Source organism: Scyliorhinus torazame, chromosome 17, assembly GCF_047496885.1.
Source record: "Scyliorhinus torazame isolate Kashiwa2021f chromosome 17, sScyTor2.1, whole genome shotgun sequence".
Lineage (NCBI taxonomy): Eukaryota > Metazoa > Chordata > Chondrichthyes > Carcharhiniformes > Scyliorhinidae > Scyliorhinus > Scyliorhinus torazame.
In genome coordinates this window covers 97648526-98801958 of record NC_092723.1, presented here as the reverse complement: position 1 = coordinate 98801958, position 1153433 = coordinate 97648526, and the positions used below count along the sequence as shown (strand labels likewise).

Here is a 1153433-nt window from a genome sequence, read left to right as displayed (position 1 = left end):
GGAGAAATCATTAGCAGAGTCACCTGCATAAATAGAGCTGGCCAGTGTGGAACCATCTAGAGAGGAGAGAGCAGTGGAAGAGTACTGCTGCAGTTGAATATATGTAACTGTAAATAAAGTTATTTCTTTCGATTCCATAAAGTCGTTCTGGATTCTTCGTGGCGACGAGGGTTAAAGCTGTCTACGCTGCTGAAGCTACTTCCATGGATTCTTGTTGGATACAGGTTGGAAGTTTTTTTTCTGTTGCACCATGCCTCTTTATGGACATTTGGATGTCTTTGATGCTGCGCTGGAAAGTTGGAACCAGTCTGCACAACGGATGCGTTACTATTTCCGGGCGAATAACAACACCAAAAACGAGTGCCAGGTGATCATTTTGCTCACTGCCTGTGGCCCGCGTACATTTGGGGTGATTAAGAACCTTACGGCAAGACGTTTGATGAACTTGTGACCTTGGTGGGGCAACATTTTAACCCAAACCCGTCCACGATAATCCAGCGTTACGGGTTTAATACTGCTGAGAGGACCCCAGGAGAATGTCTTGCAGTGTTTCTATCCAGGCTACGCAGGATTGCTGTGACTATTGTCAAAGTCAATATTTTCCCGCTTCTGTAGTAGAAAGATACAACACACTCGTTAAGACAGAATAACAAGCTTTATTTTCGAAAACAACTGCATGCAGTACTGGCTGAAACTTGAAGTCAGAGAGCAGTCAACAAAACTGCTCAGTCTTTCACAAGTTCCATGCTTTCGCAGAGAATTAGCTCAATATTTATACATTATCTTTATCAAGATTAGGTGACAACACTATAGTCAGGAGTTTGATCGGAAATACAAACGGAAGCAAAGACCAGACCATGTTTGGTCATATCACTCCTACCATTATTTAGTCCTCGGAGGGAACATTGGAAGGTCAGGATAGACTTGTTTCTTCCTGAACTTATCTTTGTTTTAAATTCCTACGGCCCTGGGTTATGACGAGTTAGTTTTATCAGGAGTTGCCGAGGTCCGGTGTTTTGGAATGGCTCGACATTCACTGATCTTTTCAGACTTCAGGTTATGCAGAGTTGGCCTATGGCCATACTAGTCTGAAAATGGTTAGGGCAGCATTCTTTACCTGGGCCTGGTGAGCTGGAATGAGTAGTTTCAATCTATCTTATATTGTATCAAACCTTTTGACCAGTCTTCCCATTGACCAGTTTTCCCATCATGCCATTAATTAATTCATACCATATCACACTATGGTGAGACTTTGTCAGAAACGTTACGCGACCGTTTGATTTGCGATATTAACAGCGCGGCCACCCATAGAAAGTTGTTAGCCGAGCCGACATTGACTTTTCAACAGGCCATTCAGATAGCGTTGTCCCGAGAGAGCGCAGAACGGGGAGTGCAGGAGCTACAGGGAAGGGAGGTGCACGCCTTGGGGTGCAACCCCTTCCATCCAAAAGAGTCTCCCCCACCTTGGGTGGGGTGACGACCGGATCGACACCAGTGGCCGCCGGACATTCTTTCCCGAAGGGAGCTTTCTCCAGGACTGATGGATGAGGAACCATGTCAGTGTTGGACTTGTGGGCGCTGACCCCGTTGTGGACCCCGGTCCTGGGGGAGCCAGAGGTGCCGTCGTTCCGACAGAAACAGGGTCCAGCGACTGGTTACGCCATTTGCGGCTGCAGTGGCAGCACATTCTTCAAACAGGTCCTGGAGTGTTGGTGGAGGTACTAGGACGGTCCCAGATGTATTCCAGCCTGTTTCAGGGACGATAAAAGGGGCCGTAGCCTGTATCCAGGTTGAACCAGGAGCCACGCTGCGCTACTTCTGGGTGTGCCCAGTGCCTTACTCCTTGCTCGAGAAGGAGAAGCAGAGCTCACTCATTTGGAGTCCTTGGGTATTATCAGGTCCGTCCATTTCGCCGAATGGGCAGCGCCCATTGTACCTGTAATGAAGCCAGATGGCATGGTTCGCTTGTGCGGTGACTATAAACTTACAGTGAATATGGCTTCCCGGCTCGACCGATATCCAATGCCCCAATAGAAGATTTCTACACGAAGCTTGCAGGTGGACTCTCGTTCACGAAATTAAATATGAGTCACGCCAACCTACAGCTGGAGCTGGACCCTGCCTCCTAGCCATATGTAATGATTAATGCACACGGGGACCTATATGAATATACACAGTTACCCTTTGGAGTATCCTATGCCTGCGTTATCTTTCAACGCGTCATGGAGGGCATCTTGAGAGGTTTACCGCGTGTCGCTATCTACTTAGACGACGTTTTGATTACAGGGACGTCAGAGCAGGAACATTTGGAAAATTTGGAGGCTGTCCTTAGACGCTTCTCAGAGGCTGGTGTCCGTTTACGTTGTACAAAGTGCATCTTTCAAGCGAAGGAAGTGGACTACCTGGGTTATTGGGTGGACCGCGAAGATTTGCACCTCGTCGCAGAGAAGGTGCGCGCAATTCAACAAGCCCCCGCCCCCGACTAACACTTTGCATCTTCGTTCTTTTCTCGGCCTCGTAAACTAGGCTGGGAAGTTCCTCCCCAATCTGGCAACTATGCTGGCCCCGTTACACCTTCTGCTGAAGAAGAATCACACATGGGTTTGGGGTCAGCCTCAAGAAACCGCTTTCCGGCGGGTGAAACAGCAATTGTCTAATTGTTACTAACCCACTATGATCCTGGAAAGCCTTTGCTCATCTCGTATGATGCATCCCCATATGTTATTGGGGCCGTCCTGTCCCACAAGAGGGATAATGGAGCTGAGCGGCTGATAGCTTTCGCCTCCTGCACATTTACTGCAGCAGAAAAGAAGTAAGCGCAGATTGAGAAGGAGGGCCTGGCGGTGGTCTTTGCAGTGAAACGTTTCCACCAGTATGTTTCTGGCTGCCACTGAACCGATTGCCTTTGTCGACCAGCCCCATGTCGACCCCCACGACCGGTGAGGTGGTTGCAAACCTAAACTTTATGGACTCCTTGCCTGTCACGGCATCACAGATCCGTGAGTGGACCCAGACGGATCCAGGCCTGTCAAAGGTTCGGCACATAGTCCTGTGTGGTGGGCAGCATAGACAGCTCCCAGGCGAGTTGAGGGAATTTTCCTCCAAGCTGTCAGAATTTAGCGTGGAAGATGGTATTCTCTTGTGGGGGAAACGTGTGGTCGTGCCGGAAAAAGGACAGGAGCTTGCACAATGGGCATCCGGGTGTGACCAAAATGAAAATGTTGGCCCAGAGTTATGTCTGGTGGCCAGGCCTCAACACTGACATTGAAAAGGTGGCCCAAAACTGCTCCATTTGCCAGGAGCATCAGAAGCTTCCGCCGGCTGCGCCCCTACATCACTGGGAATGGCCAGGACGGCCTTGCATGCGGATTTCAGCCCTTTTCAAGAATCCATGTTCCTTTTATTAATCGATGCCCGATCTAAATGGCTAGAAGTGCATAAGATGGTAGGCACAACGTTCTGCGCAACGATCGAGAAGATGCGTTTGTCTTTCAGCACGTGTGGCCTCCCCGAGGTGCTCATCACGGACAATGGCACTCCGTTCACAAGTGAGGAGTTTGTGAGGCTCACGAAGATGAACGGCATATGCCATATCCACACGGCTCCATACCACCCGGCTTCCAATGGGTTGGCGGAGCACGCAGTGCAGAAGTTCGAACGGGGCATAAAGAAATAGTCTTGTGGGTCTATGGACACAAGACTGGCTCGTTTTTTGTTTTCATACAGGACCACTCCACATGAGGTGACTGGGGTAGCTCCCACGGAACTCCTAATGGGCTGGAGAATTCGCACCTGCCTTGGCATGGTTTTCCAGGACATTGTCGCAAAAGTACTCCGCACTCAAGAATGGAAGGGGCATGGCCTTTCTCAGCATCGGTGAATTCCTGCAGTTTGCGCCTGGTGACTCGGTGTTCATTCAAAATTTTGCTGGTGGTGCACAGTGGGTCCCTGGCATTATCGTTTGATGAATGGGTCCGGTCTCTTACCAGGTGCAAGCCAAGGGTCGCCTCCAGCGCAAGCATTTAGACCACGTTCAATCCAGAAAGCTGCCTCTTCCAAAGATTCCCCACCTCCGGAGCTCACATCTACAGCCACAGAGACCAGACACAGTGGAGGATCATCCTCACAATCTTCCTCTGGCACCGCACTCAAAGCCTGTGCAGGTCGTTGCAGAACCGCGTGGAGATAAGGACACCGAGATGACGGAGGCTTTGGACTCCGAGTCCGAGATGGAGACAGAGGACACCTCAGAGAGGGAGTCCTCGGTCCCACGGCACGTGGATGTACAACCGTTACACCATTCATCGCGGAAGTGCCGTTCTCCTTCTCGTTACACGCCGCCCAATCCAGCGCCTCGTGCAAATGTTGTTAGACATTTTAGTTGCTGTGATATGAAGAGTCTAAAGTTCTGTTCTTTTTTCACAAACACACATTTATTTCATTCCAACAGCGTATGCACAAAACCCGAACTATACATCACCTGACAGAGGTCACCTGAAGCCCCTTTACATATCAGTGTCAATTAATGGATACTTAACATAAATGAGACAACTAATTGCAATGTCGCTTAACCCATTACTTAACAGTTTCCCCTTCTTTGGAGAAAAAAAATAATTAGGTGAAAACAGAATTTCAAGAAACTCAAAAACACACACATGATTTCCGCCCCCTTTTTTTTTGTTTGGACGAGAAAGAAAAAACAAACAGTCACAGAAACAAGCGCCCGTCATTAACAATATCCAAAAGTTTCTGTGAACTCGCCCCTCTTTTCGTAAAGCAGTCTGACAGTTGATAGCTCCTGTCGACCCATTTAATTTTTGTTATTTCCCCTCTGTCCAACATCTGCTTCAAACTTGCGATGTCTATCCGTAACCTCTTTTCATTGACACTTTTTGTAGAGTGCACATTTTCCCACAGTGATTTATTGTCAATGTTATAGTCAAAAGGTATATTACCCAAATCGCCTAATCCCAAAATTTCTGTCAATATCATACTCATATAAAAGGCCATATCCACCGCCTCTACAAGGCTTAACGTCTCAGCAGCCAAAGTGCTTTTTACCACTCTCCTTATTTTCTTTGTTTCCCACACAAGTGGGCAACATTTACCATTGTTCCCCAAAAGGAAAATTATAAAACCTCCTGCGCTTGAAACCCCATCACATAAATTTGCGTAGGACGCATCACTATAAACTATGAGTTTTAAGTGCCTAAGGTCACCTAAAACCGGGAACTTCAAAACACACTCCTGCATTTTTAGTTTGGCCAACGCTTTATTTGCTCTTATTATGTCTTCCACTTTGGGATCATTCATTTTTGTACTCAACTCTAAGACATCAAAACTCCCGTCCGGTCTAGTCTGTCTACCTAACCAGTTCAGTTGCCCAATTAAACTTTGCAGTTGCTCTTTTTCTATCTTTGAAACCATTGCATCTTTTTCTGAAACTCGGCCACGACTAATTGCTATTGGGCTGATGCTTTCCAAATAAGATTGCTGACGTAAAGTTGCCCCTAACTTAGTCTGTCCAATTTCCAGTCCAATATATATAAATGCACCGGAGGCCTGACTTCCAACCCTGAATTCTTTCCTCAAACCAGAGATTACAATAGCTTCAAAATCACTAGTCCCACCCCACAAAAAATCATCGACATGCATCATAAAAATGCCAGAAAGGTTTCCTTTATAGTGTCAGTAAAACATTGCAGGATCTGCTTTCAACTGGCAACAGCCTAACTTTAACAAAACTGACCTTACTGAAAAATACCAGACTCTAGATGCATCATTTAATCCATTTACACATTTGTTCAACTTCCAAAGTACCCCTTCTGTGTTAGCTGCTTCTTTAGTAGGACGGAGAAAAATGTCTCTCTTGAGCTGATGCCCCTGCAAAAAGGCAGCTTTTATATCTATAGATTTGCATTTCATGCCTTTGTGGCTAATAGAGCCAAGAAGATCTTTAAAATAACATTTCCTGCTGTAGGTGAATCTAACCTTAAATCCTGATCTTCTAAGTTTTCTTCAAATCCCCTTGCCACAAGCCTGGCCTTTGCCTTATAAGTTCCATCTGGAAGAACCTTTTCCATACAAATCCATCTGTGGGATAGAGCTCTTTGTCCCCTATCCGGTACTTCTGTGTATACCCCAAATTCACTCCAATTATGCAATTCTTGCTGTTTAGCTCCTTTGATAACTTTTTCATCTAATTTATTTGAAGCCACCAAAATCTCACGTGCATGTGGGCTTCTACTCCTATTAGTATTCGTAGTCTTACTCATGTTCCAAGATCTTGATAAACTACATCCCCTCTCCCGCCTGATATCTTGCTCTGTACTGCTACTGCTTGATCTTTCCCTTCTGCTATGGGATGTCCTTTCAATAGTTCTTGACCTTTTCCTGTGGACCTGTTCACTATCCGATGTACTATCTGAACTGGCACTGCGTTTCTGTGCCCTCCATTTTGAACTTTGTTTTCCCAATCCATTGTCTTGACTCCTTCCCCTGAATGCTGTACATTCAACCAATGTTTATACTTTCCAGTGGCCTTCCCTGCTCTACTAATAACAGTTGCATCCTTCCACTGACTAGACCCTTCAGGCAAGTATGTCACTTTTGTACCAACTTTTGGCAGTTGCCCTTTCGGAAAAATGGCCTGTTCTAATTCATCAGAAGAGTTGTGTTCCTCCACAGAAACCCTGTCTATATCAGTTAATTGGTCATCATAGTTCTGTAACACATGTGTACCAGATGACTCTGGTTCCTCGTCATGTCTGTCTGCTCTGTCTAAATTTGAAAATTTGTAATCTGTACCCATTATCCTTGATGAATGTACGCTAACAGTTTGATTACCATGTTGCAAAATAATTGTTTTGCCATCTATGCCTATGATCTTCCCTGGGCCTTTCCATTCATTAGAATTGTCTCTCTTATAGTATACCATGCCTCCTTGCTGAAAAACGGCATCTGATGGCCGTACGATATGTCTTAAAGCTCTGCGAATTCTTTCAGAGACTTTTGCTTCCAAAAAAACTTTCCTACTGCGATGTAATGCATTTAAATGTTCAGCAAATCCAGAGCTAATTGTAGTCCCCTCCCAAGCTGGAGGCTGGTCATCCAAAATGGACGGAATTTTAGGATTTCTACCGAACACTAATTGATAAGGACTATAGCCCCCAACCGTCTGCAATGAATTATTTGCTGTACTGCCCATGCTAAAGCTGAATTTAGCCTGCAATTTGGTCAATCTGCCAAAATTTTCCGAAGCATGTCATCGATGACAGCATGATTTCTTTCACAGACACCATTACTAAATGGGCTTTCTGCAGCTGTATTCATAACTCTGATATTCATGTTTTCACACATATCCCTAAACTCATCATTAGCAAATTCTCCCCCATTGTCCGAAAGGAATTTTGCCGGTGGACCCATTCCTGTCCCTATCCATTTTTATACGATTTGATCCAGAATTACTCTCTTTTCTTTACTTCGTACAATCGTTGATTGACTAAATCTGGTTGCTAAATCTACAAAATGCAAAATAAATATATTATTTGCTTTATCCCAGATCTTAAGGTCCATGGCCACAATGTTGTTAAAATCCCTGGCCAAAGATAGGGTTACTATCGGTCATGCTGGTGTCCTTCTGTACTTCCTACAAACTTCACAGCGGTCACTAACCTGTTCAATCAGTTTAGTATAGTCGTCATCCCTTACCCCTGTATCCTTTAATAAATTTTTCAGCCTCCAAGGAGACGAATGTGCAAATTGCCTAGGCAGTTTTAATACCACAAGCTTTTTATCAGCTAAAGTCCCATTTTCAACTGCCATTAACACATCCTTAACCACTCTACTTGAAATATTATTTGCCAGTAATGGAATACAATAGTGCCCCGACTGTGTAAATTGTAAGTCCACCGTCTTTCCAAAAACTGTTGCCTTATCCTGTTCCATATCCAGTTTCATGTGTGCTTTCTTCATCGACGGTCTGCTCAGAAGCAAAGGTATCTCACTTGATACAACATCCGTGCTAATGAAATGATTCACTCTGGCAATATTGCAAGGGATCACTACTCTTTTCAGCGACTTCAAAGAATTATCATCCCCAAACCTGAAACTTGTGGAACTTTCAAATTCCTTAACCTTGTTACGATTTTCAGCATTCAAGGAGTCCAGGTAACATTTTAACCAGTCAATTCCACACACAGTAGATGTGCAGCCACTGTCCAATACAGCACAGTTGAAGGATTCTGCAACCAACACTCTCATTAGTGTGGCTCTGAGGCAGAGCAGACGGGGAGAAGTTGCTGAACACAGCGGGTCTGGTGGCCTGAAGTGCATATGTTTTAATGCAAGGAGCATTACGGGTAAGGCAGATGAACTTAGAGCTTGGATTACTACTTGGAACTATGATGTTGTTGCCATTACAGAGACCTGGTTGAGGGAAGGGCAGGATTGGCAGCTAAACGTTCCAGGATTTAGATGTTTCAGGCGGGATAGAGGGGGATGTAAAAGGGGAGGCGGAGTTGCGCTACTTGTTCGGGAGAGTATCACAGCTATACAGCGAGAGGACACCTCAGAGGGCAGTGAGGCTATATGGGTAGAGATCAGGAATAAGAAGGGTGCAGTCACAATGTTGGGGGTATACTACAGGCCTCCCAACAGCCAGCGGGAGATAGAGGAGCAGATAGGTAGACAGATTTTGGAAAAGAGTAAAAACAACAGGGTTGTGGTGATGGGAGACTTCAACTTCCCCAATATTGACTGGGACTCACTTAGTGCCAGGGGCTTAGACGGGGCAGAGTTTGTAAGGAGCATCCAGGAGGGCTTCTTAAAACAATATGTAAACAGTCCAACTAGGGAAGGGGCGGTACTGGACCTGGTATTGGGGAATGAGCCCGGCCAGGTGGTAGATGTTTCAGTCGGGGAGCATTTCGGTAACAGTGACCACAATTCAGTAAGTTTTAAAGTACTGGTGGACAAGGATAAGAGTGGTCCGAGGATGAATGTGCTAAATTGGGGGAAGGCTAATTATAACAATATTAGGCGGGAACTGAAGAACATAGATTGGGGGCGGATGTTTGAGGGCAAATCAATATCTGACATGTGGGAGGCTTTCAAGTGTCAGTTGAAAGGAATACAGGACAGGCATGTTCCTGTGAGGAAGAAAGATAAATACGGCAATTTTCGGGAACCTTGGATGACGAGTGATATTGTAGGCCTCGTCAAAAAGAAAAAGGAGGCATTTGTCAGGGCTAAAAGGCTGGGAACAGACGAAGCCTGTGTGGCATATAAGGAAAGTAGGAAGGAACTTAAGCAAGGAGTCAGGAGGGCTAGAAGGGGTCATGAAAAGTCATTGGCAAATAGGGTTAAGGAAAATCCCAAGGCTTTTTACACGTACATAAAAAGCAAGAGGGAAGCCAGGGAAAGGGTTGGCCCACTGAAGGATAGGCAAGGGAATCTATGTGTGGAGCCAGAGGAAATGGGCGAGGTACTAAATGAATACTTTGCATCAGTATTCACCAAAGAGAAGGAATTGGTAGATGTTGAGTCTGGAGAAGGGGGTGTAGATAGCCTGGGTCACATTGTGATCCAAAAAGACGAGGTGTTGGGTGTCTTAAAAAATATTAAGGTAGATAAGTCCCCAGGGCCGGATGGGATCTACCCCAGAATACTGAAGGAGGCTGGAGAGGAAATTGCTGAGGCCTTGACAGAAATCTTTGGATCCTCACTGTCTTCAGGGGATGTCCCGGAGGACTGGAGAATAGCCAATGTTGTTCCTCTGTTTAAGAAGGGTGGCAGGGATAATCCCGGGAACTACAGGCCGGTGAGCCTTACTTCAGTGGTAGGGAAATTACTGGAGAGAATTCTTCGAGACAGGATCTACTCCCATTTGGAAGCAAATGGACGTATTAGTGAGAGGCAGCACGGTTTTGTGAAGGGGAGGTCGTGTCTCACTAACTTGATAGAGTTTTTCGAGGAGGTCACTAAGATGATTGATGCAGGTAGGGCAGTAGATGTTGTCTATATGGACTTCAGTAAGGCCTTTGACAAGGTCCCTCATGGTAGACTAGTACAAAAGGTGAAGTCACACGGGATCAGGGGTGAACTGGCAAGGTGGATACAGAACTGGCTAGGCCATAGAAGGCAGAGGGTAGCAATGGAGGGATGCTTTTCTAATTGGAGGGCTGTGACCAGTGGTGTTCCACAGGGATCAGTGCTGGGACCTTTGCTCTTTGTAGTATATATAAATGATTTGGAGGAAAATGTAACTGGTCTGATTAGTAAGTTTGCAGACGACACAAAGGTTGGTGGAATAGCGGATAGCGATGAGGACTGTCTGAGGATACAGCAGGATTTAGATTGTCTGGAGACTTGGGCGGAGAGATGGCAGATGGAGTTTAGCCTGGACAAATGTGAGGTAATGCATTTTGGAAGGGCTAATGCAGGTAGGGAATATACAGTGAATGGTAGAACCCTCAAGAGTATTGAAAGTCAAAGAGATCTAGGAGTACAGGTCCACAGATCACTGAAAGGGGCTACACAGGTGGAGAAGGTAGTCAAGAAGGCATACGACATGCTTGCCTTCATTGGCCGGGGCATTGAGTATAAGAATTGGCAAGTCGTGTTGCAGCTGTATAGAACCTTAGTTAGGCCACACTTGGAGTATAGTGTTCAATTCTGGTCGCCACACTACCAGAAGGATGTGGAGGCTTTAGAGAGGGTGCAGAAGAGATTTACCAGAATGTTGCCTGGTATGGAGGGCATAAGCTATGAGGAGCGATTGAATAAACTCGGTTTGTTCTCACTGGAACGAAGGAGGTTGAGGGGCGACCTGATAGAGGTATACAAAATTATGAGGGGCATAGACAGAGTGGATAGTCAGAGGCTTTTCCCCAGGGTAGAGGGGTCAATTACTAGGGGGCATAGGTTTAAGGTGAGAGGGGCAAAGTTTAGAGTAGATGTACGAGGCAAGTTTTTTACGCAGAGGGTAGTGGGTGCCTGGAACTCACTACCGGAGGAGGTAGTGGAAGCAGGGACGATAGGGACATTTAAGGGGCATCTTGACAAATATATGAATAGGATGGGAATAGAAGGATACGGACCCAGGAAGTGTAGAAGATTGTAGTTTAGTCGGGCAGTATGGTCGGCACGGGCTTGGAGGGCCGAAGGGCCTGTTCCTGTGCTGTACATTTCTTTGTTCTTTGTTCTTTGTATTACCGGCGTAAAACTGCTTGTCAATAGGTAAATTCAGCTTAAATTCTTTCTGGTCACTATCTTTTTCCTCTTCTGACTCTTCCGTGTCATGTGTCGCTTCAAACACTCTATCATAACGAGTTTGACAGTTGAAAGCATAATGGTATTGAGAGTCACATCAAAAACATCGATTTATCATGCCCCGTGCATTTCTGGGTTCATCTTCCTATTGTAGGTTTCTGGCTGGGTTTCTGTCTTCATAATTTCCTTGCCTCGGTCTCCTTCTATAGTCTTGAGCCCTGTTCGTAGCCATACGATTTCGCCATCCTGTTAGTAGTGTATCTTCCATATTCTGCCTTATTGCAGGCTGAACTATTTGGGTCATCAGAGCCATCGGAATCGAATGTTTCCCCAGAAACTTTTGTAAAGCTTTTGTCATCTATTCAAATAAGGTATCCTTATCAGTAAGCTGAACTCCTGTCAAAACCAGGAGCCTATCCATGTTGCTCACTCTAGCACAGTCAAGTAATTTAAAGGCCAACACAGACTGTGGAAATTCCAGATTGTGTTTCTGCAGCCAAATTCCATTATATAGTCTTCCATGGAGATATCCTCCATTTTCCAGAACTTATCAAAATCCGACCATGCTTCATACGCACTTAACAAGTCAACTTTCTTATAAATCTTATCCATATAATGTAATAAAGTCTCCAGACCTTCTTCTGAGTCTAACTCTTCCAATTCCAGCTCAGAAAGCACTTTGTTTCGGATTTTACTGCCATATGGTAGAGAAAGAGCCAATGCTATACCTTGTTTTCTCTTTCCCAAAGCAGTTACCTTAGTCCACATAACTACTGCACATCTCCATTGGTCGTACGAGTCCCTTTCAGAAAATAAGGGAGGATAGTCATATCCAGCCATCTTTATCCTCGGTTCAGCCATATATCCCTTTTTTTTTCTTTTCTCACTCACTCCTTGGTTTGATCTGGAAAAGTTGTATCTTTCAACCCTTCACATTTACACAGCAACCATCCTCTGCTACCAATTGCTAGACGTTTTAGTTGCTGTGATATGAAGAGTCTAAAGTTCTGTTCCTTTTTCACAAACACACATTTATTTCATTCCAACAGCGTATGCACAAAACCCGAACTATACATCACCTGACAGAGGCCACCTGAAGCCCCTTTACATATCAGTGTCAATTAATGGATACTTAACATAAATGAGACAACTAATTGCAGTGTCTCTTAACCCATTACTTAACAATGGTGTCCAGCCTGCGGCAAAACAAATCCGACGCCCTTCTTCACCAGGGTTTTCGGTGGATTCCTCAGACTTTGGGGGGGAGGGATGTTATAACCTGCTTGATTACGACTGGCTGAGGACTATTGCCTATCCCACAATCCTTAGTGAGTATGAGCTTCCCCAATGAGGGGAACCATTAGCAGAGTCACCTGCACAAAAAGCACTGGTGTGGAACCAGCTAGAGGAGGGAGCAGTGGTGAAGTACAGATGCTGTTGTATATATGTAATTGTAAATAAAGTTATTTCTTTTGATTCTACAAACTCGTGCTGGTTTCTTCGTGGCCCTCACAAAAAATTACTTTAAAAGAATCAACAATAGTAATGCCTGTTTAAAAGAAAGAAATAAGCCTGTAAAAAAAAAACCATCTCCATACCTGTAAAACATTTATTATAATAGTTGCCTGTTATTTTCTATCTGTTTAAATGCCTGCCCTCAATGGGCATCCCGAAGCTGCCCGTGTCATAAGGGGGAGTGGCTGCACTCTTCCTGCACTGTGCTGGAGCCTGCGCAGACCAGGGCGCTGGAGGCCCCAGGCTGCCGCAGAGAGAGGAAGGTTTGTTGCATGACCAGAGCATAGGTAAGTGCGCAGATTACTCTTTTAAAAACTGTAGCATGTGGCATCCACCTCCCGGCTACAGAAAATCCATTCCTGATTGTTAGCTGGATGCCTCTTCCTGTCCAATTGGACCAACAACATCTAGGTGATGTATTCATTGCTCAGGCATTTTGGTTTGGATGGGATTTGTTTCTTGTCACGTGTACCGAGGTACAGTGAAAAGTATTTTCCTGCAAGCAGCTCAACAGATCATTAAGTATATGAAAAGAAAAGAAAATACATAATAGGGCATATAACTGACTTAACAATAAAATAATTTGCACGGGAATAAAAACATAAATGAGTTCAAGAACTCATGTTTTTGCAAAAATGTACTTTACTCATAAAGTATCTGAAAGAACATAAACATTTCAAAATGGTCATTACACAAAGTGCAATAATATTCAGGTTCATACATCAAGTTGCACTCTTGAGTTGCTTTAATACAGTCAAAGAAACATTTCAGACATTTCAAAATGGTCATTACAAATGGCACAAAGGTACTTAAGTTGTCCACATAGATCAACTTGCACTTTGAGATGCTTCAGTACAATTGTGATACATGTAATATTCACTGTATACATTCAATGTGAGTCATACAGCCCGAGGGGGTTCCATACAATTCCCCCCCCCCCCCCCCGCCCCCATCCCCCCAGTTAATAGAATCATAGAATCCCTACGGTGCAGAAAGGGGCCATTCGGCTCATTGAGTCTGCACCAACCCTCTGAAAGAGCACCCTACTGAGGCCAATTCACCTAACCTATCCCCATAACCTCACCTTGCGACAATTTAGCACAGCCAATCCACCTAGCCTGCAAATCTTTGGACATCTGTCTCAGTCAGCGACCTTCCCCCATTGCGCCTCTGTGGCTGCTGCCCAAACTTAAGTGCATCCTTCAGCACATAGTCCTGGGATTTAGAATGTACCAGTGTGTAACACTCGGTCGGAGACAATTTTTTGCACTGAAGATCAACAAATCTCGGACAGACCAAAGAGCATCTTTCACCAAGTTGATGATCCTCCAGCAGCAGCTGATGTTCATCTCGGGGTGTGTCCCTGGGAAGAGCACAGAGTCCAGCGTCACATAACAACTCGGGACGAACCTTGACAAAAACTACTCTCTCTCTTTGCAAAGGCACATTCCACGGGGAGGTGGTCATCAGTCTCTTCTCCACCACAATTATCTCAAGGTTAACGTGCAGGTGGGGTGAGACCTGGTAATGAGGCATTCTGCCAAATGACCTTGACAATCTGCTCAGGGGACCATCTGACAGGATCCACTATCTCCTTTCCCCGAAGGGCCTCTAGACATTACATGCAGACTACTGCCTGGTGGACTTGTGCTCAAAGGTGTTTCTCTGCATAATCTTTCCACGAGCGCAGGTGGTATGGCGCATTCCAACTACTTGGAGCTTTCCACGGTAGCATGGCCAGACCCATCCTCCACAGCATTGGGGACAGATAGAACCTCAGTACATAGTGAAACTTATACATCGATACATAGATACATAGAAGATAGGTGCAGGAGGAGGCCTTTTGGCCCTTCGAGCCTGCTCTGCCATTCATCACGATTATGGCTGATCATCCAACTCAATAGCCTAATCCTGCTTTCTCCCCATAGCGTTTGATCCCATTCTCCCCAAGTGCGATATCCAGGGGCCTCTTGAATATATTCAAAGTTTTAGCATCAACTACTTCCTGTGGTAATGAATTCCACAGGATCACCACTCTTTGTGTGAAGAAATGTCTCCTTATCTCTGTCCGAAATGGTTTACCCTGAATCTTCAGGCTGTGACCCCTTGTTCTGGGCACACCCATCATTGGTAACATCTCCCCTGCATCTACCCTGTCTAGTCCTGTTAGAATTTTATGAGCCTCTATGAGATCTCCTCTCATTCTTCTTAACTCCAGCGAGAACAATCCCAACCTAGTCAATCTCTCCTCATATGACAGTCCTGCCATTCCTGGAATCAATCTGGTAAACCTTCGCTGCACACCCTCAAAAGCAAGAATATCCTTTCTCAGAGAAGGAGACCAAAACTGCACACAATACTCCAAGTTGGCCTCACCAAGGCACTGTATAATTGTAGCAACACATCCCTGCTTCTATACTCAAAAGCTCTTGCAATGAAGGCCAACATACCATTAGCCTTCTTCACTGCCTGCTGCACCTGCATGCTTACCTTCAGCGAATGGTGCACAAGGACACCGGGTCCCGCTGCACACACCCCTCTCCCAATTTACAACCATTCAGGTAGTAATCTGCCTTCCTGTTTTTGCTTCCAAAGTGAATAACCTCACACTTATCCAAATTATACTGCATCTGCCATTGGTTTGCCCACTCGCCCAATCTGTCCAGACCTTGCTGTAGGATCCCTGCATCCTCGTCACAATTCACCCTCCCACCTAATTTGGTATCATCTGCAAACTTTGAGATGTTACATTTTATTCCCTCATCCAAATCATTAATATACATTGTGAATAGCTGGGGTCCCAGCACCTATCTCTGGGGCACCCCACTGGTTACTGCCCACCAATCAGTTTTCTATCCACCTCAATACATTTCCCCCAATCCCATGCGCTTTAATTTTGCACAATAATCTCTTATGCAGAACTTTGTCAAATGCCTTCTGAAAGTCCAAATATACCACATCGACTGGCTCCCCTTGTTGACTGTACTAGTTACCTCTTCAAAGAATTACAACAGATTTGTCAAGCATGCTTTTCCCTTCATAAATCCATGCTGACTCTGGCTGATCCTGCCACTGCTTTCTAAATGTTCCGCTATAAAGTCTTTGATAATGGATTCAAGCATTTTCCCCACTATCAATGTTAGGTTTACTAGTCTATAATTCTCTGCTTTCACGCTACCTCCCTTTTTGAATATCGGAGTGACGTGAACTACCCTCCAATCTGCAGGGACAGTCCCAGAGTCTATAGAATCCCGGAAGATGACCACCAATGCATCCACTATTTCCAGAGCCACCTCCTTAAGCACTCTGGGATGCAGATTCTCAGGCCCTGGGGATTTATCCGCCTTCAATCCCATCAGTTTTCCAGCACCATTTATTTCCTAATGTTGATCTCCCTCAGTTCTTCCCTCTCACTAAACCTTTCATTCTCCAACATTTCTGGGATCAGATTTGTGTCCTCATTTGTGAAGACAGAACCAAAGTATGTAATTAATTGCTCAGCCATTTCTTTGTCCCTTATTATGCATTCCCCTGTTTCTGTCTGCAGTGGGCCTACATTTCTCTTTACCAATCTCTTTCTCTTCACATATCTGTAGAAACTCTGAGTGTCAGTCTTTATGTTCCCTGCAAGCTTCCTTTCGTACTTTCCCTTCTTAATCAATTTCTTCATCATTCTTTGCTGAATTCTAAACTGCTCCCAATCCTCAGACCTATTATTTTTCTTGGCTAATCTGTATGCTTCTTCCTTGTATTGGATACTATTTCTAATTTCATTTGTAAGCCATGGATTGGCCCTCTTACCCCCTTTGCTTTTGTGCCAGACAGGAATGAATAGTTGCAGCAGTTCCTCCATGCGTTCCTTGAATGTTTGCCATTGTCTATCCACTGTCATCCCTTTAAGTAACTCTCCCCAATCTATCAAGGCCAACTCACGCCTCATATCGTCATAGTTCCCTTTATTAAGATTCAACACCCTAATCTCCGAATCAACTACTTCACTCTCCAACTTGATAACAAATTCTATCCTGTTATGGTCGCCCATCCCCAAGGGGTCTCGTACAGCCAGATTGGCAATGATTCCCTTCTCATTACACAGTACCCAGTCTAAGATGGCTTGCTCTCTGGTTGGTTCCTCCACATATTGGTCAAGAAAGCCATCCCGTATACATTCCAGGAATTCCTCCTCTACGGTATTGTGGCTAATTTGATTTGCCCAATCTATGTGAAGATTAAAATCACCCATGATCACCGATATTTCTTTATTACATGCATCTCTAATTTCTTGTTTAATACCATTCCCAACCTCACCAGTGCAGTTTGGGGGTCTATATATGACACCCACTAATGTTTTTTGTCCATTGGTATTTCTCAACTCTATGCATACAGATTCCACATTGTCAGAGCTAATATCCTTTCTTGTGTTAATTTCCTCTTTAACCAGCAGTGCCACACCACCAGCTTTTTTTTAATGCCTATCTTTCCTAAATACTGAGAACCCTGGGACATTCAGTTCCCAGAAACTTGAGGCAGGATTCTCTGTCCCGCCACACCAGAAAATGGGTGCGGCGCCCCCCCCGCCAATAGCGGGATTCTCCATCCGGTAGCCAGCCAATCTGTTTCCCATTGTGGGCACCCTCATGCTGCTGGGAAATCCGGGGGCTTGAGTGCACTGCCGGTGAAACGGAGGATCCCGCTGATGGAGAATCCAGCCCCTGGTGTTTGTCTACCAAGGGTCTATGCACAGCTTAATGCAGCTGCATACAAAGGTGACCATTAGGATTTGGCAGACCTGAGCATGTTTTTCTCCCTTTATGTAGACGTTGTACAGCGCGTCCCGTCGAACACGATCCATTTTTGACCCCCAGATGAAGTGGAAAATGATTTGAGTGATTGCCACCCTGTAGGAGTGAGGAGTGTGACAGACTTGCGGCATGTCCAGCAACACCAAGAGTGCCTCGCTCTTGATGACCGCATTCTTACCTGGAATATAGAGGGACAGTCATGCCCACATATCCAGTTTTGGGTTCATTGTACCTACTCGCTCCTTCAAGTTTCTAACGCATCCCTCTGAACCATATTAGCAGCACCTTCAGGTCAACTGACCTGCTGGTGAAGTGGACAAGGGATTGGTCAGCCCAGAACTTGGAGGCCTCCGAGGCAAAGAGTGAGACTTCCTGGCCCTTCACCTTCTGGACATCCTCCTTGACATCGACTAATTAAGGGCAGCATGGTCGCACAGTGGTTAGCATAGTTGCTTCACAGCTCCAGGGTCCCAGGTTCGATTCCGGCTTGGGTCACTGTCTGTGCAGATTCTGCACGTTCTCCCTGTGTGTGCGTGGGTTTCCTCCGGGTGCTCCGGTTCCCTTCCACAGTCCAAAGATGTGCAGGATAGGTGGAATGGCCATGCTAAATTGCCCTTAGTGACCAAAAAAAGGTTGGATGGGGTTCTTAGTTATGGGGATAGGGTGGAGGCGTGGGCTTAAGAGGGGCACCTTTTATGAGGGCCGGTGCAGACTCGATGGGCTGAATGGTCTCCTGCACTGTACATTCTATGATTCTATGACTGCAGCCAGAGCAGATTCTGGAGTCAGGTCATTTCCCCCCTCTCTCTCTAAATCTCTCTCTCTCTTGTCTTCTGAATTTGAAGATGAAAAACCTCTTGATGCTCTCCTTTGTTGCCTCCCACCATTACATCAGGGTTGCAAAGAAGGGTTTCATGGTTATCAAACCTGTGTAATCCCCCTTGAGTTCCACAATGTTCCCTGGCGTCAACAGTTTCACATTCAACTTTCATGTTCTCCTGCCAACCCTCTGATCCTCCTGTAGGTGACAGTCGGCCATCATGAGGCAGTGGTCAGAGAAGAACACCGTCTTGACGTCAGTGGATCTTCAAAAAATTTATTTTTCAGGGACAGCACGGTGGCACAGTGGTTAGCATTGCTGGTTATGGCGCTGAGGACCCGGGTTCGAATCCCGGCCCTGGGTCACTGTCCGTGTGGAGTTTGTGTGTTGTCCCCTTATCTGCGTGGGTTTCACCCCCACAACCTAAAGGTGTGCAGGTTAGGTGGATTGGCCATGCTAAATTGCCCCTTAATTGAACAAAATAGTTGGGTACTCTAAAATTTATTTTAAAAAGGAAGAATTTTATTTTTCACAAGTACACAACTCCCCAGTCTCGCAAGTGAAGTGAAAAAACAATTATTTTTCCCATGAACATGCAGATTATAAAACATGTTAGTCAGCATAACACTTCTCACGTGTGTGTGCCCATGAGTGAGAGCTTGAATGGAATAAATTCCCAATGTCCAAGATATCAATAATATCCCACTCTCAGTTTTATTTAATTGTTGACTGTCAGACTAAGTAATTTATGCAAATAAAGGATTTATGGAAGTTGGAGAAAGCTTCTGGGGAATGTAATTCAAACAGTGAACATTATACTGCATCAGGCATTTCCTCAATTGTACTTAAAACAGAAACAAACTCAACTCATTAAGCAAGGTCTGAATAGATTGCTTTTTAATCTAGTTAGGAATTGGATAAATATCATACGTAAGAAACTTAATTCCTGCATCTTGAGTAGCTCTTAAGCAAAGCCTCACCTTTCTATTACGAACAAAACAATTAGATTTTCAAGGTTGGTTGAATGATAGGTATGTCCAGTGAAGCATAATCTGTAACTAGCAAATGACATTGCGCCACCCAGCAGATTGTTTAAACTTGCAAGTACCACTTATATTGCCAGATTTTATTTCTTACCCTCTGCACTTGCATCAGCAATGTTAGATAAACTGGCCAAAGGTTGGACTCAGTACGAGTCCAGGACATGCCCAGCTATATTATTATATTGCAAAATCCACAAACCATTTAAACATATTGCAAGCTCTCAAAGGTCAGATAAGATTAATAATCTATAAATATAGAGGAAGTACCAGCGAATAGAAGAATATGTATTTGGAATAATGGATAGCTGGGAATGGTTTACCAGTCTGTAATCTAATCAAGAGATGCACGTTCGACCATCAACTAACTGAAGCTTAAGTATCTGTCATCTGAACGCACAAGTTGAAGTGTTCAAATCACTTGCTAGAGTTTATTCTTCATTTTGCTTCACGTATTTTGACTGAAGTTTTTCATTTTAACAAATACCACAACAAAACCACACGGATGATGGAGCTCAGCACAAATAAAATCTCATCATATATGGATACAGAGGGAGACAGGTGAACAGCAAAATAACTGGCCCAGTACAACCATTAGACTCAATTTGGTGACTATCTCCACACCACCAGAGAACAAGAAGAGAAGGAAAGAACTATGAAAACATGGTAAAATGGTGCACACCTTCCCACGTGGCGACTGCTCGCGAAGACCACGAGAGTTCAGAATACATTTTTTGCACTATGTTCGGACGCGCGTGAGAACACTCAACTCCAGCAGCACCAGAGGCATCAGTGACACACTGTAACCTCCTCCCCTCAGTTGACAGACTCATCTGTACCCCTGCAGGAGCCAATCACGGATTTCTAAACCCCGCCATAAGAAAAATAGACAAATACAAAGAAAATACGCGAGAGCCCCAGTTCTAGAGGGATGTTTTACACATACCACACAATGCAACATAACCACAATCTCCAGCACAGTACAGATGACCATCATTCCACATATTTATACAGAAAGGACCAGCAGCTATAAATTCGGATTATGGTCGGTGCGGTCAGCGCTTCCCAACATCTTAAACTAAATAAGATAAAAACGGGAGAGCTACCAGGAGCAAGGAGTCTCAGTATAAAAGAGGCCAAGATGCAGCCATAAGTCTGGATTCCTCAGGTTCACTTCCAGCCCAATGATGAAGAAGAGAAAAAGCTGCTTGTTCAGATAAGGGAATGTTCCAATCATAATGGGGCAACAGGTTATCAACCACAGTTCAGGACCCGGCTCAGCCCCACATACTCATGCACTTAGGAGTCAATAAACCAAGGATATTCAAGCACATCAAAAAACTCAGCCACGGGCAGCACGGTGGCGCACTGGTTTAGCCCTGTTGCCTCACGGCGCCGAGATCCCAAGTCCGATCCTGGCCCTGGGTCACTTTCCGTGTGGAGTTTGCACATTCTCCCCGTGTTTGCGTGGGTTTCGCCCCCACAACCCAAAGATGTGCAGGCTAAGTGGATTGGCCATGCTAAATTGTCCCTAATTGGAAAAAATGAATTGGGTACTCTAAATATTTTAAAAACAGCCTCTCAGGATGTCCCTAATAAGTGCCTTCGAAATGGAAAGCAGATTCAAAATGCGTCTGGCTGAGGGATTTGGGTGTCTTTGTTCAAAATGCGTCTGGCTGAGGGATTTGGGTGTCTTTGTTCATGATTCGCAGAAAGTCAGTGTGCAGATACAGCATGTAAATAGAAAGACAAATGGAATGTTAGTGTTTTTGTAAAAGGACTGGAGTATAAAAGTAGGGAAGTGTTGTTGCAATTGTATAGGGTGTTGGTAAGACCGTGGGCAGGATTTTCCGAGTCTGGGGCTATGTCCCCACATCGGCGTAGGAACGGCCAGGAAAACTGGCATAAAATGGTCACTGATTCCCCGTTTTGCTGGGGGCTAGCAGGTTGGCAGTGTAGAGCACCCGGCTCTAGCTGCCGATACGGCCCGGAGAATTTCGGGTCCGTGGCTACAATTCAGTAAGTTTTAAAGTACTGGTGGACAAGGATAAGAGTGGTCCGAGGATGAATGTGCTAAATTGGGGGAAGGCTAATTATAACAATATTAGGCGGGAACTGAAGAGCATAGATTGGGGGCGGATGTTTGAGGGCAAATCAACATCTGACATGTGGGAGGCTTTCAAGTGTCAGTTGATAGGAATACAGGACAGGCATGTTCCTGTGAGGAAGAAAGACAAATACGGCAATTTTCGGGAACCTTGGATGACGAATGATATTGTAGGCCTCGTCAAAAAGAAAAAGGAGGCATTTGTCAGGGCTAAAAGGCTGGGAACAGACGAAGCCTGTGTGGCATATAAGGAAAGTAGGAAGGAACTTAAGCAGGGAGTCAGGAGGGCTAGAAGGGGTCATGAAAAGTCATTGGCAAATAGGGTTAAGGAAAATCCCAAGGCTTTTTACACTTACATAAAAAGCAAGAGGGTAGCCAGGGAAAGGGTTGGCCCACTGAAGGATAGGCAAGGGAATCTATGTGTGGAGCCAGAGGAAATGGGCGAGGTACTAAATGAATACTTTGCATCAGTATTCACCAAAGAGAAGGAATTGGTAGATGTTGAGTCTGGAGAAGGGGGTGTAGATAGCCTGGGTCACATTGTGATCCAAAAAGACGAGGTGTTGGGTGTCTTAAAAAATATTAAGGTAGATAAGTCCCCAGGGCCGGATGGGATCTACCCCAGAATACTGAAGGAGGCTGGAGAGGAAATTGCTGAGGCCTTGACAGAAATCTTTGGATCCTCGCTGTCTTCAGGGGATGTCCCGGAGGACTGGAGAATAGCCAATGTTGTTCCTCTGTTTAAGAAGGGTGGCAGGGATAATCCCGGGAACTACAGGCCGGTGAGCCTTACTTCAGTGGTAGGGAAATTACTGGAGAGAATTCTTCGAGACAGGATCTACTCCCATTTGGAAGCAAATGGACGTATTAGTGAGAGGCAGCACGGTTTTGTGAAGGGGAGGTCGTGTCTCACTAACTTGATAGAGTTTTTCGAGGAGGTCACTAAGATGATTGATGCAGGTAGGGCAGTAGATGTTGTCTATATGGACTTCAGTAAGGCCTTTGACAAGGTCCCTCATGGTAGACTAGTACAAAAGGTGAAGTCACACGGGATCAGGGGTGAACTGGCAAGGTGGATACAGAACTGGCTAGGCCATAGAAGGCAGAGGGTAGCAATGGAGGGATGCTTTTCTAATTGGAGGGCTGTGACCAGTGGTGTTCCACAGGGATCAGTGCTGGGACCTTTGCTCTTTGTAGTATATATAAATGATTTGGAGGAAAATGTAACTGGTCTGATTAGTAAGTTTGCAGACGACACAAAGGTTGGTGGAATTGCGGATAGCGATGAGGACTGTCTGAGGATACAGCAGGATTTAGATTGTCTGGAGACTTGGGCGGAGAGATGGCAGATGGAGTTTAACCTGGACAAATGTGAGGTAATGCATTTTGGAAGGGCTAATGCAGGTAGGGAATATACAGTGAATGGTAGAACCCTCAAGAGTATTGAAAGTCAAAGAGATCTAGGAGTACAGGTCCACAGATCACTGAAAGGGGCTACACAGGTGGAGAAGGTAGTCAAGAAGGCATACGGCATGCTTGCCTTCATTGGCCGGGGCATTGAGTATAAGAATTGGCAAGTCATGTTGCAGCTGTATAGAACCTTAGTTAGGCCACACTTGGAGTATAGTGTTCAATTCTGGTCGCCACACTACCAGAAGGATGTGGAGGCTTTAGAGAGGGTGCAGAAGAGATTTACCAGAATGTTGCCTGGTATGGAGGGCATAAGCTATGAGGAGCGATTGAATAAACTCGGTTTGTTCTCACTGGAACGAAGGAGGTTGAGGGGCGACCTGATAGAGGTATACAAAATTATGAGGGGCATAGACAGAGTGGATAGTCAGAGGCTTTTCCCCAGGGTAGAGGGGTCAATTACTAGGGGGCATAGGTTTAAGGTGAGAGGGGCAAAGTTTAGAGTAGATGTACGAGGCAAGTTTTTTACGCAGAGGGTAGTGGGTGCCTGGAACTCACTACCGGAGGAGGTAGTGGAGGCAGGGACGATAGGGACATTTAAGGGGCATCTTGACAAATATATGAATAGGATGGGAATAGAAGGATACGGACCCAGGAAGTGTAGAAGATTGTAGTTTAGTCGGGCAGTATGGTCGGCACGGGCTTGGAGGGCCGAAGGGCCTGTTCCTGTGCTGTACATTTCTTTGTTCTTTGTTTCTTTGTTCTTTGTACGCATGCGCGCAGTGGCCGCACCATGCTACATGGCACCGTCCTCTCGCGGCCCCAGCCCGTGAAATAGTGCCCCCCCTTTGGCCAGCCCACGCACCCTGGACCACCCCCCACCCCGCACAGTGGTCCCAGCCCCTGGCAAAATCCTCCCTGCCCATGGGTCGGCCCTCCCCCGACTGTGACAATGCTGGACTGAGTCCACAGCCGCCACGCCGAGTTCTCGACGGGTGAGACCATGAGAGACCGACACCGTCGGGGGCCCGGCCAGTCGGGGGCGGAGCATCAGGGGAGAGGGCCTCAGGCAACGACCTGAGGCCATCGATACAGCACGTGGCATACTCTCCGAGTACGCCACTTTGGAGGGGCGGAGCATCGCAATAGCGGCGCCACCCCCGATTGTGTCGGAAACTTGGATTCTCTGACCGATCGCAGAATCCGATTTCGGCACCGGTGACCAGAGAATCCTGCTCATATCTGGAGTATTGTGTCCAGTTTTGGTCATCTTAATTGAGGAAGGAAGCAGTGACATTGGAGGCAGTTCAGAGGAGGTTCGCCAGATTCATTCTGGGGATGCAAATTTTGACGTATGAGGAGAGATTAAACAGTTTGGGCTTATACTTGCTGGAGTTTAGAAGGATGAGAGGGGATCTGATTGAGGTATATAAAATACTAAAAGGGATTGATCAAGTAAACATAGACCAAATGTTCCCCTGTGTGGGGCAATCTGGAATGAGAGGTCAAGAAAATAGGTTGAGAGATGGTAGATTTAGAACTAAGAGAAGGAGGAACTACTTCTCACAGAGGCTGGTGAATTAGTGGAACTTGCTGCCCCATAGTGCAGTGGAGTTTTAGTCATTAAATGGTTTCAAGAAGGAGATAGATTTTTTCTGATCAAAAACAGGTTAAAGGGATACGGGGGAACAGGTAGGGAGGTGGATTTGAGACCAGGAAGAGATCATCCATGATCTGTTGAATGGTGAAGCAGGCTTGCGGGGATGAAGTGTCTACTTCTGCTCCTAATTCCTATGTTCCTATGACACCCCAAGCATGAGGGGGCAACAAGATATCAATCACAGAAGCAGAATTGACCTAGTCCAGCACACTCGGACACAATCGAGTCAAAACTCCCAAGAGATGTTTCAGGCGGGATAGAGGGGATGTAAAAGGGGTGGGGGAGTTGCGCTACTGGTTAGGGAGGATATCACAGCTGTACTGCGGGAGTACACCTCAGAGGGCAGTGAGGCTACATGGGTAGAGATCAGGAATAAGAAGGGTGCAGTCACAATGTTGGGGGTTTACTACAGGCATCCCAACAGCCAGCGGGAGATAGAGGAGCAGATAGGTAGACAGATTTTGGAAAAGAGTAAAAACAACAGGGTTGTGGTGATGGGAGACTTCAACTTCCCCAATATTGACTGGGACTCACTTAGTGCCAGGGGCTTAGACGGGGCAGAGTTTGTAAGGAGCATCCAGGAGGGCTTCTTTAAACAATATGTAGACAGTCCAACTAGGGAAGGGGCGGTACTGGACCTGGTATTGGGGAATGAGGCCCGCCAGGTGGTAGAAGTTTCAGTAGGGGAGCATTTCGGAAACAGTGACCACAATTCAGTAAGTTTTAAAGTGCTGGTGGACAAGGATAAGAGTGGTCCTAGGGTGAATGTGCTAAATTGGGGGAAGGCTAATTATAACAATATTAGGCGGGAACTGAAGAATCTGGATTGGGGGCGGATGTTTGAAGGCAAATCAACATCTGACATGTGGGAGGCTTTCAAGTGTCAGTTGAAAGGAATTCAGGAGCGGCATGTTCCTGGGAGGGAGAAGGATAAATACGGCAATTTTCGGGAACCTTGGATAACGAGAGATATTGTAGGCCTCATCAAAAAGAAAAAGGAGGCATTTGTCAGGGCTAAAAGGCTGGGAACAGACAAAGCCTGTGTGGAATATAAGGAAAGTAGGAAGGAACTTAAGCAAGGAGTCAGGAGGGCTAGAAGGGGTCACGAAAAGTCATTGGCAAATAGGTTTAAGGAAAATCCCAAGGCTTTTTACACGTACATAAAAAGCAAGAGGGTAGCCAGGGAAAGGGTTGGCCCACTGAAGGATAGGCAAGGGAATCTATTTGTGGAGCCAGAGGAAATGGGCGAGGTACTAAATGAATATCAGTATTCACCAAAGAGAAGGAATTGGTAGGTGTTGAGTCTGGAGAAGGGTGTTTAGATTTTATCATAGAAATTACAGTGCAGAAAGGAGGCCATTCGGCCCATCGAGTCTGCACCGGCTCTTGGAAAGAGCACCCTACCCAAGGTCAACACCTCCACCCTATCCCCATAACCCAGTAACCCCACCCAACATTAAGGGCAATTTTGGACACTAAGGGCAATTTATCATGGCCAATCCACCTAACCTGCACATCTTTGGACTGTGGGAGGAAACCGGAGCACCCGGAGGGAACCCACGCACACACGGGGAGGATGTGCAGACTCCGCACAGACAGTGACCCAGCGGGGAATCGAACCTGGGACCCTGGAGCTGTGAAGCAATTGTGCTATCCACAATGCTACCGTGCTGCCGGTGATAGCCTGGGTCACATTGAGATCCAAAAAGACGAGGTGTTGGGCATCTTAAAAAATATTACGGTCGGTAAGTCCCCAGGGCCTGATGGGATCTACCCCAGAATACTGAAGGAGGCTGGAGAGGAAATTGCTGAGGCCTTGACAGAAATCTTTGGATCCTCACTGTCTTCAGGTGAGGTCCCGGAGGACTGGAGAATAGCCAATGTTGTTCCTCTGTTTAAGAAGGGTAGCAAGGATAATCCAGGGAACTACAGGCCGGTGAGCCTTACTTCAGTGGTAGGGAAATTACTGGAGAGAATTCTTCGAGACAGGATCTCCTCCCATTTGGAAGCAAATGGACGTATTAGTGAGAGGCAGCATGGTTTTGTGAAGGGGAGATCGTGTCTCGCTAACTTGATAGAGTTTTTCGAGGAGGTCACAAAGATGATTGATGCAGGTAGGGCAGTGGATGTTGTCTATATGGACTTCAGTAAGGCCTTTGACAAGGTCCCTCATGGTAGATTAGTACAAAAGGTGAAGTCACACGGGATCAGGGGTGAGCTGGATACAGAACTGGCTAGGTCATAGAAGGCAGAGAGTATCAATGGATGGTTGCTTTTCTAATTGGAGGGCTGTGACCAGTGGTGTTCCGCAGGGATCAGTGCTGGGACCTTTGCTGTTTGTAGTATACATAAATGATTTGGAGGAAAATGTAACTGGTCTGATTAGTAAGTTTGCAGACGACACAAATGTTGGTGGAATTGCGGATAGCGATGAGGACTGTCAGAGGATACAGCAGGATTTAGATTGTTTGGAGACTTGGGCGGAGAGATGGCAGATGGAGTTTAATCCGGACAAATGTGAGGTAATGCATTTTGGAAGGTCTAATGCAGGTAGGGAATATACAGTGAATGGTAGAACCCTCAAGAGTATTGAAAGTCAGAGAGATCTAGGAGCACAGGTCCACAGGTCACTGAAAGGGGCAACACAGGTGGAGAAGGTAGTCAAGAAGGCACACGGCATGCTTGCCTTCATTGGCCGGGGCATTGAGTATAAGAATTGGCAAGTCATGTTGCAGCTGTATAGAACCTTAGTTAGGCCACACTTGGAGTATAGTGTTCAATTCTGGTCGCCACACTACCAGAAGGACGTGGAGGCTTTAGAGAGGGTGCAGAAGAGATTTACCAGAATGTTGCCTGGTATGGAGGGCATTAGCTATGAGGAGCGGTTGAATAAACTCGATTTGTTCTCACTGGAACGACGGAGGTTGAGGGACGACCTGATAGAGGTCTACAAAATTATGAGGGGCATAGACAGAGTGGATAGTCAGAGGCTTTTCCCCAGGGTAGCGGGGTCAATTACTAGGGAGCATTGGTTTAAGGTGAGAGGGGCAAGGTTTCGAGTAGATGTACGAGGCAAGTTTTATACACAGAGGGTAGTGGGTGCCTGGAACTCGCTACCGGAGGAGGTGGTGGAAGCAGGGACGATAGTGACATTTAAGGGGCATCTTGACAAATACATGAATAGGATGGGAATAGAGGGATACGGACCCAGGAAGTGTAGAAGATTGTAGTTTAGTCGGGCAGCATGGTCGGCACGGGTTTGGAGGGCCGAAAGGCCTGTTCCTGTGCTGTACATTTCGTTGTTCTTTGTTCTTTGTTCAAGACCCCCAGCACACACCAGGACCCACCCAGCTGGCCCTGCAGCACACCAATCCACCAACACCAGAAAAATCATATTAACCTCAACCAAGGACACCCTACCACTGAGAAGAATCGTCAAGGCATCCAGAGTTGGACATCTTGGGAGGGGAGCCAATTCCCTTCCCCCAGAACAATAAGCAGAACCCCCCCGTAAACCATTGGACAAAAACAGAGCTTATAACAACATGTTGCTCACCCAGATGAAAAGAAGAAGCCCCACCCCAAGGGAGAAACATCCGAGTAACCCCAAGAACATTAGATACAGACTAGCACTGTAGCCCTTACAAGAAGGGTATTAGGGGACAAGCCAGCACTGCCTCAACAGAGACAAAAACACTGCCTCCAATGGAAGACCCAACCACGAGGAGGATATTCAGGAAACCACTATATAAGACACCCCCTCCCCATCAAACCTGCCCCCAAACTGAAGAAGGGCTACATCAATGCAAAGACATATCATACAAACTCTCACTTCAACAAATCAATCAGGAATAAACCGACCACACCCAGGCATGTACCACCACTCATTTCCCCCTAGCCCAGTAACTCAAAAAAAGCCGAACACAAAAATGAATCAGAAGGAACCCAGGTTCCTCCAGGATACATAATCTGCATGGGGCTTCAAAGGAGACAAGTACAGATTCGCAACATTCAAAGCAACAAAAAAACAAAGTGAAAATTTGATACGATTAGTTCTAATTTGGGACTATCCTCAATCCAAGTGAGGACTAATCTAACCCAACCGCCCACCACCACCCCAACCATCCACCCATCACCCCGCCGTGGCTCGACTCGGAAGGGGTGTCTAAAATGCACTCTCTTCTCATGAGTGCAAGGGTCACAGTACATTAAAAAAGGATAAGACTCTGCATAAACCATACATCACTTTATCGATTCAGTTTTTGCTCAAATAGGAGAGGGACCCTCGCCCTCCTGCTCAAACATTGCACACCCTTCTCAGGAGAAAAGACAACAACATAAAATCAACAGCACAATCACAAGGGAATAAAGTCCAGGATTCTTGATGAAGTGCAGGGTAATAACACCATCTATGTCACTTGGAAAGGCCAAGGTTCATCAAACAACACTCAAGGGGCTGGATTCTCTGCCTCGCCACGCCACGTTTCTCTTTCAGCACGCCGGCGGGATGCTCCATTACGCCGGCTGGTCAATGGGGTTTCCCATTGTGGGGCAGCCCCATGCCATCGAGAAACCCCCAGGTCACCGGCAAAATGGAGCATCCCGCCAGCGGAGAATCCAGCCCAGGATCTCTCAAAAGTTCCATTGAATGAAGCATCTTCACCTAGCCATGCAATTGCCCCACGCCCACGTGGCCAAGAACCAAGACCCCCGTCAGGGGGAGTGACTCGATATGGTCAGCCATCTCCAACCCCTCATGATCAGCATTGTGGACAGGACAGCATAAGACCAATGATCCAGGCCTCCACCTGACCCCAGGCCTCGAAAACTGTACACAAAATGCTCCTTCGAACGCTCTCTCAAGGGGGTGGCATGGTGGTACATCAGAATGGAGGTGGGCGGAACTACAATCACAGGGTGTTGAAGGCCCATCAGGATGTCTGAAGGCCCAGATTGCTATTTCTTCCTGTCATAGGGATGGCACAGTGGCTAGCACTGCAGCCTCACAGTGCAGGGACACTGGTTCAATTCAGGTCTTGGGTGATTATTTGTGTGGGGTTTGCACGTTCTCCCCATGTCTGTGTGGGTTTCCTTCGGGTTCTCCTGGTTCTTCCCACAGTCCAATAATGAGCTGTTTAGATGGATTGGCTACAGGAGAGGCAGTGGCATAGTGGTATTGTCGCTGGACTCGTAATCCAGAGACCCAGAGCCATGCTCTGGGGACTTGGGATATGGGTTTGAATCCCGCCATGTCATCCTTACCCGGTCTGGCTACATGTGACTCCAGACCCACCGCAATGTGGTTGACTCTTAAATGCCCTCAGGGATGGGCAATAAATGCTGGCCCAGCCAGCGATACCCACATCCTATGAACGAATAAAAAATAAATTGCACCTTTGTGTCCAAGGGTAAATTGGGGTTGCAGGGTTATGGGGATAAGGTGAGGGAGTAGGTCTGGGTGGGGTGCGCTTTCAAAAGTCGGTACAGATGCGATGGACCACATGGCCTCCTTCTGTGCTTTAGGTATTCTATGATTGGATGTATTGTTATGGGCCAGGATTTAGAGAACCCCAAAGTGTATCATGGAGTTCACCTCACCCTCAACTTTTAATAGATTGTGGTATGGGGAGCACACGGCCCACTCTACAGGTGTGGTACAGCAGAAATGGAAAAGTATTTTTTAAAGCAAAACCATGTTTATTCTATGAACTCAAGTTAACCGTTTAAAAACATACAGTGAACATCATTAGCAGCCATCAATTCAAATACAACCCCCAAAGAATACAACACTAAGTAATCCTTACTTTCCTTTTAACATCCATAAGACTTTTAAAAAACTTTTAACAGAAGAACATCAGGTTTAAATTCACTACTGAGAACAGTTATCCCTCTACATTCCCCAAATAATCAAGAGATAGTCTTTACATGGAGAGAGACCAACATTACACCTCCTGCGGCTGACTGCAGCTCCAACACTGAAATGAAACCAAAAAAACAGAGACGCACCCAAGCTTTTCTCAAAGTGAAACTAAAAAGCAGAGCCAGAGCTCAGCTCCATCCACACTCTGATATCACTGCAGTAATAAACGCCCATTTCTTAAAGGTACACCCACTACAGCTATTCTATAAAAACACCCATTTCTAAAAGGTACTCTCACATGACACCGCCCCCCAAGAAAAAAAATAAACCACTTCGCAGTTCGCAGTTCATCAAAGTGAGCACCAAAAACCTGTACTACCAAGCTGAGATTATCACCCAATGCATAATTCGCAATGGCGGTCATCATCCCGATGCACATAGCACATAGCACTGCCGAGGTGTAAGCCCCCTCACCAGCAAAACCGCCAAGGCAAGCTGGGCCCACCCAGCCATCTCCAACCGCCCCAATCAAACGAGGATTCTCTCTGATTCAACACGGTTCTTCATCACCAAACTCCAACCAGGATCACCCAGGGACAAGAGGATATGCATTAGGATAAAATAAAGGACTAAATGATGAGTAGAACCAGTGCTCCCAAAAACACAGCCACTTCTGCCCTCACATGACGTGATACCTCATTTTTCATTTCTAAAAGAATCATCAATTATCATGGGCGGGATTCTCCGTCTGGCCAGCTGGCCAATAGGGTTTCTCATTGTGTGCAGCTCCGTCGAGAAATCCTCTGGCTGCCGGCGAAATGGAGAATCCCGACAGTGGAGAATCCAGCCCCATGACTATTCTTTGGTCACCGCACTATAGGTGGTGTAGATCAGAGCACTCAATTTGTTTCATTGAAGCTTCACTGATCATCAATGTTAACAAACTTGGGGTCTGCAGACCAAATAGACCTCTAGTGATTATATAACTCCTAATTTGTTTGTCCCAACTGAAGCAATTTTAGTTCATGTTTAATATAATGAGCCCAAGTGTTGATGCACGATATGCATTTATGAACTGTGCATTAATGAAAATTGCTTATTGTCACAAGTCGGCTTCAAATGAAGTTACTGTGAAAAGCCCCTAGTCGCCACATTCCGGCGCCTGTAAGGGGAGGCTGGTACAGGAAGGCTTGACCATGTACTATCCAGTACACTCAGAAATTTGATTAACCAGCGGAAAATGAGTTTACACACAGTAGTTCATCTGAGATAGCTGGTGAAATGGTGACAAGGAAATTGGCTGGATGATATTTATTTGGTCTCAAACATCTCCCTATTGTTCTAATTGATTTACCTTTCCATAATTTCTTGTGAAACACCTTTAATGTAGAAAAACATCCCAAAACAGAGGCATAATCGACAATAACAGCTTATAGCCACACAGCATCTTTGACATAATAACACTTCCTAATGGCACTTCACGGATGAGTTAGAAAGGAAACTTTGATACTGAACAGGTGATAAAACCATACAAATAATGGACAACCAGTCAAAGGCAGAGATGCAAGGAAGAGTAACTAACATCTTGGTCAGAAAGCTTTAGAGAGAGAATTTCAGGGGTCTCAATGGTTGAAGGCACCAATAAGGGGCAGGGGCCCAGCTGTTCGTCCCAGGGTTCAGTACGCAGAGTCGGGAATTGGTGGGGGGTGGGGGGGAGAAATAATGCGCAGACTGAATTGCCAGTCAGGGTGGGCAACCCCAGACGTGGAGCGTATTCAATGGTGGACCCAGTGCAGGTCAGGCAACTCAGTCCTGCTCAATGGAGCACATCTGAAGCCTTGGAGGAGGTGTTGGGGAGTGGATAAGATGTGAATGTTTGTCCAACCATCAGACTATCTTAGAATGGCACAGTGGGCAGCACAGTGGCACAGAGGCACTGCTGCCTTATATTGCCAGGGACCCAGATTCAATTTCAACCTTGGGTGATTGTCTGTGGAATTTGCATGTTCTCCCTGTGTTTGTATGGGTTTCCTCCGGGTGCTTCGGTTTCCTCCCATAGTCCAAAGATGTGCAGGTTAGGTGAGTTGGCCATGCTAAATTGCCCCTTAGGATGGGGTTGCAGGAGTAGGCCAGGGCATTGCCTAGATAGTGCGATTGTTCAAAAGGGTTGGTACAGACTCAATGGGCTGAATGGCCTCCTTCTGCACTGTAGGGATTCTATGATTCTATGAATGAATGGCCCATCATGGGCTTCTCCTTCAGGAGAACTGTCAACGATGCTTAAAATGAAAAGTGTGCTGAACTAAACCATGAAGTGGATTCTCATGACAGAGCCATGCAGGTGGCATTTTCATCTCACTGCAGCTTGATGCAGATCAGATGCAATGATTTAATAAGCTGGATAAATTCAGTGGACAAATGATCAACATTGTCGTGCTCATGATTCCATCTACTTCCCCTATTGTTACTCATCTCTCTGGATGTGCCCACACTGTGAGCCCTTGACTAGGCCCCTCAAAGTCACAGTGTAGTGTTAAACCATCTGAATAAGACAGAGGAAGCCAGCAGGCCTCTCAATTATCCTTGAGCACAACATGTCATCTTGAAGTGGCATCTGCAACGTACACAACACCGAGACCCTCTCTCAACCACACCATTAAGAGTATTCATAGATTAAATAAGGTGAATGGTTAGTGCACTGTGAACATGCTCTGTGACATAACTATCTCATTTTGTTTCTTTCACAGGCCCCAGCTCTGCTGGCTTTCTCCCGTAGGCCAGATCATCCCTTGGGTATCAAGAGGAGGAAGAGATGACTGAGGAGGCTGTGTCAGATCAGACCAGCCCGCACACACCAACACAGACACTTTGGAGGGGGTGGGTGGGGGGGCACACGCATTTAGAGACATTGACACGGGGTGAAACTCATTGCAACCTGTGCAGGACAAAGTGTCAGAGTCAGAGACATCTGTGCACAGGTCCCCTCAGAGTATGGAGGAAAGTCAGCATTATGCTCCAGTGGGCAGGAATGTGGAGCCTCGGGAGTCAGCTTTTGGGGAACAGTATTTGTCCAATGTGTGGACACCTGCAGAGTTTCCTGAGGCAGTGGGAGCTCATGGACAGAGAATGGAGTCCATTGCCATCATGAGTGCCTCATTGTCCCAGGGACTCCTGCTCATGAGCTCTGACTATGGGCGACTGGGCAATCTCATGGAGAGACACACACAGCAGAGACAAAAGATGCTAAGCTACTCCAACACAAAGTTCAGCAATACTCGAGGGGAACCCACTCTTCCAGGTTTCCTGACCACGCCCTCCAAAAAAAAAGTCCCACACTCTCTCTCCATCTTTCAGTTAATATAAGGGATTAAGTGTCTCAATGTGTTGGAGGGATTTGGGGTTACACATCACTAAAAGTAGGGACTCGGGGCTAATAAGGTCAAATGTATGCACCCTGAAGTTCTTCCCAGTGTTCTGGCCAATATCGTTCCCTCAATCAACATCGCAAAAACAGATGACCTGCTCACGATTGCACTGCTGTTCGTGGGATCTTGCTGTGCACAAAGAGGCTGGTCTGTTTCCGACATTACAACAGACTCCACTTCAAACCTAGTTAATCAACTGGAAAGTGCTGCCGAGCAACATCCTGGGATTGTGAAAGGTGCTATAAAAATGCAGGCCCACTTTTCCTCCTTTCCAGTTGCCAGGCATTGCTAAGGGAGGGGGAAGGCTTTTAAAGTTTAAAACCCAATATTAAAGCTTATTCGTCCAATCAGCTGTGCCAAACAATGCAGGAACTCTGAAAACCCCTGTAACGCTTTGTCGTCAGACACCATAGCCAGCAGCATTACACTGTCAGGGAACAGGCTCAGGTGAGAGTGTCCAAGTGCCACTGCAAAATAACACCGAGAGCAAAGTGAGCCTGTATCAGAACACTGATGGATAACTAGTGCGATTCCCACGAGAATAGAAAATCCAAATGCTGGGAGATTCCTCCGGGTTTTACCAATCAGTCACCGGTCACTTTGCCAGAGGTTCAATGGGAAACCTGTCTATTCACATTGACAGAGTTACCACCAAAGTAAAAGCTGCAAAATGAGAGACGCTCTGTGGAAAGTTCTGGATCGAACCTCCCTTTTCAAAATTCTCCTTGTTCACCTTTGCAGAATAAGCTCAGTCAGAGGGAAGTGGGCGGTGGTAGGTGGGGACTGGTTTGGCCTCCATTTCAGGAAGAAACCACCATTCTGGTGGGGGTGTTGGAGGTCTGGAGGGATTGAATGTCCAGAATGAAAAGGAGAGGGTTAGGGCCAGGAGACTGGAAATTATTAAATTGGCAGTGGGCATCGGAAGAGTCATAGATGTGGTTGGGAAGAGATTGGACATGGGGAAGACAATAGAGTCAAGATAGGAAGAAGCCAATTCAGTGGGGCAGGAGCAGACTGAAATGATAGGTCTTTCGGGGCAATCTGTCGGTGGGTTTTGGGAAGGAGGCAGAAGCAGATTGTTTGGGTGGGAAACTATGACATTAGACTTCAGGGAAAGCAGGCCTCTAGGGAAAATGAGGTCAGTGACAAACCTGAGGACAATGACTGATGTTTGGTGTTGGGGTCCAGGGTTCTCGAAATTCCTGCATTGTACGGCACGGCTGATTCGATGAATAAGTTTAATATTGGGCTTTAATCTTTAAAAGTCCTCCTCTGCCTTAGCAATGTTGAGCAAGAGGAAAGCAAGGCCTGTATTTCTATAGCACCTTTCACAGGAAGTGTCACAGAGTTGGGGCTTGGCCTCTGCTAGGTTTATGTCAGGTAATAACCGTGTCAACCTTGTCAGTAAGTTTGATAGCAATGTTAGAGTTGGACCTGAGAGAATGGAATGCAGCAAGTTCAGAGGGTGACTGGTTAGAGTTTGTGAGAGAGGGCAACGTGTGATGCAGTGGTTAGCACTGGGACTGAGGCGCTGAGCACCCGGGTTCGAATCCCTGCCCTGGGTCACTGTCCGTGTGGAGTTTGCACATTCTCCCCATGTCTGCGTGGGTTTCACCCCCACAACCCAAAGATGTGCAGGTTGGGTGGATTGGCCACGCTAAATTGACCCTTAATTGAGAAAAATAAATAATTGGGTACTCTAAATTTATTTTAAAAAAGAGTTAGTGAGAGGAGCAGAAAAATTGAGATGTCAAGCCGACAGTTTTCAATGAAATCTGAGGGGAAGTGGGTATGCTAAAGTTTGAAGCTGCTTTGAATGCCTTTAGAAACACTGGACATTTGGAATATTCTGTAAGATTGATCCACATCTACGTTAGATCATTTTACATCCCCAAAAATGTAATTATTCCTGCCCAGGTAGCGGAATCCATTTTTATTGTTAAGCAGATAAATAGTAATTACCATACCTAACAGATCCAAGCCAAACCACTTAATACTTACCTTTAGTATAATCTTCATCATTATAGAAGCATTTTATCCTCATTCTTCTTGGTAAAAGTTCTCAATTTTTCATAGGATTCACATTACAATCACATCTCAATAATTTAGCACCCTGCCGGGATATAATAGCACTACAAACATATAATGAAATGCTCTTCAATTGCATTGTATGATCAAATATTGAGCACAATCCTCTAATTACAGTAATTAAATCTATGAATAGAATTGTTCGTATCATTGTCCCTATTTACATATATTGATTCTGACCTGAGAAAAATCCACTTAATCCTTTAATTACTTTTGTGATTTGTACTTTCCTTTCGTATAGTTAAAAATAATCTTTCATCATTCCTCAACATTTATGTAATTCACTCATCTTACATTCACTTTTCAAAATGCTACTAATATTCCATTGCAAATGGAATATCAGAGTTTGAAGTCAGGACCCTGAGGTAGTGTACGGCTTCATTAACGAGCCTGAAACTGTGGAAATGGACTCCATAGTGCCGTTATGGAAGATCCATGCCAAAAAAAAGTTTAAAATAAATTACTGCGGATACTGGAATCTGAAACGAAAATACAAAATGCCGGATAATCTCAACAGGTCTGACAGCATCTGTGGAGAGAGAATTAAGCGATATTGAGTCTGGGTGACTACTTGTCAAAAAATGGTGGCTGGAGCACTTTGAACAATTTGTAGTATGACCCACATGTACATCCTGACTGACAGGCTGGTGCCTGCGTGCCATGCATGTGCCAGAAGCAAGCAGAGTAGGCAGATCATCCAATCTGGCATAGATCCAGTTAACACCATTGCTCAAATACTGCAACTGAACTTATGTTTGACAGCACAAGCCACCTGCCACTTGAACTTCCAGAGTGATGTGTTTTGTGTTAATGGAGGAGTCTCGCTAACATTTTTGATTTTCAGCTGGACCCTGATGACGAAGTCAGAAATATTGGAAAGCAGTCAAGAGAAAGCCTCCTTCAGTGGCGGCTCTATAGTTGCAATACCTCGTGAACTTAGAGATAAATCACAGGCAGCAGAGAGGGGAAGCTGTAAGTAGAGGGGGAATAAAGGGCTTTTAAGAGAAGACCTAAAGCACTTCTTCTGCCTCCAGCTCTGCCAGGGGCAGTGCCTGAGGGGGCTCCAATTCAGCAAGGCTGTGGCGCCTGAATGGTGCCTCTTTATCCAGCCAGACTCGCAGCAGGACGAGGATGGTGCTGCCAGTGCCACTCACCGCCACCACTCTCGTCTTTAATTTCTATGGCAGCAGCGTGGGTACAGACGATATTAGCAACACTTCACAATCCACTGCCAATCACTGCATCAGGAAGGGTTCAGGGACAAAGCAAAGAAAGCAACAGGACTTCATCACCCTCTCACTGCTCAGAGAGAAGCAGGAGACTGGAGAGTTGGCTTTGCCAGTTTAGCAGGATGCTGAATGGTGCAGCGCTCAATCAGTTGCACAGATGTGGCTATCCAAATCCCAAATGTTCATGGTTCCATACCCGAAAGGGGTAAAGCGCAGTTGGTGCGCAACCATGTGTGAGAGAACCACTTGTTGTACACCTACTATCCTGGCATCAGCCATGATGTCTTTGTCTTTTTTAAAAATATTTTTATTGACATTTTCCAATTTTAACAATTAGACATATAAAACACACAATATTTACAGAATAAGACGTTTCTTATGTGCAATTTTACATGTACCCCTTTCATCGATCCTCCCCCTTCCTTCCTCCATTGATATGCTCCCCCCATTGATCTTGGGCCCCTTTTTCCACCCTGGGTGGTGTATTGTTATAATCTTTCCTTCATTTTGCGATTTTTGCTGTTACCCCTATGGTTCTGGGGGTATTCTCTGCCCCCTCCTCCCCTCACTCTTATCCCATGTCCCTTCCTGATACTGGGCTCTTCCTTGCCACAACAACTCCCACCCCCTTTATTCCTCTCTGTTATGTACCCTCATTGGTCCCCCCTCCCTCCTTTCTTCCTGAACTCTATTGGTTTCGAACAGGTCTTGGAACAGGCTGATGAATTGCCCCCGCTTTGTGGAAGCCCTTGTCCGATCATTGGATAGTGCATTTGATCTTCTCCAGGTGGAGAAATTCCAACAGGTCTGCCAGCCAATCTGCAGTTGTGGGTGGTGCTGCCGATCGCCAGCCGAACAGGATTCTCCGGCATGCGATTAAGGAAGCAAAAGTCAAGGCATCGGCCCTCTTCCCCCTATGTAGTTCTGGCTGGTCCGGCATCCCAAAGACTGCCACTCTCAGGCATGGCTCACCCCCACAACATTGGACATCGCCTCGAAGAAGGTGAACATGTACATTTGTATCCCAGTTCCAAATATCATTGCACCAACTCATTTCTTTTATAGTCTTTATCTTTCGCTCAGTTTCTTTGGTGTTTTGGATAACTCTAATGAATGTTTGGTGGGCTTTCTCCAACTGTTCTTTAATCCAATCTAGATCCTCAGGTAACAATTGGATATTGGTTTCATATTTCTCAAAATACTGTCCCAAGTTCCCCTTAATTGTTTTGGTGGCGTCAACCGTAACCTTTTCACTTATTAATATCAACCAGCTATGGGGCAGCTGAGAAAAGAGAGAGTGGCGGTATATGGGTATGGGGAGAAGGCCAGTAGGATGTTGGCACACCAGCTTAGGAAACGGGAGGTGGCTAGGGAGATAGGAAGAGTGAAGAATAGAGGGGGTCACACGGGGCGTCATTCCCCGACCCCCCGCCGGGTCGGAGAATGGGCGTTGGCCGCCGTGAATCCCGCCCCCGCCCCCGCCGAAGTCTCCGGTACCAGAGATTGGGCGGGGGCGGGAATCGGGCCGCGCCGGTTGGCGGGAACCCCCCGCTCCATTCTCCGGCCCTGATGGGCCGAAGTCCCGCCCAGAAATTGCCTGTCCCGCCGGCGTAAATCAAACCTGGTATTTACCGGCGGGACCAGGCGGCGTGGGCGGGCTCCGGGGTCCTGGGGGGGGGGGGCGCGGGGCGATCTGACCCCAGGGGGTGCCCCCACGGTGGCCTGGCCCGCGATCGGGGCCCACCGATCCGCGGGCGGGCCTGTGCCGTGGGGGCACTCTTTCCCTTCCGCCTCCGCTACGGCCTCCACCATGGCAGAGGCGGAAGAGACTCTCCCCACTGCGCATGCGCGGGAAACTGTCGGCGCCCGCTGACACTCCCGCGCATGCGCCGGGAAACTGTCAGCTGCCGCTGACGCTCCCGCGCATGCGCCTCATTTCCGCGCCAGCTGGCGGGGCAACAAATGCCATTTCCGCCAGCTGGCGGGGCGGAAATCCCTCCGGCGTCAGCCTAGCCCCTCAATGTTGGGGCTAGGCCGCCAAAGATGCGGAGCATTCTGCACCTTTGGGCCGGCGCGATGCCCGTCTGATTGGCGCCGTTTTTGGCGCCAGTCGGCGGACATCGCGCCGTTGGTGGAGAATTTCGCCCACGATCTTAGACCGAACGGGGGTGAACGGGGTGTTCAGGGAACTTTATAGCAGGCTGTACGAGTCAGAACCCCCAGCTGGGGTGGAGAGGATGAGGCGGTTTTTGGAGGGTTTGGAGGTTTCCGAGGGTGGAGGAAGAGCGGGAGGCGGGCCTATGAGCTCCGATCGGGCTGTTTGAAGTAGTGGAGAAGCTGGAGACGATGCAGTCGGGCAAGGCCCCAGGGCCAGACGGGTACCCAGTGGAATTTTACAATACATTTTCCAGGGTTCTGGGGCCCTTGCTGGTAAGGGCGTTTAATGAGGCTAGGGAGCGAGGTGTTCTTCCCCCAACAATGTCACAGGCTTTGATTTCCCTGCTTCTGAAGCGGGAGAAGGACCCGGAACAATGTGGGTCATACAGACCAATCTCATTTCTGAATATAGACGCCAAATTCCTGGCCAAGATCTTGGCCTCGAGAACAGAGGATTGTGTGCCAGTGGTGATAGGGGAGGACCAGACGGGGTTTGAAAAGGGAACCAGTTAACGGCCAATGTCAGGAGGCTCTTAAATGTGATTGTGATGCGCTCCGAGGGAAGGGAGGTGGAGGTAGTGGTTGCTATGGATGCGGAGGTCTTTGACCGATTGGAGTGGGAATACCTGTGGGAGGTCCTGGGGCAGTTTGGGTTTGGGCAGGATAGTGTGGACTGGGCCCAGTTGCTGTATCAGGCAGCGGTGGTGAGCGTGTGGACGAACCGAGTGAGCTCGGATTATTTTAGGCTGCACCGGAGGACGAGGCAGGGATGTCCACTCTCCTCTCTGCTATTTGCCTTGGCTATAGAGCTGCTGGCGATGATGCTGAGAGCGTCAAAGGACTGGCAGGGGATAGTCCAGGGAGAGACGGAGCACAGGGTCTCGTTATTTGCGGATGACCTACTCCTCTGTTATTTCTGACCCGCTGGGGGGGAGGATTGGAGAGATTATGAGAATCCATGGGGAATTTGGCTGGTTTTTGGGGTATTACCTGAATATGGGTAAGAGTGAGGTCTTCGCGATCCAGGCGAGGGGGCAGGAGAGGAGACTGGGAGGGATGCCGTTCAAAGTGGTGGGTGGGAGTTTTCGATACTTAGGATTCAGGTGGCACGGGGGTGGGAGCAGCTACATAAATAAATTTGGCCTGGTTAGTGGAGGTGGGACATGCTCCCGTTGTCACTGGCGGGGAGGGTACAAACCATAAAAATGACGGGTCTACTGAGATTTTTGTTTCTATTCCAGTGTCTCCCTATTTTTATTCCAAAAGCCTTCTTTAAGAGGGTCAATGCGGTGGTCTCTGGGTTTGTGTGGGTGGGCAAAACCCCACGAGTAAAGAAAGTGCCGTTGGAGCAGGGCCGAGGGGACTGGGGGGACGGGGGAGGGGGAGGGTTATGTTCTGTTTGCATCCAAAATTGTTGTTAAAAAATCACAAATGCCTGAATAAAATATATATTTTTTTAAATATCAACCAGCTCAATTTTGCCGATTCTAGCTGGTTTTTGGAGTTCAATACAGAAAGTTGTATGAACGACCTGGCATGTCCGGAGGCTCTCTCCCCTTTGTAGGCCATTCTTATGATATCAAACTTCAGTGATCTGATATTCAAAGAGCAACTTAGGTCTTTATTCATTTTAATCCACATAAGGCCTGTTCATTAAGATAAATAGGGTAGGGACAGACAATTGTTTTGTCTGCCTGTTGACATTTGGCTAACTTTGTACCCACTAGCCTTCCTTCCTTTTCCACTACATAAGATTAAACATTCCAATGGCTTATCCAAATTTTTTCTTTAATAATTCCTATGTTCTTCACTTCTGAAACACTCAATCCTATTTTACTTCCCCTACTGGTGTTCCCAATATTATTCCCAAGACTTTACTTGGTGTTCATCCACAATCTTTTCCGAACCACACCTTCATCAATTGCCTAAGCTGGCAGCTTGAAATATTGGAATGCATCGTTCTATTAGTGAGGGTTATTAATTGTTTGTTTGTGATCCAGGCCGGGACCTTTCCTTGTTTAACCTGTTTGAGATTTTCTCTAAATTGTTGCAACATCCAGTTGCCGTAGATGCTACATATAGTTCTATTCTGTTGTTTTCCATCATCCTGTACTTTCCCCTCTAAAATTTGATTACTGGTTCTGGCATGACCTTCTGAGACCTTTACTATCCGTTCCTCAGCATTATTTCCATATAGCCCCCTTTCAGCCTTCCTTTCATCATTATTATTTAATTCCTGCAAGACTTGCTTTACTATACGAGTCATCATTCTGAGTTTATTATCTAAATTTGCGAGATCGAGGCTGTTGACAGTGGACAGTCCTGCTCCGCAAGCAGTGACCATGTCAGTGATTTCCTTTTTCTTCATTTTATACTTTTTGGCTCTGGCTTATTTTCATCTCCTATCTCTTGCTCTAGTAATATTTGGGTTAGTCGAATATACAAATTCTGAATTTGAGAAGGATACCATTCTAGTAGTTGGTTAGCACCTATGTTAAGCATTACTGATACCAACTCGTGGTGCACGTTATCAAACAGAACCCTGCCTGCTTCTTTCAGTAGCAGCCCATTGGGTGGTCCCTTTGTCACCTTGGAACATTCCTCATGGTTCAGAGAGAACGTGGTCATTTCAACATGTTATGGTAGTTGAGATTGTCAGGATAGTTGTGGTTGGATTGGAAGTTGGGTCTGTGATCCATGGTCCTATTTATATTATCATATTATGGGCTGGATTCTCCGCCCCGCCCCCCACATTTCTGCCCCGACCCGCTGACGGGATGCTCCGTTACGCCAGCCGGTCAATGGGGTTTCCCATTGTGAGGCAGCCCCACGTCGTCGGGAAATCCCGGGGCACCGGCAAAACGGAGAGTCCCGCCGGCGGAGAGTCCCGCCCTATAGTCCTCCCTATTAAAGTTATACTCAATAGGTCAACTGCAGAACCCTGTATTTTCCCACAGTTACCTGGCAGCCAGCTGGAAAGACATTGGATTCCCCACATAGCCACTTCCCATTGATTCCATACTGGAAGTCTTTATTATTCTTTGCACACATTCGGTTGGCATTGATCCACCTCACAGTTATGTTCCCTCTCACACTCCCTATCTGTCCAACTGTACATCTGAGGGACACAAACTTTGCTATAATCAAGTTCAGTTGTCCTCCATCTTTCGGAGTATACCATAGTCTCCATTCTTGGCCGAAGGTATCTCTTTGTTGAATCGGTTTGGAATTAATAATGACTTTCTGATTACATATTCCCAGTAGTATTTTCAATTTAATTTTGTCAGTAATTCAGATAGAGCTGTAACAAAGTAGATAAAAGATCAAATTTAGCAACTGCTCTTATTTACAGTCACATTCTGTCAAGTTGTTCAGAGCAGTCCAATCCTTCCCAATCTAGGCCCTCTTTATAGAACATAGAGTGCAGAAGGAGGCCATTCAGCCCATCGAGTCTGCACCGACCCACTTAAACCCTCACTTCCACCCTATCCCCGTAACCCAACAATCCCTCCTAAACTTTTTGTTCACTAAGGACAATTTATCATGACCAATCCACCTAACCTGCACGTCTTTGGACTGTGGGAGGAAACCGGAGCACCCGGAGGAAACCCACGCAGAAATGAGGAGAACATGCAGACTCCTCACAGACAGTGACCCAGCGGGGAATCGAACCTGGGACCCTGGTGCTGTGAAGCCACAGTGCGATCCACTTGTGCTACCGTGCTGCCCATAAATGTTCTTGTCAGCTGTGTGCCACATTTCCTTTCCCAAACTGGAGGCGGGGTTCTTTGTTTTCTGGATTTTATCTTAGAGGTTGTTCAACACCAGCTGCAAAGCTTGACGCTCCTCCCTCTGCTGCTAGAGGCTGAGGCACAGTTTCACAAGCATCAATGAGTACATGGTGTGCGTAATTACTTTGGCTACCAAATGCTTTCATTTGGTTCACATGGTACCATCCGGCTTCCCGGAATCCAATAGTATTTTATACACTGAGGGGACTACTTTGTCAACCATGGATTGCTGACCATGATATTTCGGGGATAAGAAGGTTCCGGGTTGGTATACCTGCAACATGACCTTTGACCTATGTCATATTCCACAGCTTTTACATTTCCATCAAAATAGGTTTTGCTGCCTTTCTTCTTTTGTCCCTGTTTTGTGGCTGCTGTTAAGTTGGCCACGTGTACATTGTCCATTAGTTGTTGCACAGCTTTTTCATAACTGACAGATGCCAGTTCAAGTTCCGATAGGTCCAATCCCAAAAGGGCTTCAATCCCCCTCATGGGTCATCCCGTCATTAGGACATGTGGAGCGGGGTTCTCTAAAAATGGGGCTATGTCCCCACGCCGGCGTGAAAACCGGCGCCAACAACTCCGGCGTCAACGGCCCCCGAAAGTGAGGAATTCTCACCTTTCTAGGGGGCTAGGTTGCCACCAAAGTCGGCCCGGCAGCTCCACCCGGAGGTGAATGGCCTGCGCGAGTCCGCGCATGCACGGAACGGCTGGCGTATTCCCGTGCATGCGTGGGGGTTCCCTTCTCCGCGCTGGCCACCGGGTAATATGGCGGAGCCCTGCAGGAGCCTGGCAGAGTACAGTAGGCCACCACGGAACCAGCCCGCCCGGCGAGCGGTAGGCCCTGATCGCGGGCCAGGCCACCGTGGGCACCCCCCCCCCCCCCCCCGGTTGGGATCTCCCGCTCCCACCCCCTCCAGGACGACCCCCGCACACTCACCTTCCAGGTCCCGCCATGTGGGAGGTGAGTAATCCACGCCAGCGGGACTCGGCCAAACTCGTCAGCCACTCGGCCCATCGGAGCCCGGAGAATCACCGGTAGGGCCGCTGTCCATGGCCCCGACCGGCGTGGTGGCGATCCAGTCTGCGCCTGAAAAACGGTGCAGGAGAATGGGGAAGCCGGCTTCGGGGCGCGACAATCCCCCCCGGGATTCTCCAACGCACCGCTGGGTCAGAGAATTCCGGCCGTGGTGTGAATCCAGTGGAGTTGGATGCAGTATTTCTCACTAACATTAGTACAAATGGTAGAACCACATTTCGTGTGGAGTTATTTTGCTGTACTGTATTATGCATCATTGTTTTTAGGCTCAAATAATGCTGTTCATTCTTTCTTTATTGTATATAAGAATATTCTTATATTTATATGTGGAACTTCTGATTGATTTCTAATAGTGCCGTTACATTCTGCATTATCTGCGCTATAAAGTGGTCAGATTCAAGCCTGTAGCCACCTGGGTTGGCCACTTCCCGACTTTAAAATGGAGATCCGCTAAGAATGCAGGGAAATTCAGTCAAATGCAGGAAAAATAAGCAGGTGCAAAGTTTCCTGTATGTCAGAACTTGCAGGAACCTAGACAGCACTGAAACTAACAACCATCTACATATTGATGAGCGATCCCCGGGAACAATTGGAAACAGTTAAGATAAACAAGGCCAAGCCAGACTCCTCGGCGCCAGCAGGAGCCAAGACAAAGGAAGGCCAACGGACACTTAGGAACTGCCCAGCGACCAGGGAACAGCTCCAGTATTGGAGAAATCGATCTAAGTGATCAGAACGTAGTCCAATCACTTGGAACCAGGTATGGGGTCCACCCAAAAGGGCGCAAAGCCCCTGGGGACTATAAAATAGAGTCCCCAAGTTCAATTCGTTCTTCTTGGCAAGGCCTCTCAGCAGCTCGAAACAACCCTTGACCGTGACCTGCTGAGCAGCTGCACCAACCAAGTAAGTCCCCAGTCAACGCACGCTACGAGATAGGCACTCCTAGCTACCAGTCTATGCCAGCTTTGAAGCCTGCAGACTCAGAATCGAACAAAAGGCCATTTGTTCCCCTGACCTGGTGGGCCAGTTCCAAAGCTAAGTATAGGCCTGTTAGAACATAGAACATAGAAAAATACAGCACAGAACAGGCCCTTCGGCCCGCGATGTTGTGCCGAACCTTTGTCCTAGATTAATCATAGATTATCATTGAATTTACAGTGCAGAAGGAGGCCACTCGGCCCCTCGAGTCTGCACCGGCTCTTGGAAAGAGCACCCTACCCAAAGTCAACACTTCCACCCAACACCAAGGGCAATTTGGACACTAAGGGCAATCTATCATGGCCAATCCACCCAACCCGCACATCTTTGGACTGTGGGAGGAAACCGGAGCACCCGGAGGAAACCCACGCAGACACGGGGAGGACGTGCAGACTCCACACAGACAGTGACCCAAGCCGGAATCTAACCTGGGACCCTGGAACTGTGAAGCAATTGTGCTATCCACAATGCTACCGTGCTGCCCTTGAGAACAAATAAATCTACACTATCATTTTACTGTAATCCATGTACCTATCCAATAGCTGCTTGAAGGTCCCTAATGTTTCCGACTCAACTACTTCCACAGGCAGTGCATTCCATGCCCCCACTACTCTCTGGGTAAAGAACCTATATCCCTCCTATATCTTCCACCTTTCACCTTAAATTTATGTCCCCTTGTAATGGTTTGTTCCACCCGGGGAAAAAGCCTCTGACTGTCTACTCTATCTATTCCCCTGATCATCTTATAAACCTCTATCAAGTCACCCCTCATCCTTCTCCGTTCTAATGAGAAAAGGCCTAGCACCCTCAACCTTTCCTCGTAAGACCTACTCTCCATTTCAGGCAACATCCTGGTAAATCTTCTTTGCACCTTTTCCAAAGCTTCCACATCCTTCCTAAAATGAGGCAACCAGAACTGTACACAGTACTCCAAATGTGGCCTTACCAAAGTTTTGTACAGCTGCATCATCACCTCACGGCTCTTAAATTCAATCCCTCTGTTAATGAACGCGAGCACACCATCGGCCTTCTTCACAGCTCTATCCAATTGAGTGGCAACTTTCAAAGATGTATGAACATAGACCCCACGATCTCTCTGCTCCTCCACATTGCCAAGAACTCTACCGTTAACCCTGTATTCCGCATTCATATTTGTCCTTCCAAAATGGACAACCTCACACTTTTCAGGGTTAAACTCCATCTGCCACTTCTCAGCCCAGCTCTGCATCCTATCTATGTCTCTTTGCAGCCGACAACAGCCCTCCTTACTATCCACAACTCCACCAATCTTCGTATCGTCTGCAAATTTACTGACCCACCCTTCAACTCCCTCATCCAAGTCATTAATGAAAATCACAAACAGCAGAGGACCCAGAACTGATCCCTGCGGTACGCCACTGGTAACTGGGATCCAGGCTGAATATTTGCCATCCACCACCACTCTCTGACTTCTATCGGTTAGCCAGTTCGTTATCCAACTGGCCAAATTTCCCACTATCCCATGCCTCCTTACTTTCTGCATAAGCCTACCATGGGGAACTTTATCAAATGCCTTACTAAAATCCATGTACACTACATCCACTGCTTTACCTTCATCCACATACTTGGTCACCTCCTCAAAGAATTCAATAAGATTTGTAAGGCAAGACCTACCCCTCACAAATCCGTGCTGACTATCCCTAATCAAGCAGTGTCTTTCCAGATGCTCAGCAATCCTATCCTTCAGTACCCTTTCCATTACTTTGCCTACCACCGAAGTAAGACTAACTGGCCTGTAATTCCCAGGGTTATCCCTAGTCCCTTTTTTGAACAGGGGCACGACATTCGCCACTCTCCAATCCCCTGGTACCACCCCTGTTGACAGTGAGGACGAAAAGATCATTGCCAACGGCTCTGCAATTTCATCTCTTGCTTCCCATAGAATCCTTGGATATATCCCGTCAGGCCCGGGCGACTTGTCTATCCTCAAGTTTTTCAAAATGCCCAACACATCTTCCTTCCTAACAAGTATTTCCTCGAGCTTACCAATCTGTTTCACACTGTCCTCTCCAACAATATCGCCCCTCTCATTTGTAAATATAGAAGAAAAGTACTCGTTCAAGACCTCTCCTATCTCTTCAGACTCAATACACAATCTCCCGCTACTGTCCTTGATCGGACCTACCCTCGCTCTAGTCATTCTCATATTTCTCACATATGTGTAAAAGGCCTTGGGGTTTTCCTTGATCCTACCCGCCAAAGATTGTTCATGCCCTCTCTTAGCTCTCCTAATCCCTTTCTTCAGTTCCCTCCTGGCTATCTTGTATCCCTCCAATGCCCTGTCTGAACCTTGTTTCCTCAGCCTTATATAAGTCACCTTTTTCCTCTTAACAAGACATTCAACCTCTCTTGTCAACCATGGTTCCCTCACTCGACCATCTCTTCCCTGCCTGACAGGGACATACATATCAAGGACACGTAGCACCTGTTCCTTGAACAAGTTCCACATTTCACTTGTGTCCTTCCCTGCCAGCCTATGTTCCCAACTTATGCACTTCAATTCTTGTCTGACAACATCGTATTTACCCTTCCCCCAATTGTAAACCTTGCCCTGTTGCACGTACCTATCCCTCTCCATTACTAAAGTGAAAGTCACAGAATTGTGGTCACTATCTCCAAAATGCTCCCCCACTAACAAATCTATCACTTGCCCTGGCTCATTACCCAGTACTAAATCCAATATTGCCCCTCCTCTGGTCGGACAATCTACATACTGTGTTAGAAAAGCTTCCTGGACACACTGCACAAACACCACCCCATCCAAACTATTTGATCTAAAGAGTTTCCACTCAATATTTGGGAAGTTAAAGTCGCCCATGACTACTACCCTATGACTTCTGCACCTTTCCAAAATCTGTTTCCCAATCTGTTCCTCCACATCTCTGCTACTATTGGGGGGCCTATAGAAAACTCCTAACAAGGTGACTGCTCCTTTCCTATTTCTGACTTCAACCCATACTACCTCAATAGGGTGATACTCCTCCAACTGCCTTTCTGCAGCTGTTATACTATCTCTAATTAATAATGCCACCCCCCCACCTCTTTTACCACCCTCCCTAATCTTATTGAAACATCTATAACCAGGGACCTCCAACAACCATTTCTGCCCCTCTTCTATCCAAGTTTCCGTAATGGCCACCACATCGTAGTCCCAAGTACCGATCCATGCCTTAAGTTCACCCACCTTATTCCTGATGCTTCTTGCGTTGAAGTATACACACTTCAACATATCTCCGTGCCTGCAAGTACTCTCCTTTGTCAGTGTTCCCTTCCCCACTGCCTCACTACACGCTTTGGCGTCCTGAATATCGGCTACCTTAGTTGCTGGACTACAAATCCGATTCCCATTCCCCTGCCAAATTAGTTTAAACCCTCCCGAAGTGTACTAGAAAACCTCCCTCCCAGGATATTGGTGCCCCTCTGGTTCAGATGCAACCCGTCCTGCTTGTACAGGTCCCACCTTCCCCAGAAGGCGCTCCAATTATCCAAATACCTGAAGCCCTCCCTCCTACACCATTCCTGCAGCCACGTGTTCAGCTGCACTCTCTCCCTATTCCTAGCCTTGCTATCACGTGGCACCGGCAACAAACCAGAGATGACAACTCTGTCTGTCCTGGCTTTTAACTTCCAGCCTAACTCCCTAAACTTGTTTATTACCTCCACACCCCTTTTCCTACCTATGTCGTTGGTACCAATGTGCACCACGACTTCTGGCTGTTCACCCTCCCCCTTAAGGATCCTGAAGACACGATCCGAGACATCCCTGGCCTTGGCACCCGGGAGGCAACATACCTTCCGGGAGTCTCGCTCGCGACCACAGAATATCCTTTCTATTCCCCTAACCATTGAATCTCCTACAACTATTGCTTTTCTATTCTCCCCCCTTCCCTTCTGAGCCCCAGAGCCAGACTCAGTGCCAGAGACCTGGCCGCTAGGGCCTTCCCCCGGTAGGTCATCCCCCCCAACAGCATCCAAAACGGTATACTTGTTTTGAAGGGGAACGGCCACGAGGGATCCCTGCATTTTCTGCCTGTTTGTTTTTTTCCCCCTGACTGTAACCCAGCTATTCTTGTCCTGTACCTTGGGTGTGGTTACCTCCTTGTAACTCTTCTCAATCACCCCCTCTGCCTCCCGGATGATCCGAAGTTCATCCAGCTTCAGCTCCAGTTCCCTAACACGGTCTTTGAGGAGCTGAAGTTGGGTGCACTTCCCGCAGGTATAGTCAGTGGGGACACCGGTGGTATCCCTCACCACCCACATCCTACAGGAGGAGCATGTAACTGGCCTAGCCTCCATCCCCTCTTACCTGACAGAATATAGCTGCCCTGTGGACTAACTAGATCTCCGCCCTCCGACCCTGCTCCCAGTCAGCTACACTTTCTGTAAACTCCTGGCTCTCTTCGCACTCTTTGCGGAAATGTCGGAAACAAAATGAAAGGAGCACCTTACTCCCTCCTCACCTAACTCCCTCGGTCACCAAACTCTCACTATCGCACTCAAATGCACCAAATTCAGCACTCAGTGCAAACAAAGTCTGCACTGTAGGGGATCACTTTTAGTGTTCGAGATAGTCTAGTAAGTAGAGTTTTATACATGAGTAGTGATTGACTGTGTATAATAGATGTGTTTTGATTTGAAACTTACTAATTGGTATATTGAGTTATTGATCAGCACTTGAACTTGAACCTCGTGGTGGTATCATAAAGGCACCTGGCGACTCTAGAGCAAAGGTTATAAAACAGAGCAAATTAAGTAAAGACATAACGAGCAACAAGCCCCAACGGATAAACATCTGTTGAACCAAGATCTCAGCTGTGATTTTGGCTGTATTTGTTCTGGTGGGGCAGGCTTCTACCCATTTGCATAATATGTCGATTACCACTAGGATGTACTTATACCCCTTTTGCAGGGTGACAAAGGTCCTACATAATCGATCTGTAAATGGGTCCATGGTCCTCCACGGGTCGGGTATGCCTTAATTCCCCTTTCTTTGCATAGTGGTTTGGATTGTTTGTGCACACACTATACAATTTGCGATGTAATGTTTCACATCTTTGGCGTAATTTGGCCACCAACATAAGTTGCTAATTCTGTCAGTGGTTGTGTCAATTCCTTGATGTCTGTGCCCGCCATGACACTGGTAAATGGTTTTCTATCTTGGGTCGGTACCATGTACCTTCCTTCTTTTAGTACCAGGCAATTCTTAATTTCTAATTTATTTTTCTGATTCTTGTAGGAGTCAGGCTTTTCGCCTTCTTTGATTGAGATAATCTCATTATCTTTCCCTTGGGCTGCTTCAAGATCCTCGCTCTTGATTTGGTTAGTGGCTACTGCACCAATTTGTTCTGTTTGTTCGAGAGTAGGGAGTTGCCATGGGATCCCACCATGCGTACCCTGTTTTGCTAACTCATTTGCTCTTATGTTGCCGGCAGGAGAAGACCTGTGATGGGCTTAATGATGCCTTACTCTCGACCCTGGGCTTGTGATAAAATATATTTCAGGAGTGGGGCAGAGGGCAAAGGTTTACCATCTGCAGATATGAGGCCTCTGGCTTCCCATTGGGGTACAAAATCTGTTAGGCTGTTGCACACAGACATGGGGGGTGGGATTCTCCGCCGGCGTGATTCTCCATTTTGCCGGCATCCGGGGGGGTTCCCAACGGCGTGGGGCTGCCCCACAATGGGAAACCCCATTGACCGGTCGGCGAAACGGAGAATCCCGCTGGCGGGTCGGGGCAGAAATGTGGCACGGCGGGGCGGAGAATCCAGCCCACTATCTGAATAGATGCCGGCTGCGGTTGGAAAACCTTGGTGGAAACTTACAATGTAAGTCACAACTGTCAGTTCAGCTGCTTGTGCGCTCATAGCACTGGGCAGTTTAAGTGCTAATTTATGGATGACATTGCCTTTTGAATCTTCAACATAGATGCCACATTCTGTTTTACGGATGCCAGCCTCCACCATGGAGGAACCACCTCCCAAAATGTTTAATTTATGGCTTTGGGTATCCTTCACATCCATACCTTTCTCTTCCTCTGCTGTTTTGTTGTTCGTTTTAGTGCTTGTTTGGTGGGTGGGTTTTGCCTTGCCACCTCCCCGGTTTTGTTTTGTCACAAAGGGGTCCTTGGGATCCTTTGCTTTCAAAATTTGGCACTTGTGTGGCTCCCCACTATAATTCAAATCATCTGCTAAGACGATGGGTTTTGGATCTTTTTATTGCTATGTCCTGTCCCTAGGGCATCAAGAGTCCAGCAGGCAAAGTGATTTTGGCTCATTGTGTCATAATATCCACGCATGTATATAATGCAGTGCAGACAGGCAGTGATTGACACACAGGACTACCAGTAAGTATACAGCACAGTGCAGCCTATCACCAGACAGGACAGCACCACTATAAAGCCAGAGGGCACTAGGTTTCCCGCTCTCTCTGGACCCAGCCACTGAGACAGTCAGAGTCCACGAGCTAGCACAGTGCAAACACCATGCGGTAGCTAGTAAGTCTGGTCAGGCTAGTACAAGGTCTCCAGTCAGTTCAGTACAGTTAAAGATGTATGTTAGTTCTATCATTCAATAAAACCGTGTTGGATCTTCTACAGTGTTAGAGGTCTGTTTCTCGCATCGCTGCATCAAGTGCAGTCCACACCGAACCGACCTGCCTAACAAATCATGGTACCACGGAGTGATACTGAAAATTGACGGACCTACCTCGAGTGAATCAGCATTGACCAGCAAGCAGCCATCCGGTGACATGGAAAACATCCAGCATCCTCCGCAGCTCCGCATCTCCGGCAACCTCGGGTCAAATTGGAAGCTCTTCAAGCAAAAGTTCCTCTGGTACATCGAGGCCTTCGACCTCGAAGCAGCATCGGATGCCAGGAAGATCGCGCTATTTCTCTCCACCGCGGGGGACCACACCATCCACACCTACAAATCACTCACGTTCGCTGACGGCGAAGACAAAATGAAATTCAAAACAGTCCTGCTGAAGTTTGACAGCCATTGGGACATTGAGGTGAATGAGAGCTTTGAACGGTACGTTTTCCAGCAGAGGCTTCAGGGTAAGGATGAACCTTTTCAGTCCTTCGTCACCCATCTCCGCATCCTAGCGCAGTCATGTAACTATGACTCGATGGCTGATTCCACGATCCGGGATCAGATCGTTTTCGGGGTCCACTCCGACTCCCTTCGGCAGCAGTTCCTGAAAGTCAAACAGTTGACCCTCTCTGTCGCTATCGAGACGTGCGTTGTCCATGAGCATGCTGAGAATCGTTATTCCCACATCAGGGAGTCAGAAACTGCGAAGGTGGCCTCCCACGAGGCGGAACAGGTGCAGGCCATTGCACAAATGCAGGGCCTGAGCATCGAGGAGAGAGGCCGTTTCGCGCGCTTTTCCCGGGTCCCTGCGCATGCGCGCCACGACCGAGTGGACGACGAGACCAACATCCCGACTGCGCAGGTGCGTACGTCGAATGACCGCACTGCGCATGCATGATGGCGCACGGAACGCGCTGACGTCGGCGTCATGACATGTCCGGATTGTGGCTCCACCCATTTAAAGCGGCAATGTCCAGCAAAAGGACGCCGGTGTCTACAGTGTGGCAATCTTGGCCACTACGCAGCCCTTTGCAGATCTGCTCCACCGCTCAGCAGCCAGCGATCCCAGCTGCGGCGCAGAAGTGTCCGCTCAATACAACAAAGCATGCCAGATTACGATCCCGACATCCCAACGGACCCTGATGCTGAGTGCCTCAAGTCCCCATACTGGGTGGGCATCATAACTACACATGCGCTGCCTTCCACCACAACGGCGAAATGCCTCTCGGTCCTCAGCGTGGATCCCGACGACGAGTAGTCTGCTGTCCTCAGAGTGAACAAGGCCCGCATCCGGTTCAGATTGGACACCGGCGCATTGGCGAACCTCATCTCGATATCCAACCTCGACACCATCCGCGCCAGACCAAGCATTCTTCCACCGTCCTGCCAGCAACTTGACTACAATAGCAACGCCATAGCTGCCAGTGGCTCGTGTCAACTGGGGGTATCCAATAAGGTGATCAAGGCGACGCTGCGGTTTGAAATTGTCGGGCCTGACAGAGCATCTCTGCTCGGTGCTCGTGTCTGCAAGCCCCTGAACCTTGTTCAACGCGTCCACACCATGTCATCATCACCGGCGACAGCCTCACCCGATGGAAACTTGCAAGCTGACATAGATGACATCATCACGCAGTATCACAGCGTGTTTGACAGAATGGGCACGCTCCGATACCGATACAAAATCCTGCGCAAGCCGAACGCCACACCTGTAATTCATGCACCTTGCTGGGTGCCGGCGCCCCTCAAGGATCGTCTGAAGAAGCAATTACAGGACCTCCAAGACCAAAGGTTACAGAGCCCACAGACTGGGTCAGCTCCATGGTCTGCGTCAAGAAGCCGTCAGGGGAGCTTCGCATTTGCATTGACCCTAAGGATCTAAACCGAGACATCATGAGGGAGCATTACCCGATACCAAAATGAGAAGTGTTGACCAGTGAGATGGCTCATGCCAAATTCTTTACTAAGCTCGACGCCTCCAGGGGTTTTTGGCAAATACAACTGGACGTGTCCAGTCGCAAGCTGTGCACGTTCAACACCCCGTTTGGTCATTACTGCTACAACCGGCTGCCTTTTGGCATCATATCTGCCTCCGAAGTATTTCATCGCATCATGGAACAGATGATGGAGGGCATCGAGGGGGTGCGAGTGTACGTTGACGATGTCATTATCTGGTCCACAATGCCCCAGGAACACATCGCTCGCCTCAAGAATGTACTCCAAAGAATCCATGAACATGGTCTTCAGCTCAATAGGGCCAAGTGCTCATTTGGTCAATCGGAGTTCAAATTCCTAGGTGACCACATCAGCAGCAGGGCGATCGGCCAGACGCCGACAAGGTCTCGGCGATCAACGCCATGAAGATCCCGGAGGACAAAAAGGCGGTCCTCCGCTTTCTCGGAATGGTCAACTTCCTCGAGAAATTCATTCCCAATATGGCATCCCACACCACAGCCCTCTGCCATCTCATCAAAAAGTCGACAGAATTCCAGTGACTGCCCACACATGAAGAGGAATGGCGCGAGCTGAAAGCAAAACTCACGACAGCCCCGGTCCTAGCGTTCTTCGACCAAACCAAGGAAACCAACATATCAACTGAAATTCACGGTAGAGATGGACCACAGGACCACATCGCGATTTTTTCACGATGCTCCGCCCCCTCCAAAGCGGCGTACTCGGAGAGTATGCCGCGCCATGTATCGACGGCCTCAGGACATTGCTTGAGGCCCATACCCTGATGCTCCGCCCCCGATCGGCTGAGTTCCCGACGGCGTTGGTCGCGTGTGGTCTCATCCGTCGGGAACTCAGCGTGGCAGCCGTGGACTCAGTCCAGCACCCCCACAGTCAGGGGAGGGTCGATCCGCGGGCAGGTTGGGGACTGGAGGCACTGTGGGGGGGGGGTGGTCTAGGGCGCGCGAGCCAGCCAAAGGGGGGGCACTAATTCGTGGGCCGAGTACGCAAGCTGCCTCTGCCATGTAGCAAGGCACGGCCGCTGCAGGCTGCCGCCGTGAGCATGTGCGTCCATGGACCCGACAATTCTCCGGGCCATATCGGCAGCTAGAGTCGGGTGCTCTATGCTGCTGGCATGCTAGCCCCCAGTAAAACGGGAATTCGGCGGCCGTTTTACGCCATTTGTTCTGCCGTAAAATGCCACCATTCCCACGCCGGCATGGGGGCATAGCCCCAGAATTGGAGAATCCAGCCCCATGTTTCCTAGTCTAAATTTTAATGATTTAGTTTCAAGTCATTTCTCAGAGTGCCGGTGAATCCACTGAGCATTATTATTCTTTTAGTTTTCCAAGGTGGGTCAATCCCATGGGCTGTATTAAGGGTAGTGTGGGAACCTCCAGTATCCCATAACAATTCAACAGGGTGGCCTCTTCTACAAGTGGACATCCTACAATACCCCACTTGGCATTACAGATCCAAACAGGAGTGGCCTGACACCATCATGCACTATTCTGATTATTCCTTGGTCCAGAGGGGCCAGGGTTATGGTCACTGGAGTATAGAGGTGCTGATGGTCCCTCTTGGGGCAATTGTGACCTTCTGTTCTGTGGCCCTTGTGGTGGATTATTGTTAGAGGATGATGGACAATCCCTTGCTTAGTGTCCTTTGCAACCACAAGTATAACACTGGTCACTGGGACTGGCTCCCCTTTGTCCCAGAGGTCCTCGGTGTCCTCCTCTTTGTGGTCCAGAGTTATGTCTGCCTCTGGCTATTGCGCTGTTATATGGAGGGTAGGGTCCCCTAGTGGGTCCCTGTTGGTAACCTCCTCTTCCTCGATCTTGTCCCTCATTTATCCAAATGGGGCCTGGGTTCCGGAGAGTATTTTGTCTCGTTTATTTTCCGAGATTTTGTTTTGACTGGGAAACAAGCTCTAGTCATTCTCCTATGTATCCAGGCTTCATAATGCGTTGGATCTATGGGGTCAAATAATTCCATTAAATTTCTTGATCGTTCGAAAGAATGGGTTACTGGGGTCCTTGTCCACTGACCTGGCGCCCATCTCAGTTGTGTCTGAGTAAATTTGGTCGGTAAATTTGGACCGCATTAAAATGAACCCACAACCCATTTGCAAACGCTGTAGGGTGTTCTCCCTTTCTTTGTCTACACTTGTTTAAATTACCTACGGGATCACCCCTATCGTGTCCCACAGCTTGTAGGATCGCTGTTTTCAATGTGGGTAGGGTACCACCCCCCACCTCCCCACCCCCACCCCCCGATTCTGAGGGTCAGGTAAGGCTGATCCTAAACGCATTAACAGCAATTTGTTTTCTTCATTGTCATCTAATCCATGGAATATTCGTTGTTGGTTAGTTTTTTTTTTAAACAATTCATATGGACCGAATTCTGATATTTTGCTAGCTGTTTCTGATAACTGGTGTACTGTGTGTAGTGTACTATAAATGGTGGGTCCACCTGCAACCTGGGGGTTTGTTCTTCGGGTAGTTATTGGGTTCATTGGGATTTCTGCACCAGGTGTAGAGGGATCTGGACTCTCTAGCCATGGCGGGTGTGGTCGCCAGGCTCTTTCATCATTATATTGACTAGCTTCTTGTTCTAGGTCACCCCAGTTAATATTATCCCCATCATTGGGCTGCATGGTTGTGCAGTGGTTAGCACTGTTGCCTCATGGTGCTGAGGACCCGGGTTCGATCCCATCCACGGGTCACTGTCCTTGTGGAATTTGCACATTCTCCCCGTTGTAGCCACCTAAAATGGCTGATTCCCGATTAATTTGGCCAAACCCCGATGTAAAATGGCGAACTGAAAAGGCTGATGGGAAAATCAGCCAACAGGGCACAAACGGACAGCTGGAGACAGAACAGTGTATTTGGCTCTGGGGAAGTCAACCCAGACCGATACCTGCAACCATTAGCAGCACATCAACACAGCCATCTGCAGTTTAATCGGCGATCCCCGGGAATAATTGCAACAAATTAGCAATTGAAAGCCGATCCAGACCTCTCGGCGCCAGCAGTGGCCGAAACAAAGACAGGTGAACGACCACCTCCCTATCAAGGAATCGCCCCATTATTGGAGCATATCGAACCCAGTGATTGGGACCAAATCCAATCACTTGGGACCAGGGTCAAGGTCCGCCGAGAGGCGGGAAGCCCCTGGGAACTATAAAGATAGGGGTCAAGTTCAGATCGACCCTTCTTCTCCTACTCGCAACCTTCGAGACCCTTCGACAAAAGAACAAGTAAGTCTTACTCCAGCGATCGCTACCTGATAGGTGTTCCAGACTATCGACCCGTACCAGCCTTTTTGAATCCCGCAGGCCAGACCCAATTCGATAAGCCATTTGTTTCCCTGACCTGGTGGGCCATCACCAAAGTTAAGTATTGGCCTTTAGTGGTAGGTAATAGTCTAGAGGTTACTACCTCTAGACTATTACCTACCACTAAAGGCCAATACTTAATTGTGTAAGTATTTATTGCTGTATATAATAAATGATCGTTGATTTAACATTTACTAAGCGGTGTGCTGTATTATTAATCATAACTTGAGCTTGAACCACGTGGCGGTATCAGAAAGATACCTGGCGAATCGTGAGCAAAGGTGACAGAATTAGAGCTAATAAAACTAAGGCTAATAAGAGCAACACCGTGTCTGCGTGAGTCTAACCCCCACAACCCAAAGATGAGCAGGGTAGGTGATTACGCCACGCTAAATTCCCCCTTAACTGGAAAAAAAATGAATTGGGTACTTCAATTTAAAAAAATATATATACTATCCTCACCACTGTAATTTCCTTCTTTTTCCCCAAAGGCGCATACCATGCCTCTCTGTATTTGTAACTGGGATTTTAATTTATCAATTTCACATCGACATTTAGAGTGGTCTGCAACATCATGTCTGTTCTGAATGGTATCCGCATTCAGCACACTGATTACTGCTTTGCAACCTTCGTTCTGATTTGTCAATTTAGCTAATTTCTTCTGATCTAGTTCTTTTTCACGAAATGATCCATCTTTTTGCTGGAAAGCCCTTTCACACTGAGCTTCGAACTGACTCGTACATATTGAATCATTTTGTCTCTTGTGGTTGTGGTAGTCTGTAGAGGTATTACAGTACCTGGTAATGCTGGAACACCATTGGTAGATATTGTATGCTTCCTGTTGGTCGAGCTGTATGGTAGCTCCGCCCTGCCAGGCGGGCTTTAAGAACCCCTGCCGCCCCAACAGCCTTCATTCTGTACCTGAGCTGCTGGGGGAAACATCTAGCTTATTGAAGCCTTCAGTTGGACTATAACCTCGCTTTAGTGGTCATTGGTCGTGCATCAATTTAATAAGCTAGATTTAAAAGGATGGAGCTCCGAATCAAGCTGGAGTGTCTGCAACTCAGCCCCCACGCGGCGAACTCAGCGGCAACCTTCAAGCACTGGCTGGCGTGTTTTAAAGGATATCTCGGAACGGCCGAAAACACACCCACAGGAGAACAGAAAATGCAAGTCCTGCACTCGAGGGTGAGCCCGGAAATTTACACCCATATCGAGGACGCGGAAGACTTCGATGCGGCAATAAAGCTGCTAAAAGGACATTATATCCGCCCAGTAAACCAGGTCTACGCCCGACATCTGCTAGCAACGAGGCGACAAATCCCTGGGGAATCGCTGGAAGAATTATACCGTGCATTCCTGGTGTTGGGGAGAAACTGCAGCTGCCCGCAAGTTTCGGCGAGCGACCACACTGAACTCTTGATCCAGGACGCTTTCGTGGCAGGTATGCTGTCCTCCCAAATCCGCCAGCGATTGCTGGAAAAAGACACCCCAGGCCTCAAGGAGGCACGGACCCTTGCCGGCTCCCTGGACGTGGCCTCCAGAAATGCCTGCGCTTACGTTCCCGACTGCGTGGCAGCCCCCTGGGCAGCGTGGAACCCCTCCGCAGCTGACCCCGAGACATCCCCCATCCCCCCACAAGCTTGTGCTGCAAAGCGGCTTGGCAACCCCGTGGGACCCCGCTGCTACTTTTGCAGGCAGGCCAAACACCCCCGCCAGCGCTGCCCGGCCCACGCAAGGGATGCGGTAAATAGGGCCATTTCGTGGTTGTATGCCAGGCCTGTGCGGTCGCCGCGGTCTCGGGCGGCAAATGCGGACCGCCACCACAAACCTCTCCATGGTCCCCGTGCGGCCAGCGGGCACCACCATCTTCCGACTCCAGGGCCACGTGCGGCTCCCGAGCGCCGCCATCTTGTCCCGCGGACGCCACGTTAGATGGATGTGAAACCCCAGCCATGTGCGACCAATGGGAGCCGCCATCTTGGATGGACTCCCAGGACCCCAGCTCGGCTGACCACACACCGCCCGAAGAGAACACTCAACTGCTGAGATTAGCCTCGGTGACCCTGGATCAGTCCCAGCCTCAAACACTCTGAACTGCTACAACGACAGTACTAATCAACGGGCACGAGACGTCCTGCTTAATCGACTCTGGGAGCAGGGAGAGTTTCGTACACCCCAACATGGTAAGGTGCTGTACTCTCCTTATCCACCCCGTTAATCAAAAAACCTGGCCTCCGGTTCCCACTCTGTAGAGATAAAGGGGTTTTGTGTAGCAAACCTCACAGTCCAGGGAAAGGAGTTTAAAAATTCCTGCTCTACGTCCTTCCCCATCTCTGCGCGGCCACACTCCTAGGTTTAGACTTCCAGTGTAATCTCCAAAGTCTAACTTTCAAATTCGGCGGCCCTATATCCCCCCTCACTGTCTGCGGCCTCGCGACTCTCAAGGTCGACCCGCCTTCCCTGTTTGCGAACCTCACCCCGGATTGCAAACCCATCGCCACCAGGAGCAGACGGTACAGTGCCCAGGATCGGATCTTTATTAGGTCAGAGGTCTAAAGGCTACTGAAGGAAGGAGTCATTGAAGCTAGCAACAGTCCCTGGAGAGCTTACGTAGTGGTGGTAAAGACCGGGGAGAAGCATAGGATGGTCATCGACTACAGTCAGACCATCAACAGGTGTACGGAGCTGGATGCGTACCCTCTCCCCCGCATATCCAACCTGGTAAACAGGATCTTGCATTACAAGGTCTTCTCCACGATGGAGCTTAAGTCCGCCTACCACCAGCTCCCCCATCCGCACTAGTGACCGCAAATACACTGCCTTCGAGGCAGATGGGCGGCTCTATCACCTCTTAAGCGTTCCCTTCAATGTCACCAACGGGATCTCGGTCTTCCAGCGCGAGATGGACCGAATGGTTGACCGGTACGGTTTACGGGCAACATTCCCGTATATCGATAATGTCACCATCTGTGGCCACGACCAGCAGGACTACGACACCAACCTCCGAAAATTCCTCCAGACCGCAAAGATCCTTAACCTTACATACAACAAGGATAAATGCGTGTTTAGCACCGACCGCCTAGCCATCCTCGGCTACATAGTGCGAAATGGAGTTACAGGCCCCGACCCTGAGCGCATGCGCCCCCTTATGGAGTTCCCCCTCCCTCACTGCTCCAAGCCCCTGAGGCGCTGCCTAGGGTTTTTCAGTTACTACGCGCAGTGGGTCCCCAACTATGCGGACAAGGCCCGTCCCTTGATCCAATCCACAGCTTTTCCCCTGTCGATAGAGGCCCGCCAGGCCTTCAGCCGCATCAAAACTGACATTGCAAAGGCCACGATGCACGCCATCGACGAGTCCCTCCCCTTCCAGGTTGAGAGCGTAGCTCTGGCGGCCACCCTCAACCAAGCGGGCAGACCCGTGGCCTTCTTCTCCCGTACCCTCCATGCTTCCGAAATCCGCCACTCCTCAGTCGAAAAGGAGGCCCAGGCCATAGTAGAAGCTGTGCGACATTGAAGGCATTACCTGGCCGGCAAGAGATTCACTATCCTCACTGACCAACGGTCGGTTGCTTTCATGTTCGATAATGCACAGCGGGGCAAGATAAAAAACGATAAGATCTTGCGGTGGAGGATCGAACTCTCCACCTACAACTACGAGATCTTGTATCGTCCCGGGAAGCTAAACGAACCTCCTGATGCCCTGTCCCGTGGCACATGTGCCACCGCACAAGTGGACTGCCTCCGGGCCCTCCACGAGGACCTCTGCCACCCGGGGGTCACTCGCTTTTTCCATTTTATCAAGACCCACAACCTGCCCTACTCCATCGAGGAGGTCAGGACAGCCACCAGGGACTGCCAAATCTGTGCGGAGTGCAAACTGCACTTCTACTGGCCAGAGAGAGCGCACCTGATAAAGACTTCCAGTCCCTTTGAACGCCTCAGCATGGACTTCAAAGGCACCCTCCCCTCCACCGACCGCAACACGTACTTCCTGAACGTGATTGACGAGTACTCCCGGTTCCCGTTCGCCATCTCCTGCCCCGACATGACCGCAACCACCGTCATCAAGGCCCCTCCATAGCATCTTTGCACTGTTCGGGTTCCCCGCTTACATATATAGTGATAGGGCGTCCTCCTTTATGAGCGACGAACTGCGTCAATTCCTGCTCATCAAGGGCATTGCCTCGAGCAGGACGACCAGTCACAACCCCCGGGGTAACGGACAGGTAGAGAGGGAGAATGGAACGGTCTGGAAGACCATTCGACTGGCCCTACGGTCCAGGAATCTCTCAGTCTCCCACTGGCAGGAAGTCCTCCCAGATGCCCTCCACTCCATCCGGTCACTGCTTTGTACCACAACCAACCAGACACCTCACGAACGTCTCCTTGTCTTCCCTAGGAAGTCCTCCTCTGGGACCTCGCGCTCAACCTGGCTGGCAGCCCCCGGACCCATCCTGCTCCGAAAATATGTGCGGGCGCACAAGTCGGACCCATTGGTCGATAGGGTCCATCTTCTCCACGCTAACCCCCAGTACGCCTACGTGGCGTACCCCGACGGCTGACAAGATACGGTCTCTCTACGAGACCTGGCACCCGCCGGAGCCCCACGCACACCCCAGCCACCAGTCCCATGCTCCCTTCCACCAGTGCACCTTACAGGAGGATCGGCCCTTCCGCCGGCCCAGTCTAGGCCCCCCCACCCACCGACGCACCCCAAAGACGCTCCCTTCCCAGGTCAACCATTTTCCCCACCAGCGCCGTCTAGGGGTGTCGAAGCTGCCACAGAGATCGAGGCCACGCTCCCAGAATCACAGGCATCCGAGCCTCCACCGGAGCCACCACCGAAGCTTCGACGATCACAGAGGATCACCAGGGCCCCCGATCGACTGATTGCTCCATTTTAAATTGTAAATTTAAATCATAAATTGTAAATAGTTAATAGAATTATAAGTAGTTACAAAACGCTGTACGGAGGTATTACGGTACCTCCATAACTATAATTCTACCATGTTACGATGTTGTACTATCAGGCCACTACCCCCGCCGGACTCTTTTTTAACAGGGGGTGAATGTGGTAGTCTGTAGAGGTATTAAGGTACCTGGTAATGCTGGAACACCATTGGTAGATATTGTATGCTTCCTATTGGTCAAGCTGTATGGTAGCTCCACCCTGCTAGGCGGGGTATAAGAGACCGTGCCGCCCCAGCAGCCTTCATTCTGTAACTGAGCTACTGGGGGAAACATCTAGCTTATTCGAGCCTTCAGTTGGACTACAACCTCGCTTTAGTGGTCATTGATCGTGCATCAGTGGTTTTGTTCTGCTGTCAATTTTTCTAAGTCTACCTTATCCTACTTCAGTTTTTCTATTTCTTTCCTTAAATCTATCGCGTTCATCTTTGCACTCCTTCACTGTCGCAAACAGCAGGCAATAGCAATTAGTTTCATTGACCTTTCTTTTTTTATTTCCAAAACAATCTCTGGCTGCGTCCCAATATTTCTCTCCGGAGGCGCCATGACCCGGTAGTGGTATATCTGCAAAATCTACCCATGCGGGCCATTTTTCCATCAAGTACTTCTCTGGTACTGATCTCCAACTTAAATCTGTCATTCTGGTCACGGGTGTTTGTTTGACACGTTCCAAATTTAAAACAAGAGAGCCATAATGTGACCCGCTTGCTTGCCCAATTTAAACAAATTTGGACCTTCATCACCCATGCAATCCATTTATACCCTGGCCTTGGCGTGGGGCATCTGCCCTCTTAACCTCCAGCTCAGGCTGAGTTCACAGGATAAAGGTTGGATTGGGCTCTGGAGTAAACAGGCCCACCCAGTAAGAGATGCCAAAATAAGGCTTCAGCTTCAGACTGCATCACTTCAGCATGTGTGGCAGCAATTTGGGTTGAGAGAGTGTGAGGCAACAACAGGGCATTGGTGGAGCGGCAGTGATAGGAACATGAAAATGTTGTCATCCTGAGAGAGCATCGGGTTCATGCTCCACGGAGCCATTGCTGCTCCTCCCCGCTACCACCCACCCCCACCCCACCCCCCGCCCCGCCAGATCACCAGCTCATCAGCAATCTTAGCAATAAAAAGGAACACAGGTTGCTGAACTTCTGTGAGGCTCTGCAATGCCCCATCAAGCACTGGTGTCCACAACCATAATGGCAGCAGTCTGGGCCTACAGAGCAACAATTATGGATGTCAATACCTCAGCCTGAGCTGTGGCTGCAGCAATGAGGCAAAGGATGGCTTCTGCCTGGCTCCAATGGAAATTGAGACATCAGCCACCAGACACTGTACCACAGTGGGCCCACAATGTTATCATGGAGTTGACCAACACTTTCACACTGGACCGAATGGGCTCCAGGTTCTGCACAAAAGCCTGTGCCAAGTTGGCACCGGATCCTTCATGCCCTTTAACAATGACAACAGGCTGTGTGGCAGGTCTGCCAATGCACTGAACATTTTGTGTTTATGCTCAGCAGCGTCCTCCTTGACACCGCCCCATTGAAATCCTCATCTGCCTGCCTTGCAGCATCACTCATGTGAATCCCCTCCCTCAGGTAAACTAGCCCATTGAACAATCCTTTCCTCTCTGCCTGGCTACGAGTCACTTGCACATATTGACTCGTTCTGACTCTAATTCTACACCACCCGCTAAAGTTCGTACAGTTCCTGTACCTGAGCTGGTGTCTGCAATTTCTTTTGGCAGCATTTTTTGAAGAGATATCTGGTGTACCTGTCCCCTGAGAGGCCCCAGTGTCTGGCCCGGCGACAGTCTGAAAGTAAAAGCAAAGTGAGGAGGGAGCTATGTTATTCTCTAATTCTGAATAACGACTGTAAACTTACAGTTAACACAAACACTTTATTCAAAGGGTTCGTTCTGCTTCCAGAGCTCAACTAGATGTAAAACAGTCAAGAGGTATCACCAGTGAAACTAAGATAAACTGCCTATGCGAAGCTATCCCTGTGTGCTGCTGCTCACTAGCTCTGTGCTTCTAAAAGAGGCGGATCCTGCCTTGGGCTCGACCCTTTATACCCGTCTCTGATGCTCCCTCTAGTGATGCTGTGGCTGTCACATCTGTGCTGCGGTCCCTGGTGATGTGCAGATGTATGTACAGATGTACAGATCACTACATCCCTCCCTTTTGACTTGATATGTTTTCTAGACTGGCCTCAAGAAAACTGTACATAACAAGCGGTGAGAATAAGTAAAGCTGCACACTGCGAAAATGATAAAGTAATACAGAAACAATTCTCAGTGTTATGAGTCCGTCGTGAGAAACGTTCATATTTGTCTTGTGGGTGTGTTGAAGTGTCGTTACAAATCTAGCCGGTCGGGTGCCTTACGGCTTCTGCTGGAGCATCTTAACGGTGGTGGTGGTGCTGACGGTCTGATGTCCTCAAGAGTACTGTCTGGCGTTGTGTGGCGAGGAACGCCCTGTGGACCAATGGACTCGGTCAAGTCCAGTGTGGGAAACACCGGCGCTGTAGGCCGAAGCATTAACAGATCCCGGTGAAAGAGTACTCCCGCCGACGACTTAACAATGTAGGACCGAGGTGCCTCCTGCCTGATCACCGTGGTTGGCTCAGACCATCCGCCTTCTGGGTCCCTGATCCTGACGATGTCGCCCATATTCAGTGGCGTGAGTGGGATCACATGTTGATCGTAGTATTGTTTTTGTTTGAACCGTCGTACCCGCATTTTGTCGAGTAGCAGAGCGTTATCGGGGTCTCGGAATTGAATCGCCGGGAGGGTCCCTGCCGAAGAGCATCTGCGCTGGTGACAGTCCTGAGCTCAATGGGGTTGCTCGGTAGGACAACAGCGCTAGGTTGATGTCCGAGCGTGAATCTGTTGCCTTGCTAATAAGTTGTTTAACAATGTGGACACCCTTTTCCACTTTCCCATTTGACTGTGGGTAGCGCAGACAGGATGTTACATGCCGAAAGCTGGAGCTGTCTGAGAACAGCTTTGTTCTCAGGGCAGCACGGTAGCATTGTGGTTAGCACAGTTGCTTCACAGCTCCAGGGTCCCAGATTTGATTCCTGGCTTGGGTCACTGTCTGTGTGGAGTCTGCACATTCTCCCCGTGTGTGCGTGGGTTTTCTCTGGGTGCTCCGGTTTCCTCCCACAGTCCAAAGATGTGCGGGTTAGGTGGATTGGCCATGCGAAATTGTCCTTCGTATGCAAAATTGCCCTTAGTGTTGGGTGGGGTTACTGGGTAATGGGGATAGGTGGGGTTACTGGGTAATGGGGATAGGGTGGAGGTGTGGGCTTGGGTAGGGTGCTCTTTCCAAGGGCCAGTGCAGTCTCGATGATCTGAATGGCCTCCTTCTGCACTGTAAATTCTATGTAAATTCTATGAACTCTCTCCATTCCCAGCTCGCGAAGCAGGGACCATTATCTGACATCACCACACGCGGGATTCCATGTCGCGCGAATGTCTCCTGGCACGCCTTGATGACAGATGAAGACGTGAGATCATGGAGTTTCAGTACCTCCGGATAGTTTGAGTAATAGCCCATGTTCAAGACGTAATCACGCCCTGTGGCATGAAATAGGTCAATGCCCACTTTTGTCCACGGTGCCATTGTGAGTTTGTGTTGCTGCAGTGATTCTTTACACTGTGCGGGTTGATGTCTTTGACAGGTGTCACATGTCATGACCATGTCCATTATGTCTAGATTCATGCCAGGCCAGGACACAGCCTGTCGTGCTCGCCTTTTGCATTTCTCAATTCCTAGGTGGCCTTCATGAATCTTCCGTAGCATCTCGGCGCGGAGAGTGGCCGGAATCACAATCTGCGCATTGCGTTGCAGCAGGCCGTCAACCTCAATCAGTTCTGACTTGGCATTCTGAAATTGTGGACATTGTCCCCTCGTCCAACCGTGCTGGAGTAGGTGCAGCACCCTCCGTAAGGTTGCGTCTTTCTGCGTCTCCTGTCGGATTAGGCAAAGCTTCTCAACCGAAGCAGGCAAATTCTCCACGCATAACTGTGTTTGGGCCTCGATTTCTCTGATAGGGGCTGATGGTGCGTTGTCAGTGCCAATTGATCGGGACAGTGCATCGGCAATGGCAAGATCTCTTCCCAGAGTGCATACTAGGGTGAAATCATACCTTCGCAGCTTCATCATGGTGCGCTGCAGACGAGGTGTCATGTCATTTAGATCCTTGTCTATGATATGGACCAACGGCCTGTGGTCGGTTTCCACTATGAACGTGGGCAGGCCGTACACATAGTCATGGACCTTCAGAATCCCAGTGAGGAGTCCGAGACATTCTTTTTCGATTTGTGCATATCTGCACTCAGTTGCGGTCATGGCCCTGGACGATTATGCCACTGGGACCCAGTCAGACTGGTCGGCCTGGTGGAGGAGAACGGCGCCAATCCTGTCCTGGCTGGCGTCAGTGGAGATCTTGATGGGTCTGGTTGCGTCAAAGAAAGCACGAGTCGGTGCCCTCGTTAGTTGCTGTTTGAGATCCACCCATTCATTTTGGGGACGTTGTGTCCACTCAAACGCAGTGGCCTTTCGGAGGGGATTGCGTAAAGTGCGGACAGGTTTGGGATGAACCTGCCGAGGAAGTTGGCGAAGCCCAGAAATCGTAGCACCGCCTTCTTGTCGTGTGGCGTCTTCATGGTCTCGATTGCAGCGATTTTCGCCTCATCCGGGCTGACACCCTGAGATGATATGGTGTCACCCAAAAAGGTTACAGATTCCTTCGCAAATGTGCATTTTGCCTGGTTCAGTTTCAAACCGTATTTATGAATCCTCTGAAACACCTTCTTCAGACAACAGAGGTGTTCTTCTTCAGTGGTGGACCATACGATGATGTCATCCACATAGACTCTGACACCCTCGATGCCCTCGGTCATTTGCTCCATTATCCTGTGGAAGACCTCTGACGCAGAGATAATGCCAAAGGGCATGCAGTTGAAGCAGAAACGTCCAAATGGCGTGTTGAACGTACACAGTAATCTGCTCGAGTCCGAGCTGTATCTGCCAAAATCCCTGCGAGGCGTCGAGTTTAGTGAAGATACGAGCATTCACCATCTCAGATGTGATCTCTTCACGCTTGGGGATGGGGTAGTGTTCCCGGTGGATGTTCTGGTTCAGGTCCTTCGGGTCTATGCATATGCAAAGATCTCCAGAAGGTTTCTTAACACAGACAATGGAGCTAACCCAGTCAGTCGGCTGTGTGACTCGCGATATTACGTCTTGTGACTGCAGCCTGTTGAGTTCCGCTTTCAACTTCTCCCGCAGTGGAGTTGGAACCCTCCTGGGCGGCTGAATGACGGGTCTGGCATCTGTCTTCAGCATGATTTTGTATTGGCAGGGTAGGGTGCCCATGCCTTTAAATATGTCGGGGTATTCTTGTAGCATGCTGTGGATTTTGCTTCCAGGCTTGATGGATCCTGGGTGCGCATGTAAATGTGTTGCACCAGCCACAAGTCTTTGCAGGCCTGAGCGCCCATCAGTGATGGTTTATTGTCATCTACAATCTGGAATCGTAGCTGCTTACGTATTGTCTTGTTGTCCATCCGGAGATGGCACGATCCCTTTAAGGCGATCTGATTGCTGTTGTAGTCCTTCAGCCAACATGCTGCGGGTATTATTTCATGGTCTCCTGGAATCGAATGGAGATCCTTATTAGTGAGGAGGTTAGCTGAGGCTCCAGTGTCAAGCTTGAAGACTAATGGAAAGTCATTGACTTGCACAGTTGCAGTCCACTCACTGCTGGAATCAATGCTGTTGACCGGGTGAGGCGTGGCGATTGTTGCGTCGTGTTCCTCAATTGTCTCGATCGTGTCCACGACAAACGAGTTGTCGCAAGCGAGGTTGTCCTCATCCAAGGAATACTCATCATTGTTTTTTTTGTGCTCCGTTGAGTCTATGCTTTTTAGGTTGAAGTTCATATGTTTCTGTCTTGTTGTCTTCATTTGCAGTGCAGCTCTGCACTGTGAGGCAAAGTGGTTGGATTTGCCACACTTTAAATATTGTTTTCCAGAAGCTGGACATTGCCCTTTTAAGTGAGTGTGTCCGCAGCGGGGACACGTCATGACGCTGTCTCTCCACGCTCGCGCATGCGCAGTAGGCCTTCCGTGTCAAATCATCGGGAGAACTGCGCATGCGTGTGGCCTGCATCCAGGTTCACGCACGCGGGATTGACGTTCAAAGAGCGCCTTCTGGAAGCATGGGCCACCATTTTGACGGGCTCGACATCGTGGTGAAGGCCTTGGTCCCGGTAAGTAAACTCCTCATATTCTTCTTTACTTTTTTCATAAGTAGAGCATCTTTGCATGGCTGTTTCTGGGGTTAGGTCTTTTCATTTTAATAAGGATTTTCTAAGTCCCTCATCAGATATACCATTGACTATCTGTTCTCTGATGAGGGAGTCAGGGAGGTTTTCAAAGTTGCAGGATTGAGCTAGTAATTTTAAATCAGTTACAAAACTGCTGAAAGATTCTCCCGATTTTTGTAAACGCCTGGTGAACTTGAATCTTTCAAATATTTTGATGACTATTTCCAGCTTGCCCTTGTCCTCCCCTTCCAGTTAGGTAAAGGAATTATATATTTCTAATGCCTGTGGACCTGCCAGGGATAAGAGCAAGGCTATCTTCCTGGCATCAGACACTGAGGTTAGATCCTTAGCTTCTAGATATATTTTGAACTGTTGTATGAAAAGTTTCCAATTGGAATGCATATTACCAGTGGTCTTAAGCAGGTGTGGAGGTTGGATTGGGTCCATCGTGCCGATTGGTATCTGAAGGGTCCAAATGCTACGAGGCCTTCCTTGGTCGAATGTCTGGTTTACGTTCTCTTCTCTTGCTGGTGTCTAGCTGGCTTGCTGAAACCACTCCTGGTACTATATGTTATTCTCTAATTCTGAATAACGACTGTAGACTTACAGTTAACACAAACACTTTATTCAAAGTGTTCGTTCTGCTTCCAGAGCTCAACTAGATGTAAAACAGTCAAGAGGTATCACCAGTGAAACTAAGATAAACTGCCTATGCGAAGCTATCCCTGTGTGCTGCTGCTCACTAGCTCTGTGCTTCTAAAAGAGGCGGATCCTGCCTTGGGCTCGACCCTTTATACCCGTCTCTGATGTTCCCTCTAGTGATGCTGTGGCTGTCACATCTGTGCAGATGTATGTACAGATGTACAGTTCACTAAAGAAGCGAGACGGAGCAGAGAACAAGAGGTCCATAGTCACACCATCGATACCTCTCACCCTATCAGATAGTGGGTGTCATGATATTCAGATAAACATATCCTGGTGCAAACACACATACACACTGATGGACAGATCAATGGACCAATCAACACACACGCAACATCACAGCCAATCTCCAGTGAGAGCACACGCACTACAAAACGGGGAACACCACAGTTCCCGCTCATTCCAGCAGGAGACAGCTCAGGGCACAGAGCTCACAGCATGCCACTCAGGCATACACCATGTGCTGAGTGTCTCTCTAAGATAGCGTTAGGGCTGGGTCCACAGGTTAACGGGTAAATTACGAACCACGGTCATAAGTTTACAGATGTTGTTATCAAGAGTAATAAAACAGAGTTGTACCATCTACAACCGTGTTGGTTCTTCTGTATAGCGGAACACCCAACACGACATGGTACCAGGAGTGGGGTCCAGCAACTGTGAGACCTACCTGCACATCTTCAGCGATCCGCCATCCTGCGCCATGGACACCATCAGCCCGCCGCAGCCGCTCCAAATCGCTGGAAACCTCGGCGTCAACTGCAAGCTGTAAGGGGCAGCACGGTAGCATTGTGGATAGCACAATTGCTTCACAGCTCCAGGGTCCCAGGTTCGAATGCTGCTTGGGTCACTGCTGTGCGGAGTCTGCACATCCTCCCCGTGTGTGCGTGGGTTTCCTCCGGGTGCTCCGGTTTCCTCCCTCAGTCCAAAGATGTGCAGGTTAGGTGGATTGGCCATGATAAATTGCCCTTAGTGTCCAAAATTTACCTTTGTGTTGGGTGGGGTTACTGGGTTATGGGGATAAGGTGGAGGTGTTGACCTTAAGTAGGGTGCTCTTTCCAAGAGCCGGTGCAGACTCGATGGGCCGAATGGCCTCCTTCTGCACTGTAAATTCGATGAAACAGCGCTTCCAGTTCTTCCTAGAAGCCACAGAAAGGGAGAATGCATCGGACACCAGGAAAATCGCCCTCCTCCTCTCCACGGCAGGACAACACGCCATCCACATCTCCAACTCCCTGGTGTTCACGGAAGGTGAGGACAAGACAAAGTACAAGACGGTCCTTCTAAAACTCGAGCAACACTTCAGCGTCGAGTTGAACGAGAGCTTCGAGAGGTACCTCTTCCAGCAGCGCCTGCAGGGCAAGGATGAGCCTTTTCAATCTTTCCTGACACACCTCCGTATCCTCGCGCAGTCCTGCGGCTATGAGGCCACCTCCGATTCCATGATTGGGAACCAGATTGTTTTTGGGGTCACCTCGTGCACCCTAAGCCAGCAGCTCCTCAAAATTAGGAGCCTCACCCTAGCCACCACCATCGAAGACTGCGTCCTCCATGAAACTGCGACCAGCCGGTTCTCCCAATTCCAGGCGGCCGAATCGGCACGGCAGGGGTCCTACGAGGCCGAGCGGGTCCAGTCGATCGAGTTCCTCCCGGCCCGCGGCCCGGACGAGGGCAGCCATTTTGCGCGCTTTCCGCGGCCTCCCGCGCATGTACGTGCCAAAAGTGACGTCGACGCAGAGGGACGTGTCGCGCAGGTGCGCTCTATGCAGGACCGAACTGCGCATGCGCGGTGGCGCAACGAACGCCATGACGTCACGACATGCGACAACTGTGGATCCGCACATTTAAAGTGGCAATGTCCAGCAAAGAATCAACAATGCCTCCGCTGTGGCAAGATGGGACACTACGCTACCTGCTGCCGCGCAGCTCAGCCTGCCAACGCTCCCCAATTCCGCCAGCCTCGCAGGGACGTACGGGCCATTCAACCTCCATACACCGAGTCATACCCTGAGAATGTACAGACCAGTGATACCGACGACCGGGAAGCCTTCCGCGTTGCAGTCATTGACAGGAATCGGATGTCCCCAAGTAGGACCCACCAGCCGATGCCAGTGTACAGCGTTAATCCGGGTGATGAATGGTATGCCACCATAACGGTCAACCGATCACCAATCACATTCCGTCTAGACACTGGTGCCTCCGCCAACCTTATTGCATGGTCAGCCTTCTACGCCTTGAAGGTCAAACCACCGATTCGGCCACCCCGCTGTCAGATGGTCGATTACAACAGGAATGTTATCCTGGCCATGGGATCCTGCCAGCTCGAGGTTACACACAATGCATACACAGCCACACTGTCCTTTGAGATAGTTGGATCATCGAAGGACTCCCTGCTAGGCGCACAGGCGTGCAAGGTTCTTCACCTCGTTCAGCGGGTACACACTCCCGGATGCAGACTTTAGGGAACAGCTCCACTCGCTCCTCGCCCACAACCAGGAGGCTTTCGAGGGCATGGGCACACTGCCCTACACTTACAGAACACGGCTCAAACCGGACGCCACCCCGGTCATTCACGCACCTCGTAGAGTCCCAGCACCACTGAAAGACCGCCTCAAGCAGCAGCTGCAGGATCTCCAGGACCAAGGAGTGCTTTCCTGGGTCACGGAGCCCATGCCATGGGTCAGCTCCATGGTGTGTGTACAAAAAACCCTCTGGCGAACTCCGGATCTGCATCGACCCGAAAGACCTGAACAACAACATCATGAGGGAACACTACCCCATACCCAAACGGGAAGAGATCACGAGCGAAATGGCCCGGTCTCAAATTTTTACAAAGCTTGATGCCTCAAAGGGTTTTTCGCAGATTCAACTGGATCAGTCCAGCAGGAAGCTGTGTACCTTCAACACTCCCTTTGGCAGGTTCTGCCACAACAAAATGCCGTTTGGCGTCATCTCGGCATCCGAGGTGTTACACAGAATCATGGAGCCGATGATGGAGGGCATCAAAGGGGTGCGCATCTATGTTGACGACGTCATCATCTGGTCCGCCACACCACAGGAGCACATCAGTCGTCTCCAGCGTGTCTTTGCTCAGATACGAGAGCACGGCCTGTGCCTCAACCGAGCCAAGTGTTCTTTCGGCCAAACTGAGCTAAAGTTTCTGGGGGACCACATATCCCGGTCAGGAGTGCGTCCGGATGCAGACAAAGTGACAGCTATTACAGCCATGCTGCAGCCGGCAGACAAGAAGGCAGTGCTACGCTTTCTCGGGATGGTCAACTTCCTGGGGAAGTTCATTCCCAACCTTGTCTCCCATACAACGGCTCTTCACCACCCTAGTGAAGAAGACTACGGAGTTCCAGTGGCTGCCCGCACACCAGAAGGAATGGGAGGAGCTCAAGATTAAGCTCACCACAGCCCCGGTCTTGGCGTTCTTCGACACCTCTCGAGATACGAAGATCTCGACTGATGCCAGTCAGTCCGGCATTGGGGCAGTACTCCTGCAACGGGACGACACTGCATCATGGACCCCGGTCGCCTATGCCTCGCGGGCCATGACCCCCACAGAACAGCGCTATGCGCAGATTGAGAATGAGTGCCTAGGTTTGTTAACCGGCATAGATAAGTTCCACGACTACATGTATGGTCTCCCTCAGTTCACTGTGAAAACCGACCATTGCCCCCTGGTCAGCATCATACAAAAGGACCTGAATGAGATGACCCCTCGCCTCCAGCGCATTCTGCTCAAGCTCCGGAGGTACGACTTCCAACTGATCTACACCCCGGGAAAGGTCCTTATCATTGCGGCTGCCCTATCTAGAGCAGTGAGCACACCGCCCTACTCGGAGGGGTTCGTCTGTCAGGTCGAAGCGCAGTCACATCGGCAAATCTGCCAGCCGATGACTCCAGTCTGGCCCGTATTCGCCGTGAGACAGCGGCTGACCCCCTTCTACAACGTGTGATGCGCCACATGACGGAAGGGTGGCTCAAAGGGCAGTGCCCACAATTCTACAATGTCCGGGACGGCTTGGCCGTCATTGACAGTGTCTTCCTAAAGCTGGACCGGATTGTGATTCCACACAGCATGCACAGGTTGGTCCTCGAACAATTACACGAAGGCCATCTCGGGGTTGAGAAGTGCAGGTGGAGGGCCCGAGAAGCTGTATACTGGCCGGGCATCAGCGACGACATCGCCAACATGGTGCTCAACTGCCCCACCTGCCAAAGGTTTCAGTCGGCACAACCCCCTGAGACGCTTCAGCACCATGAGTTGGCAACGTCCCCCTGGGCGAAGGTGGGTGTGGATCTTTTTCATGCGCTCGGCAGGGACTACGTCATCATAATTGATTATTTTTCAAATTATCCAGAGGTCGTACGCCTTCACGATTTGACATCGTCAGCTGTCATCAGGGCATGCAAGGAAACCTTCGCTCGCCATGGCATTCCGCTTACCATCATGTCGGACAATGGGCCCTGTTTTGCAAGCCAAGAATGGTCTTCTTTTGCCGCTTTGTATGGCTTCACACACGTGACGTCCAGCCCTCTGCATCCCCAGTCGATAGGCAAGGCGGAAAAGGGCGTCCATATCGTGAATCGGCTCCTCTGCAAGGCTGCTGATGCCGGATCGGATTTCTGCCTAGCCCTGCTGGCCTATCGCTTGGCCCCACTGTCCACTGGCCTCTCACCAGCCCAGCTGTTGATGGGTCGCACCCTCAGGACCACTGTGCCGTCCATTCATGTTCCTAAACCCGGCCATGCTCCAGTACTGCAGAGGATGCGACAGCAGCGTGCTCAACAGAAAGTGGCACATGACACTCGGGCAACTGATCTTCCTGCCTTGGCGCCTGGAGACAACGTCCGCATCCACCTCCCAGAGGGTGGCTGGTCGGCAACTGCCGACGTTCTCCACCTCGTGGCTCCCCGCTCGTTCCTGGTTCGCATGCCCGATGGCTCCATTCGCCGGCGTAATTCCATTCGCTGGGCTCTTCGGCTGCTTCTGAGCTCGCTACGTGATCATGCACCGGTGCCACCCCTCCTGTTGTCCCTGATGTCGACTTTGTGTAGCTTCCTGCCACCATGCCTATTCCTCTGTCGCCTGAGGCCAGGCCCATTCCTCAGCCGGTGGATCCTGACCCACCCTTGAGGCGGTCAACCTGAATTCATCACCCACCTACTAGGCTGGACTTATGAGCATGTTTGCACATTGGACTCACTAAAGTGTTATGCCACAATGTTAATGTGTTTCTCTTTTGTCGTTCCAGGAGTTCTCTTTCGATATTTGATGATTGCACTTGTTTTGTTTGTGGTACAACCTCGTTGCTATGTTGCACCTGACATCGCCCCATGTATATAGTTTAGCCTCATGTACATGTTGTAGATATTGCACACACATATTCAGCTGCACTCAGTACACACCAATATTTATTACCACATAGGCACATATTCTTGTAAAAAGGGGGATGTCATGATATTCAGATAAACATATCATGGTGCAAACACACACACACACACTGATGGACAGATCAACGGACCAATCAACACACACGCAACATCACAGCCCATCACCAGTGCGAGCACACGCAATATAAAACGGGGAACACCACAGTTCCCGCTCATTCAAGCAGGAGACAGCTCAGGACACAAAGCTCACAGGGTGCCACTCAGACATACACCATGTGCTGAGTGCCTCTCTAAGATAGTGTTAGGGCTGGGTTAACAGGTCAATTACGAACCACAGTCATAAGTTTACAGATGTTGTTATCAAGAGTAATAAAACAGAGTTGTACCATCTACAACCGTGTTGGTTCGTCTGTATAGCGGAACACCCAATACGACAGTGGGTTGGGGGTCAAATGCAATTTGAAAGTGGGCGCAAGGTTGGAATGTTGCCTTGAATGCTGCTGGTGATGCACTATGTTCCAGACTGTCACAGAGAACACCATCATACAGAATTAACATCTACCCCAGAGGGGGGAGCAGATGCAGTGCCAGATTTACACTTTGTAGGGTCAGGTGCACAGCTTCATTTTTGGGCCCAGCACTACCCCAGGATGCGAAAGCTGAAGCCCACCCCTCACACTCTCTGCCCCATCCCTCACACTCTCTCTCTCTGCCCCATCCCTCACACTCTCTCTCTCTGCCACACCCCTCACACTCTCTCTCTCTGCCCCACCCCCCCCACACTCTCTCTCTCTGCCCCACCCCCACACTCTCTCTCTCTGCCCCACCCCCCACACTCTCTCTCTCTGCCCCACCCCCCACACTCTCTCTCTCTGCCCCACCCCCCACACTCTCTCTCTCTGCCCCACCCCTCACACTCTCTGCCCCACCTCTCACACTCTCTCTCTGCCCTACCCCTCACACTCTCTCTCTCTGCCCCACCCCCCACACTCTCTCTCACTGCCCCACCCCCCACACTCTCTCTCTCTGCCCCACCCCACACACTCTCTCTCTGTGTTCCACCCCTCACACTCTCTCTCTCTCCGCCCCACCTCCCACACTCTCTCTCTAGCTCACCCCTCACACTCTCTCTCTCTGCCCCACCCCTCACACTCTCTCGCTCTGCCCCATCCCTCACACTCTCTCGCTCTCTGCCCCACCCTCACACTCTCTCTCTGCCCCACCCCTCACCCTCTCTCTCTCTCTCTGCCCCACCCCCCACACTCTCTCTCTCTGCCCCACCCCCACACTCTCTCTCTCTGCCCCATCCCCTCACACTCTCTGCCCCACCCCTCACACTCTCTCTCTCTGTGCCCCACCCCCCACACTCTCTCTCTGTGCCCCACCCCTCACACTCTCTCTCTCTGCCCCACCCCTCACACTCTCTCTCTCTCTGCCCCACCCCCAACACTCTCTCTCTCTCTGCCCCACACTCTCTCTCTCTGCCCCACCCCCCACACTCTCTCTCTAGCTCACCCCTCACACTCTCTCTCTCTGCCCCACCCTCACACTCTCTCTCTCTGCCCCACCCCTCACACTCTCTCTCTCTGCCCCACCCTCACACTCTCTCTGCCCCATCCTCACACTCTCTCTCTCTGCCCCACCCCCAACACTCTCTCTCTCTGCCCCACACTCTCTCTCTCTGCCCCACCCCCCACACTCTCTCTCTAGCTCACCCCTCACACTCTCTCTCTCTGCCCCACCCCTCACACTCTCTCTCTCTGCCCCACCCCTCACACTCTCTCTCTCTGCCCCACCCTCACACTCTCTCTCTCTCTGCCCCACCCCTCACACACTCTCTCTCTCTCTGCCCCACCCCCCACACTCTCTCTCTCTGCCCCACCCCCACACTCTCTCTCTCTGCCCCATCCCCTCACACTCTCTGCCCCACCCCTCACACTCTCTCTCTCTGTGCCCCAACCCCCACACTCTCTCTCTCTGCCCCACCCCCACACTCTCTCTCTCTGCCCCATCCCCTCACACTCTCTGTCCCACCCCTCACACTCTCTCTCTCTCTGCCCCACCCCCCACATTCTCTCTCTCTGCCCCACCCCTCACACTCTCTCTCTCTGCCACACCCCTCACACTCTCGCTCTCTGCCCCACCCCCAACACTCTCTCTCTCTCTGCCCCACACTCTCTCTCTCTGCCCCACCCCTCACACTCTCTCTCTCTCTGCCCCACCCTCACACTCTCTCTGCCCCATCCTCACACTCTCTCTCTCTGCCCCACATCCCACACTCTCTCTCTCTGCCCCACCCCTCACACTCACTCTCTCTGCCCCACCCTCACACTCCCTCTCTCTGCCCCACCCCTCACACTCTCTCTCTCTCTGCCCCACCCCTCACACTCTCTCTCTCTCTGCACCACCCCTCACACTCTCTCTCTCTCTGCCCCACCCCTCACACACTCTCTCTCTCTCTGCCCCACCCTCACACTCTCTCTCTCTCTCTGCCCCAGCCCCCACACTCTCTCTCTCTGCCCCACCCTCACACTCTCTCTCTCTCTGCCCCACCCCTCACACTCTCTCTCTCTGCCCCACCCCTCACACACTCTCTCTCTCTGCCCCACCCCTCACACTCTCTCCCTCACTGCCTCACCCCTCACACTCTCTCTCTCTCCCTGTCCCACCCCACACTCTCTCTCTGCCCCACCCCTCACACTCTCTCTCTCTCTCTGCCCCACTCCTCAAACTCTCTCTCTCTGTCCCACCCCTCACTCTCTCTCTCTCTCTCTGTCCCACCCCTCACACTCTCTCTCTCTCTGCCCCACTCTTCATACTCTCTCTTTCTCTCTGCCCCACCCCTCACTCTCTCTCTCTCTCTCTGTCCCACTCCTCACACTCTCTCGCTCTCTGCCCCACTCCTCATACTCTCTCTTTCTCTCTGCCCCACCCCTCACTCTCTCTCTCTCTCTGTCCCACCCCTCACACTCTCTCTCTCTCTCTGCCCCACTCCTCACACTCTCTCTCTCTCCCTGTCCCACCCCACACTCTCTCTCTGCCCCACTCCTCACACTCTCGCTCTCTCTCTGCCCCACTCCTCAAACACTCTCTCTGCCCCACCCCTCACACTCTCTCTCTCTCTGCCCCACTCCTCATACTCTCTCTTTCTCTCTGCCCCACCCCTCACTCTCTCTCTCTCTCTCTGTCCCACCTCTCACACTCTCTCTCTCTCTGCCCCACTCCTCATACTCTCTCTTTCTCTCTGCACCACCCCTCACTCTGTCTCTCTCTCTGTCCCACCCCTCACACTCTCTCGCTCTATGCCCCACCCCTCACACTCTCTCTCCCTGTGCCACCCCTCACACTCTCTCTCTCTCTCTGTCCCATCTCTCACTCTCTCTCTCTGCCCCACCCCTCACACTCTCTCTCTCTGCCCCACCCCTCACACACTCTCTCTCTCTCTGCCCAACCCCTCACTCTCTCTCTCTCTCTCTAGCTCACCCCTCACACTCTCTCTCTCTCTCTCTCTGACCCCCCCACCCCCCACACTCTCTCTCTCTGCTCCACCCCTCACACTCTCTCTCTGCTCCACCCCTCACACTCTCTCTCTGTTCCACCACTCACACTCTCTCTCTGCCCCACCCCTCACACTCTCTCTCTCAGTCCCACCTCTCATACACTCTCTCCCTCTCTCTCTGCCCGACCCTCATACTCTCTGACCCACCTCTCATACACACACTCTCTACGAAGTCACTCACCATCCTGACTTGGAACAATAACACCTTCATTGGCATTCGGTCAAAATCCTGGGACTCCCTACCAAACAGCGCTGTTGGTGTACCTACACCGCATAGAATCCATTTGGCACAGAAGGAGGCCATTTTGCCAATTAAATCTGCTCCAACCACTCGAAAGACAACCCTACTGATGGGACCATCAATTCACTCGCGACGGGAGTAGAAGTAGACTTTGGCTTTAATCAACTTAAAACAGTGCCTGCCTGCGGCTGATACAATACTGAGAACCACCTACAGGTCGACTACTCTTTATACCTCCCTTCAAGGGGAGGAGCCATGGGCGCCGCCCATACAGGCCCCAACATGTTCCGCTATCGATAATGCCATACAATGGCCCATAGGAGGAGCCCACAAGGGCAACAGCATAGCACAGATACAAATACAAGGACAACAGCACAGATACCAAATACAATGGTGGATTATTGGCATAATATATTCACCACACCTACACGAACCCAATCCCCGTCCTATCCCCACCTAACCCACACATCATTGGACTGTGGGAGGAAACCAGAGCACCCGGAGGAAACCAAGGCACACATGGAGGGTGTCATAATATCCACTAATGTATATAATGAGATGCAGACAGGCAGTGATTGACAAATAGGATGACCAGTAAGCATACAACACAGCACAGCCAATCATCAGACAGGACACTACCACTACAAAGCCAGAGGGCACTAGGTTTCCCGCTCTCTCGGGACCCAGCTACTGAGACAGTCAGAGTCCACGAGCTAGCAAGCACAAGCACCATGCGGTAGCTAGTAAGTCTGGTCAGGCTAGTGATCAGTATAGTGTCGACCCACAGCTGAATATGTACAGCAGTTCAGCTAGTTGAATAAAACAGTGTTGGATCTTCTCCTGTGTTAGACGTCTGTTTCTAACTTCCCTGCATCGAGTGCAGTCCACATCGAACCAATCTGCCTAATACATCATGGTACCAGAGTGATATTGATCTTGACGGACCTACCTCGAGTGAATCAGCATCGACCAGCAAGCAGCCATCCAGCGAAATGGAAAACATCCAGCCTCCTCCGCAACTCCGCATCTCCGGCAACCTCGGCGCCAACTGGAAAATCTTCAAGCAAAAGTTCCCCTTGTACATCGAGACCTCCGAACTCGAGGCAGCATCTGATGCCAGGAAGATTGCGTTATTTCTCTCCACTGCGGGGGACCTTGCCATCCATATCTACAATTCGCTCACGTTCGCCGACGGCGAAGACAAAACGAAATTCAAAACAGTCCTGCTGAAGTTCGACAGCCACTGCGACATTGAGGTGAATGAGAGATTTGAACGGTCCATCTTCCAGCAGAGGCTTCAGGGTAAGGATGAAACTTTTCAGTCCTTCTCGACCCATATCCTCATCCTAGCGCAGTCATGTAACTATGACTCAACAGCTGATTTCATGATCCGGGATCAGATCGTTTTTGGGGTCCACTCTGACTCCCTGCGGCAGCAGCTCCTTAAAATCAAACAGTTGGCCCTCTCTGTCGCTATCGAGATGTGCGTTGTCCATGAGCATGCTAAGAATCGTTACTCCCACATCAGGGCGGCAGAAACTGCAAAGCTGGCCTCCCACGAGGCAGAAAGGGTGCAGGCCATTGCACAGATGCAGGGCCTGAGCATCGAGGAGAGTGGCCGTTTCGCGCGCGTTTCTCGGTTCCCTGCGCATGCGCGCCACGACCGAGTGGACGACGAGACCGAAAACCCGACTGCGCAGGTGCGTATGTTGGCTGACCGCACTGCACATGCGCGATGGTACACGGATCACGCTGACGTCAGCGTCATGCCGTGTCCGAATTGTGACTCCGCCCACTTAAAGCGGCAATGTCCGGCAAAAGGACACCGATGTCTCTAGTGTGGCAAGCTTGGCCACTACGCAGCCCTCTGCAGATCCGCTCCACCGCTCAGCCGCAGAAGTATCCGCTCAATACAACAAGGCATTCCAGATTCTGATCCCGACAGCCCAACGGATAATGCTGACTGCCTCAAGTCTCCATATCGGGTGGGCATCATAACCACACATGAGCTGGCCTCCACCACACCTGCACAACGCCTCTCGATCCTCAGTGTGGATCCCGACGACGAGTGGTGTGCTGTCCTCACAGTTAACAAGGCTCGCATCCAAATTAAACTGGACACCGGCGCGTCTGCGAACCTCATCTCACAATCCGACCTCGACACCATCAGGGCCCGACCAAGCATTCTTCCACCGGTCTGCCAGCTTCTACCCCAAAGAACTTACTCATTCTCGCCCCGGTCATATGCACTCGGTGCACCACTTTAAACTGAATCAGACTGAGCCTGGCGCAAGATGAGGAGGAATTGACCCTGCCCAGGGCGTCAGCCCACAGGCCCTCATCCAGCTCCTCACCCTGCTCCTACTCCCACTTGCCCTTCAGCTCTTCCACCGAGGCCTCCTCCGCCTCCTGCAGCTCCTGGTATATGTCCGATGCTTTGCCATCCCCCACCCACACGCCCGAGACCACCCTGTCCTGTGTCCTCCGGGCAGCGGGAATTCCCCCACCTGCTTTTTCACGAACGCCCGAACCTGCATGTACCTAAAAGTGTTCCCCGGGAGCAACCCAAATTCTCCTCTAGTGCCCTCAGACTGGCAAAAGTCCCATCGATAAACAAGTCCCCCATCCTTTTGATACTCGCCCTGTGCCAGCTTAGGAACCCGCTGTCTATCCTACCTGGAACAAAACTGTGGTTGTTCCGTACCAGGGTCCAGACTGAGGCCCCTACCTCCCCCCTATGCCATCTCCACTGCCCCCAAATCCCCAGTGTCGCCGCCACTACCGGGCTCGTGGTATACCTTTTCGGCGGAAGCGGCAACGGTGCCGTCACCAGTGCCCCCAGGCTAGTATCGGTACAGGACGCTGCTTCCAACCGTTTTCACGCCGCCCCCTTTCCCTCCATTACCCATTTCCGAATCATAGACACATTCGCTGCCCAGTAATAGCTGCACAAGTTCGGCAGCGCCAACCCACCCCCATCCCCGGCTGCGCTCCAAAAACAGTCGCTTAACCCGCGGGGTCTTATTTGCCCACACAAATCCCGTAATAATCCTATTTACACGCTAGAAAAAGATACTTGGGGATGAGAATGGGAAGGCACTGGAAGACGAACAATAACCTGGGGAGGACCGTCACCTTTACGGACTGCACCCTGCCCGCCAGGGAAAGCGGCAGCATGTCCCACCTCTTAAAGTCCTCCTCCATCTGATCCACCAGCCGCGCTAAATTGAGCTTGTGCAGGACCCCCCAGCTCTTAGCCACCTGAATGCTCCTCCAAGTAGTGAAAGCTCCTCTCCACCATCTTAAGCGGTAGCTCTCACAGTCCCTTTTCCTGGTCCCTCGCGTGTATCACAAAAAGCTCGCTTTTTCCAACATTCAGCTTGTACCCCGAAAAGTCTCCAAAATCCCTAAGAATCTGCATGACCTCCCCCATCCCCTCCACCGGATCCGCAATGTACAGGAGCAGGTCATCGGCATATAGTGAAACACGATGCTCCTCCACCCCCCCGAACCAACCCCCTCCAGTTTCTGGACTCCCTCAACGCCATGGCCAGCAGCTCAATCGCCAGGGCAAACAGCAGGGGGGACAAGACCTCGTCCCTCGGTGTAATCTAAAGTACCCCGACTGCAGCCGGTTCGTCGACACACTTGCTACCGGGGCCTGACACAACAATTTGACCCACCCTATAAATTCCTCTCCAAACCCAAATCTGCCTAACACTTCCCACAGGTATTCCCACTCCACCCGGTCAAAGGCTTTCTCCGCGTCCATTGCCGCTACCACTTCTGCGTCCCCACTCTCCGAGGGCATCATGATCACATTCAGAAGCCTCCACACATTCGTATTCAGCGGCCTGCCCTTCACAAACCCCGTCTGATCGTCATGATTCACATGAGGACACAGTCCTCAATCCTAGTGGCCAAGCTCTTGGCCAACAGCTTGGCATCCACATTAAGGAGCGAAATCGGTCTATTGGAGCCGCATTGCAGCGGGTCCTTATCATGCTTGAGGATAAGCGAGACCAGAGCCTGCGACATAGTTGGGGAAAGGATTCCCTTTTCCTTAGCCTCGTTAAAAGTTCTCAACAGCAACGGGCTCAACAACTCGGAGAATTTCCTATAGAACTCTACGGGAAACCCGGGCCTTGCCCGCCTGCATACTCCCCCAACCTCTTAATTAGTTCCTCCATCTCAATCGGGGCCCCCAAACCCTCTACCCGCCCTTCCTCCACCTTTGGAAACCTCAGTTGGTCCAGGAACTGCCTCATCCACTCCCCTCCCTCCGGGGGTTCTGACTCGTATAATTTACCATAAAAGTCCTTAAAGACCTTGTTTATCTTAGCTGAGCTCAGCACCATGTTCCCCCCCACCCCCATCTCTAATTTCCCCAATCTCCCTAGCCGCTTCCCTCTTCCGCAGCTGATGCACCAGCATCCTACTTGCCTTCTCCCCATACTCATACACTGCTCCCTGTACCTTCCTCAACTGGGCCTCAGCCTTTGCCCGTGGTTAGCAAGTCAAACTCCATTTGAAGGCTCCGGCGCTCCTTCAACAACCCCTCCTCGGGGGATTCCGCGTACCTCCTATCCACCCTCAGAATCTGCCCCACCAACCTCTCCCTCTCCATCCTCTCCTTCTTCTTCCTATGGGCCCTGATTGAGATTAGCTCCCCCCTGACCACTGCCTTCAGAGCCTCCCAGACCACACTCACCGAAACCTCCCCATTATCATTGGCCTCCTCATATCTTTGGATACACCTCCGGACCCGCCCACAGACCTCTTCGTCCACCAGTATCCCCACATCCATTCGCCACAGCGGGCTTGGCCTCTCTCCTCCCCCATCCCCAGCTCCACCCAGTGCAGGGCATGGTCCGAGATAGCAATGGCCGAGTACTCCGCCCCCTCCGTTCTCGGAATTAGCGCCCTGCTTACCACGAAAAACAACTATCCGCGAATAAGCATTGTGTACATGGGAGAAGAAGGAAAACTCCTTCGACCTCCGAAGTGTTTCATCGCATCATGGAGCAGATGATGGAGGGCATCGAGGGGGTACGAGTATACGTGGACGACGTGATCATGTGGTCCACAACGCCCCAGGAACACATCACTCGCCTCAAGCAGATCGTCCAGCGAATTCATGAACATGGTCTCCAGCTCAACAGGGCCAAGTGCTCATTTGGTCAATCTGATATAAAGTTTCTAGGTGACCACATCTCGCGGCAGGATGTGCGGCCAGACGCCGACAAGGTCTTGGCGATCAACGCCATGAAGACCCCGGAGGACAAGAAGGCGATCCTCTGCTTCCTCGGGATGGTCAACTTTCTTGGGAAATTTATTCCCAATATGGTATCCATCACCACGGCCCTCCGCTATCTCCTCAAGAAGTCAACGGAATTCCAGTGGCTGCCCACACATGAAGCGGAATGGCATGAGCTGAAGGCAAAGCTCACCACAGCCCCAGTTCTGGCGTTCTTCGACCCAACCAAGGAAACCAAGATATCAACTGATGCAAGCCAGGACGGCATTGGGGCGGTGCTCCTCCAGCGAGATGACCTGGGCTCCAGTGGCATATGCCTCCAGGGGCATGCCGCCCAATGAGCAACGGTATGCCAAGCTCGAAAAGGACTGTGTGGGTCTCCTGACAGGAATAGTCAAGTTTCATGACTACGTTTACGGCCTGCCAAAATTCATGGTGGAAACGGACCACAGGCCTCTAGTCCACTTAATCCAGAAGGATTTAAATAACATGACACCTCGGTTACAGCGAATTCTTCTTCGACTCCGCCGCTATGACTTCGAACTTGTCTACACGCCAGGCAAAGAGTTGATCATTGCAGATGCCCTATCCCGGTCCATCACCACACCGTGTGAACAAGGTGACTTCATCTGCCACATAGAAGTGCAAGTGTAATTGTGTGCCATCAACCTCCCAGCCTCTGATGAACGGGTGGTCCAAATTCGTGAGGAAACGGCCAAGGATCCTTTACTGCAGCGTGTGATGCAGCACCTTCCCCATGGCTGGCAGAAGGGACAATGTCCCCAATTCTTTAATGTTAAAGACGAGCTGACGGTTGTGGAGGGAATCCTTCTGAAACTCGACAGGATCGTTGTTCCTCAAAGCATGCAGGCTATGGTGCTGGGTCAACTCCATGATGGTCACCTTGGAGTCGAGAAATGCCGCCGGAGAGCTCGGGAGGCGGTTTACTGGCCGGGCATTAACCAGGATATTGCCAACATGGTCCTCAACTGCCCCACCTGTCAGAAGTTTAAACCGGCTCAACCCAAGGAAACACTGCAACAGCACGAGATCGTGACCTCTCCGTGGTCCAAAGTAGGTGTCGGCCTTTTTCACACCGAGCGGCGTGATTACGTACTCCTGGTCGACTACTTTTCCAGTTACCCAGAAGTGGTGAAACTGTCCGACCTCACGTCGAAGGCGGTCATCAAAGCCTGCAAAGAAACGTTCGCCAGGCACGGAATCCGCTCACGGTAATGAGCGACAATGGTCCATGCTTTTACAGCCAAGAATGGTCTGATTTTGCACAGTCCTACAACTTCCGTCACGTTACCTCCAGTCCCCACTACCCGCAATCAAACGGGAAGGCGGAGAAAAGGGTCCATATTGTCGAGCGGTTGCTGTGCAAAGCTGCAGACTCAGGCTCCGACTTCAACCTGGCGATGCTGGCATACAGGGCAACCCCACTGTCCACTGGGTTGTCTCCAGCGCAGATGCTCATGAATCGCACTCTGAGGACCACAGTTCCAGCCATCCATGTTCCAGACCTTGACCACCTCACGGTACTACAAAATGTGCAGCAGTCCCGGGCCCAACAGAAGGCCACACATGATGCTCATGCCACGGATTTACCTGAGCTGGCTCCAGCCGATCATGTTCGCGTCCAGTTGCCTGAAGGCGGTTGTTCAGCAACAGCTGTTGTTGTCAAACAAGTTGCCCCGAGGTTTTTCATTGTTCGCATGGCTGATGGCTCCCTGCTACGGCGCAATAGACGGGCATTGCAAAGTGTTCCACGCCCACCACCTGACCGCAGTGCTCCGCCGGCTGTCATGCTTCCTCCGGACGTACCCTGCCACGAGGCCACCGATCTGCCAGCGATCCTGCCGTCCCTCGCGACCACCGCAATGGCAGCGATCCCACCTCTCCACGTGCAGGCGGCTCCTGATCCACCTCTGCGGCGATCAACAAGAATTGTCGCCCGCCACAAAGACTGAATCTGTAGACTTAACTTTTGTAAATTTTTGTGACTGAATCTGTTGACTTAACTCTTGTAACTATTGCTTAGTTTGCCATGTATCTGCACTATCGCCACCTTCCCATGTATATAAATTTGTTCAATCACCGTTTGTATATAGTCAGGCGTATATATGTACACACCTCAGTATTTATTTAACTCAAAAAAAAGGGGTAGATGTCATAATATCCACTCATGTATATAATGAGATGCAAACAGGCAGTGATTGACACATAGGATGACCAATAAGCATACAACACAGCACAGCCAATCACCAGACAGGACACTACCACTATTAAAGCCAGAGGGCACTCGGTTTCCTGCTCTCTCGGGATCCAGCTACTGAGACAGTCAGAGTCCATGAGCTAGCAAGCACAAACACCATGCGGTAGCTAGTAAGTCTGGTCAGGCTACTACAAGGTCACTAGTCAGATCAGTATAGTGTCGACCCACAGCTGAATATGTACAGCAATTCATCTAGTTGAATAAACCAGTGTTGGATCTTCTCCTGCGTTAGATGTCTGTTTCTAACTTCCCTGCATCGAGTGCAGTCCACATCGAACCAACCTGCCTAACACATCAGAGGGAACATGCAAACTCCATGCTGATAGTCACCTAAGGCCGGAATCGAATTCGGGTCCCTGGCACTGTGAGATGGCAGTGCTAACCACTGTGCCACCATGACACGCTAATATCAGTAAAGGTGTTGGTAATGGGTCTGGAGTGACTGCCTGCCTCTGAACTAAAAAGCTCCTGGTTCAAGTCCAACTCCAGGACTCAGTGGCTATGAAGAACCTAGCCACAGGTGCCGGAAAACCAGTGTACATCGATGCTGTTCCCCAACCCAGGCAAATGGTGAGAATTATCAAAGGAAGGACATGCGGTTGTCAAACTAGCATTGTGGTAACCAAAGGCAAAATGGGAAAAAGTGAAAGAGGAACCAGCTGAGATATCAATAACTCACGAAAGATTGCAACACTGGAAGCTCGCCATTCATATAAAAATACAACAACAAATGGAAATACTGAGCAGGTTCCACATTTCCAACAGTCACGGTATTTTATGCATTAAAATTTTTTTTTTTCTTTCTTCAACTTAATATCGCAGGAAGTGTCAAAACATTTCAAAAATCATTCCGGGATGCAATCGTCTTTTTGAGCGTGTTTACAGCTATTTTCTCATTTAAGAGTATTCAACGGAAAGAAACTTCGATAGGATTGCACCAATGATATTTTTTATTGGGGTCATTTACTTGTTAATTCAAAAAGCGCAATGAAGCTGACAAAACTACAATCCAGGTTCCCATGCCCCTGCTGCATTAGTTTAAGATAGGAATAATATGATCAGGGATAGTCAGCATGGCTTTGTGAAGGGTAGGTCATGCCTCACAAACCTTATCGCGTTCTTTGAGAAGGTGACTGAACAGGTAGACGAGGGTAGAGCAGTTGATGTGGTGTATATGGATTTCAGCAAAGCGTTTGATAAGGTTCCCCACGGTAGGCTATTGCAGAAAATATGGAGGCTGGGGATTTAGGGTGATTTAGAGATGTGGATCAGAAATTGGCTAGCTGAAAGAAGACAGAGGGTGGTGGTTGATGGGAAATGTTCAGAATGGAGTTCAGTTACAAGTGGCGTACCACAAGGATCTGTTCTGGGGCCGTTGCTGTTTGTCATTTTTATCAATGACCTAGAGGAAGGCGCAGAAGGGTGGGTGAGTAAATTTGCAGACGACACTAAAGTCGGTGGTGTTGTCGACAGTGTGGAAGGATGTAGCAGGTTACAGAGGGACATAGATAAGCTGCAGAGCTGGGCTGAGAGGTGGCAAATGGAGTTTAATGTAGAGAAGTGTGAGGTGATTCACTTTGGAAGGAATAACAGGAATGCGGAATATTTGGCTAATGGTAAAGTTCTTGGAAGTGTGGATGAACAGAGGGATCTAGGTGTCCATGTACATAGATCCCTGAAAGTTGCCACCCAGGTTGATAGGGTTGTGAAGAAGGCCTATGGAGTGTTGGCCTTTATTGGTAGAGGGATTGAGTTCCGGAGTCAGGAGGTCATGTTGCAGCTGTACAAAACTCTGGTACGGCCGCATTTGGAGTATTGCGTACAGTTCTGGTCACCGCATTATAGGAAGGACGTGGAGGCTTTGGAGCGGGTGCAGAGGAGATTTACCAGGATGTTGCCTGGTATGGAGGGAAAATCTTATGAGGAAAGGCTGATGGACTTGAGGTTGTTTTCGTTGGAGAGAAGAAGGTTAAGAGGAGACTTAATAGAGGCATACAAAATGATCAGGGGGTTAGATAGGGTGGACAGTGAGAGCCTTCTCCCACGGATGGAAATGGCTGGCACGAGGGGACATAGCTTTAAACTGAGGGGTAATAGATATAGGACAGAGGTCAGAGGTAGGTTCTTTACGCAAAGAGTGGTGAGGCCGTGGAATGCCCTACCTGCAACAGTAGTGAACTCGCCAACATTGAGGGCATTTAAAAGTTTATTGGATAAGCATATGGATGATAATGGCATAGTGTAGGTTAGATGGCTTTTGTTTTGGTGCAACATCGTGGGCCGAAGGGCCTGTACTGCGCTGTATCGTTCTATGTTCTAAGACTTGGAGCAAAACGAGAAACCAAATTCCTCTCTGGCATGGCTTACCAGCAAAACGGCAGATAGGTGAACGTGTCTCCAAAGAACAAAGAATAAAACAGTAAGAAGTCTTACAACACCAGGTTAAAGTCCAACAGGTTTGTTTTGATGTCACTAGCTTTCGGACCGCTTCTCCTTCCTCAGGTTCAAGACTTTAACCTGGTGTTGTAAGACGTCTTACTGTGCTCACCCCAGTCCAACGCCGGCATTTCCACATCAAAGAATAATACAGCACAGGAACAGGCCCTTCGGCCCTCCAAGCATGTACCGGTTATGATACAAGCCTTGGGCCAAAATCCTGGCACTTCCTTGTGCCATATCCCTCTCTACCCATCCTATCCATGTATTTGTCAAGATGCTTTTGAACGGCATTAATGTATCTGCTTCCACAACCTCCCCTGGCAACGCGTTCCAGGCACTCAGCACTACCTGCGTAAAAAACCTACCTTGCACATCTCTAAACTGTGCCCCTGGGACCTTAAACCTATGCCCCCTAGTGACTGACCTCTCCACCCTGGGAAAGAGTGCCTGCCCATCCACTCTATCCATGCCTCTCATAATCTTGTAGACCTCTATACGTCACCCCTCAACCTCTGTCTTTCTAATGAAAACAGTCCGAGTCTATTCAGCCTCTCCAAATAGCTAACACCCTCCAGACCAGGCAACATCCTGGTAAACCTACTCTGCACCCCCTCCAAAGCCTCCACATCCTTCTGATGGTGTGGCGACCAGAAATTTGCGCAATATTCCAAGTGGGACCAACCAAGGTTCTATACAATTGTAGCATGACTTGCCAGTTTTTATACTCTATGCCCCGTCCAATGAAGGCAAGCATTCCATATACTTTCTTGACTACCTTGTCCACTTGTATTGCCACGTTCAAAGATCTGTGGACCTGTACGCCCAGATTTCTCTGACTTTCTATATTCGAAGAGTTTTGCCATTTACGGTATATTTCCCCATTATGTTCGACCTATCGAAATGCATTACCTTTCATTTGGCTGGATTAAACTCAATTTGCCATTACTCTGCCCAAGTCTCCAACCTATCTATGTCCTGCTGTATCCTCTAACAATCCTCAACATTATCTGCCACTCCACCAACCTTGGTGTCATCCGCGAACTTACTAATCAGACCAGCTACATTTGTAGCACAGTGGGTAGCACTGTTGCTTCACAGTGCCAGGGTCCCAAGTTCCATTCTCGGCTTGGGTCACTGTCTGTGCGGAGTCTGCGTGTTCTCCCTATGTTTGCGTGGGTTTCTTCCGGGTGCTCCGGTTTCCTCCCACAAGTCCTGAAAGACGTGCTGTTAGGTGAATTGGAAATTCTGAATTCTCCCTCCATGTACCCGAACAGGCAACTAGGGGCTTTTCACAGTAACCTCATTGCAGTGTTAATGTAAGCCTGGGGATATCTGGGGATCCTGTGACAATAAAGATTATTATTCCTCCAAATCATTTATGTGTACTACTAACAACAGAGGCCCCAGCACCGATCCCTGTGGAAGACCATTAGTCACAACCTTCCATTCAGAAAAGCACCTTATTAATCTTCTCCAGATGGAGAAATTCCGAGAGGTCAGCGAGCCAGTCTGCAGCTATGGGTGGTGCTGCTGATCGCCAGCCGAGAAGCATTCTTCGGTGTGCGACTAGGGAAGCGAAAGCAGGGGCATTAGCCCCCTTCCCCATGTGTAGTTCTGGCTGCTCCTATACCCCCAAGATTGCCACGTTTTGGCATGGCTTCACCCTCACCGCCACAACTTTGGACATTGCCTCGGGGAAGGCTGTCCAGAACTCAGCATGTCTGGGACAAGCCCATAACATGTGAGTGTGGTTGGCCGGGCCTCTCTAGCACCGTTCACATTTGTCCTCCACCTCCAGGAAGTACCTGCTCATTCAGGTTCTGGTCAGGTGTGCCATGTGCACCACTTTGAGCTGCATGAGGCTGAGCCTTGCGCAAGAGGACGTTGAGTTGGCCCTGCTCAGTGCCTTGCTCCAGAGTCCCAACCCCACTTCTGCCCCCAGTTCGTCCTTCCATTTCCTTCTGATATCATCCAGTGGTGTTCGGACTCCGTCCAGTAGCTGTCCAACATTTTCCCACAGAGTCCCGCATCTTTCCTGTCTGTATTTATCAGGTCCTCTAATAATAGTGTAGTCTCTGGGCCTCGGGGTACCCACTGTCTCTTTGCAGAGGAAGTGCTTTATTTGCAGGTGTCTCATTTCCTGTCCTGTCAGCAGTTCCCATTCCTCCGTCAGTTCGTCCAGTGTCGCCAGTCTGTGCCCGACGTAAAAGTCCTTAACTGTCAGTGTGCCCCAGTCCCGTCTCCATTTCCTGAAGGTGGTGTCTAGCATGGTTGGTGGGAATTTGTGGTTGCTGCAGATGGGAGCCATGGGGAACATCCTAGTCAGCCCGAAGTGCTGCCTTAATTGGGCCCACGGTTTCAGTGTAGATGCTGCCACTGGGCTTGATGTGTATTTTGCCGAGGGGGGTGGGAGTGCTGCTGTAGCCAAGGCGCGGAGGATCGTCCCCTTGCAGGAGGCCCCCTCCATCCGCAACCACTCTGAATTGGTTTTGTTTCCCCATTCCCTCACACTTTCTGCCGGTGTTGCCCAGTGGTAGTACTGAATGTTTGGCAATGCCAGACCATCTTTGATTTTCCTCCTCTGCAGTGTTGGTTTGGGAACTCTTGGATACTTACCCCCCACACAAACGCCATGATTAAGCTGTCTACATTTTGGAAGAAGGCCTTGGGGATGAAGATCGAAATGGATCTAAACAGGAAGAGGAACCTCGGCAGCATGTTCATTTTGATCATCTGCACTCTCCCCGCCTGGGAAAGTGGGAGTGCGCCCCACCTCTGTAGGACCTTTTTAAATTCCTCCATCAGGCTAGTCAGGCTCCATTTGTGGATCTGTGTCCAGTCTGTGGCTATTTGGATCCCCAGGTATCGGAATCTGTTTTGGGCCATGGTAAACGGGCGGCCCTCCCCGGTTGGGTTCACTGCGAATGCCTCATGTTTGCCCAGGTTGAGTTTGTAACCCGAGAAGGTTCTGAACTCTTTCAGGATCTGCATTATTGCCTTCATACCTTCCTGTGGCTTCGTGACATAGAGGAGCAGGTCATCCGCATCGAGTGAGACTTTGTGCTCTCTGCCTCCTTCCAGCATTTTGCGTCCCGCAGTGGGCTATCGCCAGGGGTTCAATTGCTAGCGTGAACAGGAGCCAGAACAGGGGCATCCTTGCCTTGTGTATCTTTGCAGTTGGAAGTATTCAGAGCTGATGCTGTTGTTTCAAACACTCGCTTTGGGAGCGTTGCATAGGAGTCTCCCCCAGGTGGTGAATCCCGCTCCTAGCCCAAACCGTTCCAGTACCTCGAGGTGGTACCTCCATTCAACTCTATCGAAGGCCGTGAAAAACAACTTTCTACTGCTTGTCATGTGAGAGTACCTTTAAGAAATGGGTGTTTAAGAAATGTACCTTTAAAAAATGGGTGTTTATCAGTGATGTCAGAGTGTGGGTGGAGCTGGGCTGTCTGTCAGCTTTTTACTTTCGTTTTCGGCTGTTTGCTGCAGGGTGTGTTTTAGTTTCGTTTTCAGAGCTGGATAGCTGCAGTCACAGCCAGAAGGCGTATTAGTCTCTCTGTCTGTAATCTAAAAACTGTAAATCGATCGTTTGGTGATTTAAAACTAATACCTGCTCTCAGTAGTGACTTTAACCTGATGTGCTTCTGTTAAAGGTTTTCTTTTTAAGTCTCGATGTTAAAATGATAGCTTACGGATTACTTAGTGTTTCATTCTTTGGGGGTTGTATTTGAATTAATGGTTGCTAACATTTTCACTGTTTGTTTTAAAAAGGTTAACTTGAGTTCATATAATATAGATTGTTTAACTTTAAAAAATACTTTTCCATTTCTGCTGTACCACACCTGTAGAGTGGGCCGTGTGCTCCCCATACCACACTCTATTAAAGATTGTGGGACAGGTGAACTGCATGATACACTTTGGGGTTCTCTAAACCCTGGCCTATAACAAATTGGGGGCTCGAGGGGGATAAAAATCTATCTATTGGATTGGCTTAGTGAACTTAAAGACAGTGAGGGGTGAGCATATTGTGGCTGCTTTTCAGATGTGGTATTCTAATTTCAGTGGGGAGTGTGTTGCAGACAATGGTTCTTTCAGAGGCTCAGAAGTTTTTGGGGGTGGAGACGGTCACACGCAGTACCTTACAGACAGAGACTAAAAGCAGACTGTTAGATTTGGCAAAAATATTGCAGTTAACATTACCTGACAAAATGCGAAAAAATGAGGTAATTATGGCAGTGGCTAAGCATTTAAAGATGCCTGAGATACAGTTTGACTCATTGGAAATGGAAAAATTCAGTTACAAATTAAACAAATGGAACATGAGAAAGAATTAAAGCAGCTTGAATACGAAAGAGAGAGAGATAAAAAAGGAAAGGAGAGAGAAAAAAGGAGAAAAGAAAGAATAGCCCTAGCAGAACAAAAAGAAAGAGAAAGGGAGATACAGAACAGGGAAAAAGATAAAGAGAGAGAGTTTGAACTTCAGAAAATGACCATGAAACATGACAGTCAGTTAAAATTGGCAGACGTAAAGGGAAACGTACAGTTGGATGATAGTGATGAGGATAGTGAGAAAGAGCGTCATATTCGAAGGCTTGGTGGGGATATATTTAAATATGTCCAAGCATTGCCATGGTTTGATGAGAAAGAGGTAGAAGCCTTTTTCATTTCATTTGAGAAGGTAGCTAAACAAATGAAATGGCCACAGGACATGTGGGTTTTACTGATTCAAACAAAGCTGGTAGGTAGGGCTAGTGAAGTGTTTGCATCACTATCAGAGGAGGTATCTGAGTCATATGAGGAGGTGAAAAATCCATCTTAGGTGCATGTGAATTAGTGCCTGAAGCCTACAGACAAAGGTTTAGAAATGTAAGGAAAGAACCTGGTCAAACATACATGGAGTTTGAAAGGATCAAACAGAGTAATTTTGATAGGTGGATAAGGGCTTTGAAAATAGACCAAACGTATGAATCTCTCAGAGAGATTATACTTTTCGAGGAGTTTAAAAGTTCAATTCCTGATGCAAACTCATGTGGAAGAGCAGAGGGTTAAAACTGTGTGATTAGCAGCAGTAATGGCAGGTGATTATGAATTAGTTCATAAATCAAAGCTTGGTTTCCAACATCAGTTTCAGCCAGTGAGGGATAGAAACTGGGGACATGAGAAATACTCAAGTGGTAAAGGTAAAGGTGATCTGATGGGAGATAATAATGAGAGTGTACCACAGATTAAAAAATAAATCCAGGTCGGTGGAAGACATGAAACATTTCAAATGTTTTCACTGTAATAAACTAGGCCATGTAAAGTCACAGTGTTGGTGGTTGAAGAAAAGCACTGGGAAGGCTGATGGGGTAAAACAGGAAAACAAGATAAGTGGGGTTTGTTAAAGTGGTAAAGGAAAGCCCAAGTGAAGCGAAGGAGGTGCAAAAGATTGTACAGCCTGATCAAGAGGTGATTGATAAGAAGGTGCCAGATCTCATTAAAGAATTTACTTGTAAAGTTTACTCATGTGTATCAAGAGGAGCAGGTAAAGAAGTCACAATTTTAAGAGATATGGGAGCTAGTCAATCTTTAATGGTAAGAGATGAGGAGTTATGTAGTTTGGGAAGAATGTTGCCAGAAATGGTGTTAATATGTGGAATTCAGGGTGAGAGGAGTAGTGTTCCATTATATAAGGTAAGGTTGGAAAGTCCAGTGAAGAGTGGTGAAGTGGTAGTAGGAGTAATAGAGAAACTATCTTGTCCAGGAATAGTTTATCTTGGGTAATGATATAGCTGGATCGCAGGTGGGAGTGATGCCATTTGTGGTTTATAAGCCAGTGGAAAATCAGACAACTGAATTGTTGAAGGACGAATATCCTGGGGGTTTTCCGGATTGTGTAGTAACAAGGTCGCAAAGTCACAGGTTAAGACAAGAGGAGAGATCAAAGAGTGAAGATGAAGTTGAAGTGCAATTATCAGAAATGATTTTTGATCAGATGGTTGAAAAAGAACAAGAACAGGTGGAGGATGAGGCGGATATTTTTAGTTCAGGAAAATTGGCATAATTACAACAGAAAGATGTAGGAATAAAACGGATATATCAGAAAGCATACACGGAAGAGGAATCTGAGTGTATACCAGAGAGTTATTACTGTAAAAGTAATGTCTTGATGAGAAAATGGAGACCTTTACATATGCAGGCAGATGAAAAGTGGGCAGACATTCGTCAAGTAGTATTGTCGGTAGGATATAGAAAGGAGATGTTGCGAGTTGCACATGAGGTACCAGTGGGAGGTCATTTGGGAATAAGGAAAACTCAAGCTAAAATCCAGAAACATTTTTATTACATGAAGATGTAGTTAAATTTTGTCGATCATGTCACACATGTCAAGTGATAGGGAAACCTCAAGCAGTGATAAAACCAGCCCCCTTAATACCCATTCCAGCATTTGAGGAACCTTTTACAAGGGTCCTAATTCATTGCGTAGGACCGCTTCCTAAAACAAAAAGTGGGAATCAATATCTTTTGACTATAATGGATGTGTCTACTAGGTTTCCAGAGGCCATTCCAGTACGTAATATTACAGCTAAAAAGATTGTGGAGGAGTTACTTCAATTCTTTCTCGATATGGACTACCCACAGCAATACAATCGGATCAAGGATCAAATTTTACCTCAAGGTTATTCATAGAAGTTATGGATAGCTTAGGAATAAAACAATTTAAATCAACTGCGTACCCTCCAGAATCACAGGGAGCATTAGAAAGGTGGCCTCAGACATTAAAGACAATGTTGAGGGCTTATTGTCAAGATTATCCAGAGGATTGGGATAAAGGAATTCCATTCGTACTGTTTGCAATTAGGGATGCACCTAATGAGTCAACCAAACTTAGTCCTTTTGTACTAATTTTTGGTCATGAGGTAGGAGGATCACTTAAATTGATTAAGGAAAAATTGGTGAGTGAGAAATCGGAAATTACATTATTGGATTACGTGTCAAATTTTAGGGAACGATTAAATAGAGCAGGTAAATAGGCGAGACAATATTTGAAAGTTGCACAAAATGTGATGAAACGGGTCGCGGACAAGAAATCCAAAATTCATAGTTTTGCCAGTGGAGATAAAGTTTTAGTGTTGTTACCAGTGGAAGGTGAGCCTTTAAAAGCTAGGTTTTGTGGACCTGATCAGATTGAAAGGAAATTAAGTGAGGTGAATTATGTGGTAAAACCACCAGATAGATGGAAATCTCACCGAGTGTGTCATGTGAATATGCTTAACAGGTACTTTGAAAGGGAAGGAGAGAAAAAGGAGGAGGTTTTAATGATTCTGACTCAAAGTGACGAAGCAATTCCAGATGACTTGGAATTTGACATACCTCAAATTAAATTGGAAAACGATGATGTTCTTAAAAATTGGGATAAATTGTTGAGTTACCTTCCAGAGGAAAAAGGTGACCTGAAAGAGTTATTGATATCACGTGGGCAAGTTTGTAGAGATAAATTGGGAAGTACTAAAATGGTTATACATGATGTAGATGTGGGAAATGCAGTTCCAATCAAACAACATCCATACAGACTTAACCCTTTAAAATTGGCACAGGGTAACAAAGAGATTGAGAGTATGCTTAAAAATGGCATAATTGAAGTGATTTGCCGCCAATGGAGCTCACCCATAGTGATGGTGCCTAAACCATACAGTACCCAATGGTTGTGTGTGGACTGTAGAAATGTTAATGCAGTTACAAGAACGGACTCTTATCCTATCCCACATTTGGAGGATTGCATTGAGAAAGTGGGACAGTCAGCTTTTATTTCCAAATTGGATTTATTTAAAGGTTACTGGCAGGTACCTTTATCCGAAAGGGCGAAGGAGATTTCAGCTTTTGTGACTCCAGATGTTATATACCAATTCAAAGTTATGCCATTTGGCATGAAAAACGCCCCAGCCACATTTCAATGGTTAACCAACAAAGTTGTTTCAGGATTACTCAATTGTGCGGTATACATCGACGATCTGGTCATTTTCAGCCAGACATGGAAAGAACATTTAAAACATCTGATAGAGTTATTCGATCGACTTCAGGAGGCGGGTTTGGTGATAAACCTAGCCAAAAGTGAATTTGAAAAAGCCCAAGTCACTTTCCTTGGCCATAGAATAGACAGGGTCGAATGGTCATACGGGATGTGAAACCAACAGTTATTGAGGAGCTTTTAATACCCTCAAGATGAAGGGAAATAATACGATTTCTTGGCATGAGTGGATTTGATCAAACATTTGTGCAAATGTTTTGTACAATGATTGCTCCACTGATGGACTTGCTGAAGAAACGTCAAAAATTTCAGTGGACATCGGACTTTCAACTTTGACTGCCTGAAAGCTGTGATAACCAATGCTCCTGTGTTGGAGAATTACAAGGGACTCTGTGATCAGATGGAACTAAAGTATCTGACTTTAAAGAGAAATGCCGAGGCACAGAGAAATGGACGGATCGTGCAAAGACCTTCTTGTTCAAAGAGACTGTCAATCGAGAAGGATTTCAGTTTGAGGAATAAGACCAGTAAAAAAATGGACTACATTATTATACCTGTTTACGTGTGTTGTTTTTTGAAACAAAAAAGTATATTTACTGTGTGCATTTCTTAAAGGATAGTGAAAAGGTGAAAAATGAAACCATCTTGAAGTTGATGGTTTATTTTTTTTCTTGGGGGGAAGGTGTCATGTGAGATTACCTTTAAGCAATAGGTGTTTAAGAAATGTACTTTTAAGAAATGGGTGTTTATCAGTGATGTCAGAGTGTGGGTGGAGCTGGGCTGTCGTCAGCTTTTTACTTTTGTTTAAGGCTGTTTGCTGCAGGGTGTGCTTTAGTTTCATTTTCAGAGCTGGATAGCTGCAGTCACAGCCAGAAGGCGTATTAATCTCTCTCTCTGTAATCTAAAAACTGTAAATCGATCCTTTGGTGATTTAAAACTAATAACTGCTCTCAGTAGTGGCTTTAACCTTCTGTTAAAGGTTTTGTTTTTAAGTCTCGATGTTAAAAGGACAGCTTACGGATTACTTAGTGTTGTATTCTTTGGGGGTTTTATTTGAATTAATGGTTGCTAAGATGTTCACTGTTTGTTTTAAAAAGGTTAACTTGAGTTCATAGAATAAACATTGTTTTGCTTCAAAAAATACTTTTCCATTTCTGCTGTACCACACCTGTAGAGTGGGCTGTGTGCTCCCCATACCACAATCTATTAAAAGTTGTGGGTCGGGTGAACTCCATGATACACTTTGGGGTTCTCTAAACCCTGGCCCATAACATGCTACCTTTTGCCTTCCAGCCAGAACTGCCGAGTCAGTTCTGTATCCATCTTGCCACCTCACCGCTGATCCCGTGTGACTTCATTTATTGTACCAATCTGCCATGAGGCACCTTGTCAAAGGCTTTACTGAAGTCCATGTAAATAACATCCATCACCCCCATCAATCACCTTTGTCACCTCCTCAAAAAACTCGATCAAGTTAGTGTAGCACGACCTCCCCTTCACAAAACCATGCTGTCTATCGCTAATGATTCCATTTGTTTCCAAATGGGCATAAATCCTGTCCCTGAGAATCCGCTCCAATAATTTAACTACTACCGACGTGAGGCTCACTGGCCTATAGTTTCCAGGATTATCCCTGCTACCTTTCTTAAATGGCGGTACAACATTAGCTATTCTCCAGTCCTCTGGAATCTCACCTGCAGCCAATGAGGATACAAAGATGTCAGTCAAGGCCCCAGCAATTTCCTCCCTTGCTTCCCTCAGTATTCTGGGGTAAATCCCATCCAGCCCAGGAGTCTTATCTCCCTTAATGTCTTTTAAAACACCCAATATCTCCTCCTTTTTGACAACATGACCTAGACTATCCACACACCCTACCCAAGAATCATCCAGATGACGATTTGATCAGTTACACACACACAATAGACCAACATTACTTATAACAATAAAATGATGCACTGCAATTGGTGAGTTTGGCTTATCCTAGTTTGTTCCAAAAATGATTTTTTTTAGAAAATAGTGGTATTCTCTGTGACCATTTTTAGTGAATTATCCATGTCTTCACCAATGTTGCACTTAAATGTCTATATTCTTTTATTGGCTTCCTGAGTTCCAATGTCCCTCTAACTTCTTTAGATAGCTGAGAAATTATCGTCCGTACCACTCCTGCTTCTGAATCAGGGTTTTATGGACTCAAGTTCCATCTCAGAGACTTGAGAACAAAAAACAGCTTGACAAATCCAGTGCAGTACTGTGGGAGTACTGCTCAGTCTATTGGGTAAGGCATTAAACTGTGGCCTGTCCAGGAAGATTTAAATGACCCCATATCATAGAAGCATAGAATCCCTACAGTGCCGTAGGAGGCCATTCAGCCCATTGAGTATGCCCGACCCTCTGAAAGAGCACCCTACCTAGGCCCACCCCTCTACCCTATCCTCGTAACCCAATAACCTCACTTAACCTGCACATCTTTGGACACTAAGGGGGGATTTAGCATGGCAAATCCATCTAACCTGCATGTCTTTGTCGAAGATCAGCAGGGGCGTTCTCACTTGTGCCCTGGCCAATGTTTATCCCTGAACCAACATCACTGAGGAGAACTTTAGCACAGTGGACTAAACAGCTGGTTTCTAATGCTTGGAATGCAGAACTAGGCCAGCAGTGCGGGGTCAATTCCTGTACCAGCCTCCCCAAATAGGCGCTGGAATGTGGAGACTAGGGGCTTTTCGCAGAAACTTCATTGAAGTCTACTTGTGACAATAAGCGGTTATTATTATTATTATTAAGTTAGATAGTATCAGTAAGAAAGGAATAGAAGATAGTGCTTATCAGGTTATGTGGGACATAAACACCAGCATGGACCATTTGAGGCATTTTATGCATTGTTCTATTTCCTATATTACAACAGTGACTGAATCTCAAAAGAGTTTTATTAGCTGTAAAGTGCTTTGGGATGTTCGATAGGTGTGAAAAGCATGGTACAAATGCAAATCATTCTTCACCTTTGTGTTAAATAAATTACCATCTTTGTACAGTCACTTTGCAATGTCATGGAGCAGGACTGCCACCTAATGGTTGGTCAACTTGGCTAAACCTACTGCTGAAACCCGATATTTGCTCCACAGATTTCATTTCAGCTTCATGTGGCAGGGGGATGGGAACCAGATTAGGAAGTTAGAGGTCAGTAAAGAGGCAGCAACTAAAGCCAGTAAGGTACTGTATAATAAACTCAATGTGACTAAGGGGAAGAGTAGACAGGGAAGAGATGATGAACATAAAGGGACAGGTGGTCTGAGGTGTATTTGTTTCAATGCGAGAAGTGTAGCAGGTAAGGCAGATGAACTAAGGGCTTGGATTAGTACCTGGGAATATGATGTTATTGGTATTACAGAGACTTGGTTGAGGGAAGGGCAAGACTGGCAATTAAATATCCCAGGGTATAGATGCTTCAGAAGGAGGGATAGAGAGGGGGGTAAAAGGGGTGGAGGAGTTGGATTACTGGTCAGAGATGATATCACAGCTGTGATTAAGGAGGGCACGATGGAGGATTCGAGCACTGAGACAATATGGGTAGAGCAAAGAAATAGGAGGGGTGCAGTAACATTGTTGGGACTTTACCTCAGGCCACCCAAAAGCGAGTGTGAAGTAGAGGTACAAATATGTAGACAGATTATAGAAAAATGTAGGAGAAATAGGGTGGTCATGATGGGAGATTTTAACTTCCCCAACATTGAATGGGACCCATGTAGTGTTGGAGGTGTAGATGGAACAGAATTTGTAAGGAGCATCCAGGAGAGTTTTTTTACAGCAGTATGTAAATAGTCCAACTCGGGAAGGGGCCATACTGGACCTGGTATTGGGGAATGATCCCGGCCAGGTGGTTGAAGTTTCAGTCGGTGATTACTTCGGGAATAGCGATCATAATTCCGTAAGTTTTAGAATACTCATGGACAAAGACGAGAGTGGTCCTAAAGGAAGAGTGCTAAATTGGGGAAAGGCCAAGTATAACAAAATTAAGCAGGAGCTAGGGAATGTGGATTGGGAGCTGCTGTTTAAGGGTAATTCCACATTTGAAATGTGGGAGGCTTTTAAGGAAAGGTTGGTTAGAGTGCAGGACAGACATATCCCTGTGAAAATGAGGGATAGAAATGGCAAGATTAGGGAACCATGGATGACGGGTGGAATTGTGCGACTAGCTAAAATGAAAAAGGAAGCATACATAAGATCTAGGCAACTTAAAACTGATGAAGCTTTGGAGGAATATCGGGAAAGTAGGACAAATCTCAAACGTGCAATAAAGAGGGCTAAAAGGGGTCATGAAATATCTTTGGCTAACAGGGTCTATCCCAGGTTACTGAGGGAAGCGAGGGACGAAATAGCTGGGGCCTTAACAGATATCTTTGCAGCATCCTTTAGCATGGTGAGGTCCCGGAGGACTGGAGAATTGCTAATGTTGTCCCTTTGTTTAAGAAGGGTAGCAGGGATAATCCAGGGAATTATAGACCTGTGAGCTTGACGATAGTGGTAGGCAAACTGTTGGAGAAGATACTGAGGGATAGGATCAATTCACATTTGGAAGAAAATAGACTGATCAGTGATAGGCAGCATGGTTTTGTGCAGGGAAGGTCATGTCTTACAAACCTAATAGAATTCTTTGAGGAAGTGACAAAGTTAATTGATGAGGGAAGGACTGTAGATGTCATATACATGGACTTCAGTACGGCGTTTGATAAAGTTTCCCACGGCAGGTTGATGGAAAAAGTGAAGTCACATGGGGTTCAGGGTGTACTAGCGAGGTGGATAAAGAACTAGCTGGGCAACAGGAGACAGAGAGTAGTGGTGGAAGGGAGCGTCTTAAAATGGAGAAAGGTGACTAGTGGTGTTCCACAGGGATCTGCGCTCGGACCACTGTTGTTTGTGATATACATAAATGATCTGGACGAAGGTATAGGTGGTCTGATTAGCAAGTTTGCAGATGATACTAAGATTGGTGGAGTTGCAGATAGCGATGAGGGCTGTCAGAGAATACAGCAAAATATAGATTGATTGGAGAGTTGGGCAGAGAAATGGCAGATGGAGTTCAATCCAGGCAAATGCGAGGTGATGCATTTTGGAAGATCTAATTCAAGAATGGATTATACGGTCAATGGAAGAGTCCTGGGGAAGGCATACAGCATGCTTGCCTTTATTGGACGGGGTATTGAGTACAAGAGTTGGCAGGTCATGTTACAGTTGTATAGGACTTTGGTTAGGCCACATTTGGAATACTGTGTGCAGTTCTGGTCGCCACATTACCAGAAGGATGTGGATGCTTTAGAGAGGCTGCAGAGGAGGTTCACCAGGATGTTGCCTGGTATGGAGGGTGCTAACTATGCAGAAAGGTTGAGTAGATTAGGATTGTTTTCGTTGAGGGGGACCTGATTGAGGTCTACAAAATTATGAGAGCTATGGACAGGGTGGATAGCAACAAGCTTTTTCCAAGAGTGGGAGTGTCAATTACAAGGGGTCACGATTTCAAGTTGAGAGGGAGAAAGTTTAAGGTAGATGTGCGTGGAAAGTTTTATACGCAGTGTGGTGGGTGCCTGGAACGCTTTGCCAGTGGAGGTGGTAGAGGCGGGCACGATAGCACCATTTAAGATGCATCTAGACAGATATATGAACGGGCGGGGAACAGAGGGAAGTAGACCCTTGGAAAATAGAAGACAGGTTTAGATAAAGGATCTGGATCGGCGCAGGCTGGGACGGCCGAAAGGCCTGTTCCTGTGCTGTAATTTCCTTTGTTCTTTGTTCTTCATTTGCTATTGGCACCTTTTGTTGACAGGGTTGTCTCAGTACTTTCACTATATTCTATTGTTTAGACAATTTATTTTCTCAACAAACACAATTGCTTACAGTGCACAGAAGGTTCATCTCGTCTCATTCTTGTGATGAAGGGATTATCCCATGAAGAAAGGGTTGGCTCTATATCCATTGGAGTTGAGAAGAATGAGAGGTGAGCTTATTAAAATATATAAGATTCTGAGGGCAGTTGACAGGCTGGATACCGCAGTGGAGGATGTTTCCTCTTGTGGGAGAGGCTAGAAATAATAATAATAATCTTTATTATTGTCACAAGTAGGCTTACATTAACACTGCACTGAAGTTACTGTGAAAATCCCCTAGTCGCCACACTATGGCGCTTGTTCGGGTACACAGAGGGAGAATTCAGAATGTCCAGTTCACCTAACAAGCACGTCTTCCAGGACTTATGGGAGGAAACTGGAGCACCCGGAGGAAACCCACGCAGACACAGGGAGAACATGCAGACTCCGCACAGACAGTGACCCAAGCCGGGAATCGAATATGGGACCCTGGCGCTGTGAAGCAACAGTGCTAACCATGGCAGGAGGGTGGGAACCAGAGCACTTGAAGGTGAAATAACTGAAGGGGAAATGGAGGACCAAAATAAGAGAGCAACATCACCCTGGTTTTGTGAAGGGGAGGTGGTGCCTCGCCAGCTTGATTGTGTTTTTTGAGGAGGTGACAAAGATGATTGATGAGGGGAGGGCAGTGGATGTTGTTTGCATGGACTTCAGTAAAGCGTTTGACAAGTTGCCTCATGGCAGACTGGTACAAAAGGTGAAGTCACATGGGATCGGGGGCGCGATTCTCCGACCCCCCACCAGGTCGGAGAATCGCCGGGGGCCGGCGTGAATCCCGCCCCAGCCGTGTTGCGAATTCTCCACCACCAGAGATTCGGCAGGGGCGGGAATCGCGCCACGCCGATCGGCGGGAATCCCTCGGCGATTCTCCGGTCCGCGATGGGCCGAAGTCCCGCCGCTGTCAACCCACGTTGCTGGTGGGCAGCATAGACAGCTCCCAGGCGAGTTGCGGGCATTTTCCTCCAAGCTGTCAGAGTTCAGCGTGGAAGACGGCATCCTCTTGTGGGGGACGCGTGTGATTGTCCCGGAAAAAGGCCAGGAGCTGATATTATCAGACTTGCACAATGGGCATCCGGGCGTGACCAAGATGAAAATGTTGGCCCGGAGTTATGTCTGGTGGCCAGGCCTCGACACCGACATTGAGAAGGTGGCCCAAAACTGCTCCATTTGCCAGGAGCATCAGAAGCTTCCGCCGGCCGTGCCCCTACATCACTGGGAATGGCCAGGGCAGCCTTGGGCACGCTTACATGCAGATTTCGCAGGCCCTTTTCAGGGATCCATGTTCCTTCTACTAATTGACGCCCAGTCCAAATGGCTGGAGGTGCATAAGATGCAGGGGACAACGTCCTGTGCAACAATTGAAAAGATGCGTTTATCATTTAGTACGCATGGCCTCCCCGAGGTGCTGGTCACGGATAATGGCACTCCATTCACGAGTGAGGAGTTTGGTAGGTTTACAAAGATGAACGGCATCCGCCTTATCCGCACTGCCACTTACCACCCGGCTTCAAATGGGTTGGCAGAGCGTGCAGTGCAAACATTTAAAAGAGGCCTAAAGAAGCAGTCTTCCGGATCAATGGACACGAGACTGGCTCGCTTTTTGTTTACGTACAGGACCACTCCCCCATGCAGTGACTGGGGTAGCTCCCGCAGAACTCCTAATGGGCCGAAGACTTCGCACCCGCCTTAGTATGGTCTTCCCGGACATTGGCGCAAAGGTACGCCGCACACAAGAACGGCAGGGACAGGGATTGTCTCGGCATCGTCCGATTCGGCAGTTTGCGCCCGGTGACCCAGTATTCGTGCGGAATTTTGCTGGTGGTGCCCAATGGGTTCCTGGTGTAACCTTTCACCAAACGGGCCCTATATCTTACCAAGTGCAAGCCCAGGGTCGTCTCCAGTGAAAACATGTAGACCACGTCCGGTCCAGAAGATCATCCCCTCAAAAGATTCCCTGCCCACGGAGCTCATTTCAACAGCCGCAAAGACCAGAGACAAGGGAAGGTAGTCCTCAAACTCTTCCACTGGTGCCTCACTCGAAGCCTGCGCAGGTCGTTACGGGACCGAATGGAGATAGAGACACTGACATGACGGAGGCAGCAGACTCTGACTCCGAGATGGAGACACAGGATGCATCAGAGGGGGAATCTTCGGGTCCACAGGCCGTGGATGTACAACCGCGCCGTTCATCACGGAAGCGCCGGTCTCCGTCTCGTTATACGCCGCCTGATCCAGCGCCGCGTGCAAATGGCGTCCGGCCTGCGGCCAAACTAGTTCGACGCCTTCCTTCGCCAGGGTCTTCGGTGGATTCCTTGGACTTTGGGGGGGAGGGGTGTTATAACCTGCCTACTTACGATTGGCTGGGGACTAATGACTATCCCAAATCCTAGGGGAGTATGAACTTCCCCAATGAGGGGGGCGGAGAAACTCCTAGTATAAATAAGCTGGCCAGTTCAGGAACCAGCAGGAAGGAGAAGGTAGCAAGGGAAGTTACTGCTACTGTTATATATTGTTATAGTAAATAAACGTTATTATTTTGTATCCTTAAAACTCGTGCTGGATTCTTCGTGGCCCTTACAAAACTTGGGCAGAGAAATGGCAAATGGAATCTAATCCGGACAAATGTGAGGTAATGCATTTTGGTAGGTCTAACATAGAGGGCAAATATAACGTAAATGGCAAAACTCTTAGTAATATAGAAAGTCAGAGGGATCTGGGCATGTGGAATGCTTGCCTTCATTGGACGGGACATCGAGTATAAAAACTGGCAAGTCATGCACCAGTTGTATAGAGCCTTGTAAGGCCGCACTTGGAATATTGCGCACAATTCTGGTCGCCACACTACCAGAAGTATTTGGAGCATTTGGAGAGGGTGCAGAGGAGGTTTACCAGGATGTTGCCTGGTCTGGAAGATGTTAGCTATGTGGAGAGGCTGAATAGACTTGGTCTGTTTTCAGTAGAAAGACGAAGGTTGAGGGGTGACCTGATAGAGGTCTACAAGATAATTAGTGGCCTGGATAGAGTAGATGGGCAGGCATTCTTTCCCAGTGTAGAGGGGTCAGTCGCCAGGGGGCATAGGTTTAAGATCCGTGGGGGAAAGTTTAGAGGAGACGTGCGATGCAGTTTTTTTACGCAGAGGATGGTGAGTGCCTGGAACGCGTTGCCAGAGGGGGTTGTGGAAGCAGATACATTAGCAGCATTCAAAAGGCATCTTGACAAACACATGGATAGGATAGGTATAGAGGGATACGGCACAAGGAAGTGCTGAGAGTTTTGGCAAAGGTTGGCATCATGGCCAGTACAGGCTTGCAGGGCCAAAGGGCCTGTTCCTGTGCTGTATAGTTCTTTGTTCTTTGTTCACTGTGCTACCGTGCCACACAGTTTAAGAATAAGACTGAGGTGAGGAGATTTTCATTCTCTCAGATCTGTTAGCCTGTGGAATTATCTTCCCGAGCCAACAGTGGAGGCTGGGTCATTGAGTCACAGTCACAGAATTTACAATACAGAAGGAGGCCATTCGGCCCATCAAGTCTGCACCGTCCCTTGGAAAGAGCGGCCCACATAGGCCCACACTTCCACCCCACCCCCATAACCCAGTAACCCAACCCAAACTTTTTGGACACTAAATCGGGGCAAATTAGACTGGCCAATCCACCTAACCTGCACATCTTTGGACTAGAACAAAGAGAACAAAGAAAATTACAGCACAGGAACAGGCCCTTCGACCCTCCCAGCCTGCGCCGATACAGATCCTTCATCTAAACCTGTCTCCTATTTTCTAAGGATCTAATTCCCTCTGTCCCCGCCCGTTCATATATCTGTCTAGATGCATCTTGAATTATGCTATCGTGCCCGCCTCTACCATCGCCGCTGGCAAAGCGTTCCAGGCACCCACCACCATCTGCGTAAAAAACTTTCCGCGCACATCTATCTCCCTTACACTTTCCCCCTCTCACCTGGAAATCGTGACCCCTTGTAATTGACACCCCCACTCTTGGAAAAAGCTTGTTGCTTTCCGCCCTGTCCATACCTCTCATACGTTTGTCGACCTCAATCAGGTCCCTCCTCAACCTTTCTTCATAGCTTGCACCCTCCATACCAGGCAACATCCTGGTGAACCTCCTCTGCACCCTCTCTAAAGCATCCACATCATCCTTCAGGTAATGTGGCGACCAGACCTACAACTGTAACATGACCTGCCGACTCTTGTACCCCGTCCGATGAAGGCAAGCATGCTGTATGCCATCTTGACCATTCTATTGACCTGCGTTACCACCTTCAGGGTACAATGGACCTGAACTCCCAGTTCTCTCTGTACATCAATTTTCCATGGACTCTTACATTGACCGTATAGTCCGCTCTTGAATTAGATCTTCCAAAATGCATCACCTCGCATTTGCCTGGATTGAACTCCATCTGCCATTTCTCTGCCCAACTCTCCAATCTATCTATATTTTGCTGTATTCTCTGACAGTCCTCCTCGCTATCTGCAACTCCACCAATCTTAGTATCATCTGCAAACTTGCTAATCAGACCACCTATACCTTCGTCCAGATCATTTATGTATATCACAAACAACAGTGGTCCGAGCACGGATCCCAGTGGAACACCACTAGTCACCTTTCTCCATTTTGAGACACTCCCTTCCACCACTACTCTCTGTCTCCTGTTGCCCAGCCAGTTCTTTATCCATTTAGCTAGTACACCCTGAACCCCATACAACTTCACTTTTTCCATCAACCTGCCATGGGAAACTTTATCAAATGCCTTACTGAAGTCCAGATATATGACATCTATAGCCCTTCCCTCATCAATTAACTTTGTCACTTCCTCAAAGAATTCTATTAGGTTGGTAAGACATGACCTTCCCTGCACAAAATCATGCTGCCTATCACTGATAAGTCTATTTTCTTCCAAATGTGAATAGATCCTATCCCTCAGTATCTTCTCCAACAGTTTGCCTACCACTGACGTCAAGCTCACAGGTCTATAATTCCCTGGATTATCCCTGCTACCCTTCTTAAACAAATGGACAACATTAGCAATTCTCCAGTCCTCCGGGACCTCACCCATGCTCAAGGATGCTGCAAAGATATCTATTCAGGCCCCAGCTATTTTGTCCCTCGCTTCCCTCAGAACCTGGGATAGATCCCATCCGGACCTGGAGGCTTGTCCACTTTAATGCCTTTTAGAATACCCAAAACTTCACCCTTCCTTATGCCGACTTGACCGAGAGTATTTAAACATCCATCCCTAGCCTCAACATCCGTCATGTCCCTCTCCTTGGTGAATACTCATGCAAAGAACTCATTAAGAATCCCTCCTGAAGCATCTATACTCTGGGATATTTAGTTGCCAGTCTTGCCCTTCCCTCAACCAAGTCTCACTAATACCAATAACATCATATTCCCAAGCCCTAAGTTAATCTGCCTTACCTGCTACACTTGTCGCATTAAAACAAATCCAACTCAGAGCACCTGTCCCTTTGCGTTCATCATCTCTTCCCTGTCTAATCTTCCCCTTAGTCACATTGAGTTTATTATCTAGTACCTTACTGGCTTTAGTCGCTGCCTCTTTACTGACCTCTAGTTTCCTAATCTGGTTCCCATCCCCCTGCCACATTAGTTTAAAACCTCCCCAACAGTCTTCGCAAAAGCACACCCTAGGACATTGGTTCCAGTCCTGCCCAGGTGTAGACTATCTGATTTGTAACGGTCCCACCGCCCCCAGAACCGGTTCCAATGTCCCAAACATCTGAACCCCTCCCTCCTGCACCATCTCTCAAGCCACGTATTCATTCTGACTATTCTTGAATTTCTACTCTGACTGTCGCGTGGCACTGATAGCAATCCTGAGATTACTACCTTTGAGGTCCTACATTTTAACTTATCTCCTAACTCCCTCAATTCTGATTGTAGGCCCTCATCCCATTTTGTAACTATATTGTTGGTGCCTATATGCACCACGACAACTGGCTGTTCACCCTTCCCCTTCAGTATGTCCTGCAGCTGGTCTGAGACATACCTGACCCGTGCACGCAGGAGACAACATACCATTCGGGAGTCTCGTTTTCGACCACAGAAATGCCTGTCTACTCCCCTTACGATTGAAGCCCCTATTACTATAGCCCTGCCAGTCTTTTTCCCGCCCTTCTGTGCAGCAGAGCCATCCACGGTGCCATGAGGCTGGCTACTACTGCCTTCCCCTGGTGAGTCATCTCCCCCAACTGTATCCAAAACTGTCTACCTGTTTTGGAGGGAGATGACCGCAGGGGACACCTGCACTGTCTTCCTGCTCTTTCTCTGCCTTTTGGTCACCCATTCCCTGTCTCCCTCACCAATCCTAATCTGCGGTGTGACCAACTCACTGAACGTGCTATCCACGACCTCCTCAGCATCGCGGGTGCTCCAAAGTGAGTCCATCCGCAGCTCCAGAGCCGTCATGCAGTCTAACAGGAGCTGCAGCTGGACACAGTTCCCACACATGAAGGAGTCAGGGGCATCGGCCACGTCCCTGAACTCCCACATTGAGCACGAGGAGCATAACGCGGGTCTGGGATCTCCTGCCATTTTTACACTTTACCGTAACTGATTCCAAATATAATATCAAATAATGAATAAGTGAAAGGAATAAAGATCTTGGGCGTCATTCTCCGACCCCCCAGCGGGTCGGAGAATGGCGGTTGGCCGCCGTGAATTCCGCCCCCGCCGCCCGCCGAAGTCTCCGAAGGTTGAAAAGTCAGCGGGGCGTCAATGGCGCCGCAGAACTCGGAGAATGGCACGGGTGGGCGCAAGGCAGTCGATTTTGGGCCTGCCGATATCCGCCCGTCCGGATGGGCTGAAGTCCCGTCGACGTGATGACGGGTCACAAACAAAAGAACAAAGAACAAAGAAATGTACAGCACAGGAACAGGCCCTTCGGCCCTCCAAGCCCGTGCCGACCATACTGCCTGACTAAACTACAATCTTCTACACTTCCTGGGTCCGTATCCTTCTATTCCCATCCTATTCATATATTTGTCAAGATGGCCCTTAAATGTCCCTATCGTCCCTGCTTCCACTACCTCCTCCGGTAGTGAGTTCCAGGCACCCACTACCCTCTGCGTAAAAAACTTGCCTCGTACATCTACTCTAAACCTTGCCCCTCTCACCTTAAACCTATGCACCCTAGTAATTGACCCCTCTACCCTGGGGAAAAGCCTCTGACTATCCACTCTGTCTATGCCCCTCATAACTTTGTATACCTCTATCAGGTCGCCCCTCAACCTCCTTCGTTCCAGTGAGAACAAACCGAGTTTATTCAATCGCTCCTCATAGCTTATGCCCTCCATACCAGGCAACATTCTGGTAAATCTCTTCTGCACCCTCTCTAAAGCCTCCACATCCTTCTGGTAGTGTGGCGACCAGAATTGAACACTATACTCCAAGTGTGGCCTAACTAAGGTTCTATACAGCTGCAACATGACTTGCCAATTCTTATACTCAATGCCCCGGTCAATGAAGGCAAGCATGCCGTATGCCTTCTTGACTACCTTCTCCACCTGTGTTGCCCCTTTCAATGACCTGTGGACCTATACTCCTAGATCTCTTTGGCTTTCAATACTCTGAGGGTTCTACCATTCACTGTATATTCCCTACCTGCATTAGCCCTTCCAAAATGCATTACCTCACATTTGTCCGGATTAAACTCCATCTGCCATCTCTCCGCCCAAGTCTCCAGACAATCTAAATCCTGCTGTATCCTCAGACAGTCCTCATCGCTATCCGCAATTCCACTAACCTTTGTGTCGTCTGCAAACTTACTAATCAGACCAGTTACATTTTCCTCCAAATCATTTATATATACTACAAAGAGCAAAGGTCCCAGCACTGATCCCTGTGGAACACCACTGGTCACAGCCCTCCAATTAGAAAAGCATCCCTCCATTGCTACCCTCTGCCTTCTATGGCCTAGCCAGTTCTGTATCCACCTTGCCAGTTCACCCCTGATCCCGTGTGACTTCACCTTTTGTACTAGTCTACCATGAGGGACCTTGTCAAAGGCCTTACTGAAGTCCATATAAACAACATCTACTGCCCTACCTGCATCAATCATCTTAGTGACCTCCTCGAAAAACTCTATCAAGTTAGTGAGACACGACCTCCCCTTCACAAAACCGTGCTGCCTCTCACTAATACGTCCATTTGCTTCCAAATGGGAGTAGATCCTGTCTCGAAGAATTCTCTCCAGTAATTTCCCTACCACTGAAGTAAGGCTCACCGGCCTGTAGTTCCCGGGATTATCCTTGCTACCCTTCTTAAACAGAGGAACAACATTGTCTATTCTCCAGTCCTCCGGGACATCCCCTGAAGACAGCGAGGATCCAAAGATTTCTGTCAAGGCCTCAGCAATTTCCTCTCCAGCCTCCTTCAGTATTCTGGGGTAGATCCCATCAGGCCCTGGGGACTTATCTACCGTAATATTTTTTAAGACACCCAGCACCTCGTCTTTTTGGATCACAATGTGACCCAGGCTATCTACACCCCCTTCTCCAGACTCAACATCTACCAATTCCTTCTCTTTGGTGAATACTGATGCAAAGTATTCATTTAGTACCTCGCCCATTTCCTCTGGCTCCACACATAGATTCCCTTGCCTATCCTTCAGTGGGCCAACCCTTTCCCTGGCTACCCTCTTGCTTTTTATGTACGTGTAAAAAGCCTTGGGATTTTCCTTAACCCTATTTGCCAATGACTTTTCGTGACCCCTTCTAGCCCTCCTGACTCCTTGCTTACGTTCCTTCCTACTTTCCTTATATGCCACACAGGCTTCGTCTGTTCCCAGCCTTTTAGCCCTGACAAATGCCTCCTTTTTCTTTTTGACGAGGCCTACAATATCACTCGTCATCCAAGGTTCCCGAAAATTGCCGTATTTATCCTTCTTCCTCACAGGAACATGCCGGTCCTATATTCCTTTCAACTGACACTTGAAAGCCTCCCACATGTCAGATGTTGATTTGCCCTCAAACATCCGCCCCCAATCTTTGTTCTTCAGTTCCCAGCTAATATTGTTATAATTAGCCTTCCCCCAATTTAGCACATTCATCCTCGGACCACTCTTATCCTTGTCCACCAGTACTTTAAAACTTACTGAATTGTGGTCACTGTTACCGAAATGCTCCCCTACTGAAACATCTACCACCTGGCCGGGCTCATTCCCCAATACCAGGTCCAGTACCGCCCCTTCCCTAGTTGGACTGTTTACATATTGTTTTAAGAAGCCCTCCTGGATGCTCCTTACAAACTCCGCCCCGTCTAAGCCCCTGGCACTAAGTGAGTCCCAGTCAATATTGGGGAAGTTGAAGTCTCCCATCACCACAACCCTGTTGTTTTTACTCTTTTCCAAAATCTGTCTACCTATCTGCTCCTCTATCTCCCGCTGGCTGTTGGGAGGCCTGTAGTATACCCCCAACATTGTGACTGCACCCTTCTTATTCCTGATCTCTACCCATATAGCCTCACTGCCCTCTGAGGTGTCCTCTCGCAGTATAGCTGTGATATTCTCCCGAACAAGTAGCGCAACTCCACCTCCCCTTTTACATCCCCCTCTATCCCGCCTGAAACATCTAAATCCTGGAACGTTTTGCTGCCAATCCTGCCCTTCCCTCAACCAGGTCTCTGTAATGGCAACAACATCATAGTTCCAAGTAGTAATCCAAGCTCTAAGTTCATCTGCCTTACCCGTAATGCTCCTTGCATTAAAACATATGCACTTCAGGCCACCAGACCCGCTGTGTTCAGCAACTTCTCCCCGTCTGCTCTGCCTCAGAGCCACACTGTCCCTATTCCCTCATTCTCCCTCAATGCTCTCACCTTCTGATCTATTGCTCCCGTGCCCTCCCCCCTGCCATACTAGTTTAAACCCTCCCGTGTGACACTAGCAAACCTCGCGGCCAGGATATTTATGCCTCTCCGGTTTAGATGCAACCCGTCCATCTTATACAGGTCACACCTGCCCCGGAAGAGCTCCCAGTGGTCCAGATAACGGAAACCCTCCCTCCTACACCAGCTGTTTAGCCACGTGTTTTGCTGCTCTATCTTCCTATTTCTAGCCTCACTGGCACGTGGCACAGGGAGTAATCCCGAGATTACAACCCTCGAGGTCCTGTCTTTTAACTTTCTGCCTAGCTCCCTGAACTCCTGCTGCAGGACCTCATGCCCCTTCCTGCCTATGTCGTTAGTACCAATATGTACAACAACCTCTGCCTGTTTGCCCTCCCCCTTCAGGATTCCCTCTACCCGTTCGGAGACATCCTGGACCCTGGCACCAGGGAGGCAACATACCATCCTGGAGTCTCTTTCACGTCCACAGAAGCACCTATCTGTGCCCCTGATTATAGAGTCCCCTATTACTATTACTCTTCTGCGCTTTGACCCTCCCTTCTGAACATCAGAGCCAGCCGTGGTGCCACTGCTCTGGCTGCTGCTGTTTTCCCCTGATAGGCTATCCCCCCCGACAGTATCCAAAGGGGTATATCTGTTCGAGAGGGGGACAACCACAGGGGATTCCTGCACTGACTGCCTGCCCTTTCTGGTGGTCACCCATTTCTCTGCCTGCACCTTGGGTGTGACCACATTTACATAACTGCGATCTATGACGCTTTCCGCCACCTGCATGCTCCTAAGTGCATCCAATTGCTGCTCCAACCGAACCATGCGTCCTGTGAGGAGCTCCAGTTGGGTGCACTTTCTGCAGATGAAGCGATCCGGGACGCTGGAAGCCTCCCGGACCTGCCACATCTCACAGTCCGAGCACAGCACCCCTCTAACTGACATTGCGTCAATTAATTAAAATTAAAATTTGTCTTTTTAAATACTTTTTTTTTTAATTTCAAAGTTACTGTCAACTATCTGTTTCCTAGCACTAGATTTCTAATAGAAATGCGATAGCTAACTATAATACTCTCCGATCTCTGGCTTAGATATCCTCTAAATTATAATTAAGTTATTATGTTTAATTAGTTCCCAAATACTCAAATGTTTTTTAAATTTAGGTTAGAATCCCAACCAGCCACTCTGGCCACAGCTTTTCTGTGATGTCACTTCAGTTTCCCCCCGACACACACAATTTGAAAAAAGGTATAAAAGTAAAAATAGGTAAAAATCACTTATTTACCTTCTTACCTTCTGAGTGTCTTAGATGTTCTCAGGTTCTCTCGCTGACAGAGACTGCTCCTCCACCTCCGAACCTTGACCTGCACAATGCTAATAATATAATAATAATATAATATGGCACGTCGGCGTAAATCAAACCTCCTTTTAATCGGCGTCAACCTGTGCTCAAGGTTTACGCCGACCAGCGTGGAGGTGGGTGACGGCCTGGGCGGTTGGGCGCTGGACAGGAGATGGCGTGGCCGCAGTCTGAATGTGTGGGGGAGAGGTGTGTGTAGGGTTTTGCGTGTGTGTGTGCGGCGGGGGGCGGGGGGGTGTGGTTAGAGTGGGCTGGGCTCCGGGGGAGTGCCGGGAGGGGGGTTGCGGGCCGGGGAGGAGGATGGGGGGGTCCGTGCCGGGGAGGGGGATGGGGGGGGGTCCGTGCCGGGGAGGGGGGGTCCATGCCGGGGAGGAGGATGGGGGGTCCGTGCTGGGGAGGAGGGAGGGGGGGTCCGTGCCGGGGAGGAGGATGGGGGGGGTCTGTGCCGGGGAGGGGGGATGGGGGGGTCTGTGCCGGGGAGGAGGGAGGGGGGGTCCGTGCCGGGGAGGAGGATGGGGGGGTCCGTGCCAGGGAGGGGGGTCCGTGCCGGGGAGGGAGGATGGGGGGGTCCGTGCCGGGGAGGAGGATGGGGGCGTCCGTGCCGGGGAGGAAGGAGGGGGGTCCGTGCCGGGGAGGAGGATGGGGGGGTCCGTGCCGGGGAGGAGGATGGGGGGGTCCGTGCCGGGGTGGGCCGGGGAGGGGGGATGGGGGTGTCCGTGCCGGGGAGGAGGGAGGGTGGGTCCGTGCCGGGGAGGAGGATGGGGTGGTCCGTGCCGGGGAGGAGGGATGGGGGGTCCGTGCCGGGGAAGAGGATGGGGGGGTCCGTGCCGGGGAGGAGGATGGGGGGGTCCGTGCCGGGGAGGAGGATGGGGGGTCCGTGCCGGGGAGGGCCGGGGAGGGGGGATGGGGGTGTCCATGCCGGGGAGGAGGATGGGGGCGTCCGTGCCGGGGAGGAGGATGTGGGGGTCCGTGCCGGGGAGGGCTGGGGAGGGGGGATGGGGGGGGTCGTGCCGGGGAGGAGGATGGGGGGGTCCGTGCCGGGGAAGGCCAGGGAGGGGGGATGGGGGGGTCCGTGCCGGGGAGGGGGGGTGCGAGGGCAAGTGAGTTGGTCCACCTGGCCAGGTGCCAGCCTCCAACAGTTGGACCCATGCGGTCCATGCCACCTGGCTGGGGGGAGGAGGGGGTATGGGCAATGATGACATGTCGTCGTTCCCCCCCCCAACCAGGCCGTCATGTTTTCCGATCATCCAGCGATGTTGGCCGCCGTGGCGGCAGCCGCTAATGTCTATGTTGTCCTGGATGAGGAGGAGGAGGAGGAGCGTGCCAGAGAGGCGGCGCAGGCTGCCGCAGAGGGGCAGGCGGCAGCCGCCCAGGCTGGAGGGACACCTGACCGACAGGACGAGGAGGGGGAGGAGGACGTTGCACTACGGCAACGGAGGCACCCGAGGGCGCCCCGTGTGTACCGGCCCCGGCAGTCATACCAGGACCTCACGGACCGGGAATGCAGGAGGAGACTCCGGATGAGGCGGGAAACCGTGGCACACATCTGCCACCTACTGGCACACCTGGCACCGCATGGCACTGGCGGGGGACACCCTCTCCCCGTGTCCGTCAAGGTTACGGTGGCCCTGAACCTTTATGCAACGGGGTCATTCCAGGCACCGAGTGGGGACATATCCGACATATCGCAGACATCGGTGTACCGGTGCATCCGGGCAGTGACAGACGCCCTATATGCCATGGCGCACCGCTACATCCGCTTCCCCGTGGACCGGGCCAGCCAAGATGCCCGGGCCGTGGGCTTCTCTGCCGTGGCCGGGTTCCCCATTGTCCAGGGCGCGATTGATGGGATGCACGTCGTCGTGCGGCCACCTGCAGATAACAGGGCCGTGTTCACCAATAGGAAGGGGACCTATTCGATGAACATACAGGTGGTCTGCGACCACCGCATGATGATCCTGCACGTCTGCGCCCATTAACCGGGCAGTGTACACGACTCATATGTGTTGTCGCGGTCATCCATCACTGGCATGTACGAGGGACGCCATCCCCGGCTGAGGGGCTGGTTGCTGGGCGACAGGGGCTACCCATTGCGATCGTGGCTGATGACGCCTGTACGGAGGCCACGCAATGAGGCGTAGAACCGCTACAATGATGCCCATGTAGCGACAAGGGGAGTGATAGAGAGGTGCTTTGGCGTGCTGAAGATGCGTTTCAGGTGCCTGGACCTCTCTGGAGGCGCCCTCCAGTATCGGTCAGATAGGGTCGGCCGCATCATTGTGGTGTGCTGCGTCCTGCACAATATAGCCCAGCAGAGGGGTGATGTGCCGCAGGCAGAGGAGGGCGGAGTGGAGGAGCAGCAGGAAGAGGCGCAGTCCTCCCCAGATGAGGGGGATGGGGGCAATGGTCAGGTCAGATGGGCTAGACACGGGCGGGTGGCTGTCCACCGTTACCGGCTGGGCCAGCGGGCACGGGACAGGCTGATAGCCGCCCGCTTCACTGACTAGATGGGCGTGGGAATCGGGTAGTATGGCCACAGACCGCACACCATGGCAACAGCCGACCACCCACACCCCCCACCCATCCACCCACCCAGCACCCTCACCCCCCTCCCCAACCCCACCCACCCCACCCGCATGCACACCACCCCCCCCCATTGCCGATCCACCTGCGGCACAACGGCCGGGCTCACACAGTTGCCGGTGGATGCGTGTCTATTGCAGGCCATGGAGGATGATGACAACCCGCCCTGCGATGAGCTCCTGGCTCCACATCGTTGGACTATGTCTGACCCATGGCCACAGTACCACCATCCACCCGGACCATCCCTGCATGAGGCTGTGACACTGCAGCGCACGGTCCCGTCCTCTGCCCGGGGGGATGTTGATGGCGGCCCAGGGGGAAGGGGGCAGACTCACCTGGGCTGAGGTAAGACCACCCCTCACACACACACTTGCGCTCAACGTACATGACACCCCCGCACGCTTTGGACAGAGCACAAAGGCAGCTTCGGTAGGTGTAACATTGACTTTAATAACGAACGGAGTTCATGCACGTGCCCTGGCCCCTAAAACCCATCTGTGCCCTGCACCCGTGCCAACTTACTCAGTGTCTAGTTGTTTGGCCTTACGGACCCTATGACTACGTCTACGTGGTTACCCAGACGGTACAGCAGAACTGGAGGTGGACTCCTGTGATTCCTGCCCTCTGACACAGGATCCCTTTGGCGGCCGTTTCCTGGGGCGTCCTGGCCGAGATGGGCCAGGCTGCGGCCCGGGCGACTGGGATGGCGAGCTGCCAGCCTGTCCTGCCCGTTGCCCACCTGATGCACCTGGGACGGAAGGGGGGGGGAGTCCGAGGTGTCGCGGTGTTCCGGGACCTCCCCTACAGGGGGACCCGGGACGGACCACAGCACCTCCTCCTCCCTCGGGGTGCCCGATGGCCCCCAGGCCTCTACATGGGTGGGGGATGCGAACGGACTGGCCATCCGACACCCCCACGACATCTGGCGCTCCAGTCCTGGAGGCCCGTGCTGGTTTCGACAGGGGTCTGCAGGTTTGCAGCCATGGAGCTCAGGGGATTGGCAAACCCTGTCTGTGACTGTGCGACGCCGGCTCGCACATGGCCAATGGCGCCGATGCCCTCAGTGATGGCCTGCTGAGACTGGGCCATGGACTGCAGAGACTGGGCCATGGCCTGCTGAGACTGGGCCATGGCCTGCTGAGACTGGGCCATGGACTGCAGAGACTTGGCCATGGCCTGCTGAGACTTGGCCATGGCCTGCTGAGACTGGGCCATGGCCTGCAGAGACTGGGCTATGGCGTTGAGCGCCTCTGCCATCTGCCGCTGGCGCTGGCTCATGACATCCTGTGAGAGGGCAGCCATGTCTTGGGCCACAGACGCCGCCTGCACGGAAAGCCCCAGACCTCGCAAACCGTTCCCCATGTCTGACACCGTCGCATCCATTGCCTCCACTGCGGACGCCACCCGTGCGGTGTCGGCCTGGGTGGCACATATGACCGGCACCACTCCCAGCTCCTGGACGCGGGTGGACTCCTCCACCTGCGACTGCAGCCGCCGCAAGCCGGCCGTCACCCTCTTCGCTCGTCTCCGGTTCGGTGGTTTCATCGGATCTATGGGTGGGTGTGGTAACTCCAGGAACCCGGGATCCATCTGGGTGGCAGATGTTCGCTTGGGCTGGGCTGCCCTCTGACCGCCCGGCCCCTCTGCTGCTCCTACCTCCGCCGGCTGTACCGGGACGGCTGTATTGTGCGCACCAGTGAGTGTACCAGACGCCTCATCACTAAAGTGCCCAACCGAGGTGAGTGTTTCTGCGATGGTGGAGGGTGCTGGTGACAGCAGTGGCGTTGTGTCCTGCGCATCGTCCGACTCTGAGTCCATGGCACTTTGGGGTGGCAGTTCGTCTCCACCCATCCAATCTGTGTCACTGTCCGGTATTTTGTTTTCCTGGGTAGTGCTGTCCCGGGTAGGGGTGTCCTGGGTAGTGCTGTCCCGGGTAGGGGTGTCCTGGGTAGTGGTGTCCAGGCTCGGCTGTGACGGGGGCCTGTGGCTGCCCCTCTCGTCGCTGGGTGGCACACCGTCTGCGTCGTCGCACCCGCACGAGATGGGGGCGTCGTCTCCCTGTTGCTCCAGGTCTCTCCGTCTCCAGTGGTCTCCAAGGGACATCCTGCGGGCGTCGCATGCCAGAGGGTCCGGGTCTCTCCGTCTCCCGTGGTGTGCGAGGGGCATCCTGCGGGCATCGCATGCCGGAGGGTCTGGGTCTCTCCGTCTCCAGTGGTCTTCGAGGGGCATCATGCGGGCGGTCTGCATCTGCGGGGATGGGTGCCTCGACGTTTGCTCCTGCGATACACAATGAAGCATGCATGGTTAGACACGCAGGCAGTGATCAGGTGATACGGGGGAGGGGGATATAGGGGAGGGGGGATATGGGGACGGGCTGTTGGTGGCTCACTTGCTAGTACGCCCCCGACCTCTGCATCAGCAACCTCCCAGTCCTCAGGTCCGCCAGCCAGTTCCAGGGCCCTTTCCTCGTGTTCGGTCAGTGGCCTCTCATCAGAGGGGCCTCCTCCAGTCCTCACATGCTCCCTATTGTTGTGTTCACGCTTCTCCTGTGTGGGGGGGGGGGCGGGTGGCAGGGATAAAAGGCAACCGTGTTAGACAGGTATATGAGTGCATGCCATCGGTTGCACGTGTATTGCAGAGGTTAAGGTTAGGGCAGGATTCACCTGGGGAAATGGGGGAAGGCGGATATGGGGGAGGGGGATATGGGGAGGGGGGACATGGGGAGGGGGGACATGGGGGACATGGGGGAGGGGGGATATGGGGGAGGGGGGATAAGGGGGATATGGGGAGGGGGATATGGGGATATGGGGGAGGGGTATATGGGGGACATGGGGAGGAGGGCTATGGGGGATAAGGGGGACATGGGGGAGGGGGGACATGGGGGAGGGGGGCATGGAGGAGGGGGGACATGGGGAGGGGGGACATGGGGAGGGGGGACGTGGGGGAGGGGGGACATGGGGGAGGGGGGATAAGGGCGATATGGGGGACCTGGGACAGGGGGGATATGGGGGAGGGGGGATATGGGGGATATGGGGGAGGGGGGATATGGGGGAGGGGGATATGGGGGATATGGGGAGGGGGGATATGGGGGAGGGGGATTATGGGGGATATGGGGAGGGGGATATGGGGATATGGGGGAGGGGGGATATGGGGAGGGGGGATATGGGGGATATGGATATCAGGCAGGGGGGGAGGCTCACCCTGGCTGCTCTGACGAGGTCGTTCACCTTCTTGTGGCACTGGGTGCCTGTCCGTGGTGTCAGGGCCACAGCGGTGACGACCTCTGCCACCTCCCTCCACAGACGCCGGCTGTGGCGTGGGGCAACTCTGCGGCCGTGTCCGGGATACAGGGCCTCCCTCCTCTGCTCCACTGCGTCCAGGAGCGCCTCCACATCCCGTGACTGGAACCTCGGGGCTGAGCGGCGGGCGACCATCCGGTCGGGTGTTCCGGTCGGGTGTTCCGGTCGGGTGTTCCGGTCGGGGGGGAGCAGCGCGTCCTTATGAGCCGTCACGCCGTGCGGCGTGTATGACGCCGCACGGCATGAACCACGTGAGCAAGCGTGGATCCCGTCACGTCGCTGCTAGCCCATTCCGGGCCGGAGACTTCGCGACGTTTTTGGCGGCGTGATGCAGGTCGGATTTGCGCCATTTTAGGCGCCGAATGGCGGACATTGCGCCAATAACGGAGAATTTCGCCCATTATTTACCAATCACAATACTTACCAACACACGAAGAGTTAAATTTCTCCCAGCTACTGCTAATTGGAGCACTTTCCTTACTAGCCAATCAGGTCACTGCTTTGCTCTGATGTCACTCTTCAAGGTAAGTTTTTTAGGTTTTTGAAGAGGTAAACCTACCTTCCCGATAGACCCCTGGCCTCTGCTCCCGCTTAAAATCTGAAGGCCGCTTCTCCGGCAGCTGTGTCCCCGCCGCTCTCCTCACGCTCTTTTATCCTGTGTCCCCGCCGCTCTCCTCGCGTTTTTTCACTGTGCCCCCGCCGCTCTACTCACGCTCTTTTATCCTGTGCCCTAGCCGCTCTCCTCGCGCTCTTTCACTGTGCCCCCGCCGCTCTCCTCGCGCTCTTTCACTGTGCCCCCGCCGCTCTCCTCGATCTCTTTTATCCTGTGACCCCGCCGCTCTCCTCGTGCTCTTTTATCCTGTGCCCCCGCCGCTCTTCTCGTGCTCTTTTATCCTGTGTCCCCACCGCTCTCTTCGCGCTCTTTTATCCTGTGCCCCCGCCGCTCTCCTCGCGCTCTTTCACTGTGCCCCCACCGCTCTACTCATGCTCTTTTATCCTGTGACCCGCCGCTCTCCTCGCGCTCTTTCACTGTGTCCCCGCCGCTCTTCTCGCGCTCTTTTATCCTGTGTCCCCACCGCTGTCCCCGCTCTCTTTCACTGTGTCCCCGCCGCTCTCCTCGTGCTCTTTCACTGTGGGAGGAAACCGGAGCGCCCGGAGGAAAGCCACACAGACGTGGGGAGAACGTGCAGACTCCGCACAGACAGGGACCCAAGTCGGGAATCGAAACCAGGTCCCTGGCACTGTGAAGCAACAGTGCTAACCACTGTGCTACCTTGCCGCCCATCTACTCAAGGCAGAGTGAGACAGATTTTTGATCGATATGGGAGTGAAGGGGTTTTGTGGGACAGGAAGGAAAATGGAATTAGGATACAGCCAGGCTAGCCCCGATCTTATTGAGTGGCAAAGTAGGTTTGAAGGGCTGAATGGCCTTCTCATGTTCCTAAATCCTCTGTTCCTAACTCAGTCTTTTAGAAAATTCTCAACATTGCGTCAATAACCACGGCAAACTGTAACTTTTTAAATAGTAATTCTACAAGAAGGTGGCTTGTTTTAAACACTTATGAGAGAAAAACTGCCTGATTTGGGGATTTTTTTTTCCATTCACCATCCCTCCAATTTAGACGCACTTCCTCAGTATCAGTGAGAATGGTCCAAGTGACATTTCCAGCTTCCAGCGTTGTAAGGTCAGCACGATGGCACAGTGGTTAGCACTGTTGCTTCTCAGCACCAGGGACCTGGGTTCGATTCATGGCTTGGGTCATTGTCTGTGCGGAGTCTGCACATTGTCCCCGTGTCTATGTGGCTTTCCTCCTTGTGACACTAATAAAGATTATTATTATTCTCCAGATGGTCCCGAGATGCACCCCCTCCCACTCTCCCCGAGGACACCCCAAACTCCCGACTGCACTCCCATGGGGTTCCCCCCACCCCAGAAGCATCCTCAACCTCCAACCCTCCCAGCGTCCAATCTGCCCCCCCTCCGCCCAATCTTGCCAACCTCCAAATTCCCCACCCCCAAAAGCATATCTACTTGCCTTAATCATATCCACTTACCGTTTCCCTGGCCTGCCAAAGTTTATGACAGCTAGTGCCATAAAAAAGATGGCATGACCTCCTTCCCTTCGATACAGCTTCACTTCGACGCTGAGCCCTGAGGTAGCGCTGAACTGCCTGGATCTCGCCCGGACTCTGTCAGAGGTCTGGGTGAGAAAGGTGCGGAAAAACATTTCAGGTAAGAAATTGGACACAGAGTGGCGGTCTGAGCTGATCGCCACTCCGAGGACGTTCAGGCCCACTTCTCCAAACACAGTCAATGCCTCCCCACGCCCTGTTTAGAAAACAAAATCTGGCCCATTTCCCATTTCTTTTGTGCCTTTTCACTGCACTAGAAAAATAAAAGGGTCTAAGTGGAACAGCTTGCTCTTAGCAGGAGTTTAGCAGGACTGAGACGTGAATCAGAGACACTAATCTGACTGATCCAATTTGGCTTGATTCAGGTTACTTTAGTTTGTCCCAATACAGATACAATTTGAGTTGTTCCTTTGAAAAAATAGATTTGGCACAATGAACCTTCTAAACATTCTGCAATATATAGTGCTTTTAGACGAGAAAAGTGAATGGTGGATGGGAAAAACAAGTTCTCTGCTGTATTTTTATTAACGCCTATTGTATTCAGTTGTGCTTGTTGTGAATGAGTCTAGGTAAGGCCTTAATCCCACTCAGAATCAGCCGACTTGTTTGAAAGTCAGATTCCAAAGACAAGGGCGGTATTCTCCGGTCCGCCAGCCTCGTTTTCCGGCACAGTGCGCTCCTGCCGGCAGCAGGATTCTCCGTTCCTGCAGCCGGCCAATGAGGTTTCCCATTGTGGCCCCCCCATTGCCGTCGGGAAACCCGCGGGCGTGGGTGCACTGCCGGCGGACCAGAGAATCCCGCCGATGGAGAATACCGCCCCGGTTCTGGATTCTCCAGATCCAAAGCCCAAACAGGTCAGAATTCCATTTCTTGAATTAAATGCTGTGGGAATGTCCCTGACTCCTTCATGTGCGGGAAGTGTGTCCAGCTGCAGCTCGTGTCAGACCGCATGATAGCTCTGGAGCTGCGGGTGGACTCACTTTGGAGCATCCGTGATGCTGAGGAGGTCGTGGATAGCACATTCAGTGAGTTGGTCACACCGCAGATCAGGATTGGTGAGGGAGACAGGGAATGGGTGACCAAAAGGCAGAGAAAGAGCAGGAAGGCAGTGTAGGTGTCCCCTGCGGTCATCTCCCTCCAAAACAGGTATACCGTTTTGTACTGTGGGGGGAGATGACTCATCAGGGGAAGGCAGTAGTAGCCAGGCTCATGGCACCGTGGCTGGCTCTGCTGCACAGAAGGGCGGGAAAAAGACTGACAGAGCTATAGTCATAGGGGATTCAATCGTAAGGGGAGTAGACAGGCGTTTCTGTGGTGGAAAACGAGACTCCCGAATGGTATGTTGCCTCCCGGGTGCATGGGTCAGGGATGTCTCAGATCGGCTGCAGGACATATTGAAGGGGGAGGGTGAAGGTGAACAGCCAGTTGTCGTGGTGCATATAGGCACCAACGATATAGGTAAAAAACGGGATGAGGTCCTACAATCAGAATTTAGGGAGTTAGGAGAAGTTAAAAAGTAGGACCTCAAAGGTAGTAATCTCAGGATTGCTACCAGTGCCACGAGACAGGCAGAGTAGAAATTCAAGAATAGTCAGAATGAATACGTGGCTTGAGAAATGGTGCAGGAGGGAGGGGTTCAGATTTTTGGAACATTGGAACCGGTTCAGGGGGCAGTGGGACCATTACAAATCGGATGGTATACACCTGGGCAGGACTGGAGCCAATGTCCTCGGGGGTGCTTTTGCCAACACTGTTGGGGAGGTTTTAAACTAATGTGGCAGGGGGGTGGGAACCAGATTAGGAAGTTAGAGGTCAGTAAAGAGGCAGCAACTAAAGCCAGTAAGGTACTAGATAATAAACTCATTGTGACCAAGGGGAAGAGTAGACAGGGAAGAGATGATGAACACAAAGGGACAGGTGGTCTTAGGTGCATTTGTTTTAATGCGAGAAGTGTAGCAGGTAAGGCAGATGAATTTAGGGCTTGGATTAGTACCTGGGAATATGATGTTATTGGTATTAATGAGACTCGGTTGAGGGAAGGGCAAGATTGGCAACTAAATATCCCAGGGTATAGATGCTTCAGGAGGGATAGAGAGGGAGGTAAAAGGGGTGGAGGAGTTGCATTACTGGTCAGAGATGATATCACAGCTGTGATTAAGGAGGGCGCTATGGAGGATTCGAGAACTGAGGCAATATGGGTAGAGCTAAGAAATAGAAAGGGTGCAGTAACATTGTTGGGACTTTACTACAGGCCTCCCAAAAGTGAGCGTGAAGTAGAGGTACAAATATGTAGACAGATTATAGAAAAATGTAGGAGCAATAGGGTGTTCATGATGGGAGATTTTAACTTCCCCAACATTGAATGGGACTCATGTAATGTTGGAGGCTTAGATAGAGCAGAATTTGTAAGGAGCATCCAGGAGAGCTTTTTAGAGCAATATGTAAATAGTCCAACTCGGGAAGGGGCCATACTGGACCTGGTATTGGGTGATCCCGGCCAGGTGGTTGAAGTTTCAGTCGGTGATTACTTTGGGAATAGCGATCATAATTCCGTAAGTTTTAGAATACTCATTGTCAAAGATGAGAGTGGTCCTAAAGGAAGAGTGCTAAATTGGGGAAAGGCCAAGTATAACAAAATTCGGCAGGAGCTAGGGAATGTGGATTGAGAGGAGCTGTTTAAGGGTAAATCCACATTTGAAATGTGGGAGTTTTGTAAGGAAAGGTTGATTAGAGTGCAGTGAAAATGAGGGATAGAATTGGCAAGATTAGGAAACAATGGATGACGGGTGGAATTGTGAAACTAGTTAAGATGAAAAAGGAAGCATACATAATATCTAGGCAACTTAAAACTGATGAAGCTTTGGAGGAATATAGGACAAATCTCAAACGCGCAATAAAGAGGGCTAAAAGGGGTCATGAAATATCTTTGGCTAACAGGGTTAAGGAAAATCCCAAAGCCTTTTATTCGTATACAAGGAGCAAGAGGGTAACTAGAGAAAGGATTGGCCCACTCAAAGACAAAAGAGGGAATTTATGCGTGGAGTCAGAGGAAATGGTTGAGATCCTTAATGACTACTTTGCATCGGTATTCACCAAGGAGAGGGACATGACGGATGTTGAGGTTAGGGATGGATGTTTCAATACTCTAGGTCAAGTCGGCATAAGGAAGGGGGAAGTTTTGGGTATTCTAAAAGGCATTAAGGTGGACGAGTCCCCAGGTCTGGATGCGATCCATCCCACGTTACTGAGGGAAGCGAGGGACAAAATAGCTGGGGCCTTAATAGATATCTTTGCAGCATCCTTGAGCACGGGTGAGGTCCCGGAGGACTGGAGAATTGCTAATGGTGTCCCTTTGTTTAAGAAGGGTGGCAGGGATAATCCAGGGAATTATAGACCTGTGAGCTTGACATCAGTGGTAGGCAAACTGTTGGAGAAGATACTGAGCGATAGGATCTATTCACATTTCGAAGAAAATAGACTTATCAGTGATAGGCAGCAAGATTTTGTGCAGGGAAGGTCATGTCTTATAAACCTAATAGAATTCTTCGAGGAAGTGACAAAGTTAATTGATGAGGGAAGGACTGTAGATGTCATATACATGGACTTCAGTAAGGCGTTTGATAAAGTTTCCCATGGCAGGTTGATGGAAAAAGTGAAGTCGTATGGGGTTCAGGGTGTACTAGCAAGGTGGATAAAGAGCTGGCTGGGCAACAGTAGACAGAGACTAGTGGTGGAAGGGAGTATCTCAAAATGGAGAAGGGTGACTAGTGGTGATCCACAGGGATCCGTGCTCGGACCACTGTTGCTTGTGATATACATAAATGATCTGGACGAAGGTATAGGTGGTCTGATTAGCAAGTTTGCAGATGATACTAAGATTGGTGGAGTTGCAGATAGCGAGGAGGACTGTCAGAGAATACAGCAAAATATCGATAGATTGGAGAGTTGGGCAGAGAAATTGCAGATGGAGTTCAATCCAGGCAAATGCGAGGTGATGCACTTTGGAAGATCCAATTCAAGAGTGGACTATACGGTCAATGGAAGAGTCCTGGGGAAAATTGATGTACAGAGAGATCTGGGAGTTCAGGTCCATTGTACCCTGAAGGTGGCAACGCAGGTCGATAGAGTGGTCAAGAAGGCATACAGCATGCTTGCCTTCATCGGACGGGGTATTGAGTACAAGAGTCGGCAGGTCATGTTACAGTTGTATAGGACTTTAGTTAGGCCACATTTGGAATACTGCGTGCAGTTCTGGTCGCCACATTACCAGAAGGATGTCAGAAAGGTTGAGTAGATTAGGATTGTTTTTAGTTGGAAAGACGGAAGTTGAGGGGGGACCTGATTGAGGTCTACAAAATTATGAGAGGTATGAACAGGCTGGATAGCAACAAGCTTTTTCCAGGAGTGGGAGTGTCAATTACAAGGGGTCATGATTTCAAGGTGAGAGGGGGAAAGTTTAAGGGAGATGTGCGTGGAATGTTTTTTACGCAGAGTGTGGTGGGTGCCTGGAACACTTTGCCAGTGGAGGTGGTAGAGGCGGGCACGATAGCATCATTTAAGATGTATCTAGACAGATATATGAACGGGCGGGGAACAGAGGGAAGTAGATTCTTGGAAAATAGAAGACAGGTTTAGATAAAGGATCTGGATCGGTGCAGGCTGGGAGGGCCGAAGGGCCTGTTCCTGTGCTGTAATTTTCTTTGTTCTTTGGAATTAATAAATGATAATTAAATCACAATCAACTCAGTTTTCAGACTGGGTGTTAAGTGCCACAGAGGAAAATTTTAGCTCAGTCTATTCTGGTTGGCTGGGTACAGTAGTGTCCCCTTTAAGGAGCACGTTCCCAGAAGGTAATGTGACCCCCAATGACCAATTGAACAGAAGCGCGCAAACCCTGGGGCGGAGTGTGGGTTTCCCAGTTAGTTAGGAGTTTGAATCTAGGAACCTGGGGTGAGATTCTCCGAGCCCCCGACGAATCCCGCCACCCCAACGCCGGCTGCCGAATTCTCCAGTGCCGGGGTTTTGGCGGGGGCGGGAAACGTGCCGCGCTGGTCAGCGGCCGCTGGCAGTGGCCCCCCCCCGGCGATTCTCCGGCCCGCAATGGGCCGAGCGGCCGCCTGTTTTCAGCCGGTCCCGCCGACGTAAATCAAACCAGGTCCGTACCGGCGGGACCTGGGTCTATGGGCAGCCTGCAGAGTCCTCGGGGGGGGTGCGGGGGGATCTGGCCCTGAGGTGCCCCCACAGTGGCCTAGCCTGCGATCGGGGCCCACCAATTCGCGGGCGGGCCTGTTCCGTGGGGGCACTCTTTCCCTCCCGGCCGGCTGCTGTCAAACTCCGCCATGGCCGGCGTGGAGAAGAACCCCCCTGCGCATGCGCTGTGATGACGCCAGCACACGCTGGCGCTCCCGCGCACGTGCCAACTCACGCCGGCTGGTGAGGCCCTTCGGCACCGGTTGGCACGGTGCTAAGCCTTCGGCACCGACTGGCGTGGCGCCAACCCCGCCGGCGCCGGCCTAGTCCCTGAAGGTGCGGAGGATACCACACCTTCTGGGCGGCCCGTTGCCAGAGTGAGTCACGCCATTCCTCTGCGCCGGTACGGCCCGCCCCACCAGGTAGGGGAGAATCCCACCCATGGTAGCCTTTTATCTCACTCTCTGTGTACAGTTACTACCTTAATTAACCTTTATTTGTTAATCAACCTGGTGGTTGCCTGTCTGCCAGGATACTACACTGAGTAACCCAACAACAATTAATATGTGGGGTGTGTATATTATCTTTTCATTGGTGGGATTTATAGGCCAATCAGGATAAGGGGTCAGTTCTAGTTAGGAAAGATACACAAATCATATCACCGCGAGGAGAAATTCCCTTTCTACTCCTGTTTTTGTCTCTTGGCAAATTAAAGGCTGGCAGCTGTTGAGTGAGAAAGTGCACCGATGGATATAGCTAAGACTCATACAGACTTGTGCTGGAGCAACAGCTATTTGACTCTGTGCTCCAGACACAAAGAATTCGGAAACATATTACTTTGAGAAGCTCCGCATATTTAACAAGGCGCAAGTCCGGGGTACGGAGAGGCGACTCTGGCCCTGTGAGCTGAACACAAGAGTGAAAACTCTGTGTTCTGTTACTCAGAATACATTACTCATATCTAACTCCAAAGCATCTCAGTTAAATCTCTGGGGCACTTTGTGTACATGTTTATTGAACTGTTTTGAGTTTGCCCATACTTTCGGTCAGGCTTTTAGGATATAGAATCCCTACAGTGCAGAAGGAGGCCATTCGGCCCATCGAAACTGCTCTGAAAGAGCACCCTACCTCGGCCTACACACCTGCCCTATCCCCATAACCCCACCTAACCTGCACATCTTTGGACAGTGGGAGGAAACTGGAGCACCAGGAGGAAACCCCGAAGACACGGGGAGAACGGACAAACTCCACAGACAGTCACCCAAGGCAAGAATCAAACCAGGGTCCCTGGCGCTGTGAGGCAGCAATGCTAACCACTGTGCCACCCTGCACCATGTTAAATTTCCCACTGAGAAAGAGACTCCAAGTTACAACCAGGTACAGGAGGCTGCAATTCATCACAGCCTCAGTGCTAAGAACTCGTAACATGAACACCTCTTCAGTTCTATTAATATGACACAGACTGAAGATATCCCATGACGGGTCAAAGTCGCTGTCTGGATTTAAAACTAATCCCACTCAGTGAGATTTGCAAAAGACAGACAGAATCCTGTACAGAGGAAGACTATTAAATGCAAGAGTTTTAGTTGAGTACTAAAACTAAAAAAGAATCAATGGAAATGTCGACCATCTTTCCCACCTTCCCGTACAAACACAATGCCGATAGGGCATGTGAATAAACTCAAATTGCATGTACACAACCTTCCGAATATTAATTCAGAAAAACTGGAACAGACAAATTACACAATAAGCTGCTCATTTCACAGCCCTTATAACTACACTGTGCCGTGCACTCGTGCCAACTTAAATAGTGTCAAACTTTCTGGCCTTACGGGCCCTAACGCTACGTCTTGGTGGATCTCCACATGGTACAAGCAGGAGTGGAGGCGGCCTGCGTGATTCCCGCCCTGTGACCTGGGTCCCGTTTTGCAGGCATCTTCTGAAGCCCCCGGGCCGGATGGGCCCGGCTGCTGCTTGGGCATCCAACTGGCATGGTGCCACCCTGTTCTCCCTGCTGCCCACCAGATACACCGGGTACAGGAGGAGGAGGAGGGGGGGGGGCAGTTCAAGGTGCTATGATGTTCCGGCATTTACACTGCAGGATTAAGCAGCCTGGCCCCCATCACTTCCTCCTCCCTCTGGGTCGACGAGAGGCCCCTGAGGCTCCCCCACCACCTGGCACTGCCAGGCCTGGAGACCTGCTCTGGTCTCGACCAGGGTCTGCATGCTAGCACCATGGAGCACAGGGCGTGGACCATCTCCGGCTGGGACTGCGCCACATCATCCATTGACTGTGCAGCTACCTCTCTATGTCTCTATGTCTCTATGTCCCTCTGGGACTGGGACCTCTGTGTCATTGGACGCATCAGTGAGAACGAAGTGAGATGTGCCCCCTCATGTCAAAAGGTTGGACAAACCTGATTAATAATCTAGATATAAATAAAATACTGGAGATACTGGAATATTGAAACAAAATTAGAAAATGCTGGAATCTCTCTCCAGTTTAGACCATAAGAGATAGAAGCTGGAATCAGCCATTAAAGGGGTCATTGAAGGTCAAACTCAGCTTCAGTGGCAAGAAGTGACAGGTTAATGCTCGAGTGGCAAAATCCTGGGCAACATTTGAAATAGACAAACTTGCCATTTCATTTCACACATACTGTTCTGGATTAACAAAATGAAAGCTGCCATAAACTCAGGTGGTGAGGTTGTGCTGTTTAGTAATATAATTGCAGTTATCTTCTGCTTTGACCTTTATCTGTTTTATTAATCCACCATTAATCTTCTAAAATCATGATTAAAATTTGCAGATTTTAACACGGACATTAACAGGTAAAATCTGGGCCAAATATTGAATTGAACAAAAAGTAATTCTCTTGATATCAGTTGCCATATGGACACAATAGGAGCAAGTTCTGAGTTACACGGACAGCACTACAGTTTTTACTAATATATTGAGTGGGTGCATGGCTAAGAGTAATGTGGTCAGGAAATGGCAGACTTACTAATTAACGATTTAATGTCGGGATGAAAATAAGGTATGAAAGATATATGGAAAGCTCAAAGTATATCACGGAGCGAAACCTACTTGTTTCAATATAAGTCGCTTCAAAGGTTTCTGGTGGCGATTCAATGGAAAAATGTCGAATTGTGATCTCCGGCATGTTTAGTGGGGTATTTCACAATGGTTGCAATGCCGACTTGGAGATCGCTATTCAATGGCACTTTACCATTTTTTGGGGCCTTGGGGAGTTTTTCTCCAGTCGAGGTCACACTTTGAAATTTTCCCAGGACTGGGAGCTGAACCTGCCAGCAGGACCGGGATTGGGGTGCCTTATGAAAGCCTGTCCCAATATCTACACTCCCCAATTTCAGCAACTCCCTTTTCAGCACCCCTCAACCTTTCTGAAGCCCCTCATACCCTCCTCTGGGTGGCACTGCAAAGGTGCCTGGTTGGCACTGCTAGGGTGCCCATGTGGCACTGCCAGGGTGCCCAGGTGATAGGGGGAATGCCACGGTACTCGCCTGCCCTGTCCCAGACCATTTGGGGGGGCTCCCGGAGGTGCCACATGCCTGATCCACGCTTAAGAAAACTAGTATTAATCGGCACCCGGTTGAGGCCTTGCAGGCACGGCAGTTGACTCCCAGGCACCGGGTGGTTGTGACATTGGGATATTTAAATGAGCATCTGGATCACACCCAGCGAGGGCGTGATCCAGATTGCGCCAGGCGATGCAAGTCGAGTGATTAGCGATTGGCCCGATTTGGGGCTTTCCCAGGATTCACCCGTTGCACCCGGTCACAAGGGGAGCAACGCAATGACTCAATCACGCCCTCTGTTGCTGACCCAATCAAATTAAACATGGGCAAAGCTCCAGCACCTGCTTGTTTCTATCCAGAGTATTAAAAGAAGCAGGTGAGAAATTGATGATGCTCTAGCCATGGGGCTGCTTTCTCTGATTTGAAGACTAAGTGCTGACATCGATGTGGGAACAGTGCCGATTTACACCCGAAAAAAACGGCATAAAAGCTTCTTGGATCCTCCATTTGATGGGGGGGGGGGGCTAGCAGTCACGCCGTGTAAAGCCCCCGCCAGAGAATTGCTGGGACCATGGCCGCGCATGTGCACGGCGGCGGCCATACGTGGACCCGACCTGCCAAAAACTGCCCCCCTTTGAACAGGCTCGCCACCGCCAGACCACCCCCCCCCCCGCCCGCCAGTGCCCCCAGCCCCTACCAAAGCCCCCCTCCCCCGACCGTGGCGGCGCTAGGCTCAGTCCGCAGCCGCCACGCCAGGTTCACTAAAACAAAAGCACACTGTTCCCATGCCATTGGGAACTCGGCCCATCGGGGGCGGAGCATCGGAGGACGGCCTCAGGTGACATCCTGAGGCTGTCCCGACAGCGTGCGGTGTACTCTTCGAGTATGCCAGTTTTGGGGGGCGGATAATTGCAAAAGCGGCGCCACCCTCAACGGGGATTCTCCGGCCGATCGCTGAACGCGATTTCGGGGTCGGCGACCGGAGAATCCCACCATGGTCTTTTAAAACTGCCCTTGGATTAGAAAGGTTTCAGTGCTGTTCCAGTGTTTAAGACGGGTAAGAGAGATAAATTAGGGAATCATTGGTCCAATAGTCTAATGCCTGTTGTGGGGAGTTTACTGGAATCTCTTATTGAGACTATACTTAATCTCCCTACTTCTTCATTTAAATCATTGATAAATTTAGTGAAAAGCTATTGCCCCACTATAGATGCCTGGGAGTCACCGGGCGCGATTCTCCGAAATAGAGACAGCGTGTTTGCACCGTCGTGAACGCCGCCGCGTTTCACAACGGCGTGAAACGGGCGCGGGCACTACCGATTCTGGCCCCCATAGGGGGCTTGAGTGGTTCACGCGCAATCAGATCTAATCATGCTGCTGACACTACGTTAAGTGGCACAATAAATATGATAGATGGAGCAGAAAGCTCCAAGGGAAGATTGATAGATTAAGTGAATGGCAAAAACTGTGGTAGATGGTTTTACATGTGAGAACAGTGTGCGATCAGCTACTCTGGATCGAAGAAAGGTACAGCAGAGTGGTTACGAAGCTTGGAACTGTGGAGGGGATGAGAGCCATTTAGGGGTTCAAGTATAGAAATCATTAAAACTCGTCATCAGGTACAAAAGGTTCATGGAATGTTGGCCTTTATCTCAAGAGGACTGGATTACAAGGAGTGAAAGTTTGTAGTGATCTGATGAGATCTCAGCTTGAATTCTGGGCACCACGCCTCAGGAAGGATAAGAGGCTTTGGGGGAAGTGCAGCATGGATTCACCAGAATGGTAACCAGGGCTAACGTTATGAGGGTAAGGTGCATAGACAAGGCTTGTATTCCTTTGAAGATAGAACATTAAGGGGTGATCTAATTGAGATGTTTGTTGGAGATTCTATTGTGAAAATTGGCAGTCCTGTTAGACTACACTTGGCAAAAGTTCTTTATAAAATGCTTCTGGACACCCGAAGGTGATGAAAGATGCTATAGAAATGCAACACATCTTTCTTATGATGAATAGATTTGATAGGATGGATGGAGATACCCTTGGCATCTTAGCCAATATTTTGGTGCTCTGAGTGCCCCCAAAATGGCTTACGTGGCACATGCGCACATTTCTGGTGTGACCACCATTGGATGCCATTTTGGTGCCTCAGCATGCACACAGGGACTGCCGGCTGGATGTGTGTAGGATACGCAGAGTTCAGTTAATGTGTAACACTGATTTCACCTGTATTTTGGAATTCAATGCTCCAGGTACCTTGCACATTTGAACACATGTCCAACAGTGGGGCGATTCCACCCCTGTCTTCCCCCACTGAGCAGCATTATTTAAAGGGATCATCTATTTTCAAGTTAGTTACTGACTGATTTCTATTGGATCCTGCTGCAATTGTAGAAGTGGAAGGTGGTTTCCAGACTTGTTTAAAGTTGTTGAAACCTACAGGGAGTGGCGTACATACCGATAGACTTTGTTCTGACTTCAAGAATCCTGCACAAACCACTTGCTCCCAGTAGTGGGTGTGGTAGTTTTCACCTCCTTGGCCTACAGCATGAGCAAGAATGACCACAGTTAACATAGAGAAGAACAAGCTGCTGGAAGAGGGAGGAGGAGAGTGGGGGAGGAATAGCTCTCCATGGAGACCACATCCACCCAAAGTGTTCCCTTCTGAGGAACAATGTATCAGATAACTCCACTTCACCAAGGGCACCATCACTGAAATCTACCAACTGTTGTAGTCAGACGTGCAGCCTCAGAGTAGGCCGGGAACAGCATTGCTAGTGGCTGGCCCATTGAAGGCCTAATCAGAGTCCTCTGCAGAGCCCTTGGGCTGGATTCTCTGCCACATTTCTATTTCACCCCGCCGGCGGAATGCTCCGTTATGGCCGGTCAATGGGGTTTCCCATTGTGGGGAAGTCCCACTCCATCGGGAAACCCCGGGCTGCTGGCAAAACGGAGCATCCCGCTGGCAGAGAATCCAGCCCCTTGTCTCTGCCCTAGCTGTGGTACACTCGTGTTCAATATCTTGAAAGGCAGCACGATAGCATAGTGGTTAGCACAATTGCTTCACTGCTCCATTGTCCCAGGTTTGATTCCCGGCTTGGGTCACTGTCTGTGTGGAGTTTGCACGTTCTCCTCGTGTCTGGGTGAGTTTCCTCCGGGTGCTCCGGTTTCCTCCCACAGTCCAAAGATGTGGGGTTAGGTGGATTGGCCATGCTAAATTTCCCTTAGTGTCTGTGGTGAATGGAACTACTGTTAATTCACCAGTGCACTGTGATATCATGTTACTGCTGTATCGTGTTACATTATGTGTTTAACCCTGTGGGCTCCACCTATGGGCCATTGTACGGCTTCACCCACAGGGGGATATGTCGGGGCATGTATGGGCTCGCCCATGGCTCCACCCCTTACAGGAAGTATAAAGGCAGCTGACCTGCGGGGCCGCATTCATTGTTGTACCGGTCACAGGCAGGCCAAGCTCAGTTGTAAGCTGATTAAAACCACGGTTTACTTCTCAACGTGTCTCTCAGTGAATTGATGGTCGCATCAATTTAATCAGCTTAAAATACTACTATGGAATCAGCCCTCAAACCTGATAGACTGGAACTCGATCCACAGGCCGCGGAGGCGAGAGAAATTTTATCGCACTGGCTTCGATGCTTCAAGGCCTATCTCGCCGCGTCGTCTACTCCATCTGTCACGGACGAACAGAAACTGAGTCTTCTCCACGCATGGGTGAGCCATCGTATTTCTGTCCAGCTCGACCATGCTGCATCCTATACAGAGGCCTTCGCACTACTGGAACGCATATATGTACGGCCCGTGAATGAGGTCTACGCGCGACACGTCTTCACCACTCGCCGCCAGCGCCCCGGGGAGTCGCTAGATGATTACCTACGCGACCTCAAAGCCCTCGCGCGCAATTGTACCTACCAGGCCGTTATGGCCCCTCAGCATATGGAGCTCGCCATCCGAGACGTTTACGTGGCGGGGGTCCAATCGAACTATGTAAGACAGCGCCTGCTCGAAAAAGGGGCCCAGCACCTGGAGGACACGGTAACACTAGCTACCTCTCTGGAGGTCGCGTTTCAGAGCCTTACTGCGTTCCCCGCCGACCACGCGACCCCCTCGTGGGCCCACGACCGGAGACTACCCCAGGCTTGTGCCGCGCGGCCGCCCGCCCATCATGGGGGGCTGCCCTGCTATTTTTGCGGCCAGTCCCAACACCCCCGACAGCACTGCCCGGCCCGCAATGCGAACTGTAGTAACTGCGGGCAAAAAGGACACTTCGCCAAGGTCTGCCTGACCAGGTCTAAAAACCCGAACTCACAGACCCGATCCACAGACCCACAGGCCCGCAGACCCCGCAAAGTGGCAGCGTGTCTGCCGACTCCGCCTCCGCATAACATGTGAGACTCATGATCGCCATCTTGGCCATCCTCCCCTACGCGGCCGGCCACGTGCGATCCATGGGGACCGCCATCTTGGCCGCCATCTGCTACACCGCCCGAGATGTACGACCGACATGGACAGCAGCCATCGCGGGGCCGCTCCAGCACCTCCGATCACACCGCTGACTACCCCCAGCTCAGCGCGGTCACCCTGGACCAGTCGCGACCGAAGCACCTCCGGAGCTCCATGAAGGCCGTCCGGGTTAACGGGTACGAGACACCTTGCCTTTTCGATTCCTGGAGCACAGAGAGCTTCATTCACCCAGACATGGTAAGACGTTGTTCGCTCCCAATATTCCCGACGCGACAAACTATCTCCCTCGCCTCTGGGTCGCACTTGGTGCAAATCCAAGGGTGCACTACTGCAACCCTAGCGATCTAGGGCGCTGAGTACCCTAATTTTAAACTATATGTGCTCCCAGACCTCTGCGCTCCTCTCCTCTTAGGACTCGATTTTCAATGCAACCTCAGGACCCTAACTCTTAAATTCGGGGGGCCCCTGCCCCGCTTACCATATGCAGCCTCGCGACCCTAAAAATCGACCTTCCCCCACTCATTGTGAACCTCACCGCCGATTGTAAGCCAATCACCACCAGAAGCAGGCGGTATAGCATGCAGGACAGGACGTTCATTAGGTCCGAGGTCCAGCGTCTCTTGCGGAAGGGGTCATAGAAGCCATCAATAGCCCCTGGAGAGCTCAGGTGATAGTCGTCAAGACCGGGGAAAAGTTCCGGAAGGTGGTTGATTACAGCCAGACCATTAACCGCTTTACGCAACTCGATGTGTACCCCCTTCCCCGGATTGCAGACATAGTAAATCAGATCGCGCACTACCGCGTGTTCTCTACGGTAGATCTGAAGACTGCATATCACCAGCTCCCAATCCGCCAGGAGGACCGCCACTACACGGCGTTTGAGGCAGATGGCCTCCTTTTCCATTTCATCCGGGTCCCCTTTGGCGTCACGAATGGGGTTTCGGTGTTCCAATGAGCGATGGACCGAATGGTGGACCAGTACGGGCTGCGGGCCGTGTTTCCGTACTTGGACAATGTAACCATCTGCGGCCATGATCAGCAGGACCACAACGCCAACCTCCACCGATTTCTCCAAACCGCCCAAAAACTCAACCTCACCTACAACAAGGAGAAATGCGTTATCCGCACAACCAGACTAGCCATCCTCGGCTACGTCGTGGAAAACGGGGTCCTAGGGCCCGACCCTGACCGTATGCGCCCCCTCCTCCAATTCCCTCTCCCTCACTGCCCCAGGCCCTGAAGAGGTGCCTTGGATTTTTCTCCTATTACGCCCAGTGGGTCCCCCAGTATGCGGACAAAGCCCACCCACTATTTAAGGCCACCATTTTTCCACTGGCAGCCAAGGCTCGCCAGGCCTTCAACTGCATCAAGGTGGACATCGCCAAAGCTGCAATGTGTGCGGTGGACGAGTCCGCCCCCTTCCAGGTGGAGAGCGATGCCTCAGAGGTTGCTCTCGCCGCCACTCTCAACCAAGCAGGCAGACCGGTAGTGTTCTTTTCCCGCACCCTCACCACCTCTGAAATTCAACACTCCTCGGTCGAAAAATAAGCCCAAGTGAAAGCCGTATAGCATTGGAGGCACTACCTCGCTGGTAGGAGGTTTACCCTCATCACCGACCAACGATCGGTTGCCTTTATATTTGACAATACGCAGCAGGGCAAAATCAAGAACGATAAGATCTTGAGGTGGAGGATCGAACTCTCCACCTATAATTCCGATATAGTATATCGTCCTGGGAAGCTCAACGAGCCCCCAGATGCCCTGTCCCGCGGCACGTGCGCCGGCACGCAAGATGACCGATTACATGCTATCCACGATGACCTCTGCCACCCGGGGGTCACCCGGCTCGCCCGTTACATCAAGGCCCGCAACCTGCCCTACTCCACCGAGGAGGTCAGAGTTATAACAAGAGACTGCCAGATCTGTGCGGAGTGTAAACCGCACTTCTATCGACCAGATAAGGCCCACCTGGTAAAGGCGTCCCGGCCCTTTGAACGCCTTAGTATGGATTTCAAAGGGCCCCTCCCCTCCAATAATCGCAACACGTACTTCCTGAACATCATAGACGAGTTCTCCCGTTTTCCGTTCAACTTTCCCTGCCCCGATATGACCACTCCCACAGTCATCAAAGCCCTGCATAGTGTCTTCACCCTGTTCGGTTTCCCCAGCTATGTCCACAGCGACAGGGGCTCGTCGTTCATGAGCGACGAACTGCATCAGTACCTGCTCAGCAAGGGCATCGCCTCGAGTAGGACTACCAGCTATAACCCCAGGGGAAACGGGCAGGTGGAGAGGTAGAACGCGACGGTCTGGAAGACCGTCCTACTGACCCTACGGTCCAGGAATCTCCCGGTTTCTCACTGGCAGGAGGTCCTCCCCGATGCGCTCCACTCTATTAGGTCCCTCCTTTGCCCGGCCACAAACCAGACCCCTCATGACCGCTTATTTGTTTTCCCTAGTGGAGCTACCTCAGGGGCCTCGCTTCCGCCCTGGCTGATGACACCAGGTCCAGTCCTCCTCCGAAAACATGTTCGGTGCCATAAGACCGACCCCCTGGTAGAGAGGGTCCAGCTCCTGCACTCCAACCCACACTATGCGTATATCAGACACCCCGATGGTCGGCAGGATATCGTGTAACATTATGTGTTTAACCCTGTGGGCTCCACCTATGGGCCATTGTACGGCTTCACCCACAGGGGGATATGTCGGGGCATGTACGGGCTCGCCCATGGCTCCACCCCTTACAGGAAGTATAAAGGCAGCTGACCTGCTGGGCCGCATTCATTGTTGTACCGGTCACAGGCAGGCTCAGTTGAAAGCTGATTAAAACCACGTTTTACTTCTCAACGTGTCTCTCAGTGAATTGATGGTTGCATCAGTGTCCAAAAAGGTTAAGTGGGGTTACTGGTTTACAGGGATAGGGTGGAGGCATGGGCTTGAGTGGGGTGCTCTTTTCAAGGGCCAGCGCAGACTCAATGGGCCGAATAGCCTCCTTCTGCACTGTAAATTCTATGATTCTATATCTTAGCACATGCAAATCCCACCTCTAAGCTATTCTGTAAATGAGGCAGTCAGTATCTAAACTGCTATTTCTAAGGCTGATAGGGAGTGAATGGTGTTCCAGCAACATCACTGACTTCCTATTCATACACCTCTTGCTCTTCCACTGCTATCTGACCTGGTGGCAGTTCTCAGATTTCTGAAAGGAGACAGGTCCATGAATAGGGGTCTGGCGAGGGGAGGAGGGAAGCTAGGTGTGCCTGCTTCTACCATCTGTAGCTTGTAAATGAGATGAGATTGTGGGATAAGTGGGACGTGGAATGTGAGGATTGGCTGGGAATGTACTGTCAGGGCAAGGCCTATCCCCCCTGTTAGGTCCTACTCATAGAATCATAGAGCACCTACAGTGCAGAAGGAGGCCATTTGGCCCATTGAGTCTGTAGCGACCCTCCGAAAGAGCACTCTCTCTAGGCCCAGCCCCCCATTCACCCTGCCCTACCCCGTAACCTAACCTGCACATTCCTGGACACTAAGAGGCAATTGATCATGGTCAATCCACCTAACCTGCACATCTTTCTGATGGTGGGAGAATCCTGGAGCACCCGGAGGAAACCCACGCAGACAGTCATCCAACGTCGGAATTGAGCCCGAGTGAGTCCCTAGCGCTGTGAGGCAACAGTGCTAACCACTGTGCCACCGAGCCGGCTCTTCAATGTTTTCAACCCCACCATTGGCCATGACCTCAACCATGGTCACTCCAATGATGACCAATATTGTCTCCTCAATCAGGACAAGGCCTGTTCGCCCTGTCAGGTCACCACTGCTTTTGGTTATGCGCTGCCTTGTCCTGTCAGAGAGTGGAATGTGTGACAGTGAGTGCCAAAGAAAAGAAAGACAGACTTCCATTGATGGAGCACTTTTCACATCCAGGCTCACTGAGTGTGATGTTGGCTGTGATGGTTGGATAGCTGGCAGTGTTTACAAGCTGTGAGGTGTGGGTGTGAGGTTACAGCTGTGCAGAGTGTGAGGTGTGAATCATGATTGATAGAGATTGTTGGTGGGTGAGGTGATTGAACAGTGTGTGAGGCTGGTGTCGAGAGTTACAGTTCGTGGGATTTGGTATGTTGCTGTCACAGTTAGCTTAGAGAATCTCCTATCCCCCGTCTCCACCTCCTGCACCAAGGCCTCCAGTACCAGAGTGAAAAAGAACCACCCCTTTGCCAATCCTGAGTGATCATTGCGTGAAGAACACTTTTAGAACGATCTTCAGTTCCTACTCTTTTAAAATGCATCTCCTTTTTAAAAGATGGAGACTGGCTTTAATTAGTGCAAGCTAGATTTAACTCAAGCTAGTCTCTCAATCTTGCATCCCTGGCTCAGGCCAACAGCCAAATAACAGCACACTTAGTGCTTGCTGGCTGCATGCTACATATGTTTAAATCAAAACCTGCGCCTCCAAGCTCAACGCCACAGATCCTCTTCTAACCAAACTCCCGAGCACTAATCAATACCAACTCCAACTAGAGGCATCGGGTGGGATTCTCTGCCCCTTCCCGCTGGGGGTGGGAGTGGATCTTCAATTCCACCAAAATCGTCCCCTGCCGAAGGTTCCGCACCGACAGGACGGGCGAGCTATGCAAAACGCTGTGGACTTCGGCAGGACTGGAAGACCCCACTGCCAGCCAATGGCAAGCCGCCTCTACTGCGGGGAAACCCGGGGGGTTGGGGGTTGGAAAACTTTGGTCATCAGCTTCAGTACAGAACTGAGGGAGTGCTACACTGTCAGATGCACCACGTTTTGGATGAGGTGTTAAACTGAGGCCTTCTCAGCTTTCTAAAGATCAGGTGGTTCTATTTTGAAGAAGAGCAAGGGAGATTTCTGGTAAACGTTTATCCCTAAATCTATATCACACATCAGGCAGTTTGATCACCTTTACATGGCTCTTTGTGAAGATTGACATCTAGTTCTCTTCACCACAAACATGACTAAATGTCAACAGTGCCTCATTGGTTTTGTAGCATTTTCGGATATATTGAGGTTGTAAAAGGGTCGAAATAAATGGCAAGTAATTTTTCTTTAGAACTAAAAGCAAATGAATGATTTCCACCTCACTAAGTGTTCACCAAAGGGTTAGAAAATTTCCATTGGCTTCAATGGAAATAAAAGTCAGAAGAGATGTGAAGGAGGTTGCCAATCTGCAATCGCCAGTTTTACTCTGTCACACAACGTCAAAATTACGTCTAATCTGCCTCCAGCGAGATTGTGTGAATACTTGTGAAAGGCAAGAACATCTGGTTCAGATCACAAAAGAATGTTGTTGTTACATCCCTCGCTTATACCATTCTATAATTGTATCTGGGGCTGTCTGACCCAACTACAAAAGAAACATGCTCAGATCAGTTAATGGAGTAAGAAACACTAATGTGTGTGGGAAGCAGCCTCAAACTCAGACCGAACTCCTTCGCCTTCCAGTTTCCACTGACTTTCCATTTCCTCATTGCGTTTATTTCAAAAACCTCCTCTGTAAAATGCTCCTTAACCTCATTCTGCCCTATCCCAGCAAGCTCCATCAGCCCCTATAACCCAGCTTTCATAAAACATACAGTGCAGAAGGAGTTAGCCATTGTGCTACCGTGCTGCCCTTTCACCTTAAAGAGAAAGAAACTGAGCAAATCGAAATTATAATCTGAAGCCCCATTCACCAAGGCCGAACCTTGTTGTCCAGCTACTACTATTAACACATTAATGCCAGATAGAGAATTCAATTAATCAATACTGAACAGTAGAAAGCATGGGCGGGATTCTCCAATAATGGGGATATGTCCCCATGCCCGCGGAAAAACGCATGCAAATCACGCTGATTTACCTGGAGTAAGTCCAGCATGGTTCTGCGATTTGCAGGGGGCTAGCAGGGCCCTGGAGTAGTCCTTGCAGCACCGACTGCCGATAGGGGCCCTGCACTTCCGATCGGGGGTCCGCACATGCGGACGGCGGAGGCCTCGGACGCCGCGCGACATGCCCGACCCACACGACCGGCACCGACAACATAGCCCCTCCCCCCCACAGATCGCGCGTGCCCATGGATCGGTGGTCCCCGTTCGGAACCCTGACCATCCTGAAGGCTCCCCCCCAGCGAAGGATCCCCTCCGCCCCCCACCAGGGCGGCCGTGGACAGTGTCCGCAGCCGCCAGCCGACGTTCCCGCTGGGTGGGACCACGAGAGACCCACGCCGGCGGGAACTCGGCCAGTTGTCGGCGGAGAATTGTCGTGGGGGCCTCTTTCAATGGCCCCCAACCGGTGCCGCGTTGACCGCACGCGCCTGATTGGCGGCGATTCTCCAGGGAACGATCTCGGGTTCGACGCCCATTCTCCGCCCCCGCGCCGAGTGTGATTTCGGCGTGGAGGCCCGGAGAATCACGCCCAACGTGTTCCAATGAAATGAATGAGATGAAATGAAATGAAAATCGCTTATTATCACGAGTAGGCTTCAATGAAGTTACTGTGAAAAGCCCCTAGTCACCACATTCCGGCGCCTGTTCAGGGAGGCTGGTACGGAATATAGAGACTGAGAGGCAAAATTCTAAATAACAGTAACGATCTTGCAAAATTCAATACAAAAGGCCATATTTTATCGCCACTGGGTGGTAGGCCCAGGCTGAGAGATGTGAAAGTCTGCCCGCTGGGGACCAGCAGTCGAACCGGATGTTGAGTGGCTGCCTGCTCCATGGAGAAGAGCAGCGAATTTGCATATTTAATGGTCCTATTCAGGGCATTTTATTGAGCCATTGGTATTTTGCAGATGATGGGGAAAATCCCTGGCACATGAGAAGGCCTGCAGCTAAGAGGAGGAAGCCTGGGAAGCCATAAGAGCAAGAGGGTCCATTGCCCGAAGAATGGTCCGCAATCTCCCTGGAGGGGTTTCTCCTCTGACTCGTCCTTCGGACATTTTCTGTATTTAAAAACATACTTGCAGGACCCGAGGTTTCCTGGCAGGATCAGAGGCCCACCTGCCTTCCATACTTGGATTGCAGGCCTGCGGATGGACAATTAGGAGGCCACATTTCCCACTGTCGGCAAGCGAGGAGCTCAGACCTTGCATTTTGGCCTGACATGGGGGTCCAGAAACCCACGATAAAATTCAACTCAACTTGTTTAAATGAAATTATTTAGTTAATCAGCATATCAAATTCCTTTTGAGTCGGTACGTTATTTACTCAGTTACTAGGAACTAAGACTAAAATATGGTCAATGTGCTGGTCTGAGGATTAGGAGAGATGGGGAGCTGATTACAGCAGGGATTACTTGGGCAGCCAATACAACTAAGAGACATCAGCCGGGATTCTCCGTTGCAAGGCCGCCCCGCTACCACTGCTAGCGAAGACGGAGATTTTGGTGTGCTATTTGCTGATGGCAGGATTCTGTACTCCCACTGCTTGTCAAAGGACTTTCCCATTGAAGCCGCTCCATACTGCATGGGTGCACTGCCAGTGGGATCAGCGAATCCCTTCGCCAGTGACTGGTCAGAAAATTCCACCCTTCATAACCAAACCTGGAGTAGTCCTCACCGGATTTATACATGTACCATTTCTGGAAAAGATTAGTGGCTAACAATCAAGATTGAAAATCATGGCTAATGGGCGGGATTCTCCGCCGGCAGGTTCTCTATTTTGCCGGCGCCCGGGGATTTCCCGACGGCGTGGGGCTTCCCCACAATGAGAAACCCCATTGACTGGCCGGCGTAACAGAGCATCACGCTGGAGGGGTGAAACAAAAATGTGGCACGGCGGGACGCAGAATCCAGCCCAAGGGCTCTGCAGAGGACTCTGATTAGGCCTTCAATGGGCCAGCCACTAGCAATGCTGTTCCCGGCCTACTCTGAGGCTGCACGTCTGACTACAACAGTTGGTAGATTTCAGTGACAGTGCCTTTGGTGAAGTGGAGTTATCTGATACATTGTTCCTCAGAAGGGAACACTTTGGGTGGATGTGGTCTCCATGGAGAGCTGTTCCTTCCCCACTCTCCTCTTCCAGCAGCTTGTTCTTCTCTATGTTAACTGTGGTCATTCTCGCTCATGCTGTAGGCCAAGGAGGTGAAAACTACCACAAGTGGGAGCAAGTGGTTTGTGCAGAATTCATGAAGTCAGAACAAAGTCTATCGGTATGTACACCACTCCCTGTAGGTTTCAACAACTTTAAACAAGTCTGGAAACCACCTTCCACTTCTACAATTGCAGCAGGATCCAATAGAAATCAGTCAGTAACTAACTTGAAAATAGATGATCCCTTTAAATAATGCTGCTCAGTGGGGGAAGACAGGGGTGGAATCGCCCCACTGTTGGACATGTGTTCAAATGTGCAAGGTACCTGGAGCATTGAATTCCAAAATACAGGTGAAATCAGTGTTACACATTAATTGAACTCTGCGTATCCTACACACATCCAGCCGGCAGTCCCTGTGTGCATGCTGAGGCACCAAAATGGCATCCAACGGTGGTCACACCAGAAATGTGCGCATGTGCCACGTAAGCCATTTTGGGGGCACTCAGAGCACCAAAATATTGGCTAAAATGCCAAGGGTATCTTCATCCATCCTATCAAATCTATTCATCATAAGAAAGATGTGTTGCATTTCTATAGCGTCTTTCATCACCTTCGGGTGTCCAGAAGCATTTTATAAAGAACTTTTGCCAAGTATAGTCTAACAAGACTGCCAATTTTCACAATAGAATCTCCAACAAACATCTCAATTAGATCACCCCTTAATGTTCTATCTTCAAAGGAATACAAGCCTTGTCTATGCACCTTCCCCTCATAACGTTAGCCCTGGTTACCATTCTGGTGAATCCATGCTGCACTTCCCCCAAAGCCTCTTATCCTTCCTGAGGCGTGGTGCCCAGAATTCAAGCTGAGATCTCATCAGTTCACTACAAACTTTCACTCCTTGTAATCCAGTCCTCTTGAGATAAAGGCCAACATTCCATGAACCTTTGTAATTATTTTTTGTACCTGATGAAGAGTTTTAATGATTTCTATACTTGAACCCCTAAATGGCTCTCATCCCCTCCACAGTTCCAAGCTTCTTAACCACTCTGCTGTACCTTTCTTAGATCCAGAGTAGCTGATCTCACACTGGTCTCACATTTAACTCCATCTACTACAGATTTGGCCACTCACTTAATCTATCAATCTTCCCTTGGAGCTTTCTGCTCCATCTATCATATTTATTGTGCCACTTAACTTAGTGTCAGCAGCATGATTAGATCTGACTGAGACTATACTTAATCTCCCTACTTCTTCATTTAAATCATTGATAAATTTAGTGAAAAGCTATTGCCCCAGTATAGATGCCTGGGAGACACCATTTGTTAGTTCTTCCCAGTCGAATACATAGCATTGTCCCTCCTCTCTGCTTTTTACACCCAAACCAATTCCGTATACAAGCTAAAAAGTTGCCCCAAATTCAATGTGCTCTCACCTTATTGAATGCCTCTGGAAGTTCATATATAACAACCCTTATCGACCACATTAGTTACCATCTCAAATATAAGCATAATGCTTAGACCTGCCTTACCCTTTACAAAGCTATGCTAGCTTTTTCTAATCAGTTCCTATTTGTCCAAGTGCTCAGTTACTCTGTCCCTAATAAGAGATTCCAGTAAACTCCCCACAACAGGCATTAGACTATCATAGAATTTACAGTGCAGAAGGAGGCCATTCGGCCCATCGAGTCTGCACCGGCTCTTGGAAAGAGCACCCTACCCAAGGTCAACACCTCCACCCTATCCCCATAACCCCGTAACCCAGTAACCCCACCCAACACTAAGGGCAATTTTGGACACTAAGGGCAATTTATCATGGCCAATCCACCTAACCTGCACATCTTTGGACTGTGGGAGGAAACCGGAGCACCCGGAGGAAACCCACGCAGACACGGGGAGGATGTGCAGACTCCGCACAGACAGTGACCCAAGCCGGAATCGAACCTGGGACCCTGGAGCTGTGAAGCAATTGTGCTATCCACAAGGCTACCGTGCTGCCCTCCTATTGGACCAATGATTCCCTAATTTATCTCTCTTACCCTTCTTAAACACTGGAACAGCACTGCAACCTTTCTAATCCAAGGGCAGTTTTAAAAGACCATAGGCGGGATTCTCCGGTTGCCGACCCCGAAATCGCGTTCAGCGATCAGCTGGAGAATCCCCGTTGAGGGTGGCGCCGCTTTTGCAATTATCCGCCCCCCAAAACTGGCATACTCGAAGAGTACACCGCACGCTGTCGGGACAGCCTCAGGATGTCACCTGAGGCCGTCCTCCGATGCTCCGCCCCCGATGGGCCGAGTTCCCAATGGCATGGGAACAGTGTGCTTTTGTTTTAGTGAACCTGGCGTGGCGGCTGCGGACTGAACCCAGAGCCGCCACAGTCGGGGCAGGGGGGCTTTGGTAGGGGCTGGGGGCACTGGCGGGCGGGGGGGGGGGGGGGGGGGGGGGGGGTCGTCTGGCGGTGGCGAGCCTGGTCAAACGGGGGCAGTTTTTTAAAAATTTGTTTTTATTCAAAATGTTTCAATAATTTTTACAAACCACTACAAAAAGAAAAACAACGAAAAGAAAACATCGCACTAAAACAGAAAACAACTTAACCATTTAACAATTTAACAAAACAAGGTGGGGTATCTGCCCTTTACAAATGAAAACCATCCAGCGCCCAAACCACCCCCCACCTTCCCCTCCCCTTCCCCCCACCTCCCCCTCCCCTCCCCTCCACCCCCCCACCCTCCCCTCCCCCACCTCTCCCTCCCTCCCCCTCCCCTCCCCCTCCCCCCTCCCCTCCACCCCCCCACCCTCCCCTCCCCCACCTCTCCCCCTCCCCCTCCCCCCTCCTCCCCCTCCCCCTCCTCTCCCTCCCCCTCCTCTCCCCCCTCCCCTTCCCCCACCTCCCCCTCCCCTCCCCCCCACCCCTCCCTCCCTCCCCCTCCCTCCTCCCCCTCCCCCTCCCCCACCCTCCTCCCCCTCCTCCCCTCCCCCCCCCACCCTCCCCCCCCTGGTTTGCTGCTGCTGCTGACCTCCACCTAACGTTCCGTGAGAAAGTCAAGGAACGGTTGCCACCATCTGGAGAACCCCTGCAAGGACCCTCGCAAGGCAAACTTTATCCTCTCCAGCCTGAGAAACCCCGCCATGTCACTGACCCAAGCCTCTACGCTTGGGGGCTTCGCGTCCCTCCACATTAACAAGAGCCTTCTCCGGGCTACCAAGGAGGCAAAGGCCAGAACTCCGGCCTCTTTCGACTCCTGCACTCCCGGATCATCCGATACCCCAAATATCGCTATCCCCCAGCTCGGTTTTACCAGAGTGTCCAAGACCTTGGACATAGCCTTTGCGAAGCCTTTCCAAAATTCCGTAAGTGCCGGGCATGTCCAAAACATATGGGCATGGTTCGCTGGGCTCCCTGAACATCTCACACACCTGTCCTCCACCCCAAAGAACTTACTCTTTCTTGCCCCTGTCATATGTGCCCGGTGCACCTCCTTAAACTGAAACAGGCTGAGCCTGGCGCAAGATGAGGAGGAATTGACCCTGCCCAGGGCGTCAGCCCACAGGCCCTCATCCAGCTCCTCACCCAGCTCCTCCTCCCACTTGCCCTTCAGCTCCTCCACCGAGGCATCCTCCGCCTCCTGCAGCTCCTGATATATTTCCTATATCTTGCCATCCCCTACCCATACGCCCGAGACCACCCTGTCCTGTATCCTCCGGGCAGGCAGCAGCGGGATTGTCCCCACCTGCTTTTTCACGAACGCCCGAACCTGCATGTACCTAAAGGTGTTCCCAAATTTCTCCTCCAGCACACAGGCTAGCAAAGGTCCCATCAATGAACAAGTCCCCCATCCTTTTGATATCCGCCATGTGCCAACCTAGAAAACCCTGTCTATTCTACCTGGAATGAACCTGTGATTGTTCCGTGTCGGGGCCCAGACTGAAGCCCTTGCCTCCCCCCTATGCCGTCTCCACTGCCCCCAGATTCTCAATGTCGCCGCCACCACCGGGCCCGTGGTATACCGCGTCAGCGGAAGCGGCAACGGTGCCATTATCGGTGCACCCAAGCTTGTATCTTTACAAGCCGCCGCCTCCAACCACCTCCACGCCGCTCCCTCTCCCTCCATTACCCATTTCCGAATCATGGATATATTCGCTGCCCAGTAATAGCTGCAAATGTTCGGCAGCGCCAACCCCACCACCTCCCCCCCCACCGACTGCGCTCCAAGAACAGTCTCTTAACACGCAGGGTCCTGTTCGCCCACACTAATCCTGTAATAATCCTATTTACCCGCTTGAAAAAGGACTTGGGGATGAGAATGGGAAGGCACTGAAAGACGAACAAGAACCTAGGGAGGACTGTCATCTTTACGGACTGCACCCTGCCCGCCAGGGAAAGCGTCAGTATGTCCCACCTCTTTAAGTCCTCCTCCATCTGATCCACCAGCCGCGCTAAATTGAGCTTGTGCAGGACCCCCCCCCCAGCTCTTAGCCGCCTGAATGCCCAAGTAGTGAAAGCTCCTCTCCACCACTTTAAGCGGTAGCTCTCCCAGTCTCTTTTCCTGGCCCCTCGCATGTATCACAAAAAGCTCGCTTTTTCCAACATTCAGCTTATACCCCGAAAAGTCTCCAAAATCCCTAAGAATCTGCATGACCTCCCACATCCCCTCCACCGGATCCGCAATGTACAGGAGCAGGTCATCCGCATACACGATGCTCCTCCACCCCCCCGAGCCAACCCCCTCCAGTTTCTGGACTCCCTCAACGCCATGGCCAGCAGCTCAATCGCCAGGGCAAACAGCAGGGGGGACAAGACCTCGTCCCTCGGTGTAATCTAAAGTACCCCGACCGCAGCCGGTTCGTCGACACACTCGCTACCGGGGCCTGACACAACAATTTGACCCACCCTATAAATTCCTCTCCAAACCCAAATCTGCCTAACACTTCCCACAGGTATTCCCACTCCACCCGGTCAAAGGTTTTCTCCGCGTCCATTGCCGCTACCACTTCTGCGTCCCCACTCTCCGAGGGCATCATGATCACATTCAGGAGCCTCCACACATTCGTATTCAGCTGCCTGCCCTTCAGAAACCCCGTCTCCTCCTTATTGATCACTTCCGGGACACAGTCCTCAATCCTGGTGGCCAAAATCTTGGCCAACAGCTTGGCATCCACATTAAGGAGCGAAATCGGCCTATAGGAGCCACATTGCAAAGGGTCCTTATCTCGCTTGAGGATAAGCGAAATCAGAGCCTGCGACATCGTGGGGGGGGAAAGGTTCCCTTTTCCTTAGCCTCACTGAAAGTCCTCAATAACGGCGGACCCAGCAACTCCGAGAATTTCCTATAAAACTCTACAGGATACCCAGCTGCTCCCGGGGCCTTCCCCGCCTGCATACCCCCGAACCCCTTAACCAGCTCCTCCATCTCAAACGGGGCCTCCACTCCCTCTACTCGCCCCTCCTCTACCTGTGGAAACCTCAGTTGGTCCAGGAGCTGCCTCATCCCCTCCCCCGCCCCCCCCCCCCCCCCCGGGAGTCTGACTCGTACAATTTGCCATAAAAGTCCTTGAAGACATCGTTAATTCTGGCCGAGATCAGCACCGTGTTACCCCCCTATCTCTATTTCCCCCAATCTCCCTGCCCGCCTCTCTCTTCCGCAGCTGATGCACCAGCATCCTACTTGCCTTCTCCCCATACTCATACACTGCTCCCTGTACCTTCCTCAACTGGGCCTCAGCCTTCCCCGTGGTTAGCAAGTCAAACTCCGTTTGAAGGCTCCGGCGCGCCTTCAACAACCCCTCCTCGGGGGATTCCGCATACCTCCTATCCACCCTCAGTATCTCCCCCACCAACCTCTCCCTCTCCATCCTATTGCTCTTCTCTCTGTGAGCCCTGACTGAAATTAGCTCCCCTCTGACAACTGCCTTCAGCGCCTCCCAGACCACACTCACCGAAACCTCCCCATTATCATTGGTCTCCTCATATCTTTGGATACACCTCCGAACCCGCCCACAGACCTCCTCATCCGCCAGTAGTCCCACGTCCATTCTCCACAGAGGGCGTTGGCCTCTCTCTTCCCCCAGCCCCAACTCCACCCAGTACGGGGCATGGTCCAAGATCGCAATGACCGAATACTCCGCCCCTTCCACTCTCGGGATTAACGCCCTACTTACCATGAAAAAATCAATCCACGAGTACGCCTTGTACCACGGAATCCCCTGTGGTTGTCCCCTTCTCTAACAGGTATACCCCTTTGGATACTGTCGGGGGGGATAGCCTATCAGGGGAAAACAGCAGCAGCCAGAGCAGTGGCACCACAACTGGCTCTGATGTTCAGAAGGGAGGGTCAAAGCGCAGAAGAGTAATAGTAATAGGGGACTCGATAGTCAGGGGCACAGATAGGTGCTTCTGTGGACATGAAAGAGACTCCAGGATGGTATGTTGCCTCCCTGGTGCCAGGGTCCAGGATGTCTCCGAACGGGTAGAGGGCATCCTGAAGGGGGAGGGCAAACAGGCAGAGGTCGTTGTACATATTATTACTAACGACATAGGCAGGAAGGGGCATGAGGTCCTCCAGCAGGAGTTCAGGGAGCTAGCCAGAAAGTTAAAAGACAGGACCTCGAGGGTTGTAATCTCGGGATTACTCCCTGTGCCACGTGCCAGTGAGGCTAGAAATAGGAAGATAGAGCAGCTAAACACGTGGCTAAACAGCTGGTGTAGGAGGGAGGGTTTCCACTCTGGACCACTGGGAGCTCTTCCGGGGCAGGTGTGACCTGTATAAGAAGGACGGGTTGCATCTAAACCGGAGAGGCATAAATATCCTGGCCGCGAGGTTTGCTAGTGTCACACGGGAGGGTTTAAACTAGTATGGCAGGGGGGTGGGCACGGGAGCAATAGGTCAGAAGGTGAGAGCATTGAGGGAGAACTAGGGAATAGGGACAGTGTGGCTCTGAGGCAGAGCAGACAGGGAGAAGTTGCTGAACACAGCGGGTCTGGTGCCCTGAAGTGCATACGTTTTAATGCAAGAAGTATTACGGGTAAGGCAGATGAACTTAGAGCTTGGATTAGTACTTGGAACTATGATGTTGTTGCCATTACAGAGACCTGGTTGAGGGAAGGGCAGGACTGGCAGCTAAACGTTCCAGGATTTAGATGTTTCAGGCGGGATAGAGGGGGATGTAAAAGGGGAGGCGGAGTTGCGCTACTGGTTCGGGAGAATATCACAGCTGTACTGCGGGAGGACACCTCAGAGGGCAGTGAGGCTATATGGGTAGAGATCAGGAAAAAGAAGGGTGCAGTCACAATGTTGGGGGTTTACTACAGGCCTCCCAACAGCCAGCGGGAGATAGAGGAGCAGATAGGTAGACAGATTTTGGAAAAGAGTAAAAACAACAGGGTTGTGGTGATGGGAGACTTCAACTTCCCCAATATTGACTGGGACTCACTTAGTGCCAGGGGCTTAGACGGGGCGGAGTTTGTAAGGAGCATCCAGGAGGGCTTCTTAAAACAATATGTAGACAGTCCAACTAGGGAAGGGGCGGTGCTGGACCTGGTATTGGGGAATGAGCCCGGCCAGGTGGTAGATGTTTCAGTAGGGGAGCATTTCGGTAACAGTGACCACAATTCAGTAAGTTTTAAAGTACTGGTGGACAAGGATAAGAGTGGTCCTAGGATGAATGTGCTAAATTGGGGGAAGGCTAATTATAACAATATTAGGCGGGAACTGAAGAACATAGATTGGGGGCGGATGTTTGAGGGCAAATCAACATCTGACATGTGGGAGGCTTTCAAGTGGCAGTTGAAAGGAATTCAGGACCGGCATGTTCCTGTGAGGAAGAAGGATAAATACGGCAATTTTCGGGAACCTTGGATGACGAGTGATATTGTAGGCCTCGTCAAAAAGAAAAAGGAGGCATTTGTCAGGGCTAAAAGGCTGGGAACAGACGAAGCCTGCGTGGAATATAAGGAAAGTAGGAAGGAACTTAAGCAAGGAGTCAGGAGGGCTAGAAGGGGTCACGAAAAGTCATTGGCAAATAGGGTTAAGGAAAGTCCCAAGGCTTTTTACACGTACATAAAAAGCAAAAGGGTAGCCAGGGAATGGGTTGGCCCACTGAAGGATAGGCAAGGGAATCTATGTGTGGAGCCAGAGGAAATGGGCGAGGTACTAAATGAATACTTTGCATCAGTATTCACCAAAGAGAAGAAATTGGTAGATGTTGAGTCTGGAGAAGGGTGTGTAGATAGCCTGGGTCACATTGAGATCCAAAAAGACGAGGTGTTGGGTGTCTTAAAAAATATTAAGGTAGATAAGTCCCCAGGGCCTGATGGGATCTACCCCAGAATACTGAAGGAGGCTGGAGAGGAAATTGCTGAGGCCTTGACAGAAATCTTTGGATCCTCACTGTCTTCAGGTGATGTCCCGGAGGACTGGAGAATAGCCAATGTTGTTCCTCTGTTTAAGAAGGGTAGCAAGGATAATCCCGGGAACTACAGGCCGGTGAGCCTTACTTCAGTGGTAGGGAAATTACTGGAGAGAATTCTTCGAGACAGGATCTACTCCCATTTGGAAGAAAATGGACGTATGAGTGAGAGGCAGCACGGTTTTGTGAAGGGAAGGTCGTGTCTCACTAACTTGACAGAGTTTTTCGAGGAGGTCACTAAGATGATTGATGCAGGTAGGGCAGTGGATGTTGTCTATATGGACTTCAGTAAGGCCTTTGACAAGGTCCCTCATGGTAGACTAGTACAAAAGGTGAAGTCACACGGGATCAGGGGTGAGCTGGCAAGGTGGATACAGAACTGGCTAGGCCATAGAAGGCAGAGAGTAGCAATGGAAGGATGCTTTTCTAATTCAGGGCTGTGACCAGTGGTGTTCCACAGGGATCAGTGCTGGGACCTTTGCTCTTTGTAGTATATATAAATGATTTGGAGGAAAATGTAACTGGTCTGATTAGTAAGTCTGCAGACGACACAAAGGTTGGTGGAATTGCGGATAGCGATGAGGACTGTCGGAGGATACAGCAGGATTTAGATTGTTTGGAGACTTGGGCGGAGAGATGGCAGATGGAGTTTAATCCGGACAAATGTGAGGTAATGCATTTTGGAAGGTCTAATGCAGGTAGAGAATATACAGTGAATGGTAGAACCCTCAAGAGTATTGAAAGTCAAAGAGATCTAGGAGTACAGGTCCACAGGTCATTGAAAGGGGCAACACAGGTGGAGAAGGTAGTCAAGAAGGCATACGGCATGCTTGCCTTCATTGGCCGGGGCATTGAGTATAAGAATTGGCAAGTCATGTTGCAGCTGTATAGAACCTTAGTTAGGCCACACTTGGAGTATAGTGTTCAATTCTGGTTGCCACACTACCAGAAGGATGTGGAGGCTTTAGAGAGGGTGCAGAAGAGATTTACCAGAATGTTGCCTGGTATGGAGGCATTAGCTATGAGGAGCGGTTGAATAAACTCGGTTTGTTCTCACTGGAACGAAGGAGGTTGAGGGGAGACCTGATAGAGGTATACAAAATTATGAGGGGCATAGACAGAGTGGATAGTCAGAGGCTTTTCCCCAGGGTAGAGGGGTCAATTACTAGGGGGCATAGGTTTAAGGTGTGAGGGGCAAGGTTTAGAGTAGATGTACGAGGCAAGTTTTTTACGCAGAGGGTAGTGGGTGCCTGGAACTCGCTACTGGAGGAGGTGGTGGAAGCAGGGACGATAGTGACATTTAAGTGGCATCTTGACAAATACATGAATAGGATGGGAATAGAGGGATACGGACCCAGGGAGTGTAGAAGATTGTAGTTTAGTCGGGCAGCATGGTCGGCACGGGCTTGGAGGGCCGAAGGGCCTGTTCCTGTGCTGTACATTTCTTTGTTCTTTGTTCTTTTGTTCTTTGTGTACATGGGAGAAGAAGGAAAACTCCTTTGCCCTTGGCCTGGCAAATCTCCACGGGTCCACTCCCCCCATCTGGTCCATGAACCCCTTCAGGACCTTGGCCACTGCCGGCCTCTTACCCGATCTCGACCTAGACCGATCCAGTGCCGGGTCCAGAATCGTATTAAAGTCGTCCCCCCCCCCCCCCCATTACAAAACTGCATGACTCCAGATCTGGAATCCTACTCAACATCCGCTTCATGAATCCTGCATCGTCCAGTTTGGAGCATACACATTCACTAGCACCACCCGGGCCCCCTACAACCTGCCACTCACCATAACATATCGACCCCCTTTATCTGCCACAATACCTGCCGCCTCAAATGCTACCCGCTTGCTCACCAAAATTGCGACCCCCCCTGTTCTTCGCATCCAGCCCTGCGTGGAAAGCCTGCCCCACCCATCCCTTCCTCAGCTTGGTTTGATCCGCGATCTTCATGTGCATTTCTTGTAGCATGGCTACGTCTGCCTTTAGCCCCTTTAAGTGCGAAAACACAAGGGCCCTCTTGACCGGCCCATTCAGACCTCTCACGTTCCACGTGATCAGCCTGGTCGGGGGCTATACCTCCAATACCACTGTGGGTCCCCCTTACAAATCTCCAACCCCCCCTTCCCCCCCACCTAAGTGGGGTAGAGAGAGCCGCCCCCCCCACACCCCGTGTGAACAGAGAAAGAAAAACAAAACAAAGTACCGCACACTCAAACCCCCAGCTTCAGATGCCACCCCCACCATTTCGCGGGTAAACCGCGCTCCCTGTCTGGGCCGACACCACCTCCTGTGACGCAGCTCTTCCCAACTGCGACCTCGCCCAAAGCCTCGAGGGCCCAGGGCAAAGGGGCCCCAAAAACACAAGAAAATAAGGGGAAACCCCCAACATAACACCGCCCCCTCCCTCCCCACCAACAACCCCCACAACATACTGCAGTCCATTAACTCGAGTCCAGCTTCTCATTCTTAATGAAAGTCCACGCGTGTCAAAATAGTGGTGCCGGTCCTGATACGTAACCCACAGCCTCGCCAGTTGTAACAGCCCGAACTTCAGCCCCTTTCCGTGGAGGACCGCCTTGGCCCGGTTGAATCCCACACGCTTCTTGGCCAGCTCTGCACTCCAGTCCTGATAAATACGGATCTCGGTGCTCCCCCACCTGCTGCTCCGCTCCTTCTCTGCCCAGCGCAGGACACACTCCTTGTTGGTGAAGCGGTGGAACCTTATCACCATAGCTCTCGGAGGCTCGTTCGCCCTCAGCTTCCTTGCCAGGGCTCTGTGCGCCCCATCCAGCTCCAGGGGCCGCGGGAAAGCCCCCGCGCCCATCAGCGTACCCAGCATCGTGGTCAAATACGCCCCAGCATCCGACCCCTCCACACCTTCAGGGAGACCCAGAATCCGCAGGTTTTGCCTCCTTTACCTATTCTCCAAGACCTCCAGCTTCTTCCGCCAATTTTTGTGTAGCGCCTCGTGCGCCTCCACTCTAACCGCCAGGCCCAGAATTTCGTCCTCATTATCAGAGGCCTTCTGCTGCACCTCCTTGATCGCCGTCCCCTGCATCTTCTGGGTCTCCACCAACTTTTCAATCGACACCTTCATAGGGGCCAGCAACTCTGCCTTTAAATCCGCAAAGCAGTTTCTTAAAAACTCCTGCTGCTCCTGGGAGTCACTGGGCCCACAATGCCTGGTCCCCGCCAGCCACCATCTTGCATTCTCGCACCCGTTCTCCTCTCTTCTCCAAAGCCGCTTTTTTAACCGCCCCACTCCTGATCCACTCCATACAGTGCTGGAGACCCTCACTGTTTCCTTCCCAAACCGGGAATCGTCGTCCAACTGCCGCTGGAGCTCTTTAAAAGGGCCCAAAAGGCCGTTATCGGAGGGAGCTGCCGACCGTGCGTCCTACCTAGGCATAGCCGCAACCGGAAGTCCAGGGGGGAGAGGGGGGCAGTTTTGGGCAGGTTGGGTCCACGTATGGCCGCCGCCGTGCACATGTGCGGCCAGGGTCCCAGCAATTCTCCGGTGGTATCCTCGGGTAAAGCCGGGGGCTTTACATGGCGTGCCTGCTAGCCCCCCACCAAATGAAGGATCAGAGCAGCTTTTGTGCCGTTTTTTTCGGGTGTAAATCGGCACTGTTCCCACACTGACGTCAGCACTTAGTCTTCAAATCAGAGAAAGCAGCCCCATGGCTAGAGCATCATCAATTTCTCACCTGCTTCTTTTAATACTCTGGATAGAAACAAGCAGGTGCTGGAGCTTTGCCCATGTTTAATTTGATTGGGTCAGCAAGAGAGGGCGTGATTGAGTCATTGCGTTGCTCCCCTTGTGACCGGGTGCAACGGGTGAATCCTGGGAAAGCCCCAAATCGGGCCAATCGCTAATCACTCGACTTGCATCGCCTGGCGCAATCTGGATCACGCCCTCGCTGGGTGTGATCCAGATGCTCATTTAAATATCCCAATGTCACAACCACCCGGTGCCTGGGAGTCAACTGTCGTGCCTGCAAGGCCTCAACCGGGTGCCGATTAATACTAGTTTTCTTAAGCGTGGACCAGGCATGTGGCACCTCCGGGGCCCCCCCCAAATGGTCAGGGACAGGGCAGGCTAGTACCGTGGCATTCCCCCTATCACCTGGGCACCCTGGCAGTGCCACATGGGCACCCTAGCAGTGCCAACCAGGCACCTTTGCAGTGCCACCCAAAGGAGGGTATGAGGGGCTGCAGAAAGGTTGAGGGGTGCAAAAGGGAGTTGCTGAAATTGGGGAGTGTAGATATTGGGACAGGCTTTCATAAGGCACCCCAATCCCGGTCCTGCTGGCAGGTTCAGCTCCCAGTCCTGGGAAAATTTCAAAGTGTGACCTCGACTGGAGAAAAACTCCCCAAGGCCCCAAAAAATGGTAAAGTGCCATTGAATAGCGATCTCCAAGTCGGCATTGCAACCATTGTGAAATACCCCACTAAACATGCCGGAGATCACAATTCGACATTTTTCCATTGAATCGCCACCAGAAACCTTTGAAGCGACTTATATTGAAACAAGTAGGTTTCGCTCCGTGATATACTTTGAGCTTTCCATATATCTTTCATACCTTATTTTCATCCCGAGATTAAATCGTTAATTAGTAAGTCTGCCATTTCCTGACCACATTACTCTTAGCCATGCACCCACTCAATATATTAGTAAAAACTGTAGTGCTGTCCGTGTAACTCAGAACTTGCTCCTATTGTGTCCATACGGCAACTGATATCAAGAGAATTACTTTTTGTTCAATTCAATATTTGGCCCAGATTTTACCTGTTAATGTCCGTGTTAAAATCTGCAAATTTTAATCATGATTTTAGAAGATTAATGGTGGATTAATAAGACAGATAAAGGTCAAAGCAGAAGAGAACTGCAATTATATTACTAAACAGCACAACCTCACCACCTGAGTTTATGGCAGCTTTCATTTTGTTAATCCAGAACAGTATGTGTGAAATGAAATGGCAAGTTTGTCTATTTCAAATGTTGCCCAGGATTTTGCCACTCGAGCATTAACCTGTCACTTCTTGCCACTGAAGCTGAGTTTGACCTTCCATGACCCCTTTAATGGCTGATTCCAGCTTCTATCTCTTATGGTCTAAACTGGAGAGAGATTCCAGCATTTTCTAATTTTGTTTCAATATTCCAGTATCTCCAGTATTTTATTTATATCTAGATTATTAATCAGGTTTGTCCAACCTTTTGACACGAGGGGGCACATCTCACTTTGTTCTCACTGATGCGTCCAATGACACAGAGGTCCCAGTCCCAGAGGGAGATGGCACAGTCACTGGCTGATGTGACACAAAACCAGGAGGTGGTTGGACAGTCAATGGATGATGTGGCGCAGTCCCAGCCGGAGATGGTCCACGCCCTGTGCTTCATGGTGCTAGTATGCAGACCCTGGTCGAGACCAGAGCAGGTCTCCAGGCCTGGCAGTGCCAGGTGGCGGGGGAGCCTCAGGGGCCTCTCGTCGACCCAGAGGGAAGAGGAGGTGATGGGGGCCAGGCTGCTTAGTCCTGCAGTGTAAGTGCCGGAGCACCGCAGCACCTCAGACTCCGCCCCCCCCCTTTCACCCTGTCCCTGTTGTATCTGATGGGCAGCAGGGAGAACAGGGTGGCACCATGCCGGCTGAATGCTCAAGCAGCAGCCGGGCCATCCAGGCCCGGGCGCTTCAGAAAATGTCCGCCAAACGGGACCCAGGTCACAGGGCGGGAATCACGCAGGCCGCCTCCACTCCTGCTTGTACCATTTGGAGATCCACCAAGACGTAGCGTTAGGGCCCGTAAGGCCAGAAAGTTTGACACTATTTAAGTTGGCACGAGTGCATGGCACAGTGTAGTTATAAGGGCTGTGAAATGAGCAGCTTATTGTGTAATTTGTCTGTTCCAGTTTTTCTGAATTAATATTCGGAAGGTTGTGTACATGCAATTTGAGTTTATTCACATGCCCTATCGGCATTGTGTTTGTACGGGAAGGTGTGAAAGATGGTCGACATTTCCATTGATTCTTTTTTAGTTTTAGTACTCAACTAAAACTCTTGCATTTAATGGTCTTCCTCTGTACAGGATTCTGTCTGTCTTTTGCAAATCTCACTGAGTGGGATAAGTTTTAAATCCAGACAGCGACTTTGACCCGTCATGGGATATCTTCAGTCTGTGTCATATTAATAGAACTGAAGAGGTGTTCATGCACAGAGTGTCCATGTTACGAGTTCTTAGCACTGAGGCTGTGATGAATTGCAGCCTCCTGTACCTGGTTGTAACTTGGAGTCTCTTTCTCAGTGGGAAATTTAACATGGTGCAGGGTGGCACAGTGGTTAGCACTGCTGCCTCACAGCGCCAGGGACCCTGGTTTGATTCTTGCCTTGAGTGACTGTCTGTGGAGTTTGTCCGTTCTCCCCGTGTCTTCGGGGTTTCCTCCTGGTGCTCCAGCTTCCTCCTACTGTCCAAAGATGTGCAGGTTAGGTGGGGTTATGGGGATAGGGCAGGTGTGTAGGCCGAGGTAGGGTGCTCTTTCAGAGCAGTTTCGATGGGCCGAATGGCCTCCTTCTGCACTGAAGGGATTCTATGTCCTAAAAGCCTGACCGAGAATATGCGCAAACTCAAAACAGTTCAATAAACATGTACACAAAGTGCCCTAGAGGTTTAACTGAGATGCTTTGGAGTTAGATATGAGTAATGTATTCTGAGTAACAGAACACAGAGTTTTCACTCTTGTGTTCAGCTCACAGGGCCAGAGTCGCCTCTCCGTACCCCGGACTTGCGCCTTGTTAAATATGCGGAGCTTCTCAAAGTAATAATAATAATCTTTATCAGTGTCACAAGTAGGCTTACATTAACACTGCAACGAAGTTACTGTAAAAATCCCCTAGTCGCCACACTGCTGTTTGGGTAAGGGCGCAGGCTGAAGACGTATAAATATCGTTCAAACATTTCAGAGTATTAGCATTGCAGAATTACAAGTCTGAAGCCGGGCTAGGGAAATTTTAAATGTACAGAATTTCGACAAATTTCTTTTCACAGTAACTTCATTGCAGTGTTAATGTATGCCGACTTGTGACAATAAAGATTATTATTTTAAAATTACCAAATCCATTGAGGGAGAAAAGCAAACCTACCACCCACAACTCCACAACTGCAGAGGAAATGGATGTCTCAAATAAACTATAGATTCTTAAATGAATGCTTTACAATATTTGTAACATTGCAGATTTGGTCCTAATTTTGTTGATAACTGCAAGGTCAGAACAATTGTTTCTGCAATCTCACTGGGAATGCTGTGTCAGTCTGCCTCTGTAATTCATACTTTCATACATATGCATAGATTGAACTTTCATTGTTGTTCACTGTGAGCAAATAGGGCATTGGAAGCAGCAATAATGTCCAGAGATATAAATTAATCCCACCTAGGGAGGAGATCGCACACATCAGTGTGATAGCGTTAATTGCATCAGGCAATCGGCAGCCTTCTGGAAGTGGCTAAACTGATTATGAATTGCTTGCTGAGTGGGATTAGTTCTTGTCTGTATGAGAAGGTATGCAGCAAACACGGGCAGGCAGACCGTGCAGAGAGCTCCCAGAGAAGAGGCACTGGTCAGAAGCAGCCCCAGAGCCTCCAGCCCAAGCGGACTCCCCGTGTCTTTGCTGAGCTGAAGCTGGAGATGACACCAAACACCGCGTCGCCTTTCCTCAAGCCCTTTGCTTTGAGGTACTCGGCGGGTTCGAGGCCAGGCAGCGGCCGGCGCCACACTCTCCCCGCCAGCGAGTTCAGGAACCTGAGCCTCACCGATGCTCTGAGCGTGTTCGAGATCGAGAGGGAAGGTAGGTGGCAGCTCCCTCTCTCCCCTCGGGAGCTCGCTCACTCCCCAATGACTCTCCTCCCTCACCGTCACTGTCAATTCTGCATATGGTTCTAATTTTTTTGAATCTTTAAAGTAACCGATTGAATTCTGTTTGAAATTAGATTTTTAAAACTTTAATTCCCTTCTTCTGAATGTTTGCGTTTCTTTGATTTAATTGAAGATTTATAATCATCTTTATTAATGTCACACGTAGACTTACATTAACACTGCAATGAGGTTACTGTGAAAATCGCCCAGTCGCCACATTCTGGCACCTGTTGGGGTACACAGGGGGAGAATTCAGAATGTCCAATTCACCTAACAAGCACGTCTTTCGGGACTTGTGGGGACTTGTGGGAGGAAACCGGAGCACCCGGAGGACACGGGGAGAACGTGCAGACTCCACACAGACAGTGACCCAAGTGACTGGTGCTGTGAAGCAACAGTGCTAACCAATGTGCTACCGTGCCACCCAGCAGTATGGTGCTATTTTGTATATACATTTATATCAAATTTGAATGTCAAATATTGGTTTAGTCTCTGGATAGATGAGTTTGTACAAATAGAATATTTTGCTCTGGATAATTGAATTCTAAATGTCCATCTGCCATAATTTAAACTAGCCTCACTGGCAACACGATAGCACAGTGGTTAACACAGTTGCTTCACAGCTCCAGGGTCCCAGGTTCGATTCCCGGCTTGGGTCACTGTCTGTGTGGAGTTTGCACATCCTCCCCGTGTGTGCGTGGGTTTCCTCCGGGTGCTCCGGTTTCCTCCCACAGTCCAAAGATGTGCAGGTTAGGATTGGCTATGCTAAATTGCCCTTAGTGTCCAACAAGGTGGGATGGAGTTATGGGGATAGGGTGGACGTTGGGCTTTTGTCGGGTGCTCTTTCCAAGGGCCGGTGCAGACTCAATGGGCCGAATGGCCTCCTTCTGCACTGTAAATTCTATGATTCATTGAATCAAACAGCAGGTATGAGAAGCCAAAAGCAATTTGCTGCGGATGCTGGAATCTGAAACAAAAGCAGAAAATGCTGGACAATCGCAGCCGGTCTGACTGTGTCTGTGGAGAGAAAAATGGAGCTAACATTTCGAGTCTGGATGACAAATGTTTTGATAGTCACCCAGACTCCAAGTATCAGCTCCATTTCTTGCTCCACAGATGTTGTCAGACCTGCTGAGATTGTCCAGCATTTTCTGGCTTTGTAACAGGAATATGAAATTTTGGATGCTTGAGTCAGTCGCCTGGATGTAATTTCTGAATGTACAGCACATCAGGATTGGGAACTCATTGTCACTTCTCTATTTGCTCATCCTTAGCTTTTATTTCTGTCTCTGGAGAGTGTCCTTTACACATGGATGAAGTGAGACATTTTCTTGAATTGTGCCCTGAGCTGTCTCTTGGCTGGTTTGAAGAGGGGAGGCTCGTAGCCTTTGTCATTGGCTCTGGATGGGGCAAGGACAAACTGTCACAGGTCAGCTGCTTTTTACTTTTCTCTCAACACGCGTGTTGTTACCTGAACTATTGGGTAAAATAGTGTGAGCTTTTTTCTTTATCAAAGCAAAATATTGATTTGATTTATTGTCATGTGTACTGAGGTACAGTGAAAAGTATTGTTCAGTGTACAGTCCAGGCAGATCGTTCCATACATGAAAAAACATAGGACATACATAAACACACAATGTAAATGCATAGGTACAGGCATCGGGTGAGCATATGGGGTGTAATACTACTCAGTAGAGAGGAAGTGTGGAGTGATCAGTTCAGTCTATAAGCAGGTCATTCAGGAGTCTGGTAACAGCAGGGAAGAAGTTGTTTCTGAATCTGTTAGTGCGTGTTCTCAGACTTTTGTATCTCCTGCCCGATGGAAGAGGTTGGAAGAGAGAATAACCTGGCTGGGAGGGGTCTTTAATTATGCTGACGGCTTTTTAAGGCAGCGGGAGGTGTAAACTGAGTCAGTGGATGGGAGGCGGGTTCACATGATGGGCTGTGTCACGACTCTCTGTTGTTTCTTACATAGATAATATTCTGATAGATAGTATTCTGGTAACCTCCAACCCGTAAGGCAGCACATGTGGAATTGGAATTATTTCAGCTTTGTCTTTGTCACACTTGTAAGATATTACAGATTAATGACCGTTAAAAATGAACAGAAAGTAGGAAAACAAAAAAGAGATACAGAATGATCAGTCAAATATATAACCATCGATTAGATGCCACCTAAATGGCAGAAGAGGGATCGGATTCTCCGCCGGTGGGATGCTCTGTTTTGCCGGTAGCCTGGGGGTTTCCCGACGCCCTGGGGCTGCCCCGCAATGGGAAACCCCATTGACTAGCTGGCGTAATGGAGCACCTCTCCGGCGCGGTAAAACTGAAATGTGGCGGGGCGGAGAAACCAGCCCCTGGTATTAGTGGGAGGCAGAGGGTAACAAGAAGAAAATCAAACAAGATAAAAATGAAACATAAAAGATTTGAGAAGCTAAAGGCAGAGTTTTAAATGGGGCTATTGTTGGGTGAAGGAATGTAAATGGAAGGACAAGAAACTGACAAAATAAATTGGTTCTGGAAATCCATTCTCCATAAGCGCCACTGACCATAAGACAACAAACTTTCCGATCATAGTAACAGTGGAGGAACTGGCTGTTGGAGTTCTAGTGAAGCTGGTTCTTTAAGGGAGTCTCAATGCTTCGTTCTCTGACGGCCTCTTGCTCGGTTTCCAGTAGTCTTTCTGGTGGTGATCAAACGGATAATATGTGTGAAGTCCCCCATTTGTCTTTTGTTATTAATTAAAAGCCCTCTTGTTCTTCCGGTCTCAGTCAGCACTTCTCAGCAACTCCGGGAGAAGAAAAATAGTGTTCCACCGGGAGAGTATGGTGTTCTGACAGATAAACCTCACTCCAAGCATCAGCCCCTTCCTCACTCGAAACATTAATATTCCTCTGCATTCTCCGCAGACGTTGGATCTGTTGTTGAGGGTTTCCTGCACTTATTACAGATGTCTTAGCATCTGTGTGGTCTATATTTGACTTAATTTGTATTCCTTTTAGGAAGAAATGTTTTCTAATCTTTTTTCTTCATTTTGAGGTTTTTATTTTCATGAGAAATATTTAGTTCTTTGTACATGCTTGAGATGTACGCCTGCATTAGGGACTGGCAGATCTGTGAATTTTCACTCACGCCATCTGTTATTGCAATTCATAACATCTGCACCAACTTATAGTATTAAACATTTCAATCATACCTTTCCCTTCAATTTATTAATGAATCTTCCTTCATATATTTGCTCGAAAATCATCTTTGTTGTCCTTTAACCTCTAAAATGTAATGTACTCATTGAACTTGAAACACAATTTAAATGACATCCAAGTGCTGTCTGATTAAAGAACAAAGAAAAGAACAGCACAGGAACAGGGGCCGGATTCTCTCAGTTCAGGGCCGGGCCGAAGAATCCCCGCAACCGGCGCGAATCGTGCCACGCTGCCTGACACCGGCACGTGATTGACGCCGGCGTGGTTGGTGCGGCGCCGCTCTACGCAGCACCCCGCCGATTCTTGACCCGGGATGGGCCGAGCGGCCGTCGTAAAAAAGCCGAGTCCCGCCGGCGCCGTCCACACCTGCTCTCAGCCAGCGGGAACTCGGTGTGGGGGGGGTGGGGGTCCGGCCCGGGGCGGGGGGGGGTCCGATGTGGCCTGGCACACGATCGGGGACCACAGAAGCGGGCTGACCTCTTTGGCTGGGGGTTTCCTGGGGCTGGCGTGTTGAAGGGAGCCACTGCGCATGCGCGCGTTGGCGCCGGTGCCACTGCGCATAGACGGATCCCACAGCGCCCAGTTGACGCTGGGATCAGCAGCTGGAGCAGCGTGAACCGCTCCAGTGCCGTGGGGGCCAGAATTGCTGATCCTGAGGCTGTGTTGACGCCGTCGAGAAACGCGTCTGCGTTTCTGACGGCGTCAACACTCCGCATCAGGATCACAGAATCCCGCCCAGGACCTTTGGCCTTCCAAGCCTGCTCCGACCATACTGCTCGTCTAACCTAAAAACTTCCGGTGACCATATCCCTCTATTCACAACCTATTCATGTATTTGTCAAGATGCCCCTTAAACGTCGCCATCCTATCCGCTTCCACCACCTCCTCTGACAGCGAGTTCCAGCACCCACTTCCCTCGCACATCTTCTCTAAACTTTGCCCCTCACAGCTTAAACCTATGTCCCTGGTAATTGACTCTTCCACCCTAGGAAAAAGCTTCTGACTAAAGCTTCTGTCCATCCCTAATCTTATAATATTTTATCCCCGCATCAAAGCTCCATTTGCTATTGCATATATTTGTCATCTCATATTACAGAGACCTTTATAAAAAGTGGTCTGTAATATTATTTTCTTCCTTCAACTCCAAGGCACAATAATTCATGCTTGTAATTGAAGTTTCTACACCTACACATTATTCCATTACATGTAATCCAGACTTGGTGTTTTTATATCCTTTCTACCCCCTACAATTTTGCCATCAGCAGACTTTCAAAACTTCCACTTTTCGAGAGTCAGTGAAATGAAGGACGGAAGCTAATTTCTGCAAGTTCAGATATACATAACTGATTAAAAAGACAGCCCAATATTTCAGCAAAGTCCTTCAAATATGGTAACTACTCATTACAATTTGAATGATTTACTTTTACCAATACAAAACTCCTGTAATAAAGTAGAAGAACCAAATTTAAATTGTTCCACAAAAATGAAACTGCTGGGAAGGCGGTGGCGTCGTGGTCATTGGACAATAGTAAACCAGTAAACCCAGGGTAACCCTCTGGGATCCCGGGTTCGAATCCCACCACTGCAGATGGTGAAATTTGAATTCAATAAAAATCTGGAATTAAAAGTCTAACGATGACCATGAAACCATTGTTGAAAAAACTCATCTGGTTCATTGATGCCCTTCGGGAAGGAAATAGAATTTATAGTGCAGAAGGAGGCCATTCAGCCCATTGAGTCTGCACTGGCCCTTGGAAAGAGCACCCTACTTAAGTCCAGGTTTCCACCATAACCCAGTAACCCAATCTAACATTTGGGACATTAAGGGGCAATTTAGCGTGGCCAATCCATCCACCTAACCTGCACATCTTTGGACTGTGGGAGAAAACTAGAGCATCCGGAGGAAACCCACGCAGACAGGGGGGAGAAAGTGCAAATCCACACAGTCAACCAAGGCTGGAATTGAACTTGGGATCCTGGAGCTGTTGAGGCAGAAGTGCTGACCACTGCCATCTGCCGTCCTTACCTGGTCTGGCCTACATGTGACTCCAGATCAACAGCAATGTTGTTGACTCTTAATTGTCCCCTCAAGGGCAATTAGGGACAGGCAATGAATGCTGGTCTAGCCTCCAACGGCCACAACCCATGAACAAATGAAATTTTAAAAAATGGAAAATGACTTCACTTCACAAATTAAGATTCAATTGACATTATATATTTAAGATCAATATGCTCCACTCAAACTTACAGCATTAGTTGAGTAAGGATATGCCTGTAAAATACGTGAGTGCCAGAGATGATAAATTTAACTTTAAAAAATGTATTAATGGGTTGTAGGCTGGCATTTATTGACCATCCCTAATTGCCCTTGAGAAAGTGGCATTGTGCTGCTGCAGTCCAGAAAGGATTTAGGAGGAAACAATGTACAAAGAGCAAGACTTTAAGTTCAAACTAAACATTTTTTCCTGTACCTTGAAGACCATGAATGCCAATCTAGAATAGGTTGAAAGAAGACAAAGGTTTAATGTGCAATGAAAACATTCGCCCAGCTGTATAAGCAACAGAGAAAAGAACACAATAACTCTAGAGACAAAGATGATTAAGTAATATTTTATTCTTTCAAAGGTTCCATTTGAAAATATTTGCACATCTATATTAAGAAATTGACTGGTGGTACATTAAATTATTATGGTTCAACAATGTGGCATGTGTAAGAAACACCACAGTTATCTGAGCAACGAACATCTTCAAAATATGCAGTCACTGCTTTGCATTTTGACAGCAAGTTGGCCTGGGCACTCTTGCAAAGCCCAGGAACTTCCTAGTTACTGACACCCAGGGCTGCATTTTCAACTGGCAAAGGAGCCAGTGGGATTTGAAAAGTGCATTCCAGGACGTCTCTGGATCCTGCACTTCCGAGATGTGCGTTGATTTTCAAAGGGAGGGGTTCATGGGATCCACTTGCCTCCAATTAACAGCCCATTAAGCTGAGGAGCTTGTTAATGATCTTAGGAGGGCCAGAAGGCAATTTTCAAATATGAATTTGGCGAACCCAAACACTTGGTGCAGGTGTGCACAGATGTTTTTTCCATATATTCCCTACAGTGCAGGAGGAGGCCATTTGGCCCATCGAGTCTGCAACGACCTCCCAAAAGAGCACCCTCCCAGGCCCGCTCTACGCAGTCTCCCGCCCTAACTCCGAAAGCCCGCACATTGATCATGCCGATCCACCTAACCTGCACATCTTTGGATGCTAAGGGCCAATTTAGCATGGACGATCCAACCAATTCTTCAAAGCAGTGAACGGTTTCAAGACTTGGTGGATCATACAGTGGACAGTTTACATTTCCTTTTTGGCCATAAGGTCACATTCTTTTAGTGTCCATGCTGCTGGCCCTCAGAGCAGTTGCCTGCTCTCTTTGGCGATGAGCGGCATGCCCATCCTCTGCCTTTGCAATTCATGTTCTGCAGGCAGCTTCCGCCTCCTGGGGACACTCAGCATCACAAACTGGGCACCAAGTTTACCTCCACGCATTAGGGCATTTGATGCGGAGGCTCTGACCCTGGAAATGACCTGGGCTTCCAGCTCCCGATATACTGACCAACACAGCTTGATGATTGTGTGCAGGCTTTGTGAAAGCAGCCCATCTGGACTTACCTTCCGATTTTATTACAGTACCTGAACCTCTGCTTGGCACCTTGATGCCCTGACCAAAATGAGGAAATCAAGCATCAAGAAGCAGAGTTTTGTAGAAGGCTCATTGAAACCCAAAGTGTTAGCTCTGTTTTTCTCTCCACAGATGCTGCCAGACCTGCTGCATTGAGCCAACATTTTCTGGGTTTTTTCAGCATCCTCAGTATTTTGCTTTTAACTGCATCAATATTTATGTTATTTGCTTGCACCTACTATATAATGGATTGAGAATTTTAAGTTGTTTGTTAACCAATCTAATGTGCATGCATTAATTCTTCTGTAACTTCAGAAATTAACATGTTAATGTTTGAATTACATGTAGGATGCTCTGACCATTCACGTTCCCGGGGGTCCCACTGTCCACATCCATGTCTTGGCCGTTCACCACAGGTGCCGTCAGCAGGGGAAAGGTTCAATTATTTTATGGCGATATTTACAATATCTACGATGTCTCCCCACAGTCAAACGAGCTGTTCTAATGTGTGAAGATTTCTTGATCACATTTTACCAGAAAGCTGGCTTTAAAGAGGTTGGACCTTCCGGTATAGCAGTGGGTCCTCTGACATTTACAGAAATGGAATATGTTCTTGGAGGGGGAGCTTATCTGCGGAGAAACAGTGGCTGTTAAGTATTGGTGTCAAGTTTAGCAATATAAATCTGTTATTTTTCAAACACAGTGATTCAATTTCCTCCATGATATCTTGAATGGACTGGAGTTCACCTTAAAGTGTCTGTGAAGTTTCACAGTCAGCACTCTTTTTTCCCCATTTTAAGTAGATTAACAAAAGCGTAGTCATGAACTTGGTGCCGGTGTTTGAGTTGATTGACTAAAATTAGCACTCTGAGAAATCATGGAAGAGCCCTCAACTTTAGCAGGTGCATCAAGCAGCCACACATCCGCAATCTCCACTCATTCACATCCTGGGGCTCAAAGTTGTACATGCCCACTATTTGTTGTGATCTTTAATGGAAAGTTTGTTTGCTACTTCACGTAAAAAGAAAATAGGTCAAGTATCCTTCTAGTGCACCAACATGCTGAACTAGTCACATTACATTTAACTATAAATAGATTGTGAAAGAAATCCAATTATTTCAACAATTATGTGGTTAATATTGATATTAATATATTATGGTATATTAAAGATCAGGCCACCAATCCAGTATTTATTTCCAAAGGATATGTTCCACCATAATTTCTCTTTATTCATCCATGTCTTTCCCAAAGTCCCTTATCTACTCCTTGCAATGCTGTTTTAAAGCTAACGATAAAATATTGCCAAAGAAATGTGGGCAATTTTAATCTAACCTGTCCAGCAGACAACCTATAGGATCAGATTGCTGTCCATTTTATAGCCCACCCAACTTTGAATAACTGAATATTCCATTACTGTAATTAAATATTGTCTTTCAATCTTTAAATTGTGTTATTTATTTGGTTGGCTTCAGTTGAGGTTATTTGTATATTGCCAAAATCTAAATGCATTATGTATCTTTGTAGATACTGTGTTTTGTCTGTAATTTATTAAATTTACTTTACTTGTACTGGAATTGTTTTTCAATAAAATATATCATCATCGTACCAAACAGAGACTCAATACTGTTAACCATTAATAATCTCCCCTGCACTTTCTCTCATAACATTACAGTACCAATCAGATCAGATGTTAGACTAAGTTATGGTAAATATGACTTGTATATTTCCATCTTGAGTTTAAATTTAAGGTTAAGCTTGAGTTTAAGAGCCGCGGGGTTATGCTGCAACTATACATGACCCTGGTGAGACCACATTTGGAGTATTGTGGGCAGTTCTGGTCACTTCATTATAGGAAGGACGTGGAAGCATTGGAAAGGGTGCAAAGGAGATTTACCAGGATGCTGCCTGGTTTGCAGGATAGGTCTTATGAGGAAAGGTTGAGGGAGCTAGGGCTTTTCTTTTTGCAAGAGGATGAGAGGCGACTTAATAGAGGTTTATAAGATAATGAGGGAGATAGATAGAGTGGATGTTCAGAGACTATTTCCTTGGGTGGATGTAGCTGTTACAAGGGAGCATAACTATAAAATTCAGGGTGGGAGATATAGGAGGGATGTCCGAGGTAGGTTCTTTATTCAGAGAGTGGGTAGGGTGTGGAAGGGACTGCCTGCTGTGATAGTGGAGCTGGACACTTTAGGAACTTTCAAGCGGTTATTGGATAGGCACATGGAGTACCCCAGAATGACAGGGAGTGGGATAGCTTGATCTTGGTTTCGGACAATGCTCGGCACAACATCGAGGGCCAAAAGGCCTGCTCTGTGCTGTACTGTTCTAGAACATAGAACATAGAAAATACAGCACAGAACAGGCCCTTCGGCCCACGATGTTGTGCCGAACCTTTGTCCTAGATTAATCATAGATTATCATTGAATTTACAGTGCAGAAGGAGGCCAATCGGCCCTTTGAGTCTGCACCGGCTCTTGGAAAGAGCACCCTACCCAAACTCAACACCTCCACCCAACACCAAGGGCAATTTGGACATTAAGGGCAATTTATCATTGGCCAATTCACCTAACTCGCACATCTTTGGACTGTGGGAGGAAACCGGAGCACCCGGAGGAAACCCACGCAGACACGGGGAGGACGTGCAGACTCCGCACAGACAGTGACCCAAGCCGGAATCGAACCTGGGACCCTGGAGCTGTGAAGCAATTGTGCTATCCACAATGCTACCGTGCTGCCCTTGAGAACAAATAAATCTACACTATATCATTTTACCGTAATCCATGTACCTATCCAATAGCTGCTTGAAGGTCCCTAATGTTTCCGACTCAACTACTTCCACAGGCAGTGCATTCCATGCCCCCACTACTCTCTGGGTAAAGAACCTACCTCTGATATCCCTCCTATATCTTCCAACTTTCACCTTAAATTTATGTCCCCTTGTAATGGTTTGTTCCACCTGGGGAAAAAGTCTCTGACTGTCTACTCTATCTATTCCCCTGATCATCTTATAAACCTCTATCAAGTCGCCCCTCATCCTTCTCCGTTCTAATGAGAAAAGGCCTAGCACCCTCAACCTTTCCTCGTAAGACCTACTCTCCATTCCAGGCAACATCCTGGTAAATCTTCTTTGCACCTTTTCCAAAGCTTCCACATCCTTCCTAAAATGAGGCGACCAAAACTGTACACAATACTCCAAATGTGGCCTTACCAAAGTTTTGTACAGTTGCATCATCACCTCACGGCTCTTAAATTCAATCCCTCTGTTAATGAACGCGAGCACACCATAGGCCTTCTTCACAGCTCTATCCACTTGAGTGGCAACTTTCAAAGATGTATGAACATAGACCCCAAGATCTCTCTGCTCCTCCACATTGCCAAGAACTCTACCGTTAACCCTATATTCCGCATTCATATTTGTCCTTCCAAAATGGACAACCTCACACTTTTCAGGGTTAAACTCCATCTGCCACTTCTCAGCCCAGCTCTGCATCCTATCTATGTCTCTTTGCAGCCGACAACAGCCCTCCTTACTATCCACAACTCCACCAATCTTCGTATCATCTGCAAATTTACTGACCCACCCTTCAACTCCCTCATCCAAGTCATTAATGAAAATCACAAACAGCAGAGGACCCAGAACTGATCCCTGCGGTACGCCACTGGTAACTGGGATCCAGGCTGAATATTTGCCATCCACCACCACTCTCTGACTTCTATCGGTTAGCCAGTTTGTTATTTAACTGGCCAAATTACCCACTATCCCATGCCTCCTTACTTTCTGCATTAGCCTGCCATGGGGAACTTTATCAAATGCTATGTTCTATGTTCTATCTGTGTCCCGCAATAGTATATGAAAGATTGTCAAATATATTTATATTCTGTAAGACTTAACACTTAAAAGTGTTTCTTAGTCCAATCCAAAAATCTACTGCTTTCTTTTCCCATTTTATGAGTTCTATATGACAATAAGGCCTTTCCTCATTCAGTAATTCAATATTTGGGTCTAAAATAATTGAGTCTCAGCTTTAACTTAGTTTACTGATTAGAGGACTTCTCCAGAATCAAACAACATCACACAAACATGCTGGTTAATCACTTTTATTTTAAAACTGTTTGATCTGTAACTTGCAGAGAATGAAATTCTAGTTCTTCAATAGTACTTCAAATGCAATGGAGTATTTCCAGATGGTTGCAATGATTGCAAAGGGACACATGGGGGTGAGTTTCCTGCAGGGTGTCTCACTTGTCCACCCAAACTTTAGAAAAAACCCTGGAAACAACAAGCACACCACTTTTCTAAGGCATGATTTAATGTGACAGAAAGAGAGTCCTGTTTTGGACACATTTAACGGGGTGTTCCCCGGCTCCTGCAGCACTGAGAAGCATTGCGTTATTTAACGGCATTTTGCCCTTTGTTTTGGCCTTGGCGAGGAACACCCCACTGAGGCCACACCTCATTTCCAGATTGCTAGTGCAGGAAGTGTATTCGTGGATCAGGGCACAATGTATAAATGCCGTCCCGAACTTTCAACTCCCCTCAGTTATCCTGCCATGGCAATTGAAACTGCCCCCAAACCTTCTGTACCCAACTTACCTCTTAAGGAGTCCTGGAGACCCCTTCACCCCACCTCTTAAGGGCAAGGCACACCCCGGGCCTTGCATGGCATGGACAACCTGCCACCTGGGTGACACTGTGCTTGGGAGCTCAAGGGCACCACCATGCCCAGGGCCCGACCAGTCAAGGATCTCCAATGGCCTGGGAGACCACCCCCCTCTAGGTGCCGCTATATCTGGTCCACATTTGTGGCGAGATCTCCCGGGCTAGGCCGTTACTTCCTGGGAGAACCCGGTGCAAATATATTTAATGACTCACTTAAATATGTTAATCTGGATCTCTCTCATTGACAGCGAGATCCAGATCGCGACATCTTGCAAGATTCCATAAAATCTCATGAGTCGTTTCGCACGTCACAACTCTCCCATGAGGCCTCTTGTGAGATTAAACAGCGTTGTCTTGTCACCAAGTTGAGTACGATGAGGCCATTAAATTGTGCCTCTAATGTTTCAGAAGCCACCAATTTCAAACAAGTAAACATTTCGAACATAATTGACCGTAAATATTTGGAACCCTGCGGGATGATACCCAATTAAATATATATCAAATATAAATATGGGTCATGCCTTATAGGAGGCGAATTAGAAATTCATAGTACACTTCAAATATGATTTCCTACTTCCAAAATTAAATATTTCCATTTGGTAGAACAGTCATGAGTGAGAACTGATGTGTTGGGTACTCTGCTACACAGACGAACCAACACGGTTGCGAATGGTACAACTCAGTTTTATTACTAACATTTATTTACAGTGGTAAACTGGTTACTGAGGTTCGATCATAACCCTAGAATCTGTGGACCTATTCCTAATACTATATTGGAGTGGCACTCAGCACATGGTGGATGTCTGAGTGGTTTTCTGTGAGCTCTGTGCCCTGAGCTGTCTCCTGCTGGAATGCCCGGGAAGTGTCGTGTTCCCTGTTTTGTAGTGTGTATGCTCTTGCCTGTGATTGGCTGTGGTGTGTGTGTGTTGATTGGTCCGTTGATCTATCCATCAGTATGTTTGCCTGATGTTTACCTGAATATCATGACAAGAACTACAGAGCAGGACAATGAAATCAAGGTTCTCACTGCATACTTGCTGATAATTGTTCAGAATAACAACATAGTGATGGCAATAAGGTTTATAAGATAATAAGGTAATTTTCATATCAAAATGCACAAAAAAACACATCATGCAATTGTGATCATGTGACTGTTGCCACTCAGCTGTGGGAATTAAAACCGCCATTAAAATATACATCTCAAACATAAGTAGCCAATTATGTTCTGTTATGAAATATCATTAACAAGTCTATCAAAAAACTAAAGCTTATTTATATATACTTCTCTTAAAAGTCAGTGTCAAAATGTTGGCAGAAAACTCACTGGAATGAGAGAGGAAGGTAAATTTATTTGGTAAAAAAGGGAGGTTGCTCATATGTTGCAACAGAAGAAACCTCAACAGAAACTTATTTGCTGCACGTGAATTCAGTTTCTGAAATAGTCCAGATGGAAAAGGGAAAGGATTTGGATTTTAGCTCCCTTCTGGTTAATTCACATTTCCATTTTGTCAACTACTTAGCTAGTCAGTGTTTTCTTTGATGTTTTCCAAGTGGTTCATATGAATCTATTTAATCTTTCACCAGATAATAGGGCTGATCCACATGAAGTGATGACTGTTGCTTCTAATTAACCTTCTGCTGCTTATGTGGTACTGATTCCAATTGGACAGGTTCACATCTACTGGTCAGTAATGTCATGTACACAGTGCTTAAGCAGAGTAAGAGGAATAAATTATTCGGTGAATTGGACATTCCGAACTCGCCCTCAGTGTACCTGAACAGGCGCCGAAAGATTATAATAAAGCAAAAATTCCATATTCATGTAATGTATATTATTACAAACAAAATTCCAACAAAATGTTGCTGCTTATTAATGGTCTTGTTCTATGAAGGTCTGATAAGGTTTATATATACTTAGATGTCAGAACACTGCAAGCATACAAACATACAAATTAGGAGCAGGAGTCAGCCACACAGCCTATCGAGTCTGCTTTGCCATTCAGTAAGATCGTGGTTGATCTGAATGTAACCTCAACGTCACAATCCTTTTACCCCCAGATGATCTTTCACCCTCTTGCTTATCAAGAATTTGCCCAGCTCTGCCTTCAAAACATTCAAAGATTCTGCTTCGGGCGGCACGGTGACATAGTGGTTAGCGCTGCTGCCTCATGGAGCCGAGGACCCGGGTTCGATCTCAGCCCTGGTTCATTGTCCGTGTGGAGTTTGCACATTCTCCCTGTGTCTGCGTGGGTCTCACTCCCACAACCCAAAGATGTGCAAGGTAGGTGGATTAGCCATGCTAAATTGCCCCTTAACTGGAATTTAAAAAAAAAAGATTCTACTTCCTCTGCCTTTTGAAGTTGAGGGTTCCAGAGACTCACCAACCTCAGTGAAAAAACGTCTCCTCATTTCTGTCTTAAATAAGCTATCCCTTATTTTTAAACAGTGAACTTTCGTTGTAGATACTCCGACAAGCGGAAACATCCTCTCCGCATCCATGCTGTCAATACCCCTCAGAATCTTAATAGGCTTTGATCAAATCATCCCTTACTCACAAACCAAATCTCTCCAACCTTTTCCCATAAGACAACCGTCCCATTCCTGGTATTAGACTTGTAAACCTTCTCTGAACTGTTTCTAGCCCATTTACATCTGTCCTTAATATTTCTTATTCGTTCATGGGATATGGGCGTCGCTGGCTTAACCAGCATTCATTGCCCATCGTAGAGGGCATTTAAGAGCCAACCCCATTGCTGTGGGTCTGGAGTCACATGAGGCCAGACCAGGTAAGGACAACAGATTTCCTTCCTTAAAATACATTAGTAAACCAGATGGATTTTTAGGACAATCAACAGTGGTTTCATGGTCACCTTTTAGACTTTTAATTCCAGATTTGTATTGAATTCAAATTTCATCATCTGCATAGTGGGATTCCATCCCGGATCCCCAGAGCATGACCCTGGATCTCTGGATTACTAGTCCAGCAACAATACCACTACGCCACTGCCTTCCCATAAGGAGACCAATGCTGTACACAATAGCCCTGATGTGGTTTCAACAATGCACTGCACAACTGAAGCATAATCTCTCTACTTTTGCAATCAATTCCCCTCACAATAAACAATGACGTTCTATTAGCTTTCCTAATTACTTGCTGTACCTACACACTAGCCTTTTGTGGATTCATGTACTAGGACATCCAGATCCCTCTAAATCTCAGAGCTCAGCAATCTCTCACAATTAAGCACTATTAGGCTTCATATGCTTTTAAATGTCAACATTCCATAATGTTCCATAATGTTCCATAATAGGAGCAGGAGTAGGCCATCTGGCCCCTCGAGCCTGCTCCGCCATTCAATGAGATCATGGCTGATCTTTTGTGGACTCAGCTCCACTTTCCGGCCAGAATCCCTTTATTCTTCAAAAACCTATCTATCTTTATCTGAAAAACATTTAATGAAGGAGCCTCTACTGCTTCACAGGGCAAGGAATTCCATAGATTCACAACCCTTTGGGTGAAGAAGTTCCTCCTAAACTCAGTCCTAAATCTACTTCCCCATATTTTGAGGCTAAGCCCCCTAGTTCTGCTTTCACCCACTAATGGAAACAACCTGCCCGCATCTATCCTATCTAGTTCCTTCATAATTTTATATGTTTCAATAAGATCTCCCCTCATCCTTCTAAATTCCAACGTGTACAGTCCCAGTCTACTCAACCTCTCCTCGTAATCCAACCCCTTCAGCTCTGGGATTAACCTAGTGAATCTCCTCTGCACACCCTCCAGTGCCAGTATGTCCTTTCTCAAGTAAGGAGACCAAAACTGAACACAATACTCCAGGTGTGGCCTCACTAACACCTTATACAATTGTAGCATAACCTCCCTAATCTTAAACTCCATCTCTCTAGCAATGAAGGACACAATTCCATTCTCCTTCTTAATCACCTGTTGCACCTGTAAACCAACTTTTTGCAACTCATGCACTAGCGCACCCAGGTCTCACTGCACAGCAGCATGTTTTAATATTTTATAATTTAAATAATAATCCCTTTTGCTGTTATTCCTACCAAAATGGATAACCTCACATTTGTCAACATTGCATTCCATCTGCCAGACCCTAGCCCATTCACTTAGCCTATCCAAATCCCTCTGCAGACTTCCAGTATCCTCTGCACTTTTTGCTTTACCACTCATCTTAGTGTCATCTGCAAACTTGGACACATTGCCCTTAGTCCCCAACTCCAAATCATCTATGTAAATTGTGAACAATTGTGGGCCCAACACTGATCCCTGAGGGACACCACTAGCTACTGATTGCCAATCAGAGAAACACCCATTAATCCCCACTCTTTGCTTTCTATTAATTAACCAATCCTCTATCCATGCTACTACTTTCCCCTTAATGCCATGCATCTTTATCTGATGCAGCAACCTTTTGTGTGGCACCTTGTCAAAGGCTTTCTGGAAATCCAGATATACCACATCCATTGGCTACCCGTTATCTACCGCACTAGTAATGTCCTCAAAAAATTCCATTAAATTAGTTAGGCACGACCTGCCCTTTATGAACCCATGCTGTGTCTTCCCAATGGGACAATTTCCATCCAGATGCCTCGCTATTTCTTCCTTGATGATAGATTCCAGCATCTTCCCTACTACCGAAGTTAAGCTCATGGCCTGCAATTACCTGATTTCTGCCTACCTCCTTTTTTAAACAGAGATGATAGCTATGAGGAGAGGTTGGATAAACTTGGTTTGTTCTCATTTGAACAACGGAGGTTGAGGGGTGAACTGATAGAAGTCTGCAAAATTATGAGGGGCATGGACAGAGTGGTTAGTCATAAGATTTTTCCCAACGTGGAAGATTCAATTACATGGGGACATAGTTTTAAGGTGCGAGGGGCAAAGTTTAGAGGAGATGTGTGGGAATGTTTGTTTTTACACAGAGGGTAATGGGTGCCTGGAACCCGCTGCTGGAAGCAGGTACAACACTGACGTTTAAGGGGAGTCTTGGCAAATACATGAATAGGATGGGAATAGAGGGATATGGACCCCGGAAGTGTAGAAAATGAAATGAAAATCGCTTGTCACGAGTAGGCTTCAATGAAGTTACTGTGAAAAGCCCCTAGTCGCCACATTCCGGCACCTGTTCGGGGAGGCTGGTACGGGAATCGAACCATGCTGCTGGCCTGCCTTGGTCTGCTTTAAAAGCCAGCGATTTAGCCCAGTGTGCTAAACCAGCCCCTAGAAGGTTTTAGGTTAGACGGGCAGCATGGTCAGCGCAGGCTTGGAAGGCTGATGGGCCTGTTCCTGTTGTACTTTTCTTTGTTCTTTGCTAGCTATTTTTCAGAACACAGTAAAAAGCAGCACAATACTCATTAATAGGAATTTTAATCATCGTGGAATTCTCCCTTGTATATCGGCTCAATACTTCAGTTCCATCATGTTGCACCATAAATGATGAAATGAAACTAAAATAAAAAACAAACAAACAAAAAAAAACTTTCCCACGGATCGGCACTCACGACATAAATGTATATGAATGTTTATTTAAAGCCTAGGACATATCTCTCTGTGTGAAAACAACCAACTTGGACATCTGATTTTACTGGGCATTCACATTCAGCTGCTTCGGAAAAATGAATTTGCCAAGGGAACCATTTAATTCGACAGAAAAATTGGGATTTTATTTCAACATCAAACACCAAAAGTCTGGTACTGCAGTTAATACTGAGAAAGACTACACCAAAATACATCAACAAAGTTTAAGAATGGACATAGTCATGACAATAGATAATGGCATAGTGATGCGTTTCGGTAGGAGGATTAAGGACACCAAGCTCTCAGATAGCGAGAGTCAAAATGGGGAAGAGGAACAAAGATCTGGATGTACCAATACACCAAGAAAATTAGCACCGGGAGTTAATAAAGTCATAAACAAAGCACAGAGATTGATTTCTAGAAAAACATAATTCAAAAGCAGAGACGTTATGTTAAACTTGTAACCCCAAGTAGGCTGTGGTCAGGGTACTGTGCACAGCTCTCCTCTCCGTATTACAAAATGGATAAAATGCCAGCGGAGGAGGTACAAAATCGATACACAAGAATTGCATCAGAACTAAGAAGTTGTAACTATCAGGAAAGACTGAACAAGCTGGACTCATTTTTTCTAGAAAAAAGAAAGCAGAGGTCACCTGTTGGAGATTTTTTTAAAGTACAAAGTTTCAAAAAAAAAAAGGATGTAAATGTCACTGGCTAGGTCAGCATTTATTGCCCATCCCTAGTTGCCCTTGAGAAGGTGGTGGTGAGCTGCCTTCCTGAACCCTGCAGTCTAAGTAGTGTTGGTACACCCACTGTGCAGTTAGGGAGGGAGTTCCAGAATTTTGATCCAGTGACAGTGAAGGAACAGCGGTATATTTTCAAGTCAGGATGGTGAGCAGCTTGGAGAACGTCCAGTTGGTGGTGTTCCCATGCATCAGCTGCCCTTGAAGGAGCCTTGGCGAGATCCTGCAGTGAATCCTGTAGATGGTACACACTGCTGCTACTGTGCGTTGGTAGTGGAGGGAGTGTGGAAGGGATGCCAATCAAATGGGCGGTTTTGTCCTGGATAGTGTTGAGCTTCTTGAGTGTTGTTAGAGCTGTACCTATCCATGCAAGTGATGAGTTTTCCATCACACTTCTGACTTGTATAGGTGGACAGACTTTGAGATGTCAGGATGTTGATTGTGGGAGATTCAGCAATGGTAATACCATTGAATGTTAAGAGGGGGAGTTATATTCTCTCTCGTTGGAGATGATTAATGACTGGCACCTCAGTCACGCAAATGTTACTTTCCACAGGCCAGCCCAAGCCTGGATACTGTCCAAGTCTTGTTGCTTTTGGACATGAACTGTTTCAGTACCTGAGGAGTCGCGAATGGTGCTGAACATTGTGCAGCCATCATGGCAGGAAGGTCATTGATGAAGCAACTGAAGATGGTTGGGCTGAGGTCACAACTCTGAAGAACTAGTGCATCTACTGGAACCGAGATGATTGACCTCCAGCAATCCTAGCCATCTTCCTTGATGTCATACTCGGTGAAATGCAGCCTTGATATCAAGGGCAGTCACTCTCATCTAACCCTCTGGAATTCAGCTCTTTTGTCCATGTTTGAACCAAGGCTGTAAGAGGTCAGGAGCTGAGTGACCCTGGTGGAACCCAATCTGAGCAGTGAGCAGGTTATTGCTGAGTAAGTGCTGCTTGATAACACTGTTGCTGATTCCTTCCGTCACTCAATTGATGATGGACAGTCGACTGATGGGGCTGTGGTTGGTCGGATTGGATTTGTCCTGATTTTCGTGTACAGGACATACCTGGGCAATTTTCTACATTGTCGGGCAGATGTCAGTGCTGTAGCTGTTCTGGAACAGCTTGGCTAGGGGCATGACAAGTTCTGGAGCACAAGTCTTCAGGACCAATGTTGGTCAGAACCCATAGCCTTTGCAAGATCCAGTGCCTTCATACGCAAGGTGGTCACTCGTATATCCAGTAAAGATTGGGGAACTTGCTACCACATGAAATAGCATAGGCAAGGGGGAAGCTAGATAAGTAATGAGAGAGGAAGGAACATAAGTGTGACACCATGATAAATGACAGAACGGTAAGGGTTAATGTTGTGTCCAAATCAACTCCTAGAGGGAGCTATATGCAGAACTATATAAAGCATCGATGTTAAGCATTCTGGTACATAGGAGAAGGCTAGAAAACAGACTGTAGGAAAGATAGTGTGAGTGAGAGCAAATCAACAGTTATTGTATTAGAGTAGAAATTAGTAGTAGATGAGTGTAGGTTGTATGTTTATTATCAACTGTTTATTATATAGAAGTGTTGAATCCAATTAAGTAGTGTAAGTAAATCTTTAGCTTTGTTTAATATAAAAGCTAGTTGTGGACTTTGTGAACACCATGCCAACCATCGTTGGATTAGAACCACAAAGAACACCACAATAAGGATACTTTTGTAGCCATCTGGGTTGGCCACGTCCCGATTACAAAATGGACACTTTGCAAAGAATGCAGGGAAAAATGAACAATACCGAGAAAGCAAGCAGGTGCAAGGTCTGTCTGTGGATTAGAGCTGTAGCTCTCAGACAAGACCGATACTGCAGAACCATCTACATACTAATGAGCCATCCCCGGGATCAAAAAAGGCAACATTTAGGTAAACAATGCTAAGACAGACACCTCGGCGCCAGAGGAGACGAAAACAAAGCAGACCAACGGCCACCTAGGACACGCCCAGCAATCAGGGAACCCACCCCTCTATTGGAGGAAAATCGATAAGAACGATTGGAAAACGGCCCAATTAATTGGGGCCAAGTTCAAGGCCTGCCCAAAAGCGTGCAAAGCCCTTTTGAGTATAAAAAGGACTCCCAAAGAGAGAGTCGCTCTCTTGGCCTTGGCTCTCAGCGAGGAGAGACCTGCCAAAGCTGCTCCAGGCCAAGTAAGTTCCAAGTCAACGCACGCTACGAGATAGACGCTCCTAGTTGCTATCCTGTAAACAGCTCAACCCAGCAGCCTCAGAACCGAGCAACGGCCATTGTTCCTCTGACTGAGTGGACACCGGAAGCTAAGTATAGGCTTTAGCAGTAGTGATAGTTTAGGTTGTAGAGTTTTATGCATGAGTATATTTGACTGTGTGTAAATAAATGAGCATTGAGTTTGAACTTACTAACTGGTGTATCGAGTCTTTGATCAGTATTCAGTTTTGAACCTTGTGGCGGTGTCGAAAGATACCTGGCGACTCTTGAGCAAACGTAATTAAACAGAGCCAAATTAAGAAACACCAGCAACATTTACTGGCAACATCTGACGGGACTCGACTGAGAAGTGGCCTAATCACTCCGAGAGAACCCAAATTTGAATTGAGAATCCAATTGGAAACAGAAAAACCACAAACGTAGGAACAGTACTGATCAAGCCTCCGAGATTCGGAAATGTGTTAATGCATGCGTACTAACAAGGATATAAGGTAAACCTGAGAGATTTTGTTGCATAAAACTGTCGGGAGTTTTGTGGGCCGGAAATTAGCGTAAGCCGTACCCGTGTTTACATCACCACTTTATCACCCCCTGTTCCAAATTCAGTAGAGAACCTAGATAGAGAAAATGGCAATGAAGGCAATGGAACGCCTTATGAACCCCCAGGAATTCGAGGTCACAGCGACCAGTAGAGTAGGACAGTGTTCCGTTTGGGAAGATGAGATCAGGAAATATCTCAAAGGGAAAGGATGGCCCCTTTGGAGCGAAATCTGCGCGAATGACGAAACAGGTCCTGGGAGTATAGGACATACTTGGTGGGAGAACCTGTCAGAGATACACAAGAAGAGCTTAAGGAAAGCTCGCAAGCCGATGGCAATCGTATCCTGTTTGGCACAATTGCGAGGCACAGAGGAGGTCGTTAGGACGCTCCGTAGAGAGATAGAGGAGAGAGACAGAAATAATGAGGTAGACGTGAGCGAAGTAGAGAAGGAGAATAGAGATTTGAGAGGGCAGTGAGCAGCAAGGTGGATAATGCCAAGAGGGCACACCAGTTTTGTCTTGCGCATTTGAGTAGTTTCCAAATGCAATATGATAAGTCTACCAGGACACGCAACGTGCGGTCTTGGTAAGACAAGAGACCGAGCAACAAGTTGAGAAATTTCAGAAACAGTGCAATGATTTGAAAGCAGCCCTACGAGCACACCATACTTCGACGACGGAACAAAGGCAGAGCTCCGTAGACCACGCAAAGTGCCGGAAACAAATTGCAGAATTGCAATCTCTGCTTTCTGTTCAAAATGGGTTTCAAAGCACATTCGGACCGCAGTTAGACCAGGAAAACGGCCTCGATTGGCAGGAATTGAACGAGACTGCCCACAGATACGTACATGGGACATGTACGCAGGAAAAAAAAATAGAAAAGGAAAGCGCCCAAACCCTCAACCGAACAGGCAGAACACACCCCCATGAACCCTGTAACCACACACCGCAGGAGAAGAGACACAGATTTCCTTTATACAACCCCGTTAATCGTGACCCAATTATGGGACGCGTGTGGAAAAAGGAGCAAGTGAAGCTCACAGTTTTAAGTCTCGATCCTTTAGTCGTGGCAGTCCTTCCCGACCCACAGAATGTAGGAGGAGGCACACTCCAAGAGATGCACACAGCGATCCTTGATGCGATCGGCTTTCACAGAGGAGACCCCGTAGAAGGCCTAAACAAGTGTAGGCAAAACAAGACAGAGCACCTCATAGCGTTTGCTGGACTCTTGTGGATACACCTCACAGCAGTTTTCGGAGCGTTAGCCCGCACCCATTTGTCCCCAGATAATATGGCCAAATGGACTCAAATCCTAGTCTCTCACGTGACAGACGCAGGACATAAAGCTTGCGCAAATTACGACCCCTCAGATGAGGCCCACAATGAAAAATGGGTGTTAAAAAGGTTGTCCCGCACTTGGGAGCAATCAGTCCAAGGCAAAACCGCATTTATAAAACCCGAAGAAGAGCAGGCAGACATGAATTCAGTTAAAGCGCACCAGAACCCCGCATGGGTAAATGAGGGCAGGAACAGCCCACCCCAGCCCAAAGCTCAAGAATGTTACAATTGTGGACAGTTAGGACACTTTGTACGAGTGCGCAATGTGCCCCAAAAGCAGTTGAGAAGCCAACAGACAGGCACCCTAAACAGGAATAGGGCAAAGCCGATCCATAGCGTTAACGCCCGTTCAGAAAATGCAGACATGAACGGCACCGACTGACGGTGTTCGGGCTCCCCAACTTGGGTCTGCGACACCCTTTGGGACAGGTCCGGTACACCGGTAGTAGCATGCAAAGTTCGGGGACACCCCGTAGAATTTCTTTGGGACACAGGAGGGTCCCGCACCACACTCAATGCCTCCACGATGTTTCAATGAGACAAGTGGCCCACAACAGACACCATCACACTCAGCGGGTTTACAGGTCATTTACAACAGGGATACATCACAGCCCCTGAAGAACATAGAACATAACAGCGCAGTACAGGCCCTTCGGCCCTCGATGTTGCGCCGACCTGTGAAACCACTCTAAAGCCCATCTACACTATTCCCTTATTATCCATATGTCTATCCAATGACCATTTGAATGCCGTTATGTTGGCGAGTCCACTACTGTTGCCGGCAGGGCATTCCACGCCCTTACTACTCTCTGAGTAAAGAACCGACCTCTGACATCTGTCTTGTATCTATCTCCCCTCAATTTAAAGCTATGTCTCCTCATGCTAGACATCACCATCTGAGGAAAAAGGCTCTCACTGTCCACCCTATCCAATCCTCTGATCATCTTGTATGCCTCAATTAAGTCACCTCTTAACCTTCTTCTCTCTAACGAAAATAGCCTCAAGTCCCTCAGCCTATCCTCATAAGATCTTCCCTCCATACCAGGCAACATTCTGGTAAATCTCCTCTGCACCCTTTCCAATGCTTCCACATCCTTCCTATAATGCGGCGACCAGAATTGCACGCAATACTCCAAATGCGGCCGCACCAGAGTTTTGTACAGCTGCAACATGACCTCATGGCTCCGAAACTCAATCCCTCTACCAATAAAAGCTAACACACCGTACGCCTTCTTAACAACCCTCTCAACCTGGGTGGCAACTTTCAGGGATCTATGTACATGGACACCGAGATCTCTCTGCTCATCCACACTGCCAAGAATCTTACCATTAGCCCAGTACTCTGTCTTCCTGTTATTCCTTCCAAAATGAATCACCTCACACTTTTCTGCATTAAACTCCATTTGCCACCTCTTAGCCCAGTGCTGCAGCTTATCTATGTCCCTCTGTAACTTGTAACATCCTTCCACACTCCACAACTCCACCGACTTTAGTGTCATCTGCAAATTTATTCACCCATCCTTCTACGCCCTCCTCCAGGCCATTTATAAAAATGACAAACAGCAACGGCCCCAGAACAGATCCTTGTGGTACACCACTAGTAACTGGACTCCAGTCTGAACATTTCCCATCAACCACCACCCTTTGTCTTCTTCCAGCTAGCCAATTTCTGATCCAAACTGCTAAATCACCCTGAATCCTATGCCTCTGTATTTTCTGCAGTAGCCTACCATGGGGAACCTTATCAAACACTTTACTGAAATCCATATACACCACATCAACTGCTTTACCCTCATCCACCTGTTTGGTCACCTTCTCAAAGAACTCAATAAGGTTTGTGAGGCATGATCTACCCTTCACAAAGCCGTGTTGACTATCTCTAATCAAGTTATTCCTTTCCAGATGATTATACATCCCATCTCTTATAAACCTTTCCAAGATTTTGCCCACAACAGAAGTAAGGCTCACTGGTCTATAGTTACCAGGGTTGTCTCTACTCCCCTTCTTCGGGCACTATTCCTGTAGACAAAGATGACTTAATGATCAAAGCCAAAGGCTCCCTCCCTAGCTTCCCAGAGAATCCTAGGATAAATCCCATCCGGCCCAGGGGACTTATCTATTTTCACACTTTCCAAAATTGCTAACACCTCCTCCTGATGAACCTCAAGCCCTTCGAGTCTAGTAGCCTGAATCTCAGTATTCTCCTCAAAACATTGTCTTTTTCCTGTGTGAATACTGATGAAAAATATTCATTTAGCACCTCTCCCATCTCCTCGGACTCCAAGCACAACTTCCCACTACTGTCCTTGACTGGCCCTACTCTTACCCTAGTTATTCGTTTATTCCTAACATACCTATAGAAAGTTTTAGGGTTATCCTTGATCCTACCTGCCAAAGACTTCTTATGTCCCCTCCTGGCTCTTCTTAGCTCTCTCTTTAGGTCCTTCCTAGCTAACTTGTAACTCTCGAGCGCCCTAACTGAGCCTTCATGTCTCATCTTTACATAAGCCTCCTTCTTCCTCTTGACAAGTGTTTCGACTGCTTTAGTAAACCACCGTTCCCTTGCTCGACCGCTTCCTCCCTGCCTGACAGGTACATACGTATCAAGGACACGCAGTAGCTGTTCCTTGAACAAGCTCCACATTTCCATTGTGCCAATCCCCTGCAGTTTTCCTCTCCATTCGATGCATCCTAAGTCATGCCTCATCGCATCTTAATGGCCTTTCCCCCAGATATAACTCTTGCCCTGCGGTATATACCGATCCCTTTCCATCACTGAAGTAAACGTAACCGAATTGTGGTCACTATCACCAAAGTGCTCACCTACCTCCAAATCTAACACCTGTCCTTGATCATTACGCAGTACCAAATCCAATATGGCCTGAACTCTTGTTGGCCTATCTACATACTGTGTCAGGAAACACTCCTGCACACATTGGACAAAAACGGACCCATCTAAAGTACTCGAACTATAGCGTTTCCAGTCAATATTTGGAAAGTTAAAGTCCCCCATAACAACTACCCTGTTGCTTTCGCTCCTATCCAGAATCATCTTTGCAATCCTTTCCTCTACATCTCTGGAACTTTTCCGAGGTCTATAGAAAACCCCTAACAGGATGACCTCTTCTTTCCTGTTTCTAACCTTAGACGATACTACCTCAGTAGACGAGTCCTCATCAAACGTCCTTTCTGCCACCGTAATACTGTCCTTGACTAACAATGCCACCCCTCCCCCTCTTTTACCACCTTCCCTGAGCTTACTGAAATATCTAAACCCCGGCACCTGCAACAACCATTCCTGCCCCTGCTCTATCCATTTCTCCGATATAGCCACAACATCGAAGTCCCAGGTGCCAACCCATGCCGCAAGTTCACCCACCTTATTCCGGATGCTCCTGGCATTGAAGAAGACACACTTTAAACCACCTGCCTGCCTGCCGGTACACTCCTGCAACTTTGAAACCTTACTCATGACCTCACTACTCTGAACCTCCTGTATACTGGAGCTACAATTCAGGTTCCCAAGCCCCTGCTGAACTAGTTTAAACCCTCCCGAAGAGCATTAGCAAATTTCCCCCCCAGGATATTGGTACCCCTCTGGTGCAGGTGTAGACCATCCCGTTTGTAGAGGTCCCACCGACCCCAGAATGAGCCCCAATTATCCAGAAATCTGAAACCCTCCCTCCTGCACCATCCCTGTAGCCACGTGTTCAACGCCTCTCTCTCCCTATTCCTCATCTCGCAATCACGTGGCACGGGTAACAACCCAGAAATAATAACTCTCTTTGTCCTAACTCTAAGTTTCCACCCTAGCTCCCTGAATTCTTTCCTTACATCCCTATCCCTTTTCCTACCTATGTCGTTGGTACCTATGTGGACCACGACTTGGGGCTGCTCCCCCTCCCCCTTAAGGATCCCAAAAACACAATCCGAGACATCATGCACCCTGGCACCTGGGAGGCAACACACCAACTGCGAGTCTCCCTCGTTCCCACAGAATCTCCTATCTATCCCCCTAACTAGGGAGTCTCCAATGACTAATGCTCTACTCCTCTCCCCCCTTCCCTTCTGAGCAACAGGGACAGACTCTGTGCCAGAGACCTGTACCCCATAGAACATAGAACATAGAACATTACAGCACAGTACAGGCCCTTCGGCCCTCGATGTTGCGCCGACCTGTGAAACCACTCTAAAGCCCATCTACACTATTCCCTTATTGTCCATATGTCTATCCAATCACCATTTGAATGTCCTCAGTGTTGGCAAGTCCACTACTGTTGCAGGCAGGGCATTCCACGCCCTTACTACTCTCTGAGTAAAGAACCTACCTCTGACATCTGTCTTATATCTATCTCCCCTCAATTTAAAGGTATGTTGGCTTAACCCTGGTAAGACCCCCCCCCCCCAAAACAGTATCCAAAGTGGTATATTTGTTACTAAGGGGAACGACCACAGGGGATCCCTGTACTGACTGCTTCCTCCCAGCCCCTCTCACCATCACCCATCTATCTTTATTCTTCGGAGTAACTAAATCCTTGAAGCTTCTATCTATGACCACCTCTGCCTCCCGAATGATCCGAAGTTCATCCAGCTCCCTAACGCGGTTTCTGAGGAGCTGGAGATGGGTGCACTTCCCACAGAAGAAATCAGCTGGGACACTGACGGCGTCCCTCACCTCAAACATTCTGCAGGAAGAACATTGCACTACCTTCCCTGCCATCCCCTCTAGATAAAAAAAGAAAAACCTTACCTGTTATTCACTCCCCTTCTCAGCAAGCACTCACTCAGCAACCTCTGCTCCCCGCACGATAACAGCTGAGGGAAAATAAAAGAAAAAGTACTTACCAGTCACCAGCCAATCCCTTACCTGCAGACTGTGATGTCACGGATCAACTTCTTTCTACTTCAACCTGCCCTCGAGCCTTCCTCTTGATCTTTACAGCGGTTGTTTTTTCGTTAGAGGAGGGGGTAGGGAGGGAAATACTGAAGAAGTGTTTTGGGTTTAAGTGTCACTTGACAACAGCTCCTCTACAAACCACCTTCAAGTTAGGGTGAGCACACGGACGTATGCAAATTTCCCCCGCAACAGCCAGTCAGCAGCTCCGCTCTACTGCCCTCTGCTGGATGCTTGTCTTCACTTGAACAGCTAGGGTCTCTTGCTCATGTACACCTTCAAGCTAGGGTGAGCACATGGACGTATTCAAATTTCCCCAGCAACAGCCAGTCAGCAGCTCCACTCTACTGCCCTCTGCTGGATGAACAAGACAAATAGGTAACATTACAACTAAGCACCCCGTAGTTTTGGTTGATCTGCCCCAGACAACAGAACATATCCTAGGGATCGATTTTATGAGCTCCCACAACCTTTCTTTTGACCCAGTTAACAAGTGTGTTGGGAAAATGGTAAAGGCAGCACGAGCCCCCACCACGCTCACAGTAGGAGAGTATGTAAACAGGGTTAGCTCAGTAGGAGACTTCTGGTTCAACCCTCGAGCCATTAGTGCAGACAAACAGGTTAGGGCAGTCCTGCAAGAACACAAAGCGGCATTTGCACAGCACAAGCACGACTGTGGCAAATTGGCTGGCTTTGTGAACATTACAGGTCCCGACCCCAAACCCCAGAAGCAGTATGGATTTCCCCAGGAAGCAGAAGGAGAAATTTCCAAAGTAATAGAGAGTTTGTTGGATCAAGGCGTACTCAGATCAGTAGCCTCCACAAACAAAACACCAATTTGGCCCATCAGGAAACCGGATGGATCATGGTGACTGACCATTGATTACCGGGAACTGAACAAAGTAACCTCAGCAGCAGCCCCCACCATAGCCACAACTCCCGAGACCATGCTCAAATAGGGACGCCAGTCAAAAAAAATTTCGGTATTGGACATTAGCAACAGCTTTTGGTCCATTCCATTGGCTAAAGCGTGCCAGTACAAATTCGCCTTTACATTTCAGGGACAACAGTATACGTGGACGTGCCCTCCACAAGGCTTCCACAACTCCCCCTCCATTTTCCACCGACAGCTGGCAAATAGCTTAGCAAAATTTTCCCGCCCTGATTGTCTGGTCCAGTACGTAGATGACTTGTTACTACAGACAGATACAAAGGGAGAGCATATTTAGCTTCTCACCGAACTCCTAGCACTCCTAAAAGAAATTGGTTGTAAAGTTAACCCCAGGAAGGCCCAGATTTTGAAAGAGAAAGTTATTTATTTGGGAACAATGATCACACATGGTAAACGCGAGATCGAGCAAAAGAGAATTGACTCGATCATCAAATTGCCCCGTCCCCACAATGTCTCAGCCCTCCGGGCATTTTTAGGACTGGTTGGCTACTGCCGAAATCATATTTACGGTTTCGCCACTAAAGCAGCGCCCCTTTCCGAACTTCTCAAGAAGCAGGCACCTGGGGAATGGCTTTCACAGCATACGGATGCCGTGGATGCTTTAAAAAGAGCACTCAGCACAGCCCCCGCATAACAGATCCCAGATCCACTTTCCCCATACGCAATCGAAGTTGCAAGCACTGACCGAACCCTTTCGGCCGTACTCCTCCAGGAACGCCATGACCAATGTAGCATGTGCCTCACACGTGTTAGACCCTGTGGAGCAAGGATTTTCTGCCTGTGAAAGGCACCTGCTCGCAGTTTTTTGGGCAGTACAGTACTTCGCCTACATTACAGGACTCAACCCCATCACCATCCTCACAGAACACACCCCAACACAGCTATTGTTAGACGGCTGACTTAAGGGTGGCACAGTCAGCCAAATCCACGCAGCCCGTTGGACCCTTCTTTTACAGGGACGGGATATCACAGTAAAAAGAACCAAGACCCACACCTTCCTTGCCGATAATTTGCAGTATGCAGGCACACCTCATGAGTGTGAGATCATCACCACAAAACAGAACACAGGCCCATTTATACCCAAAACACCTCCCAGGAAAGCAGGTAATACACCCCAGAGACCCCAGCCCACAGACACGTGTGCACCCCTGAAGATTTATGTGGAAGGCTCCTCCACAGTGTTAAATGGAAAGAGAATTACCGGTTGCGGCATTTACGTAGAGGACGTGCAGGGACGCACCCTAGATGAGATTTCACTGAAGTTGCCAGGACACTTAGGCTCGCAGGCAGCAGAACTGGCAGCAATCGCTTACATTGTAGACCACCCCGACTCGTTACCGACCCCAGCAGACCTCTATTCGGACAGCTTGTATGCATGCAATAGTTTGACGGAATTCCTATCCCTGTGGGAAACGAGAGGATTTGTTTCCACGGACGGTAAACCCCGACACTCAGCCCCATTACTCCGCCATATCTTAGAGACAGCGAAGGATAGAAAATATGGAATAATTAAGATTCGCAGTCATCACCGTTCTTCCCCCCCCCCCCCCCCTGGTAAAGTTAAAGCAGGCGCCCTAGCGAAGGCAGGCTCCAGGCATGGTTATTTTTGGAACCCCCCAAAAGGACCTCAGTATATGCAGTTCAGGTCTCACCGGCCAATATTCAGGATCTAGCGAAGGCACAGAAAGAGGATGAGAAACTCATGGAAGTTTTAAAGGGTACTTTCCCAGCCCCGTATGATAAATACAAGAATGCAATAACCACACATGACTGTGATTTTAAAGGATGGCATTTATATAGTTCCCAGCCAGGACAGGAACCAGATTATTTGTCAGTTCCATGACAATCATGGACACCAAGGTATTGAACCCACCCTAGCCCACCTCAGACCGCTCTGCTGGTGGCCTGATTTAAAAGCCGATGTTACGCACTACATAGAGAATTGCTTGATCTGTGCCCAGAACAATCCGGACAGATATGTAAGAAAGGTTCAGCTTAGTCACACCCACCCAATTAATGGACCCTGGACAAATCCACAGATATACTATATAGGACCCCTACCGCCTTGCAGAAATGGTTATAAGTATGTGTTGGTGGTCATCGACACCTTCACAAAATGGGTGGAAGCATTTCCATCGAGAACTAATACGGCCAAGACAAGAGCTAAAATACTAACACAGCACATCTTTACAAAATGGGGCCTCCCCCGCAGTATAGAATCCGATCAAGGCTCCCATTTCACAGGACGTGTAATGAAAAACGTCCTCACGATTTTCGGCATTCAACAAAAGTTTCACATAGCATACCACCCCCAGTCAAGTAGTATTGTAGAGAGGATGAACAGGACATTAAAAGCCACCCTCAGGAAAATGGTACAGCAGAATAACAGCACCTGGGATTCAGTTCTCCCATTTGCTTTAATGTTTCTAAGGAACAAGGTATCCACGTCCACAGGATACACCCCCACACTCTCAAGAGCGGATGCCCTATGAAAGGGACAGAGTATTTATTAGGACTGGTTTAGCCAGCCCCGCAGTCACAGCCCTCACACATGAAAATGCTGTACAACAATTGATAGAGAACATAAAGGCAGCCCAACTTGCAGCAGCTGTGAGACTTGGGACCAGGAAGAAACAGAGCAAGGCTTGTTTCGACAAAACAGTACATGCCACTGAGTTTGCAGTAGGGCAGCAAGTGATGCTTTCCCTATACAATCCCAGTTCATTCCTTTCCCCTAAATTCTCCGGACCGTACTCCATTTCGGACAAAGTCTATACAAGATTAATATCCCAATGGCAAGTCTGCGTGGTTTCACATAAACCGGCTTATGGCTCACAGAATAGCCACACACACCACATCCTGCTCACAGCAGCAGACGAGCACGCCCCGCCCACAGATGACATTTTACTACCCTCCCCCAAACAATCCAGCCCGTCCTCAGACACGACTTCAACTCCACCCCAAGAGGCACAACTCCACCTCTCCCTTCCTTCAACCAGCAGCGACAGTGATAGCGATCACGATGACGATAGCCACAGCACACCACGTTACGATTATCCCCCTGTACCAGGCCCCACTCCCAGCGAATCAGAGCATGATTCCACTGGCCCGTTCGAGATTAAATATATCAAAGCCCCTGACCCAGACCCACCGCCCGACAATTATGAATTGAAACCTAGTAGCTCCAACCTCGACACACGCCTGGCACTGCACCAATTCGTTCAGGCTCATCTGGAATGATGAGATGGACCCCAATTCACCCCAAGTAGTTTTAGCACGATTACTACAGTCAAGAGTTTGGCAGCCGGGAGAAGATGATGACATAGAGTCTGACTCCCACCGAACAAATCCCTTTGCGACCCTGTTCGCTATTGAACAATGAGGTGTCCAGATGATGGGGGGAAAAAAAGGAACTGATGGAGAGATACAGTGTCCTTTCTGATGGAACCTGCACCATGTTTGTTGTATGTTTGTTCGTCAGTGTTAAGGTTAAGTGTTGTTTGTAAACTTGAAATTTGTTCATGGCCCCACGTCACCACTCCTTTAACACCCCCTGGCAGTTAATGGAACACGTTTGTTCCCAGACAACCTTTCAGAGGAACTAGTTTGCCAACAGAAACCAGTTCAGAGGAACTAGTTTGTCAACAGAAACCAGTTTCGAGGTACAAGTTTGTCAGCAGACAAGGCAACCCCCACGACGACCACATTCTTACCCGTTCTTGCCGATTGCTCAGGCAGTGGAGAAACTGGCACTGGCCCCCACCCTGCCCGAGAACCCCCCTCTGGTCAGCTACTCTCGGGTAGAGCAGGTATGGCACTGGTCACCATCCTACCCGGGGATTCCACCCATTTCTTACCCGCCGCGGCCCCCACGCACCCCATTTTGGCACTTTCAGTTCAAAATTCTTTTGTTTGTTTTTGGCGACCCTTAGGTTGCTTCCGTATGCTATTTACATCCTCAAAAACTAGGATGGTAGATCGCACAGGCTGCGAGACAGCTCGCACTATGTCAGTATTTTTCTCAGATGTCTTGTCCCAAATATTTGGTTTTAAAAAAAAATGAGCGAGTCACAGATGGTGACCAATTATAAAGGGAAATTGGCAACAAAGGACAGACAGGCAGACATACGAGATCTTAAGCAAGATAATAACAGATATTATGCTTGTGTTCACAGAACTCCGGAACCTCAGGAACTCCAGAGGAAGACAAAGAAGGAGACAGAAAGACGGAAAGATGAAGACGACCTCCATCTTGTTCACCTGGATCTTAGCGGGATCCCTTCAGTTGCACGCGGACGCTACCCCATGACCCCTACCACACAAGCCGTGAATGATTTCCATCCCCGCAATACACAAAACTCCGAGATAGCTAGCCCCGCGACAGCTGACAATACCCCAACCTGTGTGATAAGTTTAACACCTGGTATTCACTATCGTATGTAGTAAAAGCCCTCTTAGTACTGGCGATACTTTGCAGTGTCGTGCAGACACTTAAGAGTCAGGAAATGGTGAAAGAGAGCCGACCGCTCTCGCACCCCGGTATACAGGTTTAGGTCCCCCATTTTCGGATTTCACCAAACCCCCAAACCCCTTGACATGGATTAAAGTGCATCCGTTTTACTTTATGTATTCTGCTAAATAAAGAAATGTAAACCTGTGTGTCTGGCTGCCAGGCCAGAGAAATCTGTGTGCTGCTATTTTGTACAGTTTAAGATGTTATAGATTATTTTTGGGATTGTTTGAGTGAGGATAGTTTATTGAGGATAGTTAGAGGTTCCAGTTTTTTATTTTTCTGTAATGCATGCATTAATGTCATAACGCCCCGTACAGTTTTATAATAATGTATGTATTTAAAATGATTTAGGTAAAATTGTTTCTCGTAGGATAGGGCAGAGTAGAGCCTAATTATGGGTGCCCCGTTTGGTCAGAGAACGAAGACGACGCAGTAATGTGATCCTTCATGCTTCGCGTGGAGGATCACAAGGAGGGTGTGTAGCCATCTGGGATGGCCACGTCCCGATTACAAAATGGACACTTTGCAAAGAATGCAGGGAAAATTGGACAATACTGAGAAAGCAAGCAGGTGCAAGGTCTGTCTGTTGATTAGAGCTGTAGCTCTCAGACAAGACCGATACTGCAGAACCACTACATACTAATGAACCATCCCCAGGAATAAAAAAGGCAACATTTAGGTAAACAATGCTAAGACAGACACCCTGGCGCCAGAGGAGAATAAAACAAAGCAGACCAACGGCCACCTAGGACACGCCCAGCAATCAGGGAACCCACCCCTCTATTGGAGGAAAATCGATAAGAACGATTGGGGTCAAGTTCAAGGCCCACCCAAAAGCGCGCGAAGCCCTTTTGAGTATAAAAAGGACTCCCGAAGAGAGAATCGCTCTCTTGGCCTTGGCTGTCAGCGAGGAGAGACCTGCCAAAGCTGCTCCAGACCAAGTAAGTTCCAAGTCAACGTACGCTACGAGATAGACGCTTCTAGTTGCTATCCTGTAAACAGCTCAACCCAGCAGCCTCAGAACCGAACAAAGGCCACCGTTCCTCTGACTGAGTGGGCACCCGAAGCTAAGTATAGGCTTTAGCAGTAGTGATAGTTTAGGTTGTAGAGTTTTATGCATGAGTATATTTGACTGTGTGTGTAAATAAATGAGCATTGAGTTTGAACTTACTAACTGGTGTATCGAGTCTTTGATCAGTATTCAGTTTTGAACCTTGTAGCGGTATCGAAAGATACCTGGCGACTCTTGAGGAAACGTAATTAAACAGAGCCAAATTAAGAAACAGCAGCAACGAGCAACACTTTGATAGGATCAGATGAAATATGTTGGGAGGAGCTTCATGTGGAGCATGAAAGCTAGCAGCGACCAGTTTGGCTGGTTGACCGGTTTCTCTGCTGTAAATACACAATATCAATAATGTGATTTTTTTTCGCCCCAACTGTACGGAACAGGCAGATTAGGAGGATCATGCAGGTCTCCGAGCATGTTAAAAATGGTAAATTCTCATCCAGCATTGCAGAAAACAATTGCAGCAGCTCTCCCGGGGCGGGGGGTGGGGGGGTGTAATGACAACATGATGAAGTTTACATAGGCCATTTCCATGATAAATGTGGATTCAGTAGTTTATAATGGAACGGCCACAATCGCAAGTGCAAGGGTTTTATTACAGGCATATTGTTTAATGACTTGACTTTAGAACATGTAACCACTGATATTGAAAATCGTCCCAAGAAGAAGCCCAAGTCAAATTAAATTTGAATGAGTTAAAATTTATAAAAAACGTACAGCGTATCAGAAATACACAATCACTGAAATCTGCTGTCTGCCACTTCTTTGTAGATATTTTATATCTGACAGCTGGCTAGGATGCAATACCTGGACAGCAATTTCTAAATCTCAGCATAGAATGTCATACATGCCTTAATATTCTTAACCTGCAAGAATATATTATGCAAATTAAAAAGAATGGACATTTTATGCATAACAATGATTTGAGTAGTTCACTGATACAGGCACAGAACACATGTTTCACATTGGCTGTTTCGCCTGTTGGCTTAATCGACTGACCTTTTTTCAATGCATCTTTGAAGATGAGGGACTGTGAAGACCCTTGCATGTGACTGTTTCGCCTGTTGGCTTAATCGACTGACCCTTTTCAATGCATCTTTGAAGATTAGGGACTCTGTGAAGACCCTTGCATGAGGAGCCGAGGTTTCGTAACACTTTATCTACAGTAATTATAATAAATCTTTAATAATATATTAACAGCACATTCAAATTTATAGAATTAAAGTATCTACAGTTAAAAGATGTATTTTTTTTTTAAAAAGGGAATGCTGCATGTGTTGGAGAGTACATAATATTTGTTGGATGCACACAATGTTTGCTAAGGGAGAGAAAGCCAGGCTTATGTCGGAGATGGAACGCTTGTCACCTCAAATCTGCATTAGAACACGTTTTTGGCATAATGGAAACTTGTAATGCATGGCCTTTGTTCCCTACGTTGTACATTTAAGCGAATGTACTTGTCTTCAGTAAATTTCCTCACGCCAAGCTATGCAGAATGTAAACTTACTGATTGAGTGAGAAAGTTTGCACAACAAAAGTCACACATCTCTGCTTCACAGTGTTCGATTATGGCATGGAACAATAACCCACCAAATAATATAGCCAATGAACCTTTATTGTTGTCAGAAACAATGTTAGTGTTTATAAATTGCCAACTTCAGTCACAGATGCAGTTTGTGGTTTGAAGAAAATATATTCCCTCAAAATACATCATGCAATGAATCGGAAAGTAATAAACAGTCTTCCAGCTTCGGGCACAACCTTAACTTTTAGTTGTGTTATTCTGATACTGGGCACAAGTGTTATTTGGATCCTGATCCACTTCGATTTGAAATTTCCTGCCCATACATACTTACCTGAACCCAGTGGTACAATACGGTAGTTTAAAAAAAAAATATCCTAAGACATGTGACTGACAACAGTGCACGTGGGGTAACGAGACATAGATTTTCCTGAAATATTATCAATTATAAAAGTGAATTGAAAGGCAATCTTCTACCCCTGGGGTCTGATCAGTTGTCATTACACTGTTTCAAAAAACAAAAATAGCTGAAGGGGAAAGGATGACAACATCAAAAATTTAAACTCGAAACAAAGTAAGGCTTCTGTCATGTATCCTGCAAACCCGCAGTCCAGTCAAACGGTAGCTAAAACACTACCTGGAATTCGTAACCACTTTAGCAGTAGTAAACAATACAAGTTTTGATTTAGTGCTAAAACTAGTGTAATACAAAATTGGCAGCACAAAACGTTGGTTCAAAAATAATGGGGAAGGCACATCGGTCAAATTTAGAGATGGTGCCCACAGTCCAGAGATGTACACGGAGCATCAAGTGCTAAATGTTACTTTTGAATTAAAAAAAGACAGCATCAGACAAGGATCTGAATGATTACTTGAATATCAACATTTTGGTAGAGTAAATTCTTCTCAGTGTCCCCATGTAAATACTGCTAACAACCAAATCTGTAACATTGCTTGATGTTTCTCAGTTCTGAGCAGTCCGTTTAGTGTAGATGTGCATTGAGGTCGTACTTTTCACAGAATTTATCTGTGAACGGAATACAAGTCATATATTCACACCATTCACAAGTGATTGGGTACACGTAGAACAAAACCACCAGTCCCGCAAAAAGTCCGACAAAGGTGACAAGGAAGATCATGATTTGGCATCTCTTGCGGTACAAGTCAAATCTCCCGAAGCTGATGTATGGGAGGAATGCAAACGATAGGAAAAATCCACTGATGAAGCCGGAAATATGGGCAAAATTGTCAATCCATGGGAGCAGGCCAAAGGCAAATAGGAAGAAGACGAGAGCAACCAATTTGACAAAAGCCCTCCAAGGCCTGGCGAGAATCTGCCAACTCTGGAAGAGCTCCACAAAAAGACAGGCAAGGATGCCAAACTGAGATCCTGCGGGCCCAACCTTGAAGACACGGAAACAAAACATAATTAATTCACCATCCCACAGAATTGGAATCCTTCCAAATCAACAACACAGTTTGTCCTCAATACCATGCCACCATTTTGGATACAATTCTATTTTTACTTACCTGTCTTTGTACAGTTTAGTTTCCACTGATGAATATCTTTCAAATTGAGACAAAAATTGTGAGGTAAAACAACTTAAATTGAATGAAGCATACCCTGCTACTGAACAATTTCAATGGCGAAACAAGTTACAATTAATGTATTTAAATGAATAAACACAAGTGATTAAGTCACATTAGGTTAAACACAGCATTTTTACATATTAAGAATGGTGTGATGAAGGCGAATTAGTACAACATAGCTGGTCTTCGTGGACAGCAAATAGTTTACAATCTACTTCAATACTGGTCTTCAATTGTCAGCTTCAGTAGCAATTTTGCACAGTTTGCCGCATCAGAATAAGTGTCCTGGGTTTTTGTTGAGAACCTGTTTTGCCCCACTGTCTTCTGATGAAGGCCACTTAACTGACAAATGTCTTTTTGATGCTGACTAACCTGCTGTGTAGATTTTGAGGATGAGGTGTATTGCTGAGCAAGTGGAGTGAACTTTGTGTTCAATCTCATCGTGCTACACCTGACCATTTGATATGGACACTGGATGGGGAGAATATTCCATCCCCAAGATTGACGTCTGCCACCTTTTCGTCTTTACCACCCCCCCGCATTCCATTTTCCCCTCAAGTAAGGGGCGTTTTAGCATGGCCAATCTACCTAACCTTTGGGTTGTGTGAGTGAGCCGCACGCAGAAACAGGGAATACGTGCAATCTCCACATGGACAGTGACCCGGGGCTAGGATTGAACCCGGGTCCTTGGTGCCATGAGGCAGCAGTGCTAACCACTGCACCTCCTCAACATCTCTCACCTTAATGAGCACAGAAGAAACATCAGAATAAAGGCAGTAAAGGACAAAAGAAGAGTCATGCGAACTTGAAATATTCACTCTGTTTCCCTCTTCGCAGAAGCTGCTGGGTGTTTCCAGCATTTCCGGCTTTTATTCTAGTACTAATATATACCCCTTTTAAATAAAGAGTGCTCAGCCAAGAATGCGGGTTGCACATTCTTTACCTCTGCCTCTGATTGAGTGGATAAAGAAAACATTTTGTCCACTTGGGGAGGGGGGGCGGGGGGTTAAGAGATCTTTTACTTCATCTTGGCTCAATCCCTTCGAGATGTTCAGCAGGACCTGTCCCGGCATGGACAACCTGACACCCAGGCGCCTTGGCACTGCCAGCCTGGCATTGCGAAGGTGGCATTGTCACGGTGACATTGCCAGGGTGGTCATTACTAAGCTTACACTCCATTCCTAAGTCGCCTTCATGTATCACCTGGCGAGGTTTGTCCTGCATTGCTTTGAATGTGATTATTCTGCATCCGGCTAACAGAACAATATCTTCTAGTGAGATGTCACCTCTGACAGACCAGCCGTATTGCTGGCTGTGTTTGCTGTATCTAATCGGGCCATCCCTGGGTCACTTGGTGAGAGAGAATCTGATAACTCTCAGCTTTGCTGGTCTCATCTCGAATTTGACTCAATTTTGGTGGCATTACATTCACTAGGAAATGGATCTTTATATCTCAAACTTTTATCTCGTGTTCTCCCTTGGTGGCAACCGAGAGAGAGCATCTGCTAGCACCATTTCCCTTCCTTTGCTGAAGCTCTGTACAGATATTCCTTGTAAATGAATATCTGTCCCAGCGGTAAATGATCACTCTCCGCTATGAATTTTCTTTCACGGAGATACGGATAGAATTTCGCACATCCATACACGACTGTCAAAGGTGCTTTTGGATGCGAATATTATTGGTTTCCCCTCTTGAACTAGGGCTGCCCCAGTCCTTTTGCAGATGCATCTACTGGCAGACTGACAGGTTTTGAGTTGTAGTATGACAAACTTGCCTATACTACTTCTTTGAGTTTGTTGAAACTCTTCTCATATGACTCGCAACATCTGTTCTCATGAGCTCTTGTGGATTTGCTGTGTGTTCTGACATGAGGTATGAAACAACCTGTGGTCAACGTGGAGCGGATGCTTCCAATTGTGGGGCAATTTAGATCGAGAGATCATAGTCTTAGGATTAGAGGTAGAAAATTGAAACAGAGTTGAGGAGAAGAGAAACTACTTCTCCCAAAGGGTTGTGAATCTGTGGGATTCCCTGCCCCAAAGTGTGGTGGATGCTGGGAGAGTGAGTAGATTTAAGGAGGAGTTAGACCGATTTTTAATTGGTAATGGGCAGGACAGCGGAGTTAAGGCCAGGATGAGATCAGCCATGATTGAATGGCGGAGAAGACTCGATGGGCCAAATGGCCGAATTCTGCTTCTATATTTTCTGAATTTATGAACTCACATGTTGGATCAAGTCAAGGGAACTTCTCAACCATTTCTGGTCTTTTGGAGCATCCATCTCCAAGATGGCCATGGCTCTTTCAGTATGCAGCCTGACTTTGTCAGATGAGTACATTATTCCAAATAACTAATATTATTCCACCTTTACAATATGTTTTCCGTTAATTTGATCACAGCTTGGTGCAATGCAGCGGCAGTGATTGGTAGGCTTGCTATGTATTAATCCCTGGCGCTTCAGGTTCAGGACAGGAAAATCATCCTGAAAAGAACCTTAGGGCGGCGGCATGTGGTGCAGTGGTTAGCACTGGGACTGCGGCGCTGAGGACACGGAGGGGGGAAACGGGTAGCACGGTAACACAGTGGTTAGCACTGTTGCATCACAGCTCCAGGGTCCCAGGTTCAATTCCTGGCTTGGGTCACTGTCTGTGTGGAGTCTGCACGTTCTTTCTGTGTCTGCGTTGGTTTCCTCCGGGTGCTCCGGTTTCCTCCCACAAGTCCCGAAAGACGTGCTGTTCGATAATTCGGAAATTCTGAATTCTCCCTCTGTGTACCCGAACTGGCGCCGAAATGTGGTGACTAGGAGCTTTTAACAGTAACTTCATTGCAGTGTAAGCCTACTTGTGACAATAAAGATTATTATTATTACATGCAAACTCCACACAGACAGTTACCCAAGGCCGGAATCAAACCCGGGTCCCTGGTGCTGTGAGGCAGCAGTGCTAAACTTGAAACCAAAACGTCAAACAACATCTCCTAAAGAACTAGTTAGAATCTTTACTTTGTACTTCTGCATTCCTGAGCGACTTTGAAATTAGGGACTACAAACTTGAGTCCATTCGCAATTAATATTTTTATTTTGTTAAAACTTTTTTTTAAATTTTAGAGTACCCCCAATTATTTTTTTCCAATTAAGGGGCAATTTAGCGTTGCCAATCCACCGACCATGCACATCTTTGGGTCGTGGGGTGAAACCCACGCAGACACGGGGAGAATATGTAAACTCTATACAGTCAGTGACTCTGGGCCGGGATCGAACCTAGGTCCTTAGTGCCGTGAGACAACAGTGCTAACCACTGCGCCACCGTGCCGCCCCCATTAGAAATTTAGTTTAGATGGTCCAAAAAGTTATTTTATCCTTACAATGAGCAGGAGAAAGAGATTTCTATCCTATTAGTGTAGGCTAGAGTGGCTCACCTTTCAAAAATAAACCCTTAATCAACTGTGCCATTCAGTCCTCAAGAAGCTGCTCGTTTACCAGTTTAGAAAGTGGTAGTCCAAATCATAAATGTCACAGAAATAATGGCTCATTAAGCTGTTGCATATTTAAGAGAAACATGAGGTAACCCTATCATTACTAGAGATGACTGTGCACGAACATGGACATTTGCTGGCGAAAAAAATCTTTTGTTTCACGTTATTTGACTAATGTACGACATAGTCCATAAAACCATGAGTGACTCAAGTGAGACGAATTTATAGAGTGGCCAAACCCTGTCAGAACCATTTCTATTTAACATTCAACAACCTTCGATACAAAGTAAATGGACTTATGCAAAAGGAGCACAACCTACCAGTCACTACAAAAACATTTTAATGGACTCAATTAGAAGGTGGCATTTGTAAGATTGCAGGGTACAGAAAATTGCCTGCACTTATTTTAAAATGTAGTGCATTGGTGATGTTTATTTCATCTGCCCCCTGCAATTAGCTCCTGCTCATGAAAACAACAACAAATTAGACCGTTCTGTTATTCAAAGAGCAGCACAATTCTAAAACTTGTAGGAAAGCTCTGTACAAAATTACATTTTTGATCCTCTTTCACATATTCAACAGAAAATACCAATTAGAATTAAACATAATTGAGCAACTACAGAACACTGGTATCAAATTCTTTCTAGATGGAGATTTCCTTTTGGTGGTTTGATAAGCTACAGTGCTAAAAAAAAAGTATAAAGAGATTCAAAAATCAATGAAATTGCTGCTTGCAACGTGACATAGCTGTGGTTAGGAATACCAAGAATGACTGTGCCTTTCCTTTCTGATGTTAGCAATTTAGTCTTCCTTCATAGGATAAGGACGTGAATCTATTTTTCTGTAACTGTGTTGAGCATGAGCAACAAGGTGGCACAGTGGTTATAATAATATCTTTATTACAAGTTTTTTCACAAGTAGGCTTACATTTGGGCAGCACGGTAGCACAAGTGGATAGCACTGTGGCTTCACAGCGCCAGGGTCCCAGGTTCGATTCCCCGCTGGGTCACTGTCTGTGCGGAGTCTGCACGTTCTCCCAGTGTCTGCGTGGGTTTCCTCCGGGTGCTCGCTCCCACAGTCCAAAGACGTGCAGGTTAGGTGGATTGGCCATGATAAATTGCCCTTAGTGACCAAAAAGGTTAGGAGGGGTTATTGGGTTACGGGGATAGGGTGGAAGTGAGGGCTTAAGTGGGTCGGTGCAGACTCGATGGGCCAAATGGCCTCCTTCTGCACTGTATGATGTTCTATGTTCTAACACGGCAATGAAGTTACTGTGAAAATCCCCTAGTCGCCACACTCCGGCGCCTGTTCGGGTACACGGAGGGAGAATTCAGAACGTCCAATTCACCTTACAGCACGTCTTTCGGGACTTGTGGGAGGAAACCGGAGCACCCGGAGGAAACCCACGCAGACACGGGGAGACCGTGCAGACACCGCACAGACAGTGGCCCAAGTGGAAATCGAACCCGGGACCCTGGCGCTGTGAAGCAACAGTGCCAACCACCGTGCCCCCACTGTTAGCATTGCTGTCACACGACGCCAAGGACCCGGGTTTGATCCCGTCTCCAGGTCGCTGTCCATTTACACATTCTCCCAGTGTCTGCATGGATCTCACCCCCACAACCTAAAAAGATGTGCAGGGTAGGTGAAACTGTCCCTTAATTGGAAAAAAAACAAATTTGGGGACTCGAATTTAAAAAAAACTTTGTTAAGCATTCTTTTTGATTCATTTGAACTCGATGGCAATGGCTTCAAACTTAGCCTTTAAAAAGTGACTTTCCTTTGCTAAAAACAAAGTCAAAAATTATATTTGTGCAAAAAGTCTTTAATGAAGTTTGGTGTGCTTAAATGCTGTTCAAGTCCTGCAGCTGTTTTTTTTTTAAAGAGCTGTTTGATAGTTAGCAACTGAATTTGCACCAAATCCATTTCAGCTAGTATGATAATCTGCATTTCATATTGTGGTGTATATCTGACCAGTTACGTACCTCAGCTCGGTACGGCAAGAATATGGCACTGGCTAGGTTTCCAGTGATTCCACTAAGGATGTAAATGATGGAAATCCGAAGCCATCCTGCTAGTTTTTCAAGGTCCCTTAGGATTGTCATTTGGAAGCAGATGGACACAATACAGTGGAGGATCCTGTGGGAAAATAATATACAACAAAAATATAAAAGGTCTGATCACAAAATAAAACGTAATATTTTGGGGGGATTTAGTCTTGTCCCTGAAAACCAAGCAATCATTTTGTTATAAAAGCAAATGATTGCAGATGCTGGAATCTGAAACAATCTCAGTAGGTCTGACAGTATCTTTCTTTTTTATTTTATAAATTTAGAGTGCCCAATTCATTTTTCAATTAAGGGGCAATTTAGCGTGTTCAATCCACCTACCCTGCACATCTTTAGGTTGTGGGGGCGAAACCCACGCAAACACGGGGAGAATGTGCAAACTCCACAAGGACAGTGACCAAGAGCCGGGATCGAACCTGGGACCTCGGTGCCGTGAGGTAACAGGGCTAACCCACTGCGCCACCATGCTGCCCCGGTCTGACAGTATCTGTGGAGAGAAAAGGGAGCTAACGCTCAGAGTCTGGATAACTCTTTGTCAAAGATCATTTTGTTACATTTAATTTAAAACAAGGAACCGGTTAGCTCAGATAGCACACAGTCCAGAATAAAATTTTAACAGAGCAGGTTCAGTTCCTGCTCCAGCTGAGATAGGCCTGGGACTCGCCTCCTGACCTACCCTTGAGAGTGGAAGGCACTGGCAATGGCAAACCACTGGCACAATGGCAACACGAAACCTGACAAGGAAACAGCTCAGGATAAAGCATCAGCTGACAATCAGCCAAGGGGATAGGGTGGCGGTGTTGACCTTGAGTAGGCTGCTCTTTCCAAGAGCCGGTGCAGACTCGATGGGCCGAATGGCCTCCTTCTGCACTGTAAATTCTATGATTCTATGAACTGCCTTTGGGAAGAGCACACAAGAATAGAATGGAATATGAAACAATATAACTTATTACTGGTGTTATCTGATATTAAAGGCACTATACAAATATAAGTTGTCGCAAGATCTTGCCTCTGGTACTCACTTCCTGTTCACAAATGATACCCATGATATTTTTCTACAAAGAAAATTGCTCTTGAATTTTGGTTGACACTAGCAAGACCGCATTTTTTTTGTGATCTTCCCTGGTGATCTTTCAAAAGTAATAGTGGACTTACTTCTTCATCCTATGGCAAACTTTGTGACAATGATGCTTGACAGTGTGTGAGGATTTCAGGACTCTGATCCAGTAATGATAGAAGTAAAGCAATGCAAGTCAGAATGATGTGTGACTTGGAGGTGATGGAGTCTCTAGCTCTCTTTGGCAGAAATGCTCATGCTCCTCCTGGCTCCACAGTTAGATATGTACAGACTCCAATGATCGCTTTGAGGAGTGCTCATTCGGTTTCTATAGTTCTGGCAAACTTGACCCCCAACTGTGATGGGATTTCATGCCAAGGTGCACTAACCAATTTGGTCTCCGGCACTCTCCTGGCATGGGCTGAACATGCACCATCTGAATTTCGATACATCACTTGGTCACATGTGTTTGGTTCATTGTTACAAAATGTGAAAATTCAAATACAGGCAGGTATGAGAGAGAGAGGGACAGAGGGGAAAAGAGCTTGAAAAAGACTAAGTGAACGCCTTAACTTGGAGTTATATAAAGGGCATAGTGGATTTGCCGTCTGCTATTCAGCTCACAGAATTTTCTAACCCAGTGAGGTGAAATGAAGGGAACATCAGGTGGAGTATTGCTTCATTTATTTTGCATTTCTATCAGCCTTCTACCAGCATGTAAGTAAGCAGGTAGCAAGAGGTAGAGTGAGTCCTATTGGAACTGAGTGTGATATATGCCTCAAGACACAGGCAATCCTTCATGAATTTTCTGTATCAGAGTTTACAAGGGAAGCGGAATCTGACAAAATATCATTAGAGGCTGAGATAGTAAAGGCAAAGAATGAAAATTGAGTGGGAGGAGACTGGCCCTGTAAAATAAGTCGCCATAGTCCCAGATGATCATAGGCTGCTTTCCTAATCTTCGAAGCCCCGGATAAGACCCCCAGCTCCCCCATAAGCCCCAATGCACTATGAAAGGGCCCCAGTGCCCCCTGCGCCCCTTCCATCACCCGTGCAGGGCACCACAGCCCAATCGCACCGGACTAGAAAATGCCAGCTTGGGACCTTGGCAGTGCCAACCTGGCACCAGCTGTGTCAGGATACCACCCTGCCCAAAGAGAATGCACCTGGGGGCATCCGATCCCCTGGGAGACCCCCACGAGTGCCTTTCTGTCTTGTCCGTGTTTGTGGAGACGAGTACTGACCAGCACTTGTCCGAGGTCTCCAAGACAAAGAGTTAGATCCCAATGCCTTGGTTAGCTCAGAGAACTGCATATTAAAGTCACACTAGCTGCCTCACTCTAATATGCAGATTTGCCTAAAATTGATCCTGCTCACAATGGGTGGGCTTCACATTATGGCATCTCACAAGGTTATGATCCCATGAGGCATGGCGAAGCAGGTAGATCCCAGGATTGGGGTCTCCTGTCTTTTACTGGCCGCGATGCGCCACGGCAGGCTGCTTTTCAGGCCGGTAGATCGTGCCCTACATCTACAGGACCCCCCCCCCCCCCCCATTATCCACTTTTCTAGTTTCATCTTCGAAGAGCTGTAGCAAATTAGTCAAACAGTCAAACTCATCTTCGACAACTTCTGTATTACCTGTTGCTATTGGGATAGTTCTCGTGTGCTCCACCATGAAATCTGTGGCAAAATATAGATCGAGTGTCTCTGTAATTTCGGTGTTCCCTAGTCTTGTCCTCTAAGGGAACAACATCAACTTTAGCAACTCCTTCCTTTTTATAAACTTATAGAACCCCTTGCTATATGTTTTTATATTTTGCATTAGATTTCTGTCATCATTTACATTTGTTCTTTTTATTACTTTTTTTTAGTAACCCTTTGTTGGTCTTTAAATGTTTCCCAATCCTCCTGCCTGTCACTAACCTTTGCAATATGATATGCCTTAGTTTTTGCCTTTATGTTATCTTTAACCTCCTTGCATCAGCCATGGGTGCATTTTCCCCCTCTTACAATCTTTCTTCCGCTCTGGAATATAATTTAGTTGAGAGGAACTGAATATCTCCTGAAATGGCTGCCTCTGTTCATCAACTGTCCTACCTTTTAGTCTCTCTGCCCAGTCCACTGGGGCTAAATTGTAATTACCTGAACAAAGAACAAAGAACAAAGAAAAGTACAGCACAGGAACAGGCCCTTCGGCCCTCCAAACCCGTGCCGACCATGCTGTCTGACTAAACTACAATCTTCTACACTTTCTGGGTCCGTATCCCTCTATTCCCATCCTATTCATGTATTTGTCAAGATGCCCCTTAAATGTCACTATCGTCCCTGCTTCCACCACCTCCTCCGGTAGCGAGGTCCAAGCACCCACTACCCTCTGTGTAAAAAAACTTGCCTCGTACATCTACTAAAGAAAGAGTTTATGGCGACTTATTTTACAGGGCCAGTCTCCTCCCACTCAATTTTCATTCTGAGTTTAATACCAGAACAATACTAGTGTGGGTCTCAGGTTTATTGCCCTCAAACTTAATTTGAAATTCAAGCATTCAATGATCACTTTTCCTCTGAGGATCCTTTACTACAAGATCATTAATTAATCCCACCTCACTCCAGAATATTAAATCCAAAAAACCTGCTCCCTGGATGGTTTGACAACATATTGTTCCAAGAAACAATCTCTAACACACTATAAACTATTCCTTGAGGCTACTCTTGTCAAATTGACTAATTCAGTCCATATGCACCTTAAAATCACCCATTATTGTCATATCATTCTTACGAGCCCGTATATTTCCTGGTTTATACTGTGTCCTACTGTGGAACTACTATTAGGCGACCTATAGATTACTCCAACCAGGGACTTCTGTCCCTAGAAGAACAAGGGAAGCAGATGCACAAGAACATCACCTGCAAGTTCTCCTCCAAGCCACTCACCATCCTGACTTTGAGGTTTATCACCATGACTTCACTGTCACTGGGTCAAAATCCTGGAACTCCCTCCCTAACAGCACTGTGGGTGTCCCTACATCACGTGGACTGCAGTGGTTCAAGAAGGCAGCTCACCACCACCTTCTCAAGGGTAATTGGAGATGGACAATAAGTACTGGCCTAGCCAACAACACCCAAATCCCAGAAACAATAAAAAGAAATAACATTAGGATGGTAATAAGGAATTTTACAAATTAAATAAGTTTCTTTGATTGTTTTGTACAGAAGCTGTTTTCTCATTAACCTGGAGAAGTCTGAATAAATGTTCAAACATTTTGGGCAACTTTGGAGCACTGATACTCTTAAGGCATTACGCAAGCTGTTTCTTACAGGCACCTTCTCATATGACACTGTAATTTGCAGATCCAAGCTGGATACCATCCTTGCTATACCCAATATAGTAATTTATTTGTTTTGATTCTGTTGGGGAAATCCAAATGTTTCCTTGTATAACATCTATTGATATTGCTAGGGTCACTCATGGTTCTACAGAATTCATCTATAATAGACTAAATCTGTTCTTTTGGTTGCTTATGTGGCCTTAGCAACCCTTGACACACAGTCAAGGCCTGCAGCTTCACATCTTCACCATGAGATGGCACTGTCACATGTGATCCACTAGTATTTTAAAAACAATGTTAAATTCAAAGTCAGTCTCAAGGCGGAGTTTGCTGTCAACTCAGTGCATGTTCAGTCGTTTGCTGATGGCCGGCCCTGGTTAACGGCCGCCATCCTTATAGGAGGCAATGTGCAACAATAAATCAGCTTATTTACTTGCAAGACCTATGTGCCATGCATCAAAATAAAGTGGCTGTCAGTTCTTTAAAAATTCACATTTAGCTCTGCAATGTCATTAATTCATTGATCCTTCTTAAACTGAAGAGATTTGAGAATGTGAAGAATGCATAGATGTTTTAAGATGTCTTGTCCCTTTGCTAAACCATTAGAATGAATGAGCTCCATGCACATTGCAACACTGTTTTCTTTTAAGCCTTGATGGAATTTTTCAGATCACTGAATATTTAGCAATATATGTTCACAGTGCTTGTAAACTGCAAGATGACAGAAACAATTAAAGTGAGTTGAAGCCTTGATGTGGGGTAATAATTCTGGATTGTCTCCTCGTAAGATACCATAACATTTTCTCCAAGTGTCAATAAAATGCTAAATATTCTGCACAACCTTCTGACCACGTGATGAGTGGGATCCTAGGAATCCACAACCTAACAGCATATTAGAATAATCAACTTAGAAATCAAAAATGGACTGGTGGTTCACTGGGCAAACTGATGCGTACACGTCATTTGATTTCGGCACGAGGACCAGTACCCATGTATAGACGGGTATCAGCGACCATCTTGCATGGACATATTGCGTTGGCAGCAGACATTGTATAACTTAAAAACTTAGCACAAATAGTCAAGTGTCAAAACTTGGTAACAATTTGTACGGAGAAATTATTTGTGCTTATTGGTTATGGTGATAGACATTTTTAACCCATGGTTATTTAGCTGCAAGAAAAATTAGAGCATTAAAAATTTCCGTAGATTAGAATGATGAGAATTTAGACCAAGAGCTTCCTTGATTAGTTTAATAAATGTCACAGTAAGTGTTGTGTCAATTCATATAAAATATACACAAAATATAATAATTAAATTTTCCCAATTAAAGAGCAATTTTAGCATGGTCAATCCACCTATCCTGCACATCTTTTGGGTTGTGGGGGTGAGACCCACGCAGACAGAGGAGAATGTGCAAACTCCAAACGGACAGTGAGCCGGGGCCGGGATCGAACTGAGGCAGTTGTGCTAGCCACTGTACCTCCATGCCGCCCCTCTCTCGCTATTAATCTAACACTCAGTCCGAACTACTATTTCTGAGGATTGTGCAAATGTTTCCATCTGAACTGTGCACATGGAACTTAGAAAAGCATTCCATGGTATTAAATTGACACTGCTCTGTAATTATAACATTATTTCATCATTGAAATGGTTCCAAATAGGAAATATGGAGCTTTTTTTTGTTCAGGAGGAAAACTAGATTCAAAGCTAATTACATTATTTTTGTTGAACTCAAATATTCCAGTCAGATATTGGAAAAACTGAGTACGATACATTCTGATGCAACTGCATTGGAGTATCGCTGGATTAAACATTGCCCCTCCAATTAACAAAGAGGTTTATGCTGCAATAAGCTGCACAAAGCTGATTTTATCTGTGCAAGTGCTCAGGCACGTGCAGGTGAAGCTGGTGATGAGCAACAGGAATTAACAAACTGAAAGTTTACGCATTGGAGAATTACAACCATACTTTGTGGAAATGTCCTGCGACTTGGCCACCCTAGGATTATTTCAACTGTCAGCAACAACAGGGTAAGAATCTAATGATGACACTGATTAAGAATCCATTTTTATCCAGCCCCTGAGGTTTATTTGCCTTGGGTTTGCACAGCTGTTGAGCAACTGTGCGGGTAGCAATGCGAACGGTGTCACAACCTCTCTCTGCAATACCCCATCCAGATCAACTAAGTTATCTCCTTGGGTAAAAACTCAGGACAAAAGATTATTTTGCCTGTATAGCATTAGTTATTGTGTCCTCACTTTCAATCCTTGTTTCTTCTTTTACTCTGAACACCTTTGGATGTTTCATTCCCGTAAAGATGCTATATAAATATAAGTTCTTGTTATGTTAGTACAAACTAAAAAAAAAACATTGGAACATGCTCCATTTTGCTTCTGTGTAGAAATGCAAGTTGAGGAAGTGTTGGTTCTCATCAGGGTAGGCAATATGGCTGACATTGATAAGAAAATGGCCTTTCTGCTTTGGTGTCCACACAAAAATTTGAATGCAAGGATTGAATTGTAAATTGGAGGGGTTCAGGTATGGGACCTCCAACTGGTCTAGGATATTACGGGAGGAGTGTGTTTTTTGATTTTTGCATTGTTTAAAGGCAAAAGTCCCCATTCACAAGCCTAGTTGATTAAAATTTTAGACAGCAACATGACAGCAAATATTATTTTTTTTCCACCCTAAAATTTTTCCCAATTAAGGGGCAATTTTGTGTGGCCAATTCACCTACCCTGCACATCTTTTTGGGTTGTGGGGGTGAGGCCCACGCAGACACGGGGAGAATGTGCAAACTCTACATGGACAGTGACCCAGGGCCGGGATCGAACTCGGATCCTCAGCGCCGTGAGGCAGCAGTGCTTACCACTGGGCCAACGTGCCACCCTCAGCAAATATGATTCCAAATAACCTTTGCACTTATTATTGCAGTGCACTTGGTTTATTAAATTGCAGTTTGGGCCTCAGCTTCATGCTAATGGGAATACTTACCCTGCATGTAAAAACAATGAAAGCCAGAGTCTGTAAAACTGATCAGGAATTTCAGGGTTGAGGAATGGCAGCAGTCCGCACACATCATCCATGCAGTGTACCTGGAAACAAACAGCATATTCTAAACTCCGGAACAGCATTTGGCATGGTCATGTGTAATTTCAAAATATCTCAATTATAAGAACATTCAAGGATGAGAAAAGGTCACTGGAGGAGATGTCATCCAGAGTTTTCTCACGTTATATCCACTTTGCCCCCTTCTATCTCATCCTATAAACACTATGAAAAATCGGGAGATGCTTTCGTCTGAAACTCCTCGCTCTTCACACTAAAAACGTACACTTGTCCCGCTCTTTCGTTTCTAATAGAAAAAAGGTGGCCACACCTCTACCAGTTTAGTGAAAAGAGGGCAGCTCTCCTGACGATGCAGTGCCATTCGATCTGACCCTAGTGACCTCTGGAGACTGGCAACATGTGTAATTCAGAGCAGAGACTGGTGGAGTGGCTTTTATGTGCTGCGTTGCTGGGTTTTCATGCAGAAGCTAGGCAACCGGATAGAACCCCACAAGTGTTAACTCACCAAACAGCAAGATCACATGCTAGCTCTGCTGCGGCGTTGCTATCTTCAAGGACCAATCTGCCAAAAGGTGGCAGACAGCGGGAAATTCTAGATGCATGGGACAGCTTGCCAAGAAGCTTGTGCAAATGGGTTGAGAGCATAGACATGGCCAGCTCCAACTTGCCTAGAGCTTTTGCATCAGAAAATGGTTATCATTCTATTAACCAAATGGTCTGTTTCACATACACACAATGAAATGTTTGCTCGACAATTTTGACTGCAGCCTGTTGGGCATCCTGGCCAACACACAGTGAGGCTCTACAATCTGCAGCCAAGTTTTCAAGGCCCAGAACTGATCAAGGCCACCTACCCATGATATCTCAAGCTTCATCAATTCAAGGACAGCAGTCACCCATCTCCCAAGCTGTAACCACCTGGGATACACTCGATAGGAGCACATGGACAGGTAACAGAGCCCAAAGGACAAGTAAGTGGTTGCTCAAAGGCGATTCATAATTATTCCTTTCAACTGTGTAAGGACTTTTCCTGTTGATTCCCTTATTTCCTATTTATTTTATTTTGTCGTTATCATTTTTGATCCATGAATTGCTAATGAAATATACCTTTAAGTAGAGCACGGGACCCTGACGTTGCGGGGTGACCTGCTGGAATTCTTGACTCTTGAGAAGGTCAAATTTGAACTGAGGGGGAGGATGGAAGGATTCTACAATTCATGGGCGTTATTCATTATGCACTTTCGAGAATTGGATTACATCGAACATTGGGGGGGGGGGGGGGGACTCTATGTGATAATGGTGACTATGGGTGATTCCTTTTTGTCATTTGTTTGTGTTAACATGCGGGCTAATGTTTGGGGATTTAGTGGGAGGATGGGATCATTGTTATTGTTATGGGGATTGACATTGCATTTGTTACTGATTATTGTTGGGTGTAAATTTGGGAGAAAATGTGGAAAAGGAGAATTAAAAAATATATTTTTTTTTAAAGTAGAGAACGGGAAGTTAGGAACTGAAAGTTGCAAGTTAGTACACTGTGCTATGAAGATTTAGATTTTGAATTGAAGAACTCAGACTTTATGGCACCCAAGGGATTTGGTTTGATTGGTTGGCCGGTGGCCAATGGATTGGCCAAGGGCCACATTCTGCCTGGCAGGGTTCCGCCAGGTGGGGCATTTTCAGAGAACCCAAACAGAAAACTCATGGATTCTGAGAGGACATGTGTACTGCTCTCTCTCTTGATCTCGAAAATGTTTCCTGCCTGCTGTTTCTGCAGAGAAAGCTTGAGACTCTGATGAATCTACAGTGAAAACCATTACAGACTGAAAGCAAAGACATCCAACTGGAGCCTAGACTGAAGAAAGATCTAACAGGAAGATGGCCAGAGACTTTTATCCTTTTACTTTTAGTATTTTATTTTACACCCCTCTTTCCCCCGTGTTTGTCTGTCTTGTGTGTGTAGAGGGTGGGGCAAGTTAAGGCAGGGGGAGGTTAGAAATTAGATAACTAGTTTTATTTGCCTACTTAATTATAGTTATTGTTATTAATAAAAGTTAACTGTGTTTGAATTTACAAACCTGGTGACTGTAGTTATTGGGCAGCCGAAGACCAGAGACTTCGGGTATTTTTAAAATAAAAGTTAACTTCAAATGTGTCCCATCTGGTCAAGTGGGACTGGAATTAACCGTGCACTAGCCCAGGGGGCGTACTGCAGGAAATGCCGTGGTGACTGTGTTCACAAGCACCTGCTGTCCTTGTCCTTCCCAGTGGTAGAAGTTGAGAGGTTAATTTTAAGAAGCCTTGGTGACTTTCTGCAATCTAACTTGCAAAGAATACTCTGTGGCCACAGTAAGGCATTGGTGGAGGAAGGGGATGTTTAAGGTGTTGAATAGGTTGCTGATCAAGCGGGCTGTTTTGTCCTGGATGGTGTTGAGCTTCTAGAGTATTGTTGGAGCTGCACTCATCCAAGCAAGTGGGGAGTATTGCATTATACTTTCGACTCATAGATGATGGAAAGATTTTCAGAGTCGGGATGAGAGTCACTTGCCACAGAATTCCCAGTGTCTGACGTGCTATAGTACGGATGACATGTGTGGAATTTCCAGTTAATATTTTGGTCAATGATGACCACCGAGATGCTGATGGTTGGCAGACTTGGCAATGGCACTGCCATTTAATGTCAAATAATGCCTTGCTGTCAAGGCCATTCAAGCAAGTCACCCACATGTTGGATGTCAACTCTGGCCCACAGATGTAATGAGGTTTGGGATCGATAGGCCCTTGCACAGCCCAAACGGAGTGCTGGTGAGCAGGTTATTGATGAGTAAATGCCACTTGATAGCATTCATCACTTCCATCACTTTGCAGGTGATCGTGGAGTAGACCAATTGGCCGATTGGATTTGTCCTACCTTTGGTGGAAAGAAAATTTTCCACATTGGATAAACACTAGTGTTGCAGCAGTCCTGGGACAGCTTAGCTAGGGGTGCAGCTAATTCTAGAGGATTACAGCCGGGACATTTTCAGCGTTCTCAATCTTTGCTGCATTCCATGCACTCAACCATTTTTTTGGATGGCATGAGGAGTGAATTGAGATATTAAGATGGGGACATTAGAGGAGGTGGAGAAGGATGCACTTCTGGCTGAAGGTGCTCACAAAAGCCTTAGTTCATGCACTCATATTGGGCTATGGCCATTATGGAGGTCAAGGATTTTCCTGGGATCACCTCCTCCTATTAATTATTTAATTATCTACCACCATTCAGGGAACAGAGGGAATTCCAACCATATGCAGTGGTCAGGACAATCAAAAGGAAAGAAAAATCCAAACTTTAGATCAGTTTAAATAAATCTGAAAAGTGAGTTCAGCAAAGATTATTTTAAGCTCAAAACCAGGAAACGGCAAGTAGGGGTCATTAATATTGAGCAGTTTAATCTTGTTTATTGTTTATAATATTGCTGTTCCTTTAAAAAACAAGCCATGGGAAGTTAATTGAAATAAGATTCAATTACATCTGTACATTCACTTGTTTATAAAATAAAGTAGCTTAAAGATTTGGATTTAGTTTTACCTCACAAGGGTTTTCATTCTGTCTGCGGAAAGATTAACTGAAGTACACATGAGGATGTGTGTGAGAGACAAGATAGCCAGCATAGATCTTGGGAGGTACAGGTTCACCCCCGAATGTAAGACACAGCACCTCTGAGCCAGGCCGAATATTTACAGCAAAGTCTGAAATTTACAAGAGGCCATTAACACTGGCAAGAGATCCTGATTTTTAAAAAGCAGAATACAGTGGATGCTGGAAATCTGAAATAAAAGCACGAGGCCTGACAGCATCTTCGGAAGGAGAAACAAGAGTTAGGATTTTTGAAATCTTTTTATTGGATTTTCTCCAGAGTTAGGATTTGAGCAAGGGCTGGGTGGGACAAGGACAAAGGGAAGGTCTGTGACAGGGGACATTGAATGACAGAAGGTCTTCCAGGGCAACGGGAATGGTGACGCGGCAAGGCAAGAACCAGAGAAACAAAAGATGTGCCTAAAGCAGGTATTTAGCTCTCTGAAAGGAAACATAAGAAAAAACAAATAATGTAAAGAAAAGGAATCAAAATGGGGAACAGAGATTAAGGTCTGAAATTGTTGAACTCAATGTTGAGCCCGGAAGGCTGTAAAGTTTTACTGGAACATTGCAAGAGGTCAAGGACAGTTATGTCAGCGTGAGAACAAGGTAGAGAATTAAACGCCAGGTCGCGAGAAGCTCAATGTTCTGAAAAATGGTCACTCAATCTTCATTTGGTCACTCAGTGTATAGAGGGCCAGCAAATACAGTATACTAAATTGAAAGGAGTACAAATAAATCACTGTTCACCTGGGAACAGTGCTTGGGGTGTTGGACGGTGATGAAAGAGAAGGTAAAAGGGCAGGTGTTACATCTTCTACTTTTTTATGGAAAGGTACTGTGGAAAGGGAGCAGGGTGTTGGGGATGATCCAGGGATGAACTAGGGTATCGTGGAAGGAACAATCCCTTCGCACTGCTGAAAGGGGAGGGGAGGGAAAGATGTGTTTGGTGGTGGTGGAGTTGATGGAAAAAGACACGGTGGCAGAGTGGTTAGCACTGCTTCCTCACAGCACCGAGTACCTGGGTCAATCCCAATCCCGGGTCACTGTCTGTGTGGAGTTCGCACATTCTCCCCGTGCCTGCGTTTGTCTCACCCCCACAAACACAAAGATGTGCAGGGTAGGTAGATTGGCCACGCTAAATTGCCCCTTAATTGGAAAAAAAAATGTTTAATTACTTTAAATTAACGAAAAAAGGAATTGATGGAAAATCATCTCGAAAATAGTAGCAGGAGTAGCTCATTCGGCCCTTCGAGCCTGGGTGGGGTGGGGTTACAGTGATAGCGTTGGGGATTGGGGGGGGGGGGGGGGGGCCTGGGCGGGGTGATCTTTCAGAGGGGCCAGTGCAGACTCAATGGGCCAAATGGTCTCCATCTGCACTGTAGGGATTCTATGGAATATGATCATTGCCAATACTCCATCGCAATGCCATACTCCTGTGCTCTCCCCATATCCTTTCATGCCTTTCGAGTCGAGAAATTTATTTCCTTCTGAAATATATTCAGTGACTTGGTCTTCAGAGCCTTCTGTGGGAGAGAATTCCACAGATTCACCACCCTCTGAAGAATGTTCCCCTCATCTCAGTTCTAATTGGCCCAGCCCCCATAGTCTGAGACTGTGATCCCTTGTTCTAAACGTCCCAGACAGAGGAAACATCATGCCTGCATCCAGTCTGTCCAGCCCTGCCAGAATGTGAGACGTTCCGAGGAGATTCCCTCTCATTCCATTCTTCCAAACCTCAGTGAATATATGTCCGGTCGATCAAATCTCCCCTCCTATGACAATCCTGCCATCCCAGGAATCAGTCTATTGAACACAGAGACTGCTGGGGTGGGAAGTTAGGGTGAAGAGAAAGCTTGTTGTGGTTCTGGGAAGGAGGCGAGAATAGGTGTGTGTGAAATGTGGTAGACACACGGAGAGCCCTGGCAATAACAATAAAGGGGATCAATCCTCAGTTGAGAATAAATGGAGACAATTCAGAAGCACTGTTGTGGAAAGTGGCATCATCAGAAGGGAATGCAACAGTGACGGAGGGACTGGGAGAATGGAATGGACTCCTTACAGGTGTAGGATTAGAGAAAGTCTATTCGAGGTAACTGCAGAAGTCAGCGAGTTTGTAATCATAGAATTATAGAATTTACAGTGCAGAAGGAGGCCATTCGGCCCATCGAGTCTGCACTGGCCCTTACAAAGAGCACCCTACCGAAGCCCACGTATCTACCCTATCCCCGTAACCCAGTAACCCCCACTTACATTTTTTGGACAGTAAGGGCAATTTAGCATGGCCAATCCACCTAACCCGCATATCTTTGGACTGTGGGAGGAAACCGGAGCACCCGGAGGAAATCCACGCAGAGAACATGCAGACTCCCCACAGACAGTGACCCAGCCGGGAATCGAACCTGGGACCCTGGAGCTGTGAAGCAGCTGTGCTAACCACTATGCTATCGTGTTGCCCAATGAACACTTGTTGATAGCCATCACCAGAAATGGAGACAGAGAAGTCAAGGAAGGGAATGGAGAGTTGGTGTGGACCATGTAAACTGAGAGAAGGGTGGAAATTGACACCAAAGTTGAAGAAGTTTTCCAATTGCTCAAATCCTATTGCATCTCTAACTTCTCCTAGTTCTGATGAAAGGTCATCGGCCTAAAATGTCAACATTTAAAAAAAATGTCTTCCCAATTCTGCCCGACTTGTTGAATATTTCCAACATTTTCAGTTTTTATTAGATTTTTGATCAGTTTGGGCTGGATTCAGACTCAAAGATGCATGAGGGGAACTGATTTTATTTGTAATCCAGTATAAAAGCTGAGGCCTTTCCATTAGCTTCAGGGAGTCAATGTCCTGAGCCTAGATTACAGCACCCATCCCTGAAAAACCACATGACTAATACGGCCCAGATATTGGATTGAAATAATTCAAAGGGTTTTTAGATAAATCCGTTTAACAAGAACAAAGAACAAAGAACAAAGAAATGTACAGCACAGGAACAGGCCCTTCGGCCCTCCAAGCCCGTGCCGACCATACTGCCCGACTAAACTACAATCTTCTACACTTCCTGGGTCCGTATCCTTCTATTCCCATCCTATTCATATATTTGTCAAGATGCCCCTTAAATGTCCCTATCGTCCCTGCTTCCACGACCTCCTCCGGTAGTGAATTCCAGGCACCCACTACCCTCTGCGTAAAAAACTTGCCTCGTACATCTACTCTAAACCTTGCCCCTCTCACCTTAAACCTATGCCCCCTAGTAATTGACCCCTCTACCCTGGGGAAAAGCCTCTGACTATCCACTCTGTCTATGCCCCTCATAATTTTGTATACCTCTATCAGGTCGCCCCTCAACCTCCTTCGTTCCAGTGAGAACAAACCGAGTTTATTCAATCGCTCCTCATAGCTTATGCCCTCCATACCAGGCAACATTCTGGTAAATCTGGCAGATTTACATCTGCCAGATATATATATCCATTTGGTGAAATTAGTGTCGGCACAGACCACTCAATGTTGCCATGACCACTCTGCATCACTGCTTTTGCAAGTGCTGCGGGAGATGTGATTGGCTCCAAAGAAGGAATTTGCTGTTGATTTTTCAAATGGATGCAATATTTTTTTTTTAAGCTGAGATCTGTAGTGTGCTCACTACTGTCACTCTCCACATCAGTAAAACAAGGAGTATGCTGCCTTGTTTTGGAGAAGCTGAGATGATGCTGCCACACACGTTGCACCCCAGAAGAGGGCTAACTCCAACAACATAGCTACAATAAAGAATTCTGACATTTTCCATTGTTCAAGCTAATAGTTTCTGTGCAAAGCAACTTTTTAAGTGCGGAATCATTGCGCGATGAATGTTTATACATGTAGCAAATGTGAATCCCAGCTAAAGAAAACAGCACTTGTCCAAAGGTATTACTATGTTTTCAACTTCCAGAGGGGACTAAATAAAGCAGTTAACTGAGGGCAGCACGGTAGCATAGTGGTTAGCACAGTTGTTTCACAGCTCCAGGGTCCCAGGTTCAATTCCCAGCTTGGGTCACTGTCTGTGCAGAGTCTGCAGGTTCTCTCCGTGTCTGCGTGGGTTTCCTCCGGGTGCTCCGGTTTCCTCCCACAGGCCAAAGATGTGCGGGTTAGGTGGATTGGCCATGCTAAATTGCCCTTGGTGTCCAAAACATGTTAAGTGGGGGTTACTGGGTTACGGGGATAGGGTAGATACGTGGGCTTCAGTAGGGTGCTCTTTGTGCGGGCCGGTGCAGACTAGATGGGCCAAATGGCCTCATTCTGCACTGTAGATTCTATGATTATATTAACTCTACAGGCACTCTGCTAATTTAACAGAGTGCTATTGCAATAGAGTTTCTCCAATCAAATTGGCCTGATCCCCATCTGCAGTGCACATCATAACAATAATCTTGGAGTTTCTACCAGCAAGGACTATGGCTGGAATTTTCTGGCCCTGATGTGGCGGGACCCAGTGGGTGGGAATCTGGCGAGCCAATCAAAAGCCATTGACTTTCAGCAGAACAGGAAAACCCCATCCTATGGAGCAGCAGCGTGCACATTTGATAGCAGAAAGAGAATGTGCCATGAATAGAAGTGACCAGTTCAGTTTAGAATCCCTACAGTGCAGGAGGAGGTCATTCGGCCTATCGAATCTGCACCGGGCTTTCGAAAGTCCACCCTATGCCCAATCCTCCATCTTATCCCTATACCTCCATCCAACCGTTGGACACTTAGGGGCCATTTATCATGGCCAATCCATTTAATCTGCACATCTTTGGACAGTGGGAGGAAACGGAGCATCCGGAGGAAACTCACGCAGACACGGGGAGAACGTACAAACTCCACACAGTCACCTGAGGCCGGAATTGAACCTAGGCCTTTAGCGCTGTGAGGCAGTAGTGCTAACCACAGTGCCGCCATGCACCATTTGATTAATATTAAGTTGTATCAGTATCCAGGGTGGCGCAGTAGTTAGCACTGCTGCCTCACAGCACCGAGGTCCCAGGTTCGATCCCGATCTGGGTCACTGTCCATGTGGAATTTGCACATTCTCCCCGTGTTTGCGTGGGTTTCACCCCCACAACAGAAAGATGTGCAGGGTAGGTGGATTGGCCACGCTAAATTGCCCTTAATTGGAAAAAATGAATTGGGTACTCTAAATTTTTTATTTTTTTTAAAGTTATATCAGCATCCCTCAAAATGAAAATGGCACTGTTTAATGAAAATACACCGTTATGTTTCACTTATTTCCTTCACACAGTGAACAACTATTTATACAATCACAAGCAGGAAATCATCGTCAAGAAGAAAGGTGTTTATTCAGACCTGGGAACAGAGTGTTGCTTCTTCATGGAAATAACCTTTCATGAACTCACAGTATTCTCTTGACGTTATCTCACATCTGCAAAAAGAATGCAAACATTTTCAATGTGGCACATCACAGCTAAACAAGCAGGGAGGTAAAGCTCAAGGCACTTTTAAATTAGAATTTGAGGGCAGGCAAGGTGAGGCTGTGCAACATCTCCCTTTATTTACATTTCCCAGCTCCTTTATCCCGATGTACTCAGACTTACAAATAATATGCCCATAGGTAAAACTTGCTTCTTTACTCCATGCAAATATCTAGAGTTGGGAAACGATATACTCCTTGATCTGAACTACAGAAAGTCCAATCTAAAAGGTTCATCAACCGGTTGCTGCTTTGGCAGATGAGTCCGCTGTCTGCCAATGGCATGGGCAGTTCACAGTATTAAAAAACAACACCAGACGCTGGAAATCTGACAGGAGGAAATATATAGCAGCAACCTACCAAGCTGAAGTACATTTCAGAGAGTCTTCCCACTACAGTGCCGATGAAGGGTTTGCACTTGAAATGATATAAGCTGCCTTTTCTCTTTGAAGATGTTTATAGAACTGCTGTGAACTTTCACTCATTCTCTCCTCATTTAGACTGTATACAAAAGGTATGAAACCTTCTTCAATAATAACAGGCCTTTGGCATCTTTGATACTAACGCATACAGGTTGAAAACCCGGACCGAAATGCTTGGGGCCGAGTGTGTATCGATTTTGGAATTTTCGTATTTTGGAATATACTGCGTAGATGCAGCATTCTTTGGGAACTGCGCATGTGCGGTGTGCATTGGGTATTGTGCATGTATGGAATGTTGGGAACTGCACATGTGCAGTCTGCGTTGGGAACTGTGCATGTGGAGTGCGCATTAGGCACTGTGCATGTATGGAATGTTGAGAACTGCACATGTGCAGCGTGCGTTGGGAACTGCGCAAGCATGGACCATTGGGAACTGCGCATGTGTGGTGCGCTTTGGGTACTGATCATGTACAGAATGTTGTGAACTGCACGGAGTATTGGGAATTGCACAAGCACTGAGCATTGGGAACTGCACATGTGCAGCGCATGTTAAAGACTGCGCATGTGTGGTGCATGTTGGGAAATGCACATGTGTGGAACATTGGGAAATGCGTATGTGTGGAACGTTGGGTACTGCAGACGTACAGAATTTTGGGAACTGCACATGTGCGACGCATCTTGTGAACTGCACCTGTGTGGAACATTGGGAAATGCGCATGTGCAGTACGTTGGGAACTGCGCATATGCGGTGTGCTCGAAAAAGTGTGGATTTTGGATAAGGGATGCTCAACCTGTACAATCTTGAGCAGGGAGTAATATTGACAAGTGGCCACCAGCACACACTCACACACACACCAGAAACAAAAGGGACATTGTGTGGGTGATCAATCACACTGATAAATTACTGACCACCTGCGGGCTGATCTGCCAAATATGAACAACTTTTTGATTGAAAAGGAACAAATCCATATGCACATGTTTATTAAAACCTTTATAACCACTGCTAAACTGCCTAAGTTTAACTGCAAAATTGCCAATACTGAGGCCTTTGTCTATTTTGCACCAGAATAGTCAGTAAAGGTATAGTGGATGCACCTCCAGCGTACATCAGCATTGGCCCCCATTCTTCCATGAGGTTCAACACTTCAATCAGAAATTAGAATCTAGTAGATTTTGGAAATCACAGGAGTTGAACTGATCCTTGAGCAAAGTGTGATGTCTGAACGGTGAATGACTTAGTGGGGAACCTCCAGGTGGGGGTGGTGTTCCCAGATATCTGCTGCCCATGTCCTTCTAGATGGTAATGGTCATGGGTTTGGAAGCGCTGCCCAAGGAGCCTTGGAGAGTTACTGCAGTGCATCTTGTAGATGGTGTACATGTTCGTCAGTAGTTGAGGGAGTGAATGTGTGTATCTGGGGTGTCAATCAAACGGTTACTTTGTCCTAGAAGGGGTCGAGCTTCTTGAGTGTTGTTAGCGCTGCACTCATCCAGGCAAGTGGAGAATATTCCATCACACTCCTGATTTAGCGTTGTCGATGGCGGACAGGCTTTGGGGAGTCAGGTGAGTTACTCGCTGCACAACTCCTAGCCTGCTCCTATAGCCACAGTATTTATATGGCTAGTCCAGGTCAGTTTCTGATCAATAGCAACTCCAAGAATGTTGAATGTTCAGGTGCATTTGTGTCTTCCAAGGTCAATACACCCTTCCTGGTGCGTGGTGTCCAGGAATGAACATACTCCTAAATGCCATGTAAGCAGAGCTTTAGACCACTGTTGTTTAATTACATTGCATTGTATTTCAATTCCTGAGAGAAGAAGCCTTTTTAATCTGATTAGTTGTATGGGTGTCATGAGACATGCAACGGGATTTAGGGAGCAATCCGCCCTGTGTTTTTCGGCGGCGGAGGTGGCCTGCCGGCGGGATTTTCAGATCCTGCCGTTGTCAATGGGATTTCCAGTTGACTGCATCCCTCATCACCGGGAAACCCGTGCGCTGGCTGCAGAACCGGAATATCCCGTTGACATGAACAGTCGGTAAATACCCCCCACGTTGTTAAAACAATTTAATAGCACCACAATACTAATGCAATTCAGCATTTACCACAATCTTGTTACACATGGGTGAATCTCCATTCCTGGTTGCAAAACAGAGATAAGATGGCCACGATTCAGTCATTATCCTGTCGGATGGTGTTAATTCAGTCCCAGCAAATGAACCCACTTCATGTCTGACTGCTATAGGTGTTTTTCCAAGGACCCAGCATCACCAAGTCAGCTTCCAAATCTCTCCCAAAGGATGTGTGTCAGTAAAGTGAATAGAGCCGTCACTCTGGGGGTCAGACAGCTCCCCTCCTTCAGTGAGATGGGCATGGCTCAGAGGGAGGACTGAAACTCCAGGGAGCATTGAGGTCAAACAAATGTCATTAATGGGAAAAAATGCATTTTTATAGTGATTTAAAAAAAAGAAACAGGTAAGTCATAGAAACATGAAGCAGTCCTTCCCGACTTTGCTCCCATTCCAAAGAGATAAAATGGGTGTATGCGAGGAAGAAAATTAGAAGGTAAAAATGTTTTTTCCCTGAGAATGCCATACTTTTAAAGTAATTGTGAAATTATTATTCCCTGATGCTATCAATAAACAAATTAAAAGGCAATGAGAGGCACTTTTTCAGCCAACCACCCCAACTCGATCCACAGATCAGGTGTAATCTACTCTGTAATTTAGCCAAATTGGTTAACCTCTGAAGGTTAACTTCCCAAACGCTGAAGTTAATAGGATAGCTACTGATCTGCTCTATGGACCACTACTGCGATTTTAATATTGGCTAAACTGTGTTGTTGAGGTTAGACCTACCCAACAGCACGTGACCAAGTGTTTAACCATCTCACCACATATCTACCCCTATACCATTCTACCCTATTCACAGCCAGCTCTTTGATTGAAATGATTGATCAGACTGTCCTTGTTTTCAACACAGAAAATAACTAAGCCGTGCTCACCTCCCTTTGGTTCCAATGCAGCAGGGCCGGCCTGTGATGACACAGTCCAGGTGTGGAAGGTTGGTGTGGTTCCCAGCAGTACTTTTAGTGCAAATCTGAAAGAGAACAATGGAAGAACCTCTCTCATTATCACGGATTTCACTGTATTGCACCTTAACCCACAAGAGGTGGGACTTACCGCCCCCCCCACATGTCAGTACGTGGCAGCAGGATCTTTCCATTCCCGCCTGTCAACGGGATTTCCCATTGTTTGCATCCTCTGTTGCCGGGGAACCCACGGCCGGGTGTGGTACTGAAAACAGGCTGAGAAGATATACCTAATGTGGAGATGCCGGCGTTGGACTGGGGTGAGCACAGTAAGACTTCGTACTAAGATACACATAGGCCAGGAACAGAAACTGTCTCATGAGACCCTGGCTGGAATCGATACTGGGCATCTGCAAAAGCACTCAAGTCAAGGCATGAATCAGTTATTGCTATATGGACTTTGTGATTACCCACTCCAAAGACTATGAATATGTAACAAACTTCTAGACACAGGTGATTAATTTCGCAGCAAGACGAAGAACAGACAAAAGACGATAAGGGCAGTTTCAGAGGACAATGGGTCTTGAATGAACCACCATGGATAAACAGGAGTATCCTGTATTTCCCATTAACCAGTTAGGGTCTGACTAGGTCAATGGCCAGTGGTGAGCGTATACATATGACTCAATCCAAGCTTCCCAATATAAAGAAAGGAGCATCGAACAGATCTTGAGCAATAACCTGGGAGTCCCAGGCACAACCATCGCAAGAAGAAAGGACCCTGGGTTCGAACCCAGAGAAAAATCCACATCGAGTGATCGAAATCTGTCAGCCTCCTTTACTGAGTGCGGGTAAAGCCCAAAGCTCAGCTGTGTGTCTGAGTCATATTTTCTTTATGTGAATAAAATTGCGTTAAACTGTGAACCTGTTTTGTCCTTTGTTCATCTCGCAAACAAGGTCATCTGAGTAAAACTTTTGAGTAAGTAAACTGGTCGAACGTATCAGAGGTTTTAAAGGTACAAAATGGGGGTCGCGGTTGGAGAGACCGGAAGATCCTGCTGGCGGGAACAGCCGTAAAATCCTGCCCAAGGCGTGTGCCTATATCCTAGTGTGTCACCTCACAGGACGGCAATCATTGCTGGGATCACATTTCCTGCGACATTAGTAAAAGTGAAGTTTACAAGAGGTTGAGCAGACCACAACAGATTGGAAGGAGCAGGGATTGTATGAAATAGTCTCTAACAATTGGTTTACATTCACATTCTGAATTTCAGCATAATAAAAGGAAAACTGATGTACACAGAATATCCCAAACCTGCAGTTTAATTCAATAATTCTGATGAAAGTTCATAAGCTGTTTCTCTCTCTACAGATGCTGCCTGACCTGCTGAGTATTTCTACCATTTTCTGTTTTAGATTTACTGCATTTTAATTAAACAGATTAAAAGAGATAATAAATTATTTAGGTTTCCCCCTTTGCACCTCTCACTCTTTATCCTTCTTGAGTCCTCTGGCTTTCAACCAGAATGGCAAAAATTGGACAGCTGGAATCTGAAATAATGGGTGGAATTCAACTAAAATGGAACAAAGTCCCATAGCAAGCACGTTTAGCTGCCTGTTTCCTACCACTTGCAGCTCAGTTCCCCAAAACACATGGCTATAAAACGGCACCCGCATTAGATAAAGGGCCTAAGCGGGGAATGTGTGGCTGAGATCGCAGATAACTCCGTTTTGTGCACTGCTGAGTTCTGCTCGCCGGAACCCCTCAATCAAGCGAGAGATTGGGATGCCATTTTAAAGGGCGTCCTGAGCTCCTCGGCCCTTGAAGTGACCCACGACCCCCCAGCCCCAATGCACTATGACAGGGTCCTCAGTCCCCCCGTGGCATCCCCCGAACAATGCCAGGGTACCACCCTGCCCAAAGGGCATTCAACTGAGGACCTCCGATCCCCAGGGCGACCCCCACGAGTGCCATTCCGTTTGGTTCCTGTTGGTGGAGACCAGCACTGAACATCGCTCGCATGACATCTCCGAGACAAAGGGGATAGATCTGACGCCTCAGTTAGCTTACGTTAAAGTGAGACTAACTGCCTCGCTCTAATATGCAGATTTGCTAAAAAGCGATCCTGCCCACAATGGGCGGGATTTACATCACACGTCTCGTGGGATCGCGTTAGATTTTGTGAAGCATTGAGAGCAGGAAGGTCCTAGGAGCGGGGCCTCCCGGCTTTTAACAGCATCCCTGTTCCGGGCGAGCTGCTTCCACAGCATGGCTGTTGGATCATGCCCAAAATCAAACAAAGCTGAAGGAATCAGACAGCATTTATAGAGAAAGAAGCAATAGTTAATATTTTAGATCAATGAAGAGATCGGGTGAAATTTCATTGACTTGAAACATTAGTGTTTCTCTTGTTGTAGAAGCTTGTGTTTGTATTTCTGGAGCATAGTTAACTACTTGATATGGGGGCGGCATGTGGCGCAGTGGTTAGCACTGGGATTACGGCGCTGAGGACCCAGTTCGAATCCCAGCCCTGGGTCACTGTCCGTCTGGAGTTTGAACGTTCTCCCCATGTCTGTGTGGATTTCACCCCCACAAGCCAAAGATGTGCATGTCAGGTGGATTGGCCAGGCTAAATTGCCCCTTAATTGGAAAAAAATAATTGGGTACTCCAAATTTTAAAAAAGCTACTCTGGGAAGACCCTCACCAATAAATTCTGGTAGAGAGGAAACCCGAGACACTACACGTGTAGTGTCTCCCACCCGCCCTCCTCCTCTAACCTAATAATAAAACCCATTGGTGTGAGGTAAGTACCATATTTTATTATTATTATTACTTTTTTAAAAAAATTTAATTTAGTTGTTAGACAGATCTTGGTAGAAAGTTAGAGGGATAGCAGGGAAGGGAGTGCAATGTTCCTCCTGCAGGATCTTTGAGGTGAGGGATGCCGTTAGTGTCCCTGCTGATTTTACCTGCAGGAAGTGCTGCCATCTCCAGCTCCTCCAAGACCGAGTTAGGGAACTGGAGCTGGAGTTGGAAGAACTTTGGATCATTCGGGAGGCAGAGGGGGTCATAGATAGCAGCTTCAGGGAATTAGTTACACCAAAGATTGGAGATAGATGGGTAACTGTAAGAGGGACTGGGAAGAAGCAGGCAGTGCAGGGATCCCCTGCGGTCGTTCCCCTGAGAAACAAGTATACCGCTTTGGATACTTGTGGGGGGGGGGGGGGGGGGGGACGGGGGGGGGGGGGGGGGGGGGGGGGACTTACCAGGGGTAAGCCATGGGGTACGGGCCTCTGGCACGGAGTCTGTCCCTGTTGCTCAGAAGGGAAGGGGGGGAGAGGAGCAGAGCATTAGTAATTGGGGACTCGATAGTCAGGGGCACAGATAGGAGATTTTGTGGGAGCGTGAGAGACTCACGTTTGGTATGTTGCCTCCCAGGTGCAAGGGTACGTGATGTCTCGGATCGTGTTTTCCGGGTTCTTAGGGGGGGAGGGGGAGCAGCCCCAAGTCGTGGTCCACATTGGCACGAACGACATAGGTAGGAAAGGGGACAAGGATGTCAGGCAGGCTTTCAGGGAGCTAGGATGGAAGCTCAGAACTAGAACAAACAGAGTTGTTATCTCTGGGTTGTTGCCCGTGCCACGTGATAGTGAGATGAGGAATAGGGAGAGAGAGCAATTAAACACGTGGCTACAGGGATGGTGCAGGCGGGAGGGATTCTGATTTCTGGATAACTGGGACTCTTTCTGGGGAAGGTGGGACCTCTACAGACAGGATGGTCTACATCTGAACCTGAGGGGCACAAATATCCTGGGGGGGAGATTTGTTAGTGCTCTTTGGGGGGGGGGTTTAAGCTAATGCAGCAGGGGCATGGGAACCTGGATTGTAGTTTTAGGGTAAGGGAGAATGAGAGTAAGAGGTCAGGAGCACAGATTTGACGTCGCAGGAGGGGGCCAGTGTTCAGGTAGGTGGTTTGAAGTGTGTCTACTTCAATGCCAGGAGTATACGAAATAAGGTAGGGGAACTAGCAGCATGGGTTGGTATCTGGGACTTCAATGTTGTGGCCATTTCGGAGACATGGATAGAGCAGGGACAGGAATGGATGTTGCAGGTTCCGGGGTTTAGGTGTTTTAGTAAGCTCAGAGAAGGAGGCAAAAGAGGGGGAGGTGTGGCGCTACTAGTCAAGAGCAGTATTACGGTGGCGGAGAGGATGCTAGATGGGGACTCATCTTCCGAGATAGTATGGGCTGAGGTTAGAAACAGGAAAGGAGAGGTCACCCTGTTGGGAGTCTTCTATAGGCCTCCAAATAGTTCTAGGGATGTAGAGGAAAGGATGGCGAGGATGATCCTGGATAAGAGCGAAAGTAACAGGGTAGTTATTATGGGAGACTTTAACTTTCCAAATATTGACTGGAAAAGATATAGTTCGAGTACATTAGATGGGTCATTTTTTGTACAGTGTGTGCAGGAGGGTTTCCTGACACAATATGTTGACAGGCCAACAAGAGGCGAGGCCACGTTGGATTTGGTTTTGGGTAATGAACCAGGCCAGGTGTTGGATTTGGAGGTAGGAGAGCACTTTGGGGACAGTGACCACAATTCGGTGACGTTTACTTTAATGATGGAAAGGGATAAGTATACACCGCAGGGCAAGAGTTATAGCTGGGGGAAGGGCAATTATGATGCCATTAGACGTGACTTGGGGGGGGATAAGGTGGAGAAGTAGGCTGCAAGTGTTGGGCACACTGGATAAGTGGAGCTTGTTCAAGGATCAGCTACTGCGTGTTCTTGATAAGTATGTACCGGTCAGGCAGGGAGGAAAGCATCGAGCGAGAGAACCGTGGTTTACCAAAGAAGTGGAATCTCTTGTTAAGAGGAAGAAGGAGGCCTATGTGAAGATGAGGTGTGAAGTTTCAGTTGGGGCGATGGATAGTTACAAGGCAGCGAGGAAGGATCTAAAGAGAGAGCTAAGACGAGCAAGGAGGGGACATGAGAAGTATTTGGCAGGAAGGAGCAAGGAAAACCCAAAAGCTTTCTATAGGTATGGCAGGAATAAGCGAATGACTAGGGAAAGAGTAGGACCAGTCAAGGACAGGGATGGGAAGTTGTGTGTGGAGTCTGAAGAGATAGGCGAGATACTAAATGAATATTTTTCGTCAGTATTCACTCAGGAAAAATATAATGTTGTGGAGGAGAATGCTGAGACCCAGGCTAATAGAATAGATGGCATTGAGGTACGTAGGGAAGAGGTGTTGGCAATTCTGGACAGGCTGAAAATAGATAAGTCCCCGGGTCCTGATGGGATTTATCCTAGGATTCTCTGGGAGGCCAGGGAAGAGATTGCTGGACCTTTGGCTTTGATTTTTATGTCATCATTGGCTACAGGAATAGTGCCAGAGGACTGGAGGATAGCAAATGTGGTCCCTTTGTTCAAAAAGGGGAGCAGAGACAACCCCGGCAACTATAGACCGGTGAGCCTCACGTCTGTAGTGGGTAAAGTCTTGGAGGGGATTATAAGAGACAAGATTTATAATCATCTAGATAGGAATAATATGATCAGGGATAGTCAGCATGGCTTTGTGAAGGGTAGGTCATGCCTCACAAACCTTATCGAGTTCTTTGAGAAGGTGACTGAACAGGTAGACGTGGGTAGAGCAGTTGATGTGGTGTATATGGATTTCAGCAAAGCATTTGATCATGTTTCCCACGGTAGGCTATTGCAGAAAATACGGAGGCTGGGGATTGAGGGTGATTTAGAGATGTGGATCAGAAATTGGCTAGCTGAAAGAAGACAGAGGGTGGTGGTTGATGGGAAATGTTCAGAATGGAGTTCAGTTACAAGTGGAGTACCACAAGGATCTGTTCTGGGGCCGTTGCTGTTTGTCATTTTTATCAATGACCTAGAGCAATGCGCAGAAGGGTGGGTGAGTAAATTTGCAGACGATACTAAAGTCGGTGGTGTTGTCGATAGTGTGGAAGGATGTAGTAGGTTACAGAGGGATATAGATAAGCTGCAGAGCTGGGCTGAGAGGTGGCAAATTGAGTTTAATGTAGAGAAGTGTGAGGTGATTCACTTTGGAAGGAATAACAGGAATGCGGAATATTTGGCTAATGGTAAAGTTCTTGAAAGTGTGGATGAGCAGAGTGATCTAGTTGTCCATGTACATAGATCCCTGAAAGTTGCCACCCAGGTTGATAGGGTTGTGAAGAAGGCCTATGGTGTGTTGGCCTTTATTGTTAGAGGGATTGAGTTCCGGAGTCAGGAGGTCATGTTGCAGCTGTACAGAACTCTGGTACGGCCGCATTTGGAGTATTGCGTACAATTCTGGTCACCGCATTATTGGAAGGACGTGGAGGCTTAGGAGCAGGTGCAGAGGAGATTTACCAGGATGTTTCCTGGTATGGAGGGAAAATCTTATGAGGAAAGGCTGATGGACTTGAGGTTGTTTTCGTTGGAGAGAAGGTGGTTAAGAGGAGACTTAATAGAGGCATACAAAATGATCAGGGGGTTAGATAGGGTGGACAGTGAGAGCCTTCTCCCGCGGATGGAAATGGCTAGCACGAGGGGACATAGCTTTAAACTGAGGGGTAATAGATATAGGACAGAGGTCAGAGGTAGGTTCTTTACGCAAAGAGTAGTGAGGCCGTGGAATGCCCTACCTGCTACAGTAGTGAACTCGCCAACATTGAGGGCATTTAAAAGTTTATTGGATAAACATATGGATGATAATGGCATAGTGTAGGTTAGATGGCTTTTGTTTCGGTGCAACATCATGGGCCGAAGGGCCTGTACTGCGCTGTATCGTTCTATGTTCTATGTTCTATATGGGGAACTATTAGATAAGCCCTTAGGGATGGAGACACCTTCGCAGCTGAGATAATGAGATACCAGTTCAATTGGCCGTTTTTTAATAGTTTTTGCATGTTAACGGCGTTAGAATTCAGATTAGTGTTCAACGAATTATCATTTATAAAGGCGTTGACAATTAAAATAAAGATGAACTCTTAAAGTGGGGGCATCCATTCAGGTTACCACAAGTAAAGCGTAAAGGCTACAAGTATTTACAGGCTATACAGTACATTGCATAATGGTGCACTAACTACTTCAAAAGACGCCAGCGGAGAAAAACTGATTATCAGCAATTTGATTTGTATCAGGATTTTTTTGTGCAACAGGGAGAAAAAAAAAAGAGAAGTCCAGATTAGATATGGTGGTTGTCATGTTATTCACCTTGGGGTAACACAGGCTGCTACTGGATGCAGTTGGACTTGAAAGTAAACTCTAAACTGTGATGTTGGTTCAATACACTTTATTGGACTTCTTAAGCAGTGCACACAGTTCGCTGTGTTTGACACTGTACTAATCTAAGTGTGCTTACTATAACTAACTAGACCAGACTAACTCTGAGCCACGTGTAGAAGGTGCTACCTGATATATACACCCTGACTGTCACTACAGTTGTCACCAGTGGAAAGAGACAGAGTGCTGATGCCTCGTGTGTTTTATAGTGGGAGACCACCCTCTAGTGTTCTGCCTGGTGATTGGTTGTGTTCTGTCCTGTGTGTTGATTGGCTGTACTGGGTGTCTGTCACTGCCTGTCTGTAAGTCATTATGTGCATGAGTGCCTATCATGACAGGGTGATTTTGAGCCCGCGTTTGCTGTCAGTGTGAACGGCGACAAGGGCCCAAAATCCCCCAAGGGTTGGGAAACGGATTGTCGCCAGCGAGATTCTCGCCAAAGATATCTCATTCCTCTATTTTTTCCGCCCCTCGTCGGTGACGTAACGAAGTTCCCACCCAGAAAGGGGGAGCACCTCATTTCAATATATTTTAAAACATTTACACTTCACCTGACACTGGTTGGTAGTACCGGGGTGGGCCCTCTGGGGAGCCCCATTGGGTGGTGAGGGTGTTGGGGGGAGGGGGCAAAGAGTTGTTCGCCAGGTATGATTGATGGGGTATGTTTGGGGGGGGTCTGATACCTGTGGGGGGGGGGTGCAGGGGGAGAGATTTGTGATACCTATGTGGTGGTGGGGGCCCCCGACGCTTGTGGGGAGAGGGGGGGGGCTGGGATTATTAGAAACTTTGATAAAGTATTACCATTCCAGACCAAACCCCAACAGTGACTAGGATAATGCACAGAAGCACTAATATTTTATATTAATTTTGTAACACTGAGGAAAGGATACTTTGCTCCAGGAGTAATTGCACAACGAAATAGGGATATGGTATATCTATCACCTTCCCAGGCAGTGCATTTCATTAGACATCATCTCACCAAGCTGAAAACTAATTAACTCACCAGGGAATCCCCTTACCCAAAACCAAATCACATTAGCCCAAGCTTTCATGATGGTTAATTACACCTCAGGCTCCTAAAAGCTTTGTTGGGTTTCAAACCCAGATTATTTGAAAAGTATGACAGCACATTCTAATCCAAACTTTTAAACGCTTACTCCACAAATAATTATACTACAATATATCAGAAATTTCTATGTCTGTAACAAGAGCGTGCTCCTTTTGTGGAGCAGGCCTTGCTGGCTCTATCACACCAGGCCCTGCCAGAGAAAACAACGCTCCCAGATTCCCTGAGCACGGAGATGCACACCAGTTCTCGGCCAGAACAAATTTTGGTAAAATTCCGCCCATGGTTTCTTTGCAGTTCGCAAAGAAAAAGGTGTGGAAGACAAAATAGGTTGCTGTCTGGCCTTCATTGCTTTTCATCACCATCCGAAAAAAAAGTCTTACAGCACCAGGTTAAAGTCTAACAGGTTTATTTGGAATCACGAGCATTCGGAGCGTAGCTCCCTCATCAGGTGAGCGAAGTGGTAGGTTACACAAACATAGCATATATAGACAAAGTCAATGATGCAAGATGATACTTTGAATGCGAATCTTTGCAGGTAATTAAGTCTTTACAGGTCCAGACGGTGCAACTGGAGAGAGGGATAATCACAGGTTAAAGAGGTGTGAATTGTCTCAAGCCAGGACAGTTGGTAGGATTTCGCAAGCCCAGACCAGATGGTGGGGGGTGAATGTAATGCGACATGAATCCAAGGTCCTGGTTAAGGTCATACTGAACTTGGCTATCAGTTTCTGCTCGGCAATTCTGCGTTGTCGTGCGTCTTGAAGGCCGCCTTGGAGAACGCTTACCCAAAGATCAGAGGCTGAATGCCCTTGACTGCTGAAGTGTACCCCAAGCACAACGCAACGCCATCCGTGCTCTCAAGACCAACCGTAATATTGTCATCAAACCAGCAGACAACGGAAGGGCCACCGCCATTCTGAACAGAACGGTCTACTGCAAAGAAGTGTACTGACAACTCAACAACCAGAAACACTACAGTTACCTGCAGATCCGACCAAAGAACATGCCCGCCAACTCAATAGACTGATCAAGATCTTTGATCCAGACCTTCAGAGCACCCTACGTGCTCTCATCCCACGTCCTTCCTGCGTTGGAGATCTCTACTGTCTCCTGAAAATACATGAGCCAAACACACCAAGCCGTCCTATCGTATCAGACAATGAGACCATGTGGTCTACAGGCTACATTGGAGGCATCTTGAAACCCATCGTACAAGGAACGCCCAGCTTCTGTCGCGACACTACAGACTTTTTACAGAAACTCAGCACCCATGGACCAGTTGAACCAGGAACATTCCTCATCACAATGGACGTCTCGGCACTCTACACCAGCATCCCCCATGACGATGGCATTGCTGAAACAGCCTCCGTACTCAACACCGACAATTGCCAATCTCCAGACGCAATTCTGCAACTCATCTGCTTCATTCTGGATCACAAAGTCTTCACTTTCGACAACAGGTTCTTCAACCAGACACACGGCCATGGGGACCAAATACGCACCTCAATATGCCAACATCTTCATGCACAAGTTTGAACAAGTCCTCCTCACCGCACAGGACCTTCAACCGATGTTATACACCAGATACATCGATGACATTTTTTTCCTTTGGACCCATGGCAAAGAATCACTGAAACGACTACACAATGACATCAATAAGTTCCATCCCACCATCAGACTCACCATGGACTACTCTCCAAAATCAGATGCGTTCTTGGACACACACATCTTTAGCAAGGACGGTCACCTCAGCACTTTGCTTTTCAGCAAGCCACGGATAACCTCACGATGCTTCACTTCTCCAGCTTCCACCCTAAACATATTAAAGAAACCATCCCCTATGGACAAGCTCTCCATATACACAGGATCTGCTCAGACGAGGAGGAACGTAACAGACATCTACAGACGCTGTAAGGCGCCCTCGTAAGAACGGGATATGGCGCCCGACTCATCGATCGACAGTTCCAACGCACCACAGCAAAAAAACGCACCAACCTCCTCAGAAGACAAACATAGGACGCAACCGACAGAGTGCCCTTTGGGGTCCAGTACTTCCCCAGAGCACAGAAACTACGACATCTACTTTGCAGCCTTCAACACATCATCGATGAAGACGAACATCTCACCAAGGCCATCCCCACACCCCCACTACTTACCCTCAAACAGACTATTGTTTGCAGCAAACTACCCAGCCTTCAGGAGAACAGCGACCACACCACCACACAGCCCTGCCATGGCAACCTCTGCAAGAAGTGCCAGATCATCGACATGGCTACCACCATTACACATGAGACCACCACCCACATACTCGTGCAACTCGGCCAACGTTGTCTACCTCATACACTGCAGGAAAGGATGTCCCGAAGCGGTACACTGGCGAGACCATGCAGATGCTGCGACAACGGATGAAAGGACATTGCGTGACAATCACCAGCCAGGAATATTCCCTTCCAGTCAGGGAACACTTCAGCAGTCAAGGGCATCAGCCTCTGATCTTCGGGTAAGAGTTCTCCAAGGCGACAGGGCGCAGAATCGTCGAGCAGAAACTGGTAGCCGCGTTCCACACGCATGAGTACAACCTCAAACGGGATATTGGATTCATTTCTTACTACATTTAACCCCCCACCATCTGGCCTGGGCTTGCAAAATCGTACCAATTGTCCTGACTTGAGACAACTCACACCTCTTTAACATGTGATTATCCCTCTCTCCAGTCACACCGTCCGAATCGGTAAAGACTTAATTACCTGCAAAGACTTGCATTCAAAGTACCATCTTGCATCATTGGCTTTGTCTTTATATGCTGTGTTTGTGCAACCTACCTCTTCACCTGATGAAGGAGCTACACTCCGAAAGCAAGTGATTCCAAACAAACCTCTTGGACTTTAACCTGGTGTTGTTAGACTTCTTACTGTGCCCACCCCAGTCCAAAGCTGGCATCATCCAAGAAATATGCATTCTGGAGCCCAATCCGATCATGGTGCATTGCATCTTCACGGTAAATATTCATTTTCTTCTACTACTCCCTCCAAAATAAGTTTCACAAATCACCCCAGAAAAGAGTAATTATGGAGCAGAACAGGCCTTTCAGCCCATCCAGTCTATGCTGGTTCTCTGCACTGCAATCAAGTCAATCTTGCTCCCTTGCTCTATCCCTCTAGCTCTGAAAGTCTATTTACCTCAAGTACTCATCCAATTTCTTTTGGAAATAATTTATTGGGCGCGATTTATTGGGGAAAAAACAGGGTCCTGATTTGGGTACTTTTAGTGGGGCGTTTCTCGGTGCTGCCCCGCTATCAAACAAGGGGTCACACTTACCTCACATTTTTAAATGCCTCCCCAATCGCCGACCTCCCACTGCCATCTCTGGACCCCCACCCCGCAATGGCCCAACTTACCTGCCAGGGATCCTCAAGCCCCCCCCCCCCCCCCCTCACGCCACCTCATGAAGGCAAGGCACACCGGGTCAGGTCCCTGACAAAGGCAAATTGGCACCCTGACACAGCCAACCAGGCACTGCCTGTCTGGCAGTGCTACTCAGGCACCCTGGTAGTACCCAGGTGGCGAAAGGAGTACCAGGGTACCACCCTGCCCAGAGGCCGATCACCCAGGGGCCTCCGATGGCCTGGGATACCTCTCAGATGCTGTTGCGCCTGGCTGGACCAGTGCTAAACAGAATCATGGCGAGTCTCCCAGGGACGGGCCTTCGGAGAATCCGACGCCGATATATTGAAATGAGCCAAATGCTCATTTGATTATGGAAGCCTGGATCATGCCCAGTGAGGGCAAGTCCATATTGCATGATGTCTCATGAGATCTCGTTATCTCGCAAGGTGTTCCAAGCGTCACAAGTCTCGCGAGAGGCCTCTTGCGAGATTTAACAGGCTTGTCGTGTCACCGAGTCAGGCACGATGAAGCCGTTTGATCGGGTCCTTAGTTTATACTTCCATCACAATCAAAGGCAGAGTGTTCAAGGTCATTTCCATTTTCTGCATGTAAATATTATCCCTCACATACCCTGTCATCTATTGCCCCAAAACTTAAATCTGTGTCTCCTAGTCCTTGTACCATCAGATAATGGATTTTGCTTTGCCTACCTCAGATAAACCGGTTTTAATCCTGTACACTTTTATCTTCCCTCAATCTCCTTTGCTCCAAGGAGGAAAATCGCAGTTTCTTCAAACTAACCTTGTGACACCAGACTGGACACAGGTGGCCTCTCTATATATCCCTTCTCCCAAAATGCATCGCTTTATTCAATTCTATCTGCCAGTTGTCTGTCCACTCTGCTGTCTATGAATGGTCAGTCTATCAGTATCATCCTCACAGTTTGCTACAATTCTAAGTTTGGCACCATCTGCATATTTTAAAATTCTACTTGTGTTCCAAAGTCCAAGTCATTTAAACACAGCAAAAAAAACGTAGTGCTGGTAATACTGACTCTTGGGGAAACCATTATCCAATGTGACGGCACGGTGGCACAGTGGTTAGCATTGCTGCCTCACAGCTCTAGGGACTCGGGTTAAATTCCGGCCTCGGGTGATTGTGTGTGAAGTTTCCACTTTCTCTCCATGTATTTTCTCCAGGTGCTCCGGTTTCCTCCCACAGTCCAAAGATGTGCAGATTAGGTGAATTGGCCATGCTAAATTACCCCTTAGTGTCCAAAAGGTTAAGTGGGGTTACTGGGTTACGGGGATAGGATGGAACCATGGGCTTAAGTGGGGTGCTCTCTCCAAGAACGCATGCAGATGCGATGGGCTGAATGGCCTCCTTCTGCATTGGAAATTCTATGATTCTATGAAATTCATCCAGTCTTGAAAAAAACAGCCATCTACTATAACTTGTTTCCTGTCCTTAAGCTTTAAAAAAAATCAAAACTGACACAGAGCTTTCTACTCCACAAGGCTAAATGTTGCCTTTTATGTGGCACTTTGGCAAATGCCTTCTTAAAATATAGACAACATCCACCACATTCCCTTCATCAACCTTCTCTGTTACTCCATCAAAAATAATTCAACTATATTAGTCAAACCCAATCTACCTTTTACAAACTTGTGTTGGCTTGCCTGAATTAACTCAAACCTTCCCAAGTGCCGACTGACTTTTGAAATTATCTCTGACATGAGCTTCTTAATACATATTATTATGATCAAATCAGAGTATCGAAGTACCATACTGAAGTGAAAAAAAATCAAACTGCGGCCTTCTAGTAGCACCACCACAGTGGCGAGAAGAGTGAGCACTGAAGAAACAATAGTTGAACTATGGGAAAATGTTAATGTAGGGTCTTACCGGCCATTTGGTGATATCATCAGACCATTCATGAGGAGGAACAGAGCCAGGTTCAACACAAAACCTGAAAGAAGAGGAGCAAATTATACGATAAGAATACAAATATTTTATTGTTTCCTGTGTTCCACTAGTAAACCGATGTTTAAATAGACGCTCATCTTCAGTGTTGCCAGCACAATGGAACTGTATGTGGGGGAATTCAGAGGTATTGCCCTCTGCCCACAATTTCCTCTTCATTAAACTCGTAATGATATGGACATTAATTTTGTGAATTTTAACCCCACTCCCAATTTTCACAGCAACTTCATTGCAGTGTTAATGTAAGGCTACATGTGACACTAACAAAGATTATTAGTATGATTGGGAGACGACATGGATAGTGACTGACCTTCATGGATTCAACTGCTTTCAGTTCCTTGTAACAGGCTCCCAGGAACCTATCGCTATTAACCTTGCCCTCCGAAACTCACTCGGACACATGGAGGCCGACTGCAATGTCCTTATTAGAACAAAGAACAATATACTACAGGAATAGGCCCTTCGGCCCTCCAAGCTTGTATCGGTCATGATACCAACCTGGACCAAAACTCTCAGCCCATTCTTGTGCCGTATCCCTCTACCCATCACATTCATGTTTTTGTCACAATGCCTTTTGAACGGCGTTAATGTATCTGCTTCCACAGCTTCCCTGGCAATGCGATCCAGGCATTCACCACCCTCTGCGTAAAAAATCTGCCTCGCACATCTCCTCTAAACTTTTCCCCACGGACCTTAACCTATGCCCCCTGGTGACTGACCCCTCCATCCTCGGGACGAGTGCCTGCCCATCCACTCTATCCATGCCCCTCACTTGTCGACCTCTAACAGGTCACCCCTCAACCTCCTTTGTTCTAATGAAAACAGTCCGAGTCTATTCAGCCACATAGTTAACACCTGGCTGATATCAGCTCATTCAGAACTAAGTGGAGGTGAAAGCTGAGACCTTTTTCCATTCCACACATAGCATCGTTAAACATCCTTTTGCAATACAAGTTTTAACCTATGCCAAGGGGTTACAGTTACGACAGAATTAACATTAGACTAACTATTTTTCTGTTGGTGAACAATACTTGACATAATTACCTTGGGTCCTGGTGGCAGACTGAACCATAGTTCCGGGGGCTCTTGTCAGCCAGTAGTGGAACACTCTCGTGCTCTGGCCACTTTACCCAGACAGCAAGTGTTGCCTGAAAGAAACATTATGTTCTGTTAGATATTCATCCTGTAATATCCAAAAGTACTCTGTCCTCTTCCTATGATTTAATTAGGTTGGCTTCAGAAACACCCTCATCAATACGAACAATTTTTAGTGTTGAAACATCCAGTTGAAAATTTACTTGGAGCTGCCACCTCTCCACTATTGGTTGAAGTACAGAATCCCCCATTTACCTATGAATACGGCTCATTCCCAACAAAATTACAGGGGTGGAACTGGAGCAACTTGAAGGAAATTCCCATCTTATGGGGAAGATTTCCTACCCTCTTTTTTGGGGGCAGGAATAGCGGTGGAGAATCAAGCATGAGACCCAAAGAGGCTTTTACGCTGGTGGGATTTCCCCACTTGATTGTCCCTGACCCCCGCCAATGACGTAACGGGAAATACAACCTTAAAAGTCGCAATCTCCATTTGCATCCATTTAAATAGTATTATCGGGCCCTTACGGGCAGCACGGTAGCCAGGTAGCACGGTAGCACAGTGGTTAGCACTGCTGCTTCACAGCTCCAGGGTCCCAGGTTCGATTCCTGGCTTGCGTCACTGTCTGTGCAGAGTCTGCATGTTCTCCCCGTGTCTGCGTGGGTTTCCTCCGGGTGCTCCGGTTTCCTCCCGCAAGTCCCAAAATATGTGCTTGTTAGGTGAATTGGACATTCTGAACTCTCCCTCGGTGTACCCGAACAGGCGGCGGAGTGTGGCGACTAGCGGATTTTCACAGTAACTTCATTGAAGTTTTAATGTAAGCTTACTTGTGACAATAATAAAGATTATTATAATAGACCCCCCCCATGTTAAATTGTCCATTCACAGCGAGGTCAGGGCACACAGTTGTGAATCACCACAGGTGCCCCATGATATGCAGCTGGTGATCAGGACCAGCTGGAGTCACATAGGTGAGTGAAGCCCCAGGCGGAAAAGGGCCATGCCCGGGCGGTAGCTTGGCACTGCTCCCGGCACAGACAGTGCTGGGGGGAGGATGGGCTCTGTACCAGCATAATGTCGCGGGATCTGCCTTGGAGTTTATTTGATAAAGTATTGAAAAATACAATGGGAAAAGCCGGCAGCGCACCCGGCGGGCGACCCTCATCTTCTCCTGCCCAAGATGATACTTTGTCAAAAAAATGGCAGAATTTCACCCTACATTTCTTTTCCACTTTCTGCTTATTTGAGGAAGGATATGGTAATTGGAGTTAGTTTAGAGGAAGTTCACGAGATTGATTCCGGGGATGAAAGCGTTGAGGTATGATGAGATATTGGACTTACACTCGCTGGAGTTTAGGAGAATGAGAGGGGATCTGATCGAGGTATATAAAATACTAAGAGAGATTGATAAAGTAAACTTAGACCAAATGTTCCCCCGTATGGGGAAATCTAGAGCGAGAGGTCACCCGGGTTTCCTCCGGGTGCTCTGGTTTCCTCCCACAGTCCAAAGACGTGCAGGGTAGGTGAATTGGCCACGCTACAATTGCCCTTAGTGTCCAAAAAGGTTAAGAGGGGTTATTGGGTTAGGGGGATAGGTGGAAGTGAGGGCTTAAGTGGGTCGGAGCAGACACGATGGGCCGAATGGCCTACTTCTGCACTGTATGTTCAATGTTCTATATAGTTCAGAGGTAGTCGATTTAAAACTGAGATGAGGAGGCATTACTTCTCGCAGAGTGTTGTGAATTTGTAGAAAAGATAGGAGATTTTGTGGGAGCGTGAGAGACTCACGTTTGGTATGTTGCCTCCCAGGTGCAAGGGTACGTGATGTCTCGGATGTCTTGGATCGTGTTTTCCGGGTCCTTAGGGGGGAGGGGGAGCAACCCCAAGTCGTGGTCCACATTGGCACTAACGACATAGGTAGGAAAGGGGACAAGGATGTCAGGCAGGCTTTCAGGGAGCGAGGATGGAAGCTCAGAACTAGAACAAACAGAGTTGTTATCTCTGGGTTGTTGCCCGTGCCACGTGATAGTGAGATGAGGAATAGGGAGAGAGAGCATTTAAACACGTGGCTACAGGGATGGTGCAGGCGGGAGGGATTCAGATTTCTGGATAACTGGGGCTCTTTCTGGGGAAGGTGGGACCTCTACAGACAGGATGGTCTACATCTGAACCTGAGGGGCACAAATATCCTGGGGGGGTAGATTTGTTAGTGCTCTTTGGGGGGGTTTAAACTAATGCAGCAGGGGCATGGGAACCTGGATTGTAGTTTTAGGGTAAGGGAGAATGAGAGTATAGAGGTCAGGAGCACAGATTTGACGTCGCAGGAGGGGGCCAGTGTTCAGGTAGGTGGTTTGAAGTGTGTGTCTACTTCAATGCCAGGAGTATACGAAACAAGGTAGGGGAACTGGCAGCATGGGTTGGTACCTGGGACTTCGATGTTGTGGCCATTTCGGAGACATGGATAGAGCAGGGACAGGAATGGATGTTGCAGGTTCCGGGGTTTAGGTGTTTTAGTAAGCTCAGAGAAGGAGGCAAAAGAGGGGGAGGTGTGGCGCTGCTAGTCAAGAGCAGTATTACGGTGGCGGAGAGGATGCTAGATGGGGACTCTTCTTCCGAGGTAGTATGGGCTGAAGTTAGAAACAGGAAAGGAGAGGTCACCCTGTTGGGAGTTTTTTATAGGCCTCCAAATAGTTCTAGGGATGTAGAGGAAAGGATGGCGAAGATGATTCTGGATAAGAGCGAAAGTAACAGGGTAGTTATTATGGGAGACTTTAACTTTCCAAATATTGACTGGAAAAGATATAGTTCGAGTACAATAGATGGGTCGTTTTTTGTACAGTGTGTGCAGGAGGGTTTCCTGAAACAATATGTTGACAGGCCAACAAGAGGCGAGGCCACGTTGGATTTGGTTTTGGGTAATGAACCAGGCCAGGTGTTGGATTTGGAGGTAGGAGAGCACTTTGGGGACAGTGACCACAATTCGGTGACGTTTACGTTAATGATGGAAAGGGATAAGTATACACCGCAGGGCAAGAGTTATAGCTGGGGGAAGGGCAATTATGATGCCATTAGACGTGACTTGGGGGGGATAAGGTGGAGAAGTATGCTGCAAGTGTTGGGCACACTGGATAAGTGGGGCTTGTTCAAGGATCAGCTACTGCGTGTTCTTGATAAGTATGTACCGGTCAGACAGGGAGGAAGGCGTCGAGCGAGGGAACCGTGGTTTACCAAGGAAGTGGAATCTCTTGTTAAGAGGAAGAAGGAGGCCTATGTGAAGATGAGGTGTGAAGTTTCGGTTGGGGCGATGGATAGTTACAAGGTAGCGAGGAAGGATCTAAAGAGAGAGCTAAGACGAGCAAGGAGGGGACATGAGAAGTATTTGGCAGGAAGGATCAAGGAAAACCCAAAAGCTTTCTATAGGTATGTCAGGAATAAGCGAATGACTAGGGAAAGAGTAGGACCAGTCAAGGACAGGGATGGGAAATTGTGTGTGGAGTCTGAAGAGATAGGCGAGATACTAAATGAATATTTTTCGTCAGTATTCACTCAGGAAAAAGATAATGTTGTGGAGGAGAATGCTGAGCCCCAGGCTAATAGAATAGATGGCATTGAGGTACGTAGGGAAGAGGTGTTGGCAATTCTGGACAGGCTGAAAATAGATAAGTCCCCGGGACCTGATGGGATTTATCCTAGGATTCTCTGGGAGGCTAGGGAAGAGATTGCTGGACCTTTGGCTTTGATTTTTATGTCATCATTGGCTACAGGAATAGTGCCAGAGGACTGAAGGACAGCAAATGTGGTCCCTTTGTTCAAAAAGGGGAGCAGAGACAACCCCGGCAACTATAGTTCGGTGAGCCTCACGTCTGTAGTGGGTAAAGTCTTGGAGGGGATTATAAGAGACAAGATTTATAATCATCTAGATAGGAATAATATGATCAGGGATAGTTAGCATGGCTTTGTGAAGGGTAGGTCATGCCTCACAAACCGTATTGAGTTCTTTGAGAAGGTGACTGAACAGGTAGACGAGGGTAGAGCAGTTGATGTGGTGTATATGGATTTCAGCAAAGCGTTTGATAAGGTTCCCCACAGTAGGGTATTGCAAAAATACGGAGGCTGGGGATTGAGGGTGATTTAGAGATGTGGATCAGAAATTGGCTAGCTGAAAGAAGACAGAGGGTGGTGGTTGATGGGAAATGTTCAGAATGGAGTTCAGTGACAAGTGGCGTACCACAAGGATCTGTTCTGGGGCCGTTGCTGTTTGTCATTTTTATCAATGACCTGGAGGAAGGCGCAGAAGGGTGGGTGAGTAAATTTGCAGACGATACTAAAGTCGGTGGTGTTGTCGATAGTGTGGAAGGATGTAGCAGGTTACAGAGGGATATAGATAAGCTGCAGAGCTGGGCTGAGAGGTGGCAAATGGAGTTTAATGTAGAGAAGTGTGAGGTGATTCACTTTGGAAGGAATAACAGGAATGCGGAATATTTGACTAATGGTAAAGTTCTTGAAAGTGTGGATGAGCAGAGGGATCTAGGTGTCCATGTACATAGATCCCTGAAAGTTGCCACCCAGGTTGATAGGGTTGTGAAGAAGACCTATGGAGTGTTGGCCTTTATTGGTAGAGGGATTGAGTTCCGGAGTCGGGAGGTCATGTTGCAGCTGTACAGAACTCTGGTACGGCCGCATTTGGAGTATTGCGTACAGTTCTGGTCACCGCATTATAGGAAGGACGTGGAGGCTTTGGAGCGGGTGCAGAGGAGATTTACCAGGATGTTGCCTGGTATGGAGGGAAAATCTTATGAGGAAAGGCTGATGGACTTGAGGTTGTTTTCGTTGGAGAGAAGAAGGTTAAGAGGAGACTTAATAGAGGCATACAAAATGATCAGGGGGTTGGATAGGGTGGACAGTGAGAGCCTTCTCCCGCGGATGGATATGGCTGGCACGAGGGGACATAACTTTAAACTGAGGGGTAATAGATATAGGACAGAGGTCAGAGGTAGGTTCTTTACACAAAGAGTAGTGAGGCCGTGGAATGCCCTACCTGCTACAGTAGTGAACTCGCCAACATTGAGGGCATTTAAAAGTTTATTGGGTAAACATATGGATGAAAATGGCATAGTGTAGGTTAGATGGCTTTTGTTTCGGGGCAACATCGTGGGCCGAAGGGCCTGTACTGCGCTGTATTGTTCTATGTTCTATGTTCTAAATTGCTGCCGGAGAGTGCAGTGGAGTCAGAATTATTAAATGGTTTCAAGAACGAGATAGATACATTTCTGATTTTTAAAAACGTGTTCAATGGATATGGGGAACAGGCACGGAGGTGGATTTGAGAACAGGAAGAGGTCAGCCATATCTGATTAAATGGTGGAGCAGGCTCTAGATGCTGAACTACCTACTTCTTCTCCTAATACCTATTTTCCTATGAAAGTGCTTGTGGCCTCACACCTGGGAGCATTCTGATTACATGGGCAGAACGAGGGAGAGCTCAGAGTACACTTCACCAATAATAATACAGTTTGCAAACGACTGCCATTATCAATGAAATATCAACTTGAAGAAAAAATATCCTTTAAGTCTGTTTCTGAAGGGCAGCACAGTGGTGCAGTGGGTTAGCCCTGCTGCCTCACGGCGCCAAGGTCCCAGCTCTGGGTCACTTTAATTGGAAAAAATGAATTAGGTACTTATATAAAAAAAGAAGTCCGTTTCTGAAAAGGGCAGCATGGTGGCGCAGTGGTTAGCACTGCTGCTTCACGGCGCCGAGGACCTGGGTTCGATCCCGGCCCCGGGTCACTGTCCGTGTGGAGTTTGCACATTCTCCCCGTGTCTGCGTGGGTCACACCCCTACAACTCAAAGATGTGCAGGGCGTGTGGATTGGTCACGCTAAATTGCCCCTTAATTGGAAAAAAAATAATTGGGTACTCTAAATTTATAAATGAAAAAAAAAAAGTCTGTTTCTGAAAAATTTGTAATTATGTGGGTTCATTCAATTTACAGCGCAAAAGGAGGCCATTTGGCCCATCGAGTCGACACTGGCCCTTGAAAGAGCACTCTACTTAAACCCACACCTCCAGCCTATCCCTGTAACCCCAATTAATCTTTGGACACTACGGAACAATTTAGCATGGCCAATCCACCTAACCCTTTGTACTGTGGAAAGAAACCGAGTACCTGGAGGGAACCCACGCAGACACGGGGAGAATGTGCAGGCTCCGCACAGTGACCCAAGTCGGGAATCGAACCTGGGTCCCTGGCGCTGTGAAGCAACAATGCTAACCACTGTGCTACCTTGCCGCCCAGAGTGGGTTCTTGCCACCTTTATCCAGCCCACCTTTGCATGGGAGGACACATATTCTCGGCATCCATTCTGTGAATAGCTGCTAAGCGTATACGGGAGAAATCTCCACCGGGCAACACCACTGATAGCTCATTTATATCAAACATGTTTTTTTTCTAGGATGACCACCAACCAGCAAAACGAGCCAGCATCTTTCTTAGCTTTTGTGATTCAAACAGTTTCTTGGAAAATGTGTACCTACCGAGCAGTCTTTCTCCGAAGTTTGAACACACCCGGACTTGTCATTCCGTACACAGCAGGCAGATTTATTTTCCTCTTCTCTTTTCAGTGTAATTAATTCATGTACTTGCTGGTCTTGCCTCATACAAGGAGAGAACTTTGCTCCAAGGTGAATTAAGGCTTCCTGCAACAAGAATAACACGGTCATGATAATGGCAGAATGAATTTTAAAAAGCCCAGTTTAATCATGAATTCGGCAAAGGAAGAATATCTATGAAGAACATAATAATGTCCGCTTCATCTGTGGCATGGAAGATCATCGAGTTGCACAGGCCATCATGAAGGTAGAACAAGACAATCACATTTGCTTGTTAATGTATGCAGGCACACATTACAACTTCGTACTGTTATCTCGGACAGAATAATACAAGCCTCCTGTGGTACTGTTAAGGCTTTCAATTGCATTGACCAAATCAACCTTTGATAATTGTATCCAGTTCACTTTTCCAACCCACACTTGATGGTTAAGATATTGTGGTCAGGGTACGGGGAAATAAAAAGAGGCACGCTTTTGCTTGCACTCATCAGCACAGAACCACAAGAATACCAAATCTCAAAGGGATTAATAATTTATACGGCATGAAAGGAGTGTATGCTGAATGGTTAGCAAGTGGACCCTGATAGACAGAGGTGTTGCCACTGAGAATGCACCACGGAACAGTTAACTGTCAAACCTTTGCATAAATTCAAACTTGGCAAATCTATGCTTAGTCAAGGCATTGCCCTGGGAAATGCACCAGTGAATGGCTGCCCCGCAAGCTTTTGTAGAATTTTAAAAAGGCACAATACGTGAACATGTCCTTTCTGTTTGTCTTGCGTTTGACTGTATGTAGGTTCTAGCACTCGCAACTGAACCACAATAAAATGTTACTCCTTATTGTAAAGAGAATGAACTATTATGAAAGATTAGGGAGGGCTCTGGGGTTAATTTCCAGTGATGGTCACTGTAATTTCAGTCAAATGCATCAAAAATATGCCAAAGCATCTCTGAGCTCAAGCTTAAGGATAAGAGTGGTCCTAGGGTGAATGTGCGAAATTGAAGGAAGGCTAATTCTAACAATATTAGGCGGGAACTGACGAACCTAGATTGGGGGCGGATGTTTGAGGGTAAATCAACATCTGACATGTGGGAGGCTTTCAAGTGTCTGTTGAAAGGAATACAGGACCGGCATGTTCCTGTGAGGAAGGCGGCTAAATACGGCAATTTTCAGGAACCTTGGATAACGAGAGATATTGTAGGCCTCGTCAAAAAGAAAAAGGAGGCATTTGTCAGGGCTAAAAGCTGGGAATAGACGAAGCCTGTGTGGAATATAAGGAAAGTAGGAAGGAACTTAAGCAAGGAGTCAGGAGGGCTAGAAGGGGTCACGAAAAGTCAAGGAAAATCCCAAGGCTTTTTACACGTACATAAAAGCAAGAGGGTAGCCAGGGAAAGGGTTGGCCCACTGAAGGGAATCTATGTGTGGAGCCAGAGGAAATGGGCAAGGTACTAAATGAATACTTTGCATCAGTATTCACCAAAGAGAAGGAATTGGTGGATGTTGAGTCTGGAGAAGGGTGTGTAGATAGCCTGGGTCACATTGAGATCCAAAAAGACGAGGTGTTGGGCGTCTTGAAAAATATTAAGGTAGATAAGTCCCTAGGGCCTGGTGGTATCTACCCCAGAATACTGAAGGAGGCTAGAGAGGAAATTGCTGAGGCCTTGACAGAAATCTTTGGATCCTCATTGTCTTCAGGTGATGTCCCGGAGGACTGGGGAATAGACAATGTTGTTCCTTTGATTAAGAAGGGGAGCAAGGATAATCCAGGGAACTATAGGCCGGTGAGCCTTAAGTCAGTGGTAGGGAAATTACTGGAGAGAATTCTTCGAGACACGATCTACTCCCATTTGGAAGCAAATGGACGTATTAGTGAGAGGCAGCATGGTTTTGTGAAGGGGAGGTCGTGTCTCACTAACTTGATAGAGTTTTTCGAAGAGGTCACAAAGATGATTGATGCAGGTAGGGCAGTGGATGTTGTCTATATGGACTTCAGTAAAGCCTTTGACAAGGTCCCTCAAGGTAGACTAGTACAAAAGGTGAAATCACACGGGATCAGGGGTGAGCTGGCAAGGTGGATACAGAACTGGCTAGGTCATAGAAGGCAGAGAGTAGCAATGGAAGGATGCTTTTCTAATTGGAGGGCTGTGACTAGTGGTGTTCTGCAGGGATCAGTGCTGGGACATTTGCTGTTTGTAGTATACATAAATGATTTGGAGGAAAATGTAACTGGTCTGATTAGTAAATTTGCAGACGACACAAAAGTTGGTGGAATTGAGAATAGCGATGAGGACCATCAGAGGATACAGTAGGATTTAGATTGTTTGGAGATTTGGGCGGAGAGATGGCAGATGGAGTTTAATCCGGACAAATGTGAGGTAATGCATTTTGGAAGGTCTAATGCAGGTAGGGAATATACAGTGAATGGTAGAACCCTTAAGAGTATTGAAAATCAGAGAGATCTAGATGTACACGTCCACAGGTCACTGAAAGGGGCAACACAGGTGGAGAAGGTAATCAAGAAGGCATACGGCATGCTTACCTTCATTGGCCGAGGCAATGAGTATAAGAATTGGCAAGTCATGTTGCAGCTGTATAGAACCTTAGTTAGGCCACACTTGGAGTATAGTGTCCAATTCTGGTTGCCACATTACCAGAAGGATGTGGAGGCTTTAGAGAGGACGCAGAAGAGATTTAACAGAATGTTGCCTGGTATGGAGGGCATTAGCTATGAGGAGCGGTTGAATAAACTCGGTTTGTTCTCATTGGAACGACGGAGGTTGAGGGGCGACCTGATAGAGGTCTACAAAATTATGAGGGGCATAGACAGAGTGGATAGTCAGAAGCTTTTCCCCAGAGTAGAGGGGTCAATTACTAGGGGGCATAGGTTTAAGGTGCGAGGGGCAAGGTTTAGAGTAGATGTACGAGGCAAGTTTTTTTACACAGAGGGTAGTGGGTGCCTGGAACTCGCTGCCGGAGGAGGTGGTGGAAGCAGGGATGATAGTGACATTTAAGGGGCATCTTGACAAATGCTTGAATAGGATGGGAATAGAGGGATACGGACCCAGGAAGTGTAGAAGATTGTAGTTTAGTCGGGCAGCATGGTCTGCAGGGGCTTGGAGGGCCGAAGGGCCTGTTCCTGTGCTGTACTTTTCTTTGTTCTTTTGTTCTTTGTTCTGATCATCCAGGATGTACTAAATTTCCTTTTGAAGAAAAGGTACAGTGCATAACTTTGTGCATGATTGGGGGGATAGCGTTAGTCCCCTATAATTTCTATTTGCAAGGGGTTCAAGGCTGGTTTCAAGGAGGGGAGCTGCAAGCCTAATTTTTGGCCTTTGTCACTATGGTGGGCAGCACATTGCTCATGGCGTCTGCTTCCTGCCTGCCATGTTGGTGGCTTTGAAAGTCATTTAGCACCTGAAAAACAGCTGGATTTTGGGGCCGTTCTTTTTGATGGTTATAGAAATTTAGGTCTATAAATCACAATATCCAAGGTAGATACACTGAACTTTTATACAAAAAAACTAAACATATCAATTCAAGAGTTCATTTCTCCAAAGATGAGTTGCGGTCATAATTATGGCGAACTTTATAGAAATTAAACAAAAAGCTTCTAAACAGAATTCAAACTCACTCACAGAGTTTGGTCCAATCCAAAAGTTTTCTTGCTGCACAAATTTTACATTTTCATAGACACCTTTATTTCTTAAAATCTAAGAAAGCAAATGAAAATGATTAAACCCATGAGCTGTGGATAATAAATGTGAAGCAAAATCAATTTAACATCAAAACGCGAAGAACAGAAGCAACAGCACAACAACAGCTAGCCAGAAGTATGGAGAATGCTCAAGAGTGGGTTGGACACCCATGGAAATTTGTGGAGGGGCTTTTGTTTTCCACCACAAGCCATGCTCCACCTCCACAAGAGTGAAAGACACATTGGTTGTGCGGCAACACACCGGAAGAGCAAATCAAATTGAAGACCAAGATAAGCAGAATCTCTTCTCTCAGAGGGTCTTAGTCTCTGGAATTCACTTCCCCAGAGAGCAGTGGAATTAGTGAAAATGTTTAACGCTGGGTTTGACAGATTTATGATCAGCGAGGTAGTCACGGGTTTAGGGGTGTTGGGGGCGGCGGGGGGGGGGGGGGTGTGCAGGCAGACAGAAAGTGGAGCTGATGACACTATTAGACCAGCCATAATCTTATCAAATTAAACAGCAGGCTTGAGGCCTACTGCTGCTCCTAATTCTTGTGTGTTCTTGTGTTAAGGAGGGGCAGAATAGTCCTAAAGAACTCCTTGGATGTTTTCTTTTAGACTGAGCTGAGGTTTCAGTGGGCTTTCCGCTGTTACCACACCGTCACCATGACCTTTCCCCGAATGGCCTTTGGGAGTGGTGATGGGTAGCAATATTGGTCAGATTTCCAGGTCCTACCTCTGCATCACCATGTGGCCGGGCAGTGAAAGAAGTCAGTTTTGATTTTATACTATTATATCACCCAAATTCAGGTACTGTTGATGAGGAGTATTAAGTCCTTTGTCTCACATAATCGGCAAGAAAATATTTTAAAACTTCCTTTTCTGACAAACTGCAGATTGCTGAAGGAACAGTCAAAGAAATGAGATATATTGGGATACATCTTCCGGCCCGCCGCAGGAATCGCCGCTGCAATCGTCGCGGACGGGAGGGAAGATGTAAAGGACCATTTAAAGGTCCACTAATCTCGTGCGGGAATTCCTAAGTTTTGGGGCATTCGTGACCAGAAAATCCTGCCCACTAATTTTAATATGGACCTGTGCATGAAAATGATCTTGTTATAAATTGTTGAGAAGTGTAAAATACATTGCTGAACTCCCTGAATGTTAATTTGCCGTGACCTGTCACTTAATTGGTTTGAATATATTCACAGCTGTTGAATAAGGAAAAATAAGCGTTTCTCGATGTCAGTGGTCAATGAGATGTCCCATTAAAAACACAGTTGTACTCAGCTTTACAAAACTTTGCAAGAAATTTAAAAATTAAATCAGAAGTGAATATTAGATAGTCCAAATAACAGGAGCAGAAGGGTAACAAAATACTTCTGCAGTTTACAAATCATATTTTATTTTATTTTCATTTGAACACAATATGTTGTCATTGAAATACAAATGGCCTTTGAGAAAAATTACCTCATGCTGGGGATGTAGGGTACTACTTCGTTTTTGATTTATTACTTACTGAATCTACAGTTTCATGTTGAGAAAATCCTATTGGAGCAATTCCATAGATACACACGGCTAGGATAGTAATCAATATGTGCACAAATGTAATCCAGTATGTGAAAAATGGCCTGTAATGAAAAGGGAGCTGCTGTTAGTGATCACAAAATTGTACTGAACTCATTGTTTGAACATTTAACAATCTAGCCCATGTAAAATGTAGCCCCAACCCACCTCCCATCGATTGACTCTGTCTACACCTCCCGTTGCCTTGGGAAAGCAGGCAGCATAATCAAAGACCCCTCCCACCGGCTTATTCACTCTTCCAACTTCTTCCATCAGGCAGGAGCTACAAAAGTCTGATAACACGCACAAACAGACTCAAAAACAGCTTCGTCCCCACTGTTATCAGACTCCTAAACCACCCTCTTATGGACTGAAGTGATCTCTTCACACATCTTCTCCACTGAGTAGTACTAAACTCCTGCATGCTTCATCTTATGCCTGTGTCTATGTATCTATATTGTGTGTTTTATTTTCATGTACAGAATGATGTGACTGAACAATACACAGGAAATTATTTTCTTTTAAAAAAAAATATTTTTATTGAAGTATTTCAAAACATTTTATAACATTACCAAAAACAATAACATTCACATGGCAAAATGAACATATCCCCCCAGCCCAATCTTCACACACCTCAACCAAACAACACCAATCCCCTCCCCCCCCCCCCCCTTGGAATACTGCATCTGCTGACATTTTAATTTTCCCCGAGAAAGTCGACGAATGGCTGCCACCTCCGGGTGAACCCTAACATTGACCCTCTTAAGGCGAACTATATTTTCTCGAGACTGAGAAACCCAGCCATGTCACTAAACCAGGTCTCTACACTCGGGGGCTTAGAGTCCCTCCACATTAATAAGATCCGTCTCCAGGCTACCAGGGAGGCAAAGGCCAGAACGTCGGCCTCTTTCGCCCGAGTTCCCGGATCTTCCGACACTCCAAAGATCGCTACCTCCGGAATCGGCACCACCTGTGATTTTAGCACCGTAGACATTGCCTTAGCAAAACCTTGCGAAAACCCTCTAAGCTTCGGGCATGCCCAAGACATGTGGACATGATTTGTTGGGCTTCCCGCGCACACCTATCCTCTACCCCGAAAAACTTGCTCATCCTAGCCACTGTCATGTGTGCCCGGTGGACTATCTTAAATTGTATCAGGCTGCGCCTGGCGCACGATGAGGAGGTATTAACCGTGCTTAGGGTATCCGCCCATAGACCTGCCTCTATCTCTCCACCTAGCTCGTCCTCCCACTTGCCCTTTAGCTCCTCCACCGGAGTTTCCTCCACCTCCGAAAGCTCCTGGTAAATATCCGATACCTTCCCCTCCCCCACCCAGGTACTTGAAACTACTCTATCCTGTATCCCCTGTGCGGCAGCAGCGGAAAGGCCGGCACCTGCTTTCTCAGGAAGTTTCACACCTGCAAATACCTAAAACCATTCCCTGGTGGCAATTTAAATTTATCCACCAAAGCTTTCAAGCTGGGAAAGCTCCCATCTATAAATAGATCCCCCATACTTCTGATTTCTGCCCCCTGCCACCTCCAGAACCTGCCACAAACCTGTGATTGTTATAAATCGGGGTCCAAATCGATGCTCCCTCCAATCTCTTATATCTCCTCCATTGCCCCCAGATCCTCAGAGCCGCCACTATCACCAGACTTGTGGAGGATCGGGCCGGCGAGAACGGCAGAGGTGTCGTTACCAATGCTCCCAGACTGGTGTCTTTACATGACGCCGCATCCATCCGCTCCCATGTCGACCCCTCCCCCACTACCCACTTCCTAATCATGGCTATATTAGCCGCCCAGTAGTAATTGCAGAAGTTCGGCAGCGCCAGCCCACCGTCCCCCCCCCAACTGCGCTCTAGCGCCACTTTCTTCACTCGATGGGGTTTTACTCGCCCACACAAAGCCCAAAATAATCTTATTCACCCGCTTGAAAAAGGCCTTAGGGATGAAGATGGGGAGGCACTGAAAGACAAATAGAAATCTGGGGAGGACCGTCATCTTCACGGTCTGTACCCTCCCCGCCAGATGGGAGCATGTCCCATCTCTTAAAGACCCCTTACATTTGATCTACCAACCAGGATAGGTTTAACTTGTGTAGTACCTCCCATTTCCGGGCCATCTGGATTCCCAGATAACGAAAGCTCTTCCCTACCATTCTAAGTGGCAGCTCTCCCAGTCTCTTTTCCTGCCCTCTTGCCTGGATCACAAACATCTCGCTCTTCCCCATGTCCAATTTATACCCTGAAAAACTGCCAAATTCCCCCAAGATTCGCATTACTTCCCCCATTCCCTCCAACGGGTCCAAAATGTACAAGAGCAGGTCATCTGCGTAGAGCGAGACCCGGTGCTCCAGCGCCCCCCCCCCCCCCCCCCCACCCCACCGAACCAGCCCTTACCAGTTCCTAGAGGCTCTTAACACCATGGCCAAAAGCTCTAAGGCCAGTGCAAACAGTAACGGGGAGAGGGGGCACCCTTGCCTCATCTCTCGGTGTAGTTTAAAATACCCCAACCTCAGCTGGTTCGTATGCACACTCGCTACAGGTGCCTGACAGAGAACTGCACCCAGTCAATAAAGCCCTCACCAAACCCAAACCTTCCCAGCGCCTCCCACATGTAATTCCACTCCACAGGATCAAAAGCCTTCTCCGCATCCATCGCTACCACCACCTTCGCCTCCCCTCCTTCTGAGGGCATCATAATAACATTTAGAAGCCTTCGAACATTGGCCTTAAGTTGCCTGCCCTTAACAAATCCCGTCTGGTCTTCCCCTATCACCCCCGGGACACAGTCCTCTATCCTTGTGGCCAGTATCTTAGCCAGCAGTTTGGTATCCACATTCAGTAGGGAAATCGGCCTGCATGACCCGCATTGCTCCGGATCCTTCTCCCGTTTCAGGATCAATGAAATCGAGGCCTGCGACATTGTTGGGGGGGGGGGGGGAGGGGGGGGGGGGGGGGAGAGGAGAAGAGTACTCCCTTTTCTCTTGCTTCGTTAAATGTCCTCAACAACAGTGGGCTTAATATCTCTGAAAACGTCTTATAGAATTCCACTGGGTAGCCGTCAGGCCCCGGGGCCTTGCCTGAGTGCATGCCCTCCAGCCCCTTGATTATTTCCTCAATCTCAATTGGGGCTCCCAGCTCCTCCACCAGCTCCTCCTCCACCCTCGGAAACCTCAACTGATCCAGAAATTGCCTCATCCCCTCCATCCCTGCTGGGGGTTCTGACTCACACAATTTACTATAAAAATCCTTAAACACCTCGTTCACCCCCGCTGGGTCCAGGACCGTATTACCTTCTCTACTCTTTACTCTACCTACCTCCCTGGCCGCCTCTCTTTTCTGAGCTGGTGCACCAACATTCTACTTGCCTTTCCCCCGTACTCATAGATCTCCCTCCCTTGCCTTCCTCAACTGTTCCACTGCTTTCCCTGTGGTCAACAGCCCAAACTCCACCTGTAACCTCCGCCGTTCCCTCAGGAGCCCCGCGTCCGGGGCCTCCGAGTATCTCCTATCCACCTGGAGTATCTCCTCCACTAATCTATCCTTCTCAGCCCGATCCACCTTTTCTCTGTGGGCCCGTACCGAGATTAATTCCCCTCGGACTGCTGCCTTCAAAGCTTCCCAGATTGTCGTTGCAGAGACCTCCCCCTTATCGTTTGTTTCCAGGTAGTTCTGGATGGACTTGTTAACCCGCCCACAAACCGCCTCGTCCGCTAGCAACCCCACATCCAGTCTCCATAGCGGGCGTTGCCCTCTCTCCACACTAACCCGTAGATCCACCCAGTGCGGGCAAGATCCGACATTGCAATAGCCGAATACTCAGTATTCACCACCTTCGGTATTAGCGCCCTGCTCAGAACAAAAAAGTCGATGCGAGAGTATACCTTGTGGACATGAGAAAGAAAGGAAAACTCCTTCGTCCTCGACCGTGCAAACCTCCATGAGTCTACTCCCTCCATCTGTTCCATAAAACCCTTCAATTCCTTTGCCGCAGCCGGCCTCCTCCCTGTCCTGGATATAGACTGGTCCAATTCCGGATCAATGACCGTGTTGAAATCCCCTCCCATGATCAGGTTATGTGACTCTAAGTCTGGGATCTTACCTAACACCCGCCTCAAATTCCACGTCGTCCCAATTTGGAGCATATATGTTCACAAGTACCACTCGCACCTCCTGCAGCTTCCCACTCACCATTATGTACCTACCCCCCCCTTGTCTGACACGATTCTCCCAACCCCGAATGCCACTCGTTTGCTGATCAAGATCGCAATTCCCCTGGTCTTTGAGTCCTGTCCTGAGTGGAACACTTGGCTAACCCACCCCTTCCTCAATCTCGTCTGGTCTGTAACCTTTAGGCGTGTCTCCTGTAACATTGCCACGCCCGCCTTCAGTTCCCTCAAATGCGCGAACATGCGAGCCCTCTTGACCAGCCCATTCAGTCCTCTCACGTTCCATGTGATCTGCCTGGACAGGGGGCTACAGGAAATTATTTTCACTGTACCTCGGTACACATGACAATAAGCAAATCCAATCACTCGACAAGTTAATTCGCGAACTTAACATTTACAGAGATGAGCTGTAAAAGGCATTCACATGCTGTTGCTAGGTTGCTACTTGGAAACCTGCATTGCAATGTTAACATTTAAATCAAGCTGCCAGCTACACTGTGGGTGGGTATGCACTCAGATTTGAATGCATTCCCCATTTTTATATTTTTAACCATGCCAAACCTCTGTCTCACACGGTATGTATGTATGTGTGTGTGTGTGTGTGTGTGTGGGGAGGGGGGTTTAATATTGACGCCCGTGTGTTAAATGTGTCACATGGAGCCCACTTATTACATTACAGAATTGCAGAAATGACAACACAAGCACAGTCTTAATATTCCTTGTAGATCAGCTGTCTCGTTGAGTATGAACAGACATGCAGGAGCATGCCCAGGATAATAAAACGGGAACAGGCATGGATTTACAGATCACGTTAACTTAATGTTAAATGAATACAGCTTTTCTGCTGGGGCGCTCTCTTAAACAGATATTCTCAATTGTCTCAAAAGTATACTAATCCAAGTTACAACCATCTTTCTCAATTTCTTTTTAAGAATCCCTACAGTGCAGGAGGTGGCCATTCGGCCCATCGGGTCTGTGACGACCCTCTGAAAGAGTATTGCACCCAAGCCCACTCCCCTGCCCAAACCTAATAAACCCTAACCTAACATGCACATCTTTTGGACACTAAGGGGCAATTTATCATGGCCAGGCCATCTAACCAGCACATCTTTGGACTGTGGGAGGAAACCGGAGCACCCGGAGGAAACCCACGCAGACATGGAGAGATTGTGCAAACTACACGCAGGCAGTGTGACATTATGACATTATCCAGAACTCAACTTTATTTAGTTTCAACACTCAAGTATGTCAAGATTTAAGAGGTAACAGATTTTCCCCATTTAATGCAGTGTACTCAGATTTATATTAAGAGTTGCTGAGCTGAAGGATCAATTTTGCAGAGATCACAAATTAAAATCAACCTTACACTGTCAAAATCGATGTCCCACTTTCATTCCCATATTTATTGATATTTCAGTTCCACTTCTTGATTTTTCAGTTTTTGATCTGTTAACTGTTTGAATCATTGTTAGGATACCGGACCAGGCCCCAACATTTATTCGGACACCGGACGTGAACCCCAAATAATATTTTTAAATTTATAAAAGTCTGAGGAAAGCGTACTTCACCCCAGGAGTGTTGACTCTGATCAATGAGTATCTTTTATGTTAAAACAAAATTTAATTTAAACACAGAATTAACCAGATTAACATAAAGGAAACCGATCATCGGTGAAACAATTCTTTTTCTAAAATATTTTTATTGGCATGTTCAAAATTCTAAAAACATATACATTGCTGTTTATTTTCATTTATTGTACAGTACAAAAAGGCTTCTTCTTAGGTTTCCCTATTTACAGTCTGTCGCCATCTGACTCAGCGTACAATCTTCCCTACCCCCTCCAGCTCTCCTCTTCCTAACCCCCCTCCCCCGCCAACTGCCCCCTGATCCCCTCCCTTTTTTAAATAAATGTTTTACAATACAGTTTTCATAGAATCATAGAATTTACAGTGCAGAAGGATGCCATTCGGCCCATCAATTCTGCACCGGCCCTTGGAAAGAGCACCCCATTTAAGCCCACACTTCCAAGTTACCCCCGTAACTCAGTAACCCCACCTAACCTTTTTTGGGGGGGACATCAAGGGCAATTTAGCATGGCCAATCCACCTAATCAGCACATCCTTGGGACACCCGGAGGAAACCCACACAGGCACAGGGAGAACATGCAAACTCCGCACAGACAATGACCCAAGCTGGGAATCGACCCTGGAGCTGTGAAGAAACTGTGCTAACCACGGTGCTACCGTGCTGCCCCTTTATGACTTTGTATAAGTTATGGATACAGGTATGTACCTTGCAAAGCAAAACACATAGGCTCTAGGAAAACTAACCAGACGGGAGGGGTCTTTCCTCCCCTCTCTCCTATTCTTTCCTTTTTACCGATCATCTAACTGGGTTGGAGGGGGCACCAATGCTTTTTACATTCTTTTGTGCAGTTGCCTCGACATCGGCCATTGCTCGTTTCCCCTTCCTGTTTTTCATTTTTTCCAATTAAGGGGCAATTTAGCAAGACAAATCCACCTACCCTGCACATCTTTGGGTTGTGGGGGTGAAATCCATGCAAACACGGGGAGAATGTGCAAACTCCATGGACAGTGACCCAAAGCCGGGGTCAAACCTGGGACCTCGGCGTTGTGAGGCAGCAATGCTAACCACTGCGCCACCTGGCCACTTATTTATTTATGTGTTGGCCACAAACAGGTCTCGAAACAGTCGGGTGAATGGCTCCCATGTTTTGTGGAAGCCCTCTTCAGACCCAAGAATGGCAAATTTGGAGAAATTCCAATAGGAATGAAACAATTCTTAAACACATGGAAAATATAAACATACCAGCTCCCATCTCCAAGTAAGCAGCTCAATACAGTTCAAATGCCACTTATAAATATAATTAACAAAATAGGTTTACTAGCTTAGCTCTGAGAGTCTTTTGGACAGAGTTTCTTTCAAGATCAGAACGAGTACATTCTGCTTAACAGCATTTGGTAAAAACTGCTGTTCATCTTAAAATCGTAAATCAGACGTCAAAACTACAGGCAGACCTGGCTCCTCCCATTACTTACATCATCTGTATCAGGATCAGCTGGTTCAGCTGGCAGTGAGAAACAGAGCTATACAGATTAGGCAGGTCCTGGTTTAAACTCCAGTTTCAGCCAGGAGAAAGCAAAGTGCCATGCTTTACTGGCAACTGACAATATAAAATAAAGGTGCAGGTCTGAAGAGGGGGCAGGAGCAGAGGGGATGGGTGTACATATGCATAAATCATCGAAGGTGGCAGGATAGGTGAAAGCATCCATACAGTATCCTGGGCTTTAACAATAGAGTACAAGGAGGGTATGTTGAATTTGTATAAGCCACTAGTTCAGTCTCAGCTGGAGTATTGTCTCCAGTTCTAGGTGCCACACTTCAGGAAATATGTGAAGGCATTGGAGAGAGAGAGATGGAGAGAGAGATGGAGAGAGAGATGGAGAGAGAGATGGAGAGAGAGATGGAGAGAGAGATGGAGAGAGAGATGGAGAGAGAGATGGAGAGAGAGATGGGGAGAGAGATGGGGAGAGAGATGGGGAGAGAGATGGGGAGAGAGATGGGGAGAGAGATGGGGAGAGAGATGGGGAGAGAGATGGGGAGAGAGATGGGGAGAGAGATGGGGAGAGAGATGGGGAGAGAGATGGGGAGAGAGATGGGGAGAGAGATGGGGAGAGAGAGATGGAGAGAGAGAGATGGAGAGAGAGAGATGGAGAGAGAGAGATGGAGTGAGAGATGGCGAGTGAGATCGAGAGAGGGTGAGAGCGAGAGAGGGTGAGATCGAGAGAGGGTGAGATCGAGAGAGGGTGAGATCGAGAGAGGGTGAGATCGAGAGAGGGTGAGATCGAGAGAGGGTGAGATCGAGAGAGGGTGAGATCGAGAGAGGGTGAGATCGAGAGAGGGTGAGATCGAGAGAGGGTGAGATCGAGAGAGGGTGAGATCGAGAGCGGGTGAGATCGAGAGAGAGTGAGATCGAGAGAGGGTGAGATCGAGAGAGGGTGAGATCGAGAGAGGGTGAGATCGAGAGAGTGAGTTCGAGAGAGAGTGAGTTCGAGAGAGAGTGAGATAGAGAGAGTGAGATAGAGAGAGTGAGATAGAGGGTGTGTCATGTGAGAGTACCTTTAAGAAATGGGTGTTTATAAATGGGTGTGTATATAAATATCTGTAGTGAGAGCACCTTTAAGAAATGGGTGTTTATTACTGCAGTGATGTCAGAGAGTGGGTGGAGCTGGGCTGTCCGTCAGCTTTTTACTTTCGTTTTTGAGCAGGCTCCAGGGTGTGTTTTAGTTTTGTTTTCAGTGTTGGAGCTGAAGCCAGACCAAGCAGGTGTACTGCTGTTCTCTCTGCCATCAAAAGACTATCTCTTGATCATTTTGTGAATTCAGAATTATAAATGTTCTCAGTAGTGAATGTAAACCTAATGTGCTTCTATTGAAAGGTGTTTCTTCTGTCTTCTGGATGTTGTTTGGGAAGTTATTAAGCATTACTTAGTGTTGTATTCTTTGGAGGTTGTATTTGAATTAATGGTTGCTAAGATGCTCACTGCATGTTTTAAAAAGGTTAACTTGAGTTCATAGAATAAACATGGTTTTGCTTTAAAAAATACTTTTCCATTTATGCTGTACCCCCCTGTAGAGTGGGCCGTGTGCTCCCCATACCACAATCTATTAAAGGTTGTGGGTCAGGTGAACTCCAAGATCCACTTTGGGGTTCATTAAAACCTGGCCCATAACAGGTGAGATAGAGGGTGAGGTAGAGGGCGAGGTAGAGGGCGAGGTAGGGGGCGAGGTAGGGGGCGAGGTAGGGGGCGAGGTAGGGGGCGAGGTAGGGGGCGAGGTAGGGGGCGAGGTAGGGGGCGAGGTAGGGGGCGAGGTAGGGGGCGAGGTAGGGGGCGAGGTAGGGGGCGAGGTAGGGGGCGAGGTAGGGGGCGAGGTAGGGGGCGAGGTAGGGGGCGAGGTAGGGGGCGAGGTAGGGGGCGAGGTAGAGGGCGAGGTAGAGGGCGAGGTAGAGGGCGAGGTAGAGGGCGAGGTAGAGGGCGAGGTAGAGGGCGAGGTAGAGGGCGAGGTAGAGGGCGAGGTAGAGGGCGAGGTAGAGGGCGAGGTAGAGGGCGAGAGAGAGTGAGATGGAGAGGGAGTGAGATGGAGAGAGAGTGAGATGGAGAGAGAGTGAGAGGGTGAGGTAGAGGGCGAGGTAGAGGGCGAGCCAGAGGGTGTGTTAGAGAGTGAGAATGAGAGTGTGCAAAAAAGATTCACAAGAATGGTTCCAGGGTTGTAGAATTTCAGCATGGATTGGAGAAGATGGGACTGTTTTCCTTAGATAAAAGAAGGCTGATAGGAGATTTGATAGAGATGTTCAAAATCATGAGGGGTCTGGGCAGGGTAGATAGGGAGAAACTGCTCCCACTCATGAAAGGATCGAGGACAAGAGAGCATAGATTTAAAGTAATCAAGTAAAAGAAGCAAAAGTTATGAGGAGAAACTTTTTCACAAAGCTTAGGTTTGGAATGCAAAGCCTGAGTGTGTGGTGGAGGCAGGCTCAATTGAAACATATAGCAGGGAATGAAAATGTTATGCCAAAGAACAACGTACAGGGCTATGGGCAATAGTATTAGGGTGAGTTGCTCATTTGAAGAGCCAGTGTATGAGCGATGGGCCAACTGGCCTCCTTCTGCAATTTCTGTGATTGGCCTCAGCAGTAGTTTGGGAGGGAATTCGTCTGGGGCCCCTGTCTTTGCCCAATAACCCATGCTAGGTATGCGGTGTTTGGCCATGAGGCGAGGACAGGTTGGTGCTGTGCTGCAATATTCAAACAATCTGTTCGGAATCACTGTGCAGATTCACAAAATAAATTTTGGTTTTGCAGTGGAGGAAATCCAGTGCCGCTGAGCCATTCGATGGAAGAATGGTCAGGGGCACTTCAAATGGTACCTCAAATGTCCACAAACAGACAACGCCAACTTCTAAGCAAATCTCTCATGAGGCAGAACGGTGGCACAGTGGATAGCACTGCTGCCTCACAGCATCAGGGGCCCGGATTGAATTCCAGCCTTGGGTGACTGTCTGTGTGGAGTCTGCATGTTCTCCCCGTGTCTGGGTGGGTTTCATCCGGGTGCTCTGGTTTGTCCCACAGTCCAACCATGTGCAGGTTAGGTGGATTGGCCATTCTAAATTGCCCTTAGTGTCCAAGGACGGGTAGGTTAGACGGGGTTATGGAGATAGGGCAGGGGAGTTGGCCCAGGTAGGGTGCTCTTTCAGAGGATCGGTGAAGACTCAAAGAGCCGGTGAAGACTCAAAGGGTCGAATGGCCTTCTTCTGCAGGAATTCAATGTGCCATTGAAATAGAACTAAATATCGCAGGATGTGCCGTTCATAAATAACACTCAAGCCAATATATATATATATTGAAATTGTAATCCACGTCTTACCGATGATCATCCATATTATCTATTTGCTTCTTCACATAGCTGTCTATCCGCTTGCGATATGTTCGATTTGTTAACTTTCCCACCATCCCCAGTCCGTAGGGCCTCTTTTCCTTAGCGAGCAGTTTCTTTACAGGTATAGCAATGCGCTGACCTCTCCTCTGTCCACTCACACTGACCACCTCCTGCCGTAAGCGCACCTTGGGCTGAGCAGCTACTCCTTCTTTCTGTTTCCGCCAGCCCCGTTCCAATGGACTGATGATAGAAAACGACAAAGGATTCTTTAGAGTAACGTTGACAAATATAAACACTGTATTAATGAACACAGGCATCTACCTGTGACAACTTTAATACAACCAGTTTCCTCAAGATACCATGCTTTTCTACTCGCTAATGTGCCAATCAAACATTTAAACGTTTTGACAGAGTCATCGGACTTGAAACATTAGCTCTTTTCTCTTCCTACAGATGCTGCCGGACCTGCTGAGATTTTCCAGCATTTTCTCTTTCGTTTAAACTTTTTGACTATTTATCTATGGAAAGCATTTCCAAAATTTATACTTCAAAAGTTGTACACAGGCCACGTCATTCACTATCTGAAACCTTGGGGCCAACTGTGTTTTGGTTTTGGGATATTTTTGGTTTTCAGATGCAATATACCTTATTGGGTATAGTTACAATGAATAAATAGCAACTTGTGGAAACCTAGCTAATAATGAGGAGTCGGCGAAAAGGCTTTGTGTCCCTCAATTTGTGAAGCAAGGGGAAAGCAGCCTCTGGCAGACTGGACCTGGTACTCGTACCTATACCTCCCAAGATGACTGATTCTATTTGAATCGGATACTGTTATTTGCCTGTCCCTGCATTTTCTTGGTTGAATGTAGTTGCCATGATAGGGCTTGGTTCATAAGCAAAAGCCCTCACAGCAGCTGGACATAGGGAAAGGCAAGCAACTAAACTGAAGGTCAAGTCCGGACAGCAAGGTTTGTGTCAGCTCGGGTCAGGGGTTTCCCGTGCTAAATATCGATGAGGTTTAAAAAAAAGTGCAGTTTTGGATGTGTTTGATGTTTGGATTTACAGATAAAGGACACTCGGCCTGTATGAGGCAAAATGTATTCACATGGTTGTCATAAAAGACGCTAATACATAAAGCGGTTAAAATACTAATGAGCAGTCTTCCTAAAAAATGTAAAACAGTAAAAAGACTAAGGGATTTTCGCAGTAACTTCATTGCAGTGTTACTGTAAGCCTACTTGTGACAATAATAAAGATTATTATTATAAATGTATTTGCTCATCTCAGTAATCAGTAAAAGCAAAGCATTGCGGCACTCTTAAAACCATAGAAAAGTTATGGTGCAGAAACAGGCCACTCAACACATGCCTGCATCGGCCAAAAATAAATTTAAAAAAAATCTAGCTGCTCATTTTAATTTAATTTTCCAACACCTGGACTGTAACCTGGACTGTAACCTGTAACTCCCAAAAGCGAGCATGAAGTAGAGGTACAAATATGTAGACAGATTATAGAAAAATGTAGGAGCAATAGGGTAGAGCATCCAGGAGAGTTTTTTTTAAGAGCAGTATGTAAATAGTCCAACTCGGGAAGGGACCATACTGGACCTGGTATTGGGGAATGATCCCAGCCAGGTGGTTGAAGTTTCAGTTGGTGATTACTTTGGGAATAGCAATCACAATTCCGTAAGTTTTAGAATACTCACGGACAAAGACGAGACTGGTCCTAAAGGAAGATTGCTAAATTGGGGAAAGGCCAAGTATAACAAAATTCGGCAGGAGCTAGGGAATGTGGATTGGGAGCAGCTGTTTAAGGGTAAATCCACATTTAAAATGTGGAAGTCTTTTAAGGAAAGGTTGATTAGAGTGCAGGACAGATATGTCCCTATGAAAATGAAGAATAGAAATGGCAAGATTAGGGAACCATGGATGATGGGTGGAATTGTGAGACTAGCTAAGATGAAAAAGGAAGCATACATAAGATCTAGGCGACTTAAAACTGATGAAGCTTTGGAGGAATATCGGGAAAGTAGGACAAATCTCAAACGCGCAATAAAAAGGGCTAAAAGGGGTCATGAAATATCTTTAGCTAACAGAGTTAAGGAAAATCCTTATTCGTATACAAGGATTAAGAGGGTAACTAGAGAAAGGATTGGCCCATTCAAGGACAAAAGAAGGAATTTATGCGTGGAATCAGAGGAAATGGGTGAGATTCTTAATGAGTACTTTGCATCGGTATTCACCAAGGAAAGGGACATGACGGACGTTGAGGTTAGGGATGGATGTTTAAATACTCTAGGTCAAGTCGGCACAAAAAAGAGGGAAGTTTTGGGTATTCTAAAAGGCATTAAGGTGGACAAGTCCCCAGGTCCGGATGGGATCTATCCCAGGTTTCTGAGGGAAGCGAGGGACGAAATAGCTGGGGCCTTAACAGATATCTTTGCAGCATCCTTGAGCACGGGTGAGGTCCCGGAGGACTGGAGAATTGCTAATGTTGTCCCTTTGTTTAAGAAGGGTGGCAGGGATAATCCAGGGAATTATAGACCTGTGAGCTTGACGTCAGTGGTAGGCAAGCTGTTGGAGAAGATACCGAGGGATAGAATCTATTCACATTTGGAAGAAAATAGACTGATCAGTGATAGGCAGCATGGTTTTGTGCAGGGAAGGTCATGTCTTACAAACCTAATAGAATTCTTTGAGGAAGTGACAAAGTTAATTGATGAGGGAAGGGCTGTAGATGTCATATACATGGACTTCAGTAAGGCGTTTGATAAAGTTTTGCATGGCAGGTTGATGGAAAAAGTGAAGTCGCATGGGGTTCAGGGTGTACTAGCTGGATGGATAAAGAACTGGCTGGGCAACAGGAGACAGAGAGTAGTTGTGGAAAGGAGTGTCTCAAAATGGAGAAAGGTGAATAGTGGTGTTATACAGGGATCCATGCTCAGACCACTGTTTGTGATATACATAAATGATCTGGACCAAGGTATAGGTGGTCTGATTAGCAAGTTTGCAGATGATACTAAGATTGGTGGATAGCGATGGGGACTGTCAGAGAATACAGCAAAATATAGATAGATTGGAGAGTTGGGCAGAGAAATGGCAGATGGATGTTCAATCCAGGCAAATGCGAGGTGATGCATTTTGGAAGATCCAATTCAAGAGCGGATGATACTGTCAATGGAAGAGACCTGGGGAAAATTGATGTACAGAGAGACCTGGGAGTTCAGGTCCATTGTACCCTGAAGGTGGCAACGCAGGTCGATAAGAGTGGTCAAGAAGGCATACAGCATGCTTGCCTTCATCGGATGGGGTATTGAGTACAAGAGTCGGCAGGTCATGTTACAGTTGTATCGGACTTTGGTTAGGCCACATTTGGAATACTGCGTGCAGTTCTGGTCGCCACATTACCAAAAGGATGTGGATGCTTTAGAGAGGGTGCAGAGGAGGTTCACCAGGATGTTGCCTGGTATGGAGGGTGCTAGCTATGAAGAAAGGTTGAGTAGATTAGGATTGTTTTCGTTGGAAAGACCGAGGTTGAGGGGGGACCTGATTGAGGTCTACAAAATTATGAGAGGAATGGACAGTGTGGATAGCAACAAGCTTTTTCCAAGAGTGGGGGTATCAATTACAAGTGGTCACGATTTCAAGGTGAGAGGGGGAAAGTTTAAGGGAGATGTGCGTGGAAAGTTTTTTACGCAGAGGGTGGTGGGTGCCTGGAACGCTTTGCTAGCAGAGGTGGTAGAGGCGGGCATGATAGCATCACTTAAGATGCATCTAGTAAGATTTATGAATGGGCGGGGAACAGAGGGAAGTAGATCCTTGGAAAATAGGCAACAGGATTAGATAAAGGATCTGGATCGGGGCAGGCTGGGTAGGCCGAAGGGCCTGTTCCTGTGCTGTAATTTTCTTTGTTCTTCTTTGTTCTAAACTTGCAGGTGACAACCATGATCCTATTGAATGACGGAGCAGGCTAGAGGGACCGAACGGCCTATTCCTGTTCCTATTTCTTATGATGCCGGCGTTGGACTGGGGTGAGCACAGTAAGAAGTCTTACAACACCAGGTTAAAGTCCAACAGGTTTGTTTCAAACACTAGCTTTCGGAGCACTGCCCCTTCCTCATCTGAGGAAGGAGCAGTGCTCCGAAAGCCAGTGTTTGAAACAAACCTGTTGGACTTTAACCTGGTGTTGTAAGACTTCTTACTATTTCTTATGGTCTTAGCACTTCAGATACAGATCCAGGGACTAAGCGTTTCAGCCTGAACCACCAACTTAGGAAGTGAATTCCAGATGCCCATCACCCTCTGGGTGAAAAGATATTTCCCTCTAATCGTTATACCAATGAACATCAATATATTCCCCCTGGTAATTGACCCCTCAGCAAGAGGAAACAAGTCTTTCCTGTCTAGGTCTCTCTTATTCTGGGATGGCCTGGCCAAGCCTTCATGTGAAGGCACGGGACCCAATATTTACTCTTGAGCCTGGAAAAGAACAGAAGGAAGAATTTTCACATAAGAAACTTGCAAGTAAATGTTTTCCGTATGTCCTCCTGAGTTTAATGACAGGACATCCTTTGAATTTGTGAAACAGGTTTCCCATTTCAGGCAGTCTAAGTGGGCACTGGAGCTCAGGTAGTTCAGTGATTGAATAGGGTTGGGTGAGGGGACTGGTGTATTGGACATTGATCTCACTCTGTGGCAAAGCGTGCATTTTCTTTGTGTCATTCCAGGGGAGTGTATTGACTATATTGGGCTAAATCTTTCAGTCTCTGGATCGCCTTGACACACAACTGCGATATGTAGCGAGACCCTGTGGAAACCCTGATGCACAGACCTCCATGAGAATTCACCAGGACGTTTGAATTTCTGATGGGCAATTTCTCTGCTCCCTTGAACCGTCTATGAATGACTCTGAGGTAAGAGTCGTAGACTTGGGAGAGATCCGTGGCACTTACCCGAGTAGGTAGCCAGGCAACATTAGACCAAGTAAAACCTGGCCTAACATCTGGGCAACTACAAAACCGACCTTCCAATCACAGCCCCTGGACCCCCACCTATCACCCCCGACCTGACCACCCGACTACCACCCCTGACACGACCCGACTACGCCCAAATACCCCCAATCACTCGACTCTCCCTGACCTGACTATCTCTCAACCGGACCACTCACCTCACCCATTCATCCATTCGCCAACATTGGAACTGAACCTTTGACTTTACCACATGGCAGCTGGTGCTGTCAAGAGGGGTGAGTCTCTGATACTGACCCTCTCCGTGGGTCTCTGCATGGAGCCCTGCACTGAGGAGGTTCTTCAGGATACGGCTTTGAAAATTGGATTCTTTAAATCCCAACAGTTTAGGTGTACAGTTTTCTGCATGATCAGTGTCAGATGCAGCAGATCCGATGCTGATCAGAAGAATTGGGTCAATGTAATCGGGTCTCAAGGTAGAAGATAGCCAGTGAATGATGGCTTGTCAATGTGCAGAGATTTACTCCTTACCGTCACCCGGTAATGGGGATTGCAACACACTATTATAGCAAATGGTGGTGCAGTGAAATATAGAAAATAGGAGCAGGAGGAGGCTATTCAGTCCTTCGAGCCTGCTCTGCCATTCATTATGATCAAGGCTGATATTCCAACTCAATAGCCTAATCCTGCTTTCCCCTCTTATCCTTTGATCCCCTTTGCCCGAAGTGCAATATCTAACTGGTTCTTGGAAACATACAATGTTTGGTCTCAACTATTTCCTGTTTGGATTTCAAGAATCCAATTTTCAAAGCCGTATCCTGAAGAACCTCCTCAGTGCAAGGCTCCATGCAGAGAACCACGGAGAGGGTCAGCACCTGGGACTCACCCCCTCTTGACAGCACCAGCTGCCATGTGGTAAAGTCAAAGTTCAGTTCCAATGTTAGCGAATGGACGAATGGGTGAGTGAGGGGAGTACAACGAATTCCACAAGCCGACCACTCGCTGGGTAAAGAAATTTCTCATCTCTGTCCTAAATGGTCTACCCTGTATCATCAGACGGTGACCCCTGGTTCTGGACACACACACCATCGGGATCATCATTCCTGCATCTACCCAGTCTAGTTCTGTTAGAATTTTATAGGACTTAGGGCTTTCAAAACCAAAGTTGACTATAATTGGAAACTCACGGTGGTCACAGACTGCCCAGAGTTTGAATTTAGCCAGATTATTTTGCTGCAGAAATCATTAATTCCCACCCCTGGAAAAGCTCAGGCAGCCAAGGAGATTTCAGTTGGAAGGTTTGCTGACGTTTGTTCCCCATCCTGTGAATGAGGGAGGTGCACGGGGCAGAGGCAAGTGGGACAGTGAACGATTCTATAGATAAAGGAGGTCTGCAGAGAACAAACATAGGGAGCATGGGGGAAATTGGGGAAAGAAACGCTCACGGCTCTACAGAGAGACAGTATGGTCTCAATGGGCTGAACATCCTCTATGTTGTATCAAATGTATGATTCTGTGTGGAGGCCAATCATGCCCGAGGATCATCCTGCAGATAAAATTATAGCGATACCATAAATTTCAAGAGTTTTTTTGTACATGAATGAGGAATTTGATTTTTTCAACAACATTGTATGATGTTTTCACCTGATGAGACAGATAGAAAAATCCAAGTCTGTTGAATATAAGAATGTGTGCACAGGAACAACACTTCATTCAATGCTGTTGCATTCTGTACCTCGCTTCAGCTTATCAAAGTAGTCAAATTCACTACACCTACAAGCATTCTCGAGCACCTGTCTACATTAGAACTTGATGATTCAATGGAACAAAAGTCATACTGTGATGTGTTTTTAATCATATTCTCTCCCAACAAGTTAGTCTCGGCAGAATTTTGATTATTGAGTTTGTTCTTTTCTTGCCCAGTGGAAGACCTGCAACTTACAGCATTAGATGACTTTTCTCAAGTTCAGTTTTGTCCAAGGCACTGCCGGTCAGGTCAGTTTGATCGAGAGAGTTGGCCTCTGCCTCCTTCGCAGTTTCGGCAGGTTCAAATACCTCATCAGGATAGGTCGACAACTCTTCAGGAAGGACTCCTTCCTGGCCAAAAGAAATAAAAAATTCAAGAGAGAAAAATCTCAGCAGATTTAAGACTATTAAATTCTGTTAATAATCACGCCATTATGGTTGAATGGGAATTATATACTGTACACCGTTCTCTCCTTAGTTCCATGAGGTTTGTCCATTCTTGCACAATGGCCACTAGATGGAGATATTGCAAAGCCGATCTTGCAAAGTGCACAGATGCTTGTGCAGCGTGAGAATTACGAGTTTTGTTACTGCGCGGTCTATCATTTCCACGTGCTAACTGGCTTCTATTCTCAATGAGCAACTTACTGCAGGCTTAACCCCTTCCACAAAATTCAGTGCCAGCAAAATACTTCTGGAAAAGTAATCTCTGAAAAACTGCCAAATACAGAACTGTGTAGGATGTTCCTAATGGAAACCGGAATGGACTAAAAAATCTCTTCAATTGTCCAGCATTTCTCTTACCGGTTGTCAATTATAACTATCAAAGATTACCCAAAACTCAGCAAATAGTCGAGAAGTTCTTCAGTTCGAGAGGATTATGTTTCATAGATTTTCTCTGGTTTATCCAGTGTCATCCATCGTTGTCCACCAAACAGTGACCATGTCATGCTCATGGCAATGGGGGTTATCTTAAATCATGCAAACTAATATTGACATTTAACAATGCAAAGTCACATGCTCTTCTTTAAAGAAACTGATACTCTACAGGCGTGATATTGTCAATTTTGGACCAAAAAAGGATAGGTCAGGGTAATTTCTAGATGGTTTGAAGCTAAATTCAGTGGCTGTCCAAAGGGACCTAGGGGTTCAGGTGCATAGATGTTTAAAATGCCACGAACAAGTGCAGAAAGTAATCAAGAAAGCTAAGGGACTGCTGGCCTTTATATCTAGAGGATTGGAGTATAAAGATGCGGAAATTGTACTGCAGCTACACAAAACCCTGGTTAGAAGCCACTTGGAGCACTGTGCTCTGTGATCTGGGCACCACACCTTAGGAAGGATATTTTGACCTTGGAGGGAGTGCATTGCAGATTCATAAGAATGATGTCTGGATTACAGGTGTTAAGTTATGAGGAGAGATTATACAAATTAGGTCTGTTTTCTCTAGAATTTAGAAGGATAAGGGGTGATCTGATCAAAGTCTTCAAGATATTAACAGGGAAAGACAGTAGATAAAGATAAACACTTTCCACTGGTTGGAGATTCTAGCAGCAGGGGCATAGCCTAACAATTAGGACCTGTCCATTCAGGAGAGATGTTAGGAAGTACTTCTACACACAAAAGGTGGTAGAGGTTTGGAACTCTCTCCCACAAATGGCAATTAATGCTAGAGCAGTCGTCAATTTTAAATCTGAGATGGATACATTTTTGTTAAGCAAAGATATTGAGGGATACGTGCCAAAGGCAGGTAATGTAGTTAAGCCACAGATCAGCCATGATCTCACTGAATAGCAGGGCAGGCTCAAGGGGCTGGATGCTGACTCCTGTTCCTATGAGCGGGCTAACGTAGGCAGTTCCCTGCAGCAAAACACTGCAAAACATCTTACATATAGTGAGATTGAGCATTTCTACATCAGGGCTGGGACCACGTGTGGCTCTTTTCATCACTTATTAAAATAAACTATTGACCATTGCTTTACTGTACTTTTCACACACCTGTCCTCAAGAGAGTACAGATCTCTCTGTGAGTTCTATGATTCAGTAGCTGAACACATTGCTTGAGATTTTAAAAGGGACATTGTTCATTTAAATGTAAAAGGCAGTCGGGAGAGAGTAGTGGAGGCCCAATTGTGACTCACAATTAGAAGCACACACAGAGGGCATAGTTTGTCAGCAGAGCTAGACAATTGAACAGGAAAGCTATTGTGGGAATGATTTCTCCCAATGTTGTTTATGTGCTTTCAGGCAAGTTTGCCCAAACAGTCTGAGAAACAGCATTGATTGTCGGGGCAATGCTGGCGATCGTGTACGTGAATTATAGAGGAAATCGTAGACACTATCCCATTATGCTTTTCTCCTTGGAGCAGCCTCGTTGCAAATGAACGTGATTTTGTCTGATCAGGTTACACAATCCCAGTGCCTGCGTGGGTTTCCTCCAGGTGCTCCAGTTTCCTCCCACAGTCCAAAGGTGTGCAGGTTAGGTAGATTGGCCATGCTAAATTGCCCCTTCGTGTCCAAAAAGGTTAGGTGGGGTTGCTAGGTTACGGGAATGGGGTGGAGGCGTGCGGTTAAGTTGGGTGTTCTTTACAAGGAAAAGTGCAGACTCGATGGGTCGAATGGCCTCCTTCTGCACTGTAAATTCTATGATTCTATGATTTACCCCTTATTAAACTTCCATATAGGAGGCAGCAAGGCAGACAAAAGGGCATTATCCTCAAATAAGGAATGTTCTTGGAAATTGACCTTTTTTCTCCGTCATCTTTGAAGTGAAGTACCCCAGTTTTAAAGGAGGCAAAAGCCTTTTGTCATATGTAATCTAACCATGGAAATACTATGAGCAGAAACCCACAGTAGGAAAAACAATAATTATAACTGTGTGCAAGAGACTGCACAAGCTAAAAGTTCATCTTTAGAATTTCTGGTTCATCAATGTCCATTGGGATTTCTAGTCACTCAACTCATTTGCTATTCATTAAACTAAAGCACTGAAGCGTGGAGATTTAACCAACACCATCCTTTCATCAGAAAATCTTTCAGCATTGCCAAAGTTCACACTGAGCCCTCTCTGCTAAAGCTCTGGTCATGAATTGCTCGATAGTGCATTCGATCAGGAGACAATGCAGGAAGTTGGCAGTGCCTGCTGCTAAATAACACAGCAGGATACATCTTTGCAGAAAAAAAGAAAACTAACTCCATGCCAAAGGGATAGAATTGATAGAGATAGAACAATGTGGGAAATAAGGTGTGCTCAATAACAAATAGCACCTTCAATGTAGTCAAACATCTGAAGGTACTTCCTACGAACATCATCAAGCAAAATCTGAAAGGGCCCAAACAGGAAATATTACGGCCAAAAGCTTGGTTAAAGAGATAAATTTCAAAGAGCATCTTAAAGGATGGGAGAGAAGAAAAATGGCGGAGAAGTTTAGGAAGGGATTGCTACGCTTCGAGCCCTGGTACCTGAAAACATGGCCACCAGTGGTCAGGCTATCAAAATGAGGCATGGTTAAAGAGGCCAGAATTAGAGGGGCAGACATCTTGGGAGGGTTGTGGGGCAGGAGGAGGTTACAAAGATAGGGAGTGGTAAAGCCACAGAGGGATTTGAAAACAAGAATGGGAATTTAAAAATTGAGACATCGCTTAACTGAGAGTCAATGAAGACAGGGAGGACAGGAGAATGGAACTTGCTACGTGTTAGCAGATGGATGACATGGTCCATCCCAGCGGGACCTGGTTTGGAGGGCGGCTACCGGAGTTCTTGGAGGGTCGCGGGAGGATCCGGCCCCGGGGAGGGCCCCCATGGTGGCCTGGCCCGCGATCGGGGCCCACCGATCTGTGGGCGGGCCTGTGCCATGGGGGCACACTTTCCCTCTGCACCGGCCCCTGTAAGACAATGCAATGGCCGGCGCGGAGAAGAAATCCCCTGCACATGCGCAGAAAACACACCGGCGGTTCTGTGCATGCGTCAACTCGCGCCGGCCCATGGCCGCCTTTCGACGCTGGTTGGTGCAGCGCCAATTCCGCCGGCGCCAGCCTAGCCCCCGGAGGTGTGGAGGATTCCGCAACTTCCGGGTGGCCTGACGCCGGAGTGGTTCGCACCGCTCTTGGCACCGGCGTTGGGCCGTCCCGCCAATTGCGGGAGAATCCTGGCCAGAGAGTTTTGGTTATCCAAGCAAATAAATGCAAGGACATTTTTTTAGTAGTTCAAAGGAGCCAAACTACTAAACTGCCATAATGTAACAATTTTCCCTTGTTGAGTATTTGTGGAATACCGGGCGGGATTCTCTGATGCTGACGCTAAGTGTTGACGCCATCGTAAATGCCATCAAGTTTCACAACGGCGTCATCAAGCCCACAGGAGCAGCGTTTCCGAGCCCCTTAGGAGGCGAGCACGGAACTGGAGTGACCCACGCTGCTCCAACTGCCGATGCCGTCAAATGGGTGCCGCGGGTCTGCGCACGCGCGATGGCTCCCTTCGCCGCGCCGGCTCTGACGCAACATGGCGTAGGGCTATAAGGGCCGTCGCGGAGCAAAAGAGGCCCCCGATCGCGAGCCAGGCCACAGCGGAGGCCTCCCTAGGGTCGGACCCCCCCACTCCCCCTCCACCAGGCCGCACCCGGATGGATGCACGCCGAGGTCCCGCCGGGTAAGACCACACATGGACGGCACCGGTGGGACTTGGATTTGTTTTACGGCTGCTCGGCCCATCCCGGGCGGAGAGTCAATGTTGGGGGGGGCCACTTAAAGCGGCCCCAGACTGGCGCCGCATCGACACTAACGGCACCGATTCTCCGCTCGTCGGAGAATCGGCAGATCGGCGTCGGGGCGCGTTGCGCGATTTGCACCTGGCCCGGCGATTCTCTGGCCCAGCGTGGACTGAGAGAATCCCACCCACCATCTCTGATTCAAAGAAAATAAAAGCTGGAAAAATTTAGATTGTGACCTTATGAATAATAGAGGCTGAATCGACCTTAAGAGCCAATAATCCAATATTAAAACCTGAATTTGGGCATGGCGGTTCCTTGCAGTCAGCACGGTGGCACAGTGATTAGCCCTGCCAACTGACAGCACCAGGGACCCTGGTTCAATTCCGGGCTTGGGTCACTGTCTATGTGGAGTTTGCACATTCTTCCAGTGTCTGCACGAGTTTCCAATGGGTGCTCCGGTGTCCTCCCAGTCCAAAGATGTGTAGGTTAGGTGGATTGGCCATGCTAAATTTCCCCTTAGTGTCCAAAGATGTGTAGGTTAGGTTAGAGGATTACAGGATGGGGCAGTGGAGTGGGCCTAGGTAGAGTGCTCCTTCAGAAGGTCAGCGCAGACTCAATGGGCCAAATGCTGTAGGGATTCTATGATTAAGGTCTGAGGCCTGCAATGAGCCTAAAGCACCTGTGTGTAGACCTTTGTGCATGGTATGTGCAGGGATACAAAGCACACACCGTGTAGAAGATCTGCAGCTTGGGAAAGCATTCAGTGGCTGTACCACTTGGAGCAACATTCCAGACACCCAGAGTCCCTGTTGCTGAAGAGATTCTCCTTTCGGCTCCTGGGTGTCCCTTTCTGCTGCGGAAAAGGCTACCTTGTGCCACATGTTAAAACCAATAGTAGTAGCTTCAGAGCATCCACAGCATTCATATTTTACTGCCGGTGACCTTGGATGCTCTAAACACATCATGTGCAAAACAGCTGGAACACCACTGTAGAAAGGAAATTTATTGCGTCAGGTCAGTTCACTTGGGCATAGTCATGTGTTAGACCATAAGACATAGGAGTGGAAGTAAGGCCATTCGGCCCATCGAGTCCACTCCACCATTCAATCATGGCTGATTTCAACTCCATTTACCCGCTCTCTCTCCATAGCCCTTAATTCCTTGAGAAATCAAGAATTTATCAACTTCTGTCTTAAAGACACTCAACGTCCCGGCCTCCACCGCCCTCTGTGGCAATGAATTCCACAGACCCACCACTCTCTGACTGAAGAAATTTCTCCTCATCTCTGTTCTAAAGTGATTCCCTTTTATTCTAAGGCTGTGCCCCCGGATCCTAGTCTCCCCTGCTAATGGAAACAACTTCCCTACATCCACCCTATCTAAGCCATTCATTATCTTGTAAGTTTCTATTAGATCTCCCCTCAACCTCCTAAACTCCAATGAATATAATCCCAGGATCCTCAGATGTTCATCGTATGTTAGGCCTACCATTCCTGGTATCATCCGTGTGCATCTCCGCTGGACCCGCTCCAGTGCCAGTATGTCCTTCCTGAGGTGTGGGGCCCAAAATTGCTCACAGTATTCTAAATGGGGCCCAACTAATGCTTTATAAAGCTTCAGAAGTACATCCCTGCTTTTATATTCCAAGCCTCTTGAGATGAATGACAACATTGCATTTGCTTTCTTAATTACGGACTCAACCTGCAAGTTTACCTTTAGAGAATCCTGGACTAGGACTCCCAAATCCCTTTGCACTTCAGCATTATGAATTTTGTCACCGTTTAGAAAATAGTCCATGCCTCTATTCTTTTTTCCAAAGTGCAAGACCTCGCACTTGCCCACGTTGAATTTCATCAGCCATTTCTTGGACTACTCTCCTAAACTGTCTAAATCTTTCTGAAGCCTCCCCACCTCCTCCATACTACCTGCCCCTCCACCTATCTTCGTATCATCGGCAAACTTAGCCAGAATGCCCCCAGTCCCGTCATCTAGATCGTTAATATATAAAGAGAACAGCTGTGGCCCCAACACTGAACCCTGCGGGACACCACTCGTCACCGGTTGCTATTCCGAAAAAGAACCTTTTATCCCAACTCGCTGCCTTCTGCCTGACAGCCAATTGCCAATCCATGTTAGTACCTTGCCTCGAATACCATGGGCCCTTATTTTACTCAGCAGTCTCCCGTGAGGCACCTTATCAAAGGCCTTTTGGAAGTCAAGATAGATAACATCCATTGGCTCTCCTTGGTCTAACCTATTTGTTATCTCTTCAAAGAACTCTAACAGGTTTGTCAGGCACAACCTCCCCTTACTAAATCCATACTGACTTGTCCTAATCCGACCCTGCACTTCCAAGAATTTAGAAATCTCATCCTTAACAATGGATTCTAGAATCTTGCCAACAACCGAGGTTAGGCTAATTGACTTATAATTTTCCATCTTTTTCCTTGTTCCCTTCTTGAACAGGGGTGTTACAACAGCGATTTTCCAATCCTCTGGGACTTTCCCTGACTCCAGTGACTTTTGAAAGATCATAACTAACGCCTCCACTATTTCTTCAGCTATCTCCTTTAGAACTCTAGGATGTAGCCCATCTGGGCCCGGGGATTGTTCAATTTTTAGACCTCTTAGTTTCTCTAGCACTTTCTCCTTTGTGATGGCTACCATATTCAACTCTGCCCCCTGACTCTCCGGAATTGTTGGGATATTACTCATGTCTTCTACTGTGAAGACTGACGCAAAGTACTTACTCAGTTCCTCAGCTATTTCCTTGTCTCCCATCACAAAATTACCAGCGTCATTTTGGAGCGGCCCAATGTCAACTTTTGCCTCCCGTTTGTTTTTAATGTATTTAAAGAAACTTTTACTATCATTCCTAATGTTACTGGCTAGCCCACCTTCAAATTTGATCCTCTCTTTCCTTATTTCTCTCTTTGTTATCCTCTGTTTGTTTTTGTAGTCTTCCCAATCTTCTGACTTCCCACTACTCTTTGCCACATTATAGGCTTTCTCTTTTGCTTTGATGCATTCCCTAACTTCCTTTGTCAGCCATGGCTGCCTAATCCCCCCTCTGATAACCTTTCTTTTCTTTGGGATGAACCTCTGTACTGTGTCCTCAATTACTCCCAGAAACTCCTGCCATTGCTGTTCTACTGTCTTTCCCACTAGGCTCTGCTCCCAGTTGATTTTCGTCAGTTCTTCCCTCATGCCCCTGTAGTTGCCTTTATTTAACTGTAACACCTTTACATCTGATTCTACCTTCTTTCTTTCAAATTGGAGATTGAATTCGACCATATTATGATCACTGCCTCCTAAGGGCTCCCTTACTTTAAGATCTTTAATCAAGTCTGGCTCATTACATAACACTAAGTCCAGAATGGCCTGTTCCCTCGTGGGCTCCATCACAAGCTGTTCCAAAAAGCCCTCCTGTAAACATTCAATGAATTCCTTTCCTTGGGTCCACTGGCAGCATTATTTACCCAGTCCACCTGCATATTGAAGTCCCCCATGATCACTGGGACCGTGCCTTTCTGACATGCACTTTCTATTTCGTGGTGCATTTTGTGCCCCCGGTCCTGACCACTGTTAGGAGGCCTGTACATAACTCCCATTATGGTTTTTTTGCCTTTGTGGTTCCTCGACTCTACCCACACAGACTCCACATCATCTGACCCTATGTCGTTTAGTGCTATTGATTTAATTTCATTCCTAATTAACAAGGCAACCCCGCCCCCTCTGCCCACCTCTCTGTCTTTTCGATAGGTTGTGAGTCCCTGGAGGTTTAAATGCCAGTCCTGAACCCCCTGCAACCATGTCTCTGTGATGCCTACCACATCATACCTGCCAGTCACAATCTGGGCCACAAGCTCATCTACCTTGTTCCGTACACTGCGCGCATTTAAATATAGCACCTTTAATTCTCTATTGACCGTCCCTTTTTGATTTCTTAGTATGGTGGACCTTGGTTTACTGAGCCTTTCCATACACTGTCATATTTTGTGGGATGGGGACAATCGTAACCACTCTTGAGTTTTGTCTGTTCGTGGTTTTTTTGTATTCCTAAGCAGCTACGCTCCCCGCTGATTACTTCACCTCTTGGTTCCCTGACTTTCCCTTCCCCCCGAATCTTTAGTTTAAAGTCCTATTGACCACCCTATTTACTCTTTTCGCCAGAACACTGGTCCCAGCTCGGTTCAGGTGGAGACCATCCCAACGGTATAGGTCCCCCCTGTCCCAAAGGCCCCCCTTTGTTGTGTCAGAAGCAGCAGTCTCTGGGATTCTGGGCCAGGGCTGCATTCTCCACCCCAATGTTTTGAAGCAGACTGATCAAAAGTTTTAGGAATCTAACGTAACCCTATCAAATGGACAAAAATTCCTGCATTCCTGTCTGAAAGGTGACCGAATGACCAAGAATGATCTTTTCATTGTTTCATTCAGAGTTCCACTTCAAATGTAACATTCTAAAACAATACTTTCCATGAGTAAGGAGGAAAAAAAATCTTACAGCAATATAAAAACAGAATACTTTCCAAACTGAATAGACGGCTCCAACAAATAGTGGTGGAATATGCTGCACTATGTGGTACGTAATCTCACCCTTGCAAAAAATGAGGTATCCAGCTCATCGGGGAAATCCACAGTGTCCTCTTCCATAAAACTGGGTGGATTAAAGCTGCGTCTCTGTGCCCGCCGTGTCGCACTTTCCCTGAGAGAGCGTCCCTGTAAAAAGAAATAGAGAACCTTGTAAGTGTACAACTAAACTCCACTGCATCAGTGGTCTTCAAAACAGAAATTTCCCATGTGTACAAATCGGCACTGGTTTGTTGAAAATGGAAGGTTTACAAGAACGATACCCGGACTCCAGGGGTTAAGTTGAGAGGAGAGATTATACAAATTAGGCCCGTTTTCCCTAGAATTTAGAAGGTTAAGGGGTGATCTGATCAAAGTCTTCAAGATATTAACAGGGAAAGACCAGGTAAATAAAGATAAACTATTTCCACTTGTTGGAGATTCAAGAACTAAGTAGTCTTAAAAATTAGGGCCAGACCGTTCAAGAGAGATGTTAGGAAGAACTTCGTCACTCAAAGGGCGGTAGAGGTTTGGAACTCTCTCCCACAAACAACAATCGGAGATTGATAATTTTTGTTTTGTAAAGATATTAAGGGATATAGGCCAAAGGCAGCTATATGAAGTTAGGACACAGGTCAGTCATGATCTGATTGAACAACGGTACAGGTTTGAGGGGCTGAATGGCCTACTCCTGATCTTATGAACCTCTATGGAGCACCTTTCATTAACTTAGGACATCCCAAATATGTTTTATAGTCAATAAGGTTTTTTTCACTTTGAAGTGTCGGAAAGAGGGTAATTTGCACCCAGCGAGCTCCCAGCAAACATCAATGGGATCATCTGTTTTTGTGATGTAGGTTGTGCGATAAATATTGGTCAGGACACTAGGGATAACTTCCTGCTCTTCTGAAAAACAATGCCATGGGGTCATTTATGTCCAGCTGGAAGTGGACTCGACGTCTTGGTTTAACATCTTAACTGAAACTGCACTTGAGTGTTGGATCTGATGTTTGTGCCCCAGTCCTGCAATGGGATTTTGATGCCAGAACCTCCTGCAACCAAGTGAGCCACATGTAGACTAGCATTTGATCATTATTGGCCAGATTTACAATATGTTGATTTTATTTCGGAGACGAGTATGGCGTGCCCTCAAAGCTGTTCCAATTTCAGTTGAATTACAGCATTTTATTTTCTCTGTAAAGTGAACAAAGAACAATACAGCACAGGAACAGGACCTTCGGTCCTCCAAGCCTGCGCCGATCACGTGTCCTATCTAGACCAACCGCCTGTATGCTTCTACACTCCGTCTGTTTATGTGCCTATCCAGATAAGTCTTAAAGGTCACTAGCGTATCTGCCTCAACCACCTCACCTGGCAGTGCATTCTAGGCCACCACCACCCTCTGTGTAAAAGACTTCCCCCGCACATCTCCATTGAACCGTCTCGCCCCTCACCTTGAGCTTGTGCCCCCTTGTAATCGTCATTTCTGCCCTGGGAAAAAGCCTCCAAATGTTCACCCTATCTATAGCCCTAATAATTTTATAAACTTCTTTCAGGTCGCCCCTCAGCCTCCGACTCTCTAGGGAGAACAATCCCAGTTTATTCAATCTCTCTTTATAGTTAATACCCTCCATATCAGGCAACATCTTGGTAAACCTTTTATGTACTCTCCCCAAAGCCTCCATGTCCTTCTGATAGTGCAGTGACCAGAATTGGACACAGTATTCCAAATGTGGCCTAAACAACGTTCTGTATAACTGTAACATAATTTTGGAGCTTTTGTACTCGATTCCACGTCCGATGAAGGCAAACATGCCATATGCTTTATTTACCACCATTTCCACCTGTGATGCCACGTTTAAGGATCTGTGGACCTGCACGCCCAGATCTCTGTGTGTCTCTATGCTCCTGCCTTTAATTTTATAGCTCGCACCTGAATTGGATCTACCAAAATGCATCACCTCGCATTTGTCCGGTTTAAATGCCATCTGCCATTTCTCTGCCCAATTTTGCAGCCTATCTATATTCTGCTGTATTCTCTGACAATCTTCATCACTATCCGCAACTCCTGTATCTTAATATTATCCGCAAACTTGCTAATCAGACCCGTTTTCTTCCAAGTAATTTATATATATTACAAAGAGCAGGTACTGATCCCTGGGAACACCACTAGTTACAGACCTCCATTCGGAAAAACACCCTTCCACTTCTATGGCCAAGCCAGTTCTGGATCCATCCAGCTAGTTCACCCCTGACCCCATGTGATCTAATCTTTTGCACCAGCCTGCCATGAGGGACCTTTTCAAATGCTTTACTAAAGTCCATGTAGACAACATCCACAGCCCTTCTCTCCTCAATCATTTTTGTCACCTCCTCAAAAAATTAAAGTAAATTAGCGAGCCATGACCTTCCTCGTACAAAACCATGTTTAATTTCATTGCGGGAATAATCAGATAGTAACATGCAAGCTAATCACACTACAAAAATTAGTATAGGGATCAAGCAAACGAGGATCAAACTCCTATTACTGTGGCGCTGGTTCCTGATACTTGATAAAGATGAAAAGACAAGTCAAAATATTAGGAAGTGGGGAGGGAAGGAAAATCTAATATAAAAATGGTGAGAGTCCTGGTTTGCACAAAGAAATTCTCCAATTTGGGTCTATACACCCATCTCTCTTTCTAATGTGTAAATCCCAGATTAATGCTAAGTATTTCACTGTCAATCAACTTCGAGCCACCCCTCATTCCTCAAGTCACAAACATGTCCCAGTGTACTCAACAGGAGAATGGAATGTACGCCAAAAAACTAAGAAGCACAGCTGTAAAACCATTGAAGAGAAAAGTATGTTTTGGTTTAGGAGGAAGAGGTAAGGCAGAGGAATTTGGAAGTGAGTCATCAATACTGAAGCAGAGACTAGATGGAACATGGTGTGTCAAAGGAGCAAAGAGCACAAAGAGCACAAAGAGACATCTCCACCAACAAGGCCGAGAGAATTAAGGTGAATCCAAAGGGATTCTTTAAGAATATTGAAGGAAAAAGAATAACTAGAGAGAATAAGATCCCTCAAGGACCAAGGTGAACATATATGCATGGAACTGCAGGAGATGGGCAAGGTTCTCAATGAATATTTCTGCTCTGTGTTTACCGTGGAGACTTGGGAACCTGGGAAGGTTAGTGGTGATATATTGGGGACAGTTTGCATTACAGTAGAGGTAGTGATGGATGTATTAAAATGTATGAAGGTGGATAAATCTCCTGGCCCTGACCAAGTATATCCAAGAACACTGCGTAAGCTAGAGAAGAAATTGCAGGAACCTTGGCTTGGCTGAGATATTTGCACCATCGTTAGCCACGGGTGAGGTCCCAGAAGATTGGAGGGTAGCAAATGTTGTGGCCTTATTATTTAAGAAGGGTTGCAAAGAAAAACCTGGGAATTATAGTCCGGTAAGTCTGACATCTGTGGTGGGTAAGTTACTAGAAAGGATTCTGAGGGATAAGATATACAGGCATTTGGAAAGACAGGGTTCGATTAAGAGTAGTCAGCACAGCTTTGTGCATGGGAGATCATGCCGTACAGATTTGTTGGAGTTCTTTGATGAAGTGACCTGAAAGGTTGATGAGGGCAGGGCGGTTGACGGGAGTCTATATGGACTTCAGTAAGGCATTTGATAATGTTCCACATGGTAGGCTGCTCTGGAAGGTTAGATCACATGGAATCCAGGGAGAGCTGGCAAATTGTATATACAATTGGCTTGATGGTCGGAAGCAGAGGGTAATGGTGGAAGGATGCTTGACGGACTGGAGACCTGTGACTAGTGGTGTGCCTCAGATGTCAGTGCTGGGCCCATTGCTGTTTGTTATCTATATCCACAATTTGGATGAGAATGTACAAGGCATGATCAGTTAAGTTTGCAGATGACACTAAAATAGGTAATAGTATAGACCGTGAGGAAGGTTATCAAAAATTGCAGCAGGATCTTGATCTTCTGGTGAAGTGGGCAAATGGAGTTCAATACAGATACGTGTTACATTTGGAAAGTCAAATCAATGTAGGACTTTCACGGTGAATGGAAGGACCTTAAGGAGTATCGTGGAACAGAGGGACCTTGGAGTTCAGGAGCACAGTTGTTTCAAGGTGGAGTCAGAGGTCGATAGGGCAGTGAAGGAGGCTTTTGGCATGCTGGCCTTTATCAGTCAGGAAATTGAGTATAGAAGTTGGGAAGTTATGCTGCAATTGTTGGAGAGGCCGCACCTGCAGTATTGTGTTGAGTTTTGGTCACGTTGCTGTAGGAAAGAGGAGAGAGAGCAGAAGAGATTTACAAGGGTGTTGCCAGGACTCAAGGGACTGAATTTTAGGGAGAGATTGGACAGACTAGGACTTTTTTCTTTGGAACATAGGAAACTGAGGGGTGATCTTAACAAGGTGTATAAGATCATGAGAGGCATGGATAGGGTGAATGCATTCAGTCTTTTTCCCTGGGTTGGGGAATCGAGAACTAGAGAACGAGGTTTAAGTTAAGAGGGGAAAGAATTAATGGGAAACTGAGGAGCAACTTTAAAATAATTTTTTTTTTTTTTTTTTTTTTTTTTTTTTACACAGAGGCTAGTATGTATGTGGAATGAGCTGCCGGAGGAAGTGGCTGAGGTAGGGACATTGACAACATTTAAAAGGCATTTGGACAGATGCATGGATACGAAAGGTTTAGAGGGATATGGGCCAAATGCAGGCAAATGGGGTTAGCTTAGATGGGCTTTTTGGTTGGCATGGACAAGTTCTGGCTGAAGGGCCTGTCTCTGTGCTGTAGATTCTATGATACATAACTGGCTAGGCCATAGAAGACAGAGAGTAGCAATGGAAGGGTGCTTTTCCGATTGGAGGGCTGTGACCAGTGGTGTTCCGCAGGGATCAGTGCTGGGACATTTGCTGTTCGTAGTATATATAAGTGATCTGGAGGAAAATCTAACTGGTCTGATTAGTAAGTTTGCAGACAACACAAAGGTTAGTGGAATTGCGGATAGCGATGAGGACTGTCAGAGGATACAGCAGGATTTAGATCATTTGGAGACTTGGGCGGAGAGATGGCAGATGGTGTTTAATCCGGACAAATGTGAGGTAATGCATTTTGGAAGGTCTAATGCAGGTAGGGAATATACAGTGAATGGTAGAACCCTCAAGAGTATTGACAGTCAAAGAGATCTAGGTGTACAGATCACAGGTCACTGAAAGGGGCAACACAGGTGGAGAAGGTAGTCAAGAAGGCATACGGCATGCTTGCCTTCATTGGCCGGGGCATTGAGTATAAGAATTGGCAAGTCATGTTGCAGCTGTCTCGAACCTTAGTTAGGCCACACTTGGAGTATAGTGTTCAATTCTGGTCGCCACACTACCAGAAGGATGTGGAGGCTTTAGAGCGGGTGCAGAAGAGATTTACCAGGATGTTGCCTGGTATGGAGGGCATTAGCTATGAGGCGAGGTTGAATAAACTCGGTTTGTTCTCACTGGAACGACGGAGGTTGAGTGGCGACCGGATAGAGGTCTACAAAATTATGAGGGGCATAGACAGAGTGGATAGTCAGAGGCTTTTTCCCAGGGTAGAGGGGTCAATTACTAGGAGGCACAGGTTTAAAGTGCGAGGGGCAAGGTTTAGAGTAGATGTACGAGGCAAGTTTTTTTACACAGAGGGTAGTGGGTGCCTGGAACTCGCTGCTGGAGAGGGGTGTTGGAAGCAGGGACGATAGTGACGTTTAAGGGGTATCTTGACAAATACATGAATAGGATGGGAATAGAGGGATACGGACCCTGGAAGTGCAGAAGATTTTAGTTTAGATGGGCAGCATGGTCGGCACAGACTTGGAGGGCCGAAGGGCCTGTTCCTGTGCTGTACTTTTCTTTGTTCTTTGTTTGTTCTTTATACTCTATGAAGGCACATGGACAAGGATAAAACATTTCAAATCAACATGTAATCTAAAAGGGTGCCAATGGAGTCCAATGTGAACCCAGACAATGGGAGTTTAGAGCTTTACATGGCTAAGTTGTGAGACTTGCTGGGGCAAATATTTAAAATAAAGTGATCCTCCAATTTACTATCCCTTCAAGTAATTATGTTGCCCAGCCAGCAAGCCCGGAGAGCCATGTTCCTTGTTAGATTTGAAGGTCAGTTAGTCAGCTACATGACCTCAACCATGGGAAAAGCAACAATTTCTCTCCATGATAAGGATAAAGGATCTTTTTTCCCCCGTTTTGGCAGTCTGCCCGAACATCTCTTTACCTGGCTCCATTTAACATTTTGCTTTCTAACGCTCTTGCAAAATGTCTTAGAACGTTTTATTACATAATTCAAATATAAGTCGTTGTGATCACAGAAAAATACAGTGCAGAAAAGGTTCTTCAACCCATCGAGTCTGCACCGCTGCATGAAAGGCACCTGCTCTGCCAATCCTAATCCTATTTGACTTTTGGCCTATAGCCTCGAATGTTAAAATGTGCCAGGTACTTTTTAAAGGATGTGAGGCAATCCGCCTCGACCACCAACCCAGGCAGTGCATTCCAGACCATGACCACCCTCTGGGTAAAAAAGCTTTCCTCGAATCCCCCCAAAACCTCCCACCCCTCACCTTGAACTTGTGACCCGTCGTGACCGACCCTTAAACTAAGGGGACCGCTGTCGCCTATCCATCTTGTACATGCCCCTCATAATCTTGTACACCTCGATCAGGTCGCCCCGCAGTCTTCTCTGCTCCAGCGAAAACAACCCAAGTCTATCCAACCTCTCTTCATTTAACTAAAATGTTCCATCCCAGGCAGCATCCTGGTGAATCGACCCTACACCCCCTCCAGTGCATATCCTTCCTATAATGTGGCGACCAGAACTGCACACAGTACTCTAGCTGTGGCCTCATCAATGTTCTATATAACTCCAACATGACCTCCCTACTTTTGTAATCTAGGCCACGATTTGAAGGGGGGGGTTGAGCGATGATACCTCTTAAAACTGAATAGTTAGCATGCCACTAGAGTAGTTTTACATAAGTTAATTTATTAAGGATTGAAATGAATTATAGGACTGAGTAATCATTATCAACCATTAAACATGTATTTTTAGGACATAGCAGTAATAAGTAATCAAATGGGATTTAGAATAGCTAACTTGACAAAAAAGGACATTACTTCTGACATCTTGTTTTTGTGAAATAATTCAGGGTGCTGGTTCTGTTGTTCTGTTTCTCACAAACACAGGTCAGCACAGGCTGCTGGGATTGTACACAGCTGTCAGGATCCGGATCAATCATGCGCTGCTTGCGATTCTATTGGGTGAAGTTTAAACACTGCTTGCAATTCTATTGGATAAGTTTAAAAGTAGCTTCAGGGATTGGATCGCGTCCAACTGGGGTGGGCTATTGATTTTTGAACGTTGTATAATTACTGTGTTCTGGTCTTTGTTCGGCAGAACAGGTCTTGGCAGATATCCAGTCTGTTCTCTGTGTACACGTAACAAGCTTGATTAAATAAGCCACCTTGTCCAGGTTGTCGTGTTTGTTCCTCTCTGGACTGAGTTGAGCCACAGGGAATAACCCCACGTGGAAGCTTACTCAATACACAGGTCTTGAAACCGCTCCTACATCACGATTGATAAATGCAAGTGTACCATATGCCTTTTTCACCACCCTATTAACCTGCCCTTCTGTCTTCAGAGATCTATTTACAAACATGCAAAGGTACTCAAGATTTCCCAATTAGGTGCCATTCGTCGAATATTTCCGTGTCAAATTGTTCCTTCCAAAGTGTAACACCTCACATTTTTCAGGATTAAATTCCATCTGCCACTTTTCTCCCCAATGACCATCCCGTCTATACCTTCCTGTAACCCAAGACTCTCAGCCTCACTGTTAACCACCCGGCCTAACTTTGTGTCATCCGCAAACTTACTGATCCTGTCGCCCCACATAGTCATCTAAATGACAAATAATTGGGGACCCTGCACAGATCCCTGTGGTATACACTGGCTTCCAGTCACTAAAGCTGCCGTCTGTCATCACCCTCTGTTTCCTGCAGCTCAGCCAGCTTTGAATCTACCTTATCAAGTTCCCCTGTATTCCATGTGCATTTGCCTTCTTTATAAGTCTCCCATGTGGGACCTTGTCAAATGCTTTGCTGAAATCCATATAAACTACATCAACAGCACTGCCCTCATCCACACACTTAGTCACGTGCTCAAAAAATGCAATCAAATTTGTTAGGCATGGCCTCCCTCTGCCAAAGCCATGCTGATTATTCCTGATCAAACCTTGCCTCTTCAAGTGGAGATAGATTCTATCCTTCAGAATTTTCTCCATTAGTTTCCCCACCACTGACGTGAGATTCACTGGTCTGTAGTTGCCTGGCTTATCCCTACAGCCTTTCTTAAATAGTGGGACCACATCCACGGTTCTCCAGTCCTCTGGCACCTCCACAAGATTTGGATCAGGGCCCCTGCGATCTCCGCCCTCGTCTCCCACAGCAACTTGGGACACAATTCATCCGGACCTGGAGATTTCTCCACATTTAAGCCAGCCAACACCTCCAATACCTTGCCTCTCCCTATGACAACTTGCTCAATAACCTCACAGTCTCTCTCCCAGAGTTCCATATCTGCCTCATCATTCTCTTGGGTAAAGACAGTTTTGATATAGTCACTTAACACCCTACCAATGTTCTCTGGCCCCACCCACAGACCCCTCCTTGGTCCCTAATGGGCCCTAACTTTTCCCTAGTTATCCTCTTCCCATTGATATATTTATAGAATATCTTGGTCTTTCTCTACTTTTACCAGCTAGAGATTTCTCATATCCTATCTTTGCTCTTCAAGATTAAAAATTGAATGCAGAACTCTATTTAGTTTTGAATGTAGGGTGTCACTATTTTGTTGTTTTCTTGAAAGCATTGACATTTTAAGCGTTTTTTTCCCTGAAATATTCGCAAAGAGATGGTTTTATTGACAATTTTATTAGCAGGTCCTGATGAACTGGAAACTCGATTATAGATTCTATCTTGGGCTGCAGTCAAGTTCAACTTGCCCTTGTAACTTCTGCTTTGTGATTTTGTAATTTTGAACCAAGTTTTGGAAAGTTCCACTGGGTGATCCTGTGAAAGTTCTAATGTGCGAGGTTAGACTCACTTGTATACAACAGCTTGACAGGCACTTAGCAACTCTTCTGTTTGGCCTCATGCCTGTAGTTACAGATGTTCAACTATAATCTATAACATAGTTGGCACAATTCTGGTGCAAGGAGAATGTTATAGAAGACTTTTTTCTCTGTCAATGATCCAGTCAAAATGTTAGCCAGTAATTATATATAAAGGTGAGTAATTTGCTGAATGGACATTTAATTACAACAGCAAAGGACAAATAGAAGGGATAGGTCCCCCAATGAATATCTATATATTATCAAGCAAATAGATCATTTTAATTGTCTAAGTCCTAATTGTGGCAATTATATTTACATGCAATGAACAGATTGATAGAGCTACACAGGGTTACTATCAGGGCCTCAAGAATACATAAAGACAATAATAAATCTAGCGATAGTCATAAAGTAATATTTAATAGGTCTATTTAACTGACAACACATGCATCTGAGATGCATCATTAAGCTGTTAGTCTACACAGCCAGAAGGCCCAAGGCTAAAGTTTTATGCGGAGACATTCTGAATTGACAAAATACTTTAATGCAACCACTGCATGGAAATGTAGCAACTTTTACAAGAAAATTATGAGAATATTACTACTGCATTAGTGTCATTACTGTTGGTTAGAAACTAGAATCATTACTTCATTTGTGATTTTGTACTTTTAGTTGCATCAGTTTTAGATATTGACCATCATGGTGACTTGAGCGGTACGGTACTTTGGTTCATTTACTTAATTGAAACACCGACTATTTGTCACTCTCCAAAGGATTTGTGAATCGTCCTGCTCTTCACCTACCTTTACCAGGGCTGCTGCTGCCCTGAAACTCATCTTAGCCACAGACTCCCTCTTTCTTCGTTTAGGTATCCGATTGTATCCAGAACGGGAACTCGTGAAGGAGCACAGGGATGCAGCACCAGGAGTGATCGGAGTATGTGGAACACTGTAGCCATCACCGTCATCGGGCATTCGAAATGCCCTTCCTCTGGCTAGAGGGTCAACAATCTGCATGGAGTTAAAAACAAATTAGAATTAAATCACTGCAGTGAAAGACGTCCAGCTTATTTGGGGTGAATTGGGACACACGCAGAGATGTGAACCAGCCAGAATCTCACTCGGAACTGAAAACTAATGGCACTGCTGGCCTGGTATTGGAAATGCTTGTGGATGTCTAATGGTGTTCCCAATTTAATTCAAAATAACCTACTCACGGCCTGTAATTTACCGTCAAAACGGTGGTGAAACTCTGTGTTCACCGTCATTACATGCATGAAACGGTCAGAAATGGGCACAGTGGCTAGCACTGCTGCCTCACGCCGCCGAGGACCTGGGTTCGATCCTGGCCCCAGGTCACTGTTAGTGTGGAGTTTGCACATTCTCCCAGTGTCTGCGTGGGTCTCACCCCAAAAGATGAGCAGGCTAAGTGGATTGGCCATGCTAAATTGTCCCTTAAATGGGGAAAAAAAAAGAATTGGATACTCTGAATTCATTCTAAAAAAAAGAAATTGTCAGAAACGTGTTCCATCTGCCCGGGTGCAGTTAAATGTGGAAAGCTAAAAGTCACTGTCAATGATTCCTTGCTCCACAACGGGTGCTCCAGAAAACCTGGGCTGTTGTTTTGAAGCTATTGTAACTTTGGAGTGAAGATCTGAAGAACTGCTGGTGCTGATGCCAAGACGTGTTATAGGTAAGAAATTCCTGGGGTAGATTTGAAACTTCTGCCAGCTTTCCTATTTAAAAAAAAATCCATGTAAAAATTACAAGAGCCACATACTGACAATCCAGGCTCACATCAAAACTTCTTTCCATTACGCTTTGTGACTCCAAACTGCCCACCGGACAGAGGGAACTCCTATGTACAAAGCTGAAACTGGCCACTTAAATTCTAGCAGGCTCAGTTCTGCCCAGGTCAAGTCCTTGCTGGATAATTTACCTGCTTCTCATTGCTGTCAATAGAATTAGGAAGCAAGGTGAGCTACAACTGATGTGATGGATGGTGGAGGCCATCATATTTTGAGCCTTGCCTCTTTCTTTGATGTCTGTATGGGAGGCAGAAGATGCAAGAACCTACTACACATGTTGAATGGGTGGAAAATGGGATGAAGATTGATGAAGCCATTTCCCACCATATCCAGCGAGATAATGACAGCAACCTCATGCCAGTTATGGGCCAATGAAGGGCCAGTGTCTCACACAAGAAGCACAAGAGAATATTAAAGTGTGATGGTTTGCGTGCAAATGTTTTTCCTATTTCATATTAAGGTCAATGCACTAAATAAACCAATGACAATATTGTAATGATTACATGTCTCCCAAAAGTAGTAGGCGACAGGTGATTTTTGTACTTGGCCTGTATTGGCAAATATTCATCACTGATGCAATGCAAACCAATTTACATAAAGATAGAAACAGGCTATTTGCCCATATTACTCTGTGCTATCATTTATGCTCCACGCATAAATGATAGCACAGAGTAATCATACCTTTCCAGCATATCCTGCCATTCATTTCTCCATCTCATCTATCTTCCTCAACTGCTCTATGCAACTCACTTCAGCTATTTTTCGAGGCACTGAGCTCTATCTTCTCTCCGAAATCAATTAATTTCGCTTGAATTCATTTTGCCATTTATTGCTGACTATCCCTTGAGAATAAAGTCCCAAACTCTGGTAAGTATATCTGCCCAGCTGTTACCTTCCTCGTGAATTTGTACTTCTCCGATGCCCCATTATCCTTTATGTAATACGGAAACTGGAACTGTACACAGAATGCGAAAGGAGAAAAATTGATAAGGCCTTAAACTGCGGGTGGGAATCAGGATTAATCCATGTCTCCTTATTTAAAAAGGCCCAACTAGTAAGCACAAAACTGGAAGAGTTTAGCGTTTGAACTAAGCCTGAACTTCCTTAAGGGGAGGTACATTTTGACTTCAGCAGGTACCAGGATACAAAGTTGGACATAGCGGAGAGCAAGCTCCAAGATCCTCCAACACATCATTCAAGACTTTGGTGCAGGAGGTGAATAGGAGAAAATGTTCCTCTATACACAGGGGACCAGGATGTCCTGCAGATAAGCTCTGACTAGGCAATATAGGCAGCTAGCTTTGGCTGGCAACACCATGCAGCCCCAAGGATCTAGATGTAGTGGTGGAAGAAGTTCAATGACCTAACAGGAGGCGGTTTAACTTAGTGAATCCATCTTGAAATACCACAATCCCCCTGCACCATTAGCCTCGCACTCTGCTCAATTCACCACACTCCAAACTTGCATCTCATTCAAATCTCCATCAATTACAACTCACACCTCATTTTCATAGTCTCAGTTTGATTTCGTACTGCTGCATTTTGCACACACTGCCACGATTCAATTATGACAGCCACATCATTCAAATAGATTCCGCCATTCTTGCTCATTCAGTACGCGCTCTCTTGCAGGACAAAGAGGTGCATAGCCAGCAATAGCAGCACCTATCCGGCATTGGGCAGGCACAGCAGCATGGATTTACCTCAAAGAAGGAGAGGGTATTTGCCACATTATTGAAGCGACCATGACCCATTCCATGGGTAGCAGAAGGGCCGAAAGGCTTCAAGACGATGGTATCATCGTATCTAATCCTTCTTCTCACATTCCACTTCTTCCTCATAGCAAAGTCTCTTCTGATTCGGAAGCTGCAGGTGGCACAAGCATGTATATTGCCTGCCTTCATCTCTTCTTGTTGCCACTACCTTCGTAGTTTTCTCCTTTCAGATACTGAAGGATTGCCATCTGGCCAGGAAGTTATGTAGGAGTGCGAAGGGCAGAGGAATAAGATACTGATGACTGTGAAACACTCACTCTATCTCAGATTGCAGCTCAGGTACCAGCACTTCCTCCACTTAAAGAAATGGGATCTATATTTTTCTAAAATTCACTTATGGGATGTGGGTGTCGTTGGCTAGGCCAGCATTTATTGCCCATCCCTAATTGCCCTTGGGAAGGTGGTGGTGAGCTGCCTTCCTGAACCGCTGCAGTCCACGTGGTGTAGTTACAACCAGAGTGCCGTTAGGGAGGGAGTTCCAGAATTTTGACCTGGAGACAGTGCAGGAACAGCGATATATTTCCAAGCCAGGATGGTGTGTGGTTTGGAGGGGAACTTCCAGGTAGTGGAACTCGTTATGCTGGTTGTCAACCATTTCGACCCGAAACTGCCGCTAATCGTTCACCATTTTCGTTTCCACACATCTTCTCAAAACCTGGACAAACCTGTAACGGAATTCCTGGGCACATTAGCGAAAATGCGCAAAGCTGTGGGCGTTCCACCCGACATTATCTGAGACACCTGGACACCGTTTGGCTTGCGGGATGAGAGACGGAATAACCCAAGAACGTTTGTTGGGTGAAATTAATCTGGACCTGAAGAATGTGACCAAGATAACTTTGTCCCGGGAGGGCGCAGAAGGCGGTGTCCAGGAGCTCCGATGGATGGCCGTCCTGAAACTTGTTGCCCAACAAGGCGTGGAATGCACCTCTCCAGTGCCGCAGTGCTGGACTCCGGCCGCTGGGAGCGCACTCCGGGTGACCAGGATCGACGGCAACATTTTCCTGCTGAGGGATGCCGTGCTTCCTGCACACCAGAGATTCCTGCTGCACGGGACGAACGTACCGGTACCAGAGGGAATCGGCGGGGCAGGTGCCAGCGAGAAATTACACATAGCCACCACCGCCAACCCGATGACTGACCCATAGGACGCATTTCACCGATAACGAGCTGGAGGAGGGCCACTGCCTTTACTGCATTTCGACAGCATGGATGGTGCCTATCCAAGTGACGGTCCGGATCAAAGATTTCCCAATAGGGGTGGAGCTTGATATAGGTTTCTGTGATCGGCCGCCGCACGCACAACCACTCAGGGATGCACGTCTTGGCGCTACGAGATGCCGATTTCCGGTTGGCGATGTATACCACGGGGCCATTGGAGATACAGACATAGACACGTAGAAGAGCAGGTGGAGGCCCTTTGGCCCTTCGAGCCTGCTCGGCCATTCTTCACGATTATGGCTGATCATCCAACTCAACAGCCTAATCCTACTGTCCTCCCATAGCCTTTGATCCCATTCTCCCCAAGTGCTATATCAAGTCGTCTCTTGAATATATTCAAAGTTTTAGCATCAAGTACTTCCTGTGGCAATGAATTCCACAGGCTCACCACCTTGTGTGAAGAAAGGTCTCCTCATCTCTGTCCGAAATAGGTCACCCTGAATCCTCAGACTGTGACCCCTGGTTCTGGATACACCCATCATTGGCAACATCTTCCCTGCATCTACCCTGTCTTGTCCTGTTAGAATGTTATAAGTCTCTATGAGATCCCCCCTCATTCTTCTGAACTCCAGCGAGAACAATCCCAACCTAGTCAATCTCTCCTCATATGACAGTCCCGTCAACCCTGGAATCAGTCTGGTAAACCTTCGCTGCTCTCCCTCGAGGGCAAAAACATCCTTCCTCAGAGAACTGCACACATTACTCCAAGTGTGGCCTCACCAAGGCCCTGTACAACTGCAGCAACACGTCCCTGCTTCTATACTCAAAACCTCTCGCAATGAAAGCCAGCATCCCATTAGCCTTCTTTACCACCTGCTACACCTGCATGCTTACCTTCAGCGAGTGGTGCACAAGGACACCCAGGTCCCGCTGCACACTCCTCTCTTCCAATTTGCAACCCTTCAAGTAGTAATCTGCCTTCCTGTTTTTGCTTCCAAAGTGAATAACTTCACACTTATCCAAATTGTACTGCATCAGCCATTGATTTTCCCACTGTCCAACCTGTCCAGATCATGCGATAGGATCCCTGCATCCTCGTCACAATTCACCCTCCAACCTAACTTGGTATCATCTGCAAACTTTGAGATGTTACATTGTGTTCCCTCATCCAAATCATTAGTACATATTGTGAATATCTGGGGTCCCAGCACCGATCCCTGTGGCACCCCACTATTTACTGCCTGCCAATTTAAAAGGACCCATTAATTCCTGCTCTTTGTTTCCTCTCTGCCAACCAGTTTTCTATCCACTTAATACATTTCCCCCAATCCCATGCGCTTTATTTTTGCACAATAATCTCTTATGCAGAACTTTGTCAAACGCCTTCTGAAGTCCAAAAGGACAGCACGGTAGCACAAGTGGCTAGCAGTGTGGCTTCACAGCGCCAGGGTCCCAGGTTCGATTCCCCACTGGGTCACTGTCTGTGTGGAGTCTGCACATTCTCCCCGTGTCTGCGTGTGTTTCCTCCGGGTGCTCCGACAGTCCAAAGACGTGAAGGTTAGGTGGATTGGCCATGATAACTTGCCCTTAGTGCCCAAAAAGGGTAGGAGGGGTTATTGGGTTATGGGGATCGGGTGAAAGTGAGGGCTTCAATGGGCCGGTGCTGACTCTGACTGATCCTGCCACTTCTTTCCAAATGTTGCACTATAAAGTCCTTGATAATGGATTCAAGAATTTTCCCCACTACCGGTATGTTAGGCTTACTGGTCTATGATTCCCTGCTTTCTCTCTACCTCCCTTTTTGAATATCGGAGTGACGTGAGCTACCCTCCAATCTGCAGGAACAGTTCCACATTATATAGAATCCCGGAAGATGACCACCAATGCATCCACTATTTCCAGAGCCACCACCTCAAGCACTCTGGGATGCAGATTCTCAGTGCTTGGGGATTTATCCGCCTTCAATCCCATCAATTTTCCCAGCACCATTTCTCTACTAATGTTGATCTCCCTCAGTTCTTCCCTCTCACTAAACCTTTCATTCTCCAACATTCTGGTATCTGTTTTGTGTCCTCTTTTGTGAAGACAGAACCAAAGTACGTATTCAATTGCTCAGCCATTTCTTTGTCCCTTATTATGCATTCCCCTGTTTCTGTCTCTAGGGGGCCTACATTTCTCTTTACCATTCTCTTTCTCTTCACATATCTGTAGAAACTCTTAGTGTCAGTCTGTTCCCTGCAAGCTTCCTTTCGTCCTTCTTTGCTGAATTCTAAACTGCTCCCAATCCTATTATTCTTCTTGTCCAATCTGTATGCTTCTTCCTTGGATCGAATACTATTTCTAATTTCCTTTGTAAACCATGGATTGGCCCTCTTACCCATTTTGCTTTCGTGCCAGACAGGCATGAACACTTGCTGTAGTTCCCCTATGTGTTCCTTGAATGTTTGCCATTGCCTATCCACTGTTGTCCCTTTAAGAAACTCTCTCCAATCTATCAAGGCCAACACACGCCCCATATCTTCATAGTTCCCTTTATTAAGATTCAGCACCCTAGTCTCCGAATCAACTACTTCACTCTCCATCTTGATTAAAAATTCTATCCTGTTATGTTCGCCCATCCCCAAGGGGTCTTGTACAGCCAGATTGGCAATGATTCCCTTCTCATTACACAGTACCCAGTCTAAGGTGGCCTGCTCTCTAGTTGGTTCCTCCACATATTGGTCAAGAAAACCATCCCGTATACACTCCAGGAATTCCTCCTCTACGGCATTGTGGCTAATTTGATTTGCCCAATCTATGTGAAGATTAAAATCACCTATGATCACTGATATTCCTTTATTACATGCATCTCTAATTGCATGTTTAATTCCATTCCCAACATCATCTCTGCAGTTTGGGGGTCTATATATGACATCCACTAATGTTGTTTCCCCTTGGTATTTCTCAACTCTATCCATACAGACTATACATTGTCAGAGTTACTATCCTTTCTCGCTACTGTGTTAATTTCTTCTTTAACCGGCAGTGCCATGCCACCATCTTTTCTTTTATGCCTGTCCTTTCTAAATAACGAAAACACTGGGACACTCAGTTCCCATCCCTGGTCACGCTGCAGCCATGTCTCCCTAATCCCAATTATATCGTACCCATTTATATCTATCTGCGCGATTAGTTCATCCACTTTATTGCAAATTTTCCATGCATTAAGGAACAGAGCCTTTAAGTTTGTCTTTTTCACATTGTTTGGCTTGCTCCCAATATTTTTCCCTTTTGCCCTGTTTGAATTTGGTTTCTCCACCTATCACTTTTCTTCTTCACTTTTCGACCTTTTGTTTTTGTCCTTGCTCCCTCTTTCTCTGACTCCTTGCATAGGTTCCCAGCCCTCTGGCATATTAGTTTAAACTCTCCCAACTGCTCTAGCAAATAGCCCCTCTAGGACATCAGTTCCAGATCGCGGTCCCCATGGAATATGGGACTCAAGTCAGCGAACTTGCCACTGGTAGTGGTAAAGGTTTTGGGCCCAAATTTGCTGGAACGTGATTGGCTGAATCGTCTCTGGGTGGACTGACAGCAAGTATGCCAGATGTATCCTGGCACGTTTCCCGGGGGTATTCTAGGACGGCCTCCGTACCATCCGGGGGGCCTCAGCCAAGATATCAGTAACCCAGAGGCTCAACCACGCTATTTTCGTACCCGCCCTGCGATCAAAGGTTGATGCAGAATTGGACCGTTTGGAGAAGTTGGGAATCATCCACCCGGTGCAATTTGCGGATTGGGCTGAGACGGCCTTGCCTGTTATGAAGCCTGATGGTTCTGTCTGCCTCTGCGGTGATTATAAAATGACCGCCAACCGAGCATCCCATCTGGATCATTATCCTGTGCCAAAGATTAAGGACCTCTACGCAAGACTCAGCAGAGGAAGGACTTTTATCAAACTCGACATGAGCCTCGCGCTATCTTCAACTTGCCTTGGACCCGTCCTCACACAAATGTGTGACCACCAACACGAAAAGGGGGCTGTACGAGTACACCAGGTTGCCATTCAGAGTCTCTTCAGCATGAGCTATATTCCAAAGATTGATGGAAAATATCCTCCGAGGATTGCCACAGGTGGCAGCCCATCAGGGTGATGTGCCATTCACCGGTTCCGACTGGGAACACCTGAAAAATCGAGGGAATACGCGGGGTCCGCCTGCGGCGCGTCCACACGAAGGAGGCAGCCTTTTTTTAAAAAATTGTTTTTAATAAATGTAGAGTACACAATTATAATTTTTTTTTCCAATTAAGGGGTAATTGAGCATGGCAAATCCACCTAACCTAGGAGGTGGCCTATTTAGGCTACAGGGTAGACAGGCATGGAGCACACCCAGTACACGATAAGGTACAGGCCATCCGGCAGGCACCCATACCAAACTATTATGGGAAGTTCATCCCAAACCTGGCAACAGTGTTGGCCCCACTGCCCCTGTTGTTAAAGAAGGGCCAGCAGTGGTTTTGGGACCCGCTGTTGCAGAGTGCTTTCGACGAAGAGAAACGACGACTGTTGTCCTCTGCTGACTCACTTCAACCCATCAAAACCTTTGTTTCTCATGTGCGACGCCTCGCCCTATGCAGTCCTCGCGCACAAGATGGACGGTGGCACTGAGCGGCCCATTCGCTTCCCGCACTTTGGAGGTAGCAGAGTGAAATTACACTCAGATATAAAAAGATTTGACGCTAGTGTTTGGTGTAAACTGGTTCCATCAGTATGTCTAGGGACATGCATTCACAATGTATGCAGACCATAAACCCCTATTGGGGTTGTTCAAAGAGGATAAAGCAATTCCCCCAATGGCATCGGCCCATATTCAGCGTTGGGCTCTACTCTTGGTGGTATAGGAGTATGTTTTGGGATATCGCCCAGGGATTAAAATCCCCCACACGGATGCTCTCAGCCGCCTCCCACTACCCACCAGTACACCAACGCTTATGACATTGGACAAAATAGTCACAACCTTACACTTTATGACTCTTTACCTGTGACCGTGGTCCAAATAAAGGCACGGACACAGACAGACTCAGTGCTTACCAGGTTCGGTCACATAGTGCTGTACAGGGCCCAGCACCATGCCCCCCCCCCCCAGAAGACCCGAGGGCATTTACCACAATAGTGGCGGGACTCAGCGTGGTGGTTGGCATCCTGCTGTGGAGTTCCCACATGGTCATCCCTGAACACAGCCAAGAAGCAATTTTGCAAGACCTCCATAGTGGATATCCGGGGCTCTCTGCAATGCAAATGTCGGCCCAAAGCTGCGTGTGGCGGCCCGGAACACCAAATGTTCCCCCCGGCAGCTCCACTTCCCCCTTGGGAATGGCTGGGCCAGCCATGGCCCCGCCACCATGTAGATTTCACAGTGCCTTTCCTGGGGGCGATGTACCTAATTATAGTAGATGCGCATTCAAAATGGATGGATGTGAACCAGATGACGATGACTACATTACGTGCCATCATCGAGCAGCTCAGACAAACTTTTGAGTGTTCACGGACTCCCGGAGGTACTTGCATCAGGCAACGGCATCTATTTTACAAGTATGGAGTTCGCGGATTTTCAGAAACAAAATGGAGTTTGTCATGTCTGTACCTCACCTTATCACCCGCCACCAAATGGATTGGCGGAAAATGCCGTGCAGACATTCAAACTCTGAAACAGGCCTCCGGGTCCCCAGAAACCTGCCTTACCCATTTCCTGTTCCATTGTAGAACCACAATGCACAGTACCATCGCGGTGACACCTTCAGAACTTGAGGCACACGATTGAGCCTCATTTAGCCAGACATCAGGGTAGGATCTGCAATCAGCAGGAACAGATCGGAGCAAAGCGACCCAGGCCCATTAGGGCGGCACGGTAGCACAGTGGTTAACACTGTTGTATCACAGCTCCAGGTTCCCAGGTCGATTCCTGGCTAGGGTCACTGTCTGTGCGGAGACTGCATGTTCTACCCGTGTCTGCGTGGGTTTCCTTTGGGTTCCCCAGTTTCCTCCCACAGTCCAAAGATGTGCAGGTTAGGTGGATTGGCCGTGATAAATTGCCCTTTGTATCCAAAAAGGTTAGGTGGGGTGCTCTTTCCAATGGCCGTTGCAGACTCAATGGGCCGAATGGCCTCCTTCTGCACTGTAAATGCTATGAAAATTAGGGAAATTGTTGCAGGCGACGCCATTTACACCTGGAATAATGCAGACGGGGTGTTATGGATTCCGGGAAAGAGAATAAAACGGTCCAGGCCGGTCTCGCAAATTGTGCGGGTACAAGGTAAAGACTCCACCTGACACATGGATCATCTCCGAAGCCAGGTGCAACAGGTGCCCGAGGAGCGACCGAGACCATAGGGGCCAGTGGTATCCCTCCCTCCGGAACAGCAGCCGGTGATGCTCAGCGAGGTGGCTGCACTTTGTGACTCTGAAATGCGGGATGTCGACCAATCCAACCAGGAGTGGGACCCAGAGTTTAACCCATGGAGGTTGGCACAGATCCTTTGGTGACCGCCGAGCAAGTGGCGGAGGAACCGCCCAGACGTTCGAGCAGTAAGCGATGCTTCCCGGTCTGTTGTACTCCTCTGGTCCCGGAATGGCAGATGCTGGATAGACAACCCCAGGCAAAGAGAGCAAAGGATTCCCTCCTTCCCATTGAAACAAACACTGTATCAGACTTGGGGAGGATGGGTGTGTGGAAGCACAGGGAGAGGGGCGGTATAACCCCACAAGAGGCCCAGGGATCCGCACCCTCAGAGTCCCTGTGGCCTCACCCAGATTTAGGGGGGGGGGGGGGCTACCCCCCTTTGCTAGGACTGCTGGGACATAAATACCCTGGCCCAGGTGTGGGCTGGGCGCGGGAGACCTATCGGGGAATAGGAGGTGTAAATAGTAAGGAGAATAAATCTAAGCTTTTTTGCAGTCATTGCTTCCGAGTGGTTGCTTGCCTGGGACTTTACTAACAGAATGGTACACTGAAGATCTTTGGTGAAGAAGTCCTCCAGTTGAGAGCCTTTCTGCCCCCTACTCTCTCTGTGAGCACTTTTTCTCCCTCTGTGTTGCATCTGTTCTATCTCCTGGACAAGAAACAATATGAACCATGACCTAGCTGAGCTGTGCCTTACCAGGTGCAATGCCACACCTTGCAGACTGCACCAACTGAATCAGCGGCACAAAACTCACAGCACTTCCACAAACACAGCAAGAGCTATTAGAAATCAATCAGCAACTAACTTGAAAAAAGTGGATGATACCTTTAACTAGCATCGGCTGGGGCCTTGGAGGTAGTTGGCAGTTGGGGAGATGCCATACAAATGCTGAACGCATGCCCAGCCGTGTAAGGTTAAGAGGGCATTAACTGGAGTGTTGAGTTTGAAAATGGTGCCAACAGCATTATACATTGATAGATGCCACCATTGGCATACAGCAGGCAGTGCTCCTAATGCACATGTTAAATCCCTCACAAAAACAGCATCTCGGAATTGTTTGCATGTAGCACAGACAGAATTTTGCCCTTAAAAAAAGCCATCTGTGACACTGAAAGTACCAATGCTAACATAGCTGAATTTTGAGGCCTAAACCTGATCTAATGAAGGTGTGATACAAGTTTGAAAGCAGGCTACTTTTCCCTGCAATTGCACTTGGCATAAAGGACCACCTCGGTGTGGAGCATGGAGGAAAAGACCAAAAATAAAAGGGTCTGTCCACAAAGATTAAGAAAAGGAGCATGGGGCAATTTCTCTAATGGCCGTAATATCCTGCCCTCCCGATTTCCCTCGATACACTGCGCCCAGCTAAGCCTTTCTGGCAAACACAATAACAGGAAAACCTGCCCAGTTATTCATACAGTGCCACAAGTCTGTGTCTAATTCATCGTTTCAACACATTGATGAGCTGATCCCAGGCTGCAGTTTTAAACATGGACCGTAAATAAGCACATTCCAAGATGTTCTACTGTCCAATCTTTCCTCTTTTCAATGCACTTCAGAGTTAATTTAAGCACAGGACACCTTCAATTTCATTGCACCAATCAAGGCTTTGAAGCTTTCCGCTCACGAACAGCTGATATTTGTTTTGAAATAGTAAAAGATTCACAAGTCCACAACTGGTGGAACATAGCATCCATTCTGACACACAGGAAATCTGATTAGAGCAAAGCTGTTAAAACTACTAAAGGAGAACAGCTGGTGATACAAAAATAAGCCCAATAAAAGCTGGATAATATGGAAAATATGAAGAATTTTCCAATGCAGAGGAATGCAATTTGCAAAAAAAAAAAAAAAAAAAATCGACTGCATTAGTAACGGGTTCAAAGCAGAGATCAACAAGAGGGGTTGCCACCAGATGAGACTCGCTCTAAGTTGACAACGACAGAGAAAGAAGATAGTTTTGAGAAATGAAAGAAAGGATCTGTGAGACAGACGAGAATATATTTAGGACATACTTTAGTTGCCAGTTTCCAGTGACTAAGAGAGGGCCTCACCCAGTCCCAAGAGCCAACTGTGTAAAAGGAAAATTGTTTAGTTAACAATGAGCGTTTCTGTTTTTCAGGGAGGTTTGATTTAAGCAGGACGGGATCGCCCACTTTAAAATCTCAACAGAAACTGACAATGCTGGGATAGGATTTTGTTACAATCCATACCCTGCTGCACTGCGGGATTTACATGGTCAATGTAGCTGCAAGTTTGCGAGAATTTTTATCAAGCGAGAGTACCTCCTTATATGGAAACTTACATCAAGTGAAAAATATTCTGTGAGCAATGTTATCATATAAATTCTGAATAATATCTTATTCAAATTCCCATTACGCATTTTAAGAGAAACATTCAATGTCTGGAACAAACTTCCAGAAAGTCGTGGAAGTGAATCATTTGCAGCTAATTGTTAATTGGCTGCAAATGATAATATGGGAGCGGGTTAGTGGGATGGTTCTTTCAGAGTTATATCAATGGATGAATTAAGATAGGGTGGAGTTACCTTCCTTACCTGTAATTATATTCTGAGCGAGTGATTAATCCATTTAAAATGAACAGTTTTCGTGCAATAACATCACTTACAGTAAGCCCTAGGCTAGTATGTGCAAGTATATTTTTATTTATGTATCAATTCAGAAGGCATGCAATAGTTATAGTAGCTAAATCTCGATTCTTGTAGGGGTACAAGACAGGTTGAATATTCGGCAGGGTATATGCCTGGTGACCAATCCACCACCTTGTGCCCCTGAAGTGGAATTTCACCCCCATAGATCTTGGCCCAAATACCATTCCAGGCAGCTAGGTGGATTGATCTCATCAGCCAGTAGGTGTTGTAGGCACATTAGAGATGGGGTCACTATCCAATTTCCTGGGATTTTGTTCTTAATCAATGAGCTCCCTCATTGGTTGAGGTCGGGCAGCTCCGGGATTCCATTCTTTCTAACTACCTATATAGCACCTTAACATCTGCCTTCGGCTATTCAACCCTTCATTCACAGACACATTTTCTTTACATACTCTTGGCCACTTTAAGCACCAATTCACACCCAGCCTCAACTTTTAGGCAGGCCCCAATGATGGCCCAAAATATAAAATCGGAAGAGGGGTCAATCTGGGTTGGGTGCTCCCCATCAATCGTTGGATCATCCTCAAAATTCAGACCAATATTTGATATAGTAATAGAAAAATATGGACTACTGAAGCAGAGACATCACAGCATAGCAGTTGGGGAAATATTGATTTTAATATTCTGAGATCAAGAGCAGTGTGCAGTGGGCCAGGATCACTGCGAAATAGACAGGGAGGAGAGCATGAGAACCAGACGGGGAAGGAACTACAAGAAGCAGACGGGGAGTGAGCGCAAGAAGCTAGTCAGGATTACTGTGAAGAGACCAGGAGGATAGTGAAGCAGATCAGGGTCACTGTGAAGAGACCGGGAGGAGAGTGAAGCAGATCAGGATCACTGTGAAGAGACCGGGAGGAGAGTGAAGCAGATCAGGATCACTGTGAAGAGACCGGGAGTAGAGTGAAGCAGATCAGGATCACTGTGAAGTGACCGGGAGGAGAGTGAAGCAGATCAGGATCACTGTGAAGAGACGGGGAGGACTGTGAAGCAGATCAGGATCACTGTGAAGAGGCCGGGAGGGGAGTGAAGCAGATCAGGGTCACTGTGAAGAGACCAGGAGTAGAATGAAGCTGATCAGGATCACTGTGAAGAGACCGGGAGGAGAGTGAAGCAGATCAGGATCACTGTGAAGTGACCAGGAGGAGAGTGTAGCAGATCAGGATCACTGTGAAGAGACCGGGAGGAGAGTGAAGCAGATCAGGATCACAGTGAAGAGACCGGGAGTAGAGTGAAGCAGATCAGGATCACTGTGAAGAGACCTGGAGGATAGTGAAGCATATCTGGATTACTGTGAAGAGACCGGGAAGAGAGTGTAGCTCATCAGGGTCACTGCGAAGAGAGCGGGAGGAGAGTGAAGCAGATCAGGGTCACTGTGAAGAGACCGGCAGGAGAGTGAATCAGATCAGGATCACTGTGAAGCAGACCGGGATGAGAGTGAAGCAGATCAGGATCACCGTGAAGAGACGGGGAGGATAATGAAGCAGATCAGGATCACTGTGAAGAGACCGGGAGGATAGTGAAGCAGATCAGGATCACTGTGAAGAGGCCGGGAGGAGAGTGAATCAGATCAGGATCACTGTGAAGAGGCCGGGAGGAGAGTGAATCAGATCAGGATCACTGTGAAGAGACCGGGAGAATAGTGAAGCAGATCTGGATCACTGTGAAGAGGCCGGGAGGAGCGTGAAGCAGATCAGGATCACTGTGAAGAGACCTGGAGGATAGTGAAGCAGATCTGGATCACTGTGAAGAGGCCGGGAGGAGCGTGAAGCAGATCAGGATCACTGTGAAGAGACCGGGAGGAGAGTGAAGCAGATCAGGATCACTGTGAAGAGACCTGGAGGATAGTGAAGCAGATCTGGATCACTGTGAAGAGGCCGGGAGGAGCGTGAAGCAGATCAGGATCACTGTGAAGAGACCTGGAAGATAGCGAAGCAGATCTGGATTACTGTGAAGAGACCGGGAAGAGAGTGTAGCTCATCAGGGTCACTGCGAAGAGAGCGGGAGGAGAGTGAAGCAGATCAGGGTCACTGTGAAGAGACCGGCAGGAGAGTGAATCAGATCAGGATCACTGTGAAGCAGACCGGGATGAGAGTGAAGCAGATTAGGATCACCGTGAAGAGACGGGGAGGATAATGAAGCAGATCAGGATCACTGTGAAGAGACCGGGAGGATAGTGAAGCAGATCAGGATCACTGTGAAGAGACCGGGAGGAGAGTGAAGCAGATCAGGATCACTGTGAAGAGGCCGGGAGGAGAGTGAATCAGATCAGGATCACTGTGAAGAGACCGGGAGGATAGTGAAGCAGAGCAGGAACACTGTGAAGAGACCGGGAGAATAGTGAAGCAGATCAGGATCACTGTGAAGAGACCGGTAGGAGAGTAAATCAGATCAGGATCACTGTGAAGAGACCGGGAGGATAGTGAAGCAGATTAGGATCACTGTGAAGAGACCGGGAGGATAGTGAAGCAGATCAGCTTTTCTCCAAAGGTTATGAAGTTCATCTCACTGTTTGCAACATTTTAAAATATAATGTATTTAAGTCAGTTATCATTGAATATGCAAGTGACAGCCGAGAAGGGAAGCGAGGAGCTGCAAAGACTTAGGTTGTACTGTCTACTCGACAGAGGAATGGCAGAGTGTCTCTGACCTATGGAGTGTGCACTCTGTTCCTAGCGGGTACTCCACGTCATTTCCTTTGTCCTACATAACCATCCGTGCAGGAATTGCCGCCAGCTTCAGCAGCATGAGGTCCAAGTGTTGGACCAAGACCAGCAGTTGGCGTCACAACAGTGCATCCGTGCGGGTGACTGCTTCGTGGAAGCACAACAGCTTAAATAGTTCATAAAGAGAGGGAACGGGTGACCATGAAGAAGTCTAGAAGGAAGACACTTGACTTTATTAGTCTAGACATAGATTACAAAAGCCGTGAGGTAATGCTGGAGTTGTATAGTACTTTGGTGAAACCACAGCTGGAGTAGTGTGCGCAATTCTGATTGCCGCATTGGAGGTAGAATGTGATTGCACTCGATGGGGTGCAGAACCATTTCACCAGGATGTTGCTTGGGATGTAACATTTAAGTTATGAAGAGGGCGGCAGAGCGGCGATGCTGATTGGCTGTTGCGGGGAGTGAATTGTGGAAAGCTGCTGTCGGGTGAGTTTCTAGAAGTCATATATTTCAGGCAGTGGCTAAACCCGAGACACTACACAGGTAGTGGCTCCCACCCATCCTCCTCCTCTAACCAAAAAAAAACTGTGGTGAGTTGGTGAGGTAAGCTTCTCTCTCCTTTTCCTCTCTCCACCACCTCTAACCTGCGGGGAGTGTGAAAATCAGGGAAGCTTTTTTTTTCTCGCTGTAATTGTCAAGCGGATAAATGGAAGGGATGGCAGAGAGGGCAGTGCAATGTTCCTCCTGCAGGATGTTCGAGGTGAGGGACATCGTCAGTGGCCCTGCTGAGTTCATCTGCGGGATGTGCACCCATCTCCAGCTCCTCAAAGACCGTGTTAGGGAACTGGATGAACTGAGGATCATTCGGGAGGCAGAGTCGGTTATAGAGAGAAGCTACAGGGATGCAGTTACTCCTAAGAATGAAGGTAGCTGGGTGACATTTAAAAGGAGGGGGAAGAAGCAGTCAGTGAAGGGATCCCCTGCAGTTGTTCCCCTCAATAACAGGAATACAGTTTTGGATACTGTTGGGGGGGGGAACACGACCTACCAGAGGTAAGCCACGGTGACCAGGTCTCTGGCACTGAGTCTGTCCCTGTGGCTCAGAAGGGAAGGGGGGAGAGACTTAGTTATTGGAGACTCTATAGTTAGAGGTTCAGATAGGCGGTTCTGTGGCAACGATAGAGGCTCACGGTTGGTGTGTCGCCTCCCGGGTACCAAGGTCCGTGACGTCTCTGATCGTGTTTTCAGGATCCTTAAGGGGGAGGGGGAGCAGCCACAAGTCGTGGTACACATGGGTACCAAGGACATAGGTTGGCAAAGGGACGGGGATGTAAAACAGGAATTCAGGGAGCTAGGGTGGAAGCTGAGAGCCAGGACAGACCGTGTTGTCATCTCTGGTTTGCTGCCAGTGCCACGTGTTAGCGAGGTGAGGAACAGGGAGAGAGTGCAGTTAAACACGTGGCTACAGGGATGGTGTAGGAGGGGGGGGGGGGGTTCAGTTACTTGGATAATTGGAGCACATTCTGGGGAAGGTGAGACCTGTACAAACGTGACGGGTTACACCTGAACCAGAGGGGCACCAATATCCTGGGCGGGAAATTTGCTACAGCTCTTCGGGGGGGTTTAAACTAATTTGGCAGGGGGATGGGAAACTGATTTGTAGTCCAGGAGATAGCATTGCTGGAGTTCAGGAAGTTGAGGGTAGTGCAGTACTGAGGAAGGTACCAAGTTCACAAGAGTGGACCTGCAGGCATGAAGGTGGCTTGAAGTGTGTCGATTTCAATGCGAGGAGCATCAGGAATAAGGTTGGTGAGCTTGAAGAATGGATTGGTACCTGGGACTACGATGTTGTGGCCATTACGGAGACGTGGATAGAACAAGGGCAGCAATGGTTGTTGGAGGTTCCGGAGTTTAGATGTTTCAGTAAGATCAGGGAAAGTGGTAAAAAAGGTGGAGGAGTAGCATTGTTAATCAAGGATAGTATAATGGCTGCAGAAAGGCAGTTTGAGGAGGATCAGTCTACTGAGGTAGTGTGGGCTGAAGTTAGAAATAGGAAAGGAGCGGTCACCTTGTTAGGAGTTTTCTAAACAGTAACAGAGATGTGGAGGAAAAGATTGCAATGCAGATTTTGGATAGGTGCGGTAGTCACAGTGTCGTTGTCATGGGTGACTTTAACTTTCCAAATATTGATTGGAATCACTATAATTCAAATAGTTTGGATGGGGCTGTTTTTATCCAATGTATGCAGGAGGGTTTCCTCACACAATATGTGGATAGACCGACAAGAGGCGGGGCCACATTGGATTTGGTACTAGGTAATGAACCGGGCCAAGTGTTAGATTTGGTTGTGGGAGAGCACTTTGGAGATAGTGACCACAATTCGGTGACTTTCACTATAGCAATGGAGAGGGATAGGAACATACGGCAGGGCAAGGTTTATAACTGGGGGAAGGGTAATTATGATGCGATTAGGCAAGAATTGGGGAGCATAAGATGAAAACAGGAACTGTCCGGGATAGGCACAATTGAGATGTAGAGCTTGTTCAAGGAGCAAATGCTGCGTGTCTTTGATATGTATGTCCCTGTCAGGCAGGGAGGAAATGGTCGAGTGAGGGAACCATGGTTTACAAAAGAGGTTGAATGTCTTGTCAAGAGGAAGAGGGGGGCTTATGTAAGGATGAGAAAACAAGGTTCAGCTAGGGCACTTGAGGGATACAAGATAGCTAGGAAGGAGTTCAAGAAAGGGCTTAGGAGAGCTAGGAGGGGGCATGAGAAGTCCTTGGCGGGTAGGATCAAAGAAAACCACAAGGCTTTTTACACTTATGTGAGGAATAAAAGAATGACCAAGGTGAAGTTAGGGCCGGTCAAGGACAGTAGTGGGAACGTGTGCATGGAGTCTGGATAGGATCCCCTTTGTTCAAAAAGGGGAGCAGAGACAACCCCGGCAACTATAGACCGGTGAGCCTCACGTCTGTAGTGGGTAAAGTCTTGGAGGGGATTATAAGAGACAAGATTTATAATCATCTAGATAGGAATAATATGATCAGGGATAGTCAGCATGGCTTTGTGAAGGGTAGGTCATGCCTCACAAACCTTATTGAGTTCTTTGAGAAGGTGACTGAACAGGTAGACGAGGGTAGAGCAGTTGATGTGGTGTATATGGATTTCAGCAAAGCGTTTGATAAGGTTCCCCACGGTAGGCTATTGCAAAAAATACGGAGGCTGGGGATTGAGGGTGATTTAGAGATGTGGATCAGAAATTGGCTAGCTGAAAGAAGACAGAGGGTGGTGGTTGATGGGAAATGTTCAGAATGGAGTACAGTCACAAGTGGAGTACCACAAGGATCTGTTCTGGGGCCGTTGCTGTTTGTCATTTTTATCAATGACCTAGAGGAAGGCGCAGAAGGGTGGGTGAGTAAATTTGCAGACGATACTAAAGTCGGTGGTGTTGTCGATAGTGTGGAAGGATGTAGCAGGTTACAGAGGGATATAGATAAGCTGCAGAGCTGGGCTGAGAGGTGGCAGATGGAGTTTAATGTAGAGAAGTGTGAGGTGATTCACTTTGGAAGGAATAACAGGAATGCGGAATATTTGGCTAATGGTAAAGTTCTTGAAAGTGTGGATGAGCAGAGGGATCTAGGTGCCCATGTACATAGATCCCTGAAAGTTGCCGCCCAGGTTGATAGGGTTGTGAAGAAGGCCTATGGAGTGTTGGCCTTTATTGGTAGAGGGATTGAGTTCCGGAGTCGGGAGGTCATGTTGCAGCTGTACAGAACTCTGGTACGGCCGCATTTGGAGTATTGCGTACAGTTCTGGTCACCGCATTATAGGAAGGACGTGGAGGCTTTGGACCGGGTGCAGAGGAGATTTACCAGGATGTTGCCTGGTATGGAGGGAAAATCTTATGAGGAAAGGCTGATGGACTTGAGGTTGTTTTCGTTGGAGAGAAGAAGGTTAAGAGGAGACTTAATAGAGGCATACAAAATGATCAGGGGGTTGGATAGGGTGGACAGTGAGAGCCTTCTCCCGCGGATGGATATGGCTGGCACGAGGGGACATAACTTTAAACTGAGGGGTAATAGATATAGGACAGAGGTCAGAGGTAGGTTCTTTACGCAAAGAGTAGTGAGGCCGTGGAATGCCCTACCTGCTACAGTAGTGAACTCGCCAACATTGAGGGCATTTAAAAGTTTATTGGATAAACATATGGATGATAATGGCATAGTGTAGGTTAGATGGCTTTTGTTTCGGTGCAACATCGTGGGCCGAAGGGCCTGTACTGCGCTGTATTGTTCTATGTTCTAAAGAAAACCACAAGGCTTTTTACACTTATGTGAGGAACAAAAGAATGACCAAGGTGAAGTTAGGGCTGGTCAAGGACAGTAGTGGGAATGTGTGCATAGGAGAGGCCCTCAATGAATACTTTTCTTAAGTGTTCACAAAGGAGAGGGGCCATGTTGTTGAGGAGGAAAGTGCGATACAGGCTGGTAGGCTGGAGGAGGTAGATATTCGGAAGGAAGATTTTGAGAAGCCCGATGATAGATACGTCCCCTGGGCCTGATGGGATATATCCTAGGATTCTTTGGGAGGCCAGAGATGAGATTGCAGAGCCTTTGGCATTGATCTTTATGTCCTCACTGTCTACAGGAATAGTGCCAGAAGACTGGAGAGAGACGAATGTTGTCCCCTTGTTCAAGAAAGGGAATAGGTATAACCCTGGGAATTATAGGCCGGTTAGTCTCACTTCGGTCATAGGTAAATTATTGCAAAGGGTCCTGAGGGATAGGATTTATGATCATTTGGAAAGATACAGCTTAATCCAGGATAGTGAGCATGGATTTGTAAGGGGTAAGTCTTGCCTCACAAGTTTGATTGTATTCTTTGAGGAGCTAACTAAGTACATAGATGAAGGTAGAGCAGTTGATGTTGTATACATCCATTTTAGTAAGGCATTTGATAAGGTGCCCCATGGTCGGCTCATGCAGAAAGTAAGGAGACATGGCATAGAGGGAAATTTGGCCGATTGGATCAGTAACTAGCTATCACATAGAAGACAGAGGGTGGTGGTAGATGGTAAATTTTCACCCTGGAGCCCAGTCACCAGCAGTGTACCACAGGGATCAGTGCTGGGTCCTCTGCTATTTGTGATTTTTATCAATGACTTGGATGATGGTGTTGAAGGTTGAGTTAGTAAATTTGCTCATGACACCAAGATTGGTGGAGTAGTGGATAATGTGGACGGCTGTTTTAGGCTGCAAGGAGCCATTGATAGGATGCAGAGCTGGGCTGAAAAGTGGCAGATGGAGTTTAACCCTGATCAGTGTGAGGTGATTCATTTTGGTAGGACAAATTTGAATGCGGATTACAGGGTTAACGACCGGGTTCTGAAGAATATGGAGGAGCAGAGAGATCTCGGAGTTCATGTCCATAGATCTCTGAAAGTTGCCACCCAAGTGCCGTGAAGAAAGCCTATAGTGTGTTAGCACTTATTAACAGGGGGATTGAGTTCAAGAGCCGTGAGGTTATGCTGCAACTGTACAAGACCTTGGTTAGACCACATTTGGAGTATTGTGTGCAGTTCTGGTCACCTCATTATAGGAAGGATGTAGAAGCATTGGAAAAGGTGCAAAGGAGATTTACCAGGATGCTGCCTGGATTGGAGGGTAGGTCTTATGAGGAAAGATTGAGGGAGCTAGGGCTTTTCTCATTGGAGCGAAGGAGGATGAGAGGTGACTTAATTGAGGTGTATAAGATGATGAGAGGGATAGATAAGTGTGGACGTTCAGCAACTTTTTCCTCGGGTGGATGTAGCTGTTACAAGGGGGCATAACTATAAGGTTCATGGTGGAAGTAATAGGAGGGATGTCAGAGGTAGATTCTTTACTCAGAGAGTGGTTGGGGTGTGGAACGCACTCCGAGCTATGGTAGTGGAGTCGGACACTTTAGGAACTTTCAAGCTGTTATTGGATAGGCAAATGGAGTGCACTAGAATGATTGGGAGTAGGTTGATCTTAGTATCAGATTAGTTCAGCACAACATCGTGGGCCGAAGGGCCTGTACTGTGCTGTACAGTTCTATGTTCTAGAGGTTGGATAGGATTTGGTTGTTTTCGCTGGAGCAGAGAAATCTGAGGGACGACCTGATCGAGGCGAGGGTCATGGACAGGGTAGATAGGGAGCAGCTGTTCCCCTTAGATGAAGGGTTGGTTATGAGTGGACAGAAGTTCAAGGTGAGGGTCGGGAGGTTCAGGAGGGATTTGAGGAAAAACATTTTTACCCAGAGGGTGGTGACGGTCGGGAACGCACTGCCTGGGAGGGTGGTAAAGGCAGGTTGCCTCACCTCCTTTAAAAATTACCTGGATGAGCACTTGGCATGTCTTAACATTCAAGGCTATGGGCCAAGTGCGGGTAAATGGGTTTAGCATTGGCAGATCAGGTGCCCTTCATGCAAACTTGATGGGCTGAAGGGACTTTTCTGTGCAGTGTCTGTGAAGAGGCAGGTAGTGCAGTGCTCCCCAAGTGGTCCTGCAGCAAGAATTTAGGAAGCTAGGTAGAAATTTAGCGAGCCGGACCACAAAATTAGCAATCTATTGATTACTCCCAGTACCAGGTTCAAGTGAACATAGAAATAAGAAGAAAAAGCAGATATGCGTGTGGCAGAGAGATGATGCAGGAGGGAGGGCTTTAGATTCTTGAGACACTGGGATCAGTTCTGGGTGAGTTGGGACCTCTACAGGCTGGGGAGGCTGCACTTCAACAGAAGCAGGACCAATCTCCTTGCTAGTGATTTGTGAGTGCTATTCGGGAGGGTTTAATCTAACTTAGCAGGTGTGTGGGGCACAGAAGGTAATGTTATAAAGGGGCACAGAATATTGGGAGAGACAGCTGACATTAGAGTAGGTCATAGTAGTGTATTAAATGGGTTCCAAGTAATACATTGAAAAGTAGGGTTACAGTGCATGCATGTAAATGTGTGGACTGTGGCAAGATTGGTGAGTTACAGGCACAGATTGCCATTTGGAACGAGGATATTGTGGCGAAAACACAAACCTGACTTCGAAAGGGCAGGACTAGGTGTTATGTACTCTTGGATACAGATTTTTAGGGAAAGGAAGAAATGGGGGAAGGAATGGTAGGAGAGGATTGCAGTGCTGGAGAGAAAGGAAGTCCCAGAGGTGTTCAGGGCAGAATCCATTTGGCTAGTGCTAAGGAACAAAAAAGATGCAATTGCGTGGCTCTGTGCAATCGTGGCCACCAGCTAGTGGGAAGGGTGTAGGAGGACAAATTTCAAAGACATTACAGAGAAGTGCAAGAATTATAGAGCATGTTATAATAGGGAAATTTAATAATCGATTATAAAGTGGTGTTAAGGGCAGTGAGGGGCAAGAGTTTGAATGTGTGCAGGCAAGTTTTCTCCAGCAGCGTGTTTCCAGTCCAATGAGAAAGGATACACTGCTATTCTTGATTCATGGGTACGAATTGGGTCAATTGGATCAAGTGCCGGTAAAGGAACATTTGGGAAATAGTGATCATTGTAACATAAGGTAATGGAAAAGGGCAAGGAACAATCCAGCATGAAAATAATTAACTAGGGTGGAGTCAACTTCGATGGGTAAGAATGAATCGGAGCCAGATAAATTGGAATCAAAGATTAGCAGGCAAAACTGTAACTGAACAATGGGTTGTCTTTAAAGAAGAGATAGTCAAGGTATATTCTCAAAAAGGATTAAGGTAGGGCAAACAAATCCAGGCCTCCCTGGATGACAGTTCATAAAGCATCGAGTACAAAAGTAAGGAAATTACATCAAACCTGTGGAAGAAAAACTTGTTCAGCTCTAAATGGAGTATTCTATCTGCATTCCCACCAGATGTTGGGAGTCTAGGTAGCATTTTAGTAGATGACACTGTGCTTCACTTGGGGGGGTTTAAACTAATGCAGCAGGGGCATGGGAACCTGGATTGTAGTTTTAGGGTAAGGGAGAATGAGAGTATAGAGGTCAGGAGCACAGATTTGACGTCGCAGGAGGGGGCCAGTGTTCAGGTAGGTGGTTTGAAGTGTGTCTACTTCAATGCCAGGAGTATACGAAATAAGGCAGGGGAACTGGCAGCATGGGTTGGTACCTGGGACTTCGATGTTGTGACCATTTCGGAGACATGGATAGAGCAGGGACAGGAATGGGTGTTGCAGGTTCCGGGGTTTAGGTGTTTTAGTAAGCTCAGAGAAGGAGGCAAAAGAGGGGGAGGTGTGGCGCTGCTAGTCAAGAGCAGTATTATGGTGGCGGAGAGGATGCTAGATGGGGACTCATCTTCCGAGGTAGTATGGGCTGAGGTTAGAAACAGGAAAGGAGAGGTCACCCTGTTGGGAGTTTTCTATAGGCCTCCAAATAGTTCTAGGGATGTAGAGGAAAGGATGGCGAGGATGATCCTGGATAAGAGCGAAAGTTATTATGGGAGACTTTAACTTTCCAAATATTGACTGGAAAAGATATAGTTCGAGTACATTAGATGGGTCGTTTTTTTGTACAGTGTGTGCAGGAGGGTTTCCTGACACAATATGTTGACAGGCCAACAAGAGGCGAGGCTACGTTGGATTTGGTTTTGGGTAATGAACCAGGCCAGGTGTTGGATTTGGAGGTAGGAGAGCACTTTGGGGACAGTGACCACAATTCGGTGACGTTTACGTTAATGATGGAAAGGGATAAGTATACACCGCAGGGAAAGAGTTATAGCTGGGGGAAGGGCAATTATGATGCTATTAGACGTGACTTGGGGGGGGGGAAATAGGGTGGAGAAGTAGGCTGCAAGTGTTGGGCACACTGGATAAGTGGAGCTTGTTCAAGGATCAGCTACTGCGTGTTCTTGATAAGTATGTACCGGTCAGGCAGGGAGGAAGGCGTAGAGCGAGGGAACCGTGGTTTACCAAAGAAGTGGAATCTCTTGTTAAGAGGAAGAAGGAGGCCTATGTGAAGATGAGGTGTAAAGTTTCAGTTGGGGTGATGGATAGTTACATGGTAGCGAGGAAGGATCTAAAGAGAGAGCTAAGACGAGCAAGGAGGGGACATGAGAAGTATTTGGCAGGTAGGATCAAGGAAAACCCAAAAGCTTTCTATAGGTATGTCAGGAATAAGCGAATGACTAGGGAAAGAGTAGGACCAGTCAAGGACAGGGATGGGAAGTTGTGTGTGGAGTCTGAAGAGATAGGCGAGATACTAAATGAATATTTTTCGTCAGTATTCACTCAGGAAAAAGATAATGTTGTGGAGGAGAATGCTGAGACCCAGGCTATTAGAATAATATTGAGGTACGTAGGGAAGAGGTGTTGGCAATTCTGGACAGGCTGAAAATAGATAAGTCCCCAGGGCCTGATGGGATTTATCCTAGGATTCTCTGGGAGGCCAGGGAAGAGATTGCTGGACCTTTGGCTTTGATTTTTATGTCATCATTGGCTACAGGAATAGTGCCAGAGGACTGGAGGATAGCAAATGTGGTCCCTTTGTTCAAAAAGGGGAGCAGAGACAACCCCGGCAACTATAGACCGGTGAGCCTCACGTCTGTAGTGGGTAAAGTCTTGGAGGGGATTATAAGAGACAAGATTTATAATCATCTAGATAGGAATAATATGATCAGGGATAGTCAGCATGGCTTTGTGAAGGGTAGGTCATGCCTCACAAACCTTATTGAGTTCTTCGAGAAGGTGACTGAACAGGTAGACGAGGGTAGAGCAGTTGATGTGGTGTATATGGATTTCAGTAAAGCGTTTGATAAGGTTCCCCATGGTAGGCTATTGCAGAAAATACGGAGGCTGGGGAATAAGGGTGATTTAGAGATGTGGATCAGAAATTGGCTAGCTGAAAGAAGACAGAGGGTGGTGGTTGATGGGAAATGTTCAGAATGGAGTTCAGTTACAAGTGGCATAACACAAGGATCTGTTCTGGGGCCGTTGCTGTTTGTCATTTTTAATCAATGACCTAGAGGAAGGCGCAGAAGGGTGGGTGAGTAAATTTGCAGACGACACTAAAGTCGGTGGTGTTGTCGACAGTGTGGAAGGATGTAGCAGGTTACAGAGGGATATAGATAAGCTGCAGAGCTGGGCTGAGAGGTGGCAAATGGAGTTTAATGTAGAGAAGTGTGAGGTGATTCACTTTGGAAGGAATAACAGGAATGCGGAATATTTGGCTAATGGTAAAGTTCTTGGAAGTGTGGATGAACAGAGGGATCTAGGTGTCCATGTACATAGATCCCTGAAAGTTGCCACCCAGGTTGATATGGTTGTGAAGAAGGCCTATGGAGTGTTGGCCTTTATTGGTAGAGGGATTGAGTTCCGGAGTCAGGAGGTCATGTTGCAGCTGTACAAAACTCTGGTTCGGCCGCATTTGGAGTATTGCGTACAGTTCTGGTCACCGCATTATAGGAAGGACGTGGAGGCTTTGGACCGGGTGCAGAGGAGATTTACCAGGATGTTGCCTGGTATGGAGGGAAAATCTTATGAGGAAAGGCTGATGGACTTGAGGTTGTTTTCATTGGAGAGAAGAAGGTTAAGAGGAGACTTAATAGAGGCATACAAAATGATCAGGGGGTTAGATAGGGTGGACAGTGAGAGCCTTCTCCCGCGGATGGAAATGGCTGGCACGAGGGGACATAGCTTTAAACTGAGGGGTAATAGATATAGGACAGAGGTAGGTTCTTTACGCAAAGAGTAGTGAGGCCGTGGAATGCCCTACCTGCAACAGTAGTGAATTCGCCAACATTGAGGGAATTTAAAAATTTATTGGATAAACATATGGATGATAATGGCATAGTGTAGGTTAGATGGCTTTTGTTTCGGTGCAACATCGTGGGCCGAAGGGCCTGTACTGCGCTGTATCGTTCTATGTTCTATGTACACTTCTCCAAGACCAATATATCCTCCCCAGAGCCCAGATTTAGATGCGGTCTAACCAGGACTTTGTACACATGTTATTTTTTATTCGTTGGCTGGGCAAGCAGTATTGCCCATCCATAATTGTCCTTGGGTGACTTCAGAGGTCTTCTCAGAGGACAGAGTCTGTGGATCTTAAGTCACATGTGGACCAGACAAGGTGAGAGGGATGGCAGGTTTCTTCCCCTAAAGGATATTAGCGAACCAGATAGATTTTTAAGACAATCAACAGTGGTTTTGTGGCATCATTAGACTTTTAATTCCAGGTTTTTATTGAATTCAAATTTCACCACCTGCCACGGTGGGATTCAAAACCCAGAGCATTACCCTGGGTCTCTGAATTACTAGTCAGGTGAAAATACCACTATGCCACCGCCTCACCCTTCACTGGATTGGGATTGGATTTGTTTATTGTCACGTGTACCAAGGTACAGTGAAAAGTATTTTTCTGCGAGCCGCTCAAACAGATCATTTAGTACATGAAAAGAAAAAAGAAAAAAGAAAAAGAAAATACATAATAGGGCAACATATGGTGCACAAATGTAACTACATAGACACCGGCATCGGGTGAAGCATACAGGAGTGTCGTATTAATCAGGTCAGTCCATAAGAAGGTCGTTTAGGAGTCTGGTAACAATGGGAAAGAAGCTGTTTTTGAATCTGTTCGTGTGTGTTCTCAGACTTTTGTATCTCCTGCCTGATGGAAGCAATTGAGAGGGGTCTTTGATTATGCTGCCCGCTTTCCCCAGGCAGCGGGAGGTGTAGATAGAGTCAATGGATGGGAGGCAGGTTTGTGTGATGGACTGGGCGGTGTTCACGACTCTCTGAAGTTTCTTGCGGTTTTGGGCCGAGCAGTTGCCATACTAGGCTGTGATGCAGCCAGATAGGATGCTTACTGTGGTGCATCTGTAAAAGTTGATAAGAGTTAATGTGGACATGCAAATTTCCTTAGTTTCCTGAGGACGTTTAGGCGTTGTTGTGCTTTCTTGGCAGTAGCGTCGACGTGGGTAGACCAGGACAGACTTTTGGTGATATACACCCCTAGGAATGGGGGGGCGGTACAGTACTTTGCTTCCTGAAGTCAATGACCAGCTCTTTAGCTTTGCTGGCATTGAGGGAGAGATTGTTGTCGCTGCACCACTCCACTAGGTTCTCTATCTCCTTCCTGTATTCTGACTCGTCGTTGTTCGAGATCCGATCCACTATGATCATATTGTCAGCAAACTTGTAGATGGTGTTTGAACCAAATTTTGCCACGCAGACGTGCGTGTACAGGGAGTGTAGTAGGGGGCTAAGTACGCAGCCTTGTGGGGCACCAGTATTGAGGACTATCGTGGAGGAGGTGTTTTTGTTTATTCTTACTGATTGTGATCTGTGGGTCAGAAAGTCGAGGATCCAGTTATAGAGTAAGGAGTAAAGTCCTAGATTTTGGAGCTTTGATAGGAGCTTGGCTGGGATTATGGTGTTGAAGGCGGAGCTGTAGTCAATAAATAGGAGTCTGATGTAGGAGTCCTTGTTGACGAGATGCTCTAGGGATAAATGTAGGGCCAGGGAGATGGTGTCTACTGTGGACCGATTGCGGCGGTATGCAAATTGCAATGGATCTAGGCGTTCTGGGAGTATGGAGGTGATGCGCTTCATGACCAATCTCTTGAAGCACTTTGATTAATGTCAGTGACACCGGACGGTAGTTATTGAGGCACGTTGCCTGGTTCGTCTTTGGCACCGGGCATGTCAACTGGATGGAAGATGACTGTAACCCCATGTTTTTTGGGGAGGTAGCCTGTGCAAAGAGACCAGCGGGTCTCCAAAGTTCTGATTCAAGGATTCTGTCAAAAGGTACATGAAATCCCCCAGGATGTCAATCACGACAAATGGGAAATTCCAGCCGACAATCAATGCAAATGGTGATGCCAGCAGTGGGCAGGAGTTTGGCGCCATGACAACATCTGGTTTCAGAAGCTCCAAAGCAGACAGCTTCAGCAGCGATCATCCCATCCCACTGACACGAGAGAACCTCATGTGTGACACTTGTGGCAAAATTTGCTTTTCCAGAATTGGCTCATTCAGCATCAGACAGTGCAGCTGATCTCATCTGGCCTCCAAGTTCTGAGGCTGCATTTCCCTAGTCTCTTAGATGGAGAGATACCAAAAGCCTCCAATAATAGCAACACACATTTTTGTACCCACTCTATTCCACTCACCTCTCAGAGATGGACAGATACCAACCAATTCGCTTAAGATACTCAGCTCAGTTGTGTGTATTTATTTATAAACGGAAAGAGTGGACTCCATGACAGGAAGCCTGCAAAAGCCTGCAGTGAATTATGCAAAAATTAAGTTAATGTGCAATGGGCAAGATGTCAGATTCCATCCACAATCTTTGCCCTGTTAGCAGCTCACAGGGTCACTACAACTAGCCTCAGCACCCCAAGGGCATGGAAAGTAAAAACAAAGCATAGTTCCGAGTTCTGATCGCGATACAGCGATTCCTAGAATGTGCATGTACTTGTGGATGGCTGCTTGAGAATAACATTGAGATCTGTTGTTGAAATTCTTAATGGTCCCATCAAACCCGCCTGATCGAAACCTTTCCCTCTCAGCCCCACCTTGACCCAACGGTCCATGGCATTTTCTAACCTTCACACAGTGCCCCCCCACCTGAACCATCGCAATGGACAGCTGTTATTCCTGACAGACAACCATTTTGGCTATCAGATGGAACACATGTTGAACTCTTTCTTTTATTTCCTCGTCTCCTGTGGTTTGTTTCTACAGGAGGCGCCGGAAACCCTTACTTCTCGGTTTCCCATCCCAAAATTTAGCCCCCTTTCCCTCACTCCCCAGCCCCACAGTCCCCTGTAAATATCAGAGCTACAAATAATTCTTATATTTTGACATATTTTATAGTCAGAACTGTATAATAGGCCAGGTGGAGAGATTGGTGCCTGCATACAGACACAAAAAACTTCGGATTGGGGCAGAAAGTTTCCAGAACATATCTGGAGAAACTGAAAGATTATGCAACCACGATCTAAAATTGTAATAGAGATGGAGATCCATAAATTTGAATTTATAATCTGCAGTTCTTCTGCTCAGCTCTTTCACATACAACCACACATAACCACTAGCCAATATTAGAAAATAAATTGCATTTTAAATAACTAGATTTACATTTGTTATAGAGTGTTTTAATAGTCCTTAAATAAACACCTTCCTATTTTATTACGTGTGGATGCCTTTAACACATGTGTGCATGTGCTTATGCAGTCATCGGGAGCGCAGCCTTGCACAGGTTGTCAGTTTGGCCACGAGGAGCTTGTGTATAATTAGCAGCTGCTGGTGTCTGAAGCCAAACATTGTTTTCTGAAGTGGCGATTTAGCTTTTACAACACGTTCAACGACCTTGACCCCACAACCCAAAACGATGAGCAGGATAGGTGGATTGGCCTCGTTAAATTTCCCCTTAATTGGAAAAAAACAGTTACCACAATTTCCAACTGTAATATGGCAGCATAACAAAGAAAGGGCAGACATCAATTCCAGTGGGTGGCACAGTGGCTAGCTCTGCTGCCTCACAGCTCCAGGGACTCAGGTTCATTTCCAGCCTTGGGTGACTGTGAGGAGTTTGCATGTTCTCCCCGTGTCTGCGTGGGTTTCCTCCAGGTGCTCCGGTTTCCTCCCACAGTCCAAAGATGTGCAGGTTAGGTGGATTGGCCATGCTAAAATTGCCCCTTAGAGTACAAAGATGTGCGGGTTAGGTGGGCTTACGAGGATAGGGAAGGGGAGTGGGCCTAGGTAGGGTAGTCTTCAGAGGGTCAGTGCAGACTAGACGGGCTGAATAGATCCTATGATTCTACACAAAACGTAGCACTTGAATTCTTCTGTATTCGATACATTATTAAAACTTAAAGTTCCATCGCCGCTGTCCACTAGTACAATGCTGCAACCATGGGATCTGCCATTTGTTGGGCTTATAGTGAAACAAGTTTTCCTTCATGTACATTGTAACTTTTCAGAATTCCAGCACCAAAACATTCCCTTTTTTTTTTTAAGCACTTTCTGAAAACCCAAGCCGCAAATCACTGCAAAACGTCACACCAAATCCACACAACATTCCGCCCATTAACAGGAAAACAGAATTTTACTATATAAGCTTGTTCCCTCACAATCAGCTTTGGTTTCTTTCAACAAAGAACAAAAGTACAGCACAGGAACAGGCCCTTCCGCCCTCCAAGCCTGCGCCAATCAGACTGTCCATCTAAGCTAAAATCTTCTACACTTCTGGGATCCGTATCCCTCTATTCCCATCCGATTCATGTATTTGTCAAGACACCTCTTAAATATCACTGTCATACCTGCTGCCACCATGTCACCTCTGGCAGCGAGTTCCAGGCACCCACAACTCTGTGTAAAAAAAACTTCCCTCGCGCATCTCCTCTAAACGTTGCCCCTCTCACCTTAAACCTATGCCCCCTAGTAATTGACTCTTCCACCCTTGGAAAAAACTTCCATGTCCCTCATAATTTTGTAGACTTCTTCCATTCTTCAACATAGTACTTTGATCTTCCTTCATTCAGTTTCCTATTTAAATTGCTTTCTACTCTTTATTTAACAAATTTCGATCACTTGCGACCAGAGATTATTCGTTCTTATGGTGTCAATTTGTCTGCAATTAAAACATTGGAGGCCGGTTTAGCTGGACCGGCTGAGGTTATTCATGAGGCCCCACCTTCTCAATCTTGCCCCTTGCCCGAGGTGTGGTGGTCCTCAGGCTAAATCATCACCAGTCAGCTCTCGCCCTCAAAGAGGAAAGCAGCCTGTGGTCATCTGGGACTATGGTGACATTACCTTACCTTAGAATCACAGAATCCCTACAGTGTAGGAGGTCATTAGGTCCATTGAATCTGCACCAGCCGTTGGAAAGAGCACCCACGCCTCCACCCTATCCCCGTAACCTAGTCACCCCACCTAACCTTTTGGACTAAGGGGCAATTTGCCATGGCCAATCGACCTAATCTGCACTTCTTCGGACTGTGGGAAGAAACCGGAGTACCCAAGGAAACCCACACAGATACGGAAAGTGCAAACTCCACACAGACAGTCACCCGCGGCTGAAATTGAACCCAGGTCCCTGGAGCGGTAAAGCAGCAGTGCTAACCACTGTGCCACCGTGCCTTAATCACACAACATACCTCAGGTGGAGAAAAAAGGCATTTTCATAAATCAAACAATTATTTACTCTGCTGACAATTTACCATTAAGTAATTATAGTTTTACCAAAAGTAAATCCACACTAAGCTCACTGCAGCAATTATCAAAAGAAGCCAAAGTACATTTTGTCTCTAGCACAGTTTTCTGGGTCTTTACAACTTAATTAAAGGCTAGTTGGAACCTTTCGTCTATTCAATATTTCTGCAGCTGTGATTGCTTTTTGGTATATTTTTTAAGACTGTACCAACCCATATTTAAGTTTAGTGTAACGTAAACATGCCTGCACAGGAGTTCAGCAACTAGGTGTAACCACCCCTACTCTCCTTTCATCTTCATGTTGACTAACAGCACCAAGACCACAAAGTAAAATATAGATGGTCAGATGATAGTTTTCCAGGTCTTACCTTCTGCATGCCAAACTGTGGCCCCACATAAAGGGGGGGAGGGGTTTCCGTGCTGGTCAGGGAGATGTTGTCTTGGCTGGGCAGTTCCATTTCGCGGATCACATGCGATTTAAGCTTGCCATACCTCTGGCTGCAGTGGCGAATGCTCTTCCTCTGCCATTTTTGGGTTGTATCACTATCTTTGCTAACTCCAAACCAGTCGGCTGTGCCTCTGTAGAACATAATGGATTGTTCATTGCCCTGAATATTGACGGACTTTAGTTGACCAACTTATATCCAAGCCTCTTACACCTTACTTGGGAATAATGCAATATTTTTGTGCAAATTAATCCATTAAGTCAACAAACCATGCATTCTGCAGTTTATATATCTGTGCATTCTTATCAAGTATGCAGCAGATAATGCGATTATTAGATACATGCATCTCAAGTATGGATAAACAATTTCAGGGTCAAACTATGTAGTATGTTTTCTCCATAATGGCATAAATGGCATTCACAATAAGGTAGACGAATTAACAGCACAAATTAGCATACGCGGGTATGATATGCTTACGGGTATGATATGATTGAAATCACGGGGACATGGTTGCAGGGTGACCAAGGCTGGGAACTGAATTTCCAAGTGTATTCAATATTTAGGAGGGGCAGGCAAAAAGGAAAAGGAGGTGGGGTGGCGTTGTTAGTTAACGATGGAATCAGTGCAATAGAGAGTGGATATTGCCTCAGAAAATCTAGATGGCGAGTCAGTCTGGGTGGAGCTAAGAAGCAACAAGAGGTGGAAAGTAATAGTGGGAGTTGTCTACAGGTCTCCAAGCAGTTGTGGTAAACTAAGGGATGGCATTAAACAGGAAATTAGATATGCTTGTAACTAGGGCTCTTCAGTAATCTTGGGTGATTTTAATTTACATATAGATTGGGCAAACCAAATTAGCAACAATACTATGGCAGTTGAATTCCTGTACAAGATGTAGGTCAAGGAACCAACAAAAGAACATTCTATCCTAGATTTAGTGTCATGCAATGAGAAGTTAATTAATAATCTTGTTGTGTAGGATCCTTTATGGAACAGTGACCATAACATGGTAGAATTTTTCATTCGGATGGAAAGTGAAAAAGCCCAATCTGAAATTTGGATTCCAAATCTAAACACAGAAAACTACGAAGGTATGTGGCACGGGTTGGCTACGATAGATTGAGGAACTTTGTTAAAAGACACAACAGTGGATAGGTATGGATAATAGCAAAGGATGCACTGAGAAAGAGGATCAGCCATGATCAAACTGGATGGATCTACTCCTGCTCCTGTCTCCATGTTTCTGCAGCTTTAAAGAAGCATTCAATATCACTCTGGCACTACTTCGATTGAACTTCCCATTAGACCGCCAATCTAAATCTAGGATAAAATTAAAACATACTGGGCTCAAAATGTGCCTCGAAATATGCTTTGCCCTTTATCTTGATTAATTTAAGTAATAATTGCATTGATGTTAAAGTGTTAAATTCAGCAGATTGAAAATAGACAATGAATCATGAAATTTCAGCAAACAAGACAAGCATTTAGTCCATTATGCCTGTGCCATTGGAAGCTCCATATTAGATCGACCTGTTCTAATTCTGTTTTACTGGTCCGTCATTTACAGTGTGGAATGGTGCTCGCAAGGAATACTTTTAGGGCAATCACACGTCTGCCTGATTTGCCAGTCATTTAATTTAGTGATGGAAATTCATTGAACCCTTGGAGTATTGCCCTGTGCCCAGAGTCCCCATTCAAGAAATCAGCCCTGCTCCTCCTTCTTACATGTTGGTTTTATTCCATATTTCCAATTTAAAAATTCGAGTGAATACAAACCCAGTCAACACAATCTCTCCACATACAACAATCCTGCCACCCCAGGATTCAGTCTGGTGAACCTTCCTCTATGGCAGGAGATAAGGAGACCAAAACTGCACAGAGTACTCCAGGTGTGGTCTCACCAAGGCCCTGTACAGCTGTCACGTCCTCTTACAGTGAAGGCCAACATACCATTTGCCTTCCTAACTGCTTGGTTTTTAACATTATTCCATATTCTAATTTTTTTTTTTAAATATCCACCGTAAGAATATTAGTACTGATCCAAAATTTATGCTCGCCATCAATTCATTTATCAGTGAAATCTTCCAGTTTTGACTTACATCCTTTTAACTTACTCTGCTGTTTTGATTACAACACTAGTTTTTATAGTCTTCCATGGTAAGTGCATCTTCTCATCCCTGGCGGGATCAATCTTCTGCTTTTTTACTGCTTCAAAATCCGTTCTATAAAAAATAGGATCCCCAAAGTGCAGCAATATTTCAATTATGGATGAACACGTTTCTTGCACAACACACCTGTAGCTCGCTGTCCTTATACTTACTGTGCCAAGTATAAAATAAACTGGATTCCAAATTGCTTTGCCTTACCATTCTTCCCCCCACCGCTGAGATAAACTGCTGCCCATTTGTCCCATTATATAGTGTTCACCAAATACTGGGATCTGTACAGCACTCCTCACCAGTCTCCTTCTTTTTGCCATCTCGTGATTCATCCTCTTATTTGCCTGCAAAGGTGGCTCAGCAGGGATCTCTTCCAGCTCCGCTCTTACCTCCTGCTGGTTTCCTCCTACTCTTTGGATGGCAGATTAATGAAACAGTGTGATCAGGGAAGAGCCTTGCCAGACATAAAATGAATGGCAATCCCTGTCCACCTGAAACGCTGCTTTCAGATAATGCCTCGATAATGGTCTTGGTCACTCTACAAACCTTGTACTTGCGACGTAGTGTCATATCTCGCAGATGTATCAGGGACAGGGGTATCTGCCAAATAATCCTGGCACCACAGGATTTTTCAAAAAAGGGTTGCTACCTGCGAATTAGGCATCAACTGGGCACACCGACTTACACATTACTCCAGTGAAAGCCCTTGGGAGTTTTTGAAGATGTGATTGTGTGTTGTAGCCACATGCCTGTCATATGTGATGCTCTCAATTCTGGGGAATTCTGCTATCTATGAATACTCAAAGCCATCTCATTCCGCCGCTTGTTGGCCATGGGGAAATTAATGACATGTTTTGCCCCAGTTAACAATGCACCAGTCAGGGCGGCATGGTGGCGCAGTGGTTAGCACTGCTGTCTCACGGAGCCAAGTACTCGGATTCGATCCTGGCCCCAGGTCACGGTCCGTGTGCGGTTTGCCCATTCTCCTCGTGTCTGCATGGGTCACACCTCCACACCCCAAAGATGCACAGGGTAGCTGGATTGGCCACGCTAAATTGCCCCTTAATTGGAAATATAAAAAAAAACAATGCACTAGTGAGTCACCTATCTGGTGTACTAGTGAAATGCAGATCGGCTGGATTTACCAATGTCCCTTGTGGCAGCTTGGAACGAGCAGGATGCCTTAAGTCTAGAGTATGGTGTGGCTGGACAACTGCAGAACTATGATATGATTGGAGCTGAGATTCCAGGGGATGATACTGTGTCACTGTATCCTTTGCAAAGGAGAATCACTAGCTTTTTCATTAAATTCAAGAGTGGGTGTAATTCACAGCCTGTACATGCAACATTCAGATAAATGACACCATTATATGTGATATAGTGGCGCAGTGGTTAGCACTGCTGCCTCATGGTGCTGAAGATCTGGGTTCGATCCCCTCTCCGGGTCACTGTCCTTATGGAGTTAGCACACTCTCCCCGTGTCTGAGTGGTTCTCACCCCCACAACCCAAAGATGCGCAGGGGAGGTGGATTGGCCACGCTAAATTGCCCGTAAATTGGAAAAGAAATGAACTGGGTACTCTAAATTTATTTTAAAAAACACACCATGAACTGTCTCAAATCTTTCTTTCACCTTCTTCCACATTCTCCACCTTAAAATGGTGGCTGCCATAATTCGGAGGAAACAATCTTCAAATGGAAACTGGCGAGAAGGAATGCTAGTACTTCTTGATGAATGAGTTTCATTTTCAAGTTTTCATCAAAAAACATCAGTGGTGGGATTATCCGGCCATTCGCTGGTGGCGGGATTCTCTGGTCCCAGCAGCAGTGCACCCTCTGCCCAGAGTTTCCCGGCGGCACTGGGCAGCTTCAATGGGAAATCCTACTGACAAGCGACGGGAGCAGAGAATCCCACCTACAAGTCTAATTTCCTACAAGCCTAAAATGCACCCATCACCTGGGCCAATTTTGTATCTAACTGAATAAGCCTGCAAACTTCATGTGTGTTCATGAGAGTATCATTGCTAAACATTATTAGAATATTAAAGCTTTCACACCAGTTATCACTGAAAGCTCTGAAGGCCCAATCTAAAGGTTTGGATCAATACAAAATGGGCAGCAATTCAAAGAAATAAATCTCGTCATGATTGTCTTGCCCTCGGGCTATAGTCTGCTCAATTTTCCCATTTTGTTCACTGACAAAGATTTAATTTGGAATGTAAAGAATGATACAAAACGTAACAAAATGTAATTAAAGTTAACGTCTTTATTTTGCCATCTGGGAGCATGGAAACCGAAAACTCCATGCTTGGAAGTACTTCTGTTGGTTGAAAGCCATGTTTGTACTTGTCGCTTATCTTAAGTGTCTTTACGCATTGTTTTGGAAGTTGCTTTCAGGGTAATCACAAATCTAGCTGACTGCTCACAGAGCACAATCATGTTCTTTGAGGCAGATGGTGGCCCTCTTCTCAATGGAACACCCATATTAAAAAATGTTCATTTCCTGCTAAGGGTCGTGTGGATTGAGTGATATGCCAAACAACATGCAATTCTAAAACGTTCTGACTCATTGCCATTCAAACAACCCATCCCAATAACAAGTATAACCGTCCTCCCAATGAAGTGTTAAGTTAGACGCTTGCTTTGGTAAGCACCTGTTGCTCATTTGTTTTGTTTCAATGCTAAGAGATGATCCATGATGGTTATGCATTATTGAACTGAATTAAGTTTCACCCTTTCTCTGCAGCTTTCTTGTTTAGGCCATCTGGATGGTTAGTCAGAGACAATAATTCATTCTTCTCAATATCTACCCTGGGGAGATCACTGGCTACAACCACAGCTTATTAATGATGAGGGGTGGCTACGTGTAGGAGGAGGTCTCTCTTACCGACTGCTCTATCCATTTTAAAACTGCTCAAGTGACTCATCCTTTGTTCCTGTCTCTGAACAGAGTGGACTGGATTCTCCAGTCCCCAACCATGTGTTTCTCAAAAGTGGGAGGCGGCGTGCCATTCGTGGACAGTAGGATTCTCTGGGCTGGATTCTTCGGCCACGCCCGCCGCAAGATCACCACGGACGGGACGGGGCCATGTAAAGGTCCATTGACCTCGGGCGGGAATTTCCAGTCGTCGCCAGGCAGGCGTAGCTGAAGAATCCCGCCTGCTGTTTCCAGCGCTGTCAATGGGATTTCTCATTGATTCCGCCCCATGCCGCCGGCAGTGCTAGCGTGACCAGATAATCCCGCTGCCAGTGAATGACCAGAGAATTCCGGCCACAACTCCCTTTCACTTTAGAAGCATCTTCCACAGTCATCCACATATTCCCATCCTTGCACCATTGATGGTTAAAGTCTTACCCGCAATGCAAGTCAGAAAATAAGTCATACCAGTTTCTCCACTAGAACATGACATCAGTCCTGTGGAAGGATCATTTAGATCCAAAACGTGTTTCTCTCTCCACAGATGAAATGAAATGAAAATTGCTTATTGTCACGAGTAGGCTTCAATGAAGTTACTGTGAAAAGCCCCTAGTCGCCACATTCCGGCGCCTGTTCGGGGAGGCTGGTACGGGAATTGAACAGTGCTGCTGGCCTGCCTTGGTCTGCTTTAAAAGCCAGCGATTTAGCCCAGTGTGCTAAACCAAACCCTGCCAGACCTGCTGAGTTTATCCAGCACTTTCTGTTTTTATTTCAATTTCCAGCATCCGCAGAATTTTGCTTTAATCGTGGCTAAGATTGATATCATAATAATAATAATCTTTATTATTCTCACAAGTAGGCTTATATTAAAACTGTAATGAAGTTACTGTGAAAATCCCCTAGTTGCCACATTCCGGCACCTGTTCGGGTACACTGAGGGAGAATTCAGAATGTCCAATTCACCTGACAAGCACGTCTTTCACATCCAGCACATCAGTGAATTCCAGTCAGGCACTTTGCAGCTAAAGAGGTACTGAGGCCAACTGTAAAGGTTTTACTGCTGGGCTGGTTCGGTTCAGTTAACTTGTCACAGATCAGAGGACAACTCTGGCACTTTGGTAATCTCTACAAAATCATTCCAGATGGTGCAGTTATTCCTTCAATCATTGGAGAAACATTCTCGCATCCCAATTCAATAGTGGTGCTTGCAAAGAATTTTGTTCTAAAAAACACTAATCTCCTGACAAATTGCTAACATTACAGAGAATGCTCAGAGAGACAATAAACAACAGAACAAGGCTCACAATGCAATCCACTGCAACTAAGAGAGGCCATATCATTTAAGGCCACAAAAACTAATTATAGTTGAGTAAATACTCTGAGGCTGAAGTTTAATTGTTTTTGAAGGCTGTCAGCAAAATCTTCATCCTTATTTCAAATGATTTGTAAGATTAGTCAGAGGTTACAGACACATCGAGATCAGAGATTACAGACAGTATGATCAGTCAGAGGCTGCAGTAAGATCAGAGGTTACAGACACGACTTTCAGTGGCGGCTATGGAGTGAGAGGTCACTTATTTGGTAGCTCCCGCTCGTGGTGGACCTTTGGGACCTTTTCCCCCCCGACTTATGGGGGATTTGATCGGTAAAATTGGAGGATGGTGAGGTAGAGGAGAAGAATCCCCCACCCGTTTATGGAGTCGTGGACCAGAAATGGTCTGCAAAGGAGAGATCGTTGGGCAAAGAAGGGAGTGGAGTCTGCAGTACAGGAAAACATGGCGTAGGCTCAGGGACTGGGATTGCCGGCCCAGTGGTCAACGGAGCAGCTGGTGGAATTCCTTCAGGAGAGCTTTTCCAAGCAAAGACAAGAGTACCTGGACCCGATTAAGATGGGGATTAACCAGGTGGGGCAAAGACGGGAAGTCCAGGGAAAGGCGATCCAGAAGGTAGAAGAGGCGGTGGCTGAGCATGACCAGCTCACCGCGATGGTGGCGGAGATGGGGCTGATGTGGGATCACCAGAAAAGGCTGCAAGAAAAGGTGGAAGATCCGGAGAACAGGTCGTGCAGGCAGAACCCGAGGATAGTTGGCCTCCCGGAGGGCATCGAGGGATCGGACGCAGGGGTATATGTGGCGCGTATGTTCGAAAAGCTGCTGCGGGAATGTACGTTTGTTCGACCCTTGGAGGCGCACAGAGTGCTTGTGAGGAAGCCGCAGATGAATGAGCCGCCGTGGGCATTGGTGGTACGAATGCACCGGTTCCTGGACAAGGAACAGATCTTGAGGTGGGCCAGGCAGATGAGGAGCTGTAAATGGGAGAATAACGAGCTGCGCATTTACCAGGACTTGGGTGCAGAACTAGCCAAAAGAAGGGCGAGCTTCAACAAAGTGAAATCGGTCATCTTCAAGAAGGGGGTGAAGTTCGGCGTGTTATATCCAGCTCGTTTGTGGGTCACTTACGAGGTCAAGAAGTTTATTTTGGATTGCCGGATGAGGCAATGGACTGTGTTAAGGACAGGGGACTGGCAGGTGATGGAGGACATTGAACCTGGGGCCGAGTAATTCTGTGCCTGAATCGCTTTTCTTTTTGGGCTGTGTATGCAGTGTTTTTGTACAAATCTTTGGGCTGTTGCTTAGTTTTGTATGTGGGCTAACTTTGTTCTTGTTGGGGGATGGTGGGCGAAAATTTCTTCTTCGTTTTTGTTTTTGTTGGGGATTGTTATGTTTTACATATGCATGTTTGAGTGGGGGGGGGGGGGGGGGGGGGGAGATCAGTGGGGGTAGGATGCTTGGCGCCATGGACGGGGGCTACCAGGCTAGCTGGGCGGGCTAGCTTACCGAAGCGCAGTGAGGGGGCAAGCAGATGACCAGTTTGATATGGGTGGTTGGGATTGTTTTGCTAGTGGGGAGGGGGGGGGAATTGTTATGCTGACAGGGGAGGGACTGGTGCTGGGGGACAAATTGGAGGTCGACGGTGGACCCGCGCATGCGTGGGTGACGCCAGTTATGCGGCGCCGGCCGCGTCATCTCTGCGGCGCCGCCTTTACGCGCCGACAAGGCCTGGCGCGTGTAGATCACGCGTCCCCGATCCTAGCCCATTGTCGGGACCTGAATCGGTCGGGATCGGGGCCGTTTCGCGCCGTCGTGAACCTCAACGGCGTTCACGACGGCGTGGGCACTTCGGTGCGGGAGTGGAGAATCCCGCCCTCTATGTTCCAACAATAGTTTCTGAATTTCAACAAATATGCGCCATCTTATGCTGCTTTTAAACAACCTGATCATTTGCCATTTACACACAAGAGTGTCCCTGGATTCTTGCTGCGCGGGACAGCAAACAAAATATGGAGAATTTCTCTAAATGGGGGTGGAAGCCTCACAAAGGTCAGCAGTGCTCAAGGTTCAGAATGGATCCCTCTTGAACAGCACTGTAGGAGCACCTTCACTGTGCAGACTACAAAGATTCAAAGAAATCCCCACTTTCTCAGCATACCTAGGCGCAGGCAATAAGTGTTGGTCTTGCTAATGACCCATGAGCCTAGAGGTAAATTAAAAAATCATTGGCTAATGTCATTATGGGCCCCATTGATGGCGATCCTTTCCAGGCGATTTGGCGGTTAGAGCCTTTGGGACGCGAGCGCTTGGAGGTTGACAGTTGCAGCCAGGGTGATGTCAGTAGACCTATATAGTTGTGATGTTAAGAGTTCTTAAGTGTACATTTGTAAAAGTAAAAAATATTTTTATACTCCTTTTTCTCCCAAATTTACACCCAACAATAATCAGTAAAGAATGTAATGTCAATCCCCATCAATAACAACAATCCCATCCTCCCACCAAACCCCCAAACATTAGCCCGCATGTTAACATATACACATAACAAAAAAGAATCAGGAATCACCCATTGTCACCATTAACACATACAGTCCCCCCCCACCCAACTCTCCCAAACCCCCCCCCCCAACCCTGATTACATGATCTATGTAATACAATTCTCGAAAGTGCATAATGAATAACGCCCATGAATTTTAGAACCCCTCCATCCTTCCCCTCAGTTCAAATTTGACCTTCTCAAGAGTCAAGAATTCCAGCAGGTCCCCCCGCCACGCCAGGGCACAGGGTGGAGAGGTTGCTCTCCATCCCAACAGGATCTGCCTTCGGACGATCAACGAGGCGAAGGCTGCAACATCTGCCTCCGCACCCGTTTCCAACCCCGGCTGGTCTGACACCTCGAATATGGCCTCCCGAGGGCCCGGGTCCAGTTTCCCGTGCATCACTTTAAAGATTACCCTTAAAAACCTCCATCCAGTATTCCTCCAGCTTTGGATTGGACAAAAACATATGAACGTGATTTGGAATGTTGTACCTACAGAGACCCTAAAATCCCGAGCAACTTGCACCCACAGGTATCTAAAGTGAGTCCCTGCCCTACGGCATGGCAGCCCCCCATCCATACCCCCACCTCTGGCCGAGACACCACAAAAGATTCACTCTTGTCTAGATTTAATTTGTACCCTGAAAAAGATTCAAACACCCGAAGCAGCTCCAGTATTCTCCCTATTGACACACTCGGTTCCGACACGTATAATAACAAGTCATCGGTATATAAGGATACCCTATGCTCTATAACTCTTAGTGTACATAGTTGTCCTTGATAATAAAATCTTTAATTGATTATTTGCCACTTTGAGTCGCCTTGAGTCATTACACTGGTGCTAGGACAAACTGGATCAGTCGTTGAAAGCCTGCAGTACAGAGTTAGCGGGGAAGGTGGGTGATCACTCGAAGAAAAAGTTATAGACGCCATTAAAGGTGCCGGTATTTTAAAAAATATAACCATTCAACCTCAAAGTCGAGCGATGGGGCAGTACATTCAGAGACTGCAGTATTTTTTCATGGCAAACAATATAACTGAGACAAAGCAGGTGACACTCTCATTGTCTGCAGCCCACAGACTCACAGTCTGGTGAGGAGTTTGACATCACCTTAAGCTCCAGACATGGAAACCTTCGACTAATTAGGAAATTTAGTTAAGGATCACAATAACCCCCAACCCTCCATTGCCTTTACCTCCTTGGTAGCCTGGAGACTGATCTTATTGGCGTGGAGGGACTCAAAGCACCCAAAATCAGGGATATGGTTTAGTGACATGGCTGAGTTTCTCAGACTTGATAAAATTAAGTTCGCTCTGAGAGGATAAACGTTAGGGTTCGTTCGGAGGTGGCAGCCGTTTATCAACTTCTTCGGAGAAAACTAAACCGTCAGCAGATTCAATAGGGGCTGGTTTAGCACAGTGGGCTAATCAGCTGGCTTGTAATGCAGAACAAGGCCAGCAGCGCAGGTTCAATTCCCGTACCGGCCTCCCCGAACAGGTGCTGGAATGTGGCTACTAGGGGCTTTTCACAGTAACTTCATTGAAGCCTACTCGTGACAATAAGTGATTATTATTATTATAATAAGGGGGGTAGAGGGGAGTTAGGCTGTTTTGTGTCTAGATTAGGCGGGAACAATGGGAGATGGAGGGATGTGTTACGCACTGAACTATGTTTACATTTGTATTTGTATCTTTTGTTGTTATAAAACCATAAATGCCTTAATAAAATGTTTGTTAAAAAAAAGAGGTTAGACATAATAAGGTCAGAGACTACATACAGAAGGTCAGAGGTTACGGACATAAGGTCAGAGGTTACGGACATAAGGTCAGAGGTTACGGACATAAGGTCAGAGGTTACGGACATAAGGTCAGAGGTTACGGACAGAGTAAGATCAGAGATTATGGACAGAGTAAGGTCAGAGGTTACGGATAGAGTAAGGTCAGAGGTTACGGACAGAGTAAGGTCAGAAGTTACGGACAGTACGATCAGTCAGAGATTATAGACAGAGGTTACAGATATGTCTTCTCTTAAATTGATTATTAAGGCATTGTCATTTGTTGGGAGATTTTCTCCACCTATTTTGAATACATCTAGCTTTTGTACTTCTCAAAAAATACGAGTTTGAAACTTAGTTATGTTGGATAAGAAATTCCTGGTGGATTAACTGTTTTTTAAATATTAGAAATGATAGATTGATTGTTATATAAACAATCCACAATAATTTAGAAGAACATATCAAAGTAGACACCTGAGCACAATTTTCAGTTAATAAATTAACTCACAACTGGCTCACATCAATTTTCTCTGTCTGCTATTTTAGCACAAGTTATGACCTGTTCAATTTAAATTGGTTAACACCGCCAGTGACAGAGAGGAATTTGATACTACTGTTTTGAGCTCATGTATGAAAACATGACCGATGGCAATTTCCAAACTAACTGATCTCAAACCACAGAAAGGAAGCAGTTACTACAATTCAATAATATTTTCTTTGCCTACTGAATTAACATTGGAGAAATTAAATGAGAGCATAGTTTTCTGTATTACCCCTGGTGGTGCTCAATGTGTAATGTTGCATATATCAATCAGGAAGCATAGAGGGTTACAAATTGGTACGTGCTGTGTCTTTAATGAGTGTAAAATGGTGAACAGAGTGATCAATTAAAAAAAAAAATTGAAGTACCCAATTCTTTGTGTGTGGAGGTGAGACCCACGCAGACACAGGGAGAATGTGCAAACTCCACATGGACAGTGACCCGGGGCCGGGATCGAACCCCGGTCCTCGGCGCCGTGAGGCAGCAGTGCTAACCACTGCGCAACCATACCGCCCACAGAGTGATCAATTTAGCTGGGGGTGGTTTTTGACCTAATGTGCACAGGTATTGGACAGTTGCTAAATTTGTCGGGCTCATTCTTAGGCACGCTGGGAGTCACCTAAATTAGCGTTAGTTAGGCTCCTTGCATACATTAATTAGGGACCGAATGCCATTGAAACTCTCCGCTGTAAAATTGAATTTGAATTCAAACCAATTAAACAGAAAAGAAACAATGGCCACCAAACACGGTTCTAAAAAAGAATCGGTAGATGGAGTTTAATATTACAGAAATATATCCAAATTAAATAATCGTAAAAATACTTTTAAAAGGTTGATCCCAAAAATAACCTATCAGAAAACTGTCTTAACTATGGCTGAAAAATAGGAGACAGGCGGCACGGTGGCACAGCGGTTAGCACTACTGCCTCACTGCTCCGAGGACCCGGATTCGATCCCGGCCCCGTGTCACTGTCCGTGTGGAGTTTACACATTCTCCCCGTGTCTGAGTGGGTCTCACTCCCACAACCCAAAGATGTGCAGGGTAGTTGGATTGGCCACACTACATTACCCCTCAACTGGAAAAAAAAATGAATTGGGTACTTGTAAAAAAAAAAACTATGGCTGAAAATTAGTATCAGGAACTGGGTACAATGGAATAATTGTACCCAGTACAATTACTGGGTTTTACAATTGCCTGACCTGCTCAGCAGGTCAGGCAGCATCTGTGCAGCAAGAAACAATGTTCGCATGCTACACCGTCTCTCTGTTGTTGGCCCAAAATGGCAAATCAAAATAAGGCGGGATGAGTTGGAGACACCATACATTGAATATCTCATGTCTCAGGCCTTCATTCTGATGTATGGTCAGAGGAGTTACACCTGATAAGGCAGGGAGGCAGTGGGGTCCGCCTAGGTCCCCATATTTGGAGTGAGGTTTAGGTCCCCAAGAATTTAGATGCAAGTTGTGTTTCAACATCTTTGAGTCTGATTCATTTATAAAGGGATACCAATGGAGAGTTTGTTGTGAGGAGAAACCCACTCCATGCCCGAGTCTCCTCCTATGGACTTCCTGGAGCCTCAAATACTCTTACTTCAGGAAAGCAAGAGAAATTCCCATTGGGAGGGATCGAGAAGAAAGTGCCAGGAACTACAACAGAACATAGATACACTCATAGAATAGGCAGAGAAATGGCAGATATGGAATTTAAAAGAGAGAAATGTGATGTGATGGATGTTTGCAGAAGGGTATAAGGGAGATTTAACAGAATGATTCCACGAATGAGGGATTTTAGTTACAAGTTAGGTTGGAGATGCTGGGGTTATCCTCCTTGGAGCTAAGGAAATTGAGGGACAATTGATTGAGGCATGGAAGTTTACGACAGGCTTCGCTAAGGCAGGCAAGGGGAAACAGTTCCTATCAGCTGAGGGTACAAGCTCTCTAGTGGACAGAGATATAAGATTTTTGGACAAGTGATGGCAGTGGATATGAGGAAGAAATATTTATCCCCCCACTGCGAGTGGTAATGAACTCGCCGCCTACGAGGGTGGAGGAATGATTTCAAAAGGAAATTGGATAGCCACTTGAGGCAAATGAACTTGCAGGACCTCAGGAATAGCATGGAAAATGGGGCTGACTGGATTGCTTGACACAGAGCTGACGTAGACTTGATGGGTTCTCTGTTGTGATGACTCTAATTGCGACTAACTGCGGCTTTAAGCAATTTCCAAGAAATAATAAAATACAATTGATGATAGCTTGTTAAACTCTTGTTAGAAGTGTTTAAGTTTCTGACTGTTGGGTGATCAGAACCTAATAGAGTAATTATAAATGAATTAATGCTGTTATACGTTAGATCATTTACTTATTAAGTTTTAAATAATCTGGGCGTGAAGATACTGTACAAGGACAGACGGTTATTATCATAGAGTTTCTACTTGGCTACATCCTGAAACCTGAATCTCATTTACAGGTTTCCTCTTAACCTTGATATAAATGGGTTTGTTTGCTTATGTTAAATACTTCTAAGTGTCAGTTGTATGATTTATGGAATAGGTTTATGACTTGTCTCACTATAACATTAAAATCTGGAAACATGACTAGTGGGCAGCACAGTGGTTAGCACTGCTGCCTTACGGCACCAAGGTCCCAGGTTTGATACCGGCTCTGGATCACTGCCCATGTGCAGTTTGCACATTCTTTCCGTGTTTGCGTGGGTTTCACCCCCACAATCCAAAGATGTGCAGGGTAGGTGGATTGGCCATATCTTTTTATTAAAACAGTAAAAAATATATACACGGCCAAACATTACAAACACTAATTTTGTGTTGGAGAAACAGGGTACCCTCCCCTCAGTACTAATGTATGGGGGGGGGGATACTCTGATTAATGAAACAGTTCACAACATGTTTCTACAAAAATCAAACGGTACACACACTGAACTTTGCGCTGGAGAGACCAGATACCCTCGCCTCTATATCAACAGAAGGGAAAGGAAGGTGGGCTGTGGGGAGAGAGGGGAAAGGAGGGTGGTGGGGAGGGAGGGAGTCGGGGTGTTGGTGGAGGGGGGCCCAATAGGACACTGCCTGAACTATCACCGGAGGCAGAAAAACAAAAGAACCTTCAATTATGATGTGGCAGATTCCAGGAGTCCCCCAGAGGGGGTGAGGGGTGACACAGTGTCACGCTAAATGCCCCTAAATTGGAAAAAATTAATTGGGTACTTTAAATTTTTTAAAAACATGATTAGTAGTCAGATAAATAATAAGACTACTGTGTGTGTCTTAATCTTCCGTATTTATTTGCACTGTAGACGAGAGCTGGTGTTGCAAGCAATGAGGAGAATCTGGTGCTGGGTAACATGGTGAGTAGGTAGGTGGGTGGGCGGGTGCATTTGATTATGCGGGAGGCAAAATGTCAGCTTTCTGATGGCAGGATGAAAGTCAGGAAAAGGTTAGGGGCAAGTTGAAGACGGATTGAGCTACTGCCCGACAGCAAACAAGCAGCCGGAACCTAATTGTAATGTAACAGCAGATCCTATTTACTCATTGGAATACCATTTCACCAGATTAACTGGTATCTTTTGTAATTAACTCAGCTGTGAAGGAGAAACACGTGCTTTCAGGTTCATGACTAGTTGAAGGTGGAGTGCAGCAGGTGAGGTAGTCTTCCTGGTGGGTTCGGTTGGAGGAGGAGCTGCTGTTCTATTGTGGAGCTTTGTCGGGCTGTGAGTGAGAAGCATTGATGAGTGTGGGCGGTGGCAGCATAAGAGAGATTGGGACGTGGCTGATCGTTAGACAGAGGGTGGGTTGTGGTGAGCCTATCAGACCTTGTGGGGGATAAGAGGGAGGAAGCTGGACTACAGCAGGAATTCCAATATCCACAGGTGGGAGGTGAAACATGATTATGAGGTCATCCAGGACTATAGAGGGAAGATCAATGGTGAAGTCCTGAGTGTTAGGATAACAGAAGGCAGGTCAGAGGAAGGTAAATGAGGATGGGGGATGTGTGCGGAGGGAGAATTACAGGGTGGTAGCTCCAGACACTCAAGTGAGAGTGTCTAGGGACATAGCTGCGACAAAACAAAGAGCCCTCTGGAAATAGGTCCAGGATGAGGTGGGAGGAGACCATGGTGTGGCTGAGAGGGCTTCACATTGGTCAGACATTCTTTGGTAAGGTGAGAGGACCTTCTGCTGACATCACTAGGAAACAAAACCTCCCGCAATTCTTCTGTGGACTGGAGGAGAAACTGCAGGGAGGCATCATAGGACTGCATATTGTCTATTAGAATAGTAGGTGATGGCAGCCTCTGCAGTTATCTGGGGGCTGAGGGGGTAGATCTGCAAAGTGCTAGCGGCATTGCAGCCTCAAGGCAGCCACTCTTACAGCCAGACTGGTGCTGCTGGATTGCAGGGAATGAATGAATTCCTTTCAATATGGTGCCCAGACCTTTGACCCTGTGAGATAGGTGGGGTTATCATACACCTGCCCATCCGCACCACATGATGGGCCCAGCACCTCATCAATTGCGCGTGGCCAGCTGTCGCATCTACAAGCGGGTGTCCCATAGACTTCGGGTCCCGCTGTCAGCGAACTCAATTTGGCAATCTTCCCTTCAATCCCTTCATCAAAGTAATTTATGTAAATTCTAAACAATTGAGATCCCAGAACGGAACAAGAAACAGGGCAGCATGGTAGCATTGTGGATAGCACAATTGCTTCACAGCTCCAGGGTCCCAGATTTGATTCCGGCTTGGTTCACTGTCTGTGCGGAGTCTGCACGTTCTCCCCGTGTCTGCGTGGGTTTCCTTCGGGTGCTCCGGTTTCCTCCCACAGTCCAAAGATGTGCAGGTTAGGTGGATTGCCCATGATAAATTGCCCTTCGTGTCCAAAATTGCCCTTCGTGTTGGGTGGGGTTACTGGGTTATAGGTATAGGGTGGAGGTGTTGACCTTGGGTAGGGTGCTCTTTCCAAGAACCGGCGTAGACTCGATGGGCCGAATGACCTCCTTGTGCACTGTAAATTCTATGATAATCTATGATCCCTGTGGCACACAACTCGTTACATTTTGCCCACCTGAAAAAGACCCATTCAAGCCTGCTCTCTGCTTCCTGTGCGCCAGCCAATCTTCTACCAATGCCAATATATTACCCCCTCTAACTTGAGCTTTATTCTTTATAATAAATTAAGGCGGCACGAAAGCACAGCAAAGTTGCTTCACAGCGCCAGGGACCCGGGTTCAAATCCCAGCTTGGGTCACTGTGCGGAGTCTGCACATTCTCCCCGTGTCTGCGTGAGTTTCCTCCGGGTTCTCAGGTTTCCTCCCACAGTCCAAAGATGTGCAGGTTAGGTGGATTGGCCATGACAAATTGTTCCGTAGTTTAGTTGGGATTACAGGGACAGGGTGGAGGTGTGGGCATATGTAGGGTGCTCATTCAAGGGCCAGTGTAGACGCTATGGGCCGAATGGCTTCCTTCTGCACTGTAAATGCTATGAACCCACAAAATTACTAATTTTTCAGAAATACTTTTTTTTCTTATATAAATTTAGAGTACCCAATTATTTTTTTTCCAATTAAGGGGCAGTTTAGCGTGACCAATCCACCTACCCTGCACATCTTTGGGTTGTGGGGGTGAGACCCACGCAGACAGGGGGAGAATGTGCAAACTCCATGTGGTGTTGGGTGTTCTAACACACAGAAGAGCCAACACAGTTGCATATGGTACAACACTTGTTTATTTAAACTTGCTATTTACAACTTGGTCTTTGCACTCTGCACGTGGGGGGCTCCCTGCTTGTGGTGTTTCAACAGCTCTTTCATGCTTCCTTCTCCCCAGACCTACTGCCCTCCAGGTGTCGTGCTCGTGCTTTTTATGTGGTTGGTGTTCTTGTCTGTGATTGGTTGTGGTGTTGTGTACTCTGATTTGCCTGTTAGTGTGTCCATCATGATGTGTGTGTTTGAATATCATGACATCCCCCCTTTTTACAAAGATATGTGCCTACGTGGTAATAAATATGATCGTGACGTGAGTGCATCTAAGAGTGTGTGTGTGTCGTGTGCAGCATGTGTCTATGACGGAACTATGTACATGGGGCGATGTCGAGTGCGTCACATGAATCCAGTTGTACCATAACATAACAGAAATGCGAACGAGAGAAGAAGAAAAAAAATTTTGAACAGTTGTCCAGTCAGACGACATCTGGAACGATAAACAACAACAGGTTATCATGTAAAATTGTCCAACTTATTAAACATATGAACTGTATTATAAGTCCATTCTAATGGGTTTGCGACGAATTCGGGTTGACCGCCTTAAGGGTGGATCAAGAACCACCGGCTGCTGTGCAGGCATGGCCATGGGTGGCGATGGAAAGGGCGTGATGTGCGGCAGCTCCACAAAGTCATCCTCGGAAGCCTGTTGAGGATCTGGCGTGTTGTGTGGCTGTGAACGTGGAAGTCGGCGAAGGGCGCGCCGATTGCGGCGACGCACGGAACCATCCGGCATGCGAACCAGGAACGAGCGGGGAGCCACTTGTCGGAGGACTTCGGCCGGTGCTGACCAGCCACCATACGGTTGATGGACGCGTACTTTGTCTCCGGAGGACAGGGGGGGCAGGTCCGTCGCTCGTGTGTCGTACCGACCTTTCTGGCGATCACGCTGCAGTTGCATGTCCCGAAGAACCGCCTCATGGTCTGTTGTCGGTGCCAGGACGGAAGGTACCGTCGTCCTGAGGGAGCGACCCATTAGTAGCTGCGCTGGCGAGAGGCCCGCGGATAACGGGGCCGATCGATAGGCCAGCAAGGCAAGGTTAAAGTCCGATCCGGCATCAGCCGCCTTGCACAGGAGCCGCTTTGCGATGTGGACACCCTTTTCAGCCTTCCCGTTCGATTGTGGATGCAGAGGGCTGGATGTCACATGAGTGAAACCATATGCTGCGGCAAAGGACGACCATTCACGGCTGGCAAAACAAGGTCCATTGTCTGACATGACAGTCCTTGGAATGCCATGGCGAGCAAACGTTTCCTTGCAGGCCCCAATGACTGCGGACGACGTCAGATCATGGAGAGGCATGACTTCCGGGTAGTTTGAGAAGTAGTCTATAATAACAATGTAATCTCTGCCGAGCGCGTGAAATAGGTCAACACCCACCTTCGCCCAGGGGGACGTCACCATCTCGTGTGGTAGAAGTGTTTCCGGAGGTTGCGCCGGCTGAAACCTCTGACAGGTTGTGCAGTTGAGCACCATGTTGGCTATGTCTTCATTAATACCCGGCCAATATACCGCCGCCCGGGCCCTTCGTCTGCATTTTTCGACACCCAAGTGGCCTTCGTGTAGTTGACGAAGAATCATCTGGCGCACACTGTGTGGAATGACGATCCTATGCGATTTCATAAGGACCCCGTCTATATTGGTGAGATCATCTCGCACATTGTAAAACTGGGGGCACTGCCCTTTTAGCCACCCTTCCGTCATGTGGCGCATCACTCGCTGCAGCAGAGGGTCAGTCGCCGTCTCTGCGCGTATGTGGGCCAGACAAGGATCATCAGCTGGCATATTTGCTGCTGTCAGAGTCACGTGTGCCTCAATTTGACGCACGAACCCCTCCGCATCTGGTGGTGTGCTCACTGCTCGGGAAAGAGTGTCCGCCACTATGAGTTCCTTCCCCGGAGTGTAGATCAGTTCAAAATCGTACCTCCTGAGTTTGAGTAAGATGCGCTGGAGGCGAGGAGTCATGTCGTTCAGGTCTTTGTTAATGATGTTGACCAGGGGGCGGTGGTCAGTTTCGACCGTGAATCGTGGCAGGCCATACACATAGTCGTGGAACTTGTCCAGTCCAGTTAACAAGCCCAGGCATTCTTTTTCGATTTGCGCGTAGCGCTGTTCGGTAGGGGTCATGGCTCGTGAGGCATACGCAACCGGGGCCCATGATGACGTGCTGTCTTTTTGCAGGAGTACCGCTCCAATACCAGATTGGCTGGCGTCTGTTGAGATCTTTGTAGGGCGAGTCGCGTCAAAGAAGGCCAGCACTGGTGCCGTGACCAGTTTGTGCTTGAGCTCCTCCCATTCCTGCTGATGCGACTGGTGCCAGTTGAATTCCGTCGATTTTTTTACGAGATGGCGCATGTTTGTTGTATGAGAAGCCAGGTTGGGAATGAACTTCCCAAGGAAGTTGACCATGCCCAGGAATCTTAAGACAGCCTTCTTGTCAGCCGGTCGTGGCATGGCTGTGATGGCGCTAACCTTGTCTGCATCGGGACGGACCCCGGACCTTGAGATGTGGTCCCCGAGGAATTTCAGCTCCGTCTGGCCGAAAGCACACTTCGCACGGTTGAGACGCAGGCCATTTTGCCGTATGCGGGTGAAGACACGTCGAAGACGATGCATGTGTTCCTGCGGAGTGGTGGACCAAATGATGATATCGTCCACATATACACGTACCCCTTCGATGCCTTCCATCATCTGCTCCATAATGCGGTGGAATACTTCAGATGCCGAAATGATGCCGAATGGCATCCGGTTGTAGCAGAATCTGCCAAAAGGGGTGTTGAATGTGCATAGTCTTCGGCTGGCCGGGTCCAGTTGGATCTGCCAGAATCCTTTGGACGCATCCAATTTAGTGAATATGTTGGCTCGCGCCATCTCGCTGGTGAGGTCTTCTCGTTTTGGGATGGGATAGTGTTCCCGCATGATGTTGTTGTTCAGATCTTTTGGATCTATACATATACGGAGCTCGCCAGAGGGCTTCTTTACACAGACCATGGAGCTGACCCATGGCGTGGGCTCCGTGACCTTGGATAGGACCCCTTGGTCCTGAAGAATCTGCAGTTGTGCCTTGAGGCGGTCTTTGAGAGGCGCAGGAACCCTGCGAGGTGCGTGAACGACAGGGATGGCGTCCGGTCTGAGTCGAATCTTGTACGTGTGTGGCAATGTCCCCATGCCTTCAAAAACCTCCTGGTTGTGAGCGAGGAGGGAATGGAGATTCGCGTGGAACTCAGCATCCGGGAAGTCGGATATCTCATCTGGAGAGAGAGACATGATGCGCTGTACCAGGTGAAGGACCTTACACGCTTGTGCGCCCAGTAACGAGTCCTTTGATGAGCCCACAACTTCGAAGGGGAGTGTGGCCGTGTACCTCTTGTGAGTCACCTGTAGCTGGCAAGATCCTACGGACGGGATAACGTTCCCGTTATAGTCAACCATCTTAAGCCGGGATGGTGTGATGAGTGGTTTGACCTTCATGGCCTGGACTGCAGAGTAAGCAATCAGGTTGGCGGATGCGCCGGTGTCCAGACGGAAGGCGACGCGCGATCGGTTGACCGTCAGGGTGGCACACCACTCATCGTCTGGATTGATGGCATTGACCTTGTTGACATCAATGACGGCAACTCTGAAGTCATCCTGGTCATCTGCATCACTTAACTGGAAGTCTTGATGCGTGGGCTGGACGGTCCTGACTCGTGTGCGAGGTTGTCGAGGATGCGCCGGATCCATGGGTTGAGCCGCACGACAGCGGGCTGCGTAGTGGCCTATCATGGCACATCTGTTGCACTGTTGGTATTTTGCAGGACATTGCCCTTTTAAGTGTAGACCTCCACACTTGCTGCACGTCATGACGTCACGGCGTTCGTTGCGCCACTGCGCATGCGCAGTGCGATCTTGCGGTGGGCGCGCCTGCGCAGTGCGTCCCTCGTTGTGGCCGTTATTCTTGGCGCGCACCTGCGCGGGAGACCGCGAAAAGCGCGGGAAGCGGCCGCTGTCGTCCGGGCCGTGGGGCGGGAAGAAATCGACGGCCTGGATGCGTTCAACGTCGTGGGCGGCCTGGCTTGCCGATTCGACGGCTGGGGACCCCCTCCGTGCCAACTCGGACGCCTGAAATCGGGCAAAACGGCAGGTCGCATTTTCATGGAGGACACAGGCTTCCACAGCAGACGCTAAGGTGAGGCTCTTTATTTTAAGAAGCTGCTGGCGTAGGCCACTGGAGGCAACGCCAAAAACAATCTGGTCCCTGATCATGGACTCTGTGGTGGTGCCGTAACCGCAGGACTGCGCTAGAATCCGGAGGTGCGTCAAAAAGGGTTGAAAAAGCTCCTCCTTACCTTGCAGGCGTTGCTGAAAGATGTATCTTTCGAAAGTTTCGTTTACTTCAGTTTGAAAGTGCTGGTCCATTTTGAGGATGACCGTGTCATATTTGGCCTGGTTTTCGCCTTCCTCGAACACCAGTGAATTAAAGACATCATTTGGGTGGGGGCCTGCGTAGAAGAGGAGCATTGCAATCTTCGAATCATCCGAGACATTCTGTTTTTCGGTGGCACGGATGTACAGGTCAAATCGCTGCCTGTAGAGCTTCCAGTTGGTGCCTAGGTTCCCCGTGACTTGCATCGGCTGCGGTTTGCCGGTGTGGTCCATGTCCAGAATGGCAGGTTGGTAGGCAGGTATCGATCCACTCCTGTACCATGTGGTGTTGGGTGTTCTAACACACAGAAGAGCCAACACAGTTGCATATGGTACAACACTTGTTTATTTAAACTTGCTATTTACAACTTGGTCTTTGCACTCTGCACGTGGGGGGCTCCCTGCTTGTGGTGTTTCAACAGCTCTTTCATGCTTCCTTCTCCCCAGACCTACTGCCCTCCAGGTGTCGTGCTCGTGCTTTTTATGTGGTTGGTGTTCTTGTCTGTGATTGGTTGTGGTGTTGTGTACTCTGATTTGCCTGTTAGTGTGTCCATCATGATGTGTGTGTTTGAATATCATGACACTCCACACGGACAGTGACCCGGGGACGAAATCGAACCTGGGTCCTCAGCACCGTGAAGCAGCAGTGCTAACCACTGCGCCACTATGCTGCCCTTTTCAGAAACAGACTTAACGGATATTTTTTCTTCACGCTGATATTTAATTTATACTGGCAGTTGTTTGCAAACTCTGTGTTATTATTGGTGAAGTGTATTCTGAGCTCTCCCTCCTTCTTCCCATGTAATCAGATTGCTCCCAGGTGTGAGTCCGCAAGCACTTTCATAGGAAAATAGGTATTAGGAGAAGAAGTAGGCAGTTCAGCATCTAGAGCCTGCTCCACTATTTAATCAGATATGGCTGATCTCTTCCTGTTCTCAAATCCACCTCCGTGCTTGTTCCCCATATCCTTTTAACCCATTTTTTAAAATCAGAAATGTATCTAACTCCTTCTTGAAACCATTTAATGATTTGGACTCCGCCGCACTATAGGGCTGCGAGTTCACCACCCTCTGCGAGTAGTAGTGCCTCCTCATCTCAGTTTTAAATCTACCACGCCTCAACTATATCGGTGACCTCTCGCTCTAGATTTCCCCATAAGGGGAAACATTTGGTCTATGTCTACTTTATCAATCCTCGACAGCACAATGGTTAGCACAGTTGCTTCACAGCTCCAGGATCCCAGGTTCGGTTCCCGGCTTGGGTCACTGTCTGTGTGGAGTTTGTACTTTCTCCCCGTGTCTGCGTGGGTTTCCTCGGGGTGCTCTGGTTTCCTCCCACAGTCCAAAGATGTGCAGGTTAGGTGAATTGGCCATGCTAAATTGCCCTTAGTGTCCAAAACGATTGGGTGGAGGTGTGGTCTTAGGTGGGGTCCTCTTTCCATGGGCTGGTTCAGACTTGATGGGCTGAATGGCCTCCTTCTGCACTGTAAATTCTATGATTCTATGAATCCCTCTTAGTATTTTATATACCTCGATCAGATCCCCTCTCATTCTTCTAAACTCCAGCAAGTGAAAGTCGAAATGTTCAATATCTCATCATGCGTGAATCCTTTCATCCCCAGAATCAATCTGGTGAACCTCCTCTGAACTACCTCCAGTGTCACCACATCATTCATCCGGTTTCCTCCCACAAGTCCCAAAAGATGTGCTTGTTAGGTGATTTGAACATTCTGAATTCTCCCACGGTATACCCGAACAGGCGTCGGAGTGTGGCGATTAGGGGATTTTTTACAGTAACTTCATTGCAGTGTTAATGTAAGCCTACTTGTGACATTAATAAAGATTATATGGCGCTTTATCAAATGCCTTCTGAAAACCTAAGTACAGTACATCTATTGGTTCCCCTTTATCCACAGCAGAGGTTAGTCCCTCCAATAAGTTGGCTAAACGTGATTTCCCTTTCACACACCAAGTTGACTCTGCCTGATTTACCTTGAACTTATCCAAGTGTCCAGTTATAACTTTAGGAATAGCTTCTAACATTTTCCCTACGACAGATATTAAGCTAACTGGCCTGTAGTTTCCCGCTTTGTCTCCCTCTCCTTTTAAATTATAGCGTTACGTTTTTTATCTCCCAATCTAATGGTATCTTCCGGAATCTACAAAGCTTCCCGTACCAGCCTCCCTGAACAGACGCCGGAATGTGGCGACTAGGGGCTTTTCACAGTTACTTTATTGAAGCCTACTTGTGACAATAAGCGATTTTCATTTCATTTCATTTCGTTTCATTTTTCAGCTTTGGAAAATTAAAGCCAATGCATCAACTATTGCACAAGCCACTTCTTTTTAGACCCTAGAATAGGACCTGGGCTCTTATCAATATGCAGCACCAACAGTTTACTCAACAACACTTCTCTGGTGACTATTTTCCAGAGTTTTTCCCCACCCTTCCATTTCCATTTATAGCTGCTCCTGGATGTTACTTGCATTCTCTAGTGAAGACTGATGCAAAATACTGTTCCGTTTATCTGCCATCGCCTTGTCTTCCATTATCAATTCTCCACGCTCACTTTCTACAGGACCAAAGCTCAGTTTGTTAACTCTATTCTTTTTTAAATATTTATCAAATCTCAAACTGTTTCTATATTTCTGACTGGCTTTCTCACGTACTCACATTTTTCCTTCCTTATTAATCTTTTAATCATCCTTTACCATTCCCTATATGCTGTCCAATCTTCTGACCTGCCACCTAATTTTGCACAATTATATGCTTTTTAAGTTTGATACCATCTTTAACCTTCCTAGTTAATCATGCATGGGGGTCCATCAGTGTCAAATGGTATCAGAGGAAAAAGTAGGCAGTCCTGATGAGGGTGTGACCACGGGTTCAGAAATTCAACTTGGGAGATAAACAGGCTGCGAACAGTCTTCATTAGCTCAATTTGTCCCTGAATACACGGTGTGTCCGCGCTCTCAAAATTGTTCAAATATCAGGAAATGACTCAGTTTCTAGTTTGAAGCCATGGGGCAAGGGGGATTCCATTCTGCTGCACTGGCGTCATTGGAGAACCAGAGTACCCCTGTGCTCAATTCAGCTCAGTTGAACGCAAAGCTTTCACTGCAAGCTACAGAGCCTGCATTCCACAAAGTTCACCGACTTACCATGAAACATTGTATTCATACCAAGCATGGCATAAAATATAAGAGAGTTTTTTTTAGTCTAACTTCAGCTTTTGTCGAGTCTGGGAAACAGTAACACTTTGCCACCCCCTTAGAGTACATTTATTACCATCTCTGGTTCATAGAATCATAGAATTTACAGTGCAGAAGGAGGCCATTCGGGCCATCGAGTCTGCACCGGCCCTTGGAAAGAGCACCCTACTTAAACCCACGCCTCCACTCTATCCCCGTAACCCAGTAACCCTTTTGGACACTAAGGGCAATTTATCATGGCCAATCCACCTAACCCATACACCTTTGAACTGTGGGAGGAAACCGGAGCACCCAGAGGAAACCCACGCAGACACGGCGAGAATGTGCAGACTCCGCACAGACAGTGACCCAAGCCTGGAATTGAACCCGGGTCCCTGGAACTGTGAAGCAACTGTGCTAACCACTGTGCTACCGTGGTTGGGGAAACATTGGGTGCGAGAATCGCTTTTCCACTCCCACTGACTTTGTAGCCATGAGCATTAAGGGGAGCATCTAACTTCCCGACATGTCTGTGAGATTCCACTCATTACCTGCTCCAACTCCAGTGGGAAATCCCCAGAAAGAGAGTCGGAAGCAGCTGAAAATCACTGCTAACACCAGTGCCAGCTGGTTGTAACTGTTGGAACCTCGTTCTCCCCGTGTCTGCGAGGGTTTCCTCTGGGTGTTCCGGTTTCCTCCCACAGTCCAAAGATCTGCAGGTTAGTAGGATTGGCTATGCCAATATTGCCCTTTAGGTGTCCAAAGGTTAAGAGTTTATGGAGCTCACTTCCGGTGACAACGGGCGGGAGGCGGCCGCCGCACAATGTAGGGCTCCCATTCGGGAATGGCACTTTCTGGGCTTTAAGCCCGGTCCCAGGGTCCACGGAGGCGACAGAAGCAGGGAGAAGGCACGGAGGAGGCACAGTGAAGGCACAGGAGGGAAAAAAACCCCAAAGAAAAATGTCGAGGGTGAGCAAGAAAACGGCCGGAAAAAAAACAGCTGAAGGTCCGTCGGGGAGTGGAAAGGTCACCGCGGGGTCACCAAGGAAAATGGCGGCTGGAGCACCAGGGAAGGCCACACTGCTTACGGCTGAAGAAATAACTAAGGTGATGGCTGCGGAATTTGAAAAGCAGTTGGCGCAGATTGCGAAATGCATGGAGACGGTGATGAAGGAGATGAGGGAGGTTTTGAATGTGCTGGTGGAGGAGGCGGTTTCCCCGGTGAGGACGGAGTTGGCGAGCGCAGTGGCGGAGGTGCGAGAGCAAGGGGAAGCGCTGAAAGAAGTGGAGGAGACGTTATTGCAGCACGGTGATCAACTTGCCTCGATGGGGAAAGAGATGCGGAAGGTGATGGACACTAACAAGGATCTGCGAGGAAAAATGGAAGACCTGGAAAACAGATCCAGGCGACAGAATTTGAGGGTTGTGGGGCTGCCCGAAGGAGTTGAAGGACCGAAGCCGACTGAGTATTTTGCCGCGATGCTGGCAAAACTATTGGGGGAGTGGGAGGATCCCTCCCGATATGAACTGGATCGGGTTCATCGGTCGTGGAGGCCTGTACCAAAGGCGAGTGAGCTGCCAAGGGCAGTGACTCTGTGCTTCCGTAGGTACAGTGTGAAGGAGAAGGTCCTGAGCTGGGCCAAGCAGAAGCGAGTGGTGAAGTGGGCTGGAGCTGGTATACTTGTATACCAGGACTTTACGGTGGAGCTGGCAAGGAGGCGGGCTGCCTTCAACCGGGTGAAGAGGGCACTGTACATTAGCAAGGTGCGGTGCGGCATTGTATATCCAGCGAAGCTGAGGGTGACTTACAAGCTCAGGGACTTTTATTTTGGAACGGCGGAAGCAGCGGAGGAGTTTGCGAAAGCAGAAGGACTGTGGCAGAACTGACAAATTGAGGAATGGCCATGTGCCGATGTAACCTCATGACTGTATTTTCTTCTTTTTTGTATCACTGCGCGCGGGTGTAGAGACTAAAGGAGCCAATGTGGTATATATTTGGACAAGGGAAGGGATGGGACTTTCACTCGAAATGAGGGTTCTTTGGGGTGTAGGTTTGTGTCCTAAAAGGGGAATCTTTGGGCTTTCCTAGGGCCGGGCAAGGGGGAAAGGGACCCGGGCGGGGGCCTCCACGCTGGCCGGTTTAAGCCGGCCAGTGAACGGGAGTGAGATGGGGGGAGGGGCTGCAGCCATCGGAGCCTGGCTGAACAGAGTCCGAGTGGTCTAGCTGGGGTGGAAAGTTGGGGGGAAAGAACCGAGGTTGGGAGGAGAAGTTTTACAAGAGGCAGTGGACCGGAGGAGCTGGAGACCAGGGGTGGGTGAGTGGGTGGGACGGGGGAGGGGGAGCTGTGTAAGATTAAGGGTGACTACGGGTAATCCCTGATTCCTTTTTGTCATTTGTTTATGTAAACATGCGGGTTTAGGTTTGGGGGTTGGTGGGTAGATGGGATCGTTGTTATTATGGGGACTGACATATCTTACTGATTATTGTTTATTGTTGATGGATGTAAAAGTGGGAAAAAATGTGAAAAAGGAGAATTAAAAAAAAAAAGAGTTGGGCCTAGGTAGGGTGCTCTTTCGGAGAGTCGGTGAAGACCCGTTGGGCCGAATGACCGCCTTCTGCACGAGGGATTCAATAAGACCATGAGAATCATAGGCACAAGTATGGTGCCATTTTGGTAGAATGAACAGAAAGACAGAGCATTTCATAAATGGTAAGTTTGCAAAGTGTTGGTGTCCAAATGGATCTGGGTGAATTTAAGTGCAAGAGTGAAGGCGTCTTACTGCAATTATACAGAACCTTGGTGAGACTGCATCTGGAGTACTGTGGACAGTTTTGGTCTCCTTTTCGAAAGAAGGTTATACTCGCCCTAGAGAGAGTGCAACAGAGGATCACCAGGCAAATCCCTGAGATTGTGTGATTGTTTTACGAGGAGGACAGAAATCTTTGGATCCTCGCTGTCTTCAGGGGATGTCCCGGAGGACTGGAGAATAGCCAATGTTGTTCCTCTGTTTAAGAAGGGTAGCAAGGATAATCCCGGGAACTACAGGCCGGTGAGCCTTACTTCAGTGGTAGGGAAATTACTGGAGAGAATTCTTCGAGACAGGATCTACTCCCATTTGGAAGCAAGTGGACGTATTAGTGAGAGGCAGCACGGTTTTGTGAAGGGGAGGTCGTGTCTCACTAACTTGATAGAGTTTTTCGAGGAGGTCACTAAGATGATTGATGCAGGTAGGGCAGTAGATGTTGTCTATATGGACTTCAGTAAGGCCTTTGACAAGGTCCCTCATGGTAGACTAGTACAAAAGGTGAAGTCACACGGGATCAGGGGTGAACTGACAAGGTGGATACTGAACTGGCTAGGCCATAGAAGGCAGAGGGTAGCAATGGAGGGATGCTTTTCTAATTGGAGGGCTGTGACCAGTGGTGTTCCACAGGGATCAGTGCTGGGACCTTTGCTCTTTGTAGTATATATAAATGATTTGGAGGAAAATGTAACTGGTCTGATTAGTAAGTTTGCAGACGACACAAAGGTTGGTGGAATTGCGGATAGCGATGAGGACTGTCTGAGGATACAGCAGGATTTAGATTGTCTGGAGACTTGGGCGGAGAGATGGCAGATGGAGTTTAATCCGGACAAATGTGAGGTAATGCATTTTGGAAGGGCTAATGCAGGTAGGGAATATACAGTGAATGGTAGAACCCTCAAGAGTATTGAAAGTCAAAGAGATCTAGGAGTACAGGTCCACAGGTCACTGAAAGGGGCAACACAGGTGGAGAAGGTAGTCAAGAAGGCATACGGCATGCTTGCCTTCATTGGCCGGGGCATTGAGTATAAGAATTGGCAAGTCATGTTGCAGCTGTATAGAACCTTAGTTAGGCCACACTTGGAGTATAGTGTTCAATTCTGGTCGCCACACTACCAGAAGGATGTGGAGGCTTTAGAGAGGGTGCAGAAGAGATTTACCAGAATGTTGCCTGGTATGGAGGGCATAAGCTATGAGGAGCGATTGAATAAACTCGGTTTGTTCTCACTGGAACGAAGGAGGTTGAGGGGCGACCTGATAGAGGTATACAAAATTATGAGGGGCATAGACAGAGTGGATAGTCAGAGGCTTTTCCCCAGGGTAGAGGGGTCAATTACTAGGGGGCATAGGTTTAAGGTGAGAGGGGCAAAGTTTAGAGTAGATGTACGAGGCAAGTTTTTTTACGCAGAGGGTAGTGGGTGCCTGGAACTCACTACCGGAGGAGGTAGTGGAAGCAGGGACGATAGGGACATTTAAGGGGCATCTTGACAAATATATGAATAGGATGGGAATAGAAGGATACGGACCCAGGAAGTGTAGAAGATTGTAGTTTAGTCGGGCAGTATGGTCGGCACGGGCTTGGAGGGCCGAAGGGCCTGTTCCTGTGCTGTACATTTCTTTGTTCTTTGTTTGTTGAGGGATCGAGGAAATTGGGCCTGTATTCTCTCAGGTTTTGAAGAATGAGAGGTGATTTCATTGAAGTTATAAACTTCGGACCGGGTATGACAGGGAAGATGTGGATAGGGTGCTCCCCTGGCTGGTGATGCTAGAACAAGGGACACCGTAAACAGCAGGCATTTTAAGACTCATGCAAGGAGGAATTGCTTCACTCAAATCTTCGGAGAGCTGCAGAGGCTCATTGAACATGCTCAAGGGAGAAATCACTAGATTTCTAGATACTAATGGCACTGAGAGATATGGGGATAGCATGGGAGAGTGGTGTTAAAGGATAGATGCTCAACCATGATACACCCAATTATTTTTTTCAAATTAAAGGGCAATTTAGCATGGCCAATCCACCTACCCTGCACATCTTTGTGTTGTGGGGGCGAAACCCACGCAAACATGGGGAGAACGTGCAAACTCCACCCGGACAGTGATCCAGAGCCGGGATCGAACCTGGGACTTCGGCGCCGTGAGACTGCAGTGCTAACCCACTGCGCCACCATGCTGCCCCGATGCTCAACCATGGTGATTTTAATCGAATGGCAGAGCAGGCTCGATGGGCCGAATGGCCTACTCCTATGTTCATACTGGAGGAGTACTCTCCATTTTAAAGTACTAAGTTTTAAAAGGAGCAATATTATGCTATACTAAATGTTTCTGATGTGATTCCTTAGTAAATTCCTTAGTTGGTCACCTGGTGAGGTATTGGATGTCACCTGGCACTGGGATAACTTTACCCGAGCAAAATCCCCCATCTTCAGAAGTTGAAATCGGCAGAGAAACAAAATCTCTCAACAGCCACTGTATCTCATGGGGCATTACAGAAAGCTCAAAGATACAATTCCCATACTGTGCTGTTAGATAATCTCAATCCTGGAATGGATTTGGCAGTTGGGGGGGGGGGTCCAATTGCCACTCTCGTATATCTGAGCTTGGGTGTGGGCAGGAATATATTACAGCATAAATCAGCCAGCATTCTTATTTCTAACATTATCCAGACATCCCTGCTGAAAACTGTTTGTGCGTGCCGGAGACAGGCTGTTTTTGTGCGTGCCAGAGACAGGCTGTGTTGTGCTCTGTGGTTGAAAAGATTGCTGGTAACATTAGGTTCACATTATGATGAAAGTGTGAACTACTTGAGTGAGGTACCCGAGGACTCCTGTCACCTGGCAGTTTGTATGTGACCCGACAAAAGTAAACAGTTTTAAAAGTGGAAGCAGTTACATGAGGGAACATGAAGGGGGGTGGGGTGGGCACAGAAATATTCCTTTAACAGCAGCAATTTGAGAGTAATGTTATATCTATAATATAGTGCAGCAACTGGCAGCAGCCAAACTCCAGCAACTTTGTAGTATGACTGAGGGGTCCTAGTCAGTGCGACTGAGGTGGTCCTAATGCCCCCATCCACCTAGATAGCCACCTCAGGAAGTTGCTTTGTTCTTGCCATGCCAGAAACAAAAAGTTAACGCCGCCCACTTGCAGTTCCCTTTCAAGCTTCACACCATCATGTCTTGGAAATATGTCGCCATTCCTTCACTGTCGCTGGGTCAAAATCCTGGAACTCCCCCCCGCCCCCCCCAAGAGCATTCTGAGAGTACCTACACCCACATGGGCTGCAGCGGTTTAAGAGGCAGCTCACCACCATGTTTCTCAAGGGGAAATTTAGGATGGGCAATAAATGCTGGTCCAGCCATACCTTACAAAATGACATGTTAATAAAATGCTGAATATGGTCAGTGCCACTTCACTCTGGGCACAGGTGGGCTGAGATGTTGGCACACCGTTTACACTGCTGCCATGCCAAAAGGCTTGTCCCCTCAACATGGTGCCAATTGAAATCAGGAACTTCAAGAATGCAACTCACCCATTTGAACTGCGAGCACAGCTATTCCTGTGCCGCCCTTGGGCTCTAACACCTGCCCCATCATGTCAGCAGGGTGAACACCTGAGCATCCGTTTTTTAACTGGAAACAATTAAGTGTAAACGCAGCTCCAACGAGCTCACAGTGAATTAAGCGTACAAAAGAAAGGCAATCTGGTTTTCACGCTATTAAAATAAGACAGATGAAGACAACAATAAAACCCTGTCATACTATTAACGATGCTCAAATTGCACAGCAACTGCGTAAAAATGTAATCATTTGACAAGCTGAACCATAGAGTCAGAAGACATTCCCATTCAATCACTGACTCGGTTAACCTCGGAATCCCTAAGAGAGGGGCAGAATAATCGATAGGAGCACTGGTCAGGGATTTCAGTTGGCAATTCTGGCACATGGCTGTCGGTTGATCACAGGAGGCAGATTAGGAGGCTCTGCTTGGAGACTAGGAGCTTCCTATGGCCAAACTGCTTGCCAAATGAATAATGGTCACCTGGTGAGGTATTGGATGTCACCTGGCACTGGGATAACTTTACCCGAGCAAAATCCCCCATCTTCAGAAGTTGAAATCGGCAGAGAAGCAAAATCTCCCAATTGTCCTTTTCAAATACAAAGTTTCAGGCATTCCTTTAAATATTAAATAGCTTTAAGGCACAGTTACTTTGCAATTAAGGGTTTGCCAAACTATTCAATGTTTATCTTTCTTCCTTTAAATGTTCTATTATTCCTTTAAATGCCCATTTTTCAATCTACAGAAGTATTGTACATTTGTTATGCAAAAAGTTTGGAACTCTCATTAAAACTGTTTATTCATTAAGTAACTTCAACTTTTGACAATGGTAGCATTGAATCAATTACAATAAACATACAGACAACAAAGTGAAGAAACAATTGTTAGACAGCCATTCATTAGAAAGACATGCTGCTGGTCAGGGACCAGTGTTGGCCCCTGCTGCTGGTCAGAGTCTAGCGTCTGATGCTGGTCAGAGTCCAGGATCAGCCCCTGCTGCTGGTCACAGTCCAGAGTCACCATCCCATGCTGCTGGTCACAGTTCAGGGTCATCATCCCCTGCTGCTGGTCAGAGTACAGGGTCGAGCCCCTGCTGCTGGTCACAGTCCTGGGTCAAGCCCCTGCTGCTGGTCAGAGTCCAGGGTCAGCCCCTGCTGCTGGTCACAGTCCAGGGTCATCATCCCCTTCTGCTGGTCAGAGTCCAGCGTCAGCCCCTGCTGCTGGTCACAGTCCAGGGTCATCATCCCCTGCTGCTGGTCACAGTCCAGGGTCATCATCCCCTGCTGCTGGTCAGAGTCCAGCGTCAGCCCCTGCTGCTGGTCACAGTCCTGGGTCCAGTCCCTGCTGCTGGTCACATTCCTGGGTCCAGTCCCTGCTGCTGGTCAGAGTCCAGGGTCGGCCCCTGCTGCTGGTCACAGTCTAGGGTCATCAACCCCTGCTGCTGGTCAGAGTCCAGCGTCAGCCCCTGCTGCTGGTCAGAGTCCAGCGTCAGCCCCTGCTGCTGGTCAGAGTCCAGCGTCAGCCCCTGCTGCTGGTCAGAGTCCAGCGTCAGCCCCTGCTGCTGGTTAGAGTCCAGCGTCAGCCCCTGCTGTTGGTCAGAGTCCATCGTCAGCCCCTGTTGCTGGTCAGAGTCCAGTGTCAGCCCTTGCTGCTGGTCACAGTCCAGCGTCAGCCCTGCTGCTGGTCAGAGTCCCACGTCAGCCCCTGCTGCTGGTCAGAGTCCCGCGTCAGCCCCTGCTGCTGGTCAGAGTCCCGCGTCAGCCCCGGCTGCTGGTCAGAGTCCAGCGTCAGCCCCTGCTGCTGGTCAGAGTCCAGCGTCAGCCCCTGCTGCTGGTCAGAGTAGAGCATCAGCACCTGTTGCTTGTCAGAGTCGAGCGTCAGCCCCGGCTGTTGGTCAGAGTCCAGCGTCAGCCGCTGCAGCTGGTCACAGTCCAGCGTCAGCCCCGGCTGTTGGTCAGAGTCCAGCGTCAGCCCCTGCTGCTGGTCAGAGTCCAGCGTCAGCCCCTGCTGCTGGTCACAGTCCAGCGTCAGCCCCTGCTGTTGCTCAGAGTCCAGCGTCAGCCCCTGCTGCTGGTCAGAGTCCAGCATCAGCCCCTGCTGCTGGTCACAGTCCTGGGTCCAGTCCCTGCTGCTGGTCACAGTCCTGGGTCCAGTCCCTGCTGCTGGTCACAGTCCAGCGTCAGCCCCGGCTGTTGGTCAGAGTCCAGCGTCAGCCCCGGCTGCTGGTCATAGTCCAGCGTCAGCCCCTGCTGTTGGTCAGAGTCCATCGTCAGCCCCTGTTGCTGGTCAGAGTCCAGTGTCAGCCCTTGCTGCTGGTCACAGTCCAGCGTCAGCCCTGCTGCTGGTCAGAGTCCCACGTCAGCCCCTGCTGCTGGTCAGAGTACAGCGTCAGCACCTGCTGCTGGTCAGAGTCCCGCGTCATCCCCTGCTGCTCGTCACAGTCTAGGGTCATCAACCCCTGCTGCTGGTCAGAGTCGAGCGTCAGCCCCTGCTGCTGGTCAGAATCCCACATCATCCCCTGCTGCTCGTCACAGTCTAGGGTCATCAGCCCCTGCTGCTGGTCAGAGTCCAGCGTCAGCCCCTGCTGCTCGTCACAGTCTAGGGTCATCAGCCCCTGCTGCTGGTCAGAGTCCCGCGTCAGCCCCTGCTGCTGGTCAGAGTCCCGCGTCAGCCCCTGCTGCTGGTCAGAGTCCAGCGTCAGCCCCGGCTGCTGGTCAGAGTCCAGCGCCAGCCCCTGCTGCTGGTCAGAGTCCAGCATCAGCCCCTGCTGCTGGTCACAGTACAGCGTCAGACCCTGCTGCTGGTCACAGCCCAGCGTCAGCCCCTGCTGCTGGTCACAGTCCCACGTCATCCCCTGCTGCTGGTCAGAGTCCCGCGTCAGCCCCTGCTGCTGGTCAGAGTTCCGCGTCAGCCCCTGCTGCTGGTCAGAGTCCCGCGTCAGCCCCGGCTGCTGGTCAGAGTCCAGCGTCAGCCCCAGCTGCTGGTCAGAGTCCAGCGTCAGCCCCTGCTGCTGGTCAGAGTAGAGCGTCAGCCCCTGCTGCTGGTCAGAGTCGAGCGTCAGCCCCTGCTGCTGGTCAGAGTCCAGCGTCGGCCCCTGCTGTTGGTCAGAGTCCAGCGTCAGCCGCTGCAGCTGGTCACAGTCCAGCATCAGCCCCTTTTGCTGGTCAGAGTCCAGCGTCAGCCCCTGCTACTGGTCAGAGTCCAGCGTCAGCCCCTGCTGCTGGTCAGAGTCCAGCGTCAGCCCCTGCTGCTGGTCACAGTCCAGCGTCAGCCCCTGCTGCTGGTCACAGTCCAGCGTCAGCCCCTGCTGTTGGTCAGAGTCCAGCGTCAGCCCCTGCTGCTGGTCACAGTCCAGCATCAGCCCCGGCTGCTGGTCAGAGTCCAGCGTCAGCCCCTGTTGCTGGTCAGAGTCCAGCTTCAGCCCCTGCTGCTGGTCAGAGTCCAGCGTCAGCCCCTGCTGTTGGTCAGAGTCCATCGTCAGCCCCTGTTGCTGGTCAGAGTCCAGTGTCAGCCCTTGCTGCTGGTCACAGTCCAGCGTCAGCCCTGCTGCTGGTCAGAGTCCCACGTCAGCCCCTGCTGCTGGTCAGAGTACAGCGTCAGCACCTGCTGCTGGTCAGAGTCCCGCGTCATCCCCTGCTGCTCGTCACAGTCTAGGGTCATCAACCCCTGCTGCTGGTCAGAGTCGAGCGTCAGCCCCTGCTGCTGGTCAGAATCCCACATCATCCCCTGCTGCTCGTCACAGTCTAGGGTCATCAGCCCCTGCTGCTGGTCAGAGTCCAGCGTCAGCCCCTGCTGCTCGTCACAGTCTAGGGTCATCAGCCCCTGCTGCTGGTCAGAGTCCCGCGTCAGCCCCTGCTGCTGGTCAGAGTCCCGCGTCAGCCCCTGCTGCTGGTCAGAGTCCAGCGTCAGCCCCGGCTGCTGGTCAGAGTCCAGCGCCAGCCCCTGCTGCTGGTCAGAGTCCAGCATCAGCCCCTGCTGCTGGTCACAGTACAGCGTCAGACCCTGCTGCTGGTCACAGCCCAGCGTCAGCCCCTGCTGCTGGTCACAGTCCCACGTCATCCCCTGCTGCTGGTCAGAGTCCCGCGTCAGCCCCTGCTGCTGGTCAGAGTTCCGCGTCAGCCCCTGCTGCTGGTCAGAGTCCCGCGTCAGCCCCGGCTGCTGGTCAGAGTCCAGCGTCAGCCCCAGCTGCTGGTCAGAGTCCAGCGTCAGCCCCTGCTGCTGGTCAGAGTAGAGCGTCAGCCCCTGCTGCTGGTCAGAGTCGAGCGTCAGCCCCTGCTGCTGGTCAGAGTCCAGCGTCGGCCCCTGCTGTTGGTCAGAGTCCAGCGTCAGCCGCTGCAGCTGGTCACAGTCCAGCATCAGCCCCTTTTGCTGGTCAGAGTCCAGCGTCAGCCCCTGCTACTGGTCAGAGTCCAGCGTCAGCCCCTGCTGCTGGTCAGAGTCCAGCGTCAGCCCCTGCTGCTGGTCACAGTCCAGCGTCAGCCCCTGCTGCTGGTCACAGTCCAGAGTCACCATCCCATGCTGCTGGTCACAGTTCAGGATCATCATCCCCTGCTGCTGGTCAGAGTACAGGGTCGAGCCCCTGCTGCTGGTCACAGTCCTGGGTCAAGCCCCTGCTGCTGGTCAGAGTCCAGGGTCAGCCCCTGCTGCTGGTCACAGTCCAGGGTCATCATCCCCTTCTGCTGGTCAGAGTCCAGCGTCAGCCCCTGCTGCTGGTCACAGTCCAGGGTCATCATCCCCTGCTGCTGGTCACAGTCCAGGGTCATCATCCCCTGCTGCTGGTCAGAGTCCAGCGTCAGCCCCTGCTGCTGGTCAGAGTCCAGCGTCAGCCCCTGCTGCTGGTCACAGTCCTGGGTCCAGTCCCTGCTGCTGGTCACATTCCTGGGTCCAGTCCCTGCTGCTGGTCAGAGTCCAGGGTCGGCCCCTGCTGCTGGTCACAGTCTAGGGTCATCAACCCCTGCTGCTGGTCAGAGTCCAGCGTCAGCCCCTGCTGCTGGTCAGAGTCCAGCGTCAGCCCCTGCTGCTGGTCAGAGTCCAGCGTCAGCCCCTGCTGCTGGTCAGAGTCCAGCGTCAGCCCCTGCTGCTGGTTAGAGTCCAGCGTCAGCCCCTGCTGTTGGTCAGAGTCCATCGTCAGCCCCTGTTGCTGGTCAGAGTCCAGTGTCAGCCCTTGCTGCTGGTCACAGTCCAGCGTCAGCCCTGCTGCTGGTCAGAGTCCCACGTCAGCCCCTGCTGCTGGTCAGAGTCCCGCGTCAGCCCCTGCTGCTGGTCAGAGTCCCGCGTCAGCCCCGGCTGCTGGTCAGAGTCCAGCGTCAGCCCCTGCTGCTGGTCAGAGTCCAGCGCCAGCCCCTGCTGCTGGTCAGAGTCCAGCATCAGCCCCTGCTGCTGGTCACAGTACAGCGTCAGACCCTGCTGCTGGTCACAGCCCAGCGTCAGCCCCTGCTGCTGGTCACAGTCCCACGTCATCCCCTGCTGCTGGTCAGAGTCCCGCGTCAGCCCCTGCTGCTGGTCAGAGTTCCGCGTCAGCCCCTGCTGCTGGTCAGAGTCCCGCGTCAGCCCCGGCTGCTGGTCAGAGTCCAGCGTCAGCCCCAGCTGCTGGTCAGAGTCCAGCGTCAGCCCCTGCTGCTGGTCAGAGTAGAGCGTCAGCCCCTGCTGCTGGTCAGAGTCGAGCGTCAGCCCCTGCTGCTGGTCAGAGTCCAGCGTCGGCCCCTGCTGTTGGTCAGAGTCCAGCGTCAGCCGCTGCAGCTGGTCACAGTCCAGCATCAGCCCCTTTTGCTGGTCAGAGTCCAGCGTCAGCCCCTGCTACTGGTCAGAGTCCAGCGTCAGCCCCTGCTGCTGGTCACAGTCCAGCGTCAGCCCCTGCTGCTGGTCACAGTCCAGCGTCAGCCCCTGCTGTTGGTCAGAGTCCAGCGTCAGCCCCTGCTGCTGGTCACAGTCCAGCATCAGCCCCGGCTGCTGGTCAGAGTCCAGCTTCAGCCCCTGCTGCTGGTCAGAGTCCAGCGTCAGCCCTTGCTACTGGTCACAGTCCACTGTCAGCCCCGGCTGCTGGTCAGAGTCCAGCGTCAGCCCTTGCTGCTGGTCATAGTCCAGCGTCAGCCCCTGCTGCTGGTATTCAGGTTGTATATTTAATCAAAAAATCCGTTCTGTCATTAAACCCACAATTAAAATAACACAATCATTTATTCATGGTATAAGAAACAAGAATGAGCAGGTATAAAGGCAGTTGTACTCAAGATAAAATATCGAATTAAACAAGATCATACACTTAAACCAGAATGCTGGACAGCGAAATATTAGGTGTTTACACATTCAATGACTTTTTTTTTTAAATCAGCAGAAAGTAAACAGCTGTAATTTACAGTACCTGCTGAGTATTAGGTATGACATGCCAGCTCACTAAAGATGTCATGACTTGTCCAAGTTCTTATGTTACTGTTTTGTTAAAATGCCTTCGAGTTACACCGCACAGCAAGACTTTGCATCAATCCACAAAAATTTTTTCCAGCTCATTCCCTGTTAGAATATCCTAGTTTTGTGTTCTGCCGCTCTCTGTTCCAGTTGTTCCAGGACTATTCTTTAGCCTGACTTTAGAAGAGTAACTGCAGATGGCGTTTTGAGGGCGGCAGCTCTAAAGGAGCTGGCCTCTTTTGGTGTAGATAGCAAAACATATGTGAAAAAAGGCAAGGCCCGCCTGACAAGTCACATGGTGCCTTTCTAACTTGCATGCCATAGATTCTTGTGGTAAAAACAAAGAGCCATTTAACCAATGCATTCATGCTTTTAAACACAGGTGTCAGAAAGTTCATTACACACACCTGCCGCCATTTGATTAACAATATGCAAATACAGCAATAAAAAAGATGCAGGGAGTTTTGATCACTTTTTTATTTCCTGCTTCCGATTCAAGATTCTTAACGGTTTATTTGCAGGATTCAAACTACTGTATAACTGCTGGGATCCGATTCCACAGCTGCATGTTTAATCATGTTCATTCAAGGTCTAAAAGCAACCGGGCGTTCAAAAAAATAAAATCTGTGGCCAAACTACCCCATGCAAAGCTGCATGGCTGTTTACAAACCTCAGAGACATGACAATACCATTCAATCATACTTCAAATGGCAAAATATCTATTAACTATTTCAATTCCAAATGTGTTGGACACTCCTTCACGGTTAAAGAATGCATACATTACTGCACACCCTTCAATGAATAGTGTTTTTTGAGGATATAATTGGATTTCAAACATATTAGTACATATTTCCTGTTTAACTTCTTGTGTGAAAGGTTGCACAGTTTACATTAGAGCACGACTGCCTTCTTCTCCCCATCATTTTCGCAAAGTCCATGTTAAAAATGTTAAACAGGTAACATGCTTCGCACAATATGCATTTGGACAAATCACAAAGGCTGCCACAACTATACGCATTGCCTTTTCGTGGAGGCTGTTGCCATTTCAAGAGTGGTGATAATTAATACAGACCTCGTGCATAAATTATAAAAGGAATAATTTTGCCAACTTGCCGTGTGCATAAAATCACATGAAATGCTATTGACGTGTAGACACAGCGTTACTAAATTAGTGCGGTTTCACGCATGCTCTACGCATCAAGCACAAACATTGCAGGTACCTCAACAAAGATCTGGCAGAGAAAGACTGGTGCCTTTTCGGTGGCCTCCTACCAGCTCTGTGACCTTTTATGGGCATTGTGTTAATTCGTTCAAACCGTACCCTTCTGTTGGCAGGAGAGGCAGAGTGAAGCAAAAGGAAGGAAAGACAGACATATTTAAGGAGAAAACAGTAGGAACCATAGATTTAACTCATTCGTTGCAACAAATTGTACACTTGAAGAGAACCAAAAGCTTTTTTTCAATGTGTCACGATATTGTAGCCAAACAAATAGAACACGTAAGCTGACAAACTGGTTAACCAATTCTAAAACAATGCTCAAGCTGCTAATGCCCCATTGGATAGGTTTTCATATTGTATCACCAAAGTGTGTTTCCTTCACATTTAGCAATTTTCTTTTGCAACAAGTACATTTGTTCAATTTTCTATGTGCCATAAAAAATTAAGTGACAGCTTTACTACTGATACCTGGCCTGGGCTCGTTCTATCAGGATTCACTTTTTCTTTAGACATCATTTCTAGTGTAAGGGTCCTTCCGGTTTATTCCCTCATTTCCTTTTTCTTTTATTTTTGCCGTTACATTTTTGATCCATGGATGATGAATGGACATGTGTCTTTAAGGCACTCAGCCTGTCTTAAGTCAAGCAGAAGACTCCAGGAGTCTGTGGTTTAAACTGGAGTTGCAGACTGGCCGACACCAGTGAGAGAGATGGGCTGGGACTTGGTTTGATTGACTGGGCTGGTGGCCAGTGAATTGGCCCAAAAGGCTGTGCTCTATCCGGGTAACAGGTGGCGATTGGATCTTATTCCATTGGAGTGCTTTTCCGAGACCTGAAGGTTTCAGTTTTTATTCTAGCAGCATGGTGAACAGACCCAGCTAACTCTCTCCCGAAAGATCTCACTGGCTCTCTCCATTAGGCTTCTGTGAGCGCTATCTCTCTCTCCAGAAAGGCTGAGACTGTTGTCTTCCTGTAACTACAGAAGCCTGAAGACAAACCACAAACTGAAAGAAACGCTTGATGAGAAATAAAGTGCCTCTTCAGGGAGGTTGCAAGTACTGTATTTCTAAAGTACAGGGAAGACCACTACAAGCTGCAAGCAGTGACTTTAACCTGAAAGATTACGGTGAAGAAAGGTCGTTCTTAATAGCCATCATCTGAAACAAGGACTCTGTTTCCTTTCATTTACCATTTTTACCCCTTTTCTCCCCTCTGTGTTTGTCTGTCCTGTGTGTGTATATTATATAGAGGGTGGGGGTCTGGTTAAAGTGGAAATTTGGTATTAGTTAATAGTTAACCAGTGGCATATTTCATATAGTTCTTTCTATTAATACAAGTTGTTAATTGTGTTTACATTTACAAACCTGGTGACTGTAATTATTGGACAGCCAAGGGCCAAAGACTTTGGGTATTTTTATAAGAATTATTGGTTAATTCAGTTGTGTTGTCACTCTGGGGCACGTGGGGCTGGAATTGACAGTGCACCACCCCAGAGTGCTAGAACACTGGTGATCAGCAGGTCAACTCGAAACATGGGAGGAACAATATTAAAATATTTAATTTGGGGTCTCTTGCTGGTTGCTGGGGGAGCAGGGCAGGCTTCTCCAACACCGTAGAAGTGGTTGTGCTGACAATTTTGGAACTCAGATGGAGAGGGAGAAATGGGGGACTTTCGAAGCTCCTCCTGTCTCCATACAAAAATCATCCCCCTTTCTGTGGAGGAACTGCTGGAGTAAGTATTAAAAACTAGAACTTAATGGTCAGCTTGGCTATCACATAGCTCACCACCTAACAAAAACACTCAGCTCCAAAATAAAGGCAAAATACTACGGAGGCGGAAACTTAAACAAAAACAGAGAATGCTGGAAAACTCAGGAGGTCTGGCAGCATCTGTGGAGAGAGAAACAGAGTTAATGTTTCAAGTTGGTATGACTTTTACAGCACTAGAAGTCACAAAGACTCAAAACATTAACCCTATCTTCTCTCTCTACAGACGCTGCCAGACCTGCTGAATTTCCCAGCATTTTCTATTTTTCTTCGTGTAAAATATTCAGCCCATTTGATACATTTTCTGGTGCTGAGCTCCAGCTATTGAAGCTTCAACCTCAGAGTTTGGTGAACATTGCCTGGTGCCTGTTTATCCCTGGGCAATTTTGCATCATGGACAGTTACCAGGCACTGCAACAAAGCCGACAATCAAGCAAGCAGGACAGTGAGTAGGTTTCTTTTATATATTGGTAGCCTTGCCTTCAGGGTGTGCTTAAGGCAGATGTTGTGCAAATGGAACACTGCTGCGGTGCTCCAGTCATACTGCGGGATGACCCACCATTGGGGACGTGCATATAAGTGATACATAGGTTCCTGGCCACCTTTGAACCACCTCGGTCATGTTTGTGTGCGTTGGGTGCCTCAGACATGTCGCAAGCCACTGTAAAATAGTGAGCAGGTGAAGTGAGTAACTCACCATTGTCAGGGGAATGTTGTTGTTTGGCATCAATTCACTTTATACTGACGGCATAGCAGCACAGTGGTTAGCTCTGCTGCCTCACAGCGCAGGGCCCCGGCTTCAATTCTGGCCTCAGGTGACTGTCTGTGTGGAGTTTGCACTTTCTCCCCGTGTCTGTGTGGGTTTCCTCCGAGTGCTCCTGTTTCCTCCCACAATACAAAGATGTGCAGGCTAGGTGGATTGGCCGTAATAAATTACCCCTTGGTGTCCAAAAGGTTCGGTGGGGTTACTGGGTTACAGGATATTGTCGGGGCGTGGGCCTAGGTAGGGTGCTTTTTCCAAGGGTTGGTGACAGAAGTGATGGGCCGTGTGGCCTCCTTCTGCACTGTTGTGATTCTGTGAACATTTATTCTTCTGAAAATTCTCTTAAATTCAGTCATGAGGAATGCATCACAATGATCATTATTATTAACAACTCCAAATGATGCCCAGGAATAATACTAAAATATTTCAAAATGTTCAAATATTTGCAAGCCGAGCACACAAAAGGGTTATTTTAAACATACCCTTGTAGAGGAGGCATGGAATTAGATCTAAAAATTCCGACCTCATTGCAAACTCCCACAACCGGTCATTACTGTAAGCAACGTCACCGGTAAACAGCTGAAGTCAGAAAGAAAAGAGTGGATATATTTACAACAGTTTACCAACAGGGATAACACAAGATGATTGTAATTTAAATGTTGAGCAGATAGGTAAAGCAAAGTGGTTCAACTTTAAGGTGATGGGACAACTCCTTTTGAAAACTTGCCCATCAAAAGATCTTTTGCTAGAAACCAGAGGTTTTGAGGAAATGCACCAGGCCCCCATCACCGTATGGCATTCCCTTCCAAATACAAAACTGGAAACAGATCTGGTGAGATGAGAGAAACTGTTAGCGATATGGGACTATTTCACTTAAACTTCCCAGAGATTACTTCCCAAATGCAACTCAAATCCTGTGATAACGAGGAATCCTTATACGACTCTTGTTCATTGGCTCACAGTTTAGTAGTTAGTTACAAGGGCTCTCTGGACTTGCAAATCTGCTTAAACCTATTCTGATGCTTAACTGAAGCCAATGAGTGCAGCTTCGTCATTTATCTTCCTAACTCAAACAGGATGAAACAAAGCAAAATGGTTTTTCCACAAAAGTGAATCTATGCAACCAACACAAACAAAAATATCTGGCAGGTAATCAAACTTCCCCTTCCTCACAACAATTCCTTTGTCTAGACAAGTGGTGCTTCAGTCCATCTTAAAGAAAACAGTGGCAACACCAACTAGTCTTCCTGGAGTGACATTCAAAGCTTCCTTACTGAAGTAGATGATGCTGGGGCTGAATTTAATGTAGGGGTGGGGCGATAGGTCTTGGCCGCTGGCTAGATAACCAGGGAAAGACCAGCGTTACCACCTTTTGAAGGCCCGCCATATTAAGTGTCTCTCAGGCCTCTCCGACATCAAATAGTCCATGGAGCAGAAATACCAGCCCCCCTCCCCGAGATCTGCCAGGAGATCAGAGGACAGCAGCTCAGCAGTGCCACCAGGCAGTGACCAGGAACACAAAATAACAGAATAACTGAGGCCATTGGGGAGCGATGGAGTGATAGGAATTGCAAAATGGGGCGGCCATGAGCTGAACAGTCGCCTGCAAGGTGGCTCCCATATCAGAACAGCAAAACAACCTTTTAACCCCAACAAACGGGCCCCAAATTATAGAGAAACCTGAAAAAAGGAGAATGGGAAAGAGCCAGCCACCCATCAGGGAGGCCAACAAGGACAAGGGGAGGGAAACCTCAACCTCGGACCCGGCAGCCACAGGAGGTAGCACGAAAATGGGAATGGCCGACTCTACGCAGTTCTCAGCGCAGACCAAGGTGCTGCTGGACAACTCATGGACTTTATTACCACCGAGCTCCAGAGGCACAGAGAGGAGCAGAAAATAGACCACTTGACAGCTGGCGAGACAGCGGTGGAGACGGTGACGGCCCTCATGTGGGGAGGCGATGGCCAAAATGGGGCAGCTGCTGGAGGCCCAGGAATTGAAAACGAGCAACGTGGAGAAAGCCGCCACAGACCAAGGGGACTGGATCGCAGCACTGGAGACCCAAGTGGCAAGCCTGATCAGGACCCAGAAGGGCCTAAGAGAGAAAATTGATGACGAAGGGAACAGGTTTCACCACCAGAACGTAAGAATCATGAGGGTGCCGGAAGTGATGGAGAGGAGAAACCCCACAGAATACTTCTCGGACTTTGTTCGGAAAACAGGCTTTGGCAAGGCCCTGGAGGTGGACTGCGGCAACAAGTTGCTTTGACAGCGGCCCAGAGCCGGGGAACCACCACGGGCGATGATTGTGAAGTTCTACAAATATCAAGATAAGGAACGAAAGGGTGCAAGTGGGAGGGACATCCCATCCGCTTGTATCAAAATATTGGGGCGGACCTGGCCAAGCGCCGGGACAAATTTAACAACATCAAATCCGCCCTCTACAACAGCGAGGTGTGGTTTGGCATCCTCTACCCAGCCAGGTTAAGGGTCACGTACCAGGCAAAGGAGTATTATTTCGACACCCCTGAGATGGTCAACAAATTTGCCCAAGATAATGGCCTGGGCAGACAGTAAGAACACACTTGGGATTGAAGGCGGGGTACAAACGTCAAGAGAAAGAAAGGCAGGAACGAACACAGGAAGAGATGTGGAAAGGGTGGAGGTGGCCCGGGGGGGGGGGGGGGGGGGGGAAACAGACAGGTGTTAAATAGGGAACCAGATTGAGGGAGGAGCTACTACACTGGCGACTAAGCTGATGTATGGGAGCACAGCGAAGAGTAGGCTGTGGCTCACCACCCGGGTGGGAGCGCCTGGCAGGAGAAAGGAGAAAAAGAGGGAAAACAAAGAGCAAAAGAAGGAGAATCAGGAGTGCGGAGGAGGGCGGGGAGGGGTAGAGTACTGGAGGCTGGATGCAGCCCACCTCATCGATAAGGAATTCTGCATTAAAACATCTCAAGCTATCAACCATTATGTGTCCTGCAACCAGAACAGGAAGGTCTCACCCTACCCGTTCTGGGAGGCACTGAAGGCACTGATCATGGGGGAATTTATAGCCTATAGGGTCCTTAGAGCAGGAAGGAAAGGGAAACCAAACAGTGGCTGATCGACTCCATACTGGAGGTGTATCGGCAGCACTCTGATGTGTTGGGTGCTCTGGATCCGTGGAACACATACAGGCCACCAACACTTAAAATAGTGCAACACTATTTTATTAAGTCAGAAACAGTTGAACATACTTTCACTGTCCGATATTAGATTGAACTAAAGACCTATGCCTTGTCCTAACCAGTCTATGCACTCAGGGAAGATCTGTGCTGCAGGCTGTGAGCTCTGTCCTACTAGGAGGCTGCAGCTCGAATGAGCGAGAACTTTGATGCCCCCTGTCTTTATAGTGCGTGTGCTCTAACTGGTGATTGGCTGCGGTGTTGATTGTGTTTATTGGTCCCGCTGTATGTCCATCAGTGTGTGCGTATCTGCACCATGATATACTGGTGTATATTATGACATACTCCACAGCCCCAACCCTGGAATTACTGGCGGAGAGGAAAAAGCTGCAGATTGTTCTTATGTTCTTATGACCTGCTCTCCACACGGAAGGCAGTCCACCAGCTCCCCCAGGCTTTTTACGAACATGGAGACAAAGCCAGCCACATGCTGACACACCAGCTATGAAAACAGGCTGCCATGAGATAGCTTAGATCAGGAACAGTAACAGGATGGTAGTGGACCCAAACTGGATTTAGGTTTATTGTCACGTGTACGGAGGTACAGTGAAAAGTATTGTTCTGCATACAGTCCAGTCAGATCATTCCGTACATGAAAAACATAGGACATACAATGGATACACAATGTAAATACATAGACAGACTTGGGTGAAGCATACCGGAGTGTAATACTACTCAGTAGAGAAGATGTGTGAAGAGATCAGTTCAGTCCATAAGAGAGTCATTCAGGAGTCTGGTAACAGCAGGGAAGGAGCTGTTTTTGAATCTGTTAGTGCGTGTTCTCAGACTTTTGCATCTCCTGCCTGATGGAAGAGGTTGGAAGACATAATAACCCGGGTGGGAGGAGTCTTTGATTATGTTGCCCGCTTTCCCATGGCAGCTGGAGATATAGACAGAGTCAATGTATGGGAGACGGGTTCGCGTGATGGACTGGGCTGTGTTCACGACTCTGTAGTTTCTTGCAATCTTGAGCCTAGCAGTTGCCATACCAAGCTGTGATGCAGCCAGAAAGGATTCTTTCTATGGTGCATCTGTAAAAATTGTTCCGAATCAATATGGACATGCTGAATTTCCTTTGTTTCCTGAGGAATAGAATAGCATAGAACACACCAGCGCAGTACATGCCCTTCGGCCCTCGATGTTGCGCCGACCTGTGAAACGAATCTAAAGCCCATCTACACGATTCCATTATCATCCATATGTTTATCCAATGACCATTTAAATGCCCTTAATGTTGGCGAGTCCACTACTGTTGCAGGCAGGGCATTCCACGCCCTTATTACTCTCGGAGTAAAGAACCTACCTCGGACATCTGTCCTATATCTATCGCCCCTCAATTTAAAGCTATGTCCCCTCATGCTAGACATCACCAACCGAGGAAAAAGGCTCTCACTGTCCACCCTATTTAATCCTCTGATCATCTTGTATGCCTCTATTAAGTCACCTCTTAACCTTCTTCTCTTTAACGAAACAGCCTCAAGTCCCTCAGCCTTTCTTCATAAGATCTTCCCTCCATACCAGGCAACATCCTGGTAAATCTCCTCTGCACCCTTTCCAATGCTTCCCCATCCTTCCTATAATGCGGCGACCAGAACTGCCGCAATACTCCAAATGTGGCCGCACCAGAGTTTTGTACAGCTGCAACATGACCTCATGGCTCCGAAACTCAATCCCTCTACCAATAAAAGCTAACACACCGTACGCCTTCTTAACAAGGAAGTATAGCCGTTGTTGTGCTTTCTTGGTTGTAGCGTCGACGTGCGTAGACCAGGATGATTATTGGTGATGAGCACTCCTAGGAATTTGAAGCCGTCAACCATCTCCACCTCGGTACTTTGCTTCCTGAAGTCGATGACCAGCTCCTTAGTTTTGCTGACGTTAAGGGGGAAATTGTTGCCGTTACACCATGCCACTAAGTTTTCTATCTCTTTCCTGTACTCTGCCTCATCGTTGTTGAGATCCGACCTACTACAGTCATGTCATCAGCAAACGTGTTATTGTAGCCAAATTTTACCACAGAGTCGTGCCTGTATAGGGAGTATGGTATGGGGCTAAATACGCAGTCTTGCGGGTCTCCAGTATTGAGGACTATCGTGGAGGAAGTGTTCTTGTTTATCCTTACTGATTGTGGTCTATGGGTCAGAAAGTCAAGGATCCAGTTTCAGATGGAGGAGCCAAGTCTACGTTTTGGAGTTTTGATGAGCTTGGCTGGGATTAGGGTGTTGAAGGCGGAGCTGTCAATGAATAGGAGTCTGATGTAGGAGTCCTTGTTGTCAAGATGCTCCAGGGATAAGTGTAGGGCCAGGAATAAAGCATCTGCTGTGGACCAGTTGCGGTGGTACGCGAATTGCAGTGGATATACGCATTCTGGGAGTATGGAGTTGATGTGTCTCATGGCCAACCTCTCGAAGCACTTCATAATGATAGATGGTCAATAAGGCCGTTACAAACTTTTACTGAGGGCTATACACCTCCGAGCCCCTGGAAGAGGCTTCGGGGATAGAACAGTTCCCCGACAAGCTGGACATACCAGTGCTGGGGGAGGACAAGTGTTATGGGCCAGGGTTTAGAAAACTCCAAAGTATATCATGGAGTTCACCTGACCTACAACTGTTTATTAATTTTGGTTATGAGGAGCACAAGGTACTACCTTTCAGGTGTTATTCAACAGAGGCCTTAAGCACTTTTAATCAAAAACAAAATTTATTCTACGAATTTAGTTAACATTTTTATAAACACACACAGTAGGCATTATCAACTATAAACGTAAATACCCCACATTGCGACAGTACTCTATATATAACCCTTAATACATTTCTCCCTTTAACTGTTCCAATTTAATAACAAGATCCCATAAACCAGAAAACGCTTTTCAAAGGTGTGACTCAGAACTCAATACCTGGTTTAGATGCTCTTGCATCCTTTCCAAAACAGCAGGCTTGAATTTCTTCCAGAAAACAATTATTTATTTTCAAATTATCAAGTAATCTGGAAATAGCTTTTAAAATGTAAGGAGAGAGAGAGACAGGACAAAACTTCTCTGTCTGATTCAAGCAGGCAAATGTGAAAACAAAAGCAAAAATCTCAGAGCCACAAAACAGCCCCAAACCAAAGAGAAAGTAAAAGTCAGAGACACAGCCCAGCTCCACCCACACAATGACAGCACTGAAGCCATGTGATAAGACAAAACATTTCTTAAAGAGACACTCCCATGACACAAGAAACAGGCCCTGGAAGCACCACTCGGGCTGGGCAAAACCGTGGAATGTATCAACTCCATGGAATCGGAGAAAGCGCCCGGGAACGGACGGGTTCCCTGCAGACTTTTACAAAGAATTCTCAGCAGCACTGGCCCTGCACCTGCAAGAGATGTTCAACGATTCACAGTCTAAGGGGGCCCTGCAACCCACGCTGGCGCAGGCTTTGATCTCACTGGTCTCCAAGAAAGACAGGGACCCGTCAGAGTATGGATCATACAGACCTATCTCTCTCTTAAACACTGACGTGAAAACCTTAGCAAAAGCGCTGGTGAGGTGACTAGAGAGGTGCCTGCCAGATGTGACCGCGGAAGATCAGACTGGGTTTGTTAAGGGAAGACAACTAACATCGAACATCAGATGCCTGCTGAACGTAAATTACACCATCCCGGGAGAAGGCACCAGAGGTGGTCATCTCCCTGGATGTTGAGAAAGCCTTTGATCGAGTAGAATGGAGGTACCTCATGGAGTTGCTTGAACGGTTTGGGTTGGGAGCGGGATTCACCACGTGGGAGGCATGGTATCACAGTGGTTAGCACTGTTGCTTCACAGCGCCTGGGTCCCAGGATCGATTTCCGGCTTGGGTCACTGTCTGTGCGGAGTCAGCACGTTCTCCCTGTGTCTGCGTGGGTTTGCTCCGAGTGCTCTGGTTTCCTCCCACAAGTCTCGAAAGATGTGCTTTTAGGTCATGTGGACATTCTGAATTCTCTCTCTGTCTGTCTACCTAAACAGATGCTGGAATGTGGCGACTAGGGGCTTTTCACAGTAACTTCATTGCAGTGTTAATGTAAGCCTACTTGTGACAAAAAAGATTATTATTATACAGCGCTCCTATGGACAAACGCCACGAGCTCCGAATACTTTTGGCTGCACAGCGGAACAAGGCAGGGGTGCCCGCTATCCCCGCTCCTATTCACATTGGGAATTGAGCAGCTGGCCATCATCCTTAGATCAGCGGATTGGTGGACGGGCATCCGAAAAGGAGGCAAAGAGCATGGAGTTCCACTCGATGCGTATGACCTGCTTCTCTACTTATCAGACCTCCTAGTCAGCATGGGAAAGATAACCGGACTCTTCAGGAAGTTTGGCACCTTCTGAGGTTACAAATTCAACCTGGGGAAGAGTAACACCTTCCCAGTAAACCCCCCCGAGAAGAAGGAGTAGAGCTGGAGGAACTACCGTTTAAAGTAATCCAATCCAAGTACTGGTACCTGGGGATCCAAGTGGTCCACCTGCTCGAGGCTCCACAAATGTGACCTCTCCAGCATGGTGGAGGTGTAGAGGGACCTGCAAAGATGGGACTCACTTCGCTTTTGCTAGCCGGAAGGGTACAGAAGAAAATGCTAGGTTGTGGACGACAGACTGGCAATCCTGGGGGAACTCACAGAGAAGCTCTAACTCCCGAAAGGGAACAAGCTCAGATATCTACAGCTGCATAACGTTCTCGACAAGGAGGTGAAAACCTTCCCCAACGCCTACACATACATTCCTGACATGATTGGGTTGGACTAGTGAGGGGACAACAAGTGTGGCGACAAATACAGAAGACTCATAGAAAAGGTCAGGACTCCACTGGACGAGACCAGACGAAAGTGGGGAGAGAAACTGAAAATGGAGATTGGGGCAGGACTCTGGATCGAGGCACTGCACAGAGTCAACTCCACATCCACCGGACAAAGCCTGATGCAGCTCAAGGTGGTGCACAGAGCACACTTTATCAAGATGCCTTTGACCGGGTTCTTCTCGGAGGTGGAAAACAAGTGCGGAAGGTGCCGGAGGGCCGGGTTCCAGCCATCCACACCCACGTGTTCTGGTCCTGCCCCAAACTCAGCGAATTCTGGACGGCCTTCTTGATTTTATTTTATTTATTGTCACATGTACCGAAGTCCAGTGAAAAGTATTTTTCTGCGGCCGAGGGAACGTACACAGTACGTACATAGTAGACAAAAAGAATAATCAACAAAGAACATTAACAAATGATACATCAACAAACAGCGATTGGTTACAGTGCAGAACAAGGGGCCAAACGAAGCAAATACATGAGCAAGAGCAGCATAGGGCATCGTGAATTGTGTTCTTACAGGGAACAGATCAGTCCGAGGGGGAGTCGTTGAAGAGTCTTGTAGCTGTGGGGAAGAAGCTGTTCCTATGTCTGGATGTGCGGGTCTTCAGACATCTGTACCTTCTGCCTGATGGAAGGGTCTGGAAGAAGGCAATGCCAGGGTGGGAGGGGTCTCTGATAATGCTGCCTGCCTTTCTGAGGCAGCGCGAGTTGTATACAGAATCAATGGAAGGGTGGCAAGCTTGTGTGATGCACTGGGCTGAGTTCACCACATACTGCAGTTTTGTGCGATCTTGGATCGGGCAGTTGCCATACCAGGCTGTGATGCAGCCGGATAGGATGCTCTCTATCGCACATCTGTCGAAGTTTGAAAGAGTCGCTGCAGACATGCCAAATTTCTTTAGCTTCCGTAGTAAGTAGAGACGTTGTTGGGCTTTCTTGACTGTTGCATCAACATAAGTGGACCAGGACAGACTGTTGGTGATAGTGACCCCCAGGAACCCTCTTTGAGGCTATGAGCAAGGTGGTCAGGGTCGAGATGGAGCCATGCCCATCTGTGGTGGTCTTTGGTATGTCAGAGCACCCAGAGCTCTGGATAGGAAAAGAGGCCGACGCCCTGGCCTTCGCCTCACTGATCGCAAGGTGGAGACTTCTGCTAGGGTGGAAATCAGCCGATCTGCCTTGGGCCTCGGAATGACTCTCAGACCTGGCCGAACACCTGAGGCTAGAAAAAAAATCTAATTTGAAATCAGAGAATCTGAGCAGAGATTCTACACCATTTCGAGCAAATTCACAAGCCTATTTACAGACCTGTTTGCAGCCAGCAGCCAACTTGGGGAAGAGGGGAGTGTCGTGTTATTTACCCTGAGGTAACACGGACTGCAACAGGATGCAGATGAACTGTAAAGCATACACCAAACGTAGGCGTTGGTTCAATACGATTTATTGAACTTCTGTAACAATGCACACAGCTGGCTGTGGGTTGACGCTCTACTACTCTAAGTGTACTAACTCTAACTAACTAGACCAGGCTAGCTCTGATCCACGTGTAGAAGGTGCTGAATGATTTGTACACCCTGACTGTCACTACAGTTGTCACCAGTGGAAAGAGACGGAGTGCTGATGCCTCGCGTGTTTTATAGTTGGAAGCCCCCCTCTGGTGTTCTGTCTAGTGATTGGCTGTGTTCTGTCCTGTATGTTGATTGGCTAACCTAGATGTCTGTCACTGCCTGTTTGTACATGGGTGCATATTATGACAGGGAGCTCAAGAGTAACAGTGAAAGATTGGGACTGGGGAGGAGGGCCACCTTCTGGGGGGAGCACATGCCTCCACTATATAGGGAGAAGCCTGGAGGACAAATAGACCCCCGCTCCAAGGAGAAACCTGGATGATAACTAGACCCCCCTGCCGGAACGAGAGCCACAGACAAGCAACGTGAGGAACCCCAGTCACACCAAGACACAGAAGGGGGAAACTGGAGACAGCCCCTACTGTCGTGCAGCAAGAGGCCACAGTGGAACCTGACAAACTGTTCTAAAAATCAAACACGGTTATAAAAATGCAAATGTAAATATTATCCAGCGATAGAGCCCCTGTCGCGGCTATGGTGACAGCGAGGGTCCGGAAGCTGGTTGTTCAGACCGATGTACAGTTTTCTTTTTTGTCATTGTATGGAGGAAATCCAGCTCTCCTTTTTTAATTTTTGTATTGTGTTCTGCAATTGTTACTTGAAACACCGATAAAAATAATTTATAAAAAATGATTGCAAAATGGGAATTGGAAGGTGAGCAGCAAGGCACACCTCACCTCAGCACTCCATCCGACTCCGCCCCCCCGCTCTCGGCCATCTGCAGCACCTTCCTTCTCCCCCGTCACCACTCCCAGAGGCCCTCGGTCCTCTACACTTCCATTTCCCCTCACCCAGCCTTAATGTTTCCCCGCCCCCCATGTCTTCGCCCCTTCCCTCCCAGCGCCAGTCCCCATGTCTTCGTCCCTCCCTCCCAGCGCCAGCCCCCGTGTCTGTGCTGCACACTCCCGGCGCCACCCTCCATATCTTCATCACATCCCAGCACCTCTTTCCCCCCCCCCCCCCGCCAATGTCTTCGTCCCATCCCAACGCCAATCCCTATGTCTTCATCCCGTCCCTTACAGCGCCAACGCTCATGTCTTTGTCGTCTCTCTCCCAGTGCCACCCTCCATGTCTTCGTCACATCCCAGCACCACCACCCCCCCCCCCACCCAATGTCTTTGTCCCCTCCCTCCCAGCCTCACTCCCTGGTGTCTTCTTTTACTTTTGTACCTTTTTCAAATTGTGTGTGTGTCGGGGGGAAACTGAAGTGACATCACAGAAAAGCTGTGGCCTGAGTGCCTGGTTGGGATAATACACTAAATTAAAAAAAATTGAGCATTGGTAACTAATTAAACATAATTACTTAATTATAATTTAGAGGAACATCTAAGCCAGAGATCGGAGAGTACTATATTTAGCTTTAGCATTTCTATTAGAAATCTAGTGCTAGGAGACAGATAGTTAACAGTAACTTTGAAATTTAAAAAAAAAAATATTCAAAAAAAAAAAAAATTTAATTTAAATTTAAATTTTAATTAATTGACGCAATGTCAGTTAGAGGGGTGCTGTGCTCTGACTGTGAGATGTGGCAGGTCCGGGAGGCTTCCAGCATCCCGGATGGCTTCATCTGCAGAAAGTGCACCCAACTGGAGCTCCTCACAGACCGCATGGTTTGGTTGGAGCAGCAATTGGATGCACTTAGGAGCATGCAGGTGGCGGAAAGCGTCATAGATCGCAGTTATGTAAATGTGGTCACACCCAAGGTGCCCGCAGAGAAATGGGTGACCACCAGAAAGGGCAGGCAGTCAGTGCAGGAATCCCCTGTGGTTGTCCCCCTCTCGAACAGGTATACCCCTTTGGATACTGTCGGGGGGGATAGCCTATCAGGGGAAAACAGCAGCAGCCAGAGCAGCGGCACCACGGCTGGCTCTGATGTTCAGAAGGGAGGGTCAAAGCGCAGAAGAGTAATAGTAATAGGGGACTCTATAGTCAGGGGCACAGATAGGCGCTTCTGTGGACGTGATAGAGACTCCAGGATGGTATGTTGCCTCCCTGGTGCCAGGGTCCAGGATGTCTCCGAACGGGTAGAGGGCATCCTGAAGGGGGAGGGCAAACAGGCAGAGGTCGTTGTACATATTGGTACTAACGACATAGGCAGGAAGGGGCATGAGGTCCTGCAGCAGGAGTTCAGGGAGCTAGGCAGAAAGTTAAAAGACAGGATCTCTAGGGTTGTAATCTCGGGATTACTCCCTGTGCCACGTGCCAGTGAGACTAGAAAGAGGAAGATAGAGCAGCTAAACACGTGGCTAAACAGCTGGTGTAGGAGGGAGGGTTTCCATTATCTGGACCACTGGGAGCTCTTCCGGGGCAGGTGTGACCTGTATAAGAAGGACAGGTTGCATCTAAACCGGAGAGGCATAAATATCCTGGCCGCGAGGTTTGCTAGTGTCACACGGGAGGGTTTAAACTAGTATGGCAGGGGGGTGGGCACGGGAGCAATAGGTCAGAAGGTGAGAGCATTGAGGGAGAACTAGGGAATAGGGACAGTGTGGCTCTGAGGCAGAGCAGACAGGGAGACGTTGCTGAACACAGCGGGTCTGGTGGCCTGAAGTGCATATGTTTTAATGCAAGAAGTATTACGGGTAAGGCAGATGAACTTAGAGCTTGGATTAGTACTTGGAACTATGATGTTGTTGCCATTACAGAGACCTGGTTGAGGGAAGGGCAGGATTGGCAGCTAAACGTTCCAGGATTTAGATGTTTCAGGCGGGATAGAGGGGGATGTAAAAGGGGAGGCGGAGTTGCGATACTGGTTCGGGAGAACATCACAGCTGTACTGCGAGAGGACACCTCAGAGGGCAGTGAGGCTATATGGGTAGAGATCAGGAATAAGAAGGGTGCAGTCACAATGCTAGTGGTTTACTACAGGCCTCCCAACAGCCAGCGGGAGATTGAGGAGCAGATAGGTAGACAGATTTTGGAAAAGAGCAAAAACAACAGGGTTGTGGTGATGGGAGACTTCAACTTCCCCAATATTGACTGGGACTCACTTAGTGCCAGGGGCTTAGACGGGGCGGAGTTTGTAAGGAGCATCCAGGAGGGCTTCTTAAAACAATATGTAGACAGTCCAACTAGAGAAGGGGCGGTGTACTGGACCTGGTATTGGGGAATGAGCCCGGCCAGGTGGTAGATGTTTCAGTAGGGGAGCATTTCGGTAACAGTGACCACAATTCAGTAAGTTTTAAAGTACTGGTGGACACGGATAAGAGTGGTCCTCGGATGAATGTGCTAAATTGGGGGAAGGCTAATTATAACAATATTAGGCTAGAACTGAAGAACATAGATTGGGGGCGGATGTTTGAGGGTAAATCAACATCTGACATGTGGGAGGCTTTCAAGTGGCAGTTCAAAGGAATTCAGGACAGGCATGTTCCTGTGAGGAAGAAGGATAAATACGGCAATTTTCGGGAACCATGGATGACGAGAGATATTGTAGGCCTCGTCAAAAAGAAAAAGGAGGCATTTGTCAGGGCTAAAAGGCTGGGAACAGACGAAGCCTGCGTGGAATATAAGGAAAGTAGGAAGGAACTTCAGCAAGGAGTCAGGAAGGCTAGAAGGGGTCACGAAAAGTAATTGGCAAATAGGGTTAAGGAAAATCCCAAGGCTTTTTACACGTACAAGAGGGTAGCCAGGGAAAGGGTTGGCCCACTGAAGGATAGGCAAGGGAATCTATGTGTGGAGCCAGAGGAAATGGGCGAGGTACTAAATGAATACTTTGCATCAGTATTCACCAAAGAGAAGAAATTGGTAGATGTTGAGTCTGGAGAAGGGTGTGTAGATAGCCTGGGTCACATTGAGATCCAAAAAGATGAGGTGTTGGGTGTCTTAAAAAATATTAAGGTAGATAAGTCCCCAGGGCCTGACGGAATCTACCCCAGAATACTGAAGGAGGCTGGAGAGGAAATTGCTGAGGCCTTGACAGAAATCTTTGGATCGTCGCTATCTTCAGGGGATGTCCCGGCGGACTGGAGAATAGCCAATGTTGTTCCTCTGTTTAAGAAGGGTAGCAAGGATAATCCCGGGAACTACAGGCCGGTGAGCCTTACTAAGTGGTAGGGAAACTACTGGAGAGAATTCTTCGAGACAGGATCTACTCCCATTTGGAAGCAAATGGACGTATTAGTGAGAGGCAGCATGGTTTTGTGAAGGGGAGGTCGTGTCTCACTAACTTGATAGAGTTTTTCGAGGAGGTCACTAAGATGATTGATGCAGGTAGGGCAGTGGATGTTGTCTATATGGACTTCAGTAAGGCCTTTGACAAGGTCCCTCATGGTAGACTAGTACAAAAGGTGAAGTCACACGGGATCAGGGGTGAGCTGGCAAGGTGGATACAGAACTGGCTAGGCCATAGAAGGCAGAGAGTAGCAATGGAAGGATGCTTTTCTCATTGGAGGGCTGTGACCAGTGGTGTTCCACAGGGATCAGTGCTGGGACCTTTGCTCTTTGTAGTATATATAAATGATTTGGAGGAAAATGTAACTGGTCCGATTAGTAAGTTTGCAGAAGACACAAAGGTTGGTGGAATTGCGGATAGCGATGAGGACTGTCGGAGGATACAGCAGGATTTAGATTGTTTGGAGACTTGGGCAGAGAGATGGCAGATGGAGTTTAATCCGGACAAATGTGAGGTAATGCATTTTGGAAGGTCTAATGCAGGCAGGGAATATACAGTGAATGGTAGAACCCTCAAGAGTATTGAAAATCAAAGAGATCTAGGAGTACAGGTCCACAGGTCATTGAAAGGGGCAACACAGGTGGAGAAGGTAGTCAAGAAGGCATACGGCATGCTTGCCTTCATTGGCCGGGGCATTGAGTATAAGAATTGCCAAGTCATGTTGCAGCTGTATAGAACCTTAGTTAGGCCACACTTGGAGTATAGTGTTCAATTCTGGTCGCCACACTACCAGAAGGATGTGGAGGCTTTAGAGAGGGTGCAGAAGAGATTTACCAGAATGTTGCCTGGTATGGAGGGCATTAGCTGTGAGGAGCGGTTGAATAAACTCGGTTTGTTCTCACTGGAACGAAGGAGGTTGAGGGGAGACCTGATAGAGGTATACAAAATTATGAGGGGCATAGACAGAGTGGATAGTCAGAGGCTTTTCCCCAGGGTCGAGGGGTCAATTACTAGGGGGCATAGGTTTAAGGTGAGAGGGGCAAGGTTTAGAGTAGATGTACGAGGCAGGTTTTTTTACGCAGAGGGTAGTGGGTGCCTGGAACTCGCTACCGGAGGAGGTGGTGGAAGCAGGGACGATAGTGACATTTAAGGGGCATCTTGACAAATACATGAATAGGATGGGAATAGAGGGATACGGACCCAGGAAGTGTAGAAGATTGTAGTTTAGTCGGGCAGCATGGTCGGCATGGGCCTGGAGGGCCGAAGGGCCTGTTCCTGTGCTGTACTTTTCTTTGTTCTTTGTTCCCTCCCAGCATCATCAACCCAACGTCTTCACCCCCGCAGCTTCACCTTCTCCCTGATATCTCTGTTCCCTCCGCCCACTCCCAGCCTTACAGCCACCATGAAATTTTTACCCTCCATCCCAGTCTCTCATTCTCTTCACTCCCCCCCCTGCCTGCCACTCTGAGTCCTCCCACCCCTCACCCACCCTCCCTGCTTTCCGCATACCTACCTGGGTTTGGTGAGGAGCCGGACTTTCCGGAGCATGTCGCAGAACTCAGCGAAGACCACGGAATATGCTGGAAGCACAGAGGCTGCCGCATGGGGAGCCCCCAGCCTCTGAGAGCTGCATCGCGTTGGCATCAAATGCATGGAGATCCACCCACCATTAGATGCTGGTGGCTGCGGACCTCCAGCATCAACCTCCCATCAGATGTTTGTGACTTGAGCAGGATGCTATAAAACTATGTCCCGACATCTGCACATTACTGGCAGGATTCTCCATCCCGCCAGGCCAGTTTTCTGGTGCGGTGCGACTTTGCCGGCAGCGGGATCCTCCGCCCTGGCAGCTTGCCAATAAGGTTTTCCCATTGTGGCCACCCCCACGCCGTCGGGAAATCCGCGGGCCTAAGTGCGCTGCTGGCGGAGCAGAAGATCCGGCCGATGGAGAATCCTGCCCTCTTGTTCCAAATGTGCTTCGGGTCATCATGTTTTCCCACCAGCGACGTGGAAACCTGTGGCTTCACAGCGCCAGGATCCCAGGTTCGATTCCCCGCTGGTTCACTGTCTGTGCGGAGTCTGCACGTTCGCCCCTGTCTGTGTGTTTCTCCTCCGGGTGCTCCGGTTTCCTCCCACAGTCCAAAAACATACAGGCTAGGTGGATTGGCCATGATAAATTGACGTTAGTGTCCAAAAAAGGTTAGGAGGGGTTATTGGGTTATGGATGGAAGTGAGGGCTTAAGTGGGTCGGTGCAGACTTGATGGGCCAAATGGCCTCCTTCTGCACTGTATGTTCTATGTTATCCCATTAACGGGATGCAAATTAGGTTCACGCCGGCCTCTGGTGGGTTTTCCAAACTTCCATGAAGGGCACCAACGGAAGATCCCGGTGTAAGCTCACACCATCATGAAACTGTGGCTGGTTTAGCTCAGTGGGCTAGACAGCTGGTTTATGATGCAGAACAAGACCAGCAGCGCAGCTTCAATTCCTGTACCAGCTTACCCGAACAGGCGCCGGAATGTGGCGACTAGGGGCTTTTCACATTTACTTCATACTTGTGACAATAAAAGGTTATTATTGTTATTATTACTGATTTCTGAGCCACTCACCATATTCTCCCCCCATAGAACCTGCCGCTTGGGAGAATTTGCGCCCCGACTCTCCGAAAGGGAAATTGGAGGCTGAATTTGAATCAGTGAAGAGTTAGCCAGATGCATTGAGCCCACCCATACAAAACAGTATGTCAGTCAGAATCATTTTTACTCATGGATCCGCCCAAGGCTGCCATTTGGTGGCTGAACAGCTGTACATTGGTATAACTGTTCCAAGCAGATATGCCCAGGCATGCTCAAAAGTAAATTATTTATTGCACTAGTATAGCACTGCAGACATGCACCTTGTGCAATTTATTAACTGCTTATCCTTGATGATTTTAACTTTCTTTGATAACTTTGTGCTTGTATGCTGTATTGTTCTTCTGTTTGAAATCATTTATATTCAACACTTAATACAATCTAAGATGCTGAATGTGAAAGCTGATCCCAAAGTCTCCTTTGTTATGGTCATTTACGACAGAGTTTCAAAGATTGTTTACTGAATGTGGAGCTCAGATGTTCTGTGAGGCACCACGGACAAGATTATATATAACTCCATCAAAACCAGTTCATTCCCATGGAATTAAAATCAGGCCCTTATCAATGCAAATTTTTCTTCCTTTAAACTATGACTTGAGCATATTTTACTATGATTTTTTATCAAATGGTGCATAATCTTATAGTTTGTATTTTATACAGTCTAAAACCACATTGGCAATTATTTTGACAGAATGATCAGAAACGAACAGAAATTAAAATTTTAATTGGAGGGCTGTGCTTTTCTAATTGGAGGGCTGTGACCAGTGGTGTTCCACAGGGACCAGTGGTGTTCCACAGGGTTCAGTGCTGGGACCTTTGCTGTTCGTAGTATATATAAATGATTTGTAGGACAATGTAACTGGTCTGATTAGTAAGTTTGCAGATGACACAAAGGTTGGTGGAATTACGGATAGCGATGAGGACTGTCAGAGGATACAGCAGGATTTAGATCATTTGGAGACTTGGGCGGAGAGATGGCAGATGTAGTTTAATCCGGACAAATGTGAGGTAATGCATTTTGGAAGGTTTAATGCAGGTAGGGCATATACAGTGAATGGTAGAACCCTCAAGAGTATTGACAGTCAGAGAGATCTAGGTGTACAGGTCCACAGGTCACTGAAAGGGGCAACATAGGTGGAGAAGATAGTCAAGAAGGCATTGGCTGGGGCATTGAGTATAAGAATTGGCAAGTCATGTTGCAGCTGTATAGAACCTTAGTTAGGCCACACTTGGCGTATAGTGTTCAATTTTGGTCGCCACACGACCAGAAGGATGTGGAGGCTTTAGAGAGGGTGCAGAAGAGAGTTACCAGGATGTTGCCTGGTATGGAGGGCATTAGCTATGAGGAGCGGTTGAATAAACTCGGAATGGAACGTTCTCAATGGAACGATGGAGGTTGAGGGGCAACCTGATAGAGGTCTACAAAATTATGAGGGGCATAGACAGAGTGGATAGTCAGAGGCTTTTCCCCAGGGTAGAGGGGTCAATTACTGGGGGGCATAGGTTTAAGGTGCGAGGGGCAAGGTTTAGAGGAGATGTACGAGGCAAGTTTTTTTACACAAAGGTTAGTGGGAGCCTGGAACTCGCTACCGGAGGAGGTGGTGGAAGCAGGGACGATAGTGACATTTAAGGGGCATCTTGACAAATACATGAATAGGATGGGAATAGAGGGATATGGACCCAGAAAGTGTGGAAGATTGTAGTTTAGTCGGGCAGCATGGTCGGCATGGGCCTGGAGGGCCGAAGGGCCTGTTCCTGTGCTGTACATTTCTTTGTTCTTAAAAACCCAAGAGCTGGGATGTCAGGTCTCCACAACTTTAATTTCACGGCCATCTCATTATTCAACTTTCTCTTTTCATGCCCATCATTCCAGAAAGCATGGGAACAAAATGTATTTCCTCCAAATTCTAACCATCTGTGAAAAGAGACCCAGAACACTTCCTGCATTTCAAACCGCTGAACTGTAGATCGTGATCACGGCAGCCATTTTCAGGGGCTACCCAATTTAAACCCCAATGTGTTTCACTTGATATTCAAACATACATCATAACACATACATAATGATAGATAGAGCAACGGACCAATTAGCACACATAACACGACAGCCAATCACAGACAAGAGCAGACACAGTATAAAACAATAAACACAACACTTCCTAGGCAGTCCATCTGGAGACGGCACAGGGCCAGGACCTCAAAGCAAGACACACACACAGTCACAACGTGCTGAGTACCAAGTCTGATGTATAAATAGTTTCATGGAATAAAACTGCGTTGTACCAATCGCAACCGTGTTGGTTCGTCTGTACCTCAGAGCACCCAACACCACATGATACCAGGAGTGAATCGATACCTACCAGCAAATCTGCCATCCTGAGCCATGGACACCCTCAACAAACCGCAGCCGTTGCAAGTCGCTGGGAACCTGGGCACAAATTGGATGCTCTGGAAGCAGCGCTTCGAACTCTCCATGCAAGCCAATGAAAAACAGGGCGCCTCGGACAAAACGAAGATTGCCATGCTCCTCACTATCGCAGGTCAGCACGCCATCCATGTATACAACTCCTTGGTGTTCGCGGAAGGCGAGAACAAAGCTAAGTATGACACGGTCCTCCTCAAGCTCGACAATCACTTCAACGTTGAGGTCAATGAGAGCTTTGAGAGGTATGTCTTTCAGCAGCGCCTGCAAGGTAAGGATGAGATCTTTCAGTCCTTCCTGACACACCTCCGCATACTCGCGCAGTCCTGCGGTTACGGCACCACCTCAGAGTCCATGATCCGGGACCAGATCGTTTTTGCCTTTGCCTCCGGCAGCCTACGCCAGCTGCTTCTAAAAATAAAAGGCCAGAGCTTAGCATCTGCAGTTGAAGCCTGTGTCCTGCATGAGAATGCGACTAGCCGCTATGCCCAATTTCAGGCGACCGAATCGGCACAGAGGGGGTCCCACGCGACAGAATTGGCAAGCCAGGCCACCCACGAGGCCGAACGCGTCCAGGCAATCGAGTTTCTCCTGGCCCGTGACCCGGACGAGGGCGGCCGTTTCGCGCGCTTTTCAAGGCCTCTCGCGTTTGTGCGCGCCAATCCTACGGCAACACTGAGGGACGTGCTGCGCAGGCGCGCCCGACGCAAGACCGAACTGCGCATACACAGTGGCGCAACGAATGCCATGACATCACGACGTGCGGCAACTGTGGAGCGGCACATTTAAAAGGGCAATGTCCTGCAAAAACCCGACAATGCCTACGCTGTGGCAAGATGGGCCACTACGCTGCCTACTGTCGAGCGGCTCAACCTATTGATTTTCCACATCTCCGACAACCTCGCAGGAACGTGCGGACCATTCAGCCTCCATATCACGATATCCAAACCGATGACACAGATGACCAAGACGCCTTCCGAGTTGCGGTCATTGATGGGAACCGGGTCAACACCATCAATCCGGGTGATGAATGGTGTGCCACCCTGACGGTCAACCGATCGCCGATCACTTTCCACCTGGACACTGGCGCCTCCGCCAACCTCATAGCATGGTCAGCCTTCTACGCCATGAAGGTCAGACCACCAATCCGGCCATCCCGGTGCAAGATGGTCGACTACAACGGGAACGTTATCCCGGCCATGGGATCCTGCCAGCTCCAGGTTACACACAACACACACATGGCCACACTCTCATTCGAGATAGTCGCCTCATCGAAGGACTCCCTGCTGGGCGCACAGGCATGCAAGGCTCTCCACCTTCTGCAATGAATCCACTCTCTCTCTCCAGACGTCACGTCTGACTTCCCGGATGCAGAGTTCTACGCACAGCTCCAATCGCTCCTCGCCCACAACCAGGAGGCATTCGAGGGCATGGGAACACTGCCATACACCTACCGACTTCGCCTCAAACCGGACGCCATCCCGGTCGTTCATGCACCTCGCAGGGTTCCTGCGCCACTTAAAGACCGCCTCAAGCAGCAGCTGCAGGATCTCCAGGGCCAAGGGGCCCTATCCAGGGTCACGGAGCCCACGCCATGGGTCAGCTCCATGGTGTGTGTCAAGAAGCCCTCCGGCGAGCTCCGTATCTGTATTGACCCCAAAGACCTCAATAATAATATTATGAGGGAACATTATCCCATACCCAAACGGGAGGAGATCACCAGTGAAATGGCCCAGGTGAAGATATTCCGGAAACTGGATGCTTCTAAGGGGTTTTGGCAGATCCAACTGGACCCGTCCAGCCAAAAGCTATGCACCTTCAACACCCCTTTCGGCAGATTCTGCTACAACCGGATGCCATTTGGCATCATCTCGGCATCCGAGGTCTTCCATAGAATCATGGAGTAGATGATGGAAGGCATCGAAGGGGTGCGTGTATATGTGGACGATGTCATCATCTGGTCCACCACACCGCAGGAGCACATATATCGTCTCCAACGCGTTTTTGCCCGCATTCGGGAAAACGGCCTGCGCCTCAACCGAGCCAAGTGCTCCTTTGGCCAGACCGAGTTGAAGTTCCTGGGGGACCATATCTCCCGGTCAGGGGTCCGTCCGAATGCAGACAAGGTGAGCGCCATCACAGCCATGCCGCAGCCGGCCGACAAGAAAGCTGTCCTACGCTTCCTTGGCATGGTCAACTTCCTGGGGAAGTTCATTCCCAACCTTGCCTCCCACACGACGACTCTGCGCTACCTCGTCAGAAAATCCACAGAGTTCCAGTGGCAACACACACACCAGCTGGAACGGGAGGAGCTCAAATGCAAACTCACCACGGCACCAGTGTTGGCGTTTTTTGACACGTCTTGTGCCACCAAAGTCTCAACTGATGCCAGCCAATCCGGCATTGGAGCAGTGCTCCTGCAGTGGGATGACACGGCATCATGGGCCCCAGTTGCCTATGCATCGCGGGCTATGACCCCCACAGAGCAGCGCTACGCGCAGATCGAAAAAGAGTGCCTGGACTTGCTAACCGGTTTAATAAGTTCCATGATTATGGATATGGTCTTCCCCGGTTCACTTCAAAACTGACCACCGCCCCCTAGTCAGCATAATAAACAAGGACCTGAACGAGATGACACCTCTCCTCCAGCGCATCCTACTTAAACTCAGGAAGTACGACTTCCAACTGGTCTACAATCCAGGGAAGGACCTCATCGTGGCGGATGCCCTATGCAGAGCAGTGAGCACGCCGCCAGATGCGGAGGGGTTCGTATGTCAGGTCGAGGCACAGGTGGCTTTCACAGCGGCAAATCTGCCGGCTGACGACTCCAGTCTGGCCCGTATCCACCGAGAGACTGCGGCCGACCTCCTTCTGCAGCGCGTGATGCGCCACATGACGGGAGGATGGCTCAAAGGGCAGTGCCCGCAGTTCTACAATGTATGAGACGACCTAGCCATCATTGGTGGTGTCCTTCTGAAGCTGGACCGGATTGTGATTCCGCACAGCATGCGCCAGCTGGCTCTCGACCAACTACACGAAGGCCACTTGGGGGTCGAGAAGTGCAGACGGAGGGCCCGAGAGGCGGTATACTGGCCGGGCATCAGTGACGATATTGCCAACATGGTGCTCAACTGTACAACCTGCCAAAGGTTTCAGCCGGCGCAACCTCCTGAGATACTTCTGCCCCATGAGCTGGTGACATCCCCCTGGGCAAAGGTGGGTGTCGACCTGTTTCACGCGTTCGGCAGGGACTATGTCATCATAGTTGACTACTTCTCAAACTACCCTGAAGTCATACGCTTGCACGATTTGACGTCGTCTGCTGTCATCAGGGCCTGCAAAGACACCTTTGCTCGCCATGGCATTCCGATGACTGTCATGTCGGACAATGGGCCCTGTTTTGCCAGCCAGGAATGGTCGTCCTTTGCTGCTTCGTATGGCTTCACACACGTGACGTCCAGCCCTCTGAACCCCCAGTCAAATGGAAAGGCGGAGAAGGGCGTTCACACTGCCAAGCGGCTCCTCTGCAAGGCTGCTGCTGCCAGGTCGGACTTCTGCCTCGCCCTGCTGGCCTATCGCTCGGCCCCACTAGCCTCTCACCAGCACAGCTGCTAATCGGTCGCGCCCTCAGAACCACTGTGCCTTCCATCCTGGCACCAACAATAGACCATGCTCCGGTACTGCATAGGATGCAACTGCAGCGCGGACGCCAGAAGAGATCAGACGACACACGGGCAACTGATCTTCCCTCCCTGGCCCCTGGAGACAACGTCCGCATTCACCTACCAGACGGTGGCTGGTCAGCACCTGCCGAAGTCCTCCGACGCGTGGCTCCCTGCTCGTTCCTGGTACGCATGCCTGATGGATCCGTGCGTAGGCGCAATCGCCGAGCCCTTTGCTTACTTCCACGCTCGCAACAGGACCCTACACAGACACCGTGTCCTCCACTGGTTCCTGATAGCGACTTTGTGGAGCTGCCGTATACCATGCCCCTTCTGTCGCCGCCCGTGGCCAGGCTCGCACCTCAGCCGGTGGTTCTCGACCCACCCTTGAGGCGGTCAACCCGAATTCGTCGCCCACCTACTAGACTGGACTTATGAGACTGTTCTCATGTTGAACGTTTGCAACCGATGTTTTATAACATGTCTCTGTTTTATCGTTACAGGCATTCGTTTGATCGTTCCAAATTTCCACGTTGTTCTTCTTTTTGGTGTGGTACAACCTCGTTAGCATGTCACACCTGACATCGCCCCTTGTACATAGTTAAGCCCCATGTACATGATGTAAATATTACGCGCACACACACATTTAGCTGCACTCAGGACACATTTATATTTATAACCACGTCGGCTCATAATCTTGTAAAAAAGGGATGTCATGATATTCAAACATACATCATAACACATACATAATGATAGACAGAGCAACGGACCAATTAGCACACATAACACGACAGCCAATCACAGACAAGAGCAGACACAGTAAAAAACAAGAAACACGACACTTCCTGGGCAGTCCATCTGGAGACGGCACAGGGCCAGGACCTCAAAGCAAGACACTCCCACAGTCACAACGTGCTGAGTACCAAGTCTGATGTATAAATAGTTTAATGGAATAAAACTGCGTTGTACCAATCGCAACCGTGTTGGTTCGTCTGTACCTCAGAGCACCCAACACTTCATCACTGACTTGGAAAAAACCGTTGTAACCATTTGACAAGCAGTGGTGACAAATGCGTCTGTAACTGAACAATGAATGTATTTTATTATGTTAAATAGGCTTGAATCTCCATGAAGAGTAGCAGAATAAAACACAAAGCATTTGAGACCCTTACTTTGAAAGAGTGAAATATCCAAATTGATAATTATTGTTCAATTCATGTGGAGGATTGGATGCCATCTATTAGTTGCTGAAATAAAGGTTGTTATTGGTCTTTAGATAGATAGTCAATTAACATTGAATAATAATGACCAGGGACATTTCATTTGGAGTTTGTTTCTTCAACACATTTCTCTCAACATGCCATTATCAATGAAACTGGATATGAGTAATAGCACACAAAAGCCCATCTCTCCGCAACAACTAATTTCTTAACAGTTAACTTTAAGTAAACGTTCCTTTAAGCATCTGTAAAAGTGAGTGCATAATCATTTTTTGTTGATAAATATTATGACTCGAAGTGGCAATTTAGTTCAATGCAAAACGCCTAGTCACATGATGAATCATGGCGGGTTTTATTAGATTGAAAGTTGATCCAGTTTCGATAATGATAAATCTATAACACATGCACTTGAATTTACTCGCCAAGTTCTGCTTCCTTTTAGGTTACGATTAAGATTTTATTTCTGAAAACTTGAAGCTTGAAGTTAACTCGCAGAAGTTGGATCTAACGGTGGGAGGCATGGTATTTTGGGACTGATTATATTCTGTGCATTGTGTACTTGCCCTAAGTGTTGTAGTTCATTGACAATCGTGCTAAGCACCTGAATGAAACAAAGATGTCTTATTCAGTTTGAGACATCATGAATACTCTCTACCTTAATGTTCTAAAGCCACATTGCAAACAAACTTGCTGCTAAAGTTTGGCTGGCTTCAACCCAAGTTATACTGTCATGGTCTGGCTGAGGAGTCTGATTCATGGTGGTCTATTGGGTGTAGTATCATGGAGCTTTCTTTCATCTGGTATGATGGCGGTTCCTGCAATTAATCTTCCATTTAGCTGGGGTTACAACTTTACAAAACACAAAACCTTCAAACTCAGAAGCTCCAGGAAAATGCAAAATTTAAATCTAGCTATTCGTTACCACAGGATGGTATGTTGCCTCCCTGGTGCCAGGGTCCAGGATGTCTCCGAACGGGTAGAGGGCATCCTGAAGGGGGAGGGCAAACAGGCAGAGGTCGTTGTACATATTGGTACTAACGACATAGGCAGGAAGGGGCATGAGGTCCTGCAGCAGGAGTTCAGGGAGCTAGGCAGAAAGTTAAAAGACAGGACCTCGAGGGTTGTAATCTCGGGATTACTCCCTGTGCCACGTGCCAGTGAGGCTAGAAATAGGAAGATAGAGCAGCTAAACACGTGGCTAAACAGCTGGTGTAGGAGGGAGGGTTTCCATTATCTGGACCACTGGGAGCTCTTCCGGGGCAGGTGTGACCTGTATAAGAAGGACGGGTTGCATCTAAACCGGAGAGGCATAAATATCCTGGCCGCGAGGTTTGCTAGTGTCACACGGGAGAGTTTAAACTAGTATGGCAGGGGGGTGGGCACGGGAGCAATAGGTCAGAAGGTGAGAGCATTGAGGGAGAACTAGGAAATAGGGACAGTGTGGCTCTGAGGCAGAGCAGACAGGGAGAAGTTGCTGAACACAGCGGGTCTGGTGGCCTGAAGTGCATATGTTTTAATGCAAGGAGCATTACGGGTAAGGCAGATGAACTTAGAGCTTGGATTAGTACTTGGAACTATGATGTTGTTGCCATTACAGAGACCTGGTTGAGGGAAGGGCAGGATTGGCAGCTAAACGATCCAGGATTTAGATGTTTCAGGCGGGATAGAGGGGGATGTAAAAGGGGAGGTGGAGTTGCGCTACTTGTTCGGGAGAATATCACAGCTGTACTGCGAGAGGACACCTCAGAGGGCAGTGAGGCTATATGGGTAGAGATCAGGAATAAGAAGGGTGCAGTCACAATGCTAGTGGTTTATTACAGGCCTCCCAACAGCCAGCGGGAGATAGAGGAGCAGATAGGTAGACAGATTTTGGAAAAGAGTAAAAACAGCAGGGTTGTGGTGATGGGAGACTTCAACTTCCCCAATATTGACTGGGACTCACTTAGTGCCAGGGGCTTAGACGGGGCGGAGTTTGTAAGGAGCATCCAGGAGGGCTTCTTAAAACAATATGTAGACAGTCCAACTAGGGAAGGGGCGGTACTGGACCTGGTATTGGGGAATGAGCCCGGCCAGGTGGTAGATGTTTCAGTAGGGGAGCATTTCGGTAACAGTGACCACAATTCAGTAAGTTTTAAAGTACTGGTGGACAAGGATAAGAGTGGTCCTAGGATGAATGTGCTAAATTGGGGGAAGGCTAATTATAACAATATTAGGCGGGAACTGAAGAACATAGATTGGGGGCGGATGTTTGAGGGCAAATCAACATCTGACATGTGGGAGGCTTTCAAGTGGCAGTTGAAAGGAACACAGGACCGGCATGTTCCTGTGAGGAAGAAAGATAAATACGGCAATTTTCGGGAACCTTGGATGACGAGTGATATTGTAGGCCTCGTCAAAAAGAAAAAGGAGGCATTTGTCAGGGCTAAAAGGCTGGGAACAGACAAAGCCTGTGTGGCATATAAGGAAAGTAGGAAGGAACTTAAGCAAGGAGTCAGGAGGGCTAGAAGGGGTCACGAAAAGTCATTGGCAAACAGGGTTAAAGAAAATCCCAAGGCTTTTAACACGAACATAAAAAGCAAGAAGGTAGCCAGGGAAAGGGTTGGCCCACTGAAGGATAGGCAAGGGAATCTATGTGTGGAGCCAGAGGAAATGGGCGAGGTACTAAATGAATACTTTGCATCAGTATTCACCAAAGAGAAGGAATTGGTAGATGTTGAGTCTGGAGAAGGGGGTGTAGATAGCCTGGGTCGCATTGTGATCCAAAAAGACGAGGTGTTGGGTGTCTTAAAAAATATTAAGGTAGATAAGTCCCCAGGGCCTGATGGGATCTACCCCAGAATACTGAAGGAGGCTGGAGAGGAAATTGCTGAGGCCTTGACAGAAATCTTTGGATCCTCGCTGTCTTCAGGGGATGTCCCGGAGGACTGGAGAATAGCCAATGTTGTTCCTCTGTTTAAGAAGGGTAGCAAGGATAATCCCGGGAACTACAGGCCGGTGAGCCTTACTTCAGTGGTAGGGAAATTACTGGAGAGAATTCTTCGAGACAGGATCTACTCCCATTTGGAAGCAAATGGACGTATTAGTGAGAGGCAGCACGGTTTTGTGAAGGGGAGGTCGTGTCTCACTAACTTGATAGAGTTTTTCGAGGAGGTCACTAAGATGATTGATGCAGGTAGGGCAGTAGATGTTGTCTATATGGACTTCAGTAAGGCCTTTGACAAGGTCCCTCATGGTAGACTAGTACAAAAGGTGAAGTCACACAGGATCAGGGGTGAGCTGGCAAGGTAGATACAGAACTGGCTAGGCCATAGAAGGCAGAGAGTAGCAATGGAGGGATGCTTTTCTAATTGGAGGGCTGTGACCAGTGGTGTTCCACAGGGATCAGTGCTGGGACCTTTGCTCTTTGTAGTATATATAAATGATTTGGAGGAAAATGTAACTGGTCTGATGAGTAAGTTTGCAGACGACACAAAGGTTGGTGGAATTGCGGATAGCGATGAGGACTGTCGGAGGACACAGCAGGATTTAGATTGTCTGGAGACTTGGGCGGAGAGATGGCAGATGGAGTTTAATCCGGACAAACGTGAGGTAATGCATTTTGGAAGGTCTAATGCAGGTAGGGAATATACAGTGAATGGTAGAACCCTCAAGAGTATTGAAAGTCCAAGAGATCTAGGAGTGCAGGTCCACAGGTCATTGAAAGGGGCAACACAGGTGGAGAAGGTAGTCAAGAAGGCATACGGCATGCTTGCCTTCATTGGCCGGGGCACTGAGTATAAGAATTGGCAAGTCATGTTGCAGCTGTATAGAACCTTAGTTAGGCCACACTTGGAAGTATAGAGTTCAATTCTGGTCGCCACACTACCAGAAGGATGTGGAGGCTTTAGAGAGGGTGCAGAAGAGATTTACCAGAATGTTGCCTGGTATGGAGGGCATTAGCTATGAGGAGCGGTTGAATAAACCCGGTTTGTTCTCACTGGAACGAAGGAGGTTGAGGGGAGACCTGATAGAGGTATACAAAATTATGAGGGGCATAGACAGAGTGGATAGTCAGAGGCTTTTCCCCAGGGCAGAGGGGTCAATTACTAGGGGGCATAGGTTTAAGGTGAGAGGGGCAAGGTTTAGAGTAGATGTACGAGGCAAGTTTTTTACGCAGAGGGTAGTGGGTGCCTGGAACTCGCTACCGGAGGAGGTAGTGGAAGCAGGGACGATAGGGACATTTAAGGGGCATCTTGACAAATATATGAGTAGGATGGGAATAGAAGGATACGGACCCAGGAAGTGTAGAAGATTGTAGTTTAGTCGGGCAGCATGGTCGGCACGGGCTTGGAGGGCCGAAGGGCCTGTTCCTGTGCTGTACATTTCTTTGTTCTTTGTTGTTCTTTGTTTGTAGTATTTTCTTGCGGCTAGTTCAGCACACAAAAATGGATCCTCGTTCCAGCTGTATGCAGGATGGAAAACCAGGGGCAGAAGGTTGGAATTTCAAAGCGTGACCCATTGTACTTCACCTCTGGTTACATCATGGGTGCTACCATATTGGAGAAGTGATTTTTCATGTTGCTCAGACTGCCCACTTCAACAGGAATCAAGTCCCTTGGCTATGTTAATAAGGGCCCAAATACCTTTCGCAACCATCAGTGTAGAACTTCCTGTACCCAATGTTTGGTCCCCTGTGTAGCCCAACCAGTGGTCCTTAAAGTTCATGTTTTCACCAGAAATGTAAGATTTTTTAAATAAAAAAACACTTTTATTTTGAGCCCAGGGTGGGAAGAAGCAGGCTCCATGGCTCATCTACTGTGCTGCACTCCTACATCAGGCTTGGTTGATGACTGCTGCTGGTAAGGCAGCTCTGCAATTACTAAAACGTGGCCTGAGGTCTAATCTTTCAGAGTTTTGCGCCTCAGCGACATTCTGTTCACGTGGCAACTGCTCGTTCCCCCAAATTGGACCTCAACTATCTTGCGTGCATTTCTGCCAAATTCTTTTAATTTCATACTTTTTTCTGTGTTGTACCATAAAATGTTTCTGCATAGTCTGCGAAAGTATAGGAAATATTAGACTAACGAAGGAAAGTCCATTCCGGATTAAACCGTGAAAACCGTATTTTGTCTCCTGTGCTGTGATGATTTATCACTCAATCTCTGCACTGCATGACATCCCCTGGAATGTTTTAGCCCAAACATTAAGACCACCAAATGAATTAACGACTAGGCTGCTGAGATATTCTTACAGATTAATTGCATTAAGGGGATAGGTCATCATAACTCAACTGCAAAAGCATGAGAGTTAGGTGCTCATCACAAAAATAAAGGGACATTATAATTTCTTTCCCACAATTGTTGATTCTTATAAAGGGTTACCCACCGGAAAAACTGCCATCCTCTTAAGTATTTAAACAGAGCATGTTTGCCACTTTCCTCCCAAGAGAACACTTGAAACAACACCGAATGCTCTTCTTCTGTTTATGATAAAGATTGGAAGCTCACTGCATGGTCAGTTCTAGTTGTCATCCCAGATATACTGCTGAAAGGCACCACAGAATATTGTGCCAATGCATTGCGTCACTACACTGTCGTTAACACAGTAGTAAAATGTTGCATTATTTAGCAAAACGATCCATTATTGTTGCAACGTGTGATTATCGGGATGGTAATAATAATAATAATAATAATCTTTATCAGTGTCACGAGTAGGCTTACATTAACACTGCAATGAAGTTACTGTGAAAAGCCCAGAGTCGCCACACTCCGGCGCCTGTTCGGGTACACCGAGGGAGAATTCAGAATGTCCAATTCACCTAACAAGCACGTCTTTTGGGACTTGTGGGAGGAAACCGGAGCGCCCGGAGGAAACCCACGCACACACGGGGAGAACGTGCAGACTCCGCACAGACAGTGACCCAACCCGGGAATCGAACCCGGGTACCTGGTGCTGTGAAGCAACAGTGTTAACCACTGTGCTGCCGTGCAAGGCAAATTGGATAAACGTGGTCTTTTCCACTCAGCAATTCCAATACTTCTAAGTAGAATCAGAGAATGGTTACATCACAGGAAAGAGGCCATTCATCCCCTCATGTCTGTGTCGGCTGTCTGTAAAGGAGCTCAGCAACTCTCCCACTCTGCCTCCCTTTCCCCACAGCCCTGGAAACTCTTTCTCTCTGCAGGTGCTTATGCAATTCCCATTTTAAAGCTATGATTTGACCAGCTTCCACCACACTCTCAGGGAGGGCATTCCAGATCCTACCCACTCGCTGTGTAAAAGTTTTTCTTAGATTGGTTCTTTCCCCGTTTAGCTTCTTCTTTCCACCAATAGAAACTCTATCTAGATCCCTTCATCATTTTGAAATCCCCGATCAAATCCCCTCCCAACCTTCTGTTTAGCCAGCTAGCTTCGGCAACTGTTCACGTATCCCTGGAACCATTCCCGTAAATCTTTTTTGCATCCTCTCCAATGCTCTCACTTTCTTTGGAAAGTATAATGCCAGAACTGGACTACTCCAGTTGGGGCTGTACCAATGTTTGAGCAATGTTCACCATAACATCCCTGCTTTCATGCTCTATCCTTCTATATATAAAGCCCCAGGATGCTATTGGCCTTTTCTTCTTTGCTTTTGAAAAAATATTTTCATTGGAATTTTAGCACTCTATATCAAAATTTTACAAACCAGAACAAAAACAACAACATATATACCACAGGTTGTCACCGTATCTGTGACTGTGGTCCCAGTTAGCATTTCCTTATTTACAATGGTGTGCATAATAAAGAGAATATATTATTTACAGAGAGAGAGGCACATTGAACCATCGATTGCAGAGAAGAGTGCTCTATCTCCTCGTTTCTTTACGTGTGGGAGGGCTATGTCCCCCTCCAGGTCCTACCTTCCCATTTCTCCTCTGTGTTGTGTGTGTTCCCCCTGGCTGTTCACCCCCTCACCCCGTGCCCTCCGGCCATCTCCCCTCCCTTCCTGTCTTCTCCTCCCTCCTGGTAGCTGGTTATGAACAGGTCTTCGAAGAGGTTGGTAAATGTTTTCCACATGCCGTAGAATCTCTCCTCAGATAGTCTGATTTTAATCATCTCATCTTTGGTGGCCGCGGCGAGGCCCTAAGCTCTGGAATACGTTCCATTCACCTCTCTGCCTCTTCACCTCACCGTCCTCTTTAAACACATTCCTTAAAAGCTCACTCTTTGACAAAGCATTTTGGTCATCTGTCCTCATATCACCTTATGTAGCTCAGTGTCACATTTGCCGTTCAAACACATCCCATGATGCACTATGGAACAATTTGTTCCAATAAAGGTGTATATAAATAGAAGCTGCTTTAAAAAATAATGACTGAAACAAGTCAGAAAAATAGTGAAATTGAGTGTGCCTGGGATAGTCAGATTTCATATTGAAATTTTAGGTTTGTGCCAGGTTTGACGAAGTCAAACATTTATCTGATTTATCCTGAACATTTATCTAATAATGATTGTAATATGATTGAAAGTAACACAGTATTTCAAAGGAAGAAATGTAAAACAGTTACAAGGAGTCAAGATTTAGGTAAAGCTAACTTCAGTAGGATGAGACAGGGCCTATCCCCAGTAAACTGGGCAAATCTGGCCATGGGCAATGACAGGAAATCAGTGGGAAGTGTTCAAAGAAGAGAATATAAAGTGATACAGAACAAGTTTAGACTCTTAAAGGGTAAAAGCTCTGTTTGCCAAGAAAAACAGACGTGGACATCTAAAGAGATAAGACACATCATAAAACTAAATGAAAGCATAAAAGAGTGCCACAAAAATCACAGAATCCCTACAGTGCAGAAAGAGGCCATTCAGTCCATTGGGACGGTACCGACCCTCCGAAAGAGCACTCTACCTAGGCCCACTTCCCTGCACTATCCCCTTAACCCTGCGCATTGATCATGGCCAATCCATCTAACCTGCACATTTTTGGATACTAAAGGGCAACTTAGCATTATCAATCTACAAGTGGAGAACGTGCAAACTCCACCCAGACAGTCACCCGAGGCCGGAATTGAATCCGTGTCCCTGGAGCTGTGAGGCAGCAGTGATAACCACTGTGCCACCCTGTCGCCCTTGTTTAAGTCCCAAATAAGAAACAGTCAGCTAAAACTGAAGCCCGTGAAATTGAAGGCAAATGATTGATCTGGTTAAGAAATGAGCAGATTGGCATAGTCAGAGGGATAATGGGCAGATACCATATACAGAAGGATGGGATTAATCGTATCCTGCAAGAATCTGCATTTTGGGGAGATGAATTGTGGAAGAGAAGAGAAACGAATAATAATAATAATCGCTTATTGTCACAAGTAGGCTTCAATGAAGTTACTGTGAAATGCCCCTAGTTGCCACATTCCAGCACCCGTTCGGGGAGGCCGGTAAGGGAATTGAACCCGCGCTGCTGGCATTGTTCTGCATTACAAGCCAGCTGTTTAGCCCACTGTGCTAAACCAGGTCCTAGAAAAGAGATGTAGTCGGTAGGGCGGGGGCGGGGAGGGTGTTCATCGGGGGTTGGGGAGTCCCATAGCGGTTTGGGGGACGGGAGGAATCTGTGGGGTTAGGGAGATGGTGGGAGAGGGGGTAATAAGGGGGCATCCATACCGTAGGACAGTCAGAACCATCAGGATTTTCAACTTGAATTTGTTGCATTGGGGGGTTTCCAGTGTAGGGCAATTGTCCAATGAAAGTGCGAGGTTGAGGGGGTCGCAGCACATGTTTGGGGTGTTCAAAAGTTAGTGGACCTGTATAAATGCAAGTCTTTCACATGTCCATATTTACTGATGTCACAGTGGAGCTAGAAGTTTGCACGGTTATTTAGTCTCTGGAATCCTATACTATATACTGATACTATCTCTCATTACAGAATGGAGATCTCCACACAAGATTTCCTCTTTAATACATACCTGGATTATGTGTGCTGCTGCTTCCTTGGGTAGGCTGAAGGAGAGCAGACAATGAGTGCTGTTTCTCATAGATCCCCAGCAGCAAACTACTCAACAAGAATGGCAGACGTCTGAGAAATGTGGCCATCATGTTGATAACTGTGCTGAGGAAGACTGTCTGAATATATCTATCTCAAGTGTCAAAGGACAGTCAACTTAGGTCGCTAAGCAAATGGCATCATTGTTGTTCCAAATGTTCAAATTGGGATACTGTTTATATATTTACAGCAAGCAACTTCACAAGTGAAAAGATCAATGCTGTCTCCTGTTTACCAAAACCAAGACTCACAGGAAAATTGGCGCAACTTGTAAGATAATTTCATGTCAGAAAGACCAAAATTGGCAAATCACATAACACAACACTAAAAGTAAATTACCCCTCTAAAAATTGTATTTTCAATCAATGTGGTTTGAGATGCTATGATCAACTCAGATTCAGAAATTGCCTTTGCCATTCTTCTGTTTTATGCAGTAAAGCAAAGTTCAAGAGGTCTTCAGGCCATAAAATGTTTTGATCACCACAACATACGGTTCACAATAAAAAAAATAATTGGCAATTTCATCCTGTTGGATAGACACGTCTGATTAAAACAGCAAAAACGACTTCCGGGTGCGGCGATGACCAGCTAAGTCGCACGTTTCGGCAGCTCCCGTTGGAACGGACTTTTGGACTCTTAATAGGAGCCCCAACTGCAATTTAAACGGCCAAAAACACTGTGCGGTAAACCAGAAGGGAATCCCCCCAGACACGCATGGATAAGGGAGAGGATAGCGGCCGGATTGCGGAGGATCCTCTGGAGCAGCGGCAAGGAAGGCAAGCTCAAAGCAAGATGGCGTCGGAAGGTGGCCGTTTGTCATGGGGCCCGGACCAACAAGAGTTCCTGCGGCGCTGTGTGGAAGAGCTGAAAAAGGAGTTGAAGAAGGAGCTGTTGGCCCCGATATTACAGGCAATTGAAGGGCTAAAGGAGGAGCAGAAGACCTAAGAGCTGGAGCTTCGGGTCGTGAAGGCAAAGGCTGCTGAAAATGAAGACGAAATACAGGGCCTGGTGGTGAAGACAGAGACGCACGAGGCACAGCACAAAAGGTGTGTGGAAAGGCTGGAAGTACTGGAGAATAATTCGAGGAGGAAGAATTTAAGAGTTCTGGGTCTTCCCGAAGGAGCAGAAGGGGCGGACGTCGGGACATATGTGAGCACGATGCTTCACTCGCTAATGGGATCGGAGGCCCCGACGGGCCCTTTGGAGGTGGAGGGAGCTTATTGAGTTTTGGCGCGAAGACCGAAGGCTGGAGAAATACCTCGAGCTATAGTGGTGAGATTTCTCCGCTACAATGACAGAGAGACGGTCCTCAGATGGGCGAAGAAAACTCGGAGCTGTAGGTGGGAGAACGCGGTGATCCGCGTATACCAGGATTGGAGTGCGGAGGTGGCGAGAAGGAGGGCAAGTTTTAATCGGGCTAAGGCGGTGCTTCACAAAAAGAAGATCCAGTTTGGAATGTTGCAACCGGCAAGATTGTGGGTCACTCACCAAGGGAAGCACCACTACTTTGAGACGGCAGAAGAGGCGTGGACATTCATTGTGGACAAGAAGCTGGAATAGTCTGGCGAGAGAAAGAACTTTTGGGACAAAGTGGTGGGGTGATTATGTGGGGCGAGGAAAAAGGGGGTAGGGGAGATGATTTTTCAATTTGTTAATCTTGCGATCCTGTAACTTTTCTCTCTCCCCCATGTTGGGGGGGGGGGGGGGGGGGGGGGGGGGAGTATGAGGAACTGTGGGCGCCGGCCATTAGGGGCTGGGCCAAGTGAGAAACGTGGGCTTTGTTCCCGCGCTATGGTAATTATGGCGGGAACAGGGACGCAGGAAGGAGGGGGCTTCGCACAGTGGGGGACGAGGATAAGGGGGGAAGCCGAGGTCAGCCAGAGTTCGCTGACGTCTGGGAGCAACATGGGGGGGTGCAGCTACGCTAGAGGGGGATCTAGCGAAGGAGGGGGGGTTAACTGGGTTGCTGCTGCTAAGGAGAAGGGGGAGCTGTTATGGGATGGGGTGGTCGAGACGGGAGGGCGCCATCGGGGGGATACATGGGTACGTGGGAACCGGCTGAGGAGCTGGGTTAAAAAAGGGGATGGCTAGTCGACAAGGGGGGGGGGGGTAAAGAGCCCCCTAACCCGGCTGATCACGTGGAACGTGAGAGGGCTGAACGGGCCGATTAAAAGGGCACGGGCACTCGCACACCTAAAGAAATTAAAAGCAGATGTGGTTATGTTGCAGGAGACGCATCTGAAACTGATAGATCAGGTCAGACTACGCAAAGGATGGGTGGGGCAGGTGTTTCATTCTTGTTTAGATGCGAAGAACAGGGGGATGGCTATCTTAGTGGGGAAACGGGTACTGTTTGAGGCAAAGACCATAGTGGCGGATAGTGGGGGTAGATACGTGATGGTGAGTGGCAGATTGCAAGGGGAGGCGGTGGTTCTGGTGAACGTATACGCCCCAAACTGGGATGATGCAAATTTTATGAGGCGTATGTTGGGACGTATCCCGGACCTGGAGGCGGGAAAGTTGGTAATGGGGGAGACTTCAATACGGTGCTTGATCCAGGGCTGGACCGGTCGAGGTCCAGGACCGGGAGGAGGCCGGCAGCGGCCAGGGTGCTCAAGGACTTCATGGAGCAGATGGGAGGGGTAGACCCCTGGAGATTTAGTAGGCTTAGGAGTAAGGAGTTCTCATTTTTCTCCCATGTTCACAAAGTATACTCACGGATAGACTTTTTTGTCTCGGGAAGGGCACTGATTCCGAGGGTGACAGGGACGGAATATACGGCCATAGCTGTTTCGGACCACGCTCCACATTGGGTAGACCTGGAGGTAGGAGAGGAAAAAGAACAGCACCCACTCTGGAGAATAGATATGGGCTTATTGGCGGATGAGGGGGTATGTTTAAGGGTGAGGGGGTGCATCGAAAGGTACTTGGAGCTTAATGACAATGGAGAGGTTCAGGTGGGAGTGGTCTGGGAGGCGTTGAAGGCGGTGGTTAGAGGGGAACTGATATCCATAAGGGCATATAAAGGGAAGCAAGAGGGTAAAGAAAGGGAGCTATTGCTGAAAGAACTTTTGAGGGTGGACAGGCGAGGGCACCGGAGGAGGGACTGTACAGGGAAAGACAAAGGCTACATGTGGAATTTGACCTGCTGACCACGGGTAAGGCAGAGGCACAGTGGAGGAGGGCACAGGGTGTACAGTATGAGTATAGAGAGAAGGCGAGTCGGCTACTGGCCCACCAATTGAGGAAGAGGGGAGCAGCGAGGGAGATAGGTGGGGTGAGAGATGAGGAGGGAGAGATGGAACGGGGAGCGGAGAGAGTGAACGGGGTGTTCAAGGCATTTTATGAGAGGTTATATAAGACTCAGCCCCCGGAAGGGAAGGAGGGAATGATGTGTTTCTTGGATCAGCTGGAATTCCCTAAGGTGGAGGAGCAGGAGAGGGCGGGACTGGGAGCACAGATTGAGATGGAGGAGGTGGTAAAAGGGATTGGGAGCATGCAGGCGGGGAAGGCCCCGGGACCGGACGGATTCCCGGTGGAATTTTATAGGAAGTATATGGACTTACTGGCCCCGCTTTTGACGAGAACCTTTAATGAGGCTAGGGAAAGGGGGCAGCTGCCCCCGACTATGTCGGAGGCAACGATATCGCTCCTTTTGAAGAAGGAAAAAGACCCGCTGCAGTGTGGGTCCTACAGGCCCATTTCCCTTTTAAATGTAGATGCAAAGCTCCTGGCCAAGGTGATGGCAACGAGGATAGAGGACTGTGTCCCGGGGGTGGTCCACGAGGATCAAACTGAGTTTGTTAAGGGGAGACAGCTGAACACGAACATCTGGAGGTTGCTAGGGGTAATGATGATGCTCCCACTAGAGGGGGAGGCGGAGATAGTGGTGGCGATGGACGCCGAGAAAGCATTCGACAGAGTGGAGTGGGATTATCTGTGGGAGGTGCTGAGGAGATTTGGTTTTGGAGAAGGGTATATCGGATGGGTACAGCTGCTGTATAGGGCCCCGGTGGCGAGCGTGGTCACGAACAGACAGAGGTCTGATTACTTCCGTCTTCATAGAGGGACGAGGCAGGGGTGTCCCCTGTCTCCGTTACGGTTTGCATTGGCGATTGAGCCCCTGGCCATAGCACTGAGGGGCTCCAGGAAGTGGAGGGGAGTACTCAGGGGAGGAGAAGAACACCGGGTATCCTTGTATGCAGATGATTTATTGCTGTATGTTGCGGACCCAGTGGAGGGGATGCCTGAGATAATGCAGACACTCAGGGAGTTTGGGGAATTTTCGGGGTACAAATTGAATATGGGTAAGAGTGAGTTGTCTGTGGTGCATCCGGGGGAGCAGAGCAGGGGAATAGATGACTTACTGCTGAGGAAGGTAACAAGAGATTTCCGGTACTTAGGGATTCAGATAGCCAGGAGTTGGGGAACCTTACATAGGCTTAATTTAACAAGATTGGTGGAACAGATGGAGGAGGATTTTAAGAGATGGGACATGGTGCCCCTGTCACTGGTGGGTAGGGTGCAGGCGGTCAAAATGGTAGTCCTCCCGAGATTCCTCTTTGTGCTTCAGTGCCTTCCGGTGATGGTCACGAAGGCTTTTTTCAAGAGAATTGAGAAAAGTGTCATGAGTTTTGTGTGGGCCGGGAAGACCCCGAGAGTGAGGAGGGGGTTCTTGCAGCGTAGCAGGGATAGGGGGGGGGGGGCTGGCACTACCGAGCCTAAGTGAATACTACTGGGCCGCCAATATCTCAATGGTGTGTAAGTGGATGGGAGAAGGGGAGGGAGCGGCGTGGAAGAGATTGGAGATGGCGTCCTGCAAGGGAACCAGCCTACAAGCAATGGTGACGGCGCCGTTGCCGTTCTCCCCAAAGAAATACACCACAAGTCCAGTGGTGGTGGCAACACTAAAAATTTGGGGGCAGTGGAGACGACATAGGGGAAGGACGGGAGCCTCGGTGCGGTCCCCGATAAGAAATAACCATAGGTTTGTCCCGGGGAGAATGGATGGGGGATTTGGAGCATGGCAGAGAGCTGGGGTTGTGCAACTGAGAGATCTGTTCGTAGACGGGACGTTCGCGAGTCTGGGAGCGCTGACGGAAAAATATGGGTTGCCCCAAAGGAATTAATTTCGATACATGCAACTGAGGGCTTTTGCGAAGCAGCAGGTGAGGGAATTCCCGCAGCTCCCGATGCAGGAGATTCAAGATAGAGTGATCTCAGGGACGTGGGTGGGGGATGGTAGGGTGTCGGATATATACAGGGAAATGAGGGACGAGGGGGAGATCATGGTGGATGAGCTGAAGGGGAAATGGGAAGAAGAGCTGGGGGAAGAGATTGAGGAGGGGCTGTGGGCTGATGCCCTACATAGGGTAAACTCGTCGTCCTCGTGCGCCAGGCTAAGCCTGATACAATTCAAAGTTTTACACAGGTCGCATATGACCGGAGCAAGGCTCAGTAAATTTTTCGGGGTAGAGGATAGGTGTGGGAGATGCTCGAGTAGCCCAGCAAACCACACCCACATGTTTTGGTCATGTCCGGCACTGCAGGGGTTCTGGGTGGGGGTGGCAAAGGTGCTTTCGAAGGTGGTGGGGGTCCGGGTCGAGCCAGGCTGGGGGCTGGCTATATTTGGGGTTGCAGAAGAGCCGGGAGTGCAGGAGGCGAAAGAGGCTGATGTCTTGGCCTTTGCGTCCCTAGTAGCCCGGCGAAGGATATTGCTTATGTGGAAGGAAGCCAAACCCCCGGGCGTGGAGACCTGGATAAATGACATGGCAGGGTTTATAAAACTAGAACGGATAAAGTTCGCACTAAGGGGTTCGGCTCAAGGGTTCACCAGGCGGTGGCAACCGTTCATTGACTACCTCGCAGAACGATAAAGGAAATGGGAAGGTAGCAGCGGCAACCCAGGGGGGAGGGGGAGGGGGGGGGCCCGGGCGGGTCCTCAGGGATGTTTGTGTATAGATATTTGTACCAGGTTATGTATATTGGATTGCTTGATTTTATTTTTGGAGAGTTATTATTTTTGATATGGCAGTTGCCATTTAGTTAGTTTATATATTATTTATTTATTTGTTAAAACGGCCACTGTTATTTATACTGTTTTATTGTTGTAAAAAGGAAAACCTTTGTATTGTTTTGTTTGGCCAAAAAATTTTGAATAAAATATATATTTTTTTAAAAACCAGCAAAAACAATCCAGGAAAAAAGTGAATGGCTACACCGGCACCAGCCTTACAATGAAGCCCATCAAAGCACATTACAAGTAAGGATGGGATAGCAGTGAGGATAGTATGGACCCATAATAACAGCACGGTTGTATTGCAGAACAATATTCTGTATTTAGGCGAGATGAAGTTACCTCACAAAATAATTACTGTGCCCTATTTAACAGGTACATGGGAGCACCATCTCCGGCAAGTCCCCCTCCCAGTACTTTACAAACCACAGAGCATTTAGTGAAGAAACTTGCAAAGTTGTGGTGTTCAGTAAATTTCTCAACTATGCTATAAATGGTTAGCTTAAAGAATATGATGGTGAGAAATCTCAGGGGGGTTTTAAACGTTGAAATGAAAAGTGCAGATCAAGGCAGTGGTCTATGGAGTTTAAGAGTCATCATCCCACCAAAGCTCAGAGAGTGATTGTGAGAGGAACTTCATCAAAAGCACACAGGGACAGTCTGTATCAAAGCAGCAGCAAAACCGTTTTCTTTGTATCTAAACGTAATGGAGAGTTGGTGAAAAGTTGTGAAATGTGTCTCAGTGAGAAATGATCTAACCGAGGTTTGTCTCAATTCATGGCCAAACACAAGGAAACAGTGGGAATGAGTACACATCAACTTGTTTGAAGTGGATGGAAGAGTACCGTGTTTTGGTCGCTAGCTATCGCAAATGGATAAATGTTGAGTCTTTGCCCAATATCACAAGTGCCAGAACAAAATTATACAGGTTTTGAAAAGTTGGTTTACAATTTATAGATTGTCAGAGGTGTTGTGTCTTATAATGGTCCACAATTTAAATCAGAGGCGTTTGAAATATTTCTGAGCAAGAATGGAATCACATACACTAATACAACCCAACATCGAATCGTGCTGCAGAAGGGAGTGTACAGGTTGTGATGTGATCTTTGTGGATGTATTTGCTAGGTGATGATCTAGGCACTAACCTTCATGTTTCTCTTCGACATATGACACAATTTTCCATTCTCTTAAAGAATACAGTTTACAACAGGTTGTAAAACTTACACATTAGAGTTTAAACATGCTCCTTCTTCAGGGCTTAGTTTGCTTAAGCCGGGCATCAGTAACAAAGTAAGAAAAAGGCAAGGCAAAGAGGAGTCATGATACCCAACCACGAAATTTAGAGAGTTCAGTGCTCGTTAATGGGTTATGGTAAAGAACCGAGGGAATAAGGAGAAGTACGTGATTGAAGTTGTTGTGAAAAGCATAGGTGCATCCATACATCTGGCGAAAATTGGGGAGAGATTCCAGTGTCATAATAGTCTAATTCAAGAGGAAATTAGACAAAGACAAAAGGAGAACATGATAAACTTCCTATAGTCCAAATTCCTTCTACAGTCTGAAGAGGTAGAATTCCAAACGGACTACAGAAGATACAAAATGCATGCGACCTGATATAAAATTGACTTTGTCAATGCTCTTGACCCTATGTTATTATCAGTGTCTTCTGCAGAAGTAGTAAAGCTTTGTGCAAAAAAAGTGATCCACAACCAGATACAGCCGGAGAGACAATGGGCCGTTGGAAACCTTTGCCCAATGTCTGTATTCTTAGCTATTTGTAACTGACAAGGAATGAGGAAGGACATGTTTCAACGTGGCTGGACTATTGACCCCATTACTTTATGTAACCCTTATCTATGTAATGAATTGATCGGGCACGGCAAACTGTCAATTAGAGGCTATAGGAGCTAACTCGTAGCCATTTATGGCATTAAAGATGTATGTTATGAATTGTGACGCGAACAGAATTGATTGGGTATATGTAAATGCGAATGCAAACTAATTCAGCTTTCCTTCTGTATATTAACCCAGTGCGACCTCAGCTCAGGCGAGAAAAGATGCTGCACAGACCGTGGGGGTCAAATGCCTTTTCTCTCAGAGCTCTGAAAATTAATAAATTGCTTCTTTACTCACTCAAAGGCCTATTTGTGAATATTTTCACCTACAATATGGCGTAGTCGGCAGGATGTCATGGAAGTGAGCAGTCGTTCGGGTCAGTGAACGGGGTGAGTAGTCAAACTTTGACCACCCATAAATTAGAGACACTCGGCAAGCCGACTCATCAGGGAAGAGGCACCGGAAGGACCAAAATAATAGACAAGACTACGTGAGTGAGAGAAGTGACCTAACTGGTTTAACTTTAATGTGATACTTCCGCATTGAGAACTAATTAATTAGATTGTTTACAGGTGCGAGAGGTGATTGATGGAGGTATGTTAAAGAACAATGTTGTGAGGCCCTGATCAGGTAAACAGACATCAGAGAGAAAAGGGGGTTGTTGTGGAACCCACCCACGGAGGCAAGAGTTACACGTCCGGAACTTCTCGGGAACGGAGGAGGAAGCTACCGGACCTCTGAGAACCTCACCGTGAGTACGTGGGTACTATAAGAAGTCTGTGTATTCTCGGTAGACAAGAATAGGGGGACTGTCTAGATATATAAACATTCTCCAATCACACAGGGACGGTAGGTAAATTAATAATGGCGGCGGAAGAAGTTAAAAGGGGGTCCCCGGGCTCCCTGATAAATCCTTATATGACAGACTGACAGTCGTTAATTAAAAAGATGTAGAAGGACGGCTGAGACGTATCACATACTTTGGAACTCCAGGGAGATTGGTTGACAAAAAAAACTAAATACAAGATCAAGAAAATAGGGGTACTTTTGGTACATCAATTGGCAGGACTAATAGAACAAGTAAATGTGGTAAAACAGAAGACGACAGAACTAGAGACGAGAGGGAAATGTCAAACAAAAATCATAAAGGAATTAGAGTATAAATTGCATGAGGGGGGAAGAATGGGGCCGTGTCCGGACACAACCTCCCTACCCCCATATGATAGTATCGAACCACCTGCCCCTCTTAATGAGGAGACTGAGGAGGCGGTTGATGTGGCACCCGTGAGCCGAAGGGGTGCCTTGGCAAGCCTGACAGCCAGTTGCAAACCATTCACCCCGGGAGAAAGACAACAGATTATGACCGCCCTGGGAAAACTTCAGCCCCGAAGCCAGAATGTAAACTTTTGGACGGAACTCAATGCTGTCTGGGTGGGTCACCAACTGCACTGAAGAGACATTCACCAACTAGTAAGGGCAGCATGTCCGGCGGGCAAGTGTGGAGACTTGCGGCCGGCGGTCCTGCAGTTGCTGCAGCCCAGGATTTTAGCGGGGGCGCTGGACCCACGCAGTACCTCTCACAGATGAGATAGACGTCCAACAGCCAGCTTTCGCCCTTTTTAAGGCGGATGTCCAACGAGTCTTAGGGGTGTCCTCGGGGGTGCTTTTGCTAAAACTGTTGGGGAGGTTTTAAACTAATGTGGTAGGGGGATGGGGACCAGATTAGGAAGTTAGACGTCAGTAAAGAGGCAGCAACTAAAGCCAGTAAGATACTAGATAATAAACTCATTGTAGATAGGGAAGAGATGATGAACGCAAAGGGACAGGTGGTCTGAGGTGCATTTGTTTTAATGCGAGAAGATAGCAGGTAAGGCAGATGAACTTAGGGCTTCGATTAGTGCCTGGGATATGATGTTATTGGTATTACTGAGACTTGGTTGAGGGAAGGGCAAGACTGGCAACTAAATATCCCAGGGTATAGATGCTTCAGGGGGGGATAGAGAGGGAGGTAAAAGGGGTGGAGAAGTTGCATTACTGGTCAGAGATGATATCACAACTGTGATTAAGGAGGGCATGATGGAGGATTCGAGCACTGAGGCAATATGGGTAGAGCTAAGAAATAGGAAGGGTGCAGTAACATTGTTGGGACTTTACTACAGGCCTCCCAAAAGCGAGCGTGAAGTAGAGGTACAAATATGTAGACAGATTATAGAAAAATGTAGGAGCAATAGGTTGATCGTGATGGGAGATTTTAACTTCCCCAACATTGAATGGGACTCATGTAGTGTTGGAGGTGTAGATGGAGCAGAATTTGTAAGGAGCATCCAGGAGAGTTTTTTAGAACAGTATGTAAATAGTCCAACTCGGGAAGGGGCCATACTGGACCTGGTATTGGGGAATGATCCCGGCCAGGTGGTTGAAGTTTCAGTCGGTGATTACTTTGGGAATAGCGATCACAAGTCCGTAAGTTTTAGAATACTCATGGACAAAGACGAGAGTGGTCCTAAAGGAAGAGTACTAAATTGGGGAAAGGCCAAGTATAACAAAATTAAACAGGAGCTAGGGAATGTGGATTGGGAGCGGCTGTTTAAGGGTAAATCCACATTTGAAATGTGGGAGTCTTTGAAGGAAAGGTTGATTGGAGTGCAGGACAGACATGTCCCTGTGAAAATGAGGGATCGAAATGGCAAGATTAGGGAACCATGGATGACGGGTGGAATTGTGAGACTAGCTAAGATGAAAAAGGAAGCAGATCTAGACAACTTAAATCTGATGAAGCTTTGGAGGAATATCGGGAAAGTAGGACAAATCTCAAATGCGCAGAGGGCTAAAAGGGGTCATGAAATATCTTTGGCTAACAGGGCTAAGGAAAATCCCAAAGCCTTTTATTCGTATATAAGGAGCAAGAGGGTAACTAGGGAAAGGATTGGCCCACTCAAAACAAAAGAGGGAATTTATGCACTGAGTCCGAGGAAATGGGTGAGATTCTTAATGAGTACTTTGTATCGGTATTCACCAAGGAGAGGGACATGGAGTTAGAATAACTGGTTGTGGAATTTACGTGGAAGACGAGCAGGGACGCCCACTAGAAGAGATCTCTTTAAAATTGCTCGGCCACTTAGGCTCACAAGCAGCAGAACTCACCGCCATAGCCTATGTAATTCAGCACCCCGACTCTTTTCCAACTCCCGCAGACATACTCTCGGACAGCCTGTATGTGTGCAACAGCTTAACAGAATTCCTGCCCCTGTGGGAATCTCGAGGTTTTGTTTCAGCCGATGGAAAACCCCTACCCTCTGCCCCGTTGTGAAAGCACATTCTCAAGACGGCCACAGACTGCAAATACGGTATCATTAAAGTAAGAAGCCACCCGGTAAGGTAAAGGCAGACGCCTTAGCCAAAGCAGGATCACGCCATGGTCAATTTTGGCAGACACCCGAAAGCGAACCGATACACTCAGTCCAGGTTTCCCACACCAATATTGAAGATCTATCTCAAGCCCAAAAAGCAGACGACACCCTCAAACAGGTTTTAGATAGCAACTTCCCAGCCCCCTATGATAAATGGAAGGACTCACCGACTGTACAGGACAGCGTAGGTTTACAAAACGGCATTTATGTGGTCCCCACCCAGGACAGAAACCAGCTCATTTACCAATTTCATGACGGACACGGACATCAGGGGATAGACAATACCATTGCCCATTTAAGACCTTTGTGTTGGTGGCCAGATTTAAAAAGCGATGGAACCCATTGTGTCGAGAATTGCCTTATCTGTGCTCAGAACAATCCTGAACGTCACTCAAAGAAAGGACAATTAAGACACACCCGACCTGTGAATGGCCCTTGGACAAATTTGCAAATCAATTACATTGGCCCCCTTCCCCCTTGCAGAAATGGTTTCAAGTACGTGCTGGTTGTAATCGACACCTTTACTAAATGGGTAGAAGCATTTCCCTCACGGACAAACCCAGCAAAGGCCACCGCTAAGATTTTGACCCAACAGATATTCACACACTGGGGTCTCCCCCGCAGCATTGAGTCAGACCAAGGTTCCCACTTCACCGGCAGAGTCATGCAAAATGTTTTAACAATTTTTGGGACCAGGCAGAATTCCATATAGCATATCACTCCCAATCCAGTGGCATTGTCGAGAGAATGAATCGAACTTTAAAAGCGACCATTAGGAAGATGGTGCAACAGAACAATACCACGTGGCACACAGTCCTCCCATTTGCTCTCATGTTTATTCGGAACACTGTTTCTACTTCCACATGCTTCACCCCCCACACTCTCATGACCAGACTGCCCATGAACGGTATTGAATATTTATTAGGCCTCGATCTGGCAAGCCATACAGTAACCGCCCTCACCCACGAAAAAGCAGTCCAACAGGTTACAGGTAACATTAAAGCAACACAACTCTAGGCGCTAGAAGGAAGCAGAGTAAGGCCTGCTTTGACAAAACCGTCCACCCCGTAGAGTACAGTCGGTCAGCAAGTAACGGTTTCACTTTACAACCCCAGTTCTTTCCTCTCCCCAAAATGTGCAGGACCCTACTCCATTTCCAACAAAGTGAGCCCTTCCGTGTACAAGATAACGTAACCCAACGGTAAAACTGGTTGGTTCCACATCAACCAGCTCAAACTCCCACCACATCTCTTTGGCAATAGGAGACGATTACGCCCCGCCCATCGACAACCTAGTCCAACCCCTATGCCAACCCTCCCCCAGCCATGCCGGCATTTATCCCTTGTCCACGCCCACAGACCTGAACTTGTCTCCGCCCATAGGTACGGACTTTCACCTTGAACTTGACTTGGACGACAGCGAGAGCCTCCCGGATTTGATTACTATCCCTGAACACTGGTGCGATCTCTCTGCCCCCAGTCACCCCAGCCCCCGGAACCACAACTTAGATATCTTTGACCCCCTATATGCCCTCCCCCAGCCACTGCCCGACCACGGTAACTTGCCCTCCACTCCCACCGCCCCTACGCCTCACGACAAACAAGCCCCTCTTTGGCACCACAACAACTCTTGCAGACTAGTACGGCTCGACGATTCAGATTATCCGATGGCCCACGCGGCCAAGGCACAGAAACGGCAGACACGAGTCTGGCAACCGGAAGATGGTGATGATTCAGATACTGACTCTCGTTTCGGTAATGCTTTTACAACACTGTGTGGTACAGAACCCTGAGGTGTCCGGATGATGAGAAAGAGACACCGCCTAAGTATCAAGGTGTCCAAGTTCTGATGGAACCTACCCGCCTTTTTCCTTTGTTTTTCTACTACATGGTTTTAATTCATGTCGCCGAACACAAAATTACTCTTCTGATTCGAGGGTACGATACCCAATGTCAATTAAAGGCACAAGTTTGTCGAGAAACAGATCACTGTTCTCCCAGTCTTTATGACAAGTTTCCACACGACTACAAACTCTTACCGTCCACCCAGGTAGGAAGTAACGGCACTGATCCCTGCCCTACCTGAGGACCCCAAATGCATCCGGTCAGTTAAGCTCGGGTAGTGGAGTAACGGCACTAACCCCCGCCCTACCCGGGGATTCCACCCATTTTTATCCTGTAGCGGCCCACACGCACCTCATGTTCCCGTCACTTCACATGCTCTGGAATGGTTCTCTACACTCTGCACTGTCTTTGGCAGGCCTTAGTTTCATTTTCTCTGCTCTCCCTTTGGTTGTGGTATAAAGAATGCATTTTGCCACGTTCCGTATGCTCGCCCCTGCTTTCCTTTACCTTCCGTGATTCCCTGATCGCTCCCCACCTGCTATTTACACATATGATACAATTGGTTGCTATACATGCTGCTACACGCGAACTACCTCTGAACCCTGGGATGAAACACTATAAAACTGGCCGCCCCGAAATTTGGCTGGTTAAGATAAGCCTCAATTTCCCCTGGTTGTGATATAAGAAAAGACTGGTCGGAGAAATTGTCTGCCCACTCCCCGTATCGACCACAAGCTGCGAGAGTCTCTGTACTTTTAAACATTTGCATTTCTCGTCTCTCCAAAATGGTATTACAAATAAAAAAAATGAGGGAGTCACACGTGGTGACAATCATAATGGATAATTGGAGTAAGGAAAGAAAGACTAATAAAACAAGATATTAACCAAAGATAATAACAGATACTATGCTTGCACCCCGAGGATCACCTGGAAAACAGAAAACACAGGATGAAGCAAGGACTGCTGACATGCGTTTGGATCATCGCTGGACTTCTGCAACTGCGCGCGCAACAGACTTTTGTTAAAAACCCCACACCAGCCCCGAACGCTACTACACAACAGGCCACCACCAGCCCGGAGACCACATCACACACAAAAACAGACATCGAAACCGCCAACTGGTGCAAAAACATTGCCAAATGGAACCCCCTTTCATACATAGTAGAGGCCCTTCTAGTAATTGCAATAACCTACAGTGTCATTCAGACACTCCGACTCCGTATATGGCGAACAAAAGCCTCCTACTCCCCGATATATACAGTCCGAGCCCCCTTCTTTGGAATTCAACAAAATTAAACGCATGTACTAATCACTGCTAAGAATAAACCATGTACCTCTGTAACTTTATTAGGATTAAGTAGAAATGTGATGCTGCTATTTTAAATTTTGTGCTGTATACAAGTTCTTTGATATTCACCAGCAAGATGAGAGCAGCTCAGATAGTGTTAGCTAGAGATCAACTGTGCGGATAAATTAAATGTTTTATAGTGACCTGAATTATAGTAACCGTTAGAGATGAATTAATTTATGGATGTAAAAATGGAATATTAGGTAAATGTCCCAAACCATGAGATAGAGTAGAGTAGAACCTTGCCTTGGCCAAGGGTGACCAGTCCACCAAGGATGAACAGGAATCGATAGTGGGATCCACCACGCTTCGCGTTCAGGATCAAGAGGATGGGATGTAGCCATCCAAGATGGCCACCTGCAAAGGACCATGGGAATTATGGCCAACCCAGGACTCAGACAGATACAAAGCCTATGTGTATCTGAAACACAGGTAACCAGGCCTGATTGAAACCCCCGCTCGTTTGCATTTCAATGGCCCATTTTCCCAGGACATTAGAACTCCAATCAAGCAACCGGTACAGCCACAGACTGATCGGCGCCACTCCCCTTACTCAGAAAGCACAACTGCCAAGGTCAATGACCGCTAAGGGCCCGCCCAGACTCCAAGGCCCCTTTATTGGCCGAAATCGAAGACAGTGATCAGAGCCCTTTCGAACTATTGGGTCCAAAGTTAAGGACCGCCCCAAAGAGCGCAAAATCCCAGAGGGATAAAAGAGAGCAGAGCCATGTGTTCTGTCTCTTTTGGATTCGGCCTGTGCCAGCCCAATTGCAGCAGGAACAGCCAGACAAGTTCAAGACCAACGATCGCTACCTGACGGATGAGCCCAGCAGAGACAGCGCCACTTTCTTCGAACCAGCCAAGTGAAATCCAGATAAAGGCCTTATCCATTTACACAGTGCCGGTCGCCCTGAAGTTAAGTACAGGTCAATGTAGCTGATAGGTGTTACTTCGTAGTAGATATTGTGTTTGCATGTCGACATAACTCTTGTGTATGGAAATAAACCATCTTTTGAACTAACTAACTGGTTGTATGGTCATTTGATTGATATAAGGGAAGGCTTGTGGTTCACCAACAGTATTAATAGAGCAACAACTGGGGGTAGTGACCGCCAGGAACTATGATGACTTAGTGGAATGGGTGTGCGGGGTGGATGGGTGCGCTGGTGAAGACACTGACAGAGTTAAGGTAAAACAGGAAAAGGTGGCGGCCTTGACCAAGTGGGAATCCGGAGCTAAGCCCAAGAAAGGGCCATGCCACCATTGTGGAAAAATGGGCCACTTCGCGAAGGAATGTAAGGGCAAGAAGGTTGAGAAACAATGTAACTATTGTAATAAATGGGGCCATCTGGAAGCTGCCTGTTTCAGCAAACATGGCAAGCCGCCTAGAGGCCAAAATACCCTATCCGCTGCGGAGTATCAGGAATGGACAGAATGGAAGGAAAGCCAGAGCTGATGCCCTGTGGCCCCATGAAAAAAAAAGGGAAGGGAGAATGTGTGTGTCTGCACTAGTGGGGGGCCGACAATGTGAAATGCTGGTGGACACAGGAGCATCGGTCTCCGTTACAAACCTCCCCCTCCCTATCACCAATAAATCAATATTTTTACAGAGAATTGAGGGTACCAGAATGACCACTTACATGAGTGCCACGAAGGTGATGGAGATTGACAACATATACATACCTATGAAATTTTATGTGTGTAATAATAATGAAGGCACAATTTTGGGCAACAATATCATGAGGGAGTATGTAACTATAATTGATTGTAAGAAAGGAAAATTGACCTGGCCAAAGCCGGATGGTAGTAAGGGAAGATATGGACAGATGGCCAATAACACTGGCACTGTCGGGTTGGCCACCATAACCACCAGGGAATGGAGCGAAGAACTGGGCGGATACGGGGCCGTTTACGGGTCAGTAAGCAATGTTTGGGCAAAAAACAAATTAGACACCGGAAAAGCCAGCATTGACCCTATTAAGATTCCCGGGCCAGAACATGAACCGCACTGCCAATACCCAATCAAGACAGAAGCTAAAAAGGCGGTTGTGGATATAGTAGAAGGATTAGTAGAAAGAGGTATCCTGAGGGAAACCACCAGCACTACTAATTCTCCCACGTGGCCGGTAAAGAAGCCTGACGGGAGTTACCGGCTGACCATAGACTATACAGCCCTTAACCAGGTGACACCCAAATTGCATCCAATCATAGCCAGTCCCTCAACCACCCTAAACGGACTATCTCCCGAACAGAAAATCTTCACTGTCCTAGACATATCCAATGGCTTTTGGTCACTCCCATTGGATCCGGAGTAGGGGATAAACAATATACGTGGACTCGATTACCACAGGGCTTCCATAATAGCCCAGCTATTTTCCACCACGTAATGAGTGACATTTTAAAACAGATAAAGCTGCTCAAGGGGTGCTTTATCTTGCAGGGGTGCGACATCTTGCAGGATGTCGATGACATATTCATCATCATCATAGAATTTACAGTGCAGAAGGAGGCCATTCGGCCCATCGAGTCTGCACCGGCTCTTGGAAAGAGCACCCTACCCAAACTCAACACCTCCACCCAACACCAAGGGCAATTTGGACATTAAGGGCAATTTATCATAGCCAATCCACCTAACCTGCACATCTTTGGACTGTGGGAGGAAACCGGAGCACCCGGAGGAAACCCACACACACACGGGGAGGATGTGCAGACTCCGCACAGACAGTGACCCAAGCCGGAATAGAACCTAGGACCCTGGAGCTGTGAAGCAATTGTGCTATCCACAATGCTACCGTGCTGCTCCAGCTATATTAATAGCCTCGGAAACAAATGCAGACCATCTGGCTACCCTGTACTTAGTATTGCGAACCCTGAAGACGGCTGGCCTCAAGGTGAGCCCTAAAAAGGCCCAGGTAGGAAAAACACAAGTCCTGCACTTGGGACACTTAATCTCCCAAGGACTTAAGGAGATGCCTCAGGACAGAAAACATGCATTCCAGGGTATGCCAAAACTGGTACTGTACGTGGAGTCAGAAAGGTGTTGGGACTCTTTAACTACAGTTGGAACTTTATCCCGGAGTTTGCTAACACAGCAGAACCAATACACAGATTAGTAAAAGGAGGTAAGGCCATGCTAGAACCAGTGGAGTGGGGCCCAGAATAGGAGGTAGCGTATACCCAATTAAAGTCCGAGTTAATATCGGCCCCAGGATTGGGTTTACCAGACATGAGTAAAGACTTTCAAATACACTGCAATAATGAGGACGGGTTCTATACATCAGTGGTCATACAGGACCATGGAGATAGGAGAAGGCCCGTCGCCTATTACTCTACGGCAGAGGGACCGGTAGTCACTGGACTCTCCCGGTGCATTGCTGCACTGGATTGCGCGGCATGGGCTATGAAAGTTAGTGAACCAATAGTTATGACAGGAAACATTATACTACACACAAAACATACCCTGGTAGAAATGTTGAACACCGGAAAGCTAAGATCCGTCTTGAATATGAGGCGGGCCAAGTTGGAGGCGGTCCTCCTCTCTCCGAGTAAGTCAGTAACCATTGTTAGGGACACGGGGGAGAACCCAGCCGAGGAAATATTAGGAACAGGGGAACCCCATAATTGTGGGGATAGATAGGAATTTAGAGGAATACAGGATTAAGGATACTCCTCTGGCAACAGCGGAAGAAGTATTCCATGTAGGTGGGTCACGTAAGTATGTCGATGGGCAGCCCCGAATGGGGTGGGCGGTAGTGATGAAGTTTGGAGAGAGGAAAATTGGGTAATGGCCCCCAAATGTATTCAACATACATTATCGGAGCTCCACCACGGGCTTGGACACTCAGTCAGGGAAGCCATGATAGGGAGCCTGGTAAGGGAGTGGTGGCAGAAAGGAATGGGGCGAGATGTTGCACAATACTGTCATCGGTGCATCACCGGTGCCCAGCATAATCCTGGGAGACCCATAAAAGTCAGAATGGGACATCAACCCAGACCACGGGGACCGTGGGAACACTTGCAGATAGATTTTATAGGTCCCCTGCCACCATCACATGGCAAAACATACTGCCTAGTGATTATCGATCAATTCACCCAAAGGGTGGAGGCTTTCCCTACACGGAATTGTACCGCCTTGACAGTCGCCAGCGTCTTAGCTGAAGAAGTAATTCCCCGATGGGGAGTGCCTAATCAAATAGAATCAGACCAGGGTACCCATTTTACTGTAAGTGTTATAAAAACGGTGTGCCGATTAATGGGTATAAAGCAGAAATTCCACATTCCCTACGATCCCCAAATCTCGGGAATGGTGGAGTGGATGAATCAAACTCTTAAAAATGCGCTAGCAAAGGCAATGCAGACGTCAGGAAAAACCTGGACCGAAGTATTGCCTATTATCTTAATGAAACTGCGGGCCACGGGAAACCGACCCACAGGCTTAACCCCTTATGAACTAATGACAGGAAGAGCGATGCAATTACCAGAAGGCATCATAACAGGCGGGACCGATGTGGGTCCCCTAAAAGACAGATTAAAACGGTACGTTCTGGAGATGAGTACACAACTTAAAACGATGCGAAAGAACATTTGTGACAATCAGGAAAATAAGGACCGGGCACAAGAGCTCGCGATGGCGGCTTAATGTTCCCCCGCTGGGTACTAAGGTCATGGTAAGAACCCTGCCCAGTAAACCAGGGTTCGTCCCAAAATTGAGCGGGCCTTACGAGATTATAATTAGTGGAGACACCTGTGCCTGCCTGGACATAAGGGGAAAAGGAGTGTGGAAACATTGGACACATCCAAAATTATATGAGGAGCGGATGACCTCATTGGGCTTCTCCCTTCTCCCATTAATACCGGTTATGAGCAGATGAGAAAATTGGACGTGGTTGCTTAAGTCTAAATCAGATAAGCAAGCCACGAAGTAATGGATGATGAACTGATGCTTGCTTTTGTATTTATCTTCCAGATCTTTCAATTTATGATTATGTAATTTGTATCTATCGGGATCCTTGTATTGTGCTCGTTGCTTGGCTTAGGGATAAGCTAAGGGAGTGAATAGAGATAAGGATGGGAAGCAAGATGATGTGCTTCCCCAGTCTTCTAAGGAATGTAGTCGCGTTAATATGTATTGTCACGGGTGTAAGGGTGATGGGATTGGAAGACAATCTTTTTTATAAAATGCATATACGATTGTACGGAAAGCAGTCTGTGTGTTACCCAATGGCCAAGTCTGTACAGGCCTTGTGTGTGGCCACCCCAAGTTGGACACCCCTCCAACTATACACTGCAGACACGTCAGATAGACCCTGTGTGGGACAGACGGGCAGCTATAGTAGGAGCATACAAGGAAGATGCGTGGAACTAATAAACTCCACGCATCCCACTTGCCGGGGAATACAGGGGACTGGAAGGACAAGATGTTCAGAGAAGACGGAGTATCCCCTATGTTTTATGGGGCAGGGATGGGGATGTGTCTATGCCCTTGTCCCCCAAAATTCCACATGTGTACAGAAACAGTGTGCTCACCAACATTGTCTGAGTACATCGGAGCCAGTTCGCCTGTACTTGCGATAAGGAAAGATGCTTTAATCTCACAGCGGAGAGACAATTTATTTGCGGGCACTGTAACGGAACCCATGTAATCTCCGCTGCCTGGGCGTATCCTTTCGAATCTTACCAATTGATCGGTTTTAATGGGAAATCAAACAACCCCCGCAATTGGTGGTATGCACAGTTCGTACAGACCAATAACCGAACCGTTAAATGTTACCGAGCCAAGGAGGGATTTATGTTCCTCCTCAACGGTACATCCACCACGGCGACACCTACCCTCCCGGTCCTTTTTGCAGTGGAAGCAATAGAGCCGCTTACCGTCCCATGCCCTCAAGCGGGTCATATCCGTAGGAGAATAGGTACTCGGGCAATTGGCATGGAATTCTGCGCTGATTGGAGAGATCCTGTTACTTCAGGCTCATCACTCGGCTACGGGCTCCTTAGTTCCCTATCATTGGGAGGATCAGCGGGGGTGATCAGTGTTAAAAATACAAATTTTCTTATTTGCGGCCTGACCATCCTCGGCGATAATACTCGAAAGGGATTAGAGGCCATTAACCAGGAGTTGTCGGAGTTGAGATTGTACACCAAGCAGACCCGTTATATAGTAGATTATCAACTAGCCCAGCAAGGGGGAGTATGTACCATCATGGGGGATAAATGTATGACCCATGTTACAGGTGAGTCTTACAATATCATGGAAGCTATTGACGCAATAAAAAAACAACTAATGACTTTAAGCAAGGCTCCATTGGCCTTTTACAGAAGGATGGGTGACCTGGATCATGCATTCGCTGATAATAGTTGCCATTGTGCATTTGCTTTTTTGCTGTCTTATAAGCATAGTAAAGCTATGTTGTACTAAGATAATGGGACAGGTCCTACCAGTCGCGCCCGTGCAGGACAAGGACATCTATGATGAATTACTACCACAAAGAGACCCCTCCGATGTGCCCGTCCCCTGTATCAACGACCATGACGTCCTGGACGGGGAAATATCGAGATGGATGTGAAGAGCCCAACTGGAGATGTGGTCAGCTTGGGACATCAGGATGTCCAAGGACCAACAGGGGGGAATGAAGAGGCAGAATTCCAAACGGACTACAGAAGATACAAAATGCATGTCACCTGATATAAAATTGACTTTGTCAATGTTCTTGACCCTATGTTATTATCAGTGTCTTCTGCTGTAGTAGTAAAGCTTTGTGCAAAACAAGTGATCCACAACCGATGCATCCGGAGAGACAATGGGCCGTTGGCAATCTTTGCCCAATGTCTGTATTCTTAGCTATTTGTAACTGGCAAAGGGGCCCCAAATTAAGGAACTAGCAAGGAATGAGGAAGGACATGTTTCAACGTGGCTGGACTATTGACCCCATGACTTTATGTAACACTTATCTATTAAATGAATTGATCGGGTAAGGTAAACTGCCAATTAGAGGCTATAGGAGCTAACTTGTAGCCATTTATGGCATTGAAGATGCATGTTATGAATTGTGACGCGAACAGAATTGACTGTGTATACATAAATGCGAATGCAAACTAATTCAGCTTTCCTTCTGTATATTAACCCAGTGCAACCTCAGCTCAGGCGAGAAAAGGTGCTGCACAGACCTTGGGGGTCAAAGGCCTTTTCTCCCAGAGCTCTGAAAATTAATAAATTGCTTCTTTACTCACTCAAAAGTCTATTCGTGAATATTTTCGCCTACAAGTCCAAAGAGGAGAGTAAAAGTCAGAAAGAAAGTGAAGTTTTGCTGGTATCACACAAGTCCCCGAAAGAGCAAAGCATGTCAGGGTCTTTGATTAAGACAAATCAAACAATATCATAGTCCAAACCTTTAAATGGATTTGGTCGTCAAAGTCAAAATTCAGATGTGACACAAAGTCAAGGTAATTAAAATGGAATGAGATACCCAAAGCAGTAAAGACAAATCGGCAACCCAACTTGTCTTCAGTCATGTAATTTTCTGGGAACTTAAGTATTAAAATGCAAAATGGTACACGTATATAAGGTTTTTTTTAAAGTGGGGAGGGTGTGAAGTGTATTGCAAGAGCTGCCCTCCTTGTTCTGTTGGAGAGGCGTAAATAAAGTTAGTTCAAATTGGCTGTGAGTCCACATGCTAATTTTTTTCAGTGCAAAATGCAACAACAGACAGTTATGCACCATTATTGGAGGGATGGAGGGGAGTTGGAAACTCCTTCATGTGGCAGAGTGGAAGTTGAGTCAACACAGACAGCAGACAATTCACAAAGGAAGGCACTGATGGGCTGGTAGCAGGTGCAAAGATCCTCTTGGGTAAACAGCAACAATTTCCTGGTTAGGCTGCTCTTCTCACCGACACCTGGAGTCCTGCAAACCTGAGCGGGTCCCAATTTACATGGCACAAGTAGTCTTCTGCCTGAAACAGGGGAGCAGGCGAGCCAATCATTTCAATGGCAGTAACTCCATGCGGATCAAGAAACACGATGGTAAGTTCAGTGCCTTATTCACACCAAGAAGACACCGCGAAGAATCATCCCCACTGATTTTCGGTGGTCTATGATCAGCAATGTTGGTTTATTACCTGCTAATCCTGCTGTCAGCATAATCAAATGTTTCCACATCAGCACAACAGGTCACAGAGCTCAAACAGCAAAATGTCTGTGGAATGTTAGTCTGCTTTGCCAGTGTTAAGAACTGATATCTCTCACTATGTCTCCAGTCTCAAGCAGCCTAGATATCAAATAGGTTTGAAACCACAGCTCCTTACATTAGTAATCAGGCTTTTGTACTACATGTCTGTACTGCGTTACTTGCTCAGATTTTCCTCACCAAGTGTTTGGGATGAGAGGAAGGCAGATGAAATAAATAATGAAGCAATCACATTCCACGGACATTTTGCTGTTTCCACCTGGTGTGGAGGGTATTAGCTATGAGGAGAAGTTGGATAAACCTCTTTCACTCGTTGGAATTTAGAAAGATGAGGAGGGATCTTATAGAAACATATAAAATTATGAAGGGAATAGATAGGATAGATGCGGGCAGGTGGTTTCCACTGGCGGGTGAAAACAGAACTCGGGGGCATAGCCTCAAAATAAGGGGAAGTAGATTTAGGACTGAGTTTAGGAGGAACTTCTTCACCCAAAGGGTTGTGAATCTATGGAATTCCTTGCCCAGTGAAGCAGTAGAGGCTCCTTCTTTAAATGTTTTTAAGATAAAGATAGATAGTTTTTTGAAGAATAAAGGGATTTAGGGTTATGGTGTTCAGGCCGGAAAGTGGAGCTGAGTCCACAAAAGATCAGCCATGATCTCATAGAATAGCAGAGCAGGCTCGAGGGGCCAGATGGCCTACTCCTGCTCCTAGTTCTTATGTTCTTATAAACTCAGTTTATTCTCACTGGAACGACGGAGGTTGAGGGGCGACCTGATAGAAGTCTATAAAATTATGAGGGGCAAGGGCAGAGTGGATAATCAGAAGCTTTTTCCCAGGGTGAAAGAGTCAATTACTAGGGGTGAGGGAAGTTTTTTTACACAAGGGGGCAGTGGGTGCATGGAACTCGCAGCTGCAGGAGGTGATGAAAGCAGGGACGATAGTGACTCTTAAGGGGCGTCTTGCCAAATACATGAATAGGATGGGAATAGAGGGATACGGACCCCGAAAATGTAGAAGGTTTTAGGTTAGACGGGCAGCTTGGTCGGCACAGGCTGTTCCTGTGCTGTATTTTTCTTTATTCTTTAAAGCCAACAAAACAACTATTTTCTCTGTTTAAATTCTGCCACAGTTTTGTTTCTGTAATAACCAGCACGGGATACACGGTGTGGGGGTGATTGTTTCCCCGTGCTCCTTGGGGAGTACGAGTTCCCTGATTAGGGGAGGGGTAGCTTATCCATATCTGTATAAAAGGTCGGCCAATGTGGAACTGACCACTAAGAGACAGAGTACTCGGTGAGGTTGACCGGGCCTCATGTATGTAACTTGTAAATTAAATGTCTTTATTTTTAATCTTGCTGTGAATTCTCCACGCCTTACTAAAGTTTCTTTTGCGGCGTTGCGTGGCACCGAAACAATACACATACCACATACAAGCTGCACATGTTCTTAACATGGTTGCACAAGGAAAGTGATCAAACACTCCAAGAGGCGCAAGGAGAGATATTAGTATCAGTTCTATGACTTAAAGTTTCAAAGCAGCATGGACATCAAGAGATGACAACAAACACAATAGTATACTCCAGAAGTGTACCTTTGTGCTGTTTCCCATTAGGTTTTTTTCAGGTAAAATAAGTTACAGTGAGAAATAGAATGGGCAGATGAAGAAAGAAACTGAAATCTTGCACGCTTGTTCGCAAATATATTAACAGCTGGTCAGTGGACTTCCCTCACTGTATCGGAGTATCAAATATGTTTAGAGGATATTGCACAAGACATCTGTGCTATTAAACACAAGACATCTGTGCTATTAAACTAACATTTCCTGATCTACTATATTCTCAGAAGATGAACTATATGGCTTTAATGTCACATTCCTTTCAAGTCAGCAGTTCGCCAACCCCACCCCCCACCGCCCAACCATTCTCAGATCAGATTTCAGTGTAGTGTTTTGCTATTCTCCTTTTCACTTTGCTGCCACCTACTGTCAGATTTTAAACTGCAACCATGGGTCAGAATAAGGCAAAGCGTAACCATGTGGTTTTGGCAAAAACACCACACACAGAGGGGAAGAGATTTTTGGCAGCACCTTTAAGGCAATAGTGATCCTCTGAGTTGGCCAAGGTGTGGGCTTGAGCAGAAAGGCCAGTTTAGCGCATGTTGAAGCTCTGTGCTAGGGAGCGTCACCCAGAGGCTCATTAAACTTTTGCTTGCTAGTGAAAATGCCTACTGGAATCTGTCCCAATGCTCGCTCCTAACAGTGACCAGCTGTTTCGGAGTAAACAAGGCATTCTTGTGGATTTCTAGAATGACCTAAACAGATGGTCACCAAGTAATGTTCACTGGCTGCCGAAGATGACCTCAAAAACACATAAGGAAACCCTCTAGGACACAAGATCAGGATACGCTAACAACATTCATTCCAGAACGTCTTGGAGGACTACCTAAGCATGTTAATAATGTTGCCAGGTTCCAGTATACTATGAACTTTCAGACAATACTTCAAAATTTTGAACACAATCAGACTATAAAATGGCCACTGAAAACCATGTGACCCTTGGCAGCATCAGCTTCAGATAGACCTGAAATTAGTTAAAGTAGCCAAAGGCTCTTGAGAGGTTAGTAAAGTTTCCAGAACACGTAATAGAACAGAGAGTATAGAAGGTGGCAGGAATCTGACATCAGGCAAGCTAAAAAGGTGACAAGTGTGAAAAGGGAGGTGGTCAATGCAGGATTGAGGGTGCTGTACCTAAATGCACGCAGTATACGGAACAAGGTAAATGAGCTTGTTGCGCACATTGAAATTGGCCGGTACGATGTTATGAGCATCACAGAGATGTGGCTGCAAGGGGATCAGGGCTGGGATCTAAATATCCAAGGATATATGTCCCATCGAAAGGACAGGCAGATGGGCAAAGGGGGCGAGGTTGTATTGTCAGTAAGGAATGGAGTTAAATCGATAGCAAGACAAGATATAGGATTAGAAGGTATAGAATCTGTGTGGGTAGAGTTGAGGAATCGCAAAGGTGAAAAGACCCTGATGGGAGTTATGAACAAGCCCACTAGCAGTAGTCAGGATGTGGGGCAGAAAATAAGTCAGGAGATAGAAAGGCATTAAAAAAAGGCAATATCGCAATAATCATGGGGGACTTCAATATGCACGTGGACTGGGAAAATCAGGCAGGTAATGGATCCTAAGAAAGGGAATTTGTGGAATGTCTACAAGAGGTTTTTTTGGAGCAGCTTGTGCCAGAGCCCACTCGGGAACAGGCAATTCTGGATTTGGTATGTGTAATGAGGCAGAGTTGATTGGGGAACATAAGGGGGCAGTGACCACAATATAATAGAATTTACCCTGCAGTTTGAGAGAAAGAAGCTGGAATTAGATGTAATGGTATTACAAGTAAATAAAGGTAACTACAAAGACATGAGGGAGGAGCTGGCCGGTCTAACCTAAAACATTCTACACCTCAGGGATCCATATCCCTCTATTTCCATCCTCAAGTATTTGTCAAGTTTCCCCTTAAATGCCACTATAGTCCCTGCTTCTACCACCTCCTCCGGCAGCGGGTTCCAGGCACACACTACCCTCTGTGCAAAAAAACTTCCCTTGTACATCTCGTCTAAACTTTGTCCCTCACACCGTAAACCTATGTCCCCCAGTAAATGGCTCTCCCACTCTGGGAAAAAGCTTCTGACTATCCATTCTGTCCATGGCCCTCATAATTTTGTAGACTTCTATCAGGTTGCCCCTTAACTTCCGTCGTTCCAGTGAGAACAATCTGAGTTTATCCAACTTCTCCTCATTGCTAATGCCCTCCAGGCCAGGCAACATCCTAGTAAACCTCTTCTGCACCCTCTCCAAAATCTCCACATCCTTCTGGTAGTGTGGCAACCAGAATTGAACACTATATTCACTGCCTGGTAGGGTGGTGGAGGCAGAGACCCTCATAAAATTTAAGAACTATTTAGATATGCGCTTGCGATGCCAAGGCATACAAGGCTACGGGCCAAGTGCTGGAAAATGCAATTAGAATACTTAGGTGGTTGTTTATGACATGCGCTGACGTGATGGGTCGAAGGGCCTTTTCTGTGCTGTAGACCTCTATGACTCTTTGACAAACACTTCAATGTTTATTGACTTTACCACCCACCATATTTGGAAAAGGACTTTGCTAACAGGTCAACTGGGTAGTCAACCATGCTTGCTGTCTGTTTATAAAACAGCAAGAAGCAGCTCTGTGAAGACAGACAGCCCATCAAAAAGTCATCAGCCACTGAAATCTGCAGTCAACTAAGCAGCCAAAGTAGTGAACAGCAATGCCTTGAAAGTGAGAATCTCCCCTTAGTGCTCCAACTTTATGTTCACCAGAAAGCCAACCACGTGGCAATTCAACTACAAGCTTACTGAGAAACTTTGGATTAGAAGACCCTCAGTTCAAGCAAAAGCATTAGCTCTCCTCAAAAACACCAGGTCCGTCATAAAAGAGACACTGAGACAAATATACTTTGCAATCATACTGTTTATTCTTTTCTTTATTTGTAGCTAATCTTTATGCAAGTGTGAGAGGCGAGTGAGCGAACTGTCACGTTTTTAAACCTACGAATGGGAGATAATAAATAACCTTTATTTTTAAACATAAAAAGGGATTGATGTTGGAATTATTTAAATTGGGCACTCACTCTGAAAATACACACACCTCATATTCAAACCATTGTTCATGGACAGTAGGAAAACACAAAAAATTCTGTCCAAGACAATACGCTACTTGCATATCTAAGTCACTAGGAGAAAGAGTGCTTGGTCATGGATATCTTAAGAGGGAAGCATCTCGTCTGACTCTAACTCAGTTGGAAGTAACAGAGTTATTATACCTTCCCATCACAAACAACGAGGTGTACCATCAGATACATACCATCAGTACTTGAAGAAATGGGCTAGGTTATATTCCACTTGCCACTGTTCCATGGCATAGAATCTTTGTGTTGCTCGGTGGGCTGATAAGTAACATTAATACCATACATTGCAGTGCTTGTATGATTGATCTGTGATACAAATGACCCACAGTTCCCCATTTCAATGGGCAAACCCCAACACTATTCTTTTTTTATAAACCTGGACACAGTGATAACACACTGGACTAGTAACCCAGGCTAAACGACAACTAGTGGAATTTGAGTTCAATTGATAAATCTGGTATTGAAAGCTAGCCGCAATAATAGTGACTATGAAATGATTGTCAATTGTCATAAAAACCCATCTGGTTCACTAATGTCCTTTCAGGAGGGAAATCTGCCATCCTTTCCTGGCCTGGCCTACATGTGACTCCAGACCACAGCTAGGTGGTTGACTCTCAACTGCCCTCTGAAATGGCCCAGCAAGCTACTCAATTCAAGCGCAATCAGGCAGCAAATGCTAGTCCAGCCAGCAACGCCCACATCCCATGAAAGAATAAATTAAATGCATGGAGAATTTGATTTTATGCATTTTGCTATTTGAAATGTTTTTGTGTTGTGCTGAAACTTTAAATTTCACACTTTGCTGACCAAAGTTAGCAATTAAGAGAAAACCTACGTTATCTCAAAACCAACAGTGAACTAAAATGGTCTTTAAATTGACAGGTGTGCATGCTGTAACGTTTTATAGTACTTTGTGCTATTCGGTGCATTTTAAAGCAGAATACTTTACCAGGATGCGTTAACACTAAAGCTAGACAAAGGCTCTCTTTTCAGGTATCTGGCATATTCGGACAGTAGCACCAGTTTTATTGCTGCCTGTTTCGCTTTTCCTTCCACAAGGACTTACACTATATAAATCTGTAATTGACATTTTCAAAATGGGAAGAGATAACAAAGAACTTCACCTCAGACTATTCAATATAGGGACTGAAGAAGGATGTGTTAAAATAGAGCACATTATACACTTTACAAAAATGAAGAAATCAATTTTAAAGGAAACAAAAGTACTCCAACTTTCAATTTCTGTTATTTCCTGAAGATTCTGTTCCATGGCCGACGACTGCAAACATTCAAGGACTAAGTGAATGGAAATAATAGCCATTTTAATGAGATGTCAGAGGGCTGCTGTTAATATTCCTGGGACAGCAAGGCTAACGTATGAGGAGAGATTGAATTGGTTAGGATTATATTTGCTGGAGTTCAGAAGAATGAGGGAGGGCAGATCTCATAGAAACCTATACAATTCTAACAGGACTAACAGATAGATGCAGGAAGGATGTTCCCGACAGTGGGGGAGTCCAGAACCAGGGGTCACAATCTGAGGGTACGAGGTAGGCCATTTAGTACTGGGATGAGGAGAAATTTCTTCATCCAGAGAGTGGTCGGCCTGTGGAATTCGCTACCACAGAAAGCAGTTGAGGCTAAAACATTGTATGTTTTCAAGGGTGAAAGGTATCAGAGGATATGGGGGGGAAAGGTGGGGCCAGGTTACTGAGTTGGATGATCAACAATGGACATGCTGAATGGCAGAGCATGCTCGAAGGGCCGAATGGCCTCCTCCTACTCCTATTTTCGATGTTTCTATGCAATCGAGAAACCAGAGCCCATTACCAACACCTTCAGGAGATGTACGGTGTCATAATATAGTCTCCATGTGGGTTTATTCTATGCGTCTGCACAAGTGAGAGAGCTCATGATTGCAAAGCTGACAGGTTGGCTCATTTCACTTCAGAAGAGTACCTGTACAGAAACAAACCTGAAAGCAAGATGTACTAATTGTTAGTCTGTGGGTCACATATTTTACATAGTTTGATTAGCTGTCCACGAAGCGCTAACTTCCAATGAGAACATTAATAAGTCCCTGATTAAAGAGACAGTTTGGTTCACGGTGGAGATGGTTTAGTTTACCTGTATCACTTGCCTTGAATAAGCTAAATGGAGAGCAACCTTCCCCTCATTCCCCCCTCTCACAATCGCCACTTACTGAAGTGTTATAGATCCTGAGGAAGCTCCATCGGTTTCCATTCAGACTCCCATTAATTAAAGCATTTTACTATCCGTGCCATTTAATCAGCACTTTATTTCCTTAATCCAGTTACCGAGCCCGATGAAGACATCATTAAAATCACAATGTGTTAATTAAGCATCACACATATTTCTAGTGTGATATAAACAGTACAGAAAACAACACCACCAACTTATTTTGGGAGCAAGTGCAATAATGTACAAGCAGCGGAGTGTTTGGAGCCTATTTTTGCAATGAACAGCCTACATCAGCAGCCTGCTCAAGGGAGACGGCCTTCATTCCAACTCTGTATTATGCAAGTATTTTTACCTTTATAAGCTCCGACACACATCAGTCACGAAAGCCAAACTGTCCAGAGACCTTACCCTTGTCAAACAACAACAACAAAAAAGGACCTTTCAAACATGTTCAAACGATGCTTACCTTTTGATGGTCTGGGTTATCGAGGTCTGTCTTTGAAATGCAGGCCGCCTGTGTTCATTTGGCGGTGATGATATCCTTGTGCTTTCAGGTGGCATGCTGACACTCCGCAGATATGGTTGATGTCGCGAAGGCTGTCCCTAAAATGAGGCAAAAGGAGAGTTACTCCCATCTAATAAAGGCAGCTCGAAATTCACCAGCCGGATCCACAACCAGATTGCTTCAGGCCATCCTTGCCTCCTCGGCACAAATATAGAGTCAGAGTCGCAGCTCATCCAAAGACCTATTTGAAGTATTTCACCCCTGCATCCTTGATGATTAGAACTGGGTAAATGTCAACATGCATTTTGGCAAAGGTCCAATGGCCTCCAGTAAAAAAAGGAGGAAATGTTGGCCTTCATCGCAAGGGGCTGGAGTGTAAAAGTAGGGAGGTCTTGTACTGGGAGATGGTGAGACTGCATCTAGGGTACTACAGCTTTGGTCAACTTACTGAACGATCAGAGAGGTTTCCCCAGGTTTATTCCTAGAATGAAGGGTTTGTCTTAGGAGGAAAGATCGAATAGGTTGGGCCCGGACTCATTGGAGTTTAGAAGAATGAGAAATGATCTTATCAAAGCGTAAAAGATTCCGAGAGGGGTTAACAGTGTGGATGCAGAGGGGATGTTTCCTCTCCTAGAGAACTCTAGGAGACAGAGTTTTTTAAAAAGTCTTCCATTTACGGGTGAGATAAGGAGGGATTTCTTCCCTCAGAGGGTTGTAATGTTTGGAATTCTTTTTTCCAGGCAGCAGTGGAGACTTAACCATTGAGTATATTAAAGTCAAGAGTTGGACAGATTTTAGATTGACAAGGGAGTCAAGGATCATGGGGGCAGGCAAGGAAGTGCATTTAAGGCCAAATCAAATCAGATTATCCATGCTCTTAATGAATGGTGGATCTGGCTCGAGGAGCCAAATGTCCTACGCCAGCTCTTATCTCCTATTACCTTATGTTCATATACAACCCTCTTTCATCCTTTACCTCCCCCCTCTTCAGTTGTGCCAGCACATACATTATTTCCCCACTGATATTTTTGCCCAAGGTTTGTTGTGTTTGATGTTTGTTGTCAAACAAGCAATCTAGACCTACTGGTGACTTGTCAAATCAAGATTTTTATTAATGCACATGTGGTAAGGTAACAATCAGATACAGAGCAAGTTATCATAGAGTTTCTTTAGACTCCCCTCGAACTACCCCTATGCATGACTGCCCTCATGTACATCTTACAACCTACTGAGGATCATCGGAGCGGCCCTGACTTATATCTGACGCCATCTGCTGGTGGGAGGTCTCATTGCTGCATGCATGGCCATCTGCTGGTGGGAGGTCGCACTGCTGCATACATGGAATATTATCTGCAGACATATCACCACAAGGCTGACTAGCTCTCTTTTGTCAATGCCACTTCTTGGTAAGTTGTCAGGAGTTGTAAAACAAATACAATTCAAGGCAAGTGTTTGACAATTTGCCCTTTTGGTAGGGATTATCAGGCCATTGTTCTCCGCTTCTTCTTGGTGGCATAACCAAGGTTGTGAACTTGGCGCAGAGATCATTGAATGCTCATTAAGCATCCTACAACTCTCCGTTTTAACTGAAGTACAATTGTTAGCAATGAAAAGTTCTGTAACAATACGTAAGTTTTTTAAATATTTAAATTAGTAAAGTTAGCCTGTGAGTCTTTGATATAGCTTTCTTTATGAAGTGGGTTTCAGATACTATGGGCAGAATCTTGCGATGGTGACAAGGATCTCAGTTGCTGGCTAAAGGACTGGCGAGAGCTTTGTTCGACCTCTGTTCAGGGATTGTGAATTTTACTGCTGCAGCTGCAGTTTTGCCAGAGCTGACCAGCTCTTAACAGGGTTTATTAAGGAGGTAAGAATAAAAGAGTATGTCGCGAATCTACACCATCAAGACTGTTGTGTTGTGCAACGACTGTCTCTGGGGATCTTAGATAGAATACAGCTGCTGATTAATGAGACTCAAGGCAGAATCAATTGAGTTGGAAGGTGAGAGATCCTAAGTGCCAAAGGCAGAGTTAGAGAACTTTGGAACTTCCATGTGCTGCCACAAGCCTGCAGGGAGTGATGTGGGTCCTTATAGACCTACAGTGCAGGAAGAGGCCATTAGGCCTATCGAGTCTGCACCAACCCTTCGAAAGGCCACCCCGCCTAGGCCCAATCCCTCACCTTATCCCTGTTTGGCCACCCAACCTTTGGACATCTTAGGGGCAATTTAGCAGAACCAATTTGTCATAATATCCACTCATGTATATAATGAGATGCAGACAGGCAGTGATTGACACACAGGATGACCAGTAAGCACACAACACAGTGCAGCCAATCACCAGACAGGACACTACCACTATAAAGCCAGAGGGCACTAGGTTTCCCGCTCTCTCGGGACCCAGCCACTGAGACAGTCAGAGTCCACGAGCTAGCAAGTGCAAACACCATGCGGTAGCTAGTAAGTCTGGTCAAGCTACTATAAGGTCTCCAGTCAGTTCAGTATAGTGTCGACCCACAGCTGAATACGCATATCAATTCTATCGTTGAATAAAACAGCGTTGGATCTTCTCCAGTGTTAGACGTCTGTTTCTAGCTTCACTTCATCAAATGCAGTCCACATCGAACCTACCTGCCTAACACATCATGGTACCAGAGTGATACTGATCTTGACGGACCTACCTCGCGTGAATCAGCATTGACCAGCAAGCAGCCATCCGGTGAAATGAAAAACATCCAGCCTCCTCCGCAGCTCCACATCTCCAGCAACCTCGGCGCCAATTGGAAAATCTTCAAGCAAAAGTTCCTCTTGTACATCGAGGCCTCCGACCTCGAAGCAGCATCGGATGCCAGGAAGGTCGCGCTATTTCTCTCCACCGCGGGGGACCACGTCATCCACATCTACAACTCCCTTACGTTCGCTGACGGCGAAGACAAAAACAAAATTCAAAACAGTCCTGAAATTCGACAGCCACTGTGACATTGAGGTGAATGAGAGCTTTGAACGGTACATCTTCCAGCAGAGGCATCAGGGTAAGGATGAACCTTTTCAGTCCTTCTTGACCCATCTCCACCTCCTAGCGCAGTCATGTAACTATGACGTGATGGCTGATTCCATGATTCGGGATCAGATCGTTTTCGGAGTCCACTCCGACTCCCTTCGGCGGCAGCTCCTGAAAGTCAAACAGTTAACCCTCTCTGTCGCTATAGAGACGTGAGCATGCTAAGAATCGTTACTCCCACATCAGGGAGTCAGAAACTGCGAAGCTGGCCTCCCACGAGGTGGAACGGGTGCAGGCCATTGCACAAATGCAGGGCCTGAGCATCGAGGAGAGTGGCCGTTTTGCACGCTTTTCCCGGGTCCCTGCGCATGCGCACCACAACCGAGTGGACGACAAGCCTGACAACCCGACTGCGCAGGTGCGTACGTCGACCGACTGCACTGCGCATGCGCGATGGCGCACGGAACGCGCTGACGTCGGCGTCATGACGTGTCCGAATTGTGGCTCCGCCCATTTAAAGCGGCAATGCCCGGCAAAAGGATGCCGGTGTCTAGTGTGGCAAGCTTGGCCACTACGCAGCCCTTTGCAGATCTGCTCCACCGCTCAGCAGCCAACGATCCCAGCTGCGGCGCAGAAGTGTCCGCTCAATACAACAAGGCATGCCAGATTCCGATCCCGACAACCCAACAGACCCTGATGCTGAGAGCCTCAAGTCCCCATACCAGGTGGGGATCATAACTACACATACAAGGCAACTTCCACCACAACGGCGAAATGCCTCTCGATCCGCAGTGTGGATCCCGACGACGAGTGGTGTGCTGTCCTCACAGTTAACAAGGCTCGCATCCGATTTAAACTGGACACCGGCGTGTCTGTGAACCTCATCTCACAATCCGACCTCGACACCATCCGCGCCAGACCAAGCATTCTTCCACCGGCCTGCCAGCCCCTTGACTACAATGGCAATGCCATAGCTGCCAGTGGCTCATGTCAACTAGGGGTATCCAAGGCGATCAAGGAAACACTGCGGTTTCAAATCGTCGGGCCTGACAGAGCTCAATGCTCGAGGCTGCAAGCTCCAGAACCTGGTTCAGCAAGTCCACACCATGTCATCATCACCGGCGACGGCCTCGCCTGATGGAAACTTGCAAGCCGACATAGATGACATCATCACGCAGTACCACAGCGTATTCGATGGAATGGGCACGCTCCCATACCGATATAAAATCCTGCTCAACCGGACGCCACCCCTGTAATTCATGCACCACACTGGGTGCCGGCACCCCTCAAGGATCGTCTGAAGAAGCAATTACAGGACCTGCAAGACTAGGGCATCATTACAAAGGTCACAGAGCCAACAGACTGGGTCAGCTCCATGGTCTGCGTAAAGAAGCCGTCAAGGGAGCTTCACATTTGCATTGACCCCAAGGATCTAAACCGCAACATCATGCGGGAGCACTACCCGATACCAAAACGTGAAGAGTTGACCAGTGAGATGGCTCATGCCAAATTCTTTACTAAGCTGGACGCCTCCAAGGGTTTTTGGCAAATACAGCTGGACACGTACAGTCGCAAGCTGTGCATGTTCAATACCCGTTCGGTCGCTGCTGCTACAACCGGATGCCTTTTGGGATCATATCTGCCTCTGAAGTATCTCACCGCATCATGGAGCAGATGATGGAGGGCATTGAGGGAATGCGAGTATATTTTGACGACGTAATTATCTGGTCCACAACGTCCCAAGAACACATCGCTCGCCTCAAGCAGGTCTTCCAGCGAATTCATGAACATGGTCTCCAGCTCAACAGGGCCAATTGCTCATTTGGTCAATCGGATATTAAGTTCCTGGCTGACCACATCTCTCAGGAGGGCGTGCGGCCAGATGCCGACAAGGTCTCGGCGATTAACGCCATGGAGACCCCGGAGGACAAGACGGTCCTCCGCTTCCTCGGGATGGTCAACTTCCTTGGGAAATTCATTCCCAATATGGCATCCCACACCACGCCTCTCCGCCATCTCGTCAAGAAGGACGGAATTCCAGTGGCTGCCCACGCATGAAGAGGAATGGCGTGAGCTGAAAGCAAAGCTCACCACAGCCCCGGTTCTAGCGTCCTTCGACCCAACCAAGGAAACCAAGATATCGACTGATGCAAGCCATGACGGCATTGGGGCGGTGCTCTTTCAGCGAGATGCCTCCTCGTTCTGGGCTCCAGTGGCGGATGCCTCCAGGGCCATGACGCCCACTGAGCAACGGTACGCTCAGATTGAGAAGGAGTGTCTGGGCCTCCTGCCAGGGATAGTCAAGTTTCACGACTACGTTTACGGCCTGCCAAAATGCACGGTAGAAACGGACCACAGGCCTCTAGTCCATATAATCCAGAAGGATTTAAATGACATGACACCTCGGTTACAGCGAATTCTTCTTAAGCTACGCCCCTTCGACTTCGAACTTGTCTACACGCCAGGCAAAGATCTGATCATTGCAGATGCCCTATCCAGGTCCATTACCACACCGTGTGAACAAAATGACTTCACCTGCCACATAGAAGCGCAAGTGCAGTTGTGTGCCACCAACCTTCCAGCCTCTGACGAACGGGTGGTCCAAAATTGTGAGGAGACGGCCAAGGATCCTCTGCTGCAGCGTGTGATGCGGCGCCTCAGCAATGGCTGGCAGGAGGGACAATGTCCCCAATTCTGTAACGTAAAAGACGACCTGACGATGGTGGAGGGAATCCTTCTGAAACGCGACAGGATCGTAATTCCTCAGGAGCATGCGGGCTATGGTGCTGGGTCAACTCCATGAGGGTCACCTTGGGGTTGAGAAATGCTGACGCAGAGCTCGGGAGGCGGTCTATTGGCCGGGCATCAGCCAGGACATTGCCGACACAGCCCTCAACTGCCCTACATGTCAGAAGTTTCAACCAGCTCAACCCAAGGAAACGCTGCAACAGCACAAGATCGTGACATCTCCATGGTCCAAAGTAGGTGTCGACCTTTTCCACGCCAAGGGGCGTGATTACGTACTCCTGGTCGACTACTTCTCCAGAAGTGGTGAAACTGTCCGACCTCACGTCGAAGGCGGTAATCAAAGCCTGCAAAGAAACGTTCGGCAGGCATGGGATTCCGCTCACGGTAATGGGCGACAACAGTCCTTGCTTTTACAGCCAGGAATGGTCTGATTTTACACAGTCCTACAACTTCCTTCACGTAACCTCCAGTCCCCACTACCCGCAGTCAAACGGGAAGTCCGAGAAAGGGGTCCATATTGTAAACCGGTTGCTGTGCAAAGCTGCAGACTCAAGCTCCGACTTCAACCTGGCGATGCTGGCATACAGGGCAACCCCACTGTCCACTGGTTGTCTCCAGCGCAGATGCTCATGAATCGCACTATGAGGACCACAGTTCCAGCTATCCATGTTCCAGACCTTGACTACCTCGCGGTCTTACAGAAAATGCAGCAGTCACGGGCCCAACAGAAGGCCACATACGATGCTCATGCCACGGATCTACCCGAGCTGGCCCCAACTGATCCTGATTGCCTGAGGGCGGCTGGTCAGCCACGCCCGCTACCTGACCAAAGTGCCCCGCCGCCTACGATGCTTCCTCCAGACGTACCCTGCCACGAGACCACCGATCTACCAGCAATCCTGCCGGCCCAAGCGACCACCACGATGGCAGCAATCCCACATATCCATGTGCAGGCGGCTCCTGATCCACCTCTGCAGCGATCGACAAGAATTTGTCGCCCACCAGAAAGACTGAATCTGTAGAGTGAACCTTTGTACATTTTGTGACTTCATCGATTTAACCTCTGTAAATATGGTTTCGTTTGCCATGTATCTGCACTATCGACACCTTCCTATATATATACATTCATTTAGACACCTTTTGTATATAGTCAGGCATATACACATATACGCACGCACACCTTAGTATTTATTTATCTAAAAAAAAAAGGGGGAAATGTCATAATATCCACTCATGTATATAATGAGATGCAGACAGGCAGTGATTGACACACAGGATGACCAGTAAGCACACAACACAGTGCAGCCAATCACCAGACAGGACACTACCACTATAAAGCCAGAGGGCACTAGGTTTCCCGCTCTCTCGGGACCCAGCCACTGAGACAGTCAGAGTCCACGAGCTAGCAAGTGCAAACACCATGCGGTAGCTAGTAAGTCTGGTCAGGCTAGTACAAGGTCTCCAGTCAGTTCAGTATAGTGTCGACCCACAGCTGACGATGTATATCAGTTCTGTCATTGAATAAAACAGTGTTGGATCTTCTCCAGTGTTAGACGTCTGTTTCCATCTTCCCTGCATCAGGTGCAGTCCACATCGAACCTACCTGCCTAACACATCAGAATTCACCTAGCCTGCACATCTTTGGTCGGTGGGAGGAAACCGGAGTACCCGGAGAAAACCCACACAGACATGGAGGGAATATGCAAACACCACACAGGCAGTACCAGAGGTCGGAATCGAACCTGGAACCCTGGAGCTGCAAGGCCGTAGTGCTAACCACTGTACCGCCCCATCTTATGTAAGATGCATCTTTGTTGTATTGGCTATTTAAAGTTAAATGTACCCTTTTATTTGAAGTAACACTTTGCCTGTTAATTCACGTTTCAATAGTGTTGTTTCTGATTCATGTGAAAGTTAAACACAAGTTACACAAAATGAAATCTTGTTGGTAATTCCTTCATTTAGGAGTCATTCAGCAAATTTGTGTTTTTAGTTTTTTGATTCCTCCAGAGCAATTGGAACATTCTTAAATATGTTTCAATTACATTACTGTGCGTTTTTCTAAACTCTAGAGAATATAGGCTCACTTTACTCAATCACTTTGCAAGGTCCAACCCAGCCCATTCCCAAATCCATCTAGTGAATCTACGTAGCATCTCCATAGGAAATTGTGCGCAGTAGAGGTAAAGGTAAGGTAAAGTTGCCATAGTCTCAGACAACCTTTGAGGGGGAGAGCTGACTGGTGGTGATTCAACCTGAGGATCACCACACCTCAACCAGGGTTAAGGTTGAGAAGGTGGGGCTTCATGGATAACCTCAGCACGTGCAGGAATTGAACCCGCGCTGTTGGCCTCGCTCTGCATCACGAACCAGATGTCCAGCGAACTGAGCTAAACCGGCCCCCACTTTGCTCCAGGTATGGCCTCAATAAAGCCAAACACTTGCTTACTCTTATACTCCAACCCTTTACAATAAAAGCTAAAACACGATTCATTTTCCCAATTGCTTGCTGTATTTGCATGTTAACAATCTGCGATTCATGTAAAAGAACATCCAAATCCCTTTATCTCACACTCATATTCTGCTTTTCTACCATCCCTACCACAGATAATAACTTCATACGTTACTCCCACTTTCTCCCTAGCTTTGAAAAGTCAGTAAAATTGGGTATTTTACCTCCCATAGCCTCATCCATGCTAGCCTCTTTTCGGAATCTGGATGGCTCACCGACTCTGTCCTGATATAACTGGTAAATACCAGAGATTCAAGTGCTCATTCTTTGCAGCACCCCACCATTTACGCCCGGACATCCTCAAAATGACCGAATATTCCTACCCTCCAGTTTGAGTCTGTTAACCAATCCTCAATGGATGCTAAGATATCGGGCGGGATTCTCTCAGCCCGGGGCTGGGCCAGAGAATCCCGGCGACCAGCGGCAATCACGCCACGCCGCCCCGGCGCCGGCACACAGTTCTCCACAGAGCAGAGAATCGGCGCCATTGGTGCCGCCGTGGTTGGCCCGGCGCCGGTCGGGGGCCGCTCGACGGGCTGGCCCGCCGATTCTCGGCCCGGGATGGGCCGTGCGGCCGTTGTGAAAACGCTGAGTCCCGCCGGCGCCATCCACACCTGCTCTCAGCCGGCAGGAACTCGGCTTTGAAGTGTTGGGGGGCCGCCGGTGGGGGGGGCGGGGGGGAAAAGAGTCCGGTCCCAGGGGGGGCCTCCGATGTGGCCTGGCCCACGATCGGGGCCCACTGATTGGTGGGCCGTCCTCTCTGGCTGGGGCCCTCGTTTCTTCCGCGCCGGCCCCTGTAGTCCTGCGCCATGTTGCGTCGGGGCCGGCATGTTGAAGGAAGGCACAGCGCATGCGCGCGTTGGCGTGGTGCCACTGCGCATGTGCGCATTGATGCCAGTGCCACTGCGCATGCGCTGATCCCGCGGCGTTCAGTTCGCTCCGGGATCAGCTGCTCGAGTGGCGTGAACCGCTGCAGTGCCATGCTGGCCCCTTTTGCGGGCAAGAATTAGTCGTGGGGTCGGCCCGTTCACGTCGTCGTAAATGACGCCGTTTATGCCGGTGTGAACACTCTGCTGGCTGATTAGAGAATCCCGCCCTATCCCCAATCCCATGAACTTGGTTCAGCAGTCTTTTATCAAACGTTTTTAAAAATCTAAATGTACTATAACTACTGGCATGCCTTATTTACCCTGCTAGTTACGCACTCAAGAAATTCTAAAGCTAAGTTAACTGAATTTTTGAGAAGGTAACAAGGAGGGTCGATGACGGTAGCACATTTGAAACAGTCTACATGGATGTTTAGCAATACATTTGCCAAGGTCCCATGCAGCAGATTGATCAGAAAAAGTACATGGAATCTGAGGGAAGTGTCAAGTTGGATATAAAATTGGCTCAGTGGCAGTAAGGCAGTAACGATGGATGTTTTTCAGAGGACTTTTTCATGATCTATGAATATGCATCAATGCTTCAGACTATATCCTGGTCAATAAGGCAGCCATTCCTACCAGGAGATCTTCTGTCACGATTATACATCATTATACATTCACCATAGCTCATCAGCAACCGTTCTGTGACGCCCCTCATCCTAGGTTGAACCTCCTTTCTGCTATCCTCCACTTTGCCCTCTCGGAGAGATCTTTGTAGTTTTCCAACTCTGATCAAATGGCTGTAATACTGACATTTTTAAAATGGACGGCACTTTTTTGTTCTTGCAATTTCAAGCACCTTTTCATTTGTCATATGGTGCGCATGTGTGTGTGTGTGTGTGTTTTTATGTGTGTGTGTGTGTGTTTTTATGTGTGTGTGTGTGTGTTTTTGTGTGTGTGTGTGTGTTTAGCATAAGTCTTAGCAGCCACATTTCTTCTGCGACTATTTTCAGAACTACTTTACTTATTGCCCAGGTTTCTGAGGTAGTCAGTAACGTGGACAGAATGGAGCATTTTCTGAGTTCCTCCATGGACTCTGGCCATGGCATTACCTCTGGAAAACGCTTCATGGGCAAACAGTGATAGACTAGATATTTCTAATGGGGCGGCACGGTGGCACACTAGTTAGCAATGCTGCATTACAGCGCCAGGGACCCGGGTTCAATTCCGGCCTCGGGTGACTGTCTGTGTGGAGTTTGCACATTCTCCCCGTGTCTTGGTGGGTTTCCTCCGGGAGCTCCTGTGTCCTCCCACAGTCCAAAGATATGCAGATTAGGTTGATTGATCATGATAAATTGCCCCTTAGCATCCAAAAGGTTAGCTGGGGTTAGGGCCTAGGCTGGGTGCTCTTTCAGAGGTTTGGTGCAAACTTGATGGGCTGAATGGACTCCTTCTGCACTGGAGGGATTCTATGGATTCTATTCTATGTGCAGGTAAGGTGGATTGGCCATGCAAAATTATCCCTTAGTGTCCAGGGATGAGCAGGTTAAGTGTGGTCACATGGTTCAGGAACAGGGTGGGAGTTTGGTTAGAATACTCTTTCAGAGGGTCGGAGCAGACCCAATGGGCTGAATGGGCCTCCTCTGCACTGTCGGGATTCTATTCATTGGTAGGTTCAGTACAAAGATCTGAATGCCATTAGAAACACAGCTAACTCCTCAAAGGTGTCAGAGATTTCATATAATTCATCTATTAATTGGAAAGACGGACTCTAGGACCTCATCCTCAAACAGATCACTAAATGCTGTAACACCCTCTTCCTCATCCTTCTTCATCATCACTTCCTCGGGGAAGGGTAAGCTCAGGCTCAGCAGGTCTTCCTGCGGATGGCCACTGTCTAGTGCAACGTTTCTGTACAGCACCTCTGGCCTAGCTTAATAAAGAACGGAGACATTCCCAACTTCAATCTCTGCCCGGGGTCGAGTGGATGGTGTCCCTGAAAGGAAGGAACTCATTGATTGAATAAACCTCCTCAGCTGCTGTAGATGTAGTTTCCACTGGTTCAAAATAAAAAGTTGAAGATTATTCCACGAACAACAATGGATTGTTCAAGTGCTGGTCATCACCTGTTTTTTCCAGAATACCAAGAAGTCCACCCACATTTCTACTCCATAAGAATGTGCATTGATTGTGGACAGAGAATCAATGATCTCCCTCCCCTTGTAATGAAGAGGAGCAATTTTGCTGCTTTTTATTGGAACGTTTGTGCCATCTCGACCTTGCAATTTGATGCCTGTTGGATGAAGAATTCTTGTCGGAAGTCAGTCAAGAACGTCTGCGAACATGTTGACACCAGCTCCAGTATCAATTTTAAAAAGGTGACATTTGCACTGTATCAGACCAATACTCTTGATTAAACTCCCCTAGGAACTCTCATTTCATTTTGTCGTGATTTACAATTTCTTGGTTGGGAGTGTGTTTCATAAATATTTTCTAGTCTTCCACCTCAATAAAAGTTGTTTGATTTACAGAAATGCAAGGGTCCAGTCTTCCCACACTGGAAGCATTCCTCCACCTCCTGCTGGGCAATCCTGGCTTCCATGTTGATTCTCTGTTCTGCAATACAAGCATCACTAAATGGCTGTGGAGATTCCATTTGTTTTGCTCAGTTTAGCAGGCTTTCATGTGGGGGGACCGCTACCCATGAGTCTATCCAGTCAATGGAGTCATGTGAAACCGCAGAAATGTGCATAATTATTGCTTGGTTTCTTTAGAGTTCGCCTTGCCTCATGTGTTGAGCCACTTGATCTGAAGTGAGGTTCCTTGATGGACAAAAGTATGTGTCAAAGACTTTGAGAGCAGTGTCAAAGTCTGCAGTGGATGCCTCCACCTACTGCCACAGGAGAATGTTGCCTGCTGCAGGACCCACAGCATAAAGAAAAAACCCAGATTTGGTGGCTCTGCTCCTTAGTTGTGAAGACCCAACACTACTCGATCTAAGAAGGGCTCCTTCACAGTGGCCATCACTGGCATCTCTATAGATTCTCAAAACAAGTGGGGTAGGAGGGGCAGCTCATTGGACACAAACATCATTTTCTCACTCCTGTTTGCCTCCTCCTTCCGTGCAGTTGCAAGTAAGCTTTTTTTCTGATGTATCAGTGGTTTTCAGGTATAGATTATGAAATAATATGTATCAAAAGTGAGTGGTGTTATCTTCAAAAGACAGACAAGCAAACGGAGAGAAAAACATTACATCCAATTTGTTGCTCTACCATTCTTTGCACACAGTAAGAAGTCTGACAACACCAGGTTAAAGTCCAACAGGTTTGTTTGGAGTGACGATCACTCACCTGATGAAGGAGCTGTGCTCTGAAAGCTAGTGACTCCAAACAAACCTGTTGGACTTTAACCTGGTGTTTTAAGACTTCTTACTGTGCTCACCCCAGTCCAACGCCGGCATCTCCACATCATTCTTTGCACAGCACTGAATATAAATCTTTTGGTTAAACTTTTGATAGAAATACAAACAGTGCAGTCACATTGCACAATGTTTTAAAATAAGAGGAAATAAAACTCCAATAGGGCAAAATGAACCGGCAGCCAATCAACCAGCCAGTCAACGTGAGCCAGCAATCAATCAGCCAGCCGGTGACCATGAACCGGCAGCCAATCAGCCGGCCAGTCACCGTGAGCCGGCAGCCAATCAGCTGGCTAATCATTCATAAATGTTTACAGCACAGGAGGCCATTTGGCCCATTGTTTCTATGCTGGTCAACAAAATATTGAGAGTTTCTGACTGAACCACCTTTTCAGGCAGTCAGTCCCAGACTCGCACCGCCCTCTGGGTTAAAGGTTTCTCCTCCACTTCTCTCTTAACCTTCTACCTCTTAGCTTAAACCTATGCGCCTGGTTCACTGTTGACCAGTCCATTGATATCCTCCTGCAGTATATGGCTATCCTCCTCACTATTTACCACACTACCAATTTTTGTGTCACCCCAAATGTCTTGATTATACTCCCTCCAAATCATTAATATACACCACAAATAGAGAGCGACCCAACACTGAGCTCTTGCGAAATCTCACTGGAAATGGACTTCCAGTCACAGGAACATCTTTCCCCCATCACCCTCTGCTTCCTGCCTCTCAGCCAATTTTGAATCCAATGTACCACTTTGCCTTGGATCCCATGGCCCCTTATGTTCTTGACCAGTCTGCCATGAGGGTCCTCATCAAAACCTTTGCTGAAGTCCATTTAGGCCACATCAAATGCATTACCCTCATCAACACTCCTGGTTACCTCCAGAATCCACAGCATCTTGCTTCTATACTAAACTGGGTGTGGTCGGAGAGAGGTTGGCGAGTGAGGGAGTGGTGAGTGAGGAAAGATTATTCTGAATAAGCCAGCACAACCCTACAACACCTGTGTTACTGTCATCAATCAGTAGGCATCTGCTCCCCCATTGTAATTAAAACCAAACCAGTTCTGACAAGACTTAAACATGACTAAAAACATTTCCAATTTTCTTAATTTTGGAAAGCTGTGCAATATAAGCAGATGGATATAAAGAGAGCAAGAGCCTTATTACGTACAACTGTCTAATCCATTATATATAAACACATTAATACATGTTTACAGCACAGGAGGCCATTTGGCCCATTGTTTCTATGCTGGTCAACAAAATATTGAGAGTTTCTGACTGAACCACCTTTTCAGGCAGTCAGTCCCAGACTCGCACCGCCCTCTGGGTTAAAGGTTTCTCCTCCACTTCTCTCTTAACCTTCTACCTCTTAGCTTAGTCTTTCCTTTAATCACACAATGTTAATGTACTCTCAGACATTGTTTATGAAATGCTCTGCAAGCAAAATTGTTGCGTGAGGCCTATACACAGCCTCGGCCTTCAATATACAGGATATTGAGAGTAATTTTCACAAAATTGACCAGCTCATTTTCAACAAACATCACAATGGATGGACATAACACAATAACAGCTCAAATCCTCCACAAAGATAGTGATGCTATAAATAACTTTGTTTCATTCTAATTCTCATCTCTGTTGCTTTTCATTCAACTATTTATGTTTAATTGCCTATTATAATTCCACAACTGCATCAAATTCCCTATTGGAGTTCTGAATGCTGCCCCTAAGAAGGATGCCAGGGCTAAAGAAAAAGTGTAGCTACGAGGAGAGATTCAGTAGGTTGGGGTTATTTTCATAGAACATAAGAGTGCAGAAGGAGACAATTTGGCCCATCGAGTCTGCACCGACCCACGTAAGCCCTCACTTCCACCCTATCCCCGTAACCCAATAACCCCTCCTAACCATTTTAGACAGTAAGGGCAATTTAGCATGGCCAATCCACCTAACCTGCACGTCTTTGGACTGTGGGAGGAAACCGGAGCACCCGGAGGAAACCCACGCAGACACAGGAAGAACGTGCAGACTCTGCACAGTGATCCAGCGAGGAATCGACCCTGGGACCCTGGCGCTGTGAAGCCACAGTGCTATCCACTTCTGCTACCGTGCTGTCCACTTTCCTTGGAACAAAAAAGGCTGAGGGATACAGAATTGAGGGGATGTGATAAGAGTGAACAGGATAAAATGTTTCCCTTGGTGGAGAATTTGAGAACCCGGACATATATTCAAGGTGGAGAGGGGACATGAGGAAGGCCTCTTTTACGCAGAGGGTAGTGGGAGTCTGGAATTCGCTGCCAGAGTTGGTGGTGGAGACAGAGACTCTAAACTCTTTTAAAAGGTACCTGGATCTGCACCTTAAGTGCTGTAAGCTACAGAGCTATGGACCGGGTGCAGGAAGGCGGGGTTAGAAAGGGCACCTGGGTGTCCTCAGGCTAGCCATGGACAAGATAGGCCAAATGTCCTCCTTTTGGGTTGTGCCTTTTCTATAGTTCTACGATCTGTGTTGTAAGTATGAAGGGAGGAGCGTTGCTCTCCTATGAGAAATCAAGGCCAGCCACTACCATCTTGAGTAATTGGATAAATGACCTGTATCACTTAACGTGGATTTGGAAACCTTGCTTGGATCCATAGCCATAAAAAAAACAGGTGTTCAGGATAAGGTCATTGTTTTTCAGGGAAAGCTATCCCATAAACTAGTTACCTTATACACGTCTTGGACAGGAAATCAATCTAATACTAAAAAGCAGAACAAAAATCCGCACAGCAAATTTTATGCTTTTGAATGGGGCACAATGTTTTGTATTTTTTAAAATATAAAATGGATAATCCAAAAACAGATTCTAATTTAACATTTTATGATAAATTGATTCATTGGCAGTCACTTTCCCTTAGTGCCACCTTTTTTCTACTGCAGTACCACGGTCGCTGCAGTGAAATATTTAACCTGACAGTTACGGGACATTACATTGTGCAGATGGTGCTGACAGATTGCAAGATATCCTACATGGGGTGGCACAGTGGCTAGCACTGTTACCTCACAGCGCAGGGACATGGGTTCAATTCCAGTCTTGGGTGGCTGTCTGTGTGGGGTTTGCACGTTCCCCCCCGTGTCTGCGTGGGTTTCCTCTGGGAGCTCCGGTTTCCTCTCAAAGTCCAAAAATGTGCAGATTAGGTGAATTGGCCATGATAAATTGCCACTCAGTGTCCAAAGGTTAGGTGGGGTCACCGAGATAGGGTGGGGGAGTCAGCTTAGGAGTCTTGCAGAGGATAGGTGAAGAATCACGAACCGAATGGCCCGCTTCTGCACCATAGGAAATCTATGGTTCTATGTCAAATAACTATAAACTATTCAATTCTTCTGTTCCTTTGCCAGACATCTATAAACTGGAGATTCACCATTAAAATTACTCCCCTGTTTAAAGGGAACTATTACAATGGGAGAAATTGGGGGGGGGGGGGGATTCCTCTTTTAGAAACACCTTATGATCTCTGACATGTTCCGTAAAGAGGATACATTTTTTCCTACCGAGTTCCAGAGCTTTTTTGAAGGCCTGTCATTTTAAATCTGCTAAAAGGATGCATGCTGCTGCCTTGTTATCATAGGTGGAACTCTCTGCAGAGGCTGAATTAACATCCTTTATGATTCTGATCCTGTAACTTCACGATTGGCAGGCCTAGAAAGAATAGTTGCTTTTGCATCTACAATAGGAGGAATTTACTAAGAAAGCAGCTGCCTCGGTGCATCCCTTCTAAGTGGCCAAAAAGGATGAGTGTACCATCAGCAATTTAGTTTTTTTATTTGTTCATGGGACGTGGGCATCGCGTGGGCAATACATGCCAGCATGTATTGCACTTCCCTAATTGCCCTTGAGGGGGAAGTTAAGAATCAACCACACTGCTGTGGGTCTGGAGTCATATATAGGCCAGACCAGGTAAGGATGGCAGATTTCCTTCCCTAAAGGACATTAGTGAACCAGATGGATTTTTATGACAATCAACAATGGTTTCATGGTCATCATTAGACTTCTAATTCCAGATTTTTATTGAATTCAAATTTCACCATCTGCAGTGGCGGGATTTGAACCTGTGTCCCAGAGCAGTACTCTGGTCTCTGGTTAACTAGTCCAGTGACAATACCACTATGCCACCGCCTTCCCAATTGATTGGGAATGTACTCTGACTATTGTTCTCCATGGTGTGCACTGGAGCGTCTGCTTGTTAGCATGTATATGGGTGACTTGGATGAAGGAATAGACAGTTGCTCATAAATTAGAAGGCACAGTAAGTTACATGGATAGGTGTAGGATGTCTGAAAGAGACATAAAACAGATTAAGTGGATAAAACTGCGACAAGGTGGAATTCAGTGCAAGTCCAAGATAGACAAATCAGATATTTGAAATGGCGAGACATTAGGAACTGTGGAAGAAAGAAGAAATTTGAAAATGAAAGAAAATGATTTGGGTGTCCATTTCCACAATACGCCAATACCCAGATACAGAAAATAATGGAAAAAGCTAAAGGAGTCCTTTACGAAAGGTAGCAAGGATAATCCTTTAAACTATAGGCCAGTGAGCCTCACCTCGGTAATCGGTAAATTATTGGCGAGAATTCTCAGGGTGTTGCACGGGGATCTGTGCTGGGGGCCTCTGCTGTTTCTAGTATACGTAAATGATTTGGAAGAAAATGACACCAAGGTTGGTGGAGTGGCAAATAATGTTGAGGATTGTCAGAGGATACAGCAGGACATAGATAGGTTTGGAGACTTGGGCAGAGAAATGGCAAATGGAGTTTAATCTGGACAAATGTGAGGTAATACATTTTGGTAGGTCTAACGTAGAGGGGAAATATACCGTAAATGGCAAAACTACCACACTACCAGAAGGATGTGGAGGCTTTGGAGAGAGCGCAGAGGAGGTTTACCAGGATGTTGCCTGGTCTGGAGGGTGTTAGCTATGTGGAGAGGCTGAATAGACTCAGACTGTTTTCATTAGAAAGGCGGAGGTTGAGGGGTTTCCTCCGGGTGCTCCGGTTTCCTCCCACTGTCTAAAGATGTGCAGGTTAGGTGGATTGGCCATGCTAAATTGCGTCTTAGTATCCAAAAAGTTAGGTGGGGTTACTGGGATAGGATGGAGGTGCGGGATTGGGGAGGGTGCTCATTCCAAGGGCCGGTGCAGACTCGATGGGCCAAATAGCCTCCTTCTGCACTGTAAATTCTATGGTTCTATGATCTTCACAATCATGTATTCTCTCCCCCTTAAACATTGTGTGTGCTGGGTCAATTAAAATGTTCAAGTGTGATGGGATTTTTTTTAATAGGTAAAGTCATCCAGGGAAATTGATGGACATTGGCAGTTGAGCTAGATCCACCATAAATAAACAGAATAGCATAACAGACTAAAAGGGTGGAATGACCGAACAGTGACATCTCTGAAAAACAATGGGACCAAGCTTTGGGATCATGTTCCTAAACTATACTGGGATAGAAAGAACTTTACATTTTACCTCGAATAATATCCACCTTTAAGCTTCTCCACTTATTGAAACATATGGGGCGATTCACTGGACCGCGCCGCGCAAAACGCGATTGTGCCAATCTGGCCGCTTCCGTGAATCGCGGGAGGGCGTCGGACCGGTGTCGTGGGAAAATTTGGTGACCCAGGCGATTCTCTGAAACGGCGCGGGAGCAGAGAATCACGCCCGTGGTGTGGGAAAGGATAAATGATATAAATTGTACCAGTCTTGAGCTACTAAGCTAATAGCAGGAGTTGGAGAAAGTAATTGGATTTCTTCCTTTCTCATATAGTCCAATGCTCCCTGACAGCCAACAGAATGACACAAATCATTAAACACACAATGCCTTTCATTAAGCTCCCAGCATGCCCATTTGTCACCAATAACTTAATTTAAAGGTACATCATCCCATAATATCTCTCACGAAAAAGATGAGGGGAGATTTTATGCTCGTTAAGAATGCTGCATGGGATATCTTTGTAACAGCATTTCTCAAGATTATATGACCTAGAACTTATAGAAACAGGACATTTATGCCAAGTATCCCATGCCAGTGTTTATGCTTTATATTAGGCCCTTTAACCCAAATGATAACCTTGTATTCCTTTCTCCTGCATGTATTTATCTGGCTTTCCCATAAATACATCTCTCACATTTGCCTTAATTATTCCACATGGCAGCAAGTTACACAAAGTTTATAGAAACAAGGAACTGTCTATAGTTTATCTGACAGAGGTTTTGCTACGTTTAATGCAACTTCCCTGCTTTTGAATTCTGTCCCTCTGAAAAATAAACCCCAATACCTTGTTTGTATTTTCTTTGGCCTTGGTAACCACTGAAAGATTTGGGGAAATGAATCCCTAAATCTCTTTCGATCTTCTAGACCACTTAAGAGTCTAGAATCTATCTTCCAACATATACAGGGTCTCATTTTTCCAACCAACCAATCTACAGAGATGGAGGTAGGTTAAACAATTCTTCTTTTTCTTACCAGATTGGAGCTGGATTCCTCCATCGGGGGCTGGTTGGCAGGGATTTCCAACTTGAGCCAGGGTGGTTTCTTCCTTTGCAAGCTGCTTGTACTATCGCGACGTTCGTCAGACATCATGTAGTTTAAGGTTGAAATCTGTTGGAGAAAAGGAAACATCCTTTTGGTCATTTTGTGGCATCACAGGTTCTGCAGGTAAATTTATCCATCACAGGCAAATACACGAGGGCTGAAGGTTTCACCTGTGAACAAGAATTCAAAATTAAAAACTATTTTTCCTGTTGATGCATCCGATCGGTTACCTCTCGCTGTCTCCGTTGCTTTATCCAGCCCAGCAGGTAAAACTTAATCTCAAGTTCTCCCCATGCTCTCACCCTGAATTTGCATATCTTTCTCGTTTCCCTCCCATTTCTCCCTATGTTCTATCCAAGCAAATCTTGCCCATGAGACCAGATTCCCACTAAACCGCTGATCAAACCACCCTTTCTGTCTCCCACATTAGCTGCTAATGTTCCATCTCCTTAGGTCCTGTCCCAATCTCCAAAACCACTTTCATCAATCCTTCCAAACTACTGCCCCACCTCCATCGTCCTTACGTGTGTTATCAACTCCCAAATCCATGCCCACCTTTGATCCCTCCAATTAGGTTTCTGCCTCTGTCATAGCACCAGTGAGACCCTGATCAAGGTCACAAGTGGCAACCCCAAGTGACTGGCAAATGTAATCTGTCCCACCTTGTCCTTCCCAACCGCTCTTTGTCATTGCTGACCACAACTCCTCCCCAACACCAGACAGCTGGGTGGGCCTGGTCTCACCTGGTTCTGTTCTTATCTATCGAATCACAGCCAAGGAATCCCCTGCAATGGCTTCTCTTCTTTCTGGCACTGTTACCTCTGGCATTCCCTCAAGGACCACCTCCCCCTCTTGGCAACATAAATCCAAAATCACAAATTCATATGCTACATGCATGCTGGTGACATCCAGCTCTCCTCACTTCCACCTTGCCAGACATCCAGCATTGGATGAGCAGAAATTTCTTTAATTAAATAATGGGAAATCTGAAGAGAATTCATTCAGATTCCACGGGTGGGATTCACCCCGCCGGGCCAGAGAATCGCCGGAGGATTCCGCACCTTCCGGGCGGCCCGACACCGGAGTAGTTCACGCCACTCCTCGCCGGAGTGAACTCTCAGCCCACTTCTCATCCCACAAAATCCATCCCTCCTCCTGGTACATCTGTGGCTGAACCAGACTGTTCACAACTGGTCATAAAGGATCCCAAGAGCTTCCAACCATGTCTCAAATTTCATCTTTTTAAAAAAACAATTTAGACTACCCTAGATTTTTTAAGGGGTAATTTAGCGAGGCCAATCCACCTAACCTACACATCTTTGAGTTTGGGGGTGAAACCCACGCAGAAACAGGGAGAATGTGCAAACTCCACACAGACAGTGACCTGGGGCAGGAATCGAACCCGGGTCCTCAGCTCCATAGGCAGCAGTGCTAACCACTGCCACACCGTGCCGCCCTTCCAAATTACATCTCTCAGACCGCCTAGTCACACCTCAACATCGGTGCATTCCATGTCTGCCTCAGTTCATCTGCTGCTGAAACTCTAATCCATGCCTCTATTACCTCTGCACTTCATTCCAAAGCATTTCTAGCCAGCCTCCCATCTTCCACTCTCGCTGGCACCCAATTAGCTCACTCACACCAAATCCAGTTCACCCATTACTCATGTGCTCACTGACATACTGTGACTCTCAGTTAAGTAACACCTCGATTTTAAAATTCTCAACCTCGTTTTCAAATGGCCTTGCCTCTTCTAGCTCCGCAATCTTCTCTAGCCTGACAATACTTGGAAATATCTGTGCTCCTCCAATTCTGGTCCCTTGAACATCCCCAATTTTAATCACTTCAACACTGGCAGCCTTTTTTCAGCTACTAAGACCCATAACTCTGGAAATCCCTCCCTTAAACCTCACCTTGTCTCTCTTTCTGCCTTTAAGACACTTTTGAAAACCTAGCTGTTGATCATAGACTCTAATATCTCTTGTGTACCTCGGTGTCAAATTCTAGGTGAGTAATTCCCCATGAAGAGCCTTGGGCTGTTTTACTATGTTAAAGAGGCTACATAAAAAGTTGTTGTTGCATTGCCAATGAATTAAGGAAATCTTCACCTAAATGAGGGCCTTTCCTCTCCTCTACTGCACTTTCCATTTCAGCATTAACTTATTCTCCATTGCCCAATGAAGGTGTAGATTAATGCAGGAGTACAACTCCACAAGCAACATCTTGCCATTATCTTGTGTAAGAACCTTTAAATTCAAATTTATCAAGCTATATGTCATGAGACCATTGCTCTCCATGCTTGAGAGAGAGGAAGGGAGAAGAGAGTACACAGAGTCAGGATAGTCCTGGAAGACAACTTTGTAGTTTAAGATTTTAGTCTATTGCTGTCAATTAAATTGCCACAAAGTCTGAATGATCCAGTAATTCAAATTAAGTAATCAAATTAGAACTGCACAGGAGATTTATGGTGCTAAATCAATCAAATTATCCAATCATTTGAATTCAGGGACTTGTAGCTAAAAGCAGTCTTACATGTCACATGTCTTCTGCTGTTTGAATAACTAAATTAAATGTAAAAACATGCAGGAAGTGTCATTCTGCACAAGGTATTTCCTGTCATGATATGCAAACATGCAACCAATGAACACTCAGAATAGGACACAACCAATGGGCAGTCAGGACACTCAGAGGTGGCATCACCACAAGGGGGCATGACACAAACACTATAAAAGGGATGAGGCACTCACACCCTGTCTCTTTCCACAGACAGACATCTCGAAAGTTCGACAGGGTTGATCAGCAGCATCACACCCCAGCACGTGGCTTAGAGCAAGCTGGTACAGTTAGACTGAATTACTACAGTTAGATTAGCAGAGAGTCGAACTCATTTGAGAACTGTGTTAATAGTTCAGTAAACACGTTGAACTCATTTCAGAGTCTGGAGTATCCTTTAGTTAAGACTGCATCAAATAGCAGCCTGTGTTATCCGAAGCAGCATAATACAAGACTTCCGACCACAACCTCATGTTTTCTTTCAGCCCACTCACTCCTTCACTCACCCTTAATATTATTATTAAATAAAACCTGTCCTCAAAACTCTTGTATGTGTCCTTTCAAATTGCTACTCTTTTCTCTCCCCTGAACACTCAATTCTTCTGTAGCTACTCAACCACCCCCTAAACATTGTGCCTGTGACCCTCCTCTACCTGTAAGCCTCCCATCCCAATGGTTTTCCCTGTATTCCATTCAGTGTCTTGCACGACTTTGCACTTTCTTCTCTCATTCACCTCCATTGATGGCTGAAAAGTTAAAAGTCCCGGGGCGGGTTTCTCTGTTTCTGAAGTGTTGACACCAATGCAGAATTTGTGAAAGTCAGAAAAACTCTGGCCACACCTGGGCCAATTCCGCTACTATTAAGGAGCTAGTCACCGGTGCCACATGGAACACCATCTATTCCAATGAAAAACGGTGTGGGATTCGCCGGATCAGTGAATGACACCTGCGAAGCTGACAAGCTGCAGCCGCATATACACATTATAATCCCCACACACACTCATTGCGGCCAACAAGATGGCATTGGTTGTGTTGGAGCGTGCCCATACAGCTGATGGGTCGGCTGGGGCCAGAGGGCACCTGAAGGGGGTGCCCTGGGGGGACACCCATATGATCCATGGCCCTAAGGTCACAGTGGGCTGCGAGCAACGTGCGATGCCGCATGGCTGCCTTGCCGGCTGCGACAAAGGTATTCCATGCCTATCCACCTCAACCTCACAGCCCACCTCCTGGCCACCCCCCAACTACTGCCCCCCCAGCCCTGGCAAAAGCCTCCTGTTCAGCAGCACAACTGTCAGTAAACTGTGATGTTGGACACCTTCCATACCCGCTCTCTCTCCCTCGGCAGCCACCACGTCGGTTTCACGATTTTTAAAAGCAGAAATTAACTGCGCCGTCGGGAACCTGGCACATTGGAGGCGGGAAATCGCGGAGGCCCCGGAGAATACCAGGTAGGGAATGCTAATGACATGCAAACGGTGGTTATTGTACTTGCGTTGCGGTACGCATTGGCACCGCTGCCGAGGTGATGAAGGCTTACGATTTGGTATCAAATCGGTTCCTACCGTGATTATGGCGTCGGAACCTATTCTCCACCGAATCGCTTTTTCCGATTTCAACATCGGCCAACGGAGAATCCCGTCCCTCATTTTAGCTCAGGGTCGGTCGAAGCTGCAAACTGCTGAGGCTCATGCCCAGCCCACTGGAATGCCCAGACTCAAATTACATTTCTCTACCTCTTGAGGATGACAGCCATGGAGGTTGGAGCTGGTGGGCAGCATGTGGCATTGGATGGGTGGCAATTTAACAACCAATTTAAAAAAGCATAAAAGACATCAGCTAGGCTTCCCCCCCCCCTCTCCCGAGGACCCCACTGATGGGAAGGGCTGCAAAATTCAGCCCTGTGATTCATGCTTTGCCTTTAATGCCCCCAGGTCATCCCAAAATACTTTATAATGAATACTTGGGCCATATAGCCAATGTTCTAATGAAAGAAAGATGGCAGGCAATGTGTGCACAGCAAGATCCCACAAATAGCCACAAGATAATGAGGAGATAATCTGTGTTGATTGAATAAAATATTGGCCAGGACATGAGGGGAACTTCCCTGAGGGGGGCATAGTCTAAACATTAGGGCCACACCGTTCAGGAGAGATATTAGGAACGACTTCTTCATGCAAAGTGTGGAACTCTCTCCAAAAAACAGCAGTTGAAGCTAGAACAATTGTTAGTTTTAAATCTGAGATGGATAGTGTTATAACCTGCCTACTTACCATTGGCTGGGGACTAATGACAATCCCACAATCCTGTGGGAGCATGAGCTTCCCCAATGAGGGGGGCGGCGAAACCATTCGTAAACTCCTAGTATAAATAAAGTTGGCCAGTTTAGGAACCAGCAGGAAGGTGTGCAGCAAGGGAAGTTGCTGCTGCTGTTATATATATATATGTTATTGTAAATAAATGTTCTTCCATTGTATCCTTAAAACTCCTGCTGAATTCTTCGTGGCCCTCACAAAAGATAGATTTTTATTAGCAAAGGCTTTAAGGAATATGGACCAAAGGTGGGTATTTGGAGTTAGGCCACAGATCAGCCATGATCTCATTGAATGGCAGGAGGGGCTGAATGGCCTACTCCTGTTCGTATGATCGTCTTAAAAATAGTACCATGAGATTCTTTACGTCCACTCGACAGGGTCTGTTTAACAGAAAATCGACTCCCTCTCAGTACTCCACTGGGTTTACAACCTGGAGTTGTGTGCTTGGAGTGGAACTGATACCCACAACTTTCTGAATCAGAGATGAGAGTGCTGCCACGGAGCCACAGCTGATAATAGGGAACAGCTGGATGGCCTTTCACTCACTGTGGATCATTCTAAACTCTGGCAGCGATAGAAAATTGGCAAGTTGATAGAAAGTTAGGTGGGGCCCATAATGGGCGTGCCAATGGCATGTTGCCAGTTCTGTGCTTCCTCTAAAGTTGAAAATTAACCCTAGTGCCTTGGTGAACAGACTGAACATAGAACACAACCGAAACCAGTTTGAAACGGGTTGCGGAAACCCAGTGGAGTACTGAGAAGTTCTCATCTTTCTGTTAAACTGAGACCCTGTCGAGTGGACATAAACTTTCCAACATGACTAAAAATTCCAAGAATTACATAGAATAGCATGAGACTTACAGCCCAGAACAGAGCCTTCAACTGCTGCAGTTATACACCAGATGAACGTTCTCCCACCCAACTTCATTCACCATTGTCAATATATATATATCTAATATATTATATATATATATATATATATATATATATATATAAATAAATAAATAAAAGAGAAAAGGCTTCCTAATATTTGACTGGCTGTTTTGGACAATTTTGTGGCTGGAGATAATTACTGTCCTGACTCTATCCTTTCCATTACAGAAATTCTCCCATTCCATTATCTTAACTTCAGTGGATCCCCCCAGAGGCACAACATCAAAAGCAAAAATCAGCTGTTTAAACCATTTTGCTACAATTGCCATGATCCTCTGCCAAAGTTATAACAGGAGATTGAAAGAGTGCCACAGAAATTCTCCTTCTAAGTATTCTACAACTCAACTGATGGCTAAACTGCACTTCTCGAAAATGTATTTTTCTTACTGGGACACAATTCTGAGTACTCGGAACAAAATCTGTTTGTATGTGTGAACACCCTTTAGTGCCCTCCTGTGGTGTGCTATTTACTTCTGCTGTTTACTCGATGAACAGGGTTCTTTTCCAAGTGAGTTTCTATTTTGAAAACCGCAGCAACCTTTTTTCTCCCTCCAGAAGTTTAGTTTCATTTTTCTTTTAAGTTTTATGAAACATTCATGGGATCCGAGCATCGCTGGCAAGGTCAGAATTTTTGTGCCCATCCCCAATTGCCCTCGAGAAGGTCAAGACACCTCCTTGAACGATGCAGTGAAAGTACTCTGTCAATGTTGTTAGGTAGAAAGGTCCAGGTTTTCACGAAGCAACGATTATGAAGCAGCGATATGCTCCCAGGTCAGAATGATGGGTGACTTGGAGGGGAACTGGAGGCGGTGCCGCTCCCATGTGGCTGTTGCCCTTGTCCTTCTAGGTAATAGAATCATAAATTTGTGGAATGGTATCAAAGATGCATGAAAGCAATGCACCAAAGCATCACATGACTGGTGTACACTGCCACCACAATACACTGGTGAAGGAGGGAGTGAATGTTTAAGGCAACTGAGTTTTAATAGAAATAATCACAATTTATTTCCAAATATTTCAGCTCTTTCTGCATTGAACCATACAGAATTTTGCAGTGGAGTCACGGATAATACACTGGCTCATGAGTTAGAGCTCCACTCCTTGGAAACAGAAAGATTGTATTTGGCTAATACACTGCAATTTCCCACCCACATATCCCAAGAGAAATGATGGTACATCAGCCAAATACCACAGTGTTTATAAAAATGTTGTCACCACAGCCTCCAGAGAGCACAGTATCGAAAAATAAGAACATTCAGCCGTGGGAAGACCAGAGATGTCTTAAGGGAAACCATCAGCACAACCTCCGTTAACCCTTTAAGGATTCCAGGTGCATTTCTGCGCCAGACTGGAAACAGAGGATGAACCAAATGCCTTACAGTTCAGTTATGATCTCACCCACCCAGTCTTGGAATTTAACTTGCACACCGGGTGGTCCAAGACAATAAAAACGAGGCCAGTTGGTCCCCTCAACTAACTTTAAAGATAATAATCTTAAACTCAGAGAATCGCAGAATTGTTAGTGCAGGAGACCATTCGGCCCATCGTGGATGCTCCAGCTCTCCGAATGAAGAATTTAAACCAGAGGCTGGTTTAGCACAGGGCTAAATCGCTGGCTTTGAAAGCAGACCAAGGAAGGCCAGCAGCACGGTTCAATTCCCGTACCAGCCTCCCTGAACAGGCGCCGGAATGTGGCGACTAGGAGCTTTTCTTCACAGTAACTTCATTTGAAGCCTACTTGTGACAATAAGCGATTTTCATTTCATTCACTCAGTGTCATTCACCCACCTTCCCCCTGTAACCCATTCTTCCTTTTCAGATAGCAGTCTAATTCTCTTTGCAATGTTTCAATTGAGCTTCCCTCCACCACACTCTCAGACAGAGAATTCCACATCTTAACCACTCGCTGCAGGAAAAAAGATTTTCCTCAAGTTTCTTTTGCCAATTACTTTGAATTTGTGTCCTCTCGCCCTTGATCCTTTCATGAGTGGGTACAGTTTATTCCTGTCTATTCTGTCCAGACCTCTCATGATTTTAAATACCTCTATCAAATCTCCTCTCAGCCTTCTTTTCCCCAAGGAAAACAGTCCAAATTATCATACAAACAAATAGACGAATTAAGAGTAGTAGGCCACTCAGCCCCTTAAGCCAGCTCTGCTAAACAAAGATGTGCAGGTTAACTAGGGTTACGGGGATAGGGCGGGGGAGGGTGGGCCTAGGTAGGATGTTCTTTCGGAGGGTCGGTGCAGGCTCGATGGGCCGAATGGCCTCCTTCTGCACTGTTGGGATTCTATGGTTCTATTCTAAGATCATGAGTGATCGGATTACATAGTTACATAGAAGATAGGAGGAGGAGGCCTTTTGGCCCTTCGAGTCTGCTCCGTCATTTATCACAGTCATGGCTGATCATCCAACTCAATAGCTGAATCCTGCCTTCTCCCCATAACCTTTGATCCCATTCGCCCCAAGTGCTATATCCAGCCGCCTCTTGATTGTAACCTCAACTCCATATTCATGCCTACCCCCGATAAACTGTAACCCCCTTTCTGATCAATCTCGGTCTTGAAAATATTCGGATTCTGCTTCCACCACCTTTTGAGGAGGCGAGTTCCAAAGACTCAACCCTGTCAGAGGAAAAAAATTCTCACCTGTCCTAAGTGGGTGACCCCTCATTTTTCAACAGTGGCCCCTATTACTAAATTTTCCCATAGGAGGAAACATCCTTTCCACATCATCATAACCAAAGCTCCTCATCCCTGCAACCATTATCATGCATCTTTTCAGCACTCTCTCCGATGTCTTCACATCCTTCCTGAAATGTGGTGTCCAGAACTGGACGCAATACTCCAGCTGCAACCGAACTAGTGCCTTATACAAGTTCAACATGACCTCCCTCTTGTAGTCTACGCCCCAATGAATAAAACTCAGGATACTATAAGCTTTATTATCTCAAATGTTCTGCCACCTTCAATGACTTATTCACATATACACCCACATCCCTCCCCCTCTAGAACTGTACCCTATATTTTATATCGTCTCTTTGTGTTCTTCTTACCAAAGAACAGTACAGCACAAGAACCTCCAAGCATGTGCTGATCATGATTCCTGTCGAAACTAAAACCTTCTGCACTTCCGGGGTGCACATCCCTCTATTCCCATCCTATTCATGTATTCGTCAAGATGTCTCTTAAATGCCGCTATCGTTACTGCTTCCACCACCTCCCCCGGCAGCACGTTCTAGACACTCACCACCCTTTGTTTAAAAAGCTTGCCTCTGGCAGCACGGTGGCACAGTGGTTAGCACTGCTGCCTCACAACACCGAAGTCCCAGGTTCGATCCCGGCTATGGGCACTGTCCGTGTGGTGTTTGCACATTCGCCCCATATTTGCGTGGGTTTCGCCCCACAACCCAAAGATGTGCAGGATAGGTGGAGTGGCTACGCTAAATTACCCCTTAATTGGAAAAAATTAATTGGGTACTGTAAAAAATTTTTTTTTTTTTTTTATTAAAAAGCTTGCCTCGCACATCTCCTCTAAACTTTCCCACTTTTCCATTTTTCTCATCTCACATTTCTCTGCATTAAATTTCACCTTCCCGCTCTATGCTCATTCCATCAACTCATTTCTGTCTAAAGTATTGCACTAACTCTCTCACAGTTCACAATGCCTCTACGTTTCCTCTCACCCACAAACTTGAAATTCTGCCCTGTACACCAAGTGGTGGAAAGAGAGGGAAAAGAGCTGTGCCCTTTCACCAGGTTTCGCCCCCCACTCCCCCCCTCCCCGACATTGCATCCCGATCCCCCGCTACCAACACTTAGGGGCCAGTGCCATTACTGAACTCCCAGTCTTGTCTGCCAGTCAGGTGATGGGTTCACCCAGGTTCAAACGGGTCACCAGGATAAATTATGCAAATTAAGCCAATCCAGTTCCCTAGACTCTCCGAAGCGTGTTGCTTGCTTTGAGACTCATGTGTCCCATGCCCACTTCTCCAAGTCAAAGCCAGGGTCACGGAATCTCATACCCGGCTTCATATAATGACAACAGCCTCCTCCCGGAACATCCCCTTTATTTCATGGACAACACGCATTCCTTCTGCCTTTAATAAACAATGACATTTTTAAATGTCTTAAACAGTTTTAAACAACAGATCATATTTTTAAGAGGATCTCATTCTAATCGGTATTATTTGTGTGGTGCTGTTTTACTCCATTCAGTAGAGAATGGATCAGCCTCTTGAATTGGTATTTTGATTCTCATGTGCTCAGCAATCCATGTAAATCTAATTCCTGGACTGATGCAATGAAATCACAATTAATAAACATTATTCCCAAATGAAGAAAATAGTAAATGGGAAGATAGCGAATCCCATAAATGCCTTTAATTGCTCCAGCCAGCATTGCATGATAATACTCAGAAAATACTAGTTTCAACTGTTCAAACAGAAACACAGCAGCTCCTCAGAGGATGGAGGAAGGCTTACTGAGATAAGGGCCCGAAGCACAATAAACTGTCCTCCCCAGAACAAGTGCTGTAGGCTGCAAGGAAATGCAATGTCATTGAGCTGATGGCTTTGGTGTGACGGTTAACAGGTTGAGATTTTTTGCAATATTTTGCGCAGGATTCTTTCACTTCCCTAAAAGATTTCTGACCTAAACCTTTTTAGTCTGAAGCATACGAATGCCAAAAACATTTCAGCAATTAGTGTGCTGCATGAAAACCAACACATCAAGTAAATGACTTCGTGTAAACTGCACTTTCATTTCTCTGTATGAGAAAATGATACAGGCTTTTTATTTGACACTCTTATTTGATAACTCTCTGGAGTTTTAAACGGTCTCTTTTCATTGAAGTTAAAGTGGAATAGTTTGAAGAGGGGCTATCCCCCTAGACTTCTGACTAAATCTTAATTCCTACAAACCCATGAAACCTGTTTGTTACAGAGACTCAAATCAAAACTTATTGAAAGTATTTTTTTTAAATAAATTTAGAGTACCCAATTTTTTTTTTTTCCCCAATTAAGGGGCAATTAGTGTGGCCAATCCACCTACCATGCACATCATTGGGTTGACACCCACACAGACATGGGGAGAATGTGCAAACTCCACACGGACAGTGACTCAGGGCCGGGATTCGAACCTGTGTCCTCAGCGCCGCAGTCCCAGTGCTATCCACTGCGCCACATGCCGCCCCAACTTATTGAAGGTATGATGTAAATTTTAACATCTCGACACGAAAGAGGCAGTTAGGCTTGCTGTGTGCAGACCATATACAGTCCACATCCAGATGCAGCAAGGCCTAGACAATATCCAGGCTTGGCAAGTTACATTCACACCACACAAGTGCTGGGCAATGACCATCTCCAACAAGAGAGAATCTAACCATCTACCTTTTCCATTCACTGGCATTACTATTGTTCAATCCCCCACATTTAACCTGCTGGAGGGGTTACCATTAACCCGAAACTGAACCAGACTAGCCATACAAATACAGTGGCTACAATGGCAAGTCAGAGACTGGGCATCCTGCAGCAAGTAACTCACCACTGGACTCCCCAAAGCCTGTCCACCGTCTACAAGGCACAAGTCAGGAGTGTGATGGAATAGTCTCCACTTGACTGCAGCATTGAAGAAGCTCAACACCTTCCAGGACAAAGCAGCACATTTGATTTATATCCAATCCACCAACTTAAATGCTCACTCCCCCCACAGTATCAAGCAATGTGCAACATCTACAAGATGCATTGCAGCAATTCACTGAGGCTCCTTCAGCAGAACCTTCCAAACCCACCTCAAAGGCAATGACACATGGGAATACAACCACCTTCAAATTTCTCTCCAAGCCACTCACCATCCTGATCTGGAATTCTGTCATCATTTGTTCATTGTCGGCTCTGGGTAAAATCCGGGAACGCCCTCGCTAACAGCATTGTACCTACACCACTTGGACTGAAATGTTCAAGAAGGCAGCTCACCACCATCTTCACAAGGATGATTAGGATGGGCACTAAATGCTGGCCTCGCCAGCGATGCCCACCCCCCAAAAAAGTATTTAAAATACTCTCAGACTCAGTCAGACAGAGCCTTGGGGAAGACGACTCACAACAGGTGTTGCTATTTGGGGAAGACAACAGGTGTTGCTATGCAGACGAAAATGACAGAGTGCTGGTGAGGGTGGATTCCCTGTTCAAAGATATGAGGCTTGTGGACAGTAAAAGGCCAAGGGCTCACCAAGGAGTGCCTTGCAGGCGGAAGTCCATGCGAGTATGTTGAGATTGGGTGAAGGGGACTTGGTTTAACAGGGCACAGGAAGATTCACTCTTGTGGGGCCAGGAGAAGATACCCTGTTGAATCTGGAGCCTTTAAGACTAGCTTCTGCGGGTAGTGTGCTGTTATAAATGCTGTGGGTTTTATGTTGTGCTAAGTTAAGAGGAAATATCACATCTGTCATTTAGTTTATTAGTTGCCAAGTAAGTAATTTTGATGCAATGTTGCTTTTAGTTTGTTAAAGTAAAAGTTTTAAAATGTGAAACTTTAATGTGCGATCCTTTGCCCTCAGTCAGTTAAAAGTTGCGTGAATTTTACAATCACAATCTTTATTGTTGTCACAGTAGGCTTACATTAACACCACAATGAAGTTACTGTGAAAATTCCCGAGTCGCCACACTCTGGCGCCTGTTTGGGTACACTGAGGGAGAATTCAGAATGTCCAAATTACTTAACATGTCTTTCAGGACTTGTGGGAGGAAACTGGAGCACCCGGAGGAAACCCACGCAGACACGGGGAGGACGGAATTTCAAAAACGTATAAAAGATCCAGACCCGTTAGGCTGGATTTTCGGCCGTGCCCGCTGCAAGATTGCCAATGGAAGGGAACCATGGGTCTGTTGAACTCAGGCGGGAATTTCCAGTCGCCAGGTGGGCGCATTTTCCAGCATTTTCTGCTATTCTTTCAAATTTTCACAATTACCATATTGCTGTTTTACTTAGATATCTGTATTTGTTTCTCCAAGTCAGAATCCCATCCACTAGGAAGAAACAAACTCTCAAACCTGCTGGAAGCATTCAGTGGGGTTCTTAACGGTAGCTGTTGGGAGAGGCATATCTGGATATTGGCACTTTGTGCCCAACAATTTACAATTCAAATTCTGGAAAAAAAATCCGGCTTGTTTACACCATCCTTCATTCACAAAGTATCGTGCACCACTGAAAAATATGATTACGTCAACAAAAACTAAACCATGCCAACATTGCAAACAGGAAAAATAAGCAAAACCCCATCTGCCATGTGGTTTATTAAAACTAAATATAACTTTTTCCCAGTGCAGGAATAACCTTGACTCACATTTTGCAAACTTCCCTTGAAACTAAAAGAACACATTCAAGCATAATTTCATAGTCTACTGCAATCTTAGACTGCGTTCTGATACAAGGTTTTGTTGACCATTTTGTCTGCAAATTCAATAGACAGAACTAACGTGGAATTACCTACAATTTCTATTAATACTGAATTTAGCAAGGATTACAGAGACAATTCTCTTCCCCATGCAAAAAAACTACCAACAATGTATCTTCTGTGATCTCTGCTATCAATTAGTTTTTCCTGTCTCTGCCATCAATTAATATTGCTCGTTATAATTTGCTTTCAGATATCTTTTAAATCCGCTTATTTATATCTTGTGATTGTTAAAGCCTTACAGGGGCAAGCACAGACTTGGACAGATAAACAGACAGAGATGGGTTCAATCAATCGTTGACAAACTGAGTGGCTGGCAAACTAAACTGTTTTTCAAAATTCTTCGACCTAATAATCAGGATGGCCAAAACTGGTTGGCTATGTTCCCCGGAGATTTTATCACATGACCGTCAAACTCCACTGTCCCCTTCCCCCACACTCCCTTCACTGGTTACCCAACATATCCATGCTCACACTGCACCGCCTACCCACACCATGGAAACAAATACACGCTTTGTTACCCAATTTGATGATTCTTGACTCCAAGTTGAACAGCCCATCTTTCCATCACTAACATTTTTATAACTAATAAACCAGTGCTCAAAGAAACTGGAGGAAATGTTTAAACAGTCGCTTGGTAGTCAAGAACTTGAATATTGCAGAAAAGAGAGACATGTTACTGAAGCTTTTCATCCAAAACTCATCAGGACAAACACAAGAATACCAATTTCCAAACAAATCACCACCATTTATACTGCAGGAGAAACGGGAGCCGATTGGTTGGCTGTGTTGCCATGGAGAAATCAACAGGGAACTACTATACACTTCCCAAGCTGTTATGATGTTTTTTCCCCCACTTAATAATGGGCCTTAAATTGGCAAACCCACACTTCCAAAACAAGCAAAAGCTTGATTAAAATCGGGGTCTAACACAGGTCGTATGAGTCCAACTCTATTTTGAAGAATGTGCAGTCTACATTCTCTGGACGCAATTCACCTAACTTTGTCCTGAAAGGAACTGCTGGGAGACACTCTCGCTCACTCAATGACTCCACATCCTGCTCTCGCTCTAACCTCAAATTTTGACCTCTAGCTCTATTCCGCAGATTCTCCTGCTCAACTCCCGCCTCCCTCCACCAGAGAGCTGTCCATCAAGTCTTGTTCAAATGGGGTACGAACCTGAACAAGTGACTGATCCTCTCAACAGTCCATCCACCGCCTGTTCAATAGGCACTTGTACGAATATCAGTCCCAGTCTCTTCACTGCAGAACTGATAATTATTTTTTGGTTTGGATATCAGGAAATTACTTTTCTATACTTTCTTCCAAATTGCTCACTACTCTGTACAACAGCACTTATGGAGGACCTGCACCGGCAGACGACAGCAATTAAAGGAGACATTTCACCACCACTATTATAACCCTCAAGGAGGTCACGGTAGCAGGAAAATTAGATTCCAGGTGACATCCGCTGAATAGGAGTGCCCCCAGTAATGAGGGGGCAGTCTCCCAGGCCATTGGAGGCCCCTGAGTGGTCAGGGATGCCCCCGTGCCCACCACCTGAAAAGCTGGAACTGCCAAGGTGCCTGGGTGACACTGCCAAGCTTGCTTGGGCACTGCCCAGGTGCCAGTGCAAGGGTTTCTGGCTGGCACTGCCAAGGGTCAGGGCCCGAGGGCGACCTTGCCCATGAAAGAAGGGTGGACAGGGGTATGTCAGACAGGTAAGCAAGGTCCTCTGGAGGGCGGAGAAGGGGGTTACTGTAAGGTGGGGCCTGAAGAGGGGGGCCCCATGGATCCCTTAGTGGGGTGTCCACATTTGGGGGGGAAGTGGGGTAGTGCCCATGTGTGTTGGGGGTGACGTTTCCCATGGGTGGGGGAGGCTCACAAGCTCACTTGGAGATCGGGGCACCCTTTCAAAATGGCAGCCTGATCTTGCAGTTCAGCTCCACATTGTTAAAAAAAAAACAAGTGTGGCTAAACCGGTGAAAAACTCCCCAGGCCCCTAAAAGTGTCATTGTATAGCAATGGGAACCCGTCTGCAGAGCCGGCAGGAACCTCCCTGAAAAGTCCGCCACAAATGAACTTGGAAATTTTTCCATTGAATCGCGCCCATAATCCTGGTTTTCTACCTGCCTGGTCAATGTGTGCTGCTTTTGTGGATTCTGCAACCATCCTCGAGGACAATCTGGGCTAAGCAATAATACGAACCTCGCCAGTGTTGATGACAATCATTAATGAATTTTTTTTTTTTTATTAATATTTTTGGCCTTACTGTAGGAAATACTTCAGTGACTTTTTTTCTTTATTCTTTCATAGGACGTGGGTGTGGCATTTGTTGTCCATCACTAATGCCTCACTCAGCCATTTCAGAGGGCTGTCAACCATGTCGCTGAGAGTTTGGAGCCACATGTAGGCCAGACCAGGTAAGGACAGCAAATTTCCTGCCCTGAAGGACATCAGTGAACCAGATGGGTTTTACAACAATCACTGATAGTTTCATGAATCATAGAATTTACAGTGCAGAAGGAGGCTATTCAGCCCATCGAGTCTGCACCGGCCCTTGCAAAGAGCACCCTACTCAAGCCCACGTATCTGCCCTATCCCCGTAACCCAGTAACCCCCACTTCACCTTTTTGGACATGAAGGGCAATTTAGCATGGTCAATCCACCTAACACACACATCTTTGGTTTGTGGGAGGAAACGGAAGCACCCGGAGAAATCCCACGCAGACATGGGGAGAACGTGCAGACTCTGCACAGACAGTGACCCAAGCCGGGAATCGAACCTGAGATTTGGAGCTGTGAAGCAACTGTGCTAACCACTATGCCACCATGCTGCCCGGATAACAGGCAGAGGGGAGTAGTAAGAAACGGGAAACACAGAGGGGAGTGTGGAGTCTGCACATCCACCCCGTGTGAGCGTGGGTTTCCTCCGGGTGCTCCGGTTTCCTCCCACAGTCCAAAGATGTGCAGGTTAGGTGGATTGGCCATGATAAATTGCCCTTAGCGTCCAAAATTGCCCTTAGTGTTGAGTGGGGTTACTGGGTTATGGGGATAGGGTGGAGGTGTTAACCTTGGGTAGAGTGCTCTTTCCAAGAGCTGGTGCAGACCCAATGGGCCGAATGGCCTCCTTCTGCACTGTAAATTCTATGATTCTATGATACGAGTAGTAGCTTCACCTCAAAATCACAAGATAACGGACTAATCATGCAATATTCCGCACTAATAAAAATTATGTCCTGGTAAAAGCTTTTTTGACGGCAGGTTTCCAAAAACAAATTTTCTATTTTGTAGCTCATATTAATTTTGTAAGCAACTAACAGTTTGGTTCTACAAACCTCAGCAGTTCCCTCATTTTGCTGCTAAATGGAAACAATGTCAAAGGAAAACATTTGGGAAAACATTCCCACACAGCATAATTAACCAGTGCACAAATGGTGTGCTTGAGAAGACTGGAAAACTTGGCCTCAGGCGTCATTAGACTGAAGAGGTAATTATTGGAGTTATGCTCTGTAGCCATCTGGGATGGCAATTTACAATAAGGAACAGGGAAGGTGACAAAGCATAACGGGAAAAATGGACAATGCATGGTTCAGGGAGGCTCAGAGCCTGAATGTATATTTGTGAGCGAGGACTCCAGACGATATCGAAACCCCCACCAGATGAGCATTTTGATGGCCCATCTCCGCCAGACAAAAGACTGATACTTGAGCGGCCGCTACAGTCCCAGACATTTCGGCGCCACTCCCTGTACTCGGGAAGCGTAAACAACAGGACACGCCCAGCCATCAAGGCACCCGCCCCTTTATTGGTTCGAATCGAACACAGTGATCAAGAATTACCCAATTAGTGGGGTCCAAACTGAAGGACCAGCCAAAAGAGCGTTAAAACCCCCAAGGCTAAAGAGAGAGTCCACCATGTGTTCGGCCTCTCTTGGACCTGGCGCTCCGGCAACATCTACCTCCAATTGCAGCACCACCAGAAGCAAGTTCAAGTTCAACACCCGCTACCAGACGGATGAGCCTAGCTGAACAGCAGTTACTTCTCCAGACCCGATAGATCCAGATCCGAGCAACGGCCACTGTTCCTCTGACCTAAGCCGGGTGCCTGAAGTTAAGTACAGGTTGTCATAGTTGATGTGTAGTTTAACTAGTAGTGTTTATGTTGCATGATTAATTGTGTGTGTAAATAAAGTACCCTTGATCTTGAACAAACTAACTGGTATTTGGCTCTTTGATCGATATCCGGTTGAACCTTGTGGTGGTATCGTTTGATACCTGGCGACTCTGAGCAATATAATATCGATATCCAAAGAAAGAAGGGCAACCTTATTGATTGCCTTATTTATAGTAGGTAAAAAAGGCAACAGCTCAGAGAGGAGAGGGGTAGGGTCCGTAGAGGTTGTGAGACATTGTGGCATCAGACCATCAAGTGGCTGGGAGCCAGGACACGGGGGTCACTACGGCCTGAATCTTGGGCCAGATGGCATTTGGGCTGCTGATTGTGCCAAATAACTTCTCCTTTGGGTTAGTTTTCGCTGGATTCCCTCGAGGAAAGCCAACATTCCAACAAAACCTGAAGTGGCATTAAGCCTCGATTTGCATATGCAAACGATCCAATGTCTGCTTCATTCGTGGGTATAGATTGCCTCTTTGTTTTACTTCACCCGACATGGTGGCAATGCCCGTCAATCAGCAGTGTCAGCAGATTTCTTGCCCGTCATTTTGTGGACTCAGGGGGCCATGTAGCACATGGAAAACAGACACTGCTTGACCCAACTTCACCCCATCGAATCATTTGGTACTTTATTCTCTACTCCAAACAGTTCTTCCGCTCCGTTATTTTTCCATTAACTTTTTGCCATAAATAACTAACAGAAGTCTTTTTTGAAGCCAAAGAGCTGTTGCCATGTGGCTTCCAGCTATAGAGAAGCTAAACAATTCTCTAGGGATTCTCTTACGGCCATTTCCTGTAGTTTTCCTCGAGTTCAACAGAAGAAAATGATTTATTGCTCCTTTTTCTAAAAAAAGCAAGCCGCTTTTCCATTCAAGTCAGAAACAAGGGATTTGTAGTCAGAGAGAGGGAATTTCATGAATGGTTCAATCAGAGAAGTTGCATTCTGCAACTCTTTTACGAAGACTTTTATGTAAATAGGAACTAACCTCATGTACACAAAAGATGGATCATACCCTTCATAAGTTTGATTATTTCAGAAAACCTTAAATAAGAACAGGAGAAACAGGAATAGATTCTTGGCTGAAAACATTGAAGGCAAATTATACGACAGTAATGACCCGAAATGCATTTAGTTTGACCTATTCATTAGTGGTTTAAACAATGCTGCAAAGGCAAGGTTTTGTAACGATGGTTAGCAACCTGCGGCCTGGGGGGCCACATGCAGCTCACGAGACATTTTGTTCACTGTCACCAAGTGTGGAGTTACCACATCCGCTAGTTTCCATCCACGTAACTTTTTTCCTACCTGTATGACTGAAGTGATTTGCACATAAAGCAAGGGCAAGCGATGTGAAGCGCATGCTGATTGCTCACAACATTGACTGTGAGAACCATGTGCATCCTCTGCGTCCGATCAAGTGTAAATATTTATTTTGTTTTTGCCATTTGATGGCACTTTTAGTAATATATGAATGATTAAGCATTTTCCATAACTTATGAAATATTCGATGTGTATTAAATCTATTCAATCTTATTCAAGGGTTATAGTTAGCAAACATACCAGATTTCAATCTTGCGGTCCACTGAGATTAAAGAGGGCCACGCATGCGGCCCAGTCACTAGTCTAGGTTGTCCATCACTGTTTTATAAAATTATTATGTTTGGGACTGGGTCTTTAATTTTAGGTAAAAAGGAATCTTGAAGGCAGTCATGACCTGTTCTGGATTATGCCCGACAACTGCTTAGCTGTTAAAAGTTGCCAGAGGGAGCCCAGGTGGTTTTACTAGAAACCTGGTACAAGATATTCACACCTGTAAAAAAAAAAGCCTCAAACATCAATGTTGGTAGTGGATAGACTGTTGGTCTCCAACTTTTAGGGAGGTGTTAGAAATGGCATATTTTTTAAATGGTTATGCTTTAAACAGTCTACTCAATTCCAAGATAGAATGAGATGCTGTGACACCAGGGACAAGGAGACTCCTGCACTCCCCAACCCTGGGCACAGTACTGACCCGGTGACACAGGAGGGTCCATGGGTCCAGAAGCACGGTGCTGTCCAAGAAGACCAGTTTGTCATGGAGATGGAGAGCAGGAACCTATCTGACCTGGTGAACAGGGCATCAGGAGCAGCACAACGCTATTTTGCACTCACCTCCAAAGTCTTTGACGGGCTAACTGTCTTGTTCACACCACTCATTAGCAAATCTGCCTTGATTTCCCATTGGCGTGATGCAAGATTGAAAGGCCTGACAGGATGCCAGCGGCCAACTGATGAGATGCAAATTAACGCAAATAACATTTGTGGCAACTGCCAGCGGGAAGAACGACCTGCCAACAAGAGGTTTGCAAAGGGTTTTATGTTGGCGATTTTCCGACTTTTTGCTCCCGCCAGATTCACCACTACCCACCACTGAACCCAGCGGGGACTGGTTAGGAGAATTCTTCCCTATGTCTACAGTTTCCCCTCCATCCAAAGTACATGTCACACCTTCAAAAAGCTCTAATAAATTGATTAAACACAATTTCACTTTCACAAAATCATGTTGACTCATGCTGATTAACTTGCTGTAAAACATGGCTCTTGAGGAACGTGTCTTATTCATACTTCTATAAATGTTTAAGTGACAATAGTTCAAATGCACCTTGAACAAAATGGATAACATTCAAAGTAATCCAAAGAAAACAAACATATCAAATGATTTGGTAGAGCTGATTTACAACATCTTGCATTTATATATAGAACCGTTACCTTGAATAACCTGTTGAACCATTCTTCTGACAGAAAATCTAAAATCGACTCCCAAGCCCAGGGAAGTGCTATTTAGAGGGGTGACCAAAACTTGGTAAAAGAGGTATATTTTAAAAAGGGTCTCAAAGGACGAGAGCAAAATATAGATGTGGAGGAAATTCAAGAAAGTGGGGCCTAAGTGGCAAAAGGCAAGGCAGCGAGTGGTGGGGATATAGAATATAAAACATAGAACATTACAGCGAAGTACAGGCCCTTCGGCCCTCGATGTTGCGCCGACCTGTGAAACCACTCTAAAGCCCATCTACACTATTCCCTTATCGTCCATATGTCTATCCAATGATCATTTGAATGCCCTTAATGTTGGCGAGTCCACTACTGTTGCAGGCAGGGCATTCCACGCCCTTACTACTCTCTGAGTAAAGAACCGACCTCTGACATCTGTCCTATATCTATCTCCCCTCAATTTAAAGCTATGTCCCCTCGTGCTAGACATCACCATCCAAGGAAAAAGGCTCTCACTGTCCACCCTATCTAATCCTCTGATCATCTTGTATGCCTCAATTAAGTCACCTCTTAACCTTCTTCTTCTCTAACAAAAACAGCCTCAAGACCCTCAGCGTTTCCTCATAAGATCTTCCCTCCATACCAGGCAACATTCTGGTAAATTTCCTCTGCACCCTTTCCAATGCTTCCTCGTCCTTCCTATAATGCGACGGCCAGAATTGCACGCAATACTCCAAATGCAGCCACACCAGAGTTTTGTACAGCTGCAACATGACCTCATGGCTCCGAAACTCAATCCCTCTACCAATAAAAGCTAACACACCGTATGCCTTCTTAACAGCCCTCTCAACCTGGGTGGCAACTTTCAGGGATCTATGTACATGGACACCGAGATCTCTCTGCTCATCCACACTACCAAGAATCTTATCATTAGCCCAGTACTCTGTCTTCCTGTTATTCCTTTTTCTGCATTAATCTCCATTTGCCACCTCTCAGCCCAGCTCTGCAGCTTATCTATGTCCCTCTGTAACCTGTAACATCCTTCCACCCTGTCCACAATTCCACCGACTTTAGTGTCATCTGCAAATTTACTCACCCATCCTTCTACGCCCTCCTCCAGGTCATTTATAAAAATGACAAACAGCAGTGGCGCCAAAACAGATCCTTGTGGTACATCACTAGTAACTGGACTCCAGTCTGAACATTTCCCATCAACCACCACCCTTTGTCTTCTTCCAGCTAGCCAATTTCTGATCCAAACTGCTAAATCACCCTAAATCCCATGCCTCTGTATTTTCTGCAATAGCCTACCGTGGGGAACCTTATCAAACGCTTTACTGAAATCCATATACACCACATCAACTGCTTTACCCTCGTCCACCTGTTTGTTCACCTTCTCAAAGAACTCAATAAGGTTCGTGAGGCACGACCTACCCTTCACAAAACAGTGTTGACTATCCCTAATCAAATTATTCCTTTCTAGGTGATTATAAATCCTATCTCTTATAATCCTTTCCAAGACTTTGCCCACAACAGAAGTAAGGCTCACTGGTCTATAGTTACCGGGGTTGTCTCTACTCCTCTTCTTGAACAAGGGGACAACATTTGCTATCCTCCAGTCTTCTGGCACTATTCCTGTAGACAAAGATGACTTATAGATCAAAGTCAAAGGCTCAGCAATCTCCTCCCTAGCTTCCCAGAGAATTCTAGGATAAATCCCATCCGGCCCAGGGGACCTATCTATTTTTACACTTTCCAGAATTGCTAACACCTCCTCCTTATGAACCTCAAGCCCTTCTAGTCTAGTAGCCTGTATCTCAGTATTCTCCTCGACAACATTGTCCTTTTCCTGTGTGAATGCTGATGAAAAATATTCATTTTAGCACCTCTCCTATCTCCTCGGACTATAGGTAGAAGGGATGCAAAAGAGCACAGAATTGTAATATTAGATACCTTGTACAATTTAGATTGTGCAATTTACCTTCAACTGATTATTATTTCTAGGAAGTGTACAACTAATAGAATCTGGATGTCTTTCGAGCTGGTTACAGCTGTGCCACTACTGATAGTGATGGACAGGATTTGATGGGACAAATTGATGGGACTAAAAAAGTATCAAATATGGAAATAATTGAGTATGAGAAAAAGTTAGCTAGAAATATATAAACAGGTCATGAGTTTCCACAAGTATTTAAATAGGAAAAGGGCAATTTTGGACACTAAGGGCAATTTAGCATGGCCAATCCACCTAACCTGCACATCTTTGGACTGTGGGAGGAAACCGGTGCACCCGGAGGAAACCCACGCACACACGGGGAGAACGTGCAGACTCCACACAGACAGTGACCCAGCCGGGAATCGAACCTGGGACCCTGGAGCTGTAAAGCATTTGTGCTAACCACTATGCTACCGTGCTGCCCTAAATCAAATTGGAGAATGTGGGCATCGATCCCACTACCTCTTACATGCAAAACAAGCGCTCTCCCATTTGAGCTAATTCCCCCAGACATTAGAAGGAGCGATAGTGGAGCAGGAGATAAAGGATGCGATTGGGAGGATGCAGTCGGGGAAGGTGGCAGGGCCGGATGGGTTTCCGGTGGAATATTATAAAAATTTCAAAGATAAGCTGGCACCCCTGATGGTGGGGATGTTTGAAGAGGCGATAGGGAAAGGGGGTGTTGCCACTAACTTTGGGGTGGGCATCGATTTCCCTTTTGCTAAAAAAAGATAAGGATCTGACGGAGTGTGGGTCCTATAGGCCCATATCACTTCTGAATGTGGATGCAAAAGTGTTGGCGATGGTACTGGCGGGTAGGCTGGAGGAGTGCCTCCCGAAGGTGATAGGTGAAGATCAGACGGGGTTTGTGAGAGTGAGGCAGCTCTTTTCAAACATTAGAAGGGTTTTGAACGTCGTTATGGTACCGGCAGAGGGGAAGGAAACAGAGGTGGTTGTGGCATTGGACACTGAGAAGGCATTCGACTGGGTAGAATGGGGGCACTTGATGGCAGTTCTGGAGCGGTTTGGGATTGGACCAAGATTTGTGAACTGGGTAAAGCTACTAGAAAAGGAGCCGAGGGCGAGTGTCCGCACAAACAACATCAGCTCGAGATACTTTTCTCTCCACCGTGGGACTAAGCAGGGATGTCCTATGTCCCCCCTGCTGTTTGCACTCGCGATTGAGCCGTTGGCCATCGCATTAAGGAGGCCGGGGGTATGGAAAGAAATAGTGCGGGAGGGAACAGAGCATAGGGTGTCCTTGTATGCCGATGACTTGCTGTTATACGTGTCAGAACAGAGTGTGTCGATAGGGGGAATATTGGAGCTGCTTCGAGTGTTTGGGTCTTTCACGGGATACAAACTAAATCTCGACAAGAGTGAGTATTTTGTGGTGTCACGGCTGGGGGTGGGGGCAGGGGTGGGGGGCTGCCATTCCGTAGGGCAGAGACTCACTTTAGCTACCTGGGGGTGCAGGTTGCCCGGGAGTGGGGGGGGGGGGGGGGGGGGGGCTCCGCAGGTCCAACATTTTTAGTTTGGTGGGGAGAGTGAAAGCTGATCTGGCAAGGTGGGATGGTCTCCCTCTGTCACTGGCGGGTCGGGTACAGGCGGTTAAAACGAACGTGTTGCCGCGATTTCTGTTTATTTTTCAATGCCTGCCGATTTTCCTGCCAAATGCTTTTTTCAGAGAGATTGAGGGAAGGATTACGTCGTTCATATGGGGAGGGAAGGTGGCCAGAGTTAGAAAGGTGCTACTACAGAGGGGAAGGCAGGCAGGGGGTTTGGGTCTTCCGAACCCGATGTATTACTACTGGGCGGCGAACATAAAACAGTACAGCACAGAACAGCCCTTCGGCCCTCGATGTTGTGCCAAGCATTAAATGTGGAGAAGGTGCTGAGCTGGGTCCGAGGGGTTGATTCCCAGTGGGTCAGAATGGAGGAGAGTTTGTGCAGGGGGTCGGGATTGAAAGCACTAGCAACAGCGCTGCTCCCGATAACCCCGGGGAAGTACTCAGGGAGTCCGGTAATAATAGCTTCATTGCGAATTTGGAGGCAGTTTCGCCAACACTTCGGGTTGGGGGCAGGGTCAAGGGAAATGCCGATTCGGGCTAACCACAGATTTCAGCCAGGGAGGTGGGATGGAAATTTTCGGAAATGGGAGGAGATGGGGATTAAGACACTGAAAGATTTGTTTCTTAGGGGTCGGTTTGCAGGATTGAAGGAGCTGGAAGCGAAGTATGGGCTGGAGCAGGGGGAAATGTTTAGATACGTGCAGGTTCGAGATTTTGCCAGAAAGGAGATACAGAACTTCCCGGAGGAGCCGGCCTCCACATTGCTGGAGGAGGTGCTCACGACAGCGGGACTGGAGAAGGGGGTAGTGTCAGCAGTTTACGGAACTATTTTGAAAGAGGAGAAGGCGCCACTGGAAGGGATCAAAGCATAGTGGGAGGAAGAGTTGGGAGAGGATATGGAGGAGGGTTTCTGGTGCTCCGCAGAGAGAATGCCTGCAGCCCGTGCGCCAAGTTGGGGCTGATACAGCTGAAGGTGGTATACAGAGCACACCTCACGAGGGTGAGGATGAGCCAATTCTTTGAAGGAGCAGAAGATATCATATCATAGAATTTACAGTGCAGAAGGAGGCCATTCGGCCCATCGAGTCTGCACTGGCTCTTGGAAAGAGCACCCTACCCAAGGTTATCACCTCCACCCTATCCTCATAACCCAGTAACCCCACCCAACACTAAGGGCACTTTTGGACACTAAGGGCAATTTATCATGGCCAATCTGCCTAACCTGCACATCTTTGGACTGTGGGAGGAAACCGGAGCACCCGGAGGAAACCCACGCATACACGGGGAGGATGTGCAGACTCCGCACAGACAGTGACCCAAGCCGGAATCGAACCTGGGAACCTGGAGCTGTGAAGCAATTGTGCTATCCACAATGCTACCGTGCTGCCCCTAAACCTATAACGAGGACAAATGCGTTTTCCACACCATCCAGCTAGCCATCCTCGGCTATGTCGTGGAAGACAGGGTCCTAGGTCCCGACCCCGACTGCATGCGCCCCCTTAAGGAACTCCCTCTCCCCCGCAGCCTCAAGGCCCTCAAACGGTGCTTGGGGCTTTTCTCTTATTACGCCCAGTGGGTCCCCAAGTATGCGGACAAAGCCCGCCCACTCATAAAGACCACAATTTTTCCCCTCTCAGCTGAGGCTCAATTGGCCTTCAACCGCATCAAGGCTGACATCATCAAGGCCGCTATGCACACGGTGGACGAAACCATCCCTTTCCAGGTAGAGAGCGATGCATCAGACATCGCCCTGGCTGCTACCCTCTCCAGGTAGAGAGCGATGCATCAGACATTGCCCTGGCTGCTACCCTCAATCAGGCAGGCAGACCAGTAGCGTTCTTCTCCCGAACCCTCACCGCCTCAGAGGTTCGACACTCTGCAGTCGAAAAGGAGGCACAAGCCATTGTGGAGGCTGTGCGGCACTGGAGACACTACCTCGCCGGTAGGAGGTTTACCCTCGTCACCGACCAACGGTCAGTCGCCTATATGTTCGATAACACGCAACGGGGCAAAATAAAAAACGATAAAATTTTGAGGTGGAGGATCGAACTCTCCAACCTACACGTACGATATAAAGCCAAATAAAGGCTTTCCCATGGGCATCAGTGAGGCCCCATTACAGGCATTTGACATGAATCTATAGTATTCCCATTACATTTTACAGATGATAAATTGATTTGGATGGGGACAGCCCCTACCTCACTATCAGAGTTGACTATTTTAACAGACAAATAATCTCCTGCTCTGTTTTGTGGATTTCCACAGCAAAGTATGACAGGAACTGAAGTCCTAAAGTAAAACAAGAGAAGTTAATACTCCATGGTGCTGTCAGGATATACAGCTGTACCTGCATACAGTTCAAATAAATTATACGCTCCTGTTTGGAAGTAATTTCAAGCCCATTTTGTGTAACTATTTGGGCACCTGCTTTAATATACGTAGCAAACATACGGTTTTGAAAGTCAACCCAAGGAAGAAAGAATAGATTTAGTGCTCACTGTCGTCAAATGGGTTAAGGTATTAGAATAGATTCTCTCTAGTGGACACCAAACATCTGTACCTTACACATTTTTATAGTTTATAGCTCCAGCCATAGGGGAACAAATACACATTTCTTTTAAACAAATTAAGCAATACACATGCATTCAGCTCACCATGTTAAGCAGTACAAAGGAGAAGCTGAAAACAGACTTTGGCCCAGTTCATTACTTGGAGCTGCGCAAAAAGCAGGAGGAGGAATTTTCCAGTGGGAATTCCAGATGTGAAGCTTTTCCACATGCTCTGCCGAATTTACTGGTAAGGCATCTTTTAAAGTTTTGCCGCCACACAGATCGAGAGGCTGGCTGCCTGTTGGGTGGGAAAGCAGCCAGGAGGCAGATGTCAGTTAAGAATATCATCACTGAGGGGGGGGGGGAGGGTTCAGAGTTAGACATTGCGGGGGAGTGGTAAAATTCCTCCTCAGTTTGAATTATTGTAAAAACTATGTTTTGCAAAGAGCATTTGAAAAATAATGAACAAATAACTTTTGACCCACAAATATCCCCATGATGTGCCGTTCTCAGCCCTACATGAAGGCAACACATTCATGCGAACATCATTTCATACCATCCTGGTTACATACCATCCTGATGTGGACACATATTGCTACTCCATCATTGTCCCTGGGTACGAATCTGAAACTCACTGCCTACCGGCACTGTGGAAGTCCAGTGCTTCAAGGCATCGACTCACTAGCAACCTTCTCAAGGGCAATTAGGAGTGGGCAACAACTAGCCTTGTCAGTGATGCCCATAACATGAGAATGGATAGAAAATCCTCAGCACAATAGATAACTTTCTTCTGAAAATATGGCAAAACCAATGGCCATTAAATACTAGGTGCAGCTGTACAATGTACTAACCTCATTTACTTCATTAATGCAGCCTTTGTGCTCTTACTGTCAGAGGCAACACCCATGTAAGCAACCTGTGCCAACACTTTTAGTAGCAACTAAATTCTCCTTTTGAGGATATCTCCTTAGTGCCTCCAAACTATGCATCCTGTCAGCAGTAAAGATAAGCATCAGCAAAAGCCCACAGCCAGATTGGTAAAAAGTTATGAATGTGACCTTAACTTTGCTCCTGCTTTCACAAAAGCTATAGCTATTCATGCCCAGTTCACCGGCAACTCTGGAGCAATTGCACACTGTAGCCATCTGGGATGGCCATGTCCCGATTACAAAATGGACATCCGCAAAGAATGCAGGGAAAATTGGACAATGCTAAGAAACAAGCAGGTGCAAACTCGGTCTGTTGATTGAACCTTAAACTCTCAGACAGGACAGAAACTACCCAACAATCTACATACTAATGAGCCATCTCCGGGGACAAAAGGGATACATTTAGATACACAGTTTAAGGCAGACTCCCCGGCGCCAGAAGAAGCTAAGACAAAGCAGACTGACAGTCACGAGGACACGCCCAGCGATCAGGGAACCACCCCTCTATTAGAGGAAAATCGATACAGATGATTGGGAAAGACCCAATTAGTTGAGGCCAAGTTCAAGGCCCGCTCAAAAGCGCGCAAAGCCCTTTTGAGTATAAAAGGTATCCCCCAAGGGAGAACGCTCTCCTTTGGCTTTGGCTCTCACCGAAGAGACAGACCAGCCGAGCAGCTGCATCAGACCAAGTAAGTCCCAAGTCAACGCACGCTACGAGATAGACGCTCCTAATTGTTACCCTGTAAACAGCTCAACCCAGCAGCCTCAGAACTGAGCAACGGCCATTGTTCCTCTGACTGGGTGGGCACCCGAAGCTAAGTATAGGCTTTAGTAATAGAGGTTTGTAGAGGTTATGCATGAGTAGATTTGACTGTGTGTAAATAAATGAGCATTGCTTTTGAACTTTAACTGGTGTATCAAGTCATTGATCAGTGTTTGGTTCTGAACCTTGTGGCGGTGTCGAAAGATACCTGACGACTCTTGAGCAAACGTGATTAAATAGAGCCAAATTAAGAGCCAACCAAAAGTTAGCAACAACACATACACATCTTGCTCAAGAAGCAGAAGTTCCCCATTGTCAAATTTATCCTGTAGCACAAATGGCAGCAAGGGAACCAGGTTATATTAATTGTTCCTGAAGAATGTAATGGAAACCAGCAAAAGGTAGCACAAACCATTTCACAAGTATGGCATCAAATTCAACAAGAATGAATTGTAAAGGGAGTATAGGAATAGGAGGCAGCCATTTGTCCCTCAAGTCTCTTCCGCAGGGCCACCTTCCTAGGGCAGCATGCTGGCACAATGGGTAGCACTGCTGCCACACGGTGCCAAAGACAAAGTTTCAATTCCAGCTTTTGGTGACTGTTTCTGTGGAGTTTGCACTTTCTGCCCATGTCTGTGTGGGTTTCCTTCGAGTGCTCCAGTTTCCTCCCACAGTCCCAAGATATGGCTAGGTGGATTGGCCATGCTAAAATGGCCCCTTCATGAACAAGATGTGTAGCTTAGGTGGGGTTACAGGGCACTGTTGCTTCACATCACCAGGGACTGGGTTTGATTCCCAGCTTGGGTCACAGTCTATGTGGAGTCTGCACGTTCTTCCAGTGTCGATGTGGGTTTCTTCTGGGTGCTCCGGTTTCCTCCCACGTCTCAAAAGACGTGCGTTAGGTGATTTGGACATTCTTAATTCTCCTTCCGTGTACCCGAATAGGTGCCGTAGTGTGGCGACCAGGGGATTTTCACAGTAACTTCATTGCAGTGTTAATGTAAGCTACTTGTGACACTAATAACAAAGAACAAAGAAAAGTACAGCACAAGAACAGGCCCTTCGGCCCTCCAAGACTGCGCCGACCATGCTGCTCGTCTAAATTAAAATTTTCTACACTTCCAGGGTCCATATCCCTCTAGTCCCATCCTATTCATGTATTTGTCAAGATTCCCCATAAACGTCACTATCGTCCCTGCTTCCACCACCTCCTCCGGCAGCGAGTTCCAGGCACCCACTACCCTCTGTGTAAAAAACTTGCCTCGTACATCTACTCTAAACCTTGCCCCTCGCACCTTAAACTATGCCCCCTAGTAATTGACCCCTCTAGCCTGGGAAAATGTCTCAGACTATCCACTCTGTCTATGCCCTTCATAATTTTGTAGGCCTCTATCCGGTTGCCCCTCAACTTTCTTCGTTCCAGTGAGAACAAACCAAGTTTATTCAACTGCTCCTCATAGCTAATGCCCTCCATACCAGGCAACATCCTGGTAAATCTCTTCTGCACCCTCTCTAACGCCTCCACATCCTTCTGGTAGTGTGGCGACCAAAATTGAACACTAAACGCCAAGTGTGGCCTAACTAAGGTTCTATACAGCTGCAACATGACTTGCCAATTCTTATACTCAATGCCCCGGCCAATGAAGGCAAGCATGCCGTATGCCTTCTTGACTACCTTCTCCACCTATGTTGCCACTTTCAGTGACCTGTGGACCTGTACACCTAGGTCTCTCTGACTGTCAATACTCGAGGGTTCTACCATTCACTTTATATTCCCTACCTGTATTAGACCCTCCAAAATGCATCACCTCACATTTGTCCGAATTAAACCCCATCTGCCATCTCGCCGCCCAAGACTCCAAACAATCTAAATCCTGCTGTATCCTCTGACAGTCCTCATCACTATCTGCAATTCCATCACCTTTGTGTCGGCCGCAAACCTACTAATCAGACCAGTTACATTTTCCTCCAAATCATTTATATATACTACGAACAACAAAGGTCCCGGCACTGATCCCTGCGGAACACCACTAGTCAGAGCCCTCCAATCAGAAAAGCACCCTTCCATTGCTACTCTCTGCCTTCTATGACCTAGCCAGTTCTGTATCCATCTTGCCACCTCACCTCTTGATCCTGTGTGACTTCACCTTTTGTGCCAGTCTGCCATGAGGGACCTTGTCAAAGGCCTTACTGAAGTCCATATAGACAACATCCACTGCCCTACCTGCATCAATCATCTTTGTGACCACCTAAAAAAACTCTGTCAAGTTAGTGAGACACGACCTCCCCTTCACAAAGCCGTGCTGCCCTTTGCTAATACGACCCCTTGCTTCCAAATGGGAGTAGATCCTGTCTCGAAGAATTCTCTCCAGTAATTTCCCTACCTCTGACGTAAGGCTCACCGGCCTGTAGTTCCCTGGATTATCCTTGCTACCCTTCTTAAACAAAGGAACAACATTGGCTATTCTCCAGTCCTCCGGGACATCACCTGAAGAACGCGAGAATAAAGATTATTATAATAGGGCAGGGGAGTGGGCTTCGGTAGGGAGCTCATTCGGAGGGTCAGTGCAGACTTCTGTACTTTAGGGATTCTATGGATACATCTACCATCGGTTGTGTGAAAAGGTGTTTCCTAATTTTATTCCGGAAAGATTTGCCTCTAATTTTTAAACTATGCTCCCTGGTCCTAAACTCCCCCAACCAGTAGAAATCATTCCTGGTTATCATATCTGTTCCCCTTGGCATCGTCAAAACATCCAACAAATCACACCTTAACCTTTTAATTTCCAAGGAAACCCTAGTTTCTACAATCTTTCCTCATAATTTAACACTTGGAAATGGTATCATTGTTTCGCTGAAATTCCTCCCAAGGCCAATATATCCTTCCTAAGTTGTGCTGCCCAGAACCGCTCCCAACATTCCAGGTGTGGTCTAAGAAGATCTTTGTTTAGCTGAAGGATTTCTAGCCGCAATCAATCATCCCTTTTATGTACTTACAGAAGCTTTTGCTCTCATTTTTGATAAAACTTTGCTCTCATTTCTGAAAAACTTTGTGCTAGTTTTTTTCCGTAATTTACCTTAGCTCTTTTTATTACTTTTTTTGTATCCCTTTGTTTATCCCTTTGCAAGGTTCCCGATCTTCCAGCCTGCCACTGGCCTTTGCAATATGTTATACCTTAGTTTTTATCTTTATATTGTCCTTGTTTAGCCATGGATGATTTTTACACGTCTTACCATCTTTCTTCCTCACTGGGATATATTTTAGTTGTCAGGAATTGAGTATCTCCTTAAACAACTGCCACTGCTCATCAGCTGTCCTACCTTTTAGCCTTCCTGCCCAGTTTGTACAAGCCAAATCTGTCCTCATGCCTATGTAATTTCCTTTGTTTAATTCCAGAACGCAAGTATAAGACTCCATTTTCTCACCCCCCCCCCCCCCCCCCCCCCCCCCCCAAAACTGAATTTTGAATTCTATTACTATAGTCACTACTCCCTAGTGGATCCTTAACTAATAGGTTATTAATTAATCCCTCCTCATTACACAATATCAAATTTAGAGTAGCCTCCTCCCTGGTTGGTTCCAAGAAACAATCTCTCATACACTTAATGAATTCTGCCTCAAGGATACCCATGCCAATTTGAATCTTCCATTTTATGTGCATATTAAAATCACCCATTATTACAATCATACCTTTCTTACAAGCCCCAAGTTTTTCCTGGTTTATACGGTGTCCTACTGCAGATCTACTGTTTGGGGACCTATAGATTATTCCTACCAAGGACGTCTACCCTTTGTTATTTCTTATTTCTACCCAGACTGATTCCACATCTTGATCTCCAATGCTTATGTCGTTTCTCATTCCAGCACTGATCCCGTTCCTCACCAGCAGGGCTACTCCACCTCCTTTTCCTTTCCGCCTAACTTTCCAAAATACTGCATACCCTTGGATATTCAATTCCCAGACCTGGTCTCCCCGTAACCACGTTTCAGTAATCGCCACCAAATCATACCCTTTGTTTCTACTTGCGCCGTTAACTCATTAAGTTTGGTCCAAATGCTTCTTACATTTAGATACAAAGCTTTTACATTTGTTCCACTGTTAGATTTCCCTACTCTTCTATAATTCTTTGGTTCATAAAGACAATCACCTGTTCTGTCCCTCACTTTTATTTTCTAGTAACCATCCACCACATTGCTAACCTGCACTCTTCCCTCCTCCTTTAAATTGGGTTTTATAGTTTCCCCGGTAACTGAACCCCCACATTCCGTTTAAAGCCCTATCTACAGCCCTAGTTACCTGATTCGCTAGGACTCTGGTCCCAGCATGATTCAGATGAAGACCGTCCCATGCGGAACAGCTCCCTTCTTCCCCAGCACTGGTGCCAATGTCCCATGAATTCAAACTCATTTTTGAGCCACACATTTACCCCTTAATCTTATTGACCCTGTGCCAATTAGCTGGTGGATCTTTGTTTAGCTGAAGGATGACTTCTAGCCCCTGGTGTCTAAGACTACCAGGTATGAAGGTGAGTATTTCATTAGCTTTCCGTGATTACTTTCTGTACCTTATCAAGACAATTTAATGAGCGAAGTACATGGATCCCCAAATCTCATTTGCACTCCACTGTGTCCAGCTTTTCCCCAAATAGAAAGTACTCAATTTTGGGCAGAACAGTATTGGGGCTGTGGTAAGGAAGGAGAGAGAAACCAACCCGGGCCTGCGAACTCCACTCCCTCTGCACAACATTTTCTCTCTCTTCCCCCCCCCCCACTCCGACCACTGTGGAAGAACATATGGTTCGAGAATTGAGCTGCTCAGTGTCATCTGAAGACTCACCAAGCCTCATCCTCGATTTGAGGGACCACCAATGTAAATATGGACTTGAGTAATTTCCCCAACAACAGGAGCTAGACTAATGGGTCCTTTAATTTCTTGATTTTCCTGTCTCACCTTTAGTAATCATTCTATTCACACATCACTCGGAAGAAGTCTGTATATATCAAAGCGCACATTTGAAAAATGGTTTGTGCTCAGAAAATAGAGCAAGAATAAGTAATTTCGCCATCGAGTCTGATTGATTGCACAACTTGCATTTTATGTAAAACATGTCATTGAAATGGTTAGTCATGTAAGATGCTGTGAACCACTGCCTAAGCCACAATGAACTAATTTCCCCTTGTTCCTCCTGATGTTCCTCCAGCTACAGCCCTATATTTAACCCATTGTGACGCTCAACTCTTTATTTAATCATCTTGTCCCCAAGTATTCATTTTTTTCTTGAGAGACTGACAGCTCCTGTTTTTACTGGCTCCTTATTTTCTGGACGTTTATGCTGCTGTCACCTTCTCAGCACCTTCATTCGGACTCCCAGCTTGTTCCGCACTCTGCACTTTCCTCTTTTGCATATGGAATTTGCAAAATGAACAGTGGTTCACACCAAAGCCCAAGGGTCTGTTTTTTTGTGTGGATCTATTAGTCTGCTGTACGAGATTAAAGGAGCTAGATTTCAATACAACAAATACTGCAAGCTGGATAAACAGAGCAGGATATCGCACTGCAAATACAATTGGGGTCTAGGATAAGGGAGATGGATTTAACACTGGAAGCCAGCTAACAGATGAAGACCCCCCTCGGATAGGAATTAAAAATGCAATGACTGCTTTAAATCTTGTCAAACATTACTCTGATTGTGTTGCGTGCTCTTCATGCCTCATTTTCATATGAAAACCAAATGTAAAAAATCTTCAACTACTTCAAAAGATAGTAAACTGCTGGGGGTCAAAACAGAGGAAATAATGAACCTGGACCAGACCCCAAGTTGTTGGTAACATCTGGTTAGGGACCCACAACAAATGTTTTAAATTCAAAACACTTGCTAGGAGATTAAAGCCACAAGATTCTACAGGTTTTGAACAAACAAAAGTGAACTTCACTATACAAGGTCAGAAAGATACAACAATCTGCGATCCCAATCTTATTTTCCAACATTCAGGTTAATATGAGGTAGATGTAAATTGACACGCAAATTGCAGTCAAGCACACTACACTGTACAATAAATTGGAAATGCAACCAAGATAGATCCCACAGATTGCTCAACAACCCATTCAAATGTCAGCAAACACAGAGTCAACTAATCTTGTTGAAACTCGGTCTCCCTTATGGTGGACTAAATGCTCTATTTCCAAAGATCAAACCTCTGAATTCTCTCAAAGCCACTTCAACTCAGACTATCTCGACGACTGCACGCCTCCCAGAGTTTCAACCACATGACCCGAGACTGTGTTTCCCTGGATTTCCAATCCTGCACTCTAGCTTCTACTTACAGTGGCAATTTCAGCTCTTTGTGTTGGCAGTGCCCTTGGATTCCACCAATCTCCTCAGCTACACCAAGCTATAAGTAGCTCCCAGGGCTTCTTCTGAGCCTCATTTCACTTTTTCCAATCATTGACCTTCCATCATCTTCTCAGCTCCCCAGGATTTCTCCAGAGTTCTAACTGCACCAAACTATGAAATTGCTCCCAAAACGTCTCCCAAGCCCCAACTACACAGCGCCAGCTAACAAAAAACATTTGCTGCCTGGAGCCTGCTAACAAAACACCTTTTTCCCCTGCTGTAGAGCATTCACTCCCCCAACAAACACACAGATGAATTGAAACCTAAGAATTTACATAAGCTCCGCCCATCTCCATAATGATGTAGTCTTCCAGGGCTCACTGAATACTTTTAAATTAATTGTGGAACTCCAAAAATAAAACTCTCTGGGCTGCATTGCTTTGCAAGCAGTGTAGACACCTGGGGCGGGATTCTCCGCAATCGTGCCGCCCCAAAGGTGCGGAAATCTCCACATCTTGAGGGGCCGAGCCCTCACCTTGAGGGGCTAGGCCCGCGCCGGACTGATTTCCACCCCGCCAGCTTGCGGGAAAGGCCTTTGGTGCCGCTCACGGCATCCCCGCGCATGCGCAGTGGAGGGGGGGTCTCTTCCGCCTCCGCCATAGTGGAGACCATGGTGAAGGCGGAAGGAAAAGAGTGCCCCTACAGCACAGTTGGGCCCCGATCGCGGGCCAGGCCACCGTGGGGGTACCCCCCCGGGGCCAGATCGCCCCACGCCCCCCCCAGGACCCTGGAGCCCGCCCGCGCCGCCTTGTCCCGCCGGTAAGAGAGGTGGTTTGATTCTCGCCGGCGGGACAGGCATTCCAGCAGCTGGATTTCGGCCCATCGCGGGCCGGAGAATTGCCGGGCGGGGCCCGCCAACCGGCGCGATTCCCACCCCCACTGAATATCCGGTGCTGGAGAATTCGGCAACCGGCGGGGGCCAGCCCCCGGTAATTCTCCGACCCGGCCGGGGGGGTCGGAGAATCCCGCCCCTTGTCTCCAACTTTCCAGGCATGTCAGCTCACTTGCTGTTTTATAATCTTACCTTTCTGGCTGTTAATTCCTCGAGTAAACATGGCTCCAGCCCATTAAGTGCAATCATCTTCAATCTGCTTTATTTGCATTTATCCCATAGTTTTTTTTAAAACAAATTCTAATTAAGGGACAATATAGTGTGACCAACCCACCTACCCTGCGCATCTTTGGGTTGTGAGGGTGAGACCCATGCAGACAGGGGGAGAATGTACAAACTCCTCAACGACAGTGACCTGGGGCCGGGATCGAACCGGTTCCGCGGGGCTGTGAGGCCACAGTGCTAACCACTGCTCCACCATGCCACCCCGTCATTTTTTACAGTTGAAGTGCAATCTTCCCAGAACTAAACATTACCTCTTGCGCATCACTGTGAACCACGAACTAGGTATTCATAACAAATAAGCTACAAAACTACTTTATATCTTATGCACTATATTAGTATTTAACATATTTTCACTTATTTTCTTTGTTGAAGCAATTATTTATCCATCACATGTTAATAGCTGCTACAACTTCTCTAAACTTGATTCCTCTTTACTTCCACATAACTACTTCAGGGTTTTCTCAAAATACAGTCTAAGTTTCAAGCATGTATCTTACAACAATTTGCATTGAAATGGCATACTAGCTAAACGCAAATCAGAAATACAAGTAATTATCAATAGTGCAAACAGTCCATGGACTATTTTGTTCTATGTGGAAATTATGGTCTGGCTGTTAGCTTATATGATGTCGCTTGAAATCACCATAGCTAAATTCATAATGAAATCCTCCAAAATACAGTGTTCTTCTACCCAGTTGTATTTCACTTATGTCCTGGGCTGCAAACCAGAAGCCACAGGAATGTTTGCTACTAGCTGGACAAATGGAGCAAAACTCATGAGTAACACAAAGTGGTCAGCAGTGAAATGGTAACTAATTTTACACTTTGAAGGGGAAAAACATTGAGCAGAGTTCAGAACAGACTATCAATTCACTCCTATCCAGCTTGCGCTCCTGTCCAAGAGGATATTTCATCCCCTTGGTTTTCCTGTTCTCCTCATTGTAATCCTGGTGAGCTAGCACAAACTATAAAACTGAAGTCAGCGCAAAGTCAGTCTGATACAGTCCAAGAATGGAGTGCAGCATTATAACACATAAAAAGAGATGTATGATAGGCATTGATCACTGCCTGAGGCAGAATAAACTACGAGGCAACCTCTCCAGCCCAGAAATTTACTTTTCCAGAAACACCAGGGGCACGATTTAAGGGAAAAGTTTCTCAGTATAGTAATGAGTAGGAACTGCCATGAGCTTCCTGATATCAAATGTTAATTGGTCCACTTAACGAGGCCCCATGGGCTTCACACCACAAATGATGGTCCCGCCAGTTTATTCGTCGGGACGCGGCTGCCAGCTGCCTGCTAACATGGGGGAGCAGCACTTAAACTCAACCTGCAGAGCAAACTCCACATAGTACACAGTCATACAACTGAGGAGACCAGCCCCACGATGCAGAGATGCCGCCCTAGCCAGACTGTTGGACGCGGTAGAGACCAGATTGGATGCCCTGTTCCCTGACAGCCCAGTGCGCACAAGGCGACATGTGTGCTATCTTTCACCCTTGCACCTGGTGCGTCCCGGAGATGGCAGAGAATCCTGCTGCCCGGGTATCTTGTTTCGCCTGGTCCATGTCAAAGTTTATGCAGTTAGCTGTCAGTTAGCAAGCAGGGCATCCGTGACGCACTTGTGGGATCTCACAGCTGTGAGATGCCGCACAAGTGCACGCTCGAGCCCTGGAATAATCTTGAGGCATAGACGTTCAGGGCTGCAATGACCTTGGCAGCCACGGGGAGCGGGTATCCTCCTCCTCCATGTAGTGCTAAGTTCACGACGACATGGCACATGTGCCACAATGTCTCCTTGTTGAGGCAGAGCCTCTTGTGGGATACACTGTCCATCATTTGTTAGAAAGGCCAACAAAGCCTGTACACCTTGGGCTGCCGCCGGCCTCCCCCTTTGGGTACCTTCCTGACCTGATGGGCGGTCGGGTCCTCAGGGTGTGGGCTGGCCCTCTGCACATGGGCCTCCATTTTGAACCTCTGTCAATACTGCTGTCGCCACCTTCTCTGGCGCCTGACCACCTGGCCTGCCAGCAGCACCGCGAGGGTAGCCTCTGTGGGATCCAAGATATCATCCATCTCGTGTAATATTTATAATAATCTTTATTGGTGTCAGAAGTAGGCTTACATTAACACTGCAATGAAGTTACTGTGAAATTCCCCTATTCGCCACACTCCAGCGCCTGTTTGGATACGCTGATGAAGAATTCAGAAAGGAGAGACAGAGAAAGAGAGAAAGGGATAAAGAGAGAAAGAGAGAAAGGGTGAAAGAAAGGAGTTAGCTGCATACAGTCACACTGTCCTAGTATTATTGCAGGTAGATTTTATCCCAGTCTTTGTACATTCTTGAAAGGCAAAAATGCACAAGCCAGTTTGAGATGTTGCTCACAGGATATTATTCCCGCTGAGATGATAATCAGCTTCCATTATGAGTTAGTTAATGTATGGCTTGCGCGCTTTTGAAGTATCCTTCTCTGGAGACAGTGTGTGATTCCATTGCCTTGATCTCTGTATCACCCACCAGCAATTCAGCCACTGACTGACATTACATTCTCAGCTACCTTTGGTGCGCATGTCCATTTTTAAAACCACAGGCCTGATTTAAAAGTGTCTGTATATAATTTGGGATTTTCTCCATCATGACACAAGCTTCAATAACAAACTGCTCACAAGAATCCAAGAGCTAGCATCAAGCATGATTTGGCTGACCTTAGGCTTCTGCCCACTCCTCATATTCATCAATATCCTGAGGGACCAGAAATCTGGTTATGTATTTAACTGCAGCATATGTATTTAACAACAGAGCATTTACAACCCTCTGAGGTAGAGAACTCGAGATTCACAACCCTTTAAGAGTGAAGAAATTTGTCCTCATCTCAGTCCTAAATGATCGTCCCCTCATCCTGAGAGTGCCCCATTGTGTTATATTCTCTGGCCAGGGGAAACAACATCTCATTATCGACCCCGTCAAGCCCCTTCAGAATCACCACCAAATCATCGAAACCCCAGAGAATACAGATCGGTTTACTCAGCTTCTCATCATTGGTCAACCCTCTCATCCCAGGGACCAACCTGGGAGACACAGTGGCATCGTGGTAATGTCACAAGACTAGTAATCCAAAGACCCAGGCTAATACTCTGGGTGCATGGGCTCAATTCCCACCATGGCAGCTTTTGGAACTTAAATTCAATTCATCTGGAATTGAAACTAGTCTCTAATGAAACTATTGCCGATCATCATAAAAACCCATCTGGTTCACCTATGCCCCTTAGAGAAGGAAATCTACTGTCCTTACTTGGTCTAGCCTACAAGTGATTCCAGACCTCACAGCAATGTGCCGGACTCTTAAGTAGCTAGCAAGCCATGCAGTTCGGATAGGCAACAAATGCTGGCCTTGCCAGTGGTGTACCAAAGAGTACATTTTTAAAAACATCTCGTGAACCTTTATTGTATCGCTTCCAATACAAATATATCCTTCCTTAAATAAGGAAATCAACACAAAATTCCAGGTGTGGTCTCACCAAATTCCTGGGCAATTGTAGCGAGACTTTATTTTAGTCCTATATTCCATCCCCCTTGATATAAAGACCAACATGCTATTTTCATTCTTAAATTTTTGTTCTCCCTGCATTCTAATTTTTTGTGTTCCTTGTATGAGGGAAATCAAAGTCTCTCTGAAGGTCGACATTTAAAAGTTTCATGCCTTTAAAAAAATATATTCTGTTTTTTGATTCTACAACCTGTGAGTATTGAAGTTTAAATTAACTTACCTTACAGGAGCATCTCTTGGAGCTTCAGCGGGAGCGGAGTGCGGGGGTTGCTGCTGGGTGAGTATTTAAGTAAACACTTACCTGGTCCCGTTTCTGTTCCTCTTTGCTGCTGTTGTTTTTTTTAAAAATTTTATATTTTTTAAGGCGGGAACAGGAAGTTCGACCCGCGGACCTCTGGGAAGTCCCTCACCAATAAATTCTGGTGGAGCGGAAACCCGAGACACTACACGTGTAGTGTCTCCCACCCGCCCTCCACCTCTAACCTAATAATAAAACCCATTGGTGTGAGGTAAGTACCATATTGTATGATTATTATTATTATTATTTTTAATTTAGTTGTTAGCCAGATCTTGGTTGAAAGTTAGAGGGATGGCAGGGAAGAGAGTGCAATGTTCCTCCTGCAGAATGTTTGAGGTGAGGGATGCCGTTAGTGTCCCTGCTGATTTTACCTGCAGGAAGTGCTGCCATCTACAGCACAGGGGAATTGTCGTAGTGTCCAGGATAACATTTATCCCTCAATCAACATCACTAAAACAGAATATATGGTACCGCCATAGAATCCCAACAGTGCAGGAGGGGGCCATTCAGCCCATCGAGACTGCACCAATTCTCCGAAAGAGCACCTAGACCCACTCCCCCGCCCTATCCTTGTAACCCCACTTAACCTGCACATCTTTAGACTGTGGGAGGAAACCAGGAGGAAACCCAAACAGACATGGGGAGAACGTGCAAACTCCACACAATTACCCAAGGTCGGAACTGAACCCAGGTCCCTGGTGCTGTGAGGCAGCAGTGCTAGCTTCTGTGCTACTGTGCTGGCATAGGGCCCAGCTCTGTGCAAACTGGTCGGTGCATCTCCTTGCACTGCAATGCTGAGTATTCGTCAAAAGGAATTTGCTGGTTATAAAGGTCTTTGAAACATCCCAACGTCATAAAATACACTACAAAAATTCAAATTTCTTGCTTTGATTTATCAGAACAAAGGTATAGGAGCAGGAGCTGAGCCTACTGGATAAGATCATGATCGGATCCAACACAATCTTCTTGAGCTGTCCCTATATCACTGGATTTCCTCAAGTGTCCAAAAATCTATCAATCTCAGTCTTGAATATACTCGGGATGTTGGGATGCTGGCATTGGACTGGGGTGAGCACGGTAAGAAGTCTTACAACACCAGGTTAAAGTCCAATAGATTTGTTTCAAACCACTAGGTTTTGGAGCACTGCTCCTTCCTCAGGTGAATGAAGAGGTATGTTCCAGAAACATATATATATATATATATATATATAGACAAAGTCAAAGATGCAAGACAATGCTTTGAATGCGAGCATTTGCAGGTAATTAAGTCTTCACAGATCAAGCCAGGACAGTTGGTAGGATTTTGCAAGCCCAGGCCAGATGGTGGGGGATGAATGTAATGCCACATGAATCCAAGATCCCAGTTGAGGCAGCACTCATGTGTGCGGAACTTGGCTATAAGTTTCTGCTCGGCGATTTTGCATTGTCGCGAGTCCTGAAGGCCGCCTTGGAGAACGCTTACCCGGAGATCTCAGAGGCTGAATGCCCTTGACTGCTGAAGTGTTCCCCGACTGGAAGGGAACATTCCTGCCTGGCAATTGTCACGCAACATCAGTTCATCCGTTGTCGCAGTGTCTGCATGGTCTCGCCAATGTACCACGCTTCGGGACATCCTTTCCTGCAGCGTATGAGGTAGACAACATTGGCCGAGTCGCACGAGTATGTACCACGTACCTGGTGGGTGGTGTTCTCACGTGTAATGGTGGTACCCAAGTCGATGATCTGGCACGTCTTGCAGAGATTGCCATGGCAGGGTTATGTGGTGTCCTGGTTGCTGTTCTGAAGGCTGGGTAGTTTGCTGCAAACAATGGTTTGTTTGAGGTTGCGCGGTTGTTTGAAGGCAAGTAGTGGGTGTGGGGATGACCTTGGCAAGATGTTCATTTCATCGCAGCCTTCAACACGTCATCACTGAAGATGAAGACCTGGTGTTGTAAGACTTCTTACCTTGAATATACTCAACCAGTGAGCATTCATCGCCCTTTACGGTAAAGAATTCCAAAGGTTCAGATTATTCGAAGAGAGGAACTGTCTCCTCATCTTGATCCTAAATGACCATCCCCTTATTCTGAGATGGTGCACTTGCATTCTGGATTCCCCAGTCAAAGGAAACATTTTCTCAGCATCTACCCTGTAAAATCTCTTAAGGACTTTAGATATGGGCAGAGTCTCAAAATAACACATTTCTGTAGTCCCCTCCTTGGATGTTTTTCAAATTCCCAGCATGATTATTTTGAAGACCACTTATCACAAAACCACTGTTCCCATCGTGAGTGTTTTGTGGAAAATATTGTTGTAAAACATGCAGAAATCACATGAAAACCCAAAGTGGTTGGCCTCCCTCTTACTGCTAGCAGTAAGCAAACACAATCCTACATAGTGTGGAGATTGCAGACAAACTCAGATTGGAAAAGTTGCCATAATAATGGACCAGGCAATTTGCATGAAGGTCGAGGATATTTGTTGAAGGAACATTCTGTTCACGCGGAGACTTATTCTTCGGATGAGTGTGTTTCACAGAGCAATGGCATTGGGAAAAGATTTGCAATGTTAGCCACAAAGAACATGGTCACTGAATCTGAATTGGTTGCGACAGCTTCTGTTAATGGTGTTATAAGCAGCTGTCATGAGAGTATGAGAACTCTCAAGATTGTGTGAGACGCTCTAAGGAGATTAAGACGACAAGTTTACATCAATGCCTTACCAGATGATGAACAAGAGAAATGAAATGAAAATCGCTTATTGTCACAAGTAGGCTTCAAATGAAGTTACTGTGAAAAGCCCCTAGTCGCCACATTCCGGCGCCTGTTCGGGGAGGCTGTTACGGGAATCGAATCGTGCTGCTGGCCTGCCTTGGTCTGCTTTCAAAGCCAGCGATTTAGCCCTGTGCTAAACAGCCCCTGATTTACAATCTTGCAGCTAAAACCTCAGGCTTCTTTCTCCAATTATAATTTCCATGTCACCCTCTATTCTGGGAGACTCCAGACACTCGAAAGGTCTGCAACAAATTTGCTCAAAAACAGCACAAGTTTTCAGTTCTTGAACAGTTCCATCAATATGGTAGAAAAATTGCTGCTATTGATCAGAGTAACCAGAGTGGCCAGTTGGGACCTGCACCTTGCAAGTATTTGCATCATGCTACGCATGGTATCTTTCAGCATATTGGTTTAAGGTGTGCAGCTTGAAAGAAAGTCATCCTGATATCAGTGCAGAGTAACAAGCAGGGCAATTTGTTGACCAGAGACAACAAGAGTATGGCATCTCTCAGGCAGCATGTGATCAAGTTATTAAACAGATGGTCAATCATGACAGGATTTACTCTCAATAACGGAACTTGTACAAAGATGGACTCATCACAGCATGACAGGCCTGAACTAGACAGAAACTGTCATGGAATAGCTGGTCACAGAACATCAACGAGATCTCACGTTGACTTGAACAAAACAAGAAGGGAGCGTGATAAAAAGAATGAGGAATGTTGTGAACACCATTCAAAACTTGGGTGAATCCTTTTGATCCTTCAGCAGAGACAGATCAGTTTTATCGCCTCACATCAGCCAAGGTTGCAGCAACCACCTGCAGCCCAAGTGCCTTACAGAGGTCAAGGAAAAAGGGAGAGGAAGGAGAAGATGTGACTCCCAACACAAAAGACATCAGCCTTCATGATCCTGTCAAGATGATGACACTGAAGACACAGGAAAATAGACAGTAACCAAAGTGGAGAGTAGGGAGATTGCCCTGAAAGCAGACTAGCAATTTATTTTCCAGATAATCAGTTGTTGGAAAAGTGGGAAAAGTAGGTGTTAATGAGGTACTGGTTCATACATTTGGAACATTAGCCTTGCCTCGAGCTAATCATGATGGTTCCTTCATCAAGATAGACAAAGCAAAACTTTTACACTTTCTTGAGATGTGTGTGTGAGTGTGTGTGTGTATGTGGAGTGCTGACCACCAAGAGTTCTTACGAGACAGGTGAAGACAGATAAGTCAAGAGTGATCCACTTTGTTCCAGACAGGTACAAGACTAACAACATCAAGAGTGGTGAAAGAGAATGAAGGTCAGTTAGAAGAACACAAATCACCAAAACGTTCTCTCCTTTTTTTTAAAATTTAGAGTACTCAATTATTTTTCTTTTTCAATTAAGGGGCAATATAGCATGACCAATCCACCTAGCCTGCACATCTTTGGGTTGTGGGGGTGAAACCCACGCAGACATGGGGAGAATGTGCAAGCTCCACACGGACAGTGACCCAGGGCCGGGATTCGAACCCAGGTCCTCAGCGCCGCAGTCCCAGTGCTATCCACTGCGCCACATGCCGCCCTAAAGATCTTCTCTCCTGACCAGAAGATTTCAAAACTATTGCCCAAATGTTTGTCTTACAGTGGCAAAGAAAGTCTACTCCCGTTCCTCTATCAAAGATGATGCAAGTCTGCAAGAGAATTCATTGATGACATAACTATGTTAGACATGGAAGTGAATGTCGTGTCTTTTATCAGAAAGAGATGAAAACAAACCTGGAGGTGGTACCAACCCCAGCAATGCTCTCCAGTCAAGAAGCACATGACACAGTGCAGTTTGTAGCATGTCCCAGTGAGCATGTCATTATAAACAGTCCCGACACTCATTTCTTTGTATTGCTTTGACATTCTGCAAGGACAGTTCTCCTTTAGTACAGGAAGAGGAAACAACACACGGACAATTGGTGTTCATCACATCTTTTATTACTCTGGCAGAGAATAGTCTGTGTCTTGCAGTCTTTCTTGGTTTCTTAGCATGTGATTCACTAAGCACTGTGCACGGAACAGGGAAGATGAAATCAGTGCAAGTACAGCGCAGTTATTGATGGCCAGCAAAGAGCACCTCGCAACAATTGAGAAGTTAGGAAGAACCCGATCTCTGTGAGGAAATAAAGACATACACTCGGTGGGTGGACTCTTTGGCTTTGGGCAAGTTGAATATAGTGATGTGAGCCAGGCCAAAAGGTTAAATGTTCGGATCTGGAAGTTATGCAGAGAAGTGTTTACCAGAAAACAAAGATTCATTGTACAAGTCTTTACAAAGTGCCCATTCTGCAATACCAAGCAATGTTTTCAAAACATCCTATCGCCAAAAGGCCACAGGTGGAAACAATATATTTGTCATAGACTGCATGAACACTTCCTCTGTTGCCAGCGACTGTAGTAGAGCTTGCACATCATTCATGCAAATTGACATGGGTGTGCATAAGGACAATGCTCATCAAACTACTGCGCACTGACATCTGCTCAGGTGTAGATTGTGAGAACACCAATCTTTTCCTGAGACTTCACGGTTCACCAAGTTTTGGATGATGATGATTCATAGTGTTGTGAGTGTCCCTTTACACAGCAGAGTAAGGATCAATCACCACACAAAGATATCCAAATATTCAGCGAAATAAGTAAATAAGCAAAACGAATGGGAAAGATAAATTCGGAAAGATAATAATAATCTTTATTAGTGTCACAAGTAGGCTTACATTAACACTGCAACAAAGTTACTGTGAAAATCTCCTAGTCGCCACATTCCGGCGCCTGATCGGGTACACTGAGGGGGAATTCAGAATGTCCAATTCACCTAGCAAGTACGTCATTTGGGATTTTCGGAGGAAACCGGAGCACCCGGAGTTACTCACGCAGACACAGGAAGAAAGTGCAGACTCCACACAAACAGTGACCCAAGCCGGGAATCGAATCTGGGACCCTGATGCGGTGAAGCAACAGTGATAACTACTTAACTACTGCGCTACCGTGCCGCCCATCTCAACGCCCCCCCCCCCCCACCCGCACCATCTCAATCACCCCCTTCCTTTATGACCCAAAGACTATTTACAGCTAAATAGGAGAATATTTGAGGATAAAAGATTGCAAGTGTTCCTCTACAGTTTAACTAATCTTGAATGGAACAAACGGTTGCTATGATAGATTAGTTCCTCAGCAATGGATATGAAAAATAACTGATTTGATCACTCTGCATCTCAGATGTCCTCGGGTGATCCCACTTGGGGGATGGTTTAGCACAGGGCTAAAGAGGTGGCTTTTAAAGCAGACCAAGACCAAGGCAGGCCAGCAGCATGGTTCAATTCTCGTACCAGCCTTCCCGAACAACTGCCGGAATGTGGCAACTAGGGGCTTTTCACAGTAACTTCATTTGAAGCCTACTTGTGACAATAAGCGATTGTTATTATTTTTTTCACCATTTCTCATACTACCCACATGCCAAGTTTAGCAGGAGCGGCGATATGTCACCATTGATAGCAAAATGGAAAGCCCATAGAACTTATTCTCTCTGTTTTTGGACATTCCTTGGTAACACTCAAATGGTAACACTCAAATTTTCAGGCTTGGGAGGAACTTGCGTATTTTTGCTTCGGATGCATATTTTAAACATATTTACACTGGTTCTAGGTACTTCCCAAGTGGGAACAACAGAATTCAAAACCTAGACAAGAAAACAGTGGCTCGAAGCCCGTGTGAATTTACATCATTTCTTAAAACCTACAAAAGTGAGGCTTGCTGGCACGGTGTGAGGCCATGCGACATGAGGGTATTGCTGATCACAACTTGATTCCATTGGATTACTCAAGTTCTGTAGACCTTGGAATGAAAATCTTACGAAGTTGTACTTAAAGGGGGAAGTGACCACACAGAGTTAGAATACCTTCAACACTTCTTAAAAGTGCATATATGCAGCTTATGAAAAGGTTGTACGAGGAAAAGAAAGTGACTAACAAAATCTTGTGGGTAGCAAACTAAACGTAGAGGCAAGATGTTACTAAACCACAGGACCATAACAATGCAGGAGGAGGTCAGTTGGGCCATTGAGTTTGTGGCAACTAATTTCCAGAGCAATTCAAAACTAATCCCACTGCCCTAGTCACTTCCCATAGACCTGTTCTTCCTCCACTTCCAGATATTTACCTGTTTTTCCCCTTGAAAGATGACATTGTTTTTTGCTTCAACTACTTCCGGCGTCATAGTATCACGTTCCCAAAAAGTTCGTTCCATGAGAAAAATTCTCATCTGCCTCTTAGTGACAACTACATTAGTGTTCTTGATTTACTCCATCACGACCTACAATAATTTTTAAAATCCAGTTAAATCTCCTTGCAGCAATCGCTGCCTGTATCCAGGAGACAGATGACAGGATTTGAAGTCTCTCCTAGTTACTATTCCTTCTCATCCCTGGCAACAATGGATAGGTGAAAGTATCCAACTATTTTGGTTAATACTAATAACCAAATAAACAAAATCAAATAAACTGAGGGACAAATAAAAGTGACAGTCCCTTAAAGGGAATCCACCTTAATCAAAAAGCGAATCACAAATGAGACTTAAAACAAAATGTTTTTAAAGGGATCAGTAAGGCACCCAGACCCTGTGCTATCCAAAGAACAATGCCTCAGACAATGCAGCTCTCCCCAAGTACTGCATTGACCTAAACGGCAGATTGTTAACTGAAAAAGTGGACACCCTCCTGCATGAGGATGGCTGCCCCCTGCTGAGCTTTCCAGGGAAATGTCTCTCCATAAAGGCACCAGTGCAACACATGTGACAGGAAGATAGGTACCATGGTCAGTGTTGGTGAACTACTCTCAGAACTTGGGAACAGATGTAGAAGGCGACGGCAAACCTGAAGAACGTTTCAAGTGTGAGACTATCCCATGCCCCTACCTGCAAGGTAAATGATCCAAGGTCACAGGCCAACAAGTAATGCTCATTCACCTTATCCACATTTACAAGCCTGACTTCACGTCATAGGTTTTTATTGATTCCATCCATTCTTCAGCAAGGAAGCATTCAAAATTCAACTTGTAGAATCAATTTTTCCTGGTTATTGACATTTCAGGTGTCTATTGTATTATATGTAGATGGTGCTGTAATAGTTAAAAGCCTGGGTTAGGGTATGGATCTGACTGCTGCAGTCATGTTTTAAATGTTCTAGTTTGAAAGGCAGCTAGACTTACAGAGGGGCATTTAAAACACATAAAAAATCGTAATTCATTCCTTGGAACCATAGAACCTCGACAGTGCAGAAGGAGGTCATTTGGCCCATTAAGTCCTCCGGCCCTCTGAAAGAACACCCTATCTAGGCCCACTCCCCCACACTATACCTGTAACCCCACCGAAACTGCACATCTTTGGACTCAATAAGAAGTCTTACAACACCAAGTTAAAGTCCAGCAGGTTTGTTTGGAGTCGCTAGCTTTCGGAGCGTAGCTCCTTCATCAGGTTTCTCCTTCTCTCTGTCCAGAGTGAGCACATGGGATGAGACTATTGATCACAGCGAAGATAAACATGAACACGTTGGGCCTGCTACTACATGTAATTCTGTGGTTCAAAAAGTCCACTTTCTGGAAAATTAGCAGATAATATTGGGCTACTTTACAGTTCCACAAAAGTAATACAAGTTGCTGGGGGAAAAAATTAACTTCATCCATAAAAAACACACAAAAACAAAAATTTAAATGTCTTATAACACCAGGCTAAACTCCAACAGGTTTGGTTGGAATCACTAGCTTAAGGAGCGTAGCTCCTTCATCAGGTGAGTGACTCACCTGAGGAAGGAGCTGCACTCCAAAAGTCAGTGATTCCAAACAAACCTGTTGGACTTTAACCTGGTGTTATAAGAATTCTTACTGTGCCCACCCCAGTCCAATGGCAGCATCTCCACATCATAAATATTAAAACAGGAGCTAGCACCAAAACGTACAATTAAAAAAGGGACAGGATTTTGCAGCCCCGTTGCAGAAAATACAACTAACCGTCCAAAAGTCTTTGACAAATGACTTTGGCAGGACTGGAAAATCCCACCAGTGTGAGGGGCTGTAAATCTCCACCCAAGAATACAAATGAATGGAAGCGAGTAAAACCATTTCAGAGCTCCTTCACTCAGGAACTTTACTCTCAGCCCACTCCAGATGCATGAAGGCAACACTCAGTCTCAATGCGCTAGATTTCATTTATTGTATTACAATGTTGAAATTAAGCTCGGATTCCTTTCCACGGAGGCCATTTAGGTTGGTCTAAAAGACCAGATAGAAAATCACATTAACATCACAACAGATCAAGCCACATGCGTTTGAGTGCGATTTTCCAATGTCTATTTTACTTTTTGCAATCTGCCCCAATGTTATAGATTTATCTCCATAACCAATTTTTCTTTTTCGCGCATACCATTTGATACAAAAAACATCCAGACAAATCAGTTCAAAAGATTTGCAGTGGGCGCATTCAAACATTACTTCAGCTTGTTGGATAGGGAAGTTAAAACTAAAGCAACTGACTCTGTGTAAAAGGATCATGATATCCCCATTAAATCAGATTTAATGCAAACAAAATTGTTCTATAAACAGCAGCAAACCAAGGAAACCTGCAGATCTGCCCTAATTACAGTTCAATATTAGTTGCATGAAAGTACCTTCAAATTTACCAGGTACAGTGTTAGCCAAAGCTCGCTGGTAACAGTCTCATCTGATTCAGAAGGCTGTAAATTCAAATCCAAATCAAGACTTCAGGACAAAATGTCAGCTGACACTTTGTGCCATCCTTTGGGGAGAGTGGAGAGGGGAAACCTGTCTTTGAGTGTGACATTAAATGGCGTCCATGTATGCCCTCTCAGACAAGGGTAAAAGATCCCAGTCCACTATTTCGGTAAGGAAAAGGGAGCTCTTTCGCCTCATGTGTCCTTAACGAACATTTTCTGGTCATCACCTCATTACTGTCTGTCGGCCATTGCTGTGCCCAACATACCGACTGCGTTTCCCTGCATTTCAACATTGACAATACTTCAAACAAAATACTTCATTAGCTGTACAGTCAATGTTGGGGGGTCCTGAGATCATGAAAGACACAATATAAATACAAGTTCTTTGTTTCTTTCACAAACACTTATGGTGGATTCCTATTTCAAAAGGTAAAGTTGTCAGTGTACAAACTCTTCAGTGTTGCATTTGGAGATTTAGTTTCACGCACCTATTCATGAAGTAGATCTTCATAATATCGGTCAGGCAGCGACACAAAGGGAGAAGGGAGAAGGTGGGAACAAATCAAAAAGCTGTCACCAATCCGACCCTCCATTCCCATATCTGCTATAATTATTTTCCCAACTGTCATACAGTCGCATGTAGCCAGCAGTTTAAAACCGAGTCCACATTATTTCCAAAGACTGTTTTGAGCAATAGCAAGTCAACCACGGCACACTCTGCACGTACATCAGAGTGTGGTTTTCATATTTGAGGATGTTGTTTTTCGGAGGTTTTAACTGGCTGTACAAGCGGAGTTGACAAAGGTAATCCAACTGCCGGCAATGGAGTCCACTTTCACGCAGACATAACAAATCACTGCCAGATTCCCTGGCTCTGGTCCTGCCCACAATGGAAAATGTACCAGGTGGAGAAGTACAGGAAGTGGTGCAAACAAGTGACAACTCCCACACCACTTATGGTGCCCTTACCTTTTCCTACAGCTCCAACAATTAGATTTGATGAGAGCTCAGCCTTTGATCCCAGGCAGAAGCAGATTGTGCGAGTGGACATTTTGGTGCTCCTTAGCTCTCAAGAGGCAATTAAATGAATACAAAAAACATCTCATGTTCATCTGATTTTTGATGTTAGTCTAAAACAACAAACTGTTATGTTCAGAACAATGTATTATATGTACACCATAGTATCATTTGCACCGAGTTATATAACCTTGGATTTATAAAACCCAGAGTAGCTGGGTTACAGTCAGGGGAAGGAAAAGGAACAGGCAGACAGTGCAGGGATCCCCATGGCCGTTCCCTTTAAAAACAAGTATACTGCTTTGGATGCTGTTGGGGGGGGGGGGGGGGGAAAGAGAATGGCCTACTGGGGGAAGGCCCTAGCGGCCAGGTCTCTGGCACTGAGCCTGACTCTTTGGCTCAGAAGGGAAGGCGGGAGAATAGAAAAGCAATCGTGATAGGAGACTCAATGGTTAGGGGAACGGATAGGAGATTCTGTGGTCGTGAACGAGACTCCCGAAAGGCATGTTGCCTCCTGGGTGGCAGGGTTAGGGATGTCTCGGATCGAGTCTACAGGATTCTTAAGGGGGAGGGTGGGCAACCAGAAGTCGTGGTGCACCAAGGCACCAACTGCAGAGCTAAGAAAAAGGGATGAGGATCTAAAAAGTGATTTTAGGGAGTTTGGTTAGAAGCTAATGAGCAGGACGAGCAAAGTAGTAATCTCAGGATTGCTACCGGTGCCACATGCCAGTGAGGCAAGGAACAGAGCGAATGCAGCTGAACATGTGGCTACAGGGCTGGCTTCAGAAAAGTGGATCTTTGGGATACCTTCTGGGGAAGGTGGGACCTGTACATGAAGGACGGATTGCACCTAAACTGGAGGGGCACCAATATCCTGGGCAGGAGGTTTGCTAAAGTTCTTCGGGAGGGTTTAAACTAGTTTGGCAGGGGATTGGGAATGAGTGCAACAGATCACAGGATAGGGTAGCTGTTGAACAGGCAGAAATAGTATGCAGCGAGTCTGGGAGGAAGGACAGACAGTTGATAGGGCAAAGTTGCACTCAGTGGGATGGGTTAAGATGTTTCTGTTTCAATGCAAGGAATGTCAGGAATAAGGGTGATGAACTTGGAGCATGGATCAGTACTTGGAACTACGATGTTGTGGCCATTACGGAGACATGGATTTCACAGGGGCAGAAATGGTTGTTAGATGTTCCGGGGTTTAGATGTTTTAAGAAGAACAGGGAGGGGGTAAATGAGGAGGGGGAGTGGCACTGTTAAATTGGGAGTGCATCACAGCTGCAGAAAAGGAGGTAGTTGAGGAGGGTTTGTCTACTGAGTCAGTATGGGTGGAAGTCAGAAACAAGAAAGAAGCAGTCACTTTATTGGGAGTTTTCTATAGACCCCCCCAATGGCAGCAGAGCGGTGGAGGAACAGATTGGGCAGCAGATCTTGGAAAGCTGCAGAAGTAACAGAGTTGTTGTCATGGGTGACTTCAACTTCGCTAATATTGACTGGAACCTCCTTATTGCAAATGGTTTGGATGGAGCAGATTTTGTCAGGTGTGTTCAGGAAGGATTCCCGACTCAATATGTAGATAGGCTGACTAGGGGGGAGGCCATATTGGATTTGGTGCTTGGCAACGAACGAGGCCAGATGTCAGATGTCTCGGTCACAACGCCTTGACGTTTACCATAGTCATGGAGAGGGATAGGAACAGACAGTATGGGAAGGTATTTAATTGGGGGAGGGGGACAATTGTTCTCGGGGAAATGCACAACAGTAATGTGGGGGTTGTTTAAAGTGCACTTGTTGCGAGTGCTGGATAGTTTTGTCCCACTGAGACAGGAATGGTAAGGTGAAGGAGCCTTGGATGACAAGAGAAGTGGAGCTTCGCGTCAAGAGGAAGAAGGATGTGCAAGGATCTGGCACAGCTCTAGAGGGTTATAAGGTAGCCAGGAAGGAACTCAAAAATGGACTTAGGAGAACTAGAAGGGGGCATGAAACAACCCTGGCTGGAAGGATTAGGGAAAACCCCAAGGCGTACTACACTTGTGAGAAATAAGGGGATGGTCAGAGTGAGAGTAGGGCAGACCAGGGCTAGTGGAGGAAACCTGTGCCTAGATTCTGAGGAGGTAGGGGAGGCCTACCTTATTCACTACCTGAAATCCATATGCACTAATGAGAGGGACCTTGTTGCTCATGAGAATAGCGTGAACCAGGTAAATAAACTCAAACAGGTTGCTATTAAGGAGGATGTGCTGGAAATTTTGAAAAGCATCAGGATAGATAAGTCCCCTGGGCCAAACGAGATATACCCAAGGTTACTACGGGACGCGAGGGAGGAACTTGCTGCACCGTTGGCGATGATCTTTGCATCCTCACTCTCCACTGGAGTAGTACCGGATGATTGAGGGAGCCGAATGTTGTTCCCCTGTTCAAGAAAGGGAACAGGGAAATCCCTGGGAATTATAGACCCATCAGTTTTACGTCTATGGTGAGCAAAATACTGGAAAGGATTCTGAGAGATAGGATTGATGATTATTTAGAAAAACATAGTTTGATTAAAGATAGTCAGCATGACTTTGTGAGGGGCAGGTCATCCATCACAAGACTCATTGAATTCTTTGAGGATGTGAGGAGGCACATTGATGAAGATCGGGCAGTGGATGTGGCGTATATGGATTTCAGGAAGGCATTTGATGAGGTTTCCCATGGTAGGCTCATTCAGAAGGTTAGGGGGCATGGGATACAGGGAAATGTATCTGTCTGGATACAGAATTGCCTGACCGAAAGAAGACAGCGATTGCTGGTGGATAGAAAGTATCCCGCCTGGAAGTCAGTGGCCAGTGGTGTCCCGCAGGGATCTGTTCTGGGACTTCTGCTCTTTGTGGTTTTTATAAATGACTTGGATGAGGAAGTGGAAGGGTGGGTTAGTAAGTTTGCCGATGACAAGAAGGTTGGTGGAGTTGGAGATAGTGTTGAGGGTTGTTGCAGGTTACAACAGGACATTGACAGGATTCAGAGCTGGGCTAAGAAGTGGCAGATGGAGTTCAACCTAGATAAATGTGAAGTGATTAATTTTGGAAGGTTGAATTTGAATGCTGATTACTGGGTTCAAGGCAGGATTCTTAGAAGTGGGGCGGATCAGAGGGATCTTGGGGTCCACGTACATAGATCCCTCAAAGTTGCTACCCAGGTTGATAGGGTTGTTAAGAAGGTGTATGGTGTGTTGGCTTTCATTAACAGGGGGACTGAGTTTAAGAGCCATGACGTTTTGTTGCAGGTTTATAAAACCCTGGTTAGACCACACTTGGAATATTGTGTCCAGTTCTGGTCGCCTCATTATAGGAAGGATGTGGATGCTTTGGAGAGGGTGCAGAGGAGATTTACCAGGATGCTGCCTGGACCGGGGAGCATGTCGTATGAAGAAAAGTTGAGGGAGCTAGGGCTTTTCTCACTGGAGCGAAGAAGGAATAGAGGGGGTCATGGAAATTATAATTGGAGAAAGAAGCCTGAGGTTTTAGCTGCGAGATTGTAAATCAGGGGCTGTTTAGCACAGGGCTAAATCGCTGGCTTTTAAAGCAGACCAAGGCAGGCCAACAGCACGGTTCAATTCCCGTAACAGCCTCCCCGAACAGGCGCCGGAATGTGGCGACTAGGGGCTTTTCACAGTAACTTCATTGAAGCCTACTTGTGACAATAAGCGATTTTCATTTTCAATCTCTGTGTGGAGTTTGTACATTCTCCCAGTGTCTGCGTGGGTCTCACCCCCACAACCCAAAAGATGTGCAGGGAAGCTGGATTGGCCATGCCGATTGTCTCTTAATTGGAAAAAAGGAATTGGGCACTTTAAATTTAAAAAAATAAATAAATATACCATGTATGAATTCAAACCATACGGCGTATCTATAATTTGCAGTATGACACTTCAAAACTTTGGAAAAGGAAAGGGAATAATTGGGACATTTAAGTGCCGTGGCAGGGCACTTAATGTTATCTGCCATTAACTCCATATGCCTTTTTGTGGCTTGGCTTTTAAGTCTCTTTGCAAGGCAAGTTGCCGAAAGCATAGGGCTGATAACATCACAAGAAAACCCGGTACCTGGAAACTGAGTGGCAGAGCAACCATTTATATATGTCCCTAACCAATCAAATTGCAGGATTCTGAAATGAACAGAGTGAGGGTGAATTCAGTGGTAATTCAGGTACAAAAAGCGAACACAGAGGGAAAGAAAGACTGGATCAACAAGCAAAGCTTTAAAAAAAAAAAATCAATTGTCTAAACGTAAAGTATCCAACTACAATTAAAGCCTGAACAAATGAGATTTAATGTTTTCAATAGTTAATTTTCAGGTCGGCAATATGAACACTTAATCATATTGTTTAAAGTTTTTGCACCAAAATGGAGAAAACTAAGACTCTCTTTGGTGAGATTTGACAAGTACAATGCTGTTCAAAACCTTTCAACAGTAAACCAGATAATGAGGCGCCATTTTTGCAAAGCTAATGACTAGAATAATGAGCTAATGTCAGAGTGACATATCTTGGAAAGATATTTCAGATTTTCACATTTAACCGTGCACCTGTCTTCACCTAAAGTTACTGCACTCTGAGCATAACTAATAGTGAACAGGATTAGCCTCAACATCATTTTAACAACAGATTATGGGTCATTATCATGGTAGCACAATGGTTAGCACTGTTGCGTCACAGCTCCAGGGTCCCAGGTTCGATTCTCGGCTTGGGTCACTTGTCTGTGTGGAGTCTGCAAGTTCTCAGTGTGTCTGCGTGGGTTTCCTCCCACAAATCCCGAAGGACGTGCTGTTAGGTAATTTGGACATTCTGAATTCTCCCTCCATGTACCTGAACAGGCGCCGGAATGTGACGACTATGGGCTTTTCATTGCAGTGTTAATGTATGCTTACTTATGACAATAAAGATTATTATCACCAGTCTCTGGACAGTGTGACTCTGCAAACAATTTTAGCAGTGAAAGTTGTCTTGGTTCACTGTGATAATAGCTTGTTTCCAGTTTCTTTCTTGTACAGGTGCCAGAACATTATCGGTGACAATACACATTTTAAACTGAGACATTAAACATGTACCAAAAACAAAAGGTTGTTTTTTTATCCTTAGGGGTTATATGTAGCGTGAGAATGAGATTATAGACAGGACTTTAAAGCTAATGTTTGACACCCGGTGATTCATTTGTGTTTCTCAACTACTATTTAAGTACAGGCCTCTGGAACATGAACAAGTGGTTTCAAATAGTGATTGAAATAAACAATAGGTTGAACACTACCTTAAGGCAGCTTTTTGTGCTTGTTGTATATTTGAGCAGTTTCTATGTCTGTGCTTACATTTGACCTAGTTTGGAGTTTATATACCACTTTGCTGCATTTATACTGGTGACATACCTATTGAAGGGCAGAGATCAATTGTCCCATATTGACTTTCCTAACTTGCATTAATTAAGACAGGCGTACTTATCCCAACATGAAATAAACATTGCAGGATCCAGTTCCTGGGAATGAGGGAGGGAAGATCATAGAATTTACAGTGCAGACGGAGGCCATTCAGCCCATCGAGTCTGCACCCTATCCCTGTAACCCAGTAACCCCACCTAATCTTTTTGGACACCAAGGTCAATTTAGAATTGCCAATCCACCTAACCTGCACATCTTTGGACTGTGGGAGGAAACCGGAGCACCCGGAGGAAACCCACGCAGACACGGGGAGAACGTGCAGACTCCAGACAGACAGAGATCCAAACCGCGATTCGAACCTAGAACCCTGGAGCTGTGAAGCAACTGTGCTAACCACTCTGCTACCGTGCTGCCCAGTAGTGTGTGTTACAGTGGGAGAATATCTGGGCAATAGTGATCAGTCTATAGTTGGTACAAAGCAGTTATGGAAAGAGGAAAATCAAAATCAAAGGGTAAAAATACCTAATTGGAAGAGAACCACTTCTGGTGATTTGAAAAGAGTTACAGTTGAACTGGAAATATATATTGAGCAAAACTAAAAGATAAATGAGCAATGGCAATCCTTCAAAGCAGAGAAAGTTAGGATACAAACCATATTCTCACCAGGAAAGAAAGATTCAACATCCAAAAATAGAGATCTGTGAATGGCTAAGGAAACAAAGATTAAAACAAAATAGACAAAGATGGTTTAGAGGTCAGGGATACAGCTGAAAAGTAAACACAGTATAAAGAATATAGGGCAAAATTGGAAAAGTTTACATGTGCAGAGAGAGTACATAAACAGGTAATTGGACAACATAAAAATAAGCCAAAAATCTTCATTTAAACATACAGACAGCAAAAGGATGGTTAAAGGACTGTGGGGCTGATTAAAGACAAAATTGGGGGACTTCCGGGTGCGGCGATGACCAGCTGAGTCGCACGTTTCGGCAGCTCCCGGTGAAACGGACTTTTGGGCTCTTGATAGGAGCCCCAACGGCAATTTTGACGGCTAAAAACACTGTGCGGTAAACCAGAAGGGAATCGCCCCTGGATACGGATGAAAAAAGGAGGAGAAAGTGGCCGGATTGCAGTGGATCCTTTAGAACAGCGGCAAGGAAGGCAAGCAAAAACCAAGATGGCGTCGGAAGGTGGCAGTTTAACATGGGGCCCTGAACAACAAGAGTTCTTGAAATGCTGTGTGGAAGAGCTCAAAAAGGAAATGAAGAAAGAGCTGTTGGCCCCGATACTACAGGCGATCGAAGGGCTAAAGGAGGAACAAAAGACCCAGGAGCGGGAGCTTCGGGTCGTGAAGGCAAAGGCAGCCGAGAACGAGGACGACATACAGGGCCTGGTGGTGAAGACGGAGACGCATGAGGCACATCAGAAACGATGTGTGGAAAGGTTGGAGGCACTGGAGAACAACGCAAGGAGGAACAACCTGAGGATTCTTGGTCTTCCTGAAGGTGCTGAGGGAGCGGACGTCGGGGCATATGTGAGCACGATGCTGCACTCGTTAATGGGAGCGGAGGCCCCGGCGGGTCCGTTGGAGGTGGAGGGAGCATACCGAGTGATGGTGCGATGACCAAGAGCAGGAGAAATTCCCAGAGCCATAGTGGTGAGATTCCTCCATTTTAAGGATAGAGAAATGGTCCTTAGATGGGCAAAGAAAACTCGGAGCAGTAAATGGGAGAACGCAGTGATCCGCGTTTATCAAGACTGGAGTGCGGAGGTGGCGAGAAGGAGGGCGAGCTTTAATCGGGCCAAGGCGGTGCTTCATAAAAAGAAGATAAAATTTGGAATGCTGCAACCGGCAAGACTGTGGGTCACATATGGAGGGAGGCACCACTACTTTGAGACGGCGAATGAAGCGTGGACTTTTATTGTGGAAGAAAAACTGGAATGAGCGGGTTATTAAAAAGAACGTTTGAACAAAGTGGTGGGGCGAATGTGGGGGGTGAAGAGGGGGGTTAAAAAGGGGGGAAAGAGGAGTTTTATGTACTAATCCTGCGATGTGGTAACTTTTCTCTCTTCCACAGGTGGTGATGGGGGGAGGAGGGGAGGTGGAGGAGATGGGGCGTTGGCTATTGGGGGCGGGGCCAAGGGAGAAGCGCGGGCTTGGTTCCCGCGCTATGATAATCATGGCGGGAATAGAGAAGCAGAAAGGAGGGGGCGTCGCACGGTGCGAGCCGAGGTCACGGGGGGAAGCCGAGGTCGGCCAGAGTTTGCTGACTTCTGGGAGCAACATGGGGGGAGTAATTACGCTAGCGGGGGATCTAGCGGGGGGGGGGGGGGATTACTGGGTTGCTGCTGCTGGGGAGAGGGGGGAGCTGGTATGGGAGGGGATGGGCGGGGGGGCACCTCCTGGGGGAGATACAGCTGCGTGGGAACCGGGTGAGGAGCTGGGAAAAGGGGATGGCTAATCGACAAGGGGGGGGGAAGACCCCCAACCCGGCTGATCACGTGGACCGTGAGAGGGCTGAACGGGCCGATAAAGAGGGCACGGGTACTCGCACACCTTAAGAAATTTAAGGCAGATGTGGTTATGTTACAGGAAACGCACCTGAAACTGATAGACAAGGTTAGGCTACGCAAAGGATGGGTGGGGCAGGTGTTCCATTCGGGGCTAGATGCGAAAAACAGGAGGGTGGCTATATTAGTGGGGAAGCGGGTAATGTTCGAGGCAAAGACTATAGTGGCGGATAACGGGGGCAGATACGTGATGGTGAGTGGCAAACTACAGGGGGAGACGGTGGTTTTGGTAAACGTACATGCCCCGAACTGGGATGATGCCAATTTTATGAGGCGGATGCTAGGACGCATTCCGGACCTAGAGATGGGAAAGCTGATAATGGGGGGAGATTTTAATACGGTGTTGGAACCAGGGCTGAATAGGTCGAAGTCCAGGACTGGAAGGAGGCCGGCAGCAGCCAAGGTACTTAAAGATTTTATGGAGCAGATGGGAGGTGTAGACCCGTGGAGATTTAGCAGACCTAGGAGTAAGGAGTTCTCGTTTTTCTCCTATGTCCAAAAAGTCTACTCGCGAATAGACTTTTTTGTGCTGGGAAGGGCGTTGATCCCGAAGGTGAGGGGAACGGAGTATACGGCTATAGCCATTTCGGATCACGCTCCACACTGGGTAGACTTGGAGATAGGGGAGGAAACAGGAGGGCGCCCACCCTGGAGAATGGACATGGGACTAATGGCAGATGAGGGGGGGTGTCTAAGGGTGAGGGGGTGCATTGAAAAGTACTTGGAACTCAATGATAATGGGGAGGTCCAGGTGGGAGTGGTCTGGGAGGCGTTGAAGGCGGTGGTTAGAGGGGAGCTGATATCAATAAGGGCACATAAAGGGAAGCAGGAGAGTAAGGAACGGGAGCGGTTGCTGCAAGAACTTTTGAGGGTGGACAGACAATATGCGGAAGCACCGGAGGAGGGACTGTACAGGGAAAGGCAAAGGCTACATGTAGAATTTGACTTGCTGACTACGGGCACTGCAGAGGTACAATGGAGGAAGGCACAGGGTGTACAGTACGAATATGGGGAGAAGGCGAGCAGGTTGCTGGCACACCAATTGAGGAAAAGGGGAGCAGCGAGGGAAATAGGGGGAGTGAGGGATGAGGAAGGAGAGATGGAGCGGGGTGCGGAGAGAGTGAATGGAGTGTTCAAGACATTTTATAAAAAATTATATGAAGCTCAACCCCGGATGGGAGGGAGAGAATGATGGGCTTCTTGGATCGGCTGGAATTTCCCAAGGTGGAAGAGCAGGAAAGGGTGGGACTGGGAGCACAGACCGAGGTAGAAGAAGTGGTGAAAGGAATTAGGAGCATGCAGGCGGGAAAGGCCCCGGGACCGGATGGATTCCCAGTCGAATTCTATAGAAAATATGTGGGCTTGCTCGCCCCGGTATTGACGAGGACCTTTAATGAGGCAAAGGAAAGGGGACAACTGCCCCCGACTATGTCTGAAGCAACGATATCGCTTCTCTTAAAGAAGGAAAAGGACCCGCTACAATGCGGGTCCTATAGACCTATTTCCCTCCTAAATGTAGATGCCAAGATCCTGGCCAAGGTAATGGCAATGAGAATAGAGGAATGTGTCCCGGGGGTGGTCCACGAGGACCAAACTGGGTTTGTGAAGGGGAGACAGCTGAACACGAATATACGGAGGCTGTTAGGGGTAATGATGATGGCCCCACCAAAGGGGGAAACGGAGATAGTAGCGGCGAGGGATGCCGAGAAAGCATTTGATGGAGTAGAGTGGGATTATTTGTGGGAGGTGTGGAGGAGATTTGGTTTTGGAGAGGGGTATGTTAGATGGGTGCAGCTGTTGTATAGGGCCCCGATGGCGAGCGTGGTCACGAATGGACGGGGATCTGCATATTTTCGGCTCCATAGAGGGACAAGGCAGGGATGCCCTCTGTCCCCATTATTGTTTGCACTGGCGATTGAGCCCCTGGCGATAGCGTTGAGGGGTTCCAAGAAGTGGAGGGGAGTACTTAGAGGAGGAGAAGAACACCGGGTATCTTTGTATGCGGACGATTTGCTACTATACGTGGCAGACCCGGCGGAGGGGATGCCAGAAATAATGCGGATACTTGGGGAGTTTGGGGATTTTTCAGGGTATAAATTGAACATGGGGAAAAGTGAGTTGTTTGTGGTGCATCCAGGGGAGCAGAGTAGAGAAATAGAGGACCTACCGTTGAGGAAGGTAACAAGGGACTTCGTTACCTGGGGATCCAGATAGCCAAGAATTGGGGCACATTGCATAGGTTAAATTTAACGCGGTTGGTGGAACAAATGGAGGAGGATTTCAAGAGATGGGATATGGTATCCCTGTCACTGGCAGGGAGGGTGCAGGCGGTTAAGATGGTGGTCCTCCAGAGATTCCTCTTTGTGTTTCAGTGCCTCCCGGTGGTGATCACGAAGACTTTTTTTAAAAGGATTGAAAAGAGCATCATGGGTTTTGTGTGGGCCGGGAAGACCCCGAGAGTGAGGAAGGGATTCTTACAGCGTAGCAGGGATAGGGGGGGGCTGGCACTACCGAGCCTAAGTGAGTATTATTGGGCCGCTAATATTTCAATGGTGAGTAAGTGGATGGGAGAGGAGGAGGGAGCGGCGTGGAAGAGATTAGAGAGGGCGTCCTGTAGGGGGACTAGCCTACAGGCTATGGTGACAGCCCCATTGCCGTTCTCACCGAGGAACTACACCACAAGCCCGGTGGTGGTGGCTACACTGAAGATTTGGGGACAGTGGAGACGGCATAGGGGAAAGACTGGAGCCTTGGGGGGGTCCCCGATAAGAAACAACCATAGGTTTGCCCCGGGGGGAATGGATGGGGGATATGGAATGTGGCAAAGAGCAGGAATAACGCAACTGAAAGATCTGTTTGTGGATGGGAAGTTCGTGAGTCTGGGAGCGCTGACCGAGAAATATGGGTTGCCCCAAGGGAATGCATTCAGGTATATGCAACTGAGGGCTTTTACGAGGCAACAGGTGAGGGAATTCCCGCAGCTCCCGACACAAGAGGTGCAGGACAGAGTGATCTCAAAGACATGGGTGGGGGATGGTAAGGTGTCAGATATATATAGGGAAATGAGGGACGAAGGGGAGACTGTGGTAGATGAACTAAAAGGGAAATGGGAAGAAGAGCTGGGGGGGGGAGATCGAGGAGGGGCTGTGGGCAGATGCCCTAAGCAGGGTAAACTCGTCCTCGTGTGCCAGGCTAAGCCTGATTCAGTTTAAGGTATTACACAGGGCGCATATGACTGGAGCACGGCTCAGTAAATTTTTTGGGGTGGAGGATAGGTGTGCGAGGTGCTCGAGAAGCCCAGCGAATCATACCCATATGTTTTGGTCATGCCCGGCACTACAGGGGTTTTGGATGGGGGTGACAAAGGTGCTTTCAAAAGTAGTGGGGGCCCGGGTCGAACCAAGCTGGGGGTTGGCTATATTTGGGGTTGCACAAGAGCCGGGAGTGCAGGAGGTGAGAGAGGCCGATGTTTTGGCCTTTGCGTCCCTAGTAGCCCGGCGCAGGATATTGTTAATGTGGAAAGAAGCCAAGCCCCCGGGGGTGGAGACCTGGATAAATGACATGGCAGGGTTTATAAAGCTAGAGCGGATTAAGTTCGTTCTAAGGGGGTCGGCTCAAGGGTTCACCAGGCGGTGGCAACCGTTCGTCGAATACCTCGCAGAAAGTTAGATGGAATGGAAAAAAGGCGGCGGCAGCAGCAGCCCAGGATCGGGGGGGGGGGGGGGGGGAAGGAACCAGAAGGACTCTCAGGGTTGTTAATATATACTGTATAATATGTATAGGTCGTTGCGACAGATAATTATATATTGGACTGTTAAATTATATTTTTGGAGAGTGTTACTTGTGATAAGGCAGTTGCCAATTAGGGTTAGTTTTCATTTTTGTTATTTATTATTTATTCATTTTTTGTTTATAAAATAGGTCATTGTTATTTGTGTTGTTATAATATTGTGTAAAGGATGCACAATGTACTGTGTTGGTTGACCAAAAATTTTCAATAAAATATTTATTAAAAAAAGACAAAATTGGGAATCTTCTTGTGGAAGCAGGTGCTACGACAGAGATACAGAATTAAACTTCACATCTGTCTTCATGAAAGAGGAGAATAAAGTTGGAGGAGAGGGGTGAAATATTGGGTACATTAAAGTAATTAGGAGGTGGTGATAAAGAGGTTTGCATCACCCAAAATTAACAGATCAGGTAGTCCAGTGAGGACTACAGGAGCACTGTGGTTATGCTACTGGACTACTGATGCAGAGGGCTAGAATAGTGATCAGAGACATGGGGGCAAATCCCACCACTGCAATGGGGAATTTAAATTCAGCTAGTTAAATTATTGTAGTCAATGTGGAATCTCGAAAGGTGTGTCAGAAGTAGTTTATTTCTTCTTTATTTTTTAATATAAATTTAGCGTACCCAATTCATTTTTTCCCAATTAAGGTGCAATTTAGCGTGGCCAATCCACCTACCCAGCACATCTTTGGATTGTGGGGGTGAAACCCATGCAAACACGGGGAGAACGTTCAAACTCCACACGGACAGTGACCCAGAGCCGGGATCGAACCTGGAACTTCGGTGCCGTGAGGCTGCAGGACTAACCCACTGCGCTGCCCCAAAAGTAGTTTATTTCTGACTCCCAGCTAGGAAATACAGCCATTAAGCAGCAGTCCAAACCCCAGCCGGGACCATCCTGAGATACCGGCACCTTCCTGGGCCGGCTTTATCTTGGGGAATTAATAAGCCTGTTACTGGGCCTCTGTCCCTCAGCAGGGGAGCTTGTACTCCACAGGGAGATCAATTGGGTCGTCCCTTTTGGTCTTAACATGAATAAATCTAGAATAAAAATGTAGCATCAATAACGGTGACTAAAAATCAAATGGATTGTCAGAAGACCCCATCTGGTCCACTAATGACATTTTGCAAACCCCTGATAGCCTGATCTACATATGACTCAAGACCTAAGAAGTGATATGATTGGCTCTTGTTTTAAATGTATTTTATTACAAACATGATAATAACAGGTTACAGCAAATAAACACCCCCGGGAAACATACTTCCCAGCAATCAACTATACATTCCGTACAAATTTTCCCTTTTTCACCCCCCCCCCCCCCCCGCAACGAACAGCTCCTAAAACACGGTCACAAACAACCCGACTTTTTCTCAAATTCCTCTGTAGAGCCCCTTAACTCATACTTTATCTTCTCCAACCGCTGGAAGTGGTCCAGGTCACCCAACCAAGTCACTACCCTCAATGGCGATACCGACCGCCACAGCAGCAAAATTCACCGCCGTGCAATCAGAAAGGCGAAGGCCACGACATCGGCAAGCCTCCTCTGCATGAGCTCCGACTTCTCGGAAACCCTAAAAAGCGCCACAAAAGTGTCCGACTCCACCTCCTCCTCCACTATCCTGGCTAAGACTACGAATACACCCGCCCAGAATCTTCCCAATTTTTCACAGCCCCAAAACATGTGCACGTGGTTTGCTGGCCCCCGCCCACACCTCTCACACTCATCTGCTACCCCCTGAAAGAACCCACTCATTCTTGGAGTCATATGCACCCCATGCACCACCTTAAACTGTGTCAGGTTCATCCTTGCCCAAGAGCAGGCCCTGTTTACCCTTCATAGTGCCTCACTCCATACTCTCCAACTGATCTCCTCTCCCAACTCCCCTTCCCATTTCTCCTTGGTCTTCACCACCCGCGCACCTCCCTGCTCCCCAGCCACTTGTGTATAACCCCAATTCTTCCCTCCCCTTCCACATCCGGAAGCAGCAGTTGCTCCAGCAGGGTGTATCCCGGCAACCTCCCCCAGAACCGCCTCCAGACCTTTTGCACAAAGTCCCTAATCTGCAGATACCTGAACTCACTCCCCCTCGGCAGCTCTGCCCTCTCCCTTAGCTCCTCCAGGCTGACGAACCCTTCCTCCAAATACAGATCCCTCACCTTGACCAGCCCCACTTCCCTCCACCTCCTGTGTACACTATCCAACCCTCCCCCAGCTCAAACCCATGACTCTCGCACAGCGGTGTTAACACCAGCAGCCCTTCTACCCTAAAATGTCTCCACAACTGATTCCATATCTTCACCGTGGATTGCACCACCGGGCTTCGTGAATTCCTGCTCGGAGCCATTGACAACGCTGCTGTCACCATAGCCCTCAAATTGGACCACTTACAAGATTCCTCCTCCAACCTAACCCACTCTATCCCTTCACCTTCCCACCACTGCCGCACCTTGTCCACATTTGCCACCCAGTAATAATGAAGCAAGTTCAGCAACGCTAACCCCCTCTGCTGATTTGGTTGACTCTTAATTGGCCTCTGAATTGGGCTAGGAAAGCCACTCAATTGCATCAAACAGCCACAGAAAACTCGAACAAGAACAAAACTGCATGGATTACCCTAAATGGACGCAGGCGACCTACACAGTAAGCCTGCTCATGAATGCTCAGTTTGGGTTCTGCCAAGGCCACTCAAATAAAAGGGTTCAAGTTCAGAGGTGGTGCGAGTGTGACTTCCCTCGACCTCAATGCAGCAATTTGAGCAAGCTTGACATCAAAGGATCCTGGGAAAATTAAAGCCAATGAGAATCAGGAGGAAATTCTTCACTGGTTTTAGTCATATCCGACAAGCAAAAAGATGGTTGTGGTGGTTGATGAAGGGTTTTCAGCCGAGTCCCAGGACATCGCTGCAGGAGTTCCTCAGTGCAGTTCTCTAGGCCCAACGATCTGCAATTGTTTCATCAAAGACCTCCCCTCCATCGTAATGTTAGAGATTGTGGTGTTTGTTCAGAATTCCTCAAATAATGAAGCTGTCCATGCCTATAGCAGAATCTGGAAAATATTCAGGCTTGGGCTGATAAGTGGCAGTAACGTTCACATCTCCCAAACACCAATGACCATCTCCTCACACAAAAGAGAATCCAAGAGGGGGCAGCACAATGTCACAGTATTTAGCACTGCTGCCAGGTATCCGGGTTCAATTGAGGCAGCACGGTGGCACAAGTGACTAGCACTGTGGCTTCACAGTGCCAGGGTCCCAGGTTCGATTCTCCGCTGGGTCACTGTCTTTGTGGAGTCTGCATTTTCTCCCTGTGTCTGCGTGGGTTTCCTCCGGGTGCTCCGGTTTCCTCCCACAGTCCAAAGACGTGCAGGTTAGGTGGATTGGCCATGATAAATTGCCCTTAGTGACCAAAAAGGTTAGGAGGGGTAATTGGGTTACGGGGATAGGGTGGAAGTGAGGACTTAAGTGGGTCGGTGCAGACTCAATGGGTCGAATGGCCTCCTTCTACACTGTATGTTCTATGTTCTAGGTTCTAATTCCAGCCTTGGGTGACTATCTGTGTGGATTTTCACATTCTCCCAGTCTCTGCTTGGCTTTCTGTGGCTGCTCTTGTTTCCTCCCATAGTTCAAAGATGTGCAGGTTAGGTGGACTGGCCGTGCTACATAGCCCCTGAGAGTCCAAAAGGCGAGGTGGGGTTACGGGGTTATGAGATAAGGCGGGGCATGGGCCTACGTAGGATGCTCTTTCAGAAGGTCAGTGGTGACTCGATGGGCTGAATGGCCTCATTCTGCACTGTAGGGATTCTGTGATCTCTGCTGTGGTTCAATGCCTTTGCCGTCGCTGAATCCCTCACTATCTACATCCTTGGTTTACCATTGTCCAGAAAGGGAATAATAATAATAATCGTTATTGTCACAAGTAGGCTTACATTGCAATAAAGTTACTGTGAAAAGCCCCCAGCCGTTACACTCCGGCGCCTGTTCGGGTACACTTGTGGGAGGAAACCGGAGGAAGCCCACGCATACACGGGGTGAACATGCAGACTCCGCACAGACAGTGCCCCAAGCTGGGAATCGAACATGGGACCCTGGCGCTGTGCAGCAACATTGCTAACCACTGTGCTGCCGTAATGTGAATTGGACCATCCACATAAATACTGTGGCTACAAAATCAGGTCAGAGTCACCACAAAATTCCCAGCCGAATGTATCTCCTGCCTCCCCAAAGCCTACAAATCAAAGTGTGATGGAATACTTGCTGAGTTAAGTGTTCCAACAACCCTCAAGGAGATCAATAACTTTCTCTACAGATCAACCATTGCAAAATCACAACATTACTTTTTTCAAAAGACTAAACTTAATACAACACTGGTATTAGCTACACATCTGAACATTTAATTATCGGTAATTTTTTTATTTTTTTTGCAGGGTGGGCTAGCATTTATTGCCCATCCCTAATTGCTCGAGGCGATGATGGTGAATGGCCTTCTTGAACTGCTGCAGTCCATGCTATAGTGAGGGAGTTCCAGGATTTTGACCCAGCAACAGTGAAGGGACAGTATACATTTACAATATGCCTCTGTTTGGCATTGTAATGTGACAGTATAGCTTTCTCTGCAGCATGCAAGGAATTTAAGCCTTTGGGGATTTGCCACTGAGATTATTTAAAGTGTAGACTATCGTACACGTCTTGCTGTGTAGCATTGTAACTCTTATCTAAATTTACTCAGCAGCATTCTGTAATGTCACTTCAGATAAGCAGGCCATCGCTCTTGTTATATTTTATTATTGCTCTGTAATTGCATCAATACTAAGTAAATAATATTCTGATTGCTCAAAACTGACAAATTGAAGCATGGAAAAAAAATCAATTATATTCTGCATTGGAAATCTTTGGTGAGACCATTCAGCAACACATTTCTTGCTATTCTAACTCAGATCCTACTCTTCCAAAAAAAAAACGGCGCAACGATAGCCTTGCACAATCAGAGGCCAGCCACCCCTTGGGTTTGTTACATCAAGCAGAGTCTCAATGTCAATGCCACTTCTTCCTCACCAAACAAAATGCCTGTCATCCATATTTTGCTGAAAGGAGAGACATGATGCTGAAGTTTTTCATCTTGCACTCATCAGGACAAACTCAAGAGTGCCAAATTTCAAACAATAACAATTTATACTGCAGGACTAAAGGATTGGTTGGCAAGTCGACTCTGATTGGCCAAGTCATTACCATGGAGAAAAGAATGGAAAACTATAGGCTCTTCAATATCCCATGTAATTCAAAATAATACACTGCTTGTTAGTGTAACTATTGGCACACTCTTCTTCGGCAAGTACTGCCCATATTTCATAGCGCAGCCATTCCTCCCGTCTGGAAGTAAATGCTCAGGTACAGTCTGATTCTTTCCAGTATGAATTTTTTTTGCAGTCAACTATTTAGCCAGAAGCAAGTGTGGTGTCTGTCAGCAGAATCTAAAAGGAACCTTTGCACCCCCACTTCAGAGATCTTCAGTGAAAGATCTGAACATTTTCTCAATCACTATAATCGTCATTTCTACACTATCAGCTGATCCTGGTAGATGTGGAGTCTCAGACCATCAGGGTGCAACTTATCCAGAGAGAAAAGTGGAGAAAATCCAGGAAATTTCCATCAACAGACAATTAAGTGAAGCCAGTGGTGACTTGCAGAATACAGGATTTGGTTTCAGAAGTGCAGTATATCTGCAACTCACCAAGGCTCCTTTCACAGCACCTTCCAAACCATAATCTCCACCACCTAGAAGGACAAGGACGGCAGAATCATGGTAACACCGCCACCTGGAATGTCCCCTCCAAGCCACGCACCATCCTGACTTGGAAATATATCATGATGTGGAGATGCCGGCGTTGGACTGGGGTGAGCACAGTAAGAAGTCTTACAACACCAGGTTAAAGTCCAACAGGTTTGTTTCGAATCACTAGCTGTCGGAGCGCTGCTCCTTCCATCCAGGAAAGGATGTCCCGAAGCGTGGTGAAGACCATGCAGACGCTGCGACAACGAATGAACGGACATCGCACGACAATCCCCCTTCCAGTCGGGGAACAATTCAGCAGTCAAGGGCATTCAGCCTCTGATCTCCGGGTAAGCCTTCTCCAAGGCAGCCTTCAGGACGCGCAACAACGCAGAATCGCGAGCAGAAACCTATAGCCAAGTTCCGCACACGAGTGCGGCCTCAACCGGGACCTGGGATTCTTGTCACATTACATTCATCCCCCACCATCTGGCCTGCGAAATCCTACCAACTGTCCTGGCTTGACACAATTCACACCTCTTTAACCTGGGGTTACCCCATCTCTGGATCTGTAAAGATTTAATCACCTGCTAATGCTCGCATTCCAAGCATTGTCTGGCATCTTTGAATTTGTCTATATACATGTTTCTGGAACATACCTCTTCATTCACCGAAAGCTAGTGATTCAAAACAAACCTGTTGGACTTTAACCTGGTGTTGTAAGATTTCTTACTGGAAATATATCAGCATTCCTTCACTGTCACTGGGTCAAAATCCTGGAACTCCCTACCTAACAGCACTGTGGGTGTACCTGTGGTGATGTGCATCAATGTAAATGCATGTAGGCTAGCTAGACACTAGAGGGAGCACCAGAAACATCACACACACACACTCAACCAATAGATCAGTTAGATCGGATACGACCAATGGACATTCACGATACACAAGGAGGTGACACGACCACAGGGGGCCATTACACCAACCTATATATAAAGGACACCACAGCACATGAAAGATCCAGTGGAGACAGTCAGTGAGTAGAGACACAGGGTTGATTCAATATTACACCCACCACGTGGATTGCAGCAACTGGTTAGTCAATTTGGGTAGCTATAGGATTAGCAGTAGTGTCGAACCCAAGTAATAGAAGTATAAATAGTTTAATAAACGTGTTGAAGTTATCTCCACGTCTGAACCTTCCTTTGTCAAGTGCACCACAAGGAAGCCGCTTATGTTACACCTACAACATAACAAATCATTGTCACCTCTGTGTATCGTGAATGTCCATTGGTTGTATCCTATCTAACTGATCTATTGGTTGAGTGTGTGTGAGATGTTTCTGATGCTCCCTCTAGTGTCTAGCTAGCCTACATGCATTTGCATTGATGCGCATCACCACAGTATCTACACCACATGGACTGCAGCGGTTCAGCATGACGACTCACCATGGTTAGATTGTTCAGCTAATAAATACTGGCCTTGCAAGCAATGCCCACATCCTGTGAATTAATATAATTCAGAAGACTAATCTTGCAAGAATTCCAGTATCACAAATCCCATTGAATGTGTTTTGTATGTGAATGAGTCATTTAACTTTTATAACTGACCCCTAGATGTGTCATCACCACCCACTGCATCATCACAGGAAGAATAACAGAACCATTCACAATTGGACGCTGATAAAACCCAAACCATCAGATTTTTCACATGGGGTGGATATTGCAGGAACACCAGCACCTTTCCCTTCTTCAGACATCCCCAGATACTTTCTATCCATTTCATTATAGTTGCGATTATTATGTGGAGAAACGGGGCCCATTATTTGCAAACATCATGATGCAAACAAACATACCTCTACAAGACAGGTACAGTGGTTAGCGCTGTTGCTTCACAGCGCCAGGTCCCAAGTTCGATTCCCGGCTTGGGTCACGTTCTGTGCGGTGTCTGCACGTTCTCCCCGTGTCTGCGTGGGTTACCTCCGGGTGCTCCTGTTTCCCCCCACAAGTCCCGAAAGACGTGCTTGTTAGATGAATTGGACATTCTGAATTCTCCCTCTGTGTACCCGAGTAGGCGCCGGTGTGTTTTCATTGTAACCTCTAGGGGACTAGAGGCGACTAGGGGATTTTCATTGTAACCTCACTGCAGTGTTAATGTAAGCCTACTTGTGACAATAATAAAGATTATCACCATCAACAACCCTTGCACGTGTGTTCCAACTTATTGTATTGTTTAGCTCGAGACGCCATTGTGAAATAACAATGCCAGTGTGAAGTGCTGCATAGGATTCCCATTGGTAGGGCGCACGGGTCTCACCCCCAAAGATGTGCAGGGTAGGTAGATTGGTCATGCTAAATTTCCCCTTAATTGGAAAAAAATATCTTGAGCTCTGTCTGCAAACAGTGAGCATTTATAGTCACACCCTGCCATATCCTTTGCCAGTTCACCAGCATTGGGAAGATGATAATTCCGTGGAGTCTCTATATAGCAAAATCAAGTTAGTGTTTTGGAATAACATGGTACAGGTTAGTTAGGATGAGTCATTTTGTAATTTAGGGAAATGTGATAAATATCTTGTGAGAAATCAGAGATTTCTACATTTACTGCATAGATTGCAGTGTAACATGTTGGCTCAGATTAAACTCAAAGGTCCTTGGGGCAAGCACTCAAAATGCCAGCTTCTCATTAGATATGAAAGGTAATATATCACAGAATCATACAGTGCAGAAGAGGCCCTTCAGCCCATCAATTCCGCACCAACACATGAAAAACACTTGACCTGCCAACCTAATCACATTTGCCAGCAATTGGCAATGTTATGACGTACCAAGTACTCATCCAGCTACTTTTTAAAGGATGCATTCCAGATCATCACCGTCCTCTGGGTAAAAAAGTTTTTCCTCAAATCCCCCTAAACCTCCTGCCCCTCACCTTGAACTTCGTGACTGACCCTTCAACTAAGGGGATCTGCTGCTCCCTTTCCACCCTGTCCATGCCCCTCATTTTGTACACCCTGATCAGGCCGGCCCTCAGTCTGCTCTGCTCCAGCAAAAACGACCCATGCCTATCCAACCTCTTTTCCCAACTTAAATGTTCCATCCCAAACAACATCCTGGTGAATCACCTCTGCACCCGCTCCAGTGAAATCACATCCTTCCTATAATGTGGCGACCAGAACTGCACACAGTACTCCAGCTGTGGCCTCACCAAAGTTCTATACAACTCCATCATGACCTCCCTGCTTTGTATTCTATGCCTCGACTGTTAAGGCAACTGTCCCATATGCCTTTTTGTTTTCTTCATTATTCTCCCCCTTTTTCACATTTTCTCCCAAATTTACACCCAACAATAAACAATAATCAGAAACAAATGTAATGTCAATCCCCATATCAATAACAACGATCCCATTTTCCCACCAAACCCAGACCATTAGCCCGCATGTTAACATAAACAAATGACAAAAAGGAATCAGGAATCACCCATAGTCACCATTAACACATACAGTTCCCCCCCCCCCCCCCCCAACCACCTAACGTTCGATGTGATCCAATTCTCGAAAGTGTATAATGAATAATGCCCATGAATTGGAGACCACCTCCATCCTACCCCTCAGTTCAAATTTGACCTTTTCAAGCATCAAGAATTCCAGCAGGTCCCCCCCCCCCCCCACCACGCCAGGGCACTGGGTGGAGAGGTTGATCGCCACCCTAACAGGATCCGCCTTCAGGCGATCAACGAGGCGAAGGCTATGATATCTGCCTCCGCTCCAGTTTCCAACCCTGGCTGGTCCGACACCCTGACTATGGCCTCCCGGGGGCGCGGGTCCAGTTTCACATGCACCACTATAGAAATTACCCTAAAAACCTCCTTCCAGTAATCCTCCAGCTTTGGACAGGACCAAAACATATGAATGTGGTTTGCAGCCCCCCCCCCCCGCCACGTTCTACACACATCTTCTACCCCCTCAAAGAGCCGGCTGATCCTCACCCTTGTAAGGTGTGCTCTGTACATCACCTTCAGCTGTATCAGCCCCAACCTCGCACATGAGGTGGAGGCGTTCACTCTCCAGAGCAGCTCATACCAGAACCCCTCCTCCATACCCTCTCCCAACTCTTCCTCCCACAGTGCCTTGATCCCTTCCAGCGACGCCTTCTCCTCCTCCAAAATTGCCCCACAAACCGCCGATACTACTCCCTTCTCCAGTCCCCTTGTCGTCAGCACCTCCTCCAGCAATGTGGAAGCTGGCTCCACTGGGAAGCTCTGTATCTCTTTTCTGGCAAAGTCTCAAATCTGCATGTATCGAAACATTTCCCCCTGCTCCAGCCCATACTTCGCTTCCAGCGCCTTCAATCCCGCAAAGGGCTGAAGGGCCTGTTCCTGTGCTGTACTTTTCTTTGTTCTTTACAGCAGGATTTAGATCATTTGGAGACTTGGGCGGAGAGATGGCAGATGGAGTTTAATCCGGACAAATGTGAGGTAATGCATTTTGGAAGGCCTAATGCAGGTAGGGAATATAAAGTGAATGGTAGAACCCTCAAGAATATTGACAGTCAGAGAGATCTAGGTCCACAGGTCACTGAAAGGGGCAACATAGGTGGAGAAGGTAGTCAAGAAGGCATACGGCATGCTTGCCTCCATTGGCCGGGGCATTGAGTATAAGAATTGGCAAGTCAAGTTGCAGCTATATAGAACCTTAGTTTGGCCACACTTGGGAGTATAGTGTCCAATTCTGGTCGCCACACTACCAGAAGGATGTGGAGGCTTTAGAGAGGATGCAGAAGAGATTTACCAGGATGTTGCATGGTACGGAGGGCATTAGCTATGAGGAGCAGTTGAATAAACACGGTTTGTTCTCACTGGAATGACGGGGATTGAGGGGCGACCTGATAGAGATCTACAAAATTATGAGGGGCATAGACAGAGCGGATAGTCAGAGGCTTTTTCCCAAGGTAGAGGGGTCAATTGCTAGGGGGCATAGGTTTAAGGTGCGAGGGGCAAGGTTTAGAGGAGATGTACGAGGCAAGTTTTTTTACACAGAGGATAGTGGGTGCCTGGAACTCGCTGCCGGAAGAGGTGGTGGAAGCAGGGCGATAGTGACATTTAAGGGGGCATTTTGACAAATACATGAATAGGATGGGAATAGAGGGATACGGACCCAGGAAGTGTAGAAGATTTTAGTTTAGATGGGCAGCATGGTCGGCACAGGCTTGGAGGGCCGAAGGGCCTGTTCCTGTGCTGTACTTTTCTTTATTCTTTGCAAACCGACCCCCAAGAAACATAATCATAGAACATAGAACAGTGCAGCACAGTACAGGCCCTTCAGCCCACGATGTTGTGCCGACCATTTATCCTAACCCAAGATCAACCTAACCTACACCCCTTCAATTCACGGCTGTCCATGTGCCTGTCTAAGAGTTGCTTAAATGCCCCTAATGACCGACTCCACCATCTCTGCTGGCAGTGCATTCCACACACCCACCACGCTCTGTGTAAAGAACCTACCTCTGACATCTCCCCTTTTCCCTTCCTCCAATCACCTTAAAATTATGTCCCCTCATTGATGTGTTGGGTGTCCTGGATCACAAACAGGTCACCAACACTGGAAGTGGTGCAACTCTATTTTATTATAAGGTTAACTATATTAACATACTTGAACTGTGGGTAAATGCAATACCAGCTTTAACTGTTGACCCTTGCCTAGTCCTAACCAGGTAATGCACTCAGCACATGGTGAATGTCTGTGTTGCAGGCTGTGAGCTCTGTGCTCCGAGCTGGCTGCTACTAGAATGAGCGGGAACTCTCCTGTCCCCTGTCTTTATAGTGCGTGTGCTCTCACTGGTGATTGGCTGCGGTGTTGTGTATGCTGATTGGTCCCACTTGATGTTGTAGCCATGTAAAATGGCTAACTCCCGATTAGAATGGCCAAACCCCGATTTAAAATGGCGAACGGAAGAGGCTGATGGGAAAATCAGCCAACAGGACTCAAACGGACAGCTGCAGGTAAAACAGTGTATTCGCCTCTGGGGAAGCCAGACAGAATTGATACCTGCAGCCATCAACACAACAACACACCAGCCATCTGCATATTAAGTAGCAATCCCGGGAACAATATGCTACAAATTAGAAACACAAAGCCAACCCAGACTTTTCGGCGCCAGCAGGAGCTTACACAAAGAGAGGTGAATGACCCCCCGAAACCGCCCATCGATCAAGGAATCGCTCCAGCATTGGAGAATATCGAACCAAGTGATTGGGACCAAGTCCAATCACTTGGAACCAGGTACAGGGTCCGCCCCAAAAGGCGGGAAGCCCCTGGGGACTATAAGAATAGAGTCCAAGGTCAAATCGCTCTCTTCCTCTCTCCATCCTCTCCGCACCCTTCGAGACCCTTCTGCTGACCCTCTGCAACAGCCGCGAGAAATAGTAAGTCTTACTCCAACGCTCGCTACGAGATAGACACTCCTGACTATCGACCTATACCAGCTTTGAATCCCGCAGGCTCAGAACCCATACGAAAGGCCATTCATTTCCGTGACCTCGTGGGCCATTTCCAAAGTTAAGTATTGGCCTGTTAGTTGTAGGAAGTAGCTTAGAAGTAGAATTAATGTACAAGTATTGATTGCTGCATATAATAAATGTGCGTTGATTTAACTCTTACTAAGCGGTGTGTTGGGTTATTGATCATTACTCGGACTTGAACCACGTAGCGGTATCAGAAAGATACCTGGTGACTCAAGAGCAAAGGTGACAGAACAAGAGCAATTAAACTAAGGCTAAAATGAGCAACAATCAGTGTGTGTGTGTGTGTGTGTGTGTGTGTGTGTGTGTGTCTGCGCCATGATATACTGGGGTATATTATGACACTCGTGAAAGCCATTTCCACCTTGGGGAAAAGTCTCTGGCTATCCACTCTATACTTGCCTCTCATCACCTTGTACACCTCTATCAAGTCACCTCTCTGCCTTCTTCGCTCCAGTGAGAAAAGCCCCAGCTCCCTCAACCTTTCTTCATATGACATACCCTCCAGTCCAGGCAGCATCCTGGTAAATCTCCTCTGTACCCTCTCCAAAGCATGCACATCCTTCCTATAATGAGGCGACCAGACCTGGACACAATATTCTAATGTGGTCTAACCAGACTTTTATAAAGCTGCAGCAAAACCTCGCGGTTCTTAAACTCAATCACCCTCTTAATGTTCATGGAAGCGAACACACCATACGCCTTCTTAACAACCCTATCAACCTGGGTTGCAACTTTGAGGGATCTATGTACGTGGACCCCAAGATCCCTCTGTTCCTCCACACTTCCAAGAATCCTGCCTTTAACCCTATATTCAGCATTCAAATTCGACCTTCCTAAATGAATCACTTCACATTTATCAAGGCTGAACTCCATCTGCCACTTCTCAGCCCAGCTCTGCATCCTGACAATGTCCTGTTGTTACCTGCAACAACCCTAAACACTATCTACAACTCCACCAACCTCCGTGTCATCGGCAAACTTACTAACCCACCCTTCCCTTTCCTCATCCAAGTCATTTATAAAAACCACGAAGAGCAGAGGTCCCAGAACAGATCCTTGCGGGACACCACTGGTCACCGACCGCCAGGCGGAATACTTTCCAGAATTCCAGCAGGCGCCCCCCGCCATGCCAGGGCACAAGGTGGAGAGGTGTGTCCTAATTCTCTTCTCCTCCCATCTCCGAAAATTTCCATTCCACTTCCCTGGCTCAAATCTATGGTTCCCCCGAATCGGCATTTCCCTTGACCGTGCCCCCCAACCCAAAGTGCTGTCGAAACTGCCTTCAAATTCTCAACAAAGCTATTACTACTGGACTCCCTGGGTATCTCCCTGGGGCCGTATGGAGCGGCGCTGTCGCTAACGCCTTCATCCCAACCCCCTACCCAAACTCTCCTCCATTCTGACCCATTGGGAGTCAACCCCTCTGACCCAGCTTCATACCTTCTCCACATTCATCGCCCAGTAATAATACACCAGTCCCATATGCCTTTTTGAGCATCCTATTAACCCGCCCTTCTGCCTTCAGAGATCTATGGGCAAACACACCAAGGCCCCTTTGTTCCTCAAAACTTCCCAGTATCATGCAATTCATTGAACACTTCCTTGTCACATTACTCCTTCACACTTTTTAGGGTAAATTCCATCTGCCACTTTTCTGACCATCTGACCATCCTGTCTATATCTTCATGTAACACAAGACACTCAACCTCACTGTTAACCACTCGGCTAATCTTTGTCATCCGCAAGGTGAGCCTACCCCCCAGGTAGTCATCTATGTCATTTATATAAATGATGAATATAGAAAGTCAAAGAGATCTGGGCGTGCAGGTCCACAGATATTTGAAAGTGGCAACAAAAGTGGACAAGATAGTCAAGAAAGCATACGGAATGCTTGCTTCATTGGGCGGGACATCGAGTATTAAAACTGGCAAGTCATGCTACGGTTGTATAGAACCTTGGTAAGGGCGCATTTGGAGTATTGCGCACAATTCTGGTCGCCACACTAACAGAAGGATGTGGAGGCTTTGGAGAGGGTGCATAGGAGGTTTACCAGAATGTTGTCTGGTCTGGAGGGTGTTAGCTATGTGGAGAGGCTGAATAACTCGGACTGTTTTCATTAGAAAGACGGAGGTTGATGTGTGACCTGATAGAGGTCTATAAGATTATAAGGGGCATAGAACATACAGTGCAGAAGGAGGCTATTCAGCCCATCGAGTCTGCACCGACCCACTTAAGCCCTCACTTCAACCCTATCCCCTTAACTTAATAACCCCTCCTAACCTTTTCGGACACTAAGGGCAATTCAGCATGGTCAATCCACCTAACCTGCGCGTCTTTGGACTGTGGAAGGAAACCGGAGCCCCCGGAGGAATCCCACACAGACACGGGGAGAACGTGCAGACTCCGCACAGACAGTGACCCAGCAGGGAATCGAACCGGAGACCCTGGCACTGTGAAGCCACAGTGCCAACCACAATGCTACCGTGCTGCCCAAGTTGCTACCGTATCTACCCATGGATAGAGTGGATGGGCAGGCACTCGGACCCCTCGGGGGCATAGGTTTAAGGTCCATGGGGCAATGTTTAGAGGAGATGTGCAAGGCAGGTTTTGTTTAGACAGAGGGTGGTGAGTGCCTGGAACACGTTGCCAGGGGAAGTTGTGGAAGCAGATACATTAACGGCATTCAAAAGGCATCTTGTCAAACACATGGATAGGATGGGTCTTGAGGGATACGGCACAAGGAAGTGCTCAGCGTCTTGGCAAAGGTTGGCATCATGACCGGTACAGGCTTGGAGGGCCGAAGTGCCTGTTGCTGTGCTCTATTGGTCTTTGTTGTTCTTTGTATAGCTCCCTGGCTTATCTCCACAACCCTTCTTAAATAGTGGAATCACATTATCTGTTCTCCAGTCCTCTGGCATCTCCCCCGTGGCCAGAGAGGAATTAAAAATTGGGGTCAGAGCCCCTTCAATGTCGCGCTTCACCTCCCACAGCAGCCTGGGACACAATTCATCCAGACCTGGAGATTTGTGCACTTTTAAATCTGCCAACACCTCCAATACCTTGTCACTCCCAATGTCAATTTGCTCAAGAACCTCTCAGTATCTCTCTCCCTGAATTTCATACCTACATCCTCATTCTCTTGGGTGAAGACAGATGTTTAATATTCATTCAACAACCTACCAATGTCTTCTGGCTCCACCCACAGATTGTCCCCTTGGTCCCTAATGCGTCCTCTTTCCCTGGTTATCCGCTTCCCATTGATATACTTATAGAATATCTTGAGATTTTCCCTACATTTACCAGCTGGAGATTTCTCATATCCCCGCTTTGTTCTCCTAATTGCTTTCTTAAGCTCCATCCTGCATTTTCTGTACTCCATAAGGCCTCTGCTGATTTGTTCCCCTTGTACTTGCTTAAAGCCACTCTTTTTCTTCTCATCGAATCCTGAATATCCCTGGTCGTCCATGGCTCTCTGGGCTTGTTACTCCTTCCTATTAATTTGGAGGGAACATGTTGGGCCTGTACCCTCCCCATTTCCTTTTTGAACACGCCCCCGCACCCCACAAACTGCTCTTCTGCAGATTTCCCCACTAGTGACTCATAATTTTTAACATTTTTGTTCATCAGATATGGACTTTGCAGGCAAAGCCAGCATTTGTTGCTTGAACCCAACTACCATTGAGAAGATGGCAGTGAATCCCCTTCTTGAACTGCTGCAGTTCAGGAGGTGGGTGGAGGTTGTGGCTATAGGTACACCCATAGGGCTGTTAGGGAGGGAGTTGGTATCCCACATTTCTGATACAGTGACAGTGAAGAAAGGATGACATAGTCCCATGTTAGGGGCCGGTTTAGCACAGTGGGCTAAACAGCTGGCTTGTAATGCATAGCAATGTCAGCAGCACGGTTCGATTCCCGTAACAGCCTCCCTGAACAGGCGCCGGAATGTGGCGACTAGGGGCTTTTCACAGTAACTTCATTTGAAGCCTACTTGTGACAATAAGCGATTTATTTTCATTTTCATTTTTCAGTTCGGGTTCAATTCCCGTACCAGCGGCGCCAGAATGTGGCGACTAGGGGCTTTTCACAGTAACTTCATTGAAGCCTCCTTGTAACAATAAGCGATTATTGTTATTATTATTGTTAGGATGGTTTATGCTTTTGAGGGGAAATTTTGGGTGGTGGTATGCCATGTCTCATGCACTTGTCCCTCTAGGTGGTAGAGGTCACAGGTTTGGAAGGTGCTGTTGAAGGAGCCTTGCTGAGTTGCTGCAGTGTATATGTAGAAGGTCCTACTGCCACTGTGCACCAGCCCATGTTACCACACTGCCTTGGTGAGATGATGATGTCTTTTGTTGCCCTGGGGGAAGGTCACAAAAACTAAAACTGACAGAAAGATGGAAGTTATGGCCGGACTTGGTGATTAACTGCATATCCTAAAAATAATATAAATAAAAATAATCCCTGACCTGTTGAGTATTCCCAGCATTTTTTATTTCAGATTTTCAGCATCTGCAATATTTTGCTTTCCCACTCTGTCTTATTTCTGAGACCAGTTTCACGTAATAATCTTTATTGTCACAAGCATGCTTACATTAACACTGCACATTCCGGCGCCTGTCCGTGTTCACGGCGGGAAAATTCAGACTGTCCAAATTACCTCAGATCGTAATCAATATTAAAAATCAATGCTAAATTGGGATTACAAACCCAGGTTTTCAATCTCATAGCCCTCTTGGATTCAAGAACCTTCTTCAGTCTGTATTTAGTGATCATGTGTTTATTCTAGACCCTTAGCCACTTATATGAAGGTGAAACTCCATGTTTTCAATAATATTTGCTCTTTGAGTATTGATGTTAGATATTGAATTTCCGCCAGGCTTGACCTCAATTTACCATTACTATGTGCTTCTATTCATCAGTGGCTTGCATCTCAGCAGTCTCTTCCCCTCAGGGTAAGCAAAACTCATAACTTGCTACCTTGTCCGTCCTTCTGCTGTCGTGTGCACTTCACAGCTATCACGGTTATGGTGCTATAATAGATTGCTTACTGCTGAATAAAAGGTACTTCTGGCAGCATGGTGACGCAGTGGATAGCACTGCTGTCGAACGGCGCTGAGGTCCCAGGTTCGATTTACACAACTTACAAGTAGTAGAAAAAGGCAAACAATTTCAGTACAGAAGAGTTAACTCTGCAGCTGATGGCAATTCTTCAGTTGATCTGGAGTAAGAATGTGCAACACAACACAATATGCAACACCCTAATTTGATAGCACAGGGCTAAATCGCTGGCTTTGAAAGCAGACCAAGGCAGGCCAGCAGCACGGTTCAATTCTCGTACCAGCCTCCCCGAACAGGCGCCGGAATGTGGCGACTAGGGGCTTTTCACAGTAACTTCATTTGAAGCCTACTTGTGACAATAAGCGATTTTCATTTGAAAATGAATGAAAATCGCTTATTGTCACAAGTAGGCTTCAATGAAGTTACTCTGAAAAGCCCCCTAGTCGCCACATTCCGGCGCCTGTTCGGGGAGGCTGTTACGGGAACACACGGGATTTCACATCACAGTCACCCAACAAAGCAATCTTTTAAACTCTAAGCTTTGTCAAAGAGTCATCCAGACTCGAAAGGTTAGCTCAGTTCTCTCTTCGCAGATGCTCTCAGGCCTGCTCAGATTGTCCAGCTATTTTCTGTTTTTGTTTCAGATTCCAGCATCCGCAGTAATTTGCTTTTATCTTTTAAAACTCATGCTCCACTGTTGCCACCTTCAGAAACAGGTCATTATTATAACATGGATTTTACAAAAAATGCTTCTGCATGATTAAAGAGACCTCATTGACTGCAAGTGTAATTCCTCCATTTTAAACAGAAATAAACATTAGCTGTCATCGGAGGCTGATCATTTGTTGTTTTTGCAGAGATTCTATAAACAGCAGCAACATAAATGAGACTTAACTTACTTCATGAAAGTGAAATAAACTGCATGAACTCATTAAGAATCCCCTCTGTGTTTAGGGCCCTCACTGTACGATGTTTAGTTAACATTTCGCTGCAATTTACAGCTCAGGCCCCATTCCAAACTGATGATGCGATGACTTGACTCAATTGTTACACAACACCTAGGCAGGAAACTGGTCTTTCAAGTTAAGATCAATTGTTAAAAGCACTGTTGAGCACAGACAACTTGTCTAACAAAGGTCTCACTTGAAGGTTAATCACTCTCAATCAAACGTTAATCAAATTTAACCTATTCACTGTCTTCGTTATAGTGCCAGAGAATATTATATACAGACATTTAAATATGCAGAAAAACTTGCCGTAAGTTAATCATCAGAAGTGGCTGGAGTTTCATTTTGATGAGATTGTATAAATCACGGTAACGTGATTAGCTTCCAACAGGATGTCATTCAAACCAACAGGACAACGTCAAAACAAGAAGAGCGAAGCGTCTTGCATTAAAACCTCACGTTTCTACCAATCTTCTAACTGCTTGTTCTTGCTTCCAGTCATTGACAGATGGGATCGGCTCCCCTGGTCAGAGCTATCAGGTTGTATCTGTGCTAGTCACTGCCCAAGAATGTTTCGCTGAATGATTACCCTGCCACCCTCAGAACAGGAAATAAGCTCGACGCGTGCACCTTCATCTCAGTGAAGCAGGAAAAATTCAAAACAAGATCAATTCCAGACGGAGAGATGAAGAAAGACTAGGTCACTAACTAACAAAACATGGGAGTTATTTTCGCAAAAGGCCAACCTCTAAATGGCTGCAGTGCTGTTAGATTAATCTGTCAGAAAGTCTAAATCCAGCACACAATTCCAGTCCTAACTGCTGATTATCATAATTTGAATTTGCCTGCAGGTTTAAAGCAAAAATCTGCAGGTTTAAAGCAAAACCCTGCAGGTTCAGCTCTCAAGCACTGATTAGATACAGTTTTGTTACAGCAGGACATGTGGACTGCTCACATCCACTTCCATTGAAAGTCCAGCGTATTCCAAGTTACACAGTGGCCCACTGCAGCATGGCTCAGGGATCCAGTGAGACTCTGCATGGGTTCTTGGATGTGGCACTGAGGAGCTGATGATAAAGATCCACCAGGACACAGGTGGGATGTCCAGAGGGAGGAGGGGGGGGGGGGGGGCATGCCCTTTCTCCTGGTGACTGCTAAAAGGTGACCAATAAGGGCGAATATAGCACAGCACTTGGTTGTTTTTTAAAAAGGTCAAATCCGAGAATATTTCTAGAAAACTCTTGCAACAGCATTGGTGAAGTCTTGACAAAGTGTTTCAGAAAGTCGAACGATGTGTTTTAGAGGTTCATTCCACATCTCTTGCCGCAATAATGGTGAGTATCCCTTTATGTAATGCTCAAAAATGACACCAGTTCAGTACTTCCTCCAAAAACAGTTGCTTGTTGTTAGCAGAAGATGTCAGTTGAAGTGTTAGCCACCAAAATGTCATTTAGCCTTTTTGAAGAGCACTGGTGGGTATTTCAAGAGGCATACAGCTGCTTAACAAGGCCTCTGGGAGGCTGTTCCTCACGTTGGTTTCAACGTCTTTAACAAGATGCAGAACATCTAGTCACTGCACAAAACATGGGCTAAGCCGGTTTAAAACCCCATCTTGGCCCCTCGGAGGTTCTGCAGAGCCAAGACTATTGGGTACACATTTTCCCATGTTTTCTTAAATTCTAAGCCAGAGTAGCAGGGGCAGCACGATGGCACAGTGGTTATTGCTGCCTCAGTGCCAGGGGTCCAGATTCGATTCCGGCCTTGGGTGACTGTGTGGAGTATACATATTCTCCCCGTGTCTGCGCGAGTTTCCTCCGGGTGCTCCGATTTCCTCCCACAGTCCAAAGAGTGCAGGTTAGGTGGGGTTACAAGGGTAGGGGGATAGATGCAGGAGTGGGCATAGGTAAGGTGCTCTTTCGCAGGATCAGTGTAGACCCGATGGGCCAAATGGCCTCATTGTACACTGCAGAGATTCTATGGATTCTAATTGCAATAACCTGCAAAGTAGGTTTCATGCATCTGTTAGTTGTATTTGTCATTGTGAATGATTCTTCTCCTCGGATACGGTTCCCTCCCTTTCAAAACCACAGCTATCACATCCCACCTCCCCAAACTCTCTGTCCGTGCAATTGCAACCGCTTCCCAAGCTTGCCAACCTCTTCAAAATCCGTGAAGCTGTTGCTGGCTCACAAATCCTGCGCCCATGTTCAAATCAATCCAGTTGAGTTTCCACATTGCTACAGCAAAGAAAAAACTCGAATTAAACTCAAAGAGCATCCATTGAGTGTAATCATAGCACTTTGCACTCCTCATCTTCAACCTTTCCAGTCTTTAGCATGGTCAAACACACAATACGTTCCATAAGACTATAAGACATAGGAGCAGAATTAGGCCATTCTGCCCATCGAGTCTGCTCCGCCATTCAATCATGGCTGATATTTTCTCATCCCCATTCTCCTGCCTTCTCCCCATAATCCCTGATCCCCTTATTATTCAAGAACCTATCTATCTCTGTCTTAAAGACACTCAGTGATTTGGCCTTCACAGCCTTCTGTGGCAAAGAGTTCCACAGATTCACTCCCTCTGGCTGAAGAAATTCCTCCTCATCCCGGTTTTAAAGGATTGTCCCTTTAGTCTGAGATGGTGTCCTCTGGTTCTAGTTTTTCCGACAAGTGGAAACATTCTCTCCACGTCCACTCTATCCAGGCCTCGCAGTATCTTTCAAGTTTCAATAAGATCCCCTCTCATCCTTCTAAATTCCAAAGGGTACAGACCCAGAGTCCTCAACCGTTCCTCATACGACAAGTTCTTCATTCCAGGGATCATTCTTGTGAACCTCCTCTGGAACCTTCCCAAGATCAGCACATCCTTCCTTAGATACGGGACCCAAAACTGCTCACAATACTCCAAATGGGGTCTGACCAGAACCCTATACAGCCTCAGAAGTACAACCCTGGTCTTGTATTCTAATCCTCTTGACATGAATGCTAACATAACTTTAAACTGAGGGGTAATAGATATAGGACAGAGGTCAGAGGTAGGTTCTTTACGCAAAGAGTAGTGAGGCCGTGGAATGCCCTACCTGCTACAGTAGTGAACTCGCCAACATTGAGGGCATTTAAAAGTTTATTGGATAAACATATGGATGATAATGGCATAGTGTAGGTTAGATGGCTTTTGTTTCGGTGCAACATCGTGGGCCGAAGGGCCTGTACTGCGCTGTATTGTTCTATGTTCTATGTTCTATATTGCATTTGTCTTCTTAACTGCTGACTGAACCTGCACATTAACCTTAAGAGAATCATGAACAAGGACTCCCAAGTCCCTTTGTGCTTCTGATTTCCTAATCATTTCCCCATTTAGAAAATAGTCTCTGCCTAAATTCCTCCTTCCAAAGAGCATCACCTCACACTTTTCCACATTGTATTTCAATTGCCACTTCATTGCCCACTCTCCTAGCTTGTTCAAGTCCTTCTGCAGCCCCCTTTCTTCCTTAATACTACCTGTCCCTCTACAGATCTTTGGATCATCTGCAAACTTAGCAACAGTGCCTTCAGTTCCTTCTTCCAGATCATTAATGTATATTGTGAAATATTGTGGTCCCAGCACAGACCCCTGAGGCACACCACTGGTCATCGGCTGCCATCCTGAAAAAGACCCCTTTATCCCCACTCTCTGCCTTCTGCCAGTCAGCCAATCCTCTATCTATGCCAGGATCTTACCTTTAACACCATAGGCTTTTAACTTATTTAACAGTCTCCTATGCGGCATCTTGTCAAAGGCCTTCTGGAAATCTAAATAAATCACGTTCACTGGTTCTCCTTTGTCTAACTTCCTTGTTACCTCCTCAAAGAACTCTAACAGATTTGTCAGAAACGACCTCCCTTTGACAAAGCTGTGCTGACTCAGTTCTATTTTACCATGCACTTCCAAGTACTTTGCGATCTCATCTTTAATAACAGACTCTAAAATCTTACCAATGACCCTTCGGCTAACCAGCATATAATTTCCCACCTTCTGCCTCTCTCCCTTCTTAAACAGTGGTGTTACATTAGCCACCATCCAGTCCTCTGGGACCGTTCCTGCCTCCAGTGATTCCTGAAAGATCATCACTAATGCCTCCACAATTTCCTCTATTTTAGGACCCTGGTGTGTAGTCCATCCAGTCCAGGTGACTTATCCACCTTCAGGCCTTTCAGTTTCCCCAGAACCTTCTCCTTAGTGATGGTCACTGCACTCACCTCTCCCCCCTGGTTCTCCTGGAGCTCTGGCATCCCACTGGTGCCTTCCACCGTGAAGACTGATGCAAAGTAACTATTCAGTTCGTCTGCCATTTCTTTGTTTCCTATTATTCCTTCTCTAGCCACATTTTCCAGTGGTCCAATGTCTATTTTTGCCTCTCTCTTACCTTTTATACATTGAAAAAATCTCTTCCTATCTTCATTTATATTACTAGCTAGCTTGCACTCATACTTCATCTTCTCCCCCCTTATTGCTTTTTTAATTGTCCTCTGCTCACTTTTAAAGGCTTCCCAATCCTCTGGCCTCCCACTAATCCTCGCCACACTGTATGCTTTTTCTTTAGCCTTTATGCTGTCCTTGACATCCCTCGTCAGTCATGGATGCCTTGTCCTCCCCTCAGCATGTTTCCTCCTCCTTGGGATGAATTTCTGTTGTGCCTCCCTCAGAACCCCTAAAACTTCCTGCCATTGCTGTACCACTGTCTTCCCTGCTAGGCTCCTTTTCCAATCAACTCTGGCCAGCTTCTCCCTCATGTCTTTGTAGTTACCCTTATTTAATTGTAATACCATTACATCTGATTGCAGCTTCAGTGGTCAAACACACAATACTTTCTCCAGTGAATCCACTCCATTGTCTACTAAGATGAATGTCGGAATTTCATATATATTGGATTAAATATAGCTGCTGCAGTAATCTTTTTAAAAATCCTGGTTTAAAATATGGACAAACACTGGCTGCAGAAGGTGCAATTAGAATGTCGTAAAAGTAAGGTCATCATTCATTCCAACCATGTATACGGATTACCTAAATAGGGTCAATTGAATTTTGTTTATAGAAAAAAAGGTTCCCTCGGGTTTAGATAATTGAGGGGGTTGTAGTTAGCCTGAGTAAGATGGTCAGAACCCAGTTAGTGGGATAGAGATGATGTGGTAATGGGAGGAGCCAGGTCTAAAGCAGTCAGTTTAGATTTGGCGGTGAACAAGACAACAGTTTCTGCACAAGGTTGTCAGGTTAAACAGTAGTTTGACAGAGACAAGAATCTGCACGCTGTTTCCTGAAAGGATCTCTCTTTCTTCAAGCAGTGTCTTAAAAGCTATCAATCCAATATTTGACAAGTAATCCTGCGTTTCAACCGGTGATGGGTTTTACTTGATTGAAGATAAAGAAGGTGGCAGTTAGGAGTTGAAGTGTTTCATTGCATTGTTAAATATTTTTTAACTGGTTATTGTAAGCTATATTTTTGTGCTGTTAAAAGTAGTTTAATACTGTGTTGATAATAAAGTCAGTTTCAACATATCATATCCCTATTTGTGTGTGGAATCACTCTTGGAGTGAAGTATCATTTCCTCACAGTCTTACAAATTTAAGTATTAGGATTTCTGCCCGGAATCCGGGGTCTAGTTCGGGATCGTAATACTACTTCGGTGGGATTGCTGTGGGGGTTCAACTCTTATCTACTGGATCAGAGTTACAGCACTGTGAGCATTGGCGTCATTTGCCACCCTCAAACCATTACCTGCCACGCCCTCCCCCTTCCAAAGAATCTATTCTTGCCTCCTCCATCTCTTCTTCATATCTCGTGCGGCTGTTTGCCGGCCTCATGATTGTCGACAGCTTCCACGGCACCCACTCAAGACTGTCAAATCAAAGCTTATCTTGCTCACACCTTCCCTTCACATCAGATACCAGATAGAAATCATTAAAAATTTGATTGACCCAGGGCCTCCGTGTTGGAGTGTTTCAGCACTGCCCACTCACTGAACGTTGTGATGCAATTTGCCCAGTGGGAAGATCAAAGCCATTACTTTTGTGGGTCAAATGTGTACCCTCAAATCAATTCCTTCCACTTTCCCAGCTATTTTCTCAAATTAAACTCAATTCAAAAGGTACATTTCCAAGCCCATAGTAAATGTGGAGGCCAAGGCCATGCACGTCAGCACTTCAGCTGCTGAAATTCTCACCCATGCCTCTGAAACCTTCAGACTCTTATGGCTGCAATACAATCCTGGCCAGCCTCACAACCTCCACCCACTGCAACCTCCAAAACATTGAAAATAATGCCAGTAAGATTATTTCACAAGGCAGTGTTTGTCACCTCCAGGCTTGACTATTCTGGCCGGCCTCCCATCCTCCACCTTTAACAAACTTCAGCTCATCCAAACCTCTGCTGACATATCCCAAACCAAGCCCTGCTCACACCAACGCATCAATTTTAAAATTCTCAGGTCATGCTCAAATCGCATCTGCCCCACTCTGCTTTGCCAACCTCCTCTAAATCCACAAAATTCCAAGACCTCCCCACTTCTCCAATTCTGGACTTTTGTGCATCGCTCCACTCCCTGGTGACTGCACCTTCAACCTCTGGGTTATTAGTCCTGGGATTTTCTTCTCAAACATCTTTGCCTATACCTCTCTTGCATATCTTAAGGCCTTCCATATGTCTTTGACCAAGCTTCTCATCCCACCTAATATTTCTCTCTTTCAATGTCAACCTTCACCTTGGAGCATTTTTCGTCCAAGGTTCTTTTAATGTAAATTGATGATGTTGCCTCAGCCAAAGCAGCAGTCAATAAGTAAGGAGTCAAAAATCAGCCCTTTGGCCTCAGCAAAATCAACCAGAACAGAGCAATGTTTCACATATTATTTCACAAAGGAGATTAAAACTGCGCAACACTGAACAGGACTTCACCGCAGTGTGTTGTCGAAACTGAATCCTGATGCTTCACTTATTTGAGGTATTTTCTCCAAAGTTAACCCCACAGCTTTCCCTGCTTATTTCAAAAGATATCCACTCTCCGTCTCCATGCTTATCTTTTCAACATTTTGGGGGCGGCACATGGCACAGTGGTTAGCACTGCTGCCTACAGCACTGAGGACCCGATTCGTATCCCGGCTCTGGGTCACTGTCCGTGTGGAGTTTCCACATTCTCTCCATGTCTGCGTGGGTTTCACCCCCAAAACCCAAAGATGTGCAGGTTAGATGGATTGGCCACACTAAATTGACCCTTAATTGGAAACAAAGATAATTGAGTACTCTAAGTTTATTTTTAAATAAAATCTTTTCAACACTTTTACCGTCAGGACACGCCTGACGAACAGACAATTGTTCACGAAGAAAAAAACTGCTAATTATCACAGGACAGTATTGCAGCCTCTCAATCACAGTACTAGATGCTTAACTTCATCAAGGTCAAAATATGAATAACAGAACCATGGAAAATTTATGGTACAGAAAGAGGCCATTCAGCACATCATGTCTGTGCCAACCACGAAATGAAACTAGCCGCTCATTTTAATAATAATAATAATCTTTATTGTCACAAGCAGGTTTACATTAACACTGCAATGAAGTCACTGTGAAAAGCCCCTGGTCGCCACATTCCAGCACCTGTTCGGGTGCACTGAGGGAGAATTCAGAATGGCCAAATTACCCAAGAGCACGTCTTTCGGGATTTGTGGGAGGAAAACGGAGCGCCCGGAGGAAACACACGCAGATACAGGGAGAACATGCAGACTCCACGCAGACAGTGACCCAAGCCAGGAATCGAACCTGGGACCCTGGCGCTGTGAAGCAGCAGGGCTACCCATTGTATCCCACTTTGAGTGCCTGGTCCGTAGCCTTGAAGGTTCCAGTTATTCAGATGCAGATCCAGGTTCTTTAAAGTTGAATGTTTCAGACTCAACCACTAAACCAGTGAATACCAGACACTCACCACTCACTGGGTGAAAAATCTTTTCTCATGTCCCTCTAACCCTTCTGCCAATCACCTCAAATATAATGCCCCTGGTAATTGACCCCTCAGCTAGGTGAAACAGGTCCTTCTGTCTCGGCCCGTCATAATTTTGTACCTCAGTTAGGTCATCCATTATCCTCCTCTGCTCTAAGGAAAACAATCCCCACCTACGCAATCTTTCCTTATAGCTACAATTTCCAAGTCCTGGCAACATTCTTGTAAATCCCCTCTGAACGGGGCGGTACGGTGGTGCAGTGGTCAGCACTACTGCCTCACGGCGCTGAGGACCCGGGTTCAATCCCGACCCCGAGGACCCGGGTTCAATCCCGGCCCCAGGTCACCGTCTGTGTGGAGTTTGCACATTCTTCTCCTGCTTAGTGGAGTAGGTCTCACCCCCACAACCAAAGATGTGCCCCTTATTTGGAAAAAATGAATTGAGTACTGTGAATTTGTAAAAAAATCCTGTGCACTCTCACCAGAACAATGGTGTCCTTCCTGTAATTTGGTGGCCAAAACTGTACATAAATCTCCAGCTGTTGCCTAACCAGTGTTTTAAACGGTTCAAACGTTCTTTTGTATTCAATACCTTGCCCAAGGAAAGAATTCCACTTGTCCACCTGTCCTACCATCTTCAGGGACCTGTAAACATAACGCCAAGGTCTCTCACTTCCTCAACCTCTCTCAATAGGTTCCCGTGGCGGCACGGTAGCATAGTGGTTAGCGCAATTGCTTCACAGCTCCAGGGTCCCAGGTTTGACCTTGCTTGGGTCAATGTCTGTGTGGAGTCTGCACGTTCTCCCCGTGTCTGCATGAGTTTCCTCAGGGTGCTCCGGTTTCCTCCACAGTCCAAAGATGTGCAGATTAGGTGGATTGGCTATGATAAATTGCCCTTAAGTGTCCAAAAAGTGTAGATGGGGTTACTGGGATTGGGTAGAGGAATGGGCTTAGGTAGGGTGCCTTTCCAAGGGCCGGTGCGGACACGATGGGCCAAATGGCCTCTTTCTGCACTGTAAATTCTATGATTCTATGAATATCTTCCCATTTATTGAGTATTCCCTTGCTTTGTTTGCCCTCTCAAATGCATTACCTCACACTTTTCCAGATTGAATTCCACTTGCCACTTTTCTGCCAACTCTACCAGACCATTGATTTCATTCCGGAGTTGACAGCTATCCTCTTCACCATCAACTATATGGCCAACTTTTGTGTCATCTGCAAATTTCCCAATCATGCCTCCTACATTTAAGTCTAAATCATTAATATGTGTAACAAACAATAAGGGCTTCAACATGGAGTCCTATGGAACACCACTGGAAATTGCTTTCCATTCACAGAAACACCCATCAACCATTACCCTTTGTTTCCTGTCACTGAGCCAATTTTAGATCCAATCTGCCATATTCCCCCGCATCACATGAGATCTTGCTTTTTTGACCAGTCTGACATGTGGAACCTTGTCAAATGCCTGACTGAAATCCATGTAGAAAACATCCACTGCACTACACTCACCAACCCCCCTTGTAACTTCCAAAATTTCTATTAAGTGATTCAACCGCATATTGCCCAATTTGACTCTTTCAATGCATTTAACAGAAGATTTGCATAGCCTCAATTCAAGATCAAGTTGCCAACATGTTATCAAAATCACAATGCCCAAGAATCAGAACAAAAATGGTGACCCTTACATATACCAATTTAAAACTTATATAAAACACAAAAAGCAGCTATTGAAATAAGTAGGAGCTTAACTTGTAGTATTCCTTTAATTGAATTTCTTGGATGATTAAATATTCATAGAGTAATGAATATTAAATAATAATTACAAATTCACAGATAAACAACTCAAGAGAAGCAAAATATGAAGCTTGGAATTTGTGCCTGAGCTATTCAAACTGAAGTGTAAAATCTGATTCCATGTCTGCTTTCAGTTGGGTCACATTACATAGGAGTTCAACAATGGGATAATCTGCCAGGATTTTGGTTTCCACTTGCTAATCGGCAAGTCTAGTTGGAAACTGTGCGCGCATTATGGGCGGCATTAGCTAAAGAAATGACGGAGTTCAGCTGTGATGCCACCATCACGACCCACCCCTCCCCTCCAACCCCCAACAAATCACCGACTCATTGGGCTCAACACCAAGAACTGCTACGTGGAGGTGGCAGTCAGGAACAATCAACAAGAGTACTTTCTTCAAAGAAAGTGGAAACGGACAAAAATAGAAAGGATTAAAGGCTGAAGCTACAACTCCTCTCAGTCCTATTGTGAATGCTCAGACATAGCAAAGCAGAAGTAGGCAACTCCACCATTCAGTAAGTTTTTATATTCATTCATGCGATGTGGGTTAGACCAGCATTTATCGTCTATCCCCAATTAACCTTGAGAACATGGTGGTGAGCTTCTTTCTTGAACCAATGCAGTCAATGTGGGTAGGTGCACTCACTGTGCTATCAGGGAAAGAGCTTCACGATTTTGACCCAGCAACAGTGAAGGATCGGCGATATATTTCCAAGTCAGGATGGTGAGTGACTTGGAGGGGAACTTGCAGGTGGTAGTGTTCCCATGTGACTGCTGCCCATGTCCTCTAGATGGTAATCCTCAGGATATTGATAGTGGGGGGGTTCTACAATGCTACTGCCATTGAATGTTAAGGGGCTTTGGTTAGATTGTCCTTTGTTGGAGATGGTACTTGTGTGGAGCAAATGTTACTTGCCACTTGGCAGCCCAAGCCTGGATATTATTCAGGGCTTGCTGCATTTGTACATGGACTACTTAGTACCTGAGGAGTCGTGAATGATGCCGAACATTGGGAGTGAACATCCCCATCTCTGACCTAGAATGGAAAGAAGATCACTGATGATGCTTGGGCCTAGGACACTATTCTGAGGAATTAGAGCAGCAATGTCCGAGGATGAAGCCGATTGGCGTCCCAACAACCACAAACATCTTCCTTTGTGCCAGGTATGACTCCAACCAGCAGAGAGATTTCCTCCAGATTCGCAAGCTCCTTGATGCCCTACTCAATCAAGTACTGCCTCGATGTCAAGGGCAGTCGCTCTCTCCTCACCTCCGGAGCTCAGCTCTTTTGTCTGTGTTTGAACTAAGGCAATAATGAGGCTGGAGCCAAGTGAAGCTAAACTGAATGTCAGTGAGCAGGTTATGATTACGATATTGCCACTTGGATCACCCCTTCCATCGCTTTACTAATGATAGAGCAATAATCAGCCAGGTTCAATTAGTCTTGTTTTTGGGTACAGGACATACCTGGTCAATGATCTATATTGCCAGAATTGTGGATGCACAGGAGCAGCTTTGCTAGAGGCACAGCAAGTTCTGGAGCTCAAATCTTTAGTACCATTGCCAGAATATTGTCAGGGCCCATAGCCTTTGCTGTATCCAGTGCCTTCAGCCATTTTTTGAGATCAGGTGGAATGAATCGAATTGGCTGAAGACTGGCTGTGGTGAATGTATTACTGCTACCATTCACCATTGTATTACATTACATTGTATTATGTTGATGCCCTTGTGGGCTTCGCCTGTGGCCCACCATTGTATTACATTACATTGTATAATGTTGGTGCCCTTGTGTGCTCCGCCTATGGCTCCGCCCCTTTGGGGGAGGTATACAGATCTGCAGCCAGGCAGCGAACAATCAAGGCACCGGACAGACTCAACCTGTGAGCCCACTTCACCCCCGCTGGACTTCAATTTTTAACAGGGTGTGAATGTGGTGAATGTATTACTGCTACCATTCACCATTGTATTACATTACATTGTATTATGTTGATGCCCTTGTGGGCTCCGCCTGTGTCCCACCATTGTATTACATTACATTGTATTATGTTGGTGCCCTTGTGGGCTCCGCCTATAGCTCCACCCTCTCGGGGGAGGTATATAGATCTGCAGCCTGTAGGCGGCACGCATTACAGAGCAGTCGCAGGCAGGCACAGTTCTAGTTGATTAAAACCACTGTTCACTTCAACTCTCCGTCTCGTGTGAATTGATGGTCACATCACTGGCATCTGTGATGCTGGCAACCTCTAGAGGAGGCAGAGATGGATCATCCACTCGGCACTTCTGGCTGAAGATTATTGTGAATGCCTTATCTTTTGCAATGACATGCAGATGGGGACATTTGTGGAACCTCTTCCTCCAGAGAAGTGTTTAATTGTCCACCACCATTCATGACTGGATGTGGCAGAACTGCCAAGCTTAAATCGGATTTGTTGGTTGTGGATTCGCTTAGCTCTGTCTATCACTTGCTCTTACGCAGTTTGGCACACAAATGGTTCTGTGTTGTAGCTTCACCAGGTTGACACCTCATTTTTTGCGATACCTAGTGCTGCTGCTTGCATGCCCTCCTGCACTCTTCACTGAACCAGGATTGATTCACTGGCTTGGCGATGAAGTGGTGGGTATGTTGGGCCATTACATTATTCTGCTGCTGTTAATGTCCCACAGTGCCTCATGGCTGCCCAACCTTGAATTGTTAGATCTATTAGAAATTGATCCCAATTAGCACAGTGGTAGTGCCACACAACTTGGAGGGCCGCAGGGCCTGTTACTGGACTGTATTTTTTTTGTTCTTTGTGAAGATGGGCCTTCATGTCCACAGGACTGTGCGGTGGTCATTGCGACCAATACTGTCATGGACAGATGCATCTGAGGCAAGCTGGTTCTTGAGTACGAAGTCAATTATGATTTCTTGCTGGTTCCCTCACCACCTGACGCAGATCCAGCCCTTTAGGGCCCGGCCAGTTCCATCAGTCATGGTGTTACCGAGCCAGTCTTGGTGAAGTTTCCAACGCAGAGTACATTCTGTGCCCTCACCACACCATGCTTCCTCCAAGTGTGTTCAACATGAAATATATTCAATGACCCAGTTCTCCTGGTATGAACTCCACAGACTAATGACCCTCAGAGAAAGAAATTCCTCACCTCAGTTTTAAAGAGTGGTTCTTTTATCATTAAATTGTCTCCCCCCGGGTTTCTAATCTCTCCCACAAGATGAAGGCATCCTCCTGGTATCTATGCTATAAAATCCCCTCAGGATGTTGTATGTTTCAATAAATCATAGTATAATAATAATTAATAATAATTTTAATACTTTATTGTATAATGTGAGTTCCATATATAGGCTACAGAACAAGACTATTTAACACTGTGCACACGTCGCAATAAAAAATGCAAACAGGCCTGTGGTACAGAAGGTCACCATTCAGTCTAACGTGTCCATGCCAGCTAAAAAAAGCTACAAGGTGGGATTTTCCGCTCACACTCGCCTTGAGACTGAAAATTCCCACCCGAGGTCAAAGGAACTTTAAATGGTCTGTTGCATTGTCCATCCCAGCCAGGACAATTCCCGCGGCAGACAGGATCGGATGATTTTCCCCATCAAATCTAATTCCACCTAACAACTCTTGGTCCATCACCTTGTAGGTTACAGAACCTCAAATCTATATCCAAGGTTCTTTTCAGATGCAGTAAAGTTCCAGACCCCCACCATCTTCGGTGAAATAAATACTCAAATCCCCTTTAATCTTTCTGCCAATTACTTTAAATGACTCCCAGATACTGGCCTATCTGCTAATCAAAATGGGTCCTTCCAATCCTCTCTATCTAGTTCCCCTCCATTTTATAGATTTAAATTAAATCTCTCTTTTCCTCTTTTCTGAACAACCCCAATGTAGCCAACAGCAAAACACCACACATGCTGAAAATCTGGATAAAAACAGAAAATGCTGCAAATACTCACCAGGTCTGATGGAATCTGTGGGGAGATAGGAGGAGTTCATTCTTTACGTCAGCAACCTTTCAGAAAGAGCCCTTCATCTGGTCATCAACTCGAAATGTTAACTCAATTTCACTCTCCACAGGGTCAGCACGGTGACACAGTGGTTAGCATTGCTGCCTTAGACACTGAGGACTCGGGTCACTTTCCGCGTGGTGTTTGCACATTCTCCCAGTGTCTGTGTGGGTCCCACCCCCACAACCCAAATATGCGCAGGCTAGGTGGATTGGACACGCTAAATTGCCCCTTAATTGGAAAAAAAACACATTTTTCCACAACGATGTTGTCAGAACTGCAAGACATTTCCAGCCTGTACAACCTTTCCATTAACTAAAATTCTCTATTCCTGGCAATATCCTCGTAAAACCCTTCTGTACCCACTCAAGTATGATCATATCCTTCCTGTGATGCATCCAGAACTGTACACAGCAATCTAGCTGTGGTCGAACTAATGCTTTCTACAGTTCTAGCATAACTTCCCTCCTCATAACCGATACCACAACTAATAAAGGAGAGTATCCCATATACTTTGCTAACCACTTCCTCTATCTGTCCTGCAACACAGATTTGTGGACATGCACTTAAAGCATCTCCATTCACCTACACTTCTCAGTATCTGACCTTTTTATTGGGTATGCCCTTGCCTTGCTAGCCTTCCCTTTCACAGTTCATAGAATCATGGAATGTACAGTGCAGTAGGAGGTCATTCGGCTCGAATCTGCTCCAGCTCTCAGAAAGAGCACCCTACTTAACCCACACCTTCATCCCATCTCCATAACCCAGTAAACCCACCTAACCTTTGGACACAAACGGGGCAATTTAGCATGGCCAATCCACCAAACCTGCACATCTTTGGACTCTGTAGTGAATTTTATTTGCCTTTATTCTGTTCGCCTTGTTAATTGTATCAATTGAAATTAAGTACACACAGGTGGAGGGCATTGATTGGATGCTGACATGAATACATTCCCACTTTGAGAATCACACAGTTGCATTATTATACCAGACCACATTGGCAGAGAGTTCAAAGAAGACGTCTCCACACGGCCAGACTTTTGCTCAGTGCTGCAAAGCACACAACAAACCTGAACCCAAGTTTACCATTCTCAATGCAAATGCAATAGAACATAGAACATAGAACGATACAGCGCAATACAGGCCCTTCGGCCCACGATATTGCACCGAAACAAAAGCCATCTAACCTACACTATGCCATTATCATCCATATGTTTATCCAATAAACTTTTAAATGCCCTCAATGTTGGAGGGTTCACTACTGTTGCAGGTAGGGCATTCCACGGCCTCACTACTCTTTGCGTAAGGAACCTACCTCTGACCTCTGTCCTATATCTATTACCCCTCAGTTTAAAGCTATGTCCCCTCGTGCCAGCCATTTCCATCCGCGGGAGAAGGCTCTCACTGTCCACCCTATCTAACCCCCTGATCATTTTGTATGCCTCTATTAAGTCTCCTCTTAACCTTCTTCTCTCCAACGAAAACAACCTCAAGCCAATCAGGCTTTCCTCGTAAGATTTTCCCTCCATACCAGGCAACATCCTGGTAAATCTCCTCTGCACCCGCTCCAAAGCCTCCACGTCCTTCCGATAATGCGGTGACCAGAACTTTACGCAATACTCCAAATGCGGCTGCACCAGAGTTTTGTACAGCTGCAACATGACCTCCCGACTCCGGAACTCAATCCCTCTACCAATAAAGGCCAACACTCCATAGGCCTTCTTCACAACCCTATCAACCTGGGTGGCAACTTTCAGGGATCTATGTACATGGACACCTAGATCCCTCTGCTCATCCACACTTCCAAGAACTTTACCATTAGCCAAATATTCCACATTCCTGTTATTCCTTCCAAAGTGAATCACCTCACACTTCTCTACATTAAACTCCATTTGCCACCTCTCAGCCCAGCTCTGCAGCTTATCTATATCCCTCTGTAACCTGCGACATCCTTCCACACTATCGACAACACCACCGACTTTAGTGTCGTCTGCAAATTTACTCACCCACCCCTCTGCGCCTTCCTCTAGGTCATTGATAAAAATGACAAACAGCAACGGCCCCAGAACAGATCCTTGTGGTACGCCACTTGTAACTGAACTCCATTCTGAACATTTCCCATCAACCGCCACCCTCTGTCTTCTTTCAGCTAGCCAATTTCTGATCCACATCTCTAAATCTCCCTCAATCCCCAGCCTCCGTATTTTCTGCAATAGCCTACCGTGGGGAACCTTATCAAACGCTTTGCTGTAATCCATATACACCACATCAACTGCTCTACCCTCGTCTACCTGTTCAGTCACCTTCTCAAAGAACTCGATAACGTTTGTGAGGCATGACCTACCCTTCACAAAGCCATGCTGACTATCCCTGATCATATTATTCCTATCTAGATGATTATAAATCTTGTCTCTTATAATCCCCTCCAAAACTTTACCCACTACAGACGTGAGGCTCACCGGTCTATAGTTGCCGGTGTTGTCTCTGCTCCCCTTTTTGAACAAAGGGACCACATTTGCTATTCTCCAGTCCTCTGGCACTATTCCTGTAGCCAATGATGACATAAAAATCAAAGCCAAAGGTCCAGCAATCTCTTCCCTGGCCTCCCAGAGAATCCTAGGATAAATCCCATCAGGCCCCGGGGACTTATCTATTTTCAGCCTGTCCAGAATTGCCAACACCTCTTCCCTACGTACCTCAATGCCATCTATTCTAATCGGCATCTCCACATCTATTCTAATAGCCTGGGTCTCAGCATTCTCCTCCACAACATTATCTTTTTCCTGAGTGAATACTGACGAAAAATATTCATTTAGTATCTCTCCTATCTCTTCAGACTCCACACACAACTTCCCATCCCTGTCCTTGACTGGTCCTTCTCTTTCCCTAGTCATTCGCTTATTCCTGACATACCTATAGAAAGCTTTTGGGTTTTCCTTGATCCTACCTGCCAAATACTTCTCATGTCCCCTCCTTGCTCGTCTTAGCTCTCTCTTTAGATCCTTCCTCGCTACCTTATAACTATCCATCGCCCCAACTAAAACTTCACACCTCATCTTCACATAGGCCTCCTTCTTCCTCTTAACAAGAGATTCCACTTCTTTGGTAAACCACGGTTCCCTCGCTCTACGCATTCCTCCCTGCCTGACCGGTACATACATATCAAGAACACGCAGTAGCTGATCCTTGAACAAGCTCCACTTATCCAGTGTGCCCAACACTTGCAGCCTACTTCTCCACTTATCCCCCCCAAGTCACGTCTAATGGCATCATAATTGCCCTTCCCCCAGCTATAACTCTTGCCCTGCGTTGGATACTTATCCCTTTCCATCATTAACGTAAACGTCACCGAATTGGGGTCACTGTCCCCAAAGTGCACTCCAACCTCCAAATCCAACACCTGGCCTGGTTCATTACCCAAAACCAAATCCAACGTGGCCTCGCCTCTTGTTGGCCTGTCAACATATTGTGTCAGGAAACCCTCCTGCACACACTGTACAAAAAACGACCCATCTAATGTACTCGAACTATATCTTTTCCAGTCAATATTTGCAAAGTTAAAGTCTCCCATAACAACTACCCTGTTACTTTCGCTCTTATCCAGGATCATCCTCGCCATCCTTTCCTCTACATACCTAGAATTATTTGGAGGCCTATAGAAAACTCCCAACAGGGTGACCTATCCTTTCCTGTTTCTAACCTCAGCCCATACTACCTCGGAAGATGAGTCCCCCATCTAGCATCCTCTCCGCCACCGTAATACTGCTCTTGACTAGCAGCGCCACACCTCCCCCTCTTTTGCCTCCTTCTCTGAGCTTACTAAAACACCTAAACCCCGGAACCTGCAACATCCATTCCTGTCCCTGCTCTATCCATGTCTCCGAAATGGCCACAACATCGAAGTCCCAGGTACCAACCCATGCTGCCAGTTCCCCTACCTTATTTCGTATACTCCTGGCATTGAAGTAGACACACTTCAAACCACCTACCTGAACACTGGTCCCCTCCTGCGACGTCAAATCTGTGCTCCTGACCTTTATACTCTCATTCTCCCTTACCCTAAAACTACAATCCAGGTTCCCATGCCCCTGCTGCATTAGTTTAAACCCCCCCAGAGAGCACTAACAAATCTCCCCCCCAGGATATTTGTGCCCCTCCGGTTCAGATGTAGACCATCCTGTCTGTAGAGGTCACACCTTCCCCAGAAAGAGCCCCAGTTATCCAGAAGTCTGAATCCCTCCCGCCTGCATCATCCCTGTAGCCACGTGTTTAATTGCTCTCTCTCCCTATTCCTCATCTCACTATCACGTGGCACGGGCAACAACCCAGAGATAACAACTCTGTTTGTTCTGAGCTTCCATCCTAGCTCCCTGAAAGCCTGCCTGGCATCCTTGTCCCCTTTCCTACCTATGTCGTTAGTGCCAATGTGGACCACGACTTGGGGCTGCTCCCCCTCCCCTTAAGGACCCGGAAAACACGATCCGAGACATCACGTACCCTTGCACCTGGGAGGCAACATACCAAACGGGAGTCTCTCACGCTCCCACAAAATCTCCTATCTGTGCCCCTGACTATCGAGTCCCCAATTACTAATGCTCTGCTCCTCTCCCCCCTTCCCTTCTGAGCAACAGGGACAGACTCCGTGCCAGAGGCCCGTACCCCATGGCTTACCCCTGGTAAGTCCCCCCCCCCCACAAGTATCCAAAGCGGTATACTTGTTTCTCAGGGGAAAGACCGCAGGGGATCCCTGCACTGACTGCTTCCTCTCAGTCCCTCTTACAGTTACCCATCTATCTCCAATCTTTGGTGTAACTAATTCCCTAAAGCTGCTATCTATGACCCCCTCTGCCTCCCGAATGATCCGAAGTTCTTCCAACTCCAGCTCCAGTTCCCTAACTCGGTCTTGGAGGAGCTGGAGATGGCAGCACCTCCTGCAGGTAAAATCAGCAGGGACACTAAACGGCATCCCTCACCTCAAACATCCTGCAGGAGGAACATTGCACTCCCTTCCCTGCCATCCCTCTAACTTTCAACCAAGATCTGGCTAACAACTAAATTAAAAATAATAATAATAATAATCATACAATATGGCACTTACCTCACACCAATGGGTTTTATTATTAGGTTAGAGGAGGAGGGCGGGTGGGAGACACTACACGTGTAGTGTCTCGGGTTTCCTCTCCACCAGAATTTATTGGTGAGGGACTTCCCAGAAGTCCGCGGGTCGAACTTCCAATGTTAGCATTCATGTCAAGAGGATGTACTTCTGCGGCTGTATAGGGCTCTGGTCAGACCCCATTTGGAGTACTGTGAGCAATTTTGCGCCCCGTACGTAAGGAAGGATGTGTTGGCCTTGGAAAAGGTCCAGAGGAGGTTCACAAGAATAATCCCTGGAATTAAGAGATTGCCATATGAGGAACGGGTGAGGTCTCTGGGTCTGTACTTATTGGGAGTTTAGAAGGATATGGGGGGGGGGGGGGGGATCTTATTGAAACTTACAGGATACTGCGAGGTCTGGATAGAGTGAACGTGGAGAGGATGTTTACACTTGCAGGAAAAACTAGAAGCAGAGGACACAATGTCAGACTAAAGGGACGATCCTTTAAAACAGAGATGAGGAGGAATTTCTTCAGCCAGAGGGTGGTGAATCTGTGGAACACTTTGCCACAGAAGGCTGTAGAGGCCAATTCATTGAGTGTCTTTAAGACAGAGAAAGATAGGTTCTTGATTAATAAGGGGATCAGGGGTTATGGGGAGAAGGCAGGAGAATGGGGATGAGAAAATATCAGCCATGATTGAATGGCGGAGTAGTCTCGAGGGGCCGAATGGCCTAATTCTGCTCCTATGTCTTAATTGTACTGTCAAAGGAAGACTGTATTCTTTGAAGTCAGCATTTACTGAAGGCCAGTTACATTTTCCACTGCTGGTTCTTCTGTTTATCTGTAGCATGGTCTGAGAAAGAGGCGAGCCACAAGGCATTCGACCTACACAAGGCCTAGGCCCACCTTCTAGAAATGTGTGATTACAGGTTAAGAGTAGGAACACATGGATTGTAATCAGGAGATGAGAACATCTCTAACTTAATACCTTTACAAGTTTCCTAAAACTAAATTAACATGCATCACATGAAATGGGGGGTGGGAACTGCTTCCTTGTTGGCGTCATCCTGTTCCTGGTTAAGTTGGCCATTAACAGGTCTGGGTAGCAGGTGGTCGAGGGGGCAGTAAGCCCCTCGTCCGCAGCTATGTTCATGGCTAAGTGTCCTTGGAGATGACTCAAAAGACTATAAACATATTCCCCTATCAGGGGCTATTAATTAGTTTATTCGTTTAGTTGATGGAGTATCAAGAGATAGTTCAGGAGCTGGAATGCGCCACTATGGTTCCACTATTTAAGAAGGGTTGTAGAGATAAGCCAGGGAGCTACAGACCAGTGAGTCTCACGTCAGTGGTAGGGAAACTACTGGATAAAATTCCGAAGGAGAGAACCTATCTCCACTTGGAGAGGCAAGGTTTGATCAGGGATAGTCAACATGGCTTGTCAGAGGGAGGTCATGCCTATAAATTTGATTGAATTCTTTGAAGAGGTGACTAGCTGTGTAGATTAGGGTCGTGCAGTTGATATAGTTTATATGGACTTCAGCAAAGCCTTTGACAAGGTCCCACATGGGAGACTTATAAAGAAGGCAGATGCACATGGGAAACAGGATAATTTGATACGGTGGATTCAACATTGGCTTCATTATAGAATACAGAGTGTGATGACCAATGGCTGCTTTAGTGACTGGAAGCCAGTTTCCAGTGGTATATCACAGGCATCTGTGCTGGGTCCCCTATTATTTGTCATTTACATAAACAACATAGATGACTAGGGTAGAGCAGCAGGTTGGCGCAGAGGGTTAGCCCTGCTGCCTCATGGCGCCGAGGTCCCAGGTTCGATGCCGGCTCTGGGTCACTATCCGTGTGGAGTTTGCACATTCTCCCCGTGTCTGCGTGGGTTTCACCCCCACAACCCAAAGATGTGCAAGCTAGGTGGATTGGCCACGCCAATTTAGCCCATTAATTGGAAAAAATGAATTGGGTACTCTAAATTTATAATTTTTTAAAAATAGATCACTAAGATAGAATCAATAAGTTTGCAGATGACACAAAGATTGGCCAGGGGCTAACAGTGCGGTTGAGTGTGTTGGATTACAGGAAGATTTAGAAGGGATGATGAAATGGGCAGAAAAGTGGCAGATGGAATTTAACACTGAAAAGTGAGAGCTAATACACTTTGAACATAGAACATAGAACAGTACTGCACAGAACAGGCCCTTCGGCCCTCGATGTTGTGCCGAGCATTGTCCGAAACCAAGGTCAAGCTATCCCACTCCCTGTCATTCTGTGTGCTCCATGTGCCTATCCAATAACCGCTTGAAAGTTGCTAAAGTGTCCGGCTCCACTATCACAGCAGGCAGTCCGTTCCACACCCTAACCACTCTCTGAGTAAAGAACCTACCTCGGACATCCCTCCTATATCTCCCACCCTGAATCTTATAGTTATGCCCCCTTGTAACAGCTACATCCACCCGAGGAAATAGTCTCTGAACGTCCACGCTATCTATCTCCCTCATTATCTTATAAACCTCTATTAAGTCGCCTCTCATCCTCTTCCGCTCCAAAGAGAAAAGCCCTAGCTCCCTCAATCTTTCCTCATAAGACCTATCCTGCAAAACAGGAAGCATCCTGGTAAATCTCCTTTGCACCCTTTCCAATGCTCCCACATCCTTCCTATAATGAGGTGACCAGAACTGCACACAATACTCCAAATGTGGTCTCACCAGGGTCATGTATAGTTGTAGCATAACCCCACAGCTCTTAAACTCAAGCCCCCTGTTAATAAACGCTAACACACTATGAGCCTTCTTCACGGCTCTATCCACTTGAGTGGCAACCTTCAGAGAACTGTGGACATGAACCCAAGATCTCGCTGTTCCTCCACATTCCTTAGAATCCTGCCGTTGACCCTGTAATCCAAATTCAAATTTGTCCTACCAAAATGAATCACCTCGCACTTATCAGGGTTACCAGATTAGGAAGTTAGAGGTCAGTAAAGAGGCAGCAACTAAAGCCAGTAAGGTACTAGATAATAAACTCAATGTGACTAAGGGGAAGAGTAGACAGGGAAGAGATGATGAACGCAAAGGGGCAGGTAGTCTGAGGTGCATTTGTTTTAATGCGAGAAGTGTAGCAGAGAAGGCAGATGAATTTAGGGCTTGGATTAGAACCTGGGAATATGATGTTATTGGTATTACTGAGACTTGGTTGAGGGAAGGACAAGACTGGCAACTAAATATCCCAGGGTATAGATGCTTCAGGAGGGATAGAGAGGGAGGTAAAAGGGGTGGAGGAGTTGCATTACTGGTCAGAGATGATATCACAGCTGTGATTAAGGAGGGCACAATGGAGGATTCGAGCACTGAGGCAATATGGGTAGAACTAAGAAATAGGAAGGGTGTAGTAACACTGTTGGGATTTTACTACAGGCCTCCCAAAAGCGAGCGTGTAGAAGAGGTACAAATATGTAGACAAGATTATAGAAAAATGTAGGAGCAATAGGGTGGTCGTGATGGGAGATTTTAACTTCCTGAACATTGAATGGGACTCATGTAGTGTTGGAGGCGTAGATGGAGCAGAATTTGTAAGGAGCATCCAAGAGAGTTTTTTAGAGCAGTATGTAAATAGTCCAACTCGGGAAGGGGCCACACCGGACCTGGTATTGGGAAATGATCCCGGCCAGGTGGTTGAGGTTTCAGTCGGAATAGCGATCACAATTCCGTAAGTTTTAGAATACTCATGGACAAAGACGAGAGTGGTCCTAAAGGAAGAGTGCTAAATTGGGGAAAGGCCAAGTATAACAAAATTCGGCAGGAGCTAGGGAACGTGGATTGGGAGCAGCTGTTTAAGGCTAAATCCACATTTGAAATGTCGGAGTCTTTTAAGGAAAGGTTGATTAGAGTGCTGGACAGACATGTCCCCGTGAAAATGAGGGATAGAAATGGCAAGATTAGGGAACCACGGATGACAGGCGCAATTGTGAGACTAGCTAAGACGAAAAAGAAAGCATACATAAGATCTAGGCGACTTAAAACTGATGAAGCTTTGGCGGAATATTGGAAAAGGAGGACAAATCTCAAACGCGCAATAAAGAGGGCTAAAAGGGGTCATGAAATATCTTTGGCTAACAGGGTTAAGGAAAATCCCAAAGCCTTTTATTCGTATATCAGGAGCAAGTGGGTAACTAGAGAAAGGATTGGCCCACTCAAAGACAAAAGAGGAAATTTATGTGTGGAGTCAGAGGAAATGGGTGAGATTCTTAATGAGTACTTTGCATCGGTATTCACCAAGGATAGTGACATGACGGATGTTGAGGTTAGCGATGGATGTTTAAATACTCTAGGTCAAGTCGGCATAAGGAAGGGGGAAGTTTTGGGTATTCTAAAAGGCATTAAGGTGGACAAGTCCCCAGGTCCGGATGGGATCTATCCCAGGTTTCTGAGGGAAGCGAGGGACGAAATAGCTGGGCCATTAACAGATATCTTTACAGCATCCTTGAGCACGGGTGAGGTCCCGGAGGACTGGAGAATTGCTCATGTTGTCCCTCTGTTTAAGCAGGTTGGCAGGGATAATCCAGGGAATTATAGACCTGTGAGCTTGACGTCAGTGGTAGGCAAACTGTTGGAGAAGATACTGAGGGATAGGATCTATTCACATTTGGAAGAAAATAGACTTATCAGTGATAGGCAGCATGGTTTTGTGCAGGGAAGGTCATGTCTTACAAACCTAATAGAATTCTTTGAGGAAGTGACAAAGTTAATTGATGAGGGAAGGGCTGTAGATGTCATATGCATGGACTTTAGTAAGGCGTTTGATAAAGTTTCCCATGGCGGATTGATGGAAAAAGTGAAGTCGTATGGGGTGCAGGGTGTACTAGCTAGATGGATAAAGAACTGGTTGGGCAACAGGAGACGGGGAGTAGTGGTGGAAGGGAGTGTCCCAAAATGGAGAAAGGGCACTAGTGGTGTTCCACAACGATCCGTGCTCAGACCACTCTTGTTTGTGATATACATAAATGATCTGGATGAAGGTATAGGTGGTTTGATTAGCAAGTTTGCAGATGATACTAAGATTGGTGGAGTTGCAGTTAGCGAGGAGAACTGTCAGAGAATGCAGCAAAATATAGATAGATTGGAGAGTTGGGTAGAGAAATGGCAGATGGAGGTCAATCCAGGCAAATGCGAGGTGATGCAATTTGGGAAGATCCAATTCAAGAGCGGACTATACGGTCAATGGAAGAGTCCTGGGGAAAATTGATTTTCAGAGAGATCTGGGCATTCAGGTCCATTGTACCCTGAAGGTGGCAACGCAGGTCGATAGAGTGTTCAAGAAGGCATACAGCATGCTTGTCTTCATCGGACGGGGTATTGAGTACAAGAGTCGGCAGGTCATGTTACAGTTGTATAGGACTTTGGTTAGGCCACATTTGGAATACTGCGTGCAGTTCTGGTCGCCACATTACCAGAAGGATGTGGATGCTTTAGAGAGGGTGCAGAGGAGGTTCACCAGGATGTTGCCTGGTATGGAGGGTGCTAGCTATGAAGAAAGGTTGAGTAGATTAGGATTGTTTTCGTTGGAAAGACGGAGGTTGAGGGGGGACCTGATTGAGGTCTACAAAATTATGAGTTATGGACAGGGTGGATAGCAACAAGCGTTTTCCAAGAGTGCGGGGGTCAATTACAAGGGGTCACGATTTCAAGGTGAGAGGGGGAAAGTTTAAGGAAGATGTGCGTGGAAAATATTTTACGCAGAGGGTGGTGGGTGCCTGGAACGCTTTGCCAGCGGAGGTGGTAGAGGCGGGCACGAAAGCATCATTCAAGATACATCTAGACAGCTATATGAACGGGCGGGGAACAGAGGGAAGTAGATCTTTGCAAAATAGGCGACAGGTTTAGATAAAGGATCTGGATCGGCGCAGGCTGGAAGGGGCGAAGGGCCTGTTCCTGTGCTGTAAATTTCTTCGTTCTTGTTCTTTTCTAAACACCATCTGCCATTTTGCGGCCCAGCTCTGCATCCTATCAATGTCTCTTTGCAGCCTCCACCTCATCCACTACTCCACCAATTTTGGTGTCATCAGCAAATTTACTGACCCACTCTTCAGCCCCCTCCTCCAAGTCATTGATAAAAATCACAAATAGCAGAGGACCCAGCACTGATCCCTGTGGTACACCGCTGCTAACTGGTCTCCAGTCTGAAAATTTACCATCCACCACCACCTTCGGTCTTCTATGTGATAGCCAGTTACTTATCCAATTGGCCAAATTTCCCTCTTATCCCACACCTCCTTACTTTCTTCATGAGCCGACCATGGGGAACCTTATCAAATGCCTTACTAAAATCCATGTATACGACATCAACTGCTCTACCTTCATCAACACACTTAGTTACCTACTCAAAGAATTCAATCAAATTTGTGAGGCAAGACCTACCCTTCACGAATCCGTGTTGACTATCCCGGATTAAGCTGCATCTTTCCAAATGGTCATAAATCCTAATCCTTCAGGACCTTTTCCATTATCTTGCCGACCACCAAAGAAAGACTAACTGGCTTAAAATTACCAGGGTCATTCCTATTCCCTTTCTTGAACAGAGGAACAACATTCGCCACTCTCCAGTCCTCTGGCACTATCCCAGTGGACAGCGAGGACCCAAAGATCAAAGCCAAAGGCTCTACAATCTCATTCCTTGCCTCCCAAAGAATCCTTGGATATATCCCATCTGGCCCAGGAAACTTGTCGACCCTCAGGTTTTTCAAAATTGCTAATACATCCTTTCTCAGAACATCTACCTCCTCCAGCCTACCCGCCTGAATCACACTCATCCTCAAAAACATGGCCCCTCTCCTTTGTGAACACTGACCTACTGTCCTTGACCGGCCCTAACCTCACCCTGGTCATTCGTTTATTTCTCACATAAGAGTAAAAAGCCTTGGGGTTTTCCTTGATCTGACCCGGCAAGGACTTCTCATGCCCCTTCCTCACTCTCCTAAGCCCTTTTTACAGCTAATTCCTTGTGACCTTGTAACCCTCAAGCGACCTTACTGAACCTTGTTTTCTCATCCTTACATACTCTTCCTTTTTCCTCTTCACAAGACATTCAACCTCTTTTGTAAACCATGGTTCCCTCACACGGCCATTTCCTCCCTGCCTGACAGGGACATGCCGATCAAGGACACGCAGTATTTGTTCCTTGAACAAGCTCCACTTTTCATTTGTGCCTTTCCCTGCCAGTTTCTGTTCCCATCTTATGCTCCCTAATTCTTGCCTAATTGCATCATAATTATGCCTCCCCAATTATAAACCTTGCCCTGCCGTACGGCCCTATCCCTCTCCATTGCAATAGTGAAAGACACCAAATTGTGGTCACTATCTCCAAAGTGCTCTCCCACAAACAAATCTAACACTTGGCTCGGTTCATTACCCAGTACCAAATCCAATGTGGCCCCCCCCTCTTGTCGGCCTATCCACATATTGTGTCAGGAAACCCTCCTCTACACACTGTACAAAAACTGCCCCATCCGAACTGTTAGACCTATAGAGATTCCAATCAAGATTTGGAAAGGTAAAGTCACCCATGACAACTACCCTGAGACCTCCACACCGATCCATAATCTGTTTTGCAATTTCTTCCTCCACATCTCTATTTCTCTTTTGGGACCTATAGAAAACTCCTAACAATGTGACGCTCCTTTCCTATCTCTAACTTTGGCCCATATTACCTCAGTAGGCGGATCCCCTTCAAACTGCCTTTCTGCAGCCGTTAAACTATCCTTGATTAACAATGCTACTACTCCACCTCTTTTACCGCCTTCCCTACTCTTACTGAAACATCTATACCCCGGAACTTCCAACAACCATTCCTGTCCCCGTTCTAACCATGTCTCCGTCATGGCCACAACATGAAATGAATGAAATGAAATGAAAATTGCTTATTGTCACGAGTAGGCTTCAGTGAAGTTACTGTGAAAAGCCCCGAGTCGCCACATTCTGGCGCCTGTTCGGGGAGGCTGGTACGGGAATCGAACTGTGCTGCTGGCCTGCCTTGGTCTGCTTTAAAAGCCAGCGATTTAGCCCAGTGTGCTAAACCAGCTCCTAGTCCCAAACCACAAATCATCTAGTCCCTAAACCAACCATCGTAGTTCCAAGTACAATCCACGCTCCATGTTCACCTACCTTATTCCGGATGCTCCTTGCATTGAAGTAGACACACTTCAACCCACCTTTCGGTCTGCTGGTACACTCCTGCGACCTTGATACCCTCCTCAGTACCTCACTACTCTCAACACTGGCTTCTGGACTCCAGCTCGTTTTCCCAGCCCCCTGACAAATTAGTTTAAACCCCCCTGAAGAGCCGTAGCAAATTTCCCTCCCGGGATATTGGTGCCCCTCTGGTTCAGGTGCAAACCGTCCTGTCTGTACAGGTCCCACCTTCCCCAGAATGTGTTCCAATTATCCACGTACCTGAAACCCTCCCTCCTACACCATCCCTGCAGCCACATGTTTATCTGCACTCTCTCCCTGTTCCTCAACTCGCCAGCACGTTGCACCGGCAACAAACCAGAGATGACAACATGGTTTGTCCTGGCTCTCAGCTTCCACCCTAGCTCCCTAAATTCCTATTTTAAATCCCCGTCCCTTCTCTCTTCTATTACCTATGTCGTTGGTACCGATGTATTCAACGACTCGTGACTGCTCCCCCTCCGCTTTAAGGATTCTGAAAACACGGTCCGAGACGTCACGGACCCTGGCACCCGTGAGGCAACATACCATCCGTGAGTCTCTTTCGCTGCCACAGAACCGTCTATCTGTCCCTCTAACTATTGAGTCCCCAATATCTATTGCTCTCCTGCTTTCCCTCCTTCCTTTCTGAGCCACAGGGACGGACTCAGTTCTGGAGATCCGTTCACCGTGGCTTACCCCTGGTAGGTCAGCCCCATGAACAATATCCATAACGGTATACTTGTTACTGAGGGGAACGAACACAGAGGATCCCTGCACTGACTGCTTCCTCCCAGCCCCTCTCACCGTCACCCATCTAGCTTGATTCTTCAGAGTAACTACATCCATGAAGCTATTATCTATGACCACCTCTGCCTCCCGAATGATCCGAAGTTCTAGGGTTTAGAAACTGCCCAACTTAAATACAGGTAAAAATAAAACACTTAACCAGCAACCACTGCGCCCCACACGAAAACAGCATAAGCTGTTATGGGCCTGCGCAAACAATTTAAATCTTTACTAACTTACCCAGCAGTCACTCTGTCCTCACTCCGACCAGATTCAGCTGGAAAGTCCCAACAGTAAGTTTTCAAAAAAATTTACTCCCCTTCTCAGCAAGCCCTCACTCAGCAACCACTGCACCCCGCACGAGAACACCTCAGGAAAAAGAAAAACTACTTACCAGTCACCAGCCAATCACTTACCTGCAGGCTGTGATGTCACGGTTCAACTTCTTTCTACTTCTACCTGCCCTCGAGTCTCCCTCTTGATCTACACTCAGTTGGGATCCTTACAGTGATTGACTTTTTTTTGGGTTAGAGGAGGAGGTATGGAGGGAAACACTGAAGAAGTGTTTCGGGTTTAACTGTCACTTGACAACAGCTCCTCCACAAACTACCTTCAAGATACGGTGACCACAATGCACTAATGCAAATTTTCCCCGCAACAGCCAATCAGCAGCTCCGTTCTACTGCCCTCTGCTGGATGCTTGCCTTCACTTGAACACCTAGGGATCCTCACTGTCTTCAGGTGATGTCCCGGAGGACTGGAGAATAGCCAATATTGTTCCCTTGTTTAAGAAGGGTAGCAAGGATAATCCAGGGAGCTACAAGGCCGGTGAGCCTTAAGTCAGTGGTAGGGAAATGACTGGAGAGAATTCTTCGAGACAGGATCTACTCCCATTTGGAAGCAAATGGACGTATTAGTGAGAGGCAGCATGGTTTTGTGAAGGGGAGGTCGTGACTCACTAACTTGATAGAGTATTTCGAAGAGGTCACAAAGGTGATTGATGCAGGTAGGGCAGTGGATGTTGTCTATATGGACTTCAGTAAGGCCTTTGACAAGGTCCCTCATGGTAGACTGGTACAGGACTTCTGGTTGCGGCTATGCTGAGCTACGTCGCAGGTTCGTCAGTTCCCGCCAGAAACGGACTTTTGGGCTCTTTTTCGGGGCACCAGTGGCATTTGTTCGAAGGTTCCCAGTGTGGGAAGGTGGCAGTACGATATCCCTGGCACTGTATAGATTGGACCAGGAGCGGAGTGGTGAAAAAAGTAATTGTGGGGCAACGAAAAGTGCGAGGGAAGAAAACCAAGATGGCGGCGGGTGGAGACCAGGCAGCGTGGGCGCAGTGGTCGCAAGAGCATCAGGAGTTTCTCAAGCGCTGCTTCACGGAATTGAAAGCAGAGCTGCTGGAGCCAATGAAGGCTTCGATCGACAAGCTGGTCGAGACCCAGAAAGCCCAAGGGGCGGCGATCCAGAAGGTGCGGCAGAAGGCCTCGGAGAATGAGGACGAGATATTGGGCCTGGCGGTAAAGGTAGAGGCGCAGCATAAGAAATGGCAGGAGAAATTCGAGGACATGGAGAATCGGTCGAGGAGGAAGAACCTGCGGATTCTGGGTCTCCCGGAGGGAGTGGAGGGATCGGTTGCTGGAGCATACGTGGTCACGATGCTGAACACGTTGATGGGCGCGGGTGCCTTCCCAAGGCCCCTGGAGCTGGCTGGGGCCCACCGAGTCCTGGCGAGGAGGCCCAAGTCTAACGAGCCACCGCGGGCGGTATTGGTGCGGTTCCACCGCTTGGTGGACAGAGTGTGTCCTAAGATGGGCAAAAATGAAAATGAAATGAAAATCGCTTGTCACAAGTAGACTTCAAATGAAGTTACTGTGAAAAGCCCCTAGTCGCCACATTCCGGCGCCTGTTCGGGGAGGCTGGTACGGGAATTGAACAGTGCTGTTGGCCTGCCTTGGTCTGCTTTAAAAGCCAGCGATTTAGCCCAGTGTGCTAAACCAAAGGAGCGGAGCAGCAGGTGGGAGATTGCAGAGGTCCATATATACCAGGACTGGAGCGCGGAGGTGGCCAAGAAGAGGGCCGGTTACAATCGGGCAAAGGCGGCTCTGCATCGGAAGGGGGTGACCTTTGGGATGCTGCAGCCGGCACGACTGTGGGTCACGTTTAAGGACCGGCACCATTACTTTGAGACGCCAGAGGAGGTGTGGACCTTTATCCAGGACGAAAAGTTGGACACGGACTGAGAGTCGGTTGTGAGGGGATGTCGCGGGGGGGGGGAGGGGGGGGGGTTACTGTGGTCAGTGTTTTGGGGGATGTTCTGTTCCGTACTGTCTCCTTGGGTTCTGGGTGGTGTAGGATGAAATGGTTTGAAGTGGGGGTTTTTTGAGAGTGTGGGTGTCGGTGGTTGGAAAGACGGGGCCACGTCGGGGGGAGGAGGGGAGAGGCGAGGCCCGAGGTGGGGGAGCTGGGATTAGGCCTCAAAAGGGAGCTGCGCCAGAGAAGACGGGGCTGGTTTGATGGAAAGCGCAGGCTTTTTCCCTTGCTGGGGAAGGAAGGGGGCGGTGTTGGAGAGGAGCGCCTGTAGATGGACAGGATGGGGGGGTGGGGAAGACTACCACACTGGGTGATCGATGGAGTGGCGGGAGTGGCCGGGGTCAGCAGGAGTCAGCTGACTTACGGGAGTGCTATGGGGGAAGCAACGCAACTCGGGGGTGACCTAGCTGGGGGGGGGGCTGGGTTGCTGCTGCATTGGCCAAAGGGAGAGAGAGTCGCGGCGGGGGTCTGCCGCTGGGGGGAATGGAGAGTGCGGGGGGCGCGGGCACGTGGCTGACCTAGAATAGGGGATGGCTAATCGGCAGTGGTGGTGGTGGGGGGAGGGGCGAGAAGCCCCCTGATCCGGCTGATAACTTGGAATGTGAGAGGCCTGAACGGGCCGGTCAAGTGGGCCGTGTGTTCGCGCACCTGAAGGGCCTGAAAGCAGATGTGTTTATGCTCCAGGAGACACATTTGAGGGTGGCAGATCAGGTTAGGCTGAGAAAGGGGTGGGTAGGGCAGGTTTTCCACTCGGGGTTGGACGCAAAGAATCGAGGGGTGGCAATTTTGGTGGGGAAGCGGGTGTCGTTTGAGGCGCTGAACATCGTGGCAGACAATGGAGGCAGGTATGTGATGGTGAGTGGTAAGCTGCAGGGGGTGCGGGTGGTATTAGTGAATGTATATGCCCCGAATTGGGACGATGCCAGATTTATGCGGTGCATGTTGGGCCTGGTTTCCGGACCTGGAGGCAGGGAGCTTGATAATGGGGGGGGGAAGACTTTAACACGGTACTGGATCCAGCATTGGACCGCTCCAGGTCCAGGATGGGTAAGAGGCCAGCGGTGGCCAAGGAGCTCAGGGGGTTTATGGACCAGATGGGAGGAGTGGACCCATGGAGGTTTGTCAGGCCGAGGGCCAGGGAATTTTCTTTTTTTTCCCCACGTTCATAAAGCCTACTCCCGAATAGACTTCTTCGTTATGAGCAGGGCACTAATCCCGACGGTGGAGGACGCGGAGTATTCAGCCATAGCCATCTCAGACCATGCCCCGCATTGGGTGGAGCTGGAGCTAGGGGAGGAGAGGGACCAGTGCCCGCTGTGGCGCCTGGATGTGGGCTTGCTGGCAGATGAGGTGAGCAGGCAGATCCGGGGGTGCATTGAAAGCTATCTAGAGGCTAACGATAATGGGGAGATGCAGGTGGGGGTGGTGTGGGAGGCGCTGAAGGCAATGATTAGGGGAGAGCTAATCTCCACTAGGGCACACAAGGAGGAGAGGAGAGAGAGGGAGAGATTGGTGGGGGAGATTTTAAGGGTGAATAGGAGGTACGCAGAGGTCCCAGAGGAGGGACTACTCAAGGAGCGACAAAGCCTCCAGGCCGAGTTCGACCTGTTGACCACCAAGAAGGCAGAGGTGCAGTGGAGGAAAGCGCAAGGGGCGGTGTACGAGTACGGGGAGAAGGCTAGCCGGATGTTGACACACCAGCTTCGGAAGCATCGAGGGAGATTGGGGGAGTTAGGGAGAAAGGGGGGAACACGGTGCGGAGTGCGGTGGGAATAAATGGGGTATTTAGAGACTTTTATGAGGGGCTGTATAGGTCTGAGCCCCCGACGGAGGTGGGGGGGGGGGGGGGATGCGTCGATTTTTGGATCAGCTGAGGTTCCCAGAGGTAGTGGAGGAGCAGGTGGCTGGGCTTGGGGCACCGGTAGGGCTGGAGGAGCTGACTAAGGGGCTGGGGAGTATGCAGGCGGGGAAGGCACCGGGGCCAGATGGGTTCCCGGTGGAATTTTACCAGAAGTACATGGACCTGCTGGGCCCTCTACTAGTGAGGACTTTCAATGAGGCGAGGGAGTGGGGAGCCCTACCCCCGACGATGTCCAGGGCGCTGATCTCACTGATCTTGAAGCGGGACAACGACCCATTACAGTGTGGATCGTATAGGCCAATCTCGCTTCTCAACGTGGACGCGAAGCTGTTAGCGAAAGTGTTGGCTACCAGAATTGAGGACTGTGTCCCAGGGGTGATTCACGAGGACCAGACGGGTTTTGTGAAGGGAAGGCAGCTGAATACCAATGCGCGGAGGCTCCTTAACATAATCGTGATGCCTGCAGTGGAGGGGGAAGTGGAGATAGTGGCGGCGGTGGACGTGGAGAAGGCCTTCGATAGGGTGGAGTGGAGGTACCTTTGGGAAGTGTTGAGGAGGTTTGGGTTCGGGGAGGGGTTCATTAGTTGGGTTAGGCTACTTTACAAAGCCCCGGTGGCGAGTGTGGCCACGAACCGGAGGAGGTCAGAATACCTTCGGCTGTACCGGGGGACGAGGCAGGGGTGCCCCCTATCCCCCTTGCTGTTTGCGTTGGCAATTGAGCCTTTGGCTATGACTTTAAGGGCGTCCAGGAACGCCAACCAAGTATCGTTGTATGCCGATGACCTGTTACTGTATGTGGCGGACCCAGTGCGGGGGGGGGATGCCGGAGGTGATGCGGATCCTCAGGGAGTTTGGGGACTTTTCCGGGTATAAGCTCAATGTGGGGAAGAGTGAGCTCTTCATGGTAAACCCAGGGGATCAGGGAAGACGATAGACGAGCTTCCACTGAAGAGGGTGGAAAGGAGCTTTCGGTACCTGGGGATCCAGGTGGCCAGGAGCTGGGAGGCTCAACTTGACACGACTGGTGGAGCAGATGGAGGAGGAGTTTAAAAGGTGGAATATGCTGCCACTCTCCCTGGCAGGTAGGGTGCAGGCGGTGAAAATGACGGTGCTCCCGAGGTTCCTTTTTATATTCCAGTGCCTCCCCATCCTGATCCCTAAGGCCTTTTTTAAGCGGGTCAGCAGGAGCATCATGGGATTCATGTGGGCGAAAAAGACCCCGAAGGTGAGAAGGGTGTTTCTGGAACGGAGTAGGGACAGAGGAGGGTTAACGTTGCCTTATCTGTGTGGATACTACTGGGCTGCCAATGTGGCGATGATACGCAAGTGGATAATGGAGGGGGAGAGGGCAGCGTGGAAGAGGCTGGAGATGGCGTCCTGTGTGGGCACGAGTCTGAGACTGCTGGTGACAGCACCGCAGCCACTCCCAGCAACTAGGTACATCACGAGTCTGGTGGTGGCGGCGACTTTGAAAATTTGGGGACAGTGGAGATGCCACAGGAGCGAGGTAGAGGCTTCGGTTTGGTCCCCGATCCGAGAGAACCATCGGTTCGGTCCCCGATCCGAGAGAACCATCGGTTCGGTCCCCGATCCAAGAGAACCATCGGTTCGTCCCGGTGAGAATGGATGGAGGTTTCTTGAGCTGGCACGCGGCAGGAATTAGAAGGATGGGGGACCTGATTTTAGATGGGACGTTTGCGAGCCTTGGGGCGCTGGAGGAAAAATTTGGGCTTCCCACCGGAAATGCCTTCAGGTACATGCAGGTAAGGGCGTTTGTAAGACGGCAGGTGGGGGAGTTCCCGCTGCCTACAGCACGTAGGATCCAGGATAGGGTGCTCTCGGGGATGTGGGTTGGAGAAGGCAAGGTCTCGGCGATCTACCAGGAGATGCAGGAGGAGGAGGACCTCAGTGGAGGAGCTAAAGGGTAAATAGGAGGAGCTTGGGGAGGGGATAGACGAGGGTACGTGGGCGGATGCCCTGGGTAGGGTTAATTCTTCCTCCTCTTGCGCCAGGCTAAGCCTGATACAATTTAAGGTTCTTCACAGAGCGCTTATGACAGGTGTGTGAGGTGCTCGGGGAGCCCAGCAAATCACGCCCATATGTTTGGGCGTGCCCGGCGCTGGATGGGTTCTGGATGGGCGTTGCGAGGATGGTGTATAAGGTGGTGAACACCCGGGTTAAGCCGAGCTGGGGGTTAGCACTATTTGGGGTATCGGACGAGCCGGGAGTTCAGGAGGCGAAAGAGGCCTGTATTCTGGCCTTTGCGTCCCTGGTAGCCCGGTGGAGGATTCTGCTACAGTGGAAAGATGCGAGGCCCCCAAGTGTGGAAGCCTGGACAGCGACATGGCATGATTCATTAAATTGGAGAGGGTAAAATTTGCCTTGAGAGGGTCTGTGCAAGGGTTCTTCTGGCGGTAGCAACCGTTCCTAGACTTTCTAGCGGAGCGTTAGGAGGTGGTCAGCAGCAGCAACCCAGGGAGGGGAGGGGTCTACTTTTGAGTTTACTACTGCGTTTATGTAGTTGTAAGCTGAGTCGACAAGCCAGAGGTCCGGTTATCCGCCATGCACTCTCCCACTGCAGCTTCAGCCCAGCCTTCTCGGTCCGTCTGTTTCTGCCTTTGCAAGCACTTCTAGTCCTCCTCTCCATGCACTGATGAGGGAATCCAGTACACAATTGCCTCTATCATCGATTTTTCAAATCAAGTCCGGTAGAAAATCAGGGGAAAAGGTGCAAAAGTCCGACCCAAGCGGGAGCCACCAAATGTGCGACTTACTCCCTCACAGCCACCACCGAAAGTCTGTTATTATATCTTTAATTGAAACTGCATCCACCTCTTTCAAATGTGTGCTATTACCGCCACAATTCCCCTCCAAAAAAATAACCAAACATCGCTGGATTCATATTGTTGCTCTTTTTTTTTTTTTTTAAATGGTTCCAAAGTCAGCATGGTGGCACAGTGGTTAGCACTGCTGCATCACAGCACCAGGGACCTGGCTTAGATTCCAGCTTTGGCTGTCTGTGTGGAGTTTGCACGTTCTCCCCATGTCTGCCTGGGTTTCCGCAGGGTGCTCCAGTTTCCTCCCACAGTTCAAAGGTGTGCAGGTTAGGTGGATTGGTCATGATCAATGCGCAGGGGAGTGGGCTTGGGCAAAGTGCTCTTTCAGAGGATCGGTGCAGACTCAATGGGCCAAATGGCCTCCTTCTGCACCGTAGGGATTCTATGGAAATAGTTTTTTTTTTTAATGTAGAATTACATATAAACACTCAAATAAAGAGATCTAAAATTTGAGTCACTGCATAAAAGTGCAAATTGAAAAAAATTGGCAGCTTTACGTAACTACTCCCCAAAAACGCAGTGCTCCTTCAGAGTGTCTGAAGAATTTCACTTTTATTTATTGCTACCATTCAGGCAGTGAATCAGACAGATAAAATTGTTTACGTTTTCAGGAGATGATGCTGCTCGCTGCTCAAATACAATTCAGCTGAGAAAAATAATATGCATCAAATCATCTTCGCCTGTGTTGCCAAATATGTATTTGCCAGCTTCCCTAAATGTTAATAGCATCAAAATTGTTCAACATTCATTTCAACAAAACATTGCTGAAACAAATATTTTTTGTATAAACTGGAGTACAAATGTGTTCTCACCTCATACTCCAGCTTTCAGGGGTTGAACAAAACAGGTGCCAACGGATCAACAGCCTGTTTTACACCTACTCACATTAGGATGCACAAAACACACAACTCTTTATCATCGCCTGTTTAGCGTGACAATGGAAGAGTCATTTCCACAATCTCATGCATTTCCAACTATAACCATTCGCCCAAATTTCTCTTTCTTAGCCTAGAGCCTCTGAAGCAATTGAGGACAATATCTCCGCTGAGATCATTCAATTCAATACAGACCAGAGATCAAACATAAAATGCCATAATGCCATAATCAGAATAACCAACAAAACTAGCAGAACTATTCCAATGAGTTCCAGTTAATCAAATAAAAACTGGAAGGACCGTGAGAAATTATCATACCTTTGAAGTTATGGATTTGAGATAAGGACTCCACGTTTAACCTGGTTTCCAGATGGTCTCAGATAAAACGAAATGCTGAGAAAACAAAAACAATAATGAAAGGTTAAGAGGAGAACTGAATAAACTGCATTGCAGCAAATTACCCTTTCCTTCCTTCCCCAATCCTGCTCACCCAAGGTATTCCAAAAATTAATTCCATACCACTCCTTCTCCACGCCTTATCAACGAGCACAACCGAAAAAAGTCAGAGCGAGATACATGCCTGATCAGTCACAGAATGTAAACCATCCAGTCAGTCAGTAAGAGGGTAGTGTCATCTGTCTAAAAAGAATATGGACCAAACATCGAACTTATTAATTCTAACAAAAATTATGTCGAAAAACATTGTAGAGAATTCTTTGCATACCCTTCTCATTACGGTATTGTTACTTCAACAAATTTTGTTGATGCTATCACTTTTCAAATTTTTCCAGGGAATTGACTGTTATTCCAATTGAATACAAAGCCTTCATGTCTCAATGGATCTGCCATACCTGGTACCATAACATAGCTCAGTCCCCATATTAATACTCGGTTTAACGCACCTCCAGTCCCCACTTGGTCTGAAACATGCCAAACCAATACCTGGCTTAAATTCAGTGAATCCATTATCCATAGAGCTTCCAAATACTGCATTGAAATCTATCAACTGCTATCTTCCCAACTTTCCAAACATTTATTTAGGCCCATTGCAAAATCTGTCTCTTAGAGATTTTGCAAACCTTGATTTCCAGTCTACTTTTACACGGACTAAAAATACCAGAATTAGCTGAGCTCTCTCATAGAAAAAGCCAAATCTTTTGTATCAATGTTCTCCAACAACAACTTGCATCCAAGTACAGAGCATGTAGTAAGTAGTAAAATATCCCAAGGTCTTATATCCACATAATGTTGGTGAAGAATCTCCATTTTTAAAAATTAAATGAAGTTCCACCTTTGTTCAGTCAGCACGGATTCCAATAAAGTGCTGATGTAATTTCCAAACTCACATTTCCCAGTGTTCATCAATCCCTTCACTTCCAGTCAACTGCTTGCACTTTTTCACTCTCACCACACTCACTATACCAGCTGCTATTCTATTTCTCTTCTACTTCTAAATATTATGAAACTTGAAAATTGTCTAATCCAATGATAATTGATATTGTTTCCAATATGGCCATCCTACTGGAATCGTGTTCCTGGAACTTGGTTCTTGTTTGTTTCAGTGAAGTCATCGGCTATCGCCCAATTTTTAATTCTGGTCACATTGTTGGTGACTTGAGAGGAAACTATGTTGTACATCGTGGCTCATCTTCTGACTCACATTTAATTCAATCAAAGTTCCCAAAGGCCTCGTCTCCATCCCACTTTGTTCTTTTTTTATGTCAAAAGCCTCCGCACTCATCCAGTCTGGTGCAGTTCTGATGATGATCTCATTTTACATTCATCAGCCTCTTCCACATGGACACCTTCAGTTCTGACAATCTCCAGCCTTCTTGCCTTGCAATGCCTGAATCACTACATTGGCATCCTCAATGACACAATGCGAAATGTTTTTCAATTCCTTAAAAGACACCGCTTCATGTCCATTGTATACCACCTCACAACTTTATCTCCATCTTTCAAACCTTCATCTATCAACGTTCCTAGTATCTTGAAGTCAAATAATATACGGCATAGGAATTGGTTATTCAGTTCATCATGCCTATGCTGATTTTTAAAAGGTGAATTTAAAGCACTATTCAGGAGATTGGTGTCTGGCTATCTATATGAACACCCCATTTCCGAAGCAGTTAGAACCTCCAATCATAGAATAATATGGCACAGGGGGTTATGTAGAGTGGCATGGTAGCACAGTGGCTAGCAATTGTTGCTTCACAGCACCAGGGTCCCAGGTTTGATTCCCAGCTTGGGTCACTGTCTGTGCAGAGTCTGCACGTTCTTCCCGTGTCTGCGTGGCTTTCCTCCGGGTGCTCCGGTTTCCTCCCACAAAGTCCCGAAAGACGTGCTGTTAGGTAATTTGGACATTGTGAATTCTCCCTCCGTGTACCCAAACAGGCGCCGGAATGTGGCGACTAGGGGCTTTTCACAGCAACATCATTGCAGTGTTAATGTAAGCCTACTTGTGACAATAAAGATTATTATTATTCGGACCATCTCGGTCATGTCAACTCTTTGGTGGAAGTATGTCTGTTGTTATTGGATTGTCTCAAAAGACATTGGGGGCCTCACTCTCAGATGTGGCTAGAGGCAAAAATATTTACTTAAAAGCACTTTTATTTACATAATTAACTATATACAAGATCAGGACAGGGTTACTGCACCTGTCTTTGATTCTTCTCACCCATCGCTTTCCGAGTTACATCATTATGACATAGATCCTTATGCACATGCTCAGTACTAATTATTAGTTAATCCTTTACATCTCTCGCCAAATTTTTATCTTTATATTATTATTTATACATCCTCCTACACCTCCCCCAAAGGCTCTATTTTTAAAGGGATAGTCTCCTTGGCAGTTTCATTGATCTCCCTCTATACATGTGGAGTCTTTTTTTAAGGTAGTTGTAGATCATTCACTTCAAACTGATTCCCTGCGAGTTGTCACTCCTTGTTTCCCTCGTTAGTGCTTCTGCAGTCATGATGTCCTCCTGAGGATGCAGCCCATCCTGCTACTAGACATAGAACATAGTGCAGAAGGAGGCCATTCGGCCCATCGAGTCTGCACCGACCCACTTAAGCCCACACTTCCACCCTATCCCCGTAACCCAATAACCCCTCCTAACCTTTTTGGTCACTAAGGACAATTTATCATGGCCAATCCACCTAACCTGCATGTCTTTCGACTGTGGGAGGAAACTGGAGCACCCCGAGGAAACCCACGCAGACATGGGGAGAACGTGCAGACTCCGCACAGACAGTGACTGTTATAACCTGCCTACTTACCATTGGCTGGGGACTAATGACAATCCCACAATCCAGTCGGAGTATGAGCTTCCCCAATGAGGGGGGGCGGAGAAACCATTAGTAAACTCCTAGTATAAACAAAGCTGGCCAGTTTAGGAACCAGCAGGAAGGAGTGTGCAGCAAGGGAAGTTGCTGCTGCTGTTATATATATATATATATATATATATATGTTATTGTAAATAAATGTTATTACTTTGTATCCTTAAAACTGGTGCTGGATTCTTCGTGGCCCTCACAAAACTGGCGACGAGGGTTAAAGTGAATAGCTGTCTACACTGCTGAAGGCACCTTCCTGGATTTTTGTTGGATACAGGTTGGAAGTTGTTTTCTATTATACCATGCCTCTGTACGGACGTTTGGATGTTTTTGATGCTGCGCTGGAAAGCTGGAACCAGTACACACAACGGATGCGTTACTATTTCCGGGCAAACAATATCACCAATTGTACCTGTAATGAAGCCAGGTGCCACAGTTCGCTTGTGTGGCGACTATAAACTTACAGTGAATACGGCTTCCCAACTCGGCCGATGTCCAATGCCTCGCATAGAGGATCTCTACGCGAAGCTTGCAGGTGGATTCTCATTCACAAAATTAGATATGAGTCACGCCTACCTGCAGCTGGAGCTGGACCCTGCCTCCCGACCATATGTAACGATTAATACACACCGGGGCCTGTATGAATATACACGGTTGCCCTTTGGAGTATCCTCTGCCTGCGCAATTTTTCAACGTGTTATGGAGGGCATTTTGAGAGGTTTACCACGTGTTGCTGTCTACTTAGATGACGTTTTGATTACAGGGACGACGGAGCAGGAACATTTGGAAAATCTGGAGGCTGTCCTTAGACGCCTTTCGGAGGCTGGAGTCTGTTTATGTCGCACAAAGTGCGTATTTCAGGCAAAGGAAGTAGTCCACCTAGGTTATTGGGTGGACCGCGAAGGTTTGCACCCTGTCGCAGAGAAGGTGCGTGCAATTCAACAGGCCCACGCCCCGACTGACACTTCGCATCTTCGTTCTTTTCTCGGTCTCGTAAACTATTACGGGAAGTTCTCCTCCAGATGTATTATCTTGTCCATTGAGAATTAGTTTCAGAACTACACAGGCTTATCTGCTCAACAAAAAGCATTCCTGGTTCTGAATGACAGTGTAACAGAGATTATTCTACCTTTGTATTTTACTATTGCATCAAACTGACCTTTGAAATTTAGCTAAATTCCTCCTGGACCTTGGAGCTGGATTGACAAAGCAAAGCTTGCTGGGTAACATTTGCAGCCACTGATCTCTACTCCAGCTCCTGCACCCAATTTTAATTTGGCATGATGTTCATTGACTTCAATGTTGGTCTTCCAATATTGACTTGAATTTTCTTTTATCTCCAGTGGGAAGGTAATTTCCTGACCGTCTGGTTCCGTTATTTCTTGCATGAGCTTCTTTGAAAAAATGCTTTTCCTTTTGTTTTGCAAACAGCCTTTTTTAAACAAAATAAGGTTTGACCGACCAATGGCAGTGTGTGTTTCAGGTGGGACATTCTTCATGCCTGTCAATCTTCTTCCCGCTACAGTGAGGACATTGGAAAATGGAGTTTGACATCTTTTTAATGCAGTTTCCCGATTGTTGCCGTGATGTTGGTGCAAACAAACTGAATGGCTTCAATCAGGATGTTCCTGCAAGATGACCCCTGAAAGAGACTTGACTTTGTCTTTACTCTTTGGTCTGCCTAGCCATTTGCACAGCTTCACTTAAGTGTCAAATCTACTCGATGGTAGAAAGCCCTGCAGGGCATGTTCACCAACCGCTATTTTATCTCTTATCAAGTTATATTTAATGTTCCATATTCATAATTGTCAGCCAAACAGTAGAGATCATTTATGAATGAATTGATTCCTTCAACTTCTCTTTGTCGATTAAATTTAGTCTTCTCTATTACGGTGTTTCTATGGAAACAAAAGTATTTCTACAGTATTACATCTTCGTACGAGGCTGTCATCTAGTTCACCTCTTGACTGACTAGCACATTGTCTGAGATGCTGCCAACAATATATAATGAGGTGCTAACCTGCTCCTTGTTATTCTTGCTCACGTGACCCAAAGCATTGCGATACTGAATGAAGTGTCTTCTCCAGTTCTGCCATTACTCCATATATCCAGGGCCCTAAATGTTCGAGAACAATTCTGGGAGAAGCAGGGTGAAAAATCATTGCTTACTCTGGGTCGAGGTTCCCACACTGCTTTCAGTGTTAGTCATTGGATTGTCCTCGGGGTTTCCCTCTCTGGTCTGACTACTGGGTAGGCCTCAAAAGTCCTTCACTCACTATTTTCTGCTGCTGTGCTCTTCAGCCTGTTTCCTGCTTTTTAAAAAATATATCTCTGTGGATGAAGCCACTGCTATCCTCTGTTATTGTTGGATTGTCTTGGAAGATATTTGGTGTCTAGTAACAGGCTGGAAGCAAAGATCCTTTCTTAAAAGTACTTTTTTTCACATAACTAAAAATACAACTTTACAACCCATCAGGACAGAATCTGGTCTATAGGTTCTTCCCACCCATCTCTCCGATTGACATAATTATCATATAGCTCCTAATGCACATGCTCAATGGCTGCTATTAAAGCAGAGTTAACCTTTCACTCTACAATATCCAATTAGACCACTGCTCTTTATTTTCATTCAAATATTTATCCAATTCCCTTCTGAAACTCACTATTGAAGCTGCTTTAATCATCCTTTCAGTTAGTAAATTCCACATTATAACACTTCCTGTATAAAACGTGGTTTCCTCACGTTGCTTCTGGGTTTTTTTTGACAAGTATGTGTAGCACCATCGATCACACACGAGGCGAGACGGAGAGAACTTCAATCGAGGCTTTATTGAGCAGACCTGTTCAGACTTGTTCCCCAGCAGCTCAGTCACAGAATGCAGCTACGGGGAGTAAACCGGGTTCTTATACCCCGCCTATCTGGGTGGAGCCCTGTAGGCGGCAGATTCAATCGGGACCCAGTATCTGTCCTCCAATAGCTCCTCGGCATTCATGGTGTACCGTATTACCCCTAATACATACCACCACATTCTCCCCTTGCTACAAAAGAACCCGGCGGGGTGGTGGGTGGTATGGTGGTAGGGGTTTACAGGGTCGGTGCATTAACCATTGAACTATATATAATCATGCCGCTTTTACTGGGCCACTGAATTATTCACATTTTACCTGATTAGCAGCGTTAACTATTTACAACAATGCCGCTTTACTGGGCCACTGAATTTTTTACATCTTAAGTCGATTCGATGAGTCGAGATGGTGCTCTGGTCGCCCTTTCCGATCTTCTCAGCTAGGGTGGTGGTGGTGCTGGCTCGGGTCCGGTCGACTCTGGGAGCATCGCGCTGTCCCCCTCTGTTTCCTTACTCCTGGACGGGCCTGGGAGGAGAACCGATCCCCCCTGGAAGGGGGTGGCTGTGGGTGCACCGGCGGGAGTGAGGGGGAGGTGATTGGTGTTGGGGGGGGGGGGGGTGTGGGGAGCTCCGGCAGGCGCCAGGTCCCGTAGAGAGACCGCGTCCTATCGGCCGTCTAGGTATGCCACATAGGCGTACTGCGGCTTTGCGTGGAGTAGATGTACCTTCTCCACCAGTGGGTCTGATTTGTGCACCCGCACATGTTTCCGGAGCAGGATGGGTCCCGGGGCTGCCAGCCAGGTCGGAAGTGATGTTTCAGAAGCGGACTTCCTAGTGAAGACAAGGAGGCGCTCGTGAGGCGTTTGGTTAGTGGTGGTACACAGCAGGGACCGGATAGAATGAAGGGCATCCGGGAGTACTTCCTGCCAGCGGGAAGTTGGGAGACTCCTAGACCGTAGGGTCAGTAGGACGGTCTTCCAGACCGTTCCATTCTCCCTCTCTACCTGCCCGTTCCCCCGGGGGTTGTAACTGGTCGTCCTGCTCGAGGCGATGCCCTTACTGAGCACGAATTGACGCAGCTCGTCACTCATGAAGGAGGACCCCATATCGCTATGGATGTAGGCGGGGAAACCAAACAGGGTAAAGATGGTGCAGAGGGCTTTAATGACCGTGGCCGCGGTCATGTCGGGGCAGGCGATGGCGAAGGGGAAACGGAAGTATTCGTCAACGACATTAAGAAAGTACGTGTTGCGATCGGTGGAGGGGAGGGGGCCTTTGAAGTCCAAACTGAGGCGTTCAAAGGGACGGGAAGCCTTTATCAGGTGCGCTCTATCTGGCCTGAAAAAATGCGGTTTGCATTCTGCGCAGATTTGGCAGTTCCTGGTGACTGTTCGGACCTCCTCGACGGGGTACGGGAGGTTGCGGGCCTTTATGAAATGGTAGAAACAAGTGTCCCCCCGGGTGGCAGAGGTCCTCGTGGAGGGCTTGGAGACGGTCCACTTGTGCGTTGGCACATGTGCCGCGAGATAGGGCATCGGACGGCTCGTTCAGCTTTCCGGGACGATACAAGATCTCATAATTGTAGGTGGAGAGTTCGATCCTCCACCGCAGGATCTTGTCGTTTTTTATCTTGCCCCGCTGTGCATTATCGAACATGAAGGCTACCGACCGTTGGTCAGTGAGGAGAGTGAATCTCCTACCGGCTAGGTAATGCCTCCAATGTCGCACAGCTTCCACTATGGCTTGGGCCTCCTTTTCTACTGAGGAGCGGCGAATTTCTGAAGCGTGGAGGGTCTGGGAGAAAAAAGCCACGGGTCTGCCCGCTTGGTTAAGGGTGGCCGCTAGAGCTACGTCGGACGCGTCGCTCTCGACTTGAAAGGGGAGGGACTCGTCGATGGCGCGCATCGTGGCCTTTGCGATATCCGCTTTGATGCGGCTGAAGGCCTGGCGGGCCTCTGTCGACAGGGGAAAGGTAGTGGACTGGGTTAGTGGGCGGGCCTTGTCTGCGTATTGAGGAACCCACTGGGCGTAATAAGAAAAGAAGCCCAGGCAGCGTTTCAGGGCTTTGGCACAGTGGGGGAGAGGGAAATCCATGAGGGGGCGCATACGTTCGGGGTCGGGGCCTATCACTCCATTACGCACTACGTAGCCAAGGATGGCTAGACGGTCGGTGCCAAACACGCATTTTTACTCGTTGTAGGGGAGGTTGAGGGCATTAGCGGTCTGGAGGAATTTGCGGAGGTTGGCGTTGTCGTCCTGCTGGTCGTGGCCGCAGATGGTGACGTTGTCGAGGTTCGGGAACGTGGCCCATAAACCGTGCTGGTCAACCATTCGGTCCATCTCCCGTTGGAAGACCGAGACTCCGTTCGTGACGCCGAATGGAACCCTTAAGAAGTGGTATAGCCGCCCGTCTGCTTCGAAGGCAGTGTACTTGCGGTCACCGGGGCGAATGGGGAGCTGGTGGTAGGCGGACTTAAGGTCCACGGTGGAGAAGACCTTGTACTGTGTAATCCGATTGACCATGTCGGATATGCGGGGAAGAGGGTACGCATCTAGCTGCGTGTACCTGTTGATGGTCTGACTGTAGTCTACGACCATCCTTTGCTTCTCCCCTGTCTTCACTACTACCACCTGGGCTCTCCAGGGACTATTGCTGGCCTGGATTATGCCTTCCTTCAGCAGCCGCTGGACTTCGGACAAGATAAACGTCCGGCCCTGGGTGCTGTACCGTCTGCTCCTAGTGGCGACCGGTTTGCAATCCGGGGTGAGGTTCGCAAACAAGGAGGGCGGTTCGACCTTGAGTGTCGCGAGGCCGCAGATAGTCAGTGGGGGTATAGGGCCGCCAAATTTGAATGTTAAGCTCTGGAGGTTGCATTGGAAGTCCAACCCCAGGAGGGTGGGAGCGCAGAGGTGGGGAAGGACATACAGCCGGTAATTTTTGAACTCTCTCCCCTGCACCGTTAGATTTGCGATGCAGAACCCATTGATTGCAACGGAGTGGGACCCCGCCGCCAGGAACATTTTTTGGGTGCTTGGCCGAATTACAAGGGAACAGCGTCTTACCGTGTCCGGGTGAATAAAACTCTCAGTGCTCCCCGAGTCGATCAAACACGGTGTCTCGTGCCCGTTCACCAGCACCTTTGTCGTTGTCGTCTGGAGCGTCTGGGGCCGCGACTGGTCGAGGGTCACCGATGCCAAACATGGTTGGTGCATCAGATCGTTGTCTTCAGGCAGTGTGGAGCCGTCCACGCTGGGGTCCTTGCCTGTCAGCCAAGATGGCGGCGTCCATGGATCGCACGCGGTCGGGGGTGGACCAAATGGCCGCTCCCATGGGTCGCACACGGCCGGGGGTGGACAAAATGGCCGCTCCCATGGATCGCACGCGGCCCGTGGGCAGTAAGATGGCGGCGCCCGTCCCCCCATCGTGGTGTTTGGGCCCAAAATGGCGGCGCCCGTTGGCCACCTGTGGGTCGCTGGGGGGGGGGGGGGGGTTGAGTCCGTGGTCCCGTTTCTTCCCGGAGATAGCGGCCACCCCACGGGACTGGCACAACGCTGCGTAGTGCCCCTTCTTACCTCAGCTTTTGCAAGTGGCCGAGCGGGTCGGGCAGCGCTGGCGGGGGTGTTTTGGCTGCCCGCAAAAATAGCAGCGGGGCCCCACCGGGTGGTCTGGGATTCTGGCTGCGCACGCTTGCGGAGGGGTGGGAGGTGCCGGGGGGGGGCGGTCGCGGCGGGGGTCCACGGAGCCCAAGGGGCTGCAGCGCGGTTGGGGGCATAGGCGCAGGCATTTTGGGAGGCCACGTCGAGGGAGGCTGCAAGGGCCCGTACCTCTGAGTCCAAGAGAGTCTTTCTCGAAAAGTCTCTGGCGAATTTGTGACGATGCCAAACCTGCTACGTAAGCGTCTCTGATCAGGAGGTCCGTATGTTCGTTCGCCTTAACCGCTGGGCAGTTGCGGTTTCTTCCCAGGATCGTTAGAGCATTGAAGAATTAGTCTAGTGATTCACCGGGGATTTGTCGTCTCGTCGCGAGCTAGTAGCGTGCGTAGACCTGGTTGACGGGCCTAATGTAGATCTCCTTCAGCAAGTTGATCGCCGCTGGGAATTCTTCCGCGTCCTCGATGAGTGAGTAGATTTCGGGACTCACCCTGGAATGCAGGACCTGCATCTTCTGGTCTTCTGTTGGTCTGCCAGGGGCTGTTCGGAAGTATCCCTCAAAGCACGCCAGCCAGTGCTTAAACGCTGATGTTGCGTTAGCTGCTTAGGGGCCGATTCGCAGGCACTCTGGGGCGATCCGGAGCTCCATATTCCTTTTTAAGTCTGCTCAATAAATTGTAGCACCATCGATCACACATGAGGCGAGACGTAGAGAACTTCAATCGAGGCTTTATTGAGCAGACTTGTTCCCCAGCAGCTCAGTCACAGAATGCAGCTGCGGGGAGTAAACCGAGTTCTTATACCCCGCCTATCTGGGTGGAGCCGATAGGCGGCAGATCCAATCGGGACCCAGCATCTGTCCTCCAATAGCTCCTCGGCATTCATGGTGTACCGTATTACCCCTAATACATACCACCACAGTATGTGAAATCTGTATCCTCTGATTATGAACTCGTCATTGGAAACAGTTTCTTCTTACTTTATTAAAACTCTTAATAATTTTAAATACAGGACAATAACCCCAAGTACCCACACGTCGCCAATGTCTGCAATGAAACAAGGCCTTGATGAGGCCACACTTGGAGTATTGTGTGCCGTTTTGGTCTCCTTGTCTGAGGAAGGATGTTCTTGCTCTAAAGGGAGTACAGCGAAGGTTTACCAGACTGATTCCTGGGATGGTGGGACTGAAGTATGAGGAGAGATTGAATCAGTTAGGATTGCATTCGCTTGAGTTCTGAAGGGGGTGGGAGGGAAGAGAGAATTTCATAGAAACCTATAAAAGTCTAACAGGGCTAGACAGGGTAGATGCAGGAAGGATGTTCCCGAGGGTTGGTGTGTCCAGGACCAGGGGTCACAGTCTGAGGATACGAGGTAGACCATTTAGACAGAGATGAGGAGAAATTTTGTCACCCAGAGAGTGGTCGGCCTGTGGAAATCATTATCACAGGAAGTAGTTGAGGCCAAAACATTGCATGTTTTCAAGGCCAAAACATTGCATGTTTTCAAGGAACAGTCAGATATAGCACTTGGGGCAAAGTGGATCAAAGGATATAGAAGGAAATCGGGATTTAGGCTATTGAGTCATATGATCAGCCATGATCATAATGAATGGCAGAGCTGGCTCAAAGGGCCAAATAGACATAGACATAGAACATTACAGCGCAGTACAGGCTCTTCGGCCCTCGATGTTGCGCCGAATCGCCTCCTCCTACTCCTATTTTCTATGTTTCTATCCCTGGTACCAAGCGAGTAAATCATCTCTGTATCCTCCACAAGCCTTTCACATTCTTCAAGTGTAGTGGTGTTTTATATTATTTTTTTTATTTTTATGAATTTAGAGTACCCAATTCTTATTATTTTTTTCCAATTAAGGGGAATTTAGCGTGTCCAATCCACCTAACCTACACATCTTTGGGTTCTGGGGGTGAAACCCATGAAGACATGGGAGAACGTTCAAACTCCTCCCAGACAGTGACCCAGGGCCGGGATTCGAACCCAGGTCCTCAGCGCCGCAGTGTCAGTGCTAACAACCACTGCGCCACATGCCGCCGGTGTTTTGTATTATTATAACTTCCTTGGTTTTTGTACACCATATTAATAAAATCAAGGGTTTTGTCTGTGACAATATATATATTGTAAGAATAATGAAGGGTTAACAATTTACTGCAACTGCATCCACCACTAGATGGCGATCAAGCGCATACATGGGGATTACGTGATACTCCGTATTTGGGGGAAGGTTGTTAGGCGAGGTAGAGAATAGTCGTGTCATCAGGAGCTCCGTAATTAGAATCATGGTTTTAGTGAATCTGTCATCTTTTATATCTTAGCAAGCAAGTCAAATCTATTTAGTTGTAGTGTAAATAAATTAGCTTTGTTCAAAACTTAGCTTGATGTTCTTTGTGAGACACTACACTTCAAAGCCATCCTCATTCAGAAAGCAAAGAACATCAACACCGTCTTCCATTTACAACTTGGTACCTTCGAGGATCGTGTCCATACAGCCTTAGGTCTCACTATTCCTGCATCTCCTTCAAAACTGTACCAGTTCATTTATTAACTCTCCTCTCATTCCTTCTCCCAAAATGAATATTTTTGCATTTCTCTGCATTGAATTTCATCTATAACATGTCTACTCATTTCACCAGTCTATTATATCCTCCTTAAGACTCTTACTATTCTATCTCCATTTGCTGCAGCTATTCCTGACTATTAAAAACATCCACGGCGTTTTAAAAACCAAACTGTCTGTTCCAATAAAACCCCCTTTGTCCCATAGGTCGATTTAAAATACATTTGTATCTTGAGAGTGGCAACGACACATCTGGAATGGAATCAGGAACGTTTCACTGGTGTCACGTGATAGGCCTGATCCCCAAAGAGAACACCTGACCATAGAGATAGTTTCGTAACTCCCGGTTCAGTCATGAAGGAGTTAATGTGATCAAATCATCGCTGCTGATAAAAGAAACATCAGCGGTTTTACAAGAACATTTTTAGTCAGAGCAGGATTTCTGTTCAGTACAGAACTACAACAGATAAACTTCAAATATTTGTACTGCAACTTTGTTGAACATCCAGTCTGGAACTTCAGCCCAATACAAAGAGAAAGTTATTTGACTTCTGAACGGTGTGCTGCTGCTGGAATAAGTGAGACATTGACCATATTTAGTATGCTGGCCACTTAGACTAATTTAGATCATTTTAGATTCAGGAAAAACATTTCTATTTAAAAAAGGGCTAGTTTTCCTTTCAGATTCTGTCACAATTGTTCATAAACAGTCAATCCACATGATCTGATCAGTATTCTTATTCGGCTAATTAATTAAAAATTACATTTGCCTCAGGTAAGTCTGCAAAGTGCACAAGCCTTACCCTAACAGATAACATGAGGCTTGCAGCTGATTTTCAGAGAGAAAACTATTCCAGGAACTGGGTTGTCCCAATAAAGTCTCCCAATACAGGAAAAACAACCCGCTAAGTGTTATGCTTGGAGCAGGGATTGTATGGAGTGGGAGTGAATGGGAAGTGGCTTGCTACATTGGAATTCTACAGGCTGCCTGCTGGGGTCAGTGGGTTCATATGGAGTTGAATGTATAAGCAAGTGAGGCTTGATGATTCAGAAAACAAACAGAATCAATCACTTCTTTAGAAAAAAACTACAAACATGAAGTTTCCCGGATGTTATAAAAAACAGGAGATGTGAATTATAAAGCATTTGTCAGCGTTATTTGGTAATGCAGAACTTGAGTATTGCTGAGAGACTTCTCTTTTAACGATTTGCCAGTGTATTGGTTTTAATATAAACAGTAAAAAAACCTCTTATGGTATTGAAAAAAGTGTATTTTTATTCAATATTAATTCGTAGAGAACCAAATTAGATTGCAAGGCAACATTCTCAAACTCATTCAAAAAGCTCTCCTCAATATTGGCCATTAGAAGAAGTCAAGAAGAGTTGAAGTTTAAATATACACAGGAAAGACAGGAAGAATGGACTTCCGGTGGTGTAATGTAGGAGGAAGACGTGGACGAGATGCTCCTGCCAGAATATAGAATCATAGAATTTACAGTGCAGAAGGAGGCTATTAGGCCTATCAAGTCTGCACCGGCCCTTGGAGAGAGCACCACACTTGAGCCAAAACCTCCACTCTATCCCCGCAACCCAGTAACCCCACCTAACCTTTTGGACACTAAGGGACAATTTTAGCATGGCCGATCCACCTAACCTGCACATTTTTGGACTGTGGGAGGAAACCGGAGCACCCGGAGGAAACCCACGCAGACATGGGGAGAAAGTGCAAACTCCACATAGACAATCACCCAAGGGCAGAATTGAACTTGGGTCTCTCCATCTCCTTGATTCTCAAGAAAGACAAAGACCCACCAGAGTGTGGGTCATATCGACCTGCCTCACTCTTGAACGCGGATGTTAAGTTACTTGCCAAAGTGCTGTTGCTGCAGCTGGAGCACTGCCTCGCGAGGTGATCTCGGTCATCAGCGTGCCCGCTGTCTCTGCTCCGGTTTGATTTGGCAATAGAACTGCTCGTGCTGAGGTCCTCTACTAAATGAGTGGGATAAATCGTGGAGGGATGGTGCATCAGGTGTCCCTTTACACAGATGACCTGCTTCTCTATATTACAGATTCAGTACCCTCTATTGACAAGATAGTGAAGCTGCTTAGGAATTTTGGCTCCTTCTCTGGGTCCTAATTGAACTTGGACAAGAGTGAATGTTAAAAAAAAAGCAAATTATTGTGGATGCTGGAATCTGAAACCAAAAGAGAAAATGCTGGAAAATCTCAGCAGGTCTGGCAGAATCTGTAGGGAGAGAAAAGAGCTAATGTTTCGAATCCAAGAGTGAATGTTTCCTGGTTAACCTCCCAGGGAGAGAGAGGCCAACTGGGGATGCTACCTTTTCACCTTGCCAAGGCTTCTTCCCCAGGTCCTTTTTTATTAAACTCAACAAATTAATGTCCTCCTTTATTTGAGCGGATAAGACTCCAAGGAGCCAAGAGGCTTTGCTCAAAAGAGATAGGCAGTCAGTGGGCTTGGCTCTACAAAATCTACTGTTTTACTATTGGGCAGCCAATATTCAGAAGATATTGTTGTGGTTCAGCGATCCTAATGCCATATAGGGACAAATGGATGCGAGTTCCTGCACCGTTTCTAGCCTTGGTGCAATAGTTACTGTACCGTTGCCTTTCTCTCCTAAGATTTTCCCTGAATCCAGTGGTGGTGTCCACATTGAGAATATGGAAGCAGTTCAGGTAACATTTTAACCTCTGTTCTTGGACTTTGTTCGTCCCCACCTGCAACAACCACTTTTCCTACCAGCGGGTTTTGACTCAACGTTAATAGAAATGCATGCAAATAATAATAGAACATAGAACAGTACAGCACAGAACAGGCCCTTCGGCCCTCGATGTTGTGCCGAGCATTGTCCAAAACCAAGATCAAGCTATCCCACTCCCTGTCATTCTGGTGTGCTCCATGCGCCTATCCAATAACCGCTTGAAAGTTCCTAAAGTGTCTGCTCCACTATCACAGCAGGCAGCCCATTCCACACCCCAACCACTGTCGGAGTAAAGAACCTACCTCGGACATCCCTCCTATATATGATCAAGATTACAGTTTGAGATTCAAATCCCGCTCCTCACATATGATCCTGTAGACAAATTCAGAGCAAAAAAAAAAAAAAAGGAAGGGTTCGTTTGCAAAATAAACTGAAAAAGTAGCTCAGGATTTTGAGCTTATTTTCACGGTGACATAATTGGACCCTTAGTTGTCACCAATTAAACAGCGGTGTCATAGATCTAACAAACTGAACCACTTGGAATTATTTCTTGCAATTAAAATAGAAACGCCCAACTGCTTCCAGAGAAATGTCAGTCATTCACGGACTGCAACGTTTTGCTGCGTCATTATTTTATTCTGGCCAAATTTACAAAATAAATCTCAACAAGCTACTGAATTTAATAACTAACAGAAAGCAGCTTTAGGGATTCAAATGCTAATGAAAGCATAAGGAAAATAATATATTGGGGATGACTTATTAGTGGGACAGCAGCAGTTCAGTTTGTGAAGACAGAATGAGGCAGCGTCAAGCATCGTTCCAAGGGAAGAGGATACATTGATACAATTCGCCACACGCTTGTGGCAAAGACTATCTTTCCATGTTACTGCTACATTCTCAGTGAACTCACTAATGTGCAAAGTAGAGGAATAGCAGCTATGCCACAGATCCCTGCTATCAAAACTTTGTTCAGCAGCTATAAAATTAATATGCTGTGGCCTCAATAAAAATCAGCATAACCTTCTCTCGAATGTGAAGTAATTCCCTTTGACGAACATTCAAAATGAACAGTGCTGAACAGGGTAGGCCAGAGCGTAATTCATCACTGACTATGAATCTCATTTTAAGAGCATCTCTAGATTACTGTGCGTGAGGGCTAGATGAGGTAGAGTGAAGTTAGGGCCCTTTACTAAAATGCTTTGCCCCACAACAGATTGGTTTGTGAATACAGTAGTTGGGTGTCAGAGAATGTTTCTTTAATACTAAACAGTTCTACCTAATTTAGTCACTTCTTGAAGTGGCCACATTGTGGTAAATTCTGATCCTTCTTCTCACTAAAGGGGCCCAAACTCTTCATGTCTACAGAGATGGAGTCATGGAAGGGGAAGGGTTTGGAGACCTGTTTGTGGAGGGGAGGTTTGCCAGTTAAGGAGTTGGAGGAGAAATTCCATTTGTCTTGTTGCAGTCTTTTCAGGTACTTTCAGATTTTTCGCACAAGGCTTTCTTCTCCTTTTCCTTGGCACCACCCACTTCTCTGCTGAAGAGATTTTTGTCTTTGGCTGGGTCTAGTGGGGGGATTATTTCAGGCACATAGCCATATCCTCTCCCAAGAGTCAGCTCCAATGAGGGAAGCAAGGGTGAGATGGGTGGCTGAATTGCATCCCATCTCGATGATGAGCTATGGCGCGAGGCCCTTCACAGTTTCAACTTCACGTCGTCATGTGCTCGGCTAAGTTTGATCCACTTCAAGGTGGTGCACAGGGTGCATTTGACTAAAGTGACAAGTGTGAGCGTTGCTCTCGGGGGGCTGGCTAACTGCGCTCATATGTTCTGGTCTTGTCCCAAGTTTGTAAGCTTCTGGGCTTCTTTCTTCAACAGCATGTCAGAGATACTCAATGCAGATTATTTGAATCCATGTCCCTTGTTGGCCATATTTGGGGTATCAGACTTGCCAGAGCTTCATTCGGGGGTGATGGAGGATGTCCTCACCCTTGCTCGTTGATAGCCCGGTGACGGGTTCTGCTTGGATCGAGGTCTCCTACTCCATCTTGTGCCTCAGCTTAGTTGGGTGACCTCATGTCTTTTTTACATTTGGAGAAGGTAGAGGGGTTCGGCCTAAGATGGCAGCCACTCATTTCCTTTTTTAAAGGCACAGTCAGCTATTAGGGGGTTTAAGTTTAGTTTTGGGGGTCAAAGTTAACTTGGGCTTTTGCTCGTAGTCTCTTTCTTCTCTTGTGTACAAAGAACAAAGAAAAGTACAGCACAGGAACAGGCCCTTCGGCCCTCCAGGCCCGTGGCGACCATGCTGCCCAACGAAACTACAATCTTCTACACTTCCTGGGTCCGTATCCCTCTATTCCCATCCTATTCATGTATTTGTCAAGATGCCCCTTAAATGTCACTATCGTCCCTGCTTCCACCACCTCCTCCGGCAGCGAGTTCCAGGCACCCACTACCCTCTGTGTAAAAAAACTTGCCTCGTACATCTACTCTAAACCTTGCCACTCGCACCTTAAACCTATGCCCCCTAGTAATTGACCCCTCTATCCTGGGGAAAAGCCTCTGACTATCCACTCTGTCCATGCCCCTCATAATCCTGTAGACCTCTATCAGGTCACCCCTCAACCTCCTTCATTCCAGTGAGAACAAACCGAGTTTATTCAACCGCTCCTCATAGCTAATGCCCCCCATACCAGGCAACATTCTGTTAAATCTCTTCTGCACCCCCTCTAAAGCCTCCACATCCTTCTGGTAGTGTGGCAACCAGAATTGGACACTATACTCCAAGTGTGGCCTAACTAAGGTTCTATACAGCTGCAACATGACTTGCCAATTCTTATACTCAATGCCCCGGCCAATGAAGGCAAGCATGCCTTGTGCCTTCTTGACTACCTTCTCCACCTATGTTGCCCCTTTCAATAACCTGTGGATCTGTACACCTAGATTTCTCTGACTTTCAATACTCTTGAGGGTTCTACCATTCACTGTATATTCCCTAACTGCATTAGACCTTCCAAAATACATTACCTCACATTTGTCCGGATTAAACTCCATCTGCCATCTCCCCGCCCAAGTCTCCAAACAGTCTAAATCCTGCTGTATCCTCTGACAGTCCTCATCACTATCCGCAATTCCACCAACCTTTGTGACGTCTGCAAACTTACTAATCAGACCAGTTACATTTTCCTCCAAATCATTTATATATACTACAAACAGCAAAGGTCCCAGCACTGATCCCTGTGGAACACTACTAGTCACAGCCCTCCAATTAGAAAAGCATCCTTCCATTGCTACTCTCTGCCTTCTATGACCTAGCCAGTTCTGTATCCACCTTGCCAGCTCACCCCTGATCCCGTGTGACTTCACCTTTTGTACTAGTCTACCATGAGGGACCTTGTCAAAGGCCTTACTGAAGTCCATATAGACAACATCCACTGCCCTACCTGCATCAATCATCTTTGTGACTTCTTCGAAAAACTCTATCAAGTTAGTGGGACACGACCTCCCCTTCACAAAACCATGCTGCCTCTCATTAATACGTCCATTTGCTTCCAAATGGGAGTAGATCCTGTCTCGAAGAATTCTCTCCAGTAATTTCCCTACCACTGACGTAAGGCTCACCGGCCTGTAGTTCCCTGGATTATCCTTGCTACCTTTTGGTTAATTATGTTTTATGGTTTTGTTTATTATACAAACATTTTAATAAATATATATTTTTTTAAAGAAAGAAAGGGAGAAATAAAAGAGGAAGTTAAAATAAAAGGAGAACTTGGGGCAAGTTCACAGTATTCTCAATCTGAGTTACATTGATGCGGAGAACAACCAAGTGGGCAGGAGGTTTCGTCCCAATGGGAAGACGGTAAGCATGATTTCATCATGAGGAATGTTGACGGCGCTCTTTCAAGAAGGTGGAAATCCCTGCGCCACACACCCCTCCCCCTCCACCCCACCCCCACAGGCAGCAGCACGTCCAGCTAAAAATAACCAGCTACACCACTTCCTTGCAAGGTTCACAGCAAAGACCACAATGATAACTTGCATTTATGAAGTACCGTTAACATAATAAAACATCCCAAGCTGCTTCAATGCACCATTACAAAACAAAACATGGCACCAAGCCACAAAAGGAGATATTGGGTCAGTTGATGATTGGTCAGAGAGGTAGTGTATGCAAGGAGATTGTTTACAGAGGAAAGTGAGGTAGAGAAGTGGAGAAGTCTAGGGAGAGAATTCCAGAGTTTAGGGTCGATGCAGATTGGTCGTTATGTTTGGTCGGAGTGGTCGGCAAATGTGGAGCGATTAAAATTTGGGTTGCTTGAAGGCCAGAAAAAGGGAAGCACAGGTATCTCTATGGGGTGTGGAGCTGGAGGAGGTCACAGAGAAAAGAAGGAGCAAGGTATAGAGGGACTTGAAAACAAAGATGAGAATTTTAATATCAACGTGTTATTTGACCAGGAACCTGCACAGGCGATAGACCTGCTGTGAGCTAAGACACAGGCAGCTGAGTTTTAAATGACCTAACATTTATGGAGGGTAAAATGTGGGATACCAGCCAGGAGTGGAATAGTCAAGACCAGAAGTAACAAGGACATGAACAAGAGTTTCAGCAGCTGATGAGCTGAAACAGGGATGGAGTCAGGTAACGTTAAGGGGGTGGAAATGGTTGGTGTTAGCAATGGTGCGAATGTGTGGTTGAAAATTCATGCCAGGTTCAAACATAACACCAAGATGGGGGCAGCACCGTGGCACAATGATGCCTCATGGCACCGAGGATCTGGGTTCAATTCCAGCCCTGGGTCACTGCCCTGGTGGAGTTTACACATTCTCACTGTGTCTGAGTGGGTCTCACTCCCACAACCCAAAGATGTGCGGGGTAGATGGATTGGCCACGCTAAATTGCCCCTTAATTGGAAAAATTAAAAAAATAACACCAAAATTGCAGACATATTGATTTGGTCTCAGGCAGAAATCAAGGGGAGCGAGAGCTGGCAGCTAGGGAATAGAGTTTGGAATGGCGACCAAAAACAATGGCTCCAATCTTCCCAATATTTAATCGGAGGAAAGTTCTGCTTATCCAGTACTTGGATGTCAGATAAACAATCTGGTAATTTAGAGACAGTGGAAGCATCAAGAGAGGTAGTGTGGAGGTAGAGTTAGGTGTACATTTGGAAATTAACACGAGGCTTCCGGAAGATATCGCCGAGAGACTTCATGCTGATGAGCAGTAGAAGAGAGCCCAAGAACGATCATTGGGAGATACCAAAGGGAATTGTGCAGGAGGGTAACTAGAAACCATTATTGTTGATTCTCTGACAATGATTATATAAACAAAAATCCCCAGTGCCCTGGCCAATATTTATTCCTCAATTAATTTCACAAATACCTTTGTCACATTGCTGTTTGTAGGAGTTTGCGGTGCACAATATGGCTGCCATCCTTTCTACATTACAGAATTGACTACAGTTCAAATGTATTTCACTGGCATAGGAAATGCAAGACTTTCTGGGTCACAGAGGAAAGCTTAGCCTCTCTGCCCAGAGATTTCACCCCATGCAACCTGTCCTCCTTCACCTGCAAGTCCTTTGAACACTCCTCCAATGCTGACTGGCCAAGGGCTGTTCCTCCAGCTACCCAACATTCCACTCCAGCCAACCACCATTCGCCATGCAGTTTTGGGCAGGATATGGACTTGAGGCAAGGCAGCTGAATAAAAATCTAAACTGGCCTCATGCTGCCACGGTCCTGACACTTGACCCCTCCAGCCTGAATCCAGCCCAGAGTTAAAATCATATATTTTACATATGAGCTTATTTTATACATTTAAAGCAAGCTTATTGTTAACAGCTTGAACTAAATATAAACGGAAGAGCTACTGCCGACCTCTGATAAATGTCTCTCCACATAAACTACAATGCTGGTCACTGGAAAATTACTTGCAGAGAGATGGCCAGACTACTTTACGCTGTCATGTCTAAAGCATACAAACAGTGGCGTTATGCAAATTATTCCTCCTGGCCAATCAGCATACAAACCGGAGGATAGCGAATGCAGTGCTGTCACTGCTTTGGGGAGCTTTGACTCGACTCAATTCAGGGCAAAACCCATTAAGAAAATTCAGCCTGAATGCAGTCACCATGATTTGTTTCCTGGAACACATCTCGCCCTCCGCAGTGTGGTCGTGTCTAAATTCATGCTTTTGTCAGCCCGTTATAAATCTTAATGAGCTGTGGCTGCAGACATGACCAGCAACATCATACATAACACTATGGTCACATCATTACTCAGGTGTCCTGTAGGAAATATCAGCAGAGGAATTTTCAAATAGGAGAGCTGCTTTCACTGTGGAACCAGTAACATTTCGAGCCTGTTTTGGTTTTCAATAACTATAAGTTATAGGAAAGATGAAACTGAAACACAGATCATTTTTCACATAGAATTTACAGTGGAGAAGGAGGCCATTCGACCCATCGCGTCTGCACCGGCCCTTGGAAAGAGCCGACCCTACTTAAATCCACATCGCCACCCTATCCTCGTAACCCGGTAACCCCACCTAACCTTTTTGGACACTAAGGGCAATTTAGCATGGCCAATCCACCTAACCCGCACATCTTTGGACTGTGGGAGGAAACCGGAGCACCCGGAGGAAACCCACGCAGACACAGGGAGAACATGCAGACTCCACACAGACAGTGACCCAGCCGGGAATCGAAACTGTGACGTTGGCGCTGTGAAGCAACAGTGCTAACCATGTGTCACCTTGCTGCCCCTAACATGCTCTTTAGCAAACATAAATAAAGGGAAGCAGAATACAATCCAGCCCATTTTACATCACAAGTAGAACTGGTCAGATCATTAAGAAATAAATCCACACACACTCTTTCCCATCAACCCCTCTTCCCTCACCCTCCACAGTCAAATCAATTCACATTCTATTCCTTTAAGTAACTGGAAATTCATTGTATAGTAATAATAAGGCACATTTCCACCGTTTCTATCACTTCCCCCCCTGAACTGTCCTTCCTTAGCTCCCCAATTTAATTTTTTACTTTACATAAACAACAAACTGCCCAGATTATGCAGAGTTTCATATCATAAAATCCCTCGAGTGCAGAAGAAGTCCTTATGGCCCATCGAATCTGCATTGGCCCTCTGAAAGAGCACTCTACCTAGGACCGATCCCCCACCCTATCCCCGTGACCCCACCTAGGGGTAATTAAGCATGGCCAATCCACCTAACCAGCATATCTTTGGACTGTGGGAGGAAACCGGAGCACCCAAAGGATACCCATGCAGAAAGTGCAAACCCCACACAGACAGTCATCCAAGGTTGGAATCGAACCCAGCTCCCTGACGGTGTGAGGAAGAAGTGCTAACCACTGTGCCACCGTGCCGGGAGGCACAGCAGGGCAGAATAGAACATCAAAGTACAGAGAGGATACAAAATGGAAAAGAAAGAAAATAGGACATTTTGGGGGTCAAGTAATCTTGGAGTGGCGGTCAGCTGAGTCACTCAGTTGTGTTTCTACAAAGCGAACAGTACCATGTCAAAGTTCACGAGGGAGCGGGAGGCGGAAATGTCTCCCCTCTTGCCCCATCATCAGTTTGGGTGGTTACAAGATTCCCCTTGAAATCCTGCCAGACATGCCAATGGGGCCAGCTTTTCACATCCACAGGAAGCAGCTGGATGCACCCTTCTGTGCTACATACGAGCTCCATGAAGTGGGATTCAAATGGAAACCGATCTCAGTCAGAACCACAGCAGCACTGTTGGAATTTCTAGCTTTCAAATAAGACGAAGCAGAGAATTGTTATGGGCCATCCCAAAGGTGGGAATTAAAATTACCTTATTTGTTACACACAGCACACATTTCGAATTCGGCACGGCCTTATACAGTAAAATTTATTACAAATAAATGTACAATTTCTGTGTTAGCTACGGCAAAGAGGAGAAAAGGAATACAACACTCCCCACCACATTATGTGAGCAGCCACTCCTTTCTCTGCTGGGAGGACTAACCACTGACTTGGATCTGGTAAAATGGTTCACTAGGGAATCAAGGAACTAACAAGAATTTTAGTTGTACGGTTACATAAACATTTATTCAAAGGTTAGCAGTGCCTCATGTAAAGAGCTACCATTTGGCAAAGTTGCGGGGGTGGGGTTAACTTTCAAGTTGTTAACCTTGTATAAAACTAGCATTGTGGATCGGCTACCCAATATAAACATTTTATCTCTCGATACCATTGGAAATTGGGCGGTGCTCGCCACCTACCCATGGAATTCCTCCCAACTGTCTGGGAAAGTGGCCATATTGCTCTCCCAAGATAATAAAGAGTAGTTATAGAAATCTTCAGTTACCGGACAGGATGACTCACAGATATAGAGTGCTGGGGTTTTTCTTTTTATTTCTAACAGTTGGCAGACACCGCCCACAAGTGGGAATATTTTTAGTCATCTCTTATTACAAAATGTCAAACAAAATTCAAACTGTTCTCACCAGTTGACACCAATGCCAAGGACTTGAATCCATTATAAACAAGAAGCACCTTCCGGTAAAATGTATTTGGATTCACTTTGGATCATCAACAGATGTGAATAAAGATTCTGAGAAGTCTCAGGTGTGGCGCGGTGGCAAATGGTTAGCACTGTTGCTTCACAGCAGCAGGGTTCGATTCTGGCCTTGTGTGGACTCTGCACGTTCTCCCCCTGTCTGTGTGGATTTCCTCTGGGTGCTCCGGTTTCCTCCCATAGTCCAAAGATGTGCAGATTAGGTGGCGTAATGGGGATAGGGTGGAGGCGTGGATCTAGCTCCTTTAGAAGGTCACAGACCAGATGGGCTGAATGGCCTTCTTTTGCACTGGAGGGATTCTATGGATTCATGGCGACGGTCAGAAGGTGGCCGTTGCTATAGCTTCATGTATGTGATTGTCAAATCCCTGTTGAAATGGAAAGCACCTACTGCCCTTTGTGAAACTGATTCTAACAATTACTTTTGGCATTGGAGGTGGACCTTGATGGAGTTTCTTCCTTTGTCATAACCTATTCAGCATTGGGATTAAAGGCTTTCTTCTATTGTACTCACCTACAGGACCATGACCGATCCAAGACTAAGTAAATACCGCATATATGGGAACTATTTACTTACTTACTGCAGTCTGTTCTTTCATACATACTTCTTCCACACACACATACAAACACAAAAGTATAATTTACAAAACGAAAAGAGCTTGAGCTGTAAAGTATCCCTCCTCTTTGGAGCAAATCGTCCTTCTGAACAGACATAACATTTATGACACAAACACTCACTCAACAAGATAACATTAACCATCTTCATAATCAAAACGGTGGAAGTCATGCTGGAAGGAAAAAAGTCAAGCTGAGGTTCAACTACAACGAGACGACAAAAAGCTTCATCAATTAAAAGCGGTGTCATGTTATGTTAAATATGGTTGACATTTTCAAAGTCTTCCAGCAAGACCCCACTAAAGGTAAAGATTGAGATTCATCAGGGTTGCCTATTCCTAATTATATTACCTAAAATTAAAAAGTGTGTAATTTAGAATGAGTCATATAAATGGTCATTTGGTAATACAGAAATTGGGTATTGCTGAAAAAGAAACATTTTGTCAAAGCTTTTCATCTTGCACTCATCAGGACAATCACAAGAATACCAATGTCAGGGGAAACAACAACTTTATACTGTATGACCAGAGAGTGCCAATTGGTAAGTAGACTCTGATTGATAGAGGTAATGCCATGAAGAATTCACCAGTTAAAGGTGACTAATAGTTAACTATTATGCATGGTTTGAAAATTTAAACCAAACATTGACTCTGATTGATCAAGGCAAATGGCTATCACTTATTTTGCTTAGATGAAACAGGAAATGAGTCAGTACAAGGTACCGCTCAGCAATACTGGGGCCACACAATTCTGGATACTGGGGAAAGACTTGCGCCTCCCCCAAATCTTCCTTGAATGCCAAGATACTAACCAATTAAGTTAAAGGAGGATATATGCACATTAGCATTCATGTCGAGGGGGCTAGAATACAAGAGCAGAGATGTACTTCTGAGACTGCAAAAGGCTCTGGCCAGATCCCATTTGGAGTATTGCGAGCAGTTTTGGGCCCTATATCAAAGAAAGGATGCGCTATCCTTCGAGAGGGTCCAGAGAAGGTTTAGAAGAATGATCCCCGGAATGAAGGACTTGTCATACGAGGAGCGGTTGAGAACTCTGGGTCTGCACTCGTTGGCGTTTAGAAGGATGAGGGGGGATCTTATTGAAACTTACAGGATACTGCGTGGCCTGGATAGAGTGGACGTGGAGAGGATGTTTCCACTTGTCGGAAAAACTAGAACCAGAGGACACAAGCTCAGACTAAAGCGATGATCCTTTAAAACAGAGATGAGGAGGAATTTCTTCAGCCAGAGGGTGGTGAATCTGTGGAACTCTTTGCCACAGAAGGCTGTGGAGGCCAAATTACTGAGTGTCTTTAAAACAGAGATAGATAGGTTCTTGATTAATAAGAGGATCAGGGGTTATGGGAAGAAGGCAGGAGAATGGGGATGGAAAACATAACAGCCATGATTGAATGGCGGAGCAGACTCGATGAGCCGAATAGCCTAATTCTGCTCCTATGTCTTATAGTCTTATGGTTCCCCTCCGTCATGTCTACGGAGAGTAATCTAACCTTGGGTCTAGTCACTGGGATTGTCTCTGAACTGCTGGTAGCCTCCCGTATAATCCTACATCAACCAAGTGAGAAAAGAGAAACTAAAGTTTTGTGGATATTCCCCATTGCGTAATGACCCAATCCCCCACCAGACATGCAAATTTAAATGAGAAGGACCCAGCTGATGAGCCAGAGGTCTGACAAGATGACACTTTTTTTTGAGAAACCTGTCTGAAAGGGAGGAGGCATGCTATCAAGCCTCCCAAAATAAAGCACAGGCAGATCCTGATTTAAAGTGCACATCACAGACCTCTGGCTCGGAGGATTGTGCAGCCGAGATCACAGAGTGCTGTTACTTACAACATGGGATGGTAAAGCGGAAGTGGGGACCCCCGAGGAAAACACAAAGGTATCATAGAAACGTCCCGGGCTATTCTGACGTCTGGACATATGGGTACCTGCAAAACCTTAACCCACATAAGCAGGCACTTATTCTGGCCTTGCCTCCAGTCAGTTGTGTCCACATGCTGCAAAGCCTGTCACACTTGTAAAGTGCACAGTCGAAACCTAGGCCACAATTAAACCAGCACCTCTCAATCCCATACCAGTGTTTGGTGAACATTTTACCCGAATCCTGATGGGCTGTGTTGGGCCACAACCCAAAACTAGGCCAAGCTGGCAGTATCTCTTTGCCATAACGGAACTGCCCGCCCTCTCCCCAATGCCAATCCCCTCAGAATGATCAATGCCTTAATGGAAGGACTAACCCAGTTCTTTACTCAACACGACCTGCTAAAAGAAATCCAACCAAATGTCATGTCTCAAGTTGTTCACAGCCAAGGAATGAGACCGCTGAAATCGCCAGCCTTAGCCACCAGACTCGAGGAGAGTTAGACAGTAAAAACAGTGATTCTGACCCTCTACTTAGAATCTTTGCAGACAGCCAAGTGACAATTACAACTTTTTAGGCACATTCTTATGAGAGAAAAACTAGAACATCTGTAGGGACTTGGAAAAATGAGGGTAGCAGAGTAAGAGGGAGACAAAAGGAGGAAATAGTTTAAGAATGGGGCTGGTTTAGCACAATGGGCTAAATAGCTGGCTTGTAATGCAGCACAATGCCAGAAGCGTGGGTTTAATTCCCGTACCAGCCTCCCCGAGCAGGCGCCGGAACATGGCGACGAGGGGCTTTTCACAGTAAGTTCATTGAAGCCTACTTGTGACAATAAGCGATTATTATTATTATTAGAATCAGAAGGCATACAAGATTTCAGAACAGCAGCAAGATGTTAGCGGCTATCAAAGACCATGAAATTGGAGAGCTGTCATCACCAATGTTGTTAAACATAGCACCCAAATATGCCCCACATTGTCAAGAGATCCTACACATTTTTATTTTGCCAATCATTCCTTCTTCACCCTCTGCTGAGTTTGACCAGGATATAATCGGGCACCACAGTAGCACAGTGTTTAAGCACTGTTGCTTCACAGCTCCAGGGTCCCAGGTTTGATTCCCGGCTTGGGCCACTGGCTGTGCGGAGTCTGCATGTTCTCCCTGTGTCTGCGTGGGTTTCCTCCGGGTGCTCCGGTTTCAGCCCACATGTCCCGAAAAGAGGTGCTGTTAGGTAATTTGGACATTCTGAATTCTCCCTCCGTGTACCCGAACAGGCACCGGAATGTGACGACTAGCGGCTTTTCACAGTAACTTCATTGCAGTGCAAATGTAAGCCTACTTGTGACAATAAAGATTATTATTATTATGGTGTCCCTGCTTGCATTCCAGTTTAGTCGACTGAGAATTGAACTAGATATCTTCCAATCTGTATGGTTCAGTCAAACACTGCCGTTACTACATGAACATCACAGACACAAATAATAATTACCAGATTTAAACAATTCAGGCATCAAAAGAGAAAGTGAACATAATTACACTTTAGATTACCTTGTGAATACAGAAATACGCAAAATTCTGATACCTAATGCCATACAAATCGTACAACTGTAATCAACATTTACTTGCCTGAGCTGGTCTCCCATAGAAACGGTGCTGCTAGGATTTCCTTGGAAATGCTTCAGCTCTGCCTTGTGTGAGGAACAAACTAAAGACAAGCAGCTTCCTCATGGAGGAAGAGTTACCCAAAGATACCCCCAGGGCGGGGCTGGGAAGTGTGGGGGGCTGGGAAGTATGGGAAGTGGGCACTGTTCCCAATCTATTGGCTGGGGAATTGTGCACAGTGCCCAAAGAGCCAAAATAATATAAAATATATTTTCCAAAAATAGGAAGAGCACTAAAAAGAAACAAATGGGAATGTACAAAATGACAGGATTTCTGAAAGTCCCTGGTGATCCCAGTGATAAGAAAATCGATGATTCTAATCTGTATAAACAAAGTGACTACAAACCTCAGAAGGATTAATTGAACCTGGAACAGTTTAGCACGGTGTTCAATTGTAACTGAGGTTTCACAGAATGTATGGGAGAGGTTGTCACGAGCAGAGAATCTCTCCTTTAATATCTAGGCAATCGCCGAGAAAGGTCTGTCCCTGGCATAAATCTTGGCCAAACTTTACACTGGCTGTGAAACAAAAATATAAAACAAAATCCTTTTAATAAGAATTTACCCTTCATTCAGAGCAAATACAATTCCTAATTCTGTGCTGTAGGATTAAATGGTCACATTAATTTGCAGAGGCTGCAGAAACAATAGGAAGCTGAGGTGTCTATTCCACAGCATGGCATGGGCAGGCAGGATATCACTGTTTCATGTATTAAGTTCATCTTTATAGTCAGCTTCTAAAGTTGCAGGGATGAAGCAGGGTATTGACCCCATTCAACAGAATATGAGCCATCCGTCGTCATGCATCACAGGGCCTTTTCTGACTGGGTCACCCAATAGGATCAATCCTACAAAGCTACATTTTCATTATGAAATAAAATTTCAAATATATAGTTAACGTCCGAGAGCTCAAATTGTGCTCATCCATCTTTTTACGGTTTCCTGTTTTGTCCACTAATTATCTCTCCTCACCCCTTGATGGGGTATTGGCCCGAAGATGCCAAACACCTCACTAAGAGGTCATTGTGAGAGCTTGGCTGGGAGTGTCTGTACGCAAAGGCCCAAGTCAGGGGTGTAATAGAATACTCTCCACTTGCCTGGATGGGTGCAGCTCCAACAACACTTTCGACACCATCCAGGACAAAGCAGCCCACTTGATTGCTCCTCCTTCCATAAGCATTCAAACCCTCCACCACCGACGAACAGTGGCAGCAGTGTGTACTATCTACAAGATACACTGCAGTAACTCACCAAGTTTCCTTCGGCCGCACTATCCAATTCCACGACCACTACCATCTAGAAGGACAAGAGCAGTAGATACCCAGGAACCCCACCGCCTGGAGGTTTCCCTCCAAGTCACTCACCACCCCGACTTAGAAATATATCACCATTCCTTCACTGTCGCTGGGACAATATCCTGGAACTTACTCCCTAACAGCATAGAGGGTGTACCTACACCTGAAGGACTGCGGCTGTTCAAGAAGGCAACTCACCATCACCTTCTGAAGGGCAACTAGGAATGAGCAACAAATGCTGGTCTAACCAGCGACTCCCACATCCCGTAAATGAATTTTTTTTAAAATTAGGACATGGAAGGCACCTTGATCGGCCCCCTCGTAGTGGTCACCTAACATTTACAATGGTCGCTTGATAACTATCGGGAAGAGAAACGAAAACTAACCAATGGATGGTAAGACAACTACCACCTGCGAATGGAACCTGGTGCCCTCCTAGTTTACAGAGTTCCATTGTTTATGGAAAGATTTGCTGATTTTCCAATTAGGCCTGTGCTACTTTCCTTTAAAAAAATTAATTTTATGGAAAGCCGAGTGGCAATTCCTTTTTGTCACAAACATGTAACTGCTACATTAGATTTTTGTTTACAAAAAAATGATCATCCTTTTATATGGACACCAGAAGTCTTAGAGATGGCTGCTAAAAGTCATCTGACCTTTTTCAACTGCAACGTGATCAAGTTCCAGAGAGTTCCAAGTGGATTGAACCCAAAGATATTTAAAATTCATTTTGCATTTCCAGAAGGATAAACAGAAACTCATTGTGCCTTTCCTGAAAATGTGAATAGCTTTTTTGTATCTCCCAAATCTGGGAGAATGGGAACCAGCAATGTTAATAGTTGAGACATTTGACAGGTTACCTCAGTTAAAAAGTCAATGGGTGGGTCTAATCCTCAGACCAGGACTAACCCAATATCTAATGTGGAAGCATTATTTCACTGTTTCAGATAGCGGCCATTTTAAGTTTTGGAACTGTATAAAGACTCACTGAGAACAGCCGATTAGTGTGTAGGATACCAGGAAGAACTCAAAGAAACCTGTCGCGATATTTCACGGAGAAATCTCATCATTAAGTATCTTTCTTCCTATATCTACATTTTAGACATGGTAACAATATTTCAGTAATATTACTTTATCAGTTTTACCTAAATAACTTTCAGCCTTTACCTTGTTTCGGACTAAAACTTGTCTGGTGGGTTGTTAAATTGAACCATTGAGAAATTCACAGACACAAAAACTTTGGGCCAATTTTCACAAATCTGTGGTTATCCGGTCCAACCCCATGATCGGTGACTCAATGAAGACTAAGTGGGGCCAGCTGACTGCAAATGCAGCTTAAAGGGGTTGACAACAAAAGCCACTAAATATTAAAAGACAATGACCTTCGAATAGTGGAAGGAAAAATAAACTGAAAGTAGTGGATGAGGGTAAAGCAGCTGATGTGGTGTATATGGATTTCAGTAAAGCGTTTGATAAGGTTCTGCACGGTAGGCTACTGCAGAAAATACGGAGGCATGGGATTCAGGGTGATTTAGCAGTTTGGATCAGAAATTGGCTAGCTGGAAGAAGACAAAGGGTGGTGGTTAATAGGAAATGTTCAGTGGAGTTGTGGACAGTGCGGACGGATGTTACAAGTTACAGAGGGACATAGATAAGCTGCAGCGCTGGGCTGAGAGGTGGCAAATGGAGTTTAATGCAGAAAAGTGTGAGGTGATTCATTTTGGAAGGAATAACAGGAAGACAGAGTACTGGGCTAATGGTAAGATTCTTGGCAGTGTGGATGAGCAGAGAAATCTCGGTGTCCATGTACATAGATCCCTGAAAGTTGCCTCCCAGGTTGACTGGGTTGTTAAGAAGGCGTAAGGTGTGTTAGCTTTTATTGGTAGAGGATTGAGTTTCGGAGCCAAGAGGTCATGTTGCAGCTGTACAAAACTCTGGTGCGGCCGCATTTGGAGTACTGAGTGCAATTCTGGTCGCCGCATTATAGGAAGGATGTGGAAGCATTGGAAAGGGTGCAGAGGAGATTTACCAGAATGTTGCCTGGTATGGAGGGAAGATCTTATGAGGAAACGCTGAGGGACTTGAGGCTGTTTTTGTTAGAGAAGAAGAAGGTTAAGAGGTGACTTAATTGAGGCATACAAGATGATCAGAGGATTAGATAGGGTGGACAGTGAGAGCCTTCTTCCTCGGATGGTGATGTCTAGCATGAGGGGACATAGCTTTAAATTGAGGGGAGATGATATGACAGATGTCAGAGGTAGGTTCTTTACTCAGAGAGTAGTAAGGGCGTGGAATGCCCTGCCTGCAACAGTAGTGGACTCGCCAACACGAAGGGCTTTCAAATGGTCATTGGATAGACATCTGGACGATAAGGGAATAGTGTAGATGGGATTTAGAGTGGTTTCACAGGTCGGCGCAACATCGAGGGCTGAAGGGCCTGTACTGCGCTGTAATGTTCTATGGTGGAAATTTGGGTGTAACGCCTGATTGGAGATGGTTCCACGTGTTGTAGCTGTAATTCCCTTTATGCACAGAGTAGATGTCAAGTCACTGGCCGTCACTTCACAGACTGACAATTGTACACGCTCAGTCCTTCAAAAAGCCATGACAGTTGCTTTAAATTTTCTGGCAGTGGACTCGTTGTGTCAGGGGACGTGTACGTAAATCACATCGGAGTTTAATTTAACTCTACAAACTAGGTGTGTTTATACATTTTGAAATTATAAATGAAACAGCAATTCCAAATGCCACTGTTAGCTCAGCAGACTGGCATGGTCAGGCGCCGAATGTCGAAATCCTCTCTTTGGGTGGATTTTCACGCTGCCCGAAGTGTGTCGTGTTGGGTGTTCCGATACACAAATGAACCAACATGGTTGTAGATGGTACAACTGTGTTTTATTGTTCTGTACAATAATAACTATTAACTTCTGGCTGTGGTTCGTACTTCACCAGCTAATCTGTGGACCCAGCCCTAGCACTATCTTGGTGAGGCACTCAGTACATGATGTATGTCTGAGTGGCGTGCTGTGAGCTCTGTGCTCTGAGCTATCTCCTGGTAGAATGAGCGGGAACTGTGGTGTTCCCTGTTTTATAGTGCGTGTGCTCTCACTGGTGATTGGCTGCGATGTTGTGTGTGTGTTGGTTGGTCCAACTACCTGTCCATCTGTGTGTGTGCGTGATTGCACCATGATATGTTAATGTGGATATCATGACAAGGTGCTGGCATATGTTGAAGTGCCTCTATAGGAGCAGAAATTGGTATTATGGTTATTGTTATCCAAGTTATTTCGAGCCATGTTAGATAATTGGATTCCATCCAATTGTCCACTTAAACGGGCAGCACGGTAGCATTGTGGATAGCACAATTGCTTCACAGCCCCAGGGACCCAGGTTCGATTCCGGCTTGGGTCACTGTCTGTGCGGAGTCTGCACATCCTCCCCGTGTGTGCGTTGGTTTCCTCCGGGTACTCCAGTTTCCTCCCACAGTCCAAAGATGTGCAGGTTAGGTGGATTGGCCATGATAAATTGCCCTTCGTGTCCAAAATTGCCCTTAGTGTTGGGTGGGGTTACTGGGTTATGGGGATAGGGTGGAGGTGTTGACCTTGGGTAGGGTGCTCTTTCCAAGAGCCGGTGCTGACTCGATGGGCCAAATGGCCTCCTTCTGCACTGTAAATTCTATGAAATCAATTCCTTAAGAATGCTGGGAGTTTAACTCACAAAAGTCAACCTTTGCTTTATCTGACAGAAGTACAGATGATTACAAAGGAAATTGTTATAACCCTTTGAAGTGCTCAAAATCTTCCTGTATTAGTTATATCTCAAAACAAAGATTAGATTTAGAATAACACATCATTTCCTTTCAGCCATCATTCATTCATTTGGATCTCTTGTTCAAACTTATTCCACCACACAGAAGAATCATTTTTCATTCAGACATTCCAAGGCCATTTTAATTAACCACAAACTCACTTACAGTAGAAGAATGCTAGTTTCATTGAACCTGCAGCAGTTCCTTTTTTCTTCAAAAAAAATATGTCCCAGCTGGTCATCTTTATAAATTACAAAGAGATTGGGAAGCAGTTGAATTCGCCGTTTGCCTTACAGTTCTACATTGATGGCATCATGGTCAGCAGCAGTTCCGTGGTGTGAATGAGATGATTTAAAAACATTTTTTTTTTTTTTTTTTAAATTTTATTTTTTTTATAAAGAGTATCCAATTCTTTTTTTTCCCCAATTAAGGGGCAATTTAGTGTGGCCAATCCACCGACCCTGCATATCTTTGAGTTGTGGGGGTGAGATCCACGCAGACATGGGAAAATGTGCAAACTCCACATGGGATTGAACCTGGATCCTGTGAGGCAGCAGTGTTAACCACCGCACCACTCTGCTGCCCCATGTGAATGAGATGATGATTTGACAAAAAGTGCCTTCATAAAATGCAGAGTGAAATATACGTTCCATACAGTTGTTTTTCAAAACCTGTGCTAAAGAACACAACTAATTGTTAGCAGGCTTAAAACCTCCTTACCAATATTCTGAAGTGGATTACTTTTCAGCGCATCACCTACATATAAATCACTGAATACACAATCCCACTGTAGCGCTGACTACGGGGTGCAAATTGCAACAAGTCCCAGCTTCTCATGGCTATGGGGGACAGCGAATCCAACTAACACCTGCATGGCCAGTGGCATTCTGGCTGAGGGAGGAGAGAGAGAGAGAGAGAGAGAGAAATACCCCCCCACCCCCACCACCAGCTAGAATTTCATCACAACCTTAACCTGGCAAAATACATACAAAGCATTCATTGCAAACCCACCCAAAAGCAGATTGGGACCACTTGTAGGTTCAGGACTGGAGTATCCCAAACCACTAACATTTGGGCATCGTTAATTATTTTCTCAACCTTCAAATCAAAAACTGACCAGCAAAATGTCGTCTTTAAGGGGGATGAATTTAAATCCAACCACTCTATTCCCCTCAAGCAGGCCAGGTCGCTGGGAACTGATGGCCATTCCAAATGCAGTCTGGTGCAGCCGATCACATAAATAAGATTGTTTCTCCCTGACTTCACAAACTATGTTGAGATCACTGCCAGAAATCATCAGTGGGCAGAACACAGGATTTACACCAAGGTGAAAATACCCCAAAGATGTGCCAAGAAGTTATGGTTTTTTTTAAGATGGGGAGCAGAAAGTGATCTGTAATATTGCTGAATACATTCTGATCAAATTTTACAGAAGAACAAAGAAAAATTACAGCACAGGAACAGGCCCTTCGGCCCTCCAAGCCTGCGGCGATCCAGATCCTTTATCTAAACCTGCCGCCTATTTTCTAAGGCTCTGTATCTCTCTGCTCCCTGCCCATTCATGTATCTGTCTAGATACATCTTAAATGACGCTATCGTGCCCGCCTCTACCACCTCCGCCGGCAATGCGTTCCAGGCACCCACAACCCTCTGCGTAAAGAACTTTCCATGCATATCTCCCTTAAACTTTTCCCCTCTCACCTTGAACGCGTGACCCCTAGTAATTGAGTCCCCCACTCTGGGAAAAAGCTGCTTGCTATCCACCCTGTCTATACCTCTCATGATTTTGTAGACCTCAATGAGGTTCCCCCTTCAACCTCCATCTTTATAATGAAAATAATCCTAATCTACTCAACCTCTCTTCATAGCTAGCGCCCTCCACACCAGGCAACATCCTGGTGAACCTCCTCTGCATCTTCTCCAAAGCATCCACATCCTTTTGGTAATGTGGCGACCAGAACTGCACGCAGTATTCCAAATATGTCCAAACCAAAGTCTTATACAACTGTAACATGACCTGCCAACTCTTGTACTCAATACCCCTTCCAATGAAGGAAATCATGCCGTATGCCTTCTTGACCACTCTATCGGCCTGCGCAGCCACCTTCAAGGTACAATGGACCTGAACACCCAGATCTCTCTGTACATCAATTTTCCCCAGGGCTTTTTCATTTATATTTCATTTCAGAATAGAAATTCTGTTTAGTTATGAAACAATACTGGGCGGCACGGTAACACAAGTGGCTCGCACTGTGGCTTCACAGCACCAGGGTCCCAGGTTCGATTCCCTGCTGGGTCACAGTCTGTGAGGAGTCTGCACCTTCTCCCAGTGTCTGTGTGGGTTTCCTCCGAGTGCTCCGGTTTGCTCCCACAATCCAAAGACGTGCAGGTTAGGTGGATTGGCCATGCTAAATTGCCCTTAGTGTCCAAAATTGCCCTTAGTGTTGGGTGGGGTTACTGGGTTATGGGGATAGGGTGGAGGTGTTGACCTTGGGTAGGGTGCTCTTTCCAAGAGCCGGTGCAGACTCGACGGACCGAATGGCCTCCTTCTGCACTGTAAATTCTATGGTATGTTCTAATACCTACAGATTATTCAGGACACCGCTAACTCACCCAGATGATTCATTTGACGAAACACAGTCCATAATATCTTACCATAGTATCACATCAATAAACCATGGTAACCATAATGCTGGGTCAAAATCACATAACTTATCAAAAGGCCAACCGTGAAATCAACCTTTTTCCCAATTATGTCAACAAAATGTCCAATAATAATAATCTGTCGGTTTTAGTTCAGATAATGGGGCAATATTTTTCACATATTACCCAAGTGGACTTTCAGTACGTTTACTGAACTAATATGGCCTTGGGTTGTGTGGCTGAGTGTGAGCCAGAACAGACGCAGGCTCCACATACAGTTGGTCAAAGCATTTCTGAATCAGAATGTTTGGGTGGAAATAAATAACTTTCGATTCACATTCGATCAGATCCAGTGATTCCAGTGGAATGTGAATGAGTAAATGTCAGAGGAAGACGGGATCAGGCTTGGCTGTGAGGTCTTTCCTGGCCGACTCTTAGCCAACGAACCACAAGACCTCTTACCACAGGATTGTTTGTAATCCAGCAAGAGTAAATGCCTTCAGAAAACAAGGATGCGGCGGGTTCAGAATTTAAAGAATGGAGCTAGAATTGTCCTGGAGATTATTTTCAGTTTGATTGTTCTACCGTCGGATTAATCTCGGGTATGTATACATGCTGAGATGGGGCAAGCATCGCAAAATTAATGCAATTTTCTCCTCATTTATAAATGAAATCGCAGTGTGTTTGACCACTGTACAAAGCATGCAATTTGTTTGCATAGTGATAGGTTAAAATATTAATATACTCCTGCTCTGCTTTCAGACCTATTCGATTATTAATAATGTTGGCGATGCAAATCTGCTGCCAAAAGCTATTAAAAATATACAGCCTGCTTTGTATTGATTGGGCAGCAATGACATTTCTCAAAACCATGCTAAGCTAAAACATTAGCAAAAGTGGAACAGAATTGCATTAGCACAGTGGGAATGGTGTGTGCATCCGCATCTGAATTTATCGCTGCCATTTGTAATGGGCAGCACGGTAGCATAGTGGTTAGCAGGTTAGGTGGATTGGGCATGCTAAATTGCCCGTAGTGTCTAAAAGGTTAGGAGGGGTTATTGGGTTCGGGGATAGGGTGGAAGTGAGGGATTAAGTGGGTCGGTGGAGACTCGATGGACCGAATGGCCTCCTGCTGCACTGTATGTTCTATACTTAATGTTTGTATACACATACAGATACCGGGGGCAGCATTTTACTTACTCCTGCACAAGTGTCGGGGGCTGACAGTGCACATAAAATAGGGCGGCCCACCCCATCGCCTTCTTACCCACCCTTGTAATATGGGGGGTGGACAGGTGCCGCATTGACAGCTCACACGCCATATTTAAATAGCTAGACAAAGGTCAATTGGGCTTGTTGTTAAGCCTATTGACCCTGATAATATGCTGCCCATGCCAGAAAGCTTACGGCATAGGCAGTCGTTATGGGCAGCCCAAATTTTAAAATAAGTTCTTCAAAAGGCGGGAAGGAATGGGGAGGGTTCGACCTTCAAGGGCATCCCTTTACAAATTGGGAGATGGTCCCTTTAAGGTAGACCCTACCCCCGCCATTCTTCCTACCCATTTGCAGCTTTAAACTCACCACCCTCTTCCTAACGTCTGTGCAGAGTCTGCACGTTCTCCCAGTGTCTGCGTGGGTTTCCTCCGGGTGCTCCGGTTTCCTCCCACAGTCCAAAGACGTGCAGGTTAGGTGGATTGGCCATGAAAATTTCCCTTAGTGACCAAAAAGATTAGGAGGGGTTATTGGGTTACGGGGATAGGGTGGAAGTGAGGGCTTAAGCATGTCGGTGCAGACTCGATGGGCCGAATGGCCTCCTTCTGCACTGTATGGTCTATGTTCTGTGTAACCCTTCCCTCCCCAACCAAGTCCTCAGAGTTAGCTGTTTCTGCGGATCCACTGCTCCTTTTTCTTGTTCCCCTTGCAGTTCCAGCAGTGCCCATTATTTCACTCTTGACGCTGCTGGGACTAATGCAGCTGCCAGCCAAGCGAATTTCCAGGAAAGCCCACTTGGCCCTTGTTTAACCCACCCGCATGGCATGCTATGGTGGAGCGGCTGGCCAAGGCGTAAATGAGTCGCCAAGCCAAACACCTGTCAGGCTCCTGCGGAGTATCAGGGGTTAACATTCCCCTTCATGTTGAAAATACAGCTGGTTTATGTGCCTGCTTAGTTTCCACTGAAAATAGTTTTACTCCATTATCCATGCTTCAAGGATCTGCTTCCCTCGTTATCCACGCAGAGTTCTAGAATATCATGCATTGGACAATTGCCAAGCACAATCTCATCTCAAATCCCATTCCTCATCAGGGTCCCTCCATTGCAGAAAAGAAACACCTTCATTAACATTGTGGCTTATTATAACATCGCAAAACATTTCACAAGTTAATTAATTTTAAATCATGGTGATTGTGAGCTAGACAAATCTTTTGGCGGATAGTCCCACTATACTCGAATTGTGACGAGTTCCCAGTCAGCCCGCTGAATCACAAAATGTTAGTTAAAACTAAAGGGCTCCAAGGTGGGATTCCAAAGACAAAAAAGTCACACCCACTCCCTACTCGCCAATCTTACAGAGACTGCACTGGGTGTGACTCTCCTTAAGAGTGTAGCCATCTGGGATGGCCACTTACAAAGGAAACATGGATACTCGCAAAGACTCAAGGGAAATATGGCCAATGCAGGATTCAGGCAAACTCGGAGCCTAAATGTATATTTACTAACAGAGAATCAGACAGTATCGAAACACCTAGCCGATTTGCATTCTAATGGCCCATTTCCCCAGGACAAAGGACTGGGACTCAGGTATCAGATACAATTCCAGACACATCAGCGCCACTCCCTTCACCGAGGAAGCCCAAACAGCCAAGGTCAATGACCGCTCAGGACACAGCCAGTCATCAAGGCACCCGCCCCTTTATTGGCTCAAATCGAAGCCTGCCGAATTATTGGGTCCAAAGCGAAGGACGGCCCAAAAGAGCGCAAACCTTGCGCAGCACGGTAGCACAAGTGGGTAGCACTGTGGCTTCACAGCGCCAGGGTCCCAGGTTCGATTCCCTGCTGGGTCACTGTCTGTGCGGAGTCTGCACGTTCTCCCCGTGTCTGCGTGGATTTCCTCCGGATGCTCCAGTTTCCTCCCAGAGTCCAAAGACGTGCAGGTTAGGTGAATTGGCCATGATAAATTGCCCTTAGTGACCAAAAAGGTTAGGAAGGGTTATTGGGTTACGGGGACAGGGTGGAAGTGAAGGCTTAAGTGGGTCGGTGCAGACTCGATGGGTCGAATGGCCTCCTTCTGCACTGTATGTTCTATGTTCTAAGCCCCAAAGGATAAAGAGAGACACCGCCAATGCTGTACATTTCTTTGAAAGTGTTCGATCTCTTTTGGCCCTGGCACACCGGCACTCTTCGGCCCGGCCTATACCTGAAGCCAACTGCAGCACCACGACCAGAAGCAAGTTCAAGATCAACGATCGCTACCAGACGAATGAGCCCAGCAGAACCAAAGTTACTCCTCCAGACCCAGTCGCTCTAGATCCGAACAAAGGCCTTGTTCCTCTGCCAAAGCTGGGTGCCTGAAGTTAAGTACAGGTTGTCGTAGTGTTAGGTATAATTTAGCTTGTAGTGTTGCATGTGCGAGTTAATCTTGTGTGTAAATAAACTATTATTGAACTTGAACTAACTGACTGGTTGTTGGATCTTTGATTAATATCCGGTTGAACATTGTGGTGGTATCATTTGATACCTGGCAACTCTGAAAAGCAATATCATTATTAATTGGCAACATTATTGGCGTCTCCGGTGCGAATTGGCAACAGTTATTGGCAACTCCAATGCAAATAAGGAACAGTTTTTGGCGACTCGACCTAGGAGTGATTTTGTCACTCCGAGAGAACCCACAAAACGTTGAATTAGAAACCCAATTGGAAAAGTGAAAGAAACCACAAGTGCCCATATTGATCAAACATCGAAGATTCGGAAGTGTGTAGTAATTTGCATGCGTACTAACAGGGATACAAGGTAAACTCGTTAGATTTTGTTGCGTAAAACTATCGGGGGTTTTGTGAACCGGAAAATAGCTAAGGCCATACCCGCTGTTTGCATCGCCGCCGCCCTATTCCCCTCTGTCCCAAATTTACGGTAGAGAAACAGAGATTACGGTAGGAAAAGAGATGGGAGTAGAAATGGCAGCAAAAGCAATGGAATGCCTTAGGATTCCACAGGAACCCGAGGTCGCAGCAACCAGTAGAGCACAGCAGTGTCCCATATGGGAAGAGGAACTAAGGAAATACTTAAAGGGGAAAGGACGGCCCCTTTGGTCTGAGTTTTGTTCGAATGAAGAGTCAAGTCCTGGTAGCATAGGACAAACTTGGTGGGACAACCTAATCTAGATACACAAGAAGAGTTTAGGGAAAGTTTGTAAGCCAATGGCAATCGCGTCCTGTCTGGCACAATTGCGAGGCACAGAGGAGGTCATGAGGACGCTCCGCAGACAGCTTGTAGAGAAAGAGGAGAAGAGTGAGGGAAATGTTAGCAAGTGTGAAAAGGTTAATGAGCAACTCAGAGAGCAGCTAGAAGCAAAAGACAAGGAGATGGCTGATGTCAAATGGGCAAACCAATCTTGTTTAGTCCACTTAAGCAGCTTTCAGACACAATACGATAAGGCCTACCAAGATACATAACGTGCAGTTTGGTAAGAGAAGAGACGGAACAACAGGTAGAACAGTTAAAGAAGCAATGCGCAGACTTGAAGGCAGCTTTACGAGCCCTCCACAGTTCCACAACGGAACAAAGGCAGAGTTCAGTAGACCACGCCAAATGCAGGCAGCAAATCTGAAGGTTACAGTCACTGCTCTCAGTGCAAAATGGTTTCAGAGACTCCTTTGGACCAAATTTAGACCAGGAAGATGGCCCCGATTGGCAGGAACTCAACAAAACTGCCAGCAGATATGTAGAAAATACCGAAAATCACAATCGAGCCCCTCAGGCCCCGAAAAGGAAAGCACCCGCACCACCGACTGCACAGGCAGCACACAACCTCATGAATCCAGTCACCACACGTCACATGATCGCGAGGAGCCAGATTTCGTTTACACCACCCCATTATCCATCACACAATTGTGAGATGCCTGCGCCAAAATTGAATCATTCCAACCCACAGCAGACCCACACCATTTCTTTGAGCGAGGAAGACAACAGACAGCTATGTACGGTCTGGACGAACTGGAGGAAGTGAAACTTATAGTGATGAGTCTTGACCCGTTAGTTCAGCCTTACCTGATCCACAGAATGTCAGAGGAGGAAACCTCCAGGAATAAAGGCAGCTATTTTAGATGCAATTGGTTATAACAGAGGAGATCCCGTAGAAGGTCTAAACCGCTGCAGACAAAAGGAGAGCATCCGACTGCATACGCAGGACGCCTTTGGATACACTTCAAAGCGGTATTTGGAGATTTAGTCCGCGCACACTTAAATGTCGAAAACACAACCAAATGGATCCGATTTTAGTCTCCCACACCACAGAAGCAGGTCAAAAAGCCTGTGCGAATTATGACCCCTCAGACGTGAGGGTTCTGAAGAGACTCTCCAGAGCTTGGGAACAATCCCTACATAAAAAGGCAGAGCAGGAGAAGGCAGAAGCAAACATGAATCCAGTAAGGACACATCAGGACCCCGCATGGGTAAACGAGGGTAGACATGACGGACAGCACCACAAAGCACAGGGATGCTATAATTGTGGACAAAAGGGACTGCCGTGTTGTTCACCCTGGGATAACACGGATTGCACACGATGCAATTAACTGATCAAGTATACACCAAATGAAGGCTTTGGTTCAATAAAAGATTTATTGAACTCTAGCAACAAAGCACACTTGTGAGTTGACACTACTACCCTAAGTAAACTCAAGCTAACTAGACCAGGCTAGCTCTGATCCACATGTTGGAGGTGTTAAATGATTTGTACACCCGGACTATCACTACAGCTATCACCAGTGGAAAGAGGCAGAGTGCTGATGCCTCGTGTGTTTTATAGGTGTAAGTACCCCTCTGGTGTCCGATCCTGTTCTGTACATTGATTGGTTCACCTGGGTGTCTGTCACTGCCTGCTTTTATCTCTTGATGTGCATGGGTGCATATTATGGCAGGTACATTACGCTCGTGAATGCAATGCCCCCCCCCCGAACCAGCAACGGAATCAGCAAGCGAACGCCCCACATAGGAACAATGCCAGGCCTATACACAGTATTAGCGCCCGCCCAGACAATTCTGCCATAAGTAGCACAGATTGACGGTGTTCGGACTCCCCAACTTGGGTCTGCGACACACTCTGGGATAAGTCAGGTAGACCAGTAGTCACAGGCACAGTCCGGGTCACCCCGGAGAGTTCCTTTGGGACACAGGAGAGTCCCGCACGACTTTAAACTCCTCCAAATGTTACAGCGAGATAAATGGCCCACTACAGACACTATCACTCTTAGCGGATTTACAGGACATATCCAACAGGGATATATTATGGCCCCTGTAGATATTCAAATCGGAAACGTTAATACCAAGCACTCCGTTGTTTTAGTAGATTTGCCCCGAACAGCAGAACACATTTTAGGAATCGACTTCATGAGTTCACACGACCTTTCCTTTGACCCAGTGAATAAGTGTGTTTTGGAAAATGGCTAGAACAGAGAGAGCCCCCGCCACGCTCACAGTGGACTACGAACACAGAATCTGCTCAGTAGGCGACTATTGGTTTGATCCGCAAGCCATTAGTACAGATAGGACAATTAGAGAGGTCCTAAGGAAATACAATGCATCCTTCGCCCAGCACAAGCACGATTGTGGAAAAATTCCAGCAACAGTCGCCATTACCGGTCCCGATCCCAAGTCCCAGAAACAATATGGCTTCCCACAGCAAGCCGAGGGAGAAATTGCAAAAGTAATTCAAAGTTTGCTAGACCAAGGTGTAATTTGGCCCATAGCCTCAACAAACAATGCCCCAATTTGGCCCGTAAGGAAACCAGACGGTTCATGGAGGCTGACCATCGATTACAGAGAACTCAATAAAGTAACTCCATTAGCAGCCCCCACCATTGCCACGAGTCCCGAGACAATGCGGAAGCAGGGACTACAGTCAAGATATTTTACGGTACTGGACATTAGCAATGGCTTCTGGTCCATTCCATTAGAAAAGAGTGCCAATATAAATTCACCTTCACGTTCCAAGGCCAGCAATATACGTGGACATGCCTTCCGCAAGGTTTCCACAACTCCCCCTCCATTTTCCACCGACAATTGGCAAATGGATTACCCAAATTTTCCCGACCCGAATACATCATTGAGGATGTGAACGACTTGCTCCTACAAACTGATACCAAGGAAGAGCACATTTCGCTTCTTTCCGAACTATTAGGTCGCCTACACTCCATTGGATGTTAAGTCAACCTGAAAAAGGCCCAAATCCTATTTTATTTAGGCACAGTCATCACGCACGGAAAAAGAGAGATAGAGCAAAAAAGTTCCATAGGTTTCAAAACCCACACCCTTCTGACCGGACGACCCATGAAAGGAACTGAATATTTATTAGTACTTGATTTGGCCAGCCCCACAGTCACCGCCCTCACCCACGAAAAAGCAGTCCAACAGGTAATGGAAAATGTTAAGGCAGCCCAGCTCGCTGCAGCTGTCTGACTCGGCGCTAGAAAAAAGTAGAGTACGGCCTGCTTTGATAAAACAGTACAACCAGTAGAATATACAGTCGGTCAGCAAGTGATGGTTTCCCTATATAACCCCAGTTCATTCCTGTCCCCTAAATTTACAGGATCCTACTCGATTTCAGATAAAGTAAGCCCCTTGGTGTATAAAATAAAGTATCCTAATGGAAAGTCAGGATGGTTTCATATCAACCAACTTAAGGTTTATGGAACCCAGTGCAACCACTCACACCACATCGCCATGGCAATAGCAGATGACTATGCCCCGCCCACTGACAACCTAGCCCGACCCTCCCTCAGCCAGGACAGCATGTCCACAGACCCGATCTTGTCCCTGCCTCCAGGAACAACTTTCCACCTTAAACATCATTCGGACGATAGCGACAACGCTCCAGACTTATTTGAAATCAACGACCAATGGCACAACTGCCCAAACCACAATCGCTCCAGCCCCAGGAACCCCAACCAAGATATGTTTGGCCCCTCATACCCCCTTTCATTGCCACAACCAGAGTCACCGCCACCGCCCGACGATAGAAATTTGCACTTTGCAGCTACCGCCCTTTCTGACCAAAGAATTCCCCATTGGCACCACGATAACTCTTGTCGATTGGTATGGAACGACGATTCGGATCTCACGAAGGCCCACGCGGCCATGGCACGAAAACGCCAGGCACGAGTTTGGCAATCGGGAGATGGTGATGACTCAGAGTCTGATTCCCGTAATGGGAACCCTTTTACGATGCTTTTTGAAATGGAACCCCGAGATGTCCAGATGATGAGAAAAAGGAACCGATTGATATTTACGGTGTCCTTTTTTCTGATGGAGCCTGCCCGCCTTTATTTCTCGAATTTCTTGATACACACTATTCTTCCGGTCTCGGATGTTTCATTGCCATGTGAGAGCACTTTTAAGACATGGATGTTTAAATAATGTACCTTTAAAAAACAGTGATGTCAGAGAGAGGGTGGAGCGGAGGTCAGGTCAGCCATTTTGCTGTTTAGTTTTGCAGGTTTTGAGTTTCAGTTTTGAAAAGAGCTGGGTGTGTGTCTGTGTTTTGCAGTGAACTGGATATCTGCCATGAAAGACTATCTCTGGATCATTTGGGTGATTTAAACTCATAATAGTAAAGCCTTTAACCTGATGTGATTCTGTTTAAAGGTGTTAAGTCGTTTGGAAGTTTGAAGGAACATTTTAAGGAATTATTTACTGTTGCAATATTTTCTGAGTTATCTTTGAAGTAAGGGGTGTTAAGAGATCCAATGTTTATTTAAGATATTAAGTTGAGTTTGTGGAATAAACAGTGTTTTGTGTTTAAAAACCCACGTGTCCATAATTGTAATCCCACACCTAGGGAAAAAGCCATGGGCTTGGAAAAGCAACAAATACATTAAAGGGAGAGGTTGGTTGAACTCCATGATACATTTTGGGGTCCTGAAAACGCCTCCCCATAACAATTGGGGGCTCGAGGGGGATAAAAGTCTATCTATTGGATTGGCTTTTGTGAACTTAAAGACAGTGAAGGATTGTTGCTTTTCCAGTGTGGTATTTTAGTTTAAGTGGGGAGAGTTTTGTGAACAATGGCTCTTTCAGAGGCTCAGAAGTTTTTGGGGGTGGAGAATGTCACGCATTGCACTTTACAGACAGAAACGAAACGCAGACTGTTAGATTTGGCAAGAACATTGCAGTTAACATTACCTGACAAAATGTGAAAAGATGAGGTAATTATGGCAGTGGTTAAGCATTTAAAGTTGCCTGAGATAGAGTTTGCCTCATTGGAAATGGCAAAAATTTAGTTGCAAATTAAACAAATGGAACATGAGACAGAATTAAAGCGGCTGACATACGAGAGTGAGAGAGAGGAAAAAGTGAAAGAGAAAGAGAGAGAGAGGAAAGAGAGAGAGAGGAAAAAGAAAGAGAGAGAGGAAAAAGAAAAGGAGAGAGAAGAAAGGAGAAAAGAAAGAATAGCCCAAGCAGAACAAAAAGAAAAAGGGAGATACAGATCAGGGAAAAAGATAAAGAGAGGGAGTTTAACTTCAGAAAATGGCCATGAAACATGACAATCAGTTAAAATTGGCAGACGTAAAGGGAATCGTACAGTTGGATGATAGTGATGAGGATAGTGAGAAAGAGCGTCATAGTCGAAGGCTTGGTGGGAATCTATCTAAATATGTCCAAGCATTGCCAAGGTTTGACGAGAAGCAAGTGGAAGCTTTTTCATTTCATTTGAGAAGGTAGCTAAACAAATGAAATGGCCACAGGACATGTGGGTGTTACTGATTCAAACAAAGCTGGTAGGTAGAGCTAGTGAAGTGTTTGCACCACTACCAGAGGAGGTATCTGGAACGTATGAGGAGGTGAAGAAATCCATCTTAAGTGCACATGAGCTAGTGCCTGAAGCTTACAAAGGTGTAGAAATTTAAGGAAAGAATTTGGTCAAACATTCATGGAGGTTGAAAGGCTCAAACAGAGTAATTTTGATAGTTGGATAAGGGCTTTGAAAATAGACCAAACGTATGAAGCTCTCAGAGAAATTATACTTTTGGAGGAGTTTAAAAATTCAATTCCTGATGTATTGGAAGAACAGAGGGTTAAAACTGTGAGATTAGCAGCGGAAATGGCAGATGATTATGAATTAGTTCATAAATCAAAGATTGGTTTCCGACATCAGTTTCAGCCGGTGAGGGATAGAAACTGGGGACATGAGAAATACTCAAGTGGTAAAGGTAAAGGTGATCTGATGGGAGACAATAAAGAGAGTGTACCTCAGATTAAAAAAGAAATCCAGGAGGGTGGAAAAGAAATTAAAAATTTCACATGTTTTCGCTGTGATAAACTAGGCCATGTAAAGTCAGTGTTGGTGGTTGAAGAAAAGCACTGAGAAGGCTAATGTGGTAAAACAGGATAAGACAGTGGGGTTTGTTAAAGTGGTGAAGGAAAGCCCAAGTGAAGCGAAGGAGGTGCAAAGGATTGTACAGCCTGATCAAGTGGTGATTGATAAGAAGGTGCCAGATCTCTTTAAAGAATTTACTTGTGTGGGTAAAGTTTACTCATGTGTATCAGGAGGAGCAGGTAAAGAAGTCACCATTTTAAGAGATACAGGGGCTAGTCAATCTTTAATGGTAAGAGATGAGGAATTATGCAGTTTGGGAAGAATGTTGCCAGAAAAGGTGGTGATATGTGGAATTCAGGGTGAGAGGAGTAGCGTTCCATTATATAAGGTACGGTTGGAAAGTCCAGTGAAGAGTGGTGAAGTGGTAGTAGGAGTAATAGAGAAACTATCTTGTCCAGGAATACAGTTTATCTTGGGTAATGATATAGCTGGATCGCAGGTGGGATTGATGCCTACTGTGATTGATAAGCCAGTGGAAAATCTGGCAACTGAATTGTTGAAGGATGAATATCCTGGGATTTTTCCGGATTGTGTGGTAACAAGGTCGCAAAGTCACAGGTTAAGACAAGAGGAGAAATCAAAGAGTGAAGATGAAGTTGCAGTGCAATTATCAGAAACAATTTTTGATCAGGTGGCTGAAAAAGAACAAGAACAGGTGGAGGATGAGGCAGATATTTTTAGTTCAAGAAAATTGGCGGAGGTACAACAAAAAGATACAGAAATAAAACGGATGTATCAGAAAGCGTATACGGAAGAGGAATCCGAGTGTAAACCAGAGTGTTATTACCGTAAAAATGAAGTCTTGATGAGAAAATGGAGACCTTTACATATGCAGGCGGATGAAAAGTGGGCAGAAGTTCATCAAATAGTATTGCCGGTATGATATAGAAAGGAGGTGTTGCGAGTTGCACATGAGGTACCAGTGGGAGGTCATTTGGGAATAAGGAAAACTCAAGCTAAACTCCAGAAACATTTTTATTGGCCTGGAATACATAAAGATGTAGTTAAATTTTGTCAATCATGTCACACATGTCAAGTGATAGGGAAACCTCAAGCAGTGAGAAACCCAGCGCCCTTAATACCCATTCCAGCATTTGAGGAACCTTTTACAAGGGTCCTAATCGATTGTGTTGGACTTCCTGAAACAAAAAGTGGGAATCAATATCTTTTGACTGTAATGGATGTGTCTACTAGGTTTCCAGAGACCATTCCAGTATGTAATATTACAGCTAAAAAGATTGTGGAGGAGTTACTTAAATTCTTTACTAGATATGGACTACCCACAGAAATACAATCGGATCAGGGATCAAATTTTTCCTCAAGGTTATTCAAAGAAGTTAGGGATAGCTTAGGAACAAAACAATTCAAATCAACTGCGTACCATCCAGAATCTCAGGGAGCGTTAGAAAGGTGGCATCAGACATTAAAGATAATGTTGAGGGCTTATTGTCAAGAATTTCCAGAGGATTGGGATAAAGGAATTCCATTCGTACTGTTTGCAATTAGGGATGCTCCTAATGAGTCAACCAAATTTAGTCCTTTTGAACTAATTTCTGGTCATGAGGTAAGAGGACCACTTAAATTGATTAAGGAAACATTGGGGGCTCGAGGTGGATAAAAGTCTAACTACTGGATTGGCTTTGTGACCTTAAAGACAGTGAGGGGTGAGCATTTTGTGGGTGCTTTTCAGGTGTGGTATTCTAGTTTAAGTAGAGAGTGAGTTGTGGACAATGGCTCTTTCAGAGGCTCAGAAGTTTTTAGGGGTGACGACGGTCACACGCAGTACCTTACGGACAGAGACTAAAAGCAGACTGCTAGATCTGGCAACAAATTGCAGTTAACATTACCTGACAAAATGCTAAAAGGTGATGTAATTATGGCGGTGGCTAAGCATTTAAAGTTGACTGAGATACAGTTTGACTCATTGGAAATAGCAAAAATTTAGTTGCAAATTAAAGAAATGGAACATGACAAATAATTAAAGCAGCTCGAATACACCCCCCAAAGAATACAACATTAAGTAATCTGTATGCTGTTCTTTTAACATCCAAAAGACTTTACAAACCTCCAAACAGGAGCACATCAGGGTTTACATTCAAGACTGAAAACATTTATACTTCTTCTGAATTCACCAAATGATCCATAGATAGTTTTTGGATGGCAGAGATCAACAGCAGTGCAGCTCACAGACACCCCCAAGCTCTTTCTCAAACTGAAACTAAAAAGCAGAAGTGGAGCTCAGCTCCACCCACACTCTTGACATCACTCCAGTAACATGAGCAGCTCCATTTCTTAAAGGTACATTTCTTAAACACTCATTTATTAAAGGGTACTCTCACATGACAAAACTGAGCACCGACCATACTAGGAACTCAGCATTTACAGAATTTGGAACAAGGAAACTATACAAGTGACTGGAAAGTTTTAAGAAATGTTTTAAATATGTTTGAAGCATTCTGAGACAATGTGAAAGATGCTAAAATACAATATTAAACAGTATCTTTCTTTCATTTATTTTCTAAATCCTCCATATTGTATTTTATGGGTGACGAATAAAAGCAAAGTCAAATTCCCTCATGGCCCAACAGTAGAGAAATAGCATACGGTTTGAGTGTCTTTAGAATTGAGGGAAATAGAAGATAACTCCTTCGATGGATTTCTGTTTCAGTGGGAAAGCCTGAATGGTACCAAAACCTACTTCTTTAATTCAGCAAGAATGCTATAATAATAAACCAGGTGGGGCTTAGTAATGAAATAATGCCCCCATATCATCCCCCATTTTTGCTTTCCCGCCACTACTTATTCCTTTAAATCTTTCCTCTCTATACTTCTCATTCCCAAGATGACTCATTGGTCAGCTGTTCCATATATGGATCAGTGTCAAACTCAGGAAAGACTCATTTGCCAAGTTAAAGGTGCTATTAAATGCACACTATTAATAGCTTCTATCTAGTCTTTCAGAACCAGTCTAATGCTTATGCTTTAATGCTAGTAAGTTTGCGGACAACATGGTCAGCACGGTGGCGCAGTGAGTTAGCACTGCGGCCTCACGGCGCCGAGGTCCCAGGTTCAATCCTGGCTCTGGGTCACTCTCCAACTGGAGTTTGCACATTTCCCTGCATTTGCATGGGTTTTGCCCCCACAACCCAAAAGATGTGCAGCATAGGTAAATTGGCCATGCTAAATTGTCCCTTAATTGGAAAAAAATGAATTGGGTACTCTTTGCGGACAACACAAAGGTTGGTGGAATTGCGGATAACGCTGACGACTGTCAGAGGATACAAAGAACCAACAAAGACTAGTACGGCACAGGAACATGCCCTTCAGCCCTCTATCCCTGTGTCGATCATGTGTCCTATCTAGATCAACTGCCTGTATCCTTCTATACCCCGTCTTTTCACGTGCCTATCTAGATATGTCTTAAAGGTCGCTAACGTATCTCCCTCAACCACCTCACTTGGCAGAGCATTCCAGGCCACCACCACCCTCTGTCTAAAAACTTCCCCCATACATCTCCACTGAACCTGTCCCCCCTCACCTTGAACTTGGAATTGTCATTTCCGCCCTGGGAAAAGCCTCCAACTGTTCACCTTAGCAATACCCCTTATAATTTTATAAACTTCTATCAGGTCGCCCCTCAGCCTCCGTCTTTCTCAGGAGAACAATCCCAGATTATTCAATCTCTCCTCATAGCTAATACCCTCCATACCAGGCAACATCCTGGTAAACCTTTTCTGTACTCTCTCCAAAGCCTCCACATCCTTCTGGTAGTGCGGTGACCAGAATTGGATACAGTATTCCAAATATGGCCTAATCAACGTTCTATATAACTGTAACATACTTTGAGCTTTTATACTCGATACCCCGTCCAATGAAGGCTGTCATTTATTTTGTCGCTCCCACCTGAATTGGATCTACCAAAATGCATCACCTCACATTTGTCCGGGTTAAATACCATCTGCCATTTCTCTGCCCAATTTTGCAGCCTATCTATAGCCTGCTGTATTCTCTGACAACCTTCATCACTATCTGTAACTCCTGCAATCTTAGTATCATCTGCAAAATTGCTAATCAGATCAGCTAAGTTTTCTTCCAAATCATTTGTATATATTACAAAGAGCAGAGGTCCCAGAACTGATCTTGCAGAACACCACTAGTTACAGGCCTCCATTCGGAAAAACACCCTTCCACTTCTATGGCCAAACCCAGTTCTGAATCCAACTAGCTAGTTCACCCCTGACCCCACGTGATTAAATCTTTTGCACTAGCCTGCCATGCACGACTTTATCAAATGCTTTACTAATGTCCATGTAGACAACACCCACAGCCCTTCCCTCGTCAATCATTTTTGTCACCTCCTCAAAAAACTCAATTAAATTAGTGAGACATGATCTCCCTCGTATAAAACAATGCAGTCTGTCACTAATATGACTATTCACTTCCAAATGTACATAGATCCTATCTCTGAGAATCTTTTCCAACAATTTCACGATCACTGATGTCAAGCTCAATGGCCTATAATTACCCGGGTTATCCTTGCTACCCTTCTTAAATAACAGGACAACCTTGGCTATCCTCCAATCCTCTGGGACCTCATCTGTGGCCAATGAGGAAACAAAGATTTCTGTTAGAGGTTAGCAGGATATAGATAGGTTAGAGACTTGGACGGAGAGATGGCAGATGGAGTTTAATCTGGACAAATGTGAAGCAATGCATTTCGGAAGGTCTACTACAGCTGGGAAATATACAGTAAATGGCAGAACTCTGAACAGTATTGACAGGCAGAGGGATCTGGGTGAACAGGTCTACAGGTCACTGAAAGTGGCAACGCAGCTGGAGAAGGTAGTCAAGAAGGCATACGACATGCTTGCCTTCATCGGACAGGGCATTTAGTATAAAAATTGACAAGTCATGCTGCAGCTGTATAGAATCTTAGTTATGAAGTTTATAGAACACTTGGAATATAGTGTTCAATTATGGTCGCCACACTAGCAGAAGGGTGTGGAGACATTGCAGAGGGTACAGAAGAGATTTACAAGGATGTTGCCTGGTATCAAGGGCATTAGCTATGAGGAGAGGTTGAATAAACTCGGTTTGTTCTCATTAGAACGACAGAGGTTGAGGGGCGATCTGATATAAATTTACAAAATTATGGGAGGCGTGGACAGTCAGGAGCTTTTTCCCAGGGTGGAAGAGTCAATTATTAGTGGACAAAGGTGCGAGGGGCAAAGTTTAGAGGAGATGTGCGAGGGAAGTTTTATTTTTCTTTTACAGAGGGTAGTGGGTGCCTAAAACTTGCTGCCGAAGGGGGTGATGGAAGCAGGTACGATAGTGACGTTTAAGGGGTGACTTGGCAAATACATGAGTAGCATGGGAATAGAGGGAAATGGGCCTCAGAAGTGTAAAAGGTTTTGGGTTAGACGGGCAACATGGTCATCGCAAGCTTGGAAGGCCGAAGTTCTGTGCTGTACTTCTCTTTGTTGTTTTTTTCTTCTCATTGGCCAAAGTTCATAGGAGCCACCTTGAATGAAAGCTCACGTATCCTTACAGCACAGAATCTGGCACCCTACAAGAATTAGAGGGCAGGTTTGAATCTGAGGTCCTCTCTCGGCTCTGCTCGAGGAGGACTACAATGCAGATTTCAGAGCTTCATTCATCAAAAGAACACAGCTTACTACACACGGGCAGGTGTTGGAATTGAGGAATTGGAAAGCCTGCCAAGAGAGTTTGCTGCCATAACTGGAAGCATGGAGGAATCCACTTCTAGCCTGTGTGGTGCACTCTAATTTCAGAATGTGGCCACCTCCAAACATTCTGCAGCTGAACCCTGTGACACTCAGCCTTTGGCCTTTTCTGAATGTTCAATTGCTGCTGCATGCATTCTGGGCTCTGATCTCTGCCTTGGAGAGCCAAACGTTCACTTCAGAGAGACTGAAGAAACAACTAGGTAATCACTTTTGAAGACATTACTCATTTTCTGTAGGCCACTAGAAGAGCAATGAACCCCAGGCCTTCGGGAAATGCAGGGTGTCGGAGGGAATGACATGCCCATCCTGTCAGGATACGAGAGCCCTTTACCTTTTGTCCCCTCAACTAATACCCACCACAGTACCAGAGTAGTAATCGAGAGAGCCACGGTAATGCTCTGGGGACCTGGGTTCAAATCCCACCATGGCAGACGGTGAAATTTGAATTCAATAAAAATCTGGAATTAAGTTTAATGACGAATCCATTGTCGACTGTTGTAAAAACCCATCTGGTTTCCTCAGATTAGTGACATTGGCCATTTTAAGAAGCCAATTATGCTGAATTGTAACAGTTTGAACCACCCAATTAAAATTGTATCAGATTCCAAAAGATATCATCGGGCCCCGATTTGAGTTTATTCATGAGGCACATGCCACATTCAGGGGGAGCATTTGCCACATCAGTCAGCCGTCAGGTAAAAGGATTTAGTTGGTTTTCAGGAGGAACTTGGCAAAAAGTTGATATCCCCGAATTGAACTGCGCTATACTCATCGTACCACTCAGCCATTCAGGTCAAGAATCGACGCCATAGATTTGCTGCATCAACAAGTAATTCAGTTGATGAGAAGAACCAGAGGAAAATAAATGGTCAAGATCTCGCTCACAATTAAAAGCAGGGCTCCAGTGGCTGAACCACGTAACAACATAATGAATAAATAAACCCTGGAGCCAAGTAGGGACAAGTTCTTAAAGCATGCGACTCATCCAGCCACTGGTGTCAATCACCTTCGTAGTTTATCACGTCTTGTGGGAAACATGCTCCAGTGCGACAGAAATGAAACAAGTTATTAATATTTTGGCAGGACAACTGTCACAAACAGTACAAATGTCACAAGCCACCCAAGTAGCTCCAAGCCTTGACTGAATTGAAACTTGGCTCTGATTGTTGGTGAACGGAATAATGGTGCATGTGGATCAGGTAGAGGGTATGGTCAGAAGGTGGGAGTATGGCGACAGGAGCTTGAAAGGACAAGGAACTGCCACTAGGCCGCTCTTGTAATAATAATAATCATCTTTATTGTCACAAGTAGGCTTACATTAACATTAATGTAACATTAATGCAATTGGTTATAAAACAGGTTTGCTGTCGCAATTAGTTCTATGACAGCTTCCATACTTAAGTTGTCTATCAGCATTCATTGTTTAAGACTTTAAGTAATGATGGCTACTCAGAGACGATATCAGAGGGCAACTGATAATCTTTATTAGTGTCACAAGTAGGCTTATATTAACACTACAATGATGTTACTGTGAAAATCCCATAGTCGCCTCATTCTGGCGCCTGTTCGGTACACAGAGGGGAATTTGAAATGTCCAATTCACCAACAGCACGTCTTTCAGGACTTGTGGGAAGAAACCAGAACACCCGGGAGGAAACCGACACAGGCATGGGGAGAACATTCAGGCTCCTCACAGACAGTGACCCAAGCAGGCAATCGAACCCGGGCCCCTGGTGCTGTGTAATAAAAGTGCTAACCACTGTGCTAATGTGCCAGTAGCACAACCATATCTCAACCCTTACAACCTGTATCAAATTTTCAAAAAAGTGACAAACTATTTTCTGTTGTCACAAGTCGGCTTCAAATGAAGTTACTGTGAAAAACCCCTAGTCGCCACATTCCGGCGCCTGTTCGGGAAGGCTGATACGGGAATTGAACCCATGCTGCTGGTCTTGGTCTGCTTTACAAGCCAGCTATTTGTGTTAAACCAGCTCCTAGTTCCCCCTTGTAGGGCATCTAGAATGAGAGGTCACAGATATAGGTTGAGAGGCGGTAGATTTAGAACTAAGATGAGGAGGAACTACTTCTTGCAGAGGGTGGTGAATTTGTGGAACTCGCTGCTCTACAGTACGGTGGAATCTGAGTTATTAAATGGTTTCAAGAAGGAGATAGATATATTTCTGACAAAAAGGAACAGGTAGGAGGTGGATTTGAGAACAGGAAGAGTCAAGCCATGATCTGATTGAATGGCGGAGCAGACTCGAAGAGCTGAATTGCCTATTTCTGCTCCTAATTACTATGTTCCTATTATGAGCTGGATTGAGAATTGGCTAAAAGGACATAGATATAAATTTAGTTGGATATATATCTGTTTGGAGACTGATCACCTAGTGTTGTCCTGCAGGAACCATTGCCTTTTTTTGCTATTTTTATTAATAATATAGATCAATGCAAGAGTTAGGATATGGATGGTTCTCAACATCTTCTGGTGGGTCTTGATGATTTGGGTTTGTGTCTGGGCAAATGGTGTTTAATCTGGAATAGTGCATTTTTATGAATATGCAAAGGGCGAATGCTCAGCACACAATCAACATTCAGGGTAAACCTTTACAGAAGTTGGAGAAAGAAAGAGATCTGGGCATTCTGGTACATAGAGATCTTTGCAGATATGATGCATGACACAGAATACAACGTGTGGTTTGGATCACATCATCAATGATGGAAGTGAATATTGTCCTGCTGGTAAGGCACGAAGAAGGAAAAAAAAACCAAATTGTTTCTCCTCCATATTCTCTTGCTTCAAATCTTTTCTTTTTAAAAAAGGCAAATAGCTGGACTGATAAAATGGCCACAGTTGACCACATGATGGTAGTTCTGAGCAGTCCAAAAATGGAAAAAAATCTAACACAAACTCCTGAAATATAACACTCCTTGCATTGTATTAACATTCGAGCCAAACCAACAACAAGGGTAATCAACAAACTATCTGCACCAGCCAGTTATGGACCAGATCACTCCTCATTTCCAACACTGTGTTAATGGTTCTACAGTTACCTGCTTGAAACACATTTGGGTTCTGACAAAGGCCCTTTTTTTGCTGAATGGCTCAACCCAAAACTACCCCATCACATGACCGAGACTTGAGCTGTTGGAATTGCTTGAATTCTGTCTTCAGTTATGGTTTAATCTCAGAAGAGAAGACTGGACTCCAGGCTAGAAGCCTCCCTCTGACCTCCATTTCTTCCAAAGTCAGATTTCCAGAAAGAATCCTGTATTTCGCCAACAAAGTGAACTAATTCTCAAGTTAAAAGAGACATTTTCAACCTGCAACCTCGGACCAAGGGCAGGAATTCTGTCAGACAAAGCCAACTGAAAGAACTTACATTGGATTTTGACTTATTGGACTCTGGACTCGCATAAAACAATAATTCTTATGTAGTCTGTGTTTATTGCCCTGTACATTTTTCATTCACTTATCTCTCTCTTATTGTACACATCCAAAAAAGGTGGTGGGGGGGGTCATTGTGAATCCCCTTTGTGTGTATGCGTCTGCGCACGGAATAAACCACCGTTTACAAAGGGGGAAATCAAAAATCATTCGTTTACAGATGGGAGTGAGATGTGAAATCAGTGCTGTTTAAATTAACCCCCTCCTGTCAGTAACAGTATTTTAATCAGGTTGTGATGACACCAATGAAAAAGATGCTCAAAGCATTTCTGTTGTTATACACATACAAATATTGCTAATGCAAGTACAGACACATGTCCACACACAGATACATGGGCTCACGCCCAAACACAGTCTCTTATTTTAAAATATTCTATGAATTAGGAAATGATACACACTGGTGGTCTATCATCCCTAAATAATGTGGTGTAGCAATGGCTATAGTGAAGGCGTGTTTGAGGTTCATTCTGAGGACAACGAACATTACATCGAGCACGGTTTATTGGCTGCGACCCGCCAGAATCGGTACAGGAAGAACTCTGCCGGTAAATCCCAGGGAGAACTCTGCTGGGATTTCCAATGGCTGTTAGACCTCGCGAGATCTGATGAGACGTCACAATCCGGATCCCGCACACTCTCATAGTTACAAGAGCGTAAAAGCTCACTTAACTATGCTGCCACTGGATTGAACGGCCATCCGGCATCTATTGGCCTCGCTAAGGAGGCCCAGCTGGGAGCCGATCAGCACTGGTCCCCACAAACAGGGACCAGGTGGAACTGCACTCCGGGGGAGAGGGGGAGTCTCCCAGACGACTGGGTGCCCCCTGGTAGTTGCCCCCTGGGCAGGGTGGCACTGCTGATGTTACCCAGGCACTATGGCAGCCCAACCTGACTGCCAGTGGGCCCAGGTTACACTTCCAGGGTGCCAGGCTGGCACTATGGAGGTGCCAAGCTGGCATTTTGCCCTTGCCAGAGATCTGTCCCAGGGTGCCCTGTCCGTATGTGGAGGAGTGCGGGGCAGCTCAAAGATCCCCCAACACGTGATTGTGGGGTCCGGGTATAGAGTCAGGGGGTCGCGAGGTCAGATTGCCATTTTAAAATGGCGCCCCGATCTCTTCCTTCACTTAAGAGCTCCGTTCGTTAAATCGCGCCCATGGTCCTTGAATAAGACCTGGAATATGGTGTCCCATTTGGTCTCACACAAAGAAAGATATATAGGCTTTGGAAAGGATGATTAATCTAATTCAGAAAATGAAGTATATAGGCCAAATAAAAAAAGTGGGGCGTGACACTTTAGGGAAGACTAGACTTCTAGTGAAGGGAATACACATGTTCCTGTTGACAGTTTGTTCTGATTCAATGGGTTCAGAAGAAGGGGGCACAATTTTAATCTATATCAGACCAGGTCTGGTTTTATATCAGGAGCTGGTTCTTTCTCTAGGAAACAGTGAACCTCGATTCACTGAATTCCTTCAAGCGAGAGCGGGACTTTCTTTTGATTGGGGCAGACATCATCTCTCCAAAAGTAAAGTACTGAGAGGAATTCAGGGTCCAAGGGATATCCTGGACTGATTTTGCCTGCCCAGATCAGAGAGGAATTCCCCCATTTTTCCTTTTAAACCTGCCTGAATCTTTGATCTGTTTTTTCTGCCGTCCCAAGGGATCACCTGGTTTTGGTTTGGGCGGGTGCATATTTGAGCAATGGGGTGAATTGGCTGATGTATATTGTAGCCTGGGAAGGAACCAGAAAAGAGTTAGAAGGCAATTGACTACAATCGATAATGCTTCACTAGCTTCAGTAGCAGGTTGTAGGTCTTGCTAGAAAAAGTGACAATTCTGTGAAAGCATTATTAGATAAAAGCAATCTCCTTATGCACTGCTTTTCAGAAGAACTGCAGGCACATTTTCAGGGACCATGTGTCTGTGTAGACAATTACTGTACCTGCTGTGGTGGATCTAGACCAGAACCTCAATTTTGGTTAAAACCCCGTACCAGAACCCAACAATTTGCATTTGGTAAAACTGTAAGGAAATTTGATTTCACCACAGGAGTGATAGCACTGACGACTAGACAGCTTTTATGTTGAAAAAATAACTTTCATTTGAATGCAGAATTAAGCACATTAGCAATAAAGAAATAGTTTTACAGTTAACAGGTACATCATCTTAACTTTCTTCCTGAAACTTGCCTCTACATTCCAATTAAGCAACCCATGTATTTCAAATGGCACTTTGTGTACAAAGTTAACAACCAGGGTTTACTTGGTCCTTGGAGAGAGAAATCTTTTTTTAGGACCAAGTTGTAAACCACCTGCTCAGTTTAGATCCCTGGAAGCAAATCTCTTTTCCAGACAGAGCTGCCCCCTCCCATTAGCTACACCAGCTGCACTCAAAGCACAAAGCATTCTTTTTGTCTCTTGTTACAAGGTGTGTCTTGAATGGTTTAGCCAGGCTCATACAGCTACAACATTACATTAGTTAGATATCTGCAAACATAGAAAAATGGCTTTTAATATTTATTAGCAAAATACTTCCCCTGCAAAAACTGAATTATCTCACTTTCTTTTTTTTTTTAATATAAATTTAGAGTACCCAATTCATTTTTTCCAATTAAGGGGCAATTTAACCTGGCCAATCCACCTAGCTTGCACATTTTTGGGTTGTGGAGGCGAAACCCATGCAAACACGGGGAGAACGTGCAAACTCCACACGGACAGTGACCCAGAGCCGGGACCGAACCTGGGACCTCAGCGCCGTGAGGCCGCAGTGCTAACCCCCTATTATCTCACTTTGAATCATAGCTCCAGCAAACACGGTGGCACAGTGGTTAGCACTGCTGCCTCACAGCGCTAGACATCGGTTCAAATCCAGCCTTGAGGGACTGACTGTATGGAGTTTGCACATTCTCCACGGGTCTGCGTGGGTTCCCTCCGGATGCTCTGGTTGCCTCCCACCGTCCAAAAATGTGCAGATTAGGTAGATTGGCCATGCTAAATTGCCCATTAGTGTCCAACGGTTAGATGGGGTTATGGGGATAGGGTGTGGAAGTGGGCTTGGGTGCTCCTTCAGAGGGTCAGTGCAGGCTCAATGGGCTGAATGGCCTCCTTCTGCACTGTAGGATTCTATGGCATACTGTTTGTAAGCATTTTAACCCGGGTTTCAATAATATTACTGCAAAATTACAAATTATAAAGTGACAATTTCTTAAATTGTGAGTACGCCTTTTTCACTTTCTTTGCTCTTCCTCACCCTCACTGAAACGAGTAGAAGGATCTATTAAGAAAGAATACCCTGCCAAAGGCTATAAAAAGTTCAGAACATTTTACAACCACTGCAAGCTCGCTAAAATAGTCTCATTACCAAAAGCTCAAAATGTAACAAAAGCAGCCACACCTTGTTTTTAGGTGCCAATAGGGCAGTAGTGAGATGAAAACCATCCCCCGAAGACCATTGCTTTTCTGTTCCATTAAAATGTAAACTAAGTATATATTAATCCACCAGGTGCTAGGATATTGGCAAGAAAGGACATGAGAAGAGTATGGTACAAACTGTAATTTTATTCTAACTACTCTACTTCCATTGCTATATATGGAGGAAATCAACAGCTCTGAATACATTCATCAATTTGGGGACAGAGATATGCTAAAAGCCTTAATATTCAATCTCCACTTACCGATTCTTGAGCTTGGTTAATGGCATCCTTTATCTTGGACCCATTATTACACAGATGAATTCCAAAAAATGTAATTTCCTGCCTCCATGACTTAATTGTTGTCCCTTCCCTTGCAGGAAAATCACCTGGGCAACCTGGCCCATCCACCTGCAGTGATCCTGCGCCAAGTCAGGATAAGGCTTCAGTGATGTCGGCGGAGGACACTGAAGATGCATCATAGCTGTCACATGCACCTTCCATCAGCGCAGAGACACACATTGGGGAGCGATCTTAACAGGCAGGATTCTGGATCACTATCTGATGAGTGTCTCACAGCATCAGATCCACTTCAAAATGGAGGCAGGGTCATTCTAGGGATCGGACAGTCAGACACCAGGACTCAGTTGTACCCCAGCCACGTGCCGTGCCTCTGACGTTGTTTACCCCTCAGCTGCTAGACATGCAGCGGCAGAGTCGGGAATACCAGGTGTTAGTGACACTACTGTGATTGCAAGGCCAACTGGAGGGATCCTAAAGCCTTCTGTTGCAGGAAATAGTACCGGCAATGCTGGGCACCCAGGCCAATATTGCAAGGATGGTATCCGCAGTGGGTAGCCTGGGAGCTTGACATCCAAGGTGGAAGGAGTCCATTGCCTGGCTGAGGCCATTGAAACCCTATGGTTCCGGGCATGAGCAGTGGTTATTACAAAGCCATGCTTTACTTACTTAGCAACGCAGGACCCAGGATATCGATGCTACTAAGTTGTAAGTAGGTAAAATTCTGCGTGAAGGTATGGGTTATACCGGGGGATAACTTCAAAATATAATTTGACCTGAATAGCCCCCACCTAAGCCTGCATAGGAGTCAGGGAGTGAGAAACCGTGTTCACCATTTAGAATGTCGGCCCTTTTTGGTATAAGGGGAATTCTAAGAAGTGGTGAGTTTTTAAACTTCAGTCTGCACTGACCCATTCAAAAACACCCGACCTAGGACCACTCCCCTCAACCCCATCAAACCTTTGGACACAAAGGGGCAATTTAGCATGGCCTATCCACCTACCCGGCACATCTTTGGACTTTGGGAGGGTACCAGAGAATCTGGAGAAAACCTAATACAGACAGTAAGAACATGCAAACTCTACACAGACAGCCACCCAAGGCCGGAATTGAACCCAGGTCCCTGGCACTGTGAGGCAGCAGTGCTAATCACTGTGCCGCCACTGCTGCCATCTCATTGTTCATTGCTGTCATCACTCCAAATTGAAATTCACTGCATATTTCATCCTCCGCCATCCTTCCCCCCCCACCCCCCCTCAGAGTCCACCCCACCACTCTCACAGACCCCTAACAAATGAACGTTAAGACGCCCCCAACCCACCCCAGAGCTGTCCCATGCCTTCAATTCCCTTAGACTCCCTGGTGAATAGTGGTGACATGTGCGCACACCTCCAATCTCCCTCTGAGGTCAGGGCACCAAGTTCCAATTTTTAAAAAGGAGTCATAAAATGCGGCAGCATGATGTCACTGCTGATGGGTGAGAATATACATCAGGCCCAGAAGTTGGGTTGTGATGCCTGCTAATCAGGCTCACTCCGAGTCATTAGCCAGGGCTGGAGAGGAGGGTGGGCTGGGAAGATCGCAAACCAAGATTTAGCTGGCACAAGTCCAGTTTTTGTGAGATTTAGCGGCCAGTACAGGATTTGCCCCCATGGCTAACGCAGCAGCTAAATCACAGCCAGAATCTTGTTTTAACTTATATAGGAATTGGAAAAAGATCCATAGCTGGTCGTTTATCATTCAAAATAACCTTTAAACATAACACTTGTGTCTGAATCAAAATGGAAGAAAATGAGCATGAAATTTGACATTTAGCATCTGAAGCAAAATGATTTTGGTTAAGAGCATTATTCAACTGAGGATAATGGGATTTGGCATCACAACACACGCATCAATCACAAAAACTAATTTGTCCAGTTGCTTCAATATATAGGGATGCCCTGAAGTGCTTGAGATGTATTGACACAAATGGGCATTAAGCTAAAGTTGATAAGATGGATACGGTGTGGTTCGGGGGGAGGAGGTAGGTGAAAAGAATCCTGGTTTAAGAGGTGCATTTTAATAAATATTTTGAAAAGGGAGAGCGATGAGAAGAGATGGGAGCTTTGGGAATGGAATTCAAAACCTTGAAGCATAAAAGGCTGAAGGTAGTGTCACCAAAAAGAGTGCGACACAGATTCACTCAGCTCACAGCTCCATTTATTTCACTTTTCTTATCCCTCCCTTCTCTAAGAAACAAAACCAAATGAATACGCCTCAAATGCAAGCTATTTTTTCTTTCCTGATTGAAGTGCACATAATAATAACAATAATAACCTTCTATTGTCACAAGTATGAAGTTACTGTGAAAAGCCCCGAGTCGCCACATTCCAGCGCCTCTTCGGGTAAGTTGGTACGGGAATTGAACCCGCGCTGCTGGCCTTGTTCTGTATCACGAACCAGCTGTCTAGCCCACTGAGCTAAACCAGCCCTCGTCAGGGCCCTGTCAACCCATTCATTCAATGAACGCAATATTTTACAACCACAAATGAAGTTTGAGGCCCTCTGACTTTCTGCAAGAAAATATATACAAGTTTTTAATCCATTTCCAACTATATCAGCACTTTTGCAATGTAGAGGCATATTCATACCTTCTTGATTTTTCAAAGGGATTGGCTTTCTTTCAGTGCAGTAATCCAACACGTTTTCCACATCACTTATAGATTTCACTTCTGTAACACAAAAAGAGTGAACCTTAATGATTTTCAAAGTGAGCACACAAGTTAAGGCAGTCCTATGTTTATATGCAAAATGGGCACAACAAAATTAAAAACAAAAAAATCTGCAAAGGGGACTATAACATCTTTGCAGGGCTGACTAGAGGAATACATGCATGAACTTGATCTTCTACACTCTGAAAACTGTTCATCATCGATTTGGCTGCAGTTTCAAAATAAACATGGGCAAGAGATTTTCAGAACAATTAAATCACTCACTTATTCTTTAAAACAGAAAGCAGACAATCAAACTTTTTAACCAGCTGAAGATGGATTACAGGTCTTCTTCTTCACTAATCACTCGCAAATGAGTATGATTATCCACCTAATGTCCACCTAAGAAACTCAGTGTTACTGGTCGTAGGTCCTTGCATGGCTGGTGAGCCCGATCCTAGGAACGTATCTTTCACTGCACACTTGGCAAGTGTTACTGGAAGGTGGGATTGGTCCTTGGACTCCAGGTCATGGGTATTCCTTTCTCAGGCTCCTTTTCAGAGTCTCCTCTTGCCATCAGGTGTCCTCAAAGAATAGTGTCCCCTCGATCAGGAGGTTCCAAGAGAGTCTCTTCTGAGCAACAGTCTCCCAGACGTTGATGCCGATGTTGCATTTCTTGAGGCATGCCTTCAGGATGTCTTTGAAGCACTTCCGTTGTCCTCCTCTTGTTCAGAAGCCTTCCTTGAGATGGGCAAATAAAATTTGTTTTGGAAGTTTGTACTCTGAGATCCTAAGCACTTGGCCGGCCTGGCAGAGTTGGTTTCAGGTGATCATGGCCTCGATGCTGGTGCACTTGGCTCTTTCAAAGATACTGATGTTAATATGCCTGTTCTTCCAGCTGATGTGGAGAATGCATCTCAGACAGCATTGATGGTACCTTTCCAGTGCCTTGAGGTGGCATCCGTACGTAGTCCAAGTTTCTCTGAGGACTCCTCCACAATAGTCCTCAACACCGGGGCCCCGCAAGGCTGCGTACTTAGCCCCCTACTCTACTCCCTGTGCACACACGACTGCGTGCGTGGCAAAATTTGGTTCCAACTCCATCTACAGGTTTGCTGACGATACGACCATAGTGGGCCAGATCTCGAATAACGACGAATCAGAATACAGGCAGGAGATAGAGAACCTAGCGGAGTGGTGTAGCGACAACAATCTCCCCCTCAATGCCAGCAAAACTAAAGAGCTGGTAATTGACTTCAGGAAGCAAAGTACTGTACACACCCCTTCTCAGCATCAATGGGGCCGAGGTGGAGATCGTTAGCAGTTTCAAATTCCTAGGGGTGCACATCTCCAAAAATCTGTCCTGGCCCACCCACGTCGACGCTACCACCAAGAAAGCACAACAGCACCTATACTTCCTCAGGAAACTAAGGAAATTCGGCATGTCCACATTAACCCTTACCAACTTTTACAGATGCACCATAGAAAGCATCCCATCTGGCTGAATCACAGCCTGGTATGGCAACTGCTCGGCCCAGGACCGCAAGAAACTTCAGAGAGTCGTGAACACCGCCCAGTCCATCACACAAACCTGCCTCCCATCTATTGACTCCATCTACACCTCTCGCTGCCTGGGGAAAGCAGGCAGCATACTCAAAGATCCCTCCCACCCAGCTTACTCACTCTTCCAACTTCTTCCATCGGGCAGGAGATACAGAAGTCTGAGAACACGCACGAACAGACTCAAAAACAGCTTCTTCCCCACTGTCACCAGACTCCTAAATGACCCTCTTATGGACTGACCTCATTAACACTACACCCTGTATGCTTCATCCGATGCCAATGCTTATGCAGTTACATTGCATATGTTGTGTTGCCCTAATATGTATTTTCTTTTATTTCCTTTTCATGTATTTAATGATCTGTTGAGCTGCTCGCAGAAAAATACTTTTCACTGTACCTCGATACACGTGACAATAAACAAATCCAATCCAATGGAAGAGTTGGGAGGACGACCATCTTGTACACGAGGATCTTGATGTCAGCACGGATGTCGCAGTTGTCAAAGACTCTTGTCCTTGGATGTCCGAACGAGGGGTTCATGGATTGGATACAATGTCGGACCTCCGCATTAATGTCATACGAACACAGGAATTAGGCGCAGAAGTCGGCAATTCAGCCCTTTGAGCCTGCTCCGCTATTCAGTCAGATCTCTTCTTGGGTCTCAAATTCACCCCCCTGCCTGTTCCACATATCCCTATAACCCGTTCTTTTAAAATCAGAAATATATCTATGTCCTTCGTGAAGCCATTTAATGACTCAGATTCCATCGCACTATGGGGCATCGAGTTCCACTAATTCACCACCCTCTGCAAGAAGTAGTGCCTCCTCATCTCAGTTACAGTATATAATTTTACAGTGCTATTTCTGGTTACGTGTTTTGGGAGTGAACAGAAAACACAACTTACAATTAAATTGTTCAGAATAAAATACTCAAATCAAATTCTGAACATATGAAACATGTTATCAACCCCAGAACATTGTTGTCCAAAAGAAATTGCTGACTAGACGCCGTTTTAGCTACAGAAACACCATTTTGGTAGAAAACACCTCTCATGTAGCACAGGTAAATGTATTTCACATGTGTATTTAAACATCTGGCACCATGCAGTGGGAAACTTTGCCATGATTTTTTTCAGACATAGCACATGTAGATTCCAGGTTTCTCATCAGCAGCAGCTTTGACTTCAGAGGCTTTATTTTAAACATTTACAGAATGTGGGGCTGAGGCAGCATTTATTGTACATCCCTAATTGTCCTCGTGAAGGTGGTGGTGAGCTGCCTTCTTGAACTGCTGCAGTCCATGTGGTGTAGGTACATCCACAATGCTGTTAGGGAAGGAGCTCCATGATTTGGACCCAGCGACAGTGGGTGAAGGAAAAGTGATATATTACAAAGTCAGGATGGTGAGTGACTTGAACAGGAACTTGCAGGTGTTTCTATGTGTCTACTGCCATTGTCCTTCTAGATGGTAGTGATTGTGGGTTTGTGAGGTGCTGTCTTCCCAGCCTCTGACCTGCTCTTGTAGCCACAGTATTTTTTATGGCTAGTCCAGTTCAGTTTCTGGTCAATAGCAACTCTCAGGATGTTGCCAAGAATGTTCACTTGTGCAAGATACTCTCCAGATCGCAGTTGGATGTTGCTGACCTTTGCTCGGATGTGATCTTTTGGAGTTACTCATTGGGCTAGCATTCTTCTGCTGGTCTGAATTAGTTATTGCCATTGGTTAAACAGACATTGATGCCAGATCTCCTCTCCATACAAAGCTGCACAGTTCTTGCTGGGCCTAGAGGAAAAGGGGGGAGAGTGGGACTATACGAGCTGTGTCTGCAGAGAGCAAACATTTACATGATTGGCTGAATAGACCCCCCTCCCCTTGTGCGAGAACCATTCTATGATTTTAATAAGTAATCAATAAGCAGGAAGCAAGGAAGTGAAAGACTTACAATAGTTAAATAATAAATACACAGGGCGGAATTTTCCCCAAATTCCACAGTGTTGGGTTAATCAAGAAAAGCTGTGCAAAACTCACTGCTTCGCAGATGCCTTTTCCCAGCAGATCAAATAGCACAATGTCAAAGTGTTGACGAAGATCACAGTGCGAACGTGGGGAGACGGGACCAAAACACACCAACAAAGCTGGGGTACAGAGGCGGGCACCGTTTTTAAAGGTGCCCTGATAGAGATCCCCGCCACCCCCGGACATGGGGAACAGCCACAACTCTCCCCACTACTGGGAGGTCGGGCTTGCTCCTCCTCCTCTTGCCCCTATGCACACCCCACCCCCATCCAAAAGCCAGGCAAGCATCAGGCGTTGGAGCACCCCTCTCACAGTCTTCAATCATTGCCCCACTCCCAATACAGGCACAAGCCCCTCCCTCCCCCACCCAATCAATCATTGGCACAACCACACACATCACACACCTCCACCCCCCCCCCCCCCCCCCCCAAAATGGGGTTACACATAGGCCAGCCCTGACAATACTAACCTGGCAGTGCCCTGCCATGTCCCTCACCACCCGGGGCTATACTCACCTGTGTCGTTGGCATGGTCATCACGACTGGCTTTAATTTTGTTTCGAAGTCGTGATTCCCTTCACCATGACATCATGCCGAGAGCAACGGCATTCAATCATGTCATGATATTTAAATTCATTTGAATCCATGAAAATGAAGGTTCATGCCCCTTCTGGGTTTAAACCTAATTACGTCACCAGCAGAGTTGGAGAGGGGCGGGAAGGATCTCAAATCGAGATCTCGCCACCACAAATCCTGTTCTGGCCCTCTCAACAGATTCAGTGGCCATAATGGAGATTTGCACCTACGGCAACGAGCCCGGAAAAACGTACCCGCAGGATATTCCACACAAATGCTCAAGATGCCTGTTATACATTTTTATTTACTAATCAATGTCATTCCTCAAATCAGGATTCACAATTAGCCACATGCGATTAGTGGTCAATGGATTGGATAGCACTGGTCTGGAAAGTGATCCTGTGTAAAAGCAAAGGCAAGGACAGCTTGAAGAGTTCAATATTTGTAAACAGATTCCCTTCAGATTAGCACACTAAGGAATCAGTCGCTTTATTTGGGGTTATAGTGTTTAGGAAATTAAGAGCTGTGTGGAGAGATTTGTTGAGGAATTTAATACAATGGGGAGGCCCTTTGAGGGGTTTTAGTGCTGTGGTGCAGGCTTACTGAGGTGGGTTAACATAGAGGTGTGGATTTACTGTTGGTATTAAATTGTTGATGTGGTGGGTTAGTGCAATGGTTTTATTTAACTTAATTTAGTTTGTCGGCGCAGGGACTCTATCAAAGAGGAATTGATGGGCAGGCTCTGGAGGTGGAGGTCTGGCCACTGACAGAAGTAGCCATGATGTGGAGATGCCGGTGTTGGACTGGGGTGAGCACAGTAAGAAATCTTACAACAAACAAACAAGGATGTCCCGAAGCGTGGTACATTGGTGAAACCATGCAGACGCTGCGACAACGGATGAACGGACATTGTGCGACAATCGCCAGGCAGGAATGTTCCCTTCCAGTCGGGGAACACTTCAGCAGTCGAGGGCATTCAGCCTCTGATCTCCGGGTAAACGTTCTCCAAGGCGCCGTTCAGGACATGCGACAACGCAGAATCGCCAAGCAGAAACTCATAGCCAAGTTCCGCACAGTATGCATGAGTACGGCCTCAACCGGGACCTCGGATTTATGTCTCATTACATTCATCCCTCACCATCTGGCCTGGGCTTGCAAAATCCTACCAACTGTCCTGGCTTGAGACAATTCACACCTCTTTAACCTGAGATTACCCCTCTCTCTGGGTCTGTAAAGACTTAATAACCTGCAAATGCTCACATTCAAAGCATCGTCTTGCATCTTTGACTTTGTCTATATAAATGTTTCTGGAGCCTACCTCTTCATTCACCTGAGGAAGGAGCAGTGCTCCGAAAGCTAGTGATTTGACACAAACCTGTTGGACTTTAAACAGGTGTTGTAAGACTTCTTACTGACAAAGGGGCCAGGGAATGGTATACCTGGAGGACAAGGTCACATCTATGTTGTGTGGTAATCTGAACCATGCCACCCCATTCCTTTCAACATCAACAAGGAAAAGGTCAATGGCCAAGAGAATAAACTCTAAAATCGAGCATGGAGCCCCACTGAATGGTTAGTGTTCCCCTCAAGTTAGCACAACTGACTAGGCCCCAGATGCACAGGCTGAGGACAATTTGCCCTGGCATAAAGAATGACCATAATGCCTCAGCAAGTGTACACAAGATGGCACTGGCTGACCGTGATCTATAAATCTGATGTCAACAATGCTGATCCACAAGAAACCAAATTAGCCGGCACAGGCTCTAATTGAGAGGCTAGTTACATTTTCTACTGGAAAGAACACTGAAGACTGCCATGAGGATAGTGTAGAATTCACAATGTGCTGACAATCTTGGGGCATTTAATCACCCTACCGCTATCATCTGATGGAGGCACAGTCAGCATCGTATGTGCCTATGTACCAATGCTGTATGCCAGCAACACAGACAAACAGTATTTCTATGGGCGAAATCCTCCCAAAGATGCACGAGTGTTGGCTCAGGCGAGAAAACGGGTGTGAAGATTGCAGGCTTTGTAGTCAGTTGTTTTCAGCGTACTGAACAACAAGCTGTGCATTTTAAAAGGGGAAGCAAGATTCACACCGTCAGCTGGAGGGCGGGGCCTAAATATACCAACAAGACCAGGAATTCCAAAATTGGGGTACCATTTTTTCCTCTAAACCCCCCCCCCCCCCCTTCACAGGTGTTGGGGCTCTCCCCCCGACCCCCTTCAGCTCTCCCCTCTTCACCTGCACTCCCCTCTTCACCACACACAAGGGGAACCCCCCCCCCTCAATGCAGATCCACAGAGGCCATTGCCAGTGTGTCACAGGGAAGTGTCAGGGCACTGCCTTGCCATGTCCTTCACCACACTTGGGCTATTCGTGCCTCCGGCGTGGAGGCTGGAACAGGTACAGGAGTATCTCATGCCGAAGCATTATGGGCCATCTACTTGCAGACGGAGTGTATGTGGAAGCACAATGCAGTTTCCATGCTAGCAGAACTATTGTGAACATGATTTTTCTTAGTTCAGCTACAAAGTTAGGAACATCACCAAAGCATTTAGCACCGTCAACAGATCAGGATTTTGAGGGAAAATTCTCTCTCCACCAAAGCTCCTCAGTCTTCTCCGCTCCTTCCATGACAACATGCACTGGACTGTGCACCATTATGGGGGCGTTTCTCCGAGCCCCGCGCCGGGCCAGAGAATTGCCGCAACCGCGCCACGACGACGGCGCGGTTTTCCGAGGTGCTGAGAATCGGCGCCATATGCGCCGATGCGTTTGACGCGGCGCGCTGGAATGGGCAGGGCCGCCGATTCTCCGGCCCGGATGGGCCGCGCGGCCGCGCGGATACGACAGAGTCCCTCCAGCGCCTTTCACCCCTGGTCGCTGCCGGCAGGAACTCTGCGAGAAGGGTCGGGGGGCAGCCTGTGGGGGGGGCCTGCGATCGGGACCCACTGATCGGCAAGCCGGCCTCGCCTTCCCTCCCTCCCCCCCCCCCCCCCCCCCACCCCCACCCCCGGGCCTACTTTCCTGCGCAGCCGGCCCCTGCACACTGACACCATGTTGAGTCGGGGCCGGCGCGCTGAAGAAGTCCCCCGCGTGTGCGCAGGTTGGCGTAGCGCCCATTTGGCACCGGGAAGGGGGCTGGAGCGGCATAAACTGCTCCAGCGCCATTCTGGCCCCGTGGGGGACAGAATCGGTCGTCCCCGTGCCCGTTTCGCGCCGTCGTGAAACGCGACGGCGTTCACGACGGCGCAAACACTGTCTCCATTTTGGAGAGTCGCCCCCATATCTCCATATCCAACAACTACAGAGTGTAGAATGGAGTGAAACGGGGCTGCATCCCAGCATGCACTACATTTAACATCTATTTCTTGATGATCCTGACTTTTACCTTCCCGCAGATATGGGGTGAGTGTATTTGCACATAGGATCAGATGGCAAGCACTGCAATCTATCAAGGCAAAGTGAAATCAAAAACACATTGGGCAGAATTCTCCGAGTCTCCGCGCCGAAATTGCGATCAGCGCGGGGACGGAGAATGGGCATTGACGCTGAAAACCAGCGCAACGCCGCTCCCACGATTCTCCAGTCCCCCGGAGAATCGGCATGAATCGCGCACACACGGTCGACATGGCGTGGGTAGGTGGCCATTGAAAGAGGCCCCCCCCGATTCACCGAAGAAAACTGGCATGGTTCTAACCACGTTTTGCCTGTCGGGAATGGTCAGCTGCGGCTGCGGACTCTGTCTGCGGCTGTCCTGGTGGGGCGGCGTGGGAATCCTTCACTGGGGGGAAGGGGGGGGCGGGGGAGGTCCCTCAGGGACGGCCAGGGGGCCACCGATCCATGGGTGCACGCAATACCAGGGGGGCCTATATTTCGGGGCCGCTCCGTGGTGCGAGTCCGCCATGTCGAACGGGGAGGCCGCTGAAGGCTGCCGCCGTGCGCATCCGCGGACTCCCGACCAGAAGTGCACGGCGCCGTATCGGCAGGCAGAGCTGCGTGGAGTAGCCCCCTTCAGGGAGGAGAATCACTCTGAACTTTCTTCTGGAAAGTCCAGAATTAAACACCCGTGTTTTGACGCTGGAGTGGGGACATAGCCCCATTATTGGAGAATCCCGCCCATTGTTTCCTGACTCCATCTCTCACTCTGCCAACCATCTTAAGGTTAAACCAAACAGTTTGCAACCATGGTGTTATATTTGACTCCAAGATCAGCAATCACCAAAACCCCACATATGCACCCCATCACTAAGACCACCGACCTCCTCCTCTACAGAACAATAGAACATTACAGCGCTGTACAGGCCCTTCGGCACCCGATGTTGCGCCGACCTGTGAAACCAATCGACAGCCCATCTACACTATTCCATTATCATCCATATGCTTATTCAATGACCATTTAAATGCCCTTAATGTTGGCAAGTCCACTACTGTTGTAGGCAGGGCATTCCACGCCCCTACTACTCTCTGAGTAAAGAACCTACCTCTCACATCTGTCCTATATCTATCTCCCCTCAATTTAAAGCTATGTCCCCTCGTGCTAGCCATCGCCAACCGAGAAAAAATCTGATCATCTTGTATGCCTCTATTAAGTCACCTCTTAACCTTCTTCTCTCTAACGAAAACAGCTTCAAGTCTCTCAGCCTTTCCTCATACAATCTTCCCTCCATACCAGGCAACATTCTGGTAAATCTCCTCTGCCCCCTTTCCAATGCTTCCACATCCTTCCTATAATGCGGCGACCAGAACTGCACGCAATATTCCAAATGCGGCCGCACCAGAGTTTTGTACAGCTGCAACATGACCTCATGGCTCCGAAACTCCATCCCTCTACCAATAAAAGCTAACACACCGTACGCCTTCTTAACAACCCTGTCAACCTGGGTGGCAACTTTCAGGGATCTATGTACATGGACACCGAGATCTCTCTGCTCATCCACACTACCAAGAATCTTACCATTAGCCCAGTACTCTGTATTCCTGTTACTCCTTCCAAAATGAATCACCTCACACTTTTCTGCATTAAACTCCATTTGCCACCTCTCAGCCCAGCTCTGCAGCTTATCTATGCCCCTCTGTAACCTGCAAAATCCTTCCGCACTGTCCACAACTCCACCGACTTTAGTGTCATCCGCAAATTTACTCACCCATCCTTCTACGCCCTCCTCCAGGTCATTTATAAAAATAACAAACAGCTGTGGCCCCAAAACAAATCCTGTGGGACACCACAAGTAACTGAACTCCAGGCTGAACATCTCCCATCAACCACCACCCTCTGTATTCTTAATGCAAGCCAATTTCTGATCCAAACCGCTAAATCACCCTCAGTCCCATGCCTCCGTATTTTCCGAAATAGCCAACCGTGGGGAACCTTATCAAACGTTTACTGAAATCCATATCCACCACATCAACTGCTTTACCCTCGTCCACCTGTTTGGTCACCTTCTCAAAGAACTCAATAAGGTTTGTGAGGCACGACCTACCCTTCACAAAACAGTGTTGACTATCCCTAATCAAATTATTCCTTTCTAGATGATTATAAATCCTATCTCTTATAATCCTTTCCAAGACTTTGCCCACAACAGAAGTAAGGCTCACTAGTCTATAATTCCGGGGTTGTCTCTACTCCCCTTCTTGAACAAGGGAACAACATTTGCTATACTCCAGTCTTCTGGCATTATTCCTGTAGACAATGACATAAAGATCAAAGCCAAAGGCTCTGCAATCTCCTCCCTAGCTTCCCAGAGAATCCTGGGATAAATCCCATCTGGCCCAGGGGACTTATCTATTTTCACACTTTCCAGAATTGCTAACACCTCTTCCTTATGCTTTTATTCCTGACATACCTATGGAAAGCTTTAGGGTTTTCCTTGATCCTACCGGCCAAGGACTTCTCATGTCCCCTCCTGGCTCTTCTTAGCTCTCTCTTTAGGTCCTTCCTGGCTAACTTGTAACTCTCAAGCGCCCTAACTGAACCTTCACGTCTCATCTTTACATAAGCCTCCTTCTTCCTCTTGACAAATGATTTAACTACTTTAGTAAACCACGGTTCCCTCGCTCGACCACTTCCCCCCTGCTTGACAGGTACATACTTATCAAGGACATGCAGCAGCTGTTCCTTGAACAAGCTCCACAATTCAATTGTGCCCATCCCCTGCAGTTTCCTTCCCCATCCTATGCATCCGAAGTCTTGCCTAATCGCATCATAATTGCCCCAGCTATAACTCTTGCCCTGTGGTATATATCTATGCCTTTCCATCGCTAAAGTAAACGTAACCGAATTGTGGTCACTATCACCAAAGTGCTCACCTACCTCCAAATCTAACACCTGGCCTGGTTCATTACCCAGTACCAAATCCAATGTGGCCTCGCCTCTTCTTGGCCTATCTACATACTGTGTCAGGAGCCCTCCTGCACACATTGGACAAAAACTGATCCATCTAAAGTACTCGAACTATAGAGTTTCCAGTCAATATTTGGAAAGTTAAAGTCCCCCATAACAACTACCCTGTTACTTTCGCTCTTATCCAGAATCATCTTTGCAATCCTTTCCTCTACATCTCTGGAACTTTTCGGAGGCCTATAGAAAACTCCCAATAGGGCGACCACTCCAAACCTGTTTCTAACCTCAGCCCATACTACCTCAGTAGACGAGTCCTCATCAAATGTCCTTTCTGCCACCGTAATACTGTCCTTGACTAACAATGCCACAACGCCCCCTCTTTTACCACCTTCCCTGAGCTTACTAAAACATCTAAACCCCGGAACCTGCAACAACCAGTCTTGTCCCTGCTCTATCCATGTCTCCGAAATGGCCACAACATCGAAGTTCTAGGTACCAACCCATGCTGCAAGTTCACCCGCCTTATTCCGGATGCTCCTGCCGTTGAAGTAGATACACTTCAAACCACCTTCCTGCCTGCGGTACACTCCTGCGACCGTGAAACCTTACTCTTGACCTCACTAGTCTCAACCTCCTGTACACTGGAGCTACAATTCAGGTTCCCATCCCCCTGCTGAATTAGTTTAAACCCTCGCGAATAGCATTAGCAAATTTCCCCCCCAGGATATTGGTACCCCTCTGGTTCAGGTGTAGACCATCCCGTTTGTAGAGGTCCCACCTACCCCAGAATGAGCCCCAATTATCCAGGTATCTGAATCCCTCCCTCCTGCACCATCCCTGTAGCCATATGTTCAACTGTTCTCTCTCCCTATTCCTCGTCTCGCCAGCACGTGGCACGGGTAACAACCCAGAGATAATAACTCTTTGTTCTAGCTCTAAGATTCCACCCTAGCTCCCTGAATGCCTGCCTTACATCCCCATCCCTTTTCCTAGACATGTCGTTGGTGCCTATGTGGACCACGGCTTGGAGCTGCTCCCCCTCAAGGATCCAGAAAACACATCCGAGACATCACGGACCCTGGCACCTGGGAGGCAACACACCAACAGTGTCTCTCATTCCCACAGAATCTCCTATCTGTCCCCCTAACCATGAAGCCCCAATGACAAATGCTCTACTCCTCTCCCCCTTCCCTTCGGAGCAACAGGGACAGAGACCCAGAGACCTGTACCCCATGGCTTACCTCCTCTGTAACACTGTCCAACTCCAGGGGCAGCACGGTGGCGCAGTGGTTAGCACTGCTGCCTCACAGCGCCGACGATCCGGGTTCGATTCTAGCACCGGGTCACTGTCCGTGTGGAGTTTGCACATTCTCCCCTTGTCTGCATGGGTTTCACCCCCACAACCCAAAGATGTGCAGGGTAGATGGATTGGCCATATGTTTTATTCAAACAGTAAAAAATATTTACATGGCCAAACACTAATTTTGTGCTGGAGAATGTACGGGGAGGGAGGGACTGTAAAACAGTTCACAACACATTTCTACAAAAAACAAGCACTAAACTTTGCGCTGGAGAGACCAGATACCCACGCCTCCGTACCAACAGAAGGGAAAGGAAGGGGATGGTGGGGAGAGAGGGGAAAGGAGGGTGGTGGGGGGTAGGCAGTTGGGGTGTTGGTTGAGGGGTGGCCCAATCGGGCATTGCCTGAACTATTTACGGAGGCAGAAAAATAAAAGAACATTCAATTATGATGTGCCAGATTCTGAGCGTCCCCAGAGGGGATGACGGGCGACACAGTGTCAGGGACGAGTGAGACCCGCACCCCGCTACAGAGCAGCTCGTGCACCCTGCGTTCCCGATACTGGGCGGCTGACAGCCTTTGGACAGTCGCCCTCCGGGCCCGAATCTTCCATCACACTGAGTGCAGCGGGCGACATGGGCTGACCAACCAACCCGGGGGCTGCCTTGATCCCGCCACCGGGATCATCGACAGACGGGATCTGCTCAGGCTCCACCCGGGACCCTGTGCCAGCGGGAGGTAGTGGTGCAGATGCCTGCCCCGCCCCTGCTGCCTGGTCACTGGAAGGCCCCGAAAATAACTCCAGAAACAGGTCTTGGATGGTGGCAGAGGTGCCCGAAGACAGCGGTTGGAACAGAGGGACTTCCAAACCATAACCCGCGAAGAACCTACAAAGCAGGTTGATCCCCTCCCCAGAGAAATTGAACAAGTCCGGGGTGCTAAGTTGTACTGGGTGGAAGGGGCCCTCTAGGGTTTTGTCCGACCCTGAACCACCCTGCTTGGGGGACAGCGGCAGCTTCCTCACTATCCCCCCTTTTCTGACCCTGACTGACTCAATGCCCCTGGCTACTGACTCGGGTGCAAACGTTACGCCTCACCCCACCATCACCCAGCAACACCTCAGTCCAGTGACATTTCGCCATCGGATGCCGGGACAGGCGACACTTCTGCGCAGGCCTCTTCTTTCGGGGACCGGGCGTGACATGTATGGAAAAGAACCTGGATTGGCACCTTTGCAGGGGACAGGGTCACACACCGGGGAGACCTCTGGGCGGGATTCTCCAACCCCCCGCCGGGTCGGAGAATCGCCGGGGGGGGGGGGGTGGCGTGAATCCCGCCACCGCCGGATGCCGGATTCTCCGGCGCCGGGGTTTGGGCTGGGGTGGGAATCGTGCCACGCCAGTCGGCAGCCGCTGACAGCGCCCCCCCGTCAATTCTCTGGCCCGCGATGGGCCGAGTGGCCGCCCGTTTTCAGCCAGTCCCACCGGCGTATATTACACCAGGTATTTGCCGGCGGGACCTGGCTCTGCGGGCGACCTCCGGGGTCCTCAGGAGAGGCACGGAGGGATCTAGCCCCGGGAGGTGTCCCCACGGTGGCCTGGCCCGCGATCGGGGCCCATCGATCCGCGGGCGGGCCTGTGCCGTGGGGGTACTCTATTCCTCCACGTTGGCTGCTGTGGTCCTCCACTATTGCAGATGCAGAGATGAACCCCCCCCTGCGCATGCTCTGGGATGATGCCAGCACATGCGCCAACTCGCGCCAGCCGACGGAGGCCCTTCGGCGCCGGTTGGCCTGGCGCCAAGCCCCTTTTCCGTCGGTCGGCGGGGCTCAAATCACTCCGGCGCCGGCCTAGCCCCTGAAGGTGGGGAGGATTCCGCACCTTCGGGGCGGCCCGACGCCGGAGTGGTTCACGCCACTCCTTCGTGCCGGATTTGCACACCCCGCTGATTCCCGCCCTCTATCTCTGGAGGCCCTTCCAGTCTGACTCCTTATCCCTCATTGCTTCTCTCCAGAATGTGTGGCTGGAACACAGCACCCTCTGGTTCGAGGTCACGCACCTCACTACCGCCAGCCACAGGGGCCTGCGCAGAAGTGTCGACGGGCCCCGCATCCGATGGTGAAATGTCACCGGGCTGAGGTGTTGCTGGGATGAGGCGTAACGGCTTCACCCGAATCAGAAGCCGGGGCATTGGGTCAGTCAGGGTGAGAGGGTCAGAAGGATTCAAACCTGACTGCTGGCGAATCACTCTGTTGGTCTTCCTCTCAGCCTCTTGCGGATCTGCAATCATCCTGATTTTCAAATCCCTCCATGGTCTTTCTCCTCCCTATCTCTGAAATCTTATCCAGGCCTCGGAGATTTCAGTATTGCTCCAATTCTGGTCTCTTGCACAGCCTTAATTTTAATCCATCACACTGTTGCCAACTGTGCCTCCAGTTTAGTTGAACCTTGAATTACCCCCGTCCTTCTCTCAGATGCTACTTAAAACCTACTTTTTTGAAAAAGCTTTCAGCCGTCTGTCTTAGTATCCTTATACAACTCTGTTAAATTTTGTTTGCAATGTTCCTGTTGGATACGAACATACAAATTTGGAGGTGTAGGCCCTCATGGCTGCTCCACAATTCAATAAGACTGAGACCTTAACTCCACTTTCCTTCCCACCCCCATATTGGCTACCTTGTCAATCAACAATCTATCTAATCGGCCTTGAAAATATTCAAAGACCATGCCTCCACTGCTCCCTGGGGTAGGCGAGTTTTCTCCTCAACTCCATTTTAAGTGGGAGCCCCTTTTTAAAAAAAAAAATCTTTTTATTGGCATTTTCAAAATTATATACATTGCTGTTCGTTTTCATTTATTGTACAGTCACAAAGGTTCCTTCTTAGGTTTCTCTATTTACAGACTGTTGCCGTCTGGCTGGCTCAGCCTACAGTCCTCCCTATTCCGCGCACCCCCTCCCCCTCCAGCTCTCTCTCCTTGACCCGCCCCCCCCTCACCTTGCGCCCCCCCCCCCCCTCCTCCTCCCCCTCCTGGGTCCTCCCTCGCTTTCCTCTTTCTATCTCGTCCTGGCTACTGGCTATTTATTTATTTGTGTGTTGGCCACAAACAGGTCTCGAAACAGTCGGGTGAATGGCTCCCATGTTTTGTGGAAGCCCTCTTCCGACCTGGAACCCCTTTTTAAAAAAAAACTGCATCGTCAGCTCTAATCTCTCCCACGGGGGAGGGGAAACGTTGCTTCACTATCCACCCCATCAAATCCCCTCACAATCTTGTATGTTTCAATAAAATCACTTCTCATTTTTCTAAACTCAGGTATAGGCCCAGTCTGTCCAACCTTTGTTCACGGGAAAACCCACTCATCCCAGGAATCAGATGAGTGAACATTCCCGGACCTGCTCCTACTGCAAATATGTCCTTTCTTAAATAAGACCAAAACTGTACACAGTATTCCTGATGTGAGCTCAGCCATTACCTTGTAGAACTGGAGCAAAACATCCCTTATTTATATTCCTTTCCTCTTGCAATGAATAACAGCTGCAGTTTCCTAATCACTTGCCATACCATTAATATATATTGTGATCCCTGCGGTACTCCTCGTTGCCTGCCACTTGAAAAAAGGCCCATTTATTCCTACTCTTTTTTCCTGTCTGCCAAACAGTTTATCTCAATAAACTACCCCTAATCCCATGCACTTTAATTTTACACATTAATCTTAGATGCACTCCTCTGCCTTAAACTGAATGCAAAATTCAATAATGTTTTTATCACTGATACATAGAGGGAACTTTACTGCAGGGTCATTAATGAATTGTGTCTTATTTCACATTACCATATCTAGTAGAGCCTGCTCTCTGGTTGGTGCTAGAATGTGCTGCTCTAAGAAATTGACTCAAAAACCCTATGAACTAAATTTCTAGGCCAGCTGTACCAATCTGATTCATCCAATCTAAATAAATTTGAAACTACCCATGATTATTGCCGCACCTTTCTCACAATCCCCCATTATTTCTTCCTGTCCTACAGTGTGGTTAATGTTAGGAAGTCTATAAACCACTCCCACAAGTGAACTCTTAACTCTACCCAAACTGATTCTGCAACTTGTAAAGTCATCTCTCTCTTTTGTACTAAAGTCATCCTTAATTAACAGAACTACCCCTCCAGCATGTCAAGTATCCTTGAATACTCAGGTTCCAGCCTTTGTCATTTTGCAGCCAGGTCTCTATAATGGGCATCACATCATACATATTACTCCGATTTGAGCTGTCAATTCACCCGTGTGCTGCAAATGCTATGTGCATTTAGATACAGCAGCTTTAATTCTGTCGTATCATTTTTGCAACATCTGGCTTTATCTGCTGGTGCACTCTTCGGTTTGTATACTTTTGTCACTTCCTGCCATGCTCCAAGTATCATTTTTCTTATTGCTACCTTGTCCTCTTCCTCTTGCCTGGTCTTCTCTATTTAATTTATCACATATTCCACACTTAATCGCTTGCACAACTATTTAAAACCCACGCTATCGCCCTAGTTAAGCAACTTGACAGAACACTGATCCTGCCTCAGTTCAAACGTAGACCATCTTAACAGTACAGCTTCCAAATTCCCCAGTACCCCATGAATCGAAAACTACAGGCAGGATTTTCCAGCTCTTCCAAGCCAGTGGGATAATCTGGGTTTCAACAGCGCAGCCAGTAAACCCAAATGGCCATTGATTTAGGTGGGACCAGACGACCCTGCCGACAGCCATTGGTGAGCCCCCTCCACTGCCCGAAACCAGTTGAGGAATGGAAAATCTGGGCCCAATTCTCCCTCAATCTTTGAGGCACACATTCTACATTTAACCCTAACTTTATTTACCCTGTGCCAATTTGCTCATGGTTCGGGTTATAATCCAGGGATTATTATCTTTTGAGGTTCTGTTTATTAATCTAGCCCCTAGCTGTTCCTACGCCCCAAGGTAGCACGCAGCAAGAGGTTTTGCAATGTCATTGGCATCTGTGTGGATCAAACAACTGGATTCTCTCCCTCACATGAAGTTCCTCTCCAGTCCTGAGATGTCCTGAACTTTGGCAGTGTGGGCAGACAGCACAGCCTCCTAGACGCTTGCTATTGACTGCAGAGAATTGGGTCTATTCCCTGATATACTGATCACTACTACCACAACATTCTTATTTACTCCCCCTGCTTGAATGGCATCCTGTACCACGGTGCCATGGTGAGTTTGCTCATCCGGCCTGCAGCCACCACTTTCATTCAGACTGCAAGCACTTTGAATCTGTTGGGGTTAATTCAAAGTCTGTGGCTCCTCCACTTCTACCTGCTGGGTCCTACACCTGCCTCACTCATAGCAACAACTTCCTATCCCTGACCATTGACAAAATCAGAAGACGTTTATCTAAAGGGTGACTGCCTCCTGGACAAAGTATCAAAATAACATTCCTCCTCCCTGATTTGGCATGGTGCCTGCACTTGGACTCCAGTTCAAGGGCTCCGAGTCAAAGCTCATCAAGCAACAGACACATTGGCATCACATATGCACCCAGCAGCTCTCACATCCTGCTGTCGCAACACGTTACCTGCCCTGACGTATTTAAGAAAATTAAATTAACATATAAAAATGACACCATGTGAACTTTATGTATATACAAGGTTTGTTATTGCTCCTGGTCGCAGTGAAGAAGGAAATCTTGGTTGGAATGGTGAGGCAGTAGAAAGTCCAACTCAACATAGAACATAGAACAATACAGCGCAGTACAGGCCCTTCGGCCCACGATGTTGCACCGAAACAAAAGCCATCTAAACTACACTATGCCATTATCATCCATATGTTTTATCCAATACACTTTTAAATGCCCTCAATGTTGGCGAGTTCACTACTGTAGCAGGTAGGGCATTCCACGGCCTCACTACTCTTTGCGTAAAGAACCTACCTCTGTCCTACATCTAACCCACACCAAACTAACCCATTAAAAGTTGATAAAATTCCTACTTTGTATAATCTTTACAAATGGTAGCCTATTGTTCTAATTAATCGACTGGTGGGTAAGTCTATATAACACTTGCCATCCTGCACACCAAGTTTATACAGTGGACTTTGCTTTAGAACTAGTTTATACATTGGACTTTGCTTTAGGAGGTTTTTTAAAAATTCAATAATTTATAGGATGTGGTCGTCACTGGCTAGACCAGCATTTCTTGCCCATCCCTAATAACCCTATCCTCCATTAAATAATATTTTTAAAACATTAATATTTTAAAATATTCTATTCATTGCAAAACTAAATTATCTGAACTTCTCGAGGATAGAATCGATGGAACAAAATTGAAAGTTTATTTTTTCCTTTCCTGTCCCTACCTCAGCAAGGCAAGCTGGGGGCATGGTTACTCAGATACCAATGGACAACTAGGCTGGAATTCTCCAGCCGTTGTGATCCTCTTTTCCAGCAGGCAGTGCACCCCCACCCACGGATTTCTCAGCAGCTGGGGGACCCGAGAGTCCAGCCCCAGGTATTTCATTCTTCATGTGTGAATTTCTGGTAAACCAGGACACTTGTGTATCGGTACTCCCACTGAGGATTGTTGACTCACATCATCAGTATAGTATGAAGCCTTGCCTTCCCTTATGCCTGCGATGCTATCGGCAATTGTGAAATCCCACCACCTCTCCTGACAAACGTTATTTGGGCCATTTCGAATTGAACTTGAAACCTTGTGGATTGTTCAGACTCCATACCACAGCATGTCCTGACAATGACCCACTGACCCCATCCAAGGGGCAGCCATTACAAGATTCCTCATTCTATTTCAGTGCTGTTTTTTGTTGGCAGAAGTTACTGTTGAAACCTGACCAGAATGGAGAACGACAACACAGGGTAGGATAGGACATTCAACCCATTAAATCCATACTAACTCTTCACTGGAGCATGCCAAAATTAATCCACTGACTTGCTCCCTCCCCATATCATCATCTGCTCCAAACATTTATTTGTCTCTCTCAAACTGATATGTTGCCTGACCGAAACAAGAAAAACCCCAACAAACATCAGAAAAAACAGCAGCAGCTATCTAAAGGGTCTTATTTCATTTTCAATGTTCTACATTAGTTTGCATGTTTCCATTGACAAATGAACAGCGATAAAAACAATCCATGACAATGCAAGTATCATTTTTGGCAATGCTGGTATTTAAATAACTTGTTTTGCTATCACATGATCACATGCTTCTTCCAACTTTGTGAATCACTCATTTATTTGCCTGAATAATCGACAGAATATTACTAGCTTATTAACTTCAATTTAAAGCTGTATGACCACAATATATGCACAAAGAGGAGAATGAAGACTTCTATGATTTATAACAACTTCTAGTTATACAACACCCTTAGTACAGGAAAACATCCTAACGGGTTCACAGACAAAAACAAAACTAATCTGACACAGCAAAACTCCACATTGGCCAATAGCATCCCAGAGTAGGGAAAGGAAAGATTTCCCATTGATGATGGAAGTCAATAATCTATAGAATCCCTACAGTGCAGAAGGAAGCCATTCGGCCCATCGAGTCTGCACCAATCTGCCCAAAGGTCCATTCCCCTGCAACCCCAGTAAACCTGCACATCTTCAGACCCTGAAGGGCAATTTTATCATGGCCAATCTGCACATCTTTGGATTGTAGGAGGAAACCAGAGCACCTGGAGGAAGCCTATGCAGACACGGGAAGAATATACAGACTCTACACAGTCATCTAAGGCCAGAATCGAACTTGGGCCCCGGACGTGGTGAGGCAGAAGTGCTAACCACTGTGCCACCGATTTACTGGAAAGTACCATGTACAGGATCAGGTGCATCCGAGATGGCCTCTATAGTTGAGTATTATTCACTGTCGAGACAATAATCAACCATAGACCCAGAGTCACAGGAGAGCAGAGTCAAATTAGTGGGTGGGGTGAACATTAAAGACAAAGAGGTGGGTTAAAAGGAAGAGGAGAGGTTTAGGGAGGACATTGCAGAGCTTGGAGCCCTGGCAACTAAAAACCCAACCGCCAAAATGTTCAATGAGTAAATCTACATGAGCCAAAGCCAAAGAAATCTAGAGTTAAACATTTATTAAACATATCCACCAGAAACAATATTGACAGAATTCTGGTTCCAAGCAGCTTTAAATCCCATATATTGCCTTCAGTGCTGGAATAAGAATTGTACCAAATTAAATCACAATAGTGAGAAGTACAAATGTGTGGTATACCTTTACAAATAGTAATTGAGGAAGTGAGGGGCAGCAGGGTGGCACAGCACTGCTGTCTCATGGCGCTGAAGACCCAGGTTCGATACTGGCCCCAGGTCACTGTGCAAACCTGTGTATGTGGAGTTTGCACATTCTCCCAGTGTCTGTGTGGGTCTCACCCCCACAGCCCAAAAAAGATGCAAGTGAAGGGGGATTGACCATGCTAAATTGCAAAAGAATTGGGTACTCTAAATTGAAGAAGTGCATAATTATGAAAATGAAGATCACTTATTGTCACAAGTAGGCTTCAAATGAAGTTACTGTGAAAAGCCCCTAGTCGCCACCTTCCGGCGCCTGTTCGGGGAGGCTGATACGGGAATTGATCCGTGCTGCTGGCCTCCCTTGGTCTGCTTTCAAAGCCAGCAACTTGGTTTCCCAAAAGAAGCCAAATGATCTTCCACACCCTGGGACTGTATATAGTGTTCAATTCTGGTCGCCACACTACCAGAAGGATGTGGAGGCTTTGGAGAGGATACAGAAGAGGTTGACCAGGATGTTGCCTGGTATGAAGGGCATTAGCTATGAGAAGAGGTTGGATAACCTCGGTTTGTTCTCACTGGAACGATACGATGGAGGTGGAGGACAACATGATAGACGTCTACAGAATTATGAGGGGCATGGATAGAGAGGAAAATCAGAAGCATTTTACCCAGGATGGAAGAGTCAATTACATGGGAACAAAGGCGTGAGTGAAGCTTTTTTAACACAGAGGGTAGTGTGTGCCTGGAACTCGCTACCGGAGGAGGTGGTGGAAGCAGGTATGATAGTGACATTTCAGGGGTGTCTTGACAAAAACATGAATAGGATGGGAATAGAGGGAAATGGACCCTGGAAGTGTAGAAGGTTTTAGGTTAGACGGACAGCATGGGCGGCACCGGCATGGAATCATAGAATTTTCAGTGCAGAAGGAGGCCATTCAGCCCATCGAGTCTGCACTGGCCTGTGGAAAGACCCTACCTAAGCCCACACCTCCACCCTATCCCAGTAACCCCATCTAATCTTTTTTGGACACCAAGGGCAATTAAGCATGGCCAATCCACCTAACCTGCACAACCTTGGACTGCGGGGGGGAAACCGGCGCACCTGGAGGAAACCCATGCAGACATGGGGAGAACGTGCAAACTCCACACAGACAGTGACCTAAACCAGGAATTGATATTGGACCCTGGAGCGGTGAAGCAACTGTGTTAACCACTGTGCTACCGTGCTGCCCCAGGCTGAAGGGCCTGTTCCTGTTGTCATGTGAGAGTACCTTTAAGAAATGGGTATTTATAAATGGGCGCATATATAAATATCTGTAGTGAGAGTACTTTTAAGAAATGGGTGTTTACTACTGCAGTGAGCTGGTTTAACACACTGGGCTAAATCGCTGGCTTTTAAAGCAGACCAAGGCAGTCCAGCAGCACGGATCAATTCCCGTACCAGCCTCCCCGGACAGGCGTCGGAATGTGGCGACTAGGGGATTTTCACAGTAACTTCATTTGAAGCCTACTTGTGACAATAAGCGATTTTCATTTCATTTTCAGTGATGTCAGAGAGTGGGTGGAGCTGGGCTGTGTCAGCTTTTTACTTTCGTTTTTGAGCAGGCTGCAGGGTGTGTTTTAGTTTCATTTTCAGAGCTGGAGAGCTGCAGTCACAGCCAGAAGGTGTATGAATCTCTCTCTGTAAATAAAGACTGTAAATCGATCCTGGTGATTTAAAACTAATAACAGGAGTGACTTTAACCTGATGTGCTTCTGATAAAGGTTTTGTGTTTAAGTCGAATGGATGTTAAAAGGAAAGCTTAAAGGATTACTTAGTGTTGTATTCTTTGGGGGTTGTATTTGAATTGATTGTTGCTGTATGTTTTAAAAAAGGTTTATTTGAGTTCATAGAATAAACACTGTTTTGCTTCAAAAACTACTTTTCCATTTCTGCTGTACCACACCTGTAGAATGGGCCGTGTGCTCCCCATACCACAATCTATTAAAAGTGGTGGGTCAGGTGAACCCCATGATTCACTTTGGGGTTCTCTAAACCCTGGCCCATAACACTGTGCTGTACATTTCTTTGTTCTTTGTTGAGGAAACCTGGCTGAAAGGCCCAGGTTTATTGCATAGGTCACCATGAAGTTTAAAAATAAAGGAGAAATTAAGAATTAATCTCAAATATTTGTACTTCCCTCCAACAATTGACCTTTGTTCCTCTGCACCACATTACTAACCCTGAAAGTAGTCTCAAGATTAAAGCAGCAACCCTCCAACTCTTTGGCTGATCAACTATTGTCTACCTGAGACACAAATCATGAGTATCTGCATGAATATTTGACTGTGGACATCCCTTTTTAGGATGGGTCATTGGATTGAAGCAGAGAAACAACATTGACAGGTCTTTTATTCCATTTCAGTCAACTTGAACTGGACCAGGGGACTGATCCAGAGATGTTGCATAGTCTGCACAAGTCAGTCTTGCACCAAATAATCCATCACCGCATTAAGCAAAGGCAACCACTTTGGTTGACACTTCCATGACAATTAATATTAGATAAAGCAATTGAAAATCTTTTCTCCTCCACCACTTACAAGGTCCTCCAGTGTTACGGGCCCAGTCATGTAGGCATCTCCACCGACCCAGCTAAGGAATGAACCCAAACACAGGTCTTTTGTTCAGCAACCCTTGGGAATTCCCATCGGCATTGTAATTATTCAGTCTTGCAGCCAACAACACTTTTTTTGTTGCAATGACAAGAGTTCACAGCCGATCACAATTTTCCAGGGCACAAAAATAAGCAAATTATTACCTCACGCCAGCCACACAGACTCCAGAATTGTTTTGCGATAACAAAATGAACCAGCAAAAGCAGAATAGAAAATAAATTATTGTAACATTGGTTCTCTTTCTCAAGTCCTTCTGTATTGCACAATTTTAAGACTGGTGTAAAAACAGAGTAAATAGTCTCCTCAGCAGCTTTTACGTCAAAATTCAGGAGGCCGAGACTAAAAAATATATCAGAAAAGTGGCAGGAATGGTTTAAAGACAGTTTCAATATGAACTGGTGAAATGGGTGACTCTGTTCTTGAAAGCCATCTAACAGCAGTGGACAGCCACTCACAACATGGCCCACAAGGATCTCGGCTTTAACAGAGACTCGTCAACGTCCTTTATGAGGGGCTGGTTTAGCACAGTGGGCTAAACAGCTGGCTTGTAGTGCAGAACAAGGCAGCAGCACGGGTTCAATTCCCGTACCGACCTCCCTGAACAGGTGCTGGAATGTGGCGACTAGGGACAGTAAGTTCATTGAAGCCTGCTTCTGACAAAAAGTGATTATTATTATTACGACTTATAAAGGGAGCTGATCAGTTTCAGGTAGTTCCTAATTTTCATCGGGGATTTTGTTCCAACACCCAAACCGTGGCCACATTGGTTTGTCCCACATCAGCCAGGAAGCAAGCAATCCTGCTTTATTCCAGGTTACAAGCTAATCCTGACTGGGGCGATGGACATACAAACATTCAAATCTGGAGCAGGAGCAGACCAGTTGGTCTCCTGAGTCTGTTCCACCATTTGAGAGGACTTTGGCTGACCAGATTGTGGCCTCTGCTTTCCTGTCTACCCCTATAACTTTGGATTCACTTGTCAATCAGTAATTCATTTTATTACGATCCCTGAAAATGCCTCGATATTTTATTTAAATTTTGTAAGACCGTGAGGAACATCTCGTTCCAGGAGTGATTTCACACGAAATAGGGATAAGGGACTGGATTTTCTGTTTTTGGGACTATGTCACACGCCGTCATGAGAACGGTGGTCTTTTACGCCAGGAAAACTAGCGTCAAAAGGCCACAGATTCACAGCCATGCTGGGAGCTAGCAGGCAGCTGTCGTGGAGCTCGCAGCTCGAGCTGCCGGTACGGCCCCCCGCACATCCGGGCCAGAGGCCGCACATGCGCACGGTGGCGGCCTCCAGCGGCCGCGTTGTGCTCCATGGCAGACTCAGACCGCGGACCTGGTGCCCCCAATCGGCCGCTCACCTGACCCAGACTGCCCTCACAAACAGACTGCCCGCACACAAGAAAAAAAGTTGCGAATGAAGCCTTCCCTGCCCTCCAATCAGCCCTCCCCAGAGTGTGGCGGCCCCGGACTGAGTCCGCAGCTGCTACGCAGGCATCACGGACGGTGGGACCATGAGTGGTCCACGCCATCAAAAATTTGGCCGGTCAGGACGGAGAACAGTGGGGCTAGCCTCGGGCAATGGCCTGAGGCGGTGGATAATCGCCACTGTGTACCCCCACCCCTGGTGCTTTTCAGGGGGCGGAGAAGCGCGTAACCGGCGCTGGTCCCGATTTTATGCGGGAAACTAGATTCTCCACCCTGTCGCCGAATGCGATTTCAGCATTGGGGTGCAGAGAATCCAGCCCATGGCATATTAAAACAAACGTTATTCCTAACACAGTATTTAAATATCTTTAAAATCTCACGAAAAACATTTACCCCATATACAATACAGTGACACAATAACCCTCAACTGCTATCTTTATTCCCACTCAAACAACAAAACCATCTTGGATCCTGATCCACTTTTGAATTCAATTAGCATTCAGGAATACTTGCTGCTCCAAAGAGAAAGAGATCTTTTGAGACTGCTTTAAAGAAAGAGGCCTGACGCCCTGTCAGAATAATGCAGAATCTCTGGTTGTACTTCTTCAGAAACCTTCGCAACGTACCTTCCAGCCAAAATCTAACTCTTTTAAAAACCTTAACACCTGACTGCTTCAACACCTGGCTCCTCCCATTAACTACATCACCTTACTAACACAATGGGTGCGATTATCGCCCGTGATGTGCCAGAAAGGCAGCGCAGCCAGTAGATAGGGAGATCTCTCTTCTTGGATCTACCCAGCTCACCGCGCCTATGAGATCCAACATGATCTCGCAAGGTGTCGCGATCTGAATCACGCCAATTGTGGGTGGGATCACTATCTGGCAAATCTCCATAGAACATAGAACAGTACAGCACAGAACAGGCCCTTTGGCCCTCGATGTTGTGCCGAGCATTATCCAAAACCAAGATCAAGCTATCCGACAGCGAGTCTCACTCTGACATGCACACATCGGATCTACCAAGCTCTGGGATCTAACCCCTTTGGAGGCCTCGGGCTAGCAATGCTCAGTGCTGGTCCCCACAAATGGGAAACAGATGGAACGCCACTTGGGAGGGTCACCCAGGGGATCGGGGGCCTCTAGGTGGTTGCCCTCTGGGCAGGTTGGCACCCTGGCACTTCTGGTGCCACCCAGGCACATTGGTGCCAGGCTGGCATTTTCCTGGCTGGAGATCGGGCCCCGGTGAGTACCCTGAACGTGTGAGGTGGGATGCGCTGGGTGTAGAGGACCCCTTAGAGGTGAGCTGGGGCTTTGTGCATGTTCAGTCGTTGCATCGGGGGGAGTCAAGCGATCGAGACACCATTTAAAAATGGCCTCCTGATCTACATTGAGGAGGTCTGGTGAGAGGAAGTCCTCAGTGCAGGAAACAGACTAAGCGCGGCCTCAGCAGGGGGGGGGGGGGGGGGGGAGATCCCGCTGAGGCCCCAAATTGCAACAGAGTCCCAATAGATAGTGTGGTGTTTATCAGTGTTGCGATGGCCGGAAAACACCCAGCTAAACATGCTAGTTATGAGACCCGTTCCAATTTGGTTAGATCATGTCCAACATCTCTGATTAAGAAGTCTGCAGGGAACCCTCTTAATATAAATAAAAGTCCATTACCCTAAACTTTTACGATGCTTTAATGCTCTTGCTCCAAACACCCTCGCCATCTTGCAAAACCAGGATTTTTAAAAACACTACTGCATCACAATTTACACAAAACTAAAGCCTACAGTTTCCTCTCCCACCCCAGCTATGCTACATGTGACAATGAGGACCACGTTTCACATTAATAAAGTACTCAGGAAACCTGAAACTTGGATGGTGTCAATCAATGACTGCACTGGAAAGGCCACCGGATTTTTGGAGTCCTGTTTATAAACATGTAGACCCTGAAATTATGCAGCAGTTGATTACACGACTATCTCATACTGAAATTCCTATTTCTATTTTTGTGAAAGCATTAGCCATTGGTCAACCTCTTCATTAAGAAAAGTCTGAAATTATTTCCCCCCATTGTGTGTTCAAACGATAATATTCCACAGCATAATTTCTGGGTCTTAGTTTCATAGCAAACCAGAAAATGTCAATAAATTGGCCATAGACCGAATAAATTACCTTTTTGAAAAATAATTGCAAGCTTTTAAGGCATTGGTTAAAAATGCGAAATACACACGCTTTAACCGGAGTCAAACTGAGCCCCTAAGGCAGGCGTGGAGGCAATCTCCATTCGGAAAGAAATAGCTGAATTTATCAGGAGCACAAATGCCAAGCTTCCCCTTGCACCTACAGACTAAATAGATTTGACGATATAAGGCACTCATATATCACTAAGAGTAACAGCAGCTAAATGAGTTCTCTTCCTTCTAGCATTTAAACAAAGTCCGCAGTGACTCACAGTTAACTGCCATATTCTGAGACACCAAACCACAATGATTGGGAACATTCGGAGTCTGTACTGAGTCAAGCACAGCAGTAACCATGATAGCTGGACTTAGCTAAATGTGTGAAAGATCACAACATGCATTTCAACTTCCCATCTGTTCCAAACAGGAAGCAAGATCAGACAGTCCTTTTCTGCCCATCAGTTTGCCGGTAAGATACGCGGGATGTTTGAGGCAGGAGGGGCAAAAACTCTCTCCTCCTCCTCCTGGCCCCACCAACACTACTTTAAACACTTAACTGGGAGATGTCTTCATCCTCTCCACCAGCTGCTGGTGTTTCAGGCCTGCAACATATACTCTGTGTTTTTAATATCTTTTATTTCTGTAGTCACCATCATTGTTGCCTCCTTTTGTCCAACAGCTCATGTCCTCCACCTTATGATGGAACTTTACATAGAATGTGAAGCACAGAAATGAAGGTGTTTGTGTAACACATTAGAACCCTTTCACACATCAAACATATCCTTCTATTCAAATCTCCCTCATGTACTCATCTAACGTTCACTGAAATGCTTTCATGCTATACATCACATGGATATACGAAATCTATGATTATGTTCAGCCCAATCGGACCATTCAGATGTTAATGCTCCATTCGAACATCATCTAATTATGCGATGATATTCATCTATTCCCTTGACCCTCAAGTGTTTGGTCCAATTTTCCTTTAAATGCATCGATACCGGGCGACACAGTGGTTAGCATTGCTGCCTCACAGCGCTAAGAACCTGGTTTCGATACTGGCACCGGGTCACTGTGTGTGGAGTTTGCACTTTCTCCCTGTGTCTGCGTAGGTCTCACCCCCACAACCCAAAGATGTGCAGGGTAGGTGGACTGGCCATGCTAAATTGCCCCTTAATTAGGAAAAAAAAAAGGATTATCATAAAGATGGTGGTGGTGAGCTGCCTTCTTAAAAAAAATGCATCACTACATTTGCTTCAACCAATTCCCTGTGGGAGAAAGTCCCACATCTTCATCTGAAAAGGGTGGCGAGATAATTTCCTTCTGAATTCCCAGTTGGATTTTGTGGTGACTATCTTACATTGACAGCCTCTTCCTGTGGGGAAACATTCGCTCTATCCACTCCATCAAAATCTTTATCATTTTAAAGGTTTCAATGAGGCCGCCCCTCAGCCTTCATTTTTTAAGGCACATCATTCCATAGAAACCATAGAACCCCTACAGTGCATGAGGTGGTCATATGGCCCATCGAGTCTGCACCAACCCTCTGAAACAGCACACTACCCCAGCCCACTCTGCCACCCTATCTCCGTAACCCCACCTAACCTGCCCAATCTTTGGACATTAAGAGGCAATTTCAGCATGGCCAATTCACCTAACCTGCGCATCTTTGGATCTTTTCTAATATTACCTCAACTAGTCGCAGTGGTAGCAAGAAGCATATTCTCCTGAATTCCTAATTTAATTTTTGGTGACTGTTGTGCATGAGTGACTCCTAGCTTTGGATTCTCGTCACAATTTCTCCCTATCAATCCACTCCAAACTTCCCAAGTCCTCTTAGCAGGTCACCTTCTCAACATTCACGTTATTTTACAGAAACATTTCTCAGCCCATTCACTCTTCCCTCACAGTTCTGGTATCATTCTTGTAAATCTGCTTTTATAAAATGTAATTAGTTCACAAATGAGCCCGAGACACTTCCAGAGGTAAGCACTTCTGAGTCAATTATCAACTCCTGGAAGGGTTGGATAAGCCAGAATTAAGGATATACTCTCTCATGGTATTAATTAAACTGATATGGCCATGAAACCATTACACCTACAGGGAGTTTCATCGTTTAATGAGCAGAAAAGTAACTGTGAAGAAACTGGAAAAATGAGCGTGCAGCAACACACGACCTCAGACCAAGATTAAAAGGTTAATGTTCTGTTCTGGAATTGTTTTGAAAATTAAAAAAAACACCAAGATGGTTGGCATTGAACACAGAGTGAACGAGGAAAGCTTTTTCCTTCAGAGATCGCCCGATTAGGAGACCATTCAAATATCACAATTTGAGTACAATGCCAGCTATTTGGAGGCCAACTCATCATCTCTGGGGCACACAGACCAATAGGCCTCCAGCCCTACAACCCTCAAGAGATATCTGCGTTCCTCCAATTCTGGCCTCTCGTGCAACCATGATAATCACTCCACCATTCGTGACCATGCTGCCAGCTGTCGAGGTACAAAGCTCTGGAATTCCTCCCTCAATCTCTTTGCTTCGCTACCTCTCTCTTCCTTGTTAAGAGTTTGTTTCACTGACCAAGTTTTGGTTAACTGTCCTTGTGTCTCAAGATGTGTCTCAGTGGCAAGGTTTGCTTGGTGTCACTCCCAGGATGCATCTTCAGACATTTTGCTCTTTTTAAGATGCTGTCTTAAATCAGCCAGGGTCCCTATCTTTCTCTTGGGGCTTTGACAACTGAAAGTGCAGCAAATAAAATTGGCGATACACAAGGAGGCCAGAATTAGGAGAAGCTCAGTCACCTCAGAGAGCGGTGGATTTGGAGATGGGGCCAGAAGTCATGGAAGGATTTGAAAAGAAATGATGTGAACTTTTAAATTAAGAAGTTGCTCCACTGGGAGCAATGTAGGTTAGAGCATACAGGGCTACAGGGCTTGCTGATCTGTGTCCTAACCTATAGGGCTAGGTTAGGACACAGATCAGCAGAGTTCGGAATTACCTCAAGGTTACAGAGAATATAATGCGAGTCAAGCCAGGAACACTTTGCAATAGTGGAGTCTGGAGGCAAGGGTGTATTAGGGTGTCAGCAGAATTTGAGCAGACACGGGATTAAATAAGGCAATTTTCTAGAGGTGTAAATAGACAGTCTTAGCGAAGGGATGAAAATAAAACCGGAAGTCCATCTCGGGATCAAATGGCATACACCAAATTTGGCTTCATCTCACACTGGGAGACAGGTAGAGGATGTCGTGTTATTCACCCTGGGGTAACACTGACTGCAACAGGATGCAGATGAACTGTAAAGCATACACCAAACGTAGGCGTTGGTTCAATACGATTTATTGAACTTCTGTAACAATGCACACAGCTGGCTGTGGGTTGACACTCTACTACTCTAAGTGTACTAACTCTAACTAACTAGACCAGGCTAGCTCTGATCCACGTGTAGAAGGTGCTGACTGATATATACACCCTGACTGTCACTACAGTTGTCACCAGTGGAAAGGGGCGGAGTGCTGATGCCTCGCGTGTTTTATAGTTGGAAGCCCCCCTCTGGTGTTCTGTCTGGTGATTGGTTGTGGGGGAGGTGTTGATTGGCTAACCTGGGTGTCTGTCACTGCCTGTTTTTACCTCAAGATGTGCATGGGTGCATATTATGACAGAGGAAAGAGTTTGAAGCAGGGACCCAAAACAATCACTTCAGGCCTTCCAAATATTTCACTGGTGGAACCTTCTGCTCATTCAGTTCTGGAGGTCGGTAAGCAATCTGATAATTTGGCAACAGTCAAAGAGTCAGGAGTTGTGGTAGTGAGACAGAGCTGGATGTAATCAGCCAACTTATAAAACTAACACTGTTAGTCAAGGGGCAGCATGCAGATATCCTTGGGGGGCAGCAGAGGTAATGCAGAGGGAGCAGGAAGAGAAGCCATTCTGTGTAAAGCGAGGAAGCAGGTGTGAGCAGTTCCACACAGCTGGATAACAGTGGCGAGGCAGTGGAGGAAGATGGTTCGGGCAGCCCGTGCCAAAGGCTGCAGACAGGATGAGGGAAGGTTTACCTTTGTCACAGTCACACAGGATGTCATTCGTGACTTTGACAAGTGCTGCTTTGATAACATGGCAGGGGCAGAAACCAGAGGGATTCAAACATCGAGTTCCAAGAAAGATGGGAACAAATTTGACAACACATTCAAGGGCTTTGGAGAGAATCATAGAACCCCTAAGTGCAGGAGGAGGCCATTCAGCTCATCAAGTCTGCCCTTGGAAAAAGTACCCTACTCAAGCCCATGCCTCCACCCTATCCCTGTAACCCAGCAAACCTGCCTAATCTTTTGGTCACGAAGGGGCAATTTAGCAGCGCCAATCCACCTAACCTGCACATCTTTGGACTCTGGAAAGAAACCAGAGCACCCGGAGGAATCCCACGCAGACACGGGGAGAAAGTGCAGACTTCACACAGTCACCCAAGGGCGGAATTGAATCCGGGTCCACAGAGCTGTGAGACAGCAGTGCTAACCACTGTGCCACCATGCCACCACAAGAGGAAAGGGAGGATGGGATGACAGTTCGCAAGGAGTGGGTTACTTGTTCGAGGATTGGTTGGTGAGAGCGGCATCTTCCTCTCCCCCAATACGTCAACATCCTCCTTCCCTCCCCTCCCCCAACACGTCAACATCCATCTCCGCTCCCCCAACATATCAACATCCTCCTCTCCTCACCTTCCCCAACACGTCAACATTCTCCTCCCCTCCACTCCCCCAACACGTCAACATCCTCCTCCCCTCCCACAACACGTCAACATCCTCCTCCCCTCACCTCCTCCAACACGTCAACATCATCCTCCCCTCCCCCAACACGTCAACATTCTCCTCCCCTCCCACAACACGTCAACAGCCTCCTCCCTCACCCAACACGTCAACATCCTCTTTCACTCCCCTCCCCCAACACGTCAACATCCACCTCCGCTCCCCCAACATGTCAACATCCTCCTCCCCTCCCCTAACACGTCAACATCCTCCTCCCCTCCCCCAATATGTCAACATCCTCCTGCCCTCCCCCAACATGTCAACATCCTCCTCCCCTCCCACAACACGTCAACATCCACCTCCCCTCCCTCACCCCAACACATCAACATCCTCCTCCCCTCCCCTACCCCAATACCCTCCTCCCCTCACCCAACCCAACACGTCAACATCCCCCTACCCTCCCCACCCCAACACGTCAAAATCCTCCTCCCCTCACCCAACACGTCAACCTCCTCTTTCCCTCCCCTCCCCCAACACATCAACATCCACCTCCGCTCCCCCAACACACCAACATCTTCCTCCCCTCCCCCAACACGTCAACATCCTCCTCCCCTCCCTCAACACATCAACATTCTCCTGCCCTCCCCAACACGTCAACATCCTCCTCCCCTCCCCTCTTCCAACACGTCAACATCCTCCTCCCTCCCCCACCCCAACACGTCAACATCCTCCTCCCCTCCCCCCACCCCAACACGTCAACATCCTCCTCCCCTCCCTACCCCAACATGTCAAAATTCTCCTCCCATCCCCCACCCCAACACGGCAACACCCTCCTCCCCTCCCCAACACGGCAACACCACACTCCCCTCCCCAACACACATCCTCCTCCTCCCCTCCCCCACCTAACATGTCAACATCCTCCTTCCCTCTCCTACCCCAACACGTCAACATTCTCCTCCCCTCTCCCACCCCAACACGTCAACATCCTCCTCCCCTCCCCAACCCACATCCTCCTCCTCCCCTCCCCCACCTAACATGTCAACATCCTCCTTCCCTCCCCTACCCCAACACAGCAACACCCTCCTCCCCTCACCCAACATGTCAACGTCCTCCTCCCTTCCCCTAACCCAAAACGTCAACATCCTCCTCCCCTCCCCATCCCAACATGCAACATCCCCCTCCACTCCCCTCCCCCAACACATCAACATCCTCCTCCCCTCCCCAACACGTGAATATCCTCCTCTCCTCCCCAACACGTGAACATCCTCCTCCCCTCCCCAACACATGAACATCCTCCTCCCCAACACGTCAACATCCTCCTCAACTCCCCAACACGTCAACATCCTCCTCCCCAACCCAACACGTCAACTTCCTCCCCCCTCCCCATCCCAACACGCAACATCCCCCTCCACTCCCCTCCCCCAACACGTCAACATCCTCCTCCCCTCCCAACACATGAACATCCTCCTCCCCTCCCCAACACATGAACATCCTCCTCCCCTCCCCAACACGTCAACATCCTCCTCCCCAACCCAACACGTCAACTTCCTCCTCCCCTCCCCAACACGTCAACATTCTCCCCCCATCCCCCAACACATCAACATCCTCCTCCTCCTCTCCCCCAACACATCAATATCCTCCTCCCCTCCCCAACACGTCAACATCCTCCTCCCCTCCCCATCACAACACATCAACATCCTCATCCCCTCCCCAACACGTCAACATCTTCCTCCCCTCCCCCAAAACGTCAACACTCTCCTCCCCTCCCCCATCCCAACACATCAACATCCTCATCCCCTCCCCTCCCCCAACACATCAACATCCTCATCCCCTCCCCTCCCCCAACACGTCAACATCCTCCTCCCCTCCACTCAGCAACAAGTCAACATACTCCTCCCTCCCCTAACCAAAAACATCAACATCCTCCTCCACTCCCCTCCCCCAACACGTCAACATCCTCTTTCACTCCCCCTCCCCAACACGTCAACATCCACATCCGCTCCCCCAACATGTCAACACCTCCTCCCCTCCCCCAACACGTCAACATCCTCCTCCCCTCCCCAAACATGTCAACATCCTCCTCCCCTCCCACAACATGTCAACATCCACCTCCCCTCCCCCACCCCAACACATCAACATCCTCCTCCCCTACCCCAAAACCCTCCTCCCCTCACCCAACCCAACACGTCAACATCCTCCTCCCCTCCCCACCCAGTCAGAATCCTCCACCCCTCACCCAACACGTCAACATCCACCTCCGCTCCCCCAACATGTAAACATCCTCTTCCCCTCCTCCAACACGTCAACATCCTCCTCCCCTCCCCCAACACATCAGCATCCTCCTCACCTCCCCTCCCCACCAAGTCAACATCCTCCTCCCCTCCCCTCCTCCAACACGTCAACATCCTCCTCCCCTCCCCTCTTCCAACACGTCAACATCCTCCTCCCCTCCCCCACCCCAACACGTCAACATCCTGCTCCCCTCCCCCACCCCAACACGTCAACATCCTCCTCCCCTCCCCAACACATCAACTTCCTCCTCCCCTCCCCAACACATCAACATCCTCCTCCCCTACCCTCCACGTGAACATCTTCCTCCCTCTCCTACCCCAACACGGCAACACCCTCCTCCCGTCCCCACATCAACATCCTCCTCCCTGCCCCTCCCCCACCCCAACACGTCAACATCCTCCTCCCCTCCCCAACATGTCAACATCCTTCTCCCCTCCCCTACCCCAACATGTCAACATCCTCCTCCCCTCCCCCACGCCAACACGTCAACATCCTCCTCCTCTCCCCGCCCCCAACACGTCAACATCCACCTCCCCTCCCCAACACGCAACATCCTCCTCCCCTCCCCCAACACCCTCCTCCCATCCCCTCCCCAACATGTCAACATCCTCCTCTGCTCCCCTACCCCAACACGTCAACATCCTCCTCTGAGACTTCCGGGTGCGGCGATGACCAGCTAAGTCGCACGTTTCGGCAGCTCCCGGTGGAACGGACTTTTGGGCTCTTGATAGGAGCCCCAACGGCAATTTTAACGGCTAAAAACACCGTGCGGTAAACCAGAAGGGTGTTCCCCCTGGACACGGATGGAAAAAGGAGAGGAAAGTGGCCGGATTGCAGCGGATCCTTTGGAACAACGGCAAGGAAGGCAAGCAGACACCAAGATGGCGTCGGAAGGTGGCAGTTTCATATGGGGCCCTGAACAACAAGAGTTTTTGAAACGCTGCGTGGAGGAGATAAAAAAGGAAATGAAGAAAGAGTTGTTGGCCCCGATATTACAGGCGATTGAAGGGCTGAAAGAGGAACAAAAGACCCAGGAGCAGGAGCTTCGGGTCGTGAAGGCGAAAGCAGCAGAGAATGAGAACGATATACAGGGCCTGGTGGTGAAGTCGGAGATACAGGAGGCACACCAGAAACGATCTGTGGAGAGGTTGGAGGCACTGGAAAACAACGCAAGGAGGAACAACTTGAGGATTCTTGGCCTTCCTGAAGGTGTGGAGGGGGCGGACGTCGGGGCATATGTGAGCACGATGCTGCACTCGTTAATGGGAGTGGAGGCCCCGACGGGTCCGTTGGAGGTGGAGGGAGCATACCGAGTTATGGTGCGAGGATCGAGAGCAGGAGAAACTCCCAGAGCCATAGTGGTGAGATTTCTCCGTTTTAAGGATAGAGAAATGGTCCTTAGATGGGTGAAGAAAACTCGGTGTAGTAAAGGGGAGAACGCGGTGATCCGCGTCTATCAAGATTGGAGTGCGGAGGTGGCGAGAAGGAGGGCGAGCTTTAATCGGGCCAAAGCGGTACTTCACAAAAAGAAGATAAAATTTGGAATGCTGCAACCGGCAAGACTGTGGGTCACATATCAAGGGAGGCACCACTACTTTGAGACGGCGGATGAAGCGTTGACTTTTATTGTAGAAGAAAAATTGGAATGATTGGGCTACGAAAATGAACGTTTGGACAAAGTGGTGGGACGAGTGGGGGGGGGGGCGAAGGGGGGTTTTATGATTTAATCCTGCGGTATGGTAACTTTTCTTTCTCCCACAGGTGGTGATGGGGGGAGGTGGGGAGGGAGAGGAGATGGGGCGTTGGCCATGGGAGGCGGGGCCGAGGGAGAGGCGGGGGCTTGGCTCCCGCGCTATGATAATTATGGCGGGAATAGAGAAGCAGGAAGGAGGGGGCGTCGCACGGTGCGAGCCGTGATCACGGGGGGGAAGCCGAGGTCAGCCAGAGTTTGCTGACTTCTGGGAGCAACATGGGGGGAGTAATTACGCTAGCGGGGGGTCTGGCGGGGGGGGGGGGGGGGGGTGGGAGGGGGGAATTACTGGGTTGCTGCTGCTGGGGAAAGGGGGGAGTGGGTACGGGAAAGGATGGGCGGGGGGGGCACCGTCTGGGAGAAATACAGCTGCGTGGGAACTGGGTGAGAAGCTGGAAAAAGATGATGGCTAACCGGCAAGGGGGGGGGGGTGGGAAGGAAGCCCCCCAACTCGGCTGATCACGTGGAACGTGAGGGGGCTTAACGGGCCGATAAAGAGGGCACGAGTACTCGCACACCTTAAGAAACTTAAAGCAGATGTGGTTATGTTACAGGAAACGCACCTGAAATTGATAGACCATGTTAGGTTGCGCAAAGGATGGGTAGGGCAGGTGTTCCATTCGGGGCTGGATGCGAAAAACAGGGGGGTGGCTATATTAGTGGGGAAGCGGGTAATGTTCGAGGCAAAGACTATAGTGGCGGATAACGGGGGCAGATACGTGATGGTGAGTGGCAAATTACAGGGAGAGATGGTGGTTTTGGTAAATGTGTATGCCCCGAACTGGGACGATGCCAATTTTATGAGGCGAATGCTAGGACGCATCCCAGACCTAGAGACCGGAAAGCTGATAATGGGGGGAGACTTCAACACGGTGTTGGAACCAAGGCTGGATAGGTCGAAGTCCAGGACTGGTAGGAGGCCGGCAGCAGCCAAGGTGCTTAAGGATTTTATGGAGCAGATGGGAGGGGTGGACCCGTGGAGATTCAGTAGACCTAGGAGTAAGGAGTTCTCGTTTTTCTCCTATGTCCATAAAGTCTATTCACGCATAGACTTTTTTGTGTTGGGTAGGGCATTGATCCCGAGGGTGAGGGGAACGGAATATACGGCTATAGCCATTTCGGATCATGCCCCACACTGGGTAGACTTGGAGATAGGGGAGGAAACAAGAGGGCGTCCACCCTGGAGAATGGACATGGGACTAATGGCGGATGAGGGGGTGTGCCTAAGGGTGAGGGGATGCATTGAAAAGTACTTGGAACTCAATGACAATGGGGAGGTTCAGGTGGGAGTGGTCTGGGAGGCGTTGAAGGCGGTGGTTAGGGGGGAGCTGATATCAATAAGGACACATAAAGGGAAGCAGGAGAGTAAGGAACGGGAGCGGTTGCTGCAAGAACTTTTGAGGGTGGACAGACAATATGCGGAAGCACCGGAGGAGGGACTGTATAGGGAAAGGCAAAGGCTGCATGTGGAATTTGACTTGCTGACCACAGGCACTGCAGAGGCACAATGGAGGAAGGTGCAGGGTGTACGGTATGAATATGGAGAGAAGGCGAGCAGATTGCTGGCACACCAATTGAGGAAAAGGGGAGCAGCGAGGGAAATAGGGGGGGTGAGAGACGAAGATGGAGAGACGGAGCGGGGAGCGGAGAGAGTGAGTGAAGTGTTCAAGACATTTTATAAAAAATTGTATGAAGCTCAACCCCTGGATGGGAGGGAGAGAATGATGGATTTTTTGGATCGGCTGGAAATTCCCAAGGTGGAAGAGCAGGAAAGGATGGGACTGGGAGCACAGATCACGGTAGAAGAAGTGGTGAAAGGAATTAGGAACATGCAGACGGGAAAGGCCCCGGGACCGGACGGATTCCCAGTTGAATTTTACAGAAAATATTTGGACTTGCTCGCCCCGCTACTGACGAGGACCTTTAACGAGGCAAAGGAAAGGGGACAACTGCCCCCGACTATGTCAGAAGCAACGATATCGCTTCTTTTAAAGAAGGAAAAGGATCCGCTACAATGCGGGTCCTACAGACCAATTTCCCTCCTCAATGTGGATGCCAAGGTCCTGGCCAAGGTAATGGCAATGAGAATAGAGGAACGTGTCCCGGGGGTGGTTCATGAGGACCAAACTGGGTTTGTGAAGGGGAGACAGCTGAACACAAACATACGGAGGTTGTTAGGGGTAATGATGATGGCCCCACCAGAGGGTGAAACGGAGATAGTAGTGGCGATGGATGCCGAGAAATCATTTGATAGAGTGGAATGGGATTATCTGTGGGAGGTGTTGAGGAGATTTGGGTTCGGAGAGGGGTATGTTAGATGGGTGCAGCTGTTGTATAGGGCCCCAGTGGCGAGTGTGGTCACGAATGGACGGGGATCGGCATATTTTCGGCTCCATAGAGGGACAAGGCAGGGATGTCCTCTGTCCCCATTACTGTTTGCACTGGCGATTGAGCCCCTGGCGATAGCGCTGAGAGGTTCCAAGAGATGGAGGGGAATACTTAGGGGAGGAGAAGAACACCGGGTATCTTTGTATGCGGATGATCTGCTACTATATGTGGCGGATCCAGCGGAGGGGATGCCAGAAATAATGCGGATACTTGGGGAGTTTGGGGATTTTTCAGGGTATAAATTGAATATGGGGAAGAGTGAGCTGTTTGTGGTGCATCCAGGGGAGCAGAGTAGAGAAATAGAAGACCTACCGTTGAGGAAGGTAACAAGAGACTTTCGTTACCTGGGGATCCAGATAGCTAAGAATTGGGGCACATTGCACAGGCTAAATTTGACGCGGTTGGTGGAACAGATGGAGGAAGATTTCAAGAGATGGGATATGGTAGCATTGTCAATGGCAGGGAGGGTGCAGGCGGTTAAGATGGTGGTCCTCCCGAGATTCCTCTTTGTGTTTCAGTGCCTCCCGGTGGTGATCACGAAGGCTTTCTTCAAAAGGATAGAAAAGAGTATCATGGGTTTTGTCTGGGCCGGGAAGACTCCGAGAGTGAGGAAGGGATTCTTACAGCGTAGTAGGGATAGGGGGGGGCTGGCACTACCGAGCCTAAGTGAGTATTATTGGGCCGCTAATATTTCAATGGTGAGTAAGTGGATGGGAGAGGAGGAAGGAGCGGCGTGGAAGAGATTAGAGAGGGCGTCCTGTAGGGGGACCAGCCTGCAGGCTATGGTGACAGCCCCATTGCCGTTCTCACCAAGGAACTATACCACGAGTCCGGTGGTGGTAGCTACACTGAAGATTTGGGGACAGTGGAGACGACATAGGGGAAAGACCGGAGCACTGGGGGGTTCCCCGATAAGAAACAACCATAGGTTTGCCCCGGGGGGAATGGATGGGGGATATGGAATGTGGCAAAGAGCAGGTATAACGCAATTGAAAGATCTATTTGTGGATGGGAAGTTCGCGAGTCTGGGAGCGCTGACCGAGAAATATGGGTTGCCCCAAGGGAATGCATTCAGGTACATGCAATTGAGGGCTTTTGCGAGGCAACAGGTGAGGGAATTCCCGCAGCTCCCGACACAAGAGGTGCAGGACAAAGTCATCTCAAAGAAATGGGTGGGGGACGGTAAGGTGTCGGATATATATAGGGAAATGAGAGACGAAGGGGAGACTATGATGGACGAACTAAAAGGGAAATGGGAAGAAGAGCTGGGGGAGGAGATCGAGGAGGGGATGTGGGCAGATGCCCTAAACAGGGTAAACTCGTCGTCCTCGTGCGCCAGGCTAAGCCTGATTCAGTTTAAGGTATTACACAGGGCACATATGACTGGAACACGGCTCAGTAAATTTTTTGGGGTGGAGGATAGGTGTGCGAGGTGCTCGAGAAGCCCAGCGAATCATACCCATATGTTTTGGTCATGCCCGGCACTACAGGGGTTTTGGATGGGGGTGACAAAGGTGCTTTCGAAAGTAGTAGGAGTCCGGGTCGAACCAAGCTGGGGGTTGGCTATATTTGGGGTTGCACAAGAGCCGGGAGTGCAGGAGGCGAAAGAGGCCGATGTTTTGGCCTTTGCGTCCCTAGTAGCCCGGCGCAGAATATTGCTAATGTGGAAAGAAGCCAAGCCCCTGGGGGTGGAGACCTGGATAAATGATATGGCGGGGTTCATAAAGTTAGAGCGGATTAAGTTTGTCCTAAGGGGGTCGGCTCAAGGGTTTACTAGGCGGTGGCAACCGCTTGTCGAATATCTTGCGGAAAGATAGATGGGGGAAAACAAAGAAGGCAGCAGCAGCGGCCCAGGACTTGGGGGGGGTGGGTGCCTGAGACAAGGCAGTTGCCAATTAGGGCTAGTTTTTATTTTTGTTATTTAATATTTATTTATTTGTTGTTGTTTTTGTTTAAATAAAAAAGGTCATTATTATCTGTATTGTTACAATATTGTGTAAAGGATGCACAATGTACTGTGTTGGTTGACCAAAAATTTTCAATAAAATATTATTTAAAAAAAAAAAAACATCCTCCTCTGCTCTCCCACCCCAACACGTCAACATCCTCCTTCCCTCCCCCATTCCAACACGTCAACATCCTCCTCCCCTCCCCAACACATCAACATCCTCCTCTCCTCCCCAACACATCAACATCCTCCTCTCCTCCCCTACCCCAACACGTTAACATCCTCCTCAAGGCTCATGGGTAGGGCTGAGAAGTGGATGAGGTTTCACGTAATGTTTGGTGTTTTGTGCAATGTTTGGGGTGCAATGCAGAGTTTATGCCGGCAGCAGAGGTTTGAATGTCTTGAAGATTTTGTAGGGTGCAGCCAATGAGGGGATAGTTATGTATTAGCCTGGAAATGGCAATTCCAAGGATACTAAGTGATGATTGGAATGTGACCTTTGAAGCTCAGGCCAAGTCAAACTATACACCGAATGGGAAGGTCGAGGTTCAATAGGAGTAAGAAGTTAGGGAGAAGGCTAGAATTGAGAGCAGAGATAGAACATTTTACAGCCCCATTGCAGCAGGAAAATGGCTGGAAAACATGGCGAGCTGTTTAAAAAGCCCACCGACTTCAGCAGGACCAAACATTCCCGCCAGTGAGACGGGCCACAAAATTCCACCCAAAGGGTTTCTGGCTGGTGACAAAAAGGGTGGCTCTGGCCTCATCGACCTCTGACTGAAGGAAGTTCTGGTTCATCCAGAACTCAAGAGGGAATATTATATAAAACAAAAAGACAATGTAATACAACCCACACAGGCTGATCATAGTTCTCAAGGATATTGGAATGGAAGATAATGATAACAACTAACTTGCACTAGATTCCTGAAATCAGAAAGGGACAGCAAACTTCAGTGAAACATGGAACAAAGAAACTTAATGGGAAGAGATTTTTGGTTCTCAGAGTGGAAGCAATGCCCAGAGCGTTAGAATACTGCCCATCGCAGGAATCTGTCGCTGACCCTCACCAATCTTTTGGCTCAGGATTGTTTGTAGGCTGGTGATGGTTCCGCAGTCTGTCCTGCTGTTGGCTGATGAAAGGTCACAGACCCGAAATGCTAATCCTGCTGCTCTCTCCACAGATGCTGCCAACCCTGCTGTGCATCTCCATAATTTTATACTTTTATTACTACAGTTCCTGGCATCACTCGCATGGAACCTTACCCACTGGAACACAAAAAACACTTATACAACGTTTAAAATCTAGACCTGGAATCCAACATTCCGGGCCCTGCATCCAATCTGTGAACAAAATGGCCATATAGCATGGAAGTAGATGGTGATTCCCTCAGCTTTGCATCGTATGTGCCCACTGTAAGAGCCCTTCCTGTTGGTTCCCTTAGTTCCCATTTCTTTTACTTTGATCCATGGCTATCTAATGGACATATACTTTAAGTCGAACAGAGGAAGTGAGGAACTCAAAAGTTGGTACTTTGTGCTATGAAGATTTAGATTGTGAACAGAAGAACTCGGACTTCGCATCCAAGAGATCAGAGGGATTTGGTTTGATTGGTTGGCTGGTGGCCAATTGATTGGCCAAAGACTGTATTATGCCCGGCAACAGACAGTCAGACTGGAAGGTGGACATCTTGGTCAACAGGGTGGTGAACATTTTGGTCAATACTTCTACAATTAAACATGGTATGCAAAACTTTAATCTCACTCTTGGAGAATCATGCTTTCTTATAGTGAAACCTACATTTGCCATTCAATATACTTCAACAATCTTCAAATTAATTGCACACTAAATAGCGATGTTCAGAACACCAACTGGTCACTGTATGAACCAGTTAAGGAGAGCATTCAAGAGAAGCAGCTGATCAGCAGCCTGTACTAGAACCAGCTTCCTCCACTACAAGGAAACAATTTTGCTGTGGAGACTTCCACAAACATTTGTGTTTAATTAAATCAGAGGAAGAGCAGCCCCCAAACATCCTACTTATCTTTAGGTCAGCTTCCTTCCCAAATTTAACAGGCTCTCTTCATGATTTTTAGGTGGAAGTAGAGCAGCAAACCTTTCAAGCCATCATAATCTCTGGCCGGCTCTTGTTTTTTTGGGACCCGCTCCAATCAGGAGCAAAAATAGTTTAATTAATTTCTGCTGAATTTTAGCTGCAGAAACGGTTCAAACTGCTGTTGCTTTAACGACCTTGACATTCACACAAACTAAATCCTAATGTAGAACCTCTTTAAAGTGTCAAGTTGTCAAAATAAAATTCAGCTAACAATACTCACTTTATCAGTTTTGGTGACTGTTCAGGTACCTCAGGGTTTAAAAAAAAAATATTCGAAAATAATAGATATTACACAAAAAAAGGCAAAGGACAAAAGATGAAGCATATTACCTTTTTTGATAGCAAATTTGTGCCACTCTCATCCAATAATGGGTTATTTTCGGAGCAGTAAGTGGAGCCATTTATACTCTATGAATTACACTAGTGTGGTTGAACATTACCACTTAAATTAGGCAAGTTAGCCCAGGTCTGTAAAACAGGCCCAATTATTCTGGGCGAGCTGCACCCAGTGAAGTAAATTGGGGGCATTTCCCCTAGATTACATTCTCTCAGTCTGGTTATAATCTCCTTTTAGTGAAGTCTATTTTTGTGTCACTAAGAATTACTGGTGACAAAAACATAAGAGAAATCTCAAATCCAAAAGTTTTGCCAAATAGGGCTGCTACCCAAACCATTCTGTGGTCAAGGATTTGATTGATTATAAAACCATAAGATCCTTGCAGTGCAGGAGGCGGCCATTCAGTCCATTGAGTCTGCACCAATCCTCTGAAACAGTACTCCACCGAGACCCACTCCCCCATCTTACCCCACAACCTGCACATCTTTGGACACAAAAGGACAATTTATCATGGCCAATCCACCTAACCTGCATATATTGGGAGGAAACCGAAGCACCCGGAGGAAACACAAGTGGCACGCAGAGAACGTGCAAACACCACACAGACCCAAGGCCGGAATCGGACCCAGGTCCCTGGTGCTGTGAGGCAGCAGTGCTAACCACTCTGCCACCGTGTTGCCTCACAGTTTTGCTGCCATTCAGTTGTTTAAAAGGCTTCAATTGCTCGGCCATGTACACCAACAATACTGCTGACTGTTCACATTCTGTTCCCAAGTTCTTTTCAGAAGGTTAAATCAGCGCCAAACCCACTTAATCAGCACCTTCAGTCATAATCCCTCAAATTCTCTTTGACAGTTGACTTTGAAGACTACATCCCATGCAAACAACAGAACGTCAAACATTCAGCAAAAAAAACCCATCACATTCTTTAAACAGAAAGCTTTGTTTTGCAGTTAACGTGCCTGGAACCATGGAGTTTATTTATCTCCTTAATAAATGTCAGTTCAATGTCCGAGTAGACATCAGAGGTAATAGACCTCATTGTACTATATCATTTTGTTGTTATTGTTTTTACCACGAGAGAAATGACTCACTCTATAATGGTAGAAAGTTGGGGGGGGGGGCAGGGGCAATTATGTTTTCATCCATGAGATGGGGACTTTATCCGCTAGTTAACATTTCTTGCCCATCTCACCATGGTGTCGGCAAGTTTTTCTTGTTCATCCTTCGGGGTGAACATGACCAAGGTTTCTTGTGGCTCCTCAGGTGTGTGCGTGAGGTGGGGGCTGGTCAGCAGTGCCTGATCATGGGACCTGCTGAAAGCCACACTGCCTCCCTGTACTTGCTACTGAACAGAACCCACCACCACCCCTCCCCAGCCTGGTTTCCATCGACGATCCTGGGCCTCTGGTAGTTGCATTGACGGCAGCAGCCACACTTCCCAATGGCACTGCTGAGCACTGCACAGCCGCCACACGGCGAGCAGTTTTCGGGTGTGGGACTCCTGCTCACAGAATCCTTGATCACAGGGAGAGCCCACGGCTGTTCATAAGTTCATAAGATACAGGAGCAGAATTAGGCTGCCCGATTAATTGCACGAGAGGCACTTAACGCAGCAAACCTTCCCGGGAAGAGGGAACACTGAATTCTCAGACTTTCCAGCCAGTGGGCAAGTACATAAAATATCACTTACTGTGTCAAAGCATTTCATGCAGAACTGTTGAATTCCCTGCCTTTTACTCTCATTCTAGGAGCCGACTTTGAAATAAGCATCTACACATGATCAACATTTTTTCTATCTAATGTAAAATTTCATTCCATTTGCCTAGGACAAAAGAGCAATAATATTTTACCATATGAACATCTTATATGCTTCATAAAATCTATTAACATGCAAATATTCTTAACTGCCCTATTAAATGGTGAAATAATTGGCCAATTGGGGCGGCACGGTAACAAGCACTGCTGCCACACAGCACCAGGGACCCGGGTTCAATTCCGACCTTGGGTGACTGTCTATATGGAGTTTGTACGTTCTCCTAGTGTCTGCGTGGGTTTCCTCCAGGTTCTCCGGTTTCCTCGCACAGTAAAGATGTACAGGTTAGGTGGATTGGCCATGCTAAATTGCCCCAGAGATGCAGGTTAGGTGGGGTTACGGGTATAGGGTGGGGGAATGGGCCATCAGTGTAGACTTGATGGGCTGAATGGCCTCCTTCTGCTCTGTTGGGATTCTATGGTTCTATTCTATGAATTATGCAGAGCAGAAAAAAAGAGGCCAATTCAGAAAATAAAGTTGAATATTTTTCAAACAAAATAAAAACCCCAACATTTCTACAGTAGATACCTTTTATGTTATTTGGACGCTGAAAGTTACTGCAATACAATACAAGAAACTGGAGGACATTGTGAAGTAAAAGTGCAGGAATCATTTCTTAAGTTGGTGACATTGATGTCAAAAAGCAAGCTGAAAAATGTTGCACTGAGATGAGCACTTGACATTTATATATAGTATACTGCCTTCTCAATCATTTCAAACAAACTGAAACAGATCATCTAAATCTAGGTTCCTCGGGGTGGCACGGTGGCGCAGTGGTTAGTACTGCTGCCTCACGGCGCTGAGGACCCGGGTTCGATCCCGGCCCACTCTCCGAGTCGAGTTTGCACATTCTCCTCATGTCTGCGTGGGACTCACTCCCACAACTCAAAGATGTACAAGGTAGCCACACTAAATTGCCCCTTAATTGGAAAACATTTTTTTATTAACCACGTTGCAATACTACAAGGAGATTTTTTTGTTAAAAATAGTTTCTACATCCTTCCTCAATTTTCAAATCATCACAAGACTTGGTCTATCAATGGGACTGTTTCACTGGAGAACATCAACTCTTAGAAATTCACCCATCATATGAATATGAATGTTCCATTACATAACAAACTAAGCACCTATCCATTTAGGTACAAAATACAGAGGAAGTGCAGTCTTCATCACGGCAGTCTTAATTTGTAGAAATGGAGGCAAAAGTAATTTGCAACAGTAAATGTAAATCTTCAAATTCTCCAGGGAATGTATTGAATAACCGGGAAAACAAGAGGAGGGATCTCGATATGCGATTAATGGTTGTCCATTAATTGAAATACGGGCAATATGCCAACATGGTGCTGCTTGCTGGCTAAAATGATTTCTTCATACGGTGAAGTGGTGACCACTACTCAGCTTCTGATCGAAGACAGTGAAACTGTCAATTCAGCACAGACAGATTCAGCCAAAAGGTCTGCAGTGGAAGCTCATCAGTGTGGTGATATGCATCACTGTAAATACACAAGCAGTTAATGTAGATACACAACGACTAAGTAAACACTAGAGGGAGCACCACAGATGGCTTAATGAACGCAGAATAGGACACGACCAATGGGCAGTCAAGACACCCAGAGGTGGCACTACCACAAGGGGGCATTACGCAACCCATATACAAGGACAGGGCACACATGCTCTGTCTCTTTCCACAGGTGACACTTAGAGTAGGACAGAGGCAGATCAGAAGCATCACACCCACCACGTGGCTTAGAGCAGACTGGTTAGTTAGACTGAGTTACTATAGCAAGATTAGCAGGAGAGTCGAACTCAATGAACTGTGCTAATGGTTCAATAAATCACATTGAACTTACTTCAAAGTCTGGAGTATCTTTTGGTCAAAGCTGCATCGAGTTGCAGCCTGTGTTATCCCAGAGTACATAACACATCAATCAGTCTGGCATGAATTACATTGTTCAAAGGGAGCTTGCACAGCAATCTGTTTTCCAACATACCACCAGAATTGTTAAGACATGCCCCCCCCCCCCTCCCCAGCTACCACCACTACCCCAGGAGGGGAGAGGAAACAGGAGCCTCCAGCCCTCCCTCAGAATGGCAGCATTCACTCTGCCAACATCCTTGCTCTTGTCTCTCAGCTGACCAGGTCTGCCAATTCGTACTGAGCTGACAGCACTTTGATATTGAGCCTCAAGCCCAGAGGTGCTTGTGTTAATCTGCAGCCTTCCAGCAGCCACTGGAGATAGGGCTGCATAAGGTTGGTAGGACAGGGAAAGGCTTTCAAAAGCCAGACCGTACGGGAATACAGAATGGTGATTAGAAGATTTTATTTGATTTATCAATTTGCTTTGGAAAACTTGTGTCTTTAATTTCTGCATTATAGCTGAGTGGACTTTGTGATGGTCATAGGGAGAGTGTGAAGGTAGAATGTGGGATTGTTAGTAAATGGGTATTTGGGTTTGAGGTTCCTGATATTGCACCCCAATACATTGCACACGGACAGCAAGATTCAGGCTCCTCAGGAGGCCCGTGCCCTCACCTCTTGATAGTGTACAGCATGCAGTACACCATCAAGATTCACAGGACTCCTCCGGAGCAGCCTCAGCAGTGGAGTCATTGCTTCAGCACATCGCATTTCATGTGGCAGCAGAGATTTCTTTGTAGGCTGCGCACATGTCCATCGGCTGCACACCAATGTCATCACCCATGTGGTGAGCAGACGGGCCTTGCCTTGTTGTCAAGCAGTCATCGCCTGGTTTGCTATGGTGACTCAAATGCACAGCAGACTACTGAAGATATAATGAATGCTGCCAGGATATTGGGCACTGACGTGCAAGACTCAGTTGGCGTTGAGACAATGGAAACCCGGTAAATCACAAAGTTGAAATGCAGTGCCCACAAAGTGGTGCACAAACGTTCAGTGGCACCCTGCACCTTGGGGAATCCTGCAATCCTAGCAAATTCACATGTTTTTTCCACTTGCTACCCTCTGGCAAGAGAAAGAATGAAACGGAGTTTACTTTCTTTATATAAAGAGCTCCAGTAACCTCCCTCACCAAAAAGGGGATGGCAAAATGGGAGATGTTGCAAATATTTCAAGCTCCAGCCTGAAAGGATCCAACCACAAATGCTCATGGACAACCATCTTCATAGCCACTGGCAATGCCATCCTCACCCTGCTTGGAGGCTGCAGCGGGTGGCAGATTTCAGTGAGGACATCCTTACTGAAGTACAGGAATCTCGCACATTGTTCCTTGCTGAGGTTCAGGGAGGATGAGAATTGCTCCCTGAGCATCTGGGGCTTATATGACCTCCTCGCTGAGAGTCCTTCTCGTCCTTTCAACCATTCCCTCTTGCAGCTGTTCCTACTTTGTATGGTCTCTGTGCATTCCCCCCAGTCATGCTGTATTCCAAGTGGAATAACTATATACATGTCTGAAATCAACTCATTTATGTCTCGAAGAAATGTTCAAATTAGGATAAAGACCCTGCAGGCTTTGCCAACTTTGAAGAACTACAGGAAGAACCAGACAGGTCTAGAATGTGGCAACAGCCAGGAGAAATCAACCAGCAACTAACTTGTAAGCAGTTAACAATCCCTTTAAATAGCAGTGGTTGGTGGTCCTTCCTGCTGATGAACTCATGTTCAGCTGAGCAAGGTTATGAGAGGGCACTGGCTGAAGCATTCAGTTCCAATGTGGCAATGCTGGCATCAAGTCTCCTTCACATGCTGACTGATGTCATGATCTGTATGCACTGCATATTTCGAACGAACATTAGCTGTATGCCCACCCAACGCCCTAAGATGGCACCGGCGTGATTCAAAGTGTGCACGCACACAAAACATTGTTTTGGACCCAAACAGCCTCTGGAGCACGCAAAAAAACAGATGTTCCTGAGCTCAATTTCACACCCCTCCAGTTTCAAACTCTCCCGAGAAGTCACACATGCTCAACGTCATCACTCATAAACCACTCCTTCAGTAGGAAAATAAAGGAGCATTTCTAGAAATTTGGGATCATCAATATCAGGTGAATGACAGTAACGGGATTGCACTCGAACATTACTTTAAACATTTGTTTACAAGTTGCAACTCCAATCAGAGTGGGTCAGCGATACCTGACGGACAAATAATAACTGTGCTATTTACCCCCATATCATTAATATGTAGAATAATCCAACCTCCCAATTCTGTGACTTCAGTTTTGCAAAACATTCTGACCTTTAAAATACTCAGGCTACAATTGTTCTCAACTGAGATTGAAGCATGGAAAACACAATGGAGGCAATGTATTTAATTGCATCAATTAAAATTGACACAAATCAAATACTTACCACTCTCCACATCATTTTGGAACATATATTTTCCCTCCTGAGATACAGTAAGAGGGCTTGAATCATCCAAAATCCGAGAGCCATGACCACCATTTTCATACCAACACTGTTAGCCACCGCAACACCAAAATATAGAATTTGCCATTATAAAATATTATTTCAAAAGGACACCGTGATCTGAACTCGGTAAATGAAAATCACACATGTATTAAAAGTGCAACTTGAGATCTGCAGCAGATGTCGAACACTCAGGGGTTGAGCGCTTCCCAGCTTTCAAAGATATTTCCACACACCCTGTTTTTAAGGCTGAAGCACACAAAAGTCATTGGCTGCAAGTAGAAATTACAGGATCATTGTGCTTACCTTACCCCCACAGTCATCACTGCTGTCAACCATTTGGTACTTTTCCAAGCGTTAAGGACCCCGCAGTTAGTACCTATCAGATTTTAAGTTCACTGGATCCTGTGCTAACACCGTGTCACTTGAATGGGTTTTATTTTTAACTAATCAGTTTCTCTTCCTCACCAGCTTTCGCTGCACTGACAAGTTCAAACTGGTTTCATTTCAGTATGACAACCAATCTTGTGGGCTATTGTTAAACTTGTTGCTTCCAAATGAAACTTCTTGAAACTGCAACCAGAATACCAAATCCCTTCCAAAATGATAAGTGTCAGATTTCAGGGTGAAACGTTGCATGCAGGAACCTCTTGACCCACTATAATTTGTTAAATGCATCAACGGTTCTGTGAAAGGGAGTCTCTTTCTGTGGCTTGTTGCATTTAATCACTGCCCCTGGCTGAATAAGATACCCACTGTACTTACAGTCTGCTGGACAACAAAAGAATCTCACAGCCAACTAAAAAAAAACTAAAAGAAAGCCACGCAGTGCCCTGATGGTACAGATGACTGGTCCTGATTATAGATTAACAAGAGTAGTCAGGAGGAGTGAGGAGCACAAAACACTTAGTCATTGCTACAATGAGCTCATTTATTCATTCTGGCATCTCATGTGGTCTTGTTTTGACCATCCAGTCACAGTCAAACTTTTATCATTGCTTCATTTCTGAAGTTTGGTGTAATACCATGCTAAAGATACTAATAGTGAGCTCATCTGGAACTCCTTCTTGCACGACCGATGACAGCATAGCCTGTGATAAAGTTCGCGATTCAGGATAGTGTTTAATTTTTGTGAGAAATACCAAAGACACATCTCTCTCAAGCAAAAGCCCATTTTCAAACTTAAACACTTGCTTTGGTGTCAAGTAATTTGGTGGCCGCACAGAACGATAATGCGTCAGGAAGGTACTGACGTTCGAGATTCAATTTTTCAATATCCTGCTCGCACATGATGAGTGTGCATTTTTGAAGAAGGTGTGGTCACCTCATTCAGCAGTTTGCCAATTTAGTTGTTTTCCAGAGACAGACATAAATATAAACTCCAATTTCAAAATCAGCTGTGAGAGAACACAACATTCATGTTTAATCTGCACGTTAACTCAAATGCTTGCAGCCACACAATTCTACCATCAGAGCAGCAGCATCACGCCTTGCTGCATTTACAAACCAGAAAAAAACAACTTCACCCAAAGGACAGGCCCCAATTTATAGCTGGGAGATTCTAATAGATTGGAAATGGCTGACTCGCTCTCACTTGACTGAGTTAGAGGGTTCAGAAAAAGTATGCAGCAGTGTTTGGACCTGTGACCCAACACTTAACGTTTCAATATTGTGGGTCACCTTTAAAAGCAGGCCTTTGAAAACCATAACTATCTTTGCAATATCTGTCACAGCACTTGCTGTGTTAGGTTTTTCAGGAAAAATAAGGCAATAGTTTTATCAAAAGTGCACATAAACTCACTTAAGTTCAATTGAACGCATGCAATATAATGAATTTCACTTACAACCAATATCAACTGATGAAGTGTGAATTTTCTCAGGGGTATTTCATTCTTCAGTGAATGAAGATCATTCTTTCTCCAATGACAGTGGGTTCTAGTCTGAACAGGTCGCAATGAATGTAAATTTCAATGTTCCAGATAGCCGAGTTATCTTAATGACATCACTGGAGCCAGGGTTCGGTGCAATTAAAGGCAGGCGGCCAAAGCAACAGAAGCCAGGCATCCAGGTCTAAAATAAACCATTAGCACACACATTATGTTACAATGATGTAACTCTAATCGCCAGAAGAAACTCTATCCTTTACAGTCTCCCATTATTCTTCAAGGTTCAAGTCAACAATTTGGTACAAATCCAACAGTTCAAAATGATTTCTGGACAATTGTAATGATACATCTGGACAATTTTAAACAAATCAACATTGGTCTCCATATTTCATCAATTCCTTTCCATCAATCCCTGCCCACAAAGGGGGGCAGATGCCTGGAACTCGAGACTGTGCCCATTTTGTTCAGTTATCAAACACCAGGAAGTGTGTGATCATTGTTTTCCCAATAATGTTTCCCCCTTCACAGAGGCAAAGTAATAATAAATAATAATAATAATTCTTATTGTCACAAGCAAACTTACATTAAAACTGCAATGAAGTTACTGTGAAAATCCACTAGTCGCCACACTCCGGCGCCTGTTCGGGTACACTGTAGGAGAATGTCCACATTATCTAACAGCACGTCTTTCGAGACTTGTGGGAGGAAACCGGAGCACCTGGAGGAAACGCATGCAGACACATGGAGAATGTGCAGACTCCGCACAGACAGTGACCCAAGACGGGAATCCTAGCGCTGTGCAGCAACAGTGCTAACCACTGTGCTATCAAAGTACCTGGCATTCGGTCATCACCTCCAAGAATTAACACATTTCTAAAAACAGCCAGCTGGGGATAATCATGACAATAATTCAGTGACCCAGAAGGCAGGTGAATCAACATTTAACCACTGAACTATATATTGCAACGTGCTCAGAATTTGAAAAAAATATTTGATTTGAGCTCTGCTGTGCTTTCCCAAGGTTAATGCAGCATTCAGATCGAACTCCGATCCGCAGTTCTATTTTGAATCATACATCTGCTAACTCAGCGCAGACCATTCATTTGAATTACTAAATAAAAGGAGAACACTGCAGAAGCTGGACTTCTGGGGTTGGATTCTCCGCATCCAGATGGCAAAATCGCGTCCGTCGCCGGTACGAAGAATCCATTTCCGCGCACGGAATCGGGACCGGCGGTGGTTCACCGATTCTCCGGGCCCAGAAAAGCGGCGCACTCCGAAGTCCCGACGGCGTGGTACTAACATGGTCCCAGCCGTTCGGGATACTCGCGTGGCGGCTGCTACCATGGTCGGGGGTGGGCCGATCGGAGGGCATAGGGGGTCCTAAGACCGCACCAGGCTAATTTTGGGCGGGCGGTCCGGGTCGGGTGTGTGACCGATTTGGGAGGTCCAGCTCTTGAGTCCGCCATGGAGAACGGCACGGCCGCTGGAGGCCGCCGCCGTTCGCATGCGTGGCCTCTGACCTGGAAGTGCGGGGGCACGTATCTGTAGCAAAAGCTGCAAGCTTCCTGACGGGTCCCTGCTAGCCCCCTGCAGGGCTATGAATTTGTGGCCCTTTCACACCAGTTTTTCTGTCCTAAAAGGCCACAGTTTTTACATAGTCCCAAAAACAGAGAATCTAGCCCCTGAAATAAAAACAGAAAATGCTGGATAAACTCAGCAGGCCTGACAGCATCTGAAGAGAGAACCGTTAACTCTCTCCACAGATGCTGCTAGATCTGCAGAGTTTATCCAGCAGTTTCTGCTTAGATTTCATTCATTTGTATAATCGGATTTGTCACGGACCTCGGATAGGAAAGAAAAATGATCAGCTTCTTCCTCCTTTCTAACTTGTCTACCACCACCACTGCTGAAAAGAAAGCAGAACAGCATGTTCATTCATTAACGCCTGCTTTGCGCGATGGCTCAGGAATTTCTACCCCACTTTCCCCTATTTATATTTAAAAAATTAAACGCTTCTTTGATATTAGCCTGAAGAAACAGCGGGGTAGGAATTTCTGAAACCCCCATCACCAACAGTCTCACTGTGTCCTACTGTGGTTCCAGAAAACAGCAGGACATCGTGCCTGACAATCAGAATATTCTGATGTCTTGCTGTAGATCAACTTTTCATATATCTTTCATTGATGAGCACTCGCCACATCGTCGAAACCAAGGTAAGGAAAAGGCCTGCGCAATGCCCTTTTAAATATAAAAATTTAGAGTACCCAATTATTTTTTTTCCCCCAATTAAGGAGCAATTTAGCGTGCCCAATCCATCTACCCTGCACATCGTTTTGGGTTGTGGCGTTGAGACCCAGGCAGACACGGGGTGAATGTGAAAACTCCACACAGACCGTGACCTGGGGCCGGGATCGAAACAGGGTACTGGGGTTCTTGGAGCCGTGAGGCAGCAGTGCTAACCACTGCGCCACTGTGCCAGACCTGCACAATGCTAACTGTTTTTTGCTACAGTCCACAAAAGTACCTTAACATTTTGGAATCCGTATGATTAAAATTACAAAAATTCCCAAAGAGCTACAAGGAGTCAAGTTCATGTTCTACTTCCAGAACTCATAATGCTCTGTAGTTCCCGCTCCCCAGGTAGCAAGCCAGTGCCTCAGAGGGAAGGCTCACTTCCTCATCCTTTATCTAAACACTGAGTTCTGTCATTAAAAGGAAAACAAATCAAGTGCTTGAGTAACCGCAGTGAAATGCCAGCTGGTATGGGTCCCTGAGAACGCTGGACTCGTTTCCTGGCAGAAATCTGTCCCCAAAAGTCTCATAAATCAGCAAGCACCAAGCGCAAATGGGCCAGATCGGAAAAGGTTATAAATGCAGAGTCAGCAACAGGCTGCACAATGCGAGACTCCCATTCGGGGAGACTGACTCAATAGGTAGTCTGGCTCTCAGCTTGGCAGCTGCTGGATAACAAGCTTCACGACAACCTTGCAGAATCTAAGGGGGGGGGGGGGGGGGGGAAATTATACAGTAAAACAGGCAAATCCGAATAGATAAAAATTTGCTGCTGGCTAGTCACAGAAGAACACCAGCTGAGAAAGCTCAAAGGTCATAGAATTTCAATTCTACCCACATATCTGTAGAACAAAACATGATAGAAGCAGAAGCAGAATGCAAAATTAAAAGAAGCAAAAACACCAAATAAACCCAGTTGCCAAGAGGCAAACAACCAGTGGCAAGACCATCATGGTGACTGCCAAATTCTAGGGAATGTTGAAAGGCAGTAAATCAGTACAATACATGGTACAGTATGAGAGACTGAAATTTCAGTCTGCAGCCAAATTGTCTAAAGACGGAATCTACAGTAAGCTGCATGAGCACTATTCCCATCATGTAAGTGAACTATGTTCAGCTCTTCTATTATTAGATACTTAGTGTGCAACACAAAACACATTACAGCAAAGGAGCCTTGGCACCGTATCTTACACCGATTATAGCACCGAGTCTGGAATCAAGACCTTGTTGGCAGTCTCAGATTTCAACCGGAGACGTCTTCAAAATTCAGTGGTCTAAACATTTTAGGCAAATAATAAATCTAAATTTGCAGTGCATTACTTAAATACATATTAAATTAAAAATTCAGATAAAATGCCAAATCACAATGGATCGGACTCCTATGATTTAATCTGAAGCATTGCACAAAGCTGCTTCACAGTGCAATATTTAAATTTTCAGGCAGGGCACTTTGGCCTTCAATATTGCATTAATCAAGTGAACAACCTTTAATATAAATTGCACAGCCTGCGGTTTCTTTATTCATAGATGGGAAAATCACTGGGAAAGATTTTGTGCTCAGCATTAGTATCACCAATGATATTCATGTTAATACCGATACATGGTGCCAGAGCATTAAAAACCCATCTTATTCACTACAAGATATGCAATTAATGGCCTCTAATTAATAATTTAACAGTGCGTCCAGTGCACTCTCATTGTGATGATGTGAGGTGCATTGGACAATGGTGATGCATATCACAAGAAACTTCCAGGAACCCTTTTCTCCCACTTCTCATGAAACAAGGAGAACGCAAAACAAAGGCAGAAGCTCAGCCATATAATCCTCACTTAAACAGTTTCAATTACATCAGGGCAGAATCAAATAGTAAAGGAAAAGACATTTTTAAAAAAATAATACAATCAGGCAATGTCAAAGGGAAATAAATGGTGTTTGACAAATTTCATGCGAGTTCTTTGAGGATTAAGCAGGCAGGGTGGATAGAAGGGAATCAGTAGTTGTAGGGCGCGATTCGCCGGCCGTGTTGTGCTCTCGCTTGAGCGCAACGTGGCCGGGCAATGCTGGGAGAAGCTTGCATCGAGCCTCCTGGGATTCTCTGAAGTCCTGCGAGACGGAATCGGAACCCTGCCCCAAATGGGCAGGACAAAATGACACTTGTGGAAGTAGATCATAAACCTATTTACGATCTACCTTCGCAGGATCCACCAGCCTCCCATAATTCTTCGGCCTCCCCAGGGAGGCTGCAGCCGAGCGCTGCTCAGTGCTGGTCCAAACAAACATGGACCAGGTGAAACTGTCTGACGAGGTTAGAGAGCCATTGGTCCGTTCACATTAGCAGGACCGGAAGATCCCACCGGCATGAAGAACTGGAAAATTCTGGCCAAAGCTACAGACAGGGGTGGGGGGGGGGGATTAATTTAAACCACCCAGATTTCACCTCTTACTACTCATTAATAAATAGGAAGGTGTTTTTGATTTCTCCCTTTATATTTTCTTCAACCCTTCAGTTTGGTGTGACCCAGAGCTCCATTAATAACCTGTAAGGCTCCTTCCAGCTAGTTCTTGTTTATTCCCTTATTTTCCCTTTCATTTATTTTGCTGTTTTTTTGATCCATGGATGTTTAATGGATCTGTGACTTTAAGGCAAAGCAGCCTGTATCTTTAATTTAAACAAGTGCCAGGGTCCCAGGTTCAATTCCCGCTTGGGTCACTATCTATGTGGAGTCCACGTGTTCTTCCAGTGTCTGCGTGGGTTTCCTGCTCCAGTTTCCTCCCACAAGTCTCGAAAGAGGTGCTTGTTAGGTGAATTGGACATTCTGAATTCTCCCTCAGATCCAGAAGGCTGTGCTGATTTAGACTGACTCTGACTGACATGAGTGATGACTCTGAGTGACTGAATTGGCTGGTGGGCAATGAATTGACTCAAAGTGCTGTGCTCTGCCTGGTAGCAGGTAGTGATTGGATTTCATCCCAGTGGAATGTTTACAAAGTCACAAAATTCCAGTGTAGTTTCTCTTTTGATTCTGCAGTTTGGATAGAGGGTTCTAATTACTTCTCCCCCAAATTATCCAACTGAACTCTCTTCAGAAGGCCACTGTGAGGGCTGACTCCCTCTCCAGCAGGTTGTGGCGCTGTCCTCTTGAGGCTGCAGGGACCTGAAATGAAACCACCAGCTGGAAGCGCGGTTTGATGCGAGATAAAGTGTCTTAGAGAGAAATAAGCCTGAATGCGAACCTTCGAGTTGAAGGCCCAGTTTAGTAAAAGCTGAATTGTCTCTCCAGAAGAAAGCCTGCTGCTTGTGAGTACTGGTGACTCTGCAAGGAAGACCATCACCAGCGGTAAACTAGAGATTTTGTTCAATCAGCATGCTGTGAGGAAAGTGTGCTAAGGAACCACCGTTCGAAGAAAAGACTCTTAACCTTTGACCTTCATCCTTAATATTTTTCAGACCAGTGCAGTCCAGCTAAGACTAAAAGACATTTAAGATTGTACACAGAAGCAGAAATTAGATCATGCTAGAAGAATGATCTGGTTTTCAATTAGCTGCTGATTTGAGTTTCGTTTTAATGTTGGGAAGTTGATTTCCACATTGGCTCGAGAAATGTGGCTGGAATTTTGTGGAGGAAGTAGGAAGCTGACTCAGAAAAGTTCCTGACCTGTTGCCTTTAAAAATAAAATAATATTTTTGTTCCATCGGGTCTGGGTTGGAGTTGGGCCCAGGATGGAGTCGGGCCTGTGCTTCCAGAGGCAGACCTGAGGTGACAACGGAGGTGGGCAGATGACTAGGCATGTGGGCTGAAATGTGATCCTCGGTTTTCTGGGACATTGGCCCAGTTTTCTCTCAGATCCTGAAACCCTCATCCCTCATCTTTTCACCGACCCCACGTGCCCACTCCATATCCCCATACCAACTCTATTCAACAATCTAGAACTTGCTTACAAAAGGGAATTTTGCCCATTCAAACATTTACGCAGCCTTGTTTGTTACTTTTCCCACCTCTATAGTACAAAGTTTGCTTGAAGTAATATCCACATTGCTGAATATGCCTATCTCCTATTTAAATGCTCTAAAATAAATATCAGCCACAAACTATTCCCATGGCACAAAACCTTACCAGTTATCTCCCCTCGCATACAACAGCCATCTGTGATAGCTGTGGAAAATATTAGGCTGCGGAAAACATGCGTGATGTCTGTTCACATTACCAAATTAATGGGACTAGATTGCAATATGAATATTGAAACAGACATTTGCATTCATTTTGATAATATAGTTTCAACTATAATATCGGTGGTTTAAATACAAATCCCCACCGAGTGTTTTTAAGATATTTCCTGAAAAACCATTCACTTGAACGAAGATCTTTTAAAATTTATTACACAATATGGAAGCGCCCTAAACATCATTAACCCCCTCTTAACTCACAAATGTTGGGCGTTGGTCAACCGGCGAAAATCTTTTGGAATGAAAACAAAAACTGTTGGAAATACTTAGCATCTGAGAAGAGAGACACAAAATCAATGGTTCAAATTGATGACCTTTCATCAGAACTGGATAGAGTTAGAAATGGAGTAGGTGAGATGGTGGCCCGGAGGGGGGGGGGGGGGGGGGGGGGGGGTGTTAACAAAAGGAAAGATCTGTGACGGCTCGGAAGGCTGGAGAGATTAAATGACAAAACAATTGGTGCTCAAGACCAAAGGGAGTGAAAATGAGTCAAGTAGAGAAACAGAAAATCTGCCTAGAGGAGGTGTGAATGGCAGAATGAACAGCTGTCATCCAGAATCAAAAACAAGAGAGAAGAGTAAAAACCAAAATCTGCAAGGTAGCAGAATGTACAGTCTAAAATTGTTGAATCTAGAAGTTTGTAAAATGCCTAATTGAAAGATTTAATGCTGTCCCTCAAGCCAAATATCTAGCTCAATTAATTTTAGAACTAGTTTTGAGAGTGACAATGACATAGTTACAACATTGATTTGATTGTGAAAACAACACCATGCCAGCACAACACCATACCAGCCTCTCCTTACCGGAACGGCAGCAGCTCAATGTCCACAGGTAAGGAGTGACATGCTACTCGGAGTTCTTCAATTTGCAAGATTCCTGTTTAGCTAACAATGGAAAGGCTGTAGCACACCACACAAGCCTACAGGATCAGAAATTTAGCAAATAATCATGTATTTAGCACCCAAATCAGTCAATAAACATTGCATCAAACCAAAATATTGCTGGGAAAAAAAGACGTTGAAGTTTTTTGTTTTGCACTCATCAGGATACTTTGCAAGAATAAAGGGGAAAACAAGAGAAGGAAGTGGTGATTGGCTGGAAGTAGACACTGATTGGTAGAGGCATCACCTTGGAGAATGTACCCGCTGACTGGCAGTAAGTGACAGCCATTCACTGACTCATTTCTCAGGGCAATGCTTTGATCAATTGGCGTCAAACTGCCTGCAATTCTTGGCAGTTAAGTGTCAGTCACCTGCTGCATGTGCCACAGCAACACATCCACAAATCAACATTTTCTGGAGAGTATAAAACATTATTTCCCGTTGTATTGGTATTCTTGCAAAGTGGCCTGAAGAGTACATTATGAAAAGTTTGACATGGTTCTTCTTTCAGCAATAATGAAGTTCTATACCACCCAACAACTATTGAAAACAAAATACTGCAGAAGCTGGAAGTCAGAAATAAAAACAAAAAAAAAAGGGGGGAAATACTCAGGTCAGGCAGCAACTGGGGAGGCCAACCTGACATGTTGGGCGGGATTCTGTGATCCTGAGGTTACGTGTTGACGCCGTCGGAAACGCACGTTTCCCGGCCTCAGGATCAGCAATTCTGGCCCCTACAGGGGGCCAGCACAGCACTGGAGCAGATAACGCTGCTCCAGCTGCTGATCCCGGAGTCAACTGGGCGCTGCAGGATCCGCGCATGCGCAGTGGTTTCCTTCAACGCGCCAGCCCCGACGCAACATGGCGCAGGACTACAGGGGCCGGCGCGGACGAAACGAGGCCCCCAGCCAGAGAGGCCAGCCCGCCACATCGGAGACCCCCCCCCCGCCCGACTCTTCCACGCCGAGTTCTCGCCGGCTGAGAGCAGGTGCGGACGGCGGCAGCGGGACTCGACGTTTATGACGGCCGCTCGGCCCATCCTGGCCCCGCATAGAGCGGCCCCCAACCGGCGCCGCGCCAACGCCAATGGCGTTAATTCTCCGCTCTGCGGAGAATTGCGTGCCGGCGTCGGGCGGCATGGCGCAATTCGCGCCAGTCACGGGGATTCTCCGGCCCCACCCCGGGCTGAGTAAATCCCGCCCGTTAACACTTGTTTCTCCCTCACCAGACGCTGACTAACCCGTTTGATTCCGCTAACTAGAGACTTGAAGGGTATTGCAAGAACCCCCATAAGTGCTTTACAGCCAATGAAGCACTTTTGAAATGTTTTCACTTAAGTAAGGAATTGCAGCAGCCAATTGGAGCACAGCAAGGCCCCACAAACAGCAAAGAAAGCAATGCTGGTTGTGAACAATTATTGATCAAAGCAGTTGGGGATAACATCTTATCTAAAAGACCCCATCTTTGTCAATGCAGCATTCAGTACTGCACTGAAATGTCCACAAGACCATAAGACATAAGATCAAAATTAGGCCACTCGGCCCATCAAGTTTGCTCCGCCATTCAATCCTGGCGGATATTTTCTCATCCCCATTCTCCTGCCTTCTCCTCACAACCACTGATCCCCTTATTAATCAAGAGCCTATCTATCTCTATCTTAAAGACACTCCGTGATTTGGCCTCCACAACCATCTGCAGCAAAGAGTTTCACAGATTCACCACCCTCTGGCTGAAGAAATTCCTCCTCATCTCGGTTTTAAAGGATCATCCCTTTAGTCTGAGATTGTCCCCTCTGGTTCTAGTTTTTCCTACAAGTGGAAACATCCTCTCCACATCCACTTTATCCAGGCCTCGCAGTATCCTGTAAGTTTCAATAAGATCCCCCCCTCACCCTTCTAAACTCCAATGAGTACAGACCCAGAATCCTCAACCATTCCTCATACGACAAGCTCTTCATTCCAGGGATCATTCTTGTGAACCTCCTCTGGACCCTTTCCAAGGCCAGCACATCCTTCCTTAGATATGGGGTCCAAAACTGCTCATAATTCTCCAAATGGGGTCTGACCAGAGCCTTATATAGCCTTAGAAGTACTTCCCTCGTCAAGTATTCTAGCCCTCTTGACATGAGTGTCGATAGTGTGGAAGGATGTAGCAGATTACAGAGGGATATAGATAAGCTGCAGAGCTGGGCCGAGAGGTGGCAAATGGAGTTTAATGTAGAGAAGTGTGAGGTGATTCACTTTGGAAGGAATAACAGGAATGCGGAATATTTGGCTAATGGTAAAGTTCTTGAAAGTGTGGATGAGCAGAGGGATCTAGGTGTCCATGTACATAGATCCCTGAAAGTTGCCACCCAGGTTGATAGGGTTGTGAAGAAGGCCTATGGAGTGTTGGCCTTTATTGGTAGAGGGATTGAGTTCCGGAGTCGGGAGGTCATGTTGCAGCTGTACAGAACTCTGGTACGGCCGCATTTGGAGTATTGCGTACAGTTCTGGTCACCGCATTATAGGAAGGACGTGGAGGCTTTGGAGCGGGTGCAGAGGAGATTTACCAGGATGTTGCCTGGTATGGAGGGAAAATCTTATGAGGAAAGGCTGATGGACTTGAGGTTGTTTTCGTTGGAGAGAAGAAGGTTAAGAGGAGACTTAATAGAGGCATACAAAATGATCAGGGGGTTGGATAGGGTGGACAGTGAGAGCCTTCTCCCGCGGATGGATATGGCTGGCACGAGGGGACATAGCCTTAAACTGAGGGGTAATAGATATAGGACAGAGGTCAGAGGTAGGTTCTTTACGAAAAGAGTAGTGAGGCCGTGGAATGCCCTACCTGCTACAGTGGTGAACTCGCCAACATTGAGGGCATTTAAAAGTTTATTGGATAAACATATGGATGATAATGGCATAGTGTAGGTTAGATGGCTTTTGTTTCGGTGCAACATCGTGGGCCGAAGGGCCTGTACTGCGCTGTATTGTTCTATGTTCTATGTTCTATGAGTGCTAACATGGCATTTGAATTCTTAACTGCCGACTGAACCGGCACGTTAACCTTAAGAAAATCGTGAACAAGGATATCAGAGTCACTTTGTGCTTCTGATTTCCGAAGCATTTCCCCATTTAGAAAATAGTCTATGCCAAAATTCCTCCTTCCAAAGTGCATAACCTCACACTTTTCCACATTGTGTTCTCTGCTTGTCACGAGCTGGCCTTGTTGGAAAACGTAGTGTGATGGTTGTAGTGTGACTGTTGGTGAGAAACTTTGCACTAATGCAACCCGTCTGTGTAACGCTTGCCTCCAACTCCTGCTGCACATCAGATTTTCTTTTATGACCATTTGTTTCTCTGACCTTTTATTGAGTTGCCTGAATAAATGGGAATGAGTGATGTGTCAATATTCATGATTTATCTTCAGCCTAGTAAAGATGCACCTTTCCTACATAAAAAACATTCAGAAATAAATCTCCTTACCCTCAGCTGCAACCCGAAGGCAAATGTGACTTATCCAAATAAAAGACAACAAATAAGACAAATGGAAAAGATTTTCTGCTTCTACCCATAATGAGGAAAGGTGCAAACCAGGGTTTGGTTAAAGCATATTCTGCTCCTAAACGTCGACCCTCTAAAATGTCATGCATATGCAATACAATCTGGGAACCGGAGTTGCAGGGACAATCAGCTAATCCTTCCTCAGTCTATCTGCTTCTAAAGGACATCATCAGAAACATGAATAGCAAGATGGCACAGTGGTTAGCACTGCTGTCTCACAACGCCAGGGAACCAGGTTCGATTCTGACCTCGAGTGACTGTCTGTGTGGAGTTTGCACATTCATCCAGTGTCTGTGCACTTCCTCCGGGTTCTCTGGTTTTCTCAGCCCAAAGGTGTGCAGGTTATGTGGATTGGCCATGCTAAACTGCCCCCCCCAAGGGTCCAAAGGTTGGTGGGGTTACAAGGATAGGTAGGGTGCTCTTTCGAAGGGTTGATAGACTCGATGGGCCAAATGGCCTCCTACTGCACTGTGGAGATTCTATGATTCTATTGAGAAGCCGACAAAACGGCACTGCATTTGGATGGAAAGTGTTTACTAAAGTTTGAAAAGATCTTGTATTCACCTGAAAGAATGTTCGCCCCCGAAAAATGCACTTCCCTATAGAATCGCATCTCTCCTTACTACTCCTTTTCCCAAGACCGCAAAACATCCGGTGTGCTACCGCAGGATCCAGAATTTAAAGAATCATAGAATGTACTAATTAATTATTCAGACGCCACAGAATCTAGGATTATTTCCACTGAGGAAATTGAGAAATCAAGACAATGTCAATTAAGGATAAATTCTCCAAGTTGGAAATACTTTAAAAAGGAGTGTCACAGGATGTCAAATTGTTGACATAGCTGCTCAGAAGGATGACAAGGAAGCATCTCTGAACAAGTCTCCCACCCTATGAATGCCTCCATCTCTCCAAGTGTTGAATTCATGGTCAATTGGACCGGGTGGAAAGTCTGGATAGGAACGAGAGTGGAAGCCAGTTTAGATCTCCCTTCTAATCGACGGACTGATCTCCACTAAGGAGTATTAATAATAATTGGATGATCACACTTAGCAGAACCTGCCTGAAAGTCACCATAGAACAAGACCACCTGATGGAGGATAAAGTGACTGGTCTGCTTCAATGTGTCCTTTCTAACACAATCCCTTATAAATCTTAAAGAGAGGCCAACTGAAATCAACTACAATCCGGGACATCCAAACCTCCCTTAGCCCGAGAGTTGGAGCTTGACAAACTTAATGCAAAACTTCTTCTTGTTCCAGATAAATGAACTATTCATTCCATTAATTTCCTTAACAACTCTAGCCAGTAGTAGTATAGGCAGCATCTGCAGGTGATTCAACAGTCTAAGAACATGTTTTTTTAAATCAGGGTATTCCTTTCCAATCAAGAAACCGGCAGGGCTGACCAACAAGCTAATTCCCACCTACTAGATGCAATCAACCAAGGGAAATTGATCCCATATAACTGACTAACGGAAGGGTAATGAAAACAACCAGATACTTAAAACACAAGGGGGGATCATCTAAAGGGGAAATTAGCAAGAGAAGGTGGTTTAACTCTCAACTCATCCATCAGCATAGCCTTTGGAATTGAAGTTGATGTTATAACTATCCACCACACCAGTAATGGTGGGAACCAACACACCCGGTTTCGACACAACAGCAACACGTTTTCTGCATAAAGGTATCATCTTGTGCTGCCACCTCCCACATTCTTGTCCTGATATTAGAAGATCTTTTCTGATGGCCTCTGCCTGTGGCTCAACAGCCAATACAAACAACAAAGGGGATAGAGGACATCCCTGTCTTGTCCCTCTCTGAAACCCAAAATTCTAAAACCTTAAACCATTGTTGAGCACGACTGCCACAAGCCTATGATAACATTTCAATCCATTTAGTGCAATCCTCTCTGAATTTCCATAATGTATAGACCAAATAATTCCATTCAACCCGGTCAAAACTCTTTTCCGCATCCAGGGAGAACACCAGCCCATCCGGTGCCCATTTCTGAAAAGCGTGAATTGCATTCAGCAGTCTAACATTGAAACTGAAGAAATTACCCCGAGGCAGCATGGTAGCACAGTGGCTTCATAGCTCCAGGTTCGATTCCCGGCTTGGGTTACTGTCTGTGTGGAGTCTTCACGTTCTCCGCGTGGGTTTCCTCCTGGTGCTCCGGTTTCTTCCCACAAGTCCCGAAAGACATGCTGTTAGGTCATTTGGACATTCTGAATTCTCCCTCCGTGTACCGGGAGGAAACCCACACAGACACGGAGAGCACATGCAGACTCCGCACAGACAATGACCCAAGCCGGAATCGAACCTGGGACCCTGGCGCTGCAAAGCAATAGTGCTAACCACTGTGCTACAGTGCCACCCGTTTTTACCTAGAGGTCTGGAACGCACTACATGGGAGGGTGTTCGAGGTGTGTTGCCTCACATCCTTTAATAAATACCTGGATGAGCACTTGGCCTGTCAAGCATTCGAGGCTATGGGCCAAGTGCTGGCAGATGGGATTAGGATTGGCAGATCAGGTTCTTTCATGCGGCGGTGCAGACTCGATGGGCCGAAGGGCCTTTTATGCACTGTATTTTTCTGTGATTCAGAGGGTAGTGACAGTCTGGAATGTACTTCCTGGGAGGGTGGTAGAGGCAGGTTGCCTCACATCCTTTAAAAAAGTATCTGGATGAGCACTTGGCACATCATAACATTCAAGGCTATGGACCAAGTGCTGGCAAATGGGATTAGGCTGGCAGGTCAGGCGTTTTTCATGTCGGTGCAGACTCGATGGACCGAACTGTGTGTTCTGTGATTTTATGAACTCTGCAAAGTCCAAAAAAGCCTCCGTGGTAAACGTGAGAGTATTTATAAAGTCCGTAGACATTCATCATCGAGACAATGTCTCCATGCACCGAATCTCTAATGATCACATTTCTACCACCCTTGTCCTGAGCAAAAGTTTCAATCTTCATGAGGATGTTCTGATTTATCAGGATTGCCATCCCCCTGCTACTTGATGAAAAAGAGCTGAAAAAACCTGTCCCACCCAGTCCCGTTTCAATTTTAAGTGCTCCTCCGTTTTGTTACAAGAAACGAATTTGGAGGATGTGTCCACTTTCTCCTTCTTCAAAAGAGAACATTTTTCCTTTCAAAAGGATGATGTATATCCTGTACATTCCATAAGTAAATTTTATGGTGAAATGCCACCATCACACAGACCACAGAAGAGTAGGTCCGGATTTTCACACCTCAATCGAGTCTGTGCCATGACACCCCTTCCCCAACTCATTCTACACCAGAGGCACCAAAGTATCCTCTGTATGTCCCTTGCACGGATAAATGGATATGTTTGTACCAATGCAGGATTACGTTAACAACACAATGACCCCATTATAATAAAAAGGCAAAAGAATCACAATCACAATAGTTGGAAGGAGACATTCCTCAATAAGACTGTGGACCCGCGGGATTGACCCCATGGGCATACTGTCATTACAATCAGGATATAGTCTCTTCAACGAGGAAGGAAATAAAAATGCCAACATGGGAATGGGAATCAAATGCCTCTCCTGTATTTTAAGCCCATCCAGCTGTATTTTAAGACTTGTATCCACTACCCACCCTTCGGCAATGCTGCCACTCGCTCCCCCCATGGTTAAAATATGGATAATAAGATAAAACAGTGGATAATAAGCTCACAGCATATTTACCATGAATAACCCAATAAGAGTCCCTGAAACACTCCAAAGGGCAAGTGAATAACATGCCATATAGCGCTCAAATATTAGCATATCTCCTTAACCAGGATAAGAGACAACAATTTCAGACAATCAATACCAAGATAGGAAAAGAGACTTGCGTTTCTCCATGTTGCAGAACACAATCCAAATCCTCATCCCTCATGATCTTGATGAAGGTCAAGCAGTCGGGTCAGCGAAAGACTTTGCGGAGTCATTGGATATGACTTACAGGGTCATGTGATAGAGAATTACATAATTCATGCCAGCCGCCTTGAGTTGCCTTTGAGCTTCATCGAAGCATTGTCTGCATTGCCGCTGAAAGTCCTGGAAGAAAGAAATCCTCTCTCTCCCGTGGAACCAGGTCCCACCATGCCTTGCCATCTCCAAGGCTTTCTGCTGATCTTTAAAATTGTGGAAGGTGAATGATCATGGGCCTGGGACAAAGATTGTCCTTTGGTCTTAACGACAGGATAGGGTGTGCCCTTTCCAATTTGAAATGGCCAGCCTTCAAGAAACCATGGTAGCCAGCTCTCAAAGAACTTAATAGGAGCCTTATTCTCCAATCCCTCAAGACGGACCAACGATATTCGTATTCTTCTTTCTCCAACCTTGGTTCGCCAAATCCTCCAAGATTCATGGCACTTCACACAGCTGGTTTTCAAAGGAGTGAATTCTAGTTTCTGCCGAGGAAGCAACACGTTCGACGTTCAGGCTTCTCTCCTCTGCGCCATCAAGCCTTTTATTAGTATTCTCGTCTAGGGAGCACACAGGTTTTGACACAGCATACCAAGCCTATGGTCAACAACACAGATAATAGGCATAGTTTTCACTGCCTCCGAGAGTCCCTTGGGGAGCACCGGGTCACAAGACCTCCTGGACGTCAAGCCGCCATATTGATAGGACGGTTGCAGCCCTGCTGAACCCATCTGCGCACATTTATCGCCAAATTTCTTGACACTATTCAGAATATCTTTACCAATATTCATTCCAAAGTCTTCCAAGGACAGAATATCAATTGCTAATTCAAGGATTAGGCAGATAAGAGCCGGATAATCAGGATAAATGTCGGATTATAAGGGAGTAGCGCCAGAGTCCGCGCATCACGTGCATCCAAGATGGAGCTAGTTTGAACCAATCCTTTAACACCACAGCTCCTACTGACTGTGGAGATGGGATTAGGCACATCCTGAAGTCAGTGGCAGCTGGTTACAGAGGGAAATTCGATGGATTGGTAATCCCTTATAAATTCCTAGCCACTGTGTTCCTGTTGGTCGCTAAAAACAGCACAGGAGGAAATTACAGCCTTCTGTTCTTGGGGAAACATAGTGGCCACGTGTTGGATTCTAGATTTAGATGTGCCAGATGTCTCCGTCCAATTCGTACTGAATTCGAGCCACTAGTTTAATAACAGGTGCAACATTCCCTGCAACAAATATATTATTCGGATGCTAAAATCTGTGTCAGTTCAATTGCTTGTCATTCCTGATGTGGATAGCTCAGCTCAGTTACATATCAAACTTGCTTTGGCACTGCAATTGTTCATGCTGAAGGCTACAAAGTTTATGAAGTCAGTTAAACCGATGCTGAGGTGAATCAGAGTTCAATTATTTGCTCACAGAGTTACAAAGGTTTAAAAAGGTGACAATTTCACAAACAGCAATAAAGGCACCGCATTTTTAAATTGTGCCATTTGAAGGAAGCTGTAAATTCACAAAGAAGTTGAGAAATTGTGGAGCAGTGTAAAATATTGCCCATAGAGCTAGACAAACTATTTTAAATCTAGATGGGCTTGGTTTAAATTGCTCAATAAAGTAAAGGTAGCCATATTTCCAGGTTGTGGAGATGCCGGCGTTGGACTGGGGTGAGCAGAGTAAGAAGTCTTACAACACCAGGTTAAAGCCCAACAATTTTGTTTCGATGTCACTAGCTTTCGGAGCGCTGCTCCTTCCTCAGGTGAGGAAGGAGCAGCGCTCCGAAGGCTAGTGACATCGAAACAAACCTGTTGGACTTTAACCTGGTGTTGTAAGACTTCTTACTATATTCCCAGGTGACTGCTTTCCCCTTTGAGGGGGAGAGCTGACTGGTGGCGATATAACCTGAGGATTGTCATAATATGCACCCATGCACATCATGAGGTAAAAGCAGGCAGTGACAGACACCCAGGTGAGCCAATCAACATACAGAACAGAACACGACCAATCACCAGACAGAACACTAGAGGGGGGCTTCCAACTATAAAACACACGAGGCATCAGCACTCCGCCTCTTTCCACTGGTGACAACTGTAGTGACAGTCAGGGTGTACAAATCATTCAACACCTTCTACATATGGATCAGAGCTAGCCTGGTCCAGATAGTTAATGTTAGTTTACTGAGAGTAGTAGAGAGTCAACCCACAGGCAGCTGTGTGCTTCGTTACTGAAGTTCAATAAATCTTATTGAACCAACACCTACGTTTGGTGTATGCTTGATCATTTAACTGCATCGTGTTGCAGTTACCCCAGGATGAATAACACGACAAGGATCACCACACCACAGGTGAGGGGCAAGGTTGAGAATAACCACAGCAATCCATCTAACCTGCACATCTTTGGACTGTGAAGGAAACAGGAGCACAGGGAGGAAACCCATGCAGACACGCGGAGAATGGGCAAACTCCATACAGACTGTCACCCGAGGTCCGAATCAAACCCGGGCGCCAGAAGCTGTGAGACAGCAGTGCTAACCAGTGGGCTACCCAAAGTTCCCAGTAGGAGAATGCACAATTTCCAGGAAATGGGCCCCTTATGAGCAGCATGGTAGCACAGTGGTCAGCACTGCTGCTTCACAGCACCAGGGTCCAAGGTTCGATTCCCGGCTTGGGTCATGGTCTGTGCGGAGTCTGCACGTTCTCCCAGTGTCTGCGTCGGTTTCCTCCGGGTTCTCCGGTTTCCACCCATAAGTTAGGTAATTTGGACATTCTGAATTCTCCCTCTGTGTACCCAACAGGCGCCGGAGTGTGGCAACTGGGGAATTTCCACAGTAACTTCATTGCAGTGTTAATGTAAGCCTACTTGTGACAATAATAAAGATTATCATCAACCATGTTACCCTTGCACATGTGTTCCAACTTATTATATTGTTCAGCTAGAGAAAATAAACTTCTGGATAGTTAGCTGACAGCAGGTCATTTGTAATGTCATTGATCATCGGTCTCCTATCATCATCATTACCCTCCTCATTATTTATTGTAGCTGCGACACGATATGCAGGTTGAGGATGTCAAGGATTGGTTCATCTGTCTGTTGACAGCATTTTCTCCAGCGGAGACGCACTCCCCTCCTCCAGGTTCTCATCCGCAAAAGGCTGTTCAACACTTTCTGGTGGTGGCTGGTATTTTTTTCCCCACAAAATATTTAAAATGTTCACATCAACAAAGACATCCAACCTTCCTGTTGAAGCTCCAAGCCTTTACCCATTCCACCCAATATCAGGAGGCCCAAAACGTTTCAGTAAATTGGCAATCACGAGTAGTTGCTGTCTACTGTCATTAATGCAATGTTCAGGTACACTGAGGGAGAATTCAGAATGTCCAATTCACCTAACAGCTCGTCTTTCATGACTTGTGGGAGTAAACAGAAGCACCCGGAGGAAACACACGCAGACACGGGGAGAACGTGCAGACTCCGCACAGACAGTGACTCAGTGGGGAATCGAACCCGGGACCCTGGCGCTGTGAAGCAACTGTGCTACCCACTGTGCTACTGTGCCATCCATAGACAGTAGCTGGTTTAAATCCTGAACTACTGTGCAGCTAACAAGCTAAATGTTTATTAAAAAAGGGCATTTATTTCAGCACAGGCTGGATTTAGCCAGATCTTGCTACCCTACTTCAGAAAAATAGGGTTTGAATTTGTGCACACCAATTTCCACAGAAACTCTCACGTTTTCCCTTACAATTAGAGGAAATTTTTGACAAAAGATTCTAAAACTGAAACAAATGTTCTAATAAACATCCCTATATTGTATATACGCAAATTGTTCTAAGTCAATAACGGCTGACAGCCCATGAAGGACTATGAAGACTTCTTCAGACCTATCGAACTGTATCCAACATCCTACCAGATGTGCTGTATTTTTGTTCCCCAAATGAGTGGCCAATTTGACTAACAAGCAGCAGGCTTTTCATGCGTTTAAATGCGTTCATTTATTTACACGCACACACATAAACAGAAACACATTCCAGTCTGATGAACGCGAGAAATGTTCCTATTTTAATGTTTGAATTGAGTATTTTTGCTGTGTTTACAAAAGGATTCTTTTGTAACAAGACACAGAAATGTGATGCGTTTTCGGATTGCAGGTAGCATAATTAATGTGAGGGGCCAGGTTTGTTAGTTGTTTCTGGAACACCAAGCTGGACAGACAGGGTTCAGTTTGGTTCGAAAGAAATATCTCTCTCCCAAAGACAAGCAAGTAAAACTTGATTGCGAACATTATTCTAGTTTAATATATATGGGTTTGGTTAATTGGAATGTATAGGTCAATATAGAGGCAGTGTTAGACAACAAGTTGTAACAAATATTGTAACTGTTAAATGTAAACTATTCCTTTGTTGCTGTTGTGTTTGGTTCTGTGTTTAAATGAAAGTTTATTTTACCATTACAGCTGCATGCTGGCCAGTGTCATCACTCCTGTTACGCAGTAACATTTCCTCCCAATTTTCCACAGTGAAGAGATTGGGATTCTGATTGGATCCAGTAATACAAAGAAAGTACAGTAGAAGTGAATACTGCCCTTTCACAGGGGAGAAGCAAATCAAATAGCTCATAATTCACGTGATTGCCTTCTTTTGGAAAACACATCTGGCAGACATGATGAAGACGACATCTTCATTCCTGCAGGGCAGGTTAGTTGAATTCAACAACCAAAATCATATGCCAAGGTCATTTCAGGATTACCTCTAGGGGATCAGCTTTCCCCAGGCCACTCGGTTATTTGTCTGCAGTATCGGCACTAAGAGGCCAGTTTTCTGTATTGGTAGATCAAAATACAACAGGCTTGGAGATCTGCAATGTTCAGCTTCTACTACCACATGTTGTCTGCTGCTACTATTGGTACCTGCAGACAGCATTTAATGATTACAAAGGGACAAATATGGCTGCCTTGCCATGTGACTCCACACAGGTACAGCTTCAATTCCAATTATGTGGGTGTCACGGTAGCACAGTGGTTAGTACTGTTGCTTCACAGCTCCAGGGTCCCGTGTTCGATTCCCGGCTTGTGTCACTGTCTGTGCGGAGTCTGCACCCGCTCCCCGTGTCTGCGTGGGTTTCCTCCGGGTGCTCCGGTTTCCTCCCACAGTCCAAAGATGTGCAGGTTAGGTGGATTGGCCATGCTAAATTGCTTTTAGTGTCCAAAAATAAAAAAGGTTAGGTGGGGTTACTGAGTTACAGGGAAGTGGTGGAGGGGTGGGCTTGAGTGGGATGCTCTTTCCAAGGGCCAGTGCAGACTCGATGGGCATAATGGCCTCCTTCTGTCCTGTGGAATCTATGATTCTATGGTGATGGTCTTGGACTGATTAGGTACATCCTTTTTATTGTTTTAAGACACTGATCCTGGGAGAGCTTTAAGACAACTACCTTCTGTTATTTTAAAAGACCCATTCAATTCAGGAATGTCTCTTTATGTTTGAGAATGGGTGCAGTTGACAGTTCTTGGTCTGGAAAGCATCTGGTTGTCCTTGTGTGACAGAGAGGCAGTTTTTGATTACACAAGCCAGGTCATCAGATCATCAGTGGCCATCTTTGAAAAAAATGGCCAGGATCCACATCAAATAATTTTCATACCTTGAAATTTAGGAATAAAGGGCGGGATTCTGTGATCCTGAGGCTAAGTGTTGACGCCGTCGGAAATGCCGTCGCGTTTCTCGACGGCTTCAACATAGCCTCAGGATCAGCAATTCTGGGGGCCAGCACGGCACTGGAGCGGTTCACGCCGCTTCAGCTGCTGATCCTGGCGTGAACTGGGTGCCACGGGGTCCACGCATGCGCAGTGGCTCCCTTCTCCGTGCCGGCCCCGACGCAACATTGCACACGGCTACAGGGGCAAGCCAAAGGAGGCCCCCAGCCAGAGAGGCCGGCCCGCCGATTGGTGGGCCCCAATCGCGGGCTAGGCCACATCGGAGGCCCCGCCCGGGGTCGGTCTCCCCCCTCCCTCCCCCCCCCCCCCCACAGGCCACACCCGGACCCTTCCACGCCGAGGTCATGCTGGCTGAGAGCAGGTGTGAACGGCGCTGGCGGGACTCGGGTTTTGTATGACAGCCGCTCGGCCCATCACGGGCCGAGAATCGGCGGGGAGGCCGCTCGTGCGCCAACCATGTCAGCGCCAATGGCACCGCTCTACGGACAATTGCATCCTGGCGTCAGGGCGGCGTGGTGCGATTCGTGCCAGTCGTGGGGATTCTCCGGCCTGGCCCCGGGCTGAGAGAATCCTGCCCATGATGCATCATTATTGGGCATATTTCTGTTCAATTATAAACAAGTGTGATGAATATAGGAAATTGTCATACTTCAGTTTGTATTTTTGCAGCGATATTATTAAAACCTAGGTTAAAATGCAGTCCGCCAGTCTGCAAGAGTTGTGATTAATAGTGAGCTAATCAGAGGTTTTTGCAGCAGAAGTGTTTTGCCTATAGATATTAAAAGTTGTTTTATCTGTTTGCAGATAGAGAGCTGGTGTAATGTTAGAACAGTTTGAGCCTGGCTAAACAAATCAAGGCACATCTTATAACAAGAGTGCAGCTGGTATAACTAATGGGAGGGACCAGGTATAGAACATTACAGTGCTGTACAGGCCCTTCGGCCCTCGATGTTGCGCCGACCTTTGAAATCACTCTAAAGCCCATCTACACTATTCCCTTATCATCCATATGTTTATCCAATGACCATTTAAATGCCCTTAATGTTGGCGAGTCCACTACTGTTATAGGCAGGGCATTCCACGCCCTTACTACTCTCTGAGTAAAGAACCTACCTCTGACATCTGTCCCATATCTATCACCCCTCAATTTAAAGCTATGTCCCCCCATGCTCAACATCACCATCTGAGGAAAAAGGCTCTCACTGCCCACTCTATCTAATCCTCTGATCGTCTTGTATGCCTCAATTAAGGCACCTCTTAACCTTCTCCTTTCTAAAGTAAATAACCTCAAGTCGCTCAGCCTTCCCTCATAAGATCTTCCCTCCAGACCAAGCAACATCCTGGTAAATCTCCTCTGCACCCTTTCCTATACTTCCACATCCTTCCTATAATGCGGCGACCAGAATTGCACGCAATACTCCAAATGCGGCCGCACCAGAGTTTTGTACAGCTGCATCATGACCTCATGGCTCCGAAACTCAATCCCTCTACCAATAAAAGCTAACACACCATATGCCTTCTTAACAACCCTCTCAACCAGAGTGGCAACTTTCAGGGATCTATGTACATGGACACCAAGATCTTTCTGCTCATCCACACTAACAAGAACCTTACCAGTACTCTGTCTTCCTGTTATTCCTTCCAAAATGAATTACCTCACATTTTTCTGCATTCTGCATGTCTGGACAAAGGGTTGTCCAGGTCTCCAAGCTGATCAAAAGCTTTCATCTTGGTCCTAAAAGGTTCCTCTCTCCAAGGACTCTGCACCAAGTTAAGCAAGTAAAACCAGGTTGTTAACTTTATGCACAAGTGGCATTTAAAAATATTGGTTTGTAATTGGAATGTAGATGCAGGTTTCAGGAAGTTAAGATGTTGTACTTGTTAACTGTAAAGCTATTTCTTTGTTGCTAATGTGTTCAATTTGGTGTTCAAATTTTAAAAATTGTTTTAATATAAATTTTGTTTTAATATATACTGGTCAGTAATATCAATCATGTGGTGCAATAACATTTCCTCATAGTTTTACCAAATGAAAATAGTTGAGTTCTAGTCTGGGATCTTAACCAAAATTGGGGTTCTGATAAACTGATATATTGGACTGAGCTCAATGTCTACTAATCGGAAGTAAGCAATATAGCATACCATGTTAAATCTAATTCCATCAATAATAATCAGTTAAAGACAAATTAACTAAAAAGCTTTAGAACATGCAATTTGTACTGTTTCTATACTATGGAGTTTCATTTCCACAAGACACAAATTGTTGTGCCAAATAACCTGAATTCTGTAACAGAGTCTGAATACTTTGAGAGGACAGCACGGACAACTATTTGAAAAAGGGACATGATGCAGAGGAAAGGTCAAGGCAGGTCCAAGACAGAACTGGGTAGTTAAATGCAGTTAACTATGTTAGAGGCTGTAACCTGGTGAATTAAATTTCTTGCACTCCATTACGTTAGTTTTGCTCATAACTTCATAGAAACCACAGCACTTTGAGGCAACTGTTCGGGTTTCCAGGTTAAACCACCAGTTAATTTATCTGTCACACCAAGTCAACATTACATTACGTTGTGCAAAACCCGGAAATGTCAGCCACGAAGCCACAAGCATATGTATTTGTTTCAGTCTTGACAAAATAAAATAAAAAATATGTTGGGAGCGAAATCGGATAGCCCCAGAAAAAAGGGTGTGGGGATCGTAGTGCACAAGTAATTAAGATACAAACAGCATGCCAAATTCATATTGCCTGCTCATTGCAATGGTTGCTGCATGCTGCTAGTCCTAAGTGTGCTGTTCAATGGCTAAATGCATAAACAGGGGGCTGAAAATCTAACTTCCTAGCACCATTTAAAGCTAGCCCGGATTATTTAAAGGAGATGCACATTGTGGCTGGAGGTGGTGCTGGGAATCATGCAGGAAGCAAATTTGAAAGAATAGCACAGCATGGGCGAGTGAAATTCAAGGTTCTCACAAGTTGTACTCGAGGCCTTGCTGGAGCAGGTTTAGTCTATTTACAGGAGCAGGAACAGGAAGCTCTCTAACCCCAGTCAAAAGGCAGCAGGAGCAGATCGCCATGGGAGTCAATGCCAAGAGAGAAACTCCAAGAACCTGGTTACAGTGTCACAATAATTCAATGACTCCACACAAGCGATTAAGGTCAATGAGTACATCTTCAAATGCGTACGCCACCAACTGAGCCATCAGCCTGAGACACTCCTCAAATCATTATACCCCCATCACTCACCCACCAACAATCTCAACCAATCTCATTCAATTCATACTTTCATGCTCCAATTCTCACACCCATATCTTACGTTTGCATACATTGCCAGCTATTCAACCATGATAGACATCACCCAAGTATGTTACACCACACACCAACACATTTCCAATAACTGAGTCAGCAGGAATGAGTGTGTATATCCCAATCCCATGGAGGAAGCAGTATTGGCCATTATTAGAAGAGGGGCTGGTTTAGCACACTGGGCTAAATAGCTGGCTTTTAAAGCAGACCAAGGCAGGCCAGCAGCACGGTTCGATTCCCGTACCAGCCTCCCCGAACAGGCGCCAGAATGTGGCGACTAGGGGCTTTTCACAGTAACTTCATTTGAAGCCTACTTGTGACAATAAGCGATTTTCATTTCATTTCATTTTCATTTCATCAACTGTTGAGTCCACGATGAGGGTGGGATCAAATAAAGATTATGTTATTCTTGTCCCTATTCCACAAACTGTTCTGACGTACAACTGTAGGTGGTTTGAGCATGTTGTCCTCCATCACATCAGCCACATCCTTTCACGTTACCCTGTTCCTCTCTCCTTTCAGATACAAGAAATGCAATCAAGGCCAGGCAGTGGAAAAAAAGCAAGATGACAGTCTTGAAGGTAACCTTTGTTCCCTTGATGCTGCTCAATGTGCAGCCGCGCACCAATTCAGAACATAAAACGCAGAGAACATACCGTGCAGGGGAAGGCCCGTTTACAAACTTTTGCTTTTAGATGCACTCGTGGGTGGCACAGAGGTTAGCACTGCCACCTCACAGCGCCAGGGACAGGGGTTCAATTCTGGCCTCGGGTGACTGTCTGTGTGGAGTTTGTACATTCTCCTCGTGCCTGCATGGGTTTCCTCCGGGTGCTCCGGTTTCCTCCCACAGTCCAAAGATGTGCAGGTTAGGTGCATTGACCATGTTAAATTGCCCATGGTGTCCAAAAGGTTAGGTGTGGTTAGGGGATTACAGGGATAGGGTATAGATTCGATGAGCCGAATGGCCCCCTTCTGCCTTGTAGGGAATTCCAATAACTGAGTCAGCAGGAATGAGTGTGTATATCCCAATCCCATGGAGGAAGCAGTATTGGCCATTATTAGAAGAGGGGCTGGTTTAGCACACTGGGCTAAATAGCTGGCTTTTAAAGCAGACCAAGGCAGGCCAGCAGCACGGTTCATGCTGCAATTTCAAAAGTAGTTCACAGTGCAGCAAACAGGCCACAGACTAAGCAAACACGGAGGAAGACACTCAGTCACTTGATTTCACATTCGCAGTGCCAGCATCTGAACTGGCAGTTGCATATATTTGGAGGATAACAGAGGCAGGATCTGTACATGGGGAAACATCAGGTACAAATGACATGTAGCCAGTTTAAGGATAGTACAGGTGCCCAAAGTCACAGGAACTCAGCACTACTGGCGACTATTGATGACGCAGTCTACACAGGCTGATGGATGTATGCAATGAAATGCTTACTGCATTGGAGAGGTCTATCAGAAAACTGGAATTCAAAGTAAGGAACTTGGAGGTGTCTGGCATAAACTTGGTACAGGGCTTTGTGCAGAGTTTCAAACCAGCCCTTTTCCAGCAAGGACGTGATAGCAAATTCAGTTGACAGACTCGTGGATACAGCCATGATTTTAATGTCCCAGCTTCCGTTGTAGCAGAAGAGACTTCCACCAGAAGTCGGAGTGCTGTAAAGGAAGCACAAACTCAAGACTTGTAAGATCAGCAAGATCCCTTTAACACCATTCACTTCCTCCAAATAAGAGAATAAGGGAACCTCATGGTCCTTGCTACATTTGTCTTTTTGTGGGATTTGTGGAACATTCCTTGTTCCAGTCCTCCTGCGGATCCCACCCTCACCTCTTTCTCAGATACATTACATTGGTGCTGCTTTCTGCTCTCGCTCCGAACTGGAAAACTGCATCATGTTTGTGTCCAATTTCCACTCTTTCCTCAGCTTCACTTGATCAATCTCATTCTTCCCTTCCCTGCCTTGACTTCTTGATTTCCATTCCTGGGGAAAGGCCATCAACCAGTAATGACTACAAATCTCACACATTCCCTCACACACTGTTCCCTATAAAAAAAGACTTCAATTTTTCTCAGTTTCCATTCTCCATTGAGTCTGTTCCAATGATGCAATCTTCCACACAAGCCCTTTTGATGGGTCTTCCCCTTTCCTCCACCATGGATGACAGAGTTTGTGACCACATAATGATGCATTTCACATCCTTCCTCTCCCATTTCCATCCCACCAGCCTCCATATTCAAAGATCCATCTTCCACCATACCTGCCACTTCCAGCGTGACAGCACAACCGAACACATCTTCCCCACTCTTCCCTTCCACCATTCAAAAGGAGCTGTTCCCTTCGCAAATGTAGATTGACTAATTTAGAGAACACCTCCACTCAGTCTGCAAGCAGGATCACGAGCTTCTAGTTGCCTGTCTTTTTAATCATAGAATCAGAGTCCCTACAGTGCAGGAGGCCACTCGGCCCAGAGTCTGTACTTGCCCTCCAAAAGAGCACAATACTCAGGGCTACTCTCCCACCCCATCCCCATAACCCTGCCTAACCTGCACATTCCTGGACACATGGAGCAATTTAGCATGGCCAATCCACCTAACTTGCACATCGTTGGACTAAGAGCATCATGGTGCTCCCTATCCTCCACCTCCTGCAGTTTTCCAAAGGAGGTTATCACAAGTTTGAGGATGTACATGTCATCTGTCAATTAGGCACTTTATATCCTTTAATGTCAGACCATAAATTTTGCCCACAAAGGAATTCCTTTTCAGCTTTCAGTTTTAATCTCGTTTCCACTTTCAGACAGCAGCTCATTGTCATTCTGTCGTTCACCGTCCTCTCAGGCACATTTTCGGTTTCTTTATTTGTCCCATTACTGAAACAGAAACTTCTGATGAAAGGTGATCAATCTGAAATGTTAAATCAGTTTCTCTCCCACTGATGCTGCTCGACCGGAGTATTTCCAAAACGGACAGTTTTTATTTCAGCTCGTCCAGGTTGCCGCCTATATGGCTGCTAATACCAGTAACTCAAGGGGCTTGTGCCGGTCTTGCAGAGTAAGGAAATAGGACTGTAGTTAGTGTTATCTCACGAGAGTAGTTCTTCATGTACAACCAAGGCCGAAAGGACTGTCTCTCCATCTCTCCCCACCCCCACCTTCCAGCTTCTTGTTGTGTTCAATGTGCACATTGTTCCCTCTCTCAGTCATGCTGCATTCCAGGGAGAAGACCCACTGGTGCATGCAAGGTTGCTTTGTGTTGAAGACTTGAATTTGGGGGTGGGGTAAGTCCTTCAAGATTTGTTGCACCACTCGATGTGCACATTTTCAACTTGAACCAACTACGGCAAGTCCACACTTGAAGAACTGAAATAACTTACAAACAGCCAATGATCCAGTTAAACAGTGCTGGTCGGACGTGTCCCTTCCCGCTGTTTAACCTCACATGGCTGAACATGTGTTAAAGAGGATGGCGCTGGAGCACGGAGATACAAAACAGCATGATATCATTTTTCCGGCAAACTTTACTTGCTTGTATAGTAATGCCTGCACAAATACAGTGCCCAGCACCTTTGCAGCAAAATTGCATTTGTGTACCTGCACCATTTCAGTCCCAAATGTTGTTCGTCTCTCCAAAACAATGGAGCCCAATTTCATACTCATTTTTAATAATAAGTTCAACAGCAAGGTTTTAACTGGTCAAAGGTAATTATTTAGCTTTTCGGTGTAGCCACCCGAGTTGGCCACTTCCCAACTTAAAATGGAGAACCGCAAAGGCTGAAGGGAAATTCAGCCAACACAGGCAAAAACTAGCAGTTGCAAGTTTACTGTGTATTAGACTCTGCAGAAACCCATACAGCATCGATACAAGCAGCCATCTGCATAGTAATGTAGCAGCCATCTACATAGTAATGAGCGATCCCCGGGAACAATCAAAACATTTTAGGGTAAACAAGGCCAAGCCAGACTCCTCGGCGCCAGCAGGAGCCAACACAAAAGAGGTTAACGGACACTTAAAGACCGCCCAACGATCAGGGAACAGCTCCAGTATTGGAGAAATCGAACCAAGCGATTGGAACGAAGTCCAATCACTTGGAACCAGGTACGGGGTCCGCCCCAAAGGGCAGGAAGCCCCTGGGGACTATAAAGTAAAGCCCCCAAGTTCAAATCGTCCTTCTTGACAGGGTCACTCAGCAACGCGAAGCAACCACTGAGAGTGAACTGTCCGGCGGCCTCCAAGAAAGTAAGTCTCAAGTCAACGCTCGCTACGAGATAGGCGCTCCTAGCTGCCAGTCCATACCAGCTTTTGAATCCCGCAGACTCAGAACCCGAACGAAAGGCCATTTGTTCCCCTGACCTGGTGGGCCAGTCCGAAGCTACGTATTGGCCTGTTAGTGATAGAAATAGCTTAGAAAGTAGAGTTTATGCATGAGTAGTGATTTACGGTGTATAATAAATGTGTTTTGATTTGAATCTTACTAATTGGTGTGTTGAGTTATTGATCATTACTTGAACTTGAACCTCGTAGCAATATCATAAAGATACCTGGCGACTCTAGAGCAAAGGTTATAAAACAGAGCCAATTGAACCAACCAAAAGTTAGCAACACCGGGAATCAAAAACCACATCACAAAATAAATGATAGCATTTACTTAACAGGAAAATAGGCTGGCATATTAAATTAAGGCAACAGTGTAAAGTAACTCTTTCTAAGACACAGACATTTTGAGAATGTCGCGATGCAGAGTGTAAATTACTGATGCTTAGACTGAGCGACACCAGATTATATTTACCCAGAAGTTTGAAAGACAGGTGGCTGGTGAGGAACTTGCATCACAAGTTGGTCAGTTTTCACACGAGTGAGAAAGCTTCGAACCCGGCTGAAGCTACAAGGCTCAGTATCACTTCACTATTTTTACAAGGGGTGAACCAGTGGCCAATATGCGTAAATAAAGGAGAGCCAACACAGATTGTCTAACAACAAATAATGTTTGTCTAACTTGATTGAGGAGGTAATAGTGAGAGAGTGGATCAGAGCAATCTAGTTGATGTTCTTATGGGCTTTCAAATGACATTTGATTCAGTACCACACAACAGGCTGGTTAAAGCCCATCGGCTGTAAAGAACAGCAGCAACATGGATTCAAAAAGAGTTGTGGTGAATAGAGGGATCAATGCATACCGTGCTGTTCTCCGGGGCTCATGACAAAGACCATCACTGTTTTTGATATGCATTAAATGATTTGGACTAGGGGGTACATGGTACAATTTCAAAATGTGCAGATAAGCCAGAATTTTGAAATGTAGCAAACCATGAGAAAGAGTGAACGTCAAGATGATAAACAGGCTGGTCGAATGGATGAACACTCAGATGATTAAATCCAGCAGATTAAATGCAACACACAGTATGAGGCGATCCATTTGGTAGGATGAATAAGTAAAGACAATACAGGAGGAGGTGGTGGTGTTGTGGTATTGTCACTGGATTAGTAATCTAGAGACCCAGTGTAAAGCGCTGGGTGCAAATCCCACCATTGCAGATGGTTAAATTTGAATTCTTGGAATTACTATGAAACCAACAGGTTCACTAAGGAAGTTCACTCAGGAGGGAAGTAAATCTGCCACCCTTACCTGGTCTGTCCTACATTTGGAAGGGGGGCTGGGAAAGAGGGGAAAATAATCCGAATCAGGAAGAATGTGCGAAAAGGAGGAAATCTATGCGAATGCACCAAAAGGAGGATGAAAAAGGGGGGCTTGGCCCTCCCAAACCTACAATTTAACCACTGGGCAGCTACCACAGAGGGAGAACAGAGATGGGTCAAGGAGCCTGGAGTATAGTGTGTTAAAATGGAGGGGAGTTCCAATGCGGGGATATCCCTTTGAGCACTGGCCGTGGCTCCACTCCTATTCTCCCCAGCCAGATACTCAAAATGTCCAGTAGTAGTGCCACGTGAGAACGTGGAACCAACTGCGACACCACTTTGGGCTGACCACGATCCACAATGTCCATCATGGCCCCATCTGCAAGAACCAGAAATTCACCTCCACAACTACGGATGACTCCTTTAAAAGGTGGAAACAGGATGAAGGGATACTGACAGTAGGGGACCTATATGTGGATGGCGGAGTAGCGACCCTGGTAGAAATTCACAGACAAGTTCCAACCCCCGAAAGGGAATGAGCTACGACATATATGCAAGTCAGAAAACTCCTCCAAAAGGAGACGTGACATTCCCTCAGCTACCAGTGTAGCCATCTGGGATGGCCACTTCCCAATTACAAAATGGACACTTTGCAAAGATTTCAGGGGAAATGGACAATACTGAGAAAGCAAACAGGTGCAGGGTTTGTCTGTTGATTGGAACCGCAGCTCCCAGACAAAACCGATACTGCTAAGCCATCTACATACTAATGAGCCATCTCCAGGGACAAAAGAGTAACATTTAAGTAAACGATACCAAGGCAGACACCCCGGCGCCAGAGGAGACTAGAACAAAGCAGGCCAACGGCCACCTAGGACACGCCCAGCAATCAGGGCACCCACCCCTCTATTGGAGGAAATCGATAGGAACGATTGGGAAATGGCCCAATTAATTGGGGCCAAGTTCAAGGCCCGCCCAAAGGCGCAAAAAGCCCCTTTTGGGTATAAGAAGGATCCCCCAAGAGAGAATCGCTCTCTTGTGGCTCCGGCTCTCACCAAGGGGAGACCTGCCCAACAGCAACATCAGAACAAGTAAGTCCAAGGCAACGCACGCTATGAGACAGACGCTCCTAGGTGTTAGCCCATACCAATTAGACCGCAGCAGCCTCAGAACCGAACAATGGCCATTGTTTCTCTGACTGAGTGGGCGCCCGAAGCCAAGTGTAGGCTTTAGCAGTAGTGATAGTTTAGTTTGTAGAGTTTTATGCATGAGTATATTTGACTGTGTGTAAATAAATGAGCATTGAGTTTGAACTTACTAACTGGTGTATCGAGTCTTTGATCAGTATTCGGTTTTGAACCTTGTGGCGGTATCGAAAGACACCTGGCGACTCTATAGAAAACGTAATTAGAATTAAGGAAGGCGACCATATCGGCTTCCATCTTCAGAGCCAAATTAAGAGAAACACAATTAGCAACACCAGGACACTCCCTACTGACAGACTCCTGACCGTGGACGAACTAGGTAACAGTAACTTCGCTAACATGTAGAGAAGGTATGTTCATCTCTTGACGAGACACAGGAGAAGTGGGAAGTAGAGCTGGGCATGGTGATAGGGGGAAGGCTCTGGATCGAAGCACAGGACAGGGCGACTCTAAGACCATGTGCGCAGGGCTAAGCCTAACTCAGCTAAAGGTAATAGGTAATTTGGACATTCTGAATTCTCCATCTGTGTACCCGAACAGGCGCTGGAATGTAGTGACTAGGGGCTTTTCACAGTAACTTCATTACAGTGTTAATGCAAGCCTACTTGTGACAACAAAGATTATTAAACGTTAGTGCACAGGGCGCACTTAAGCAGAAGACGAATGAACGGGTTCTTCCCAGAGATGAAGGGCAAATGTGAATGGTGCCAGGGAGGCCTGGCGAACCACGCCCACGTTCCGGTCTTGCTGCAGACCCATCGAGGCTATGTCCAAGGTTGTGGGGCCATGCCCGCTACTGGCGATCTTCGGGGTATTGGAACAGCCAGAGCTCTTTATGGGGAGAGGGGCAGGTGCCCGAGCCTTTGCCTCCCTGATCGTCCATCGAAGACCTCTGCCGATTGGCAGTACCGCCCAAAGCCGCAGACTGGCTGTTGTATTTGGCAGAGTTTGTCTAATTAGAAAAAGTAAAATAAAATATGCCAGCCACGGGTCAGAGCAGACTTCCACAATGCGTGGAATCTATTCACCAGCCTGTTCATGACCAGCAACCAGTAAGCAAAGAGGGAGGGGAGGACCAAAACAGACAACAGAAGGAAGAAAAGTAGTAAGAGAGGAGATAGAACATAGAATATAGAACAGTACAGCACAAAACAGGTACTTCGGCCCTCGATGTTGTGCCGAGCCTTGTCCGAAACCAAGATCAAGCTATCCCACACCCTGTCATTCTGCTGTGCTCCATGTGCCTAGCCAATAACCACTTGAAAGTTCCTAAAGTATCCGACTCCACTATCACATCAGGCAGTCCATTCCACACCCTAACCACTCTCTGAGTAAAGAACCTAACCTCGGACATCCGTCCAATATCTCCCACCCCGAACCTTACAGTTATGCCCCCTTGTAACAGCTACATCCACCCGAGGAAATAGTCTCTGAACGTCCACTCTATCTATCTCTCTCATCATCTTATAAACCTCTATTAAGTCGCCTCTCATCCTCCTCCGCTCCAAACAGAAAAACCCTAGCTCCCTCAACCTTTCCTCATAAGACCTATCCTGCAAACCAGGCAGCATCCTGGTAAATCCCCTTTGCACCCTTTCCAATGCTTCCACATCCTTCCTATAGTGGGGTGGCCAGAACTGCACACAATACTCCAAATGTGGTCTCACCAGGATCATGTACAGTTGCAGCATAAATCCCACGGTTCTTAAACTCAAGCCCCCTGTTAATAAACGCTAACACACTATAGGCCTTCTTCATGGCTCTATCCACTCGAGTGGCAACCTTCAGAGATCTGTGGACATGAACCCCAAGATCGCTCTGTTCCTCCACATTCCTCAGAACCCTGCCGTTGACCCTGTAATCTGCATTCAAATTTGTCCTACCAAAATGAATCACCTCGCACTTATCAGCGTTAAATTCCATCTGCCATTTTTCGGCCCAGCTCTGCATCCTATCAATGTCTCTTTGCAGCCGACAACAGCCCTCCACCTCATCCACTACTCCACCAATCTTGGTGTCATCAGCAAATTTACTGACCCACCCTTCAGCCCCCTCCTCCAAGTTATTGATAAAAATCACAAATAGCAGAGGATCAGCACTGATCCCTGTGGTACACCGCCGGTAACTCGTCTCCAGTCTGAAAATTTTCCATCCACCACCACCACCCTCTGTCTTCTCTATAATAGCCAGTTACTTATCCAATTGGCCTCTATTCCACACCTCCTTACTTTCTTCATGAGCCGACCATGGGGAACCTTACTAAGATCCATGTATACGACATCAACTGCTCTACCTTCATCTACACACTTAGTTACCTCCTCAAAGAATTCAATCAAATTTGTGAGGCAAGACTTACCCTTCACGAGTCCGTGTTGACTATCTCGGATTAAGCTGCATCTTTCCAAATGGTCATAAATCCTATCCTTCAGGACCTTTTCCATTAACTTACCGACCATCGAAGTAAGACTAACCGGCCTATAATTACCAGGTTCATTCCTATTCCCTTTCATGAACAGAGGAACAACATTCGCCACTCTCCAGTCCTCTGGCACTATCCCCGTGGAGAGTGAGGACCCAAAGATCAAAGCCAAAGGCTCTACAATCTCATTCCTTGCCTCCCAAAGAATCCTTGGATATATCCCATCTGGCCCAGGAAACTTGTCGACCCTCAGGTTTTTCAAAATTGCTAATACATCCTTCCTCAGAACATCTACCTCCTCCAGCCTATCCACCTGTATCACACACTCATCCTCAAAAGCATGGGCCTCCTTGGTGATCACTGAAGAAAAGTATTCATTCAACACCTCTCCGATCTCTTCTGACTCGATGCACAAGTTCCCACTACTGTCCTTGACCGGCCCTAACCTCACCTTGGTCATTCTTTTATTTCTCACATAAGAGGAAAAAGCCTTGGGGTTTTCCTTGATCCGATGCACCAAGAACTTCACATGCCCCCTCCTACCTCCCCTAAGCCCTTTTTTTCAGCTCATTCCTTGCTACCTTGTAACCCTCAAGCGACCTAACTGAACCTTGTTTTCTCATCCTTACATACGCTTCCTTTTTCCTCTTGACAAGACATTCAACCTCTTTTGTGAACCATGGTTCCCTCACATGGCCATTTCCTCCCTACCTGACAGGGGACATACCTTTTAAGGACACGTAGTATTTGTTCCTTGAACAAGCTCCACTTTTCATTTATGTCTTTCCCTGACAGTTTCTGTTCCCATCTTATGCTCCCTAATTCTTGCCTAATTGCATCATAATTACCCCTCCCCCAATTATAAACCTTGCCCTGCCGTATGGCCCTAACCCTCTCCATTGCAATAGTCAAAGACACCAAATTGTGGTCACTATCTCCAAAGTGCTCTCCCACAAACAAATCTAACACTTGGCCCGGTTCATTACCCAGTACCAAATCCAATGTGGCCCCACCTCTTGTTGGCCTATCCACATATTGTGTCAGGAAACCCTCCTGCACACACTGTACAAAAACTGCCCCATCCGAACTGTTCGACCTATAGAGGTTCCAATCAATATTTGGAAAGTTAAAGTCACCCATGACAACTACCCCGAGACCTCCACACCTATCCAGAATCTGTTCTGCAATTTCTTCCTCCACATCTCTATTACTTTTTGGGGGCCTATAGAAAACTCCTAACAACGTGACCGCTCCATTCCTATTTCTATCTTCAGCCCATATTACCTCAGTAGGCAGATCCCCCTCGAACTGCCTTTCTGCAGCCATTAAACTATCCTTGATTAACAATGCTACTCCTTCACCTCTTTTACCACTTTCCCTACTCTTACGGAAATATCTATAGCCCGGTACTTCCAACAACCATTCCTGTCCCTGTTCTAACCATGTCTCCGTAATGGCCACAACATCGTATACCCAAGTACCAATTCACGCTCCAAGTTCATCTACCTTATTCCGGATGCTCCTTGCATTGAAGTAGACACACTTCAACCCACCTTCCTGTCTGCCGGTACACTCCTGCGACCTTGATACCCTCCTCAGTACCTCACTACTCTCAACACTGGCTTCTGGACTACAGCTCGTTTTCCCGTACCCCTGACAAATTAGTTTGAACCCCCCGAAGAGCCGTAGCAAATTTCCCTCCCAGGATATTGGTGCCCCTCTGGTTCAGGTGCAAACCGTCCTGTTTGTACAGGTCCCACCTTTCCCAGAATGTGCTCCAATTATCCACGTAACTGAAACCCTCCCTCCTACACCATCCCTGCAGCCACATGTTTATCTGCACTCTCTCCCTGTTCCTCAACTCGCCAGCACGTTGCACCGGCAACAAACCAGAGATGACAACATGGTTTGTCTTGGCTCTCAGTTTCCACCCTAGCACCCTAAATTCCTGTTTTAAACCCCGTCCCTTCTCTTACCTATGCCAATGGTACCGATGTGTACCACGGCTTGTGACTGATCAAGGGGGAGGGGGGGGGCAAGTGAAACACAGGACAAGCAGGAAAGGGGAACCAGAAGGGACACGGTTAAGGGCACACAGGGGGGCTACAACAGTGGCAAGAACAAAACATAACCGGCCTCTTTGAACATGCCACCCGCCACCTCCCCTCCCCTCCCCCTCCCCCCCCACCCGCTACATTTTAGCAACAGGTGGCAGTGAAGATAGTGCAAAGCTTTACAGCGGTGGCAGTCGATCTCCGGGGGCTCACAAACAGGAGGCCCCCATACCTGTATATAGGTTCTGTTTTGGGGAGACATAACTAGGTGTCTGCCCCACATGATACCTTGGTTTTCTCTTTTTTGGGTTTCTTATTGCATCCTCGTTGATGTACACACTAATTTTGTAGACACCGTTTGTGGTTTTCTTCATCTTCTCTTCTCTGCTTGGCTGTATATCCACATTAGTGTTACCGTGTATTATACACAACATACGTTATTGTAAAAAAATTATGAAAACCAATAAAAATATTTTAAAAATTAATTTTTAAAAAATGTACAGAGCACAAAAGCGTCACTCGTTCAGTCCAGCGTCCAATTCTAGACATCACACCTTAGGAAAGATAAAGGCTTTGGCAAGAGTACAGAAGAAACTTACGAGAATGGTTCTCTGGATGAAGGATTACTCTTTGAAAGACCCGAAAGATAGAATAGCTGAATGGCCTCCTTCTGTTCTAATATTTTCTTTAATCTGCACTGAAGCATTACAGTTTTCAATAATACAGCAATGTTTTTGTAACATATCCCCTTTTTTATAACCAGACTTACATTGGACCTATAGCATGGGCTATCAAAGAAGCATTCACCAGGTCAATTGTAATGTTGCCTTTGTGAATTCTGTACTCAATAATTTCCTGCATCCAAGAGAGAAAATAAAATGTACATGTAACCAAAATCCCAGGGAACAGAAGGCTACTCTCACCTTTGACGGCTGACGGAGACTTTAACTTCCCCAATATTGACTGGGACTTGGATGGGTCAGAGTTTCAGGAGGGCTTCTTAAAACAATATGCAGATAGTCCAACTGAGGAGGGGGCTGTACTGGACCTGGTATTGGGGAATGAGCCCAGCCAGGTGGTAGAAGTTTCAGCAGGGGAGGATTTGGGGAACAGTGACCACAATTCAGTAAGTTTTAAAGTGCTGGTGGACAAGGCAAGATGGCAAGATGGATACAGAACTGGCTAGGTCATAGAAGGCAGAGAGTAGCAATGGAAGGGTGCTTTTCTCATTGGAGGGTTGTGACTAGTGGTGTTCCGCAGGGATCAGTGCTGGGACCTTTGCTGTTCGTAGTATATATAATTGATTTGAAGGAAAATGTAACTGGTCCTAGGGTGAATGTGCTGAATTGGGGGAAGGCCAATTATAACAATATTAGGCGGGAACTGAAGAACATAGATTGGGGCAGGATGTTCAAGGGTAAATCAACATCTGACATGTGGGAGGTTTTTAAAATGTCAGTTGAAAGGAATTCAGGACCGGCATGTTCCTGTGAGGATGAAGGATAAATATGGCAAATTTCAGGAACCCTGGATAACGAGAGATATTATAGGCCTTGTCAAAAAGAAAAAGGAGGCATTTGTCAGGGCTAGAAGGCTGGGAACAGACAAAGCCTGTAGGGAATATAAGGAAAGTAGGAAGGAACTTAAGCAAGGAGTCAGGTGGGCTAAAAGGGGTAACGAAAAGTCATTGGCAAATAGGGTGAAGGAAAATCCCAAGGCTTTTTACACATATAAAAAGCAAGAGGGTTGCCAGGGAAAGGGTTGACCCACTGAAGGACAGGGGAGGGAATCTATGTGTGGAGCCAGAGAAAATGGGCGAGCTACTAAATGAATACTTTGCATCAGTATTCACCAAAGAGAAGGAATTGGTGGATGTTGAGTCTGGAGAAGGGTGTGTAGATAGCCTGGGTCACATTGAGATCCAAAAAGTTGAGGTGTTGGGCGTCTTAAAAAATATTAAGGTGGCCAAGTCCCCAGGGCCTGATGGGATCTACCCCATAATACTGAAGGAGGTAAGAGAAGAAATTGCTGAGACCTTGACAGAAATCTTTGGATCCTCACTGTCTTCAGGTGATGTCCCGGAGGACTGGAGAATAGCCAATGTTGTTCCTCTGTTTAAGAAGGGTAGCAAGGATAATCCAGGGAACTACAGGCCGGTGAGCCTTACGCCAATGGTAGGGAAACTACTGGAGAGAATATTTTGAGACAGGATCTACTCCCATTTGGAAGGAAGTGGACATATTAACGAGAGGCAGCATGGTTTTGTGAAGGGGAGGTCGTGTCTCACTAACTTGATAAGGGTTTTTCGAGGAGGTCACAAAGATGATTGATGCAGGTAGGGCAGTGGCTGTTGGCTTTCTGGACTTCAGTAAGGCCTTTGACAAGATCCCTCATGGAAGACTTGTACAAAAGATGAAGTCACACGGGATCAGAGGTGAGCTGGCAAGGTGGATACAGAACTGGCTAGGTCATAGAAGACAGAGAGTAGCAATGGAAGGGTGCTTTTCTGATTGGAGGGCTGTGACTAGTGGTGCTCCGCAGGGGTCAGTGCTGGAACCTTTGCTGTTCGTAGTATATATAATTGATTTGAAGGAAAATGTAACTGGTCTGATTAGTAAGTTTGCGGACGACAAAGATTGGTGGAATTGCGGATAGCGATGAGGACTGTCAGAGGACTGCCATAATCCCAGCCAAGCTCATATCAAAGCTCCAAAACCTAGGACTCGGCTCCCCACTCTGCAACTGGTTCCTCGATTTTCTGACCAACAGACCACAATCAGTAAGAATGAACAACAACACCTCCTCCACAATAGTCCTCAACACCGGCGCCCCGCAAGGCTGCGTACTTAGCCCCCTACTCTACTCCCTGTACACACACGACTGCGTGGTAAAACTTGGTTCCAACTCCATCTACAAGTTTGCTGACGATACGACCATAGTGGGCCGGATCTCGAATAACGAGTAGTCCGAATATAGGAGGGAGATAGAGAACCTAGCGGAGTGGTGTAGCAACAACAATCTCTCCCTCAATGCCAGCAAAACTAAAGAGCTGGTAATTGACTTCAGGAAGCAAAGTACTGTACACACCCCTGTCAGCCAAGGTGGAGATGGTTAGCAGTTTCAAATTCCTAGGGGTGCACATCTCCAAAAATCTGTCCTGGTCCACCCACGTCGACGCTACCACCAAGAAAGCACAACAGCGCCTATACTTTCCCAGGAAACTAAGGAAATTCGGCATGTCCACATTGACTCTTACCAACTTTTACAGCTGCACCATAGAAAGCATCCTATCAGGCTGCATCACAGCCTGGTATGGCAACTGCGTGGCCCAGGACCGCAAGAAACTTCAGAGAGTCGTGAACACCGCCCAGTTCATCACACGAACCTGCCTCCCATCCATTGACTCCATCTACACCTCCCACTGCCTGGGGAAAGCGGGCAGTATAATCAAAGATCCCTCCCACCCGGCTTACTCACTCTTCCAACTTCTTCCATCGGGCAGGAGATACAGAAGTCTGAGAACACGCACGAACAGACTCAAAAACAGCTTCTTCCCCACTGTCGCCAGACTCCTAAATGACCCTCTTATGGACTGATTACATTAACACTACACCCTGTATGCTTCATCCGATGCCAGTGCTTTTGTAGTTACATTGTATATGTTGTGTTGCCCTATTAGGTATTTTCTTTTATTCCCTTTTCTTCTCATGTACTTAATGATCTGTTGAGCTGCTCGCAGAAAAATACTTTTCACTGTACCTCGGTACACGTGACAATAAACAAATCCATCCATCCATACAGCAGGATTTAAATCGTTTGGTGACTTGGGCAGAGAGATGACAGATGGAGTTTAAAATGGCAGGTCACATTTTCTGATTCTTTAAAGCACCACCACTATTTTGGTTGTCGATACACAAGTTTCAGCTTATAAATGTTTTTATTTTTTTTAAATAAATTTAGAATACCCAATTCATTTTTTCCAATTAAGGGGCAATTTAGCGTGGCCAATCCATCTACCCTGCACATCTTTGGGTTGTGGGGATGAAACCCACGCAAACACGGGGAGAATGTGCAAACTCCACATGGACAGTGGCCCAGAGCCGGGATCGAACCTGGGACCTCGGCGCCGTGAGGCAGCAGTGCTAACCACTGCACCACGTGCTACCCTTTCAGCTTATAAATTATCCTCCATTCTATATCCCTCATCACAGTTTTACAAAGAACCGTCCTTTCCCCTGCACTCTCACCAAGCTGTACAAGGTGCTCACTGAGAAACATATTACAAAATGTATGCAACATTTTCCAGCACTTTGTCATCATCTTCAATTCAGCTCATGGTCTATGATTCGTGCAAATACTCAAATGCACATCTCCATATGGACGTACTTCAAAATTTACAGCTGAAAGAGCAAAAGATCCATTTCACACACATTACATAAGCCTTACATTAAAAAAAAAACAGAAAACCATTTTTCAAATCTCGGCATAAATGTGCACAGTAAGCCTTATTTGCATAACATCCCATTTCTATTTAATAGGACCAGAGAGCTAATCTACCCTGCAAAATAAGGAAATTTACCGTACTCTATCAATTAACAATGCTGTTCAATTTTAGAAGCATTCAATTACAATTTTGCAGGTAAAACCAGATTTTTTAGACAACTCGGAATAGATGGTCTGATTTGAATTTCAAAGGACCTTCGTTAATCAAGAATAATGACCTCTCTAGCTTCTAATGGCTCATACTCTCCCTACGGACATTACTGGAATAAACGTCAACAGGAAGATGCAGTTCTTAACAGCCTCACAGCAAGCCCATACACTGATCAAATGTTTGGGACGACGATGATCACTTGCAGATGCAGACTCCTGTGGTGGTCAAAAATGCCGATTCACACATGTCACTCACAGCAAGTTGAAAATTGATGTTGGGACGATATGGGACATTAATGTTTCTTCTCCTGGATTAATGCCAGTGCTCATCGAAAGTGCACTCTCCCTAGGCCTACCCCCCCCCCCCCCCCACCCCACCCCACCCCCCAACACCCCGCCCTCGCCCTATCCCTGCAGCCCCGTAAACGCACATAACCTATACATCTTTGGACACTAAGAAGAAATTTAGCATGGCCAATCCACATACCCTGCACATCTTTGGACTATGAGAGGAAACTGGAGCACCCCGAGGTATCACACGAAGACATGGGGAGAACTGCAAACTCCACACGAACAATCAACCAAGGCTGGAATCAAACCTGGGTCCCTGGCACTGTGAGGCACCAGTGCTTTTTTTTTTTTTTTAAAAAGTTCCTTAATCTTATTTTTCCAATTAAGGGTCAATTTAGTGTGGCTAATCCCCCTAGCCTGCACATCTTTGGGTTGTGGGCGAGACCCATGCAGACACGGGGCAAATGTACAAGCTCCACAGGGACAATGACCCGGGGCCGGGTTCGATCCTGGGTCCTCACTGCCATGAGGCAGCAGTGCTATCCACTGCGCCACCATGTCATATAGTGAGGCAGCAGTGCTCACCCTCAAGCGTGAATCCATAATTACGGAAAGTCCTCCAATAATTCAATCACATGACCATTCTTCATGGGTACACCACATGTATGCAACGTAATTCCCACCGTCATTGCAAAGCCAGATTTTACCCAATATTTACACCAGTGGGATTTCTTGGAGGTGGGGTCATCAGGGGCAAGAACGTCGACTAGTTTTTCTTTCCCTTTCCAGCAAGTGACAGGAAGGTAAACTGCAAATCAACTCAACAGATGGGAGTTTTCATTTTTAGAGGGTTTCTACCCAATTTTAGAGGGTTTCAGGGCAGGAGCAGAAAGGTGCCTGGGGAACTATTTCTATCTGGGTGCCAAGATATTCACTTCAGGATTTGTCTTTAAATTTTAAAAAGCTATCCAGCCCTCAGTGGAGCCATCCAGACCCCTACTCAGTCACAGGCTCAGGACACGCAGCTGGCATTCTCCTCCCCTCCTGGCACCAGTGAGAATCCCTCCACACCCATCAGTATCTTCCAGTTCAGCTGAATTCTTTGCTCTGAAGACATTTCTGGTGTCTGCAGCTGGGCCATCAAGAGATCAAAATTCTCACAACGTCAACCTGACACCTGTTTTCACACAAAATGGAGACCACCTCACTGCATATATTACAGTGAAATGTGACTTATCCAAAATAATCAGGTTCCCTTTTCCTTTGGCCAAACCACTAAAAATGTAAACCCACTGAAAAGCTACTGAGCATTCCACAAAGATAAAGTTTCACTCTGCTGTTATGAGGCATTTACTCTCTGCCCGCAAGAACACACCCCACACGGAGTCCAAAAAGCTCACGTACACATTAGCAAAAGCCAAGGTTTAGGAATGTTTAATTGTGCAGGCAGCCAATCCAGAGTTTAAACCACAGTGTACAGGCACAGCTGCCTGTGCAGCTGAGAACATTGATTTGCAAGTGAGGAAGAATCAATCCCAATCCTCACTGACGCTACAGTAATGGACAGAGCCACCTGATCAATCAGCAAACACACCCTCACCTGTAACCCCAAAATCATTTCGGAGTGTAGCGCAGAGACTTAACTCAGTCACAAGCTATTTGTTTGGAGGACAGTAGATGCCGGGCAGTCCCTTTTGAGCCAAACACAGAAAAAGTGCTGGAAAGCCTCAGCATGCCTGACAGCATCAGTGGAGAGAGAAACAAGGTTAACATTTTGAGTTGGATATGACTTCTTTGGAACAGGAGAAATGTAATGGGTTTCATCCTATTGCATTTCTAACAAACATTTAGAAAATAGCTTTACAATTATCCGTTAAACAGCAATTAAACACAAGGAAAAACATATCTATACCTGCTTCTAATTCCAATTAAGCAACCCAATGTAGTTCAAATGCCACATAAATAATATTAACAAATAGATTACTTGCATAATTGTGCAGAGGCTTTTGAGAGAGAGACCGTTTCAGGAGCAGAACCAGTACACATCTGCTCAACCTAGCAGCATGTGGCAAAACTGCTGTTCAACTTAAAATCCTTCGGTCTTGTCAAACTATTTTGCGGCAAACTGTAAAACTAGATAGACCAGGCCCCTCCCATTGATTACATCATCTGTATCCCACGACGATGCACATGACCTGCTCAGCTAGGACTAAATAAATTATCTACTCTCCAGGGGCTACCCAGCAATTATAACAATATCCCATTATTCCTTCACCTGTAACCAAGCAAGTGGTTGGAATCAATCATGACCTTGCCTTTTACCACTCTTTAATTACAGCTTTAGCAAACACACAGTCTGGGCACCTTAACCTATGGACTTGCAGTAAAATTACGGACAGCTTGTAATGGTTCTCCTGTAAACTGATTCATCTAGGCTTTCTACCAGGTCAGAAATAGTCTTTCTGGAGAAAATGGAGTGGAAATAGAGTGGTTCTTCTCACGCCAAAAAGAAACAAAGATGCTTCGGTCTCCAAACAACTTCAATGGGATCTGATCCAATCACCGCCTGTTGCCAGACAGAGCGCAGCCTTTTGGGCTAATTTACTGTCCATTAACTACATCAATCAAGCTGAGTTATCACTGATCTCTCTTGCTGTTGCAATCCTGTTTGAATTAAAGGCACAGGCCACATGCAGGCTATGTTCAAATCTGGACGCCACATTACAAGAATGTGGAGGCTTTGGAGAGGGTACAGAAGAGGTTTACCAGGATGTTGCCTGGTATGGAGGGTATTGGCTATGAGGAGTGGTTGAATAAACTCGGTTTGTTCTCACTGGAACGAAGGAGGTTGAGGGGAGACCTGATAGAGGTCTACAAAATTATGAGGGGCATAGACAGAGTTGATAGTCGGAAGCTTTTTCCCTAGTAATGTCAATTACTAGGGGACATAGGTTTAAGGTGCTAGGGGAGGAGATGTACGAGGGAAGTTTTTTTTTTTTTTTTACTACACTGAAGGTAGTGGGTGCCTGGAACTCGCTGCCAGAGGAGGTGGTGGAAGCACGCACGAGAGTGATGTTTAAGGGGCATCTTGACAAATATATGAATGGGATGAGAATAGAGGAATATGAACCCCAAAAGTATAGAAGGTTAGACATGCAGCATGGTCAGCACAGGCTTGGGAGGGCCGAACGGCCCGTTCCTGTGCTGTACGTTTCTTTGTTCTTTGAAACAAATATACACCTTAACCCAGGTTTTAAAAACATTAATCCAACAGATAAAATATTATAACAATTTCTACAGATAAAATAACAATTTCTACAATTTAAGAAATTGGTATACACATTGTACTATATATATCTTCTGCAGCAATATTTTTTAACTGCAATTAAGATGTCATAAAAGTGAGATTATCATCCTTTCATGCTATGCTTATGTTTATAAGGAGAAGCCTAAGATTTTGTTATGATTTCTGGGGAGTAGATAATTAGAGACAGAGGGCGATTCTCCCAAATGGAGCCCAAGTGTTCGCATCATCGTGAACGCCGTCACATTTCACAACGGCGCAAAATGGGCACAGGGACGACCGATTCTGGCACCCACTGGGGCCCAGCACGGCGCTGGAGAGGTTCACGCTCCTCCAGCCTCCTTTCCAGGCACCAAATGGGTGCCGCGCCAACCCATACATGCGCAGTTGGGCCGCGCCAACCTGCGCATGCGCGGGGGGCTTCTTCAGTGCGCCAGCCCCGACTCAACATGGCGTCGGTGTTCAGGGGCCGGCCACGCAGGAAAGAGGCCGGTCCGCCAATCGGTGGGTCCCGATCGCGGACCAGTCCCCATCGGAGCCCCCCTACCCCCACCCCACCCCCCCACAGGCCACCCCTCCGACTGTTCGCGCCGGCAGCGACCGGGGATGAACTGCGCCGGCGGGTCTGTCGTATCCGCAGGCTGCTTGGCCCATCCGGGCCGGAGAATCGGCGGCCCCACCGATTCCAGACGCCCGCGGCCAGTGCTGCGCCAACCGCACCGGCGCAAATGGCGCCGATTCTCCGCACCTCGGAAAATCGCGCGCCGGCGTCGGGGCGTCGATTCTCTGGCCCAGCGCGGGGCTCGGAGAATCGCCCCCACTGTGTTTAAACTTAAGTAGGTCATGTGATTGGAGTGGATTAAATATGAAATCAATGGAAGCAGCTGGGTCTGTAGAAGGCAGTGATTTAGTTTAGTTTCCTGGAAGCTGCAAGCTGAACAACAGCTTTTACAGATCACTTGTCAGATTCACCATTAATCTGACAGACAGGGGTCTGTAGGCTATTCACTGAAAGGATCTCTCTCTCTCCAAGCAGTTTTTCAAAGAATTTTCTATCTCGAAAGGCAAGTAATTCTGTGTTTGCTAACTTTATTTAAAAGTGTTTTTGACCTCTGATGGATTTGGTTGATTGGAAAGGAGGTATCAGTTTGGAGTTAAAAGTGTTTCAATTTCATCGTTAAGCATTATTTAACTGGTAATTATAAGCTATATTTCTGTGATGTTAAGGTCGTTTAATATCGTGTTATTTAAGTTTGTTTCGATACACCTATTTCGATCCCGGTCCCAAACCCAACAGTTGCTCGGATACTGGACACAAATGCCAATGTTTTATTTTAATTTTGGAAAACTGAAGAAAGGCTACTTCACACAAATAGGGATATGAACAAATTTTAACCTAACACAAGAAGATGGCTTACAATTATCCATTAAACAATGCTTAAGGGCAGCACGGTAGCACAGTCGTTAGCACAGTTGTTTCACAGCTCCAGAGTCCCAGGTTCGATTCCCAGCTTGGGTCGCTGTGTGTGGAGTCTGCACATTCTCCTCGTGTCTGCGTGGGTTTCCTCCGGGTACTCAGGTTTCCTCCACAGTGCAAAGATGTGCAGGTTAGGTGGATTGGCCATGATAAATTGCCCTCAGTGTCCAAAAAAAGGTTGGTGGGTTTGCTGGGTTACGGGGATAGGGTGGAGACATGGGCCGGTGCAGACTTGATGGGCCGAAGGGCTTCCTTCTACACTGTGAATTCTATGATTCTATGAATGCTTAACAATATGAAACACTAATTCCTAAAGTTAACTTTTATCTCCACTCAAGGAAAACCCATCTCAGGGCACAATCCACTCTTAAACACAGTTAGCAGACTGAGGAATACTTGCTGCCGAGATGTTGTGAATAAACCACTTTGATAAAGAGACCTTTCAGGAAACAGCTTGGAGAGTTTTGCCGTTTCAAAAACCTCTGTTTTGTTCACAGGCAAAAATCTTTTTTTAACTAAACTGCTGGGAGAGAAGAATCTAGTCTGTTCACAGACAGATGCAAAACTGAACTGAACCTCCAGAGACTATCTACTCCCCATGGAACCCTCTTAATATAAAAAAAGTCCATTAGCCAAACTTTTATGGTGCTTTAATAGCACCTCTCGTCTCCAAAACGTCTAGCTGTCTTTCAACCAGGAGTTTTAAAAACAGACTTCAGCAGATACATATATCTTAAATTCATTCCTACATTAATCACGCACCACATCCATATTTGTGGAATCAACCCTGGAGCGAAGTATGCTTTCCTCACACAGTTTTTACAAATTAAAGAAAGCGATTGGGGTTCCTGTCCAACATCTTAGCAAATGTTGAGGTCCAGTCCGGGATCGTAATACCAGGTAACAAATGCCAGCAATCACCCAAGACCCAAGGTTTCTTCAACAGTAACACAAGTATCTACACTTGGTATAGTAAAAGCAGCTATGTGGTATTGATTTTAATGTTATAGGCATTCAAGTCCAAAGTTTCAAAGCAGTCTCATCAGTTAATCCATCTCCTTGTGGGAGGTGATTTGGCAACAATAACTTCTCCCAAATCCTCAATGGCAACAACAGGTTGGTGTAAGCAGGAAGACTCTCTCCTGCTTTCCTCTCCATTTTTGCCACAAATTCAGATATGATATTCCTAGGTCTGGTCTTTCAAACATCATGGATGACAACATTGACTTCAAAAGGTGACTTTTAAAAATGCTCATTATTTTGCTTTTAATGCTTCCTAATCCATATTCGAACTCCCAAACCAAAGAGCTCATGTAGAAATTATGCCAATACTTGTTGTCACTCATTCCTGCCATTCTCTGGGCTTTTGCCAATAACTTAAGTCTGGTGCTCTCCAACAAACCCATGAAAGGGTCTTTGTACATCAAAAAACTGTATTATGCTGATTTGGCATTCGATCCAACAGGCACTTGTAATGCCCCATTTGCATGGAGGTTGGAATATGCTGCACATACACAAGACCTTAATGAGCCAGATCACTGGGAGGTTTTGATCAATGCCAACTTTTATCTGGACTGCACCAAATGGGGATTCAAGGCAGTCTTTCTCTTCTCCCTTTAGTAACATTAAACTTCCAATGCAGGTTACCTTTGTGGCCAAACAATTCTCCCACATTTTGTTCAGACTGAAATGAAATGCAGTACAAGAACACAAAAAGGAGAGCACATTAACATTCCCACACCAAAAACTTATTTCTTAAGCATTCCTACATCAACGTTATTCCTTCAGCAATCAAAAAAAAATGCTGATCTATTTTGTTATGGAGGCAGACTAGCCAATTGTTTATTACTTCCTTTTGGGTAGCAACATCATTGCCTAGACGTTAGCATACCCTGTATGTGTGAATGCACTTTGCTTTAAAATCATTTCAAAGCACCTCTTTCAATGCAGTTTCTATGGGAGAAGGAGCAGGAAATCACAAATCACAGGGTCCCACTCCAATGTATGGATCATAATTGTAATGCAATTGCTAATATGCAGGATAATTTCATTACATTTTTACACATTAGGAAACAATTTCTTGAAAGGCACTAAAACAAGACTTGTAACACATAGCACTGTACTGGCCCCAGTGTTTTACATCAAATGAAGTGCTTTTGAAGTGCACTCACTTTTGTAATGTGGGGAACATTGCAGCCAAATGGTACGTGGTGAACACCGCCAAACAGCAATGTGAAATTACCACAAAAAAATACTTTTTGTGATGTTGATTGAGCGATGAATATTGGCCAGGACACCAGGGTTAACTCCTCTGCTCTTCAAATTGGTGAGAAGTCTTAAAACACCAGGTTAAAGTCCAACAGGTTTGTTTCGAATCACTAGGACTAGCTGAGGAAGGAGCTGTGCTCCGAAAGCTAGAGATTCGAAACAAACCTGTTGGACTTTAACCTGGTGCTGTAAGACTTCTTACTATGCTCACCCCAGTCCAACACCAGCATCTCCACATCATGGCTTCAAAATGGTGTCACAAGATATTTTACACCCACCAGTTTAAAGTTTCAGTCAAAAGACAAGAACCCTCCAACAGTGCAGTGCTCCCTCAGTCCTGCACTGAAGGATCAGCAGAGAAAACTCAGGGATCAAAGTTAAATAAATAATCTTCAAAAGTTCCCTGTTTGATGTTGGATTCTCAGTCAGCCAAAAACTACACAAACCTATTGATTCCCAAGTCAGTTATCTTATCAGCTTGCCAAACTGCAGTGAAGTGGGAATTAAAACAACCCCTAAACTGACATAATTTAAGACTTTAGACACAATAAAAGGCTAATGTGTCTATAAAACACAGCACAGTTGAAAATGTTCTTTGTTGTAAAATAACAGCTGAAACTCATTCAACAATTTCCGTCAACTAAGTCTTTTTTTAAAGTCGCTGAATTTTTTCCAGAATTATGCTGGGCCAATCCAGCCCTGCAAAATGGTTGCGTCTTGACTCTAAAATACTCACGTGTGAATAGACCAGCTGGCATCACATCCTCCAAAATGCAGACTCGAGAGATCCTTTGAACTGCAGGTTTTAAGGCAACAGTCAAAGCATTTTGTGGTATTTGTATTTTGGTAACCTAGGGCACGGATCAGTGAAATGTAGCTTTTGTTTCATTATTCGCAGAGTGCCCGTACTGTGGAATGTGCTCAGTGGGAGGTAAAGCATTTCCTCCACACCTGCTGGCATTTAACACCCCAGCAGCCTTGGCAACAGCCAGTGGGCAGGTAGGTGTGTGATTCACAATCAGAGCATTGGAGTTAAAAGACAAAGTAAAATGAGGGATTTGTAAAGTACATTTGCAGCGAACTCATTCAAGTGGGCTGGCCCACCTATTGGAAAGCTTCTACAGCTGAGACACGGGTTGGGATTTTTCGACCAAAGAAAAAAAATTCAGACCAAGTGGCACAAAATATAGAGATTTCAATACTTGAGAGGCTCTAGGAGTTACGGCAACTTCAGGGGGAGGACCAATTGGGTTGATCTCGACCAACACTATGGCAGACGAGACAAGCAAGTGACTCGCGCAATAATTCTAGGAGACATCGATAGAACAAATTGAGGGAACTGGAGTAATTCAGCCACAAGGGTGTGGTATTATCATAACTATCAGCATTACTTGGGTTAATGTAGTACCATGAATAGCCACTAGAGAGAACTGCAGATACTACTATATAATGATGTGGAGATGCCAGCGTTGGACTGGGGTGAGCACAGTACGAAGTCTTACAACTTACAACTAGGACTTTAACCTGGTGTTGTAAGACTTCGTACTACTACTATATAAGTCATACAACACCAGGTTAAAGTCCAACAGGTTTGTTTCAAACACTAGCTTTCGGAGCACTGCTCCTTCCTCAGGTGAATGAAGATGTATGATCCAGAAACATATATATATAAACAAATTCAAAGATGCAAGACTGTGCTTAGAATGCGAGCATTTGCAGTTAATTAAGTGTTTACAGATCCAGAGAGAGGGGTAACCCCAGGTTAAAGAGGTGTGAATTGTCTCAAACCAGGACAGTTGGTAGGATTTCGCAAGCCCAGGCCAGATGGTGAGGGGTGAATGTAATGCGACATGAATCCCAGGTCCCGGTTGAGACGCACTCATGTGTGCAGAACTTGGCTATAAGTTTCTGCTCGGCGATTCTGCGTTGTCTCGCGTCCTGAAGGCCGCCTTGGAGAACGCTTACCCGGAGATCAGAGGCTGAATGCCCTTGACTGCTGAAGTGTTCCCCGACTGGAAGGGAACATTCCTGCCTGGTGATTGTCGCGCGATGTCCTTCATTCGTTGTCACAGCGTCTGCATGGTCTCGCTAATGTACCACGCTTCGGGACATCCTTTCCTGCAGCTCATGAGGTAGACAACGTTGGCCGAGTCGCAGGAGTATGTACCACGTACCTGGTGGGTGGTGTTCTCACATGTAATGGTGGTATCCATGTCGATGATCTGGCACGTCTTGCAGAGATTACCATGACAGGGTTGTGTGGTGTCATGGTTGCTGTTCTGAAGGCTGGATAGTTTGCTGCAAACAATGGTTTGTTTGAGGTTGCACGGTTGTTTGAAGGCAAGTAGTGGGGGTGTGGGGATGACATTGGCAAGATGTTCATCTTCATCGATGACGTGTTGAAGGCTATGAAGAAGATGTCGTAGTTTCTCCGCTCCGGGAAAGTACTGGACGACGAAGGGTATTCTGTCGGTTGTGTCCCGTGTTGGTCTTCGGAGGGGGTCGGTGCGGTTTTTTGCTGTGGTGCGTTGGAACTGTCGATCGATGAGTCGAGCGCCATATCCCGTTCGTACGAGGGCATCTTTCAGTATCTGTAGATGTCTGTTACACAGGATCTGCTCAGACGAGGAGGAGTGTATGCGGAGGGCTTGTCCATAGGGGATGGCTCCTTGATTGTGTTTAGGGTGGAAGCTGGAGAAGTGGAGCATCGTGAGGTTATCCGTGGGCTTGCGGTAAAGCAAAGTGCTGAGGTGACCGTCCTTGATGGAGATGAGTGTGTCCAAGAACGCAACTGATTTTGGAGAGTAGTCCATGGTGAGTCTGATGGTGGGATGGAACTTATTGATGTCATCGTGTAGTCAAAGAACAAACAAAGAACAAAGAAATGTACAGCACAGGAACAGGCCCTTCGGCCCTCCAAGCCCGTGCCGACCATACTGCCCGACTAAACTACAATCTTCTACACTTCCTGGGTCCGTATCCTTCTATTCCCATCCTATTCATATATTTGTCAAGATGCCCCTTAAATGTCCCTATCGTCCCTGCCTCCACTACCTCCTCCGGTAGTGAGTTCCAGGCACCCACTACCCTCTGCGTAAAAAACTTGCCTCGTACATCTACTCTAAACTTTGCCCCTCTCACCTTAAACCTATGCCCCCTAGTAATTGACCCCTCTACCCTGGGGAAAAGCCTCTGACTATCCACTCTGTCTATGCCCCTCATAATTTTGTATACCTCTATCAGGTCGCCCCTCAACCTCCTTCGTTCCAGTGAGAACAAACCGAGTTTATTCAATCGCTCCTCATAGCTTATGCCCTCCATACCAGGCAACATTCTGGTAAATCTCTTCTGCACCCTCTCTAAAGCCTCCACATCCTTCTGGTAGTGTGGCGACCAGTATTGAACACTATACTCCAAGTGTGGCCTAACTAAGGTTCTATACAGCTGCAACATGACTTGCCAATTCTTATACTCAATGCCCCGGCCAATGAAGGCAAGCATGCCGTATGCCTTCTTGACTACCTTCTCCACCTGTGTAGCCCCTTTCAGTGATCTGTGGACCTGTACTCCTAGATCTCTTTGACTTTCAATACTCTTGAGGGTTCTACCATTCACTGTATATTCCCTACCTGCATTAGCCCTTCCAAAATGCATTACCTCACATTTGTCCAGGTTAAACTCCATCTGCCATCTCTCCACCCAAGTCTCCAGACAATCTAAATCCTGCTGTATCCTCAGACAGTCCTCATCGCTATCCGCAATTCCACCAACCTTTGTGTCGTCTGCAAACTTACTAATCAGACCAGTTACATTTTCCTCCAAATCATTTATATATACTACAAAGAGCAAAGGTCCCAGCACTGATCCCTGTGGAACACCACTGGTCACAGCCCTCCAATTAGAAAAGCATCCCTCCATTGCTACCCTCTGCCTTCTATGGCCTAGCCAGTTCTGTATCCACCTTGCCAGTTCACCCCTGATCCCGTGTGACTTCACCTTTTGTACTAGTCTACCATGAGGGACCTTGTCAAAGGCCTTACTGAAGTCCATATAGACAACATCTACTGCCCTACCTGCATCAATCATCTTAGTGACCTCCTCGAAAAACTCTATCAAGTTAGTGAGACACGACCTCCCCTTCACAAAACCGTGCTGCCTCTCACTAATACGTCCATTTGCTTCCAAATGGGAGTAGATCCTGTCTCGAAGAATTCTCTCCAGTAATTTCCCTACCACTGAAGTAAGGCTCACCGGCCTGTAGTTCCCGGGATTATCCCTGCCACCCTTCTTAAACAGAGGAACAACATTGGCTATTCTCCAGTCCTCCGGGACATCCCCTGAAGACAGCGAGGATCCAAAGATTTCTGTCAAGGCCTCAGCAATTTCCTCTCCAGCCTCCTTCAGTATTCTGGGGTAGATCCCATCCGGCCCTGGGGACTTATCTACCTTAATATTTTTTAAGACACCCAACACCTCGTCTTTTTGGATCACAATGTGACCCAGGCTATCTACACCCCCTTCTCCAGACTCAACATCTACCAATTCCTTCTCTTTGGTGAATACTGATGCAAAGTATTCATTTAGTACCTCGCCCATTTCCTCTGGCTCCACACATAGATTCCCTTGCCTATCCTTCAGTGGGCCAACCCTTTCCCTGGCTACCCTCTTACTTTTTATGTAAGTGTAAAAAGCCTTGGGATTTTCCTTAACCCTATTTGCCAATGCCTTTTCATGACCCCTTCTAGCCCTCCTGACTCCTTGCTTAAGTTCCTTCCTACTTTCCTTATATGCCACACAGGCTTCGTCTGTTCCCAGCCTTTTAGCCCTGACAAATGCCTCCTTTTTCTTTTTGACGAGGCCTACAATATCACTCGTCATCCAAGGTTCCCGAAAATTGCCGTATTTATCTTTCTTCCTCACAGGAACATGCCTGTCCTGTATTCCTTTCAACTGACACTTGAAAGCCTCCCACATGTCAGATGTTGATTTGCCCTCAAACATCCGCCCCCAATCTATGTTCTTCAGTTCCCGCCTAATATTGTTATAATTAGCCTTCCCCCAATTTAGCACATTCATCCTCGGACCACTCTTATCCTTGTCCACCAGTACTTTAAAACTTACTGAATTGTGGTCACTGTTACCGAAATGCTCCCCTACTGAAACATCTACCACCTGGCCGGGCTCATTCCCCAATACCAGGTCCAGTACCGCCCCTTCCCTAGTTGGACTGTTTACATATTGTTTTAAGAAGCCCTCCTGGATGCTCCTTACAAACTCTGCCCCGTCTAAGCCCCTGGCACTAAGTGAGTCCCAGTCAATATTGGGGAAGTTGAAGTCTCCCATCACCACAACCCTGTTGTTTTTACTCTTTTCCAAAATCTGTCTACCTATCTGCTCCTCTATCTCCCGCTGGCTGTTGGGAGGCCTGTAGTATACCCCCAACATTGTGACTGCACCCTTCTTATTCCTGATCTCTACCCATATAGCCTCACTGCCCTCTGAGGTGTCCTCTCGCTGTATAGCTGTGATACTCTCCTGAACAAGTAGCGCAACTCCGCCTCCCCTTTTACATCCCCCTCTATCCCGCCTGAAACCTCTAAATCCTGGAACGTTTAGCTGCCAATCCTGCCCTTCCCTCAACCAGGTCTCTGTAATGGCAACAACATCATAGTTCCAAGTAGTAATCCAAGCTCTAAGTTCATCTGCCTTACCCGTAATGCTCCTTGCATTAAAACATATGCACTTCAGGCCACCAGACCCGCTGTGTTCAGCAACTTCTCCCCGTCTGCGCTGCCTCAGAGCCACACTGTCCCTATTCCCTAGTTCTCCCTCAATGCTCTCACCTTCTGACCTATTGCTCCCGTGCCCACCCCCCTGCCATACTAGTTTAAACCCTCCCGTGTGACACTAGCAAACCTCGCGGCCAGGATATTTATGCCTCTCCGGTTTAGATGCAACCCGTCCATCTTATACAGGTCACACCTGCCCCGGAAGAGCTCCCAGTGGTCCAGATAACAGAAACCCTCCCTCCTACACCAGCTGTTTAGCCACGTGTTTGTCTGCTCTATCTTCCTATTTCTAGCCTCACTGGCACGTGGCACAGGGAGTAATCCCGAGATTACAACCCTCGAGGTCCTGTCTTTTAACTTTCTGCCTAGCTCCCTGAACTCCTGCTGCAGGACCTCATGCCCCTTCCTGCCTATGTCGTTAGTACCAATATGTACAACGACCTCTGCCTGTTTGCCCTCCCCCTTCAGGATTCCCTCTACCCGTTCGGAGACATCCTGGACCCTGGCACCAGGGAGGCAACATACCATCCTGGAGTCTCTTTCACGTCCACAGAAGCGCCTATCTGTGCCCCTGACTATAGAGTCCCCTATAACTATTACTCTTCTGCGCTTTGACCCTCCCTTCTGAACATCAGAGCCAGCCGTGGTGCCACTGCTCTGGCTGCTGCTGTTTTCCCCTGATAGGCTATCCCCCCCGACAGTATCCAAAGGGGTATATCTGTTCGAGAGGGGGACAACCACAGGGGATTCCTGCACTGACTGCCTGCCCTTTCTGGTGGTCACCCATTTCTCTGCCTGCACCTTGGGTGTGACCACACTTACATAACTGCGATCTATGACGCTTTCCGCCACCTGCATGCTCCTAAGTGCATCCAATTGCTGCTCCAACCGAACCATGCGGTCTGTGAGGAGCTGCAGTTGGGTGCACTTTCTGCAGATGAAGCCATCCGGGACACTGGAAGCCTCCCGGACCTGCCACTGCAACAGTCGTTTCAGTGATTCTTCCCTGTGGTTCCAAAGGAAAGGCATGTCATTGAGAAGGTGACTGAACAGGTAGACGAGGGTAGAGCAGTTGATGTGGTGTATATGGATTTCAGCAAAGCGTTTGATAAGGTTCCCCACGGTAGGCTATTGCAGAAAATACGGAGGCTGGGGATTGAGGGTGATTTAGAGATGTGGATCAGAAATTGGCTAGCTGAAAGACAGAGGGTGGTGGTTGATGGGAAATGTTCAGAATGGAGTACAGTCACAAGTGGAGTACCACAAGGATCTGTTCTGGGGCCGTTGCTGTTTGTCATTTTTATCAATGACCTAGAGGAAGGCGCAGAAGGGTGGGTGAGTAAATTTGCAGACGATACTAAAGTCGGTGGTGTTGTCGATAGTGTGGAAGGATGTAGCAGGTTACAGAGGGATATAGATAAGCTGCAGAGCTGGGCTGAGAGGTGGCAAATGGAGTTTAATGTAGAGAAGTGTGAGGTGATTCACTTTGGAAGGAATAACAGGAATGCGGAATATTTGGCTAATGGTAAAGTTCTTGAAAGTGTGGATGAGCAGAGGGATCTAGGTGTCCATGTACATAGATCCCTGAAAGTTGCCACCCAGGTTGATAGGGTTGTGAAGAAGGCCTTTATTGGTAGAGGGATTGAGTTCCGGAGTCGGGAGGTCATGTTGCAGCTGTACAGAACTCTGGTACGGCCGCATTTGGAGTATTGCGTACAGTTCTGGTCACCGCATTATAGGAAAGACGTGGAGGCTTTGGAGCGGGTGCAGAGGAGATTTACCAGGATGTTGCCTGGTATGGAGGGAAAATCTTATGAGGAAAGGCTGATGGACTTGAGGTTGTTTTCGTTGGAGAGAAGAAGGTTAAGAGGAGACTTAATAGAGGCATACAAAATGATCAGGGGGTTAGATAGGGTGGACAGTGAGAGCCTTCTCCCGCGGATGGAAATGGCTAGCATGAGGGGACATAGCTTTAAACTGAGGGGTAATAGATATAGGACAGAGGTCAGAGGTAGGTTCTTTACGCAAAGAGTAGTGAGGCCGTGGAATGCCCTACCTGCTACAGTAGTGAACTCGCCAACATTGAGGGCATTTAAAAGTTTATTGGATAAACATATGGATGATAATGGCATAGTGTAGGTTAGATGGCTTTTGTTTCGGTGCAACATCGTGGGCCGAAGGGCCTGTACTGCGCTGTATTGTTCTATGTTCTATGTTCTATGTATCTGGTGTATAACGTCGGTTGAAGGTCCTGTGCGGTGAGGAGGTCTTGTTCAAACGTGTGCATGAAGATGTTGGCATATTGAGGTGCGTATTTGGTCCCCATAGCTGTTCCGTGCTTCTGGATGAAGAACTTGTTATTGAAGGTGAAGACATTGTGATCCAGAATGAAGCGGATGAGTTGCAGAATTGCATCTGGAGATTGGCAATTGTCGGTGTTGAGTACTGAGGCTGTTGCAGCAATGTCGTCGTCATGGGGGATGCTGGTGTAGAGTGTCGAGACGTCCATTGTGACGAGGAATGTTCCTGGTTCAACTGGTCCATGGATGCCGAGTCTCTGTAGGAAGTCCATCGTGTCGCGACAGAAGCTGGGTGTACCTTGTACGATGGGTTTCAAGATGCTCTCGATGTAGCCAGAGAGGTTCTCACACAGGGTTGAATTGCCTGAAACGATAGGACGGCCTTTTGTGTTGGCCTTGTGTATTTTCAGGAGGCAGTAGAGATCTCCAATGTGGGGAGTACGTGGGATGAGAGCACGTAGGGTGCTCTGAAGGTCTGGATCCAAGGTCTTGATCAGTCTGTTGAGTTGGCGGATGTGTTCCTTGGTCAGATCTGCGGGTAACTGTCTGTAGTATTCCTGGCTGTGGAGTTGTCGGTATACTTCTTTGCAGTAGTCCGTTCTGTTCAGTAAGACGGTGGCCCCTCCTTTGTCTGCTGGTTTGATGACGATGTTGCGGTTGATCTTGAGAGCACGGATGGCGTTGCGTTGTGCTTGGGTGACGTTTGGGACTGTCTTGCGAATGCAACTGATGAATCTGGCATTGATGCGATTCCTGACGGCCTGAACATACATGTCGAGTCTCGGGCAGCGGCCTTCCGGATGGGTCCAATTCGACTCTTTCCTCTTCGGTTGCCGCACCGCAGATATCTCGGTCTGCTGTTCCGGTTCATTGGTAGTCTCCTTGGGTTCGCTGTCGGCCTCTTGGGGTCTGTGGAAGAATTCCCGGATCCTCATTCACCTGATGAATTCCACAGTGTCTGCCGAGAGACCCATGGGGTCCATTTTGGTGGTGGTGCAGAAATTGAGCCCTCTGCTGAGGACTTCGATTTCGTCTGGTTGAAGGGTATAGTCCAACAAGTTGACAATAGATTTCCCTGTATTGTTTTCTACTGTGGTACCGGGGAGGCTTGGTTGCTGCTGGTGGAGATGCCGAGTTTCTCGAGCTTCCTGTTCTTGGTGTGCATTTAGGTAGTGTAGTCTCATCTGTTTGGTGGTGTCCCGCAGCTGGTCTGCTGCGTCCTGAGCACAATTTGAGAATATGGCCTCTATCTTGGTTTCCAGGTTGCGTTGTCTGCTGTAGAGCTGGCGTACGAGGTGGTTGAGGAGTGTGAGAGAGGTGCGACGGCAGAGTCTCTCAGCGTAATTTGTGTTGTAAGTCGACTTGAGTGTGTTTGTGATCCGTAGTCCTTTCGGGATCTTGTCTGTTTTCTTGCAACTTTGTAGAAACTTAATGTCAGTGTCTATATGCGCGATCTTCCTGGAGATCCTCTCCACTTTGAGCCGACGGTTTATGATGTCAATGGTAGCCATGATGTGGAGATGCCGGCGTTGCACTGGGGTGAGCACAGTACAAAGTCTTACAACAACAGGTTAAACAACGACACAATGACATCAATAAGTTCCATCCCACCATCAGACTCACCATGGACTACTCTCCAAAATCAGTTGCGTTCTTGGACACACTCATCTCCATCAAGGACGTTCACCTCAGCACTTTGCTTTATCGCAAGCCCACGGATAACCTCACGATGCTCCACTTCTCCAGCTTCCACCCTAAACACATTAAAGAAGCCATCCCCTATGGACAATCCCTCCATATACACAGGATCTGCTCAGACGAGGAGGAGCGTAACAGACATCTACAGATACTGAAAGATGCCCTCGTACGAACGGGATATGGCGCTTGACTCATCGATCGCCAGTTCCAACGCGCCACAGCAAAAAAACGCATCGACCTCCTCAGAAGACAAACACGGGACACAACCGACAGAGTACCCTTCGTCGTCCAGTACTTTCCCGGAGCGGAGAAACTACGTCATCTTCTTCACAGCCTTCAACACGTCATCGATGACGATGAACATCTTGCCAAGGTCATCCCCACACCCCCATTACTTGCCTTCAAACAACCGCGCAACCTCAAACAAACCATTCTTTGCAGCAAACTATCCAGCCTTCAGAACAGCGACCACGACACCACACAACCCTGCCATGGCAATCTCTGCAAGACGTGCCAGATCATCGACATGGATACCATCATTACACGTGAGAACACCACCCACCAGGTACGCGGTACATACTCGTGCGACTCGGCCAATGTTGTCTACCTCATACGCTGCAGGAAAGGATGTCCCGAAGCGTGTACATTGGCGAGACCATGCAGACTCTGCGACAACGAATGAACGGACATCGCGCAACAATCACCAGGCAGGAATGTTCCCTTCCAGTTGGGGAACACTTCTGCAGTCAAGGGCATTCAGCCTCTGATCTCCGGTAAGCGTTCTCCAAGGCGGCCTTCAGGACGCGCGACAACACAGAATCGCCAAGCAGAAACTTATAGCCAAGTTCCGCACACGAGTGCGGCCTCAACTGGGACCTGGGATTCATGTCGCATTACATTCACCCCTCACCATCTGGCCTGGGCTTGCGAAATCCTACCAACTGTCCTGGCTTGAGACAATTCACATCTCTTTAACCTGGGGTTACCCCTCTCTCTGGATCTGTAAACACTTTAATTAACTGCAAATGCTCACATTCTAAGCACAGTCTTGCATCTTTGAATTTGTCTATATATATATATATATATGCTTCTGGAACATACCTCTTCATTCACCTGAGGAAGGGGCAGTGCTCCAAAAGCTAGTGCTTGAAACAAACCTGTTGGACTTTAACCTGGTGTTGTAAGACTTCTTACTGTGCTCACCCCAGTCCAACGCTGACATTTTAGGGCAGCACGGTAGCCTTGTGGATAGCACAATTGCTTCACAGCTCCAGGGTCCCAGGTTCGATTCCAGCTTGGGTCACTGTCTGTGCGGAGTCTGCACATCCTCCCCGTGTGTGCGTGGGTTTCCTCCGGGTGCTCCGGTTTCCTCCCACAGTCCAAAGATGTGCAGGTTAGGTGGATTGGCCATGATAAATTGCCCTTAGTGTCCAAATTTGCCCTTCGTGTTGGGTGGGGTTGCTGGGTTATGGGGATAGGGTGGCGGTGTTGACCTTGGGTAGGGTGCTCTTTCCAAGAGTCGGTGCAGACTCGATGGGCCGAATGGCCTCCTTCTGCACTGTAAATTCTATGAAATTCTATGAAATCTCCACATCATGGCTACTGTATAAAGCAGTGATGCTAGACCTTAGGGGAGGTGAGTAAGCAGGAGGTAGCTAGAGAGAGGTCATCAGAGCAGTTGGTGTGAGAAGGTAGGATTATAGTTATACCAGTGTGTGAGATTAGCAGGTGAGTGTAGTTAGATGTTATTGATCAATTCTGTATTCTAAAAGGACGAAGTGCCGAAACCCAGTTCGGTAGTACAGTTAGAAATAGTTTTAAGCCAAAGCTATACGGTGGTCTTTAAGGAACACTATGCAATCCATCCTTAATAAGCAACACAAAGAACACCACAAAGGGAAAGGTAGACAAGAGAGCTAATCTCTCACAGGAAACACAAGAATTAGAAGGAATAGACCATTCAGCCCATTGGGGGAAGCGCTACCATTTGATCAGCTCGTGGCTGATCCACTTATGGCCTCAACTCCACTTAGTTGCCTGCACCCCCTTCACCTGTGACTCTCTTCTCAATCAAAAATCTATCTAACTCAGTCTTAAATATATTCAAATGGCCCAGCCTCCACTGCTGTCTGGAGTAAAGAATGCCAAAGACCAACAATGCTCAGAAAACATCTCCATCTTGAATGTGAGACCCAAATTTTTGAAGTATATCCCCTAGTTTTAAAATTCCCCCACAAGGGGGAATAGCCCCTCAGCATCCATCCTTCATGTCCCCTCAGGATTTTATATATTTTTGTTGGTAGAGGCCCTATTTTTCCTCATAAACTAACCCGTTCTTCCCAGGAACCAGTGGAGTGAATCTTCTCAGATCTGCTTCTAATGCAATTATATCATTTCTTAAGTAACAAGACCAACACACTATTCCAGATGCAGTCTAACCAAGAGGGGGTATTATTTAATTCAATTGAGCAGGTGTTTGGGAGGCAAGTCTACATCACACCTTTTTCAGGATGAAATACCCAAATGTGTCTTGCTCAAAAAGAGGATATGGGAGGCTTTTCTTTTTTCATTGCCCTGTTTGAGGGATTTCGGTGGGTTGTTCAAAGCTGCACTATCTATTTGGTGGTTGGTTCAGCAGAGACAGCATAGGGTAGAATTCAGCAAAAGTTCCTATCCAGGAATGAATGGAGGCGAACAATGGTCCAGTCACAAGAGTCGGCCCAACAATTTGAGAGGTTCTCGAGGCTGAAAGGATCCACCATATGTTGCCATTTTATGACTTTCACAAGCAAGGCAAAAGGCTTAATCACATGGGTCCTATCCTTGGGCAAAGGATGGCTCATGTTTGATCATTTTCCAGAAATGTTTTGGGGAAAATAGTAGTGTTAAAGAGGAGTGGAGCATGTTCACACAAGTTGATTAAAAAAAAGACAAGCGATTCATATTTTAACTTTTCCCAAGATAACGTGCAATTTATTCATTTGACTTGTTCCACTAATGTGAGGATGTAAATATAATGTTCTTTGTCATGATATTCAAACACACACATCATGATAGATAGACCAACAGACCAATTAGCACACATAACACGACAGCCAATCACAGACAAGAGCAGACACAGTATAAGACAAGAAACACGACACCTGGTGGCCAGTCCATCTGGAGACAAGGACAAGGACAGGACCTGATTAACAAGACACTCACACAGTCACCACGTGCTGAGTACCAAGACAGATCTGTAAATAACAAGTTGGAATAAAACTGCGTTGTACCAATCGCAACCGTGTTGGTTCATCTGTACCTCAGAGCACCCAACACCACATTCTTTACTTTGCATTCTTACACAGGAAACAACTTAAAATCAATATTTGGCCTTGCCTTGCCAAATATATTCTCAGTCCAGCTTTAAAAAGATTGTAGAAATATTCCGGGAAAGTAGTAAGGAGTTGAATATCCAGTTCAGATTACAAAGTGGAAGATTGTAGATATTGGGCAGTATGTATGAAATCTAGCACGAAACAGGTGGTGCTTCGAGTGACTGCTGTCATTCGACCTGTGAATATATTTTCAGCAAGCCCACATTTGTAACAATTTGCCGTTTGGATAATTATGGCTGAAAAGCATTAAATACGCAGGGGAATTAACCTATACACGAACTGCCGAGGTTCGACAAAAACAATTCCCATTCACAAAAACAGCACAGCGGGAGGGGCCCATGCAGCTAACCTTGGGCTGCTGCTGGCGATGCACAATTGTACACCTTCCAGCAATCATGGTAATCTTTGTTTGAGTTGTTGCTATCACTGAGATGAGCGACAGACTGGAGATTGAATTTGGGGCCTCCTGGTGTGTATGCCTCAATACTAATAGTCGTCATTACTCACCAGGACATTGTATAATAATTTTAAGGCAACTGTTTCAATGTCAGTTGAAATCTTATTATGAACTCAATACTGCCAGTAATTTTCTTCAAGGAAAATTTCCCTCAAAACTTAAACGCACTTCATCTCAGTCAAGAAAAGATTCACGCATCATGGATACTGCAACTTGAGAAAACTGGCCTCATCGCAACTGTAATCCTTCAAACATGAAATCTTCTAGATTTCCCTACAATAGTGAAAACATGTCGAAGGTACTGACACACTTTGTAGCCTATTAAGGGCATTCCGAAGTTGGGAACGGTACTTTGTACATGTAAGTCCATGGTAATTTAATTTGAATAAAAATGTAATGATGAGCAGAAAATCAAACCAATACATTATACACATCAACGCTCAACAAGAGGCCATCTTATGCTGTCATAGTACTCATGTCACTATGTTTGGGCAGAGGTTCAAACTGTGGGTCTTCATTACATTTTGAAACATATAATCATAGGTGATGAAGAATGTTATTACTGCACAGGAGTACTTTAATTATTGTTTCAGAAGAGTCAGAATGCATCGCTCAGCAAATACCTGCAGCAGGAAGTCTGGATATCAATCAGTATAGGCGCAATTCTAACCGATGGAAATATTTAGTCTCTTTATCAATGCATTGTCTATGGTGAAACAGAAATTACTTTGGAATCAACTGCGATAGTGAAAGAGGGGTAAAGATCCATAATGCCATTTGCAGTCATAACAAACCACAAGTTAGTATGTACATACTTCATTGAAGTATTATTGCTGTTGACACTGGTGAATACGTCAACAAAGTGCAGACAACTCATTTGAAAATTCCAGCAAAACGGAATACTCCTGAATGTGAACTCCCCGTGAGAACCTGAGGGGGACGGAATTCAGATGAACGTCAGCTATAAAACCGTCCATCCATCAGCACCACATGAATGGGCTGAGGCAGAATGTGGAGGTGTTCACTGAATACTTTACATACTTTGCTCACAATAACATGCTGCACCCTTGTGTATATATATATATATTTTAAATTACTGCCAGTTGATCTCCTGGAATTGTACTCATGCAAAAAATGAGAGATCAGATACAAATCTGGCAGCTCGGAATCCAAGCAATCAGGAGAAACAGAGTGTCCGAATATATTGCATTTTCTCTGTACATTGTGGATTTCCGATCCTGATCATTAAATGCGGCTTGAAGGTAGAATTACATTGCTGGACATGGCACCTTTTAGACAAAACAATAACCTGGCTCCAGTCTGCCCTCTTGGGTCACTGTACAAATCCATGATGCTACTCAAAAAGAGAAGGAAAATTATGCTGGTGAACTTTACGGTACAGTAGCACAGGGGTTAGCACTGTTGCTTCACAGCGCCAGCGTCCCAGGTTCCATTCCCGGCTTGGATCACTGTCTGTGCAGGATCTGCACGTTCTCCCCTTGACTGCGTGGGCTTCCTCTGGGTGCTCCGGTTTCCTCCCACAGTCCAAAGATGTGCAAGCTAGGTGGATTGGCCATGATAAAATTGCCCTTAAGTGTCCAAACGAAAAAAGGGGGTTAGGTGGGGTTACTGGGTTGCAGGAAGAGGGTGAAGGTGTGGGCTTAGGTGGAGTGATCTTTCCAAGGGTTAGTGTAGACTCGATGGGCCAAATGGCCTCCTTCTGCACTGTAAGTTCTATGATTCTATGACGATTCTTCAATGAACTTCACTCAAACAAATGCTCTGGCCACTTATTTCATTGTTGTGTTGAGACCATGCCATGTGCTCAAGCTGTCATCTCTGTACCCAAATTACAACAGAAGGTAAATTTTTAAAAAATTAAATACTTAATTAGTTGTGAATCTTTGGGATATCCTGAGTTGTGAAAGATCCACAAGTTGTTTCATTATCTGCGTATTGCAAGATAAATTTCCCCTTAAAATTCAACCTAAAATTAACACTTCACAATTTATGAAGTGACTGGGACTTCCCCACCCCCTGGAGATAAAAGGCTTGGTGGAGACCTCCTTTCAAATTCAGTCCAAATACTTAACTACTGAAGTGCCTGGTTTTAAATGAAGCCTTCAGAAGCAATAAAATCAGAAACACTCTTCAGGTCTGGCAGTACCTGTGGCGAGAGAAACAGAGCTAACCTTCCAAATCTGTACGACTCTTCTTCAGAGTTAGAGAGAGGGAGAAATGTGATGGATGTTATGCTGTTTAAGGGGTGATGAAGCAAAATAGAAGGTCAGAGATAGGTGGAAGCTAAGGAAAGATTTTAAAAAGATGTCACGAACACAAGCAAAGAGAGTGTTAATGGTAGTGTCCAAGATGAAAGGTGGTGTTCATAGTGGCATGAAGGCAAGATAGCAGAATGTGTGAATAGCATAACAAGGGTCAATGGCCTGTTAAAAAAAATAGAACAAGTGGCAGATAGTCCTGTGGTGGGAGGGGAGAGGTGTTTGGGGGGAAAAAGGGTCAAGATGGAGGAGAGAGTTTATGTTCTGAAGTTATTGAACTCGATGTTAAGTCCAGTAAGCTGTAAAGTTCCTAAGCCGAAGTAGAGGTGCTGTTCCTCCAATTTGCACTGGGTTTAACTGGAACATTGCAGCAGGCCAAAGACAAACATGTGGACATGAGAGCAAGATAGCACTTTGAGATGTCAGGCAACAGGAAGGCCAGGATCATGCCTACAGACTGAGCAGAGGTGTTCTGCAAAAGCAGTCACCCAGTCTGTGTTTAGTTTCCCCAATGTAGAGGAGGCAGCATTGGGAGCAGCGAATACAATAAACCAAAATGTATTTATTCATGACCAAGCAGGTCATGCCTCATAAGTCTCATTGAATTCTTTGAGGATGTGCCGAGACACATTGATGAAGGTCAGGCAGTGGTGTATATAGATTTCAGTAAGGCATTTGATAAGGTTCCTCACGATAGGCTCATTCAGGAAGTTAGGGGGCATGGGATACAGGGAAGTTTGGCTGTCTGGATACAGAATTGGCTGGCCGAAAGAAGACAGCGAGTGGTAGCGGATGGAAAGTACTCCGTCTGGAGGTCGGTGACCAGTGGTGTCCCACAAGGATCTGTTTTGGGACCTCTGCTCTTTGTGGTTTTTATAAATGACTTGGAAGAGGAAGTGGAAGGGTGGGTTAGTAGGTTTGCCGATGACACAAAGGTTGGTGGAGTTGTAGCTGAGGACCCGGATTCGAATCCCGGCCCTGGGTACACTGTGTGTGTGGAGTTTGCACATTCCCCCCATGTCTGCGTGGGTTTCACCCCCACAACCCAAAGATGTGCAGGATAGGTGGACTGGCCATGCTAAATGTCTTATGAAGAGAGGTTGAGGGAGCTAGGGCTTTTCTCACTAGAGCGAAGGCGGCAGAGAGGTGACTTGATAGAGTTGTACAAGGTGATGAGAGGCATGGATAGAGTGGATAGCCAGAGACCTTTCCCCAGGGTGGAAATGGCTGTGACAGGGGGACATCATTTTAAGGTGATTGGAGGAAGGTATAGGAGAGATGTCAGAGGTAAGTTCTGTACACAGAGTGGTGGGTGTGTGGAATGCACTGCCAGCAGAGTCAGAGTCATTAGGGACATTTAAGCGACTCTTAGACAAGCACATGGACAGCAGTGAATTGAAGGGGTGTAGGTTAGGTTGATCTTAGATTAGGATAAATGGTCGGCACAACATCGTGGGCTGCAGGGCCTGTACTGTGCTGTACTATTCTATGTTCTATATTCTATGAAACGCTGCTCAACATGAAAGGAGTGTTTGGGATCTTGGACGGTGCGGAGGGAGTTGGTAATGGGGCAGGCTTTGCACCTTTTATGATTGCATGCAAAAGTTCCATTGGAAAGTGATGAGGGGGGTAAAGAGGGATGGAGGAGTGACCAGGGAGGGAGTAGTCCCCATGGTCCCAACCTTCCTGTTGCATAAGATATCTTACCTTTATGCCAGTATCAACACTACCATTAACACTCCCTTTGTATTGTGCCCATGGTATTGTCAAATCTCTCCGTAGCTCCCACCTATCACTGACCTTTTTCGTTCCACCTGCTCCATCCCCTTTAAACAGTATAAAATCCATTACACTTCTTCCTCTCTTTGGCTCTGAAGTCACATGGACTCGATGGTGCCAGACCCAAGTTTTTTCTATTTTTATTTTGGATTTCCAGCACCTGCAGTGTTTTGCTTTCCTTCAAAAAGGAATGTTGAGGCTTTTTGGGGGCTTCTATGCTTTCAAGATCTCTTGCCATCTTTCAGGACTCTCTGTTATGCAGTGGAGTGGTCACTCTCAGCAGCAATATCCTCAATTAGGGCAAGGAACCCAAGAAAATTCAGAGGTAGACAGAGCTCCTCCTCAATAAGGAGCATCCTGGCCCACCATTCTATGACACAATGTCACTCCTACGACTGCATAATCTGCTATGAGGTGGCATAACTCAACAGGTTTCCATAACAACACAAATGTCCTCAGAGCAACTCGTGCTCTGCATTTTTGTGGGCAAAGACAAAATAGATACTAATTAAACGGAAAAATCTTAGTAATGAACATTCAGAATAGACAAATTGAACACTCACGTCAGATGGGAATTCAATTGGATTTGGATGTTGTGTTACTGGAATGGCCCAATGGTCAACTATGTGACACATGGACAAAGTTACAAGTTCAATACCAAATTACAGGTACAGAATTACTATGGTATTTCAGATCTGCGACGTTTTATTTGATCTAAATTTTTGGAGAATTCATAGCATTCAAGAAAATCATATACAAAACACAACTACAAGCCAGCGACTTTTTAAAAAGAAATCAGTAAATAAAAACAGTTTGAAACATAGAGTGGTTATTATTGCAAAATTGGACAGAATTTAAATTAAGGAAGAATCCAGAATCACTGATGGAGAAGGAGGCCATTTTATCCATTGAGTACCCTGACCCCGATACTGGTTCTGGTTTAAAAAACTAATTTGATTGTGGCACAGTGACACAGTGGTTAGCACTGCTGCCTCACAGCGCCAAGGATCCGGATTCGACTCGGACCTCGGGTGACCTTCTGTGTGGAGTTTGCATGATCTCCCCGTATCTGCGTGGGTTTTCACCGGGTGCCGGAATCCGGGAAGGATGTGGAAGCTTTGGAAAAGGTGCAAAGGTGATTTACCAGGATGTTGCCTGGAATGGAAAGTAGGTCTTACAAGGAAAGGTTGAGGGTGCTAGGCCTTTTCTCATTAGAATGGAGAAGGATGAGGGGCGACTTGATAGCGGTTTATAAGATGATCAGGGGAATAGATAGAGTAGACAGTCAGAGACTTTTTCCTCGAGTGGAACAAATCATTACAAGGGGACATAAATTTAAGGTGAATGATGGAAGATATACGGGGGATGTCAGAGGTAGGTTCTTTACCCAGAGCTTAGTGGAGGCATGGAATGCACTGCCTGTGGAAGTAGTTGAGTCGGAAACATTAGGGACCTTCAAGCGGCTATTGGATAGCTCCATGGACTACGGTAGAATGCTGGGGTGTAGATTGATTTTTTCTAAATCTAGGACAAAAGTTCGGCACAATATCATGGGCCGAAGGACCTGTTCTGTGCTGTATTTTCTATGTTCTATGTTTCCTCCGACAGTCCAAAAATGCGCAGGTGGATTGGCCATGATCAATGCGCAGGGTTACGGAATAGGGTGGGGGAATGGGCTTTGGTAGAGTGCCCTTTTGGACGGTCAGTGACTAGATGGGTTGAATGGCCTCCTGCTGATCTGTTGGGATTCCATCCATGTGTGTAACCATCACAATTCGGCGTGTGCCAGTAATGTCCAATTTAGGAGCATAAATGAAACAAAATTGGTTCACTGAGCAAAACATTATTAGCCAAAATTCCCCAATGTTTCTTTGGAAACAGGAAAGATGAAATGCACTAACATCCACTCAAATGGTACCAAGTAATCCCTGCACGTACAAATTCTTCAGATAAGTGTTATACATCATTGTGCACTGGGACTGATTGCCAACATTTCAGAAGTCAGTATTCTACCCAAAATGGTTGCAATATCCTGCCGGACCCATAACCTCAAGAGCCTAAACTTTCCACATGTTCTTAACATGTAAAACACTGACAGGAATACAGAATCATAAAACCTACCCCCTATACCTGTTGCCAGTTAGGAACACAAGAAATATATATTAGAGATTTGAAGAAGCATAAAACATGTGTTGTCGGCAAGATTACATCCAGTGTCAGACCGTCTAAACTCTCAAGTGAGACTGCACTGTTAATTTAAAATCTATCAAAATGGAAAATATTATTTTAGATATGATTAGCAACACATTGTAGATTACCAAACAAACACAGGTATATAGACAGACAATTGAATATGACATATTCCCAGACAGGGTCGGTTAGCTCGGTTGGATGACTGGTTTGTGATGTGGAGCGACGCCAACTGGCTGAGGTTACCATGAAGGCCCAGCCATCTCAACCTTGCCCCTCGCCTGAGGTGTGGTGATCCTCAGGTTAAAATCGCCACCAGTCAGCAGTCAAAGGGGAGAGCAGCCTATCGTCCTCTGGCACACATTCCTATACATTAGGGTGGGTGAGCCAGGGCCATTGTTAATCAGGGCAAACAAGGTTGTGGGAAATGGTAATTTGACATTAATGAGGAGAGCATGGGTCCTCTCTCGTCAGCTGTCAGTCTCCGGGACAAAAAGCACTAAAAACCTTTTAGGGCAATTTTCTGACTGTTCTCTCCCAGTCGGGGCTCCCAGCCATCTGGAATGCAGTGGAGTTGTTGGTGCAATGGTATGGTCAGTGGATGAGTAATCCGGAGGCCCAGCGTAGTGCTTTAGGGCAGCGTTCTTCAAACTTTTTTTTCCAGGGACCCATTTTTACCAACCAGCCAACCTTTGGGACCCAACCAAGCCGACCTTCGCGACCCACGCCGGCCGACCTGCGCGACCCACCATTCTCTCTTACCTCGTTTGCCGCTGACAAAATGGAGGAAATGGTTTTGGGTCCCTTTGGCCCTCGTAAACGCTCTTCCAATGGAACCTCTTGGATGAAGGTGAAGCCTTCCGGTGTTTGAAAGTATGGAGTCTCCAACTGTCCAAAGTTCTGCATTTTTTTCATGTAAAATTTTATCAAATAAAACCCCCTGAACTTGTAAAGAAAATAAAAACAAAATGAATAAAATAAATGAATAAACCCCCCCCCCCGACCTTGTAAAACAAAAAGCTGCGACCGTTTAAAAAAAAGCAGCCCCACTGCGCATGCGTGCCCGATCATCGGCGCGCACGCGCATAGTTTTGTGCATGCGCGCCAATGATCTGGCACGCATGCGCAGTGCGGCCGCATTTTTTTTTACATGTTTGCGGCCATTTTGAAGGCCACTTGCAGCCGGCGTTCATAACAGCACCGCAACCGACGGCTCCGCAACCCTCCCAACACCCGCGGGTCGCGCCCCCGAGTTTGACAATGCCTGCTCCAGGGCCACCTGTTCGAAACCTGCCACGGCAATTAGGGATGGACAATAAATGCTGGCCCAGCCAGCAACGCCCACATTCCATGAAATAATTTTTTTAAAATCTGAAATTAGATAGGTGACAAACAATACTTTCTTACCATTTGTGTAGGAAATCAATTAGGTGACTGAATTTTTAATGTGCAACAGTCAGGCTGGAGTGCAAAATCAGATCATTAGCCTATCTATTTAATTCCAACATTGTAATAGTGACTATAGCTCAAAAGTACTTTGGGACACCCCAAGCTTGTGCAAGCTGCTGCGTGAATCTAAATCTTTCTTTGCCTTCACACAAAGTTCTAAAATTGTCATCTATAAATGTTATTATAACACCAACTGGTATTCAATTATAATTTGTGCTATTACTGGAACAGAATACATCCATTGCAAGTCATTATTCTACTAAATTGGCAAGGGCAAACATTATAAATACTACTTTTAAGGGTCAAATGGTTCACATGGCAAAAGGAAAAATACACTAGAGTCAGCTTTTAGTCACACAAGCAAATTACGTCCAGGAGGTATCTAAAGAATATGTGATTATGAGTCAAAGTTATAATGGCATTATATAAATGACTGGCGAGACAAGCTTCCTTTACTGCCAGATGGAATAAAATAAGCCAGCATTCTCCATGACCTTGCGTGTGCCCATGTTCATGCTTGCAGACCGCTTGTGCACGTATGACCAAGAGAGACGCAAGTACAAGATTAAACCCAGCTGTAATACCCACCAACACCTGTGCTCGATGCTCACACATAAAGAAGATACCTAGGGCAATTATAGCCTTTGAACAGTGTCCCAACACGATTCACAACTGGCATGCATTAGGAAAAAGATTACCTATATGAACATATTTAATATGGTCACCCATGATCTGTTCATGAATTTAGCAGAATGTAGCACCACAGAATTAGTCACTTTGCATTCAATACATTTAAATAGAAGATAGAACAGTACAGCACAGAACAGGCCCTTCGGCCCTCGATGTTGTGCCGAGCATTGTCCGAAACCAAGATCAAGCTATCCCACTCCCTGTCATTCTGGTGTGCTCCATGTGCCTATCCAATAACCGCTTGAAAGTTCCTAAAGTGTCCGCACTATCACAGCAGGCAGCCCATTCCACACCCCAACCACTGTCGGAGTAAAGAACCTACCTCGGACATCCCTCCTATATCTCCTATATATGATCAAGATTACAGTTTGAGATTCAAATCCCGCTCCTCACATATGATCCTGTAGAGAAATTCAGAGCAAAATAAAAAAGGGTTCGTTTGCAAAATAAACTGAAAAAGTAGCTCAGGATTTTGAGCTTATTTTCACGGTGACATAATATTGGACCCTTAGTTGTCACCAATTAAACAGCGGTGTCATAGATCAAACAAACTGAACCACCTGGAATTATTTCTTGCAATTAAAATAGAAACGCCCAACTGCTTCCAGAGAAATGTCAGTCATTCACGGACTGCAACGTTTTGCTGCGTCATTATTTTATTCTGGCCAAATTTACAAAATAAGCTACTGAATTTAATAACTAACAGAAAGCAGCTTTAGGGATTCAAATGCTAATGAAAACATAAGGAAAAGAATATATTGGGAAGACTTTTTTTTTTTTAAATAATTTTTATTCAGGTTTTCATAAAATATCAATAACAAAATGAAAAAAGAACCCAACAGTGTTAAGTACAAAACACAGTCTAGAAAAGCAACCCTCCATACCCCCCTCCCCCTTGTACATAGATAATAAATTAACACCCGACTTAACACAACAGGTATATACACCCCCTCAGACCCTTCAGTGTAAACAGCAAAAACAAAAATAAAGTGAACCCCCCCCCCCTTTCAATTTAATGAACCCTGCCATATCGCTGATCCAGGATTCCACGCTTGGGGGCCTCGCAGGACAGCAGCAGCTCAGTTTGTGAAGACAGAATGATGCAGCGTCAAGCATCGTTCCAAGGGAAGAGGATACATTGATACAATTCGCCACACGCTTGTGGCAAAGACTATCTTTCCATGTTACTGCTACATTCTCAGTGAACTCACTGATGTGCAAAGTAGAGGAATAGCAGCTATGCCACAGATCCCTGCTATCAAAACTTTGTTCAGCAGCTATAAAATTAACATGCTGTGGCCTCAATAAAAATCAACATAACCTTCTCTCGAATGTGAAGTAATTCCCTTTGACGAACATTCAAAATGAACAGTGCTGAACAGGGTAGGCCAGAGCGTAATTCATCACTGAATATGAATCTCATTTTAAGAGCACCTCTAGATTACTGTGCGGGAGGGCTAGATGTGGTAGAGTGAAGTTAGGGCCCTTTTAATAAAATGCTTTGCCCCACAACAGATGGTTTGTGAATACAGAAATTGGGTGTCAGAGAATGTTTCCTTAATACTAAACAGTTCTCCCTAATTTAGTCACTTCTTGAAGTGGCCACTTTGTGGTAAATTCTGATCCTTCTTCTCACTAAAGGGGACCAAACTCTTCATGTCTAGAGAGATTGATGTGTCAGTCCTGAATTGCAGGTTTGGAGCATGACGAAAGCAGAAGACCTCTGGAATCCAGTGTTATAGCTCCTCACAACTCATTCCAGAACATCTAATTTAGTATCAAAGCACTTCACCCAAAATGCATACTTTCCCACAAATGCTGAATGTACATTTCACCCTCCCTATATATAGTCTTCAGAGTCAATCATCAGTAAGAAAGTTACGAAGTTACTGAAATTACGCTTTATGTAATATTGAGTACTGTAAGAAGTCTTACAACACCAGGTTAAAGTCCAACAGGTTTGTTTCGATGTCACTAGCTTTCAGAGCGCTGCTCCTTCCTCAGGTGAATGAAGAGGTATGTTCCAGAAACATATATATCTATTCAAAGATGCCAAACAATGCTAGGAATGCGAGCATTAGCAGGTGATTAAATCTTTACAGATCCAGAGATGGGGTAACCCCAGGTTAAAGAGGTGTGAATTGTGTCAAGCCAGGACAGTTGGTAGGATTTCACAGGCCAGATGGTGGGGGATGAATGTAATGCAACATGAATCCCAGGTCCCGGTTGAGGCTGCACTCGTGTGCGGAACTTGGCTATCGGTTTCTGCTCGGCAATTCTGCGTTGTCGCGCGTCCTGAAGGCCGCCTTGGAGAACGCTTACCCGGAGATCAGAGGCTGAATGCCCTTGACTGCTGAAGTGTTCCCCGACTGGAAGGGAACATTTCTGCCTGGTGATTGTCGCACGATGTCCGTTCATTCGTTGTTGCAGCGTCTGCATTGTCTCGCCAATGTACCACGCTTTGGGACATCCTTTCCTGCAGCGTATGAGGTAGACAACGTTGGCCGAGTCGCACGAGTATGTACCACGTACCTGATGGGTGGTGTTCTCACGTGTAATGGTGGTATCCATGTTGATGGTCTGGCACGTCTTGCAGAGATTGCCATGACAGGGTTGTGTGGTGTCGTGGTCACGGTTCTGAAGACTGGGTAGTTTGCTGCAAACAATGGTTTGTTTGAGGTTGCGCGGTTGTTTGAAGGCAAGTAGTGGGGGTGTGGGGATGACCTTGGCAAGATGTTCAACTTCATCGATGACGTGTTGATGGCTGTGAAGAAAATGTTGTAGTTTCTCCGCTCCGGGAAAGAACTGGACGACAAAGGGTATTCTGTCGGTTGTGTCCCATGTTTGTCTTCTGACAACTGTTCTGATTCCAAACACTACACTATGCAACAGGTGAGCACTAGTTCCATACAAGACAATACACTAGTCAAATTCCTCAGGAAAACATAAAAGCAATAAAAGGATCAAAGGAATGTTCAATACTCGAGAAACTTGACATCAAGATGGAACTCCTTTCCCAACAACACTGTGATGTACCTACAAAGCTGGAGTGCAAAGGTTCATGGCAATGTCTCAACACCACCTTCTCAAGGGCAGTTAGGGACTGGCAACAAACTCTGACCTTGCAGGCGATGCCCACATCATACAAAAGAAAAAAGGAGCGAATTAGATAAATTATGAGTTGGACGGAATTTTTCCCCCCCTAAAAAGGAAGTGTCAGGTTCTGACTGAAAACCGGTGTATGTTTCTCCCCAGGCAACCAGCAAGGTTCTCTCTCCAATCTTCTGACACATTTTTTTTTTTTTTTAAAGCGCATGCTTTAAAAGGCATGCTTTTAAAAGCGCATGCTTTGCGCCATCACTCTGGCAGGGCGAGGCCTCACAGCAGAAGTATCTGTCCAGCCACCAGGGGTTACATCGAACAGGTGCAGGAATGTGGCGACTAGGGTCTTGTCACAGTAACTTCATTTGAAGCCTACTTGTGACAATAAGCAATTTTCATTTTGATTTCATTTTTCACCCAAGGGTTACCCCTGCGACTGCCAGGTTGGCTTTGTCCTGCCATGTCCCCGACCGTGCAGGGGTTACACTGGCCACTTGCTGAAGAGCAGTCGGATGACCCCAGAAGATTCAGTGTGATACAGTTCTGGCATATTTAAATGCATGCAAATAATAATAGAACATAGAACAGTACAGCACAGAACAGGCCCTTCGGCCCTCGATGTTGTGCCGAGCATTGTCCGAAACCAAGATCAAGCTATCCCACTCCCTGTCATTCTGGTGTGCTCCATGTGCCTATCCAATAACCGCAAGTAGGCATACATTAACACTGCAATGAAGTTACTGTGAAAATCCCCGAGTTGACACATTCTGGCGCCTGCTCGGGTACACCGAGGGAGAATTCAGAATGTCCAGTTCACCTATCGGCATGGGACTTGTTCACGTGCATGCTGGGTGTGAACCTGGTTATATCGCCAGTGGGAAATATATAATTGAGATCTCCCTGGCGCAAATCTCCTTACGGCTCTCTCACGAGAGAGAGCGGCTATATCGGGATTCGCGCCCACAGTGAACGGGCCCGGAATATTTCCCCCCCTCTCTGTTTCTGTTTCAGTGATGTTGACGGATAAATACTGGTTCGGACACCAGGACGCCACTGATCTTTTAGATCAACTGGCAGGTCAACATCTGATCGAAACGCTGACACCTCCAACAGTGCAGAGCTTTGAAGATTTAGTTTAAATTCTGGAGCAGGTTTTGAACCAGGAATCTTCTGACTTATGAGAACAGAGACATACTAATATTTGATTTATTAGATTATGTAACAGTATAGCTGGAAGCAACTGTGACAACGAGACATTTCTTATGGAAATATATGTTTTTTGTTTATTTCTTTTTTATATAAATTTAGAGTACGCAAATCATTTTTTCCAATTAAGGGGCAATTTAGCGTGGCCAATCCACCTACCCTGCACATCTTTGGGTTGTGGGGCCGAAACCCACGCAAACACTGGGAGAATGTGCAAACTCCACAGTGACCCAGAGCCGGGATCAAAACTGGAATCTCGGCGCTGTGAGGCAGCAGCAGCATTGCTAACCACTGTGCCACCGTGCTCCCTTCGAAATACATGTTAACAGAAACACAAGGTTTACAAATAGATCATCAGTAGCTAGGGGGACAGCTTGCATCTTTATTGGGGCCACTTGCAAATTGCAACATCCATGGTTCAGTGCACAATAACTAACTGTGTCTACATTTCTGCATAAGTTTCAGATGATGATGCCTGGAGCACAGTGAACTCCACAAGTTGAGAAGCATTGTAAAGCTTTGAGGCTTCCATTTCATGCAGACATTTCAGTTGGTCTGGATTGTTCTGGTCATAATCAGAGGTTTGCCCAACTCACTTTGTTCTAATTATAAATCTGACCTTGCAAAGGAGCGCACAGCAGTGCAGGCTAATATATGGCCATTATAGTTTAGCTTTAACTGTACCTACTCTATTGTTGTCCTTGATTCAGAAGGACTGGATATTCAACATCCCGTTCCCTATAGCGACCACACAGTCCCTTGTGAGACCCAGCCGTAATACCTTAGATTAAACAGTCCTAGAAATGGGCAAGGGGCAGGTTATGGCTGGAGCTCAAGTGGTATTCCTTACGGAAGCAGTTGATGCTCCTTTGAAAGGTAGTGAAGGGTTGGCAACCTGTAAAGCTCACAAGCAACAACTGCCCTGCTGAACAAGTAAACCGGTTAATGTATCAAAATTCTTATTCACAAAAATATCAAGCAACTAAAGATGCTGTACCGCACCCAGTCATACAAAACTCTTAAGTCATAACCATCTCAGTAACAAAGTTACTGAACCGTGCTGTTCCTTCTACTGAAGTTTCATTTCAGGTAATACTGCGTTTTACAGATCATTGTAACTCAGCTAAGTTACAAGACCTGGCACTGATTATAAAGAACTCTTTATAGAGAATAGGATGACAAACGTGTCATGATATTCAAACACACACATCATGATAGACACACCAACAGACAAATCAGAACAAACACCACAACCAATGACAGAAAGATATAAAAGCACAGACACGACCCCTGGTGGTCAGTAATAGCTGCAGAGGAGAACCAGGACACATCTATTGCCAAACACACTCAGGGAGACAGCACGTGCAGAGTATCCAGAACGAACTGTATTATAAGAGTTATAATAAAATAGAGTTGTACCACATACAACTGTGTTGGCTCATCTGTGCACCAGAGCACCCAACACCACATGGTACAGGAGTGGATCGATACCTGCCGGCATACCTCAGTGTACACAGACAGCCAGCGGTGCCCAGGCATGATGTACGAGCTCCCGGTTCCGCAGGCGCTCCAGTGCGACGGCGACCTCCACGAAAACTGGCGGCGATTCCGGCAAGATTTCGAGTTGTTCCTGGTGGCAGCTGAACTCAAGGACCTGGATGATAAGGAAAAAATTGAATTTCTCCTCACCGTCGCCGGTGCAAGGGCAAGAGCAATGTTCAGAAGGTTCAGGTTCTTCAGGAGGCAGCAAAGGCACGATTACCAGGCAGTCCTGGGCAAATTCTCCAAGTACTGTGAAGAATACGCGATCCAATGGGCACTTAAAGGTAAGGAAAGCTGCAGTACTCACCTCGTGGCTGGGATCCCGGAGCCCAAAATCCCGGGCCTGAGAAAAGGCTGGGTCGAGGTCGGCGGCCATCTTGCTAAAGGTATAACGCTAGCACAGTTGCGCGAGAAGTGCGCAGAACCGGAAGTTTCGTTTGCGCATGCGCGAGATGCTGCGCATGCGCAGTCAAGAAAACGGCCATCGGTAAAGGAACAGCGATCTGAGCATGCGCAGTCGCTTCCTACGTGCTACATACCGAGCGTCAGGATGTCAGAGGCCCCAGACTGCACCAATTTAAAAGGGAAATGTCCCAAATCCAATTTAAAAGGGAAACGTCCCAAATCAAAAAAACAAAAATCTGTTAAAGCTGTAAAACAACCTTCCTTCACCTGGAATGACAGCACAGTGCCGCAAATTGACCCAGGAGATGAATTTGACCTCCGAAGAACCCTCCGACAAGCAGTTACCTACGCACAAGCCGATGATTCCGACCTTGAATACTTCGGTGACGATTTTTACAGGGTTTCCGGACCTCGCGAGCCCAATGATAGCTCCGTGGTCCTATATGACTATGACTCGGACGAACCTTTCGTGTTGCACATTGGCGGCCCCCACATTGAATCCGACGCAGATGCGGATTCATTTTTCGGATTTGAGGATCTTCAATCCAGCAGATATGACGTTCCAACTTATCAGTACCGGATGATGCTGCAGCCTGACATTAACAGACAGGGAGCGGTGCAAGCACACGGAGAGTGCCCTGCTGCCACACAGAGCGTGGTCCACGTCCCGCTCAACGTTCCCGACTCTATGAAAGAAGACATGCAAGACTCCAGAGTGCAGTCCTCGCATGAACCAGAAGTGACTCCAGTGTCACAAGCTTCCACAGCAAGCTCGTGGACAGACTCCACAATTGCAGAAATGCAAGACTCCAGAGCGCAGTCCTTGCACGGACAAGAAGTGACTCCAGTGTCACAAGCCTCCACAGAGAGCTCGTGGACAGCCTCCACGATAGAAGCAACGCAAGACTCCAGAGCGCAGTCCTTGCACGAACAAGAAGTGACTCCAGTGTCACAAGCCTCCACAGAGAGCTCATGGACGGACTCCACGATGGAAGGAACGCAAGACTCCAGAGCGCAGTCCTTGCAGGAACAAGACCATGAGGGTCTAGCAACGTCTCCTGACCAACCAGCGGCAGACGATGCAAGTCTGCCATGCTCACGTGAACAGCAAGAAGGCTATAACAGCCTACCATGCTCCACTACACAGCAGCATGACCATGACGGTCTCTCATGCTACAATGAAGGGCACAGCGCTGAAGACTGTTCAAGCCCACCTGAAGACAAGCCAAAGGAATCGCCTCGTCCAAGCCCGAAGAAAAGAGGTTTATGCGCTGACCTTCAGGATCATTGTAGCCGAACAGAGATTAATAATGCTGCACGGCCACAGAAGGATGCTGAGGATTTGCTAACGAAATTAATTGAATGTTTAACTTGCAAGGAGCAGACTGAGAATTGCCAGTGTTTTAGTACGGATCGAAAAAATGGACAAGACATTGATCCTCAGGTAATGGAAATAACACAACCTGAATCATATCTACAGCAGGGACAAATGTCTCCCTTCAACACAATGCCGCAAAATCCCAACTTCGGAGACCAGCAGTTAGTCAGTAATGACTCTTCAAACCTGGAGGGGAACATTAATTGCATTGAACCTATACACACTCCACTGATTATTGAGCAGAACATTGGAGCAAGAATCCTGAGGACACCGACATCGAGTAGCCAGATAACGAATTTAAAACCCACAGCAGTTTCAAGTGAACCAAGTGTGCTTTCCACTAATGGTGAAGATGCAGATAAGGTCGACCCGATTATCCATTGTACCACACTAACCCCAGTGATTAAGCAGTTATGTATGGGGAGTATAATGTGGGCAATTGAGAACAGTAAAATAGAGACTGTGACCATGCCAGTCCCAGCAAAATCAGAACCAGAGACCATGAAGGCATGTACATTAAACAAAGTTACATGAGGTACCTGAGAAGAAAAGTGAAACGGAATGTTCTTTGGAAAATGGTACAATGTCGATAGAAACAGTGGATCCTATATTCGAGGCCATACATATGGGAGAATTTGGGGGTAATAAACAAGGTTCTGCAATGTCTGGGGGAAGATTTAAAGTTCCAAAGAAGAAAAGCCCAAATGAAGGACAATGGCAAGACAATGACAGTCCACCGACATGGTGTGCACCACCAGATGAAAACTCTGACAATTTACCCAACCCTAGTGAACAGCAAGCTGCTAATGATGATCTATCCACGGGATGTGAGACGAGTGACGACAGCATCCCACTTCCCATGCAAAAGGTGCAAGGTGACAGACCTCGCCTAGTGCGTACCGAGGCACTCGACGATCACGGTGGGACCACTGACGACTGCGGTGGCGGCGCACCGCTTCCACCCTCGATGGCTCGAGCCTCTCCGCTGGTTGGTGCATTCCTGCATGTTCCGACTCCAGAAGTGCAGCTTCAGGGAATCTCGGCTGCCTCCAGTGAACCTGTTTGGACTCCGCACGGGGGGCATCGACGGAAGGCAGACCGGACTCCAGATGGGGAGCAGCCAAGCGCCGACTCTGATTTGCGCACGCCAGACCTTGCTCCGGACGGGCGGTGTCGCGGCCTCGGTGATGGCACGCTCAGGGTGACGGCGGATGCCACGGCGACAGGGAATGGATCGCGTGGCAGTCCCACTGGGTCGGCAGTGGCAACCAGCACCGGCGGTCCAAGATGGACACACCAATTCGCGCCATCGCCAGACGTTGATGCGAGCAACAATTCTCTCTCCAAGGCGACATGCTTCGACGTTTCTCTGCGGAGTCGCCCTTCCGGCACAGCAGGTAGCCGGAACCAGCGTACACGGTCTCGGCCAACTTCCACATCTGGCACAGTCATCGCCTTGCATGATATTAGTGATGGTGCTACTTCGATGGCAACGACCCATCGGCTACAAGATGCCGTCCACCACAAACATAAAAAGAAAACAGACTCCACCTTGTTCCTGGCATGCAGGGCGGATGGATTGGTGCGTAGGCGCAATCAGCGGGCTTTGTGCCGCCTTCCACGCTCGCAACTGCACCGTACGCACACGCCGGATCCTCCACTGGTTCCCAAGGATGACTTCGTGGAGATGCCACGGATCATGCCCCTTCCATCGCCACCAGAACCAAACCACAGCCAGGGCACCACTAACAAAGATGTTGAATGTTATATTTGCACGAATGAAAAAACCAAGCACTGCACGAAGTACAACAAATGGTAAAGTAGAGACTTCAGCAACAGCATCACCTCCAACAGTCCAAGGTGAACCAGTGTGACCCCAAATCTCCACAGCTGAACCGGCTTGAGGACCAGCCCATTCTTGAGGCGGTCACCCATTAGACTGGACTTATAACGCTGTTCATACGTTAAAAAAGTCAAACACTTCTGTATTATAACCTGTTGTTGTTTATTGTTCCAAATATCGTCTGACCGGACCAATGTTCAAGTTTTTTTTTTCTCTCGCATCCAAGTTTTGTTATGGTACAACCTTGTTAGTGTGACGCACCCGACATCGCCCCATGTAAATAGTTACGTCATAAACACACGCTGTACACAACACAAACGCACACTCTTAGATGCACTCACGACACAATTATATTTATAACCACGTAGGCACTTGTCTTTGTAAAAAGGGGGGATGTCATGATATTCAAACACACACATCATGATAGACACACCAACAGACAAATCAGAACACACAACACCACAACCAATGACAGAAAGATATAAAAGCACAGACACGACCCCTGGTGGTCAGTAATAGCTGCAGAGGAGAACCAGGACACATCTATTGCCAAACACACTCAGGGAGACAGCACGTGCAGAGTATCCAGAACGAACTGTATTATAAGAGTTATAATAAAATAGAGTTGTACCACATACAACTGTGTTGGCTCATCTGTGCACCAGAGCACCCAACCCCACAAAACGGACAGATTAAGGGGGAAAAGAGATAGATAGATTTTCAAGACACTTTTCAAAAAGAAGCAAAAACAACAGGCAGCAAGTTTAAAAAAGTGTCCAGTAAGTAGCTTGCAGAAAGCAGGCAACCTTGAAGGACAAATCTTCAGGAATGTGGCAACCTGTGTGCAAGAGAAGAAAGACATAAATCATGGATTACTCAACTCACTAGAGTTCCGGAAAGGATGAACTGATTCAAGAGCAGCTTGAGGAAAGTCTGAAAGCAAGTCAATTCTACATGTAAAATAAAAGTCAAATTAGCCAGGAATGCCAGATGGTGAAAGCAAGAGAATTTGAATGAAATAGTGTGCATCAGGAATCATGCTGAACAACATGTCAGTGCCAGGTCTTCTTTGTCAGTTAGTTACAATTGTATTGAACAAGATGACACAGCGGGATGATTAAACCACCATCCCTTGAAATTAAAAAACAAACTTCAGTAAAACTATAGTTGAAAAATTAAAGCTCAATATTTTTCCACACCCTGTTTCTTGAGACACGCACGGTTAAATATGTTTTCTTCAGTTGTGCAAGTAATAGTCTCCGCACAATATTGACAACAGGGCTACTTTTGGAATATGATTGTTACTCGGTCCAAATTTCCTAAAGTAGTTAAAGTATAATTACTAAATGGCATCCATGCCTTTTGCTTGAAAATGCAGTTAGCCTTTAAGTGAGTGGTGGGCAACCTGCAGCAGGGGGCCAATGAGGCACATCTGGGTTCCGAGTGCAGCCCACGAGAGTAGGGTTGCCACATTTCGCTGATTTCCGTCAGAGTAGGTTTTTTCCTATCGGTGTGACTGAATGGATTCACACATAAAGCATGGGTAAGTGAAGAGAGGTGCGTGCTAATTCCTCACAACATTGACTGTAAGAACCGTGTGCTCCCTCTGTGTCTAAAGTGTAAGTGTTTATTTTAATTTACCATTTGAAGAAGTTGATGATAGTTCCATTCACATATGCCTGATTACAGGCAAAATATTTGGCATGTATTAAATGTATTCAATCTTATTCATGAGGTCATGATCAGTGCGGCCCACTGTGATGAAGGAGGACCAGACATGCGGTCCACTCAGAACCTAGGTTGCGCATCACTACTTTACGTTAACAATTTCTTTTTCAACTGACACACAACTAACTTTTTTGAATAGTATTGAGACTGATGAGAATTTCCCAATGTTAATTAAAAAGATAATTTCAAGAAATTGTCATAAAACATCGGATATAATTTCTGAATTAAGTCCCACCGTACACAGGAATACAGTGGATAGATTACAATGATTTGATTCACCAAATAGGACAAGTGTCAGGAAGGAGAGGGAAAAGTAGAAAACTTCCAGAATGATATGCTCATCTTTTTGTCCAGTACAACTAATGTTATTCTAAACCCTTACAACAAACAAAGTACAAGAAACCCTCTTTTATCAAATGGGAGTCAGTAACACAAGTGGATTAAAACACTGTCTACCGACTGAGATCTAGGTTCAAATCCAATCCAACGATAACATAGAAACTGTCTCTATTTTGTTCCCTGGGTATGTGAATCCACTCATAGTTTACAGCCTGTGTTTGTAACGACAATTTCCGTCAGGTATTGCACACAAAGGAAAAGCTCACAAGCACACTGTACACAGGCTTTCCATAAAGACAATGGTGTAGTGATTAAAGTGAAAGAGGTATAATCCAGTACATAAATCCTACCTTCAAACTATTTTATTTTCCTTCCTCATGTCATTTGGCCTGATTTTCACCTCTGCTTTCCTAAAGATTGCCGAGGACCCCTATGTTCCAGGCCTCCTCCAGCATCTCAACCAAGCACCTACTTTTCAGGTGCACATCCAGTGAGTGTCATCAATCTATTTGACAATAGGGTCATCACTACCTCATAGCCCACTCCCCCTCCCCTTGTGTCCACATACACACTTCCTGGAGCAGCATTAGAGGCTGATCAGGAGTGCAAATCTGTTTTTTTTTTTAAACCCTCAGCACAATTGGCATCGTTAACAACAACAAAGCTGAGATCAGCTATTTTAACACAAATCAGGGACATTATAATGACTGAATAAGAAGTCGGATTCTATATTTTAACTAAATACACAGTTTGACAGTTGTTTTGATAATGAAATGCCACATTTCTGCGAAAACCATGGCCTGGATTTTAGCTTGGAGGTGATTTTGATGCAAGGGCAAACATTCATCTACAAGAGTCCTTTGGGTGCGCTGCTGCTTATGGGCAACCTGATTTACAGCTGGAAGCCTTAATGTTGGAAAGACAAAGCCTATAAGAGCAGCTAGGTGTATTATGGGAAGAAAATAGATTGTTGCAGTGGTGGAAGGGGGGTGGTGTAGTGAGCTGATTGTGGTTGAGAGGGGCAGGGGTCTGGAGGAGAAGAAAGCAGACATTTTATGGGGTCAGGAGATTGGTTTTGTTGTGGCGATTGGTGGGTGCAGAGGAAACATTCCTGTTCCTGCTGACCCACAAGCAGTGCTGTTAAAGGCACTCACCTCATGGATTCCCCCTCTCTTCTTTAAGCTACAAAGTTCCCCAAAGCCTGTTACCAGTAGTGAAAAATAGAATGACTGTTAAGACGCGTAATTCATTTTGCATTAAAATGACCCATGAACTAGTTGGAAATGCGCGAGTTCAAGATTGGTTCGGTTTCTGTTTCAGTTAAGCTTTGACACAACCCCAGTCTATCTGTTTTTGGGTGCAAGGATTTGGTCAAATTAGTCATGTGACAAGTCGACTTAATTTAACTCACTGAAGTAGTGCAGCAAAATACCACAATTGACTGTTAAGGCACGTTGCTCCGGCCGGGTTGTCTCTTGCTTGAGAATGCCAGAGAACGCTGGGAGGAGCCTCCAGTGAGCCTCCTGACAGGCTCCGCACCTTGCGAGATTCTCCGAAGTCCCACGAGGCGTCGTGGGGAGGGGGGGACCGAATGACGCTCATGGAAGAGACCTACCTGCGCCGGATCCACTGGCCTCCCTCAATTTTCCAGCCTCCCCAGATTGGGGATGTGGGGTAGTGTTCATGTGTGTGTGGGGAGGTGACATTGCCCATGGGTGGGGGTACAAGCTCACTCAGAGATTATCATAGAATTTACAGTGCAGAAGGAGGCCATTCAGCCCATCGAGTCTGCACCGGCTCTTGGAAAGAGCACCCTACCCAAGGTCAGCACCTCCACCCTATCCCCATAACCCAGTAACCCCACCCAACACAAAGGGCAATTTTGGACACTAAGGTCAATTTATCATGACCAATCCACCTAACCTGCACATCTTTGGACTGTGGGAGGAAACCGGAGCACCCGGAGGAAACCCACGCACACACAGGGAGGATGTGCAGACTCCGTACAGACAGTGAACCAAGCCGGAATCGAACCTGGGACCCTGGAGCTGTGAAGCAATTGTGCTATCCACAATGCTCCCGTGCTGCCCATAAATCAGGGCACCCTTTCAAAATGGCAGTCCGATCTCAGCTCCCCAGTGCTAAAAAAATTCAAAGTGTGGTCTAAACTGGTGAGAAACTCCCCAGGGCCCAAAAAAGTGACTGAGTGACATTGAATAGCAGTGGGGAACTCGCTGGCAGAGCCAGCGGCAAACTCCCTGAAAAACCCGGCACAAATTAACTTGGAAATTTTGGGGGAGAATCGCGCCCCTGGTCTTGCAAAATTTCCATTTCATATACTCAGTTTATCTCACATTTGAGAGGGTATTTCTTTAATTTCAGTACCTTTGGCACATAATATACTGATAGACTAGTTAGAATGCTCAACATGGAATTAAGCCTATATAATCCAATGCACTTCCCTTTACAGATCAAGTAGATTACTCATCCCTTTCTTGGCAAAAACCAAGGAAAAAACATGTTTAACACTTTTGAAGCCTGTGCATTTGTCATGCCCTGTTTCTACTTCCAGTGGCTCAATTTCATCCTCCATTCCATTCTCTCAAGCAATATAGGAATTTATGTCCTTCACTCCTCTTGCCATATTCATTTTAACATTCCTCTTTCCCATTTTGACATCCTTTGGTATGGTCAGTCTTTTTCTTGTGGCCTTAAAAGGTGGTTTTCTGCGGAGTTGCATGGAAGCCACTTCAACTCTGCTTAATATCTTTAACTTTGTAGGGGTACACATTGGTATGATGCATTCAGATCAGCTTGAAGGGAACTTCCTACTTCTTCCACTTTCGAAGCTCGATTCAAACCTGCCAAGATTTCTCACGCACATGGTAGTCCTATTAATGTTGACAATGTTGTTTGGAGGCTTTCGGACAGTGGAAATGAATAATAATAATAAATAATAATAATAACTTATTGTCACAAGTAGGCTTCAATTAAGTTACTGTGAAAAGCCCCTAGTCGCCATAGTCTGGCGCCTGTTCGGGGAGGCCGGTACGGGAATTGAACCCACGCTGCTGGCCTTGCTCTGCATTACAAGCCAGCTGTTTAGCCCCCTGTGCTAAACCAGTCCCACTAATTGTAGGACAGCGGCAGAATCCTTCTGTAATCTTTCCAAAATGTTATTTCAGAGTAACGTTTCCATAACTGCAACTTAATTTGAAATCTTCAATGGATTTCTATGTTTCTACATCTCTAATATGTTGTGCTTGCCAAACTAATTTAAGCAGCACTAAGCTGAATTTCCAGTACGGTGATTGGGTTTAAAGAAATGTTGCTTTTGATTCTTTATTCCTCCCTTGAAAACAGTGAGACTGCTCATCTACACAATAGAGTCATCCCGGTGTGATGATACTTAGTTCCCCTAACTCTCTCACGTTTCTACTGTTTTCCGTTTCTAGTTTTGTAGCTTTGCTTTCTCAGCGCTGTGCATGTTGAATTATCACTCGGAACACAAAAGATTATTTTCCCCACCAAACTACCGTGGCAGTGAAGTCTGGCCTTATGCGGTAACAGTGTATTTAACATATTCTTTTGCATTGTATTGTTGAGAGAATAATGAATATCGTACGTGTGGAAGATTGGTAGAATGCATTGAGTAGACCAACACAAGAACACGTTGGGCTTCATTAATAAAACTATGATAAGAGATGAAGCCACAGTTTACACAATTGCAGCTTTATTGGACACGAGATGGAATTAACTTTTCCGCAAATTGTTAATCCATTACCAAAGTTTAGATTAGATTCAGATAAAAGGTTCGATGAAGCATAGGGCTCGATTCAACTAATTGGGAACAAAATCCCACAGCGAGCGCATTTAGCCGTGTGTTTCCCAGCGCTTGTAGCTTTGAGAAATATATGCCTATACAACGCGACTCAGGTTGTACAAGGGGCCTCAGCGGGAAACACACTTGTTTTGCACACTGGGGAGCTCTGCTTGCCGGGTCTCCCCAATGTAGCGAGACACTGGGATGCCATTTTTAAATGCATCCCAGTATCCGACGTGCCCAAAGCAAACCCCGATCCACCCCCAGCCCAACCGCACTATGGGAGGATCACTACACCCCCCAAAACACCCATGCAGGATACTCCCGGCCCAATTGCGTATACCAGCTTGGCACCTTGGCAGTGCCAACATAGCACCCAGGTGGCACTGCCAGGGTGCCATGCTGGCACTGCCCAGGTGCCAGGCCACCATCCTACCCAAAGAGCATGCAGCTGGGGGCCTCGTGTTTGATCCGTGAGGCATTGCGAGCCGGGGAGATCTCGGGAGCGGGGTCTCCCAGTTTTTAAAATCGGCCACGCTGCACCACAGCTGCTTTTCAGGCGCAGTGTTTGATCATGCCCATTAACTCTGCTTCTCCCTCTACAGATACTGCCAGACGAAGGCATTTTCAATATTTCTGTTTTTATTTGTAGATTCTGTTTCTTTTACAGTGATGGCCTATACTCCGTCACCCTGCACCTTTCCCCCAACCCCAAGGTTGCCTCCTCAAAAATTGACGAGAAACATCTTGCTTTTAACTCAATCAGAGGATATGGGTGCAATTAATGCCCATCTCAAAATTGCCAGAATTGAGTGGCCATTTCAGACATCAGCAAAAGACAACCACATTGCTGCACTCAGAACAAAAAATGCTGTGGGTCTGGAGTCAACATATGTAGACCAGACTGATAAGGACAGCACGTTTCCCTCCCAAAAGGAAATCAGTGATCAAGACGTACTTTTTATAAAGACAATCCAACAGTTTCACGGTTATCATTACTGCCGTCATCTTTTTATTCCAGATTTATTTCATTAACAGAATTTAAATCCCCCAGCTGCTGTGGTGGGATTTGAAGGCATGTCTTAAGATCATGAGTCCACACCCCTTATTACTCAACATCACGATGATACCATAATGGCACCAATAGCACAATGTAACACCAGCAATACAGGAAATACATTCATAGTTACAAGTGATGCAGCACTCCCCAACCATCCAGGAAAACACAAACTAAAAATATAGGAAGGCAGTTGAGAGAGATTGCTGGCATACTCAATGCACATTGTATAAACAGAATGCACTTCAGGCATTGATGCTTTACGTTCAATAAATCACACAGGTCATTGATACAACTCAACTGCGCCTGAAGCACTTCAGTTATTTTACTGGCGTCAATCCACATGTGGTTCTGCAAACCACTCGCCCCGCAATGTATACCTCCAATAGATTGCTTTTAACAAACAACGCACAGCACTAGGCTTAAATCAAGAAATAAGGGACTGTCATCATATTAAAGAATACCAAGATGGGCAAAAGCAGCATACAGGGATTAACATACTTCAACAATACAGGGCATGCCCATACACACTTGAACTGAAACTCCATAGAGGAAGTTGCTTTGAGGATAGGGCAGCGTTCCAAATTAATATAAACTTTAACGGGTTAAAGGTCAGAAACAATTAACAGTATAATCTTGCACAATAATTTTCAAACCTGGCTATAACATTTTGTAGTGTTGTAAGACTTCTTACTGTGCTCACCCCAGTCCAACGCCAGCATCTCCACATCATAACATTTTGAAGAATAGCTTAAAGCCACTTTAAGAACATTCCACAAATGGAATTAGAATTTCAACAGAAACTTTGAGCTACTGTTACCAACTCACAAGTCATTGTTAATTAATGACCAGCCCATTTCACAGACCAAACTTCACTGAAGCCCTCTTCAACTCAAGATGCACAACTGGTTCCCCTGCCAGACAGTGGCAGCAGATTAGCACCATTCACAACCTGGGTGAAAACAATTCCCTACAAAGCCCTTCCCACTCCCTAGTTAATTCGGTCAGCAAGTTACAGCAGTGCTGGTCAATGGGGACAGCAGGGTACGGCGCGGCTGGTCAATGAGCACAGCAGGGTACGGCACGGCCGGTCAATGAGGGCAGCAGGGTACGGCACGGCCAGTCAATGAGGGCAGTAGGGCATGGCACGGCAGGTCAATGGGGACAGTGGGGCCGGTCAATGAGGGCAGCAGGGTACGGCAAGGCTGGTTAATGAGGGTAGTGTACAGCAGGGCCGGTCAATGGGGGCAGCAGGGTACGGCGGAGCTAATTAATAGGGAAAACAGGGTCCGGGGGCTGGTTAATGGAAACAGCGGGGTACAACGGGGCCGGTGAATGGGGACAGCAGGGTATGGCGGGGCCAGGTAATGGGGACAGCAGTATATGGGGACTCCAGCAGCGTATGGCGGGGTTGGTTAATGGGGACAGCAGGGTACGGCGGGGCTGATTAATGGGGACAGCAGGGTACGGCGGGGCTGGTTAATGGGGACAGCAGGGTACGGCGGGGCTAATTAATGGGACAGCAGGGTACGGCGGGGCTAATTAATGGGGACAGCAGGGTACGGCGGGGCTAATTAATAGGGAAAACAGGATCCAGGGGCTGGTTAATGGAGACAGCGGGGTACAACGGGGCCGGTGAACGGGGACAGCAGGGTACGGCGGGGCCGGGTAATGGGGACAGCAGTATATGGGGACGCCAGCAGTGTATGGTGGGGCTGGTTAATGGGGACAGCAGGTTACGGCGGGGCTGGTTAATGGGGACAGCAGGTTACGGCGGGGCTGGTTAATGGGGACAGCAGGGTACGGCGGGGCTGGTTAATGGGGACAGCAGGGTACGGCGGGGCTGGTTAATGGGGACAGCAGGGTACGGCGGGGCTGGTTAATGGGGTCAGCAGGGTACGGCGGGCCCGTTACTGAGGGGAGAGTCCCACTCGCTAGGTTTTGCAGGGAGCGGAGCCTGTTCCCGGGGTTAGTGCAGGGGAGGGAAAGTCCAGAAGCCGCTTCCTGCAGCAGTGAGGAGCCGGGCTCGCCGGCAGCGGGGAGAATCGGCCCAAGTTTGCCAGTGATTAGCGGTGGAAACAATGAGCCGCAGCCTTACCTTCCCGCAGTGTCCGCTCACAGCGCCCGATTTTACCACCTTCCCGCCCGGTTCGCCGCTCCCACAGCACCTTCAAACCCTCAAACCGAGAGATTGAAAAACATCTGATCAGACTACCTGACGTCAGGGACTAACTAAAAAGGTTCCAGCCAAACTTCAAATAACTTCCGCACTGCTTAAAGGGGCCGGCCCGGCTTCAGCATTGCCTCACACACTATCTGCCGATACTAATCAGCTGAGCCGCCCTTCTTCATTCCTCAACTCACTTCCCAAAACACTGCGGCTCACAAACATCCAGCCTGACAGCACCGGGGAGGGGGCAGCTCGGCCCATCGACCTGCTGCTGGCCCTCTGAAAGAGCTACCAACGCACCCGGACCATTCCCCACGGCTCTTTCCAAAGGAATTTTCTTTTCTCTGGAGGTGAAGTATTTTGCTGTTGTGACAACGCGACATCCAGAATTTTGGGTGGGGATTGATTTCTGTTTTCGATAAGAAGGCTATCGGTGGAAACCTGAAAGGCAAACAGAAAATGCAGGAACTGTGCCGAAAGTGAGTCAATAGACTCATTTCTGACGAAGAGCCACACCAAAATATAACCTTGACAATTGCCGAATACAATACTGGGTATTTATGATCATTCCCCCCAATTGGTGTGGCTCAAGTTGAGGTATACCTCCAGTGGCTATTGTACCAATAGCTCAAAGACACTGTCCTTCACATTGTTCATGTTGGTAGGTTGTGTGAGGATGCACCACACTGACATCCATTCATTCCTCAGCCAACCGTTTTATGCATAAGCACTGCCGGTAACAATTACTTGGGTGATACTTAGAGGCAAGAGATGGCACAGTGGTTAGCACTGCTACCTCACAGCGTCAGGCATGGGGGTTCAATTCTGGCCTCGGGTGACTGTGTGAAGCTTGCACTTTCTCCCCATGTCTGCATGGGTCTGGGTATCCTCTGGCTGCTGCGAGTTGCTCCCCCAGTCCAAAGATTTGCAGTTTAGGTGGATTGATCATGCTAAATTTACTGCGTACAGTTCTGGTCGCCACATTACCAAAAGGATGTGGATGCTTTGGAGAAGGTGCAGAGGAGGTTCACCAGGATGTTGCCTGGTATGGAGGGCGTTAGCTATGAAGAGAGGTTCAGTAAATTAGGATTATTTTCATTGGAAAGACAGAGGTTGAGGAGGGAACCTCATTGAGGTCTACAAAATCATGAGGTATAGACAGGGTGGAGAGCAAGAGGCTTTTTCCCAGAGTGGGGGACTCAATTACTAGGGGTCAGGAGTTCAAGGTGAGAGGGGAAAGGTTTAAGGGAGATATGCGTGGAAAGATCTTTACGCAGAGGGTCGTGGGTGCCTGGAACGCATTGCCGGCGGAGGTGGTAGAGGTGGGCACAACAGCGTAATTTAAGATGTATCTGGATAGATACATGAATGGGCAGGGAGCAGAGGGATATAGATCATTATAAAATAGGCGACAGTTTTAGATAGAGGATCTGGATCGGCGCAGGGTTGGAGGGCCGAAGGGCCTGTTCTTGTGCTGTAATTTTTCTTTGTTCTTTGTTCTTCTTAAATTACCTCTTAGTGTCCAAGAATTAAATATATCAACCCTGAATGGGCAGCACTGTGGTTAGCAAAGTTGCTTCTCCGCGCCCGAGTCCCAGGTTTGATTCCGAGCTTGGGTCACTGTCTTTGTGGAGTCTGCACATTCTCGCCATGTCTGCGTGGGTTTCCTCCGGGTGCTCCGGTTTCCTCCCACAGTCCAAAGATGTGCATGTTAGGTGGATTGGCCATGTTAAATTGCCCTCAGTATCGAAAAATGTTCGGTGGGGTTACTGGGTTACAGGGATAGGGTGGAGGTGGGGGGGCTTAAGTGAGGTGCTCTTTCCAAGGGACAGTGCAGACTCGATGGGCCGAATCATAGAATTTACAGTGCAGAAGGAGGCCATTCGGCCCATCGAGTCTGCACCGGCTCTTGGAAAGAGCACCCTACCCAAGCCCACACCTCTACCCTATCCCCATAACCCAGTAACCCCACCCAACACTAAGGGCAGTTTTGGACACTAAGGGTAATTTGGCATGGCCAATCCACCTAACCTGCACATCTTTGGACTGTGGGCGGAAATCGGAGCACCCGGAGGAAACCCACGCTCACACGCGGAGAACATGCAGACACTGCACAGACAGTGACCCAAGCCAGGAATCGAACCTGGGACCCTGGAGCTGTGAAGCACAGTTAGTTATTGTGCACTGAACCATGAATGTTGCAATTTGCAAGTGGCCCCAATAAAGATGCAAGCTGTCCCCCTAGCTACTGATGATCTATTTGTAAACCTTGTGTTTCTGTTAACATGTATTTCCAAGGGAGCGCGGTGGCACAGTGGTTAGCACTGCTGCTGCTGCCTCACAGTGCCGAGGTCCCAGTATTGATCCCGGCTCTGGGTCACTGTGGAGTTTGTACATTCCCCCAGTGTTTGCGTGGGTTTCGCCCCCACAACCCAAAGATGTGCAGGGTAGGTGGATTGGCCACGCTAAATTGCCCCAAATTGGAAAAAATGATTTGCGTACTCTAAATTTATATAAAAAAAGAAATAAACAAAAAACATATATTTCCATAAGAAATGTCTCGTTGTCACAGTTGCTTCCAGCTATACTGTTAGGTAATCTAATAAATCAAATGTTAGTATGTCTCTGTTCTATTAAGTCAGAAGATTCCTGGTTCAAAACCTGCTCCAGAATTTAAACTAAATCTTCAAAGCTCTGCACTGTTGGAGGTGTCGGCGCTTCGATCAGATGTTGAACTGCCAGTTGCCGTCCTAGTGTCCGAACTAATATTTATCCGTCAACATCACTGAAACAGAAACAGAGAGGGGGGGAAATATTCCGGGCCCGTTCACTGTGGGTGTGAATCCCGATATAGCCGCTCTCTCTCGTGAGAGAGCCGTCAGGAGATTTGCGCCAGGGAGATCTCAATTATATCTTTCCCACTGGCGATATAACCAGGTTCACACCCAGCATGCACGTGAACAAGTCCCGTGCTGTTAGGTGAACTGGACATTCTGAATTCTCCCTCGGTGTACCCGAGCAGGCGCCAGAATGTGTCAACTCGGGGATTTTCACAGTAACTTCATTGCAGTGTTAATGTATGCCTACTTGCGGTTATTGGATAGGCACATGGAGCACACCAGAATGACAGGGAGTGGGATAGCTTGATCTTGGTTTCGGACAATGCTCGGCACAACATCGAGGACCGAAGGGCCTGTTCTGTGCTGTACTGTTCTATGTTCTATGCAACTGTGCTGTCCACAGAGGCGAATGGCCTCCTTCTGCATTGTAAATTCTATGAATGAATGGCAGAACAATCTTGATGGGCCGAATGGCCTAAATCTGCTCCTTATGGTCTTATGATATGTACAATAGCTGGGGTTATCGGGTGTGGGAGTGGACCGAAGTAGGGTGCTCTTACAAAGGGTCGATGGAAAGGGTCGCTACTGAATGCCCTCTTTCTGCATTGTATGAATTCTATGGTAAGCCTGGCTCATTTTTCACACCTTCAAACTGGGGTTGGAACCTAACTACTGACCAAGTTAGATCGGCCAATGTGGATCAGAGTTGAATTCATGCAGTGCTAATGGAAGCCTACTTGTGATACTAATAAGATTATTATTATTTGTCATCCTCTTTCTGTGGTTCAATGCCACTTAAGGCAGTGTATTTATTCCGTGGGGAAACCTAAGATGGACTGAGCAGTTAAACATATGTAAAACCTCATTCACGATGCATAAAGATGCCTGAAAAGGCATTAAAAAAAATATTGATTATCACCTTCAGGTAGCATTCAGCCTTTGGCCTGTTAATAGGGAACTATGTGCACAGGAACCTCCTGCTGGCTTGTGGCAGATAGATATATATATATATATATATAGGCGCTGTATCAGGCGGCGTGTAACGAGACTGAGACCGACGCTTCCGTGATGAACGGTGTAACGGTTGTACATCCACGGCCCATGGGCCCGAGGATTCCCCCTCTGAGGCGTCCTGTGTCTCCATCTCGGAGTCAGAGTCTGCTGCCTCTGTCATCTCAGCGTCTCTATCTCCATGGGGTTCTGTAACGACCTGCGCAGGCTTTGAGTGAGGCACCAGAGGAAGCTTGTGAGGACTACTTTCCATTGTCTCTGGTCTCTGTGGCTTTAGAAATGATCTCCAGGGGCGGGGAATCTTTGGAAGGGATAGTCTTCTGGACCGAATGTGGTCTACATGTTTGCACTGGAGACGACCCTGGGCTTGCACCTAGTAAGATATAGGGTCCGTTTGGTGAAAGATTACGCCAGGGACCCACTGGGCACCAACAGCAAAATTGCGAACGAACACTAGGTCACCGGGCGCAAACTGCCGAATCGGCCAATGCCGAGAAAAACCCTGTCCCTGCCGTTCTTGTGTGCGACGTACTTTTGCGCCAATGTCCAGGAAAACCATACTAAGGCGGGTGCGAAGTCTCCGGCCCATTAGGGGTTCTGCGGGAGCTACACCAGTCACCGCATGGGGGGGGGGGGGGGGGGGGGGGGGGGGGTGGTCCTATACGAAAACAAAAAGCGAGCCAGTCTCATGTCCATTGACCCGGAAGACTGCTTTTTTAGGCCTCGTTTGAATGTCCGCCAACCCATTTGAAGCCGGGTGGTAAGGAGCAGTGCGGATATGGCGAATGCCGTTCATCTTCATGAACCTCGCAAACTTCTCACTGGTGAATGGAGTGCCGTTATCCGTGACCAGCACCTCGGGGAGGCCATGCGTACTAAAAGACAAACGCATCGTCTCAATTGTTGCGCAGGACGTTGTGCCTAGCATCTTATGCACCTCTAGCCATTTAGACTGGGCGTCGATTAATAAAAGGAACATGGATCCTTGAAAACGGCTGGCAAAATCCACATGCAAGCGTGCCCAAGGCCGCCCTGGCCATTCCCAGTGATGTAGGGGCGCGGCCGGCGGAAGCTTTTGATGCTTCTGGCAAATGGAGCAGTTTTGGGCCACCTTCTCAATGTCGGCGTCGAGGCCTGGCCACCAAACAGAACTCCGGGCCAACATTTTCATTTTGGTCACACCTGGGGTGAAATTCTCCGGAAACGGCGCGGTGTCCACCGACTGGCGCCCAAAATGGCGCAAATCAGACGGGCATCGCGCCGCCCCAAAGGTGCGGAATGCTCCGCACCTTTGGGGGCCGAGCCCCAACCTTGAGGGGCTAGGTCGGCGCCGGATGAATTTCCGCCCCGCCAGCTGGCGGAAAAGGCCTTTGGTGCCCCGCCAGCTGGCGCAGAAATGACATCTCCGGGCGGCGCATGTGCGGGAGCGTCCGGTGCCGGAGACTTCGGTAACCCTCGGGGGCGGGATTCACGCCAGCCCCCGGCGATTCTCCGACCCGGCGGGGGTTCGGAGAATCTTGCCCCTGGCTGCCCATTGTGCAAGTCTCTTAGTATCAGCTCCTGTCCTTTTTCCGGGACAATCTCACACGTCCCCCACAAGAGGATGCCGTCTTCCACGCTGAATTCTGACAGCTTGGAGGAAAATGCCCGCAACTCGCCTGGGAGCTGTCTATGCTGCCCACCATACAGGACTATGTGTCGAACCTTTGACAGGACCGGCTCCGTCTGGGTCCACTCACTGATCTGTGATGCTGTGACAGACAAGGTGTCCATAAAATTTAGGGTTGCAACCACCTCACCGGTCGTGGGGGTCGACATGGGGCCGGTCGATAAAGGCAATCGGCTCAGTGCGTCGGCATTCGCTATCTGCGTTCCTGGTTTGTGCTCCAGAGAATACTCGTATGCAGCGAGCAACAAAGCCCAGCGCTGGATCCGTGCAGAAGCAATGGGCGGTATTGGCTTATCCTCTCTGAAAAGTCCCAGCAGAGGCTTATGATCAGTCACGATAGTGAAGTGGCGGCCATACACATACTGGTGGAAACATATCACTGCAAAGACCACTGCCAGGCCCTCCTTCTCAATCTGCACATACTTTTTTTCCGCTGCAGTCAATGTGCGGGAGGCGAAAGCTATCGGCCGCTTGGCCCCGTTCTCCATCTTGTGGGACAGGACCATAATAATACCATACGGGGATGCATCACATGTGACAAGCAAAGGCTTTCCGGGATCATAGTTGGTTAGTAATCCAGACGACGACAATTGTTGTTCTACCCGCCGGAAAGCGGTTTCTTGCGGCTGACCCCAAACACAGGTGTGATTTTTCTTAAGCAGAAGGTGCAACGGGGCCAGCATGGTTGCCAGATTGGGGAGGAACTTCCCGTAATAGTTTACGAGGCCGAGAAAAGAACAAAGATGTGAAGTGTCAGTCGGGGCGGGGGCCTGTTGAATCACATGCACCTTCTCTGCGACGGGGTGCAAACCTTCGCGGTCCACCCGATAACCCAGGTAGACTACTTCCTTCGCCTACAAGTCTGACACGGATATGGCTCCTCATCCATTGGTTCTGAAGAAGGCTCCCTTCGGGGAGAAATGTCCGACGGCCACTGGCGTTGATCCGGACGTCGCCTAGCACAAGGTACCGCAGGAGAGCAGGGGGACGTTTTCGGACGGAAGGGGTTGCACCCCAAGGCATGCACCTCCATTCCCTGTAGCTCCTGAACTCCTCGTTCTGCGCTCTCTCGGGACAATACTATTTGAATGGCCTGTTGAAAAGTCAATGTTGGCTCAGCTAACAACTTTCTCTGGGCGGCCACATTATTAATACCGCAAACCAAACGGTCGCGTAACATTTCTGACAAGGTCTCACCATAGTCACAGTACTTCGCAATCCTGCGTAGCCTGGATAGAAAGTCGGCAAGGGATTCTCCTGGGGTCCTCTCAGCGGTATTAAACCGGTAACGTTGGACTATAGTGGATGGGGTTGGGTTCAAATGTTGCCCCACTAAATTCACAAGTTCATCAAAGAGGAGCTGGAGATTTTGTGTCCAGCACAGCTGGGTACGTAAGGCTCCTAATCACCCCAAACGTGTGCAGGCCGGAGGAAGTGAGCAATATGACCACCTGGCGCTCATTTTCGGTGATATTGTTTGCCCGGAAATAGTAACACATCTGTTGTGCGTACTGGTTCCAGCTTTCCAGCGCAGCATCAAAAACATCCAAACATCCATACATGGTGCATGGTGTAATAGAAAACAATTTCCAACCTGTATCCAACAAAAATCCTGGGAGGTGGCTTCAGCAATGTAGACAGCTATTCACTTTAACCCTCGTCACCAGTTTTGTGAGGGCCACGAAGACTCCAGCACGAGTTTCAAGAATACAAAGAAATAACATTTATTTACAATAACATATATATATATACAACAGCAGCAGCAACTTCGCTTGCTGCTTACTTCTTTCTGCTGGTTTCAAACTGGCCAGCTTTATTTATACAGGGAGTCTGCTAATGATTTCTCCGCCTCCCTCATTGGGGAAGCTCATACTCCCACAGGATTGTGGGATTGTCATTAGTCCCCAGCCAATGGTAAGCAGGCAGGTTATAACAGACGTGAATGCTCTGAATTAAATTTCTGTTTCATATAAACTGAGAGGACAATGTAGAAAACAATTTGCACAATTTTTCACTAATAATTTTTTTTTTTAAATTTAAGAGTACCCACTAATTTTTTTTTCCCAATTAAGGGGCAATTCAGCATAGGAAATCCACCTACCCTGGGTTGTGGGGGTGAAACCCAAGCAGACACAGGGAGAATGTGCAAACTCCACACGGACAGTGACCCAGGGCCGGGATTCGAACCCGGGTCCTCAGCGCCATAGGCAGCAATGCTAACCACTGTGCCACATGCTGCCCCTTTTTCACTCATAAATTGCTGTTGAAAGCACATTTGTACCCTTAGAGTTCTGATCTTTCCAGGGAGGGTAAGTGTTTTGCCTGGGTTAGTACTGAAAGACATTACCTGAGAGAAGAGGTTGACTGATGTCTACAATACCAATAGGACCTGGCCACAAATGTGGAAGACTATGAGCCGGAGATTTAAAAGCGGGAGAGGAGCCGGTGATTTAAAAACGGGAGAGGATCCGGAAATTTAAAAGCGAGAGAGGAGCCGGAGATTTAAAAGCGGGATAGGAGCGCGAGATTTAAAAGCGAGAGAGAGCCAGTGATTTAAAAGCGGGAGAGGAGCCAGTGATTTAAAAGCGGGAGAGGAGCCAATGATTTAAAAGCGGGAGAGGAGCCAGAGAGTTAAAAGCGGGCGAGGAGCCGGAGATTTGAAAGCGGGAGAGGAGCCAGTGATTTAAAAGCGGGAGAGGAGCCAGAGAGTTAAACGCGCGGGAGAGGAGCCGGAGATTTAAAAGCGCAGGAGGGGAGACGGAGATTTAAAAGCGGGAGAGGAGGTGGAGATTTAAAAGCGGGAGAGGAGCCAGAGATTTAAAAGTGGTAGAGGAGTCGGAGATTTAAAAGGGCGGGAGAGGAGCCGGAGATTTTAAAGTGTGGGAGAGGAGCCGGAGACTTAAAAGCGGGAGAGGAGCCGGAGATTTGAAAGCGGGAAAGGAGCCGGAGATTTAAAAGCGCGGGCGAGGAGCCGGAGATTTAAAAGCGTGGGGGAGGAACCGGAGATTTAAAAGCGGGAGAGGAGCCGAAGATTTAAAAGCACGGGAGAGGAACCGGAGATTTAACAGCGGGAGAGGAGCCGGAGAATTAAAAGCGGGAAAGGAGCAGGAAATTTAAAAGCGCGGGAGAAGAGCCACCTTCTCTAACCTAAGGGGTTGAGTGAATATCAGGTAAGCTCTTTCTTTCTTTCTTTTTCTTGTTCTATCCGCAAGTTATCTAGAGGGGATGGCAGGGAAGGCAGTGCAATAGTGCAATGTTCCTGCTGCAGAATGTTTGAGGTGAGGGAAATGCCTGCTGATTTCACTTGTGGGAAGTGCACCCATCTCCAGCTCCTCAAAAACCATGTTAGGGACATGGAGCTGGAGCTGGATGAACTTCGAATCATTCGGAAGGCAGAGGTGAAATGAAATGAAATGATAATGAAAATCGCTTATTGTCACAAATAGGCTTCAAACGAAGTTACTGTGAAAAGCCCTTAGTCGTCACATTCCGGCACCTGTTCGGGGAGGTTGGTACGGGAATTGAACTGTGCTGCTGGCCTGCCTTGGTCTGCTTTCAAAGCCAGCGATCTAGCCCAGTGTGCTAAACCAGCCCCTACTGGTCATAGATAGAAGCTTCAGGGATGTAGTTACTCCGAAGAATGAAGATAGATGGGTGACAGTGAGAGGGGCTGGGAGGAAGCAGCCAGTACAGGGATCCCCTGTGGTCGTTCCCCTTAGTAACAAGTATACCGCTTTGGATACTGGTGGGGGCGGGGGGGGGGGGGACAACTTACCAGGGGTAAGCCATGGAGTACAGGTCTCTGGCACAGAGTCTGTCCCTTTGCTCAGAAGGGAAGAGGGGAGAGGAGTAGAGCATTAGTCATTGGGGACTCCATAGTTAGGGGGACAGATAGGAGATTCTGTGGGAACGAGAGTTGGTGTGTTGCCTCCCAGGTGCCAGGGTCCATGATGTCTCAGATCGTGTTTTCGGGATCCTTAAGGGGGCGAGGGAGCAGCCCCAAGTTGTGGTCCACATAGGCACCAACGACACAGGTAGGAAAAGGGATGGGATGTAAGGCAGGTATTCAGGGAGCTAGGATGGAATCTTAGAGCTAGAACAAACAGAGTTATTATCTCTGGGTTGTGACCGGTGTCACGTGCTAGAGAGACGAGGAATCGGGAGAGAGAACAGTTAAGCATGTGGCTACAAGGATGGTGCAGGAGGGAGGGATTCAGATACCTGGATAATTGGGGCTCATTCTGGGGTAGGTGGGACCTCTACAAATGGGATGGTCTACACCTGAACCAGAGGGGTACCAATATCCTGGGGGGAAAATTTGCTAATGCTCTTCACGAGGGTTTAAACTAATTCAGCAGGGGGTTGGGAACCTGAATTGTAGGTCCAGTGTACAGGAGGCTGAGAGTAGTGAAGTCATGAGTAAGGCTTCAAGGTCGCAGGAGTGTATCGCCAGGCAGGAAGGTGGTTTGAAGTGTGCCTACTTCAACGGCAGGAGCATCCGGAATAAGGTGGGTGAACTTGCAGCATGGGTTGGTACCTGGGACTTCGATGTTGTGGCCATTTCGGAGACATGGATAGAGCAGGGACAGCAATGGTTGTTGCAGGTTCCGGGGTTTAGATGTTTTAGTAAGCTCAGGGAAGGTGGTAAAAGAGGGGGAGGTGTGGCATTGTTAGTCAAGGACATTTACGGTGGCAGAAAGGACATTTGATGAGGACTAGTCTACTGAGGTAGTATGGGCTGAGGTTAAAAAAAGGAAAGAAGAGGTCATCCTGTTGGGAGATTTCTATAAGCCTCCGAAAAGTTCCAGAGATGTAGAGGAAAGGATTGCAAAGATGATTCTGGGTAGGAGCGAAAGTAACAGGGTAGTTGCTCTGGGGGACTTTAACTTTCCAAATATTGATTGGAAACGCTATAGTTCGAGTACTTTAAATGGGTCAGTTTTTGTTCAATGTGTGCAGGAGGGTTTCCTGACACAGTATGTAGATAGGCCAACAAGAGACAAGGCCACATTGGATTTGGTACTGGGTAATGAACCAGGCCAGGTGTTGGATTTGGAGGTAGGTGAGCACTTTGGTGATAGTGACCACAATTTGGTTACGTTTACTTTAGCGATGGAAAGGGGTAGGTATATACCGCAGGGCAAGAGTTATAGCTGGGGGAAAGGCAATTATGATGCGATTAGGCAAGAATTAGGATGCATAGGATGGGGAAGGAGTCTGCAGGGGATGGGCACAATTGAAATGTGGAGCTTGTTCAAGGAACAGCTATTCCGTGTCCTTGATAAGTAGTTGCCTGTCAGGTAGGGAGGAAGTAGTCGAGCAAGAGAACCGTGGTTTACTAAAGTTGTTCAATCACTTGCCAAGAGGAAGAAGGAGGCTTATGTAAAGGTGAGATGTGAATTCGGGGCGTTTGATTATCATAGAATTTACAGTGCAGAAGGAGGCCATTCGGCCCATCGAGTCTGCATCGGCTCTTGGAAAGAGCACCCTACCCAAGGTCCATACCTCCACCCTATCCCCATAGCCCAGTAACCTCACCCAACACTAAGGGCAATTTTGGACACTAAGGGCAATTTAGCATGGCCAATCCACCTTACCTGCACATCTTTGGACTGTGGGAGGAAACCGGAGCACCCGGAGGAAACCCACGCACACACTGGGAGGATGTGCAGACTCCGCACAGACAGTGACCCAAGACTGAATCAAACCTGGAACCCTGGAGCGGTGAAGCAATTGTGCTATCCACAATGCTACCGTGCTGCCCAAAGAGAGTTACAAGTTAGCCAGGAAGGATCTAAAGAGAGAGCTAAGAAGAGCCAGGAGGGGACATGAGAAGTCCTTGGCAGGTAGGATCAAGGAAAACCCTAAAGCTTTCTATAGGTATGTCAGGAATAAAAGAATGACTAGGGTAAGAGTAGGGCCAGTCAAGGACGGTAGTGTGAAGCTGTGTGTGGAGTCCAACGAGATAGGAGAGGCACTAAATGAATATTTTCCATCAGTATTCAAACAGGAAAAAGACAATGTTCTCGAGGAGAATACTGAGATACAGGCTACTAGACTAGACGGGATTGAGGTTCATAAGGAAGAGGTGTTAGCAATTCTGGAAAGTGTGAAAATAGATAAGTCTCCTAGGCCGGATGGGATTTATCCTAGAATTCATTGGGAAGCTGGGGAGGAGATTGCAGAGCCATTGGCTTTGATCATTATGTCGTCATTGTCTACAGGAATAGTGCCAGAAGACTGGAGGATAGCAAATGTTGTCCCCTTGTTCAAGAAGGGGAGTAGAGACAACCCCGGTAACTATAGACCAGTGAGCCATACTTCTGTTGTGGGCAGAGTCTTGGAAAGGATTATAAGAGATAGGATTTATAATCATCTAGAAAGGAATAATTTGATTAGAGATAGTCAACACAGTTTTGTGAAGGGTAGGTCGTGCCTCACAAACCTTATGGACTTCTTCGAGAAGGTGACCAAACAGGTGGACGAAGGTAAAGCAGTTGATGTGGTGTATATGGATTTCAGTAAAGCGTTTGATAAGGTTCCCCATGGTAGGGTATTGCAGAAAATTGGATTGACGTGATTTAGCGGTTTGGATCAGAAATTGGCTAGCTGTAAGAAGAAAGAAGGTGGTGGTTGATGGGAAATGTTCAGCCTGGAGTTCAATTACTAGTGGTGCACCACAAGGATCTGTTTTGGGGCCACTGCTTTTTGTCTTTTTAAAAAATGACCTGGAGGCGGGTGTAGAAGGATGGGTGCGTAAATTTGTGGATGACACTAAAGTTGGTGGAGCTGTGGACAGTGCGGAATGATGTTGCAGGTTACAGACGGACATAGATAAGCTGCAGAGTTGGGCTGAGAAGGGGCAAATGGAGTTTAATGCAGAAAAGTGCGAGGTAATTCATTTTGGAAGGAGTAACAGGAATACAGAGTACTGGGCTAATGGTAAGATTCTTGGTAGTGTGGATGAGCAGAGAGATCTCGGTGTCCATGTACATAGATCCCTGAAAGCTGCTACCCAGGTTGATAGGGTTGTCAAGAAGGCGTATAGTGTGTTAGCTTTTACTAGTAGAGGGATTGAGTTTCGGAGCCATGAGGTCATGTTGCAGCTGTACAAAATTCTAGTGCGGCCGCATTTGGAGTATTGCAGTTCTGGTCGCCACATTATAGGAAGGATGTGAAAGCATTGGAAAGGGTGCAGAAGAGATTTACCAGGATGTTGCCTGGTATGGAGGGAAGATCTTATGAGGAAAGGCTGAGGGATTTGAGACTGTTTTCGTTAGAGAGAAGGAAGTTAAGAGGTGACTTAATTGAGGCATACAAGATGATCAGAGGATTGGACAGGGTGGACACTGAGAGCCTTTTTCCTCGGATGGTGATGGCTAGCACGAGGGGACATAGCTTTAAATTGAGGGGAGATAGATAGAGGACAGATGTCAGAGGTAGGTTCTTTACTCAGAGAGTAGTAGGGGCGTGGAATGCCCTGCCTGCAACAGTAATGGACTCGCCAACATTAAGGGCATTTAAATGGTCATTGGATTAACATATGGATGATAATGGAATTGTGTAGATGGGCTTTAGATTGGTTTCACAGGTCGGCGCAACATCGAGGGCCGAAGGGCCTGTACTGCGCTGTAATGTTCTATTGTTCTCATTCATCTTTTAAAAAGTGCCAAGATAATGCTCGTCAGCAGTTTCCAAATCAAATATCGTATCAAAATAAAAACAGAAAATGCAGGATAATCTCAGCAAGTCGGCAGCATCTGTGGAGAGAAAAGGTGCAATTTAATCATAGATTCTTTTTTTTTAAATTTAGAATACCCAATTATTGTTATTATTTTTTCCAATTAAGGGGCACTTTAGTGTGGCCAGTCCACCTAACCTGCACATCTTTGGGTTGTGGGGTGAAACCCACGCAGACACGAAGAGAATGTGCAATCTCCACACGGACAGTGACCCAGGGCCGGGATTCGAACCCGGGGCCTCAGCATCGTAGTCTCAGTGCTATCCACTGCGCCACCATGCTGCCCCTTTAATCATAAATTCAAAGGAGCAGAATTAAGCCATTTGGCCCATCGAGTCTGCTCCGCCATTCGATCATGGTTGATCTCATCGTGGCCTTAGCTCCACCATCCTGCCATTCTCCATAACCCTTCAACCGATTACCAATTAAAAATCTGTCCTACTCCTCCTTAAATTTACTCACTGTCCCTGCATCCACCACACTCTGGGGTAGCAAATTCCACAGATTCACAACCTTTTGGAAAAATTAGTTTCTCCTCAAATCTGTTTTAAATTTGGTACCTCTAATCCTAAGGCGATGACCTCTCGTTCTAGATGCCCCACAAGAGGAAGCATCCGTTCATGTCTACTTAGTCCATGTGCTGGATTCTCCGCCAGCCGGATGCTCCATTTTGCCAGCAGCCCAGGGGTTTCCCAATGGCGTGGGGCTGCTCCACAATGGGAAACCCTATTGACCAGCCAGCGTAACGGAGCATCTCGCCGGCGGAGTGAAATAGAAATGTGGCGTGGCGGGGCGGAGAATCCAGACCCATATGTTTTGTCATCTTGTATACCACTATTTGACCTCCCCTCATTCTTCTAAACTCTAGAGAGTATAGACCTAAACTGTTCAATCTCTCTTCATACATCTCTGAAATCAACCTAGTGAACGTCCTCTGGACTGCCTCCAATGCCACTACATTTTTCCTCTAATAAGGAGACCAAAACTGTGCACAAAACTGTACTCCAGGTGTGGTCTCACCAATGCCTTGTGTAGTTGCAACAGCACTTACTGACCTTTATACTCTATTCTTTTAGCTACAAATGCCAACATTCCATTAATTTTCTTTATTATCTGCTGCACCTGCATGCTTGTTTTCTGTGACTCATGTGTTGCTCTTTTAACCTTCGTCTATTTGCTCTGTTTAGGTCACCTTTGCTCATGAGTCGCCAGGTATCTTTATGATACCGCCACGTGGTTCAAGTTCAGGTTATGATTAATAATACAGCACACCGCTTAGTAAGGATTAAAACAACGGTCATTTATTATATACAACAAGCAATATTAATACCCTAATACTACTTTCTATATAATAAACCTATCACTACTGGCCAATACTTAACTTAGGAAGAGCCCACCAGGTCAGGGAAACGAATGGCTTGTCCAATCAAATCTGGCCCGCGGGATTCAAAAGGCTGCTACAGGTCGGTGGCTAGGTGTCTCTACCGGATAGCGATCGTTGGATTCAAACTTACACTTGCCGGTGGCTGGTCTTGCGAAGGTCTCGAGCAGGCGAAGATGAGAGAGAGAGAGAGATCTGAACTTGAACCTTCACTTTTATAGGGCCCAGGGGCTTCCCGCATCCCGGGGCGGCCCTTGACCCTGAGTCCCATGTGATTGGATTCTGTCCCCAATCTCTGGGGTCGATGTGTCCAATGGTGAGGCGATTCCTCGATCGGGGGGGGTGGTCGCTCACCTGTCTTTGTTTCGGCCACTGCAGGTGCCGACAGGTCTGGCCCAGTGTTCAATTGCTAATATGTTGCAATTGTCCCCGGGGATAGCCGATTTAACTGTGGATGTCTGAATAGATTGGCTGCAAACAGTCCTGAATGCAACTGTGAATACCTGGGTTGATGGGCTGTTGATAGCCCTGTGTATCGATCTGGGCTACCTTCCCAGAGCCGAATATGCAAAATTGACTGCAGCTGCCTGCTTGTGTCTTCTTGGCTGCTTTTCCCAGCAGTCTTTCGGGTTAGCCGTTTTAAACTGGGTTTTGGCCAGATTAATCAGAACGCAGCCATTTTACATGGCTACACATGAATGAGGGCCGCCAGATCCCTCTGCATCGGAGCATCCCAAAGTCACTCAGGGGCAGCACGGTAGCATTGTGGATAGCACAATTGCTTCACAGCTCCAGGGTCCCAGGTTCGATTCCGGCTTGGGTCACTGTCTGTGCGGAGTCTGCACATCGTCCCCGTGTGAGCGTGGGTTTCCTCCGGGTGCTCCGGTTTCCTCCCACAGTCCAAAGATGTGCATGTTAGGTGGATTGGCCATGATAAATTGTCCTTAGTGTGCAAAATTGCCCTTTGTGTTGGGTGGGGTTACTGGGTTGTGGGGATAGGGTGGAGGTGTTGACCATGGGTAGGGTGCTCTTTCCAAGAGCCGGTGCAGACTTGATGGGCCGAATGGCCTCCTTCTGCACTGTAAATTCTATGATAATCTATGATAATTTAGATAATAAGTTTCCTTCTCATTTGTCCAAACAAAATGCATGACCTCACACTTATCCACCTTAAACTTCCATCTGCCACATTTTGGCCCATTCTCTTAACCTATCCATATATATTTGTGAGCTCCTTATTTCCTCATTGCAACTTACCGTCCCACCTATTTTTGTGTTAGAACAAACGAACAAAGAAAATTACAGCACAGGAACAGGCCCTTCGGCCCTCCCAGCCTACGCAGATCCAGATCCTTTATCTAAACCTGTCTTCTATTTTCCAAGGATCTACTTCCCTCTGTTCCCCGCCCGTTCATATATCTGTCGAGATGCATCTTAAATGATGTTATCGTGCCCGCCTCTACCACCTCCGCTGGCAAAGCATTCCAGGCACCCACCACCCTCTGCGTAAAAAACTGTCCACGCACATCTCCCTTAAACTTTCCCCCTCTCACCGTGAAATCGTGACCCCCTTGTAATTGACACCCCGACTCTTGGAAAAAGCTTGTTGCTATCCACCCGGCCCATACCTCTCATAATTTTGTAGACCTCAATCAGACCCCCCTCAACCTCCGTCTTTCCAACAAAAACAATCCTAATCTACCCAACCTTTCTTCATAGCTAGCACCCTCCATACCAGACAACATCCTGGTGAACCTCCTCTGCACCCTCTCTAAAGCATCCACATCCTTCTGGTAATGTGGCGACCAGAACTGCACGCAGTATTCCAAATGTGGCCTAACCAAAGTCCTATACAACTGTTACATGACCTGCCGACTCTTGTACTCAATACCCCGTCCGATGAAGGCAAGCATGCTGTATACCTTCTTGACCACTCTATCGACCTGCGTTGCCACCTTCAGGGTACAATGGACCTGAACTCCCAGATTTCTCTATACATCAATTTTCCCCAGGACTCTTCCATTGACCGGATAGTCCTCTCTTGAATTAGATCTTCCAAAATACATCACCTCGCATTTGCCTGGATTGAACTCCATCTGCCATTTCTCTGCCCAACTCTCCAACCTATCTATATTTTGCTGTATTCTCTGACAGTCCTCCTCGCTATCTGCAACTCCACCAATCTTATTATCATCTGCAAACTTGCTAATCAGACCACCTATACCTTCGTCCAGATCATTTATGTATATCACAAACAACAGTGGTCCGAGCACGGATCCCTGTGGAACACCACTAGTCACCTTTCTCCATTTTGAGACACTCCCTTCCACCACTACTCTCTGTCTCCTGTTGCCCAGCCAGTTCTTTATCCATCTAGCTAGTACACCCTGAACCCCATACGACTTCACTTTTTCAAGGATGCTGCAAAGATATCTGTTAAGGCCCCAGCTATTTTGTCCCTCGTTTCCCTCAGTAACCTGGGATAGATCCCATCCGGACCTGGGGACTTGTCTACCTTAATGCTTTTAGAATACCCAAAACTTCCCCCTTCCTTATGCCGACTTGGCCTAGAGTATTTAAACATCCAACTCTAGCCTCAACATCCGTTATGTCCCTCTCCTTGGTGAATACCGATGCAAAGTACTCCTTAAGAATCTCACCCATTTCCTCTGACTCCACGCATGAATTCCCTCTTTTGTCTTTGAGTGTGCCAATCCTTTCTCTAGTTATCCTCTTGCTCCTTTAATACGAATAAAAGGCTTTGAGATTTTCCTTAACCCTGTTAGCCAAAGATATTTCATGACCCCTTTTAGCCCTCTTTATTGCACGTTTGAGAATTGTCCTACTTTCCCGATATTCCTCCAAAGATTCATCAGTTTTAAGTCGCCTAGACCTTATGTATGCTTCCTTTTTCATCTTAGCTAGTCTCACAATACCACCTGTCATCCATGGTTCCCTAATCTTGCCATTTCTATCCCACATTTTCATAGGGACATGTCTGTCCTGCACTCTAATCAACCTTTCCTTAAAAGACTCCCACATTTCAAATGTGGATTTACCCTTCAACAGCTGCTCCCAATCCACATTCCCTAGCTCCTGACGAATTTTGTTATACTTGGCCTTTCCCCAATTTAGCACTCTTCCTTTAGGACCACTCTCGTCTTTGTCCATGAGTATTCTAAAACTTACGAACCTGTGATCGCTATTCCCAAAGTAATCACCGACTGAAACTTCAACCACCTGGCCTGGATCATTCCCTAATACCAGGTCCAGTATGGCCCCTTCCTGAGGTGGACTCTTTACATACTGTTATAAAAAACTCTCCAGGATGCTCCTTTCAAACCCTGCTCCATCTACGCCTCCAACACTACATGAGCCCCATTCAATGTTGGGGAAGTTAAAATCTCCCATCACGACCACCCTATTGCTTCTACATTTTTCTATAATCTGTCTACATATTTGTACCTCTACTTCACGCTCGCTTTTGGGAGGCCTGTAGTAAAGTCCCAACAATGTTACTGCACCCTTCCTATTTCTTAGCTCTACCCATATTGCCTCAGTGCTCGAATCCTCCATCGTGCTCTCCTTAATCACAGCTATGATATCATCTCTGACCAGTAATCCAACTCCTCCACCCCCTCTCTATCCCTCCTGACGCATCTATTCCCTTGGATATGTAATTGCCAATCTTGTCCTTCCCTCAACCAAGTCTCAGTCATACCAATAACATCATATTCCCAGGTACTAATCCAAGCCCTAGGTTCATCTGCCTTACCTGCTACACTTCTCGCATTGAAACAAATGCACCTCAGACCACCTGTCCCTTTGCGTTCATCATCTCTTCCCTGTCTACTCTTTTTCTTAGTCACATTGAGTTTATTATCTAGTACCTTACTGGCTTTAGTTGCTGCCTCTTTACTGACCTCTAACATCCTAATCTGGTTCTCATCCCCCTGCCATATTAGTTTAAAACCTCCCCAACAGTGTTAGCAAAAGCACCCCTAGGACATTGGTTCCAGTCCTGCCCAGGTGTAGACCATCCGATTTGTAATTGTCCCACCGCCCCCAGAACCGGTTCCAATGTCCCAAACATCTGAACCCCTCCCTCCTACACCATCTCTCAAGCCACGTATTCATTCTGACTATTCTTGAATTTCTACTCTGACTGTCTCGTGGCACTGGTAGCAATCCTGAGATTGCTACCTTTGAAGTCCTACTTTTTAGCTTATCTCCTAACTCCCTAAATTCTGATTGTTGCACCTCATCCCGTTTTTTTACCTATATCGTTGGTGCCTATATGCACCACGACAACTGGCTGTTCACCCTCCCCCTTCAGTATGTCCTGCAGCCGATCTGAGACATCCCTGACCCGTGCACCCGGGAGGCAACATACCATTCAGGAGTCTCGTTCTCGACCACAGAAACGCCTGTCTACTCCCCTTACGATTGAATCCCCTATGACTATAGACCTGCCAGTCTTTTTCCCACCTTTCTGTGCAGCAGAGTCAGCCACGGTGCCATGGGCCTGGCTACTACTGCCTTCCCCTGGTGAGTCATCTCCCCCAACAGTATCCAAAACGGTATACCTGTTTTGGAGGGAGATGACCACAGGGGACACCTGCACTGCCTTCCTGCTCTTTCTCTGCCTTTTGGTCACCCATTCCCTGTCTCCCTCACCAATCCTAATCTGCGGTGTGACCAACTCACGAACATGCTATCCACGACATCCTCAGCATCGCGGATGCTCCAAAGTGAGTCTATCCGCAGCTCCAGAGCCGTCATGCGGTCTAACAAGATCTGCAGCTGGACACACTTTCCGCACATGAAGGATTCAGGGGCATCGGCCACCTCCCTTTACTCCCATATTGAGCACGAGGAGCATAACTCGGGTGTTGTCTGCAAATTTGGCCTCTGGTCTTCTCTCCCTGTATCCAAGTCGTTAATATAGATTGAAAATAGCTGGGGCCAGAGGACTGAACCCTCTGGCACCCCATTAGTTACATCTTGCCATTCAGAAAAAGACCCATTTATCCCAACTCTCTATCTTCTGTTCGTCAGCCAGTCTTCTATCCAAGCTAATAATTTCCCTAATCCCATGTGATCTAACCTTGTAAATTAACCTCCTGTGTGGCACCTTTTCAATCGCCTTCCGGAAGTCCAGATTTACTACATCTGCAGGATTCCCATTGTCCACTTTGCTTGTTACATCTAACAAAAAACAATACAGCACAGGAACAGGCTCTTCGGCCTTCCAAGCCTGTACCAGTCATGATACCAACCTTTGCCAAAACCCTCAGCACTTCCTTGTGCCATATCTCTCTATACCCATCCCATCCATGTGTTTGTCAAGATGCCTTTTGAATGCCATTAATGTATCTGCTTCCCCATTCTCCCCTGGCAACACGTTCTAGGCACTCACCACCTTCTGCATAAAAAACCTGCCTCGCACATCTCCTCTATACTTTGCCCCACAACCTTAAACCTATGCCCCTTGTGACTGACCCCTCCACCCTGGGAAAGAGTGCCTGCCCATCCACTCTATCCGTACCCCTCATAATCTTGTAGACCTCTAATAGGTCACCTCTCAACCTCCGTCTTTCTACTGAAAACAGACCGAGTCTATTCAGCCTCTCCACATAGCTACCACCCTCCAGACCAGGCAACATCCTGGCAAACCTCCTCTGCACCCTTTCCAAATGCTCCAAATACTTCTGGTCGTGCGGCGACCAGAATTGTGCGCAATATTCCAAGTGTGGCCTTACCAAAGTTCTGTACAACTGTAGCATGACTTGCCAGTTTTTGTACTCGATGCCCCGTCCAATGAAGGCAAGCATTCCGTTTGCTTTCTTGACTACCTTGTCCACTTGTGTTGCCACCTTCAAAGATCTGTTGTCCTGCACGCCCAAATCTCTCTGACGTTCTATATTCCTAAGAGTTTTGCCATTTACGGTATATTGCATTTTTGGCATCCCTTTGTTTATGCTTGAAAGTTTCCCAATCTTCCAGCCTGCCTCTGGCCTTTGCAGTATGATATAACTTTGTTTTTGTCTTCATATTGTCCTTGACCTCCTTATTTAACCATGGATGATTTTTACTCCTCTTCCCATCTTTCTTACTCACTGGGATATATTTGAGTTGTGAAGAATTGAGTATCTCCTGAAACAACTGCCACTGCTTATCATTTGTCCTACCTTTTAGCCTTCCCGCCCTCTCTACTCAAGCCAAATCTGTCCTCAAGTCTATGTAATTTCCTTTGTTTAATTCCTGAACGCAAGAGAGAGAATCCACTTTCTCACCCCCAAACTGAATTTTGAATTCTACCATACTATAGTCACTACCCCCTCATGGATCCTTAACCATGAGGTCATTAATTAATCCCTCCTCATTACAAAATACCAAATCCAGAGTAGCCTCCTCCCTGGTCAGTTCTCCAACACACTGGTCCAGGAAACAATCTCTAATGCATTCAATAAACTCTCTCCAGGCCACCCTTTCCAATTTGATCCCTCCAGTCTATGTGCATCTTAAAATCACCCAGGATTACCTCCATACCTTTCTTACAAGAACGTGTTGTACCCAGTGCAGATCTGGGTGTACCAGTTAAATAGCGCAAAAGGCCAAAATGGAGATCTGCACCAGGTGCCAATCAGTTTGCCATCCAACCTGGGGGCCTGATATTCTGCATCCCAGAGTGCTTAAGGAGGTGGCTCTGGAAATAGTGGATGCATTGGTGGTCATCTTCTGGGATTCTTTCGACTCTGGAACACTCCCTGCAGATTGGAGGGTGGCTATTGTCACTTCAATATTCAAAAAGAGAGGTAGAGAGAAAACAGGGAATTATAGACCAGTAAGCCTAACATCAGTAGTGGAGAAAATTCTTGAATCCATTATAAAGGACTTTATAGCAGTACATTTAGAAAGCAATGGCAGGATCAGTCAGAGACAGCATGGATTTATGAAGGAGAAATCATGCTTGACAAATCTGTTGCAATTCTTTGAAGATGAACCAGTACAGTTGGCAAGGGGGAGCCAGCCGATGTGGTATATTTGGACTTTCAGAAGGCGTTTGACAAAGTCCTGCATAAGAGATTATTGTGCAAAATTAAAGCACATGGGATTGGAGGAAGTGTATTGAGGTGGATAGAAAACTGGCTGGCAGAGAGGAAACAAAGAGGAGGAATTAATGGGTCCTTTTCAAATTGGCGGGCAGTAACTAGTGGGGTGCCACAGGGATCAGTGCTGGGACCCCAGCTATTCACAATATATATTAATGATTTGGATGAGGGAACAAAATGTAACATCTCAAAGTTTGCAGATGATACCAAGTTGAGTGAGAGGGTGAATTGTGACGAGGATACAGGGATCCGATAGCATGATCTGGACAGGTTGGGCGAGTGGGCAAATCAATGACAGATGCAGTATAATTTGGATAAGTGTGAAGTTATTCACTTTGGAAGCAAAAACAGGAAGGCAGATTACTACCTGAATGGTTGTAAATTGGAAGAGGGGAGTGTGCAGCAGGACCTGGGTGTCCTTGTGCACCATTTGCTGAAGGTAAGCATGCAGGTGCAGCAGGCTGTAAAGAAGGATAATGGCATGTTGGCCTTCATTACGAGAGGCTTCGAGTACAGGAGCAGGGATGTGTTGCTGCAATTATACAGGGCCTGGGTGAGGCCACACCTGGAGTATTGTGTGCAGTTTTGGTCTCCTTCTCTGAGGAAGGATGTTCTTGCTCTCGAGGGAGTGCAGCGAAGGTTTACCAGACTGATTCCAGGGTTGACGGGACTGTCATATGAGGAGAAATTGACTAGGTTGGGATTGTTCTTGCTGGAGGTCAGAAGAATGAGGGGGAATCTCATAGAGACTTATAAAATTCTAACAGGACTAGACAGGGTAGATGCAGGGAAGATGTTCCCAATGGTGGGTGTTTCCAGAACCAGGGGACACAGCCTGAGGATTCAGGGTAAACCATTTCAGACAGAGATGAGGAGACATTTCTTCACCCAAAGAGTGGTGAGCCTGTGGAATTCATTACCACAGGAAGTAGTTGATGCTAAAACATTGAATATATTCAAGAGGCGGCTGGATATAGCACTTGGGGAGAATGGGATCAAAGGCTATGGGGAGAAAGTAGGATTAGGCTCTTGAGTTGGATGATCAGCCGTGATCGTGATAAATGGTGGAGGAGGCTCGAAGAGCCAAAAGACCTCCTCCTGCTCCTATCTTCTATGTATCTATGTATCAACCGACCTGATCCTGATGATGAGTTCTGGACTTCACCCAAATATGGCGAGCACATCATTAACCCCAATTAGCACCAATTCCCATCTCATTAGCGAGATTGAAGTCGAATGTAACGGCCTCCCGGGAATTAACCGGCTCCCCAATGAGAAATCAGGCTGGTGTCATTTAGTACTTTTTAAAAAGGTGAAGCTGGCACAATGGCTGCTGAGGGGAACTGACGAGGTGAGTTGCCATTGCCATTTTCAGGCATGCAGCTCAAGGGCACCGGAGTTGCTACCCCAGTGCTCGGCAGGGGTGGGGGTGGGGATGGGGGGGGAGAACCCCTTGGTCGGGGTCTGAAACATTCCAGGTCGAGGGTCACCCCCTGGGCTGAAGGGAGGGTGAGAGGCTTATTGTCCGTGAGGCCTTCAAGCCATCTTTAAATATTGTGGATACCCATAATAGTGACAACTACAGCAGCTGCCTGTTTATCATACCAAACACTTCCAGATCAGAGCCCTGTTCTTGGATATATGCTGAAGGTCATTGGAACTCCCTTTGTCTGTGTGCAGCCAAAGCTGCACAGCTGAAGGCTGTTGCCAGTTTAGTTCAGTTGGCTGGACAGCTGGTTTGTGATGCAGAGCAAGGCCAACAGCACAGGTTCAATTCCCGTACCGGCTGAGGTTATTCATGAACTTTCTCAACCTTGCCCCTCACCTGAGGTGTGGTGATCCTCAGTTTAAATCATCACCACTCAACTCTCCCTGTCAAAGGGGAAAGCAGCCTATGGTCATCTGGGACTACGATGACTTTACTTTATTGCTAATAATGAATTGGCCTTGTTAGTTAGCGAGCGCTTCACAGCTCTCAAGTGCATTCCCGAGAGCACACATGTCATGTCTCAGATGATGATTATTACATTGAAATTCTTTTTTTTAATAAATGTTTTATTAAAGCTTTTCCAACCAACGTTTTTACATAACAAAAATAGAAGTACAAATAATAATAAAAATAAACAAGAATTATTAAACAAAACAAGGTGGGTGTTGTCTTCCTATAAAACCTACATTATATCACCCCCCCCCCCCCCCCCCCCCCCCCCCCCCAGGATGCTGCTACTGCTGACAATTACTGCTCCCCTAGAAAGTCAAGGAAAGGTTGCCACCGCCGGGAGAACCCCATCAAGGACCCTCTCAAGGCGAACTTTATTCGCTCCAGGCTGAGGAACCCCACCATATCACTAACCCAGGTCTCCACACTCGGGGGTTTTGAGTCCCTCCACATTAACAAGATCCATCTCCGGGCTACCAGGGAGGCAAAGGCCAGAACCTCGGCCGCTTTCGCTTCCTGCACTCCCGGATCCTCTGACACCCCAAATATCGCTACTGTTGGACTTGCCTTCACCCGAGTGTCCAAAGTCCTAGACATCATCCTCGCAAACACCTGCCAGAATTCTTTAAGTGCCGGGCATGCCCAAAACATATGGGCATGGTTCGCCGGACTCCCTGCACACCTCGGGAACCTGTCCTCCACCCCAAAAAACATACTCATTCTTGCCGCTGTTATGTGCGCCCGATGCACCACCTTAAACTGAATTAAGCTGAGCCTGGCACATGATGAGGAGGAGTTCACCCTGCCCAGGGCGTCGGCCAACAGGCCCTCATCCAGCTTCTCACCCAGCTCCTCCTCCCACTTGCTCTTCAACTTCTCCACTGAGGACTTCCGGGTGCGGCGATGACCAGCTGAGTCGCACGTTTCGGCAGCTCCCTGTGAAACGGACTTTTGGGCTCTTGATAGGAGCCCCAACGGCAATTTTGACGGCTAAAAACACTGTGCGGTAAACCAGAAGGGAATCCCCCCTGGATACGGATGGAAAAAGGAGGAGAGAGTGGCCAGATTGCAGTGGATCCTTTAGAACAGCGGCAAGGAAGGCAAGCAAAAACCAAGATGGCGTCGGAAGGTGGCAGTTTAACATGGGGCCCTGAACAACAAGAGTTCTTGAAATGCTCTGTGGAAGAGATCAAAAAGGAAATGAAGAAAGAGCTGTTGGCCCCGATACTACAGGCGATCGAAGGGCTAAAGGAGGAACAAAAGACCCAGGAGCGGGAGCTTCGGGTCGTGAAGGCAAAGGCAGCCGAGAATGAGGACGATATACAGGGCCTGGTGGTGAAGACGGAGACGCAGGAGGCACATCAGAAACGATGTGTGGAAAGGTTGGAGGCACTGGAAAACAACGCAAGGAGGAACAACCTGAGGATTCTTGGTCTTCCTGAAGGTGTGGAGGGAGCGGACGTCGGGGCATATGTGAGCACGATGCTGCACTCGTTAATGGGAGCGGAGGCCCCGGCGGGTCCGTTGGAGGTGGAGGGAGCATACCGAGTGATGGCGCGAGGACCGAGAGCAGGAGAAATTCCCAGAGCCATAGTGGTGAGATTCCTCCGTTTTAAGGATAGAGAAATGGTCCTTAGATGGGCGAAGAAAACTCGGAGCAGTAAATGGGAGAACGCGGTGATCCGCGTTTATCAAGACTGGAGTGCGGAGGTGGCGAGAAGGAGGGCGAGCTTTAATCGGGCCAAGGCGGTGCTTCATAAAAAGAAGATAAAATTTGGAATGCTGCAACCGGCAAGACTGTGGGTCACATATCGAGGGAGGCACCACTACTTTGAGACGGCGGATGAAGCGTGGACTTTTATTGTGGAAGAAAAACTGGAATGAGCGGGTTATTAAAAAGAACGTTCGAACAAAGTGGTGGGGCGAATGTGGGGGGCAAAGAGGGGTTTTATGTACTAATCCAGCGATGTGGTAACTTTTCTCTCTCCCACAGGTGGTGATGGGGGGAGGAGGGGAGGTGGAGGAGATGGGGCGTTGGCCATTGGGGGCGGGGCCAAGGGAGAAGCGCGGGCTTGGTTCCCGCGCTATGATAATCATGGCAGGAATAGAGAAGCAGGAAGGAGGGGGCGTCGCACGGTGCGAGCCGAGGTCACGGGGGGAAGCCGAGGTCAGCCAGAGTTTGCTGACTTCTGGGAGCAACATGGGGGGAGTAATTACGCTAGCGGGGGATCTAGCGGGGGGGGGTGGGAGGGGGGAATTACTGGGTTGCTGCTGCTGGGGAGAGGGGGGAGCTGGTATGGGAGAGGATGGGCGGGGGGGCACCGCCTGGGGGAGATACAGCTGCGTGGGAACCGGGTGAGGAGCTGGAAAAAGGTGATGGCTAATCGACAAGGGGGGGGGTAGGAAGCCCCCCAACTCGGCTGATCATGTGGAACGTGAGAGGGCTGAACGGGCCGATAAAGAGGGCACGGGTACTCGCACACCTTAAGAAACTGAAGGCAGATGTGGTTATGTTACAGGAAACGCACCTGAAACTGATAGACCAGGTTAGGCTACGCAAAGGATGGGTGGGGTAGGTGTTCCATTCGGGGCTAGATGCGAAAAACAGGGGGGTGGCTATATTAGTGGGGAAGCGGGTAATGTCCGAGGCAAAGACTATAGTGGCGGATAACGGGGGCAGATACGTGATGGTGAGTGGCAAACTACAGGGGGAGACGGTGGTTTTGGTAAACGTATATGCCCCGAACTGGGATGATGCCAATTTTATGAGGCGGATGCTAGGATGCATTCCGGACCTAGAGATGGGAAAGCTGATAATGGGGGGCGATTTTAATACGGTGTTGGAACCAGGGCTGGATAGGTCGAAGTCCAGGACTGGAAGGAGGCCGGCAGCAGCCAAGGTACTTAAAGATTTTATGGAGCAGATGGGAGGTGTAGACCCGTGGAGATTTAGCAGACCTAGGAATAAGGAGTTCTCGTTTTTCTCCTATGTCCATAAAGTCTACTCGCGAATAGACTTTTTTGTGCTGGGTAGGGCATTGATCCCGAAGGTGAGGGGAACGGAGTATACGGCTATAGCCATTTCGGATCACGCTCCACACTGGGTGGACTTGGAGATAGGGGAGGAAACAGGAGGGCGCCCACCCTGGAGAATGGACATGGGACTAATGGCAGATGAGGGTGTGTGTCTAAGGGTGAGGGGGTGCATTGAAAAGTACTTGGAACTCAATGATAATGGGGAGGTCCAGGTGGGAGTGGTCTGGGAGGCGTTGAAGGCGGTGGTTAGAGGGGAGCTGATATCAATAAGGGCACATAAAGGGAAGCAGGAGAGTAAGGAACGGGAGCGGTTGCTGCAAGAACTTTTGAGGGTGGACAGACAATATGCGGAAGCACCGGAGGAGGGACTGTACAGGGAAAGGCAAAGGCTACATGTAGAATTTGACTTGCTGACTACAGGCACTGCAGAGGCACAATGGAGGAAGGCACAGGGTGTACAGTACGAATATGGGGAGAAGGCGAGCAGGTTGCTGGCACACCAATTGAGGAAAAGGGGAGCAGCGAGGGAAATAGGGGGAGTGAGGGATGAGGAAGGAGAGATGGAGCGGGGAGTGGAGAGAGTGAATGGAGTGTTCAAGACATTTTATAAAAAATTATATGAAGCTCAACCCCCGGATGGGAGGGAGAGAATGATGGGCTTCTTGGATCGGCTGGAATTTCCCAAGGTGGAAGAGCAGGAAAGGGTGGGACTGGGAGCACAGATCGAGGTAGAAGAAGTGGTGAAAGGAATTAGGAGCATGCAGGCGGGAAAGGCCCCGGGACCGGATGGATTCCCAGTCGAATTCTATAGAAAATATGTGGACGTGCTCGCCCCGGTACTGACGAGGACCTTTAATGAGGCAAAGGAAAGGGGACAACTGCCCCCGACTATGTCTGAAGCAACGATATCGCTTCTCTTAAAGAAGGAAAAGGACCCGTTACAATGCGGGTCCTATAGACCTATTTCCCTCCTAAATGTAGATGCCAAGGTCCTGGCCAAGGTAATGGCAATGAGAATAGAGGAATGTGTCCCGGGGGTGGTCCACGAGGACCAAACTGGGTTTGTGAAGGGGAGACAGCTGAACACGAATATACGGAGGTTGTTAGGGTTAATGATGATGGCCCCACCAGAGGGAGAAACGGAGATAGTAGTGGCGATGGATGCCGAGAAAGCATTTGATAGAGTGGAGTGGGATTATTTGTGGGAGGTGTTGAGGAGATTTGGTTTTGGAGAGGGGTATGTTAGATGGGTGCAGCTGTTGTATAGGGCCCCAGTGGCGAGCGTGGTCACGAATGGACGGGGATCTGCATATTTTCGGCTCCATAGAGGGACAAGGCAGGGATGCCCTCTGTCCCCATTATTGTTTGCACTGGCGATTGAGCCCCTGGCGATAGCGTTGAGGGGTTCCAAGAAGTGGAGGGGAGTACTTAGGGGAGGAGAAGAGCACCGGGTATCTTTGTATGCGGACGATTTGCTACTATACGTGGCGGACCCGGCGGAGGGGATGCCAGAAATAATGCGGATACTTGGGGAGTTTGGGGATTTTTCAGGGTATAAATTGAACATGGGGAAAAGTGAGTTGTTTGTGGTGCATCCAGGGGAGCAGAGTAGAGAAATAGAGGACCTACCGTTGAGGAAGGTAACAAGGGACTTTCGTTACCTGGGGATCCAGATAGCTAAGAATTGGGGCACATTGCATAGGTTAAATTTAACGCGGTTGGTGGAACAGATGGAGGAGGATTTCAAGAGATGGGATATGGTATCCCTGTCAATGGCAGGGAGGGTGCAGGCGGTTAAGATGGTGGTCCTCCCGAGATTCCTCTTTGTGTTTCAGTGCCTCCCGGTGGTGATCACGAAGGCTTTTTTTAAAAGGATTGAAAAGAGCATCATGGATTTTGTGTGGGCCGGGAAGACCCCGAGAGTGAGGAAGGGATTCTTACAGCGTAGCAGGGATAGGGGGGGGCTGGCACTACCGAGCCTAAGTGAGTATTATTGGGCCGCTAATATTTTAATGGTGAGTAAGTGGATGGGAGAGGAGGAGGGAGCGGCGTGGAAGAGATTAGAGAGGGCGTCCTGTAGGGGGACTAGCCTACAGGCTATGGTGACAGCCCCATTGCCGTTCTCACCGAGGAACTACACCACAAGCCCAGTGGTGGTGGCTACACTGAAGATTTGGGGACAGTGGAGACGGCATAGGGGAAAGACTGGAGCCTTGGGGGGGTCCCCGATAAGAAACAACCATAGGTTTGCCCCGGGGGGAATGGATGTGGGATATGGAATGTGGCAAAGAGCAGGAATAACGCAACTGAAAGATCTGTTTGTGGATGGGAAGTTCGCGAGTCTGGGAGCGCTGACCGAGAAATATGGGTTGCCCCAAGGGAATGCATTCAGGTATATGCAACTGAGGGCTTTTGCGAGGCAACAGGTGAGGGAATTCCCGCAGCTCCCGACACAAGAGGTGCAGGACAGAGTGATCTCAAAGACAGGGTGGGGGATGGTAAGGTGTCAGATATATATAGGGAAATGAGGGACGAAGGGGAGACTATGGTAGATGAACTAAAAGGGAAATGGGAAGAAGAGCTGGGGGAGGAGATCGAGGAGGGGCTGTGGGCAGATGCCCTAAGCAGGGTAAACTCGTCGTCCTCGTGTGCCAGGCTAAGCCTGATTCAGTTTAAGGTATTACACAGGGCGCATATGACTGGAGCACGGCTCAGTAAATTTTTTGGGGTGGAGGATAGGTGTGCGAGGTGCTCGAGAAGCCCAGCGAATCATACCCATATGTTTTGGTCATGCCCGGCACTACAGGGGTTTTGGATGGGGGTGACAAAGGTGCTTTCAAAAGTAGTAGGAGTCCGGGTCGAACCAAGCTGGGGGTTGGCTATATTTGGGGTTGCACAAGAGCCGGGAGTGCAGGAGGCGAGAGAGGCCGATGTTTTGGCCTTTGCGTCCCTAGTAGCCCGGCGCAGGATATTGCTAATGTGGAAAGAAGCCAAGCCCCCGGGGGTGGAGACCTGGATAAATGACATGGCGGGGTTTATAAAGCTAGAGCGGATTAAGTTCGTCCTAAGGGGGTCAGCTCAAGGGTTCACCAGGCGGTGGCAACCGTTCGTCGAATACCTCGCAGAAAGATAGACGGAATGGGAAAAAGAAGGCAGCAGCAGCAGCCCAGGATCCGGGGGAGGGGGGGGGGGGGGGGGGGTGGGGGGGGGGCGGGGGGGTGGGGGGAGGAGGAACCAGAAGGACTCTCAGGGTTGTTAATATATACTGTATAGTATGTCTCGGTCGTTGCTACAGATAATTATATATTGGACTGTTAAATTATATTTTTGGAGAGTGTTACTTGTGACAAGGCAGTTGCCAATTAGGGCTAGTTTTCATTTTTGTTATTTATTATTTATTCATTTTTTGTTTATAAAATAGGTCATTGTTATTTGTGTTGTTATAATATTGTGTAAAGGATGCACAATGTACTGTGTTGGTTGACCAAAAATTTTCAATAAAATATTTAATAAAAAAAAAAAACTTCTCCACTGAGACTTCCTCCACCTCCTGCAGCTCCTGATATATGTCCGACACCTTCCCCTCCCCTACCCAGATGCCAGACACCACCCTGTCCTGGATCCTACGCGGGGGCAGCAGCGGAAATGTCCCCACCTGTTTTCTAAGAAAGTCCCGAACCTGGAGGTACCTGAACGCATTCCCCGGGGGCAGGCCGAACTTCTCCACCAGCCCCTGCATGCTAGGGAAAGTCCCATCTATAAACAGGCCGCCCATCCTCCTAATACCTGCCCTATACCAGCCTTGGAACCCCCCATTCATCCTACCTGGAGCAAATCTATGGTTATTCCGTATCGGGGTCCACACAGAGGCCCCCTCCTCCTGGCTGTGTCTCCTCCACTGCCCCCAAATCCTCAGTGCCACCGCCACCACCGGACTTGAGGTGTATCGCGCCGGTGAGAATGGAAGCGGAGCCATGACTAGTGCCCCTAGGCTGGTGCCTTTGCATGACGCCACCTCCATGCCACCCGGTTTTATTCGCCCACACAAACCCCGTAACAATCCTATTCACCCACTTCAAAAAGGACATGGGGATGAAAATGAGGAGGCACTGAAAGACGAAGAGGAACCTGGAGAGAATCGTCATCTTCACAGTCTACACCCGCCCCGCCAGGGAAAGCGGGAGCATATCCCACCTTTTAAACTCTCCCTCCATCTGATCCACGAGCCGGGTTAAATTGAGCTTGTGCAGGGGATAATATTCAGGAGCCTCCTCACATTGGTGTTCAGCTGCCTGCCCTTAACGAAACACGCCTGGTCTTCCCCAATCACTCCTGGGACACAGTCCTCTATTCTGGTGGCCAGAATTTTTGCCAACAGTTTGGCGTCTACATTCAGGAGCGATATCGGCCTGTAGGACCCACACTGAAGTGGGTCCTTCTCATTCTTCAAGATAAGCGAAATCAATGCCTGCGACATTGTCGGGGGGAGGGTCCCTCTCTCCTTCGCCTCATTGAAGGTTCTTAGCAGGAGCGGGCTCAGTAGCCCCGAGAACTACTTATAAAATTCTACAGGGAAGCCGTCCGGACCCGGGGCCTTGCCCAACTGCATGCTTGACAGCCCCCTGACTATCTCCTCCAACTCAATTGGGGCCCCCAATCCCTCCACCCGCTCCACTTCCACCCTCGGGAACCTCAACAGGTCCATAAACTGCCTCATCCCTTCCGCCTCCCCAGGGGGTTCCGACTCGTATAACTCCACGTCGAACTCCCTGAAGACTTCATTGACCTTCAGCACCATGTTGCCCTCCTTATCCCGCACTCCCCCAATTTCTCTAGCCGTCTCCCTCTTGCGCAGTTGGTGCACCAGCATCCTACTCACCTTCTCCCCATACTCGTAGACTGCCCCTTTCACGTTCCTTAACTGCACCTCCGCCTTCCCCGTGGTCAGCAAATCGAACTCCGCCTGAAGTTTCTGGCGTTCGTTCAGCCGCCCCCCCCTCTGGGGCCTTCGCGTATCTCCTGTCTACCCGGAGTATCTCTCCCACCAGCCCCTCCCTCTCCGCCCTCTCTTTCTTCTCTCTGTGGGACCTGATGGAGATTAACTCTCCCCTAACGACCGCCTTCAAAGCCTCCCACACCACTGCCACCGTTACCTCCCCTGTGACATTCGCTCCCACATAGTTCTCAATGCTCCTCCCTATCCGCCCACACACCTTCTCATCCGCCAGCAGCCCCACATCCAGTCTCCAGAGAGGCTGCTGCCCCCGCTCCGCCCCCAGCCGCAGGTCCACCCAGTGCGGGGCATGGCTCAAGACCGCAATGGCCGAGTATTCAACTACCTCCACCCTTGGGATCAGCGCCCTACTCAACACAAAGGAGTCTATCCGCGAATAGACTTTATGGACGTGGGAGAAAAAGGAGAACTCCTTCGCCCTTGGCCACGCAAACCTCCACGGTCCACACCCCCCATCTGCCCCATGAACTCCCACAGGGCCCTGGCTACTGCCGGCCTCTTTCCCGACCTGGACTTGGAACGGTCCAAAATCAGGTCCAAGACTGTATTAAAGTCCCCTCCCATAATCAGGTTACTTGACTCCAAGTCCAAGATCCTACCCAACACCCGCCTCATGAAGTCCGCATCATCCCAGTTTGGGGCATACACATTCACTAGCACCACCCGGGCCCCCTGCAGCTTGCCACTCACCACCATGTACCTGCCCCCCCTTGTCCGCCACAATACTCCCCGCCTCAAATGCCACTTGTTTACTAACCAAAATTGCCACCCCTCTGGTCTTTGAGTCTAATCCTGAGTGAAACACCTGTCCTACCCATCCTTTCCTTAGCCTCGTCTGGACCGCGAGCTTTAAGTGCGTCTCTTGCAACATGGCCGCGTCCACCTTCAACCCCTTTAAATGCAAGAACACGAGGGACCTCTTGACGGCCCATTCTGGCGCTTCACTTTCCACGTGATCAGCCTGGTCGGGGGGTTGGCCACCCTCCCATCCTGCCGACTAGCCATCTCCCTTTTTTGGCCAGCCACGTGCCCCCACCTCCCGATTCCAGCCCTCCCCTCGTCAGCCCCCCAGCCCGACTCTCCATCCATTCCCCTCACCTAGCTCCCCTTCAGTCAGCACAGCAGCAGCACACCCCCCCCCCCACCCCCCACCCCCCGCCAAGCATCTGCTTAGCTCTGAATTCCCCCCAATATACTTCCGTGAGTCAGCACACCCATGCTGACCCCGGCCGCTCCCGCCCCTATATTCCGACCCTAAACATGTTGCCTCCTTCGGGCCACCCAACCCCCCCTCCCGCCCTCCTCCCCTACAGGGTAGTGGGGGAAGCGTCAACCGGGACCTTCCCGTGTGCCGGACAACCCGTTCCGGGGGTTTCCCGCCCCCTAAAACCAAACCCCTATAAAACAAAACAAACAACAAAACCACCGACCAAACTGAAGCAGACAAGCAAATAATCTTATGCTTTACCGGCCATCTTATCCCCGGTCCGCCCCCACCCGCACATTTCACCCCCATTCAACTGTCCCTTAGTTCAGGTCCAGCTTCTCGTGCCTGATGAACGACCACGCCTCATCTGGCGTATCAAAGTAATGGTGCCTGTCCTGGTATGTTACCCAGAGTCTCGCCGGATGAAGGAGCCTAAACTTCACCCCTTTGCTGTGGAGGACCGCCTTAGCCCGGTTGAACCCCGCATGCCTCCTCGCCAACTCAGCTCCCAAGCCCTGGGAGATGCGGATCTCGCCGTTCTCCCACTTACTGCTCCGTTCTTTCTTCGCCCACCGCAGGACTCGCTCCCTGTCTGTCAAACGATGAAACCGTATCACCATCGCCCTCGGTGGCTCGTTTACCCTCGGCTTTCTGGCGAGGACCTTGTGCACCCCATCCAGCTCCAAGGGCCGCGGGAAGGCCCCCGCGCCCATCAGCGTCCCCAACATCGTAGTCACGTACGTGTTCGCGTCAGCCCCCTCGCTCCTTCGGGAAGGCCCAGGATCCGCAGATTATGGCTCCGAGACCTGTACTCAAGGTCATTATCATAGAATTTACAGTGCAGAAGTCATCTAGCCTCTCTTGCCATTTCTTATGTAGCGCCTCGTGCGCCTCCACCTTCACCGCCAGGCCCAGGATCCCGTCCTCATTCTCCGCCACCCTACTCCTCACCTCCTTGATCTCCTTCTCCTGCGCCTTCTGGGCCACCACAATCTTCTCCATGGAGGCCAACATCTCATTTTTAAGCCCCACAAAGCAACTTTTTAAGAATTCTTGTTGTTGTTTGGCCCACTGGGCCCACACCTCCCGATCTTCTCCGGCCACCATTTTGTTTTCCTGGACCTTCTCTACCTTCTTCCCCGCGTTTGCACGTCTGCCAGTCTCACTCTTCATTCTCTCCATGCAGCCCCAGGGGGAACCTCTCCCGCACCCGTTCCCACACCGGTCTCAGCTTCCAAATGCCGCTGCCGTCCCGTTCAGCGGCCCGAAATACCAACCTCTGCGGGAGCTGCCGTGAACGCGCGACCAAGCAGGTCATGGCCGCCGCCTGAAGTCATTCCATTGAATTTCAATCAAACCTTGAAGCCTGAACTCATTAGTACCACAGAGGCAGCAGCCAACAATCAAACGCTCAAGAGCTGGGCTTCAGCACTGGGGATATCCTCACGACCAAAGGGTGAGTGTGTGCATCAGGGTAGGGTACCTGAGCACGGTCTCCCTAATATCCCTGGCTAGGGTCTGGGGTCCGGAGCGAGGGGTTCCTGGTGTGGCTGGGTGTGAGTGTGGAGAACGAGGTTCTCCAGCACAACTGGCTCGGTGGGTGGCACTTTGAGGGAAGGCAGGACACGTAAGGGTGGCGGAAGCTTGAAGGATTTAAGGGTCCCAGGTTTGAAGCCATAACTAATTGGCGGTCTCTTTCTGCTTTTCCAATTCCTTACAGAGACCAGAATGGCCGGTGTTTTCGATCCTGCAGATGCTGCCCTCGCGGTACTGGTGGCAGCCCAGATGCCAGAGAATGCGGCAGCGGTACCGATGCAGGCTGGAGGTGGCACCCCATGTGCAGGGGATTTCATCAGGCTGAGGAGGAATCCAGAGGGGGACACTAGCGACAGCCCAAGGTGCACAGGCGTTTTTGGTCTTTCAATGAGATGACGAACAGCATGTGCCGCAGGAGACTTTGTCTCATCTAAGAGACATGCAGCACCTGTGCCATGGCCTCGTGGACACTTGCTCCCAGTGGCTGTGAAGGCCAGCACAGCCTTTACTTTTATGCCACTGGTTCATTCCAGGGTTCTAATGGGGACTTGTACGAAAAATCATGAGCTACAGCCCACAGGTTCATCTGTGACTGATTACCTCAGTATGCCTGGCCAGCTGACTATATCAACTTTGATCTGGACCAAGCCCATCAAGATGCCTGGGCTGCACAATTCTGCGCCATCACTGGGATGGTGATGGAGTGCAGGGGTAATTGATGGCACGCATGTCACCTTGCTCACCCCGGAATGTCAGGGAGTGCCATATATTAACATGAAGGGGTTCCACTCCCTGAATGTTCAGATTGTGTGTGAACACCACCTCTGGATCATAATAATATAATAATAATTGCTTCTTGTCACAAGTAGGCTTCAATTAAGTTACTGTGAAAAGTCCCGAGTCGCTGCATTCCGGCGCCTGTTTGGGGAGGCCGGTACAGGAATTGAGCCCGCGCTGTTGGCTTTGTTCTGCATTACAAGCCAGCTGTTTAGCCCATTGTGCAAAACCATGTGCATGTGTGTGCACGCGTCCCAGGGTGTGTGCATGACAGCTGCATCCTGGGAAACCTGGAGATCTCCATCGTGTTCGAGTGTCTGGCATGCCCGGAGGGCCAGAGAGGCCCTCATCCTTACTTGCTTCTGAAAGGACGAGGCTTTGTCCATCAGCTCACACCCTCCCCTGACTTCCCCTTCTTCCTCCCTATTTCCCTCCCTCCCCTTCCTCTCCTCCCCCTTCTACCCCAAAATCCCTCCTTCAAATTTCCCTCCTTCCCCACCCCTTCCCCTCCTTCCTGCTGTCGGTGACTGCTCTCTCTCCCTGTTCAACCCTGTGATTTCCAGGGCCCGTTCCTCATAAGGGATGAGGACTCCAATCTCTGGTACTGTCCCCCTCATCTTGGCCCTTTCATGCTTGATGGATCGGGGGTTGGGGGGGGGGGTCTATGGCAGGTGGCATATGTGGCCACAACAACTTGACCTGAAGGGGTTGTGCTGGTGGATGGCAGGGATCCTGAGGAACAAGCATGAAGACCGAATGTGGGGAGGGTATGAGGTGTCAGCCAGTGATCTTTGGTGGGGAGTGGCGGGGGAGCTTTGGGAATTTGAACGTTGGCAGGTGGAACTGGTGCAAGGAGAGGGGTGGTAACTTACCCTTGAACTCGTTGGAGATCGTTGGTCTTCTTCCGACATTTTTCCTCCTGGTTATGCTGCCCACATTGACAACCACTGCCACTGCCTCCCAGGGGCATCAATGGCTGCTGACCCTCCTACCCTGTTAGGGCAACAGGATGACCCATCTCGCACCCACTGCGTTCAGAAGCCTGTCCAGGTCAGCAACCCCAAAAGCGATGAAGCGGGTGGGGGGGGTTGCGGTTAAGATGGAGGGGGAAGTTTACTGTCTAAAGCTGTTGAGCTCAATGTTGAGCTCAGAAGGCTTTAACGTCAGAAGATGAGGTGTTGTTCTTCAGTTTGTGTTGGACATCACTGGAGCTGTGCAGCAGGCCTAGGACGGACTTGTGGGCATGGAAGCAAGCTGCTGAGTTGAAATGGCAAGCAACAGTCATGTTTGCAGACTGGTGTTCCACAAAGCAGTCACCCATTCTGCATTTAGTCTCCCCAATGTAGAGGAGACCACATTGAGAGCAGCGAATACAAAAGGGCAAATTGAAGGAGGTTCAGGAGACATGCTGCTTAACCTGAAGGGAGTGTTTGGGCACTTGGACAGTGAAGGGGGAGGGTGGGGGGAGGTACGTGATCACCTTCTGTGTTTGCAGAAAATCTTTCCAACTATATAATTCTGCACATTTCTACCTTGCTTCAGTTCTCAGAAGGATCATTTTGATCCCAACATTAACTTTGTTTCTCCCGAGGGGCAGCATGGTGGCACAGTGGTTAGCACTGCTGCCACACGTTGCCGAGGTCCAGGTTCGATCCCCCGGTTCTGGGTTACTGTTGGTGTGGAGTTTGCACATTCTCCCCGTGTTTACCCCCACAACCCAAAAGATGTGCAGTAAATTGCCCCTTAATTGGAAGAAATGAATTGGGTACTCTCAATTTATTTTTTAAAAGCTTTGTTTCTCCCTCCATAGATGCTGCCAGCCATGCTGAGTTTATCCAGCATTTTATCTGTCAGATTTATGTGTCCTGCAGAACAGACAGCACCTCAAGGCTACTTCTCAGCTTTCAGGCTGTGGCGGTACACAATAAAAGGACAGTAAGAAGTTTTACAACACCAGGTTAAAGTCCAACAGGTTTGTTTCGATGTCACTAGCTTTCGGAGCGCTGCTCCTTCCTCAGATGAATGAAGAGGTATGTTCCAGAAACATATATATAGACAGATTCAAAGATGCCAGACAATGCTTAGAATGCGAGCATTAGCAGGTGATTAAATCTTTACAGATCCAGAGATGGGGTAACCCCAGGTTAAAGAGGTGTGAATTGTGTCAAGCCAGGACAGTTGGTAGGATTTCTCAGGCCAGATGGTGGGGGATGAATGTAATGCGACATGTATCCCAGGTCCCGGTTGAGGCCGCACTCATGTGTGCGGAACTTGGCTATAAGCTTCTGCTCGGCGATTCTGCGTTGTCGCGCGTCCTGAAGGCCGCCTTGGAGAACGCTTACCCGGAGATCAGAGGCTGAATGCCCTTGACTGCTGAAGTGTTCCCCGACTGGAAGGGAACATTCTTGCCTGGTGATTGTCGCACGATGTCCGTTCATTCGTTGTCGCAGCGTCTGCATGGTCTCGCCAATGTACCATGCTTCGGGACATCCTTTCCTGCAGCGTATGAGGTAGACAACGTTGGCTGAGTCGCACGAGTATGTACCGCGTACCTGGTGGGTGGTATCCATGTCGATGATCTGGCACGGCTTGCAGAGATTGCCATGACAGGGTTGTGTGGTGTCGTGGTCACTGTTCTGAAGGCTGAGTAGTTTGCTGCAAAGAATGGTTTGTTTGAGGTTGCGCGGTTCTTTGAAGGCAAGTAGTGGGGGTGTGGGGATGACCTTGGCAAGATGTTCATCTTCATCGATGACGTGTTGAAGGCTGTGAAGAAGATGTCGTAGTTTCTCCGCTCCGGGAAAGTACTGGACGACGAAGGGTATTCTGTCGGTTGTGTCCCATGTTTGTCTTCTGAGGAGGTCGGTGCGGTCTTTTGCTGTGGCACGTTGGAACTGTCGATCGATGAGTCGAGCGCCATATCCCGTTTGTACGAGGGCAACCTGGTGTTGTAAAACTTCTTACTGTGCTCACCCCAGTCTAACGCCGGCATCTCCACACAATAAAAGGAGGCAGCAAAACTGACGGATCCTTCAATCCCTTCGAGAAGACAACCCTGAACATTCGTGCCTGCAGCTGTACCAGCAGAGTAGGGCAAGGTGAAGTCAGAGGATTTTCCAAGCTCAGGGATGCCACAATGTTTTAATGACGTATTCCATTCTATTCACTGATGTGCAGTTATCCATACAACTACAGAAACACCACCAACAGTTTCTTTCAATTCAAGCTGTCTTTTGGAGCCAGCATCTATAATCCTTGGGGAAGAACAGTTTGCCAACACAGCTGGTGTGTCAGAATAATACAACACCTCATAATTACCCTGCACTATTCTCGCAAACAGCAGTGATGAAAAATTGGCTCTCAGCTTTTCTTCAGCTGAAGGCTTCCTACCTCAGTATATCTTCTGCAAGTTGTCCAGATAAACAGACATGATACCATTGTTATCACTAAATTTCATCCCGGGCAATCCCTCTACTTCACTGGCTCCTTCTTCAACATTGAGCACCTCACTTGTCCTACCCTTTTCACCAATCCTGCTTAAAATCCTCATTTTCTGAGACCCACCACACATTTCTCACTGGGATATCCTTATTCCTGTCTTACCTCAGTTTTTGCACTGAGCGACTTCTCATTATTGGTGATTCCAGACTGCATTTTACCCTCTATCTTCTGAGTTAATTGTATCCTGTGATCCCTGAATTTTTTACTCCATATAAACCCAATGGGCGGCATGGTAGCACAGTGGTTAGCAATGCTGCTTCACAGCGCCAGGGGAGTTAAGAAGGCAAATGCAATGTCAGCATTCATGTCAATAGGGCGAGAATACAAGACCAGGGATGTACTTCTGAAGCTGGATAAGGCTCTGGTCAGACCACATTTGGAGTATTGTGAGCAGTTTTGGGCCCCGTATCTAAGGAAGGATGTGTTGGCCTTGGAAAGGGTCCAGAGGAGGTTCACAAGAATGATCCCTGGAATAAACAGCTTGTTGTATGAGGAACGGTTGAGGATTCTGGGTCTGTTTAGAAGGATGAGGGGGGATCTTATTGAAACTTACAGGATACTACGAGACCTGGATAGAGTGTACGTGGAGAGGATGTTTCCACTTGTCGGAAAAACTAGATACCATCTCAGACTAAAGGGACGATACTTTAAAACAGAGATGAGGAGGAATTTCTTCAGCCAGAGGGTGGTGACTCTGTGGAACCCTTTGCCGCAGAAGGCTGTAGAGGCCAATTCATTGAGTGTCTTTCAGACAGAGATAGATAGGTTCTTGATTAATAAGGGGATCAGGGGTTACGGGAGAAGGCAGCAGAATGGGGATGAGAAAAATATTAGCCATGATTGATAGGCGGAGCAGATTCAATGGTCCGAGTGGCCTAATTCTGCTCCTATGTCTTATGGTCTTATGAATTTATGAACAAATCATTGCACATGTCGATACATTCCAATACTGTGCGCATATTGCCTGCAACACCACGCTTGAACTTCTGCAGCCTTCTTTTTTTTTAAAGTGCTTTTATTGGGTTTTCACATTTTGTATTTCACAATTTTACATAACTGTGCCGAAAAGAGGGAAAAAAAGAGCAAGAAATAAAAGGAGATAAAAAGACAGGCAGGAGTCAGCAGAGATATTTACAAAGAACAAAAAACAAAGAACAGTACAGCTCAAGAACAGGCCCTTCATGCCTCCAAGCCTACGCCGACCATGCTGCCCATCTAACCTAAAACCTTTTACACTCTGGGGTCTGTATTATAATAATAATAATCTTTATTGTCACAACTAGGCTTACATTAACACTGCAATGAAGTTACTGTGAAAGTCGCCTCACTCTGGCGCTATCTATCTTTCTGTTGACACAAGGAAAACAAGTGGGACAAGGGACCTAAACTGTAGATAGACATCTGTAAATACACACCTGGGTAAACTAGTAATTGCAACAAAGGCCCTTGAAAAGCCCCTAGTCGCCACATTCCAGCTCCTGTTCAGGTACACTGAGGGAGAATTCAGAATGTCCAATTCACCTAACAGCACGTCTTTCGGGACATGTGGGAGGAAACCAGAGCACCCGGAGGAAACCCACGCAGACACGGGGAAAACGTGTAGACTCCACACAGACAGTGACTCAAGCCGGGAATCAAACCTGGGACCCTGGAGCTGTGGAGCGACAGTGCTAACCACTGTGCTACCGTGCCGCCCTGTCCCTCTATTCCCATCTTATTGATGTATTTATCAAGATGCCCCTTAAATGTCACTATCGTCCCTGCTTCCACCACCTCCTCCGACAGCGAGTTCCAGGCACCCACTACCCTCTGTGTAAAAAACATCCCTCGCACATCTCCTCTAAATTTGTCCTCCTGCTGTGGCCATGGTCTTTGGTCGGTGTGCCTTTGTTGCAATTACTAGTTTACCCAGGTGTGTATTTACAGATGTCTATCTACAGTTTAGGTCCCTTGTCCCCCTTGTTTTCCTTGTGTCAACAGAAAGATAGATAGCGCCAGAGCGAGGCGACTTCTTGCAAGCTGTGCCCAGCATACTCTCTAATTCTATCTTTTACTCTCGTTCTATGCTTCTAAAACTTAATTCTAACTCTTTTAAACTCTCTAACAATGTTCTAATTCAACAACTTACTGATTTAGCAATCTTTAGGATTTCTCTGCGCCTTGCTATAACTGTCACATTATATTCTGCAGTCTCTCCTTCCTTCCCTATGTATGGTATGCATTGTTTGTACAGCATGCAAGAAACAATACTTTTCACTGTATACTAATACATGTGACAATAATAAATCAAATCAAATCAGACATCCATCCCCTGCCCCCTTTCCCTCTCCCCCCACTCACCCATCTTTCCTTTTCACCTTTATCCCGTGACATGTTTGTGTCCCCCCCCCCCCCCCCCCCCCCCCCCCCCCCCCCCCCTCCCCCCTCCCTTACTCTATTGATTGCTGGCTATGAACAGATCTTGGAATAAGTTGGTGAATAGACATAGACATAGAATTTACAGTGCAGCAGGAGGCCATTCGGCCCATCGAGTCTGCACCAACCCTTGGAAAGAACACCCCACACCTCCATCCTATCCCCGTAACCCAGTAACCCCACCTAACCTTTTTGGACAATAAGGGCAATTTAGTGTGGCCAATCCACCTAACCTGCACACCTTTGGACTGTGGGAGGAAACCGGAGCACCCGGAGGAAACCCACGCAGACACGGGGAGAACTTGCAGACTCCACACAGATAGTGACCCAAGCCGAGAATTGAACCTGGAGCTGTGAAGCAACAGTGCTAACCACTGTACTAGCGTGCTGCCCTAATGACTTCCATGTCCTGTGTAAGATCTCTTCCGACATGCGGATTGTCATGATATGCGGAACACATAATGATATACAGACAAGCAACTAATGGACACAGAGAACAGGACATGACCAATGAGCAGGCAGGACACTCAGGGGTGGGATCTGACTATAAAAGACATGAGGCACCTCTTTCCGCTGATGAACATCTAGAGAGTCAGTCAAGGGTGTTGTTACAATCTCACACTCCCACGACGTGTCTAAGAGCTAGTCTGGTTCAGTCAGACAGAGTAACCACACTTAAGTTAGCAGAGAGTCAAACTCACAGAGAACTGTGCTAACTGTGCTATTAGTTCAATAAACGTGATTGAACTAACTTCAAGGTCTGGAGTATCTTTTTGATCTAAGCTGCATCCAGTTGCAGCCAGTGGTATACCAGTGTACCTAAAATGACACGGATAGCAAATTTTATTTTCTCCAGTTTGAGACATTCCACCAGGTGGGGCAGCCAATCTGTATCTTGGGTGGTGCTGCCAATTGCCAGCCAAGCAGGATTCAATGTGTGTTGCCCCCCCCTGCCCCCCCCCCCCCATGAAGGCTGGTCTGAGACCCCAAAGGCTGCCACTTTTGGACATGGCTCCACCCTCACTCCCACAACCCTGGACCTTGCCTTGGGAAAGGGTGTCCAGTAGCCAGCAAGTCTGGGGCAGGCCCGGGACATGTGTGTGTGATTGGCCGGGCCTCCCTGGCACCATTCACATTTGCCCTCCACCTCTGGAAAGAACTCACTCATTAGAGTTCTGGTTAGGTGCGCTCTCTGCACCACCTTTAGCTGTGTTCGGCTCAGCCCTGCGTACGTGGAGGTGACGTTCACCTTGTGCAGTGCCTCGATCCAGAGTCCTCTCCCTATCTCTATGCCTAGCTCCTCCTCCCATTTTTCTCTTGCATCATCCAGAGGGGAGTGTACCTCCTCCAAGAGTCAACCGTACAGGTCTGCACAGTTTCTCTTCCCTAAGTCACCTGTGGCCAGCAGTTCTTCTACTAATGAATATCCTGGTATCTGTGGGTACATCATTGTTTCCCTACGGAGGATGTTTTTGACCTGTATGTGTCCTAACTCTTTTCCTTTTCGCAATTGGAACCTCTCCATGAGCTCCCCCAGGGTCACTACTCTGTCGTCGGTGTACATGACCCTAACAGTCAGTGTCCCCTCGTCCTGCCTCCACCGTTTGAAGGTGGCGTCCATTATTGCAGGAGTAAACCTGTGGTTGTTGCAGATGGGGGCCATGGTGGACATTTTGGTTAGGCCATGGTGTTGTTCCATTTAGTACCACATCCGGAGCATGGCTACTACCACTGGGCTTCTCGGGTGCTTGGCTGGGGGTGGAGGGGGGGGAGGAGGAGTCGAGTCGTGACTCAGGCTCGGAGGGACATCCCTATGCAGGAACTCTCCTCCATCTTCGCCCATTCTGCTCCTGGTTCTTTCACCCATCTCCTCACTCTTTCTGCTGTGGCTGCCCAGTGGTAGATCTGTAGGTTCGGTAGGGCCAGGCCACCCATATTTCTTTTCCTTTGTGGCACCTTCTTTTGGATCCTCAGGCTCTTCCCCCCCCCCCCCCCCCTACTCAAACGCCATGATTAGTTTGTTCAATCTGTTGAAAAAGGCCTTGGGGATGTAGATCGGGAGGGTTACGGGGATAGGGTGGAGGTGTGGGCTTAGGTGGGATGATCGTTTCAAGAGCTGGTGCAGACCCGATGGGCCGAATAGCCTCCTTCTGCACTGTAAATTCTATGATTCTATGACACCACAAACCATGACGAACGACCCGCCTTGGTCCATAACTGTCCTTGGCGTTGTAAATGCTGTCCTCTTATTGTGCTGTAATAATAATAATAATAATCTTTTATTGTCACAAGTATGAAGTTACTGTGAAAAGCCCCTAGTCGCCACATTCCGGCGCCTGTTCAGGTACGTCGATACGGGAATTGAACTCGCGCTGCTGGCCTTGTTCTGCATTACCAACCAGCAGTCTAGCCCACTGAGCGAAACCAGCCCACCCACCTAGCTTTCGTCCCATAGCACAAATGGTACATCTGTCCCACCTAGCTCTTTCTTACCCGCAGTCGGTCCTTCTCCCTCAGGTGGTTCTCCTGGAGGAAGGCTATGTCGGCTCTCAGACTTTACAGGTGAACAAAGACTCTGGATCTTTTTGCGGGGCAGTTAAGTTCCCAGACATTTCAGGTGACTATTCTGATCGGGGATTTCTGTCCTTCCCCACCCCCCCCCCCACCACCCACCCCACTCCTGCGGAATCAATCAGACTTACCTTGTGGCTGTGTCCCTGCACTCCAGGGTTTCCCTTTGTCCAGGGGCCAACCAATATTGCTGCATCATTGAGTACGCCATGTAGACGTGCCCCTGCATCTCGGGTTTCCCTTTGTTTGGGGGCCCTCCTAAGTGGTTGTTTGCAGTGTCTTTGTTTTCCTTACCGCCATGTGCAATCTATTGTTGCCAGCCTATTGCCCCTCCCCCCCCCATCCCTCGGCTTCCTCCTGGGTCTGTTCCCCCACCCACCTTCCCCAACCCTCCATCACCAGGAGAACCCACCCCCAGCTTTTCCCCCTCTGTTTACCGTCCCCCCTATTTTCTCCCATCTAAAGTTTTCTCTCCCCCTGTCGACAGGCGCCCTTTCCCCATCAGGAGATGTGCCATGGCCCTCCCCTCGCTCATACTTCAGTGTGCTAGCTCAACTGATAATGTGGTGCCCTACCCCCCAGGGTCAATCTATACCTCCCCCGACCAATGCGTGTCTCTTCCCCACCCATTTCCTTCTCTTCACGTCCTACTGCTCTCACCCCCTCCTTTCTGAGACGCAACGTCACATTCGAAGACAAGGTGGTTCAGTCCCGCGCAAATGGTCTCTACTTTTTTTGGTGACTGATACGATTAAATGTCTGGTTCGCTGCTGGTTGTGTTGTATTCCCAGCCGATGCTTGTGCATGAATTCATCTGCTTCCGCCGGTGCGGTGAAATAGTACTCCCTGCCCTGGAAAGTCACCCAGAGCTTGGCGGGGTACAGCATCCCGAACCGCACATTGTTCCTATAAAGGACCGCCTTGGCTTTGTCAAATTCCACCGTGCGCTTGGCCACGTCTGTCCCTATGTCAAACTAACAACACCAAAGAACAAAGAAATGAACAGCACAGGAACAGGCCCTTCGGCCCTCCAAGCCCCTGCCGACCATGCTGCCTGACTAAACTACAATTTTCTACACTTCCTGGGTCCGTATCCCTCTATTCCCATCCTATTCATGTATTTGTCAAGATGCCCCTTAAATGTCACTATCGTCCCTGCTTCCACCACCTCCTCCCGTAGCGAGTTCCAGGCACCCACTACCCTCTGTGTAAAAAAACTTGCCTTGTACATCTACTCTAAACCTTGCCCCTCTCACCTTAAACCTATGCCCCTTAGTAATTGACCTCTTTACCCTGGGGAAAAGCCTCTGACTATCCACTCTGTCTATGCCCCTCATAATTTTGTAGACCTCTATCAGGTCGCCCCTCAACCTTCGTCGTTCCAGTGAGAACAAACCGAGTTTATTCAACCGCTCCTCATAGCTAACCTGGTACACTTGGATTTAGTGACCCTCTCATTTACAGGATCATGGATGTCTTGCCCAGTTCAGGATCTTTTCCCGGTCTTGGTACCGGTGCAGTTTCGCAATGATGGCCTGCAGTTGCTTCCCAGCCTTGGGCTTTGGCCAGAGTGACCTGTGGGCTCTGTCCACTTCTGGGGGTTTTGGGAAGCTTTCTCCTCCAACACGTTAGCCCAGCATTTGGCCCACATACTCCATAGGATACCTGCCCTCTGCACCCTCCGGTAGGCCATGATGTGGAGGTTTTGGCGGCACGATCGATTTTCTTGGTCCTCGGCCTTCTCCCTTAGTGTCCCTTGCGTCGCCAACCTTGCCATCTCTCTCCAGTGAGGTGATCCAATTGCTCTTGCCAGTTGCGGCCTTCTCCAGCTCTCTGTCATCTCATGTGTCTCTAGATGCAGCTCCAACTTTTCCAGCACTGCTTGCAGAGTGACCAGCACCTCCACTACCACCACTATCACCGTCAAAATCATTTCAAAATCATTATTTTGAGTTCTTGCATTCCTGGTTCTGCTCTTTGAAGGATATCGCTCTCCAAAGGTCTCTACACAGCTAAGCAAGTTTGTTAACTTTATTTATAAGTGACGTTTGAATTGTACCAAAACCAACCAAGAGACAAAACAAAATACATCATTGTGCCCTGAAAATTAAAAGAAAAAAGATGAGGAGACTGGGAGAACTACATCATCCCACCAGCCAACCAGCAACAAAAACAGTCGCTAGTAGCAAGCAACAAAACGGAAGAGAAACCGACTGGTAACACAAATATGGCAGTCTTGGACACAGGCCTTTCAAAGCATAGAATCATAGAATTTACAGTGCAGAAGGAGGCCATTTGGCCCATCGAGTTTGCACCGGCCCTTGGAAAGTGTACCCTACTCAAGCCCACGCCTCCACCCTATCGCCATAACCCAGTAACCCCACTTAACATTTTTGGACACTAAGGGCAATTTAGCATAGCCAATCCACCTAACCTGCACTACTTTGGATTGTGGGAGGAAACTGGAGCACCCGGAGGAAACCCATGCAGACACGGGGAGAATGTGCAGACTCCGCACAGACAGTGACCCAAGCCGGGAATCAAACCTGGGACCCTGGAGCTGTGAACAACTGTGCTAACCACTGTGCTACCGTGTTGTACAGGGCGAGACGCAAGGGAATCAAAGTGTTGGCAGGTCAACCAGTCTCCGACAAGGTGGGCAATAACTCGAAAAGAATGAGTTCTGCACAATGGAAATGGACACTTGTCAAGCACAGCATGTAAATGGACCCTTTAGTAAAACCTGCTCCCATTACCAGCTACGTGCAATGAATGTATAAAGTTTAATGTTTAATGTGACCTGTAAAAAAAAATTATCTCAATGTTTTGTGAGGAAGGGGGATGTGGTGATATGCCTATGGGCTATATCATAGTTGGAAGGTATGTGACCTCCAACCAGCAGGTGGCAGTACAGACACACCATGTGGTCTCCAGACAAAGGTCATGTGATCTGTGACTCCGCTATAAAAGGAGACACATGTGGCCACCTTCAGAAGAAGATTGAGAGGGTAATACGACATACAGATGAATGGTCAGTTCCAGGTGCAAGTTCCAGAGGAGTAGTTAGCTGACTCCATGATAACGTGTTCTGTATCAGATTGCTATCTTATGGGACGCAATAAAAGATTCTGGTTTGGACAAGTCGAAGTGTTTGGTGAGTTCCTTCGTGAAAAACAAAATACAACACCTGAATGAGGCTGTTAAGGAAGTTTGAATCCTTCTCAGGGTGCAAACATAACGTGACAAAGTATTTTCAGTGAACTCCCTGGGTAGGAGAGCAGACTTGGGAATCCTGCTGTTCAAGCTGGCCAAGGTGGCTCATGAATGGCCTTGATGCCCGAATTGAATTTGGCCAGTCTGGTGGAGGGAGTTAAAGGGGACTTGATGATGTGTGATGCCCTCCCGCTTTCCTTGGCGGGAAGAGTACAGATGATCAAAATCAACATTCTGCCAAGGTTCCTATTCGTGTTCCAGTCTCTTCCGACCTTCCTCCCAAAAGCTTTTTTTGTTAGTGTGGATGAGCTAATTTTGGCCTTTGAGTGGGCAGGTAAGACACCCATGATTTGGAGCGGATCAGGGATCTATTTGTGGAGGGTAGGTTCGCTGGACTGGAGGAGTTGAAGGACAATACCAGCTCCTGAGGGGGAGCAAGTTTAGACATATACAGGTGCGGGACTGTGCTCGCAAAGAACTTCCTTTGTTCCCCAGTTGCCACGTCATACAGGAGGAACAACTGGGCTTGATACTGGAGGGAGGGGTCTGGAGTGAGATACTATATCGGATGAGCCTGATACAAGTTAAAGTTGTCCAAAGGGCTCACGTGACTAGAATGCGGATGAGTGGGTTCTTCCCTGACGTGGAGGATAGATGTGAGAGGTGTTTAAGGGGGGCCATCAAATTACTCGCATGTGTTCTGGACTTGCCCAAAATTGGTCGGGTTCTGGCCCTCGGTCTTTGAGACCATGTCGATGATCATGGGGGTGAGGCTGGAGCCATGCCCATTGGTGGCAATGTTTGGGTTGTTGGATTTGCCAGAGCACCTAGAGGAGATACAGAATTTACAGTGCAGAAGGAGGCCATTTGTCCCATCGAGTTTGCACCGGCCCTTGGAAAGTGTACCCTACTCAAACCCATGCCTCCACCCTATCGCCGTAACCCAGTAACCCCACTTAACCTTTTTGGACATTAAGGGCAATTTAGCATAGCCAATCCACCTAACCTGCACATCTTTGGATTGTGGGAGGAAACTGGAGCACCCGGAGGAAACCCATGCAGACACGGGGAGAATGTGCAGACTCCGCACAGACAGTGACCCAAGCCGGGAATCAAACCTGGGACCCTGGAGCTGTGAACAACCGTTCACAGATTGGCTGTCACCTCTGATTGCCCGGTGATGAATCCTACTTGGTTGGAAGTCGGCAGTGTCACCCTGGGCTTCTGCATGGTTGGGGGACATGGCTAGGGTTCTGTGACTAGAGAAAATCAAGTATGCCCTTAGCGGGTCAGAGGAAGGGTTTTACTCAAGGTGGAGGAGGTTCATCTCTGTCTTTAAAGATCTGTTTGTTGCCAGCAATTAAGTGGGGGGAGCGTTGGCGGGACTGGGGGGTTTCTTTGGGGTTATGATCAGTTAGTTTAGAAAAACAAAAATGTCAAACTGTTCGCAATATATCTGAGTTTCTTTTACATGTTTGTTGAATATTCTGTATTGTTTGGAATAAAATATATTTTTAAAAATTGAATTTTATATCAGTATCTCACAAAGCTCTCAGATCCATTGTGCAAGACTATGTCAACAGGAAGAATGGGAAGCCGTATGGTAACTGAATCAGGTTGGGAGATAGTGATATCTGTAATTTCGTTATTTACCAGTCCTCTCCTCCAGTTCCTCTCTGTAACCACACCTCTACACGCTTGGAAATCTTTAATTGAAACTCAATTTAATGTTTTAAAGTATTAACGTAAATTTTAAATGCTTTTAATTGGAATTAGTGCATTTTGTTTAATTTCATTCTGCCAGTTATTTTTATGTTTTATGCAGCCTCTAACTATCCAACACTTTATGTTTAAATTTGCCCCTTTTCTATTATTTAATAATTATAGAACAATTATTCCTAGAGACAGAAAGGGGATCTCTTCCAGTCCTTTCGTATGAGATTTATTAATTAAGAATGGGAAGGATTATGGATTTGGAAAACTCTTTAATAACCAGTTGTGCCTGTGATGTTCCTTGTATAGTTCTCCAAGGTAGCTAAAAGTCGTAGTGTTTACAAAGAACATCAAGCTAGTTTATTTTACACTACTTTAAATGGTTCGTACACTATACAGAGTAATAGCTAACAAAATAACAGTATTGAATCTATGTTACAGTAATCTATTATGTTTCTCTAATACAACGAACACTCTAGCTCAACCTCGCACTATCCTTCTCCATAGGATTCTCCAAGAATGAATAGAGACACTGCCCTTTATAAGACTACTCTGTGATGCCATCTAGTGTTGAGATACATGAACATCAACTTGTTAACCCTTTACTCTCCTTAGATTATACATATTACATACATAGATACATAGAAGATAGGAGCAGGAGGAGGCCATTTGGCCCTTCGAACCTGCTCCGCTATTCATCACGATCATGGCTGATCATCCAACTCAATAGCCTAATCCTGCTTTCTCCCCATAGCCTTTGATCCCATTCTCCCCAAGTGCTATATCTCGCTGCCGCTTGAATATATTCAATGTTTTGGCATCAACTACTTCCTGTGGTAATGAATTCCACAGGCTCACCACTCTTTGTGTGAAGAAATGTCTCCTTATATCTGTCCGAAATGGTTTTCTCTGAATCCTCAGACTGTTTTGGATTAGATTGGATTGGATTTGTTTATTGTCACGTGTACCGAGGTACAGTGAAAAGTATTTTTCTGCGAGCAGCTCAACAGATTATTAAGTACATGGGAAGAAAAGGGAAAAAAAGAAAATACATAATAGGGCAACACAAGGTATACAATGTAACTACGTAAGCACTGGCATCGGATGAAGCATACAGGGTGTAGTGTTAATGAGGTCAGTCCAGAAGAGGGTCATTTAGGAGTCTGGTGACAGTGGGGAAGAAGCTGTTTTTGAGTCTGTTCGTGCGTGTTCTCAGACTTCTGTATCTCCTGCCCCGATGGAAGAAGTTGGAAGAGTGAGTAAGCCGGGTGGGAGGGGTCTTTGATTACGCTGCCCGCTTTCCCCAGGCAGCAGGAGGTGTAAATGGAGTCAATGGATGGGAGGCAGGTTCGTGTGATGGACTGGGCGGTGTTCACGACTCTCTGAAGTTTCTTGCGGTCCTGGGCCGAGCAGTTGCCATACCAGGCTATGATGCAGCCAGATAGGATGCTTTCTATGGTGCACCTGTAAAAGTGGGTAAGGGTTAATGTGGACATGCCGAATGTCCTTAGTTTCCTGAGGAAGTATAGGCACTGTTGTGCTTTCTTGGTGGTAGCGTCAATGTGGGTGGACCAGGACAGATTTTTGGAGATGTGCACCCCTAGGAATTTGAAACTGCTCACCATCTCCACCTTAGCCCCGTTGATGCTGACAGGAGTTTGTACAGTACTTTGCTTCCTGTGACCCCTGGTTCTGGACACACCTATTGTTGGTAAAATCTTCCCTGCATCTACCCTGTCTAGTCCCGTTAAAATTTTATAAGTCTCTATGACATCCCCTCTCATTCTTCTGAACTCCAGCGGGAAGAATCCCAACCTAATCAATCTCTCCTCATATGACAGTCCCGCCATCCCTGGAATCCGTCTGGTAAACCTTCGCTGCACTCCCTTGAGAGCAAGAACATCCTTCCTCAGAGAAGGAGACCAATACTGCACACAATACTCCAGGTGTGGCCTCACCAAGAACTTGTATAATTGCAGCTGGCCCTGTATAATTACAATGCCACCTGAGTTGGATCTTTCTCGCTTCAGAGCTGCGCTTTTTTGAAACCAAAAATTCTCAAGGAGCTAGACTAAAATGATTATGTAAAGCTGCAAAATCCTAAGATTTGTCGTGCTTGTCATGGAGGCAGTTTCAACTTCTAACTGTAACATTTTGCTCTTCCAAATATTGTTTTGCTAGTTCTTTAACAGCTGCACAGAAAATACATGCCATAGTTCCCTTGTCAAATTCTACCTCGTGATGTTGAACCACAGTGCAGCCTGTTAGTGTTTGTCAAGGATTTTCAAACTGTTCTCCAGATAGAAAATTATTGGATTTCCATCAAATTATTTCATACTGAGTCTACATTGTACGCAGACGCCTGGAAAATCGGCAAAGCAATCCCATGTGAAGAAGTAATTTGTTGTTCAGTTTAGGACTAATACATTAATGACCTATATTTAGTTGGCATATTTACTTCTGTTATCTGTTATATCTAACCTTCTACATAGAACATAGAACGATACAGTGCAGTACAGGCCCTTCAGCCCACGGTGTTGCACCGACATGGGAAGTCAAAAAACAAAAGCCATCTAACCTACACTATGCCATTATCATCCATATGCTTATCCAATAAACTTTTAAATGCCCTCAATGTTGGTGAGTTCACTACTGTTGCAGGTAGGGCATTCCACGGCCTCACCACTCTTTGCGTAAAGAACCTACCTCTGACCCCTGTCCTATATCTATTACCCCTCAGTTTAAGGCTATGTCCCCTCGTGCTAGCCATTTCCATCCGCGGGAGAAGGCTCTCACTGTCCACCCTATCTAACCCCCTGATCATTTTGTATGCCTCTATTAAGTCTCCTCTTAACCTTCTCTCTAACGAAAACAACCTCAAGTCCATCAGCCTTTCCTCATAAGATTTTCCCTCCATACCAGGCAACATCCTGGTAAATCTCCTCTGCAACTGTTCCAAAGCTTCCACGTCCTTCCTATAGTGAGGTGACCAGAACTGTACGCAATACTCCAAATGCGGCCGTACCAGAGTTTTGTACAGCTGCAACATGACCTCATGACTCCGGAACTCAATCCCTCTACCAATAAAGGCCAATACTCCATAGGCCTTCTTCACTTCAATTGTAAGGGGAATAGACAGACGGTTCTGCGGACGCAATCGAGACTCCAGGATGATATGTTGCCTCCCTGGTGCAAGGGTCAAGGATGTCTCGGAGCGGCTGCAGGACATTCTGGGGGGGGAGGGTGAACAGCCAGCTGTCGTGGTGCACATAGGTACCAACGATATAGGTAAAAAACGGGACGAGGTCCTACAAGCTGAATTTAGGGAGCAAGGAGTTAAACTAAAAAGTAGGACCTCAAAGGTAGTAATCTCAGGATTGCTACCAGTGCCACGAGCTAGTCAGAGTAGGAATGTCAGGATAGATAGGATGAATGCGTGGCTCGAGAGATGGTGCAAGAGGGAGGGATTCAAATTCCTGGGACATTGGAACCGGTTCTGGGGCAGGTGGGACCAGTACAAACCGGACGGTCTGCATCTGGGCAGGACTGGAACCGATGCCCTAGGGGGGGTGTTTGCTAGAGCTGTTGGAGAGAGTTTAAACTAATGTGGCAGGGGGATGGGAACCGATGCAGGAAGTTGCAAGGTAGTAAAACAGGGACAGAAATAAAAGGCAGTAAGGGGGAAAGTGTAAGGCAGAGAAGCCAGAGTCAAAAATCAAAAAGGGCGACAGTACAAGGTACAGTGACTGAGGGGAGCTCAGTGAACAGGACCAGGAATACTAAAATAAATAAAACGGAAGTGAAAACATTAATGGTAAGCGATGCGGCAGGTTGTTACAGGAAGATATGGGTTCGACGACAAGGAAAATTAGGAGAAAGGTTAAGAGGAAATATAACTTAGGAGAGGTTACTGATCGAGGTGTTAAGATTAAGAACAGAGGTAAAAAAGCCAACATAAGTGTACTTTACCTGAATGCTCGTAGTATTCGGAATAAGGTAAATGAGTTGATGGCGCAAATCATCGTGAATGCCTATGATTTAGTGGCCATTACTGAAACATGGTTAAAGGATGGTCACGACTGAGAGTTAAATATCCGAGGGTATCAAACTTTTCGGAAGGACAGAGTGGATGGTAAGGGAGGTGGTGTAGCTCTGTTGTTTAAGGATGACATCCGGGCAACAGTAAGGGATGACATCGGTGCTATGGAGGATAAGGTTGAATCCATTTGGGTGGAAATCAGGAATAGTAAGGCGAAAAAGTCACTGATAGGAGTAATCTATAGGCCACCAAATAGTAACATTATGGTGGGGCAGGCAATAAACAAAGAAATAACAGATGCATGTAGAAATGGTACAGCAGTTATCATAGGGGATTTTAATCTACATGTTGATTGGTTTAACCAGGTCGGTCAAGGCAGCCTTGAGGAGGAGTTTATAGAATGTATCTCGGAAGGAGCTATCACAATATGGGGGAATTTAAAATACAGATGGAGGGTGAGAAGGTAAAATCAAGCACTAGTGTGTTGTGCTTAAACAAAGGAGATTACAATGGGATGAGAGAAGAATTAGCTAAGGTAGACTGGGAGCAAAGACTTTATGGTGAAACAGTTGAGGAACAGTGGAGAACCTTCCAAGTGATTTTTCACAGTGCCCAGCAAAGGTTTATACCAACAAAAAGGAAGGACGGTAAAAAGAGGGAAAATCGACCGTGGATATCTAAGGAAATAAGGGAGAGTATCAAATTGAAGGAAAAAACATACAAAGTAGCAAAGATCAGGGGGAGACTAGAGGACTGGGAAATCTTTAGGGGGCAACAGAAAGCTACTAAAAAAGCTATAAAGAAGAGTAAGATAGATTATGAGAGTAAACTTGCTCAGAATATAAAAACAGATAGTAAAAGTTTCTACAAATACATAAAACAAAAAAGAGTGGCTAAGGTAAATATTGGTCCTTTAGAGGATGAGAAGGGAGATCTAATAATGGGAGATGAGGAAATGGCTGAGGAACTGAACAGGTTTTTTGGGTCGGTCTTCACAGTGGAAGACACAAATAACATGCCAGTGACTGATGGAAATGAGGCTATGACAGGTGAGGACCTTGAGAGGATTGCTATCACCAAGGAGGTAGTGATGGGCAAGCTAATGGGGCTAAAGGTAGACAAGTCTCCTGGACCTGATGGAATGCATCCCAGAGTGCTAAAAGAGATGGCTAGGGAAATTGCAAATGCACTAGTGATAATTTACCAAAATTCACTAGACTCTGGGGTGGTCCCGGCGGATTGGAAATTAGCAAACGTGACACCACTGTTTAAAAAAGGAGGTAGGCAGAAAACGGGTAATTATAGGCCAGTGAGCTTAACTTCGGTAGTAGGGAAGATGCTGGAATCTATCATCAAGGAAGAAATAGCGAGGCATCTGGATGGAAATTGTCCCATTGGACAGACGCAGCATGGGTTCATAAAGGGCAGGTCGTGCCTAACTAATTTAGTGGAATTTTTTGAGGACATTAACAGTGCGGTAGATAACGGGGAGCCAATGGATGTGGTATATCTGGATTTCCAGAAAGCCTTTGACAAGGTGCCACACAAAAGGTTGTTGCATAAGATAAAGATGCATGGCATTAAGGGGAAAGTAGTAGCATGGATAGAGGATTGGTTAATTAATAGAAAGCAAAGAGTGGGGATTAATGGGTGTTTCTCTGGTTGGCAATCAGTAGCTAGTGGTGTCCCTCAGGGATCAGTGTTGGGCCCACAACTGTTCACAATTTACATAGATGATTTGGAGTTGGGGACCAAGGGAAATGTGTCCAAGTTTGCAGACGACACTAAGATAAGTGGTAAAGCAAAAAGTGCAGAAGATACTGGAAGTCTGCAGAGGGATTTGGATAGGCTAAGTGAATGGGCTAGGGTCTGGCAGATGGAATACAATGTTGACAAATGTGAGGTTATCCATTTTGGTAGGAATAACAGCAAAAGGGATTATTATTTTAATGATAAAATATTAAAACATTCTGCTGTGCAGAGAGACCTGGGTGTGTTAGTGCCTGAGTCGCAGAAAGTTGGTTTTCAGGTGCAACAGGTGATTAAGAAGGCAAATGGAATTTTGTCCTTCATTGCTAGAGGGATGGAGTTTAAGACTAGGGAGGTTCTGCTGCAATTGTATAAGGTGTTAGTGAGGCCACACCTGGAGTATTGTGTTCAGTTTTGGTTTCCTTACTTGAGAAAGGACGTACTGGCACTGGAGGGTGTGCAGAGGAGATTCACTAGGTTAATCCCAGACCTGAAGGGGTTGGATTACGAGGAGAGGTTGAGTAGACTGGGACTGTACTCGTTGGAATTTAGAAGGATGAGGGGGGGGTCTTATAGAAACATATAAGATTATGAAGGGAATAGATAGGATAGATGCGGGCAGGCTGTTTCCACTGGTGGGTGAAAGCAGAACTAGGGGGCACAGCCTCAAAATAAGGGGAAGTAGATTTAGGACTGAGTTTAGGAGGAACTTCTTCACCCAAAGGGTTGTGAATCTATGGAATTCCTTGCCCAGTGAAGCAGTAGAGGCTCCTTCATTAAATGTTTTTAAGATAAAGATAGATAGTTTTTTGAAGAATAAAGGGATTAAGGGTTATGGTGTTTGGGCCGGAAAGTGGAGCTGAGTCCACAAAAGATCAGCCATGATCTCATTGAATGGTGGAGCAGGCTCGAGGGGCCAGATGGCCTACTCCTGCTCCTAGTTCTTATGTTCTTATGTTCACAACCCTATCAACCTGGGTGGCAACTTTCAGGGATCTAAGTACATGGACACCGAGATCCCTCTGCTCATCCACACTTCCAAGAATTTTACCATTAGCCAAATATTCCACATTCCTGTTATTCCTTCCAAAGTGAATCACTCACACTTCTCTACATTAAACTCCATTTGCCACATCTCAGCCCAGCTCTGCAGCGAATCTATGTCCCTCTGTAACGTGCAACATCCTTCCGCACTGTCGACAACACCACCGACTTTAGTGTCGTCTGCAAATTTACTCACCCACACTTCTGCGCCCTCCTCTAGGTCATTTATAAAAATGACAAACAGCAACGGCCCCAGAACAGATCCTTGTGGTACGCCACTTGTAACTGAACTCCATTCTGAACATTTCCCATCAACCACCACCCTCTGTCTCCTTTCAGCTAGCCAATTTCTGATCCACATCTCTAAATCACCCTCAATCCCCAGCCTCCGTATTTTCTGCAATAGCCTACCGTGGGGAACCTTATCAAACGCTTTACTGAAATCCATATACACCACATCAACTGCTCTACCCTCATCTACCTGTTCAGACACCTTCTCAAAGAACTCGATAAGGTTTGTGAGGCATGACCTACCCTTCACAAAGCCATGCTGACTATCCCTAATCATATTATTCCTATCTAGATGATTGTAAATCTTGACTCTTATAATCCCCTCCAAGACTTTACCCACAACAGACGTGAGGCTCACCGGTCTACAGTTGCCGGGGTTGTCTCTACTCCCCTTCTTGAACAAAGGAACCACATTTGCTATCCTCCAGTCCTCTGGCACTATTCCTGTAGCCAATGATGACATAAAAATCAAAGCCAAAGGCTCAGCAATCTCTTCCCTGGCTTCCAAGAGAATCCTAGGATAAATCCCATCGGGCCCCGGGGACTTATCTATTTTCAGCCTGTCCAGAATTGCCAACACCTCTTCCCTACGTACCTCAATGCCATCTATTCTAATAGCCTGGGTCTCAGCATTCTCCTCCACAACATTATCTTTTTCCTGAGTGAATACTGACGAAAAATATTCATTTAGTATCTTGCCTATTTCTTCAGACTCCACACACAACTTCCCATCCCTGTCCTTGACTGGCCCTACTCTTACCCTAGACATTCTTTTATTCCTGACATACCTATAGAAAGCTTTTGGGTTTTCCTTGATCCTACCTGCCAAATACTTCTCATGTCCCCTCCTTGCTCGTCTTAGCTCTCTCTTTAGATCCTTCCTCGCTACCTTGTAACTATCAAGCGCCCCAGCTGAAATTTCACACCTCATCTTCACATAGGCCTCCTTCTTCCTCTTAACAAGAGATTCCACTTCTTTGCTAAACCACGGTTCCCTCGCTCGACGCCTTCCTCCCTGCCTTACTTATCAAGAACACGCAGTAGCTGTTCCTTGAACAAGCTCCACATATCCAGTGTGCCCAACACTTGCAGCCTACTTCTCCAACCTACCCCTCCCAAGTCCTGTCTAATGGCATCAAAATTGCCCTTCCCCCAGCTATAACTCTTGCCCTGCGGGGTATACTTATCCCTTTCCATCACTAACGTAAACGTCACCGAATTGTGGTCACTGTCCCCAAAGTGCTCACCTACCTCCAAATCTAACACCTGGCCTGGTTCATTACCCAAAACCAAATCCAATGTGGCCTCGCCTCTTGTTGGCCTGTTAACATATTGTGTCAGGAAAACCTCCTGCACACATTGTACAAAAAACAACCCATCTAATGTACTCAAACTATATCTTTTCCAGTCAATATTTGGAAAGTTAAAGTCCCCCATAATAACTACCCTGTTACTTTCGCTCTTATCCAGAATCATCTTCGCCATCCTTTCCTCTACATCCCTAGAACTATTTGGAGGCCTATAGAAAACTCCCAACAGGGTGACCTCTCCTTTCCTGTTTCTAACCTCAGCCCATACTACCTCGGAAGAAGAGTCCCCACCTAGCATCCTCTCCGCCACCGTAATACTGTTCTTAACTAGCAGCGCCACACCGCCCCCTCTTTTGCCTCCTTCTCTGAGCTTACTAAAACACCTAAACCCCGGAACCTGCAACAACCATTCCTGTCCTTGCTCTATCCATGTCTCCGAAATGGCCACAACGTCGAAGTCCCAGGTACCAACCCATGCTGCCAGTTCCCCTACCTTATTTCGTATACTCCTGGCATTGAAGTAGACACACTTCAAACCACCTACCTGCGAAGTCAAATCTGTGCTCCTGACCTTTATACTCTCAATCTCCCGTACCCTAAAACTACAATCCAGGTTCCCATGCCCCTGCTGCATTAGTTTAAACCCCCCCAAAGAGCACTAACAAATCTCCCCCCCCAGGATATTTGTGCCCCTCAGGTTCAGATGTAGACCATCCTGTCTGTAGAGGTCCCACCTTCCCCAGAAAGAGCCCCAGTTATCCAGAAATCTGAATCCCTCCCGCCTGCACCATCCCTGTAGCCATATCGGCGAGATACATATTGGCTACATACCGGCTATATGGGCAGCATGGTAGCACAGTGGTTCACACTGTTGCTTCACAGCACCAGGGACCCGGATTCAATTCCCGGCTTGGGCCACTCTCTATGCGGAGTCTGCACGTTCTCCCCGTGTCTGCCTGCGTTTCCTCCGGGTGCCTCCGTTTCCTTGCAGAAGTCCCGAAATATGTGCTGGTTCGGTGAATTGGACATTCTGAATTCGCCCTCTGTGTACCCGAACAGGCGCCGCAGTGTGGAGACTAGGGGATTTTCACAGTAACTTCATTGCAATGTTAATGTGACACAAATAAAGATTATTATTATATCTCGGTCTTTCTTTTGGTTATTTTCAAACTAAATGGAGTATCAATAGTTTGTGGATATTTTACACTAGGTGATTCCCACAGAGAAACTGTGGCTCAAACAACAAAACCCAAGGAAGGAAAAGAATCTCAGTCTTCAGATTTAACTCTCCAGGAACTTTGGCTGACATCTCTGGCAAAAGCAATCCAATCTCTGAAAGGTAACTGAGCAAATTCAGGGATATGGTTCCAACATAAGACATCAGAACAATGTTCATATTATTGTCACTGGATTTCCAGTATTTAAAACATGTATGAAACAATGGACATTAATTGTTTCAAAGGCCATATTTGATGTGTGAATAATAGGAGATGTGAAATTCTTCACCAGATTTTTTGTCTTTCTTTTCCTTTCCTGGTTTCACACAACAGCAACATGTCTGGGTTCCTAACTCTGAATATAGCTCCAAGAAACATTTGGGGATTCTGACACTTCAAGATGCAGAACAATGCCATAGAATCATCTAATCCCTACAGTGCAGAAGGAGGCCATTCGGCCCATTGGGCCTACACCCAGCCTCTGAAAGTGCACCCTACCTAGGTGATCTCCCCGCCCTACCCCACCTAACCTTTAGACATTAAGGGACAATTTAACATGGCCAATCCACCCAACCTGCACAACTTTGGATTATGGGAAGAAACTGGAGCACCCGGAAGAAACCCATGCAGACACGGGGAGAAAGTGCAAACTCCACACAGTCACCCAAGGCCGGAATTGAACCTGGGTCCCTGGCATTGTGAGGCAACGGTGCTAACCATTGTGTCACCATGCCACCCATAATGGGCATTGTTCCTGACTCCTAATGTAAACTATTGTTTTAATGAATAAGGTTGGGAGAGAACAGAAATGCAGTAATTAAGTTTTAGATGTCTTCTTCCGATCAACAGTTTTTAATTATACACATCTGTCTCCAAGATGTGTTACTGTCAATTGTGGTTCTGGTCTTGAGATCAGCCTCACTGCTATGATCTTAACCTCATGGTACCCTAATCAGATTTTCCAATTTAAACAACCCATTTTATTGGTATTAATTAGGCAGCTGGGATTCAAAGCTGGCTGCATTTCATTATCATAGAATCATATAGCATAAAAGAACTTTCAGCTCATCATATCTGTGCCAACTCTTTGAAAGAGCTCTTCTGTTCATTCTCAATAGCTTTATAAATTTCTCCTTTTCTACGTTTTGTACAATTACCTTCAAGTTACAATTAAATCTGCTCCCAGTGCTCTTTTGGGCATAATAACTCACTGCTTTAAAAATATTTCCTTATATTCATCCTTGAGTTTTTTGCCAATTATTTTAAATCCTTGTCTTCTGATTTTTATCCTCCTATCAGTAGAAATAATTTACCCCTGTCCATTCTCTCAAAACCCTTCATAACTTTGAACACCTCCATTAAATCTCCCCTTCTCAGCTCTAAGGAGAACAGGCCCAGATTCTTTCCCTACATTTCAACAGAGCTCTATCCATTTTGACGCTGATCCCCATTTTCCTGGGTAAATATTTTCTCACTGCATGGAACTGGCACATCTCGTATCATTTCAACTACATCTCCACTAATTATATTCTCACCCATATCACATGTGTTTTGGTTTAAAGGAAGCAAGTGAATTTGAAGAGCTGAACAGCTTACTTTTCCATTTGTTCATGGCATGTGGGTATCGCTGGCTGGGCCAGCATTTATTGTCCATCCCTGAGGGCATTTAAGAGTCAACCACATTGCTGTGGGTCTGGAGTCACATGTAGGCCAGACCAGGTAAGGACGACAGATTTCCCTCCCTAAAGGACATTAGTAAACTAGATGGGTTTTTGGCCCATGGGATGGAGGATAATGACAATCCATTCTGGGATGAGGTCTGGGGCTCCGCATTGCTTGGCAACGTCTGACTGCTGCCCACGGTAACACTTTCCATCATCCACCTGGGTGGTCTCTGCATGCGAGCTGGCCATTCCATCACACGGTCCCATCGGATTCCTGGGGTGGCGGAGGTGGGGACAGTGGGGGTATGTGGTGCAGGGTGGGGGTTCAGCCGCACTCCGGCTTGGGGGGAGGATAGCTCAATGTAAATACCTATGCAGAAATTTAAATAAATAGAGGGAAAGAAAGAAGGGATTAAAGAGAGAGCGAGCTAAAGAAATAAAAGAGACCGAAAGGAAATGTGAAAAAAGCTTTTATTTAAATTTTTTAACAAATCTTCAATAATAATTAAAAGCGGAAGGAATGAGACTGAAAATTGTCAGATAAATTGTTTGATAATAATTAAGGCAGATCAGGCTGTTGAAAAATCACTTAGTCACTTACATTTGAATGCACCAACCCTCACTTTTCCTGGCATGTTCAGTGGGTGAGCCACGTAAAACATCCTGGCTTCAGCAGGACAGCAGATCCTGCTGGTGGCCTATGGGGAAACTGCCTCTGCTGCAAGAAACAGGCATGTGGAGGGCTGGATCACAGCCTGCGTCTCCAGGCAAGGTGGTGGTGCAGCACAGCTTCTAGTGGAACAGGGCAAATCTGACAGGAAATCCCTGATTTAAACATTTCACTGTGCATGTGCGGTCACAGGGAGTTCCTGTCATAGAATCATATGGTCATAGAATTTACAGTGCAGAAGGAGGCCATTCAGCCCATCAAGTCTGCACCACCTCTTGGAAAGAGCACCCTACTTAAGCCCTTGCCTCCACCCTATCCCCGTAACCCAGTAACCCCACCTAACCTTTTTGACACGAAGTGGCAATTTAGCATGGCCAATCCACCTAACCTGCACAGCTTTGGACTGTGGGAGGAAACCGGAGCACCCGGAGGAAGCCCACGCAGACACGTGGAAGAATTACAAAAGCCACACAGACAGTCACCCGAGGCGGGAATTGAACCTGGGACTCTGGAGCTGTGAGGCAGCAGTGCTAACCACTGTGCCACCGTGCCGCCCCAATGTACACTTTGTACCATTAGACAGAAAGTCGACCAACGTTGCACCAGATAGTTCTGTTGCTAATTGCTAAAAATCAAGCACAAATTTACTCATTCTCTCGCCCTATAAAACATTGTAGTATTAGATTACAGCTTTTGATTTTATCAAATTTGCTCTCCTCACCATATTTAGATTAAAAGACTACTGTGCTTAATTTGAACAATATGTTTATGTATAAACATTTACAGAATTCAGGGTACCTCAAATTGCAATTGTTTTTGAAAATGGAGGTAATTCTTTTAAATAAATAAAATCGTTGAAAAGGTTTTTCGTAACATTAATGTCATAACCTGCCCCCGCCCGGGACTTACGGTGTGGGAACAATTGTACTCTCTGTGTGCCTTGCGGGCGAGGGAGCGGGGGTTGCTCAATTAACATTGTATATAAAGTTGGCCAGTTCAGGACTAGCTGTCTCAGACCCGTTTGGGTTCCACCGGGTGCAGTGCACCTTGATCCTTGTAAATTAACCTTTGTTTCTTTTGTTACAAGCCGGTGTGGACTCACCGTGTCTTCATAAAAATTAACTTATCTATAATGTTGCTGGGTTATGCAGGAATGATGAAAAAGAACTACAACTTAAACAGTTTACTATAAGATCTTCAGCAGCTCTAAAACGCCTTGCCTGTAGTAGCCGCACTGGTGAGAACCCCCACGCTACCAACACATTACTTCCTGTGCACAGGCCATGGCAATATAGACATGAATATGCATTCTACCTCATCCCTATTTTAGTTGGGACAATCCATACTCACATGCAATGAACAATGTTGAATGCAGTAACAGAACATTGAATATATAAATGGCACCGATCATGAGCTTGGGCAAGAAACCTGGCACAAAGTCGAAGGATGTTCATAGGGAGAATTCCACACAGACAGACATCTAAGGCTGAAATTGAACTCGGGTCCCGAGCGCTATGAGGCAGCACTGCTAACCACTGTGTCACCATGCTGCCCATGGTGGCAAATGAACCCTTTTTTAAATCTCATGTCGGGACCTCTGTTCTTATTGTGGAAAGGCTGTTAGACATTCTGGGGAAACGAGAAACAAATGATAATTATGCAGGCTTGGAGCTGTTCTATTGGTTGAAGGCTCAGGTTAATAACAGTGAAAGTGACTCCACAGAGGAAGTCTTGCAGCCTGATTGAATGCACATGCCAGAAGATCCAAATCAACTGGTGGTTTCAACACTCCACGTCCTGGAAAGATAGCTGGCTACAACAACTTCAATATCGGCAACAAGAACCCTCATCTCTCTTTCTTCCATTTTAATCCCTGTTATTTTACCCTTTCCCTTTCCCCTGCGTATGTCTGTATCGTGTGTGTTTGAGTAGAGGGTGGGACAGTACAGGGGGGAGGAACAATAGAACAGCTGGCCGATATTCTGTTCTAATTATTTCATGTTGTATCTCTCTTGTTATAAACTGTTTTTTTTGTGTTTCACTTACAAATCCGGTGCCTGAAAGTCATTGGAGTAGTCAAGGGTCAAATGTCTCAGCAACTATATATAAATGATTGGTTAATTCTCTTGTGTTGGGACTCTGGGGCCTGTGGGAATGTATTTGACCATGCACTCACCCAGGCTGCTGTAACAACATGATGACATTTTTTTATGGGTGCGCTTATTGGTTTGAATTTTTAAAATCATGGGCGAAATTCTCCGTTATTGGCGGAAAGTCCGCCAATCGGCGCAAAAAACGGCGCAAATCCGACTTGCGTCATGTCGGAAAAATGGGTCGAAAGTCTCTGGCCCGAAATGGGCTAGCAGCGACGTAACGGGATCCGCGCTTGCGCAGTGGTTCACGCCGTGCAGCGTCATACGCGCCGCACGGCGTGATGGCTCATAAGGCCGCGCTGCTCCCCCCCACCCGACCGGAACACCCGACCGGAACACCCGACCGGAACACCCGACTGGATGGCTGGCCGCCCCCATATCCCCCCCTCCCCCATATCCCCCCTCCCCCATATCCCCCCTCCACCATATCCCCCCTCCCCCATATCCCCCCTTCCCCTATATCCCCCCTCCCCCATATCCCCCTTCCCCCATATCCCCCTTCCCCATATCCCCCTCCTCAAAACCCCCCTCCCCCATATCCCCCTTCCCCCAAATCCCCCCTCCCCCATATCCCCCCTCCCCTCCCCCATATCCCCCCTTCCCCCATATCCCCCCTTCCCCCATATCCCCCATATCCCCCCTCCCCCATATCCCCCTCCCCCATATCCCCCCCATATCCCCCCTCGCCCATATCCCCCCTTCCCCCATATCCCCCCCCCCATATCCCCCCTTCCCCATATCCCCCCTGCCCCCATATCCCCCCTCCCCCATATCCCCCCTCCCCATATCCCCCCTCCCCATATCCCCCCTCCCCATATCCCCCTTCCCCCATATCCCCCCTCCCCCATATCCCCCCTTCCCCCATATGCCCCCTTCCCCCATATCCCCCATATTCCCCCTCCCCATATCCCCCCTCCCCCATATCCCCCTTCCCCCATATCCCCCCTCCCCCATATCCCCCCTCCCCCATATCCCCCCTCCCCCATATCCCCAAGTGAATCCAGCCCTAACCTTAACCTCTGCAATGCACACGCTACCGATGGCGTGCATTCATATACCTGCCTAACAGTGTTGCCTTTTACCCCTGCCACCCCCCCCCCACAGGATAAGCGCGCACACAACAATAGGGAGCATGTGAGGACTGGAGGAGGTCCCGCTGATGAGAGGCCACTGACCGAACACGAGGAAAGGGCCCTGGAACTGGCTGGCGGACCTGACGACCGGGAGGTTGATGATGCAGAGGTCGGGGGCGTACTACCAAGTGAGCCACCGACAGCCCGTCCCCATATCCCCCCTTCCCCCCATATTCCCCCTTCCCCCCATATTCCCCCTTCCCCCCATATTCCCCCTTCCCCCCATATTCCCCCTTCCCCCATATTCCCCCTTCCCCCCATATTCCCCCTTCCCCCCATATTCCCCCTTCCCCCCATATTCCCCCTTCCCCCCATATTCCCCCTTCCCCCCATATTCCCCCTTCCCCCCATATTCCCCCTTCCCCCCATATTCCCCCCTCCCCCCATATTCCCCCCTCCCCCCATATTCCCCCCTCCCCCCATATTCCCCCCTCCCCCCATATTCCCCCCTCCCCCCATATTACCCCCTCCCCCCATATTCCCCCCTCCCCCCATATTCCCCCTCCCCCATATTCCCCCTCCCCCATGTCCCCCCTCCCCCCATATCCCCCCTCCCCCCATATCCCCCCTTCCCCCATATCCCCCCTTCCCCCATATCCCCCCTTCCCCCATATCCCCCCTTCCCCCATATCCCCCCTCCCCCATATCCCCCCTCCCCCATATCCCCAAGTGAATCCAGCCCTAACCTTAACCTCTGCAATGCACACGCTACCGATGGCGTGCATTCGTATACCTGCCTAACAGTGTTGCCTTTTACCCCTGCCACCCCCCCACCCCCCACAGGATAAGCGCGCACACAACAATAGGGAGCATGTGAGGACTGGAGGAGGCCCCGCTGATGAGAGGCCACTGACCGAACACGAGGAAAGGGCCCTGGAACTGGCTGGTGGACCTGACGACCGGGAGGTTGATGATGCAGAGGTCGGGGGCGTATTAGCAAGTGAGCCACCGACAGCCCGTCCCCATATCCCCCCTCCCCTATATCCCCCTCCCCCATATCACCTGATCACTGCCTGATGTCTCACCATGCATGCTTCATTGTGTATCGCAGGACCAAACGTCCAGGCACCCATCCCCGCAGATGCAGACCGCCCGCAGGATGCCCTCGGAGGCCACGGGAGACGGAGAGACACGGACCCTCCGGCATACGACGCCCGCAGGATGCCCCTCGCACACCACGGGAGACGGAGAGACACGGACCCTCCAGCATGCGACGCCCGCAGGATGCCCCTCGGAGGCCACGGGAGACGGAGAGACCCGGACCCTCCAGCATGCGACGCTCGCAGGATGCCCCTCGCACACCACGGGAGACGGAGAGACCTGGAACAACAGGGAGACGACACCCCCGTCACGTGCGGGAGCGACCACCCAGCGACGAGGGGGGCAGCCACAGGTTCCCGTCACATCCGAGCCAGGACACCACTACCCAGGACACCACTACCCAGGACACCACTACCCAGGACACCACTGCCCGGGAGAGCACTGCCCGGGAGAGCACTGCCCGGGAGAGCACTGCCCAGGACACCCCTACCCGGGACAGCACTACCCAGGAAGACGAAATACCGGACAGTGACTCAGAGTGGATGGGTGGAGACGAACCCCCACCCCAAAGTGCCATGGACTCAGAGTGGGACGAAGAGAACGACACAATGCCACTGCTGTCACCAACACCCTCCACCATCGCAGAAACACTCAGCTCGGTTGGGCACTTTAGTGATGAGGCGTCTGGTACACTCACTGGTGCGCACAACACAGCCGTCCCGGTACAGCAGGTGGAGGTAGGAGCAGCAGAGGGGCCGGGCGGTTGGAGGGCAGCCCAGCCCAAGTGAACATCTGCCGCCCAGGTGGATCCCGGGTTCCTGGAGTTACCACACCCACACATAGATCCGATGCAACCACCGACCCGGAGACGAGCGAAGAGGGTGACGGGCGGCTTGCGGCGGCTGCAGTCGCAGGTGGAGGAGTCCACCCGCGTCCAGGAGCTGGGAGTGGTGCCGGTCATACGTGCCACCCAGGCTGACACCGCACGGGTGGCGTCCGCGGTGGAGGCAAGGGGTGCGACGGTGTCAGACATGGGGAACGGTTTGCGAGGCCAGGACATGGCTGCCCTCTCACAGGAGGCCATGAGCCAGTGCCAGCGCCAGATGGCAGAGGCGCTCAACGCCATAGCCCAGTCTCTGCAGGCCATGGCCCAGTCTCAGCAGGCCATGGCCCAGTCTCTGCAGGCCATCGCTGAGGGCATCGGCGCCAGTGGCCATGTGCGAGCTGGCGTCGCACTGTCACAGACAGGGTTTGCCAACCCCCTGGGCTCCATGGCTGCAAACCTGCAGACCCCTTTCGATACCAGCACGGGCCTCCAGGACTGGCAGCGCCAGATGTCGGGGGGGGCATTGGATGGCCAGTCCGTTCGCATCCCCCACCCATGTAGAGGCCTGGGGGCCATCGGGCACCCCGAGGGAGGAGGAGGTGGTGTGGTCCGTCCCGGCTCTCCCTGTAGGGGAGGTCCCGGTACACCGCGACACCTCGGACTCCCCCCCTTCCGTCCCAGGTGCATCGGGTGGGCAACGGACAGGACAGGCTGGCAGCTTGCCATCCCAGTCACCCGGGCCGCAGCCTGGCCCATCTAGGCTAGGATGCCCCAGAAAACGGCCGCCAAAGGGATCCAGTGTCAGAGGGCAGGAATCACAGGAGTCCACCTCCAGTTCTGCTGTACCGTCTGGGGAACCACGTAGACGTAGTCAAAGGGCCCGTAAGGCTAAACAATTAGACACTGAGTAAGTTGGCACGGGTGCAGGGCACAGATGAGTTTTAGGGGCTAGGGCACGTGCATGAACTCCTTTGGTTATTAAAGTCAATGTTACACCTACAGAAGCTGCCTTTGTGCTCTGTCCAAAGCGTGCGGGGGTGTCATGTACGTTGAGCGCACCTGTGTGTGTGAGGGGTGGTCTTACCTCAGCCCCAGGTGAGTCTGCCCCCTTCCCCCTGGGCCGCCATCAACATCCCCCGGGCAGAGGACGGGACCGTGCGCTGCAGTGTCACAGCCGCATGCAGGGATGGTCCGGGTGGATGGTGGTACTGTGGCCATGGGTCAGACATAGTCCAACGATGTGGAGCCAGGAGCTCACCGCAGGGCGGGTTGTCATCATCCTCCATGGCCTGCAATAGACACGCGTGCGTAAATCAAACCTGGTATTTACCGGCGGGACCAGGCGGCGTGGGCGGGCTCCGGGGTACTGGGGGGGGCGCGGGGCGATCTGACCCCGGGGGGTGCCCCCACGGTGGCCTGGCCCGCGATCGGGGCCCACCGATCCGCGGGCGGGCCTGTGCCGTGGGGGCACTCTTTCCCTTCCGCCTCCGCCATGGCCTCCACCATGGCGGAGGCGGAAGAGACTCTCCCCACTGCGCATGCGCGGGAAACTGACAGCGGCCGCTGACGCTCCCGCGCATGCGCCGCATTTCCGCGCCAGCTGGCTGGGAAACAAACGCCATTTCCGCCAGCTGGCGGGGCGGAAATCCCTCCGGCGTCGGCCTAGCCCCTCAATGTTGGGGCTAGGCCGCCAAAGCTGTGGAGCCTTCCGCACCTTTGGGCCGGCGCGATGCCCGTCTGATTGGCGCCGGCTTTGCCGCCAGTCGGCGGGCATCCCGCCGTTGGGGGAGAATTTCGCCCATGGAGTCCTTTCCTTTTACCAGCAACAACACAGAGGCTAAATTAAATTTGAAAAGCACAGAAAGCAAGAACACTGAATCAAGGAAGGCCAGAATACATTCTAAGTAATCTCATCCTGAAGTCATATTTTGAACACCTCAATGGTGTGAATGCTTTGTTGATTTATGATGAGAGTCGGTCATACCTAGTGTCCTCAGGCCTGAGATCCTTCAGAGATTACACCAGGGACACCGGGCATTGCAAATTGTTGTGCCAGAGCACAAAATTCTGTTTGGTGATCTGGGACTGCAAAATAAATAATTTCAAAATGCATCACCTGTGCAATCCATTGCCAGAAGCAAAGGGAACCACTGATGGTAACCCCATTTCTCTCCAGGCTGGGGGAATGTCTCAGAATGGATTTTTTTGAGCTCAAAGGGAAGGCATTCCTCATAATTATTAACTATTACTCCAGTTGAATTGAGTATAAACATCTGCAGGGTTCCACCTCAGAAGGTGTGACAAAAAGAAATGTTTGCCATGAATGGCATCCCAGGCTTCCGGTTGCGGCGATGACCAGCTAAGCCACACGTTTCGGCACCTCCCGTTTCAACGGACTTTTGGGCTCTTATCGGGAGCCCCAACGGAAATTTTTTGCGGCCAAACCCAGTGTGAGGTGAGAAAGGAAGAAGTCCCCCCGGGTGTGGATGGAAAGGAGCGACAGTAGTGGCCAGATTGCGGAGGATCCTCTGGAGCAGCGGCAGAGAAGAGAAGGGAGAAGCAAGGTGGCGGCCGAGGGAGCCCAGATGGTATGGGGCCCGGAACAGCAGGAGTTCCTCCGACGATGTGCGGAGGAGCTCAAGAAAGAGGTGCTGGCGCCGATGTTACTGGCAATCGAGGGATTGAAGGAAACACTAAAGGTCCAGGCGATGGAGCTCCGTGGAGTGAAGGCAAAGGCAGCCGAAAACGAAGACGAGATACAGGGCCTGGTGGTAAAAACGGAGACGCACGAGGCACTACATAAGAGGTGTATAGAAAAGCTGGAAGCCCTGGAGAACAGCTCGAGGAGGAAGAATCTAAGGATTTTAGGTCTTCCCGAAGGGACAGAGGGAGCTGATGCTGGGGCGTATGTGAGTATGATGCTCCATACTCTATGGGAGCTGAGGCCCCAATGGGCCCCGTGGAAGTGGAGGGAGCGTACCGGGTCCTCGTGAGAAGACCAAAGGCAGGGGAAACACCACGAGCAATAGTGGTGAGGTTCCATCGCTACAGGGACAGGGAGATGGTCCTGAGTTGGGCTAAGAAGACACGGAGTAGCAAGTGGGAGAACGCGGTGATACGCATATATCAAGATTGGAGTGCGGAGGTGGCGAGAAGGAGGGCGAGTTTCAATCGGGCCAAGGCGGTGCTCCATAGGAAGAAAGTCAAATTTGGGATGCTGCAGCCGGCAAGATTGTGGGTCACACACCAGGGCAAACACCACTACTTCGAGACGGCGGAGGAGGCATGGACATTCATTCAGGAAGAGAAATTGGACTAGACTTGAGAAATTGATGTCTGGAGAGAGGTAGCGAGGTGGTGGCACAGAAATGTAAAGTGGGGAGAGGCTAATATGTAATAATGATGGATGGGGAATTTTTTCTCCCCCTCCCTGAGGGGGGGGACACGAAGAAATGTGGGCGCCGGTGGAAAAGGGGACAGGGAAGGGGAATGAGGGAACTGCGCCATTAGGGGCGGGGCCGAGAGGGAAGCGCGGGTTCTTTCCCACGCTATGGAAATTGTGGCGGGAAAAAGGGCGCAGGAAGGAAGGGGGCCTCACACGCAGGGAGGTCAAAGGATAAATGGGGGAAGCCGAGGTCAGCCAGAGTTAGCTGACTCCCGGAAGCAATATGGGGGGAGCAATCAAGCTAGAGGGGAATCTAGCGGGGGGGGCGATTAACTGGGTTGCTGCTGCTGAGGGTAAGGGGGAGCTGATACGAGACGAGGTGGTCGGGACGGGAGGGTGCCGTCTGGGGGACAGACGGGTGCGTGGGACTTGGGTGAGGAGCTGGCTTAAAAAAGGGGATGGCTAGTCGACGAGGGGGGGGGGGGGGGTAAATGGCCCCCCAACCCGGCTGATCACGTGGAATGTAAGAGGTTTGAATGGGCCGAATAAGAGGGCAAGGGTGTTTGCGCACTTAAAGAGACTGAAGGCGGACGTGGTTATGCTCTAGGAGACGCACCTGAAATTGGCGGATCAGGTTAGACTAAGGAAAGGATGGGTGGGACAGGTATTCCACTCAGGGTTAGATGCGAAAAACAGAGGGGTGGCAATACTGGTGGGGAAACGGGTATCGTTCGAGGCTAAGACCATAGTGGTGGATAGTGGGGGCAGGTACGTGATGGTGAGTGGCAGATTGCAAGGTGAGGCGGTGGTGCTGGTGAACGTATACGCCCCGAACTGAGATGACGCGGGATTCATGAAGCGAATGCTGGGACGTATCCCGGACCTGGAGGCGGGAAACTTGTTAATGGGGGGGGGACTTTAACACAGTGCTGGACCCAGGGCTGAACCGGTCCAGATCCAGGACCGGGAGAAGGCCGGCAGTGGCCAAGGTGCTTAAGGGATTTATGGAGCAGATGGGAGGAGTAGATCCGTGGAGATTTGCCAGACCGATGGGTAAAGAGTTTTCCTTCTTCTCCCACGTCCATAAAGTATACTCCCGGATAGACTTTTTTGTCTTGGGAAGGGCGCTGATCCCGAAAGTGGCAGGAACGGAGTACTCGGCTATAGCTGTTTCAGATCACGCCCCACATTGGGTGGATCTGGATCTAGGAGAGGAAAGGGAGCAGCGCCCACTTTGGAGATTAGACATGGGACTATTGGCGGACGAGGGTGTATGCGGAAGGGTGAGGGGATGTATCAAAAGATACCTGGAGGTCAATGATGGTGGGGAGGTCCAGGTGGAGGTAGTATGGGAAGCGCTGAAGGCGGTGGTTAGAGGAGAGCTGATTTCCATTAGAGCCCACAAGGGGAAACAAGAGAGTAAAGAAAGAGAGAGATTGGTTGGGGAGATTCTGAGGGTGGATAGGCAGTATGCGGAGGCCCCGGATGAAGGGATATACAGGGAAAGATGAAGACTACAGACGGAGTTTGACCTGCTGACCACGGGAAAGGCGGAGACGCAGTGGAGGAAGGCACAGGGAATACAATATGAAGATGGGGAAAAGGCGAGCCGGCTGCTGGCCCAACAACTTCGAAAGAGGGGGGCGGCGAGAGAGATCTGAGGAGTTAGGGACAAAACGGGAAAGGTGGAGCAGAGAGCAGGGAAAGTGAACGAGGTGTTTAAGACATTTTATGAGAGGCTGTATAAGTCCCAACCCCCGGAGGGGAAAGAGGGAATGATACACTTTTTGGACCAGCTGGAGTTCCCGAGGGTGGAGGAGCAGGAGGTGGCAGGTCTGGGGGTGCAGGTTGAGGTGGAGGAGGTGATCAGAGGAATTGGGAACATGCAAGCAGGGAAGGCCCCGGGACCAGATGGGTTCCCGGTGGAATTTTATAGGAAATATGTGGACCTGCTGGCCCCACTTCTGGCGAGAACCTTTAATGAGGCTAAGGAAAGGGGGACACTACCCCCAACAATGTCGGAGGCGACGATATCGTTAATTCTGAAACGAGACAAAGACCCGCTGCAGTGCGGGTCATACAGGCCCATCTCCCTCCTAAACGTAGACGCCAAGCTGCTGGCCAAAGTGATGGCGACAAGGATAGAGGATTGTGTCCCAGGGGTGGTACATGACGACCAGACAGGGTTTGTTAAAGGGAGACAATTGAACGCCAATATACGAAGGTTGCTGGGGGTGATGATGATGCCCCCACAGGAGAGGGAGGCAGAGATAGTGGTGGCGATGGATGCAGAGAAGGCATTCGATAGAGTAGAGTGGGACTATTTGTGGGAGGTGCTGAAGAGATTTGAGTTCGGGGAGGGGTTCATTAGATGGGTTAGACTCCTGTATGGGGCCCCGGTGGCAAGCGTTGTTACAAATAGGCAAAGATCGGGATACTTCCGATTACATAGGGGTACAAGACAGGGGTGCCCCCTGTCCCCGTTACTGTTCGCGTTGGCAATTGAGCCATTGGCCATAGCGCTGAGGGACTCTAAGAAGTGGAGGGGGGTGCTTAGAGGGGGAGAGGAACATCGAGTGTCCCTATATGCAGACAATTTACTGCTATATGTGGCGGATCCAGTAGAGGGGATGCCAGAGGTAATGCAGATACTCAGGGAGTTTGGAGAGTTCTCGGGATATAAATTAAATATGGGAAAGAGCGAACTTTTTGTGAGGCACCCCGGGGAACAGGGCAGGGGGATAGATGCTCTGCCGCTGAGGAGAGTAGCAAGGAATTTTCGATACCTGGGGATTTAGGTGGCCAGGAACTGGGGAACCCTGACGCGACTGGTAGAGCAGATGGAGGAGGACTTTAAGAGGTGGGATATGGTGCCCCTGTCATTGGCGGGCAGAGTACAGGAGGTCAAACTGGTGGTCCTCCCGAGGTTTCTTTTTGTGTTTCAGTGCCTCCCCATCCTAATTACAAAGGCCTTTTTTAACAAAATAGACAGGAGCATTGCGAGCTTTGTGTGGGCGGGAAAGACCCTGAGGGTAAAGAGGGGGTTCCTGCAGCGCAGTAGGGACAGAGGGGGATTGGCACTGCCGAGTCTGAGTGGCTACTATTGGGCCGCCAATGTGTCGATGGTCTGTAAGTGGATGAGGGAAGAAGAAGGTGCGGCGTGGAAAAGGCTGGAGATGGCATCCTGTAAGGGAACAAGCCTAAAAGCGCTGGCGACGGCCCCATTGCCGCTCTCCCCGAAAAGGTACACCACAAACCCAGTGGTGATGGCGACCTTGAAGATCTGGGGGCAGTGGAGACGACACAGGAGAGTGACGGGTGCCTCGGTGTGGTCCCCGATAAGGAATAACCACAGGTTCGTCCCGGGGAGGATAGATGGGGGATTTCAATGTTGGCAGCGAGCAGGAATTAGGAAGCTGAAGGACCTGTTTGTGGACAGGACGTTTGCGAGTTTGGGAGCATTGGAAGAAAAATATAAGTTGCCACCAGGAAATGCTTTCCAATACATGCAAGTGAGGGCATTTACGAGGCAACAGGTGAGGGAATTTCCGCAGCTCCCGACGCAAGGGATCCAGGATAGAGTGATTTTGGGGGCATGGGTTGGAGAAGGTAAAGTGTCTGAAATATACAGGGAGATGAGAGACGAGGGGGAGACGATGGTAGAGGAGCTGAAGGGAAAATGGGAAGAGGAGCTGGGGGAAGAGATTGAGGAGGGGCTGTGGGCAGATGCCCTAAGCAGGGTAAATTCCTCGTCCTCATGTGCCAGGCTTAGCCTGATTTAATTTAAGGTTCTACACAGGGCGCACATGACGGGTGCAAGACTGAGCAGATTTTTTGGGGTGGAGGGTAGGTGTGGGAGGTGCTCGGGAAGCTCGGCGAACCACACCCACATGTTCTGGTTGTGTCCGGCACTGCATGAGTACTGGGAGGGTGTGGCAAGAGTGATCTCAAAGGTGGTGGGGGTCCGGGTCAAACCAAGCTGGGGGTGAGCTATATTTGGGGTTGCAGAAGAACCGGGAGTGCAGGAGGCGAAAGAGGCCGACGTTTTGGCCTTTGCGTCCCTAGTAGCCCGGTGAAGGATTCTACTTATGTGGAAAGAAGCGAAGCTCCCGGCCGTGGAGACCTGGATAAACGACATGGCAGGGTTCATAAGGCTGGAGCGAATAAAATATGCGTTAAGAGGATCGGCTCAGGGGTTCACCAGGCGGTGGCAACCGTTCCTTGACTATCTCGCTGAACGATAATGGAAAAACAGAAAAGACAGCAGCAGCAACCCAGGGGGGAGGGGGGAGGGGGGGGAGTGTTATTTTGTGCTTTGTTTTTTGTTTTTGTTTTTCTCTTTATGCTAGTTGTTGATAATTGCTTCTTGTGTATTACTTTTTTCTTATTTGTTGTTAGTTTAATATATTATTTAAATAACATTTGATGTATATTTGATTATTAAGTTGTAAAAATGGAAAATTTCTGTTTGAAAAACTTCAATAAAATATATATTAAAAAAAAATGAATTGCATCCCAGCTCTAGTCAATTCAGACAGCGGGCGGCATTCTCCCTCCCTCCCCACCAATTTTCTGGTGTGGAGCGCCCCCGCCGGCAGCGAATTCTCCATCCCGTCAGCGAGCCAATGGGATTTCCCATTGTGGGCAGCCATACACTGTTGGGAAATCCCCAGGAGTGGGTGTGCTGTCGACGCAATGGAGAATCCCGACAGCGGAGAATCCAGCCCAATGGCTCAGTTTGCCAATGAATTTTGGAAGCAGTTCGCAGGAGCCTATGCCCTTGTCCACATGACTAGCTCACCCAGAAAACAGAGATGTTGAATCCTCTGAGAGAGCTGAAATCAAGGCCAGGTAGATTGGTGAAAGCACCACAATGGTTATCTCTGTGAACCAGGTATGAAGCCAGAAATTTTGAGGGAGATGTTGAATAATGTAGATAATGATTTCAATAGGGTCAGAGACTGGGGAGATATGTACAAAGAACAAAGAACAATACAGCACAGGAACAGGCCCTTTGGCCCTCCAAGCCTGCGCCGACCATGGTACCTGCCTAAACTAAAACCGTATGCACTTGACTCTCCTACCCTAGAAAAGAGCATCTGACTATCCACTAGGTTCATGCGACTGATAATCTTGTAGATCTCTATCAGGTTGCCTCTCATCCTCTATTGTTCCAGTGAGAACAGACCGAGTTTATCTAACCTCTCCTCATAGCTAATGGCCTCCATACCAGGCAACATCCTAGTAAACTGCTTCTGTATCCTCTCCAAAGCATCCACATTACTGGTGGTGTGGCGAACAGAATTGTACACAATATTCCAAATGAGGCCTAACAGCTGCAACATGACTTGCCAATTTTTATATTCAATGCCCCGACCGATGAAGGCCAGCATGCCGTATGCCTTCTTGACCACCTTATCCACATGTAGTGTAAGGGGTTAATTTTAAATACGTAAATAGAGAGTCTACAACAATGGTGGGCAACCAGTGGCCCGGGAGCCACATGCAGCCCATCTGGGTTCTGAGTGCCGCATTGCTCTGGTTTCCATCCGTGTAGTTTTCTTCCTACCGGTGTGTCTGAAGTGATTTGTACGTAAAGCAAGGGTAAATGAACTGAGCTGTGTGTAAATTGCCCACATTGACTATGAGAGCTGCATCCAAAGCGTAGTATTTTGTTTTTACCGTTTGAAGTTGATACTAGTTCCATTAATATATAAATGGTCAAGCATTTTCTATAACTTGTTATGAAATGTTTGGCATGTATTAAATGTCTTCAATCTCATTCATGGGGTCATGATTAGTGAACAAGCCCAATTTCATTCGTGTGGTCCACTGAGGTGATGGAGGGCCGCATCGAAGTATTGTTACAATACCCTGGGTTAGTGTGCGGTCAATTCCAGCCCCACTTGTCCCAGAGTCACAACAGAAGTGAATTAACCATAAATTCTTATAAAAATGCCCAAAGTCTGTAGCCCTTGGCTGCCCAATAATTATGGTCACCAGGTTTGTAAATGTAAATACAAGTACTGTTTATTTATAACAACAACTATAATGAACTATGCAGCAAATACAACTGTTAAGTATTAACTAATTGTGAGGGCAGCATGGTGGGGCAGTGGTTAGCACTGCCGCTTCACGACGCTGAGGACCCAGGTTCGCTCCCAACCCGGGTCAGTGTCTGTGTGGAGTTTGCACATTCTCCTGGTGTCTGCGTGGGTTTCACCCCCACAACCCAAAGATGTGGAGGTTAGGTGGATTGGGAACCCTGAATTGCCCCAAAATTGGAAAAAAATGATTGTTCCTCTAAATTTAAAAGGAAAAAAACAACAAAAAAAGAAAAAAAGCATGAACTAATTCCTAACACCCCACATCCCCCCCCCCCACTCTCTACACACACACAAGACAGACAGACACAAAGGGGTGAAAAGGGGTAAAAATAATAAACAAAAGGAAAAAGAGTCTTTGTTTCAGATGATGGTTTTTAACACACTTCCTTCACAGCAGCTTGCAAGGTCTTCTCTGTAGATTAATTCATCCAGGTTCTCTGCAACTACAGAGTAAAACAAGTACAACCTTTCCAAAGAGAGAGTAGCAAGTGTTGGTATTTGTTTGCAGCCAGTACTGGTTTTCCTGTAGATAGATTCGTTCAAGTACTCTGCAGGTTAAGAAACAGGCTTTCTGGAGATAAACACAGAGGAGCGAGAGTAGCAGGACCTGGTCTATGTTTTCCAGGATCAAAACTGAAACTCCTGAGGACTCTGAAAAGCATCCACTGGGATAAGATGCAGTCATCCTCCATTAACGGACAGAGTACAGTCTTTTGCGTCCATTCATTGGCCGTCGGCCAATCAATCAAACCAAGTCCCATCCCATCTCTCTCTCTTTGGTTCCAGCAAGCCTGAATCCTCCTGTTCAAATCAGCAGGAACTAGGATACTCTCTGGTAACATCTGAATGTTGCTGTTTGCCTTAAAGACACATGTCCATTAATCCTCTTTGACTTAAACATACATGTCAATTAATCATCCATGGATCAAAAATCATAAGAGCAAAATAAAAGAAAGGGGAAATAAGGAAATAAACAAGAAGAACTCTTACAGTAAGTTGAGAGATAGTTCGATATGAAGCCTTGTGGTTGAGCTTTGTCCTATATAAAGTTGGAAGAATGTTTAATAAATGGCAAAATTTACCAACAGCAGTCTTAATTGATGTTAGACAAGGATAACCCAAGCTACAGCCTACAACAGAAAACTATGGTTACAAAGATGTTGTAAGGGTCTTTCCTGTTTGTTCCTATTTATTCCCTTATATCCCCTTTCTTTCATTTTTGCTGTCACATTGTTGATCCATGGATGATTTATGGACATACGTCTTTAAGGCAGCCTGCATCCTTAATTCAAGCAGAAGGATCCAGGAGGCTGTGCTGATTTAAATTGGTGATTGTCGACAGACTAGAACCAATGACAGAGATTGGCCGGCATCAGTGATGACTCGGTTTGATTAATTTGGCCGGTGAATTGTCCCAAAAGGCTGTGCTCTGCCTGGTAACTGTTGGTGATTAGATCTGATCCCATTGGAATGTTTCAGAGCTTCAATGTTTGAGCTTTTCATTTCAGTTTGACTCCTGACTGCTCAGAGGAAGGATGGCTGTCCTCTCCCCTCTATGTTTTCTCCAGGAAAGCTGTGTTCCTGAACTGGTAGGGGGCCTGGATGAATATATGTACAGGAGAATCATTGCAAGCAGGGCATAACTGACCAAATCTCTCTGCAGAAGAGGCACAGGCCTAGAAATAAACCACAAACTGAAAGAAAAGTTTTTTAAAAATAAAAATTTAGAGATCCCAATTCATTTTTTCCAATTTAAGGGGCAATTTAGCGTGTTCAATTCACCTACCTTGCACATCTTTGGGTTGTGGGGGCGAAACCCACACAAACACAGGGAGAATGTGCAAACTCCACACGACAGTGACCCAGAGCCGGGATCGAACCTGGGACCTCGGCGCCATGAGACTGCAGTGCTGCCACTGCGCCACCGTGCTCTCCTAAAAGCAAAGTTTGATGCAAATCAAAGGGGCCTCTCCAGGAAAGGCTGTGAGTAATACATTTCTGAATCAAAGAGGAGCTCATTACAGGCTACAAACCGAGGACTTTGATCAGGGAGTGTGCTGCAAGGAAGCATGTTAAAGAACTGCCATTGGAAGCAAAGACTTTAATAATAATAATAATAATAATCACTTATTGTCACAAGTAGGCTTCAATGAAGTTACTGTGAAAAGCCCTTAGTCGCCACATTCCGGAGCCTGTTTGGGGAGGCTGGTACGGGAATTGAACCCGCGCTGCTGGCTGTGTTCTGCATTACAAGCCAGCTCTTCAGCCCACTGTGCAAAACCAGCCCCTCTTATGTTTTAACCTTCATCCTTATTATTTTCACCCTTTCCCCCTTTTGCATTTGTCTGTCTTGTGTGTGTGGGTAGAGGGTGGGACAGTTAAAGGGTATAAAAGGTCAGCTTGTCATTAGCAAATTGTATTTACTGCACACATCAGCATTATTCTTGTTATAAATAAACAGTAATTGTGTTTCAACTTACAAACTTGGCGTCTGTAATTATTGGGTAGCCAAGGGTCAAAGACCTAAAGAGTTTTTATAAGAATTATTGGTAATTCACTTGCGTTGTGACTCCGGGGCATGTGGGGCTAGAATTGACCTTGCACTTGCCCAGGGTGGTGTAACACTGTTGGAAAGTCATGACCAATAAAAATGAATATAGGTGACAGGCACAGATAAACACTTAAGTGATCAATCCTGGCATTATGCAATGGTATGGAACAGCTTACAGGGAGAAAGAAACCCATTCTGTTCTCTCCTGATTGACTTCAATGAAAATAAAAATTAGGAGAGCTGTAATTTAAGCTTCTGAGCTGCCTTCACCAATGCTACACTGTCACACGAAGGCAGTATTAATACAATGTATTAAATTGTTTTCCTTACTCATTCATGGGACGGGAGGGTTGTTGGCTGGGCCAGTATTTGATGCATCATATTACAGGGATGGATGGTGTTGTGATAGCCAATGATTATTTTAGTATCTGCTTCTACTTTCAGTAAAAATGTACAACAGATAATTTCTTATAATCTTAGAGTGACCCTTCTTCTCAGGCAGTTCTTCAAAGATGACCTGTTTCCACTCCAGTTCGATGGGTTCTGAGGTGGCTTATAAGTCTAATGTGTGATCTAAAGACCCTGCCCCATGCGGGGCAGATGGTTCTTGAAGGGTTGGGTAGAGAGGTGTTTGGAGGTTATTTAGAATCATAAAATCTCTACAGTGCAGAAGGAGGCCATTCGGACCATTGAGTCTGCACAGACCCTTGGAAAGAGCACCCTACCTAGGCCCACCCTCCTGCCCTATCACCGTAACCCAGTAACCCCACCTCAACATTTGGACACTAAGGTGCAATTTAGCATGGCCAATCCACCTAATCTGCATATCTTTGGACTGTGGGAGAAACCGCAGCACCCGGAGGAAACCCATGCAGACAATCTCCACACAGATAGTCATCCAAGGCCAGAATTGAATCCGGGTCCCTGGCACTGTGAGGCAGCAGTGCTAATGACTGTGCCACCGTCTCACTCCCTCGAATACTTTGACTTCATCTCCACACATTCAATATCTTCCCTTCTCTATTTTCATTCGTAACACATCAGGGACTTCCATGTATCAGCAGTATGTTTGACATCTTTAAGGAGGCTTTGAGGACCTCTCTTGGAATGCAACAGCACCAATGCAGGTCATTCAGCCCAAATAAATAAATATTGAAGTTATACCCAATATCCTCAAGTTCAGACTATTAATATATACCAAAAAGAGCAACGGTCCCAACACTGACCCCAAGTGGCATTTAGACTATTCCCTCCAGCCTTAAGGACAACTGGGTGGGACAACTGGGTGGGAGAATCGCCAGACCAGGCGCGAATTGCGCGACGCCACCCCGACGCCGGTCCACATGTGGTCTTACCCGGCGGGACCTCGGTGTGCATCCTTTCGGGGGCGGCCTGGGGTGGGGGGGGGGGTCCGACCTCGGGGGGGGCCTCCGCTGTGGCCTGGCCCGCGATCGGGGCCTACTGATCGGTGGGCCGGCCTCTCGGGCTGGGGGCCTCTTTTGCTGCGCGCCGGCCCCTGTAGCCCTATGTCATGTTGCGTCGAGGCTGGCGCGGAGAACGAAGCCACCCGCATGCGCGCAATTGCGCCGGTCGCAGTGGGCATGCGCGCATTCCCACCGGTCGCAGAGTGCATGCGCAGACCCCTGGCGCCCATTTGAAGCCGGTATCGGCAGATGGTGAGGCGTCGGTCGCTCCAGTGCTGTGCTGGCCTCCTGAAGGGCTCAGAATCGCTGCTCCTGGGGGCCTGTTGATGCAATGGCATTTACGACGGCGTCAACACTTAGTCTCAGGATCAGAGAATCCCGCACAATTGTTCACCACTATAACAATTTTCTGTTCCTTATTTGAACCAAATAAGCCTGTGTTCTGTTAATTCTGTTGCTTCAATTTGGCCATCATTTGAAAAAGAAAAAGAAGGATAATTACAGCACAGGAACAGGCCCTTCAGCCCTCCCAGCCTGCGCCGATCCAGATCCTTTATCTAAACCTGTCACCTATTTTCCAAGGATCTACTTCCCTCTGTTCCCCGCCCGTTCATATATCTGTCCAAATGCGACTTAAATTATGCTATCATGCCCTCCTCTACCACCTCTGCTGGCAAAATGTACCAGGCACCCACCACCCTCTGTGTAAAAGACTTTCCACGCACATCTCCCTTAAACTTTCCCCCTCTCACCTTGAAATCGTGACTCCTTGTAACTGACACCCCCACTCTTGGAAAACGCTTGTTGCTATCCACCCTGTCCATACCTCTCATAATTTTGTAGACCTTAATCAGATTCCCCCTCAACCTCCGGCTTTCCAACAAAAACAATCCTAATCTACTCAACCTTTCTTCATAGCTAGCACCCTCCATCCCAGGCAACATTCCGGTGAACCTCCTCTGCACCCTCTCTAAAGCATCCACATCCTTCTGGTAATGTGGAGACCAGAACTGCACGCAGTATTTCAAATGTGGCCTAACCAAAGTCCTATACAACTGTAACATGACCTGCCGACTCTTGTACTCAATACCCTGCCCGATGAAGGCAAGCATTCTGTATGCCTTCTTGACCACTCTATCGACCTGCGTTGCCACCTTCAGGGTACACTGGACCTTAACTCCCAGATCTCTCTGTACATCAATTTTCCCCAGGACTTTTCCATTGACCGTATAGTCCGCTCTTGAATTAGATCTTCCAAAATGCATTACCTCGCATTTGCCTGGATTGAACTCCATCTGCCATTTCTCTGCCCAACTCTCCAATCTATCTATATTTTGCTGTATTCTCTGACAGTCCTCCTCGCTACCTGCAACTCCACCAATCTTAGTATCATCTGCAAACTTGCTAATCAGACCACCTATACCTTCGTCCAGATCATTTATGTATATCACAAACAACAGTGGTCCAAGCACGGATCCCTGTGGAACACCACTAGTCACCTTTCTCCATTTTGAGACACTCCCTTCCACCCCTACTCTCTGTCTCCTGTTGCCCAGCCAGTTCTTTATCCATCTAGCTAATACACCCTGAACTCCATACGACTTCACTTTTTCCATCAACCTGCCATGGGAAACTTTATCAAACGCCTTATTGAAGTCCATGTATGTGACATCTACAGCCCTTCCCTCATCAATTAACTTTGTCACTTCCTCAAAGAATTCTATTAGGTTTGTAAGACATGACCTTCCCTGCACAAAACCATGCTGCCTATCACTGATAAGTGTATTTTCTTCCAAACGTGAATAGATCCTATCCCACACTATCTTCTCCAACAGTTTGCCTACCACTGGCGTCAAGCTCACAGGTCTACAATTCCCTGGATTATCCCTGCTACCCTTCTTAAACAGAGGGATAACATTAGCAATTCTCCAGTCCTCCGGGACCTCACCTGTGCTCAAGGATGCTGCAAAGTTATCTGTTAAGGCCCCAGCTATTTCGTCCCTCGCTTCCCTCAGAAACCTGGGATAGATTCCATCTGGACCTGGGGACTTGTCCACCTTAATGTCTTTTAGAATACCCAAAACTTCGCCATTCCTTATGCCGACTTGACCTAGAGTATTTAAACATCCACCCTTAGCCTCAACATCTGTCATGTCCCTCTCCTTGGTGAATACCGATGCAAAGTACTCATTAAGAATCTCACCCATTTCCTCTGACTCCACGCATAAATTCTGTCTTTTGTCTTTGAGTGGGTCAATCCTTTCTCTCGTTACCCTCTTGCTCCTTATATACGAATAAAAGGCTTTGGGATTTTCCTTATCCCTGTTAGCCAAAGATATTTCATGACCCCTTTTAGCCCTCTTTATTGCGTGTTTGAGATTTGTCCTACTTTCCCGATATTCCCCCAAAGCTTCATCAGTTTTAAGTCGCCAAGATCTTGGGCGTCATTCTCCGCCGGCGGGAGTCTCCGTTTTGCCGGCGCCCGGGGGTTTCCCGACGGCGTGGGGGTGCCCCACAATGGGAAACCCCATTGACCGGCCGGTGTTACGGAGACTCCCGCCGGCGGGTCGGGGCAGAAATGTGGCGGGGCGGGTAGGAGAATTTTGCCCCTTATGTCTGCTTCCTTTTTCATCTTAGCTAGTCTCACAATTCCACCCGTCATCCATGGTTCCCTAATCTTGCCATTTCTATCCCTCATTTTCACAGGGACATGTCTGTCCTGCACTCTAATCAACCTTTCCTTAAAAGCCTCCCATATCTCACCCTTACACAGCTGCTCCCAATCCACATTCCTTAGCTCCTGCCGAATTTTGTTATACTTGGTCTTTCCCCAATTTAGCACTCTTCCTTTAGGACCACTCTCGTTTTTGTCCATGAGTATTTTAAAACTTACAGAATTGTGTTCGCTATTCCCAAAGTAATCACCAACTGAAACTTCAACCACGTGGCCGGGATCATTCCCCAATACCAGGTCCAGTATGGCCCCTTCCCGAGTTGGACTATTTACATACTGCTCTAAAAAACTCTCCTGGATGCTCCTTACAAATTCTGCTCCATCTACGCCTCCAACTCTACATGAGTCCCATTCAATGTTGGGGAAGTGAAAATCTCCCATCACGCCCACCCTGTTGCTCCTACAATTTTCTATAATCTGTCTACATATTTGTACCTCTACTTCACGCTCGCTTTTGGGAGGCCTGTGGTAATTGCTATTACGTGATACTTTGACAAATGCCTTGAGAAAGTGACAACATCAAATTTGTGCTGGCTTTTTATGAATGTCAATGAACAAAGAACAAAGAACAATACACCACAGGAACAGGCCCTTCAGCCCTCCAAGCCTGTACCGGTCATGATACCAACATTTGCCAAAACCCTCAGCACTTCTTTGTGCCGTATTCCTCTGTACCCATCCTATCCATGTGTTTGTCGAGATGTCTTTTGAATGCCGTTAATGTATATGCTTCCACAACCTCCCCTGGCAACACGTTCCAGCCACCACCTGCGCAAAAAACCTGCCTCGCACATCTCCTCTAACTTTGTCCTTCAGATCTTAAACCTATGACCCTGGTGACTGACTCCTGCACCCTGGGCAAGTGTGCCTGCCCACTCACTGTATCCATGCCCCTCATACTCTTGTAGGATGTCATCTTGGGGCAACACAGTGGCACAGTGGTTAGCACTGCTGCATCACGGCGCCGAGGACCCGGGTTCGATCCCTGCCTGGGTCACTGTCCGTGTGGAGTTTGCACATTCTCCCCATGTCTGCATGGGTCGCACCCCCACAACCCAAAGATGTGTAGGGTAGGTGGATTGGCCACGCTAAATTCCCCCGAAACTGGAAAAAAAATGAATTGGATACTCAAAATTTATTTTTTTAAATGAATGTCGTCCTGCATTAATATTTCATACTCTTGTAGAATGTCATCTTGGGGCAACACAGTGGTGCAGTGGTTAGCACTGCTGCATCACAGCGCCGAGGACCCACGGTCGATCCCTGCCTAGTTCTGGGGCTGGATTTTCCGCCCCGCCGCGCCATTTTTCTGCCCCGACCCGCCGGAGGGATTCTCCGTTACGCCGGCCGGTCAATGGGGTTTCCCATTGTGGGGCGGCCCCACGCCGTCGGGAAACCCCTGGGTGGCGGCAAAACGGAAAATCCCACCGGCGGAGAATCCCGGCCCTGGTTTATCCCTCTCTCCTTTTTGAATTGATGTGTAACATGTGCATTTCTCAGTCCTTTTCCATCACTTTCATTTCTAAGGAGGATTGGAAGATTGTAGATTGGGCCTCATATTTTCCACCCTGGCTTCCCTCAACAACATAAAATGTATCCCATTCATACTGCACAGCCTTTCTGCTTTTAATAACCTCTTGTTAACTATTTTTGAATCCATTTCAGCTGTTTACTGTTTCACCTGCCAATCTCTGATTCTAATGGTCCTGCTTAGATCCTCTTCCAACTCACTGAAACCAGCTCTCTTCCAGTTGGGTATTTTCACATTTTATTGTTTCTACAAACTTAATGAATTTACAATGACTACTTCCCAAATGCTGCCTCATATTCCAATTGCACCACTTTAGTCTCCAGAACGGGACCCAGCATTGCATCCTTCCTCACTGAGCTAGAAAGATAATGGGCTGGATCTTCTGGCCCTCTGGCTGGTGGGGTCCTCTGGTCCCGCCTGTGGCAGATTCCCCAGCGACGGGACGGATGAGCCATGCAAAATGGTGTAGACATCGGCAGGACTGGACGTTCCCGTCACCGGCCAATGGTGAACCACTTCCACTGCTAGAAAACATGCCATGGAGGGGCTGGAAGGTCCCATCCATTGACCAAGACAGGTCTCTTGTACACATTTTTGGAATTGCTCCCATCTTTGCCCTTCAGCACTGTTAATTTTCAAGTTAATATTGGAATAATTAAAGTTCTTGCACCTTTCTTCAATTTGCCTGCAAGTTTGTTCTTTTTCCCATTATTTGGTGATATAAGATGCACAAACAACAGCTTATTTGCTTTACTGATGACCTTTTATCTGAACCAAATAGATTTTGTTTCTTGAGATACAAGAGGCGAGATTATTTGTCCTCTCCACGGCATCTTTCTCAGTGGCAGGACGCAGCCCGCCATTGGCCAGTGGCGGGATTTTCTGGTCCCACTGCTGTCAATGGGATTTCCCACTGGATCCAACCCACTCCGCCATGAAGACCGCGGCCATGCACCATCGGCGGGACTGGAAGACCCCACCGCCGTGAACAGCTGGAAGTCCTTGACCAACAAGTGCTTAAGGTAAACATCACATACCTTTAAGTGAATACATAAGCATTTGAAAGGGGAAATAAACAAGGGTATGCCGATGAAGAGAGTGAAGAGGAGCATAAAAACTGAGATTAGACTAGTTGGTCAGAATTGACAGCTGATATGGCATAGACTCAATTGGCAGGATTTTCAAAACAGGGCCAGGAAGGCAACACCCTGAAGAATTCATGGGTCCTGACCCATGCCTCATCTGATTCACTCTTGTGGCATTATTTTTGAATGCAAGTACCCTCATGTGCAGGAGTCGAGCTTGGCAACCAATCTGTGGCACCAAGTGTGTCAATGAGGCAGGTGGTGCCAGCTTGGTGTCAGCGGAATAGTTATGCAGCAGCCATAATGGAGCCTTGCTAAATGGAGAAGGCCGCTCATCAGATGAGAAGAGGATAAATACCTGAGAATGAAAGTGACAGGACCAAACAAACAAATGTGATGTTTATGTTTCAACACAGATTATCTGACCACCCAATAATTTTCACCATTAACAGAAGGAGGTTTTTATGGCTCCATGGTAAAGCCAACAGCTGTGCAGTGATATGGACCTGGCTCTTCACGTTTGCTGAAATAAACATTAAAAATCACATTATTATCAACACTGACCCCCTTAAGAGTGTATGATCCTGCAGAGACTGGGAAATTTGAAAAAGACATTTGAACTTCCAGTTCATAGCTGAAGAGATGACATGACACGATTTCATGTTTCAAGACATTTACAGTTACTGACTCATAATGGTACTTTTGGTGAACAGAAGTTTTAACGCAACTATAAAAAACACTATCAGGTATACATTACACCGTTCTATAAGTCAACATTGAATTTCAAATTGAATTTTCAAAATTTCAGTCCAAATGATTCTTAACTGCTGAGGGACGGGACAGCACAGTGGTTAGCACGTCTGCCTCACAGCACCAGGGACCTGGTATCAATTCCAGCCTTGGGTAACGTATCTGTGTCGAGTTTGCAGTTTCTCCCCGTGTCTGCGTGGGTTTCCTCTGGGTGCTCCCACAATCCAAAGATTTGCAGTTTAGGTGGATTGGCCATGATACAATTGCCCCTTAGTGTCCAGGTTATGTGGGTTACGGAGATAAGGTAGGGGGAATGGACCTAGACAGGGTGCTCTTACAGAGGGTCGGTGCAGACTCGATGGGCCGAATGACCTCCTTCTGCAGTGTAGAGATTCTATGTCTACTGTCTTTTCCTTTCACATCCTGGAAACTTTTAACTCCAGAATTCTGTAATACGGCGGCTAAGTGTTGACGCCGGCGTAAACACCGGAGTGTTTCACGCCGGCATCAATGGGCCTCCTGGCCCAGCGATTCCATGGCGCACAGGGGGCCAGCACGGAGTCGGAGTGTTCCATGCAGCGCCGGCGCGATACTTGGCCCTGCACTGCTGGCCGCCTGTCCGCGCAGGCTCGCGGCATCCGCTTCCGCTCCGGGCCCGCGCAACATGGTGGAGCCACACAGCGGGTCGGCTCGGAAGAAGGTCGGCCCCCCCCTGGATTGCACGCGCCAACCGATCAGTGGCCCCCAATCGTGGGACTGGCCATCGTGGATGGCCACCATGGCTGCGGATCCGAGCTCCTGCCGGGTGGAACCATGTTAGAACCATGCTGGCGGGAACTCAGCCGGTCAACCGTGGAGAATCACCGCGGGGGCCTCTTTCAATGGCCCTTACTGGTGCCGCGTCGATCTTGCACGCGCGGCTGGCGACGTTTCTCCGGTCGCTGGAGAATCGCGTCCAGGTCTCGGACCGGCGACGCGGGCCATCTCGGCGTCAACTCCGATTCTCCGGAGAATTCCGGCCTGTATTTCAAAGTCCAAAGTTTCCTGGGACCATTCTGCAAAACCAGGGGCCAAGGTGGGTGGTCAGTGGGGCGTGCAGCAAGGTGGCTGCTTTGCAGTCTGTGGTAATGGTGGTCCAAGCCTGGACAGCCAGTTCCGTGAGGGGTCACCTCAGCCACTCGGTATGTCCCCCCCATCCACCCCCCGGTCCCCCCTGGCCCTGAAAGGCCCCCCATCCCAGCCCTGAAAGGCCCTCCCCCCACACCCCAGCCTGCATGGGCAGTGTCCGGCCTGGCAGCCTGCAATCGCTCTTCTCCGAGTCCTACCTCCTCTCTCTCTCCTCCATCAGCCACGACGCCAGTTCACAATTTTTAAAGGCACAAGTGAACCGCGCCGTTGGCAACTTGGCCCATTGGAGGAGAAGAATCGAGGAGGCCCCGGAGAATACCGCGTCAGGCCCGCTAATGATATGCAAATGGTGTCTATTGTACGTGCGTTCCGGAATGCATTGACGGCGCTGTCGAAGTGCTGGAGAATTGCGAAATGGCGTCAAATTGACGTTGGAAACGATTCTCCGCCAACCGCCTTTCCCAATTTTGCCGTTGGCTAACGGAGAATCCCGCCCATAATCTCTCTGCTTTTGTAATCAATTCTCCTCACAATAAATAATAACATTCTATTAGATTTCCTAATTACTTGCTGTACCTGCCTTTTGAGATTAATATCTTAGGTGTGTCGATGAGGGTACTGCAATTGATGTAGTTTATATGGATTTCAGAAAAGCCTTTGACAAGGTCCCACATGGGAGTGATAAAGACGGTAAAAGCACATGGGATCCAGGGTGATGTGACTAGTTGGATCCAAAATTGGCTTAGAAGACAGAAGTTGGTGGGAGAAGACGGTTTGTCTCTGGAGACCAGTGTTCAGTGGCTTACCCCTGGACACTGGCTTATCAGTGCTGGGTCCATTATATTTGGTGATATGTATAAATGATATGGAAGAAAATGTGGGGGGGATGATAAGTGAGTTTGCAGATAACAAGATTGGCCAGGCAGCTGTCAGTTAAGATGAAGGTTTTAGGTTGCAGACGGATATAGATGGATTGTCAGATGGGCAGATCAGTAGCAGGTGGAACTTAACCCTGTTAATAATAATAATCTTTATTGTCACAAGTAGGCTTACGTTAACACTGCAATGAAGTTACTGTGAAAAGCCCCTCGTTGCCACATTCCGGTTCCTGTTCAGGTACACAGAGGGAGAATTCAGAATGTCCAAATTGCCTAACAGAACGTCTTTCGGGACTAGTGGGAGGAAACCAGAGCACTCGGAGGAAACCCACGCAGACACGGGGAGAACGTGCAGACTCCGCACAGACAGTGACCCAAGCCGGGAATCGAACCTGGGACTATTGGGCTGTGAAGCCATAGTGCTAATCACTGTGCTACCGTGATGCCCACACTGAAAAGCGTGATGTGGATACTTCCGGTGGCGGCCATGAACTGAGTGGTCGCATGCAATATGGTTCTTTCCTTGAGACTTCTGATTAGACCTTCTAACCTGCCAAACGGACACAAAGGCTGGGATTCTCTGACCCGACGCCGGGTCGGAGAATCCCTGGGGCGCCCCGCGCCAGCTTCTGCATTCTCCGGTGCCATTTTTCGGGCGCCCGCGGGATTCCCGCCGTGCTGGTCGGGGGCCGTTGACAGCGGCCTCCCTGGCGATTCTCCGGGCCCCGATGGGCCGTGTGGCTGATGAGTTTGGTCGAGTCATATTGCTTGGGGGCCGTCGTGGAGAAGGGAACCCCTGCGCATGCGCGGAAATACGCTGGCCATTCCGCGCATGCGCGAGATCACGTCAGCTGTTCCGCGCATGCGTGGACTCGTGCAGGCCGTTCCCCGCTGGCTGGAGCTGCGGGGACCAACCTAGCCCCTTAGAAAGGTGAGAAATCCTCACTTTCGGGGGCCGTTGACGCTGGAGTCGTTGCCGCCGGTTTTCCCGCTGGTGTGGGGACATAGCCCCATTTTTATTTTTTAAAAAAATATGTTTATTCAAAGTTTTTCCAACAAAAATTTTCAACCAATTAACCCCCCCCCCCGTAACAGAAAAGAGAAAGAGAAAAGAACAGAACAGAACATAAACATATCAATTAAACATACTACAGAACTTATGCAATGGGTTTCTCCCGCACATAAGAACCCTCCCATATGCTTTTTTACAAGTACCCCTAGGGAAAAACCCCTCCCCCGCCCGCCCAAATACCCCCTCCGAAAGAAAACACCCCCCTCCCCTCCCCTCCCCCTCGCCCCCCCCCCTCCCTCCACGGGTAGCTGCTGCTGTTGACCGACCTCATTCTAACGCTCCGCGAGATAGTCTAGGAACGGTTGCCACCGCCTGAAGAACCCCTGCGCAGACCCCCTCAAGGCAAACTTTTTCCTCTCCAGCTTAATGAACCCTGCCATGTCATTTATCCAGGCTTCCACACTGGGGGGCTTCATGTCCTTGCACATGAGCAAGATCCTCCGCCGGGGTACCAGGGACGCAAAGGCCAGAATACCGGCCTCTTTCGCCTCCTGCACTCCCAGCTCGTCCGCCACTCCAAATAATGCCAGCCCCCAACTTGGCTTAACCTGGACTTTCACCACCTTGGACATAGTCTTCGCGAAACCTCTCCAGAACCCATCTAGTGCCGGGCACGACCAGAACATGTGGGCATGATTCGCCGGGCTTCCCGAGCACCTCCCGCATCTGTCCTCCATCCCAAAGAACCTACTCAGCCTCGCCCCTGTCATATGCGCTCTGTGAATGACCTTAAACTGTATCAGGCTGAGCCTGGCACATGAGGAAGAGGAATTAACCCTACTCAGGGCATCAGCCCACATACCCTCTTCAATCTCCTCCCCCAACTCCTCCTCCCACTTGCCCTTCAACTCCTCTACCGAAGCCTCCCCCTCTTTTTTCATCTCCTGATATATCGCCGAAACCTTGCCTTCTCCGACCCATACACCCGAAATCACCCTGTCCTGAATCCCCTGTGCCGGGAGCAACGGGAATGCCCTCACCTGTCACCTCACAAACGGCCTCACTTGCATATACCTGAACGCATTTCCCGGGGGTAACCCAAACGTCTCCTCCAACGCCTCTAGGCTCGCAAACGTCCCGTCTATAAACAGGTCGCCCATCCTTCTGATCCCTGCCTGATGCCAGCTCCGAAACCCCCCGTCCATCCTTCCTGGGACGAACCGATGGTTCTCCCGGATCGGGGACCACACCAAGGCTCCCATCTCACCCCTATGTCGTCTCCACTGCCCCCAGATCTTTAGCGTTGCCGCCACCACCGGACTCGTGGTGTACCTTGTCGGCGAGAGCGGCAGCAGTGCTGTCACCAGCGCCCTCAGGCTCGTTCCTTTGCAGGATGCCACCTCCAACCTCTTCCATGCCGCCCCCTCTCCCTCTATTACCCACTTACGGATCATCGCCATGTTGGCTGCCCAATAATAGTCACCCAGATTCGGCAACGCCAGCCCTCCCTGTCCCTGCTACGCTCCAGAAACCCCCTCCTTACCCACGGGGTCTTGTTTGCCCGCACAAAACCCATGATGCTCCTACCTACTCGCTTAAAAATGGCGTGGGTAATCATAATAGGAAGGCACTGGAACACAAAAAGAAACCCCGTGAGGACCATCATTTTTATCGACAGTACCCTGCCCGCTAGCGAGAGTGGCAACACATCCCATCTTTTGAAGTCCTCCTCCATCTGCTCCACCACACCGCGTCAAATTAAGTTTGTGCAGGGCCCCCCAGCTCCTAGCTACCTGGATCCCCAAGTACCGAAAGTTGCTTTCCGCCCTCCTCAATGGTAGGTCGTCTATCCCTCTTCCCTGGTCCCTGGATGCACCACAAAGAGCTCACTTTTCCCTACATTGAGCTTATAGCCCGAGAAGTCCCCAAACTCCCTTAGGATCCGCATGACCTCCACCATCCCCTCCACTGGATCTGCCACGTACAGCAACATGTCGTCCGCATACAGCGACACCCGATGCTCCTCTCCCCCTCGGACCACCCCACTCCATTTCCTGGACTCCCTTAATGCCATGGCCAAAGGCTCAATTGCTAATGCAAACAACAGGGGGGACAGGGGGCACCCCTGCCTCGTCCCTCGATACAGCCGAAAATACTCCGACCTCCGCCGATTCGTAGCCACACTCGCCACCGGGGCTCTATATAGGAGCTTAACCCACCTGATAAACCCCTCCCCAAACCCAAACCTCCGCAACACTTCCCAGAGATACTCCCACTCCACCCGGTCAAAGGCCTTCTCCGCGTCCATAGCTGCCACTATCTCCGCCTCTCCCTCCACCGAGGGCATCATAATCACATTGAGGAGCCTCCGCACATTGGTGTTTAGCTGCCTGCCCTTTACAAATCCCGCCTGGTCCTCATGAATCACCCCCGGGACACAGTCCTCAATTCTCGTAGCCAGCACTTTTGCCAGCAACTTAGCATCCACATTGAGGAGCGAGATCGGTCTATACGACCCACATTGCAGTGGGTCCTTGTCCCGTTTCAGGATCTGAGAGATCAGCGCCCCGGACATTGTCGGGGGCAGGGTCCCCCCCTCCCTTGCCTCATTGAAAGTCCTCACTAGCAACGGGGCTAACAGGCCTGCATACTTCCTGTAAAACTCAACCGGGAACCCATCTGGCCCCGGGGCCTTCCCCGGCTGCATGCTTCCCAGTCCTTTAACCAGCTCCTCCAACCCAATTGGCGTCCCCAAACCAGCCACCTCCTGCTCCTCCACCCTCGGGAACCTCAGTTGATCTAGAAATCATCGCATCCCCTCTTCCCCCGCTGGGGGCTGAGATCTGTACAGCTCCTCATAAAAGTCCTTAAATGCCTCATTTACTTTCACCGCACTCCGCAACGTAGTTCCCCTGCTATCCTTAACTCCACCTATCTCCCTCGCTGCCATCCTCTTACGGAGCTGATGTGCCAGCACCGGCTCGCCTTCTCCCCATACTCGTACGTCGCCCCCTGTGCTTTCCTCCACTGTGCCTCTGCCTTCCCTGTGGTCAATAGGTCGAATTCCGTCTGGAGACTTCGCTGATCCCTAAGTAGTCCCTCCTCGCGGGCCTCTGCATATCTCCTGTCCACCCTTAGGATCTCCCCCACTAACCTCTCCCTTTCCCTGCCCCTCTCTCTTCTCCCTGTGAGCCCTGATGGAGATTAACTCTCCCCTGACCACCGCCTTCAGCGCCTCCCATACTACCCACACCTGCACCTCCCCGTTGTCGTTGGCCTCCAAATACCTTTCAATGCACCCCCGCACCCTCCCGCACACCTCCTCATCCGCCAGTAATCCCACATCCAGACGCCACAGCGGGCGTTGATCCCTCTCCTCTCCTAACTCCAACTCCACCCAGTGCGGGGCGTGGTCTGAGATAGCTATGGGTACTCCGTTCCCTCCACTTTCGGGATCAGTGCCATACTCAAAACAAAAAAATCTATCCGGGAGTAGGCTCTGTGTATGTGAGAAAAAAAAGAAAATTCCCTGGCCAGGGGCCTAGCAAATCTCCACGGATCTACTCCCCCCATCTGGTCCATAAACCCCCTAAGCCCCTTGGCCGCAGCCGGCCTCTTCCCCGTCCTAGATCTGGAGCGATTTAATGCTGGGTCCAACACCGTGTTGAAATCCCCCCCCATTATCAAGCTGCCTGCCTCCAGATCCGGAATCCGCCCCAACATGCGCTTCATAAATCCAGCATCATCCAAGTTTGGGGCGTATACGTTGACCAATACCACCCACGCCCCCTGCAGCCTACCGCTCACCATCACGTATCGACCTCCATTGTCCACTACAATATTCTTGGCCTCAAACGACACCCGCTTTCCCACCAGTATTGCCACCCCTCTGTTCTTCGCATTCAGCCCCGAATGGAATACCTGTCCTACCCATCCCTTTCTTAACCTGACCTGGTCTGCCACCTTCAAATGTGTCTCCTGAAGCATGACCACGTCTGCCTTCAGTCCCTTTAAGTGCGCGAACACTCGGGCCCTCTTAACCGGCCCATTCAAGCCCCTCACATTCCAAGTTATCAGCCGGATTGGGGGGCTTCCCACCCATCCCCCTGCCGACTAGCCATCTCCTTTTCTAGGCCAGTCCCGTGCCCGCGCCTCCCGCACTCTCCAGTCCCCCAGACGGGGGCCCCTCGCCCCGACCACCTCTTCTGTTTCCACTTCCCCATCGGCCAATGCAGCAGCATAGTGCAGCAGCACTATTTCCCCCCCTCCAACACCCCTTCCCCCGCCCCCCGCTAGATCCGAATCTAGCTCTTTTGCTCCCCCATAACACTCCCGTAAGTCAGCTGACTCCTGCTGACCCCGGCCTCCCCCGCCGTCCCATTGACCCCCCCCCATGTGGGAATCCCCCCTCCCCAGCAATCAGTGTGCGCTCCTCCACCACCCCCTCTGTCCTTCGCTAGCGCGGGAAAAAGCCCGCGCTTTCCTAAGCCGCCCCCGCCCCCACTGGCGCCGCTCCTGTTGCAGCCTTATCTCAATTCCCCCATCCCCGGGCCTCTCCTCCCTCCAGCACCGGCGCCCACACTCTCTCACAGTCTCCACATCAGATCTCTTCCCCCATCCCCATCCATGACCCAACCCGTGGAACATTCCCTACGCATAGTTAGATCCCTGTATACAACCGGCATCCCCCCCCACAACCACAAACCTCAGTTTGAGTCCAACTTTTCAGTTTGTATAAAGGTCCAAGCCTCCTCAGGCGTTTCGAAGTAGTGGTGTCGATCCTGAAATGTGACTCACAATCGCGCTGGCTGCAGCATTCCGAACCTCACCCCCTTCCGATGGAGCACCGCCTTGGCCCGATTAAAACCAGCTCTCTTCTTTGCCACCTCTGCACTCCATTCCTGATAGATTCGGATCTCTGTATTCTCCCACTTGCTGCTCCGCTCTTTCTTGGCCCATCTCAAGACACACTCTCTATCCACGAAACGGTGAAACCTCACCACTACCGCCCTTGGCGGCTCGTTGGCCTTGGGTCTCCTCGCCAGGACCTGATGAGCCCCATCTAGCTCCAGGGGTCTCAGAGAGGCCCCCGCACCCATCAGTGAGTTGAGCATCGTGCTCACATATGCCCCGGCATCGGCCCCCTCCACTCCTTCAGGGAGACCCAGAATCTGAAGATTCTTCCTCCTCGACCTGTTCTCCAGGCCCTCGAATCTTTCCGCCCACCTCTTGTGCAGCGCCTCGTGTGCCTCCATCTTCACCGCCAGGCCCAAGATCTCATCCTCGTTCTCCGTGGCTTTTTCCCGCACCTCCCGGATTGCCGCCCCTTGGGCCTTCTGGGTCTCCACTAACCCCTCGATCGCCGTCAGAATTGGCGCCAGCACCTCTTTCTTCAGCTCCTCGAAGCAGCGCTAGAGAAACTCCTGCTGCTCCTGCCCCCATGCCGCTTGATCTCCGCCCGCTGCCATCTTGTTTTTTCTCCCTTCCACTTTTCGCTGCTCCAAAAACGCTTTTTTGACCGCTCCGCTCCTGGTCCAATCCATATACTGTGGGGGGTGGACCTTGCTATCACCTTCCCACACTGGAAGTCATCGAAAAATTGCCGTTGGGGCTCCTCTGGAGAGCCCAAAAGTCCATTTTAATGGGAGCCGCCGAATATGCGGCTTAGCTCACAGAGCCGTAACCGGAAGTCCATAGCCCCATTTTTAGAGAATCCCGCCCCCAAAGTGCAGAAAGCTCCCCAGCTTTTAACACCCATCCAACACTTGATCAACCAAGATGCCGACAAGCCAGCCATAGGCCATAAATACAGTAAAAGCAGGGAGAGGAAGTCCTCAACTCCAGAGGGTAGATACCGGGAGGAAGTTTCCTCTTGTGGGAGCTGATGTGTTGGGTGTTCTGGATCACAAACAGGTCGCCAACACTGGAAGTGGTGCAACTCTATATTATTATAAGGTTAACTATATTAACATACTTGAACTGTGGGTAAATGCAATACCAGCTTTAACTGTTGACCCTTGCCTAGTCCTAACCAGGTGATGCACTCAGCACATGGTGAATGTCTGTGTTGCAGGCTGTGAGCTCTGTGCTCCGAGCTGGCTGCTCCGAGAATGAGTGGGAACTCTCCTGTCCCCTGTCTTTATAGTGCGTGTGGTCTCACTGGTGATTGGCTGCGGTGTTGTGTATGCTGATTGGTCCCACTGCATGTCCATCAGTGTGTGTGTGTGTGTCTGCAGCATGATATACTGGTGTATACTATGACAGGAGCGACAAGAAATAAAAGCCATATTTTGAGAATGAGAGGTTTCCCTTCCCCAAAGAATAGTGGAGGCGGCGTCATTGAATTTATTCAAGGCTGAGTTGGGCAGATTTTTGATAATCGGGGGAGTGAAGGATTATGGTGGGCAGAGAGGAAACTGGAACTGAGACCACAACAAGATCAACCCTGATCTTACTGACTGGCAGAGCAGCCTTGAAGGGCCAAATGGCCTACTCCTGCCCCTAAATCCCATGTCCCTGTCTTAGCCAACCTTTTGCACTGATACTACCAAAACAGTTCAATTAGGCTTTTATGTGATTTGTTTTGGGATTTTGCTATGCACAGTATTACTGCTGTCTTCCTATACCTTAAAAACACCTCAGTGGATTTGAAGTGCTTTTACTAAGGTTATGAAGACATGGGCGCAAATCTTTCTTCTTATAGAGACTGGACAAGAAGGAAAAGATGGAGATGAGTTAAAAGGAACTGAGTTTGGCTGGATTGGCAAGGCCTGCTGCCATTAGGCGGCCTTGACAGTTCTACTTGTCTCGATTCAGGAAGCTGATGGAACAGAGCACATAGAATCATAGAATTTCTACAGTGCAGAAGAAGGCCATTTGGCCCATCAAGCCTGCACCAACCCTTGGAATGACCACCCTACATAGGCCCAATCCCCCGCCCTATTCTTACAACCTCACCCTAAGGGGTAATTTTTATCATGGGCAATCCAGCGAACCTGCACGTCTTTGGACTGTGGAGGAAACCGGTGCACCCGGAGGAAACCCACGCAGACATAGGGAGAATGTACAAATTCCAATCAGTTACCCGAGGTCGGAATAGACCTGGGTTACTGGCACTGTGAGGCAGCAGTGCCAACTACTGAGGTCTAAGGTACAGCATATTAAAGGCTGTGGGGGATAAGATGAGATCAATAACAATTTCAGAAATGTTACCTTGGGGTTGTGTTCCAAAAGGAGGTATGAGGAATCAGCAAAGTTATTTGGGCACAGCCAGGTAGAAATGCAGTGTGCTGTCAACGGGGAGTTGCCCTGGGAGTCTTCAACTTTGACGTTGTACCCCATGAAGTCCCATGGTATCAGGTCGAACATGGGCAAGGAAATTTCTTGCTGATTACCACATACCGTCCCCTCCTTAGCTGAGGAATAAAATCTTCTCCATGGTCGGAGACTCCTTGGAAGAAGTACTGAGGGTGGCAAGAACACAGGATATACTCTGGATGGGGACCATCACCAAGAATGGCTCAGAAGCACCACTACTGACTGAGCTGACCAAGTCCCAAAGGGAATAGTTGCTATATTGGGTCTGTGACAGGCAGTGAGGGAACCAAAATGAGGGAAAAACATACTTTTTTTTGAAAAATATTTTTATTCTCCATTTTCACATTTTCTTCAGAATTTACCCCCCTCCAACAAACAGTAAACAGTAACGAATACAACGTCAATCCCCCTACCAACAACAATGATCTCATCCTCCCACCATCCCACAAATAACGGCCCACCTGACAATATAAGCATCAAATAAAACTAAACCTCCCAAGGAGGAAAAAAGGAAAAAAGAAAAAGGAATCGGGAATCGCCCCTGGTTACCGTTAACACATATAGTCCACCCCCAAACCCCCCCCCCCAATATTCAATGCCATCCATTCCCCGAAGAGTACCGTGAATGGCACCCATGAATTGTAGACACCCTCCCACCGCCCCTCTCAAACCCCTCCCCTCCACTTCCTCGTGTAAACTCCTCCCCCAAACCTCAGTTCCTTCCCCCAACTTTTCACCCCGACTAGACTCACCGAAACCTGTTCTGCCAGGCTCCGATGGCCACAGCCCCTCCTCCCACCTCACTCCCGTTCACTGGCCGGCTTAAACCGGCCAGCGTGGAGGCCCCCTCCCGGGTCTCCTTCCCTCTTGCCCGGTCCCAGGAAAACCAAGAAATCCCCTTTAGCACACAACCCCAGCATACACACTCAAGCCCCAAAGAACCATCATTGCAAATGAAAGTACCAACTCTTCCCTTGTCCAAATATACAGCGTCGACTCATTTAGTACATACACCAACATGCAGTGAAAAAATAGTTACATGAGGCTAAATCGGCACATGACCCGCTCTTAGTCCCATTTCTCAATTCTGCCACAGTCCTTCTGCCTTCGCAAACTCCTCCGCTGCTTCCGCCCTCCCAAAATAAAAGTCCTTGGATTTATAGGTCACCCTCAACTTCGCCGGATATACTATGCCGCACTGCACCTTGCTGATGTACAGTGCCTTCTTCACCCGGCTGAAGGCAGCTCGCCAGCTCCACCGTAAAGTCCTGGTATATGCGTATACCAGCTCCAGCCCACTGCACCACCCGCTTCTGCTTTGCCCAACACAGGACCTTCTCTTTCACGCTGTACCTACAGAAACACACAGTTACTACTCTTGGCGGCTCACTCACCTTTGGTATAGGCCTCCATGACCGATGAGCCCGATCAAGTTTGTATCGAGAGGGATCGCCCCCTCCCCCAATAGCTCTGCTAGCATCATGGCAAATTACTCCGTCGGCCTTCCACCCCTTCGAACAGACCCACGATCCTCAGATTCTGCCACCTGGGATCTATCCCAGGTTACTGAGGGAAGCGAGGGCCGAAACAGTGATCTTTGCAGCATCCTTGAGCACGGGTGAGGTCCCGGAGGACTGGAGAATTGCTAATGTTGTCCCTTTGTTTAAGAAGGGTAGCAGGGATAATCCAGGGAATTATAGACCTGTGAGCTTGACGTCCGTGGTCGGCAAACTGTTGGAGAAGATACTGACGGATAGGATCTATTCACATTTGGAAGAAAATAGACTTATCAGTGATAGGCAGCATGGTTTTCTGCAGGGAAGGTCATGTCTTACAAGCCTAATAGAATTCTTTGAGGAAGTGACAAAGTTAATTGATGAGGGAAGTGCTGGAGATGTCATATACATGGACTTCAGTAAGGCGTTTGATAAAGTTTCCCATGGCAGGTTGATGGAAAAAGTAAAGTCGTATGGGGTTCAGGGTGTACTAGCTAGATGGATAAAGAACTGTCTGGGCAACAGGAGATAGCGAGTAGTGGTGGGAGGGAGTGTCTCAAAATGGAGAAAGGTGACTAGTGGTGTTCCACAGGGACCCGTGCTCGGACCACTGTTGTTTGTGATATACATAAATGATCTGGACGAAGGTATAGGTGGTCTGATTAGCAAATTTGCAGATGATACTAAGATTGGTGGAGTTGCAGGTAGCGAGGAGGACTGTCAGAGAATACAGCAAAATATAGATAGATTGGAGAGTTGGGCAGAGAAATGGCAGATGGAGTTCAATCTAGGCAAATGCGAGGTGATGCATTTTGGAAGATCTAATTCAAGGGCGGTCTATACGGTCAATGGAAGAGTCCTGGGGAAAATTGATGTACAGAGAGATCTGGGAGTTCAGGTCCATTGCACCCTGAAGGTGGCAACACAGGTCGATAGAGTGGTCAAGAAGGCATACAGCATGCTTGCGTTTATCGGACGGGGTATTGCGTACAAGAGTTGACAGGTCATGTTACAGTTGTATAGGACTTTGGTTAGGCCACATTTGGAATACTGCGTGCAGTTCTGGTCGCCACATTACCAGAAGGATGTGGATGCTTTAGTGAGGGTGCAGAGGAGGTTCACCAGGATGTTGCCTGGTATAGAGGGTGCTAGCTATGAGGAAAGGTTGAGTAGATTAGAATTGTTTTCGTTGGAAAGATGGAGGTTGAGGGGGAATCTGATTGAGGTCTACAAAATTATGAGAGGTATGGACAGGGTGGATAGCAACAAGCTTTTTCCAAGAGTGGGGGTGTCAATTACAAGGGGTCACGATTTCAAGGTGAGAGGGGGAAAGTTTAAGGAAGATGTGCGTGGAAAGTCTTTTACACAGAGGGTGGTGGGTGCCTGGAATGCTTTGCCAGCAGAGGTGGTAGAGGCGGGCACGATAGCATCATTTAAAATGCATCTAGTCAGATATATGAACGGGCGGGGAACAGAGTGTGGTGTTGGGTGCTCTGAGGTACAGACAAACCAACACGGTTGCGATTGGTACAACGCAGTTTTATTCCAACTAGTTATTTACACATCTGACTTGGTACTCAGCACGTAGTGACTGTGTGAGTGTCTTGTTAATGAGGTCCTGGCCTTGTCCTGTCTCCAGATGGACTGGCCAGCAGGTGTCGTGTTTCTTGTCTTATACTGTGTCTGCTCTTGTCTGTGATTGGCTACGTGGCCCGGCCAGGTGGTAGATGTTTCAGTAGGGGAGCATTTCGGTAACAGTGACCACAATTCAGTAAGTTTTAAAGTACTGGTGGACAAGGATAAGAGTGGTCCTAGGATGAATGTGCTAAATTGGGGGAAGGCTAATTATAACAATATTAGGCGGGAACTGAAGAACATAGATTGGGGGCGGATGTTTGAGGGCAAATCAACATCTGACATGTGGGAGGCTTTCAAGTGTCAGTTGAAAGGAATTCAGGACCGGCATGTTCCTGTGAGGAAGAAGGATAAATACGGCAATTTTCGGGAACCTTGGATAACGAGAGATATTGTAGGCCTCGTCAAAAAGTAAAAGGAGGCATTTGTCAGGGCTAAAAGGCTGGGAACAGACGAAGCCTGCGTGGAATATAAGGAAAGTAGGAAGGAACTTAAGCAAGGAGTCAGGAGGGCTAGAAGGGGTCACAAAAAGTCATTGGCAAATAGGGTTAAGGAAAATCCCAAGGCTTTTTACACGTACATAAAAAGCAAGAGGGTAGCCAGGGAAAGGGTTGGCCCACTGAAGGATAGGCAAGGGAATCTATGTGTGGAGCCAGAGGAAATGGGCGAGGTACTAAATGAATACTTTGCATCAGTATTCACCAAAGAGAAGAAATTGGTAGATGTTGAGTCTGGAGAAGGGTGTGTAGATAGCCTGGGTCACATTGAGATCCAAAAAGACGAGGTGTTGGGTGTCTTAAAAAATATTAAGGTAGATAAGTCCCCAGGGCCTGATGGGATCTACCCCTGAATACTGAAGGAGGCGAGAGAGGAAATTGCTGAGGCCTTGACAGAAATCTTTGGATCCTCACTGTCTTCAGGGGATGTCCCGGAGGACTGGAGAATAGCCAATGTTGTTCCTCTGTTTAAGAAGGGTAGCAAGGATAATCCCGGGAACTACAGGCCGGTGAGCCTTACTTCAGTGGTAGGGAAATTACTGGAGAGAATTCTTCGAGACAGGATCTACTCCCATTTGGAAGCAAATGGACGTATTAATGAGAGGCAGCATGGTTTTGTGAAGGGGAGGTCGTGTCTCACTAACTTGATAGAGTTTTTTGAGGAGGTCACGAAGATGATTGATGCAGGTAGGGCAGTTGTCTATATGGACTTCAGTAAGGCCTTTGACAAGGTCCCTCATGGTAGACTAGTACAAAAGGTGAAGTCACACGGGATCAGGGGTGAGCTGGCAAGGTGGATACAGAACTGGCTAGGTCATAGAAGGCAGAGAGTAGCAATGGAAGGATGCTTTTCTAATTGGAGGGCTGTGACCAGTGGTGTTCCACAGGGATCAGTGCTGGGACCTTTGCTGTTTTAAGATAATTTTAAGATAAAGATAGATAGTTTTTTGAAGAATAAAGGGATTAAGGGTTATGGTGTTCGGGCCGGAAAGTGGAGCTGAATCCACAAAAGATCAGCCATGATCTCATTGAATGGCGGAGCAGGCTCGAGGGGCCAGATGGCCTACTCCTGCTCCTAGTTCTTATGTTCTTATGTTTGTAGTATATATAAATGATTTGGAGGAAAATGTAACTGGTCTGATTAGTATGTTTGCAGACGACACAAAGGTTGGTGGAATTGCGGATAGCGATGAGGACTGTCAGAGGATACAGCAGGATTTAGATTGTTTGGAGACTTGGACGGAGAGATGGCAGATGGAGTTTAATCCGGACAAATGTGAGGTAATGCATTTTGGAAGGTCTAATGCAGGTAGGGAATATACAGTGAATGGTAGAACCCTCAAGAGTATTGAAAGTCAAAGAGATCTAGGAGTACAGGTCCACAGGTCATTGAAAGGGGCAACACAGGTGGAGAAGGTAGTCAAGAAGGCATACGGCATGCTTGCCTTCATTGGCCGGGGCATTGAGTATAAGAATTGGCAAGTCATGTTGCAGCTGTATAGAACCTTAGTTAGGCCACACTTGGAGTATAGTGTTCAATTCTGGTCGCCACACTACCAGAAGGATGTGGAGGCTTTAGAGAGGGTGCAGAAGAGATTTACCAGAATGTTGCCTGGTATGGAGGGCATTAGTTATGAGGAGTGGTTGAATAAACTCGGTTTGTTCTCACTGGAACGAAGGAGGTTGGGGGGAGACCTAATAAAGGTCTACAAAATTATGAGGGGTATAGACAGAGTGGATAGTCAGAGGCTTTTCCCCAGGGTAGAGGGGTCAATTACTAGGGGGCATAGGTTTAAGGTGAGAGGGGCAAGGTTTAGAGTAGATGGACGAGGCAAATTTTTTACGCAGACGGTAGTGGGTGCCTGGAACCCGCTACCGGAGGAGGTGGTGGAAGCAGGGACGATAGTGATATTTAAGGGGCATCTTGACAAATACATGAATAGGATGGGAATAGAGGGATACGGACCCAGGAAGTGTAGGAGATTGTAGTTTAGTCGGGCAGCATGGTCGGCACGGGCTTGGAGGGCCGAAGGGCCTGTTCCTGTGCTGTACATTTCTTTGTTCTTTGTTCTTTGTTTGTCGTGTTATGTGTGCTGATTGGTCTGTTGGTCTGTCTATCATGATGTGTGTGTTGTGATGTGTGTTTGAATATCATGACACAGAGGGAAGTAGATCCTTGGAAAATAGAAGACAGGTTTAGATAAAGGATCTGGATCGGCGCAGGCTGGGAGGCCCGAAGGGCCTGTTCCTGTGCTGTAATTTTCTTTGTTCTTTGTTCTTTGTTTTCCAGGTCTTCCATTTTGGCTCGCAGACCCTTGTTGGTCTCTGTCACCTTCCGCAACTCCTTCCCCATCAAGGTGAGTTGATCACTGTGCTGCGATAATACGTCTTCCACTTCCTTCAGTGTCTCACCTTGCTCCCGCACCTCCGCCGCTGCACTTGATACTGCCGCCCTCACCGGGGCAATCGCCTCCTCCACCAACACTTTCAATACCGCCCCCATATCCTTCTTCATCGCTTCCATGTGCTTTGTGAACTGTTTTTCAAGTTCCACAACCATCACTTTGGTCATTTCTTCTGCTGTGAGTGATACGGCCTCCCCTGGTGCTCCAGCCTCCGCTTTCCGTACACTTCCTGCGCTAACTTTTCCACTCACTGGCGGACTTTCACTAACCCCCTTTTTCACGGCCGTTTTTTTCCCAAGCTTGGACATTTATCCTCCCTGTGCCTTCTTACAGCTTTTTCAGGCTTCCTTTCCCCTAGGACAGGGCATTAAAGCCCCAAAATTTCTATTCCCGAGCGGGAGCCCTCCAGTTTGCGGCTGCCTCCCACCCGCCGTCACCGGAAGTTCCTATCAGGGAAAAACGTACTTGATCTCATCCTCACCAACCTGCTTGCCGCAGATTCATCTGTCCATGACAGTGTAGGTGGGAGTGACCACCACACAGTCATGTGGAGAAAAAAGCTCCATATTTACATTGAGGATACCCTCCAGGTTCTCTGGCAGTACCAGCATGCTAAATGGGATAGATTTCGGACAGATCTCACAACTCAAAATTGGGCAACCAGCGAGTGCTGTGGATCATCAGCAGCAGCAGAATTGCACTCAACCAAAATCTATAACCTTATGGTCTGGCATACTCCCCACTCTACCATTACCACCAAACTAGAGGCTCGACCCTAGTTTAATGAAAAATGCAGGAGGAGATACCAGGAGCAGCATTAGACATACCGAAAAATGAGGCGTCAACCTGGTGAAGCTACAACACAGCATTACTTGCATGCCAGACAGCTTAGGCAGCCAGTAATGGACAGAGCTAAGTGATTCCACAACCAATAGATCAGATCTAAGCTCTGTAGTCCTGTCATATCCAGTGTGAATGGTGGTGGAAAATTAAACAACTCACTGGAGGAGGAAGCTCCACAAATATCCCCATCCTCAATGATGGGCGAGCCTGTAGAGGGTGCCATCTCCGCTACTCCACTACTGGGCCGATATCTGGGGTTTGAATATCTGTGTGTGTCTCTCTCCAGCTGGCACTGAAACTTCAGAGGCCAGGAGATGTCGCACTGGGACACTTCCACTGAAGAGAGCACTGATTCAAGCCTGCCGTTTATTCCTAACCGACAGCCTGAGACTTATATCACACAGATCTCCAGACCCCTACCAATACCCAGGTGATTCTCTCTCTTGCCGGTGGTACAACCCCCACCCGGTTCCTACTCCACTAGAGTAGCTTTCCCAAGAGAGAGAATAGGACACTGCTGTTTATTTCCTAACCAGCAGTCTGTCCTGAGTGAATCGCTCAAGATGACCCTCGATTCCTGAACCCGGAATTAAGGTGAGGAGTATTTTAACAATGACTTGGTCAGAGATCGCTGGTGAAAGATTGAAGAATTTAAACGACTCCAATTATCATCAAATCAAGGTTTATTGCAAAACCCAGGTCAAAATCATCAACAGAAGAAACACAATAAAATCTTATGCTCTAATACACACTATGTCTATTCAAAAGTAATATAGCGGACACAACGAAAATTCTTATGATTACACAGGGTTTAGCAATATCACAAGGCACAAAAACAAGTTCCCTTCCCCAAAGCCTCAACCACTATTAAAGTCAAGGGAGTTTCGCAAGCTGCTGCGGGGTACTTACGGTCACAGGCTGCAGAGGTCAAGTCAGGGGTGCAGAGGTCGAGCCAAGGACGAAGAGACCCCCAATTGAAAACACAGCCCCTTTTATATTGCTTTACCTGGCTTTGTTCTGTGATCGGCCAGCCCCTTTTGCATTGAAAAAGGTAAGTTTTAAAGTTCCCGCTGGTCCCGCCCCCTTTGAGCCGGTCAGAGCTGTATGTTTCCGGGTATTCCTCGCAGGTCCGCCCCTTCCAGCTAGGCAGACCTGCGCGATTTGAATTTGGCGCCGGCTCCGCCCCCTCCTTCCAGTGAGTTTCTGCCGGTAGCTCCTGTCAAGCTTGGAGTACCTCCCCCAGGTCCGCCTCCAACTTGGTTTTTCTGCCGGTAGCTTCTGTCAAGCTTGGAGTACCTCCCCCAGGTCCGCCTCCAACTTGGTTTTTTTTCAGACCTGCGCGATTTGAATTTGGCGCTGGCTCCGCCCCCTCCTCCCAGTGAGTTTCTGCCGGTAGCTTCTGTCAAGATTGGAGTACCTCCCCCAGGTCCGCCTCCAACTTGGTTTTTCTACCGCTGATCTTACAGGGGCTTTTCCAGCGCAATATGTTGAACCCAGACAGTCTGTTTCCTAGGATGACGAGGTTAAGCTCTCTTGTGGAGACTTTCAGTGTCTTCCAGCTGCTCCGGAGATGGCTGCTATTCTCACCTCGCTATGTTGATGGGGTGTTAATTGGATTCTGCTCTGGTGGAGGCCAGGTCATTTACATTTGCATGGGGCTATGACCATCCCATTGTCCTGCTTGCAGGCAAGCCTCCTGTGTATTCCCGTGCCCCTTTGTCTGTGTTTTGATGTTATCTTGTTGTCTGGCTCCTTCTTCCTTGTAGCTCCTAGGGGGGTGTTTGTAAGTATTTATGTACTTATGTCCCTACTCAGCTCAGCGGACCAAGCCTGCTGGGAAAACTGGTTCTGTTCTCTTGGCTGAAGAGTCAGTTTACAGTCTCTGAGTTTTTCCAAAAGGGCCGAATTGCCCGAAAACCTTACAGATGCCCCTTCGATACGTCCCTACCTGCTTGGACCGTATCGACACAGGTGAAGGGCAATTATTTCCTTTTGTGTGGACCGTAGGTCCCCCCCCCCCAACAACATGCGAAACTACAAGTCCCAAGACAGTTCCCTTAATCTAGGCTACCCCTGATTTCAATGAAAGGGAAAGACAAGACCATACTTAATTCAAGCAGACAGTAACATATACACATTTCACCGGAACCCCAAACGTAAGGGTCCCTGTACATATATCACAATCAGGTACACATTTCACCGGAACCCCAAACGTAAGGGTCCCTGTAACCCGCGAATCCATACAACTATTTACAATTGCATCTGTTTATTTCACCAAGGATCCTCCTTTCTTGGCTGCACTTCGCTTCTTCCCGATGAGGGCTCTTCATTTACTCTCCATCGTCGATACCTGCAGCTGAGAGGTTTAGTCCAACTGAGGCGACAGCACAATGTACCCCCTGTACAACATTTCCTTTGTGGGGCAAACACTAAACCATTCTTGGGCTCCCCCCTGGTGGTGATCGGACAGTTGTGAGGGTCGATCGGTTGGGCTGTGGGCAGGGGTCGCTTTACCTGAACCAGCAGTTCGGTATCTTCTACAGTCATCCCTTCCCAGGGCGTTACACATCCCTCCCCACTGCGGTCAATTTATCCCGTTCCCTGGGTTCTGCCACCACCTTACAAAAGTGATTAGTGCCCCTTGTGGACATGCCTCGGTAGATCCCCATGAACACAAATAAATGCCCTGGTCAGAAGCCCACCCCTTATCCCCGCAAACGGTGATCCTACCCGGTGACCCCGTGATGGTCCGGTAGGTGTTGTCCAGTCCGTTCCCAGTCCGAGGACCGATCCCTCATGTCCAGCCTCAGCTTCCTGGGCCACCACCGTCTCCCCAAAGGAACGTCCCCCTCACAGGTTAAACACACCCGCCTGCCCTCAGTCACCCTAACCCGGTCAGTCGAAGGACTCTTCTGTCTCGCCTCTGCGGAGTTCTCCCGGTCCCACCATCGCCAAGATCATCAAACTCCACATCGTCGGGTGCCCCATCTGTAAAAACAAAACACATTCTTGCCTCTACAGCCCTACCTACCTTAAAGTGCATGGGTTCTATCCAGCGGCAGCATCAGCTCCCGCTTTGAAGTTGCCGCAGCCTGTCTGTGATTCTGTGTTTACAGCCCGGCTCCCCAGGGTCCTAGTGCCTGCCGCTATCCGGCGGCAGCAGCAGCTCCCGCTTTGAAGTTGCTGCAGCCTGTCTGTGATTCTGTGTTTACAGCCCGGCTGCACCAGGGTCCTAGTGCCTGGTGCTTCATCATTTTACCCTTGCACCAGGCGCTTCTGTGTTCCCACGATCCTAAATACTTCACACACAACTACACACTAATTAGAACTAGCAGGGGGAAAGAAAAAGGAAAATGATATATACAATGCCACCCGTCTCCGGGTGGCCAAATTAAAACTGTGCCCCGCTAAACTGGGGCAGTCCGCCTGTTTGGTCGAATAGCTCGGGCCAGACCGTCCCCTCCCGGGGGTTCGGGCTGCCTCTTGCCTCTCCTTCTCCAACAGGGTTCGGGGATCCCTCAGCGCTCCCTCCTACTCGGGCCCCCTTACTGTGGGACCGGGTGACAGGGAGGTGTGATGGGGACCATCTTACCGGGGGCTTGGAGACCCGATTGCTCCCTCGTCCCCCGACTGGTTCCCAAGCCCAAGGTGATATTTCCACTTCCTCCGCCTTCTTAGCCTCTATACTAAGGCAGGCTACCTGATCCACAGGTAGAGGCTTGGGAATCGTTACTGTCCCTGGGCTGGGTGCTTGCAGCACTGTCGGTCTCTTTGGAACTGCCCCTTCGGGACAGCACCTTGTCACCGGTTGTGTGATCGTGGAGTCAGGGACCTCCCCCACCGTCGTTAATTCTACGGGGGGTTTCTCCACTACCACCCCCCGTCTTCCCCCCACCTTGCTCTTTCTTGTCCTTATGGGGTGGAACAATTTAAATTGGCTGATGTGGCGTTCGCATGGGTCCCACCTTAAGGGATTTAAACTGCAAATAGCCCCTGAGGCAGCCTCCGGAATGGGACCCTGCACCTGGACCGGACCAGGGTCTGGGGCTAGAACTACCCCTGCGCTCCCTTTTTCCTGAGGCTGCTCCCTGGGTAGTCATACGGGTTCTTGTGGTGTGGGTGCGGGCAGGCCCTGGCCCGTTGCCATTGCCACCTGTCCTGAGCCTTGCAAAAGGGCTAAAATTTTACTTATCTCGATGGTTCCCGGGGCAGCTGCTCCTACCGCCGGGGTCTGACTCTCTACTGCGGGAGCCCTCTCCTGCTTGCTAGGGTTTCTACATTCCCTCTTGAAATGCCCGGCCTTCCCACACCCGTAGCATACCGGTTTCTCGTCGGAGGTCCGGGTGCCCTCATGCTTCCACTCTCTCTTAGGGGCTGCTGGCGCGATTTCATGCACCCTACCCTTAAGGGGCTTGTCCTCACCCCTCTCCCCATTACGATATGCGAGGGTAAGTTTCCTAAGGACCTCTGCCTCATTAAGGTCTGGACTCTGCGGGTCGAACCAGTGTTCGGCCTTTGCCCTAACGTGGGGGAGACAGTTAGCTACGAGGGTCTTCAGCCAGTGGGCTGTTCTCTCATCTAAATTCCGTCTATCCGCGGGAACCCCGCATGCCTCCATATAGACAGTCCACAGTCTGTCTGCGAACATGGTGGGAGATTCCCCTGGTTGCTGCTTGGTTTCCCCCACCCTCATGAAAGGGCTCCCCAGATTCAAGCCCATTGCCTCCAGAACAGCAGTCTGTGCTGCCGCCCAGGTGTCAGGTCTTCCCCCATTCCCAGAGGTCACTGTCCTGCATAGCTGGGCATCTAGGGTTATCAGGAGCGTCTTTATTTGCTCCCCTTCGTCGCAGTCATTGATGTTGGCAGCCTGTTCCACCTCCATAAAATGCAGCGATGGATCCCCCTTTTGAGTTAGTTTGGGAACGTGGGCCACCATCCCCCTGAGCGCGGATGCCCCATGAGGAACGATAATGTCGCCCTCAACCGGTCCCCTATTTGCCATCCCCGCCGGGGGACCATACCTTCTTTGCCTGACAGGGCACATCTGCCCTACCTGGGGTTCCTGCTCCTCCTCCCCACTGTCCAGCTCTCCTGCCTCGTTGGGTAGCCCCCCTGTCCCCGGGCTAACTACCCATATAGGAGACGCCGCTATCTGGGGATACACCACTGACCCCCCTTGGACCTGCCCCTGACCGGGCGGTCCAAACCCTACCTGCTGACCCGGCCCCATCACCGGCATCCCAGGCAGCGGTCTGTCCCCATCCCATGGGGACCCACATACGAAACCAGGCGGACACGCCGCCAGCTGGGGGTACCCTGCCGACCCCCCTTGGACTTGCTCCTGAACGTGCAGTCCGATCCCCCCCTGCCGACCCGGACACAATCCCGGTGCCTCAGGAGGCGGTCTATTCCCCTTGGCCTTTGGGGAATCATCCGCTGCGAGGAGCACCTTGCCCCTAGGGAACCCCCCTGGACCTACCAGGTGTATCTGTCCCCTGAACTTGGACAAGGTCTCCTCCAACTCCGTTATTCGTGCCTGGCACGGCCCATGGGCACAGTCCCCTACTTCCTCGCGAGCCACTCGGTACGCTGCCTGGATGTCCCGGAACTTCCCCTCCAGCTTCCTACACTGCTCTGTACTCCGAGCATAGAGTCCCTGGAGCCTCCGTTCCTTTTCTTTACCCTCCACTATCTGGCAGTGGAGATAGTCCTTCTCACATCTGTTAGACTTGCTTTCCTGTTTCATTTCTGCCACTTCCCCCCGCAGTCGTTCCGCTGCGCTAGCCTCCTGCTCTAACTCTTCGATCCTTTGCTCTGCGTTGACTACCTGCTGAGACAGGCAAACCAGCCAAACTGCCTTCTCCAAGTGCTTTTTGTGCGCCTTACTGTCTGTCCATGCAGCCGCTGCCATTACCGGTTGCTCCGCATTGATTAATTCTGAGACCCAAGGTTTGGTGAGGTTGACCTTTTGCCACAAATACGAGGATATTCTCTCCTCCATTTTGCTTCGTTCCCTCACCCCCTCTGCCAAGTCACATACTCCAAACCACCGGGTCCTGCCGCGGTCGCCATTGTAGAGGGTGCCATCTCCGCTACTCCACTACTGGGCCGATATCTGGGGTTTGAATATCTGTGTGTGTCTCTCTCCAGCTGGCACTGAAACTTCAGAGGCCAGGGGATGTCGCACTGGGACACTTCCACTGAAGAGAGCACTGATTCAAGCCTGCCGTTTATTCCTAACCGACAGCCTGAGACTTATATCACACAGATCTCCAGACCCCTACCAATACCCAGGTGATTCTCTCTCTTGCCGGTGGTACAACCCCCACCCGGTTCCTACTCCACTAGAGTAGCTTTCCCAAGAGAGAGAATAGGACACTGCTGTTTATTTCCTAACCAGCAGTCTGTCCTGAGTGAATCGCTCAAGATGACCCTCGATTCCTGAACCCGGAATTAAGGTGAGGAGTATTTTAACAATGACTTGGTCAGAGATCGCTGGTGAAAGATTGAAGAATTTAAACGACTCCAATTATCATCAAATCAAGGTTTATTGCAAAACCCAGGTCAAAATCATCAACAGAAGAAACACAATAAAATCTTATGCTCTAATACACACTATGTCTATTCAAAAGTAATATAGCGGACACAACGAAAATTCTTATGATTACACAGGGTTTAGCAATATCACAAGGCACAAAAACAAGTTCCCTTCCCCAAAGCCTCAACCACTATTAAAGTCAAGGGAGTTTCGCAAGCTGCTGCGGGGTACTTACGGTCACAGGCTGCAGAGGTCAAGTCAGGGGTGCAGAGGTCGAGCCAAGGACGAAGAGACCCCCAATTGAAAACACAGCCCCTTTTATATTGCTTTACCTGGCTTTGTTCTGTGATCGGCCAGCCCCTTTTGCATTGAAAAAGGTAAGTTTTAAAGTTCCCGCTGGTCCCGCCCCCTTTGAGCCGGTCAGAGCTGTATGTTTCCGGGTATTCCTCGCAGGTCCGCCCCTTCCAGCTAGGCAGACCTGCGCGATTTGAATTTGGCGCCGGCTCCGCCCCCTCCTTCCAGTGAGTTTCTGCCGGTAGCTCCTGTCAAGCTTGGAGTACCTCCCCCAGGTCCGCCTCCAACTTGGTTTTTCTGCCGGTAGCTTCTGTCAAGCTTGGAGTACCTCCCCCAGGTCCGCCTCCAACTTGGTTTTTTTTCAGACCTGCGCGATTTGAATTTGGCGCTGGCTCCGCCCCCTCCTCCCAGTGAGTTTCTGCCGGTAGCTTCTGTCAAGATTGGAGTACCTCCCCAGGTCCGCCTCCAACTTGGTTTTTCTACCGCTGATCTTACAGGGGCTTTTCCAGCGCAATATGTTGAACCCAGACAGTCTGTTTCCTAGGATGACGAGGTTAAGCTCTCTTGTGGAGACTTTCAGTGTCTTCCAGCTGCTCCGGAGATGGCTGCTATTCTCACCTCGCAATGTTGATGGGGTGTTAATTGGATTCTGCTCTGGTGGAGGCCAGGTCATTTACATTTGCATGGGGCTATGACCATCTCATTGTCCTGCTTGCAGGCAAGCCTCCTGTGTATTCCCGTGCCCCTTTGTCTGTGTTTTGATGTTATCTTGTTGTCTGGCTCCTTCTTCCTTGTAGCTCCTAGGGGGGTGTTTGTAAGTATTTATGTACTTATGTCCCTACTCAGCTCAGCGGACCAAGCCTGCTGGGAAAACTGGTTCTGTTCTCTTGGCTGAAGAGTCAGTTTACAGTCTCTGAGTTTTTCCAAAAGGGCCGAATTGCCCGAAAACCTTACAAGTCCCGCACGTTAATGCAAAGCCAAAGCTGAGACGTTTGCTATTATCTTCAGCCAGTAGTGCTGAGGGGATGATCTATCTCAGCCTCTTTATGTTGTATTCATTCATGGGATGTGGGTGTCGCTGGCTGGGCCAGCATTTATTGCCCATTCTTAATTCCCCTTGAGAAGATCGTGGTGAGCTGCCTTCTTGAACCACTGCAGTCCATGTGCTGCAAGTACACCCACTGTGCTGTTAGGGAGGGAGTTCCAGGATCTTGACACAGCGGCAGTGACGGAACGGGGATATATTTCCAATTCAGGATGGTGTGTGGCTTCAAGGTGAACCTGCAGGTGATGCTGTTCCAACTTGCCTGCAACCCTTGTGCTTCTAGATGTTAGTGATGGTAGGTCTAGAACATGCTGTCCAGGGCATCTGGTGAGTTCCTGCAGATGTAGATGGTATACACGGCTGCTACTGTTCGTCAATAGAGGAGGGAGTGAATGTTTATGGATGGGATGCCAATGAAGTGGTTTCTTTGTCTTGGATGATGGCAAGCTTCCTGATTGTTGTTGGATCTGTACTCATAAAAGCAAACGGAGAGTGTTCCATCACACTCCTGCCTTGTGTCTTGTAGGTGGCGGACAGGCTTTGGGGATTCAGCAGATGAGTTGCTTGCCGTAGGATTCCCAGCCCCTGAGCTGATCTTGTAGCCACAGTATTTATATGGTTGATCCAGTTCAATTCCTGGTCAATAGTAACCCCCAGGTTGGGGGTCCCAAGCATTACAGATACCAATCTTCAGTCAACTCAGTCACCTCTACTGTACTTTGGGTAGCTGAAGAATCCCTCCACTGACAAACAGGAGAAAGATCAACAAGCAGCAGAGGTGGCAGAAGATGATTACAAGGGGGCACAGGTTCAAGTTAAGAAGAGGAAAGTTTAAGGGAGATGTGCACGTTAAGTTTTTCACACAGAGAATGGTGGATGCCCGGAACACGGTGCTCCAATTTCCTCCCACAGTCCAAAGATACGCAGGTTAGGTGGATTGGCCATGCTAAATTGCCCCTCAGTGTCCACAGATATGCAGGTTAACTGGGGTTAAGGGATTATAGGGCTCGGGCGGGTGAATGGGCCTAGGCGGGGTGCTTTCAGTGGATTGGTGCAGATGCAATGGACCAAACGGCCTCCTTCTGCACTGTAGGATCCTATGGAATTCTTGAGCATTACCAGCACAGGCAATGTCTTTCTCTTCTCTGTCTTTGAAGTGACCTTGAACCATGCAGAGAGATCTGGGTGTACATGTCCACCAATCACTGAAAGTGGAAACGCATGTGGATAAGGTGGTCAAGAAGGCATACGGCATGCTGGCCTTCAACGGTCGGGGCGCTGAATATAAAAATTGGCAAGTCATGTTGCAGCTGGACAGGACCTTAGTTAGGCCTCGTTTGGAATATTGTGTACAATTCTATTCGCCACACTACCAGATTTGAATGCTTTGGAGAGGATACAGAAGCGGTTTACTCGGATGTTTCCTGGTCTGGAGGGCATTAGCTATGAGGAGACGTTAGAAAACTCGGTCTGTTCTCACTGGAATGACGGAGGTTGAGAGGCGACCTGATAGAGGTCTACAAGATTATGAATGGCATGGACAGACTGGACAGTCAGATGCTCTTTCCTAGGGTAGGAGAGTCAAGTAGTAGGGGACATAGGTTTAAAGTGCGTGGGGAAAAGTTCAGAACAGATGTGTGAGGCAAGTTTTTTTACACAGAGGGTGGTAAATACATGGAATGTGCTGCCTGGGGAGGTGGTGGGAGCTGGAACAATAGTGGCATTTAAGGGGCATCTGGACAAATATATGAATAGGGTGGGAATGGAAGGATACGGATTCCATAAGTGCATACAGTTTTAGTTTAGGCAGGTACCATGGTCAGCGCAGGCTGGAGGGCCGAAGGGCCTGTTCCTGTGCGGTATTGTTCTTTGTTATTGTTGTCCATGATGCACGATCAATTGGACAAAGACAGCGCCAGGGTCCCAGGTTCGATTCCGACTTGGGTCTCTATCTGTGCGGAGTCTGCACATCCTCCCCGTGTGTGCGTGGGTTTCCTCCGGGTGCTCCGGTTTCCTCCCATAGTCCAAAGATGTGCAGGTTAGGTGGATTGGCCATGGTAAATTGCCCTTAGTGTCCAAAATTGCCCTTCGTGTTGGGTGGGGTTTACTGGGTTATGGGGATAGGGTGGAGGTGTTGACCTTGGGTAGGGCGCTCTTTCCAAGAGCCGGTGCAGACTCAATGGGCCGAATGGCCTCCTTCTGCACTGTAAATTCTATGAAAAAAATCCTGTCCACGAAAACCATTAAGAAGAATTGTTGAAAGCACTTCCTATCATTATCTGAAAACAGAAAGATGCTTTACACTACAAATATTGTTAATAAATTAAATTAATGCAGGAGTTCGTTTAAAAGTAAAGTCATCCAAAGTTCAACCTACTTTTAGCTAGTCCTTCAAAGACGGTTAAAAAGACAAGTAAGAATAATCCTTAATTGTATTATGGGCAATTAAGACAAGATACAACTGTTCAAACTCCAGACTCTCAGCAATGTATAGTCGTAAAACAATTAAGTGTAGTTTCTCATAAACAACAGCTGCAAAATATTCCAACTGCCCATTGTCTCACTAACAGAAATTCAAACTGAACCATTTAATTTATACTTAGAACATAGAACATAGAACATTACAGCGCAGTACAGGCCCTTCGGCCCTCGATGTTGCGCCGACCTGTGAAACCACTCTAAAGCCCATCTACACTATTCCCTTGTCGTCCATATGTCTATCCGATGACCATTTGAATGCCCTTAGTGTTGCCGAGTCCACTACTGTTGCAGGCAGGGCATTCCACACCCTTACTACTCTCTGAGTAAAGAACCTACCTCTGACATCAGTCTTATATCTATCTCCCCTCAATTTAAAGCTACGTCCCGTCGTGCTAGACATCACCATCCAAGGAAAAAGGCTCTCACTGTCCACCCTATCCAATCCTCTGATCATCTTGTGTGCCTCAATTAAGTCACCTCTTAACCTTCTTCTCTCTAATGAAAACAGCCTCAAGTCCCTCAGCCTTTCCTCATAAGATCTTCCCTCCATACCAGGCAACATTCTGGTAAATCTCCTCTGCACCCTTTCCAATGCTTCCACATCCTTCCTATAATGCGGCGACCAGAATTGCACTCAATACTCCAAATGCGGCCGCACCAGAGTTTTGTACAGCTGTAACATGACCTCATGGCTCCGAAACTCAATCCCTCTAACAATAAAAGCTAACACTCCGTACGCCTTCTTAACAACCCTCTCAACCTGAGTGGCAACTTTCAGGGATCTATGTACATGGACACCGAGACCTTTGGTTAACAATAAAATTCATAAATGTTACAGAAAAAAACAAAACCTAAAAATGTTTACTTGGGAACTTCAAATATATCAGCCATGATCCTATCAACTGGCAGAGCGCGTTCGAGGGGCTGAATGGCCTACTTCTTTTTCTTTTTCATACATTTGTATGTTTGAATCCCATGCTTTGGGAATCTTGGGGGTTACCAGTGACCAGAAACTGAACTGGACTAGTCATATGCATACCATGGGCAGGATTCTCTGTTTTGGAGGCTGTGTTCTCCCGCCGGAGCTGAATCATACCTGATTTGAACTCACGCTGGGAATGCAAATCAGAAAGCGATTCCCAATCCTTAGCCATGCAAATTCTTGCACAGCGAAGATTGTGAGGGGTTCCCTAGGGAATCTTGCTATCGGGCCACCATTTTGAGCGGCTGGCCTGGTGACAAGGTCCTGAGGCTCGGCCCCCTTCTCCCCACAACACAATTCAGCCCCACCCACTGCAATGCAATTCAGCCCCTCCCACAGTGCAATCAGCCCCCACCGGGATTATCTGGGTCACCCTCCCAACCCCAGTATGGGAATGAACCAACGCTCCCTCCCCCACCAGAGAACCCTAATTAAAGAGACCCTCCACACAACCCCTAAATAAAGAGATCCCCAGTGACCTATTATAAAACAGGGCCCCACCAGAGATCCCATAAATAAAGAGACTCCTCCAGGGTCTTATGGTCTTATGGGACCTCAAAGAAGAGAGACCCCTGTCAGGAAGCCCCCAAAAGAGAGACCCCTGTCAGGAAGCTCTCCCCCCCCCACCCCCCCAAGAAGAGAGACCCCTGTAAGAAAGTCCCCCCACCTTCCAGAAGTGAGACTCCTGAATGGAAGCCCACAGGAGAGAGCCCCCTGTCAGAAAGCCCCCCACCCCCAGAAGAGAGACCCTTGTCAGGAAGATCCCCCACCCCAGAAGAGAGACCCCTGTCAGCCAGCCCCCAGAAGAGAGAGCACGTGTCTGGAAGCCCCCAGAGGAGAGACCCCTGTCTGGAAGCCCCCCCACAGAGGAGAGACCCCTGTCTGGACGCCCCCCCCCCGCCCCCCAGAAGAGAGACCCCTGTTAGGGAGCCCCTCAGAAGAGAGACCCCTGTCAAGAAGCCCCCCAGAGGAGAGACACCTGTCAGGAATCCCCCCCCTAGAAGAGAGACCCTGTCAGGAAGCCCCCCCAGAAGAGAGACCCCAATCAGGATCCCCCCCCCCCAGAAGAGAGACCCCTGTCAGGAAGCATCCCCCGGAAAAGATACCCCTATCAGGAAGTTCCCCCCACGAGAAGAGAGACCCGTGTCAGGAAGCCCCCCCCCCGCCCCCCCCCCCCAGAAGAGCCCCTGTCAGAAAGCCCCTCCCCCCCAGAAGAGAGACCCCTGTCAGAAAGCACCGCCCACCCCCAGAAGAGAGACCCCTGCCAGGAAGCCCCTCCCGCCAGAAGAGCGACCCCTGTCAGGAAGCCCCCCCCCCCCCCAGAAGAGAAACCCCTGTCAGGAAGCCCCCCCAGAAGAGAGACCCCTGTCAGGAAGCACCCCCCCCAGAAAAGAGACCCCCTGTCAGAAAGCCCCTCCTCCCCCAGAAGAGAGACCCCTGTCAGAAAGCACCTCCCCCCGAGAAGAGAGACCCCTGTCAGAAAGCCCCCCCCCCCCCCCCCAGAAGAGAGACCCCTGCCAGGAAGCCCCCCCCAGAAGAGAGACCCATGTCAGGAAGCATCCCCCGGAAAAGAGACCCCTATCAGGAAGTCCCCCCCCCTGAGAAGCGAGACCCCTGTCAGGAAGCCCCTCCCCCCCCCGAGAAGAGCCCCTGTCAGAAAGCCCCTCCCCCCCCAGAAGAGAGACCCCTGTCAGAAAGCACCTCCCCCAGAATAGAGAGACCACTGCCAGGAAGCCCCCCCCCTCCCCCAGAAGAGCGACCCCTGTCAGGAAGCCCCCCCCCCCAGAAGAGAGACCCCTGTCAGGAAGCCCCCCCAGAAGAGAGACCCCTGCCAGGAAGTACCCCCCAGAAGAGAGACCCCTGTGAGGAAGCCCCCCCCAGAAGAGATACCCCTGCCAGCTACCCCCCCCCCACCCCCAGAAGAGAGACCCTGTCAGGAGGTCCCCCCCCCACCCCCCCCCAGAAGAGAGACCCCTGTCAGAAACCCCGCCCCCAGAAGAGAGACCCCTGCCAGGAAGGCCCCCCCCCCAGAAGAGCGACCCCTGTCAGGAAGCCCCCCCCCCAGAAGAAAGACCCCTGTGAGGAAGCCCCCCCCAGAAGAGATACCCCTGCCAGCTAGCCCCCCCACCCCCCCCAGAAGAGAGACCCTGTCAGGAAGTCCCCACCCCACCCCAGAAGAGAGACCCCTGTCTGGAAGTCCCCACCCCACCCCCCCCCAGAAGAGAGACCCCTGTCTGGAAGCTGGTGAGCAGCCCAGCAGAGGCAGTGAACAAAATGAATCACTGCTTTAAAACTCAGCTGGGCAACACACAGTGCATTCTGTTAGTTTCACAGCTGACTACTTCAAATTCACTCAACTGTGAATGGAGATGATTGGAACAATGTTAAAAGCTGGATGTGCGTGGATGTGCATAGGTATGTGCCTAGTAAAACCACATCAGGTACGTGCTTGTCAGGTCCTGCACCAATTCTAACTCATGTGATTGCCAGCCCCGAGGACTAGAGAATCTCGCGGGCCAAGAGAACATGGTGCCCGACCCGGTAAAATAATCCAAATTGGTCTTGATGACCCATTTGCATCTGCCTGCTGGTACAGGGCATGAACCTCGATCCCGACACCAGTGGGGGACCAGAGCATCGAAATGAATCGCCACCGGGCATGTCCCGGGTATCGGTGGCGGTCGGCGGAAAGTCCCAGCCCATGACTATTAGAATAGATCAGAGGCTAGAAATTCTGCAACTCACCTCCTGACTTCCCAAGACCTAGTTGCCATTTACAAGCTCAAGTCAGGAGTGTGATGGAATACTCCTTCCACTTGCCTAGATGAGCTCCACCAATATTCAAAACGCTTGATACCTCTGGGACAAAGCAGCCTGCTTGATTGGCACCCCTTCCATAACCATTCAATCTCTCCAGCATCGACGCACAGTAGCAGCCGTGTGTACCATCTACAAGATACACTGCAGGAACTCACCAAGGCTCCTTAGGCACCACCTGCCATACTCACGACCACTACCATCGAGGGCAAGGACAGCAGATATCTGGGAACACCACCACCTGGAATTTTCCCTCACAGCCACACACCATTGTGACTTGGAAATATATCGCTGTTCCTTCACTATCGCTCGGTCAAAATCCTGGAACCCCCTCCCTAACAGCACCGTGGGTGTACCTACACCACATGAACAGCAGTGGTTCAAGAAGGCAGCCCAGCACCATCACTTCAAGGGAAATTATGGTCAATAAATGCTGGCCCAGCCAACGATACCTACATCCCAAGACTGAATTTTTAAAAAATCCACACATGTATTACCTTTGTCAGTAGGTTTGACAATATCAGGCTAGTAGCTGCCAGAATAAAGAGCATCATGTTCTGAGGAGGACAGATTTAAGTGGGTAAAGGGCAACAGAGAAACTGAGATGGACGATGTCCCAACAGTAGTTCTCAATGTAAAGATCAAGAAAACAGAAAGATGGGTCCCGGAGGATTGAAAAGGGTTGAGACCAGTGAATGGATCAGATCCCACATCGGCAGGAGAGCTTCTTGGTGAATGAAGAAGGTACAGATAGTAGATGGTGGAGCAGTGGTAATATCACTGAATGAGTAATCCAGAGGTAAAAACAGAAAATACGGTAAAATCACAGCAGGTCTAACAGCATCTGTGGAGAGAGAAGAGAGCTAACGTTTTGAGGTAAGATGACTCTTTATCAAAGGTAGAGAGAATGGAAAAGGGATTGGGGGGTGGGGGGGGGGGGGGGGACAATGGAGCAGTGGGGCTGGATAGGGGGTCAGTGATAGTTGGAGATTGACAAAGATGTCGTGGACAGAAAGACAAAAAGAATGAAAATGGGGGGGATTAAGGCTAAGAAGGGTGCAGATAATGGCAGATAAAGAGATTAGAATGTGTGAACGGCAAAACAAAGGCGAACATGCGTCAACGGGCAACTAGGAACAGATGGCCCAAGTGTGACGGGGTGGTAGGCGGGGTGGGGGGGGGGACAATGGTGAGTGAAAAACAGATCGATGGAAGAATTGAAAGTAAATTGATAGAAATTAAAATTGGTGTGAAGGTCAGGGAAAGAGTTTACCGTCTGAAGTTGACAGTCTGAAGCACGGACTGATAGTAATCCAGAGGCCCAGGTTAATGCTCCTTGGACATAGGTTAAAACCCCACCATGGCAGCTGGTGGAAATTAAATTCAATTAATAAAAATCTGGAATTGGAAACTACTTTCCGTGATGTTGATCATAACAACTATCATTGATAGTTGTAAAACACCTATGTGGTTCACCAACATCCTTTAGGGAAGGAAATCTAATATACTTATCTTGTCTGGCCAACATGTGACTCCAGACCCATAGCAAAATGGTTGACTCTTAACTGCCCACTGAGATTGATGAGCAAGCCATTTCCCAGGAAAGAATAAAATAAACGATTCAAAGATGCAGAAAGAAGAGTGCATCACACTGTGCTCTGGTTCCTCCAGATTGATCCTTTGGGATCAGTAAAGGATAGGGTGAGAGGGAAAGTGAAAACCCAGAAAGAAGTGAGATTAAGCAAGATCCAACGTCACTGCATAACTGGTTAACTGCATGGCGTGAATTTCTTGTCTATTGTAGAACCGGCCTGATTTTCAAAATGGGTGGAAAAATCTTTCATCTTTTGGTTTTTAGTATGTGAGAGGGAGTAAAGTAAGGTTGTTTATTTTGGTATGGGATGAAGCACAATTTGGAACTTAAGGTGAAGACAGCTATGATAAACATTGATAGATCTGTCAGAGTTGAATCTTAAATATTGCAAATTATTCAACAAAGAAACAGTTTTGACCATCAGTGAGAAGGGACAAAATAATATGCGAAGGTGGGGAGTATGAACAGTCACAGAAGCACCCATGTTCAGTAAAACATGAGGAATTACAAAACAAAATAAAACGGAAAGTGCAAATAAAACATAGTGGATCTGCCAACCGAGTGTTTTCAAGCAGAGCTCTACAATGTAGAGTTTATAACTAATCCAGTGCAAGATTTAAAGTTGTTTTGTTTCTAATATTTTGCATGAACCACTATAGCTTTTCCAGAGAAAAGCAATGTTATAACTTTAGCACCCGGCTGCATGGTGTCAGAGTTAACGTAACCAGTAACGATGTTTTTAGATCGGATATGTTATTAATTCCATGACAACAGTGATTCCTCTACAGACGTAGCCATTAGCATGTAAAGCACCCTGAGGATATGTTAAGAATTGAGTGAAGGGGTACAGTTTTTCACTATTCTTAAATGTTGTCACTACACATCAATCATTTCAGAACAACATTGCTCATAGATTGTGTTTCTGGGGTTATCAAATAATTATCCAGCAAAGAAGGAGACCATTCAGTTCACCTTGCTTGTGCTGTGCAGCATAAGGGCTATCAGGCAGTGTAAGGGTTAATGTGGGACTGGGGAACAGTACCACCCATGGTATGATGTATTGTAGCCATATGGGATGGCCGCTTCCAACTAGGTACAGAGAAACTCGCAAAGCCTAGCGGGTAAAATGGACAAGCCAAGACTTAGGCAGGCTCAGAGCCTGAAATGCATATTCGTAAGCAAGAAATCCAGACGGTATCGAAACTCCGTCCGATTAGCATTTTAATGGGGCCGATTAGCATTTGATGGGCCACCTTCCCCAAAACAAAGGACTGGTACTCAAGCAACTGGGACAGACCCAGGCATTTCGGCGCCACTTCCTGTTCAAGGGGAACGCAAACAACGGGATCAGTGACCGCTTGGGACACGCCCAGTCATCCAGATCCGCACCCACTTATTGGCTAAGGAATTGAACGGAGTGATCAGGGATCACCCAATTAGTAAGGCCCAAATCGAAGGACTGCCCAAACGAGCGCGAAAACCCCCCGCGTATAAGAAGAAGAGTTCGCCATATGTTCGCTCTCTCTTGGCTCCCTCTTGGTCCTGGTACCCCGGTCACGGCCATCGCCAATTGCAGCAACACCAGAAGCGAGTCCAAGTTCAACGCCCGCTACCAGACGGATGAGCCCAGCTGAGCAGCAATTACTCCTTCGAACCCGAGAGATCCAGAATTGAACAGTGTGGTAGTATGCATTAGGGGTCATGTGGGACTGTGAAGCCGTGATGTCATTGGCTGACAGATCCCGGGTCCTGGTTGGCTGTTGACCTCTAGCTCCGCCCTGAAGGCGGAGTATAAGAACCAGGAGTTCTCCCCCGCAGGCCAGTCTGTTACTGAACTGCGGGGAACAAGTCACGCTTAATAAAGCCTCATCGACTTCACCGCTATTCGTCTCTCGGGAGTCTTTGTGCGCTACAATTTATTAAGCGTGCTTAAAGGACTATGGAGCTCAGGATCATCCCGGAATGCCTGAGGGTCAGCCCCCATGCAGTGAACTCAGCAGCAGTTTTTAAACACTGGCAGACTTGTTTCGAAGCATACCTCCGAACGGCCCCCGGCCGGGTCACAAAAGACCAGAAACTACAGGTCCTGCACACGAGGGTAAGCCCGGAAATTTTCCCTCTCATCGAAGACGCAGAGGATTTCCAGACGGCATTCGCAGCACTAAGGAGCATCTATGTTCGCCCAGTGAACCAGATCTACGCACGCTACCAACTCGCAATGAGACGGCAAAGTCCCGGAGAATCGCTGGACGAATTCTACGCCGTGCTGCTAATTTTGGGACGGGCCTGCAGCTGCCCACCGGTAAACGCGATTGAACACATGGACATGTTGATGCACGATGCTTTTGTCGCAGGTATGAACTCTCCCCAAATCCGCCAAAGACTTTTGGAAAAAGAGTCGCTGGGACTCTCAGAGGCACGGGCCCTTGCAGCCTCCCTGGATGTAGCCGCGCGAAACGCCCGCGCGTACGGCCCCGACCGCTCGGCAGCCCCTTGGGCTCCGCGGACCCCCGTCGCGACAAACCCCACCCCCCCACCCCACAGGCTTGCGCGGTTCACACTCCAAGTCGTCCCGGGGGGGCCCTCTGCTATTTCTGCGGCCAGGCGAAACACCCCCGGCAGCGCTGCCCGGCCCGCGCAGCGATTTGCAAGAGCTGCGGGAAAAAGGGCCATTTCGCGGCTGTGTGCCGGTCCCGGGAGGTCGCCGCGGTCCCAGGAGAAGAAGCAGTCCTGCGCGTTTCTAACGCTCCCCAACCCCTCCCCCAGCGCCCTATGTACGACCCGCAGGCGCAGCAATTTTGGGTCCCGGCCACCGCTGTCCCCGGAGAACAAGGAGTCCTGCGCGTTTTAAACGCTCCCCAACCCCCCCAGCGCCCCATGTGCGACCCGCAGGAGCCGCCATTTTGGGTCCCGGCCACCACGAGGGGAGGAGGGGCGCCGCCATCTTGGGACCCCCCAGCCCTGTGCGACGCATGGGGGTGGCCATTTTGTCCACCCCCGCCGCCATCTTGTGACCCCCCAGCCATGTGCGATGCATGGGGGTGGCCATTTTGTTCACCCCCGCCGCCATCTTGGATGGCAACAATGGACCCCAGCATCGACCCTTCAACGGGGTTCGAGGAAGACGCTGAAGCACTACGACCACGTCTGGCCTCAATGATGCTGGACCAAGCACGGCACCGGACGCTCCAGACGACGGCAACAACGGTGCTGATCAACGGGCACGAGACACCATGCCTGGTCGACTCCGGGAGTACAGAAAGCTTCATCCACCCCGACACGGTAAGACGCTGTTTTTTGACCATCCGTCCCAGTGTGCAAAAGATTTCCCTAGCTGCAGGATCCCACTCCGTACAGATCAAAGGCTATTGCATAGTGACCCTAACGGTGCAAGAGAGGGAGTTTAAAAACTACAGGCTCTACGTCCTTCCCCAACTCTGCGCGCCCACATTACTGGGATTAGACTTCCAGTGCAACCTGCAGAGCCTAACTTTCAAATTCGGCGGCCCAATACCCCCACTCACTATCTGCTGCCTCGCAACCCTCAAGGTTGAGCCCCCATCCTTGTTTGCAAACCTCACCCCGGATTGCAAACCCGTCGCCACTAGGAGCAGACGGTACAGCGCCCAGGACCGGACATTCATTCGGTCCGAAGTCCAGCGGCTACTGAAGGAAGGCATAATCCAGGCCAGCAATAGTCCCTGGAGAGCACAGGTGGTAGTAGTAAAGACAGGGGAGAAGCAAAGGATGGTCATAGACTATAGCCAGACTATCATTAGGTACACACAGCTAGATGCGTACCCTCTCCCCCGCATATCCGACATGGTCAATCGGATTGCCCAATATAAGGTCTTCTCCACCGTGGACCTCAGGTCCGCCTACCATCAACTCCCCATCCGCCCAAGTGACCGCAAGTACACAGCCTTCGAGGCAGACGGGCGATTATACCACTTCCTAAGGGTCCCATTTGGCGTCACAAACGGGGTCTCGGTCTTCCAACGAGAGATGGACCGAATGGTTAATCAACACGGGTTGCAGGCCACGTTCCCGTATCTCGACAATGTAACCATCTGCGGCCACGATCAGCAGGACCACGACGCCAACCTCCAAAAATTCCTCCAGACCGCTAAAGCCTTGAACCTCACATACAACGAGGACAAGTGCGTTTTTAGCACAAACCGGCTAGCCATTTTGGGATATGTAGTGCGCAATGGGATAATAGGCCCCGACCCCGAACGTATGCGCCCCCTCATGGAATTTCCCCTCCCTCACTGCTCAAAAGTCCTAAAACGCTGCCTGGGGTTCTTCTCATATTACGCCCAGTGGGTCCCCCAGTACGCAGACAAGGCCCGCCCCCTAATACAGACCACGACCTTCCCTCTGTCGACAGAGGCTTGCCAGGCCTTCAGCCGCAGCAAAGCTGATATCGCAAAGGCCACGATGCGCGCCATCGACGAGTCCCTCCCCTTCCAGGTCGAGAGCGACGCCTCTGACGTAGCTCTAGCGGCCACCCTTAACCAAGCGGGCAGACCCGTGGCTTTCTTCTCCCGAACCCTCCACGCCTCAGAAATCCGCCACTCCTCAGTGGAAAAGGAAGCCCAAGCCATAGTGGAAGCTGAGCGACATTGGAGGCATTACCTGGCCGGCAGGAGATTCACTCTCCTCACTGACCAACGGTCGGTAGCTTTCATGTTCGATAATGCACAGCGGGGCAAAATTAAAAATGACAAGATCTTAAGGTGGAGGATCGAGCTCTCCACCTTCAACTACGAGATCTTGTACCGTCCCGGAAAGCTGAACTAGCCGTCCGATGCCCTATCCCGCGGCACATGTGCCAACACACAAATAGACCGTCTCCAAGCCCTCCACGAGGACCTCTGCCACCCGGGGGTCACTCGGTTCTACCATTTTATAAAATCCCGCAACCTCCCCTACTCTGTGGAGGAGGTCCGTACAGTCACCAGGAACTGCCACATCTGCGCAGAGTGCAAACCGCACTTTTTCAGGCCAGATAGAGCGCACCTGATCAAGGCTTCCCGTCCCTTTGAACGCCTCAGTCTGGATTTCAAAGGGCCCCTCCCCTCCACCGACCGCAACGCATACTTCCTGAACGTGGTGGACGAGTACTCCCGTTTCCCCTTCGCCATCCCCTGCTCTGACATGACAGCGGCCACAGTCATTAAAGCCCTTAACACCATATTCACACTGTTCGGTTGCCCTGCATACGTCCATAGCGACAGGGGGTCCTCCTTCATGAGTGACGAGCTGCGCCAGTTCCTGCTCAGCAAGGGGATAGCCTCGAGCAGGACGACCAGCTACAACCCCCGGGGGAACGGGCAAGTAGAGAGGGAGAACGGCATGGTCTGGAAGACCGTACTACTGGCCCTACGGTCCAGGGATCTCCCAGTTTCACGGTGGCAGGAGGTCCTCCCGTACGCCCTCCACTCCATCCGGTCGCTACTGTGTACCATTACTAACCAAACGCCTCATGAGCGCCTCCTTGTCTTCCCCAGGAAGTCCTCCTCTGGAACGTCGCTGCCAACCTGGCTGGCGGCCCAGGACCCATCTTGCTCCGGAAACATGTGCGGGCGCACAAGTCGGACCCGTTGGTCGAGAGGGTTCACCTCCTCCACGCGAACCCGCAGTACGCCTACGTGGAGTACCCCGACGGCCGACAGGACACGGTCTCCCTGCGAGATCTGGCGCCCGCCGGCAACACGCACACCCCCCCGACACCTATCACCCCCTCCCTGCCACCGGCGCACCCCGCGACAGCCCTCTTCCGGGGAGGATCGGTCCTCCTCCCAGGTCCGACCAGAAGTGAAGCTGAAGCAGAAACCGTAAAGCTCCCGGAGGCGACAACACTGGAACAAAAACCACCACCACCAGGGCTGAGGCGATCGACAAGGACGACCAGACCGCCCCGACCGACTTGTGGCATCGGTGTAACACTAGAATGTTGTGGACTTTAACGAGAATGTTTTTACCTTTTTCCCTCTTACGAATACTGTAAATAGTTCAAAACAAAAAAAATACCCTGTACATACTGTGATGACATGCAAAAGTTTTTCCTCCCAGGACCAACCTTGTAAACCTCTACCACCATGCGAAGCACCACCCCGCCAGGTTCATTTTTAACAAGGGGTGAATGTGGTAGTATGCATTAGGGGTCATGTGGGACTGTGAAGCCGTGATGTCATTGGCTGACAGATCCCGGGTCCTGGTTGGCTGTTGACCTCTAGCTCCGCCCTGAAGGTGGAGTATAAGAACCAGGAGTTCTCCCCCGCAGGCCAGTCTGTTACTGAACTGCGGGGAACAAGTCACGCTTAATAAAGCCTCATCGACTTCACCTCTATTCGTCTCTCGGGAGTCTTTGTGCGCTACAATCAGCGGCCACTGTTTTCTGACCTAAGCCAGGTAGATAGATAGAGAGAGAGAAGATGGAACAGTACAGCACAGAACAGGCCCTTCGGCCCTCGATGTTGTGCCGAGCATTGTCCGAAACCAAGATCAAGCTATCCCACTCCCTGTCATTCTGGTGAGCTCCATGTGCCGATCTAATAACCGCTTGAAAGTTCCTAAATTGTCCGCACTATCACAGCAGGCAGCCCATTCCACACCCTAACCACTCTCTGAGTAAAGAACCTACCTCGGACATCCCTTCTATATCTCCTATATATGATCAAGATTACAGTTTGAGATTCAAATCCCGCTCCTCACATATGATCCTGTAAAGAAATTCAGAGCAAAATAAAAAAGGAAGGGTTCGTTTGCAAAATAAACTGAAAAAGTAGCTCAGGATTTTGAGCTTATTTTCACGGTGACATAATATTGGACCCTTAGTTGTCACCAATTAAACAGCGGTGTCATAGATCAAACAAACTGAACCACTTGGAATTATTTCTTGCAATTAAAATAGAAATGCCCAACTGCTTCCAGAGAAATGTCAGTCATTCATGGACTGCAACTTTTTGCTGCATCATTATTTTATTCTGCCCGAAGTTAAGTACAGGTTGTCTTAGTCGATAGGTGTAGTTAACTAGTAGTGTTTATGTTGCATGACTGATTGTATGTAAATAAAGTACCCTAGACCTTGAACTAACTAACTGGTGTTTGGCTCTTTGATCGATGGCCGGTTGAAACTTGTGGTGGTATCATTCGATACCTGGCGACTCTAAGCATTCTAAGGACATGGATGACATAAAAAGAAGGGCAAACTCACTGATTGCCATAATTGGAACAGAGCCACAGAAAAGACAGAGTTAAAGAAACGCGCACGTTATTGGTGACATCTGACGGGATTCGACCCAGAAGTTCACTCCGAGAGAACCCACAAAAGCATTTGAATTAGAATCCAAATTGGCAAAGTAAAAGAAACCACAACCGAAACCAGTATCGATCAAACCTCCAGAATTCGGGAGTATGTAATTTGCATGCGTACTAACAAAGTAATATTGCGTGAAACTTTCGGGAGTTGCGTAAACCGGAAAATAGCTTGAGCCGTACCCGTGTTTGCACCACCGCTTTATTCCCACTTGTTCCAAATTCCCGGGAGTCAGAAGTAATTGTAGGGATGGCCATGAAGGCAATGGAACGCCTTATGCATCCACAAGAGCCCGAGGTCGCAGCGCCCAATGGGTCAGAACAGAGTCTCGTATGGGAAGAAGAGATTAGGAGATACCTAAAGGGGAAAGGATGGCCCCTCTGGTCTGAGTTTTGCATGAATGAAGAGACAGGTCCTGGCAGCATAGGACAGACTTGGTGGGATAGCCTGACCGAGATCCATAACAAGAGTTTGACTAAGGTTCGTAAGCCGATGGCAATCCTGTCCTGTCTGGCACAATTGCGAGGCACAGAGGAGGTCGTGAGGATGCTCTGCAAGCAGCTTGAGGAGAAGGAGAAAAGTAGAGAGGGAGATTTAAGTGAAAGCAAGAGATTAAATGTACAGCTCCGGGAGCAGTTAGCGGCGAAGGACAAGGAAATGGGTGATGTCAAGAGGGCACATCAATCCTGTCTCGCCCACCTTAGCAGCTTCCAAATCCAATACGATAAGGCCTACCAGGACACACAAAGTGCTGTAACGGTAATAGAAGAGACAGAGAATCAGGTACAGCAGTTAAAGAAACAGTGCGATGATCTAAAGGCAGCCCTCCGAGCACTCCACAGAACATGGAACAGAGACAGAATTCGGTGGAACATGCCAAATGCAGACAGCAAATTGCAAGGCTGCAATCCCTGCTATCAGTTCAAAATGGGTTTAGAGATACCTTTGGCCCACAGCTAGACCAGGAAGACAGCCCCGATTGGCAGGAACTCAGTGAAACGGCCCAATGGTACTTAAGCGAGACCGAGAATCAAAATAGAGCCCCCCAGGCCCCGAAAAGAAAAGCACCCGCATCACCGACTGCACAGGCAGCACCCAACCCAATGAACCCCATTACCAAGCAGCGCAGAGTTACCACGGAAGACCAACCCGATTTTGTGTACACCACGACATTAACGATCACCCAGTTACGAGATGCCTGCAAGAAGATAGATACTTTCCACCCCACATCGGACCCACATCACTTTTTCGAGTTAGTAAAACAACAAACTCTCATGTATGGTTTAGACGAGCTGGAGCAAGTAAAGCTCATAGTTATGTGCTTGGACCCCTCAGTTAGTTCAGCCCTTCCCAACCCACAAAATGTAAGAGGAGGTAGCCTCCAAGAAATGAAAACGGCCATTTTAGACGCAAATAATATAACTGAGGAGATCTGGTAGACGGACTCAACCGGTGCAGGCAGAAAAAGGGAGAGCATCCAACAGCATTTGCTGGACACCTTTGGATCCATTTTACTGCTGTATTTGGTGAGTTAGCCCGCGCCCATTTATCAGCAGACAATACGGCCAAATGGACCCATACGTTGGTATACCATGCCACAGAGACAGGACAGAAGGCATGCGCCAGTTACGACCCCTCAGACCCAGCGCACAATGAAGTGTGGGTTCTAAAACGCTTGTCCAGAGCTTGGGAACAGTCTGTACAGAAAAAGACAGAGATTGAGAGAGTAGACATTACAATGAATCCAGGAAGGGCACACCAAGACCCCGCATGGGTAAATGAAGGCAGAGGTACAGCGCAGCACCCCAAGACACAGGAATGCTAAAATTGTGGACAGAAAGGACATTACGCCCGAGAATGTCAAGCCCCCCCTCCCCCCCCCCCCCCAAAGCAGCAAAGGAATCAGCACCCAAACACCCCCCCAGAAACAATACCCGACCCATTCACAGCGTTAGTGCCCGACCAGATAATTCGGCCATGAGTGGCACCGATTGACGGTGTTCGGGCTCCCCAACTTGGGTCTGCAATACCATTTGGGATAAGTCCGGAAGACCGATAGTTGCAGGCACAGTCCAGGGAAACCCCATAGAGTTCCTTTGGGACACAGGAGGGTCCCGAACCACGTTAAACTCCTCTACCATGTACCAGAAGGAGATATGGCCCACTACGGATACCATTACCCTTAGTGGCTTTACAGGTCACCTCCAGCAGGGACACATCACAGCCCCTGTGGACGTACAGCTCGGTAATATTAGGACAAAACACTCGGCCGTTTTAATAGATTTACCCCAGGCAGCAGAACACATCCTAGGCATTGATTTCATGAGCGCGCACAACCGTTCATTCGACCCAGTCAACCGATGCATATGGAAAATGGCTAGAGCAGCGCGAGCCCCCGCCATGCTCACAGTAGGAGATTATGCCCATAGAATCAGCTCAGTAGGAGAGTACTGGTTTGATCCACAAACCATTACTACAGACAAAGCGGTTAGAGAGGTCTTGAAAAGAGATAAAATGGCATTTGCCCAGCACAAGCACGACTGCTGCAAAATCCCAGGAGTAGTAAACATTACAGGTCTCGATCCCAAGCCCAGAAACAGTACGGCTTCCCCCAGCAAGCCAAGGGAGAGATAGCCAAGGTAATTCAAAGTTTATTGAATCAAGGCGTGATTCGACCCGTTGCATCGACAAATAATGCCCCGATTTGGCCAGTAAGAAAACCCGATGGATCATGGCGACTGACCATTGACGACAGAGAATTGAACAAAGTGACTCCCCTAGCAACCCCACCGTTGCCACAAGTCCCGAGACCATGTTGAGACAGGGACTCCAGTCAAAATCTTTTTCGGTATTTGATATCAGTAATGGCTTTTGGTCCATACCAGTGGACAATGCATGCCAGTATAAATTTGCTTTTACCTTCCAGGGACAGCAGTACACATGGACATGCCTTCCACAAGGTTTCCACAACTCCCTCTCCATTTTTCACAGACAATTGACAAACGGATTATCTAAATTTTCCCTGCCTGAATGCCTTGTTCAGTATGTGGATGACTTGCTCCTACAGACTGACACCAAGGAAGAGCACACCTCTCGTCTTTCTGAATTATTAGAACTACTCACAACGATTGGATGCAAAATTAACCCCAATAAAGCACAAATCCTGGGCAGCATGATGGCGCAGTGGGTTAGCCCTGCAGCCACACGGCGCCGAGGTCCCAGGTTCGATCCCGGCTCTGGGTCACTGTCCGTGTGGAGTTTGCACATTCTCCCCGTGTTTGCGTGGGTTTCGCCCTCACAACACAAAGATGGGCAGATTAGGTGGATTGGCCACGCTAAATTGCCCCTTAATTGGAAAAAAATGAATTGGGTACACTAAATTTTTTTTTTTAAAGAAAGCCCAAATCCTTCAGGAAAACATCACATATTTAGGTGCGGTCATCACGCATGGGAAATAGAACTCAAACGCATTGATTCCATTGTAAATTTGCCCTTGCCCCAAAACGTTACAGCACTCCGGTAATTTTTAGGACTGGTTGGATATTGTCGGAACCATATCGGCGGATTTGCCACAAAAGCAACCCCACTTTCCGAGCTACTAAAGAAACAGGCCCCATGGAAATAGCTTCCACAGCACACGGATGCTGTGCATGCATTGAAACGCGCCCTGAGTACAGCCCCCGCTTTGCAAGCTCCAGATCCCCACTCCCCATACGCGATAGAGGTGAGCGACCACAGACCGAACCCTTTCGGCCGTACTTCTCCAGGAAAGGCACGGTCACCGAGGACCCATAGCCTATGCCTCACGAGTCTTAGATCCGGTGGAACAAGGATCTGTTCCACCTGAAAGGCGCCTGTTAGTTTTCTATAACCGGACTCAACCCAGTAACCATTCTGACCGAGCACACCCTGACACAGCTTTTATTGGACGGCAGACTAAAAGACGGCACAGTAAGCCAATTTGAGCAGCGCGATGGACCCTACTCCTACAGGGACGCGACATCACTGTAAAACGGACAAAAACGCACACATTTCTGGCCAATAATTTTCATTATGCAGGAACCCCACATGAGAGCGAGATCATGGGACTTCCGGTTGCGGCTATGCAGAGCTAAGTCACATGTTCGGCAGCTCCCGCTAGAAACGGACTTTAGGGCTCTTTTTAGAGCCCGTAACGGGGCTTGCTCGATGTTTCCCGGTGTGGGAAGGAGATAGCAACATTCCCCCAATAGTGTATGGCTTGGACCAGGAGTGGGGCGATGAAAAAAGTGGCATTGAAGCAAAGAAAAGTGCGAGGGAGGAGGACCAAGATGGCGGCGGGTGGAGACCAGGCAGCGTGGATGCAGTGGGCGCAGGAGCAGCAGGAGTTTCTTCAGCGCTGCTTTAGGGAGCTGAAAGCGAATCTGCTGTAGCCGGTGAAGGCGCCAATCGATAAACTGCTGGAGACCCAGACGGCCCAAGGGGCGGCGATCCGGGAGGTCCGACAAAAGGTCTCGGAGAACGAAGATGAGATCCTAGGACTAGCGGTGAAGGTGGAGGCGCACGAGGCGCTCCATAAAAAATGGTAGGAGAGGTTCGAGGAGATGGAGAACCGGTCGAGGCGGAAGAATCTGCGGATCCTGGGCATCCCGGAGGGACTGGAGGGGTCGGACGTGGGGGCTACGTTGTCACCATGCTGAATTCACTGATGGGAGCGGGGTCCTTCGAGGGCCCCTGGAGCTGGAGGGGACCCACAGAGTGCTGCCGAGGAGGCCCAAGCCCAGCGAGCCGCTGTGGATGGTGCTGGTGCGGTTCCACCGGTTTGCTGATCGGGAGTGTGTGCTAAGGTGGGCCAAGAAGGAGCGGAGCAGCAGGTGGGAGAACGCGGAGGTCTGGATGTACCAAGATTAGAGCTCAGAGGTGGCGAAGAAGAGGGCCGGGTACAATCGGGCGAAGGCGGTGCTGCACAGAAGGGGGTGAAGTTCGGCATGCTGCAGCCGGCGCTTCTGTGGGTTACCTATAAGGACCGACATCATTATTTTGAGTACCCGGGGGAGGTGTGGGCCTTTGTCCAGGCCGAAAAACTGGACTCGGACTGAGGGTCAGGGGTGGGGGCCGCGGTGAAGGGATGGTTGGCGGTTGTTGTGTTGTATTTTGAGGGGGGGTTCTTTGTTCATTGTTGGTTCTTTGTTTTTCAGGGGTTGGTTGGGAACTGTTTCGGTTGGGTCAGCCGGGTGGGCTCTTGGAGGGCAGGTAAACGGCTTGGGGGGTTGATGGCCGGCAGGGGGGATGGGGCCCCATGGGGGGGTTGGGGTCAAGGGGACCGGGCCTGAAAAGGGAGCTGCGCCAGAGGAGGCGGGGCCGGGCGAGTGGAAAGCGCGGGCTTTTTCCCGCGCTAAGGGCTGAAGGGGGCAGGGCCGGAGTTGGGAAGCACGGGCTTTTTCCCGCGCTGGGAGTGGAAGGGGGAGGGGGAGAGCCTGCTGGTGGGCAATGGGGGGGGGGGGGAGGGTGAGTTCTACACTGGGAGGGGTCAAGGGAATGGCCAGGTCAGCAGGAGTCGGCTGACTTACGGGAGTGCAATGGGGGGAGCAATGCAGCTCAGGCGGGGACCTAGCTGGGGGGGGGGAACTGGGCTGCTGCTGGAATGACCAAGGGGGAGCTGGAGTAGGTAGAGGAGGTCGGGGTGGGTGTCTGCCGCTCTGGGGAACGGGCCGTGCGGGGGGCGCGGGCACGTGGCTGGCCTAGGAGGGGATATGGCTAGTCGCAGGGGGAGGGGGGGGGCGGGTAGCCCCCTGATCCGGCTGATAACCTGGAACATAAGGGGACTGAATGGGCCGGTCAAACGGGCCCGGGTGTTCGCGCACCTGAAGGCGCTGAAGGCGGATGTGGCCATGCTACAGGAGATGCACCTGAGCGTGGCGGATCAGGTAAGGTTGAGAAAGGGGTGGGTAGGCCAGGTGTTTCATTCGGGGTTGGATGCAATAAATCGGGGGGTGGCGATCTTGCAGGGGAAGAGAGTGTCGTTCGAGACTTCGAGCTTTGTGGTAGACAATGGTGGTAGATATGTGATGGTAAGTGGCAAGTTGCAGGGGGAGTGGGTGGTTTTGGTCAATGTATACGCCCCGAATTGGGACGATGCGGAGTTCATGCGGCGTATGTTGGGCCGGGTACCAGTCCTGGAGACAGGGGGCCTGATAATGGGGGGGATTTCAACATGGTGCTGGACCCGGCACTAGATCGCTCCAGGTCTAGGACGGGTAGGAGGCTGGCGGCGGCCAAGGTGCTGAGGGGATTCATGGACCAGATGGGAGGGGTGGATCCATGGAGATTTGCGAGGCCAGGGTCCAGGGAATTCTCATTCTTCTCCCATGTCCACAAGGCCTATTCCCGGATTGACTTCTGTGTTATGAGTAGGACGCTGATTCCGAGAGTGGAAGATACTCAGTACTCGGCGATAGCCATTTCCGATCACGCTCCGCATTGGGTAGAACTCGAGCTGGGGAGGAGAGGGACCAGCGCCCGCTGTAGCGCTTAGAGGTGGGGTTGCTGGCGGACGAGGAGGTGAGCGGGCGTGTCCGAGGGTGCATAGAGAGGTACCTGGAGGCTAATGACAATGGGGAGGTCCAAGTGGGGGTGGTCTGGGAGGCGCTGAAGGCGGTGGTCAGGGGAGAGCTGATCTCCATTAGGGCCCATAAGGAGAGGAGGGAGAAGAGAGAGAGGGAGAGGCTGGTCGGGGAGATGGTGAGGGTGGACAGGAGGTACGCGGAGGTCCCGGAGGATGGATTGCTTAGGGAGCGGCGCAGCCTCCAGGCCGAATTCGATCTGTTGACCACCAGGAAGGCAGAGGCGCAGTAGAGGAAGGCGCAGGGGGTGGTATATGAATATGGAGAAAAGGCGAGCCGGATGCTGGAACACCAGCTTTGGAAGCGAGAGGCAGCTAGGGAGATCGGGGGATTTAAGGATGGGGGAGGGACCATGGTGCGAGGTGGGGTGTGTATCAATGGGGTCTTCAGGGACTTCTACGAGGAACTGTACTGGTCCGAGTCACTACTGGAGCAGGGAGGGATGGGTCGCTTTCTGGACCGGTTGAGATTCCCGAGGGTGGAGGAGGGGCAGGTGACGGGGCTTGGGGCGTTGGTTGGGCTGGAAGAGTTGGTCAAAGGGATCGGAAGCATGCAGGCGGGGAAGGCACTGGGGCCAGATGGGTTCCCGGTCGAATTTTATAAGAGGTATGCGGACCTGCTGGGCCCTCTGTTGGTAAGGACCTTTAATGAGGCAAGGGAAGGAGGGGCTTTGCCCACGATGATGTCTCGGGCGCTGATCCCCTTGATCCTGAGGCGGGACAAGGATCCCCTACAATGTGGGTCATACAGGCCGATCTCACTCCTAAATGTAGATGCAAAGTTGTTGGCGAAGATTTTAGTCACGAGGATAGAGGACTGTGTACCGCAGGTCATTCACGAGGATCAGACGGGGTTCGTGAAAGGGAGACAGCTGAATACGAATGTACGGAGGCTCTTGAATGTTATAATGATGCCGGCAGTGGAAGGGGAGGCGGAGATAGTGGCGATGATGGATGCGGAGAAAGCCTTTGATAGGGTAGAGTGGGGGTACCTGTGGGAGGTGCTGAAAAAGTTTGGGTTTGGGGAGGGGTTTGTCAGGTGGGTTAAGTTGCTGTATGAGGCCCCGGTGGCGAGTGTGGCCACGAACAGAAGGAGGTCAGAGTATTTTCGGTTACACCGGGGGATGAGGCAGGGGTGTCCCCTGTCCCCCCTGCTCTTTGCGTTGGCGATTGAGCCCCTGGCTATGGCATTGAGGGAGTCGAGGAATTGGAGGGGGCTGGTGCGGGGTGGGGAGGAACATCAGGTGTCGCTCTATGCGGACGATTTGCTGTTATATGTGGCGGACCCGGTGGGGGGAATGCCGGAGGTGATGAGGATTCTCAGGGAGTTTGGGGATTTCTCCAGGTATAAGCTCAATATGGGGAACAGCAAGTTGTTCGTTGTCCACCCAGGGGAGCTCCCACTAAAAAGGGCGGAGAGGAGTTTCAGGTACCTGGGGGTCCAGGTGGCTAGTAGTTTGGGGGGCCCTGCATAAGTTTAACTTCACGAGACTGGTGGAGCAAATGGAGGAGGAGTTTAAGAGGTGGGACGTGCTGCCACTCTCAATTAAAATGACGGTGCTCCCGAGAGTTTTGTTCCTGTTCCAGTGCCTCCCCATCCTGATCCCTAAGGCCTTCTTCAGGCGGGTTAATTATGGGGTTTGTGTGGGCGCAGAAGACCCCGAGGGTGAGAAGGGTGTTCCTGGAGCGGTGCAGGGATAGGGGGATTTGGTGCTGCCTAACCTCTGTGGGTATTATTGGGCTGCCAACGTGGCGATGGTGCATAAGTGGGTGATGGAGGGGGAGGGGGAGGCATGGAATAGGCTGGAGATGGCGTCCTGTGTGGGCACGAGTCTGGAGGCACTGGTGATGGCGCCGCTGCCGCTTCCTCCAACGAGGTATACCACGGGCCCGGTGGTGGCGACTACCCTCAAAATTTGGGGGCAATGGAGACGTCACAGGGGGGAGGTGGGGGCCTCGGTGTGGTCCCCAATACGGGGGAACCACCGGTTTGTCCCAGGGAGGATGGACGGAGTGTTCCTGAGCTGGCACATGCAGGTATTAGAAGGAAGGGGGACCTGTTTGTGGACGGGAAGTTCGCGAGCCTGGGTGAGCTGGAGGAGAAGTTTGGGCCCCCCCCGGGAACACCTTCAGATATATGCAGGTAAGGGCGTTTGTTCGGCGGCAGGTGGTGGAGTTCCCACTGTTGCCGCCACGCGGGGTCCAGGACAGGGTGCTGTTGGGGGTGTGGGATTGAGAGGGGAGGATCTCGGCAACGTATCAGGTGATGCAGGAGGAGGAGGAGGCCTCGGTGGAGGAGCTAAAGGGTAAGTGGGAGGATGAGTTGCGTGAGGAGATTGACAAGGGGACGTTGGCGGATGCCCTGGGGAGAGTGAACTCTTCCTCCTCTTGCGCGAGGCTCAGCCTCATACAATTTAAGGTGCTGCATAGGGCTCACATAACCAGGGCAAGGATAAGCCGGTTCTTTGGGTGCGAGGACAGGTGTGTTAGGTGCTCCACACCCACATGTTCTGGGCGTGCCCAGCGCTGGAGGATTTTTGAAAGGGTGTAGCGGGTGTCGAGGGTGGTAGGTTCCAGGCTCGGGGGGGGGGGGGGGGGGGGGGGGGGGGGTGGGGTGTTGGTTCGTTTTTCTTGAGTGGGCTTGTATATTTGCTTTTGTGTTGATGATGGCTGTTAATTTATTATTTATGTATACGGGGGGGGGGGGGTTCTTTTCTTTCTGTATTTTGTTGTTGATATTTTGTGAAAATTTGAACAAAAATTATTATTTTTTAAAAATGAGAGCGAGATCATAGACCCAACGCACGGCACAGGCCGCTTTGTTCCCAAGTTGGTACCAAGAAAGACAGGTATCGGACCCCAGCCCACAGACAAAGCACTGAGAATTTACGTAGATGGCTCCTCCACAGTCCTTGAGGGAAAAAGGATAACAGGCTGTGGTATTTATGTAGAGGACGCGCAGGGACGCGCTTTAGAAGAGATAGCTTTAAAGTTGCCTGGACACTTAGGTTCGCAGGCAGCCGAGTTAGCGGCCATTGCTTACATTGTCCAGCACCCCGATTCATTCCCGACCCCTGCAGACATATATTCGGACAGTTTGTACGACTGCAGCAGCCTTCAGGAATTCCTACCCTGTATCGAGAGGATTTATTTCCATCGACGGAAAACCTCTACCATCAGCCCCACTGCTCAAACATATCCTTCAGACAGCTAAAGGCAGGAAATATGGCATCGTCAAAGTAAGAAGTCACCATCGTTCCTCCCCACCCGGTAATGTGAAAGCTGACGCCCTAGCGAAAGCAGGCTCACGACATGGCCACTTTTGGCAACCCCCCGAGAGTGCCCCAATACACGCGGTTCAGGTCTCACAGACCAACATCCAAGACCTAACCCAGGCACAGAAAGAAGATGAAGCATTAAAAGACATTTTAAAAGGGAACTTCCCAGCTCCCTATGAAAAGTTTAGGAATTCTTTGACGGTCCATGAGGGAATCGTTTTAAAAGATGGAATTTATGTAGTCCCCACCCAGGACAGGAATGAGATAATTTGTAAGTTCCATGACGGACATGGACACCAAGGGATTGAATCCACCCTTGCCCACCTCAGACCCCACTGCTGGTGGCCTGATTTGAAAACCGACGTGTCCCATTACCTCGAAAACTGTTTAATTTGTGCTCAAAACAACCCCGATAGGTATGCGAAAAAAGCCCAGTTACGCCACACCCGCCCTGTAAATGGCCCGTGGACAAACCTTCAATTGGATTATATTGGTCCCCTACCCCCCCTGCAGAAATGGATTCAAATATGTGTTAGTGGTGATAGGCACATTTATGAAATGGGTCGAAGCGTTTCCCTCGAGAACAAACACAGCCAAGTCCACAGCGAAGATCTTAACAGAGCAAGTTTTTACGAGATGGGGAGTATTGAGTCGGACCAAGGTTCCCACTTTACGGGAAGGGTCATGAAAAATGTGATGATGATATTGGTATTAAACAAAAGTTCCACATTGCCTATCACCGCAGTCCAGCGGCATTGTGGAGCGCATGAATCAGACACTAAAGGCCACACTTAGAAAAATGGTGCAGCAGCACAGCACAACATGGGACACAGTGCTCCCATTCGCACTGATGTTTATTAGGAACACAGTGTTGAGCTCAACAGGATATACCCCCCACACCCTCATGACCGGACGATCCATGAAGGGTACCGAATACTTATTCGGACTTGATTTGGCCAGCCCCGCAGTCACCGCCCTGACCCATGAGAAAGCAGTCCAGCAGATGGTTGAGAATATTAAAGCAGCACAGCTCGCTGCAGCTGTTCGACTAGGCGCTAAACGAAAGCAGGGTAAGGCCTGCTTTGATAAAACAGTACACCTGACAGAATATACAAGTCGGACAGCAAGTAATGATCACCTTATACAACCACAGCTCATTCCTCTCCCCTAAATCTGCAGGACCCTATTCAATCTCGGACAAAGTAAGCCCCTCAGTTTATAAAATCACGTATCCGAACGGAATATCAGGATGGTTCCATGTAAATCAGCTTAAGGTTTATGGAACACAGTACAGCCACTCGCACCACCTCTCATTAGTGATGGCAGACAATGAGGACCCGCCCACTGACAGCCCAATTTCCCCCTTCCCCAGCAGCAGCAGCACGTCCACAGACACGACCTTGATCACGCCTCCAGAATCAAATTTCACCCTGACGCTTGATTCGGCTGCTAGCGACAGCGACAGCACTACTGAAGCCCCTGAGAGACCCGAATAAAGATCTCTCGAACCAGGCCCCAGTCACTACAGGCCCAGAGGACCCCAACTACAATACACTCAGCCTCTTTGAAATTATTGATTTGCCCACACCGGAACCTGACCCGCCACCCGGCAATAGCGACAGCCCCCTTGCAACCTCCCTACGGAACATGAAGCACTGGCACCGTGACAATTCCTGTCGCCTGACGAGGAATGATGAAATGGACCCCACATCAGCATACGTCACGTTAGCACGCAAACTCCATGAACGAGTTGGCACCCGGGAGATGGTGACAACTACGAGTCTGACTCCCACCACGGTAACCCCTTTGCAAATCTTTTTGAAATGGAATCTTGAGGTGTCCAGATGGTGAGAGTCAGGAACCGATTGAGATTTACGGTGTCCTGCACTCTGATGGAGCCTGCCCACTTTTTTTTCTTTAATTTGTTATTTTTAAATGTTGAATGTTTGTTATCTGTGCGACTATTTGTGTCGATCTGTGGGCTGTGGCTCTGGCTTTTACTTTCGTTTTGAGCTGAGAGCTGGCTGCTGCCTTGACTTTTACTTTCGGTTTACACTGGTGGAAGCTGGATTCAGACAAAGAAGGCTTCTCCTCTCTCTCGCTGTCTCTGTATGTTAAAAGCTGTCCAGATCACTTGATAATTTAAAAGTGATAACTGTTTACTGGAAAGAATTCAGACCTAATGTTTTGTTAAAAGGGTATTTCTGGTATTGGATGTTGTTATCAAATTGAAACAGTTGAAATGGAAGTTGTTAAGGGTTATATATAGAGAGAACTGTAGTTGTGTGGGGGATTTATCTTTGTAGTTGATAAAAATGTTTACTGTGTGTGTTTATAGAAATGTTAACTGAATTCATAGAATAAACTTTGTTTTTGATTAAAAATGCTTAAGGCCTCTCTTAAATACCACCTGAAAAGTAGGCCCTCGTGTTCCTCGTAACCAAAATTAATAAACAGTTGTAGGTCAGGTGAACTCCATGATATACGTTGGCATTTTCTAAATCCTGGCCCATTATACTAGTCCAGTTCAGTTCTAATCAATGGTAACCCCAAGATATTGATTGTGGGGATTCAGCAATGGTAATGCCATTGAATATCAAGGGACGATGGTTAGATCGTCTTTTGTTAGGAGATGGTTATTAGCTGGCACTTGTGTGACATGAATGTAACTCGTCAGCACAAGCCTGGATATTGTCCAGGTCTTGCTGTATTTGGACATAGACTGCTTCATTATCCGAGGAGTTGTGAATGGTACTGAACATTGTGCAGTCGTTCGCAAACATCCCCTCTTCTGACCTTATGATGGAAGGGAGATCATTGATGAAGCAACTGAAGATGGTTGGGCCTAAGGCACTACCCTGAGGAACTCCTGCAGTGATGTCGTGGAGTTGACCTCCAACGACCACAACCATCTTCCTTTGTGCCAAGTATGACTCCAACCAGCGGAGAGTCCTGCCCCCCCCCCCCCCCCCCCCCCACGATTCCCATTGACTCCAGTCTGGCTAGGGCTCCTTGCTCGGTCAAATGCTGCCTTGATGTCGAAGGCAGTCACTCTCACCTCACCTCTGGCATTCAGCTCTTTTGCCCATGTTTGAACCAAGGCTGTAATGAGGTCAGGAGTTGAGTGACCCTGGCAGAACCCAAATTGAGCGTCAATGGGCAGGTTATTGCTGAGTAAGTGCCGCTTGATAGCACTGTTGATGACTCCTTCTATCACTTTGCTGATGATGGAGTATAGACTGATAGGGCAGTAATTGGCTGGATTGGATTTGTCCTGTTTCTTGTGTACAGGACACGCCAGGCAATTTTCCACATTGCCAGGTAGATGCCAGTGTTGTAACTGTACATGTCCACATCTCCACCCTATCCCCGTAACCCAGTAACCCCATCTAACCTTTGGACACCAAGGGCAATTTAGCATGGCAATCCACCTAATCTGCATATTTTTGACACACAACACGATGGAGGGTATCCTCAATGTGAAGATGGACTTTGTCTCCACAAGGACTCTGTGGTGGTCACTTCTACCGAAACTGCCATGGACAGATGCATCTGCAGCAGGCAGATTGGTGAGGATGAGGTCAAATATGTTTTTCCGTCTGAGTGGTTCCCTCACCACCTGCTGCAGCCCAGCCTAGCAGCTATGTCCTTTAGGACATGGCCAGCTCGGTCTGTGGTGGTACTACCGAGCCACTCTTGGTAATAGAGCATAGAACAGTACAGCACAGTACAGATCCTTCAGCCACGATGTTGTGCCGACCACTTATCCTAATCTAAGATCAACCTTCTACACCCCTCCAATTTACTGTCCATGTGCCCGTCCAAGAGTCGCTTAAATATTCCGAATGACTCTGACTCCACCACCTCTGCTGGCAGTGCATTCCACGCACCCAACACTCTCTGTGTAAAGGACCGACCTCCAACATCTCCCGTATACCTTCCTCCAATCACCTTAAAATGATATCCCTCGTGACAGCCATTTCCGTCCTAGGGAAAAGTCTCAGCTTTATCCATGCCTCTCATCACCTTGTACACCTCTGTCAAGTTACCTCTTTTCCATTTTCGTTCCAGTGAGAAAAGTCCGAGCTCCCTCAACCTTTCTTCATAAGACATGCCCTCCAGTGCAGGCAGCATCCTGGTAAATCTCCTCTGTACCCTCTCCAAAGCATCCACTTCCTTCCTATAATGAGGCGACTAGAACTGGACACAATATTCCAAGTGTGGTCTAACCAGGGTTTTATAAAGCTGCCGCAAAACCTCACGGCTCTTAAACTCAAACCTCCTGTTAATGAAAGCCAACACACCATACGCCTTCTTAACAACCCTATCAACCTGGGTGGCAACTTTGAGGGATCTATGTACATGGACCCCAAGAGCCCTCTGTTCCTCCACACTTCCTGCCTTTTACCCTGTATTCAGCATTCAAATTTGATCTTCCAAAATGAATCATTTCACATTTATCTAGGTTGAACTCCATCTGCCACTTCTCAGCCCAGCTCTGCATCCTATCAATGTCCTGTTATAACCTGCAACACCCCTCGACACTATTTACAACTCCACCAACCTTTGTGTCATTGGCAAACTTACTAACCCACCCTTCCTCTACCTCATTTAAGTCATTTATAAAAGCCACAAAGAGCAGAGGTCCCAGGACAGATCCCTGCGGGACACCACTGGTCACCGACCTCCAGGAGGAATACTTTCCATCCACTACCACTCACTGTCTTCTTTCGGCCAGCCAATTCTGTATCCAGACAGCCAAATTTCCCTGTATCCCATGCCACCTAACTTTCTGAATGAGCCTACCATGGGGAACCTTATCAAATGCCTTACTGAAATCCATATACACCACATCCACTGCCCGACCTTCATCAATGTGTCATGTCACATCCACAAAGAATTCAATGAGGCTTGTGAGGCATGACTTGCTCCTCACAAAGCCATGCTGACTTTCTTTAATCAAACCATAATCATAAATTCTGTCTCTCAGAATCCTTTCCAGTATTTTGCTCACCACAGACGTGAGACTGACTGGTCTGTAAATCCCAGGGATTTCCCTGTTCCATTTCTTGAACATTTGCCTCCCTCCAATCACCCGGTACTACTCCAGTGGAGAGTGAGGATGCAAAGATCATCGCCAAATGCGCAGCACGGTAGCATAGTGGTTAGCGCAATGGCTTCACAGCGCCAGGGTCCCAGGTTCGAATCCCGTCTTGGGTCACTGTCTGTGCGGAGTCTGCACATTCTCCTTGTGTCTATGTGGGTTTCCTCCGGGTGCTCTGGTTTCCTCCCACAAGGCCCGAAAGACATGCTGGTAATTTGGACATTCTGAATTCTCCCTCTGTGTACCCTGAAGAGGCGCCGGAATGTGGCGACTATGGGTTTTTCTCAGTAACTTCATTGCAGTGTTAATGTAAGCCTACTTGTGACAATAAAGATTGTTATTATTACCTCCTCCCTTGCTTCCCGTAGTAACCTTGGGTATATCCCGTCAGGCCCTGGGAACTTATCTATCCTGATGCTTTTCAAAATTTCCAGCACATCCTCCTTCTTAATATCAACCTGTTGAGCCTATTAACCTGGTTCACGCTGTTCTCATGAGCAACAAGGTACCTCTCTCTAGTGAACACTGAGGCAAAATATTCATTTCGGGCCTCCCAACATCCTCAGACTCCAGGCACAAGTTCCCTCCACTATCCCAGATCAGCCTCATCTCAGTCTGATCATCCTCTTATTTCTCACATAAGTGTAGAACACCTTGGGGTTTTCCCTAATCCTGCCTGCCAGAGCTTTTTCATGCCCCCTTCTAGCTCTCCTAAGTCTATTTTTGAGTTCCTTCCTGGCTACCTTGTAACCCTCTAGAGCCGTGCCAGATCCTTGCTTCTCTCAACCTTCAATGGACATTGAAATCCCCCACCCAGAGCATATTCTGTGCCCTTGCCATCTTCAGTGCTTCCTCCAAATGGTGTTCAATATGGAGGAGTACTGATTCATGAGCTGATGGTGGCTGGTACGTGATAATCAGCAGGAGGTTTCCTTCCCTTGTTTAACCTGAAACCATGAGACTTCATGGATCCAGAGTCGATGTTGAGGACTCTCATGGCATTTCCCTCCCAACTGTATATCACTATGCCATCACCTCTGGAGATCTGTCTGCTGGTGAGACAGGACATTCGCAGCGATGGTGATAGTGGTGTCAGGGACATTGTCTGTTTGGCATGAATCTGTGAGTATGACTATGTCAGGCTGTTGCTTGACTCGTCTGTGAGACAGCACTCCCAACTTTGGCACAAGCCCCAGATGTTAGTAAGGAGGACTTTGCAGGGTCAACAGGGCTGGGTTGGCCGTTGTCATTTCTGGTGCCTGGTTTGATGCGGGTGCTCCGTCTGGTTTCATTCCTTTTTCTGTTTTCGCAGCGATTGAATGGTTTGCTAGGCCATTTCAGAGGGCATTTCAGAGTCAATCACATTGCTGTGGCATTGCTGTGGGGATAGGGTGGAGGTGTGGACCTTGGGTAGGGTGCTCTTTCCAAGAGCCGGTGCAGACTCGATGGGCCGAATGGCCTCCTTCTGCACTGTAAATTCTATGATAATCTATGACATGTAGGCCAGACCACGTAAGGACAGCAGATTTCCTTCCCTAATGGTTAGGGAAACAAGGTTCAGACATGGCATTGGAGGATACAAGATAGCCAGGAGGGAACTGAAGAAAGGGATTAGGAGAGCTAAGAGAGGGCATGAACAATCTTTGGCGGGTAGGATCAAGGAAAACCCCAAGGCCTTTTACACATATGTGAGAAATATGAGAATGACTAGAGCGAGGTAGGTCCGATCATGGACAGTAGCGGGAGATTGTGTATTGAGTCTGAAGAGATAGGAGAGGTCTTGAACGAGTACTTTTCTTCTGTATTTACAAATGAGAGGGGCGATATTGTTGGAGAGGACAGTGTGAAACAGATTGGTAAGCTCGAGGAAATACTTGTTAGGAAGGAGATGATGTGTTGGGCCATTTTGAAAACTTGAGAATAGACAAGTCCCCCGGCCTGACGGGATATATCCAAGGATTCTATGGAAGCAAGAGATGAAATTGCAGAGCCGTTGGCAATGATCTTTTCGTCCTCACTGTCAACAGGGGTGGTACCAGGGGATTGGAGAGTGTGCGAATGTCGTGCCCCTGTTCAAAAAAGGGGACTAGGGATAACTTTGGGAATTACAGGCCAGTAATGATCTGGGGACCCAGGATCGAATCCCATCATGGCAGGTGATGGTATTGAAACTCAATTAAATATCTAATTAAAAGTCTAATGATGACCATGAAAACATTGTTGATTGTTGTAAAAACCCATCTGGTTCACTAATGACCTTTAACATAGAACATAGAACATAGAAAATACAGCACAGAACAGGCCCTTCGGCCCACGATGTTGTGCCGACCTTTGTCCTAGATTAATCATAGATTATCATTGAATTTACAGTGCAGAAGGTGGCAATTCGGCCCTTTGAGTCTGCACCGGCTCTTGTAAAGAGCACCCTACCCAAACTCAACACCTCACCCAACACTAAGGGCAATTTTGGACACTATGGCAATTTAGCATGGCCAATCCACCTAACCCGCACATCTTTGGACTGTGTGAGGAAACCGGAGCACCCGGAGGAAACCCACGCAGACACGGGGAGGATGTGCAGACTCCGCACAGACAGTGACCCAAGCCGGAATCAAACCTGGGACCCTGGAGCTGTGAGGCAATTGTGCTATCCACAATGCTACCGTGCTGCCCCCAATGTGATGATGTTGTGATGATGAGTGGGAGGTTTGGAGGCGGACGCCTGTGATGCTGGTGAACGTTGTGGGACAATGTGGTTTTTCACAGGCGGCTTGAAGTTGCTGCAATGAAGTTACTGTGGAAATCCCCTAGTCCCCACATTCCGGCGCCTCTTCGGGTACACAGAGAGAGAATTCAAAATGTCCAATTCACCTAACAGCGCGTCTTTTGGGACTTGTGGAGGAATCCGAGCACCAGAGGAAACCCACGCTGACACAGGGAGAACGTGCAGACTCCGCACAGACAGTGACCCAAGCCGGGAATCGAACCTGGGACCCTGGTTCTGTGAAGCAACAGTGCTAACCACTGTGCTCATGTGCTGCATGGGGAAAAGTGAGGTATTCCCAATTGGGGGACACGGAGCAGGGAGCCAGTGTCAGGACCAGCCCCACCGGATTCAACTTCTTTTTGTCCTTTGACGCTCAAGGGCCTGCAGGGAACACTCAGTAGGAAAGCAGACACACAGATGCGCGAGGTGTAAGACTCAGGGTCCGACTTGGAGACTCAAGCATCCATGGATGACAGCCTCGCCAGGGAACGGTCACCGAAGGCGTCCCTACCCCTGACGATCAGCGCAAAAACAACACTCGCCAATGCATTACATGCCCCCGACCCTGTCCGGCAACAGCCAGAGGTGCTACCGCAGGCGAAGCGGCGAAGGAGGCTTCCTCCACCCTCGACGACAGAGTGACTCGTGGACTTTGTGTGTGGGGGGGGGGCGTGTAATGCATTGGCGAGTGTTGTTTTTGCGCTGATCGTCAGGGAAGGACGCCTTCGGTGACCGTTCCCTGGCGAGGCTGTTATCCATTTCCTGCAACGATGACTCGCCAGTGCAGGAAGAGTAGTCGCAGATTGGTGTGCCAACATGGCAGTGCCACCTGGGCACTTTGGCAGTGCCAGGGTGGCAGTGGGAGTGCCAGGCTGCCACCCCTTCCCAGTGCCTGACCACCCGAGGGTTTCCATGGCCTGTGAGAACCATCAGGTGGCGTTATGCTGGTCCATTTAGTGTGGAAACCAATGCTATGGCACACTGCGCAAGATCTCCCAAGGGAGGCCGTTAGTTCCCAGGCCGCGGGAGAATATGGCGCAGACATATTTTAATGATCTAATGGCTTATTTAAATATGTTAATCTGTATCTTGCTCAAATCGCCACATCTCGCAAGATCTTGCTAGATCTCGTGAGGCGTTCTGAGCATCGCGAATCTTGCGAGACGCCTCTTGCAAGATTAAACGGCATTGTTGCATCATCACGTTGGGCGCAATGAGGCCATTAAATCGCGCCCTTAGTATCCCAAATGGAGAATCCCAAATTGTCTTGTGCTAAACGTGGATTAAAAGCAGAGTTTCAGTTTGTGTAGGGGGTCGGGATTGAAGGCGCTAGCAACAGCGCCGCTCCCGACGGCCCCGGGGAGATACTCCGGGAGTCCGGTAGTAATAGCTTTGTTGAGAATTTGGTGGCAGTTTCGACAGCACTTCGGATTGGGGGCTAGGGTCAAGGGAATGCCGATTCGGGGGGAACCATAGATTAAGCCAGAGAAGTGGGATGGACATTTTCGGAGATGGGAGGAGAAAGGAATTAAGACACGAAAAGATTTGTTTCTTGGGGGTCGTTTTGCGGGATTGAAGGAGCTGGGAGCGAAGTATGGGCTGGAGCAGGGGGAATTATTTAGATACATGGAGGTTCGAGACTTTGCCAGAAAGGAGACTGAGAGCTTCCCAGGAGAGCCGTCTTCCACATGCTGGAGGAGGTGCTGACGACAGGGGGACTGGAGAAGGGGGTCGTATCGGCAGTTTACGGGGCTATTTTTGGAGGAGGAGAAGGCGGCCGCTAGAAGGGATCAAGGCAAAGTGGGAGGAAGAGTTGGGAGAGGGTATGGAGGAGGGGTTCTGGTGTGAGGTGCTCCAGAGGGTGAACACCTCCACCTCGTGTGCGAGGTTGGGGCTGATACAGCTGAAGGTGGTGTATAGAGTGTATAGACTAGAGCGAGGATGAGCCGGCTCTTTGAGGAGGTAGAAAATGTATGTGAACATTGCGGGGCGGGGAGGGGGGTGGGGGGGGGGGGGGGGGGGGGGGGCGCAAACCACGTTCATATGTTTTGGTCCTGTCCAAAGCTGGAGGATTACTGGAAGGAGGGTTTAGGGTAATCTCTAAAGTGGTGTTCGTGAAACTGGACCCTGGGGAGGCCATATTCGGGGTGCCGGACCAGCCGGGGTTGGAAACGGGCGCGGAGGCAGATGTAGCCTTCGCCTCATCGATCGCCTGAAGGCGGATGCTGTTAGGGTGGAGATCAACCTCTCCAGCCTGTGCCCTGGCGTGGCGGGGGGACCTGCTGGAATTCTTCATGCTTGAAAAGGTCAAATGTGAACTGAGGGGAAGGATGGAGGGGTTCTACAATTCATGGGCACTTTCAAGAATTGGAACACATCGAACATTGGCGGGGGGGGGGGGTCTGGGAGGGTTAGGGGGGGGCGGTGTGTGTTAATGGTGACGATGGGTCATTCCTGATTCCTCTTTGTCATTTGGTTATGTTAACATGCGGGCTAATGTTTGTGGGTTTGGTGGAAGGATGGGATCGTTGTTATTGCTATGGGGATTGACATTACATTCGTTACTGACTACTGTTTATTGTTGGGAGTAAATTTGGGAGAAAATGTGAAAAAAGGAGGAGAATAATTTTTAAAAAGCAGAGTTTCAGCTCAAAATGTATCTTGGTAATTTCAGACAATCATTTGCACCTGATTGTGATATTAAATACCAATCCCCAAAATTATATTTGATTATCAAAAACATATGAAAGTTCTCCAAGAGATGGAATCCCAAGTATTTTTGTTTGCTAATATTCAAAGGGGTTTCACCTCTTTGCAGTCCTCCCTGGAGAAAATGTGAGCTCCAGGAATGCCTGCACGCTTCCCTGTTCAATGGGAGATCCATGCAAATGTGCCAATTCATGTGGAGGCAAGGGACAAAAGACTGCAATTCTTGGGGGACCATTTGGAATTGTCCATGTCAACAGATTTCAGAATATAGAGGGCAGTGTCTCGGTGAAACATTTGGTTTCCTCCCAGACGAATAAGAGTTTTCTGATTCTGTAAGGGCAGGTCTCCTGCTGTTCACTTGTAAATAGATCCTGTTCCCAATACTGGTGGAGTAGCTGGTGAGTCACTCTGACTGGGACCTCAACCGGGACCTGGGATTCATGTCGCATTACATTCATCCCCCACCATCTGGCCTGCGAAATCCTACCAACTGTCCTGGCTTGACACAATTCACACCTCTTTAACCTGAGGTTACCCCATCTCTGGATCTGTAAAGATTTAATCACCTGCTAATGCTCGCATTCCAAGCATTGTCTGGCATCTTTGAATCTGTCTATATATATGTTTCTGGAACATACCTCTTCATTCACCTGAGGAAGGAGCAGCGCTCCGAAAGCTAGTGACATCGAAACAAACCTGTTGGACTTTAACCTGGTGTTGTAAGTCTTCTTACTGTGCTCACCCCAGTCCAACGCCGGCGTCTCCACATCATGGCTTTTCCTCATGGCAGCAGCAAGGTGTAATTCATTGCCTCCCTGTAGAACCTTAAGAGACAGCATTCAGATGTCAGCATTCCTTGTGTCTACCTGACCTCTCAGGGCTTCTTAGAGAAGAACTTATTCTACCCCAAAATGCTTATGGTTTGAAGAAGATACCTACAAATTAAATCCCAGGTCCTCTGGTAGCACAAAGAAGAATTGTTATAGAATCACTACAGTGCAGAAGGATGCCATTTGGCCTATTGAGTCTGCACTGACCCTCTGAAAGAGTACTCTACCTAAGCCCACTTTTCCATCTTAGCTAGCAACCCCGCACATTGATCATGGCTAATCCACCTAACCTGCCCATCTTTGGACATAGTTACATGGAACATAGATAGAACATAGAACAGTACAGCACAGTACAGGCCCTTCGGTCCACGGTGTTGTGCCGACCATTTATCCTAATCTAAGTTCAACCTAACCTACACCCCTTCAATTTACTGCTGTCCATGCGCCTGTCCAAGAGTCGCTTAAATGTCCCTAATGACTCAGACTCCACCACCTCTACTGGCAGTGCATTCCACGCACCCACCACTCTCTGTGTAAAGAACCTACCTCTGACATCTCCTCTATACATTCCTCCAATCACCTTAAAATTATGTCCCCCGGTGACAGCCATTTCCACCCTGGGGAAATGTCTCTGGCTATCCACTCTATACATGCCTCTCATCACCTTGTACACCTCTATCAAGTCACCTCTCTACCTTCTTCGCTCCAGTGAGAAAAGCCCTAGCTCCCTCAGCCTTTCTTCATAAGACACGCCTTCCAGTCCAGGCAGCATCCTGGTAAATCTCCTCTGCATCGTCTCCAAAGCATCCACATCCTTCCTATAATGAGGTGACCAGAACTGGACACAATATTCCAAGTGTGGTCTAACCAGGGTTTTATAAAGCTGCAGCAAAACCTCATGGCTCTTAAACTCAATCCCCCTGTTAATGAAAGCCAACACACCATATGCCTTCTTAACAACCCTATCAACCTTGGTGGCAACTTTGAGGGATCTATGTACGTGGACCCTAAGATCCCTCTGTTCCTCCAGACTTCCAAGAATCCTGCCTTTAACCCTGTATTCAGCATTCAAATTCGACCTTCCAAAATTAATTACTTCACATTTATCTAGGCTGAACTCCATCTGCCACTTCTCAGCCCAGCTCTGCATCCTGTCAATGTCCTGTTTTAACCTGCAACAGCCCTCAACACTATCTACAACTCCACCAACCTGAAGAAGGAGCTGCGCTCCGAAAGTTCCGAAAGCTTGTGATTCCAAATAAACTTGTTGGACTTTAACCTGGTGTTGTAAAACCTCTTACTGTGTCCACCCCAGTCCAACGGCAGCATCTCCACATCATGGCTATCATCTTTGGACACTAAGGGACAATTTAGCATGGCCAATCCACCTAACCTGCACATCTTTGGACTGTGGGAGGAAACCGGAGCACCCAAAGGAAATTCACGCAGACATGGGGAGAATGTGCAGACTCCGCACAGAGGCCAGAGTCAGATCCAGGTCCCTGGCGCTGTAAGGCAGAAGTGCTAACCATTGTGCTGCCCACAATACTGTAGATGAAACAATGTTCAATCATAATTTATCTGCATAATGAGCAAAATAAAAATGTTTTACTTCCAATGACATTATTTCCAAATGCATAAATATCAATATCCCATTGAACTAAGCTGGAGCAGTGGAAATTGAGAGGAAATTTTAAAAGCTTGGAGGGCTTACTTAGCATAAATCGAGACTTGGACCTCCCTGGTTTACTTGACTAAAGCATTTATTGTATATGTTTACTGGCAAAGCCAAGAGCAGTTCCTGAAACACTAAATTATCTTCCTTTTAGACAATTAAATTTCTATTTAATGGGATCTGACTGCTCTTCACAGTGGTGCCAAGAAAGCTTTCTATGTTGAGATTAAATGGGTGAATGATTACTTGGAAACCTGTGAACATTGTCTCATTGCAACTGTTTGACTGGAACCTTTGAGGTTAATATTGCCTTGCATGTTAGCATTTGGCACCTATCTTTCCGGGAGATGGTGTTGTTGTTTTATGCTTCACGGGCAGCTCCAAAAGGCCTCGGTAGCGTAAGCCAACTGACAAACAAAATTAAAATAAGAAGTAGGAAGCCCTTCAAGTAATGAACCCTCAAAGTGCCTCAAGTACTCTACTAAATATCAGCAAGAATATTAACAGCAGGGATTTGGTTACAGAACCTATAAGGAGCTTGGCCTAGAAATAATTAATGAGGCAGTTATTATCTCTATAAACTACACTGGTACAAATTAGACATGAATAAGCAATAAAACCACAAAGGTTTCGAGTGCACATGAACAAATGAGGGGATGTTGTAAATAGAATAGCGGGGAAGGCATACATTCAGCAAAGAATTCCATTCTGCAAAGACAGATTGAGGGTATAAATTCTTTCTGTGGAATAAGAACAAAGAACAAAGAAAAGTACTGCACAGGAACAGGCCCTTCGGCCCTCCATGCTGATCATAATGCCCTAACTTTAAAAAAAGCATTCTGCCCTTACTCCGTCCTTTTATTTCCTCCCTATTCATGGACCTATCCAGATGCCTCGTAAATGTTACCAATGTGCCTGCTTTCACCACATCCTCTGGCAGCGCATTCCAGGCACCCACCACTCGCTGTGTGAAACGCTTAACCCGCACATCTCCCTTAAACTTTCCCCCCTCTCTTTGAACCAGTGCCCCCTTATAATTGACACTTCCACCTTTGGAAAAAGCCTCTGTCTATGCCTCTCATAATTTTGTCGACCTCAATCACGTCTCCCCTCAGCCTCCCTCTTTCCAGTGAAAGCAATCCTAGTTTGTTCAACCTCTCCTCAAAAATGTGTTTTCATTGTTGCTGGCAGTACAATAACTAAACTCAGCCTACATAATCCTCTATCCTCTTGCCAACGGCGTGCAACCCAGATGTTAGAGGAATGCTTTGTGATTCTAGTATTCGGAACACCAACGTGTGCTATTTATAGGCCCTTTGATTCTTTCAGGAATTCCACAATGTGAAAGACTTTTCATTCATACTAATCAATCGTATAGAAAACAAACTTTGTTGTAACACAATAACAAAATACTGAGAATGCGGGAAATCTGAAATAAAAACAAAAAGGGCGGGATAATTCAGCAGGTCAGGCAGCATCTTTCAAGAAACAGAGATAATGGCCTGGGTTTTCCACCCCTGTTGGCGTTGGGCGGGTTTGGTGACGGGAGTGGAAAATAGCACGAGAAATGTAAATCACATTTTACTCCGGCCTGTAAGCTTACCCCCTCCCCTGTCCCTGTCAGCGGTGAACCATGTTTCCCATCATTAAAAGTTGGGAACCTTATTGGAATACATTTACATCTCTGTATTGGGGCCTATAAACTGGAATCATACTCTACAACCCTACCCCGTCAAAAAATACAGCCATGGCAGCGTGATGCCAGAACAATGTGAAGCACAACTGGCTTCAAAAGGCATGCACCTATAAACAGAACTCCGAAGGGAGCTTGGAGGTGAGACCAGAACTCATGGAGTGGCTCCTCGTATTCAGGAGGAGAGGGAATATTGAGGTGTGACTTGGCGGTCACCAGGCTTGACTCATGGCCACACAAGGTTTGACTCCAAAGGTGCTGGGGTAGGACTTGATTGGAGACTGGGCTAAGACACAATGGGAGATCCGGGGTGACACTCGACAGGAGACCCGAGTAACACTCGAAGGGTATATGATAAGACTCAAGGGAGATGATGATGTTTGGCTCCATGGTATAGGGATCCTAGTCGGGTGAGTTTTGGGTGTTCTGCATTGGTCAAGGTTCTGGACACATATAGTATCGGACTTTCAGCGGTGGGCCAACACTGCTCCACTACCATTTGGGGAAACGCGAGAACTAGCAGCCTGGATGGGGTGGTGTGTCAACAGCTGAGAGGACAGTAGCTGCCCTTCACCTTGCAAATGCTTTTTCTTGTGGTACTCCCCATGGTCATTTTTGATTCTTAAGAGATAGGGAAGAATGGGCGGCTAGGCAGCAGCTGGTCGACTCCATACTGGAGGTAGACCGTAAATACTCCGAGGCCCTGACTGTAGAGCTCCTGGCAGAGAGGAAAGAGTTACAAAGGAACTTTGATCTGCTCTCCACCAGGAAAGCAGTGCATCAACTCCGCCAGGCACGTGGGATCCTATACAAACACGGAGACAAAGCTAACCGCCTGTTGGCACACCAGCTGAGAGAGCAGGCAGCCACCAGAGAAATTGCACAAATCAAGGATACTGGAGGCACACTAGAAACAGAACCAGAAAAGATCAACAAAGCCTTCAGGGCCTTTTACCAAGGGCTGTACACCTCAGAGCCCCCAATGGGGGAGTCCGGGATGAAATGGTTACTTGATGGACTGGACATTCCAGTCGTGGGGGAGGGCAGAAAACAGAAAGCACCACTAGCACTGGGAGAGATCATGGACAGCATTAGCTCCATGCAGGCGGGGAAGGCACCGGGACCCGACAGGTTCCCGGAGGACTTCTACAAAAAATTTGCGACGGCACTGGCCCCACACCTGCGGGAGATGTTCACAGACTCGCTGGCCAAGGGCACACTGCCACCCACGCTAGCACAGACCTCAATCTTACTGATACCCAAGAAAGATAAAGACTCAACAGAATGTGGGTCATGCAGACCCATCTCACTGCTGAACGCAGATGCCAAAATACTGGCCAAGATTCTAGTCAAAAGGCTAGAAGACTGCGTGCCGGAGGTGGTCGCAGAGGACCAGACGGGCTTTGTCAAAGGTAGACGGCTTACTTTGAACATTAGGCGCCTGCTGAACGTGATAATGACCCCATCCGGGGAGAGAACACCTGAGGTGATTGTCGCCCTAGACACAGAAAAGGCCTTTGACAGAGTCGAATGGAAATACCTCATAGAGGTACTGGAGCGGTTCGGGCTTGGAACAGGGTTCACCTCCTGGGTAAATATGGTAATACCAGGTATTGCGGTACCAGAGAGAGGAATAACCATTGGCTAGACCGCGGGGTCTACCATTGGGCAATGAACATAGCCCCGCCCTGAGAGGCGGGGTATAAGAACCTGTGCCATCCCCAGCAGCCTTCTCTTCTGTAACTTCGCTGCTGGGTACAGTTCTATCTGATTAAAGCTGAATCGATATGACTCCATGTGGACTCAAGCATATTGATTGTGCATCAATTTAATCAGATAGATGCTTTTGAAGGATGGATCTCCGCATCAAGCCGATGTGCCTTCAGCTCAGCCCGCACGCAGAAAACTCCACTGAGATTTTTAAGCATTGGCTGGCATGTTTCCAGAGCTACCTCGAGACGGCTGCCGACACCCCCACGGAAAGGCAGAAAATGCACCTCCTACGCTCGCGGGTCGGCCCGGCGATCTACCCCCGATCGAAGGGGCGGTGAACTATGATAAGACCATGGAACTGCTGGAAGGACACTACATTCGTCCACGTAATCAGGTCTACGCCCGTCACCTGCTGGCAATGAGACGGCAGAGCCCAGATGAGACGCTAGAAGATTTCTACAGGGCGCTGATCGTGCTGGGCCAAAACTGCGGCTGCCCAGCGGTGACAGCGAACGAGCACTCCGAACTTTTAATTCGAGACGCCTTCATGGCAGGTATGATATCCCCCGATATTCGCCGAAGACTGCTCGAAATGGAGACGCTGGGCCTCGTCGAGGCCCGGGCCTTGGCAGGGTCTATGGACGTGGCATACAGAAACGCCCTGGCATACACCCCCACACGCACCGTGCCCCCCTGGGCTGCGTGGCACCCCGCCGGGCCAGCCCCCCCGACTTACCCGCCTAACACCCAGACTTACCCGCAAACTCCGCAGGCCTGCGCGGCAAGGCGCCCCGGTACCGCAGCCGACCAACGCTGCTTCTTCTGCGGCCAGGCGAATCACCCGCGCGCGCGTTGCCCGGCCCGCACCGTCACCTGCAAAGGGTGCGGCAAGAAAGGCCACTATGCCGCGGTCTGCCTCACCCGCGCGGTGAACGCGGTGTCCAGCGACTACCCTCAGCCATTCCTCCAGCCGCCCGCCGTGCAACCACATCCGTTCCTCCACGCCCCGACCGTTCCAGACCCACCGCCGCACTCCCTTTTCCCAGCCCCGCCGGCCCAACGCGCAGCACAGTTTTTGCCCCGCCAGGCAGCGTCGCTGCCACAGCCTTTCTTCTCCACGGCAACCACGCTGGAGGAGTACGCGCAGCCATTTGGTCCCACGCCGACCCAATCATCGGGGTCTCCGTCCCCGAACTCCACGGGCGACCCCTGGCCGGTGCCATCCTGGACGGGGCCTCAAGCCCCCAGCGCGGCTGGCTACGCACTGCCGGGCCAGAACCCCTCGCTGCAGCTGGCCTCCGTCACATTGGAGCAGCATGCGCCGCTGGTTTACTCCTCCCCGCCCAAAACGCCGCAAATCCAGGCCCCGACCGCCCACCTCTCCCCGCCCCGCGCTGTGGCCGCAGTCTTCTGCGCACCCGGAACGGCGCAGCACGCCCCGCCCCGGGCCCCGACCGGCCAGCGCTCACCACCCAAAACGCCGCGGCACGCCCCGCTCCAGCGCTCACCTCCACCCCCCTGCCCTAGGGCCACGGCCAACCCACGGGCGCAGTCTTTCTGGCGGGTCCCGGCCGTCCAAGGCCCACCTCCGCCAGTTTGATCCTCCCTGCCGCCATCTTCCGAGTCCCCGGACTCCACGTGCGATCCATGGCCGGCGCCATCTTGGATGGGGCCTCAAGCCCCCAGCGCGGCTGGCTATGCGCCGCCCGACCAAAACCCTGTGTTGCAGCTGGCCTCCGCCATGCTGGAGTAGCGTGCGCCGCCAGTTTGCTCCTCCCCGCTGCCATCTTCCGAGTCCCCGGACTCCACGTGCGATCCATGGCCGGCGCCATTTTGGATGGGGTCTCAAGCCCCCAGCGCGGATGGCTACGCGCTGCCCGACCAAAACCCGTGGTTGCAGCTGGCCTCCGCCTCGTGGGAGCAGAGTGCGCCGCCATTTTGTCCCTCCTCTTCTGCCTCGCGAACCTCACTGTCTAAGGCAGGGAATTCCGCAATTTCCGGCTATACGTGCTGCCGCACCTCTGCGCAGCCATCCTTCTGGGACTGGATTTCCAGTGCCACCTACAAAGCCATACTTTTAAATTCGGCGGCCCTGTATCCCCCCTTACTGTTTGCGACCTCGCGACCCTTAAGGTCGACCCGCCTTCCCTGTTTGCGAACCTCACCCCGGATTGCAAACCCGTCGCCACCAGGAGCAGACGGTACAGCGCCCAGGACCGGACCTTCATCAGGTCCGAGGTCCAAAGGCTGCTGAAGGAAGGGGTAGTCGAAGCGAGCAACAGCCCCTTGAGGGCTCAAGTAGTGGTGGTAAAGACCGGGGAGAAGCATAGGATGGTCATAGACTATAGCCAGACCATCAACCGGTTTACGCAACTGGACGCGTACCCCCTCCCCCGTATAGCCGACCTGGTGAACAGGATCGCGCAATACAAAGTCTTCTCCACGGTGGATCTCAAGTCTGCCTACCACCAGCTACCCCTCCGTACTAGTGACCGCCAGTACACTGCCTTCGAGGCAGATGGGCGGCTCTACCACTTTTTAAGGGTTCCCTTCGGTGTCACAAACGGGGTCTCGGTCTTACAGCTTGAGATGGACCGAATGGTTGACCGGTACGGCTTACACGCAACGTTCCCGTATCTTGACAACGTCACCATCTGCGGCCATGACCAGCAGGACCTCGACACCAATCTCCGTAAATTTCTCCAGACCGCGCACCTCCTGAATCTGACCTACAATAAGGAGAAGTGCGTGTTTAGCACCGACCGTCTAGCCATCCTAGGCTACGTAGTGCGAAATGGAGTCATAGGCCCCGACCCTGAACGCATGCGCCTCATGGAGTTCCCCCTCCCTCACTGCCCCAAGGCCCTAAAGCGCTGCTTCGGCTTCTTTAGCTACTATGCACAGTGGGTCCCCAATTACGCCGACAAGGCCCGACCCCTAATCCAATCCACGACCTTCCCCCTGTCGACGGAGGCCCGCCATGCCTTCTGCCGCATCAAAGCGGACATCGCAAATGCCACGATGCGCGCCATCGACGAGTCCCTCCCCTTCCAGGTCGAGAGCGACGCATCTGACGTATCTCCGGCCGCCACCTTCAACCAAGCAGGCAGGCCCGTGGCTTTCTTCTCCCGCACTCGCCATGCTTCCGAAATTCGCCACTCCTCGGTCGAAATGGAGGCCCAGGCCATAGTGGAAGCTGTGCGACATTGGAGGCATTACCTGGCCGGCAGGAGATTCACTCTCCTCACGGACCAACGGTCGGTGGCCTTCATGTTCGATAATGCACAGCGGGGCAAGATCAAGAACGACAAGATCTTGCGGTGGAGGATCGAACTCTCCACCTTCAATTACGAGATCTTGTATCGTCCCGGGAAGCTGAACGAGCCTCCTGATGCCCAATCCCGCGGCACTTGTGCCACCGCGCAAGTAGACCGCCCCCAAGCCCTCCACGAGGACCTCTGCCACCCGGGAGTCACCAGGTTCTTCCATTTCATTAAGTCCCGGAACATGCCTTACTCCATCGAGGAGGTCAGGACTGTCACCAGGGACTGCCAAATCTGCGCGGAGTGCAAACCGCATTTCTACCGACCAGAGCATCTGATCAAGGCTTCCCGTCCCTTTGAACGCCTCTGCATGGACTTCAAAGGCCCCCTCCCCTCCACCGACCGCAACACGTACTTCCTTAACGTGATTGATGAGTACTCCCGGTTCCCGTTCGCCATCCCCTGCCCGGATATGACCACAACCACCGTCATCAAGGCCCTCCAAACTATTTTTACACTGTTCGGTTTCCCCGCATACATCCACAGTGATAGGGGGTCCTCCTTTATGAGCGACGAGCTGCGCCAGTTCCTGCTTAGCAAAGGCATCGCCTCAAGCAGGACGACCAGCTACAACCCCTGGGGAAACGTGTACAGGAATCTCCCAGTCTCCCCCTGGCAAGAAGTCCTCCCAGTGGCCCTGCACTCCATTCGGTCACTGCTATGTACTACCATGAACCAGACACCTCATGAACGTCTCCTTGTTTTCCCCAGAAAGTCCTCCTCGGGGACCTCGCTCCCAACCTGGCTAGCAACACCTGGAACTGTTCTGCTGCGGAAACATGCGAGGGTGCACAAGTCGGACCCACTGGTCGAAAGGGTCCACCTGCTGCATGCCAACCCCCAGTACGGCTACATAGCATTCCCCGATGGACGCCAAGATACGGTCTCCCTCCGGGACCTGGCACCCGCCGGAGCACCACGCGCGCCCGAGCCACTGCCACCCCCCCCCCCCCCCCCGTACCTGACCGGAGGGTCAGTACTGCTGCCAGAACCCCGACCCGGAGCCGAGCAGGCACCGACGCCCCCTTCAGGCACCCCTTCCTTCTGCCCATCCTTCGACATTACAGCGCCGACTAGGGGTGACGAAACTGCCTGGGAGGAAGACACCACGTTCCCGGAGTCACTACTGCCGGGGCCCTCGCCAGGATTGCCGCCGAAACTTAGACGCTCCAGTAGGACGACCAGGCCGCCCAATCGTTTGATTGCAGCACCATGAAGAAGAATTAATTACGCAGGAACTTTCTCCGCAACCCTCGATAGCATGGTACCTGCAATACCTGGTCCTACCAGAAAAGGCGACAGCAATACTGGCCATCACCCCGCTGGCTCTTTTTTTTAACAGGGGGTGAATGTGGTAATACCAGGTATTGCGGTAGCATAGAGAGGAATAACCATTGGCTAGACCGCGGGGTCTACCATTGGGCAATGTACATAGCCCCGCCCTGAGAGGCGGGGTATAAGAACCTGTGCCGTCCCCAGCATCCTTCACTCCTGTAACTTCGCTGCTGGGTACAGTTCTATCTGATTAAAGCTGAATCGATATGACTCCACGTGGACTCAAGCGTATTGATTGTGCATCAGTAAAGCTCCTATACAACGCTCCCATGGCGAGCGAACGGACAAACAATACCAACTCCCGATACTTCCAGCTGCACAGGGGCATCAGCCAAGGATGCCCACTGTCCCCATTGCTGTTCGCTCTAGCGATCGAGCCACTAGCAATTGCGCTCAGAGCAGAAAAAAGCTGGAGGGGGATCCAAAGGGGCAGAAGAGAGCACAGAGTCTCACTCTATGCAGATGACCTGCTCCTCTACCTTTCGGATCCACTGAGCAGCATGGTTGGAATCATCGCGCTCCTGAAAGAGTTTGGCGCCTTCTCGGCTACAAACTCAACATGAGCAAAAGCCAGATCTTCCCGGTACACCCACAAGTAGGTGGGGCAGCCCTAACGGGACTGCCGCTTAAACAAGCCCGACACAAATTCCGCTACCTGGGGATCCAAATAGCCCATGACTGGAAAGGGATCCACAAATGGAACCTCACCAGTCTGACAGAGGAAGTAAAAAAGGACCCGCAAAGATGGAACACACTCCCACTCTCCCTCGCGGAGAGAGTCCAGACGATCAAAATGAACGTGCTGCCCAGGTACCTCTTCCTAGTCAGATCCATCCTGATCTTCATCCCCAAGGCCTTTTTCAAAGCATTGGACAAACTAATCATGGCATTCGTTTGGGGGGGGGAAATGCTGGGATCCCAATGAAGGTCTTACAAAAGACAAAATCCAGGGGGGCTAGCCCTCCCAAACCTACAATTCTATCACTGGGCGGCAACGGCCCAGTGAATAAGGGGATGGATCAAGGAGCCAGAAGTCGAATGGGTGCGTGCGGAGGAGGCCTCCTGCAGGGGGACCTCCCTTCTGGCCCTCGCCACGGCTGCACTCCCATCCCCACCCAAAAAACACTCCAGCAGCCCAGTGGGGATAGCCACCCTCCAGTCCTGGAACCAACTACGGCAGCAATTTGGCCTGACCAAAATGTCGGACAAAGCTCCCATCTGCAACAACCAGCGCTGACTGATGCCACCTTCAAAAGATGGGGACAGGACAGAAGGACACTGACAGTCAGGGACCTATACACGGACGGCAGTATCGCAACACTGGACGATCTGACAGAGAAATTCCAGCTAGCCAGGGGGAATGAGCTAAGGTACCTGCAACTCAAAAACTTCCTACGAAGGGAAACAAGGACATACCCACAACCGCCATGACAGACATTACTGGAAGAGTTACTGGACGCAAGCATACTAGAGAAAGGAAACTGTAGCGACATGTATGACCGACTGGTAGAAGGGGCCGACACTGTACTGGATGCAACAAGAATGAAATAGGAGGAGGACCTGGGGATCGAGAAAGGGTGGGGACTCTGGAGCGAAGCACTGCATAGGGTCAACTCCACCTCAACGTGCGCAAGGCTCAGCCTGATGCAACTAAACGTGGTACATAGAGCCCACATAACAAGAACCCCTATGAATAGGTTCTTCCTGGAGGTGGAGGATAGATGTGAACGGTGCCAAGAAGGCCCGGCTTACCACGCCCACATGTTCTGGTCTTGCCCCAGACTTGCGGGGTACTGGACAGCCTTCTTCAAGTCAATGTCCAAAGTGGTGGGGATGAGGGTGGAGCCATGCCCGAAAGTGGCGGTCTTCGGGGTTTCAGACCAGCCAGATCTATTCCTGGGGAGGAGGGCAGACGCCCTTGCCTTTGCCTCCCTGATCGCCCGCCGTAGAATCCTGTTTGGCTGGCGGTCAGCAGCACCACCCAAAGCTGCAGACTGGCTGTCCGACCTCTCGGAATCCATCCAAATGGAGAAAATCAAATTCGCCATCCGAGGGTCAGACGACGGCTTCCACAGAACGTGGGAGCCATTCACCCAATTGTTCCGAGACCTGTTTGTGGCCAACAAACAAGCATAAGAATAGCCAGGTAGCCAAGAACCAGGGGAAAGTAGCCAAATCATGAGAGGGAGAGGTAGACCGGGAGAGGGGGACGACGACTGCTAAATCTAAGAGGACGGGAAGGCGAATCACGGGTGGGGTGAGGGGGGGGGGGCGGTGACGGGGGTTGGGTTGGGGGGGGGGGGGGAGAGGGAAGGGACAGGGAACAATAGAGAGCCAGGGAGGTGGGGTGGGGCGGGGGGGAGGTGGGGTGGGGCGGGGGGGGGGGGGGGGGGGGGGAGGTGGGGTGGGGCGGGCGGGGGAGGCGGGGAAACGTTAACAAACTTGGCATCCACAGGAACAGAGAAAGAGGAGAATGCGGGCGGGAGACGGGAGGGCCGGCTGAGGCGGAGGTAGGCACGAGTCGACAGTGGTGGTGAGGTCCGTCCGGGAGAGGCAAGGGATGGCACCAGCACCGGACCCATTCGAGTATGGCCTTCTGTGGTTGTCTCTCCAGCACCCAGGTGTATATCTACGCCCCCCCACCCCCCAGTCTCCTTTGTGATTTGTGTGTGTGTGCTTCTCTTCTATATATATCATATCCTGTGTACATAATGGCAAATATACTTTGTTCAAAAACCCAATTAAAAAAAAACATTTTTTTGATTCTTATTCAGCCGTGCATGCAAGTGTGCCAACAGGGTGGCCAGGTTTGGAATAAACTTCCCATTATAGTTCACAAGCCCCAAAAGCGACTGCAGCTCAGTCCTATTTTCAGATGTCGGGGCTCCTTTTATACCCGGACTCTTTTCTCTACTGGGTGCAAGCCATCCTTGTACATGTGATATCCCAGATATGTTACTGCCTTCGCCTGAAACACAAACCGGCCCCTCTTCAGGCAGGCACCCGCTTTGGAGAAACGCTGAAGGACCTAATCCTGGTTGTCCAGGTGCTCCTTCTCAGTGGTTCCTGAAAGAGGACGTCTTCCAGGTGTAAGCTACTCTGGGCAGTCCCTGGAGGATGCCTTCCATTGGTCACTGAAAGATTGCATATGTAGATGGAATCCCGAAGGGGAGCCGAGTATATCCGTACAGAACTCTGTGGGCATTGACGGTCACATACTTTTGCTTCATGTTCCAATTGGAGATATGTGTAGCTCATGTCGAGGTTTGTGAATGAGTGGCCCTGGCTAGCGTCGCATACAGGTTCGCACATATGGCATAGAGTACCTGTCCAGGTGAGAGGCCCTGATTACTGTCAGTGTGTAGTCACCGCAAAGGCGGACTGACTTATCTGGCACCGTGCTGGTGCTGCCCATTCAACGAACCAGGACTATGTATGTGTCAAACAGCATAAACAGCAAGTAACAGGCAGAGCTAAGCAATTCCACAATAATTGCATCAGATCTAAGCTCTGCTGTTCTGCTACATCAAATCGTGAATGGTGAGGACAATTAAACAATTCACTGGAGGAGGAGGATCCACAAATATCCCCATCCTCAACGATGAGGGAGCCCTGCACTTCAGTGCAATAGATAAGACTGAAGCATTTACAACAATCTTCAGCCAGAGAGATTCTGAGTAGATGATCCATCTTTGCTTCCTCTGGATTTCCCCAGCATCACAGGTGTCAGCCAATTCAATTCACCCCACATAATATCAAACATGGCTGAAGGCACTAGACACTGCAAAGGGGGTGAGTCCTGACAATATTAGAACAAAGAACAAAGAAAAATTACAGCACAGGAACAGGCCCTTCGGCCCTCCAAGCCTGCGCCGATCCAGATCCTCTATCTAAAACTGTTGCCTATTTTCTAAGGATCTGTATCCCTCTGCTCCCTGCCCATTCGTTTATCTGTCCAGATATTGTGCCCGCCTCTACCACCTCCGCCGGCAATGCGTTCCAGGCACCCACCACCCTCTGCGTAAAGAACTTTCCACACATATCTCCCTTAAACTTTTCCCCTCTCACCATGAACTCGTGACCCCTAGTAATTGAGTCGCCCACTCGGGGAAAAAGCTTCTTGCTATCCACCCTGTCTATACCTCTCATGATTTTGTAGACCTCAATGAGGTCCCCCTCAATCTCCGACTTTCTAATGAAAATAATCCCAATCTATTCAACCTCTCTTCATAGCTAGTGCCCTCCATACCCTGGTGAACCTCCTCTGCACCTTCTCCAAAGCACTCACATCCTTTTGGTAATGTGGCGACCAGAACTGTATGCAGTATTCCAAATGTGGCCGAACCAAAGTCTTATACAACTGTAACATGACCTGCCAACTCTTGTACTCAATACACCTTCTGATGAAGGAAAGCATGCCGTATGCCTTCTTGACCACTCTATCGACCTGTGCAGCCACCATCAGGGTACAATGGACCTGAACACCCAGATCTCTCTGTACATCAATTTTCCCCAAGGCTTTTTCATTTGCCGTATAGTTCGCTCTTGAATTGGATCTTCCAAAATGCATCACCTCGCATTTGCCCGGATTGAACTCCATCTGCCATTTCTCCGGCCAACGCTCCAATCTATCTATATTCTGCTGTATTCTCTGACAGTCCCCTTCACTATCTGCTACTCCACCAATCTTAGTGTCATCTACAAACTTGCTAACCAGACCACCTATACCTTCCTCCAGATCATTTATGTATATCACAAACAACAGTGGTCCCAGCACGGAACCCTGTGGAACACCACTGGTCATAGTTCTCCATTTTGAGAAACTCCCTTCTCTGTCTCCTGTTGCCCAGCCAGTTCTTTATCCATTTAGCTAGTACACCCTGGACCCCATGAGACTTCACTTTCTCCATCAGCCTACCATGCGAAACCTTATCAAATGCCTTACTGAAGTCTATGTATATGACATCTACAGCCCTTCCCTCATCAATCAACTTTGTCACTTCCTCAAAGAATTCTATTAAGTTGGTAAGACATGACCTTCCCTGCACAAAACCATGTTGCCTATCACTGATAAACCCATTTTCTTCCAAACGGGAATAGATCCTATCCCTCAGTATCTTCTCCAGCAGCTTCATGGGAGCATCACCACCTGGAACCAAGTCACTCACAATCCTAACTTGGAAATATATCACCGTTCCTTCACTGTCACTGGGTCAAAATTCTGGAACTCCCTCCCTAACAGAACTATTGGTGTACCTACACCACATGGTCTGTAATGCATTTTGGAAGGTCTAGGTAATGCATTTTGGAAGGTCAGGTAATGCATTTTGGAAGGTCAGGTATTGCATTTTGGAAGGGCTCGGGCAATGCATTTTGGAAGGTCTAATACAGTTAGGGAATATACAGTGAATAGTAGAACCCTCAAGAGTATTGACAGTCAGAGAGATCTAGGTGTACAGGTCCACAGGTCAATGAAAGGGACAACACAGGTGGAGAAGGTAGTCAAGAAGGCACAAGGCATGTTTGCCTTCATTGGCCGGGGCATTGAGTATAAAAATTGGCAAGTCATGTTGCAGCTCTTTAGAACCTTAGCTAGGCCACACTTGGAGTATAGCGTTCAATTCTGGTCGCCACAATACCAGAAGGATGTGGAGGCTTTAGACAGGGTGCAGAAGAGATTTACTAGGATGCTGTCTGGTATGGAGGGCAATAGCTATGAGGAGCTGTTGAATAAACTTGGTTTGTTCTCACTGGAACGACGGAGGATGAGGGGCGACCTGATAGAGGTCCACAAAATTATGAGGGGCATAGACAGGGTGGATAGTCAGAGACTTTTTCCCCAGGGTAGAGGGGTCAATTACTAGGGGGCATAGGTTTAAGGTGTGAGGGGTAAGGTTTAGAGGAGATGTATGAGGCAAGCCTTTTACACAAAGGGTAGTGGGAGCCTGGAACTCGCTGCCGGAGGAGAAGGTGGAAGCAGGGACGATAGTAACGTTTAAGGGGCATCTTGACAAATACATGAATAGGATGGGAATAGAAGGATACGGACCCCGGAAGTGTAGAAGATTTTAGTTTAGATGGGCAGCATGGTCGGCGCAGGCTTGGAGGGCCGAAGGGCCTGTTCTGTGCTATACTTTTCTTTGTTCATGTTCTTTGTAAGTTCTAGAAGAGTGCTCATCAACACCTTCTCAAGAGCAATTTGGGATGGGCAATAGTGGCTGGCCTAACCAGTGAAGCTCACAACCGAATGATGAACAAATAAGCTTGTAGAGGACAACCAACTCCCTCTGTCCAGCAGCATTTAGTAGTCTCCCTTTTCTTTTTTAACTAAAATCTTTTTATTGGCATTTCTCATATTTATAAATAATTTTAATTATGTATCATATTTTTCTTATCCGCGTTAATTTACTTTATTGTACAGAAGAGGTTTATTTTGTCTTTCTTTTAATTGGTCCTATATACATTTTGCCACCCTCTGGGTTGGTCTAAGGTCCCTCTCCCCCCCCCCCCTCCCCCCCCCCTTGCCCCCCCCTTCCTTGCGTACACCCCCTGTCCCTTCCCCCCTCCCCCATTGGCTACAGATGTGCTTTGCTTTTTCTGGGGGAGGGGGTTACCCCCCCTTCTCTTATTTTTGTGATTTCCCCCCCTTCCTTCCATTCCCCCCTGCCTCCCCCCAGGTTGCGCAGTCCTTTGGTTCCTCATCTATCTTGGTTTTTTATTCTTAACTTTACTCCTCATTGCCTCAAACAGGTTTTGGAACAGGCCAACAAACTGCCCCCAAGTAACCAGGAAGCCTTCCTCGGACCCTCGGATGGTGTACTTAATCTTCTCCATGTGGAGAAATTCCGAGAGGTCAGCGAGCCAGTCTGCAGCTGTGGGTGGTGCTGCCGATCGCCAGCCGTGCAGGATTCTCCGGCGTGCGATTAGGGAAGCAAAATCAAGGGCATTAGCCCCCTTCCCCGTGTGTAGTTCTGGCTGATCCGATACCCTGAAGATTGCCACTATCGGGCATGGCTTCACCCTCATGCCCACAACCCTGGACATTGCCTCGGAGAAGGCTGTCGAGAACCCAGCAAGATTGGGACAAGCCCAGAACATGTGGGTGTGATTGGCCGGGCCCCTCTGGCACCGCTCACATTTATCCTCCACTTCCGGGAAGAACCTGCTCATTCGGGTTCTGGTCAGGTGCGCTCTGTGCACCACTTTGAGCTGCATTAGGCTTAGCCTTGCGCAGGAGGAGGTGGAGTTAGCCCAGCTCAGTGCTTTGCTCCAGAGTCCAAACCCTACCTCTGTCCCCTGTTCGTCCTCCCATTTTTGTCTGGTCTCGTCCAATGATGTTCGAGCTCTGTCCAGTAACTATCCGTATATTTTCCCACATAGCCCCCCCTCCTTGCTGCCTGTGCCTATCAGGTCCTCTAATAGTGTGGTTTCTGGGGCCCTGGGGTACCCTACTGTCTCTTTGCGGAGCAAGTGTTTTCTTTGGAGATGTCTCATTTCCTGCCCTTTTGCTAGTTTCCACTTCCTCGTCAGTTCGTTCAGTGTCACCAGTCTGTGCTCTACGTGAAAGTCCCCAAACGTGTGCCCCCGCCCCGCCTCCATCTTTTCAAGATGGTATCTAGCATGGCTGGGGGAATCTGTGATTGCCGCAGATGGGGACATGGGGGACATTTTAGTTAGCCCAAAGTGTTGTCTCAACTGGGTCCACATTCTCAGCGTGGCCGCTACCATTGCGCTCGTTGTGTATCTTGTTGAGGAGGATGGGAGTGCTGCTGTAGCCAGGGCCCGGAGGGTCATTCCTTTACAGGAGGTCTCCTCCAACTCTACCCACTCTGTGCCAGGTTCTTGTACCAATCCCCTCACTCTTTCTGCTGTTGCTGCCCAGTGGTAGTATTGTAGGTTTGGTAAAGCCAAGCCCCCTTTGATCATCCTTCTTTGCAGTGTTGGTTTGGGAATTCTCGGATTCTTACACCCCCCACACTAACGCCTGATTAGACTGTCTACATTTTGGAAGAAGATCGATATGTATCTAAACAGGAAGAGGAACCTCGGCAGTATGTTCATCTTGATCGTCTGCACTCCCCGCCAGGGAGAGTGAAGTAAGCTCCACCTTTGTAGGTCCTTATTTACTTCCTCCACAAGACTGGTCAGGTTCCACTTATGGATCTGTGTCCAGTCTCTGGCTATCTGGATCCGCAGGTTACCAAAATCTGTTGTGGGCCGTTTTAAATGGGAGCCCCTCCAGGTCTGCCCCTCCCCCATTAGGGTTCACTGGGAGTGCCTCACTTTTGCCCAGGTTAAGTTTGTAGCCCGAAAAGTTTGCAAACTCCTTCAGGATCAGCAGTCCCTCCTGTGGCTTCGAGACGTAGAGGAGCAGGTCATCTGCATAGAGTGAGACTCTGTGCTCTCTGTCTCCTCTCTGGATGCCCTTCCAGCTTTTTGCATCCCGCAGGGCTATCGGCAGGGGTTCGATCGTTAGCGTGAACAAAAGTGGGGACAGGGGGCAGCCCTGTCTTGTTCCTCTCCGTAGCTGGAAGTATTCAGAGCTGGTGGTATTAGTTCGGACACTCGCTTTGGGAGCGTTGTACAGGAGCCTCACCCAGGTGGTGAATCCCGCTCCCAGCCAAAACCGTTCCAGTACCTCGAGGAGGTAGCTCCATTCGACTCTGTCAAAGGCCTTTTCTGTGCCCAGGGAGACGATCTCTGGTCTTCTCTCCCCGGGGGGGGTCATTATCACATTCAGCAGCCGCCTGATGTTCGCTGTGAGCTGCCTACCCTTGACAAAACCCGTTTTGCAAACATTTCCAGCAGTCTCCCTTCTTTTAAATAATGTTCTTCTCTTCTATTTTTCTGTCACAGTTTCCCACATTATACTTCAGCTGCCAAATATTTGTCCACTTCTTAACCTGCCTATATCATCCGCATACACAAATTAGGAACAGGCTGCTCTGCCATTCAATTATATCATGAATCATAAAATCATAGAATTTACAGTGCAGAAGGAGGCCATTCAGCCCACTGAGTCTGCACAGGCCCTTGGAAAAAGCACCCTACTTAAGCCCACACCTCCTTCCTATCCGCGTAACCCAGTAACCCCACGTAACCTTTTAGGACACTAAGGGCAATTTAGCGTGGCCAATCCACCTAACCTGCACATCTTTGACTGTGGGAGGAAACCGGAGCACCCGGAGGAAACCCACGCAGACACGGGGAGAATGTGCAGACTCCGCACAGACAGTGACCCAAGCCGGGTATCGAACCTGGGGTCCTGGAGCTGTGAAGCAACAGTGCTAACCACTGTGCTACTGTGCCAATCTGACTGTAACCTCAACTTCTCATTCCTGCCTATTCCCGATAACTTTTCATCCCTTAGTTAATCAAGAATCTGTCGAGCTCTGTCTTAAAAATATTCAAAAATTCTGCTTGCTTTGCTTATTGATGAAGACTCACAACCCTCTGAGAGAAATATAGTCTCATCTCCGTCTTAAATGGGCAAACCTTTGGTTTTAAGCAATGATCCTTAGTTCTAGATTCTCCAACAAGATGAAACATTCTCTCCACATCCACCCTGTTAATATTCCTCAGGATTTTATATGTTTCAATTAAGTCACCTCTTAATCTTCTTTTGCAATGGCAACAAAGAGTCCATACTGAATAGGTTGAAACAAACAAACTTACTTTATTTACAATTACTATTGTATACAGCTCCAGTAGTTCCCTACTGGGTCTTCTCTCTAGCCAGTGCTTAAACTGGCCGACTTTATATAACCTACAACTACAAATTGTTTAGAGGCCCCCCGCCCCCTTAACGGGGGAGCTTGTATTCTGCAAGGGCCACGGGGGAGTTAATGGATCCCGTCCTGTAGGCTACTTTCGGTTTATAACATCTTCTAAACTCCAGTGGATACAAGCCTAGCTGTTCAACCTTTCCAAGTATGACAACCCTCCCATTCCTCGTATTAGTCTGATAAAGTAACTTAGTTGCAGTGTTAATGAAATGAAATGAAATGAAAATCGCTTATTGTCACAAGTAGGCTTCAAATGAAGTTACAGTGAAAAGCTCCTAGTCGCCACATTCCGGCGCCTGTTCGGGGAGGCTGTTACGGGAATATAAGCCTACTTGTGACACTAATAAAGATTATGACTATTAGAATCTTCTCTGAACTGCTTCTTGGTCAGCACGGTAGCACAAGTGGATAGCATTGTCGTTTCACAGCGCCAGGGTCCCAGGTTCGATTCCTTGCTGGGTCACTGTCTGTGCGGAGTCTGCACTTTCTCCCCGTGTCTGCGTGGGTTTCCTCCGGGTGCTCCGGTTTCCTCACACAGTCCAAAGACGTGCAGGTTAGGTGAATTGGCCATGATAAATTGCCCTTCGTGGCCAAAAAGGTTAGGAAGGGTTATTGGGTTATGGGGTTAGGGTGAGGGCTTAAGTGGGTCGGTGCAGACTCGATGGGCCGAGTGGCCTCCTTCTGCACTGTATGTTCTATGTTCTAACTCATTTACATCCTTCTTTAAATTAGGAGACCAATACTGTACATATTACTCCAGATGTGATCTCACCAATGCCTGTACAACTGAAGCATATCCTCCATAATTTTGTATTAATTCCCCTCACAATGAATAACTTTCTATTAGCTTTCCAAACTACTTGCTGTACCTGCATGAATGTGCTTTTACGATTCATGCACTCGGACACCTAGATTCCTCTGCATCTCTGAGCTCTGCATTCTCTCACCATTTAGATAATAAGCTTATTTTTTATTCTTCCTGCCAAAATGGACAAATTGAACATTTGCCCACATTATACACCGTTTGCCAGATCTTTGCCTACTCACTTAACCTATCTGCATCCCTTTGTAGCCATCTTATGTCTTCCTCGTAAATTACTTTTCTACCTATCTTTTGTCATCAGCAAATTTAGCAACTATACCTGCGGTCCCTTCATCCAAGTTATTTATATAAATTATAAAAAGTCGAGGCTCCAGCACCAATCCCTGTGGCACACAACTCGTTACGTCTTACCAGCCAGAAAAAGTCTTGATTATGCCAACTCTTTGATGTAGGAGTTTGGCTTAGTTATAATACAGAGTCAAAGGAAATAAATGTACTTTTGTATGAGGTTTAATTTCTGTTAGTGGATAACACTTTTCGGAATTATCCAATCCATTTGTCTTCAATCACTGTGATTGTACCAACTATAGCTGTATATGAAAGAATATTTGACCCATATTAAATGCTCATTTAATCCACTTATATTGCACACACTTTGCATAGATTTTTAAGTGTTACCCACTGAGTAATCCTCTGTAATAGGCTGATATTGCTTTGTTTAAAATTATAAATAGCTTCTCAATCTGCCTTAAAAGGAAAATAGCCACTCTGAACACAACCCACAGTAAAATATATTACCCAGGAGGAGACTGTCCAAACAACAGACAGACTTTTAAAAACTGATCTAATCCACAATATAAGTGTCTGATTTAATTTGGAATTCACACTAACTATGCAAAGTTTGAGACAATGAGCTAATCATGCTTCTTTTTAAAAAATAAACTCATTGGGGAACAAGGCTCATTGTCCATCCAACAGTCAGACAGGTTAATTCCACCTATGATCTGAGCCACGGAGGCCTGTTCTATCCAACATTTAGAGCCACGGCAGATTGCAGATATTCTCCTCGAAGAAATGCATTTTTGTGCTTTCAGTGATCCAGGGAGAGATGTCTTTCCAACCTGATTGTAATTCATAGAATAGAATGCATAGAATCCCTACAGTGCAGAAGGAGACCATTTAGCCTATCGAGTCTGCACTGACCCTCCGAAAGAGCATCCTACCTAGATTCCCCCTGCCCTATCCCCGTAACCACAAACCTTTGGACACTAAGGGGCAATTTAGCATGGTCAATCAAACTAACCTGCCTATCTTCGGACTGTGGGAGGAAACCGCAGCACTGGAGGGAAGCCCATGCAGACAAGGGGTGATTGTACAAACTCCACACAGTTACCCAAGGCCGGAATTGAACCCGGGTCCCTGGCGCTGTGAGGCAGCAGAGCTAACTACTGTGCCGCCCAAGTGGTCACTTAAGCGTGATTGTGTCGTAACTATTAATTGGATTTGACCTCTAGAGAAACTTAAATTGGATGCTGCTTGAGAAACAGGAGGCGGGATTCTCCAAAATGGGGCTATGTCCCCACTCCAGCGTCAAAACGCGGGTGTTTCACTCTGGACTTTCCAGAAGAGCCTATTCCATGCAGCTCTGCCTGGCGATATGGGGCCCTGCACTTCCGGTCGGGAATCCGCGCATGTGCACGCTGGCGGCCTTCGGCGGCCACCCCGAAGGACATTGTGGACTCGCACTGCGGAGCAGCCCCGAAGATATAGGCCCCCCCCCCGAGATTGCGCGCTCCCACGGATTAGTATCCCCAGATCGCTAATCTGGGGCTGTCCCTGAGGCCCCCCCCCACCGGTAAAGGATCCCTCCCATGCCCCACTGAGTCCGCAGCCGCCACCAAACATTCCCAACAGGCAAAACGTGATTAGAACCGAGCCGTGGGGAACTCGGCCAGTTGTCTTGGGTGAATTGTGGGGACGGGGCTCTGTCAATGACCCCTACCCATGCCGCATAGACCGCGCGTGCGCGATTCGCGGTGATTCTACGGGGATCGCGATTTCGGCACGGTAGCTCGGAGAAATCCGCCCAGTGTCTCAGTGATTTCAGGAAATGTGAGTATATTTTGAAAACACGAGGTAACTTCAGATAACACGTAAGTTTTTAGTTATATATAGTTATATATGTGTATAAAACTTTAGACCACATTTGGAATATTGCGTGCACTTCTGGTCACCACACGACCAGAAGAACGTGGATGCTTTGGAGAGAGTGCAAAGAAGGTTTACCAGGATGTTGCCTGTATTTTGGGCCAGGGTTTAGAGAACACCAAAGTATATCATGGAGTTCACCTGACCCACAACTTTTAATAGAATTTGGTTATGGGGAGCACAAGGGCCCACTTTACAGGTGTGATACAACAGAGATCTAAAGTATTTTAAAACAAAAAACAATGTTTATTCTATGAATCCAGTTAACATTTTATAAACACACAGTAAACATCTTATCAACTACCAACACAGATTTCCCCCCCAAAGATACAGTACTCTATAGGTAACCCTTAGTAACTTTCCTAACAACATCCATGAGTCAAAGACCCTTTTTACCAAAGAGAGTCAGTTTGCATTCCTTACAGACACAGGTATTACTTTGTAATCATCAAGTGATCTGGAAACATTCTTTAGCAGGCAGAGAGAGAGAGAGACAAAAGTACACCTCCTTGGTTTGAATACAGCTCTTCAACTGAAAACGAAACTAAAATTCAGAGCCAAAAGCAGCTTCCAGCTCAAAACGAAAGTAAAAAGCAGAGCCAGAGCCCATCTCCACCCACACACTGACATCACTGCAGTCATTTGAGAAGACAAACATTTCTTAAAGTGACATTCCCATGACACTTGGTCTGGAGGGTGTGAGGTATAAGGAGAGATTAAATAAATTTGGATAGTTCTTGTTCTCATTGGAAAGAAAGAGGCTGAGGGGAGCCTTAATTGAGGCCTACAAAATTACGAGAGGTATAAATAGGGTGAATAGTCAGGATGGAAGACTCAATTACAAGGGGGCACAGCTTTAAGGTGAGAGGGGGAAAGTTCATGGAAGATGTGCGGGGAAAGTTTTTCACGCAGAGGGTGGTGGGTGCCTGGAGCGCGTTGCCAGTGGAAGTGGTGGAGGCAGGCATGATAGCAATGTTTAAGATGTATCCTGATAGACATATGATGGGGCATCGAATGGAGGGATACAGATCGTTTGGGCAATAATTAGTAGGTCTAAATAAGAAATCTGGATCGGCACAGGCTTGGTGGGCTGAAGGGCCTGTTCCTGTGCTGTAATTCTATGGGAAGCAAGAGATGAAATTGCAGAGCCGTTGGCAATGATCTTTTCGTCCTCACTGTCAACAGGGGTGGTACCAGGGGATTGGAGAGTGGCGAATGTCGTGCCCCTGTTCAAAAAAGGGACTAAAGATAACCCTGGGAATTACAGGCCAGTTAGTCTTACTTCGGTGGTAGGCAAAGTAATGGAAAGGGTACTGAAGGATAGGATTTCTGAGCATCTGGAAAGACACTGCTTGATTAGGGATAGTCAGCACGGATTTGTGAGAGGTAGGTCTTGCCTTACAAGTCTTATTGAATTCTTTGAGGAGGTGAAGGTAAAGCAGTGGATGTAGTGTACATGGATTTTAGTAAGGCATTTGATAAGGTTCCCCATGGTCGGCTTCTGCAGAAAGTAAGGAGGCATGGGATAGTGGGAAATTTGGCCAGTTGGATAACGAACTGGCTAACCGATAGAAGTCAGAGAGTGGTGGTGGATGGCAAATATTCAGCCTGGATCCCAGTTACCAGTGGCGTACCGCAGGGATCAGTTCTGGGTCCTCTGCTGTTTGTGATTTTCATTAATGACTTGGATGAGGGAGTTGAAGGGTGGGTCAGTACATTTGCAGACGATACGAAGATTGGTGGAGTTGTGGATAGTAAGGAGGGCTGTTGTCGGCTGCAAAGAGACATAGATAGGATGCAGAGCTGGGCTGAGAAGTGGCAGATGGAGTTTAACCCTGAAAAGTGTGAGGTTGTCCATTTTGGAAGGACAAATATGAATGCGGAATACAGGGTTAACGGTAGAGTTCTTGGCAATGTGGAGGAGCAGAGAGATCTTGGGGTCTATGTTCATACATCTTTGAAAGTTGCCACTCAAGTGGATAGAGCTGTGAAGAAGGCCTATGGTGTGCTTGCGTTCATTAACAGAGGGATTGAATTTAAGAGCCGTGAGGTGATGATGCAGCTGTACAAAACTTTGGTAAGGCCACATTTGGAGTACTGTGTACGGTTCTGGTCGCCTCATTTTAGGAAGGATGTGGGAGCTTTGGAAAAGGTGCAAAGAAGATTTACCAGGATGTTGCCTGGAATGGAGAGTAGGTCTTACGAGGAAAGGTTGAGGGTGCTAGGCCTTTTCTCATTAGAGCGGAGAAGGATGAGGGGCGACTTGATAGAGGTTTATAAGATGATCAGGGGAATAGATAGAGTAGACAGTCAGAGACTTTTTCCCCGGGTGGAACAAACCATTACAAGGGGACATAAATTTAAGGTGAAAGGTGGAAGATATAGGAGGGATATCAGAGGTAGGTTCTTTACCCAGAGAGTAGCGGGGGCATGGAATGCACTGCCTGTGGAAGTAGTTGAGTCGGAAACATTAGGGACCTTCAAGTAGCTATTGGATAGGTACATGGTTTACGGTAAAATGATATAGTGTAGTTTTATTTGTTCTTAAGGGCAGCACGGTAGCATTGTGGATAGCACAATTGCTTCACAGCTCCAGGGTCCCAGGTTCGATTCCGGCTTGGGTCACTGTCTGTGCGGAGTCTGCACGTCCTCCCCGTGTCTGCGTGGGTTTCCTCCGGGTGCTCCGGTTTCCTCCCACAGTCCAAAGATGTGCAGGTTAGGTGAATTGGCCAATGATAAATTGCCCTTAATGTCCAAAATTGCCCTTGGTGTTGGGTGGAGGTGTTGAGTTTGGGCAGGGTGCTCTTTCCAGGAGCCGGTACAGACTCAAAGGGCCGAATGGCCTCCTTCTGCACTGTAAATTCAATGATAATCTATGATTAATCTAGGACAAAGGTTCGGCACAACATCGTGGGCCGAAGGGCCTGTTCTGTGCTGTATTTTCTATGTTCTATGTTCTATGTAATGTTTTTTGTTCTTTGCTCTTGATTCATATACTTAAGTGTCAAAGTGTGATGAATGTAGGAAATTTTTATATGGATTGTATTATACATAAATCTGTTCCAGGAATATTCTATTCTAAATCCTGGTTTAACCTGCAGGCAAAGTCTGTGTCTGCAAAAATACAATGAAGATGTTGTAAAAACAACTTCATCATTCATTCCAACCATGTATCTGTTTACCTATGTAAGGTCGAATGGAATTTTGTCATGATTGCTGGAGATTCCCTGGAAAGTGTATAATTTGAGATGTGTTTAGACTTAGATAAGCAGATCAGGGGATCTGAGTGGGATAAAAATGATTTAAAAAACTGACAAGTCATGCTACAGTTGTATAGAACCTTGGTCAGGCCGCAATTGGAATATTGCACACAATTCTTGTCGCCACACTACCAGAAGGATGTGGAGGCTTTGGGGAGGGTGCAGAGGAGGTTTACCAGGTTGTTACCTGGTCTGGAGGGTGTTAGCTATGTGGAGGGGCTGAATAGACTCGGACTGTTTTTATTAGAAAGAAGGAGATTGAGGGGTGACCTGATAGAGGTCTACAAGATCATGAGGGGCATGAATAGAATGGATGAGCAGGCACTCTTTCCCAGGGTTGAGGGGTCAGTCACCAAGGGGCATAGGTTTAAGGTCCATGGGGCAAAGTTTAGAGGAGATGTACGATGCAGTTTTTTTACGCAGAGGGTGGTGAGTGCCTGGAACGCGTTGCCAGGGGAGGTTGTGGAGGCAGATACATTAACGGCGTTCAAAAGGTATCTTAACAAACACATGGATAGGATGGGTATAGAGGGATACGGCACAAGGAAGTGCTGAGGTCTTTGGCAAAGGTACAGGCTTGAAGGGCCGAAGGGCCTGTTTCTGTGCTGTACTGTTCTTTGTTCTTTGTTGATGTAATTAATGGGAGGATCCAGGCCTATAGCAGGCAGTTAAGTTTTAGTCTCCCAAAGACAGCAAGACTTGCAGCTGATGTCCAATAGGGTTTCTCTCTCTCTCCAAACAACCTTTCGAAGAAATCTCTACCCAGAGGACAGCAAGGGGACACAGTGGTTAGCACTGCTGCCTCACGCACCTGGGACACGGGTTCAATTCTGGTCTTGGTGATCGTCTGTGTGGAGTTTATACATTCTCCCCTTGTCTGCATGGATTTCCTCTGGGTGCACCAGTTTCCTCCAACAGTCCAAAGGTTAGAAGGATTAGCCATGATTTAAAAAAATGCCCGTTAGTGCCTAAAAATGTGTAGGTTAGGTGGAGTTATGAGGATAGGGCAGGAGAGTGAGGCTAGGTAGGAGCTGTGAAGCAATTGTGCTATCCACAATGCTACCGTGCTGCCCTTAAGAACAAATAAATCTACACTATATCATTTTACCGTAATCCATGTACCTATCCAATAGCTACTTGAAGGTCCCTAATGTTTCCGACTCAACTACTTCCACAGGCAGTGCATTCCATGCCCCCACTACTCTGGGTAAAGAACCTACCTCTGATATCCCTCCTATATCTTTCAGAGGGTAGGCACAGACTTAAAGAACAAAGAACAAATAAATGTACAGCACAGGAACAGGCCCTTCGACCCTCCAAGCCCGTGCCGACCATGCTGCCCGACTAAACTACAATCTTCTACACTTCCTGGGTCCGTATCCTTCTATTCCCATCCTATTCATATATTTGTCAAGATGGCCCTTAAATGTCCCTATCGTCCCTGTTTCCACTACCTCCTCCGGTAGCGAGTTCCAGGCACCCACTACCCTCTGCGTAAAAAACTTGCCTCGTACATCTACTCTAAACCTTGCCCCTCACCTTAAACCTATGCCCCCTAGTAATTGACCCCTCTACCCTGGGGAAAAGCCTCTGACTATCCACTCTGTCTATGCCCTTCATAATTTTGTATACCTCTATCAGGTCTCCCCTCAACCTCCTTCGTTCCAGTGAGAACAAACCGAGTTTATTCAACCGCTCCTCATAGCTAATGCCCTCCATACCAGGCAACATTCTGGTAAATCTCTTCTGCACCCTCTCTCAAGCCTCCACATCCTTCTGGTAGTGCGGCGACCAGAATTGAACACTATACTCCAAGTGTGGCCTAACTAAGGTTCTATACAGCTGCAACATGACTTGCCAATTCTTATACTCAATGCCCGGGCCAATGAAGGCAAGCATGCCGTATGCCTTCTTGACTACCTTCTCCACCTGTGTTGCCCCTTTCAATGACCTGTGGACCTGTACTCCTAGATCTCTTTGACTTTCAATACTCTTGAGGGTTCTACCATTCACTGTATATTCCCTACCTGCATTAGACCTTCCAAAATGCATTACCTCACATTCGATGGGTCGAATTGCCTCCTTCCCCACTGTAGGGATTCTATGACACCAGGTATCCCTGCGTTTGCCAATTGTATTCGCAAGTGGCTTTTGACCTGTGATGGGTTTTGCTTGATTGGAGATCGAGAAGTTAGCAGTTAGAAGTTAAAATGTTTTCCTTTATTGTTAAGAATTGATTAACTGTTAATTGTAAGCTATTTTCTGTGATGTTAATGTATTTCAATCCAAACATAGAATCACAAGAGGCTGCCTCCGTTACTGAAGTACCATCTGGGGATCCACCTAGAATTAAACATTAGGGCCTGTAAGGCCAGAAAAGTAGATACCAGTTAAGTTTGCACGCGTGCAGACCATAGTTTAGCGATAGGGGCTAGGGCACAAAACTGTATATATGTTTTCACATTAAACACCTGCGCACAATGTTTTGTGCTCTGTCCGATGGGTGCAAGGTGGGGGGGGGCTAGCCTGGGATGACTGCTGGGGACGTGGGGGGAATGGGCGGACATTGTACGTGGGCCTGGCTTGGGGACCGCAGTTCAGAGAGTGCTTACCGCTCCAGTGCCCCCCCCCCCGCCAACCCTCCCCCCACCCCCCACCCTCCATCAGCCAAAGAATTGGATGGGACCATGTGATGGAATGGCTAACTCGCATGCAGGGAACATCAAGGTGGACGGGATAAAGTCAGGTGGGCGGCAGGAATCAGACGCTGTCAAACAGTGAGAAGAACCAGAGCTCATCGCAGAATGGGATGTCGTCATCCCCCATCCCATGGACCATACCTGATGTTACTGCCAAGCCAGGGCCCGCACCCTGTAATGCGGCAGGTATGTATCACGGAGGGGGCCAAGAGGGGCTGCAGGGGGGAGCACCTGGATGAGGTGTCCGTGCCTCTAGTCAGTTCGCCCCCCTCCTGTTGGTGAACCTGATGTTGCGTGTCGAAGTGTCGAACCAGGCCCCCATGTCCTGCCCCTCTTCGCCCGCCCCCGCGTCCTCCTCGTCAGACGAGGATGGGTGTTCATCCTCCTCCAGCACGTCGCCCCTCTGCTGCATGATGTTGTGGAGGATTCAGCAGACCACCACAGTATGTGTGACCCTCTCAATGCCATATTGGAGGGCCCCTCCAGAGTGGTACAGGCACCTGAACCGCATCTTCAGGATGTCAAAGCATCGTTCGATCATGCCCCTGGTCATAGCATGAGCGTCATTGTAGCGGATCTCCACGCACATCTGGGACTCCAGATCGACGGCATCAGCCACGACCACAGTGGATAAGCCATGGAGCCCTGGAGCCAATCCCAGCAGGGGGTGCACCTGGAAGAGGCCAGGAACCGTTGCGTGTGCCAGGATGAAGGCGTCGTGCACACTATCCGGGTAATAGGTGCAGATGTGCATGATGCGCATCAGATGGTCACACACCAGCTGCACGTTCATCGAGTGGAACCCCTTTTGGTTTGTGAAGATTAGCCTGTCATCTGCAGGTTCTTATAGGGTGATATGCATCCTGTCGATCACCCCCTGGACACACGGTATCTTGGCGATGGCGGCGAACCTGTTGCTCTCTTTGGTTTTTCTAAATATGGCGGTCAATATGGTCGCCTTCCTTAATTCTTATTACGTTTGCTTTAGAGTCACCAGGTAGCTTTCGATACTGCCACAAGGTTCAAACCCGAATACTCTCTTGGGGCCTTCTTCTTATACCTGAAAGGGGCTACGCGTGCTTTTGGGTGGGCCTTGAACTTGGCCCCAATCAATTGGGCCATTTCTTGATCATTTGCATTGATCCTGACCAATAAAGGGGTAGGTGCCCTGATGGCTGGGCGTGTCCTGGGTGGCCGTTGACCTGCTTTGCTTTCTGCTTTCGGTTTGGAGAACTGGCGCCGCAAGGTCTGGAGCCAGATCGGTTACTTAAGTATCTTCCTTTGTTCCCGGAGATGGGCCATCCATATGCTAATGGACCTACAGTTTCAGTCTCATCTGGGAGCTATTTCTCCAATATGCAGACAGGCTCTGTGCCTGCTTTCTTTCTTAACATTGTCCATTTTCCCCTGCAATCTTTGCAAATGTCCATTTTGTATTCTGGAAGTGGCCATCCCAGATGTCTACACTCCCTCCTTGTGATCCTCAATGCGAAGCGTGAAGGATCACATTACCGCGTCGTCTTCGTTCTCCTCCCAAGTCGGGCACCCATAAGCACTTGACAGGCTCTACACTGCTTGGTCCTATGAATTGCAACTCTTACCTAAGTTATTTTATGTACAGACATCATTGTAAAATTCTACGGGGCACTCTGACATTCAGGCATGCATTACAAAATAAAAAAACTGGAACCTCTAACTGTCCTTAACTAAACTAACCTCAATCAATCCAAAAATAATCAACAACATTTTAAACTGTACAATAGCAGCAACACAGGTCTCTCTGGCTTGGCGGTCAAGCACAGAGTTTTACATTTCTTCATTAAAACGAAACGGCCACACACAAAAAATGGATGTACTTTAATTCACTTAAAGGGGTTGCGGGGTTTGTTGAAGCCCGAAAATAGGGGATCTGAAGGTGTATACCAGAGTGCGGGAGACTTTCCTCTGCCATTTCCTGAGTCTAAGGGTCTGAATGACACTGCAGAGTATCGCCAGTACTAACAGTGCTTCCACAATGTAAGACAGGGAATACCAGGTGGGCAGCACGGTAGCATGGTGGTTCGCACAATTGCTTCACAGCTCCAGGGTCCCAGATTCGATTCCCGGCTTGGGTCACTGTCTGTGCGGAGTCTGCACGTTCTCCCCGTGTGTGTGTGGGTTTCCTCCGGGTGCTCCGGTTTCCTTCCACAGTCCAAAGATGTGCAGGTTAGGTGGATTGGCCACGCTAAATTGCCCTTAGTGTCTAAAATTGCCCATAGTGTTGGGTGGGGTTACTGAGTTATGGGGATAGGGTGGAGGTGCGGGCTTGAGTAGGGTGCTCTTTCAAAGAGCCGGTGCAGACTCGATGGGCCGAATGGCCTCCTTCTGCACTGTAAATTCTATGGTTCTATGATTCTATGAACTTGTCACACCAGGCCGGTGTATCGGTAACTATCTCGGGGTTTAGTGTATGGCAGGGGTGGGAAACATTCACGGCCTGTGTGGTAGGGGTCAGGGGGGTAGCATCCATGCGCAACTGGAGGGATCCCGCTAAGATCCAACTGTAGAGCATGATGGCTGTCTTCATCTTTCCTTCTTTCTCTCTTCTTCTGAGGTTCCTGAGGTTCCCGAGTTGGATGGACACAAGCATAATTTCTGTTATTATCTTGTTTAAGATCTCGTCTGTCTGTCCTTTATTGCCAATCATCCATTATAATTGGTCATCATCTGTGACTCCCTCTTTTTTTTTAAACCAAATATTTGGGACAAGACATCCGAGAAAAATACTGACACAGTGCGATCCGTCTTGCAGCCTGTGTGATCTACCATCTTAGTGTTTGAGGATGTAAATAGCATCTGGAAGCAACCTAAGGGTTGCCATAAAGAAACAAAAGAGTTTTGAACTTAAAGAGCCAAAATGGGGTGCATATGGGCCACGGCGGGTAAGAATGGGTGGAATCCCCGGGTAGGACGGTGACCAGCGCTGTATGTGCTCTACCCGAGCGTAGCTGACCAGAGGGGGGTCCTCAGGCAGGGCGGGAACCAATGCCATTTCTCCACTGCCTGAGCGACCGGCAAGAACGGTACGAATATGTGGTCATCATGGGGGCTGCCTCTTATGATTACCTTCGAATCAGAAGAGTAGCTATGATTGGTTGTCTGCCGACAAACTAGTTCCTCTAACAGCCATTGGGCGTCAGAAGGGTAGTTTTGACTGCATCAAGATGTGGCATGGGGCCATGAAAACTTTAAATTAACAAACAACATTTAACATTCACAATAACGAACAAACATACATAACAAACATGGTGCAGGTTCCATCAGAAAGGACACTGTAACTCTCCACCGTAACTCTCCATCGGTTCCTTTTTACCATCATCTGGACACCTCATTGCTCAATAGCGAACAGAGTCGCAAAGGGATTCGTTTGGTGGGAGTCAGACTCTATGTCGTCATCTTCTCCCGGCTGCCATACTCCTGGCTGGAGTAGGTTTGCTAAAGCTGCGTGGGGCGAATTGGGGTCCATCTCATCATTCCGCATGAGCCGAATGAATTGTCTCGGTGCCAGAACCTTGGGCGAAATTCTCCCCCAACGGCGCGATGTCCGCCGACTGGCGCCAAAAACGGCGCCAATCAGACGGGCATCGCGCCGGCCCGAAGGACGGAATGCTCCGCATCTTTGGGGGCCGAGCCCCAACATTGAGGGGCTAGGCTGGCGCCGGAGGGATTTCCACCCCGCCAGCTGGCGGAAATGGCGTTTGTTGCCCCGCCAGCTGGCGCGGAAATGCGGCGCATGCGCGGGAGCGTCAGCGGCCGCTGACAGTTTCCCGCGCATCCGCAGTGGGGAGAGTCTCTTCCGCCTCCGCCATGGTGGAGGCCGTGGCGGAGGCGGAAGGGAAAGAGTGCCCCCACGGCACAGGCCCGCTCGCGGATCGGTGGGCCCCGATCGCGGGCCAGGCCACCGTGGGGGCACCCCCCAGGGTCAGATCGCCCCGCGCCCCCCCCAGGACCCGGGAGCCCGCCCACGCCGCCTGGTCCCGCCGGTAAATACCAGCTTTGATTTATGTCGGCAGGACAGGCAATTTCTGGGCGGGACTTCGGCCCATCCGGGCCGGAGAATTGAGCGGGGGCTCCCGCCAACCGGCGCGGCCCGATTCCCGCCCCCGCCCAATCTCCAGTACCGGAGACTTCGGCGGGGGCGGGATTCACGGCGGCCAACGGCCATTCTCCGACCCGGCGGGGGGTCGGAGAATGACGCCCCTTGTGTCGAGGTTGGAGTTGCAAGGGTTTAATCCGTAATCGTCGGGCGGTGGGTCTGGGTCAGGGGCTTTAATGTATGTTATCTCAAAGTGGTCGCTGAAATCATGTTCGGTATCGCTGGGAGTGGGGCCTGGTGCAGGTGTGTAATCGCAACGTGGTGTGCTGGGGCTGTCGCTATCGCTGTCGCTGTCGCTGCTGGTTGAAGGAAGGGAGAGGCGGAGTCGTGCCTCTGGGGGTGGAGTCGAAGTCGTGTCTGAGGATGGGCTGGACAGGTTGGGGAAGCGTAGGAATATGACATTCGTGAGCGGGGCGTGCTCATCTGCTGCTGCAAGCGAGATGTGGTTTGAATGGTTGTTCTGCGAGCCCTAAGCCTTAGGTTTATGTGAAACCACGCAGACTTGCCATTCGGATAGGTGATCTTATACACAGAGGGGCTGACTTTATCTGACTTGGAGTACGGTCCGGAAAATTTGGGGGAAAGGAATGAACTGGGGTTGTATAGGGATAGCATCACTTGCTGCCCTACTGCAAACTTGGTGGCGTGTACCGTTTTATCAAAGCAAGCTTTGCTTTGCTTCTTGCGGGTTCCAAGCCTGACGGCTGCTGCAAGCTGGGCGGCCTTCACATTCTCTATAACTTGTTGTACTGCTTTCTCATCGTGAGGGCGGTGACTGTGGGGCTGGCCAAATCCAGCCCTAATAAATATTCTGTGCCTTTCATGGGGCGCCCGGTCATGAGGGTGTGGGGGGTGTATCCTGTGGATGTGGATACTGTGTTTCGAATGAACATTAATGCAAATGGGAGAACTGTGCCCCAGGTGCTGTTGTGCTGTTGCTCCATTTTTCTGAGGGTGGCTTTTAGAGTTCTGTTCATCCTCTCTACAATGCCGCTTGATTGGGTGTGGTATGCTGCATGAAACTTTTGCTTTATTCCGAAAATTGTGAGGACATTTTTCATCACTCGTCCTGTAAAATGGGAGCCTTGATCGGACTCTATACTGCGTGGAAGGCCCCATCTTGTAAAGATGTGCTGGGTTAGGATTTTAGCTGTCGTTCTGGCAGTGTTTGTTCTGGATGGAAAAGCTTCCACCCATTTTGTGAAGGTGTCGATGACCACCAACACATACTTAAAACCATTTCTGCAGGGGGGTTGGGGTCCTATATATTCGTCCAGGGGCCATTAACGGGGCGGGTGTGACTAAGCTGAGCCTTTCTTGCATATCTGTCCGGATTGTTCTGGAAACAGATTAAACAATTCTCAATGTAATGTGTAACATTGGCATTTAAATCAGGCCACCAGCAGAGGTCTGAGGTGGGCTAGGGTGGGTTCAATGCCCTGGTGTCCATGATTGTCATGGAACTGACAAAAAATTTGATTCCTGTCCTGGGTGGGGACTACATAAATGCCGTCTTTTAGAATCTCACCGTCATGTGTGGTTATTGCGTTTTTGAACTTATCATAAGGGGCTGGGAAGTTGCCTTTTAAAACTTCCCTGAGCTTCTCATCTTCCTTTTGAGCCTTTGCCAAATCTTGAATGTTGGTCTGTGAGACCTGAACCGCGTGTACTGGGGCGCTTTCTGGGGGGTTCCAAAAGTGACCATGTCTGGAACCTGCTTTCGCTAGGGCGTCTGCTTTAATGTTACCGGGGGGGGGGGGGGGGAGAACGATGATTACTTCGAACTTTGATGATTCCATATTTACGGTCTTTGGCCGTTTTCAGAATATGTTGGAGTAATGGGGCTGAGGGTAGTGGTTTTCCACCTGTGGAAACAAATCCTCTAGTTTCCCACAGGGGTAGGAATTCTGTCAAACTGGTGCAGACATATAAACCGTCCGAATATATGTTGGCTGGGGTCGGAAACGAGTCGGGGTGATCTATAATATATGCTATGGCTGCCAGTTCTGCTGCCTGTGAGCCTAAACGTCCTAGCAATTTTAACGAAATCTCTTCTACGGCACGTCCCTGCGCGTCCTCTACATACATACCACAACCGGTGATTCTTTTCCCGTTTAAAACTGTGGAAGAGCCATTCACATAGATTCTAAGGGGTGCACATGTGTCTGTGGGCTGGGTTCTCTGGGGTGTAGTACCTGTTTTCCTGGGGGCTGACTTTGGTATAAAGGGTCCTGTATTATGCTTTGTGGTGATGATCTCACACTCATGACGGGTACCTGCATATTGTAAGTTATCAACTAGGAAAGTGTGGGTCTTGGTTCTCTTAACTGTGATGTCCCGTCCCTGTAAGAGAAGGATCCAACGGGCTGCGCGGATTTGGCTGACTGTGCCATCTTTAAGTTGACCATCTAGTAGTTACTGTGTTGGGGTGTGTTCAGAGAGAATGGTGATGGGATTGAGTCCTGTGATGTAGGCGAAGTATTGTACTGCCCAGAAAATTGCGAGCAGGTGCCTTTCAAAGAAAGAAAATCCTTGCTCGACTGGATCTAATACGTGTGAGGCGTATGCCATGGGGCCTAATCGATCATGTTGTTCTTGAAGGAGCACGGCCAAAAATGGTTCGGTTGGTAGCTGCAACCTCAATTGCGTATGGGGAAAGTGGATCTGGGACCTGTAATGTTGAGGGCTCTTTTTAAAGCATCCACGGCATCCGTGTGCTGTGGAAGCCATTTCTTGTTTCTTGAGAAGGTCGGATCGGAGCGCTGCTTTTGTGGCAAAACCATCGATATGGTTTCTGCAGTAGCCAACCAGTCCTAGAAATGACCGGAGGGTTGAGGCATTATGGGGCAGGGGTAATTTGACGATCGAGTCGATTCTTTTCTGCTCGATCTCGCGTTTGCCATATGTGATTACTGTTCCTAAGTAAATCACTTTTTCCTGTAGAATCTGGGCCTTCTTGGGGTTTAAATTACAGCCAATTTGTTGTAGGAGTCCTAATTATTCGGTGAGAAGCGAAATGTGCTCTCCCTTTGTGTCCGTCTGTAGTAGCAGATCATCTACATATTGGACCAGACAATTGGGTCGGAAAAAGTTTGCTAATCCATTTGCCAGCTGTCGGTGGAAAATGGAGGGGGAGTTGTGGAAGCCTTGTGGAATGCACGTCCACATATACTGCTGTCCCTGGAATGCGAATGCGAATTTATATTGGCACGCTTTATCCAATGGAATGGACCAAAAGCCGTTGCTAATGTCCAAAACCAAAAATAATTTTGACTGTAGTCCCTGTTTGAGCATGGTCTCGGGACTCGTGGCTACGGTGGGGTTGCTACTGGGGTTACTTTGTTCAGTTCCCGGTAATCAATGGTCAGTCGCCATGATCCATCGGGTTTCCTGATGGGCCAAATTGGTGCGTTATTCGTGGAGGCTACTGATCGGAGTACGCCTTGATCAAGCAAACTCTGTATTACTTTTGAGATTTCTCCCTCTGCTTCTTGGGGAAAACCATATTGCTTTTGGGGTCTGGGGTTGGGACCTGTAATATTCACCAAGCCAGCGATCTTGCCACAGTCGTGCTTGTGCTGTGCAAATGCTGCTTTGTGCTGCTGCAGGACTTCCCTAACTTCTTTACCTGACTAATGGCTCGAGGGTCGAACCAGAAGTCTCCTTCTGCGCTGATCCTATTTTCAAACTCTCCAACCATGAGCATGGCGGGGGCTCGTGCTGCCTTTGTCATTCTCCATACACATTTATTTACCGGATCAAATGAAAGGTTGTGGGAGCTCATGAAGTCAATTCCTAAGATGTGTTCGGTAGTCTGGGGTAGATCGACCAAAACTACGGGGTGTTTTGTTTTAATGTTCCCTATCTTTATTGTTACAGGGGCTCTGATGTGTCCCTGCAGTAAATGCCCTGTAAAACTGCTGAGTGTAATGGTGTCGGTGGTGTGCCACGTGTCTCGCTGAAACATCGTGGAGGAGTTGAGCGTGGTGCGGGACCCTCCTGTGTCCCAGACGAATTCTACGGGGTGTCCCCGGACTGAGCCTGCCACTACCGGTCTACCGGAATTGTCCCAAAGGGTGTCGCAGACCCAAGTTGGGGAGCCCGAACACTGTCAGTCGGTGCCGTTCATATCTGTGTTCTCGGAACGGGCGCTATCGCTGTGAATTGGCTTTGCCCTATTCTTATTTAGGGTGCCTGTCTGTTGGTTTCTCTGCTGCTTCTGGGGCGCATTGCACTCTCGTGCATAGTGTCCTAATTGTCCACAATTGTAACACTCCTGGGATTTCGGTTGCTGTGAGCTGTTCCTGCCCTCATTTACCATGCAAGGTTCTGGTGCGTCCTAACTGGATGCATGTCTGCCTGTTGTTCCACTGTTTTAACAAATGCGGTTTTGCCTTGGATGAACTGTTCCCAAGTGCGGGACAATTTTTCAAAACCCATTTCTCGTTGTGGGCCTCGTCTGAGGGGTCGTAATTTGGGCAAGCTCTCTGTCCTGCCTCAGTCGCATGAGAGACTCGGATGCGAGTCCGTGTGACCATATTATCTGGGGACAAATGGGCGCGGGCTAACTCTCCGAATACTGCTGTGAAATGTATCCACAAGCATCCAGCAAACGCTGTGGGGTGCTCTGTCTTCTTTTACCTACACTTGTTTAGGCCGTCTACGGGGTCTCCTTTGTTATAGCCGATCGCATCCAGGATCGCTGTGTGCATTTCTTGTAGTGTGCCTCCTCGTACATTCTGTGGGTCGGGAAGGGCTGCCACGACTGAAGGGTCGATGCTTAATACTGTGAGCTTCACTTGCTCCTTTTCATCCAGGCCATACATGGTCGCCTGCTGTTTTACCCTTGCAAAGAACTGGTGGGGGTCCGATGTGGGTGGGAACGGTGTAATCTTATCATACGCGTCTCGCAATTGGGTGACGGTTAACGGGGTTGTGTATAGGAAATCTGAGTCTCCTTCTGTTGTGGCCCTGCACTGTGTGGTGACAGGGTTCATCGGGATGTGTTCTGCTTGTGCAGTCGGGGGTTAGGGTGCTTTCCGTTTCTGGGGGTTTTCCTGTGTACATGTCCCATGTACATATCTATGGGCAGTCTCATTTAACTCCTGCCAATCGTGGCCATTTTCCTGGTCTAATTGGGGTCCAAACGTACTCTGAAACCCATTCTGAACAGAAAGCAGAGATTGCAATTCTGCAATTTGCTTCTGGCACTTTGCGTGATCTACCGAGCTCTGCCTTTGTTCCGTCGTGGAAGTGTGGTGCTCGTAGGGCTGCTTTTAAGTCGTTGCACTGTTTCTGAAACTGCTTGACCTGTTGTTCGGTTTCCTGTCTTACCAACACCGCGCGTTATGTGTCCTGGTAGGCTTTGTCATATTGGGACTGAAAGCTGCGCAAATGGGCGAGACAAGACTGGTGTGCCCGCTTGGCATCCTCCCCCTCCTTGTCCCTCGCCGCTAACTGCTCTCTCAGTTCCTTGTTCTCTCTCTCATATCCGTTCACATCTCCTTCACTACTCTTGTCTCTCTCCTCAATCTCTCTACGGAACGTCCTCACAACCTCCTCTGTGCCTCGCAATTGTTCCAAGCAGGACACGATTGCCATCGGCTTGCGAGCTTTCCCTAAGCTCTTCTTATGGATCTGTCAGGTTCTCCCACCAAGTATACCCTATACTTCCGGGACCTGTTTCATCATTGGCACAGAATTCGCTCCAAAGGGGCCATCCTTTCCCTTTGAGATATTTTCTGATCTCTTCTTCCCATACGGGACACTGTCCTACTCTACTGGTCGCTGCGACCTCGAATTCCTGGGGTTTCATAAGGCGTTCCATTGCCTTCATTGCCATTTTTTTGTATCTCTGTGGTCTCTAACGAATTTGGAATAGGGGGTGATAAAGTGGTGATGTAAACACGGGTGCGGCTTACGCTAATTTCCGGCCTACAAAACACCCGACAGTTTTGCGCAACAAAATCTCTCAGGTTTACCTTATATCCCTGTTAGTACGCATGCATTAACACACTTCCGAATCTTGGAGGTTTGATCAGTATCGTTCTTACACTTCTGGTTTTTCCAATTGGATTCTAATTCAAATTTGGGTTCTCTCGGAGTGACTAGGCCACTTCTAGGTCGGGTCCAGTCAGATGTTGCCAGTAAATGTTGCTCTCTTTGGTTGTTTCTAAATATGGCGGTCAATATGGTCGCCTTCCTTAATTCTAATTACGTTTGCTTTAGAGTCGCCAGGTATCTTTCGATACTGCCACAAGGTTCAAACCCGAATACTGATTAAAGAGTCAGTACACCAGTTAGTTAGTTCAAAGTCAATACTATTTATTTACACACACAGCAATATCTACTCATGCACGAAATACTACAGACTAAACTATCACTACTGCTTAAGCCTATACTTAGCTTCGGGCACCCACTCAGTCAGAGGGATAATGGCCGTTTTTCAGTTCTGAGGCTGCTGGGGTAGAAGTAGTAGAGGTGAACAGCTAAGGTTGTCCGTCTGGTAGCGAGCGTTGACCTTGGACTTACTTGCTTCTGGTGTAGCTGGTGGAAGGGTCTCTCCACTTTGAGAGCCGATTCCAAGAGAGCGATTCTCTCTTGGGGCCTTCTTCTTATACCCGAAGGGGGCTTCGCGCGCTTTTGGGTGGGCCTTGAACTTGGCCCCAATCAATTGGGCCATTTCTTGATCATCCGCATTGATCCTGACCAATAAAGGGGAGGGTGCCCTGATGGCTGGGCGTGTCCTAGGTGGCCGTTGGCCTGCTTTGTTTTCTGCTTTCGGTTTGGGGAACTGGCGCCGCGAGGTCTGGGGCCAGATTGGTTACTTAAGTATCTTCCTTTGTTCCTGGAGATGGGCCATCCATAGGCTAATGGGCCTACAGTTTCAGTCTCATCTGGGAGCTGTTTCTCCAATATGCAGACAGGCTCTGTGCCTGCCTGCTTTCTTAGCATTGTCCATTTTCCCCTGCAATCTTTGCAAATGCCCATTTTGTATTCTGGAAGTGGCCATCCCAGATGGCTACAAACCCCACAGCCTTGGAATCCTGGTGAGCTCGGCCCACATGGAAATGGATATATTGTGCCGACTGGGCATATCGGGCCTCTGTGGTGGCGCGGATGCACCTGTGCACCGAGCTCTGTGTGATCCCAAATATAGGACACCACTCGGCGCCTGGAAGGCTCCCGTAGCATAAATATTCAGGGCGACAGACACCTTGACCGCACTGGGAGTGGGTGTCCTCCCCCGTTCCCCCATCCTGTTCCTCTGGGGCAGACTCTGCTGCTGCAGCTTCCTCCGCCTCGAGCAGCACCAGCTCGTACAGCCGCAGTCCATCCCGCAGGGCTGCGGCGACTAGGAGGAAGGTGACCATTGCATTCCAATATCCATTGTCTGCAGGGGTTGAAAGGCCAACATGTTAGCATGATGCGTATCCCTGTGTCCAACCAGACCCAATGGGCTACATGGTACATAGAATTGACAGTGCAGAAGGAGGCCATTCGGCCCATCGAGTCTGCACCGGCTCTTGGAAAGAGCACCCTACCCAAGGTCAATACCTCCACCCTATCCCCATAACCCAGTAACCCCACCCAACACTAAGGGCAATTTTGGACACTAAGGGCAATTTATCATGGCCAATCCACCTCACCTGCACATCTTTAGACTGTGGGAGGAAACCGGAGCACCCGGAGGAAACCCACGCTCACACGGGGTGGATGTGCAGACTCCACACAGACAGTGACCCAAGCCGGGAATCGAACCTGGGACCCTGGTGCTGTGAAGCAATTGCGCTATCCACAAGGCTACCGTGCTGCCCTGAATGGTGGTCCCGATTGGCACTGCGGCCTCTGCCCCCACATGTCCCCCCCTCCCCCATTCCTGCACCCCTTTCCCCATCGGTGCCTGACATCGTGGGGGCCTCTGCCCCGGCCACCCGGCCCCCTTCTGCCGGGAAACCGTCGGTTCGCGCTGCCCATGCCAGTGGTACGCTCCACAGCTCCCCATCCGGCGCCCCCTTGTAGGGGCTACTGTGGGCGTGGGCCTTTGTGCAGTCCGCGTGATGCCCCGCCGGTGGATGGCGACTGGTTGTGGCGCACAAAGACTCCGTGAGACAAATAGAGTGAAGTCGATGAGGCTTTATTAAGCGTGTCTGTTCCCCAGCAGCCCGATAGTAAACTGGCCTGCGGGGGAAGGCACCGGCTTCTTATACTTCGCCTTCAGGGCGGAGTATGAGGTCAACGGCCAACCAGGACCCGGGATCTATCAGCCAATGACATTAGGGCTTCCAGTCCCACATGACCCCCAATACATACTACCACATTCACCCCTTGTCAAAAATGAACCCGGCGGGGTGATGCTTCGTATGGTGGTAAGGGTTTACAGTACTGGTCCTGGGAGGATAGAACAGTTACATGGTAGTACCGTATTGGACAGTATCGTCCTGTTACAACTATTTACAGAGGATATAGGAAAAACAAAATGTTCATTGGACAGTCCATCTTTGTTTTACATCGACGCCACGAGTCGGTCGGGCGGTCTGGTCGTCCGTGTCGATCGCCTCGGCCCCGGCGGTGGTGGTGGTGCTTGTACCAGCGTTGTCGCCTCCGGGAGCCGCACGGTTTCAGCTGTCGGTGCAAAGGGGAGGGGGACTGATCCTCCTGGGAAGGGGGCGGTCGCGGGGTGCGGCGGTGGCAGGAAGGGGGGCGGTTGGGTTGATGGTGCCGGGGGGGTGTGCGTGGTGCTGGCGGGCGCCAGATCCCGCAGGGAGACCGTGTCCTGTCGGCCGTCGGGGTACTCCACGTAGGCGTACTGGGGGTTTGCGTGGAGAAGGTGAACCCTTTCGACCAACGGGTCCGCCTTATGTGCCCGCACGTGCTTTCGGAGCAGGATGGGTCCTGGGGCCGCCAGCCAGGTCGGCAGCGACGTTCCAGAGGAGGACCTCCTAGGGAAGACAAGGAGACGCTCGTGAGGCGTTTGATTAGTGCTCGTACATAATAACGACCGGATGGAATGGAGAGCGTCCGGGAGGACCTCCTGCCACCGTGAAACTGGGAGATCCCTGGACCGTAGGGCCAGTAGGACGGCCTTCCAGACCGTGCCGTTCTCCCTTTCTACTTGCCCGTTCCCCCGGGGGTTGTAGCTGGTCGTCCTGCTTGAAGCTATACCCTTGCTGAGCAGGAACTGGCGCAGCTCGTCACTCATGAAAGAGGACCCCCTGTCGCTGTGGACGTATGCGGGGTAACCGAACAGTGTGAATATGCTGTTCAGGGCTTTAATGACTGTGGCCGCGGTCATGTCGGAGCAGGGAATGGCAAAAGGGAAGCGGGAGTATTCGTCCACTACATTAAGGAAATACGCGTTGCGGTCGGTGGAGGGGAGGGGCCCTTTGAAATCGAGACTGAGGCGTTCAAAGGGACGGGAAGCCTTAATCAGGTGCGCTCCATCTGGCCTGAAAAAATGCGGTTTGCATTCTGCGCAGATGTGGCAGTCTCTTGTGACTGTACGGACCTCCTCTAAGGAGTATGGGAGATTGCGGGACTTGATGAAGTGGTAAAACCGAGTGACCCCCGGGTGGCAGAGGTCCTCGTGGAGGGCTTGGAGGCGGTCAATTTGTGCGTTGGCACATGTCCCGCGGGATAGGGCATCAGACGGCTCGTTCAGCTTTCCGGGCCGGTACAAGATCTCATAGTTGAAGGTGGAGAGTTCGATCCTCCACCGCAAGATCTTGTCGTTCTTGATCTTGCCCCGCTGTGCATTATCGAACATGAAGGCTACCGACCGTTGGTCAGTGAGGAGAGTGAATCTCCTGCCGGCCAGGTAATGCCTCCAATGTCGCACAGCTTCCACTATGGCTTGGGCTTCCTTTTCCACTGAGGAGTGGCGGATTTCTGAGGCGTGGAGGGTTCGGGAGAAGAAGGCCACGGGTCTGCCCGCTTGGTTAAGGGTAGCCGCGAGAGCTACGTCAGAGGCGTCGGTCTCGACCTGGAAGGGGAGGGACTCGTCGATGGCGCGCATCGTGGCCTTTGCGATGTCCGCTTTGATGCGGCTGAAAGCCTGGCAAGCCTCTGTCGACAGCGGGAAAGTCGTGGTCTGTATTAGGGGGCGGGCCTTGTCTGCGTACTGGGGGACCCACTGGGCGTAGTATGAAAAGAACCCCAGGCAGCGTTTCAGGGCTTTTGGGCAGTGCGGGAGGGGAAATTCCATGAGTGCGCGCATACGTTCGGGGTCGGGGCCTATTATCCCATTGCGCACTATGTAGCCCAGAATGGCTAGCCGATCGGTGCTAAAAACGCACTTGTCCTCGTTGTACGTGAGGTTCAAGGCTTTGGCAGTCTGGAGGAATTTTTGGAGGTTGGCGTCGTGGTCCTGCTGATCGTGGCCGCAGATGGTTACATTGTCGAGGTACGGGAACGTGGCCCGTAACCCATGTTGATCAACCATTCGGTCCATTTCCCATTGGAAGACCGAGACGCCGTTTGTGACGCCAAAAGGGACCCTTAGGAAGTGGTATAATCGCCCGTCTGCCTCGAGGGCTGTGTACTTGCGGTCACTTGGGCGGATGGGGAGCTGATGGTAGGTGGACTTGAGGTCCACGGTGGAGAAGACTTTATACTGGGCAATCCGATTGACCATGTCGGATATGCGGGGGAGAGGGTACGCGTTTAGTTGTGTGTACCTGTTGATGGTCTGGCTATAGTCAATGACCATCCTTTGTTTCTCCCCTGTCTTCACTACTACCACCTGCGCTCTCCAGGGACTATTGCTGGCCTGGATTATGCCCTCCTTTAGTAGCCGCTGGACTTCGGAGCGAATGAAGGTCCGGTCCTGGGCGCTGTACCGTCTGCTCCTAGTGGCGACGGGTTTGCAATCCGGGGTGAGATTCGCAAACAAGGACGGGGGTTGCACCTTGAGGGTGGCGAGGCCGCAGATAGTGAGTGGGGGTATGGGGCCGCCGAATTTAAACGTAAGGCTCTGTAGGTTACATTGAAAATCTAAGCCCAGCAAGGTGGGGGCACAGAGTTGGGGAAGGACGTTAAGTTTGTAGTTTTTGAATTCCCTCCCCTGTACCGTTAGGGTAACTATGCAGAATCCCTGGATCTGTACGGAGTGGGATCCTGCAGCTAGGCAAATCTTTTGTGCGCTGGGGAAGGTAGTTAAGGAACAGCGTCTTACCGTGTCGGGATGTATAAAACTTTCCGTGCTCCCGGAGTCGACTAGGCATGGCGTCTCGTGGCCGTTAATTAGGACCGTTGGCGTCGTCGTCTGGAGAGTCCGGGGCCGAGCCTGATCGAGTGTAACCGAAGCGAGCCGTGGTTGTAGTAGTGGGGTGGGGTCCGTTGTTGCCGTCCATGATGGCGTCGGGGATGGACAAAATGGCCACCCCCATACCTCGCCCGGAGCTGAGGGGTCACAAGATGGCGTCGGGGGTGGACAAAATGGCCGCCCCCATGCGTCGTACAGGTCGGGGGCGGTCCAAGATGGCGGGGCCCCTCCTCCCCTCGTGGTGGTCGGGACCCAAAATGGCGGCGTCTGCGGGTCGCACATTGAGTGCTGGGGGGTCTGGGGGGCGCTAGGACCGCGCGGAGTTCCAGCATTGCGAGCGCCCGGGCCGCGGGCGCTAGGACCGCGCGGAGTTCCTTGGCTGCGAGCGCCAGGGCCGCGGGCGCTAGGACCGCGCGGAGCTCCCTCGCCGGGGACAGCGGTGGTCGGGGCCAAGGCCGGCGGGTCAGTACTGTGAGCGCTGGGACCGTGAGGAGGTCCCTCGCCGGGGACGGAGATCGGGGTCCAGGTAAGTTGTATTGCCGGCGGGTCAGGCGTGGGGCGCGGGACGGGGTAAGGGCCCAGGTCGGTGGCGCTGGCGGGTCAGGCGTGGGGCGCGGGACGGGGGCGAGGGCCCAGGTCGGCGGCGCTGGCGGGTCAGGCGTGGGGCGCGGGACGGGGGCGAGGGCCCAGGTCGGCGGCGCTGGCGGGTCAGGCGTGGGGCGCGGGACGGGGGTGAGGGCCCAGGTCGGCGGCGCTGGCGGGTCAGGCGTGGGGCGCGGGACGGGGGTGAGGGCCCAGGTCGGCGGCTCCGGCGGGTCAGTCGTGGGGCCGCGAGCGCTGGCACCGCGCGGAGCTCCCTCGCCGGGGACAGCGGTGGTCGGGGCCCAGGTAGGTGGCGCCGACGGGTCAGGCGTGGGGCGCGGGACGGGGGTGAGGGTGGCGTTCGGGATGCGAAAAACCCTCTCCTCTCCGTGGAGAGTGTTGGCCGGCACCCAAATCGGGAGCGCCAGCGGCGGGTCGTACATGGGCTGCGGGGAGGGGGGTTGGGGAGCGTAGGCGGCGTGCAGGGCTCCCAGTTCTCCCGGGGCCGCGGTGGTCGGGACCCAAAATGGCGGCGCCTGGGGGTCGCACATGGCGTGCTGGGGGGGTTGGGAGGCATAGACTGTCTGTAGGGCTCCCTGTTCTCCCGGGACGGCGGCGACCACGCGGGACCGGCACACCACCGCATAGTGGCCCTTTTTCCCGCAGCTTTTGCAGATGGCTGCGCGGGCCGGACAGCGTTGTCGGGGGTGCTTCGCCTGGCCGCAGAAATAACAGCGGGCGCCCCCGGTGCGACTCGGCGTTTGGACTGCGCAAGCCTGTGGGGTGTCCGGGGGGGGGGGTAGGGGGTTTGCCGCGGCGGGTACGTACGGGGCCCAATGGCCTGCCGCGCGGTCGGGGCCGTAGGCGCGGGTATTACGTGCGGCTACGTCCAGCGAGGCTGCCAGGGCCCGTGCCTCTGAGAGTCCTAGTGACTCTTTTTCTAGAAGTCTTTGGCGGATTTGGGAGGATTGTATACCTGCAACAAAAGCATCGCGCATTAACATGTCCGTGTGTTCGTTTGCGTTCACCGACGGGTAGCTGCAGGCTCGTCCCAAAATCAGTAGTGCGGCGTAGAACTCGTCCATCGATTCTCCGGGAGCTTGCCGTCTCGTTGCGAGCTGGTAGCGAGCGTAGATTTGGTTAACTGGGCGAACGTAGAGACTTCTCAGTGCTGTGAAGGCCGTCTGGAAATCGCGGGTGTCTTCAATGAGGGTGAAAATCTCCGTGCTCACCCTCGAGTGCAGGACCTGCAGTTTTTGTTCATCTGAGACTCGGCCTGTGGTCGATGTGATGTAGGCCTCAAAGCAAGTCTGCCAGTGTTTGAAGGCTGCTGCCGCATTCACTGCGTGGGGGCTGATCCTCAGGCATTCTGGAATGATCCTGAGCTCCATAGTCCTTTTTAGGCACGCTTAATAAATTGTGGCGCACAAAGACTCCGTGAGACAAATAGAGTGAAGTCGATGAGGCTTTATTAAGCGTGTCTGTTCCCCAGCAGCCCGATAGTAAACTGGCCTGCGGGGGAAGGCACCGGCTTCTTATACTTCGCCTTCAGGGCGGAGTATGAGGTCAACGGCCAAACAGGACCCGGGATCTGTCAGCCAATGATATTAGGGCTTCCAGTCCCACATGACCCCCAATACATACTACCACACTGGTTTGGGGGGGGGTGGTGTTTGGTATGTCGGAGGGAGGGGGGGGATCACCAGTGGTCAAGTTGGGTGGTCAGTGGGGTGTTCAGCAAATGGCTGCCTTGAAGACTGCAGCAATAGTGATCCATGCCTGGACACTGCCCCAGTCCCATGGAGAGCCACCCCCCCCCCCCTCCATCCCCCCCACACCCACCCCGTCCCCGTCCCCGTCCCGCCCCGTCCCATCCCGTCCCTCCGTCCCGAGCCAGCCCTGCTAGTGTCAGGACCGGCGGCCCACGGTCACGCCTCTCCATCCTACCTCCTCTCTCTCTCCCTCATCAGCCACAGCGCCTGCTTCTCGATTTTTAAAGGCACAAGGTAGGGAGTTGGGGAGAGTTATAGAACAAAGAGAGCTAGGAGTACAGGTTCATAGCTCCTTGAAAGTGGAGTCACAGGTGGACAGGGTGGTGAACAAGGAATTTGGCATGCTTGGTTTCATTGGTCAGAACATTGAATACAGGAGTTGGGACGTCTTGCTGAAGTTGTACAAGACATTAGTAAGGTCACTGGAATACTGTGTATAATTCTGGTCACCCTATTATAGAAAGAATATTATTAAATTAGAAAGAGTGCAGAAAAGATTTACTAGGATGCTACCGGGACTTGATGGCTTGAGTTATAAGGAGCGGCTAGAAAGACTGGGTCTTTTTTCCCCGGAGCGTAGGAGGCTTGGGGGTGATCTTATACAGATCTATAAAATAATGAATGGCATTGATAAGGTAGAAAGTTAACATATTTTCCCAAAGGTAGGGGAGTCTAAAACTAGAGGGCATAGGTTTAAGATGAGAGGAGAGAGATACAAAAGGATCCAGAGGGGCAATTGTTTTACACAGAGGGTGGTGAGCATCATAATATCCACGCATGTACATAATGAAGTGCAGACAGGCAGTGATTGACACACAGGAGGACCAGTGAGCACATGGCACAGTGCAACCAATCACCAGACAGGACACCAGCACTATAAAGCCAGTGGGCACTAGGTTTCCCGCTCTCTCAGGACCCAGCCACTGAGACAGTCAGAGTCCACGAGCTAGCACAGTGCAAACACCATGCGGTAGCTAGTAAGTCTGGTCAGGCTAGTACAAGGTCTCCAGTCAGTTCAGTATAGTGTCGACCCACAGTTAAAGATGTATGTTAGTTCTATCGTTCAATAAAACTGTGTTGGATCTTCTGCAATGTTCGAGGTCTGTTACTCGCATCACTGCATCAAGTGCCGTCCACACCGAACCGACCTGCCGAACACATCATGGGACCACGGAGTGATATTGAAAATTGACGGACCTACCTCGAGTGAATCCGCATTGACCAACAAGCAGCCATCCGGTGACATGTAAAACATCCAGCCTCCTCCACAGCTCCGCATCTCCGGCAACCTCGGCGCAAATTGGAAGCTCTTCAAGCAAAAGTTCCTCTGGTACATCGAGGCCCCCGACCTCGAAACACCATCGGATGCCAGGAAGATCGCACTATTTCTCTCCACCGCGGGGGACCACACCATCCACATCTACAACTCCCTCACGTTCGCTGACGGCGAAGACAAAATGAAATTCAAAACAGTCCTGCTGAAGATTGACAGCCACTGCGACATTGAGGTGAATGAGAGCTTTGAACGGTACATTTTCCAGCAGAGGCTTCAGGGTAAGGATGAACCTTTTCAGTCCTTCGTCACCCATCTCCGCATCCTAGCGCAGTCATGTAACTATGACTCGACGGCTGATTCCACGATCCGGGATCAGATCGTTTTCGGGGTCCACTCCGACTCCCTTCGGCAGCAGCTCCTGAAAGTCAAACAGTTGACCCTCTCTGTCGCTATCGAGACGTGCGTTGTCCATGAGCATGTTAAGAATCGTTACTCCCACATCAGGGCGGCAGAAACTGCGAAGCTGGCCTCCCACGAGGCGGAACGGGTGCAGGCCATTGCACAAATGCAGGGCCTGAGCATCGAGGAGAGTGGCCGTTTTGCGCGCTTTTCCTGGTGCTGGCGCGCCACGACCGAGTGGACGACGAGCCCGACTGCACTGGTGCGTACGTCGACCGACCGCACTACGAATGCGCGATGGCGCACAGAACACGCTGACATCGACGTCATGACGTGTCCGAATTGTGGCTCCGCCCATTTAAAGTGACAATGTCCGGCAAAAGGACACCGATGTCTCCAGTGTGGCAAGCTTGGCCACTACGCCGCCCTTTGCAGATCTGCTCCACTGCTCAGCAGCCAGCGATCCCAGCTGCGGCGCAGAAGTGTCCGCTCAATACAACAAGGCATGCCAGATTACGATCCCGACAGCCCAAACAGATTACCATCCCGATGCTGAGTACCTCAAGTCCCCATACAGGGTGGGCATCATAACCACACATGCGCTGCCTTCCACCACAACGGCGAAATGCCTCTCGATCCTCAGCGTGGATCCCGACGACGAGTGGTCTGCTGTCCTCACAGTGAACAAGGCCCGCATCCGTTTCAAACTGGACACCGGTGCATCGGCGTACCTCATCTCGAAATCCGACCTCGACACCATCCACGCTAAACCAAGCATTCTTCCACCGGCCTGCCAGCACCTTGACTACAATGGCAACGCCATCGCTGCCAGTGGCTTGTGTCAACTGGGGGTATCCAATAAGGCGATCAAGGTGACGCTGCGGTTTGAAATTGTCGGGCCTGACAGAGCATCTCTGCTCGGTGCTCGTGTCTGCAAACCCCTGAACCTTGTTCAACGCGTCCACACCATGTCATCAGCACCGGCGACGGCCTCGCCCGATGGAAACTTGCAAGCCGACATAGATGACATCATCACGCAGTACCACAGTGTTTTCGCTGGAATGGGCACGCTCCCAAACCGATACAAAATCCTGCTCAAGCTGAACTGTAATTCATGCACCTCGCCGCCGGGTGCCGGCGCCCCTCAAGAATCGTCTGAAGAAGCAACCAGGGCATCATATCAAAGGTCATAGAGCCCACAGACTGGGTCAGCTCCATGGTCTGCGTCAAGAAGCCATCAGGGGAGCTTCGCATTTGCATTGACCCTCAGGACCTAAACCGAAACATCATGAGGGAGCATTACTGATACCAAAACGAGAAGAGTTGACCAGTGAGCTGGCTCATGCCAAATTCTTTACTAAGCTCGACGCCTCCAAGGGTTTTTGGCAAATACAACTGGACGCGTCCAGTCGCAAGCTGTGCACGTTCAACACCCCGTTTGGTCGTTACTGCTACAACCGGATGCCTTTTGGCATCATATCTGCCTCCGAAGTATTTCATCGCATCATGGAACAGATGATGGAGGGCATCGAGGGGGTGCGAGTGTACGTTGACAATGTCATTATCTGGTCCACAACGCCCCAGGAACACATCGCTCGCCTCAAGCAGGTATTCCAAAGAATCCATGAACATGGTCTTCAGCTCAACAGGGCCAAGTGCTTATTTGGTCAATCGGAGATCAAATTCCTAGGTGACCACATCAGCAGCAGGGCGATCGGCCAGACGCCGACAAGGTCTCGGCGATTAACGCCATGAAGACCCCAAAGGACAAAAAGGCGGTCCTCCGCTTGCTCGGAATAGTCAACTTCCTCGGGAAATTCATTCCCAATATGGCATCCCACACCATGGCCCTCCGCTATCTCGCCAAAAAGTCGACGGAATTCCAGTGGCTGCCCACGCATGAAGAGGAATGGCGCGAGCTGAAAGCAAAACTCACGACAGCCACGGTCCTAGCGTTCTTCGACCCAACCAAGGAAACCAACATATCAGCTGATGCAAGCCAGGACGGCATTGGGGCGGTGCTCCTTCAGCGGGATGACTCCGCGTCCTGGGCTCCAGTGACATATGCCTCCAGGGCCATGACGACCACTGAGCAACAGTACGCTCAGATTGACAAGGAGTGTCTGGGTCTCCTCACAGGGATAGTCAAGTTCCACGACTATGTGTATGGCCTGCCACAATTCACGGTAGAGACCGACCACAGGCCTCTAGTCCACATAATGCAGAAGGATTTAAACGATATGACACCTCGGTTACAACGTATTCTTCTAAAGCTACGCCGCTCCGACTTCGAACTGGTCTACACGCCAGGTAAAGAGCTGATCGTTGCAGATGTCCTGTCGAGGTCCATTACCACACCGCATGAACAAAGTGACTTCATCTGCCACATAGAAGCCCAAGTGCAGTTGTGTGCCTCGAACCTTCCGGCCTGAATGGGTGGTCCAAATTCGTGAGGAGACAGCCAAGGATCCTCTGCTGCAGCGTGTGATGCAACACCTCAGCAATGGCTGGCAGAAGGGACAATGTCCCCAGTTCTATAACATAAAAGACGACCTGGCGGTGGTGGAGGGAATCTTTCTGAAAGCCAACAGAATTGTAATTCCTCAGGAGCATGCGGGCTATGGTGCTGGGCCAACTCCATGAGGGTCACCTTGGGGTGGAGAAATGCTGACGCAGAGCTCGGGAGGCGGTCTATTGGCCGGGCATCAGCCAGGACATTGCCGACACGGTCTTCAACTGCCCTACCTGTCAGAAGTTTCAGCCAGCTCAACCCAAAGAAACGTTGCAGCAGCACGAGATCGTGACCTCTCCATGGTCCAAAGTAGGTGTAGACCTTTTCCATGCCTTTTCCACGTACTCTTGGTCGACTACTTCTCCAGTTACCCAGAAGTAGCGAAACTGTCTGACCTCAATTCGAAGGCAGTAATCAAAGCCTGCCAAGAAATGTTCGGCAGGCATGGGATACCACTCACGGTAATAAGCGACACCGGTCCTTGCTTTTAGAGCCAGGAATGGTCTGACTTTGCACAGTCCTACAACTTCCGTCACGTTACCTCCAGTCCCCACTACCCGCCGTCAAACGGGAAGGCTGAGAAAGGGGTCCACATTGTAAAGCGGCTGCTGTGCAAAGCTGCAGATCCAGGCTCGGATTTTAACCTGGCAATGCTGGCATACAGAGCAACCCCACTGTCCACTGGATTGTCTCCAGCCCAGATGCTCATGAATCGCACTCTGAGGACCACAGTTCTAGCCATCCACGTTCCCGACCTTGACCACCTCACGGTCCTACAGAAAATGCAGCAGTCACGGGCCCAACAGAAAGCCACGTACGATGCCCATGCCACGGACCTGCCCGAGCTGGCCCCAATTGATCATGTTCGTGTACAGTTGCCTGAGTGCGGCTGGTCAGCCACAGCTGTTGTGCTCAAACAAGTGGCCCCAAGATCATTCCTTGTCCGCATGGCTGATGGCTCCCTGCTACAGTGCAACAGACGGGCACTGCGAAGAGTTCCACGCCCGCTACCTGACCAGCGTGCCCCGCCGCCTACGATGCCTCCTCCGGACGTACCGACCACGAGGCCACCAATCTACCAGCAATCCTGCCGGTCCACGTGCCCACCGCGATGCCAGTGATCCTGCCTCTCCAAGCGCAGGCGGCTCATACTCCCCCTCTGCGGCGATCAACAAAAATTTGTTGCCCACCACAAAGACTAAATCTATAGACTGAGCTTTTGTACATTTTTGTGACTTCACCAAGTGGACCTCTGTAAATATCATAGATTATCATAGAATTTACAGTGCAGAAGGAGGCCATTCGGCCCATCGAGTCTGCACCGGCTCTTGGAAAGAGCATCCTACCCAAGGTCAACACCTACACCCTATCCCCATAACCCAGTAACCCCACCCAACTTCACTTGGACACGAAGGGCAATTTATCATGGCCAATCCACCTAACCTGCACATCTTTGGACTGTGGGAGGAAACCGGAGCACCCGGAGGAAACCCATGCACACACGGGGAGGATGTGCAGACTCAGCACAGACAGTGACCCAAGCCGGAATCGAACCTGGGACCCTGGAGCTGTGAAGCAATTGTGCTATCCACAATGCTACCGTGCTGCCCCATATCATTTTGTTTGCCATGTATCTGCACCATTGCAACCTTCCTATGTATATACGTCCGTTTAGACATCTAGTCTAGTACATAGTCAGGCACATATATATATATATAAAAACCTTCAGGAAGTTGGAATAAACCACATCCACTTGCTCCCCTCATCAACTCTACCGGTTACACCCTCAAAGAATTCCAGTAGATTTGTCAAGCATGATTTGCCCTTCATAAATCCATGCTGACTCTGTCCGATTCTGCCGCTGTTTTCTCAGTACTCTGTTCTAAAATCCTTTGATAATGGATTCTGGAATTTTCCCCACTACCGATGTCAGGCTAATGGTCTATAATTCCTGTTTTCTCTCTACCTCTCTTTTTAAATAGTGGAGTTAAATTAGCTACTCTCCAATCTACAGGAACTGTTCCAGAGTCTATAGAGTCCTGGAAGATGGGAGGAGAACCTTCTTAAAAGAGATCACAGCTGGTTATAGATCCACATCTAATTGTTTTATTTCACAAAATACAATTAAGCTCAATGTTCAAACCTGTAATAATGGGTACTAGTTCTCGACATAACAGGAACAGCTGCAGAGTCCTACAAGATGCCAGATGTCTTACATAATCCACATTGCGGTAACAGGGCAGTTCAAAGTCCTGGAATGGAAACAAGGCCATTTTAGATTTAAACACCTCTCGAAAATAATCAAAATCATCTGGAATAGAAAGTTATAAACCTTGGGGGATTAGAAAACATACGTTGGTGTGTGAAAGCAGAATGTTTGGCAGTTTCTATTGGCTCAGAAAATAGTCAGGAAAATTGGGAATGCGGTTAAACAGAAAAAGAGAATTGCAGGAAAACCAATTAGTTTACCAAACTATAACCTAAATGTATTTCAGCGGAAGTTGATAAAATAGGTGACGTTGAAACGAAACATTTGAGGTTAAAAATAATCAGGCGCTGTTTAGTACAATGATTAAGGAAATAGAGTTAGCAGCAAGGGTTTGTGATGGGGCTGAAGATGATTACATTGGCCTTCCAAATGTTTAACAGAGGGCATTGAAGAGTCAGCAATGTGGTTGACTCGGACATGCCGCCTGAAAGGGCCTAGCAGGCAACTCAGTTGTAATCAACTGCTACAAAGGAAACAAAGAGGAATGAAACTGGATGGACCGAGGTACCGGGAACGACAATGTCAAATTCAGTTCTGTTGATCCTGTAAACTCCTTCTTACCAACATCTGGTGCCTTGTGCCAAAAATGGGAGAGCTATCTTACAGACAAGTCAAGCAACAGCCTGACATAGTCATACTCACAGAACAATACCTTACAGATAACATCCCTGGCACCGCTATCACCATCCCAGGGTATGGTCTGTCCCACCAACAGGACAGACCCAGCAGAGGTGATGGTACAGTGGTATACTGTCATGAAGGAGTTACCCTGGGGGTCCACAACATCAACTGTGGACCCCTTGAAGTCTCATGGTATCAGGTCAAATAAGGTTAAGGAAACCTCCTGCTGATTACTACATATCGTGCTCTCAGCTGATGAATCAGTACTCCTCAATGTTAAACACCGCTTGGAGGAAGCACTGAGGATGGCAAGGGTGCAGAATGTACTCTTGGCGTGGGCCTTCCATGTCCATAACCAAGTGTGGCTTGGTAATAACACCACAGACCGAGCTGGCTGAGTCCTAAATGACATAACTGCGACAAGTGGTGAGGGAACCAACAAGAGGGAAAAACACATTTGATCTCATCCTCACCAGTCTGCCTGCTGCAGATGTAACTGTCCATGACAGCATCAGTAGGAGTGATCACCGCACTGTCCTTGTGGAGACAAAGTCCCCTCTTCATATTGAGGATACTGTCCATTGTGTTGTGAGGTACTACCAGCTTGCTAAATATGGTGGTGGACCCAAAGGTGAACAGGCCCCGGCCGCACTCGATGGTACCTTCTGGGGAAACGGAGATTTTGGCCGGGTTCATGAAGGAAATGCGGGGGGGTGGTGGTATCCGTGGAGGTGTTTGCACCTGCGGGATATGAAGTATTTGTTCTTTTCACCGGTGCATAAGGTGTACACGACGATTAGCTTTATTGTGGTTGGGCAAGCGCTATAACTGGGGTGAAGAAGCCAGAGTATTTGGTGAGCATGATATTGGACCATGCTGTGTACTGGTGGATGTGGTCTTGGAGAAGGGTCCGTCCAGAGGCCAGCGTGGACGCTAGATGTGGGTTTGTTGGCAGACCCAAATTTTTGCATTAAGATGGGGAAGGTGATTGAGGAGTATGTGAGGTTTAACCGAAATGGGGAGGTCTCGCCATCAGTGGTTTGGGAGGAGTTGAAGGGTGAAGTAATCTCATTCAAGGCAAAGGTGGATAGGGAGGTGCAGGAGGAGTGGTAGCAGCTGATGGAGGAGATTTTGGAGGTTGATGGAAGATATGCCCATCGGTGAGGGACATAATGGGGTTGCGAAGGAAATTTGGGGCATTTTTGGAGTATAAATTAAATTTAGGGAAGAATGAGCATTTTGGGTAGGGGAGGAAGTGGGAGGGTTACCATTTTGGGTAGTGCCGACTCACTTTAGATATTTGGGGATGCAGGTGGCACGGGACTGGACACAACTTTGTAAGTTGTATTTCACGAGCATTGTGGGGAGGGCGAAGGAGGACACAATGATCCCCCACACAGACACAGCGAGAACCTGAAACTCCACACAGTGAGTCACCCAAGGCCAGAATTAAATGCGGGTGTCTGACGTTGTGAGGCAGCAGTGCTAGCCACTGTGCCACCGTGCCACCCCATTGACACCCAAGGAAAATACAGCTTTTCAATTAACAGTTAAACAGCTCTTAAAAAATAAAGAAAGGCCTTTGAGCTTACTTTCCCGTCTTCTTCTGAAGTTTCAAATAAGCAAAATCAACACACATAATAAATAATTAATCTTATTTATTAAGTTGATACTTAGTGGCTTACAGATTTATTCAAATTGTCCTTTCCTCAGAATACAGGGGCGGGATTCTCCGTGAACCGGCTGGGCGAGCGAGTCCGGCGCCGAGGAGTGGCGTGAATCACTCCGGCATCGGGCTGCCCCGAAGGTGCAGAATCCTCCGCAACTTCAGGGGCTAGGCCGGCGCCGGAGTGTTTGGTGCCACGCCAACTGGTGCCGAAGGGCCTCTGCCGGCCGGCGTGAGTTGGCGCATGCACGGGAGCGCCAGCGTGTGCTGGCGTCATCCCAGCGCATGCGCAGGGGGGTTCTTCTCTGCGTCGGCCATGGCAGAGGTTGACAGCGGCCAGTGCGGAGGGAAAGAGTGCCCCCACGGCACAGGCCCCAATCGCAGGCCAAGCCACCGTGGGGGCACTCCCCGGGGCCAGATACCCCCGCGCCCCCCCTGAGGACTCTGCAGACCGCCCGTGGTGCCCGGTCCCCCCGGTAAGGACCTGTTGTGATTTACGCTGGCAGGACCCGCCGAAATCGGGTGGCCACTCGGCCAATCGCGGGCTGGAGAATCGCCGGGGGGGGGGGGGGGGCGCTGCCAGCAGCCGTCGACCGGCGCGCCGTGATTCCCGCCCCTGCCAAAACCCCGGCGCCGAAGAATTCGGCAGCCGGCGGGGGCGGGATTCACGCCGGCCCCCGGCGATTCTCCAACCGGGCAGGGGGGGTCGGAGAATCCCGCCCCAGAGCAGAACTCCAAAATGAAACTAAAAACAAACACTGGGCAGGGCTGAAAAATACAATTAAAACCTGCCCGGTCCCTCCCATGAGTGACATCAAAGCCTGCCGAGCTGTTAACCCCTTAATCTCAGATTTCGTAAACATATAGTCTGGATACCTTAACCTAAGTCCTTTTGATAACATTACTGCAATACCACATGGCCATCAGATGTGTTGCTGAGCAAGTGATGTGCTTCAGGTTTGTGGACAAATAAAAAAGGACTCCTTCAGCGTCTTTGGAGTGATTGTGGTTTGCTCTGCTCTGCACAACCTTGCACAGCAATGAGAATTGGATTTGTAGGAGGAACAAGATGGATAGATACACCACCCATGCACAAACCAAGGGAAGAGGAGGAGGAGAAGGAAGATGGGCCGTTATTAAGATATCTTCCAGATTTCCAGCTGTCCCTTGATAGGCCCTGCGTACAGGATCTTTGTCCAGCTGAGGAGAGGAGGCTGATGCTGACTCTCCACTGCTCTCCCTGCCATCAGTGTTTACTCACCAACTCAAAATCACTGAACTGTCTTACTGGTCCCTTTGTAGTGTGAGGATCTAGCCTGGTGTGAGTTAAGCATAGAACATAGAACATTACAGCGCAGTACAGGCCCTTCGGCCCTCGATGTTGCGCCGACCTGTGAAACCACTCTAAAGCCCATCTACACTATTCCCTTATCATCCATATGTTTGTCCAATGACCATTTAAATGCCCTTATTTGTTACAGTGGCCCTTCATCTGATTCATCACCTGGGAGATCCTTGTTGCTGCATATGTGAAAGCTCTGGAAGAGAGAAAAGATATGAATTAGTACTGAAAATGTCGAAACGATACAAATTAATATTATGAAGATGGATCATTTTCCAGTCACTACAGAAGATAACAGGATTTGAGTGTTGCATGTGTTGTAGATGGAGGTAAAGACTCCACGAGAAGCCAGGCTGACTCACTTTATTCCACACCAGTCACAATAATCACTCCACTCCTGCTGGCTTTCTTTCCCCAACTGCTTATAAGTCGGGATTTATATTCTGTGGGGAGCTCCTCCAATTAAGAGGAGATCCGCCCTCTAGTCACCTGAATAGCTCCTACATCTGGGGCTGGATTCTCCGCCGGCATGGTGCTCCGTTTTGCCGGCAGCCCGGGGGTTTCCCGATGGCATGGGGCTGCTCCACAATGGGAAACCCCATTGATCAGCCGGCGTAACGGAGAATCCCGCTGGCAGGGTGAAGCAGAAATGTGGCGGGGCGGAGAATCCCGCCCCTGGTGTGTAGGAGGGGAAGCAGATGTGATACAGCTCTGCCCCTGTAGGGGGCCGTAACAGTATGGCATGTGGGAGGCTCTGACATTTAATTCTGTAATTAGGTACCCGGGAAACCTCAATTTGTCTTTCAACAATGATCCGGGATGTCAAAAGGCCGCTTATCTCCAGCGCTTCCAAACGTTCTCCGTTGTCGACTGGCAAATCTGTGGTAGACCAGCTCTGATTCTCCCCTCGTGTCCAGCATTCTCTGCCATAATAAGCCTACTCTTTCGCTGTGTTGGCTACCATTTACTGCCACATGTTCACAGGATGACATTCCCATGTTGGGTGGAACTTTTCTTAAACAGCAAGTCATCCAAGTTCGTCTGAACCAGATGTTCCTTGTAAAGGGAAGGAGGGGAGATTTGGGCAAAAGAATCCCAGCTTGGATGCACTCCACCTTTCCTGAAGTTTGTTCACTGCTCATGCTTACTGCAGGGACAGGAGAGCTGCATCTCAATTGGTTTACTCCACTCTTCTATTGCTTCAGGATAATTCTCGGCATAACTGTGCAGCTACCTTTCCCCATTTTTAAAATGTTCTCAGGAATTCCCCTGTGAATTGGCACCATCCAGAATTAAGGATTACTGATAGTCTTATATAGCAAGGTTTATCATGAATAAAGTTGTTAAACCATCCCTGCCACTCTAAACCCAGGCAATCTCTTTTAATTATTCATGAGGACACCTATTGCAATACAGTTTTAAATTCAGTGATTGAAACCATAATCAGATTCTTTTCTTTTCATTCTTTTTCATTTATGGGATATGGGCGTCGCTGGTTAGGCCAACATTTATTGTCCAGTCCTAGTTGCCCTTTAGTAGGTGGTGGTTAGTTGCCTTCTTGAACTGCTGCAGTCCTTGACGTGTAGGTACACCCAATGTGCTGTTCGGGGGGTTCCAGGATGTTGCCCCAGTGGCAGTGAAGGAGCGGCGATATATTTCCAAGTTAGGGTGGTGAGTAACTTGGAGGGGAGCCTCGAGGTGCTGGGATTCCCAGGTATCTGCTGCTCCTGTACTTCTAGATGGTAGTGGTTGTGGTTTGGAAGGTGCTGCCAGAGGAACCTTAGTGAGTTACTGCAGTGCAGCTTGGAGATGGTACACACGGCTACCACTATTCATCAGTGGTGGAGGCATTGAATGTTTGTGGAAGGGGAAGCAATCAAGAGGATTGCTTTTTCCTGGATGGTGTCGAGCTTCTTGAGTGTTGTTGGAGCTGCAAGTGGAGAGTATTCCATTACACCCCTGACTTGTGTCTTGTATATGGCGGACAGGCTTTGGGGGTCAGGAGGTGAAATACTCATCGTAGAATTCCTAGCCTTTGACCTGCCCTGATAGCCACAGTAGATTTGATGTTCAAGTTGCCATACAATGCAATGCTAAGTTAATAAACTGCAAGCTTCAGGGCTGCACTGCCAGTGTGCCTGGGTGGCAGTGCCAATGGGTGGTAGTTCCCATGCCCCGGGAGAATCCTAATGGCTCAACTAAATATTTAAATCTGGATCTTGCTGTCATGATATTCAAACACACACATCATGATGGACACACCAACAGACAAATCAGAGCACACAACACCACAACCAATCACACACAAGGACACCAACCACATAAAAGCAGGTAGGTCTGGCGACAAAGACACGGACAAGACCTGTTACAAGATCACAAACAGGGAATCCCCACGTGCAGAGTATCAAGACAAAACTGTACATAGAAAGTTTAAATAAAATAGCGTTGTACCATATACAACCGTGTTGGCTCATCTGTGTGTCAGAACGCCCAACACCACATGGTACAGGAGTGGATCGATACCTGCCAACTAACCTGCCATTCTGGACATGGACCGCACCGACAAACCGCAGCCGTTGCAAGTCGCGGGGAACCTAGGTACCAATTGGAAGCTCTTCAGGCAGCGATTTGACCTGTACATCCGAGCCAACGAAAAACAGAGTGCCTCGGATGAAACGAAGATTGTAATGCTCCTCTTCTACGCAGGTCAGCACGCCCTCGACGTCTTCAACTCACTGGTGTTCGAAGAAGGCGAAAACCAATCCAAATATGACACGGTCATCCTCAAACTGGACCAGCACTTTAAGGTTGAAGTGAATGAAAGTTTTGAAAGATACCTCTTTCAGCAACGCCTGCAAGGTAAGGAGGAGCTTTTTCAACCCTTATTGATGCACCTCCGAATTCTAGCGCAGTCCTGCGGTTACGGCAGCACCACGGAGTCCATGATCAGGGACCAGATTGTTTTTGGCGTTGCCTCTAGTGGCCTACAGCTTCTTAAAATAAAAAGCCTCACCTTAGCGTCTGCTGTGGAAGCCTGTGTCCTCCACGAGAATGCAACCTGCCGTTTTGCCCGATTTCAGGCGTCCGAGTTGGCACGGAGGGGGTCCCCAGCCATCGAATCGGCAAGCCAGGCCGCCCACGACGCCGAACGCATCCAGGCCGTCGATTACTTCCCGACCCACGGCCCGGACGACAGCGGCCGCTTCCCGCGCTTTTCGCGGTCTCCCGCGCTGGTGCGTGCCAAAAATAACGGCCACATCGAGGGACGCACTGCGCAGGCGCGCCCACCGCAAGATCGCACTGCGCATGCGCAGTGGCGCAACGAACGCCGTGACGTCATGACGTGCGGCAATTGTGGAGCTGTACACTTAAAAGGGCAATGTCCTGCTAAAAACCGACAGTGCCTCAGATGTGGCAAGATGGGCCACTATGCTGCCCACTGTCGTTCGGCTCAACCCATGGATCCTGCACATCCCCGACAATCTCGCAGACAAGTCAGGACCGTCCAGCCCACGCATCAAGACTTCCAGTTAAGTGATGCAGATGACCAGGATGCCTTCCGCGTTTCCGTCATCGATGTCAACAAGGTCAATGCCATAAATCAGCCGATGAGTGGTGTGCCACCCTGACGGTCAACCGATCGCGCGTCACCTTCCGTCTGGACACCGGCGCATCCGCCAACCTGATTGCATATTCTGCATTCCAGGCCATGAAGGTCAAACCACCCACCACGCCACCCCGGCTCAAGATGGTTGATTATAACGGGAACGTCATCCCGTCCATAGGATCTTGCCAGCTACAGATAACTCACGAGATGCACACGGCCACACTCCCCTTCGAAGTTGTCGGCTTATCAAAAGACTCGTTACTGGGCGCACAGGCGTGTAAGGTCCTTCACCTGGTACAGCGCATTATGTCTCTCTCTCCAGATGAGATATCCGACTTCCCGGATGCTGAGTTCCACGCAAATCTCCATTCCCTCCTTGCTCACAACCAGGAGGTTTTTGAAGGCATGGGGACATTGCCATACACGTACAAGATTCGACTCAAACCGGACGCCATCCCTGTCGTTCACGCACCTCGCAGGGTTCCTGCGCCACTCAAAGACCGCCTCAAGTTGCAGCTGCAGGATCTTCAGGACCAAGGGGTCCTATCCAGGGTCACGGAGCCCACGCCATGGGTCAGCTCCATGGTCTGTGTAAAGAAGCCCTCTGGCGAGCTCCGCATATGTATAGATCCTAAAGATCTGAATAACAACATCATGCGGGAACACTATCCCATCCCGAAACGAGAGGACCTCACCAGCGAGATGGCGCCAGCCAAAATATTTACCAAATTGGATGCGTCCAAAGGATTTTGGCAGATCCAATTGGACCCGGCCAGCCGAAGGCTATGCACGTTCAACACCCCTTTTGGCAGATTCTGCTACAACCGGATGCCATTCGGCATCATTTCAGCATCTGAAGTTTTCCACCGCATTATGGAGCAGATGATGGAAGGCATCGAAGGGGTACGTGTATATGTGGACGATATCATCATTTGGTCCACCACTCCGCAGGAACACATGCATCGTCTACGACGTGTCTTCACCCGCATACGACAAAATGGCCTGCGTCTCAACCGCGCCAAGTGTGCCTTCGGCCAGATGGAGCTGAAATTCCTCGGGGACCACATCTCACGATCAGGGGTCCGTCCCGATGCAGACAAAGTTAGCGCCATCACAGCCATGCCACGGCCGGCTGACAAGAAGGCTGTCCTAAGATTCCTGGGCATGGTCAACTTCCTTGGGAAGTTCATTCCCAACCTGGCTTCTCATACAACGAATATGCGCCATCTCGTAAAAAAATCAACAGAATTCCACTGGCAGCAATCGCATCAGCTGGAATGGGAGGAGCTCAAGCACAAACTGGTCACGGCACCAGTGCTGGCGTTCTTTGACACGACTCGCCCTACAAAGATCTCAACAGACGCCAGCCAATCTGGTATTGGAGCGGTACTCCTGCAAAAAGACAGCACGTCGTCATGGGCCCCGGTTGCATATGCCTCACGAGCCATGACCCCTACCGAACAGCGCTACGCGCAAATAGAAAAAGAATGCCTGGGCTTGTTAACTGGACTGGACAAGTTCCACGACTATGTGTATGGCCTGCCACGATTTACGGTTGAAACTGACCACCGCCCCCTGGTCAGCATCATTAACAAAGACCTGAACGACATGACCCCTCGCCTTCAGCGCATCTTACTTAAACTCAGGAGGCATGATTTCGAACTGATCTATACTCCGGGGAAGGATCTCATCGTGGCGGACACGCTCTCCCAAGCAGTGAGCACACCACCAGATGTGGAGGGGTTCGTGCGTCAAATTGAGGCACACGTGACTCTGACAGCAGCAAATCTGCCAGCTGATGATCCAAGTCTGGCCCACATACGCGCAGAGACGGCGACTGACCCCCTTCTGCAGCGAGTGATGCGCCACATGACGGAAGGGTGGCTCAAAGGGCAGTGCCCCCAGTTTTATAATGTGCGAGATGACCTTACCAACATAGACGGGGTCCTTATGAAATTAGACAGGATCGTTATTCCGCACAGCATGCGCCAGATGATTCTTAATCAACTACACGAAGGCCACTTGGGCGTCGAAAAATGCAGACGAAGGGCCCGAGAGGCGGTATATTGGCCGGGTATTAATGAAGACATAGCCAACATGGTGCTCAATTGCACAACCTGTCAGAGGTTTCAGACGGCGCAACCTCCGGAGACGCTTCTACCACACGAGTTGGTGACGTCACCCTGGGCGAAGGTGGGTGTTGACCTATTTCACGCGCTCGGCAGAGATCACATCGTTATTATAGACTACTTCTCAAACTACCCGGAAGTCATGCCTCTCCATGATCTGACGTCGTCCACAGTCATTGGGGCCTGCAAGGAAACATTTGCTCGCCATGGCATTCCAAGGACTGTCATGTCAGACAATGGACCCTGCTTCGCCAGCCGTGAATGGTCATCCTTTACCGCAGCATATGGTTTCACTCATGTGACATCCAGCCCTCTACATCCACAGTCGAACGGGAAGGCTGAAAAGGGCGTCCACATTGCCAAGCGGCTCCTGTGCAAGGCGGCTGCTGCCGGATCGGACTTTAACCTCGCCTTGCTGGCCTATCGATCGGCCCCGCTATCCACGGGTCTCTCGCCAGCGCAGCTACTAATGGGTCGCTCCCTCAGGACGACGGTACCGTCCATCCTGGCACCAACAACAGACCATGAGACGGTTCTTCGGAACATGCAAATGCAGCGTGATCGCCAGAAAAGTCAGTAGGACACACGAGCGACGGACCTGCCCCCCCTGTCCTCCGGGGACAAAGTACGCGTCCATCAACCGTATGGTGGCTGGTCAGCACCGGCCGAAGTCCTCCGACATGTGGCTCCCCGCTCGTTCCTGGTTCGCATGCCGGATGGTTCAGTGCGTCGCCGCAATCGGCGCGCCCTTCGCCGACTTCCACGCTCGCAGCCACACAGTACGCCCACGCCAGATCCTCAACAGGTTTCCGAGGATGACTTTGTGGCGCTGCCGCAGATCACGCCCTCTCCATCGCCACCCATGGCCATGCTTGCACATCAGCCGGTGGTTCTTGACCCACCCTTGAGACGGTCAACCCGAACTCGGCGCAAGCCCATTAGACTGGACTTATAACACCGTTCATATGTCTAACAAGTTACACAATTTTATATGATAACCTGCTGTTGTTTATCGTTCCCGATATCGTCTGACTGGACCACTGTTCAAGTTTTTTTCTCGTTCGCATTCATGTTCTGTTATGGTACAACCTTGTTCAGGTGACGCACCCGACATCGCCCCATGTAAATAGTTACGTCATATGCACATGCTGTACACAACACACACACACTCTTAGATGCACTCACGACGCGATCATATTTATTACCACGTAGGCACATATCTTTGTAAAAAGGGGGGATGTCATGATATTCAAACACACACATCATGATCGACACACCAACAGACAAATCAGAGCACACAACACCACAACCAATCACACACAAGGACACCAACCACATAAAAGCAGGAGCACGACACCTAGTGGGCAGTAGGTCTGGGGACAAAGACACGGACAAGACCTGTTACAAGATCACAAACAGGGAATCCCCACGTGCAGAGTATCAAGACAAAACTGTACATAGAAAGTTTAAATAAAATAGCGTTGTACCATATACAACCGTGTTGGCTCATCTGTGTGTCAGAACGCCCAACACCACACTTGCCTCATCCAAGGCGCTGAATAATACATTCGTGTGCCACCAGCAGGTTCCGCATACTGAAGTCATTTGACATTCTCCCCGTGTCTGCGTGGGTTTCCTCCGGGTGCTCCTATTCCTCCCACAGTCCAAAGATATTCAGGTTAGATGAATTGGCAATGGTAAATTGGTGGGGTTACGGAGATAGGGCTGGGAAGCCCCGTCCTTATGAGGCTCAAGTACTGGGCCTGCTGTACCTTGACTTGCCCAGGATTATAGGCAGTTGTGAGACTAAGGAGAGACCTGGGGCGAAATTCTCCAGAAACGGCGCGATGTCCGCCGACTGGCGCCCAAAACGGCGCAAATCAGTCGGGCATCACGCCGCCCCAACCTTAAGTCGCTAGGCCCGCGCCGGACTAATTTCCGCCCCGCCAGCTGACTAAAAAGGCCTTTGGTGCCCCGCCAGCTGGCGCGGAAATGACATCTCTGGGCGGCGCATACGCGGGAGCGTCAGCCGCCGCTGACGGCATTCCCGCGCATGCGCAGTGGAGGAAGTCTCTTCCGCCTCCGCCATGGTGGAGACCGTGGCGAAGGCGGAAGGGAAAGAGTGCCCCCACGGCACAGGCCCGTCCGCGGATCGGTGGGCCCCGGTCGCGGGCCAGGCCACCGTGGGTGCACCCCCCGGGGCCAGATCGCCCCGCGCACCCCCCAGGACCCCGGAGCCCACCCGTGCCGCCTTGTCCCGCCGGTAAGGTAGGTGGTTTAATCTACGCCGGCGGGACAGGCATTTTAGCGGCGGGGCTTCGGCCCGTCCGGGCCGGAGAATCGCTGGGGGGGGGGGCCCGCCAACCGGCGCGCCGTGATTCCCGCCCCCGCCGAATATCCTGTGGTGGAGAATTCGGCAACCGGCGGGAGCGGGATTCACGCCAGCCCCCGGCGATTCTCCGACCCGGCGGGGGGTTGGAGAATCTCGCCCCTGGTTCTGGTGGCACAGTGGTTAGCACTGCTGCCTCACAGCTCCAGAGTCATAGAATTCATAGAATTTACAGTGCAGAAGGAGGCCATTGACCCATCGAGTCTGCACCGGCTCTTGGAAAGAGCACCCTACCCAAGGTCAACACCTCCACCCTATCCCCATACCCCAGTAACCCCACCCAACTCTAAGGGCAATTTTGGACACTAAGGGCAATTTATCATGGCCAATCCACCTAACCTGCACATCTTTGGACTGTGGGAGGAAACCGGAGCACCCGGAGGAAACCCACGCACACACGGGGAGAATGTGCAGACTCCGCACAGACAGTGACCCAAGCCGGGAATCGAACCTGGGACCCTGGAGCTGTGAAACCATTGTGCTATCCACAATGCTACCATGCTGCCCTCATCTGCAAACTTGCTAATCAGACCACCTATACCTTCGTCCAGATTATTTATGTATATCAGAAACAACAGTGGTCCGAGCATGGATCCCTGTGGAACACCACTAGTCAGAGATCCTGAATGGAGATGAGGAGGTGCTCATGAGACACAAAGACGAGCTTGTGTCACTGGAAGCTGAGGTGGCAAAACCTTCAGGTTGTGGGTTTTGTCATGATATTCAAACACACACATCATGATGGACACACTAACAGGCAAATCAGAGTACACAACACCACAACCAATCACAGACAAGAACACCAACCATATAAAAAGCACGAGCACGACACTTGGAGTTCAGTAGGTCTGGGGAGAAGGGAACAAGAAAGAGCTGTTAAAACACCACAAGCAGGGAACCCCCCACGTGCAGAGTGCAAAGACCAAACTGTAAATAGTAAGTTTAAATAAAGAAGCGTTGTACCATATGCAACTGTGTTGGCTCATCTGTGTGTCAGAACACCCAACACCACATGGTACAGGAGTGGATCGATACCTGCCTACTAACCTGCCATTCTGGACATGAACCACACCGGCAAACCGCAGCCGATGCAAGTCACGGGGAACCTAGGTACCAACTGGAAGCTCTACAGGCAGCGATTTGACCTGTACATCCGTGCCACCGAAAAACAGAATGTCTCGGATGACTCGAAGATTGCAATGCTCCTCTTCTACGCAGGTCCGCACGCAACCGACGTTTTCAACTCACTGGTGTTCGAAGAAGGCGAAAGCCAAGCCAAATATGACACGGTCATCCTCAAACTGGACCAGCACTTTCAAGTTGAAGTAAATGAAAGTTTTGAAAGATACCTCTTTCAGCAACGCCTGCAAGGTAAGGAGGAGCTTTTTCAACCCTTTTTGACGCACCTCCGGATTCTAGCGCAGTCCTGCGGTTACGGCACCACCACAGAGTCCATGATCAGGGACCAGATTGTTTTTGGCGTTGCCTCTAGTGGCCTACGCCAGCAGCTTCTTAAAATGAAAAGCCTCACCTTAGCGTCTGCTGTGGAAGCCTGTGTCCTCCACGAAAATGCTACCTGCCGTTTTGCCCGATTTCAGGCGTCCGAGTTGGCATGGAGGGGGTCCCCAGCCGTCGAATCGGCAAGCCAGGCCGCCCACGACGTCGAACGCATCCAGGCCGTCGATTACTTCCCGACCCACGGCCCGGACGACAGCGGCCGCTTCCCGCGCTTTTCGCGGTCTCCCGCGCTGGTGCGCGCCAAAAATAACGGCCACAACGAGGGACGCACTGCGCAGGCGCGCCCACCGCAAGATCGCACTGCGCATGCGCAGTGGCGCAACGAACGCCGTGACGTCATGACGTGCGGCAATTGTGGAGCTCTACATTTAAAAGGGCAATGTCCTGCAAAAAACCGACAGTGCCACAGATGTGCCACGATGGGCCACTACGCAGCCCACTGTCGTTCGGCTCAACCCATGGATCCCGCGCATCCTCGACAACCTCGCAGACGAGTCAGGACCATCCAGCCCACGCATCACGACTTCCAATTAAGTGATGCAGATGACCAGGATGCCTTCCGAGTTTCCGTCATTGATGTCAACAAGGTCAATGCCATCAATCCAGCCGATGAGTGGTGTGCCACCCTGACGGTCAACCCGAACTCGTCGCAAGCCCATTAGACTGGACTTATAATACCGTTCATATGTTTAACAAGTTGCACAATTTTACATGATAACCTGTTGTTGTTTATCGTTCCAGAGGTCGTCTGACTGGACAACTGTACAAGTTTTTTTTTTTTTCTCTTCTTCTCTCGTTCGCATTTATGTTATGTTATGGTACAACTTGGCTCATGTGACGCACCCGACATCGCCCCATGTACATAGTTCCGTCATATGCACATGCTGCACACGACACACACACACTCCTAGATGCACTCACGACACGATCATATTTATCACCACGTAGGCACATATCTTTGTAAAAAGGGGGGATGTCATGATATTCAAACACACACATCATGATGGACACACTAACAGGCAAATCAGAGTACACAACACCACAACCAATCACAGACAAGAACACCAACCATATAAAAAGCACGAGCACGACACTTGGAGTTCAGTAGGTCTGGGGAGAAGGGAACAAGAAAGAGCTGTTAAAACACCACAAGCAGGGAACCCCCCACGTGCAGAGTGCAAAGACCAAACTGTAAATAGTAAGTTTAAATAAAGAAGCGTTGTACCATATGCAACTGTGTTGGCTCATCTGTGTGTCAGAACACCCAACACCACAGGTTTGACAGAGGGGCTAGAGCGCCTGTGGTAGTCACCACTGTTGTATTGTATTGTGCATACTGCACTGCATACGAGGGTATTACGGTAAGGCCCCTGTACTACAGGTACGGGGGTAGATCCCTGCCAGCTGGCTCCGCCCAGTAGTCAGAGTATAAATGTGTGTGCTCTCTGAACGGCAGCCATTTCGGCAGCAGCTGTAGGAGGCCACACATCTCTGCGTAATAAAGCCTCGATTACTCTCCACTCTCGTCTCGTCGTAATTGATAGTGCAGCAATTTATTACACAGGGATTTTACAAAGATGGATCTCCGCATCAAGCCGGATCGCCTGCAGCTGCATCCTCAAGCAGACAACGCCAAAAAGGACTTTGCACATTGGCTAACTTGCTTTGAAGCATACATCGGATCTGCGACAGACCCAATCCCAGAAGCACAGAAGCTCCAGATTCTGTACACGCGGCTGAGCTCCGATATCTTCCCCTCATCCAGGACGTGCCTACCTACGCAGAGGCCATGGCGCTACTGAAGGAGAACTACGCTCAGCAGACCAACAAGATCTACGCCAGGCACCTCCTGTCCATGCGGCACCAACTCCCCGGTGAGTCTGTGGAAGATTTCTGGCGTGCCCTGCTCGCCCTGGTGAGAGACTGCAATTGCCAGGCTGTTCCAGCCGCTGAACATTTTAACCTGCTAATGAGAGACGCGTTCGTTACGGGCATAGGGTCAGCCTACATCCGCCAGCACCTCTTAGACGGGGCTACCCTTGACCTTGTGGCGATCAAGAAACTAGCGCTCTCGCTCACAGTTGCCTCACGCAACGTACAGGCGTATGCCCCCGACCGCACGGCTCACCCGTCCTGGGCATCGTGGACCCCGCCAGCAGCCACCCCAACGTTGACCCCATCAGCGACCGCCCCCAGCCAACCGCACTCCTGCACCTTGCGGCAGCCAACCAACGCCAGGGGACCCAAGTGCTACTTCTGCAGACAGACAAAACACCCCCGGCAGCGCTGCCCGGCGCGGAGCGCGCTCTTCAAGGCCTGCGGCAAGAAAGGACATTTCGCTGCAGTGTGCCAGGCCCGCTCAATCGCCGCTATTGTCCCTGCTCCCACTGCGTGCGGCCAGTGGGCGCTGCCATCTTCCTCGCCTCAGGCCATGTGCGACCTGTGGGCGCAGCCATCTTGCTCCCCTCACAACACGTGCGGCCCGTGGGTGCCGCCATCTTGCTTGCCTCACAACCAATGGACGGAGCCATCTTGCCTGCCCCAGGACACGTGCGGCCCATGGGCGCCGCCATCTTCCACGCCTCAGGACCCCTATCCCGTCGGGCACCTCATCGGGCCGCTCATCGCCTGCAACCAGCCGCGTCTCGCCTCCGTCACGATCGACCAGTCCCGACCGCACAACCTCGCGACCACGTCGACAATGGTGAAGGTCGACAGGCATGAGATATCCTGCCTTCTGGACTCTGGGAGCACTGAGAGCTTCATCTACCCTGACACGGTAAGGCGCTGCTCCCTCGCGGTACACCCCATTAACCAAAGAATCTCCCTGGCCTCCGGATCCCACTCCGTGGCGATCCGGGGGTACTGCATCGCCACCCTCACCATCCAGGGCGTAGAGTTCAGCGGCTTCCGGCTCTACGTCCTCCCCAACCTCTGTGCTGCCTTGCTACTCGGCCTGGACTTCCAGTGCAACCTCCAGAGCCTAACCCTGAAATTTGGCGGGCCCCTACCACCCCTTACTGTCTGCGGTCTCACAACCTTTAAGGTCGACCCAACTTCCCTGTTTGCGAACCTCACCCCGGATTGCAAACCCGTCGCCACCAGGAGCAGACGGTACAGCGCCCAGGACAGGTCCTTCATCGGTTCTGAGGTCCAGCGGCTGCTGCGGGAAGGTATCATCGAGGCCAGCAACAGCCCCTGGAGAGCCCAAGTGGTAGTGGTGAAAACTGGGGAGAAAAATAGGATGGTCGTTGACTATAGTCAGACCATCAATCGGTACACGCAGCTCGATGCGTACCCCCTCCCACGCATATCTGATACGGTCAATCAGATTGCACAGTACCGGGTCTTCTCGGCAGTGGACCTGAAATCTGCCTACCACCAGCTCCCCATTCGCAAGGCGGACCGCCCGTATACCGCTTTTGAAGCGAACGGCCGCCTTTACCATTTCCTTAGGGTTCCCTTCAGCATCACTAATGGGGTCTCGGTCTTCCAAAGCAAGATGGACCGAATGGTTGACCGATACAGACGGCGGGCCACTTTCCCGTACCTGGATAATGTCACCATCTGCAGCCACGACCAGCAGGACCACGACGCTAACCTTCCCAAATTTCTCCACACCGCCAAACTCCTCAACCTAACCTACCACAAGGCGAAGTGTGTGTTCAGCACGAAACGATTAGCCATCCTCGGCTATGTGGTTCAGAACGGAGTTGTAGGGCCCGTGCCCGATCGCATGCGCCCCCTCATGGATCTCCCCCTTCCCCACTGCCCTAAGGCTCTCAAACGATGCCTGGGGTTCTTTTCGTACTATGCCCAGTGGGTCTCTAATACTATTTTCGTACTATGCGGACAAGGCCCGCCTACTCATCCACTCCACCGGTTTCCCACTGACGGCCGAGGCTCACCGGGCCTTCAACCGTATCAAGGCCAACATCGCCAAGGCCGCGATGCACGCGGTCGATGAGACGCTCCCCTTCCAAGTGGAGAGCGATGCATCAGACGTCGCTCTGGCCGCCACCCTCAACCAAGCAGGCAGGCCCATGGCATTCTTTTCACGCACCCTCCATGCCTCCAAAATTCGGCACTCCTCCCTCGAAAAGGAGGCCCAAGCTATTGTTGAAGCTGTGCGGCACTGGAGGCATTACCTGGCCGGCAGGAGATTCACTCTCCTCACAGACCAGCGGTCGGTTACCTTCATGTTTAACAAATGATAAGATCTTGAGGTGGAGGATCGTGCTCTCCACCTACAATTACGAGATTTTGTATCGCCCCGGTAAGCTCAACGAGCCCCCCCCGATGCCCTGTCCCGAGGTACATGTGCCAACGCACAAGTGGACCGACTCCGGACCCTGCATGACGATCTCTGTCACCCAGGGGTCCCCCACTTCTATCACTTCATTAAGGCCCGCAATCTGCCCTACTCCATTGAGGAAGTCAGGGCTATCACCAGAGACTGCCAGGTCTGCGCAGAGTGTAAACCGCACTTCTACTGGCCCGACCATGCGCGCCTGGTGAATGCCTTAGCGTGGACTTCAAAGGGCCCCTCCCCTCCACCGACCGCATCACATATTTTCTCAATGAGGTCGACGAATATTCCAGATTCCCCTTCGCCATCCCATGCCCCGATATGACGTCTGCCACCGTCATCAAAGCCCTCAACACAAACTTTGCTCTGTTCCGTTTCCCCGCCTATGTGCACAGCGACCGGGAATCCTCATTTATGAGCGATGAGCTGCGCCAGTACCTGCTACAACCCCCGGGGAAACGGGCAGGTGGAGTGGGAGAATGGGACAGTCTGGAAGGCCATCCACCAGGCCCTACGGTCCAGAAATCTCCCGGCCATCCGCTGGCAGGAGGTCCTGCCGACGCACTTCACTCCATTCGGTCGCTCCTGTGCACGGCGACTAACGAAACCCCCCATGAACGACTCTTTGCCTTTCCACCTCCGGGGTTTCGCTCCCAACGTTGCTGGCAGCTCCAGGACCCATTCTCCTGCGCAATCTCGTGCGGCTCCACAAGGCGGACCCATTGGTTGAGGGGGTACAGCTACTCCACGCAACCCCGCAGTACGCCTATGTAGCGTACCCCGACGGCCGCCAAGACACAGTCTCCCTCAGGGGCCTAGCACCAGCTGGGTCCCCCCCCCATCTGCCCCGGCGCCACCCTCCCTTCCCCCAGCACACCCCACCACAGCCCCCGCTCCAGGAAAATCCTTCTCCTCTTGGTCCCACCCAGAGAGGAAGAGGATGTCGACACGCTCCCGGTGTGACCGACGACCGAGCCGACACCTGACTCGACACCAGCACTGCGCGCTCGCAACGACAGATCAAGGCGCCCGACCTTCTAAATTTGTAACCTTCTCTGAAATTTTAATGACGACCTGTATGTAAATAGTTTTCCACCACCCCCGCTGGACTCATTTTTAACAGGGGGTGAATGTGGTAGTCACCACTGTTGTATTATATTGTATATACTGCACTGCATGCGAGGGTATTACGGTAAGGCCCCTGTACTACAGGTACGGGGGTAGATCCCAGCCTGCTGACTCGCCCGGTAGGCGGAGTATAAATGTGTGTGCTCTCCGAACTGCAGCCATTTCGGCAGCAGCTATAGGAGGCCACACATCTCTGTGTAATAAAGCCTCGATTACCCTCTAACTCTTGTCTCGACGTAATTGATAGTGCATCAGCGCCCGAATCCGACGGGTATTTATCAAGAATGTTCGGGAAAATAGCTGGCGATAGTCGTGTCTCCTCCCCCCCAGTACACGACAGGGCACATTGGACGCTCAGGAAAAAGCCTCAACAGAATGAGTCACCTTGTGCGTTGATCATCAGGTTTCATAACTTTCGAGATAAGGAGAAGGCCTTGCAGTGGGCCAAGGAGCACCATGAAGTGAAATGGGAAGGAAGTATTGTATGAATTTATTAAGACGTGATGCAGAGTTAGCGAGGAAGCTAACAAGGTGAAGGCAGTGCTCTATAGGAAAGGCGTTCGTTTTGGAATAGTACCCGACGAAGCTACGGGTCACACACAAGGCCAAGGACTTTTTTATCAAGACACCTGAAGAGTTGGAGGACTTTATTAACAAACACGGACTGGGGCCAGTTAACCAAAAGGCACCGTTTGGGGGATTACGTTTTTGTGGTTTCTTGTTACAGTTGCGGGCTGAAGGAGGTGGTGGGTTGTGTCTTTTGTTATGGGCCAGTGTTTAGAAAACTCCAAAGTATATCATGGAGTTCACTTGACCTAGAACTGTTTATTGATTTTGGTTACGATGATGCTCTTAGGCACTTTTAATCAAAAAAAACAGCTTTATTCTATGAATTTAGTTAACATTTCTTCTCTCTCCTTTTCTTCTTCCCTGATCTGTACCTCCGTTTCTCTTTCTTTTTGTTCTGCTAGGGCTATTCTTTCTTTTCCCCTTATTTCGTATTCAATCTGTTTTAATTCTTTTTCATGTTCAAGGTGCTTGATCTGTAATTGAATTCTTACCATTACCAATGATTCTGACTGTGTCTCAGGCAATTTTAAATGCTCAGGTACCACCACAATTACCTCTTCTTTTCGTATTTTATCTGGCAATGTCAACTACAATGTTTTTGCCAAATCTAAAAGCTTTTCTTTAGACTCTGTTTGTAAGGTACTGTGTGTGACCTTCTCCACCCCAAAAAACTTCTGAGCCTCTGAAAGAGCCATTGTCCACATCACACTCCCTATTTAAACATGAATACAACACCTGAAAAGCAAACATAAATCTGCTCATCCCTCACTGTCTTTAAGTTCACTAAGCCAACTCAATCACAAAAGATAGACTTTTATCCCGGACGAGCCCCCAAGTTGTCATTGGCCAGTGTTTAGAAAGCTCCAAAATATATCCTGACCTACAACTGTTTATGGATTTTGGTTATGATGAGCACAAGAGCCTGCCTTTCAGCTTTTATTCAACAGAGTTCTTAGGTGCTTTTAATCCACAAAACCAAGCTTTATTCTATGAATTTAGTTAACATTTGTATAAACATACACAGTAAGAATTTTTTATCAACTACAAACATAAAGGCCCCCCACACAGCTACTGTAACTTTAATTTGCCAGTTCTTCCCTGCATACAACACACATGGATTTTGCATCCTGATTTGCAGTGGCACAGTTAATAAACCCATACCTCAAGAAAATGTTTTTAAGCTGCTTTGTTGCTGTTTTCAGCTTCTTCGTCATTGGTTGTTCACCAGAGGCGCTGGAGTTCACATCAGCACTGCTGGCAGCTGCAAATTGGAGGAATTTCTATTGCGTCCAGAACACATGCCGTCAGTGTACGGGGTGCATGGCCTGCACAGCAACTGCTCCAGGCAGGAAGTTTTCAGTGATTTTAAAAAGAAATTTGCCCCTGGGTCAGCACTCTGATGTCAGGCAGAGGCGGTCTGCTCTGCTGGGCTCTAGGCTTGGGCACTGCTGAGGGGGCATGCATGCGCGGAATGACTGAAAGCTGATCGCGGCCGGCATTTTTAAAAGCCAGACACACCGTTGGCCACTTCTTCGCACAATCAGATACGCCGTAGCACATGGCCCCGCGATCCACCCGAAACCCACGCACGACCCACCTATGGGTCGCAACCCTAGCTTTGAAAATCAGTGTTCTAGATTATACAATCTACAGGTCTCTTTCTGTTCTATTCATGTTGGGCTATGATGTTGTCCTATTCATTGTCCTGGCGGACGGGAGTGAGGTGGGGGGAGGAGCTGCAGCCGCAAAGCCAGCTCAGTCTGGTTTGGCGTGCTTAGTATGGGGGTTTGGGAGGAGGGGGAAAAGGTTGGAGTTGTGAGTTTGCGTCCAGTTCAGGGATTCAGGGGGGCGGGGTTAGCTGGCTGAACATTCTTTGTTTTTTTCTGGGGTTGGGATTGACTGCCACCATTGGGATTGGCCATAATTCCCATGGTCCTTTGCAGATGGCCACCTCAGATGGCTACAGAGGTGATTATAGTTATGGGTGCAGAGAAAACATTTGACAGAGTGGAGTGGAAGCACCTCATTGAGGTACTTGTGCAGAGGTTTATTTCATGGGTACGGTCGCTGTACAAGAACACCATGGCTAGCGTTTGCACTAATGCAACAAGCTTGGGATTCTTACCTCTGAACAGATGTGCAAGACAGGGTTGCCCATTGTCACTGCTCCTTTTCGCACTGGCTATTGAATCCCATTTGCCAGCACTTGGCCCACAGCCATGAATGTTAAACAGAGAACAGTACAGCACACAACGGCCCTTCAGCCCTCGATTATGTGCCGAGCATTGTCCGAAACCAAGATCAAGCTATCCCACTCCCTGTCATTCTGGTGTGCTCCATGTGCCTAACCAATAATCGCGTGAAAGTTCCTAAAGTGTCCGACTCCACTATCACAGCAGCCAGTCCGTTCCACACTCTAACCACTCTCTGAGTAAAGAACCTATCTCGGACATCCCCCCTATATCTCCCACCCTGAACCTTATAGTTATGCCCCCTTGTAACAGCTACATCCACCCGAGGAAATAGTCTCTGAACATCCACTCTATCTATCCCCCTCATCATCTTATAAACCTCTATTAAGTCGCCTCTCATCCTCCTCCGCTCCAAAGAGAAAAGCCCTAGCTCCCTCAAACTTTCCTCATAAGACCTATCCTGCAAACCAGGCAGCATCCTGGTAAATCTCCTTTGTACCCTTTCCAATGCTTCCACATCCTTCCTATAGTGAGGTGACCAGAACTGCACACAATACTCCAAATGTGGTGTCACCAGGGTCATGTACAGTTGCAGCATAACCCCACGCCTCTTAAACTCAAGCCCCCTGTTAATAAACGCGAACACACTATAGGCCTTCTTCAGGGTTCTATCCACTTGAGTGGCAACCTTCAGAGATCCGTGGACATGAGCCCCAAGATCTCTCTGTTCCTCCACATTCCTCAGAACCCTGCCATTGACCCTGTAATCCGCATTCAAATTTTTTCTACCAAAATGAATCACCTCGCACTTATCAGGGTTAAACTCCATCAGCCATTTATCGGACCAGCTCTGCATCCTATCAATGTCTCTTTGCAGCCTACAACAGCCCTCCACCTCATCCACTACTCCACCAATCTTGGTGTCATCAGCAAATGTACTGACCCACCCTTCAGCCCCCTCTTTCAAGTCATTGATAAAAATCGCAAATAGCAGAGGACCCAGCACTAATCCCTGTGGTACACCGCTGGTAACTGGTCTCCAGTCTGAACATTTTCCATTCACCACCACCCTCTGTCTTCTATGTCAGTGTTCTTCAAACTCAGGGGTGGGTTGCGGGCGGGTGTCGGGAGGGTCGCGGAGCCGTCCTTCGCGGACTCCCGATCGCGCAAATCCCCACGCAGCAGCAAGCTTTTAATAACGCCAGCTGCAAGCGGCCTTTAAAATGGCCGCGAACATGTAAAAAAAATTTGGCCGCATTGCGATGATTGGGCGCGCATGCGCAGTGCGGCCGCTAATTTTTTTAAACGGTCGGAGCTTTGTTTTTACAAGTCTGGACGGTTTTTATTCATTTTATTCATTTATTTTATTCATTTTTTTTTTACAAGTTCGGGGTACAAGTACTGTATGGGTTCAGTGCCTGACTAATATTGCTTTCCAGTTCCGCGCTCAAAAGCGCAAATAAGTCGGGGAAAAAGGTCCAAAAGTCCGACCGAAACGGGAGCCACCAGATGTGCGACCTACTCCCTCATAGTCGCCACCGGACGCCCCCCCTCATAGTCGCCACCAGAAGTGCCAACTGCTGCCAGGTCTAACTGGCTGCCGGGATCTACAGGCCTCGCCGAGGATGTCATAATATACACCAGCATATCATGGTGCAGACACACACTGATGGACGCACAGTGCGACCAATCAACACACACAACACCGCAGCCAATCACCAGTTAGAGCACACGCACTATAAAGACAGGGGGCATCAGAGTTACCGCTCATTCGAGTTGCAGCTAGCTAGGAGGACAGAGCTCACAGCCTGTAACACAGACATTCACCCTGTGCTGAGTGCATCAACTGGTTAGGACAAGGCAAAGGTCTTTAGTTAAACCTAGTATCGTATTCACCCACAGTCTGAGTATATTTAAACAGTTAATGATTCAATAAAATAGTGTTGCACTATTTCAAGTGTTGGTGACTTGTATGTGATCCAGAACACCCAACACATCATGATACCAGGAGTTGAGGGATACTAGCACTTCTTAGGCCTACCTGCAAGTGATCTGCCTTGCCCCAGCATTCCGTCATCCTGCAACATGGACAACATCAGCCCGCCGCCGCCGCTCCTGTAGAGGGTTCCATCTCTGCTACTCCACTACTGTACCGATATCTGGGGTTTGAGTATCTGTGTGTGTCTCTCTCCAGCTGGCACTGAAACTTCAGAGGCCAGGGGATGCCGCACTGGGACACCTCCACGGGAGAGAGCACTGAATCAAGCCTGCCGTTTATCCCTAACCGGAAGCCTGAGGCTTATATCACACAGATATCTAGACCCCCACCAATGCCTAGGTGATTCTCTCTCTTGCCGGTGGTACAACACCCACCCGGTTCCTACTTCGCTGGAGTAGCTTTCCCAAGAGAGAGAATAGGACACTGCTGTTTATTACCTAACCAGCAGCCTGTCCTGAGTGAACGGGTTTGAATCGTTCAAGATGACCCTAGATTCTCGACACCGGAATTAAGGTGAGGAATATCTCAACAATGACTTGGTCAGAGATCGCTGGTGAGAGATTGAAGAATTGAAACGACTCCAATTATCAGCAAATCGAGGTTTATTGCAAAACCCAGGTCAAAATCATCAAACAGAAGAAATTATAATAAAATCTTAAACTCTAACACAAACTAAGTCTATTCAAGAAGTACTATAACGGACACAACATAAAATCTTATTGTTACACAAGTTTAGCAATGGCACAAAACACAAATCAAGTCCCCTTCCCCAAAGCCTCAACCACTATCAAAGTCAAGGGAGTTTCGCAAGCTGCTGCAGGGTACTTACGGTCACAGGCTGCGAGAGGTCAAGTCAAAGGTGGAGAGGTCGAGCCAAGAGCCCCTCAATCGAAACACAGCCCCTTTTATATCCGTTTTACCTGGCTTTTTCCTGTGTTCGGCCAGCCCCTTTTGCATTGAATTGGTAAGGTTTAAAGTTCCCGCTGGTCCCACCCCCTTTGAGCCGGTCAGAGCTGTCGACTTCCGGGTTTTCCTCCCCCTTTGTGTTGTATCGGTTCAAGTTTAAAGTTCCCGCTGGTCCCGCCCCCGTTGAGCCGGTCAGACCTGTTAACTTCCGGGTTCTCCTCGCAGGTCCGCTCCTTCCAGCCAGGCAGACCTGCCGCAATTTGAATTTGGCGCCGACTCCGCCCCCTCCACCCAGTGAGTTCCTGCCGGTGGCTTCTGTCAGGATTGGAGTACCTCCCCCAGGTCCGCCTCCAACTTGGTTTTTTCTACCGTTTATCTTCAAGGGGCTTTTCCAGCGCAATATACTGAGCCCAGACTGTCTGCTTTTTGGGATAACAAGGTTAAGCTCTCTTGTGAAGATTTTCAAAGTCTTCCATCTGCTCCGGAGATCGCTGCTATTCTCACCTTGCTATGTTGATGGGGTGTTGATTGGATTCTGCTCTGGTGGAGGCCAAGTCATTTACATCTGCATGGGGCTATGACCATCCCATTGTCCTGCTTGCAGGCAGGCCCCCCTGTGTATTCCCGTGCCCCTTTGTCTGTGTTTTAATCTTATCTAGTTGTCTGGCTCCTTCTTCCTTGTATCTCCTGGGGGGGGTTTGTAAATACCTATGCCCCTACTTGGCTCAGCGGACCAAGCCTGCTGGGAAATTTGGTTACGTTCCTTTGGCTGAAAAGTGTCCAGTTTACAGTCTCTGGGTTTTATTCTTGGGCAGTCCAAAAAGGGCCGAATTGCCCGAAAACCTTACACTCCGCATCGCTGGCAACCTCGGGGCCAACTGGAAGATTTTCAAACATCGCTTCCAGCTCTACCTCGAAGCCACGGACAGGGAGGGCGCCTCGGACACCAGAAAGATTGCTCTTCTCCTCTCCACGGCCGGTGACCATGCCATCCACATTTTCAACTCTCTCACCTTTGCGGATGATGAAGATAAAACAAAGTTCAAGCTGGCCTTCCTCAAGTTTGACACTCACTGCAGTGTAGAGGTGAATGAAAGTTTCGAGCGCTACGTGTTCCAGCAGTGTTTGCAGGGTAAGGATGAACCTTTCCAATCCTTTCTCACGCACCTCCGCATCCTTGCGCAGTCTTGCAGCTACGGGCCCACCTCCGACTCCATGATATGCGACCAGATCGTTTTCGGTGTTCAGTCAGACCCCCTACATCTGCAACTCCTCAAAGTAAAGCAGCTCACCCTCGCGACCGCCATCGAGACCTGTGTCTTACATGAAAACGCCACGAGTCGGTATTCCCATATACAAGCGGCTGAAACGGCGTAGCAAGGTCCCCACGAGGCGGAACGGGTCCAAGTGATTGAGCACCTCCAGGGCCTCAGCCTGGATGAGGGCGGCCATTTTGTGTGCTATTCGCGGACTCCCACGCTTGTGCGCACCAAACGAGGGGACGACGACGTGGAGGAACGTAATGCGCAGGCGCACGCCACGCACGACCGCACCGTGCATGCGCGGTGGCGCAGCGAACGTACTGACGCCACGACGTACGGCAACTGTGGCACCGCCCATTTAAAGCGGCAATGCCCTGCAAAATCTCGACAATGCCTCCGATGTGGCAGACTTGGCCACTACGCTGCCTTCTGCCGAGCAGCTCAGCCTGCCACTTCATATCGCTTCAGCCAGCCTCGCAGGAATGTTCGGGCAATTTAACCCATGGTCACCGAGTCCGATGCGGACCTCCCCCACAGCAGTGACACCAAGGACCTGAAGGTGCCTTTTCGAGTCGGTGTCGTAACGAAAAACAGGCTGTCCCTGAAGCAAAGACACCAGCCGCTGTCGGTATACAGCATCGATCCAGACGATGAGTAGTGTGCCACCCTGACGGTCAACCGGTCCCAAATACGATTCCGTTGGACACTGGTGCCTCCGCCAATCTCATGGTGTGGTCTGACTTCCAAAGTCTTTGTGTCAAACCAGCCATCCTTCCATCAGCCTGCCAGCCATTGGATTATAATGGCAACGTCATTCCTGCTAGCGGCTAGTGCCAACTTGAAGTGATGCACAGGTGACGTAAAGCCATCCATCCTTCCATCGACCAGCACCGCGACGTCTTCGACGACATGGGCACGCTCCCATATACTTACAAGTTCCTACTCAAACAGAACGCCACGCCTGTGGTGCTTGCACCTCGCAGGGTCCCAGCACCCCTTAAGGACGGCCTCAAGCAGCAGCTGTAGGACCTCCACGACCAAGGAGTGATCCCCAGAGTTACGGAACCAACCGACTGGGTCAGTTCCATGGTGTGTGTAAAAAAGCTTTCCAGCGAGCTGAGAATTTGCATTGATTCCAAGGATCTGAATCGCAATATCATGAGGGAGCATTATCCAATTCCCAAGCGCGAAGTGATCACATGCGAGATGGCTCGGGCCAAGCTCTTCACCAAACTCGACACCTCGAAAGAATTCTGGCAAATCCAGTTCGACAAATCCAGCAGGAAACTGTACATTTAACACCCCCTTTGGCAGATATTGTTACAACTGGATGCCGTTTGGGATCATATCTGCGTCAGATGTGTTCCACAGGATCATGGAACAAATGATGGAAGGCATTGAAGGTGTTCCCGTCTATGTCGACGACATAATCATTTGATCTACCCCGCAGGAGCATGTCAGTCGCCTTCAACGCCTGTTCAAACGCATACATGAGCAGGGCCTACGCCTTAACAGAGCCAAATGCTCGTTTGGTCAGACGAAACTCAAGTTCCTAGGGGACCACATCTCTCAGTTGGGTGTGCGGCCGGATGCGGACAAGGTGGCTGCTAGCACAGCCATGAAAATGCCAGAGGACAAGAAGGCGGTTCTCCGATTTCTGGGCATGGTCAACGTTTTAGGGAAGTTCATCCCTAACCTCGCCTCTCATACCACGGCTCTCAGGAACCTGGTCAGGAAGTCGACAGACTTCCAATGGCTTCCTGCCCACGAGCGCGAATGGAGAGAACTCAAAACCAAACTCACCACGGCCCTGGTCTTAGCTTTCTTTGATCCAGCAAAAGAGACCAAAATTTCGACCGATGCCAGCCAATCCGGCATTGGGGCAGTGCTCCTGCAACGCGATGTGGCCTCATCATGGGCCCCCGTTGCATATGCGTCACGCGCCATGACCCCCACGGAACAGCGCTACGTGCAGATAGAAAAGGAGTGCCTGGGCCTTCTGACCGGTGTCGTCAAGTTTCATGATTATGTGTACGTACTTCCTCAATTCACCATCGAGACCGACCATCGCCCGCTGGTCAATATAATACAGAAAGACTTGAACGACATGACGCCTCGCCTCCAGCGTATTCTTCTCAAGTTCCGGTGATATGACTTCCAGCTGGTACACACCCCAGGCAAAGACCTCATCATTGCCGACGCTCTCTCCAGGGCTGTCAACACTCCATGTGACCCAGCGGGATTTGTCTGCCAGGTTGACGCACATGTGGCCTTCGTGGCCTCCAATCTACCTGCCACGGATGAACGCCTCGTCCAAGTTCACCGCGAGACGGCGGCTGACCCTTTGCTACAACGTGTCATGCGCCACCTAACAGACAGGTGGCTCAAGGGCCAATGCCTGCAGTTCTATAACGTCAGAGATGATCTGGCGGTAGTAGATGGTGATGGTCGTGTTGGGTGTTCCGATATACAAATGAACCAACACGGTTGTAGATGGTACAACTCTGTTTTATTATTCTGTATAATGACAACTGTTAACTTCTGGCTGTGGTTCGTACTTCACCAGTAAACCTGTGGACCCAGCCCTAGCACTATCCTAGCGAGGCACTCAGCACATGGTGTATGTCTGAGCTGTGAACTCTGTGCTCTGAGCGATCTCCTGGTGGATAGAGCGGGAACTGTGGTGTTCCCTGTTTTATAGTGCGTGTGCTCTCACTGGTGATTGGCTGTGATGTTGCGTGTGTGTTGATTGGTCCGTTGACCTGTCCATCAGTGTGTATGTGTGATTGCACCATGATATGTTAATATGGATATCATGACATCCCCCCTTTTCACAAGAATATGTACCGACATGGTAATAAATATTGGTGTGTACTGAGTGCGGCTGAGTATGTGTGTGCAATATCTACAACATGTACATGAGGCTAAACTATATACATAGGAAGGTGTCAGGTGCAACAGAGCAACGAGGTTGTACCACAAACAAAACAAGTGCAATCATCAAATATCGAAAGAGAACTTCTGGAACGACAAAAAGAGAAACACATTAACAATATTGCACAACAATTCAGTGAGTCCAATGTGCAAACAGGCTCATTCGTCCAGTCTAGTAGGTGGGCAACGAATTCGGGTTGACCGCCTCAAGGGTGGGTCAGGATCCACCGGCTGAGGAATGGGCCTGGCCACGGGCGATAGAGGAATAGGCAGAGTGGCAGGAAGCTCCACGAAGGCGACATCAGGGACAACAGGAGGGCGTGGCACCGGTGCATGATCACGTAGCGAGCGCAGAAGCAGCCGAGGGGCCCGCCGATTACGCCGGCGAATGGAACCATCAGGCATGCGAACCAGGAACGAGCGGGGAGCCACGCGGCGGAGAAGCCCGGCAGTTGCCGACCAGCCACCCTCTGGTAGGTGTATGCGGACGTTGTCTCCAGGCGCCAGGGCAGGAAGATCATTTGCTCGAGTGTCATGTGCCATCTTCTGCTGAGCACGCTGCTGTCGCATCCTTTGCAGTACTGGAGCATGGTCGGGTTTAGGAACATGAATGGACGGCACAGTGGTCCTGAGGGCGCGACTCATCAACAGCTGGACTGGTGAGAGGCCTGTGGACAGTGGGGCCGAGCGATAGGCCAGCAGGGCTAAACAGAAGTCAGATCCGGCATCAGCAGCCTTGCAGAGGAGCCGTTTCACGATATGGACGCCCTTTTCCGCCTTGCCATGTGGCTGGGGATGCAGAGGGCTGGACGTCATGTGTGTGAAGCCATACAAAGCGGCAAAAGAAGACCATTCTTGGCTCGCAAAACAGGGCCCATTGTCCGACATGACGGTAAGCGGAATGCCATGGCGAGCGAAGGTTTCTTTACATGCTCTGATTACAGCTGATGATGTCAACTCGTGCAGGCGTATGACCTCCAGATAATTGGAAAAATAGTCAATTATGATGACGTAGTCCCTGCCGAGCGCATGAAAAAGGTCCACACCCACCTTTGCCCAGGGGGACGTTACCAACTCATGGGGCTGAAGCGTCTCAGGGGGTTGCGATGGCTGAAACCTTTGGCAGGTGGGGCAGTTGAGCACCATGCTGGCGATGTCGTCGCTGATGCCCGGCCAGTACACAGCCTCTCGGGCCCTCCGCCTGCACGTTTCAACCCCGAGATGGCCTTCGTGCAATTGTTCGAGGACAAGCCTGTGCATGCTGTGTGGGATCACAAACCGGTCCAACTTTAGGAGGACACCATCAATGACGGCCAAGTCGTACCGGACATTGTAGAATTGTGGACACTGCCCCTTGAGCCACCCTTCCGTCATGTGGCGCATCACACGTTGTAGAAGGGGGTCAGCCGCAGTCTCACGGCGAATATGGGCCAGACTTGCATCAGTAGCTGGCAGATTGGCCGATGTGCGTCGACCTGACAGACGAACCTCCCCGATTCGGGCGATGTGCTCACTGCTCTGGACAGGGCATCCGCGATGATGAGGTCCTTTCCCGGGGTGTAGACCAGTTGGAAGTCGTACCTCCGGAGCTTGAGCAGAATGCGCTGGAGGCGAGGGGTTATCTCATTGAGGTCCTTTTGTATAATGCCAACCAGGGGGCGATGGTTGGTTTCCACAGTGAACTGAGGGAGATCATACACATAGTCGTGGAATTTATCTATGCCGGTTAGCAAACCCAGGCACTCCTTCTCAATCTGCGCATAGCGCTGTTCTGTGGGTGTCATGGCCCGCGAGGCATAGGTGACCGGGGCCCATGATGCAGTGTCGTCCCGTTGCAGGAATACCGCCCCAATGCCGGACTGGCTGGCATCAGTCGAGATCTTTGTATCTCGAGTAGTGTCAAAGAACGCCAATACCGGGGCGATGGTGAGCTTGATCTTGAGATCCTCCCATTCCTTCTGGTGTGCGGGCAGCCACTGGAACTCCGTGGACTTCTTCACCAGGTGGCGAAGAGCCGTTGTGTGGGAGGCAAGGTTGGGAATAAACTTCCCCAGGAAGTTGACCATCCCGAGAAAGCGTAGCACTGCCTTCTTGTCTGCCGGCTGCGGCATGGCTGCAATAGCTGTCACTTTGTCTGCATCCAGACGCACCCCTGACCAGGATATGTGGTCCCCCAGAAACTTTAGCTCAGTTTTGCCAAAAGAACACTTGGCTCGGTTGAGGCGCAGGCCGTGTTCTCGTATCCGAGCAAAGATGCGCTGGAGACAACTGATGTGCTCCTGTGGTGTGGCGGACCAGATGATGACGTCGTCAACATAGACGCGCACCCCTTCGATGCCCTCCATCATCTGTTCCATGATCCTGTGAAACACCTCGGATGCCAAACGGCATCCTATTGTAGCAGTACCTGCCAAAGGGAGTGTTGAAAGTACACAGCTTCCTGCTGGACTGATCCAGCTGAATCTGCTAAAAACACTTTGAGGCATCAAGCTTGGTAAAAATTTTAGCCCGGGCCATTTCGCTCGTGATCTCTTCCCGTTTGGGTATGGGTTATTGTTCAGGTCTTTCGGGTCGATTCAGATCCGGAGTTCGCCAGAGGGCTTTTTTACACACACCATGGAGCTGACCCATGGCGTAGGCTCCGTGACCCGGGAAAGCACTCCTTGGTCCTGCAGACCCTGCAGCTGCTGCCTGCTTGAGGCGATCCTTGCGTGGTGCTGGGACTCTACGAGGTGCGTGAATGACCTGGGTGGCGTCCGGTTTGAGCCGTATTCTGTAAGTGTAGGGCAGTGTGCCCATGCCCTCGAAAGCCTCCTGGTTGTGGGCGAGGAGCGAGTGGAGCTGCGCCCTAAAGTCTGCATCCGGGAAATCGGACATGCCTTCTGGAGACAGAGTGTGTACCCGCTGAATGAGGTGGAGGATCTTGCACGCCTGTGCGCCTAGCAGGGAGTCCTTCGAGGATCCAACTATCTCAAAAGACAGTGTGGCTGCGTATGAATTGTGTGCAACCTCGAGCTGGCAAGACCCCATGGCCAGGATAACATTACCGTTGTAATCGACCAACTGACAGTGGGATGGCCGAATCGGTGGTTTGACCTTCAAGGTGTAGAAGGCTGACCATGCAATGAAATTGGTGGAGGCACCAGTGTCTAAACGGAATGTGATTGATGATCGGTTGACCGTAAGGGTGGCACACCATTCATCGCCCGGATTAACGCTGTGCACTGGCATTGGCTGGTGGGTCCTACTTGGGGACATCCGATTTCTGTCTATGACCGCAACGCGGAATGCTTCCCGGTCGTCGGTATCACCGGTCTGTACGTCGTCATGGTATGACTCGGTGTATGGAGGCTGAATGGCCCGTACGTCCCTGCGAGGCTGGCGGAATTGCGGAGCGTTGGCAGGTTGAGCTGCTCGACAGCAGGCAGCGTAGTGGCCCATCTTGCCACAGCGGAGGCATTGTCTGGTTTTGGTTGGACATTGCCGCTTTAAATGTGCGGATCCACAGTTGCCGCACGTCGTGACGTCATGGCGTTCGTTGCGCCACCGCGCATGCGCAGTTCGGTCCTGCGTAGAGCGCGCTTGCGTGTCACGTCCCTCTGAGTCGGCGTCTCTTTTGGCGCGTACAAGCGCACAAAATGGCTGCCCTCGTCCGGGCCGGGAGGAACTCGATCGACTGGACCCGCTCGGCCTCGTAGGATCCCTGCCGTGCCGATTTGGCCACCTGGAATTGGGAGTACCGGCTGGTCGCGTTTTCGTGGAGGACACAGGTTTCGATGGCGGTGGCTAGGGTGAGGCTCTTTATTTTGAGGAGCTGCTGGCGTAGGGTGCCTGAGGTGACCCCAAAAACGATCTGGTCCCGAATCATTGAATCGGAGGTAGCCTCATAGCCGCATGACTGCGCGAGGATACGGAGGTGTGTCAAGAAAGATTGAAAAGGCTCATCCTTACCCTGCAGGCGCTGCTGGAAGAGGTAACTCTTGAAGCTCTCATTCACTTTGACGCTGAAGTGTTGCTCAAGTTTCTTGTACTTCGTCTTGTCCTCGCCTTCCGCGAATACCAGGGAGTTGTAGATGTGCATGGCGTGTTGCCCTGCCGTGGAGAGGAGGAGGGCGATCTTCCTGGTGTCCGATGCATTCTCCCTGTCTGTGTGTAGAGGGTGGCATCTCCGCTACTCCACTACTGGGCCGATATCTGGGGTTTGAATATCTGTGTGTGTCTCTCTCCAGCTGGCACTGAAACTTCAGAGGCCAGGGGATGTCGCACTGGGACACTTCCACTGAAGAGAGCACTGATTCAAGCCTGCCGTTTATTCCTGACCGACAGCCTGAGACTTATATCACACAGATCTCCAGACCCCTACCAATACCCAGGTGATTCTCTCTCTTGCCGGTGGTGCAACAGCCACCCGGTTCCTACTCCACTAGAGTAGCTTTCCCAAGAGAGAGAATAGGACACTGCTGTTTATTCCCTAACCAGCAGTCTGTCCTGAGTGAACCGCTCAAGATGACCCTCGATTCTTGAACCCGGAATTAAGGTGAGGAGTATTTTTAACAATGACTTTGTCAGAGATCGCTGGTGAAGGATTGAAGAATTTAAACGACTCCAATTAGCATCAAATCAAGGTTTATTGTAAAACCCAGGTCAAAATCATCAACAGAAGAAACACAATAAAATCTTATGCTCTAATACAACTAAGTCTATTCAAAAGGTAATATAGCGGACACAACGAAAATTCTTACGGTTACACAGGTTTTAGCAAAATCACCAGGCACAAAACAAGTTCCCTTCCCCAAAGCCTCAACCACTATTAAAATCAAGGGAGTTTCGCAAGCTGCTGCGGGTTACTTACGGTCACAGGCTGCAGAGGTCAAGTCAGGGGTGCAGAGGTCGAGCCAGGAACCAAGAGACCCCTAATTGAAAACACAGCCCCTTTTATATTGCTTTACCTGGCTTTGTTCTGTGATCGGCCAGCCCCTTTTGCATTGAAAAGGTAAGTTTTAAAGTTCCCGCTGGTCCCGCCCCCTTTGAGCCGGTCAGAGCTGTCGAGATGGGAGTACCTCCCCTAGGTCCGCCTCCAGTCTGTTTTTTTGAGATAACGAGGTTGAGCTCCCTTGAAGATTTTCAAAGACTTCCATCTGCTCCGGAGATGCTGCTATGTTGATGGGGTGTTGATTGGATTCTGCTCTGGTGGAGGCCAGGTCATTTACATTTGCATGGGGCTATGACCATCCCATTGTCCTGCTTGCATGCAAGCCTCCTGTGTATTCCCGTGCCCCTTTGTCTGTGTCTTGATGTTATCTTGTTGTCTGGCTCCTTCTTCCTTGTAGCTCCTAGGGGGGTGTTTGTAAATATTTATGTGCTTATGTCCCCACTCAGCTCAGCGGGCCAAGCCTGCTGGGAAAACTGGTTCTGTTCCCTTGGCTGGAAAGTCAGTTTACAGTCTCTGAGTTTCTCCAAAAGGGCCGAATTGCCCGAAAACCTTACAGTGGCTTCTAGGAAGAGCTGGAAGCGCTGTTTAAACAGCTTCCAGTTGACGCTGAGATTTCCAGCAATTTGGAGCGGCTGCGGCGGGCTGATGTTTTCCATGGTGCAGGATGGCGGATCTCTGAAGATGTGTAGGTAGGTCTCACAGTTGCTGGGGAGTTTCCAATCCTGGTATCATGTCGTGTTGGGTGTTCCGATATACAAACGAACCAACACGGTTGTAGATGGTTGTGTGTAGAGTCTGAAGAGATAGGCGAGATACGAAATGAATATTTTTCGTCAGTATTCACTCAGGAAAAAGATAATGTTGTGGAGGAGAATGCTGAGCTCCAGGTAAATAGATTAGATGGCATTGAGGTACGTAGGGAAGAGGTGTTGGCAATTCTGGACAGGCTGAAAATAGATAAGTCCCCGGGACCTGATGGGATTTATCCTAGGATTCTCTGGGAGGCCAGGGAAGAGATTGCTGGACCATTGGCTTTGATTTTTATGTCATCATTGGATACAGGAATAGTGCCAGAGGACTGGAGGATAGCAAATGTGGTCCCTTTGTTCAAAAAGGGGAGCAGAGACAACCCCGGCAACTATAGACCGGTGAGCCTCACGTCTGTAGTGGGTAAAGTCTTGGAGGGGATTATAAGAGACAAGATTTATAATCATCTAGATAGGAATAATATGATCAGGGATAGTCAGCATGGCTTTGTGAAGGGTAGGTCATGCCTCACAAACCTTATCGAGTTCTTTGAGAAGGTGACTGAACAGGTAGACGAGGGTAGAGCAGTTGATGTGGTGTATATGGATTTCAGCAAAGCGTTTGATAAGGTTCCCCACGGTAGGCTATTGCAGAAAATACGGAGGCTGGGGATTGAGGGTGATTTAGAGATGTGGATCAGAAATTGGCTAGCTGAAAGAAGACAGAGGGTGGTGGTTGATGGGAAATGTTCAGAATGGAGTTCTGTCACAAGTGGAGTACCACAAGGATCTGTTCTGGGGCCGTTGCTGTTTGTCATTTTTATCAATGACCTAGAGGAAGGCGCAGAAGGGTGGGTGAGTAAATTTGCAGACGATACTAAAGTCGGTGGTGTTGTCGATAGTGTGGAAGGAAGTAGCAGGTTACAGAGGGATATAGATAAGCTGCAGTGCTGGGCTGAGAGGTGGCAAATGGAGTTTAATGTAGAGAAGTGTGAGGTGATTCACTTTGGAAGGAAAAACAGGAAAGTGGAATATTTGGCTAATGGAAAAGTTCTTGAAAGTGTGGATGAGCAGAGGGATCTAGGTGTCCATGTACATAGATCCCTGAAAGTTGCCACCCAGGTTGATAGGGTGGTGAAGAAGGCCTATGGGGTGTTGGCCTTTATTGGTAGAGGGATTGAGTTCCGGAGTCAGGAGGTCATGTTGCAGCTGTACAGAACTCTGGTACGGCCGCATTTGGAGTATTGCGTACAGTTCTCGTCACCGCATTATAGGAAGGACGTGGAGGCTTTGGAACGGGTGCAGAGGAGATTTACCAGAATGTTGCCTGGTATGGAGGGAAAATCTTATGAGGAAAGGCTGATGGACTTGAGGTTGTTTTCGTTAGAGAGAAGAAGGTTAAGAGGAGACTTAATAGAGGCATACAAAATGATCAGAGGGTTAGATAGGGTGGACAGTGAGAGCCTTCTCCCGCGGATGGAAATGGCTAGCACGAGGGGACATAGCCTTAAACTGAGGGGTAATAGATATAGGACAGAGGTCAGGGGTAGGTTCTTTACGCAAAGAGTAGTGAGGCCGTGGAATGCCCTACCTGCTACAGTAGTGAACTCGCCAACATTGAGGGCATTTAAAAGTTTATTGGATAAACATATGGATGATAATGGTATAGTGTAGGTTAGATGGCTTTTGTTTCGGTGCAACATCGTGGGCCGAAGGGCCTGTACTGCGCTGTATTGTTCTATGTTCTATGTTCTAACTCTGTTTTATTATTCTGTATAATAACAACTGTTAACCTCTGGCTGTGGTTCGTACTTCACCAGCTAACCTGTGGACCCAGCCCCAGCACTATCTTAGAGAGGCACTCAGCACATGGTGTATGTCTGAGTGGCACTCTGTGAGCTCTGTGCTCTGAACTATCTCCTTGTGGAATGAGCGGGAACTGTGGTGTTCCCTGTTTTATAGTGCGTGTGCTCTCACTGGTGATTGGCTGTGATGTTGCGTGTGTGTTGATTGGTCCGTCGACCTGTCCATCAGTGTGTGTGTGTGATTGCACCATGATATGTTAATATGGATATCATGACAGTGTTCTCCTGAAACTGGACTGCATTGTCATCCCGCATAGCATGCGCCAGCTCGTCTTGGAACAGCTACACGAGGGCCATCTTGGCGTGAAAAAGTGCTGCCGACGGGCCCGAGAGGCAGTGTACTGGCCCGGCATCAATGACGACATCGCCAACACAGTGCTCAACTGCCCCACTTGTCAGCGCTTCCAGCCGGCCCAACCACGTGAGACCCTACAGCCCCATGAGTTGGTCACGTCCCCTTGGGCCGGGGTGGGCATCGACCTGTTCCACGCGCTGGGCAGGGACTATGTCCTGATTGTAGACTACTTTTCAAACTACCCGGGGGTGGTACGTTTACACGACATCACATCGTCTGCAGTCATCCGTGTCTGTAAGGATACCTTTGCTCGACATGGCATCCCACTCACTGTGATGTCGGACAATGGCCCCTGCTTCGCTAGCCAGGAATGGTCCAATTTTGCCAGGAGGTACAACTTTGTGCATGTGACATCCAATCCCCTGTACCCCCAATCCAACGGCAAAGCGGAGAAGGGCGTCCACATAGTCAAACGGCTCCTCTGCAAGACTGCCGATGCTGGGTCCGATTTCTACCTCGCCTTGCTGGCCTATCGCTCGGCCCCACTGTCCACTGGCCTGTCGCCAGACCAGCTGCTCATGGGTCGCACCCTGAGGACGACGGTGCCGTCCATTCATGTCCCAGACCTCGACCACGTTCCGGTCCTTCAACGAATGCAGCTGTCTCGTGCACAGCACAAGGCGGCTCATGACTCCCGTGCAGCTGATCTCCCTGCTCTGTCTCCAGATGACAACATCTGCATCCATCTTCCGGATGGTGGCTGGTCTGCAACCGCTGTGGTTCTTCGGCAGGTGGCCCCCCGCTCGTTCCTGGTTTGTCTACCGGATGACTCCATTCAGCGCCGCAATCGACGTGCCCTTCGTCTCATTCCGTGCTCGCTGCATGATCCTCCACTATTGCCACGCCCTCCTGTTCACCCTGACCTGGACTATGCAGAGATTCCGGCCACTCTGCATCCTCCTCACTCTGACGCAGTCCAGCCCGCTCCTCAGCCGGCGGCTCCCGACCCACCCTTGAGGCGATTAACCAGAATTCGTCGCCCACCTCAGAGACTTAATTTGTGAACTTTGTGGACTTATGGACTTTCTGATTTGTTCTGTTCTTCCGTTTAATCGTTCAAGTGGTTTGTATATAGTGTTCATCTCGTTATTCTTGTGACACACTGTTTTTCTGCACCAGGCACCATAGCTTAGTTTTCATGTACATAGTCCTGTAAATATTTCGCACACACGTAGTCAGGAACATTCACCATACACTCTTTATTGCCACGCAGGTACATTTTTTATAAAAGGGAGGATGTCATAATATACACCAGTATATCATGGTGCAGACACACACTGATGGATACACAGTGGGACCAATCAACACACACAACACTGCAGCTAATCACCAGTGAGAGCACACGCACTATAAAGACAGGGGGCATCAGAGTTCCCGCTCATTCGAGTTGCAGCTAGCTAGGAGGACAGAGCTCACAGCCTGTAACACAGACATTCACCATGTGCTGAGTGCATCGACTGGTTAGGACAAGGCAAAGGTCTTTAGTTAAAGCTAGTATCGTATTCACCCACAGTCTGAGTATGTTTAAACAGTTAATGATTCAATAAAATAGTGTTGCACTATTTCAAGTGTTGGTGACCTGTATGTGATCCAGAACACCCAACACATCAGAGGAGACTGCAGCCGGGAGCCATTTTGTATTGGTCCCCGCAAATGGGGATCAAGCGGAACAGCACTTGGAGGGAGGGGACTCCCAGGTGGTTGGAGGATGCACCTTAGCATTGCCAGACGGGCACCCTGGCAGTGCCAGCTGAGGATGTTGGCTGTGTGACCTGTGTGCCACCCTGACACTGCCAAGGTGCCCTGGTGGCACTGCCAGGGTGCCAGGCTGTCAATGCCAAGGTGCCCAGGGATTGGGCCCGGGTGCCCTGCCTGTATGAGGTGGGGGAGACTTGAAGACCCCAGAACAGGTGAGTTGGGGCATTGGGGGACATCCGGAGGTCGAGTCGGGGACCGGGAGATCAGGGCGCCTTTTTAAACGACAGTCCAAACTCTTCCTGCACTATGCAATTTGGATAATATGGAAAATAGTCAGTTTCCCTGGAAATACTACAATTTATAAATGAATCCACATGACCAAATCTATCTCTTATCGTCTGTTCAGTTACTGACTGCACAGCCCCACCTGCTGGATTAGACACTTCACAACGTCTTTTATCCTGTGTGGTGATCCATCTGAAGAAGAATGTCAAAAGATAATTGTGATGTGGAGATGCTGGCGTAGGACCGGGGTGAGCACAGTAAGAAGTTTTACAACCCAAGATAATTGGATCAGGAATAAGAAAAGATCACATTCACACTGTACTGGAATGAATTTCCTTTAACTTCTTCAATTTCTTGAAGGAAATAAATAATGGGAAGTAAAGAGCCCCGAGTGGACAGAAAATTCATCCTGACTCTTCAAGACAACCAAACAAAAAACAATATTACAATCAATCTTTTGTTCAAACTCAACCTGCTTCCCGCCAGAAACATTCTCGTGTTCTGAATACAGAAGTGTAGTGTTTCAAGACAAAAATAATCTGCAAGGATTAATAACTACAATGAATTCAGAAAATGCTGGAATTAAAGCAAAATGCTGCAGATGCTGGAATTCATAGAATCCCTACAGTGAAGTAGGAGGCCATTTGGCCCATTGAGTCTGCACTGACCCTCTGAAAGAGCACTCTACCTAAGCCCAGTGCCCCGCCCTATCCCCATAAACCCACCTAACCTGCACATCTTCGGACGCGAAGGGGCAATTATTTTTAGCAAGGATCCACAGATCTGCTGAGTTTATCCAGCATTTTCTGTTTTCATTTCAGAAGATGCTGGATTTGATTCACTCATACCATATAACGAATAGGTGGGTTAAAGCTGTACAATTAGACTGGTCAGTTAACATGTCGCATTAATTTGATTGGTGCGCTTTCTTAAATACTTAGAGTTGATGAAGGATATTCACATGAAAACGTGCCAGTTCCTCAGGCAGAGCTGAACGGGAGACAGGACATATGGTCCTGTAAGAAAGAGAGAGGGATGTGTCAGTGAATCTGGTGTAATGTGTTTGGGTGATGTGACTGCCACAGTTGAATAGCTGGTAATGTGTGCAAGGATTGAGGCTGTGAGGCTTACCTAGATACATAGAAGATAGGAACAGGAGGAGGCCTTTTTGGTCCTTCGAGCCTGCTCCGCCATTCATCATGATCATGGCTGATCATCCAACTCAATAACCTAATCCGGCTTTCTCCCCATAGCCTTTGATCCCATTCTCCCCAAGTGCTATATCTAGCCACCTCTTGAATATATTTAATGTTTTAGCATCAACTACTTCCTATGATAATGAATTCCACAGGCTCACTTGTGTGATGAAATGTCTCCTCATATCTGTCCGAAATGGTTTACCCTGAATCCTCAGACTGTGACCCCCAGTTCTGGACACACCCACCATTGGTAACATCTTCCCAGCATCTACCCTGTCTAGTCCTGTTAGAATTTTAAGTCTCTATGAGATTCCCCCTCATTCTTCTGAACTCCAGCGAGAACAATCCCAACCTAGTCAATCTCTCCTCATATGACAGTCCCACCATCCCTGGAATCAGTCTGGTAAACCTTCACTACACTCCCTCGAGAGCAAGAACATCTTCCTCAGGGAAGGAGACCAAAATTACACACAATACTCCAGGTGTGGCCTCACCAAGGCCCTGTACAATTGCAGCAACACATCCCTGCTTCTATACACGAAACCTCTCAGAATGAAAGCCATTAGCCTTCCTTACCACCTGCTGCACCTGCATGCTTACCTTCAGCGACTGGTGCACAAGGACACCCAGGTCCCGCTGCACACTCCCCTCTCCCAATTTACAACCATTCAGGTAGTAATCTGCCTTCCTGTTTTTGCTTCCAAAGTGAATAACTTCACACTTATCCAAATTATACTGCATCTGTCTTGATTTGCCCACTCGCCCAACCTGTCCAGATCTTGCTGTAGGATCTCTGCATCCTTGTCACAATTCACCCTCTCACTTAACTTGGTATCATCTGCAAACTTTGAGATGTTACATTTTTTTCCTCATCCAAATCATTAATATATATTGTGAATAGCTGGCGTCACTTCACCGATCCCTGTGGAACCCACTAGTTACTGCCCGCCAATTTGAAAAGGACCCATTAATCCCTACTCTTTGTTTCCTCTTTGCCAACCAGTTTTCTATCCACCTCAATACATTTCCCCCAATCCCACGCTCTTTAATTTTGTACAATAATCTCTTATGCGTGACTTTGTCAAACGTCTTCTGAAAGTCCAAATATACCACATCAATAGGCTCCCCCTTGTCAACTATACTGGTCACATCTTCAAAGAATTCCAACAGATTTGTCAAGCATGATTTTTCCTTCATAAATCCATGCTGACTCTGACAGATCCTGCCACTGCTTTCTAAATGTTCCGCTATAAAGTCTATAAAGTGCTATAATGGCTTCAAGAATTTTCCCCACTACTGATGTTAGGCTTACTGGTGTATAATTCCCTGCTTTCTCTCTACCTCCCTTTTTGAATATTGGAGTGATGTGAGCTACCCTCCAATCTGATGGGACAGTTCCAGAATTTGGGCGTCGGAAGAGATTCTCTGTCCGATCACTGATTACGATATTGGCGTCGGCAATGGAGAATCCTGCCCCATGTGTCTGCATTCAGTGGTCTCTTGAACCCTGCCAAAGATCTGCCCTCTCTCTCTCAGCATGATTACACTGCCATGGGGAAAGAGATTTAGGTGTTTGTCCTGTTGTAAAGAAAGAAAGATGTACATAATTTTCAATGCTTTCACAACCTTGGAACGCCCTCTATCTTACATTAACAATAACTACAGGCGCGATTCAGCTGACCAAAGTTAAAGGTGCGATTCTCCGGAACAATTTCTCAGTGTGGTAGCGAGTGGGAATTGCTGTGAGCTTCCTGGCTTGGCCCACCGAGGCCGGCAACACAATTCAACGTTAATTGGTCCACTTAATGAGCCTCACGGGCTTTTTGCTGCAAATGAAGGCTCGCCAGCTGATTCGCCGGGCCCACTCTCGCCAGCCCCCTGCTAACAAGGTCGAGCAGCACTTAAGCTGCACTTGCTCAGCCAACCCAGCCAGCTCCCAACAATGGTGCTGAGGAGACCATTCCCAAGATTTGGGGATGTTGACCTGGGGAGGCTACTATATGCAGTGGAGGCCAGGAAGGATGTCCTGGTCCCACAAGGGTCCCGGAGGGTCAGCCATAGGGCAGCCCGTGCTGCCTGGGATGAGGTGGCGGCAGCTGTGAGCGAGGGGAGTGTGACCAGGAGAACAAAAGGACCTACATCGGGCAGCACGAGTGAGTAGACACCAACGACCCCCATCCTTCCCCATAGGGAGCATACACCCCCAATTCCCCATGTAACCTCCAACCCTCCCTCCACTCCCCTCTCCCTTGAACCACCCCAACCCTCCCCTTACACCCTCCCCTTCCCACCATTGTGAACCATGCGTTTGGCTAATGATGCCCCCTCTGTGTCTCTTCAGGAAAAGCTCTCCCATAATTGTTGGGAAAGGGCCCAGACTGGCAGAGGGGTGCCAGACTTAAGAATCCTCACCTCCTTCGAGGAGCGTGCCCTGAAGGTGACTGGTGTGGCCGAGGACAGGGTGGTCACCCTTGCGCAATCTGGCGGACGCTGCAGAAGCGAGGAACCACCAGGTTCCACCCAGGGAACAAGTCAATCATGAGTTGTTATTGCCTTACTGACTGACCTATCCCTCCCACTGACCACATATCCATTCTCCCGCAGGTTCTCCAGTCGATGGTGCTGGCTCATTCCGGGAGGCACCCTCTCCAGCCTCCCAGGAGAACACCTCGGAGATGAGCTTCGAGGATGCCACCTTTATAGTCGCAGCACAGCTGTCATCACCACCCTCCACCAGCGCAGATTCACACACCTTGGTGGGATATGTTAGTGGACAGGCTTCTGGGACACAATCTGGTGAGCTCCACACTGCGGCTGATGTACATCAGGTGGAGGCAGGAATGCCCAGGCAAGACAGCAGTCAGAGGTCTGCTGGATCCCAGGACCCGACTGGGCCCCAGCCGGATGCTGAACCTCTGGAACAGGGTTACCCAGAGCTGTTGGAAACGACAGGGAGCAGCCGGGATGTTCAGAGGGAGATGTCAGTGACACTCTTGCAGATCCATAGCCGAAAGGAGGCGTTTCAGAGGCTTTGGGCGCAGCAATGCGTGGCACAGAGGCCAACTCTGCTAGGGTGGTATCTTAGTGGAGAGGACGACTTCAGCACCATGAGTGACAGTGTCCAAGGCGCCGGGCATTCGGTGACGGCCATGGCTGAGGGTCTCAGCAGAATGTTTGCCTCGCTGGGGGATGTCACCCAGTACCAGGCCGATCTTGTTGGGTTCTGCGAGACATGTCTCACTCTCAGGTGAGAATGGCCAAGGTGCTGTAGAGCTTGTCCCAGTCACAGGTGGACATTGACAAGGACTGCAGAGCATGCCCAAGTCACTGAGGAGCATCGCCAAGTGCGCAGACCATGGGTAACCACCAGGGCTATCAGAGCCAGATAATGCAGGGGCAGCCGGGGCTCGAACCAGCCTGTGGACTCCGGCCTCAGAGCCACCAGAGGACACCCGCCAGGGGCATTGAAGGGCATGGGACGAGTTAAACAGCAGGCTGCCCCCACCTCAGATGTGCATATTGGCAAACACATAGATAGAGTGGTAGAGGTAAGCAATGAGGATCACTGAGGATACCGGGGGAGGGGGGCAGGGGGTGGAGGTAAGGGGGTAGGTATGGGATGGGGAGGGAGGGGTGGGGGTTGGGGGGGTGGCACCATCGGGAGAGTGGGGACATGTACTCCACATTAAACACCCTTGTGCTCAACCAGTATGATGCCTCTGTCACTTTCTTCCACAATGTGGAAGTGGCTGCTGGGAGGTAAGTCTGTCCTTTAAAAGCACTTGTCTTTGCAGGGGCAGGCCAGTCGATTTCGGCGGGAGAACAGCTGGTGAGTCAGTTTCAGCGGGAGCAGTGTGGAAGTGGCTGCTGGGAGGTAAGTCTGTCCTTTAAAAGCACTTGTCTTTGCAGGGGCAGGCCAGTCGATTTCGGCGGGAGAACAGCTGGTGAGTCAGTTTCAGCGGGAGCAGTGCGGAAGTGGCTGCTGGGAGGTAAGTCTGTCCTTTAAAAGCACTTGTCTTTGCAGGGGCAGGCCAGTCGAGTTCGGCGGGAGTGGAGCTGGCTGGTTAGTCAATTTCAGCAGGAGCTGAGAATTTTTCTTTTTTTTTAATTAGTGTTTTAGACGGGAACAGGAAATCGACCCGCGGACGTCTGGGAAGACCCTCACCAATAAATTCTGGTGGAGAGGAAACCCGAGACACTACACGTGTAGTGTCTCCCACCCGCCCTCCTCCTCTAACCTAATAATAAAACCCATTGGTCTGAGGTAAGTACCATATTTTATTATATTATTATTATTTTTTATTAAAAATGTAATTTAATTGTTAGCCAGATCTTGGTAGAAAGTTAGAGGAATGGCAGGGAAGGGAGTGCAATGTTCCTCCTGCAGGATGTTTGAGGTGAGGGATGCAGTTAGTGTCCCTGCTGATTTTACCTGCAGGAAGTGCTGCCATCTCCAGCTCCTCCAAGACCGAGTTAGGGAACTGGAGCTGGAGTTGGAAGAACTTCGGATCATTCGGGAGGCAGAAGGGGTCATAGATAGCAGCTTCAGGGAATTAGTTACACCAAAGATTGGAGATAGGTGGGTAACTGTAAGAGGGACTGGGAAAAAGCAGTCAGTGCAGGGATCCCCTGCGGTCGTTCCCCTGAGAAACAAGTATACCGCTTTGGATACTTGTGGGGGGGACGACTTACCAGGGGTAAGCCATGGGGTACGGGCCTCTGGCACGGAGTCTGTCCCTGTTGCTCAGAAGGGAAGGGGGGAGAGGAGCAGAGCATTAGTAATTGGGGACTCTATAGTCAGGGGCACAGATAGGAGATTTTGTGGGAGCGTGAGAGACTCACGTTTGGTATGTTGCCTCCCAGGTGCAAGGGTACGTGATGTCTCGGATCGTGTTTTCCGGGTCCTTAGGGGGGGAGGGGGAGCAGCCCCAAGTCGTTGTCCACATTGGCACTAATGACATAGGTAGGAAAGGGGACAAGGATGTCAGACAGGCTTTCAGGGAGCTAAGATGGAAGCTCAGAACTAGAACAAACAGAGTTGTTATCTCTGGGTTGTTGCCCGTGCCACGTGATAGTGAGATGAGGAATAGGGAGAGAGAGCATTTAAACACGTGGCTACAGGGATGGTGCAGGCGGGAGGGATTCAGATTTCTGGATAACTGGGGCTCTTTCTGGGGAAGGTGGGACCTCGACAGACAGGATGGTCTACATCTGAACCTGAGGGGCACAAATATCCTGGGGGGGAGATTTGTTAGTGCTCTTTGGGGGGGGTTTAAACTAATGCAGCAGGGGCATGGGAACCTGGATTGTAGTTTTAGGGTAAGGGAGAATGAGAGTAGAGAGGTCAGGAGCACAGATTTGACGTCGCAGGAGAGGGCCAGTGTTCAGGTAGGTGGTTTGAAGTGTGTCTACTTCAATGCCAGGAGTATACGAAACAAGGTAGGGGAACTGGCAGCATGGATTGGTACCTGGGACTTCGATGTTGTGGCCATTTCGGAGACATGGATAGAGCAGGGACAGGAATGGATGTTGCAGGTTCCGGGGTTTAGATGTTTTAGTAAGCTCAGAGAAGGAGGCAAAAGAGGGGGAGGTGTGGCGCTGCTAGTCAAGAGCAGTATTACGGTGCCGGAGAGGATGCTAGATGGGGACTCTTCTTCCGAGGTAGTATGGGCTGAAGTTAGAAACAGGAAAGGTGAGGTCACCCTGTTGGGAGTTTTTTATAGGCCTCCTAATAGTTCTAGGGATGTAGAGGAAAGGATGGCAAAGATGATTCTGGATAAGAGCGAAAGTAACAGGGTAGTTATTATGGGAGACTTTAACTTTCCAAATATTGACTGGAAAAGATATAGTTCGAGTACAATAGATGGGTCGTTTTTTGTACAGTATGTGCAGGAGGGTTTCCTGAAACAATATGTTGACAGGCCAACAAGAGGCGAGGCCACGTTGGATTTGGTTTTGGGTAATGAACCAGGCCAGGTGTTGGATTTGGAGGTAGGAGAGCACTTTGGGGACAGTGACCACAATTTGGTGACGTTTACGTTAATGATGGAAAGGGATAAGTATACACCGCAGGGCAAGAGTTATAGCTGGGGGAAGGGCAATTATGATGCCATTAGACGTGACTTGGGGGGGATAAGGTGGGGAAGTAGGCTGCAAGTGTTGGGCACACTGGACAAGTGGGGCTTGTTCAAGGATCAGCTACTGCGTGTTCTTGATAAGTATGTACCGGTCAGGCAGGGAGCAAGGCGTCGACCGAGGGAACCGTGGTTTACCAAGGAAGTGGAATCTCTTGTTAAGAGGAAGAAGGAGACCTATGTGAAGATGAGGTGTGAAGTTTCGGTTGGGTCGATGGAGAGTTACAAGGTAGCGAGGAAGGATCTAAAGAGAGAGCTAAGACGAGCAAGGAGGGGACATGAGAAGTATTTGGCAGGAAGGATCAAGGAAAACCCAAAAGCTTTCTATAGGTATGTCAGGAATAAGCGAATGACTAGGGAAAGAGTAGGACCAGTCAAGGACAGGGATGGGAAATTGTGTGTGGAGTCTGAAGAGCTGGAAGCGCTGTTTAAACAGCTTCCAGTTGACGCTGAGATTTCCAGCAATTTGGAGCGGCTGCGGCGGGCTGATGTTTTCCATGGTGCAGGATGGCGGATCTCTGAAGATGTGTAGGTAGGTCTCACAGTTGCTGGGGAGTTTCCAATCCTGGTATCATGTCGTGTTGGGTGTTCCGATATACAAACGAACCAACACGGTTGTAGATGGTTGTGTGTAGAGTCTGAAGAGATAGGCGAGATACGAAATGAATATTTTTCGTCAGTATTCACTCAGGAAAAAGATAATGTTGTGGAGGAGAATGCTGAGCTCCAGGTAAATAGATTAGATGGCATTGAGGTACGTAGGGAAGAGGTGTTGGCAATTCTGGACAGGCTGAAAATAGATAAGTCCCCGGGACCTGATGGGATTTATCCTAGGATTCTCTGGGAGGCCAGGGAAGAGATTGCTGGACCATTGGCTTTGATTTTTATGTCATCATTGGATACAGGAATAGTGCCAGAGGACTGGAGGATAGCAAATGTGGTCCCTTTGTTCAAAAAGGGGAGCAGAGACAACCCCGGCAACTATAGACCGGTGAGCCTCACGTCTGTAGTGGGTAAAGTCTTGGAGGGGATTATAAGAGACAAGATTTATAATCATCTAGATATGAATAATATGATCAGGGATAGTCAGCATGGCTTTGTGAAGGGTAGGTCATGCCTCACAAACCTTATCGAGTTCTTTGAGAAGGTGACTGAACAGGTAGATGAGGGTAGAGCAGTTGATGTGGTGTATATGGATTTCAGCAAAGCGTTTGATAAGGTTCCCCACGGTAGGCTATTGCAGAAAATACGGAGGCTGGGGATTGAGGGTGATTTAGAGATGTGGATCAGAAATTGGCTAGCTGAAAGAAGACAGAGGGTGGTGGTTGATGGGAAATGTTCAGAATGGAGTACAGTCACAAGTGGAGTACCACAAGGATCTGTTCTGGGGCCGTTGCTGTTTGTCATTTTTATCAATGACCTAGAGGAAGGCGCAGAAGGGTGGGTGAGTAAATTTGCAGACGATACTAAAGTCGGTGGTGTTGTCGATAGTGTGGAAGGATGTAGCAGGTTACAGAGGGATATAGATAAGCTGCAGAGCTGGGCTGAGAGGTGGCAAATGGAGTTTAATGTAGAGAAGTGTGAGGTGATTCACTTTGGAAGGAATAACAGGAATGCGGAATATTTGGCTAATGGTAAAGTTCTTGAAAGTGTGGATGAGCAGAGGGATCTAGGTGTCCATGTACATAGATCCCTGAAAGTTGCCACCCAGGTTGATAGGGTTGTGAAGAAGGCCTATGGAGTGTTGGCCTTTATTGGTAGAGGGATTGAGTTCCGGAGTCAGGAGGTCATGTTGCAGCTGTACAGAACTCTGGTACGGCCGCATTTGGAGTATTGCGTACAGTTCTGGTCACCGCATTACAGGAAGGATGTGGAGGCTTTGGAGCGGGTGCAGAGGAGATTTACCAGGATGTTGCCTGGTATGGAGGGAAAATCTTATGAGGAAAGGCTGATGGACTTGAGGTTGTTTTCGTTGGAGAGAAGAAGGTTAAGAGGAGACTTAATAGAGGCATACAAAATGATCAGGGGGTTGTATAGGGTGGACAGTGAGAGCCTTCTCCCGCGGTTGGAAATGGCTGGCACGAGGGGACATAACTTTAAACTGAGGGGTAATAGATATAGGACAGAGGTCAGAGGTAGGTTCTTTACGCAAAGAGTGGTGAGGCCGTGGAATGCCCTACCTGCTACAGTAGTGAACTCGCCAACATTGAGGGCATTTAAAAGTTTATTGGATAAACATATGGATGATAATGGCATAGTGTAGGTTAGATGGCTTTTGTTTCGGTGCAACATCGTGGGCCGAAGGGCCTGTACTGCGCTGTATTGTTCTATGTTCTATGTTCTAATGTGGGCTGACCTTTGAACCCTTGGCCCATCTCTCCAGGCATCTCCCCCTTCCGCACACATCCCCTCCCGCCAAGGGCATATCCCCGGAGCTGTGTCCTATCCCCTGGGTGTTCGGACCTTGGCTGCTGCATGTGTGGTGTTGCCTTCCGCAGTGTTCAAGCACAGTGGCCATGCAACAAGGTGTGATTGAGATGCTAAGCAATGACTCTCACAGGATACATGGCCTGCCTACCCATGGAAATCCACTTGGGTTGTGTGAAGTGTCCACTTAGCCATGATTGCCAATTCCCTATTAGCAATAGCCTTCAGCCACATGGCCAGAGGCCTCGGCAGTCGGTGGTGGTTATGGCTGGTCATTGCGGCAGACGGGCAGGGACAAGGATTGTCCCCGGAATGGGTAAACATGATCCAGGGTTGGTATGGTGATGCTGCGAGTGATTGTCCCCCAGTTACCCCCCTAGCCTCCACCCTCCCCCTCCCATGGTGGCCCCTGCAGAGGGTCCCCCACCCCCAGCTGAGAGTACCCACCGAGCACTGGGGTGGCAATCCCAGCACCCCTTGGCTCTATGCCTGTGAGCAAAGATGGCTACTCACCACCTCGGCTCCCCACAGAATCCCTTCTGCCCTGTTCACGTTTTTCAAAAGGAGTTCCAATCGGCGCCAGTGTGAGCACTTGCTGGGAGGCTGCTGAATGACGGGAGGCTGTTGGTTATGGGGTGGCTCTCATTAATTGCATGGAAATAGGGTTTAAGTAGCCTCAGGGGCAGCACGGTAGCATTGTGGATAGCACAATTGCTTCACAGCTCCAGGGTCCCAGGTTCGATTCCGGCTTGGCTCACTGCCTGTGCGGAGTCTGCACATCCTCCCCGTGTGTGCATGGGTTTCCTCCGGGTGCTCCGGTTTCCTCCCACAGTCCAAAGATGTGCAGGTTAGGTGGATTGGCCATGCTAAATTGCCCTTAGTGTCCAAAATTGCCCTTAGTGTTGGGTGGGGTTACTGGGTTATGGGGATAGGGTGGAGGTGCTGACCTTGGGTAGGGTGCTCTTTCCAAGAGCCGGTGCAGTCTCGATGGGCCGAATGGCCTCCTTCTGCACTGTAAATTCTATGTTAATCTATGTTATTGGAGAGCCTTTGGTTTTGATCTTTGGGTCCTCACTGTCTACAGGGATAGTGCCAGAGGACAGGAGAGTGGCGAATGCTGTTCCTCTGTTCAAGAAAGGGAATAGGAATGACCCTGGTAATTATAGGCCAGTTAGTCTTACTTCGGTCGTCGGGAAGATAATGGAAAAGGTCCTGAAGGATAGGATTTATGACCATTTGGACAGATGCAGCTTAATCCGGGATAGTCAACACGGATTCGTGAAGGGTAGGTCTTGCCTCACAAATTTGATTGAATTCTTTGAGGCAGTAACTAAGTGTGTAGATGAAGGTAGAGCAGTTGATGTCGTATACATGGATTTTAGTAAGGCGTTTGATAAGGTTCCCCATGGTCGGCTCATAAAGAAAGTAAGGAGGTGTGGGATAGAGGGAAATTTGGCCAATTGGATAAGTAACTGGCTATCACATAGAAGACAGAGGGTGATGGTGGATGGAATATTTTCAGACTGGAGACCAGTTACCAGCGGTGTACCACAGGGATCAGCGCTGGGTCCTCTGCTATTTGTGATTTTTTATCAATGACTTGGAGGAGGGGGCTGAAGGGTGTGTCAGTAAATTTGCTGATGACACCAAGATTGGTGGAGTAGTGGATGAGGTGGAGGGCTGCTGTAGGCTGCAAAGAGACATTGATATCATGTAGAGCTGGGCCGAAAAATGGCAGATGGAGCTTAACCCTGATAAGTGAGAGGTGATTCATTTTGGTAGAAAACATTTGAATGCGGATTACAGGGTCAACGGCAGGGTTCTGAGGAATGTGGAGGAACAGAGAGATCTTGGGGTTCATGTCCACAGATCTCTGAAGGTTGCCACTCAAGTGGATAGAGCCGTGAAGAAGGCTTATAGTGTGTTAGCGTTTTATAACAGGGGGCTTGAGTTTAAGAGCCGCGGGGTTATGCTGCAACTATATGACCCTGGTGAGACTACATTTGGAGTATTGTGTGCAGTTCTGGTCACCTCATTATAGGAAGGATTTGGAAGCATTGGAAAGGGTGCAAAGGAGATTTACCAGGATGCTGCCTGGTTTGCCGGATAGGTCTTATGAGGAAAGGTTGAGGGAAGTAGGGCTTTTCTCTTCGGAGCGGAGGAGGATGAGAGGCGACTTAATAGAGGTTTATAAGATGATGAGGGGGATAGCTAGAGTGGACGTTCAGAGACTATTTCCTCGGGTGGATGTAGCTGTTACAAGGGGGCATAACTATAAGATTCAGGGTGGGAGATATAGGAGGGATGTCCGAGGTTAGGTTCTTTACTCAGAGAGTGGTTAGGGTGTGGAATGGACTGCCTGCTGTGATAGTGGAGTCGAACAATTTAGGAACTTTCAAGCGGTTATTGGATAGGCACATGGAGCACACCAGAATGATAGGGAGTGGGATAGCTTGATCTTGGTTTCGGACAATGCTCGGCACAACATTGAGGACCGAATGGCCTGTTCTGTGCTGTACTGTTCTATGTTCTATGTTCTATGTAAGTAGTGATACTTGTTAGATCCCGATTTCGCCTACGGGAGTGGGCTGGTTGCATCGCAAATTGTTTGGCGTCTGGCATGGCTCTCGTTTTTGGCCTCTCCCAATATTCACCACCCTCGTTTAATTTGAGTGAGAGCGTAACGAGGCCGGAGAATCGGGCCTAAAGTCCAGTTTTGGGAGCGTTTGGCGGGGAGTTTCACGACGGCCGCATTGACGAGATGACGGCCATAATCAAAAATGAGTCCCCACGACATTACTTGCTCCCTCGCTGTCTGATTCGCCCGACTCGTGCCTCAGCTGCTCGCCACTAACAACGGGGAGGTGCTTTTAAACGCTCCCTCACCGCTCATTCCCAGTCGACGAGCATTCTATGGATTTAAGCATCTGCAGTATTTTGCTTTTATTCCAGCAGTTTCTGAGTTAATTGTAGTTATTCGTCCCTTGAGATTCTTTTTGTCTTAAAACACTTCTGTATTCAGAACATTTGTGGCGGGAAGCAGGTTGAGTTTGAACAAAAGATTGATTATAATATTGTGTTTTGTTTGGTTGTCTTGAAGAGTCAGGATGAATTTTCTGTCCACCGGGGCTCTTTACTTCCCATTATTTATTTCCTTCAAGAAATTGAAGAAGTTAAAGGGAATTCCTTCCAGTACAGTGTGAATGTGATCTATTCTTATTCCTGATCCAATTATCTTTCGACATTCTTCTTCAGATAGATCACCACACAGGATAAAAGACGTTGTGAAGTGTCTAATCCAGCAGGTGGGGCTGTGCAGTCAGTAACTGAACTGGTGGTAAGAGATAGATTTGGTCATGTGTTAGATTCATGTATAAATGGTAGTATTTCCAGGGAAACTGACTATTTTCCATAATATCTAAGTTGTATTTTCCTCCTGTATCATTTCTGCTGACATCCCTTCAATGCCTAAAGGTGAAAACTTCCTGTTGACCTCCAGTTACAATGAACTATTGTTGTTGATCCATATTTGATGTCCTACTCACTAATAAAACCGTTCCTCTCTCACACCTGGCCATGCCTTGATAATGCCTGTTCTCTGCACCTTTATGTCCGAGGGATGCATAATTTAACCGATATGGTGAGCACTGGTTTCAGCATCCACTACCAGATCCTGCTTGACCACCCACACAATTATGTGCTAAAACTGATCACTATTCCAGGATCATCTGGAATGCAGTGATAACTCCTGCCTTTTTTTCTTGTCTATAAACCATCAACCATCTTCCTAAACCTCTCTCCCCCGTCTCCTCCATCCTTACTTCCAACAGGTACGAGGAGCCCATGGAGTAACACTAAGATTGACAACATCCAATCAGCTGCCTCTGCTGCTTCCCTCCATTAACTGTGTGTCATGCGTTTGATAAGGTTCCCCACGGTAGGCTACTGCAGAAAATATGGAAGCATGGGATTCAGGGAGATTTAGCAGTTTGGATCAGAAATTGGCTAGCTGGAAGAAGACAAAGGGTGGTGGTTGATGGGAAATGTTCTGACTGGAGTCCAGTTACTAGTGGTGTACCACAAGGATCTGTTTTGGGGCCACTGCTGTTTGTCATTTTTATAAATGACCTGGAGGAGGGCGTAGAAGGATGGGCGAGTAAATTTGCAGATGACACTAAAGTCGGTGGAGTTGTGGACAGTGCGGAAGGATGTTACAAGTTACAGAGGGACATAGATAAGCTGCAGCGCTGGGCTGAGAGGTGGCAAATGGAGTTTAATGCAGAAAAGTGTGAAGTGATTCATTTTGGAAGGAATAACAGGAAGACAGAGTACTGGGCTAATGGTAAGGTTCTTGGCAGTGTGGATGAGCAGAGAGATTTCGGTGTCCATGTACATAGATCCCTGAAAGTTGCCACCCAGGTTGAGAGGGTTGTTAAGAAGGCGTATGGTGTGTTAGCTTTTATTGGCAGAGGGATTGAGTTTCGGAGCCATGAGGTCATGTTGCAGCTGTACAAAACTCTGGTGCGGCCGCATTTAGAGTATTGCGTGCAATTCTGGTCACCGCATTATAGGCAGGATGTGGAAACATTGGAAAGGGGGCAGAGGAGATTTACCAGAATGTTGCCTTGTATGGAGGGAAGATCTTATGAGGAAAGGCTGAGGGACTTGAGGCTGTTTTCGTTAGAGAGAAGAAGGTTTCGAGGGGACTTAATTGAGGCACACAAGATGATCAGAGGATTGGATAGGATGGACAGTGAGAGCCTTTTTCCTCGGATGGTGATGTCTAGCATGAGGGGACATAGCTTTATATTGAGGGGAGATAGATATAAGACAGACGTCAGAGGTAGGTTCTTTACTCAGAGAGTAGTAAGGGTGTGGAATGCCCTGCCTGCAACAGTAGTGGACTCGCCAACACTAAGGGTATTCAAATGGTCATTGGATAGACATATGGACGATATGGGAATACTGTAGATGGGCTTTAGAGTGGTTTCACAGGTCGGCGCAACATCGAGGGCTGAAGGGCCTGTACTGCGCTGTAATGTTCTATGTTCTATGTTCTATGAACTCATATCTTTCTCCAGTTTTTCTCCTGTCTCCCCGCAGGCTGTCTCTGTGCGAATCTTGTGCATGAGATCCATCTCCTGCTCGCTCAATTAGGCAGCACGGTAGCACAGTTGTTAGCACTGTTGCTTCACAGCGCCAGGGTCCCAGGTTCGATTCCCAGCTCGGGTCACTGTCTTTGCGGAGTCTGCACCTTCTCCCCGTGTCTGAAAGGGTTTCCTCCGGGTGCTCTGGTTTCCTCCCACAAGTCCCGAATGATGTGCTTGGTAGGTGAATTGGACATTCTGAATTCTCCCTCAGTGTACCCGAACAGTCGCTGGAGTGTGATGACTAGCGGATTTTCACAGTAACTTCATTTAAATGTTAGTGTAAGCTTACACTAATAAAGATTATTATTTACCCTCGCCCTGTTTTATTGTCCAGCATCCAACTTCTCTTCCTGGTTCTTGTTAGCCAATATTGTAAATGGTTCTTTCTCTTCAGCTGTTGTTATCTTTCTTTTAAATCTGCCATTGTCACCCTACTCCTCAAAAATACAACTCTCAACCCTTCTGTCCTTGCAAGTTACTGTCCCATCTCCAACATCTTTTTCTTCTCCAAAGTCTTTAAAAGTGCTATCGCCTCTCAAATCCATTCCCAGCTTTCCCAGAATTCCACATTTGAATTCCTCCAATCAAGTTTCCACTGTATCACATTACTGAAACAATTCATATCAAGGTCACAAAATGCATTCAGTCTGACTATGACAAAGATAAACTTTCCCTCCATATCCTTCTCAACCTATCTGCAGCCTTTGCCATTGTTGATCACACGATACTCCTTAAACACTTCGCGCTCTTGTTCAGCTGGGTGTTACTGCTCTCTGCTGGTTCCATTCTTATCTATCTTATTACTTACAATGGCTTCTCTTCCTGCTCCGTACCATTACCTGTGGTGACCCTCAAGGATTGATACCTCGACACTTCCCCAAGGGTGGATCCTTGCTCCCCTCCAAGACAAAGCGGCCCCCTTGATTGATATATGCAAATGGTTCTTCTGGTCTTCTTAGACATTTTCATAGTGGTTTCATAAAACTTGGTGACTTGCTCCGTCATGTCAGAAAGGCTGTTAAGAGTCAACCACATTGCTGTGGGTCTGCAGTCACTTGTAGGCCAGCCTGGTCAGAATGGCTGTTTTCCTTCCTCACAGGGCGTTAGTGAGCCAGATGTGTTTTTAAAGATACTTTGGTAGTTTGATGGTCACCATTATTGGTTCAAGATTTAAAAAAAATCTAGATTGAATTAATTAATTGAATTTCAATTCCCCAGCTACCCTGGTTGGGGTAAACTCATGTCTCCAGATCATTAGTTCTAGTTTCTCAATTATTTGGGCCAGTAACATAACCACTATGGGAATGTTGCCCGTGTTCCAGGGCTAGGTTCTGAGAAGAGACTCAACCAATTTGGTTTGGAATATGGAAGGTTAAGGGGTGATTTAATTGAGGTGTTTCAGATATTGATGGGTGGATACTTTGGATTGTTGGGAAGCATTGGAGAAGGGGGCATAGCCCTAAATCAGAGCAAGGCTATCCAGGAATGAACTAGGAAACACTTCTTCATGAAAACTACGATGAAAGTGTGGAACTTGCTGCAACTAAAAGAAGTCAATACTGGCTCAATTAAATCTGAGAGTGATACATTTTTCCTTGGCAAAGGCATTAAGGAGTAGGCAGCCAAGGTGATAGATTGGATTGGATTTATTTATTGTCACGTGTACCGAGGTACAGTGAAAAGTATTTTTCTGCGAGCAGCTCAAACAGATCATTAAGTACAGAAAATAAATAAAATTAAAATTAAATACATAATAGGACAACACAAGGTCCACAATGTAAATACCTAGACACAGTCTCGGGTGAAGCATTCGGGAGTCTATAAGAAGGTTGTTTAGGAGTCTGGTAACAGCAGGGAAGAAGCTGGTTTTGAATTGGGACGAGGAATTGGGAAACAAATTGATTGTGACATAATTTACGTTTCTGTACCTGTCAGTCTGGGTTCCAGTTTTTGAAAGCATCTGAAACACGACACACACTGCAGTATAATTCCAGTTTTTACCACATGATGGCACATCCTAATTTTAACTCCCAAGAATTGGGTAAATTGTGTGTGGGTGAGAAGTAAAAGATGTTTAAATCTCAAACCCAACACCAAACTGCCCAGACCATCCACAATCAGGATTGCATGTAAAATCTTTACAAGAGGCAGCAGGCCTTCATTGCTACAAGTTATTTATTTTAAATTAATTTTGGTCGGACTGCCTGGGGCTCAGGAGGAACTGAGTCCTGGAGGTAAATGTTGTGTACAAAGGACTGTAGAGGCGAGACACATGTCAGGCAGGTTTATGATGTGGAAGTGGGTTAGTGTCTGGCAGGTGTATCTTTTTTTTAATGAACATTTTATTGAGGTATTTTTGGTATTGTAACAACAACAAAATAAACAATGTACATGAAACTATAAACATAGTGCAAAAGCCGTCTCCCTTCCTTACGGTCCCACCTTTATTAACCCCCTACTCTAAGCTAAACTAACCCCCCCCTTCTGCTGACGATTAATTTTCCGCGAAGAAGTCGACGAACAGCTGCCACCTCCGGGCGAACCCTAACAGTGACCCTCTGAAGGCGAACTTGATTTTCTCCAAACAGAGCAAGCTGGCCATGTCCGATAGCCAGGTCTCCGACTTCGGGGGCTTTGAGTCCCTCCAAGCTAATAGTTTCCGTCTCCGGGCTACCAGGGAAGCAAAGGCTCGAAGTCTGCCTCTTTCTCCTCCTGGATACCAGGGTCTCCTGACACCCCGAAAATCACCGTGGACATGACATCTGAAAACCCCTGCCAAAACCCCCTAAGCTTCGGACATGTCCAGAACATGTGGACATGGTTCGCTGGTCCTCCCGCACATTTTGCACACCTGTCTTTCACCCCAAAGAATCTGCTCATCCGGGCCACTGTCATGTGAGCCCGATGAACGACCTTGAATTGTATCAGGCTGAGCCTGGCACATCTGAAAAATGAAATGAAATGAAAATGAAATGAAATGAAAATCGCTTATTGTCACAAGTAGGCTTCAAATGAAGTTACTGTGAAAAGCCCCTAGTCGCCACATTCCAGCGCCTGTTCGAGGAGGCTAGTACGGGAATCAAACCGTGCTGCTGGCCTGCCTTGGTCTGCTTTAAAAGCCAGCGATTTAGCCCAGTGTGCTAAACCAGCCCATGTTGCGGACTCTTTGACTCTACTCAACACGTCCGCCCATAGACCATCCTCTATCTCTCCTCCCAGCTCCTCCTCCCACTTGCGCTTCAGCTCCTCGATCTGCATCTCCTCTGACCCCAAAAGTTCCTTGTAAATGTCCGAGACGCTCCCTTCTCCTACCCACCCTCTGGAAACTATACTGTCCTGAATCCCCCTTAGCGGTAGTAGCTGGAAGGTTGACACCTGTTTACGAAGGAAGTCCTGCACCTGCAGATCCCTGAATTTGTTTCCCCTCGCCAACCCAAACGTCTCCTCCAGCGCCCTCATACTCGGAAAGCTCCCCTCTATAAACATGTCCCTCATCCTCTCAATCCCTGCTCTCTGTCATATCCGGAACCCCCCATCCATACTTCCCGGGGCAAACCAGTGATTATTACGGATTGGGGACCAGACCGATACTCCCTCTGCTCCCACATGTCTCCTCCATTGCCCCCAGACTCTCAGGGCCGCCACCACCATGGGGCTGGTGGAGTACCATGCCGGCGGGAACGGCAGAGGCGCAGTTACCAACGCCCCCAGACTGGTAGCCTTGCATGAAGCCGCCTCCATACGCTCCCCATGCCGACCCCTCCTCCACCACCCACTTCCTGATCATGGCTATATTAGCCGCCCAGTAATAGTTTACTAAAATTTGGCAGCGCCAGTCCGCCCTGCCCCCGACTTCGCTCAAGCATTACCTTCCTTACCCGCGGGGTCTTGCCCGCCCAACAAAGCCAGAGATCACTTTGTTGACCCGTTTAAAAAAGGACTGCGGAATAATTATGGGGAGACACTGAAATACAAACAGGAATCACGGGAGGACCGTCACCTTCACCGGCTGCACCCTCCCAGCCAGTGGCAACGGAAGCGCGTCACATCTCCGAAAATCGTCCTTCATTTGGTCTACTAGCCGGTCCTATTCCTACACCACTTGAATGCCTAGGTACCTAAAGCATCCCCCTACTAATCTAAACGGCAGCTCCCCTAATCGCCTCTCCTGTCCCCTCGCCTGGAACGCAAACATCTCACTTTTCCCCATATTTAGCTTATACCCCGAAAACCGGCCAAATTCCCCGAGAATCCTCATAATTTCTTCCATCCCCTCTATTGGGTCCGATACATACCGAAGTAGGTCGTCTGCATAGAGCAGACTCTGTGCTCCATCCTCCACACCCGCTCCCCCTCCCCGTATTTTGTAAGGGCCACGAAGAATCCAGCACGAGTTTTAAGGATACAAAGTAATAACATTTATTTACTATAACATATATACATAACAGTAGCAGTAACTTCTCTTGCTACATACTCCTTCCTGCTGGTTCCTGAACTGGCCAGCTTTATTTATACTAGGAGTTTACTAGTGGTTTCTCCGCCCCCCTCATTTGGGAAGCTCATACTCCCACAGGATTGTGGGATAGTCATTAGTCCCCAGCCAATGGTAAGTAGGCAGGTTATAACATCCCTCCCCCCCAAAGTCCAAGGAATCCACCGAAGACCCTGGCGAAGGAGGGCGTCGGACTCGTTTGGCCGCAGGCTGGACACCATTTGCACACGGCGCTGGATCAGGCGGCGTGTAACGAGACGGAGACCGGCGCTTCCGTAATGAACGGCGCAACGGTTGTACATCCACGGCCTGTGGACCCGAGGATTCCCCCTCTAATGCATCCTGTGTCTCCATCTTGGAGTCAGAGTCTGCTGCCTCCGTCATGTCAGCGTCTCTATCTCCATTCGGTCCCGTAACGACCTGCGCAGGCTTCGAGTGAGGCACCAGTGGAAGGTTGTGAGGACTACCTTCCCTTGTCTCTGGTCTCTGCGGCTGTAGAAATGAGCTCTGGGGGCGGGGGATCTTTTGAGGGGATAGTCTTCTGGACCGAACGTGGTCTACATGTTTTCGCTGGAGACGACCCTGGGCTTGCACTTGGTAAGATATAGGGCCCGTTTGGCGAAAGATTACACCAGGAACCCATTGGGCACCACCAGCAAAATTCCGAACGAACACTGGGTCACCGGGCGCAAACTGCCGAATCGGCCGATGCCGAGAAAATCCCTGTCCCTGCCGTTCTTGTGTGCGACGTACTTTTGCGCCAATGTCCGGGAAAACCATACTAAGGCGGGTGTGAAGTCTCCAGCCCATTAGGAGTTCTGCGGGAGCTACCCCAGTCACTGCATGGGGGGTGGTCCTGTACGTAAACAAAAAACGAGCCAGTCTCGTGTCCATTGATCCGGAAGACTGCTTCTTTAGGCCTCTTTTGAATGTCTGCACTGCGCGCTCTGCCAACCCATTTGAAGCCGGGTGGTAAGGGGCAGTGCGGATATGGCGTATGCCGTTCATTTTCGTGAACCTCGCAAACTCCTCACTCGTGAATGGAGTGCCATTATCCGTGACCAGCACCTCGGGGAGGCCATGCGTACTAAACGATAAACGCATCTTTTCGATTGTTGCGCAGGACGTTGTCCCCTGCATCTTATTGTGGGCAGCACGGTAGCCTTGTGTGATAGCACAATTGCTTCAGAGCTCCAGGGTCCCAGGTTCGATTCCCGGCTTGGGTCACTGTCTGTGCGGAGTCTGCACATCCTCCCCGTGTGCGCGTGGGTTTCCTCCGGGTGCTCCGGTTTCCTCCCACAGTCCAAAGATGTGCAGGTTAGGTGGATTGGCCATGATAAATTGCCCTTAGTTTCCAAAATTGCCCTTAGTGTTGGGTGGGGTTACTGAGTTATGGGGATAGGGTGGCGGTGTTGACCTTGGGTAGGGTGCTCTTTCCAAGAGCCGGTGCAGACTCGAAGGGCCGAATGGCCTCCTTCTGCACTGTAAATTCTATGAAATGAAAATTATGCACCTCTAGCCATTTGGACTGGGCGTCAATTAGTAGAAGGAACATGGATCCTTGAAAAGGGCCTGCGAAATCTGCATGCAACCGTGCCCAAGGCCGCCCTGGCCATTCCCAGTGATGTAGGAGCACGACCGGCGGAAGCTTCTGATACTCCTGGCAAATGGAGCAGTTTTGGGCCACCTTCGCAATGTCGGTGTCGAGGCCTGGCCACCAGACATAACTCCGGGCCAACATTTTCATTTTGGTCACGCCTGGATGCCCATTGCAAGTCTGTTAGTATCAGCTCCTGGCCTTTTTCCGAGATCATAGTGGGTTAGTAACCCAGACGGCAACAATTGTTGCTTTACCCGCCGGAAAGCGGTTTCTTGTGGCTGACCCAAAACCCAGGTGTGATTTTTCTTTAGCAGCAGGTGCAAGGGGGCCAGCGTAGTTGCCAGATTGGGGAGGAACTTCCCGTAATAGTTTACGAGACCGAGAAAAGAATCAAGATGCGAAGTGTCAGTCGGGGCGGGGGCATGTTAAATTGCACGCACCTTCTCTGTGACGGGGTGCAGACCTTCGCGGTCCACCCGATAACCTAGGTAGACTACTTCCTTTGCCTGAAGTACGCACTTTGTGCGACGTAAACGGACTCCAGCCTCCGAAAGGCGCCCAAGGACAGCCTCCAGATTTTCCAAATGTTCCTGCTCCGACGTCCCTGTAATCAAAACGTCATCTAGGTAGACAGCCACACGTGGTAAACCTCTCAAAATGCCCTCCATAACACGTTGAAAAATTGCGCAGGCAGAGGATATTCCAAAGGGCAACCGTGTATATTCCCCTTCTACCTTCTCGAGCAAGGCGTAAGGCACTGGGCGCGCCCGGAAATAGCGCGGCGTGGCTCCTGGTTCAACTTGGATACGGACTACGGCCCCTTTTATTTTCCCCAAACCAGGCTGGAATACATCTGGGTATCGTCCTAGCACCTCAGTCAACCCTTCAGAAACTGTTTGGAGGATGTGCTGCCATTGCAACAGCAAATGGCGCAACCAGTCCCGACCCAACAGGCTGGGCCCATGGCCGCGCACCACGATAAGTGGGAAACGCCCCTCCTGGTCATCGTAGTTCCTGCAATGTCCAATGGTTCCCCTGTGTAGGTGGCCAACCTGGCCTGTGTGTCGGTTAATGTAAGGGTCTGTATACCCTGCTTGATGCGGTCGAATGTCCTCTGGGCGATCACGGAGACCGCTGCGCCAGTATCCAACTCCATCTCAAGCGGGTGGCCATTGACCCGTACTGTCACCTTAATGGGGGCCACACGGGGAGCTGCCACACAATGCAGCTGCAGGCAGTCGTCCTCCGTCTCCACATCCTCAGGAGTAGTCGCCGCAGGTTCATCCACATGGAAGGTACGGCCTCTGGACTGGTCCCAGTTACGGCCCCTGGGCTGGTCCCAGTTTCGGTCAGAACGACGGCGCCTCTGGCGCCCCCAGGACCGCCGTCCGCGACGGGGTCGGCGCCTACAAGTCTGACACGGATATGGCTCCTCATCCATTGGCTCTGGAGAAGGCTCCCTTCGGGGAGGAATGTCCGACGGCCACTGGGGTCGGTCCGGACGTTGCCTCGCCCAAGGTACCGCAGGAGTGCGGGGGGACGTTTTTGGACGGAAGGTGTTGCGCCCCAAGGCATGCACTTCCATTCCCTGTAGCTCCTGTACTCCTCGCTCTGCGCTCTCTCGGGACAATACTATTTGAATGGCCTGTTGAAAAGTCAATGTTGGCTCCGCTAACAACTTTCTCTGGGTGGCCGCATTGTTAATACCGCAAACCAAACGGTCGCGTAACATTTCTGACAAGGTCTCACCATAGTCACAGTACTGGATGGAAAATCGGCAAGGGATTCTCCAGGGGTCCTCTCAGCGGTATTAAACCGGTAACGCTGGACTATCGTGGACGGGGCTGGGTTAAAATGTTGCCCCACTATATTCACAAGTTCATCAAACGTTTTGGTGTCCGGCGCAGCTAGGTACGTAAGGCTCCTAATCACCCCAAACGTATGCGGGCCGCAGGCGGTGAGCAATATGACCACTTGGCGCTCGTTTTCGGTGATATTGTTTGCCCGGAAATAGTAACGCATCCGTTGTGTGTACTGGTTCCAGCTTTCCAGCGCAGCATCAAAAACATCCAAACGTCCGTACAGAGGCATGGTATAATAGAAAACAACTTCCAACCTGGATCCAACAAAAATCCAGGGAGGTGGCTTCAGCAGTGTAGACAGCTATTCACTTTAACCTTCGTCGCCAGTTTTGTAAGGGCCCCGAAGAATCCAGCACGAGTTTTAAAGATACAAAGTAATAACATTTATTTACTATAACATATATACATAACAGTAGCAGTAACTTCCTCTGCTACATACTCCTTCCTGCTGGTTCCTGAACTGGCCAGCTTTATTTATACTAGGAGTTTCTCCGCCCCCTCATTGGGGAAGCTCATACTCCCACACAGGATTGTGGGATAGTCATTAGTCCCCAGCCAATGGTAAGTAGGCAGGTTATAACACCGTACCAGCCCCTTGAGGCTCTAAGAGCAATTGCCAATGGCTCAATAGCTGGCGTGAACAACAGTGGGGAGAGGGGCATCCCTGTCTCGTCCCCCGGTGCAGTCTGAAATAGCCCGATGTTGTCCTATTCATCCATATGCTTGCCACAGGAGCCTGATACAGCAACCTGGCCCAGTCAATAAAGCCCCGCCCAAATCCGAACCGTCCCAGTATCTCCCACAGATAATCACATTCTACCCGATCAAAAGCCTTTTCTGCATCCATTGTGATCACTACCTCCACCTCCCTACCTTCCGGTGGCATCATGATCACATTTAACAACCTTCTTACATTGGCCACCAACTGCCTACCATTAACAAAGCGTCTGGTTCTCCCCAATAACGTCTGGAACACAATCCCCAATCCTGGAGGACAAACGTTTGGCCAGCAATTTGGCATCCACATTCAACAGGGATATCGGCCTGTAGGACCCACACAACTCTGGGTTCTTGTCCCACTTCAGAATCAGCGGAATCGTGGCCTGTGACATCGTCGGGGGCAGCACCCTTCTTCACCTTGCCTCATTTAACATCCTCATCAACACCGGCCCCAATATCCCAGAGAAATCTTTATAAAACTCCACTGGGTACCCGTCCGGCCCCAGGGCTTTACACGACTGCATGGCCTTCAGACCCTCCACTATCTCTTCCAACCCGATCGGGGCCCCCAGCCCTTCTACCAGCTTCCCGACCCCCTTTGGGAAATTCAACCCCTCCAAGAAGTGCCTTATCCCCTCCGGCGCCGTCAGGGTTTCCGACCTGTACAGCCTACTGTAGAAATCCCTAAAGGCCTCATTCACCCCTGCTGAATCTCCAACCAGGTTCCCATCTCCGTCATTTACTTTCCCTATATCCCTGGCTGCCTCCCTCTTTCTAAGCTGCTGTGCAAGCATTCTGCTGGCCTTCTCTCCATGCTCATGGATCACCCTGTTGTGTTGGGCTCTCTGGATCCGTGGAACATATACAGGTCACAACACTTGAAATAGTGCAACACTATTTTATTGAATCATTAACTGTTTAACATACTCTCACTGTGGGTCAATACGATACTAGCTTTAACTAAAGACCTTTGCTTTGTCCTAACCAGTCGATGCACTCAGCACATGGTGAATGTCTGTGCTGCAGGCTGTGAGCTCTGTCCTACTAGGAAGCTGCTGCTCGAATGAGCTGGAACTCTGATGCCCCCGGTCTTTATAGTGCGTGTGCTCTAACTGGTGATTGGCTGCTGTGTTGTGTGTGTTGATTGGTCCCACTGTGTGTCCATCAGTGTGTGTGTCTGCACCATGATATACTGGTGTATATTATGACATCCCCCTTTTATAAAAGAATGTACATGTGTGGCAATAAATAGTGTCTGGTGAGAATGTCCCTAACTACGTGTGTGCGAAAGACATATTTACAGGACTATGGACATGAGAACTAAGCTATTTACATGGTAAGGTGCCTAGTGCAGAAAAACAGTATGCAACAAGAATAACGAGATGAACACTATATACAAACCATGTAAACGACCAAACGGAAGAACAGAACATTTCAGAAAGTCTATAAGTCCACAAAGTCCACAAATTAAGTCTCTGAGGTGGGTGACAAATTTTGGTTGACTGCCTCAAGGGTGGGTCGGGGGCCGCCGGCTGAGGAGCGGGCTGGACTGCGTCAGAGTGAGGAGGATGCAGAGTGACCAGGAATCTCTGCATAGTCCATGGCAGGGTCAGCAGGAGGGCGAGGCGACAGTGGAGGATCACGTATTGAGTGTGGAACGAGACAAAGGGCGCGTCGATTGCGGGGCCGAATGGAGCCATCCGGTAGACGAACCAGGAACGAGCGGGGGGCCACCTGCCGAAGGACAACAGCGGTTACAGACCAGCCACCATCCGGAAGATGGATGCGGACGTTGTCATCTGGAGCCAGAGCCGGGAGATCAGCTGCACGGGAGTCATGAGCCGCCTTGTGCTGTGCACGAGACAGCTGCATCCGTCGAAGGAGCGGAACGTGGACGAGGTCTGGGACATGAATGGACGACACCGTCGTCCTCAGAATACGACCCATGAACAATTGGGCTGGCGACAGGCCAGTGGACAGTGGGGCAGAGCAATAGGCCAGCAAGGCGAGGTAGAAATCGGACCCAGCATCGGCAGCCTTGCAGAGGAGCCGTTTGACTATGTGGACGCCCTTCTCCGCTTTGTCATTGGATTGCGGGTACAGGGGACTGGATGTCACATGCACAAAGTTGTACCTCCTGGCAAAATTGGACCATTCCTGGCTTGCGAAGCAGGGGCCATTGTCCGACGTCACAGTGAGTGTGATGCCCTGTCGAGCAAAGGTGTCCTTACAGACACGGATAACTGCAGACGATGTGATGTTGTGTAAACGTACCACCCCCGGGTAGTTTGAAAAGTAGTCGACAATCAGGACATAGTCCCTGCCCAGCGCGTGGAACAGGTCGATGCCCACCTTGGTCCAAGGGGACGTGACCAACTCATGGGGCTGTAGGGTCTCATGTGGTTGGGCCGGCTGGAAGCGCTGACAAGTGGGGCAGTTGAGCACTGTGTTGGCTATGTCGTCATTGATGCCGGGCCAGTACACTGCCTCTCGGGCCCTTCGGCGGCACTTTTCCACGCCAAGATGACCATTCCTGGCTTGCGAAGCAGGGGCCATTATCCGACATAAACGTGAGTGGGATGCCGTGTCGAGCAAAGGTGTCCTTACAGGCACGGATGACTGCAGACGATGTGATATCATGCAACCGTATCACCTCATTACGTCATTACGTTCTTCGATGTCGCCGTCCCCTCGTTTGGTGCGCACAAGCGCGGGAGTCCGCGAAAAGCGCGCAAAATGGCCGCCCTCATCCAGGCTGAGGCCCTGGAGTTGCTGAATTGCTTGGACCCGTTCCGCCTCGTGGGGACCTTGCCGCGCCGTTTCAGCTGCTTGGATGTGGGAACACCGACTCGTGGCGACTTTGTGTCGGACACAGGTCTCAATGGCTCAATTTCCTTCAAATATCTGCTATCTGCCAGTGGCTTCTTTCCATGAGCAGCTTGAGCAAAGCTAAATCAAGAAAGATTTGCATTTCCATAGAACCATTCCTGATTACTGAAGGACCCAAAGCACTTTACAGCCAGAGAAGTACTTTTTTGAAGTCTTCTTCTTGGGAGTCCCTCAGCATCGAAGATGACTTGCTTCCACTCCGGGAGGTGGGTCCTGCAGGGACTGAATAGTCCGATGCTGGATTCGCAGACTCTGCCACAGGTTTGGTGCTTGATGAGGTCGGTGGGGGGGAATGCTCTGGATTCTGCACTCTCCTTCCGTTGTTTCCGCTTGGCCTCCGCGTGCTACACCCTATGACGCTCGAGGTGATTGGCGCCCTTGCGAATGCTTTTACTCCACTCTGCAAGCAATTCCCATGTGTTGGTGGGGATGTTGCATTTATTTAGGGAGGCTTTCAGAGTGTCCTTGTAGCGTTTCCTGTGCCCTCCTAGTAATCGCTTGCCATTGCGGAGCTCGGAGTAGAGCACTTGTTTTGGGAGTCTTTTATTGGGCATGCAGGCAATGTAGTCCGCCCATCGCAGCTGGCCGAGTGTGACCAATGCCACGATACTGGGGATATTGGTCTGAGGGAGGACGCTTGCATTGGTACGCCTATCCTGCCAGTGGATTTGCCGGATTTTGCAGAGGCAACATTGGTAATATCTCCCCAGGTATTTGAGGTGTCTGCTGTATTTATCAATGTTGCCAAGTTGCAGATGGTTGACAGCTCCAAATTCCTAGGTCTGCACATCACTAACAATCTGTCCTGGTCCACCCACATCAATGCTATGACCAAGAAAGCACAACAGCGCCTACACTTCCTCACGAAGGAAATTCGGCATGCCCACTTTGACTCTTACCAATTTTTATAGATGCACCATAGAAAGCATCCTATCTGGCTGCATCACAGCCTGGTACGAGAACTGCTCAGCTCAAAACCGTAAGAAACTACAGAGAATTGTGAACACCACCCAGTCCATCACGCGAACCCGCCTCCCACCCACTGACTCTGTCTGCACCTCCCGCTGCCTTGGGAAAGCGCGCAGGCGCCACGTGGAACACAATCGATTTCAATGAGAAACGATGTGGGATTCACTGGGTCCGTGATTGACACTCAGGAGGCTGACAAGCTGCAGCATCATATACACGCTTCACTCCTCACACACACTCATCCCTGCCAACTTGATGGCACTGGTTGCGCTGGAGTGCGCCCATCCTGCTGATGGGTTGACTGGGGCCAGAAGGCATGGAGGGGGCTGCTCTGGGGGGACACCGATACGACCTGTGGCCCAAAGTTCACAGTGGGCAGTCAGCAGCTTGAACAGCTGCATAGCTGCCTTACAGACTGCGGCAATGGTGCTCTGTGGCCGTCCTTTCCAACCACACAGCTCACCTCCTGGCCGCCCCCCGCTACTCCCCCCAGCGCTGGCAGAAGACTCCTAGCCAGCAGCACAACTGTCAGCAAACTGAGGTGATTTTGGACACTCTCCGTACCCCCTCTCTCTCCCTCAGCAGCCATGGCGCCTGTTTCCAGATTGTTAAAAGCACAAATGAACCTCGCCGTGGGTTATTCACCCCAGTGGAGGCGGAGTATCACGGAGGCACCAGAGAACTTGGGGTCAGGCCCGCTAATGATATGCCAATGGGGTTTACTGTACATAATAATAATCGCTTATTGTCACAAGTAGGCTTCAATGAAGTTACTGTGAAAAGCCCCTAGTCGCCACATTCCGGCGCCTGTTCGGGGAGGCTGGACTGGGAATTGACCAGGACTGGCTGGTCCTGTTTTACATTACAAGCCCACTGTGCTAAACCAGCCCCTACATGCGTTCTGGAATGCATTGACCCCACTGTTGAGGCACCAGGGAATTGCGATTTGGCGTGAAACTGGCGCCCGCCACGATTATGGCATCAAAACCGATTCTCTGCCCAATCCCGTTTCTTAATTCCGGCGCCAGCTGACGGAGAATCCCGCCCAGCACCTCTGACAGTGCAGAACTGCCTCAGTAATGCATTGAGTGTCAGTTAGATATGTGTGCTCAGGTCCACAAGTCAAGACTGCGAACAACTGAGCCATGACTGACATGATTTTAATTTCATAGATATATTTCATAGAATTTACAGTGCAGAAATTGACTCTGCACCAGCCCTTGGAAAGAGCACCCCACTTAAGCCCATGCCTCCACCCTATTCTCGTAACCCCACCCAACCTTTTTGGACACTAAGGGAAATTTATTATTGTCGATTCACATCTTTGGACTGTGGGAGGAAACCGGAGCACCTGGAGGAACCCATGCAGACACGGAGAGAACATGCAGACTCCGCACAACCAGTGACCCAAGCCAGGAATCGAACCTGAGACCCTGGAGCTGTGAAGCAACTGTGCAAACCACTGTGCTACCGTGCTGCCCCTTTCATATCATATCCTGAGTGCAGCGTGATTAATTGAATTAACAATTGCTAGTTGCAAATAGATTTTACATGTATGATACTCTATATTACATGTTCTGTAGATCTGCATTTTGCGAGATGTCTTTAAAATATTAAGCACCTAAAATGTTAAGAAGATACAACTTTATAATATGAACAATCAAAAGTTCATAATTTGAAAGCTGACTTAAATGGTTAACAGTTGTTACAGCTTTAGCTCGACAAGAAACATCAAGAACATTTTGTGTATCCCGGGGTGCAGAGATATGCACAGTCTATCTGAAGACCTCGGGCGGGATTCTCCCGCAACTGGCCGGATGGCCTGACGCCGGCGCCAAGAGCGGCGCGAACCACTCCGGCGTCGGGCCGACCGGAAGGTGCGGAATCCTCCAGGTCCCGCCGTGATGGACCATGTCCATTTCACGCCGGCGGGACTGGCCAGGAAACGATGGCCACTCGGCTCATCGGGGCCCGGAGAATTGCCGGGGGGGCGCTACCAACGGCCCCCCACTGGCTCGGCGTAAACCCCGCCACCGCCCCAAAACTGGCGCCGGAGAATACGGCAGCCGGCGTCGGAGCGACAGGGTGGGATTCGCGCCGCCCTCCGGGGATACTCCGACCCGGCGGGGGGGGGGGGGGGTCGAAGAATCCTGCCCCCCATGTGTTTGGTGTGTCAGTGTATCTGAAGGTTTAAAAGGTGGGGACAGCGAATATCCAATCTAGTTTTCAAAAAATGATGAATGCTAAGAAAAATAAAACTGTTCAGAGACCTGGCCAACCAGATATCCGATAGAGAAGGCAAATGGTTATCATTTAGTACAATTACTCAGCAAATTTCAGCTCAGCACCTATTTCTAAGTGATCTGAGTCTGACTGATTTGGATGCTCTCCTTCTTTATCAGGTTTGAAGTGATAAACACACACTTTATTGTTTAATCCATGTCATGTATTCAAGTGTGTGAGTGAATGATCAGAGCAAATTCAGCTATCAATCATGTTCACATAGTGTCAGTTTGGCATCACTTAAGCACCATGTTTCAATACTTACAAACAGGTTTTAAATGCAAACTTAAGTTAAATACATCAGGGAGTTTGCATACATAACAAAAGCCAGAGGAAATTAGTGTTCCTTTTCTCACTATTAAGCACATAGGAACCTTACTCTTTTCGCATTTCCTCCTTGATTTCCCACCCCAACAATCTGCGAGCTGGGCTAATTCAGAATCTTACTTCAAAATTACACTTACTTTGTTACAGAAATATACTTGAATGACATGGCAGCAATATTATTGAATATTCTTCAAAGTGGTACAGTTATAGACACACTATGTAAACCATCACATTTCTTTCCACAATATATTCCAAAATAGATTTAATATCTCTGTTGAAAGGCCATTGATCTGAAATGTTAACTTTGTTTCTGCACAGCTGCTGCTGGACTAGTTGTGTTTTTTCCAGTACTTTCCATTTTTATTTTAGATTACCTGCATTCACAGTATTTTGCTTTTGCTAGAGTAATACATTGTTTGGCAAACAGCAAAAAGACTGTAAAAGGCTCACGAAGGGCTGCCAATTCTGTGGAATGGAAAACTGTGTGCCAAATTTCAGAGGGGAGGTGTGAGGTGATGCAATTGAGAAGGAAACAAATAACAGGGCGGCACAGTAGCATAGTGGTTAGCACTGTTGCTTCACAGCGCCAGGGTCCCAGGTTCGATTCCCGGCTTGGGCCACTGTCTGTACGGAGTCTGCATGTTCACCCCGTGCCTGCGTGTGCTTCCTCCCGGTGCTCCAGTTTCCTCCCACAAGTCCCGAAGGACATGCATGTTTGGTAATTTAGACATGGGGCGGGATTCTCCGACCAATCGCCGGGCCGGAGTATCGCCGGGGGGCGGCGTCAATCCCGGCCCGCCGCCCCGCCGCCGGCTGCCGGATACTCCAACGCCGGTTTTTCGGCAGGGGTGTGTGGTATTAACAGGTATTACGGTACCTGAGAGGCTGAAGTGCCATTGGTTAAACCTAGGGGTTTTACCATTGGCTGTAGAGTATGGTAGATCTGCCCCGATAGGCGGGGTATAAGAACCCGTGCCATCCCAGCAGCCCTCATTCTGTACTTAAGCTGCTGGGGAATACTTCTAGCTTATTAAAGCTTTCAGTTGCATTACAACCTCGTTTAGTAGTTATTGATCGTGCATCAATTTAATAAGCTAGATTTAAGCAGAAAGGATGGACCTCTGAATCAAGCCGGAGTGTCTGCAACTCAGTCCCCACGTGGCGAACTCAGCGGCGATCTTTAAGCACTGGCTGGCGTGTTTTAAAGGCTACCAGGAGACGGCTGAAGGCACCCCCTCGGGGGAGAAGAAGCTGCACATCCTGCACTCATGGGTAAGCCCAGAGATCTACACCCTCATCGAGGAGGCGGAAGACTTTGTTGCAGCAATCGAACTTTTAAAAGGACACTATATTCGCCCAGTAAACCAGGTCGACGCTTGTCACCTGCTTGCAACAAGATGACAAACTCCCCGGGAATCGTTGGAGGAATTTTACCACGCGCTACTGGTGCTGGGCAGAAGCTGTGGCTGCCCACAAGTTTCGGCGAGCGAGTACACGGAACTCCTAGTCCGGGACGCCTTTGTAGCAGGTATGAGTTCTTCACTAATCCGCCAGCGTCTTTTAGAAAAAGACACCCTGGGACTTAGGGAGGCACGGGCCCTTGCAGGGTCCATGGACGTGGCGTCCAGGAACGCACGAGCCTAGATGCCCGACCGCGCGGCGGCCCCCTGGGCAGCGTGGAATCCCGCAGCGGCCAGCCCAGAGACCTTACCCGTTTCCCCGCAGGCCTGCGCTGTAAGGCGGCCTGCCAACCCCGATGGGCCCCGCTGTTTCTTTTGTGGGTAGGCAAAGCACCCCCGCCAGCGCTGCCCGGCCCGCACATCCATCTGCAAGAGATGCGGCAAATAGGGCCATTTCGTGGGGGTCTGCCAGACATGAGCGGTGGCCGCGGTCTCCAGCGGCGACTCCGGACTGCCACAGCGAACTTCTCCATGGGCCCCGTGCGGCCAGTGGTCGCCGCCACCCCCATATCCAAGGGCCACATGCGGACCCCGGGCATCGCCATCTTGTCCCTCGGACACCACGCTGGAAGGATGGGCGCCGCCATTTTGTGCACCCCCGGCCACCATGTGTGACCAATGGGAGACGCCATCTTGGATGGGGCCCCAGGACCCCAGCACGGCCGACCACGCACTGCCTGAACAAAATCCACAACTACTGCGTCTGGCCTCGGTGACACTGGACCAAACTCGACCTCGAACACTCTCAACAGCAACGACAACTGTCTTCATCAACGGCCACAAGACGTCCTGCCTGATCGACTCTGGGAGCACGGAGACCTTTATACACCCCGATCCGGTAAGGCGCTGTTCACTCCTTATCCACCCTGTTAATCAAAGAATCTCACTGGCCTCCGTTTCCCACTCAGTGGAGATAAAGGGGTTCTGTCTAGCAAACCTCACAGTCCAGGGAAGAGAATTCAAAAATTTCCGCCTCTATGTCCTTCCCCACCTCTGCGCGGCTACACTCCTGGGTTTAGACTTTCAGTGTAACCTGCAAAGTTTGACCTTCCAATTCGGCGGCCCTATACCCCTCCTTACTGTCTGCGGCCTCGCGACCCTTAAGGTCAACCCGCCTTCCTTGTTTGCGAACCTCACCCCGGATTGCAAACCCGTCGCCACCAGGAGCAGACGGTACAGCACCCAGGTCCGGATCTTTATTAGGTCAGAGGTCCAAAGGCTGCTGAGGGAAGGGGTCATTGAAGCCAGTAACAGCCCCTGGAGAGCTCAAGTAGTGGTGGTAAAGACCGGGGAGAAGCATAGGATGGTCATCGACTACAGTCAGACCATCAACAGGTTTACGCAGCTCGACGCGTACCCTCTCCCCCGCATATCTGACCTGGTAAACAGGATCGCGCATTATAAGGTCTTCTCCACGGCGGATCTCAAGTCCGCCTACCACCAGCTCCCCATCCGCACTAGTGAACGCAAATACACTGCTTTCGAGGCAGACGGGTGGCTCTATCACTTCTTAAGGGTTCCCTTCAGTGTCACTAACAGGGTCTCGGTCTTCCAGCACGAGATGGACCGAATGGTCGACTGGTACAGTTTACGGGCAACGTTCCCGTATCTCAATAATGTCACCATCTGCGGCCACGACCAGCAGGACCACGACACCAACCTCCGAAAATTTCTCCAGACCGCTAAAATCCTTAACCTAACATACAATAAGGATAAATGCGTGTTCAGCACCGACCGCCTAGCCATCCTCGGCTACGTAGTGCGAAATGGAGTTATAGGCCCCGACCCTGAACGCATGCGCCCCCTTATGGAGTTCCCCCTCCCTCACTGCCCCAAGGCCCTGAAGCGCTGCCTAGGGTTTTTCAGTTACTACGCCCAGTGGGTCCCCAACTATGCAGACAAAGCCCGTCCACTGATCCAATCCACAACTTTCCCCCTATCGATAGAGGCCCGCCAGGCTTTCAGCCGCATCAAAGCAGACATTGCAAAGGCCACGATGCACGCCATCGACGAGTCCCTCCCCTTCTAGGTCGAGAGCGATGCGTCCGACGTAGCTCTCGTGGCCACCCTCAACCAAGTGGGCAGACCCGTGGCCTACTTATCTTGTACCCTCCATGCTTCCGAAATTCGCCACTCCTCAGTCGAGAAGGAGGCCCAGGCCATAGTAGAAGCTGTGCAACATTGGAGGCATTACCTGGCCTGTAGGAGATTCATTCTCCTCACTGACCAACGGTCAGTGGCATTCATGTTCGATAATGCGCAGCGGGGCAAGATAAAAAATGACAAGATCTTGAGGTGGAGGATTGAACTCTCCACCTACAGCTACGAGATCTTGTACCGTACCAGGAAGCTAAACGAGCCTCCTGATGCCCTGTCCCGCGGCACATGTGCCAGCGCACAAGTGGACCGCCTCCAAGCCCTCCACGAGGACCTCTGCCACCCGGCGGTCACTCGCTTTTTCCATTTTGTTAAAACCCGCAATCTGCCCTACTCCATTGAGGAGGTCAGGACGGCCACCAGGGACTGCCAAATCTGCGCGGAGTGCAAACTGCACTTCTACCGGCCAGAGAGGGCGCACCTGATAAAGGCTTCCCGTCCCTTTGAACGCCTCAGCATGGACTTCATAGGCCCCCTCCCCTCCACCGACCGCAACACGTATTTCCTGAATGTGATTGACGAGTACTCCCGGTTCCCATTCGCCATCCCCTGCCCAGACATGACCACAACCACCGTCATCAAGGTCCTCCATAGTATCTTTGCACTGTTCGGTATCCCCGCTTACATACACAGTGATAGGGGGTCCTCCTTTATGAGCGACGAACTGCGTCAATTCCTGCTCAGCAAGGGCATCGCCTCGAGCAGGACGACCAGTTACAATCCCCGGGGAAACGGACAGGTAGAGAGGGAGAACGGAACGGTCTGGAAGACCATTCGACTGGCCCTACGGTCCAGGAACCTCCCAGTCTCCCGCTGGCAAGAAGTCCTCCCGGAGGCCCTCCACTTCATCCGGTCACTGCTTTGTACGACCACCAATCAGACACCTCACGAACGTCTCCTTGTCTTTCCCAGGAAGTCCTCCGGGACCTCGCTCCCGACCTGGCTGGCAACACCCGGACCCATCCTGCTCCGAAAACAAGTGCGGGCGCACAAGTCGGACCCGTTGATCGAGAGAGTCCATCTGCTACACGCTAACCCCAAATACGCCTACGTGGCGTTCCCTGACGGCCGACAAGATACGGTCTCCCTACGGGACCTGGCGCCCGCCGGAACCCCACGTACATCCCAGCCACCAGTCCCACCCCCCCCCCTCCACCGCAGCACCTTACAGGAGGGTCAGTCCTCCCGCCGCCCCTGCCTAGGCCCCCCACCCACCGACGCCCCCAACAGGCGCCCCTTCCCGTTTTTCCCACCAGCGCCGTCTAGGGGTGACGAAGCTGCCATGGAGGCCGAAACCACGCTCCCGGAGTTGCAGACGCCCGAGCCCCCACCGTAGTCACCACCAAAGCTCAGACGATCACAGAGGACGACCAGGGCACCCAACTGACTGATTGCAATATTTTAACTGATCTGTAAATATTAAACACTGAATGTACATGTCTGCCATACTTGTAAATAATCACTAAACACTGTAAGGAGGTATCACGGTACCTCCATAACTGATTATACCATGTTGTTACATTTTGTAGCTGCTGACCACCGCCCCCGCCGGACTCTTTTTTAACAGGGGGGTGAATGTGGTATTATCAGGCATTACGGGACCTGAGAGGCTGAAGTACCATTGGTTAAACCTAGGGGTTTTACCATTGGCTGTAGAGTATGGTAGCTCTGCCCCGATAGGCGGGGTATAAGAACCCGTGCCATCCCAGCAGCCCTCATTCTGTACCTGAGCTGCTGGGGAATACTTCCTAGCTTATTAAAGCCTTCAGTTGCACTACAACCTCGTTTCAGTAGTTATTGATCGTGCATCAGGGTGGGAATCGCATTGCGCCGGTCGGGGGCCGTTGGCAGTGGCCCCCCCCGGCGATTATCCGCTCTGCGATGGGCCGCGTGGCCGCCCGCTTTCGGCCAGTCTGCCGGCCTAAATCAAACCAGGTCCGTACAGGCGGGACCTGGCTCTGTGGGCAGCCTGCCGAGTCTTCGGGGGGGCGCGGGGGGATCTGGCCCCTGGGGGGGGTCCCCATGGTGGCTTGGCCCGCGATCAGGGCCCAATGATCCACGGGCGGTCCTGTGCTGTGGGGGCACTCTTTCCCTCCGCGCCAGCCGCTGTAACGGTGCCCCATGGCCGGCACGGAGAAGAACCCCCTGCGCATGCGCTGGGATGACGCCAGTACACGCTGGCGCTCCCGCGCATGCACCAACTCGCGCCGTCCGGTGGAGGCCCTTTGGCGCCGGTTGGCGCGGCGCCAAACCTGCCACCACCAGTTGGCACGGCGCCAACACCACCGGTGGATCCTAGCCTACTCCGCACATTCCAGGCGGCCCGACGTCGGAGTGGTTCACGCCACTCCTCGGCGGTGGTATTGCCCGCCCCACTGGTTAGGGTAGAATCCCGCCCCCCGATTTGGTAATCTGAAATCTCCTTCTCTGTACCCGAACAGGTGCCGGAATGTGGTGATTAGGGGCTTTTCGCAGTCATTTCATTGTTAATGTAAGCCTACTTGTGATAATAAAAATTGTCATTATAATTAAGTATAATGGAAAGATACTGAAAGATGTGGAGGAACACTGGTACTGAGAGATGCAAATTAGAGTGCCGCTATGGCTTTACATATCCAAGTTTGAAAGCGCTAGTCACTTATCATAGATTATCATAGAATGGTGACAGTACAGAAGGAGGCCATTTGGTCCATTGAGATGTTTTCCTGCAGGTGCATAGGGCATTGGTGAGGCCACACCTGGAATATTGTGTGCAGTTTTGGTGTCCTTATTTGAGGAAGGATGTTCTTGCTGTGGAGGGAGTGCAGCGAAGGTTTACCAGGCTGATTCCTGGTGTGGGGAGGCTGTCATATGAAGAGAGAGTAAATCAGTTAGGATTGTATTCATTGGAGTTTAGAAGAGTGAGAGGGGGTCTCATAGAAACTTACAACATTCTAACAGGAGGAGACAAGGTAGATTCAGAAAGAGTGTTCCTGATGGTGGGGGAGTCTAGAACTAGGGGTCATAGTACCGCGGGCGGCACAGTTGTACAGTGGTTCGCACTGTTGCTCCACAGTGCCAAGGTCTCAGGTTCGATTCCGGCTTCTCCCACGTTCTCTTTGTGCCTGAGTGGGTTTCCTCCGAGTGCTCTGGTTTCCTCCCACATGTCCTGAAAGAGGTGTTTGTTAGGTGAAGTGGGCATTCTGAAATCTCCCTCAGTGTATCCGAACAGGCGCCGGAGTGTGTCGACTAGGGGCTTTTCACACTAACTTCATTGCAGTGTTAATGCAAGCCTACTTGTGACAATAATAAAGATTATTTTTATTATTAATAGTTCGAGGATAAGGAATAAGGACTGAGGTGAGGAGAAATTTCTTCACCCATGGAGTGGTGAATCTGTGGAATTCGCTACCACAGAAAGTAGTTGAGGCCAAAGCACTGTAATTTCAAGAAGGAATTAGATATAGCCCTTGGGGCTAAAGGGATCAAGGGATATGGGTGGAAGGCAGGATCAGGGTATTGAACTTGATGATGAGTCATGATCATAATGAATGGTGGAGCAGGCTCGAAGGGCTGAATGGCTCTTCCAGCTATTATTTTCTATGTTTCAGTTCACTGCAGGGCAATCAACACACATGTCCTTTTCCTGTAGCCATGTATTTTTAAAAAAAATTCTGTTGCTTATCTGATTCCCGAGCTGTATCTGGCTACACCACACTCTCAATGATTCCAGACCCTAACTAGTCTCTGCATGAATAAATATTTTCTCATGTTGCCTTTGGTGTTTTTGCCAATCACCAAGGCTCTTCCGTCTCGACAGTGAATGTCGGCAGGCCGTAGACATAGTCGTGAAACTGAGAATGTCAGTGAGAAGACCCAGGCATTCCTTCTCTATTGGCGCATACCTTGTTTCGGTCGTGTCATGGTCCTCGATGCATAGGCTACCGATGCCCAGGATGAAGTATCATCACGTTGAAGCAGCACCACACCGTTGCCATCCTGGCTCGAATCTGTCGAGATCTTCGTCTCCCTGTCTGGGTCAAAAAATGCCAAGACGGGTGCACGGGTGAGCTTGGCTTTCAGCTCCAAACACTCTGCCTGATGTGCTGCCTTCCACTCAAAGGCAGTGGACTTTTTCATCAGGTTTCATAGGGCCGTGGTGTGTGAGGCCAGGTTTGGGATGAACTTGCCCAGAAAATTGACCATGCCCAGGAAACGCAACACTGCCTTCTTGTCTTCAGGGACCTTCATGGCTTCGATGGCCTTGACCTTGTCTGTGTCTGGGTGCACGCCCTGTTGAGAGATCTGGTCACCTAGGAACTTGAGTGTCGACATGCCAAAGCAACATTTGGACCTGTTCAGCTTCAGGCCATTGGCATGGACACGGCGGAATACCTGCTGGAGACGGGACACATGCTCTTCAGGGGTCATGGACCATATGATGATGTCGTCCATGTACACATGACCCCCTTCAATGCCCTCCATCATCTGCTCCATGATGCGATGGAAGATCTCCGATGCCGAGACAATGCCAAACGGCATGCAATTATAGCAGTATCTGCCGATTGGTGTGTTGAAGGTGCAAAGCCTTCTGCTGGACTCATCCAGCTGGATTTTCCAAAATCCATGTGACGCATCTAACTTGGTGAAAAAACATGTGTGTGCCATCTCACTGGTGAGTTCCTCCTGCTTCGGGATGGGGTAGTGTTCATATTCATAGTGTTATATTCTTATTGAGATCCTTGGGATCAATGCAGATGCGTAGGTCTCCCGAAGGGTTTCTAACACATACCATCGAGCTGACCCAGTCAGTCGGTTCGGTTACCTTGGAAATAATGCCATGTTGCTGAAGATCCTTGAGCTGTGCCTTCAGGCGCTCCCTCAGCGGAGCCGGGACCGGGCGTTGTGTGTGGACCACTGGCTTGGCGTCAGGTCATAGCAGAATCTTGTATCGATATGGCAGCGTGCCCATCCCGTTGAACACCTCCGGACACAAAGCGAGGATGTCGTCAATGCCGACCTGGAGATCCACATTGGAAGACGTCGTTGTGTAAACCCGCTGCACGAGGTTCAGCTGCTTGCAGGCCTGTGCGCCGAGTAGGGATGCCCTGTCTGGCTTGACAATTTCAAAACGTAACCGTGCGTGGGTGCTCCGGTTGGAGACGAGTAGATAGCAAGATCCCAGTGCCGTGATGGCATTTCTGTTGTAGTCCAGGAGCCTGCAGGCTGCTGGAAGGACCTTGGGGGGCTTCTTGATGCGTTTCAAGGAGGTTTGGGGAGGGTGCGTGTCGGGGAGGAGAGGGGGGGTGGTTGGGGAGTGTGCGTGCCGGGGAGGAGGGGGGGCGTGGGTTGGGGAGGGTGTATGCCGGGAAGGAGGAGGGTGGGTTGGGGAGGGTGCGCGCCGGGGAGGAGAGGTTGGGGGCGTTGGGGAGGGTGCGTGCCGGGGAGGAGAGGGGGGGGGGGTGTTGGGGAGGAGAGGGGGAGGGTTTGGGAGGAGAGGGGGAGGGGTTGGGGAGGAGAGGGGGAGGGGTTGGGGAGGGTGCGTGCCGGGAAGGAGAGGGGGGAGGGGTTGGGTAGGACAGGGGGAGGGCTTGGGGAGGGTGCGTGCCAGGGAGGAGAGGGGTGGGGTTGGGGAGGGTGCGTGCCGGGGTGGAGAGGGGGAGGGGTTGGGGAGGGTGCGTGCCGGGGAGGAGAGGGGGAGGGGTTGGGGAGGAGAGGGGGAGGGGTAGGGGAGGGGTTGGGGAGGGTGCGTGCCGGGGAGGTGAGGGGGGAGGGGTTGGGGAGGGTGCGTGCCGTGGAGGAGAGGGGGAGGGGTTGGGGAGGGTGCGTGCCGGGGAGGAGAGGGGGAGGGGTTGGGGAGGGGTCGGCGAGGGTGCACGCCGGGGAAGCGAGGGGGGAGGGGTTGGGAGGGTGCGTGCCGGGGAGGAGAGGGGGAGAGGTTGGGGAGGAGAGGGGGAGTGGTTGGGGAGGGATTGAGGAGGGTGCGTGCCAGGGAGGAGAGGGGGGAGGGATTGGGGAGGGTGCGTGCCATGGAGGAGAGGGGGAGGGGTTGGGGAGGGTGCGTGCCAGGGAGGAGAGGGGGAGGGGTTGGGAGGGTGCGTGCCGGGGAGGAGAGGGGGAGGGGTTGGCGAGGGTGCGTGCCGGGGAGGCAGAGGGTGGGGGGTGGGGTTTGGGGAGGGTGCGTGTCGGGGAGGAGAGGGGGGGGTGGTTGGGGAGTGTTGGGTGGTTGGGGAGTGTTGGGGAGTGATGGGTGTGTGCTGGTGAGGAGAGGTGGGGGTTGGGGAGTGGGCGTGCCGGGGAGGGGGGGGTGGTGCGTGCCGGGGAGGAGAGGGGGGGGGTGTTGGGGAAGAGAGGGGGAGGGTTTGGGCAGGAGAGGGGGAGGGGTTGGGGAGGAGAGGGGGAGGGGTTGGGGAGGAGAGGGGGAGGGGTTGGGGAGGGTGCGTGCCGGGAAGGAGAGGGGGGAGGGGTTGGGGAGGACAGGGGGAGGGCTTGGGGAGGGTGCGTGCCAGGGAGGAGAGGGGTGGGGTTGGGGAGGGTGCGTGCCGGGGTGGAGAGGGGGAGGGGTTGGGGAGGGTGCGTGCCGGGGAGGAGAGGGGGAGGGGTTGTTGAGGGTGCGTGCCGGGGAGGAGAGGGAGGAGGGTTTTGGGGAGGGTGCGTGCTGGGGAGGAGAGGAGGGAGGGGTTGGGGAGGAGAGGAGGGAGGGGTTGGGGAGGAGAGGGGGAGGGGTTGGGGACGGTGCGTGCCGGGGAGGAGCGGGGGAGGTGTTGGGGAGGGTGCGTGCCAGGGAGGAGAGGGGAAGGGGTTGGGGAGGGTGCGCGCCGGGGAGGAGTGGGGTGGGGGTTGGGGAGTGGGCGTGCCGGGGAGGAGGGGGGGGGGGGGTGGTGCGTGCCGGGGAGGAGAGCGGGGGGGGGGTGCGTGCCGGGGAGGAGAGGGGGAGGGGTGGGGAGGGTGCGCGCCGGGGAGGAGTGGGGTGGTGTTTGGAAGGGTGCGTGCCTGGAGGTGGTGGTGTTGGTGGTGGTGGGGAGGGTGCGTGCCGGGGAGCAGAGGGGGAGGGGGTGGGGAGGGTGCGTGCCGGGGAGCAGAGGGGGAGGGGATGGGGAGTGTGCGTCGCGGGGAGGAGGGTGGGTGGGTTGGGGAGGGTGCGTGCTGGTGAGGAGAGGGGGTTGGGGCAGGTGCGTGCCGGGGAGGAGAGGGTGGGGGGTGGGGGGGGTGGTTTGTGGAGGGTGCGTGTCGGGGAGGAGAGGGGGGGGTGGTTGGGGAGTGTGCGTGCCGGGGAGGAGGGGGGGCGTGGGTTGGGGAGGGTGTGTGCCGGGAAGGAGGAGGGGGGGGGGTTGGGGAGGGTGCGCGCTGGGGTGGAGAGGTTGGGGGCGTTGGGGAGGGTGCGTGCCGGGGAGGAGAGGGGGGGGTGTTGGGGAAGAGAGGGGGAGGGTTTGGGCAGGAGAGGGGGAGGGGTTGGGGAGGAGAGGGGGAGGGGTTGGGGAGGGTGCGTGTCGGGAAGTAGAGGGGGGAGGGGTTGGGGAGGACAGGGGGAGGGCTTGGGGAGGGTGCGTGCCATGGAGGAGAGGGGTGGGGTTGGGGAGGGTGCGTGCCGGGGTGGAGAGCGGGAGGGGTTGGGGAGGGTGCGTGCCGGGGAGGAGAGGGTGAGGGGTTGGGGAGGGTGCACGCCGGGGAGGCGAGGGGAGAGTGGTTGGGGAGGGTGCGTGCCGGGGAGGAGAGGGGGGAGTGGTTGGGGAGGGTGCGTGCCGGGCTGGAGAGGGGGAGCGGTTGGGGAGGGTGCGTGCCGTGGAGGAGAGGGGGAGGGGTTGGGGAGGGTGCGTGCCAGGGAGGAGAGGGGAAGGGGTTGGGGAGGGTGCGTGCCAGGGAGGAGAGGGGGAAGGGTTGGGGAGGTTGCGTGCCAGGGAGTAGAGGGGGAGGGGTTGGGGAGGGTGCGTGCCGGGGAGGAGAGGGGGAGGGGTTTGAGAGGGGTTGGCGAGGGTGCGTGCCGGGGAGGCAGAAGGTGGGGGGTGGGGTTTGGGGAGGGTGCGTGTCGGGGAGGAGAGGGGGGGATGGTTGGGGAGTGTTGGGTGGTTGGGGAGTGTTGGGGAGTGATGGGTGCGTGCTGGTGAGGAGAGGGGGTTGGGGGGCTGGGGAAGGTGCGTGCCGGGGAGGAGAGGGTGGGGGGTGTGGTTTGGGGAGGGTGCGTGTCGGGGAGGAGAGGGGGGCGGTGGTTGGGGAGTGTGCGTGCCGTGGAGCAGAGAGGGAGGGAATGGGGAGGGTGAGTGCCAGGGAGGCGAGGGGGGGTTTGGGGAGGGGGCGTGCCGGAAAGCAGAGGGGGAGGCGATGGGGAGGGTGCGTGCCGGGGAGGAGAGGGGGAGGGGTTGGGGAGGGTGCGTGCCGGGGAGCAGAGGGGAAGGGGATGGGGAGGGTGCGTGCTGGGGAGCAGAGGGGGAGGGGATGGGGAGTGTGCATCCCGGGGAGGAGGGGGGATGGGTTGGGGAGGGTGCGTGCTGGTGAGGAGAGGGGGTTGGGGGCTGGGGAAGGTGCGTGCCAGGGAGGAGAGGGTGGAGGGTGGGGTTTGGGGAGGGTGCGTGTCGGGGAGGAGAGGGGGGGGTGGTTGGGGAGTGTGCGTGCCGGGGAGGAGAAGGGGGATGTTGGGGAGGGTGCGCGCCGGGGAGGAGAGAGGGGTGAGTTGGGGAGGGCATGTGCCGCGGAGGAGGGGGGGGGGGGGGGCGTTGGGGAGGGTGCGAGCCGGGGAGGAGAGGGGGGGTGTTGGGGAGGAGAGGGGGAGTGGTTGGGGAGGGTGCGTGCCGGGGAGGAGAGGGGAGGGTTGGTGTGGGTGCGTGCCGGGGAGGAGAGGGGGGTGTTGGTGAGGGTGCGTGCCGGGGAGGAGAGGAGGGAGGGGTTGGGGAGGGTGCGTGCTGGGGAGGAGAGGAGGGAGGGGTTGGGGAGGAGAGGGGGAGGGGTTGGGGAGGGTGCGTGCCGGGGAGGAGCGGGGGAGGGGTTGGGGAGGGTGCGTGCCGGGGAGGAGAGGGTGGGGGTTGGGGAGTGGGCGTGCCGGGGAAGGGGGGGGGTGGTGCGTGCCGGGGAGGAGAGGGGGGGGGGTGCGTGCCGGGGAGGGGTGGGGAGGGTGCGCGCCGGGGAGGAGTGGGGGGGTGTTTGGAAGGGTGCGTGCCTGGAGGTGGTGGTGTTGGTGGTGGTGGGGAGGGTGCGTGCCGGGGAGCAGAGGGGGATGGGGTGGGGAGGGTGCGTGCCGGGGAGCAGAGGGGGAGGGGATGGGGAGTGTGCGTCCTGGGGAGGAGGGTGGGTGGGTTGGGGAGGGTGCGTGCTGGTGAGGAGAGGGGGTTGTGGGGTTGGGGCAGGTGCGTGCCGGGGAGGAGAGGGTGGGGGGTGGGGGGTGGGGGGGGGGGTGGTTTGGGGAGGGTGCGTTTCGGGGAGCAGAGGGGGGGTGGGTGGGAAGTGTGCGTGCCGGGGAGGAGGGGGGGCGTGGGTTGGGGAGGGTGTGTGCCGGGAAGGAGGAGGGGGGGTTGGGGAGGGTGCGCGCCGGGGTGGAGTGGTTGGGGGCGTTGGGGAGGGTGCGTGCCGGGGAGGAGAGGGGGGGGTGTTGGGGAAGAGAGGGGGAGGGTTTGGGCAGGAGAGGGGGAGGGGTTGGGGAGGAGAAGGGGAGGGGTTGGGGAGGGTGCGTGCCGGGAAGGAGAGGGGGAGGGGTTGGGGAGGACAGGGGGCGGGCTTGCGGAGGGTGCGTGCCAGGGAGGAGAGGGGTGGGGTTGGGGAGGGTGCGTGCCGGGGTGGAGAGGGGGAGGGGTTGGGGAGGGTGCGTGCCGGGGTGGAGAGGGGAAGGGGTTGGGGAGGGTGCGTGCCGGGGAGGAGAGGGGGAGGGGTTGGGGAGGGTGCGTGCCGGGGAGGAGAGGGGGGAGTGGTTGGGGAGGGTGCGTGCCGGGCTGGAGAAGGGGAGCTGTTGGGGAGGGTGCGTGCCGTGGAGGAGAGGGGGAGGGGTTGGGGATAGTGCGTGCGAGGGAGGAGAGGGGGAGGGGTTGGGGAGGGTGCGTGCCGGGGAGGAGAGGGGGAGGGGTTGGGGAGGGTGCATGCCAGGGAGGAGAGGGGGAGGGGTTGGGGAGGGTGCGTGCCAGGGAGGAGAGGGTGAGGGGTTGGGGAGGGTGCACGCCGGGGAGGCGAGGGGAGAGGGATTGGGGAGGCTGCGTGCCGGGGTGGAGAGGGGGAGGGGTTGGGGAGTGTGCGTGCCGGGGAGGAGAGGGCGAGTGGTTGGGGAGGGTGCGTGCCGGGCTGGAGAGGGGGAGCTGTTGGGGAGGGTGCGTGCCGTGGAGGAGAGGGGGAGGGGTTGGGGAGGGTGCGTGCCAGGGAGGAGAGGGGGAGGGGTTGGGGAGGGTGCGTGCCGGGGAGGAGAGGGGGAGGGGTTGGGGAGGCTGCGTGCCAGGGAGGAGAGGGGGAGGGGTTGGGGAGGGTGCGTGCCAGGGAGGAGAGGGTGAGGGGTTGGGGAGGGTGCACGCCGGGGAGGCGAGGGGAGAGGGATTGGGGAGGCTGCGTGCCGGGGTGGTGAGGGGGAGGGTTTGGGGAAGAGAGGGGAAGGGGTTTGGGAGGGGTTGGGGAGGGTGCGTGCCAGAGAGGAGAGGGGAGAGGGGTTGGGGAGGGTGCGTGCCGGGAAGGAGAGGGGGAGAGGTTGGGGAGGGTGAGTGCCAGGGAGGCGAGGGGGGGGTTTGGGGAGGGTGCGTGCCGGGAAGCAGAGGGGGAGGAGATGGGGAGGGTGCGTGCCTGGGAGGAGAAGGGGAGGGGTTGGGGAGGGTGCGTGCCGGGGAGCAGGGGGGGAGGGGATGTGGCGGGTGCGTGCCGGGGAGCAGAGGGGGAGGGGATGGGGAGTGTGCGTCCCGGGGAGGAGGGGGTGTGGGTTGGGGAGGGTGCGTGCTGGTGAGGAGAGTGGGTTGGGGGCTGGGGAAGGTGCGTGCCGGGGAGGAGAGTGTGGGGGTGGGGTTTGGGGAGGGTGCGTGTCGGGGAGGAGAGGGGGGGGTGGTTGGGGAGAGTGCGTGCCGGGGAGGAGGGGGGGATGGGTTGGGGAGGGTGCGTGCTGGTGAGGAGAGGGGGTTGGGGGCTGGGGAAGGTGCGTTCCAGGGAGGAGAGGGTGGAGGGTGGGGTTTGGGGAGGGTGCGTGTCGGGGAGGAGAGGGGGGGGTGGTTGGGGAGTGTGCGTGCCGGGGAGGAGGAGGGGGGATGTTGGGGAGGGTGCACGCCGGGGAGGAGAGAGGGGTGAGTTGGGGAGGGCATGTGCCGCGGAGCAGGGGGGGGGTGCGTTGGGGAGGGTGCGAGCCGGGGAGGAGAGGGGGGGTGTTGGGGAGGAGTGGTTGGGGAGGGTGCGTGCCGGGGAGGAGTGGGGAGGGTTGGTGTGGGTGCGTGCCGGGGAGGAGAGGGGGGTGTTGGTGAGGGTGCGTGCCAGGGAGGAGAGGAGGGAGGGGTTGGGGAGGGTGCGTGCTGGGGAGGAGAGGAGGGAGGGGTTGGGGAGGAGAGGGGGAGGGGTTGGGGAGGGTGCGTGCCGGGGAGGAGCGGGGGAGGGGTTGGGGAGGGTGGGTGCCGGGGAGGAGAGGGTGGGGGTTGGGGAGTGGGCGTGCCGGGGAGGGGGGGGGTGGTGCGTGCCGGGGAGGAGAGGGGGGGGGGGTGCGTGCCGGGGAGGAGAGGGGGAGGGGTGTGGAGGGTGCGCGCCGGGGAGGAGTGGGGGGGTGTTTGGAAGGGTGCGTGCCTGGAGGTGGTGGTGTTGGTGGTGGTGGGGAGGGTGCGTGCCGGGGAGCAGAGGGGGATGGGGTGGGGAGGGTGCGTGCCGGGGAGCAGAGGGGGAGGGGATGGGGAGTGTGCGTCCTGGGGAGGAGGGTGGCTGGGTTGGGGAGGGTGCGTGCTGGTGAGGAGAGGGGGTTGTGGGGTTGGGGCAGGTGCGTGCCGGGGAGGAGAGGGTGGGGGGTGGGGGGGGGGGTGGTTTGGGGAGGGTGCGTTTCGGGGAGCAGAGGGGGGGTGGGTGGGGAGTGTGCGTGCCGGGGAGGAGGGGGGGCGTGGGTTGGGGAGGGTGTGTGCCGGGAAGGAGGAGGGGGGGTTGGGGGAGGGTGCGCGCCGGGGTGGAGTGGTTGGGGGCGTTGGGGAGGGTGCGTGCCGGGAGGAGAGGGGGGGGTGTTGGGGAGGGTGCGTGCCAGGGAGGAGAGGGTGAGGGGTTGGGGAGGGTGCACGCCGGGGAGGCGAGGGGAGAGTGGTTTGGGAGGGTGCGTGCCGGGGAGGAGAGGGGGGAGTGGTTGGGGAGGGTGCGTGCCGGGCTGGAGAGGGGGAGCGGTTGGGGAGGGTGCGTGCCGTGGAGGAGAGGGGGAGGGGTTGGGGAGGGTGCGTGCCAGGGAGGAGAGGGGAAGGGGTTGGGGAGGGTGCGTGCCAGGGAGGAGAGGGGGAAGGGTTGGGGAGGTTGCGTGCCAGGGAGTAGAGGGGGAGGGGTTGGGGAGGGTGCGTGCCGGGGAGGAGAGGGGGAGGGGTTTGAGAGGGGTTGGCGAGGGTGCGTGCCGGGGAGGCAGAAGGTGGGGGGTGGGGTTTGGGGAGGGTGCGTGTCGGGGAGGAGAGGGGGGGATGGTTGGGGAGTGTTGGGTGGTTGGGGAGTGTTGGGGAGTGATGGGTGCGTGCTGGTGAGGAGAGGGGGTTGGGGGGCTGGGGAAGGTGCGTGCCGGGGAGGAGAGGGTGGGGGGTGTGGTTTGGGGAGGGTGCGTGTCGGGGAGGAGAGGGGGGCGGTGGTTGGGGAGTGTGCGTGCCGTGGAGCAGAGAGGGAGGGAATGGGGAGGGTGAGTGCCAGGGAGGCGAGGGGGGGTTTGGGGAGGGGGCGTGCCGGAAAGCAGAGGGGGAGGCGATGGGGAGGGTGCGTGCCGGGGAGGAGAGGGGGAGGGGTTGGGGAGGGTGCGTGCCGGGGAGCAGAGGGGAAGGGGATGGGAGGGTGCGTGCTGGGGAGCAGAGGGGGAGGGGATGGGGAGTGTGCGTCCCGGGGAGGAGGGGGGATGGGTTGGGGAGGGTGCGTGCTGGTGAGGAGAGGGGGTTGGGGGCTGGGGAAGGTGCGTGCCAGGGAGGAGAGGGTGGAGGGTGGGGTTTGGGGAGGGTGCGTGTCGGGGAGGAGAGGGGGGGGTGGTTGGGGAGTGTGCGTGCCGGGGAGGAGGAGGGGGGATGTTGGGGAGGGTGCGCGCCGGGGAGGAGAGAGGGGTGAGTTGGGGAGGGCATGTGCCGCGGAGGAGGGGGGGGGGGGCGTTGGGGAGGGTGCGAGCCGGGGAGGAGTGGGGAGGGTTGGTGTGGGTGCGTGCCGGGGAGGAGAGGGGGGTGTTGGTGAGGGTGCGTGCCAGGGAGGAGAGGAGGGAGGGGTTGGGGAGGGTGCGTGCTGGGGAGGAGAGGAGGGAGGGGTTGGGGAGGAGAGGGGGAGGGGTTGGGGAGGGTGCGTGCCGGGGAGGAGCGGGGGAGGGGTTGGAGAGGGTGGGTGCCGGGGAGGAGAGGGTGGGGGTTGGGGAGTGGGCGTGCCGGGGAGGGGGGGGGTGGTGCGTGCCGGGGAGGAGAGGGGGGGGGGTGCGTGCCGGGGAGGGGTGGGGAGGGTGCGCGCCGGGGAGGAGTGGGGGGGTGTTTGGAAGGGTGCGTGCCTGGAGGTGGTGGTGTTGGTGGTGGTGGGGAGGGTGCGTGCCGGGGAGCAGAGGGGGATGGGGTGGGGAGGGTGCGTGCCGGGGAGCAGAGGGGGAGGGGATGGGGAGTGTGCGTCCTGGGGAGGAGGGTGGGTGGGTTGGGGAGGGTGCGTGCTGGTGAGGAGAGGGGGTTGTGGGGTTGGGGCAGGTGCGTGCCGGGGAGGAGAGGGTGGGGGGTGGGGGGTGGGGGGGGGGGTGGTTTGGGGAGGGTGCGTTTCGGGGAGCAGAGGGGGGGTGGGTGGGAAGTGTGCGTGCCGGGGAGGAGGGGGGGCGTGGGTTGGGGAGGGTGTGTGCCGGGAAGGAGGAGGGGGGGTTGGGGAGGGTGCGCGCCGGGGTGGAGTGGTTGGGGGCGTTGGGGAGGGTGCGTGCCGGGGAGGAGAGGGGGGGGTGTTGGGGAAGAGAGGGGGAGGGTTTGGGCAGGAGAGGGGGAGGGGTTGGGGAGGAGAAGGGGAGGGGTTGGGGAGGGTGCGTGCCGGGAAGGAGAGGGGGAGGGGTTGGGGAGGACAGGGGGCGGGCTTGCGGAGGGTGCGTGCCAGGGAGGAGAGGGGTGGGGTTGGGGAGGGTGCGTGCCGGGGTGGAGAGGGGGAGGGGTTGGGGAGGGTGCGTGCCGGGGTGGAGAGGGGAAGGGGTTGGGGAGGGTGCGTGCCGGGGAGGAGAGGGGGAGGGGTTGGGGAGGGTGCGTGCCGGGGAGGAGAGGGGGGAGTGGTTGGGGAGGGTGCGTGCCGGGCTGGAGAAGGGGAGCTGTTGGGGAGGGTGCGTGCCGTGGAGGAGAGGGGGAGGGGTTGGGGATAGTGCGTGCCAGGGAGGAGAGGGGGAGGGGTTGGGGAGGGTGCGTGCCGGGGAGGAGAGGGGGAGGGGTTGGGGAGGGTGCATGCCAGGGAGGAGAGGGGGAGGGGTTGGGGAGGGTGCGTGCCAGGGAGGAGAGGGTGAGGGGTTGGGGAGGGTGCACGCCGGGGAGGCGAGGGGAGAGGGATTGGGGAGGCTGCGTGCCGGGGTGGAGAGGGGGAGGGGTTGGGGAGGGTGCGTGCCGGGGAGGAGAGGGCGAGTGGTTGGGGAGGGTGCGTGCCGGGCTGGAGAGGGGGAGCTGTTGGGGAGGGTGCGTGCCGTGGAGGAGAGGGGGAGGGGTTGGGGAGGGTGCGTGCCAGGGAGGAGAGGGGGAGGGGTTGGGGAGGGTGCGTGCCGGGGAGGAGAGGGGGAGGGGTTGGGGAGGCTGCGTGCCAGGGAGGAGAGGGGGAGGGGTTGGGGAGGGTGCGTGCCAGGGAGGAGAGGGTGAGGGGTTGGGGAGGGTGCACGCCGGGGAGGCGAGGGGAGAGGGATTGGGGAGGCTGCGTGCCGGGGTGGTGAGGGGGAGGGTTTGGGGAAGAGAGGGGAAGGGGTTTGGGAGGGGTTGGGGAGGGTGCGTGCCAGAGAGGAGAGGGGAGAGGGGTTGGGGAGGGTGCGTGCCGGGAAGGAGAGGGGGAGAGGTTGGGGAGGGTGAGTGCCAGGGAGGCGAGGGGGGGGTTTGGGGAGGGTGCGTGCCGGGAAGCAGAGGGGGAGGAGATGGGGAGGGTGCGTGCCTGGGAGGAGAAGGGGAGGGGTTGGGGAGGGTGCGTGCCGGGGAGCAGGGGGGGAGGGGATGTGGCGGGTGCGTGCCGGGGAGCAGAGGGGGAGGGGATGGGGAGTGTGCGTCCCGGGGAGGAGGGGGTGTGGGTTGGGGAGGGTGCGTGCTGGTGAGGAGAGTGGGTTGGGGGCTGGGGAAGGTGCGTGCCGGGGAGGAGAGTGTGGGGGTGGGGTTTGGGGAGGGTGCGTGTCGGGGAGGAGAGGGGGGGGTGGTTGGGGAGAGTGCGTGCCGGGGAGGAGGGGGGGATGGGTTGGGGAGGGTGTCTGCCAGGAAGGAGGAGGGGGGGTTGGGGAGGGTGCGCGCCGGGGAGGAGAGGTTGGGGGCGTTGGGGAGGGTGCGTGCCGGGGAGGAGAGGGGGGGTGTTGGGGAGGAGAGGGGGAGTGGTTGGGGAGTAGTTGCGGAGGGTGCGTGCCAGGGAGGAGAGGGGGGGGTTGGGGAGGGTGCGTGCCGGGGAGGAGAGGGGGGGTATTGGGGAGGGTACGCGCCGGGGAGGAGAGGGGGAGGGTTGGGGAGTCGGCGTTCCGGGGAGGAAGGGGGCGGTTGGGGATGGTGCTTGCCGGGGAGGAGAGGGAGGGGGTTGGGGAGGGTGCGCGCCCGGGAGGAGAGGGGAGGGTTGGGGAGGGTGCGCGCCGGGGAGGAGAGGCGGCGGTTGGGGAGGGTGCGTGCCGGGGAGGAGAGGCGGCGGTTGGGGAGGGTGCGTGCCGGGGAGAAGGGGGGTGGTGGGTTGGGGAGGGAGTTTGCTGGGGAGGAAAGGGAGGATGTTGGGGAGGGTGCGTGCCGGGGAGGAGAGGGGGGTGGTTGGGGAGGGTGCGCGCCGGGGAGTAGAGGGGAGGGTGCGTGCCGGGGAGTAGAGGGGGGGTTGGGGAGGGTGCGTGCCGGGGAGGAGAGGGGTGGGGGGGGTGGGGAGGGTGTGTGCCGGGAAGGAGGAGGGGGGGTTGGGGAGGGTGCGCGCCGGGGTGGAGTGGTTGGGGGCGTTGGGGAGGGTGCGTGCCGGGGAGGAGAGGGGGGGGGTGTTGGGGAAGAGAGGGGGAGGGTTTGGGCAGGAGAGGGGGAGGGGTTGGGGAGGAGAGGGGGAGAGGTTGGGGAGGGTGCGTGCCGGGAAGGAGAGGGGGAGGGGTTGCGGAGGACAGGGGGCGGGCTTGCGGAGGGTGCGTGCCAGGGAGGAGAGGGGTGGGGTTGGGGAGGGTGCGTGCCGGGGTGGAGAGGGGGAGGGGTTGGGGAGGGTGCGTGCCGGGGTGGAGAGGGGAAGGGGTTGGGGAGGGTGCGTGCCGGGGAGGAGAGGGGGAGGGGTTGGGGAGGGTGCGTGCCGGGGAGGAGAGGGCGAGTGGTTGGGGAGGGTGCGTGCCGGGCTGGAGAGGGGGAGCTGTTGGGGAGGGTGCGTGCCGTGGAGGAGAGGGGGAGGGGTTGGGGAGGGTGCGTGCCAGGGAGGAGAGGGGGAGGGGTTGGGGAGGGTGCGTGCCGGGGAGGAGAGGGGGAGGGGTTGGGGAGGCTGCGTGCCAGGGAGGAGAGGGGGAGGGTTTGGGGAGGGTGCGTGCCAGGGAGGAGAGGGTGAGGGGTTGGGGAGGGTGCACGCCGGGGAGGCGAGGGGAGAGGGATTGGGGAGGCTGCGTGCCGGGGTGGTGAGGGGGAGGGTTTGGGGAAGAGAGGGGAAGGGGTTTGGGAGGGGTTGGGGAGGGTGCGTGCCAGAGAGGAGAGGGGAGAGGGGTTGGGGAGGGTGCGTGCCGGGAAGGAGAGGGGGAGAGGTTGGGGAGGGTGAGTGCCAGGGAGGCGAGGGGGGGGTTTGGGGAGGGTGCGTGCCGGGAAGCAGAGGGGGAGGAGATGGGGAGGGTGCGTGCCTGGGAGGAGAAGGGGAGGGGTTGGGGAGGTTGCGTGCTGGGGAGCAGAGGGGGAGGGGATGGGGAGGGTGCGTGCCGGGGAGCAGAGGGGGAGGGGATGGGGAGTGTGCGTCCCGGGGAGGAGGGGGTGAGGGTTGGGGAGGGTGCGTGCTGGTGAGGAGAGTGGGTTGGGGGCTGGGGAAGGTGCGTGCCGGGGAGGAGAGTGTGGGGGGTGGGGTTTGGGGAGGGTGCGTGTCGGGGAGGAGAGGGGGGGGTGGTTGGGGAGAGTGCGTGCCGGGGAGGAGGGGGGGATGGGTTGGGGAGGGTGTGTGCCAGGAAGGAGGAGGGGGGGTTGGGGAGGGTGCGCGCCGGGGAGGAGAGGTTGGGGGCGTTGGGGAGGGTGCGTGCCGGGGAGGAGAGGGGGGGGTGTTGGGGAGGAGAGGGGGAGTGGTTGGGGAGTAGTTGCGGAGGGTGCGTGCCAGGGAGGAGAGGGGGGGGTTGGGGAGGGTGCGTGCCGGGGAGGAGAGGGGGGGGTATTGGGGAGGGTACGCGCCGGGGAGGAGAGGGGGAGGGTTGGGGAGTCGGCGTTCCGGGGAGGAAGGGGGCGGTTGGGGATGGTGCGTGCCGGGGAGGAGAGGGAGGGGGTTGGGGAGGGTGCGCGCCCGGGAGGAGAGTGGAGGGTTGGGGAGGAGAGGCAGCGGTTGGGGAGGGTGCGTGCCGGGGAGGAGAGGCGGCGGTTGGGGAGGGTGCGTGCCGGGGAGGAGGGGGGTGGTGGGTTGGGGAGGGAGTTTGCTGGGGAGGAAAGGGAGGATGTTGGGGAGGGTGCGTGCCGGGGAGGAGAGGGGGGTGGTTGGGGAGGGTGCGCGCCGGGGAGGAGAGGGGAGGGTTGGGGAGGGTGCGTGCCGGGGAGTAGAGGGGGGGTTGGGGAGGGTGCGTGCCGGGGAGGAGAGGGGTGGGGGGGGTGGGGAGGGTGCGCGCCGGGGAGGAGAGGGGTGGGGGGGGTGGGGAGGGTGCGCGCCGGGGAGGAGATGGAGGGGGGAGTTGGGAAGGGTACGCGCCGGGGAGCAGAGGGGGGGGGTTGGGGAGGGTGCGTGCTGGTGAGGAGAGGGGGTTGGGGCAGGTGCGTGCCGGGGAGGAGAGGGTGGGGGGTGGGGGGGGTGGTTTGGGGAGGGTGCGTGTCGGGGAGGAGAGGGGGGGTGGTTGGGGAGTGTGCGTGCCGGGGAGGAGGAGGGGCGTGGGTTGGGGAGGGTGTGTGCCGGGAAGGAGGAGGGGGGGTTGGGGAGGGTGCGCGCCGGGGTGGAGAGGTTGGGGGCGTTGGGGAGGGTGCGTGCCGGGGAGGAGAGGGGGGGGTGTTGGGGAAGAGAGGGGGAGGGTTTGGGCAGGAGAGTGGGAGGGGTTGAGGAGGAGAGGGGGAGGGGTTGGGGAGGTTGCGTGCCGGGAAGGAGAGGGGGGAGGGGTTGGGGAGGACAGGGGGAGGGGTTGGGGAGGGTGCGTGCCGGGGAGGAGAGGGGGAGGGGTTGGGGAGGGTGCGTGCCGGGGAGGAGAGGGGGGAGTGGTTGGGGAGGGTGCGTGCCGGGCTGGAGAGAGGGAACTGTTGGGGAGGGTGAGTGCCGTGGAGGAGAGGGGGAGGGGTTGGGGAGGGTGCGTGCCAGGGAGGAGAGGGGGAGGTGTTGGGGAGGGTGCGTGCCGGGGAGGAGAGGGGGAGGGGTTGTGGAGGAGAGGGGGTGGAGTAGTGGAGGGGTTGGGGAGGGTGCGTGCCGGGGAGGAGAGTGGGGAGTGGTTGGGGAGGGTGCGTGCCGTGGAGGAGAGGGGGAGGGGTTGGGGAGGGTGCGTGCCAGGGAGGAGAGGGGGAGGGGTTGGCGAGGGTGCGTGCCGGGGAGGAGAGGGGGAGGGGTTGGGGAGGGGTTGGCGAGGGTGCGTGCCGGGGAGGCAGAGGGTGGGGGTGGGGTTTGGGGAGGGTGCGTGTCGGGGAGGAGAGTGGGGGGTGGTTGGGGAGTGTTGGGTGGTTGGGGAGTGATGGGTGCGTGCTGGTGAGGAGAGTGGGTTGGGGGGCTGGGGAAGGTGCGTGCCGGGGAGGAGAGTGTGGGGTGTGTGGTTTGGGGAGGGTGATGTCGGGGAGGAGAGGGGGGGGGTGGTTGGGGAGTGTGCGTGCCGGGGAGCAGAGGGGGAGGGAATGGGGAGGGTGAGTGCCAGGGAGGCGAGGGGGAGGCGATGGGGAGGGTGCGTGCCGGGGAGGAGCGGGGGAGGGGTTGGGGAGGGTGCGTGCCGGGGAGGAGAGGGTGGGGGTTGGGGAGGGTGAGTGCCGGGGTGGAGAGGGGGAGGGGTTGGGGAGGGTGCGTGCCGGGGTGGAGAGGGGGAGGGGTTGGGGAGGGTGCGTGCCGGGGTGGAGAGGGGAAGGGGTTGGGGAGGGTGCGTGCCGGGGAGGAGAGGGGGAGGGGTTGGGGAGGGTGCGTGCCGGGGAGGAGAGGGGGGAGTGGTTGGGGAGGGTGCGTGCCGGGCTGGAGAAGGGGAGCTGTTGGGGAGGGTGCGTGCCGTGGAGGAGAGGGGGAGGGGTTGGGGATAGTGCGTGCCAGGGAGGAGAGGGGGAGGGGTTGGGGAGGGTGCGTGCCGGGGAGGAGAGGGGGAGGGGTTGGGGAGGGTGCATGCCAGGGAGGAGAGGGGGAGGGGTTGGGGAGGGTGCGTGCCAGGGAGGAGAGGGTGAGGGGTTGGGGAGGGTGCACGCCGGGGAGGCGAGGGGAGAGGGATTGGGGAGGCTGCGTGCCGGGGAGGAGAGGGGGGGGGGGTGCGTGCCGGGGAGGAGAGGGGGAGGGGTGGGGAGGGTGCGCGCCGGGGAGGAGTGGGGGGGTGTTTGGAAGGGTGCGTGCCTGGAGGTGGTGGTGTTGGTGGTGGTGGGGAGGGTGCGTGCCGGGGAGCAGCCGGGGAGCAGAGGGGGATGGGGTGGGGAGGGTGCGTGCCGGGGAGCAGAGGGGGAGGGGATGGGGAGTGTGCGTCCCGGGGAGGAGGGTGGGTTGGTTGGGGACGGTGCGTGCTTGTGAGGAGAGGGGGTTGGGGGGTTGGGGCAAGTGCGTGCCGGGGAGGAGAGGGTGGGGGGTGGGGGGGGTGGTTTGGGGAGGGTGCCTGTCGGGGAGGAGAGGGGGGGTGGTTGGGGAGTGTGCGTGCCGGGGAGGAGAGGGGGCGTGGCTTGGGGAGGGTGTGTGCCGGGAAGGAGGAGGGGGGGTTGGGGAGGGTGCGCGCCGGGGTGGAGAGGTTGGGGGCGTTGGGGAGGATGCGTGCCGGGGAGGAGAGGGGGGGGTGTTGGGGAAGAGAGGGGGAGGGTTTGGGCAGGAGAGGGTTGAGGGGTTAGGGAGGAGAGGGGGAGGGGTTGGGGAGGTTGCGTGCCGGGAAGGAGAGGGGGGAGGGGTTGGGGAGGACAGGGGGAGGGCTTGCGGAGGGTGCGTGCCAGGGAGGAGAGGGGTGGGGTTGGGGAGGGTGCGTGCCGGGGTGGAGAGGGGGAGGGGTTGGGGAGGGTGCGTGCCGGGGAGGAGAGGGGGAGGGGTTGGGGAGGGTACGTGCCGGGGAGGAGAGGGGGGAGTGGTTGGGGAGGGTGCGTGCCGGGCTGGAGAGGGGGAGCTGTTGGGGAGGGTGCGTGCCGTGGAGGAGAGGGGGAGGGGTTGGGGAGGGTGCGTGCCAGGGAGGAGAGGGGGAGGGGTTGGGAGGGTGCGTGCCGGGGAGGAGAGGGGGAGGAGTTGGGGAGGGGTTGGCGAGGGTGCGTGCCGGGGAGGCAGAGGGGTAGGGGTTGTGGAGGGTGAGTGCCAGGGAGGCGAGGGGGGTTTTGGGTAGGGTGCGTGCCGGGAAGCAGAGGGGGAGGCGATGGGGAGGGTGCGTGCCGGGGAGCAGAGAGGGAGGGGATGGGGAATGTGCGTGCCGGGGAGGAGGGGGTGTGGGTTGGGGAGGGTGCGTGCTGGTAAGGAGAGTGGGTTGGGGGCTGGGGAAGGTGCGTGCCGGGGAGGAGAGTGTGTGGGGTGGGGTTTGGGGAGGGTGCGTGTCGGGGAGGAGAGGGGGGGGGTGGTTGGGGAGTGTGCGTGCCGGGGAGGAGGAGGGGGGTGGGTTGGGGAGGGTGTGTGCCAGGAAGGAGGAGGGGGGGTTGGGGAGGGTGCGCGCCGGGCAGGAGAGGTTGGGGGCGTTGGGGAGGGTGCGTGCCGGGGAGGAGAGCGGGGGTGTTGGGGAGGAGAGGGGGAGTGGTTGGGGAGTAGTTGGGGAGGGTGCGTGCCAGGGAGGACAGGGGGGGGGTTGGGGAGGGTGCGTGCCGGGGAGGAGAGGGGGGGGGGTATTGGGGAGGGTACGCGCCGGGGAGGAGAGGGGGAGGGTTGGGGAGTGTGCGTTCCGGGGAGGAAGGGGGGAGAGTTTGGGGAGGGTGCGTGCCATGGAGGAGAGGGGGAGGGGTTGGGGAGGGTGCGTGCCAGGGAGGAGAGGGGGAGGGGTTGGGAGGGTGCGTGCCGGGGAGGAGAGGGGGAGGAGTTGGGGAGGGGTTGGCGAGGGTGCGTGCCGGGGAGGCAGAGGGGTAGGGGTTGTGGAGGGTGAGTGCCGGGGAGGCGAGGGGGGGGTTTGGGGAGGGTGCGTGCCGGGAAGCAGAGGGGGAGGCGATGGGGAGGGTGCGTGCCTGGGAGGAGAGGGGGAGGGGTTGGGGAGGGTGTGTGCCGGGGAGGAGAGGGGGAGGGGTTGGGGAGGGTGCGTGCCGGGGAGGAGAGGGGGAGGGGTTGGGGAGGGGTTGGCGAGGGTGCGTGCCGGGGAGGCAGAGGGTGGGGGGTGGGGTTTGGGGAGGGTGCGTGTCGGGGAGGAGAGGGGGGGGTGGTTGGGGAGTGTGCGTGCCGGGGAGGAGGGGGGGCGTGGGTTGGGGAGGGTGTGTGCCGGGAAGGAGGAGGGGGCGTTGGGGAGGGTGCGTGCCGGGGAGGAGAGGGGGGGGTGTTGGGGAAGAGAGGGGGAGGGTTTGGGCAGGAGAGGGGGAGGGGTTGGGGAGGAGAGGGGGAGGGGTTGGGGAGGGTGCGTGCCGGGAAGGAGAGGGGGAGGGGTTGGGGAGGACAGGGGGCGGGCTTGCGGAGGGTGCGTGCCAGGGAGGAGAGGGGTGGGGTTGGGGAGGGTGCGTGCCGGGGTGGAGAGGGGGAGGGGTTGGGGAGGGTGCGTGCCGGGGTGGAGAGGGGAAGGGGTTGGGGAGGGTGCGTGCCGGGGAGGAGAGGGGGAGGGGTTGAGGAGGGTGCGTGCCGGGGAGGAGAGGGGGGAGTGGTTGGGGAGGGTGCGTGCCGGGCTGGAGAGGGGGAGCTGTTGGGGAGGGTGCGTGCCGTGGAGGAGAGGGGGAGGGGTTGGGGATAGTGCGTGCCAGGGAGGAGAGGGGGAGGGGTTGGGGAGGGTGCGTGCCGGGGAGGAGAGGGGGAGGGGTTGGGGAGGGTGCATGCCAGGGAGGAGAGGGGGAGGGGTTGGGGAGGGTGCGTGCCAGGGAGGAGAGGGTGAGGGGTTGGGGAGGGTGCACGCCGGGGAGGCGAGGGGAGAGGGATTGGGGAGGCTGCGTGCCGGGGTGGAGAGGGGGAGGGGTTGGGGAGGGTGCGTGCCGGGGAGGAGAGGGCGAGTGGTTGGGGAGGGAGCGTGCCGGGCTGGAGAGGGGGAGCTGTTGGGGAGGGTGCGTGCCGTGGAGGAGAGGGGGAGGGGTTGGGGAGGGTGCGTGCCAGGGAGGAGAGGGGGAGGGGTTGGGGAGGGTGCGTGCCGGGGAGGAGAGGGGGAGGGGTTGGGGAGGGTGCGTGCCAGGGAGGAGAGGGTGAGGGGTTGGGGAGGGTGCACGCCGGGGAGGCGAGGGGAGAGGGATTGGGGAGGCTGCGTGCCGGGGTGGTGAGGGGGAGGGTTTGGGGAAGAGAGGGGAAGGGGTTTGGGAGGGGTTGGGGAGGGTGCGTGCCAGAGAGGAGAGGGGAGAGGGGTTGGGGAGGGTGCGTGCCGGGAAGGAGAGGGGGAGAGGTTGGGGAGGGTGAGTGCCAGGGAGGCGAGGGGGGGGTTTGGGGAGGGTGCGTGCCGGGAAGCAGAGGGGGAGGAGATGGGGAGGGTGCGTGCCTGGGAGGAGAAGGGGAGGGGTTGGGGAGGTTGCGTGCCGGGGAGCAGAGGGGGAGGGGATGGGGAGGGTGCGTGCCGGGGAGCAGAGGGGGAGGGGATGGGGAGTGTGCGTACCGGGGAGGAGGGGGTGTGGGTTGGGGAGGGTGCGTGCTGGTGAGGAGAGTGGGTTGGGGGCTGGGGAAGGTGCGTGCCGGGGAGGAGAGTGTGGGGGGTGGGGTTTGGGGAGGTTGCGTGTCGGGGAGGAGAGGGGGGGGTGGTTGGGGAGAGTGCGTGCCGGGGAGGAGGGGGGGATGGGTTGGGGAGGGTGTGTGCCAGGAAGGAGGAGGGGGGGTTGGGGAGGGTGCGCGCCGGGGAGGAGAGGTTGGGGGCGTTGGGGAGGGTGCGTGCCGGGGAGGAGAGGGGGGGGTGTTGGGGAGGAGAGGGGGAGTGGTTGGGGAGTAGTTGCGGAGGTTGCGTGCCAGGGAGGAGAGGGGGGGGTTGGGGAGGGTGCGTGCCGGGGAGGAGAGGGGGGGGTATTGGGGAGGGTACGCGCCGGGGAGGAGAGGGGGAGGGTTGGGGAGTCGGCGTTCCGGGGAGGAAGGGGGCGGTTGGGGATGGTGCGTGCCGGGGAGGAGAGGGAGGGGGTTGGGGAGGGTGCGCGCCCGGGAGGAGAGTGGAGGGTTGGGGAGGAGAGGCAGCGGTTGGGGAGGGTGCGTGCCGGGGAGGAGAGGCGGCGGTTGGGGAGGGTGCGTGCCGGGGAGGAGGGGGGTGGTGGGTTGGGGAGGGAGTTTGCTGGGGAGGAAAGGGAGGATGTTGGGGAGGGTGCGTGCCGGGGAGGAGAGGGGGGTGGTTGGGGAGGGTGCGCGCCGGGGAGGAGAGGGGAGGGTTGGTGAGGGTGCGTGCCGGGGAGTAGAGGGGGGGTTGGGGAGGGTGCGTGCCGGGGAGGAGAGGGGTGGGGGGGTTGGGGAGGGTGCGCGCCGGGGAGGAGATGGAGGGGGGAGTTGGGAAGGGTACGCGCCGGGGAGCAGAGGGGGGGGGTTGGGGAGGGTGCGTGCTGGTGAGGAGAGGGGGTTGGGGCAGGTGCATGCCGGGGAGGAGAGGGTGGGGGGTGGGGGGGTGTGGTTTGGGGAGGGTGCGTGTCGGGGAGGAGAGGGGGGGTGGTTGGGGAGTGTGCGTGCCGGGGAGGAGGAGGGGCGTGGGTTGGGGAGGGTGAGTGCCGGGGTGGAGAGGGGGAGGGGTTGGGGAGGGTGCGTGCCGGGGAGGAGAGGGGGAGGGGTTGGGGAGGGTGCGTGCCTGGAGGTGGTGGTGTTGGTGGTGGTGGGGAGGGTGCGTGCCGGGGAGCAGAGGGGGATGGGGTGGGGAGGGTGCGTGCCGGGGAGCAGAGGGGGAGGGGATGGGGAGTGTGCGTCCTGGGGAGGAGGGTGGGTGGGTTGGGGAGGGTGCGTGCTGGTGAGGAGAGGGGGTTGTGGGGTTGGGGCAGGTGCGTGCCGGGGAGGAGAGGGTGGGGGGTGGGGGGTGGGGGGGGGGTGGTTTGGGGAGGGTGCGTTTCGGGGAGCAGAGGGGGGGTGGGTGGGAAGTGTGCGTGCCGGGGAGGAGGGGGGGCGTGGGTTGGGGAGGGTGTGTGCCGGGAAGGAGGAGGGGGGGTTGGGGAGGGTGCGCGCCGGGGTGGAGTGGTTGGGGGCGTTGGGGAGGGTGCGTGCCGGGGAGGAGAGGGGGGGGTGTTGGGGAAGAGAGGGGGAGGGTTTGGGCAGGAGAGGGGGAGGGGTTGGGGAGGAGAAGGGGAGGGGTTGGGGAGGGTGCGTGCCGGGAAGGAGAGGGGGAGGGGTTGGGGAGGACAGGGGGCGGGCTTGCGGAGGGTGCGTGCCAGGGAGGAGAGGGGTGGGGTTGGGGAGGGTGCGTGCCGGGGTGGAGAGGGGGAGGGGTTGGGGAGGGTGCGTGCCGGGGTGGAGAGGGGAAGGGGTTGGGGAGGGTGCGTGCCGGGGAGGAGAGGGGGAGGGGTTGGGGAGGGTGCGTGCCGGGGAGGAGAGGGGGGAGTGGTTGGGGAGGGTGCGTGCCGGGCTGGAGAAGGGGAGCTGTTGGGGAGGGTGCGTGCCGTGGAGGAGAGGGGGAGGGGTTGGGGATAGTGCGTGCCAGGGAGGAGAGGGGGAGGGGTTGGGGAGGGTGCGTGCCGGGGAGGAGAGGGGGAGGGGTTGGGGAGGGTGCATGCCAGGGAGGAGAGGGGGAGGGGTTGGGGAGGGTGCGTGCCAGGGAGGAGAGGGTGAGGGGTTGGGGAGGGTGCACGCCGGGGAGGCGAGGGGAGAGGGATTGGGGAGGCTGCGTGCCGGGGTGGAGAGGGGGAGGGGTTGGGGAGGGTGCGTGCCGGGGAGGAGAGGGCGAGTGGTTGGGGAGGGTGCGTGCCGGGCTGGAGAGGGGGAGCTGTTGGGGAGGGTGCGTGCCGTGGAGGAGAGGGGGAGGGGTTGGGGAGGGTGCGTGCCAGGGAGGAGAGGGGGAGGGGTTGGGGAGGGTGCGTGCCGGGGAGGAGAGGGGGAGGGGTTGGGGAGGCTGCGTGCCAGGGAGGAGAGGGGGAGGGGTTGGGGAGGGTGCGTGCCAGGGAGGAGAGGGTGAGGGGTTGGGGAGGGTGCACGCCGGGGAGGCGAGGGGAGAGGGATTGGGGAGGCTGCGTGCTGGGGTGGTGAGGGGGAGGGTTTGGGGAAGAGAGGGGAAGGGGTTTGGGAGGGGTTGGGGAGGGTGCGTGCCAGAGAGGAGAGGGGAGAGGGGTTGGGGAGGGTGCGTGCCGGGAAGGAGAGGGGGAGAGGTTGGGGAGGGTGAGTGCCAGGGAGGCGAGGGGGGGGTTTGGGGAGGGTGCGTGCCGGGAAGCAGAGGGGGAGGAGATGGGGAGGGTGCGTGCCTGGGAGGAGAAGGGGAGGGGTTGGGGAGGGTGCGTGCCGGGGAGCAGGGGGGGAGGGGATGTGGCGGGTGCGTGCCGGGGAGCAGAGGGGGAGGGGATGGGGAGTGTGCGTCCCGGGGAGGAGGGGGTGTGGGTTGGGGAGGGTGCGTGCTGGTGAGGAGAGTGGGTTGGGGGCTGGGGAAGGTGCGTGCCGGGGAGGAGAGTGTGGGGGTGGGGTTTGGGGAGGGTGCGTGTCGGGGAGGAGAGGGGGGGGTGGTTGGGGAGAGTGCGTGCCGGGGAGGAGGGGGGGATGGGTTGGGGAGGGTGTCTGCCAGGAAGGAGGAGGGGGGGTTGGGGAGGGTGCGCGCCGGGGAGGAGAGGTTGGGGGCGTTGGGGAGGGTGCGTGCCGGGGAGGAGAGGGGGGGTGTTGGGGAGGAGAGGGGGAGTGGTTGGGGAGTAGTTGCGGAGGGTGCGTGCCAGGGAGGAGAGGGGGGGGTTGGGGAGGGTGCGTGCCGGGGAGGAGAGGGGGGGTATTGGGGAGGGTACGCGCCGGGGAGGAGAGGGGGAGGGTTGGGGAGTCGGCGTTCCGGGGAGGAAGGGGGCGGTTGGGGATGGTGCTTGCCGGGGAGGAGAGGGAGGGGGTTGGGGAGGGTGCGCGCCCGGGAGGAGAGGGGAGGGTTGGGGAGGGTGCGCGCCGGGGAGGAGAGGCGGCGGTTGGGGAGGGTGCGTGCCGGGGAGGAGAGGCGGCGGTTGGGGAGGGTGCGTGCCGGGGAGAAGGGGGGTGGTGGGTTGGGGAGGGAGTTTGCTGGGGAGGAAAGGGAGGATGTTGGGGAGGGTGCGTGCCGGGGAGGAGAGGGGGGTGGTTGGGGAGGGTGCGCGCCGGGGAGTAGAGGGGAGGGTGCGTGCCGGGGAGTAGAGGGGGGGTTGGGGAGGGTGCGTGCCGGGGAGGAGAGGGGTGGGGGGGGTGGGGAGGGTGTGTGCCGGGAAGGAGGAGGGGGGGTTGGGGAGGGTGCGCGCCGGGGTGGAGTGGTTGGGGGCGTTGGGGAGGGTGCGTGCCGGGGAGGAGAGGGGGGGGGTGTTGGGGAAGAGAGGGGGAGGGTTTGGGCAGGAGAGGGGGAGGGGTTGGGGAGGAGAGGGGGAGAGGTTGGGGAGGGTGCGTGCCGGGAAGGAGAGGGGGAGGGGTTGCGGAGGACAGGGGGCGGGCTTGCGGAGGGTGCGTGCCAGGGAGGAGAGGGGTGGGGTTGGGGAGGGTGCGTGCCGGGGTGGAGAGGGGGAGGGGTTGGGGAGGGTGCGTGCCGGGGTGGAGAGGGGAAGGGGTTGGGGAGGGTGCGTGCCGGGGAGGAGAGGGGGAGGGGTTGGGGAGGGTGCGTGCCGGGGAGGAGAGGGCGAGTGGTTGGGGAGGGTGCGTGCCGGGCTGGAGAGGGGGAGCTGTTGGGGAGGGTGCGTGCCGTGGAGGAGAGGGGGAGGGGTTGGGGAGGGTGCGTGCCAGGGAGGAGAGGGGGAGGGGTTGGGGAGGGTGCGTGCCGGGGAGGAGAGGGGGAGGGGTTGGGGAGGCTGCGTGCCAGGGAGGAGAGGGGGAGGGTTTGGGGAGGGTGCGTGCCAGGGAGGAGAGGGTGAGGGGTTGGGGAGGGTGCACGCCGGGGAGGCGAGGGGAGAGGGATTGGGGAGGCTGCGTGCCGGGGTGGTGAGGGGGAGGGTTTGGGGAAGAGAGGGGAAGGGGTTTGGGAGGGGTTGGGGAGGGTGCGTGCCAGAGAGGAGAGGGGAGAGGGGTTGGGGAGGGTGCGTGCCGGGAAGGAGAGGGGGAGAGGTTGGGGAGGGTGAGTGCCAGGGAGGCGAGGGGGGGGTTTGGGGAGGGTGCGTGCCGGGAAGCAGAGGGGGAGGAGATGGGGAGGGTGCGTGCCTGGGAGGAGAAGGGGAGGGGTTGGGGAGGTTGCGTGCTGGGGAGCAGAGGGGGAGGGGATGGGGAGGGTGCGTGCCGGGGAGCAGAGGGGGAGGGGATGGGGAGTGTGCGTCCCGGGGAGGAGGGGGTGAGGGTTGGGGAGGGTGCGTGCTGGTGAGGAGAGTGGGTTGGGGGCTGGGGAAGGTGCGTGCCGGGGAGGAGAGTGTGGGGGGTGGGGTTTGGGGAGGGTGCGTGTCGGGGAGGAGAGGGGGGGGGTGGTTGGGGAGAGTGCGTGCCGGGGAGGAGGGGGGGATGGGTTGGGGAGGGTGTGTGCCAGGAAGGAGGAGGGGGGGTTGGGGAGGGTGCGCGCCGGGGAGGAGAGGTTGGGGGCGTTGGGGAGGGTGCGTGCCGGGGAGGAGAGGGGGGGGTGTTGGGGAGGAGAGGGGGAGTGGTTGGGGAGTAGTTGCGGAGGGTGCGTGCCAGGGAGGAGAGGGGGGGGTTGGGGAGGGTGCGTGCCGGGGAGGAGAGGGGGGGGTATTGGGGAGGGTACGCGCCGGGGAGGAGAGGGGGAGGGTTGGGGAGTCGGCGTTCCGGGGAGGAAGGGGGCGGTTGGGGATGGTGCGTGCCGGGGAGGAGAGGGAGGGGGTTGGGGAGGGTGCGCGCCCGGGAGGAGAGTGGAGGGTTGGGGAGGAGAGGCAGCGGTTGGGGAGGGTGCGTGCCGGGGAGGAGAGGCGGCGGTTGGGGAGGGTGCGTGCCGGGGAGGAGGGGGGTGGTGGGTTGGGGAGGGAGTTTGCTGGGGAGGAAAGGGAGGATGTTGGGGAGGGTGCGTGCCGGGGAGGAGAGGGGGGTGGTTGGGGAGGGTGCGCGCCGGGGAGGAGAGGGGAGGGTTGGGGAGGGTGCGTGCCGGGGAGTAGAGGGGGGGTTGGGGAGGATGCGTGCCGGGGAGGAGAGGGGTGGGGGGGGTGGGGAGGGTGCGCGCCGGGGAGGAGAGGGGTGGGGGGGGTGGGGAGGGTGCGCGCCGGGGAGGAGATGGAGGGGGGAGTTGGGAAGGGTACGCGCCGGGGAGCAGAGGGGGGGGGTTGGGGAGGGTGCGTGCTGGTGAGGAGAGGGGGTTGGGGCAGGTGCGTGCCGGGGAGGAGAGGGTGGGGGGTGGGGGGGGTGGTTTGGGGAGGGTGCGTGTCGGGGAGGAGAGGGGGGGTGGTTGGGGAGTGTGCGTGCCGGGGAGGAGGAGGGGCGTGGGTTGGGGAGGGTGTGTGCCGGGAAGGAGGAGGGGGGGTTGGGGAGGGTGCGCGCCGGGGTGGAGAGGTTGGGGGCGTTGGGGAGGGTGCGTGCCGGGGAGGAGAGGGGGGGGTGTTGGGGAAGAGAGGGGGAGGGTTTGGGCAGGAGAGTGGGAGGGGTTGGGGAGGAGAGGGGGAGGGGTTGGGGAGGTTGCGTGCCGGGAAGGAGAGGGGGGAGGGGTTGGGGAGGACAGGGGGAGGGGTTGGGGAGGGTGCGTGCCGGGGAGGAGAGGGGGAGGGGTTGGGGAGGGTGCGTGCCGGGGAGGAGAGGGGGGAGTGGTTGGGGAGGGTGCGTGCCGGGCTGGAGAGAGGGAGCTGTTGGGGAGGGTGAGTGCCGTGGAGGAGAGGGGGAGGGGTTGGGGAGGGTGCGTGCCAGGGAGGAGAGGGGGAGGTGTTGGGGAGGGTGCGTGCCGGGGAGGAGAGGGGGAGGGGTTGTGGAGGAGAGGGGGTGGAGTAGTGGAGGGGTTGGGGAGGGTGCGTGCCGGGGAGGAGAGTGGGGAGTGGTTGGGGAGGGTGCGTGCCGTGGAGGAGAGGGGGAGGGGTTGGGGAGGGTGCGTGCCAGGGAGGAGAGGGGGAGGGGTTGGCGAGGGTGCGTGCCGGGGAGGAGAGGGGGAGGGGTTGGGGAGGGGTTGGCGAGGGTGCGTGCCGGGGAGGCAGAGGGTGGGGGTGGGGTTTGGGGAGGGTGCGTGTCGGGGAGGAGAGTGGGGGGTGGTTGGGGAGTGTTGGGTGGTTGGGGAGTGATGGGTGCGTGCTGGTGAGGAGAGTGGGTTGGGGGGCTGGGGAAGGTGCGTGCCGGGGAGGAGAGTGTGGGGTGTGTGGTTTGGGGAGGGTGATGTCGGGGAGGAGAGGGGGGGGGTGGTTGGGGAGTGTGCGTGCCGGGGAGCAGAGGGGGAGGGAATGGGGAGGGTGAGTGCCAGGGAGGCGAGGGGGAGGCGATGGGGAGGGTGCGTGCCGGGGAGGAGCGGGGGAGGGGTTGGGGAGGGTGCGTGCCGGGGAGGAGAGGGTGGGGGTTGGGGAGGGTGAGTGCCGGGGTGGAGAGGGGGAGGGGTTGGGGAGGGTGCGTGCCGGGGTGGAGAGGGGGAGGGGTTGGGGAGGGTGCGTGCCGGGGTGGAGAGGGGAAGGGGTTGGGGAGGGTGCGTGCCGGGGAGGAGAGGGGGAGGGGTTGGGGAGGGTGCGTGCCGGGGAGGAGAGGGGGGAGTGGTTGGGGAGGGTGCGTGCCGGGCTGGAGAAGGGGAGCTGTTGGGGAGGGTGCGTGCCGTGGAGGAGAGGGGGAGGGGTTGGGGATAGTGCGTGCCAGGGAGGAGAGGGGGAGGGGTTGGGGAGGGTGCGTGCCGGGGAGGAGAGGGGGAGGGGTTGGGGAGGGTGCATGCCAGGGAGGAGAGGGGGAGGGGTTGGGGAGGGTGCGTGCCGGGGAGGAAGGGGGGAGAGTTTGGGGAGGGTGCGTGCCGTGGAGGAGAGGGGGAGGGGTTGGGGAGGGTGCGTGCCAGGGAGGAGAGGGGGAGGTGTTGGGGAGGGTGCGTGCCGGGGAGGAGAGGGGGAGGGGTTGTGGAGGAGAGGGGGTGGAGTAGTGGAGGGGTTGGGGAGGGTGCGTGCCGGGGAGGAGAGTGGGGAGTGGTTGGGGAGGGTGCGTGCCGTGGAGGAGAGGGGGAGGGGTTGGGGAGGGTGCGTGCCAGGGAGGAGAGGGGGAGGGGTTGGCGAGGGTGCGTGCCGGGGAGGAGAGGGGGAGGGGTTGGGGAGGGGTTGGCGAGGGTGCGTGCCGGGGAGGCAGAGGGTGGGGGTGGGGTTTGGGGAGGGTGCGTGTCGGGGAGGAGAGTGGGGGGTGGTTGGGGAGTGTTGGGTGGTTGGGGAGTGATGGGTGCGTGCTGGTGAGGAGAGTGGGTTGGGGGGCTGGGGAAGGTGCGTGCCGGGGAGGAGAGTGTGGGGTGTGTGGTTTGGGGAGGGTGATGTCGGGGAGGAGAGGGGGGGGGTGGTTGGGGAGTGTGCGTGCCGGGGAGCAGAGGGGGAGGGAATGGGGAGGGTGAGTGCCAGGGAGGCGAGGGGGAGGCGATGGGGAGGGTGCGTGCCGGGGAGGAGCGGGGGAGGGGTTGGGGAGGGTGCGTGCCGGGGAGGAGAGGGTGGGGGTTGGGGAGGGTGAGTGCCGGGGTGGAGAGGGGGAGGGGTTGGGGAGGGTGCGTGCCGGGGTGGAGAGGGGGAGGGGTTGGGGAGGGTGCGTGCCGGGGTGGAGAGGGGAAGGGGTTGGGGAGGGTGCGTGCCGGGGAGGAGAGGGGGAGGGGTTGGGGAGGGTGCGTGCCGGGGAGGAGAGGGGGGAGTGGTTGGGGAGGGTGCGTGCCGGGCTGGAGAAGGGGAGCTGTTAGGGAGGGTGCGTGCCGTGGAGGAGAGGGGGAGGGGTTGGGGATAGTGCGTGCCAGGGAGGAGAGGGGGAGGGGTTGGGGAGGGTGCGTGCCGGGGAGGAGAGGGGGAGGGGTTGGGGAGGGTGCATGCCAGGGAGGAGAGGGGGAGGGGTTGGGGAGGGTGCGTGCCAGGGAGGAGAGGGTGAGGGGTTGGGGAGGGTGCACGCCGGGGAGGCGAGGGGAGAGGGATTGGGGAGGCTGCGTGCCGGGGAGGAGAGGGGGGGGGGGTGCGTGCCGGGGAGGAGAGGGGGAGGGGTGGGGAGGGTGCGCGCCGGGGAGGAGTGGGGGGGTGTTTGGAAGGGTGCGTGCCTGGAGGTGGTGGTGTTGGTGGTGGTGGGGAGGGTGCGTGCCGGGGAGCAGCCGGGGAGCAGAGGGGGATGGGGTGGGGAGGGTGCGTGCCGGGGAGCAGAGGGGGAGGGGATGGGGAGTGTGCGTCCCGGGGAGGAGGGTGGGTTGGTTGGGGACGGTGCGTGCTTGTGAGGAGAGGGGGTTGGGGGGTTGGGGCAAGTGCGTGCCGGGGAGGAGAGGGTGGGGGGTGGGGGGGGTGGTTTGGGGAGGGTGCCTGTCGGGGAGGAGAGGGGGGGTGGTTGGGGAGTGTGCGTGCCGGGGAGGAGAGGGGGCGTGGCTTGGGGAGGGTGTGTGCCGGGAAGGAGGAGGGGGGGTTGGGGAGGGTGCGCGCCGGGGTGGAGAGGTTGGGGGCGTTGGGGAGGATGCGTGCCGGGGAGGAGAGGGGGGGGTGTTGGGGAAGAGAGGGGGAGGGTTTGGGCAGGAGAGGGTTGAGGGGTTAGGGAGGAGAGGGGGAGGGGTTGGGGAGGTTGCGTGCCGGGAAGGAGAGGGGGGAGGGGTTGGGGAGGACAGGGGGAGGGCTTGCGGAGGGTGCGTGCCAGGGAGGAGAGGGGTGGGGTTGGGGAGGGTGCGTGCCGGGGTGGAGAGGGGGAGGGGTTGGGGAGGGTGCGTGCCGGGGAGGAGAGGGGGAGGGGTTGGGGAGGGTACGTGCCGGGGAGGAGAGGGGGGAGTGGTTGGGGAGGGTGCGTGCCGGGCTGGAGAGGGGGAGCTGTTGGGGAGGGTGCGTGCCGTGGAGGAGAGGGGGAGGGGTTGGGGAGGGTGCGTGCCAGGGAGGAGAGGGGGAGGGGTTGGGAGGGTGCGTGCCGGGGAGGAGAGGGGGAGGAGTTGGGGAGGGGTTGGCGAGGGTGCGTGCCGGGGAGGCAGAGGGGTAGGGGTTGTGGAGGGTGAGTGCCAGGGAGGCGAGGGGGGTTTTGGGTAGGGTGCGTGCCGGGAAGCAGAGGGGGAGGCGATGGGGAGGGTGCGTGCCGGGGAGCAGAGAGGGAGGGGATGGGGAATGTGCGTGCCGGGGAGGAGGGGGTGTGGGTTGGGGAGGGTGCGTGCTGGTAAGGAGAGTGGGTTGGGGGCTGGGGAAGGTGCGTGCCGGGGAGGAGAGTGTGTGGGGTGGGGTTTGGGGAGGGTGCGTGTCGGGGAGGAGAGGGGGGGGGTGGTTGGGGAGTGTGCGTGCCGGGGAGGAGGAGGGGGGTGGGTTGGGGAGGGTGTGTGCCAGGAAGGAGGAGGGGGGGTTGGGGAGGGTGCGCGCCGGGCAGGAGAGGTTGGGGGCGTTGGGGAGGGTGCGTGCCGGGGAGGAGAGCGGGGGTGTTGGGGAGGAGAGGGGGAGTGGTTGGGGAGTAGTTGGGGAGGGTGCGTGCCAGGGAGGACAGGGGGGGGGTTGGGGAGGGTGCGTGCCGGGGAGGAGAGGGGGGGGGGGTATTGGGGAGGGTACGCGCCGGGGAGGAGAGGGGGAGGGTTGGGGAGTGTGCGTTCCGGGGAGGAAGGGGGGAGAGTTTGGGGAGGGTGCGTGCCATGGAGGAGAGGGGGAGGGGTTGGGGAGGGTGCGTGCCAGGGAGGAGAGGGGGAGGGGTTGGGAGGGTGCGTGCCGGGGAGGAGAGGGGGAGGAGTTGGGGAGGGGTTGGCGAGGGTGCGTGCCGGGGAGGCAGAGGGGTAGGGGTTGTGGAGGGTGAGTGCCGGGGAGGCGAGGGGGGGGTTTGGGGAGGGTGCGTGCCGGGAAGCAGAGGGGGAGGCGATGGGGAGGGTGCGTGCCTGGGAGGAGAGGGGGAGGGGTTGGGGAGGGTGTGTGCCGGGGAGGAGAGGGGGAGGGGTTGGGGAGGGTGCGTGCCGGGGAGGAGAGGGGGAGGGGTTGGGGAGGGGTTGGCGAGGGTGCGTGCCGGGGAGGCAGAGGGTGGGGGGTGGGGTTTGGGGAGGGTGCGTGTCGGGGAGGAGAGGGGGGGGTGGTTGGGGAGTGTGCGTGCCGGGGAGGAGGGGGGGCGTGGGTTGGGGAGGGTGTGTGCCGGGAAGGAGGAGGGGGGGTTGGGGAGGGTGCGCGCCGGGGTGGAGTGGTTGGGGGCGTTGGGGAGGGTGCGTGCCGGGGAGGAGAGGGGGGGGTGTTGGGGAAGAGAGGGGGAGGGTTTGGGCAGGAGAGGGGGAGGGGTTGGGGAGGAGAGGGGGAGGGGTTGGGGAGGGTGCGTGCCGGGAAGGAGAGGGGGAGGGGTTGGGGAGGACAGGGGGCGGGCTTGCGGAGGGTGCGTGCCAGGGAGGAGAGGGGTGGGGTTGGGGAGGGTGCGTGCCGGGGTGGAGAGGGGGAGGGGTTGGGGAGGGTGCGTGCCGGGGTGGAGAGGGGAAGGGGTTGGGGAGGGTGCGTGCCGGGGAGGAGAGGGGGAGGGGTTGAGGAGGGTGCGTGCCGGGGAGGAGAGGGGGGAGTGGTTGGGGAGGGTGCGTGCCGGGCTGGAGAGGGGGAGCTGTTGGGGAGGGTGCGTGCCGTGGAGGAGAGGGGGAGGGGTTGGGGATAGTGCGTGCCAGGGAGGAGAGGGGGAGGGGTTGGGGAGGGTGCGTGCCGGGGAGGAGAGGGGGAGGGGTTGGGGAGGGTGCATGCCAGGGAGGAGAGGGGGAGGGGTTGGGGAGGGTGCGTGCCAGGGAGGAGAGGGTGAGGGGTTGGGGAGGGTGCACGCCGGGGAGGCGAGGGGAGAGGGATTGGGGAGGCTGCGTGCCGGGGTGGAGAGGGGGAGGGGTTGGGGAGGGTGCGTGCCGGGGAGGAGAGGGCGAGTGGTTGGGGAGGGAGCGTGCCGGGCTGGAGAGGGGGAGCTGTTGGGGAGGGTGCGTGCCGTGGAGGAGAGGGGGAGGGGTTGGGGAGGGTGCGTGCCAGGGAGGAGAGGGGGAGGGGTTGGGGAGGGTGCGTGCCGGGGAGGAGAGGGGGAGGGGTTGGGGAGGGTGCGTGCCAGGGAGGAGAGGGTGAGGGGTTGGGGAGGGTGCACGCCGGGGAGGCGAGGGGAGAGGGATTGGGGAGGCTGCGTGCCGGGGTGGTGAGGGGGAGGGTTTGGGGAAGAGAGGGGAAGGGGTTTGGGAGGGGTTGGGGAGGGTGCGTGCCAGAGAGGAGAGGGGAGAGGGGTTGGGGAGGGTGCGTGCCGGGAAGGAGAGGGGGAGAGGTTGGGGAGGGTGAGTGCCAGGGAGGCGAGGGGGGGGTTTGGGGAGGGTGCGTGCCGGGAAGCAGAGGGGGAGGAGATGGGGAGGGTGCGTGCCTGGGAGGAGAAGGGGAGGGGTTGGGGAGGTTGCGTGCCGGGGAGCAGAGGGGGAGGGGATGGGGAGGGTGCGTGCCGGGGAGCAGAGGGGGAGGGGATGGGGAGTGTGCGTACCGGGGAGGAGGGGGTGTGGGTTGGGGAGGGTGCGTGCTGGTGAGGAGAGTGGGTTGGGGGCTGGGGAAGGTGCGTGCCGGGGAGGAGAGTGTGGGGGGTGGGGTTTGGGGAGGTTGCGTGTCGGGGAGGAGAGGGGGGGGTGGTTGGGGAGAGTGCGTGCCGGGGAGGAGGGGGGGATGGGTTGGGGAGGGTGTGTGCCAGGAAGGAGGAGGGGGGGTTGGGGAGGGTGCGCGCCGGGGAGGAGAGGTTGGGGGCGTTGGGGAGGGTGCGTGCCGGGGAGGAGAGGGGGGGGTGTTGGGGAGGAGAGGGGGAGTGGTTGGGGAGTAGTTGCGGAGGTTGCGTGCCAGGGAGGAGAGGGGGGGGTTGGGGAGGGTGCGTGCCGGGGAGGAGAGGGGGGGGTATTGGGGAGGGTACGCGCCGGGGAGGAGAGGGGGAGGGTTGGGGAGTCGGCGTTCCGGGGAGGAAGGGGGCGGTTGGGGATGGTGCGTGCCGGGGAGGAGAGGGAGGGGGTTGGGGAGGGTGCGCGCCCGGGAGGAGAGTGGAGGGTTGGGGAGGAGAGGCAGCGGTTGGGGAGGGTGCGTGCCGGGGAGGAGAGGCGGCGGTTGGGGAGGGTGCGTGCCGGGGAGGAGGGGGGTGGTGGGTTGGGGAGGGAGTTTGCTGGGGAGGAAAGGGAGGATGTTGGGGAGGGTGCGTGCCGGGGAGGAGAGGGGGGTGGTTGGGGAGGGTGCGCGCCGGGGAGGAGAGGGGAGGGTTGGTGAGGGTGCGTGCCGGGGAGTAGAGGGGGGGTTGGGGAGGGTGCGTGCCGGGGAGGAGAGGGGTGGGGGGGGTGGGGAGGGTGCGCGCCGGGGAGGAGATGGAGGGGGGAGTTGGGAAGGGTACGCGCCGGGGAGCAGAGGGGGGGGGTTGGGGAGGGTGCGTGCTGGTGAGGAGAGGGGGTTGGGGCAGGTGCATGCCGGGGAGGAGAGGGTGGGGGGTGGGGGGGTGTGGTTTGGGGAGGGTGCGTGTCGGGGAGGAGAGGGGGGGTGGTTGGGGAGTGTGCGTGCCGGGGAGGAGGAGGGGCGTGGGTTGGGGAGGGTGAGTGCCGGGGTGGAGAGGGGGAGGGGTTGGGGAGGGTGCGTGCCGGGGAGGAGAGGGGGAGGGGTTGGGGAGGGTGCGTGCCGGGGAGGAGAGGGGGGAGTGGTTGGAGAGGGTGCGTGCCGGGCTGGAGAGAGGGAGCTGTTGGGGAGGGTGAGTGCCGTGGAGGAGAGGGGGAGGGGTTGGGGAGGGTGCGTGCCAGGGAGGAGAGGGGGAGGTGTTGGGGAGTGTGCGTGCCGGGGAGGAGAGGGGGAGGGGTTGTGGAGGAGAGGGGGAGGAGTAGTGGAGGGGTTGGGGAGGGTGCGTGCCGGGGAGGAGAGTGGGGAGTGGTTGGGGAGGGTGCGTGCCGGGCTGGAGAGGGGGAGCGGTTGGGGAGGGTGCGTGCCGTGGAGGAGAGGGGGAGGGGTTGGGGAGGGTGCGTGCCAGGGAGGAGAGGGGGAGGGGTTGGCGAGGGTGCGTGCCAGGGAGGAGAGGGGGAAGGGTTGGGGAGGTTGCGTGCCGGGGAGGAGAGGGGGAGGGGTTGGGGAGGGTGCGTGCCGGGGAGGAGAGGGGGAGGGGTTGGGGAGGGGTTGGCGAGGGTGCGTGCCGGGGAGGCAGAGGGTGGGGGGTGGGGTTTGGGGAGGGTGCGTGTCGGGGAGGAGAGTGGGGGGTGGTTGGGGAGTGTTGGGTGGTTGGGGAGTGATGGGTGCGTGCTGGTGAGGAGAGTGGGTTGGGGGGCTGGGGAAGGTGCGTGCCGGGGAGGAGAGTGTGGGGTGTGTGGCTTGGGGAGGGTGATGTCGGGGAGGAGAGGGGGGGGGTGGTTGGGGAGTGTGCGTGCCGGGGAGCAGAGGGGGAGGGAATGGGGAGGGTGAGTGCCAGGGAGGCGAGGGGGAGGCGATGGGGAGGCTGCGTGCCGGGGAGGAGAGGGGGAGGGGTTGGGGAGGGTGCGTGCCGGGGAGCAGAGGGGAAGGGCATGGGGAGGGTGCGTGCCGGGGAGCAGAGGGGAAGGGCATGGGGAGGGTGCGTGCCGGGGAGCAGAGGGGGAGGGGATGGGGAGTGTGCGTCCCGGGGAGGAGGGTGGGTGGGTTGGGGAGGGTGCATGCTGGTGAGGAGAGGGGGTTGGGGGGCTGGGGAAGGTGCGTGCCGGGGAGGAGAGGGTGGGGGGGTGGGGTTTGGGGAGGGTGCGTGCCGGGGAGGAGCGGGGGAGGGGTTGGGGAGGGTGCGTGCCGGGGAGGAGAGGGTGGGGGTTGGGGAGTGGGCGTGCCGGGGAGGAGGCGGGGGGTGTTGCGTTCCGGGGAGGAGAGGGGGGGGGGGTGCGTGCCGGGGAGGAGAGGGGGAGGGGTGGGGAGGGTGCGCGCCGGGGAGGAGTGGGGGGGTGTTTGGAAGGGTGCGTGCCTGGAGGTGGTGGTGTTGGTGGTGGTGGGGAGGGTGCGTGCCGGGGAGCAGAGGGGGATGGGGTGGGGAGGGTGCGTGCCGGGGAGCAGAGGGGGAGGGGATGGGGAGTGTGCGTCCCGGGGAGGAGGGTGGGTTGGTTGGGGACGGTGCGTGCTTGTGAGGAGAGGGGGTTGGGGGGTTGGGGCAGGTGCGTGCCGGGGAGGAGAGGGTGGGGGGTGGGGGGGGTGGTTTGGGGAGGGTGCCTGTCGGGGAGGAGAGGGGGGGTGGTTGGGGAGTGTGCGTGCCGGGGAGGAGAGGGGGCGTGGCTTGGGGAGGGTGTGTGCCGGGAAGGAGGAGGAGGGGGGGTTGGGGAGGGTGCGCGCCGGGGTGGAGAGGTTGGGGGCGTTGGGGAGGGTGCGTGCCGGGGAGGAGAGGGGGGGGTGTTGGGGAAGAGAGGGGGAGGGTTTGGGCAGGAGAGGGGGAGGGGTTGGGGAGGTTGCGTGCCGGGAAGGAGAGGGGGGAGGGGTTGGGGAGGACAGGGGGAGGGCTTGCGGAGGGTGCGTGCCAGGGAGGAGAGGGGTGGGGTTGGGGAGGGTGCGTGCCGGGGTGGAGAGGGGGAGGGGTTGGGGAGGGTGCGTGCCGGGGAGGAGAGGGGGAGGGGTTGGGGAGGGTACGTGCCGGGGAGGAGAGGGGGGAGTGGTTGGGGAGGGTGCGTGCCGGGCTGGAGAGGGGGAGCTGTTGGGGAGGGTGCGTGCCGTGGAGGAGAGGGGGAGGGGTTGGGGAGGGTGCGTGCCAGGGAGGAGAGGGGGAGGGGTTGGGAGGGTGCGTGCCGGGGAGGAGAGGGGGAGGAGTTGGGGAGGGGTTGGCGAGGGTGCGTGCCGGGGAGGCAGAGGGGTAGGGGTTGTGGAGGGTGAGTGCCAGGGAGGCGAGGGGGGGGTTTGGGTAGGGTGCGTGCCGGGAAGCAGAGGGGGAGGCGATGGGGAGGGTGCGTGCCGGGGAGCAGAGAGGGAGGGGATGGGGAATGTGCGTGCCGGGGAGGAGGGGGTGTGGGTTGGGGAGGGTGCGTGCTGGTAAGGAGAGTGGGTTGGGGGCTGGGGAAGGTGCGTGCCGGGGAGGAGAGTGTGTGGGGTGGGGTTTGGGGAGGGTGCGTGTCGGGGAGGAGAGGGGGGGGTGGTTGGGGAGTGTGCGTGCCGGGGAGGAGGAGGGGGATGGGTTGGGGAGGGTGTGTGCCAGGAAGGAGGAGGGGGGGTTGGGGAGGGTGCGCGCCGGGGAGGAGAGGTTGGGGGCGTTGGGGAGGGTGCGTGCCGGGGAGGAGAGCGGGGGTGTTGGGGAGGAGAGGGGGAGTGGTTGGGGAGTAGTTGGGGAGGGTGCGTGCCAGGGAGGACAGGGGGGGGGTTGGGGAGGGTGCGTGCCGGGGAGGAGAGGGGGGGGGGTATTGGGGAGGGTACGCGCCGGGGAGGAGAGGGGGAGGGTTGGGGAGTGTGCGTTCCGGGGAGGAAGGGGGGAGAGTTTGGGGAGGGTGCGTGCCATGGAGGAGAGGGGGAGGGGTTGGGGAGGGTGCGTGCCAGGGAGGAGAGGGGGAGGGGTTGGGAGGGTGCGTGCCGGGGAGGAGAGGGGGAGGAGTTGGGGAGGGGTTGGCGAGGGTGCGTGCCGGGGAGGCAGAGGGGTAGGGGTTGTGGAGGGTGAGTGCCAGGGAGGCGAGGGGGGGGTTTGGGGAGGGTGCGTGCCGGGAAGCAGAGGGGGAGGCGATGGGGAGGGTGCGTGCCTGGGAGGAGAGGGGGAGGGGTTGGGGAGGGTGCGTGCCGGGGAGGAGAGGGGGAGGGGTTGGGGAGGGTGCGTGCCGGGGAGCAGAGGGGGAGGGGATGGGGAGTGTGCGTGCCGGGGAGGAAAGCGGGGGGTTGGGGAGGGTGCGCGCCGGGGAGGAGAGGGGAGGGTTGGGGAGGGTGCGCTCTGGGGAGGAGAGGCGGCGGTTGGGGAGGGTGCTTGCCGGGGAGGAGAGGCGGCGGTTGGGGAGGGTGCGTGCCGGGGAGGAGGGGGGGTTGGGGAGGGTGCGTGCCGGGGAGGAGAGGGGGAGGGGTTGGGGAGGGTGCGTGCCGGCGAGCAGAGGGGGAGGGGATGGGGAGGGGATGGGGAGTGTGCGTCCCGGGGAGGAAAGCGGGGGGTTGGGGAGGGTGCGCGCCGGGGAGGAGAGGGGAGGGTTGGGGAGGGTGCGTGCTTGTGAGGAGAGGGGGTTGGGGGGTTGGGGCAGGTGCGTGCCGGGGAGGAGAGGGTGGGGGGTGGGGGGGGTGGTTTGGGGAGGGTGCCTGTCGGGGAGGAGAGGGGGGGTGGTTGGGGAGTGTGCGTGCCGGGGAGGAGAGGGGGCGTGGCTTGGGGAGGGTGTGTGCCGGGAAGGAGGAGGGGGGGTTGGGGAGGGTGCGCGCCGGGGTGGAGAGGTTGGGGGCGTTGGGGAGGGTGCGTGCCGGGGAGGAGAGGCGGCGGTTGGGGAGGGTGCGCGCCGGGGAGGAGAGGCGGCGGTTGGGGAGGGTGCGTGCCGGGGAGGAGAGGCGGCGGTTGGGGAGGGTGCGTGCCGGGGAGGAGAGGCGGCGGTTGGGGAGGGTGCGTGCCGGGGAGGAGAGGGGGGGTTGGGGAGGGAGAGCGACGGGGAGGAGAGGGGAGGGTTGGGGAGGGTGCGTGCCGGGGAGTAGAGGGGGGGTTGGGGAGGGTGCGTGCCGGGGAGGAGATGGAGGGGGGAGTTGGGAAGGGTACGCGCCGGGGAGCAGAGGGGGGGGAGGTTGGGGAGGGTGCCTGCTGATGATGAGAGGGGGTTGGGGGGTTGGGGCAAGTGCGTGCCGGGGAGGAGAGGTGGGGGGGTAGGGGGGTGGGGGGTTTGGGAAGGGTGCGTGCCGGGGAGGAGAGGTGGGGGGGTAGGGGGGTGGGGGGTTTGGGGAGGGTGCGCGTCGGGGAGGAGAGGGGGGAGTGGTTGGGGAGGGTGCGTGCCGGGAAGGGGCAGGGGCGGTTGGGGATGGTGCGTGCCGCGGAGGAGAGGGGGGGGGAGTTGGGGAGGGCGCGTGCCGCGGAGGAGAGGGGGGGGGCGTTGGGGAGGGTGCGTGCCGGGGAGGAGAGGGGGTGTGTTGGGGAGGAGAGGGGGAGTGGTTGGGGAGGGGTTGGGGAGGGGTTGGGGAGGGGTTGGGGAGGGTGCGTGCCGGGGAGAAGAGGGGGGGGGGGGTGTTGTGGAAGGTGCGTGCCGGGGAGGAGGGGGGGAGGGGTTGGGGTGGGTGCGTGCCGGGTAGGAGCAGGGGGAGGGGTTGGGGAGGGTGCTTGCCGGGGAGGAGAGGGTGGGGGTTGGGGAGGGGGCGTGCCGGGGAGGAGAGGGGGGGTGGTGCGTGCCGGGGAGGAGAGGGGGGGGATGCGTGCCGGGGAGGAGAGGGGGAGGGGTGGGGTGGGTGCACGCCGGGGAGGAGTGGGGGGGGGTGTCGAGGGTGCGTGCCGTGGGGGAGAGGGGGAGGGGTTGGGGAGGGTGGGTGCCGGGGAGGTGAGGGAGGAGGTGTTGGGGAGGGCTTGGGGAGTGTGCGTGCCAGGGCGGAGAGGGGGAGAGGTTGGGGAGTCTGCGTGTCGGGTAGGAGAGGGGGGGGGGTTGGGGAGGAGAGGGGGAGAGTTTGGGCAGGAGAGGGGGAGGGGTTCGGGAGGAGATGGGGAGGGGTTGGGGAGGGTGCGTGCCGGGAAGGAGAGGGGCTGGGGAGGAGAGGGGGAGGGCTTGGGGAGGGTGTGTGCCAGGGAGGAGAGGGGGGAAGGGTTGGGGAGGAGAAAGGGAGGGGTTGGGGAGGGTGCGTGCCGGTGAGGAGAGGGGAGAGGGGTTGGGGAGGGTGCGTGCCGGTGAGGAGAGGGGAGAGGGGTTGGGGAGGGTGCGTGCCGGGGAGGAGAGGGGGGGGGGCGTTGGGGAGGGTGCGTGCCGGGGAGGTGAGGGGGGCGTTGGGGAGGAGAGGGGGAGTGGTTGGGGAGGGGTTGGGGAGGGTGCGTGCCGGGGAGGAGAGGGGGGGGGGGTGTTGGGGAGGGTGCGTGCCGGGGAGTAGTGGGGGGAGTGGTTGGGGAGGGTGCGTGCCAGGGAAGGAGCAGGGGCGGTTGGGGAGGGTGCGTGCCGGGGAGGAGAGGGGGTGTGTTGGGGAGGAGAGGGGGAGTGGTTGGGGAGGGGTTGGGGAGGGTGCGTGCCGGGGAGAATAGGGGGGGGGGGGGTGTTGTGGAGGGTGCGTGCCGGGGAGGAGAGGGGGGAGGGGTTGGGGAGGGTGCGTGCCGGGGAGGAGCGGGGGGAGGGGTTGGGGAGGGTGCTTGCCGGGGAGGAGAGGGTGGGGTTTGTTGAGGGGGCGTGCCGGGGAGGAGAAGGGGGGGTGGTGCGTGCCGGGGAGGAGAGGGGGGGGGGTGCGTGCCGGGGAGGAGAGGGGGAGGGGTGGGGAGGGTGCGCGCCGGGGAGGAGTGGGGGGGGTGTTTGGAAGGGTGCGTGCCGGGAGGTGGTGGTGGTGGTGGGGAGGGTGCCTGCCGGGGACGAGTGCGGGGGAGGGGGTGGCGAGTGTGCGTGCCGTGGAGGAGGGGGGGAGGGGGCGTGCCGGGGAGGAGAGGGGGGGGATGTGTGCCGGGGAGGAGAGGGGGAGGGGTGGGGAGGGTGCACGCCGGGGAGGAGTGGGGGGGGGGGGGGGTGGCGAGGGTGCGTGCCGTGGGGGAGAGGGGGAGGGGTTAACAAACAAAGAACAAAGAAATGTACAGCACAGGAACTGGCCCTTCGGCCCTCCAAGCCCGTGCCGACCATACTGCCCGACTAAACTACAATCTTCTACACTTCCTGGGTCCGTATCCTTCTATTCCCATCCTATTCATATATTTGTCAAGATGCCCCTTAAATGTCCCTATCGTCCCTGCCTCCACTACCTCCTCCGGTAGTGAGTTCCAGGCACCCACTACCCTCTGCGTAAAAAACTTGCCTCGTATATCTACTCTAAACTTTGCCCCTCTCACCTTAAACCTATGCCCCCTAGTAATTGACCCCTCTACCCTGGGGAAAAGCCTGGGGTTGGGGAGGGTGTGTGCCGGGGAGGAGAGGGGGGAGGTGTTGGGGAGGGGTTGGGGAGTGTGCGTGCCAGGGCGGAGAGGGGGAGAGGTTGGGGAGTCTGCGTGTCGGGTAGGAGAGGGGGGGGGCGGTTGGGGAGGAGAGGGGGAGAGTTTGGGCAGGAGAGGGGGAGGGCTTCGGGAGGAGATGGGGAGGGGTTGGGGAGGGTGCGTGCCGGGAAGGAGAGGGGGGAGGGGCTGGGAGGAGAGGGGGAGGTCTTGGGGAGGGTGTGTGCCAGGGAGGAGAGGGGGGAAGGCTTGGGGAGGAGAAAGGGAGGGGTTGGGGAGGGTGCGTGCCGGTGAGGAGAGGGGAGAGGGGTTGGGGAGGGTGCGTGCCGGTGAGGAGAGGGGAGAGGGGTTGGGGAGGGTGCGTGCCGGGGAGGAGAGGGGGGGGGCGTTGGGGAGGGTGCGTGCCGGGGAGGTGAGGGGGGTGTTGGGGAAGAGAGGGGGAGTGGTTGGGGAGGGGTTGGGGAGGGTGCGTGCCGGGGAGGAGAGGGGGGGGGATGTTGGGGAGGGTGCGTGCCGGGGAGTAGAGGGGGGAGTGGTTGGGGAGGGTGCGTGCCAGGGAAGAGCGGGGGGAGGGGTTGGAGAGGGTGCGTGCCAGGGAGGAGAGGGTGGGGTTTGTTGAGGGGGTGTGCCGGGGAGGAGAGGGGGGGTGGTGCGTGCCGGGGAGGAGAGGGGGTGGGGTGCGTGCCGGGGAGGAGAGGGGGAGGGGTGGGGAGGGTGCGCGCCGGGGAGGAGTGGGGGGGGTGTTCGGAAGGGTGCGTGCCGGGAGGTGGTGGTGGTGGTGGGGAGGGTGCCTGCCGGGGACGAGTGGGGGGGTGGGGTGGCGAGTGTGCGTGCCGTGGAGGAGAGGGGGAGGGGGCGTGCCGGGGAGGAGAGGGGGGGGGATGTGTGCCGGGGAGGAGAGGGGGAGGGGTGGGGAGGGTGCACGCCGGGGAGGAGTGGGGGGGGGGGGGGGTGGCGAGGGTGCGTGCCGTGGGGGAGAGGGGGAGGGATTAACAAACAAAGAACAAAGAAATGTACAGCACAGGAACTGGCCCTTCGGCCCTCCAAGCCCGTGCCGACCATGCTGCCCGACTAAACTACAATCTCCTACACTTCCTGGGTCCGTATCCTTCTATTCCCATCCTATTCATATATTTGTCAAGATGCCCCTTAAATGTCCCTATCGTCCCTGCTTCCACTACCTCCTCCGGTAGTGAGTTCCAGGCACCCACTACCCTCTGCGTAAAAAACTTGCCTCGTACATCTACTCTAAACTTTGCCCCTCTCACCTTAAACCTATGCCCCCTAGTAATTGACCCCTCTACCCTGGGGAAAAGCCTGGGGTTGGGGAGGGTGCGTGCCGGGGAGGAGAGGGGGGAGGTGTTGGGGAGGGGTTGGGGAGTGTGCGTGCCAGGGCGGAGAGGGGGAGAGGTTGGGGAGTCTGCGTGTCGGGTAGGAGAGTGGGGGGGTGTTGGGGAGGAGAGGGGGAGAGTTTGGGCAGGAGAGGGGGAGGGCTTCGGGAGGAGATGGGGAGGGGTTGGGGAGGGTGCGTGCCGGGAAGGAGAGGGGGGAGGGGCTGGGAGGAGAGGGGGAGGGCTTGGGGAGGGTGTGTGCCAGGGAGGAGAGGGGGGAAGGGTTGGGGAGGAGAAAGGGAGGGGTTGGGGAGGGTGCGTGCCGGTGAGGAGAGGGGAGAGGGGTTGGGGAGGGTGCGTGCCGGTGAGGAAAGGGGAGAGGGGTTGGGGAGGGTGCGTGCCGGGGAGGAGAGGGGGGGGGCGTTGGGGAGGGTGCGTGCCGGGGAGGTGAGGGGGGTGTTGGGGAGGAGAGGGGGAGTGGTTGGGGAGGGGTTGGGGAGGGTGCGTGCCGGGGAGGAGAGGGGGGGGGGGGTGTTGGGGAGGGTGCGTGCCGGGGAGTAGAGGGGGGAGTGGTTGGGGAGGGTGCGTGCCAGGGAAGAGCGGGGGGAGGGGTTGGGGAGGGTGCGTGCCAGGGAGGAGAGGGTGGGGGTTTGTTGAGGGGGTGTGCCGGGGAGGAGAGGGGGGGTGGTGCGTGCCGGGGAGGAGAGGGGGGGGGGTGCGTGCCGGGGAGGAGAGGGGGAGGGGTGGGGTGTTTGGAAGGGTGCGTGCCGTGAGGTGGTGGTGGTGGTGGGGAGGGTGCCTGCCGGGGACGAGTGGCGGGGGTGGCGAGTGTGCGTGCCGTGGAGGAGAGGGGGAGGGGTTGGGGAGGGTGCGTGCCGGGGAGGAGAGGGGGGAGGGGTTGGGGAGTGTGCGTGCCAGGGCGGAGAGGTGGAGAGGTTGGGGAGTGTGCTTGTCGGGTAGGAGAGGGGGAGGGTTTGGGCAGGAGAGGGGGAGGGGTTGGGGAGGAGAGGGGGAGGGTTTTGGCAAGAGAGGGGGAGGGGTTGGGGAGGAGAGGGGGAGGGGTTGGGGAGGAGAGGGGGAGGGGTTGGGGAGGAGAGGGGGAGGGGTTGGGGAGGAGAGGGGGAGGGCTTGGGGAGGGTGCGTGCCAGGGAGGAGAGGGGGGAGGGGTTGGGGAGGAGAGGGGGAGGGGTTGGGGAGGGTGCGTGCCGGGGAGGAGAGGGGAGAGGGGTTGGGAGGGTGCGTGCCGGGGTGGAGAGGGGGAGGGTTTGGGGAGGGTGCGTGCCGGGGAGGAGAGGGGGAGGGGTTGGGGAGGAGAGGGGAGGGGGTTGGGGGGGGGGTTGGGGAGGGTGCGTGCCAGGGAGGAGAGGGGGAGGGGTTGGGGAGGGTGCGTGCCGGGGAGGAGAGGGTGAAAGGTTGGGGAGGAGATGGGGAGGGGTTGGGGAGGGATTGGGGAGGGTGCGTGCCGGGGAGGAGAGGGGGGAGGGTTTGGGGAGGGTGCGTGCCGTGGAGGAGAGGGGGTGGGGTTGGGGAGGGTGCGTGCCAGGGAGGAGAGGGGGAGGGGTTGGGAGGGTACGTGCCCAGGAGGAGAGGAGGAGCGGTTGGGGAGGAGATGGGGAGGGGTTGGGGAGGGATTGGGGAGGGTGCCTGCCGGGGAGGAGAGGGGGGAGGGGTTGGGGAGGGTGAGTGCCAGGGAGGAGAGGGGGGGGTTTGGGGAGGGTGCATGCCGGGGAGCAGAGGGGGGAGGGGTTGGGGAGGAGAGGGGGAGGGGTTTACGAGGGTGCGTGCCGGGGTGGAGAGGGGGGAGGGATTGGGGAGGGTGCGTGCCGGGGTGGAGAGGGGGAGTGGTTGGAGAGGAGAGGGGAAGGGGTTGGGGAGGGTGCGTGCCAGGGAGGAGAGGGGGGAGGGTTTGGGGATGGTGCGTGCCGTGGAGGAGAGGGGGAGGGGTTGGGGAGGGTTCGTGCCAGGGAGGAGAGGGGGAGGGGTTGGGAGGGTGCGTGCCGAGGAGGAGAGGGGGAGGGTTTGGGGAGGGGTCGGCGAGGGTGCGTGCCGGGGAGGCGAGGGATAGGGGCTGGGGAGGGTGAGTGCCAGGGAGGCGAGGGGGGGGTTTGGGGAGGTTGCGTGCCGGGGAGCAGAGGGGGAGGGGATGGGGAGAGTGCGTGCCGGTGAGGAGAGGGGGAGGGGTTGGGGAGGGTGCGTGCCGGTGAGGAGGAAGGGGGGGGGGCGTTGGGTTGGGGAGGCTGCATGCCGGGGAGGGTGTGTGCCGTGGAGGAGAGGGGGAGGGGCTGGGGAGGGTGCGTGCCGGTGAGGAGGAAGGGGGGGGGGGGTTGGGTTGGGGAGGCTGCATGCCGGGGAGGGTGTGTGCCGTGGAGGAGAGGGGGAGGGGCTGGGGAGGGTGCGTGCCGGTGAGGAGGAAGGGGGGGGGGGGTTGGGTTGGGGAGGCTGCATGCCGGGGAGGGTGTGTGCCGTGGAGGAGAGGGGGAGGGGCTGGGGAGGGTGCGTGCCGGTGAGGAGGAAGGGGGGGGGGGGGTTGGGTTGGGGAGGCTGCATGCCGGTGAGGGTGTGTGCCGGGGAGGAGAGGGGGAGGGGGAGGGGGGGTTTGGGGAGGATTCGTGCCGGGGAGGACAGGTGGGGGTGGTTGGGGAGGGTGCGTGTCGGGGAGGAGAGGGGGAGGGGCTGGGGAGGTTGCGTGCCGGTGAGGAGAGAGGGAGGGGTTGGGGAGGGTGCGTGCCGGGGAGGGGTTGGTGAGGGTGTGTGCCGGGGAGGAGGGGGAGCTGTTGGGGAGGGTGCGTGCCGGGGAGGAGAGGGGGAGGGTGCGTGCCGGTGAGGAGGAAGGGGGTGGGGGGGGTTGGGTTGGGGAGGGTGCATGCCGGGGAGGGTGTTTGCCGGGGAGGAGAGGGGGGAGGGGTTGGGGAGGATGCATGCCAGCGAGGGGGGGGGGGGCTGAGTTGGGTAGGGCGAGTGATGGAGTTGGTGCGTGCCGGGGAAGAGGGGGGGGGGGGCACTTCTTCGGGCGGGGCTGCCTAAATGGGCCAGGCTGCGGCTTGGGCGACTGGGATGGCGAGCTGCCAGCCTGTCCTGCCCGTTACCCACCAGATGCACCTGGGACGGAAGGGTGGGGGGATGGAGTCTGAGGTGTTCCGGTGTTCCGGGACCTCCCGTACAGGGGGACCCGGAACGGACCCCAGCACCTCCTCCTCCCTCGGGGTGCCCGATGGCCCCCGGGCCTCTACATGGGTCCGGGTTGCGAACGGACCGAGCACCCGACACCCCCCCCCCCTCCCACCCCGACACCTGCCGCTGTCCGTCCTGGAGGCCCGCCCTGGTATCAACAAGGGTCTGCAAGTTTGCAGCCATGGAGCTCAGGGAGTTGGCCATCCCTGTCTGTGTCTGGGCGACGCCGGCCAGCACCTGGGCAATGGCGCCGATGCCCTCAGCAATGGCCTGCAGAGATTGGGCCATTGCCTGCTGAGACTGGCCACGGCATTGAGCACCTCTGCGATCTGCTGCTGGCTCTGGCTCATGGCTGCCTGTGAGAGGGCATCCATGTCCTTGGCCAACAAAACCTCACACCTTGCAAACTGCGACCCATGTCTGACACCGTCGCACCCATTGCCTCCACAGTGGACGCCACCCGTGCGGTGTCAGCCTGGGTGGCACGCATGACCGGCTCCACTACCTGCTCCTGCACGCGGGTATACTCCTCCTCCTTCGTCTGCAGATGCCGCAAGCCGGCCGTCCCCCCTTCGCTCGTCCCTAGGTTCGTGCCTGCATCGGGTCTATGGGCGGGTGTGGTAACTCCAGGAACCCGGGACCCGTCTGGGCAGCAGATGGTTGCCTGCACCGGGCTGCCCTCCGACCGCCCGGCCCCTCGGCTGTTCCTGCCTCTGTACCGGGACGGCTGTGTTGTCAGCACCAGTTAGTGTCCCAGATGCCTCATCACTAAAGTGCCCAACCGAGGTGAGTGTCTCTGCGATGGTGGAGGGTGTAGGAGATAGCAGTGGCGTAATGTCGTGCTCCTCATCCGACCCGAAGTCCGGGGTTCCCTGGAGTGTTGATTCCTGTCCATCCATCCCCTGTGTGTTGGTGTCCTGTGTGTTAGGGTCCTGTGTGTCAGTGTCCTGTGTGTTAGGGTCATGTGTGTTAGGGTCCTGTGTGTCGGTGTCCTGTGTGTTGGTGTCCTGGGCGTCGGTGTCCTGTGTGTTAGGGTCCTGTGTGTCAGTGTCCTGTGTGTTAGGGTCATGTGTGTTAGGGTCCTGTGTGTCGGTGTCCTGTGTGTTGGTGTCCTGGGCGTCGGTGTCCTGTGTGTTGGTGTCCTGGGCGTCGGTGTCCTGTGTGTTAGGGTCCTGTGTGTCAGTGTCCTGTGCGTCAGTGTTCTGGGCGTCGGTGTCCTGTGTGTCAGTGTCCTGTGTGTCAGTGTCCTGTGCGTCAGTGTTCTCAGTGTTCTGGGCGTCGGTGTCCTGTGTGTTGGTGTCCTGGGCGTCGGTGTCCTGTGTGTTAGGGTCATGTGTGTCAGTGTCCTGTGTGTTAGGGTCATGTGTGTTAGGGTCCTGTGTGTCAGTGTCCTGTGTGTTAGGGTCATGTGTGTTGGTGTCCTGGGCGTCGGTGTCCTGTGTGTTAGGGTCCTGTGTGTCAGTGTCCTGTGCGTCAGTGTTCTGGGCGTCGGTGTCCTGTGTGTTAGGGTCCTGTGTGTCAGTGTCCTGTGCGTCAGTGTTCTGGGCGTCGGTGTCCTGTGTGTTGGTGTCCTGGGCGTCGGTGTCCTGTGTGTTAGGGTCCTGTGTGTCAGTGTCCTGTGTGTTAGGGTCATGTGTGTTGGTGTCCTGGGCGTCGGTGTCCTGTGTGTTAGGGTCCTGTGTGTCAGTGTCCTGTGCGTCAGTGTTCTGGGCGTCGGTGTCCTGTGTGTTAGGGTCCTGTGTGTCAGTGTCCTGTGTGTCAGTGTCCTGTGCGTCAGTGTTCTGGGCGTCGGTGTCCTGTGTGTTGGTGTCCTGGGCGTCGGTGTCCTGTGTGTTAGGGTCCTGTGTGTCAGTGTCCTGTGCGTCAGTGTTCTGGGCGTCGGTGTCCTGTGTGTTGGTGTCCTGGGCGTCGGTGTCCTGTGTGTTAGGGTCCTGTGTGTCAGTGTCCTGTGCGTCAGTGTTCTGGGCGTCGGTGTCCTGTGTGTTAGGGTCCTGTGTGTCAGTGTCCTGTGCGTCAGTGTTCTGGGCGTCGGTGTCCTGTGTGTTGGTGTCCTGGGCGTCGGTGTCCTGTGTGTTAGGGTCCTGTGTGTCAATGTCCTGTGCGTCAATGTCCTGTGCGTCAGTGTTCTGGGCGTCAGTGTCCTGTGCATCAGTGTCCTGGGTCGGCTGCGATGGGGGCCTGTTGCTGTGGCTGCCCTCCTTGTCGCTGGCTTTGGCCCGCCGGCGTCGCCGCACTCACACTAGATGTGGTCAGCGTCCGCCAGGTGCTCCGGGTCTGTCCCGGGCTCGTGGCCACCCCGGAACGTCCTAGGGGCGGCGTCTGCCTGATGGGCCGGGTCTGTCCCCCCTTCCCCCATATCCTCCCTCCCCCCAGGGGAAGGGGGATATGGGGGAAGGGGGATATGGGGGAAGGGGGATATGGGGGGAAGGGGGGATATGGGGGGAAGGGGGGATATGGGGGAAGGGGAAATATGGGGGGATATGGGGGAATGGGGTATGGGGAAGGGGGATATGGTGAAGGGGGATATGAGGGAACAGGGATATGGGGGAAGGGGGGATATGGTGGAACAGGGATATGGGGGAAGGGGGGATATGGGGGAAGGGGGTATATAGGGAAGGGGATATGGGGAAGAGGCGACATAGGGGAAGGGGGATACGAGGGAAGGGGATATGGGGAAAGGCGGGATTATGGGGGAAGGGGGATAAGGGGGGGATATGGTGGAAGGGGATATGGTGAAAGGGAGGATATGAGGGAAGGGGGATATGGGGGAAGTGGGGTATGGGGGATATGGGGGAAGGGGGTATGGGGAAGGAGAGTATGGGGAAGGAGAGTATGGGGGAAGGGGGGATATGGGGATATGGGGATGGGGATATGGGGAAGGGGGAATATGGGGGAAAGGGGGATATGGGGAAGAGGGGATATGGGAGTATGGGGGAACAGGGGATATTGGGTATGGGGGATACGGGGGAAAGGGGGATATGGGGAAAGGGGGATATGTGGAAGGGGATATGGGGAAGGGGGGATATGGGGAAGGGGGGATATGGGGAAGGGGGGATATGGGGGAAGGGGGGATATGGGGGAAGGGGGGATATGGGGATATGGGGAGGGCTTTTGGGGGGATAAGGGGAAAGGGGATATGGGGAAGGTGGGTATGGGGGCATATGTGGGAAGGGGGGATATGGGGGAAGGGGATATGGGGAAGGGGGATATGGGGGAAGGGGATATGGGGGAAGGGGATATGGGGAAGGGGGATATGGGGGAAGGGGGGGATATGGGGGAAGGGAGGATATGGGGGAAGGGGGGATATGGGGGAAGGGGGGATATGGGGGAAGGGGGAATATAGGGGAAGGGGATATGGGGGAGGGGGATATGGGAGAAGGGGGGATATGGGAGAAGGGGGGATATGGGAGAAGGGGGGATATGGGGGAATGGGGATATGGGGGAATGGGGATATATATATAAATGATTTGGAGGAAAATGTAACTGGTCTGATTAGTAAGTTTGCAGACGACACAAAGATTGGTGGAATTGCGGATAGCGATGAGGACTGTCAGAGGATACAGCAGGATTTAGATTGTTTGGAGACTTGGGCAGAGAGATGGCAGATGGAGTTTAATCCGGACAAATGTGAGGTAATGCATTTTGGAAGGTCTAATGCAGGTAGGGAATATACAGTGAATGGTAGAACCCTCAAGAGTATTGAAAGTCAAAGAGATCTAGGAGTACAGGTCCACAGGTCATTGAAAGGGGCAACACAGGTGGAGAAGGTAGTCAAGAAGGCATACGGCATGCTTGCCTTCATTGGCCGGGGCATTGAGTATAAGAATTGGCAAGTCATGTTGCAGCTGTATAGAACCTTAGTTAGGCCACACTTGGAGTATAGTGTTCAATTCTGGTCGCCGCACTACCAGAAGGATGTGGAGGCTTTAGAGAGGGTGCAGAAGAGATTTACCAGAATGTTGCCTGGTATGGAGGGCATTAGCTATGAGGAGCGGTTGAATAAACTCGGTTTGTTCTCACTGGAACGAAGGAGGTTGAGGGGAGAGCTGATAGAGGTCTACAAAATTATGAGGGGCATAGACAGAGTGGATAGTCAGAGGCTTTTCCCCAGGGTAGAGGGGTCAATTACTAGGGGGCATAGGTTTAAGGTGAGAGGGGCAAGGTTTAGAGTAGATGTACGAGGCAAGTTTTTTACGCAGAGGGTAGTGGGTGCCTGGAACTCGCTACCGGAGGAGTTGGTGGAAGCAGGGACGATAGTGACATTTAAGGGGCATCTTGACAAATACATGAATAGGATGGGAATAGAGGGATACGGACCCAGGAAGTGTAGAAGATTGTCGTTTAGTCGGGCAGCATGGTCGGCACGGGCTTGGAGGGCCGAAGGGCCTGTTCCTGTGCTGTACATTTCTTTGTTCTTTGTTCTTTGAAGGGGATATGGGGAAAGGGGATATGGGGAGGGATTTTGGGGGATATGGGAAAAGGGGATATGGGGGAAGGTGGGTATGGGGGGATATGGGGGAAGGGGGTATATGGGGTGTCATGATATGCAGACATGCACATAATGAGATACAGACAGGCAGCTAATGAACACAGAGAACAGGACATAACCAATCAGGCAGAACACTTGGGGGTGGGTACTGCTATAATCGTATGCCGTTCGGCATTGTCTCGGCCTCGGAGATCTTCCATAGAATCATGGAGAAGATGATGGAGGGCATTGAAGGGGTTAGTGTGTATGTGGACGACGTTTAACATTTGGTCCACAACCCCCGAAGAGCACATGTCTCGTTTACAGCAGGTATTCGCCGTGTCCATGCCAATGGCCTCAAGTTGAACAGGGCAAAGTGTTGCTTTGGCATGTCGACATTGAAGTTCCTGGGTGATCAGATATCTCAGCAGGGTGTGCGCCAGGATGCAGACTGGGTCAAGGCCAGCAAAGCCATGAAGACCCCTGAAGACAAAAAGGGGAAGTGCTGCACTTCCTAGGAAGGGTGAACTTCTTGGGCAAGTTTATCCCAAACCTGGCCTCACACACCAAGGCCCTCAGACACCTGGTGAAAAAGTCTACTGCCTTTGAGTGGAAGGCAGCTCATCAAGCAGAGTGATTGGAGCTGAAAGCCAAGCTCACCACTGCACCTGTACTGGCATTTTTTGATCCTGACAGGGAAACGAAAATCTCGACAGAAGCGAGCCAGGACGGCATCAGCGCGGTGTTGCTCCAGCGCGATGACACCTCATCCTGGGCACCGGTTGCCTGCGCATCGCGGGCGGTAACACCCACTGAGCAGCAGTACGCCCAAATTGAAAAGGAATGCCTGGGCCTTCTTACTGGAATTCTCAAGTTCCACGATTATGTCTACGGCCTGTCAACGTTCACTGTCGAGACGGACCACAGGCCTCTGGTCCACATTATCCACAAGGACCTGAACGACATGACGCCCCGGCTGCATCCTCCCCAGGCTCAGACGATATGACTTTGAGCTCGTGTACACGCCTGGCAAGGAGCTCATTATTGCGGATGCCTTGTCCCGCTCCATAACCTTGCCTGCTGACCCGCCGGCATTCATCCAACAGATCAAATCACAGGTGCAGCTGTGGGCCAGCAACCTCCCGGCGTCGGATGAAAAGGTAATCCGCATTCGCGACGAGACGGCCAAAGACCCTCTTCTGCAGCGTGTCATGCGCCACCTCACCAATGGCTGGCAAAAAGGGCAGTGCCCCCAATTCTTCAATGTGAAGGACGACCTGACGGTGGTTGATGGTATCCTCCTCAAGCTGGACCGCACTGTCATTCCACTCAATCTCCAGAGCTTGGTGCTCTGGCAAATCCACGAGGGACATCTGGGTGTCGAGGAGTGCAGGCGCAGAGCCAGGCAAGCTGTCTACTGGCCTGGGATTAGTCAGGACATCTCAAATATGGTCCTCAACTGTCCAACCTGTCAACGCTTCCAGCTAGCACAGAGCGAGGAGACGCTTCAGCAGCACAAAATCGTGACCTCCCTATGGTCCAAGGTGGGCATCGACCTCTTTGACGCCAATGGTCATGATTATGTGTTAATCATTGATTATTTTTCCAACTACCCAGAAGTCGTGAAGCTCTCAGACCTCACATTCAAGACCGTCATCAAGGCCTGTAAGGAGACGTTCTCCAGGCAGGCAACGGTCCTTGCTTCAGCAGCCAAGAGTGGTCAAGATTTTCCCAGCTATATCAGTTTCATCACGTCACTTCCAGCCCACAATACCCGCAGTCCAACGAGAAGGTTGAGAAAGGGGTGTACATAGTGAAGCAGCTCATCTGCAAGGCTGCGGATTCTGCTTCTGACGTCAATCTTGCGCTGCTTGCGTACAGGGCAACCCCTATGTCTACTGGCATGTCACCGGCTTAACTCCTGATGAACAGGGACCTGCGAACGACTCTTCCAGCCATACACTTGCCTGATCTGGATCCCCTCCCGGTGCTGCCGAAGGTGCAGAAACTCAGGGACCAGCATGGCTATGATGCTCATGCCACCGATTTGCCTGTGTTATCCCCGGCGGATGCTGTTCGGATCAAGCTACCTGATGGAGGCTAGTCAGCCCCAGCGGTTGTTCTTCGACAGGCTGCTCCTCGATCGTATGTTGTGCATATGGCTGATGGCTCTGTTGTGCGGCAAAACAGACGGGCACTGCGCACAGTTGCCCGCCCGCAACCACATTCTTCGTTGTTTCCACCTGTTATTGTGCCATCCCCTGACACCTCGAACCACGAGGCCACCAGTCCGGCTGCAATCATGCCCATCAAAGCGCCATCCTCCCCACCACCACCTCTCCGGCAGTCGACCAGGATCAGACGCAAGCCCCAGAGACTGGACTTATGAACATTTGTTTTGTTTGCTATGTTCTGTTTTCGCACATTAGACACCTGTTTTCATATGTACATATGTTCCCATCTGCCATCTCACATAATTACGTTAGTTCTTCGGCCTATACATGTAAATACTTTCACATAGGCTGCAGAAAAACATTTCAAAAGGGGAGATGGCATGATATGCAGACATGCACATAATGAGATACAGACAGGCAGCTAATGAACGCAGATAACAGGACATAACCAATCAGCAGGCAGAGCACTTGGAGGTGGTTTCCCACTATAAAAGACACAAGGCACTCACACTCCACCTCGTTCCACTGGGGACATCCACAGAGTGAGCCCGGTTTTTATATCACGTAACGCAGACAGCACGTGGCTAAGAGCTAGTCTGGTTCAGTCAGACAGAGAGATCACACTTAGGTTAGCAGAGAGTCGAACTCATAGAGAACTGTGCTAACTGTGCTACTGGTTCAATAAATCAGATTGAACTAACTTCAAAGTCTGGAGTCTATTTCAGTTATAGCTGCATCCAGTTGCAGCCCGTGTTATCTCAGTGTGCTTAACACAACATGGGGGAAGTGGGATATGGGGGAAGGGGGTATGGGGGAAGGGTGGATGGGGGAAAGAGGGAATGGGGGGCAGGCAGTGGGGGGGTCTCACTTTGCACTGCGTGGCGGGCGGCCATTTTGCCGGGTCTCCGGGGGGGGGGGCGTCTTTTGTGCAGCGCTGCCACGCGGCGCCACTGACGGCATGCACATCCGTGACGGGTGACGTCGTCGCGAATGGTGTCATTCCGCTACTAGCCCATTCCCGGCCGGAGAATTCGCGACGTTTCGGGGGGCCCGACGTCGGAGTGATTTGCGCCGTTTTGGCGCCGGGTTTAGGCCATCGCGCCGATTTATGGAGAATCCCGCCCCAGATATTTTTCATGCATCGGTGCAGACTCAATGGGCCGAAAAGCCTCTTCTGTGCTGTGATGTGCAAGTTAGTTGGGGTGACGGGGATAGGGTCCACTCCCCTGCCCTATCCCCGTAACCCCACCTAACTTGCACATCTTTGGACTGTGGGAGAAAACTGGAGCACCCAGAGGAAACCCACGAGGAGAATGTGCATTCTCCACACAGTCACCCAAGGCCAAAATTGTACTCGGATTGGTGGCACTGTAAGGCAACAATGCTAACCACTGTGCCACCATCTGTGCCGCTAAAGGTCAGATGTGGGGATGTTCGTTGCTGATTGTACAATGTTCAGCACCATTCATGACTCCTCAGATACTGAAGCAGCCCACATGCAAATGCAGCAAGACATGGACAATATCGAGACTTGGGCTGACAAGTGGCGAGTAACATTTGATCTACACAAGTTCCAGAAAATGACGATCTCCAATAAGAGAGACTTAAGTCGGCCCTCAGCCTAACATCTCATGTGGGAGACAGCGCATCCAATAGTTTAGCATTCCCTCAGTACTGCACTGGAGTGCCAATCTTGTTTTTCATACTTGAATAAGATTTTAATCCAGAACCTGCAGAATAAGTGCCAATCATTGAGTCACAACTGATACCTAACAGAGGGGGAAAGTGCAATAAATTCACAGAAAGGGGAAAAAAGCATGGCTGGGATTCTCCGCGCCTCCGCGCCTCAGACCCGCGATTGGGTCCGATGCCACTCGCGCGATTCTCCGGGGGCCAGAGAATCGCCGCCAATCGCGCACACGCGGTCGACATGGCACCGGTTGGGGGCCATTGACAGAGGCCCCCCACGGCGATTCTTCGCCGACAACTGGCCAAGTTCCCGCCTGCGTGGTTCACTCATGGTTCTCACGGCGGGAGCTCGGAGTGGCGATTGCGGACCCAGTCCGCGGCCGCCCTGGTGGGGGGGGGCGGGGGAATCCCTCACCAGGGGTGGCCTCCAGGACGGCCAGGTTCGCGATCGGGGGCCATCGATTGGTGGGTGCACCAATTGGTCGATTGGTCGATCTCGGGGGGGAGGGCCTATATTGTTGCGGGCGGCCCGCGGTGTGGATCCGCCAGGTTGCGCGGGGCCGGCCGCCGCGCACATGCGCGGACCCGCGGCCCGGAAGTGCAGGGCCCCGTATCGGCAGCCGGAGCTGCGTGGTGGACTCTGGGGTCCTTCTAGCCCCCTGCAAAATAGAGAATCACTCTGGACTTTCTGCAGGTGGTTATCAGAGAATTCCACCCCATAGATTTCAGTGGAAAAGAATCGGAGATGGAGAAGAAAACGGGAACATTTTTGAGTGGAAATGAATGTGGCATATGGAATATAATGTCGACAAATATCAAATTATCCTCCTTGGCTAAAAAAAGACAACATTTTTGAATATTGAGAGACTGGAGAATGTTAGTATAAAGGGTGGCTGTCCTTGTGTATAAATCACAGAGTGTTAATATGCAGGTATATATCGCAAACAATGAGGAGAACAAATTGCACACCGGGCTTTATCACAAAGGGGTTGGAATTTATGAGCAAAGAAGTCTTAATGTGCAATAGTTCAGGCACTGTAACAATTTTGGTTTCCTTACTTAAGGAAATATATATTTGTAGAGGGAGTTCAGTGAAGGTTCACAAAAGCAATTCCGAGAATGAGGGGATTGTCCTGTGAGGTGAAATTGAGGAGATTTTAGCCTATATTCTCCAGAATTTTGAAGAATGTGAGATAATCTTATTGAAACATGTACAATTCCTTAAGGGTCTGATAGGATAGATACTGAAAGGATTTACCCCTCATTAGAGAGTTTAGAACACAGTCTCAGAATAAGGGAACAGCTATTTTGCAAGAGATAAGAAATGGTTTCATTCAAAATGTGATTCTTTGGAATTATTTACCACAGAGGGCTGTCGATTCTCAGTCTTTGTATATAATCAAGAATCAAAATGACAGGTTTTGGGGTACTGAGGGGTATTAACAGGTGTTGGCCGCTTAGAGAATACATTAATATCAGTTGCTATGAAAGAAAAGGCAGTTGCTAAAGCATGCTGGGAATGTTTGTCTATATTTTAGCACCGCTTTTGAACAAACCTTTGATGATCAGATTACGTAAACAAAAATACTGCTCAATATTTTGTACTCGGCCATTTTATGATAACGCGTTGTTTCTCCCGAAGGACAAGAAAATGCGTACGAAAGTTGAAAAATGAAATGAAATGAATTAATGAAAAATTGAAAATCGCTTATTGTCCACGAGTAGGCTTCAATGAAGTTACTGTGAAAAGCCCCTAGTCGCCACATTCCGGCGCCTGTTCGGGGAGGCAGGAACGGGAAGTTGTTACGTATGTTCCCATCTTACGTATGTTCCCAAAGTTTGTTTAAATAAACATGGCCAGTCAGGTGCTGTTTTCTTTAGAACTGTATTTTATAGATAATGGGCGGATTCTCCGACCCCCCACCAGGTCGGGAGAATCGCCGGAGGGCAGCGTGAATCCCGCCCCCCGCCGGCTGCCGAATTCTCTGGGATTTGGCGGGGGGCGGGAATCGTGCAGTGCCGGTCGGCGACCGCTAGCAGCGCCCCCCCCGGCGATTCTCCGGCCGCGATGGGCTGAGTGGCCGCCCATTTTCGGCTGGTCCCTCCGGCGTAAATTAGAGTAGGTACTTACCGGCGGGACCTGGCGTGGGTGGTCTCCGGGGTCCTCGGGGGGGGCACGTAGGGGATCTGGCCCCGGGAGGTGCCCCCATGGTGGCCTGGCCCACGATCGGGGCCCACCGATCTGTGGGCAGGCCTGTGCCTTGGGGGCACTCTATTCCTCCGCGTCGGCTGCTGTGGTCCTCTGCGTAGGCCGACGCGGAGAAGATCCCCCCTGCGCATGCGCTGGGATGAATCCAGCACACGCTGGCGCTCCCGCGTATGCGCCAACTCGCGTCAGCCGGTGGAGGCCCTTCTTTGCCGGCCGGCGCGGCGCAAACCAGTCCGGCGCCGGCCTAGCCCCTGAAGGTGCTTTGGAGCGGCCCGACACCGGAGTGGTTCACGCCACTCCTTCCAGCCGGAGTTGCCCGCCCCGCCATTTCGCGCAGAATCCCGCCCAATGGTTTTTCTCCTATATAATTCAGAGTACTATGGAATGGCTATTTAGCCGACTGCAGCCCTATCCACAATATTGTGTCAAATAAAAATTCTTGAAACAAAGCTCAAAGCCTTTGTCTCTATTATAATTTCCATGACAATGGGTATGGGGGATCGTGTGAGACGGGGTGGTGGGCAGTCTTGAAGGGCCAAATGGCCTATTCCAGCTCCTATTTTTTATGTTCTTGTGATCTTATCAGATGTAGCCATCAATCAGTTTAACATATAATGTTGATTTGATGCGGGCACTGCTGTTTTGGAGCAAAGTGCTCCAGCAAAGCCGCCTCTTAATCGGACATGTTGAAAAATCAACCAAAGGAAGAAACACCCATCACTGCTATTTACCCAAATCACTGGCTGTTTGCAGGTTATTTGCTGACTGTTTTTTGCTCACTGGACATTGGTTCAGTTTGCAGACAGCTTAACTCAACCACTTCATTCGTTCTGGGTTCAAGTCCTACTCTAGGGCTTGAGCACAAAATTTCAGGCTGAAACTCCAGTCCAGTACAGTGCTGTAGAGTCGCCGGAGGGGTCCGTTTAGCGATTCTCCGGGGCCCCGGAGATTCTGCGGCCCGGATGGGCCGAAGACCCGACCGCATGACCCCAGGTCATGCCGCGCCGTTCTAACCTGCTTTTAAAAATCGTGAGCCAGTCGAGGCAGGACGTGATGGGGTCGGCTTGGGGGGGACCTACGGGTAGCGGGACGAGCACGGGCGTGACTGGGGGTGATGGGGGGAAGGCCTCCATGTTTGGGGAGGACAGCCCCACCGGGCGAGGACGGCCTGCCATGCAGGGCGGTGCCTAAGCCACGTCCGCCATTATGGCGGCCAGGCTGATGGCACCAACCCTGGGCGCTGGCTGAGCGCGAGCCCCCGGCTGTGTGTATGGGTGCCGGACCCCCCCCCAGGGCCACCCAGCCGGCGGCACCCACCGGCTGATAGGTGCAGGGCTGCACCCATGGCATCCCCCAGTGAGGGCACTGCCATCCATCAGTGGCGCCATCATGCGGGACGGGCAATAGGAGTCGGGACACAGAGGGTGCAACCAGGGGTGTGTGTGGCGCAAGCGTGGCGCAACCGGCCAACGAGGGCAGCCATGAAGCCCATGGCATATGGTTGTGGAGGGGGTCATGTGCCATGGTCAAACCTGTTGTCTACCTCCCACCCCCTGCAGATCATAATGTTTGGTCACCCGCCAGTGATGTTGGCTACCGTGGCGGGGGTCGCTGCCCTGCACACAGCCCTGTGGCAGCGTCGGCGCAGGCGGCTCAGAGAGGCGGTGGCAACGGCGGCTGCAGCAGAGGGATGGGCTGCAGAGTGCCACCCGCTAAGGCAGCAGGGCCACCCGCCTGACAGGTGCAGGAGGAGCAGGACAACGGGGGCAAGGCACAGGATGAGGATATTGATGTGGATGGGGGGGGTGGAGGAGGAGGAGGAGGAGGAGGAGGTGGAAAAGGAGGAGCAGGAGGAGGAGGTGGAGGAGGAGGTGCCACGACGCCGAAGGCGCCCGATGAGGCCTTGTGTTTACCGACGCCGCATGTCCTTAGAGGACCAGCCGTACAGGGCATGCAGGAGGAGACTCCAGATGAGTCGGGAGACCATCGCCCATGTCAGCCACCTGATGGCACACCTGGCACCGCGTGGAACAGGGGGAGGACATGCTATCCCGGTGGCCATCAAGGTTACGGTGGCCCTGAAATTCTACGCGACGGGGTCGTTCCAGTCATCGAGTGGGGACCTGTCCGACATCTCCCAGGCATCGGTGCAATGGTGCATCCGTGCAGTGAGTGACATCCTTTATGACATCGCGGCCCACTACACCCAGTTCCCTGTGGACCGGGCCCACCACAATGCCCGGGCAGCGGGATTCATAGCTGTGGGCAGGATCCCCATGGTCCAGGGGGCGATCGATGGGGTGCACGTCGCCATGCGGCCAACAGCGGAGAACAGGGATGTGTTCATGAACATTCAGGTGGTCTGCAACCACCAGATGAAGATCCTGCAAGTCTGCGCCCGGTACCCGGGCAGTGCACATGATGTGTTTATCCTGGCACAATCGTTCATCCCCGCCATGTTCGAGGGACACCCCCCCCCCCCCCCCCCCCCCCCCACCCAGCTGAGGTGCTGATTGCTGGGCGACAAGGGTTACCCGTTGCGGTCATGGCTGATGATGCCTATACAGAGGCCACAGACCGACGTAGAGAACCGCTACAATGAAGCCCATGCAGCGACCAGGGGTGTGGTGGAGAGGTGCTTTGGCCTGCTGAAGATGCGCTTCAGGTGCCTGGACCGCTCTGGAGGGGCCCTCCAGTACCCGTTGGAGCGGGTCGGCTGCATCGTTGTGGTCTGCTGCATCCTGCACAACATCGCCCAGCAGAGGGGCGATGTGCTGGAGGAGGAGGCCGAGGGGGAGCCCGGGGAAGGGCATGGCTCTCCAGATGAGGAGGATGGGGAGGGCGGGGCAATCGACGGGACATGGAGGCTGGATATGGACGGGAGGCTGCACAACACCACCGGCTTGGCCAACGAGCACGGGAGGTGTTGATCACCGCACCGCACCAACTAGATGGTAGGGGCTCGCTGAGCGCAGGCACTGACCCCACTGTATGGCATCACCTCACCACCCCGCACCCCCACCTCTCACAACACACACGAGGCACTCCACTCACACCACCCAGCACCCTTAGCTCCTACACGACCTCATGCACACCACCCCTCCATTACACATCCACCTGCGGCACAGCGGGCTGGGTTCACACGATTGCGTGTGGAAGCGGGTGTGGTCCATGCCATGGAGGAAGGTGACAACCTGCTCTGCGATGAGATCTGAGCTCCAGGTCGTTAAGACAATGTCTGACTCATGGCCACATTTACACCCTCCACCTGGGTGGTCCCTGTTTGCGTGCTGGACACTCCATCACATGGCCCTGTCGAATCGCTGGGGGCGGGATGGCGTGGACGTCCGGGGGAGGGGGGGCGCACATTACACCCACCGTGGCTCAGGTTCGTTCTCACCTCAACCACAGTGGCACTCAGTCCCCTACCCGGCCCTGCCGGCATCGGACATAGCACAGAGACAGCTTGCATTGGTGTAACAGTGAGTTTAATTAGAAAGGCTATATACACGTGCCCTAGCCCCTATAACTAAGCTGTGCCTTGCACACGTGCCACCTTACTAGCTGTCTAACTTCCTGACCTTACGGACCCCACCACCACGTCTCTGTGCCTCCCCAGACAGTACAGCAGGAGTGGAGGCAGACTGCTGAGACTCCTGCCTTGCGACCTGGCTCCGCGTCAGCGCTCATTACCTGGGGCGACCCAGCTTGGATGGGCCAGGCTGCTCCTCGGGTGTCCTGGATGGCATGGTGCCACCCTGTTCTGCCCGCTGCCCACCAGATGCACCAGGAACGGAACGGGGGGAGTCCGAAGTGCTGCGGTGTATCGGGACATCCCCTGCAGGAGTCACCGGCACAGGCCCCAGCCCCTCCTCCTACCTTGGGGTGCCCCGTGGCCCCCGGGCCTCTCTATGGGATGGGGATGTGAGCGGAGCCAAGCCCCGAGGCACCACCGGCACCTGGCGCTGTCAGACCTTGAAGTTAGTTCAATCTGATTTATTGAACCAATAGCACAGTTAGCACAGTTCTCTATGGGTTTGACTCTCTGCTAACCTAAGTATGGTTACTCTGTCTGACTGAACCAGACTAGCTCTTAGCCACGTGCTGGAGGTGTGATACTGTACATACACCCTGACTCACTCTGTAGATGTTCATCAGTGGAAAGAGGTGGAGTGTGAGTGCCTCGTGACTTTTATAGTGAGATACCACCCCTGAGTGTCCTGCCGGCTCATTGGTCATGTCCTGTTCTCTGTGTTCATTAGCTGCCTGTCTGTACCTGTCTGTATATCATTATCTGCATATCATGACATCTCCCCATTTATTTATGTTTTGTTGGCATATAGGAACGTACTTACATGTGGTGGCATGTATTAACATATTTACAAGCGGTGGCATATGTGAACGTATTTACATAAGAACATAAGAACTAGGAGCAGGAGCAGGCTATCTGGCCCCTCCAGCCTGCTCCGCCATTCAATGAGATCATGGCTGATCTTTGTGGACTCAGCTCCACTCTCCGGCCCGTACACCATATTCCCGAATCCCTTTATTCTTTAGAAAGGTATCTATCTTTTTCTTAAAAACGTTTAAAGAAGGAGCCTCAACTGCTTCACTGGGCAAGGAATTCCAGAGATTCACAACCCTTTGGGTGAAGAAGTTCCTCCTAAACTCGGTCCTAAATCTACTTCCCCTTATTTTGAGGCTATGCCCCCTAGTTCTGCTTTCCCCGACCAGTGGAAACAACCTATCCGCATCTATCCTATCTATTCCCTTCATAATTTTATATGTTTCAATAAGATCCCCCCGCATCCTTCTAAATTCCAACGAGTACAGTCCCAGTCTACTCAACCTCTCATCATAATCTAATCCCCTCAACTCTGGGATCAACCTAATGAATCTCCTCTGCACTCCCTCCAGTGCCAATATGTCCTTTCTCAGGTAAGGAGACCAAAACTGAACACAATACTCCAGATGTGGCCTCACCAACACCTTATACAATTGCAGCATAACCTCCCTAGTCTTGAACTCCATCCCTCTAGCAATGAAAGACAAAACTCGATTAGCCTTCTTAATCACCTGTTGCACCTACACACCAACTTTTTGCGACTCGTGCACCAGCACACCCAGGTCCCTCTGCACAGCAGCATGTTTTAACATCTTACCGTTTAAATAATAATCCATTCTGCTGTTATTCCTCCCAAAATGGATAGCCTCACACTTGGCAACATTGAATTCCATCTGCCAGACCCTAGCCCATTCACCTAACCTATCCAAATCCTTCTGCAGACTTCCGGTATCCTCTGCATTTTTTGCTTTACCACTCATCTTAGTGTCGTCTGCAAACTTTGCCACATCATCTATGTAAATTGTGAACAACTGCGGGCCCAACACTGATCCTTGAGGGACCCCACTAGTTACAGGTTGCCAACCAGAGAAACACCCATTTATCCCCACTCTCTGCTTTCTGTTAGTTAACCAATCCTCTACCCATGCTACCACTTTACCCTCAATGCCATGCATCTTTAGTTTATGCAGCAACCTTTTGTGTGGCATAGAATCATAGAAGTTTACAGCATGGAAACAGGCCCTTCGGCCCAACCAGTCCATGCCGCCCAGTTTTTTACCATTAAGCTAGTCCCAGTTGCCCGCACTTGGCCCATAACCCTCTATACCCATCTTACCCATGTAACCATCTAAATGCTTTTTGAAAGACACAATTGTACCCGCTTCTACTACTACCTCTGGCAGCCCATTCCAGACACTCACTACCCTCTGAGTGAAGAAATTGCCCCTCTGGGCCCTTCTGAATCTCTCCCCTCTCACCTTAAACCTATGCCCTCTAGTTTTAGACTCCCCTACCTTTGGGAAAAGATGTTGACTATCTACCTTATCTATGCCCCTCATTATTTTATAGACCTCTATAAGATCACCCCTAAGCCTCCTACGCTCCAGGGAAAAAAGTCCCAGTCTATCCAGCCTCTCCTTATAACTCAAACCATCAAGTCCCGGCAACATCCTAGTAAATCTTTTCTGCACTCTTTCTAGTTTAATAATATCCTTTCTATAATAGGGTGACCAGAACTGCACACAGTATTCCAAGTGTGGCCGTACCAATGTCCTGTACAACTTCAACAAGACGTCCCAACTCCTATATTCAATGTTCTGACCAATGAAACCAAGCATGCCGAATGCCTTCTTCACCACCCTGTCCACCTGCGACTCCACCTTCAAGGAGCTATGAACCTGTACTCCTAGATCTCTTTGTTCTATAACTCTCCCCAACGCCATACCATTAACTGAGTAGGTCCTGGCCTGATTCGATCTGCCAAAATGCATCACCTCACATTTATCTAAATTAAACTCCATCTGCCATTCGTCGGCCCACTGGCCTAATTGATCAAGATCCCGTTGCAATCCTAGATAACCTTCTTCACTATCCACTATGCCACCAATCTTGGTGTCATCTGCAAACTTACTAACCATGCCTCCTAAATTCTCATCCAAATCATTAATATAAATCACAAATAACAGTGGACCCAGCACCGATCCCTGAGGCACACCACTGGTCACAGGCCTCCAGTTTGAAAAACAACCCTCTACAACCACCCTCTGCCTTCTGTCGTCCAGCCAATTTTGAATCCAATTGGCAACCTCACCCTGGATCCCGTGAGCTTTAACCTTCTGCAACAACCTACCATGCGGTACCTTGTCAAAGGCTTTGCTAAAGTCCATGTAGACAACGTCTACTGCACTGCCCTCATCTACCTTCTTGGTCACCCCCTCAAAAAACTCAATCAAATTTGTGAGACATGATTTTCCATGCACAAAGCCATGCTGATGCCCCGAATCAGTCCTTGCCTCTCTAAATGCTTGTAGATCCTGTCTCTCAGAATACCTTCTAGCAACTTACCTACTACAGACGTTAGGCTCACCGGTCTGTAGTTCCCAGGCTTTTCCCTGCTGCCCTTCTTAAACAAGGGCACAACATTCGCCACTCTCCAATCTTCAGGCACCTCACCTGTGGCTGCCGATGATTCAAATATCTCGGTTAGGGGACCCGCAATTTCCTCCCTAGCCTCCCACAACATCCTGGGATACATTTCATCAGGTCCCGGGGATTTATCTACCTTGATGCGCTTTAAGACTTCCAGCACCTCCTCCTCTGTAATATGCACACTTCTCAAGACATCACTATTTATTTCCCTTAGTTTCCTAACATCCATGCCTTTCTCCACCGTGAATACCGATGAGAAATATTCATTCAGGATCTCACCCAACTCTTGTGGCTTTGCACATAAATGCCCTTGTTGATCCTTAAGAGGCCCTACTCTGTCCCTAGTTACTCTTTTCCCCTTTATGTATCTGTAGAATCTCTTTGGATTCTCCCTTGCATTATTTGCCAAAGCAATTTCATGTCCCCTTTTTGCCCTCCTGATTTCCCTCTTAACTCTATTTCGACAATCTCTATACTCTTCAAGGGATCTACTTGATCCCAGTTGCTTATGTACGTCATATGCCTCCTTCTTCTTTTTGACCAGAGTCTCAATATCTCGAGTCATCCAGGGTTCCCTACTTCTACCAGCCTTGCCCTTCACTCTAAAGGGAATGTGCTTACCCTGCACCCTGGTTAACACATTTTTAAAAGCCTCCCATTTACCAGCCGTCCCTTTGTCTGCCAATAGTCTCCCCCAATCTACCTCTGCAAGTTCCTGTCTGATACCATCAAAATTGGCCTTGCCCCAATTAAGAATTTTAACTCTTGGGCCAGACCTATCATTCTCCATAGCTATCTTAAAACTAATGGAATTATGGTCACTTGTCCCAAAGTGATCCCTCACTAGCACTTCTATCACTTGCCCTTCCTTATTTCCCAAGACGAGGTCAAGTTTTGCCCCCTCTCTAGTCGGTCCATCCACATACTGAATGAGAAATTCCTCCTGAATACACTCAACAAATTTCCCTCCATCCAAGCCCCTAATGCTATGACTGTCCCAGTCAATGTTGGGAAAGTTAAAGTCCCCTACTACTACCACCCTATTATTCTTGCAGCTATCTGTAATCTCCTTACATATTTGCTCCTCAATTTCCCGCTGACTATTTGGGGGCCTGTAGTACAGTCCTACCAAGGTGATCTCTCCCTTCTTATTTTTCAGTTCCACCCATATAGACTCAGTGGGCGAACCCTCGGATATATCCCCTCTAAGTACTGCCGTGATGTTCTCCCTAATCAAAAACGCCACTCCCCCTCCTCTCTTACCTCCTGTTCTATCCTTTCTATAGCACCTGTAGCCCGGAACATTGAGCTGCCAGTCCTGCCCCTCCCTTAGCCATGTTTCAGTCATAGCTATAATATCCCAGTCCCATGTGCCCGTCCATGCCCTGAGTTCATCCGCTTTGCCCGTCAGGCCCCTTGCATTGAAATAAATGCAGTTTAATGTAGACCTTCCTTGCTCTCTGCCCTGCTTTCTCTGGTCATGCTTTACACACTCTCCCTTCCTGCCTTTTGTTTCTGTCCCCACTGACTTCCTACATCGGTTCCCATCCCCCTGGCACATTAGTTTAAACCCTCCCCAACTGCACTAGCAAACACCCCCCCGAGAACATTGGTTCCGGTCCCACCCAGATGCAGACCGTCCGATTTGTACAGGTCCCACCTCCCCCAGAATCGGTCCCAATGTCCCAGGAATTTGAAACCCTCCCTCTTGCACCATCTCTCAAGCCACGTATTCATCCTAGCTATCCTGTCATTCCTACTCTGACTATCACGTGGCACTGGTAGCAATCCTGAGATTACTACCTTTGAGGTCCTACTTTTTAGTTTAACTCCTAACTCCCTAAATTCAGCTTGTAGGACCTCATCCCGTTTTTTACCTATATCGTTGGTGCCTATATGCACCACGACAGCTGGCTGTTCACCCTCCCCCTCCAGAATGCCGAGACATCCTTGACCCTTGCACCAGGGAGGCAACATACCAACCTGGATTCTCGTTTGCGTCCGCAGAAACGCCTGTCTATTCCCCTTACGATTGAATCCCCTATCACTATAGCTCTGCCACTCTTTTTCCCGCCCTTCTGTGCAGCAGAGCCAGCCACGGTGCCATGAACCTGGCTGCTGCCACCTTCCCCTGGTGAGCCATCTCCCCCAACAGTTTCCAAAACGGTAAATCTGTTTTGGAGGGAGATGACCGCAGGGGATCCCTGCACTGCCTTCCTACTCTTCCTCTGTCTGTTGGTCACCCTTTCCCTATCTGCCTCAGTAATTTTAATCTGCGGTGTGACCAACTCACTGAATGTGCTTTCCACAACTTCCTCAGCATCGCGGATGCTCCAAAGTGAGTCCATCCGCAGCTCCAGAGCCGTCAAGCGGTCTAACAGGAGCTGCAGTTGGACACACTTCTTGCAGATGAAGGAGTCAGGGACACCAGAAGGGTCCCTGACTTGCCACATCTCACAAGAGGAGCATGACACGGGTCTGAGCTCTCCTGCCATGACTTAAACCTGAAGTTAAATTTGAACTACACTACACAGCTAGGAGAAAGTCAAAGAGAGAGAAATCACTTGCCAGTTACAAGCCAAACACTTACCTGCTGATGTAGTTGCTCCAGAGACTCCCTCACAGGTCTGCTTCTCTGCACCTCCTTCAGGTGAGCACCAAATTCCCTTAACTAGTTAATTACTTTACTTAATTAACTTGATTTTTTTTTTAATTTATTTTTTTTGTCACTCCCCTCTTACCCGAACTCAGCCTTACCCAAACTCAGATACACTCTGTTTGCCTTCAGCACTCCTTTTCTATAGGCACTTCAGCCACACCCTTTGTATCCTTCCTGATTTACAGTCAGCCAATAGGCCTGCTCCCAAAACTGATCTCTCTCCCGAACAGCTGACCTGCAAGGTAAGTAAGTGGTTATGCAGTACTTACCTCACCCACAGCGCGCCCTTTTAAACTGTCCCCTCTGCCTCGCAGCTCCCGCGCTTTTTGAAACTCCCGCGCTGTTTCCAAGGTCCTGGCTCCCTCTCTCTCCCGAACAGCTGACCTGCAAGGTAAGGAAGTGGTTATGCAGTACTTACCTCACCCACAGCGCGCCCTTTTAAACTGTCCCCTCTGCCTCGCAGCTCCCGCGCTTTTTGAAACTCCCGCGCTGTTTCCAAGGTCCTGGCTCCCTCTCTCTCCCGAACAGCTGACCTGCAAGGTAAGGAAGTGGTTATGCAGTACTTACCTCACCCACAGCGCGCCCTTTTAAACTGTCCCCTCTGCCTCGCAGCTCCCGCGCTTTTTGAAACTCCCGCGCTGTTTCCAAGGTCCTGGCTCCCTCTCTCTCCCGAACAGCTGACCTGCAAGGTAAGGAAGTGGTTATGCAGTACTTACCTCACCCACAGCGCGCCCTTTTAAACTGTCCCCTCTGCCTCGCAGCTCCCGCGCTTTTTGAAACTCCCGCGCTGTTTCCAAGGTCCTGGCTCCCTCTCTCTCCCGAACAGCTGACCTGCAAGGTAAGGAAGTGGAAGTGGCATGTGAAGACAGTTGTCTAATGTGAGAAAACAGAACATAGCAAACAAAATAAATGTTCATAAGTCCAGTCTCTGAGGCTTGCGTCTGATCCTGATCGACCGCCGGAGAGGTGGTGGTGGGGACGACAGCGCCTTGATGGGCGGGATTGAAGCCTGACTGGTGGCCTTGTGGGTCGAGGTATCAGGAGGTGGCAAAACGACGGACGGAAACGGAGAAGAATATGGTTGCGGGCAGGCAACTTTGCGCAGTACCCGTCTGTTTCGTCGCACAACAGAACCATCAGCCAGACGCACAACATACGAGCGGGGGGCAGCCTGTCGAACAACGACAGCTGGAGCAGACCAGCCACCATCCGGTATCTTGATTGTGACAGTGTCTGCCGGGGATAAATAGGGCAAATCGGTGGCATGAGCATCATAGCCCTGCTTTTGCTGGTTTCGGAGCTGCTGCACCTTCTGCAGCACCGGGAGGTGATCCAGGTTGGGCACGTGTATGGCTGGAAGTGTCGTCCACAGGTCCCTGTTCATCAGGAGTTGAGCCAGCGACATGCCAGTGGACAGTGGGGTCGCCCTGTACACAAGCAGCGTGAGGTAGATGTCAGAAGCAGAGTCCGCGGCCTTGCAGATGAGCTGTTTCACAATGTGCACCCCTTTTTCAACCTTCCCATTGGACTGTGGATAGTGTGGGCTGGAAGTGACATGTTTGAAATGGTATGACTTGGCAAACATAGACCACTTGTGGCTGTTGAAGCACAGGCCATTGTCACTCATGACAGTGAGTGGGATACCATGCATGGAGAACGTCTCCTTACAGGCCTTGATGACGGTCCGAGATGTGAGGTCTGAGAGCTTCACGACTTCAGGGTAGTTGGAGAAATAGTCAATGATTAACACGTAGCCACGACCATTCGCACAAAAGAGGTCGATGTCAACCTTGGACCACGGAAAGATCTCGATTTCATGCTGCTGGAGCGTCTCCTTGCTCTGCAGGTCGCACAGTTGAGGACCATATTCGAGAAGTCCTGGCGAATACCGGGCCAGTAGACAGCCTGCCTGGCTCTGCGTCTGCACTTCTCGACGCCCAGGTGTCCCTCATGGATTTGGCGGAGCACCAAGCTCTGGAGACTGAGTGGAATGACAATCCGGTACAGCTTGAGGAGGATACCATCCATCACCGTCGGTCGTCCTTTACATTGTAAAATTGAGGGCACTGCCCTTTCTGCCAGCCATTGGCAAGGTGGTGCATGGCACGCTGCAAGAGAGGGTCTTTGGCTGTCTCCTCACGGATACGAACCACCTTCTCATCAGACGCAGGGAGGGTGCTAGCACACAGCTGCACCTGTGATTCAATCTGCTGGATGATTTCCAGCGGTTCACGAGGCAAGGTGATGCAGCAGGACAATGCATCAGCGATGATGAGCTCCTTGCCAGGGGTGTACAGTAAGTCAAAGTCGTACCTTCTGAGTTTGAGGAGGATGCGCTGCAACCGAGACGTCATGTCGTTCAGGTCCTTGTAGATAATGTGGACCAGAGGCCTCTGATCCGTCTCGACAGTGAATGTTGGCAGGCTGTAGACATAGTCGTGAAACTTAAGAATGCCAGGCATTCCATCTCTATTTGCGCATACCTTGTTTCGGTGGGCGTCATGGCCCTCGATGCGTAGGCTACCGGTGCCCAGGATGAAGTGTCATCCTGGCTCGCATCTGTTGAGATTTCTGTCTCCCTGTCTGCATCGAAAAATGCCAAGACGGGTGCAGTGGTGAGCTTGGATTTCAGCTCCAACCACTCTGCGTGATGTGCTGCCTTCCACTTTTCACCAGGTTTCGTAAGGCCGTGGTGTGTGAGGCCATGGTTGGGATAAACCTGCCCAGAAAATTGACCTTGCCCAGGAAGCACAACACCGCCTTCTTGTCTTCAGGGATCTTCATGACTTCAATGGCCTTGACCTTATCTGTGTCCGGGCGCACGCCCTGCTGAGAGATCTGGTCACCTCGGAACATGCCAAAGCAACATTTGTACCTGTTCAGCTTCAGGCCATTGGCATGGACATGGCGGAATACCTCCTGAGTAAGGGAAACATGCTCTTCAGGGGTCGTGGACCATATGATGATGTCGTCCACGTACACACAAACCCCTTCAATGCCCTCCATCATCTGCTCCATGATGCAATGGAAGATCTCCGATGCCGAACGGCATGCGATTATAGAATTATCTGCCAAACGGTGTGTTGAAGGTGCAGAGCCTTCTGCTGGACTCATCCAGCTGGATTTGCCAAAATCCATGTGACGCATCTATCTTGGTGAAAAGCATGTGTGTGCCATCTCACTGGTGAGTTCCTCCCACTTCGGGATGGGGTAGTGTTCACGCATTATGTACTCATTGAGATCCTTTGGATCAATGCAGATGCGCAGGTCTCCCGAAGGCTTTCTAACACATACCATCGAGCTGACCCAGTCAGTCGGTTTGGTTACCTTGGAAATGATGCCATGTTGCTGAAGATACTTGAGCTGTGCCTTCAGGCGCTCCCTCAGCGGAGCCGGGACCGGGCGTTGTGTGTGGACCACTGGCTTGGCGTCAGGTCATAGCAGAATCTTGTATCGATATGGCAGCGTGCCCATCCCGTTGAACATCTCCGGACACAAAGCGAGGATGTCGTCAATGCCGACCTGGAGATCCACATTGGAGGATGTCGTTGTGTAAACCTGCTGCACGAGGTTCAGCTGCTTGCAGGCCTGTGCGCCGAGTAGGGATGCCCTGTCTGGCTTGACAATTTCAAAATGTAACCGTGCGTGGGTGCTCCGGTTGGAGACGAGTAGATGGCAGGATCCCAGTGCCGTGATGGCATTTCCGTTGTAGTCCAGGAGCCTGCAGGCTGCTGGAAGGACCTTGGGGGGCTTCTTGATGCGTTTCAAATCTGCCTGTGAGAGGAGGTTGGCAGAAGCACCTCTGTCCAGCTTAAACTGGATGGAGCAGTGGTTGACCTGCATCACGAGACGCCATTCGTCCGCAGAATCTACAGCGAGGATGGATTGAATTTGTGGTGAGTTGGATGTGGCATATTCACATTTGGTAATGATGCCCACACAGTAGGCGGAGTCCAGGCATTCTTCCCCTGGATCCGTTGTGCTACCAGGATCAGAATCCTGTAATCGTTGTTTCACACTCTGAACGCGCCGTCGCCGGAATTGGGATCGCTGGCCCCTGACTGGTGGTGCAGACCTGCACAAGGCTGCATAGTGTCCAGGCTTCGCGCAGTTTAAACATCGCCTGCCTCTTGCAGGACATGTTTCTTTAAGTGGGCATTGCCGCAGTTCGAGCACGTCATGACGCTGGTGTCCTGACGCTCCGCGCATCGTCGCACATGCGCAGTGTGGGTGTCGGCCGTTTCGTTATCCCGTTCGCATCGCGCATGCTTGGGGCCCCCGGGGGTGCAGTGGGGCATGGGGTGAGGGGGCACTACGTCGGATGCGTCGCTCTCGACTTGGAAGGGGAGGGATTCATCGATTGTGTGCATCGTGGCCTTTGCGATGTCCGCTTTGATGTGGCTGAAGGCCCGGCGAGCCTCTGCCGACAGGGGAAAAACTGTGGATTGAATTAGTGGGCGGGCCTTGTCTGCATAGTTAGGGACCCACTGGGCATAATGTGAAAAAAATCCCAGGCAGCATTTCCGGGCTTTGGAGCAGTGGGGGAGGGGGAACTCCATGAGGGGGCGCATGCGTTCGGGATCTGGGCCTATAACTCCATCATGCACTACGTAGCCGAGGATGGCTAGATGGTCGGCGCTGAACACGCATTTGTCCTTGTTATATGTTAGATTAAGGATTTTTGAGGTATGGAGGATTTTTCGGAGGTTGGTGTCGTGGTCCTGCTGGTCGTGGCCGCAGATGGTAATGTTATCGAGGTACGGAAACGTGGCCCGCAAACCGTACCGGTCAACCATTCGGTCCATCTCCCGTTGGAAGACCAAGACTCCATTTGTGATACCGAAGGGAACCCTTAGGAAGTGGTAGAGCCGCCCATCTGCTTCGAATGCAGTGTATTTGCGGTCGCTAGGGCGGATGGGGAGCTGGTGGTAGGCAGATTTTAGATCCACCGTGGAAAAGACCTTGTATTGTGCAATCTGATTGACCAGATCAGATATGCGGGGGAGAGGGTACGCATCGAGCTGCGTATACCTGTTGATGGTCTGACTATAATCAATGACCATCCCATGCTTCTCCCCGGTCTTTACAACCACTACTTGAGCTCTCCAGGGACTGTTGCTGGCCTCAATAATATCTTCCTTCAGTAACCGCTGGACTTCCGACCTAATGAAGGTCCGGTCCTGGGCACTGTACCGTCTGCTCCTGTTGACGACAGGTTTGAAATCCGGGGTGAGGTTCGCAAACAGGGAAGGCAGATCGACTTTGAGGGTCGCGAGCCTGCAGACAGTGAGGGGGGAGGGGTATAGGGCCGCCGAATTTAAAAGTTAAGCTCTGGAGATTACATTGGAAGTCTAACCCTAGGAGTGTGGCAGCGCAGAGGTGAGGAAGGACGTAGAGCCGGTAATTTTTAAACTCCCTTCCCTGGACCGTGAGGTTCGCTATGCAGAACCCTTTCATCTCTACCGAGTGAGACCTGGAGGCCAGGGAGATTTTTTGGTTGACTAGGTGGATGGGAAGAGATCAGAGCCTTACCGTGTTGGGGTGTATGAAGCTCTCTGTGCTCCCGGAGTCGATCAGGCAGGATGTTTTATGCCCGTTGATGAGCACGGACGTCGTCGCAGTTGAGAGTATGCGGGGCCGAGACTGGTCCAGGGTCACCGAGGAAAGTTGGGGCAAAATTTGGCTGTTTTCCTCGGGCGGTGTTTGGTCATCCGAGTCGGGGTCCTGAGAGTCCAGCCAAGATGACGGCGCCCACTGGTCGCACATGGCTGGAGGTGTACAAGATGTCAGCGCCCATCCGTTACACGTGGTCCCCGGGGGACAAAATAGCGGCGCCCGCTGGCCACACGTGGCTCGTGGAGAGAGTTGTGGTGGTGGTCCCGGTTCGCCCCCGGAGACCGCGATGACCGCCCGGGCCTGGCATACTGCCATGAAATGGCCCATTTTGCCGCACCCTTTTCAGATGGATGGGCAGGCCGGGCAGCGCTGCCGGGGGTGCTTGGCTTGCCCGCAAAAATAGCAGCGGGGCACCCCGGGGTTGCCTGGCAGTCTCACAGCACAAGCTTGTGGGGGGATGGGGGATGCATCGGAGTCGGCCGCGGAGGGGTTCCATTCTGCCCAAGGGACTGCCGCGCAGTAAGGGACGTAAGCACGGGTGTTTCGGGAGGACACATCCAGGGAGCTAGCAAGGGCCCGTGCCTTCTTGAGGCCTAGTGTCTTTTTCTCCAGCAATTGCTGGCGGATTTGGGTGGACTGCATACCAACAACAAAAGCGTCCCGGATCAAAAGTTCTGTTTGGACGCTGGCCGAAACTTGCGGGCAGTCACAGATCCTCCATAACACCAGGAGCACATGGTAGAACTCCTCCAGTGATTCCCCGAGGATTTGTCACCTCGTCGCTAGCAGATGTCGGGTGCAGACCTGGTTTACAGGGCGAATATAGTGTCCTTTCAGCAGGGTCATTGCGGCCTCGAAATCATCCGCATCCTCGATGAGGGTGTAGATCTCTGGGCTCACCCTCAAGTGGAGAACTTGCAGTTTCTGGTCCTCCGTCGGTTCAGTCGTGGCCGTCCTGAGGTACCCTTTGAAGCACGCCAGCCAGTGTTTGAAGGTTGCCGCTGAGTTTGCCGTGTGGGGGCTGAGTTGCAGACACTCCGGCTTGATTCGGAGCTCCATTCTTTAAAATCTAGTGCAATAAATTGATGCTCGATCAATAACTCCTGAGATGAGATTGGAGACAATTGAAGGCTTTATTGCACTAGATGTTTCCCCCAGCCGCGCAGGTACAGAATGCAGCTGCTGGGGAGACTCAGGTTCTTATGTCGGGGGGGATAGCCTATCAGGGGAAAACAGCAGGAGCCAGAGCAGTGGCACCACGGCTGGCTCTGATGTTCAGAAGGGAGGGTCAAAGCGCAGAAGAGCAATAGTAATAGGGGACTCTATAGTCAGGGGCACAGATAGGCGCTTCTGTGGACGTGAAAGAGACTCCAGGATGGTATGTTGCCTCCCTGGTGCCAGGGTCCAGGATGTCTCCGAACGGGTAGAGGGCATCCTGCAGGGGGAGGGCAAACAGGCAGAGGTTGTTGTACATATTGGTACTAACGACATAGGCAGGAAGGGGCATGAGGTCCTGCAGCAGGAGTTCAGGGAGCTAGGCAGAAAGTTAAAAGACAGGACCTCTAGGGTTGTAATCTCGGATTACTCCCTGTGCCACGTGCCAGTGAGGCTAGAAATAGGAAGATAGAGCAGCTAAACACGTGGCTAAACAGCTGGTGTAGGAGGGAGGGTTTCCGTTATCTGGACCACTGGGAGCTCTTCCGGGGCAGGTGTGACCTATATAAGAAGGACGAGTTGCATCTAAATTGGAGAGGCATAAATATCCTGGCCGCGAGGTTTGCTAGTGTCACACGGGAGGGTTTAAACTAGTATGGCAGGGGGGTGGGCATGGGAGCAATAGGTCAGAAGGTGAGAGCATTGAGGGAGAACTAGGGAATAGGGACAGTGGGGCTCTGAGGCAGAGCAGACAGGGAGAAGTTGCTGAACACAGCGGGTCTGGTGGCCTGAAGTGCATATGTTTTAATGCAAGAAGTATTACGGGTAAGGCAGATGAACTTAGAGCTTGGATTAGTACTTGGAACTATGATGTTGTTCCATTACAGAGACCTGGTTGAGGGAAGGGCAGGATTGGCAGCTAAACGTTCCAGGATTTAGATGTTTCAGGCGGGATAGAGGGGGATGTAAAAGGGGTGGCGAAGTTGCTCTACTGGTTAGGGAGAATATCACAGCTGTACGACGGGAGGACACCTTAGAGGGCAGTGAGGCTATATGGGTAGAGATCAGGAATAAGAAGGGTGCAGTCACAATGTTGGGGGTTTACTACAGGCCTCCCAACAGCCAGTGGGAGATAGAGGAGCAAATAGGTAGACAGATTTTGGAAAAGAGTAAAAACAACAGGGTTGTGGTGATGGGAGACTGGGACTCACTTAGGGCCAGGGGCTTAGACGGGGCAGAGTTTGTAAGGAGCATCCAGGAGGGCTTCTTAAAACAATATGTAGACAGTCCAACGAGGGAAGGGGCGGTACTGGACTTGGTATTGGGGAGTGAGCCCGGCCAGCTGGTAGATGTTTCAGTAGGGGAGCATTTCGGGAACAGTGACCACAATTCAGTAAGTTTTAAAGTGCTGGTGGACAAGGATAAGAGTGGTCCTAGGATGAATGTGCTAAATTGGGGGAAGGCTAATTATAACAATATTAGGTGGGATCTGAAGAACATAGATTGGGGGCGGATGTTTGAGGGCAAATCAACATCTGACATGTGGGAGGCTTTCAAGTGTCAGTTGAAAGGAATTCAGGACCGGTATGTTCCTGTGAGGAAGAAGGATAAATACGGCAATTTTCGGGAACCTTGGATAACGAGAGATATTGTAGGCCTCGTCGAAAAGAAAAAGGAGGCATTTGTCAGGGCTAAAAGGCTGAGAACAGATGAAGCCTGTGTGGAATATAAGGAAAGTAGGAAGGAACTTAAGCAAGGAGTCAGGAGGGCTAGAAGGGGTCACGAAAAGTCATTGGCAAATAGGGTTAAGGAAAATCCCAAGGCTTTTTACACGTACTTAAAAAGCAAGAGGGTAGCCAGGAGAAGGGTTGGCCCACTGAAGGATAGGCAAGGGAATCTATGTGTGGAGCCAGACGAAATGGGCGAGGTACTAAATGAATACTTTGCATCAGTATTCACCAAAGAGAAGGAATTGGTTGATGTTGAGTCTGGAGAAGGGTGTGTAGATAGCCTGGGTCACATTGAGATCCAAAAAGGTGAGGTGTTGGGTGTCTTAAAAAATATTAAGGTAGATAAGTCCCCAGGGCTTGATGGGATCTAACCCAGAATACTGAAGGAGGCTGGAGAGGAAATTGCTGAGGCCTTGACAGAAATCTTTGGATCCTCACTGTCTTCAGGTGATGTCCCGGAGGACTGGAGAATAGCCAATGTTGTTCCTCTGTTTAAGAAGGGTAGCAAGGATAATCCAGGGAACTACAGGCCTTACTTCAGAGGCAGGTAAATTACTCGAGAGAATTCTTCGAGACAGGATCTACTCCCATTTGGAAGCAAATGGACGTATTAGTGAGAGGCAGCATGGTTTTGTGAAGGGGAGGTTGTGTCTCACTAACTTGATAGAGTTTTTCGAGGAGGTCACAAAGATGATTGATGCAGGTAGGGCAGTGGATGTTGTCTATATGGACTTCAGTAAGGCCTTTGACAAGGTCCCTCGTGGTAGACTAGTACAAAAGGTGAAGACACACGGGATCAGGGGTGAGCTGGCAAGGTGGATACAGAACTGGCTCGGTCATAGAAGGCAGAGAGTAGCAATGGAAGGATGCTTTTCTAATTGGAGGGCTGTGACCAGTGGTGTTCCACAGGGATCAGTGCTGGGACCTTTGCTGTTTGTAGTATATATAAATGATTTGGAGGAAAATGTAAATGGTCTGATTAATTTGAAGACGACACAAAGGTTGGTGGAATTGCGGATAGCGATGAGGACTGTCAGAGGATACAGCAGGATTTAGATTGTTTGGAGACTTGGGCGGAGAGATGGCAGATCGAGTTTATTCAGGACAAATGTAAGGTAATGCATTTTGGAAGGTCTAATGCAGGTAGGGAATATACAGTGAATGGTAGAACCCTCAAGAGTATTGAAAGTCAGAGAGATCTAGGAGTACAGGTCCACAGGTCACTGAAAGGGGCAACACCGGTGGAGAAGGTAGTCAAGAAGGTATACGGCATGCTTGCCTTCATTGGCCGGGGCATTGAGTATAAGAATTGGCAAGTCATGTTGCAGCTGTATAGAACCTTAGTTAGGCCACACTTGGAGTATAGTGTTCAATTCTGGTCGCCACACTACCAGAAGGATGTGGAGGCTTTAGAGAGGGTGCAGAAGAGATTTACCAGAATGTTGCCTGGTATGGAGGGCATTAGCTATGAGGAGCGGTTGAATAAACCCGGTTTGTTCTCACTGGAACGAAGGAGGTTGAGGGGCGACCTGATAGAGGTCTACAAAATTATGAGGGGCATAGACAGAGTGGATAGTCAGAGGCTTTTCCCCGGGGTAGAGGGGCCAATTGCTAGGGGGCATAGGTTTAAGGTGCGAGGGGCAAGTTTTAGAGTAGATGTACGAGGCAAGTTTTTTACACAGAGGGTAGTGGGTGCCTGGAATTCGCTACCGGAGGAGGTGGTGGAAGCAGGGACGGTAATGACATTTAAGGGGCATCTTGACAAATACATGAATAGGATGGGAATAGAGGGATACGGACCCAGGAAGTGTAGAAGATTGTCGTTTAATCGGGCAGCATGGTCGGCACGGGCTTGGAGGGTCGAAGGGCCTGTTCCTGTGCTGTACATTTCTTTGTTCTTTGCTCTTTGTTTATACTCCGCCTTACTGGGCGGAACCAGCAGGCAGGCTTCATCAATGAAACAGCAGTCTCAAGTACCTCCCACACCAATGGCCTTACAGCATTATTCAGGTACCGTGATACCCCTAATACCGACTACCACACTGTCTTAGAATGTTCTTCAACTGAAACCATATGGGCAGAACTTAAAAACCAAAATACAGCAATCACATTGCTGTGAGTGTTCTACAGGCCCGCTAACAGTCTGAGAAAAATAGAACAGCAGATATGTAGGCAAATTTCAGAGAAGTGTAAAAGTAATAGAGGAGAGATAGTGGGGGTTTCAACTTCCTCAAGATTAACTGGGGTAGTCATAATATGAAAGGTTTAGGGAGAAGGGAATTTTCAAAATGGGTCCAGGAGAACTTTTTAAGCCAGTACATGGAAGGTCCTACAAGAGAGGTAGCACAGTGGTTAGCACAGTTGCTCTACAGCTCCAGGGTCCCAGGTTCGATTCCCGGCTTGGGGCACTGTCTGTGCGGAATCTGCACGTTCTCTGCATGGGGTTCCTCCGGGTTTTCCGGTTTCTTCCCATAGTCCAAAGATGTGCAGGTTAGCTGGATTGGCCATGCTAAATTGCCCTTAGTGTCCAAAAAGGTTAGGTGTGGTTTCTGGGTTATGGGGATAGGGTGGAGGCGTGGGGCTTATGTAAGGTGCTCTTTCCAAGGGCCGGTGCAGACTCGACTGGCCGAATGGCCTCCTTCTGCATTGTAAATTGTATGAGGAGAAAGAGCGGCCCTGGACTTAATTTTAGATAACAAAGCTGGGCACATAGTTGAAGCATCAGTGGGGAAGAATTTTGGAGACAGTGATCATAACTCCGTTAGATTCAAGATTGCTATGGCGAAGGTCAAGGATGGGCCTGAAGTCAAATTTCTAAACTGGGGGAAGGCCGATTTTAATAAAATCAGATATGATTAGGCCAGAGTGGACTGGAGCAGATACCTTTAGGTAAATCTGTGACAACAATGGGACGCATTCAAGAAGGAAATAGGAATGTTCAGGACCAGCACGTTCCAATCAAGGAAAAGGGTGGGACCAACAAATCCAGTGAACCCTGGATATTGAGGGATATGCAGCATGGGATAAGGAGAAATAAGGGAGACAAATGGCAGATATTGAGGGCTCAGAACAGCAGAAGCCCTGGAGGTGTGTGGAATATGCAAAAGGGAACTTAAAAAGAAATCAGGAGAGGAAAAATGAGGTATGAAATGATACTGGCAGGTAAAATAAAGGAAAACCCTGCGATGTTTTTGAAGTGCATTAAGGGTAACTAGGGAAAACGAAGAGCCCATTAAGGACCACAGTGGTAATTTGTGTGTGAAGCCTGAGGATGTAGGTAGGGTTGTAAATGAATATTTTGTGTCAGTGTTCACTCGTGAGGGGGACAGTGTGGGTATAGAAATCGGAGAGAAGGACTGTGATAAAATTAAAGAGATTAACATAGGCCGAGAGGAGGTTCTGAGTGGTCTGGCAGACTTAAAATTAGACATATACCCAGAGCCAAATGGAATGTACCTCAGGCTGTTGAATGAGGCAAGGGAAGAAATAGCAGTGGAGTTGGCAGTAATTTTCAATTCCTCTCTGGCCACAGGAGAGGTGCCGGAGGACTGGAGGATAGCCAATGTGCTAGCATTATTGAAAAAGGGAGGAAGGGATAAATCAGAAAACTATAGACAAGTCAGTCTAACCTCAGTGGTGGGGAAAGTATTGGAAGCAATTCTGAGAGACAGGATTAATCTGTTTTTGGAGAGGCAGGGATTAATCAAGAACAGTCAGCATAGTTTTGTTAAGGGGAGGTCATCTTACCGTTTTTTTCTTGCCTGAGAGGTCAGACTGCTGCGATGCCTTCCGTGGTCGAATATCTATCCTAAAAAAATTTCTTTTCCTTGTCTGTCGAACATAAAGCTACATTATTATCTGCACTGTAAATTCTATGATAATAATCTAGCTAATTTCTGTTTTTGTTGTTAAGGCCAACACTCCTTAGTACCATGTTGTGTTACCTGCGTGTTTGATAACACGTGTTACTCAATCCTTGGTTGATGGTGAGGTCCTCTGAATCTTGTTGAGCCCCTCAGAACCTCTGGTAATCTCCTGTATAATTGGAAAATTTTCCTTCAACACATTAATCTATTTCTGGAAATTAAGGACATAACCGCTGCGCCAGATTCTAAAAAAATAGCCTCCCTCTTATCTGCGGCTGGGAAACAGGCCATGGAGATATATAATTCATTCTTGGAAGGTGAAGACAAAACTAAATTTAAAGTAATTATCGCAAAATTTGAACAACACTGTAAAAGTCAGTCTGGTGAGACGCTGGAAAGACTTAAATTTCGTAATACGTGCCAGAGATTCGGAGAGTCAATCACTGATTTTATTGCAGACCTCCAGGTACTAGCACCAGGCTGTAATTATGCTGATTTCAGAGATGCTATGATAATAGATCAATTAATTTATGGACTATCTGATAAAAATTTAACGATAAAACTTTCACAACAACAGTATCTAACGCTAGAAATCGCGATTAAACAGTGCATAGTGCATGAACAGAAAAAAAATCAGTACCTTCAATTTATACATAGAAAAAACGGCGCCAAAACTTACCACGAGGCAGAGGTAAAATCTCACTCGATGCAGCAGCACTTTTTGCTTGGCAGCCATTTTGAACGACAGCGTTCCGGCCAATACGCACATGCGCACTTCTCAAACAGAGAAAAAAAATTGACAAAATACACTTAGAACATTGAACATAGAACAATACAGCGCAGTACAGGCCCTTCGGCCCACGATGTTGCACCGAAACAAAAGCCATCTAACCTACACTATGCCATTATCATCCATATGTTTATCCAATAAACTTTTAAATGCCCTCAATGTTGGCGAGTTCACTACTGTAGCACGTAGGGCATTCCACGGCCTCACTACTCTTTGCGTAAAGAACTTACCTCTGACCTCTGTCCTATATCTATTACTTGCGCGCATGCGCGAGAAGCCGCGCATGCGCAGTTGCGAAAAGAGCGCACAGTACAGGAAACTCGGACTGCGCATGCGCAGTCGATTCCTACGTGTTATGTCACGAGCGTCATGACCTCAGAGGACCCGTACCATGCCCACTTAAAAAGGAAATGCCTGAAAATTGCAAATAAGAAATTTAAAACTACAAACCACAGATTTGTTTCCTCGAATGTCAAAATGAAGACCGAGCCTCCACCCACAGTTAAAGATTACTTCCGCAGCACCCTGAAACATACAGTTTGCAACACCCAAAGAAAAGAGCACAATGACAAATCCATAGCAAAAAATTTGTTCATTGACGAAGATTACTCAGGAGATGAGTTCCTCATTGGACAAATAGAGCACCATGACACATCCTTGACAAGAAGCGATGATTTGCTCGCTGTCGAATGCCACTCAGCCATGGATCAGTTCTCCAGATCTGATGGTCATTGCAGCAGCAACATGGGTGCCAAGTTCCATACAAGTCTCATGGTGGGAGAATCCAGTACCATGACGACATGGCAACTCGTCGACAAAATGGATGACAACCACATGTCACATATCCTAGCAGAAGGCGACGCCACGCAGGGAGCACAGATTGACTCCACTGAGGGAGTGATACCGGCCTCCATAGCGAGCTCGTTGACAGGCTCCAGAATGGCCGCACGCAACGACTCCGGAGCAACAGCAGTGAACGAGGAAGACTATGAAGGTCTATCCACCTTATTTGAGCCACCAGAAGAAGACTATGAAAGTCTACCCAGCTCATTTAATCGGCAAGAAGACACTGACTGTCTACCCACTGTATGTGAAAACAATGACAAAGTGATCACACTCGACATACAGAGTGTGCAGGATCACAGCGAGACTGACAGATCTCAGCTCGTCTGTACAGAAGCACAGAGTAGGACTACTCTTGGGTCCAGTGAGACCACGTCAATTGAAATCTTGAAGATTTTAACTCCTGAAGCGGAGCATAAAGAGATCACAGATAATTCAAATGTACCGGAAATGTCTCCATCAGAGGAGCACCAAGGCAGCAAAGAAGAACAATCAAATCCACCACAAATGACTAATGTCACCTAAGTTATTCCCTAATTCTGAATAACGACTGTAGACTTACAGTTAACACAAACACTTTATTCAAAGTGTTCGTTCTGCTTCCAGAGCTCAACTACATGTAAAACAGTCAAGAGGTATCACCAGTGAAACTAAGATAAACTGCCGATGCGAAGCTATCCCTGCGTGCTGCTGCTCACTAGCTCTGTGCTTCTAAAAGAGGCGGATCCTGCCTTGGGCTCGACCCTTTATACCCGTCTCTGATGCTCCCTCTAGTGATGCTGTGGCTGTCACATCTGTGCTGCAGTCCCTGGTGATGTGCAGATGTATGTACAGATGTACAGATCACTACATCCCTCCCTTTTGACTTGATCTGTTTTCTAGACTGGCCTCAAGAAAACTGTACATAACAAGCGGTGAGAATAAGTAAAGCCGCACACTGTGAAAATGATAAAGTAATACAGAAACAATTCTCAGTGTTATGAGTCCGTCGTGAGAAACGTTCATATTTGTCTTGTGGGTGTGTTGAAGTGTCGTTACAAATCTAGCCAGTCGGGTGCCTTACGGCTTCTGCTGGAGCATCTTAACGGTGGTGGTGGGGCTGACGGTCTGATGTCCTCAAGAGTACTGTCTGGCGTTGTGTGGCGAGGAACGCCCTGTGGACCAATGGACTCGGTCAAGTCCAGTGTGGGAAACACCGGCGCTGTAGGCCGAAGCATTAACAGATCCCGGTGGTTACGGCGAAAGAGTACTCCCGCCGACGACTTAATAATGTAGGACCGAGGTGCCTCCTGCCTGATCACCGTGGCTGGCTCAGACCATCCGCCTTCTGGGTCCCTGATCCTGACGATGTCGCCCATATTCAGTGGCGTGAGTGGGATCACATGTTGATCGTAGTATTGTTTTTGTTTGGACCATAGTACCCGCATTTTGTCGAGTAGCAGAGCGTTATCGGGGTCTCGGAATTGAATCGCCGGGAGGGTCCCTGCCGAAGAGCATCTGCGCTGGCGACAGTCCTGAGCTCAATGGGGTTGCTCGGTAGGACAACAGCGCTAGGTTGATGTCCGAGCGTGAATCTGTTGCCTTGCTAATAAGTTGTTTAACAATGTGGACACCCTTTTCCACTTTCCCATTTGACTGTGGGTAGCGCGGACTGGATGTTACATGCCGAAAGCTGGAGCGGACTGAGAACTCTTTCCATTCACAGCTCGCAAAGCAGGGACCATTATCTGACATCACCACACGGGGGATTCCATGTCGCACGAATGTCTCCTGGCACGCCTTGATGACAGATGAAGACGTGAGATCATGGAGTTTCAGTACCTCCGGATAGTTTGAGTAATAGCCCATGTTCAAGACGTAATCACGCCCTGTGGCGTGAAATAGGTCAATGCCCACTTTTGTCCACGGTGCCATTGTGAGTTTGTGTTGCTGCAGTGGTTCTTTACACTGTGCGGGTTGATGTCTTTGGCAGGTGTGTTAGACGTTTTAGTTGCTGTGATATGAAGAGTCTAAAGTTCTGTTCCTTTTTCACAAACACACATTTATTTCATTCCAACAGCCTTTGCACAAAACTCTAACTATACATCACCTGACAGAGGCCACCTGAAGCCCCTTTACATAACAGTGTCAATTAATGGATACTTAACATAAATGAGACAACTAATTGCAATGTCTCTTAATCCATTACTTAACAGGTGTCACATGTCATGACCATGTCCATTATGTCTAGATTCATGCCAGGCCAGTACACAGCCTGTCGTGCTCGCCTTTTGCATTTCTCAATTCCTAGGTGGCCTTCATGAATCTTCTGTAGCATCTCGGCGCGGAGAGTGGCCGGAATCACAATCTGCGCATTGCGTTGCAGCAGGCCGTCAACCTCAATCAGTTCTGACTTGGCATTCTGAAATTGTGGACATTGTCCCCTCGTCCAACCGTGCTGGAGTAGGTGCAGCACCCTCCGTAAGGTTGCGTCTTTCTGCGTCTCCTGTCGGATTAGGCAAAGCTTCTCAACCGAAGCAGGCAAATTCTCCACGCATAACTGTGTTTGGGCCTCGATTTCTCTGATAGGGGCTGATGGTGCGTTGTCAGTGCCAATTGATCGGGACAGTGCATCGGCAATGGCAAGATCTCTTCCCGGGGTGTATACTAGGGTGAAATCATACCTTCGCAGCTTCATCATGATGCGCTGCAGACGAGGTGTCATGTCATTCAGAACCTTGTCTATGATATGGACCAACGGCCTGTGGTCAGTTTCCACTATGAACGTGGGCAGGCCGTACACATAGTCATGGACCTTCAGAATCCCAGTGAGGAGTCCGAGACATTCTTTTTCGATTTGTGCATATCTGCACTCAGTTGCGGTCATGGCCCTGGACGATTATGCCACCGGGACCCAGCCAGACTGGTCGGCCTGGTGGAGGAGAACGGCGCCAATCCTGCCCTGGCTGGCGTCAGTGGAGATCTTGATGGGTCTGGTTGCGTCAAAGAAAGCAAGAGTCGGTGCCCTCGTTAGTTGCTGTTTGAGATCCACCCATTCATTTTGGGGACGTTGTGTCCACTCAAACGCAGTGGTCTTTCGGAGGGGATGGCGTAAAGTGCGGACAGGTTTGGGATGAACCTGCCGAGGAAGTTGACGAAGCCCAGAAATCGTAGCACCGCCTTCTTGTCGTGTGGCGTCTTCATGGTCCATATTGCAGCAATTTTCGCCTCATCAGGGCTGACACCCTGAGATGATATGGTGTCACCCAAAAAGGTTACAGACTCCTTCGCAAATGTGCATTTTGCCTGGTTCAGTTTCAAACCGTATTTATGAATCCTCTGAAACACCTTCTTCAGTGGTGGACCATACGATGATGTCATCCACATAGACTCTGACACCCTCGATGCCCTCGGTCATTTGCTCCATTATCCTGTGGAAGATCTCTGACGCAGAGATAATGCCAAAGTGCATGCGATTGAAGCAAAAACGTCCAAATGGCGTGTTGAACGTACACAGTAATCTGCTCGAGTCCGAGCTGTATCTGCCAAAATCCCTGCGAGGCGTCGAGTTTAGTGAAGATATGAGCATTCGCCATCTCAGATGTGATCTCTTCACGCTTGGGGATGGGGTAATGTTCCCGGCGGATGTTCTGGTTCAGGTCCTTCGGGTCTATGCATATGCAAAGATCTCTAGAAGGTTTCTTAACACAGACAATGGAGCTAACCCAGTCAGTCGGCTGTGTGACTCGCAATATTACGCCTTGTGATTGCAGTTTGTTGAGTTTCGCTTTCAACTTCTCCCGCAGTGGAGTTGGAACCCTCCTGGGCGGCTGAATGACGGGTCTGGCATCTGTCTTCAGCATGATTTTGTATTGGCAGGGTAGGGTGCCCATGCCTTTAAATACGTCGGGGTATTCTTGTAGCATGCTGTGGATTTTAGCTTCCAGGCTTGATGGATCCTGGGTGGCATGTAAATGCGTTGCACCAGCCGCAAGTCTTTGCAGGCCTGAGCGCCCATCAGTGATGATTTATTGTCGTCTGCAATCTTGAATCGTAGCTGCTTGCGTATCGTCTTGTTGTCCACCCGGAGATGGCACGATCCCTTTGAGGCGATCTGATTGCTGTTGTAGTCCTTCAGCCGACATGCAGCGGGTATTATTTCATGGTCTCCTGGAGTCGAATGGAGATCCTTACTAGTGAGGAGGTTAGCTGAGGCCCCAGTGTCAAGCTTGAAGACTAATGGAAAGTCATTGACTTGCACAGTTGCAGTCCACTCACTGCTGGAATCAATGCTGTTGACCGGGTGAGGCGTGGCGATTGTTGCGTCATGTTCCTAAATTGTCTCGATCGTGTCCACGACAAATGAGTAGTCGCAAGCAAGGTTGTCCTCATCCGAGGAATACTCATCATTGTTTTTTTTGTGCTCCGTTGAGTCTATGCTTTTTAGGTTGAAGTTCATGTGTTTCTGTCTTGTTGTCTTCATTTGCAGTTCAGCTCTGCACTGTGAGGCAAGTTGGTTGTATTTGCCACACTTTAAACATTGTTTTCCAGAAGCTGGACATTGCCCTTTTAAATGGGCGTGTCCGGAGCGGGGACACGTCATGACGCTGTCTCTCCACGCTCGCGCATGCGCAGTAGGCCTTTCTTCCGTGTCAAACCTTTGGGAGAACTGCGCATGCGTGTGGCCTGCATCCAGGTTCGCGCGCGTGGGATTGCCGTTCAAGGAGCGCCTTCTGGATGCCTGGGCCACCATTTTGACTGGCTCAACCTCGTGGTGAAGGCCTTGGTCCCGGTAAGTAAACTCCTCATATTCTTCTTTACTTTTTTCATAAGTAGAGCATCTTTGCATGGCTGTTTCTAGGGTTAGGTCTTTTCATTTTAATAAGGATTTTCTAAGTCCCTCATCAGATATACCATTGACTATCTGGTCTCTGATGAGGGAGTCAGGGAGGTTTTCAAAGTTGCAGGATTGAGCTAGTAGTTTTAAATCAGTTACAAAACTGCTGAAAGATTCTCCCGGTTTTTGTAAACGCCTGGTGAACTTAAATCTTTCAAATTTTTTGATGATTATTTCCAGCTTGCCCTTGTCCTCCCCTTCCAGGTAGGTAAAGGAATTATATATTTCTAATGCCTGTGGACCTGCCAGGGATAAGAGCAAGGCTATCTTCCTGGCATCAGACACTGAGGTTAGATCCTTAGCTTCCAGATATATTTTGAACTGTTGTATAAAAAGTTTCCAATTGGAATGCATATTACTTAAGCAGGTGTGGAGGTTGGATTGGGTCCATCGTGCCGATTGATATCTGAAGGGTCCGAATGCTGTGAGGCCTTCCTTGGTCGAATGTCTGGTTTACGTTCTCTTCTCTTGCTGGTGTCTAGCTGGCTTGCTGAAACCACTCCTGGTACTATATGTTATTCTCTAATTCTGAATAACGACTGTAAACTTACAGTTAACACAAACACTTTATTCAAAGTGTTCGTTCTGCTTCCAGAGCTCAACTAGATGTAAAACAGTCAAGAGGTATCACCAGTGAAACTAAGATAAACTGCCTATGCGAAGCTATCCCTGTGTGCTGCTGCTCACTAGCTCTGTGCTTCTAAAAGAGGCGGATCCTGCCTTGGGCTCGACCCTTTATACCCGTCTCTGATGCTCCCTCTAGTGATGCTGTGGCTGTCACATCTGTGCTGCGGTCCCTGGTGTATGTGCAGATGTATGTACAGATGTACAGATCACTACATCACCAACATCAATACGACATCAGATCATCCTCACAGTTCTCAAAAAGAAACGCTCAATGTAACTGACACCAATAACTGTGACAATTACTCAAGTTATCCACATGGAACACACATTGAGCGCAACAAGAGTACAAACATGCCATGGCATGGCAACAAATCTCACAAATTCGCATTTGCTCCACAACAAGCAAACAAGCTTACAAGAAAGATGCAACACAGAATCACTACCACAAACATTAAAAAAAAGTATAAATCAGACAACAAAGTGATTCGACCTTTCCGATGTCTCGTGATGTCCTCACGGACACACATAAACACTGATCGTGGTCACATCGACATGACAACATGAACACTGCCACCTCAACGACAGGCGACGAGATCAACCCACCTGATCAAACTCATACAGTCTGGACTCACAAAGTTTTTCGTTAGGATTGGACTTTTTAAACGTTGATTGACTTTGTACAGTCATTGTTACCATCACATTCTGTGCACAGCATTACTTGTTTTACCTGTTCCCAGCTGACTTAATTCATTATGTTTGTTCAATTTTCATTCCACCATACAGAAAATCTGTAACACATTAAAAAGGGTAGTGATCTCTGTAGATGCATGCACACAAGGGGTTAATGTGTAATAAGCAGCACCACATGATCACTAGAGGGCTGGACCAACAGAGTATAAAAAGCAGCCACACGGGGTCTCTCTCTCTCTCTCTCGTGGGTGCACTGTGAACAGGGTAACATCAGAATCACATAGATAGTTAGTGGAGTTACGTTTAGTTATTATTGTTAAATCTTGTTAACCAATTCCTATTTCCATGTTAAGGTTAAGAACTCATGCATTAATAGTTATAGTTACTCAATAAATCTTTGTTATTACTGGACGAGTTCGAGTCTTCTTCATCGAGATTCAGAGGACCTCACCATCAGCCAAGGATTGAGTAACACGTGTTATCGACCACGCAAGTAACACAACAGTTGCCATCTCTGCGCCGGCCCCCAGGCAATATGGCGGAGCCCTACAGGGGCCCGGCGTGGAGGAACAAAAGGCCACCCACGGACTGACCGTGCCCATCGATCGATTGCCCCCAATCGCAGGCTTGGCCACCATGGAGGCCCCTCCCCAGAGTCGGATTCCCCCGCCCTCCCAGCAGGACGGCCCCCGCAGCCAGAACGCTGAGGTCCCACCGGGTGGGACTATACGTAAACCACGCCGGCGGGACTTGGCCGAACTCGGTCCGTCGAGCGCGGAGAATCGCTGCGGTGCCGGCGTGGCAGTAACCGCGCGGGCGTGAATGGCCGGAGAATCGGCGGCCCGGTGTCGGAGCAGCGTGACGGCATTCTCGCGCCTCCCTGGTGATTCTCCGACCCTACGCGGGCTCGGAGAATCCCGACCCATGTCTGACCAACTTGAGTTTTTTGAAGAAGTGACCATGTGTGGAGACATTTGATGTAGTTTACTTGGGCTTCAGCAAGGCTTTTGATAAAGTCCCACATGGGAGACTGATAGCAAAGATAAGATTCCATGGCTCCAAGGAAATTTGGCAAATTTGATCCCAAATTGACTGAGTAGCAGGAAGCAGAGGGTGATGGTTTGAGGGGTGATTTTCTGACTGGCAGCCTGTGTCCAGTGGGGTCTCCCTGGGATCAGTGTTGGGTCATGCTGTTTGTGGTTTATATAAATGATTTAGATATGAATCATAGAATTACAGTGCAGAAAGAGGCCATTTGACCCATCGGGTCCGCACCAGCTTTTGGAACAAGCACCCTACTTAAGCCCTCACTTCCACCCTATTCCCGTAACCCAGTAACCCCCACCAAACTATTTTGGACACTAAGGGCAATTTAGCATGGCCAATCCACCAAACTTGCACATCTTTTGACTGTGGGAGGAAACCGGAGCACCTGGAGGAAACCCACACAGACACGGGGAGAATGTGCAGACTCCACACAGACAGTGACCAAGCCAGGAATTGAACTCGGGACTCTGGAGCTGTGAAGCAACTGTGCTAACCACTGTGCTGCCATGCCGCCTGAATATAGGAAGGTTGTTCAGTAAGTTTGTGGATGATATGAATATTGGTGGGGTGGTAAATAGTGAGGATGGCCTTCTGAGGGTTATAGACAGGCTGGTCAGATGTGCTGATCAGTGGCAAATTGAATTCCATCGGGATAAGTGATGCACTTGGGTTGGACAAACAAGGCAAGTGAATAGAGATAAAAAGCAGGATTCTGGGAAACACCAAGGATCAGAGGGGCCTTGGTGTGCATGTACACTGGTCCCATAAGACAGTAGAGCAGGTGGACACAGTGGTTAAGAAGGCCAATAACATAATTGACGTTATTAGCCAAGGCTAATTTAGGTTAATGTGCAGGTTGAGTCGGCAGTTAACAAGGCAAATGCAATGTTAGCATTCATGTTGAGAGGGCTAGAATACAAGACCAAGGATGGACTTCTGAGGCTGTATCAGGCTCTGGTCAGACCCCATTTGGACTATTGTGAGCAGTTGTGGGCCCCGTATCTAAGGAAGGATGTGCTGGCCTTGGAAAGGGTCCAGAGGAGGTTCACAAGAATGATCCCTGGAATGAAGAACTTGTCATATGAGGAACGAGTGAGGACCCTGGGTGTGTACTCGTTGGAGTTTAGAAGGATGAGGGGGGATCTTATTGAAACTTATAGGATACTGCGAGGCCTGGATAGAATGGACGTGGAGAGGATGTTTCCACTTGTAGGAAAAATTAGAACCAGAGTACACCACCTCAGACTAAAGGGACGATCCTTTAATACTGAGATGAAGAGGAATTTCTTCAGCCAGAGGGTGGTGAATCTGTGGAACTCTTTATTGCAGAAGGCTGTGGAGGTCAAATCATTGAGTGTCTTTAAGACAGAATTAGTTGGGTTCTTGATTAATAAGAGGATTAGGAGTTATGGGGAGAAGGCAGGAGAATAGGGATGAGAAAATATCAGCCATGATTGAATGGCGGAGCAGACTCGATGGGCCAAGTGGCCTCATTTTGCTCCTATGTCTTATGGTCTTATGAAACTTACATTATACTGCAAAGCCTGGATAGAGTGGACGTGGAGAAGATGTTTCCACTTGTCGGAAAAACTAGAACCAGAGGGCACAATCTCAGACGAAAGGAATGATCCTTTAAAACAGATATAAGGAGGAATTTCTTCAACCAGAGGGTGGTGAGTCTGTGGAACTCTGCCGCAGAAGGCTGTGGAGGCCAATTCACTGAGGGTCTTCAAGACAGAGATAGATAGGTTCTTGATCAATAAGGGGATCAGGGGTTATGGGGAGAAGGCAGAAGACTGGCAATGAGAAAAATATCAGCCATGATTAAATGGCGGAGCAGACTCGATGGGCCAAGTGGCCTAATGCTGCTCCTATATCTGATGATCTTATGGTATTATGGACATCTCGTCAAGTTCGAAGTGGCACCTAAACTGGTTCTATATCCTTAAGGTGGCTACTACCACTGGGCTCCTGATGTGTGTGTGTGTGGATGGGCCGGAAGTGGCGCAGTGGCCAGCGCTCGGAGAGACATCCCCGTCCAGGATGTCTCCTCCATTTGGACCCAGTCCGCCTCCAGCTCCCTTAGCCACACCCTCACCCTCTCCCCATTGGCTGCCCAGTGGTAGAATAGAAGGTTCTGTAGGGCCAGGCCTCCCACGTGCCACCCTTGCTGTGGAATAGACCTACGTACTCTAGCAACTCTTACCCCACCCCCGCAGACGAAAGCCAGGATTAATTTGTCGACACTGGTGAAGAAGGATTTGGGATAGAAGTTTGGGGGTGATCTAAATACGAAGCAGAACCTAGGCAACACAATCATTTTGATTGTCTGTACCCTTCCGGCCACCGAAAGCGGGAGCGAGTTCCATCTTTTGCAGGTCCCTCTTCACCTCCTCCACCAGGCTGGAGAGGTTCCATTTTTGGAGGCTCTTCCAGGTGTGGGCCACCTGGATCCCCAGGTACCTGAATTTGGTTTGGGTTACTGAGAACGGTAGTACATCCAGTTTCGCTCCTCCCTCTAATCGAATGCCCTAATGAGTCTAATTATCTTTCCCATGCTGGCTAAGGGATTCGACACGTCGAGGAACGGGTCATCCACATAGAGGGAAACTGCCCCCTCTTTGAATGCCCGCCCACCAATCTGCCAATCTAAGGGCGGAAGCCAGCGGCTCGTTCACCAGTGCGAACAGGAGCGGGGATATCAGGCAGCACTGCCTTGTTCCCCTGTGCAGCCGGAGGTACTCGGAGCTGGTGGTGTTTGTCCATACACTTGCCATAGCAGCGCTGTACAGAAGTTTCACCCATATGGTAAATCCCGCTCCAAACCCAAACCATTCAAGCAGCTCCATGAGGTACCTCCATTCTACTCGATCAAAGACTTTCTCAGTATCCAGGGAGACGGTCACCTCTGTGTCCTCTCCCCGAATGGGGTCATTATTACATTCACCAGGCGTCTAATGTTCACCTTTATCTTCCTGCTCTTAACAAACCCGGCCTGATCTTCCACAATCACTTCTGGCAAGCAACTCTCCAGTCGCCTCGCCAGAGCTTTCACATCAGTATTTAAGAGAGAGTTGGGTCTGTACGATCCACACTCTGTCGAGTCTTTGTCCTTTTTGGGCATCAATGAGATCAAGGCCTGGGCCTGCATGGGCGTCAGGGACACCTATGACAGTGAGTCAATGAACATCTCCTGCAGGTGCAGGGCCAGGGTGGCTGAGAATTTTTTGTAGAAGTCTATTGGGAACCCATCCATCCCAGCGCTTTATCCGATTGCATGGAGTTGATGCACTCTATGATTTCGGCCAGTACTTGTTTCCTGTCCTCCCTGCCACCATTATATCCAGTTTGTCAAGGAACTCTTCCATCCCTGAGACCCCCTCCGGGGGCTCTGAGGTGTATGGCCCTCATTAAAAGTTCGTAAAGGCCTTATTGACCTAGTTTGAATCCACTCCTGTCCTACCGTTAATGTTCGGAACTGGGGCTATCTCTTACGCAGCAGCCTGTTTTCTCAACTGGTGAGCCAGCATGTGGCTGGCTTTGTCCTCATGTTTGTAAAAGGCCCCTGCGATGAGAGCGGTCCAATCTCGCAGGGTGGTGTGGAGTTTGATTCTTGTTGGATTCCTCCAAGGATTCATCCACCCTCTTCATTATCCAAAATTGAAAATCAACTGTGAGATGTAGATTAAAATTGATGGTTTTATTTAATAAATTAGCGGTGGAGATTTCAGAACTGACTGAAAAATGGATCCTGAATTTTCATCTCACCGTGTTACCTCATGTGTATTTGTTGCTTAAAATAAAGTTGAATAGAGAATTCACATGTGACAAATGTGAGATTGATTTGATACTTTATTGTAGTTCAAAGCAACTGAAGGAAAATACATGGAGACATTTTCCAAAATTTGAATTAGAATTAACATACAAAGAGGAATATTGTTTTCAAGAATGCATCAGTTTTATCTCAGCATAACTTGTGATATAATTTCTTAAGAGCACAAAGATTTTTCTCGATGTTGATAAAAGAATCTTTTCATCAATTGCACTTATTGATCCACGAAGAAAGGCTTATGTTGTTGTAGGTTTAATGGTACTCCTTGGAAATAGCATCTACAACCACTTTAAAAAATTTATCCCAAGTTGCGTGGGTATGAGGAGTGAACTTGCACTTCTCAAGATGAGCCAGTTCTATAACGAAGCAGTCAGTCAGCAGCTATGACAAAACAAAAGAAGAAAAGACACATTATCACATTTGAAACAAAGCGTGCCCCAATGGGTTAAATTTAAAACTTAAAGCACCCAAGTTTTTTCTCAGAAAATATTAAACAAGAAAGTTGGTCATTACAGGAAAAACAAATATTCAGTAAGATCAGCTTGTGATCTTCTGCAAAACATTGTATGAGCCAAAGGGAAGATGGGCATGTCAACTGGAGCATCCAGAGTTATGGTTCTAATTGACTTCACTGCAAAAATGCAGTGAGATTCTCTTTCGTAAATATAGAACATATATTTCAAAAGATTAGTTTCTTACATGGAAGCTTCCAGGATCGATATGCAGTTCTTCAGCATGCTTCTTGCTGAGGTCTTTGAACTGTGTCTTAACATCATCAAGATGTTTGACAGCTTTATCCAGAGCACCGACCACTTTAATTGCATGTCCCTCTGCGGTAAAACCTTGTATTGTTGAAAAGTAGCGGGTTGTCCAGGGATAGACACTGAACATCCTGGAGGGAAAAAACATATTGATTCAACTTAACGTCAAATTCTCGATTAAACCTAAATCTCATATTTAATCAATGCATCATTTGCACACAGTAAAGTTAAACTTTACATCAGTTTGACTGGAACGTCAATGAAACCTTTAGTACTAATTATCTTAAGCAGTAGGAATAAACACCCATCACAACAAATTTGATAGATGAGCATGAATTAGATTGAAATAATAATGCATTCACACTATACCTTTCCAAGGCTTTGGTGCCAACTGCCTTGTGATTGATGGCACTCCATGTGCTGGTGATTTCGCTTCTCTCCTCTGGAGCCCAGTGCACCATTTTGTCTGTTAAGATTTCTCTGCCGTCTCTCGTACAGAAAAGTTGTGTTGATCTGCAATTTCTGTCTGATTTTTATAGTCAGCAGTAGGGGCACATCCCTGAGCAGAATCCCAATATGATAGGCTAAATGATTGGTAGGTGGGACTCTCTTCCCTATCGCTGGGCAGCACGCTCCTGTGTTTGAGCGTTAAGATAAACACATGTTAAACATTCAGTCCTCCCTGCCTCATTTCTGTCAACTCATCGCAAAGAATAGTTCGACTATTTTGCTGAATAATATGTTAACACCAGGGCCAAAGAGAGAAACGTTGGGCTCTGTTGCTTCTCCCTTATCCCAATCATGCATCATTTTTCCCCTTTCAAGCTTCACTTGCTCATTCACCGACTAGTCACAGAAAGGAACATTAAAACCTATTGTTGGCATCCGCTTACAAATATTGTCACATTATCTATGCAGATTGGGCATTAATATTAAGAGTAGCAATAATATAATGCAGTATTGGTTTGTGTGTGTCTTATGAGGTGATTCCACCAGGACCATTAACGAACCCAGAAAGTACAAACATTGCTTTATCTGTATCATGCAATCTTGTTAATTTGACAGAACAATATCCCAAGTATTGACTTTTGTTGTACAAAGTGACCCTGCAACCCAAAGAGCCGGTGAAACATGTCCTCTGAAAAACTAAGCATGAACCCAGAAAACCTATGAAGGATTACGCCCCGCATCTCCTGCAATGGGGCTGACCAGCTGCTGCCTCTTGACAGGAACTGACCCGCAGCCTTTAAAGGAACAACCAAAAATCAGGCAGCCTGGAAATGGGGCCAGCAATCCTGGAATCAGGACTGACCTGCTATTATGAAAGGGCTTTCTTCTGAAGTCATCCTGACTCAGTGAAATATCAAGGCCATAGATTCATTGTCAGAGGTGAGATGTGATATTCTCCATTTGCCTGGATGAGTGCAGCTCCAACAACATGCATGGCGTTTGACACCATGCTGACAAAGCAGTCCATTTGATTGGTATCACACTCACCACCTTAAGCATTCACTTACTCGACCACTGAGATACAGTGGAATCAGTGTGTACCATCTACAGGATGCCCTGCAGCAATATTTCAAGGTTTCATTAACAGCACCTTCCAAGCCAACAACCTCTACAATCTAGAAGGACAAGGGTAGCAGATGCAAAGGAACTCTGCAATTTTTCCTCCTTTACTGTCAATGGGTCGAAACCCAGGAACTCCTTTCCTACCAGCACTGAAGGTTTGCGCACATGACATTGACTGCAGCTTTCATAGAATCATAGAATTTACAGTGCAGAAGGAGGCCATTTGGCCCATCAAGTCTGCACTGGCCCTTGGAAAGAGCATCCTACCGAAGCCCACACCCCCACCCTATCCTGAAACCCAGCACTCCACCCAACCCCTTTGGACACTAAGGGCAATTTAGCATGGCCAATCCACCTAACCTGCACATCTTTGGACTGTGGGAGGAAACCGGAACACCCGGCAGAAACCCACGCAGACACGGGGAGAACATGCAGACTCTACACAGACAGTGACCCAAGCCGGGAATCGAACCTGGGACCCTGGAGCTGTGAAGCAACTGTGCTAACTACTGTGGTACCATGCCCCCCAACCACTGTGCTACAATGCCCCCCCATGAAGGCGAATGAAGGCGACTTACCTCCACCAGGGCAATTATGATGGGTAATAATTCTTGGTGGAGCCAGTGACATCCACTTCCTGTGAAACAATAACTCAACAACAACAATCTTCACCAATCTGTTGACTTATTTTTTTTTTGTCAAATTGACAGCCTTTTCTGTTATTGTATAATGCTATGATCACTATTGCCCAGATCAGTGATGGGAATCCTGGGCTAGTGAGTGGCCACGTGGCCCTCCTACATCTCAGTGGGCCACAAGTTTGAGCATATGACCCTTGAAGAAGATTGAATACATTTAATACACGTCAAACATTTCATAACAAGCAACATAAAATACTTAATCATTCGTATGTTATTAGAACTGCCATCAACTTCAAATAGTAAAAACAAAATAAATATTTACAGTTGATTGGATGCAGGAGAAGCGCAGGACTCTCACATTCGATGTTGTGAGGAATCAGCACACACCTCACTTCACTTGCCCTTGCTTTACGGGTGATTCACATCAGTCACACCGATGAGAATATGACAACCCTGCGTGTGGGCAAGGGGAAACAAAATGTTTTGTGGGCTGCGCTCAGAACCCTGATGGGCTGCACATGGCCCTGGCTGGAGGTTGTCCACCACTGACCTAGATTTTTCACAATTTTTATTTCTCATACATGCACCAGTTCAGTGTTTTTCAAACTTTTTTTTCAGGGACACATTTTTACCAATTGGCCAACCTTCGGGACCCATGCCAGCCGCCCTTCACGACCCATGCCAGCTGACTTTCATGATCCATGCCACCCAAATTTCGCGACCCACCATTTTCGCTTACCATTAATGCCTGCTTGGTCCTCACAAACTCACTTGCTTTGTCATTCAATATTACATTTCTGTATGTGTTGTTCATCAGAGGTCCTGGTGCTCACACCACCACTGCTTTGTCCTGTTGTGGACTCTGCTGTGCAACTCATGCCAGCCCTGCTTTGTCCTTTTGTGGATTCTCCTGAGCCCACCCTCTCCAGTTGTGAGGTCCTGGCCTGTTTGTGTCTCTAGCCCTCCCTTCCTTAATGCAAAATGATCCAGTTTAAATTTTACAGTCCTGTTGCTTGTTTGCTGCTGACAAAATGGAGGAATTGGAATCACGCCCACAGCACGTGTATTGGGCGCATGACCTGCTCTCTGCCGTCACTTCAGGCAGGAAGACTGCATTGAATAAAAAAAATCTTATCTTGGGTCAACGCATTGACGTCAGGAGTAGGCGTGTTTCTCACTGGGCTCCGGGCATGCGCACTGATGAGCGGACGCGCATGTGCAGCGTGCCCGCATTTTGAAAGCCGGTCACAGCCGTCATTTCTAAAGCCGGTCGCAGCTGGCATTTTTAAATGCCATCTGCGGCCCCAACATTGAAAATGACTGCTCTAGTTCATTCCTCATTATTAGACCCAGGAAAGCATACAGAATGCTTGCCTTCATTGGACGGGGCATCGAGGATAAAAACTGGCAAGTCATGCTACAGTTGTATAGAACCTTGGAATATTGAGCACAATTCTGGTTGTTGCACTACCAGAAGGATGTGGAGGTTTTGAAGAGGGTGCAGAGGAGGTTTACCAGGATGTTGCCTGGTCTGGAGGGTGTTAGCTATGCGGAGAGGCTGAATAGACACGGACTGTTTTCATTAGAAAGACGGAAGTTGAGGGGTGACCTGATAGAGGTCTAAACTATTATGAGGGGCATGGATAGAGTGAATGGGCAGGCACTCTTTCCCAGGGTAGAGGGGTCAGTCACCACGGGGAATAGGTTTAAGGTCTGTGGAGCAAAGTTTAGAGGAGATGTGTGAGGCAGATTTTTTTACGCAGAGGGTGGTGAGTGTCTGGAACGCGTTGACAGGGGAGGTTGTGGAAGCAGATGCATTAACGGCGTTCAAAAGGCATCTTGACAAACACATTGGCGTTTGCTATCTGCGTTCCTGGTTTGTGCTCCAGAGAATACTCGTATGCAGCAAGCAACAAAGCCCAGCGCTGGATCCGTGCGGAAGCAATGGGCGGTATTGGCTTATCCTCTCTGAAAAGTCCCAGCAGAGGCTTATGATCAGTCACGATAATGAAATGGCGGCCATACATGTACTGGTGGAAGCGTTTCACCGCAAAAACCACTACCAGGCCCTCCTTCTCGATCTGCGCGTACTTTTTCTCCGCTGCAGTCAATGTGCGGGAGACGAAAGCTATCGGTCGCTCGGCCCCGTTCTCCATCTTGTGGGACAGGATGGCCCCAATACCATACGGGGATGCATCACATGTGACGAGCAAAGGCTTTCCAGGATCATGGTGGGTTAGTAACCCAGACGACGACAATTGTTGCTTTACCCGCCATGATCCTCGTGAATGGCCACATTGTCGCAAAAGTACGCCGCACACAAGAACGGCAGGGACAGGGATTTTCTCGGCATCGGCCGATTCGGCAGTTTGCGCCTGGTGACCCAGTGTTCATTCGGAATTTTGCTGGTGGTGCCCAGTGGGTTCCTGGCGTAATCTTTCACCAAACGGGCCCTATATCTTACCAGGTGCAAGCCCAGGGTCGTCTCCAGCGCAAACATGTAGACCACGTTCGCTCCAGAAGACTGTCTCCTCCAAAGATTCCCCGCCGCCGGAGCTAATTTCTACAGCCGCAGAGACCAGAGGCAAGGGAAGATAGTCCTCACAATCTTCCACTGGTGCCTTACTCAAAGCCTGCGCAGGTTGTTACAGAACCGAATGGAGATAGAGACGCTGACATGATGGAGGCAGCAGACCCTGACTCCGAGATGGAGACACAGGACGCATCAGAGGGGGAATCCTCGGGTCTACGGGCCGTGGATGTACAACCATTTTGCCGTTCATCACGGAAGAGCCATTCTCCGTCTCGTTACACGCCGCCTGATCCAGCGCTGCGTGCAAATGGTGTCCGGCCTGCGGCAAAACGAGTCAGACGCCCTCCTTCGCCAGGGTCTTCGGGGGATTCCTTGGACTTTGGGGGGAGGGATGTTATAACCTGCCTGCTTACCATTGGCTGGGGACTAATGATAATCCCACAATCCTTTTTTTAAAAAAATATTTTTATTCTCCTTTTTCACATTTTCTCCCACATTTACACCCATCAACAATAAACAGTAATCAGCAAGATATGTCAATCCCCATAATAACAACGATCCCATCCGCCCACCAACCCCCAAACCTCAGCCCACATGTTTACATAAACAAATGACAAAAAGGAATCAGGGATTACCCATAGTCACCCTTAATCTACACAGCTCCCCTCCCCCCCCCCCCCCCCCACCCATCCCCCCCAACTAATGTTCGATGTTATCCAGTTCTTGAAAGTGCTTAATAAATAGTGCCCATGACTTGTAGAACCCCTCCGAGCTTCCCCTCAGTTCGAACTTAACCTTCTCAAGGGTCAAGTATTCCAACAGGTCCCCCCGCCATGCCAGGGCACTGGGTGGAGAGGCTGCTCTCCATCCCAGCAGGATCCGCCTTTGGGCGATCAACGAGGCGAAGGCTATGATATCTGCCTCCGCTCCCGTTTCCAACCCTGGCTGGTCCGACACCCCGAATATGGCCTCCCGGGGACCCGGGTCCAGTTTCACACGCACCACCTTGGAAATTACCCGAAATACCTCCTTCCAGTGCTTCCCTAGCTTTGGACAGGACCAAAACATATGAACGTGATTCGCAGGCCGCCCCCCCCCCCCCCCCGCAACGCTCACACACATCCTCTGCTCCTTCAAAAAATCGGCTCATCCTCGCCCTCGTGAGGTGCGCTCTATATACCACCTTCAGCTATATCAGCTCCAACCTCGCACATGAGATGGAGGCATTCACTCTCCGGAGCACCTCACACCAGACCCCCTCCTCTATAACCTCTCCCAGCTCTTCCTCCCACTTTGCTTTGATCCTTTCCAGTGGTGCCTTATCCTCTTCCAGAATAGCTCCGTACACCGCTGACACTGCCCCCCTCTCCAGTCCCCTTGTCGTCAACACCTCCTCCAGCAATGTGGAGGCCGGTTCCTCTGGGAAGCTCTGTATCTCCTTCCTGGCAAAATCCAGAACCTGCATGTACCTAAACCCTTCTCCCTGCTCAAGCCCATACTTCGCTTCCAGACCCCTCAATCCTGCAAACCGACCCCGAAGAAACAAATCTTTTAGCGTCTTAATCCCCTTCTCTTCCCATTTCCGAAAACTTCCATCCCACCTCCCTGGCTCAAATCTGTGGTTCCCCCGAATCGGCATTTCCCTTGACCTTTACCCAACCCGAAGTGTTGGCGAAACTGCCTCCAGATTTTCAATGAAGCTATTATTTCCGGACTCCCTGAATACTTCCCCGGAGCTATCGGGAGCAGCGCTGTTGCAAGTGCCTTCAGCCCCGACCCCCTGCACAAACTCTCCTCCATTCTGAGAATCCACCCCTCTGACCCAGCTCCGCACTTTCTCCACGTTCGCCGCCCAGTAGTAGTACAACAGGTTCGGGAGACCCAAACCCCCTGCCTGCCTTCCCCTCTGTAGCAGCACCTTTCTCACTCTGGCCACCTTCCCTCCCCATATGAATGAGGTGATCCTTCCCTCAATCTCCCTGAAAAATGACTTTGGCAGGAAAATCGGTAGGCATTGAAAAATAAACAGAAATCGCGGCAACACATTCATTTTAACCGCCTGTACCCGACCTGCCAGTGACAGAGGAAGGCCGTCCCACCTTGCCAGATCGGCTTTCACTCTCCCCACCAAACTAGTGATGTTGTACCTACGAAGCCTCCCCCACTCCCGGGCAACCTGCACCCCCAGATACCTAAAATGAGTCCCTGCTCCACGGAATGGCAGCCCCCCCACCCCTGCCCCCACCCCCGGCCGAGACACCACAAAGTACTCACTCTTGTCCAGGTTCAACTTGTACCCCGAGAAAGACCCAAATACCCGCAGTAGCTCCAATATTCCTCCTATCGACGCACTCGGCTCCGACACATACAGCAGCAAGTCGTCGGCATAGAAGGACACCCTATGCTCTATCCCCCCCCGCACTATTCCTTTCCATGCTCCCGAACTTCTCAACGCGATGGCTGTAGCACCGTCAATATGACGCGAGGCAGGTTGAGGTAATGTCAATTGAAGGCTTTATTAAGCAGAACTTTATCTCCAGCAGCGTGGTTACAGAATGCAACTGCTGAGGGAAAAACTGGGTTCTTATACCGGCATTTCTGGGTGGAGTCCAGTAGGTGGCAGATCCTATCAGGACCTGGCATCCCTCCACCAATAGCCTGTCGACACGTGGTGTACCGTATTACCCCTAATACATACCACCACATTCACCCCTTGTTGAAAAAAAACCCGGCGGGATGGTGGTTCGCATGGTGGTAGGGGTTTACAGAGTCGGCACTGTGCCGTAACTTTGAACAAAACACAAAATTATCGCTTCAACTGGGCCAACGGGCCAAACAGGGTCGGCATGATGCCATAACTATAGCAAGACACAATAACTGAAAACTGGGCCAACGGGCCAAACAGGGTCGGCATGATGCCATAACTATAACAAGACACAATAACTGAAAACGTTGAGAGTTAAAGTGATTCGATGAGCCGGATGGGCGCCCTGGTCGTCCTTTCCGATCGTCTCGGGCGTGGTGGTGATGGCGCTGGCTCGAGTCCCGTCGACTCTGGGAGCATAGCGCTGTCCCCTGTGTCCTTACTCCTGGGCGGGTCTGGGAGGAGAACCGAACCCCCCGGGAAGGGGGTGGCTGCGGGATGAACCGGCGGGAGTGAGGAGGTGGTGATTGGCGTCGGGGGGGTGTGGGTAGCTCCGGCGGGCGCCAGATCTCGCAGGGAGACCGTGTCCTGTCGGCCATCGGGGTACTCCACATAGGCGTATTGCGGGTTGGCGTGAAGGAGATGCACCCGTTCCACCAACGGATCTGACTTGTGCGCCCGCACATGTTTCCGGAGCAGAATGGCTCCCGGAGCTGCTAGCCAGGTCGGAAGTGGCGTTCCAGAGGAGGACTTCCTCGGAAAGAGGAGGAGGCGCTCGTGAGGCGTTTGATTTGTGGTGGTGCACAGCAGGGACCGGATAGAGTGAAGGGCATCCGGGAGGACTTCCTGCCAGCGGGAAATTGGGAGGCTCCTAGACCGGAGGGCCAGCAGGACGGCCTTCCAGACCGTTCCATTCTCCCTTTCTACCTGCCCGTTCCCCCGGGGGTTGTAACTGGTCGTCCTGCTCGAGGCTATGCCCCTGCTGGGCAGGAATTGACGCAGTTCGTCACTCATAAAGGAGGACCCCCTGTCGCTATGGATATAGTCGGGGAAACCGAACAGTGTAAAAATGGTACCGAGGGATTTAATGACCGTAGATGCGGTCATGTCGGGGCAGGGGATGGCGAAAGGGAAACGGGAGTATTCGTCAACGACGTTCAGGAAGTACGAGTTGCGATCGGTGGCGGGGAGGGGGCCTTTGAAATCCAAACTGAGGCGTTCAAAGGGTCGAGAGGCCTTAACCAGGTGCGCTCTATCTGGCCTGGAAAAGTGCGGTTTGCACTCAGCGCAGATCTGGCAGTTTCTGGTGACTGTTCGGACGTCCTCGACGGAGTAAGGGAGGTTGCGGGCCTTAAGGAAGTGGTAGAAACGAGTGACCCTCGGGTGGCAGAGGTCCTCGTGGAGAGTTTGTAGACGGTCCACTTGTACATTGGCACATGTGCCACGAGATAGGGCATCAGATGGCTCGTTCAGCTTTCCGGTACGATACAAGGTCTCATAATTGAAGGTGGAGAGTTCGATCCTCCACCGCAAGATCTTGTCGTTCTTGATCTTGCCCCGCTGTGCATTATCGAACATGAAGGCAACTGACCGTTGGTCAGTGAGGAGAGTGAATCTCCTACCGGCCAGGTAATGCCTCCAGTGTCGCACAGCTTCCACTATTGCTTGTGCCTCCTTTTCCACTGAGGAGAGGCGGATTTCTGAAGCGTGGAGGGTTCGGGAGAAGAAGGTCACGGGTCTGCCTGCTTGGTTGAGGGTGGCCGCCAGAGCTACATCCGATGCACCGCTCTCGACCTGGAAGGGGAGGGACTCGTCAATGGCGCGCATTGTGGCCTTTGCGATATCCGTTTTGATGCGGCTAAAGGCCTCGCATGCCTCTGTCGTCAGGGGAAAAGTAGTGGACTGGATTAGTGCACGGGCCTTGTCTGCGTACTGGGGGACCCACTGGGCGTAATAAGAAAAGAAGCCCAGGCAACGTTTCAGGGCTTTGGCACAGTGGGGGAGAGGGAACTCCATGAGGGGGCGCATGCGTTCAGGGTCGGGGCCTATCACACCATTACGCACTACGTAGCCCAGGATGGCTAGACGATCGGTGCGGAACACGCATTTTTCTTTATTGTAAGTGAGGTTCAGGGCGTGAGCGGTCTGGAGGAATTTTTGGAGGTTGGCGTCGTGGTCCTGCTGGTTGTGGCCGCAGATGGTGACGTTGTCGAGATACGGGAACGTGGCCCGTAAACCGTGCTGGTCAACCATTCGGTCCATCTCTTGTTGGAAGACCGAGACTCCGTTCGTGACGCCGAATGGAACCCTTAAAAAGTGGTATAACCGCCCCTCTGCTTCGAAGGCAGTATGGTTGCGGTCACCGGGACGGATGGGGAGCTGGTGGTAGGCGGACTTGAGGTCCACGTTGGAAAAGACCTTGTACTGTGCAATCCGATTGACCATGTCGGATATGCGGGGGAGAGGGTACGCATCTAGCTGAGTGTACCTGTTGATGGTCTGACTATAGTCGATGACCATCCTCTGTTTCTCCCCGGTCTTTACTACTACCACCTGGGCTCTCCAGGGACTGTTGCTAGCCTGGATGATGCCTTCCTTCAGCAGCATCTGGACTTCGGACCGGATAAATGCTCGGTCCTGGGCGCTGTACCGTCTGCTCCTTGTGGCGACGGGTTTGCAATCCTGTGTGAGGTTCACAAACAAGGAAGGCGGTTCAAGCTTGAGGGTCGCGAGGCCGCAGACAGTCAGTGGGGGTATAGGGCCGCCAAATTTAAATGTTAAACTCTGGAGGTTGCATTGGAAGTCCAACCCTAGGAGTGTGGGCACACAGAGATGGGGGAGGACATACAGCCGGTAATTTGGGAACTCCCTCCCCTGCACCGTTAGGTTAGCGATGCAGAACCCCGTGATCTGAACGGAGTGGGATCCCGCCGCCAGGAAAATTTTCTTGGCTGAATTACGAGGGAACAGCGCCTTACTGTGTCCGGATGAATGAAGCTCTCCGTGCTCCCAGAGTCGATAAGACACGGCGTCTCGTAGCCATTCACTAGGACTGGAGTGTCCGGGGTCGCGACTGGTCGAGGGACGTCGAAGCCAGACGTGGTTGTTGAAGTTGAGCATCGTAATCAGGCAGTATGTGGCCGTCTGTGTCGGGGTCCTTCAGCCAAGATGGCGGCGTCCACGGATCGAGCGCGGTCGGGGGTGGACAAAATGGCGGCGCCCATCTCTCCCTCGTGGCGTCCGGGGTCCAAAATAGCGGCGTCCGTTGGTCACACGTGGATCGCTGGGGGGGCTGGGTCTGTGGTCCCGTTTCTTCCCCGGAGATAGCGGCGACCCCGCGGGACTTGCACACAGTCGCGTAGTGGCCTTTCTACCCGCAGCTTTTGCAGGTAGCCGCGCGGGCCGGGCATCGCTGCCGAGGGTGTTTCAGCTGGCCGCAAAAATAGAGGGAAAAACTGGGTTCTTATACCGGCATTTCTGGGTGGAGTCCAGTAGGTGGCAGATCCTATCAGGACCTGGCATCCCTCCACCAATAGCCTGTCGACACGTGGTGTACCGTATTACCCCTAATACGTACCACCACAATGGCCAACGGATCAATCGCAAGTGCAAACAGCAGGGGGGACATAGGACATCCCTGTCTTGTCCCACGGTGGAGAGAAAAATATCTCGAACTGATATTATTTGTGCGGACACTCGCCTTCGGTTCCTTATATAATAGCTTTACCCAGTTCACAAACCTTGGTCCAATCCCAAACCGCTCCAGCACTGCCATCAGGTACCCCCATTCTACCCGATGAAACGCCTTCTCGGCGTCCAATGCCACAACTACCTCTGTTTCCTTTCTTTCCGCCTGTGTCATAACAACGTTCAAAACCCTCCTAATGTTCGAAAACAGCTGCCTCCCTTTCACGAACCCCGTCTGATCCTCCCCTATTACCTTCGGAAGGCACTCCTCCAGCCTACCCGCCAGTACCTTCGCCAACACTTTTACATCCACATTCAGAAGTGATTTGGGCCGATACGACCCACACTCCGTCGGATCCTTATCTTTTTTTAGTAACAGGGAAATTGATGCCTGCCCCAAGGTTTGCGGCAACACCCCCTTCCCTATCGCCTCCTCAAACATCCCCACCATTAGGGGTGCCAACCTATCCTTAAATTTTTTATAATATTCCACCGGAAACCCATCCGGCCCTGCCACCTTCCCCGACTGCATCCTCCCAATCACATCCTTTATCTCCTGCTCCACTGTTGCTCCTTCTAATGTAGCCCTGTCCCCCTCCCCTAGCCTCGGGTACTCCAACCCATCGAGAAATTCCTGCATCTCACGGTCTCCTCCGAGTGGCTCTGACTTGTACAACCTCTCATAAAACTCCTCAAAAACCTTGTTAATCAGCACTGGGGCCACCACCAACTTCCCTGCCCTATCCTTCACCTGAAGAATTTCCCTTGCCGCTGCCTCCCTCCGGAGCTGACCAGTTAACATCTCCATGTTCATAAACTGCACCCCTTGCTCGTCTCAGTTGGTGCACCGCCTTCCTGGTGGACAGTCGGTCGAAGCTCGCCTGTAGTTCCTTCCTCTTTTCCAGCTTTGCCGGGTCCCCATCCTCTGCATACCTCCTATCTACCTCCAACATCTCATCTATTACCCTCTGCCGCTCCAACCTCTCCTCCTTATCCACCCTAGCCTTAAACAAAATTACCTCACCTCTCACCACCGCCTTTAGAGCCTCCCAGACGACTGCCTTCGACACCTCACCCGTACAATTGAAACCTACATATTCCTTAATTACCTTTTCAATTTTCTCACAGAATACTTGGTTCCCCAAAATGCCCACATCCAGTTTCCACCCCGGTCTCTGCGCTGCCCCCTTCTCTAGCACCATATCCACCCAATGTGGAGCGTGATCTGACACTGCAATTGCAGAGTATTCTGACCGCTTGACTCCAGCCAGCAAAGCCTTCCCCACCACAAAAAAGTCGATCCGCGAGTATACCTTATGGACCACTGAGAAAAACGAATACTCCCGTTCCCTTGGGTGCAGGAACCTCCAAGGGTCCACCCCTCCCATTTCCACCATTAGCCCAGCCAGCGCCTTCGCCCCCCTGATGGGACCAGCGAGCGCGGCCATGATCTGTCCAACCTTGGCTCCTGCACCAAGTTCCAGTCCCCCCTCACAATCAGCTCATGCGTGTCTAAGTCGGGAATAGCCCCAACCACCTTCCTCGCGAATCCCACATCGTCCCAATTGGGACCGTATACACTTAACAGCGCCACTAATCTCCCCTCCAATGCCCCTGTCACAATCACATATCTACCCCCCTGATCTGCCACCACCTTCTCCATCTGGAAGCGTACCCTTTTGCTGACCAGCACCGCTACCCCTCGAGCCCTTCCATCAAATCCAGAGTGAAACACTTGGCTAACCCAGCCCTTTTTAAGTCTCACCTGGTCCTTCACCCTCAAGTGAGTCTCCTGCAGTATTGCTACATCGGCTTTCAAACTTTTAAGATGTGCAAGCACCCTTGACCTCTTGACCGGACCTCCTAGCCCTCTCACGTTCCATGTGACTATCCTTACTGGGGGTCTCTCACCCCCCCCCCCACCTTTCTTATCCACCATCACCGTACCACCGGGCCCTGCCCCATAAGCCTGACCCGCCCCTGTCCATTGTTAACATCGAACCCCTTCCCCCCCTCCCAAGAACCCCCCCTACAACAACATCCCCCAACATCCATCCCTCCAGCCCCTCTTGTTCGCCTCGTAGGCCCATTGAAGCCTGCTACCCAGGCTCCAACGTCCGCAGTCCTCTTCTCACCTCACCCCCGTTCACTAACTGACTTTAGTTAGCTAGCGCGGGTGGCTCCCCCCGCCAAGACCTCTTGCCCCCTTCCGCCCAGTCCCAGAGAAAGAAACACCAAAACAAACCCAACAATCCAACCCCTACAATTCACTAACATAACATTTAACCGTCGCAACACAGAACACCATTAACTTGAACTCTGCAACAATGCAAAGAGAAGTAAATTTCAAATTTCAATACAAATCAGTAAAAAGAAAGTTGTAACATTTGTACATTTGTACATTTTCCAGCCGCTCAAACACAGTCCACAGTCTCTCTTCCAGTTCCGCTCTTCACGTCTGTCCCAAGCCTTCTGCCCTCACGAACGCCTCAGCCGCCTCCGCTGTCTCAAAATAAAAGTCTTTGGCTTTATATGTTACTCTCAACTTCGCCGGGTACACCACACCAAATCGCACCCCCTTCTTTTACAAAGCCGCCTTCACTCGCCCAAACGCCGCTCGGCTTTTTGCCAACTCCACCGTCCAGTCCTGGTAGATCCGAACCGCAGTACCATCCCACAGCACCTCATGCTCCTGCTTCGCCCAGCTTAATACCTTCTCCTTCATGCAAAACATATGGAAGCAGATAATTACTGCCCTTGGCGGCTCGTTCACTTTGGGCTTCGGCCTTAATGACCGATGAGCTCGGTCTAGCTCGTACAGGGTGGGGTTCTCACCTTCCCCCATCAGCTCCGCCAACTTCTTAGCAAAGTATTGCATTGGCCTTGGGCCCTCTGTCCCTTCGGGCAAGCCCACAATTCTCAAATTGTGCCGCCTTGAGAGGTTTTCCAAGTCTTCCAGCTTTGCTCGGAGTCCTCTGTTAACCTCCACCACCCTCCGCAGCTCATCCCCCATCGAGGTGACCTGGTCGCTGTGTCGTGTGTCGTGTCACGGCCTCCTCCACCTCCTTCATCTTCTCGCCCTGCTCTCTCACCTCGACCAATGCCTTTGCCACCTCCACCCTGATCGGGCCGATTGCCTCCTCCAACAATGACCTCACCACGACCACCATCTCTTTCCTTAGGATCTCCATGTGCCTCACCAAACGTTTTTCCAGCTCCACCACCATCACCTCGGTCATCTTCTCCACCGTAAGTAGTGCGGCCCCGCCTTGCAGTTCGGCTTCCGCCATCCTGTCAACACTTTTGCTTTTGCTCGTCTTCTCCTTCGGCGGCGAACCCGCGTTTCCTCCTTTCTTTGACGCTGCTTTTTGCATCCTTTAGCGGCTTATTGTTTTTTATCTTCTTTCCTTTCTCCTCTCTCCCCCTTCACCCTCCTGCCCTTCATCAATCTGACATTCTTCTTTTTTGAGAAAAAAAACTTTTATCAAACTTCCATGAATCTTCTTTCTTTCTCCTTTACATTCACCTGGGACCAGGCTTCAAACCTTCTTATTCCTAGGTGGGAGCCATCCGACGTGGAGCAGTCTCCCTACATGGCGCTCGGGCCTGCCGCCACGGCCTCCTCCACAATCCCACAATCCTGTGGGAGTATGAGCTTCCCCAATGAGGGGGGTGGAGAAACCATTCGTAAACTCAAAGTATAAATAAAGCTGGCCAGTTTAGGAACCAGCAGGAAGGAGTGTGCAGCAAGGGAAGTTGCTGCTGTTATATATATATATATATATATATGTTATTGTAAACAAATGTTATTACTTTGTATCCTTAAAACTCGTGCTGGATTCTTCGTGGCCCTCACAAAAGGCTGTGCCAACCCAATGTGTTTTCACTTCCCATCCTGACCCATCAAATCGGGCTCAGGCTGGAGTCAGAGTTACTGTGTACCAAAGTAGTGAGGAAGTGTCATTGGTGCTGGAAACGGTGTCAGGTGTAGAAACGGTGTCAGGTGTAGAGGTGGCTCCATCTCATCTCGGGACTGAGAAAATGGTTGCCTCCAGTACCATCTTGGTGTGACTACTTAGGAGGGTTGTTGAGGTCGTGATTGGAAACACTGCATCAGGTGGCTGAACTATGACCTGTGAATACGTTCCTTTTATTAATTCATGGGATGTTGGCCAGCATTTATTTCCCCTCCCTAATTACCCTTGTACTGGACAGACATTTAAAAGAGTATTTAAGAGTCAACCACATTGCCAGACTAGGTAAGGACGGCAGATTTCCTCTCCTATAGGCAAATTAGACAATCTACTGTCATTGCTAGCTGTATTGTGTGAAAGTTGGTCCATTCTGAACAGTTGCTTAGTGACCTCTCAACCCATCGTAGAAATCGTATGTGTGAGTGAGAATGGATGTGAGTGAATGGGAGAGTGTGTGTGTGAAAGAGTGATTGTGTGGGTGAGTGAGAGAGTGTGTGTGAGTGTGAGTGTGTGTTGGGCGAGTGAGAGTGTGTGTGAGTGAGTGAGAGAGTGTGTGTGTGAGTGAGTGAGTTAGTGTGTGTGAAAGAGTGAGTGTGTGGGTGAGTGAGAGAGTGTGTGAGTGAGTGAGGAGTGTGTGGGTGAGTGAGAGAGTGTGCGTGTGAGTGAGTGAGAGAGCGTGTCTGTGTGTGAGTGTGAGTGTGTGTGTGAGTGAGAGAGAGTGTGTGTGAGTGAGAGTGTGTGAGTGGGAGAGTGTGTGTGTGAGTGGGTGAGAGTGTGTGTATGAGTGAGAGGATGTGTGTGTGAGTGAGTGAGAGAGCGTGTCTGTGTGTGAGTGTGTGTGTGAATGAGTGAGAGTGTGTGTGAGTGTGTGTGTGACTGAGCGTGTGTGTGAGTGAGAGTGCGTGTGCGTGAGTGAGAGTGTATGTGAGTGAGTGAGAGTGAGTGTGAGTGAGTGAGAGTGCGTGAGTGGGAGAGTGTGTGTGTGAGTGGGTGAGAGTGTGTGTATGAGCGAGAGGATGTGTGTGTGAGTGAGTGAGATAGCGTGTATGTGTGTGAGTGTGTGTGTGAGTGAGAGAGTGTGTGTGTGGGTGAGAGTGTGTGAGTGGGAGAGTGTGTGTGTGAGTGGGTGAGAGTGTGTGTATGAGTGAGAGGATGTGTGTGTGAGTGAGTGAGAGAGCGTGTCTGTGTGTGAGTGCGTGTGTGTGAGTGAGAGTGTATGTGAGTGAGTGTGTGTGGGTGAGAGTGTGTGAGTGGGAGAGTGTGTGTGTGAGTGGGTGAGAGTGTGTGTATGAGTGAGAGGATGTGTGTGTGAGTGAGTGAGAGAGCGTGTCTGTGTGTGAGTGTGTGTGTGAATGAGTGAGAGTGTGTGTGAGTGTGTGTGTGACTGAGCGTGTGTGTGAGTGAGAATGCGTGTGTGTGAGTGAGAATGTATGTGAGTGAGTGAGAGTGCCAGTGACAGTGTGTGTGTAAGTGAGTGAGAGATTGTGTGTGAGTGTGAGCTTAAGTGAGTGAGAGAGTGTGTGCGTGTGAATGGGGGGGTGTGTGAGTGTGTGAAAGAGTGTGTGGGTGAGTGTGTGTGTGACTGAGCGTGTGTGTGAGTGAGAGTGCGTGTGTGTGAGTGAGAATGTATGTGAGTGAGTGAGAGTGCCAGTGACAGCGTGTGTGTAAGTGAGTGAGAGATTGTGTGTGAGTGTGAGATTAAGTGAGTGAGAGAGTGTGTGCGTGTGAATGGGGGTGTGTGTGAGTGTGTGAAAGAGTGTGTGGGTGAGTGAGTTAGTGTGTGTGAAAGAGTGAGTGTGTGGGTGAGTGAGTGTGTGTGAGTGAGTGAGGAGTGTGTGGGTGAGTGAGTGTGCGTGTGAGTGAGTGAGAGAGTGTGTGTGAGTGAGGGAGTGTGTGTGAGTGAGAGAGAGTGTCTGAGTGAGAGCGTATGTATGTGTGAGTGGGTGAGAGTGTGTGTATGAGTGAGAGCATGTGTGTGTGTGTGTGAGTGAGAGTGTGTGTGTGTGAGTGTGTACTTCAGTGAATAATGAATTTGTGTGTGAATGAGAGTGTGAGTGAATGAGTGAGTGAGTGTGTGTGAGTGTGAGTGTGTGCTGAGTGAGTGAGAGTGTGTGTGTGTGAATGAGAGTGTGTGTGTTTGAATGAGAGTGTGTGTGAATGAGTGAGAGTGCCAGTGACAGTGTGTGTGTAAATGAGTGAGAGATTGTGTGTGAGTGTGAGCTTACGTGAGTGAGAGAGTGTGTGCGTGTGAATGGGGGGGGGTGTGAGTGTGTGAAAGAGTGTGTGTGAGTGAGAGAATGTGTGTGTGAGTGAGAGAGTGTGTCTCTGAAAGAGTGTCTGTGTGGGTGAGTGAGAGAATGTTTGTGTGAGTGAGAGAGTGTGTGTGTGTGAGAGTGTGTGCTAGAGTGAGTGATTAATTTGTGTGTGTGAGTGAGAGTGTATGTGAGTGAGTGGGTGTGTGAAAGAGTGAGTGTGTGGATGAGTGAGAATGGATGTGAGTGAATGAGAGAGTGTGTGTGTGAAAGAGTGATTGTGTGGGTGAGTGAGAGAGTGTGTGTGAGTGAGAGTGTGTGTGTGAGAGTGTGTGTGAGTGAGCGAGTCTGTGTGAGCGTGTGCTTGAGTGAGTGAGAGAGTGTATGTGTGAGTGAGAATGGTTGTGAGTGAATGAGAGAGTGTGTGTGTGTGAAAGAGTGATTGTGTGGGTGAGTGAGAGAGTGTGTGTGAGTGTGAGTGTGTGTTGGGTGAGTGAGAGTGTGTGTGAGTGAGTGAGAGAGTGTGTGTGTGAGTGAGTGAGTTAGTGTGTGTGAAAGAGTGAGTGTGTGGGTGAGTGAGAGAGTGTGTGTGAGTGAGTGAGGAGTGTGTGGATGAGTGAGAGAGTGTGCGTGTGAGTGAGTGAGAGTGTGTGTATGAGTGAGAGGATGTGTGTGTGAGTGAGTGAGTGAGCGTGTCTGTGTGTGAGTGTGTGTGTGAGTGAGAGAGTGTGTGTGTGAGTGAGAGTGTGTGAGTGGGAGAGTGTGTGTGTGAGTGGGTGAGAGTGTGTGTATGAGTGAGAGGATGTGTGTGTGAGTGAGTGAGAGAGCGTGTCTGTGTGTGAGTGTGTGTGTGAATGAGTGAGAGTGTGTGTGAGTGTGTGTGTGACTGAGCGTGTGTGTGAGTGAGAGTGCGTGTGTGTGAGTGAGAGTGTATGTGAGTGAGTGAGAATGAGTGTGTGTGTGTGAAAGGGTGAACACTCTCACCCTGAGTATCAGTGTGTGCTTGAGTGAGTGATGAATTTGTGTGTGTGAGTGAGAGTGTATGTGAGTGAGTGAAAGGGTGTGTGTGTGTGAAAGAGTGAGTTTGTGGGTGAGTGAGAGAGTGTGTGTGTGAGTGAGAGATTGTGTGTGTGTGAGCTTGAGTTAGTGAGAGAGTGTGTGTGTGTGAAAGAGTGTGTGTGCAAGTGAGAGTGTGTGTGATTGAGAGAGTGTGTCTGTGAAAGAGGGTTTGTGTGGGTGATGAGAGAGAGTGTGTGTGAGTGAGAGTATGTGTGAATGAGTGAGAGAGTGTGTGTGTGAGTGAGAGTTTGTGTGTGAATGAGTGAGCGAGTATGTGTGAATGAGAGTGTGTGTGAGTGAGTGAGAGAGTGTGTGTGTGTGTGTGAGTGTGAGTGTGTGTGTGAGTGAGAGAGAATGTGTGTGAGTGAGAGTGTGTGAGTGGGAGAGTGTGTGTGTGAGTGGGTGAGAGTGTGTGTATGAGTGAGAGGATGTGTGTGTGAGTGAGTGAGAGAGCGTGTCTGTGTGTGAGTGTGTGTGTGAATGAGTGAGAGTGTGTGTGAGTGTGTGTGTGACTGAGCGTGTGTGTGAGTGAGAGTGCGTGTGCGTGAGTGAGAGTGTATGTGAGTGAGTGAGAGTGAGTGTGAGTGAGTGAGAGTGCGTGAGTGGGAGAGTGTGTGTATGAGCGAGAGGATGTGTGTGTGAGTGAGTGAGATAGCGTGTATGTGTGTGAGTGTGTGTGTGAGTGAGAGAGTGTGTGTGTGGGTGAGAGTGTGTGAGTGGGAGAGTGTGTGTGTGAGTGGGTGAGAGTGTGTGTATGAGTGAGAGGATGTGTGTGTGAGTGAGTGAGAGAGCGTGTCTGTGTGTGAGTGCGTGTGTGTGAGTGAGAGTGTATGTGAGTGAGTGTGTGTGGGTGAGAGTGTGTGAGTGGGAGAGTGTGTGTGTGAGTGGGTGAGAGTGTGTGTATGAGTGAGAGGATGTGTGTGTGAGTGAGTGAGAGAGCGTGTCTGTGTGTGAGTGTGTGTGTGAATGAGTGAGAGTGTGTGTGAGTGTGTGTGTGACTGAGCGTGTGTGTGAGTGAGAATGCGTGTGTGTGAGTGAGAATGTATGTGAGTGAGTGAGAGTGCCAGTGACAGTGTGTGTGTAAGTGAGTGAGAGATTGTGTGTGAGTGTGAGCTTAAGTGAGTGAGAGAGTGTGTGCGTGTGAATGGGGGGGGTGTGTGAGTGTGTGAAAGAGTGTGTGGGTGAGTGTGTGTGTGACTGAGCGTGTGTGTGAGTGAGAGTGCGTGTGTGTGAGTGAGAATGTATGTGAGTGAGTGAGAGTGCCAGTGACAGCGTGTGTGTAAGTGAGTGAGAGATTGTGTGTGAGTGTGAGATTAAGTGAGTGAGAGAGTGTGTGCGTGTGAATGGGGGTGTGTGTGAGTGTGTGAAAGAGTGTGTGGGTGAGTGAGTTAGTGTGTGTGAAAGAGTGAGTGTGTGGGTGAGTGAGTGTGTGTGAGTGAGTGAGGAGTGTGTGGGTGAGTGAGTGAGTGTGCGTGTGAGTGAGTGAGAGAGTGTGTGTGAGTGAGGGAGTGTGTGTGAGTGAGAGAGAGTGTCTGAGTGAGAGCGTATGTATGTGTGAGTGGGTGAGAGTGTGTGTATGAGTGAGAGCATGTGTGTGTGTGTGTGAGTGAGAGTGTGTGTGTGTGAGTGTGTACTTCAGTGAATAATGAATTTGTGTGTGAATGAGAGTGTGAGTGAATGAGTGAGTGAGTGTGTGTGAGTGTGAGTGTGTGCTGAGTGAGTGAGAGTGTGTGTGTGTGAATGAGAGTGTGTGTGTTTGAATGAGAGTGTGTGTGAATGAGTGAGAGTGCCAGTGACAGTGTGTGTGTAAATGAGTGAGAGATTGTGTGTGAGTGTGAGCTTACGTGAGTGAGAGAGTGTGTGCGTGTGAATGGGGGGGGTGTGAGTGTGTGAAAGAGTGTGTGTGAGTGAGAGAATGTGTGTGTGAGTGAGAGAGTGTGTCTCTGAAAGAGTGTCTGTGTGGGTGAGTGAGAGAATGTTTGTGTGAGTGAGAGAGTGTGTGTGTGTGAGAGTGTGTGCTAGAGTGAGTGATTAATTTGTGTGTGTGAGTGAGAGTGTATGTGAGTGAGTGGGTGTGTGAAAGAGTGAGTGTGTGGATGAGTGAGAATGGATGTGAGTGAATGAGAGAGTGTGTGTGTGAAAGAGTGATTGTGTGGGTGAGTGAGAGAGTGTGTGTGAGTGAGAGTGTGTGTGTGAGAGTGTGTGTGAGTGAGCGAGTCTGTGTGAGCGTGTGCTTGAGTGAGTGAGAGAGTGTATGTGTGAGTGAGAATGGTTGTGAGTGAATGAGAGAGTGTGTGTGTGTGAAAGAGTGATTGTGTGGGTGAGTGAGAGAGTGTGTGTGAGTGTGAGTGTGTGTTGGGTGAGTGAGAGTGTGTGTGAGTGAGTGAGAGAGTGTGTGTGTGAGTGAGTGAGTTAGTGTGTGTGAAAGAGTGAGTGTGTGGGTGAGTGAGAGAGTGTGTGTGAGTGAGTGAGGAGTGTGTGGATGAGTGAGAGAGTGTGCGTGTGAGTGAGTGAGAGTGTGTGTATGAGTGAGAGGATGTGTGTGTGAGTGAGTGAGTGAGCGTGTCTGTGTGTGAGTGTGTGTGTGAGTGAGAGAGTGTGTGTGTGAGTGAGAGTGTGTGAGTGGGAGAGTGTGTGTGTGAGTGGGTGAGAGTGTGTGTATGAGTGAGAGGATGTGTGTGTGTGTGAGTGAGAGAGCGTGTCTGTGTGTGAGTGTGTGTGTGAATGAGTGAGAGTGTGTGTGAGTGTGTGTGTGACTGAGCGTGTGTGTGAGTGAGAGTGCGTGTGTGTGAGTGAGAGTGTATGTGAGTGAGTGAGAATGAGTGTGTGTGTGTGAAAGGGTGAACACTCTCACCCTGAGTATCAGTGTGTGCTTGAGTGAGTGATGAATTTGTTTGTGTGAGTGAGAGTGTATGTGAGTGAGTGAAAGGGTGTGTGTGTGTGAAAGAGTGAGTTTGTGGGTGAGTGAGAGAGTGTGTGTGTGAGTGAGAGATTGTGTGTGAGTGTGAGCTTGAGTTAGTGAGAGAGTGTGTGTGTGTGAAAGAGTGTGTGTGCAAGTGAGAGTGTGTGTGATTGAGAGAGTGTGTCTGTGAAAGAGGGTTTGTGTGGGTGATGAGAGAGAGTGTGTGTGAGTGAGAGTATGTGTGAATGAGTGAGAGAGTGTGTGTGTGAGTGAGTTTGTGTGTGAATGAGTGAGCGAGTATGTGTGAATGAGAGTGTGTGTGAGTGAGTGAGAGAGTGTGTGTGTGAAAGAGTGTGTGTGTGAGTGAGAGTGTGTGAGAGTGAGTGAGAGAATGTGTGTGTGTGTGAGTGGGTGAGAGTGTGTGTATGAGTGAGTGTATGTGTGTGTGAGTGAGTGAGAGAGTATGTGTGTGTGTGTGTGTGTGTGTGCTTGAGTGAGTGATGAATTTGTGTGTGTGAGTGAGAGTGTATGTGAGTGAGTGAGTGTGTGAAAGAGTGAGTGTGTGGATGAGTGAGAATGGATGTGAGTGAATGAGAGAGTGTGTGTGTGAAAGAGTGATTGTGTGGGTGAGTGAGAGAGTGTGTGTGAGTGAGAGTGTGTGTTGGGTGAGTGAGAGTGTGTGTGAGTGAGTGAGAGAGTGTGTGTGTGAGTGAGAGTGTGTGTGTGAGAGTGTGTGTGAGTGAGAGTGTGTGTGAGCGTGTGCTTGATTGAATGAGAGAGTGTATGTGTGAGTGAGAATGGATGTGAGTGAATGAGAGAGTGTGTGTGTGAAAGAGTGATTGTGTGGGTGAGTGAGAGAGTGTGTGTGAGTGTGAGAGTGTGTTGGGTGAGTGAGAGTGTGTGTGAGTGAGTGAGAGTGTGTGTGTGTGAGTGAGTGAGTTAGTGTGTGTGAAAGAGTGAGTGTGTGGGTGAGTGACTGTGTGTGAGTGAGTGAGGAGTGTGTGGGTGAGTGAGAGAGTGTGCGTGTGAGTGAGTGAGAGAGTGTGTGAGTGAGGGAGTGTGTGTGAGTGAGAGAGAGTGTCTGAGTGAGAGTGTATATGTGTGTGAGCGGGTGAGAGTGTGTGTATGAGTGAGAGTATGTGTGTGTGTGTGAGTGAGAGTGTGTGTGTGAGTGTGTACTTCAGTGAGTGATGAATTTGTGTATGTGAATGAGAGTGTGTGTGAATGAGTGAGAGAGTGTGTGTGAGTGTGAGTGTGTGCTGAGTGAGTGAGAGTGTGTGTGTGAATGAGAGAGTGTGTGTGAGTGAGAGAGTGTCTGAGTGAGGGTGTGTGATTGTCTGAGTGAGAATGTGTGTGAGTGAGTGAGAGTGTGTGCGTGTGAGTGAGAGTGTGTGTGGGTGAGTGAGTGAGTTTGTGAGTGAGAGTTTGTGTGTATGAGTGTGTGTGTATGAGTGAGAGTGTGTGTGTGAGTGAGTGTGTGAGAATGTGTGTGTGTGAGAGTGTGTGTGTGAGTGCTGCGAGTGTGAGTGAGAGTGTGTGTGTCTGAGTGAGAGTGTATGTGAGTGAGTGAGAGTGTGTGTGTGTGTGAGAGAGTGTGTGTGTGAGTGAGAGTGTGTGTGAGTGAGTGAGAGAGTGTGTATGTGAGTGAGAGTGTGTGTGAGTGACTGACAGAGTGTGTGAGTGAAAATGTGTGTGTGTATGAGTGAGAGTGTGACTGAGAGTGTGTGTGAGTGTGTGTGAGTGAGAGAGTGTGTGATTATGAGTGAGAGTGTGTGCGAGTGAGTGAGAGTGTGTGTACGAATGAGAGTGTGTGTGTGAGTGAGTGAGAGAGTTTGTGTGTGTTAATGAGTGAGAGTGTGTGTGAGTGTGTGTGTGACTGAGCGTGTGTGTGAGTGAGAGTGTATGTGAGTGAGTGTGAGAGCGCGTGTGTGGGTGAAAGGGTGAACACTCTCACCCTGAGTATAAGTGTCTGCTTGAGTGAGTGATGGATTTGTGTGTGTGAGTGAGAGTGTATGTGAGTGAGTGAGAGAGTTTGTGTGAGCATGTGCTTGAGTGAGTGAGAGAGTGTCTGTGTGAGTGAGTGGGTTAGTGTGTGTGAAAGAGTGAGCGTGTGGGTGAGTGAGTGTGTGTGAGTGAGTGAGGAGTGTGTGGGTGAGTGAGAGAGTGTGTGTGTGAGTGAGTGAGTTAGTGTGTGTGAAAGAGTGAGTGTGTGGGTGAGTGAGTGTGTGTGAGTGAGTGAGGACTGTGTGGGTGAGTGAGAGAGTGTGCATGTGAGTGAGTGAGAGAGAGTGTCTGAGTGAGAGTGTATGTGTGTGTGAGTGGGTAAGAGTGTGTGTATGAGTGAGAGTATGTGTGTGTGTGTGAGTGAGAGTGTGTGTGAGTGTGTACTTCAGTGAGTAATGAATTTGTGTGTGTGAGTGAGAGTGTGTGTGAATGAGTGAGAGAGTGTGTGTGAGTGAGAGTGTGTGCTGAGTGAGTGAGAGGGTGTGTGTGAATGAGAGTGTGTGTGTGTGAATGAGTGAGAGTGCGAGTGACAGTGTGTGTGTAAGTGTGTGAGCGATTGTGTGTGAGTGTGAGCTTAAGTGAGTGAGAGAGTGTGTTCGTATGAATGGGTGTGTGTGTGAGTGTGTATAAGAGTGTGTGTGAGTGAGAGAATATGTGTGTGAGTGAGAGAGTATGTCTCTGAAAGAGTGTCTGTGTGGGTGAGTGAGAGAATGTTTGTGTGAGTGAGTGAGTGTGTGGGTGAGTGAGAGTGTGTGTGTGAATGAGAGAGTGTGTGAGTGAGAGAGTGTCTGAGTGAGGGTGTGTGTTTGTGTGAGTGAGAGTGTGTGTGAGTGAGTGAGAGTGTGTGTGTGAGTGAGAGTGTGTGTGTGGGTGAGTGAGAGTGAGCGAGTGTGTGAGTGAGAGTGTGTGTGTATGAGTGAGGGTGTGTGAGTGAGAGTGTGTGTGTATGAGTGAGAGTGTGTGTGTGAGTGAGTGTGTGAGAATGTGTGTGTGTGAGAGTGTGTGTGTGAGTGCAGCGAGTGTGAGTGAGAGAGTGTGTGTGTGAGTGAGTGTGTGAGAATGTGAGTGTGTGAGAGTGTGTGTGTGAGTGCTGCGAGTGTGAGTGAGAGTGTGTGTGTCTGAGTGAGAGTGTATGTGAGTGAGTGAGAGTGTGTGTGTGTGAGAGAGTGTGTGTGTGAGTGAGAGTGTGTGTGAGTGAGTGAGAGAGTGTGTATGTGAGTGAGAGTGTGTGTGAGTGACTGACAGAGTGTGTGAGTGAAAATGTGTGTGTGTATGAGTGAGAGTGTGACTGAGAGTGTGTGTGAGTGTGTGTGAGTGAGAGAGTGTGTGATTATGAGTGAGAGTGTGTGCGAGTGAGTGAGAGTGTGTGTACGAATGAGAGTGTGTGTGTGAGTGAGTGAGAGAGTTTGTGTGTGTTAATGAGTGAGAGTGTGTGTGAGTGTGTGTGTGACTGAGCGTGTGTGTGAGTGAGAGTGTATGTGAGTGAGTGTGAGAGCGCGTGTGTGGGTGAAAGGGTGAACACTCTCACCCTGAGTATAAGTGTCTGCTTGAGTGAGTGATGAATTTGTGTGTGTGAGTGAGAGTGTATGTGAGTGAGTGAGAGAGTTTGTGTGAGCATGTGCTTGAGTGAGTGAGAGAGTGTCTGTGTGAGTGAGTGGGGTAGTGTGTGTGAAAGAGTGAGCGTGTGGGTGAGTGAGTGTGTGTGAGTGAGTGAGGAGTGTGTGGGTGAGTGAGAGAGTGTGTGTGTGAGTGAGTGAGTTAGTGTGTGTGAAAGAGTGAGTGTGTGGGTGAGTGAGTGTGTGTGAGTGAGTGAGAGAGTGTGCATGTGAGTGAGTGAGAGAGAGTGTCTGAGTGAGAGTGTATGTGTGTGTGAGTGGGTAAGAGTGTGTGTATGAGTGAGAGTATGTGTGTGTGTGTGAGTGAGAGTGTGTGTGTGTGTACTTCAGTGAGTAATGAATTTGTGTGTGTGAGTGAGAGTGTGTGTGAATGAGTGAGAGAGTGTGTGTGAGTGAGAGTGTGTGCTGAGTGAGTGAGAGGGTGTGTGTGAATGAGAGTGTGTGTGTGTGAATGAGTGAGAGTGCGAGTGACAGTGTGTGTGTAAGTGTGTGAGCGATTGTGTGTGAGTGTGAGCTTAAGTGAGTGAGAGAGTGTGTTCGTATGAATGGGTGTGTGTGTGAGTGTGTATAAGAGTGTGTGTGAGTGAGAGAATATGTGTGTGAGTGAGAGAGTGTGTCTCTGAAAGAGTGTCTGTGTGGGTGAGTGAGAGAATGTTTGTGTGAGTGAGTGAGTGTGTGGGTGAGTGAGAGTGTGTGTGTGAATGAGAGAGTGTGTGAGTGAGAGAGTGTCTGAGTGAGGGTGTGTGTTTGTGTGAGTGAGAGTGTGTGTGAGTGAGTGAGAGTGTGTGTGTGAGTGAGAGTGTGTGTGTGGGTGAGTATGAGTGAGCGAGTGTGTGAGTGAGAGTGTGTGTGTATGAGTGAGAGTGTGTGAGTGAGACTGTGTATGAGTGAGAGTGTGTGTGAGTGAGTGAGAGAGAGTGTGTGTGTGAGAGAGTGTGTGAGTGAGTGAGTGTGTGTGAGTGAGAGTGTGTGTGAGTGACTGACAGAGTGTGTGAGTGACAATGTGTGTGTATGAGTGAGAGTGTGTGTGAGTGAGAGAGTGTCTGAGTGAGGGTGTGTGTTTGTGTGAGTGAGAGTGTGTGTGAGTGAGTGAGAGTGTGTGTGTGAGTGAGAGTGTGTGTGTGGGTGAGTGAGAGTGAGCGAGTGTGTGAGTGAGAGTGTGTGTGTATGAGTGAGAGTGTGTGAGTGAGACTGTGTGTATGAGTGAGAGTGTGTGTGTGAGTGAGTGTGTGAGAATATGTGTGTGTGAGAGTGTGTGTGTGTGAGTGCTGCGAGTGTGAGTGAGAGTGTGTGTGCCTGAGTGAGAGTGTATGTGAGTGAGTGAGAGAGTGTGTGTGTGTGAGAGAGTGTGTGAGTGAGTGAGTGTGTGTGAGTGAGAGTGTGTGTGAGTGACTGACAGAGTGTGTGAGTGACAATGTGTGTGTATGAGTGAGAGCGTGTGTGAGTGAGTGTGAGTGAGTGAGTGTGTCTGAGAGAGTGAGTGAAAGTGTGTGTGTGTGAGTGAGTGAGAGTGTGACTGAGAGTGTGTGTGAGTGAGAGAGTGTGTGTATTTATGAGTGAGAGCGTGTGTGTGACTGAGAGTGTGTGCGAGTGAGTGAGAGTGTGTGTACGAATGAGAGTGTGTGTGTGAGTGAGTGAGAGAGTTTGTATGTGTGAAAGAATGAGTGTGTGGGTGAGTGAGAGAGTGTGTGTGTGAGTGAGTGTGTGAGTGAGAGAGTGTGTATGTGAGTGAGAGTGTGTGTACAGTGAATGGTAGAACCCTCAAGAGTATTGACAGTTAGAGAGATCTAGGTGGACAGGTGCACAGGTCACTGAAAGGGGCAACACAGGTGGAGAAGGTAGTCAAGAAGGCATACGGCATGCTTGCCTTCATTGGCCGGGGCATTGAGTATAAGAATTGGCAAGTCATGTTGGAGCTGTGTAGAAACTTAGTTAGGCCACACTTGGAGTATAGTGTTCAATTCTGGTCGCCACACTACCAGAAGGATGTGGAGCCTTTAGAGAGGGTGCAGAAGAGATTGACCAGAATGTTGCCTGGTATGGAGGGCATTAGCTATGAGGAGCGGTTGAATGAACTTGGTTTGTTCTCACTGGAACGAAGGAGGTTGAGGGGCGACCTGATAGAGGTCTACAAAATTATGAGGGGCATAGACAGAGTGGATAGTCAGAGGCTTTTCCCTGGGGTAGAGGGGTCAATTACTAGGGGGCATAGGTTTAAGGTGAGAGGGGCAAGGTTTCGAGTAGATGTACGTGGCACGTTTTTTTCGCAGAGGGTAGTGGGTGCCTGGAACTCGCTACCGGAGGAGGTGATGGCAGCAGGGACGATAGTGACATTAAGGGGCATCTTGACAAATACATGAATAGGATGGGAATAGAGGGATACGGAGCCAGGAAGTGTAGAAGATTGTAGTTTGGTCGGGCAGCATGGTCGGCACGGGCTTGGAGGGCCGAAGGGCCTGTTCAGGTGCTGTACATTTCTTTGTTCTTTGTTCATGGTGTGAGTGAGTGAGAGAGTGTGTGTGTGAGTGAGAGTGTGTGTGTTTGAAAGAGTGAGTGTGTGGGTGAGTGAGAGAGTGTGTGTGGGTGAGTGAGAGTGTGTGTGTGAGTGAGTGAGAGTGTGTGTTAGTGAGTGAGTGAGTGAGAGTGTGTGTGTGTGAGAGAGTGAGTAAAAGTGTATGTGAGTGAGTGAGAGTGTGTGAGTGAGTGAGAGTGTGTGAGTGAGTGAGAGTGTGTGTGTGTGAGAGGGTGAATGAAAGTGTGTGTGTGAGTGACTGAGAATGTGAGTGAGACTGTGTGTGAATGTGAGTGAGAGTGTGTGTGAGTGACTGAGCGTGTTTGTGTTTATGAGTGAGAGAGTGTGTGTGTGATTGAGAATGTGTGCGAGTGAGTGAGAGTGTGTGTGTGAGTGAGTGAGCGTGTTTGTGTTTATGAGTGAGAGAGTGTGTGTGTGACTCAGTGTGTGCGAGTGAGTGAGAGAGTCTGTGTATGAGCGAGAGTGAGAGAATAGGTGTGTGAGTGAGTATGTGGGTGTGTGAAAGTGTGTGTGTGAGTGAGTGAGAGCGTGTGTGTGTGTGTGTGAGTGAGTGAGTGTGTGGGTGAGTGAGAGAGTGTGTGTGTGAGTGAGAATGTGAGTGAGTGAGAGAATATGTGTGTGAGTGAGAGAGTATGTGGGTGAGTGAGAGAGTGTGTGAGTGAGTGAGAGACTATGTGTGTGAGTGAGAGAGTGTGTGCGTGTGAAAGAATGTGTGTGTGGGTGAGTGAGAGAGTGTGTGGGTGAGTGAGAGAGTGTGTGTGTGTGCGAGTGTGTGAGTGGTTGGGTGAGAGAGTGTGTGTGAGTGTGTACTTCAGTGAGTGATGAATTTGTCTGTGTGAGTGAGAGAGTGTGTGTGAGTGTGAGTGTGTGCTGAGTGAGTGAGAGTATGTGTGTGAATGAGAGTGTGTGTGAATGAGTGAGAGTGCGAGAGACAGAGTATGTGTAAGTGACTGAGAGATGGTGTGTGAGTGTGAGCTTAAGTGAGTGAGAGAGTGTGTGCGTGTGAATGGGGGTGTGAGTGAGTGTGTGAGTGAGAGAATGTGTGTGTGAGTGAGAGAGTGTGTCTCTGAAAGAGTGTCTGTGTGGGTGAGTGAGAATGTGTGTGTGAGTGAGAGAGTGTGTATGAGTGAGAGAGTGTCTGAGTGAGGGTGTGTGTTTGTGTGAGTGAGAAAGTGTGTGAGTGAGTGAGAGTGTGTGTGTGAGTGAGAGTGTGTGTGTGGGTGAGTGTGAGTGAGTGAATGTGTGAGTGAGAGTGTGTGTGTATGAGTGAGAGTGTGTGAGTGAGAGTGTGTGTGTATGAGTGAGAGTATGTGTGTGTGAGTGAGTGTGTGAGAATGTGTGTGTGTGTGAGAGTGTGTGTGTGAGTGCAGCGAGTGTGAGTGAGAGAGTGTGTGAGTGAGAGAGTGTGTGTGTGAGTGAGAGTGTGTGTGGGTGAGTGAGAGAGTGTGTGGGTGTGTGTGTGTGAGTAAGTGAGTGAGTGTGTGGGTGAGTGAGGGAGTGTGTGAGTGAGTGAGTGTTTGGGCGAGTGAGAGAGTGTGTGTGCGCGTGAGAGTGTGAGTGAGTGAGAGACTATGTGTGTGAGTGAGAGAGTGTCTGTGTGAGTGAGAGAGTGTCTGAGTGAGGGTGTGTGTTTGTGTGAGTGAGAATGTGTGTGAGTGAGTGAGAGTGTGTGTGTGAGTGAGTGAGTGTGTCTGAGAGAGTGAGTGAAAGTGTGTGTGTGTGAGTGAGTGAGAGTGTGACTGAGAGTGTGTGTGAGTGAGAGAGTGTGTGTATTTATGAGTGAGAGCGTGGGTGTGACTGAGAGTGTGTGCGAGTGAGTGAGAGTGTGTGTACGAATGAGAGTGTGTGTGTGAGTGAGTGAGAGAGTTTGTGTGTGTGAAAGAATGAGTGTGTGGGTGAGTGAGAGAGTGTGTGTGTGAGTGAGTGTGTGAGTGAGAGAGTGTGTATGTGAGTGAGAGTGTGTGTACAATGAATGGTAGAACCCTCAAGAGTATTGACAGTTAGAGAGATCTAGGTGGACAGGTGCACAGGTCACTGAAAGGGGCAACACAGGTGGAGAAGGTATTCAAGAAGGCATACGGCATGCTTGCCTTCATTGGCCGGGGCATTGAGTATAAGAATTGGCAAGTCATGTTGGAGCTGTGTAGAAACTTAGTTAGGCCACACTTGGAGTATAGTGTTCAATTCTGGTCGCCACACTACCAGAAGGATGTGGAGGCTTTAGAGAGGGTGCAGAAGAGATTGACCAGAATGTTGCCTGGTATGGAGGGCATTAGCTATGAGGAGCGGTTGAATGAACTTGGTTTGTTCTCACTGGAACGAAGGAGGTTGAGGGGCGACCTGATAGAGGTCTACAAAATTATGAGGGGCATAGACAGAGTGGATAGTCAGAGGCTTTTCCCTGGGGTAGAGGGGTCAATTACTAGGGGGCATAGGTTTAAGGTGAGAGGGGCAAGGTTTAGAGTAGATGTACGTGGCACGTTTTTTTCGCAGAGGGTAGTGGGTGCCTGGAACACGCTACCGGAGGAGGTGATGGAAGCAGGGACGATAGTGACATTAAGGGGCATCTTGACAAATACATGAATAGGATGGGAATAGAGGGATACGGGGCCAGGAAGTGTAGAAGATTGTAGTTTGGTCGGGCAGCATGGTCGGCACGGGCTTGGAGGGCCGAAGGGCCTGTTCAGGTGCTGTACATTTCTTTGTTCTTTGTTCATGGTGTGAGTGAGTGAGAGAGTGTGTGTGTGAGTGAGAGTGTGTGTGTTTGAAAGAGTGAGTGTGTGGGTGAGTGAGAGAGTGTGTGTGGGTGAGTGAGAGTGTGTGTGTGAGTGAGAGTGTGTGTGTGGGTGAGTGTGAGTGAGTGAATGTGTGAGTGAGAGTGTGTGTGTATGAGTGAGAGTGTGTGAGTGAGAGTGTGTGTGTATGAGTGAGAGTATGTGTGTGTGAGTGAGTGTGTGAGAATGTGTGTGTGTGTGAGAGTGTGTGTGTGAGTGCAGCGAGTGTGAGTGAGAGAGTGTGTGAGTGAGAGAGTGTGTGTGTGAGTGAGAGTGTGTGTGGGTGAGTGAGAGAGTGTGTGGGTGTGTGTGTGTGAGTAAGTGAGTGAGTGTGTGGGTGAGTGAGAGAGTGTGTGAGTGAGTGAGTGTTTGGGCGAGTGAGAGAGTGTGTGTGCGCGTGAGAGTGTGAGTGAGTGAGAGACTATGTGTGTGAGTGAGAGATTGTCTGTGTGAGTGAGAGAGTGTCTGAGTGAGGGTGTGTGTTTGTGTGAGTGAGAATGTGTGTGAGTGAGTGAGAGTGTGTGTGTGAGTGAGTGAGTGTGTCTGAGAGAGTGAGTGAAAGTGTGTGTGTGTGAGTGAGTGAGAGTGTGACTGAGAGTGTGTGTGAGTGAGAGAGTGTGTGTATTTATGAGTGAGAGCGTGGGTGTGACTGAGAGTGTGTGCGAGTGAGTGAGAGTGTGTGTACGAATGAGAGTGTGTGTGTGAGTGAGTGAGAGAGTTTGTGTGTGTGAAAGAATGAGTGTGTGGGTGAGTGAGAGAGTGTGTGTGTGAGTGAGTGTGTGAGTGAGAGAGTGTGTATGTGAGTGAGAGTGTGTGTACAATGAATGGTAGAACCCTCAAGAGTATTGACAGTTAGAGAGATCTAGGTGGACAGGTGCACAGGTCACTGAAAGGGGCAACACAGGTGGAGAAGGTATTCAAGAAGGCATACGGCATGCTTGCCTTCATTGGCCGGGGCATTGAGTATAAGAATTGGCAAGTCATGTTGGAGCTGTGTAGAAACTTAGTTAGGCCACACTTGGAGTATAGTGTTCAATTCTGGTCGCCACACTACCAGAAGGATGTGGAGGCTTTAGAGAGGGTGCAGAAGAGATTGACCAGAATGTTGCCTGGTATGGAGGGCATTAGCTATGAGGAGCGGTTGAATGAACTTGGTTTGTTCTCACTGGAACGAAGGAGGTTGAGGGGCGACCTGATAGAGGTCTACAAAATTATGAGGGGCATAGACAGAGTGGATAGTCAGAGGCTTTTCCCTGGGGTAGAGGGGTCAATTACTAGGGGGCATAGGTTTAAGGTGAGAGGGGCAAGGTTTAGAGTAGATGTACGTGGCACGTTTTTTTCGCAGAGGGTAGTGGGTGCCTGGAACACGCTACCGGAGGAGGTGATGGAAGCAGGGACGATAGTGACATTAAGGGGCATCTTGACAAATACATGAATAGGATGGGAATAGAGGGATACGGGGCCAGGAAGTGTAGAAGATTGTAGTTTGGTCGGGCAGCATGGTCGGCACGGGCTTGGAGGGCCGAAGGGCCTGTTCAGGTGCTGTACATTTCTTTGTTCTTTGTTCATGGTGTGAGTGAGTGAGAGAGTGTGTGTGTGAGTGAGTGAGTGAGAGTGTGTGTGTGTGAGAGAGTGAGTAAAAGTGTATGTGAGTGAGTGAGAGTGTGTGTGTGGGTGAGTGAGTGAGAGTGTGTGAGTGAGTGAGAGTGTGTGAGTGAGTGAGAGTGTGTGTGTGTGAGAGGGTGAATGAAAGTGTGTGTATGAGTGACTGAGAATGTGAGTGAGACTGTGTGTGAATGTGAGTGAGAGTGTGTGTGAGTGACTGAGCGTGTTTGTGTTTATGAGTGAGAGAGTGTGTGTGTGGGTGAGAATGTGTGCGAGTGAGTGAGAGTGTGTGTGTGAGTGAGTGAGCGTGTTTGTGTTTATGAGTGAGAGAGTGTGTGTGTGACTCAGTGTGTGCGAGTGAGTGAGAGAGTGTGTGTATGACCGAGAGTGAGAGAATAGGTGTGTGAGTGAGTATGTGGGTGTGTGAAAGTGTGTGTGTGAGTGAGTGAGAGCGTGTGTGTGTGTGTGTGTGAGTGAGTGAGTGTGTGGGTGAGTGAGCGAGTGTGTGTGTGAGTGAGAATGTGAGTGAGTGAGAAAATATGTGTGTGAGTGAGAGAGTATGTGGGTGAGTGAGAGAGTGTGTGAGTGAGTGAGAGACTATGTGTGTGAGTGAGAGAGTGTGTGCGTGTGAAAGAATGTGTGTGTGGGTGAGTGAGAGAGTGTGTGGGTGAGTGAGAATGTGAGTGAGTGAGAAAATATGTGTGTGAGTGAGTGAGTGTGTGGGTGAGTGAGAGAGTGTGTGTGTGAGTGAGAATGTGAGTGAGTGAGAGAATATGTGTGTGAGTGGGAGAGTATGTGGGTGAGTGAGAGAGTGTGTGAGTGAGTGAGAGACTATGTGTGTGAGTGAGAGAGTGTGTGCGTGTGAACGAATGTGTGTGTGGGTGAGTGAGAGAGTGTGTGGGTGAGTGAGAGAGTGTGTGTGTGTGCGTGTGTGTGAGTGGTTGAGTGAGAGAGTGTGTGTGAGTGTGTACTTCAGTGAGTGATGAATTTGTCTGTGTGAGTGAGAGTGTGTGTGAATGAGTGAGAGAGTGTGTGTGAGTGTGAGTGTGTGCTGAGTGAGTGAGAGTATGTGTGTGAATGAGAGTGTGTGTGAATGAGTGAGAGTGCGAGAGACAGAGTGTGTGTAAGTGACTGAGAGATGGTGTGTGAGTGTGAGCTTAAGTGAGTGAGAGAGGGTGTGCGTGTGAATGGGGGTGTGAGTGAGTGTGTAAAAGAGTGTCTGTGAGTGAGAGAATGTGTGTGTGAGTGAGAGAGTGTGTCTCTGAAAGAGTGTCTGTGTGGGTGAGTGAGAATGTGTGTGTGAGTGAGAGAGTGTCTGAGTGAGGGTGTGTGTTTGTGTCAGTGAGAATGTGTGTGAGTGAGTGAGAGTGTGTAAGTGAGTGAGAATGTGAGTGAGTGAGAGAATATGTGTGTGAGTGGGAGAGTATGTGGGTGAGTGAGAGAGTGTGTGAGTGAGTGAGAGACTATGTGTGTGAGTGAGAGAGTGTGTGCGTGTGAAAGAATGTGTGTGTGGGTGAGTGAGAGAGTGTGTGGGTGAGTGAGAGAGTGTGTGTGTGTGCGTGTGTGTGAGTGGTTGAGTGAGAGAGTGTGTGTGAGTGTGTACTTCAGTGAGTGATGAATTTGTCTGTGTGAGTGAGAGTGTGTGTGAATGAGTGAGAGAGTG

General features: G+C 49.1%; 3 protein-coding genes across 11 annotated transcripts; 1 reads left to right on the top strand and 2 right to left on the bottom strand.

Moving 5' to 3' along the window:
* Positions 1-158603: 158603 nt before the first annotated feature.
* On the top strand, positions 158604-167498 carry LOC140394015 (serotonin N-acetyltransferase-like). Its single transcript, XM_072480785.1, has 3 exons — positions 158604-158949; positions 160292-160446; positions 166237-167498. Exons 1-3 carry the CDS (start codon positions 158619-158621, stop codon positions 166540-166542), a joined length of 792 nt encoding a protein of 263 aa, XP_072336886.1. The 5' UTR covers positions 158604-158618; the 3' UTR covers positions 166543-167498.
* Positions 167499-193971: 26473 nt separating this feature from the next.
* LOC140394014 (inactive rhomboid protein 1-like) lies at positions 193972-755116 on the bottom strand. 9 transcript variants are annotated; one of them, XM_072480776.1, is made up of 21 exons: positions 754879-755116; positions 617101-617181; positions 555687-555761; positions 439596-439730; positions 420511-420647; positions 355226-355330; positions 316548-316758; positions 284298-284504; positions 274357-274479; positions 265248-265402; positions 258328-258579; positions 247660-247771; positions 246082-246156; positions 242371-242532; positions 235785-235888; positions 234663-234726; positions 220973-221067; positions 217427-217502; positions 208410-208510; positions 200946-201099; positions 193972-195299 (listed from the first exon to the last, which is right to left on the bottom strand). In XM_072480776.1, exons 4-21 carry the CDS (start codon positions 439710-439712, stop codon positions 194880-194882), a joined length of 2670 nt encoding a protein of 889 aa, XP_072336877.1. In that variant the 5' UTR covers positions 439713-439730; positions 555687-555761; positions 617101-617181; positions 754879-755116; the 3' UTR covers positions 193972-194879. The 9 variants fall into 9 exon arrangements, with proteins under 9 accessions (XP_072336877.1, XP_072336879.1, XP_072336880.1 ...); XM_072480778.1 differs by lacking the exon at positions 754879-755116 and adding an exon at positions 748251-748323; XM_072480779.1 differs by lacking the exon at positions 754879-755116 and adding an exon at positions 667113-667131.
* Positions 755117-1119215: 364099 nt separating this feature from the next.
* On the bottom strand, positions 1119216-1120520 carry LOC140394013 (hemoglobin subunit beta-like). Its single transcript, XM_072480774.1, has 3 exons — positions 1120344-1120520; positions 1119913-1120105; positions 1119216-1119594 (listed from the first exon to the last, which is right to left on the bottom strand). Exons 1-3 carry the CDS (start codon positions 1120433-1120435, stop codon positions 1119466-1119468), a joined length of 414 nt encoding a protein of 137 aa, XP_072336875.1. The 5' UTR covers positions 1120436-1120520; the 3' UTR covers positions 1119216-1119465.
* Between the last annotated feature and the right edge of the window lie 32913 nt (positions 1120521-1153433).

Coding starts and splice junctions, on each gene's coding strand:
- LOC140394015 (XM_072480785.1), top strand. CDS start 158,619: ATGAATTGCTTGCTGAGTGGGATTAGTTCTTGTCTGTATGAGAAGGTA. Junction 158,950..160,291: donor GTTCGAGATCGAGAGGGAAG/GTAGGTGGCAGC, acceptor GCTCATCCTTAG/CTTTTATTTCTGTCTCTGGA. Junction 160,447..166,236: donor GCAAGGACAAACTGTCACAG/GTCAGCTGCTTT, acceptor AATTACATGTAG/GATGCTCTGACCATTCACGT.
- LOC140394014 (XM_072480775.1), bottom strand. CDS start 451,342: ATGATGACAGAATTCCAGATCAGGATG. Junction 274,480..284,297: donor CAGCAGCAGCCCTGGTAAAG/GTAGGTGAAGAG, acceptor TTCTTTTTACAG/GGACGCTCTCTCAGGGAAAG. Junction 221,068..234,662: donor ATGATATCACCAAATGGCCG/GTAAGACCCTAC, acceptor GTTCTCTTTCAG/ATTTGCACTAAAAGTACTGC.
- LOC140394013 (XM_072480774.1), bottom strand. CDS start 1,120,435: ATGGTGCACTGGGCTCCAGAGGAGAGAAGCGAAATCACCAGCACATGG. Junction 1,120,106..1,120,343: donor GGCACCAAAGCCTTGGAAAG/GTATAGTGTGAA, acceptor TTTTCCCTCCAG/GATGTTCAGTGTCTATCCCT. Junction 1,119,595..1,119,912: donor TCGATCCTGGAAGCTTCCAT/GTAAGAAACTAA, acceptor GTTTTGTCATAG/CTGCTGACTGACTGCTTCGT.